The sequence below is a fragment of the Fusarium redolens genome (genome assembly GCF_020744475.1).
Source record: "Fusarium redolens strain MPI-CAGE-AT-0023 chromosome Unknown BKA55scaffold_5, whole genome shotgun sequence".
In the NCBI taxonomy this organism is placed as follows: domain Eukaryota; kingdom Fungi; phylum Ascomycota; class Sordariomycetes; order Hypocreales; family Nectriaceae; genus Fusarium; species Fusarium redolens.
This window is the reverse complement of record NW_025763668.1, coordinates 1-1,027,533: the sequence shown is the minus strand read 5'-3', so window position 1 is coordinate 1,027,533 and position 1,027,533 is coordinate 1. Positions and strand designations below refer to the sequence as shown.

At 47.5% G+C, this 1,027,533-nt stretch overlaps 404 protein-coding genes and 26 non-coding genes across 430 annotated transcripts; 214 read left to right on the top strand and 216 right to left on the bottom strand.

Annotated features, from left to right (window-relative positions):
• Positions 1-579: 579 nt before the first annotated feature.
• BKA55DRAFT_506342 (Alpha/Beta hydrolase protein) lies at positions 580-1,275 on the bottom strand (the record flags this gene model as incomplete). The annotated part of the gene is made up of 1 exon (XM_046187262.1): positions 580-1,275. A coding segment is annotated over one exon (696 nt), but the record flags the coding sequence as incomplete, so codon positions are not given.
• A 1,537-nt stretch (positions 1,276-2,812) lies between these two features.
• Positions 2,813-3,458, bottom strand: BKA55DRAFT_591991 (uncharacterized protein; the record flags this gene model as incomplete). The annotated part of the gene is made up of 2 exons (XM_046195328.1): positions 2,813-2,876; positions 2,935-3,458. 2 exons carry the CDS (start codon positions 3,456-3,458, stop codon positions 2,813-2,815), a joined length of 588 nt encoding a protein of 195 aa, XP_046051927.1.
• Positions 3,459-4,558: 1,100 nt separating this feature from the next.
• On the bottom strand, positions 4,559-5,107 carry BKA55DRAFT_506497 (uncharacterized protein; the record flags this gene model as incomplete). Its single annotated transcript, XM_046187269.1, has 1 exon — positions 4,559-5,107. A coding segment is annotated over one exon (549 nt), but the record flags the coding sequence as incomplete, so codon positions are not given.
• Positions 5,108-6,350: 1,243 nt separating this feature from the next.
• BKA55DRAFT_507206 (uncharacterized protein) lies at positions 6,351-7,561 on the top strand (the record flags this gene model as incomplete). Its single annotated transcript, XM_046187330.1, has 2 exons — positions 6,351-6,762; positions 6,852-7,561. 2 exons carry the CDS (start codon positions 6,351-6,353, stop codon positions 7,559-7,561), a joined length of 1,122 nt encoding a protein of 373 aa, XP_046051925.1.
• A 216-nt stretch (positions 7,562-7,777) lies between these two features.
• Positions 7,778-11,613, bottom strand: BKA55DRAFT_591988 (uncharacterized protein; the record flags this gene model as incomplete). The annotated part of the gene is made up of 5 exons (XM_046195327.1): positions 7,778-7,798; positions 7,829-9,794; positions 10,327-10,408; positions 10,722-10,729; positions 10,805-11,613. The coding sequence occupies 5 exons, from the start codon at positions 11,611-11,613 to the stop codon at positions 7,778-7,780; spliced, it is 2,886 nt and encodes a 961-aa protein (XP_046051924.1).
• On the bottom strand, positions 10,306-10,409 carry BKA55DRAFT_t106. Its single transcript has one exon. It is a non-coding gene; the product is annotated as a tRNA-Phe (tRNA).
• A 706-nt stretch (positions 11,614-12,319) lies between the features above and the next one.
• Positions 12,320-14,381, bottom strand: BKA55DRAFT_562224 (uncharacterized protein). The gene has a single exon (XM_046192251.1). It carries the CDS (start codon positions 14,026-14,028, stop codon positions 12,352-12,354), a length of 1,677 nt encoding a protein of 558 aa, XP_046051923.1. The 5' UTR covers positions 14,029-14,381; the 3' UTR covers positions 12,320-12,351.
• A 297-nt stretch (positions 14,382-14,678) lies between these two features.
• On the top strand, positions 14,679-18,170 carry BKA55DRAFT_507171 (uncharacterized protein; the record flags this gene model as incomplete). Its single annotated transcript, XM_046187326.1, has 6 exons — positions 14,679-14,762; positions 14,794-16,861; positions 17,322-17,341; positions 17,372-17,749; positions 17,797-17,935; positions 17,983-18,170. The coding sequence occupies 6 exons, from the start codon at positions 14,679-14,681 to the stop codon at positions 18,168-18,170; spliced, it is 2,877 nt and encodes a 958-aa protein (XP_046051922.1).
• Positions 18,171-18,384: 214 nt separating this feature from the next.
• BKA55DRAFT_687505 (major facilitator superfamily domain-containing protein) lies at positions 18,385-20,029 on the bottom strand (the record flags this gene model as incomplete). The annotated part of the gene is made up of 4 exons (XM_046199074.1): positions 18,385-19,488; positions 19,540-19,653; positions 19,701-19,770; positions 19,818-20,029. 4 exons carry the CDS (start codon positions 20,027-20,029, stop codon positions 18,385-18,387), a joined length of 1,500 nt encoding a protein of 499 aa, XP_046051921.1.
• A 1,426-nt stretch (positions 20,030-21,455) lies between these two features.
• Positions 21,456-24,047, top strand: BKA55DRAFT_562220 (uncharacterized protein). The gene is made up of 6 exons (XM_046192250.1): positions 21,456-21,820; positions 21,875-22,240; positions 22,296-22,657; positions 22,705-23,247; positions 23,294-23,489; positions 23,546-24,047. Exons 1-6 carry the CDS (start codon positions 21,748-21,750, stop codon positions 23,899-23,901), a joined length of 1,896 nt encoding a protein of 631 aa, XP_046051920.1. The 5' UTR covers positions 21,456-21,747; the 3' UTR covers positions 23,902-24,047.
• A 905-nt stretch (positions 24,048-24,952) lies between these two features.
• On the top strand, positions 24,953-26,507 carry BKA55DRAFT_506851 (L-Aspartase-like protein; the record flags this gene model as incomplete). Its single annotated transcript, XM_046187301.1, has 2 exons — positions 24,953-24,979; positions 25,038-26,507. The coding sequence occupies 2 exons, from the start codon at positions 24,953-24,955 to the stop codon at positions 26,505-26,507; spliced, it is 1,497 nt and encodes a 498-aa protein (XP_046051919.1).
• Positions 26,508-27,100: 593 nt separating this feature from the next.
• On the top strand, positions 27,101-30,020 carry BKA55DRAFT_562212 (uncharacterized protein). The gene is made up of 8 exons (XM_046192249.1): positions 27,101-27,339; positions 27,408-27,431; positions 27,480-27,598; positions 27,651-28,111; positions 28,161-28,453; positions 28,508-28,945; positions 28,999-29,249; positions 29,297-30,020. The coding sequence occupies exons 1-8, from the start codon at positions 27,250-27,252 to the stop codon at positions 29,784-29,786; spliced, it is 2,166 nt and encodes a 721-aa protein (XP_046051918.1). The 5' UTR covers positions 27,101-27,249; the 3' UTR covers positions 29,787-30,020.
• Positions 30,021-30,127: 107 nt separating this feature from the next.
• Positions 30,128-35,560, bottom strand: BKA55DRAFT_591979 (ABC-2 type transporter-domain-containing protein; the record flags this gene model as incomplete). Its single annotated transcript, XM_046195326.1, has 8 exons — positions 30,128-30,778; positions 30,831-31,064; positions 31,122-32,066; positions 32,134-33,343; positions 33,431-33,660; positions 33,714-34,689; positions 35,038-35,206; positions 35,548-35,560. 8 exons carry the CDS (start codon positions 35,558-35,560, stop codon positions 30,128-30,130), a joined length of 4,428 nt encoding a protein of 1,475 aa, XP_046051917.1.
• Positions 35,537-36,227, top strand: BKA55DRAFT_562211 (uncharacterized protein). The gene has a single exon (XM_046192248.1). It carries the CDS (start codon positions 35,764-35,766, stop codon positions 36,136-36,138), a length of 375 nt encoding a protein of 124 aa, XP_046051916.1. The 5' UTR covers positions 35,537-35,763; the 3' UTR covers positions 36,139-36,227.
• A 14-nt stretch (positions 36,228-36,241) lies between these two features.
• BKA55DRAFT_639057 (uncharacterized protein) lies at positions 36,242-38,459 on the bottom strand. Its single transcript, XM_046197096.1, has 4 exons — positions 37,968-38,459; positions 37,893-37,912; positions 37,480-37,844; positions 36,242-37,417 (listed from the first exon to the last, which is right to left on the bottom strand). Exons 1-4 carry the CDS (start codon positions 38,291-38,293, stop codon positions 36,266-36,268), a joined length of 1,863 nt encoding a protein of 620 aa, XP_046051915.1. The 5' UTR covers positions 38,294-38,459; the 3' UTR covers positions 36,242-36,265.
• Positions 38,460-38,708: 249 nt separating this feature from the next.
• BKA55DRAFT_562209 (uncharacterized protein) lies at positions 38,709-39,762 on the top strand. Its single transcript, XM_046192247.1, has one exon. The coding sequence runs from the start codon at positions 38,956-38,958 to the stop codon at positions 39,610-39,612; it is 657 nt and encodes a 218-aa protein (XP_046051914.1). The 5' UTR covers positions 38,709-38,955; the 3' UTR covers positions 39,613-39,762.
• Positions 39,763-39,815: 53 nt separating this feature from the next.
• On the bottom strand, positions 39,816-39,906 carry BKA55DRAFT_t105. The gene has a single exon. It is a non-coding gene; the product is annotated as a tRNA-Pro (tRNA).
• A 4,768-nt stretch (positions 39,907-44,674) lies between these two features.
• On the top strand, positions 44,675-46,578 carry BKA55DRAFT_562206 (FAD dependent oxidoreductase-domain-containing protein). The gene has a single exon (XM_046192246.1). It carries the CDS (start codon positions 44,804-44,806, stop codon positions 46,541-46,543), a length of 1,740 nt encoding a protein of 579 aa, XP_046051913.1. The 5' UTR covers positions 44,675-44,803; the 3' UTR covers positions 46,544-46,578.
• A 457-nt stretch (positions 46,579-47,035) lies between these two features.
• BKA55DRAFT_562205 (uncharacterized protein) lies at positions 47,036-48,104 on the bottom strand. The gene has a single exon (XM_046192245.1). It carries the CDS (start codon positions 48,071-48,073, stop codon positions 47,351-47,353), a length of 723 nt encoding a protein of 240 aa, XP_046051912.1. The 5' UTR covers positions 48,074-48,104; the 3' UTR covers positions 47,036-47,350.
• Positions 48,102-48,597, bottom strand: BKA55DRAFT_562204 (uncharacterized protein). Its single transcript, XM_046192244.1, has one exon. It carries the CDS (start codon positions 48,546-48,548, stop codon positions 48,144-48,146), a length of 405 nt encoding a protein of 134 aa, XP_046051911.1. The 5' UTR covers positions 48,549-48,597; the 3' UTR covers positions 48,102-48,143.
• Positions 48,598-48,793: 196 nt separating this feature from the next.
• On the bottom strand, positions 48,794-50,791 carry BKA55DRAFT_562203 (transmembrane amino acid transporter protein-domain-containing protein). Its single transcript, XM_046192243.1, has 5 exons — positions 50,351-50,791; positions 50,032-50,293; positions 49,793-49,984; positions 49,358-49,749; positions 48,794-49,310 (listed from the first exon to the last, which is right to left on the bottom strand). The coding sequence occupies exons 1-5, from the start codon at positions 50,498-50,500 to the stop codon at positions 48,894-48,896; spliced, it is 1,413 nt and encodes a 470-aa protein (XP_046051910.1). The 5' UTR covers positions 50,501-50,791; the 3' UTR covers positions 48,794-48,893.
• A 1,338-nt stretch (positions 50,792-52,129) lies between these two features.
• On the top strand, positions 52,130-53,360 carry BKA55DRAFT_506910 (isoprenoid synthase domain-containing protein; the record flags this gene model as incomplete). Its single annotated transcript, XM_046187310.1, has 3 exons — positions 52,130-52,314; positions 52,368-53,213; positions 53,264-53,360. The coding sequence occupies 3 exons, from the start codon at positions 52,130-52,132 to the stop codon at positions 53,358-53,360; spliced, it is 1,128 nt and encodes a 375-aa protein (XP_046051909.1).
• A 531-nt stretch (positions 53,361-53,891) lies between these two features.
• Positions 53,892-56,058, top strand: BKA55DRAFT_661913 (putative MFS transporter). The gene is made up of 3 exons (XM_046197606.1): positions 53,892-54,523; positions 54,574-54,913; positions 54,968-56,058. Exons 1-3 carry the CDS (start codon positions 54,038-54,040, stop codon positions 55,897-55,899), a joined length of 1,758 nt encoding a protein of 585 aa, XP_046051908.1. The 5' UTR covers positions 53,892-54,037; the 3' UTR covers positions 55,900-56,058.
• A 514-nt stretch (positions 56,059-56,572) lies between these two features.
• Positions 56,573-59,705, top strand: BKA55DRAFT_673549 (uncharacterized protein; the record flags this gene model as incomplete). The annotated part of the gene is made up of 2 exons (XM_046198034.1): positions 56,573-57,233; positions 57,283-59,705. 2 exons carry the CDS (start codon positions 56,573-56,575, stop codon positions 59,703-59,705), a joined length of 3,084 nt encoding a protein of 1,027 aa, XP_046051907.1.
• A 129-nt stretch (positions 59,706-59,834) lies between these two features.
• Positions 59,835-62,853, bottom strand: BKA55DRAFT_661911 (uncharacterized protein; the record flags this gene model as incomplete). Its single annotated transcript, XM_046197605.1, has 5 exons — positions 59,835-61,006; positions 61,142-61,145; positions 61,675-62,260; positions 62,337-62,722; positions 62,837-62,853. 5 exons carry the CDS (start codon positions 62,851-62,853, stop codon positions 60,086-60,088), a joined length of 1,914 nt encoding a protein of 637 aa, XP_046051906.1. The 3' UTR covers positions 59,835-60,085.
• Positions 62,854-63,049: 196 nt separating this feature from the next.
• On the bottom strand, positions 63,050-63,565 carry BKA55DRAFT_687488 (uncharacterized protein; the record flags this gene model as incomplete). Its single annotated transcript, XM_046199073.1, has 1 exon — positions 63,050-63,565. The coding sequence occupies one exon, from the start codon at positions 63,563-63,565 to the stop codon at positions 63,050-63,052; it is 516 nt and encodes a 171-aa protein (XP_046051905.1).
• Positions 63,566-64,299: 734 nt separating this feature from the next.
• On the top strand, positions 64,300-67,986 carry BKA55DRAFT_661908 (uncharacterized protein; the record flags this gene model as incomplete). Its single annotated transcript, XM_046197604.1, has 8 exons — positions 64,300-64,845; positions 64,892-64,972; positions 65,019-65,647; positions 65,699-65,887; positions 65,936-66,635; positions 67,000-67,029; positions 67,180-67,578; positions 67,633-67,986. The coding sequence occupies exons 1-8, from the start codon at positions 64,525-64,527 to the stop codon at positions 67,984-67,986; spliced, it is 2,703 nt and encodes a 900-aa protein (XP_046051904.1). The 5' UTR covers positions 64,300-64,524.
• Positions 67,987-68,048: 62 nt separating this feature from the next.
• BKA55DRAFT_661906 (uncharacterized protein) lies at positions 68,049-73,489 on the bottom strand. Its single transcript, XM_046197603.1, has 11 exons — positions 72,898-73,489; positions 72,073-72,847; positions 69,921-72,017; positions 69,495-69,665; positions 69,179-69,435; positions 69,062-69,128; positions 68,973-69,000; positions 68,898-68,910; positions 68,760-68,849; positions 68,364-68,706; positions 68,049-68,309 (listed from the first exon to the last, which is right to left on the bottom strand). The coding sequence occupies exons 1-11, from the start codon at positions 73,389-73,391 to the stop codon at positions 68,073-68,075; spliced, it is 4,572 nt and encodes a 1,523-aa protein (XP_046051903.1). The 5' UTR covers positions 73,392-73,489; the 3' UTR covers positions 68,049-68,072.
• Positions 73,490-73,858: 369 nt separating this feature from the next.
• BKA55DRAFT_591966 (uncharacterized protein) lies at positions 73,859-75,676 on the bottom strand (the record flags this gene model as incomplete). Its single annotated transcript, XM_046195325.1, has 4 exons — positions 73,859-74,541; positions 74,639-74,682; positions 74,836-75,174; positions 75,261-75,676. 4 exons carry the CDS (start codon positions 75,674-75,676, stop codon positions 73,859-73,861), a joined length of 1,482 nt encoding a protein of 493 aa, XP_046051902.1.
• A 147-nt stretch (positions 75,677-75,823) lies between these two features.
• On the bottom strand, positions 75,824-76,822 carry BKA55DRAFT_687481 (Pfs, NACHT and WD domain protein; the record flags this gene model as incomplete). The annotated part of the gene is made up of 3 exons (XM_046199072.1): positions 75,824-76,503; positions 76,561-76,767; positions 76,816-76,822. The coding sequence occupies 3 exons, from the start codon at positions 76,820-76,822 to the stop codon at positions 75,824-75,826; spliced, it is 894 nt and encodes a 297-aa protein (XP_046051901.1).
• A 393-nt stretch (positions 76,823-77,215) lies between these two features.
• On the top strand, positions 77,216-79,785 carry BKA55DRAFT_562187 (uncharacterized protein). Its single transcript, XM_046192242.1, has 4 exons — positions 77,216-77,894; positions 77,946-78,459; positions 78,509-78,771; positions 78,830-79,785. The coding sequence occupies exons 1-4, from the start codon at positions 77,710-77,712 to the stop codon at positions 79,659-79,661; spliced, it is 1,794 nt and encodes a 597-aa protein (XP_046051900.1). The 5' UTR covers positions 77,216-77,709; the 3' UTR covers positions 79,662-79,785.
• Positions 79,786-80,142: 357 nt separating this feature from the next.
• Positions 80,143-82,334, bottom strand: BKA55DRAFT_506909 (PhoD-like phosphatase-domain-containing protein; the record flags this gene model as incomplete). Its single annotated transcript, XM_046187309.1, has 9 exons — positions 80,143-80,269; positions 80,314-80,570; positions 80,621-80,716; positions 80,773-80,966; positions 81,018-81,272; positions 81,323-81,392; positions 81,445-81,620; positions 81,668-81,827; positions 81,873-82,334. The coding sequence occupies 9 exons, from the start codon at positions 82,332-82,334 to the stop codon at positions 80,143-80,145; spliced, it is 1,797 nt and encodes a 598-aa protein (XP_046051899.1).
• Positions 82,335-82,909: 575 nt separating this feature from the next.
• Positions 82,910-86,213, bottom strand: BKA55DRAFT_639028 (cytochrome P450; the record flags this gene model as incomplete). Its single annotated transcript, XM_046197095.1, has 3 exons — positions 84,787-86,213; positions 84,536-84,712; positions 82,910-84,383 (listed from the first exon to the last, which is right to left on the bottom strand). Exons 1-3 carry the CDS (start codon positions 86,187-86,189, stop codon positions 82,910-82,912), a joined length of 3,054 nt encoding a protein of 1,017 aa, XP_046051898.1. The 5' UTR covers positions 86,190-86,213.
• Positions 86,214-86,506: 293 nt separating this feature from the next.
• BKA55DRAFT_661902 (Endonuclease/exonuclease/phosphatase) lies at positions 86,507-89,882 on the bottom strand. Its single transcript, XM_046197602.1, has 7 exons — positions 89,601-89,882; positions 89,138-89,495; positions 88,903-89,093; positions 88,436-88,857; positions 88,122-88,387; positions 87,937-87,951; positions 86,507-87,717 (listed from the first exon to the last, which is right to left on the bottom strand). The coding sequence occupies exons 2-7, from the start codon at positions 89,468-89,470 to the stop codon at positions 86,650-86,652; spliced, it is 2,295 nt and encodes a 764-aa protein (XP_046051897.1). The 5' UTR covers positions 89,471-89,495; positions 89,601-89,882; the 3' UTR covers positions 86,507-86,649.
• Positions 89,883-91,094: 1,212 nt separating this feature from the next.
• BKA55DRAFT_505796 (uncharacterized protein) lies at positions 91,095-93,415 on the top strand (the record flags this gene model as incomplete). Its single annotated transcript, XM_046187220.1, has 4 exons — positions 91,095-91,879; positions 91,928-92,064; positions 92,532-92,834; positions 92,973-93,415. Coding segments are annotated over 4 exons (1,668 nt in total), but the record flags the coding sequence as incomplete, so codon positions are not given.
• Positions 93,416-93,510: 95 nt separating this feature from the next.
• BKA55DRAFT_t129 lies at positions 93,511-93,592 on the top strand. Its single transcript has one exon. It is a non-coding gene; the product is annotated as a tRNA-Ser (tRNA).
• A 187-nt stretch (positions 93,593-93,779) lies between these two features.
• BKA55DRAFT_562181 (alpha-L-fucosidase-domain-containing protein) lies at positions 93,780-96,048 on the bottom strand. The gene has a single exon (XM_046192241.1). The coding sequence runs from the start codon at positions 95,687-95,689 to the stop codon at positions 93,860-93,862; it is 1,830 nt and encodes a 609-aa protein (XP_046051895.1). The 5' UTR covers positions 95,690-96,048; the 3' UTR covers positions 93,780-93,859.
• A 659-nt stretch (positions 96,049-96,707) lies between these two features.
• On the bottom strand, positions 96,708-97,760 carry BKA55DRAFT_724075 (uncharacterized protein; the record flags this gene model as incomplete). Its single annotated transcript, XM_046201064.1, has 1 exon — positions 96,708-97,760. One exon carries the CDS (start codon positions 97,758-97,760, stop codon positions 96,732-96,734), a length of 1,029 nt encoding a protein of 342 aa, XP_046051894.1. The 3' UTR covers positions 96,708-96,731.
• Positions 97,761-98,936: 1,176 nt separating this feature from the next.
• Positions 98,937-101,093, top strand: BKA55DRAFT_562178 (uncharacterized protein). Its single transcript, XM_046192240.1, has 4 exons — positions 98,937-99,541; positions 99,594-99,776; positions 99,838-100,480; positions 100,547-101,093. The coding sequence occupies exons 1-4, from the start codon at positions 99,006-99,008 to the stop codon at positions 101,003-101,005; spliced, it is 1,821 nt and encodes a 606-aa protein (XP_046051893.1). The 5' UTR covers positions 98,937-99,005; the 3' UTR covers positions 101,006-101,093.
• A 419-nt stretch (positions 101,094-101,512) lies between these two features.
• On the top strand, positions 101,513-103,718 carry BKA55DRAFT_562173 (amino acid permease/ SLC12A domain-containing protein). The gene is made up of 4 exons (XM_046192239.1): positions 101,513-102,073; positions 102,122-102,998; positions 103,055-103,395; positions 103,457-103,718. The coding sequence occupies exons 1-4, from the start codon at positions 101,684-101,686 to the stop codon at positions 103,544-103,546; spliced, it is 1,698 nt and encodes a 565-aa protein (XP_046051892.1). The 5' UTR covers positions 101,513-101,683; the 3' UTR covers positions 103,547-103,718.
• On the bottom strand, positions 103,705-105,986 carry BKA55DRAFT_661898 (fungal-specific transcription factor domain-containing protein). The gene is made up of 6 exons (XM_046197601.1): positions 105,529-105,986; positions 105,343-105,469; positions 105,073-105,289; positions 104,726-105,022; positions 103,995-104,675; positions 103,705-103,940 (listed from the first exon to the last, which is right to left on the bottom strand). The coding sequence occupies exons 1-6, from the start codon at positions 105,776-105,778 to the stop codon at positions 103,800-103,802; spliced, it is 1,713 nt and encodes a 570-aa protein (XP_046051891.1). The 5' UTR covers positions 105,779-105,986; the 3' UTR covers positions 103,705-103,799.
• Positions 105,987-106,808: 822 nt separating this feature from the next.
• On the top strand, positions 106,809-108,264 carry BKA55DRAFT_687468 (uncharacterized protein; the record flags this gene model as incomplete). The annotated part of the gene is made up of 5 exons (XM_046199071.1): positions 106,809-107,118; positions 107,170-107,399; positions 107,454-107,565; positions 107,616-107,897; positions 107,957-108,264. The coding sequence occupies 5 exons, from the start codon at positions 106,809-106,811 to the stop codon at positions 108,262-108,264; spliced, it is 1,242 nt and encodes a 413-aa protein (XP_046051890.1).
• Positions 108,265-108,503: 239 nt separating this feature from the next.
• Positions 108,504-110,431, bottom strand: BKA55DRAFT_506611 (major facilitator superfamily domain-containing protein; the record flags this gene model as incomplete). The annotated part of the gene is made up of 10 exons (XM_046187276.1): positions 108,504-108,681; positions 108,735-108,837; positions 108,893-109,176; positions 109,224-109,307; positions 109,358-109,534; positions 109,588-109,671; positions 109,723-109,886; positions 109,936-110,060; positions 110,111-110,188; positions 110,239-110,431. 10 exons carry the CDS (start codon positions 110,429-110,431, stop codon positions 108,504-108,506), a joined length of 1,470 nt encoding a protein of 489 aa, XP_046051889.1.
• A 742-nt stretch (positions 110,432-111,173) lies between these two features.
• On the bottom strand, positions 111,174-112,386 carry BKA55DRAFT_562167 (uncharacterized protein). Its single transcript, XM_046192238.1, has one exon. The coding sequence runs from the start codon at positions 112,341-112,343 to the stop codon at positions 111,627-111,629; it is 717 nt and encodes a 238-aa protein (XP_046051888.1). The 5' UTR covers positions 112,344-112,386; the 3' UTR covers positions 111,174-111,626.
• On the bottom strand, positions 111,419-111,504 carry BKA55DRAFT_t104. The gene has a single exon. It is a non-coding gene; the product is annotated as a tRNA-Tyr (tRNA).
• Positions 112,387-112,626: 240 nt separating the features above from the next.
• On the top strand, positions 112,627-113,618 carry BKA55DRAFT_505748 (S-adenosyl-L-methionine-dependent methyltransferase; the record flags this gene model as incomplete). Its single annotated transcript, XM_046187214.1, has 5 exons — positions 112,627-112,818; positions 112,867-112,956; positions 113,016-113,358; positions 113,411-113,536; positions 113,572-113,618. The coding sequence occupies 5 exons, from the start codon at positions 112,627-112,629 to the stop codon at positions 113,616-113,618; spliced, it is 798 nt and encodes a 265-aa protein (XP_046051887.1).
• A 109-nt stretch (positions 113,619-113,727) lies between these two features.
• BKA55DRAFT_724066 (uncharacterized protein) lies at positions 113,728-115,039 on the bottom strand (the record flags this gene model as incomplete). The annotated part of the gene is made up of 3 exons (XM_046201063.1): positions 113,728-114,317; positions 114,371-114,827; positions 114,878-115,039. The coding sequence occupies 3 exons, from the start codon at positions 115,037-115,039 to the stop codon at positions 113,728-113,730; spliced, it is 1,209 nt and encodes a 402-aa protein (XP_046051886.1).
• Positions 115,040-115,738: 699 nt separating this feature from the next.
• On the top strand, positions 115,739-116,715 carry BKA55DRAFT_591954 (RTA1 like protein-domain-containing protein; the record flags this gene model as incomplete). Its single annotated transcript, XM_046195324.1, has 3 exons — positions 115,739-115,919; positions 115,981-116,229; positions 116,282-116,715. 3 exons carry the CDS (start codon positions 115,739-115,741, stop codon positions 116,713-116,715), a joined length of 864 nt encoding a protein of 287 aa, XP_046051885.1.
• A 144-nt stretch (positions 116,716-116,859) lies between these two features.
• On the bottom strand, positions 116,860-118,456 carry BKA55DRAFT_562162 (uncharacterized protein). Its single transcript, XM_046192237.1, has 2 exons — positions 118,169-118,456; positions 116,860-118,110 (listed from the first exon to the last, which is right to left on the bottom strand). Exons 1-2 carry the CDS (start codon positions 118,277-118,279, stop codon positions 116,908-116,910), a joined length of 1,314 nt encoding a protein of 437 aa, XP_046051884.1. The 5' UTR covers positions 118,280-118,456; the 3' UTR covers positions 116,860-116,907.
• Positions 118,457-119,013: 557 nt separating this feature from the next.
• Positions 119,014-120,130, top strand: BKA55DRAFT_638999 (RTA1 like protein-domain-containing protein). The gene is made up of 2 exons (XM_046197094.1): positions 119,014-119,253; positions 119,309-120,130. Exons 1-2 carry the CDS (start codon positions 119,082-119,084, stop codon positions 120,001-120,003), a joined length of 867 nt encoding a protein of 288 aa, XP_046051883.1. The 5' UTR covers positions 119,014-119,081; the 3' UTR covers positions 120,004-120,130.
• Positions 120,131-120,500: 370 nt separating this feature from the next.
• On the top strand, positions 120,501-122,996 carry BKA55DRAFT_562152 (major facilitator superfamily domain-containing protein). The gene is made up of 6 exons (XM_046192236.1): positions 120,501-120,632; positions 120,700-120,963; positions 121,014-121,075; positions 121,164-122,003; positions 122,087-122,682; positions 122,733-122,996. Exons 1-5 carry the CDS (start codon positions 120,594-120,596, stop codon positions 122,577-122,579), a joined length of 1,698 nt encoding a protein of 565 aa, XP_046051882.1. The 5' UTR covers positions 120,501-120,593; the 3' UTR covers positions 122,580-122,682; positions 122,733-122,996.
• A 264-nt stretch (positions 122,997-123,260) lies between these two features.
• BKA55DRAFT_536876 (uncharacterized protein) lies at positions 123,261-124,039 on the top strand (the record flags this gene model as incomplete). Its single annotated transcript, XM_046189871.1, has 3 exons — positions 123,261-123,371; positions 123,426-123,462; positions 123,492-124,039. 3 exons carry the CDS (start codon positions 123,261-123,263, stop codon positions 124,037-124,039), a joined length of 696 nt encoding a protein of 231 aa, XP_046051881.1.
• A 1,368-nt stretch (positions 124,040-125,407) lies between these two features.
• On the top strand, positions 125,408-125,787 carry BKA55DRAFT_687458 (uncharacterized protein; the record flags this gene model as incomplete). The annotated part of the gene is made up of 3 exons (XM_046199070.1): positions 125,408-125,534; positions 125,590-125,694; positions 125,750-125,787. 3 exons carry the CDS (start codon positions 125,408-125,410, stop codon positions 125,785-125,787), a joined length of 270 nt encoding a protein of 89 aa, XP_046051880.1.
• A 2,368-nt stretch (positions 125,788-128,155) lies between these two features.
• BKA55DRAFT_562151 (uncharacterized protein) lies at positions 128,156-128,875 on the top strand. Its single transcript, XM_046192235.1, has one exon. The coding sequence runs from the start codon at positions 128,251-128,253 to the stop codon at positions 128,638-128,640; it is 390 nt and encodes a 129-aa protein (XP_046051879.1). The 5' UTR covers positions 128,156-128,250; the 3' UTR covers positions 128,641-128,875.
• A 544-nt stretch (positions 128,876-129,419) lies between these two features.
• Positions 129,420-131,400, top strand: BKA55DRAFT_562150 (uncharacterized protein). The gene has a single exon (XM_046192234.1). The coding sequence runs from the start codon at positions 129,521-129,523 to the stop codon at positions 130,952-130,954; it is 1,434 nt and encodes a 477-aa protein (XP_046051878.1). The 5' UTR covers positions 129,420-129,520; the 3' UTR covers positions 130,955-131,400.
• Positions 131,319-131,400, bottom strand: BKA55DRAFT_t103. Its single transcript has one exon. It is a non-coding gene; the product is annotated as a tRNA-Gly (tRNA).
• Positions 131,401-131,741: 341 nt separating this feature from the next.
• On the top strand, positions 131,742-132,950 carry BKA55DRAFT_536873 (uncharacterized protein; the record flags this gene model as incomplete). The annotated part of the gene is made up of 3 exons (XM_046189870.1): positions 131,742-131,855; positions 131,903-132,860; positions 132,907-132,950. 3 exons carry the CDS (start codon positions 131,742-131,744, stop codon positions 132,948-132,950), a joined length of 1,116 nt encoding a protein of 371 aa, XP_046051877.1.
• A 361-nt stretch (positions 132,951-133,311) lies between these two features.
• Positions 133,312-134,697, bottom strand: BKA55DRAFT_591948 (uncharacterized protein; the record flags this gene model as incomplete). Its single annotated transcript, XM_046195323.1, has 1 exon — positions 133,312-134,697. One exon carries the CDS (start codon positions 134,695-134,697, stop codon positions 133,312-133,314), a length of 1,386 nt encoding a protein of 461 aa, XP_046051876.1.
• Positions 134,698-135,520: 823 nt separating this feature from the next.
• BKA55DRAFT_661889 (uncharacterized protein) lies at positions 135,521-136,868 on the bottom strand (the record flags this gene model as incomplete). Its single annotated transcript, XM_046197600.1, has 5 exons — positions 135,521-135,867; positions 135,915-136,154; positions 136,190-136,283; positions 136,377-136,656; positions 136,829-136,868. The coding sequence occupies 5 exons, from the start codon at positions 136,866-136,868 to the stop codon at positions 135,661-135,663; spliced, it is 861 nt and encodes a 286-aa protein (XP_046051875.1). The 3' UTR covers positions 135,521-135,660.
• Positions 136,821-139,321, bottom strand: BKA55DRAFT_661888 (Alpha/Beta hydrolase protein). Its single transcript, XM_046197599.1, has 7 exons — positions 139,158-139,321; positions 139,037-139,104; positions 138,555-138,969; positions 138,454-138,502; positions 138,283-138,405; positions 138,138-138,225; positions 136,821-138,091 (listed from the first exon to the last, which is right to left on the bottom strand). Exons 1-7 carry the CDS (start codon positions 139,290-139,292, stop codon positions 137,284-137,286), a joined length of 1,686 nt encoding a protein of 561 aa, XP_046051874.1. The 5' UTR covers positions 139,293-139,321; the 3' UTR covers positions 136,821-137,283.
• A 579-nt stretch (positions 139,322-139,900) lies between these two features.
• Positions 139,901-140,760, top strand: BKA55DRAFT_687453 (uncharacterized protein; the record flags this gene model as incomplete). Its single annotated transcript, XM_046199069.1, has 2 exons — positions 139,901-139,997; positions 140,042-140,760. 2 exons carry the CDS (start codon positions 139,901-139,903, stop codon positions 140,758-140,760), a joined length of 816 nt encoding a protein of 271 aa, XP_046051873.1.
• Positions 140,761-140,973: 213 nt separating this feature from the next.
• BKA55DRAFT_735977 (major facilitator superfamily domain-containing protein) lies at positions 140,974-142,795 on the bottom strand (the record flags this gene model as incomplete). Its single annotated transcript, XM_046201319.1, has 5 exons — positions 142,539-142,795; positions 142,324-142,492; positions 142,125-142,276; positions 141,262-142,075; positions 140,974-141,212 (listed from the first exon to the last, which is right to left on the bottom strand). Exons 1-5 carry the CDS (start codon positions 142,689-142,691, stop codon positions 140,974-140,976), a joined length of 1,527 nt encoding a protein of 508 aa, XP_046051872.1. The 5' UTR covers positions 142,692-142,795.
• Positions 142,796-143,278: 483 nt separating this feature from the next.
• Positions 143,279-144,655, bottom strand: BKA55DRAFT_735976 (uncharacterized protein). Its single transcript, XM_046201318.1, has 6 exons — positions 144,365-144,655; positions 144,211-144,310; positions 144,082-144,150; positions 143,971-144,034; positions 143,405-143,922; positions 143,279-143,355 (listed from the first exon to the last, which is right to left on the bottom strand). Exons 1-6 carry the CDS (start codon positions 144,541-144,543, stop codon positions 143,308-143,310), a joined length of 978 nt encoding a protein of 325 aa, XP_046051871.1. The 5' UTR covers positions 144,544-144,655; the 3' UTR covers positions 143,279-143,307.
• Positions 144,656-146,538: 1,883 nt separating this feature from the next.
• BKA55DRAFT_562143 (ATP/GTP-binding protein) lies at positions 146,539-147,754 on the bottom strand. Its single transcript, XM_046192233.1, has 3 exons — positions 147,611-147,754; positions 147,494-147,563; positions 146,539-147,426 (listed from the first exon to the last, which is right to left on the bottom strand). The coding sequence occupies exons 1-3, from the start codon at positions 147,662-147,664 to the stop codon at positions 146,939-146,941; spliced, it is 612 nt and encodes a 203-aa protein (XP_046051870.1). The 5' UTR covers positions 147,665-147,754; the 3' UTR covers positions 146,539-146,938.
• An 815-nt stretch (positions 147,755-148,569) lies between these two features.
• On the top strand, positions 148,570-150,758 carry BKA55DRAFT_562142 (pectin lyase fold/virulence factor). Its single transcript, XM_046192232.1, has 2 exons — positions 148,570-150,620; positions 150,672-150,758. The coding sequence occupies exon 1, from the start codon at positions 148,837-148,839 to the stop codon at positions 150,454-150,456; it is 1,620 nt and encodes a 539-aa protein (XP_046051869.1). The 5' UTR covers positions 148,570-148,836; the 3' UTR covers positions 150,457-150,620; positions 150,672-150,758.
• A 1,553-nt stretch (positions 150,759-152,311) lies between these two features.
• On the top strand, positions 152,312-154,274 carry BKA55DRAFT_687448 (uncharacterized protein; the record flags this gene model as incomplete). Its single annotated transcript, XM_046199068.1, has 2 exons — positions 152,312-154,068; positions 154,124-154,274. 2 exons carry the CDS (start codon positions 152,312-152,314, stop codon positions 154,272-154,274), a joined length of 1,908 nt encoding a protein of 635 aa, XP_046051868.1.
• A 304-nt stretch (positions 154,275-154,578) lies between these two features.
• On the bottom strand, positions 154,579-155,403 carry BKA55DRAFT_506051 (uncharacterized protein; the record flags this gene model as incomplete). The annotated part of the gene is made up of 1 exon (XM_046187235.1): positions 154,579-155,403. One exon carries the CDS (start codon positions 155,401-155,403, stop codon positions 154,579-154,581), a length of 825 nt encoding a protein of 274 aa, XP_046051867.1.
• A 448-nt stretch (positions 155,404-155,851) lies between these two features.
• BKA55DRAFT_687446 (uncharacterized protein) lies at positions 155,852-156,568 on the top strand (the record flags this gene model as incomplete). Its single annotated transcript, XM_046199067.1, has 1 exon — positions 155,852-156,568. The coding sequence occupies one exon, from the start codon at positions 155,852-155,854 to the stop codon at positions 156,566-156,568; it is 717 nt and encodes a 238-aa protein (XP_046051866.1).
• Positions 156,569-156,582: 14 nt separating this feature from the next.
• Positions 156,583-157,568, bottom strand: BKA55DRAFT_562136 (Chloroperoxidase). The gene is made up of 3 exons (XM_046192231.1): positions 157,450-157,568; positions 156,845-157,387; positions 156,583-156,782 (listed from the first exon to the last, which is right to left on the bottom strand). The coding sequence occupies exons 1-3, from the start codon at positions 157,547-157,549 to the stop codon at positions 156,667-156,669; spliced, it is 759 nt and encodes a 252-aa protein (XP_046051865.1). The 5' UTR covers positions 157,550-157,568; the 3' UTR covers positions 156,583-156,666.
• Positions 157,558-158,430, top strand: BKA55DRAFT_296332 (uncharacterized protein). Its single transcript, XM_046185581.1, has 3 exons — positions 157,558-157,575; positions 157,682-158,092; positions 158,139-158,430. The coding sequence occupies exons 2-3, from the start codon at positions 157,825-157,827 to the stop codon at positions 158,282-158,284; spliced, it is 414 nt and encodes a 137-aa protein (XP_046051864.1). The 5' UTR covers positions 157,558-157,575; positions 157,682-157,824; the 3' UTR covers positions 158,285-158,430.
• Positions 158,431-158,671: 241 nt separating this feature from the next.
• On the bottom strand, positions 158,672-160,337 carry BKA55DRAFT_687444 (uncharacterized protein; the record flags this gene model as incomplete). The annotated part of the gene is made up of 5 exons (XM_046199066.1): positions 158,672-158,948; positions 159,000-159,259; positions 159,309-159,669; positions 159,717-159,956; positions 160,303-160,337. The coding sequence occupies 5 exons, from the start codon at positions 160,335-160,337 to the stop codon at positions 158,672-158,674; spliced, it is 1,173 nt and encodes a 390-aa protein (XP_046051863.1).
• Positions 160,286-161,950, top strand: BKA55DRAFT_591939 (uncharacterized protein; the record flags this gene model as incomplete). The annotated part of the gene is made up of 2 exons (XM_046195322.1): positions 160,286-160,621; positions 160,670-161,950. 2 exons carry the CDS (start codon positions 160,286-160,288, stop codon positions 161,948-161,950), a joined length of 1,617 nt encoding a protein of 538 aa, XP_046051862.1.
• Positions 161,951-162,242: 292 nt separating this feature from the next.
• BKA55DRAFT_687442 (uncharacterized protein) lies at positions 162,243-163,245 on the bottom strand (the record flags this gene model as incomplete). The annotated part of the gene is made up of 3 exons (XM_046199065.1): positions 162,243-162,734; positions 162,785-163,014; positions 163,083-163,245. The coding sequence occupies 3 exons, from the start codon at positions 163,243-163,245 to the stop codon at positions 162,243-162,245; spliced, it is 885 nt and encodes a 294-aa protein (XP_046051861.1).
• A 777-nt stretch (positions 163,246-164,022) lies between these two features.
• BKA55DRAFT_687441 (cytochrome P450) lies at positions 164,023-165,781 on the top strand (the record flags this gene model as incomplete). Its single annotated transcript, XM_046199064.1, has 4 exons — positions 164,023-164,265; positions 164,316-164,815; positions 164,879-165,014; positions 165,065-165,781. 4 exons carry the CDS (start codon positions 164,023-164,025, stop codon positions 165,779-165,781), a joined length of 1,596 nt encoding a protein of 531 aa, XP_046051860.1.
• A 568-nt stretch (positions 165,782-166,349) lies between these two features.
• On the bottom strand, positions 166,350-167,387 carry BKA55DRAFT_591936 (Alpha/Beta hydrolase protein; the record flags this gene model as incomplete). Its single annotated transcript, XM_046195321.1, has 2 exons — positions 166,350-166,814; positions 166,866-167,387. The coding sequence occupies 2 exons, from the start codon at positions 167,385-167,387 to the stop codon at positions 166,350-166,352; spliced, it is 987 nt and encodes a 328-aa protein (XP_046051859.1).
• A 167-nt stretch (positions 167,388-167,554) lies between these two features.
• On the top strand, positions 167,555-169,195 carry BKA55DRAFT_562129 (tryptophan dimethylallyltransferase-domain-containing protein). Its single transcript, XM_046192230.1, has 3 exons — positions 167,555-167,815; positions 167,864-168,964; positions 169,013-169,195. The coding sequence occupies exons 1-3, from the start codon at positions 167,688-167,690 to the stop codon at positions 169,137-169,139; spliced, it is 1,356 nt and encodes a 451-aa protein (XP_046051858.1). The 5' UTR covers positions 167,555-167,687; the 3' UTR covers positions 169,140-169,195.
• On the bottom strand, positions 169,183-171,106 carry BKA55DRAFT_735967 (major facilitator superfamily domain-containing protein). Its single transcript, XM_046201317.1, has 3 exons — positions 170,985-171,106; positions 169,438-170,929; positions 169,183-169,375 (listed from the first exon to the last, which is right to left on the bottom strand). The coding sequence occupies exons 1-3, from the start codon at positions 171,075-171,077 to the stop codon at positions 169,254-169,256; spliced, it is 1,707 nt and encodes a 568-aa protein (XP_046051857.1). The 5' UTR covers positions 171,078-171,106; the 3' UTR covers positions 169,183-169,253.
• A 359-nt stretch (positions 171,107-171,465) lies between these two features.
• On the bottom strand, positions 171,466-172,419 carry BKA55DRAFT_638964 (Scytalone dehydratase). The gene is made up of 4 exons (XM_046197093.1): positions 172,278-172,419; positions 172,170-172,225; positions 172,078-172,119; positions 171,466-172,017 (listed from the first exon to the last, which is right to left on the bottom strand). The coding sequence occupies exons 1-4, from the start codon at positions 172,303-172,305 to the stop codon at positions 171,658-171,660; spliced, it is 486 nt and encodes a 161-aa protein (XP_046051856.1). The 5' UTR covers positions 172,306-172,419; the 3' UTR covers positions 171,466-171,657.
• Positions 172,420-172,682: 263 nt separating this feature from the next.
• Positions 172,683-175,149, top strand: BKA55DRAFT_735965 (Alpha/Beta hydrolase protein). Its single transcript, XM_046201316.1, has 3 exons — positions 172,683-173,752; positions 173,851-174,161; positions 174,212-175,149. The coding sequence occupies exons 1-3, from the start codon at positions 172,768-172,770 to the stop codon at positions 174,767-174,769; spliced, it is 1,854 nt and encodes a 617-aa protein (XP_046051855.1). The 5' UTR covers positions 172,683-172,767; the 3' UTR covers positions 174,770-175,149.
• Positions 175,150-175,762: 613 nt separating this feature from the next.
• Positions 175,763-178,253, bottom strand: BKA55DRAFT_296199 (copper amine oxidase). Its single transcript, XM_046185580.1, has 3 exons — positions 177,949-178,253; positions 177,457-177,888; positions 175,763-177,407 (listed from the first exon to the last, which is right to left on the bottom strand). The coding sequence occupies exons 1-3, from the start codon at positions 178,003-178,005 to the stop codon at positions 175,845-175,847; spliced, it is 2,052 nt and encodes a 683-aa protein (XP_046051854.1). The 5' UTR covers positions 178,006-178,253; the 3' UTR covers positions 175,763-175,844.
• Positions 178,254-180,854: 2,601 nt separating this feature from the next.
• On the top strand, positions 180,855-182,532 carry BKA55DRAFT_687434 (major facilitator superfamily domain-containing protein; the record flags this gene model as incomplete). The annotated part of the gene is made up of 4 exons (XM_046199063.1): positions 180,855-181,053; positions 181,106-181,206; positions 181,265-181,446; positions 181,500-182,532. 4 exons carry the CDS (start codon positions 180,855-180,857, stop codon positions 182,530-182,532), a joined length of 1,515 nt encoding a protein of 504 aa, XP_046051853.1.
• Positions 182,533-184,574: 2,042 nt separating this feature from the next.
• Positions 184,575-185,797, top strand: BKA55DRAFT_687433 (uncharacterized protein; the record flags this gene model as incomplete). Its single annotated transcript, XM_046199062.1, has 4 exons — positions 184,575-184,827; positions 184,885-185,253; positions 185,301-185,426; positions 185,478-185,797. The coding sequence occupies 4 exons, from the start codon at positions 184,575-184,577 to the stop codon at positions 185,795-185,797; spliced, it is 1,068 nt and encodes a 355-aa protein (XP_046051852.1).
• A 150-nt stretch (positions 185,798-185,947) lies between these two features.
• BKA55DRAFT_296180 (uncharacterized protein) lies at positions 185,948-186,971 on the bottom strand. Its single transcript, XM_046185579.1, has 4 exons — positions 186,721-186,971; positions 186,474-186,671; positions 186,200-186,424; positions 185,948-186,148 (listed from the first exon to the last, which is right to left on the bottom strand). Exons 1-4 carry the CDS (start codon positions 186,805-186,807, stop codon positions 186,023-186,025), a joined length of 636 nt encoding a protein of 211 aa, XP_046051851.1. The 5' UTR covers positions 186,808-186,971; the 3' UTR covers positions 185,948-186,022.
• A 1,451-nt stretch (positions 186,972-188,422) lies between these two features.
• Positions 188,423-189,834, top strand: BKA55DRAFT_661873 (uncharacterized protein; the record flags this gene model as incomplete). Its single annotated transcript, XM_046197598.1, has 3 exons — positions 188,423-188,604; positions 188,655-188,767; positions 188,900-189,834. 3 exons carry the CDS (start codon positions 188,423-188,425, stop codon positions 189,832-189,834), a joined length of 1,230 nt encoding a protein of 409 aa, XP_046051850.1.
• Positions 189,835-190,037: 203 nt separating this feature from the next.
• Positions 190,038-190,109, bottom strand: BKA55DRAFT_t102. Its single transcript has one exon. It is a non-coding gene; the product is annotated as a tRNA-Asp (tRNA).
• Positions 190,087-192,343, bottom strand: BKA55DRAFT_562115 (heterokaryon incompatibility protein-domain-containing protein). Its single transcript, XM_046192229.1, has 2 exons — positions 190,603-192,343; positions 190,087-190,567 (listed from the first exon to the last, which is right to left on the bottom strand). The coding sequence occupies exons 1-2, from the start codon at positions 192,178-192,180 to the stop codon at positions 190,232-190,234; spliced, it is 1,914 nt and encodes a 637-aa protein (XP_046051849.1). The 5' UTR covers positions 192,181-192,343; the 3' UTR covers positions 190,087-190,231.
• A 50-nt stretch (positions 192,344-192,393) lies between these two features.
• Positions 192,394-194,862, bottom strand: BKA55DRAFT_562114 (fungal-specific transcription factor domain-containing protein). Its single transcript, XM_046192228.1, has one exon. The coding sequence runs from the start codon at positions 194,608-194,610 to the stop codon at positions 192,607-192,609; it is 2,004 nt and encodes a 667-aa protein (XP_046051848.1). The 5' UTR covers positions 194,611-194,862; the 3' UTR covers positions 192,394-192,606.
• Positions 194,863-195,049: 187 nt separating this feature from the next.
• BKA55DRAFT_562112 (RmlC-like cupin domain-containing protein) lies at positions 195,050-196,324 on the top strand. Its single transcript, XM_046192227.1, has 3 exons — positions 195,050-195,780; positions 195,829-196,084; positions 196,140-196,324. Exons 1-3 carry the CDS (start codon positions 195,472-195,474, stop codon positions 196,232-196,234), a joined length of 660 nt encoding a protein of 219 aa, XP_046051847.1. The 5' UTR covers positions 195,050-195,471; the 3' UTR covers positions 196,235-196,324.
• Positions 196,325-196,423: 99 nt separating this feature from the next.
• Positions 196,424-197,335, bottom strand: BKA55DRAFT_591924 (uncharacterized protein; the record flags this gene model as incomplete). The annotated part of the gene is made up of 2 exons (XM_046195320.1): positions 196,424-196,590; positions 196,642-197,335. The coding sequence occupies 2 exons, from the start codon at positions 197,333-197,335 to the stop codon at positions 196,424-196,426; spliced, it is 861 nt and encodes a 286-aa protein (XP_046051846.1).
• A 386-nt stretch (positions 197,336-197,721) lies between these two features.
• BKA55DRAFT_562111 (fungal-specific transcription factor domain-containing protein) lies at positions 197,722-199,669 on the top strand. The gene is made up of 4 exons (XM_046192226.1): positions 197,722-197,803; positions 197,851-198,054; positions 198,104-199,281; positions 199,330-199,669. The coding sequence occupies exons 1-4, from the start codon at positions 197,777-197,779 to the stop codon at positions 199,610-199,612; spliced, it is 1,692 nt and encodes a 563-aa protein (XP_046051845.1). The 5' UTR covers positions 197,722-197,776; the 3' UTR covers positions 199,613-199,669.
• Positions 199,670-199,689: 20 nt separating this feature from the next.
• BKA55DRAFT_591923 (uncharacterized protein) lies at positions 199,690-202,634 on the bottom strand (the record flags this gene model as incomplete). Its single annotated transcript, XM_046195319.1, has 7 exons — positions 199,690-199,977; positions 200,024-200,235; positions 200,282-200,551; positions 200,773-200,774; positions 200,831-201,756; positions 201,935-202,387; positions 202,437-202,634. The coding sequence occupies 7 exons, from the start codon at positions 202,632-202,634 to the stop codon at positions 199,690-199,692; spliced, it is 2,349 nt and encodes a 782-aa protein (XP_046051844.1).
• Positions 202,635-203,165: 531 nt separating this feature from the next.
• Positions 203,166-204,329, top strand: BKA55DRAFT_562109 (chaperonin 10-like protein). Its single transcript, XM_046192225.1, has 2 exons — positions 203,166-203,973; positions 204,108-204,329. Exons 1-2 carry the CDS (start codon positions 203,271-203,273, stop codon positions 204,167-204,169), a joined length of 765 nt encoding a protein of 254 aa, XP_046051843.1. The 5' UTR covers positions 203,166-203,270; the 3' UTR covers positions 204,170-204,329.
• A 1,840-nt stretch (positions 204,330-206,169) lies between these two features.
• BKA55DRAFT_661867 (Metallo-peptidase family M12-domain-containing protein) lies at positions 206,170-208,228 on the top strand (the record flags this gene model as incomplete). Its single annotated transcript, XM_046197597.1, has 2 exons — positions 206,170-206,230; positions 206,277-208,228. 2 exons carry the CDS (start codon positions 206,170-206,172, stop codon positions 208,226-208,228), a joined length of 2,013 nt encoding a protein of 670 aa, XP_046051842.1.
• A 140-nt stretch (positions 208,229-208,368) lies between these two features.
• Positions 208,369-209,076, bottom strand: BKA55DRAFT_505422 (Isochorismatase-like protein; the record flags this gene model as incomplete). Its single annotated transcript, XM_046187183.1, has 1 exon — positions 208,369-209,076. The coding sequence occupies one exon, from the start codon at positions 209,074-209,076 to the stop codon at positions 208,369-208,371; it is 708 nt and encodes a 235-aa protein (XP_046051841.1).
• A 2,204-nt stretch (positions 209,077-211,280) lies between these two features.
• Positions 211,281-212,694, top strand: BKA55DRAFT_687420 (uncharacterized protein; the record flags this gene model as incomplete). Its single annotated transcript, XM_046199061.1, has 2 exons — positions 211,281-211,491; positions 211,541-212,694. 2 exons carry the CDS (start codon positions 211,281-211,283, stop codon positions 212,692-212,694), a joined length of 1,365 nt encoding a protein of 454 aa, XP_046051840.1.
• Positions 212,695-213,137: 443 nt separating this feature from the next.
• On the top strand, positions 213,138-214,874 carry BKA55DRAFT_638931 (uncharacterized protein). The gene is made up of 2 exons (XM_046197092.1): positions 213,138-213,725; positions 213,773-214,874. Exons 1-2 carry the CDS (start codon positions 213,301-213,303, stop codon positions 214,755-214,757), a joined length of 1,410 nt encoding a protein of 469 aa, XP_046051839.1. The 5' UTR covers positions 213,138-213,300; the 3' UTR covers positions 214,758-214,874.
• Positions 214,875-214,992: 118 nt separating this feature from the next.
• BKA55DRAFT_t101 lies at positions 214,993-215,064 on the bottom strand. The gene has a single exon. It is a non-coding gene; the product is annotated as a tRNA-Thr (tRNA).
• Positions 215,065-215,141: 77 nt separating this feature from the next.
• BKA55DRAFT_562103 (uncharacterized protein) lies at positions 215,142-216,226 on the bottom strand. Its single transcript, XM_046192224.1, has one exon. The coding sequence runs from the start codon at positions 215,902-215,904 to the stop codon at positions 215,386-215,388; it is 519 nt and encodes a 172-aa protein (XP_046051838.1). The 5' UTR covers positions 215,905-216,226; the 3' UTR covers positions 215,142-215,385.
• Positions 216,227-217,423: 1,197 nt separating this feature from the next.
• BKA55DRAFT_t130 lies at positions 217,424-217,496 on the top strand. Its single transcript has one exon. It is a non-coding gene; the product is annotated as a tRNA-Cys (tRNA).
• A 377-nt stretch (positions 217,497-217,873) lies between these two features.
• Positions 217,874-217,982, top strand: BKA55DRAFT_t131. Its single transcript has one exon. It is a non-coding gene; the product is annotated as a tRNA-Trp (tRNA).
• A 257-nt stretch (positions 217,983-218,239) lies between these two features.
• Positions 218,240-220,362, bottom strand: BKA55DRAFT_661864 (uncharacterized protein). Its single transcript, XM_046197596.1, has 2 exons — positions 219,784-220,362; positions 218,240-219,732 (listed from the first exon to the last, which is right to left on the bottom strand). The coding sequence occupies exons 1-2, from the start codon at positions 220,338-220,340 to the stop codon at positions 218,307-218,309; spliced, it is 1,983 nt and encodes a 660-aa protein (XP_046051837.1). The 5' UTR covers positions 220,341-220,362; the 3' UTR covers positions 218,240-218,306.
• Positions 220,363-229,056: 8,694 nt separating this feature from the next.
• BKA55DRAFT_673493 (uncharacterized protein) lies at positions 229,057-230,353 on the top strand. Its single transcript, XM_046198033.1, has 2 exons — positions 229,057-229,371; positions 229,430-230,353. The coding sequence occupies exons 1-2, from the start codon at positions 229,220-229,222 to the stop codon at positions 230,343-230,345; spliced, it is 1,068 nt and encodes a 355-aa protein (XP_046051836.1). The 5' UTR covers positions 229,057-229,219; the 3' UTR covers positions 230,346-230,353.
• A 453-nt stretch (positions 230,354-230,806) lies between these two features.
• Positions 230,807-232,717, top strand: BKA55DRAFT_735949 (general substrate transporter). Its single transcript, XM_046201315.1, has 3 exons — positions 230,807-232,298; positions 232,348-232,416; positions 232,465-232,717. Exons 1-3 carry the CDS (start codon positions 230,929-230,931, stop codon positions 232,631-232,633), a joined length of 1,608 nt encoding a protein of 535 aa, XP_046051835.1. The 5' UTR covers positions 230,807-230,928; the 3' UTR covers positions 232,634-232,717.
• A 722-nt stretch (positions 232,718-233,439) lies between these two features.
• BKA55DRAFT_562091 (SGNH hydrolase-type esterase domain-containing protein) lies at positions 233,440-234,378 on the top strand. Its single transcript, XM_046192223.1, has one exon. The coding sequence runs from the start codon at positions 233,540-233,542 to the stop codon at positions 234,272-234,274; it is 735 nt and encodes a 244-aa protein (XP_046051834.1). The 5' UTR covers positions 233,440-233,539; the 3' UTR covers positions 234,275-234,378.
• A 159-nt stretch (positions 234,379-234,537) lies between these two features.
• BKA55DRAFT_562090 (uncharacterized protein) lies at positions 234,538-235,669 on the top strand. Its single transcript, XM_046192222.1, has one exon. The coding sequence runs from the start codon at positions 234,621-234,623 to the stop codon at positions 235,452-235,454; it is 834 nt and encodes a 277-aa protein (XP_046051833.1). The 5' UTR covers positions 234,538-234,620; the 3' UTR covers positions 235,455-235,669.
• Positions 235,670-235,700: 31 nt separating this feature from the next.
• Positions 235,701-235,784, bottom strand: BKA55DRAFT_t100. The gene has a single exon. It is a non-coding gene; the product is annotated as a tRNA-Thr (tRNA).
• Positions 235,785-236,741: 957 nt separating this feature from the next.
• On the top strand, positions 236,742-238,743 carry BKA55DRAFT_562089 (amino acid permease-domain-containing protein). Its single transcript, XM_046192221.1, has one exon. It carries the CDS (start codon positions 236,869-236,871, stop codon positions 238,627-238,629), a length of 1,761 nt encoding a protein of 586 aa, XP_046051832.1. The 5' UTR covers positions 236,742-236,868; the 3' UTR covers positions 238,630-238,743.
• Positions 238,744-239,657: 914 nt separating this feature from the next.
• BKA55DRAFT_687410 (leukotriene A4 hydrolase) lies at positions 239,658-240,954 on the top strand (the record flags this gene model as incomplete). The annotated part of the gene is made up of 5 exons (XM_046199060.1): positions 239,658-239,722; positions 239,777-239,894; positions 239,964-240,233; positions 240,286-240,776; positions 240,834-240,954. 5 exons carry the CDS (start codon positions 239,658-239,660, stop codon positions 240,952-240,954), a joined length of 1,065 nt encoding a protein of 354 aa, XP_046051831.1.
• Positions 240,955-241,226: 272 nt separating this feature from the next.
• Positions 241,227-242,808, bottom strand: BKA55DRAFT_723993 (peptidase S8/S53 domain-containing protein; the record flags this gene model as incomplete). Its single annotated transcript, XM_046201062.1, has 6 exons — positions 241,227-241,408; positions 241,456-241,672; positions 241,725-241,840; positions 241,891-242,149; positions 242,205-242,420; positions 242,470-242,808. The coding sequence occupies 6 exons, from the start codon at positions 242,806-242,808 to the stop codon at positions 241,227-241,229; spliced, it is 1,329 nt and encodes a 442-aa protein (XP_046051830.1).
• A 901-nt stretch (positions 242,809-243,709) lies between these two features.
• Positions 243,710-245,683, bottom strand: BKA55DRAFT_661857 (uncharacterized protein; the record flags this gene model as incomplete). The annotated part of the gene is made up of 3 exons (XM_046197595.1): positions 245,471-245,683; positions 244,794-245,420; positions 243,710-244,737 (listed from the first exon to the last, which is right to left on the bottom strand). The coding sequence occupies exons 1-3, from the start codon at positions 245,505-245,507 to the stop codon at positions 243,710-243,712; spliced, it is 1,692 nt and encodes a 563-aa protein (XP_046051829.1). The 5' UTR covers positions 245,508-245,683.
• A 669-nt stretch (positions 245,684-246,352) lies between these two features.
• Positions 246,353-247,708, top strand: BKA55DRAFT_475082 (uncharacterized protein; the record flags this gene model as incomplete). Its single annotated transcript, XM_046186165.1, has 2 exons — positions 246,353-246,560; positions 246,618-247,708. Coding segments are annotated over 2 exons (1,299 nt in total), but the record flags the coding sequence as incomplete, so codon positions are not given.
• A 1,003-nt stretch (positions 247,709-248,711) lies between these two features.
• BKA55DRAFT_687406 (uncharacterized protein) lies at positions 248,712-249,502 on the bottom strand (the record flags this gene model as incomplete). The annotated part of the gene is made up of 2 exons (XM_046199059.1): positions 248,712-249,089; positions 249,140-249,502. The coding sequence occupies 2 exons, from the start codon at positions 249,500-249,502 to the stop codon at positions 248,712-248,714; spliced, it is 741 nt and encodes a 246-aa protein (XP_046051827.1).
• A 425-nt stretch (positions 249,503-249,927) lies between these two features.
• BKA55DRAFT_661855 (uncharacterized protein) lies at positions 249,928-253,507 on the bottom strand. The gene is made up of 2 exons (XM_046197594.1): positions 252,333-253,507; positions 249,928-251,786 (listed from the first exon to the last, which is right to left on the bottom strand). Exons 1-2 carry the CDS (start codon positions 253,383-253,385, stop codon positions 250,104-250,106), a joined length of 2,736 nt encoding a protein of 911 aa, XP_046051826.1. The 5' UTR covers positions 253,386-253,507; the 3' UTR covers positions 249,928-250,103.
• Positions 253,508-254,402: 895 nt separating this feature from the next.
• BKA55DRAFT_536819 (uncharacterized protein) lies at positions 254,403-255,939 on the bottom strand (the record flags this gene model as incomplete). Its single annotated transcript, XM_046189869.1, has 4 exons — positions 254,403-254,467; positions 254,650-255,093; positions 255,152-255,426; positions 255,491-255,939. The coding sequence occupies 4 exons, from the start codon at positions 255,937-255,939 to the stop codon at positions 254,403-254,405; spliced, it is 1,233 nt and encodes a 410-aa protein (XP_046051825.1).
• Positions 255,940-256,981: 1,042 nt separating this feature from the next.
• BKA55DRAFT_591905 (uncharacterized protein) lies at positions 256,982-258,882 on the bottom strand (the record flags this gene model as incomplete). Its single annotated transcript, XM_046195318.1, has 4 exons — positions 256,982-257,651; positions 257,705-258,305; positions 258,358-258,451; positions 258,499-258,882. The coding sequence occupies 4 exons, from the start codon at positions 258,880-258,882 to the stop codon at positions 256,982-256,984; spliced, it is 1,749 nt and encodes a 582-aa protein (XP_046051824.1).
• A 2,133-nt stretch (positions 258,883-261,015) lies between these two features.
• On the top strand, positions 261,016-263,262 carry BKA55DRAFT_506767 (FAD-binding domain-containing protein; the record flags this gene model as incomplete). Its single annotated transcript, XM_046187291.1, has 1 exon — positions 261,016-263,262. The coding sequence occupies one exon, from the start codon at positions 261,016-261,018 to the stop codon at positions 263,260-263,262; it is 2,247 nt and encodes a 748-aa protein (XP_046051823.1).
• Positions 263,263-263,422: 160 nt separating this feature from the next.
• On the bottom strand, positions 263,423-265,388 carry BKA55DRAFT_506449 (FAD binding domain-containing protein; the record flags this gene model as incomplete). The annotated part of the gene is made up of 5 exons (XM_046187266.1): positions 263,423-263,502; positions 263,552-263,671; positions 263,728-263,893; positions 263,942-264,826; positions 264,879-265,388. The coding sequence occupies 5 exons, from the start codon at positions 265,386-265,388 to the stop codon at positions 263,423-263,425; spliced, it is 1,761 nt and encodes a 586-aa protein (XP_046051822.1).
• Positions 265,389-266,910: 1,522 nt separating this feature from the next.
• Positions 266,911-269,829, top strand: BKA55DRAFT_661852 (P-loop containing nucleoside triphosphate hydrolase protein). Its single transcript, XM_046197593.1, has 6 exons — positions 266,911-267,412; positions 267,466-267,741; positions 267,797-268,020; positions 268,087-268,225; positions 268,274-269,467; positions 269,519-269,829. Exons 1-6 carry the CDS (start codon positions 267,065-267,067, stop codon positions 269,777-269,779), a joined length of 2,442 nt encoding a protein of 813 aa, XP_046051821.1. The 5' UTR covers positions 266,911-267,064; the 3' UTR covers positions 269,780-269,829.
• Positions 269,830-272,069: 2,240 nt separating this feature from the next.
• Positions 272,070-273,474, top strand: BKA55DRAFT_673481 (uncharacterized protein). Its single transcript, XM_046198032.1, has 4 exons — positions 272,070-272,252; positions 272,489-272,848; positions 272,902-273,159; positions 273,213-273,474. Exons 2-4 carry the CDS (start codon positions 272,509-272,511, stop codon positions 273,314-273,316), a joined length of 702 nt encoding a protein of 233 aa, XP_046051820.1. The 5' UTR covers positions 272,070-272,252; positions 272,489-272,508; the 3' UTR covers positions 273,317-273,474.
• A 1,854-nt stretch (positions 273,475-275,328) lies between these two features.
• Positions 275,329-276,168, bottom strand: BKA55DRAFT_536813 (uncharacterized protein; the record flags this gene model as incomplete). Its single annotated transcript, XM_046189868.1, has 3 exons — positions 275,329-275,689; positions 275,739-275,830; positions 275,881-276,168. The coding sequence occupies 3 exons, from the start codon at positions 276,166-276,168 to the stop codon at positions 275,329-275,331; spliced, it is 741 nt and encodes a 246-aa protein (XP_046051819.1).
• A 3,303-nt stretch (positions 276,169-279,471) lies between these two features.
• Positions 279,472-280,047, top strand: BKA55DRAFT_536812 (uncharacterized protein; the record flags this gene model as incomplete). Its single annotated transcript, XM_046189867.1, has 1 exon — positions 279,472-280,047. One exon carries the CDS (start codon positions 279,472-279,474, stop codon positions 280,045-280,047), a length of 576 nt encoding a protein of 191 aa, XP_046051818.1.
• A 127-nt stretch (positions 280,048-280,174) lies between these two features.
• On the bottom strand, positions 280,175-281,562 carry BKA55DRAFT_506175 (uncharacterized protein; the record flags this gene model as incomplete). Its single annotated transcript, XM_046187245.1, has 3 exons — positions 280,175-280,726; positions 280,781-281,092; positions 281,140-281,562. 3 exons carry the CDS (start codon positions 281,560-281,562, stop codon positions 280,175-280,177), a joined length of 1,287 nt encoding a protein of 428 aa, XP_046051817.1.
• A 623-nt stretch (positions 281,563-282,185) lies between these two features.
• On the top strand, positions 282,186-284,151 carry BKA55DRAFT_591898 (acyl transferase/acyl hydrolase/lysophospholipase; the record flags this gene model as incomplete). Its single annotated transcript, XM_046195317.1, has 5 exons — positions 282,186-282,415; positions 282,465-282,683; positions 282,739-283,491; positions 283,547-283,635; positions 283,667-284,151. 5 exons carry the CDS (start codon positions 282,186-282,188, stop codon positions 284,149-284,151), a joined length of 1,776 nt encoding a protein of 591 aa, XP_046051816.1.
• Positions 284,152-284,277: 126 nt separating this feature from the next.
• BKA55DRAFT_562064 (uncharacterized protein) lies at positions 284,278-285,795 on the bottom strand. The gene has a single exon (XM_046192220.1). It carries the CDS (start codon positions 285,718-285,720, stop codon positions 284,284-284,286), a length of 1,437 nt encoding a protein of 478 aa, XP_046051815.1. The 5' UTR covers positions 285,721-285,795; the 3' UTR covers positions 284,278-284,283.
• Positions 285,796-286,158: 363 nt separating this feature from the next.
• Positions 286,159-287,523, top strand: BKA55DRAFT_591896 (uncharacterized protein; the record flags this gene model as incomplete). The annotated part of the gene is made up of 5 exons (XM_046195316.1): positions 286,159-286,245; positions 286,305-286,412; positions 286,474-286,677; positions 286,732-287,239; positions 287,390-287,523. 5 exons carry the CDS (start codon positions 286,159-286,161, stop codon positions 287,521-287,523), a joined length of 1,041 nt encoding a protein of 346 aa, XP_046051814.1.
• A 209-nt stretch (positions 287,524-287,732) lies between these two features.
• Positions 287,733-291,079, bottom strand: BKA55DRAFT_536807 (uncharacterized protein; the record flags this gene model as incomplete). Its single annotated transcript, XM_046189866.1, has 7 exons — positions 287,733-288,146; positions 288,204-288,741; positions 288,798-289,137; positions 289,200-289,432; positions 289,481-289,932; positions 289,981-290,033; positions 290,476-291,079. The coding sequence occupies 7 exons, from the start codon at positions 291,077-291,079 to the stop codon at positions 287,733-287,735; spliced, it is 2,634 nt and encodes an 877-aa protein (XP_046051813.1).
• Positions 291,080-291,196: 117 nt separating this feature from the next.
• BKA55DRAFT_673474 (Endoribonuclease L-PSP/chorismate mutase-like protein) lies at positions 291,197-292,241 on the bottom strand. The gene is made up of 5 exons (XM_046198031.1): positions 291,857-292,241; positions 291,739-291,807; positions 291,636-291,687; positions 291,511-291,584; positions 291,197-291,458 (listed from the first exon to the last, which is right to left on the bottom strand). Exons 1-5 carry the CDS (start codon positions 292,007-292,009, stop codon positions 291,417-291,419), a joined length of 390 nt encoding a protein of 129 aa, XP_046051812.1. The 5' UTR covers positions 292,010-292,241; the 3' UTR covers positions 291,197-291,416.
• Positions 292,242-292,439: 198 nt separating this feature from the next.
• Positions 292,440-294,973, bottom strand: BKA55DRAFT_562054 (fungal-specific transcription factor domain-containing protein). Its single transcript, XM_046192219.1, has 6 exons — positions 294,616-294,973; positions 294,519-294,567; positions 293,876-294,465; positions 293,650-293,825; positions 293,406-293,604; positions 292,440-293,356 (listed from the first exon to the last, which is right to left on the bottom strand). The coding sequence occupies exons 1-6, from the start codon at positions 294,721-294,723 to the stop codon at positions 292,505-292,507; spliced, it is 1,974 nt and encodes a 657-aa protein (XP_046051811.1). The 5' UTR covers positions 294,724-294,973; the 3' UTR covers positions 292,440-292,504.
• A 219-nt stretch (positions 294,974-295,192) lies between these two features.
• On the top strand, positions 295,193-296,864 carry BKA55DRAFT_661845 (FAD dependent oxidoreductase). The gene is made up of 3 exons (XM_046197592.1): positions 295,193-295,467; positions 295,519-296,209; positions 296,261-296,864. Exons 1-3 carry the CDS (start codon positions 295,287-295,289, stop codon positions 296,823-296,825), a joined length of 1,437 nt encoding a protein of 478 aa, XP_046051810.1. The 5' UTR covers positions 295,193-295,286; the 3' UTR covers positions 296,826-296,864.
• A 274-nt stretch (positions 296,865-297,138) lies between these two features.
• BKA55DRAFT_562051 (general substrate transporter) lies at positions 297,139-299,334 on the bottom strand. Its single transcript, XM_046192218.1, has 4 exons — positions 298,951-299,334; positions 297,809-298,897; positions 297,407-297,758; positions 297,139-297,352 (listed from the first exon to the last, which is right to left on the bottom strand). The coding sequence occupies exons 1-4, from the start codon at positions 299,087-299,089 to the stop codon at positions 297,274-297,276; spliced, it is 1,659 nt and encodes a 552-aa protein (XP_046051809.1). The 5' UTR covers positions 299,090-299,334; the 3' UTR covers positions 297,139-297,273.
• A 557-nt stretch (positions 299,335-299,891) lies between these two features.
• BKA55DRAFT_687385 (uncharacterized protein) lies at positions 299,892-300,402 on the bottom strand (the record flags this gene model as incomplete). Its single annotated transcript, XM_046199058.1, has 3 exons — positions 299,892-299,903; positions 299,960-300,282; positions 300,333-300,402. The coding sequence occupies 3 exons, from the start codon at positions 300,400-300,402 to the stop codon at positions 299,892-299,894; spliced, it is 405 nt and encodes a 134-aa protein (XP_046051808.1).
• A 268-nt stretch (positions 300,403-300,670) lies between these two features.
• On the bottom strand, positions 300,671-301,646 carry BKA55DRAFT_562049 (FAR-17a/AIG1-like protein). Its single transcript, XM_046192217.1, has 2 exons — positions 301,063-301,646; positions 300,671-301,012 (listed from the first exon to the last, which is right to left on the bottom strand). The coding sequence occupies exons 1-2, from the start codon at positions 301,590-301,592 to the stop codon at positions 300,859-300,861; spliced, it is 684 nt and encodes a 227-aa protein (XP_046051807.1). The 5' UTR covers positions 301,593-301,646; the 3' UTR covers positions 300,671-300,858.
• A 1,447-nt stretch (positions 301,647-303,093) lies between these two features.
• BKA55DRAFT_673469 (cytochrome P450) lies at positions 303,094-304,614 on the top strand (the record flags this gene model as incomplete). The annotated part of the gene is made up of 2 exons (XM_046198030.1): positions 303,094-304,316; positions 304,368-304,614. The coding sequence occupies exons 1-2, from the start codon at positions 303,121-303,123 to the stop codon at positions 304,612-304,614; spliced, it is 1,443 nt and encodes a 480-aa protein (XP_046051806.1). The 5' UTR covers positions 303,094-303,120.
• A 35-nt stretch (positions 304,615-304,649) lies between these two features.
• Positions 304,650-307,463, bottom strand: BKA55DRAFT_562046 (uncharacterized protein). The gene is made up of 2 exons (XM_046192216.1): positions 306,996-307,463; positions 304,650-306,934 (listed from the first exon to the last, which is right to left on the bottom strand). The coding sequence occupies exons 1-2, from the start codon at positions 307,278-307,280 to the stop codon at positions 304,766-304,768; spliced, it is 2,454 nt and encodes an 817-aa protein (XP_046051805.1). The 5' UTR covers positions 307,281-307,463; the 3' UTR covers positions 304,650-304,765.
• Positions 307,464-307,479: 16 nt separating this feature from the next.
• BKA55DRAFT_562045 (amidase signature domain-containing protein) lies at positions 307,480-309,421 on the bottom strand. The gene has a single exon (XM_046192215.1). The coding sequence runs from the start codon at positions 309,250-309,252 to the stop codon at positions 307,588-307,590; it is 1,665 nt and encodes a 554-aa protein (XP_046051804.1). The 5' UTR covers positions 309,253-309,421; the 3' UTR covers positions 307,480-307,587.
• Positions 309,422-309,628: 207 nt separating this feature from the next.
• Positions 309,629-309,957, top strand: BKA55DRAFT_562044 (uncharacterized protein). Its single transcript, XM_046192214.1, has one exon. The coding sequence runs from the start codon at positions 309,671-309,673 to the stop codon at positions 309,881-309,883; it is 213 nt and encodes a 70-aa protein (XP_046051803.1). The 5' UTR covers positions 309,629-309,670; the 3' UTR covers positions 309,884-309,957.
• Positions 309,952-311,722, top strand: BKA55DRAFT_562043 (major facilitator superfamily domain-containing protein). The gene has a single exon (XM_046192213.1). It carries the CDS (start codon positions 310,015-310,017, stop codon positions 311,635-311,637), a length of 1,623 nt encoding a protein of 540 aa, XP_046051802.1. The 5' UTR covers positions 309,952-310,014; the 3' UTR covers positions 311,638-311,722.
• Positions 311,709-313,376, bottom strand: BKA55DRAFT_506206 (uncharacterized protein; the record flags this gene model as incomplete). The annotated part of the gene is made up of 4 exons (XM_046187247.1): positions 311,709-312,493; positions 312,548-312,847; positions 312,905-313,036; positions 313,091-313,376. 4 exons carry the CDS (start codon positions 313,374-313,376, stop codon positions 311,709-311,711), a joined length of 1,503 nt encoding a protein of 500 aa, XP_046051801.1.
• Positions 313,377-314,370: 994 nt separating this feature from the next.
• On the top strand, positions 314,371-314,456 carry BKA55DRAFT_t132. The gene has a single exon. It is a non-coding gene; the product is annotated as a tRNA-Ala (tRNA).
• A 409-nt stretch (positions 314,457-314,865) lies between these two features.
• Positions 314,866-314,951, bottom strand: BKA55DRAFT_t99. Its single transcript has one exon. It is a non-coding gene; the product is annotated as a tRNA-Glu (tRNA).
• Positions 314,952-316,031: 1,080 nt separating this feature from the next.
• On the top strand, positions 316,032-317,423 carry BKA55DRAFT_506096 (aspartic peptidase domain-containing protein; the record flags this gene model as incomplete). Its single annotated transcript, XM_046187237.1, has 2 exons — positions 316,032-316,360; positions 316,556-317,423. 2 exons carry the CDS (start codon positions 316,032-316,034, stop codon positions 317,421-317,423), a joined length of 1,197 nt encoding a protein of 398 aa, XP_046051800.1.
• A 515-nt stretch (positions 317,424-317,938) lies between these two features.
• Positions 317,939-318,010, bottom strand: BKA55DRAFT_t98. Its single transcript has one exon. It is a non-coding gene; the product is annotated as a tRNA-Arg (tRNA).
• BKA55DRAFT_295724 (carbon-nitrogen hydrolase) lies at positions 317,971-319,233 on the bottom strand. Its single transcript, XM_046185578.1, has one exon. The coding sequence runs from the start codon at positions 319,029-319,031 to the stop codon at positions 318,081-318,083; it is 951 nt and encodes a 316-aa protein (XP_046051799.1). The 5' UTR covers positions 319,032-319,233; the 3' UTR covers positions 317,971-318,080.
• A 1,434-nt stretch (positions 319,234-320,667) lies between these two features.
• Positions 320,668-322,332, top strand: BKA55DRAFT_295706 (uncharacterized protein). The gene is made up of 8 exons (XM_046185577.1): positions 320,668-320,772; positions 320,826-320,961; positions 321,021-321,202; positions 321,252-321,288; positions 321,349-321,416; positions 321,465-321,850; positions 321,906-321,973; positions 322,024-322,332. Exons 2-8 carry the CDS (start codon positions 320,826-320,828, stop codon positions 322,269-322,271), a joined length of 1,125 nt encoding a protein of 374 aa, XP_046051798.1. The 5' UTR covers positions 320,668-320,772; the 3' UTR covers positions 322,272-322,332.
• An 83-nt stretch (positions 322,333-322,415) lies between these two features.
• BKA55DRAFT_506272 (general substrate transporter) lies at positions 322,416-324,150 on the bottom strand (the record flags this gene model as incomplete). Its single annotated transcript, XM_046187254.1, has 5 exons — positions 322,416-322,956; positions 323,005-323,378; positions 323,427-323,561; positions 323,610-323,716; positions 323,769-324,150. The coding sequence occupies 5 exons, from the start codon at positions 324,148-324,150 to the stop codon at positions 322,416-322,418; spliced, it is 1,539 nt and encodes a 512-aa protein (XP_046051797.1).
• A 325-nt stretch (positions 324,151-324,475) lies between these two features.
• On the top strand, positions 324,476-326,935 carry BKA55DRAFT_638864 (uncharacterized protein). The gene is made up of 4 exons (XM_046197091.1): positions 324,476-324,606; positions 324,659-325,065; positions 325,117-325,785; positions 325,835-326,935. The coding sequence occupies exons 1-4, from the start codon at positions 324,532-324,534 to the stop codon at positions 326,898-326,900; spliced, it is 2,217 nt and encodes a 738-aa protein (XP_046051796.1). The 5' UTR covers positions 324,476-324,531; the 3' UTR covers positions 326,901-326,935.
• A 20-nt stretch (positions 326,936-326,955) lies between these two features.
• Positions 326,956-329,710, bottom strand: BKA55DRAFT_723959 (glycoside hydrolase superfamily; the record flags this gene model as incomplete). Its single annotated transcript, XM_046201061.1, has 4 exons — positions 329,532-329,710; positions 328,874-329,480; positions 327,391-328,827; positions 326,956-327,343 (listed from the first exon to the last, which is right to left on the bottom strand). Exons 1-4 carry the CDS (start codon positions 329,614-329,616, stop codon positions 326,956-326,958), a joined length of 2,517 nt encoding a protein of 838 aa, XP_046051795.1. The 5' UTR covers positions 329,617-329,710.
• Positions 329,711-330,105: 395 nt separating this feature from the next.
• BKA55DRAFT_687372 (major facilitator superfamily domain-containing protein) lies at positions 330,106-331,784 on the bottom strand (the record flags this gene model as incomplete). The annotated part of the gene is made up of 5 exons (XM_046199057.1): positions 330,106-330,690; positions 330,741-331,135; positions 331,188-331,345; positions 331,393-331,500; positions 331,558-331,784. The coding sequence occupies 5 exons, from the start codon at positions 331,782-331,784 to the stop codon at positions 330,106-330,108; spliced, it is 1,473 nt and encodes a 490-aa protein (XP_046051794.1).
• Positions 331,785-332,173: 389 nt separating this feature from the next.
• BKA55DRAFT_638857 (ribonuclease E inhibitor RraA/Dimethylmenaquinone methyltransferase) lies at positions 332,174-333,117 on the top strand. Its single transcript, XM_046197090.1, has 3 exons — positions 332,174-332,307; positions 332,363-332,695; positions 332,747-333,117. Exons 1-3 carry the CDS (start codon positions 332,260-332,262, stop codon positions 333,020-333,022), a joined length of 657 nt encoding a protein of 218 aa, XP_046051793.1. The 5' UTR covers positions 332,174-332,259; the 3' UTR covers positions 333,023-333,117.
• A 169-nt stretch (positions 333,118-333,286) lies between these two features.
• Positions 333,287-334,286, bottom strand: BKA55DRAFT_723946 (uncharacterized protein; the record flags this gene model as incomplete). The annotated part of the gene is made up of 2 exons (XM_046201060.1): positions 333,287-334,149; positions 334,202-334,286. 2 exons carry the CDS (start codon positions 334,284-334,286, stop codon positions 333,287-333,289), a joined length of 948 nt encoding a protein of 315 aa, XP_046051792.1.
• Positions 334,287-334,921: 635 nt separating this feature from the next.
• On the bottom strand, positions 334,922-335,968 carry BKA55DRAFT_536786 (mitochondrial carrier domain-containing protein; the record flags this gene model as incomplete). Its single annotated transcript, XM_046189865.1, has 3 exons — positions 334,922-334,988; positions 335,038-335,735; positions 335,846-335,968. 3 exons carry the CDS (start codon positions 335,966-335,968, stop codon positions 334,922-334,924), a joined length of 888 nt encoding a protein of 295 aa, XP_046051791.1.
• Positions 335,969-337,373: 1,405 nt separating this feature from the next.
• Positions 337,374-339,939, top strand: BKA55DRAFT_536785 (uncharacterized protein; the record flags this gene model as incomplete). Its single annotated transcript, XM_046189864.1, has 5 exons — positions 337,374-337,445; positions 337,512-337,609; positions 337,657-338,176; positions 338,208-338,797; positions 338,847-339,939. The coding sequence occupies 5 exons, from the start codon at positions 337,374-337,376 to the stop codon at positions 339,937-339,939; spliced, it is 2,373 nt and encodes a 790-aa protein (XP_046051790.1).
• A 204-nt stretch (positions 339,940-340,143) lies between these two features.
• BKA55DRAFT_591872 (aconitase family-domain-containing protein) lies at positions 340,144-342,616 on the top strand (the record flags this gene model as incomplete). Its single annotated transcript, XM_046195315.1, has 2 exons — positions 340,144-340,269; positions 340,319-342,616. The coding sequence occupies 2 exons, from the start codon at positions 340,144-340,146 to the stop codon at positions 342,614-342,616; spliced, it is 2,424 nt and encodes an 807-aa protein (XP_046051789.1).
• Positions 342,617-343,022: 406 nt separating this feature from the next.
• BKA55DRAFT_507405 (amidase signature domain-containing protein) lies at positions 343,023-344,953 on the top strand (the record flags this gene model as incomplete). Its single annotated transcript, XM_046187337.1, has 7 exons — positions 343,023-343,286; positions 343,333-343,455; positions 343,509-344,151; positions 344,206-344,255; positions 344,303-344,440; positions 344,489-344,777; positions 344,835-344,953. The coding sequence occupies 7 exons, from the start codon at positions 343,023-343,025 to the stop codon at positions 344,951-344,953; spliced, it is 1,626 nt and encodes a 541-aa protein (XP_046051788.1).
• An 85-nt stretch (positions 344,954-345,038) lies between these two features.
• BKA55DRAFT_562029 (Alpha/Beta hydrolase protein) lies at positions 345,039-346,173 on the bottom strand. Its single transcript, XM_046192212.1, has one exon. It carries the CDS (start codon positions 346,022-346,024, stop codon positions 345,203-345,205), a length of 822 nt encoding a protein of 273 aa, XP_046051787.1. The 5' UTR covers positions 346,025-346,173; the 3' UTR covers positions 345,039-345,202.
• Positions 346,174-346,803: 630 nt separating this feature from the next.
• Positions 346,804-349,636, bottom strand: BKA55DRAFT_591869 (glycoside hydrolase superfamily; the record flags this gene model as incomplete). Its single annotated transcript, XM_046195314.1, has 6 exons — positions 346,804-347,610; position 347,715; positions 347,951-348,045; positions 348,116-348,713; positions 348,767-349,053; positions 349,112-349,636. 6 exons carry the CDS (start codon positions 349,634-349,636, stop codon positions 346,804-346,806), a joined length of 2,313 nt encoding a protein of 770 aa, XP_046051786.1.
• A 310-nt stretch (positions 349,637-349,946) lies between these two features.
• BKA55DRAFT_735908 (general substrate transporter) lies at positions 349,947-351,729 on the top strand. The gene is made up of 2 exons (XM_046201314.1): positions 349,947-350,263; positions 350,316-351,729. Exons 1-2 carry the CDS (start codon positions 350,112-350,114, stop codon positions 351,694-351,696), a joined length of 1,533 nt encoding a protein of 510 aa, XP_046051785.1. The 5' UTR covers positions 349,947-350,111; the 3' UTR covers positions 351,697-351,729.
• Position 351,730: 1 nt separating this feature from the next.
• On the bottom strand, positions 351,731-353,569 carry BKA55DRAFT_609932 (uncharacterized protein). Its single transcript, XM_046196642.1, has 3 exons — positions 353,446-353,569; positions 351,987-353,384; positions 351,731-351,930 (listed from the first exon to the last, which is right to left on the bottom strand). The coding sequence occupies exons 1-3, from the start codon at positions 353,542-353,544 to the stop codon at positions 351,757-351,759; spliced, it is 1,671 nt and encodes a 556-aa protein (XP_046051784.1). The 5' UTR covers positions 353,545-353,569; the 3' UTR covers positions 351,731-351,756.
• On the bottom strand, positions 353,570-353,899 carry BKA55DRAFT_562024 (uncharacterized protein). The gene has a single exon (XM_046192211.1). The coding sequence runs from the start codon at positions 353,868-353,870 to the stop codon at positions 353,622-353,624; it is 249 nt and encodes an 82-aa protein (XP_046051783.1). The 5' UTR covers positions 353,871-353,899; the 3' UTR covers positions 353,570-353,621.
• Positions 353,900-354,682: 783 nt separating this feature from the next.
• BKA55DRAFT_506229 (uncharacterized protein) lies at positions 354,683-355,770 on the top strand (the record flags this gene model as incomplete). Its single annotated transcript, XM_046187249.1, has 3 exons — positions 354,683-354,974; positions 355,110-355,366; positions 355,417-355,770. The coding sequence occupies 3 exons, from the start codon at positions 354,683-354,685 to the stop codon at positions 355,768-355,770; spliced, it is 903 nt and encodes a 300-aa protein (XP_046051782.1).
• Positions 355,771-356,248: 478 nt separating this feature from the next.
• On the top strand, positions 356,249-358,241 carry BKA55DRAFT_609928 (uncharacterized protein). The gene is made up of 6 exons (XM_046196641.1): positions 356,249-356,664; positions 356,719-356,969; positions 357,021-357,482; positions 357,528-357,799; positions 357,850-358,022; positions 358,075-358,241. The coding sequence occupies exons 1-6, from the start codon at positions 356,362-356,364 to the stop codon at positions 358,189-358,191; spliced, it is 1,578 nt and encodes a 525-aa protein (XP_046051781.1). The 5' UTR covers positions 356,249-356,361; the 3' UTR covers positions 358,192-358,241.
• Positions 358,242-358,314: 73 nt separating this feature from the next.
• On the bottom strand, positions 358,315-359,493 carry BKA55DRAFT_687358 (pectin lyase fold/virulence factor; the record flags this gene model as incomplete). Its single annotated transcript, XM_046199056.1, has 5 exons — positions 358,315-358,603; positions 358,656-358,798; positions 358,857-359,101; positions 359,152-359,321; positions 359,372-359,493. 5 exons carry the CDS (start codon positions 359,491-359,493, stop codon positions 358,315-358,317), a joined length of 969 nt encoding a protein of 322 aa, XP_046051780.1.
• A 1,407-nt stretch (positions 359,494-360,900) lies between these two features.
• BKA55DRAFT_687357 (uncharacterized protein) lies at positions 360,901-361,288 on the top strand (the record flags this gene model as incomplete). Its single annotated transcript, XM_046199055.1, has 4 exons — positions 360,901-360,915; positions 360,970-361,031; positions 361,083-361,154; positions 361,207-361,288. The coding sequence occupies 4 exons, from the start codon at positions 360,901-360,903 to the stop codon at positions 361,286-361,288; spliced, it is 231 nt and encodes a 76-aa protein (XP_046051779.1).
• A 607-nt stretch (positions 361,289-361,895) lies between these two features.
• BKA55DRAFT_507196 (trypsin-like cysteine/serine peptidase domain-containing protein) lies at positions 361,896-362,746 on the bottom strand (the record flags this gene model as incomplete). The annotated part of the gene is made up of 3 exons (XM_046187329.1): positions 361,896-362,202; positions 362,252-362,445; positions 362,501-362,746. The coding sequence occupies 3 exons, from the start codon at positions 362,744-362,746 to the stop codon at positions 361,896-361,898; spliced, it is 747 nt and encodes a 248-aa protein (XP_046051778.1).
• A 2,139-nt stretch (positions 362,747-364,885) lies between these two features.
• BKA55DRAFT_562015 (uncharacterized protein) lies at positions 364,886-366,921 on the top strand. The gene has a single exon (XM_046192210.1). The coding sequence runs from the start codon at positions 365,007-365,009 to the stop codon at positions 366,759-366,761; it is 1,755 nt and encodes a 584-aa protein (XP_046051777.1). The 5' UTR covers positions 364,886-365,006; the 3' UTR covers positions 366,762-366,921.
• BKA55DRAFT_687354 (bacterial alpha-L-rhamnosidase-domain-containing protein) lies at positions 366,898-370,782 on the bottom strand (the record flags this gene model as incomplete). The annotated part of the gene is made up of 2 exons (XM_046199054.1): positions 366,898-367,349; positions 368,007-370,782. 2 exons carry the CDS (start codon positions 370,780-370,782, stop codon positions 366,898-366,900), a joined length of 3,228 nt encoding a protein of 1,075 aa, XP_046051776.1.
• A 517-nt stretch (positions 370,783-371,299) lies between these two features.
• BKA55DRAFT_735900 (general substrate transporter) lies at positions 371,300-373,023 on the top strand. The gene is made up of 3 exons (XM_046201313.1): positions 371,300-371,443; positions 371,500-372,018; positions 372,073-373,023. The coding sequence occupies exons 1-3, from the start codon at positions 371,371-371,373 to the stop codon at positions 372,960-372,962; spliced, it is 1,482 nt and encodes a 493-aa protein (XP_046051775.1). The 5' UTR covers positions 371,300-371,370; the 3' UTR covers positions 372,963-373,023.
• Positions 373,024-373,467: 444 nt separating this feature from the next.
• Positions 373,468-374,278, bottom strand: BKA55DRAFT_536769 (uncharacterized protein; the record flags this gene model as incomplete). Its single annotated transcript, XM_046189863.1, has 3 exons — positions 373,468-373,680; positions 373,746-373,984; positions 374,038-374,278. The coding sequence occupies 3 exons, from the start codon at positions 374,276-374,278 to the stop codon at positions 373,468-373,470; spliced, it is 693 nt and encodes a 230-aa protein (XP_046051774.1).
• A 1,924-nt stretch (positions 374,279-376,202) lies between these two features.
• Positions 376,203-376,934, bottom strand: BKA55DRAFT_562009 (uncharacterized protein). Its single transcript, XM_046192209.1, has one exon. The coding sequence runs from the start codon at positions 376,723-376,725 to the stop codon at positions 376,414-376,416; it is 312 nt and encodes a 103-aa protein (XP_046051773.1). The 5' UTR covers positions 376,726-376,934; the 3' UTR covers positions 376,203-376,413.
• Positions 376,935-377,180: 246 nt separating this feature from the next.
• On the top strand, positions 377,181-378,773 carry BKA55DRAFT_507004 (uncharacterized protein; the record flags this gene model as incomplete). The annotated part of the gene is made up of 4 exons (XM_046187313.1): positions 377,181-377,246; positions 377,299-378,206; positions 378,253-378,458; positions 378,511-378,773. 4 exons carry the CDS (start codon positions 377,181-377,183, stop codon positions 378,771-378,773), a joined length of 1,443 nt encoding a protein of 480 aa, XP_046051772.1.
• A 93-nt stretch (positions 378,774-378,866) lies between these two features.
• On the bottom strand, positions 378,867-381,034 carry BKA55DRAFT_295328 (heterokaryon incompatibility Het-C). The gene is made up of 2 exons (XM_046185576.1): positions 380,094-381,034; positions 378,867-380,043 (listed from the first exon to the last, which is right to left on the bottom strand). Exons 1-2 carry the CDS (start codon positions 380,979-380,981, stop codon positions 378,961-378,963), a joined length of 1,971 nt encoding a protein of 656 aa, XP_046051771.1. The 5' UTR covers positions 380,982-381,034; the 3' UTR covers positions 378,867-378,960.
• A 212-nt stretch (positions 381,035-381,246) lies between these two features.
• Positions 381,247-383,118, bottom strand: BKA55DRAFT_506733 (uncharacterized protein; the record flags this gene model as incomplete). The annotated part of the gene is made up of 8 exons (XM_046187289.1): positions 381,247-381,465; positions 381,513-381,731; positions 381,780-381,909; positions 381,956-382,067; positions 382,120-382,266; positions 382,312-382,557; positions 382,600-382,701; positions 382,752-383,118. 8 exons carry the CDS (start codon positions 383,116-383,118, stop codon positions 381,247-381,249), a joined length of 1,542 nt encoding a protein of 513 aa, XP_046051770.1.
• Positions 383,119-383,595: 477 nt separating this feature from the next.
• On the top strand, positions 383,596-384,718 carry BKA55DRAFT_506689 (beta-lactamase-like protein; the record flags this gene model as incomplete). The annotated part of the gene is made up of 3 exons (XM_046187283.1): positions 383,596-383,829; positions 383,879-384,380; positions 384,432-384,718. 3 exons carry the CDS (start codon positions 383,596-383,598, stop codon positions 384,716-384,718), a joined length of 1,023 nt encoding a protein of 340 aa, XP_046051769.1.
• Positions 384,719-385,262: 544 nt separating this feature from the next.
• BKA55DRAFT_536764 (beta-L-arabinopyranosidase/alfa-D galactopyranosidase) lies at positions 385,263-387,089 on the top strand (the record flags this gene model as incomplete). Its single annotated transcript, XM_046189862.1, has 5 exons — positions 385,263-385,635; positions 385,700-385,754; positions 385,803-385,970; positions 386,017-386,157; positions 386,204-387,089. 5 exons carry the CDS (start codon positions 385,263-385,265, stop codon positions 387,087-387,089), a joined length of 1,623 nt encoding a protein of 540 aa, XP_046051768.1.
• A 713-nt stretch (positions 387,090-387,802) lies between these two features.
• BKA55DRAFT_t97 lies at positions 387,803-387,890 on the bottom strand. Its single transcript has one exon. It is a non-coding gene; the product is annotated as a tRNA-Tyr (tRNA).
• A 312-nt stretch (positions 387,891-388,202) lies between these two features.
• BKA55DRAFT_t96 lies at positions 388,203-388,326 on the bottom strand. The gene has a single exon. It is a non-coding gene; the product is annotated as a tRNA-Arg (tRNA).
• Positions 388,327-390,055: 1,729 nt separating this feature from the next.
• Positions 390,056-391,173, top strand: BKA55DRAFT_536763 (uncharacterized protein; the record flags this gene model as incomplete). Its single annotated transcript, XM_046189861.1, has 3 exons — positions 390,056-390,286; positions 390,340-390,827; positions 390,873-391,173. 3 exons carry the CDS (start codon positions 390,056-390,058, stop codon positions 391,171-391,173), a joined length of 1,020 nt encoding a protein of 339 aa, XP_046051767.1.
• Positions 391,174-391,355: 182 nt separating this feature from the next.
• On the bottom strand, positions 391,356-393,264 carry BKA55DRAFT_735893 (uncharacterized protein). The gene is made up of 2 exons (XM_046201312.1): positions 392,983-393,264; positions 391,356-392,898 (listed from the first exon to the last, which is right to left on the bottom strand). The coding sequence occupies exons 1-2, from the start codon at positions 393,225-393,227 to the stop codon at positions 391,458-391,460; spliced, it is 1,686 nt and encodes a 561-aa protein (XP_046051766.1). The 5' UTR covers positions 393,228-393,264; the 3' UTR covers positions 391,356-391,457.
• Positions 393,265-393,510: 246 nt separating this feature from the next.
• Positions 393,511-394,388, bottom strand: BKA55DRAFT_561983 (alpha-acetolactate decarboxylase). Its single transcript, XM_046192208.1, has one exon. The coding sequence runs from the start codon at positions 394,361-394,363 to the stop codon at positions 393,641-393,643; it is 723 nt and encodes a 240-aa protein (XP_046051765.1). The 5' UTR covers positions 394,364-394,388; the 3' UTR covers positions 393,511-393,640.
• Positions 394,389-395,485: 1,097 nt separating this feature from the next.
• Positions 395,486-397,536, top strand: BKA55DRAFT_506284 (uncharacterized protein; the record flags this gene model as incomplete). Its single annotated transcript, XM_046187255.1, has 5 exons — positions 395,486-395,925; positions 395,974-396,078; positions 396,130-396,267; positions 396,317-396,358; positions 396,411-397,536. 5 exons carry the CDS (start codon positions 395,486-395,488, stop codon positions 397,534-397,536), a joined length of 1,851 nt encoding a protein of 616 aa, XP_046051764.1.
• Positions 397,537-398,205: 669 nt separating this feature from the next.
• BKA55DRAFT_638797 (glycoside hydrolase superfamily) lies at positions 398,206-399,382 on the top strand. Its single transcript, XM_046197089.1, has 2 exons — positions 398,206-398,936; positions 398,986-399,382. The coding sequence occupies exons 1-2, from the start codon at positions 398,439-398,441 to the stop codon at positions 399,355-399,357; spliced, it is 870 nt and encodes a 289-aa protein (XP_046051763.1). The 5' UTR covers positions 398,206-398,438; the 3' UTR covers positions 399,358-399,382.
• A 155-nt stretch (positions 399,383-399,537) lies between these two features.
• Positions 399,538-400,177, bottom strand: BKA55DRAFT_561978 (Ribonuclease/ribotoxin). Its single transcript, XM_046192207.1, has 3 exons — positions 400,120-400,177; positions 399,795-400,062; positions 399,538-399,744 (listed from the first exon to the last, which is right to left on the bottom strand). The coding sequence occupies exons 1-3, from the start codon at positions 400,132-400,134 to the stop codon at positions 399,632-399,634; spliced, it is 396 nt and encodes a 131-aa protein (XP_046051762.1). The 5' UTR covers positions 400,135-400,177; the 3' UTR covers positions 399,538-399,631.
• Positions 400,178-400,702: 525 nt separating this feature from the next.
• Positions 400,703-401,503, top strand: BKA55DRAFT_506872 (uncharacterized protein; the record flags this gene model as incomplete). Its single annotated transcript, XM_046187303.1, has 2 exons — positions 400,703-401,033; positions 401,082-401,503. 2 exons carry the CDS (start codon positions 400,703-400,705, stop codon positions 401,501-401,503), a joined length of 753 nt encoding a protein of 250 aa, XP_046051761.1.
• A 461-nt stretch (positions 401,504-401,964) lies between these two features.
• On the top strand, positions 401,965-406,637 carry BKA55DRAFT_687340 (uncharacterized protein; the record flags this gene model as incomplete). The annotated part of the gene is made up of 3 exons (XM_046199053.1): positions 401,965-402,312; positions 402,369-403,501; positions 403,562-406,637. 3 exons carry the CDS (start codon positions 401,965-401,967, stop codon positions 406,635-406,637), a joined length of 4,557 nt encoding a protein of 1,518 aa, XP_046051760.1.
• Positions 406,638-407,330: 693 nt separating this feature from the next.
• BKA55DRAFT_591848 (uncharacterized protein) lies at positions 407,331-408,791 on the top strand (the record flags this gene model as incomplete). The annotated part of the gene is made up of 6 exons (XM_046195313.1): positions 407,331-407,545; positions 407,587-407,645; positions 407,688-407,906; positions 407,960-408,431; positions 408,492-408,525; positions 408,597-408,791. 6 exons carry the CDS (start codon positions 407,331-407,333, stop codon positions 408,789-408,791), a joined length of 1,194 nt encoding a protein of 397 aa, XP_046051759.1.
• A 757-nt stretch (positions 408,792-409,548) lies between these two features.
• BKA55DRAFT_295179 (beta-1,6-galactanase) lies at positions 409,549-411,192 on the bottom strand. The gene is made up of 3 exons (XM_046185575.1): positions 410,630-411,192; positions 410,406-410,579; positions 409,549-410,351 (listed from the first exon to the last, which is right to left on the bottom strand). The coding sequence occupies exons 1-3, from the start codon at positions 411,041-411,043 to the stop codon at positions 409,677-409,679; spliced, it is 1,263 nt and encodes a 420-aa protein (XP_046051758.1). The 5' UTR covers positions 411,044-411,192; the 3' UTR covers positions 409,549-409,676.
• On the bottom strand, positions 411,193-411,859 carry BKA55DRAFT_295178 (uncharacterized protein). The gene has a single exon (XM_046185574.1). It carries the CDS (start codon positions 411,705-411,707, stop codon positions 411,342-411,344), a length of 366 nt encoding a protein of 121 aa, XP_046051757.1. The 5' UTR covers positions 411,708-411,859; the 3' UTR covers positions 411,193-411,341.
• Positions 411,860-412,011: 152 nt separating this feature from the next.
• On the bottom strand, positions 412,012-416,072 carry BKA55DRAFT_591846 (multicopper oxidase-domain-containing protein; the record flags this gene model as incomplete). Its single annotated transcript, XM_046195312.1, has 11 exons — positions 412,012-412,254; positions 412,304-412,565; positions 412,692-412,781; positions 412,829-412,869; positions 412,919-412,988; positions 413,037-413,078; positions 413,132-413,301; positions 413,355-413,525; positions 414,306-414,855; positions 414,911-415,676; positions 415,724-416,072. 11 exons carry the CDS (start codon positions 416,070-416,072, stop codon positions 412,012-412,014), a joined length of 2,754 nt encoding a protein of 917 aa, XP_046051756.1.
• Positions 416,073-416,558: 486 nt separating this feature from the next.
• Positions 416,559-418,553, top strand: BKA55DRAFT_507351 (phosphoesterase family-domain-containing protein; the record flags this gene model as incomplete). The annotated part of the gene is made up of 2 exons (XM_046187336.1): positions 416,559-416,742; positions 416,794-418,553. The coding sequence occupies 2 exons, from the start codon at positions 416,559-416,561 to the stop codon at positions 418,551-418,553; spliced, it is 1,944 nt and encodes a 647-aa protein (XP_046051755.1).
• Positions 418,554-420,600: 2,047 nt separating this feature from the next.
• On the bottom strand, positions 420,601-423,094 carry BKA55DRAFT_735883 (uncharacterized protein). Its single transcript, XM_046201311.1, has 4 exons — positions 422,267-423,094; positions 421,678-422,217; positions 421,109-421,624; positions 420,601-421,056 (listed from the first exon to the last, which is right to left on the bottom strand). The coding sequence occupies exons 1-4, from the start codon at positions 423,016-423,018 to the stop codon at positions 420,732-420,734; spliced, it is 2,133 nt and encodes a 710-aa protein (XP_046051754.1). The 5' UTR covers positions 423,019-423,094; the 3' UTR covers positions 420,601-420,731.
• An 809-nt stretch (positions 423,095-423,903) lies between these two features.
• On the bottom strand, positions 423,904-425,215 carry BKA55DRAFT_687334 (uncharacterized protein; the record flags this gene model as incomplete). Its single annotated transcript, XM_046199052.1, has 2 exons — positions 423,904-424,553; positions 424,600-425,215. 2 exons carry the CDS (start codon positions 425,213-425,215, stop codon positions 423,904-423,906), a joined length of 1,266 nt encoding a protein of 421 aa, XP_046051753.1.
• A 375-nt stretch (positions 425,216-425,590) lies between these two features.
• On the top strand, positions 425,591-427,399 carry BKA55DRAFT_673425 (uncharacterized protein). The gene is made up of 2 exons (XM_046198029.1): positions 425,591-425,720; positions 425,767-427,399. The coding sequence occupies exons 1-2, from the start codon at positions 425,653-425,655 to the stop codon at positions 427,001-427,003; spliced, it is 1,305 nt and encodes a 434-aa protein (XP_046051752.1). The 5' UTR covers positions 425,591-425,652; the 3' UTR covers positions 427,004-427,399.
• BKA55DRAFT_638779 (uncharacterized protein) lies at positions 427,070-427,921 on the bottom strand (the record flags this gene model as incomplete). The annotated part of the gene is made up of 1 exon (XM_046197088.1): positions 427,070-427,921. Exon 1 carries the CDS (start codon positions 427,868-427,870, stop codon positions 427,070-427,072), a length of 801 nt encoding a protein of 266 aa, XP_046051751.1. The 5' UTR covers positions 427,871-427,921.
• Positions 427,922-428,737: 816 nt separating this feature from the next.
• On the top strand, positions 428,738-430,097 carry BKA55DRAFT_735880 (uncharacterized protein). Its single transcript, XM_046201310.1, has one exon. It carries the CDS (start codon positions 428,853-428,855, stop codon positions 430,017-430,019), a length of 1,167 nt encoding a protein of 388 aa, XP_046051750.1. The 5' UTR covers positions 428,738-428,852; the 3' UTR covers positions 430,020-430,097.
• Positions 430,098-430,681: 584 nt separating this feature from the next.
• On the bottom strand, positions 430,682-432,104 carry BKA55DRAFT_561966 (uncharacterized protein). The gene has a single exon (XM_046192206.1). It carries the CDS (start codon positions 431,725-431,727, stop codon positions 430,711-430,713), a length of 1,017 nt encoding a protein of 338 aa, XP_046051749.1. The 5' UTR covers positions 431,728-432,104; the 3' UTR covers positions 430,682-430,710.
• Positions 432,105-432,464: 360 nt separating this feature from the next.
• On the bottom strand, positions 432,465-433,001 carry BKA55DRAFT_536744 (uncharacterized protein; the record flags this gene model as incomplete). The annotated part of the gene is made up of 1 exon (XM_046189860.1): positions 432,465-433,001. One exon carries the CDS (start codon positions 432,999-433,001, stop codon positions 432,465-432,467), a length of 537 nt encoding a protein of 178 aa, XP_046051748.1.
• A 1,339-nt stretch (positions 433,002-434,340) lies between these two features.
• Positions 434,341-434,433, top strand: BKA55DRAFT_t133. Its single transcript has one exon. It is a non-coding gene; the product is annotated as a tRNA-Phe (tRNA).
• A 591-nt stretch (positions 434,434-435,024) lies between these two features.
• Positions 435,025-436,539, top strand: BKA55DRAFT_591838 (uncharacterized protein; the record flags this gene model as incomplete). The annotated part of the gene is made up of 2 exons (XM_046195311.1): positions 435,025-435,297; positions 435,346-436,539. 2 exons carry the CDS (start codon positions 435,025-435,027, stop codon positions 436,537-436,539), a joined length of 1,467 nt encoding a protein of 488 aa, XP_046051747.1.
• A 356-nt stretch (positions 436,540-436,895) lies between these two features.
• On the top strand, positions 436,896-438,492 carry BKA55DRAFT_591837 (uncharacterized protein; the record flags this gene model as incomplete). The annotated part of the gene is made up of 2 exons (XM_046195310.1): positions 436,896-437,039; positions 437,095-438,492. The coding sequence occupies 2 exons, from the start codon at positions 436,896-436,898 to the stop codon at positions 438,490-438,492; spliced, it is 1,542 nt and encodes a 513-aa protein (XP_046051746.1).
• Positions 438,493-438,779: 287 nt separating this feature from the next.
• BKA55DRAFT_687326 (uncharacterized protein) lies at positions 438,780-440,012 on the top strand (the record flags this gene model as incomplete). The annotated part of the gene is made up of 1 exon (XM_046199051.1): positions 438,780-440,012. One exon carries the CDS (start codon positions 438,780-438,782, stop codon positions 440,010-440,012), a length of 1,233 nt encoding a protein of 410 aa, XP_046051745.1.
• Positions 440,013-442,001: 1,989 nt separating this feature from the next.
• Positions 442,002-443,189, top strand: BKA55DRAFT_507150 (uncharacterized protein; the record flags this gene model as incomplete). The annotated part of the gene is made up of 1 exon (XM_046187324.1): positions 442,002-443,189. One exon carries the CDS (start codon positions 442,002-442,004, stop codon positions 443,187-443,189), a length of 1,188 nt encoding a protein of 395 aa, XP_046051744.1.
• A 1,831-nt stretch (positions 443,190-445,020) lies between these two features.
• On the top strand, positions 445,021-446,227 carry BKA55DRAFT_561961 (uncharacterized protein). Its single transcript, XM_046192205.1, has 3 exons — positions 445,021-445,748; positions 445,798-445,897; positions 445,946-446,227. Exons 1-3 carry the CDS (start codon positions 445,133-445,135, stop codon positions 446,007-446,009), a joined length of 780 nt encoding a protein of 259 aa, XP_046051743.1. The 5' UTR covers positions 445,021-445,132; the 3' UTR covers positions 446,010-446,227.
• A 187-nt stretch (positions 446,228-446,414) lies between these two features.
• On the bottom strand, positions 446,415-447,243 carry BKA55DRAFT_735874 (uncharacterized protein; the record flags this gene model as incomplete). The annotated part of the gene is made up of 2 exons (XM_046201309.1): positions 446,928-447,243; positions 446,415-446,868 (listed from the first exon to the last, which is right to left on the bottom strand). The coding sequence occupies exons 1-2, from the start codon at positions 446,996-446,998 to the stop codon at positions 446,415-446,417; spliced, it is 525 nt and encodes a 174-aa protein (XP_046051742.1). The 5' UTR covers positions 446,999-447,243.
• A 417-nt stretch (positions 447,244-447,660) lies between these two features.
• BKA55DRAFT_561960 (kinase-like domain-containing protein) lies at positions 447,661-448,694 on the bottom strand. The gene has a single exon (XM_046192204.1). The coding sequence runs from the start codon at positions 448,552-448,554 to the stop codon at positions 447,670-447,672; it is 885 nt and encodes a 294-aa protein (XP_046051741.1). The 5' UTR covers positions 448,555-448,694; the 3' UTR covers positions 447,661-447,669.
• Positions 448,695-449,022: 328 nt separating this feature from the next.
• On the bottom strand, positions 449,023-450,694 carry BKA55DRAFT_536736 (general substrate transporter; the record flags this gene model as incomplete). The annotated part of the gene is made up of 2 exons (XM_046189859.1): positions 449,023-450,400; positions 450,459-450,694. 2 exons carry the CDS (start codon positions 450,692-450,694, stop codon positions 449,023-449,025), a joined length of 1,614 nt encoding a protein of 537 aa, XP_046051740.1.
• A 1,276-nt stretch (positions 450,695-451,970) lies between these two features.
• Positions 451,971-453,699, bottom strand: BKA55DRAFT_295106 (chaperonin 10-like protein). The gene is made up of 2 exons (XM_046185573.1): positions 453,678-453,699; positions 451,971-453,571 (listed from the first exon to the last, which is right to left on the bottom strand). The coding sequence occupies exon 2, from the start codon at positions 453,427-453,429 to the stop codon at positions 452,005-452,007; it is 1,425 nt and encodes a 474-aa protein (XP_046051739.1). The 5' UTR covers positions 453,430-453,571; positions 453,678-453,699; the 3' UTR covers positions 451,971-452,004.
• BKA55DRAFT_536734 (uncharacterized protein) lies at positions 453,492-454,727 on the top strand (the record flags this gene model as incomplete). The annotated part of the gene is made up of 3 exons (XM_046189858.1): positions 453,492-453,563; positions 453,605-453,904; positions 453,957-454,727. 3 exons carry the CDS (start codon positions 453,492-453,494, stop codon positions 454,725-454,727), a joined length of 1,143 nt encoding a protein of 380 aa, XP_046051738.1.
• Positions 454,728-455,603: 876 nt separating this feature from the next.
• BKA55DRAFT_661792 (Alpha/Beta hydrolase protein) lies at positions 455,604-458,752 on the bottom strand (the record flags this gene model as incomplete). Its single annotated transcript, XM_046197591.1, has 9 exons — positions 455,604-456,446; positions 456,513-456,931; positions 456,989-457,215; positions 457,413-457,456; positions 457,689-457,738; positions 457,811-458,058; positions 458,133-458,374; positions 458,422-458,585; positions 458,652-458,752. The coding sequence occupies 9 exons, from the start codon at positions 458,750-458,752 to the stop codon at positions 455,875-455,877; spliced, it is 2,067 nt and encodes a 688-aa protein (XP_046051737.1). The 3' UTR covers positions 455,604-455,874.
• A 564-nt stretch (positions 458,753-459,316) lies between these two features.
• On the top strand, positions 459,317-461,153 carry BKA55DRAFT_687316 (uncharacterized protein; the record flags this gene model as incomplete). Its single annotated transcript, XM_046199050.1, has 3 exons — positions 459,317-459,510; positions 459,564-460,816; positions 460,873-461,153. 3 exons carry the CDS (start codon positions 459,317-459,319, stop codon positions 461,151-461,153), a joined length of 1,728 nt encoding a protein of 575 aa, XP_046051736.1.
• A 3,031-nt stretch (positions 461,154-464,184) lies between these two features.
• Positions 464,185-465,999, top strand: BKA55DRAFT_505425 (uncharacterized protein; the record flags this gene model as incomplete). The annotated part of the gene is made up of 3 exons (XM_046187184.1): positions 464,185-464,604; positions 464,654-465,833; positions 465,884-465,999. 3 exons carry the CDS (start codon positions 464,185-464,187, stop codon positions 465,997-465,999), a joined length of 1,716 nt encoding a protein of 571 aa, XP_046051735.1.
• Positions 466,000-467,116: 1,117 nt separating this feature from the next.
• Positions 467,117-468,889, top strand: BKA55DRAFT_723881 (uncharacterized protein; the record flags this gene model as incomplete). Its single annotated transcript, XM_046201059.1, has 3 exons — positions 467,117-467,461; positions 467,550-467,702; positions 468,059-468,889. The coding sequence occupies 3 exons, from the start codon at positions 467,117-467,119 to the stop codon at positions 468,887-468,889; spliced, it is 1,329 nt and encodes a 442-aa protein (XP_046051734.1).
• Positions 468,773-470,714, bottom strand: BKA55DRAFT_609837 (S-adenosyl-L-methionine-dependent methyltransferase). Its single transcript, XM_046196640.1, has 11 exons — positions 470,449-470,714; positions 470,364-470,395; positions 470,216-470,314; positions 470,128-470,169; positions 470,008-470,074; positions 469,918-469,958; positions 469,656-469,865; positions 469,272-469,602; positions 469,126-469,208; positions 468,908-469,068; positions 468,773-468,860 (listed from the first exon to the last, which is right to left on the bottom strand). Exons 1-10 carry the CDS (start codon positions 470,560-470,562, stop codon positions 469,035-469,037), a joined length of 1,053 nt encoding a protein of 350 aa, XP_046051733.1. The 5' UTR covers positions 470,563-470,714; the 3' UTR covers positions 468,773-468,860; positions 468,908-469,034.
• A 2,340-nt stretch (positions 470,715-473,054) lies between these two features.
• Positions 473,055-474,860, top strand: BKA55DRAFT_735865 (cytochrome P450; the record flags this gene model as incomplete). Its single annotated transcript, XM_046201308.1, has 4 exons — positions 473,055-473,262; positions 473,314-473,371; positions 473,421-474,113; positions 474,159-474,860. The coding sequence occupies 4 exons, from the start codon at positions 473,055-473,057 to the stop codon at positions 474,769-474,771; spliced, it is 1,572 nt and encodes a 523-aa protein (XP_046051732.1). The 3' UTR covers positions 474,772-474,860.
• A 439-nt stretch (positions 474,861-475,299) lies between these two features.
• BKA55DRAFT_687311 (uncharacterized protein) lies at positions 475,300-476,234 on the top strand (the record flags this gene model as incomplete). The annotated part of the gene is made up of 2 exons (XM_046199049.1): positions 475,300-476,041; positions 476,092-476,234. The coding sequence occupies 2 exons, from the start codon at positions 475,300-475,302 to the stop codon at positions 476,232-476,234; spliced, it is 885 nt and encodes a 294-aa protein (XP_046051731.1).
• Positions 476,235-476,510: 276 nt separating this feature from the next.
• On the top strand, positions 476,511-478,968 carry BKA55DRAFT_609831 (amino acid/polyamine transporter I). The gene is made up of 3 exons (XM_046196639.1): positions 476,511-477,098; positions 477,151-477,988; positions 478,046-478,968. Exons 1-3 carry the CDS (start codon positions 476,755-476,757, stop codon positions 478,508-478,510), a joined length of 1,647 nt encoding a protein of 548 aa, XP_046051730.1. The 5' UTR covers positions 476,511-476,754; the 3' UTR covers positions 478,511-478,968.
• A 2-nt stretch (positions 478,969-478,970) lies between these two features.
• BKA55DRAFT_638736 (uncharacterized protein) lies at positions 478,971-480,007 on the top strand (the record flags this gene model as incomplete). The annotated part of the gene is made up of 2 exons (XM_046197087.1): positions 478,971-479,926; positions 479,980-480,007. The coding sequence occupies exons 1-2, from the start codon at positions 479,301-479,303 to the stop codon at positions 480,005-480,007; spliced, it is 654 nt and encodes a 217-aa protein (XP_046051729.1). The 5' UTR covers positions 478,971-479,300.
• A 1,061-nt stretch (positions 480,008-481,068) lies between these two features.
• BKA55DRAFT_687308 (major facilitator superfamily domain-containing protein) lies at positions 481,069-483,098 on the top strand (the record flags this gene model as incomplete). Its single annotated transcript, XM_046199048.1, has 9 exons — positions 481,069-481,123; positions 481,175-481,263; positions 481,315-481,402; positions 481,452-481,534; positions 481,586-481,777; positions 481,830-481,906; positions 481,960-482,347; positions 482,399-482,803; positions 482,853-483,098. 9 exons carry the CDS (start codon positions 481,069-481,071, stop codon positions 483,096-483,098), a joined length of 1,623 nt encoding a protein of 540 aa, XP_046051728.1.
• A 451-nt stretch (positions 483,099-483,549) lies between these two features.
• Positions 483,550-484,824, top strand: BKA55DRAFT_561935 (uncharacterized protein). The gene has a single exon (XM_046192203.1). The coding sequence runs from the start codon at positions 483,627-483,629 to the stop codon at positions 484,575-484,577; it is 951 nt and encodes a 316-aa protein (XP_046051727.1). The 5' UTR covers positions 483,550-483,626; the 3' UTR covers positions 484,578-484,824.
• Positions 484,825-485,146: 322 nt separating this feature from the next.
• On the top strand, positions 485,147-486,163 carry BKA55DRAFT_506850 (uncharacterized protein; the record flags this gene model as incomplete). Its single annotated transcript, XM_046187300.1, has 1 exon — positions 485,147-486,163. The coding sequence occupies one exon, from the start codon at positions 485,147-485,149 to the stop codon at positions 486,161-486,163; it is 1,017 nt and encodes a 338-aa protein (XP_046051726.1).
• Positions 486,164-486,425: 262 nt separating this feature from the next.
• On the bottom strand, positions 486,426-486,499 carry BKA55DRAFT_t95. The gene has a single exon. It is a non-coding gene; the product is annotated as a tRNA-Val (tRNA).
• A 714-nt stretch (positions 486,500-487,213) lies between these two features.
• On the bottom strand, positions 487,214-488,753 carry BKA55DRAFT_687305 (RmlC-like cupin domain-containing protein; the record flags this gene model as incomplete). Its single annotated transcript, XM_046199047.1, has 4 exons — positions 487,214-487,902; positions 487,949-488,072; positions 488,119-488,334; positions 488,385-488,753. The coding sequence occupies 4 exons, from the start codon at positions 488,751-488,753 to the stop codon at positions 487,214-487,216; spliced, it is 1,398 nt and encodes a 465-aa protein (XP_046051725.1).
• A 678-nt stretch (positions 488,754-489,431) lies between these two features.
• Positions 489,432-490,691, top strand: BKA55DRAFT_561930 (uncharacterized protein). The gene is made up of 3 exons (XM_046192202.1): positions 489,432-489,566; positions 489,621-489,930; positions 489,978-490,691. Exons 2-3 carry the CDS (start codon positions 489,681-489,683, stop codon positions 490,556-490,558), a joined length of 831 nt encoding a protein of 276 aa, XP_046051724.1. The 5' UTR covers positions 489,432-489,566; positions 489,621-489,680; the 3' UTR covers positions 490,559-490,691.
• Positions 490,692-491,443: 752 nt separating this feature from the next.
• On the top strand, positions 491,444-493,541 carry BKA55DRAFT_687303 (sulfate transporter family-domain-containing protein; the record flags this gene model as incomplete). Its single annotated transcript, XM_046199046.1, has 2 exons — positions 491,444-491,765; positions 491,821-493,541. The coding sequence occupies 2 exons, from the start codon at positions 491,444-491,446 to the stop codon at positions 493,539-493,541; spliced, it is 2,043 nt and encodes a 680-aa protein (XP_046051723.1).
• A 1,302-nt stretch (positions 493,542-494,843) lies between these two features.
• On the top strand, positions 494,844-495,314 carry BKA55DRAFT_505749 (Cerato-platanin; the record flags this gene model as incomplete). Its single annotated transcript, XM_046187215.1, has 2 exons — positions 494,844-494,904; positions 494,956-495,314. The coding sequence occupies 2 exons, from the start codon at positions 494,844-494,846 to the stop codon at positions 495,312-495,314; spliced, it is 420 nt and encodes a 139-aa protein (XP_046051722.1).
• A 1,490-nt stretch (positions 495,315-496,804) lies between these two features.
• Positions 496,805-498,146, top strand: BKA55DRAFT_294897 (uncharacterized protein). Its single transcript, XM_046185572.1, has 2 exons — positions 496,805-497,869; positions 497,990-498,146. Exons 1-2 carry the CDS (start codon positions 496,860-496,862, stop codon positions 497,994-497,996), a joined length of 1,017 nt encoding a protein of 338 aa, XP_046051721.1. The 5' UTR covers positions 496,805-496,859; the 3' UTR covers positions 497,997-498,146.
• Positions 498,147-500,720: 2,574 nt separating this feature from the next.
• Positions 500,721-501,878, top strand: BKA55DRAFT_536716 (uncharacterized protein; the record flags this gene model as incomplete). Its single annotated transcript, XM_046189857.1, has 1 exon — positions 500,721-501,878. The coding sequence occupies one exon, from the start codon at positions 500,721-500,723 to the stop codon at positions 501,876-501,878; it is 1,158 nt and encodes a 385-aa protein (XP_046051720.1).
• A 796-nt stretch (positions 501,879-502,674) lies between these two features.
• On the top strand, positions 502,675-505,313 carry BKA55DRAFT_506322 (uncharacterized protein; the record flags this gene model as incomplete). The annotated part of the gene is made up of 3 exons (XM_046187260.1): positions 502,675-503,096; positions 503,143-503,349; positions 503,399-505,313. The coding sequence occupies 3 exons, from the start codon at positions 502,675-502,677 to the stop codon at positions 505,311-505,313; spliced, it is 2,544 nt and encodes an 847-aa protein (XP_046051719.1).
• A 652-nt stretch (positions 505,314-505,965) lies between these two features.
• On the top strand, positions 505,966-507,648 carry BKA55DRAFT_294832 (uncharacterized protein). Its single transcript, XM_046185571.1, has 3 exons — positions 505,966-506,251; positions 506,307-507,035; positions 507,085-507,648. Exons 1-3 carry the CDS (start codon positions 506,176-506,178, stop codon positions 507,546-507,548), a joined length of 1,269 nt encoding a protein of 422 aa, XP_046051718.1. The 5' UTR covers positions 505,966-506,175; the 3' UTR covers positions 507,549-507,648.
• Positions 507,649-507,677: 29 nt separating this feature from the next.
• BKA55DRAFT_609803 (uncharacterized protein) lies at positions 507,678-509,842 on the bottom strand (the record flags this gene model as incomplete). The annotated part of the gene is made up of 1 exon (XM_046196638.1): positions 507,678-509,842. The coding sequence occupies one exon, from the start codon at positions 509,840-509,842 to the stop codon at positions 507,806-507,808; it is 2,037 nt and encodes a 678-aa protein (XP_046051717.1). The 3' UTR covers positions 507,678-507,805.
• A 2,369-nt stretch (positions 509,843-512,211) lies between these two features.
• Positions 512,212-513,366, top strand: BKA55DRAFT_505565 (uncharacterized protein; the record flags this gene model as incomplete). The annotated part of the gene is made up of 3 exons (XM_046187203.1): positions 512,212-512,471; positions 512,619-513,180; positions 513,214-513,366. The coding sequence occupies 3 exons, from the start codon at positions 512,212-512,214 to the stop codon at positions 513,364-513,366; spliced, it is 975 nt and encodes a 324-aa protein (XP_046051716.1).
• A 1,190-nt stretch (positions 513,367-514,556) lies between these two features.
• On the top strand, positions 514,557-517,145 carry BKA55DRAFT_638711 (bacterial alpha-L-rhamnosidase-domain-containing protein; the record flags this gene model as incomplete). The annotated part of the gene is made up of 1 exon (XM_046197086.1): positions 514,557-517,145. The coding sequence occupies one exon, from the start codon at positions 514,557-514,559 to the stop codon at positions 517,143-517,145; it is 2,589 nt and encodes an 862-aa protein (XP_046051715.1).
• Positions 517,146-517,239: 94 nt separating this feature from the next.
• Positions 517,240-518,964, bottom strand: BKA55DRAFT_687294 (pectin lyase fold/virulence factor; the record flags this gene model as incomplete). Its single annotated transcript, XM_046199045.1, has 7 exons — positions 517,240-517,672; positions 517,724-517,797; positions 517,843-517,929; positions 517,973-518,312; positions 518,368-518,406; positions 518,454-518,581; positions 518,632-518,964. 7 exons carry the CDS (start codon positions 518,962-518,964, stop codon positions 517,240-517,242), a joined length of 1,434 nt encoding a protein of 477 aa, XP_046051714.1.
• A 1,679-nt stretch (positions 518,965-520,643) lies between these two features.
• Positions 520,644-522,947, top strand: BKA55DRAFT_505817 (uncharacterized protein; the record flags this gene model as incomplete). Its single annotated transcript, XM_046187222.1, has 3 exons — positions 520,644-520,870; positions 520,918-521,004; positions 521,060-522,947. 3 exons carry the CDS (start codon positions 520,644-520,646, stop codon positions 522,945-522,947), a joined length of 2,202 nt encoding a protein of 733 aa, XP_046051713.1.
• A 91-nt stretch (positions 522,948-523,038) lies between these two features.
• BKA55DRAFT_638707 (general substrate transporter) lies at positions 523,039-524,814 on the bottom strand (the record flags this gene model as incomplete). The annotated part of the gene is made up of 4 exons (XM_046197085.1): positions 523,039-523,334; positions 523,383-523,838; positions 523,884-524,658; positions 524,706-524,814. The coding sequence occupies 4 exons, from the start codon at positions 524,812-524,814 to the stop codon at positions 523,094-523,096; spliced, it is 1,581 nt and encodes a 526-aa protein (XP_046051712.1). The 3' UTR covers positions 523,039-523,093.
• Positions 524,815-525,337: 523 nt separating this feature from the next.
• Positions 525,338-526,411, top strand: BKA55DRAFT_591807 (uncharacterized protein; the record flags this gene model as incomplete). Its single annotated transcript, XM_046195309.1, has 4 exons — positions 525,338-525,389; positions 525,426-525,665; positions 525,713-525,793; positions 525,849-526,411. 4 exons carry the CDS (start codon positions 525,338-525,340, stop codon positions 526,409-526,411), a joined length of 936 nt encoding a protein of 311 aa, XP_046051711.1.
• A 111-nt stretch (positions 526,412-526,522) lies between these two features.
• On the bottom strand, positions 526,523-528,767 carry BKA55DRAFT_536706 (multicopper oxidase-domain-containing protein; the record flags this gene model as incomplete). The annotated part of the gene is made up of 6 exons (XM_046189856.1): positions 526,523-526,885; positions 526,934-526,987; positions 527,041-527,879; positions 527,932-527,998; positions 528,048-528,278; positions 528,327-528,767. 6 exons carry the CDS (start codon positions 528,765-528,767, stop codon positions 526,523-526,525), a joined length of 1,995 nt encoding a protein of 664 aa, XP_046051710.1.
• Positions 528,768-529,829: 1,062 nt separating this feature from the next.
• On the bottom strand, positions 529,830-531,119 carry BKA55DRAFT_591805 (phosphotransferase enzyme family-domain-containing protein; the record flags this gene model as incomplete). The annotated part of the gene is made up of 1 exon (XM_046195308.1): positions 529,830-531,119. The coding sequence occupies one exon, from the start codon at positions 531,117-531,119 to the stop codon at positions 529,830-529,832; it is 1,290 nt and encodes a 429-aa protein (XP_046051709.1).
• Positions 531,120-531,682: 563 nt separating this feature from the next.
• On the bottom strand, positions 531,683-532,907 carry BKA55DRAFT_536704 (uncharacterized protein; the record flags this gene model as incomplete). Its single annotated transcript, XM_046189855.1, has 3 exons — positions 531,683-532,392; positions 532,440-532,811; positions 532,859-532,907. 3 exons carry the CDS (start codon positions 532,905-532,907, stop codon positions 531,683-531,685), a joined length of 1,131 nt encoding a protein of 376 aa, XP_046051708.1.
• Positions 532,908-533,453: 546 nt separating this feature from the next.
• BKA55DRAFT_723810 (uncharacterized protein) lies at positions 533,454-534,904 on the top strand (the record flags this gene model as incomplete). The annotated part of the gene is made up of 5 exons (XM_046201058.1): positions 533,454-533,754; positions 533,801-533,907; positions 533,957-534,110; positions 534,160-534,392; positions 534,442-534,904. The coding sequence occupies 5 exons, from the start codon at positions 533,454-533,456 to the stop codon at positions 534,781-534,783; spliced, it is 1,137 nt and encodes a 378-aa protein (XP_046051707.1). The 3' UTR covers positions 534,784-534,904.
• Positions 534,905-534,921: 17 nt separating this feature from the next.
• On the bottom strand, positions 534,922-535,015 carry BKA55DRAFT_t94. Its single transcript has one exon. It is a non-coding gene; the product is annotated as a tRNA-Ala (tRNA).
• A 567-nt stretch (positions 535,016-535,582) lies between these two features.
• Positions 535,583-535,681, bottom strand: BKA55DRAFT_t93. The gene has a single exon. It is a non-coding gene; the product is annotated as a tRNA-Ser (tRNA).
• A 1,068-nt stretch (positions 535,682-536,749) lies between these two features.
• On the top strand, positions 536,750-537,275 carry BKA55DRAFT_687286 (uncharacterized protein; the record flags this gene model as incomplete). Its single annotated transcript, XM_046199044.1, has 3 exons — positions 536,750-536,816; positions 536,868-537,208; positions 537,261-537,275. 3 exons carry the CDS (start codon positions 536,750-536,752, stop codon positions 537,273-537,275), a joined length of 423 nt encoding a protein of 140 aa, XP_046051706.1.
• Positions 537,276-537,708: 433 nt separating this feature from the next.
• Positions 537,709-539,697, top strand: BKA55DRAFT_294743 (uncharacterized protein). The gene is made up of 2 exons (XM_046185570.1): positions 537,709-538,228; positions 538,275-539,697. The coding sequence occupies exons 1-2, from the start codon at positions 538,003-538,005 to the stop codon at positions 539,663-539,665; spliced, it is 1,617 nt and encodes a 538-aa protein (XP_046051705.1). The 5' UTR covers positions 537,709-538,002; the 3' UTR covers positions 539,666-539,697.
• Positions 539,698-539,897: 200 nt separating this feature from the next.
• On the bottom strand, positions 539,898-540,347 carry BKA55DRAFT_687284 (uncharacterized protein; the record flags this gene model as incomplete). The annotated part of the gene is made up of 1 exon (XM_046199043.1): positions 539,898-540,347. One exon carries the CDS (start codon positions 540,345-540,347, stop codon positions 539,898-539,900), a length of 450 nt encoding a protein of 149 aa, XP_046051704.1.
• A 1,650-nt stretch (positions 540,348-541,997) lies between these two features.
• On the top strand, positions 541,998-546,664 carry BKA55DRAFT_687283 (heme peroxidase-domain-containing protein; the record flags this gene model as incomplete). The annotated part of the gene is made up of 11 exons (XM_046199042.1): positions 541,998-542,129; positions 542,185-542,301; positions 542,349-543,394; positions 543,442-543,533; positions 543,578-543,964; positions 544,016-544,091; positions 544,140-544,419; positions 544,465-545,508; positions 545,556-545,861; positions 545,911-546,316; positions 546,363-546,664. 11 exons carry the CDS (start codon positions 541,998-542,000, stop codon positions 546,662-546,664), a joined length of 4,188 nt encoding a protein of 1,395 aa, XP_046051703.1.
• A 995-nt stretch (positions 546,665-547,659) lies between these two features.
• On the top strand, positions 547,660-547,920 carry BKA55DRAFT_561898 (uncharacterized protein). The gene has a single exon (XM_046192201.1). The coding sequence runs from the start codon at positions 547,689-547,691 to the stop codon at positions 547,869-547,871; it is 183 nt and encodes a 60-aa protein (XP_046051702.1). The 5' UTR covers positions 547,660-547,688; the 3' UTR covers positions 547,872-547,920.
• A 1,789-nt stretch (positions 547,921-549,709) lies between these two features.
• On the bottom strand, positions 549,710-553,555 carry BKA55DRAFT_735843 (G protein-coupled glucose receptor regulating Gpa2-domain-containing protein). The gene is made up of 9 exons (XM_046201307.1): positions 552,952-553,555; positions 552,866-552,906; positions 552,490-552,812; positions 552,195-552,445; positions 552,016-552,141; positions 551,712-551,969; positions 550,921-551,412; positions 550,483-550,872; positions 549,710-550,430 (listed from the first exon to the last, which is right to left on the bottom strand). Exons 1-9 carry the CDS (start codon positions 553,093-553,095, stop codon positions 549,771-549,773), a joined length of 2,685 nt encoding a protein of 894 aa, XP_046051701.1. The 5' UTR covers positions 553,096-553,555; the 3' UTR covers positions 549,710-549,770.
• A 321-nt stretch (positions 553,556-553,876) lies between these two features.
• Positions 553,877-555,868, top strand: BKA55DRAFT_561891 (uncharacterized protein). Its single transcript, XM_046192200.1, has 3 exons — positions 553,877-554,786; positions 554,833-555,331; positions 555,380-555,868. The coding sequence occupies exons 1-3, from the start codon at positions 554,312-554,314 to the stop codon at positions 555,504-555,506; spliced, it is 1,101 nt and encodes a 366-aa protein (XP_046051700.1). The 5' UTR covers positions 553,877-554,311; the 3' UTR covers positions 555,507-555,868.
• A 1,673-nt stretch (positions 555,869-557,541) lies between these two features.
• On the top strand, positions 557,542-560,178 carry BKA55DRAFT_638686 (alkaline-phosphatase-like protein; the record flags this gene model as incomplete). Its single annotated transcript, XM_046197084.1, has 1 exon — positions 557,542-560,178. One exon carries the CDS (start codon positions 557,542-557,544, stop codon positions 560,176-560,178), a length of 2,637 nt encoding a protein of 878 aa, XP_046051699.1.
• A 138-nt stretch (positions 560,179-560,316) lies between these two features.
• Positions 560,317-562,197, bottom strand: BKA55DRAFT_591796 (cytochrome P450; the record flags this gene model as incomplete). The annotated part of the gene is made up of 7 exons (XM_046195307.1): positions 560,317-560,689; positions 560,743-561,014; positions 561,075-561,313; positions 561,366-561,517; positions 561,568-561,759; positions 561,810-561,942; positions 561,996-562,197. 7 exons carry the CDS (start codon positions 562,195-562,197, stop codon positions 560,317-560,319), a joined length of 1,563 nt encoding a protein of 520 aa, XP_046051698.1.
• Positions 562,198-563,307: 1,110 nt separating this feature from the next.
• Positions 563,308-564,839, bottom strand: BKA55DRAFT_638682 (pyridoxal phosphate-dependent transferase). Its single transcript, XM_046197083.1, has 3 exons — positions 563,732-564,839; positions 563,574-563,679; positions 563,308-563,522 (listed from the first exon to the last, which is right to left on the bottom strand). The coding sequence occupies exons 1-3, from the start codon at positions 564,788-564,790 to the stop codon at positions 563,407-563,409; spliced, it is 1,281 nt and encodes a 426-aa protein (XP_046051697.1). The 5' UTR covers positions 564,791-564,839; the 3' UTR covers positions 563,308-563,406.
• A 1,039-nt stretch (positions 564,840-565,878) lies between these two features.
• On the top strand, positions 565,879-568,459 carry BKA55DRAFT_661764 (uncharacterized protein). The gene is made up of 2 exons (XM_046197590.1): positions 565,879-567,672; positions 567,720-568,459. Exons 1-2 carry the CDS (start codon positions 565,984-565,986, stop codon positions 568,299-568,301), a joined length of 2,271 nt encoding a protein of 756 aa, XP_046051696.1. The 5' UTR covers positions 565,879-565,983; the 3' UTR covers positions 568,302-568,459.
• A 3,551-nt stretch (positions 568,460-572,010) lies between these two features.
• BKA55DRAFT_673381 (galactose mutarotase-like domain-containing protein) lies at positions 572,011-574,267 on the bottom strand. The gene has a single exon (XM_046198028.1). It carries the CDS (start codon positions 574,111-574,113, stop codon positions 572,125-572,127), a length of 1,989 nt encoding a protein of 662 aa, XP_046051695.1. The 5' UTR covers positions 574,114-574,267; the 3' UTR covers positions 572,011-572,124.
• A 340-nt stretch (positions 574,268-574,607) lies between these two features.
• BKA55DRAFT_561882 (S-adenosyl-L-methionine-dependent methyltransferase) lies at positions 574,608-575,466 on the top strand. Its single transcript, XM_046192199.1, has one exon. The coding sequence runs from the start codon at positions 574,683-574,685 to the stop codon at positions 575,391-575,393; it is 711 nt and encodes a 236-aa protein (XP_046051694.1). The 5' UTR covers positions 574,608-574,682; the 3' UTR covers positions 575,394-575,466.
• On the bottom strand, positions 575,457-575,819 carry BKA55DRAFT_687274 (uncharacterized protein; the record flags this gene model as incomplete). Its single annotated transcript, XM_046199041.1, has 1 exon — positions 575,457-575,819. The coding sequence occupies one exon, from the start codon at positions 575,817-575,819 to the stop codon at positions 575,457-575,459; it is 363 nt and encodes a 120-aa protein (XP_046051693.1).
• Positions 575,820-578,042: 2,223 nt separating this feature from the next.
• Positions 578,043-578,420, bottom strand: BKA55DRAFT_687273 (uncharacterized protein; the record flags this gene model as incomplete). The annotated part of the gene is made up of 1 exon (XM_046199040.1): positions 578,043-578,420. The coding sequence occupies one exon, from the start codon at positions 578,418-578,420 to the stop codon at positions 578,043-578,045; it is 378 nt and encodes a 125-aa protein (XP_046051692.1).
• A 702-nt stretch (positions 578,421-579,122) lies between these two features.
• On the bottom strand, positions 579,123-579,467 carry BKA55DRAFT_536688 (uncharacterized protein; the record flags this gene model as incomplete). Its single annotated transcript, XM_046189854.1, has 1 exon — positions 579,123-579,467. One exon carries the CDS (start codon positions 579,465-579,467, stop codon positions 579,123-579,125), a length of 345 nt encoding a protein of 114 aa, XP_046051691.1.
• Positions 579,468-580,065: 598 nt separating this feature from the next.
• On the bottom strand, positions 580,066-580,371 carry BKA55DRAFT_687271 (uncharacterized protein; the record flags this gene model as incomplete). The annotated part of the gene is made up of 1 exon (XM_046199039.1): positions 580,066-580,371. One exon carries the CDS (start codon positions 580,369-580,371, stop codon positions 580,066-580,068), a length of 306 nt encoding a protein of 101 aa, XP_046051690.1.
• A 598-nt stretch (positions 580,372-580,969) lies between these two features.
• On the bottom strand, positions 580,970-582,912 carry BKA55DRAFT_506830 (uncharacterized protein; the record flags this gene model as incomplete). The annotated part of the gene is made up of 2 exons (XM_046187298.1): positions 580,970-582,688; positions 582,835-582,912. The coding sequence occupies 2 exons, from the start codon at positions 582,910-582,912 to the stop codon at positions 580,970-580,972; spliced, it is 1,797 nt and encodes a 598-aa protein (XP_046051689.1).
• A 558-nt stretch (positions 582,913-583,470) lies between these two features.
• Positions 583,471-584,813, top strand: BKA55DRAFT_723783 (uncharacterized protein; the record flags this gene model as incomplete). The annotated part of the gene is made up of 5 exons (XM_046201057.1): positions 583,471-583,800; positions 583,918-584,125; positions 584,222-584,297; positions 584,353-584,414; positions 584,464-584,813. Exons 1-5 carry the CDS (start codon positions 583,585-583,587, stop codon positions 584,811-584,813), a joined length of 912 nt encoding a protein of 303 aa, XP_046051688.1. The 5' UTR covers positions 583,471-583,584.
• Positions 584,814-585,642: 829 nt separating this feature from the next.
• BKA55DRAFT_472952 (aldehyde dehydrogenase domain-containing protein) lies at positions 585,643-585,879 on the top strand (the record flags this gene model as incomplete). The annotated part of the gene is made up of 1 exon (XM_046186152.1): positions 585,643-585,879. A coding segment is annotated over one exon (237 nt), but the record flags the coding sequence as incomplete, so codon positions are not given.
• Positions 585,880-586,198: 319 nt separating this feature from the next.
• BKA55DRAFT_507348 (major facilitator superfamily domain-containing protein) lies at positions 586,199-588,844 on the bottom strand (the record flags this gene model as incomplete). The annotated part of the gene is made up of 3 exons (XM_046187335.1): positions 586,199-587,359; positions 587,405-587,774; positions 587,964-588,844. The coding sequence occupies 3 exons, from the start codon at positions 588,842-588,844 to the stop codon at positions 586,199-586,201; spliced, it is 2,412 nt and encodes an 803-aa protein (XP_046051686.1).
• A 927-nt stretch (positions 588,845-589,771) lies between these two features.
• On the top strand, positions 589,772-591,526 carry BKA55DRAFT_561878 (uncharacterized protein). Its single transcript, XM_046192198.1, has 2 exons — positions 589,772-590,613; positions 590,660-591,526. Exons 1-2 carry the CDS (start codon positions 589,919-589,921, stop codon positions 591,252-591,254), a joined length of 1,290 nt encoding a protein of 429 aa, XP_046051685.1. The 5' UTR covers positions 589,772-589,918; the 3' UTR covers positions 591,255-591,526.
• Positions 591,527-591,739: 213 nt separating this feature from the next.
• BKA55DRAFT_536682 (uncharacterized protein) lies at positions 591,740-593,173 on the bottom strand (the record flags this gene model as incomplete). Its single annotated transcript, XM_046189853.1, has 2 exons — positions 591,740-592,250; positions 592,302-593,173. The coding sequence occupies 2 exons, from the start codon at positions 593,171-593,173 to the stop codon at positions 591,740-591,742; spliced, it is 1,383 nt and encodes a 460-aa protein (XP_046051684.1).
• Positions 593,174-597,431: 4,258 nt separating this feature from the next.
• BKA55DRAFT_505449 (uncharacterized protein) lies at positions 597,432-598,854 on the bottom strand (the record flags this gene model as incomplete). The annotated part of the gene is made up of 4 exons (XM_046187190.1): positions 597,432-597,717; positions 597,762-598,074; positions 598,129-598,411; positions 598,465-598,854. 4 exons carry the CDS (start codon positions 598,852-598,854, stop codon positions 597,432-597,434), a joined length of 1,272 nt encoding a protein of 423 aa, XP_046051683.1.
• A 1,656-nt stretch (positions 598,855-600,510) lies between these two features.
• BKA55DRAFT_687263 (uncharacterized protein) lies at positions 600,511-601,388 on the top strand (the record flags this gene model as incomplete). The annotated part of the gene is made up of 3 exons (XM_046199038.1): positions 600,511-600,802; positions 600,848-601,098; positions 601,152-601,388. The coding sequence occupies 3 exons, from the start codon at positions 600,511-600,513 to the stop codon at positions 601,386-601,388; spliced, it is 780 nt and encodes a 259-aa protein (XP_046051682.1).
• A 129-nt stretch (positions 601,389-601,517) lies between these two features.
• BKA55DRAFT_591783 (uncharacterized protein) lies at positions 601,518-602,850 on the bottom strand (the record flags this gene model as incomplete). Its single annotated transcript, XM_046195306.1, has 4 exons — positions 601,518-601,571; positions 601,717-602,140; positions 602,187-602,308; positions 602,353-602,850. 4 exons carry the CDS (start codon positions 602,848-602,850, stop codon positions 601,518-601,520), a joined length of 1,098 nt encoding a protein of 365 aa, XP_046051681.1.
• Positions 602,851-604,069: 1,219 nt separating this feature from the next.
• Positions 604,070-605,844, top strand: BKA55DRAFT_507055 (major facilitator superfamily domain-containing protein; the record flags this gene model as incomplete). Its single annotated transcript, XM_046187316.1, has 6 exons — positions 604,070-604,158; positions 604,209-604,336; positions 604,400-604,834; positions 604,886-604,930; positions 604,979-605,530; positions 605,585-605,844. 6 exons carry the CDS (start codon positions 604,070-604,072, stop codon positions 605,842-605,844), a joined length of 1,509 nt encoding a protein of 502 aa, XP_046051680.1.
• Positions 605,845-607,659: 1,815 nt separating this feature from the next.
• Positions 607,660-608,508, bottom strand: BKA55DRAFT_687260 (uncharacterized protein; the record flags this gene model as incomplete). Its single annotated transcript, XM_046199037.1, has 1 exon — positions 607,660-608,508. The coding sequence occupies one exon, from the start codon at positions 608,506-608,508 to the stop codon at positions 607,660-607,662; it is 849 nt and encodes a 282-aa protein (XP_046051679.1).
• Positions 608,509-609,970: 1,462 nt separating this feature from the next.
• Positions 609,971-610,942, bottom strand: BKA55DRAFT_687259 (uncharacterized protein; the record flags this gene model as incomplete). The annotated part of the gene is made up of 1 exon (XM_046199036.1): positions 609,971-610,942. One exon carries the CDS (start codon positions 610,940-610,942, stop codon positions 609,971-609,973), a length of 972 nt encoding a protein of 323 aa, XP_046051678.1.
• Positions 610,943-611,871: 929 nt separating this feature from the next.
• On the bottom strand, positions 611,872-613,113 carry BKA55DRAFT_491542 (uncharacterized protein; the record flags this gene model as incomplete). Its single annotated transcript, XM_046186260.1, has 1 exon — positions 611,872-613,113. A coding segment is annotated over one exon (1,242 nt), but the record flags the coding sequence as incomplete, so codon positions are not given.
• Positions 613,114-616,730: 3,617 nt separating this feature from the next.
• On the top strand, positions 616,731-618,947 carry BKA55DRAFT_638650 (Sodium/hydrogen exchanger family-domain-containing protein). The gene is made up of 6 exons (XM_046197082.1): positions 616,731-616,939; positions 617,028-617,096; positions 617,151-617,257; positions 617,306-617,627; positions 617,676-617,925; positions 617,979-618,947. Exons 1-6 carry the CDS (start codon positions 616,891-616,893, stop codon positions 618,862-618,864), a joined length of 1,683 nt encoding a protein of 560 aa, XP_046051676.1. The 5' UTR covers positions 616,731-616,890; the 3' UTR covers positions 618,865-618,947.
• A 430-nt stretch (positions 618,948-619,377) lies between these two features.
• On the bottom strand, positions 619,378-621,299 carry BKA55DRAFT_638648 (major facilitator superfamily domain-containing protein). The gene is made up of 5 exons (XM_046197081.1): positions 621,031-621,299; positions 620,837-620,979; positions 620,621-620,786; positions 620,398-620,570; positions 619,378-620,347 (listed from the first exon to the last, which is right to left on the bottom strand). Exons 1-5 carry the CDS (start codon positions 621,256-621,258, stop codon positions 619,549-619,551), a joined length of 1,509 nt encoding a protein of 502 aa, XP_046051675.1. The 5' UTR covers positions 621,259-621,299; the 3' UTR covers positions 619,378-619,548.
• Positions 621,300-621,901: 602 nt separating this feature from the next.
• Positions 621,902-622,369, bottom strand: BKA55DRAFT_687255 (uncharacterized protein; the record flags this gene model as incomplete). Its single annotated transcript, XM_046199035.1, has 2 exons — positions 621,902-622,121; positions 622,176-622,369. 2 exons carry the CDS (start codon positions 622,367-622,369, stop codon positions 621,902-621,904), a joined length of 414 nt encoding a protein of 137 aa, XP_046051674.1.
• BKA55DRAFT_294518 (uncharacterized protein) lies at positions 622,285-622,874 on the bottom strand. The gene has a single exon (XM_046185569.1). It carries the CDS (start codon positions 622,760-622,762, stop codon positions 622,430-622,432), a length of 333 nt encoding a protein of 110 aa, XP_046051673.1. The 5' UTR covers positions 622,763-622,874; the 3' UTR covers positions 622,285-622,429.
• Positions 622,849-623,878, bottom strand: BKA55DRAFT_294513 (Alpha/Beta hydrolase protein). Its single transcript, XM_046185568.1, has 2 exons — positions 622,923-623,878; positions 622,849-622,870 (listed from the first exon to the last, which is right to left on the bottom strand). The coding sequence occupies exon 1, from the start codon at positions 623,801-623,803 to the stop codon at positions 622,988-622,990; it is 816 nt and encodes a 271-aa protein (XP_046051672.1). The 5' UTR covers positions 623,804-623,878; the 3' UTR covers positions 622,849-622,870; positions 622,923-622,987.
• A 373-nt stretch (positions 623,879-624,251) lies between these two features.
• On the bottom strand, positions 624,252-625,311 carry BKA55DRAFT_536670 (uncharacterized protein; the record flags this gene model as incomplete). The annotated part of the gene is made up of 3 exons (XM_046189852.1): positions 624,252-624,473; positions 624,518-624,628; positions 624,673-625,311. 3 exons carry the CDS (start codon positions 625,309-625,311, stop codon positions 624,252-624,254), a joined length of 972 nt encoding a protein of 323 aa, XP_046051671.1.
• Positions 625,312-625,785: 474 nt separating this feature from the next.
• Positions 625,786-626,555, bottom strand: BKA55DRAFT_561860 (uncharacterized protein). Its single transcript, XM_046192197.1, has 2 exons — positions 626,122-626,555; positions 625,786-626,058 (listed from the first exon to the last, which is right to left on the bottom strand). The coding sequence occupies exons 1-2, from the start codon at positions 626,222-626,224 to the stop codon at positions 625,892-625,894; spliced, it is 270 nt and encodes an 89-aa protein (XP_046051670.1). The 5' UTR covers positions 626,225-626,555; the 3' UTR covers positions 625,786-625,891.
• Positions 626,556-626,810: 255 nt separating this feature from the next.
• BKA55DRAFT_561859 (uncharacterized protein) lies at positions 626,811-627,693 on the top strand. The gene is made up of 2 exons (XM_046192196.1): positions 626,811-627,100; positions 627,152-627,693. Exons 1-2 carry the CDS (start codon positions 626,964-626,966, stop codon positions 627,372-627,374), a joined length of 360 nt encoding a protein of 119 aa, XP_046051669.1. The 5' UTR covers positions 626,811-626,963; the 3' UTR covers positions 627,375-627,693.
• Positions 627,694-628,441: 748 nt separating this feature from the next.
• On the bottom strand, positions 628,442-633,649 carry BKA55DRAFT_561856 (uncharacterized protein). Its single transcript, XM_046192195.1, has 5 exons — positions 631,845-633,649; positions 631,499-631,790; positions 630,930-631,443; positions 630,604-630,870; positions 628,442-630,550 (listed from the first exon to the last, which is right to left on the bottom strand). Exons 1-5 carry the CDS (start codon positions 633,550-633,552, stop codon positions 628,670-628,672), a joined length of 4,662 nt encoding a protein of 1,553 aa, XP_046051668.1. The 5' UTR covers positions 633,553-633,649; the 3' UTR covers positions 628,442-628,669.
• A 2,882-nt stretch (positions 633,650-636,531) lies between these two features.
• BKA55DRAFT_591774 (uncharacterized protein) lies at positions 636,532-637,875 on the top strand (the record flags this gene model as incomplete). Its single annotated transcript, XM_046195305.1, has 4 exons — positions 636,532-636,820; positions 636,871-637,311; positions 637,364-637,673; positions 637,722-637,875. 4 exons carry the CDS (start codon positions 636,532-636,534, stop codon positions 637,873-637,875), a joined length of 1,194 nt encoding a protein of 397 aa, XP_046051667.1.
• A 480-nt stretch (positions 637,876-638,355) lies between these two features.
• BKA55DRAFT_673366 (uncharacterized protein) lies at positions 638,356-639,638 on the top strand. The gene is made up of 2 exons (XM_046198027.1): positions 638,356-638,826; positions 638,876-639,638. Exons 1-2 carry the CDS (start codon positions 638,460-638,462, stop codon positions 639,508-639,510), a joined length of 1,002 nt encoding a protein of 333 aa, XP_046051666.1. The 5' UTR covers positions 638,356-638,459; the 3' UTR covers positions 639,511-639,638.
• Positions 639,639-640,245: 607 nt separating this feature from the next.
• BKA55DRAFT_591772 (C2H2 type zinc-finger-domain-containing protein) lies at positions 640,246-641,124 on the top strand (the record flags this gene model as incomplete). The annotated part of the gene is made up of 1 exon (XM_046195304.1): positions 640,246-641,124. The coding sequence occupies one exon, from the start codon at positions 640,246-640,248 to the stop codon at positions 641,122-641,124; it is 879 nt and encodes a 292-aa protein (XP_046051665.1).
• A 603-nt stretch (positions 641,125-641,727) lies between these two features.
• On the bottom strand, positions 641,728-643,857 carry BKA55DRAFT_505684 (uncharacterized protein; the record flags this gene model as incomplete). Its single annotated transcript, XM_046187210.1, has 2 exons — positions 641,728-642,932; positions 643,158-643,857. 2 exons carry the CDS (start codon positions 643,855-643,857, stop codon positions 641,728-641,730), a joined length of 1,905 nt encoding a protein of 634 aa, XP_046051664.1.
• Positions 643,858-644,461: 604 nt separating this feature from the next.
• BKA55DRAFT_673363 (cytochrome P450) lies at positions 644,462-646,262 on the top strand. The gene is made up of 2 exons (XM_046198026.1): positions 644,462-644,976; positions 645,029-646,262. The coding sequence occupies exons 1-2, from the start codon at positions 644,554-644,556 to the stop codon at positions 646,163-646,165; spliced, it is 1,560 nt and encodes a 519-aa protein (XP_046051663.1). The 5' UTR covers positions 644,462-644,553; the 3' UTR covers positions 646,166-646,262.
• Positions 646,263-646,734: 472 nt separating this feature from the next.
• BKA55DRAFT_t92 lies at positions 646,735-646,806 on the bottom strand. Its single transcript has one exon. It is a non-coding gene; the product is annotated as a tRNA-Arg (tRNA).
• A 270-nt stretch (positions 646,807-647,076) lies between these two features.
• BKA55DRAFT_609717 (uncharacterized protein) lies at positions 647,077-648,181 on the bottom strand. Its single transcript, XM_046196637.1, has 2 exons — positions 647,960-648,181; positions 647,077-647,896 (listed from the first exon to the last, which is right to left on the bottom strand). Exons 1-2 carry the CDS (start codon positions 648,096-648,098, stop codon positions 647,160-647,162), a joined length of 876 nt encoding a protein of 291 aa, XP_046051662.1. The 5' UTR covers positions 648,099-648,181; the 3' UTR covers positions 647,077-647,159.
• Positions 648,182-648,437: 256 nt separating this feature from the next.
• Positions 648,438-649,752, top strand: BKA55DRAFT_638623 (uncharacterized protein; the record flags this gene model as incomplete). Its single annotated transcript, XM_046197080.1, has 5 exons — positions 648,438-648,714; positions 648,761-648,809; positions 648,863-649,077; positions 649,132-649,423; positions 649,479-649,752. The coding sequence occupies exons 1-5, from the start codon at positions 648,624-648,626 to the stop codon at positions 649,750-649,752; spliced, it is 921 nt and encodes a 306-aa protein (XP_046051661.1). The 5' UTR covers positions 648,438-648,623.
• A 390-nt stretch (positions 649,753-650,142) lies between these two features.
• BKA55DRAFT_591767 (uncharacterized protein) lies at positions 650,143-651,719 on the top strand (the record flags this gene model as incomplete). The annotated part of the gene is made up of 3 exons (XM_046195303.1): positions 650,143-650,563; positions 650,633-651,219; positions 651,276-651,719. The coding sequence occupies 3 exons, from the start codon at positions 650,143-650,145 to the stop codon at positions 651,717-651,719; spliced, it is 1,452 nt and encodes a 483-aa protein (XP_046051660.1).
• On the top strand, positions 651,613-655,323 carry BKA55DRAFT_294435 (uncharacterized protein). Its single transcript, XM_046185567.1, has 7 exons — positions 651,613-651,715; positions 651,786-652,631; positions 652,687-653,035; positions 653,085-653,895; positions 653,947-654,055; positions 654,132-654,334; positions 654,533-655,323. Exons 1-7 carry the CDS (start codon positions 651,709-651,711, stop codon positions 655,118-655,120), a joined length of 2,913 nt encoding a protein of 970 aa, XP_046051659.1. The 5' UTR covers positions 651,613-651,708; the 3' UTR covers positions 655,121-655,323.
• A 4,869-nt stretch (positions 655,324-660,192) lies between these two features.
• Positions 660,193-662,449, top strand: BKA55DRAFT_687243 (P-loop containing nucleoside triphosphate hydrolase protein; the record flags this gene model as incomplete). The annotated part of the gene is made up of 2 exons (XM_046199034.1): positions 660,193-661,793; positions 661,858-662,449. The coding sequence occupies 2 exons, from the start codon at positions 660,193-660,195 to the stop codon at positions 662,447-662,449; spliced, it is 2,193 nt and encodes a 730-aa protein (XP_046051658.1).
• Positions 662,450-662,955: 506 nt separating this feature from the next.
• On the top strand, positions 662,956-663,734 carry BKA55DRAFT_591764 (uncharacterized protein; the record flags this gene model as incomplete). Its single annotated transcript, XM_046195302.1, has 2 exons — positions 662,956-663,338; positions 663,395-663,734. 2 exons carry the CDS (start codon positions 662,956-662,958, stop codon positions 663,732-663,734), a joined length of 723 nt encoding a protein of 240 aa, XP_046051657.1.
• Positions 663,735-664,178: 444 nt separating this feature from the next.
• BKA55DRAFT_687241 (bulb-type lectin domain-containing protein) lies at positions 664,179-664,595 on the bottom strand (the record flags this gene model as incomplete). The annotated part of the gene is made up of 2 exons (XM_046199033.1): positions 664,179-664,329; positions 664,390-664,595. The coding sequence occupies 2 exons, from the start codon at positions 664,593-664,595 to the stop codon at positions 664,179-664,181; spliced, it is 357 nt and encodes a 118-aa protein (XP_046051656.1).
• Positions 664,596-666,199: 1,604 nt separating this feature from the next.
• Positions 666,200-668,073, bottom strand: BKA55DRAFT_723747 (uncharacterized protein; the record flags this gene model as incomplete). Its single annotated transcript, XM_046201056.1, has 5 exons — positions 666,200-666,768; positions 666,842-666,959; positions 667,049-667,156; positions 667,218-667,712; positions 667,761-668,073. The coding sequence occupies 5 exons, from the start codon at positions 668,071-668,073 to the stop codon at positions 666,660-666,662; spliced, it is 1,143 nt and encodes a 380-aa protein (XP_046051655.1). The 3' UTR covers positions 666,200-666,659.
• A 1,104-nt stretch (positions 668,074-669,177) lies between these two features.
• BKA55DRAFT_591761 (uncharacterized protein) lies at positions 669,178-671,372 on the top strand (the record flags this gene model as incomplete). The annotated part of the gene is made up of 3 exons (XM_046195301.1): positions 669,178-670,133; positions 670,199-671,247; positions 671,302-671,372. The coding sequence occupies 3 exons, from the start codon at positions 669,178-669,180 to the stop codon at positions 671,370-671,372; spliced, it is 2,076 nt and encodes a 691-aa protein (XP_046051654.1).
• A 71-nt stretch (positions 671,373-671,443) lies between these two features.
• Positions 671,444-673,797, bottom strand: BKA55DRAFT_673355 (heterokaryon incompatibility protein-domain-containing protein; the record flags this gene model as incomplete). The annotated part of the gene is made up of 3 exons (XM_046198025.1): positions 673,785-673,797; positions 673,189-673,692; positions 671,444-673,137 (listed from the first exon to the last, which is right to left on the bottom strand). The coding sequence occupies exons 2-3, from the start codon at positions 673,586-673,588 to the stop codon at positions 671,444-671,446; spliced, it is 2,094 nt and encodes a 697-aa protein (XP_046051653.1). The 5' UTR covers positions 673,589-673,692; positions 673,785-673,797.
• An 888-nt stretch (positions 673,798-674,685) lies between these two features.
• On the top strand, positions 674,686-676,373 carry BKA55DRAFT_536654 (cytochrome P450; the record flags this gene model as incomplete). The annotated part of the gene is made up of 4 exons (XM_046189851.1): positions 674,686-674,781; positions 674,833-674,943; positions 675,003-675,181; positions 675,260-676,373. The coding sequence occupies 4 exons, from the start codon at positions 674,686-674,688 to the stop codon at positions 676,371-676,373; spliced, it is 1,500 nt and encodes a 499-aa protein (XP_046051652.1).
• A 350-nt stretch (positions 676,374-676,723) lies between these two features.
• On the bottom strand, positions 676,724-677,698 carry BKA55DRAFT_506312 (uncharacterized protein; the record flags this gene model as incomplete). The annotated part of the gene is made up of 1 exon (XM_046187258.1): positions 676,724-677,698. The coding sequence occupies one exon, from the start codon at positions 677,696-677,698 to the stop codon at positions 676,724-676,726; it is 975 nt and encodes a 324-aa protein (XP_046051651.1).
• A 2,268-nt stretch (positions 677,699-679,966) lies between these two features.
• Positions 679,967-683,364, top strand: BKA55DRAFT_687235 (uncharacterized protein; the record flags this gene model as incomplete). Its single annotated transcript, XM_046199032.1, has 9 exons — positions 679,967-680,762; positions 680,853-681,093; positions 681,119-681,769; positions 681,943-682,002; positions 682,057-682,087; positions 682,135-682,310; positions 682,359-682,477; positions 682,548-682,925; positions 682,994-683,364. 9 exons carry the CDS (start codon positions 679,967-679,969, stop codon positions 683,362-683,364), a joined length of 2,823 nt encoding a protein of 940 aa, XP_046051650.1.
• A 1,857-nt stretch (positions 683,365-685,221) lies between these two features.
• Positions 685,222-686,258, top strand: BKA55DRAFT_638600 (uncharacterized protein). The gene has a single exon (XM_046197079.1). The coding sequence runs from the start codon at positions 685,479-685,481 to the stop codon at positions 686,064-686,066; it is 588 nt and encodes a 195-aa protein (XP_046051649.1). The 5' UTR covers positions 685,222-685,478; the 3' UTR covers positions 686,067-686,258.
• A 106-nt stretch (positions 686,259-686,364) lies between these two features.
• Positions 686,365-687,618, bottom strand: BKA55DRAFT_561829 (enolase C-terminal domain-like protein). The gene has a single exon (XM_046192194.1). The coding sequence runs from the start codon at positions 687,483-687,485 to the stop codon at positions 686,373-686,375; it is 1,113 nt and encodes a 370-aa protein (XP_046051648.1). The 5' UTR covers positions 687,486-687,618; the 3' UTR covers positions 686,365-686,372.
• Positions 687,619-690,561: 2,943 nt separating this feature from the next.
• Positions 690,562-691,442, top strand: BKA55DRAFT_507251 (uncharacterized protein; the record flags this gene model as incomplete). Its single annotated transcript, XM_046187332.1, has 2 exons — positions 690,562-690,940; positions 690,991-691,442. The coding sequence occupies 2 exons, from the start codon at positions 690,562-690,564 to the stop codon at positions 691,440-691,442; spliced, it is 831 nt and encodes a 276-aa protein (XP_046051647.1).
• Positions 691,443-693,834: 2,392 nt separating this feature from the next.
• On the top strand, positions 693,835-695,751 carry BKA55DRAFT_536648 (uncharacterized protein; the record flags this gene model as incomplete). Its single annotated transcript, XM_046189850.1, has 4 exons — positions 693,835-694,752; positions 694,852-694,921; positions 695,145-695,324; positions 695,390-695,751. 4 exons carry the CDS (start codon positions 693,835-693,837, stop codon positions 695,749-695,751), a joined length of 1,530 nt encoding a protein of 509 aa, XP_046051646.1.
• A 352-nt stretch (positions 695,752-696,103) lies between these two features.
• BKA55DRAFT_591754 (uncharacterized protein) lies at positions 696,104-697,704 on the top strand (the record flags this gene model as incomplete). The annotated part of the gene is made up of 2 exons (XM_046195300.1): positions 696,104-696,219; positions 696,273-697,704. 2 exons carry the CDS (start codon positions 696,104-696,106, stop codon positions 697,702-697,704), a joined length of 1,548 nt encoding a protein of 515 aa, XP_046051645.1.
• Positions 697,705-698,493: 789 nt separating this feature from the next.
• Positions 698,494-699,424, bottom strand: BKA55DRAFT_591753 (uncharacterized protein; the record flags this gene model as incomplete). Its single annotated transcript, XM_046195299.1, has 3 exons — positions 698,494-698,523; positions 698,580-699,275; positions 699,365-699,424. 3 exons carry the CDS (start codon positions 699,422-699,424, stop codon positions 698,494-698,496), a joined length of 786 nt encoding a protein of 261 aa, XP_046051644.1.
• A 411-nt stretch (positions 699,425-699,835) lies between these two features.
• Positions 699,836-700,898, top strand: BKA55DRAFT_638588 (uncharacterized protein). Its single transcript, XM_046197078.1, has 4 exons — positions 699,836-700,007; positions 700,068-700,206; positions 700,252-700,495; positions 700,552-700,898. The coding sequence occupies exons 1-4, from the start codon at positions 699,866-699,868 to the stop codon at positions 700,804-700,806; spliced, it is 780 nt and encodes a 259-aa protein (XP_046051643.1). The 5' UTR covers positions 699,836-699,865; the 3' UTR covers positions 700,807-700,898.
• A 160-nt stretch (positions 700,899-701,058) lies between these two features.
• BKA55DRAFT_505872 (major facilitator superfamily domain-containing protein) lies at positions 701,059-702,300 on the bottom strand (the record flags this gene model as incomplete). Its single annotated transcript, XM_046187225.1, has 1 exon — positions 701,059-702,300. The coding sequence occupies one exon, from the start codon at positions 702,298-702,300 to the stop codon at positions 701,059-701,061; it is 1,242 nt and encodes a 413-aa protein (XP_046051642.1).
• A 1,934-nt stretch (positions 702,301-704,234) lies between these two features.
• On the top strand, positions 704,235-704,325 carry BKA55DRAFT_t134. Its single transcript has one exon. It is a non-coding gene; the product is annotated as a tRNA-Pro (tRNA).
• Positions 704,326-704,415: 90 nt separating this feature from the next.
• BKA55DRAFT_723716 (uncharacterized protein) lies at positions 704,416-706,247 on the bottom strand (the record flags this gene model as incomplete). The annotated part of the gene is made up of 4 exons (XM_046201055.1): positions 704,416-704,847; positions 704,901-705,615; positions 705,665-706,158; positions 706,241-706,247. The coding sequence occupies 4 exons, from the start codon at positions 706,245-706,247 to the stop codon at positions 704,459-704,461; spliced, it is 1,605 nt and encodes a 534-aa protein (XP_046051641.1). The 3' UTR covers positions 704,416-704,458.
• A 154-nt stretch (positions 706,248-706,401) lies between these two features.
• On the bottom strand, positions 706,402-706,671 carry BKA55DRAFT_561818 (uncharacterized protein). The gene has a single exon (XM_046192193.1). It carries the CDS (start codon positions 706,645-706,647, stop codon positions 706,408-706,410), a length of 240 nt encoding a protein of 79 aa, XP_046051640.1. The 5' UTR covers positions 706,648-706,671; the 3' UTR covers positions 706,402-706,407.
• A 1,467-nt stretch (positions 706,672-708,138) lies between these two features.
• BKA55DRAFT_294249 (major facilitator superfamily domain-containing protein) lies at positions 708,139-710,080 on the top strand. The gene is made up of 3 exons (XM_046185566.1): positions 708,139-708,423; positions 708,471-709,511; positions 709,560-710,080. The coding sequence occupies exons 1-3, from the start codon at positions 708,256-708,258 to the stop codon at positions 709,980-709,982; spliced, it is 1,632 nt and encodes a 543-aa protein (XP_046051639.1). The 5' UTR covers positions 708,139-708,255; the 3' UTR covers positions 709,983-710,080.
• A 155-nt stretch (positions 710,081-710,235) lies between these two features.
• BKA55DRAFT_t91 lies at positions 710,236-710,335 on the bottom strand. The gene has a single exon. It is a non-coding gene; the product is annotated as a tRNA-Leu (tRNA).
• A 505-nt stretch (positions 710,336-710,840) lies between these two features.
• BKA55DRAFT_591748 (uncharacterized protein) lies at positions 710,841-711,752 on the top strand (the record flags this gene model as incomplete). Its single annotated transcript, XM_046195298.1, has 2 exons — positions 710,841-710,916; positions 710,971-711,752. 2 exons carry the CDS (start codon positions 710,841-710,843, stop codon positions 711,750-711,752), a joined length of 858 nt encoding a protein of 285 aa, XP_046051638.1.
• A 723-nt stretch (positions 711,753-712,475) lies between these two features.
• BKA55DRAFT_536640 (glycoside hydrolase superfamily) lies at positions 712,476-713,939 on the top strand (the record flags this gene model as incomplete). Its single annotated transcript, XM_046189849.1, has 3 exons — positions 712,476-712,631; positions 712,680-713,012; positions 713,064-713,939. 3 exons carry the CDS (start codon positions 712,476-712,478, stop codon positions 713,937-713,939), a joined length of 1,365 nt encoding a protein of 454 aa, XP_046051637.1.
• Positions 713,940-714,374: 435 nt separating this feature from the next.
• On the bottom strand, positions 714,375-717,099 carry BKA55DRAFT_561807 (amino acid permease-domain-containing protein). Its single transcript, XM_046192192.1, has 9 exons — positions 716,695-717,099; positions 716,376-716,614; positions 716,171-716,321; positions 715,974-716,115; positions 715,892-715,918; positions 715,762-715,825; positions 714,936-715,709; positions 714,673-714,886; positions 714,375-714,617 (listed from the first exon to the last, which is right to left on the bottom strand). The coding sequence occupies exons 1-9, from the start codon at positions 716,953-716,955 to the stop codon at positions 714,393-714,395; spliced, it is 2,097 nt and encodes a 698-aa protein (XP_046051636.1). The 5' UTR covers positions 716,956-717,099; the 3' UTR covers positions 714,375-714,392.
• Positions 717,100-717,788: 689 nt separating this feature from the next.
• BKA55DRAFT_735794 (uncharacterized protein) lies at positions 717,789-718,529 on the top strand. The gene is made up of 4 exons (XM_046201306.1): positions 717,789-718,079; positions 718,133-718,180; positions 718,241-718,251; positions 718,300-718,529. The coding sequence occupies exons 1-4, from the start codon at positions 717,963-717,965 to the stop codon at positions 718,325-718,327; spliced, it is 204 nt and encodes a 67-aa protein (XP_046051635.1). The 5' UTR covers positions 717,789-717,962; the 3' UTR covers positions 718,328-718,529.
• Positions 718,530-718,531: 2 nt separating this feature from the next.
• On the top strand, positions 718,532-720,116 carry BKA55DRAFT_735793 (uncharacterized protein). The gene is made up of 5 exons (XM_046201305.1): positions 718,532-718,752; positions 718,808-718,995; positions 719,046-719,335; positions 719,382-719,813; positions 719,865-720,116. Exons 1-5 carry the CDS (start codon positions 718,571-718,573, stop codon positions 720,105-720,107), a joined length of 1,335 nt encoding a protein of 444 aa, XP_046051634.1. The 5' UTR covers positions 718,532-718,570; the 3' UTR covers positions 720,108-720,116.
• BKA55DRAFT_561802 (kinase-like domain-containing protein) lies at positions 720,117-723,376 on the bottom strand. Its single transcript, XM_046192191.1, has 5 exons — positions 721,593-723,376; positions 721,180-721,543; positions 720,920-721,119; positions 720,649-720,871; positions 720,117-720,597 (listed from the first exon to the last, which is right to left on the bottom strand). The coding sequence occupies exons 1-5, from the start codon at positions 723,263-723,265 to the stop codon at positions 720,136-720,138; spliced, it is 2,922 nt and encodes a 973-aa protein (XP_046051633.1). The 5' UTR covers positions 723,266-723,376; the 3' UTR covers positions 720,117-720,135.
• Positions 723,377-723,966: 590 nt separating this feature from the next.
• Positions 723,967-726,023, top strand: BKA55DRAFT_505524 (amino acid/polyamine transporter I; the record flags this gene model as incomplete). Its single annotated transcript, XM_046187199.1, has 9 exons — positions 723,967-724,065; positions 724,199-724,247; positions 724,299-724,374; positions 724,422-724,612; positions 724,666-724,700; positions 724,751-724,871; positions 724,920-725,263; positions 725,317-725,439; positions 725,496-726,023. 9 exons carry the CDS (start codon positions 723,967-723,969, stop codon positions 726,021-726,023), a joined length of 1,566 nt encoding a protein of 521 aa, XP_046051632.1.
• A 431-nt stretch (positions 726,024-726,454) lies between these two features.
• BKA55DRAFT_591743 (major facilitator superfamily domain-containing protein) lies at positions 726,455-728,410 on the bottom strand (the record flags this gene model as incomplete). Its single annotated transcript, XM_046195297.1, has 10 exons — positions 726,455-726,644; positions 726,702-726,970; positions 727,021-727,153; positions 727,207-727,375; positions 727,471-727,544; positions 727,595-727,698; positions 727,752-727,803; positions 727,853-728,039; positions 728,097-728,175; positions 728,231-728,410. 10 exons carry the CDS (start codon positions 728,408-728,410, stop codon positions 726,455-726,457), a joined length of 1,437 nt encoding a protein of 478 aa, XP_046051631.1.
• Positions 728,411-728,945: 535 nt separating this feature from the next.
• BKA55DRAFT_591742 (heterokaryon incompatibility protein-domain-containing protein) lies at positions 728,946-734,125 on the top strand (the record flags this gene model as incomplete). The annotated part of the gene is made up of 6 exons (XM_046195296.1): positions 728,946-729,694; positions 729,783-730,127; positions 730,185-730,417; positions 730,825-732,332; positions 732,471-732,722; positions 733,226-734,125. The coding sequence occupies 6 exons, from the start codon at positions 728,946-728,948 to the stop codon at positions 734,123-734,125; spliced, it is 3,987 nt and encodes a 1,328-aa protein (XP_046051630.1).
• Positions 734,126-734,610: 485 nt separating this feature from the next.
• Positions 734,611-738,533, top strand: BKA55DRAFT_591741 (uncharacterized protein; the record flags this gene model as incomplete). The annotated part of the gene is made up of 4 exons (XM_046195295.1): positions 734,611-736,044; positions 736,635-737,157; positions 737,382-737,646; positions 737,693-738,533. The coding sequence occupies 4 exons, from the start codon at positions 734,611-734,613 to the stop codon at positions 738,531-738,533; spliced, it is 3,063 nt and encodes a 1,020-aa protein (XP_046051629.1).
• Positions 738,534-738,944: 411 nt separating this feature from the next.
• BKA55DRAFT_294033 (uncharacterized protein) lies at positions 738,945-742,220 on the bottom strand. The gene is made up of 2 exons (XM_046185564.1): positions 741,868-742,220; positions 738,945-741,813 (listed from the first exon to the last, which is right to left on the bottom strand). Exons 1-2 carry the CDS (start codon positions 742,052-742,054, stop codon positions 739,181-739,183), a joined length of 2,820 nt encoding a protein of 939 aa, XP_046051628.1. The 5' UTR covers positions 742,055-742,220; the 3' UTR covers positions 738,945-739,180.
• Positions 742,221-742,461: 241 nt separating this feature from the next.
• On the bottom strand, positions 742,462-743,963 carry BKA55DRAFT_294039 (uncharacterized protein). The gene is made up of 4 exons (XM_046185565.1): positions 743,742-743,963; positions 743,310-743,642; positions 743,062-743,260; positions 742,462-742,716 (listed from the first exon to the last, which is right to left on the bottom strand). Exons 1-4 carry the CDS (start codon positions 743,823-743,825, stop codon positions 742,652-742,654), a joined length of 681 nt encoding a protein of 226 aa, XP_046051627.1. The 5' UTR covers positions 743,826-743,963; the 3' UTR covers positions 742,462-742,651.
• A 567-nt stretch (positions 743,964-744,530) lies between these two features.
• BKA55DRAFT_294003 (uncharacterized protein) lies at positions 744,531-746,361 on the bottom strand. Its single transcript, XM_046185563.1, has 2 exons — positions 746,265-746,361; positions 744,531-746,192 (listed from the first exon to the last, which is right to left on the bottom strand). Coding segments are annotated over exons 1-2 (1,569 nt in total). The 5' UTR covers positions 746,266-746,361; the 3' UTR covers positions 744,531-744,624.
• Positions 746,362-747,025: 664 nt separating this feature from the next.
• Positions 747,026-747,097, top strand: BKA55DRAFT_t135. The gene has a single exon. It is a non-coding gene; the product is annotated as a tRNA-Asp (tRNA).
• A 203-nt stretch (positions 747,098-747,300) lies between these two features.
• BKA55DRAFT_638560 (alpha carbonic anhydrase) lies at positions 747,301-748,801 on the bottom strand. The gene is made up of 3 exons (XM_046197077.1): positions 748,474-748,801; positions 747,741-748,426; positions 747,301-747,687 (listed from the first exon to the last, which is right to left on the bottom strand). Exons 1-3 carry the CDS (start codon positions 748,618-748,620, stop codon positions 747,507-747,509), a joined length of 1,014 nt encoding a protein of 337 aa, XP_046051625.1. The 5' UTR covers positions 748,621-748,801; the 3' UTR covers positions 747,301-747,506.
• A 1,961-nt stretch (positions 748,802-750,762) lies between these two features.
• On the top strand, positions 750,763-750,869 carry BKA55DRAFT_t136. The gene has a single exon. It is a non-coding gene; the product is annotated as a tRNA-Met (tRNA).
• Positions 750,870-751,442: 573 nt separating this feature from the next.
• BKA55DRAFT_536627 (uncharacterized protein) lies at positions 751,443-752,584 on the top strand (the record flags this gene model as incomplete). The annotated part of the gene is made up of 2 exons (XM_046189848.1): positions 751,443-752,457; positions 752,508-752,584. The coding sequence occupies 2 exons, from the start codon at positions 751,443-751,445 to the stop codon at positions 752,582-752,584; spliced, it is 1,092 nt and encodes a 363-aa protein (XP_046051624.1).
• Positions 752,585-753,294: 710 nt separating this feature from the next.
• BKA55DRAFT_687207 (uncharacterized protein) lies at positions 753,295-753,705 on the top strand (the record flags this gene model as incomplete). The annotated part of the gene is made up of 1 exon (XM_046199031.1): positions 753,295-753,705. One exon carries the CDS (start codon positions 753,295-753,297, stop codon positions 753,703-753,705), a length of 411 nt encoding a protein of 136 aa, XP_046051623.1.
• Positions 753,706-753,757: 52 nt separating this feature from the next.
• On the bottom strand, positions 753,758-754,758 carry BKA55DRAFT_293977 (kinase-like domain-containing protein). The gene has a single exon (XM_046185562.1). The coding sequence runs from the start codon at positions 754,635-754,637 to the stop codon at positions 753,810-753,812; it is 828 nt and encodes a 275-aa protein (XP_046051622.1). The 5' UTR covers positions 754,638-754,758; the 3' UTR covers positions 753,758-753,809.
• A 147-nt stretch (positions 754,759-754,905) lies between these two features.
• On the bottom strand, positions 754,906-755,009 carry BKA55DRAFT_t90. The gene has a single exon. It is a non-coding gene; the product is annotated as a tRNA-Leu (tRNA).
• Positions 755,010-755,516: 507 nt separating this feature from the next.
• BKA55DRAFT_591738 (putative extracellular lipase) lies at positions 755,517-757,281 on the bottom strand (the record flags this gene model as incomplete). Its single annotated transcript, XM_046195294.1, has 2 exons — positions 755,517-755,671; positions 755,730-757,281. The coding sequence occupies 2 exons, from the start codon at positions 757,279-757,281 to the stop codon at positions 755,517-755,519; spliced, it is 1,707 nt and encodes a 568-aa protein (XP_046051621.1).
• A 3,483-nt stretch (positions 757,282-760,764) lies between these two features.
• BKA55DRAFT_661715 (major facilitator superfamily domain-containing protein) lies at positions 760,765-763,184 on the bottom strand. Its single transcript, XM_046197589.1, has 7 exons — positions 762,990-763,184; positions 762,452-762,924; positions 762,116-762,362; positions 761,921-762,000; positions 761,148-761,845; positions 760,921-761,071; positions 760,765-760,861 (listed from the first exon to the last, which is right to left on the bottom strand). The coding sequence occupies exons 2-7, from the start codon at positions 762,743-762,745 to the stop codon at positions 760,826-760,828; spliced, it is 1,506 nt and encodes a 501-aa protein (XP_046051620.1). The 5' UTR covers positions 762,746-762,924; positions 762,990-763,184; the 3' UTR covers positions 760,765-760,825.
• A 606-nt stretch (positions 763,185-763,790) lies between these two features.
• BKA55DRAFT_536623 (putative exoenzymes regulatory protein aepA precursor) lies at positions 763,791-765,750 on the top strand (the record flags this gene model as incomplete). The annotated part of the gene is made up of 3 exons (XM_046189847.1): positions 763,791-763,829; positions 763,889-765,573; positions 765,744-765,750. The coding sequence occupies 3 exons, from the start codon at positions 763,791-763,793 to the stop codon at positions 765,748-765,750; spliced, it is 1,731 nt and encodes a 576-aa protein (XP_046051619.1).
• A 1,884-nt stretch (positions 765,751-767,634) lies between these two features.
• On the bottom strand, positions 767,635-768,941 carry BKA55DRAFT_638544 (Alpha/beta hydrolase family-domain-containing protein). The gene is made up of 2 exons (XM_046197076.1): positions 768,605-768,941; positions 767,635-768,551 (listed from the first exon to the last, which is right to left on the bottom strand). Exons 1-2 carry the CDS (start codon positions 768,891-768,893, stop codon positions 767,683-767,685), a joined length of 1,158 nt encoding a protein of 385 aa, XP_046051618.1. The 5' UTR covers positions 768,894-768,941; the 3' UTR covers positions 767,635-767,682.
• A 2,302-nt stretch (positions 768,942-771,243) lies between these two features.
• BKA55DRAFT_638542 (glyoxal oxidase N-terminus-domain-containing protein) lies at positions 771,244-774,336 on the bottom strand. Its single transcript, XM_046197075.1, has 3 exons — positions 773,822-774,336; positions 772,014-773,767; positions 771,244-771,965 (listed from the first exon to the last, which is right to left on the bottom strand). Exons 1-3 carry the CDS (start codon positions 774,087-774,089, stop codon positions 771,279-771,281), a joined length of 2,709 nt encoding a protein of 902 aa, XP_046051617.1. The 5' UTR covers positions 774,090-774,336; the 3' UTR covers positions 771,244-771,278.
• A 1,228-nt stretch (positions 774,337-775,564) lies between these two features.
• Positions 775,565-777,332, bottom strand: BKA55DRAFT_687199 (concanavalin A-like lectin/glucanase domain-containing protein; the record flags this gene model as incomplete). Its single annotated transcript, XM_046199030.1, has 7 exons — positions 775,565-775,721; positions 775,838-776,025; positions 776,072-776,708; positions 776,753-776,826; positions 776,871-776,923; positions 776,973-777,104; positions 777,152-777,332. 7 exons carry the CDS (start codon positions 777,330-777,332, stop codon positions 775,565-775,567), a joined length of 1,422 nt encoding a protein of 473 aa, XP_046051616.1.
• A 1,748-nt stretch (positions 777,333-779,080) lies between these two features.
• Positions 779,081-782,529, top strand: BKA55DRAFT_591732 (glycosyl transferase family group 2-domain-containing protein; the record flags this gene model as incomplete). Its single annotated transcript, XM_046195293.1, has 10 exons — positions 779,081-779,335; positions 779,526-779,966; positions 780,018-780,278; positions 780,326-780,409; positions 780,462-780,546; positions 780,597-780,684; positions 780,738-781,641; positions 781,681-781,766; positions 781,817-781,923; positions 781,973-782,529. The coding sequence occupies 10 exons, from the start codon at positions 779,081-779,083 to the stop codon at positions 782,527-782,529; spliced, it is 2,868 nt and encodes a 955-aa protein (XP_046051615.1).
• A 239-nt stretch (positions 782,530-782,768) lies between these two features.
• Positions 782,769-782,850, top strand: BKA55DRAFT_t137. Its single transcript has one exon. It is a non-coding gene; the product is annotated as a tRNA-Gly (tRNA).
• Positions 782,851-784,859: 2,009 nt separating this feature from the next.
• Positions 784,860-785,596, top strand: BKA55DRAFT_591731 (uncharacterized protein; the record flags this gene model as incomplete). Its single annotated transcript, XM_046195292.1, has 2 exons — positions 784,860-785,262; positions 785,319-785,596. 2 exons carry the CDS (start codon positions 784,860-784,862, stop codon positions 785,594-785,596), a joined length of 681 nt encoding a protein of 226 aa, XP_046051614.1.
• A 9-nt stretch (positions 785,597-785,605) lies between these two features.
• On the bottom strand, positions 785,606-787,804 carry BKA55DRAFT_673323 (uncharacterized protein). Its single transcript, XM_046198024.1, has 2 exons — positions 787,032-787,804; positions 785,606-786,981 (listed from the first exon to the last, which is right to left on the bottom strand). The coding sequence occupies exons 1-2, from the start codon at positions 787,608-787,610 to the stop codon at positions 785,698-785,700; spliced, it is 1,863 nt and encodes a 620-aa protein (XP_046051613.1). The 5' UTR covers positions 787,611-787,804; the 3' UTR covers positions 785,606-785,697.
• Positions 787,805-788,162: 358 nt separating this feature from the next.
• On the top strand, positions 788,163-789,646 carry BKA55DRAFT_561760 (uncharacterized protein). Its single transcript, XM_046192190.1, has 4 exons — positions 788,163-788,314; positions 788,375-788,948; positions 789,001-789,087; positions 789,138-789,646. The coding sequence occupies exons 1-4, from the start codon at positions 788,312-788,314 to the stop codon at positions 789,404-789,406; spliced, it is 933 nt and encodes a 310-aa protein (XP_046051612.1). The 5' UTR covers positions 788,163-788,311; the 3' UTR covers positions 789,407-789,646.
• A 233-nt stretch (positions 789,647-789,879) lies between these two features.
• On the bottom strand, positions 789,880-792,174 carry BKA55DRAFT_561757 (uncharacterized protein). Its single transcript, XM_046192189.1, has one exon. The coding sequence runs from the start codon at positions 792,106-792,108 to the stop codon at positions 790,195-790,197; it is 1,914 nt and encodes a 637-aa protein (XP_046051611.1). The 5' UTR covers positions 792,109-792,174; the 3' UTR covers positions 789,880-790,194.
• An 847-nt stretch (positions 792,175-793,021) lies between these two features.
• BKA55DRAFT_561755 (uncharacterized protein) lies at positions 793,022-793,469 on the top strand. Its single transcript, XM_046192188.1, has one exon. It carries the CDS (start codon positions 793,053-793,055, stop codon positions 793,305-793,307), a length of 255 nt encoding a protein of 84 aa, XP_046051610.1. The 5' UTR covers positions 793,022-793,052; the 3' UTR covers positions 793,308-793,469.
• Positions 793,470-793,722: 253 nt separating this feature from the next.
• BKA55DRAFT_661709 (uncharacterized protein) lies at positions 793,723-795,251 on the top strand (the record flags this gene model as incomplete). Its single annotated transcript, XM_046197588.1, has 3 exons — positions 793,723-794,157; positions 794,206-794,827; positions 794,874-795,251. The coding sequence occupies exons 1-3, from the start codon at positions 793,868-793,870 to the stop codon at positions 795,249-795,251; spliced, it is 1,290 nt and encodes a 429-aa protein (XP_046051609.1). The 5' UTR covers positions 793,723-793,867.
• Positions 795,252-795,682: 431 nt separating this feature from the next.
• Positions 795,683-797,410, top strand: BKA55DRAFT_293832 (uncharacterized protein). Its single transcript, XM_046185561.1, has 3 exons — positions 795,683-796,175; positions 796,223-796,431; positions 796,499-797,410. Exons 1-3 carry the CDS (start codon positions 795,745-795,747, stop codon positions 797,308-797,310), a joined length of 1,452 nt encoding a protein of 483 aa, XP_046051608.1. The 5' UTR covers positions 795,683-795,744; the 3' UTR covers positions 797,311-797,410.
• A 959-nt stretch (positions 797,411-798,369) lies between these two features.
• BKA55DRAFT_507147 (uncharacterized protein) lies at positions 798,370-800,029 on the top strand (the record flags this gene model as incomplete). The annotated part of the gene is made up of 6 exons (XM_046187323.1): positions 798,370-798,544; positions 798,594-798,691; positions 798,739-798,837; positions 798,884-799,723; positions 799,778-799,910; positions 799,971-800,029. 6 exons carry the CDS (start codon positions 798,370-798,372, stop codon positions 800,027-800,029), a joined length of 1,404 nt encoding a protein of 467 aa, XP_046051607.1.
• Positions 800,030-800,452: 423 nt separating this feature from the next.
• BKA55DRAFT_735769 (pectate lyase) lies at positions 800,453-801,427 on the bottom strand. The gene is made up of 3 exons (XM_046201304.1): positions 800,955-801,427; positions 800,766-800,908; positions 800,453-800,712 (listed from the first exon to the last, which is right to left on the bottom strand). Exons 1-3 carry the CDS (start codon positions 801,406-801,408, stop codon positions 800,608-800,610), a joined length of 702 nt encoding a protein of 233 aa, XP_046051606.1. The 5' UTR covers positions 801,409-801,427; the 3' UTR covers positions 800,453-800,607.
• Positions 801,428-802,718: 1,291 nt separating this feature from the next.
• Positions 802,719-804,920, top strand: BKA55DRAFT_661706 (uncharacterized protein). The gene is made up of 6 exons (XM_046197587.1): positions 802,719-803,603; positions 803,925-804,008; positions 804,088-804,241; positions 804,295-804,405; positions 804,462-804,653; positions 804,708-804,920. Exons 1-6 carry the CDS (start codon positions 802,849-802,851, stop codon positions 804,789-804,791), a joined length of 1,380 nt encoding a protein of 459 aa, XP_046051605.1. The 5' UTR covers positions 802,719-802,848; the 3' UTR covers positions 804,792-804,920.
• Positions 804,921-805,081: 161 nt separating this feature from the next.
• On the bottom strand, positions 805,082-806,157 carry BKA55DRAFT_506225 (uncharacterized protein; the record flags this gene model as incomplete). Its single annotated transcript, XM_046187248.1, has 2 exons — positions 805,082-805,775; positions 805,826-806,157. The coding sequence occupies 2 exons, from the start codon at positions 806,155-806,157 to the stop codon at positions 805,082-805,084; spliced, it is 1,026 nt and encodes a 341-aa protein (XP_046051604.1).
• Positions 806,158-806,714: 557 nt separating this feature from the next.
• On the bottom strand, positions 806,715-807,125 carry BKA55DRAFT_687187 (uncharacterized protein; the record flags this gene model as incomplete). The annotated part of the gene is made up of 1 exon (XM_046199029.1): positions 806,715-807,125. The coding sequence occupies one exon, from the start codon at positions 807,123-807,125 to the stop codon at positions 806,715-806,717; it is 411 nt and encodes a 136-aa protein (XP_046051603.1).
• Positions 807,126-807,807: 682 nt separating this feature from the next.
• Positions 807,808-808,780, top strand: BKA55DRAFT_673314 (short-chain dehydrogenase; the record flags this gene model as incomplete). Its single annotated transcript, XM_046198023.1, has 3 exons — positions 807,808-807,814; positions 807,872-808,421; positions 808,486-808,780. 3 exons carry the CDS (start codon positions 807,808-807,810, stop codon positions 808,778-808,780), a joined length of 852 nt encoding a protein of 283 aa, XP_046051602.1.
• A 285-nt stretch (positions 808,781-809,065) lies between these two features.
• BKA55DRAFT_638517 (uncharacterized protein) lies at positions 809,066-810,165 on the top strand. Its single transcript, XM_046197074.1, has 2 exons — positions 809,066-809,495; positions 809,544-810,165. The coding sequence occupies exons 1-2, from the start codon at positions 809,415-809,417 to the stop codon at positions 809,985-809,987; spliced, it is 525 nt and encodes a 174-aa protein (XP_046051601.1). The 5' UTR covers positions 809,066-809,414; the 3' UTR covers positions 809,988-810,165.
• Positions 810,166-810,338: 173 nt separating this feature from the next.
• On the bottom strand, positions 810,339-810,788 carry BKA55DRAFT_536605 (uncharacterized protein; the record flags this gene model as incomplete). Its single annotated transcript, XM_046189846.1, has 1 exon — positions 810,339-810,788. One exon carries the CDS (start codon positions 810,786-810,788, stop codon positions 810,339-810,341), a length of 450 nt encoding a protein of 149 aa, XP_046051600.1.
• Positions 810,789-812,382: 1,594 nt separating this feature from the next.
• Positions 812,383-814,164, top strand: BKA55DRAFT_506319 (uncharacterized protein; the record flags this gene model as incomplete). The annotated part of the gene is made up of 2 exons (XM_046187259.1): positions 812,383-813,535; positions 813,668-814,164. The coding sequence occupies 2 exons, from the start codon at positions 812,383-812,385 to the stop codon at positions 814,162-814,164; spliced, it is 1,650 nt and encodes a 549-aa protein (XP_046051599.1).
• Positions 814,165-814,678: 514 nt separating this feature from the next.
• Positions 814,679-815,557, top strand: BKA55DRAFT_591720 (uncharacterized protein; the record flags this gene model as incomplete). Its single annotated transcript, XM_046195291.1, has 1 exon — positions 814,679-815,557. The coding sequence occupies one exon, from the start codon at positions 814,679-814,681 to the stop codon at positions 815,555-815,557; it is 879 nt and encodes a 292-aa protein (XP_046051598.1).
• A 1,216-nt stretch (positions 815,558-816,773) lies between these two features.
• Positions 816,774-817,973, top strand: BKA55DRAFT_687183 (uncharacterized protein; the record flags this gene model as incomplete). Its single annotated transcript, XM_046199028.1, has 2 exons — positions 816,774-817,377; positions 817,426-817,973. 2 exons carry the CDS (start codon positions 816,774-816,776, stop codon positions 817,971-817,973), a joined length of 1,152 nt encoding a protein of 383 aa, XP_046051597.1.
• An 807-nt stretch (positions 817,974-818,780) lies between these two features.
• Positions 818,781-820,182, top strand: BKA55DRAFT_609605 (uncharacterized protein). Its single transcript, XM_046196636.1, has 2 exons — positions 818,781-819,124; positions 819,176-820,182. Exons 1-2 carry the CDS (start codon positions 818,817-818,819, stop codon positions 820,089-820,091), a joined length of 1,224 nt encoding a protein of 407 aa, XP_046051596.1. The 5' UTR covers positions 818,781-818,816; the 3' UTR covers positions 820,092-820,182.
• Positions 820,183-820,610: 428 nt separating this feature from the next.
• BKA55DRAFT_505687 (Ctr copper transporter family-domain-containing protein) lies at positions 820,611-821,166 on the bottom strand (the record flags this gene model as incomplete). Its single annotated transcript, XM_046187211.1, has 2 exons — positions 820,611-820,722; positions 820,784-821,166. The coding sequence occupies 2 exons, from the start codon at positions 821,164-821,166 to the stop codon at positions 820,611-820,613; spliced, it is 495 nt and encodes a 164-aa protein (XP_046051595.1).
• Positions 821,167-821,745: 579 nt separating this feature from the next.
• On the top strand, positions 821,746-823,866 carry BKA55DRAFT_638507 (ferric reductase like transmembrane component-domain-containing protein; the record flags this gene model as incomplete). The annotated part of the gene is made up of 6 exons (XM_046197073.1): positions 821,746-821,861; positions 821,926-822,188; positions 822,240-822,351; positions 822,410-822,664; positions 822,719-822,820; positions 822,879-823,866. 6 exons carry the CDS (start codon positions 821,746-821,748, stop codon positions 823,864-823,866), a joined length of 1,836 nt encoding a protein of 611 aa, XP_046051594.1.
• A 1,774-nt stretch (positions 823,867-825,640) lies between these two features.
• BKA55DRAFT_591717 (Alpha/Beta hydrolase protein) lies at positions 825,641-826,567 on the bottom strand (the record flags this gene model as incomplete). Its single annotated transcript, XM_046195290.1, has 1 exon — positions 825,641-826,567. One exon carries the CDS (start codon positions 826,565-826,567, stop codon positions 825,641-825,643), a length of 927 nt encoding a protein of 308 aa, XP_046051593.1.
• Positions 826,568-827,775: 1,208 nt separating this feature from the next.
• Positions 827,776-828,326, top strand: BKA55DRAFT_536599 (Cerato-platanin-domain-containing protein; the record flags this gene model as incomplete). The annotated part of the gene is made up of 2 exons (XM_046189845.1): positions 827,776-827,836; positions 827,893-828,326. 2 exons carry the CDS (start codon positions 827,776-827,778, stop codon positions 828,324-828,326), a joined length of 495 nt encoding a protein of 164 aa, XP_046051592.1.
• Positions 828,327-828,915: 589 nt separating this feature from the next.
• On the top strand, positions 828,916-836,304 carry BKA55DRAFT_536598 (uncharacterized protein; the record flags this gene model as incomplete). The annotated part of the gene is made up of 1 exon (XM_046189844.1): positions 828,916-836,304. One exon carries the CDS (start codon positions 828,916-828,918, stop codon positions 836,302-836,304), a length of 7,389 nt encoding a protein of 2,462 aa, XP_046051591.1.
• Positions 836,305-836,331: 27 nt separating this feature from the next.
• Positions 836,332-838,567, bottom strand: BKA55DRAFT_561734 (uncharacterized protein). The gene has a single exon (XM_046192187.1). It carries the CDS (start codon positions 838,504-838,506, stop codon positions 836,377-836,379), a length of 2,130 nt encoding a protein of 709 aa, XP_046051590.1. The 5' UTR covers positions 838,507-838,567; the 3' UTR covers positions 836,332-836,376.
• A 263-nt stretch (positions 838,568-838,830) lies between these two features.
• BKA55DRAFT_561732 (uncharacterized protein) lies at positions 838,831-841,974 on the bottom strand. The gene has a single exon (XM_046192186.1). It carries the CDS (start codon positions 841,933-841,935, stop codon positions 838,870-838,872), a length of 3,066 nt encoding a protein of 1,021 aa, XP_046051589.1. The 5' UTR covers positions 841,936-841,974; the 3' UTR covers positions 838,831-838,869.
• A 255-nt stretch (positions 841,975-842,229) lies between these two features.
• On the top strand, positions 842,230-846,631 carry BKA55DRAFT_293772 (uncharacterized protein). Its single transcript, XM_046185560.1, has 2 exons — positions 842,230-842,669; positions 842,719-846,631. Exons 1-2 carry the CDS (start codon positions 842,331-842,333, stop codon positions 846,466-846,468), a joined length of 4,089 nt encoding a protein of 1,362 aa, XP_046051588.1. The 5' UTR covers positions 842,230-842,330; the 3' UTR covers positions 846,469-846,631.
• Positions 846,632-846,950: 319 nt separating this feature from the next.
• On the bottom strand, positions 846,951-847,924 carry BKA55DRAFT_591716 (Chloroperoxidase; the record flags this gene model as incomplete). The annotated part of the gene is made up of 4 exons (XM_046195289.1): positions 846,951-847,108; positions 847,165-847,436; positions 847,488-847,731; positions 847,804-847,924. The coding sequence occupies 4 exons, from the start codon at positions 847,922-847,924 to the stop codon at positions 846,951-846,953; spliced, it is 795 nt and encodes a 264-aa protein (XP_046051587.1).
• A 964-nt stretch (positions 847,925-848,888) lies between these two features.
• Positions 848,889-849,632, top strand: BKA55DRAFT_561728 (uncharacterized protein). Its single transcript, XM_046192185.1, has one exon. It carries the CDS (start codon positions 848,997-848,999, stop codon positions 849,579-849,581), a length of 585 nt encoding a protein of 194 aa, XP_046051586.1. The 5' UTR covers positions 848,889-848,996; the 3' UTR covers positions 849,582-849,632.
• On the bottom strand, positions 849,629-850,103 carry BKA55DRAFT_507188 (uncharacterized protein; the record flags this gene model as incomplete). The annotated part of the gene is given in 4 exon segments (XM_046187328.1): positions 849,629-849,711; positions 849,728-849,804; positions 849,863-849,965; positions 850,022-850,103. Coding segments are annotated over 4 exon segments (345 nt in total), but the record flags the coding sequence as incomplete, so codon positions are not given.
• Positions 850,104-850,806: 703 nt separating this feature from the next.
• On the bottom strand, positions 850,807-853,157 carry BKA55DRAFT_506167 (heterokaryon incompatibility protein-domain-containing protein; the record flags this gene model as incomplete). The annotated part of the gene is made up of 2 exons (XM_046187242.1): positions 850,807-852,701; positions 852,761-853,157. The coding sequence occupies 2 exons, from the start codon at positions 853,155-853,157 to the stop codon at positions 850,807-850,809; spliced, it is 2,292 nt and encodes a 763-aa protein (XP_046051584.1).
• Positions 853,158-854,254: 1,097 nt separating this feature from the next.
• On the top strand, positions 854,255-856,430 carry BKA55DRAFT_609586 (general substrate transporter). The gene is made up of 2 exons (XM_046196635.1): positions 854,255-854,899; positions 854,950-856,430. The coding sequence occupies exons 1-2, from the start codon at positions 854,751-854,753 to the stop codon at positions 856,322-856,324; spliced, it is 1,524 nt and encodes a 507-aa protein (XP_046051583.1). The 5' UTR covers positions 854,255-854,750; the 3' UTR covers positions 856,325-856,430.
• A 1-nt stretch (position 856,431) lies between these two features.
• BKA55DRAFT_561723 (uncharacterized protein) lies at positions 856,432-857,837 on the bottom strand. The gene has a single exon (XM_046192184.1). It carries the CDS (start codon positions 857,738-857,740, stop codon positions 856,472-856,474), a length of 1,269 nt encoding a protein of 422 aa, XP_046051582.1. The 5' UTR covers positions 857,741-857,837; the 3' UTR covers positions 856,432-856,471.
• Positions 857,838-858,077: 240 nt separating this feature from the next.
• On the bottom strand, positions 858,078-858,443 carry BKA55DRAFT_687168 (uncharacterized protein; the record flags this gene model as incomplete). Its single annotated transcript, XM_046199027.1, has 1 exon — positions 858,078-858,443. One exon carries the CDS (start codon positions 858,441-858,443, stop codon positions 858,078-858,080), a length of 366 nt encoding a protein of 121 aa, XP_046051581.1.
• A 359-nt stretch (positions 858,444-858,802) lies between these two features.
• Positions 858,803-859,342, bottom strand: BKA55DRAFT_687167 (uncharacterized protein; the record flags this gene model as incomplete). The annotated part of the gene is made up of 2 exons (XM_046199026.1): positions 858,803-859,208; positions 859,263-859,342. The coding sequence occupies 2 exons, from the start codon at positions 859,340-859,342 to the stop codon at positions 858,803-858,805; spliced, it is 486 nt and encodes a 161-aa protein (XP_046051580.1).
• Positions 859,343-860,060: 718 nt separating this feature from the next.
• BKA55DRAFT_687166 (uncharacterized protein) lies at positions 860,061-860,506 on the bottom strand (the record flags this gene model as incomplete). The annotated part of the gene is made up of 4 exons (XM_046199025.1): positions 860,061-860,144; positions 860,202-860,251; positions 860,301-860,410; positions 860,463-860,506. 4 exons carry the CDS (start codon positions 860,504-860,506, stop codon positions 860,061-860,063), a joined length of 288 nt encoding a protein of 95 aa, XP_046051579.1.
• Positions 860,507-863,346: 2,840 nt separating this feature from the next.
• On the top strand, positions 863,347-864,925 carry BKA55DRAFT_561721 (uncharacterized protein). The gene has a single exon (XM_046192183.1). It carries the CDS (start codon positions 863,660-863,662, stop codon positions 864,635-864,637), a length of 978 nt encoding a protein of 325 aa, XP_046051578.1. The 5' UTR covers positions 863,347-863,659; the 3' UTR covers positions 864,638-864,925.
• A 138-nt stretch (positions 864,926-865,063) lies between these two features.
• BKA55DRAFT_687163 (heavy metal translocating P-type ATPase) lies at positions 865,064-868,227 on the top strand (the record flags this gene model as incomplete). The annotated part of the gene is made up of 3 exons (XM_046199024.1): positions 865,064-865,322; positions 865,388-865,456; positions 865,505-868,227. 3 exons carry the CDS (start codon positions 865,064-865,066, stop codon positions 868,225-868,227), a joined length of 3,051 nt encoding a protein of 1,016 aa, XP_046051577.1.
• Positions 868,228-869,162: 935 nt separating this feature from the next.
• On the top strand, positions 869,163-871,659 carry BKA55DRAFT_561718 (uncharacterized protein). The gene is made up of 7 exons (XM_046192182.1): positions 869,163-869,302; positions 869,364-869,398; positions 869,458-869,539; positions 869,590-870,286; positions 870,338-870,589; positions 870,643-871,468; positions 871,537-871,659. The coding sequence occupies exons 1-6, from the start codon at positions 869,229-869,231 to the stop codon at positions 871,453-871,455; spliced, it is 1,953 nt and encodes a 650-aa protein (XP_046051576.1). The 5' UTR covers positions 869,163-869,228; the 3' UTR covers positions 871,456-871,468; positions 871,537-871,659.
• Positions 871,660-872,171: 512 nt separating this feature from the next.
• On the top strand, positions 872,172-873,794 carry BKA55DRAFT_507041 (cytochrome P450; the record flags this gene model as incomplete). The annotated part of the gene is made up of 4 exons (XM_046187314.1): positions 872,172-872,513; positions 872,569-873,095; positions 873,143-873,425; positions 873,474-873,794. 4 exons carry the CDS (start codon positions 872,172-872,174, stop codon positions 873,792-873,794), a joined length of 1,473 nt encoding a protein of 490 aa, XP_046051575.1.
• Positions 873,795-874,151: 357 nt separating this feature from the next.
• BKA55DRAFT_687160 (uncharacterized protein) lies at positions 874,152-875,210 on the bottom strand (the record flags this gene model as incomplete). The annotated part of the gene is made up of 1 exon (XM_046199023.1): positions 874,152-875,210. The coding sequence occupies one exon, from the start codon at positions 875,208-875,210 to the stop codon at positions 874,152-874,154; it is 1,059 nt and encodes a 352-aa protein (XP_046051574.1).
• A 915-nt stretch (positions 875,211-876,125) lies between these two features.
• BKA55DRAFT_591707 (cytochrome P450) lies at positions 876,126-877,536 on the bottom strand (the record flags this gene model as incomplete). The annotated part of the gene is made up of 4 exons (XM_046195288.1): positions 876,126-876,257; positions 876,324-876,418; positions 876,507-877,057; positions 877,118-877,536. The coding sequence occupies 4 exons, from the start codon at positions 877,534-877,536 to the stop codon at positions 876,126-876,128; spliced, it is 1,197 nt and encodes a 398-aa protein (XP_046051573.1).
• A 1,135-nt stretch (positions 877,537-878,671) lies between these two features.
• Positions 878,672-879,265, top strand: BKA55DRAFT_591706 (Glyoxalase/Bleomycin resistance protein/Dihydroxybiphenyl dioxygenase; the record flags this gene model as incomplete). The annotated part of the gene is made up of 1 exon (XM_046195287.1): positions 878,672-879,265. The coding sequence occupies one exon, from the start codon at positions 878,672-878,674 to the stop codon at positions 879,263-879,265; it is 594 nt and encodes a 197-aa protein (XP_046051572.1).
• Positions 879,266-879,639: 374 nt separating this feature from the next.
• On the bottom strand, positions 879,640-880,140 carry BKA55DRAFT_561706 (uncharacterized protein). The gene has a single exon (XM_046192181.1). It carries the CDS (start codon positions 880,021-880,023, stop codon positions 879,781-879,783), a length of 243 nt encoding a protein of 80 aa, XP_046051571.1. The 5' UTR covers positions 880,024-880,140; the 3' UTR covers positions 879,640-879,780.
• A 135-nt stretch (positions 880,141-880,275) lies between these two features.
• On the bottom strand, positions 880,276-881,313 carry BKA55DRAFT_735747 (uncharacterized protein; the record flags this gene model as incomplete). Its single annotated transcript, XM_046201303.1, has 5 exons — positions 881,023-881,313; positions 880,767-880,925; positions 880,655-880,687; positions 880,525-880,592; positions 880,276-880,454 (listed from the first exon to the last, which is right to left on the bottom strand). Coding segments are annotated over exons 1-5 (477 nt in total), but the record flags the coding sequence as incomplete, so codon positions are not given.
• Positions 881,314-881,920: 607 nt separating this feature from the next.
• On the bottom strand, positions 881,921-882,992 carry BKA55DRAFT_591705 (uncharacterized protein; the record flags this gene model as incomplete). The annotated part of the gene is made up of 5 exons (XM_046195286.1): positions 881,921-882,400; positions 882,462-882,526; positions 882,586-882,628; positions 882,687-882,764; positions 882,819-882,992. The coding sequence occupies 5 exons, from the start codon at positions 882,990-882,992 to the stop codon at positions 881,921-881,923; spliced, it is 840 nt and encodes a 279-aa protein (XP_046051569.1).
• Positions 882,993-883,441: 449 nt separating this feature from the next.
• Positions 883,442-884,770, top strand: BKA55DRAFT_505443 (FAD-binding monooxygenase; the record flags this gene model as incomplete). The annotated part of the gene is made up of 1 exon (XM_046187188.1): positions 883,442-884,770. One exon carries the CDS (start codon positions 883,442-883,444, stop codon positions 884,768-884,770), a length of 1,329 nt encoding a protein of 442 aa, XP_046051568.1.
• Positions 884,771-885,836: 1,066 nt separating this feature from the next.
• Positions 885,837-887,070, top strand: BKA55DRAFT_638480 (uncharacterized protein; the record flags this gene model as incomplete). The annotated part of the gene is made up of 5 exons (XM_046197072.1): positions 885,837-885,939; positions 886,011-886,165; positions 886,258-886,323; positions 886,380-886,683; positions 886,751-887,070. 5 exons carry the CDS (start codon positions 885,837-885,839, stop codon positions 887,068-887,070), a joined length of 948 nt encoding a protein of 315 aa, XP_046051567.1.
• Positions 887,071-887,590: 520 nt separating this feature from the next.
• BKA55DRAFT_506892 (Tannase/feruloyl esterase) lies at positions 887,591-889,093 on the bottom strand (the record flags this gene model as incomplete). Its single annotated transcript, XM_046187305.1, has 1 exon — positions 887,591-889,093. One exon carries the CDS (start codon positions 889,091-889,093, stop codon positions 887,591-887,593), a length of 1,503 nt encoding a protein of 500 aa, XP_046051566.1.
• A 1,311-nt stretch (positions 889,094-890,404) lies between these two features.
• Positions 890,405-893,955, bottom strand: BKA55DRAFT_561704 (uncharacterized protein). The gene is made up of 7 exons (XM_046192180.1): positions 893,661-893,955; positions 893,526-893,580; positions 892,939-893,375; positions 892,159-892,880; positions 891,971-892,105; positions 891,782-891,906; positions 890,405-891,712 (listed from the first exon to the last, which is right to left on the bottom strand). Exons 1-7 carry the CDS (start codon positions 893,851-893,853, stop codon positions 890,623-890,625), a joined length of 2,757 nt encoding a protein of 918 aa, XP_046051565.1. The 5' UTR covers positions 893,854-893,955; the 3' UTR covers positions 890,405-890,622.
• A 179-nt stretch (positions 893,956-894,134) lies between these two features.
• Positions 894,135-895,110, bottom strand: BKA55DRAFT_735742 (uncharacterized protein). Its single transcript, XM_046201302.1, has 2 exons — positions 894,491-895,110; positions 894,135-894,375 (listed from the first exon to the last, which is right to left on the bottom strand). Exons 1-2 carry the CDS (start codon positions 895,003-895,005, stop codon positions 894,303-894,305), a joined length of 588 nt encoding a protein of 195 aa, XP_046051564.1. The 5' UTR covers positions 895,006-895,110; the 3' UTR covers positions 894,135-894,302.
• Positions 895,111-895,693: 583 nt separating this feature from the next.
• Positions 895,694-896,735, bottom strand: BKA55DRAFT_536575 (uncharacterized protein; the record flags this gene model as incomplete). The annotated part of the gene is made up of 5 exons (XM_046189843.1): positions 895,694-895,748; positions 895,810-895,984; positions 896,201-896,372; positions 896,500-896,516; positions 896,552-896,735. 5 exons carry the CDS (start codon positions 896,733-896,735, stop codon positions 895,694-895,696), a joined length of 603 nt encoding a protein of 200 aa, XP_046051563.1.
• Positions 896,736-898,509: 1,774 nt separating this feature from the next.
• On the bottom strand, positions 898,510-898,875 carry BKA55DRAFT_536574 (uncharacterized protein; the record flags this gene model as incomplete). The annotated part of the gene is made up of 1 exon (XM_046189842.1): positions 898,510-898,875. One exon carries the CDS (start codon positions 898,873-898,875, stop codon positions 898,510-898,512), a length of 366 nt encoding a protein of 121 aa, XP_046051562.1.
• Positions 898,876-899,155: 280 nt separating this feature from the next.
• Positions 899,156-900,660, bottom strand: BKA55DRAFT_591701 (S-adenosyl-L-methionine-dependent methyltransferase; the record flags this gene model as incomplete). The annotated part of the gene is made up of 6 exons (XM_046195285.1): positions 899,156-899,186; positions 899,325-899,541; positions 899,592-900,043; positions 900,098-900,221; positions 900,313-900,430; positions 900,493-900,660. The coding sequence occupies 6 exons, from the start codon at positions 900,658-900,660 to the stop codon at positions 899,156-899,158; spliced, it is 1,110 nt and encodes a 369-aa protein (XP_046051561.1).
• An 839-nt stretch (positions 900,661-901,499) lies between these two features.
• On the top strand, positions 901,500-903,077 carry BKA55DRAFT_505532 (FAD binding domain-containing protein; the record flags this gene model as incomplete). Its single annotated transcript, XM_046187200.1, has 4 exons — positions 901,500-901,795; positions 901,851-902,134; positions 902,187-902,557; positions 902,613-903,077. The coding sequence occupies 4 exons, from the start codon at positions 901,500-901,502 to the stop codon at positions 903,075-903,077; spliced, it is 1,416 nt and encodes a 471-aa protein (XP_046051560.1).
• A 612-nt stretch (positions 903,078-903,689) lies between these two features.
• On the top strand, positions 903,690-906,727 carry BKA55DRAFT_591698 (UbiA prenyltransferase family-domain-containing protein; the record flags this gene model as incomplete). The annotated part of the gene is made up of 6 exons (XM_046195284.1): positions 903,690-903,750; positions 905,364-905,445; positions 905,612-905,757; positions 905,811-906,105; positions 906,169-906,517; positions 906,608-906,727. The coding sequence occupies 6 exons, from the start codon at positions 903,690-903,692 to the stop codon at positions 906,725-906,727; spliced, it is 1,053 nt and encodes a 350-aa protein (XP_046051559.1).
• Positions 906,728-906,929: 202 nt separating this feature from the next.
• On the bottom strand, positions 906,930-908,249 carry BKA55DRAFT_723558 (uncharacterized protein; the record flags this gene model as incomplete). The annotated part of the gene is made up of 5 exons (XM_046201054.1): positions 906,930-907,433; positions 907,503-907,593; positions 907,650-907,722; positions 907,778-908,010; positions 908,065-908,249. 5 exons carry the CDS (start codon positions 908,247-908,249, stop codon positions 906,930-906,932), a joined length of 1,086 nt encoding a protein of 361 aa, XP_046051558.1.
• A 1,061-nt stretch (positions 908,250-909,310) lies between these two features.
• BKA55DRAFT_506145 (isoprenoid synthase domain-containing protein) lies at positions 909,311-910,327 on the top strand (the record flags this gene model as incomplete). The annotated part of the gene is made up of 3 exons (XM_046187240.1): positions 909,311-909,465; positions 909,517-909,843; positions 909,913-910,327. Coding segments are annotated over 3 exons (897 nt in total), but the record flags the coding sequence as incomplete, so codon positions are not given.
• Positions 910,328-911,818: 1,491 nt separating this feature from the next.
• BKA55DRAFT_506791 (cytochrome P450) lies at positions 911,819-913,721 on the top strand (the record flags this gene model as incomplete). Its single annotated transcript, XM_046187294.1, has 6 exons — positions 911,819-911,914; positions 911,962-912,074; positions 912,301-912,653; positions 912,719-912,890; positions 912,948-913,058; positions 913,115-913,721. The coding sequence occupies 6 exons, from the start codon at positions 911,819-911,821 to the stop codon at positions 913,719-913,721; spliced, it is 1,452 nt and encodes a 483-aa protein (XP_046051556.1).
• A 331-nt stretch (positions 913,722-914,052) lies between these two features.
• Positions 914,053-914,961, bottom strand: BKA55DRAFT_591694 (S-adenosyl-L-methionine-dependent methyltransferase; the record flags this gene model as incomplete). The annotated part of the gene is made up of 1 exon (XM_046195283.1): positions 914,053-914,961. One exon carries the CDS (start codon positions 914,959-914,961, stop codon positions 914,053-914,055), a length of 909 nt encoding a protein of 302 aa, XP_046051555.1.
• A 766-nt stretch (positions 914,962-915,727) lies between these two features.
• On the top strand, positions 915,728-922,343 carry BKA55DRAFT_506232 (uncharacterized protein; the record flags this gene model as incomplete). The annotated part of the gene is made up of 2 exons (XM_046187250.1): positions 915,728-916,390; positions 916,461-922,343. 2 exons carry the CDS (start codon positions 915,728-915,730, stop codon positions 922,341-922,343), a joined length of 6,546 nt encoding a protein of 2,181 aa, XP_046051554.1.
• Positions 922,344-923,737: 1,394 nt separating this feature from the next.
• Positions 923,738-925,328, top strand: BKA55DRAFT_661691 (soluble quino protein glucose/sorbosone dehydrogenase). The gene is made up of 4 exons (XM_046197586.1): positions 923,738-924,085; positions 924,151-924,546; positions 924,621-924,988; positions 925,076-925,328. The coding sequence occupies exons 1-4, from the start codon at positions 923,798-923,800 to the stop codon at positions 925,305-925,307; spliced, it is 1,284 nt and encodes a 427-aa protein (XP_046051553.1). The 5' UTR covers positions 923,738-923,797; the 3' UTR covers positions 925,308-925,328.
• A 368-nt stretch (positions 925,329-925,696) lies between these two features.
• On the top strand, positions 925,697-928,015 carry BKA55DRAFT_591691 (uncharacterized protein; the record flags this gene model as incomplete). The annotated part of the gene is made up of 6 exons (XM_046195282.1): positions 925,697-925,793; positions 925,847-925,966; positions 926,058-926,272; positions 926,368-926,958; positions 926,998-927,795; positions 927,998-928,015. 6 exons carry the CDS (start codon positions 925,697-925,699, stop codon positions 928,013-928,015), a joined length of 1,839 nt encoding a protein of 612 aa, XP_046051552.1.
• A 2,311-nt stretch (positions 928,016-930,326) lies between these two features.
• On the top strand, positions 930,327-932,489 carry BKA55DRAFT_591690 (uncharacterized protein; the record flags this gene model as incomplete). The annotated part of the gene is made up of 2 exons (XM_046195281.1): positions 930,327-932,150; positions 932,400-932,489. The coding sequence occupies 2 exons, from the start codon at positions 930,327-930,329 to the stop codon at positions 932,487-932,489; spliced, it is 1,914 nt and encodes a 637-aa protein (XP_046051551.1).
• Positions 932,490-933,776: 1,287 nt separating this feature from the next.
• On the top strand, positions 933,777-934,661 carry BKA55DRAFT_561691 (uncharacterized protein). Its single transcript, XM_046192179.1, has one exon. It carries the CDS (start codon positions 933,806-933,808, stop codon positions 934,574-934,576), a length of 771 nt encoding a protein of 256 aa, XP_046051550.1. The 5' UTR covers positions 933,777-933,805; the 3' UTR covers positions 934,577-934,661.
• Positions 934,662-934,918: 257 nt separating this feature from the next.
• On the bottom strand, positions 934,919-935,800 carry BKA55DRAFT_687136 (Alpha/Beta hydrolase protein; the record flags this gene model as incomplete). Its single annotated transcript, XM_046199022.1, has 2 exons — positions 934,919-935,289; positions 935,341-935,800. The coding sequence occupies 2 exons, from the start codon at positions 935,798-935,800 to the stop codon at positions 934,919-934,921; spliced, it is 831 nt and encodes a 276-aa protein (XP_046051549.1).
• A 1,990-nt stretch (positions 935,801-937,790) lies between these two features.
• On the top strand, positions 937,791-938,674 carry BKA55DRAFT_505518 (concanavalin A-like lectin/glucanase domain-containing protein; the record flags this gene model as incomplete). The annotated part of the gene is made up of 4 exons (XM_046187198.1): positions 937,791-938,206; positions 938,264-938,484; positions 938,541-938,568; positions 938,623-938,674. 4 exons carry the CDS (start codon positions 937,791-937,793, stop codon positions 938,672-938,674), a joined length of 717 nt encoding a protein of 238 aa, XP_046051548.1.
• A 1,793-nt stretch (positions 938,675-940,467) lies between these two features.
• Positions 940,468-941,816, bottom strand: BKA55DRAFT_293567 (Deuterolysin metalloprotease family-domain-containing protein). Its single transcript, XM_046185559.1, has 3 exons — positions 941,425-941,816; positions 940,559-941,377; positions 940,468-940,499 (listed from the first exon to the last, which is right to left on the bottom strand). Exons 1-3 carry the CDS (start codon positions 941,669-941,671, stop codon positions 940,480-940,482), a joined length of 1,086 nt encoding a protein of 361 aa, XP_046051547.1. The 5' UTR covers positions 941,672-941,816; the 3' UTR covers positions 940,468-940,479.
• Positions 941,817-941,962: 146 nt separating this feature from the next.
• Positions 941,963-943,688, bottom strand: BKA55DRAFT_591685 (amino acid permease; the record flags this gene model as incomplete). The annotated part of the gene is made up of 5 exons (XM_046195280.1): positions 941,963-942,398; positions 942,450-942,748; positions 942,801-943,201; positions 943,250-943,558; positions 943,616-943,688. The coding sequence occupies 5 exons, from the start codon at positions 943,686-943,688 to the stop codon at positions 941,963-941,965; spliced, it is 1,518 nt and encodes a 505-aa protein (XP_046051546.1).
• A 755-nt stretch (positions 943,689-944,443) lies between these two features.
• BKA55DRAFT_609552 (uncharacterized protein) lies at positions 944,444-946,528 on the top strand. Its single transcript, XM_046196634.1, has 6 exons — positions 944,444-944,831; positions 944,893-945,160; positions 945,222-945,274; positions 945,340-945,685; positions 945,753-946,073; positions 946,125-946,528. Exons 1-6 carry the CDS (start codon positions 944,512-944,514, stop codon positions 946,449-946,451), a joined length of 1,635 nt encoding a protein of 544 aa, XP_046051545.1. The 5' UTR covers positions 944,444-944,511; the 3' UTR covers positions 946,452-946,528.
• A 23-nt stretch (positions 946,529-946,551) lies between these two features.
• BKA55DRAFT_561686 (uncharacterized protein) lies at positions 946,552-948,896 on the bottom strand. The gene has a single exon (XM_046192178.1). The coding sequence runs from the start codon at positions 948,651-948,653 to the stop codon at positions 946,776-946,778; it is 1,878 nt and encodes a 625-aa protein (XP_046051544.1). The 5' UTR covers positions 948,654-948,896; the 3' UTR covers positions 946,552-946,775.
• Positions 948,897-949,426: 530 nt separating this feature from the next.
• BKA55DRAFT_723539 (Six-hairpin glycosidase-like protein) lies at positions 949,427-951,144 on the bottom strand (the record flags this gene model as incomplete). The annotated part of the gene is made up of 3 exons (XM_046201053.1): positions 950,505-951,144; positions 950,320-950,377; positions 949,427-950,181 (listed from the first exon to the last, which is right to left on the bottom strand). Exons 1-3 carry the CDS (start codon positions 951,090-951,092, stop codon positions 949,427-949,429), a joined length of 1,401 nt encoding a protein of 466 aa, XP_046051543.1. The 5' UTR covers positions 951,093-951,144.
• Positions 951,145-952,297: 1,153 nt separating this feature from the next.
• BKA55DRAFT_591683 (uncharacterized protein) lies at positions 952,298-953,831 on the top strand (the record flags this gene model as incomplete). The annotated part of the gene is made up of 2 exons (XM_046195279.1): positions 952,298-952,502; positions 952,552-953,831. The coding sequence occupies 2 exons, from the start codon at positions 952,298-952,300 to the stop codon at positions 953,829-953,831; spliced, it is 1,485 nt and encodes a 494-aa protein (XP_046051542.1).
• Positions 953,832-954,047: 216 nt separating this feature from the next.
• On the bottom strand, positions 954,048-956,268 carry BKA55DRAFT_561680 (S-adenosyl-L-methionine-dependent methyltransferase). Its single transcript, XM_046192177.1, has 5 exons — positions 955,685-956,268; positions 955,433-955,607; positions 955,106-955,373; positions 954,584-955,046; positions 954,048-954,503 (listed from the first exon to the last, which is right to left on the bottom strand). The coding sequence occupies exons 1-5, from the start codon at positions 955,844-955,846 to the stop codon at positions 954,411-954,413; spliced, it is 1,161 nt and encodes a 386-aa protein (XP_046051541.1). The 5' UTR covers positions 955,847-956,268; the 3' UTR covers positions 954,048-954,410.
• Positions 956,269-957,186: 918 nt separating this feature from the next.
• Positions 957,187-958,287, top strand: BKA55DRAFT_536551 (uncharacterized protein; the record flags this gene model as incomplete). The annotated part of the gene is made up of 1 exon (XM_046189841.1): positions 957,187-958,287. One exon carries the CDS (start codon positions 957,187-957,189, stop codon positions 958,285-958,287), a length of 1,101 nt encoding a protein of 366 aa, XP_046051540.1.
• A 405-nt stretch (positions 958,288-958,692) lies between these two features.
• BKA55DRAFT_687124 (cytochrome P450) lies at positions 958,693-960,384 on the bottom strand (the record flags this gene model as incomplete). Its single annotated transcript, XM_046199021.1, has 5 exons — positions 958,693-958,849; positions 958,900-959,066; positions 959,117-959,425; positions 959,487-960,287; positions 960,346-960,384. The coding sequence occupies 5 exons, from the start codon at positions 960,382-960,384 to the stop codon at positions 958,693-958,695; spliced, it is 1,473 nt and encodes a 490-aa protein (XP_046051539.1).
• A 398-nt stretch (positions 960,385-960,782) lies between these two features.
• BKA55DRAFT_735727 (glycoside hydrolase superfamily) lies at positions 960,783-962,209 on the bottom strand (the record flags this gene model as incomplete). Its single annotated transcript, XM_046201301.1, has 4 exons — positions 960,783-961,087; positions 961,144-961,604; positions 961,670-962,079; positions 962,139-962,209. The coding sequence occupies 4 exons, from the start codon at positions 962,207-962,209 to the stop codon at positions 960,959-960,961; spliced, it is 1,071 nt and encodes a 356-aa protein (XP_046051538.1). The 3' UTR covers positions 960,783-960,958.
• A 1,037-nt stretch (positions 962,210-963,246) lies between these two features.
• BKA55DRAFT_507063 (uncharacterized protein) lies at positions 963,247-977,604 on the bottom strand (the record flags this gene model as incomplete). The annotated part of the gene is made up of 2 exons (XM_046187317.1): positions 963,247-977,202; positions 977,266-977,604. The coding sequence occupies 2 exons, from the start codon at positions 977,602-977,604 to the stop codon at positions 963,247-963,249; spliced, it is 14,295 nt and encodes a 4,764-aa protein (XP_046051537.1).
• A 609-nt stretch (positions 977,605-978,213) lies between these two features.
• On the bottom strand, positions 978,214-979,512 carry BKA55DRAFT_505446 (acyl-CoA N-acyltransferase; the record flags this gene model as incomplete). Its single annotated transcript, XM_046187189.1, has 1 exon — positions 978,214-979,512. The coding sequence occupies one exon, from the start codon at positions 979,510-979,512 to the stop codon at positions 978,214-978,216; it is 1,299 nt and encodes a 432-aa protein (XP_046051536.1).
• A 1,163-nt stretch (positions 979,513-980,675) lies between these two features.
• BKA55DRAFT_723513 (P-loop containing nucleoside triphosphate hydrolase protein) lies at positions 980,676-984,967 on the top strand (the record flags this gene model as incomplete). Its single annotated transcript, XM_046201052.1, has 3 exons — positions 980,676-984,210; positions 984,264-984,472; positions 984,530-984,967. The coding sequence occupies 3 exons, from the start codon at positions 980,676-980,678 to the stop codon at positions 984,917-984,919; spliced, it is 4,134 nt and encodes a 1,377-aa protein (XP_046051535.1). The 3' UTR covers positions 984,920-984,967.
• A 1,062-nt stretch (positions 984,968-986,029) lies between these two features.
• Positions 986,030-988,251, top strand: BKA55DRAFT_561677 (uncharacterized protein). The gene has a single exon (XM_046192176.1). It carries the CDS (start codon positions 986,167-986,169, stop codon positions 988,084-988,086), a length of 1,920 nt encoding a protein of 639 aa, XP_046051534.1. The 5' UTR covers positions 986,030-986,166; the 3' UTR covers positions 988,087-988,251.
• A 587-nt stretch (positions 988,252-988,838) lies between these two features.
• BKA55DRAFT_638446 (ferric reductase like transmembrane component-domain-containing protein) lies at positions 988,839-991,036 on the top strand. The gene is made up of 6 exons (XM_046197071.1): positions 988,839-989,034; positions 989,090-989,400; positions 989,455-989,684; positions 989,732-989,793; positions 989,842-989,963; positions 990,016-991,036. Exons 1-6 carry the CDS (start codon positions 988,849-988,851, stop codon positions 990,995-990,997), a joined length of 1,893 nt encoding a protein of 630 aa, XP_046051533.1. The 5' UTR covers positions 988,839-988,848; the 3' UTR covers positions 990,998-991,036.
• A 2,366-nt stretch (positions 991,037-993,402) lies between these two features.
• Positions 993,403-994,401, bottom strand: BKA55DRAFT_687117 (tomatinase; the record flags this gene model as incomplete). The annotated part of the gene is made up of 1 exon (XM_046199020.1): positions 993,403-994,401. One exon carries the CDS (start codon positions 994,399-994,401, stop codon positions 993,403-993,405), a length of 999 nt encoding a protein of 332 aa, XP_046051532.1.
• A 1,083-nt stretch (positions 994,402-995,484) lies between these two features.
• Positions 995,485-998,372, top strand: BKA55DRAFT_687116 (uncharacterized protein; the record flags this gene model as incomplete). The annotated part of the gene is made up of 6 exons (XM_046199019.1): positions 995,485-995,704; positions 995,752-996,448; positions 996,502-996,659; positions 996,713-997,076; positions 997,136-997,486; positions 997,553-998,372. The coding sequence occupies 6 exons, from the start codon at positions 995,485-995,487 to the stop codon at positions 998,370-998,372; spliced, it is 2,610 nt and encodes an 869-aa protein (XP_046051531.1).
• A 79-nt stretch (positions 998,373-998,451) lies between these two features.
• On the bottom strand, positions 998,452-1,000,665 carry BKA55DRAFT_293428 (general substrate transporter). Its single transcript, XM_046185558.1, has 8 exons — positions 1,000,398-1,000,665; positions 1,000,317-1,000,345; positions 1,000,162-1,000,260; positions 999,937-1,000,108; positions 999,236-999,872; positions 999,087-999,183; positions 998,813-999,029; positions 998,452-998,758 (listed from the first exon to the last, which is right to left on the bottom strand). Exons 1-8 carry the CDS (start codon positions 1,000,456-1,000,458, stop codon positions 998,532-998,534), a joined length of 1,539 nt encoding a protein of 512 aa, XP_046051530.1. The 5' UTR covers positions 1,000,459-1,000,665; the 3' UTR covers positions 998,452-998,531.
• Positions 1,000,666-1,001,076: 411 nt separating this feature from the next.
• On the top strand, positions 1,001,077-1,002,214 carry BKA55DRAFT_591671 (NAD dependent epimerase/dehydratase; the record flags this gene model as incomplete). Its single annotated transcript, XM_046195278.1, has 3 exons — positions 1,001,077-1,001,099; positions 1,001,162-1,001,402; positions 1,001,456-1,002,214. The coding sequence occupies 3 exons, from the start codon at positions 1,001,077-1,001,079 to the stop codon at positions 1,002,212-1,002,214; spliced, it is 1,023 nt and encodes a 340-aa protein (XP_046051529.1).
• Positions 1,002,215-1,003,404: 1,190 nt separating this feature from the next.
• BKA55DRAFT_293401 (uncharacterized protein) lies at positions 1,003,405-1,005,420 on the top strand. The gene is made up of 4 exons (XM_046185557.1): positions 1,003,405-1,003,486; positions 1,003,539-1,003,628; positions 1,003,683-1,004,540; positions 1,004,589-1,005,420. The coding sequence occupies exons 1-4, from the start codon at positions 1,003,434-1,003,436 to the stop codon at positions 1,005,235-1,005,237; spliced, it is 1,650 nt and encodes a 549-aa protein (XP_046051528.1). The 5' UTR covers positions 1,003,405-1,003,433; the 3' UTR covers positions 1,005,238-1,005,420.
• A 182-nt stretch (positions 1,005,421-1,005,602) lies between these two features.
• On the bottom strand, positions 1,005,603-1,007,202 carry BKA55DRAFT_591669 (enolase C-terminal domain-like protein; the record flags this gene model as incomplete). The annotated part of the gene is made up of 5 exons (XM_046195277.1): positions 1,005,603-1,005,935; positions 1,005,998-1,006,185; positions 1,006,239-1,006,308; positions 1,006,359-1,006,964; positions 1,007,017-1,007,202. 5 exons carry the CDS (start codon positions 1,007,200-1,007,202, stop codon positions 1,005,603-1,005,605), a joined length of 1,383 nt encoding a protein of 460 aa, XP_046051527.1.
• Positions 1,007,203-1,008,970: 1,768 nt separating this feature from the next.
• BKA55DRAFT_561660 (uncharacterized protein) lies at positions 1,008,971-1,012,474 on the top strand. Its single transcript, XM_046192175.1, has 5 exons — positions 1,008,971-1,009,976; positions 1,010,035-1,010,066; positions 1,010,123-1,011,471; positions 1,011,523-1,011,788; positions 1,011,842-1,012,474. Exons 1-5 carry the CDS (start codon positions 1,009,370-1,009,372, stop codon positions 1,012,396-1,012,398), a joined length of 2,811 nt encoding a protein of 936 aa, XP_046051526.1. The 5' UTR covers positions 1,008,971-1,009,369; the 3' UTR covers positions 1,012,399-1,012,474.
• A 2,684-nt stretch (positions 1,012,475-1,015,158) lies between these two features.
• On the top strand, positions 1,015,159-1,017,049 carry BKA55DRAFT_507159 (uncharacterized protein; the record flags this gene model as incomplete). The annotated part of the gene is made up of 4 exons (XM_046187325.1): positions 1,015,159-1,015,665; positions 1,015,716-1,015,840; positions 1,015,900-1,016,109; positions 1,016,164-1,017,049. 4 exons carry the CDS (start codon positions 1,015,159-1,015,161, stop codon positions 1,017,047-1,017,049), a joined length of 1,728 nt encoding a protein of 575 aa, XP_046051525.1.
• Positions 1,017,050-1,027,533: the final 10,484 nt, after the last annotated feature.

Sequence of the window (1,027,533 nt, the reverse complement as noted above, 5' to 3'; positions counted from 1 at the left end):
CCTGTGGATTACCATAGAGCTCTTCTCGGCCTTGGCGGTACTCGTAAGTAGTAGATAGGCATTGCAGAGAGGGTGAAGTGGCGGGTCACCATTGCTGTTTCGGATATAGTAATTCGAAAATAGTATTCAGACCAATGCCCCCTCAACAGCACGCATGTGCAACCCGTAGACCGAGACATACGCCGCAACAGAGATGAATTTCGAGGAGAATTCTATGATGATCTAGAGGTAAGTCTACCACAGCCGTATTCACGGACACTAGAGATGAAGAGCACGGCTCATCCTTTTCGGGCCAGCAAGTCTTTGCCACAAACAGAGTGCAGATCCCAAGTAAGCATGAACAACCCAAGCCAGCATGGGTGTATGTCCAGAATCCATATGCTGAGTTAAGCTCACGACTTTATGGACAATATTGTGGCAGCGATGGTAAGGCCCATTGGCTAGGTGATTTTAGGATAAGGATGCCCTAAGTTAAGAGCATGCATCGGCTCATTTTAGAGGCTTTATGTAATTTCGTCAAATTGGACTTCATTCTGTCTCTACGTAGTCACAACCTCTTGTTATCAGATACAACTACACCTAGATCGAGTATTTGAGGAACCTTTCCAGCTCTGGTCTCCAGTCCCGCACAGGATCATCAACACCCAGACCAATGCCGTGTTTTCCATCGGGCAATACCACTACCTGGACCTTTCGACTATGCTTAGCCATAGCATTTGCATAAAGATATGTATTCTGAACCGGGACGAGTTCGTCATCAGAAGTATGGAAGAGGAACGTCGGCGGGGTCTTGTCCGAAACTCGGTTCTGTACGGAGAGGCTCTCAATCTGTTTGCGGGTTGGGTTGTTTCCAAGCAAGTTATATCGTGAGTTCTCGTGAGTGTAGTCGTCCTCCATAGTAATGACCGGATAGCTCAGAATACCAAAGTCGAGCTTTGCCTTGGGAGTCGTGAGTGTTGTTCCTGCGAGATGGCCGCCAGCTGAGAAGCCCATGACACCTAATTTCTTAGTCTCAGGACTTTGCTTTCGAATGAGTTCTACTGCTGCAAGAGCTTCGTCCATGGGAGTAGGATACAGTGGCGGAGTCTTGATGCTGGCAGTGGTGTAGTTGAGAACCCATGCATCGATGCCGAGCGTGTTGAGATATTCTGCTGGACCAAACCCTTCGTGGCCAATAGACATGACACTGTAACCACCTCCGGGGCATACTAGAACGCCAACTCCAGTTGAGTTAGCGGCCAGAAAGGCTGTGAGTTGCTTGGGGTTGAGCCTGAGTTTCTTGTTAGTTCTTGTTGCTCTGGCAGATATACCAACAGCCCAAGACAGGGTTTAATGTTTTAACTAACTTCATCTTGAGTCTTCGAGAGTCGATCTCGTCTGAGATACTACAGAAATTCTTTAAAAAATCATGGCTAGCTATATAAATACGTGAGGTCAATTTACCCGGATCAGCAGATTCCACCAGCATTAAAGCCAAATGCCGTGGATGAATTATAGAGAAACCGGCGGGGAAGCTTAAAACGTTACTTCGGACTGTCTTGACCCGATGGCATGGGTCGGAAGATCATCTTTTCTTGGTATCAATGCCGAGGCTTCTGGAAATCTGGGGTAAAATCCACCAATGGAAATGTTCATTGGGCGGGAAAAGGATGATCTCCCGGATGAATTAAATGGCTATGAATCACCAGACATGTACCCAACACCTGAAGCTTTCACTACGAGTTTCCCGTCCATGAGGTCATATTTAAATATTTAAGAGGGTTACTAAGAAGAGAAAAAGATTATATAAATATGAGAAGGATATATATATACTACATATTCAAGAGCATTGCCACTTTCGTACCGGATATCTAATCACCACTTGGCAAAGCTTTCGTGGGGACCGGGGATTCGCATTTAGCCGAACAGACTTCGAGCATTAGTCGCTCGAATAGCGTTCGCCTTTCGAGGATCCGGGAATACCTCTTCGACATCCTTATCAAAAGCAGCAGCATACTTGGCAGCTGATGCCATGGGTGTGAAGACAGTGTCAGATCCCCAAACGATTCTCGTGTAATCAACCCATCGAAGCAATGCGGGAATGGCGTAGTTGACAGGCCAAGGTCCGGCAAGGTCGAAACAGGAAACATCGTTAGTTCCCTGGGATCGTCACATTTATACATGTTTAACAACCCCGTAGTGCCCATTGATCGAGTGGGAAGTTGGAAATTGGTATCGTCACCAGGGACGAGATAGAATCCTACGGGCCAATCTGAAGATTCTCGAGCAGGGTTTCTGAATGCCTTCAGCCTGTTTTATTGGTTGAGTTTCGAGATCATAAGCACTAATGTTGCGACAATGCGATATAGTGGGCTTTAGGGGAGATTTTTGGAGCGTTTGTCTCTTATCTTAGCGGTATTTGCTTATCTAAACGACAGACCCCAGTTTCAGCCATGGCTCCAAGTTAGCGCTGGACTTCCCGTAAGATTGGGACGGTACAACGTTATAGCATGATACCAAAATGTGAAGGATGAGAACCCACGTTCCTCTTTTAAACCCGCAGAATAAATCGTCAAAATCTCAAACAAGGACAATGGCGCGGTTCAAAACAACCTCTTCAGCGGCCGAACAATGCGCTACTGAGCTTTCCCCTTGTCTTATCGACGACCAAGGCGAAGGGTGAAGGGGGCGCCGCCCTGCCCCGATGCACCCCAGTGGCTCCGTTCTTATTTATCGAATATAAGTAAGTAGTTATAGTACCCAAGAGTATACATAAAATATTATTCTTAAAGTGTCATCTTAATTTATCCTATTAAGAATCTAGTAAGGCTTATTATATACCACCGGAGTTCCGACATACGTATTTCATCCCAGAAGAATCGCCCTCTGCTCCATGGCTCATGGGCTGTATCGTCGTTGGGGTAATACTCGGGCGTGAACCGCTCGAGGCTACACCGTAGCCTACCATAAGGGTCTGGAATACGATTCGTGCCATCCTTACAGAACCACATAAAGCTGTTGAGAATGAACAGGCGGAGTTCATCATCGGTATACTTCTCCGCAATGCTCAGACAAACGTAGCCCTGCAAACAGAGCAGACCAATGTAACGCAGCTCCTCATCTCGAGTCCTATTACGAAACCTTGCTGCGAGTACGAGTTCAGAGTGGTGAGGTTCTGTTGTTTGTCGTGACTTTTCCAGCTCAAGTTGTCGATCGACCTGGCGAATGAGTTTACCATAGCATTGAAATATGAAACAGAAGATGGACTGGCGGGAGCCTTCGATGAGGTCATCCTCGTGGTGCCCCCCTAGAAAAGACTTTTCGTTATAGATGGGCAAAAACATATCTTGCTGTAATTGTGTCTGATACAATAGAAACTTATCGTAAGCAAGATGGTGCCGTTGGATTTCGAAGTCCAAAAAGGCCTCCTGCAGCCGCTCCAGTTCCTCACGAGAAAGGTTTACGGGTCGGTAAGGCATAGCTTTGCGACGACGGATGCAACGTGAGCATTCCCTCCTAGAGTCTTTCTGGATCTTGTTCCAAGCATGGACTGAGTATCTTGAGATAAATTGGTCCCTTTCATTGTCCAGGTTGCTGAGTTCACAGAGTAGAGAAAGGTTGCACCAGTCCCTACGATTTGAAGGACCATGGCCTTCTGCTTTGTGTACCTTTTGCCTCGCTTCTGAAGGACTTAAGAATACCACGTTGCGCATAGTTAACCGCAACCGACAAGCGCGGACGGCATCTTCCAATAGCTCGTCAGTTGGATATATCCAATTGAAGACATGCAGGGCTGGGTCCAAGAGGTTTCGGCGGTGTTTCTGGAATAGGTGCAAGGCTCTGGGATAGGAGAAGGCGAATGCTCTTATACTGATAGGGGACTCCAAGCACTCCATAACCATGAGAAGTATCTCGGTTGGGAGACTACAAAGAGGCGAGATTAAGTTCATCTTGATGGGTGAATATGACATGCGGAATCATATGTTGAGAAAATACAAAGTCGGAAGAGTAAAGGGCATGACACACGTAGTGGGGGTATTTATAGACTTCTTAAAGTGATAAGGTTTGATACAAAAGCTTCCTCTGTCCTTGTTCCCTCCAGAGCTGCAGCGACGAGTCAGATGTATCAGAACAAAGTTTAACTACGTTAGAGTGTTAAAAATAATGTGCTATTTCGGATGCCAGCAGAGCATAGAGTTCATTAACAAGAATGTTTAAAAGCTAGCCCCCCTGTCTTTGAGATGCCAACAGCCCGGTAATAGAGTTTGAATTATAAACTAATTGGAAGAGATCCGTGTTTGCAGCCCAAAGTTTAACCTTATATGCCTTCAAGGCCGGCCAAAGAGTCATAATCTAGGTTTTTATCATATCAGCATTTATGCTGTAGCAATTGGTCAGGCATTATGGTATAATGTACAAGTTGTGAGCCAGATGTGTTATTTGCAGTTGAGACCTGTGGCTGAGAGCTTATATCACCACACAGAACTTAGCTTATGGCCAGCAATTATCTGTATAGAAAATTGGAAGAGAAATTTAGCCTTTGGAACTATCATTTTAATCTATCCTATCAGTCCTATGATCAACAAGAACTACTGGCGGCGGCAGCACCCGCAGTGCTTGTATTGTTTGATCTACTGTCCTCTTCGCGCTTCTGGAAATTGTAGATAGACAGCAAAGTCGTGATGGCAGCATAATCAAACATGGGGCCGAGATCAATGTTGATCTGCAAGGTTCCAACGGCGCTGAGGCGGAAGCTCATGGTGTGGTTTGTAAAGGCTGCCATGAGCTGTCCGTTTGGATCGAGCAGCTTGAAGTTGTTGTCACTTAATCGAGAGGCCTTCATTCCATCTACAGGCACGCTGTTGTCCTTCCTCCAGGTCATTGGAACAGGCTGTCTCGTGTTTGGAAGGTTGAAGGTAAATGTCCAGCCGTATTTGTCCTTTCCGCGGTACAGCATCTCTGTCCACCGAGCATTTGATGGATCACCGAGACCAATGCGGAATGTTTTCTCGTCGCTGTTGTAGTACTTGATAGCCTTTGGGAAATAGCACGCAGCCATTGAGACCCCTTCGGCGTTCAAGACCAGGTCTGGATGCTTCTTTTGATTGTTTGAGATCGTAAGGCTGTAGGTGGAGCGTAGTGTTGGGGTCGATGGTAAGCCATTGCCATGCTGGAGTTATTGAATGAAGGAAAAATGGATGGAAGTATTTGAGCCCGTAACGTATATTGGTTATGACGGTAAGGGTGAAGCTTCTGACGAGAGAGAAAGCTGAACAAGAAGGATGCTGAGGCAAGTGGAAATATATATACTATTGTGCGGCCTGGGTAAGGATGAGTTCATAAGCTGCAGTTTGAAAGATCGATGCTATGAAATCATGCTAAAGTTACAAAAGTGTTTCTCCACCTCCCATTGCTATCTACTTCACTTCTGAAGTGCAGATATTACAATAGCTGGACAAAGGTGAGTGGCTGATAATCCCCGGTGAGTTACGGATCTACAGACTTAGCATCTGAAAAGAGGAACTCTCAGCGCTATGTCAACTGGGTGTGCTGGACAATGACATCACGGCCCCCAATTTACAGAATATCAAGGACTTTTCGTGTTACGTGGTCAGCCCTATGGATGTGCACTTTTGTAATGAATGCGATCGCATTCACGACTCCACGAGAGAACCCGCATGTGACTGTGGCTCTAGTTTGACAAGTCAAGGCGGTAAACATTACTGGGTAGAAATGAGGCTAAGCAATTCGTCTTTATTCTTCCTGCCGCAGTGAATTTATCTCCCAACAGCGCCTTGTGCAGTCTACCAGTACTGGATGTCTTCTTTTCGATGTCACCTATGAACCTGCAGCGCGACAACCAAATGAAGCACATGATCTGGGCTGGTGTTTTGACACGATGAAGTGCTCGAAGCGATACATGAAAGGATCGTCAAGATCATGACTCTTCTGCCCGGATAATCTTGCCATTAATGGTGATAATTTAGATCTAGGTATTGCTGGTGTTCAAAAGCCCAGGCTGCTTAGCTGAGCCAGTCACCTCCACTGTCAGGCGTCAACAGCTGGCAGGCAGTGCTGAACAACACCTGCTAAACAAGTCGCAGGATACCTACCTGAATCACGCGCACAGAGCTCGCGTTGGAGGTTCTTCCCAGAACAATACCAGAAAGATTCTGTCAACTTCTCTCCAGCGATATTCTCTCCATCTTCACAGCAGCCCGCCAGACTCAAGCAGCATCCCATCCATCAAAGCGCCATCGGTGAGTCTCCCAGATACTTGTCACGAGGTTTACTGACATATACGTGCGAAGGGTCGCACCATACCGACGCAACGTGCCGGTTTCAAGAAACATCGATCGTGCAAGCTGAACATGAATCGACCAAGAAAGGAGTTCATGAAGTTAAGTTCGGAGATGAAAAATGAGCTCAGACGTGAACTCCACGAGAACAGAATCGCTTGGCTTAACAAAGAGTGGCAAGGGCAACACTGGATCCCTGCCGATGTCGTGTGGCCTCACAAGCCTTGCCGGAGCGTTGTCCGCTGCCTGAAAAGCATCACTGAGCTGGCCACGACGGAAAAGATCCCGTTAACTTCTCTCTGGGAGCCTGACGGATTCATCAGAAATGTTGTCGACCAGGACCTTGCCACCAGGACACCTGCGCTCAACTTGCAGCACAAACATCCTAGGTTTGCACGCCTTACGAGAAAGATGGTGAAGAAGGCGTATCGGAACATGGTTTTATCGATGGCCAATGTAGAAAATGACAGCAGTTCGTCGTCAGGTAATCCTTACACGCCAGCTGACTGAGTTCGACTGGCCCAAGTTTTTGAAATGCCGCGACTTCCAGAGCATCGGCTGACAATGATACAGATTCTACAGCAGGAAATGAGTGCAAGGCAGAAACACTTCAGGAAGACACCATCGCTTCACAATTGACTTCTCCTTCCTTCGACCCATCAACCATGCAGCGACTCCCATCTCCTCTCAACGATACGATCGCATCTACGGAAGATGAATTACGAGTGCCGCCACGAAACGCGAAGCGACCCTTAGAAGAAGACGAAGACGAACCATCAACTTCGCCCCGCAACAAGAGTCCTCGATTAACCATGGACAAGGCGCTTGAGAATCTAAGTTCTTTTCAGATCGAAAATGCTCGCCGCATACTGGCCACCGAACTTGATACCGCCCTTTCTGTCAAGCATGACGCTGAGAAAGCTTTGTTGGGCCTCCTACATCGCGATGGCTCCGTGGCAGTAACTCAAGCCGAAAGAGTACAGGCCCGTCATCGGAAACAAGAAGCAGAAGACACATTCCACCGAGTTTATGAAAGACTCCATCGACCCAGCCAAACTCTAGCCACGATGGGAAATCTCAAGAAGAGCTTTGATGCACATGCCATATGCGCCTGCGAGTTTGAGCGTGCTCAGAAAGAGGCACAGATCGCCAAGAGCAGACTGGATCAGGCACAAGCGCACCACGATGCTGCTTTGCAATCTGACCGGACCGATGACTGTGACTTGGAGGTAGTTTGGGATATGTTTATGAGGTCTGATCGGTACGGGGCGGAGAGTGAGTAACGTCTCATGTGTTTCATTGAGATATTCGTGTTATGGAACGAGCTGAGTCAAGGCGGGAAAGATGCTATCTGTTAACGGGGCACCCTGTTGTGCGCAACATGGTATGAAACATAAACGGACTAAGTTTAGGTAGTCTCAGCCATGCATAATCATAAATTACTCTAATCTTTTATGAGCTTAGCTCTCCTGATCTCGATCTGAGTTGAGGGACGGACTCTACGCGATCAGAATCTCCCGCTTCTCTAACCATCCCTCAGCGACACCAACCTCTGCTTCACCATCCATGAAGCCGTGCACATATGTCGAGCCCACGATCATATACAAATCCACTTCAACACCATCTCTAGAGTCAACCTTGCGCAACACTAAAGGGACCTTTCCCCCATCAAGGACAGCCACAACATCACCTTCCTTCGCAGCAAAACGCGTCGCTAGGAACAGTCCATTATCTGTAACCGCGAACATGAAGCAGACAGAGCTGTAATGATGTGAAATTTGACCTTCGGTGTCAAGTTTAGTGAGGTCTTCATCGTCGGTGGGCTGGTAACTGAAGGCAGATCTTGAGTATCTGTTGCCGAAGTGCAAACGGTAGGTTTGGAGATTGCTCCATCCCTCGATCAAAGTTTGCTGGTTCTCAACATCGAGTCTCTCGATTTCCGTCTGTCTCAGTCGTCGCATTCTTGGGGGCAACGTGCAGTCTTTCACCATTGTACGCCAGAATGCGCGAATAGAAGTCTCGCCAGTCGATATTTCTTTGTTACCAAATTTTGGGGCATACAGATGCTCCTGGGGTTGCTCAAGGGCATCCTTGCCAAGATACAGGTTCATGACATCGAAAGCCCCAAGGTCTTTGCCATCCTGGAGAACAGGCGCAATTGTCCCGAGGATAATGCCCTTGGTGACTAAAATATCTTCTCCAGGACCGACGAGCCGACAGGGAGTCTCGCAGGTTTTGGTACCGGCGTTGAAAATGTCGCGCTGGGCAAAGAGAATCGGTACACATTGCCAACGCTTGCTATCATATTCAGCAACCCAGGACGGTAGCTTATGCTGGTTCTCGCTCCAGTCGACACACCATAGCGCTGTGGGGCCTTTAAGACGCTCAAATGGATTTTGGCACAGAGCATCCAAGTTTCCAGCAAGGTTGATGAGGGAAACTGTTGTCTGCTGATACAGCTCTGGTACCGACATCAGATAATCGACCTTGATGCCGTGATCTTCCGTCACCAGCCCAAGTAAGCCGAATATCTTATCCCGTGGATTTGTCGACTCCATTTCCCGAAATCGCACCAACACGTCCATGAGCTTGGAACCCTTGCCGTGCGACATAAGGCGACGCTGGTCCTCAATGAGCTTGATGGGAACGAAGACTTCGCTAAAATCCTTGTAGTACCAGTCAGCATGACTACTACTACGACCCATATGGAACGCGTCGATATATGGCTCGTCTTTGAAGAGGTTGTTCATAACATCCCAGCTCAGTTCACCATCTCTAGACATGAGCGTCAACCGCGGGGCCAAAGAAAGCTCCTGCATGACCCACAGCCGTTTCCAAAGAGTTGGGTCTTTGAAGACACCACCGAGCATATACTGTGATTCCGTGAGGAGACGATAAGCACCTTCTCGGTACTGGTCTTGCAGTTCCTTCAGAGTCTGCGGATTCTTCTCAGCTATATCGCGCATCAAGTCCATCCCATTCTTCACTCTTTCTTCCTCTTCTTCTAAATCCGGAAGGCTGTAGAGCTCCCGTGCCTTGACCTTTGTCTTGCCAATCATTGGATCTAGCCATGTGATGTCTCGTTGGCAATTTGAGTAGATTTCGCGCATGAGGGCGACTTGGTGACCCCGCTCCTCGACATCTGACTGATTGATGCAGATTGCATCAACCCAAATAACTCGTTCCTGATCATCTCTTCGCCTCAGGCACGACAGAATGTACTTCAGACTTGGTGTGATGAAGAAAGTATAGTCGTTGAGAATTATTGGCTCCGAGAAATCAGGCTCTCCCCAAACGTAGGATAGCGCCTCGTATGCTGGATTTTCAGATGAAGTGTTAAGGACAGCGTGTGAAAGGGTGCAACGAATATCGACCTCTTTATTTTCAGACGGAAGAAGCGTAAGAAGGCGGATTTCTTGGCGACTGTTGTCAAGTGGTTTGTAGATCGCGGCAGATACTTCGCCGTTGATGGAGATGACCTTGGGGCCGTGATCGAGCTTGTCCGTCATTTTGAAGCTTTGGTTTGATCAAAGCCTCTAAACCTGAGTTGAGGGTAGGGATTAAGCACCTAAAGTGCTAAACAGCTCTTATCTTGATATGGTGTTGAAGGTAAGATTAGAGGGCATGCAACGATGATGCCTAGGGCTGAAACGTGATGGAGGAGGCTGAGGCTTCTGAACAGGGAACAGGGAACAGGGATCTGATCCTGCGTTTGTGAATGCACCATCAAGGCTACAGGACAGCGAGAGCTTAGGACATTTTATCCTACGGATTAGAAATACTTAGGTAGAGTTAGATTAGACTTACCATCCTTTCTAACTAGTTTATTTTCTACCCATACTGTTAGGCTCTCGTCGTCAAACATCCCTCGGCCGGAGTAAGATCTTCAGTATGACACTAGCGCGATAGGTCGCAGTTTGAGGCTGAGTTGCTCACCGCCCCATACAGCTTATGGAAATGGCAGTGCTGATGCAAGAGTAGCATGGTTTGCGGCGCGGTTTAGTGAGAAAACGCAAAAAGAATATGATGCGGTTTGTGTGGATCGAACACACGACCTTCAGATATCACTTGGTTTGGTGAGGATTGAAGTTTGACTTCAGTCTGACGCTCTCCCAACTGAGCTAAACCCGCTGACTAATAAGTTAGAGTTTCAATATGCTCTTGACGGATGTGAGGGGATTAAACATAGCACAGAGGTTCCTGACCTGGGAAAGTAGCGGGGGTATGTTTATGACTGATGCTGTCTTGAAAACCAGAGGATATGTCCAGGAATCATAACTCAAAGAGTCCTGTAAGGCTTAGCATGATTCAATTTCAAGGACTAATAGTACACTCACTGTGGTATAAGAACAACGATGAGGGTATAGCAAGACGTTTCAATTTCGATCATCATCTGAGATGCCTGCACCGCCTTAACCTAAGACGCATGACAGATCAGCCTACTGCTTGTTCTATGATACCCAGGTTCGATTCCCCAATGCTTCACTCCAATCCTCCGGTCTAGTGATCCTCCTGGCCCTCATTACCTTTGGGTATAACCACCATCAACAACCAAAGCAGACCCAGTAACAAACGAACTTCTTCCTCCAGCCAAATACAAAACACCATCGGCGATCTCCTCCGGTGCACCCATTCTCTGCATGGGAACGGCTGTTGTGATCCGCTCTTGCATAGCTTTTAGTACCTCAGGGTTCTTTGTGGTCATTGGTGTCTCTGTGTATCCTGGGCAGATGGCGTTGATGCGAAGTCCCTCCTTGGCGTAGTCCTCCGAAGCTGAACGTGTAAGGCCGATGATGGCATGCTTGGCAGCGGTATAAGATGTCGATAATGGAATACCAACAACGCCCTGAATGGAAGAGAAGTTGACGATAGATCCACGCTGCAATTCCCTTCCGTTGATAGACGAGCGAATGGGTTCTTGCTTCAACATAACTTGTGCAGTAGCTCTAAGCACAAAGAACGTTCCAGTAAGGTTGATGCTGACGACACGGTTCCAATCAGCCGTATGAGCAAAAGCCGCACCGCCTTGGTGTTTCATGGCAATACCAGCTGCATTGACAACATAGTCGATGCGACCATACTTCTTTGCCACGTCCGTGACAATCTCGTTGATTCGGTTCTCATCTGTGACATCTGCAGAGTAGACCTCAACCTTGAAGTCCTTTCTGGGTGATAGCTGCTCCTTTTCAATCTCAGACTTGACGATTTGTAGAGACTCAAGGTTGAGATCTATGAGTGCAATACCGGCGCTGCCATCTCGAGCGAATGCTCTGGCGCATGCTCGGCCGATGCCTGAAGCACCTCCTGTGATCAAAGCGTAACCTGGTACATCCATTGTGACAAAAGTATTAGAGATGAGGGATTGGTGATCTGACAATTGTTTGGAAGAATAGTGATTGCTGTTGATGTCTATCTGTTTAAGGTAGAGTTGCTCTTATACACATATAACTATTCCATCTCAATTATCCCACGTTTGACAGGTCCGTGGCTCGGCGACCGATATCCGAAGCTAACTTGGAGAAGCTTTCCTGGTTTGACATGGAGCGTTCCCGCTATCTCGGGCTTGACCCACCTTGATCAGCCACCAGATATAACTTTCCTGATTGAATTGCGGGGAATGCATGATAACGTATTGGCTGGATGGCCTCAATCTGATGAGCAGATGATAATGGGAAGGTAGGTCCGCGATAGAGGGTCGACTTGAACGGAGACATCTCGGCAATTTGTGACGAATTCTCACCAGCGTGACTATGTCTGCTGTGAACTGTTGCAGTCATTACTAGCACTATAGGCTAGACGCTTCCAATAGTAAAGTATACTTACGATCCCCTATCAAATATAATCTTGTACAGTCTCATTATATTTGTTGCAAGTTACATAAAGGTTAGTAATAAACTAAGTTTTGTAAGCGTTATGGTGGCATGGTCTAAATTACAAGACCGTTAGCAAAACTTACGATCAGAATCCCGCCGTGATTTCAGGCACCATTACTGTTCAAAGGTCTCACTCAAATGCTATAACAATGAAAAGAATGAGTGTTTGTGCAAATGAAATGAATTTTGATTACCTCTATCTATGCGAAAACAAGACCCTTGTAGCCCGACTTCTTAACCTCCTCGCATCGCCTTCGATACTCTCCAATGCTACCACTGTATCGTGCAACACTCCTAACATTTTTACCCTTGACGTTCTTGTTCACACCTGTCATCCAACTATCAATCTCATTCATGAGAACTTGACTCTCACTGCACTTCACCACATGCTCGGTCCATTGCTCAACAGCGTCTTCTGTCGGCTCAACAGATGTGTAGCCATTATCCTTGCAGTACTGCAGCATATCCGAAATAGCTTGCACACCGTGTTCAATGTTGCGGGTAGCGTTGCCGAAAGGCTGATGAGGGCCGAGAACCATGAACATGTTGGGCATCGAGGGAACAGTGATGCCTAGGAATGTTCGGGGTCGATGGTCAACCCAAACTGCTTGGTCGCCCTTGGGGCTATCGCTAGTTGCGATCAATGGTCGGTTCTTCTTTCCATGCCAGTCGATAGCACTGAAGGCACCGGTGATGGCGTTGAAGCCAGTAGCGCAGATTAGAATGTCGAGCTTGTGCTCTTTTCCATCTGAAGTCAAGATGCCTGATGGTGTGACACGATCAATAGGCGACTTTTGGAGATCAACAAGATGAACATTTGGCTTGTTGAAGGCCTCGAAGTAACCACTCTCCATAGGGACTCGGCGCGTGCCGAAACCATGGTTCTTGGGAATCAAGCTCTCCGCAATAGCAGGGTCATTAACTCGTTGTCTGATCTTCTCAGCCATGAAGTTGGAATACAAACTGTTGGCGTATCGATCTGTGTAGGTATCGGAGAACACGCCCAGCCACTTTCCAAAACCAGGTGTGTCATAGAGCTTCTCCCAAAGCTCTAGACGCTCTTCCTCCGAAACCTCAAGTGACTTTCGAGGGTCGCCATGATGCATGAAACCAGATGAGCTCGTATCACAAATTTTGAAGATGTTGTCATAGTTTTTCTTGTGCTCGGCCATTTGCTCAATGGTGATTTCAGAGTTGCGAAGAGGAGCGGACCAGTTGGCTGTGCGTTGGAAGACGCTGAGAGACTCCACGCCTTCAACCTTGGAGACAGCAGTGGTGATCTGGATACCTGTTGCGCCGGTGCCGATTACTCCAACTTTCTTGCCCACAAAGTCGCGCGTGATGTCAAGGTCCTTGGGCCAGCGAGAAGTGTGGAATAGCTTGCCGCTGAAGTCTTCAATGCCTTCGATCGCGGGAAGAGTGGGTGCGGATAGGAAACCCATGCAGCTGATGAGGAACGTGGAGACGTATTCGTTACCAGCTTCATCAACAAAGGTCCATGTGTGATCAGACTCACTCCATGTAGCCTTTGTAACAGTGGTGTTGAACTGAACATCCTTCTTGAGATTGTGCTTCTCGGCGAAATAGGTGATGTACTTGTGAGTCTCTGGCTGTGGCGAAAAGGCCTCCTTCCAGTGCCACTCATCGAGAAGCTCCTTGTCAAACGAGAAGCAGTAAGACAACGACTCTGAGTCGAATCGGCATCCGGGGTAAGAGTTCCAGTACCATGTGCCTCCAACGTCGGGGGCGGCATCAAGAACCCTGATACGCCATTCTGGGAAGCGCTTCTTGAGTTGATAGAGTGAGCACAGACCGGAGAGGCCTGCGCCCAGGATGAGGACGTCGAAAGTGCTGGTAGACTGAGGTACAGAACCCATTGCTGATAGTGTGGATAAGGCGATGAGTGACGGTGTATCGGTTTGTCTTGTTGCTTCAGCTTGGTGCAAAGTGTCAACGTTAGACGGTATCTATATATCTTGAGAGTAATGATTCGATCATGCCATGTCGGAGTTGCCTTCACGTTTCTTCTCAACCAATGACCTGAACAGGATAGTCTGCTCGACTTTCCTATCATGCTATCACACAGTGAAAAGCGACATGTTTTGCCACCAGATATAACTTTCCTTTTACGATGGTGGCTTCGATAGTGGAACATTCCCACCCAATCACAAGTTTGGACGAAGTAACGAACCGTTGCAAAGTGCGGGGAGAACCTTATCATACGCGACAATCCGAAGGGCACGAGATCATGGTGCGCCCTGCAGGAGCCAACTACCGATACGAACTGGAGGGTTCCTATCTCTGCTGATCGTCCATCACTCTATTCAAGGTTTCATCGCTTGGTTAGGGTAGGAAAGTTTCCCCAGGAGAAGGATTGGTACCGTTAACCGAAAGGCGGGGAAGCGATTAGCCTTATCTCACGTCTCCACCACGGCGGGAGTGCCGATGCCTGCATCTTGGGACCTTTTACAGGTGGGCATTCCCGGCTGAGAAGAAGGTCTCGTCTAGGAGACAACTTCTCTTCATTATGCCTCCCTCTGTAGGGAAGTCCACAGCAAAGGCCAAGCGGGTCCCAGGACGGCGGACTCGTTCGTTTGGAGGATGCGTTACCGTACGTTCAATCCCTCAACCCGTCATTCCAGACTGACCCTTCCCAGTGTCGCAGTCGTCGTGTGAAATGCGATGAAGGCCGTCCCGGATGTTCTATGTGTAACATCTCAGGCCTCGATTGCGGCGGTTATAGTAAAGACATCTTCTTCGACTTTGATGACCCCTCGTCAACGGGAATCGCTCGCTTTCGGAGACCATTATTAACGGACCAAGAACGAGAGCGATTGAGCGAGCAGATCGCGCAAGACGTTCCACCAGAACTGGCGGGTTGGCATCTTTCTCAAATTGACGAAGAATGCGAAAAGGCGTCTTCAGACGTTCAAATCTCCAGAGGACCTTTTGGAGCTTTTCGCATCACTGAACAGTTGCCCCCAGACCCCTTGAGCACTCTGGACGAGATAGACGAGAACGAGGTAGATGAACCACAGATTCACGCTGTTGAAAACGATCAACTACTACTTCCTGACTTCGACGACGACGTGGAAATCGTGACTTCAACACTCGACTTTGCGACTGGAACGACTCCTCGAGATACTCAGCATCAAATATTGGGGGGACATGGCGCACTTATCCCTCGTACAGACTGGTTGAAGACACTGGAAAGCTTCCCTGTGAGTAGCTGGCTGGATCCAGGACATTTTGATCTCCCTGACTGGTGGGATCCTATGGCCATGGGCATTGAAACCTCCGTGCCTTGGATGGGCGAAACAGCCTCTGCGCAGAAGCCTCCATCACCATTTGCACGGTCTTCTACTATTGAGTTTGGATCCCCAAGGCTTTACCTATCACACCTGTCGCCTAGCTCGGGCTCAGTATCTTCTCAAGTTGAGACGGACGTGCCACGCGATGCTGTATTATTAGTTAAGCATTACGCGACAATCGTGCTTCGAGGCTTGACTCCTTACCGTCACAGCAAAACGCCTTGGCATGTTCTCTTCCTCCCGCATGTCAAGAGCTGTTTGGCGGCACTGACCCTCGGTGAGAAAATGGACCATGCGAGTCTCTGTGCTTTTTATGGGACATTAGCGATCAGTGCCTTCAGCCTGGGTGGTATTCACGGCTCCACCAAATGGCTAGACCAAGGCAAGACATATTATCAACAAGCACATTTTCACGTCTGTCTTATGCTCAAGACAGCATACGACATTCCTAAGACGGCTAAGTATAAATCTATACTCATGGCTCTCTTGACCATGGTTCAGATTGCCATACTTTCTGGTAATCGAGATGAAGCAGAATACTTCTTCCTGGAAACGGAGAAGTTCATCCGAACAAAAGGCCTGAACCGGCGAAAGTCTCGCAAAGTCAGGTTACTGCATCATTGTTATGTATTTGAGCGTCTATCACACGAGAGCACTTTTACACAAAGCACACTGAACTTGGATCATCGGAATCGCGTTCGCGAAGCCATAGAAGCAAGCGGTGCCAGTGCATATAGCCAAGATAGTCTGTCGTTCCGTCTCACCACCTGGAATAACCTGGACCAGGAGATGCACAAGGTCAAAGGCCAAGAAGAGGGTGAAAATGACCTTCACCTTCAGCATCCAGGAATATGGTCTGCTACGCTTTATCCTGAGATCTTTGGCGTGCCAGAGCTCCACCTCTTTATGCTTTCGCTGGTCATCCGTCTCGCACGAGAGAAGGAGCAGAACCAAGATGAACTTATTAACTCTGGTTTGACATTGAAAGAGTTCATGGCTCGAGCAAAAGCGGTTGAGCGGTGGATAAAGCAATTGCATGTCCTTCGACAGTCAATATGGATGGTCGAAGCGCCTGTTGATCCAGAACATCAGCAATCTGTCAATCTTCTCAACAGTTTGGCTGATACAATGCAACACGCGCTGTCTGTGTACTTTTATCGTAGAATCTATGATTTGGATCCAAGTATGCTTCAGAAGCATGTTCTTGGTGTGCGCGATCGGCTGCTTGAGTTTGACGCATCGGATGCTGGAATGGGGTATGGATCTTTGAGACTGATTTGGCCTGCTTTTGTTGCAGCTTGTGAGACTGATGATAATGATATACGGGCGTCTTTTGTACAATGGTTTGAGTGTGCCGCAAAGCGAAGTGGGTTACGGATATTTACAGAAACGAAAGAACGTATTGAGCAGATTTGGAATGGGAGAGACAGTACGGATAGACAAAATGAGTTCGGGTGAGCAGCGATATCGGAAGCAATACAAGATAGCTCCAACATGAACTGGCAAGTCTCATCATGCATACATTCAAATGTGATTATGTGACGCGTCCTCACTTGCTTCGTTGATGGCCGGCCATCGGTCCATCGCACAAGGGTAGCAACAGAGTGTGAGTTCTTCTAAGCAATCCGCCACATGGGTTGACTTTCCACTTCCAGAACAGCTTATCACCTTTGCATGCGGGGTAAACTCATCACCAATGGCTTTCCATTGATCTACGTCACAGAGTCATGGCGGTTATGGCTGGGCTGTCTTGGACATAAATCCCTCCAAATCCTCGTCCAAAGTTTTGATCACATAGTGCAAAGGTCACAATTACTCTACTACACCAATTTCTAAAATGGCCTCTTTCGAAGGAAAAGTGGTAGGTCCTCCTTTCCTCGTGCAACATTGGCCAGGAATAACATGTTAGATCGCTGTAACCGGCGCTGCCTCTGGCATGGGTCTAGCCACCGCAAAGCTTCTTGCTGAGAGAGGATCTACTATTTCCCTCGCTGATATTAACGAAGAAGCACTGAAAAAGGCCAAAGACTCGTTGCCGGGTGACAAGCATATCTACCAAGTGGTAGACGTCAGCAAAAGTGACTCAGTGGATGCCTGGGTCAAGAAGACAGTCGAAACTTTAGGCAAGCTCCATGGTGCTGTGAACATGGCCGGTATCATTGCTGAGCCAGTACCTCTCACAGAATACAGTGATGAGGTCTGGGATAAGATGTTTGCAGTCAATACCCGCGGAGTGTTCAACTGCCTACGTGCAGAGCTCAGAGCCATGTCCGCCGGGGCTAGCATTGTAAGCTTGAAGATCAACGCTTTGCACAATTTCTGACTGTCCTCCAGGTCTCGGCCGCCAGCGTGTTTGGTCAATTCGGGGCTCCGGGACATGTTGCATACTGCGCAAGCAAGGCAGCTGTCATCGGTCTTTCGCGGACAGCTGCGAAGGAGAATGCTCACATACGAGTCAACTGTGTCTCACCAGGTATGCTTGACGGTCTACGGGTCTCAATATTGGCTGACTGTGCTTAGGATCTGTGAGTACTGCTATGAACGAGCATGATGACGCAGAACACATCAAGCGCAGTCTTTCGGGGACTGTACAAAAGAGAAGAGCTGATCCAGTCGAGGTTGCTCGAGTTATCGCGTTTCTACTCAGCGATGAAGCATCATTTGTGACTGGGGCCGTATATAATGTTGATGGTGGATGGGTATGCTAGACCTTTCAAGTGATGATATTTGCGGTAGCCATATGTCTTTCACTACTAGGTAATTACACGGTGGATAATCACAAAACTACTCAATTAAACCAAGGTGCGAAAGATCCGATTAAAGGGCCAACTGGGTTTGTTCTAAATTATCCTAAAATTATGGCTAAGGATCCTCACTACTTGGGACTGAATGTATCAGTTTAATGCTATTCTTTAGTGCTCTTCAGGTAAGGTATCGGAAGCCAGATCCTGGGAGATGTCGTCCAGCAGCTTCCTCCTCAGCCTCCTTAAGCTCCAGCTTCCGGTTAGCGCGCTTGAGAATAAAGTGAAGGGCGACACTGGCAATGATAGCGATGGTGGCCATGGCAGCGTTCACACTGAAGGCGAGAATGAATCTGGGCTCAGCGCCGTTGGGGTACAGGAAGGATCCGTAGATGCTGCAGATGGTTGCCAGGGCATTGTTGAATGCCAGCGCAGCAGCTCGCTTGGACACAGGGCGGAAGTTGGTGTTGGCAGTCCATACCATGGACATGTTGAAACCGGAATAGATGCCAGGCAACATGATCATGGCGCCGAAGTAGCGAGGGCCGATACCGGTGGTAGAGGCTGAGATGATAAAGCCTGTGAGCGCACATGCAATAGACAAGCTGGTGTGCCAGAACCGTTCTTGGACTCGGTCGGCGTTCCATGCGACAACTGCACAGACGATGCATGCCAGTAGATACGGTGGTGCGGTGAGCAAAAGAGTAGTGATTCTGTCCTTACCCATGCTCTTCACTATCGTAGGGAAGAAGCTGTTGATAGCAATGGCACTAGCGGCTCCGTAGCAAACAACAATCAAGATCCAGTTTTTAGGGTCCTGGAGAAGCAGTTTGAAGCCATGAAAGAGAGATTGCTGGTCGCCTGCGGTCCAGTCTTGTTCACCAGCAGCATCAACCTCCATACGCCAGAGGGCAATAGCGCGTTCCTCTTCAGTGAGCCACTTGGTGGTCGCTGGGAAATCTGGAAGAATCCAATAGCAGCAGAAGGCGATGACGACAGTAGCTGAGCCTTCGAGGATAAAGATCCATCGCCAGGCCAAGAGTCCGCCAACACCGTGCATTCCGTCAATGATGCCGGCGGCGATCAGTCCTGAGAAAGCGCCCGAGATTAGAGATCCCGAGTAGAAAATCGCAGTTCGAACGCCCAATTCCTTTCGCACGTACCAGGCGCTCAGAGTTGCCATGGCACCAGGATAGAAGGCCGCTTCGACGAAGCCAAGGAGGAACCGAACTGCAGTGAGTGCGCCGAAGCTATGGACAGCTCCGGTGGAGGCGCACAGAATACCCTGTTTCTGTCAGCTTCACTGTTAATTTCAAGCATCTAGGGAATAACATACCCATCCGATCATGCACGCTGTTAGGTAGGAGGCTGGCTTTCCGATTTTGTTCAGCAGCATGTTGGAAGGGACTTGCATGAGAACATAGCCGACAAACAGCACAGATACGGCAGTCTACAATGGTTAGGATAGTCATGAAAGAATTCTCATGTTTCTCATACCTGAAACTCGTTGCCCTTCAGTCCCAGATCCTCCTCCAAACCCCCAAGTCGAGCAGCTCCAATAGCGTTCCTGTTTTGTCAATATCTAAGCTGACTTTTATCCATCAAGGATCTCACCTGTCAAGATAGTTCATGATGTAGATCAGAATCATACAAGGAAGCAGGCGCAGGTCAATCTTGCGCCTGAGGCGCTTCTCCAGCACCATGATCTCCTCATCAGAGAGATGTTGAAGTGCTGCAGGCTTGGAAGATACGATTTGCCCCTGGCTCTTGGAGTCGCAAGAGTCATTCTCGTCCATGCTGGCGTGGGGCTTCTTCTCGATATCCATGTTGTTGTATATACTACTGTTAATTGAAATAGGATTTGATGCCCTGAATGATGAGCAACTGTTCGAGATCGACTGGCACAGCCCTTTTTATACAACTTCAACGTGCGCAAAGTCATTGGTGTCTTATCGGCCTGGAGAGCTTCCCCAGACTCTACGTAGTTGCTTGGCATGGGGTAACCTTGTGATAGACGCTACACAGATGATAGTCGGATAAGACAAGGAACTTGCTGTCGGCTCGGTAGGCATAGAGGCCGTTAGGGAGCAAGCCAATTCCCCAGGTTTTACGTTGTTCTGGAATAAGATATGGGGAACCCTTCCCTCGACTACGAGATAGGCAAGTTTAAGGAAACGAGTTTTGCTTCGGCTCGGTAATGAAAGCGGCCGTTAGCGTTGTAACTATCTTAGTTCCCCGGATTTTCCATCCGTGTCTTGATACGGGGCAGCCGTGATTAGACGTCTAGCTTGAAGGACTGGAACTCATATCTGGATTCCCAGATAAGAACTCTAAAGATCTTTGCTATCAACTTATCATCAGGATTCTCTCAGAACTTCAATATTCCTTATCTCTTTGTACGTATGTTATACGTCACTCTGGTCAGCTGGGAATGGACAGGCCGATTGCAAAATTAAAGTTTATCGGCTGAGCATGGCGTTCCAGCAAGCTGGATGAACACCCCGCATCACGATGTCAAAACTTTGGAGTCATTCATGGCCTGGGTCACTTTTAGCTTACCCTTCTTCCCCATGGGGCCAGATTTGACCTTTGCTGAAAACATGAGTAATTCCCCACGTTTGATGTTCAGCCTGGGGTCTGTCTCCTGGTCAGTGATTGCAGACTGGTGAGGGGTGGAGAGCAAAGTTCGGCTGCATAAGCAAGTCAGCCGACTTGACTTTGTTACTAAACATTCAAAACTGGATGAAGGCTCTTTTTCTTAGGCGGCAAATTGAGTTTATACCATGGGCAAGATATACTGTATCGCAGCCCTTCTGGCCATCTATCGGCCCAGTGGCCTGGGCCTGGCACGCGCATCAATATGCATGGATGCACGGACGTTGCTTTCAGATTATGGCCACTAATTCGAAGTTTGCATCTGGCTATGATCTGCTCTGGTCCTGCGTCATTATCTACAGGTCATAATCCAGTGATCCTTGAGGCCACCGGCCGCTAATGCACTCTAAGCCGACATTCTTCAAGGATTCAAACAGACCAATCATAAGATGTCAAATTCATTTTCGGCCGCTAATGCGCTTCGGCCGATGCTCTCCACCAAGCCAAGTCTCCAATTCTTCTAAGCTTTCTTTGATGTCGGACGATGCTTTTCAATCCATTGCTTCTTGATAAAAAGGATCCTTTCATATGGAAGAACTAGGCTACTTACTCAGAGAGTTCAAAATGATTCAGGAGAAAGGTAGATTACGGCGATATAGCATGAAGCACCTGTCATGATGTCTTGCTATGTGCCTCAATAGAAAATTGGTTTCAGAGAGGGTGGCACGCCTGAATCGCGTAAAACCTTGTCCTGTCATCCACTAAAATGCCTGCCATTTTAAGCCTCCTAGGGCCGATGACTTGGTTCCAACCCCCAATTCCCCAAACACTTGACGGGGGCATTTCCTTCTAGAGCTTCATGGCCAGGGTATATGCACAGCAAAACACTCATCACAACGGCTGCTAGCGAGTAGAGACTATATATCGATTCTGTGCGAGGACATTAGCTATGGGCAGATTCAAGGGTCGAAGCTCAGTAGCATGCACAGTCTGCCACTCTCAGAAGCTAAAGTGCGATGGTGGTAAGCATTCCACTGCTCCTTACAACCTTCAGCATGCCGTACTGATAGAGTGAGCTCATCCATGTGGACGCTGCGCTCGTCGCCAAAGAGAATGCGTGTACCCTGTAAAGACTACATACGTGACTGTACCGGAAGCCTACCTACGGGATCTTGAGAGAGCAGCTGCAGGTTCTCAACCGTCCTCCTCTTTAACACCAAGCTTGACAGACGATGTACCTGAGTATTCAGGGCAATCGCAGAGCCCATCGGATCCGGGTACATCGACTAGCGGTAGAGTCGCAGCTCGGGCCCTCATATCAGATGATTGCAGTGCCGAACGATTTGTCTATGACCTCCGGCAGATGGCGTTGCCAGAAAGTCCGGAGGGGTTTCAGCAACAAGGCGGATACTCATACGCAGTGCTCAAATCCGATTTGATAGGTATGCATCTCAGACCTTCATCACAAGGATAGCTTGTGGTTCTAATCGAGTTCAGAGCCGAGAATATTGATAAAGCTCCCTTCAGCGCCGCTAGCTATTAAGTTACTCGACACCTTCGAGGAGATATTTTGCGACCACCATTGGTTTCTTCGAAGAGACTTCAGGGAACGAGTTCGGCTACTATTCAAAGACCCCAAGACGCAATCACAAGACAGAAGCTGGCTTTCAAGGGCATCTCTTGTTTTTGCCTTGGCTACAACGTTCATGTATGGATCACAGCCTTCTGGCGAGCCTATAACGGAGCAGTCTGAAACCCCGACACCTCCCGGATCAGACTTGTTCGAACAAGCTGTTGCTTTACTAAATGTGTCATCGGAAGAGCCTACAACCGAGGATGTTGAGGCATTGAATCTGATGGTAAGCGATCAGTCTCGAAAACTTTGGCGCTATCTTACATATAACAGGCGTTCTACTGCTACTCCTTGAATCGTCGTAGAATGGCCTACAAATACGCGACGCAGAGCTTAGCAGTAGCCAAACTCTTGTTTCTCGACAGGACCCCAAGCCTATCAGCCTTTGGGCAAGAGGTTATCCTCGAGCACCGAAAGCGTTTATGGTGGACGTCCTTTTGCATGGAGAGAATGGTCGTAGCAGAGCTGGGACTGGCCCCAGCGCACGTCGCGAATAAGTTCGACGTCGGGCTTCCTTCTTCACGAGACATACCTGAATCAGAAATGGATCAGTTTTTCGATCCAAGTGTTCAGACACTGCAGACACAGATATGCGAGATCAAGTGCCAGATAATGGAATCTGTCGGTCACTTACGACGGGTCTCGGACCTAGAAACTATGTTGTTCGAGCTATGGCCGTGTTTCGATACACTGCGGTCTTGGAAGGAGAAGGTGCCTTCATATATCTCTTTTGATTTCAAAAGTGGTGTGCCAGAGGAAATGAGCCAGCGATCATGCGCTCGCGGACTTGCATCGCTATACTTGAGATATCACCAGGTAGGGCCCTGCTCAAAGTTCTGACGTCACTTTTTGACTGTAGCAGTGTTTCACGGTACTACTTCGACCTTTCTTCTCCAAGAAACTGTCTCTCAGGTTACAGGGAGTTGATTCTGATCATCTCAAATCGAGGTTAAATGCAACAATGCGCCAGCGAATTCAGGTACTGGCCAAAGAAGGCCACGATGCAGCAAGGAATAACTGCAAGATACTCATAGATCTCTTTAACCGCGGTAAACATGGTAAACACTTCAACGCCATGGCTCTGTCACAACGCTAATGCTAACTTTCCAATTAGCACGCTTCGGATATTGGGACTCAGTGCATGCTTTCAGTAGCCTCTCCATCATATCTATTGCAAAAGCTGTTGCTCCCGAACTTGCCGAAACCTCCGAGCTTAATGACGAGCACCTCTATACTCAATGTCGCCTCATTTTGAAGGAAATGGCTGAAGCAGGAAACCCTGCTGCAAGGGACCACAACGCCCTACTAGCCGACTTGGACAGTATCGTTCAGATGCTCACAACCAACGAAGATGCCGGACCGATAGAAAGGCCAACAGAATTTGAGGTTCCATCATTAGAGTTCTGCGAGAGCTTATGGTCTGATGTTGATTGGGTCGAGTTTTTAAATAATTGCTCTCAGTGGGCATAAAATAAGAGAAGCAATTCGTCAGTTTACATTATTGATATTTAAGAGGGTGTGGTTGTACATGTTGAATGACGCCGTGGATGGTTTCACAACAGAATATTTTATCTGGCAAGCTCGGATAAGCTAATATATACAATCTATAAGATAATACCGATATTACCCTTTTGCATGCTGATGTTCTAACAAACCACGTGGCTGACAAGTACCTCAAAATGCACCAGTCAGTCGAGATACTTCTCGGTCAACCATGACATGGCTCGGGCATGGCCTCAGATTTACAGGCCGAGACCCGGCTATTGCCAGATCTGACGCTATGCCTTACAAGTCTCGAGTGGCAAATCACTCGATTTGCTCCAGAACCCAGCACACCGGTCAACCGGCAATTGTCAACGGTGTACGGCGCCTCGAAATGTACATACGTTGTCTTTGCCAAAAGGAGGGGGACGTGACAACAACGCTAATGGAGGGGTAGGAAATGTTCCCCTACAGACCGGAAATGCTGACTATCGGTTCAGTAGGGATCTGCCACGTCGGAATACCGTTGAGTGCAGATCCTGGTTGTATCATGGCACTGCACATGTCACGCGGGCGAAATTAAACCATGCTTCTCGTTCCTTTCTTTTTCTTCGGCCGCTAATGCGAGCTTTTTCAGCATCGGCTGAGATGTTTTAGCGGCCGAAGCATGGGAGGGAAGAGATCCAGTTGGTCAGCCGCATGTCATACAGATGGCTATATGCAAGTACCCGCGACCGCATCCTCTTGTAGGGCGACCATGGGTTTTTGGGGTACCATTGACATTCGGTTTCGTTCTCACCGGTACATCCCGCTGAAAGCCTCACCCCGTGAGACTGGAGAGAAAACCAGGTTATGTCAACAGCATTGGGGGCCTCATTAGCACCACCACTCATTTCTATATAGATGGTCAGCATCCTCGACAACAGACTTCTCACATCTCACGAGAGAGCACTTCAAAGCAACAAAAACATCAATAGCACCTGCAGAATCCTCATCATTTCAAAACATCGAAAAGACTGTCAGCCTTGCAGCCGACACTATGACGGTGACTCAAATCATCTCGACCGTAAGCCGCTTATCTACACCCAACACATCCACCATCGCATGCTTACATCTATTGCCAGGTTGTTCCCAGCGAGCCAAAGCCAACGAACGGCTTGCTAGTCAAAGGACCCAACGGGCACAAAGTCACCGTGACCATCGAGACGAAGCGCCTCGAAAAGGACAGTCTCGGTCAGCTTGAACTTCCAGGCAATGTTCTCTACGGCATCAACACATTCCGCGCCATCGAAAACTTCCCTCTCTCAGGACGACCCATCGCCACCTGGCCAAACTTCATCTACGCATTTGCTGTAATCAAGCAAGCGGCAGCTCGTGCTAACTATGAAGTCGGTACCATCACATCTGAGCAGGCCAACGCTATTTCCGAGGCATGCGAAGAGATCAAAACTGGAGTCCATGACAAGCATTTCGCAGTTGACATGATGGAGGGTTCTGGCGGCACTTCTACCAACATGAACGTCAACGAGGTCATCGCCAACATCGTTGCTAAGAACTCGGGTCGAGCTCTCTCTGACTACAACTTTGTTCATCCCAATGACCATGTCAATATGGGACAGTCGACAAATGATGCCGTACCTTCTGCTATGAAGCTCGCTGTATACCGTGCCATGGAGGGTGCTTTGGGTGCTCTCCAGGAGCTTGCGGATGCATTTGCTATGAAGCGCCAGGAATACTCTACTCTTCTTCGCCTTGGAAGGACTTGCCTCCAGGATGCTCAACCGATGACTTACGGTCAGGCTCTTGGTGCTCATGAGGCTGTCATTCGAAGGCACAGAGAGCATCTCAGCACGATCCGCGACACGTTCCTAGTTCTTCCCATGGGCGGCACTGCTATTGGCACTGGATTCGGATCCAAGTCAGGCTACAAGGCAGCAGTCTTCAAGCATCTTTCCTCGTCATTGGGAGTTGCAGTGCAACCATGTAGCGACGCCTTTGACGGCATGCAGAACATGGACACTTGTGCACGTCTATCAGCTGAGCTGCGCAACACTGCCAATAGCTTGTGGAAGATTGCAAACGACATGATTCTGCTCTCTTCAGGACCCAATGGCGGTATTGCCGAGATCACTCTCCCGCCGGTCCAGGCAGGCTCTTCCATCATGCCCGGCAAGGTCAATCCTGTCATTCCCATTGCAGTCTGTCAAGTGGCCTTGGCGATCACTGGGAACGATGCTGCTGTTTCCATGGCATGCCAACAGGGCATGTTGGAAATCAACCACTACGAACTTTTGGTTTGCGACCGACTGTTCGACAGCATACAGCTTCTGAAGAGCGTTTCCAAGACATTCGCCAAGCGTTGCGTGGAGGGCCTTATCGCAAACAAGGAGACATCAGAGAAGCATCTTCTCGACGCCAGTGCACTTGCAACTGCTCTTGTTCCGAGCCTTGGCTACGCCAAAGTGTCAAGCATCGTGAGATCGGCTCTGGCCGAAGAGCGGCCATTTTTGGACGTGGTGGTAGAGCGGGGTTTGTTGAGGCAGGATGATGTTTTGGGTGTTTTGGAGCGTTCGGTTTTCATTGAGCAATTATGACGTCGGTGTTAGATTTTGTTCGCCAAGCAATGATAGAACCACAAAGAGTACAATAAGGAACGTATGTTTCTTATCTAAGAAAGCTGAGATTGTGTATCGCGGTAACTGTGATAACTACCTATCGTGGTTAACTTGATGTTTGTTTTGCGTCGAACTCGATGCGCTTTCGCGTCGCGTTTTATCGATAAGAACAAATAACACGTTGAGCTTTAGATAAGAGGGTGACATCGAAATAATCATCCTCTAACTCATATCCGGTCAGGCTCATGTATTTTTATCCACGAATTACAATTGGTTCTCGTACTCCAGACCCACAATTACCTCCTGTTTTGTTTCCCTGTCGGACATCACTACCATCAATATGAGCTTTCTAACAAAATAGTCTTCGTTGTGCCTGGAAATCGTAGTTACGAGAACTTCGAGCTATACTGGAGAAATAAACATTAAGTATCTCCATGTTGTATATTCAGCTATATACTACTCATGCCCTTCTGATCGTGATTGGAATTGATTGCTGGATTTCTTCTAGCTTCAGGGTAGCTGTCCCGTCCCACACTGTGGATGAGTCAGTCTCTGCGGTGTTTCGGGGCTCCGAGAAACCGAGCCTTTGCCCCAAATAGACGCGTGCCATCATCAAGGATGAGGGTTGGCCTTGGCGTTTCGTGGATCAGTATCCATGAGTCTTTAACGAATCCGAGTGTTCCAAAACTTCCCAAATATTTTGACAAGTGAATTGTGCCTAATGACAACGATGAACGTGGATGCGAACGAAAGCGATGGAGAGGATATCGCCGTCTCAGGAACGCGCAGAGTTCCGGAGCATAAGCTCTCTGTAAGTCAAGATCCATCGCATGCTCCCAGGCCAGGATTGCAACTGACAATAGGGCTGAATACTGCCAGTGTGATCAGTGTCGACAAAGAAAGGTAGACGAACGCGTATATCTTAGCAACACATCCACTAAGCCTTCATAGATCAAATGCGACCGTGGGGATCCTTGTGGGCCGTGTCAACGAAAGAATATTTGTTGTTCGTTCCCCACTGGCTTCAAGTCTCGAGCAAAACGTCAGCAGATCTTAGTATCTGATGGCTAGTGAGTAATGGTGAGAAAGCCAACCATGTCAAAAAGCTCATATGAGGTACAGTGAATCCAAGTTGGACGCCATCTCACAAAAGCTCGATCGCATCAGTCTCGCTGTCGACAACATCATTTCTTCTCCTCAGCAGCTGCACACAGGCTCGTCAGCAGCCCATACCGCTATCAGCTCGCAGGTTACCCCCATGTCCCATGCGAGCTCCCCGTCGTGTGATGTCAGAACAGGTCAAGAGAAGGGCTCTGAATTCGAGGGTGATGTCACCTTAACCACGCAGGCTACTTTTGCCACAGACTTCTTACAGCAGATCGTTGATAGCAATCAGCCGTCGCAAACACTTCCTGAGATCAAGAGTCACTTAGATGCACTGCGGAATATTTTGGCGGATAAGGAAGTTAGTGCCAACGAGACGCGGCTTCTTGATACACAACGAATACTGTCACCTCAAGAACATGGAGGGATCCAACTCCCTCCCGTCAACCTGGCCATGATGGCTGTACAGAGACTAAGAGGTGAGTTACACATTAATTGTCGCGCGTATGAATGCTAATGATATCATAGAATCGCCCAGATTACGGCTGTTCTGGCGTGCAGAATTCCATAGCATCAGCCAGTTTGTGGAGTATCTCATGACAGTCTACTTTGGCAAGCCTACCCTTGCTGACCTCATCGTTACACATGTTGGCTTACAAAGTCTCTTGCACGAATGTGGTAATACTGAAACGGAAGAGGTTCTGAGGGGAGAGTTTGCATCTCAGGCGTCGATCTGCCGGCAGAATCTGGAGTCTATCTTGGCTGGCCTCCCATTCAATATGCCCTGCACACCCGATTATATCCTCGCCCTGTTTATGGCCGTAAGCATCTCAACAGGAATTTGTTCAAAGAGAACATAACTGACATGAGCCAAGTCATCCTATCACCTCGAAAATTGTCGAATTTCCATGTCCCGGAATTGTCTGGCTGCAGCAGCACAAATGTGCCAGACATTGGGGTTCACCCGCGAAAATCTTCCAAAGGCAGAGTCGAGAGAGGCGAAGCAACGGCGAGCTAAATTGGTCTTCTACATCCATCTTTGTGATAAGATGCTCGCTTTGAGACTGAGTCGACCGGTCTTGATCAGGGATGGAGAAATTACCGTCAACTTCGAAGCCTTGGAAGCGGATGGGAGTGATGGACCGACCCCTGTCATTGCAAAATGGGCTCGCTTTTGCGACCTACAAGGGAGGATTTATGATACTCTTTACAGTCCTGGGGCTTTGCTTCTACCAGATGTTCAGAGAGAAACGAATGCAAGGAAACTCGCGGCAGATATGGAGACACTCTTCCAAACCAAGAGCCTCGCGGAGGTAAGTTGGTAGGAAAATAAGGGGTGGATAACGGTTGTCTAAGAAACTCACAGGAACATTTGTTTGAGTCAATCACTACAAGCATTGGAGAAACACAGAGTGAGGTCTTCCGAAGAACAGACAAGGTCGCATATTATTCTATGCGCTGTCTAGTCTTTCGGGCTGTCAGACCCGCATCTTTGACGTCCTCAGCCTTTTGTGACGAATGTCTTGAAGCGGCAAAGGACGGTCTTGAGCAGCACAGGATTTGTTTATCTATACTTAAAAGCGTCGAAGCTATTATCTTCGAATTCTACATGCACTGGTAAGACCTCCACTTGAACCAATAGTGCTCATCTAATCAAGAACCAGGGGCCTCATGGCAGTACCTCTGGTGCCTTTCATGGTTTTGTTCTGCCACGCCATCGAGACCTGTGACCCTGCTCATTTGAAGCCGCTCGCAGCCGTTGTTGAAACAGTCGACATGATACCTCCAGACTTACCAAGCGTCTACAGAAAGCAGCTTCATCTCTTCAAGCTTATGTATGAAGTCGCGTGCAAGTATGTGGGCTCAAGGTCCACTAACCAACCAGTCCAACCTTCAGGACGTATACCTGATACGCCATTTGAGATGCTCTTCTATGAAGCAGGTGTACCCATCCCGAGTCATCTGCATATGCAGACGAATGTCCAGAACTTCCAGGATAATACACAGGTCGTACATGATGTGAACTATGGTGGTTTCTCAGCTGCACAAGCGGGAAATATGGTGGAGGGTAGTTTTGACCATAACATGGACCTGGGCAACTGGTTTGAGCAAAATCAAGAGATATTCATGATGCTGGACAACAATCCATCATAGATATCGGAGCTCCATATTCACTGGAATACTTCAGCTATAGTAGAACGCGCTAGTTATGCTTCAAAGAGGTGTTAGTTTCGCCGGATGTCATTGTATGTAATCGACGTGTTGTGTTTTGACTCGCCTCGAGCTTGTGGAATGTCGTGTCATCAAAGGTCGCCTGTTGCCAGGATGAGTTTATAGCATTTAACTAACCTTAGTTATGACTTCATGAGGATTGATTGTAAGACTTAGGATAATATTTAGAATTTCGGGAAGTTATTAAATTAAAGTAAAATGGAATAAATAGTCTAAACGAAGGATAATGCTCTACATCAATGTTGTCGCAAGAAGTAGTAATGCTACTCCTTTTTGTCCTTACTCTTCCTAGGGACGCGAGCCAACCAGTAGATAGCAACTGCAGCCGCACAGTTGAAGACAACGTAAACCCAAAGTAGCCCAAAGTTTCTCCAGCGATTGTCAAAGCTGACATTGATCGTCTTCAAGAAGGCATTGGTGTCCGCCATAGGGCAGTATTGACATTGAGTGGTGCTGCCTGCACTCTCACCAACAAGATATCCACCCATATTGGACATATAATCCGACAGAAACTCCTCACATGTACCGTTCGCAGGCTTGAACTCCAGGATTTCGTTGTCGGCACAGGTCACGGGCGCGTTGGCAAGAGTAGTGCCGAGGAAGCCTTCGACGACGTATGTAAACGGATTGACGCGGTACATGAAGATCCAGAAGCCGGGAAGGGCATCGGGGCCAGCGAGGACACCGCAAAATGCGAACATCATGATGAAAATGAGGTTCATAACACCACCTGCAGTATCGGCGTTGGGAAGTCCGGCAATGATCATGTGGGCGAAGGAAGAAGCGAGGAGGAAGAACATCCAGACGTGCAAGAATATGGTGATGCCCCGTGAATGTACCTCGTTGGTGTACTCTGCGTTGCGGTAGAGGCCGATGGGAAAATACCAGCAGATGAAAGCGAAGACACCGATAAACTAGATGGGAATGTTAGAGATGATCTGTTTGAGGAAACGGGATGTAGCTTACCGAGTTCCAGACGATCTCGACAGTCAGATTGGCAAACATGAATGACTGCCAAGAGTATGTCTTTGCGGGACGCTCTCGAGCCTCGTAAAGAGTCCTCTGCTCCACGAAGGCTGGGATCAATTGTTCAGCGACCTGCGAAAAGATGGTCAAGAAGATGAATACGCCAAACATCTGATTCTGAAGACCGCGGACTGTATTGTCGCCGTTCATGACAGAAAGTCCGATGAACAAGGCCTAAAAGAAGGTTAGAATGTGTGAAAGGAATCAAGAGTCATGAAAGATATGACTTACTGCACCGACGGTGAGCATGGCTTTGGAGTACATGTAACCAGGGCTTCTCCAGTACTGCTGAAACAGGCGCTTGGTAACCTCCCACAACTGTGTCGATAGAGAAGAAGCGAACTCGTTATACTCGGAAGAGTCAACGCCGCCTGGCGCGGGTGTCGGCGACGGATGCGACGCCTTCAGTGACTCAAGCTCCTCCTGTACTGCCCTGTATTCGGGAGACTGCCTCCATGCAGCGGGCCAGTCGACATCAGTGTGAGTACCTGGAGCAGCTCCGATGACCTCGAGCATATGTTCTGCTGGATTAGCCTTTGGTGGCAGAGGCGGGCCTCCGTTGCGAGTGAAGTAGTCCATCAAGATGTGCGAATTCTGACCAATCTCGCCGAAATAGACGGTCTTTCCTCCCTTCGCAAGCAGAAGGAGCCGGTCAAACCGCTGGAAAAGCATAGCAGAGGGCTGATGGATGGTACACAATACTGCTTGACCGCTCTTGGTCAATTGCTCCATCAAGTCGCAGATAGACCAGGAAGTCTGGCTGTCCAGTCCAGAAGTCGGCTCATCGAGGAAGAGTAGGAGCTGCGGACGGGCGACAAGCTCAACGGCGATCGTAAGTCTCTTGCGTTGTTCGACATTGAGGCCTTCGCCTGGGACACCAATAATCGCATCGGCATAGGTATCCATTCCAAGGAGAGAAAGAACAGTCTCGACGTAGTCAAGCCGTTCTTGCTTCGAATACTTGGCTGGCTGTCGAAGCATGGCACTGAATCGCAGAGCTTCCCTTACCGTCGAGCTGGCCTGGTGCAGATCCTGCTGGGTCACATAGCCTGTCTTCCTCTGGAAGGAAGAGTCGCGAGAGTGGCCATTTACTAGCATGTCGCCGGAAACAACACCCATTGTCACTCGGCTGGCGAGAACGTCAAGAAGGGTGGTTTTACCAGCACCCGAGACACCCTGAGAATACGTCAGTAAATATGACCTGGTAAGAGCAATGTGCCGATGTAGCATAGAAGACACTCACCATAAGAGCTGTCAAGGTTCCAGGCTTGACCCAACCGTCGACATGATCCAAAATCCTGCGTGTCTCGCTCTTGATCTTGACATCATAGCAGACATCCTTCCAATGAAAGACAGATGTTTGCTTCTCAACCTCAACCTTCTCACTCGAAGAACCAGAAGCCTCTTGCTTTCCTGCTGGTGTAGGAACGCCAGACTCTTCATCGTTGACCCGCTTACCGGAGACCTTGTGCATAGCCTCCCGGAGAAAGACCAAGACTTCGCCTTTGGAGCGCTCCGAAGCCACGTACTCGGTAGTCCAAAGATGAAGTGCCATGAAGAACACAGTCCAAGCGATGATGATACCGAAATTCCTCCATCGGTGGCTGTTGGCGAAGCCAAATGAGGCCTGCAAGTAATCCTCACCCTTAACGAATGATTGGCCAGGTACAGATCCGGGCACGTTGCAGACGTATTCGCCGTTGCCCAAGTTCTCGTATCCAGGGCCATGCGGGACAAAGTCTGAACAAGGGAACTGTTGACCGACAAATTCGATCAAATACACGCTCTCAAGGCCGTAATAAACAGGGTTCAGCCATCGGATCCAGCCAAGCCAGTTCTGCATGTAGGCGGGAGGAATCGCGAATCCCGAGTACAAGACCAAGGCCAACAGGATAATACAAGCGGGCGCCAAAGCCTGCGAAATAGACTTTGTTGCGGAGCCGATGAACCGGAACATCATCGACATACAGAGAGTGATTGAGAATGAGAAAAGAAGGAAGGCAAAGAATGGGCCTGGTTCACGACGCAAATTGCACATGAAGTACAGCGTGCAGTTGAGTAAGATGGAGTTGATGATCTTGTACGGGAGATCGGTGGCCATCGCCGACAAGGCCTCGGCACTCGGATGGTAAAAAGCATACCGAGACTGCTTTTCAACGACCTTGCGCTTGGCATACAGAGTCATGATCTCGAGGATACTCGAGAACGCGTTGATGAGGACGATGAAAAATAGCAAAATGGTTCGACGGAAGAAGCTCGTGGTGTTGAAAGGCAGGTTGTAGAAAATGCTGGAAATAATTAAGCCCTCAAACAGGTTGCTGGTAAGCATGGTGAGGGTGATGCTAGGATCTCCGATCAACATAGTGAAGCCTCGCCAGAGGTTGATGGTATACTGCTGTGCATAGGAGAGGTTAAAGGGCGATCTCTCCCGCTGGGCAGCGGCCTGGTCGAGCCTTCGTGATTCGGAGAATTTCTGAAGATCTGGTCCGTCAAACGGATGTTGTTCCATATAGTAATCGATCTAGTCAATAAGCCTCGACCGTTGCTGGCTTTGTTGCCAGGCTCGGGCGAACTCGTCCGAGGTTCGTGGCGGGTTCGCGCCGGGGCGAATTATTCTCTCAGCGGGGTTCGTCATCGATGTGAGGAAATCGGCCGTCGTTTGCTGCTCGGGGCAGATGAAACCGAGATTCTCAAAGTAGGCTTGGGCCTCGCTTGCCTTTCCGAAGAAGATCTGGCGGCCCTCGTACAGGACGATGACCTTGTCGAACAACTAGGGACTAAGTTAGCCATGAGATTGGACTGAAACGCACTTGGAAGACTTACATCATAGGCACTTTGAGGCGCTTGGTAGATTGCGACGCAAGAGGCAATACCAAGAGTATCAGCTTGAGTACGTAAGACGCGGCAGAACTCAACGGCGTTGGCGCTATCAAGACCACGTGTACTGTTGTCCCAGCACTGAAGAGGGGAGTATCCCAGCGCAGCCTCGGCGATTGTGACTCTCTTGCGTTCGCCGCCACTTACACCACGGACGTAGTCATCACCGACTCGCGTATTCTTGGTATGTGAAATACCAAACATAGCCATAATAACATCGCGGAGATGCTCAGCATACTGTCGAGCAGTGACGCCAGGAGGAAGCTTGCCATCTGGAGGACATCGGCATCGAGCGGCGAAGTAAAGGGTATCGCCGACGGTAAGATGCGGGAAATGGTGATCAACTTCGGCCGTGTAGATAGCTTCACCTCGGTAGGCCTTCTTCATCTGCTCAGGGCGGATTCCCTGGTAGTTCAAGACTGTATCGTTGCCAAAATGGAAGCCGTGGGTTTCCCCTGCGACACTGCGAAGCAGGGTCGAGCAACCAGAGCCTGGAGGACCGAGAACACATAACATCTCTCCAGCCTCGACGTACCCGTCGATATTACGGAGGATATCAATGCGCTGACCCTTGTCCCCAAATATCTTCCTGGAAAAACTCGAAGCTTTGAGAACGATGTTCGTCAGAGTGTTTTGGAAGTCGGTCGCCTGGCCAAACCCGTACGCGTTAAGGTTCTTGAACGCGATACCGGCGGTGCGAGGGGTACTGCCATCAGCAGCTTCGGTTCGGGTCTTGAGATAGGCCTTGGCCCATTTCTTGGAGTTGAAATGGGGGCTCTGCGGATCAAGAGGACCACCATCGCTCAAGGGGAATAATGGACCATGACCAGAAGCAGCAGATTGACTGGTGAATCTTCTTGCCAGATCGTGAATCTCTTCTTCGTACTCAGGCTCATCCGACAAGTCGTTGTTGTCCCGCGCCCTATCGCCCAAGGTGGCAGAGGACATGGAAGGGGCGTCGCTAGGACGCGGATCGTTTGAGGGGTTCATCTTGCCTTGGGTTAATCAATGTTAACAATGATCCGGCAGATAGGATGCAAAGCAGTTAAGAAGAAATATCGAAGGATAAGTAATTAGATAGCGACTGTAAGAGAAAGAATGGTGATAGGATGCTTGATGTCAAGTCAAATGCATGGTTTGCGGTGGGTTGTCTTATAAGTTGCAGTAAGAGTCATATTATAGACGTGGAGTGAAACAAATTTTACACCGAACAGTCACTAATTTGAAGTATAATCTTACGTAGCGACGGACTCCTGTAGCCCACACATACCGGCCCTGTAATTCCGCCATGATACACATGAACTTGAAGGCCGGACGGAGCGGAGGACCGAAATAGTGGGGCCTTGCGGTATCTCGGACTGTCCGAGCACCGGACCTCTCCCCTTTTATGGAAGACAGCGCCACAGACTCATCGCTATCAACAGATCGACGAGCTAGATCTTGGCATCATCATTATTCAGGGTTATCTGTTGCAAATTTGTCACTTTGCCAAGCCCAAGTCTGGAAACGGGGTTCATGGAATCCGTAATAGATAGCTACGAGCTCCGCCGCGTGAGCCTAAGCTTTAGTTGTTCAATCCTAAATTTACGGACACTTTCCTAAGCCCTACAATAGTTTTATAAACTTTTGTTAAATATGTTAATTTATGAGCAGGCTTGAATGAGTTTATCATGACCTCAACCATGCGGCCCTCGATTAAACTTCGGGTAATACTTGTTATCAAACATGAAAATGGAAGACCCAACATGCTTTCATACGTCAGACTAGATAGACCATCAACATACCCCCATCATCTCGCGAAGGCCTTGTATGGGTCGAAACTACGTTTGAGCTGCAACCAAGATGGGAAAATGAGCCAATTATTGACGGCATCAAGGCTGTTTGCCAGGCGACGCTACAGCTTGATGGTCCAGCGCAATGTGCAGCATCGTTCCTGACGGCGGGAGGGTTCAATAGGATCTATGTGGTAGAAGTGGCTTCGATCAGAGATTTCGTCATGAGAGTATCTCTCCCGGTTGACCCTAAGCACAAGACAGCTGGCGAAGTTGCGACACTGAAATGGCTCAGCCAGCACTCGACTATGCCAGTACCCAGGGTCATCGCATTTGATGACACGAGAGATAATCAGATTGGCTTCGAATGGATTCTCATGGAGTACGAACAATGGCAGTTACGAAAGGTCTACTCAGAGACCATCTCTCAACAATATCCTCAGTGGGACAAGCTCGTTGCTAAGAATACGCTGAAGGTTGACTTTCTTGGTGCGGTTGCTCGATGCGCTGATGGAATTTTATTGAAGGGGGTTGAGAAATGGGTTGACGCAGTTTGGGAAGGGGAGCGTCCCAGACTAGGAGAAATCCTGCAGTCCTAGAGTGTCGTGGTCACGGAAGTATTCTTAGGCATGAAGCCAGTGACTGATCGGCTTGGCTAAGATTTGGGCCTTTTAGAGGTGATAATGCTGAAACTGATTTATGGTAAACATATCTCTCGTCTAATATCTATGTCACCAGCTTCTCCATGACATTGGTGTCATTCAGATACCACGTCAAAGACTCCAACTCATCGGTAACAAACTTCTCCGCCAGTGTCCATCCATTTCCAAACCACCCAAACTCATTATCATCACAATACTTATACTCAAAATCCTCCCAACGAGGACGACTTAAAGTGCGCACACAATGCAAACTACTGCCCGGCCACAATGCCGTGATCCGTCCTCGCTTCTGCTCCTCACGCGAAGCGCCGGTCTCATATGTCTTGTACCAAGAATTGCACTCCTCTGCAAAAACAGTCTGTTTAAAGAAATTATCACAGTAATCGGTGAATGCCTGAACCATATTTCGCTTTGGCTCAATTCGCGCGATGTTATCGTATGCCATTCGAGCTAGGATCTTGGCGATGTAGCTATTTGTTTTTTCGATCACGAGTAGGAGACTGCCGGCACCGGGCATCGAATTGGGGCCCATGGATTGGAAGAGGTTGGGAAAGCCATCTGTGCAGACGCTCAGGTATGTCTCTGGACGCTTTTGGAAGCGCTCTCGTAGGTTTACTCCACCAACACCATAGATGGGAAAGCTTCGGCTGGCGGGTGAGGTTTGGAAGCCAGTGGCGCAGATAATTACATCAACCGGATGATGCTTGCCATCTGCAGTGAAGATTCCAGTCTCATCAATCTTAGTGATTCCAGAGGTGATGGTGTCAACCTTTGGAGATGCCAGCGCCTCGAGGTAGCCTGGACCGGGGGACATACGCTTGCAATAAGGCGAGAAGTTAGGTTGAAGGTGCTCATAGATCTCTGGTCTCTCCTTGAGTCTTTGGATCATGGACTCTTGAGCTAGAAGCCGAAGGTTGGCCTGTTCCGAAGACCCGCTGAAGAGGACACCGAAGTTCTTGTTGATGTTGTACTCGACGGCGCGTCTGTACTTCAAATATGCTTCTCGATCTGTCTCCCAGCTTTGGATCTCGTCCGGGGAATACTGGAAGTTGCCGCCGGCTTCTTTGATGCGCTGCCTGGTCTCTGGATCTCCGAATAGGCCAACGATCCAGGATCTACCGCGTATGTAGTGATCCATATGCTTGACATCGGGTAATATTGCGGGGACAATCTGGAGTCCACTACTGCCGTTTCCAATAACAGCGACAGACTTGTCCTGTTCGATGGTTTCTCGTCAGTGAAAGGCCCCTCAAAGTCTCCTTGAGCGTGACTTCTTACCTTGAGATCAACGTCGGCATCCCAGTTTGCACTATGAAGGAGCTGGCCCTTGAAAGACTTGATGCCACTGATATCAGGCCACCTCCACTCATTTAAAACACCTTCACCTGTAACAAGTACATCGGCAGAGTCTTCATGCTCAAGACCTGTTGTCAAGTCTTTGAGCTGGACAAACCACTTGTTGGTAGTCTCGCTCCACCGAGCACCGGTGCACTTCTGCTGAAATCTCATGTGTTTCCTAACGTCGTATTTAGTGGCAACGTCTTTCCAGTACTGAAGGATCTCGGGCGCAGAGGCAAAGAAGGAAGTCCATCGCGGCGAAGACTCGGAGGTCAACTGGTATGCGTGTGCGGGGACATCTAAAGCTCATCAGTACGGATATTGTATATAGGTGCTTGGGAATAGTCGCTCACCACATGCGCAGCCAGGATATCTATAGAAGATCACGTCAATTTTAGGTTTCTTCTACTCAAGTCGTATGAACCTACCTGTTCTCATACCATGTCCCGCCGAGCTCGGGATTCTTCTCATAGATGACAAGCTCTAGATCAGGGACTTGCTTCTTGAACTCAATGGCACCACATATACCAGAAATCCCGGCACCGATATAGATAACCTTGAGTGGGCGAGCCTGATCTGTACATCGCTGCGAAACCCACGGCTTGGGAATTTCCTCTGCCGCTGGCTGTGATGTCTCTTTCGCAGTGATGTTTTTATGTCCCTCCTTTGGTGAAAAAGAAGTATCGCTGGTAAAGTTGCCGTTGGAAAGGAAACTCGGCATTTTGCCGTTGCTATCACCGAGAGCGTTGGGCATCGTGAAATCAGTAGGACACGAGGTATGATGAAAATGTTATCCAAAGACTAGACCTGCAGATTGGCCTGTTTATATGGTGAGAAGAGCTTATCTTTTGTGACTGTTTGCTCTTGTCACGGGGCCAAATCATGGTGAAGGAACACAAGATCCCTGTTACTGAGTCAAGTCTCCTCCGCGCGTTGGTGTCTTGCCGCTCGTTATCATAGCATTTATGCCACAAAATCACCGGCAGATACAAAAGAAGATAAGCTCAATGCATTACCCCGCGGTTCTAGACGCAATCTCGCATATTTTGTCCTTCATTAGGTTAAGGATATAACGGTTAAGGTTTCCGATTATCAGCGGTTAGCAACTCCGAGTGCAATCTCCCCGCAATTCTCGGAATAGCTAACCGTAAGCCATGTGAGCCACTGACATACAAACCAAAGTGATATCTATCACTTGGGATTGTGGAATGGGAACCCCCCACCTGCCATCTGGAAGATATAAGTAGTGTTGGATAAGAAAGGAGCATTGTGTGACCATCATCCCACGCAATCGGACTGTCAAGTTATCGAACGACAAGTGCTACGACTTTCGTCTCAACTGAGCTTCAATTCTATCTCCCTGCTCCAATTCACGTCTTACAAAGACCCGGAGCGTACTACCACGCCTCTGTCAACATGGCGACTTTGCCAGAACCAATTCTGTACCACTTAAAGCCAACCAAGCTGATCCCTAATTCACCCAAGCCACTACTCCATTACAAGAACGCTTTCGTCAAAGGTGGTCAAGTTGATCGTACCAAAGCCTTCGATACTTTTTGCGACAACGAATGGGACGTGCAATGGGTCGTTAGATATGGTCAACACCAGCGATCTCATTATCATTCCCAATCCCATGAAGTTATGGTAGTTGTCTCCGGCCCCGGCCGCATCCGCTGGGGCGTTGCAGACTTGAGCGATGACCCACAAGAGCATACTTCTGGAACAGCCTATGAAGACGGCGGACTGGAGCTCGAGGTCAACGTGGGAGATCTTTTTGTCATCCCAGCTGGCGTTGCACACAAGTCATACGATCCTTCAGCTACAACGGCATCGTTTGGTTGTATGACTGGAGACGCTCGTGGTATTGCTGCCGATAACCCGAGGATTTCTGTTGCAGAGGTGCCACTGGAGGGATTTTGTATGATGGGAGCTTATCCGAGAGGATTTTCATGGACATGGGATGAGGGAGGCGATAGCGCAGGTGACTTTGAAGCAGTATGGGGTGTAAAGAATCCTGCTTCTGATCCATTTACTGGAGACGACGGTGGTATCAGCAAGTACTGGAAGAAATAGTAAGAATGCAACGAGAGGGCATCCTGAGAACTTAGTTGTGTCTTTGCATAGCTTCATAACTGTCCTAGCGAGGTTACAAATAAGAGGTTCTGTATCACCAGTCTTTCCTACTGTGATGGCATTCCGAAAAGGTATTTCGAAGGACTAAAGATGCAAAAAGAAGGAAGATTCAGAGTCACGGGGGATGAGGGCGGCAAAAGGAAGGGTCTGGCCGGGGATTGAACCCGGGACCTCTCGCAAGCTGAGCTGTAGGGTTTTCCCTAAGCGAGAATCATACCACTAGACCACCAGACCGGAACGGAAATAGCACGTGATGTGAGTAGGTGACTGTTTGGGGAACAGTCCTTATATAGATGCCAAGCCATAATTGCATACTCGACTGTTATCTAATTTTAATGTAACTTGTTATCTTCTAATTATTTGAGTTTTCTGGCAGCAGTAATAGATCACGGGCAGCGTGCTATATGTCAATGCTTGGCAACTAGTAGACATCTTGCTATTAGTGAGTCTTGAGTCTAAGGTCGCTTATAGATTTGTCATCCTGTTGCCTCTTATTGACTACGAAGTTATATCCCCCTATCGCTCACTACATATCATAGAGATGAGCCCTTCCGGGGTGCAACGAGACTTTAGACCGTTACTATGGTAACAAACAGGACAGTCATCGACTTAGGACTTCTTATACTAAACAGGTATAGGAAAAGTTCCAGGCCGAACATACAAAAGCCAATCTACAATGTCTATGAATTGGGGTTCCTGTCTTATATTCTCTGTTACCCTCTAGGGGCCTAGATATCATGACCTGAGACTTACTGGCTTCGCTCTGTATCGAATAGGGCATAGTGTTAAAAGAAGTTGCATAGAACTGAGTAAAGCTCTCTTCGGTTTCTCCGCGGCAAATATATCACCGCTCTTTTCACTTAGTCCAGGTAATTCGACCGGAGACAATGGAAAAGACCATACCGGATGTCAGGGCCAGTGGCTAGACCCAATGAAAGGTACAAAGCATTCTAGAGTTAAACCTTCCAAACCTGCGATGAACAGACATACCGCCGTGCTGTTGAGGATAGACTGTCTGTATTAAAGGACTGCAAGGTATGTAGTTCAAATGTTATTGGCAAACGACATGGTTAACAGTTCCTTCTGAGGTGTTGCTTCGACCAGTTCGCTCAGATAACCAGTATGCAGAAGACCGCGGTTCCAACGATAGTGAAATGTCATTCAAGTTCAGCGCTAATTAAAAGCAGAAGTAGCTTTGCCTTCCTTATCTCCCAGACCTTATCATATTTTAAGGCATTACTCATTGGGATCTCCACTGCATCAGGGGTTATTCACTCTATGAATGGTTTTCTTCCCTCTGGCAGAGCACCTATGTTTTATGTGATCTGCATCTAAGGGACCTGGAACTGGCAAGTCGTGTTTGAGTCCTTGGCTGCCCACTTGTCCTATAGTACTCACTGGGTGGAACTTTTTTGCAAGTCAACTGCCGAAGTCTTGAACTAATGACCGGTCATTAGCTCTGGTGGTCGAGCAGCCCGATAGGGAACATTATCCTAGTCCAATGCCCCTCCAACGTGGTCCATCGCGAGTGCTTGTTTTTAACCTTCTAATTGAATTTTTTCTCGCCAGAGCTCATAATCACCTCCATGGTCCGTTAGATATATATCAACCTGTAGAATATAGATAGTAGTTTCAGACCGGCGAGCGAAGTTAGCCACGCACAGGACAGTAATACCAAGCCCATCGGGGCCGCGGAACCTGACTTCCAGAATTTCCCAAGCTTCTTGAGATCAGCGCCTTTTTCTTGATTATAGACCACCTCGTGTAGAAGATAATCTCCCATCGAGCTTTTGTGATAAGCTCACCAATAGGTGGCCTTGGACATGATATACCCTTTTCCGAAGACCTTGCCGTAGTTGTCGTGCTGACGTTGAAGGTGACGTTTACGAGGCTAATGCTTCTCAAAACGAGACCGTTTCCTGCCCGAGACTATTCTGGTTGTAGTCTGTCGGATAACCGGGCGGACCTCCGAAATCAACCCCTGTATCCCGCTCGGTATCCCCACAGGTCAGCCGCACTCCGGCGCACGCTCGGCATTCTCATAGCCCAAAACCACAGTTTGGATGGTGCGGATGAATTGATTAGAGTTGAGCTCGCTTGGGAGCTGAAGCTTAATTATGCGCCTTACCTCGTAAAATGGCGTGGTTTCATGTTTGTGTTGGTTAGCTGCTTGTCAAACTAGTTATCATCATGTTGAGTGACATTTAGATCGTTAGATGCTCCGATCCTTCGATACTCTTATTCAACTGCTGTTACTGTTCCCTGATTCTCCCTCTTCTTCTCTTAAGCTTAGAAGGCGTCCCTTTGTCTTTTCATGCCTAAAGTATCAGGAGTCAAAGAACCCCAGACTAGGTTTATCGTTAATCTCGGTCATGTTAATCACGTTAGTATAATTGGTGGGGGATCAGTGGCGTCGCTAAAATGGTATAGCGTTGTGGTCTTGAATGGGTAATGCTCCCGGGACTAACCGCACGAACATCATCCTCTCCTATGTAGGACATAGAGGGGCTAACGTCCAGGTCCCAAGGCCTTAGGGATGCTACTGTGCCGAATTCCGTAGTTGATGCTTCTTCGTTATGCATATTTTTGGCTAATGGAACATGTCACCTTGTCAGTGTTTCAGTTTGGTCTGTAAAGCTTCACTGGCTGGTAACCTCCCAGAGCGCTACAGGACCCTTAGACATCAGTTCATGTTACCTGATCCCAGTAAGAAATACGTTCCATCAGGCTTCTGGAAGCAATGTTGCCTTTCCTTTTTGTTCAATAATGCCAGTCTCCTACATATATCATCAATCTATAGAATAGGAAAGAAACATGATGTTCCATGGACTTTCCGTGTGCGGTTCTAATTTCGCCCCATCCGAGCGTTTCTCGGCAGTTGGGCTTCATGGGGCGGATAGTATTCCCCGGACTTGGTCCTGGTCGTTGGGTCTACAAAGGTCCCATGGGACGCTTGACTTTTGCTTCTTCCCAGGCTCCCGGTTCCGAGATGTTCGAGACCTTGCAGGGTTCCAGTACGAGTTCGGTCAAGGTTTCCAGACATCCGTATATGAAGGGCTACAGCCTCCAATAAGAACAACTACCAAAGGTCATCACAATCAAGCCACTAAATAACGGGCCGATTGTACAACATCAAGTGGCAAATGGAAAGAGCCTCACAGGGATGAAAGAACAAAAAGTGTATGATTTGTTAAAAATCAATGACCCAGTGTAAGCCAGGCTCATGTCACCTCCATGCTTCAGACACTCCGTCGATGCGACTGCCTGACATCTTTTGTATTAACAGACTTTGCTGCTACATTATGATTAGGGACAATAGTATATAGAAAGCAGTCAATGTAATAGAACTTTTTGACTGTATTGTCAAAAGCAGTCGTATCTAGACTTTAAGATCTCCCTGTGACCAAGCACCCCTCATGTTATTGTTGTGGCATATGAAAAGGGACCCTAACAAATTTTCTCTTCATTGGTCCCCGGGCACTAAACTTCTCAAAGCTACTAGGAACTATGTTGGGCAAGACTGCAAAACGGGCGTAGCTCCTACCTGAACCTCATAAACACCTTAGTTAGAACTTTCAAACATTAGTATTTGGAATTCCTCGTATTGACGAACTAAGTTCCTTCATGTGCCGGTATTGTCCTGTCATTACAAGCAGATTTGACAGTATATTACGGCCATTCCATCCCCGAGAATGTACAATAAACCATTCTTCTTTCTTTCCCTCAGCAGCCTCTTCATCTTGCAAGCATACAACACTCCTTCACCTATCAACTTTTCTCAGTCAGCATGAAGTTCTCCATCATCACGTTATCCCTCATCACCCTCGCTGCTGCAGCTCCTGCAGCCGAGCCTCAGAGCGGCGAGATCTCATACGGTGCCCTCAACCGCGACCATATTCCTTGCTCACTCAGAGGCTCGTCAGCCGCGAACTGCCGCCCTGGTGCTGAAGCTAACCCCTATAACCGGGGCTGCAACGCCATTGATAAATGCCGTGGTGGTGTTGGTGGCAAGGCTGTAAGTTAAGAGACGAATTTTCTCATTTGTAACATCATTTGACCATTTAATCAGTGAGAAGGAATCCAGCAGGTTCGGTTCATTGAGATGGTTTGGACGGAACCGGAGGATCAGATCATAGGATGGAGCTGGCGACTTATGATAGAACCTAGGTTTTTTATCCGACGGAATAACAACCCGGAACTATTTTCCTAGTTCACAGTCCCAGTAGATCACTTTTTGTCATTAGTATAAGATTATTTGTTGAATTTTGTTTCCTAGTGCTTCAACTTCCTTGTGTGGATGTAGCCTACTGCTTGTCCTTCTGTTGATGTTCATCCTGTGAGTGCATTTATAACAAACCTAGAGAGCAAAGGTTATCAACTCGGTATGATCGAAAAAGGAATGAGGGCATCATGCAATTGAGGACATGCATCTTGGTGTTTTACTTGTATGAGCCGTTGTGTCTTTTTGTTTACTGTTTTTCAACCTTTTGATTTGCTCCCTATGACAAACCAGAAAGCATCCATCATTCTCACCGTTTTCTTAGAGATATCTCGTCTGTGGCTTTATTTCACGCTTGGAGGTCTTTTTCTCGAGCCCTCCAGTTGATGACCGATCTTGACCCGATCTGCCTACAGATTCGTTATCGATTTGTTATCGATTTCCTCATCGTCGAGATACCAGCTCACAATATGGATAATCTGAGATCCAAGTACCCAGAAATCACGTTAGATAATAGAGATGGACAAAGACTTCAGGGTAGCAATGGCATAAATTATCCGCCTCCCTAATTAGGCTTATGCCTTATCAGAAATACCGACTGCTTGAATAACGACAGCCTTATCTTGGCAGACAGCTGGTGTGAGATTGGAGAGCCAATCAGTGGAACATTATGCTGATCGGACTCAGCCGATTGGTGAATTGTGATCATCATCCCTTAATTAAGGAATCGCCGCCCGCGGTTTTCCGCCCCACTTAAGTAAAATAAGAAGCACGTCAGCAAATACATCATCCTAAAGTCAAAATGAGCGTCTTTTCCAAGCGCCAAATTTTCGCAATTTGTTTCCTCCTTATCTACGTGTTCTGAACGATTCTACCTGTGCTGCGTAAAGCAGCCAGGTCACTCTTCCAAGTATGGCGTCTGTATATATTGTCTGTCTTTGTATCGTTGCTTCTTTCACTGTTGGCGTCTCATCAGCGACTTCTCACGAATCTGACGTGGTTATCTACGGCAACACGGTTGCCGCGCTGGCAGCTGCCATTCAAACAGTTCGTATGAACAGAACCGCCACTTTGGTCTTTCCGACATCACGAATCGGCGGTCTTACTACTTCGGGATTGGGCTGGACGGACTCAAAGGATGGAAACACTATTGGTGGAATTGCTAGGGAATTTTACAGCAAAGTGTACGAGTATTACGACAACGACGATGCATGGACGCGTGAAACACGAGATGATTATCTCGCAAAGCATATCGAGGCGCAGCCTGGACCAGCCATTGGCGACAAGGTTCAATGGACCTTCGAGCCCAAGGTAGCAGAGGAGATCTTGGAGAAATGGATCAAGGATGAGGGAATTCCTGTCTTTCGAAATGAGTCCATTCTTCGTTCTAGTAGCGGCGTGAAGAAGGATGGAACCGAGATCAAATCCTTCCAAACGTGGTCCGGGTCAACTTTCTCAGGAAAGATATTTATTGATGCTGGCTACGAGGGCGACCTTATGGAAACAGCAGGCATCTCGTATCGCGTGGGGCGCGAAGACAAGCAGGAGTTTGACGAGTCGGCGGCTGGTATTTACTTCAACGAGCCCAGACGACTGGCTGCCATTGACCCATACAACGACCCTGATGATCCTGACAGCGGCCTGCTTCCCGGAGTTGGTCGCGTGATCACCAAGTTCTCAGCTGAAGAGTCGCGTGGCAAGAAAGATCATCGTCTTCAGGCCTTCAATTACCGATTATCTTTGACGAGAGAAGACGACAACAAGGTGGAATTCTTTAAGCCTGATAGCTACAATGAATCTCATTACAAGATCTTGATCCGATATATCAAGACAGGCTATTTGGGACCGTTCTTCACAACACAACTCTTGCCGAATCTCAAGACCGATACCAATGCAGCTGGCCAGATCAGTACTGATCTCATAGGTGGAAGTTACAACAAGACATCCAATTATGCAGAGTATTCTTACGAAGAACGAGAGGCCGCTGCGAAGAGGCACAAGGTCTGGGCGCAAGGGCTTCTCTGGACGTTGGCGAACCACAAAGATGTCCCTGACTTCATTCGTGAAAACACAAGCGCTTGGGGCTACGCGAAGGATGAGTGGACTGATAACGGCAACTGGCCGTATGAGATATACATTCGCGAGGCTCGACGGATGGACGGCGTGTATACGATGACACAAGCCGACATTCAGCATCCGAAGCCATATGACAACGATACCGTCGTTGCAGTTGGATACTACACCCTTGACGTTCATCAGGTCGAACGTGTCGTTATCAACGATCGGATACACGACGAAGGTCTCATTCACGTTCCCAATCCCGGCCCATTCAGCGTCCCTTATGGGTCTATCGTTCCCAAAAGGGAGGACGCCACCAATTTCATCAATCCTGTTACAATGAGCGCCACTCACATTGCTCTGTCTGCAATTCGTATGGAGCCGGTTTATATGATCATGGGACAGAGTGCGGGAGCAGCAGCTGTTTTGGCCATTGAGGATAATGTCGCTGTGCAGGATGTTGATCGAAAGAAGCTGAAAGGGAGGCTAAAGGATCATGCACAGGTCTTGGAATCCTTCTCTATAACATTGCAGCCGAGTCGACATTGGATTCTAGTCTTTTTCATTTCTTGTCTTTATCATATCATATTATAGATACATAGCATTAGAGGTGTATAGAATGAGAGGGTTTAGTGTTTCATTGCCTTCACTGATCGAGACGGGGTCTTGCATGCCTGTCGAGCACCAAGTTTCGTTGCCTTATGTAGCCCGTGGAATCCGATACAATCATTGAAGAGTTTATGGTATACTTACGTAGTACTTATGCTACGTTGGAGTATCACAAGTACTAGCCTACTAGGTATTGTTCTCAATGCATTGCCGTAGTTGATGTTGTTAACACTGAGGACAAGGGCAATAAAAAAGCTTAAGACATAGATGGACCAATGAATTTTCAACATATTTATTGTATCAATACTACACTAAAAAGCGACTATATAAGGCCGTTTAGATTGCGAGATTTATCCCTGTTGAAGCTTTATACGTATTGCTTTCCAAAAGCTTGAGTTAATTAGGGATTTTCATTATGTTGGCATGATACATCTCGCTGAGATGTCATAAGCTTTAACTATCAATCACTAAGCTCGTCATCTATAAGCACCTCTTGTGATGGTCGCCTTTCCATCGTGAAAGGTCTTCGGTTTTCCCACTCACTCCATCGATCTGAATATTTGTTGAATCCTCTTGAGAAATAATTCAACTGGGGGCATGCGTCTAACAGTCCGTCGATATTTGAAGGCTGAGGCTCATACGCGAATGATACGTTTAAGTATCTCAAACCTTTCGCTTTCTTGCAGCTCTGCATTACAATCTCTCCGATATGAAGATGTATATGGAGAAGGCGCAGGGTAGACGAGTGTCCTTCGATCATCTTGGCAAGAGCCTCGTTCGCGGAATCTGATGCTATCTGATAATCAGGGTCAGTTTCGCACAGGCCCCCATATCTCCTATAATTATCTCTTCAAATGGTGACTCCGCCTTGGCAATGCCGTTGACACCATCAACGGGGACATAGCATTCTATACCCAAATGCAGCACTTTTAGTTTTTCCAGATGGGGTATGAGTTGCGAGACCCAATCCCTAGTCTCTGCTACTAAGCTAACTTTTAGTGTTTCCAGTGTGCTTGCCCACACTTGACAGGCTTTCTCCAGATCGTGAGTGGTGACAAGACTGTATTTCACGACAAGAACCTTGAGCTTCCGGCAGTGTTGCGATATATCAAAGAGTGGGGTGCGACTGAGGGTATAGAAACTTCCCTCGCCGAGATGAAGAGATGTCAAGTTAGAGGAAAGATATTGGGAAAGACATCCCAGGAGCCAACCTGATGGGCTATCCAGGCCCAGACAGTGGAGCTGTTTCAATGATTGCTTGATATGAGTTTGATTCGAAATCCAATCAGATAGCGTTTCTTGCGGATCAGCCACTTCTATTCTGCTCTGATAGCCACCAGTCGGCCGGCCAGTCGCGGCGGAGTAATGAAGTGACTTGATACGGGTACAGGCACAGAGCATGATCTGTAATTCCTGAAGTTGATCGCTGAAAATCGTTCCCGGACTTCCACCGCCATCACCGCGGTCCACAAACAGAATCTGAGTATTAGGACATGAGGCGATGATATCAAACATGACTTGGCTGTTTACCTCGGGGAGGTTCCACTGAAATACCAGCGTCAGCACATGACTTGCACGAATAGACCTAATCCTGAGGCTGAACAAGGATTTCCACTGGTTTTGGTAGTACTGAAAGCCTCGGGGGTGCTTGTAGATAAGTTCCTCGGAAAATTCGTTGAGGGTTTTGCATGAGCATGAGAGCGCAAGCAATGTCTGGTGTCTCGATTTGTGAGGAAAGGTATCGGTAAAGCTCAATTGGTAACTTGACGGAGTGTTGGGATTTACGAGGCAGAGACTCGGCGATAATTTTACTGCCAGCTGTCGGGGCTTGAAGTGTGATGCCCATATTCTCGATGAATGCCGTTGCTACTTGGGCCCGTCGCTGCGCATCTTCATCGTCGGGTTTTCGGCTTGCGATGGAATTCGCTAATTGTGCGATGATCATCAGATCATCGCCAGCTTTCGCTTTGGCGGAGTGTAATGTCCACATGATGCTAAATAATAGTCAAAGTACTGTTCCAACACGTTTGTTGATTGAGATAAGTTGACTGGATCGAAACCTAACAACTGAAGTGTGAGGGTAACACAAGCACCACGTGACTAGGCTGCATGCACAAGATGTTGGCTGGTCGCCCTTCTAATTTGCATAATTTCCTCAGGCACAGGAGAATCATTGCATAGAAGCGCGTCACCCGATTGGAAGAAGAGAGCAGGCCATGCACCAATGCACAAGGATACAAATAAGTACGGTTAATATATTCTAAAGAGTCATCCTATTGGAACAGCTGTTCAATTCCAACTCCCTCTTGCGTCACTATCATAAACAACGCCCTTTCTAAGAAGAGTTGGAATTGTCAGCACACGACCAGGCGCCTGACCCTCCAGCAGCTTTGTAAGCCTGGATGATATCGACAATTGATCCATATGTACCAGCGACCATCAGCAGGGTGCCGGAAGCAATAACGAACAAACTCCATCCACAGGCTGATAGCCACTTGGGCGAAATAGCGCGTTTCTCCCAATTGTCGTAAAACCACATGAAGCCCATTGTCTGGAAACACATGAGAGTACCGACGAGCGCTCCAATCAAGGAGATAAGGCTGTAAAAGATGGGAATGGCACTCGCGATGATGTAGGCAATGATTGACACGATGAATGTGCAACCTAGCCAAGTGCTCCAATGGACCGCGGAGTTGGAAGCCAGGTGCTTCGTGTTTCGCAACAGTCGTACAAACATGTACTTGCTGGGAAGCTGTATCTCGTTAGCGACATAAAGAAATGACAGAGCGTGAGTCATACATGAGTGACAAGAGTAATCGAGACGATCAATCCTGGAATTGCGACACCATAACTGGCCTTCTTGATGGTATTACCAGCCGAGCCAAGAGCAGGCGAGGATACATAAGATCCACAGAAGTAGTACATCAGACAACCGATCGTAAGATAAGTAACGGTCACGATGGCCTGACAAATGGTCAAAGCTCTGGTGTATTGTTCGGGTCGTCGCATCTCAGCAACAATGGCGAAAAAGCCTGGAGTGCCGCCGTAAGCTGAGATGAGTGAGCAGATTGCTGAAGCTGCCTGGACGAAGGATGGTTTGTTGAAAAGCTTGTAGTCTGAGACCCAGACGCCTTCTTGGGGGGCAGCTGCTGGTCGCTCTTGGACACCTGTAGCGATAGTGACCATGATCACTATAGACATTAGCTTAATCTCATGTTTTGATTTGGGACTCACCGGAGATCATGATGCTAATGACGCCGATCCATGCTAGCCAGCTCATGCGAGACAAGGTTCTGATGCTCGAAAGTCCGAAGCCCAAGACTGCAGCGACGGCGACGAAGACAGCGGTACAGGCTCCATGGCTAGACACAGCGTTGAGGCCAATGGAAAGACTGAGCATGCCAGCACCGGATACAAAGACCCAGTCTACCACAGTTAGTCTCCCTTTATATGTATGCAACATCTGAACTTACAAATCCACATAGCAAACCCAAAGAACTCCTTGCCTACGACTCCAAACATCATTTCACCCGCATCATCGATCGCGTAAACATGGCGATGTCGTAGCTTGAAGAGACCAACGATCCAATTGGACCAGGTCGTTATGATCGCAACAGCTAGCAGGCAGATGATACCGGGTATCATGCCAAGCGCGTTGAATGTCGCTGGAATCGAGAGAACGCCGAGACCGATTTGTGTCTTCATCATAAGCCCAGCGGTACCGATGAGTCCGACCTGAAAAAATCGTCAATTCTGTGAATCATGCCATTTTCCGTCGCAAATTCTGCTTACACTTCTGTAATCGGGACCCTCATCCGAAATCTCACCAAAAACAGCATCGTGATGCAACGAAGCTTCATTATCCAGCTTATTCAACTGCGAAGGAGTAAGAGTCAAGTCATTACCCTCCTCCGCAGTCGAATTGATGTTATAACTATTCATGATGATGTTTTGCTTGAAGCAGGGATCCGCAAAATAAAAAAGGACAGCAGCCGAACAGGTCTTTATACGTAAAACTTTGACTCATGCTCCATACTCAGCCCACTCTCGCCCCCAGACCCAGTATTGAGAAACCGGCGCCAGCATCGGGAGCGAATCTGCCGAGCAGGAATAACCAATTATGCAGGCTGTAATGAGTGAGCATCCGGGGTTCCCCAGATATTACCCCGCGGACGGAAGCAGGGAAATCTCCTGATCGAAGGAATCTAATCAATTGCAGAGGTTGAGAGGGTGAAAAATTGGTGATAAGTTCCGTACCCACCGCGGAAGTCTTGGGGCCAATCGCTTTCCGCGCGCTGGAGCGACTTCGGTGGCTTGGCCAATCGGGTTGGCACAGACCCTGACGTGGTGGTTAGAAAACGGCCCCGATCTTCGGTCCTTTTTTGGCGAATTTAAGTTACAGATAGGAATTTTATTATATCTTTCCGGTCTTAGATACAGATACGGATTATCCATTCTCATGTTTGAGAGATATCGATTCTGATACTCATTGGTTTCGCTTATCCGAGTTCCGAGCTGAAACAATTAACTTTAGGAGATAGGAGATTCGAAGACGTTACCGTTAGCAAATCGAAGTTTTGAGTTTTGACCTCTTAGGAAATGATTCACACTAAGAGACCCTGTTGGCGTTTCGTAGCTCTCAGCCATGCAACGCATCTAACTTCCGTCCCGTCCATCCGTCGATCCGCAATGGCACGGAAGTCTATCTTCACCTCATGTGTATTAACATGTTGCAGTTCTTATACAATCTGATGCTCGCCTATACTTTCCAACCCCTTACCCGACTCCCGACATATCATTGAGCTGAACGCGTATTCTTTGCGGTTAAGGGGAGTCTTATAATTTCCTCTTCGGGTATGAATTAAGAGAATGTCGGTAAGCCAAAGGAGGAAGCCGATATTGCTTGAGTCTATCCGATCATGTTACTGCTTCTCTTTCCCGATACCCAGACATATCCGATATTACTTTTCTAAATTTCGTAATTCGAGTCGTTGGAATTACATCGCCATTCCATTACTTGCCATCTGCATAACACTATGCACCGCGAAATGACTGCCTCAACGTTCGGACAACAAACACAAGTCGCGTAACCGCCGCTATCAGCGCAATTTATCCGAGATACAACTGGGGAAAACACAAGACCCAAGATATCTTCCGTCTTTGTTTTCTCTTTGCTTGTTGCTTGAAAAGTTGACTCGATAGATAACGTAGGGTTGTCTTGTTCTATCTAATCTTATCTAGTCTTATCTTATCAGTCAGCTCTCATCATTCACTACACTGAACTCCGGGAGCTGAAAATCTAAGCTTCGTACCAAGGATTCTCCCCTGCTTGTGCTGGCCAGTTGGGTAGGGTGCGTAAACCAATTGAGCTAGGCGGACCTCACCGCTCGTATATGTAAGGATTGCTAATTGATCTTGTAACCGTGCAACGTCGCACTAAGGAATTGCTAATCAATGTTGTACAATGACGACGAGATATATGAACCCTGCGTTGTTTTGACAGTGCTGAAGATAAAACTATTGTCCCTACGGTTCTCAAGTAAAATACTTTCGCAATCCTGACCAAGCATCATGACTTTACCAGTGCCTGCAGATCGCGGCCATTCGCAACCCCCAACGCGCGATGAACTGTTGTCTGCTCTCAGAGGCCAAAACCTGAGGGTCCCAGACTTGGCGCCGCTGCTTGCAGGATGGCCGAACGACGTCAGTCCACATCTGGACATTATAGATGTCAAAATCCTACAGATGATTGAATCGTCAGAAAATATCTCTCAAAGAATATCCGTATCAATACTAACGAATCTATTAGGCATGCTGTTAACGAAACGGTGCGAACACGTCTGAACAAAGCCCAACTCTCTGAACAATTGGCCGGATGGTATCCCTATGCATCACACGAGAGGCTGGAAATCTTGACGTCTTTTCAAGTCTGGATGTTTATCATCGATGATCTGCTAGATCAATATTCTATCGTCGAACAATTCGATTACGACAAGCTACAAACCCTTCTGGACGACTGCGAGGAATACGTCGAAAAGAGCCTCGGCGTATCAAGCCAAGAGATCGAGACATCGGCTCAATATCAAGACCACGATGCGATACTATCATTCGAGGAATATGCGTCAACCGTGCGCCGTATCTACAGCGACAACCCAAGCTACCGCAAGCGCATTGCGAAAGAGGCGATCGCCACTTTGAAGGCATATCAAAAGGAAGCTCTCAATCGAAGAAACGCGCATCTTCCTCCCCTGGACGAATATCTTGGCTACCGGCATGAGTCTTCTTGCATGATGCAAGTCGTGACCAACCTCGAATTCGCGAATGGAATTAACTTGCCTGAGCACGTCATGGAGTCGAAGGAGATTCAAGATCTGTATCAAGCGACAGTCGCTGTTATGTGGATCGTGAATGACATCGTCAGCGTGCGCAAAGAGATTCAAGAGGGGTTTGTTGAGAATATCGTCGTCTTGCTGGCGGACGGCGACATGCAACGAGGGCTTGATGCGACGATCGACAAGCTGAAAGGTGAGATTAACAGAGTGAACAAAGCTTCTGATGCAGCTGCCACCCGCTTTGCTGGTGAAAGGTTTGCGCGCGACGTCGCGTTGCTGGCGAGAAATTGCAAGAATATGTGCCTGGCCAATTGGTTCTGGAGGTGAGTCCCGTTCATGAACACCGATAGGTGTGATATACTGAATTACTTAGTGTCAAAACTCCAAGATATTGCCTACACGATATAAAGCCGGATGTTGATGGGGGCTATAACTTTACAATTGATCAAATTGCCGAGGGGACATCGTGAGTTCGTTGGGCCGTCATATTTCCGGGTTAACCATCACATTCACTCGCTTGACAACGAGCCCACTTTACGGAGTTGCTCATTTCTAACAGGTGTTGGTACTAGAAGAGTATAAATGACACGTTTTGTATTCGATAGTGGCGTCGTGATATCCCCATACGGCCCATGCTGAACCCTCCACGTTATGATATCCATTCCGTAACAATTCCACAACGCCCTCAAATCCGGCCCGATACCGCCCACTCTCAATCAATAAAATCAGATTAGATTAGATTGATTAAACAAGTTTTCACCTTTTTAAATTTTTGCCTCACATCTTCTGCTTTACCTTTGGCCCTAGATAATCTGACTGACGTACGCGGTGGAGCTAACCGTGCCGTGTTTACCGTGAGAAAGACCCTCTTTGTTTTACGAGCCTCATTGCTATTTGCCAAGCATCCCATTCAGCTTGCCGATCCTGCCGTTTTTTGCAGGGACGCAACCAACATGGTCGGAACCAACGGGGAAAGATGATCTTATCTGATGCGTTCTTTTCGTTGTTTGATCCACCGGTGTCGGAAGATTTATGCCGGGGGATACAGCATGTCATTTCTTTTTAATGTAACCCTTTTTCTCGTCAAGAATTCTAAAGTTCTCAAGCTTAATTCTCTCTTTCTCGCATCGAGACGTGAACCGCCAAAATGGGCTTCTGGAACAGGGCGAACAAGACCTCTGATGTCAATCTTCAGGACATCACGACGACTACAGACCACGAAAAGAACCCTCACCCTGAAGATGGACACCCAGCTGTTGCCGACGATGCCCTCCCCGCTGAGGATGTCACCGAGGGTGTCAAGGACATGGAAGCCATCACCCTCGTATGGAGCAAGACATCTCTGATCTGTCTCTTCATCTTCATCTGGCTTGTATACCTCCTCAATGCTTTCCAAAGCTCGACCGTCGGTAATTTGGTACCCTATGTCACCAGCGAGTGGGGCTCGCACTCGCTTCTCAACACCATTGGTGTTGTCGCAAGCTCAATGACTGCCGCTGTCTTCATCCCTCTTGCCAAACTCCTCGATCTTTGGGGCCGAGCTGAGGGTTATCTTTTGATGGTGGGATTCTGTGAACTGGGTTTGATCCTCATGGCCACCAGTAAAGATTTGTCGACTTACTGTGCCGCCAATGTATGTAACAGAAATCACATGTTGACCATCGATGTTAATCGGAATTGCAGGTCTTTTACTCGGTCGGTTTCACGGGCCTGATCTACAGTATCGATGTCGTGACCGCCGATGCTACCAACCTAAAGAACCGAGCCTTGGCATATGCCTTCACATCATCGCCTTACATGATCTCCGCTTTTGCTGGATCTTATGCTTCGGACAGAATGCTGGCTGACATCGGTTGGCCCTGGGGCTTCGGTACCTTTGCCTTCATCACGCCTGTCGTCTGTGCGCCGCTGTACCTGCTTCTCAAGATCAACTTGCGAAAGGCCAAGAAGAACATTCTGCCAAAGAAGTCTAGTGGCCGAACACTGAAAGAGAGTATCTGGCACTATGTTCTCGAGTTTGACGGTAAGTTCACTGTGTATTTGCAAGTCTTATCAACGCTAATCTCTGGTTTGGTAGTCCTTGGCGTGTTCCTCTTTGCCGCCGGCTTGGTTATCTTCCTCCTCCCGTTCACCATCGCTTCCACGGCACCCCATGGTTGGTCAACTGGATATATCATCGCCATGATCATCGTCGGCTTTATCCTTCTCGTTGGTTTCGCCCTCAACGAAGTTTATTTTGCGCCGGTCCCGTTCCTCAAGTTCCACTTCTTGACTGATCGGACTCTTGTTGGCGCTTGTCTGCTTGACCTTACTTATCAGATCTCGTATTATTGCTGGAACAACTACTTCACGTCCTTCCTCCAAGTTGTCAATTATCTGACAGTCGCAGAGGCTGGCTACGTTAACAACACCTTCAATGTTGTGTCTGGCTTCCTGTTGTTCATCGTGGGTTGGGGTATCCGCAAGACTGGATACTTCAAGTGGCTCCTCTGGGTCGGCGTGCCGCTTTATATCTTGGCCCAAGGCTTGATGATCTACTTCCGAAGCCCGACTGGCTACGTCGGATACTTAGTTATGTGCCAGGTCTTTATTTCTGTGGGTGGAAGTGTCTTTACGATTTGCATGCAACTCGCCGTCCTTGCCGCCGTCGATCATCAGCACGTTGCCGCGGCCTTGGCTATGTTGAACGTTACTGGCACAGCAGGTGGCAGTATCGGCGACACCATTTCTGGCGCCATCTGGACGAATACCTTTGAGAAGGCATTGAAGATGTATCTGCCCGCAAGTGCGCTTGAAAACCTCGAAACTATCTATGGAGACCTCCCTACGCAGTTGAGTTATGCAAGGGGCACGCCTGAGCGCATCGCTATTCAGAAGGCGTATGGATATGCACAAACTCGAATGTTAGCAGCTGGAACGGCTATCATGGCATTGTCTTTTATCTGGGTCGCTCTTATCAGGAACTTGAAGGTCTCGGAGATGAGACAGACCAAGGGCAATGTTTTCTAGAGAGTCTGTCGAATGAGGCCAGATGTCACTGGTGGGCTGGGTGAAATGCCCAGAAAAGCCGAAACTTCGATTCTTCCAAAATCAATGCAACCGAGTTTTGTCATGCCTAAATAACTGAAATGTCATTAAGATATGCATGGTCAATAAGCATAAGCCTGGTGGATCTCCGCTTCTCCCTTGCTCAGTGGCATACCCCCTCCACGTGTGACTTGCCAAAATTTGTCCAAGTCCGAGAATTTACAGAACCTGGTTGATGGAATTACGGCCAAGTTCTTCTTCCATAAAATGTGAGACTTTTTATTTCATTGTGTTCAAACAATTTCTTGCATTGAAAGTGGCTGGCTGAGCACCAGTTGCCTCCCAAGCAAGGGGTAACTAGACCTCGCCTAATGTTTTTTGAACGGCTTTTCCACTATTTCGGGTCAGATGTCTCAGCCTCAGAGTGACTCTAGACCCAGAGATCGCAATCGAGACCCTGGATTCAAATGATGGCGTCTGTCACTAAAGACTCCTTGCTATGTTATCATTTCAGCGTGAAGACCATATCACCGCCACCAACATTTCACATTGCTTAGTTGCGCTCGGTCCGTTTGCCCTGGATTTTATACGTAGTCGGTGCCGTTGCAAAAAGAGTGCCATTCTTTCGGTCGACCACCGCTGTTTTCACGTCAAAATGAAGGGCTATATTGGAGCGTTGGCGCTGCTCAGCGGCATTGTCAATGGTGTTACTGCTGCTGATGCAAGAGACATCCAGTATGCGGACCAAGACCCTGGGACGTGGTGCATCACCTACCTTTCAACATACCTCGCCCCAGTATCAATTGCGACGGATCTCCCACGCCCTGTTGAAAACACCACAGATGTCGAATTGATATCGACATCTACTGCTCAAGGTTCAGATCTCGCTTCCTCGGCCGCTGTCAGTTCGTCCACTTCGGCTACTCTTGAGCCAACTGGCCAGCGCATCATCCTCCTCATTAGCCCTTCTGGTGGTAACACAAAACGCGATATTGGTGGATTTGTTGGTGATGGAAATCCCGACATCTGCACGTTTGCGACTATCTTCATACTTGGCAATGGCCAGCTTTCCGAAAGCGGAGTTCCAGTTTCATATCTCGGTGATGCCTACCAGAAAATCCAAGCCTCGTCCTCGTCAAGTGATAATACAATCTCGACAACTTTTAGCAGCGAGGGAGGGATACTATGCTTCCAAAATCCTTCGTTACCTAATGGTGGAGCTTCATTTTGCCAGACCCCTTCTGATGGGCAGGTTTACATGACTTTCGCGTCCAAACCATCTGGTTGTGTACCGGTGTCCCTTAACATCTATAGAGGTGAGTATTGACGCCTCCATTGCAGTCCGTTACTGACAATAATCGATAGCCGAGCAATGCATCGGCGGTAGACTCGGTGGCCTAGGTCCTACAACAACATCCACCCAGTTTGATGAGTCCATTTCAACAATTTCCTCGGCAGAGACATCTGCTGAGGCCACTGGCATTGAGTCTTCAACCACCGAGTCAATTGCCTCTACGCTTCTTAGTGAAGCATCTGGAGTCCCCACAGGCTCATCATCATCCGAAAGCGCTATCAGCCAAGAGACAGAGGCACCCAGTGGCTCGTTGACTGATAGACCGACTGCAACACAGTCTCAGGGAGACATCGTCGTCACAAACGCCATTTCCAACGGGCGTTTCTCCATCAAGGACTCCAACTCAGAAAGTGGCATCTTTGCCTTTGATGCCGAAGGCGAGGCCAAGCAGCGGAGCGGCGACTGCTACCAGGGAGACGGTAGCTCCGATAATGGCTGCGTTGCCTTGGGCTCTTCTTCCGACTCACAGAAGAGAGCTTTTGGTGGACTAGCAAGCATCTCACAGTTTCTCACCAATCTTGCTCCGAGCAAGACTGTTCTCTACACTGTTCAGTTCTATTACGTTGTCGTCACTGCTGGGGGCAGTCAGATTTGCAGTGTCAATGCCTATCTAGGAAATCGCCAGTTCTACACCATGGGTCTCTTCACCAGCGGCGGTGTCGGTGTCTCATGGAACAGAGTCCTCACTACTGTCATGGCTGACTCTCGAAGTGCCAGCTTCGGCATCTCCATGTCTTGCACAGGCAATGGATTGGCACTGATCTACGTGGATTCGGTCTTTGTCTCCAATCAGGTGACGCCTGACAACATTGATCAGTTCCAGCTGGACTTTGGAGATGGCGACAGCGCTCCAGAGACTACCAGCAGACTTCCATCCCCTCCAACTAGTGAACCGGCCGATCCAGTGACATCCATTGAGCCAGACACCACTACCACAAACTTTCCTCCCTCTACCACGACAGGCTTCACCAGACCCGAGATTCCTTCTCAAGAGGTCTGTCCCGATGGTTACAAGCCTCCAGGATTCTGTGGACAGAAGTCTCCACAGCCTTCAGAGCCACTCTGTAATTACCGTGGGCAGCCCAACGCTGATGTTGTCGCGTACTCACTCTCGCAATACCCCATGCAAGGCATGGACATCCAGAAGTGCGCACTGACCTGTGCCTACATTGATGGATGCTTTGCTTTCGCCGTGAACAACAACAAGAACTACCCTTGCAATTTCGTCTTTGAGCCTTTGAGGGTCTCTGGTTGGAACGGGGGACAGCGCGATCGTGACCTAGAATGGTCTGAGTTAGACTGCTTCAACTGTCAACTTTGTGGTGATTCCTCAGCCCGCACAACGTCGACTGCTGGTTTTACTGAGCCTCCAGTGCAATCGGAGACAACCATCGATTCGGAACCGCCAACTCGAGTTCCCCAGAACACTACTCATTGGTTGCCTCACCCAGAGACGAGCTCTGGAAGCTTGGAGCCTACGCCAGGTACCAAACCAACGAGCATTCGGCCTCCTCGACCAGAGACCAGCGTTGACGTGGGGCCAACTTTCATCGAAGGCACAACCACTTGGCCTGAAACAACCCACACATCTGCTGAAGGCCCTAGTCTAGATATATCAAGCGGCATGGCTCAAGACTCTACATCCTTGACTAAAGATGCAACATCAAGTATTCAAGATCCCACTTCAACCTCAGAAACCACCACCGCCTCTGAGACACCAACCGAGACTTGCAAGTATACGCACGGTGAGATGTGCAACTTCGACCGTTTCAACTACCCCAAAGACGTTCTCTGTTCATGGGGCGACAAGTTCACCAGCAGAAAGTTCTGGTGGGAGACCCGCGAGTCATATCCCCATCAAGACCGAGTCGAAGAATGTATAGCCATCTGTCAAGGCCATCCACTCTGCTTGACCGCCGGATACTCGCAATTCGAAAACCGATGCTACTTCTCTGAACTTCCCTTACTCAAAGAGAATTTCGTCACCGAGGAAAACGACTGGAAGAAGCAGGTTTGGCTGGACACGCGCTGCTACACCGATTGCGATGCGTGTGTTCCTGATTCTGTTCCAAAGGGTCCACCTGAGATGTGCGCATACAGCCTGGGCGACGAGTGCAAGCCTGTCAATAACCCTCCTGATGGCGCAATCTGCAATTACAGTGCCTATATGGGAGGCGGATGGGTAGATGGAAATGATCCCAACTTGATCAGTGTTTATACAGAGTACGCCCAGGCTACCCCTCGAAGGTGCGCTGCTATATGCCGAGCTTATCCAGGATGTAAGGGTTCGGGTTATAAAGATGATCGTTGTAAGTTCTCGGTTTACAAGCTTGCTCTGACTGGTATGCCTATACCGCTTGAGACGGACAAGGATCCTTCTATGAACTCTATCTGGGATGATCCTGCGTGTTGGACATGCCCTGGCTGTGAGTAAGAGGACTTGGACGCTCACCATTTTCGCCTTCATTTCCTTCTGCTGTTGTCACGCTGTTGGCACATTTTCTTTTGTCCCCGAAAGTCTCTACAGAATGATTTTCTTCCAAAGACTTCTTTTCTCGTGTAATATAGACTTTTATAGTATGATAGTGTCATGAATTGTTCCTCACCACGGCACATAACACGCAATGACGTGAGGCTATGAAGAGACTTGGTCTCCAGTGCCAAGGAAAGACCCTCAGGAAAGAACGCTCGATGCAATGCTTTGGGAACTCTCCTTCGAACTATTATGTGGGTAGCAAGCCTTTTCAGACTTCGCAACTCCAGAGAATATGACTTAAACTTTCTACTATGCTTGGTCCCCCAGGAAGTTGTTCATTACTCGACATACTCTCCAGTCGTTATCACCAATATCTCAAACTCCATCTCCTCATAATCTTCTGCGAAGTCACGTAGCCCAGCGCCCTTGGCAAACTTTGCACACAACCCATACATAACACCCAATTGCTCGACGAGCCCTTCTTCCGATAACAGCGCGAGGCTTTCTTCGCCGAGCTTCAATGCTTCCAGATCTGTCTTTGGAATCTCGGCGAACTTCGGTGCATCGCCCGTTTTTCCTGCATCCTGATAGATGTCGAGAATTCCCTTGATCTGAGTAATCCTGCGCCTTCGCTCATCGTGCTTAGCAGCATCAGGCCCTTCACATGCAGCGCATCGACAAGTAAAGCCCCAATTTGAGAGCTCCCTTATCCTGACCTGATGGGAAGTTGCGACTTCGATGTATGAGTTGGTGATCTCCTCGTCTTTGTCAATATCCCTCACTGCGTATACTTCCATGAAACCCGTTGGCTCATCATACACCCAACAGATGTTTGGCGTACATGAGTGATTCATGCGACAGAAAGTGGTGAATAAGCCACACTCGAGACCTCCGGATGTGATGTTCGCGGCGTTTGTGTAGAACTTAGCCAAGACAAGGCCAGCATCGAGATCTGTCTCAGGACATGGTTGGCCCTGGAGGAATGAGAATTCGCGCAGCTTTTTATCGTTGTGATACAGATTCATCAATCGGTGTCTCTCTGAGTCACTCAAATCCACGACCTGATCGATGACACATCTGTACTCAGTCTTCGTCTTCGTCTCAGCTTGTGAAACTGTCAAGATTGGTTTCTCGTGAATGATGCGCGTCCCAGATTTGATGAGCTCTCTGGCAAATAGGCCGTGCCCATCAGCCGTCTCCTTCATTATATATAAACATTTTGCTCGCTCCATCGCGTAGTAAGAGTTTTCGCTTTCATTCTGGTTGATCCGGGGCAGAAGAAATGCTCATGGTGATAGCATCAAGCTCGTGAACCGTCCATTTGCACTTGGTAAAAAGTTCATGGTGAATTGTGGAGATTTGCGAGTCTTGCAGTACCAATCAGAAGCTCTGACGAGTCTGCTGCTGTTATTAATAGAATTCGTGTCCCCAGTCTAATCCTCGGTGAGTTAGCTCATCTCGAGCTGAGCCAATTTAACTGGCTAGTTGAGTATCTGACCCCACACTCGTGTCGTACATTTCGCGGCTCTAGGGTATGTTATTCGTAACATCAAGGCCTAAACTCAATCTATCTCAAAAGTAATAAGTTATCCTAGAAAACAATAAACATCAGTTAAAGTCATATAGTGCCTGCAGAGTATCACATCCATTTTCTCCTGAAGAAGGACTTCTTCCTGTTGCCTCACGAAAAAATGCGTCCTATGAATACATTTCTTGGCCTTCCAAAAAGCATATTGATAAACAGTTCTGTACAATAGACTGTTTAATTAAGGTGTCATGGGAACCAGCAAAAATTACACATTCAAAGCGAATAACTAAGAATACTGAGATCTAGATTTCTATAATGACCAAAAAAGACTTTTACCCCAGCAGTTTAAACCTTTATGAGTTTTCCTTCAGTATAAACATACCCCCATGTCACCCATACGTCCTCGGCAATCGTCGTCCATGTCGCCTAGCGGTCTCAGAAGGAATCTTGCTCATCGGATGCAGTTCATGGAAATGGATACCCCGCTCAACATCCAGCGTAGTCGGAGTAAACTGCCAGACCGAACCATATAGCTTCTCAATCTTAAAGCTAGTCGACGCCATCGTATAGAGGAAGTGGTTCCACGGAATCAAGCCAGGACTCGTTGTTACTTCAGGATCGAAGAACAAAGTACGGAATACCTTGAGCGCTTTGGCATCAACAGCAAATGTTGGCTGGGTCTCTTCAGTTGCCGGTTCTGCTTCATCAGCCGGCGGGGTCACCTCCTCGGTAGCAGGCTCCGTCGGATCACCCTTGGTCTTGACCTTTGTCTTCGACTTGGCTTCAGGCTTGACCTTCTTAGGGTCTTGGGCAGGTTCGTCCAGAAATAGCTTCGAAAGAGGTCTGTTGAGTTCCGACAAATCTTTATCCACAATAGGCTCGGCCTTTGAGTCAGTCTTTGCAGGTTCGAGCCACTCAACCGTCCTTCGCAGGGTACGTTGCTGGCAAAACAGGTTGTAAACAGCCGTGTTTTCAAAGTTTGTGACTTAATTTTTAGTCACCTGGTTGATCTTGGCCCAGACTATGTCCAGGTTCGCTTCAGCTCGGCGCAGGGTATTTACCGTCTCTGGTACGGCGTTTGCTATACGGATAGGTAAATTTGCCACCAGATGGCTCTGCGAGTCTGGCTGCTTCATCAAACTCCTTTCGCAGTAAGGCCTCATGCAATTGCTTAAAGTTACCCCGAAGTTCAGTCCATATGCTTCCGTATAATTCAATATTAGATTGAATGTACTGGTCAAATTGGGCGGCCCATGGTTGGTACAGCTCCAGTTGTTTCAGACACTGTGCTATAATAGCAACGTCACCCAGTATCTTGGCGACATGAGCCGATACGAGTGCATCTGCTTTGGGCTCTACCTGCATCAATCGTTCTATTTCATCGACGACGAGTGGCAAGCGAGCGATAAAAAGCCCCCAACCATCTTCCCACAGCGTTTGGGTGACCCTTGACTGCTTGATTCAAGAAAAACTTGAATATGACCAAAGTCTTGAGATACTTGTCTGGTAAATCCTTTATAGGACCAATGTCAATACGGTACTGTTGCTTATATTCGACTACCTTCTTGACTCGCGCATGAAGAAATGTAGAGGCTAATAGGTTCGAATAAGTATCTAAAACCATGTAGAAAAGTATGTGGGACTAGAGGATATTGATTCTGAAGGGTTGAGCCATAGGGTGCGGGTTACCTTTGGTGTCTGGAAGTATCTCTTGTTGATGGTCCATCATCTTGCGGAAATGCTCAGAAAAGTAGGCAGGATCCTCTCGCAAGGCCTAAATGTGATCCTCTGCTGCCGAATTCCTAGGCTCGATGAATGTAGCTATGCGCGCAAGATCGAGGCCTGCTGGTCGCTTGCAAGGAGCCTGGGCAGTCATCACCGTCAAGGAAACAAATCCAGACGGGTCGCTATCCATCTTCAGTATTGTTTCGGGCTGGACGGGATATTCGTCGCTAATCATAGCATCGGAGGGGATTTCGTGAAGACTTTGGTGGCAGCAATCAACAAGGAATTTCATGAGACGTTCCTGAACTTCAAGGACCAAGAGGGCATCTCCGGGGAGATATTGCCTTCGTGTTTTCACCCACTCAAAAGCGTCTGGGTGAGAGTCCCAACGAATAAGCTTTCCATATTCCTCGGCGTTTGTAGCACCATGCAAGATCACGGTATGATGATGGAGAAATTCATGCTTGAGGCCCCTCGTCAATTTGCCAAACCATAGCCCTTCACAATCAACTGCAGCAAAGGCAGGAAGTGCAAGTCTCCCCCTGGCATTCAACAGCAAGAGCATGAGTTTAGGCCCCAACAAGTCCTCCTGGTTGACGATAGGTCACATGAAATTGTCTCTGAGCTTGGATCCATGTTCATGTCGATCTACTGCATGCTCCTGCCGGAAAGCCGCGAAATCAGGGCGGTGGTTGATAGGCATTCCAGGCCAATATTTCAGGAGGATCTGAAGCCTTTTCTGGCGTGGCTTTTTCATCCATCTTCTTTGGATAGTGGCTTCATGTCTCTCGAGTATCTTATTCAGCTGATGATAGCTTGCAAAGATGTTTTTTGAGTAGTCTCGGGTCCGATCTAGAACGTCTTCTCTCGTAGGATAACTCGGCACTCGTACTTAATTCATGGCCATCAGCTCACGCTGTCCGTCATAATCGCAACCGGCGAAATCGGGATCTTCATAGACCATGCCATCATCATAGCAGAGGCCCTCGTAATGATCATAATAGTAGTTTGATCTGGCATTCATGGTTCTCGTGGTCAGGCGCGCTCAGGTAGATGCATAGAGAGTATAAGTAAGCAAGTGATTGGTGATTAGAATGACAGAATTGTAGCGTGGCAGATTTAGGCGATAGATTCGATGAGGTTGGAAAAGCTTGAGGAGCTTAAGATGTTTACCTTTTTAGGCTACGGTCACATAAAAGCTACAGTGGGTCGAAAACCAGGCCTGAGGCAGTAGTCTAAGGCATCACTTGACGAGAGGCTCTCTTTGTCAGTGAGTGGAGTTCACCTCGGCATATGAAAGTGGGGACGGAAGTTTGGTTCCCGGACTCCGATTACGCTCAGCTCATGTTGAGGACTACTACGGTCCTACGGATGACCGGACTATCATTCGAACCCTGCAAATCAAGACGAAGAAGTACGCCAAGGCCTTTGACTCCCACAAGAGCCAAGACATACTGAGGACTTCATTTCTGGGCTCTTTCAGCTTTGGCCATAGCACACAGCATTTCGGAAACTGGAGCAACCATGTCCAAGCCCAGGCCCTCAGCGGCATATTCTCAGTCTGAGGTACTATACACAACACAGCCATTTCTAGTATTGCCAGATCTCAGAGTCCTTAATGAACAAGATGTTGACTTTCTTGAACTCAATCGGTGCTTTCACCTGCCTGTGCGAACTGTCCAAGAGGAGTTCATCAACCAGTACTTCTTATACTTACATCCCTACTATCCTTTGGTAGATGAGAAAGAGTTCTGGGATATGTACATGGGTCGAGAAAGAAGTGACGGAAAGAGAAAATCAATGTCCCTGCTCGTTTTTCAAGCGATGCTTTTCGCAGCATCTGCGGTAAGGGCCCTCCCAACCTTTGTGAGAACTAGCTGACAAGACACAGTTTGTGTCGCCAGTAGTACTCAAGAATGCCGGATACACAAGTGTAAAAATGGCACGCAATATCTTCTATAGAAGGGCGAAGGTTCGAAAACTCACTGAAGTCGCGTATCACCACTAACCTTCTAAAGCTATTGTTTGACCTTGGGGTCGAGAGTGATGCATTCACCAAATCCCAGGCGGCTTTGCTCTTGACGTTCCAATTCTCGGCGTTGGAACCACACGCAGGAAGCACTTGGCTCGCTATCGCCATTCAAAATGCTATCGTTGCGCAAGCTCACACTTTCCAAGCTCCGGGGTCGAGTATATCGCGCAAGAAGAGTAACAAGCGGCTATGGTGGTCTCTATTCTGGAGGGACAGAGTCTTGACTCTCGGTCTTCGAAAACCTTTACAGATAACACCTTCAAGCTTCAACGTCAGTCTAGATCCCATCACTCCTGAGGATCTCGTCGATGAAGCAGAGAACTCTGCTGTGTATGATTCTAGAACGAAGCGCCAGCTAGCAGATATCATAAACCACCAATGTCGTCTGGCGGTCCTTCTGACAGAGACTCTTTCCATCTGTTATGGCCCAAACGCATTCGACATCACGTACTCGCTGGATAATTTCGAGAAAACCCTTTCTCAAATCAGGACCGCCAAAAGTAATCTCGCCGATTGGAAGAAAGAAGCAGATATAGCCCTCCATCCATTTCTCAGTGGAACGGGGGCGCACCGATCAACGACACTCATATCAAGTGTCGTGTACATATATGCCTAGTGAGTGTCATTAAACCCCCCGAATTGTCCTTTCAATCTGACTAGGTTCAGCGCTGCCCAGATTGCTCTTGGAAATCATGAAGCTATGATGATTGAACAGCGTCAAAAAGGAATAAACGTCATCGACGACGCTGTCCTTCGAAATATTGGCAAGGATATAAGCTATGCAACAACGGAGACAACGAAATTGGTCGGTTTCATAGTTCAAGAAGGCCTGACCCAACATCTTCCTATTTCTGCGTAGGTGAACATCCGACAATTTGACTGCCATAACTGACTCTCGTCCAGGATTGCGTACATCGCTTACCCTCTTATGCTGAGCTCTATAGATGAGAGGATAGCACCCAAGGACCCCGAATCAGATGAAGATCAGTTATTGACGAGATATCACGCGCAAGCAATGCACTTATGCAGTAAGCGCTTTGAAGGTGCCGAAGATATCAGCAGAATGATCACGCAAATCGTTCAGTCGACGCCCATTCAGCTACCACTGCGCCCGCACTCGCAACCACCAGGGCGTCGGCAGTCATCTGGAGCAGAGGGAGCATTGTCACCACCATCGAAGAGTCTTACGAAGTACTGGGATGAGTTATTCATTACACGCCAGTACATGCGGCTTCGACTTTCCCTTGACTATGCCCTGATTACTGGTAGGCCACCAACGGAACTGGACCTACCGACATCTATCCTTCACGACGTGGGGATAAAGAGATTGGCCTACGGGCCGATACACAGCTTGTCTGCGACAACTCTGTACACGCCTCGCAAGCGTCGCGCATCAGAAAGTGTTGCTGGCCTGCCGCGAGTTATTGAGCTGGATGAGAAGCTATCAGACGATGAAGGGCTAACGGAACATGTTGAGATATCGAATGATCTCACCGCAACTAGCACTCAACTTGTACAGAGAGAGGGAAACAGTATATCATCTCGGCCGCATTTTGACTATGATGCAATTTGGGCGGCTAATTTGTTTGAGGAGATTACAGATGTACTCTGGGCTTGATGTAATAATGATAGGAGAATTTTTGTCCCCCAAAATAAAATGCATAAACTTGATGGTGAATTTGCTCAACTTCCTAGTAAAGTTCAGTTGCCATTTTCGTTCAAGTAACCGATGCACCATGGGTAGCCTATATCGCCAAGGAATATCGGAACAGTCCATGATCTACAACTAGGGTCCCCGCTGGAAATATCTCTTCCACTACTGAGAAACAAGACGATGTCGATCTTTCCAGATAGGTCTGCGGCATATCTCGCTCCGATGCATCGACGAGGATGGCGGCATCGGCGTATATACCGTTTAGATGTGACTTCGTGGTATCATTGCCCCGGGAGTACCGGACCCCGCGAAGATGCGCTACACGACAACCCTGGTCAATTGTGTACTGTACATGATATAATCTGCCAATACCGAACTGAAAGATGAAGAGAGCTATTCAGTTGATCTTAACTATTCTGCGAGTACAGAACTTCTCCATCACTTGTTTTATGACATTTGAAGACCTTTCTATCTCCGGTTGCCACTACTACAGATCATCAAAATGAGACTCCCTTTCGCCGCCCTGGTCCTCACCGTCATTAGCTCTGTCCAGTCAAGTCCCGTTGCCAAAGCTGAAAAACCACCACGATTCTTTCTCATTGGCGACTCAACTGTCGCCGTCGATGGTGGCTGGGGTAACGGGTTCCTATCATATCTAAATGCCCCGGCCAAAGGCGATAACCGAGGTGTCAGTGGCTCGACTACCGTATCCTGGAAGTCCAATGGTCGTTGGGACACCCTCATCAAAGGCATTGGTGCGGCGAAGGCTGAATTTGAGCCTGTTGTGACCATTCAATTTGGCCACAATGATCAGAAGGTCATGCAACTGGATGAGTTCCATACCAACTTGGTCAACATTGGCAATCAGATCAAAGCGGCTGGAGGAACACCGGTAAGTCTCCTATCTGATCTACAAGACATTCACTCCTACTAAGAAGAATATCAGATCTTCATCACGTCACTCACGCGCCGCACATTTCAAAACGGTGAGGTTGTCCAGAACCTCAAGGAATGGGCTGCCGAGACTATTGCAGCTGCTGGGGATGTCGGCGCCCAATATCTTGAACTCAACAAAGCCAGCACTGACTATGTCAACGCCATCGGAAACGAGAACGCGCAACGTTACAACTGGGGAGAAGGGGATAGGACGCATCTGAACCCAGCTGGCGAAATTGTCTTTGGAAGAATGGTAGTGGACTTGTTGCTGGAAAAGCGGGAGGACTTCTCATCTTATTTTACTCCCAATAAGGCGCTTAGTGATAAGATTGCAAAGGGAGAGTTTGCTACTGGCGACGAGTAGTTGTGAAAGTAGCGGCATGCAGATTCAGCAATAAGAATAGCATGTATTTTACTACTCAAATTGCAGTGCGAACCAAAATCAGAGCATTAGTTTTCAAGCGGCTTTTGTGCCCAAACTACCTTTCCGCGAAAGTACCCGTGAACTTTCTTTGAACGGATTTCGCGACGGTACCGAGCTGCAAAGACGTGGATCTCCTCTTTACTCCATCCCAGTAGGTTTGCAATAAACATAAGAGTTCCTTCAACATCCTGCAGAATTGCAGCTTGGAAGTACTGACCGGCCTCTTTGAGCTTTGGATCTTCAGGCCATCCGCCAATAGGGACCTAATATCTGTCAGACCAATAATTCCAAAAGTAGTAGCAGGACAGGAAATATACCTTGATCTCTTCTTCCTCAATGTCTACGAATCCTGCTTCCTTCATACCTTGAACTTGGACATTATCTTCGAGGACAGAGAATGGCCGCTGCAGCTTCCGACCTCCTTCCATGAAGATCTTTCCCCACTGACCCATAGCGCTATCTTCAGACACAGAGTTATCATCACTGCCAATACAAGGCGAGGCTTCATGGCTTTCGATATAGCCACCTGGTTTTAGGCATTTGTAGGCTTGCTTGAACAATGCAGGCCAGTCGACTATGCTGCCAACCAGGAATCTCATATGTACATAGTCAAGTGAGTTCTCCTTGAACGTCCATTCCTGGGTACAATCGTCAATTTGACTGCAAGGTGAGTCAGTCGGTATACATGCGTCAGTGATTGATGTTTCACTCACAACTCGAGGTTTGGTGGCAGCCAACTTGGCTGGATGGGGGAAATATCCGTTCCAACCACCTTTGCGTTGGGAAACTCGTCGGCAAAGTCCCTTTCAGTGTAAGCTAGTGATTCTAATAATTGTTCCTAGAGGTCATACATCGCCCATATTCCTACACAAGCATGGTCATTTAGTTGTCTATGTCGATGGGGGAGACAGTAACGCGACTCTTACCTGTGCCTGTTCCGATATCTACAGCGGCCTTGACCAAGATGGACTCATCAGCAGACGGTTCTAGCCATATAATAAAATTAGAAGAGTACCTGTATATCATCTTTCAACGGCGCTTTGTATAGCTTGTCGTTATACATGAGAATTAGAACATGGTGACTGGAACCTGTAAGCAAAACGACCCATGTGATAGTCTGACCACCCCTTACTTGATGTCCAGTGCTTCATTGGCTTGGTTGTCATTTGAAATCCTGGGCACTGGCTTAGCTTCGGTAATCAAACTGGATGGGGGTGTCCAGTTGATTGCTTGGATAGCCACTAACCAGTACTGTGCATCGCCCTGTTCACTATGATATCTCCTTCCATTGATCTCTCGGTAGCGCAAGATATCGGAAGAGAGTGAAGCTGTTGAGCTAGCATTGTCCGATAGTGTCGAGTCATTGTCATCATCGTCTTCAACTGGCTCCTGGATAGGTCAAAATGGTAATGTCATGAAATGTCAAGGCTGACATGTTAGAGACCTACGGTCTGCGTCCAATGCTGACCGGGGAGAAGTCCCGTAGGAGCTTCTTCCTGGGACGTGTCGCCTGTTGTCGGTGCAGGCTGATCGACTGTCGTGTCACTGGCTTGTATATCCGTCATGATGCTCAATATTAATAACCAAGGATGAATAGTCCAAGTGACATGGTGCGTGATCTGGTTGCGGCATTTAGAAGTCAACGCCGCGGGGCTCATCAGATGATGTTTGCCAAGTTCGCCTCTCTTACTCAGCCAATATGGAGGTGGGTATACAGGATGCTGCAACCAACAGACAAACAGGGGTCCCTGCAAGCAGTCTCACGCGAGACAAAGATATATCGCAAAGAAAATAAATCGTGTATATAACTATCATAGAAACCCACCTACTGAAAATGAGGGAATACTATATTGCTAAAACTAATCACAGTATACCCGCACACGGCCACTCGAAGTCGGCACACTGTTAGGTGAAAGATCCCGAAGCCAGGAGCGTAGCGACTCGATGTCCCATATTTCTCCCGCATCAGCCAACTCGCACAAATTCCCAAAGTGGCTCGCTCTTTCAATCTTACATGGTGTTCCAGGAAGACAATCTGCCAACGCAGTAATGCCATCCAGACTCATCTGGGCATGCGTCGAGAACGGCTTGACTATATCCTCCAGCTTCTCCGATTTGCAGACAATTCCATCGTGAAACGGCTGTTGTCTGAAAGTGGTGAAGTTCTCACCCAGTTCTTGTCTAAATCTCGACATGAACTGTTCCTTAACATCGCGTAGGGTGTCCCTAAAGACCTGCTTGTTGTTGCGGTGATGATCCAGACCATCGGCCTGGCTCAGCAGAATCCGTAGTGGACGCTTATCCTCCTGGTCACGGAGCAGCTTGATAGCTATGCGTAGTGCACTTTCGGTAGCCTCAGATCGTGTTCGTTCCATTGGGATGACGATGATCACAATAGCGAATAGCTCTTGAAACACATCGGCCATATACTTGATCTCTGGCTTTTGGTCGTCAAAACCAGGACTGTCGAGGAAGATAGCACCAAGGTCCCCGGAGTCGTACGACTGAATGCCCAGAGTCCTGCAAAGTCTGCTGGAGCCAGGCTTGAAGTAGTCCTCGGATGCTCCAGTCAAGACTGTCAGCATTTGACTCTTGCCAGCTTCCGTAGAGCCCTGTACTCCGATGCAGATCTTGTCAGAGAGCTGGATCCGAAGCTGGGCGACTTGAGCAACATTGAAAAGCCACTTAGGCCAGAAGAAGGTGGGTGTGATGCACCATTGATTAGCCTTCGCCCCAGGATAGTCTTTCAAGCCCTCCTCAAGTTTCACCCTCCACTTCTCCAAAGTATCTGGGGCACGAGAACTTGCGATATCCTGCTTCACGCGATCGAGTAGGGTCTTCTCCACTATGTCGTCGGACTCAGCAATGGGTAGATCAAGTGCCTGTAGAGTGGTGGATAGGGCACCAGGGAATGTTAGATTGAGATACTCTTTGTGCCTGTTGAGAAAATGATTGATGACAGCGGTGCTTGCAAACAACACAGCTATGCCTCCGGTTACCCCCATACCAGCAGCGGAAATGGCTCCCACGCCCAAGCTTTCCATGAAGGATGAGGCTAGGACTCTGGAAAATACCGAAGCTCCGGAGAAGTAAGATGGCAATGCCCCCAAAGCAGCTGATGTTATCTGATGACCCTCAGTAGACTTGCAGTACCATTCATATGGCGCGTCAAGTTGAGTGATGATAACAAGATGACAGAATTGGATGACACCCATGACGTCTTGGAACTGGGAAACTGATTGCTCAGTGCGTCTTGCGGGGTCTGTCGAACGATGATATAGATCATGACTAAACGTCTCAAGAGCTCCAGCAAATGTTGGTATCTTCGTGAATTGCTTTGTCAAGGTCGGTCTCTTGGCGGCTTCCCAGCTTTTGACAGAAAGTTGAGCTCGGGTAATGCCTGGGGCGTTCTGACTAAGGAACATGTCCGTAATGAGCTTTCTAAGCGCTTTAGGGCAGTCATGAGGAATATCGTGAAGAAGGCCAGTGTCAGATTCTTCATCTCCATACGCCCCAGGCATAGAGGCATGGAAGTCGGATCCAATCTCAAAGTCCTTCGGCCAAAGCACCTTCAGAATGGTAAAAGCATGCCCCAGGCGACTAACGACGAGATGGGGGCTGGCATCGCTGACCAAGCCGTCAATACATTCTACGACAGTTTTTATCTTGTCGACAATCGCCATGAACTCTTCTGGGGGATGGGCATCGCGAGAGGTATTATCAGTTCTGAGGGCTTGGACTTTTGACATCTGCGCAACAAGCGCGCGTATCATTGCCAGCCTGATACTTTCAAATGTCGCTGGCAAACTGGCTCTATCCAGACTCATTGATCTTACCGTGTCAACATCAATGTCTGTAGATCGCCCAAAGATATCATGAAGGGTGATGCCTTTCTGGATGGCGATTGAAGCTTTTCCAATATCGTCAAAGGGGTCACCGGCTTTGATCCGATACTCCAGTTTCACAGAAGTCTGGAAAACAAGTCAGCTTGAAAAGTTCAAGGACCACATGAAAGTGAATACCTACCTGGTAGTGGTCAGACTTGGTAGGGAACCCAAGAATCGTAAGAGGAATTTCTCGGGTATCGTTCCTGAAGGTTGCTCCTTTCAAAAGATACTGCATCACAGGCGTATCGACGTCGAGTGATACAATCAAGTGGTCGCTGTGAATCACGCAGGCGCAGCTGGTCACCGTCTCGGGCATCGGAAGGATCATTGATGAAACATCAGAACGCATCCCATGAACGACTTCTGATGAAGCTTCCTGTTGAAGTCGTGCGCCGACAGAGTTCTTCACACAATGGAAGTAATGTGACATCTTGTGGTATTGGTCAACCTGGCCTGCGCTGGGTATCTGGGGTATGTCATTGACACGCAAAGTCTGAACACAATTCTGGATCCCCGGTACTTCGGCCGCAATGGAGTACATGCAACCGAAGTGACAGAACTTGCCGGTATGCTGCAACAGAAGATCCAGAAAGTACTCGAGAATAGGCCATAGCATTTGGATAGTGGGTGAAATATTTCCTAATGGTGTTCGCAAAGCGTCGAAGCCCTGTCTGAACCTCCTCGAGCTATCGTTAAGTGCGAAGGGAACGTAGTCGTGAGGGTTAATAACATGGTGAAAGTTGCCGCTCAAGTTCATTTGAAGGGAAGCTGTCGTTCCTCGAGGTTCAGCGACCATACACGAAGGTGACCCAAATGTGATGATGGATATGCCGCCTTGTCTTTCTTCCCAGGCATTGGGAACAGGATCACGACTGACCATGGCTAGGTAGGACGAGATGGTTGCTAAAGCGCCTCTAAGATACAGCATTAGCGTGAATTAATTAAAGTGCCTGGATAAATGCACCCGAAGCTGTGGCCGCAAACAACCAACTTGTGTCTCTTCATAAGCCATTCAACAAGCGGCACAAACTCTTCACTTCTATTCCAGAAGCCCTTATGGAAGCGCGATCCAATATCATCAGACGTTGCCAAGCGTACGTCCAGATCAGACCGGACATCGTTCATGTCGCGAGTGCAACAGAAGCCCAGAAAGAGGGTCTGAAGTCGATTAGACCAAGCAATGACGGGCGGCGTTGACTTGATCCCCGCTTTCTTGCTTATCGGGGCAATTGAGTAGATTGATGAGATTATGTCGAGTTCTCGGATGAATCGGAACCGCTCACTTTTGCGAAGATTATCATCGATGTTGATGCCTTGTTCTTGCTCATTGCAGAGATGGCTGACTGCCGCGGCGCCGTAGAACATGAGCTCTTTGTTGATGAGTTCTCCATCGCTCAAGCCGGCATCCTGGTCGCTGAAATTGATGTACTCGCTGAGAAGAGTCTCTGTTCGCACCATTTTGGCTGCACAACGATGGCGGAGTCCAGATCCTATGCTCAATTTTCTACTTATTAGATACAGAATTTTGAGCGGATCATAATGGTCATTGTCAAGGTGATGAGATTGAGACACTGACGAGGCTCTGCATGGTCAGGTCATAAGCGCCCACGACTTCGCCACTCTCCTCCCATAGGTCCACCTACAGGGTTGAAAAGCCACATTCATACTACGGTGATTAGGTGCATGAAACTATTGATCGAGGCAGACTGACTAACAGAGAACAGGCTTGAACACAAACGTTCCCTTGGCAGAAATAATCATTTCAAGCCTGTCGCTGTAGATATTTAGGCCTTAGGAGAAGCGAAAGTTTCAACCAACTTTTCGTATGCTAGCATCCAGAACCGAGCAGGTTTATTCGTCCTATAGGGCGATCTGCACTTTTTGTCTAAATATATCTTTTGTTGTCGACCTGGATTCTTATTATCTCAATCGACAACCTCCTGAATGCTCTCATGACAGTCCTGCAGTAAGCGCTTTGATACCCGTCGTCTAGAGTCATCTTCCATCAAGATGTCAGCTTCAATGGACACAACATGTTCCAAAATCTCGATAGCTTCCTCGATCCGTCCGGCATGCCAGTATATATTGGCTAGGTCGAACTCTGATGCTAATCGCCAAGAATGCTCTGCAAGCAAGATACTCCTCCTACTTTCTACCACATGCTCCAAAATGGGGATTGCATCCTCGATTCGCCCCAATCGCGAATAGGCCACTCCAAGGTGGTGTTCATTTGACAGCCGTATGAAATCATTCTCCCCAAGTATCTCCATACTAGTTGACTTCAAACTCTCGAATAACTCCATTGCATTTTCAGTCTGCCCACTCTCCAAAAATGCAGCTCCTAGTAACATGCGTGACCCTAGACAATCGGTATGAGTCGCTTGTAGCGTTCTCTCTCGAACCGCTACAATATGCTCTAATGCATCAATCGCTTCTTCTATTTGGCCATTCGCAAGATTTGCAGCTGCCAACCCGTGCTCCGCTTGTAGTCGAACAGGATCTTCCTCATCTAAGCCTTTTTGCACGTCTACCACATGCTCAAGGATCTCAATTGCATCATTGACTCGTTGAACGTGAGCATACGCGTCTTCCAGTAAGCGTTCTGATGCTAAGCGATTAGGGTCATCTTCTGCGAGTATTCCCAATTGAGCCTCGACGATGTGACTTAGTATCTCAATAGCCTCTTCAAAACGCCCCAATCCAACGTATGACATCCCAAGAGTAGTCTCTGCTCTTAGCCGAAGCAGATCTGTTTCTGGCAAAAAGCCCCTTCTCCACTTGCATACCTTGTTTGCGCAATCACTTGATTCTTTAAATTGCCTATCGTCCGCAAACGACCGAGAAAGCTTTTCTAGAAGAAAAACTGTTGCATCGTCCCTCTCTTCATCATTGCGACTCCAACTCTACAGGTGCCGCTCCAGGTAGCATGGACTGGGGAATTGCCTTTGGTTCGATGTGGGATATGAATGATAGCAAATTAACCGCAAGAGGGGCCGACTTTTGGATCTGATTGAATGACACAATCCACGTTGTTCCTATAGCGTTTCGGGTACCTCTGTATCGCGTATTGTCACGAAATTCTTTTCCAAGGACTTTCGAAACTTCAGTCTCAGCGCCCTCCTGAAGCTTCAGGTACGTTCGTATGGGCGCCTTGTTTTGGTTGAGGTACGCAGAAGCCTGAGTGATGGCCAATGGAAGAAAGGTTAACTTTGCAAGGAGGTTGAGGACCAGTTCTTTGTTGCTAGTTTCCTTTGTTCAATGAGGGTCGTTTTAAAGAGATCAATCGCCTCTTCCTTGTCCATTTCGTCAACATCGAGCACGTCTGACTGGGCAAGATCGACAGCAATCTGTCGAGTCCGCGTCGTGATCAAAACAACCCCGTTATCGCTCAGCGGTAGATTTCTTTCGAAGCCAGGGTTCCCCTCATTTCCAAGTATGAGATCAGGGTCGTCCGCATTATCCACAATCAACAGCCACTTTCCAGCTTTGCCTGATGCTAGATGCTGGCAAACAAGCTCCTTCACGTCATAATCATCATTTGCCTTATGAACACCAAGCTTTCTGGCAATCTCCATGTAGGCACGCTCAGCACCTTCGTCACTCAACGTAGGTATCCAGAAGATTAAGTAATGTGGGAGTTTCTCTTTGGTCTGGTAGGCAAACTGTAGGGCTATTTGTGTCTTGCCAACGCCGCCTAGTCCGACAAGTGCAATCCGATTGACTTGTTCCTGACCAAAAGCCATCTGTTCTAACGCTTGCAAGACCTACTGCTGACCAGTGAAGCGTCTATTCTTCATCAGAGGTATATAGTAACACGGCTCTTGAATAATATCTAAGATTATCAGTAGCAAGTCTTTCCTGCATAACAACCTTTTAGAGCACTCCAAGACTTACTCACCAGTTGTTCGCTGACGCTCATTTACTGTTGCGCTGGAGCCAGAGCTAGAAGGCAGCTGGGGCCGAATGGCATCCAGCAACGCTCTAGCATGTGAAGCAGCCATTGCTGCGGCATACGGTTGCCAGTCCTTATTCTTGTGCCGATCACCATAATCGCAAACCCCTCGGATTACGCCGACGGGGATTCTGTTGATGGTTCCTGCTGCCTCCATCTCCAACCCGATAATATCGTATTTGTCTCTTAATAGGTTTCGTTTCTCGACATTCTTCAACAGTTTATCTCCCGATCCAATGGGGCCATACCAGACGCGAGATCGCTTATCTGTTGGCCGTGAAGAGCGCTGAATCACCTGCCTCTCATCATCGTATAGAATGTCGTTGTCTTGCCCAGGGTCGGCAAATGTTCCCGTGGAATGCTCTAGATTCGCAATCTTCTTGTAATATGGCAAGAAGGTCTCCCTTTTATTTGGCGCTTGAAGCTTGATATTCCCTATGGCCGACCGAACGATAGGTTCTGTTATTGCGAGACTGTGGCCATGGCGCAATAACTCAAAGCCGTCCTCAGTTTCCTTTCCATGGTTATACGCAATTAACCCTGCGCTATTACTATCGGGGAGGCCGACGAGAATATCGCCAAGTCGGACATTACGGCCTCGATTGAGATTAGGCAATCCTGCCACGCCGATAAGGAGCCTAAACTAAAGATTCGGAAAGCACTTTTTGACCTGACTGGCGAGTGCGGCTGCAGAACCGTTGCCATACTCTTGGTCTGCCGGCAGAGTCGCTATGATGATGTTGTGGCTGCCTATGACACCAGCTTCGAAAATGTAGTCATCTCTACGGCTGACGGGAAACCGGCCGCGATGTCTTTCATCCAGCAGAGACAAAGCAGCTCTCGCTTCAATCTCAAGAGGGGCAATCCAGGCAACTTTGTACTCTTATGGATCTAAATTGGCTGTTCGGTCGTCGTGACTGCTTTGCATACCTGACATCTTTTCGATGAAATTGACAAGCGGCTTAGTCAAAGGTCTTTGTATAGGCACATGAACAGTTCGTTGTCACTTGATAATATGTAAAGAAGGAAGTTCTTGAACATCATGATAAGCAAAGAACCCCGCATGCACGCTGCAAAGGGACAGCCAACAGTGCGGCTGAATGGTCTTGGCCTGCAAGTTGTCTGCCCTGAGGTCAGCCTCCCTGCCTGATAATTCAAGAACCGCCACTAAAACGGCCGCCTATTAAGGCAGAATTCAGCAAGCCACCTCACCAGGCGAAACCCCGCCACCAAGAAAAGCGAACAACTGGCGAAGGCAGACTCTGCCTTGTCCGTAAGCCTCACCGTGAATTGTCCAATGATTGGCTATAATATCCCCAACCCTCGATCAGGTCATGATTTGCTTGTGCCAGGCCTTGCGAAGCCCAAATGCTAACCAGTTCCATTCTTCTTCTTGCTTTCTCGGGAACGACATTCTACCCAGCCACTGAAACGGTGTAGAAATCTCGCCTTGCATAGGCAATTTTAAGCAGCCATTCCATTTGGGGGGTTTCAATTCTTACAACCTTAGTGCCATGTCATTTGGGTATAGGTACCATCCCTTAATTGCCTTCAGCCCTCAGCAATACGATCATTGACGGAAGTAGTATCGGCGACTTGATCGCCATCGCAGGGCTGATCGAACGCATCGTCGTCGAGGTAAAGTCGTACAAAGAGGCGCCGCATCACTTCCAGCGGCTCGCAATTGAACTAGGCTTTCTGTCAAAAGTTTGCCATCAGGCGTTCCATCTCATACCGAGCCGCGTCGATGAGCAAGCCAGGCTCGAGAGAGTCCGGGCGATTGCGTTGCAATGCCTCGGGCCCTTGCAGGAATTCGAAAGAAAGATGAGGAGCTACGAGAATACTTTAGACCCCGGAAATTGCATAGACAAGAGTAAAAAAGGTTGGATTAAGAGCTTCAAGAAGCGATTGCATTGGTCGGCTATCGCCCGCCATGAGGTGGATGAACTTCGCGCAATACTAACGAGTGAGATCTTGGCGATCAATACTCTGTTGACGATGCAGAACTGGTGAGTTATCCATCAATCTGTAACCTTTTCTTTCCGTCTTACGCCGCGTAGGGAAAGTCTAACACCAGGAAATACCACAAATAATCCCTTTGCCGATCATTTGAAGGCGCTGATCACAACCACGGAGACCGCTTCTCATGAAATTGAGACCTGCCTCCTCGAAGCCAAGGCTGGGTCTGAACGACTCGAGAAACTCGTGGTTGCTGCGAACTTGGCGCAAGTCGAACAAGAAAGCACCCTAAAGTTGGTCGAGCAGAACGCTGAAAAGACAAGTATCGTTCTGGATGCCGTCACTAACACAGTGGGGGCGGCTTCATCACAGCTTGTCAGACTTTTCTCCCTTAATGAGCACCTGGAGCGATGGATCAAGGCTGTCGTTCAATATTGCAATGAAATCATTGGTCTCGTCCAGCGAAATACCCACATACTGCTCTCACTCCACGACGTCGTGACGAGGTTGGAGTCAGCAATGAGGGTGCCTGGCGTAAACTGCCCGGTTCTAGAATTTGAGAATCCCTTTGGTATCAAAATGGCCCTTCCATTCCAAATGTGTGACACCTGGGAGGTATGATTTGGCATCGGTGTGACTGAGCATTCTTTACTGACAGACGCAGGGTCTATGCCGGCTGCTAATCGTGATGTTCTACAACAAGCCGGGCCTTCGCCTCGTCGAGCGCCGACGATTTGTTGTTATGCAATCACGGACAAATATGCCTATCAAGCCAGAAAATTGGTCAACATCTGTGGTTCCGGGAGATTCACTCAATATGTCAATTCTTTTGGAACGGCTTGGCAGCCAGTCCACCGAATTTTCATGTCCTAGATGCGACTACGTATTTGACTCAACAACATCTGGTTTTCGGCGTGGATACCAATGGTAAGTGTCTCTTAGAAGTCTCTTACAGCAGTACACAGCAGTTGATAGTCTGAATTAGCCCGAAATGCCTCCTTTGGTCAGATACTGCAGACGGAGCGCAGTTAGGCATCTCGTCCGATTCTAGCAGTCTGGCGGTCCCATTGCCCCCTCCTGAACCTGTACATTGGAATTCGTGGAAGGGGCAGTGGGCATCAAGGTTCCAACGGCCACAGGCGCTGTCGCGATTGCGAAACTCTGGAATGCCATTTGACAGAAGTCCCTCTGCTAGCACCGACGATGAAGAAGTGGATGTATCCGCCTTTCGCCGTGTTCACGTCATTCCATTCGAGGGAGATCTTCTGCGATCTCTCGTCAGGATCGGAACTTCATGTCGAGACGTCGTTCTCAAGTACTCATCAAACTTCGAACCAAACAGCCCTCGGCTCCCTCCCGAGAGAGTTGTAGAATTCAAGAGACTCATCCAAGAGCTAAACGAGCTCAAGGCGACTGGTATTTATCCCCTCGCTGAATTGAGTGCGCGCCAGGGGACAAAGAGTCACAAAGAAGTCCTAGAGCACTGGATAAAGAGAACTGCCCAGGTAGTATATCATCCCCTTGACGACCCATTGTTCCGTGCTAGAGTATCCCATGATGAGATATGGGCAATCCACCAGTGGCTGTCCAACCCTGCACCGCTTGAACTGACACCAAACACACCAGAATTTGGGTCCAGCTCCTTCCGTGATGAGCATTGGAGAAACCAGCATGCTTTGCGGTTTGCCACTAGGCAGGCTAAAGTTCATCTTCCTCTCGCTCAACTAGCCTTACACGACGGCTCAGCATGGGCATTGGAATCTGGGTGCAGCAACGGAAGCTACGGCACAGAATGGCAGCCAGAAGATGACTATTAATTTATATAAACCTATAGCATTTCTTTATAATACGGCTTATTATTATAAACAGATTAGAATAGGGAATATCAAGAGGAATAGGGGAGTAATGCATTCTTTAAAAAGTCAATATAAATAAGTATATTGCTTGAATTTAAGTTTTTCTTTATATTTGTATAACACCACCAGCTTCTACTTACTGCGCTTGTTCCCTTTACTATAGGTGCTGTCGATACCGTCTAGGTATGCAACGAGCGCTATAATATCACATCAAAGACTAAGTACAATACATAGTCTTTTAATCGTTAAGTCATCTTCAATGACTCCGTGAGGAAGCCTCACGTCCACTGGTCTACACTTCGTGAACCTTATCGACGTGTTGCTTAGGACGAACCAAGGAAACTAGGCTCTGGGTTGAGGTACATCTTGTCAAAGCCTTGAACCTTCCAAACTCCGGTCTCAGTATTTAATGTCAAGTTGGTGTGCTTTATCTCCCCAGACTTCAGAGCTCCAGATTCAGCCCGACTGCCATCCTTCGGTCGACGGATGTGGTTGTCCCCGGCAAAAACCGTAAAATTCGCCAGTGGGATCTCCCAAGCATTCCGTGTGGCAATCGATGGCGAGCCTTGCTTCCTGTTAATTTCATGCAGAGAATCGACGGTGGTCTTTTGACTTACCAAAGAATTGAGCTGAGACTTTCTTTGGAGCGACAGACAAGTGGAAATAGCCACGGTAGTACCCTTCTTGCCAGAAAAGCTCTTTGTTCTCAGCGATAGCTTTGCGGGACAATTTTCCTGCATCAGGCTCGATGGATTTGAGGCCTGATGTACCCCACGAGCTGACGGCGGTACCTGCAAACTCAGCCCCAATGGCACCCTCTCCCGTCTTGGGGTTGTACTTCTTGGTGCCCAGCCACGCCAAGTCAGATACCTAACAAGAGTCAGCGTTGTGATGGAAACAAGACTGACATGAGCTTATACCCAGTTCATATGACTATCTCCCGATAAGAAGATGTTGTTGTCGATCTTGTTCTTATATAGATGATTGAGTGTTCTGTTTCGGTTCGCGATATAACCCTATCAAAAATTATCAGTTATGTTCTTCCAGTGAAAGGCAGATATAAGAATCGTACATCCCAGGTATCTCCACCGCCAGCCGCGTCCCCCTTGATATGAGAGAACACGATCTGGTTCCCGATCACTCGCCAGGTTGCGTTCCGATCTTTAGATTCAGATAACGAGCGATAGAACCAATTCTCTTGCCGACCTCCCATCAGTGTCCTACTTGGGTCGTCACTGATTTTCTCGATGTACTTTTCGTTGACATCTGATTGCAGTTAGAAGACGATGCCGTTTGACACCCCGAGAAAGTACTTACAATCGACTCCCTTGCTTCGGTCATACAATCTTGTGTCCAGCATCACGAGATCCATCAGCTTACCCAACTGAAAAGACCTCCATACGCGAAGACCATCGTCCATATCGGTCTGCCTGATTGGCATCCACTCGAAGTACGCGCGGACAGCATTGGCTTTGCGAGCATCCGTGGCCACCTTCGGACCTTCTCCCTTAAAGGTGTTGGGCTGATCGAAGAAGTCGACGTAGCCATCTCTATAAGCGTTATCGGCAAGTTCTGCTCCATGTTAGTGACCACCCTTCTTCTACATTGTGAGGATTCTTTACCATGGTCATCCCAAGTTGTGATCCAAGCTGAGTTTTTGGCCAACAGTTGCAAGTCAGGATCAGTCCGGTGCTATATCGTGTTTGAGCCTGCCTTAAAGATCAACGAGTACGTGTGAGCATACCTGTCCATGGCGTGCACGGTAGTCATATAGGGAGTAGGTTGGGTGTTTCGGATCTGAGCCGCGCTCTTTGAAAAGTGTATAGGTGCCGTATTCGTAGATGTAATCGCCAAGATGGACAACCCAGTCGTGATTATCCTTTCGAGCCGCATTACCGTAGACGTTAAAGTATCCTGGGACTTGAACTGGTCAGAGGCGCTTGTAAGACGAGTGCATCACCACTTACAATATGCACTGCATGAGAAAATCGCCAGGTTGATCTCGGATACATCATCATCAGGCCGAGGTGCAGTCTTCGTCCTTCCGAGAGGGCTGGTATTGTTCGAATTGCAGACGGTAAACTGGTAGTTATATGTCGTCAATGGTTTCAGACCTTTGGCTTCAACCTACTGTCGGTTAGTTCTGGTGCTTGATCTTGATATGAGAAATACCTTGACTGTGTAGTCGATGTCCGCTGTAGTATAAGCCTTTCCGCTGCTCACGACTGACTTTGAGTCCTTCTTTCCATCTCGAAAGACTTTCCAGTGCAAGCAGATAGGATTGGGATCAGCCTCTATGAACTTCTTGGTCTCGTGGCTGTATAGCGGTTCGGTTCCATCAATCGGGGCAGTGTTGGCGGAAGACAGATTGCTTGGGGCAATGCGAGTCCACAAGATAACACTTTCAGGCCATGGGTCGCCTGATGCAACACCATGGGTAAAATTCAGTTCCTCTGGCTTGAAGGCAATATTTCCGCGCTTCCAGGAACGTCGCTGGACTTGATCGACATCGATGCCGAACTGCGTATGCCGAGGTGAGGGACTTCCATAGTTGATGTTGCCGTCAAAACTGGCCACAGAGAAACTGAAGAAAGCTGCGAGAGTAAGAAATACTGAGATTAAATAGGTCTCCATGGCTGTATCACGTTGAAAGAGATGAAACCTCTGACTTGACCGATAGATACGCGGTCAAACATCGTCTTATATACATGATGTCAACAACTTCCCCTCTTCTACCTCATTCAGCATCATCATATTGCCGAGTTATGGATATCACATGTCGCCTGAAAGCGATCGTAGACTCGGTTGAGAGAATGTGATCGCTTTGAGAATGAGGTTAGTGGAGTCATGTCAGCGACCAATCAGTAGGTGATCAGCGCGCCTGGTATAGCTCAACATGGCAGGAGGATTGTTAGCTTATGCGTGGCTTGAGCTCACTAGTCGAGAATAAGAATGAGACATGGCATTGCCAGTTGTATTACTGTAGAGACGTTCATTGGTCACGTCTTTCTCTTTGGCCATGACAAGACTGATCTTGTTTTGTGAGGGCGCCCCAGCTGTGCAACACGTCATCGTCCTCTTGGAATGAGCGCACTGAAACCGACATTCACCAGCAGACTCACACGGGCATGAAAGAGTCTGAGCCAACAATCTATTGTTTCTATTCACGCAAGGATCATTCTTGCTTGCCATTCATCAACATCGCTAGTTCATTCCCGTTCCACACCAAGGCCTTGATATACATGCTTCAGAATACACTCCAAGAACTTCTGCACGTACTCCTTACTATGGAACTGAGTATTGACAACACTAGAAAGTTCAATTTCGCCATCCCAGCTTCCGAGGAAGACTGCAACACCAGTAATAATTGATTGACTGGCAACCCAGACATTGGTAAGCTCGAAAATGCCATTGGATGCAGCCACCACAGAACTCAGGTTCCCGATCGAGGAAAGAGAAACGGGACAGAATGGTGGGTCTGAGACAGACCAGGGATCTACCCCATGCGGGGGAAATTGGGATTTGAACGTCAAGGGCGCGAAGAGAACCTGTTCGTGGATTTCATGCGATAAGGTGGGTTTGTGCTGGTGGTAGAAGTCTCGAACTTGGGTAGCCACCCGAGACAAAGTTGTTGCTGCGACGTTCTGCTCAAGGCCTAGCCCTGGAACTTCCAAGTCGATGCCTAAAGCCTGTGCGCAGACTGCGTGATATGGTGCGCTCGCATGATCAGGGCTGTTGTATGGTTCTTTGCAGAATGGGCGGAGGTTGAGCATAGGACGATCGACATACCGAACAGTATAGGCTTCCTGTTTGCGAGGCTGGAACTCAGCGAGGGCCGTTGCCAAAGCCGAGACGAGAATATGAGTCAAACTGACTCCAGAGGCAATCATCTTACAACCAGCAAGGATCTGTGCTGATACGTCCTTGGGTATCGATATTGCGATGCGCTTAGCTTTCAATTCGGCCTTCATCCTTGGCGAAGAGGTCGGAGGCAAGCTCATCAGACCAGGATGATTGTACATCTCTTCATTCTTGGTGGAAATTTCTTGAAATCTCTGCAGCTGTGCTTCAGATAACGGGTCACGAATAGATGTAGCGACACGAAGACATGGCGAAAGTCTTGCCCCGAGGTCTTCGTCAGGCAACGGGTATTCATACTTTGCTGACTGCGTGTAATACTGAGCAGCCTGAGTAAATAGCTGGCTGAGAAGCTGCAGAATACCAACACCGTCGGTGATATCGTGAGGGCATCGTAGGAATAAGGTCCGACGACTCGCATTCCCTTTGGGCTGGATGATGTAGACGGTTGGAACAGTGAAGACGGGAGCATGGTCATTGAACCACTCCAGTGCACTTTTATTGGTGCTGATGACCTGGAATGTCGAGTTCAACCAAAGATCAACATCCTCGTTACTCTCAAAAGGGTTGTAGATCCTTTTAGACATGCCGGTCTCATTATCTCGTTCGATACGAGAGCCTAATGTCGGGTGTTTGTGTCGGGTAAAGACCCAAGCATTCTTTAGAGCATCTACAACACGATTATCATCATTGTTGGACGAGGGCTTGACTTGAAAAGACGCGCAAGCGGTGATAGGATAACAGCCATGGCCTTCTTTCGTGTAAAGCCAGTAAAAGCTTTCGCACTCGTCGATCTGTCTCTCCCATACTCCGCTGGAAGACCTTCTCCATAGGTATGAGATATCGTTGTAGTGTGAAGTCATGTTGCAAGAATAAGTCAAGAGTGTTGATTGCACAAGGAAATGATCAGGTCACCATGAGACGCGTCTGTTGGAGGGGGGAGGACTTTATAGCTGAACGTGTCAGGGAAACAACACGCTGTCACGTGTGTGTTATCGTTATTTATCGACAAGCGAATCCTTCCCGTGTTCGCATCCTTCAACTGGGATACTACATTATTAATGCCATCTAAGTTCGACATTTCCTCCTTATTCTCAGCGTCGCTTTCATAGGAGGTATTCTGTTCTGTGCAATCCAAGTGTTCCGGGGCCGTTCTGCCAAATGCTCAATGTCATAGTTGAGCAAAATGTAAGCGAGCAACATCTTGATTTCGTTGCTCGCAAAGAACCTCCCAGGACACGCATTCCGACCGAGCCCCCACGCCAAGAAATCCTGCGTCGCAGTCGGTAAAGCATTACGCGCGCTCTTGACATATTCATCGGCCTCATTTTGTCGCGCATCGTAGAAGCGAAGGGGTTTATAAGTCTTGGGTTCAGGGTAGATCTCACTGTCCTGTAGCACTGAGTACCCTGGAACAGCTATCCTTAGCCCTTTGGGGACGTGCGTTCCTGATGGAAAAGTCACGCCTTTTTCTGCTACGACGGTACGGGAAACGCCAATTGCGACGATGGAGTTCTTGCGCTGGCTTTCACGAATTGCAGAGTCGAGCTTTTCAAGCTGTGCAACAGCACGTTTGTTCCACTTGCCATCATGTTGTTTCAGCACGGTCTCTGCTTCGTCGCGAAGTTCGAGTATAAGATCGGGAGCTGAAGAAGCGATGTCCAAGAGAGCGTGAGTAACAGCAAAGGTTGTAGTATGAATGGAAGCAAAGTTGAGGAGCAGGACACGTTGAGAAAGCGCGCTGACCTGCCAGTTCTTCGGGTTGCCGATCTCCTTGGCTTGCTCAATCAACCATTGTAAGTAATCGTTCCTATCGGATTTGTTGTGATGATCTTGCGAGTCGTACTCTTCCAGGCGGGCCTTAATTTCCGGTTCAAGAATTTTCTCGAACTCGCGCGTGTGAATCCTGTTTGAGCGGGTTATAAGAGGCGCAACGAGCGGTTTGACGAAGCGCGGGAAGAACTTCATCATCATTGACGAGAGTGGAATATCCTGCGCGAATGCGATGCCCAACTTTAGCATTTCTTCATTTCGACAAAGCGAAAGACCAAGAAATGCTCGGTTGGTGATGCCACTAAGCATCTTCTGCGCTGATTCCATTATGCAAACTTCAGACCAGTCTGTACTATTGCCCCAGTGTTTGCTGACACAATGCTCGATTTCTTCAGCTAGATCTGGGATGAGGTTTCCGACCTCTTTGGTAAGCGTGGTGGCGACCAGTTCCAGATGGATAGGATCGTGAGTAAGTGATGGATCCATGGTAGTGTAATCCGTTTGTAAATCTTGTTGTGCTGATTCGTGCATGCTGAGCATATTGGCAGGCTGCTCGCTGGCAAATTTGGTATCTGATCGTGGAAGATAGACGACATTGCCACCGTCGATCAAGGGAAAAATGGCCGCTTGATTTCTGTACTGGATGTAGGCCGAATTCAAAGCGGCCTTGACATCGAGGGAGTTGCGGATTTTGGCTTGTAAAATGGGAAACCAATCGCCTTTGCGTGCACCAATGATTGGTAGGTCAGGTAAGTTGGAAGGTTTCAGGAAAAGCTGGTATATGATGTACGACACCAATAGAATGAGCGGCGCAGCAATGGCTGGCCGCAAAAGTATCTCCAACACTGGGCTTGCCATGGCGATTGAGATTCGATATCGAGGTTTCACTAATGAGAAATGGATCTTGTCGATCGCGCAACCTCAGACTTTATACCTGCAAGAGATTGGCAACGTACGAATACGACAAGGCAAAGTGTCGGTATAGACTCTCTCTAACTGGCTGGTTCGCTTGAAACCAACTGTAGTGCTTGAACTAATTGGTGACAAGTGCTGACAGTGAGGACATGCCGCTAAACCTGGCCAAGCTAGCCCTGTAAGATCGCTAGTGGAGATTCCCACCACTACAACAACTGTGCCTGAGAGATGTGACCCTCTCAGCCTCTCTACGGTAGCATCTCAATCTTTACTGCGCTTACGAATTTAGAAAGCTATCAATGTTGTGTCTTAATTGGTGATCATGAGTTGGGCGTTGAAGATTGACCTTGCCTCTTCTTTGATCTTGTCTAATCGTGCTGATACGAACAGATAAAGTGTTGGTTCAACTCTTGATCTCAAAAACAGCCTTGACGCCAAGATGATCAGTGATCCACGGCTTCTCAAAACCAAACGACAGCAAATCCTTCCGAACATCCTCCTCCGACTCTTCCGGCTCAACATCAGCACCAAACCTCTCAAACTCTAAAATTTCAAGTCCATTACCACAGAAAAACACCTTATCCATGCGTGAGCAGCCAAATAGCTGTCGCAGTTCCGGTAAAGCCTGCTGTCCCCAGGTATACCCTTCGTTATCATCCCTACCGTCGCCTTCTTTGCCCCCGAGCTTAAGATATGCGTCTTCAAGGTTGTTGTCTGTGTGAAGGGCTCTGTCGAATGGTTGGATAGCGTTGAAGTCGCCCGTTACGACAGCCCCGGAAAGGTCGTCGGCGTGCATGTGTGAAGCGATGAGCCGCATTTGGGCGGGGCGACGTGGTGGTTCCATTGCAAGAGATTCGAGATGAGTGTTGCAAAGCCGAAGCTTCTGGCCGTTACTTGTCGCATCGATAAAGAGGGCATCGCGCTCCATCCGAGTGGCCGAGTAATGCACTCGAAAGCAGGACAGGACTTCCAGCCGACGATCGATCAGCGTCGTTGTGCCATAAGCGCCCGAAGCCCAGTTCGCAGTATCAACATCTGTTCGGTAGAAAGCATCCCGAATCCAACTTTTCTCACCAATCAGAGTTAAATCAGATGGTACGCATTCTTGAATATTGATGACAACCGCCGTCTGCTCATCAGATCGATGCTGGTGACTCAGCTCTTCCAAATGCTTCAACGCTGAGTTCATTCGGCTGTCGCCATGAGGCAACATAAAGTCGATATTCCAGCTGTAAATAGCGAGCTTGGTGGCTTTGAACTTATTTGGTGAGGGCTCAGATGCTTGAAGCTGCTGCCATCCATTCGCTTTGCTGCTCCACCTGTAAAAAGGCTGCTTCCAGGGTTCGTCGGGTCGCCACGGAAGTGAGGACGCCGGTTTCCTCAGCGCGATGGCATTTTCTATTTGCTTCTGAATGAGTGCCTGCATCTTAAGTGGCGTCCGTCTCATGGGAAAGGCAATGTATGAAAGTGTCTGTTATTTGTTGTTTCGCAAGTGAAACATGGGTTGATCATGAATGGTGATGGATCCGCCCAGAGCGGGGTATTCCGGCCGGTATCTGACATAAGATCCGAGGCAGCAATGAGTTTATCTTGACATTAACCAATAACTCAGCGAGAAATAACGGGATAAAGCCTCGAAATGAATCAAGTTGGTTTAGAGTTCAGGCGTCGAAACCAATACTTCACTGACGAACGTTATCGCAATCTGCACCCCTGTGATGCAAATGAGGCATAGATGGCCGCAGGAACGAAACAACATCTATTGGAATAAAACAAGAGATACAGAGACCCGTTGGCTCATGCATCCAATTATAGATCAAGCTCAAAGTCCCATACTTGTAACTTCCGATCTGGGAACCCGCCCGCTTGTCTTACAAACACACTCAAAACTCCCGATTCATGAAGTCTCGTCTTATCGAAGAGGGGCTCCGTCGACGTATTCGGGATCTCAGCCAGACTCTTCCAGTCCTTGAAATCTTTGGAGGCGGTAGCAACATAAATACCTGTTGACTGCTTGACAGGATCAGGTAGAAGACCGAATAAGTATTCGCCGCTTGCGTCGCCGGCAAGTTTGCCTCTTGGGTCGTACAGATCAGGGCCATTGAGGCCAGCGGGGTTGATGGCATTCTTGGTCCATGTTCCTTGTAAAGCTTTAGCGACGTTGATTAAAAGGAGATTAACAGTCTTACCGTCAGTATTTCGGAGATAGTGTTGATACAAATGCCCTCCGGACAACAAGTCTCTCATCAGAATATGGAACCGGCCCTTGGTGTCAATGAGCTGTCCCTCCTGGTTGACCATGCGACTGTTCTGAGGAACATCCCAAATCAAAGTACTCTCATCAGAAGTTGAAATGGGTTTCGCCAGCTTGGTATTATTCGTGTTGAACCATGTTTTACCATCGTCATTCGAGTAGACAAAATAAACACCATGATTGGTGTCAGCGTTCGGTGTTTCTCTGACAGTCCATGAGGTATACAACTTTCCATCTAGGTAATCTAGTCCGTTGATGTACGCGTTGTTGTCATCACCTTGTATGTACATTCCGTACGCTTGCCATTTTCCAGTTGATGCGCTATAGCGATGAATGTAACTATCGCCTGACCCAGACCTACAGTTTTCAGTACGCGCCAAAAGACAGAAATACAATACTTACTGCCCAATTCTGAACTCCAGCAGAAGGTCACCGTTACTCAAAGGCTCAAATCGAGGATATGTCAGCGGCGAGTAAGGTCCTTGAGACCCAACAAGCTCATGGACGACGGGACCGAAGAGATCTGAGGTCCATTCCGAGGGAACATCTTTTGCGATACCTCTTTTCGAGATACGGTAATTGATTGGGACATCCTTCCAGAGTCAGCCAGGCTCTCACAGTCTTGGGCTAAACTTACGTGATGATCAAAGCTGAGGTGAATTTTTCCATCTCCAGAAATACCCATAGAGATCATGTTATGACCATCCATTGTCTTCTGAGTATAGTCATCAAGGGTGAGGAATTCCCAGTCGCCGACACCAGGCGACACTTTTCTGCGTCCCAGCTTCACGAAATGATTGAGGTATCCCGCTGGGGCAGTTTCGTAAAAGGTAACATATTGATAGTCTCCATATGTAATGAGGGCATCTTCTTGATAGCTTACGCCATTGAGCCGTTCGGAGCCTTGGACATCGGTGCCGATTGTCCAGTGTTTGGCGGATTTGACCGTGAGGGCTGAAACGGCCGACATCAGGGTTGTAAATGTGACTGCAATCCTGTGTAGATGCATTGTGAGTGAAAAGGTCCAGACTGAGAAGTAATGATCGAGCAACAATGGTGGGATTCCAAGGCATATTATTTATGAGCACTGCAGATCTTACCAATTTCACTCTCAGAGGATCGTATCCCAGGTGTTCACCTGCGTATTCTTGGCGAACTGACACTGAACTGGTCTTTGAACCCTTGCTCGCCAAGATGGTGTTCACAGACGCTGCTTTTCAATTGGAGAGGTTACAACCCCGCGTCGTCAATTCTCCCGAGATTGTGGGGAAGTAGGCTTGGCTTTGATATCACCAGGGACTAGAATAACGGCACTTGTGACCTTCCCAATGATTACTAGGCACGGCTATTTCAACAAAACCGGCCATCGGAGTGACGGACATGGCCCCGTTAAGAATTGTTCTCACTCTTGTCTATTATTGGTTCGAAAAGTCTCCTTCGGTTATCGGAGTGTCGGCCGGGCTTAGATAGCCCGATGTCCCGATGCACGTCACACAACATATCGACCAAATCGCTCTTGCAATAATCTTCATTATCGGGTTTATTGATTCATGGCAATATCTAATCTCGGCTTGTATTTGTACGAGATGGCCTCTTGTCAGCGGCATGGCTAAGCCGCCGCCACATGAGTTAAAAGTGTCTGCAGCCCGGAATGGACATCATAGGACGAAGGATAGAATGGCACCAAGAGCGGACGGAAAGTACTTGAAATATTATATAAAAGTAGGTAAAAATGAATATCAAATAATACTATTGCTGATACACCTCCTTTTTCCAAAGCATCGGAATTGTGATGGGCTCGAAATAAATTTCCATCTACTGCTTGGGAGGGGACATCATCAAATACAGAGAAGACTTTCTCCCAGTCTGCCGCGTTCTCAAAGTTTCAGATCCCAGATCGTGACACGGAAAGCTAGGCCGCGTGACTAGACGATTCCACTCATTGCTTTTCGCCTCCACTAAGAGCTGAAGGTTAATAAAAGTTAACGAGTAGTGGACTTTTCTTTAAGCCTCGAACGCTCCATTGTTTTGGCTTCAGGCAATCATAGCCTGTTAGCCACGACCCTGAGTAAATACAGTTGTTGTTCATGGCTCCAGAGCCTCGTCGCCTGATGAGTTGCATCGCTCTTGACTGTGGACCAAGCCTAAGTTCAGAGCTGTCTGGGCGGGGCCCACGCGCACTCTGTAAAACCTTGGACAAAACGCTTACTTAAAAGGAGAAGGGCTACTCGCAACTGATGACGAGGTAATTTCTGCTTCTATCCCCTCCGAAAGGTCCTACTTGACCTTCGTGTCTCACATCGCTGTGTATTTTTTTTTTATGCAACGAACTTTACGGGAAGACGACCAAGAGCAGTAGACCAGATAATCCCAATACTTGTCTTCTATATCATGTCACAAGGGAATTCGAGGTAAGTGTCCAATATTTCTCATATTTGCTGCACTGAATCCCGCGATGGCATGCCCAAGAAAATCCATCAACCCGGAATAGAAATTCCAACTATATTTACAGAAGCCGTAGGATTAAGTGCTATCTTTCCTTCTTCTACCTCGATATCGCATCTATCACGACTGACGCTAATATAAATTCAACAAACAGAAACTCGTCCGCTTCCGACAAGCACCTCTTTCTTGTCTTTCTCAACAGAGCCGCCAAGGATGTCACGGCGGTAGAGTTTATTAAGTCCACTCTGCAGTGCACCAGCCTGCCCCCCTGGGAAAGCGTCACCGTCGATCTAAAGTCCAATATTATCGAAGCGACATTTAGGCAAGCAGAGAAGCTTACCAGCCACCCCGATGTTGTGCGCGTAACACCGGTTGAAGCAACAACTACCGAAGAAAATATACAACATGACGATGGTTCAACCAAGAAAAGCTACATGGTATGGCCTGTAAATCGCCGAGACAAAGATCAGTGTTGCGCTACCCATGTTTCACTCAAAGAAATCTTCAATGATCAGATGCAACCACAGGACTTTGGAAGTTATGGGGTCACGCTGTGGAAGGTCGATTCAACAAGAGAACAGGTACCACTAGCTGAGAAGATCGAGGGCGTCAGATCTATAGTACCGCTAGATCAGTACCGTCTCAGAAATTCAGCAGAACCTGTACAGAGGAAGTATAGGATGATCAAGCCAGTGGGAATTGACGATCAAGATCAGTGCAAAGAAACAGACACTGCTCTTAGGGACCTCTTTGGGGACTATGTGACCCCAAAGTTGCTGCAAGATGGCAGGATATGTCACTGGAGGGCATTGCTGTCTTCAGAGGAGATGCGTCAGGCCGAAGCCGTTGAAGGAGTGCGTTCAGTCCGCACTGCCACTTTAGGGAGGCGTGGCCCCGGTCCTGGGCCATATACGGCGAATGTGTGCAACCATAGGTAAGGAGCACGTATCGTCAATCCTACCAGCGCGTTTTCGTGATAGAGGAGATCGGCATTGCTTAGCCTGCGCCTTACGGCCAGAAATAGATTCACTAGGGGTGCTGCTAGATATAAAAAGCCAATACACCATGAAGTCATCCCCGGAGTGCATTCGGTATACATAGCTCCTTTTGAAAGCCGTGGTCAAGCCCTTAGGTCGCATCGGCAGCGTTTATCTGTCAAATGGTATAATTTGAAAGAGAACTTGGTTCTACTAACATCATCAGCCAACATAATAAGGTTTCCTTCACCACGAACTTGCGCTGGCTAATATGTATGACGCAATAAACGCGCTCAAATCTTAAGCAACCAATTCTAATTCGTGTGAACTCTACTTGACTGCCCGAGAGGTGGCCGAGAATGGAGGTAAACTTTACAGCTTTGTGGGAGCGATTGGGTATATACAGAGAGCACTTGACACAAGAGTTGCTACCGACTCCACGTTTCTTCTCATAGCATTCATCACTAGCGAGGCATCACACCTCGTCTTTACCTGACCCTGCGCCATGTCAGGAGGTGAACAGAGGTAAGACCACAATATCAAGGGCTACACTTGTAAAATATCTAACAACGCTACTATGATCCAATCTTCCACTCACATATAAGAAAGCTCCAACTACCACGCTTCATATTTCACTATACATTTGCACGTTCTTCTGCTTTCTTGGTGAACTGGGTTCTCTGTCAGTACCAGATACCGCTGACACAAATAGTTCCCTTCACAGCATTTCTAGCCGTGGCGGGTTGCTCTACACTCTGTTCCTCCGCCAAGACCCCAATAGTAACATGGATGTTGATTCTATTAAGAATACTCTCAGGAACAATGATCTCCCTCCCTGGGTAAAGATCGATGAGCAGATAATTTGTAATACAATAAGAGCCTCCCATGAAGAAATTCTGACCATCCAACAACGTCACCCCAGTGTCGTGCGAGCTATACGAATAGAGCCCACAGTTTACGAGACTATAACATTACAGGAACAAGGAGACTTGGGCAAAGCAAGATACATCATCTTGCCGATTGATCTTGAGAATCAAGAACAATGCGAAGCAACTAATATTTCCCTTCGCCAACTGTTCGGAAACCAAATTAGGTCCAAAGGGATAGGCCAGGGGAGTATATATAGGTGGAAGGCTGACTTATCCATGGACCAGGTGTCTCAAGCTAAGAGCCTTGAAGGTGTCGAGTCTGCGCAGCCTAGCTTTCACCATTTTAACCGCAGATACGTGCCAGGTTTATACATCATTGGTCCAATAGACCCCCAGAACCAGGAAGAGTGCATCGCGACAAGCGCCTCTCTCGCAGCACTCGTTGGAGATGATATTTGCAATACGGACACAAGTTATTCAAATGGCACGATAGAAAATTGGAGCGCCGACTTGTCAAACGAACAAGTATCGCAAGTTAAAGCTATCCATGGCGTGAAGAGCGTCCGGGCCGTCCACGTGGGAAGACGTTGCAGAAGCGGTACCAGAAAAAAGCTGAGCTATTGAGGATAAGGCTCTGTGGCGAATTTGTTCGCTTCTACGGTTTGCAGCACAAGAACTTAGTTGGCTTTAGCAGGTCGAAACCTTATCCAATCAGCTAAGGCGCAGTGGCAGAGTGGTCTAATGCGATAGACTAGAAATCTATTCTCTTCGGAGGCGTCTGTTCGAATCAGGCCTGCGTCGATTGGTTTATCTTTTGCTCTGAGCATCGATTTCATTAGAGTGTTTCTTTTTGCCTCTTCTTCTTGTTCGCTAAATAGACCAGCCAGTATCTGCGGCCGAGCCTATCTGGTATTATGTCACTGCACAACGGGATGTCTTGTTGAACATTTTCGCCGCAGTCATACGCCGCACGTCCAGATTAAAATTGCAAATTCCATTCAAAGAAAACTGCTATTAAAGCTTAGCCTGCAGCCAGCTATGTACTGTCCAGTCTTCGCTGTCCATCTCTCAAGCCTTGGAGATCGCGATGGATCCTACTGACCCCTCTTCAACCTTATGTTCACCAGCGTCAAGCTCCGTGCTATCGCCAGACAAGTCCCCGGTCGAATACACAGTCAATTTGGTACCAGAAGAAACACGAATAAAACGGATAGCGTCGGGCTCCAGTCCAGCCTCGGTCAAAAATTCTCCGTTGAAGCCACCAAGCCCAAGGCTAACACCCCGACCGGTCGCACTGGTAGCAGAAAACACAGAGGCACCAATCTTGGGCTGGGGGACCGGGATTCCACCATCAAAAGTCAATTTGAGGACATAGGCAAGTGACTTGGCCGGTTGAGCTGACAGCGAGATCTCTAGAGCATCCTTGGACTGCTTCCAGTCCGAGACCTTTTGGTATTCGCCAGCCTTGTCGCCCAGAAGGTCAATAGACTTCAGGCTCTTGAGATCAACCAAAGCATCGGCGCCAAGACTGCTAATAGCAACGTGGCTATCGTCGGGCCAGCCAAGAACCGTAGCATAGAGAACGTCAGCATCTTTGTTGCGTGTGAAGCGAATGTCACTGCTGTTCCCCTGCAAGGGTGCCGTGAAAGACCCGCCAGTGACTTGGTTAGGCCCTTCGCCATAGATATCCCAAGCGCGAGTACTGTAAACAGATTCCCCATAGCGTCCAAGGAAGTCTCCGATATCCTGCAAGACCTTGAGCTGCTCATCAGGCAAAACACCGACTGCGGTTGGCGAAATGTTGAGCAGCATGTTGCCATTCTTGCTGATGCGGTCAAGCAGCGAGTGAACCATGGCCTTGGAGGAATAATACTTGATACCGACTGTGTAGCTCCAGCTTGAAGCACTGATAGCATCATCTGTCAGCCAGTAGGGACGCGTAATGTTGGCTGGCCCACCACGCTCATAATCGCTCACGGTGGACGTGTCGCGGAATCCCACATCAAAATGCTTATGAGTCGTAACAACCTCTTTGTTCCACTGAACAGCCCGATTGAAGTAGTATGCAAGAAACTCCAACCGTTTCTTCTCAGCAACAGCGCATGGGCCATCAAAGTCAGCACAGTAGCCAGGGCTGTCGAGTGAGAAGTCGTTCCAGATGATATCAGGCTGCACATGGTCTAGCATCTCTCTGTGCTTGTCAAACCATAGCTGGTCTGCTTCATCGCGTGGAAGCTGTCCCAGAAGCTTTTTCAAGCTCGTGTCGTTGGTTTTTGGCGCCCATTCGTAGAAGCCGTTGTAGTTGTAGGCTTGATGCATGGCGACAACGAGCTTCATACCATTCTTGCGCACAAGATCCGCCCACAGCTTGACCAAGTCCATTTTAGGACCTCGCTTGACTGAGTTCCACTCATTGACTTTACTGTCCCACATAGAGAAGCCATCGTGATGCTCACCAACCGGGCCAGCGAACTTTGCACCCGAAGCCTTAACAGCTTTGATAATAGCCTCGGGATCAAACTCGCCACCCTTTGAGCTAAGAACAGGCTTAAACTGTACAAAGTTTCCCTTGAGATCATCAGCGCCATTGATGAAATTCTCATAGCCCCATTCCTCGGGTGGTCCGTAGGTCTTGGTATGGTGTTTGCGTTGGTCTGAGCCTGGCTCGTACATGTTGCGTGGATACCATTCACTGGCGTACTGTGGGGTTGTGAAAGCTCCCCAGTGCCAGTAAACGCCGAACTTGGCATCGCGAAACCATTCGGGTGAGGCATTGTGTTTGTCGGTTGACTCCCATGTTGCTTCGTATGGGCCTGAAGCTTGCGCAGCAGCGTTGATGGGAAACAAGGTGCCGGCAGCAGCTGCAACTACAGCTAACTTGGTAGATAGGGTCATCATGATTTGGTTCCCAGTAGTAATCAAAGATAGTGGCTGCGATGGGCTGTATCAAAAGACTACAAAGTCCCGAGTCATGAACAAACAGCCGTCGATGCTTGCGATCATGTGTTCACCGGGAGCTCTTTTAAAGCCCATCATTTAGCCATCAACACGCCATGCGTACAGGCAAAACACAGGATCAACAAGCTCATTGCAACCTCGCATATTGCAACGTTGATGTCCACGGGCATGAAGACCAGCCGGGCCGAAACGGTCCGTGATACGATGTCCGTGAACAATGATCGGCATGTAGGAGATTCGTGCGGATATCGTGCCCTGGCACTTCTGGGCGCTAAAACGACTCATCGAGTCACGTTGTATATACTACTTTGCTATTTATCCGGGATCGTCATTCGACCATGCGCGAAAGGCCTGCTGCATATACCGTCGTTACGACCTTGGACAGACGAAGCTAGTATCATCCCGGACCCCGCGCTACCCCGCAAACAACCCCTGGTCGCCATCGGAAGATTGAGCTGTTTCTTTTGCGTCACAATCAATGGCGAGCTGTTTACTTTACTTGTTCTCAGGGTTAATATAGGAAGGCCTCCAAAAGATCCAAAGAGTCTTGGGTAGGAATGTTGATAATAATATGTATTATGTAAAGATCTTGAGAGTCTTACGATAAGACTCACTATTTCTTTCATATGCTCAGGGTTTGCTCATATAGAAACTCAGAGAAATTGACGTACTCGTTCACAACTTCACAAATATGGGAAACTCTGATTGTCGGAAGAATAGATTGATCTCTAGCTAGTCTAGTAGTCCAAGATGTCCTAGTAACATCATTCTCCCATTTTCTACACCTGTTTCTTCATCTCTGCCATGATGTCGGCATCTCTCATCTTCTCATTCATACTCCAATCTTTCCTCGCTTTCTCTATCCTCTCTCAAGTCCGAAGTAAAATGCATGCTGGGGGAAAAGCCTCTGCGCGGTCACAACCCATGTCCATGCCAAAACCTTCAGACCTTCGATCACTATACACCCATCTCACAATCACCTTTAGTTCTTGGCTTCAACCTCATCCCAAGGCAGAGTACCAGCCGGGCCAGGGATAGGATGACCTTCACGATCCATGTAGAAGGTCTTCTTGGAAGTGTGAAGACGCCAGACCAAGACCCGGAAGCCCAAGGCCTCCGGGTCCTTGAAGACAGGCTTGAGCTCATCGTGAAGAACGGACTTAGCAGTAAGATTTCCGGGCTCCTCGAACATTTTCTTGTTGTTCTGAATCATGCTGGTGAAATGAGTGTCTTTCATGCAGATGATTTCAATGTCGCCCTCGGCAATATTGGTTGAGACAAGCTGAGCTGCGGCGCCAAAGACAAGAAAGGGAACCCACTTCCACTCGGTGTATTCACAAGAGAAAACGCTCTCGGGCCATTTGAAGGCGGTTTCCTTGCCGTCAAGACGTTCGCGGTGGAGAATGGAACGGACAAAGGGAGTTCCGGGCTTGCGGCTGTCGAAGATAGCCTTCTGAAGGAAGTTGGTCGAAATGGATAGAGTCGGGTGAGGGTTGGTGATGTTAGGAGGGAAGTTGGGGTCAGTTGCATTGGTGTTCTCCAAAACCTCCTTTTCTTTGCCCTTACCAGTGTCTGAGCCTCGGATAGTCTCCTCATCTTCGCGGCCGTCTTCAGACAGGCCAGTACCATCGTAGCGGTAAGATGCTCCAGTAGGGTCCGAATGAATAACCTGGTGGATTCGATCCATTGTGGGGGAGAACTGAATACCAGCCATAGTAGAGGCGTTCGAGTAGACAGATTCCTTGGTGCTTCGCAATGAGGGAGAGGACTCAGTCTCAGCGATAGAACCAGCGATAAACCCAGCCTGATGACCTTGAGCCGGGATGGCAAAGCCTCCAGCGTCTGAGTCTGGGCAGTTCGCCATGGTGAAAGTAGACGCGGAGCCGGGGTTGCTGTGCTCATCGTCGGAGTCGACGTCTTTCTCGTGAAGACTAGCATCAAGGGCCCAGTTGAGGACAGACATCTCTGTCTCAAGCTCCTTGAGGCGAGCCTGCATGTGCTCACGACCCATGTTGGATATGATGGGTAGTCTGGGTTGGGGTGTTGGTTTTATCGTTGTTTAAAAGTGGATGATATCAAGTTGTCTGGTTGTCGATTCTAGAAGCTGTTGTCAAGTTGTTGTCGGGGTTGCAGTTTGTGGGAAAAGGAAGATGGTTGAGCTCTCTAGATTGATGATGGATTTTCTTTATATCCATGTTGATAGGGACTGAAGCTGGTAGATGGCATCGTCCCTGCTGCTACCACTGGCATTTGCATCAGCTTCGGCACTGGTATTGTCAATGGCACTGGCAATTCTCTGTTCTGTAAGTTCTTACATGGCTAGCTACCATGCCCCTGAATCAATCGCTTGTGTTGATGCGGTCTCATGCACTGTTGGCCAGATAAAGACCATAGCACCCTTCATGACTCCTTGTCATGTCATTCTTGAGGAGATTGTATTCCAATGAATTTCTATTTACATCTAACACTTCGCTGTGACAGTTGCTTCCTCAGTGTCTTTTCGCGGAGAACAGTTTTCCCCAGGGTTGTTCGATTTGGCTGTTCTTCGTTGGGACTATTTTTTTCTCCTTGATCACAAATTTCTCAGAAGTATGAACACTTTCGTTAGTTCATTAGTTATAGTATCTTCAATTGTTCCGTTGCTATTCAATACAATCACACCTGAACTCATTAGGTTGTAACCGAGCCCTAATGCAGATTGGGATTATTTTCATCGAGAATAGGAAGTTCACATTTGATATAGTAAGATCTGTGAACTAATCGGGTCTGTTCACTCAGTCGGAGAATAGTTTAGGGCCATTATGTTCTCCCAGTTCCATGCTGCAATACTATATTCCTCCTCTGCAACTCTTTGCTCCAATAAACTCCAAGGTACCGACATACATAACATGTCGATTGTAAAACAATAACAATAAAGCGATTGGTTCCACTGTCACCGATACAATGTCTTATACCCACCAGTGGCTGCATGTTTATCAGTACTAAGGCCATAGTTGGAAAGCAGTGCGGCTGACACAAGGCATATTTCAATCTCCTCATCACCAATCAATAATTAGGTGGCTTATGCATGACACGGTGGTCAATCAACTCTGCATGATAATCAAGGCAGAAGTGCAACTAAGATGTATATGAGTGGCTGAGCCTCCACACTAGTGGAGGGAGGGGCCTCAGTGAAACCGCACCATTAAGCAGTCAGCCCGCAGGAAGACGGAGGAAACTGAAGTTCAAAAGAGAGCTGAAAGCCCCAAACTTTCTAATGGTTTTCTCTTCGGTCCATTCAGTCGTGATAGCCATTGTCACAAAAATGGCTGACCACGACCTTGGTGCTGTTGCCCAGCTGGGTACAAGCCTCGCGAGTAAACTCAACTTGCACTCCGAAGGATGTCGTAAATCTCGCCAGCGACTCCCAAAGCTCGTGTCGCTAGTCAACTCCACTGCTTCGACACTCCGTCAGATCCATGATCTGATCCAGCAGAACGACAAAATCTTCACAGAAGCTTGCATGAAGGACATCAACTCCCTTGCCGCCAAATGCAGGGCTATTTATGTCGGAGTTCTTACTCTTGTCGCTAAGAAGACGCAGAGTGTCAGCGGAGACAAAGACGCGAAAGTCTTGTCAAATGAGCAAATTGACGAGCTCTTGGCTTGCCTTGCAAACATGAGTGTTTGGAGAACTGAGGCTTGGAATTGGCTTGAACCTCGCCTGAAGATTTGCCAGCAGGAACTGAAGCAAGTCAAGTTCGAGCTTGTCCTGCGTTATCTCCTTGGAAGTATCGCTCGCCTTCAGATGGAGTGAGTAACCCCATTGCGCCCCGCGAGTGTTCAAATACTAACGTCGAGTCAGAACTATGATACGTTCCCCGGGCGCTTGGGAGAATGAAAACTCTCTGCGATGTTTTGCTGAGAACGTCGCTGAGAGGCGCGTGATGTACAACAAGCATTACAACAGGAGACGAGCAGGCTGGGATATGTCGCCTACCCCAAAGGCTTCCTTCGAGGACGTCAGAAGTATTTATTCAACATCAACGTGAGTGCCTCGATCTCCCTCCGCCGGTGTCTCTTGCTGACACCGTCCGTGGTCTGTATAGCACAACTACTGTGGCCCCTCCTCCGCCTATGCCGGTGTTCCCGTCCACTCCGCCTGCCAAGGACATCTTCGATGAGAAGGTCAAGACGGACTCGGCTAAAACTGAGGAAGAGACTTCTCAGGTTGTCGTTGAGAATATCGTCCAGAACAAACAGGTTGATGGTACCTCTCGAAACTGGTTCCAGCGCCTCTTCTCCTCCAGTCCCAAAGAGGATTGGAATAATGAAGACATCATGGCGTTCGTTCTTGACATGAGTCACGCAAACAAGCTTATCACGAGACTTGAGTTAGACGACAAGGAACTCAAGGCAAACCTCTCCAAACTGACTTCCAGTCGTCTCTGGCGACGACGTCCCAACCTGGTCGAGCAATACTCAGCCCTTGATCAGAACGTTCGTCAGGACGTGGATAACGCCATCATTGTTGCAAAGCGAAAGAGCACCCGCGACATGACTCTTGTCGCCATGATTGCCAAGAAGTCAGACTCGCAGAAGACAGCTGACAGAGGATCTGGCTTCCATTACGCTCCTGATCTCAATGTCACTCTCTATTTCAAGCTTGGTGCTGAGTTTGAGCCGATTTATCTGATTGATACCCAGGCTAGAAGGCTCGAGTTGCCTTACACATCTTGCGCCACTTTCAAAGTATGTATCTCCCACCAAACATACATTTTTTCTCCACTCAGAACATGCTACTGACTTTCGAGATAGATGATGAGAGACCTCATGGTCCAAATCAACTGGAGCCCGGGCATTGTCTCCCATATCATGAATGGTCGATACGACCTCTGCACCGAAGACGGTCTCGCCGTCATGTTCCAAACCTGGGACTCAGTCCGCCGGCCCGGCATGACACTGACCCTCAAGATCTGGGCTCCTCCAATGCCACCTGGTCCACCTCGGCCCAGACCGCTGTATCCACCCCCGCCCGTGGTTCACGTTGTGCCGGCTAGGACCAGACGGGAAGAGATGAAGGAGGCCTATCATGAGGTGGTCGAGTTGCTCGGTCTCGCAGACGGGTGGACTCCTGACAAGGAGACTGGAAAGTCTGGACTGGGAGATCTTTTGCGTCTGTGGACTACTGCTGTTGATCCCCATACGGAGGATTGTTCGGACTATGGATCGTTCATGATGGGTTATAGCTCTTCAAGCTCTGAGTTTAGCGACTAAGAGATGGGTAACATTGTGTGGGAAGGTCTCCTTTGCTGATTGTTTATGTTTACGTTAATGAATAAATTGATGATCTGATTTGCGAGAACCTTGTTTGAAAAGCCACGGTATTAGTGAACAGTTTCCTGTTGCACAACACACAGAGACATCGCGTGTTCAAGCTGAATGTTCGGTTATAAGTCCAGGAAATACCAAATGCACACAATGACATAGCTCGTCTGTTGGCTAATCTTATCATCATTCCATTGAGAACCAAGGTATGCATCACGACACATCACCCGATTTAACCGAAACACCATATCGAGTTATAATGACACCTTTTCCATCAAACTTAAACCCGCATAAACCTTATCGGCTACCCATCAATAAGATCCTCTAGAAATAGTGAACATCAATTACTCTACGTAATGAACCGCTCTGAACCCCTGACCAATGTCTATGGACGAATAAATGGCGAGATAATTCAAGCTGATTATTCGCCATCGTATCCACTACATTCGCCCCTAACGAGTCCAGAAGCCGACAAGCGGAGGTTAGAGTTTTTCTCTTCCCGCTAAAAGGTCCACATCAGCTGCCCCCAAGCCCCATATTCTTCCCCATTCTCACTACGCTCTAGGGGACACCGCGCGCTAGCAGTGAAAACTTCGAATTGCGCAATCGGAGCCTTGTAAGAAAAAAATGATGGTACCTAGATTTAATAAAGATCTTGGTTCTTGGCGATGGAACATTCTTCACTCCACATTCTCTGTTTCTTTTGGTGATATCAACATGACGTCTAAGGATTTTGACGTTGATGCTATTCAGGCTGCTCCGCCTGTGGTGCAGAACCATGAGACGGATGATGAGAAGCCTGTTCTCAACACCGGTGGGCATGGACCTACGCAGCGAAGGTTGAAGGGTTATCATATCACTTGGATTGGTCTTTGCAGTGGTATTGGTACTGGTTTGTTTATTGGAACTGGTTCAGCTTATGCCAGCGCTGGTCCGGCTGGTTTGCTTCTGGCGTATATCGTTGTTGGGGCTGTTCTTTGGTGTGTTATGCAGAGTATCTCTGAGCTCGCGACTCTGGTAAGATCCCTTGAATGACTTGTGTCATGATGGCGCTGACCTTTGTAGTTCCCTACCGCTGGTTCATTCCCTCATTGGGCTACTCGCTTCATTGACCCTTCAGTCGGTTTCTCGTTGGCCATCTCATACGGTTACTGTTATACCATCGCCATCGCATCCGAATGTTCAGCCGCCGCCGTTCTCGTCAGTTACTGGACCGATCTCACTCCTGCCGTCGTCATCACCATCAGTCTTGTTCTCATCCTATGGATCAACTTAATGAGCGTTCGATTCTTCGGTGAGACGGAGGTCGTGACTGGTGGCATCAAGGTCCTCTGTTTCCTCGGTCTCGTCATTGTCGCCATTGTAATCACTGCTGGCGGTGGTCCCAACCATAAGTCAATCGGTTTCAAGTACTGGAACAACCCTGGTGCTTGGGTCGACTACAATGGCATCACTGGCTCAACAGGGCACTTCCTCGGCTTCCTCTCCGCCTTCGTCAACGCCTCCTTCTCTTTCGTTGGTGTTGAGACCGTCGTCATCACTGCCGCCGAGTCCGTCAATCCTCACAAGGCTATCCCCAAGGCTGCCAACCGTGTCACCTACCGTATCGGCTTCTTCTACGTCCTCGGTGCCCTGTTGATCGGCTTGATTGTCGACCCTAGGAATGCTGACCTTGTGTCTGGTTCTGGTAACGCTAAGAGTTCGCCCTGGGTCATCGCCATTCAAACCGCTGGCATCAAAGTTCTCCCTTCGATCGTCAACGCCTGTATCCTGGTTTCTGCTTGGTCCGCCGGTAACTCTTACTGCTGGGTTGGCTCTCGTATGATCCTCGCCATGACTACCGACCGACAACTTCCTCAGTTCTTCGGTCGCACCACTTCAAACGGTGTCCCCTACGTCGCAGTTATCACAGCCTGGTTGTTTGGACCCTTGGCGTATCTGAGTAAGTCCCTTCTATTACACCCATCACCCTTGCAACGCCGTACTGACTTTCCCTAGGTCTTGGTTCTGGTGGTGCTGCTCAAGCATTCTCCTGGCTTCTCAACCTCAGCACAGTCGCAGGCCTCATCGCATGGGGAACACTCTGCTTCTGCTACCTCCGCTTCTATCGCGCCATGAAGGTTCAAGGCATCGACCGTAATACCCTCCCATGGAAGGCACCTTGGCAGCCCTACACCGCCTGGTTCGGCGGTATTGGTTCCATCATCATTACTCTCGTTGCTGGATTCCCTGTCTTCCTCAAGGGTAACTGGAAGACAGCCGATTTTGTTGCCTCTTATGTTGGCATCCCAATCTTCATTGTTCCCATCATCGCATGGAAGCTGTATCACCGCACCAAGGTACGTTCTTTGATCCGCAACCTCATATATCCCGTATGTATACTGACTTTGCCACTTGCAGGTTTTACGGGCACACGAAATTGACTTGTGGTCTGGCCGTCTGGCTGACGATGCCATCTCAGCCCCAGACACTGAGCGTGATCATGTTTAAGCATTATGCTCGCATTACGGATCTTAGAGAATTGTTATCTCGAAGAGTTCTTTATGGAACTCATAGACTAAACTTAGAATTAATCACTTAACATTGGAAGCGTATATAGACAAGCGATATCAGCGCAAATAGAACTGGACTTTCTCACCTGACAACATCCGCAATTTGGTGGCATCACGCGGAGCGATAAATGCTTCAATTACATATGTTGGTTTTCGTTTATGCACTAGTGAACAACAAATCTGGCTGATGTCTACTGCCAAACAATTCCTTGGTCAAAATCGACCTGCTCTGGAGTAGTTGCAGTAGGGCATAATATCACAATACCGTTCTCTTTATCCTCTTGTCCCGGAATTGGATGATCAATATTAAGGTCAGCCATCATCACTCCCACCTGAGCAGCTTGTTAGCCAAACACAAAACCAGCACAGTTAAAGTCACAGCTTACCTTCCCAACAGTCCCTTGATCAACACCAGACGCTCTCAACGTCTGCGCTAATCGAACAGCCAAAGACGCTGCAAACATGTTGTTCTTGCCCACTTCGACCATAACAGTCATGAGAGCTGTAAAGTTGGCCTCGCTTTGAAGATCACCAGTCGTGAGGAAGTCCGACAAGAAAAATGAGGCCGCGATGAAAGTCGCAAACGATACCAGCGGGTTGCGGAACCTCGTGCTCAAATCCGTGACCAAAGCCACAGTAATCATTATTTGAACAGCTGATTCCATCACTCTTGCTTTTGTGGTGGGTAGCGCGGCCATATCCACCTGCGATCTTGTCAGTGCAGATTGATGAATGCATATCAGGGCCGTATGTAACTGGAGATTGATGAGTACAGCTTCAGGGCTTTCCATGTTTTCTGGGCATCTAAGATCCAACGGTAGTGTCGCGAATGCATTTGTGACTGCTTCATCGAGTTGCTGGAGTTGTTGCCAGTCATTGCTGTCCTCATCTTCCTCGACATTTCTGGAGAAGTTGAAGCATTCGTTGAAAAGATGTACAGCCACAACTCTGCAAGCACTCGTCGAAAGCTCATACATGCCTTGGCCTAGCGCCTGCCTGAGGGTTAGAGTGGCTATTGGCGTGCTGGATAGGAACGCATCAATGGAAGACGGCAGTCGTGTTTGTATCTGCTTCGATTAGAGACTCGAGCTATACTCAACAAAGGGACGGTACTCACGCTACGCCAGTCCATCATGGTCGGCCATCCGCCTGTACTGCTTGTGATACGATCAGTCGTGAAAATGACCCAGAAGGTCTTTCTGCGCTCTTCCTCCTCTGTGAAGTCCAATGCAATCGGGAGTGTCAGGCCTGCTGCATTCTTCCCGTCTAATCGGTGAAGTCCAAGGATTTGGGCTAACCGGATAGCTCTTGCTATACTCATTGATGCTCGTGAGAACCAGAGATGCTGCGCTTCAAAATGGCTCATAAGAACCCAAGCTTGGCAATGCGCCAGTGATATTTGGTCGCTATCGCTCTGCTCTTGGTCAATTTCATGCTAGACATATCGCTCTTGGGGCAACTCACCTTCATCTCATCAGCTTGGATGTACTGCCGTGCACGCACATAGAATGCTTCAGCCATGTGCTTGTAAGTAGGCGATGCGCTTGCTCCAGCAGCTAGGATGGCATACTGCAGGCACATGGGCGGCTGCATATGAGCAGGCCGGTAGAGAGACGCGATGTACCTCTCGCCATGGATCATGAATGAGTCAGATTGAAGTTTGGTGAAGTATATGGATGTTCTGTGTTCTCAGATGAGTCTTTCATTCAAGTCGCGATACCTTTGAACACTCACAGCTCATCGACCAGATGCGGAGGTGGTAAGCCCTCAAATCGGCCAGTATCAACAAGTTCTGTACTTGTACTGAAAGGCTGGAATTCGGGCGGACTGTGCTGAGCTTCTAATCTAGCCTCCAAGTCTCCTATAAACACTGTCAATGATCCAAGTCTCATAGCTGATGCTGTCTCCACTTCTACTTACGGATGCGACTCTGCATATCCCGAAGTCGTGGTCTGTTGGCGGGATTAATGACCGGCTTCTTCCTCGCCGAGGGATAATCGCAGACTTCGCCAATCTTGACACACCGGCCACAGATTGGCAACACCCTATTACATTTCAACTTGCGCATTCTACATCTTTGGCACGACCACGGCGACAGAGGCCCCAGGTCAGATTCGGAGCTTGAGGGTGCCTGTGGCGATTGGGAGGGTGACCCCTCAGACACGGACATGGTTTAGTGGCGTCGGCGGGGTCCGTCTTGGCGAACAGGACCAGATAACGAAGGCCTATAGCAGGCGTTGGGCTATTGTGCAGATCGAGATGGTACGATCGTGACTATGTTTCGGGGGGAGGGATATTGAGTTGTTTGATCAGGATACTTTGCTCTTTGACTTGAGCTGTGGGGAGAATGTCAGCATGCCTTCCTGTTTTGGGTTACTCTGGATTCCTGTGATGTGATGGTGTCTTATCTTATCTCACCATAGTCATAGCCAGAGCCAGAGCCATACTATAAGCTGCCTATTGTAAGCTATCCTCGGCAAATATTCTCACAATCGTCATACATTATAAGAAATACCACCAATCATTACCTTAATGAATCTTGCTTCCGACACATAATTCTTGCTCATGGCGGTGAAACGTGCCTTGACTTGATCTCGCCATCACCCAATTCATCGAGGTTCATGACCAATACACCAAGTTCCAATGCACTGTCTTAGAACAGTTAAAGCCCAATAAACACTGCGTCACGAATAAGTTGGCGAGCAAAAGGTCTCGACTATAACCGTCCGTGCCCGCATCGGGACATCGCACATACTAGGACTTTAAGCATATCAAAAAGCTTCTAGACTACCGAAGATCGTCATCACTTTCCTTTACAAGTCACCAATCCCGACAAATAACGCGCCCCGATTCGCCGAATCCCCAGCGCGTAGAGATGATCAGGAACCTTTGCACTGCCGGCCAAACTAACATCACAGCGATAATGCACCCAGCGACAGGGGTGCATCAAAATGGAGCTTCCCTTTTGGGAAAGGCATATGGGAGCTTCCGTGCTTGGGATGTTGTATCACATATATCACCTACCTTTTTTGAAGCTATCGTCCGCATGGCATCATTCGCAGAAGTTCTTAGAGATAGAGGGTCTGCTGATCCGAGTATAGTATCAAGATATGTCGTCTTGGCTAACTATAAATTCGACGTCATGACCGCTCTGTCAAACCCATCACCCCGCACCTCAGTCATCCTTCTTCACTGACAAGATGCGGTCCTCTCTTCTGCTCGCTCTTCTCCCTCTGGCTATTGCCACGGCTGTTCCTAGCTCCAAGAAGGTTGACTACACTGGCTTCAAGAGCCTGCGTGTCACTCTTCCCAAGGGTGCTAAGAATGCTGTAGGCGAGATCAACAAGCTTGCTGCTACCATCCTCAACCCCGGTGCCAAGGAAGAGCTCGACATTGTTGTTTCTCCTGACAACATCGATGCCGTGACCAAGATTGCTTCCGACACCACTGTTCTCGTTGAGGATGTCGGTGCTGCTCTTGCTGAGGAGGAGACCTCTGAGATCTATGCTGGTGAGTATTCCAAGTAACGTATGAAATGCCAAGGAGCTAACATCTGTGTAGTCCCCAGTGAATCTTGGTTCACCGCCTATCACAGCTACGCTGATCACCTCCAGTTCCTGAAGGACCTGCAGTCTAGCTTCCCTAGCCAGTCTGAGATTGTGACTCTTGGCAACTCTTTCCAGGGCCGCGCTCTTACTGGTATTCACATCTGGGGTAGCGGTGGCAAGGGCTCTAAGCCCGCCATTGTCTTCCACGGAACTGTCCACGCTCGCGAGTGGATTGCCACTATGGTATAGTCACCTCGATGGTAATATGACTGTGTTTATGACTAATGTTTTGGGTAGACTGCCGAGTATATGGCTTACCAGCTCTTGACCAAGTACAGCAGCGACTCCGCTGTCAAGGCTATCGTCGACAAGTTCGACTTCTACATCACCCCGGTTGTCAACCCCGATGGTAAGACCTCCTCAGCCAACCTTGCTGATCTTTTCTAATCGCAACAACAGGTTTTGTCTACACCCAGACCACCAACCGTCTGTGGCGCAAGAACCGTCAAACCGTCTCTGGAAACTCTTGCGTTGGTCGTGACATCAACCGTAACTGGCCTTACAAGTGGGAGCTCACTGGTGGTGCCTCTACTAACCCTTGCGACGAGACCTACAAGGGACAAGCCGCTGGTGACAGCCCTGAGCTCAAGGCTATCAAGGGACAGATTGACTCTCTTGCTGCTGGCAAGGGCATTACTTTCTACGTTGACTTCCACTCTTATGGACAGTACATCCTCTGGCGTAAGTTGAATTCCTACTCTATTTGGCCCTTATTATACCATACTAACAATACTGCTTAGCTTATGGTTACGACTGCAGCTTCGTCGCCCCTGAGGAGGCCGCCCTCAAGACCGTTGGCACCAGAATCAGCAACGCCATCCGCAGCAACTCTGGGCAGTCTTACACCGCTGGTAACTCTTGCCGCGCTCTGTATGCTACCACTGGTGACAGTCTCGACTACGTTCAGGGTGTTGCTAAGGCCAAGTACTCTTACACCATTGAGCTCCGTGACCGCGGTACCTATGGCTTCAGCTTGCCCGCCAATCAGATCCAGCCTACTGTCCGTGAGACTTGGGCTGGTATCGTTGCTGGTCTTCAAGGCCTGTAAATGACGGAATGAGATTGATGTAGTGGAACGGATTTATCACGATGGATTATGAGGGGAAAGACAGATTGTTACCTGAAAAGGTTCAAGATCTTGGTTTTGGGGACTTTATCTCAAGTACATATTAGCCAAAATACATACATTTTTTCCAACTCATTATCTCAAAATTCCTCTATGGGCTGTTCAAAAGTTTGTAAGCACCAGTGTTTTACTCAATAAACCCGATTCCGATACCACCCAGTTTATTTCTTGTCGGCACCTCCATCGATGTTCACAGCTTGGCCCTCAATATCTGCGAACTTCTCCCCGAGTGCTGCCTGTTGCTCCGCAATTTCGTCTGCAGGGATCCTGTCGGGAGTTGTATTGACGAGCATGATCATGGGCAGGAGTGACGCGCCGAGCAAGCCAAAGGTCACGCAGCTGAGTAAAATCAGTAACTCAAACTTTATCTTGTTCTTGACTGAGGAACTTACAATCCAACAAGAGGATCACTCTTTGTCTGAGTGTTCATACCATAGGCGATGGCCTGGCCGATGGCCTCAAGACATCGGAACGCAGCCCCATTTCGAACATTCTCTGAACAACGCATCAGTATTAGTGTATTTAAAAACGTTCATGGTGTAAAACTGACCTTGTGCATCGGTCGCGAAGGAAGACAGGAGCCAGTACATATACGACTGGGACAGGGGTCCTGTAGTCTGCACGAAGAAATACGGCAAGAAAGAGGTAGCGAAAAGGCTGTCGTCCCAGTCGATGGCGCCTGGGTCGTTGCGATTAAATCGAGCTTGCATAATGATGGACCAGATGTACACCCCAACGTTGAGGATTACAACAGTATAGAGACCGATTTGGGCGCGGCGACGTTGTGCGAGTTTCTTGGCATCGAGAATGAAGCCTAGACCAAAGCACCCAACACTATGTTCACGTCAGCACTGCCAAATTCACTTGTACGGGGTACTTACATGCAGAAGAATGGCGAGACGAGAGATGAAAGGGCACGGGCGCGGACGGTGAAGTGAATACCAAGGTAGGTTGACCAAGAGCCGCTATATCAGTGTCAGTCGCTTGATATCTAGGCATCTTCCGACAATCTCACCTGTAAAAGAAAGACCAAACCGCCCAGATTGACGACAGGATGATAAGTCTCGATGTCATGGTCTTTGCGATGCGCTTGACCTCCAGCTTCGTGGAAAGGGTCTCGGCTGTAACGATCTTGGTACCGTCGGATCGAATGACATGCTCAAAGGGCGTGATCATGAAGGCGAATGGAAGACTAGATCATTCTGTTAGCTTCATCGTGTAATGGTATCTTGAACTAATACTCACGCCAGGCACTCAATAATGAGGAAGGCTATGTACGTATCGGGTGTAACTCCACCACTGACACCCTTCTCGTGGTTCTTCGACAAGCTTACGATAACAAGTCAGTAGGTTTCGTGACCAAGCATGGAGAGTACGTACTTGATAGCACCGCCAACTAGCTGGCCAAGGTTTCGAGATACAATCCAGAGGGCCAGGTATTTTCCACGGGCTCCAGAAGGGGCGAGGGTCATGATGGCACCAGCTTCAGCGACATACCAGCAGCCCGTACCGATTCCGCCGATGGCGCCACTGAGGATGAGATACTTGGAATTGTCAGCTATCTAAAGAGGGGATACACGGTGGATTACTAACCCATTGGTTACCAAACTTGCTGTTGCAGTAGTATGCGGAGCCTTGAATAGGGAACGACATAGAGCCGATGACGAGAGCCCATTTGACTCCGATCTTGTTCACGATAGGACCTCCCATGAAGCAGGCTGGAGGTATAGTGTAAGTCTCGTCCAACTCGTCTCGGAAGTGTACATACTGAAAGCAAGAGCAGCATATCGTAGGGCTGTCGAGATGTTGGAAACTTGGGGAGTAGCAAGACCACCGCCACCGAGGCCTAGAATCAGTCAGTATCATTATTTTGTAGCCTGTGCTACAGTGACTGACCAGCAATGGCATCCGACATGGCAGGACCACAGAAAGCCTGGATGCTCAAGAGAATCATCTGCGTCAAACTATGATGCCATATGTATTTCCACCTTGGAACATCTCTTGTCGTGTTCATATCAGCAGCTCGCACCGAAGGCTGAGGTGATCGAGCCCTGTCAGAGGGAGAAACTGCATTCTTGTTGTCGGCCATTGTTGATGAATTGAATCGCTGGATGGAAGAAAGTCAGTCTTCATGGCGACAAATGACTGACTTATATATGCCGATCTCAAGACTCACAACCCCCCTCCTGCCGCTATCGCAGCTTCCCCACGGGGTAGGTCATTTCCCTCCGCTTGAGAGTGTGACTGTGAAGGTCCAAGCGAAGGCAATCAAGGTTTGTATCTCGAGCCAATCGGTGCTTGGCCGAGGCTTGTTTATCCAGCTTCAACGCGGGGTGGATCCGCTTTTTCATCATGTCCTTATCTCCTATCGGATAAGTCCCAAATCTCCAAATGTTGCGATAGAAGGAGGGAAGGTCCAAGCGAGGCTGTCGACGATAACATCATGATGGAATATGGCGCTACGCACGATCTAGCAGATAACTCCAATTAACTTTGTCTTGGCCTCTTTTCGAGTACAAGACCGGGTCAATGGGACGGACCTAATCTTCCTCTGGTTTGCCACTAAGAGAACTCCCATGTCAGCTTCAACGAGTTTAGATTTAACTGCTCTTAAGATACCAGAGACGGAAGGGCAAGCGTTCCCGCTTGGACTTGCCATACCATTGTGCTTAATAAAAATGTGTCATTAATGCTATGACTCATCTCTCAGTGTTACTACACCATTATCCAGCATGACATCCTGATTCATAGTTGTTAAGTGTTAATTAGGTTCGAGTTAAACTTACCCTGAAGCCTGGAGACTGCGGGTCCAGGTGCCCCTGACCACAGATGAGGTCGGCAAACATAATCAGAGCCATTCGCCATATTAGCGGCTTAACAGCTCGGCATAGGCTCCACACACATTTATGTTATCGTCGTAACATATCGTGTAACCATATCAGAGACAACTTGCAGCACATGCCTTGTCTTAGGAAGTTTGTTTATCCCTGGCGACAGAATGTAAAATAAACTCAAATGCAAAATGCCATTCTGATGAAGCATTCTACTGAAAGATTGCACAAAAAGCAAAAATGAATCCCCGAAACCTGGATCGAACAAGTGACCTTTCGGTGTCAGATTAACAATTACAGCCGAACGCTCTTCCAGCTGAGCTATTCGGGGATGATCTCCGAGTCCGGAGGAATAGCCATTGGTGCTGGGAGAGTCACAAATTTCAGTCCAAGTAGCCTGTCTCACACCCTGTCTCCCTGATCACCCCACCAGCAGAGCAAGCAGAGCATCATTCAGACAGGGTTAATGCGATCAATTAACGCGTACAGAATCTTGGTCTCAACTCTGCATCCTTCTCCCCCCCTCGTTGCCCGCCTGAAGCCCGGTCGGAGACAATGCTCTATTTCAGATGACTCAACGCCAGTCATATTATGCTGATCGATGATTTCATACGCCACGCGACAGAGGGTTGTCGATTCGCCAGCCGCGACCGGAGGTAGTCGATCGTCTTTATCATAATGCTGAACCGTAGAAAATATATCGGATGAGAGTGTTACAGCCGTCGGTATCTCAACTATTGGCGCGACAACATTATTGTTAAGATCTTGTTGCCCGGAAAGCTGATTGATGGTTGTAAGGATATGGCCGAAGCATATTGGTTCATCACAGTCGCCATTAGATACTCCAAGCTCGACTGGAATTTCGCCTTGTCCTGACGAGATGAGCGTGGGATGATTTAAAGTAAGAAGAGACTCGAGCTCATGGATGCGCGCCTGCGCTGCTCGTAACTCTTGCTGGGTCGCGTCCAACTGAGCCTCAAGAGACTCAGTACGGGCCTTGACACGCGCACGATGACGACGTTGATTATCGCGCACCCGGGTGGGGTTGGGGTTCAGCGTCCATTTTGTTACGCCTGGGGCTTTGTCTTTCGATTTCATGATGCTGGCCAGCGAATGAGTCTTGGAGCCGTAAATAGTGATTGTGAATAATGGCAGGAGATAGCGGAGCATCACGGTGACATATCGTTTCCTTGCCCCTTGTGGTTACAAACTGTGACATATCGAAGAATTTCCCCTTCTGGCACGATGGCTGCCTTCCTTGATATCTTTGATTGGTTCAGTAGTGCTGAATAATCATACCTTCTGTGAACCCCAACATCTCATCAGGAACCCAGGAGCGTGTTGACCTATCTTATAAAACACAACCTTGACCCTCCCATACTTAAATAGTTTTCTTGAGTTTCCTTTCCTCGATAACTTGATTCCCCTTTCAGAAAATACAAGACCTGCTGAGATGAACCGCCAGGATATTTATACCCAAGTTGGCGAGCGATACGGCAGCGCAGCGAAAAGTTCCAATGCAACATACAGCACCCATATCGCGAGAGCCTTTGGCTATTCGAATGAGGACCTCGAATCCGTCCCCAAGGATGCTAACTTGGGACTGAGCTGCGGCACGCCTTTGGCGATTGCTTCCCTGAAGGAAGTAGGTCCCGTGGTCACCGTGTTGCCGGAGTGAGCTGACATGTACTAGGGCGAGACAGTTATTGACCTGGGAAGCGGTGCTGGGTTGGATGTTTTTCTCTCCGCCAACATGATCGGTCTGACCGGCAAGGCTATTGGTGTTGACATGAATAAGGTGAGTGGTATCGCTAGAAACCCACCACTTCTGACTCGGAATAGGACATGCTCGCCAAAGCAAGGAAACTCAAGGCAGACCGTAACATGGCAAACGTCAAATTCATCAAGTCTCGCATCACCGACATAGCCTTGCAGGATGGCATTGCCGATTGCATCATCTCTAACTGTGTCATCAATCTGGTACCTCATGATGACAAGCAACAAGTCTTCAACGAGATGTATCGTCTGCTCAAGCTAGGAGGCCGAGTCGCCATATCCGATATCCTGGCGAAGAAGCCACTTTCCGATGATATTAGAAACAACATGGCACTTTACGTAGGATGCATCGCTGGAGCGAGCCAAGTCTCGGAGTATGAAGAGTACCTGAGGCGTGCAGGCTTCACTGGTGGGTAGTTTTATACTTAGAAAGAGTATTAGCTGACCGGAACAATCTGTAGATATTCTCATCACTGATACGAAAAGTGACCTGAATGTATACATTGATAATTCAGCTGGGGGTTGTTGCTCGGCCGTAGGAAATATGGCAGCTGATCTCAAGGGACAAGATCTCAACGAATGGGCGGGTAAGTGAGATTTCCGGATCAAACATGATATAAAGCTGACATCAGAGTCTTAGGGTCTTTCAAGATATATGCTGTGAAGTAGGAAATCTTAACCGGGGGTAGAGCTTTAAGTCGGTGAGACAGAAAGAAGGACAAAGCCCGTACAGTGTCCAGCGTGTTGAAATCGTTACTACAAATCGAAAAGCTTTCCATTATTGAGTTGCTGGTGGAATCCACCCCATCTCCTCTGAAAGTCTCAAAATCCAAGATTTATGCTCTTCATCAAGCTGCATATGAATCTTTCTCATCATACAACCCGCCCAACCTTTCAACCACCATTGTGTCTCTGCTCTCTTCACCATAAGACAAAAGTGAGCCAGCACCACCCAAGCCTCCTGATCGCGAGCTTTCACGAGCGGTAAGAATCCATCGATGCCTGCGTACAGCCAAAAGAACAAATCAGTGCTCTCCCAGTTTGGAGTGTAACATGCCGCGGATCGCAGGCTGCTGATTCGTTCGACCAAGATATTCAACTTCTCGCCCTCTGGAACACAGTTTCTTATCCTCTCTTCTAGTTGGCACAGTATTTCGTCCCTTCGGTCGTACGAGGGATGGAAAGCATTGTGTAATGCATATCTTTGACGGGTGAACGTGAACAATGCTGTTAGGCAGCTATCGGAACACTCTTGTTCGAAGGTTGTTTGGAGTTTAGCTGTTCCCTGTATCAGATAGATCCAATCTTCAAAATCGCCCTCGCCTGCTGGTATCCCGTCTTGCAGTGATCGCTTCGGCGTAGCCATTGCTGTCCCATGTCAGTACAGAAACGTGGGTAAAATGCCGATATGGAAGTATTACCAATGATGATAGTTAGAGAAGAAAATATGAATAGGCCATCGGCATTCCTAGGATCCAAATCTTTCAATAGTCCCATTGCTTGTTGCGTAGATTCTTGGTGGTACGTCAAAGCCGTTGCAAGATATTCGTGCCGTTGCTCTGGCCGGTGATAAGCAAGGTGCAATGCCGCTAGCGCGAGAATCTCGCCCATCAAGTAGCTGTTATGTATAGCCAACCGCGGAACCGTCAACCTCCAAAAGTCTTGCAATGTCGGAAATATCGACAGGGTTGAATATGTTGAAGTCGTATATGTGTGGAATAGCTCAAGGTCCCCGAGATTGATACCGCCAGTGCTGCTAATCGTCGGCTTGGGAGAGCTTGATCTTCTGACATATGCCTTTTTCGGCGGTGGCGGTAAATATTTGCATTCTTCTTGCAATCTACTGCAATTGAAGCACGCAGGTCGCTGCTCATCGCACTACTGCCATGTCAGAATATGGTGTTTCGGCTGGCAAGTCAAATACTGACTTTGACTTTTCGTTTCTTGCATTGCTGGCAACCTTTGCGTGACTTGGTATGCGAAACCCTCGTTGGTTTCCTTGAAATATGGGAGGTGTCAATTGGAGAAGCCCCCTCAGTGTGCACAGAGGATGCAGGGCTGTTGAGAAATCCCGCCTCCGTGTTGTCCATCGTTGAACGAGAAGCATCAATTTTCTTCGGCGCTAAAGTGCTGAGCTGTTGTTGCATGACCGCGTGTGGCTATATAACGGAGTGGACTTCAGGGGTTGTTATCAAGATCGAATCAAGAGACCCGAGAAATCTTCTCATAACCCCATATTTCGATCATGCTGAGTGGCAGCAAGAGTTCTCAAGTGGTTTTCGAGGCATTTAGGGGGCCACCTTTGGGGGAGCGAAGTTAAACGAGGTTAAACGAGGGTGACACAGACCGCGTCAAAACATAACATCGAAATTCCACTGACCGCACTAATGATTCAGGATCAATCAACCGTTTGACCATCCGTTGGTTGAGGAATTGTTCGTTTAGGACACTTTTAAGTCTAATAATAAAAAACCCAGTAAGGCAGACTCGCTCAATGTCTAGTGGGTGATCATTGCATGGAGACCCTTTAATTTGTCCTCCGGCTCGGCCGTATGGCTGTGCTCTTCTCTCCCTTAAATTCTCTGACAGTTATAGTGTCAAGCTCAGTATAAAGACTTTCATTTTCCTGGACCATAATTTCGGTTTAGACCATCATTCATTAGCTTTACTTACCTAGTTCCTTTTCATTCTCATCACTTTTCCTTTCCTTTGACGCCGTTCTTTTACGTACTTCAACAACTTCAATCCTTACTTCTCTATTTTTGTAATCGGAAATCCAGTCTTTGAAAATGAACATGTTCGCACGTTCTGATGATGGAATCGAGGAGTTCAAACTCTATCATTACGACCCAACAGTGGCCGGTGCTGTTATTTTCACCATTCTTTTTCTAGTCACGACTCTCCTCCACTCATGGCAACTTATTCGAGGACGATCTTGGTTCGTCATCCCACTGACCCTTGGTGGTTTTTGTAAGTTTATCTGCCTCTCCAATGCGCACCACTGAGTCTGACATGTTGCCCCTTCTTCCAGTCCAGGTTGTTGGATATGCCGCGCGAGCAAAGTCTGGTAACGAGAGTCCCAATTGGACTCTTGGCCCTTACATCATGCAAAGCATTCTCCTTCTCGTCGCCCCTGCGCTTTATGCTGCAACGATTTATATGGAGCTCGGCAGAATTGTTCTGATGATAGACGGCGAAGGTCGTGTTTTGATCTCCAAGAAGTGGATGACCAAGGTCTTTGTTACTGGAGATGTCTTATCATTTATCCTACAGGCAGGAGGTAAGTCATACTTATTGGTCCAGCCATTCAAGATGCTAATTAATTGATCAAGGCGGTGGTTATCAGGCGTCCGGTACCATCGAGGCCCTCAAGGGTGGAGCGAATGTCATTATTGGCGGTCTTTTCGTACAGCTCCTCTTCTTCGGCGTGTTCATCGTCATTGCGATAGCCTTTCATCGTGCTATCAGCGCCAACCCGACTGCCCGCTCATCAAGCGGTCTTCCTTGGCAGAAACACATGCTTGCTCTGTACATTGGAAGCTTCCTTATCATGGTGCGATCTATCTTCAGGGCCGTGGAGTATCTGCAGGGCTTCAACGGTTACCTGCTCCGACACGAGGCCTACTTGTACATCTTTGATGCGTGTCTCATGTTTTTTGTTATGATCTTGTTCAACTGGTTCCATCCATCTGAAATTACCGAGATCTTGAATGGAAGGGGTGCTGGTAAAGGATACAGCATGCATGCATTTACTGAGGTTGCCTAAGCTTCACAGCATGGTAGATATTACATCTGGGGTAGGACATCTATGTGGAAGAGAAACCTTTTTAAGGGAAACAAAGTGGAATTGGAGCAAATCATGACGGACAACGAGATAATCTTAGTCGGGAGAGTTAGCTTCATATATCATCGAATCATTCATTACTTGAGGAATATGCACACTAGAGACTCAATTATTCTACATATTCCCTGCTCGCAAACCAACCACTGCAAGTGGCCATGATATCCAATGTTCCCAATAAGAGCCAAGCAAATCATTCACTACCCCCACAATGTCATATCCCCATCCTTCCATGAACCAGGAATCATTGACTGAGTGCAGCAAAGCACCGTAATAAGCATATAAAACAAGGGCCGGCGGTTGTCTCTGACGCAGCAGCGTAAAGTATTCCTCAGGTGCGAAGGGGACAAAGAGAAAAGCCCCCTGCCAGGCCCTGTTGAATAACGAATCCCCAGGAGTTTCTGCTTCCATGGCTGAGAACTGGGCCATGAACATCCTAATTCTTCTAAGGACTTGTAAAGTCTCTTCGTACGTCGATGCATCAGGATTGTCCTTCCAGACTTCCCTCGTCTGACAGAAACGTTCGTCGTCCACATCATCTATCAGATCTGGATCGATATCGTCCCAATTCCCTAGACTTAGGGCTTCTTTCAACTGACCGTCCGCCAGGGGATAGAAATACGGTGTTAGTACGGTCTGGACACCTCGAAGCATGGGAACCCACCCCGACCCCAAGATGCGATCTTTGCGGCCGCCCCAACTCGATTCATCCCAAAGGCCTTCGCCCAGGCGACCTGACGCCGCAAATACGTACAGAAGGTTGAGAGATGACCAGACGAATAATGCATCAGCCATCTCCTCATTCGACTGTGGAATAGCCTCATTGAAGCCCTGCAGACCTTGACTATGGTAGCTGGCTGCTTCTGCCGTGTATCTCAGCCTCTCTTGAGGCTCTAGATATGCGATGTGCAGTGCAGCCAGACCAAGGAGAGCTTGCATCACGAATGGATGTTTAAATGCGATCTTGGGGAATGTGACCTGGCAGATAGCCGATAAAGCCGAGTTCTTATAGACATCAAGACTAGTCGAGACTGTCCAATGGTGAAGCAGAGCCATATCCTCCATTCCATAGGTGACGGATAGTCTGTCGCGTTGCTGCACCCCAAGAACTGATTGATATGCACTTGAGACCAGACTTGGAACAGGTGCAATTCTCTGAGTCTGAATCTGCCTCAGCGGCTGCGACGAAGTTGACTCGGGAGAGGTTTCGTCGCCATGCTGTGTAGACGGCGATGGGAATGCTATCCCTTGAAATGAAGGGTATTCGCATTCAACTCCACGACGACGACAAGCACGGCATTCAGGCCTCTCCTCGGTGCACTGCAACATCAATCAGTTCCAAGATGGGCATGAGCACCGCCACATACAAGCCACTCACCTTGACGCGCCGTCTTCTGCAATCGAGACACCCTGTCTTTGCTTTCTTGTGTGGCCTTCTGGGCTTCGATCCACTTCTCACTGTAACGACGTCATGAACCTCGGCGTCCATGACGACCAATAAGAGAGCAGCGAGACAAGGCTGGCAGCTGAACGAGATTGACAGGTTAAAGTTAAGTTTTAGATATCGTTTGTGTAAGGTAAACGAAGGGAAAAAGGAAAATTTGTTGGCGACGGATGGAACGAAGTTACTGTACGATTACTGCACAGAGCCAAGGTTGAAGATCAACACGCTGAACGAGGTCTAAACGAGGCCTAAACGAGGACGAGGACTTGAACGAGGTACCTGACTGATGAAATCTCTGCTGATTGGAGATGATGGTTAAAGTACTCCACTAAGCCTGGCCAAGAATAGTTACCGCCGGGAAGCACCGACCGCATTAAACCCGCTTGTCCTCTGCCATGGCATCCCCGAGGCTGAAGCGCAAGAATGAATCGCATAAATTAAGTTTCAAAAGAGATCTGACTCTTTTGAAGCGCATCATGTTTTGCGGGAAGAAAACTTTACCGTAATACGAAAAAGAGATCCCCATCCCGGCCTCGGCCTCGGTAGCAAACCATGATGCGATCGAAGATTCTTGTCAGATCCGCTGAAATTCTGAATTGAGGCTCAGCCCTGCGCAAAGTGGCCAGGATGAACTCGCTCCTCGTTTATTCTCCGACCTCGTTAAACTTCGTTCCCGTTACGGCCTCCCTACTCATGCATTCCGGCAAGCCCACTGCGGCTCGGCATAGCCTACTAGCGTCCCCAGCTTTCGTCTATGTATATAGTTTTAAAGAGCGCCCTTCCTGGCATGAATCTCCATCCGCCGGGTCTTTAATCTTTAAACTGTTTATTTTCCCTTCTCTTCATCATGGCCGACACTGAAACTGCAGGCTTTGACTTCAAGCTTTATCGCTACGATCCTTCTCTCCCAGCAGCGATTGTCAGCGTTGCTGTTTTCGCAATCCTTTCAGTACTACATACTTGGCGAATGATTCGAGTTCGCGCTTATTATTTTACCCCCTTCGTCATTGGTGGCTTTTGTAGGTCTACCACTTCATCAGATCGCCCTGTCGACATCGCTAACCTTGACTTCAGTCGAGACTATCGGATATGCTGGAAGAGTATGGAGTCACTTTGACAAGCTCTCAGTTGGTGGCTTCGTGCTACAGGCCATTCCCATCCTCGTCGCTCCCGCCCTCTTCGCCGCCTCGATTTACATGATCCTCGGCCGCTTGATTCGAACCGTCGGAGCTGCCCATCTATCTCTTGTGCCCGTCAAGTGGGTGACGCGCATCTTCGTCACCGGAGACGTTATCGCATTCAGTCTACAAGCCGGAGGCGGAGGTATCCAGTCAGCTGGTACCTTGGACCTCTACAACCTGGGCGAAAAGATCATCATCGCCGGTCTGTTTGTCCAAATCGTGGTCTTTGGCTTTTTCGTCGTCACTTCAATCCTCTTTCATACCCGACTACTCAAATCTCCGACAACCGAGTCACTACGAGGCGATGTACCGTGGGCGAGATATCTCTACGTTCTTTATGCCACGAGTTTCCTTATTCTCGTCCGAAGTATTTTCAGGGTGGTGGAATATCTCCAAGGAAACAAGGGATACCTGATCTCTCATGAGGTCTACTTATATGTCTTTGATGCCATTTTAATGGCCTTGGTTATGCTTATCTTTATGATTTGGTATGTTAAGCATTTGCAGAAGGAGCGCAAGACGGCAGACATTGAGGATAGGGAGTTGTCGTCGTATGAGAGCCCTGAGGACGACCGACACAGGAAGTGAGGAACACAAGCACGCGACGGATAGACTGGTTTCAAATTTTTAGCGTCTCAATTATGTTGTCCCATTAGATACAGGGAATATTAGTTTGTAATTGCTGCACTCAAAAAACTGGTGCTCTCTATTAGTGACTGAATAGCGAGGAGGCGGTAGTGTAGTGCTTTTGGCAGAGCTCAATTAGTTCTTGTGATCGCCTTGGCAGGGAAGCATAATACCTGGTAATATGTCATGATCGCTTTCATTCGTGAGTGCGACACGTGAAAGTGCAATGATGCAACCCCAATTGCAGAAGATGTCGATCTTGTTGCAACCCTGGGGTTACCATTGAGCTTTTTCGCGGGCCATCGGCTATCGGCGACAACCCAAATGATACCTCATTTTCAGCCCAGCGGTAGAGCCGATAACTTGTAAACTCAATTCGCCGAAATTGTCAAGCACCCACGTGCTCCCCAAAGGGAAAGAAAACACCGATGGATGAAACGTCGAACGATAAACGTGATGGGCATGTTCTGCACGTAACGATTTCCGAAAATGCGATGACCACACAAACATTGGCATTCTCGGCGCGTGATTAACTCCTCGTCTTTCATTGGATGCGATTATCTCTTGGTACGGTCTTAATGCAGCTAGAGGTAAGAATTAGCAGGTTTTTCGGATGGTTACCTGTAAATTAACACTGACCATGCTCTATTTGTCCAGGATCATCGGGTCTCTGAGATAAAGCCCACGCGACTTCCTTTTCTCATGATCATCTTGCGCTCTTTTAATCATTTTCTCAATCTTTCAGTTATTCAGGCAAAAATCGACATCATGTCTTCTGCGAAAAAGAGTCAGGATGGGTTGGAGGAGCAGAATGGACCTCACTATGGTACTATCGATGTCAAGGTTGGCAGTCAACAGGATCTTCTTGACCTTCAGGATCTGGACCCTGCTTTCAATCAGAAAATGCGACTCGTCAACGACGTGAGAACATAACCAAATTTCGAGACCGGGAAGAAACTAACTTGGGCCAGGCCATTGACGAAATTGGTTGGACGCCGTATCACCTGAAGTTATTCTTCTTAAACGGCTTTGGGTGAGGACTCTTGAAGAAGCACGACTTGCTTTCAATTACCCTTCAGATTACAACACCCGCTGACTGCTGACCTGTTCTGTTTATGAAGTTACGCTGTTGATTCAATGATCACACTCTTTCAGTCCATCATCGCGACACAAGCCTTCCGAGAGTTCGGAGAAAAGGGCTACGCCAACGGCATGACCATCGCAGCCTACGTCGGCATGTTGACTGGCGCTCTCTTCTGGGGATTTGGCGCCGACATTATCGGGAGAAAGTACGCCTTCAACATTACGCTTTTTCTCTGTTCGATCAGCTGCATCATCGCTGGCGGAATGCCCAACTGGGCATCTCTGGGACTTTTCGTTGCGCTGCTCAGTTTTGGCGCTGGCGGCAACCTCGTCATGGACACAGCTGTTTTTCTCGAGTATCTCCCGAGTAACAAGCAATGGCTTCTAACTCTGATGGCCTGTTGGTGGGGTTTCGGTCAAGCCATTGCGGGTTTCATCGCTTGGGGATTCATGGTCCCCGATCGTTGGAACTGCGTTGATGTTGAGACTTGTACACAAAGTAACAACATGGGTTGGCGATACGTCATGTTCACGGGTGGCGCCCTCGTATTCTTTCTATCGCTTCTTCGAGTCACTGTCATCAGACTTCGCGAAACACCCAAGTACCTGCTCGGTGTTGGAAAAGAGGAAGAAGTGATTGAGACATTCCAGTACCTGGCGACCAAGTACAATCGCACTTGCTCTCTCACTTTGCAGGATCTGGCTGCGTGTGGTACTATCACTTCGGCACATAGCAAGAACCGATTCTCGATAAGCGAGACGATGATCCATATTCGAGGTCTGTTCAGCACCAAGAAGATGACCATCTCAACCGCCAGCATCTTTCTGTCCTGGACACTGATCGGTCTTGCGTACCCTCTTTTCTATGTCTTCCTTCCGTGAGTTGTCATCTTTGTTCATGCACCTGGAACATGAGAACCCTCCCCTCTTTGACCTTTCAACAGTGTTAACATAATTATAGGTCGTATCTTGCCAGCAGAGGCGCTGTCTTCAATCGCTCAAAGTTCGAAATCTGGCGTAACTATGCTCTGACAAACATCAGCGGTATCCCAGGCCCCGTCGTTGCGGGTTTTATGTGCAACACCAAGCTTGGCCGCAAGTATACAATGGTCATCGGTGCTTTGATCAGCATGGCCTTCTTCTTTGCCTATACTTCTGTGAAGACATCTGTGCAGGACATCACGTTCACTTGTCTGATCGCCTTCTGCATCAACATCTACTACGGCACTCTTTATGCCTACACTCCTGAGGTTCTGCCAAGTGCTCATCGTGCTACTGGAAGTGCTATTGCTGTCGCATGCAATCGCGTGATGGGAATCGTATCAGCCGTTGTCGCGAGTGAAGCTAACACCGACACGCCTGCCCCTCTATATGTCTGTGCTGCATTGTTCCTTGCAATGGCAGCCGTCTCGGCATCATTCCCATTTGAACCATATGGACACCGAAGCTCATGAAGGATTGACTCGTTCAAGTTGCAAGCTCTGAATGATTTGACGATGGACGGAGAAGTCTTCTTCAAGCTTCACCACGATACAACAGGAACTGGATGCTATGCAGGTAAGTCACTCCTCAGTCGAGGAGGCGCATTGTGACTGACACCGACAAAGAACAAGCCCTGAACTGCAGGCCAGAGAATGCTATAACCGTACAGTAGAGGTCACTGCACCCTCGTAAGCTGACCAACAGAAAATATTCTTAAGAAACAGTGTTTAGCAATGAATTGTTTTGAGCAAAAACCTTATGTTCCTCGTAACTCCATTAAACCCAACGAGCAGCAGTTGAGAAATTGGCAGCGTCTGGCCTTAGCGACGAGAGTAAATGCTTTAAGTTCTTTATAGAAGCAAAACAGTATTATTTGTAACCAATTGCCGAATGAGGTTAAAGAATCATCCGGTCTATGATAATCAGCTTGTGCATGTCGTGAATAGTATCACAAACGAATGAAAACACTTACCCCAATGGACCAACATCCCGTCTCAAGACTTGACTTTCATCAGAAAACGTTGAGTGTTCATTCGATGAGCAAGTGGTCCATTCGTCCAACATTTGTGAGTCACGGCCGTGGCTTCAAGCATTCGATCCACCCGCCGATTTCTTGTACCCTCACAGCATGCTCTCTTTCATCTCCCCCCTCCATGGCACAAGATTTGGAGCATTGGTATCGCATCTTTCTCTTCTTGATCATTTTCTATCCCATCAATCTTCCCCTTCCGACCTTTGCAACTCATTTGCAGCCCCTGAATACGGTATGTCCCCAAGCCAATTCACTCGTTCATCTTTTTCAGCTAACAAAATCCCAGTCCGGGTATCTATTCTCAAAGGCCGACACTCCAACACGTAAATCAGAGTCTACAACTTCAAACAAGTCAATCCTCCCAAGAAGACCATCGTGTCTTCAGCAATGTCGGAAAAGTCAACCTCACGATCCAAGCGCAACTCCCCGAAGCGCAGTCTCGCGTCCGGTTCAGCAACAAGCGATGCAAAACGCCGCAAGAGCGAACACGTCAAGAAGTTCACTGAAATGAAGCTTGGAGACATTGAACAGATCTTTCAGAACTCACGAGACGCTCTCAGCAAAGCAGAGGATCTGTACCAGGACGCTGAAAAGGCGCGCACCGAAAAGATGGAAACCTACATGGATGCGACAAAGGCCATGACAGGTGCGCATCAGACACTGTCGAGCGCCGTGATCCGGAAAGTGAATGCGACGAAGGACGTCGCCAGACTGGAAATGATCAAAGATGCTCGTGAAGCAATTGAGAAACGGGATAACCTGCAGATTCAAGTCGACAAGCATAAGAAGGAACTCTTTGCGGTGGAAACCAAACTCTTGATGTGGGATAACATCGCCAACATGGCGGTAGAAAATCTCAAGGAAGAGGATCTGGAGCAACTGTTCCTGTTCCAAGGGTAGAGACTGTGCGGACAGAGGCGGTATTAGGTACTTTGCGATGGATTGTCTCAGCTCCCGGCTTTATCTTCATGATCCTTGGTGCACTGTAGCTACAACGCGGATTATTATTGCACGGCCTTCGGTCTGTGCCTGGACAATTTGTTACAATACATTGCTTAAAGGCCAGGTGGCGTTTTGCGGCAAGTCATGCTTCCATAGCAGGGTTGAACACACGGAGCGATCGTTGTTAAGTTTGTCACATTTGTACGTGTGATGCTACGCAATGACATTTCGCTAGGCAAGTTGGTAAAACATTGCGAGTTCCCTCGAGTAGTGCTTCATGTCTCATATTCTGACGGAGAAAGACACATGTATGTTTGTCAGCAGCAAGTGATGGCTGGCCTGCCTTCTGATGTAGTCGTTATGGAACTAGAAGCATTATGGTTAGGTGATTCCATAGCTTCCAGTTTGTCTTCTCTCTCTGCAACAGAATTCTCTCAATGTTTCTGGTGCGCTCGTAGTCCCCGTAGTCGACTTACTACCATAGGATCCGCCGTGTTTACGCCTGTTGTGCAACTCTCTTGGTAGCACTACGAATTCCCGAATGGTTCCATGTAGACTTGCAGGACGATAGCAGACGACAATGAAGCAGATGAACCAAGCTGGATTCCATCTACCTTCAAGCTCGTTATACCACGGACTTTACGGCCCGACGTTTCTGACCACATAGAGTGCCTGTCCTGGGATGGCTGTGGAATGAGTCTAGAAATAACTGTCAGGTTCTGGGTGTGAAGAAAGACTTCGTATTCTACACTCTTGCCACATGGCTACTTATAGGTCAGCTCAAAGAGCACTAAGCAATGGTCGTGTAAGAATGGCTCCTTTCTCATCATCTCTTAGTCGCGGCTTCAAAGCAGCCGCCGTCGACGAGGGTCCCCCTTGTACAACAAACAAATGGCCTTGGCGGTTGTTACGTTGCGATGCTGCAGTGGATACTCTGTCTGCTTCGGGTCTTTGACCCGCGACCCTTGTCTTGAGCCAAGCCAGCCTGGACCTTTATAATCAAGATGCCAAGACTGACCGAAGGATTCCAACTGCATATGCAAATTTCGTTCATACTTCCGTTCTTCGAATGGTTCGAGTTCGCAAATTCCTTCGTCCAAGTCACGATGCTCCTCCGGTATTGGGACTAGTACCGGAATAATCCATGCATTTTCGGTGACTGAGTTATGTACGAAGGCCAAACTGATACTGAAAGGTTTCCGTGAGGCATGCTGTCTTACAAGAGGCAGAAACGTATAAATACCTCGACAAACCCTCCAAACTTCAGCAAAACATCATTCACATTTCAATCACTCTCCATCTTTCCATCCCTTCCTGATCGTCAACATGCAAGTCTCTGCCCTCCTCACCGTCTTCTCCCTTGCCATTGGCACCAACGCCTGGGCTCAAACCGGAAACGGAGAATGGATCGCCCATAACAAGATCTATGATGTTACCAACTCTGGATTCGCCAGTAGGTTCCCCATGCTGTCTTATACAAACCCAGCTTTTACTGATACACCCAAAAGAGGCGACTATGGAGGCTTGCACGTACAGGAACACAGAGACCCGCGTTCCCATCGGCCAACCCTGCAAGTACTGGTTGGATGGTAACGGACGAATTGCTTCTGGAGGTAAGTCTCTTGATCAGGGTGATGCATAGAACTAGAGGTCTAACGCAGGGCTCAGTTTGCCGGGAGGATCAGTACATGTACTACTGCGGTTAGGCTCTGATTTGAGTAGCTTCTGTGATAGAGTCCGGAGGATTCAGTGTTTTCATGGCCGGGTTGGGACTTAAGAGAGTACTTATCTTCAAATTGACATTGAAGGTCATATCACAAGTGCTCTTGATTCTTCTCTTGATATGTTGATGTAAGTTTAAAGTCGCAGTAGCTGCCAATGGCCATTATTTCTTCATGTACTGCATAAGGTAGCTTCTTGTCTATAGACCAACCATTCTAGTTGAATACTTCCCTTATGCTCATCCATGTTCGTGCATGTCAAGTGGATAACACAGAATCCCGATCTCATGCCAAGTCCAGATGAAGAGCGAGGTTAAGCTTAGCCGGCTGAGGAACGCCACCCCGGCCGGGCCGTTCCTTGGCCTGCATGTCAACCCCTGGCTTGAGAACAAGGGACGAGAGAATTGTTTATTACCAGACCAATCCGAAGGAATCTAGACCGAGGCAAATTTTGTTGAGTCTTACACATAGTTATATTCGTGGTCCATGTTACACTGCGGGATATTTTGTTCAGCAACCCAACGGGACATTTCATAGGGTTACCCACTAATGATTGATGGTTACATGGCTGGCTGTCATCAATCTATACTCTGGCGCCTCGGAAACATCACCAGTTATGTAGCACTCGAGACCGATATATCCTTTCCTGCTCTTGGTCTCGATATCTCGAGGGACTCTTCTGAATCTTGCTTGCCCAGTCATGAACAAGGTGCTCCTCGTTAAATGGAAAGTGAATCTCCGGACTCTCGAGACCTAAGCGTAGTCGACCCTATCTAACACCAACTGGACACAAGCAATTGAAGAAGAAAATATATTTATCGCCAGTGTTACCAATGACCATCAACCGCTAGTTTCTATACTGCGTTTCGGTCACCTCGTCACCAATTCTTTGCCATCTGCATCTGCCTTTACTTCAGTGGCAAGGCCGTAATCAACGGCACTATGGCTGACTGACGGCTCAAAACAAGCGGTGGTCGTTGTGTTGCACAAGAAGATATTCCACCACGGGTCTTGCTCTCGTCTTCGATCGTTAGTATTTTTCACCAAGACGGAACTTGTTGGAAAGATCAGTAGTTCTCGTATCTCGCTGTCCTTAGAACTCAAATGGTTCCCCTAAGTCCTGTAATGTTGGTTTCGGCTGCACAGTTCATCAGGCACAGTGGCCTTCCCAATCTCTTCAAATATACTGTCACAATCAACATACGACGAGTTTCGATCAAATGTCACGAAGCGAGTCTCCCCTTTCTGCCACCGACGAACCTCCAGTCGCACTGACCTGCTGATGGATCGACCAGAATCAAGTATTTATATACAGCGCACGATGTCTCGTCAATTTATTATCGTGCCTGAAAACTGTGAACGTTCCACTTTTCTCGCCGACAGTGATGCGCTAGCCGATGGGAGACCCTTTTCAAGAATCCGACTTGACTCCTGCACATCGCTGAGGCATTCTCTAACCACTAGCCGAAGCGAGTCTCGTCCCTGGGCAGATGCGTGGCCGAGCTTATTGTATATAGTTCCAGGCCTTATTTCGTCAGAGGCAATAGCATAATAGTCTATTTAGAGGAGCCCAATCAGCGTTTACCCAGGCCGATTTCGTAAGGTGTTGTTTGGTGATGATCGCGCTGGCTTCCACTAATGATGAAGGCTGCCGCAACTGGTGAGACACGTGAGCTCTGTAAATCTATATACTCTAGCCATGCCAATTGCTCCCTATGGCGGAGTCCACATCATGGAAGGCGGATAGAAAATCCTTAGAGTTGAGTGAATGCGATGAGCTGGAGATAATCAGCCCTCTCCTTCAAGCATGCCTTCATAGCACGGTTGCTACAATTGTTTCGCCAACATTTTTTCGTAGCCGCGTTTTCCAGCTAGAGAAACAAAGGAGCTATGGCGAAAGCTGTTCTCAATGGTAATTTTTACTTGCTCAATGAGGTTGTTTTCTCTATCCTTTGTCTGTTATTCGCGGTCCTCTGATGCCGCACCCATTGACCAGGCGTTTGGTATCTACAGGGGACAGGTCACTGGGCAGTGTCCTGTGGACTCTTGGGTTAGGCAGTCAGCCTTGTAACCTACGTCACCCACCACTATGGAGAGGGCGGTCGGAAACTTGTTGGCGAACTGCCTATCCATCCGGACACTTTTCTAATCGGAAACTGAATATCGAATAGAAGAGAAGTCAATTGGCTATAGTCCGCCCTATATCATTTTCAATCCAGTTTTAGAGCGTTGTTTTGTGTCCAAACGGTGGCGTAGTGATCCTTCGGACTCAGCCTCGAGGCTCATCAATCCACTCAACGGATAAAACGGAACGAATCCTCCCAAGTCAAGAATACATAAAAGCTTTGAATACAACCCATTCCCTGCTATGACAAATATCTCAAGACTCCAGCATCCAGCGCCATTTGCATCAACTTAAATATAGCAAACCAGAAACCGTCAAGCAAAATGTATTTGTCTTTCTTCGTCGAGTTCTGTATTTTCTCCATTGGCTTCACTAGCCTCGCTGGTGGAGTACTCGCCCTCTATAACCCAAGAAACCAATACAAACTCAAAGGCATTCCAGACATGGGATCCTCAGACGATCCCGCCAGCTTCGCGCCGATATATATGCTAGCAGCAAGAGATATATCTTTGGGCATCTTTATCCTAGCACATCAATTCCAAGATAACCATATTGCTATCGCTACCATCATGGCCGTCATGAGCTTCATGAAATTCGGCGATCTTCTTAGTGTTCTTGCAGTTGGAGACGGAAAAAGGTCGCTTCCGGGTATTTTGCACTTTTCTATGGGTATTGGTTATCTGGGCTGGGTGGTATATCTGTGCAAAAACTAGTCCTGGGGTTTTGAGAGACATATGTACTGAATCATCGTTCTCGGGTTACACTCATTTACTTATACGGAAGGTTAAATGACTAGTCGACGTTCCGATTCGGTATTCCAACATTAAAAGATCATAGAAAGGGGATGGTTTGAGATTAACTGTTGCCGTTAGGCGGAATTGGTAGCCATCTGAACTTTGCGCCAGCTAGACGGTTCATCAGCGCCACTCCGATGTGACATTGGTGGATTAAAACCTAGGCAGCATGCCGAATCTGGGGTTAAAATGATCCAGAAACTCGGAACCAAGCGGGATGACGGATTAGGGGCATAAATAGACTTTGGCGGGCGACGCTTTTAGGTGGCATTGCTTGATCGTAATTAAACCTTGTTCGATTACCAACATACGTCAATACCAAGTGCCGAATGAGCTACAAGCAAGGTTCTTTTTCTCTGGATGATTGGAACTACAGAGTATGCTAACAGTATCAATAATTATTAAACAGAAAATACGATACGAATGAATCAATTCAAGAGGCGTGTTGCCTAAAAGATTTCAAGTACAAGGCGGCGTGCGTTGACTGTCATCTTCGCTGGGAACCTAGTGCCGAACTAGCAACAACAATCGAGCGCTGAGAAGCATAACCAGTCCAACTGCCGACGACATGGGTCCCAAAACTTGCGGGCAAAACTAGCACCAAATCAAGCATCTTAAAATGAGGAATTTACACACGGAATCCTCGGCATTCTAAGCAAGAAAGCTTATTCAGATACGCCATGGCTTATGCTGTGTGACACCGTTATTCTCACCCGTCGATAAAACCCCGAGCTGTCCTACCATCCTCTCGCTCCTCACTCACGCACCACTCTCTTTCTCCTCAGTCCCTCCTTTCACGATGAAGTTCTACACCTCTGCCCTCGCTTTGGCCTCATGTGCCACCGCCATTGTTGTCCCTGCTGGCACTGCACCAAAGTACGACGTTGATATTGCGATCATCGGCGGTGGATCTTCTGGTATCCACGCTGCCATCAACCTTAAGGATGATGGTTTGAAGGTTGCTGTTATTGAGAAGGATAAGCAGATTGGCGGCCATGCTCAGACATATGTCAACCCTGTGACCAAGAGGCCTACCAACATCGGTGTTGCGCTCTTCGAAAACACCAAGACTGTGCAGAAGTACCTCGGTCGCCTTGGTGTTGCTCTCGCAAAGAACAACCCCTTCTCTGCTACTACCAGCACAAACAAGCAGTATGATTTCACTCTGGGCATTCCCATTCCTGCTCAGTCTCAGGCTCAGGCTGCTGCTACCAAGGAGGCCATGGCCGCTGCTATTCAAGCTTATGCTCAGAATGTCCTCCCCAAATATCCCTGGATCGACCAGGGTTATTTGATCCCCAACCCTGTTCCGCAGGAGCTTCTTTTGCCTTTCGGAGAGTTCGCTCAGAAGAATAACTTCAGCGCCATTCTTCCTCTTATCAGTCAGCTGAACTGGTACCCCGGCAACATCACCGCCATCCCCACCATCTACGGTATCAAGAAGTTCGGCCCTGGTCTTCTCCAGAGTGTCTCCAGCGAGTTCCTCGTTGCCGCATCGGGCGACACCCGAAGCATCTATGAAGCTGCCGCCAAGGTGCTCGGAGACAGCATCTATCTCAACTCCGAGGTCGTCAAGGTTCGACGAAATGCTGAGGGTAAGGGCGTTGTTGTCGTCTTCAAGCAGAATGGCAAGACTATCACCCTCCGGGCGCGCAAGCTCGTCGTTGCTATTCCTCAGACACGCGCCAACACCAAGATGTTCGATCTTTGCGAGAAGGAAAGGAAGCTCATCACCAAGTTCTCTGCTTTCGGCTATGTTGCCGGTGTTGCTCACATTCCCGGTCTTGAGAACGGTCTCCAGAACGTCGGTGCTCTCACCCCCGCCAACGTGCCCCTCGTCCCTGGCAGCAACGGCTACTTCCAAACTGGTTCACCCAACGACTTCCTCATCGGTGCTGCTTTCGACAACACTGACTACACCCTCGCGGATGCCAAGGCTCTTATGCGCAAGGAACTCGCCACTGTGGCTCGTGTTGGCGGTGCCCCAGCTGATGCTGCCGGCAAGGTCACTTTCCCTATGCTTGAGGACCATGCTCCTTACTACCTTCACGTTACCGGCCACGATATTGCCCAGGGCTTTTACCGTGATCTCCTTGCGCTTGAGGGATATCGCAACACTTACTGGACCGGTGCTGTGTTTGCTGGACACAACAGCGGTTTGATCTGGAACTGGAATGACGGTACGGTTCTGCCTGCTATTAAGCAGGCTCTTGAGCTTGAGACTTCTCTGTAGAGTGGACTCTCATATGAGATTATGTATTACTTTCGCTATAAATCTTTTCTTTTTTAAACTTTCATAGAAATACTACGATTTAATGCAAGGCGCTGCAAATAATGTCCCAATAAATATCTTGCAAAAAGTAACACTTTCATTGCGGCTCTTCGATAGCCAAACCAACACATGCCAACCAGTAGATGCGTTGTACATTGCATTCTTGAATCACCTAAATTGTATTGCATTGCCTTTCGTGACTGCCCATAACGTTTGCCGGCAAAGGCCGTGGAACCATTGTCCCGCGGTTGAATAAACTCCAATGTGAAAAGAATTTGCACAACACCACAAAAAGAGCGCGAAGAGGCTACTACAACCATTCCAATGCGTAATCAGGGAATCGAACCCTGGGCTCCCCGACGCTGCTCGAATGGCAACGGAGAATTTTACCACTAAACCAATTACGCGGTGCGATTGTTGAAATTCGGACAATCTCCATGGTGCTCAAGTTTTTTTTTGGTGGAGCTGGGATGGACTCAAGAACTTCAATGCTCACCCTAGAGCTGAGGTCCATTTTCTTTCTCTGTTCGTCCTAGCGTCAATCGACTACCGAACCAATGCGATGCCATGATTCCTCAACAGTGGGTTATCAATTTACCTGTTGGAGTTTAGCTCTCGACAGCCGCACGTCATATTGAATGTCACTAAAACTACTGGAGACGCTTTGTATATCACTGCTGCGGATTCCCCTCCGCTCACTTGATAACTTCCCCTCTTCAACTCTCAGAGTTGTTGAAATAAGTACAGAATGGACGATTATACTATTCTATCAATTGCCTTGAGTGCTTTCGCCCTTGCAGCAGCTATCTTCCTGTTGTTCTCAAGCAGCAAGGCACAGGAAACTGGACTGGAAGTCACTCAAGTGAGTAAGCTCATACAAAGAAAGTTCCGGCTAACAATATCCCGAAGTTATACGTTTACCCTGTCAAAGGTATCCGAGGATGTCCTTTGACCAAAGCGTGCCTCGGTCCGTATGGCTTCGAGGGAGACAGGACCTTTTCCCTGCAAAAGGTCAGCCGAGATGAAAATGGCAACCTTTCGTATGAGACAATGTTGATTGGATATCATCTGAAACTCGCTTTATTTGTAGCGTCAGTCGACTATGACAAGGGCCAAGTCACAGTGAGATGGACTGGAGACAAGGCCGACGATAGCGTCGACTTCCCTCTAAAGCCTGCTGTCGAAGGTCGAAAGACGATCGAAACCAGTCTCCATACCAGCAAGGCCAAAGCCTATGATTTGGGAGATGAGCTGTCGCGATGGTTTTCTAACCGTCTTGGTGATGAAGTCCGACTCGTCTACATCGGGAACGAGTCAAGAGCCGTTCTAGGTTCCTTGGCTCCTCACAGCTCAGACGCTTTGAAGAAAGCCTCTTTCACTGAGCGGATCAAAAACCTACTCCCTCCTTTGTCTTACCCACCTGAGCGGCTTGCATTCAATGATCTCGCCCACTACCTGGTCGTCACAGAAGAGTCCAACAACGAAGTTTCATCCCGTCTTGACGAGGGCTACTCCATGGATATTACCAAATTCCGTCCCAACATTGTTGTCCGCGGCGCATCCAAAGCATTCTCCGAAGATTTCTGGGGCGAGCTCACTTTTGCAGGGGGAGTACGCATGCAGTTGACAGCAAATTGTTACAGATGTCAGAGTATCACTGTTGACTACAACACCGGAAAGACTGCTACTGACGATCGTGGTACGGTCTGGAAAAAACTCAACAAGGATAGAAGAGTGGACAAAGGAGCCAAATGGAGTCCTGTATTTGGGCGCTATGGCTTCTGCTACGGTGATGCTACGAGTAGATCCTTAACTGTTGGCCAGCGAGTTGATGTCACGCGAATTAATACTCAAAGAACGACATTTGGTGAGTTTTCTACCTCGAGATGGACATACAAAACTGACTGGGGTAGATTGGCCGCATTTGACTACATTTGGTGTCTCACAGAAGAAGTGATTCGGGTACCAGTGCTGGATTAATTGGTAGTTGATCATTGTTGAACCGCTATAGAAATCTCGAATTATTCTACAGACCCCGGTTCTGCCGCTATTGTATACATCCTGATGCGGTTCTTGCCATGTCTAAGGGAGGCAAGAAATCTTGGGACCTCGATCCTAAGGGATAAAAAGGTTTAGGTAAACCAGCATAAGTTTATGAGTCTTTCTGACGAGTTTATTATAGTATCTTGTGTCAAGGTCCTAAGTTTTCTTGCTCCACAAGGCATGCCCTCAAAGAGTATTCGTTAATTCCCCAAAGATCTCTTAGTCAAACCCCGAGACATATCTGCAGCCCTTCCAATTCTTTCACGACATCTCGCCTAATGTAATGCAAAGAATGGTGGAGCGGCCAAATGCCCGAGATAAATCTCCCTGTCTTCTTTCATTTCCATGTCTTCGTCATAACGTACGCATTTCGCTGCGGACTTGTACCGAGGAGGGTTAGGCCTTTTCTTATCAAAGTACTCCTTCCACTGCTCCCTCGTTTCCATCATCCGTTCATTTTCCAGTTTCTCTATCTCTGTTTTCATCTCTTCTGCTGTCGGAAAATGGGCTTCTCGACCAGGGCACAATCTCGCATCATCGAAGAATACCCAAGCTCGCTGTTGGTATATAGTGCGCTGCGTTCTCGTGATTTGGTTGGCTTCGGTATCCGTGCCATTTGAGTGGCCTGTCGGCAGATACGCCCATAGACCTGTTTCTTGCCCGGAAGGCATATTCGCCAAGGCTCGATCAAGAAAGGGCTGGACCCTGTCGTTGCCCCTCCGTTTATACCTTGAACACATGTCCAGGATCCAAGCTGGTGTGCATTTTGCTTTTTTCGCCTCTGTCATTAGGTGCGACAACACATCAAACCCGCACCAAGGTAGTTCCTCGAGGTATATGGCGGAATACTTGGGAAACGGATAACAAAGAAAGGGATAATGGGGGTCGAAAAGCATCGTTTCGAGAAAGAATGGTCTATCGAGCCTGAACCGCCTCAGACGGTCACAAGTGTTCTTGTACCGCTTGAACGTCGGTACCCCTGCGCACTGCGCAAATATCGCGGTATAGGAGGCTTTCATGTACTCGTATACGCACGCCAAAGCTTCCTTCTCCCAGCTGTTTGATTTGGGCGCTCCCTTCATTGAAGTCGTTGCCAGGGCGCCCTGGACTCGTTGGCTGCATATCTTGCAGAGGAGCTCGAACTTGATGAACGCCTGAAAGAGGCGAAGTCTCTCTTGGGGGCTAAGGTCATGTAAAGTGATGGGCTGCGGGTCAACGGTATCGATGTATGTACGGCGCGGGGGTTGAAGATACGCCTCGACAGTATTCTGAGCCGTTGCTTTGCTGAGGTAATCGTCGATGAACTCGCTCGTGCGCTCAAACAGAAGCCGAAGATTCGTGATTATGGCGTAATCACTCCGGGGAAAAGGTGATGGGAGACTCTTGGTTTTCCAGTTGCGCACAAGATCGCAGACTGAGTCCTTGTCGCAATCTTGGCTGAAATGGATGACCGCGAGAGCGTCTTGGAGAAGCTCATGATCATTGATATCGTTACCGACGAGTATCGACAAGTATTCGAGCAAATTCGTCGACTCTGTGGTTGTATATTGGGCCAGCATGATGGGCGACGCTCGAATCAGTCGCGCGGTTGTTGCATGGGAGGGAATAGATCCGAGGATCTTAACTCGAATCTCAGGTGGGAGTTTATTGAAAGGATCCATCTTGCTTGAAGTTCAAGATTGTGAATGGGGGCGTGAAAGATGTTGTATAGTGATGGTGTAGCTGGAAGGTGAGCGGAATCTTGTAAATTCTGGGGTGAATGCTAGGGGAGGCAAGAAAGCCTAGGCCCTTTATCCTAAATAATAAAAAGACTTAGGGAGGCTTATTGTGATTCAGGGTGCTTTTAGACTAGTTATTCTTGACACCTGAGTTGAAAGTCAGAAGTTTTCTTGCTCCCAGAGGAAAGGTGTATGACTACTTGCTGGCCATAAGGTTAGACATTAGGCTGCTAAGACAGGTGATTGGGATACGATATTCCTTTTCACAATATAGGCTTCCACCTAAAAAGCTTCTATAATAACTAATAAGTCTTCTATTGCAATTAAGCCCTTAAGGCTTTGCAAAAGGAAGGGGCTTGGAGGTATATAACCTTGAGTTTGCATCTCTTGCCAAAGGGAAGTGAAGAAGAGTTTTAGACCGGCAAGAGGATTCGAGATCCTCAAGTACCTACCTTTGATGTCCTTTCAGTGGACTAAGTTGATGCCATTATCTTGATTCTTTGTTCGCTTGTGTGGATGACGAATTGTTCTGGTTCTGTTCAAAGGAGGATGCCTTTCGAGGGCCGAACAATCGAGAAGGATGCCCGGACGGAACACTCTTGCCTAGACTGTTCAGCATGACGAAGATAATTTCATTGCTCTTATCTCAAATCACGGATTGGCTGTTTATAATTCGAATGAGAAATAGTAGAGGAAAGAAACAATAGATCAAAAGTTTAAAGGTCAATGTTGGTCAATTAACTCACTCAATTATCCTTTTCCACCGGCGCAAAGGGTATCCATGTCCATGTTAAGGGGTATATTCTACATCGTGATCTTGACTATTTGCAAGGGGACCTCCGCATCCTCGTCCTTTCGCTTCTAGGCTTGAGATGTCAACACTTCGTCGACATCCTTTTCCACCATTTACGACCCAAGTAGCTCCGCCATTATGCGATCCGGAAATGTCAGATACGGTTCGAAGGGAATCTGCGAGTGCGTGATTGTTGGCCATTCCACTCCATTCAAGTCGAGTGTCGGTTCATCAAGCGCATCAAGCATATGACCATTGATATCAGCATGGAAGACATGCGCAAAGGTCTTGTCCTTGTCCTTCGTCACAAACAAGCGAACCTTGTAAGAGTAAGCAAAGAAACCATAGATAGTATAAACGAACGTACAGGGAAGATTGCTGGCTTTCCTGACTTGTCTTTGCACCGCTGCGCTTGTGCCAACGACAATAGTAGGCAGACAAGGTAAGGATCTTCGAACCAGCTGTCTGGAGTGGTCTGGCCCAGGCGGCGATCGTATTTCTGCTTGACAGTCCAGTTATACCCAAGGTTGGGATGTGGCGGAGGAGTGAGGAGTCTCTCTCGTTCCCGTGCGACAGTCATGTAGCACATATAGCCGATGACGGGAGGCTGTTGCGTGGGAGATAGTTTGTCGACGGGAAGACGGTACACGATGTCTTGTGGACTCCACGCTTTGCAAAGTAAAAGCAGATGTTATCTCTGACGAAGTAATAGGAATCAGTACCAGAAGTCCAGTAGCTAGATTGAAAGTCAACTTACCGGCCAAGTTCAATGGGACTTCATGGAAAACAAAGAAGATTCAGGGCAGAAATATGATTGCCAATAGGTGACGGACGGTTCGCGAGACCCCGAACCTCGTAAAATACCTCTTCTTCGTCAAGATCTCTCAAAGTTATACCGCTCAGTGGTGCCGCGTGGAACCGGCTATTGACGTGATGGAAGCGAATAGCCAGGAGATCGAGATGCTGGGATGTCCAGAGTAGAGGGCGCGTCGCAAACCATGGGTTCTCAACACTCAGTCGGTGAAGAGACGTTCCGAAGCAGTGACATCGTGGGCATGGTGCATCGCGGGTGGGCTTTGTAGATTGACGAAGGTGAAGTTTACGTTGATCTTGATGTTTTGTTTAGGTTGGCTCACTCAGAGCGAAAGACGTGTATGTGTTGGTAGGCAGTCGTCAATACACCACTTCCCTCCAGATTTGAGGAATTTGGTGGCTTTTCATGCGAAGATATCCAATATCAAAAGCGCGCCGTTCCATTCAAAATGTAGTTTCAGGATGAACTTTGGCAAAGGGTCAGGCCTCGAAGCCAGTGGGGATCCATCTTATGGTAGCCCCACTACCTAATGATTCAAGGACCTCTCCATGGAATATATGGTAACGAGCAATAATAACAGAAATAACAACAACAACAACAAGCAGACTGCATACATCACCGAACACTAGACAAGAACAAAAGAGAACAACAATATTAATCAGACTTTGGCTTAAAGTCCCGAACACGAAACAGCACTGAAGGAAGAAGAATTCTTCTGACCTTGGTTTTCTCGATGCCGCCAAATCTCTATTCCAATGCCATCATTTCCAAATCTGTCTTGGAAAACTGCCAACCACAACCAACAGCAGAAAATCCTGCTGCGACCTTCACGAGTCTCGATACCGAAGCCAGCAGCAGATGGGTGCCGCGAGCATCTCTTAGCCGGCCGAACCTTGACATGAGAATTGCGACAGCTACAAACTCATAGATAAATCCCACTTTGCCAGAACTTGCAGCGTTCTGAAACAGTCTCATCCGTCGTGAGACCGAAACCTTCATTACTGATGTAAAGCATACGCCTCTCTTCCCCATAAACTGGCACCCCCTGAGGAGCGGCTAGCGAAGTCGCGTTTCCAGTCGCTGCAAAGCTCGTCAGAAGCTCTTGAAACCCGACAGCTATAGCTTCATCGACCTCCGGATTCCTTTCCAGACCATTGTAGAAGGTATAGTGCATTTCGCTGCCGTGAAGGCCCGGATAGACGTTGAAACGGTAGCTCTTGGCCCTGTTACCATATGCGGCCTGCAGAAATCCGTACTTGCAGGTGAACTCTGATTCGGCCTTGGTGATGGATGCACGGCCCGTTTGGTTGGTATAGCCGTAACTTCCGTCAAAGACTGGTGGGTAGAGCTTTGTCTCGATGTGGTCAAGTGTTTCGGGACTGGCGTTCGAGTATGTTGTCTCCAGAAACTTTCGGTACCCAGCATCGTCATTTGACTCTGGAGATGTGAAGATCAGTCCCTCGTCTTCGTTGAAGCCAACCAACAGATCCACATTTTGAATATGCCTTCCCTCTGCAAAGAGCTTATCGGGGTTCTCTGGTACGTATAGTCCATCCACGAATGGGCCTGTAGTACTTGTTCCCCAGGCAGAGTTTGAGATCAGAAGCCGGTTAGCCTCTTGAACCTCTTCAGTTGACAACTTTCTAGCCGCTGCCAAATTTTGAACTCTGGCAAGAGCGAGGAACTTGTCGATAACATCATTCTCGAGCTTATCATTTGCAATATGAACCCTAAGGTGCGTTAGCCAAAGGTGGCACAAGACTTTGGGTGCCTTACCAGCCAGTGCTTTGGGGGATTGCCCGCTGGAAGAGTGTTGTCTTATCCTTGCCCCCAAAAGCTGTCAAGTGATGATAGATACTGGCACCTGTCAAGTTTCAGTCAGTATTGAAGTTCGCTTCCATGGGCTAAACAGAAGACAAACCTCCAGCTGACTCGCCCATGATGGTCACACGATCTGGATCCCCGCCGAACTGATGAATATTCTCTTGAATCCATTCGAGTGCAAGTCTCTGATCGTAAAGCGCAGCGTTGGCTACCATCGTTTCTGAACGGCTCATTAGCGAAACATCTCTAGTGTTGGGTGGGATCGCACCTTTACCAGCGTCCAGTTTGGATCCAGCAAGCCAGCCAAGAGCACCAAGCTGCAACTTGTTAGCGTTCGATCTTTCTTAACTTCAGCTAACAACAACATACTCGGTAATTTGCAGAGACAAAGACCAATCCTTCCGGACTCGACGCGTAGCTCGCCTTGATGAGACCTGCTGGGTCGAACCATCCCTTCTCGCCAGTCGTGTATCCACCTCCGGAGAGCCAGAATATCACAGGCGCTAATTTCTTCACTGGGCTGTTGAAAGTCTCAACAGGCGTGACAACGTCGAGAAAGAGGCAATCCTCGGTTTCTCTCGGATCTATCGGAATTTTCAGGTCTGAAGGCTCTTTGAGTGTATGTTTCTGGTCTTCTGTAAGAGTTGAGATCTTGCCACTTAGGAAGTCTGGCCCTGTGAACGAAGTGTATGCTTCCCAGGCGGCCATCGCTTGGGGACAAATACGACCAACATCGCCTTCGTCGATAGTGATGTTTCGTCCTTTAGGGGCAACAGGTTTCGCACTATCGAGTCAGTATATTTTTGTCGATCGATTGGTAATTTCAGATTATCCAGCAGCGCTATACGCACAATCGAAGATCACCTATTGGTGGTTCACCATATCTGATGTTGGAGAAGTTGTACAGATTCGAAGATCCCTTCACGCCAGTCATATCAGCGGTGTCGCTGTATCAATGGTAGTTCTTCTTACCTCTTGCACAGATCCTTGGTAAACCGCATACCCAAGGTCTACAACAAGACCTTTAGAGGCGATGACTCCATGAACACTAAGGAGAAGGACAACAATACGGCTTGCCATGATCGGACTATTGACCCGCGAGATCATACACAAGACAACCCAAGCAAGGACAGCCTTTTAGGAAAACATAAAGATTCATCACATGGTCCTTATATAAAGCTCAAGCTGCGGGATAAAGGTTATCTCGGCATTTTAGGGCTGACAGGATTCCGGGTAATGGCATTAGCCAATCCTTCATGCAAGACAACGGACAATAGGAGTTTTGCGGAATTCCAGCAACTTTCGATTCCCTATATCATGACGAAAGAGGAAGAGAGGATTCAGTGCATCCAGTATTCACAAACGTCAATGATAACCAGGATACGATATGCTTTTTTGTAAGGTATCAATTAAGGTCACTGACATCGACCCAACCCCTGCAACTTCTACTGGTCCCTCAGCTAGCGCTCTGCGTTTTATGCTTCAGGGGGCTTAGCGTGTCGATGGAAGGCAACTTAGTGGATCTAGACGTCGCTGGACCACGATAGTTTCAAGATGATTTATTCAATAGGGGCGCCTTCAAGAGATTGGGTGGCTTTCGTATAGCAATTCTTTGCTTTTCGTCCTAATAAATAGGAGATGCAGAAGAGCGAGTCTCCCGTTGAATCTCTTCAGCCACTTTTCCCTCATAGTCACCCTAGTCTATCGTTAAGAAAATGCGATTTTATATCCTGTTGACGCTGGGCTGGGCTGCATGGCGAACCCTTGCAAACCCAGCAGCTGAGCGATCACCACTAGCGTTACTGAGTCTTCGTCCACTGAGGCAAGCAGCCCAACATCGTCAATCACTTTGTCAGTTTCTGCAGCCCAGTCGACCTCCTCCGAGGCATCGGAGTTGTCCACCGTCTCCTTCACCATTTCTACGGATTCTACCGAGTCAGACTCGACAGTTCTTTCAACATCCAGCTTGACTACTGAGGCATCGTCTGTACCCACGACCGACACTACGACTCTCTCCACTACAACCTCAGCTTCTCCGGATACAACATCTTCTCCCGCCACCACTTCCTCTGTAGCCTCCATTGTATACAGAGCTAAAGCCCAGGATGGCCCTATTCCCGACGCTTCAGTCCGCTATTTACCAAATTCCGGGGGTCTTCTGGAGATAGCCAATACACCTACTGGTGGCTCCATGGAGGCAATACTGTCAATCGAACCGGACACAGGATACCTCTTGTCAAATGGTCATGGAATGTGCACGGTCTATGACAGCGGCAACAGATACGCTGTCATTCAGGCATGCTACGACTTCGAGGCTGCATGGAAAACGCGCTTCACCTGCGAAATTGATAACGGTGGTTCGCTGCAATGTAGAGCGCCGAAGCTCTCGTGCTCTATGACTCAAGACGACGATGACAATAGCGTCACTACCTGTACAAACACTGGGGAATTTTGGACTCAGCTTTATGCTCGCTATATTGTTGCAGGGAAGTATGGCATTGGCATTGGCCCTGCGAATCTGCCAACTTCTCTTTGGACACCGGTTCGTCTCTTGCTTCAAGAGCTAGAGTCTTAAGAGATAACATAAAATGCTATATCTGAGTCATTGTTGTTGCTGATTGACAGGGACTGTACCGCATTTTTTTTTATAGAAATGGAGTTTTTAGAATTTCTACATTGTGCATATTTCGAAATACTTGACAGATATCGACTCAGCAACTCTTGATTGGTGGCTATTTTATTGTCTATGTCAAACATCACCAAGGCCTCTGCAGCATTTGCTCAACGACTAAAGCGTGTACTTGTACAACGGACTTCGCTCTCCCATAGCATCCAGTTCCTCTTGAGAGTACTTCTGACGTATCTCCGCCTCAGAAAGCTGAGCCCGTGCTTTGTTCGACTTCCAGAGACAAAATTCCATGAACAGAGCGCAGGAAGCACCCAGGCAGATAATTCCGAGTGAGACCCCATACCCGGTCGGATATTGAGGGCCTTCTCTATCGAGGAAGATGTTTGTTCCAATGAGGCCTATCATCATGTTAGAGGAGGGCAATAAGACTGCCATGGGCAAACTTACTGCCAAGATTTCCTGCAGCCAAAAGCCAAGCAAGACCAATGGATCTTTTCCAGGATGGTGCGAGGTTGTTGCCTGTCCATGCGCTGATACCAGGGAGCAGTGGATAAATACCGATCTGAGCCAGCATCACACCAACATACATGGCTGGAACATTATCCGCCACGTGCTTAGAGTAATTGAAAAGAACAGCCAGGGCGACAAGGAGTACAGACATGGGTCCAACAATAAAGGGCATACGCCACGACAAACGGTCCGAGAATCTTCCAGATAACCATGCAGCAATACCACCACAGACATATGGAGGCATTGTCAAGAGCTGTGATTGCGCAGTTGAGAATCCAAGCTGCTTAATAATCTGTGGCATGGTGAACTTGAAGGCAGCATTAGGGACAGAATTAGCCCATGCGAGAAAAATGCCGAGCAAAACCTTCCAATCAACCATGGTCTTGAAGAGCAGCTTCCATGAGAACTTATCGCCCTCTTCTGTGTTCGACCTAACTCCAGAAAGCCGTAGACGAAGGTCTACATAGCGTTTCTCGTCATCTGAAAGCCACTTTGCCCTTTCAGGAGTATCAATTATGAGCAATGGCATCACCAGACCAGCGGCTACAGTCACGGCTCCTTCAATGAGAAAGATCCAACGCCATCCAGCAATACCTCTAGCACCATCGAGACGGGCAATTCCGAATGCCAGCAGGCCACTGAGGGCACCCGAGAATGCTGAGGCTGTGTAGAAAATGGCAAGGCGCTGTTGGAGTTCATGGCGGGGGTACCAGCTTGAGACGATGAAGACGGCACCTGGGAAGAAGCCTGCCTAGCCTAAGAGTCAGCATGGTGGACCAGAAGAAGGGAGTGCCACATACCTCGAATATTCCGAGAATTACTCGACACGCAACGAGGCCTTGAAAGTTCTGCACTACTCCCATGCAGGTCATGACAGTTCCCCAACATATAACCAAGAACGACAGCCAGATGCTCGCTCTGACCTTCTTGAGGACAATATTGGAAGGCACCTCTATAGTTGATTAGTATATCTCTCCCAGATCTCTTGTGAGAACCTACCGAAAATGATATAGGGCACGAAAAAGATGGTGCTAGCGATGTTGTACTGGTTTCCAACAAGGCCGAGGTCCTTGTCCATCCCCTCGATTTTCGCATTTCCGATGTTTCCTCGGTCGATATGCGCAAGTAGATATAGAACGGCCATAATGGGCAGGAGTCGAAAGTCGATCTGCGCGCGTCAGTTGAAGTTGAAATGTCACATGTTATGAACATACTTTCTTGACGACTTTCTTTCCAGTCTTTCCCTCATACCCCCTCATAAACTCGGCATCCCCTGGTGAAAGGCCTGGGTAGGCATCGGAAGCGTGCTCGACAAACTTGTCGTCTACCTTGATCGGCTCAAGGCCCTTGTTGGTGCTTTGATCCATAGCTGGGGGGGTCACTTCTCATCGACGACGGAATGCCCGTTTCTCAATGGTTTTCCTCTGCCACGGGGCTGGTCATGGTATATATACTGATCTGAATCATGGTGATCAAAGGAACTCTGTCCATCGGGTGCGCTCCGGTGCTACTGATCCCTGAGCTCAACCCCATGGGGACCCCGCATCTCACTTCATATACTTTTTTGAGCTAGAGGGGATTCAGTTCTGGTTACTGACTAGGTTCTTCTGTGCCTGAGTCACGTCAAGCGAGTAAACCTTGCCTTGGTCGGAAATAGTTTCATTGTGTCAGCGGAACGTGACATCGATCGGACATTTTCCGAACTCGGGAAAAGACCTAATTCCCGAGGATAGGTTTACCGCTTTAGACAAGTAATTTTGAACTTGGCCCTATAGTTATTCGCAACAGGCCTTGATATTTGTCATATTAAAGTTTCCTGTTAAGGAAGCAGAGCAACATCACGAGAGCAAGCACACAGGTCTTGGAGATACGATGCTGAAACGGCTTATCGCAAGCATTTATGAATCCAATGAGTATTTATCAAGGCATCTATGGGCCTCTGTATATAGTAATTCCATTATCCTTCTACCGCAAACCGCCATCTCAGAAGAATGCAAGGGCATTTGGCGGGCTTGCAACAGCCCCAGGTACCTATCCACAGTTAGCGTCTTCGACAATGGTAGTCAAGGAACAAACCCACATTCATAGGTGAACTTGACATGAAGAAAGTGTATCTCCCCAGCGCCTTACATTTCTTGGCAAGTTCTTCCAGGTAGAATAGTTCCCCGATAGGCATACCCCAACCTGCCAGAAGCCACTCATGCAAGTGCCATTCGAGGTCTTTACATGGCCAGACTTCCAACGACCGCGAGTCTCCACAGATCGCTGCAATCTTGGTATTCCATAGGAATCTCAAAAGTTCTCCAGATGGCTTGAGACCAATGTTGTCAGGCTTTTGCGTTTGGTAAAGCTTGTCGAGATACTCGCGCTTAGCAGCATCCATATTCTCGTATTGAAACAGATATCCGAAGCGGATTACGATTATGTCTCCAGCTCTCAGGGAATCTAGACTCATACTCTGGAACTCCAACGTTTTCATGATCTGGTTAAAGGGTACCTCGTATGATGACATGGCATCAATTTCGAGGCCTTGAGCTAGCGCCCATGAGTACCAGTCTATGAAGACAGCGCGGCCAGCGATGCCTTTGGCTGAAACATCTGTGACTAATTAGTCTGGAACTCGCTGATTCTTGGATCGGGTCATACGGTGGATGCTATTCGGGTGGTCCGACGCGGCAAAGTCCTCGGCTTTGCGACCCATGTAGTACAACTACTACTCTGTTAGCCTTGGCTCACGGAAGGATGCTGTGGACTTACTGCTTCACTCTGATAAGCATAATGTCGGAAGCCGTCCCACTGAGAGCTACATTGTGAGTTGAATCTCCACTGTCGCATCAAGGTCAGCTTTAGAAGTCCCGAAGGCAAGTGAAGGGCAAGGTGACCTACTTCGTCATCATGAGCATGCTTCAAGGGGGCTTTATTGATCAATTTCAGATCCAGGTTCTTCCGAGCGAACTTGGGGTATGAAGCTCCCATCATTGACCAGCTTCGTTGTCGGTTAGCACTAGTGTACTGGCGTTTCTGCCACAAGCTCACTTACTTCAATGACAGCCTGGTCCCGGTCTTGATGTTCTCCCTGGCTGCTTGTCCAACTACCTCATCTGTCAAATAATTCAGAGTCCCAAGTTGGTCATCTTGTCCCCAAAGTCCCCACGCATTACCTCGAGGGCCAGTCTTATCCAGCGGAAGCTCGTCGAAGTCTGGATTTTGAGCAGCCATGATGTTCAGTATCAACACAAATTCCACTGTTGTCGAGTTTCGACCATCGGACTAGTCTCTCAGTTATGCATAAATAGTGATTCTGGGCATCTTGCCGATATCCGATTGCAAGTCATGGCTTGCGGGGTAGCCAACTAACTGGCGCGGAAGTCTTCCAAAGCATGCCCGGGAAAAGCCCGAATGGGACTTGATACTCGGGCTGGATCCGGCAACGACGCTATTCCCAGGTCAGACTCTCAAAAAGCAGATCATTCCATTGTCAGAAATACTCCTGAAATTAGCAGTAAAGTACCTGAAATAGGTTGTGTTGCTTTTCCTATCGTTGTAATAGCTCGTTCCGCTAAGAGCTTATAATCACCACACAGAACTTAGTTCAGATAGGAAAGTGAGCAATCTCAAGGATAGAACATGTTTAACAGTGTTGCCTCTGCGCTTGCTAATCCTGAGACCGCTTCTGCTCAATTTTCAGGCCTAAATCTAGAAATTCCTCGGTTTTCCCGACTTAAGGTAGGTATATCAGGTAGTGGGATGACTGAATCAAGCATCGTCAACACCACTTGCTCGATGGAGTTAGGCTAGCACCTTTGACAACACCATTCTATGTCATCACATATTCCCAGAAGTTGTAACGTATGTAGAATTCTGCAGTTGTTTGAGGTCGTGAAAAGAACACAGGCTTGTCGTAGGCACTGCAATCCGAAGAACTGGCCTCAGTCGCCAGTCGCCTTTGTAAACTTTCAGAGCAATTTCATCCCTCAAACTCTTCCAGGGAAGCTCGTGATCATCAGCCTTATCTCTCAGGTCTTGAATAAACCTGTTTCCTCCCCTCATCCTATTATATCCCCAGAAGCCATATCATTTACTGAAATATAAAGTAGCGGTGATCAGCTTTAAGTCCACAAAATGTGCAGCGGTTTGGCAATATCCTTTCAACCACTTTAATAATAGGGTCTAGCTTCTCTGCTTTAACCACGATCCTCAGGGTACGAGGCAGCATCCTACTAATGGTTTCCAGCTTCGAAATTACTCTTGATTCCCACTTTTTATTATCTTCGGGGCTCTTTTGATTAGTTAGGCATGCCTGCTCCTTGGTCCAGTTCAGGAAAGTTCCAAATACCCTGAACCTCAACGTTGGTATATTCATCCTTATTTCTATCCTTGGGGGTCCGGGCGTTTCTATCACAAGATGTAGAATTTGAAGCTGACTAAACAGCTTTGTCCACATCTTATCATCGAAGGGGCACTCGGGCGGCTCGATAGATCTCGTGTTTTGGAAGACTAGGATTATCTTGCGGGTCTTGCCGCGGGTAGAGGGAGGAGATACACCGATCTAGAAGAAGTTACTTCCGTAGAACAGGGGCTGAAGTTCGTGGGTGATTTGGCGACAGACCAAGATGTTGTTCGCCCAACGAGGTAAGCCATGGCGCATTTCTTCTTTTATAGAATGATGAGAATTTCTGGCGATCTCATGCTTGGGGGATCCACCAGCTGGTCGGTAAGTTCTGCCCCTCATTGTGAAGTGGACGTTTTGTGGAATACAAGATCGGTAGATAGAGTGACGCAACTCTAGTGGTAATGCTAGAAGCAGGCATGGGTTCACTAATGAGGAGTTCGACATCTTGTTGAATATTGAGCAGTGTGAAGTAATATGATCTTATGTTGGCTTATCGAGGTTTCTAAGTGACACGGTCAAGGAAAGGGACCGCGGAAGTGGGGGACGGAAGGTATTATGTACTGCAGGCGTTCAACGAGACTGATTTGGCCCATTACGTATCATGTCAACAACGTATCTGATTTGAGCTGGCTTAAATAAAATCACCAATACATTCTATTCGTTGAAGCCGCTTTGCTTCATTTCAAACTGAGGAAATTCACCGCGTCATGGAAGGTCTGTGTAATCCAGGTGGAGGGCGACGTTGAATTCGAATAGGGTTCATATCCCGTGCCCGCGAGTGTGATGAAGCATAATTGGACTCAGATAAGCCACAAAATCCTGTTTGGCATATTATGCGTTATAATTCTACTATACAAGTCATCATCGGAAAGTGATTTAAACTCTGTCCCAATTTGAACTTTGTTATGATAACTGAGGAATTGGGCATCCCGTACTCTCGCCACCTTACAAGAAGTCATGTTGCAGGGACTTCTATAGCACCCATCAGTATAGGTAGAGTCAAACAATCCAGCAACAGGATACTTAGGCTTTTGAGTTAACCTATCTTGGGGTTTTCCGTGAGGATCAGGTCTAGACTTCGAAAAGACCCGTAAAACCCAATATATAAAGCACAGTGTGAAGTAACTAGTAATCGAGGGTGAATACAGGCTTTCAGCCACAGGTCTCAACAACAAATAACACATCTGTGTAAAGTTACTTCTCTCCATCAAACCCCCGCCATCATTCAACCTTGATCACAATCTCGCCTTCGCCACTTGGTGGCTCAAATCCGCCCAGATACATAGCAAAGGTCTCGTCATCGATATCAAAAGCTGAGTCACCATTTCTTCCAGGATCCTTCGCGTCTAATTCATCCCTCTCGGCTCGTCGTTGTTGAATTCGTTTCCAGAGTAGATCTCGGTCAGCATCGAGGTAGACCAGTACCCAGCGGCCGCCGTTGCGTTCCACGATATGTTTGTACTCATCCCTATACTCCTTATCGTAGAAAGATAGGTCTAGTACTACATCATTGGACTTCTCTTCCAAGATGCGTTCAAGCTCTGCTATGAGCTTCTGGCTTGCTTCTTCTTGGTATACTTTGTACAGTTCCGCGGGGTAGTCAATATTGTAAAGACCATACGACTCGTAGATGATTTGGTCGTTAGAAAGACGCTTGAAGCTTGGTAGTTGAGTCACGACAGCTTTGGCAAGAGTCGACTTTCCAGCGCCTGATCAGTCTTATCAGCGGAAGTGTTTTTGTAACAGTAGTGCAACGAGACGTTTCCTCCAACTCACCTGCGATTCCACAGGTCATCACCACAATAGAGCGGTCGTCTTGCCTTGTGCGAGAGAGGTGAGACCGGAGCTGAGGTCGATGTCAGCCTCGCGAAACTTTAATTTTGTTTGACTTGCCTGGCCAGGTATACTCCCAGATGAGAAGCCATCAGGGCTATTTGTTGTGGCCATTCTTCACTCTATGGGGTCTAGAAGCGCATCTTTCTCTCAGAACTCAGTGATTTGAGACGTTTGAATAGCATATTGAAGCTTAGATATGGTTCGGGGCCTAGAATAAAGCTGATGAGTCACGGCATAAGATCGCACATGAGTCCCGTGATATCATTAGTCATCATTCCAATACAATTTCCATTACCTTCAAGCAGGTATGACAAAGCATCATCAAGTCGGGTAATGGTCGCCGCTGAACTAAAGATTGCACCTGGCCCATCATATCCTTGCAATTATCGCAACCCAGTATCTTGGAGTGTGAATCTCTTGCAAGTGATTGATAAGATTGTCGATCATATCGGCATAACACCCTGAAGCAACATTCTACACACTGTGCAGCCTGGTAAATGTCATTCCCTTCCCAAGCCTGGAATGGCCAATTGTTGAACCAAAAGGAGACGAGATTGGCTCGCTTAACCATACAACAGAGCCCCCCCTCGGTAAGCGGTAAATCCATCTCGAGTTGCGGAAACATAGATCCGCAATTCAGTCCAGAAATTACTGTGCCCTTCACCTGATACAAACAAAATCCTTGGCACAAAACAGATCCACAATCAGGCTAGGGTTTCCTGAAGCTGAAGATCGTACGCTAGCCAATAGAACTCAAAAACGGGTCAAGATACGCGTATAGTCACTCTGTAGCCGGGCTTATCGATAGAACAGTGCCTATTCAGCCAGTCTTCAAAAACACTTCGTTTCAATTGAGTAAAGAGTTTCTGGTGATAAAAGGAGGGTAATCGTTAATTGTTTCATCAGCGTTTATATAACTATTTCCACGAATAACAAACACAGCTCGAAACCAAACTTTTTCTTAAATAAGCATGGGTGATAAGCATAATTTTTCCGTAACCGTTTCAAGATGATCTTGGCATCAGCCGTTTGGGTCACTACGACATGGGCATGAGACACTGCGCGTCGGACATTCGGCTCAACGTACCATCTCGGCCTAGTCCATCTTAAATCAAGCCATCTAAAAGGGCCCAGCATCGTCAACTATCATCACTTTCTCTTACTTCTTTGCTACTGCTCTTACTTTCCTTCATTTGGCTCTCGTTCATTCGTTACATCTTAGGCCGGCCTAAGTCATTCGTTTATTCTTTCTTCACGGCTTGTCATTCATTTCTCTATTCAACATGCGTCTGCAAAGTATTGCTGCCGTTTTGGCTGTTGCCGCTACGGCTTCTGCTCAGAGCGTTTCGGGCAAGGCCTATGGTTTTGCTGCTGGTGTTACTGGTGGTGAGGGAGAGGCTGTCACGCCTTCTTCTGCTGAGGAGCTTGCTAAGCTTCTTGCTGATGATACTCCTCGTGTTATTTATCTTGATAAGGAGTTTGACTTTACTGGAGATGTTAAGACTGGTGCTGGCTGTGATCGCAAGAGCTGCAGTGCCAGCAATGGTGGACAGCTTTACCTCGGTGATCTTTCTTGCGGCGGTGATGATAATGTTGCCGTTAGTTCCATCACCTACGACGCTGCTGGCCCTGAGCCCCTTCCCGTTGGCAGCAACAAGAGTATTCTAGGCAACGGAAAGGCTGTCCTGAAGGGCAAGGGTCTCTCCATCAAGAAGGGATCCAAGAACGTCATTGTCCAGGGCATTGAGTTCACCGACATCAACCCTGGTGTCGTATGGGGCGGCGACGCTCTCGAGCTCAAGGGTCTTAACGATGGTGTCTGGATCGATCACTGCAAGTTCTCCAAGGTCGGCCGCATGTTCATTGTCTCCCACTACGACGGCTCCCGCCTCACCATCTCCAACTCCGAATTCGACGGTGTCACCGACACTTCCGCCTCTTGCAACGGCAACCACTACTGGACTATGATGTTCTACGGTGAGGGTGACCAGGTCACTCTTGACCGCAACCACTTCCACGATGTCGCTGGCCGAGCTCCCAAGCTTGGTGAGCCTGGTACCAACGGTTACTTCCACGCTACCAACAACTACTTCCAGAACATGAAGGGCCATGCCTTTGATGCTTACCAGGGAGCTAACGCCATCATTGAGGGTAACGTTTTTGACGGTGTCGACACTCCTGTTACTAAGGAGGCTGCTTCCGTCAACACCCTCTTCATTGCTGATGAGAGCGATGCTTCTGCTTGTCAATCTGCTCTTGGCCGTGCGTGCGTGCCCAACTCTGCTACCAGCAGCGGTGACCTTCCCTCTATGAAGGGCGAGAGCGGTCTCAACGCTGTTGCAAAGAACAAGGACAACATCATCACCCCCGTCTCTGCCAGCGAAGTCGCTGCTCTTGTCCTTGGTAGCGTTGGACCTGCTAACGTCGGTTCCGGTTCCAACACTGGATCTGGTTCTGGTTCCACCCCATCTCAGAGCCCTGAGTCCGGAGATGATGCCACCGAGACCACTCCCGCTACACCTGAGACTACTCCCGAGAGCACCCCCGAAACCGCCCCCGAGACCACTCCTGAGGCTGTCAACGAGCAAGAGGCCATCCCTGAGGAGACTGAGACTGAGACTGTCGCTACCGACGACTGCGAGGAGGAGGCCGAGGAGGAGCCCCTCCCTACCGGCGACTGCGACGATGAGATCGAGGCCGCTTCCGATGCTTCATCCGAGACCCCCGAGAAGGAGGAGACCTCTTCCGCCGGTTCCTCCACCGCTCAGATGTACGGTCAGTGCGGTGGGAAGAACTGGACTGGTGCTACCACATGCCCTTCTGGCTCTTCTTGCAAGAAGATGAACGACTATTACTCTCAGTGCATTGGCTCCAACAGCCGCGTTCGCCGCTACGTTCAGTAAAGAGCGTTGATGGTAGTGAAATCGCGACGCGACGCGATGGAACTTTTCTTGTAATTATTATCATTTATTTACTCACCTCGATGTCGAGCAATGAAGAGTATATAGCAATTATATGGGCACAGAACCCAACTTTTAAAGTCTTGTTCTCTTGCAAAGTGTCAAGTCTGATAAGAGCTCAGTTTGGGGGCCATTTGAACGGCGTGAATTGACTTTACTGGTGAAAACCGAGACAGGCAAAGCCTTAGCGCGACGCGACGCGTTCACCCAGTGTGAGGCTACCCTGTAGAGCAACAGGATTGGCAATTGTGCACTCAAAAGCCTCGGATTAACGGCAACGGGTCATCGCTTGAGGTAAAGAGTGCTTGTTGTTCTTTCATGAAGTTTTTCTAACCAAAATATTCACGTTAGAAGTACTAATTCGCAGGGTTGACGATTGATTTCGTTGCTTGCACCCACAAATTTTGCATTCAGCAGCACAACCAACTTCACTTCAGTCGCGGAGCACCTTCTCAATAGCTCACGAGTTCGAATCCCGGAACAAAGAGTCTCACTTTCATTTTTGAAATGATTGCAATAAGCCACTGGAACTCGATTAATCCTCGTGTGGAAGCTCCCCCCAAAGCACCCGCTGTGGATAAGTCTGTGCAAGCTTGCATATGCACGGCATGAACGGGTGCTCACTTCTGGAAGTCAAAGTTGGCATTCACCAATGAAGACGGACGGTTCATGCGACCACTGATCAACAGAGACGCTGCAAGTTGTCACGAGTCTCAATCATGCATATGTCGAACCATTTGCCTTGTTTCATTGAGTTGATGCTGCAGAATTTGTCTCATGGATCTTGCTTCAACTCTGCTACCCTCCAACTCTTTCCCCTTCAACTAAGATACCCCTCTTTGTTGATGTGTCTCGTTCAGAGTCATAATATCGTGTTATTTACTTAGAGGCATGAACAACAAAGCAATAACCTGAAACAGTCAGTTGTCAACATTTGGTGAGGGATATTTAGACTCACCTCGGCTCGGAGCTAAACGGGATCTAACCCGTCCGTTACCGTTTCTCCACTTCCAAGTTTAGCTCAGATCTAACAGCCTATCGCAGATAGCGATGTGGCTTGACACGTACAGGATCCAAAACTTCACCAACGCATGACTCCAGTATGAGTCACTCAACAAGTTTAGCGACTCTTTTCCAGAATTGTATAAGAGTCTGTGTTTCAGTTTCTTTGCTTTCGCCTCTTTTCTCTCTCAGATATCAGGCAAGGACACGAGATTTACACGAGAATTGTTCACGTTAGACAGCTTAAATTGCGCAATTTCCCCAGCCACACACCCTCTTCCTCAGTTATCACCAGCCACAACCCCCCTCGATAACCCTCCAGCCAAACCTCATGACCCATCTAGCCACATCCCATGACTTGTCAATGCTCACCGCTCTTCTCAAAACAACATTATTTTTAACTCAACATCGTCCAGGTTGAGTTGGAAAAACTGAAAACATTGATCTTGAGATATTTCATGTCTCTTGGTCAACAAAAACAAACAAAACAGACCAAACATAGCGCACAGGCCGTTGGAACGCCGAGAAATTAGTGGTGACGATTTATTTACATAGACCCTTGAACAAAACGCCCCACGTGGCTGAAGAGTAATTTCCGGGCCTTGTCGTGTCGCGTCAGTGACCAAAACTTCCTTAACTATCCCATCTAGCAGGCATCAAGCCCGCCAGCCCCCTTGAAATCTTTCAACTCTACACTGCACTATTTACGTCTCTTGGGTTGGGTTGCCTAGGTAATAATAAACCCCCACTCATGATCGTATCATTCACCCATTAACACATCGCCTCACAGACTGCTATGGCCCATCAGAGTCGTGTCAAAGGTCCAGGGATTTCTGCCGCCAAAGCTCCCGCTCCCGTCGTCCGTGACGTATCTGACTGGGAGGTCTTCACTGATGAAGAGTCTGACAGTGACACTTCTCAGAACACTGTCGATTTCATTGAGCCCCCTCCTGCCTACAAGGTAGACGATCCCAGGTTGGTGGTCAACAGACCCACGCTGGGTAGACCGACTTTGGACAGGCCTGTTGTTGAGAGGCCTGTCCAGGAGAAGCGTCAGTCGTCGTGGCGACAATGGCTCAACAGAGATAAGGTCAGCCCGGAGGCGGCGGATGAACCGACTCTACGTCCAGACCGAAAGGTTCGGCGTCATCGGTCTGAAACCGAGACACCCGAGGAGCGGGAGGCGAGAAGATCAGAACGTCGTCGTCGACACAGGGAATATGAGGAGCGTGGTCGTGCTGAGAAAGACCGCCATACTCGTGACAGAAGTCGAGGAGGTAGTCCAAGCACGCGACACAGACGACACAAGCGACGCGAAGGTGAGGAGAGAGAAGAGAGAAGCGATGAGAAGGAGTCTCGTCGCCTCTCACGGAGGTTCCTTGGTCGAAGTGATGAAGAGGACAAGGAACGTGAGAAGCGCAGGTCTATGAGAGAACGACCTACTCTCGACAAGAGACACTCTACCTCTGCCTCCATCAGGCATCGCGATCCTGAGTATGCCGAGCGCGAGAGGAGGTCCAGTCGCGTGGACGGTGAGAGGCGACACAAGAGTAGTCGAGAGCACTCACGGGCCTCGCATAGCCACACTCCTCGCGCGCCTGAAGAAGAGAAACGGCGTGATGAGGAGCGGGAGGCTCGGAGAGCAGAGCGCCGACGACTTCACAGCGAGCGCAAGGGAGCTACCCCCAAGAACAGTGACTCTGACCGCGGTGAGAAGGAGAGATCATACACCAGAAGTGTTGATCCTGAGCGCGCAAGAGAGCGACGCCACAGCCGACACTTGAGTCAATTAGACAACGACAACCGAAGGGATCGATACAAGGACTATGAATCTGCACGAGCTTCAATGAAGATCAAGAGTCCAGGTCCGGGTTCAGATCCTGAGAAGGAGAAGTTGAAGATGTATGAGAAGGAGCGTGAGAGAGACGAGGAACGGGCGAGAGAGCGGGAACGCGAGAAGGAAAATGAGCGCGAACGCATCCGGTTAGAGGAGAAGCGTAAGGCTGAGGAGAAGAAGAGGATCGAGGAGATGGAGAAGGAGCGTGAACGTGAACGACTTGAGGAGCAAAAGAAGCTTGATGAGAAGAAGAGAGCCGAGGACAGGCGACGTGCCGAAGAGAAGAAGCGCGCTGAGGAGAAGCGTAAGCTCGAGGAGAAAAAGAAGTTGGTCGAGGAGAAGCGCCGACTCGCAGAGAAGAAGCTGAAGGCCGAGAGTCGACGAAAGGCCGCTGAGGAGCGCGAGAAGGAGAAGGAGAGGGAGCGTCTCGAGGAGAAGAAGAGAATTGAGGAGGAGAAGCGTCTTGAGGAGGAGCGACGTATTGAAGAGGAGCGAAAGCTCGAGGAGAAGAAGCGTCTGGAGGAGAAGCGCAAGGCCGACGAGAAGAAGCGCGCTGACGTCCAGGAGAAGGAGCGAAAGCTCGCTGAGGCCAAGAAGCGCGTTGAAGAGAAGGAGAAGCGCGCTGCTGAGCGCAAGGAGAAGGATGCTCGTCGTGCTCTCCGCAAACAACAAAAGGAAGAGCAAAAGAAGAAGGACGCTGCCATCGAGGAGCAAGCGTACGCACCCCCTTCCCCCAACCAACTCAACTATCTTATACTAACACCATCACAGAAACAAGCCTCAAATTCTCGGCCCCAACAAGTGGCCCGCCCCAGGAGCACACAGACTCGGTCCCGCACTGGGACCCCTGAGACTATCTACAGCTACAGAGGCCAAACCGAAGCCGGCTCCTGTTGACGACGACGACAGTGGTGTTGACTAAGCGAGGAACAAACAGTACATGGGGCGTTTTATGGGATGATCAAAGCGGTTTTTGATCTATGACACAACATCTCCACTCACAAACTTGAACTGAACTTGCAGGATGAGATCCCTGAAAGATTCAACCGACTAATGCGGCTTTGGAAGAAGCCTATCTTATACCCTGACTGATGAACCAGTCACAACTCCACTCAAAGAAATACTTAACGTTAATGCTCTGTATGAGTATAATATGAATATGAATGATTACGAACACTTTTATTTCTCCCGTGACTGCAACGTGATGACTGTTGGATGTACTTGAACTATTTGATCATAACTGCACCTCCATCGACGATGAGGTCCTGACCCGTTACAAAGCCCGCGTTGACCAAGTACTCAACAGCCTCAGCAATATCCAAAGGTCTTCCAGCCCTATTTGTAAGATGATCCTCAACATCCTTATCCTCGTTTAAATGCGCCCATTCAACGCCCTTTTCATCGCCCTCTTTCGACTCATGGCCAGCCTTGATTCGACCTGGCGCAACCAGATTCACCCTGATGCCGAACGGTTGTAGACTAACAGCCATACTGTGCGTGAGTCCCAACAAGCCAGCCTTTGCAGAAGCATAACCCTCTTGATTCGGATCACTCTGCTTTGCACGGAATGAGCCAACATTGATGATGCATGGCCCAGCAGTGCTATGACTATCATCCGTAACAGGCCCCGTGTCCTTCTCATTCTTCATAAACGGGATGCAAGCCTGCGACACCACAAACGGTGCAGTGAGATTTGTTTCTATGTACGCCTGCCACTCTTTCAACGTATCTCTATCAACCATAGTCTTCCCATCTTTCCAATGCGGTGACGCAATACCGCCATTGTTGATGACAACGTCGATATGGCCATCTAGAAATTTAGCTGCTTGCTGAATCTTATTATAGATCTCATCTGTGTTGCGTAAATCGCACATGGCTGAGTCAACGGCTTTGGAGTCGTAGTAGGACTTGAGATGGGTGCGTGTTGTGTGAGTAAGTTCCTGCTCGTCTACGTCGAGGATGAAGACGCGGTAGTGCTTTTCGAGGAAGTACCGTGCGAGAGTGCGCCCGATACCGCGGGCTCCGCCGCTGACGACGGCTGTTTTGGGCATGATGATGGTGTTACAGTGAGGCCTGATGTGGTTCATGTGAAGGGAAGTCGAGTGGTAATATCATCAGAGATGCGGGCGTCATGAGCACGTACTGAAGACGTCACGCTACGTCATTGAGTCTGAATTTTGGAAAGAGATTTCATAGTGATAGTCTATTATCGCGGTGCATATTGTGTCGTCCATCGATGCGTTGTGTTCATTTAATGCAAGATGGCAGAGAGCAGTCCTTTCATGGTTGCCATTCCGCAATGACGAGGAGGGGTATTGGGTCTTCTTCCAACGGGGTAAGGGTAAGCATTACCCAAATGCAGGGCTTGACTGATAATTGGTTCAGCCAGGCTATGCTGTCGCTCACAAATCCAGAGGCGACCATTGCCGCGGCTGAAGCATCAGGAGCCTTCCCAATACTGTTCACCTGGCATCAGGCGCACATCCCGATCCTCTTTATATGCGCGCCCTATTGAGCAACCTTCCTACCTCAGAGGCTCGACGTCTCGCCAATAGCCACTCCAAAGCGGGAGATGTGGTCCCTCTCATGTTATCACTTGCAAACAACAACTTTGATATCGCTGATGTCTTGCTGGAGTATGGTGCTAATGTTAATGAGGAGGCTGGCAACCAATCTGGAGGACCTAGGCAAACCCGCACGCCTCTTGGAGCAGTAATAACATTTAACAACAGAGAAACCATAGGAGCTGTGGATTGGCTTCTTCGACATGGTGCGTCGCTTGTTACTAACCGAGAGGTTGGTTTCCCGGCTTTCGTCCCTGCTATTAGGGCAAGCATGATATATGAGTATTCCAAGTCGAACATCTTGATCCCCGCACGGCTTGACAACCTTCAACTGCCTGTCTTGGAGAGACTTGTAAACCACTTCTCTCGCCTAGATCAGATCAATCACCAGGCCAAAGGATACTTCGGCATGACAGCGCTGCGTTTTGCAGTACTGAGGCTAAGCACAGAAGCAGTAAACTTAGTACTAAACGCAGGTGCTGATCCAGATATTAAGGCTCAGTTCGATAAGCCGCTAAGTGCCCGGGAACTGGCAAATTCGTTGAGAGAGGGTGATGTACCGGCTGAGGCAAAAGAAAGGGGACCAGATGAAATTCAGAATTGTTTGTCGCGATTTACTCTCATACAAAGTATGATTAACAGTCGCAAGTAGTAAAGTGTCTTTTGAGGACATATCACAAAGATAATTATAGCATTCAAAGTTTATCTATCTTCCCTATAACAGTCTTAGGTCTGCAAATAGATATTCAATTAAGGTTTCCACCCAACCACCGCTCGAACAGCTTGAGTCATAGCACCGACTTGCTTATTCGTCTTGACCGATTTCCCTTTATTATATCCCTCTCTATAAGCAATCCTGTCCTCGCCTACAACTCGTTAGCTCATGTTACTATAAAATCAAGCCTCAATTGTCGGAGAGCCGTCTTACTAAGTAATGCTTTAACCCAATGTTTTGGTGCTGCCTTCTGGTGTTCATCCCACAGTGTCAGAAGATAGAGTGCAGTAGTGCCATATTCCGTCTCATGCTGGTGCACGGAAACATTAAACTCCGGATTGACACGTTTGGCAAGGTCGAGTCGATTTTTCGTTGCTTTCGCCGCTGTTTCGATAGTAACAAATTTATCTTTACGGCTGATCTTATTCAGCCCAAGATCGCGTGCGACGGGATCAAAGACAGTAGCATCGAAGTGCAAATCATCGCCGAAGAAAATGTCGTTTCGAGTGAGAGAGCCATCGACCTCGATCTGGTCATGTTGAGCCAGGTCTCGGAGATGGAAGGTTTCGTTGGGTCGGTTTGTGGTTGAGATATTAAGCTGAAACACCATGTTGACGGCATCGATGTAGAAGCCATCTTCGAAATGATAAGCGGCTTGGGCTGCATGATTGATCATGTTATAATTGATGTTTGCGCCATCACGTGGAAGGTAACCGTGGTTGGCGAGAGCGTTGAGGCCTGGGCACGGTGACCGACCTGTAGTGAGACACAATGTTAGCATTTTGGCCAGCTGTTCCAATTTAATATTGCAGGCTTACTGTCATAAGGTCCTGCGGCGCGGAACTCATGACCCTTTGGATCTGGCAGTGCAGAGGCCACAATTGCGAAGAACGCAGAAGAAAAAAGACAGGCTTTCATTCTGCAAAAGAATACGATTCGGGTTTGTAAGTAACTATTTTTCTAAAAGCAGGAAGAGAGACACATATTTAACACTTTTTAACTCTTTTATTACTGCTATATCTTCTATTTTTGCGTCTAACCTTGTGGAAGCAATACGCTGTTATTGGTTGGCGTATTGCGTATTAGAGGCGTATTAGTAGCGGCAAGCGTATAGCAGGCGTATTGCTTACAGGGAATTAAACGGACCACTTTACTAGCGTCCTGCTTGGGGCGCATGCATTCTATATAATCAGATGGTACTTGACTCTATTCACGAGAGATTCAGCTCTATGATCACAGATCAGCGAGACAGGGACAAACACATTGATATAAAATCTTTTATCGAGGAGATTTCACTTAGTAGCATCGGGCTAATCGTACCAAATAGGTTGGCTGCGTTCGAAGGTCAAGAAGCTATCCCCATTAATGCTAACCATATAATTACGGTCCGTTTCAAATTAGTCGACGACGTCGGATTCCAGAGGGTTCTTGGTATATTGCAGTTGTGGATGTCGGGGATTAGTAAGAAGCAATACTCTCTTTTAGTCTTGTTACTTACCGTTACTAGAAGACTCACAAAAACCACCGCCGCGAGATGATGGCTTTCATACTGGGAGTATTAACATTGGAAGATCTCTGAACGACGGTCGAATTCTTCGCCGTGCGCCCATCCCACCTAAGAGCACCTCCTCAACGGCTTTCAAGTCCTTTTGAAATGGCCGAAGCGTCCACAGAAAGACCCTCCAGGTTCCAGCTATGCTACGTTATATGTTCAATCATGCCCCTCGTCGTTATTGGAAGTGGTGTTCTCGGTATATACTCTACAGTTAATTTCGATAAGATGGGAGATGGCTTCACGGCTGCGGGCTGGATCGTTGCTATCAGTGTGCTATGGCTTTAGCTGGTCCGATGGCTCGACATCATCCCCAGTGTTCATGCTGGCGTCCAACAACGCCATATTTCCAGGGGATACATTGAAATAACACGCTGCTAGTATCATAAGACATGTTGTTACAGGATATCGGAGACGTGAAGAAAGGGAACCAGAATCCAGCTTTCCTTGCACTTGCTTGCCCTTGCAGAGGGTCTCCTAATACTCAATCATCTCACGTATGCCAATTTGACAATCTCATCAGCTGCTACATCACGCCCCTTATTCCCTGCTTTTATTCTACCGCCCAGCCACTTTGCTCGTCGCTGCAAACGGCTCTCACCACAACCATCTATCCCTTTTATGAAAGCATCTACCAAGCACTCACTCGTCCAGTCGGGCGTTGTACCCTTGCAACCCCAAACCCCAATACCACTTGTCTCAGCTAGAGCAGCATAGTTGTAGAGATCTGCCCATAAGGGGAGTATAACTTGCGTAACACCGGATCTTTGCAATGGTTAACGATTGCTTGTCGAGTAGTCTTGAATATTTACTTACGCAATGGCTTCATGATAGCAGTTCGAACCACCGTGATGCACCAAAGTGACAATGTTGCCAGTATCGAGAAGTGACGAGGGGTCTGCCATAAGCCAACTTGGCATTTTCAGCCGCTCGCTGTCGAGGTAGGGCTTCAAGTGCACCAAGAAATCACTGGAGAAGTTTCCTAGCTTGTTGAACTTCCACAAGACCTGGTAATCGGTGGTGGATAGTAACTCCGTTATAGCGATTGACATAACTTCAGCACGGCTTTCATCATACTGCTAAACATTAGCTACCTGTGCATCTCTTGTATTTTTCGAGACCTACAGCAAGATTACTACCAAGGTTGATGAGAACTGTAGGAGCCTTCTTGAGCCAAGCTGCAGTTTCGGGATCCTGTTGATCAGCTTGTGCCCCTGATAAGATGATGGGTCCAGCACAGGTGACGTTCGGCGGAAGAACTTCTACTGGGATCATGGCGCCTGGTGTGTTTTGAGTAATCCATGGAACGCCCGGTCGATGTATTCCAAATAAATTCATTGGTTCTCCCAGCCCAATTTCTTGAAGTCGAGCTTTTGTTTCTGACGCATCTGGCGTAAACATTGCGCTGTAGATATAGCGAATATTCATGTACATGTTCTCTGGAAGGTTGAGCAAAGGAACTGGAAAGTGAAATCCTGACGATGGGCTATGAATATTAGTGTCAGTCGATCTCCTTGGATGCAAACGGCTTACGCAGGGTATTTCCAGAACCTGGTCCAGAGTGGCTGGATACCCAAGAAATGGTCTACAAGAGTGTTCGGCGTGATGAAGGCATGTTGCCTATTCCTTTTGCGCGTGGTATCTATAGCTGGCCGGAACCAACTGTCGAGCGCAATAACTGCTGGGCCAACCTCATCGATAGGAAGTAAGCCAGAGGCACAGCAAGCAGGGCCGTGAATAAGAGAAGCCGGGCGAACATGATGAGCCTTGATGCTATTCACAGGTTAATTCAGAATGACAGTGAATTGCCTCATCATCCCCCACGCAGCAGAGCAAGGGAGCTGTCTGCCTCGGAGTCAAGTCATCTGCCATATTGAACTTAGTCAACTTCGCTTACCCGATTCCGCCAGCTCCTTCAGTTGGTCATACATCCAAAGTGCCTGTACTTGGAGCTTTATCCTTTCAAAGATTAGCTCATCCTTAAACTGCTGCCTTGCCAGGGTAGAGGAGGGGAATTGAAAACCCCGCACACAGAGCAAGAGCAGGGTATGTAATCCTCTGCATGCTACCTTAGCATCCAGCTTGGCATCTCGCTTGTTATGATGGCGGCAACTCGTACTGACCAACAAATCTCTCCTGCATCATGGTCGTCATTGCAGCAATTTACAACGTCTCTGATCTCAGCGACAATGTCGGTTTTGCTCAATTACCTACCCTTCTCCAAGAAGGAAGAGCAACGTTCTTTACCGGATATTATTGAGTCAGATGACATCATTCCAGTGCACTTGTTTGACGACACTGCAGCCGCGCGGGGAATCGTACTAGTATGGACTTTGCAGTTCGAAGACATATTGAACCCTCATAAGTTGAACGATGCTCTTTCAAATCTCTTCCAAATGGACGGGTGGCGGAGATTAGGTGGAAGATTTCGGCAAAGGGTATGCTCTCATCACTCCAGTTATCTCCCAGTATTGACTAGCATGCAGCCAGATGGAGGGCTCGAGATACACGTTCCGAGAGAATTCTCAGAAGAACGACCAGCTGTGTATTTCACCCAAGAAAAATTTGAAACTCCAATGTCAGAACATCCGCTGGCCTCAAGATTACCCAAACCCACGGGAAGGATCTCAACTCATACCGGACCGAAAGAATTCTGTGCCCTTGGACTTCGCCCCGAAACGCCTCGCAACATGGACGACTTTGTTCATTCCGACATACCTCAATTCTGTCTCCATGTCCAGACTTTCACTGACGGGACTCTTGTCAACTTGACGTTTTCTCATGTGACGACCGACCTGATGGGGCTGTCTGCCATATTCGAGGCTTGGAGCCAGGTCTTGGCTGGGAAGCTAGAAGCTGTTATCCCCATGCCAGGATACCGAAAGGATGTTTTTGACGACATGCTCAAGTCCCCACCAAGGGAACGTCATGTTCTTGCAAATAAGATTCTTGATGGCTGGCGTTTCAAAATATGGGGCTTGCGGAGCTTGTACGAATCGTGGAGATCCGGCAACATTCAGTCGCGGACCCTGTGTATCCCAAAAGATACAGTTAGCAGGATGATGCAGCAAGCTAGAGGTCACCTGGAAGAGGAAACAACAAATGGAAAACCATTCATCAGCGAGGGGGATGTCTTCGCCGCTCTTTCTTGCCTCATGCTGGCCAAGTATCAAGGTCGGGGCACCAGTCGGGAGCTGGCAACCATCATGGCCGTCGACCCTCGAAGTCGAGCCCGATCGGTTTTCTTGCCAGACAAGGCGTACGTGCAGAACTCTCCTACCAATGCGTTTGTATTTTGTCGTGCCAGTGAAATATTGGACCTGCCTCTGGGGAAACTTGCTCTTCAAGTGCGAGAGGCCATACAATCACAAACTACAGAAGAACAGCTCAAAGCATCAACAGAACTCTCACTAGAGTCTATGAAGACAAACAATATGCCTGTCGTCTTTGGAAGCACGAACATGGCTGCCCAGTTCATGTCAAATTGGACCAAGGGAAATCTTGCTGAGAAGATGGACTTTAGCCCAGCGATAGAACAGGAGGTAAGCCCTGAGACTAGAAAGGGGAAGAGGGGACATCCTGTGTATTATCAAGCTTCTGATCCCGGGCACAATACTGTCTCAGCTATATCTAGTGTGTTTGTGGTGGTCGGTAAGGACTGTGAAGGGAACACTTGGTTTTCCAACTCGCTACCGCAGGAGATGTGGACAGACTTGATGGAATACCTTGAGCAGCTCAGCCATGTTGGTAGAGCGTCCAAACTTTGACGAAGATCTTTTGTATTAGGCTGGGAGGCGTGGCTGATAGCTTAGCTAGTTAGCTTTAACACTCAAGTCAAATGAGATAGGCGTTTTGCTTGTTCAATGAAAGGACCATCGTGCAGAATGTTGATATTTCATGAAAACATGTGAGACATTTGATGTGTGATCAGATTGCACTCCATTCAAACGCTATCTATGTCTAAGGGCGTCCCCAAACTCCCAGATTGTTCGCATCATAATCCTCACATACAGGCTCAATGAATTGTCGAGACTTCTAGGATACAACCCTTGATGTTGTTCAGTCACGAAGAGCAGCTTGTGCAAATAACACTGGAGTCAATCCCAGAAGCGACATAGATCCCCAAGCCCATGAGTTTTGCCTAGGGAACCTTAAGACTTGCCAATACGCCGCCATTGTCAGACCAACTCGTAAGAAAGCACGGGCAATAAGTGGAGCTTTCACGATAATTCCTGTCGTTGTTATGTCGATACCGTGGGTGAGGATCGATTCGGCTAGAACGCCTACCGTAGCCAGGAGTAGTATCGTGTTCTGTTTGCCAAGCTTGACTGGCAATGTTTTGAGACCCTCCTTAGTATCTTCCGGAATATCTCTAATGTCGCATGAAGTCTCACGGAAGAATTGATACAAGACGGCGAGATAAAAGCTTCTTGCCCTTAAATCTCTGTCCGCACATTGGAACTCATCTTGTCGACAGCAGTAGGCCATACTGGCTTCGGCACAAACAGTTGCCATACAGAAGGCAACGACCAAAGACTTTGCCTCAAAGAGCTAAAAGTGTTAAGGATATATCGTAGAAACAGGATGAGTATCGAGCTTACCAGAGTCTTGGGTTTGCTTAGAATCCACCCCTTCGAGATCGAGTACAGTGGTACGCAAGGGATCCCCCAAGCCAAGCCAAGAGGTAGGACACGATATATATCATGTATAGTATGAAGATCCAATGTTGCAGTACAGGCTAGGACGATGGTCCAGAGACCATATACCCAAAGGTTCCATATCCACTTGGCAGGTCGGTTTGATGACGAGAGATCCTTGTATGTGTCCATGGCTATAAATGAGAATAGTCAGCAACATGTCCTTGAGATGAAGCTTATTAGAGTTAAGAGTATGACTTACAGTCGACAACAGCTGATATGGTACCAATGAGCCCGAGTAGCCTCGCTGGAAAGTGATACGAGCCGGTTGCAGTTTGTATAGCACCTATCGCTGGAGCCAGATGCCCCAGCCCCATCAATGCAGGCATTACGCCGAGGCTGTAGAAGGTATTCGTTCTTGACATATTTGATGTTGGGCAGAGCCGGGAATGCGATCAGCAGACGATGGAAAGATTGTCAAAGGAGAGGCACACAGTAAATAAACGTCATACAGGACAAGCAGAAAACACAAGTAAAGGTGGGCTGGCATGCTTTCACGGGGACAGCCGCCAATGATTCCTCCCCTTTTCCTTGACAGGTATCGGCTTCGGCATCAGAAAGCCAGTTTCCCAGTGATTCACGGCCATTCCGAGCCAAATCTTCTCGCCAAGCTGTTCCATCATTGGCCAAAGGGCCATCAGCAAGTCACATCAGAAATATGTTACTGATGCATCCCAAGTCTCCCACGTTATCACTAACCCTCCATTGCCCAACGAATCTGTGACAAGAACATTCTCCAATCATTGACACCCTGTAACAAGGATATCTCCGAGCAAGGTTGCCCGCTCTCGTCATGTAAGCGAGGTCCCGCGGCAGACTCTGAATCATGGCGAGTTATTTCCAAGTGGTCGATCCGACCCTGAATAGGGCTCTTGCATACAGAACAAAATCGATCGTCATCAGGCGGCAGCATTCTCACATAAATCATTGGCTACTCAGATTCTTTGGGTTGGATCCTAAAAAGTGACGGTCGCATCCTCGAGGTGGGGCGGGATTAACAAGATATTGTGCGTGCTATTTACTCCAGCCAAGATTTTTTTACCCTTGACTTCATCCCTCACTTTAGCGAGACCTTTACAAGCAGCTTTGACTTCCACTTTTGGGACAATTTATCATTCTTTCCACTCTTGGGCTTTCTCACAATGACTGTTGATCTTGCTACCACCATCCAGGCCTTTCTGCCTCGGATCGTTGTTTACACTATCATTGGTACCACTACCGCATGGCTGCTACACCTTATGCAGCCTGCCTTCCAGGCGGCCCTCTCCAAGGATTACCATAAGTTCAACTGGGCTGGTGATAAGAAAGGTGTTGGTACCTTCATGAAAGCATCATATGAAGTTGCCCTCAAGTCTCGAGAGTATTTCAAGGAGACTCATCGCAAGGTAAGTTTATACCATTTACCTTTTTTGGGGTCCAACACTAATGACATTAGATACTTGAAGCTGGCCATGGCGGTATTCAGCTGGTTCCCATTCCTCACTGCAGCACAGGCTTTATGCTCATGGTGCCAAAGCAGCTCTTGAATGAATACGTCAAACAACCTGAGAATGACATTTCTCTCAAGAGATACACTCTTCAAGCCCTTGTACCTGACTACACTACTCTTGGTGCTCATATCGTCATTCATCCTGTCTACAGGAATGTCGTTCATAGAGAGCTCTACCAAAAGCTCGCAGACAAGATGCCCATGGTGAATGAGGAGATGAAAGCCGCCCTTGATGACAATGTCGCCTCAAAGGTTGACTCCAATGGTGTTGTGCAGATCAATATGTGGGATATAGCGAGTGCTATTCTAAGCAGATCTGCCAACCGTATTATCTCAGGTCAGCCTTTGTGTGACAACAAAGAGTACAGAGACGCTACCGCTGAATACGCCGCCACATTCTTTGCGTCAGCGCTGTACGCCCGCTTTATCCCACCATTTCTTCGCCCGTAAGCAGCCCCAAGACAACGATTACTTGCCAATTGAAGTGATAGGTTGCTGACATTCCACAGGCTTCTGTTGCCTTACATGTGTCGTCCGTTGATGCGATGCATTGAGACAGCTGCCAAGCACGCGAGGCCCGTGCTGAAAGAGCGCATGGCTATTATTGATGCTGCCGAAGAAAAAGACATTGAACCAGATCTACCTGTAAGTTTTGAGATCTGCCAGTTATTTTTGACAGCGGCTGATATCCCTAGAATGACATGCTGAGCGCCATCATCCTAGCTGCCAAAAAAGACCCCAACGGACCATCAGAATACGAACCAATGGTCATCGTCGCCAGAATGATGGTTCTAAACTTTGTCCAATCATACACTAACCTCGTCACAATGACCAATTTGGTATATGACCTCATCTCACTCCCCGCAGGCGACTACGAAGCCATGATTAGCGACTTGCGTGCCGAGATAAGCCAGGAAATGACAAAAGGCGATGCATTTTCACATGAATTCTTCCAAAGGCTGCCACTAATGGACTCTCTCATCCGGGAGAGCATTCGCTACAACCCAATTGGTGAGACGGGCATTGAGCGAGCCGTGGGTAAACAGGGCGGCTTCACTTTCTCCAACGGCATCCATGTGCCGCAGGGTGCCATCCTTGCTGCACCTATCAAGGCCTATCAGAGAGACGATAGGACATACCCTGGCGGGTTTAATCCTCGTCGATCAATGGAAGATCCGGAACATCCTAAGATGACGGATATTTCGCCTGATTTCTTGAACTTTGGGCTTGGAAGAGGAGCCTGTCCTGGAAGGTTCTTTACGAGCAACTTGTTGAAGCTTACACTGACGCATTTACTTATGGATTACGACTTTGAGAGGTTGGAGAAGAGACCGGAGAATGTTCGCAAGGTTACGATTGACGAGCCATGCGGACGATTCCTCATTACGTTGAAGAAGAGGGACCATGCTTGAAATGGTATAGATAGGTCTCGGCATGTATGTAGAGGGAACTGCAGTAAGAAACTAGTTGAGTCTAAATCAACGCTCAACAGAGTAATGAGTGACGGGATTGTTAACTCCGATAGTCAGACACGCCCAAATACGATGGACCAGAGAGCCAAATTTCTCAGGAGACCGACTCTTGGACATGCATGAACACCTTGAAAGTTCAAAGGATCAACTCCTCTTCCCTAGTCCTCATTAACCCCTCCAATGACATATTTTACGATCCTGATTTCACTTTACTACGAGTTATCCCCCGCTCACAATACTGATACCCCGCATAGATAAAACATGGACGTTGATCCTTCACCCCGCATACGACAAGGCAGCAGAATAAAAACCTTGGCAGAGAACATCAGAAGAGGATGAATGCAGCGACGCATATGCATATTGCAATCTAATCCCTCAAACTTGTGATCTTGATGTAGGATCATGCAAGTCAAGTTTCCAAGATAATTTGGTACTTTTGTAATTCCCGCTTACTCCTCCCCTAACTATCTACATGATGCAATGGTAACCATTACTGTAGCCTAGCAGCTCAGGATGAATCCTTACGGACAAATTCCAGCAAGGCATTCGTCACTTCGGCACGTCTCTCAAGCATGATCCAGTGTCCCGCTCCTTCGAGAACCACTTCTTTGTAGCCCTTGCTTGCGTATGGTGTGATACCCCTCCCAATTTGATCCGCTCGTGTTACCATATCTCCACCACCGCAGATGCCGAGGACAGGAACTTTGAGCGTCCGTTGATCATCTGTCAGTGGATCCTCATCGTCTGCTTGGATTCCACGCATGAGGGAACGGTAGTAGTTGAGCAGGCCCTTGATGGTGTCCTTGCGTCTGTTTATCTCGAGCCAGCGGGTCTTGTCCTGTTCTGTGAGAAATGGAGGTAAAGGGCATGTCTTGTCGGAAGTAAGCCACTCTCGAGTTCCGTTTATTGCTGCAAGGCCTGTTATCCAGAGGGCATTATCGTCGGCATACGCGAGGTGGAAGAATGACTCCAGCTGTGAGAAGTCAGTGAATTAGTTCGATAGGACACTGGGACAAGCACACACATGGTCCAGGATAACTCGTTCGGCATCATATGAGTTGAAGAAATACCAATAACCCAACTGCATATAACCAAGCTCCTTCTGGCTCCAGACATTCAGTCCATCAATGTCAAAGAAGACTCCTGGCGCTGTATAGCCCGCCGACATGAACACCAGCTTGAGAAATCTCTCAGGATGCCAAACAACAACTCGGGACATGACCATAGATCCCCAGTCATGCGAGACGCCAATGACTTTGTCAATCTTTTCGTGATCTATCAATTCTATAAAGTGCCCACTGAGACGCTTCAAATTGTAAGCTTCAAGGTCAGCGCGTTTGTCAGAATCGCCATAGCCGAGACAATCTGGGGCAATGACTCCATAACCCGCTTCTGAGAGATCCTTAAATTGATATCGCCAGTCGTAGCGCGAAGACGGGCAACCGTGAATGAAGAGAAATGATTCTTTGTTGTCTTTGGCGGGAATGTAGTCGTAAGCATAAGTATCACCATCACTGGTGGTGAATCGCTTGTCGAAGTTCTCCATGACTGACAAGAAATATGCGTAAACAATGAGATTTGCGAATCAGAGTTGAGGCACCAATTGACCTGTGATATGTCTGAACCGCCTTGTCCGAGTCAAGGAAGAACTGAAAGGTCAGAGCTATAAAAGCTGCGCGTGGCTGCGCGCTAAAATTCAGTGGACTGTTGCCTATTCTTCTCACTGTCAAGGGTTATTCACTGCCCCGCCGTCAGATATCAACCCCTACGGCTGTCTCGGACAGAGCATCATCACAGCAGTGACTAGATCATCTCCAGCAAGGCTGGCAGCCCTAATAATCTTCAAATGTCACCCAATCTGGGTGCCGAGATCCCGGTTCCTCCCAAAGTGGCATCGACATTAGAGCCTCTTCCCTACAAAATGCCTATAGCACCAACGGACCAGGAAGAAGCGCTTCAAAGCACAGGAGACAGGTGTGACAAGAAAACTGACCATGCCTCATACACTGACCGAATCACCAGCAATATGACCTCGGATGTCAGGGCCAAGGAAGATGGCATAGCATTCTGGACGAAGCACACCAAACCGGTTCTCATATCCCTTCTCAAATCTGTTGGAGATTACACTCCTGAGCAACAGAATGCTCACCTCGAGTTTCTTGACAGCTACATCGTTCCGAGCATGGGTCGAGCGCCTAAAAAGGACCGCGCAAGATCGCTCCTGACCCCAAATGGCTCACCATTCGAAACCAGTCTCAACAATAGTGACAGCGGCAAGTCGTATGTGCGCTTCTGCTATGAGCCAGTATTTCCAGGTTCAGATGGTGTCACTGAAGATCCCATCCCAAGACTTGCTGAGAAGACAGGTGCTGATCTCCGCTGGTTCAACCAATTTGCCTCTGAGTTCTATCCATCGGAGGAAGATGCTGTGATTCTGGCGGGGAAGATGCCGAAGGATACTATTCGCATCCCCAAGGTGTTTCTGGCCTTTGACCTCAAAGATGACAAGCAGACTATGAAGGCATATTTCTACCCTGTGATCAAGTGGATGACAGTAAAGCAAAACTCGGATAGAGCTGGGTTTGACCTCATCCGACGGCTTGATCCACTGGGACCGTCATTCGGACCTGCCATCGACATGATTGAGCGCTATCAGAGCAAGTTGTACCAAGATCCACCTCTAACTGTGGTTATTGGTATCGACTGCATAAGTCCCGAACAAGGCGCTCGAGTCAAGATCTACATCGAACCCCAGTCCAACACCTGGGAAGCAGTGGTACAGCACGTCACTCTAGGAGGTCAAGTGACAGACAAAACGGCAATGGATGGTCTATCAATTCTTCGCGATATGTGGCATATCCTCATAAACGAACCAGAGGAGAAAGAATTTGATGAGAAGTTCTCAAAGAAGATCTTGGAAGCCAAGCCAGATGTTAGCGGAGCATGCTTTAGCTGGGAACTCAAGCCTGGCCAGGACATTCCTGAGGTGAAGATCTATGTGCCTATGAACCAGTACTTCAAGAACGACAAGGATGCTACCGAAGCAATGGAGAAAGTCTTTCGGAAGAGAGGATGGGCTTGGGGCACAGAGGGCACATATAAGAAAATTGTGTCTGATGCATAGTAAGTAGCTACTGATCTTTCAGATGACCATGTTACTAACGGCTGTAGTGGGAACGATGTTATCGATGATACGATTAAGACACCAACTGAGCATACGTTTGTCTCATTCAACTTCTCTCAGAAGAAGGGGGTGTACATGACAACTTACGTAGCACCATTTGTGAGGTTTCCTTAAACGGGTAGTGCAACGTTAGAGAAGCGTTATTAATAAGAAATGGAATTAATGTCTTGCATTATGGTACTAAAATTTAAAACTCTGGAATGTCCATCTCACAGAATGTATAGCCGCCTAAGCAGAGTCGTCTGGATCCTTCGTCCACTTCTCGATCTCCACAACCTCTGTATCCGGCGTGATGGGCGCGTCGATCTGGGAAGTGAACTTCTCAGTGGGGTCGCGGAGAAAGAAACCGGCTAAGAGGAAGGATTAGCAATCACATCTCGGTGGGTTTCACTTGTCTTTGATATTCACTCACCGATGCTAGCAACGACACATAGACTCGCGGTGGTCAACCAGACACCGCGAAAGCTTACACGGTAAGCTTCCAGAAGACCATCAACTCCAGCATGGATTATCTCTGGAGAAATGCCATGAATATTCTTTAGCGCCACTGTATCATTATGGGCAAGAGCGGGTATGAGTTGAGGCAACTCCTTTTCGGGGAAACCGAGTGGCAAGACGGCGTGAGCTATCTTGTGCCCCATGTTGGCTGAGAGGCCATGAGAGAATATGGCGTTGAAGACAGCCAATCCAATAGATCCGCCCAAGCTTCTGATGGAAATCATAAGACCAGAAGTAATGGCGATCAACTCTCGAGGCGTTGCAAAATGAGCTACTGTAATCAATGCTGGCATGCAAACACCCAATCCAAGACCCAGGAATATCGGATATATCCAAATAAGGGCCTGAGGTGCGGATTTGGACACAGTAGCCATGAGGATCATGAAAAGAATCTTGAAGCCGAAGGCTAGAATGACCGGGAAACGCAAGGCCTTGCGCATAGAGCACCATATGCCACTAACAATCGCAGAAATTCCCAAAGCTACAAACGCCATGCTGTACTGAGCTCCGATTACAAGACTGTCGGTTCCGAAGAGAGCACTGACTTCGAAGGCGAAATAGTTGTTGCCGCAATGGAATGCCATGCCCTCGGCAAAGATGCAACCCAAAGCGAGTGCAAAGTTCCGATCGCGGAAGAGACGATGATGAAACATGCCGTTCTTTTTGATCCATGCCTCATAGATGATTAGGGCTACTCCCGAAAGTACGCCAATGACAAATGTGACCAGTACATGGGCATTAGTCCATGAATATGGGTTCCCGCTCCAGGCGAGAGACATGCAGAAAAGTACAAGGGCAGGCGTTAAGAAGCCGTACCCGATCCAGTCTAGGTTACGCAGTTTCTCTGATACTGTGAAAACGATTTCCAAAGCTCTGGGGGGCGGGTTGTAAAGAAATTGGCATGCAATGGCCGCAACTGCATATATACCAGCGACCATGTACCAGTAGGCCCGGAAACCACCATGTTGCTCGTGTCTAGTCAACACACCGCCGATCAGAAGACCAACAATGGCTCCCAGAGAAGCAGCAACATTGATACTACCCTGTGCCCAAGGACGATATTTGCGAGCGACAACCTCGGAGGAAATGGCGTGGAGAAGCGGCTGCGCACCGAATGAGATCCCTGAGACGGCAAATCCAGCGATGACAGTGCCGGAAGATGAAGCTTTGGCGATAATGAGAGATCCGATAAAGCCAAGCATCGTTAAGAAAACGAGTATGGTCTTGCGACCCCAGAGATCGGCGGCTTGGCTAGCGGGAATGCCGAGAAGAGCTGTCAATATTGCGATGACTTCACTGTACCAGACCGAATCGCTGGAGCCGCCGACAACAGCGGCGATGTCTCTGGTCAAGGCACCAGACCCAACGACATTGGCGACTTGAACGAAGTACACCAGGTTGATCGACTGATATTAGTTCATTAGCCTGCAACTATCGAGTGAGGACGAAGATCGGACTGACCAACAGTAACAGCACACTCTTCATGGACACTTTGCTATTCTCCCGCTTATCGCCATTTCTTTCTCTAAACTCGCATGAGGATATATCAGACATAATTAATGATTGTATACGTCAAAATGAATGTCGTGGAGGAAATCAAGCTCCGGAAGTTTTCTAGAAACCGGTCTCGGTAGTTATAAGCCATGAGAAGAGAGCATGTGAGCCCTGCGCATTGACGTCGTATTTCCGTCTTGAACCTTATTTTGGCGCATTAGCCTTAGTTTCATGGTGTTGATGTTTCAAAAAGAAAGGTCATGGCGCAAACTTGCCTATCGCGTTATGCCTTCTGTCGCGAACGGGCACTGGTCCGAGTCTAGATGCTGCAGTCTACGCGACGATAAGCAATGCGCTTTGACCGCCATTAGCAGCTCAGACGTTCGCTCCGGTATTTAATTGACCACCTTCAACTTTCTTCTCTTAATACAGTAACAAAAAATATCGTCCTGATTAAAGCATGAAATGAAAGAGATGAGAAGCAGGTTTGTCTTTGGCCTTGGCTCATAAAATGCATTCACATTTCTCAGTAGATAAGATCATCAACGGACATGGTTTCCTGTATATCGAGGGCATGAACGATTTTGATTAGAAACTTGCTCGCCCTATATTTCGAACCATCACTTGCTTATAGCTCAATTTACTGGCCTCCCGTGAAGATCTTAGAAAAGTCGTGCTCGGTCCAGTACATGGTCGGCTTCAAGCCCGCCAATTTCCATTCCCCATCAACTTTCGCATAGGTATGTTGCATTACGGCATGACAGTGACCCTTCGCCTCAACAGTCTTCTTATCGGGCCCTGTGTATCGCTGGTGGGCCGCTCGGAGCTGGTGAGTACCGACTATGCGACCATCTGAGAGAGCTTCATACTTGGAAGCTCCGATGAAATGCTGGGTGTCAACAAGAGCGTCGCCAACAAATCCAGGATCTGAAACCATGGCGACAAAGTCTTTGGCTGGCATGGCATCCCACTTTTCACCCGTCACGACGGTATAATCGACCTTGAGGATGGCAGATTAGCGGGAAGAATGGCTGAGTATTTTGTGGGCGGGAACTCATACAATTAGTTCCGAGGCGACGATGCTGGCCAGGCGATCCCAATCCTGCGGGTAGGTTAGATACAGTTGGTACTGCATGGAATAACTACACAAACCTTTGAGTCGAGGCTGTCTCCCCAGTCAAAGGTAATTGAAGCAACCTGCAGCGCATCTTTCTCATGATATTAGTCACCAATTTTGGCTTTGGTTTGGAGGTCACTAACCAGCGGGATCGACCCTTGAAGTAACCATGGTGTCAAGATATTCAGGCAATGAAAGATATAGAGCGTATGATGGCCGGGTATTATTTCAAAGCAGGGAGTAATGGTGTCGTTCGGTTTTAGGAAAACTCAGAGGAATTATCTCAAAGTCAATGAGAGAAGCAATCATTATTATGAATTACGGAACTTCCGATCTCCCATTCCGTCGGTATCCCGATAGCGGATCTTCTCCGCCTCTAACTTGAACTGGTCAAGTCTGCTAACTAACCTTATGTGTCATGGCATGGGGGAGATGGGTTTAAGCCGGCTTAGATATGCAGTAGCAACTGCCGAGAACCCTTATACCAACCCGGCAGGTCCGGCTGTCTAAGAGCGGAGAAGTCGAATAAGAACATGGCCAGCTTAGAGACATCTGACGTTCAATCTCATCTGTATCTACTAAGTAACACCTTATCAAATCTTCTGTTAAATACTTTAACCCTTGACAATTAACATGGACTCAACAACTGCCCACCAACCAGTCAAGCCTCAAAAGATTCAGGAACTATTCCCTGATGTTATTATATCGGAAATCACCACGGCACCTGAACATGCCCGTTACAACTATGACGGCTTCAAACCAGATCGTCGAGTTCTCGAAGTAGGTCATGTCCGCTACCCCGGTCGCAGGCCGTTCGGTGTACAAACCATATATGAGCGAGATCAAGCCATCACGGTTCGCGATGGTGCCCGTCTATACGCAGATGTATTCCGCCCTGACACATCAGATACACAGCCCGTTCCGTGTATCCTTCCTTGGAGTCCGTACGGTAAAACTGGAACTGGACCTCAGAACTACGACTTCATGGCACCTTATCGAGCAGGTATCGCTCTCGACCGCACATCAGGCTATGAAAAGTTCGAGGCTCCGGATCCCGCTGAGTGGGCTGAGCGCGGCTACGGTGTTTTGAACATCGATGCTCGTGGTGCTGGGCATAGCGAAGGAGTCATTGCACGCTGGGGCATTCAAGAAGCAGAGGACATTTACGATGTCATCGATTGGCTGTCTAAACAATCTTGGTGTAATGGCTCTGTCGTCATGGCAGGTAACTCATGGCTGGCCATATCACAGATCAACTTTGCTTCGAGAATGCACCACCCTGCGTTAAGAGCCATCGCTCCTTGGGAAGGTTATACAGATCTTTATCGTCACTATGTTGCCAGAGGGGGGCGTCCGCATATCCCTGGCTTTCACCGGATGATCTCAAACGGTTTTGCGGGGCCTGAAGGGGCTGAGAATGTGGTTGCCATGCTTGAGAAACGCCCGATGTACGATGACTACTGGGAGGCTAAGAGGATTCCTGTTGAGAACATCGATAATATTCCTATGTACGTTGTTGCTTCGTATTCGAGCATGCTGCACACCTATGGCTCTTTCCAGACTTTTCGTCAAGCGAAGACGGAAAAGAAGTGGCTTCGAGTCCATCCATTTCAAGAGTGTAAGGAAGACCAATTTCTTTCGCCTTTCTCATGTTATCGCGTGTAGTTTCTACTATACTCATGGTTGAATATTGCTGATTAACTGTTGACTTATAAGGGTACGACATGTTTCGACCGTCCGTCTCGGATGAACTTCAACAGTTTTTCGACTTCTATTGCAAGCCAGGCACTATCACAAACTCCAACTGGGAGGCTTCAACGCCTAGGGTCCGCCTTTCACTTCTAGGCTTTGACGCAGATGGGAGTTCTGCCGCGACGATTGTCGAAAGGCCTGAGCAGAGTTATCCACTTGCACGACAAAGGCTCCGAACTCTATACCTTGACGGGACAACAGGAAAGCTGGTGGAGTCAATGCCAGATCAGGAATTCATAAAATCTTATGAAGGAAGGAGCTTAAGTGATGAATTGGTGAGTCTTGATTAGCAAGAGAATATGCGCAAAAGCTCACCAAACCTTAGACTTTTACAACCATATTTGACGTCGCAACTGGGCTGGCAGGTTACCCCAAGGCAGTGTTACACATGTCGTGCCTTGACCATGATGACTTTGACGTCGTTGTGCAGATCCGCAAGATCGACAAAAAAGGCCGGCAGCTCTCACATCTCAACTATCCTTGTCCTGTTCCTATTGACCAGGTACCCGATGTGAACACAGCCAAGACTTTGGGTCCGCAGGGTTTCCTTCGAGCCTCACACCACGTCTCTCTTGACGGAGATGGTGGTCCTATAGCTTCCAATGATCTGTCATGCGAGACAGATGTTTTGTACAGCCACCGCGTTCGGCAGCCCATTACTCCTGGTACAGTTGTCCGTCTCGAGATTCCAATCTGGCCGATTGGGATGGTGTTTGCTGCTGGAGAGGGTATAGCGCTGAATGTTTCTAGACATGATATGTGCCTGCCAGAAACAGAATCTTGTCGCTTGATAGAACCAGAGGATGAGAATGTCGGACGGCACTATCTTCATACAGGAGGGCAGCACGATAGCCATCTGATTGTTCCTCTTATCATGGGATAGTGCAGTCAACTTCAGTTATACAGGGGCCGATACCTCTTGATCTTGTCAACTGGACGTGATTGGGGTAGAAGGCGTATGCAAGACTCAATCCTAAATTCAACAGTTCATAATTTTCACATTTCTTCCTCACATCCAAGGCAAGCCTCAGAAAGCAACGAAAAAAGAAGCCTGTCAGACGTCCATCAATGCCCGCCCCAAAAACGCGCCCGAAGGCAGACCGCTCTCAGGGCCGAGATCATCAAGAGTAACATCTCTCTATACAGCAGCCACTCAAAGAGCAACTACCGCCATCCTTGCGGACAGATCGAGAGGACCAAAAAAGGGTATTCACTCTAGGGCATCGAGGATATTCATTCATCAACCAGGGTGGGATCTGTGGCTCTTTTAGGGAACCAAGAGAAGGTCGAATACTATAGAAATGATTCTCTGAAGTATTGTCGACATGAAGAAGAAAAGAAGAAAAGTCCAAATGGTCGGCGACAGAGCAGACTTTTATAGAGACGTGCTGTGGATACGGTTACTAAGCGGTTTGTTTAGCGAGTGCAGAGTTTTTCGCTGACTCGGCGAGATTCAGATGAGGCTGACTAGCCAAGGTGCACGGTGATGAAAACTCTTTCTTCCTTCAGAAAGGTCTCTTCTTATTGGGCAATATGCTTCTTTATGTTACTTTATTTGCTGTTGTCATTTGTTGATCTGGAGGGCTCTGGATGTTCCTTGTTTCATTCGCCAGTTGTCGTTTCTCAAGATGGGGCTTTTATTCTTCCGCTCCGCTGCCGTACACGATCCAATCAATCTCTGCTTCTCCACTTCTGAACATTCTGAGGTCTTGTGTGTAGGGTATCAACAGTATATGGCTTCACTCGACACCTTAACACTCGTTTCCACTGTCAAATAGTTGAGTTCAGTCATATAGTCCAGCTATAGTTATTGGATCTGAAATTGGAATGAGATAAATAGACCTTCATCTGAAACGAAGTGACTCGATTTTCTGACGTGCTTTGGCAAAGGATGGTACACTATGTTCTCTAATTTCTATCGTGAACTGTCAAACCCAATATGAAACCACGATTTACCTCTACAGCTTTGAACTACAGCATCCAGAGTCTTTCTTTTTCTCTTCTGTATAGAGCACACTCTTGTTTTTCTCCTGTGTCGAAGGAGCGACGTCCAACCCTGGATTCCCGGAAAAGAAATTCACTGGCTTCAACCCAACCATCATTTTCTCACTCGGCATAACAGGCCAATCTTCAATACGCGGGTTATGAGTGGAGCCAAAAGTATGCCAGATGACAATGTCCTCATTCCTCACGGAATGAGCAACTCCGGTATTCCGGCGCTTCGTAATTACAGACGCCAAGCCGTCACCACCGGCTGATTGCATCGTGTATTTACCCGCAGGGAAATGATCGTTGTCTTCATACCTGGTCACCCAGACCGCATGTTCCGCAAACTCTGAGCGCTTGGCATGGAAGGAGTCAGGGTGCGCGAGAAGCATCTGGCTGTAGAACGGCATGAGCTTGAAGCCGACTGGCGTACCGGTGATGGGGTTGATTTTGTTCTCGTTGACGAATTTAAAGGTGCGCGCTTTTGTAAAGTCAAGATCGAAGCCTCCTTCTTCTTCCACGGTCTGACTCTCGGTAACATAGCCTACGCTGAAGGGGTTGTGCACGGCTGGATCGTCGATGGGAAGTGGCTTGGACTCTTCGACCACGAGTGAGTTGGTATGGCCGTCAATTGCGGGATCGATGCGAAGACTGAAAAGATGCTGATGATATGGCGCTAGAACACCAGGTGCCACGATAGTTCCATAAGGATACGTCCCCTTGTGATCTACAGAGGTTGGCGCAGTGGAGAGAATACCTGTTGCCCGAACCTCGTAGAAGATGGAAGCATCTTGGCTGAAGTGCCAGGCGAAGATGTATTCATAGTTGCTAACAGTGATTATAGTCTGCAGGACCAGAATTCGAGAACGAGTTACGACCGGAACATTCGTGCGGAAGTTGGTATGCTTCCACAGAATTCCGTCGTCCTGTTCATGGCAGCAGACAACATTGGGTAACTTCAGAGGTTCACCCGAGGACGTGTTATGGTAAGCGTTGAAGTACTTGATCGTTCCAAGGCAATCACAACCAAGCTGGAGGTTATTGGCATTGATACCAGCGCCATCGTTGCCGAGGTCGAATGCAGCCTTTCGTGGGTATGGGGCTCGTGGATCGCCGTACGGTACGAACATCTCAGCCAACGAAAGGCGATAAAAGAGACTTCGCCCATCATATCGAACGTCATGAAGAGTGAGACCTTCTCGGTAGTTGAAGCCAACTCGGAGATCCCATTTCTCCCAGGTTAGACGATTGCCTTGGATATGGAACGACGGACCATCGGGCTGAGTAACATGAAGCGGTTTGGTAGTAGTCCTGGGGCTTGGTCGTAAGTCGGGATGATATTCGCTTGCAGCAGTAGAGTGCACTCGTCGGTGATCAAATGGCCTTTTCTCATTGTTCGCTCTTTCGTCTGGTGTTGTTGGTAGACGGTAAACTTTCATGACCCCAAGAGACTCGGAGACTTCGGCGCATATATCCAAAGGGTAAGCGTAGTAGTTCGCATTAGGGTTCTCTAACAGTCGCAGATAGAACCAGCACTGTTCAGATTCAGTATACCAAACACCCACGAAGCCAAGAAAAGCCTACCATGCTAACTCGATGAGTCATATCATTCATTCCATCCGTGGCATAAGCCCACGGTTCAACGACAACAGTCGCTCCTACAGGGAGATCAAGAGTCTTTATCAGAGCCTGGACCTCTTCATTGGCGAGACAAGCAGCTTCGACAGATTTCATGTAATCGGTATCGATGTAAGAATGCTTTCCCTTGACGTGCTGCTTCTTGACAACTTTATCAGTGTCAAGATCGACGATGAGCTCAAAAAGGTGATTCCCTTCAGTTTCAGCTTTGATGGATGCCTCCACGCGAGCATAGCGAGTTGGCATATGATCAATGGGTTGATTGAGATGCTCTTTTTCGAGATAAGGGGTCATTTCCTTCTTGGCAGGCTCGAGAAGAGTGATGACGCGGAAGTTGGGGTCATGGTCGCCAAAGTGGGGGCGCACGATACGTGAAGCCTAGATTTCTCAGCTTAACATTTCTAAGATTGAAGATTATTGAATTGATGATTGACCTACCCTCGAAATCTCCACGGGCGACAGAGGGTCGAACGGATGGGGAGATACAGCGGTCATTGCTGCGGCGTCGATTGTCTATAAGGCTCAAATTTAATGCTGGTATGACCTTGCGTAAACACAAAATATCACGAGAGACTCAGAAGTTTATATACGAGTAGAATTAAGTTGGCGAACTGTCGTAGTGATTGATAGATAACGTTGCGCCTTCCAATGACATCAACGATGCAAGATAAACCTCACGACCGGCCCGGCTGATGTTTTTTGACTTTTGTTCCTGATATTCTTACCTAAGTGCCACCAAAAACCCCAATGTTTTGCGCAAGAGAGGGGAAACGTCACCAAAGCCTTGCCTTTGGAGGTTATAAAACGCGGTTCCCCTCTTGCCTCCAAAGGTAACGCGTCGCGCTAGCGATCGTCATGTGTAGACCTTTTGCTGATCGAACCTCTAAAGGAAACGTCAGATCCGGGCCGGAATAGATAGCTTATCTGTGTAACGGCCCGGTATCTTTATCTCAAACTCATCAATATTTTGATAGATCGCTCTGACTCTGACTCATTCATCAGAGGCTGATCGCATATTGGGTGCAAATGTTGGTGCGCTCGCAATACCGACCATATCTCACGAAGCGCGCTCAAAGAACAGTCTGGCAAATAGTCCGCTGCTATGCATAAAGAACTGAGACATCAGCTGAAAGGCTCAAGAGTCGGTTTTCGAAACTTTCGCCCAGAAATTCGTATTAAAATTAGAATGTTGCACAAATTCAGCCTCGCTCGTGAAACCCAACTTCATTTCCAATCCTGACAGCCACGCCGTACAACATAAGCATTTCGCCAAGCCATTACCCAAGACCCCGTACCCATTTTTGGGGCTCATCCGATAGCTTAATCTTGATACAAAGCATCTTGCTCCTAAACGTTATAATCTGGGGCAGATAAGCGGACTCGATGATAGTGGACCTTCAACGTTTCGTCGGCCGTGCTATAAGTGAGCGTCCCGCCAGTTCATCGCCATTTTTCGCATGAGCGTTGGCAGTCAAGATGGTACTCCACGCAACTGCCAATGTTGCGGCCCCGGGGCTGTGTTGATTATAGGGGTTATTGCCAAGCAATGCATGTAACCTTTGGCTTGAGAAATGCATGTCTCACGTACCAAGATGTTCTCTAGACTGAGGTAAGCGCCCGCCAATTGGCTCACCGTAACTCCGAGTCTTGGATCATCACATCCGAAGGGCAATCCCATGGGTCAAGATGTCCATGTTGACAACTGTATGTATGGCAACCCCAGACCTTGCCCCGGAAACGGTGAACAAGCCGTCCGGCGGCGATGGGGTCCAAAACGCCGGTAACCGAAGACATGGATGGAAAAGAAAGCGACATTTTGTCCAATCAGCGTTGACACAAAGAAGGTGAGCGTGTCGACTGTCAAGCAGCTGGCGGTTTGAACATCTTCTAGGAAGTTCTATGGTATTTCTAAGTGCGTCACAAGTGAACCATTCAAACCCTCAATTGACAATGAAGCAGTAAACTATTGACTTTGATGGCAAATTCTGCATTCCCATTATAAATATTATTTGATAATTTAAATATGTTGGAGTATAGTAATGATCTGTATAGGGTGACATCTGTCAAATCTGCAATGTTGCGAATCACACATTTTGACAGCCCAAGATTTAACGCCTGGGCATCTTACAAAACAACCCCAACAATTCAATCAGATTTGACTTGCTCCGCTCGTCCGGGATCAAGATCTGTCCAAAACCTCGGTAACTAAGTCTTGGAAGATGAGCGCCTCTCTTGGCTTCCAAGACAACTCCAACTCTGATGTTGTAATGTCTGGGCACGCGCAGTGCTGTAACATACAAAAAATTAAGGCTCAATTTAGGGCTCGTTTAGCGCCTCGGGCATTGATTGCCGGATGCGGAGAAGCCAGTAACAGTAGTAACGTGATCGGAGAATTGCCACCCGAGCCTTGTTTTAGCCCGCCCTATGAGGAGTCAGATCTTGTAATTTTTACATACAACAAAGATAAACTCATTAGCTAAAATGCTACCGAGACCGAACCAGGATCGGAGAAGTAAAAGAATCCAAGCCACGCGAGTTCCACGTGTCATCTAAAGGCTAAAAGCATCAGCATGCATTGTTAGGACATGTCGAGAGGTGAGGGGAAGGAATATCACATCCTTCCGGCACGTGGAGGGAGAGATTGTCATTCTTGGAACAGATGTCATCACTGACACAGCACAGACTTGATGCATATAACCGCCAAGTTATTGAACATCTTGCCTAAATAAGTGTGCATTCCATTTGACCGAGTCATTGCAGCCAAGGCAACAGAACATCATGGATGAACCAACCAAGCTTACTCGCCAAGATTGGGATGCGTTGTTATGACTTCCTCATACAAGATGCCAAGTGCCGCCAAGTCGCTGGGGTAATGCTCACCTGATAACGAGCTCCAATGCTTTATGTTTTGTGTGGGTATGAGATTGATATTCGTTCCCACCTACTAACACCTTGGCTATTGCTTGGCGAAATTGGTATTCCCGTCGTAACAGGATTTACTCCGCGTCCTCCGCAAAAGCTTAGCCCCCCTTTTGCATTACCTCTTTCCCCAGCTTTCAGTCTCCCCCAAGCCAGAGACCACAACAATGACTGCTTCTTCGTCTTGGCAGTCTGGGGTCTCCAGGCTCCTTTGGACCGGGTTTCCTTCGTAATCTGGATTAGAATGTCTGGGCATTGATACCCCGCGCGGTCTTTACTGCAGCCATTACGACGCACGCGTTTGCTTATAAAAAAGGAGCCCGATGTCCCAGTCGCGTGTCTGGCTCTGCACCTGCATCTTCTCTTCTTCCAGATCCCTTCCTTGCCAATTCTCTTCTCCAGCCTTTCTGTCTCATTTCTTCACCATGTCGATCGGTTCTAGTGATCGACACTCTCCTTCCAAGGAGGAGGAGGGCGGCATTGCTACTCAGAGTGATGGTCCCACCAACGAGCGATCTGTCCCTTATGTTAGTGAGCAGACGGAGAAGCGTATTTTGAAAAAGCTTGATCGACGTATTATTCCTTGTGTCTGCTGGATCTACCTCATGAACTTCATGGATCGAGGTGAGTGTGATCTGAAACATTCAGCCTCGTCAATACTGACAATTCGACATAGTCAGTATCGGCAATGCTCGTCTTTACGGTCTCGAGGAGGAACTCGGTCTCACAAGAGATCAATTCCAAATCTGCGTGTCAATTCTCTTCGTTACCTACTGTGTAAGTTGCACTAATGCCATATCCATCTCATTTAGACAGCCCACTAACTTGCTATTAGTTATTTGAGACTCCCTCCAACCTTATCATCAAGAAGCTGCAGCCTGCCCGATATATTGCCGGTCTCGTTTTCTTCTGGGGTATTGTGGCCATTTGCACGGGCTTCGTCAACAACTTTGGCTCAATGGTTGCTTGTCGCCTGCTTCTCGGTTTCTTCGAGGCTGGCCTCTTCCCAGGCATCATGTGAGTGTGGGAATTCTCCATTTCGTGATGTATCTCTAATAATGGTCTTCCAGGCTGTACCTAACCACCTTCTATCACAAGAAGCACATCTCACTTCGCAATGCCTACTTCTATTCCATCTCTGCTATCTCTGGAGCTGTTGGTGGTCTCGTTGCCCTCGGTATCGGTGAGCTGGACAACTGGGATGGTCCCTCAGAGGGTGCTGCCGGATGGCGAGCCTGGCGATGGATCCTCACCATCAACGGTATCCCCACCGTCGTGACAGCCGTTTTCATCCCCTGGATCTTGCCCAACACTCCCGCAACCGCCAAGTTTCTCACTGAGGAAGACCGACAGAACCTTTTGGACCTCCGATCTGCGGAAATTGGTCAAACAATCTCTGGTCAAGAGATGCACAAGGAAGACGTTATCGCTGGAGCTAAGGACTGGACCATTTGGGCTCTCTCCATTGCCCAGTACTGCAGTCACTCTGTTCTGTACAGCTTCAGTGTCTTCTTGCCAACCATCATCAAGCAGATGGGTCAATGGACCGACAAACAAGTTCAGGGTCTCACAGTCCCTGTGTACGCCGTGGGCTTCATCGTCTACCTGATCTGTGCCAACATCAGCGACCGAACCCAACAGCGTGGTCTTTTCTGTATCGGAGGAGGTTTGACTATGATCGTCGGCTACATTCTTCTGATTGCCAACCAAAGCACTGCCATGAGCTACGCCGGTTGCTTCATTGTTGCCATCGGTCTCTGGACCGGTTCTGGATCTGGTATGGCTTGGATCACTGTCAACCAGCCGCGATATGGCAAGCGTGCCTTTGCTAGTGGTATCTTCATCACCATCGGAAACTCAGCTGGCGTCGCCGCCCCTTTCCTATTCAGCAACGATTACGAGCCCCATTATCGTCCTGGCTACGGTGCCTCCATTGGCATGCTTGCCCTTGCTGTCTGCATTCACACTGCCGTATACCTTCACTTCAAGCGTCTTAACAAGAGAAAGCTTTCTGGTCAAGAGGACTGGCGCATGGAGGGCAAGACTGAGGAGGAGATTGCTGAGCTTGGCGAGCACAACCCTCGATACCTGTATACTCTTTAGAGTTGTCAATATGTTCTCCCTCTTGGATTGACTTGATGAGTACTTGGTTGACATTTTTCATACTATGGATGAGATCTGTTGGATGAAGTCTAGATAGATATTTAATCTAAATTAAAAGGTTTTGTCCAAACTCTCCCCTACCTTCTCTTATCTTACCGTCATCCTCATATTTAACATATAATACCGTTATATGATTGTCCTAAAGCAAAGTCTTTAGTATTTAGGCAAATCAGTACGCCTATAGCCTTCTTTAGCAAGTGTTGGTGAACATCCATACTAAGTTTGTACGAGTTGGTCTGACCATTTTTGTAGACGCTTTTCTCGTATAGACCTGTTCCAAACTCAGCACAGACAAAGGAGCCATTATCGGTCATGTCATCAGGTTGATAAACTGACTGACATTCGAATATAGACGCATAGCTTCCCTTTAAAGACGACCTACTGCCTTGCGAAAAGACTTTCCCTCTCCTACAACACCTCGGGTGCTTTACTCCGACATCAGAATGGCTGAATATCCAGATCAACCAGTTCAACAAACATAGAATCCACTAATTTTTTGAACGTATTGATTATGCTCATGCGGATACTTGATAGACCTGTCTAGTGTAATGAATTTACAACGCTGTAACATGAGCTTCAAAGATGACACCTTGATTATCTTCAACAGCCCAAGTGATTTTACACAATTCCTTCCGCCTCTCCTTTTGCTACCAGACCATATGTAATGCCAAGCATACATCGTCATCTCCTACAACATCGAGCAATTTCGCTGTGGCAACGATTAATCCGATGACGCAATGAAGATTAAGCCGTGTCTTGGTGATTTTCTTGGTGGTTGCAGATTACATCAATTGCAAGGCCTTATGCATCGTCGGTCTTGGAAACTGTCGTGGCTTGAGGTATGATGAAAGCGGCGTAAACAAGCGTGAAAACAATTAAAAAGCCAAGACATGAATGGGGCTGCGGGGGAATCGCCTACGATCTGAGATTGGGGAAAACTCTAAAGGCGAAATGGAGAAGATGCTGAATGCGGAGAAATGAGGCTGGCCTTGATTCAGTATAGTGGTAAGCTATTAATATTTTTACAGATATATCAGCTGATGCAGAAATCTCCAGAGGCTGGGATGATGAGTGGGGAGTTTGATGCTATACTCAAGAGAGAGTAGTTTGAGTGTAGGCTGTAAGACTGAGCTTTTGAGATATGTCATGTCGCTTAATTGGTTGGGCGTGATCTCGATTCTGGGGTTGACAAAGTTCAATGTCACTATTGGGAGCCTCAAAAGCACTCGCTACCTCAGTTGGCAGAAGAACTCTCCTTGCATGACCTTTGATCAACGGCTCGGTCGGAACCAAGGGAACGTTACAATGTACAGCACTCTGCAGCCATATGCTCCTCGACCATGTCAGGACCGCACCAGAGCGTCGAAAAACACCTAAAGATTCTAGCAATATAGATAAAGGGAAGACCAAGCCAATGGTGTTGATATCTTGAGGACTTCCTGTATCAGCTTGTTGAAACTGTATGCTTTATCGATTGAGTTTCCGGAAGCAAGGATATTGCTTTTTGTGACGATTCAAGACCCCTGCTATTAAAGCATGAAAGTCCACTGTTCACTAGCCACGAACTCCGCTTGTCCCCACAGACCAAATGCCGAGGGAAGAAGTTCAAGTCACAACAGCACAACAAGTTATTGTTGTGAATAGGTATAGTGATCAGGAAAGAGATGATCAGTAATCCTTTGGTTCATGTAGTCATAAAACTGTCGTGAATGTTCCATTGTTGCCGAGGCGGATTATAAATGCTGAAACTTAGCGCGCAGCACCAATTCAAATCAGGCATTACGCCCGTTGATGGGGCTCAAAACATGCGAAACTCTGTGCGGACTTGCGGACAATCAAGTCACACTAAGGCCATATTGCATCAACAGCCGTGCGGGGGTTATGCGGTGAATCCTTTAACAACGAGGTATATAAATACGCCAAATATTCACACGATAGAATCAGTTTTAGATATTCTCACCATTCAGACAACATCTAACAAAATGGCTCCTCTTGATAACCCCGCTATTCCCAAAGGCTCTCTGGTCCTCGTGACTGGAGTCAACGGCCTTCTCGGTTCTCACGTTGCCAAACAATTCTTAGAGTATGGCTACAAGGTCCGCGGTACTGTTCGTGACGTCGAGAAGAATGCGTGGCTCACAGCTGCATTTGACAAACAATATGGCCAAGGAAACTTTGAGCTCGTTGAGGTGGCAGACTTGACAGATGAGAAGGCTTTGACCGAGGCCGCCAAAGGTAGGAGCCAGTTCTTGACGGCCATAGAGTGATATGCGACTAACGTAACAACTATAGGAGTCGCTGTGGTTGCGCATACAGCGTCGATCATGTCTCTGGACCCTGATCCGAATAAAGTCATACCCGATGCCATCAGCTTCGCCGTTGCAGCAATCAAGGCTGCATATGCAGAGCCCAGCGTGAAGCGATTCGTCTTCACCTCATCATCTTCCGCCGCCGTCGTTTCTCTGCCCGATGTTCCTGGTGTGAAGGTGAATGAAGAGAGCTGGTCTGAAGGTGCGGTCGAGAAGGCGTGGGCTGATCCTCCTTACACGCCCGAACGACGTGGCGCTGTGTATGCGGCAAGCAAAGTCCAGTCAGAACAGGCAGTCTGGAAGTATCACAAGGAACACCGAAGCGAGAAGCCCGATCTGGTTGTTAATACCGGTAAGGTATCCGATAGAATTGAATATTGCCGTCACTGACTGATTTAGTCCTTCCCAACTTCAACTGGGGAAGGTCTATTGATCCCGTGAACCAGGGGTACCCTAGTAGCTCTGGTTTCCCAGTGCTGCTCTTCAAGGGACAAGTAACACCATTCCATGCCTCTGTCATCCGACGTGAGTTTCTAAAGATGTTGTGGTAATTGTTTTATACTGATATCGATATAGAATATTACATTGATGTCGAGGACACAGGCAGACTTCACGTTGCAGCCGCTATCTTTGATCATGTCAAAGAGCAGCGTATTTTTGGCTTCGCCGGTCGTTTCAGCTGGGACGCGATCCTCGATATTTTCAGAAAGAACTTTCCTGATAGGACATTCCCTGAGAACTTCTCAGGTGGAGAGGACCCTAATGAGATCGAGCCAAGAGACAAGGCTGAGCAGCTTCTGAAGGATTTAGGTCGACCCGGTTGGACAAGCTTGGAGGAATCTATTCTGGCTAATGTCGAAGCAGTTGCAAAGGCTGAGAAGGTTCAAAAGCTCTAGGATTTCCGAGATGTGAACGAAAAACCAGCTTCAAGGCAGGCAAACGATACCGTCGACTTCACTGCCTTTTCCAATGGACGATAATGACGCATCGGGGACAGGATAAGTAGATAGTTCACCGATCAAGCCCTTCTCTTATGAATGATTCGAACATTGTCAATCTGGTTGATCATAAAATACAAAGTGCCTCCATCAAAACATCAAAACCCATATGGCCGACTAGCTTCAGGCGTTAACAATTTCTTCAAATTCCTCCGTCATGTCCTCCACAACTTCAGTCACATTTGCCTGGGGCATAGCAGTCGGCTGAGGATCGAGAACCTTTAGTTCAATGCCAATTTCATCAACACGCTACACAAAGTCAGTCCGTTTACACGATGTCATTAGCCCCATGGTACATACCTTCATAACCAGCCGCTTAGCTCCTTCGGACAACTCTGATCCTTTAGCCTCGATTTCAAGTTCCATTTTCTCATAAGCCTCATCAGACAAGTTGAGAGTGGACAGTCTCCCCGCCCAGTCAACGCCAGGAAGTATGAACTTATCCGATATCTCATTGTATAGTTCTGTTGCGCTGGATGCGATGAAAAGTCTCTTCTTCATGAGGTGAGCATCTCGAAGATAGTCCTAATATCGAATTAGCAAAGTACTTGACTCTTCAGAACTTAAAGCTTACTTCCTTCAACTGCGGGTCGTCGTTCATGTCATCGATATCTTTCGCGGTAAGGTCTCTTATTAGGACACGGTCATCGCCGTCTTTGACTGCCGCCACAATGTCTTGTATGCTAATCAAGAAGTCCATGAAGTTTGCGATCTCCCTCTGAAGATTATCAAGATCCTTTAAAGTACTCCTTAAAATTTGAATCATTTTATCCTAACAGAATTAGTTGCAACATCGCATGGTTTATATGGAGACGACTTGCCAAAGACTCGTTCTCACACAGGTTCTCGCTGAGTTCTGTGTTAAGGGTACTTATCTGCTCCTCCAGTAATCCAATTTTCGACTCCATGTACCACTGTGAGCCAAATTTAACAATAGGCCCCAGAGGTGATGCAAATAAGGCCGATGCTATGATTGATGCGAGAATAACGGGGCTAGCACGCCCAGACACTATAAACACAGTCAGATGTCAAGCGCATACTTCTGATGGTTTCCAAATCTTCACCGCTAGTTTCTGAGGAGCCTCCATAAGGTCTCTGAAGCGCTTCTTTTGATTCCCTGAGGGCCTCAAGATCCCTTTCACAGCTTTCTTGTTTCTTTATGCATAATTGAATTTCTCTTGCTGTTTCTACCTGATGCGATCGGTTTTTACCGAGTTTGAGTTAGTTGTATCCTGAGATATTTCCTACATGAGGCAGATACTTACTAGTCTTATTTTGCAGACATTCCAATAAGTTGTTTGTTGTTCTTGTCCATTCCAAGAAGTCATTCTTCACAGCTGAGATTTCTGAAACTGATTCCTATATCTTAGATAGCCCCGACTTCATATGGGACTGCAATCGCATATCTCTCATTCTACACGGCTTCATATTGATATGTTTCAGTACTGACTCAAGCTGAGATGTTTATAATATGTATCAGTCCTGGAATCAGGCTCAAGATAAAATCACTCACAGTTCCTTCAGGCTTCCACATGTCGTGGGTAAGGCGACCTACTGTCTTCATGCGTGTTGCAGTTGACCTAAATGTTAACTCGCCCATACGATAGCAGCGTCCAACTACCACTAAAAGTGATTCATGTCTGGTGACTTGTTAGCCAATGTTGGGTAAAGTAAAGAAATTTGAGTAAGTACGCGAGTCCATTGTGTGACAAATCAAGGCCTTCCAATAAGGCCTTGGATAGAAGAAGCTTGCACTTGGCCATGAGTGTAATGCATTGCGGTGCTTTTTGTATTTGCTTCCCCCAGAGCTGACGTTGGGCCTGACTGTTGAGGTCATCAAGGGGAGAGCGAAAATGGAGTTCGGCCATGATGTGAGATATAGCAGAGAATGAGATGCTCAAATTGGAAAATGAGCAATCCTCGTGAAGAGAATTTAGACGAATAAATAGTTGGACACTTTTATGGGTAGACACCGGATTATCTAACGATCAAATCCAGGGCTGCATAGGCTGCATTAAAGTGAGGGTAAAGAGCCAGTTGGCAGAACCAGTGGCCCAGAATAAGCGTGGTTCTGAAGCGATAAGAGAAAACTATTTGATGCTTGAAAGGAAGACACAAACAGCCGATTGTGCCATCCAGCGAATGGCATTGGCAGCGTAAGCAGCCACAGAAGGAAGCGCTGCCAAGCTTTCGTTACACTGCTTATCACGACGAAATGCCTCCTGGAGTGACCTATCAACAAGGAATAAGCAATGACACTAAATGCATGGAAATATAGACAGACCAATAACCTAAGACAGGTGCAAGAGCTAACATGCACATGACTTGGCTGGACAAAGGATGGGCATCAGCGCATGGTGCAAGGCAATTTAAACAGACCAATGATTATTTACCTGCTTCAAGTGCATAAGTTTTACTTATCTGTGGAGTTGTTACCAACCTCTCATTAACCCCCTTTCCCACTCGTTTTCATGAGTGGGAGCCCTTAGAAGTACATGTTACACTTGTTTCAACGCGCCCATCATGAATCCACCAAACCCAACAGCATTGATCGAAAGTCTAAATTCAAAGCAGACTACTCAAGGTCCGAGTCCTGAAGAGTGGGAAGAGATGAAGGAGCGCATCTTTGAGATCTACATCACCCAAGGACAGGCTTTAAAAGTCCTTGTATCCGAAATGAAGACTCGCCATGGATTTGATGCAACGTCAGTATCATGACCGAAACGCAAGAAGTTTAATGACTGACATTAAATAGACCCAAGATGTACACCACCCATTTCAAGAAATGGAGTCCACGTTTCAATAAGAATAGGAGAGAAAATGATGCTGAAGTAGCTCCAACTACAATCAATATTCCCCGAACGCGATGTAGGCGCTTGGCAAATCACAACACTATCCCGTCCAGATCCAGTCTCCATGCTCTTGAGCCGCATCCATCCATGGGTACTCATTTATCCGATGGGCTCACGAAACAGCGATCAATCATGAACTTTTCAGAAGTCTTTGTCTACGGCTTATTTGATACCTTCAACTTCTCTTCTAATTTGTTCGATATCATTGTTCCTCCAGGAATCCCGGACTTTTTGCCAGCCTGGCAACAGATAAGCGATGAGTGCTTTGGAGTCACTACTCTACTAGAGGAAGGGCAATATCCAGAGAGTCGGCAAACCTTCAACATCTTATGTGAGAGGTTAAAGAATATTTTTGGGAGCAATGATTGTGGAATGATCATTGTGATATGGCCGATTTGTATCAGGCTCCACCAGACTGGCCAGCTTCATAACAACTTTGCGCTGCTTGAGTACTTCTTGGACCTTCTTCGATTCTTAGCACATCAACGCTATCCCAGTGGACATCCAATTCCGAACTTGCTGAAATTCTTGCGCCAGACACCAACCCAAGATCGTTTCGAGATCCTGCGAGTTGGCTATCTGCGAACAATTCACTGTTTTGAACGCCGCGCTGGCTTTGGTAATGCCGTTGTGCTCTCTATGTGGTCTAAGTATCTCAAAAGGTCCAATAGCCAAGAATTACCTGCGAGTGCACTCACTTGTCGTTATGAGAGTGTACTACAGGAGGCTCAGAACTCTTTCACAAATACCGGGACCAGGACCATTGAGATCCTTCATGGTTACATTTATGCCGCATACTATAACGCCAATGATGAGATGTTAACCTGGAATCTTGCCTTCAAGATGGTTGATGGAGCATGGCCAGTTGGGCTCAACCAACCGGAATGGTGTTTGGCTACACAAGGCTATGCCATGGCTGCAAAGCTTTTGTATGCTGTGTCAGAGCAGACTGGCCATGGGAACCAAGGCGAAGCAATGTTGTGCTCTGCCATTACCAGGCTTGCTTGCGGCGATAGAGAGTGCCGGACAAGAGCCCTTATGTTGGCAAATATGTTGGGGGATATGGGGAGTCAGTTATTGTAAGAAATTGCATTAAGTACGAGTATTTAATTTTAAAAGAATATCAATACTAGTGTATTTACTTACCAGAAAAATAAAAGGCACTTAGTTATTAAATAAAAAGTAATTGTATTTATTAAAATGAGGGAGAAAGCCTATACCGAATAACTTTATTAAAATAAAAATAGCAAAAAAAAGAGTAACCTGCGTATTGCAGGTGGCTGGATCTCTCCCGCCGGGAATTGAACCCGGGTCTCAAGCGTGACAAGCTTGCATACTGACCACTATACTACGGAAGATAACAGGCTAGAGCCTGCTGTAGTGGGTTGTGGTAGAGAGCGGCGCCGGAGCTTATATAAAGATAGAGCTAGCTTCACGGTAAGTTCCAGTGGATGGATCTCAATTGCAGAACAAGCCCAACCTACACCAAATCGAATGTCTTGACTTCCACCGCCCCAACGTCAAGCCTTCTCTTAATATACATATCCGTAATGCCGTAAGCCAGGCAAGGCCCCACATACTCATACTCTTCTCCACGCTTTCGTAGCAGAACAAGATCCTCGTACCCATCTACAATGCAGATGACATCTCCAACCTTACATTTCTGAGGCCCCATTCCCAAATATCCAGCATCTGTTTCAAATAATCTTGTATGGTAATTTCGCTTCATCATGAATACCTGTTGAGCATCGACGTCAAACATCCTCGCCTTCAGGGCATCGGGCCCGCCTATCAGCGGAGAGATACAACCCATCATCTCAGGGTTATTCCCCCGTCTTGAGCTATCATAACAGAAAGACCATCAGCCTCTCGTGTTTGGAAGTAATTTGTAACACCTCGTGATCGATCGCTTTCTGGAATTTGTAGGTCCAGTCGCTTCGTGAAGTTGAGCAATAGCAACATGCTCGGTGTGTCCAAGGCCAGTTTTTGCATCCTCGCGACTACTAGAAATAGTGCCCAAATTGAAGGGACCTTAGTTGGATAGAACGGTATACGATTGATGTAGTCTTGTATCCAATCGGCAAGATCACCTCCCTTCTGGAGATTTTGGAGCTCTGGGTTTCCGCCGACCTTCTTTAACGTCTGCAATTTCACACCGGATAAGTGCAACTTGGCATCCGAGATACTTGGCCGTGGAATATCAGGGATGAGTCGAGCAAGTTGAAACTCTCCGTCAAACATCAGTGTCGGATTATCAGTCGCTCTTGATGGAAATTGCGGTGCCCATGAAGGCAGCCCAAGATGATTTTCGAAAACACCAGCGCCAGCATCTCGCAGAAACTGCACTTCTCTTTTGCCACTGTTCCCAATGGTGTTGAGTATTGCCTTACAGTAGTCTACGTACACATCTTTGACGCTCTTGGTGTAGTCCGGGCTGAGGGGCAATGAGCTAAGGCCCAGTAGGCCGTAGATATGGTCTTTCGGATCCGTAGCTTCGAGTGTACCGCCAAATGCCGAAAGTTGAACGGCAGTCCGTTGTCTCTCTTCTTGACTCTCTGTGACTTTGTCCATATGCATAATCTTGGCAACGTCGAAGCGGATAACGTTTCGTAGTTGGATAAAACCGGTACCCTTCGGAGGACAGAACTTCATCCAAATATGGCTTGGGACAAAGTTTGGTTTCGTGACTTGTTTTTCTGTCAGCTTGGAGGATAGAATCTCAAACATGCGGCACACGTTCATAAGAGACCTATACTCGACACACACGCGTGGGGCGATGTAGAATAATGTTGAGGCCAGCACGTTTTCCTGTAAGATCCAGACGCGTCTCCAGTATGGAAGTAACGCAAGATAGTCGAGTGAGTTCCAAAATTTGTCACATTCGGGTTCTTTTGTGAGACCACAAGTTCTCAACCACTCCAGGTTCATCAGGCTATCAACCTCCCATTGTGCCGCCCTGAAGGCTTTGCTCAAGGCCATGATGGTCGTGATGGCTCTCAAGATCTTCTCTTCATCTTCGGCACCCAACCATCCAAGAACGAGATCGGCTGAGGAGTAAATGTCGCGCATGAGCTTGACTTGTTCAGTGCGTTCTGCAGCGTCGGCTTGGTTGATGCATACAGCGTCGACCCAGATTCTGAACTTGGATTGGTCTCTGTTGGGAAATTCGTATTTCCAGTACTTTCGAACTTCTTTCAACGCGCCGGCAAGACTTTCTGACACGGGAACCTCAACGCCGTCGATTTTGATATTGACCTTGTCAGCTGCACTTCCCCATACATAGGATAGCGCGGCAAAGTGTAGTTGTTTGTTGAAAGTGACGGTGTGTAATTTACACGAGACGATATCGTTGTCCTCAACTACCTCCAATAGTCTTATCTCGGGTTTTGAGGTGTCGAGCGGGGTCTGATACAGATCTTGAGTGGACATATTGGCGAGGATGGAGTGAGGACCGAAGAAGTTGAGGCACTGAGAAAAGAGACCAGTATCAAAGTACTAAATAGTGCCTTGACACCCGTTAGATTGAGTTTTCGGCAATTGAAAAAGGAATTGTAGACCGGAAGAACCTTGTTCGGAGGATTCCAGGTCAAAATACAATGGGCAGTGATGAGGCAGTGAATGCGCCTGACGAAATGCCTTTCGGCGCTTAGCAGTATCGGGCACACCCTGCAACCAATGAAACGACTTCAGCTCTTTGGGAGTTACATGATGCTTAGTCGGAAGGCATTTTCTGAGACATTCATCTAGAGAATTTTTATCGAGGAAAGATCGCACATTTGTGCTTCAAAAATGAGTAGGGTCAATTTTGCCTTGCAGGGTATCCTTTTTCCACTTTTCTAAACAAAACAAGACAGTCTAAGAGCTATGAAAGTCGGGCAAAGCGCTAAACAATGAGTAATCATAACAAACAGGATCCAGAAACAGAGGATCAAATCTTGGCAATCCAGAATCTGCATTTCCTCGAGCCGGCGATATAAGTGTCAAGTCGCCGCCTTGATCAGATGCCGCAGGTATTGACGATGATGAGTTGGGTATTGTTTGCGATAAAGGCAGCGCATTCATTCTGTCCATGGCATCGGCGATGAGTTCTGAAGCGCAGCAGCGAAGGCGGTCGTATTCTGCTTCTGCCATGCGCCACATGCGCCGGGCGCTCTTGAGGCATCCTAGGACAAGGGTAACGCGGTTGTAGTGGTGTTCGAAGCATTCGTCGGGATGGCCTTGGGATGTGGCTATTTGGATGAATCCACATAGCGCCAGCGCTGGAATGACGAATGGTGTATGTTTTGGTACATTGGGGCAGAGGGATATGCAATCTGATATGCGTCTCGAAGCGTCTGTTGCTTTGATGCCTTGAATCAGACTTGTTGATGATGAAAGAGGATGGTTCTGCGAAAAAGGCAGGAAGGGGTCTTTGACATCCGCTAGTAGCGGGTACAAGTTGCTGCGCGGGAGATGTAAGAGCATGCTGGCCAAAGCGATGATCATATGTGCCTGGAACATCATCTCATCGATGTTACCATACGAGTCAACGATCTCCAACTTTCCGGAGGGCAAGTGGTTTGACCAGCTCAGGAGAGCATTCTCAATGGACTGCGTATGATCGTGGCTGGTGTTCTTCAACTGATTCAGTAGCAACACACGTCCTAGAATCGTCGCGGCTTCGATGCGATAGCTGAATGACGAGAAAGCCACGTCGCCAGTTGAGAGTACCCGCCTCTTGAACTCAAGAACATGATGTGATGGAGGAATATCCAAACGGCCATTATAGAATGCTTCTTCGCATGGTAAGAGAACCTTGGGGGGAGTGCTACTGCATCGGAGAATCATTGTCTTGGGCGGTATAGCCATAGAGATGTCAGTGACGTAAATCTCCCACCAAGTTCTCCTCAGACTCTCGGCCTCAATCGGATTGTCGAGTTGTCTCGATGATGCAAAGTCTTCGCGATGCATTCCCAAATCCATGGCCATTTGTGTGCATTGACCGAACGTTCTGTTCGCGGTATCAAGATCGCGACTGAAGAACAAAAGAATGGAGTAGATTAGAAGTGACTGAACCATATAAGTCGATGTTTCAATGGCGGACATCATATCAGTGGCGACTTCAGCGCGCAGCTGGGCGTCTGGCCCAGAAGAAGCATAGTGAGAGCCCGCAAACTCAACCATGCGCCGCAAATATGGAGGATAGTTCCGCGATGTGAACACCGAACTTGGAACGAGGAAGGGATGAGCGTTGTGAAAGTTCTCATAGTACAGTCGAAGGAGGCGATCTCCATCTGAACAAGGCTGTACGGGGGTATTGAGACTTGCCAAGTTGTTGCCGCCGAATGTTTGGGTAATGATATTAGGGTCAAGATGGGTTAGATATGACATGACATTGCCATTCTGAGGTTGAGATTGTCGAGCAGGGGTTTGGTCGTTACTGATCCGGCGCTGGTTTTGCACATTTTCGCCCCGGGGTGATTGTCGGGTTTGTTGGGTGACAGCTCCAACCAAATCATTGTTGGTAGCTGTACTCTGACTTATTCCAGACGACGGTAATTCCTGAGAAGACGACGTCGGTGTAATTGGTAGACTGATGGGATTAACAGTTACGCAATCCACATATGAAGATTGCTGGTCGTTTTGAGAAGCCTGCATCACGGGCTGTCTACTCCTTTGTTGGGTTTCCGCAGGTGAGCGATGCTTCTTACGACGTCCACCGCGGCGCGATGGTTCGTAGTAGCATACTTGCTCTGTCTCTTTACAACGCGAACACGAGGGTTTCCCCGCGTCACACTTGAGATGTTGCTTCCTGCAGACGACGCAAGCGAGACTTGCTATGCCGGTTGATTTGACTGATCCGGCTGTTGAGATTGTCATGATGATCTGCGGTGAGCCCAACAATGATAGGGACTCGGAAGGAGGTGGATTCGGATGAGTCGGCGATTGAAAGATATGCAGGGTTTGATCAGGACAGATTGCGCAAACAAGACATGAGCCTCATGTAGAATCGTCAGAGTACCCCAAGCATGTGACCTTATTCTCAGTTTGAACAATGGTCGATTACATGAATGAACCAATGTGTATATGTATCATGCTATCTCAATGGTAGAAGCAAACACGAAGTTGAAGAATGCTGAGTGGAGACTGCATGATCTGACTCGAGTTTGTGAGTGGTCAATGCACTGATAAGCTGATATCAGGCCACGTCTTGACCAGTCGACAACAACCGATAAGCCGAAGATATCCACATGATCTACAATTTCAAGCAGAATCCCATTGTTCACTTTCCCATTCGTCATTCTACATCGACTCGATAGAGAAGTCAAAGTTAGGATAGTTTTAATCTCTTGATGATTGCACTTAAACGACAGCAACATATCTCCTTTGTTCAATCCCGAGGAGTCTTGGCTCAACAGGTGATTGACTTGAATGTTTCTATTTCTGTGCAGGAACTTCAATCGCCGATCAAGATGGCTAGCGGACATTTCCGTTATCTGGAGCCTCGGCCATGAGCCAATCAATGCAGCGCTTGAATCCCCGAAGACCATTGTATGGAATTGACCCCTTGAGTGACGGTTCGGCGATTGAAGATGCAGCTCTATTATAGATAGCACCTTGATAACATCACCCAAACAGACTTACGATTGACCAGCACCGATTTAACATTTCTGAACTTTTAAGGAGACGATCACTACCTGAGTTATTCTTTATTTTACAAAATTCTGGAACTCCATCACAATGGCTGCAGTATCAACACGTTTCGCGCCTCTACCGCTTACACCATGCCAATCATCTCACCAACCGTTGTCTTACAACAACTTTGAAGAGCTTGATTTTTATTCTCTAGATGATTTCGTCCGCGATGTGAAATCTCATTTAGGAAAGGAGGGTGGTATTGGCTGCGATGACATCGACGAGGACTATCTCATCTCCCTAGCGAAGAAATACACATCGAATCCCAATGACTGGGCACGCTATTATCACAACTGTCCAGAGAAGAACTATACACGTAATACGATTGTGAACATCAACCATAAAGCCAATATCGTAAGTATCTCTAAACCGTTGCCACCTGCAATACTGACTCTTGCAAAGCTCCTATTAGTCTGGAACCCAGGAAAGGGATCACCAATTCACGACCACGCCAATGCCCACTGCATCCTCAAAGTCTTGGCAGGCGAGTTGACAGAAACCATCTATGACATGCCTGAGAAGGGTTGTGAAGACCGCCCTCTGTCAATCAAGAGTGCCAATACCCACAAAGCCGATCAAGTCACCTATATATCGGACGACATTGGTCTTCACCGAGTGCATAACCCTCACCCTACCCAAGTGGCCGTCTCTTTGCATAGTAAGTCCTGAAACTTCTCCGACTTCGCGTTGAACTGCCAACTGACATGCATCAGTATACACACCGCCAAATGCTGCGGATATTGGTTACAATGTCTTTGATGAATCAACAGGTCGTGCAAGTTTCATGGCAAAGGCCGAAGCTCGCTAATAAATCTCTGGACAGGTTTAAGAGAGTCCTTACATACATAGATACCCTTTCACGAAAGATACACAGAATAGAGAGAGTGATTTGTTTTAGCGGTCGTATGATCATGATTGAATCTATGTGAAGAAAGACAAAGATGGACTGTGTGTCCTCGGATAAGGAAGTTGTTACACTTTGTGAAATATTTGCCCCTCACATGGGTACACCGTTGAGGATGAGCTTGAAAAGAAGAGAGTTTTTTATCTCATCAGCCCGAGCCTTCAGCTCATCGACGTCCCAGTTCGCCCAGACAAACTTGCCCTTAAGAAACTCGGCCTCTGGGGACGCAAGCCAAACATAGAATTGAGCTGCAAGCGCAGCTACATATAATCAGTTAGCTAGTAATCCACAAAAGGTTCAAGGCGACTTACGATCATCCTGCCCGACAATATCAAACCTCTCATTCAACTCAGTACGAATGACTCCAGGTTGAATCTGGACAACGTGCCATTCGGGATTATCGTCCTGCAGGTACTCGAACATCTTGAGGACGGCGGCTTTGGCGGCAGTATATGCCCAGCCTTGAGCGATAGGCTTTAGGTGCACCATTCCGGTTGATGTGTTAAAGACATAGGCATTGCTGGTTAGAGAAGGTCCAAAGGACTGGAGGGTGTTGAAGGCGCCAATGACATTGAGTTCGATGCCCCGACGAAACTCCGCTTCATCGAAACCGACAACTGCTCCTGTATCAGGAGAAACGCCGGCGTTGCTGATCAGGATATCAATCTTGGCGCCATCCGCTTTCTTGACCAGATTGGTAACTGCAGCATCTAAGCTGCCACGCTTGCTGATGTCGGAAGCTTCGAAGACGACATTCGATTTGCCCCCACTGGCTTCTGCGATCTCGGCTGCAGCGGTCTCAAGTCTATCGAGACGTCTTCCGAGGATGGCGATCGTTGATGCTCCGGCTTGTGCAAAGGCAATAGCAATTGACTTGCCAATGCCTGTACCACCACCGGTAATCGCGACAAATTTACCGGCTGCACTGAGCTCGGGGCGAGTTGGGTCGATAGACGGGTATGGCTTGTTATGCCAAACGTTTGTGAAGGAAACAAAGTCATCCATGATTATCGGTAATAATTTGTAAAGAAAATCGATTACCGAATGAGACTGACTATTGATGAAGTTAGTTGTAAAGATATCTACATATGGGGACTTTATAGGAATGTCCGTTCAGATGAAGTTGCGCTTCTTCGCCGAGAATTCCTTGTTCGAGCGCCATTTGAATCATTCAACCTACAGCATCATCGCCATGGAAGGCATTACACATCAGCTCTAGCAGGAAATAATGGGGAATGAGACCTCCATGGAAGCCGAAAATGGCATAGTCGCACAAAGAATGGAGTCGTTGGGAGGTTTATTCTTAGAAATATGCGCTTTGTCAGCCAACTCCGCTTCCGCGGAAGCGGCTGAACCACTATAACCTCCCTCCATGGAAGCACTGTCAGCACCTTGAACCTGCTCTCTATCATTCCAGGGTTGATTAAATTCTACGGATAATCCGACATGCAAGCCAGTAACCGACCAAGAAAGGTAGTACTGAGCGAATTTATGGACGTGGCTTCCTAACAGACAATCAGGCCTGTGACCTCTGCTATACACGAAAGATTAAATGTGATGGACTGCAACCCAAATGCTCAAATTGTGTCAATTACAAGACCAATTGTACACACACTGCTCGCAGTCGAAAGTGGAAACCTAAAGCTCTGCAAGATGATGAGTCCCAAAAGGAGGATGAGATCCGGAGCCTGCAAGCGCAGATGCAGGAGCTACAACAGCAACTGGTACTGATTTGGACTCATGTGGTGAACAGAAGCTAATTTCAAGCCGTAGGCTCAGTACAAACAAGCAACAGAGATTGAACCAGTTGTGTCAGCGCCATCGCCCCAAGTAGACTTCGAAGATGACCTCGCTCAGGTTAGAAAGATACGCCACTCCTTGAAGCTGCCCCCACTGCAACAGACTATGCACATGATGGGCATCTATCTCAATACTATCAATTCAGTACTACCACTATTCCATCCTGATACTCTTCTGCGACTCGTTGGAGAAACCTACGCGCTTGAACCGAAACAGCGCGACCCAGTCGCTTGGGCTGCGATCAATGTCGTACTTGCCATGGCACTGCAACAAATGCCCGAGAACAATGGCATTGGCTCTCCGTATGGTACTACGGAGAGCTATCTGAGCCAGGCGCAATCAGTCTTATGGGCCATAACGCTAAGCCAGACTCAGCTTCTTAATATTCAGACATTAATCGGAATGGCTATGCTACTGCAAACTGGACACGACACCACACCAGGTTTGGTCATTATATCAGCGGCGATGCGCCTCATACATAAAATGGGCTTGCATAACCGTGCCTGTTCTGCACATCTGGACGCTGTTGAGCGACAACAGCATGCCCGTGTCTTCTGGCTGGCTTACATCCTTGACAAGGATTTGAGTCTTCGCGCCCAACAGCCATCTATACAACTTGATGAGGACATCGACCTCGATTTCCCTATGTCAGTGACGCGGGATGATGACAGTAATTCTAGTGCTGGTGTTGTCACTACCGTTGATGGCAGTTCGAGAATGGACTATTTCCTGGCCCGGGTGCAGCTTGCTAGCATACAGGGTGATATTTACGACCACCTATACTCAGCAAGAGCGTGGAAAAGGACACCCGAAGAACGTAGGCTGAAGAGAGAGAACATCGTCCTGTCGCTTAATAACTGGAAAGCCTCAATTCCGACAGACTTCGGCGCTGCTGAAGTCATCACAACTACGAGTAATAACCCTTCAATCGCTGCTTTCTTCTGCATTCTCCATACAAACAGCCTTCTATGCCTGATGCTTATAACACGAGCACATGCTTGGGATGAGCAATGGGTCGGCGTATTACGTGATCATGGCAGAGGAGTCAGGGCACTACAACTACCAAGTGATTGGAATGCATTGGTAGGACAAGCGCGAGACTTCATGATTCTATTTGAGTATTCTGTTCCGAGATACTGCTGGTTGAAATGGTAAGACCTCCCACAGCTACAATATTTTATCAGCACTAACATGTATAGGGTCTCGACTTGTACCTACATCTCTTCAATGGTACTCCTGACTGCTAACAACCTACATGATCTCCAGCACGCGGACTTTGAGCGGGATAGCAATCTCATCGAGAGAGCTCTCACTTGGTTTGGAGAAGTTGCCAAGGAGTTGCCCTCGCGAAAGACGCAAGTGCTAGAGAATATCTGTGCTGAAGCATTCGAAGCTATGAAGACGAGACGTGCTCATGAAATTGACGTGAAATTTGGGGGTGATTGGCTCATTGGGTTCCTCAACAGTCTGGAGCCATCATGATACCGTTGAAATAAATAGACTTAATAATAGTATTCTTGTGCCGTCCTAATATCTTTCTGTCAACTATTCAAGTAAAGTTACCAAGGAACTTGCTGAAAGCTACCATTCTCATACTCCCAAAATGTCCCAGGTGTAATGTCCCCCTCGGTCGTCTCGAGCAACCTCACCACTGCCTCAGCTCCTTCCAAAGGATCTTTCCTGCCCCTATAGCCATTAAAAGCCGTCTTGCAATGCCCTGGACTTACAGCCCAAAACGTAATCTTGGCTTCATTCTCGCTGTGGTTCTCGGCGACTTGCAAGTGCAACATTAGCATGTCAAGGCCCGCTTTGGACACGCAGTAGTCAATGTTGGAAACAGGAGGGAGCTAGCAAAGATGAGTATTTGCACATGATGTCTCTGGGGTCACACACCTCTTTTTTGTTTGTTCTGGCCATACTGCCGCGAGCACTCGAGATCATGATGACCCTTGGGCCGGAGCTCTTTCTTAGAAGTTTACCAAAGGCATATGTGACAACAGCGTTGCTTGTGATGAGATTATTGTAGCAGGCATTGGATGCTGCTCGGATATCCGCCAAATTCTCTGATACTCTTCGTTCAACCTTGCCAGCGTTGTTGATCAAAACTATCGTGGTCAGTTCTCGGGCTCAATCGATGCTCAGAATGCATACCGTCCAATTTCCCATATTCTCGCTCCAGTGATGCTACGGCTGCTTCGATGGAGGCATCATTCTCAATATCCAACTCGACATAGTCGAGTTGAACCTTGATTCCACTGTCAATAAGAGATTCAATCGCCTCTTGTGCTGCATCCTTTCTGCGACACCCTAGGACGATGGTGGATGAAGGGAGACGGGTAGCGATGGCTTGCACAATGGCATAACCAATCCCGCGATTTGCACCGGTTACCAAAATAGTCGTCATCTTTTCCGATATGCAAACTTATATGCAGAAAGATCTGAGAATATTCTGATGCATCTAATATTCATCGCCTTATAAGATAAGGTGTCGGGTTTACGGGTTTCGGAATTGAGGAAGAGGCTCTACAATGCCGCGACGGTCACAGTCCGGGATGAGTTTACTATAGCCATTCGCACTGTAACATTGTTTATAATGCCGAAATATCATGTAAGTATTATTGCTCTATCACCTATTCAGATACGGCTGGTAGGTTGGAAGCAAGGCCTCTGTCGCCTTATTGAAATAACGGTTTATCCAACTAAAGCCCCTGAAGGAGTGAAGTCCATGAGGACCATGGAATTCCATCTTCAAAAATATCGTCATCGAAGTTAAAGCATTCAATGAACTTTAAAGGATCCTCCATCGCCTCTAGCTCAACCGGTGCAGTGGGTTCTATGTTATATCCAGCTCTTGCAGTTGGTGCGTCCAGGTTCTTCCGCAGTGTTTCAGCCTTAGTCCTCAGCGCCTTCAGAACATCTGGCTTAGCCCCAGTACAACCAATAAAGTCATGTGCCATCTCCTGTTCGAAGATGCTATCTATCGCCCGCCATGCGCGCTTGACGTGTGGGCCTTGCGGCTTATTGCACAAATACCACAGAACATACAAGGTGACATGATACTGCGGGTGGGCCTTCTTAGCCCACGAGAACTGCGCTAGAAAAGGATCATCGCCAGATGTTCTAGCTTCCAATATGCTCAACGCAGCTACGAGTGTTTGCGCGTTCAAAACTGATTCATTGGAGTTCTTCTGCAGCAAGTCCCACTGTTGCTTCGTGACGAAGTCGAGCTTTCGTAGCAGATAATCTGTGCAGTGAACCGTAAGTCGTTGGTGCGGTGTTACTGGGTTGCAATTATCTAGTCTGGCCCTGATCTTGGTATGCACTTCTTTAACGATACTGTCTCTCCATTCTTTTCTGAGTGTTGATGTTGAGGGATTGACAGCTTTCAGCTTCTCCATTGTCTTAGCCAAGTCGACATTGATTAGCGAGAACGTCATACACGTCCATCCGGTTCGTTCTATTGGCAATTCCTCCATTTCAGGAAAGATATCAGCATCATTAACATTTAGGGGTAGCTTGACGTCGGACGTCGATATCAAGTCATTGGGGTCTTCCAAACCGAAGTCTTCGCCGGACCGACTATCTCTTGTAATGACATGCCACCAAAGTCTTCGACGGAGCTCCGACTCGAAGGGTAACAAGCCAACTTTAGTCCCATCCTTATGGAGTCCGAGAGATTGAGCTACTCGTATGATGAGACCATTGAGAATCCAAACAGACTTCCCTCGATTATGAACACGGATAGCTGACTGTGTTCCATATGATTAGACTTGACGCACAAGAACAATGGTGGAGCAAACTCACAAGGTATATAGCTAGAGCTCGTAAACCAGTCAACGTAGGCCGATTAAAAAAGTCTCCGTGAGCAAAGGCTTGTTCGATGCCCATTTTGAAGCGCTGAAGCTCAGTGGCTTTATCCAAGAGCGATGTCGACTCTTCAAGTGATACAGCTGCTGCAAAGTAGATACTATAGCAAAATGCAAGATCGTGAAACTTTGCAGTGACCGGGTCATCTATAGCTGAGTAAACTCTGACCTCATCAGTTGGGACGTGCGTCAACTTCAGTCCGAGGATAATTTCTACATTGTTGAGGTAGATATTCCAAAGCTCAACTGCGGTAGCTTTCCCAGGGTGAAATGCAGAGGGGTGCTGGAAATAGCAGGGAGAAGACATTATTCCCATTGCGTCGAAGGGGGAGCATGGGAATTCTCTTTGCTCGCGCTGCGATGTCGTAAGAGCAGTTGCAATGCTTTCGTCCTAGCAGCTGTCAGTGCCGTTGTCACCATGCAGTATTGGTAGAACTCACTTCACCGACGACTCTGGCTACCAGTATCTCATTGAGGTACTGGCTGGTCGGGCCTTTATGTACTAGTAAGTCCTTTTGTGAGTCTTGCTTATCCGCAATCGTATTTGGTTCGAGGGTGTTGCGGGACATATTCCCCTGGGCAGTTGCTTTGGCAAGGTTGCGCTCCAAACTCGCAATACGGCCGGCCATCTCAGCCATAATTGTTTTATTCGTTCGCCTGACGCGTGGTCCAATCGATGGGTAAGTGCATATTCTGCCTGAAGAAGCGCATGACGAACATGGAGTCTTCTTGTCGCATCGAGTCTTCTTGCTTTTGCATGCGTTGCATGAACGAATTGGAGACCGTTCGAGCCCGGTGTTATATGACGAAACTTTAGAGGCCATTAATACTTAGAACTACTAGCCGAGAACTTGAACAGAGAAATGAAGAGACCTCGGTATAGCGAAGCGCACAAAACTTATGCGCTGTACGGCGTCGGGCTTAAAATCCTGCTAAGTCCGGGAGCCCCGGGAGAGCAACGCGTATGAATGAATCGGGTGGTAGAATGATTTTAAGCCCGGACCCGGCTTCTTGACATCTGATTGGTAGGCAGTGGTCGAATCCTTCTGATACGATAGTATTTTCAGCGCCTGAAGGGTGATTCGAGAGTAGCAGCATAGCCGGTGCTGACCATATGGGCGACCATGTTTGAAGGACGATTGCTTTTAGAGGCTGGAAAGAGAAAATGTATATAAGTATCTGTCTCGCACAAATACTGAGAACCAAACCATTCCTTCAAACACAAAACCTGAAGCATCTTATATACAACTCGACAACAAATAACTCAACTCATCATGGCAACTTCAACCGCATCGCTTCCCAAGACCCACCGAGCACTGGTCCTTCATTCCACCCGAGACCCCTATGACATCTCAGTGGTTACCCAGGATACTCCTCAACCATGCCCTGGAAGTGCTATGATCCGCGTTCTGTCGGCTGGGGTCTTGACCTACGCAGACCGAGTTTACAGTGGCCGCAAGCCTTATCCCTACCCCGAGCCTTTCGTCATAGGTTCAAGCGCCATCGGCCGCGTTGCCGCTGTCGGACCTGATGCGACTTCTCTAAAGCCTGAACAGCTTGTTTTCTTTGACAGCTTTATTCAGGGGCGCGATAACCCTAACTCCCTCATCCTCCATGGTCTATCCGCAGGCTTTGATACTGCGAGTAAAAAGCTCATGGAAGGTGAATGGCGAGACGGCACCTATGCGGAGTACGCCAAGGTTCCTCTGGAGAATTGTTTCCCATTAGACGAGAACCGACTCACGGGCAACCCTGCTGAGGGAGGTCTTGGATACTCTATGGCAGATTTGGCCTATCTTTGGACCATCTCGGTTCCATTTGGAGGGCTCCAAGATATAGCCATCAGGTCTGGTGACAAAGTCATTATTAGCCCTGCTGCTGGAACTTTTGGAAGCGCTGCTGTACTCGCTGCTCTGGCTATGGGAGCTCAGGTTATCGCCGTCGGTCGCAACCACAAAACTCTGGGCAAGGTGAAGGCTTTGGACCCCGAACGAATTAGAACAGTTCTGAACACAGGAAATGTCGAGACCGATGTCAAAGAGCTGACCAAGGATGGCCTGGCGGATGCTTTCTTCGATATCTCTCCAGGCAAGGCTATCACCAGCACTCACTTCAAGAGTTGTATTCTGTCGCTTCGTCGCTGTGGGCGGGTGAGCTTGATGGGCGTTCATGAAGAACTGAAGCTGCCGACTCAGTTTATCATGCTCAATGACATTACGGTGAGGGGGAAGTGGATGTACACCAAGGATGATATGCGCAACATGATCAAACTGCTAGAGGCGGGTTATCTGAAGCTTGGTGCGATACAAACTCTTGGCGATTTTTCCCTGGGGGAGTTTGAGGGGGCATTTGAGAAGGCTGCAAAGATGAGCGGGCCTCTGTCGCAGGTCATTATTTCACCTTAAGCTTTTGATTGGCAACGATGGTGGGTAGCCTTGTCCAGCTACTGAGCCTGTTGTAAATATATATTTATATTCCTCTCAATGATTATGAAGAAAATCAGTTCCTATTCCTTTCTTGGCTATCATCTGCGTACAACCTCTTTCATACAGTCCCGGTCTCCAAAATAGATAGTCACTGTCCAATGCCAGTCATGTTGGGTTATTAGGCATTAGTTGATTTGAATGAACATGTAGGGTAAGGTAGATGTCACTGGATATCTTATCTTAACTATCTGATAAGCGACTTACGCTTGCCCCACGCTCCGTTATTCCTGTTCTCCTACTGGTCCATCCGTGATGGTATCGGCCGAGGTCACTCTGACCATGCCAGGTCTGGCGTACAATAATGAATGATTGGTATTGAGCAAGAAGGAATAATACATTCTCAGCTGATGATGCCTACGTACATCCGAGTATCCGAAACCCTTACCATATCCTGTATCCAAGAAGAAAACTGATGACACAAAGCGTCCTGGTCCACTCAGACCGCCGAGACATCTCCCACCAAAAAATGACGACAAAACTATGCCAAGCACCCTAAGCCATCTCTTATTTGACGATTGCCCAGTCAGGCAGTGCAAATTGCCATCGAATGATTCTTTCTGTACATGAATACCCAGTCGCGGATCATAGGCACTTCATCGGCGTCATAGAGTTTTGTGGATTCCTTCGGTGCATTCTTCGATGCAGAGACCCTGACGCATCCGGGCGCTGCCGTTTCTACGCTTGTAACGCTTTTTAAGCTTGCAGAATTTAGCGCATCAGCAGCGTGCATATGATGCTACTGTCGTAGGATGAACGTTACGCAGTACTTGGCTGCCTCTCTGCCGGTTTCACCGCTGTTTCTTTTAATTCTTTATCCAGACTTTGAGATGCTGCATTATTGTTGAACGTTATGATTATCTGCCCTGGTGGCTTGGTCTGCCCCTCAGCCTCATCTTGACAGGACCATTTGAATCACCAATGAAACAAGAAATAATGCGAGATTAAGCTTAAAAAGTGCTTGACACTTAATCCCAGCGCAGAAAGTGGCTTCTGTGATGCCCACGCGGCCTTATTTGTGATGCTGACAATTTCAATGCCAAGATGGCATACGTCAGCTCAGGCGTCATTGAAACTCCCTGAGTGGATAAGGTTATCGCCTTTCGGATTTAGGAGGCGTCGCCTTGTCAGCATCTCCGATGTCATCCTCCCATGGCGGGGCCCGGAGCCCGGGCTTCCCGCACACAAACATTTAAGCTTAATATGAGGATGCAACTGAGACTATCAGGATATCATTAATGAGTCCAAACGATATGAATACCAAAGAGTTACAGAACGATGATCAGTTAGTAGATACGGTTTCAGTATAATAGAGCATTACAAGGCTGAGACAGTAACACTCAAATCAATATCCCATAAACTTATATCCATGGAGATAACCGTAAAAAGAACCTCGCACAACCCGCACTCCGAAAATCTGTGTAACAAAGAAATCACGCTACCTTAATGACGAGGCCAGAGTGGCTCAGCTGCCTTGGAAGAAGCCGAACCCGCCCAGACGCACCCAAGTCTTGGCTTCGCTAACTGGCCAAGAGAACGCGTACAGTCCCCGTGTCATAGATGGGGGCCAGGCCGCTCTGAAACTGCTAAATCCGAAACCAGATCTTCATATATGGTTCTCCAAATTCCACTCTGACATGTCTGTTTCAAAAGGTCTGTGACGGTGAACATCTGTGTAAAGCTGATAGCTATGAGTATCTTGACCTTTTTCTTGATCTTTACTCAGGTCTGCTCTTTGTATTCTGCGCAAGGTATGTTAACGCTGGCGCCGTCATGATGAAATACTGACATGCACAGCGTTATCTGTCGCTAGAGATACCATTGATCGATCATCAACCATTGAGAAATTGGACTTTTCTCAGAGTCCACATACCCTCGACTCTGCATCTTCATTCCAGGTTGAATTTGAAGTTCAATATGAACGCCAGCGGATCACACTGAACCTGCAGCCGTCCAGAAATGTTGTATCGCGTCTCACTACTGTTCAGCACATTAACTCCACAGACAATCATGGTGTCATCACTGATATTCAGAGTCAACGTCCTCTGTTATACAAGGGTGTAGCCTTTGTCAATGAAATTGAGAAGCAGACACAGAGGAGAGTAGGATGGGCACGAGCAATGGTTCGGTATCGCCAAGGTCGACACGTCATTGAGGGCACCTTCACAAATGACGGTACTTATCACCATATTTCACTGGATTCGAATTATCGCCAGGCGCGACAGATTCAAGATGGACAACTAAGGAAACGATCTCAGCGAATGGTAGTATGGAAGCAAGCAAGGGATGAAAGTGACGGAGCTCTTTCGCCAAGATCATCCTCAGATGAGCCGACCTGTCAGGCTCATAGGCACAATGATCGACGCCGCCAGACTTCCGACAACCAGGAAACCCACCATCCTCTGCTGGCCCGACAGGATGTCAACGATTGGTTTGACCCAAGAGACGTAATCGGATCAACAGAAGGATGTCCAAACTCCCGAAGAGTCGCTTTGATAGGCATTGCAGCCGACTGCTCGTATACCGCCGAATTCGATAACATGCAAGATGCTCGAGATAACATCATCTCTCAAGTCAACATTGCATCACAAGTGTACGAAGACACTTTCAACATCGCCCTGGCAATCCAAAATTTGACTATGAGCGACCCGTCTTGTCCCACTGATGCACCGAGATCGATGCCTTGGAACCTTCCCTGCACGGCAAACGTCGATATCAACGACCGTTTGAACTTGTTCACGCAATGGAGGAGCAGATTACGCGATGATAACGCGGTATGGTCACTTCTGACGGCTTGCAGAAGTGGTTCCACTGTTGGAATTGCATGGATCGGAAGTCTGTGTAATAGATCACGAGGATCATCATGGAGTCGCGGCGGTACAGCTTCTGCAAATGTTGTTGTCCGCACAGCTTCAGAATGGCAGGTCTTTGCGCATGAGCTGGCGCATAACCTTGGAGCTTCTCACGACTGTACGTCTGGCGATTGCGGTACCTCTGGATATTCACCTTCCGATGACTGCTGTCCTCGAAGTGAGACCACCTGCGACGCCAGAAACCAGTACATTATGAACCCGCAAAGTTCTCCCGGACTGGAAGAATTCTCACCATGTACTATCGGCACGATTTGCACAGGTATTGGTGAAGAGCACGTTGATACGAGCTGCCTTGTTAGTGAGGACGAGGTCCCCGATATCAATGACAGTCAATGCGGCAACGGCATCGTCGAGCCTGGCGAGTCTTGCGACTGCGGTGGTGAAGAAAGATGCCCCGAAGATTCCTGCTGCAACCCTTCGACCTGTCAACTCCGCAGCGGCGCAGAGTGCGATCCATTAACAGACGGGTGCTGCACCGACGAATGCCAAGTCGCTTCAAGCGGTTTAGTCTGCCGCGAAAGCACGTCCTCTTGCGATCCAGAAGAGACATGCGACGGAAATTCTAGTCAATGTCCCGTTGACGTACAGAACTGTGATGACGACGAAAATTCAGGTAGCAGAGGAGGATCAGGAAGAAGTTGGTTCGATAGGAATAGAACAGCTGTCATCGCGACTGCTTCTTCTGTTGGTGGAGTTGTTCTGATCTTGGTCCTTTGCGTGATCTTTTCTTGTATTAGGAAGAGAAGAAGAAGACAGAAAGGAACGCAGCTGCAGAGTGGAAACATCAGCGATGGGTCGAATGCACCGGCTCTTGAGCATACGAGAGGTGTTACGCAGATGCCGAGTGCACCGCGGTTGGTACATAGATATGCATAGTTTGGATTGGAGTTTATGAGATATGTTTTATGAATTAGATATTACGGGTGTCAATACTGTTAGGGCGTTTACATCCCCAAGAATATGTATCATGAATTGAAGCGATAGTCTTGGTCTAGGGTCTAAAAACATCTTGCCATTTAGCCACTCAACTTTGCATTTTTAAGACTCAGGATATCCTTGGCCGTGACAACGTCTACGAACTTAGGTAAGATACGTTTCATAATGAACTCATGAACGTCAGGGTCATCATCGATAATCCCATCCTCAACGCAGATAACATGAAAGTCCAACTCCGCACCAGCCCTTGCACTGCTCAGAATGCTTCCCATGGTCGTCAACCCAACCAGCACAACATGCCTAATCCCGCGCGCCCGTAGATAAGCCAATAGGTCTGAGGACCCAAAACAGTTTGGCTGTATTTTACCGAGTAGGATCTCATCCTTTCCACCCCAGCCCCCGGGAGGTACTAGCTCGGCCGGAACACCATAGTGAGGACGATGGGGATCAGAAGGCGCATTGGTGAATGCACCGCTTGCTTCGAGCTTGGATACCCAGCTTGCGAGCTTGTTGTAAGGCGACACAAATGCGTTTGAGTTGATGTTGAAGGGAAGTGTATGGTGGATGATCAGAGGTACATCATCGTAGAGCGACTGCGAGTTGTTCGACTCGGTTGAGGCACGCCGAGATTTAATTTCTGAGCGGAAGAAGTTCAGAAGCTTCTGGACTTTGCCAAGATAAGCGGCCTGCTCTTGCTGGGAGAAGCGTCTGAGTATTTGAGATTGGACATCTGAGAGAAGAAGAGCTGTATGGTCCAGAGAGACAGGAACGTAAAATGGGGACGCCATCGTGAAATCAAAATACTGGCAAAGATATAATGATGAGCAAGCACTGGCTGCAGAGGCATTGAGGAAAGGGCCACCTATATGGAAATGTACGGGAAGGGCTGATGTCGAAATCGGCTTCAAGACTCATTCGGCTTGTTACATTTCAATTGTCCGATTTCACTCCGTCATTCACTGAAGATAAATCTCTACGTCTTTTTGCTGATATGCCAACTTCGGGTTAGAATGCAAGGCGGTGATTTCGAAAAGAGCGAGCCACTGGTTCGGCCTTTTACTAGCCTCGAGCAACTACTCAGTGAAACATCCTCTGCTAGTAATAAGATGCATTACCATAATTCCCGAGAAAATAGAGTGCATTTTAATAACAGATTTCACGATTTATAAGAAAATCTATGAAAATGAAAATTTTTGGCACTTTTTGACTAACCTGTTCTCACTTGACTTGTCAACCTCCTGGTATATAGAAAGACTCTGAGCGATAGGTTGACGGAAAAGAACTTTTGAAAGAGAGATCTCTACTGCTAGATTTATAGTCTTGTTGTGATAGGACGTAGTAGCTTTGATCTGGGAGCTAGAGACTGTTTCTTTCTTTAAAATAGAAACACAAACTTTGCATCTAGATCGAGAGAATTCGTAGCTGCAGAAGATGAAAGATATCGATCTTTTGTTACTACTTGCTACTTGGGGATGATAGGAAACTTACTGGGAGCAAGCGCCTGTAGCACTCTGTTCTCTCATGACTTACGAGGTTGCCATCCGGGCCAGGTCATACAAGTTGCTGACATGGGCCTTTCCTCGCGGTCGACCTTACCCAACCACAGATATGACAGCTTACGGAGAAAGTCCGCTCTGGAAGTATAGCATCATTCACACGTATATGTCACCAAATCGTGATGTACAGAGCTGCAGTAGCCTATGCTATAGCTTACTTGAACAACTCTTCACCATCGAGGTCAGTGCGGTTGCAGACCTTTCACCTATGCACGTTTACCGTACATAGGATGCTAAAATCTTGGGCCGAGCGCACCTTATACTCCCATAAGAACACCAATAGCAGTTGGTGTATTAGAGCTGCAAGCTGAATCGACGATCAGCATGGGTTACTAGTGCATGCTATCCTTCTTGGCGTCGATCCGGAGATAAGGTCTGTTAACTAGAAAGGAGGACCTACAAAGCTGGGGAGAAACATACCCACAGTCTTTGAGCAGTAAACACCTTGAAAATGCTGCGAGGTGATGCGCCTCTGTCCTGCTATTGAAATTACCGGTGTTAAAAAAGAAGGCCTTTGGTTTGTCTGCCTGCAATGGTATGCACAATTGTGATTCGTGACAAAGGTCTGTCTGTGTCTTCTGACTCAAAAGAAGCCGAGCAGAAAACCCAACTGACTAAGCATTGAGGTTGCCAGTGCACACCAACCTTCGACTGCCAGCTGATATTCCCAAAGAGGTCGTTGAAGACGAGACTATTTCCCATAAGGTTTAGTAAACCACCTAATTTGGTTTTAGCTCAAGATCTCCTGGACAGGCACGAGAAACGGTGCCATGTGCTAAGATTCATGTCATAAAATGGTTATTCTGCTGTCATTTTTCGTATCTCCATTTACTATTTAACAACAGCATAGCCCAACATCGCACTAACCAATCACTAAAGTTCTAATGGCAAGAATAACATTAGAATTCAATAAATTGAACTAGACTGCCACTAGTGCAAAGGGAATTCGACAATACCCATATTTTGGTTCCATTGAAGACCATGTCTCCGCAAACAGCTTACATCTAATCTGGTAGATCATCGTTGGAGTTGCTCAAAGCCAATGAACAAGCGGTGATCTCTAATAGCCAAGATGTTAGCTGTGAAGATCGGCGGTTAGTAAGACAAACTGGGAATTGTCTCGGCGGGTTGATGTTTGTGTTGTTGGGTTGTTCAACTGAGACATAACAGCAATGCAGAACGTCATCGATACAGATTGACTGCAATGAGAAAATTTGGTGAGCGAAACATCGAAAAGAAGAAAAGAAAGTAAAGGGAGGTGCATAAGCAAGGAATTGGATAAAGGTTGAGTCATTTCTCTCCACTTTCGATCTCAAGCAATCTGCCTTCCCCTTTTCTTGTCATTCTGCTTCCTCGTAGCTCTCAAGATGAAGGTTTCTCTGTCTTCGTAGCTCGCAGCAGCCTGTCTGCTCCCAACAGCTCTTGCCTTCCCTCAGATGAGCGCCGAGCAACTCAAGGCCTATCAGGAGTATGCCAAGAGAAGCCCTACAGCCTGCCCTTACGCCCAGCAAGAGAACAGGGATGCAGGTGAATGTCCCTTCGCGAAAGAGAAGCGAGCTGCAAAATTCGACGCCAAGAAGCAGCGCATCAGCGTTTCTGGCGAGCATGAGTTCCTGCCACCCAACGTCAAGGCTGGTGATCAAAGAGGTAAGTCAGCTTCTGCTCAACATGGGGTCAATACTAATGAGATGTCAAGGACCCTGCCCTGGACTCAATGCCTTGGCTAACCATGGCTACCTTCCAAGAAACGGCGTTGCAGACATGCAGACTATCATCAAGGCTACCAACGAGGTCTACGGCATGAGCCTCGACCTTGGTGGCTTCCTCGCAGTCTATGGTACCGTATTCAACGGCAACCCAGTTTCTCTCAACCCTGGCTACTCCATCGGTGGCCCAAGCCGCTTCAGCCAGAACATTCTCAACGGCGGTGGTATTCTCGGTACCCCATCTGGCCTCAGCGGTAGTCACAACAAGTATGAGTCTGATGTCAGCGCCACTAGAGGAGATCTCTACGTGACTGGCAACAACTTCCACGTTATCCTTGAACGCTTCGTCGAGTACTGGAGTGCCATCCGGGAGAATACTCCCGCCCCACAGCAATACTCAGCTCTGGCGCCCTTCCACTACAAACGCTTCCAAGACTCCGAGGAGACCAACAGTCATTTCTTCTACTCGCCCTTCGCTGGAGTTCTGGTCTCACCTGCTGCGTATTCTTTTCCTCCTCGCATGATGGCCAATCACTCCGATAAATACCCCGAAGGATATCTTTCTCGTGAAGTCTTTACCAGTTTCTTCGGTGTCAAGGGCAGCAAGCCTGGTAACTTTAAAGTCAACCAGGGCTGGGAGCGCATCCCCGAGAGCTGGTACCGACGTCCTGTTGAATATGAGTTCTCTATCCCTGACTTTCTCGTTGATGTTTTGGAGCATGCTACCAAGTACCCTCGTCTGTTGAGCATTGGCGGTAACACTGGCAAGGTAAGCTCCTTCTCAGGCGTCGATATCGGCGATCTCACTGGTGGCGTCTTCAATACTGCAATGCTGTTGAAAGGCGACAACCTTGAGTGCTTCGTTATGCAGATCATCATGGCTGCTGCACCTGATGTTCTTGGGAGTCAGTTTACCGATGTCACCAAGGCCCTGAGGCCGTTGGCCGACAAGCTTCGACAGCTTCTTGCTGTAAAGACTTGCCCGAAGCTGCAGAAGGTGAACATGAAGTTGTTTGAGAAGTTCCCTGGCTACACTGAGTCATATGGAAGCTATGCCGGTGTTTCTAAGGGGTCTCTTCGTGGTGTGATTGAGGGTGTTGGTGGCATTCTGGGAGGATTGGTTACCACTGGGAACAAGGCGTAGTCATTTGTAGTTCATATTGATTCATGTAGTGGCTCTATAGCTAAGATCGGAATGGTGATGCTGGGATTACTTCTAAGTCGTACCAAGTCTGTTGCACTAGCTTCCAATACCTCAATAATAATGTCTTTATTGTCAATTCCGTGCTACAGTTCCCGGGACATGTGATTTTGCGTAACATGGAATACATAATGAATACTATCTGTGATATATGCCTTGGTGTAAAGTATCGAAGAACTTCCCAATCCCATTGACTCAATGCAGCTCGGAAGCTTAACTCCCTTCAGCTCACAGTGGAAGTCCACTGTAGATGCATTTCAACTGCCGCTGCGGAGTGAAATGCCCGAGCCGAGGCACCTAACTCATTAGGGTTCAATAGTTCCAAGGACCGAGCGCGTTAACACTAACACCAGCCAACAGGGGCAAGCCGAAGCCACTGTCGATCCCGACTCCTCCACTATCAGCAGATGGCGATCATCTCATAATGGCTGGAGGGCTTCCCACAAAAAGGGTTCCCTAATTATTTACTGCAAACCTACGCCACCATTTGGCAGTCAATTGACCCTCCCTCTCTCATCCATGAGGTGAAAACGTTCGGATCCATTGATAATGTGGTTCTCGGCACTGCTCGTAACTCTGGCTTTGAGCGGGTGTGGGCTTGCAGCACCATACCATGCAACGGGAAGCTCGGGTGCTGGAATCGAGAGGCGACAGGCTTTGAATGGCCTTTTCAATGGCGTTGATAATGCTCTGGCTGTGACAGTCAGTGGATTGTTGGATGAACTCGGCGATGCCCTGAACAAAGGAGACAGGGAAAAGACGCTTGATAAGCTACAGAAGCTGAAGTCCACCAGAAAGCCAAAGAGCGTTGGCGACGCATCATCTATCATCGAGAAGGTCGCAAAGTCAAAACCTAATAATACCGTCGAGTACAGCGCACGATTGATAGCGAATGGCATCGTCTCTGGATCAACAGATGATCTGCTCAGCTACGCCAAAGGTCTTGGGTCCGAAGAAAACGGTAACAACAACCAGTATGCCAATAAACTCTTCCAACGTCAACCCACCTAACCGTCTATAGAAACCCTGACCCGCCAAAGAGCGTCTATCCGAAGGCGGCAAGCTGCGATGCGCCTTACACTGTCGCAGAAGAAAAGCTCAGGTCTGCTGTCTTCATCCCAGACACCTTCACCTACGGTAAAAAGCTACCTGTGATTCTGTTCCCTGGTACCGGATCTACCGGATACACCGCATTTCGGGGCAGCTTCATCCCATTGCTTACCAGCGTGGACTGGGCTGATCCTGTATGGGTCAATGTGCCTGAACTTCTTCTGGGTGATGCGCAAGTCAATGCTGAGTACGCCGCGTATGCGCTGAATTACATTGCTTCCATCTCAAGGCGAAGCGTTGCCATCATCGGTTGGTCGCAGGGAAACATCGACACCCAATGGGCATTCAAGTACTGGCCATCAACTCGTAAAGTTACGACCGATCACGTCGCCATTAGCGCGGATTACAAGGGCACCATCCTAGCCAACTTCGTCGACCTTTCAGGCATTACCAACACGCCATCTGTTGTCCAACAAGAAGCTGGTAGCGATTTTATTAATGCTCTACGCTCTGATGGCGGTGATTCAGGATATGTACCAACAACAAGTCTATACTCCAGCTTCCTAGATGAGATCGTCCAACCGCAAGAAGGCACCGGAGCTTCAGCTTACTTGCTCGACGAACGAAACGTCGGCGTCACAAATGCTGAAGTACAAAAGGTTTGCGCTGGGAAGCCAGGCGGTTCCTTTTATACGCATGAGAGCATGCTTATAAACCCTCTCAGCTTTGCCCTTGCCAAAGATGCGCTCACTCATGACGGACCCGGAAAGATCTCCAGGCTAGACCTGGGAACAGTCTGCGCCTCATCTTTAGCACCAGGACTTGGATTGGAGGATCTTTTGATCACTGAGAATGCGATTGTGATTGCGGGAATTTCTCTTGTAACGTATTTGCCGAAGGTGAAGCAAGAACCAGCGATTAAGGATTACGCTCTGAAGGCGGCGGGGACATGTTAGTTACTATGGGACCCCGCTGTCAGCAATTGATTCATTATCGAAAGTTGTTATCGTCCCTGGCGATAGACACCGTACACCGTGTACTCCCTGCATCTTCGAGTGCCAAGCCTCGTGTGGACCGATTGCGATCCAAAACAGATTGCAATTGAGCGGCCGCAAGTTTAATAAAATGAAGCTCCGAGGCTTGTTGTCAAAAATGAACTCGTTAGTAATTTGTCAAAAAAACAATTGCGCTTGCCTCCACACCGGATTGAACGATGGACCTTTGCATTACAAGTGCAACGCTCTACCACTGAGCTATAGAGGCGGCCGACTTTGGTTATGATTACAACTGCAAACTTAATACTATATCGATGAAAGCTAATCTCGCAGTATTCGCATAAACAATCAGCTTGTCCAGATCATGTCTTTGATCATTTCACGTGGAGAGCGCTTTGCAAGAACTTACAAATTTATACTCTCCAGTTCTCTAAGCCGATTGACTACCCATTGCGCTTACTCCACCAGAAAGGTCAATGACTGAGTGATACCTAGTGAAATCTTCCAATACAGCCGCCCGGATCAATGTTCAGATTCTAAGCGGTAATGGAGATGTTCAAGAGGGATTTCTTCGCCTATCCACTCCACATCATACCCATGTTCCCGGATATCCTCCAACAGCCAGTCGGTAGGCAGAGAAGTGCTTCCTGTGTTCATGTTGGGTGGAGCCCAAGATACACCATTCTTCAGAAATCATCGGGACACCTCCAACAAATCTTCGGATAACAGACCTGGCTGTATTGGCGATACCGTGGCTTTCTCCGCTTTCGCTGCCATACATGCATGCTCTTATGAAATCCTCATCGATTACATTTCTTCCTGGCAATTCGAATTCATAGTCATGACATCTCATTTCGGCTTCTGACATGACACCAGTCTGCGTGAATATATGAATCCCGGGTAGGAAGCAGTGTCTTCGCTTTGGCTCCTTATGTGGGTCCCACCTCAACATGTCCATACACCGAAGATTGAACGCGATAAGTGGCGAGGGCTCAGTATTTTCCAACTTTCCTAACGGAGTTTGGTGCTTGTTCTGATGCAGCTCGATCAAAGCCCAGTCGCGGAAGCGGACCGGCGAGGTTCTCTTCCTCTTGTCCGAAGACGACATGTCGACAGTTCAAAGCAACAACGGTTTCGGAATTTCGGATTCGCAGGTACAGACCTTTGGTGCCTTCACCTGTTGAAAAATGAGAGGAGGCGATTTTGGTCCCCAGGAACTCGGAGAGCTGGATACTGTCCCTTCTGCAAGCCTCCTCTTCAAGAGTCGGGATGTGAGGGCTGAGTTTCGCTGTTGATCGTTCGCTTGTCTTTTGATTAGCCTAAGGTTCACCTGGGGATTATAGTTCTTACCTCTCTGCTTGATCCTGATCACTCGAGCAACATTGCGTGATTCTAGACTCCTTGATCTCGACTTCGACGTCGCTAATGCCATGCTCTCGCAGAACGTCGTGGCACTTCAGTGCTACAGCTCTTCCATTCAGCCATATTGTCGATTCGGGCTCTACCAATACTAAAAGTATGACAGGTCGAACAAGGTGACGATCATTCCAATCTGTGGAACCGCAGCGGAGTATATCGATAGCATTCCAGTCGACATCCTTGACAGCTTCAAGAATCTTGCGACGCAGTGGGCCTGCAGAGTCATTCCATAGTGGAACAACAGCATGTTTTTCGACAGGATCAAGCAATCTTTCCTAGGCGTCAAAGTCATATCCCAGACCTTTCCATGGAGTCGTGGTAGATCGCGCAACAAGAGTTGGACGGGCTGGAAGACCGGCGTAGTAGCCGTGAAATTCCTTCCTACTCGTGGGAACGGCGGGTGGTTCGGCCATTTTTCGTGAGGTTGTTGATGGAAGTTGTGTGAGGATAAATGATGACAAGAAAGGAAGAAGAAAGAATGGAAGAAAGACTTATTAAGATAATATGTGGAAACTTGTGTAACTCAGATGGATGAATGATGGTGCGTGAAAGCTTGATCACTCTGTTAATGCCACTGCACGTTTGCTCGGCTGACTGTGAATCACTGGTCTCGCATTGTTCGCAAGATGTTCAACAGAGTTGCACTGTCACAATGTGACAAACACCTATGTCTATGGCCCAAGCTCTCGCAAGCAGTTCTAAAGGACCAATAGGAGCGACAGAGTACGCATAACGAAATGAGTTCAACTGAGTGTGACCGCCGTTGAAGCAATAGAAGCCATTGAAGTACCTGCTGTCCATCAGGTTGAACTTTAGGCAGCTAACACGGGTAACACGAGCACGGAAGCAATACTATGAAACGGCAAGCAAAACCGGATTGACTTTATATAGCTGGCAGAGTTTATAGAACATCAAAGCTTCCACGACACGTGATATTGATAGACTAGTATTTGAAACCGAATTGACGCAACTTATTGAGTAGTTACAGAATTGGAGACATATTAGTAACTCGCTGCCTAGTATAGCATTATAGATATAACTTCTGTGTTCAGTCTTGCTGCCACATCTATTAGTATCTATACGTAGTTATAAACAAATAATTATAGCTCGAAACGGACATCCTAGAAGTTAGCACGTCCTGTTGTTCGCAGTGCCACCTTTGTAGAACATGATTCTTGTTTCCGAGCCCGAACAGTCAACAATCATAAGGATCGATAGCTCAGTGGTACGAGCGAGGGATTGCAGATCCCTAGGTCGCGTGTTCGATCCACGCTCGGTCCTAATCCTTGATTTTTGCCAACTTCGAACAGGTACCCTAGTTTTGAGGTCGTCGCCAATTTTTGCCACGAATTTTCGTAGCGGTGGCCATTCTGTAGCTGTTTCTGCGTTGAGGATGATAGCAACTTACCCGATCTGCTAATAAGGTGCAACGTCAATCACGGTGCCTACCCTCTTGGTGTTCTTACTCAACGGTGCCCAATCAATTTAATAAAGTCCAATTACCTCTTTGATGGTGTACTGAGAGGCGACTGTTTCTTTTTATTGCTAACCTCGATTCCCTTCTGCTCTGTGACGAGAGAAAACCACGAACACTGATAGCCTGTTGGTTTCGGGATGCATGATCATAATTAAGAAACCGCTCAACAACAACAGACATTGGGGGGCTGGCGCAACGGTAGCGCGTTAGATTCCAGCGATGTGTCTTCAAGTTCCGCTTGAGGCGATCGTGACTCCTAAAGGTTATCAGTTCAAATCTGGTGTCCCTCATTTTTGTCCATCTGCACTTTTTTTTCGTATCAGGGTAAGGCTCCACCTGATTCTTGGCTCCACTCACATTTTGCGGATGAGGGCTCAGTCAGTTGACAGGATATATAACAATAAGTCCAATCTACTGTGTTCTATGTCGACCAAGCCTTGGGACATATAAAGAGTTTGTTCGCTCATGAATAGAGACGGGGCTGGCTCTTGGACCAATGAGGAGTAGAAATTGCTTCAGTTCGTGTTAAGTGTTTCTAAGTGAACGTGTCTATGTACGTCTAAAGAGAATAGTGAAAATCCAACAAAGAATAAAAGAAATAGCTAAGGAACCTTTCAGGAAACCTCCACATCAATGTCAATCTTATATGCAGAACCCTCACTCTTGTCTTCCGTAATGATATCGTGCGCAATCTTCTCAGCCAATGCATACACAGTACCGACAGGATGGCCAGGGATAAGCAGAGGGAAAGCCGAGGCATCAACAACTCGCAGTCCCTTTACACCGTACACACGAGCCTTGGAGTCAAGAACAGCCATCTCATCGTCCTTCTTGCCCATCTTGCAAGTACAAGCAGCATGCCAAACAGTCATCAGAGTATCTCGAAGGACAGCGAGAATCTGCTCATCTGTTTCGTGGTCCTCTCCAGGGTACACCTCCCGAAGAACAGTGTTCTTTAGAGGAGTGGACTTGGCGACTTCTCGGAGACGACGGAACAGTGCGATGGCAACTTCCTGGTCAGCCTTCTTGGTCAGGAAGTTAGGGTTGATAAGAGGCGCGTCAGAAGTCGAGTTAGTGCGGAGAGTGATGTTTCCGCGGGATAGAGGTGCGACAAGAGCGCCATTAAGACTGGTGTACTTCTTTCCATCGGTGGGTTGCTGTAGAATAGGGAATGACCAGTCCTCGGAGTAGACGTTGAGGGGAATGATCTCCATCTCAGGCCAGTCATCTGGGAAAGTCGCAAGGTCCTTGAGGGTCTCGGCGGAGAACTTGGAGCGATATTTCTCGGGAGCCTTCTCCCAGCCCAAAAGCTCGACCTGGTTGGATGTCAGAGGACCAGCCTGCTGCTGGGCATAAGCATCAAGGGCGCCTTGGAAAACAGTGTCATTGTTGATGGCGGCGCTAAGAGTGTCCTCAAGACCTTGCACTTCGAAAGAAGGTCCAAAGAGGACGTGGTCCCAGAGGTTTTGACCAACGCCAGGAAGATCGGTCACTACAGGAATGTCAAGCTCTTCCAAATGCTTCTTGGGTCCAACGCCAGAGACCATGAGCACCTGGGGTGACTGGAACGCTCCACCACTAACGATGACCTCCTTGCGAGCCTTGAGGGAGTAGTCAATACCAAGAGAGCTGACCTCAACACCTGTAGCTTTCTTGTCATCATCAAAGGTCACCTTCTTGGCAAGACTCTCAGTGTACACCTTGAGAGTCTTGAGATTCTCACTTCGAGCAGTCTTGACAAAGTCATCGGAACCACTTCGGGTAGCGGTCTTGGGTTGGACAGTTGAAGTGGTGTATGAGTAACCAAGAAGACTACCGCTGCTGAAACCATCTATACCCTTAAATCCAAGGGACTTGAGGCCCTTTTCCACGACAACGGACCATGAGGGAACGTAGTTGGCGTAGCTGATTTGGAGAGGACCCTTCTCCTTCGAGAATGCAGAAGCATCGTAGTCGGTTGTCACATTGGGGCCTCGCTTCTCGTTGTCTGGTGGAGTGAATGAGGGGCTCTTCTGGAAGTGAGGCAGAAAGTTGTCCCATCTGTCTTTATTGTCAGCCATAGTCTAACTAACCTTTTTCGTTGGCACTCACGTGTAGCTATCGTCCCCAACATCCTCAGCCCACTTCGCCAAGGTCCCATTGGTCGGTCGGTGATACACTAGAAAGTTGAGCTGAGATGAGCCGCCAAGAACTTTTCCACGAGCATAGTGAATCTCGCGATCATCAGCGCCGGTCTGCGCTGTAGTTGTGAATCTCCAATCGCGAAGAGGGTTAGAGTCGAGAAGACTCGCACCACTACCAGCAGTTACTCCGCCAGGCGATGTCGCAAGAATAGGCTTGGAAATCTCAAGAAAAGGGCCGGCTTCAACAATAGCGACACTGTAACCAGCCTTTGCGAGTCTGTAACCGATGGTGTTTCCCGCTGTGCCTCCTCCTACGACGACGTAGTCATATTCGGCATCTACACCTGGAATGCCACCCAGTTCACCAAGATGTCCAACCTTGAGTCCATCACCGGCATAAGCAGACTTGACAATGTGCTGCAAGGGGTCGAGAAGTGTACTGATGAAAGGAATCTCTGGACGAGCAGTGACACTGGTCGAAAGGCTGAGCGCCAAGAGCGAAGGTGACAAGACGTTGCAGCGCATGGTGACAGACGATCTGGACAAGAGAGCATGTGTGCAGATCTCAGAAACGAGGAGGGATTGGTGTTGCTCTTATATCTACTTAGACTAGGGTTCAATAGTTGCCTGTCAAAAACATCAAGCATTTTCCTAGCAGCCCAATTTCATATCACCGCGGACGTTACACCGTCCCGCAATCATTTTTAGTACTAAAACCCGTGCTGACCCGCGGCGTTGACACTACCTTCCAACTAATTCGAAAGATCTGAACAAAGTCGGAGGGTTTCTGAGTCAGCGGTGATAAGAAGGTGAGATAAATGTCTCAGCTCAGGGTCCTGGGATATGCGGTGATGGGCTGGGGGTATTTGTCATGTCAATCCGCAAAAGGAGGGTCGGGAAGGTGCCACGACAGGTAACGGACTTCAATAGATTCACAATAGGTAAAGATAGTCAGAATTAAAGGGTACTAATGGAGAATGGAACACGTTTTTGTCAAACTAAGCTTGATATCCGGTCCTTTAGAGTTTCAACAAAGTGGGCGAGGAGTCCACCAGAGGCTATGCAAGCAACGTTTTTGAGCAATAACAAGGATTCATGTTCCAGCTCGACCTTGGCACATCGAATTAAATTGTCTAGTCATGAGCCTTATGCACCGGCAGAGCCCGTCTTGTTCAGCTTGCATATATTACTCGGGCTAAGGGTCTGGGGTCGCTCCGTGTCGTTCCACTGATCACCAGTGATTCCAAAGCACAGACTGCAGATCCCTTCTCTGAAGAATCACCATGCATTGTGATGAACGCAGCAGTTCACGTGCGGTAAATCATCTGTGCGTGCGTAACCGTTCATCCGGTTTTTCAAGATATTGATTGATTCACAATTCGGAGACTTACATGTCATATGATGGTATGATAGGATCGGTCAGCATGTTGTAAAACCCCGGCTCATGCGCTGAGGATCCGGAACCGCACTACCAAATGCCGTAACGCCGATCTTCCTTGGCAGAACGATCACTAAGCCTGAAGGGCTCGTCTTGCGAGGAAGGAAATCCAGTTCTTGGGGGTCTTCCGGGTTCTTCCCCGTTGCCGAACCCGTCTGCCGTGTGGATTCCGCGGGAGTCAAATGTCGGGGAACGATTAGTGTTCCGCCTGAACGAGTCATGTGTATAGCGGGGGTTATAGAGCTGCATGGCTTGAATAATATCACTTTCTCATTGCAACTACCATTTTGCATCACGGAATAGGGCGCATTTGACAGGTCGTGAGATGTCATGGGCCCGATTTGATAAATATCGCCAGAAGGGGACCAATGGCTTGGTTCTGGTATAAGCGCCACTCAGCGGATTTAGCTCTTTTGAGACATGAGCTGTGTCCCACGAACTCAGTCAACCTCCAAATGGACATCGTGTTTAAAATCTTTTAGAGATGGCAACATGAGATAAGTGCGGCATATGCATAGTAAGCGGTGATTGATTCAATTCCTTGGCGAACAACAAATCAGTAGCTTTTCCATCGTGATCAAGTCCCAACGCGCAAGGCGCAAGTTCTTACTAAGTATACTATGAACTACACGATTCTTATGCCCTTGTCGATACTGATTATCTTTGTCAGGCCTTTCGATCTTTACAGCATCTTGCCATGTGCCATGAAGTTGGCGACTTTGGAAGTTTAGATCCACTACCAACACCAGGAACTGAATCCACTAAACATAAATGCGTTCCTGAAGTCAATATTCGGATACAGAATAAAATATGCATGAAGCTAATTTCGGGTCCATGTTAAAAGGGGTTCCGGGGTAGCACGTTTTGACTATATTAATAGCTCAATATCGCATGTTTTATAACCCTATATGGTTTCAATATTATAATTCAGCAGAGTATACCCTATAGAAGAAGACCATAGCAGCCTGACAAGTATAACACCTTCCTTTGTCATCACACTTTCTTGGCATACAAGTGTTAAGAAAGTGGCCCTGTCTACACCTAAATCCTTAACAAGTGCACAACAAACATTCCAATCTGCGCTTTGCGCAGTCGCAAACCGCGGCGATGGCCTCGTCTACGACGATCCCGCCCGCTGCCTTGGATCCCTTCGATCTGGGGATCCACACTCCCGTCAACCTGAACCGGGGAGCCCGTGCAGCCCTCTTGCAGAACAGTCCGGCAGCCGTCAACGGCACCATTGGTGTTTCACCCGGTCCCAGGCGGATGGCTCAGACACCATCCTCACCACTCAACCCCGCCACCATCGCCGCAGTTACGGAAGGAGCTGAGCGTGCCAGTCCCGCATCCATTTTTGAACAACGACCGATCTCTATCGTTGAATCAGCCAACGATCTCGCGCGAGAATACGTGGAAGAGTACAACATCAAGCTGGGGGTTTTCCAGGCCTTTTGTGCCAAATTTGAAGAAGCGGCCCAGCAATTCGTCACCGGACCGCAACGACGTTTCGCTCAGCAATTTGCCGATGATTTCCTCGGCTTTTGGAAACGAGAGCTCTCCTGCTCCGGACCTGCGACCCCAAAGCCTACATACAGCAGCGTCGCTGCTGCCGCGCCTCCCACTGACCATGACCGTCTGACCCACAGACAACAACAACAACATGGACGCCGACAAACAGATCCACCTCATCGCCAAGGGCAACAGACGACTATCGCCCCACCCCGACAAGACCTCCGTGTCTTCATCCGTCTAGAAGCCGGAGCTCCGGCCAGGGCCCACAGTAGCTATGCCATCCGGACTCTGATCCGGGAAAAACTCGGCGCCGTCTCGGACAAAATTCGACAGGTGTTCCCGGTCAGATCGGGATGGGCCGTCCTGGCCGCCGACTCTGTCACACGCGACTTTCTGGTAGATAAACAAGCTGAGTGGGCCGCTGAACTGGGAGCTACAGCAGTAGAAACGAACAAGGAATGGTTCACCTATGTGGTCTCAGACGTTCCCGCAAGGCTGACTGACTTTTACGGTAATGAGGTGGATAGTGACAGCGTCGTTAGCGACGAGATAGAAGTCCAGACTGGGATCAAGCCCATTGATGTACGTACCGGAAGACAATTCTCGGATAACCCCTTGACCAAGGCCCTGCTCGTGTCCTTTCTGAAGCCCACAAAGAGATTCTGGTCTCTTTTCGGCAGCAGCGCAGCCAGGCTTGTTGACAAAACCGACCGACCCAGACAGTGTGAGACGTGCTGGGGCTACCACTTTGCCCGCAACTGTCACAGACAGCCAGTTTGCCGACGCTGTGGTGAGACTGGCCATCTTGTAGACGATTGCATCGCACGAGAACAGTGCATCAACTGCTTAGGCCCCCACCAGGCCAACTTCCGTAGGTGCCCAGCTCGGCCAAAGACAGTGCACGGCGTGCTCCGCCGACTCACTAAAGAGCAACGAAAGCATGTCCGGACCGTAGGTGCGGAGACATACCGACAACGACATCGAGAACGGCATCTGGAATCGCATCAGGAAACGCAGCAGGGCATGGCTGAGCGACGAAGCGTGGATGTCACATCACAAGAACAGCCTAACCATCGTGCTCCCAGCCCAGCTGTATCAGGAGCACCCTCGTGCATCATGGTGGCCACGACCCCTCATGCTGGCTATGAAGCAGAGGAAGAACCCGAACAGCCCAGACCAGGCTCACCGCGAAAGCGCCGAATCGTACTCATCACTCGTCCTCATGACCGGGAATAGATATTCTCAAACACGAAAGAACGACAGGAAGCCGCTCAAGATCTTCCAGGCCAACGTCGGCAAGATCCCTCCGGCCCACGACTGCGCCCTGGCGCTGGCCGACTCGGAACGATATGACATTGTGCTCTTGCAAGAGCCGTGGACGGCTCACACAGAGACCCGCTGTCTAACCAAGACTCACCCTGCATACGACACATTCACGCCGGTCGACATGTGGAATAGCAACGATACTCGGCCTAGAGTGATGACATATGTCCGGCGAGACCCCAGACTCCTTGCCGACCAAATTCGGCCCTTCCAGACCCGAGACATTCTCTGGCTCGCGATCAACGGCATGACCATAGTCAACTTCTATCGTCAGAACGACGAGAGGGACGCCCTAGACACGCTATTTCAATGGTCTGTCCCGGAACGTTGCCTCGTAGCTGGCGATTTCAATGCCAGACATCGTAGCTGGCAAACAGGCCAAACTACGAACCGGGGGCAAGAGATAGCAGGATGGGTGTCTGAGAATGACCTCAGCCTTCTCAACACTTTAGATATCCCAACAAACCCGTACGGCAACACAATCGATCTTGCCTTTACTAACCTACCACTTGCTGAAGCTATCGTCGAGGACCATCTCGCCACCAGCTCTGACCACTTCACGCTCAGCCTGACCTTCCCAGACGTCAGATCGACTCCGGTGCAGCCAGGCAAGATTCGAGTGACGACGGAAGACGAGCTTAAACGATTCGTCGAGATCGTAGAGCTTGGCGCTACAGGAATCCCCCTCACAGATTCGACCCCCGAGGAGCTGGACGAGCTTGCGTCTTCACTCGTGAGTCTACTAACATCAGCAGCAAAAGCGTCTGGGAGGCCCGCGCGGAAAGGCGGACGCCCGGCTCCCTGGTGGACGGAGGAGTGCGCCGACGCCGCGGCTGCTTTTCGAGCCATCAGAAGAAGCTACCCACTCGGCTTCAACCAGGACGTTCAGATCGCCAAAAGAGGCTTTCATCGTGTGGTCCGTCGGGCCAAGAGGCGCTATTGGCGTAACCTCATCGATGGCTTCTCCAGCAGTAGCGACGTTTTCAAAGCTGTCCGGTGGCTAAAGTCCCCAGGAGCCTTCCAGCCGCCACCTCTACAGGTCGATAACGTCGTGTACGAAAGCCAGATGGATAAAGCCAACGCACTCCGACAGGCCACGCTTGAACGAAGAACTGCGGAGGACGACATCGCAAACGCATGGACGCCAGTATTCCCACCTAGATCGATCCCATTCTCTCCCGAAATCTCTCTGGAGGAGGCGCAATATGCGACTTGTCACACAGGCAATACATCCCCAGGGTCAGACAACATCACAGTCAAACTTCTTGAAGCAGTATGGCATACCATCGGTACACACGTCCGGCGTCTCTTCGAAAGATGCCTTACCATAGGCCATCATCCAAAACCATTCAAGGAGGCGGAGGTGGTCATGATCGCGAAACCGGGACGGAGAGACCTTACCGAACCACGAGCATGGCGACCCATCTCACTGCTCTCCTGTCTTGGTAAGGGACTAGAACGACTGATCGCGCGCCGCCTAGCCTGGGCAGCCGTTCACTACAGCGTCCTTCATCCGCAGCAAGCTGGGGCGCTCCCCAAGAGGTCGGCAACAGACTTGGTAACTGCTCTGGTCCATGATATTGAAGAAGCGTTTGCACGCAAGAAGGTGGCGACTCTAGTCACAATGGACGTCCAAGGTGCTTTCGACACCGTCATGCGCAACAGGCTCGTCCTGCGTCTTCGTGAGCAAGGCTGGCCTAATCATCTGGCTCGCTGGGCCGGCTCCTTCATGGGCGGCCGGTCGGCGCGTGTCAGGTACCAAGACACAGTCACGCCCTCTTCTCCCCTTCAGTGCGGCCTCCCTCAGGGGTCGCCGGTATCGCCAATCCTCTTTCTGCTCTACACTGAGCCAATCTATCGATTAGGGAACCCTCAGGGTCGCTTCGGCTATGCAGACGACACGGCCATCCTGTCCATAGGCGACACAGTAGACGAGACTTCTGCCATGGCATCTAGTTCCATCGCCGAGATGGTGCGATGGGGCGCGGAGAATGGCGTGTCCTTCGACACGAAGAAGACCGAAGTCATGCATTTCTCCCGCAGCAAACTCAGGACTGCGCCGGCAGTGCGCCACGGCGATGTCGAGAAATACCCTGAACCAGCTCTACGCTGGCTTGGTATCTGGTTGGATAGCAGACTATCTTTTCGACTTCATGTCGAAAAGTGGGCGGCCAAAGCAAAGGCAGTGGCTTATCATTTGCGGGGGCTCACCAACACGGTACACGGCCCTCTACCGAGCGCCGTGCGAGGCGCCGTCAGAGCATGTGTCGAGCCAGTGCTGCTCCACGGCTCAGAGGCGTGGTACCCGGGCAAGACCAGGCCGCGGTGGACCCATCCTACGAAAGATCTACCATCGAGTAACCAGCATCTCGTGCAAATAATGACAAAAGCCATGAAACAGGCTATGAAGGCCATTCTTCCCGTCTGGAAGACGACACCCATCACCGTCCTCCACAGAGAAAGCGGGATACCACCAGTCGATCAATTGCTTGACGCGAGGCGACTTAGGTTCTCCGCACGACTCAAATCGCTGGATGAGGCTCATCCTCTGGCGATCCGAACGCGCCCGCCCCGACAGCCTACTTACCACGACCTCATCAAACGAAGATATCAAATACAGGCAGAGAGCAGCTTCAGGACGCGCCTTCGACGTGCAAACGAACTCTTTGCACCCTGCACGCGGCCGAAACTCGTCTATCGATGCTTCCATCAAGAACAGTTGCCCCCACTGCAGACAGCGTCTAAAGAGAAATCGGCTGACGCCTTTTCCCGCTGGGTCGAGTCTCTCGACCCGCTCACCTTGGTCGTATACTCGGATGGCTCTCTTTCCTCAGAAGGGGCTGCCAGCTATGGCTTCACCATCCATCAGAACAATATCCCCATCTTTGACGGATCAGGTCGCCTCGGACCTGCTGAGGTTTTCGATGCTGAAGCTACCGGGGCTTTAGAGGGCCTGAAGGCTGCTCTAAACCTGCGAGAATTAGCAACACAGAATATATTCATCTGCCTAGATAACCTGGCAGCCGCCACGTGTCTACGAGGCACTCCTTCTGAATCCTCTCAAAACGTCTTTCTCGAGTTCCAAGCTCTGACGACATCGCATGGAGCCATCCAAGTTCGCTGGGTGCCAGGGCACTCCAACATCCCTGGCAACGAACAGGCCGACAAGCTGGCAAAGGCAGCGTCATCGCTCCCCGAGCCCGAAGGCGCTCAACCGACGCTGGCTTACCTACGAAGAATCGCAAGACAGAAGCCGAAAGAAGCGTTCCAGGCGTGGTGGTCCACCTCCGCTCCTGAGCAGTACAAAAGACTCAATCTCAAGGCGACTACAGGCTGTCCGCCGGAGCTGTCGCTCCCGCGTGCAGCCTTGCACCATCTGCTGGCAGCAAGGTCGCTTCATGGGGACTTCGCCGCATATCACGAGAGATTCGACCATAGTGATGCACGCCTGGTCTGCTCATGCAACCGACGCAAAGCACCGGACCACATCTTCTACTGCAGAAAGGTACCGCCGCGTCATCGGATGAGGTTGGCACCCTCACCGAATGCAGCAGTCAACCTGGCAACAGGAAGAGACTTCACCAAGTTCACCGAACTGTCTAAAGCCAGCGTTTTCTTTGGAAAGATCTGTCCTCGTTATTAGACGAGCACGACCCGGGACGCACTCGCATCCTTCCTCCCCTCTTTTACCCTTATACATTTCCTTTTTCTTACCTTTCTCTCTTACCTGTTCTCGGCCAGATGAAGGGCGCTAGCACGCCCTCTATCTGATCGTGACCACTTGAAGGCAGCCCTGAGGCTACCGCGCCCAGAGGCTCACGATCGCCTAACAACGGGCTTACCTTGCGGCTGTCGTTCATCAGCCGCGCCTGATCATCCCGCTGACGGGTAACAGGCTAGATAAGATGCGCCATTTGTGCCGTTGATATGCTGGATAGTGTGAGGTCTATCGACGCGTCTGCAGAATTGGAATTCGAGAGGAAGTCATAGTATTCTGTAATTAGTGTGTAGATAGGTCCCAATTTCTCTAGCTCAGCACGTCCTGTGCTCCATTAGGAGACTTTCGGGGCCTACGGCCCCCCGGACGAAAAATATACATAACATAACATAACATAACATACTGACAAGTATAATAGACGGAACTCTATTCATGCGTTTTGCTATTATTCTCACATTTGTTCGGCGTTGACCTCTCAAAGGATGTTAATTATAAATATCATTCCAGGCATGGGCTTAAATTAATCCCCTGCTGGGGCATCATTTCAATCGCGTGTCAGAATCCAGCAGGCAACGCATACATATTTTAACCGCACCAAACCTGTACCAAAGTACTGCGTCATCGTGTTGAATCCTATACAATTCTTTGAGCCTTCCGATACATAGAAACCTAGCTCAAACGACCAGACAAGAACCACGAGTTTCTGGGGCTGTTCGACTTTTGTCTAACAGAGCGAGGGAGCGATTGCTGGACTGCAGACTACATTATCTCATCGGAATAACAATAACGAATGAGAATGCAATACCGTCGGAAACAGACAAGGATCATGCTCAGGGATTACTCGTCGAGCTTTCGGTCTTCGTTCCTATTCGCCCTCCAAGTCACATCATTGATGCCTCCACTCGTTATCACCAGAGCCATTTCCGAGGGTTGAGTCGCGATATCGGGTATCGGCACAATACTTCGTTCAGCCGTTTTCTCAGTCGCATGGCGGCAACTACGACCTGCCTGTATCGCAATACCATCACAATATAAGCCATTAGCTATATCAGTTGTGAAATGAATTCCACGTTTATAAGAACCGCAGGGAGATTATCTCGGATAATGCCAAGAATGCACGTTCTCGGTGTGCAGAAGTGAAGACCGTTCATGAAGTTCCCCCTCATGCTAACGGATTTATCCCGGGCTTACGACAACGCCGGTCACATTTCCGTGTTGAGATCATCGAGCCCATTGGTCGAGTGAGAACAACGGCAATCCAGGCATAATTGACATGAAATGATACCTAAGTAAACAAAGACCCGTGATAGAAAGCAGCTGCCTAACCTGGGATAATTTTTGATCAACCAACAACAGACCAAATCACTGGTGATAAATCATCGTTACCAAGAAACGCCTGCTTAACATCTCGTTATGGCGTCAAGGAAACCCATCGTTCTCCGCGTAGGAGAGGACATTAAGTACAATCATGATTTTTATAACAATGTCTTTACTAAAAGATTTGACGTGGTTGCAAACGAAGAGCCTGATAGAGAGTCTTTCATCAAAGCACTAAAAGAGAACAAGTGAGTCTTTCAGAGCACCCGTGGTTCACTGTCTGAGTAAATGCTAATACGTTGTCAGATATGGCCAGTTCTCGGCAATATATCGTCCACATTTCCAGACGGGTGGTGAGATGGGTCAATGGGATGAAGAACTCATATCACTTCTGCCACCCTCAGTCCGGATCTTTGCGTCGGCTGGTGCAGGCTTTAATTGGGCTGATGTTGATGCTCTTGGTCGCCGTCGCATCTGGTACGCCAACGGCGCCGGCGCCAGCGATGAAGCCGTCTCCGACACTGCTCTGTTCATGATCCTTTCTGTATTCCGAAACTTCTGGCTTTCTCAGCGTGGTGCACGTACCTGTGATCCAGCGGAGTTCCAAAGGATGCACAAACTGATCGCGACCATCTCTTACAATCCCCGAGGCCACATTCTCGGTATTGTCGGTCTTGGTAACATCAGCAAATTAGTGGCCCGCAAAGCAGGCTTGGCTCTGGGTATGAAGATTCACTATTACGACGTGGTTCGTTCACCACCAGAAGTTGAGGAAGAGCTCCAAGCGACATATCATTCATCTCTCCACGAGCTATTGGGCATCGCCGATTGTGTCACTCTACATACCCCGCTCAACGCTCATACTCAAGATCTCATCAACAAAGAAGCATTCGCTGCGATGAAAGATGGTACAAGGCTTGTCAACACGGCTAGAGGTCAAATTGTCAATGAGGATGCGCTGATCGAAGCGCTGAAGAGTGGCAAGATCTCAGCTGCCGGTTTAGATGTTCATTACCACGAACCTCAAGTCTCGAAGGAACTTGCAGCTATGGATAACGTCACACTAACTTGTCATAATGGAGGAGCAGCTATTACGACTAGAATTAATTTTGAGCTAATGGCTATGGAAAATATTCTGAGGGTAGTGGATGAGAATGGGGAGTTTTGTGGCGAGCCGACTACGGCAGTGAACCGCGAGGCCTTTGAACGGGCTTCTTCATAAGATTGCCTACATAATAAAAGCATTCTGATCATAGGTTTTTTGATCGTTACTATTTCTACATGATTGAGATGCCTGTTCTTCCTTGCCCGTAGCTGTCTGAATACGCAAATCCGAACAAACTGGTCAAGACCATTGAAGTCCCCCTCTCTAGCTCCACGAACACCGCAAGGCATTATAATACAACCCCCTAATAGCTTATAGTGGTCTCCAAACCACTACTATCAAGGCCATTGTGGACACAAGGGAAATGTAGTAGGCATATTCCCGGAAGCATACAGCCTTCCTGCCCGGACATCAATCCGTCTAGCAACCTGGACTTCTGTTCGATAAGTCGGTCATCCGTCCGACTGGAGGATCAAATACTGTAACCGAGCTTGTAACCATGTCGAGAAAGGATCAGCTCATGGGCATGTTTATCCGCTACCCCAGGTCTACCCCAGGTCTACCCCGCAGAGACATTAGCTCCGACCCAAGGCGACGGATTCTGTTGTGAGGATATATAAGTGACTGGGGACGGGTCGTGCAAACGATACTTGTCTCTGGTCATGGCTCTCTAATCACCTTGATCTGTTAGTCCTCAAAGATGTTCAAGGCAGTCACTGAGTTCTTCAGGCCCAAGGCCACCAGGACCTTACACTATGCTCATCTCAAAAACAACACTCATCCAACGTGGTACAAGGACTCCGGCCTGCGTAAGAATGTCTGGCACTGCGTTGGCTTCTACTTTGCTGTATTCTACCTCGGCTTCGACGCCTCGCTCATGAACGGTCTCCAAGCGATCCCCCAATGGGAAGAATACTTCAACTATCCGTCAGGAAACACCCTAGGTCTGATCTCGGCCAGTCTGTTTCTCCCGGCAATCATCACTCCCTTCGCAGCGTCGTGGATCAACGGACTTTGGGGAAGGAAGTGGTGTTTGGCTGTCGGTTCAGTGTTGTTAATCCTCGGCGCATTCCTCAATGCTTTTGCGAAGAATATCGGAACGTTTATTGGTGGTAGAGTCATTATCGGTGCGGCTGGACCTTTCGGAAAGATCACCGGTATTGCACTGCTTCAGGAACTGGCACATCCTCGCCTAAGACCATACGTCGCTACAGCGTATTACAGCAATTATTATGTCGGTCAAATCGTTGCTGCGTGGTTCTGTTATGGCACACTGTCTTGGCCAGATACCCAGTGGAGATGGCGAGCACCCTGCCTGTTCCAAGCTTTTGCTCCAGCTGTTGTCCTTGTTCATCTTCTCTTTGTCCCCGAAAGCCCTCGATGGCTGATCGACCACGACCGAGCCGAAGAAGCCCTCAAAGTTCTTGCCGACGAACATTCCAACGGCGATCTCAATGACGAGTTGGTACGATACGAGTTTGACGAAATCTGCCAAGCTTTGCAGTTGGAGAAGGAGAACAACAACTCCAAGTACAGCGACTTCCTCAAGACGCCCGGTAACAGACGCCGCCTCCTCGTTCTTGTGACCATGGGCACGGGCTCCAACTGGGTTGGCAACGGCATCATCGCGTATTACCTATCACCAGCCCTCAAACTCGTCGGTATCACTTCTTCCAGTGCCATCGCGGGCATCAACGGTGGCATGGCGATTTGGTCCCTCATGTGGGCTTATGCAGGAGCCATGAGTGCTGAGCGCCTCGGCCGCCGTACGCTCTGGATCACAGGCACGGTTGGTATGTGTGTCGCTTACACAATCATCACTGGTCTCAGTGGCTCGTTTGCTGAGAATCCATCACATGGCGTCGGTATCGCTGTGGTTCCGATGATGTATCTCTTCAAGACTTTCTACTGCATTAGTTGGTCGCCACTACCTTTTGCTTACGGGGCGGAGATTCTTCCGTATAATCTGAGACTGAAGGGATTAAGTATTGAACTAAGTGTTCAGAGTGTTGCGCTGGCTTTCAATCAATGGGTTAACCCTGTTGCACTCGAGGCAATTGCGTGGAAATAGTAAGTCCATTGGATATCACTCCATCGAGACATCACTAACCTGAGGTAGCTACATCGTCTACATTGCGGTCATCGCCATGTATCTTGTTCTTATTCTGTTCTTCTTCCCTGAGACAAGGTATGTTTCTATTAACTTTTGTGCTTGACATCCCGCTGACGATCGCAGAAACATGACTATTGAAGAGGTCTCTGTCCTCTTTGACACAGGGAGAAAGGGCGATGCGGCAGCAGCTACTAGCAAGTTTCACAATAGCCAGTCGAAGATGGATGACATGCTTGATGATGGAGATGATGCCGATAAAGAGCCCACTGTTTCGCGAGTAGAGAGAGCTTAACCGGGTTAGCCGGAACCAGTATAAATGACGAGAATAATTATTTTGATAGTACATAGCAAAGACGCCTTGCTTCGACCCAGATAAGCATCACTTCATTAATGGTATATGCTATGATATCGCAACATCTCCAAAAATTCATGGCTATTTAGTCAATTCATTTGCCAAAAGCCCTTCGAGAATAAATCGTCGATCGCCTATAACATGGGTAGGGTAGTTGTAGGTATGCTCCAATAAATGACGATTCATGTTAGCTTCATGCGGCGCAGTTGCAGTTGGTGATCAAATATGGGGAGGTTGGGGATAACAATGGGAATAACTCAACAGCGGCGATGAGAAACAAAGCTCATCACAAAACAGTAATATGATCAATCCGGTCAAGCTCATGACCTACCCCTCAGCTTATATCAGTGTCATAGTATTGCACTTAGCATCAACCACTATTGTCCACGCGATCAATCGTTTCGTCATCAAGCATTCATAGTAACCTTCCCCAACCATAACCCCTGTCACATAAGCTGCAAGGCCCTCAATCCGCCATTCCCGTGTGAATCTCTAAGCGAGCCAAGATAACGACTCTCGTATAATGCTGCAAGCGTCATGGAGTTGGATGCATTGGTGGCACACTCTGCGGTGGTCACCGGCATTCATGTTTTGCCGGAATAGAAAGACACCAATGAGCTTACACCACGATATCTTACTTGCATGAAATGGCTGACTGACCTGCATTACGGTCTTATGAGGTTTGTTAAGATGATGTCAAGGGAGGGAGATGGCGATTGTTGGCGAGGCTATTTATTCGGCTGAGGTTCTCATTCGACGCCACTTTCTGGGTTCCCGAGGCTCTATCGTGAAGTCAAGATCTCAACACCATCTTCGACAGCCCAGCTGACTGCAACCTTGTTCGAAATGCTATCAACCGTTTGGAATGCGCTTACTTTGTTGGCGGTGTTTATGGCAACGTCCATTTCACCAGCCGCTGCCCTTCCCAACATCCGAGTTCTGCCATTAGGCGACTCCATCACAAAAGGAACAGGCTCGACGGGTTTAGTTGGATACCGTCTCCCATTGCGACAGAAGATCCTAAAGCAAGGCGTGAAGGTCAATATGGTCGGGACGTTGAAGAACGGTAATATGGTTGATGGACATCACGAAGGTCACAGTGGAAAAATGCTCGCCGACATCAACGGCTACTGGCAAAAGCCAATCCAAGCCCGTCCTAATGTCATTCTCATACACGCCGGCACCAACAACATGGACCAAGGAAAGGATCTCGACATTGCTGCATCCATTCTTGCAGATATCGTCGACGGAATCTTCAAAGTCGCACCAGACGTGACAATCTGCCTAGCACCAGTTATTTGGGCCAACGATAAGAAGATGCAGGCGAATACAGATAAATTCAACCCTCAAGTTCGATCACTTATCTCAGCGAGGCAAAAGAAAGGAAAGCACATTCTTGAAGTCCCAATTGATATCAAGAAGGAGGATCTTGGTGATACAAAACACCCGAATGATGATGGTTATGAGAAGATGGCGAATGCGTGGTTGAAGGCGATTTTAGAGGCTGATAAGAAGGGTTGGTTGAAGATGCCGGTCAAGATGAGTCCTGAAGATGCGCCAGGAACTGGGCTTGGGGCATGATCTCGATACTTGTGATTATATGTATATTGATGTTGAATGAGAACATAGTGATGACTGCATAATGCAACAAACTGCTTACTTCAAGCCATGACCTTTATCTGTCCGGTATACGAAAATAGACTGTTCTCTCATGGAAGTGAACGATGATTGGTCCTGCGGAGTGGCTTGTCCTTGACTGCGGAGCGGAGGGTAAGCGGGTATCAAATAAATCCGGAGTTTAGCGCAGAAGCATAAACTCCGAAATTGTTATCACCAGACATGGCGTCACCTTTAATTACATAAAGACACGACCCACGGCACAATCATCACTCAATCAATCACCTCAATCATCCCGAAACTAAACATCATGGCAGCAAAGTCTCTAGTGGTCGGCGGAACAGGCGGTATCGGCTACGGCATCGCCTGTCGCATCGCCGCCAACTCCCCCTCATCAACCGTCATCATCAGCGGTCGCAATGAGCCAAAGAACATTCCCCACTCAAACATCCAATTCAAACAATTAGACGCGTCTTCAATGCGCGCTATTAAAACTTACACCGATGAACTCAAGGCGTCGCAAGATCGGTTCAGCACCCTCGTTCTCTCTCAGGGCATTCTCACAACCGCTGGAAGGACAGAGACGCCTGAAGGCATCGACCTCAAGATGGCGCTTCATTACTACGGACGACAACTACTCATTCGCGAACTTCTTCCATCTCTCACCGACGATGCCAAGGTTTTGATTGTGCTTGATAGCACTGGTGGAAGTCCCGATAAACTCAATTGGGACGATCTGGATCTCAAGAACACCTTCAGCCTCGGAAGCGCAGCAGCTCACTGTCTCTCCATGACAGACGCCATGATCCAGAACTACGCGGCCGAGCAGAAAGCTGAGGGAAAGAACCGACATTTCATCCATGCGCTCCCCGGTCTTGTCAACACGAACATCATGCATTCACTCCCCTGGTATATGCGTCTCCCTTCAACTGGTCTAGCCTCTGTCTTGGGTGTTTCACCGGACACTTGTGCTGAGTACATGCTGAATGGCGTGGATGAAGCTACGAAGATCAAGGACAAGAATTACGCTTTTGTGAGTCGGAAGGGAAAGGTTTTCGAGAAGCCGGCTTGGAGTGAGGAACAGATCCGGAAAGTGAGGGATCATACCTGGGAAATTGTCGATGGTGCACTGGCGAAGGCTTGATTCTGGCAACATGGGTTCCGGGAGTTGTCTCTATGTATTTTCATTTGTATTATAGGCCACACTAATTTGAGAAACATTTGTTTAGAATCAGGGACCAAGGTAGCTGCTCCCGACTCAGTGAATAAGAAGCGAAGGATTAATCATGGCAAAAGGCAAACTACCTTTGCTAGAGCCAGATATGGATACATGTAAGTTACTCCAAAGGCAAAAAGAAGATCTGATTAGATAAGATCAGATTGATTGGCATGCCCCGTACTGGAATCGAACCAGTGATCTTATCATTTCGTAGTAATTTACTAGTGATACGCTTTACCACTGAGCCAACGGGGCGTTATCTTATTGGTTGAGAACCACTTTGTGAGACAGTCCATAGATGCGAAACCACTGTGCGCAGCGTGAAGCTCCCTCTGGATCCGTTGCTAAATGGTTACAAATTGTTTAAACTGGAGGGTCCAAAAAGTTGATAAGACAGTATTGTCGTTACACGCTGATACTACATGATCCGGGTAAATAAGGCATGAGCTGATGTTCTTGCAAGGTGCAAAGAGCGCGTATGCTATGTTTGAAGAACTATCTCCTTCACGGCTGAATACCAGCAACTTGAACGCTTAAACTGTTACAGTATTGCTTATAGACTAATTCATATGGACTAACATACTTCACATACCCATACTGCATATTGACAGAAGAAATCAAAAGGTGCTGGAACGTAATCGCAACAACTGCATTTGTAGCAATAGGGTAGCTAGTACAGGAACGGGCTTCTAAATACGCGCCGGCTAACCAAACGACGACGCGACACGGTTATGTCTCGAGCGAACACAGGAACAAAACCGGACTTGGGTTCCAAATAGACCTCATCCCGTGAATTTGAGACATTAAAATCACAAGCAACACCTTCGGGAGATAGTGGAGCCAACCGCGGAACAATGGCTTGATCTCTACAGATTGATACGCATCTTCCGCGAGATCCTTGCCTCGTCATCTTATCAATCAGTGCATCACCGACCTCGGATCACTTGCCAAGCCGGTTATCACGGCTCAGTCCATCAATCATTGGTTGTGAGAGACGAGCTTCCCTTTTAGGTTATGGGCCCGCATCCAAGGGCCGTTTAGTCTGCAGATCGTCCCCTTAGAGCACTAACTCAATACCATGTAGTTTATGTGGGAGCATGTTAATCAATTATTATCTGGTGATCATCAACTTATCGCCAAAAATGCATCTGCACAAACATGAAAATTCTTGCAGGTCCATCGCCATCGATTGGACTAACCCTTGTACCAACCCTCACAACTCTTTGTCATAGCGTGGGGAGCACTCACCATCATCGCCGGCTCAAGTACCAATTTTGCAAGTCCGGGAAAACTTGCCCACGGAGCTTTTCAGTACGAATGACGAGTAGAGAGACCTTTTATGCTTAATACCTCAGAGCCGCGTCTCCTCTCCCTTTCCACGATGTCTCCTCACAATCACCACTCATCTCACGCATCGCCAGGGGAGATACAACCACTGCTGCATAACATGGATATCGACAAGAAAAACCCCGATATAGAAGCTGGCAGGGAGTCGCCCACCATCGAACCAACACTCCCAACCAACGTCAAGGCTGAGGATTACGAGAACCGAAATGTCGGTACTTTGAACCGCAGGCTCAAGTCTAGGCATGTTCAGTTCCTTGCTTTGTCTGGTGCCATTGGCACGGGCCTTTTTGTTGGTAGTGGTCAGGTTCTGTCACTTGCTGGACCCCTCTCTGCGTTTTTGGCGTACACTATCACGGGCTTCAACATTTACTGTGTCTTGAATAGTGTTGGTGAGATGGCATCATGGCTACCCATCCCCGGCCCCGTCCCTATCTTTGCTGCTCGCTTTGTCGACCCTGCTCTTGGTTTTGCTCTTGCTTGGAACTATTGGTACCAGTTTGCCATCGGTGTTCCCATTGAGGTCACTGTCTCGGCTGTCATCGTCAATTACTGGCACCATAATATTCCCCAAGTCGCATTGATCACACTGTTCTACTTCACCATGGTCATTCTCAACTGTTTACCCGTTCGGATATATGGAGAAGCCGAGTTTGTCTTTGGAGCTATCAAGTTGTTGACCATCGTCGGCCTTATTATCCTGATGTTCATCATCACTGTCGGCGGCGCTCCAAATGGTGAGGCTATTGGCTTCCGATACTGGAATCACCCCGGGCCCATGAATGAGTACCTCAAAGATGGTGCGCTCGGACGATTCCTCGCCTTCATCAAGGTGTTCATCACAGCAACTTTCTCCTATGGTGGCAGTGAAATGGTCGTCATGGCTTCCGGCGAGACAGAGAATCCCCGTCGCAACATCCCCAAGGCCATTCGCCGTGTCTTCTGGAGAATCGCTATATTCTACGTTCTCTCCATCTTCCTCGTCGGTCTCTGCGTCTCATCCAAAGACCCCAACCTTCTCAACGCCATCAACAAGTCAGCTCCTGGCGCCGCTCAAAGCCCTTTCGTCATTGCCATCCGCAACGGCGGCATCAAGATCCTTCCCTCCATCATCAATGCTGTCATCCTCACGTCTGCCTGGTCTTCCGGCAATTCTCTGTTCTACGCCGCCACTCGAGTACTCTATGCCGCGGCGCTTGATGGCAAAGCACCCCGTATTCTAACCTGGGAAAGATTCGGTGTTCCGTATCTCTGTGTGGGCGTCACCACCATCTTTGGGCTCTTGGTGTACCTCAACGTTAGCAACAGCGGCTCAGAGGTCTTCTTCTGGTTCAGTAACCTCAGCGGTGTCGGAGCCCTCATCATCTGGGCGAGTGTCTCCTTCACCTACCTCCGCTTCTACTACTGTCTTAGCCACCATGGCATAGACCGCAACACTTTGCCATTTAAGTCACCATTCCAACCATTCTTGGCTTACTTCTCCTTCTGCTTCTGTACCATCGTTGCCGTCTTCAACGGTTTTGATGCCTTCTTCCCAGGACGTTTCAGCGCAAAGACATTCCTGCCCCCATACATCAACATCCCCATTTTCCTTGTCTTGATCTTCGGTTACAAGTGGATCAAGAAGTCAAAGTATGTCAAGTACTCCGAGATGGATATTTGGTCTGGCAAGGCGGAGATTGATCGCTTGGAACATACTTGGCCGATCGTCCAACCAAGAAACTGGCTCGAGCGCATCTGGTTCTGGATCGCTTAAGTTTCCTGTTTCCAACCACAAGATATGGAGGCTGTTGTTTTGTAGATAGTGCTCAGGATGTAAGAAAAGTTTAGACCAATGATTGTGACAGATTTATACCATATTAACCTGAACCTTTGCTTTAGTCCGAAGTCTGGTGCGTGGTATGGAGTATCGCCGTAAGTAGTACTCAGAACCGTAGCTTATGGGTACCAGCGCTAGCCGAGTCAAAGCTGCTGAGTGACGTTATTTGTCATTATGTGATAGTACCTACCTCTTTGAAACGACCTCTTGATAGAAAGGCATTCACGGCAAACAGAAGCAAATGCGCATTAACTCAATTGCACCATGGGTAGCACGTTATTCGCCAGGGACGTCAACACGCTCTCCAACTACCAGCACGTGGCGACCAAGCACACTGGCCTCCGTCTTGAAATTGACTTCGATCAGAGAGTTATCCACGGGACCATTATTCTTGCGCTTGCCTCCTTGGCGATGACAACTTGGGTACCATTACTCTGGACATGAATAGTCTTAATGTTCTAAGCGTGGACATGAACGGAAGTCCAGCCTACTGGGAGCCGAAGGAACAGACGAACGAGGAGAGCCAAGCACTTTATATCCGCCTAGACCGCAAGTATAGGAAAGATGAAGAGTTCGCAGTAACCGTGGGTTGCCTTTACCAGCAGTGAACCGATAATTTCGGCGATCATCAGCTAGACTAATCTCATGTTGAACAGATTAGCTTCAAAACGACCGATCGCTGAACTGGACTTCAGTGGTTTGGGCCTGAACAGATAGATGATAAGCTGTATCCTTTCATGTGTAAGTCCACCATATCTCCGAAGCAGAGATGAACACGATCGGAGCTAACAAGGTACCAGTCTCTCAGGGACAGTCAGTCCATGCACGGTCGATATTTCCTTGCTTTGACACGCCATCTGTCAGATCAACTTTCGATATAACCATATCATTCCCCGCTACCAGTCGTTGCTTCTGGTATCCCTCAGTACGATCTACTGTTCCCTCTAGTAGAGAGCATGCACAACATGACGGTATACAGGTTCAAGCAGGATATTCCCATCTCGAATTATTTGTTTGCAGTTGCCAGCGGGTAACAAACTTTCACGCAGTCGAAGAAGGGGAAATGGCTAACGAGAACTCGCAGGAATCTTGCTAGAGCTAGAATCGCCGAAGGGAGCTATGTCTACTCTACACCCAAAGACATCGACGCTTGCGTGGCGGAATTTCAGCCAGATATTCAGGCTATCATTGATACAGCTGAGGTCAGGATTCAGTGAGATGCTCTATAAGTAGATACTGACCCATATTAATCAGGATATTGTCTTTAAGAGCCCATGACCTCTGTACAACCTGGTCGTTCTCCCGAAGTCATTTCATCTCGGAGGAATGAGAACCCGGTCTTCAACTTCTACAGTGCCATTGTTGTTTCGGGTGATCGGGAGAATATCTCAGTGGTCGCCCACGAACTCGCTCATACCTTTAGTGAAAATCTAGTCACAAATGCGTCATGGGTACACTTTTGGTTGAACGAGGGCTATACCTTTCTCTGCTATCTGGAAAGACCTCTTGAGAAGGACAAGTGGCTTCGTTTTGTCCCTTTTGTAAGTTATGAAGCCAAGAGCTCGTTGCGGCATAAGCTAACGTTAATGAGAGTATTTCAAGAAGTTCTCTCAAAGCTCAGTGGATTCAGAGGGTTTCGAAGAAACAGTATTTGAGTTCTTCGCTCAGGATGCGAAGGCCACTGCTACGCTGGACTCGGTCGATTGGAACAGCTGGTATCACAAACCGGGTCTTCCACCTAAGCCCAGTTTTAAGTCCGCCTCTTACGAAGAATGCATCGAACTTGCTGCTAAGTGGATGAACACGGAATCGTCTTCGGACTTCACACCGAGAGCCCATGATGTAGAGGGCTGGACAGCTGGTCAAGTCATAACATTCTTGGATAAACTCAGCGATGCTTCGAAATCGATTCCTTCCAAATATTCCAAGATGCTTGGCTCCATTTATGGACTTGCCAGAACCAAGAACTTTGAGATTTTATCGCGATACCTTAGACTCAGTATGAGATCCAAGGATAAGGATATTCTACCAGATGTTGAGGTATTTTTAGGACAAACTGGCAGAATGAAGTTTGTCAGGCCGCTGTGAGTAATCGCTCAACAATGGGATCAGCGACCATGGCATACTAACAGCGCGTCTAGCTTTGAAGAGCCCCTGGCTCTGAACCAGACCTTTGCTCACAAGACTTTCCTGAAGTACCGGAACTCCTGTCATCTAACTTGTGTGAGGTTGATAAAGGGCGTTATGGACAAGAATAAGTGACAAGATTGAACTGCTGGACAAGACTCAAGATGCTTCTTCATATGCCCTTGAAGTTCATGAGAAAGAATAGTTTATTTACCAACACGCGATAGGCCTGACGACTGCATCTCAGTACAGAATATTTTCAAGCACTCAATTTCTTTTCTATAGTGACAATGACCCACCAACAGCCGGCCGAACCTAAACTCTCTTGAAGAACTCCATACAACGGCTGAAGCTGCCTCTTCCTTTCCCCTCTGCATCACAAGCCCGTAGTAGTGTTCAGAGACGCATCAGTTTCTGAGTAGAGTGTGCGCGTTCCATGCAACCTTGGGTCCTCCCGAGACACGTGCGTAGTGATGCTCCTGAATAAGTGCCTTGACGTTCCTAGCAACTGAGCCACGGACTTGAAGTCGAGGCCTCAAGGAGTCGAGCGACAGGAAGTAGGCTGCCAATCCAGCGACGGCGGGTGTAGCTATGAAAGTTAGACTGACCTCTGCATGACTGAGTGATTTGACTTACAGAAGGATGTGCCGGTTGACTCTTCACCAGCCTGGTAAGCTGATGTGCCACTCATAGCAGCGCACTTGACGGCTACTCCAGGTGCAGTAGTCGTGACGAGGGGACCGCCCTGAGAAAATGGTGCAAGACGTCCGTTGTTATCGACAGCTCCAGTAACAATGATCGGGGTTCGGTCTGCGAAAAGCGATGGGTATGTGTTGACCTCATCAACCAGAGTCTGACCGACGTTAGTGTATGACCAAGAGTTAGTGTAATGCTCCTGAACTTACGCCGAAGTTTCCTGACGAGCTGACGACGACGACATCAAGAGCCTCGAGGTTCTTCAACAGAGTCTCGAGAACATCTCGGAACCACCTTTCGTTGCGGTCGACACTCCAAGCAATAGCTATACCGCCATTAGCTCTCTTCGTCTTCTGCGTATATTAGGAAACTTACAAGCCTTTGAGTTGCTCACAACAGCTTTTCCTTGGAGCCTGTTCTGCTGAACATCCAAGACAACTGCTTGCCAGGCCTTGAGCAGCGACCAAGAAGTCAATTGAAGTTTGACCGCAACCAGATCCGCTTTTGGAGCAACTCCAACCGTATTGCCAAGTGCCTTGGATGCACAGCAGGAACCATGACCGTCAGGGTCATTCTCACCAGAGGCGCCCTTGGAGAAGATCCACCTCTTCCTGCCAGGCGATGCAGTGAATTCCTGTGTTGAAGCTGGTTAGACATTTCACTGCATAGTCAGGCTGGCGGCGGCTTACCCTGTGTCTGAGGTTGAAACCTTCATCAAGGACATAGATGGTGACGCCTTGGCCGGCCTTCTCGTCATACGTGTATCCTGCAGGTCTCTTTCCGGGAGCAGTTGAGAACATCTGAAGTTCGGGCTGAGCTCTTTTGTCGGTCTGGAGAGCACGTTTGACAACGCCGGATGATTTTGCCTTGGTCTTCAGCGGTGCATCAGGAGCAATTGACCCAATCTTGTTCGCTATGTTAGTGGAAACATTCCGTGACAAATTCTGTACTTACAACACTGTTTTTGTTGATAGCGGCAACCTGGTTCGCGCTCAGCGTGGCATACCAAGCTAGAAGTTGACCATTCACATCGGTGAGAGTGTCGACCTTGGCTTTGCCGGCCTGCGACTGAAGGCTTTTCGTGAATGCATCAATATCTCTCTTGGCTGCATTGGTCTTGGGGTAGATGAGGTAGTTGGCGGAGCCACTGACAGCTCGGTCCTTGATGATTGAAGAGTCAGAGTTTGGCTCGAGGATGGTATCTCGCACTGCCAATTCGTTGTTCTCCACAGGAGTTGCAGCAGCAGAAGAGACCAAGGCCAGGCCTATGAACTGAAAAAGAGTGAATTTCATGTTGTTGAGTAAAGAGTGTAGTGTAAGGAGTGAATGTGAAATGAATGTGTTGTAGTTGTTGATTGAGAAGACATCCTGGATGGTAATATATAGATCTTCTGGCCAGTAACTGCCGATACCAGATCTTGATTCCATTGAAAGCGCATGAACTGGTCAAGTTCCAGACTCAAGAGATCCAAGAATAGAGTTCCAACGACCATGGCGCTCAAAGTCTAGGCGTCTATCCCAGCTGAAGTTGTCAGCTTTCACCTGAGATCGACGTCTTGAAACGCAATTACAGTTTGTGATACGATCCCTACATCTGATCTGATTGGGTTGTGAAGATTCTCTCGCAAAATTTAAAGTTCCTCCTTAATATCAATCGAAACGGGTCCATCCACTGTCCCTATATCAAGGCTATAGCTAGTAAATAAGTTGACTTCTCATAGCAGTCAGATTCTCGAACAACATTAATCCGACTACGTCAGTCCGAGACTAGTTATGGTTCAGTATGAGATCAATGCATTTCTGGAAGCCTCGGGACTGAAGACATTGCTTCCAGAAGGTGGCATATGTATGCGAACCTGTTCTTGAAACAACGTCTGAAATTGTCGGTCCGACACCAAAAGCAAGCTTTCCCTGGGACACCAACATATACACTTTATTATGGAAAATGCCGGCAAGTTCCGCCTTTTGAATGCGTTAAGATAGAAGGGGAAACTCGTAAGACCCTGGAAAAAAGTATGACATCTCCATCTCTTGCCAATAGAAACCTCTTGCGGAGGCATACCGAATTAGTTTCTCCACCAATAATACGTCTCGGCCTATGATCAATAACTCGCGGTATCGCTATCAGATCGAATGTGAGCGCTAATCATAATCGTGTACTGCAATATAATGTTCCAATCCTGCAATAATGCTTTCAGTCCGAGTAGTAACCACTGTTTCTGCTACTCTCAACATCCTTCTCACCACTCTCATTTTTCGCCTTCTTAACCAGCTTATCTCTCCAATCACGAACGTCCTTCTGCACAACCCAACCCAGTAAGACAATGGTAAGTGGCATAGCGACGCACCAATAGACATAAAAGAGAGGCTCACCAGCCGCAAAGTCACCGTTCATCGACAGGATAGACGCCGCAACGGTACAAGGCACAGCAACTGTCGCGATCTTGGCGAGCTGGCCAGAACTTCGAGCTGTACGGTTAGCTGCGGCTGCTTGCTCATTTGCTGCCTTTGTCTGCGTATAAGAATCGTACGCTTGAATCCTGGTTGCGAATGCTTCATCCATTGCTGCTCGTTGGGCGTACATAGTCATGTTGCCAGAGATAAGCTCATCTAGAACTTTCATGTGATCTTGAAGATGGCTCCAGCGTCGGGACTCTTGCGATATTTGGATCCTCAGTCTCTCGATGGTCTGTGAGGCCAAGTAATGAGTATCATCACACCGAAATGCCTCATGAATACGCCGGACTAAGACTGCCGCTTGTTGCAATAGCTGGCGTGAATGCCGGAGTTTCTGGTAATCGGCAGCAATTGTTCGACTTCGTTCAATCAGGAGATTGGGACTCTTGATGTCCAGTGCCTTTTGCGTTTCCACGAGCGACGACGTCCACAATGTCTGGTTGAGATCCCAGTTGGCAGTAATTTGATCTTCCCACTTCCAGAAGACAAAATTGCGAATGATGATAGTCGCCGAGAAAGGGTCATCGGTGGTGATGATCTTCTCATTTTCGTATGCCTGCACGGCCACGTCCCATAGTGAGAGCTGATGCGGGTAAATGTGCCGGTTGATTGAACTCTTTGACTCCGATATCACGTAACAGTTCGATTCCGATATTGCGATTTGACCCTCGTCAACCTTTTCTAGGCCATATGGACTTGGTATTATCGGATTTGGCTCGTCCTCCGGAAGAAGGCACCCGTTGGGAACATCCATCAAAACGAGTGCTGAGTACGAGTCCTTAATTAATCCACATAGTCAGCGATGGAAGAAAGAAACGTACCTATCCACCCATCTGGGGTATATTTCCCCCAAAATGAAATACAAAGCGTTGTATCAACGAGCGTAGTTTCTGAGTTCAGCACGAATTCGCTGCCTCGAGGACAACTTCCACTGTAAGGGCTAAAGCACCAGTTCCCAAACTCATCAGGCATCTCGTTCCATATAACTGAAAGTTGCGACGGAGCTTTGATCTTCCAGTATGTAGAATCCGTGGAGTCAAAGCCTGACGGGTTGATGAGCCTGAGCTGTGTTTCTGTGAGATAGTGGGCTGTCCAGAACTCATGAGGGATACCAAGTTTGACACTCAGAGCCTCAGCTATCCTGGCGTTCATGCCTTCCATAAGGATCAGACTTCGTGGAGGGTTTTCAGAAGGCTTTTTCTCCAAAGCTTGTTCAATATCCTGCCAAAGCTGCTGGGGATCGTTACGGCGGTCTAGACGAGGAGATTCAGACCTGACAATTCCGTTATCGAAATGAAAGACACGCAGTTGTGATTCCCAGCCATGGTCACGATCTTGCCAAGGGTGCAGGGCGTATGAGTACGATCCCAACCTGTCTTCCATAGTATCTCGGTATTCCCGCATCTTGCTGACAGTTTCCTTAAGCTCGGGGATCTCTGGGACCCCATCTGCAAGTCAAGTTAGATCATCTGTTATGTACCATTTCGAAATTTTATACCTTCAGCTGGAGCCATTAGTTTTTCAAGGTTAGACATGCTTTAAGACAATGGTCGGACACAGGAATTGAAAAGATCCATAGATGATCTAGGATGAGGTTTTGTGATATTTCACTCAACCGGGACAAAAAATACGCGAAGTTGCAAGACAGAAAGGATGTTGTCAGCTTTCAAGGGCAGTAAGCAGAGATTTATAAATAAGTGCGGAGAGTCTGAAATAACAGGGGTGAGAGTAAGACCCCTGCTTTTCAACCTCGAGCTGAAAAGAAAGGATGGCGTTATCGGATTTGATTGGTCAAGATGCGATAATTATTTATCGAGTTCCACTGTTTCAGGAGATAAGATCGCGATGAGAAACAAGGCTGAAGAAAGGAGCAGAGAGCATGTTTGGAAAGTTAATGGGCTTGGGATCTTTCTACAGACCAGATTTCCATAAATGGAAGAATAAAACCGTATCACTGAGTATCAATTAGCAATATTGTTTATCGAAATCTTCGACTCTCAATCTCTATTGGAAAGAGTTGATACACCGAATACCATTTAGTCTTGCCATAATGAAGAAATATAATTTTCAACGAGATGAGGAGTTGCAAGTGAGGGGAAATGTAACTCAGGCAGTTAATAAATTTAACACAAATATTATTTGTTTGCTAAGATTTAAGGTTTACCAGAGGCTTCCACGGTATTGAGTTGCCTCGATCTATCTTGTTGGAGTATTGATAAGGTTTACAAAAGCTGAAATGAGTTCTTGAACGACCGTGCCCTGAGCCCTTAGAGCGAAGAAGTGGCCTCAATTCACGAGTATAAGAAAAGAATGTTTCCCCCTCTCGATTGGACTTATAACGTCGCCTAGGTTCATGCAGCTTTGCCCTCCCACCTCAGCCATGCATGTTCTTTCCATGCTCATGGCCGCATTGGCTCAAGCGACTCTCATAAATGGCAGTCCCATTCTTGTTCTTGGGGATAATGAACAGAAGAAGGGTTCTATTGATCCCGTCAAAATCGTAGAGCATGTCCGCGTCGAACGTGAACTTCAACTAAGCGCTCGAGACATCGAAGAAGCTGATCAACACGGCGTCGATCTCAATAAGAGTGAGTAAACTTGATACAAAACCTACATGGAAATTGACTGACCTTGACTGTTTTCAGTGTACAAGCACTCCATCCTGAAGCACACTGATGGTAGCCTGTATTCTATTTGGGTCCATAGCTCATTCGACGGAAATTTCTTCGGCGATGAAAAGAATGGAAATGGCGCCCATCATTTGGGAAAGCGCTGGGACGATCCACCTACCACCGCGTTCAACAGGTGGCCCGAAATCTTCAAGTTGGGGGCAGACCATGCCACGTGCAAAAATACCGACTGGAAGAAGAAAACGGACCAGCACTCAGCCTTTGTTGACGGAGCTGATGCCATTATGTCTTGGACTTACAATAACCGGGGTGCCTGGAAATTTGGCCCTAACGACGCTTATCACAGTAGCGACATTCTGGTAGGGGGCTCCGACACGGGTGCAAACATGAGATTCTCAATTCGAAAGGACCTGGGGCATGTTGTCTTCCTGGGTACCCAAGATGTCTTCGAAGTCACACGTGACGCTCGTCACAAGTTCAAAAGGGACTTTCATGGTGTATGGCGTATGGCTGGCAAGGGCAAGATGGGTTGCTGGAACGGGGTGGATTATAGCAAGCTTCGGTGGGAGATCGACCGAAGTGATAGAGACGTACCAGCCGGACTTCCTCGGCCGCAGAACCACCAAAAGCCACAGAAACAACCTAAGCCAACACAGCATCCCGAGCCAGAAGCCAACCCGGAGACAACGAACCTACCAAAGCTAGTACCCAAACCCGCACCCCCACATCACTCCGAGACACAACCATACCATCAACCGTACCAACAGCCAAACCACCACCCACAGCCGGATCATCACTACCAGCCAGTATACCAACCCGATCCAGTATTGCAGCCCAGGTCACCACATCACCGAAAGCCAGAATACCACCCAAACACAGCGCAACACCCCGAAACAGTGCACCACCAATCGACCATCCACCACTCAAAGCCAATACATCAATCAAAGGCAGCAGTCCTACCACCGCCGCAGCCCGCAGTCCCGCCATCTATCCCGCCAGGATATCCACCAGGAGCAGGTCCGCCAGGACAATATACATCGCCCCCAGAAGTTCACCATCACCATCATTACCAAGCGGGCCATCCACCTCGACCTGGCTGCTCAGGGCGGAGAGGCCACCGAGGGGGGTGCAGGGAGAAACCAAGGGTAAGATGCAACCACTTCAGTATCGGATAAACCAGGCTGAGTATATTTCATGCAATAGAGAGATATTCTATAGGGGTCTAGGATAATGCTGAAAAAGACAAATGTATTTCCCAAGTCATTGTTAACCACCTAGGAGCCCTACCAACTTGGGGCCTCGGTGATGACATACTTTGAGCGTCTGTTCACGATTCATTGCTAGCTTAGACGCTGTTGTGAAGGCTCGAGCTAGTCGTGCCTTTTGCAACTGGGATATGAGGCTGGAAGCTTATTTTGACTCCATACCTTATTATTGCCAACATGAGGAAATGCCACGAGCTTTGGAGATTACAACAGCTCCATAGGATGATTAGAACCTCATCAAGTTTAGGCAAAACCTGTTGAGCTTTGTTTACCAATTTCGGATATATTATGTGGATGAGGCTCGTGGGTCGAAGCAGCTTGAAACCGTAACACAGACACAAACAACGCAGATCGACAAAGATAGCCAATATATTTCAATACATTATGTGCTGGTCGGGTTCAATGAATGACTTCTTCGTCGTAATTAAGACTTGGCGGAACTATTGAGGATAGTATCATTTGAGTTGGAAATAGATAGATCTGCAAATCTAAGGGGCAAGTCGTTTATAAAAAGGATAATGGATGAAAACAGCGTTTTTCTTCCGAGAACTAGCTACCATGGACTTAACGCCCGATCTGAACACAAGGCTTCATAACTTTATAATCCTGGTGAAGACCAAAGCGCCAGGAAGGGTGCTCCTGTTGTGCTCGACTACTCTCATTACTCAGTCAGGACCCAAGTTTCAACAGTAAATCTCTGTTAATGACAGATATGTTTTGTTCGAGACATTTTATGTATTGACTGAGTAAAAGGAAGCGCTTCAGTGATCAAAGTCCATCAGATCGCCGCACAATGAACAGTAAAAGATCTGTTTCCCTTGACCAATGTAACACTTTTCCAACCCTAAACAAATGATCCCCCATTAGCCCCGATGACCTGCCCAGAGACCCAAGAACTGGTTGGACCAGCAAGAAAAGCAGCCAAGCCAGCAATTTCTTCTGACTTTCCCAGACGTCCAAAAGGACTGAAACCAGCGATAGTGTCGATCAGTTCCTGCGATTTGCCCTGGAAGAACATTTCCGTGGCTGTCGGACCAGGAGCAATTGCATTGACAGTGATACCCTTGGGCCCAAGGTCTTTCGCAAGAATTCGTGTCATCTGCTCAATGGAGCCTTTTGAAGAGGCATAGAGAAGGTAACGAGGTGCTACTTGAGATTGGTGAAGAACACCGCTTGACACGAGGATGACTCGACCATCTCGCGGCATGTGCTTAACAGATTTCTGATAGTTGTTAGAGGATTGAACTCGTTTCATCAAACAAGAAGACTCACTTGAACAAGGAAATAAGGTCCCTTCACATTCAGATTAAAGGCCTTATCAAAACCTTCCTCCGTGGTACTCTTGAGATCATTCATGGGAGCGCACGCAGCGTTTGCCATCACGCAATCGATCTTGCCAAACTTCTCAACTGTCGCTTGCACAAGCTTCTCGATCTCGGCGATGTTGGAGGCATCAGCCTTGAAAGCGAGAGCCCTGTCGGAGCCTATCTTGGTGACAAGCTCTTCTGCGGGTGTGCTATCACTTGAGTAGTTGATGACAACACTCGCGCCGTCAGCTACAACACGCTCGACGACGGCTTTCCCAATCCCTTTGGAACCGCCGGTGACAAGGACGACTTTTCCGTTGAGAGACATGTTGGTGTGAGGTAAGATTCAAGTGTAGTCAATGGGAAGAAGTGATAGAGGGACAAATCGTATACAATTTGGAGATGAACGACCAGCGTTCAATATATAGGAAGATGCAGTCACCAAGCCCCTTAAAGTTTACGGACCTACCTGTCTTTATCGATCTTGCGGCGTACCTAAAACCGGTTGTCAATCGGAAACGCATTAATTGTTGGTGTGGAAATGCCGGAGATACGGAAGTTAAACCATTTGCTCGCCTTCGTATGGTCGCAAATGTTAACAAAATCTCAACTGTCGCTCTTAAGTCAATGGACGACGAGCTGGAGATAACGGCTCGACCCGCCTTGGGTAAGCACTAGCGCATGCAGGGACATTTAGTGTATATACTCGAAAAGGAATAGCGCTCATAAATGAAGAAGCCTTATGGATGTTGATGACGCTTACATGTCTGGAAGAAGACACAGGTTTTGTCAGGCAACTACAACTTCCGAGCATGAGCTAGAACAGGTCATGGGCTGCTTTTTTCATCCCCGGCGGAACCATTGAGAATGCCCAAGCACAACTCCGGCAGGCTAATCTTGGTATAGGAATTAATACCAATCATCATTATTTATCCACATATAGTCCCTAGCATACTTGACCATGCTGTTCTGTCCCAATTCCAAGACGTCTCATCCGCCGCTTCCTGAATATCGCGCCATGCCAATTTGGCTGCAGTATCGCAAGCGACGGAAGACCACAGAATGGGCTCAAGTGATTCTTTCTTCACCCGTCCCCAGTCCCTTAGATCATCTCTGATTCTGTGCTTCCGCTCTACCGTCCCGAGGAACTCAACAAACCACTCTCTCAATCTGCTCCCAACCTGCTCAGTACAAAGGAGACCCAACATGCCAAGCCATATCAACAGGTCAGATAAACCCTGATGAATTGCTCGCTCCTTATACAGGATGAGCTGTGCTTGTAACCTCTGTGCAGCATGGTGGTAAGGAGGTGCGTACGCGATGGGACATGTAACGCCCAATGAAAATATGAGCAAAGCGGTCTGAACGGCTTCATTAATCCAGTGATCTGCGGTGGGTTCTGCTGACCCAAACGCTTCCATTTGCACGGGCTTCTTGCCATCATACCCGTTCGGGAGAGTTGCGAGGAGACGTTGTTGGATCAGATCCCTGTGAGCAGCTAGAAGCGAAAGATCAGGGTTTCTTAAAGCATTCTGTTGATGCGCCTCTATGACTTTGACCCATACTCGCATGTCGCAGATTACTTCTCTGATATCTTCTGCTAAACCGAGCTCACTAAGCCTGTCAATTGTACCTGATGATCCCTCAAAGGGAGAATGTCCGACGAAGTCAGAAGCGTAACCGAAGAACTTGGCCCTATCGTGGGTCTCTTTGACACGACCGTAGAGTTGAGATACCGGAAAGTGAGGCTTTACAAGTTTTTGGGTGGCGCGTACAAGGTCCATGTAGTTGAAGGAAGCTTGGAATCCCGCGTACTTGACATTGTGAATGCCTCCTTTCAAATCCACCAGATCCATCAAGGCCTTGGCGTGCGAATCGATGAGAAGTCTGCTGCCAAAGACATGAATCCAAGATAGCTCCGCTAACGGTGGGTCAAATGCTCTCTTCGTGATGCCACTTCCATCGTCTGGTGACATCTCGGGACCGCAGAGACTAAGAATGGCATAAAGAGTCTGTTCAGGAATCTCTGATATTGGCTTAGAGAGGTCTTTCGAGATATGCGCAATGGCTTGATTATAGTGCATCAAGCTCTTTCTATCGATAACCCGCGACTCTCTCTTGAATGCGAGGTTCACAGCAGCTTGCCAAAGGCACGCATGCACCAACGCTGGACCTTGAGCAACAAGAGTGTTGTAGTCGAGTGCAAATGGTGGAATATGAAATGCGGCTGACCCGATCTCGAATCCTGGCCAGAAAGATTGTGTACAGTAGTGAAGCAGCATCTTGGTGTGCGGATCCACTATCTTGTCGGGGATAACGCACATGCTGAGTTGTCCAGAGGTAAGCAGAAGCGGTCTGGCATTTCTCTTAGTGCTCCTCTCCACGATCACCATACCCTGGCCGGTCATGTTTGAGTCGGTATCTTCTTGCTCCGATGAAAGTTTCTCGCTAGCTCTTTTACGACGATGCATGGATTTGGCGAGATGTGACCTGGCACTTGATTGTCGGAGCTCAACCTCACGGCGACTGTTGGGCTCTGTTGTTATCGCAGGTAAGAAATGGAAGGAAATTTTCTTCCTAGAGCTAGAGCCGACGTTTCCATTCATCTTTTTCTGTCCGAATCAAATGACAGTCCTGGTTTCGCGGGTGTCTCTTGGTTCAGTTGCATCGCTTACATTAAGACGGGATTATGATGAGGGGATCGTCATCGATGGAACTTGGATGAGGTTTCGGCTGACTAAGATGAGAAGTACTGGGTACGATCCTTGCTGACAGTCGGATTCGTGAAAGGAAGTACCGCCTACTTATCACTAGCTCGGACTTAACAAGCCCGGATTATCACTTTGGCAAGCATATAGTGCACGGTGTCTGAGAGAACATCAGTTATGGGGGATGCAGGCATGGGAGAACACGATGTGAGTTCGCGGCACAATCTGGTACAATAAAAAACGTCTTTCCTATCCTAGACGATCAAAACTCCAAAAATAACTACACATAGCTGACGACAGTTTTCGTCGCTCACAGGTTCTCCAGGTCCGGCACTTGGCTATCCTTATCCATCTAATCACCGTCAATCAATACGTTGTAAGTCCTTCAGTCACCTAGTAGGCCGGATGGTAAAAACAGAAGCCGGCCTCGAATTCGCTCAAATCCAAAACTCGGTCTTGCCACATCTTTCCCTCCCATTCGTCATCTGGGAGGCCAGTCAATGGGTTGAGGTCTCCAAAGAAAAAAGGCCCAATACTGGCCAGCGGAAAGGTCCAAAATCCGATCGCAGGGGGCGGTCCCTGGTGCTGCCCCTGCTCCTGCGCATCGTCGTACGTGAGCATAAAAAGCTCATCAGTCAAATTGAAGACGTAGTCGTCTACCGGAATCTTGAGTTCATCCATCATATTGCAGAAGGAGTAATATCCCCGACGTGGGTCCTCCTTGCCGATGTGGACGGCCTTCAGTTCGCGTTCGTACATGCGAGAATCACGGTCAAAAGAACCTCGATCGAATTCTTCTGTCTCAATACGGGTCGCGACCAAGCGAGGCGACAAGTTGATGATGCGAAGGTCACTTCCGTACATTAAAAGTTCAGGCTTAGCCGCTTTCTGTACAATGACGAGAACCTCCAATCTCTGGATCGCGTTCGTGAAAAGAGTCCGTTCATGTGCGTCATCAAGGGGAAGTAGCCCAGCCGTGTGCACGAATTGGGACTGGATGGCCAGGTTGACCAATCCGATATGGTGTCTATCCGTGGTGAACACATCGTCAGCAAAGTGACCGAAGTGTTGAAGCGACTTGGGCGTGTCGACTTCAATGGTGTCCAGCTCGGGACACAAGAAGATAGTGCCTTCATAGCTCCCATCGTAATCCATGCGACGGCAAGGTAGCTGGACTCGATAAAAGAGTTTCGCGACGGCGCGGGACTCTGATGAAGTGTATAAAAGCGGATGGAAAGTTGAGTTCACTTCGATGAAGATCTCATATGGCGTTTCGTCCTTGATGTCGGTGATCTTATCATCTTGTTGGTCGTCGTTGTCATCGGTTTCCTTATTGGCAAAGAAAACCTTGACGTGTCGATAGTGCGAGATGGAGAACTCCCAGATTTTATGACGTAAGTCGTAAGGCAACTTGTTGAAGAAGTGGAACTCCTTAGCTGAAGGTTCGTTAGGCATCCGGATATACTCATTCAGCTCTCGCTGAGTGTAGGGTACTAAGGCCATCTTTGATGATGAGGTTGGAAGCTCGAACCAAGCTTGTCGTGTAGGGTGTGAGAGTGTGTAGATGTTGTGTGTAGAGAAGAAGTCGTGTTATGATGAATGGAAAAGGTTGAGAACGTAGAAAGGATTTCGTATTATGATGGAGGAAATGTTGAAAGAAGAACAAAGTTGTTGCAGAGTGGGAGTTAAATACCCGTGTGTGATAATAGGCAAACTTGCCAGAGCTTCGCGCGTGATGTTTTGGCACTGGTGCGTGATCAGGCCAGTGTAAATAGAAGGGTTTCGTGCTTCAGAGGTTAAATCTCCTATTGCAAGTTTCAGCGTTGGCACAACTCTGCCAGTGAGAGAGCATCACGAAAAGCGGGACCTCGGGTGGAAAGCAGAGAGCGTTTACTTCGTAGTGCCAGTGGGAACTTATTATTTACTCTTCGAGTTACGTAGATCCAGAGTCTGCTGGAACATGAATCACGGTACCATGCGTATCGTTCGCAGTCAGTAGCCTCTCACACTGTCAGAACTTAAGTTCAGGTTCTCTTGTATGCGTTAGTCCTAATCAGATGATAAGCTGAAAAGCTTATCCAAGGCTGTTGTGTGGGTAGTTGGTATGCTGCCTGAAGTTTGGTTTTGAGAGTGTTTTTTTGAGTTTATAGACCTGATTGCTGATGCTTATATGGCGTGCCTTACCTCGAACTTAAGTTAGACACCGAATGACGCACTCCAGCCGAGTTCGTCCCCCTGATATCGAGACATGAACATTGGACGAACATTTGGCATACTTGTTGAGATGAAATTCGTCTGTTCTGTGCCAGTTTATAATATCCTTTATGGTTTCGCGTTTAAGGTTATTGGACCTTCCACTGAACGCGTCACAAGTTCACCTTCAGGCACAAACCAAAAGACAGGATGATTCACTTAGAGATCGTTTGGGGATAACAGACGATATTCTCGACACTGCCAGTGCAGATACTTCTGCCAGTCCCATCTAGGTCAGGCTCCAAGCTTCTCGCGAACCCAATCACGTCAAAGAGCCAGCCATGAGTCAGTAGCTGGTAATTGGTCACTAACTCCCTGGCTACTAGCTAGGTCTGCGAAGTAGTAAGTGCAGTCGGCTTCTCAGATAGAAGCACGACCAGCCGTGATTATATCCTACGATAAAGAAACAAGAAGTGATAGAACTCTATTAAGCCTGGTCGATAGTTGTTTGTCCGTCCCACTACTCGCAAGTCGTCCCGAGTCGATTTCTCCAGCTGAGGTAGGGTAAACTGACCATGAAATGGATAGTTGAACAGGTCTTCCGACAAGAGATCCCAATCAATGTCAAACTCGAACGAAGTACTCTCCGAATTATGACTGGGAAGCCATGGGGCCGAGGCGCCAGGATCTAATGGCGGGTTGGGAGCTGGGAGCGATGGCCGTTCATGACCCTGAGCACCCACCGCCTCAATATCTATTCGAGGTGTTGAGATCCCATCACTAACATCGCCGGCTGATCGTTCATAGAGAGCTATTAGCCGTGGCTGGAGATTGAGAAGAAGGTCTTGGACCTTTGGGCGTATTCTCTCTTCCACGTCTTGAAACTCAGATTGAAAGAGAATCTCAAGCTCGCGTCGAACGAATCGAGGAAACTCTCTGCGAGCAAAGGTAGCAAAAGCGACAGGTGTGTTGGAGTCAGACGGGCCTGGCTTTGCTATGGCGCTCATTTCTTCATGGTCTCGCAGTATTCGTAAGTACAAGGCACCAAAAGGTCATGAGTGAGAGTGTCAACTTACAGGGATCAGGTATTGTCGCAGGATTATCATCTGGAAAGAGAATCTGGTATATCTCCCTCCATTTCCCAGCATCTGTCATCTTCAATTCCGATCTCTTCCTGCTTTTGAGCTGCTTCTCTTGAGTTCTAGTGAAACCATCCAAATTGGTGTCGTTGGCTCTCTTCTGAAACGGAGGGTCATTCTGCAGATGTACGTCCCGCAGGTGGTCCGTCTTAAAGTCTTGCCAGCAACGAGGACATTGTGGTGGCAGGGCATGTCTCCTGTAGAGATGGCCTCTTTAGATTCCATCAGCGTTAGTCTGCGGTTCTGGAAGGCAGTTAAGGGTTCAAAGGGTCTTACTTGTCTCTATGGATCTCAACCCAGCCAGGTCCAACGCAAGTCGCCTCCCGGCAATACTTGCCTGGATCCCTCTTGAAATACGGACACGCAAATCTCGGTTCGTCATTAGCATGTGGTCTTTGTCCAAGCTTCGATTTTCGAACTCCCCCTTCACCATGATCATCATCCTCGTCATTCGGGCCTGTTCGCCTTCTCTTCGGAGAATGCGGGTGACCCTTTTCTTTTCCATGGCCTGGTTGAGTTGAATCACCTGAATCTACATTTCTGCTTGACGAACCCGAAGCCTCTCCATGGTTCGCTGTAACACCTCGAATAGAGACTAACCTGGAGTCCAGCCACTTGCAAAGACCTTTCATCACTACATCGATAACCAACCGCTTCTTGTCATCCAGCCACGTGTTGTACACATCCTCCTCGTCCTGATCCGAGATAGTAGTTTCCTCCGTCATACTCGCAGAGCCGCTAGACTCTTCGCAGACCAGGGCATCACCCGATGCTTATCCCTCAAAAGGCTTCAACTGAGGTGTTATAGGTTGATAGTTATCGGGACTTTCTTGCTTGATGACTAGTTTTTCCTCGGTCTTTGTTTGTTGCCGAAATTTGCGGGCACTTTGTGGAATGATGATATCTTGACTGCGCGCGCGCTTTTTTTCTTCCAATTCCCCTGAAGTTCTCTTTTAAGTATCTTCTGAAGACGCCCCAGAGTGGTTCGGGGTTTCCTTGAAGACTATACAGGATTCTGCAGCAGCAGACTTCTGCGAAGCTTGCTCAGCAGCTATATCCGAACCAGCAGCAGTTGGTCCCGGCTTACTGTCTACCGAGGACCATGTTTCAAGTTGGTACTGACCTGGAGATCTCCCGCGTACAACCAGTCTCACAGAGCGTCTGTCGGCTATCTTGACGAAACGGTCGACATCATGTTCCCCAACATCCGCCAGGAGAGAAACGACAAGTTGGAAATACTGTTGTTTGGCCCGTCGTTTACCATTGTTCGCCGTCGCAACTTTGAACTGAATCCGCTCAAAGTGTGTTCAAGGGCAAGTAATTGTTGTCTCTGGCTTTGTGTTGACGTCTTTGGTGAGAGTCTGACAGCATCTGGCTTCATAATTGGGCCTTTGTCTCGCTTTGCTGTATACTGAACCAGCTCAATAGCATGACCGTTATCCCCAACAACTGCGCAAAACTTAGGTATGTAGGTTAGCCTCAGACAACGGCTGAGCCAATCATTTTGCGAAATGAGGCGTCAGAAGAACTGAAGGTGTAGGGCATTAGGGCAATTCATAATTAGGCAATTTGTCAGCTTGGAGTCTTGGGAGGAGCCGGCAGGTCGCAATAATGCAATAGCCAGATTATGACAAAACATTGCCCATTTGTTGATACTTATGAAGGTTACCAACTATACAACCTTGAAGTCGGTTTAAAGGGAAATTGAAAGGCTGATTGAGTGCATGGGAAATCAATACAAATATCAAGATGTAAGTCTATCCAAAACTAATAATTAAATCTTTCCCCCTTGGACGGGTTCCTCACTAATCCAGCTCCCGCAAACCCGAGTCTGATAACACCATCGCTCATCTCCCATGCGCCATATCTCACAGGTCCAATATCATTAACAGCGTTCACAATTCCACCAACGTTCTGATTCGGATCAACGTTTCTCATAATATGCGATTCTTGCCCAACAGTTCCAAACGCATTCGCGATCTCAAGCGGATTAAGGCTGACATCTCGACCAAGCTCCCACCAGCCCCAGAAAGTAGGGAGGACAGCAAAGATACCAACCAGAGAAACTGCAATCGCTATCCACATCTTCTCGTAATTCGTCACGTATACTAGCGTCGTCGTGCCGCTGTCGTACTCGACTTTCTGCTTGTCTGTCGTGTTGTACTTGGCGTATTGAAGACTTGCTCGGAAGCCAATGTCTCGGGTGAGTTCGATGATATCCTCCATTGGATTGTCCCATCGATCTCCGCATCCAGGGGCGGTACCGTTCATGGTGAGATATTGGGTTGCTGGTAGACCTGTGGAGCTGACATCATAGCCAGTGGCGCCGGTAAAGCGCATGAAAGCTTGTGACTCGTAAAGAGACTTTGCAATCATGCTGAAGCCTCCCAAGATATTTCCTGATCCGGGCATAACCATATCAGCAGGCAACATGTATCTTCCATCTGGTCAGTAGACAGCTCTCAGCAATATGGTTGGGGCGGCACATACTTTTGTTCAATGAACTTGTCGTCCTTCCATGTTCCTTGAAGCTCAACCGTCTTACCATCCATTCGTACCGGGAACTTTGCAATTCCAGCATGAAGACCGCATGTCTGGACCTTGATCTTTCCACTGCACTTGTCCGTGTCCTTGTAGAGTGTCGTGTACCGGAGGAATGTCCCGTTGGGCAATTCGTTGACGCCCCAGTCACTGTACTCCGTAACATTAACCTGGAAGAAATATGCTCCAACCATAGCTCTCAGCATGCTTGCCCTATCCATGCCAATTGTGAGATTGAAGTCCCTTGTCGTATCCGTGCAATTGACATCGAAACCAAAACCCTCAACAGAGGTCGTACAGTTGGTGCAGGAAGTATCGAAAACAGCCATGTCGGATCGACGACTGTAACTTTGGGCGACGTCGCTGAAGTTTTTGGTGAGTAACGAAGTGGAATGACTGCGACCAGTCATGATGCAGGCGTAGTTTTCGGGAAGTTCTCGCGCGATATGAAAGTTCGTGGTCCCTTGTTGAGCCTGGTAGTGGTTTGTTGTTGATGAGGCGCGCTGCATGAGGGGACCGCGCAGGACAGATAATGTCATAAGAATCGATGCTATTTTCATGAGCACTCGCACAGTAAATGCGGAGTAATATGTCAATCATACCTAGACCCAATGTCCTGGACTTCCAAGTGAATAAATTCAGGGCAGCTTGTATGATGCCAGTTGAGGAGCCATATACAGCCTGCAATTGTTGCAACTGACCTCTGTCAGCAAAGAACTCCTCAGCAGCATTGGTCCACTTACAGTCACCGGTTTGCCAGCTGCTCGCCAATATGAAATCGCCGCTCCCTCAGTAAAAGCACAAGCAAGAAAAGCTCCAGACAGCGCCGATGTCAAGGCCAGCCATACAGTAGGCTGTATCCGCTCATCCCAATGATCAACAGGCACTCCATCGCTATAAATGAGGATCATAACAGCTGCAACTGTGCCCAACAACGCCAAGAACCACATGCCAAGGCCACGATAGGGAAACCGTATCCAGAAGCCGGGAAGCCAAGGTTGACTGAGTCTTGCGTATTGTTCGGCGAATGGCGTGGGGAGATTCTCGAGACGATGCCATGGTGCTTTATCACGGTCGCGGTCGCTATTACTTATGAATTCATCCTTCAATGGCCACGGCGAGGCCATGTTTTGTGTATCCAACATTATGGGAGGATTAGTATTAGACTGGCAGTGGAACTACCGCATTGACGAACACGAAACGAATGGGTCGAAGGAGCGTGAGTTAACAATTAATGTTTCAAAAGAGCGACAGAAAAAGACAAATCAATGCCTCCAAGGAATGAACACGGCAGCAACTAGAGAATCAGAGGCTGAAAGGTAGTCAAATGAAAGAAAAGAATCTTCCGTTTCATGACCCAAAAGGGGTAAAAGCAAACAACCCTGGAACTAAACGTTGCATGAAACAACCGGGGTATGGATCTTGAATTGCCAAATCAGAAGTGTCATTCTGATCTGTTTTGGCCATGAAAACTGGAGATCTCAATCTTCAATACGAGAATTAGTCTTCTCTATGACTTCATTCGCCCCGCTGCTGTGGAATTTTGAGTCGTGTTTCCGGCAGTTGTTTCCACAATGATTGTGATCGCCGTTTTTTATGAACCAGCTAGCATAATTTGCACAATTATGTCGTAGCACTATTTCACCGCCGGTTCTTCCGCGTTTTGAACTCGTTTGATTAGGAATATTCACATGTGATGAAGAACATCGAAGTGAAGGCACTGAAGCAAGAAGCTCGATTATATCGGGTTTGTGAACGGGGGCGTCGTCTAAATTGCTCGCTATCATCACTGAAAAGTCTTGACGATGAGTGCGCCAGTCTGGCTCATCGGCTCAGACTTGAGAATGAGTCTATTCTATATGCTCCATCTTACGGCTCAAGAAGTATATAGAGAGCAGGAGTGCATGATACATCTTGGAATATTCCAGACCGTGCGTAGGCAAAGTCTACTGCAATATGAGAATCTAAAACCGTGTTGTTATGCCCTGAGAAACACGAGTAAAGCAGAGCTCACGCCTTCTCTGTCCTATAAGTCATCCAATGTCCCGTATCAACAATTTTCTCAGTATATCAAGACCTGGCAGAGGACTCCTTCATTGCACCCATCTGATCAGCACGAGTAACGAAATCTTACAAGCCACTAATTGCAGGAACCCCTGAGACCTTTAGCATTCGATCCTCATCAGTCAAAAACTCTTCATCCTTAGCTTGAACTCCACGAAGAAGGGCATTGAGTTGTCAGCGGGAAACGCCAGACTGAAGGAAGATTCTAAGCGCAGTTCTATCAGTAGTGAGTTTGTGTGTTTGTTGATATCTCAAGACATATATGATTAACGGCAAGTTTTCGCAAGTTGGGAATCGAAGAAACAGAAATAACCAAATTGCCTGTGGCCAAGTTACGCAAGGCTATATATGGTTGATGCATCAACACTAGCAAATATCCAAGGATCATCACCATACCCAACAGAGAAGAAGATAAGCTGGTCAAAGCAGTCAGGATGTTGGTTCCCCATCTCGTCTAAGTTGCTGTGCCTTTGCGACGGTGACCTACCCGAGATCAAATCGACGGAGCCGTCCTTGAGCTTTCATTGGCAGGACAATTGAGCGCTCCACTGTTTACCGCTAAGCGACGTCGACGGTGCCGTTCAGGTTCGAGCTGGGATTGTTCAGAGAGTGCTGAGCAAATCATCGCTACTGGTACTGAATAAACAATCATCTGAACAGGACCGTTATTACAATAGGTTCTTTCTCGACATTCGATGTTCAAGAAGTCCGATGCAATTACCTGTCCCTCTCCGATAAGCGAAGCACTTCCGCAACCAATCATCGCCCCACGATAAGCCAAACTAAAGCCAAGATCGCCAAGTCGCCCAGAAGCTTAACCAAGAAACTGGGCGCAATCAGCAACACTCCAATTGGCCAAGTTTGTTGCATGCAATTAAGCCTCGTTTCTGGGCACCGTCATCCACGGAACGAAAAACAGGGCATATGAGGCCTTGACTGCACAGTGATGCGAGACCGCATGTGAAACGGGAGCTGGCCGTGAAATTAAAGTTGCGTTTAGGGTTGAGTTGTTCAACGCTTGGGACTTGGCGTGGCTCGACGCTGACGTACTCTGTTCTTGGGCGTTATCTTGGTGTTTTTGTTCAAACCCTCTAAATTTCTTGCAACCCCCTTCTCAAGATGATGTGAAGTTCTCCTTGTTTCATTGTTCAGATCTTGTCCTGATCAACTTATTTCAACTCACAAGCCCCCCTGCAATGGCAGAGCCCAACCCTCATCGAAAATCCATCGTAGCCAACCATCCAATCCGCACCTCCAACAACATCCAATACCTAACTGACGATGAAATCTCCGAATTCCTCGATGATCTCGACCACAACAACGATGGCTTCATAAATTACAACGAAGTCGAGCGAAAACTCGACCAGGAGCACGCCGAGCTAGTCCCGAAACCGAGCGCCCACCACGTCATACAACGGGACCATACCCAAGATGACCGTGCGCGCCATCAGTTCCTGCGCAGTATGATGGGCTCCGACGCGGAGAAGATTCCAAGGGATGAGTTTGCGAAGATGGTGAAGGAGTGGAAGATCCCTTCGTTGAAGCAGGCGAAGAAGGAAGAGGATGAGGATAAGAGCTATATTAAGCGATTGCCCGGTTGGAGACGAATTCGTTCGTATTGGGCTGTTCATGGGCCGGAGATTGTGTTTCTGGGGGTTGTTATCGGTATGCAGTGCGCTTTTGGCATTTGGCAATTGGTCAAGTACCAGACTACCCCTGGATATCGTGAAGCGTTCGGCTGGGGAGTTGTCATGGCCAAAACTTGCGCTGGTGCGCTGTATCCGACATTCTTCTTCCTGATTCTCAGCATGTCGCGATACTTTTCGACATGGCTGCGCAGGTCGTATCATATCTCACGCTTCTTCAACTGGGATTTGTCGCAGGAGTTCCATATCCGAATCTCTTGTGTTGCTATTTTACTCGCGACGCTGCATGCCATTGGACACTTGACTGGATCATTCGTGCATGGCAGCGATCCTAAGAATGAAGACGCCGTCGCAGATGCTCTTGGTCCAGACATGGTCCCCCGCCCATACATCGACTACATCCGCTCGTTGCCCGGTTTCACCGGCATTACTGCCCTCGGCCTGTTCTACATCCTCTCACTACTCAGCATTCCTCAAGTGCGAAAATGGAATTACGAGATCTTCCAGCTTGGCCATCTACTCATGTTCCCCATCATCGGCCTCATGATGGCTCATGGAACAGCAGCATTGCTTCAGTGGCCTATGTTCGGATACTTTCTCGCATTCCCAACTCTTCTGGTTCTTGTTGAGCGCGCAGTCCGTGTGTGCCTCGGCTTTCATCGCATCAAAGCCACCATGAAAGTTCTCGACAAAGAAACCGTTGAGATCACCGCAGTCATTCCCAGTGAGCGACTCTGGAAGTATAAGGCTGGACAGTACATCTTCCTCCAGGTCCCAAAGATCAGCTTCTTCCAATGGCATCCGTTCACCGTCTCTTTTTGTCGCGGCAACAAGATGATGCTGCACATCAAGACCGACGGCAATTGGACAGCCAAGCTTCGCGAACTAGGAGGTAATTCTGGAGAGTCTGAGATCGAGGTTGGCATCAATGGTCCTTTTGGTGCACCCGCTCAACGATTCTATGACTTCAATCACTCAATCATCATTGGCGCTGGTATTGGAGTGACTCCATTCTCTGGCATCTTGGCTGATCTGCAGTACAACGATGATCTTGATCACGGCGGCCCGAACCACGAAGTTGAACATCCTCGCCATGACTCTGATGTGACTGCTGTATCTCCAGAGCGCAACGGGTCAGCGTCAGTCACTAGCACTGATGCAGAGAACAGCGACAACGTCCCAGAATCCCCGACCAGGCAAGGAAGTGTCGGACGCGATCTCATCAACAAAGAGAAGCAGCCCCAAACCGACCGCGCCGCAACTTTTGCAGACGACTATCGACGCGTTGACTTCCACTGGATGGTGCGCGAGCGAAACTACCTCCTCTGGCTTTCCGATCTTCTCAATGATGTATCAATGAGCCAAGACTGGCATCGCGAGCATGAAATCCATCCTCATCTCGACATCCGCATCAACACCCACGTCACAGCCAAACGCAAGAGACCCACCACCCATGTATACCGCTGGCTCCTTGAGATGCACCGTACGGATGAGCATCCCGCGTCTCCTCTCACTGGTCTCCTCAATCCTACGCATTTTGGAAGACCTGACTTTGATCAGATTCTGGATGAGCATTATGAAGAGATGCTCAAGTTCAGGGCTAGTAAGAGGAAGAGTAGACGCGACAAGGAGGATGAGAGCTACGAAGAGGACGAGGAGCTCAAGGTTGGTGTGTTTTACTGTGGTGCGCCTGTTGTTGGTGAGGTTTTGGCAGATAAGTGCCGCGAACTTACGTTGAGGGGATGGCAGGATGGAAGTAAGTTGGAGTATCACTTCATGATTGAGGTGTTTGGATAGATAGAATCTTGTAATACGCATGAGTACACGGATAAGACGGACTTCTCTTGATGAATAAAACGATGGCTTCGAATTCGGCTTGTCATGGAAGGCTGCAGGACAAACACAATAAGAAGGATAAAACGTGAGTCCGATCTATGACATTTCACAGCTTGGCTACCTACCCAATGCTACTTAAACAACCCTTGAAGAAAGTGAACAGTTCGGCGACTTGAGATAGGTGAAGGATGCGTGCAACATCTATAACAGCATTAGTATGATCTAGAGAACTAGAAGATTGAACACTCACATAAGTCAGGTCGAACAACGACAATGGCTCCTTGCTCCGCATCGATACCATATTTCGAAAAAGCTTGTCCACAGCCCAACATGTATGGATTTGTATCGTCGACAAAGACCCGGTGAACATCTGGCAGAGGACTTGTTAGTATATCATCACTCTGCAACGTAGGATGGTTCTCTTACTTCTCAGATTATATGGACCTGAGTGAGGGAAGAAGACTTCTGGTAGTTGATCGATCTCGATGGTCTTTCGCTCCGCCTTGACAAGAAGGGTATGGCTGAACACCTTATCCGCAGGTTCTCCGGCAGGCGTGAACATCTTGATGAGATTGCTAAGTTCTCTGGCGACCTGAAGAACTGTTAGTAGCCGAGGGAACTGTAAGGTTGGGAGACTTACCTCATGCAGTCCCTTTCTAGCGAAGTTGCCAGAGCAAAATGTGAGAACATGCCAGCGCCCATCTGAGGCGAGGTTCTTGTTCAACTGCATAGGCTTTGTGTCAGAAAGTCTCACAACAGGTGCGCTTGGGAACCTCATCCCGACTGTCAAACCCGATGCGACGCCGGTATCGCTTTTATCCAGAGATGTCAGAATGGAAGGCTTGTACTTGGTAGCCATGCCGGCTGTATATCGTCCCGCCTCCACAAACTTATCTCGGAAATGCTTTGCCGTGATCCCGTTGGCTTTTCGGTAGTCAGACGAGAACAGTTTGCTGAATGAGCGATCGAACTCAATGAGTTGTTGAGCTGTCTGTTGTCTCTCGAGAACATATGTTTCTAGGACCGAAGGTGGTGCTCGGCCAGTAAGAACATGGGCCATCTTCCATCCGATGTTGAAGCCATCTTGGAGGCTAACGTTCATACCCTGCCCAGCCTTGGGCGAGTGAGTATGACAAGCATCGCCAGTCAGAAAAACACGATAGTCCTTTGTGAAGTGATCCGCGAGACGTTGGCCAATAACATAAGCTGACCACCACACCGTTCGTGCGATGTCGATATCGTAAGGGTGAAAGATTCGCTTGACCTTGTTGATGAGGTCCTGCTCAGTGACGTCACGGGATGACGTTCCGGGGAGTTCGATGTAGAATCGCACAAGTTCGTCGCCCTCTCGCGGAATGATCATGAGATTTCCGTCATTTTTGCTCTGAAGCATGGCCTTTTTGCGGATGTCGGGGAAGTTGGTGACGGGGTAGACGTCCATGACACCCCAGACGGAGTCGCTTGAGTCGCCGACCATTTTGAAGCCGAGAGATTTGCGGACAGTGCTGTGAGCGCCGTCGCAGCCCTAATCGCTGCATGTTAGAAGATGAAGCGAGTGAGGTGAGGATGAAACTTACAATGGCGTATTTTGCGCGGTACCTGTAGGGTTCTCCATTCCGCATGGTGACAACCTCAACTGGGTACTCTTCATCATCAACAATCCTCACACTCTCAACCTGAGAATTATACAGAACCCCACTCGTCCCATTCCCCCTCAACCTAATGATCTCCTGTAACATCAAATCATTGATCCTCGCCTGATTAAGAATAACATGCGGCTGGTGACTCAGCCCCTCTTCTGTATCATAAGCAAGATCTTTTCGTACAAGTCCATCATTATCATCGGGCGACCAAAAGGCTACCTCCATGACATGATATGCTTCTTCTAAAAGACATTCAGAAATACCTAAGTTTTCAAAAATCTCGACAGTACGACATTGAACGCCGTCTGCTTGGCCGATCTCGAGAGGGCCTGGGCGACGTTCGAGAATCTTGAAGTCGATGTTGAAACGGGCGAGCCAGATTGCTGCTGTGAGACCGGCGGAACCGCCACCGCAGATGATGACTTGGACTTTTTCGGATTCCATTGTTGATTGATGATTTTTGATATTATTCCATGGTCTCAATCTTCATTATATCTTCATGGCGTATACTGGTATGTTGGTGATCTGTACTCTGTAGTTGGTGTAAGTTCGTCAAAGTGGGGCTTATGTTGGATTTCCACGGCAGATCTTATCGGCATCTGCTTTCCACGGAACCCACGGAGGAGGGAAATAAGCTCGGATCTTAGCTACGGCAGCCACCAACATACGGCCAGGTAGGTATGGGGTAACCTAACAAAAGAGTGAAAATGGGTAGTGATCCTCTTTTCAATGAACTGCCATTTTAACACTCATTAGGAGACCACCAATCGATATTTGGAAGCCCAACGACTGAGGCATTCGATAATTTTCAATCAGATGGTTGATATTGGATGATGTTGCGAAGCTCAGGTCGTTGTCGGAAAGATCAGTATCCACGAGTTCCAAGTCGACCACCATGATCTTATCCTTGCCTTTCTCCGTCACAAGGTGGAAATTGTCAAGTTTAGCATCATCGTCCATAACGACCATGTCGGCGAGAGTTTTGTCAAAGCCTGGGTAAGGAGCTGTCTAAGGTCCTTTTCTACCAAGACAGCGCCCTCTGGCGTAGCAAGGCAAGCCCCCCAATATCAGAAAGAACAATGGCACGCTTACCCTTGTAGTCTGCGCAGCCATAGACTTGAGGAATAGTAATGCCTTGTAGGGGCTCAAGGTGTCTATATGTTGCCCTTTCTCGGTCAAACTCTTCCGCCCAGTTGTCCTTCTCAACCTTGAGAACAACTCGTTATGATAGACACCATTCTTGGAATGCAGTGCGGAGATCGAAAGACAGAAACCGTGGGAGACAAAAGAGGATTGCTTGGAAGATCAGCTCGAATAATGTCTTGTGTTGTTCCATAGCGTATCTGGGCCCACGAAGTAACAAGTAATTTGTGGAACAACTCATGTTCAAGCCTCGACTGGCAATTTGGAGAGATTTGACCCATAAGCTAGTAGCTTATTAAAAGCTGGGGTCTTACTAACAACCATCCGGGGATCTCATTGTACATGGTCATTGAGTTCGCCCATTTCTGTTGAGGTGACAGATTAATATCAGTGTAAGATTTTCTCACGCAGAAACTGTTTCAACAAGGAAGAGAAATATGAAGGCTGTGCAGCTAAGCCCATCGCATTTACGGATTTACAGGCTTGATTGAGTTATTTGCGAGTCGGCGGAGGCCTCGGCAACTGTTGGTTGGCCGTATATACCTGCTGTATAAGGAAAGCTGAAATGCAGCTGCAGGGTATAGAACCAACACAAGGTTGCATTCCAACGCCCTCTGCAGCGGCGCAGTTTTCCCAATGCCTCTTTTTGAACCAGATAATGACGCAAGCTAAGTAAAAGGGGGAGAAAAGAAAGGCGCAAACGCATCAGCCACACGCTGAAAGGCTTGCTAGCTGTTGGTCGTAGAAAAAAGCTGTAACGTACCCATGAGCTAGAATGCAGAGACAAGTGCGCTAACGGGCTCTATTCCGTATAGGTAAGAAACCCGAAAGTTGATAACGCCTTACAGCCGGTCAAAGCGTTGTATATAGCAGACCCTCTCCTGGTATTACACCCCAGACCACATCTCCAACTCTTGCCGACAGATCACACTATCCAAAACCCAGACCCTTACAGAGAAACGTTTTGATAACGACAAATGTCTTTGAACAAACCCACTTCTTCTTCAAACTCCTTTGGGGGTATGGGCGATAATCCTGTGTCTTCTAAAAGGGTTGAGTTGGTGAATAGCGACATGAACCGCCGTACTAAGCAGGGAGACAGTGCCTCTACATCTTCTGAGTCGGCTGACTTACAAGACCCAAGCTCGACTGAAGGAATGGCCAGTGTTACCCCTCAAGGTTCATCAACTACTAGCGGAGATACGGATAGTGATTCTCCAATAGTTGTTGATGATCCCTTTGACAACGAGAAAAGGCAGCATCTATTTGATGCTATCAATAGGCTTCAAGCTTGGGGATCGCATAAATACTTGGATATTCCACAGGCAGGTCTACGCTCTCATGCCAATCAGGTATAACCCAAACTAATGATACCTAGCTCGTGGTCGTAGGAGAACAATCTTCTGGCAAATCATCCTTGCTTAGAACGTTGACTGACATTTCATTTCCCGTCATGGCTGGAATTGGTACACGCTTTCCGATTCGTGTCGTCTCACGCCGCACTGCACAGGGCACCGGAGAGCGATTCCGTATCCACCTGGAGCGAGCACCGCAAGATGTCAAGGGTTTACAAAGAGCCAATGCCACAGAAGAGAATTACTCTCTGGAGGGAGATACCTTGACCATGGATGCATTCAAAACTGCGCTTGAGGACGTGAGTTGTTGTCATTTCACTGGGTGAGCCATAGGATACTGATCACTATCTTCAGCTATCTGAGAACTACATTGGGATCAGAAAGGGTAAAGGCCTAGAGACGAAGAACTTTGTCCCAGATATTGTGACAGTTGATCTTTCAGGACCTAACAGATCTCTTTTCAACATCTTGGATCTTCCAGGTCTCATCTTCTCAGATTTTGGGGTCAATGAACCAGAGCTTCTTGGGACACAAGAACTAGCCAAACAATACATATCACGACCGGAGAACACCATCATGTAAGTTGATTATCTTTATGTAATACTGCCGAGTTGGGAGCGCACCTAAGACTCACCGTTAACCAGATGCACGATACCTGCAACTTCTGACCTGGGTGTTCAACGGGTCTTTCAAATTTGCAAGGATTATATATCAGACAAAGGACGTCTGATTGGAGTGTTTACAAAATGCGACAAAGCTGATCGTGAAGAAGCTAAACGCGCAGTTAGTCGGTCCTCAAATTTCGGTTTTATGGATGCTAACAATCGTCAGGTCATTTCAGCAAAAAGTGATATCGAAAACGGAGGCTCCATCTTCAAAGATGGCATGTTTGTCGTCTGCAATAAGTCCCTGGAATCACGAGTAAATGAGGAGCAGATCTTCAACCGCGAGCCCTGGTCTCAAATCTATAGTGGACGTAGAGGAAGCACCAAGCTGAAAGATCATCTTGGCGACATTCTCACCTCTGAAATCGAAAGAGTGTTTCCAAAACTTGAGCGCGATATACAGTCACGACTACAAGAAAAGGAGGCCCGTCTGAAAGTCATGGGTGAACCTCGACTCGATTGGAGCCAGAAACAGGCATATCTCAACCTATTCGTGCGCAAGTACTCCTCCAAATGCACCTTGGCTCTCAGACGTCCAGGATTACTTGAGTCGGAGACAATGGATCTGAGACAAGAACTCAATTCCATGAACAACCAGTTTGATAATGTCATGAGATGGGTTGGCGGATTCTGGCAGTTTGACGATGAGGACATCGACCCCTGGGCCGTTTGCAATAGCTACGGAGCATTCGTCGACAACAAACAGGAAGATTCTAGGACAGCGCATCAAATCTTGTTTCCAACCACCGAACCGAAGGATTACAAGGAGGCGTTGAAAAAAATACCTGCTTTTGAGGAGCATGAGCATGTTGAGACCTTTGAAAGGTTTGCGGATACGGTGAGAGACAATCTTCGCAGGTTTGGGGCATCTCAACCTCCTGGCGTTGTCAACTCAGACATTTATCCCGTCATCTACCGAGTCCAAGTATCCAAGTGGGGCTCTATAGCACAGGAGCACTTGGACAGAGTCAAAGATGCCATGAAGTCGAGCTATGAGGAGATACTGCGTTCTGTCTGCCCAGATTCTGGAAGCACCTTAACTTTGCATCATGAGCTCAAAAACCGTCTCCATTCAATGTTTTGTGAGACATTCAACAAGGCTAAGCAAGATCTGGAGTTGTACTGCGAGCAAGAAACCCAAAAAGAACTCCTTCAGACCACCAATCATCAGTTCCCATCCAAACTGCTAGCTTGGCGCCAGCTGAGATATGTTAGAGCTTTCTATCGAGGGATTGGTGGTGAAGAAGCTCAAAATCTTGTTTCAAGCCAGACCTTGGGCAATATGTGGAGCTGCATGGATCTTTCAAGCGAAAACAGAATGATGTATGATATCCACGATGTCATCAAAGTATACTACGAGGTAAGGGTTGTATCTGGCCACAGTTAAAGACTATTTACTAACTAGATATAGATTTCCCTAGAGTCATTCATTAGACATGTTACCCAAGCTATAGTTGAGGGTTTTATTATGAATAAAGATGGACCTTTGAGCAAGTTGACGACGGAATATGTTCTTAATCTTCCAGAAGAAGAAGTCAGTGAGATTACAAAAGAGGACAAAATCACAGGTCAGCAAAGGGAGCAACTAAAGAGTGATATCAAAGAGCTTGAGGGCGCCAAACAGATTGCAAAAGATGCAAGAGATAAGGTAGAGGCCTTGAAGCGTACTTAAGTTACTTTTATTTATTATATACTGTATTTATCGAATATGCAGAAAGAGGCTTATAGTTAGAGGCGCTATTAATTTATTATTAAATTATTATTATTCGCGCAGAAAGTGGGTAACATACAGTTAGCCTTAATTATACAATAATAACAAGGCGTGGATTTCGCCATTTGAGATTATTGGAGCCATCTTCCGAATCCGGAGCTGCCCCAAGAAAGCTCCCAAGAGACGGAATAAACGAATTCACCTCCTAGTTTATTTCAATCTAAGTATCCAGCCTGATTCATACAGCCCCAATACATATAAGGGGCTCGACCAATTGCTGGCCAGTCGCTGAGCATGTCCACATCCAATACCAAGATCTAATTATAGGATATCTTCAACCTCAGCTGCAGGTTAAGCATGTCTTCTGCATAAAACATATTACTGCATTTTAGCTCACATGATTCCACTCTTTTCTTTTCTGTCTTCTCTTGAACTACTATTGCCTGAGTACAAACTAGCGATCTCACTATGAACGCACCGGTGACACGCAGTGACGCAGAATCAATGCCTCAGAATGTTACCACCAAAGCTAAGGTCTTTACTTTCAAAGACTAGAACGTTAGCTGTTATTATCAACAAGATTTAGCCATCGCTGGCTTCACACTTTTTATTGGTCTAATTACCGCTCCGATAACCGCGCGAAGTCGACATGCTTTTCTCTGCATGGTTAGGTAGTTGGAGCCAGCCACTGGCGATAGGCGAAGCGATAAGATACCTCACCAGGCCCAGGGATAGGAAAATTGGGAAACCGTATGCAGTTCCTAGCCAGAATAGCTCTCCCAGGAGCTACATGGGGATGTGTCCCCTGTTTCCTCTCTCACGAAGTCTCACACTCGAGGTCCAACAAATTCTGCCTGAAGGCTACGCCCATAAGTACGAATGCCCTGAAGTCTTCTGTTTGGATGGCGCTGTGATGCTTCTTTGCAATTCAGAGATGATCGATTCGGAGATCTTTTCGCCGAAGACTGCCCGGTAGACTGCTAAGCCTTGCCCGTCACTTTGGTAACCATTGCTGTTAGCGTATTCGACACTGCCATCGCCAGTTGTAGACTGCTACTTCATCGATTAGTGCACTAGGAGCGCCCCTTGCGGAACTGAAATTGCGATTACCACTGGGCCTAAATAACTTCCATTGGCGAGCTCAAACACCGACTGCAAACTCCTGTGACCTGTAGGATGGATCGACCTTAGTGGTCCATTGGCCCTCGGTGTGATGTTTGCGTTCAGGGCATACATTGTAAGTTAAGGATACAACCAGGACGAGTGGAGCGACTGTTCAATGGAGATCACAGTCAACCACAAAGCCCCACTGCGCCCCAGTAGCCATTGAAGACAGCTCTGATGGGTCTGATAGGTACCTCGACACTGACAGTATCATGGAAGGCAATTTCAAGCCCCAAGCAGAATCTACGCAAGGGCTGGAGGTTAATGGCCTTGATATGAGTATTCTTGGTGAGCTGAATATTTTGGAGGATGGTCAGCGGTAGTGGATTTGGAGAATGAAAGTTTCCTAGCGTGAGTCACAATTAGAAGCCAGCGATTGGAACTAGTTTGGGCTCTTTGGGGCTAATTGTTAAATATTGTTTTATTCATCATCTCGAACAATACTTGGTGTTCTCATGATTGTTCGACGGCTAAAGCTGTCCTCCGTGGCACGAACATGTGGATTAGGGCATTAACGCGCTGGATAATGCAATTGGATGGCATTGTCAGTACCAATAGAACAATAGGCATGTTCTAGCGCTCGATCAATGTGCAATATCTTGAACACTCTCCCTCGAAACTCAGACCTGTGTATTTGGGCTGGGTGAGATATTTCTGTGAACCACGAATCTTTTCAATACAATCGTTGACAATCGACGCATGCCATTTGTTCTACTTGCCTTCTTCGAGCCATTGCACTGTCAAGTTTTATCGTTATCGTGGGAGCCTTTGGTAGAAGCTTGTAGCGAGGGAAAAAGGTATCGTGCGTTCTTATTACCCGTGTTGGCCACCTAAAGCTTAACCTCACGGCTGGCAATGGCCCCAATGGACTTCTTCAAGGTTGACTCTTGCTCTGCATCGATCGTGGTACTGGCGCCAACGTAGCCTGCAGACATGAGATCTGGCGGTGGTAGGTTAGGCGAACTAAAATCATGTACTACGAGCTTGAAGCACTGTCAGACGGATGGTGGAGTCACAGTAGCAGCGCACGCACAGTCCCGTCGTACCTATAAATATAGAGTCTCCATCCGCACTCTCCCTCCATCAACACTCTCCCTCTATTAATACTCTTCCTTCATCAGCATCTCCCTCTATCGTGCAAGCTTTCCATCCTAGAGTTGCGGGGACGACGCATCAATTTTACCGAACACATCAAACAGCTTTGGACCGCTGCTGCTGTCTCGACGAGAAAGCATTTGCTGAGCGCGCTTTCTTGAAATTTAATCTCGAGGTTGGTTACGTCAGATTTCTCATTGTCTTCTCCCGCCCACAGGGCTTCCCATCTCCACTGCTCTGCGACGCTTGTATGTCGTTTTCCTTTCCTGCCTACCCTATTTTGTCACTTCCTATCTTGTTCAGTCTGAGTCTGCACCGCAAACTGAAGCATCTGCTTTCATCACTACTAGACTTACGTCCATGATAGCCTGTACCATTAGTCACCCGCCATGCTAACTCAGTCGCTGACAGTCTTCCGAAACTAAGAAACCATGAGCACTAAGGCCAGTGAGAAGACCGATATGGTCGTCGAGAAGCCCTCCAAGGAATCCGAGGAGATGCTTGCTAAGGAGTCTGTCAAGAAGCCCAACATGACGGTCCAAGGAACCACTGCCCCTGGGGTCCAGGCGCACGAGGAGGCTATCCCCGAAGTAAACGAAGTGCGCTATGCTTACCGCTACGGGGATGGCAGTGGCCTCCCACTTCGACCGGGTATGGGACCACCCATGACTGAGGAACAGTTCCAGGAGCTGTGGGAAAAGAAAAAGGCTCTAGGCGATTGGATCCGGAGCATGTCTCTCGAAGAATTTTATGCCCGGTTTCCTATGTACAGTAAGTTCATCGCGGTAAGAATCTAGGACCTGTTTCTTGCTAACCGTTTACAGATGATCCGAAAGACTATTCCTGGACCGAGGAAGAAGCACATGCGATGTTGCAGGAAGATGAAGATCCCGAACTCAAGGCGCGCGATGAGCGCTATGCTCGCCTCTACGGGGATGGCAGTGACCTCCCACTTCAACCTGGTATGGGACCCCCTGAGACTGAGGAAGAGTCCGAGGAGTCGTGGAAGAAGGCTCAGGCTGAAGCCGACGAGACTTTTGACATGCCTGATGAGGAGTTCCATGCCAAGTTTCCGGAATACAGTAAGTTCATCAGTCTATTTTCTTCAAAGTAATATTATACTAACTGCTGACAGAGGACTTGAAGAAGGATTACTTCTGTACTGAGGAGGAAGCGTGGATGATATTGGAGGGGGACGATGAAGATAAGGACCGCAATCATGTTGACGAAAAGGAGTGATTCGTACATGATGAATCCATCAAAGCACACCCTGCAGCCAATGGTAACTTGTAAGAGTTTCAGGAGAGATGAACTGCGGGCTGAGAGGACAGAACAGGATTGCAATTTCCTGCATGTTGTACTGTCACTATGGAAAGGTTGCTGGATAGTCAAGAGAGAAAGGCGTAACGGAAAGAGTTGAGCGGGTCAATCTATCTAGCATAAGGTAGTCAAACAAACCCTTTCTCCCCATCTGCATATCCTTTATGCGTACATCAAGTATTTTCATGGTATCTGACTAAACAAAACCACAGCGAACTTCTTCCATACTCCCAGGTAGTATGGGCTTACCAATATCACCATTCATTCTTTGAACTAGTGCGTTCGCTGTATTTCTTGTAACTTCTCTTCAAATGGGAGATATGATTGAGATAGCGGTATAACTATATAACTCTGTTGTGATCGTAATCAGGCAAACTTTGCATCACATAACTGGCTTAGAACTTTCTGGCGTGCCTCGACGCACGTGAAGTTCTTACTCGAAGTCGTATAATAGTAGTTGTAACCTGGGTGTTTCTCTCGCTACACAGGCGCATCGAGCTGTTGGTATTAAACATGAACAGATTATTGAACACTGTGGTTGGTCATTATTTTGTTGATACGTATAGTGAATGCTTGGTTGGCATGGCGTCACATGCATCACTTAAGTCTTATAATAGCACAGGTATGGTAGGGAGTGAGGACACTGGGATAGAACTTTGGCTTTCCCTTGGTGCAGTTCTTACAGATGCCCGTCCTTTGGACCTTGATAAAAGCAAATTCTAACTCTAGGAGTATTCCTACATTGCCAACTTAGAAAATGATGGTGCTCAGACTTCACAAGCTCCGAGGAATATTTTACCCCCAAAGAACAGCTACTCAAGGATTCCAAATGGATTTCGGGAACTGGAGCCCCTTTGAGCCGTCCTCACAAGGTTCTAAAAAGGAAACACAGATGAGGCAGATGGCAAATAATCCGCGATCAGCCACGATCTTGTCATTGGATCGACAATCTATAGCCTTGGGCAAATAATAAAGACTGAGATCTGACGAATCATAAAGTAAGAACTGAGCTTTCACAATCAATTGATCTTTTGGTAGTATGCTGCTGAAGGCTACGAAGAGTTGGTTCTGGGAGTGTGAGAGAGGTAACACCGACTCGGATGAGAATGGAGAGGATCGATACAATACGTGGATGGTGGATAAGAAGCATTGGCCAATGGGCCAATTATGAGAAGCTTTAGTGCGTGGCTTCACTTTAAGTTGTCTCCTGCTAGGAGGCAAGGGGAGGCAAGAAAGCTTGGGGCTTCTGTCCTAAATGACAAAAAGACTTAGGTAAAGTTAGTATAGATTTAGTGGACCTTTGACCAGTTCTTTTTTGGCACCTTGTCTCAGGATCAGATGCTTTCTTGCTCCTTGAGGGGATGGGGGGTAGCGGAATTTTGCCAGGGCAACTACTTCAGTCTCATTATTTTCTATGAGCTAACTCTATCTCCATGGCCATTGTATATTCTCCTACATATCCTTCCGAACTCGCTGGCGCCATGTCCTGTTCATGGATTCGTACTGCAGTAGTTTCCTAGCGATGATGCTGTACCCATTGAGCTTGCACAGTATAAAACAAAGCGAGATACAGGGCAGGTCATAAAGCCAGAAGCTTTGAAAGTGCGATGAAGGACATGTCCGTCATCCCAGAAACAACAAGCCTTCTCAGTGCGACACGGCAAACACTTCAGCGTCCATGGTTCAAAATGGTGATAGTGACCAAAGGTAGGCCGCGGGTTAAACAATAATATATCCAGATCGTTATTAATCATCTGGGGGATGTCCGAGAATATTGTTGAGGTTATTGAGACATGACTTGCCGCCTGACTATCCATAGAAGATCCTGACCTGCTATGGGAACCCCAGCTTTAGGAAAAGGAAATGTGCTGAGGTGAGCATAAAGGCCTTGGACCGTGGACTTCACTATATCCCCTTCATGAATTGGGATCCTAACCCTCTTTCAGAACGGGAAAGCCATAATGCTCGACCAGGGCAACCCAGATCTGCTCATGAACTAAGTTACAATCGTCGGTGGTCCATAGTGTCTCGTCTCCCCACTGCTTCACAAACTTTTCGACCGCTAACCAGCTTGCAATGCTAGTGTTCGGTGTTCCGGCCTTATCCTGATATCCACGGATACCCTCCCGCCATACGATTCGCTGAGGTGTCTTATCCCCCTTCCCCTTATAGAGCACGAGGAACTTCCTTGGAGGTGGGGGTCGACTAGCAGGGGGGTCGTTATAATTGTCTTCGTCGATAAACCACCTAATGTAGCCTTTGGAATAGCGTTTTCCGTACTTGTTCGTAAACCTAAGGATTATCAGCCAGGTACCCTACTAGGAAAAGAAACAATGCTTACCGAAACAGGGTCACTATCTTCGCGCTGTCGGCGAGTTCATAAAGACGTGTAGCCAACCCCTCTTCGAAGGAGATCGGATAAAGCTCTTCATACTGTTAAATACATGTTAGAATATAATTTCACAACCCATGCTTATACTTACCGTTAGTAGGTCACCAGGAATGATTACTTCATGTTGTGTTCTCATGCTGGCGGACCCATCAGACTGCCATACACAGATGACGTTTTTGCTTTTCCACTCTTCTCCTGGCGGCTTAACTATGGCGCCTTCATGGCTGCTGGAGTCAATTATAGCAAATGTCTTGAGGCATCGGCATATCCTATGCCCCCCAACATCATACATTTTGAACTCATAATTGTCAGGGTCCTCTTCTTGTAAGGCAGCAGATGCCCTAATCGCCAGTACCGTACAGGCACCGCTTGCTGACATCTTTTGAACTCCATGGAGCTTCACGAGATCCAGGTATTCAGACCACTCGGTCTCTTCCAGCACTTTCCTCGGGGATGCAACAAAATCCTAATAGCGAATCCCAAAGTATGCCAGTAAAGTATCCAGCATTTTCATATGCGTGAACGGTGTCTCGCCGTGCGCATGGTTGTATGCCTTGTCGCAGTTTGGTGGATTATTACTTTGTCGGACATTTCCGGCTATTGTCTTTCGGGAGAAAATAAATAGTCGTAGTAAGAAGAAGGTTGCAGAAGACCAAGACGCCCTTAGAAGTATGTAGAAGAAAAGGAAATAATATCCACTTTGCAGTGAATGATGGCAAGACAGTGGATGGTAGAGGCTGGTGTTGATAGACGCTTGACGTCTGCAGAAGGTTGGGTCAAAAATGGGGATTGAGGATGGAAAGGAAATTGCCAAGGAAAGGAGATATTTGATGGCTGTAACAGGTATTGAGGGTGACGAGAGGCGACGGTCGGTGATGACAAGGATCGATATCGAGAAGGAAGATGCTCGGGGTCTGGTGATGAAGAGGGTTGTCGAAGGAGATTTTCGAGGTCCATACACAATGGGGACCGTAGGCGGGATGCTCCAGATGAAGAAAGGGCAGTCCTCGAGTAAGAGGGTAGGGATGACAAAGGGAGATTTATCAAGGATGTGGGAGAGATATCGAATCAGGTACTGAGTTCGATACCCAGATGACGAAGCAGGAGTCGAGAAAAATGAAAGAGATGAAAGGGGTGTTATCGTGGGATAATCGGGTTGTTAAGATGTGATGTTATGGAGAAGTTTGATGAGAGTTGAGAGGGTATTTATACCCACTCACTACAGTATGTGCTTCCTGAGGGTGTGGCTACTTACAGTCGCGTCAACAGTCGCGTTTGCTCCCTCAGGCTGAGAGAATATGATAGGCCAAGGTCTGTTGCTTCATCTTCAGTCACGTCATCCTCCTGGGTATTGTCGCGTCTGCCTGGACTAAGGTCGCATCTGAAGCTCTGGCGATAGTCACAGGCCGGAGCCTGAGCATGATAGGCTCCATGGAATCTGTTGCGCTCTCTTCACCTCGGTCACGTCATCGTCCCAGCGACCGCCTGGGCTACAGTCACGTCCACCCGTTGGACCACAGTTAGAACGCGTTCCTGCAGTAGTATAGGAGGACGACATGATTAAAGATGAAGCAGTTCGGGTGTATCGTACGCCCGAAACTTATCATTGCAGTCTGGAAGATGACACGACTAAAGTTCAGCAAACTTAGCCCCAAGCCTTCAGAAGAAGGAGCTCGAGACGGTAAATCCAGGAGGATGCAGAGTCAAGGACTCTTCTAAATATCATCCCAAACTATCCTAAGTTATCATAAAATTGTCTAAAATCCTTTGGTGCTTTAGGATCATTAAAATTGATCACTGTTATTTGGTGGCCAAGACCATGCCCAGATCTTGCTCCACATGATGGCTGAAAATTCCCTAGCGTCCAACAAATCCACCGAACTAAATCGGCATGGATTTGTCGTGTTGACGAGGAGTATTACACGGAAAGAGACATTTGTATCCTGGATAGGTTAGGGCAGATCGACATAAGTTGTCAAGCTAGAGCCGTAACTATCTTGATGGGGGCCGATGCAACTTGGCCACCCGAGATCAAGTCACTGTGTATCCTTGCGCAACATCATCGCTGCTTTGTGTTTCTTTATTTCTCGGATACGGTTCGACTTCGCCTCGTGTTCAAAGGACTTGCACCATGGTTACGGTGACACCTCCCTTGTACCTGGCAACTCGGTGTAGGTTTGCGGGCTGGCAATAGCCTCGTCTTCGTGGGTTTCGATCGGAGGGAGGGGAATGTTCGCTTCGTTCGTCGGTGCACGCGTGTCTTCTTGATCGTAATCGCGGTCGCAGTCGTAGTCGCGGTTAATAATTCGCCTGATGTTGAATCTCCGCCTGTAAGACTGTTGACTGTAGTCAGACGACTGATGCGTCGTTCACAAGCATATTCCGACCTCAAATGCGGACTCCGGTGGCAAAAGCGCTGCCCCTTGTTCTCCGATCTGGGATCTTCGTTGTCGACATGCACGTCATCGACATCGGCCTCGTAGCTATTCCTGTGTCTCTTAGCCATTCGACTGTCATTTTTCACCTTTCATTCACCCGGTCTTCCTCGGAGCACTGGCGCGACGATTCCCGCGTCTTTCGGTGCCATACTGCTCGCGATGTTGAGATGGGAAGATGAAAAGGAAAAGAGCTTGGTACGTCAAAGATCAGGCTGTGACGACAAAGCGCGGGGAATCAACTGGACCTGATCCCTACCGCTACGTACCTCGCCTTACCCCGAGCTGAGCACTGTGACTGTACCTTGAGATTACCAATCAATAATGCTGAAATTCATTGGACAACCAGGGTCACTCAGTGGTACTGATCCAGGGGAAAACATTCCGTACAGTGAGATCTCAGCGTAACATTCCCCAAAACATCAAACATTATCGCAGTACACTGAAACGAGCCCAATTCCGATGGACACTTTGCTACCACTTTCACAGCCCGCGTTTGTGAAAACGCTGTGCCCTTCAAGGGCCGTTTAGTTTCGGCGGGCCGCCATCGTGAACCTTCCTTGTCATTTCAGCGCTGCTGGACAAAATACTCCCAGAAGAACTGCCCTTCCTCAGTGGCTGCACCTAAAGCTGTATACAGAGCTTGAACTCCATGGTACAACGACCGCTGTCGACTCATGCATGGTGGTGTCCAACTAGCTTTGCCGAAAGGTCACTGTACACATTACATGATATTACTTAAAGCATATCCGTATGTAGAAGAGCTAGTCAACCCGTTTTAGCGCTCCTGAACCACTGCCACTCGATATAAAACCGTGGATCACGAAGTCTTGACCGACCATGACGAAAGCCGAGTTACTCGGCTCACAGTTCCTATTTGTTGATGCGGTCTGTCCTTCTGCAATCACCAGAAATTGCCAATCCGTCGATACGGGAAAGCGATCGAAAGTATAACGACCAAAATCTGGCATCGCAAAGTTTTACATCGGCCTTGGTCATATAGAGGGCATCGTCACTATAGGTTATGCGGATAGACTGTGGACTCGGGCCGATCGTTCTGTCGCCCCTAGTCGAGCCAAAGGCATCGGGCCGTGTTTCGGACAATGCTAAGAACGATTCCGAGCCAGAGACTGTTCTCCACATCCCGATCTCTGCACAAGGTATAAAGTATGGAATTCGATGTTGTTTGATTTGACAAGCTCCAAAAAATATCTTAGCCTCAAATAAGAACCACCCAACCACACGTCATGTCTTCAATCTCCGACCCTCCTCCGAAACCGCTTCCCTCCATCCACCGCTTCATTACAACTCATGACTCGAGCGGCAAATCATGTTACTCCAAAGACCTCGATGAGCCATTGCATTTCTGGAAAGTCAGTGCAGGCGAGGGCAACTCTGCCGACTTTGAGCTTGGCTACGTCACCGAAGGACTACCTATACCCCTCGCAAACGACAAAGATCTTTCAGCGTTCAAGGAGGCATATGCAAACAAAGAGAAGTCGGGGTTGGTGAAGCATGGCGGCACCATCCTGCGGTACTGTGATATTCCTCCGGGCTCAAAGTCTCAGATGCATCGAACTGTGAGTCTCGACTATGGCATTCTCATCAACGGCGAGCTGGAATGTTTTCTGGATTCGGGGGAGACTCGGACTATTCACCCAGGAGATGTTGTGATCCAGAGAGGTACCAACCACCAGTGGTTCAACAGAACTGAGGAGTGGGCTAGGATTGTGTTCATCCTGTTTCACGCGACGCCGGTCGAGATCAATGGCCGTGCATTGGGAGAAGATCAGGGAGGGATGGAGTTGCCAGATTCGCATTAGATTCCTCTCGAGAACTTGCATAGATACATAATTTGTATCTCGAAAGGCGCCCTCCACGCTCAGACTCATAGATATGTATACACATCGATCTAGAACGAGTATTGATCCTATCTACTGCCATATTACATCAATAAAAGACCTGTCCGCATCCCCGCGCATTACAGCAACCCCACTGACATGGCGGATGCCCTTTGAAGTGTCTAACCCCATGAGTACATCTTGCTTCGGGCTTCATGATGTCGACCGCCAGTCCAGGCATAGGCGTAAGATGTAGCGCTGCTGTCTCCCGAAGCGATAACCGGCTTGGCCTATACGCTGCAACTCGTGGCGGTCGATATGGTTGTGGAACTGGTTGTTGAAGAGGCATTGGCCAAACTGGCGGTACTGGTTGTTGTGGAAGATACCGGGGAGTATGCCAGGCTTGAGGTGGCGGCGCGTTTGGGACCCCTTGGTATATGTGAAACACGTTGCCGGTGTAATGAGTGTGGTGGCTTGGAGGACCTGGCGCTGCGAGTTGAGGTTCTGAAGCAACATTTCGGATAGACTTTGATGATGGCTGTGGTGAAGGTATAGATGACGTTGGTGGAGGAAGAGGGGGCTTCTCATCTGGCGGTATCACTGGCTTTGTGTCTTTTGGTATCGGGGTATACTCTGGTGGTGGAGTCCTGGGAGTACTGATCTGTCGTTCGACTTAGCTAACGATCTCGAAGATAGAACCATGAAGAACACTCACTATGGAAGGATTGATGACCCACTTCTCTCTTTCTGGGACCGCACGCCTTGCGGGTAAACGAGGTGATGCTGTTGAAGAAGAAGCTGATGACGTGCTCTCAGCAACAGACCGGAATGATCCAGACGTGCGATTGGGCTGAGGCCTTAACATTGTTCCCGTAGGAGTCACGAATACTGGAATTTCCCGTCGTTGTCCTTGCCGTTGCCGTTCTGCGCGCTCCCTTCTCTCGGCTCGCCCTTCAATGGTGAAGTTTTCAGAGCCTGCGTTACTCATAAAAGACTCCCGGCGACTAAATGTTGGGGGTTCAAAGGACTGAGGGACATTAGAATCTATGTTTCAATTCTTCTATGGGCGCATACCGGTTGTTGTCTGTTGAACGCCAAAAAAGCCTGCGCCTCCAATGGTTTGAGCTTCAATATCAATCCCGCCTTACTGAGGCTGGCGTAAAAGAATGTCCATGCCATGGTAAGTCGTGAATCTTGTTCGGTACTCCAGCTTGGTGTCCCCATTCGCTTGCATATACTCATACAATCGTTCAAGTGCGTATTGCAGTCATTGATGGCGCAAATGAGTTCGTAAGATACGTCGTCACTTGTAAGACGAACCTGCTCCTTGAACTTCATGTCGATCTTGTTATGCTCCACATACTGAGCGGCATGCTCAATATTGAAATGAACCTCCTCATGATCATGGTTCTTTAGCTCTTGCGCCACCTCCTGTAGCTTGGTAAACACTTGGTCGCAAGAGCGTTCAAAATCTTCCGTTGACGTTGATGCTGACATTTTGGCTGGTGTTGATCTTCATTGTCGTGCAAAGGTGGCACAGTCGCCATTTTCTTCAATTCAGGATCCCTCAAATCGGTCTCCGGAAGGAACGGCACAAAAAATAGGACATGTGATAGGACGCCTCGCAGTTCGCCCAGATTCAATATTTGGCGGCGGCGCATTCTCCGGGTTGAAACGCTGTGGCGCTTTAGCTGCAGGGCTAGACTGGGCTCATCACCATGGCGGCGAATGAGAAGCCTTTCAGATGTCTCAGCCCGATTTTGGAGGCCTCAAAATCACGTATCTATTGAAGCTCAAGCGCCATGTGACTGAGTGGCTTAGGCAGGGCTGAATTTTGAGAAATGTTGCAGTAATTGGATGCGGCTGGAAGGATGAAAGACAGATGCCAGACGCATTTTAAAGCGCCGCTGACGATAGAGGTTATGGCTATACAATACTGCACTTTACAGTATGATCCGATCTCTACGATTCATTAGTATATCGATAAATACTGGCAAGCATTGGTCTTTATAAATCGGATCAGTAACCCACTACGGACATTGGAAGATCTGCATCAGATCTTTAATCACCAACATCCTTACTAGCAGATTGTTTCTATCCTAGCTCCCATACACGCAACCATGTCAGATGAAAGTCCGAAGAAACTAAAGTTTCTTTCGCTTGGTAATTGCAAGAGCGCAATCCGATTAGTCCTCAAACTAATCCAATTTGCAGATGGAGGTGGTGTAAGAGGCTTGTCGTCTCTTATCATTCTCAAGAGGGTCATGGATATCCTTGGCGCCAAAATGAAACGACAAGACTTGCAGCCATATCAGTACTTTGACCTGATCGGAGGCACAAGCACTGGAGGGCAAGTATACACTGTATTTGTACCCGGACAATTTACTGACTTGCTTAAGTATCATCGCGCTGATGCTCGGTCGCATGCGAATGAGTATCGACGATTGTATCAACGAGTACCAACGACTAGGTAGCATCGTCTTTGGAAAGCCACGCAACGGCGAGTATATGTTCGATGAGAAGATTCTCGTTCGCGAGACAAAGGCTGTCGTTGCGAAGTACTTGGGTAAGGAGGATGCACCGCTTCTTGACCCTCTCGGAGATGATGCATGCAATACGTGAGTATCTCCGAGTTCACAGTCAAATGGGTATTATTGACGCCGTGGTGCTTAGTGTCGTTTATACCATCCCATACCAAAATGCAGTTCAGCAAACAGCTACAGCTTTGCGCTCGTACATAAACGAAGACAAGGACCCGAGGCCCAAGGCATGGACTATTTGGGAAGCTGTTAGAGCGACATCAGCTGCACTGACCGTTTTCGAGCCCTTCGTCCACGGTCCACCTGGAAAAGAAGTTCGATACATGGATGCTGGCTTTGGCTACAACAACCCGAGCGATCTAATTCTCCAAGAGGCTAGAAGTCTTTGGGAAGGTGATCACTACCTAACCCTTAACTCCGACGTAGGAGTCTTTCTCAGCCTGGGCACTGGCATGGGACATATCGTCCGAATGGACAATGACACCGTCATTCAAACTGTCACAGCCAAGTTCCGAGCACCTGTCAAGGCAGTCGACGCCATGAAGCAGATCGTCACTGGGACTAACAGAATTCACCGAATCGTTGCTGATCAATTTGGGTCGAACAGCATCAGGTACTACCGGTTCAACGTGGATCAAGGCCTCGAAGGCGTGAAGCTCTTCGATCACAAGAGGAGAGAGGACATGGAGGTTGATACTGATGCCTATCTTGAGAAGTTCGAGGTAGGAAGACAAGTAAAGAAATGCGTGGATGTTATGAAGGTTCTGCCTGTACGAGAACCAGGTTTGTTGGATAACCGGCACGACGAAGAGGATATATATAGTCTTGGAGATGATGGAACTCCAGAACAACGGAAGCTATTGGAGAGATTGAAGGCCTTGAGAATGTAGGTAAGCAGTATCAATGAACCACTTATTCGCATCCGCTGAAACCTGTACTAGAAACCGTGAGTACTTTGAGCGGCATCAAAAAGACTGGGAGAGTCAGGTCAATAAGCCAGAGGCAAAGTACCATAAGCGTCTTTATAGAGGTTAGTTTGACGTAACGGTCATGAATCACAGCTAATAGCCACTTAGAAGTCGAAACGGTGGGATACTTGTGGAACGCCGTCGTCCAAGCCGATCTACTCGACGAGCGAGGTCGAGAGATACTGGTATCCTGCACACCAAACCCACATCGCCCTCAGCTCACAGTCACGGACGAGTGCAAAGCAATCGCATACTACAGCCCAGGAGACGAAACACCCGAGAGGATCGCGTCTAGGATAGAGCTAGCTAACCAAGATCTTTCACATGCTTTTCACATCCTCCGCCAAATACGCTACACGGCTGCAGCTTATTGGGAATGGGAAGAGCATAGTCTCGTGTACTACTGGGTTGCGAAGAGGATGGGTGGCATTCTGGAACTCTGGGGATGTCGTCGTGAGGCTAGGGACCTTTACTTGGAGGCGAGAGATGGGAAGGTCAAGATGTTTGGGGTGGACCATTGGTCTGTAAGGAGTTTACAAGATAAGTTGGAGAAGTTAACGTATACACTTCGAGAATAGACAAATGGGATGATCTGTTTCCTAACGGACACCCATTTAGAGCTTGCGAAGCATCAAGAGAGGCTTCTCAATATCAGCGCAGGCTGCTAATAACAACTTCATTCAAGGAGAATAAGTTAAAACAACAGGCTCTTATGCTGCATCTTCAACGTGGAAAATGTCCATCCAACGTTTCTTAGCCGCGGTCAGATCAATCTTGGCTGCGTCTGCTTTGATGCGGTCTGCACGACGTATAACCTCCTCCCTCAACCTCTCCCAATCAACGGTCAGCTTTCCGTTCCGTTTTTTTATCTTGCCATCGATTATGACGGTATCAATATCTTTCACTGAAGAATGAAATACCACTGACCCAACCGGATCACCCACTGGCGTATTCTCAATATCGTCGCAGCGGATGAGGATAAGATCTGCTTTCTTCCCTACTGTAATGGAGCCAATGAGATCTTCCATTCTCATAACCTCTGCACCTCCCATTGTTCCCATTCGAAGGACACCCGTTGTCTTGCGATTAATGGAGAGTGGAAACGCTTGTTCGTTCTCCTGGGCTCGACGAGCCTGTAGCGCCAGTCTCATCTGAGCAATGAAGTCATTTCCTTGATTGGATGTGATATCGATGCCTAAACATGTGTGGCATCCTCTATCAAAAGCCTGGAAGACGATGGGAAATCCCATGCCCATCTGTAGCTCTGTATCTGGCGTGCCGACGATAGAAGCGCCGGACTCCTTAATCGCCTGCAGTTCGTCCTCGGTGAAGGATGAGCCATGGCTGAAGACAAGGTCCGGGCCCAGCATCCCTTCATTGGCGAGATATTGCACAATTTGACGATGTGCTAAATCATATGGCCCCATCGCGACATGCATAGTGATGATACGTGCCCCAAGCTCTCTTGACTGCCTAATCTGCGCAATGGTCTCTTCAATGGGTAGAGATTCTGGCTCATCTGGAGCAATACCGAATGTGAGGAGTTGCTCAGCTGCATCGTTTTCGCCGAAGTATTTGTCCCTTATCCGGGCAGCATCGCTCAACCGTGGCATATGTGAGAAGGCTTTTTGATCCGGCTGATTGGGCAAAGGCGGATTGGCATAGAAGCCATAACAGAACGTTCCCCGAATCCCGGCATCTTGGAGAGCCCGTACTGCTGCATCAGCATGGTCGGGCGAATTAATGATATGACAGTGCTCAAGGACAGAAGTCACACCATTGTTGATCAGACTCAGTGCTGCAACATAAGTAGACAGGTAGACATCCTCGGGTGTGTATAAGCTCCCATAGATGGTTCGCATATTGACAGTGTAGTAAAAAAGCGACCAGTCTGTTGCAATGCCCCGTAAAAGCTGCTGCCACATATGATGGTGGCCATCGACAAAGCCAGGTGTGACAATACACCCTTGAGCATCGATAATAGTGACATAACTTTCGGAAGGCTTTGGCAGAGTTTGACCGATCGCAACGATTCGGTCATCTTTGATGAGAATGTCGGAGTTTTCTAGGGTACCATTTAGCGGGTCCACGGTCAAGACTGTCGCATTTCTGATAAGGATGAGGTTTGGAGATAAGGCCTTCGACATTGTGAAGCTATTTCTCTCAGCTCTGTAACGGGCGAATTGATCTTCTTCAGTAAGCTGACTGCTCTCAATTGTAACTATTATGACAACCTATATATTTGAACAACTTTCCCATAAGCTGACATAAGTGACACTGTCTCCGACCCCGAATCCGAGGTCCGAAGCTCCACTCCATCAGCCTCCGGCCCGAACGGACATCACGCACGACTTGAGGAAGGATTCTACCGGATGACCTCAGATTACGTGGACCTCATGTAAATACTCCATGATTTGTCAAAATGACTTCAGGCTCAATGCTTCTTTAGTCCCTTATGACCTGGGTCATCGCGTGGTCGTCTCAAAAGATTTGGGCCAATTCATTTCGTCGTTTCGCACTAACGTAAGAGCCAAGTTGATTGATCTCTCAATCATATGCACCTACATTGGCAAGGATCAACCAAAATGGTTCAATACCCTTTCCCGATACCAAATGGACCTCCATTTCCTTTATCGAACATTCCGTTCGGCATCTTTCACACCGAGGATAATGTAAGGAAACAGAATATTCAATAAAGCAGACTTTTTGCTGATATCACTTCCATGGACAGCCTGATCCGCGGCCAGGTACTGCGGTTGGTGACCATGTTTTAGACCTTAGAATCCTCATCCAGAGCGGACTGCCTGTGGACGTGTCCGTGAAAGAAGCATTAGCTTCGGTAAGTGATGCAAAAGATGATATCTGCCATGCATTCCCATCCTGACGAGCTGCACGGACAGTCCACACTAAACGCTTTTGCTGCGCTGGCGGCTGATGTACGCAACTCCCTTCGGAAAGCCATTCAAGAGGTTTTGCGAGATGAGTCCTCCATCTTGTACCGAGAAGATGCCGGCGTTATCTCTGCCGACCAAGTCACCATGCATGTCCCAATGAAGATTGGCGGCTTCACGGACTTTATGTGCTCACTGGAACACGTCCAAACTGTAAGCCAGGTAACCTTGCCGCCATTATACGAATCTCTGACGAAGACATGTTAGATGGGCCGCATGGCAGGATACAATGAAGTCCCTCAAAACTTCTTCGACCTACCAGCGGCATACAACGGCAGAGCATCATCCGTTATTGTTAGCGGACAGGAAGTCACCCGACCGCATGGCATTCTTCCTGGCCCCAACGGCGCAACATATGCTCCCAGCCAGAAGTTTGATTTTGAGCTCGAAATGGGTGTTTTTATCTCCAAGCCTATCGAATACGGCAAACCTACTCCAGCTTCCAGAGCTCGAGACCATGTCTTTGGGTTTGTGCTTCTGAATGACTGGAGTGCCAGAGATATCCAGTTCTATGAGATGACGCCGCTGGGGCCATTCAACGGCAAAGCTACGGCGACAAGTATCTCACCTTGGATTGTGACCATTGAGGCGCTAGAAGAAGCTGGTGCGTTGGTTACCACGGAAGGTCAAAGTTTGAAGGGGGGGAAGAATACGACGATTCCATTCCTACAATGTCAGGATGATGTTGTAGTGAGGGTTTCAACGTCCCTGTCTCGTAAGTCTTGAACAACACCACGGCCTTCATGGTAGGCAAAAACATCTAACCCACCAAATTAGGGGACGGCGTCAATGACAACTTGCTTGGAAAGTCTGACCTCAAGCACCTCCACTGGTCTCCCTTCCAGATGATAGCTCATCACAGTAGCTCCGGATGCGGTCTGGACACGGGTGACTTGCTCGGTACAGGTACTCTTTCATCTACCACCGAACAGATCAAAGAGTTTGGAAGCGACCACGACCCGATACATAGGTCTGGGTGTTTGTTTGAGCTCGTGCTAGGTGGCAGTAGGCCTTTCACCTTATCTGATGGGTCTAAACTAATTTGGCTGGAAGACGGCGATACTGTTACTATGGAAGGATGGGCTGGCTCAGGAGATCGTGTAATTGGATTCGGAAAGGTATCCGCCAAGATCGTGCCCGCCAAGGAACTTTCTTGAAAGGGCGCTATGAGGATTTATACTATATCTAGATACTTATGCATGGTAGAGTCATGCCATGTGTGAAGAGAAACTGGTTAAAAAGTCCAAGTCCATGTTCCAGTCGACCGAGCTACCAATATGCAAGAAATTATCAGCGATATCCAGGAGACCCTCCGTCTGGCACCACTCAAACAGATTGTTATGATGCCAATCAGCAGTCTCATCCATATTCTGAGTCACGTATTCCTCGACCCTGTCTGCAACGCCAAAATGGGTATTTGTGTAAGAGTCTGCGGAGTGATGAGTTGTCGGATACTCTGGAGACTCGATATACGTGGTTGCTATGACATCTTCCTCTCTTGCTGGACTATTGACTCCTGTCATTGGAACCTCGATAGTCCTGGACTCAGCTCCTGCAAGGCTATGACCAACGCGATCGAAAGGGCCTAGTATTTGGTCAGCAGCACGCTGCAGGCTCCTGGTCTGTATTCTAGATGTCAGAATATTCTCCTCAGTAAATTAGGTGTTGAGTCAACTAACCATTGGCTGTAATGGTTCCCAGAAAGTCTGAAGAATGCTCAGTATATCAATACTATCCTGAATTAGTGTCACAATCGCGTGTGATACATGATCCCGTGTATGTTCATGCTGATGTCGGCGAGCCCTGGACCTCAGGAGAGTGAGTATGATCGAGGTCGAAACAAAGCTAGCAAAGCCAACATGAGAGCTGAGTTTCGTTATATCCTGCTTTCTAGCAATATAATCTCGAATCAGTTGCCCGTGGTAAATGGCGTGCTTGGTTATCGTTTGTGCGTAGCCCTGGGTGCTGTCTCCTGCAATGCCGCGTCTCCCAGAGAACAGGGACACCAAGGGACAGAGAAGAACGATTTGGCAAAGATGATATAGTGAATGCAATCCCAGCAGTCGTGCCATATCTCGACCGGGACTCTCGTTTCCCGTAGCGTAAGGAGGAAAAAGGCTTGAATCATAAATATGTTTCGCCAGCTGAGAAAGCTGTTGTATGTGAGTAACATCCGGATTTTCCTGCTTTTCTCTGTTGATAAGTTGGACTTTGACCCTGAACAACGAAGGAAACATTAGTGACGACGCCGAAGGTATCGATTGGGAACTTACCAAACTCCCATGAGCTTCATATGTTCTGCCATTATTGACGAGGGTGGGTTTGGCTCTTCATCCACTACTTCTTGTCTCCATTTCTTATCCATGTAGCACCCATGTGTAACACTCCAATTACTGACCAAGCCATCTGGAGCAACGGGAAGAGGCACGTTGCAAGCTTCTTCCCAGGCGTTTTTGGCATATGCTTCGGGAAAAGAAGAGATACACATCGTTGTCCAACATGCCCAAAAACAACCGTGCTTTCTTTCTAAAACCTGCAGCTCATCTTTTGCCCTTGTCCCGTTGTCTGGGAGGTTAATGGAGCGAAATGTAGTGGCTGATGCGTAGGCCATAACTAGGTTGGAGTATGTTTAGCTCACAAAATTCGAGGTTCTGATCATAGATTGTTGCACGTACCAGCGTTGATTCGAGCTCGATCAAGATCTCTTGTCGCAAACCAGTACAAGTTTAGACATGACAGAGCTTGAACAACTTGTACGGTTGGCCTGTCTGTGAGAAGCCAAGCCTCGCGTCTTGCTGCCTCAGCCCAGGCGCGTCCATGACTAGCATACGTAGAAAACGTTCCAAGCTCTGGAGAGACAGCGTGGCTGCCCAGTCTTGGTGGCAGATGTCGAGGTTGACGAAGAAACCTGTAAACATGTTAGAATAAGAACGTTACAGGTGAGGCGGGTGATTACAATGACGATAGCGCGAATATGCTTCTCAATAGATATGGAGGTAGACTGCCATCCAAGTAAGACTCAAACAGTTGAGTACGATTGAAGAGCAACGTAGCATTGTATAACCGTTCAAAGTAAATATCCAACAGCGCGAGCCCAATGGCTCGTGGCGGTAGATCCTCCAGGTTGGTGCCAGCAGAGCTTGAGGCTGCATGTTCTGTTCGCGGTGGGCCAACATCAACAACGCCAATACTGCTGATTCTCGGAGCCTCTGACGGACTTCTGACTGTGCCAACATTGAGTTCTGTCGATTCTGGAGTCACTGGGGCAGCATCAAGACGGGTCTGTTCGGCCCGCACGGATTCGCGACGAGCGGCGAGACGTCTGCGATCAGCCAGCTCGGGATAGGTGCAGGCGACTGAGAAGCGGCTGCATCGCGTGCAAGTTGGACGTTGGCGACTGCAACGAAGCTGTCGGCCCGAGTGTCAGCAGTTGGCATTGCGCTGAGGGTCACAAACCTTCTGTCTGCGACATCTCTCACAGGCCGTACGTGAGAGGGTGCCATCAGACCCTGGACGCGGAGAGTTAGGGTCCACTGCGCTCATGGTTATTAGCAGATAAGAGTAAATCGCGTTGTTTGGCAACTGGAAGATGGATCGGGTGATGAATCGGAATTTGGTTATCCCAAAGACTTCGGGCCGAAGGACGACCCGAGATTGCAACCCCACATATTGTCAGTCTTATCTCCGAAAGCATATCCGTAGCTTCCTCTCCGGAAACAGCTAAAATGACCAGAGGGAATCTTATCGGCGCAGTAAAACATGATTCACTTTTAGCAGTACCGCGATACCTACTTTGAACGTCGATAAGCTATGGTGACTGGTCTTCCTCTCCTTCACAAATCCATATTCCTAGCTCCTGCGCATGAATAGCAGCTGGTTCAAACAGCGGAATGTCCCCAACATCTTCTTGCCTTAGCACGAAGCCCAAATCCGTGCTACCCAGTATAATACCTTGAGCTCCTCTATCGATCAGCCTTTTCGCTTGTTCGATGAACATCTTTCTGGTTGAGTCGGTCACAGAAGCAACGCCCTTCGCCACTTCTTCAAGCATGCCTCTGTTAACTTCCTCAATATCCGCTGGGGTTTCGGGGATGAGAACTTCAAAGCCAGCCTTCCGTAACATAGCCACAAAGAAATCCGGATCATCAGAATCGAGCATCGAGATCTTGGGGCCGAGCAGACCAAGTTTCTTCACCTTTGGATGATTGTTGGTAATGTGGAGTGCGAGGCAGTCAGCGATGTGGAACAGCGGGACACGAGCCGCTGAGGAGTCGTCAAATAATTTTTTGGCGACCTTGTGTGCGAGAATAGCACAGATCGCAATGCCGTCCACTCTGTCGCTCAGTGACCTGATTGGTTTTTTGTAGACTTTTGCGAACTCAGCCCAATCTCCTTTCATGGCATGCTGAATCATTTCTTCGAGGTTGGCGCTGTACAGATATAACGGGGCTGATACTCGATCACCGAGTTTGGCTCTGACGACCTTATTGATGATGTTGTAGTAGAGAGCGGTGACATCTGGTGTCATGCCTCCAAGTAATAGAAGAGTCCTCATTGTGTCTTCTTTTAATTCTCAATCCAAAGATTTTCAATACGAGAGATGTGAGTAGGCAAATATGAGGAGTTGCAGCAATTATGACTCAAGAAGGAACATGACAATGCAAGGGCGCAAATGTGGATACATAAACTGACGTCAATCTCACCATCTCTCTTCACTGATAAGCACCCAAGTCAGACCGTTCTCATCTGTATTGTCTTGAACAACGAAAACATTTCTGCCTTTCTTCCCATTTATTCTACATCTTATCCAGGTATCTACAGAGAGGCTTTGCTATATAAAAGAAACTGTAGCGTTAGAGGCAAGACTCTTCTCGAAGCTTGACAAGTCTGGCTTACAAAGCTTTTTCGACAACGGCTATACAATCAATCTCGACCTGGCAATTTTGACTCAACATTTTTTCTGTTATTAATAGGTTGGCAACTTACCTTAGCACCTTTTCCCAGTTCTGAAACTGTCACACAGACCCTAGCAGGCTTGGGATTAGGGATCGTCGCAATGTCCATAGCAGCGTCAGCATTTTCTCATCAAGAACATCGAACATAAGACTCACAAACGGCGTTCATAGCCGCAAAGTCATTAATGTTTGTCAGGTAGATGTTGCACTACAATTTAATCAATACCGACACTCATCACGCGTTATGGGCTTGTAGTACCTTGAGAATTCTGTCAAGTCCACTTCCTGCTTCATGGAGAACAGACTCTAGCAGTCCAAGCACCGCTCTCTATAGATAGTCAGGGCCGGTCTTGAGAATCAGGTACTTGATGACTTACTGTTTGTTCAGCAACATCATCGGATACAAGAACACCGGTCTTGGCATCAACGCCAATTTTGCCGCTTGTGTATACCAGACCGTCATGGATAAGAGCTTCTGAGAGGATTAGGGACGAGAAGCCCGGTCGGTTAATAGCTTGTCTGTTAGCCATTTTTGTGAGCGTGAGAAGCTGATATCAGTGTTGAGATAAGGGTATGATGGATGTGAATGACTTTTTTTAAACCGGCACTCGATATGTATATACACATCATAGGCATCTGTGCTTTATCTGGGGTTTATGGCTTTTGCGACGGCATGGAGACACTGCCTATGTTTGCTCTCAGTTGCTCACCCCCACTATATCGGGTCGGGATTTACTGGTGCCATTGACAGTCCCATCCAGGGCCAATGATCGAGGATGCTCGTGTTCTTCCGGAGCTAGCTACAGTTGGGCCGCATTAGTCCGGATACTGTTATCGAACCGCAAGAAGAGCTGTGTGCAATTCCGGCACCAAGAAGTCAATGGAGCTCGGAAAAGAGGAGAGACTACGCCAGTTGCCGAAATTCAACACCGGACAGGTCTGTGCCGAGGAACAAAAACACGTTCATCAACATTGAAATCTGAGTTTCGGTTATATAATATCATCCATGTTGTGTTTACATGTCCTTATTCAGGAGCTGGGAATTCGTCTATGAGCTCGCTCAGCAACCAATCCACCCCTGTAGTTATACCTGTATCAGACATTCCAGCCATCCACTGCGACAAGCCTTCCGGGTATGTCTCTTGTTCTGGACCTATTGCTATAGGCATTACTTCCTTTCCTTGATGCGAATCAGTCATCATGGTCATTGTCCGGCTTGCGAGCACTTCAAAGATATTCCGAAAGGGCGCTGCTTCAGGCCACCGCTCAGCAAGGATCACCAGAACCATGGTACAATCTGTACAAGTGTTGCTGACTTCATCATACCGAGATACCTGTCGTGCCGCGGGAGACATCCATAGACAGTACAGGTATGTCAGTCCAGCGAGAAACAGCTCATGCAAAGCGCTCCAAGTATATGCCATTGGCTTGCCAAAATATTGTCGTCGAAAGATGTGGCATGTCTGTTTTGACGTGCTTAGACATTTGAGAAAGATCTCATCTGATGCCGTGCTCTTGGTGTCCGTTATTTGAGGCCGGAAGAGTTGAAGGACGGCGTAGTTATAGTTGGCTTCATACCAATCTGCACTAACGAAGAATGAGAGTGCACCGCCATCTGGGGGAATCATTGGAGGAGGTCGTGCAGTATACCATTCCTCTAGCTCGTCGGACAGATGTTCGATCAATGCTTGACGGATTGTAGCATCTCTAAGAGTGCTATCAGAGTAAAGCGTTGTCTGTATCCGTCCTATTAGCGCACGGATGCGGAAGCCATGGGTAGCATGTGTCATGACCGTGGGCGGGTCAGTTGGTAAGGATCGTGAATTGCCGTAGATTCCGGCTGAAGATATTTGTGACTCCTTTATATCCAATGGAAACTTGCAGCAGTTAGGACGACAATATGTTAACGCGGTTGGATGGTGTTACCTCAGCATCAATCTCTTGATAATGAAGACTCAGTGGCCTTCCTAACATCACAGCTGCAGAGCACTCCATTACATATGCACTCCAAAACGCTCGTTTTTGGAGCTCTCTTTGCAATGGGTTGAGGGTAGACCGTAGTCGCTTCTGATTACGATGATAGCCGAGGTTTACACATTGGCGAAGGGCTTGTCCACCTAGCTTCCTACCGTATGTTAGCGTAGATATTGGAATTAGCTGGGGGTCTTACCAATGTGATGTCCCTTTTGCCGAGCGTAGAGAATAGGCTGCTGAGCAGAGGATCGCTTGTATACACTCCAGGTTGTCATTACAAATGATCTCATCTATGTAGAGCATGGCAGAGACGTAGAGTTGCTCTGCTGAATAGCCTAAGCCGGGTTTCAGGAGAGCTCCGATAGCGTAGACCTATTGTAGTGGTTAGATAAGTATTCAGTCAATATCCATGTAGGGTCTACCATGTTGAGGAAGTAGAGAGGTACGGGGTCATAGCCAAGTCTACTCATCGCTTCAAACGGGTCTTCTAATACCGTTTCCCACAGCCTAAAGGTCGGTTCATGCAAGAAGGGGTACTGGGGATGGATGTTCTGAAAGTAAGCGTTGCTCAACTTGACAGCTGTCTGATAGTCTGGTAGCGGGCAAGGTTCTGGGGGATAAGATGCATGGCCATGAGATTGTGATCTGGAAATGGAGGAAATTTCTGGAGGTAATGATGTAACGGCTTGGCGAATGGAGGGCTTCATGAAGCGTGCGAAGGCGAACGCAGATGAGGCGCCAAGATAACTGGGTTCAGCGCCCGCTGCATTCAGACTCAGTGTTCCAATCATGGACGAGAGATCATCGAGTTCAAATCGCTCGTCTATGGCAGTCGTACTAGCTTGATCTGATGTAGAAGCAGCCTGATTACTCGCTGAAGGACTTGGGCCATTGGTAACATTCGACCGAGCCTCTTTCAGCTGTTCTTCCAACAGAACTACTCTTTGCTCTAACGTCTCCAAGTAGTTCCGCGGTTGATGTCTTTTCGTTATTGGATCTTCAACAAAGCAGCCTACACATCGTTATTCCTGGAGAATATCTTGCTGATACAGTGTCGAGACTTACCAAGACCACTTCGCCGACAATTGCTGCAGGACGGGATTTGCTCATCGCACTAAACCATTGTCAGCACTGGCGTTGACGTGAGGTCAACAGTGTTGACCTTCAATTTCCTGTCTTTGCAACTTATGCATGCTACGAGAGTTCTACTTCCAGTTCGCACTCGTTGCGCCGCCCCTCTCGCTGGTCGACTCTTGATGACCTCAGGCATGGTTGACCAATTTGCCGATCTCAGCACTGTAGGGTAGAACGAGTCTGTGGGTCTTGGGGAACCCGGTTGAGCAAGGTACGCAATATCAGACGACGCGCGGAAGAATCCGATTCTGAACAACGGCCGAAAGAGTGTTCCGAATTGATCAATCGAATGTTACAAGACTCAGATCCATTTCGCGACATGGAACGGTTGTCAAAAGTTGAAGAGAATCCTCGTTCCGATGCGGAGGACGGACCCGGCGTTCAACACCATCCTGATGAAGCAAAGGCCAATTTTGATCTCCACCAGCTATTTTTCCCCTCCTCGGAAGAATACGAAGGGCCAATAGAAAAGAACCATTCGCCGAGGGAGCGGGGAATTGTTGCGATGCTGCCCGTGTTATCGCCGGCAAATCGGCCATCGTTATCTGCTTTGAGCAGGGGAAGCTGTAAATGCGCATTTGCGATAACAGTTAAAAGTATAAACGCTTCAAATCACCTTATCGAGATTTCAGTTATCCCTGACTTGATCAAAGAATACAGGAAATTATTTATCAACTTGCGAAAGATACTGCTAGCACGATGTCATCAAACCTGTCTAGCAAATCTTCCCCAATTGTCATCCTTGGTGCAGGTGTCTTTGGTCTAAGCACGGCCCTTCACTTGGCAGAACGCGGCTACAGCAACGTCAAAGTTCTTGACAAACAACCATATCACGATTCTCAATATTCTTATGATAAAGGATGCGATGCTGCCTCAGCGGGTAAGGCGAATAGTATTCTTTGCTATAAACAAGCTGACATTCCTCAACAAGACATCAACAAAATCATCCGTGCTGCATATGGCAAAGAGATTTGGTACCAGAATCTCGCACTTGATGCCATCGCCAAGTGGAAGAAGTGGAATGATGAGCTGACGGCCGGGAAACTCACACCTCCTGGCCTTTCCTCGTCTGACAAGTTATTTGTCAATAACGGAGTTCTTACCATCACCTCGGAGTCCTCATTGTCCGAGTTTGACATAGACACCATCGAGAACATGACCAAGGTTGGCTTAGAGCATACACAGATCGATCTCAGCAAGCCGAAGGACGTTGAAAGGGCAAAGTCTCAAGGATTTGAGTTCGCTCTCAATGCTTTCGACCTCAAAGACAACTCCGCCCTTCTTGATACCCAGTCAGGTTTTGCATACGCTGACAAAGCCTGCCGCTTTGCACTTCACAAAGCACAGACTTTGGGTGTACAATTCATCTTCGGAGAATCGAAGGGAAAGTTTTTAAGCTTTGTTGGGAACACTGATTCACAGATCACTGGAGTCAGAACGGTTGATGGGATAGTTCATCGAGCGGAGCTGACGATCATGGCTTGCGGTGGCTGGACTCCTTCGCTTATCACGCAACTTGACAACCTTTGCGAGACTACAGCGGGAAGCGTGGCGCTATTTCAGCTACCACCCGATAAGGCTTTATGGGATCGTTTTGCGCCTGAGAACTTCCCAACCTGGTCGTGAGTACGTCTCAAGGATGGATCGACTGAACACTGACTCTAGAGCTTCAGATATAACATGCGCCATGGCAAGTACGGAGGGCTTTACGGTTTTGCACGAGACGCAAACGGTGTTGTCAAGATGGGATATCGCGGCACAAAGTTCACAAACCCCCAGACACAAGCAGATGGCACAGTCAGAAGTGTACCCAAGACTCGATGGACGGAAGAGTCAATCCGTCAACTTCCACTTATCGGCGTGAGAGTCGTCAAAGGCTTTGTGAAAGAGTTCCTCCCCGAGCTGACGCAATGTGAGATGAGCACTCGTCTCTGCTGGTACACCGATTCATACGACAACCATTTCGTCATGGACTTCGTACCTAGCACAAAGGGTCTGATGGTTGCAACGGGCGGTAGTGGACATGGCTTCAAGTTTCTGCCCAATCTAGGTGAGCACGTCGTGGATAGGATTGAAGGTAAGAAGAATGAGTATCTGGACTTGTGGAGGTGGAGGGTTTTGGAAGCTGGTGTAAAGCCGTTTAATAGTCTGATGGAAGGTGTCGGCAGTGACCGTTCACTTCAACATCAGGCCTTTACGACAGTTGACGCTTCGTCGAAGCAACTTAGTCGACTTTAATTCAGGCAGGTCGCATAGATAGGATAAAACTACCAGAATAACATATTATTGGTATGAACTTGATGATATGAACTCTCGCCATGCAAATCGTGCTTATTCCAATTTCCATCTGGATGTTTGAACGTTAGGATTTGATTGAAGCTCAGTTCAAGTGACCTTCTGACCAATGCTTGCCAGAAATCAGTTTGTTTTCGTCTTGTGAACACCTCAAAGGGGAACCGTGACCAAAATTTATGAGTCCCTGCGGAATTACGTTGAACTTGTAAACATAATTTCAACAATGCCGAGTTGTATCAGGACGAAAGAATCAACAGCAGTTAATGAATTTGATGATACGAATCGAAAACAGTTGATCACATAGAACTACTCCAACACTAACGAATACAAGACAGAAGCTAACCACGATCACCTGTATCCGTATCTCCAGACTTCCATAAAAGGCTAAGCTTCACACTTCCATAGCATGACCATACACTACCCTCGAGACATCCTTCTCGTTGGCGTCATAGCTCTTCATCTTATCGTCCCTGGTAAGCCTGTCAGATGCGAAACCGCGAAAAAGTAACACTAAAACCACTCACATAATATCACCGAAGTCCTCCTTACCATTCTCAATCACGCCCTGCACGACCGTCTGCTTCGTACGCTTGTGAGCATTGAACCACGGACCACGGAAGAGGTCCTCGATTTCTTCGACACTGAGGCCAGAAATTTCTGGGATCATGAGATAGGTGTAAACAATCGCAACAGCGCACCAGGCACCAAAAAAGATGAAAGCGCCCCACTGATGGAAGCTTGAGAGGATAGATGGCATGCTGTACTGCATCGCGTAAATGAACAGCCAGTGGAAAGCTTGGCTGAGAGCGCTGCCGAAAGATCGAATCCGGTTGGGCCACAGCTCACTGCCAAACACATAAGGGAGAATGAATAGGCCTTTTAGTAGTTAGTAGGTTCACTTAGTAGATCATTGCGTCAAAACTCACCAACTCCATATCCAAAAGCGTGGATGAAAAGTGCTGCAATAGCTGCGTTCGAAGCTGCTTCAGAGACAGGACCTTTCTGCGAAGTCCTGACATACACAGCAAGATATATATGAGTTACCATCTGCAAACCAGCGCCGATAAAAAGAGACTTGCGTCGACCAAGAGCGTCGATGAAGAAGAATGTGGCGATAAGGATGAAGAAAAACTTGGAAACACCGTACATGCCGCTGAGGAACATGCTATGGGCTGTGTCACCACCAACGCCCACGATGGCAAGGATGGGGACGAAGTAAGAAGTAATGAGATTAGCCCCGGATAGTTGTGCAAGCGCGTAGCAGACAAGGCTTTGTTGAACCCGGCGCAGGTTGGATGTGATAGTAAAAGTTTCCTTTGCAATTGTCCACAAGCTTGAGTTTCCGACCGCTTCAGCAGTTCTGTTGATATCGTCTTCGATATCCCGGATCTCATGTTCCACACGAGCGTTATCAGCTGGCAAGCCTCGGGTTCTGACGAGGGTATCGATAGCCTCTTGCCTACGCTGAGTCATGAACAACCAGCGAGGTGACTCCTGGATAAAGAAAGTAGCAATCATACAGAGTCCCATGAGGATCATGGGTGTTAACCAGACGATTTGGAACTGGAGATTGCCCACGGGTACATGGCGGTAGACTCCAAGAGTGCAGAACACTGCTGTGAACAAGCCAAGGCCCATCAATAGAGTGAACCATGCTGCGAGAAGACCTCGAATCTCTGCTGGAGCGATCTCAACGATGGACATGGGGCACGTAACTGTCAATGGTCCCAGGCCTAGTCCTTGGATGACACGAGCAGCGTAAAGGACATTGAGGTTCAGAGAAAAGATGGCCATGAGAGTACCAATGCAGTAGATGAGGGTATAGAGGCGATAGGACCAGAGTCTCCCAATTCGGTCATTGATGAAGAAAGTAAGAGCAGAGCCAACTCCGAATCCAACGTAAACGATGGACACGAAGACTCGAATCTCATCGGCGTTTGATCCGGAGATGATCTTGAAATGGTTCTGAAAGCCAGGAAGGGAGGGTATGACCGATGATGCACCCTGATCCCAAACTATGGGTGGATTATGAGTAATGGACACACAGCTGAAGTGGGTAATTACTTACTGACGGGAAATCCACCAAAGGCATAGATGAATGATGATAGCAGGAGATGTGGATTGAAGATGACCTCGCGGGGTGCTTCGCGTATGGCCTTTCCATAGCCTGCGAGTGGAGAGTTGCGGATCATGTTCTTGAAAGTCATCTCGAGTTGTTAGGCAGGGGAGTTGAATGACCAGTGAGAAGTTAATGCTTCATTCAAACAGTTGCAAGACAAGAGACGGATATATAGCTACTCCTCCGGTTCGTTGGTCCAGATAACAAGTGACGGCCTCTATCACACGCGCATAAGCGATCTTACCCCAGAGATACCAAACTATCGATAATCTACATCATGTTCAGTTAAGCTTGTAGCCAACCGTAGTGAAAACGTTATTCGCGGGATTGAGTTTATCTCTGAGAGCGGAGAGTGGAGTCGGCAATTGATAGTTTAGTCGACTGCGATAGGTCCTTCGTATTCTTCCGAGCTTTGGCATTCTATCAGTGACATTCTATCAACTAACCCCGCTCCCGAGTTCGCTTCCTTAAGTCGGAGTTGCGGGGTATGCCATAACTTGACAATTCCCCGCGTGACTCTGTATGCTTTTTGAAGTGTTGTGGAAGAGGTTGGATCTGGCTGAGAGGTGACGCTTATCGCGCGCCTTACCTCGTTGAACGATTGAAGGTTCCGACAGGTTTGTTGAAACTACTGGGGGTCGAGAAAGTGATCTTGTGATAATAGTGTGACAAATATTCAGACGTCATCGTCGATATTGTTATTATCTACAGCTTATCATTCTATGGGCTGACTGCAGCTCGAGTCTAATCATTGTAGTGTTGTGCGTATTTTTATTGCTGTAGCCAGGAGAATGAAGGGAACATATGGTTGGTATTCTTAACAATTCTAAAGCTGGTTAAAAGGACTGTTTCTTGCCTGAAAACTATCGACACTATCCACTAAAATATGTCTAATCAGACCACTTTGATGCCTGTGTCAGCAGCGAAGTCTCCTTTTGGCGCAAAGAAATGTACTTACACATTTATAAGACATGATGTCCGCCCCATTATCGACACAAGTCGGAGTGCCAGGCAACGTAACTCCTGCTTCAGACCCTCCACAGTTGGCTTCGGCATAGAAGACACAGTTGCCCTCAGCCCGGATGGACTTTGGGTTCAATGGGCCACTGTTGCAAGGTCCTGCTGTAGAAGTGGCCGGGTAGGCTTCAGTGCAAGATGTACCGGGCATGTCTTGTCCAAAGGTGAAGCAATCTGGAACACTCTCTGACGAGCTGATCTCGCGTGAGAAAGAGTTGATGTCGTCTGCGTTCAGAGTACAAGCACCATTACTGAAGGCAGTGACTAGGCGAATGATCAGTTGAAAAGTCAATAATACGGTACTGCCGACTTACTTTTCCAGCTGGCATTAGCGATGTGGAAGGTTGCCAGAGCGGCGATAATAGTAGTAATGGACAACTGCATGATTGTCTTCGGTGTATGGATTGAGGAGTGCTGTAACTGAAAATGGATGAGAAATCGTCGATATTGAGTTGAGCTGATGTCTTCTTATATCTCGTCTTGCAAGTGCTTGGGCTATGTTTTTGCTGTTTCACTATTTACCTCGCTTCAGTGCTCAGCAACAGTAGCGTTGGTCTTATAAAATTAATATTCATTCAGGAGTGAATCCTTCAATATAGTGAATTAGTTAGGCTGATCCAGAGGAGCTTGGACGTCGATCTTCATAGATTCATTGGCTAAATCTGGATAGTATTGTTTCGCTCTCTGCCGTCTCGCCAAACCCTGCAAAATCCTTAATCTTATATCGCATTGACCCGCTAAGTCAACCGCTGGAAAGCTGGAACGGAATTCCGCTTCTCTTCCCCTGGCCACCTTGTACACGTTTCTCATCCGCGGTAACCAGCTTTGTTTTCATCACGACTAGTTCACCCGGATCTTTCTCAACAAAGGATCGTGCAACTTGCCGTGGACCCATTGGAGAGAAGACGATGTCAGAGTCAGTAGTCCGGATGACCCGACGAAAACTGCAACCCGCTGAATGGCGGAGAATTGATCCATCATGGGATACGGGTACCTATATGTGTCAACTACTGCACCAGGTCAGATACCGATATCTTGACTTACCAGCCATTTTGGTAGTAGCACAACTCAATCCAGCACCAATAAACGACGGCCAAGATGGTGCTGGCAAACATCATGCTCCGCGTAGAGATAGTCGCTCGGGGACTGTACAGCAGTAAGTCTGGTACCAATAGCACAGCGGGTACAAGATGGTATCCAAGATCAGCCCAAGGATTGATGACAAGGTCTGCTGGCATAAGCAATGATGGATCGTGAAATTTGATAGACCAGTACAGGACAGCAATCATGACTTCAAGGGGAGTCGCAAGAAGTGAAATAGTATCTTTGGCCCTAGAGCAGCCATCATGAGTCGCAAGATCTGCAATGAGACCCAGAGATAATGTGATAAGAGACAAGGTGAGTCCCACGACAGTGAGGAGCTGAAAATACCATCCAAAAGAATCAGAGTACGCTGAGTCCCATGTTGTCAAGAGGTAAAAGCTATAGGAAAAAGAGAGTGTTCCAAGACTGTGTAAAAGAATCTTGGTTGGGCTAGCCTGTATAGGCGCACTGGTAGTAACACTGTATGCCATGTTCAATCTTGATTAGAGTTAATGAAATGAAGCTGTAAAGATGGCTCTTCAGTGGGTATTGTAATTATATCAGACGTTAGATCCTCTGAATAAGACCCTATAACGATATCTATAAATAACACCCAGCTGCAGCAAATTTTCCGCCGGACCCAAGGTCCACGATAAGGGCTCAGCCTCAGAGAGACTGATAAGATCGCAGCAATGTTGGGTGTCATTTACATGGGTGTAATGGCGTACCAGATTTAGTGCTTATTTTTCCGGTCAAGCGAAAATAGCTCGTGTCTCCTGCAGATTCGCCCCCATTCTCTTACATGAGCGGGCTCAAGGAGAATACAGTAAAAGCCCTAAGAATAGTGAGAAAACTGCACTTTAGCAAAACGTTGGCGCTGTTAGCGGGTTTCTGAACAGGTTACTAATGTTGTGCTGGTGACTTCAAAATAAGCTTTCAGCTGTCGTTACTAGACTAGGAATTGGTGCGTTAAGTAAGGAGACTGATTCTGTTAGTATCTCTCAATCATATATGAAACAATTATTCAGTGCAAAGGGTGTCTAAAAACAAGTCAACTGCTGCTGAGACCGCTTCCTACATGAGTGGTTTCACATGTCATCTTGTTCAACCATACCCAAATCCCCGGAAGAGATTTTACTCTGCAGCATCTCTACTTTTTCAGTACCACGTGGCGGAGCATCATTACCCCAAATAGCCGAACGAGGCCAATGATGAGTGTGTCTATGCGAGGCCAATGCAGCAGGGGTCATACAGCTTCTAAGACAACACAATAAGCGCCCGTAAAAGAGCCCTAGCTATCTGCATCTCCCAGGATATGACTGATAAAAAGCCCCAAAGTTTGACAGTTTCGGATTTCTCGAGCCACTTTGGGATTGTAGTGGTATTCGTAAGGCTTACAAGGCGCAGTGCATATGCGGCTCTACGGCATTAACCAATATTTACAAGGTATCTTGCAGAAAGAAAGTGGATCTGCGGATAACAGGCCAGAAGGAGTAAGAGCATCATCGATTTCTTCCGTGTACTACCATTTCTAGAAGGCAGTCAGAAATTCCCTCATTATAAGTGGCTATTCTTGTACTAAATCGTGGCTTATATGTTTCAAATGCGGCTTCGACTCCCTAATACCAAGCTTCTGAGATCCTGACATGTGAAGAAGGGTCAGTAGACGCGGGCCAGCCCGTCCGCCAGGCACTAAAATAGTATACATGATACCATGCCAGCTGGCATTTTAGACCCCAATCGTGCATGAGATAAGTGACATCGCTGGTATCATGACAGCGTTAATTTATTCAGCGGCGCTTATGAAACTTAATCCTTGACTAGCAGGGCTGAGCTAGTCGGCACCCGAAGATTAGAAGCTGTCACAGACCTAAAACGAATATGGTGAAATTTATGAGTGTCAATGTTGAGAGGAGATGTTGATTTTGATGTTGTACATATATAGCTTGGATCCACAGATCTACATCCTTGATGCTACCCAGTTGACAACTACTATTGTCTTCGCTAGATACTGAAGCAATGTTTCTCACAATTATACCCATCCTCTCCATTGTACTCTTAGCTTCCGTGCTTCGAGCTACGTTTAACTACTTCCGTGGCCCACTTTCACGCCTACCTGGACCATGGTATACCCATTTCACAGGCCTTCCGCTCCTTTACGCTAGAGCAGTCGGGACGAGCCGTCAGCATCTTCGCCATCTCCATAGAGTACACGGTCCAGTAGTTAGAGTCGGACCCAAAGAGGTTTCCATCAACAGCGTCGATGGCTACTACAAAGTCCATGGCGTGGGTAGCCACTGCCTGAAAGCACCTGTCTTTGACCATATCCGCTTCAGCCACTCGTCTATGCTCTTCACCATGCGAGATCCTCGTCTTCACTCAGAACGCAAACGAATTATTGGTCGCGGATTTGCGTCAATAAAAGAAGAACAAGAAGTGAAGATTCAGCGACTGGCTAGTCAGGCAGTGTCCAACATCAAGAAGGAGGTCGAAGACGGCCAGGCTGATGTTTACAAATGGTGGCGCTGCCTGGCAGTCGATGTTGTCAGTGAGATGGCCTTCGGCAAACCTTTCAAGTTGCTGCAATCAGGTGGCAAAGGCCTGCCGCTCTACACGGCTTTGGCGAATGCTGGCCCTTCTGTTGTTTTTCAAGCCATACTCCCTCGGCGGCTCATGTCTCTCTTCAAATGGTCTCCTATTTCCTGGCTCAGAGACGTCGGTCAAGTCACTGAAGTCATCTTCAACCGGGTAGGAACAGCCCTTGGAGAACTGCGAGTTTCATCAAATTGCGGCCCGAGCATCGCCCGTCACTTGTTGAGTCAAGAAGTGAATGGCAAGAAGCCCATCTTGAACGACGATGAGTTGAGCTCTGAGGTAAGCATGCTTCTTGTTGCGGGCTCGGATAGTACGGCTACTACTTTGACATATGCGACATGGGAGATTGTCAGAGACCCAGACCTCCGGAGGCAGATCGAGGAGGAGGTTATTAGCCTGGCTACCAACTTCACGGCCACGGATGTTGAGGGTCTATCTCTCTTGAATAGTGTCTTGGAAGAGGTGCTAAGGATGTATAATCCTGCAGCAGCACTTGTTGAGAGGCTCGTACCTCCGAGTGGAATCTCCGTTCATGACTGGCATATCCCTGGAGGCACAATGGTTTACACGACTGGATGGCTCATTTCCCGGCTTGAAAACGTTTTCCCCGAGCCAGATAAGTAAGTGTCTTTCATCCCAGGATAACCTGATCCAAGTGCTGACTTGAAAAGATTCGATGCTAGAAGATTCCTGAATCCGACACCAGAAATGAAAAGGGCACATGTACCATTTAATATTGGCGCAAGAAGATGTGTGGGTATGCATGTAGCTCGAACGGAGATCCTCGTCACATTGGCTATGCTCTTCCGTGAGTGTAGGGGCTTGCAATTGCATCATGGCATGACGGGTGAGATGATGACACAGGTCGGAGAGTTCTTTATAGTTCCCAAAGGAGGGCGGTGTGACATTGGTGTTTGAAGACGGGAGTTATACACAGCAATTATACTTTGATAGACGTTATAAATGAGAAGAATTTTAGTCTCAGCGTAAATTGGTATGTTCAAGATCGAGCCCAGGATCTGTTAAGCTCAAAGTCGCCACAGTTATTTTAATAGCGATCGTATATAGACTATGCTTCAGTATTTATCACATCTCGCAGTAAGGCATCCAAGTCCAACATGTCCGAACTCTCAATATTGAAAGCTAAATCATTCCTTGCAGAGCTTACCCCGAGTGCCGGTTCTTCGAAGAAAGTAGGGGCCCATGGCCCCTCTTCAATGTGATCTTGCACAGCCTCCCTGGAAAGCCATGGAGTCATCGTTGGCAATTGTGACCATGTACTGCTATTCGGCCTATTGAATCTTTCAAGTATAGAATTATCTGTGTCGTCCGCCATCATCTGGTTCAGGTCGATGAGGATAGGATCAGCCTGACCTGTCTGGCTTTCCGGAGGAGATTGCTGTTGAAGTGATGTCCCATAGGCTGATTCGCCACACTGGTTTAAACTCGGCTCTTCAGCCTCTTCGAGATTCGGTTCGCGTCTGACCGAGTAGCTTCTAAAGATCGACACCATAGCTCTCTGTACGGTCGATCGTAGTTGTTGGTTAGATGTATCATGTCGGACTATAAGCCCACTAGAGTCTAGCTCATCCAACATAATAGCAACTCCTTCTCGTTGGGCAAACTCTTGGATCCGACAAAAGTCTTCGGACTGTGTCGAATGAATGTATATCGTAGCAGGAGGATCAGTGTCAGGAAATAGGATCGACCATACTGTATACCATTGTTGTTCAACTGAACCCTTACTCTTCAATGACAGCTTGTTCTTCTGCTGCTGAGATATCCCTTCTAATTTTGCGGATGGACCTCTCATGCATGATCTCTCTAAAACATGGAAGTCAAAAAGACTGAAATCTTTGAAAGTTTCGTAGCAGATCTGACAGTAGTATTTCGGTGTATGGCGCCGCGTTAGGTGTTGCTTTAAGTGTGCGATGGTATCGTTCTTCTTCAGGAAGCAATCCCAATACTTTTCAGGGTCTTGTTTCCAGTATGGACATGCCAGAAACTGTGACCTCCCCTCGCACTGTGAATGGCTAATCTTGCCTCTTTTCGATGGCGGGTCGTTCCTTTTATCTCTGCCATCGTTTCCACGGTCGTCATCTTGCCGTTGATTCTTCCGCGCCCGGGTCAAGCTTGTCCCATCCCTAGTACCAGAAGAACTCGCAGAACCGCTTTTTGCAGGCTGTTTTCCCTTTGAACTACATCCGCTTGATTCACCCCTCAATTTCACTTCGTGCTGACCTAGAACGGCTAGACGGTGGAATACTCGGTTAAAGATCCGGAATCCTGGACTGTTCCTGTCTGGTAGGTCCGTTCCTTCTGAATCACCAGAGACTGAAACAACTTCGATATCAGATGATACCGTTGGCGAGCATGAAGGGTTCTGAGACCTTATACTCAGCCCCGACGCATCAGGTAGCTCGCTAGGCTCCCTCGAGACCTCAGGTTGTTTCCTCAATTTAGACTGGAAGTCATGTCCAGACTTCTCGCCCTCCTTAATAACCTGGCGCTCATGTTGTTGCTGTATCGCAGGTGGTTCTGCCCGAGCTTGACGTCCGAAACTTTGGGGGAGTGGTAAATCTAGGACGGACGGAAGTCGAACTTGCCGCTGACGCTCTCGTAGTGTCGCAATTGGTTTTTTCGGAGCTAATGAGAAGAAGCTTTCGGGGAGTGGGGCATCCAGAATGGACAGGCCCTTGACTTGCCGCTCATGGTCTTGTAGTTTCGCACGTGGCTTTGCCCAATCTTGAGGTGCGAAACGTTCAGCGAGTTGGAAATCCTGGTTGGACGAATGTTGGGGGCCTGGTGATCGCTGCCTGTTTTGAAAGGTAGGCGATGGCCGGTATGCTTCATATTCATCATTTCCATATTCTGGAGCATTCTGTAAAAGTTGTGAAATCTTGTTTGGAGCTATGGGTTGAGGGTTGAAAGGTTGCTGACTAGTCACGTCCTGATCTGCATATTCCGGACGGCCTTTCCCCTTGGGGGGCTGACCAGGTTGCCTAGATTGCTGGAAATGGGGACTAGGACTCTTGAATTGCCATTCTTGATGAAATGGGTCGAAGGGTTGACTGAAAGGACTATAAGCGCCGGCACCCTGTGAGATGGCCCCGGGTACTACGTTAGGAGGGACAAAGGCTGTGGAACGCGGTGTTCCAGAGAATATGCAGTCTTCTTTCATTCTTTGACAATTGTTGCATTTACCACCAGGTGGATCTGGCCGGCCACTGCATCTGATCTGTGAGATATTAGTAGCTAGCCCCTGGCCAGAAAGTGCGCCACTTTATGGCAAAACAGACCTTCCGCTTACTACAATATCTGCAGGCGATTGAGGTTCTCTGTTGTGGAGCAGGCGTTGTTCCTTGAATAGAGAAGGGAGGAGCCGGAGAGGGAACCGGAAAGACATAGCCGAGGTCAAGAGAGCTAGGAGAATCTCCTAAGTATCTATTATCATAATATGAGTAATCTGGATCACTGCTGGGGAGGGGCTGATTCAATGTTTGATTCTGCGTAGAATACCCAAGCTGTTCCGATGGGCCTGAATCTGCCTTCGAAGGTCCCTCCATAGAGGGAGACCCATGCATATTGAAGACAGTTTAGGTTGAAAGGTGTAGACTTGCGTATGGTGCATCAATCTATTTGATCGTTTTCCAGAAAGGTCGACGCGATTCAGGCTGATATTTCGCTGTTTAAATGCGGTCAATATGCACAGACATAAGATGACATGAATTCCAACTCTTGTGATTCCGAGCTAAAAACTCAGATGCAGCAAGATCATTTGTGGGGAGTGAGATAATGCGAGGCGCGTGCTGACCGCACATATGTGTTTATGAATCTGGTTGGCCAATTATCTACCAATCAACTCATCCAATATCTTCAAGTAACCACCAATTATCGCTGATTGATGACCTTGTCAATCTCCTTCACCGCCGCAAAAAGATCATTATCATGATATTTCCTCGCAACAACCTGCAAATTGATAGGCGCTCCCTCAAAATCACCCTCCGCCCAGAATTGTCTAACATGTTCCTCTTCTTTACTCAAAGGAACGCTATTTGTTGGGTAACTCTCGGTTCCTTTCGCACCAGCCTTGATAGGCGTAGGAATAACCATGCCGGGGTAGTCAACGTAGTTCCAGAGTGCAGTGTAATTCCAGTAAAGAGCCGTCTCGTGAGAACAGGCTGGGCCAACGAAGACAGGACAAATGACGAAGTCGACATCTTGTGACTCCCAATGCTCTGCGAAACGACATCTGAAGTCATCGCGTTCTACCCGAAGTTTGAGAACACCATTGGCGTCGAGACCAGGACCTTCGGCGTCTTGGATGATCCATTTCGTCAAGACATTCATGGGTTCGTTCGTGGCTGAGAGATAGGCTTTGACTGTTTTGCCTCCATCAGGCCAGTATGCGCGACGAATACCCTTCATGGCCTCTTCCGTTCCGTAAGGCTGGAAAGGCTTGACGTCGAAGCCTTTTGAACGAAGCTCACCGACCGCCCATTCCAGGGCTTTTGTGACAGGTGGCTGGGGAGTGATGACGCCATCATTCATCATGACTCCGATCTTGAGAGGCTTCTCCTCCGTCAGTCTGCCAGTCCACTGAAGAGGGACAAGCCGCGGATCTTTCAGCCAAGGGCGAGTACCGGAGACGACCGACATGAGGAGATCAACATCCCGGAGCGAGGTGCACATTGGCCCAGCTGAACATAAGACATTGAGTTCGGCGGCGAAACCACCCGGTAAGAAGTCTTTCTGGGGGAAGACGTAAGACGTCGTTTTGAGGCCATAGATTCCACAGAAGCCAGCTGGTCCACGAACACTTCCTCCAATGTCTGTACCAATACCCAAAATCGACCCACGGAGAGCGATAAGAGCCGCCTCGCCACCAGTAGATCCTCCAGCCGAAAGATTGATATTATGAGGATTCAACGTCCTTCCCCAAGGCGATGTAGTCTCAAGATGCATAATCGACTGCGGCTGATTCGTCTTACAGAATAGCACAGCCCCCGCGTCCCGAAGAATCTTGACCAACTGACAATCCTCTCTGTCAAGTTTTCGAGTCGCCAAGTATCCAACATTCGACCACTGGTTGCTAGCCGGCATGTGTTCCTTGATACTGACTGGCACGCCATGCAAAGGGCCGCAAGTCGTTCCAGAGTTCTCTTGATATTGATCAAGAAGCTGGGCCGTCAGTACCGCCTTTTCGAACCACCATTGTGTCAAGCAGCAAGTAAGCTGGTGAGCGATGATAGCTCTTTTTGCAAAGGCAGTGACGACAGCGACGGATGTGAATTTTCGTGATGCGATAGCAGCTGCTAGCGCTGTGGCGTCGTAGTTCTCTGTGATGTCGATTTCTTGATCGGTCAAGATGCCGCAGGATTTGGGGATGCCGGTGACGTTCTTTGGGGGATTGTCGATGAGGCTTTTTGGAAGACGGAGCTCGTCTGGGACAGTGCTGCCGAATTCCTCGAGGATGGATGTCCGGAGAGCTTCATACTCTGGCGGGCCGGTTTGAAGAGGGACTGGTTGAATGACGGGGACGATTTTCGATGACATGATAGCGATGACCTTCTGATAAGATGGTAGATATGAATTGAGGTGAGAGACAAGGTGTCATGAGAGGCTGCATTTATATACGTAATCGCGGAGTTTTCCTCATGCCGACTTGAACGGTACAGGCTGGCATTACCAGCACAAGCAATCAAGCCCCCCATTTTATTCTGACGTCTTCAGTGCTTCACGAACCATGATAAGAATCCCTGCCGATCTTTCATCTTGAAATGGTGCCTAGCCGCATGGCAACCAATGAGATGTATTACCGCGTACCACCATAAAGTTCCCCGCATTGTGTTCATGATCGCGGTCTCATAGACTTTCCCATTTCGTCAAGTCTTACCGTTAGCGACATGAGCTAGACTTACTCCTATCAACTAAATAACGACAGTTGATAGCGCGAGATAATCTCTCTGTGTCCATGTCAGCGACTTTATCATGCTTACCCCGCGTTTCGCTTGTCGATGCCAAGGGACTACGACTAGAGATACCTAAACGGTCAAGCTCTAATCCAGAAGTGATAAGGCGTTTGTCGGTGGCTTCTTATCGGGCTTGGAACTGCCGCGCGAGAGATCGTCGCTGGAAGCGCTCCTTACGTCCGAGAAGTGATATCTCATGGTGGAGTGGACCATGATAGATAGATTAAGCGTCAAATGCCTATCACATCGCATGTATATATACCCAGGCTCTGGTATCAATTACCAGTGGATAAATAACACCCTTTTCCACTCTTTGTAACTTCACTGCCGTAACATTGTCCACGCAATGGCTCAGGCCTACTCTGAAATCGTCCCCGGCACAGTCCACCTTGTGGATGCTGGCCGCAGCGATGGCAACGACATTGAACTTGTCCCTCGTCCCAGTGCCGACCCAGAAGACCCCCTCAATTGGAGCAGACGTCGCAAGCTCATCTCTGCAGCCATGGTGTTCGTCTACACCCTCGGCGTTGGTCTTCCCTCTACTCTTCAGTACTCTGTACTCGTTGAAATCTCCCAAGACACGGGTATCTCTATCGCCGACTTGGTTCAAGGCACTGGTGTCATGTTCCTCTTTCTCGGCTGGAGCTGTCTGTTCTGGCAGCCCATTGCCCTGACGTATGGAAGACGAGGTGTTTATCTCATTTCCACTGTCGCTGCTGTGCCCTTGATGGTCTGGACTGCTTATTCACGATCTGCTGGGGAGTGGTACGCTCATCGTATCCTTCTCGGCTTCTTCGTTTCGCCTATTGAGTCGCTGCCCGAAGTCAGTATTCCTGATATCTTCTTTGCGCATGAACGAGGAACGTGGATGAGTTTGTATGTCTTTGCATTGTTTGGCTCCAATTTCTTAGCACCAGTGGTTGCTGGCTTCTTCGCCGATGCGTACGGTTGGCGGTGGACCATGCATTTCGGTGCCATTTTCGCTGCATTCAGCTTTGTCATTCTCTTCTTCTTTATGGAGGAGACGATCTATTTCCGTCCGACTTTTGAGGGCCTTGAGGATCAGGATGAACCAGTGAAGGGCCAAGCGGAGAATGAGCTTGGCTCCGCACAGAATATCCCCGAAAGACCTACGACGAAGGAGGGTGCTGGCGTTATCATCAACAGTGATCAGCTGCAGGGCACGGTCCACACAAAAAAGAGTCTTGCTACTCATCTCAAGCTCTTTGCCAGAAAGGATGGTCGCCCAAGCAAAACAAACATGTTCAAGTCCATGTTGGCTCCACTTCCTCTCATGGTCCTCTTCCCCAATGTCGCCTGGGCAGGGTTCATCTACGGCATTAACCTTTGCTGGTACAATGTCTTGAACGCCACCACTAGCCCTATCCTCAGTGCGTCGCCATATAACTGGTCTACCAGCATGGTCGGCTTGATCTATGTTGGTCCTATCATCGGCGCTGTTCTGGGATGTCTTTGGTCTGGTGTCATTGCCGATCGCATTACGCTCTCGCTTGCTCGAAGGAACAATGGTGTTCGAGAGCCTGAGCAGCGACTTTGGCCATTAGCTTTATCCGCCTTCCTATCTTGCGTCGGGCTCATCGTCTGGGGCGTCGGCGCTGATAACGACATTCACTGGGCTGGATTGGCTATTGGCCTGATGGTTCTCACTTTCAGCTGTGTCACTGGCGGATCGATCGCTTTGTCTTACAATGTCGATTGCTTCAAGGATATCAGCGGCGACACCACTACTTCTATCATCATCATCCGCAATACGCTGGGTTTCGCCATTTCTTATGGCATTACACCCTGGTATAGCAACATGGGTCTGCAGAATTGTTTCATTATGGCGGGATTCCTGTCTCTTGGATGTACTAGTACTTTTCTGTTCATGATTTGGAAGGGCAAGAGTCTGCGACGTCATGCTGCGCCGAGATATTGGAACCACGTTCAGAAGATGCTGCAGCACTAGGGTCAGTATCACTGGGAGGGTCGAAGTCATTCTCTTCTACAGCTAGCTAGCAATATTGAGTTACCACGTATTTAATAAACCAACTTGTCTTTGTTGGTCCCGAATAGTCTCACTGTGTTCTCAAAGCCTGCCTCTCGATCATCAGCTTCATCAGCTTTCTCTGTCTCCAAGATTCTCTGACGGCTCTTCAAAAGCTCAGTTGCGACGTCGCACCATTCTACCTCTGCCTTCTCGTGCTTGATATCTGGTATAAGCGTAGCATTCAACTTGGTCGGTCCTAATCGGCCATCACGCTTCCTGAATTGACCATCCACAATGACAGCATCGATATCAGAAGGAGCCGAGTGCAGAATGATAGCACCAATGGGATCTTCCTCAGCAGCACAGATCATCGCAGGGCTCAACGTGTCCCAGATTACAAGATCAGCAATTTTGCCCTCCTCCAAAGATCCAATCCGATCGCTCATCTTGATCGCCCTTGCGCCGCCAATCGTGCCCAGTTGGAATGCGTCTTGAGCAGAAACTTGGGCTCTGGCAGGTACCTTGCCCGCCTCAAGGATCTGGCCGTTACGGCGAGCACGTTCAGCTTGAAGACCAACCTTCATCTGAGCAACAATGCTGCCTGTATTGTTACTGTGACAGTCAATGCCAAGGGAACTAATCCCCTTTGCATTTTCTTGGAAGCACACAGGCCAGCCATGACCCATCTGAAGCTCAGTGTCTGGGGTTGAAGAAATTGCTGCTCCAACCTTCTGAAGCTTTTGTGCATCCGAGTCGTTTAGGGGAGTCGCATGAGAAAGAAGAATGTCCTTCTCGAGAAGCCCATAACTCTCAAGTAAGTCTACCGTCGAACCCGCTGTAATTCCTTTCATCAGCAACAAGACATACCAAGAGACACATGTGAACTTACGAAGAAGACTTGGGACGTAGTGAGATGTGATAGTCTTGATACCCAAGCTACGAACTTGGTTGAAAATGTTAACAATTACCTCCTTTGGAAGGAAGAAGGAGTCAAACGCGAAGCCCATCGTCACCCTACCGTTGGCGAACGGACCAGCTTTGCACAGTGAGGTCAACTGCTCGAAAAGCCAAGCTGGAAGGATGTCTTCTTCCATTTCAAAAGGCTTCCAGGTCTTGACCCTGCCAGTAGGACAGTAGCAGTAGATAGACCTGATACCAGATGAGATGGTTGCTGAAAGAGCCGCATTGTCTCGAGATAATCATTAGTCACTGGTTTTTTCCGAGATATGAACCATGAGCCACTCACTGTGCTCTGGAGAGTATGAGATATGGGCGTGATCTGCGATTGTAGTCGTCCCTGCCTCGAGGGCTTCAAGACATCCACCAAGCTGACCCCAGAACACGTCTTGGGGTTTGTAACTGTGCGAGGCCATGTTTCCTGGTACATGAAGTGTTAGCAACTCGTGTTGTGAGCCAGTCATACATCACCAACCTGGTACCATGTACTCCAGCAGCGAATGATCGGCATGTCTCCCCTTGAGTTGAGTCTGCCAAACATGATGGTGAGTATCGACAAATCCCGGTGAGATAATCTTTGCCGTGCAATCGATAACCTCAGTTGACTCAGATGGAGGATCAATGTGGGCCGCGATGCGAGCAATTTTATTGCCCTCAATCAACAAAGAATGGTTCTTGAGTGGAAGGATATGATCATCCCCAGGGCCCTTTGGAACAAGTAGAGTAGCGTTTTGCAGCAGAATAGACTGGTATGAAGACATATTTGAAGCTTATCGCCAGATTAGCAAAGGTGAAGTAGCGAAAAACTGGTTTGGAAGAGTTCATAAGAGAAGTGCCGTAGACTCGGACTTATATGCCGTCAAAGCCGAGAACAAAGAATGAAGCCACAACCGCATTCCTGGGTGAGGGGTTATCACTGACGTGTGGATAACTCCATCCAGTGTTTGCCAATAATGAAGGATTCTGATTCGCCTCCTGCATCCTTCCGTTGGCATAACCAACAGCGTGCCACCACCAACAAAGACATTGATTTAGCCTCTAAATAATGATATCACGTCAGCCACCGTTTCAAAAGCCTTATCCCAGGGGCTGGTTAGTTGCACAGCATTTGTTATTCCGGAGCTAACTCAATGTGATTCTCTGGGGAAGTCGGGATTAGAGACAGCATTGAAGAGATAAGTTTTTTCATTGCCGTTTACGTCCTAACTACGTCACATTCGGCAACAGAACTGCTCCGAGGTCCAGACTGTTTTCTTTGTCTGAGGATCTATGACTAATAAGTTCTTACAAAGCCGATACTTCGGGATTGCGTTGAATTGCCGGAGGATTCAGAACCATGTTGTTTATGGAGCTTTCTTATAAATCAGCCGTCCTGGGCCCTTGTACTAACTAGCATTCCGCTATTCGCACTTAATGCAAGTTGCAACTTGTACACTGACCGCACAGTTCTATTATCGACTCGAATCAGCTGATAACAGAGTGATAGTTGCTATAAACCTTGAGCTAGCAGCTAATTGTAATATAGAGGTTTCGCTCTAAGGATGCCGGCTAACTCAATTTGTACCGCGTGCAAAGATGATGGGAGTTTTTGTAATTCTTCACAGTAGTAGTCATCGTTCCCCGGAATTGAGAGAAAAGGCATAGCGTTTGCTACGCGAGAAATCTTATTAGCCTCACTTTTCGGGGCTGCGGGTTGGTGTCAGAACAAGCTGCATCGTCATAGCGCTCAATTAGCGTCTGACTCAGCATCCAACAGGGGGCTTGGTGTAGGGGTATCACGTTCGCTTTGCATTGTTTCGAATGCTTGCGAAAGGCCGGGGGTTCAAATCCCTCAGCCTCCATTTTTGCATTTCGTGTCAGTAGTAAAGGATAAATAGCGACTGGTGTCTTATGCAGTTGCAATCAATTGGCACTGCTCTTTATCCCATCGCTGCTGTGTTTATGGCAATAGACAACAAGGCCGCTTACTCCCCTTGTACTTTGTTTCGCGGGCTTCTCGTTGATTTATTGTCTCAAATTCTGACTCTACTTAACTTCAGTGTGAAATTGACAGTCTTATCGTCTTACCAGATCTAAGCAAATGGCTGGCGGGTTGACCAGTTTCACATTGCTTGTATCAGATTGGTGGCTGTGTCTCGTTGGACCGTTCAAGGGCTGGCCGCCACAACGCACCCTGAATGGAACGACACTGGAAATCGATGATAAGATGTCTCGAATAACGACAAAAAGAACAGAAAATGCAAAATTTTACTCCGATGGAGGGAGTCGAACCCTCCTCGCCGCGGTGAATATTTCGTAATGAAAACGCGGAATGATAACCGATACACCACACCGGATATTTTGTTGTTCGTCAGCAAATTTGTTCTACCTCATATTGGCTCAGCTGCATTTACTCACCACCGAGCATTATTTCTGTCACCTGAATAGCATATATTTCTCATGCGTATCCAATAAATGTGTCAATACACGTAGCTGATTTTTCTTTGCTCCATTCATGACAGGTTCCCCCCGAGTTGGGCGTTTGAATGATGCATTCGTCCTTCTTAGGTTTTTGTCCCCAACCTGCATTTCCATCGGACTTTGAAACTTCTGACAAATCAGTATTTCTACTGTATACCGTTTCAGATTGTCTTCGAAACCAACCATCTTACTTCCTTCAACTTCAACATAATTACGGAACATTTTCACTATTCTGTAGTGAGTTTGTTGGGTCGAACCGTCACAAATGTCAAGCTCCAGGGTATGGACATAAGAAACGCCAAGATTACCATCAATATTGTGGGGCAGCCACCTAATCACTAACTCTTGCACAAAAAGCACATTCAATGGAAGTCAAAGCACAACAAGGTTCCTTGCCATTCATCTTAAATAAAATTCTTTGGATCTCATGACAGGTTAAGAAACTCGAACAGGGGTCTAAAGCTAGCCGTTGCCACTACGGAAACTGTATCTATGAACCCATGTCCTGTCAAGTCACAACAACGCAAGCGGGAGAAACAGGGGCACGCGTCGGGACCGAGAGGACCCTCTACTTTCTTCTTACACCTGGGGGGCTGAGAATACAAGCATCAGCCTGGGGTACTGACCAATCGCCCATATGGTTTACATGTCACGACTGGTCAGAGAACTTAGTAACTAAGTAAAAAGGTATTAAAACAACCCTATTTCCACCATAATCTAACGTATAAGTTAAAAGTCCCGAAGCTCTAGTCCTTGAGAGAATATCGACTTGGAATTTAGGCAAGTATTAAGCATAAAACATTAATAAAGGTTATTCTTGCTTTTTGAATATACTAAGCTTTATAAGTTGTAAAGTTAATTAGCAAATTTATTTGCAGCTGCTATAAGAATCGGTCCAACTGCTTCCTCTCCCTCTCTATTATTATTTTTCTTTGTCGACCATCCTCTTCTTCACGATGAAGGGTTCACCGATCATTCTTTTAAGCACTCTTTTGAGTTGCGCCAGTGGCCTTGAACTCCACAAGCGCCACAATCCCGCAGTCGTCCAAGTTGACTTTGAGAAGCGCACAAAAGATTTTTTCCCCGGCCATGGGAAAAGAGACATCGCCAATATGAAGGTCGGCCTGAGAGATTACCTTTACTGGGCAAACTTCACCCTCGGAAACCCTCCACAAGAGCTCTCCGCAGTAATCGATACTGGAAGCTCCGACTTGGTCCTCTTAACGAACGAGATCGAGAATTGCGAGAAGGGACGCTGCCGAGGTGGAGTCTTCAATACGGAAAAGTCAAAAACGTTTGAGTGGTCCGAGCAGAGGGTGTCTGGGAGTTATGGCAGTGGTGAAAGTTGGAAGGGTAACTACGCTAACGACACCTTGGCCTTTGGAGACACCACGCTTAAATCGTTTCAATTTGTTGGAACAACCATGTTCAACGCCAAATCATACGATAAAATTAATGTCTTTGGTGTTGGTATCGGTAGGCTGGAGGATTCCAAGACGAAATACCGCAATCTTCCTTATGCCCTAGCCGTTGCTGGGGCCATCAACACTCCGGCATACAGCATGTGGCTCGAGGACGATATTACCGGGCAGTTTCTGTTTGGCGGTGTCAATAAAGCCAAGTACAAGGAACCACTGGTTACATATCCTATCCCCGTCAACAACGAGAGCAATAAACGAGATCGAGCCTTGGCAGTCATGACAGGATTTGCGACAACTTATAATGAAGAGTCTTCAGAATTAGATTTTGAGCCTCGACTGGTCTTGCTTGACTCTGGTACTCCAAAGAGTAGACTGACTCTGGACATGACCATGCACTTAATCAATACCATGAACGTCTCCTATTACGAGAAACATGGCCCTGCTGCACCTTGCGAAGGAAGCTCAAGGAATACTCTGGACTTTACCTTCAGCGAACTTACAATTAGTGTGCCACTGTCAAACTTTCTTTGGGAGACCAGTTTTGTGAGTGATGGCCTTGCTTACTGCAAGATCAGGTATGATGCAACGGCCACCCACATTATTCTTGGCGATGATTTCCTCAAGGGCGCTTATGTTGTCTTCGACTTTGCAAACATGGAGATATCCCTCGCTGCACGTAATCCTGAAGATGCTGAGGATGACATTCACGAGATTGTGAGGGAAGTACCTGGTGCTTCTGCGGCCACTGGTGTTCCCGGAAAATACCTTGGTTTCGACCAGCCTGCACTGAGTAATCCTATGGCAGTTCCATCGGGGATACCAACCGTCAATGAAAATTTTCTCAGCACGGCGACTGAAGGTGGGTCAGAAGGCTTTGGGTACATGTTGCTGTTTGCATTAATTCTTTATGTAGTAGCTCATGCATAGATGAATAATTCGAAATATAGTTACTACCGGTATAATAATACATAAATTGCAATCTCCATTTCTTGCTACTAATCCTATTCTAATAACGAATCTGGATGTAACATTCGACTTTAGCCATCGATGTTTCAATCTTGATGAACAGCTTGGGCATTATGGGATGATAGGATGTTGCCAAGCGATTGTCACATAATTGGGCTTAGCTTCGAGGCTCCGCGAAGTGCCATGAACCATGATGAGTAAACCATTCGAGATTCTGAGGCGTTGTTCATAAAGATCTATAAAGTTAAAACGAAACATGGCACAGGGCTTGCCGACAGGGCAGCGCCATGACCAAATCACTGGGTTTATCAAGAGCCCATTAATCCAGGAACCCCATCCCGCTAACCGACACAACCTGCCACTATCTCTCATTCCTTCTGCATAAGGCAGACAAATCATATCGGGACCGAAGAAATGGCATGAAGATTAAGTTTCATGGTTAGAACGGTAGAAATCGGCCCGACGAGCAAAAAGATTGATCACGCTGGGGATCGAACCCAGAATCTTCTGATTCGTAGTCAGACGCCTTGCCATTGGGCCACGCGACCGTGTCCTTTTGATGAAAGAACCGAATGGCAGCTGGGGCTCATCATCGCCAGCCCAGGCGTCTAGAAAGTTCTACTTGCCCAACCAGGAAACATTGAGAGATGAGTTATGATCTGAGCCTAGGATATCTCGATATAACTCCGGTCTTCTAGCTTGTCTGTATCGAAATCCACCTGCTAGTTGAAGCTTGTCTTTGCTGCAAGTCGCAACGGCCATGTCCTCATCAAGCAGAGAGCACTCGCTTAAGATATCTCCGAACGGATCAAGGATCATGGAACACCCGTTCTTCAATTGATCATCGTCCATACCGATGGGATTCGAGAAGACGACGTAGACTGCATTATCGTAGGCTCTTGCTGGTAGCCATTTCATTAACCATTGTCTGCCTTTGAGACTGCTGAACTCGGCTCGCAAAGAAGTTGGATCTTGATGTCGATTAGTCCAAAGCGAAGGATCAACGAAGCCAGCGCCCGGACGAGTAGACGGGGTGCACATTGTTACATGCGGCATGAATATGATCTCTGCACCGAGAAGTGCTGTAGCCCGGACATTTTCGACAACGTTGTTATCGTAGCATATCAGAATACCGCATTTCCAACCAAGAAGGTCAAAAACCACATATTCATTGCCTGGACTCAGATGCGGGCTGATGAAGGGGTGCAGTTTGCGAAACTTGGCTACGAAGCCTCTGCTGCCGTCAACGCAGATGTATGTGTTGTAAATGCAGCCATTTTCGTCTTTCTCAAACAGCCCAGCCAGGATTGTAATGTCTAGCTCACGAGCCGTTTTGATCAAAGAACAAGTGCTTGGACCGGCTGGAACGTCTTCGGCAAGATCGAGCAGTTCCTCTTTGGAGAGACGGCTAGCGAAGGTATATCCGGTAACCGAGCATTCGTGGAAAGCTACAACATTGCATCCGCGGGATGCCGCATCCCTTGCCATCCGGCGGATGATGGCTAGGTTTTTATCCTTACTTCCGGACCAGTTCTCGAACTGCACCGAAGCAATCTTAAGTTGGGACATAGTTGATATTCTTGGGGGATTTGGTCTAGCAGTGTTTGGTATTCCGACTTTCTTGATCTAAAAGTACGATCGTGGTTTGCGGAAGTTCGTATCATATAGCACAGGGAGCGTCATGAAACGAACGACATTCAGGTTCTCAGTCTACTAATTGCCATCGGAACGTTACCTGATGTCACTCGAGGCGACCATGCCATTGCTAAACGTCAATATCCGAAGGAAAGATGGTAACGTTACAACGTTGTTTGTGGTACTGAGTAGTCTAAAGATATGCATGCAAGCCCAGTGGACACTTTCCGCAGCTATCGTATAAGCAGTCCCAATCAAGCTGACCCGCGCCCTAAGGGTGAGTCATCCGGCTACGGCCTTCAAACCGCCCCACGAAGACTCTAAATCTGTCACAAGAAGGTTCAGCAATGCACTCAGTGCTTAAAAGAGAAATACAATTAGAATGACATCATGTATCATCAATGCCTACCTCTGTGAACTCATGTCAATTCTGGGGTACGAAAGTTGGCAAAGGTAGATATGGGCAGCTTGGAGGGATGCTAGGAAGATTATTAGCCCGATTCGCCTACTGCTTATCCGCATACACGAGATTCCTTTCATGGCCAGACAGAGAGAGCCCATGGCATGTTTCAATTGGTTGAGAAAGGGCTTCCTCCTGACATGTCGATCGTAGCCTCGTTCACCCCAGAAAGATTCTTGGCCGACAGTCGTCGGTGTACCTAATCGCAGATGATTCTGGATGTTTATTTTTAGAGCATCGAAATCGCCCATGGCACCTGCATAAAATTACCTAAAGCAATTTCTCTAAGCCCTGTGAGGTTGATCGAAGCTATGGAAAGCATGGCCATAGTATGAGATCGTACTACTCGGATAGGGTGGCGTCCAGGACCCGGGATCATTCGCTTTTGAAGATCCAGGGATAAGCCCCATAAGATTTGTATCTTGCAGAACGGCAGAGGTGGCTGCAAGGGCAAGGAGATGTCAAGTACAGAGTGGTGCCAGTTACATGCTTTATGTGGCTGCTTAATTGACGTGTTTGATTATGTGACACGGACTCTATTTCACAGGTAGCGTGCCAAGTGCCATGGTCGCATCTGACGCCATATATGCGTGCAGATGTCTGCTCCCTTACCTGCCTGTAAATATATATCTCACTGAACTTTCATCCCAACACAATTTAACATAATTGCATTTATTCTATATGTGACTTATTTGTCGGTCCGTGACTTCACAGCCCTATATGCGGCGATATACTTCCATCGTTGACCCCGCGCATCTGGAATGCTATATAAGCCATCTAGGTCCAGATCCGGAAGCCACGACAGCCTGGATCAAGCTAACAACCCTGAAAACAAATCTCACTGTGATACAGATCAATATTTGCGTGCTCAAACAACCGTCATCGTCTTACAGATCGAAGCCATGTTCGTTGCCCTTGCGCCACGATACGTGGAACTTGCCGTGGACAATTCTCAAAAGAGCGTTAGGTTTCAGGATGTCTGCGCCACAAGGGCAGATATGTAATTTGCTCCCTTGCATAAGAATCGCGATCGCGCTCCAACGTCCGCATTTTATGTTTTGTTTGGGTTGAGCAACGTTTCGTCGCCAAATGCTACGATGCTCGTACATCGAGTATTATACGCGTTTGCATTATGTTTATTACCTGTCGGTCGTTTAGCTGAAGCTCATGCGATTAACTCACGCGCCGTCGATCCTTTAGCGAGAACCTCCGAGTGTGCGGTTTGTACTCTTAAATGTATTGAACTCAACGGTTGCTGATGAGTACAGATGACATGTTTCATAAGGACGAACGATACCGACGCTTTCCAAGGCAGCCAATCGTACAACCTCTGCCATGACAAATCACTATACCATACTGTAGAACGATGTGTAAAACACAACTGCAATGTCACCGAGATCTTCGGTAGGCTTCCTCGAGCTGCGCGTGGTTGCTTCAATATCAATGGCTAACGCATTAGCTAGACTTCTTAAACCGAACGTCCCGAGCATGTGATATGCCCATCAAAGACCATCGACAAGAAATCCGAATCAGCTGTTTGACAATAGGCATTTTGGCTATGATATTCTTCACTATGAGAGCCATCTCAAAGATAATCGGCTTCGTGCCATATGGGCATGACGATAGTCTGATATTGGCAGCTCTGGTAAGTTATGCAGTCAATCTTTTGTGACAGGGTCGCTAATGAGTCGCAGCCATTTATCATTGCATTCAATGTTTTCTGTCAAGTCCGTACGTTTATTATCCCATAACCCACCTTATACAATGTTGACTCGAGCTCCGTAACCTTAGTCACCTCGAAAGGCCTCGGACTCGACATTTGGTTCGTGGAAGAAGATGATATCCGCACGTTTCTTATCGTAAGAAATCACGACATTCTGGTGTAATTACAAGTCTAACTCATCTAGCTGATCTTCGCCTCCGAACTATCGTACGCTACATCCCTCGCTCTCGTAAAGCTATCTATTCTAGCCTTCTTCCTTCGCATATTCCCCGATCAAAAATTCCGCACCATTGTTCGATGGACTACGATCTTTATCCTTGTCATGTGTCCCCTATATCTGGCACTTATCCTGGCTCAACGAAGGCCACTTGACCTGTTTTGGAATGGATGGAAAGACAAAAAGCCCCGGGGTGTCATCTTGAGTGGGAATCTCATAGGGATAACCCATGGTGTATGGAATGTTGCTTTGGATATTTGGATGATGATTCTTCCAATGACTCAACTGATAAAAATCGGGATAAAGCTGAAGAAGAAGATTGGAGTAATTGCTATGTTTGGAGTGGGCCTATTGTAAGTTATCCCAAGTGTTTACACCACATGGTTTGTTCTAATCGTTATGGTATAGCCTCACGATCGTCAGTTCCGTTCGCATCCCAAGCCTGATAGTATTTTCAACGTCACGGAACATAACAGGTATAAAACACCCTCTTCGTCATGTTGAATTCTGCTAACTGTCCATGTAGCTGACTCGGTCGGGATAATAATCTGGTCAAATATCGAGATTTGCGTAGGCATGATGGTGGCATGCATGCCTGGAGCACGTCAGTTCGTCCGAGATATTATCCTGCGAGTGAAACGAGGAAGCGGATCCGATGGTTCTAGCACTGAAAACATCTTCATTGAGCGAACGATAGAGACGATTCAGACTGATGCGGACGAAACAGCTATGAGGTCTATAGTGAGACCAGAGGAAGCGCTTTTGTCAAAATGACAACCAATTATTGGCTGCAGTCACCGAGATAGAAGGCATAATTATGATTAATGAAAGCAACTATTCTATTGATGTTGATACATCGATACTTTTGATCCCTACAAGTCTGTCCTAAGTATTTATACAGATTTGGACGAAGGGTGTTCATGACTGTTCGCGATGGTTCACAACAATCGAAGCATTTCCCTTCTCCTTGCCTCCCATCTCCTCAACATCTCCAGTCAAATCTTCAGGCTTGTAGTTTCCAAACTTACGAAGAGAAATACCCTCGTTGAACATGCGATCAATCTGCTCCAAAGACTTGCCCTTGCACTCAGGAACACAAAAGACAACAAAGACAATAGCCAATGCCAGAATACCAGCGAAAACAAATCCAACCTTTGAACCAAGACCGGCGTATTGTGGATATAGCATGTAAGGAATGCTGAAGCTGACGAGGAAGTTGGCCACGACGTTGACGATGGAGGCTGTTCGCTGTGATGCGTCGCGAAGACGCAAGGCGGGAATTTCGGTGGTGATGACGTAGTTTAGAGGGGCGAAAGCGAAGGTGAAACCGGATCCGAAGAGGGTCAACATTGCTACGATGCCTGATTTGATACCGAAGGATGGGTTGGGAACTGTGCCGAGAGCGCCCATGGTGATGATTGCGCAGAACATCCAGCCAGCGCTGGTCAACAGGAGAGGTCTGTGAAAGTCAGCATTGTTCAGATATTGGAGAAGAAAAATGGCTTACCGGCGACCAGCCCGGTCAACAAGATATAGACCAGCAAAAGCGGAGCAGAGATTCACAATGGCGTTGACGATGGTCATGGTGAAAGGGTTGACGGTTCCGATGTCTCGAATGAAGATAGCTCCGTAAGTCGATGCAAAGGCTTGACCAGTAGCTTGTTGAAAGAAGTTCATAGCCACAACAATAGCTGTACGTTTGAGATTCTTGCCCTGGAAAAGCTCGATGTAATTTCCTTGCTCAGGCTCGTGCTCCAACGCGTATTGAAGAGCAGCAAAGCTCTCGTCGATCTCGGCTTCGGTGTCTTTGCCCTCGCGTAGTTTTCCAAGAGCGGCGCGTGCTTCTTCGGTTCGATCTTTCGTGAGTAGCCATCTGGGAGACTAGATTTGGTCAGTTTGGAGCAATTCGTCCTAAGATGGGTTATTTACCTCGGGGATGAAGAAGATGGCGCACATGACGACGACGGGGATGATGAAGAAGAGGCCAAAGGGGATTCGAAATGAGAGATTACCGGAGAGCGTGCTCGTCCCTCGACAGACGCATGCCACAATGAGGGTTCCGGACTATTTTGTGTCAGCTTGTCTAATTAACAATATGCTGGGTGTACTTACCATTAAGCTGAACTGGTAAGAGCCAACTGCAAAACCACGAATCTCTCGGGGCATGATCTCGGATTGGTAAACGGGGACGACAGCAAGCTCCATGCCGATGTAGATGTCTGTTGATATGTCAGCTATGCCTATCCAGTTGGCAGATTGTGTAACACTTACAGTTGAGGATTCTCGTGGCCATGATCTGATGCTTGCTGGTCGATGTAACAGCCATGATAGCTGGAACTAGCGCCCAAGCACTCATGACGAACATACACCACCGTCGTCCCCATCGCTCACTGACAAGACTGCCAATGATGACACCAGCTCCGAAGCCGATATAGTTCAAGCTGTTGAAGAGAGAGAGCCATGAGGGTGGGATAGCATATTTGCCCTTCTCGGCGTCCCATTCTCCAAATTGCGCCTGGAAAGCCTCCATAGCTTGAGTGTTGTTGTAAGCTGCATTGTCGAAGCCATAGTTAAACGTTGACACAGCGATGACTGCGAAGGCAATTGCCAGATGGCGATTGAAATGCTGAAGGATTCTGTTCTTGGACAACATGGTGCCTGTCATGTGCGAATGAATGAGGTGCTGTTGGATTGATTGTGAAGATCATGACCGGGATGATGCTCCGTTGATATACCTAGCCACTCAACCCCAGAGAAACTATTCCCCGCAAAGCTTTACTATCACGCGTTAACCTGGCGTCAAGGTAACGCCTGTTCGAGACCTGCAGAGTCTGCTAGCCTGGTCACTCTCCTGATTTCCCCAGGTATAGGTCTGGGGTAAGTGGAGTTCCATAGCGTTAGTGCATTTCCGAGCTCGGATGTCGGGCGGAATCTCTTCTGCGCCTGGAATTTGGGGTAGACTTCAACCCTTCTTTTCCGCCCGACTTCCTTTTCTCATCCTGGCCCTGTTCAAGCTGATCGGACGAGATTGAGAATGGAGTCCAGAAAAGGGTCCCGTACGCGAAATCACAAGACATCCGAGATATGTGCGCAATGTCGGAACCGCAAGGTATGTGACAGCCCCGAACAAATGAACGTCGGCTAATGAGAATGGACTGCAGGTGAGGTGCGATGGCGATCCTCAAGGTTGTAACAATTGCAAAAGACTCAAGTTTAATTGCTCTATTCTGATATCAGCCTCCGACAACGGTGTCGAGGTACTAGAAAGGCGACGCGTATCTAGGGCGTGTATACCGTGTCGCGATCGCAAACTGAAATGCTCTGGCCGGAGACCGAAATGTTCAAGATGTTCGGATCGGGGAACTTCTTGCCACTACCCTTCAGCCGCAAGGCCCGACAGAAATGACTCTAGCCCGTCGCCTCATGGTGGACTTGCCATTGCGGTGGGAAGCACTCCGCCAGCTCCAGATACCGAGCGCCATGAAGCTCAACAGTCCCAAGTGTATACACAACCGGGTGGCCAACCTTCTTCAGGCCCGATGCCAATGCCTCAGCAGACCTCACAACTGTAAGCCATCTAGTTTCAATTACTCACTCTCAAAGGCCTGACAGGAACTAGGGACCTAGGAATAAGCAAACAAACCGTCAAGCAACACATCGATGCCTACTTCGACCTGATACACCCGATACCCTGTTACGGATTCCTCCACAGAGCAACCCTGCTGCAATCATGGTCAAAGAACGAACTAAACCCATGCGTCCTATCAGCGATATGCGGGATCACATCACGGTTCATCAACCCAGGCAGCTCCGAGTATCGAACTACGGCAAAGAAATGGATTGAAGACGCTGAATCGCAACTCCTTCGCCAATTGTCCCAGCCACGGCTATCTGACATGGAAGCATGGCTTCTCGTGACACTAGACCACTACCTCTCACAGCGGGTCAGCAAGATGCTTGTCTCAATGGCTTTGACATCAAGGCTTGCGTATATCCTGCGGCTGAATCACGAGGATCCACGGCAGAAGTTCCTGGTCCAGGAACGGCGGCGGCGATTGATGTGGGCTATATACATCATGGACTCGTTGTACTCGAGCGGAAAGACGGAGTTCACAGCCTGTACTCCAGAGACTCTTCATATCAGGCTACCATGTACCGAAAAGTCGTTTTCGATGGACGCTGCAGTCACAACAGTGCCGCTTCACTCGAGTCCACATGAGGATACATCCGATGTTGGACTGCTTGGTTACTGTATTCGCGTTTTGGATATTCGCAATCGCGTACAAAGGTCAGAGTCCAGATCTGCTGTTGTATACCCTCACCTAATCATAACTTAGACTTACCCTTACGATCACAAATCACCGAGAGCCTATTGAACAATGCCTACTCGCAGTGGAATCCATTGAGAACGAATTGCGCCAATTTTCGGCTGCTTTGCCTCTGCGATACCATTGGGACCCAGCAGCCTTCTCTCTGCGGGCTTTTTCGCCTTCGCGTACCCCATTCCTGATGCTGCATGCCTGGTGGCATCAGACACATTGCGACCTCTTCCGATTTACCATCCCGGGGTTTCGGGAAGGTCTCCCAGCCGCTGAGATACTACAGCTGTCACCAGAGTACACTTCAGCCTGTCGCGAAAAATGCCTGTATCACGCTATATCCGTATCCAAGATCCTTGAGGTCCCCAAATCAGTTGGAGGATCGGAGCTGATCAGTGATCCTTCAATTGCGATGTGCGCATTCCATTCTGCGCGGATCATCTCAAGGCTTGGACAATACCCTATGGGCGATATGCCACAGACTGAGCTTGTCGCCCGATTGACAGCTTGTGCTGAAGCTTTGGAAGAGCAGGCAGCTATTCTACCAACAACTGCGATATTGAAGAAGGGCATTGGCGATTTGGTAACCGATGCCCAGCGCGATCGCCATGGACCTTATGCTTGTCCTTCGATCTGGGAAGAGGAAGAATCTGAGAGCAACAGGGCCACAGCAGCTTCGAGGCCTCAAGGAGGGCAATCCGAAGTGAGGGAGGTGTTCTCCAAGCACAGCGTGACTGAAACTGTTCAGAACCTCCAGTTTCAACCTGGCGAGGAGGACCAGCGGGTTTCTGTACAACCGACCTCTGATGTGTCGTATGGCAGCACGTCGAGATCCGTATCGGTGGGAGTGACGGTACACGACTCGGGATTTATGCCCATGAACATGCCAATACTGCAGGGGTCAGCCAGTCAGGATCACACGGACTTCGGCCTGTATCTGGGTGAAAATGACAGTCAAATGGATAGCTTGTTCAACTTTGGTCTTCACGGGCAATACGGGTCCGGACAGCCTGATGTATTTATGGACTCGTTCTGGCCGCTTGCCGATATAGATTGGACCATGCCAGATGTTAGCGGTCTCTGAACTTGTGAACGCCATCTTATTAATTAACTCTGTACCTCTAATGCGAATGCCATTCTCACGGTCCGTTCCAGTACATATCCCTGTCCACCTTGAAGCTCGCTTCCAAGTTCTCACTTGAGCTTCTCACAGAGGCTATATATGTTCCGGCTTCGCAAAGCCAGCTATCCACTGTCTCGTCCCAAACTGCGGTACTATACTTGTCCAATGCCATAAACGCGGTCGCTTCTTGACCAGGTTCCAAGAACACCTTCTGGAATCCAACGAGTGTTCGCACAGGGCGGTGAAATCTCGACTTCTGACCTGACTTTGCCGCGTTGTAAGAGACTGAAAGCATCACGACTTCAGACCCAGCCATCTTGCCTGTGTTCTTGACGTCAACGCGTACCCCATCCTCCGCGACCCGGATATTGGATGTCGAGAATGTTGTGTAGCTTAGACCGTGGCTAAGAATTGTTAGTGATGGTTATCCATTGTAACAGTAACGACTTACCCGAATGCGAAGGCTGGCTCAATGCCACGAGCATCAAACCAGCGATGCCCGACAAAAACATCCTCGGAATAGTAGATCCTTCCATTATTACTTCCGAAACTTAAGAAAGTCGGTCCATCCTGGAGCCTGCTTGGGAATGTGACAGGCAACTTGCCACTGGGATTGACCTTGCCAAAGACTACATCTGCAACAGCATTTCCCGCCTCGTTTCCCCCGTACCAGCTATGCAAGATAGTTTTCGCTTCGTGACGCCATGGCATATCAATCGGATTGCCAGCTTGAGTCACCACGACAGCGTTCGGTTGAGCTTCTAGTACCGCAGAGACAAGGTCATCGACCTGCGGCGGTAAGCTCATGGACTCTCTATCCTTACCCTCCTTCTCAAAATCTGCATTGAGACCGACTACAACGAAAGTGTGCTTGCACTTCTTTGCAACTGCGACAGCACGTCTGATGCCTTCTTCTGGATCAAGCTTAAGACAGCCCCCGAGCCGACATGCCCCTCCAGGTACTGGTATGAAGGAGCCGCCTGTAGTTATTGAGGTCGATGCACTGCCAGCTTCAACGCGCAATCGATACGTCTGGCCCGCCCTCATCTCATATATCCCACGCTCTTCTCTTGATCCATGACCGAAAAACATTCCAGCATGAGTCTGTGATGTCGCGTTGTCGATGACTAGATGTTCGTCTATGTACAGCCTCGAGGTTCCATAGCTAGCGAGGCCGAACTCGTAGGTTCCGTCTATATCTGGCTTGTAATAAGCAGTCATAGACATATAGAACGTCTCAACCTTTTCTGGGTGGTCATAGTCCATCAGCTGATATGTTGTATCGGGTATACTCTGCTGGTCAAAAAACTTCCTTGTCTGCCATGCTGACTCTGGCTCATTAAAGAAGGAAATGGAGACACCTGGAACCCCATTCTCATCCGTGACGTGGTCGCCTGTCAAGTATGGCAGTAAGACGTGACCGAATACCCCAGGTTCAAAATGCACCTTTGCATTTGTGGGGAGTTGGTCACAGATCCCTTGAAAGACAGAGCTTGTGTAATATGGTCGCAAGTTTGCACTTCCTCCACCACATGCTGCAGGAAGTTTGGCGTTTGGTCCGATGATAGCGACATCCTCACACTCTTCAGGGTTGATGGGCAAGATGTTATCTGAGTTCTTCAGAAGCACGAGGCTCTCTGTCGCGAGTCGCCTGTTTAGCGCTCTGTCATCTGGTGAGTCTCGAGTCGTCTCTTTTGTTGACACTCTGGCTGAAGCTGTGGCATTGACGAGCTCGAGGACCTTTCTGGCTCGCTCGTCTATCGTCTTGCGACTGACTTTCCCTGAAACGACTGCTACCAAGGCCTTGTCAGCGCGATGCCGCGAAGGACCCGGCATCTCGATATCAATGCCGGCGTTGAGTGCATCGGTGCAGCAATATGTGCCGTACCTGAAGAGTCAGCTTGTCGCCTCAAGATGATCAGTGGGCTACTTACCAGTCACTCATGACTAAACCGTCAAATCCCCACTCGCCTCTTAATATGTTCCCCAACAGCTTCTTACTCTCCGACACGTGCACACCGTTCACCTTGTTATATGAAGACATAACGATCTTGGGTTTGGCATCTCTGACGGCCATTTGAAAGGGTTTCAGGTAGACTTCTCTCAACGCCCTCTCTGACATGCAGATATCCGTTGACATTTTGGCTGTTTCTTGGTCATTCGCAACGAAATGTTTCAAGGCAGCTGCGGTCCCCCTACTCTGTACACCGTGTATAATGGATGTAGCCAGGACGCCGCTTAATTGCGGGTCTTCAGAGAAGCTCTCGAAGCCACGGCCGTTTAGAGGTCCTCGAACGAGATTCACAGTTGGGCCCAGCCAAACGTGTGCCCCTTTCGCATCACATTCTCTAGAAAGTAGTTGACCTGCTGAATAGAGCAGATCTGGGTTCCACGTTGCACCAAGGCCCGTCCCACAAGGGATACATAATGCTGGAACAGGGTTGAAGAATCTCCCACCCCTGGCACCATTGGGACCGTCGGTGCATTTCACAGAAGAAATACCATGAGGTGTAATGGCTTGAGAATTCCAAAAGTCGGATCCTGCCCGGCGTCAATGATTATAGACGAGGTAGTAGAGTAGTAAGAACGTACCAGAGAGAAGAGAGATCTTCTCAGCAAGAGTCAATGACGCTAGTGTTGACTCGACGTCGATGGGCTGCCTTTGGAGAATATGCATGTTGTCGGATGATGACAAGGCCAGAATACAGCACCAGCTAGAAAGCTTGAGGTATAAACATTCCCCATTTCACTGGAGGCAATAGAATCCAAACCTGTCATGTTTTGCTAGTTGTTGAAAATGGCCAAGCCTGGCTGACTCGTGGATCCGCTCGCCTCGGATGTCGGGCGGAGCACCAGTTGAGTGAATGGATCCCCGAGTTCTTCTCGTCATCCCTAGGCAGTTAGTGCTTTTTTTTTTTTTAAAGGATATTGAGGGGTTAGACAAACCAGACTTCGTGTAACAACGGTAGTGTAAAGTTGGCAATGCCACGGAGTACAGCATGCGGAAATAGTCACGAATGGTCCAATTCACTGAGCAGGAATTGTGAAACCCAATTCTTAATCCATGCAATGTTTGTAAAAGGTTGCGCAGAAAGGATCTTCATTTGTGATCTATTTCAAGCTGCTCAATCTCGAGATACTAGCTAACCAGATGCGTTCCAAAACCTTATAGGGTAAACAAGTTGATACCATCCCCAGACTCTCGAAGCTTCTTATTCGCCTTCTGCAAGCTGAATCTCATAAACACACACGTCGCGACTGAAAGCGCCGAGAAAGCCATCATGAGGAGATTGGCCTTGATGTAGCGCGGTCCATCACTAACAGGGAAGAAGTAAGGGCTCCAGATATTACCAAGCTGGCTGAGAAGATTGATAATGGCAGTAGCGCAAGCGCGCTTCTCAGGCGTTTGGTTGAGAGTTGAACTAGCCCAACTGAAGACCATAGCATTGGATGAGAAACAGCCGCAGATGTAAAGGAAGGCTGCTGCATAACGGGCAGCGTTATTGAGCGTGGCAACGGAGATGATGAAGCCGATACAAGCGACTGCTTGAGGGATGGCGATATGGTAGCCTCGGTTCTTGCGGCGATCGCTGGACCATGCTGTGGCAAAGGCTGTCGCGGTCGCGACGAGGTATGGAGGGGCAGTCAGAATGAGCGTAAGAGTTGTGTTGCCGAGCTTGAACCCCTTGACGATGGTGGGGAAGAAGCTATTGAAGCCGTAAGCACTATGATTGGCCGTAAGCATGAAGACCTATTCATTGTTAGCATTCCCATAAGTCGTCTTGCAATAATGAAACTTACAAAGACCCAGGTTCGAAGATCCTTGACAGCCATCATCAAACCGGCAAAGACACCATGATCAGCATCTGGAAGAGAAACACGGTCTCTGTTGATACGCTCAACGGCCACCTTCTGCTCGTCGTCAGACAGAAGCCACTTCATAGCTCCGGTCTTTTGTCCAGGGAAGTCAGGCAGCACGAAGAAGGCAACAATGGCAGCCACAAAGCTTCCAGCACCCTCAAGTATGAACAGCCACTGCCAACCAGCCATACCTCTAGCGCCCTCAAGGCCTGACAGAACACCAGCAGCAATCAGACCTGAAAAGGCAGTTGCGAGGAGAACACCGGAGTATAGGATCGCGGTTCGAAGGGCAAGTTCCTTTCGTGGGTACCAGCAGCTGAGTAGAAACATGGCGCCTGTGTTTTGATGTCAGCATACCTTCATATGGAACTGAGGGTCGAGACATACCTGGGAAGAAGGGTGCTTCTGCGATACCGAGGAAGAATCGGATGACAATCAGGTGAGTGTAAGTACCAGCGCCAGCAGTAGCTGCTGACACGATGGACCATAAAGCAGTCCAGGCTGGAATATACATCGACGGGCGGGTTCGAGTAAGAAGCATGTTACTGATCACCGTTAGCCTTTGCGCTTCAGGTGTGAAGGAGTCATTTACCTGGGGAGTTGCATGAGCATGTATCCGACGTTCAGGATTGACACTGCAACATTGAACTGGTTGCCTTTGAGACCAAGGTCTTGTTCAAAGGTACTAAGACGCGCTTGACTAAAGACAACTGTAAGCGACACTGCTAAGTTTACGGAATGCTTGGTTAGAACTCACGCGATGTTGTTTCGATCAAGATAATTGAAGAAGTAAAGAAGCCAGACCATAGGAAGAAGAGTAAAGTCCAGTTTACGAACGAGCCTCTTCTCAGTGGTATCATACTGCTCATCCGTCATGCCAAGTCCGTTGCTAACAGCCTCTTCAGCTTTAGCTGGCATGATCTCGTCGACGTGCTCTGAGGAGAGGGATAGATCCTGCTTTTGTTCGGTCATGGCGACAGTCATTCTGGAGGAGCAATGTCTCTGAAGAACCGTTTGATTGAATGGATGTCTCTAAGCCAAGCTGAAGACTTTGCTGTGAGAATGATTAAAGTTGTTTCGAGTGCACAAGTCCATCCTTATATCAATTTCGCCTCTTCGCTAGTCCTCTACGCTAACTACAGCCAAAAAGTCTGATACTGGACTTCCCCAGCCAATTCCCCAAAGCTCATACCCCGCATTTCCCCAGACTCGTTCGTTCAGTGATCTCGACTCAAGGAGCTGTCCGTCAGACGGAAGAGTCCTCCTGGAGGAATTGACCAATAGGAACGTGCCCATTTCCATTCTGTCCCCGCGGCGGGATTAGCGCTTTTCTTTTCGCAGCCAGCGGAACGCGGAGCTGTCCTGGGCCATTTCAGTCAAAACATCCAAGCACCAGCTTCTCAGCATACCTTAAAAGCTTACCTCTTACTGGCTCTTCAATTTACGCAAACAGGTCATCATGTCATCCAAAGCGCGTGAGCTCTTGCGCAAGTTCACATCGTGCGACGTAAGATCAACCATGCAAATACCCCAATCACATCAATGAACTGATCATCCAGTAGATCGGAGATGCCTTAGTTAAGCTCAAGCATCCCAGAGGAGGCTTCCTCGATGGCATAAAATTGCGGTCTGTGGACTCGCAGACTCGTATTTTTGGCCCCGCTGTCACTGTCAAGATGGTTGAGGCAAATGATACAAAAGCACCTAAGCTTGACAAGCACTTCGTCGACCATAATGTGAAAGGTGGAGTCATGTATATCCATCAGCCACCTACAGTTGCCTCGGCTTGCTGGGGTGGTCTCATGTCCACTCGTGCTCAGTATCTGGGTGCTGAAGGCGTGGTTATCAATGGAAGAATGAGGGATATTAACGAACATAGACAGTTCAAGTTTCCTGTAAGCCATCTGTTACCAATACTAACAGAGTCTAGAGCTAACGAGGCATAGGTATTCTCGAGAGGGCAATCTATCTTGGGATCTAATACTTTCACCAGGGCCTCGGAAATCGATGTTCCGCTCCAGTTCAACGGCGATCTGTGGATTAACCCGGGTGATATCTTGGTTGGAGACGCTGATGGTGTTGTATCGGTTCCTCCGTCTCTGATAGAGCAAGTCGTGGCTTTGTGTCAAGAGCGAGCCGAGATTGATGAGAAGATGTTTGCAAAGCTTCGTAAAGGTGCGGCCATGGGGGATCTGATCCGTACTATTCGAAAGGATAAATAGATTCCGACATGATAAATTGATCATTGCTGCAACGAATCGCCAGACACAATATATATTCACTGATCTACACTTCGCAGTAATACTAGATGGTGTCCATAGCTACATAGCATAGCAATACAATGGCTCACACTTTTATCCAGTAGCAAGTGTTAGGTATTGAAAATAAAGGAATAATGAGAAGCTGTACTGATAGAAATTAAACTTGATCTGATATTTAACTACGTTCTGTTCAAGCACTTATGTATGTCAACCTACGACCATCATCTAGCCAAATAGCCTTTTCGGATTGTCAACCATCAACATGTGCCATTCCTGATCCGACAGCCACTCCCTCAAACTCCACAGCCATGCCTCATCATCAACCTCCAAAAATGGTGTCTCTCTCATAGCTTCTTCATGACTTCGTACCTTCATCCTCGGTGTATGCGGCCAGTCACTACCCCAAATGACCTGACGCGGATTTGCATCTACAAGAGCTCGCACAAGGAACTTCAAGTCGCTGTATCGTGGGCTCTGTTCACTCACTCGGTATGGAGCGCTGAGCTTGACATAGAGAAGACCGTCTTTGACGAGTCGTAAAATGGGTGCGAATCCTGGCTGTTGAGTTGGGTCTTGTCGATATTGAGTTGGAAGCATACTTGGCGCTTTAAGCAGGCCGAAGTGATCAGTGATGAGGGGCCGACCTGTTGGAGCCGCCTCTTCTCTAACGAAAGGCTCCAGAATATCCCAGAAGTCGGTTCGGATGGTTGTCATTGTGAGGCTCCAAGGAAGTGACAAACGCGTCACCCGCCCAAGATATGCACGGAGGGTCTTCTTTTGGAGCTCTACATCTTCCATCGCGTTATAGTGATAGAGATTCACACGAAGACCACAGATACCTGCAGCCTGCATATCTCGCATCTCATCATCGGTAGTATTCTTGGGGTCGATGACACCAACGCCTGATGTACTAGACTTTCCCAGCTGGGTAACGAAAGCCTTGAGAGAAGTACAGTCATCGCCGTATGATAGGCCGTGGGTAAGGACGGAATTGGTGATGCCGAGTTTCTGTCGGAAGGTCTTGAAGGACTGAACTGTTGCAGCGGGAGGTGTCAAGTGGCGGGTTGGGCTGTAAGAAAAGGTCGACGCTGGTAGAGTGTTATCAAGGTTTTTGGGAGTTAGGATATGAAGAGGACATACGCTCGAAAATGTGATGGTGAGTGTCCCAACCGCCATTCGGGAACAGCTCAACTCTGGTGAATTTGGTGAGAACTTGGGTCGCCATATTTCTGCGTTAGGTGACACAGATTGAATGAAAGATCATTACTGGAAGTATAGGAAGACTGCTTCAGCTTGTGGGCCCAGAATAGTCCTTTCTGGGCCTTTTAGTCAATATTTTGAGCTCATCTCTCCGGCGGCGCATCAGTCATGGAACAATCCCGATTAGCGGTGGCGTTCGTCGGAGCAGTCCGTAGTGGATCTAGCCCGGTTGGACATACACTGGAGTGGAACGGACTGCTCCTTGTGCGGGAAGCGAGGGTTGCATAGGACTAGCATGAATATGTGCTCAGCGAATGACTGGTTGAGGAGCTGAATCAGTTACAACATTTAATAAAATACATTGGCTGAGTACGACGGAAATCCGCCATCTCTGGTATTTTTGCTGTTGAGGGCTGCCATGTCCCATGTCCCGCCACAGCTCGGCTCTACTGCCCTTGACAGGAAGGCCTCGGTGTACCCGCGAATCCAGCTTGATCATGCATCCATTCTATCTGTAGCGGAAGAGGTATTCGTTAAAGTTCTATGGCCATTCAAGACACAAATGTTTGATGGGGGCTAATGTTATGATACTCTTTATGTGTATACACGTCTCTTCCTTAACACGGCGATAGTTCCATTCCCTTCAAACAGGATATACAATCAAGTGCAAACGCTTCGGTAGACATTTCGTTGAATCTCCAAGAATCCAAACATACACATCGTGTGCCTGTATACTATTAGCGTTCAGCTTATGACACTTTCATCGGCATACCTACGGTCCAACCCGTAAAAAGCTCGGTACCCATCCTCGAAAGACCCAATTGCATCCTTCAGCTCGGAAAGCGTCTCTTGCAGTAACTACCATTCCTGTCCTTGAAGTAGACATAGAAGACATCACCCTTGTTTTGACGACATCCAGAGGATTCGTGATCGTCGTCGCAACTACAGCTGCTATAAACGCAGAAAGGGCTTGTACCGTGGATGTTTCTTCTGTCTGTCTATAGTCAAGGATGCACTTTTTGATGATATCATAGCTTGCAAGCTGTCCTGCTGTTTGTGTCGCAGCACGCGTACAGTTAGGTAGCCATCCTCTCATGAAGGCGCCAAAACCTTCTTCCCGTGCCATTCGCACCATACCGTCGCCGACATGACGGTAATTGTGCCTTTGGTAAGACGGAAGTGAACCATCATGCTGCATTCTGACATTCAGAACATCTGCAAAGTTGCCAGCCATCCCACCCGCAAATCCAGAACACCACGCAGTGGCAAGGAGAAAATGGCTGCCGGGGTCAGAGCCAGCCCGCGACTTGAGTTCTTCGTAGATGCCAAATCGTATGCCCGAATACGTGAGCTGGCGCACGACAGAGGCTGTTAGACCACTGTACAGAGCTGTTATACCTTCATTTCTGATGATGATCCTGACGGCCGAAGAGAACGATGGAGCCACGTTGAGTGTGCGTGTTTGTAAGCGGACCTGAGATCCGGTCTTAGCTTGTGTATGTCAAGGGAGAAATAAACTATAAGAGAAGTCACCTTAACTGATCACTTTAGTTAGTTACGTTCGACATGGAGAAGATGTATTACCGTACCAAGATCAAGAGGATGGGTGACGCAAGCAGCTAAAGCGCTAGCACTGCCGCCGAACCAGAATGGATATTTGATCTTGGTGCCTCTTGTAATTTCTTTGTGTGCTGGTTGAAAGGCCATCCTCTCGCAATCTCCAATCTGCGTGTATGTCACCTAAGAGTCGATTTCTCGGTTCGTGAGGTCCAGTACATGGCTCACCTGTCTCAAGAAGGTTATTGAGAAAGATCATCGAGCCGATGCACAATTGTTGATCTCTTATTTAAACTTTGAAGTTAGTCTTTCCAAAAATCGCGGTGGCTCAGTTTTGATCGCCGTATTGCCTGGTCGGCGATTAAGGAGAGCCAGGAGTCGGCGACCATTGTACGACAAGGACCCATTCTATCGGGAGTTCTCGGATAGCTTGAGAAGATTTGTACTCTCTACTAATCTCTGCTATTACGGATGAGAGCTGTACCCCATTGATGGTTCTTCCACTAGACGAGCTCTAATGATCATGTCAGGTCAACCGACCTATCGAAACAGAGCCTCATTTGCAAGCAGGGTTCCCACCGCCAACGGCCACGTCATAGCTGCAGTGTCCCAATCTTCCTATTGAGGTTATATCAAGCATGATCGTTGTAAAGCAAACTCATTCGCATGTAAAACAATCTCAAGCCTTTTCCGGGCGGCATTCGGGGATCGTTACGCTGATGAAGCCGTAGGGGAGTCCCAAACCACCTTTGTACCCATCCACTGAACGCACGTAGTGAGCCCAGTATTATTGCGCCCTCAAGGCACCTTGAATCTCCTGAAACGAGTATTTATGCATCCGGAGTGGGATGCCATGATCTAAGTCATGTGTTTCATACCGCCAAGCGTCAACTTCTTCAGAATAACAAACATCCATGTTTCGCTTGCAAAGCCAGAGACATGTTGGCCGAAACCATTATCATATGCGAGCAGGTTCCTTTAAGCAATCAAGATGAACAACATTTGATTTCTTGATGTGTCTTGCGGATATACCATGAGGTTATAGTGATCAATCAACCGTATATTTGGCCCAAAGAGCCTGATCATCCGGGTTCAACAATGTATATGGCAATATCACCTCAGCGACAAGGAGAGGGGAAACCTGTTGGTTGAGGACTACCCAGTATATATCGTCTGTTAGATATCGCTTTTTGAGTCCGAGATACTCTTCGTCCATTAAGCATGTTATTTTCATTCACGTAACTTGCTACAATCGATTGCAGCATTCTTAATAAAAGTTCATCAGCCTTAATGTTATCTGTACTCGTCACAAGTACATGGGCAGTAATTTCTGTCTTATATGCATTTATTCAAGAATAAAGTTCTGTTAAAGATTGTTCTATAGAATGTACTCTATGTTATCTGGCGCTCACATGGTGGCTCACACACGTGACGCATCACCCAGCGGGGTCATCCACTCTTTATCTTGGGCAATTGTCAGCTTCACCAAACATTCAGTGAGAACAGCCAACCACGTCATCTCCACTTACTAACCCCTGTAAACGTATCTGCTCCCATGGCTACGCGTATCAATGCCCCTAAAAAGGTCCGCCTGGCCTGTCGACGCTGTCGGGTTCGGCGCATCAAGGTGAGAACCATTACCTGTTTCCGGTATCGTCGAGACTAAAGTCTTTTTCTCCTTGGCTCATGTTAGTGCGATGGCCAAGTTCCTGCTTGCACCAATTGCGCAAAGGCTGGGCAGGCCTGCTTGGACGTGGACAGTCAGAACTCAGATGTTGTTATTCCTCGCAAGTGAGTACGCGTGACCACATCGCAGGGCATTCATTGACAGCTGCAAGTTTCGTCTCTGCCGCCCGCGAAAGGATACGATGGTTGGAAGGCATCATCAAAGAGCGTCTACCAGACGTAGACCTGCGTTCTGGTCCTCAGGTTGATCCTTCGTCCGACCCAACGGCGCCCTCCCAGGACGAGAGAATCCCAGAGGATGTCGACGGATCAATATCGTCAATCCCACCAGTGCCAACAGTCTCACGGAAGCGGTCAGCAGAAGCATCGGGACAATCTGATCAAGATGAATCCTTTCCGGAGCGAGCCCATTCCGTAGCGGTCAATCTCGGGATGCTTTCTCTCAATATCGACTCGCCCCAAAAACACTACCTTGGCTCAAGCTCCGGGCTTCTCTTTACAAACCTCATCGGAGCATCACCACCGAGTGTAGAGTCCACCCCCCAAGGCCCTCCAGGGGATAGATACGCCGGGGACCTTGAATGGAGTGATGATGCCGTTGCTCAGAATCAAAACAAGAAGTATCATCGAGAGCTGTACAGCATTCTGAAACAGGTCATTCCATTACCTATAGTGCGTCGATATACCCTCTAACTATCGATAGGAGCTACCGTCAAAGCATAATGCCCTTGTACTGATACACACATACATCCGCTGGATCCATCCAGACTTCCCCTTCCTAGAGCCACTCTCACTATTCAGTGCCGTGGAAGCCATGTATTCCTGTCTTGATGGCATTCTAGAATGCGACATCTCTTCTCATGGATGGCCTGCTAGCATGCCACCGTTTCGATGGAACGGAAGGGCGGTAGTCCCAGGAGTCTGTAATGAAGAAGGTGTTACCTTGTCAGCAGTCACATTCATCCTCTTCATGGTCTTCAATATCGGAGCTCTGGTCAAGGTCCGATCACGCAACTATGACTTTCCGCCGCAGCGCTTTTACCGTGCTGCCCTTCAATTTTCGAAAGAAGGTTTCGCGCATATTACCTTGTCTTCGATCCAATCTCTGATGATGCTGGTGATGCATGGCATGCTCACTCCTGCAGAGGTCAACTTGTGGACTTTGGTGCATCTTGGGCTTGCATATTGTGTCGAGACTGGTATACATCGGGAACAAAGCCAGTCGAACCCAGAAGACTTTGCTATGCTTCAAGTGAGGCGATTCACCTTCTTTACGATCTATTCTCTAGATAGGTATTTAAACAGACTCAGGCCGTTGAGGAGATTATGCTGACTATGCCAGGTCCATATCATCGATACAGGGAAGGCCACTTGGCTTCAGGGACGAAACATTCGACGTTAAAATACCTGAAGCATTATCGGATCCCGGCGAGAATATGCAGGGACCGCTTCCGCCATCATTCGTAACTGCAGTAACTCGTTACTCGTCATATCATTTCAGGCTGGACCGTATCGTATCCGACATTAAGCTTCATCTTTATCATTTGCCTGGCGACTCCAGCTTCTTTCCATGGCCGGACAATCCCACAGAACAACAGGTCAGGATTCAGCAGACTTTACAGACTTGGTGGGAGGAGGTCTCAAACGATGCATTCGAGTTTCCCAGTCTTGACATCCGACAACGGGAAGTCTGGAAGATAAAGCTCAGATTGAAGTACCATACAACGATGGTTCTGCTCTTCCAACCATCCCAAGTCATTCGGCAGCCCGCTTCAGAGGCGCTTCAAGTCTGCTTCGACAGCGCAGCTGGTATCCTCGACGGCTATCAGCGGCTGCACGATCTTCATGGGCTTCACTTTGGATGGAGAGCGGTACAGAATATTTTTGCAGCTGGTGCGACACTGATCTATTCATTCTGGACGTCGCAAGTTGTTCGAGAGAAGGCATCACCGGAGACAATGTCAAAGAATCTGAGAAGCTGCTCTACCCTCCTCACAATTGGTGGCGAATGGTGGCCGTCGGCAAGGAATGGTCAAGCCAGCTTTGGGTCCGTCGCAGACTTGACCATGAAGAGACTGTACATGGCCGATGCATCTAATAAAGCTCCGCGACTATCCCTGCAGCAAACAGCTTCTGGTAGACCAAGAGACGGAGCCAACGTTGATGCGCCCGGAACTCAGCATCAGCCTCAATTTTCGGACGAGACAGGTCAGTCGGTAGTGATTGACACAAGCTCAGCGTGGCAAAACCTGGACTTGGATGTTGGAGATAATCCCAACCAATTTGACTGGCCATCATCAATTGAAGGCGCATTCGATCCGGAAATCGAGATGTTCCTGGAGGACTTCAACAGGTCCGACTTTACCTGGAGCTTTCCTCTGAATGATAATCAAGATCTAGACCTTTTTGGATCGGATCCGAATCACGGCTTCTAACTTCGGCGACCGATTACGGGGAACGGAGTAGTCCGTCAGCGGTGATGAATGGGGTACGGACTACTCCAAGCTTCCTCGGCTACGGGATGAAGATTTGCAGCGAGGACTTTGGGCGATAACAAATAAAAACATGCTGATTACCATGCAAGGGCAAGAGAATTGTTGTCCGAATATTCCTATGCATATGCTGCAACTATCGCAAAAATGGCGCTCACAGCAACACGACTTAGCCTACGACGGGTTTGTTCCGCCCGACAGCGACCATTGACACAAGCTCGACGATGTTTAGCGACGCATTCATCTCATATCGCATCGAGCCCTCTTGAACCAGTCAGTAACTGTACTTATGTCTGACTGCCAATTATTCACCAGATCACAGTATAATGCCCTCGATTACAACACCCGACTCGAATCCCTCCGTCGCGTCCAAGGCGCTAATAAACGACCCTTGACCCTCTCCGAAAAGCTCCTCTACAGCCACTTAATCCACGACAACGATGATTGGGTACTCGACCAAATAGAGCGAGGAAAGACAATCCTCCGCCTACGACCGGATCGCGTCGCTTGCCACGATGCAACAGCTACAATGGCTCTTCTCCAATTCATTAGCGCTGGCCTACCACGCGTTCAAGTGCCAACATCCGTGCACAGCGATCATCTTATCGTCGCGGAGTACGGTGCGAAGAAAGATCTTGAGCGGGCTGCGGGTGATCATCGCGAAGTTTATGCTTTTCTAAGCAGCGCCGCGAAGAAATACGGTATTGGGTATTGGAAGCCTGGTGCTGGTATTATACACACTACTATCTTTGAGAACTACGCTTTCCCAGGTGGTTTATTCATTGGGACAGACTCGCATACCCCAAACGCTGGTGGAATGGGTGTTCTTGGTATTGGAGTTGGTGGCTCCGATGCTGTGGATGCTATGGCTGGAATGCCATGGGAGCTTGTCTGTCCAAAAGTCTTGGGTGTTCGTCTTACAGGAAGCTTGTCGGGATGGGCCTCTTCTAAGGACATCATCTGCAAGCTTGCTGGCATTCTTACTGTCTCTGGCGGAAAGGGCAAGGTCATCGAATTCTTTGGTCCTGGTACGGAAACGTTGGGAGCTACAGCCATGGCGACTGTTTGCAACATGTCTGCCGAGGTTGGATCAACATCATGCATCTTCCCCTACTCGCAAGCCATGGCGCGGTATCTTTCAGCGACCAAGAGAGGCGATATCGCTCGCTATGCTGATGGCTTCACCGAGACACTACTCACTGCCGACCGTGGAAGCGAGAAATACTATGACGAGGTCATTGAGATTGATCTCTCAACACTTGAGCCTCATATCAACGGCCCTTTCACTCCAGACCTTTCACATCCCTTATCTGAGTTCAAGACACGCGTTCAAGAGAGCTCTTGGCCCTCTAAGATCAGCCACAGCATGGTGGGCAGTTGCACCAACAGCTCATACGAGGACCTCAAGAAAGTCTACGACTTGGTTCAACAGGCCAAGAAGGCAGGTATCAACCAGCCCAGGACACCTTTCATGGTGAGCCCAGGAAGCGAACAGATTCGCGCAACAGCAGAGGAGAGTGGTATCCTACCAAGTCTAAGGGAGGCTGGCGCTGTCGTTCTCAGCAACTCCTGTGGACCTTGCGTTGGGCAGTGGGATAGGAAGGACGTTGATGTTGCTGGAGCTGAGGACAACTCAGTCATTTCCAGCTTCAACCGCAACTTTACTGGTCGCCATGATGGAAACCCTGCGACACATTCATTTGTCACGTCTCCCGAGATTGCCACTGCCTTTGCTTATGCTGGTGATCTATCTTTCAACCCCATGCACGATACCATTTCCGTTGAGTCGGGCACCTCCAACCACTTCCGATTTACGCCTCCTGTAGCCAACGAGCTTCCAAAAAGCTTCATCGCTGGCAGCGATCTCTACCAACCACCTGTTCTAGAAGATACCTCAGATTACAAAGTAGCCATCGATGAAGGAAGCGATCGCTTAGAACTTCTCACGCCGTTTGAGCCTTGGAAACCAGGCCAAGCAGAAAACATGGAAGTCCTCATCAAAGTCTCAGGGAAGTGCACCACCGATCATATTTCACCAGCAGGGCCATGGTACAACTATCGCGGCCATCTCACCAACATCAGCCACAACATGCTCCTTGGCGCTACGAACGGATTCCTTCCTGATGCGACTTCCCTTAGCATGACTGGCAAGACTCGAGATCCTACGGATGACACCATCAAGTTCATCCACAAAGCAGCAAGAACGATGAAGAATGCTGGTATCAGATGGTGTATCATTGGTGATAACAACTACGGTGAAGGCAGTTCTCGAGAGCATGCAGCGCTAGAACCCAGATTCCTAGGCGGTGTAGCAGTCATTGCAAAGAGCTTTGCCCGGATTCATGAGACGAATTTGAAGAAGCAGGGCATGTTTCCGTTGACCTTTGCAGATCCTGCAGATTATGATAGGATACAGGAGGGTGATGTTATAAGTCTACTGGACGTGGATGGAGATAAGCTGAAGCCGGAGAAGCAGGTTACGATGAAGGTTGTGAGGAAGAATGGGAGCGAATGGACTGCACAGTTAAATCACTCATATCATGCGCACCAGCTTTCATGGTTACGAGCTGGAAGCGCGTTGAATCATGTTAAGAAGACGATCTTAGGCAGCGCGGCTTGAGGGGTGCTTGTTAGGATAGGATCTTATGGATAAAAGGCGTTGGTGTTGATTCATGTACTACCACGTAAGACTGTTGCTTATAGGCATAAATAATCCAATACTGCACTTGGTAAATGTAAATTACTAATTTCGTGATCGGTTTGACCTCCACGGAGTTCCTTGTCACGTAACGAAAGCCCTCTGTTGTGGAGAAACATGAACGTAATCGCAACCATCTTACCAATCCATGTGGACTAGGCCCACCACCGGCTGTTCATAACGTTACTTATGCGACACCCAACAATACAAATGGTAACGTTTGTGCATTATTATAATATTACTTGAAGAATTGAACAACTTCGAAAAATCCTTCGGAGTCATAACTGAAGTCATACCCAGAAAGCCCTCATTAACTCAATTCCTAAAAATGAAGTGGCAAAACATCGCCAAAGAATCTCAAGACAGGGTCTTGCATTCAATACCTGAACGCTGGCGATTAGACGTCAATCAGTACAAAGACCTCAAAGATGTTACCAACGTGCCGTACACTTGCGGTCTGCTTACCGAAGAGCAACTGAATATCACGGAACTCGCAGCCACAGAAATAGTCAAGAAAGTCGAGACTCGAGAGCTAAAAGCAGTGCAGGTCTTGGAAGCTTTCGCTGGACGCGCTGCGATCGCGCATCAGTTGGTGAGTAATCTAGCCAGGTGATGGTAATGAGCTAACCTGGCAATAGGTCAATTGTCTGACAGAATGGTTCTACGACGAGGGCCTTGATCAGGCAAGACAACTCGATGACACGCTACAGAAGTATGGCCATCTAAAAGGTGCTCTACATGGTGTTCCTATCGCTCTCAAGGTCAGCTATCTACCAAGAATTGACCTCTACCAATACTCACTCTCGCTGTGAAGGACATCCATTGCGTCGCAGGCCATGCTTCGACTATGGCGTTCGTTTCAGGCAGGAATGATATCGCCAGCCAGGATTCCTCTGTCGTAGCTGCGTTGCGTGCTGAAGGTGCTATATTCTTCTGCAAGACCACAATGCCTCAGTCAGCTATGGCTCTCGAGACAGTCAGTAACCTCTGGGGTCGCACGCTGAACCCTCACAATCGAGACCTGAACGCTGGAGGTAGTTCCGGGGGCGATGCCGTCCTGGTAGCTATGAAAGGTACACCTCTCACACCCTCGACTGATCTCGGCGGATCGATTCGTGTACCAGCTGCTTTTAATGGACTTTATGCTCTCAAGCCAACGGCTGCACGAATCCCAAAAGGTGGAATGCCGGACCTTGGACAGAACCTCATTCAAGTGTCCTTTGGGCCTATTTGCCACTCCATCGAGGATGTGGAGTTACTAACCCGAGTCATAAATGCGCATCCTAACAACAGGTTCGATGTCACTTGCGCGCCAATTCCATGGAGGAGGCCAGACCCCGCGGAAGGGAAGCTGAAGATTGGACTGATGAAATGGGACGGCGTGGTGACGCCTCACCCACCAATTCTTCGAGCATTGGAGCGTACCAAACAGATGTTGATAGAAGCTGGACACGAGGGTAAGTTCAGATTAGTTGCGATCTGAGGATGCCATAATTAACTTGTGTCTCAAGTTGTTGACTTCAAGCCGCCCTTCAACTGCTGGCAAGCTTTACAGACAACTGTAGGTCTTTCGTATATAAGCCGGTATAATGACTGATAGGATCCAAGTTCGACATATACTATCAAGGTGGAGCTGATGGGACCATCGCTGCACTTGAAGAGTCTGGTGAACCCATAATCCCAGCGTTTGCCGACTTACTTAAGGTCTTAAACGTTCGTAAGCTTCCTGCTTCCGAGATCATACAGGTAAGTCGAACCACAAAAAGTCATTTCTTCTGGTCTGATTATTGGCAGTTGAGTGGCAAGGTACGAAAGTATAAAGAGAAGTTCCTCGCAGAATGGAACCAAACAGCCAACGATGGCCGCCCCATTGACGCCTTGATCTGTCCGCCGGCACCTGGCGTTGGCTATCCTCATGACTTCAATACATACTGGGGATACACTTCGCTGTTCAACCTAATTGACTATCCTGCTGCGATATTACCGATATCAGGGCTCAAGGTCAACCCTGAACAGGATCCTGTTGACCTGGATTACGTACCCTTGGACACCAACCCTTACGATAAACCCAACTACGAAATTTGTACGCAAGACCATTACGTGGCTACACGCACGCACGCTAATTATACATTATTTGTAGATGATCCGAGCCGTTTTGCGAACCAGCCAATAACCATACAAGTTGTCGGTCGTCCTTCCGAGGATGAAGAGCTCGTTCAAGTATCCTCAACTCTTGATGCATTATTTCGCGGACTCTAGCAGCAACTTCTAGCTTTTCTGGATTAATTCATAGGAACACATATTTTCTTAATCAGTTATTGCTCGCGAATGGGGAAACTTGTAGTAAGAAGTGGAAAACATTTCTGATCTTGATCGCATTATATCCTATTGAATATGAACACCTAAATTGGTCGCATCTGCATGTCCCCGCCGTGGTATCGACTACTCCCCATGCATTCATCCCTCGCCAAATTATCCACCACCCAGTCCATCACAGCTGGAGCCTTCTCAAGCGCGGTTGAAACCACCATTGTCCCGGATCCTGTTCAAAAACTTGAGAACAGCCGGTGTGACCTCCTCAGGCTTCTCCATCATAGGCGCATGTCCAACACCCTTGACAGCAACAACCTCACCATCCTCAAAGTTCGAAACCACCCAGCGTGCTTCCTCAATAGGATCAGTCCAGTCAGGATCGAGATCTCCATAGACGGCCAATACGGGGGCTTTGACTTTGCTAATGTATGGTGCGACAACGGCGTGGTCGGTAGATAGTGTAGCGTGGAAGGCCTTCCAGCGACCAGGGCCTGTCAGCATGGCGATGGTTCTGTCAACTCGCTCTTGGGTCTTATCGCCGAGACCAGGCCAGAGCTTCGGAGTGTATGACTTCCAGATCATAGGGCCGATAGGTTGGCGCATAGAGAGGCGGAAGAGACTGGCCACGAGCTTGCCAGTACTAGGGCGAAGGAATGCTCCTAAGAGGATAAGACCAGCCACCTTTTCGGGATGGCTTCCAGCAGCGATCGTAGCAGCAGCACCAGATAGAGAGGCGCCGGCTAAGACAGCGGGACCTCCACCGTAAGCGTCGATCAAGGTGATGAGATCATCAGCAGTAGCTTCATCGCCGTAGCGGTTGAAGGTAGTGCTGCTGTCGCCATGACCTCTAAGATCAACCATAGCGACTCTGTAGCCAGATTGACGAAGCTCAGTAGCTAGAGCATCGTATGCATCGCGAAAATCTCCCATGGCGGGGGAGCAGATGACAAGAGGGCCTTCGCCAGCGATGTCAACGGCAAGCTTACCGCCGTCTGTTTCAATAAAGGTGACAGTCATTTTGAATGTGATTGGTAGGTTATGTAACAAGTGTAAGTGGAGAAAGGTTGTAGAGTATTGCTTAGTGTAGACTGTAAGTCTTGGTAGTGATGTATTGATGAGATTGTTGATAATAAAAATTTCCAATCATAAGCAGAACAACACCAGATATATATAGTCAGATTAAAGTCCTTTTCACGAATCCTTATGCTTACTCCTGTGCCTCTTACGTTGCATTTTCGGGTCAGTTGGGCGAGCTTCGACCGATGACTCGGTCAGACAAGATATTGATTGGCTCGTGCAGAAGCACGAGAAAATGCCGAAACTAACGCGAGACGAAGGATTCAACCGGTCACCCTTAAACTCTGATTGGTTGCACTGAGCATTCCCTCTCGGTCCCTCTATTTTCCGATTCGGCGATCAGTGCTTTGGTCTGATAAGATAAGCCTTATCTCTCGTATTTCTCTTATCTCGTGCTGCGGGGTAGGGGAAGTGAGATTTTAGGACTTTATCCTGTTAGACTTCTTCTTAGCAATAGTTATATACTATAAGTTCTATGTTTGATAGCTTCTTTAGATCCTTCTTATCTACATCAGCTTCATTGCAGTTACCAGCATTTTTTTCTTATCTTCTTTAGTGGGTTCTCATTGGGCTTCTTATTCTCGACCTCCAGGGTCTCGACAAAACAATTCTAAACAGGGACCTGACATAAAACCAACACACAATTTCCAAAAAGGCAAATAATGTGTTCTTCTTATTCCTGAGTGCATACAACTATCTATCATGTTCATCATCCAGGCTCAAAACTCGGGAAGCTTCAATCCCACTAAGCTCTCGCAAGCATCAACAACCCGTTCCTGCAACTCAACCTCATTACACTGAGGGGTTGGCTCTGCCAGTTTCCTCTTAGGCTCAAAGTATTTTCCAGTCAACTTTTGATCATAATCACCTTCAGCCAACATAACATATGTATCAACTCCATCCTCGAGCTTATCAGGACCATCCTCACCACCAAGTTTCGTCGCAATCCAGCCGGGATGAACAGAAATGACTGACGTGCCCTTGAAGCGCCGGGCGACTGCGTTTGCGAGCAAGATGACGTGCAACTTTGAGTCACAGTAGGCCGGGAAGTCGTGAAATTGAGATTCGCCTCGTTCAAGCCAGAATATATCCTTGACGCTTGCTTCAGCCTGGGCATGGAGCTGAGACGCGATATAAATGAGTCTCTTGGGAGGCGTTAGGAGACAAGTGAGAATATAAGGTGCAAGCACATTGACGGCAGTTTGAGCTGGAATTCCCGTATCGGGAGTCTTGCGGAACGGTCCAGCCAGCATGCCAGCATTATGAATAATGGCATCGAAGGTTCCGACTGCGTTGACTTCCTCGGCAAGCCTTTTCGTCTCGGAAACGAGAGTCAAATCCGCTGCAAAAGCACCGGCTGCACCAGGGCATTTTTCTTTGGCTTCCGCTGCGCGTTGAGCGTTGCGCGCGTGGAGATAGACGGTGTGATTGCGCTTGACGAGTTGACGCGCAGCTTCGAGGCCTAAACCGTCGGCGGAACCGGTAATAAGAATGCGAGCCATATTAACGGAGTGGATTGAAAGTGACTTGGATTTTTGAACAGAAAGTCAATGGGTCTTCTTGTGAATTTGTACGATATCGATGATATGTATTTCTAATGCGCGAAATTTCTTCGATCCTTGGCACTGACACTTGAGCCTCAAAAACGTCAACTACCGGCATTTCATATCCAAATTGGCTCTTAGCGTCATTCTCGAACCCGCATTGACGTATAATCTCGGCGTTGCTAAACTCGTTTCAGTTGACGATTTCCGCGCGACTGGTGGATGCGGATATATCGGACTTTGAGAACTACCGGGAATGGGTCTGGCGGATGAAACCCAACGCCGAGATGCGGCTACGGACTTGCCGGACCTTTCTCCTCACCGAGATATATACAGATAAGGAAAAATATCTTGATTGTTGATACTGTAATGCATTAGTGGTAATCCCACTACCATGACGCACCACGTGAGCTCTATCTAATTGCGGTCTTCGCACAAGGTGACGTCTAATCTACAACTTCAGCTGAGTTCCCTTCCGATGATCAACAAGCTGTCTCAACACCAAGGCCGATTTCTTCGGCGTCCTCTCCAACGTCTCATAGTCCGTAAACGTTACTCCAAACCTCGGTCCATACCCATCAGACCACTCCAGATTATCCATCAACGACCAAGCAAAATACCCCTCAACAACAGATCCATCTTCACCGACCGACCTCCCAATAGCATCAAGGTGATCTTCAAAATACTTGATCCTATACTCATCCTGAACAGATTCCTCACGCGTCATTTTATCCTCCCCTGGACAAGGACAGCCGTTCTCTGTGATGATGATAGGTTTGCCGTAAAGACGATGTACACGTGTGAGATGTTTGCGAAAGAGATCTGGGCAGGATCGGAGCCAGTGCAAACCACTTTCTGAACCGACGGGGTCACTGGCTTTGTTGGTCTGGAGCTCGTCGAGGTTGCCAATGTAATCTGTGTCTGGCGCCGGGGAGGTTTTGTTGCGGGCGAATTGAGAGGTGTAGTAGTTCATGCCGTAGAAGTCACTTTCTGCTGAGCGAAGAAGTTTGAGCTCGTCGGATGTGAACTGTGGTAAGCGATCTTTGAGTTGATCGCGCATGCACTTGGGGTAGTCTTGTCCTAAGCTTCGCAGAGTTAGCATTCCCATCAATATGCTGTATGGAAAGGCGTGGCTTACAAAATGGGGTCGGCAAACCATCCGATATGGAACTGCATGCGTCGCTCAGCAGCTTCACTATCTCGCTGGTCGTTGATATCCCATGGTTCGTAGTAATCCCCGTTCAGCGATATTCCTATTTGACCTTTCTGTGATGCACGGAAGTCTTGGTTGTAGGCTGAGACAGCCCGGGCGTGGCTCATGATGAGAGCCTTGCCGACGATCCATGGTTCTGTTGAGGTATCGCCTTCTGTTGACTGGGGATTGATGCTGCTTCGTCCTGGGGCATTGCCTCCCGTTGCGTATCCCTAAAGCCAAGGTTAGCAGGAGGAATGATGCTTAGGTCCAGAGTAGGTAGCCACTCACAAATATGGAAACAATCCAGGGTTCATTGAGTGTAATCCAATGCTTCACTCGATCCCCAAATCTCTCATAACAAAGCCTCGCATATCTCTCAAAATCCTTCTGCGACTCCTCAACATCCAACCATCCACCATACCTCTCATGCAACGCCTGCGGCAAGTCCCAATGATACAGTGTAACCCACGGCGTAATACCTCTCTTCAAACACCCACCAATAACCCTATCATAAAAAGCAATACCGGCTTCATTAACAGGATCATCCCGCCCGCCAAGAGGAATAACACGGGACCATGAAATTGAGAAGCGATACATATCAGATCCATATCGCTTCAAAAGATCAAGATCTTCTTCGAGGCGGTGATAATGATCGCACGCAACATCGCCGTTTGCACCTTTTGTTCGTGTTGGTTCAAGATGGCAGAATACATCCCAGATTGAAGGTCCGCGACCATCTTCTGCGACGGCACCTTCAATCTGGTAAGACGCCGTTGCGAAACCAAGTTGGAAATCCTTTGGAAGAGAAGGCATTGTCGTCTTTGAACCCAGCGGACAACAACCAATACAGAGTTATTGACCAAAAGAAGTTACATACTTCGGCATTCTTTATACCGTGGAATGACGGGCCGATAAGATAATACCCAGCTCGTCGTGATTGTAGATCACGGTGAAATTCCGCAGCTCCACTGAGTAGTTTCCCCGACGGTGAGGGGTTTCTTCGTATAGCGTGTTGCTCTATTTCGCCGTTTTCCCGTAGCTTCATTGAGCAGACCATTCCCCACGGGGAAGTTAGAGGCTAAGTCGAAACGGGGCTGTTTCGCTGTAACCTTGGTCATGGCATGTTTCTTAACCGAATCATCTTTTCTTCTTCAGTGTTGCATTGTGTGTATATAAGTATGCGGATCCTTTCCAACATCAAGACATTGTAACGAGATCACCAGTCAACTTCCTATCAGTTCATCTTGTTATCTTTGCATCCTTTCTGGTGGTAGCCTGTTATTGCAAAATGGCTCCGAAAGCGGCGCACGCCACTGAAGATATTCAGTCCCCCATTGACCTCACCACCGTTCCGCCATTTTGGAAACGCAAGAATGGTATTCTTTTGTACTTCTTGCTTACTTCTTCGCTGTTTGCCAGTATGGCTCTTGGCATTGATGGGTAGGTTTACCCCCAGCCCGCAATTTGCTACATATACTGACTCATCGTGAAGCTCTATGACCAATGCCCTTCAGACGCTCGAGAGCTGGCAAGATCGCTTCGGACATCCTACTGGCTCCAAACTTGGTTTTTTCGGCGCTTCCAACGCCATTGGCGGTGTTATACCCTTCATATTCCTCGGCTGGATTAGCGATGTCGCTGGTCGTCGTGTCCCAACTGCCATGGGATCCGTCGTTATTATTGCTGGTGTTATGGTTCAACTATTCGCAACGTCTCTCAACATGTTCATCGGCGGCAAGATCGTTCTTGGGATTGGCTCATCCCTTATCCAAATGGGTGCTCCAGTCTTGGTCACCGAGCTCTCGCATCCCAAGGAACGTGTCCAGATCACGACGCTTTACAACACAAACATTGTCTTGGGATATGTCATCGGCGCGTGGGCGACATATGGATGCTTTCGCATTCCTAACCAATGGTCATGGAAGCTCCCCACTCTCGTTCAGGTCGTTCCATCTGCATACCAGCTCATCCTCATCTTCTTCTGCCCCGAATCACCTCGTTGGCTGATCGCGAAGGGCAAAGTCGAGAAGGCTCGCGAGATTTTGATCAAGTACCATGGTGAAGGCGATTCCGACAGCGAGTTGGTCAAGTTCGAATGTGCTGAGATCCAGCAAGTCATTGCTGAGGAAGCCGAGCAGAACATGACATGGAAAGAGTTCTTCTCATCTATTCCCAACCTCAAGCGTATTGCGCTCTGCTTTGCTACAGCGCTGTTCAGTCAGAGTTCTGGCAACTTGCTTGTGTCGAACTATCTGACGCAGATCCTCAAGGATACGGGTATCGAGGCTGAGAAGGATATTACTCTCGTCAACGGCATGGTTACGCTGTGGCAGTACATCGTTGCTATTACCATGACTCTTCTGGTTGACAAGTTCAAGCGCCGCACTTTCTTCCTCGTTGGATCCGGTGGCGTCCTTGTCACGTTCATCATGTGGACCATCGCCGCCAAGCAGTACCTTGAGGGCTCTCTGGCCGGTGGACGAGTCGTGTTGGCCTGCATCTTCCTCTTCCAAGGCTTTTATACTTTCGGATGGACAAATCTCGTCGTTACTTATCCTCTTGAGATCGTCACATACCAGATGCGAGCCAAAACTTGGGCATTCGTGCTTCTCACCATCCAAGTCTCTTCTATCTTCGGTGGATATGTCAACCCGATTGGCCTGGAGGCTATTGGATGGAAGTTCTACATCTACTACTGTGTCTGGGTCGCTATAATCTTCTTGGTCGTCTACTTCTTCTTTGTTGAGACGTCTGGACCCACCCTTGAGGAGCTTACGTATCTGTTTGAGGGTAAGGATGCGAAGCAGGAAATGGTCAAGGAGATTGAGGTTAAGAAGGAGGAACATGATTTCATTCACGAGAAGGGAGTTTGAAGAGTAATTTGAAGAGTAATTTGAAGAGAGTAGATGCTCGATAGTATTTATTACAAAGACTTAGTGTATCAATGAAGAAGTATTTCGCAATGCATCCGAAGCCTTAGAGTCCAGTCTCGTGAGCAAATCAAGAAGCACAGCAAAGTCGCTACGCGCCCTCGCGGCAATCGGCGAAGACCCATTTCTATGAATAATTTCCAAAAGGCTTGCACCAGTGAGCCTTATCTTCTCGACCTTGGCAGGAACATCTCATTAGCTTCATCAATTACGTCGTGTGTTGGTGGACTTACATAAGGTTCGCCGTTCACCTGTAGCGACCAGAATGGAGCTTCTTGAATCACCCTCAGCATATCTCTCGCGATCTCCGTCTTGCGCAAATCTGAGTGTCCAATATCCGACTTGTAATAAGGCAGAGTCTCTAACTTTTGTGTGATGACCATTCTTAAACAGTGAATAGAGACTTGAAGATTCGCGCACTGAATCAGGAATTGCTTGGTGGTTTCTCTTGAACCATCGGCCAAAGCAGCGAACGTGTATGACTGGAGGTACGGAGGTAGATCATCGAGACAGGTGATAAATCGGACGTAAAGAGCATCAAGCCGATCCTTTTCTTGAGCGCTGATCAATGGCTGAAGATTCGACATGCCGAGATCCTGTTGGTTTCGGTCCTGCATTAGTCGCAGCTCTAACAGCAGATCAGATGCATTCTGCCAGAGACGCAAATTGGCATTGAAGCCTTCGATGCATGTTATCCGCACGACATCGGAATTGGTCACCAGATTTCCGGGTGAAAGAACAGGTGCCTCGTCCTCAATACCGGAAGGGTAAGAAGTGGTGATGCCTGACTCGAATGAGAATTTATGAATGGTGATGGGTCGATTGTTGAGTATCGCCGCAGATTTATCGCCCATGTAAACGATCCAGAAAGCTCGACGTCGCAGCTCAGCTTCAATCGGTTGTAAGCCTTCTAAAGACGTTTCGAGGTTCAATTGCATAACCTGTGCAAGTCGCGTGGCCTCTCCAAAAATATGCCACGAGTACTTAGGTTTCCCTGCCGCATGAAGGCAATTGGAGTGAAAATACCGAATCGTGATTGAGTTTGCATTCGGATTCTCCAACTCGGCCTCGAGATATTGGTTCAAACATGATCTCGAAGCATTTAAGAAAATATCCGCCACAGATTGACCTTCCGGAAACAAATCCTTTGGTAATAAAAACGCTGCCTCGGCGCAAACAGCCGTGATGAGCGTAAACGTCGTCTCGGGCCAAAGCTCCAAAACGCCCGTACTAAAATTCTCAGAAGGGTACTGCCCAAAATACGAAAGCGAATCCCTCAAACTCGGTTCATGAACCAACGGCGTAAGCGGATAAAGATAGTCAAAAAAAAGATCAAAGCATCGCGTAACAAATTGCTGTAGATCATTGGTAATGAACGCCAACGCGCGCGATAAATTCTGCCAGCGCTGGTGACTTGTTACATCACCGCTGACCATCAAAGGCGGCGAGAGTCCGAGATCGACAGTGTTGGTTTCCCATTGTGTTGATTGGGGAGGGGGTAATTCCGCTGTGGAACTTTGAGATTTTCTGGAGCGGATTTTGGGGCCGCGACGGGCGAGGGGGAGGTTGAAGGTGCATTGTGTGCCTGATTCCCTGCAGCTGGTGCAACGCTCGCCTTCTGTAAAGTCACACTAATACAGTGATCTGTCAGTGAGTGAATTAGGGGGTTTCGCCGAGAGGAAACTAGAGTACCTTTGCTTTTCGCCGACGACAGCGGTCACAGGCTCGATTCTTTTGGGCGGGTGTGTTTGTACCGGGGGATTGAGGTGAATTTGGCGTGGGGCTTGCCATTGTGTGAGAGTGAGAGATTGAAGAGGCAAAGGATGGAGGGATTGAGACGGGGAAATGGAACGGTAAAATAGATTCTTCTATGCCTCTTTCGATGGTGGGCAACCGATAAGCGGGGTTGACTCCGGGGAAAGAAACCTTGTCAGGACATTGTTGGACTGTGCATTTTTGTTTGTGACTGGAATATTGTCAAGGCTGCTAGTGAAAGAGTGGCAGAACCGTTTCTGTGTTGATGGAATATTTTCAGGAATACGATCGACCATAGATGGCCGTTGTGCGTCTGTCGCTGTGTTCACATGGGTAGCGGCGCCACAGCTACGTATGTACATCTGTTTCCTCCGTACAAAGCACGAACAAATGCAGTCAGTCATATCTCTGTATAAACATCATGACTCTCTAGTAACGAGACAGACACCCATTGTCCTCTACCCGTCCCAGTGAACTAGGAAGACGAAAGTAAAGTGTGTCTGAAAGATTCCACTTCCTTGAGGCACTGCACTATACTGCCCCTCGGCGAATCACATCCATCTTGTTGATTTTGCCACTGTTGATGACTCAGTGCCCTTCAGCGTGAGCTGAGCGTGTTTTCGCTGCATCGCGTTAACAAGGAAGGGATCTCAGGCATCTACACCCAACCACCTCTTCTTTTCATCAGGAAGCGATTCTTCTTCACTCCCCCTTCTGCACTGCAAGTAACGCCGCCTGTACAGCTTTGATTTACTCAACGTCAGGTCAGGTCATTCGTGTTCGTCCTTTACCCGCCGTCGTCGTGCCTTGCTAACGTCAATCGCAGGACTGGCCGTCTGATTCTTGTCCTTCAACACGCGATACCTACCTTGCCTACCTTATCTCCACTCTCTTGGTCTACTTCATCTTCGACAAGACGCTGTACAGGCGTCAAGCATCCGAGGTTCATTCATCGATGGCCCTGCGCCAGCCTTTCATCTGCTCAGCATTTGGCACCTTAGCTTAAACACCAATCCCAGCGCTCCTTGTGAACGTCAGCCAAAGTGCGAAAAGGATTTTACTATCTCTACGAACAAACGCCTCCCCCCTCTCAAAGGTCTAAATCGATCAACGCAGGCCCCCCAAATACCTTTTCTCCGCTCCTCGTAGATTCCGCATTTGCAGCAACACCACAATGGCGAACCAACGCGATATCGACATGGCGCGTTTGTCAAGCTTCAGCAACGTACAGAATGGCGATTCTCAGCAAGGTGCTCTTTCTCCTCCTCCTCTATCCTCGGAGGACTCTCCCATCAATCATCTCCTTGAACATCATCGACGATTTTTGACAGATGCTCAAGCGCCTACTTTCGCCTCATTTCAACTGCCCTCGCACCACTTTGACACGTATGAGACGGAAATCTCCCAACTCTTTCGCCGCTACGACTATGACCGAAACCGCGCTACCATCACCATCAGAATGCCCAGTCAGACTCATAATGGCTTCTTGCACAAGCTTTTCCTGCGCCTCCAAGACTCCATCCCCAGAGAGTTGAACATTGAATGCCAGCTTGGATCCGACGTGGCGCTTTAGGAAGACGAACACCAAGGTGATGGCGCAGCAGCCCAAACCCCCAAGAAGATGTGGAGCCGTCAGCCTGACCTCCAGATTGGTGAGCGAAACACTCAGTTCCCTGGTAGTGTAGTCGAGGTCTCATGCTCCCAGTCGAGTGCCGATCTTGAGCCACTCGCCTACGACTACTTTTCCAACACCAACTTTGGGATTCAGCTCTTCATCTTTATTGATATCAAAGAAAATGCACGAATTTCTGTCTTGCGGGGCAATGCTGGTGTGGTTACCTGGATTATGCACCAGGTGGTAAGCTACCTTTAGCAATTAAAAAGAATAACTTACTCAGGCTTTTATAGGAGTTCCAGACTGCCGACAAACACCCAGCCAACATCGATTTGGCTCTTGAGCTCAACATAAGGGACTTTGTTTTGAGCACAGAAGCAGATCGGTACCGAGATCTCGCCATTCGAATTCCTTTCCATGAGCTGCACCAAATGTTGCGTCAGGCACGAAGAGACAGCCTGGTCAAGAAGGGGCGTGGCGTCAACATTTCCCGGCCAAAGAAGTTTGACGGCGAGATGTTACTCCCTGCAAATTTCCGAACAACAAAAGATCCTGCCGCAAACGGAGACGGGCAATTCAACGGCAACCAGACGACTGATGAAGTCACAAAGCGACAGGGAGCCTACGGTTTCAGGCCCCGGGAGTGATGATGGAACTTGCTGGTAGAGGTGAGGAACAGGTTGGCGATAAACAAGATTGATAGATAGTCAGTAGAGCAGATGAAGATGGACAGAAAGATATAAGCGCTTGACTTTGGAACGTCTTTACTACACAATACACACATCGCTCTGACATGCTGTATCTGCCCTGTTTTCTCTTGATGTTAGTTTACCGGGGCCACTCCTGGCCTGGAAGCTCCGCCCCCTTTTCTATTTAGTAAGGATGCTATAGTGGCGTGTTATAAGTTAAATTTGGTATAGGGCTAGTTATTACAAAGGATTGGAAGACAGAAGGGATTGAGACGGGGAAATGCAGCGGTAAAATAGATTTTGTGGTCTAGTGATTTTCCTTTTCCCCGTGAAGATCTATTCCTCTTTTGATGGAAGCGGGGTTGAGTCTGGGGAAAGAAACCTTGTTTCTGGATGAAATACGTACCGGAGTCGGCATTGGCTCATCCAAGATCCTGGAAATGTTGTGCAAGTCATCATTTCCCATTATATAAAGACAACTTCGTCGTCTCATTCGAGCCTTCTCAGCATTAAGACTTCATTGACTTGGAGAGACCTCAATCACTCACTATGAAGTCCTCGCTAAGCTCTGTTTTGGCTGCCTTAGCCCTGTCTTTATCACTGGCAGCGGCTTCACCTCAATACTCCAACCCCAAGGCTCCATCTTGTCGCTTCGGTCTCGAATGGTCGCAAAAGGACGTCCTTGAACAAACTGACGACTTCATCTGGGACCTTCTCTACTGGGAAGGTAAATTCCATCAGAACGATGTAGCTTACAACACCCAGAATGGCATGTCCTATGATGGAACCCAGCTTGATTGGAAGACTGGCAAGCGCACCAAGAAGCATGCGTTCAGTGCGGCCAGCAAAGAGGTCAGTCATTCTCCGCTCCCCAATATCCAGGTATCCTCTAACGGTATTGTTTAGGCACTGCAAATTATGCTCTACGCCCAGGCTATCTCTGGGTCCAAGGAAGCTGCCCGCTTCTTGACCCCGGATAACCTCAAGGCCGCACCCGCATTCGCTGCGTCTATCATGGAGACAAAGCTCAAGACTTACAGCCAGTTCAACCAGACATATCCTGGTTTCGGTGGCTTTCTTCCTTGGATCAAGACCGACACCACGACTATCTCTCCTCAGGATGGCTGGGATGATCGCGTTCCCGGCCTAGACAATGGGTGAGTAACGTCGTTCTAACTTTCTGGTCTAAGCTAATGACCTGTGCTCAGAGAGCTCATCTGGGCTGTCTACGCCTGTATCGAAGCCCTCCAGAAGCAGCCCAGCCCAAGGTTTCACAAGATCGCAGACGGATGGCAAAACTGGCTCAACTATGTCGCTTCAAGTGCCCCCAAGATCTTCTACATCGGCAAAGGCAAAGTCTGTGCCGTCACAGCAATTGGTGACCAGACACTTCCGGTCAACGACAAGAAGCAATCTTACAAGTGCGAGTCAGAGACTTACCTAGATGATCCTTATGAGGGAGAGCTTTTGACTTACTTCTTCCAATTCTTCACTGATCTGTCCAAGAAGGATAAGCAAACGCTTTGGGAGTACAAGAGAGCCAAGTTGGAGAAGGCTGAGTATAACAAGGGAGGTGTTGGTCCTATCACTGTTCGTAAGGGTTTCTGGTTCTCAAGCCATGAGATTTGGAACCAGCTTGAGTTGCCATACCACGACGTTGACATTGTCAGGTAAGTACCATGAACCAGCTCAGAGACACGAAGCTAACGATTCAGCCGCCTGTTTAAGAATGGCGAACGCGCTCGCACTTGCAATTCAGTCGTCACCAAGACCCCTGGCCTCTACGCCTCAGTCAACAACTCCACTAATCCCAAGACTGATGAGATCATCGGCTATATCTCACCCGCTGGTATTCCCTCAATCGCCAGTCAGAAGGACCAAGAGCTCGACGTCATTACTCCTTACGGTGTCTTCCCAGTTGTACTGTTTGACAAGGCTGTTGGACTGGCTTGGTGGAGGAACATGATTGTCGGAAAGAAGATGCAGAGTAAGGACACCTGATATGATATTTAGGTACCCACTAATAGTATATTACAGATCCATACGGTAGCACTGAGTCAACACGCGTTGATGGTAAGGGCGTTTCAGCACTCGTGACCTGGGACAGCAAGGTTACTACTGTCCTCTCACTTATGAATGGCGTTGTGGATCTTGTTCGCGAGCGAATGAAGTCTGATGGTATCTACAACGAGTTCCTGAAGATCACAGAGGTAAGTTCTCCGCGGTGTATCGTAGAGAGCCGTGCTAACAAGGCTCTTGCAGCGTGAGCATGTTCGGGTTTTCAGCAATGAACTCAAGGGCGAGGATATTGAGTTCTGCTTGCCAAAGAACAAGGTTCCCGACGCAGGACTTAAGGATTTCACCGCTTGTCAGAAGTGAGTAGGGCATAATGTAGTGATATTGTGAGAAGTTCTTAGAATAGATGTGGCAATTACTCTTCAAGTATGATGAAAGTAGACCTAACGTGACCTCCAAGATGTTTCTCTCGTTCATGAACCTCGCTTAAAAGCTGAGCTTTTGACCTGCCTGTCCCGGAACTGTCGAAGCAACCTTTCCAGATCCAAGAAGCGTGAACTGATATGGGATCTTGCTTGAGCTCAGTGTACCCTTTGGAGCGGTGTTCTGACTCTCACCGCCTAGGATGACGTCTTCTGCAACAACATATCCTACTTCGGAGCTTGACTCGCTGAAGATAGCCTTCTTTCCAACGTTGGTGAACACTGAGGACTGGATGAGAGCTTGAGCACCCATGCGACTGTTGAGACCAGTGTCCATGGTATCATAGTACTGGCTATAAGATGTTTTAGTGACAAGTCAAAGATGAAGATTACCGGGGAATGTACTTGAAGATATGTGCAGTGCCAAAGCGAAGAAGAGGGCCTCGGCTTCGGACGTTGTTGAAGTGATTGTTGGCGTATGTAACGCGAAGGGTGCCAACGTCCTCAGCTGCGTTCTTGTCGGAGTGTCCTACAAGTGATCCCTTGGACTGATAAATAGTTAAAAAGTCTCCTCTAAAGCTTTAAATGAGAATGGGGATTACTCACGTGGTCATGGAAGTAGGTATACGAGATGGTGACCCAGTCAGCAGCATGCGACAGATCAACTAAGCCATCGTAGAAGTCCTTGTCGTCACCTCTGACGGCAGAGAGATCGCAATGGTCAACCCAGACGTTAGTGGACTTTTGGATCGTGATGGCATCGCCGTAATCCGCCTCAACCTTGGAGATCTTCATGTTGCGGACAATGACGTTCTTCTGTCCATTGATAGTCAGACCAATGCCGGTGAGGGCTACGTAAGGCTATTAGCACTGCTTCGATTTAACGTTGTTATGAACTTACAGCTACCCGTCTTTCCAATGATGGATTTGTTCGAGGTAACTTGAACCTTGGCTGCACCAGAGATACTGCCCTGCACCAAGATGACGGAAGGTCCATCGGCTTTGGCCGCAGCGGTGAGCTCAGCGAGGGTCTTCACAGTGACCTGGGCAGCACTGCCACCTCCGGTTGTACTATGCCCGTTAGATCGTTGAGACCGGAAGTTCTATATGGCTTGATTTACCCTCCATTTTGAGTACAGTAACCGATGTTGCACGGGTCATTGGCCGCAACTCTAGCTTGGAGGCTAGCACCAGGAGCTGCAACGGCAAAGCTGGAGAAAAACACAAGATTAAGAAGTCTCATTTTGAATGGAAATACTGAGAGTCTCCAATGGTTACTGAGGATGTAGTTGGGTGAGACAACACTGCGATCTTGAGGATATACTGGTTCTTAAATACAACTTCACATCCACATAACCCGTGCTCCAGGTGATCTACAATTGTCCGCCCTCAACCTTAACCCCCAATCTACATCTATTCTCTCTTTTAATTCATTATTACATGAGTCGCTACGTTTCAGCAACAGTATGTAGATGGTTGAACAAGCTATGCTGATTGGTGGAAGATGTCCACGAGATCTTCCGCTCGTTGATGCCTTCCCCCAAACTTAACGCAAATCACTTGTTGCGGTTTGCATTTTCTTTAAAGAACCTGGAAATAAGGCTCCTCTTGTGGCATTTGATGAGTTGCTGGAAGGAGGGACAGTTACATCATTCGGAAGTCCTTCCTCCGCATACTGAATCGGGATCTCGATTGTGGGGTAATGGGGGTTTGGCATGATTCTACGTCTTCAAAGCTTGTTGATGAGACGGAAAGTTCACAAATTTAGAGTTAGTAGAAGATCGAAGCCGTGTCTCGGGCTTTTTGAGCCGGTCAAAGTTGAATTATCGTGTGAAGTGTCATACACGAATAGGTACTGGGACTTGTTGCACCTTGACCAAGGTAAGTTACTGGGGTCATTGACTAAAATAAATCTTATTATGGATAAACATCTCAAAGACCAGTTATTCTTTGTAAGAACTCCGAGAGGCTTTTATGAGCCCGTATCCTATCTACCGTTAGTTTTCTTATCTAATCTTATCGATCTGGTTTCAGACGGATTGTCTGATGTTGTAGTTGTGAGCCGGCAGTTGTTCGGCGCGTTTGAGCTAGGTGAGACCAGTCCAATATGCTGCCTAGCATTGAGATTCGGCATGATCACATGTGATATGCGTTTAGGCTTCCGTTCGACCATGCTATCATCCGTCGATCGTCGCAGCGAAAGATGCTAGTTGATCCTAAGCGTTCATCCGGGTGCATCAGCCGACAACTAGTGCAGGTCACTCCCATCCATCACCTCAAGAACCAGCAACGATTATTATCCAATACCTTCCTCTAAAGCCAAGCTCATAGTGCGCGACTTATCTGTCAAGTGGGTGGCTTGCGCTTATCGTTGATAGGCTTTCCCCGCAAGCCCAAGCTTCAGTCACCCAGGATCTTTTGTCGACGTGTAATCCCTGTCATCAACGCATCATCACCTTCCGCATTTGATAATGTCCGAAGATAGTCGAATGCTTAAAGGTTATTTAACTGGCCGGTATACCACGTCTTGCTTCTACAAGTTTCTGAGTGGAACTTATCGATACTGATGCTTTTATCAACATATCACGTTGTGCCCATCACTCTTGCTGCTTGTGCTGCGCTTTTAAACGTCCCAGCAGTTTTAGCAGCCATGGCGGACCGAAAGGTAAACAACAGATAATTGCTGCGAAGAAATGTTTGCTCACTGGAAATACTATAGGCTATCGTTTACGACTTCGAGAAGTTGGAGGATTATCAACTGAAGAATGAAACCGTGCTTGAGTAAGTGATGCATAGCCATCGATAGACCCTCAAGCTCATCAAGCATATTAGCATCGTCAAAAAGGACACTGGTGCCGAGTTTTGGAGACAGACGCGAACAATTCCTCCCACTTCCTACCCTCCGTAAGTACGACTTGCTTGTATGTTATAGCCCGAGCTAACGTGCCTCGGGTAGACCCATGACTTTGGAGGCCATTGAGAAGCTGAAGGAAGTTAAGGGGGTCATTGTAAAGGATGTTCCAACTGAGGAGTTGTAAACTCTATACTCGAAAGTTGTTTAATAAAGATTGTTTGCTCCGCATATTGATTATTGTAGTAATATTTATTTGTAGTATCCTATTTGTTTTCGGTTCGCGTATGTCTGTGAAGGGCTCGATTCGGACTCTTCACCTTATACTCAGCTTATTTTCCTACTTCTTCTATCATCTCTGCTTCTACTAGTGTTAATTTGGCTCATGTCGTCCTCCAGCTTTTTGATGGCAGTATACCATACTGACTGACAAACCTTCGTACACAGCAAAAGTTCACATCAATTATTCTGGTTCACTCAACATAGCTTACTGAACGACATTAAGAAACGCGGGTCGGGAAAGATATGATAGTTATGACTTGTTTTTGTACTGTTAGACATTTCACATTTCACAACCGCCAAATGTGCTCTTTGTCGAAATGGATATTTCCTTCAAATTTAATATTCAATTGGGGCTATCTAGATTGCTGTGTTACGAGCAACTAGGACTAAGATCCAATTGCAACCAACTCATATCTTCTTGACTCATGAAACCTATCTCTGAAACAGATTTCGTATCCAAAACTCAAGCCAGAGAATATCCAAGGAGTATCTTGGCACTCTCAACAGCAGATTTAAGCGTTGCTGTCGATGAAGGAGCGGAGAGCACCAACGCGGGCATAGACACCAGACTGGTTGGGACGAGCACATCCGTTACCCCAAGAAACAGCACCGATGACAGTGTTGGAGCTGTCGACGATGGGACCACCGCTGTCACCCTGGCAAGAGTCCCTGCCACCGGAAGCAACACCAGCACAGAACATCTGCTCGGTGATGGCGGAAGTACCGTACTGTTGTCGGCAGGTAGCACGAGAGACGATAGGGACAGTAACCTTCAGAAGGTTGACGGGAGTAGTGGTTCCGCCCTCAGAGGTAGCGCCCCTGGATGGGAGTTAGTATATGGTGTTTTAGATATCAGAGAACAGCTTACCAGCCAGCAACTGTGGCAGAAGATCCAGCGGCAGGGTCGGATCCGGAAGCAGCCAGACGAGCATAGCCGATGTTTCCACCGGCGGGAATGGAAGTGGAAAGCTTCAGGATAGCGACATCGTTGTTGTTTCCGCTGTAGCTAGGGTGAACCCTGACAGACGAAAGTCGAGAGGTAACACCGCCAGAAGTGCGAGACTATCGTAGAAGTTAGTCAGTGTCAACTATATTCGTCAAGAGTAGATGAGCATACAAGACTACCAGCACGGATCTGGAAACCGCTCTGGGCGTATCCGGAAACGCAGTGGGCAGCAGTCAAGACGGTGTTGGCGTTGAGAAGGGTACCTCCACACCAAGGGCCGTTGTTTCGGCTGATGCTCACGATGAAGGGAAAGTCACCAGCGCTGGCAGAAGTGCCGCCAACAATGTTGGGAATCTCCTGAGGAGCGGCAGCAGCCAGGGGAGCAACAAGTGCAACGACGGAAGCGAACTTGACCATGGTGAAGAGATAGATATCCAAGAGAAGAGAGTTGAAGAGTGAAGAGTGGATGGTGATAGACTATTCGAATAGTCCATCCTCATCCTTTTATATTCGAGAATCAACATAGATATGGAGGCTGTTGCGGTTTCTTACCTGCCTCTCTGGTTACTATCCCGCGATAAGCTTGCTTGGATGTATCTTCGGAGTTTGCGAATAGGCGGACCTGCCTTTCTGGTACTAAGCTCCGTTGTTCCGTAGTCTACTTCGGCATTCAGAAGAAGCATTAACCTTATCATGCTCCCGTGAAAGTGATCGGCATATAAGACCCTTGGCAGCAGGGGTTGGTATCCCGATGAGGAAAGTCGATAACTCTATCGACAATAACACTGTGGATATGACGGATAAATAGGACGTATGGTAAACACTGGACGAAAAAGAGGTTCAAGATGAATATAATCATAAAGCTGGTAAGAGTCATCGTATAACTGATCTACAGCGTGTCTTTGATCGGCTTATTCCCCTCAAGATCTACGATTAATGCCGAAGGATCAATCGTGTCAGCACTATATAGACCAACCGGAGTTATTTAGCCCGAGCAATCGCCAAGCATCAAAGCGCATCTGCACTACTACTCTGGGCGGGGTTCACTGCTATAATTCGGTCATGCGCCATCAATCACAATGGCCCAATATTCTGAAACTGGAAACCACATAGAACTTTTGTAGCCCTCACCACGCAATAGCAGCCCTGCGATAACGCACGCATTAGCCTGCATAGGGCAAACCTCTTTGGCCAGTCTGTCGCCTACTTTCTTCAATACACCTCTTAAATCGCTTATGCCAATACTTGTTGCATCCTATTCCATCCTTTACCTTCCAAACATAGCATCTATCTCCGTCTTATCTTTTCTGCCGATCATGCTAAGTCTTATACGAACACCTTCTCGAATGATGCGGGATATTCTCCCGCCGTGTTTGCTAGTTCAGCTTGTAGATCTTTGCGAATAGATGCCCTGAACTAGAGCTGAGGTAGATCACTTTTGGAAGGTACTTTTGATTGAAGAGATCGTAAATCAAGTTTCAAGAGGTGCTAGACGGACTTTGCATAGTTTGAAAGAGGAAGGACGTGAAGATGCGTGAAGTTTATGATCTGATGCTCACCGTATCTTTGAAGGATCGATATGTCGTGTCGGAAGTCTCCACTGTTGAAGGCTTGTAAGAATTCGGCTCTTTGATCAAAGTTCCTCCGAACGGTTTCAATGCGTGGTTTGCATATGGACTTTCTAAGAATGGGGGATATTGAGGCCAGAAACACGCATATCATTGACCAGACGGATGATAGATGGGTGCAAATTGTGCGGTTGACCAAGTCTTGACATTTAGACGCCAGCTGCTGGATAAGAAGTTCAAGTATTTTAAAGGTCATGTTGGAAACATGGAGTAAACATCAAAGAATGAAATTTGAGTACATATTCAATTGGTCAAATTTGATGAATAAACACCACCATCAATTGATTAAATCCAACACAGAAAGGAAATGCTATGCTTAGGGTGGTGGCTAACTGAATCGCTTGGAATTAACACGGCTTTGCTGGAACTTTAATTTAAAACAGCCACTTAATGCTGCCTGACAAAACGCCCATGCGGTGTAATGAGTTCATGAATCATGCAGCAAGAGAATGGCCTTTCACATGCTGAGCACTAAAACAGCAATGTCATATCGCCATCATGGCAAACTGCAATTTGAATGACTGACTTGCTATACTATCCAGCTTCAATATTAATAATAATAATAATAATAATCACAAGTTCGCACTTTCAAACCAAAGCGACAATTGATGCTGTGTCTTCAATAATAAGTAAATGCCCTGATGCAAAATGTCAATACAGGGTAGGAATACGATGTTTGTCAGTTTATCCACTAGCGATGACGCCACTAATTTCCCTCGCCAAAAGCTGAGCCCTCAGAGCCAATAATCGTGGCGCTGCCCCTGAAAGCCCCTCTAAAACTAACGGCCTCAGCTCAAATGGCGCTGCGACTATCGATAAAGCTTTTCTAAAAACACTCAACTAACGAGCCGCTTGATATTTTTGGGAAAACTAGTTATCAGTAGCTTCAAAGGATCTACACTAAATAATGACAGCCAAGCCAACACGAGGTCGTTAAGGCAGAATTTGCCAGGGGGAGAGAAAGATTAAACCCAGAATTCCCCCAAACTTTCTTTTCTCTAGATTGTCGCGTTTTTTTTTATAACCGGAAAATCACGGTTATCGTAGAAATGGCTCGCCATTTCGTCCGTTCGTTTGTTATTGCTACCGTCCTTAGCCCCTTCGTTAATGCTGGGCCATGCCGTCCCTCTTCGAGCTCCGTAGCGGTCGTTACGACTACTGTTGAGTCCAGTGCCGCGACTGGTTCTGCTACGACTCACACCACGGAGTCGAGCTTGACCGAGTCTTTATCTGGTACCTCAACCGAGACTTCTTTCACTATTAGTGAGAGTGGCTCAACCACTGAGTCTGGTGTCTCCACTGAGACCAGTCTCACCATCAGTGAGAGCGAATCAGCCACCAAGTCTGCGTCTGCGTCTGCTGTCTCTACCGACACTGCTACAACCCTCACCGAGCAATCCACCCAGTCCCTCTCTGATTCTTCAACCGAAACCACTCTCACCGCCAGCGAGACTAAGTCTGGTTCCATCAGCGCCGAGCAGTCGACCTCCACGGATTCTGCCCTCTCAACTGACACTACCACTACCGCTAGTGAGAGCGACTCATCCACTGGCACCACTCTGGGCACAACCACCTCAACCGAATGCACCGTCCCAGATCCTCCTGTCTATGATGATCCCTTTACTGCCACCTACACCGAGGAGCTTCCCGCGACCACGACTGAAGCTGCTACCACCACTACTGAGGCTGCCGCTACCATTGTTCAAGTTGTCCCGAGAAACTTCGTCCGAAGAGGTCATCCAGAGATATTTGTCAGGGATGCCACCACTGAAGACGCTCCCGCCACCAGCGAAGGTGCTGCCACCACTACCGAAACTGTTGCTACCACTTCGGGAGATGTCACTACTACTGGAGAGACAACTGCCACTTCTGAAGATACCACTACTACCACTGAAGGTGCTACCACCACCACCGAAGATGCTGCCACCACTACTGAAGATGCTACCACCACTTCTTCTGAAACTGCCACCGGTTGCATCAATAATATGGAGAAACCAACACCTGAAGGCGCCGTCTGCGGTGCAAGGGGATACGTATGGGGAGGTTCCAACGATTGGAGATACTTGAGCGAAGGCATTTCGTCCACTCTCCTTGATTGCTACACGTCTTGCATGCAGAAGAGTAACTGTGTGACATTTATATTCGAGAAAGACATGCAATGCTCTCTCTATGCAGGTACTATCACTCAGCTCAGCCCGGACCGAACCGGTGTCAAGTATTATGAGACGCGCTGCTTCTGTGACACCGGCATTGAGCCAGCTCCGACCTGCTCATACGACACTTCCATCGTCAACGGTGGCTTCGATGACGGCAAGTTCTCTCCATGGCAGGAGGATCCCAATCCTGGCGGCAAAGATCCCGTCGCCTTGAGGCCCGTTCCTGGTGGCGAGGGCGGTACGTCTTATCGGCTCCAGACTGGCCAGTTTGACTTCGACAAGAGCATGTGGATTTATCAGGATGTCAAGGCCTGCCCAGGCACTAGGTTCTACTGCAGCTATAGGTGGTGGTGGGATGAGTACTACTCGATTCGCCAAAATGATGGTAGCAGCTTGGTTCCATATGTCCGGGTTTACCAAGACGACGACAGGATCGGGAACAGATACCCCATCGGTGCGGTCCAGACAAAGACATGGATCAGCGCAAATTTCCAATTCACTATACCCGACAGTGGAGAGACTAGGATTTGGTTCGTTGCTAGCAGTCCTCAAGGTGAATGGATCAACGAGAGCGATGACCCTTGTGTGCCCGAATGGGTTCACCGACCTAACTCGTTCGCGTTGGACTCGGTATATTGTAGCAGCTAGAAGATAATGAGAAGACTTCTGTTGGACTCAAGGATACTGCTTTTGAACTTTTCTACTTGTAAATATATTTAATACTAGTATATTTCCCTCCATATACGGGTTCATTCATGCTTGAAGAGAAGTGGAACATAGCCATTCAAATATATCCCAGTTCCTCGAGAACCTCCATTTCAAGATCCTCTCGATCCTGCTTTGTAAAAATACCAATTTCTATACCCTCCTTGGGAACCCAACCGCTCTCCACATCCGGCGATAATTCTACCTTTGCCCTCTGTAGCCATTTTGCCTGGAAATTTCGGCCGACATTCTTCGTCTTGCGACTCTTGTCTGATACATCCATTGCTCGGAGCGCCTCCAGTAGCTTAACAGCCGGTTCGCCCCTTGACAACAGATGTCGTGGCTGCTCTTCGAACAGCGTATGCCAACTGAATGACAAATTGGCCGATCCAAGCTCTTTGTCTTTGTGACCGTACTCATATGCGAAAGGGCAGAAGACAGCCATCTCCCAGTCTATGATAGCGGCTATGGCCCATTTATCGCCGATGGAGACATCGTCGCGCTTTATCAGAATGTTGCGAGGCTCACGGTCTGCGAATATTGGTATGCAATGGGCTGGGCTCTCACCGGTCCCACGCAGGCCTCTCATCGAGCAAGCCAAACAACTCAGCTGGCACGCCTCGCATGTGTGGTTCTGCTTGGATCTACATGTCGTGTAGTTCAATTACTCATGAGGTTATACTAGGGCGCTGTACGTTGCGTCTTTGACCCACCACTTGACGCTCTTGAGGCTGAATCCATGGTGCTTGAGTGAGTGTCTGACTTCCCCCCACCAGGGTTAGACCTTTTTGCTGTGATGATCTTGGGTAATTTCATTCATTTTGTCCATATTTTTCATTGGGATTAATTCTTTTAGGGATGAAAAGAAGCGTGCTGTGATGAGAGGCTTAAACATTGGACTGTGAAACAAGGCATCGTCAGCAGGGCAACCAGCGAATCCTACCCTGTCTCGTCCAGAGTATGCACCAGATCTTCCTATCACTGTTCCATTCAAACCCTAGCGTTATCACAAGGACAAGATATGCAATTGCTATGTCATTTGATAAAGTTGGGTATACGAGAGACTCTTATTTGTTCTTATTTATCAACTACGCCTGCTTCAGCGGGCCAAGTCCTCAGCCTCTGGCTGCCAGGACATATTGGGCATTAATATCGGCTTCGGTGGCCACTCCCCAGCTACATGATTACACTCAAATTGATGTAGCCCTGAGCCAACCAATCTGCCCTTGATTCGCTCATCATTATATGCCTGGGCTGGATCATCACTTAGCTCGGACGGCAATGTGACAAGAGCAGATGAGTTAGGCGGAACGAGTAAAGACATCTTGAATAAGCCAGTGTCTGGCGTCCACGTCCACTTGCACTCAGTTCTACCATAAGGTCCATCAAAGCTCGTCTCAGCCCAAGTCAGGCTCCCTCCCGGGATTGGTTTGACACGGAAGACCTTCCATCCAGGAGAAGAAGCCATAGGTGCAATACCACCGACAGTTCCATGTAGCCAGTCTGCCACAGCACCTAAAGCATAGTGATTGAAGCTTGTCATGCGACCTGGGTTGATGCTTCCATCGGGCAACATGCTGTTCCAACGTTCCCAGATTGTCGTTGCGCCCATCGTAACTGGGTACATCCAACTAGGGCAGGACTTCTCACAAAGCATTCGGTATGCTAGCTGGGGTTGCGCTGTCTGTGCGAGTGCGTGGGTGATGAGTGGAGTACCCGCGAATCCAGTTCCGATCTTGAACTGAGCGGCTCGCACTAACTTAGACAAAGCCTTTGCTGCAGCGTTGAGTTCTCGAGATTCCTTCTCACCGTCACGGTACAGGGAGAAGCATATCGCCAGTGCGATACCTGTTTGAGTATTCGACATCAAGTTGCCTGCTGGCGTGATGTATCGATCCTGAAACAAAGACCGCAGACGGAGCGCCTCAGCATCGTATTTGTCAGCTAGGTCGAGCTTGTTCAATAGCCGACAAACTTTGGCGAACACAGACGTAACATGAACTAGATACGCATCAGCCACCATGACTGAGTCAGTTCTCGAATATCCCGGCTGATCTGGTGGTGCCGTGGGATCGAGCCAATCGCCGAACTGCCACCGATCTGGATTCCATAACCCATCGCCTCCTTCTCTATCAACACCTTGCTCCAGCCAGGCACGCATGCTCTCAAACTGCTTCTCAAGCAGATTAGAATCGCTACTGCTTGTATACAATGAATATGGTACAATAACAGTAGCGTCGTGCCAAAGTGCTTGTGGCATTCGTTTCGGCCAGCCGGGAAGACGAACATCCGGGCATACCAAACCGGGGACACCATCTGGGCCATCCTCTAGCAATTGCTCAGCAGCTAGTTCATCAAGCCATCCTGAGAGGAATCCGGTTGTGTCGTAGAGGAATGACGCTGTGGGACAGAATATCTGGATATCACCCGTCCAACCAAGCCTTTCATCGCGTTGAGGACAGTCTGTTGGTATGGAAAGGAAGTTACCTTTCATCGACCGGACCACATTCTCATGAAGCTTGTTGATAGAGCCATTGGAGCATCTAAAATGACCTCGTCTTGTCATATCGCTGTGCATGACAAGTGCTTCGACATTCGCATCGTCGTCACCAAGACGAACGAGAGATTCCGCATCAAGAGGTTCTGCGTTGGCACCAAAGACTTCAATCTGTACGTAGCGAAACCCATGAAACGTAAACTTTGGAGTCCAGTCTGTTATTGGTTTGCCTGAAGCTATGATCGTGTCTGTGCACTTGGCATGGTTGAGTGGGCGAGAGCCAAGTTCACCATGCTCCATGACCTCGGCATGCTTCAATGTCAGAGTCGCGCCAGCAGGGAGTTCCAAGGACTTGATGTGAAGTTTCCCTACTAGGTTCTGACCAAAGTCAATGATTGTCTTTCCAGTGCTGCATTTAAACACATGTGACGGTCTGATAGTTTGCTTGACTCGAACAGGAGGGACCTCAGATTCAACCAAGCGCTCCGCAGGCTTCCTTCCCAATACCTTTGTAGGAAATGAGACAAAGCCGGCACCAATTTTGGCCCCTTCTGAGGCAATTCTGTTCCAACTGTCGCACTCGAGACGGTTATCATAGGTTTCACCATTATACAACTCGCTGCTGACAACAGGACTTGGTGTACACTTCCAACTGTCATCTGTCACAAGTCTCCACGGTTGTTCCTTGGGGTCATGTGTGATCTCAAGCTGGGCAAGTAGAGAAAGCTCCTTACCACCATAGTTGAAGCGAGTCCCACCTCTAAAGCCGAGAGTGCCAGCAAACCAACCCTCACCAACCTCCGCAGCGATTACGTTTCGAGAGCCTGGCTCAAGGTTCAGATAATGCCCGACATCAAGGGTCCGGTACGCCAGGCGATGCTGATAGCTTGTCCAGCCTGGAGCCATGCACTCGTCACTTGCGAGGTGACCGTTGATATAGACGTTGAACACCCCGAGGGCTGTGATGTATAATCGACACTTTGATGCCTGTTGCTGAGAGAAGTGATCAGGAGTGGTGAACTCTTTTCGAAAGCGAATAGGCTGAAGTGGCGCTTCTGGTCCATGATGTGAAGCTGGAGTTATGAATGAAGCAGCCCAGTCATTGGGTGAGAGTAAACCAGTTTCGACAGTGGCAGGTAGTGACCAGTCTGTTGGTTCCGAGTCAGATGCACCGTATGCACGAACCCTCACTGTAGCCCTTTCTCGAGATTGAAGTGCTGCTGCCAGCCATGGTACAAGAACAGATTGTTCACTTTCGACATGGTATGTAGTAGTCTCTCCTTGGGGTCGAGTTGGTGTAGGGAAAGATGTGACTTCGATATCGTATGCCTTCTGGGTCCAGTTCGACGGCACATCAGACGGCTGAGATGTGAGGAATTGCCAAGATATCCGAGGTTTGGATTGGCCGATTCCAATACCATCATAGTGATGCTCAAAGGTCGGCTTGGATATTGTGAGTGGCACCATGTTCGTCTGCTTCAAGATCAACGAAATTGCCTACAGGTTGCCGGGGACCGCGACTGGAAGGCAAAGGAAATGATGTGGCTTAAGTTCTAGACCCAGATACAAGCTGAAGAGTCGTATTTCGGTCGTCAATCGACCGACCTGAGCGACTAGTCCGGCTCTTGAGTCGTATCGCCAAGCTATTCAGCGAGGTTCTGGTGGATGAAGTGAACAAACTATGGAATTAACACGATCCTCAGTGGTCAACCCTCAGCCCTCAGAGTATCCAATCGGATGCACAGCCCATCGGACTCGCCCATCATTGGCTTAACTTACTGCTAACCTCGGATCTCCAAACTCGCTACCCCGGAATCTCCACAATCAGAGCATGGTTCCTCCAGAGAAACGCGGGGGAAACCCGGGGATTCGGCCAATCGCTCAGATGACCCTTCAAATTCGGTCTATCTTGTAGCGAATCAGGACTTCAAATTGACTTGATATCTCCACTGGGAGAAGAGAGAACATCACAACATCAAATCAACCTGAGAAGGATCATCTATCTTTGAGAGAACATCTTCGAAAACGTGAGAGTATCTTACCAGCGTATTCACAATGGGTCGTTGGCGTACTATCTCCATCGCCTTGGTCGTCACCATGGGAGGATTCACCTTCGGCTTCGACTCGGGTATGTCTAGAACACGCTGAAATGACCGGAACGCGTTCTTTGACTGTGTATCATAGGAATCATCGCGACAACCTTCGGTCACCAAACCTTCCGCGTCTACATGTACGGACCTTCCCAAGCTAGTACATCCCTCGCCGGTGCCATCGTATCATGCTATAATGCCGGTCAAGCCATTGGAGCTCCAACAGTTGGCTACCTTGCCGATCGCTTTAGTCGCAAGTACACCATCGCCTTTGCTTCCCTTCTCGCTATTCTCGGAGCCGCTTTGCAAGCTGGTGCCGTTCATGTGGGCATGATGATCGCAGGTCGGCTCATCGCCGGTCTCGCTTGTGGTCAATTCCTCGCTGTTGTCCCAGTCTACATCGCTGAAGTTGCTAAGCCCTCTCAGCGTGGTTTCCTTGTTGGTCTTCAGGGTTTGATGGCTGCTATTGGGTTCTGCATCGCGAACTGGGCTGGATATGGAGGTGCTTTTGCGGTCGGTGATGCTCAATGGCGAATTCCTCTGGCCATGCAAATTCCTGTCCCTTTCATCCTTATGTTCGCAGTGTTCTTCGTACCGTTCTCACCTCGTTGGCGTAAGTCGCATCCACCTAATCACCCCTAAGGTTCTCTGCTAAAACTTCTTCCAGTCGTCAGAAAAGGACGCCACGAAGAAGCCCGCCGCGTCCTCAATCTCCTCCACAATACGGAAGGCGAGACGTTTATCGAACAGGAACTCCTCCAGATCAAACAACAAATCGAACTCGAAGCCTCTGCTGAAACAAGCAGCTGGGCATACGCGATCAAAGAGCTCTTCTCTATGCGATACCTCCATCGCACGCTCATGGCGGCTTTCATCGTCTCTCAGTCACAGCTCTCAGGCGCATCTGTCATCCAAAACTTCCAGAACACATTCTACGCCATTGTTGGTATCACCGGTCGACAGTCACTCCTCGTGTCTGGTATCTATGGCTTTATGGGTGTTATCGGAACTGTCATCTACTTGGGTGTCGTTGCGGATAGGTGGCCTCGTGCTCGCACTCTCTGGACTGGCTCGCTCGCTTTGTCCGTCTGCATCTCTATCTGCATGGCTTTGAGTGCGACCTACGGCCAGGCTGGAGAGAGTAACATGGCTGGAGCTAGAACCAGCATCGCTTTCATCTTCATCTACTCCGCAACCTTCGCCATCTTCTTCAACGCGATGATCTGGGTTGTCCCATCAGAGCTGTTCCCAACATTCCTTCGATCCAAGGGCATGGCCTTCGCTGTTTCTTCCAAGTCTATTGTTGCTATCGTTCTCAGTCAGATTACTCCTTTGGCGCTTGCTGAGGTTAGCTGGAGGTTCTATGCTCTCTTCATCGCGTGCAATACTGCCGCCGCTGTCCTGTACTTCTTCTTCCTGCCTGAGACTGGTGGCAAGACCCTGGAGGAAATCGCCGAGCTCTTTGGTGATGCTGTGGCGGTGGATATGCATGCCAATATTGAGAAGCTTGATGCTACCAGCGTCGTTCATGCTGAAGGCAGCGAGCCTCGCAAGTAGGATAGACCAGTGTCACTACAGAGGAGGAACAGAGAGATTGCCGAAACCTCGAGGCATTTGACTGATGGTTTTAGGATTAGTTTGAATGAATGACTTTCCAACACATTTTCGTCCGAGTAATAATGAATTCCTCCTTTGAGATACCAAATGAGTGACAATAGATCCTCCCCTCTGTGCTTCTCCCACTCCACTCCCCCCCACGAAGGCCAATCTTGTATGTTGCAGCCGTAGCTCCTGTGTACGCGATGAGCTGTCTTGTCTTCTATTGACAATGCAAGAGCTGGCGGATCATGGTGCACTTACATAACGTGACTAAGGTTTACTAGCCATTTCATCAATACGATCGGGTTTAGTCCTGAAGTTGTTGAGTTAGAACCCTAACATCCAGTCTTCTAGTTATTAGATCACGTCCGTGTTGATTCAAGTAGGTACAAAGTCCATGCATCTCCAAACTTGGTCTTCAATGAAGTAAATACAAGTAGAGTCTGTCGAGGACAAGCCATCTTTACTCCGCAGCTACCCCAGTTTCCCCGTCCCCCCAATCCATGATCCATGGGGCTTGCCTAAATGGCTTCTTAAGAAAAGTCAAGAGCGAGCTCCAATGGCAGCCTAGCTGACAAAGGATCCGCTCCTGGCCCTTCTTGAGAAGGCGACCTAGGCAAACCCCCGGATCACAGGCTGAGATCACAGGGGAATTCCACGGTAGCTGCGAAGGCACCTATAGAGGTCAAGTGAGTTATGTGCAACCTGTTCAATTATAGGCAATGGGGGATAGAACTTTACCCATGAGAGAAGGGCATGCTGCGTGAGACCAAGATGGTTCATAACTCGAGCAAGAGCATCACGACCACCGTCAATATCAACGGCACCAAGAATTGCTTCAACAGCCGTAGCAACCATTCCGGAAGAGACCCTGGTAGTTCCTCCATTCATGTTGATGCACCTATCAAGGCCATGGCCCATGCCGACTTGAGCAAGGTTGTCGTTACTGTTCGGGTCACGGCGAAGCGTAGTCCAGCAGTCTGATTTGGTTAGCCAGATACACTCCAACATGCTCGCGAAGGCCATCACTAACGTTTCGCCAGTCCTCGCTTGATCCAGAGGCTGCACAAGTAGGATGCAGCTGCGGAATCGCCGTAAACAGCGAGACGGTCGTTCTTGGGCATGGCTTTGAAAGAGCCATCCAGGATACAAACCGACATTGCGTCCACGGCTGTGTTCAGTGCTTGTGCGCAGAGAGTTTTAGAACTAAACTCGTATGCGATGATGGATTCACATTCCGAGACCCTTCGACTGAACCGGGGACAGAATGTCATGATTGCGATGGGTTTCTAGAGGTAGAATGTCACGATGAGATTGTAAAATTGTGAAGTTTGATGAGAAGCGGTGAAAGAAATTTGAAGTGTTTCGATGTCAACAATGTCATGAATGAGGGGTACATGCATAGGCGTGTTGTAAACATATCATTGGCTGCCCAAGGTTGGCTGCAGGTCAGTACTGCATTTGTTAGTATCTGTTAAGGTGTACCTCTGAATAAAGCCTTTTCCATAGGATCATCAAGTCATGGTTATCAGTCTTGGTCTCCTTACAAGGCTGTTCTGCCAAAAGAGATTTCACCGGCCATCCCTCTGTTAACATCCTTTCCTGACTCAAAGGTTCATCAATACGTGACAATGGTCGTTCCCTTTCAAAACGAAGGGCTCAAATCGACTTCCAAGAACTTCTAGGTAGGTATGTCTCAATTCAGCTGACATAACCCTGTCCTCGTCTGGCCCTTTCATGTTAGAGTCTCCGCAATGAATATTGTTCCAGGGAGATTTGCTACTTGTGTCCAGCAACGTCTGGTATTAGTTCTTTACCATGTTTGTCAGAAGAGAGTCCATCCCTCCAACATGATTACATGTACCCAGATGGATGGATCATAATCAGTACGCCCAAGTCAATAAACCATCTAACCCTATCCCAAGCAAAGCCCTCAAGAGCAGTAGCACAAATTATAAATAGCTACGGCCAATTGGTCTGATTGGGTTCAGCGTAAAGCATGTAAGATCTATGGAATTGAGTTTCTTCATGTCCGACTGATCCGAAGTAGTGGTTTCATCGTCAGCATCGGCTATCCTCTCCCTTACTGAACCTCCCTTTCAGCCTTTGAAGATGTAAGGCAACCAGCTCAGTGATACCTTGGATCGGACAGCTCGGCTACCTCCCGAGTGGCTGTGCGGCAACTATCCATATCAGAGACCAGAAGCGAATGTTTTCGGCCTGACGCTGTTTCAAGAAGGTGATTAAGTCAAGACCCATATCTGGCTCGTATCGCTAAGGCTCTTCAGACCCATCAGCGAGAGTGCCGAAAACAAGCTTTCCAAGAGCCGGGGATTAAATCACCGTTCTAGATCGTCCACCCCAAAAAACCATCTTTCCCAAAACCATTGGTTGTTGTGTTGTAATCTGCCTCGAGCCAGCAATTACATGTGGGGATCTCAATGTCTAAGCCTCATGATGATGACTACTATTTTCGATATTGACTTTCGGAACGTGCCGATAGTCCTAATGCCCTGGTCAAGGGAGACGCTCGGCAGCGATATCCGCTCCGTTTTAGCCGCTTTTGCTGAGAAGTATCATGATGCGCTGTTTGGACGGTCGCCTGGGCCTTTGAGAAGACGCGTCAGCTCATAGCTTCTGAGAGCTCACAGCTCTTGAAGATCTTCGGCGGTAAAGCTCCTTGTTCTTGATGGTGTTGTCGAGAATCATTTTGTTTGCATGAACAAAGGTTCGCCATCGCAAAGTCTACCCGAATGATAAACGACATTTCCTTAACAGTGAACAGCCTCTGCACTGAGATTATGCGTATAGGATCTTCGAAAGACTTTGCAGATTGCTTATAACAACAGCTATGCTATCTATCAATTCAGAGGGAAACACTTTCGTTCCCAAACGCAAAGGAAATAACGATCAAGCAACTTGAGACCCAGCTATTTTGATTGGACCTGTCGTAAAACAGGCTGAAGCATAGCCCCGTGAGTGGCTTCAATTAAATCTGGGGTAATTCAGGGCGAAGGGAGCATTGCATTGTCAATTGCTAAAAGTATCGAATCTTGAATACGAACAATGCAAGGCAGCTCGGTAGCGACGGGATATTTCTCCACTTAAACAAGGTTGACATAAAGGCACAGCTAGCTCTAGCTGTGGCAGTGCTCCATGTTTTTATGACAGCCCTGTCAGCTTCATTGCCGATCAGCCGTGTTTGACTAAGAGGCCGATATCCGAGACGGGAAGTTTCAATATTCACGGTCCACAGGTGCTTGAAGCTCACTTGACCTGGGTGAGGTCCTGTGTAAGCTCAGAGGTATATAACCTTATGAGCCCTCCAGCTCTTAAAGTATCATTCACCATTCACAACACAACTCTCTCATCCATCTTCTGAACACAGACCAATCACACACACACTCAGCTACCAACTCAAACCTTCATCATGCTTCTGAACAAGGCTTTCCTCGGCGCTCTTCTCGCCATGGGCACAGTCACTGCCATCCCCAACCCCGACGCCGAGCCCGCTGATATCGAAGCTCGCAGCATTCTTCACCACTGCGGCAAGCATGCTTCCTGGGATCACGCCAAGAGCGAGTGCGTCTGCCACGACTCCGGCAAGGTTTACACCAAGAAGCACCACAAGTGCAAGTGCCCCAAGGGCGAGAAGTGGCACCACATTGAGAAGAAGTGCAAGAAATAAACGCCTGCACCAAACATCCCTTCGAACGATCATGACAAGACGACCTTGGCATCCATCTCAAAGGCTTCATATATACTCGACCGACCTACATTTCATGGACTGAGTACTGGATTACTGGCTTTGAGAACTGGCGGTTTTGCTTAATTGATGGAGGGATCTTGGAGGGGGCATTGTGTAACTGTACTGTTTATATATTGTGTCAAGAAACATATACCTTGAATCAAGTCTTATTTGGCTCTTAAATCCCATATGCATTGCTGTTCATATATTTAGGCTGAATGAGTGATACACCTCAGCCTTGCGATGCCGACGAGCCGTGCTACTGCATACTATGACCGAATATCAATATCAAAAGCGTCCTAGTGCCATGAAATCATCAAGTCGGCCCGAATAACAACATTGATAATAGATCTCAAGTTTAAGTCAAGAAATTCTGGGGACCCCAGATTTTACTTCATTCAGAGGTTCTCGTTTTTCAATACCTCAAGATGAGGGTCGTTATCGCTCATTTAGTCGCCGCTTTACTATCTTCCAGCGCCTCAGCATCAGCATGTGTATGTGCCTCGGGGGCAAACAAGATGAAATGGAAACTGCTAATAGATCCAGTGTCATCAATTGACGGGGAACCTCGGCGGCAAAGTCAGCTTTCCTGATACCAAAAGCTACAACGCCACGATATCTAGCTACTGGTCTAAACAGGAGTCTACCCTTCACCCTGCCTGTATCCTGCAGCCTACCACGGCCCACGATGTTTCATCCGCCTTGAAGATAATCAGCACTCATAAAGACTGCAGATTCTCAATCAAGGGTCATGGTCATGCTCCTGCAGCAGGTTTTGCAAACGCAAATGGCGGTGTTACCATTGACATGACAACCCTGTCCTCCGTATCTCTCAACAAGAAGTCAACGATTGCAAGCATCGGCGCCGGTGCAAAGTGGCTCGACGTCTATCAGCATCTCGACGGCTCAGGTGTTCAAGTGGCTGGCGGTCGAAACGGAAACGTCGGCGTTGGAGGCTTGCTCCTTGGTGGAGGAATATCTCACTTCACTACTAAAGTCGGATGGGCTTGTGATAAGGTGATTAACTATGAGGTCGTACTTTCCAATAGCACTCTGATCAACGCAAGCAAGAAAGAGAACTCAGACCTGTTCCTCGCTCTGAAAGGAGGGGGTAACAACTTTGGAGTTGTTACGCGCTTTGACATTGAAACATTCCCGCAGGGCGATATTTCTACTACAAGCATCTCTTACGACATTTCGGAAAGGGAGGAGGTGTTCCAGGCTTTCACGGACTTACTTGATTCATCGTCATACGATCCTGCAGCGTCTTTGGTTGCTGGTCTTCTTTATAGCTCAGCATCTAAAGCATGGTCATTGTCAGCTTCGGCTGTATACACAAAGCCAATTTCCCAACCAAAGATCTTCAAGGGCCTAGCAGAAATACCTCACACAAAGCTGGTCAACAACATCACGACATTGGCAGACTTTGCTGATGAGAAGGATACGCCGCCATTGTAAGTCCCAATGTTAGGGTTGAGTGAACGGCTCTGACAGATCTAGGAACTGGCTGTTTGCGACAGTGACTCTCGAGCCATCCGCCCAAAACATGCAGCATATGTTTGATACCCTCAACGACACTATCTATTCGTTTAACCCCCAGGGTGGTGTGACATGGAGTATCGCTTTTGAACCATTAGTCGCAGCAATGCTGAAGGGTTCCAAACACACAAACGTCCTGGGCCTCGAATCGGCCAATGATGGCTACAGTACGTATCCCAGAATCATCGCATGAACATGCGCTAAAAAAAAAAATGATAGTTGTTCTTATCTCAGCGCTATGGCCGAACTCAGCTGTCGACTCGAACGTTGAAGAGAGGGCCAAGAAGGTACTGTCAGCATGGGAAGAAAATGCTCGCGCAAAGGGACTGCTGCAGAAGTTCCAGTATCTCAACTACGCTGCGCCATACCAAAGACCGTTTGAGTCATATGGCCCTGATGAGCTGGAATTTCTCAAGTCAGTCAGCAAGAAGTATGATCCTGCCCAGATCTTGCAGAAGAGAGTTGGTGGCTTCAAGCTCTGAACTCAACGAGAAGGCGTCGCAACGTCTTACCCCGAACAGATATCAGGAGAGACGGCAGCACTCGTCATCTAGAATACATAAAGACCATAATTAAACAGGCCGTCAAGGTTTCCAAGCAAAGAGTCTAGCGTACATTTCATGTATCTCATATATCTCGATCTACCAGGTATCACATCTATCTAACATCCTAATCCCTCGACGCCTTCCCCTTCAATCCAAAAACACCAAAAAGCATCATGAAAATGTGAGCAATCATCGTATACAAACCCCCACCGATAAAACAAACCGCCGCAACAGGATCGCCAGCGCCTCTTCTAACCGCGCCAAACATCCACTTTGCATCTTTCTTCGCCTCGCCAACCGCCCACGTTAACGGCGATGGCTTAGCAGGTCTCTCCTTAATCTTGGGTCTTGAGCCAGGGAAATCAGCGACGCCCTTCCTTTTCCCTTCGAGATCTTTCAGAGTGAGGGTGTGATTCTCGTGTTGTCGGTTGCGAACGCTTTCTTTCGCGAGCATACCGCGGATAGTGTCTTTTTCGGAGGCCGTGTTGTGGTTCCACCATTCTTCGACGGTGGTGAACATGTATTTCTGGATGGGTGTTTTGTGGCGTGGGAAGGCGGGATGATGCATGATTGTGAGGATCTGGCGGATCGTTTCTTCTTCGTTGCGGAAGGGATCATCCCAGCATTTGACGACCTGTTGGGTTGTCCAATTGGTCGTGACGGATGATACGAGGCCGGCAGGCTGGTTGAGAACGTTGCTGAAGTGGTCTTTCGAGATGTCCGAGTGGCTGGGGTCAGACCCGTCGCCATCAAGATATACCTCAGCAGAAGTCGACTTGGCAGCTTCAGCATCAACACGCTCTTTCGCTGCCTTGAGCGCATTGCGCAACTGCATGATAGAGCTCTCAATCATGAGCGACAAGTACTTGAAGACAAGCTGATCCGTGTATTTGCCCAACTGCGTGCTAGACTCCTCCGACAGCGGTTCAGCATCATGTTGTTCCGTGCGTTCTTGTATCCATTTCTTGATCCGATCGTGGAGATAGAAGATTGGTTCGATGGTCTGCCAGAGTTGATTGGCGTCGAGGCTACTCGCGGCAGTTGAGCTTTGTTTGTCTTCTTCGGCTTTCTTGAAGAGCACGCCGACGGTCTCGAGTTGTTGGAGGATCGGGTCGTTCGTCTTGGACGCTAGTTTGCTTATCGCTTGGATCGCGGCTTTGAGTAGGTCGAAGATGTGCTGGAAGGCGATTTCGCCGAGGTTCATTTCCTGTTTGCTGTCAGCGTGGGCATGAGAAAGGAGGGGGTTGGCTGTCGTACGTTCTCGAGGTTCTGCAGCGAGCCTTTGCACTGGAGGATGGCCATGTCGTCGGCTTCGCCAAGAAGACTGTGGAAGATATCGAGCATTCCGAAGGTTCCAGTCACGATGGGCGGTACCATGCGACTTCTCCATCGTGGAGTCTTGACGCGACATGCTTCGCCGACGAAGGCAAAGACGTCATGCTCGCCAAGCTCCTGGAGACACAGTTCAGTGAAGTTGCTGTGCGCCGAGAAATCTTCGAGAGTATGAAGCGCAGCGCCAAGATGAATGAAGGCTTCCTTCTTCGACTTTGGATCCTTTTCGCGCCCCAGTCGAATGCACTCGCGTAGCTCTCGCGTGACGTAATCAGCAGATGTATCCCAGCCTTTGCCCGAATTTGCGATGTAATTTTTCATGCCCGTCTTGGGATCGAACTCGAGTTCGCGTGGATCCAAAGGGCCTCTGAGTCTCTCGTCAATCTCCTTGGCATTACTCGGATATCCCTTGGGATTGTCGATATGCTCCACATGAGTGTAACATCCCAAGCGCTCGCGCGTCACCTCAAACTCGTCCGTCGCGAAGCCAAACTCCAAAAACCCCATGATGCTAACAATAGCTCTGAGAACCGGCTCGGGAACATTATCAAGGCCTGTTGTATCGATGATTTGCGAAAAGTCTCGTAGCCAGTTCCCAAAGTAAATTTGTCGTCGCTCTAGAGTTGAAAATCTGTAGTGCGTTACGAAACTGGCCGGAAGGTACCGAAGCGCTTCGACGATGTCGCCATGGCGCCAGACGTAGCCGTTGAATTCACTAGCACCCGCTACTTCGCCTGCTCCAAAGGCTGAGACGCGGTCGGCGAAGAGGAGGCATACGAAGGCGACGAGAAGAAGTCGTGTTGCCAATGTCATTTTGACGGAATGGGATGTGACGTCATAAATGCATTCAAGATTGACAAAAAGGAAGGATCAGCGTCATCGATGTCGTAAGGTTTTGCTTCCGGACTATTGTATCCCCGCGCCGAAGTATCCCTCCCAAACGGGCATTAATCATGGGGCTACTTTATACACTAACGGAAATAACCAGATATGCTGCTGGAGATAGACTCAATTTGATGTCGGTGATCGCGCCAGGCTCCTGCTAATTATGAACTTTATTTCAGTCTATAGTCGCTCCCTAGAGCTTTGCACTTGCTGTTAAAGTGAAGAGATTTCGGCTGTCAGCAGCTATCTCCACATGGCCCTTCAGGCCAATCGGCTCTCCGTTAGTGCTCGCAAGTGTCGCCAGCGTATGCTCATCACCATGGTTTGCAATGAATCTTTGTCCGTTCTCTACCAGTCTTCCAATTATGTGGCCGAGTTTCGGTCCCTTTCGATCATAGTCCACGGTATAAGTCTGCAACAACGTTAGACAAATGCAAGTGATGGGAGCATGGCACAAACCTCAATTACAGCTTCGCCTTTCGCTGTCGGGGTAAACGCTGGGCCTTGAGGAACATCACCATTATCAAGAATTTCTCTTCTCACATAAGCGGAAGCATCGCGCCGTGGATATGCCGATAAACAAAGAGCATGCTGCCAGGATAGAACTCCTCCGTTCGCAAGCACCAGGCCGTTTTGATGCTCTCGGCGTCGAATGACTCTTGTCATCTCCGCAATTGCCTTAGTAAAGTTTTAGATAAGATACTTCAAAGCATTCGAGCAACCTACGTGAAGGGAGTAATTGTTGCCTGCACCACCGAACGAAGTAAGGCCACCAAGTAAAGTAATGGGCTTGGTTGGCTTCTGAACATTGAGACCGACGTGCTTACACGCAAGCTTTGGGACAATAGGAAAGCACCTGCGGAAATGTTAGTTCACTTTGGCGTGAAGGTACCTGAACTCACGAGTAGAAGTCGAAGCAGTCGATGTCATGCTTGGTGAGCGCAGCGGATTCGAGGGCCTTGTCGATAGAGTACTCAATAGCAGGGCTGGAGAAGTAGTTGGCTCGCTCCCAGACTAGGTTAAGTATCAGCAATTACCTCAGTTGAGGGGAACAAAGTTGACCGACAATGTGAGCTGTCGTTCGAGCCAGCGCCGCCAGTAATGTACACCCATTTATCCTGGGGTACACCTAGCTTCGTAGCATACTCGACAGAAGTGATGATACAAGCCGCCGCCAAGTTCACACCGTTGAAGGCATTCATCAACAATGGGTCTAGATAATTAGCTGGTAGTCAGGATCCGCGGAAGATGTACATACAAGGCGTGCATATCATTCGATTATGCTTCGTTATCGTCTTGATAGCATCAATATCCCGAGGTGTTTCGCCTGCTCTCCAGCTAATCGGATGGTCACAAGCAACCTTGTCAAATTCGGCGTAAAGGGCTGCTGACTCGTGATGGTTCTCATGGAACGTCTGTTGGCTATGCTTTCTATATGCATTTTCATATAGAGGGTATACTTGGATTGGCATTCCAATGGAGTGTGAAGCGCCAACATCTTCGTCTTATCAGCCAGTTCACTTACAAATATTCAATCTAAACTGACCTTTCAAAAGCGCAGGATCACTGGGGCCATATAGCTTTGCATCAGGTGACATCTCAATCCATCCCGGAGGAGGAAGACGTCCGGCTTTCTGACACGCAAATACTGAACCACGTCAGCCAAGTACTCTTCATCTAAGATAAACATTAACTTACGTGATGCCAAAGCCTCCCCTCCTGTAACAACAGCTAGCTTTGTTTCCCCTGCCGCAACTCTTGCAGCTGCCGCGTCGCACAACAACGCAGGAGTATGGCCTCCATGGCTCGAGAGCTCAAGATGGGTCGGCTTGACACCAAGTTTCTGGGCAAGGAGCTTTGGTAGATCATCATATGTCCAGGACCACGGAGGAACAACAGAAATACTGTCTACGTGGCCGATAACATCGACTGATGTGTCTTTAGCTGCATCGCGAATAGCTGATAAGATGAGCTCTGCTGGTTCGAGAGTATTTTCGAGCGTGAACTTCCTCTGGCGGATTTCTCCGACGCCAATAATAATTGGGGCCTGAGGCGATGGAGACATGATGTCAATCTGAGTTATTACTGAATGTAAAAGAACCAATATTTCTGCATTTCACAATTGGTCTGCGCGATGCTGGTCGGTGTTCATTGCCTGTATTCGGAGTTATGAGGGGTATTTTTAGCCTCGGCATCACACGCGCCTCATGAGTCTTACTCAGCGAGATCATGACCATGACGGATCGCCAAAGGAGCCCTCCTCCTCGGCCTATTGTTTATTCTCCGTCGGCTCTTAGGTTATTAGAATATTTGTAATAGAACATCATGAAAACTGGGCTCCTCATACAATTCTGCTCCGATGATGGAGACAGCCGGGCTTAGGACATCTCGGACACTGTCAATAGCCGAACGCCGCAAACATCGTATTTCATGACTCAGAAGGACTTGGCATGATACGATGGCTTCAGAAGTCTTCATAAGGCACATTCTCCCCGCTTGAAGATGAAATTTCAACACCACATCCAGTGATTCTTTTCTCAGTATGACGTCGAAACCGCCTTCGCTTGTCGAGGTTGACAGCCTCGACATCCATGTCCTGATTAACGACGAAATCGATCAAATCTCGCCGAGCCCAAATCCTCGGGTTCAGCATGCACAATCGTTCGCTGGTGTCCCGTTGAGTCCCGTATCGGATCCGAGTGCCCGGGGAGGAGCTCGATTGGAGATGCCAATGAGAAACATCTGTTGTGGCGCTCATGGCCTTTCCTTGTTCATCGTGAGATGGGCTTTTCTGATGCTGGCAACCGGGACTAACCCTTTGACAGACAGCGAAGAAGGACGACAAGCCTCACACGTTACTCTTTGATGCTGGGCCCGAGGAAGATGTATTTGAGAAGAACGTCCAGAGACTCAGACTCCCAATGGCTGACATAGGTGCTATTGTCCTTTCGCATTGGCATAGAGATCACTCTGGTGGGCTTCTCTCAGCGATTCGGCTCGCCAGCAGCGGGAGGTCAGATGGCGACCAGGTCATTGTTGCGCTTCCTCCAGATAAGCCAGCGTTCAGAGGAATCATGTTCGATCAACCTATTTCACTAGAGGCAGACCCTACCATGGAAGAGATCAATGATGCGGGTGGGACGACAGTCGTGTTGAATGAGGCGCGTACTGTTCTAGATGATGGATTTCTCATATCTGGAGAGATTCCGCGACAGACAGATTATGAGGATGGCATCCCAGGTGGTGTGCGGTATGATACTGCGACAGGAGAATGGCTCAAAGATGAGTTGATCATGGAAGAGCGATTCGTCATGTGCAAGCTCAAAGGTTATTCCCTCCACTACACTCAAGTCATCACCTCATCTAACACTTATTCAGGCAAAGGCCTAGTCATCTTCACAGGCTGCAGTCACGCTGGTCTCATAAACATTGCCAGACACGCGAAAGTCATCGACAACAGCCCCATCTACGCTATCGTTGGCGGCTACCACCTCGCAGATGCGTCACCTGAAAAGATGCAGCAGAGCATGAAGGACCTCAAGGATCTTGAACCGGCCTTGCTGATGCCAGGGCATTGTACTGGATGGAGGTTCAAGGGCCTTGTTGAGAAGGAAATGCCGGGTCAGATGGCTCCCATATTTGGTGGAACAAAGTATACACTGTAAAGACGACATGTTTCGCTCGTTCTGGACTTGAAGAAGTGCCAGTGCGGCCAATGCTGCGATAAACGTGCTGGGCAGCTCAGCAGTTCAATGAACGCATAACCATTTGATCGCGTAACGAAAGGTCAGGGCATCTTCCGTACCTTCATCCTTAGGCAACAAGTCCAATTTTCGTACGCTTGATCCTCTCCGCCCCCGTCTCGGGATGTAACGTCAAACAAGAACAGGGAGGGGTTCCCCGCAGGTAAAATACCCCATGCGTTGGTGATCGACATACCTTAACGCAAGATCAAGATGCGCACCTATGAGCAATTGAATCAGTGATCGTATGCTAGCTCGTGAGGTAACCGCACCTATTGAATCGTGAGTATGGTGTCATAAGTTCCGTTATTTTCTGGTCTGCAGGGTAGACCCGGAAGTTTAATGGCTAAAAGCCTGGAAGCCGGTTTAAATACGCGGTTTCACGGACAGAGCGAGTATAAGAGTAATGGAATATTCCTAGAAGTATTGTCCAGCGTGCATTGATAGCTCTCTTCTTGTCATCAATATGACTTCCCTCGTTTTGGCTGCGCTTCTTGCCAGCGCATATGGCAAGACTGTGAAGTCTCCTACTCCGCCAATGGGGTGGAACAGTTATAACCATTACAACTGTCGGCCTTCCGAAGATATCATCAAGATAAATGCCAAAGGGTTGGTTGATCTTGGTTTCAAGGATCTCGGCTACAGTATCGTCACTGTAGACTGCGGATGGCCTTCGAGGGACCGAGATAGCAAAGGGAGACTCCAATGGAACGAGACTTTGTTCCCGTCGGGTCCTAAAGCTCTTGGAGATTACATCCATGATCTTGGTCTGGAGTTTGGTCTTTACTCGGGTGCTGGATATCTTCAGTGCGGTTCAACTGACATTCCTGCTTCCCTTGGTATGTCCATCACTCGTCTGCCCAGTGGCCATGTGCACTTGATAACACCGGCTAAGTACAATAGACTATGAGGAGATTGATGCTAAGTCGTTCGCGGAGTGGGGAGGCGATACTCTCAAGTAAGCGAGCCCAGCTGTTGCAAAATTCGGGTCATCTAACAGTTTCAGATATGATAACTGTTATGCGACATCCAAAACCAACATGGTCGACGCCGACTCAGCTGAAGCAAAGAGCCCCAACCGCTTCATTAAGATGGCTGCAGCCATCAATGAAACTAATCGTGACATCAAGTACTTCCTTTGCCAATGGGGTATTGGTGAAGATGTTCCTCAATGGTAAGTTGTCACAGCAAATTGCAGTTTCTTTTCTGACAAAAATCAGGGCTGCTCCTCTAGGCAACTCATGGCGAATGAGTAATGATATCTTCAATGCCTGGAGAGCCATTTGGCGCATTACAAACCAGGTTGTCGCTCACGCCAAGTATAATGGGCCAGGTGCTTTTGCTGATATGGACATGTTGATGTGAGCAACGACGCTGACCCTTCCTGGCACCTACTAACCACCGTAGTATCGGTCTTGGTGCACTTTCACACGACGAAGAACGCTTCCACTTCGGCTTCTGGTCCATGATGAAATCACCTCTCATCATTGGTGGCGTAATGGATGCCAAGCAAATTCCCGCTGAATCTCTCGAGATCATGTCAAATAAAGAAGTCATCGCCATCAACCAAGATCCTTTAGCCGAAGCAGCCAAGTTGGTTATCCGATACACTGAAGAAGAATGGGATGTCTGGGCTGGAAACCTCTCTTCCAACCGCAAGGTCCTTGGCGTTGCGAACTGGAAGAATGAGACCCAAACCGTGAAGGTCGATCTGTCGCTGATTGGGGTTGAGAAGGCGGCGGCACGAGACGTTTGGGCTCATGAAGATCTTACCATCTCAGGTATCCAGGAGTTCAAACTTGCGCCTCATGAGTTGCGACAGCTTGTCTTGTCCGACATCAGTGCAGTCTCACCCCCCAAGTCGGCGGGGTACTATTCAGCTGAAGACGCGACTCTCTCAGGTTCAGCTTCTCTCGTCGGTTGCAAAGACACAGAATGTCTTCCAGCTCACAAAAAGGTCGGGTCCATCGGAAAGGGCGCCAAAGTGGCCTTCAAGTCAGTAAGCGCACCCAAAGACGGTCCGGTATATCTTGGCATCGATTACATTAACCACGAATACCATCACACGATCGGCGACTGGGAGACAAACTCCCGGAACATGTCAATCTCAGTCAACGGAGAAGATTCAAAACGCTGGGCATTCCCGAATGCCGGGGGTGATTGGTTTGAGAGCGACCGGCTGACAGTTCTTGTCGATGGGTTCAAGAAGGGAGATAGCAATGAGGTGACCTTTACTGCTTCAGCTTCGGGCAATTGGGCGCCTGATTTGGTTGGGTTCGAGGTCCTAGAGTAGTCGAGGGCCCGCATGTTGAACAACATGCTGGTTTTGTAAGGTTGAAGTGAAGGCTGGGCTTGATAGGCACTCATAAACTCCTTCTCAACAATCTTGTATAGCTTTGAGTCGTGCAGTGAGAATGTCTCGTTCTTTTGATCTGCAATATCCTTGTCAACAGCATCGGGTCTAGCTCCGATTGGCGAGACATTTGTTTAAGCCGAATACCCTACAGTTCAATAACGGAATTAAAAGTCGAGCCTCGCCAGGCAGCAAAGCACCAATACTTACCATAAATAATTCGCTTGCATTGATAGTTTGACTTCGCGAAGTTCAGCGTGTCGAAGTAGACTTCCTCAAGGTTAAATTGTGAGCTTTGATTCGAGTTCATGTTTAACCATAAGTGAGATTCAGATCTGCTCACGATTGGCGTCAACAACACCCCGAACGAAATGCTTGAATGGTGAACAACTTTGATAAACAATCCGCCGATATTGCGGGAGAAAAACATGACAATGGAGGGAAAATATCCTTCACAAACGCCAGCATTTTAATTGCCCGGATTGTCCTAAGCAGTTCTATTACACAGCCAGTATCGCGGCTAAGCTTCGGGTAATTAGCCGATGTTGCCTGATGCGGCAAAATGCGGGGGAATGACTTTCTTTGCATCTCAACTTGTTAAGCGAGACAGGGTAAAACATCGAAATGAAAACCGCAAAAAAAGCAAAAAGAAATCCCCGAAACCTGGATCGAACAAGTGACCTTTCGGTGAGATGTGTTATCAATTACAGCCGAACGCTCTTCCAGCTGAGCTATTCGGGGATTGTTGGTGAAGGGGCGCTACAATTCGGCGACATGTCGACAGCCGACACTGACGATCGCAGTATTCCAAACCGTTGGTGCTTGTTACTGTCGATGGCATTTCTATTTTGCAGAGAGTTTGAAATGCAACTTGAAAGTGTCAGGAGTACATGTTAGTCCCGGATGATTTCAAGGTCAATAGAGCAAAACATCGGTCGCTCCAGGCCAGCGAGGCCACCTGTACCAAAAAGACAGAACGGAACGCAAAAAAGAATACTGAACAGAAGAAAACAAAGGGACGATAACAGTAAAGACATAAAAAAAAGTTATAGCTAGCAGCTATCAGTTTCGATCTGATGACCTCCGGGTTATGAGCCCGGCTATGGGAATTGTTAATGCATGTTGGAGATGAGAGGATTCGAAATCACATACCGCGCTTCCACTGCGCCAAGCTGCTTTCTTGCGATGTTTTGCCGATTTATTTTCGCTCCCTATCAAAGGTCCCGTTCCTCGTACCACTTTGGATCCAACATTTCGGCTTTACTGTCTTCTTTATTGCGGGGTCTCGCTTGGATTTAACAGTTCGTTTGTTAAACACATGCATGAAACTCGGGCAGGAAGCTGTTGTCTGCAACATCTTCAGTAACATCCATGCATGACGCGTGACGTTTTCTCCAAGGGTATTTTCAGCTCGCTTAGCACTGACCATCGTGACAGCTTCTTGGGATGAAACGATGTAACCATCTCAAATGATCGGGCAACTTTTCCGGACAAGGATCATCTGCTTGTCAATATCTTTCGGCCGATTCTCTCGAATGATACCCCGATACCATCTACCGGGAAAGATGCACCAGAAGTCCCTGACTAACCCGCACTAAAACCTTCTCCTTAATCTGACGAGTCGCTCAAAATGTGGATAGTGAGTCATGGGGAGTCGGAAGAGTATTTGCGGAGGAGACATGACCCCTTTCTCGGGAGCACGTGGATTTTCTTATTTAATGGCTCCACGGCTGGATACGAGTTACTCGATTATTACCGTTTGCGCTTGAGTCAGGACGATCTGAAGTCTTATGATTCCGGGTTTAGTAATCGGGAAATTCCGATGCTGTTAGCCGGAGAAAAGAATCCTATAGTTCCTTTGACGGACTCTTTGTGCAGATTAGAGCGCTGACTCGGAGGCTTTTTAGCCCAAATAGTTTGGTTGACAGTTTGTCTACATCATCGATTTTGAGTCACGCCAAGAACAGGTACAAATCAGGTCTCTCTAAGCAACCGGACGAAAACGTCAATTGCTTAGCTCAGAAAAGGAGATAAAAAACTTGAGAAATTGAGAATGGAGTCGATAAACAGAGAAATACCAAGCTATTATGTATTAGACACGAAAATGAAGCAACTGGTGACATATAAGAACCACAACAATCACCGTCTTTCCCGAGGGGTCCCCATAAAATGGATCCGGAGCGGAATGTCCAAGAGCCAAGGATTATCCGCCAACCGTTTTCCTCTTCCGCAACCAGTCTACGCCCGTTCGCAGGCGATTGAACGAGTCAGTCGAGGCACAAGCGAGGACATTACTGAGTTCTCGTTGGTAGATCGCTCTCATCCCTGTCTTGGTCTAGTGCCCCTTTGAGACTTAGTCTAGAACGAATTTCATGCCAGGCCCCAGACCCAAAACTTTAGCCAAACTTTATTGACGAGCCAAAAAGCCTGATTGTCTTTACGGAAGGAGGTGTTTGATGGGAGATGAAGGGTTAGGTAAAAAGGAGGATAAGCCATTGTTGTGGATCTTTTGCGTTGTTGTTAATTGGAGGCGGGTGAGACAATGGGGAGAGATCATCGATTTTGGATCGTTAATGAGGCTCAGGCACATGTTCCAGATTGAGATACATACCAGCTGATCATGAATCGAACATCAAACCCTCTTCCCCGGCAATAGTCTCCTTCCCCAGTGATGGTAGTGCAACATCCTTCGCACGTGTCAAACCTCAGCCCACCCCAGCCAAGCCTAACCATACGCAGACTGGCAAGGAACACAGACGGTTTAGCAGAAAACGCCATCTTCATGGTCCCGGCCTCCGGTCCCCTTTAGACTCTGCGCACACACATAAGATCAGCGCGACTGTCTCTCTCCCACGTTCTGTCAGCGTCTCGCAAGTCCTTTTCTTGGTAGGCTGACTCGAACGACCATGGATTACTTCGAGGTATGCTGGTCGATCTTCAGCACCATCTGTCTCGTTAATGTTGTTTTTGGTATTTTGGTCTGTGAGATTACTACATTTACTGTTTTAGCTGCGGTGCCGATCTTTTCGTCTGCGGCGGGAGCTATTGCGAATGGGCTTTGCTATTATGTTTACTACCTAAAGAATCCTGTCATCAACGAGGTGGTAGCCGCTGTATTCTCGGACTTCTTCTGGCTGGTATGATGCCTTGTTGACTAACTGAAGGTGAATTTTACTGACTGGATCAATAGTTACAAGAAGCTAGTCTGCTGCTGTACAGTTATATCATCCTGCAACGAGTTCTCCGACCGAAACAATGGCGCATCTTTTCCATTCTGTTCTGGACCCTTATGGTCTTGACGGCGATCACCCGAGTCTTCATTGCCATCTATCGCGCCAAGTTCCTGATTGAGGGTGTCGCTGAGTTCGAAGTCATCATCAACTACCTTCACATTGGCTACTTCACCTTCATGGCCATCTCCGAATGCCTCAGCGCCTATTTCCTTGTCGTCATTTTCGCCTCAGCCAAGACAGCCAGTATGAGCGCCGCTCTGAAAGTCGGTCTTTTGCGATACTTGACACGCAGTACCGAAATGCGTGTCGCTTTCTTGGCCGTCCTCGGCGTCGTACGAACTATCATTCATCCGTTCCAAACTCCGGGTCAGAAGGCAGTCAACATCGCAAGTCAATTGGATCGGTTCCTCTACGCTCTGTTCTGTCTATATCCAATTGTTCTATAGTAAGTTTTACGTTCTTTCTATCGCTATAAAGCTAACAAATGAAGTTTTGATACCCTTGCGTCCAAGCTCCGTTTCAACGAGGACCGATCGATATATACACATAGTGACCAAGCTGCTGGTAACCGCTACGGCTTGAGCACCCAGACAAGATGCTACACGACAACGAAGTCCAATTACGCCTCGAAGATGTATGGGGCTGATACCCCAGGAGATAGAAATGCATCACAAGAGCAGATTGTTCCAGCCAATGCATCCACTCGCTCCGGGGTTTCGGAAGTTGAGATGGAAGACATGGATGTTGAAGGATTCGTTATTAGAAAGACGACTGAGGTCACCGTCACATAGTTATTTCATGGCCTATATCGCGCCGGACAATACCATAGATCTCATAATACATAATTGTGCAAACAATGTTACATTCAAAGTTCTTCGAAGTGATGGCGTTAAATAGCGTAGACGAGGCCAGAAAAGCTAGGACCTATATCGTAAGCGACGAAAAGACCTAGGCAAGTTTGTTATAACTTGTGGTATATTTAGGCTGATTGAGGAAGGTCGTAAAATGATTCCAAGCTACCCCTAATGAGCTTAAACTACACTGCGAGAGTACGATCTCGGCCCAAGTAAGGTGCTCAAATTTGAGACCGACACATGCGCCCATCATATGCAACAGACCAAGCCTCGCTACCGACTGCAACCGTCGCGTAGAACAAATGCTCAGGATCGTACTTCTTCTTTATCTTCAGCAGTCTATCATAATTGGCGCCATAGAAGGTCTCTTGCCAATCTTTTTGTTGAAAGTCTGCTTCGTTAATATACGCACCTGCGCCAGGTGTAGCAGCCTCAATCACAGGTTGGATCTCCTCCGTCATTCTCTTCTGTGTATCCAGCATCTCCTCCCATGGGGCTTCATTATCCCAAGGAAGAGTTAAAGAAACCTGGACGATGGAATCTCGCCATTGGGGTAGAACCGAGTTGGCATTGTTGTCTCCGAATTTGGATACGTTGAGGCCGACACCGATATAGGTGACTCCCATCTCAGCGAGCTTCCGAGCTGTTGGAGAGAAGTACTTCAGCTTGTTACGTGGCAGTAAACGACCTCCGAAGAGTTGTGTTCCCACTTGGATGTTGCCTGCTGGGAGGGGGCCCCAGTAGTGATCGTAATGCTCGTAGTAACTTGGGAAGTGCGTAAAATTTGGCTCGAACTTGACACCAAGATTAGACAATGAATCAGCGAGAGGCTGAAGGATTTTCTTGACCTCGGCCTCGGTCTTGTTGTAGGCCGTCATAGCTGGAATCTGAAGGAATGAGTCCGAGAAGAAGTAGATGATCATGATCCCAGAGTCAACGATCTTGGGGAGAGCAGCATGAAAAGCGTCGATGGCGTCATATATGAGCCTTGGTCTTCCTTCTGGCGCAGTGACGAGAAACTTAGCACCACTGACTTGAGCTTCTGGATGAGCCCGTACGGTAGCTGAGATAACGACGCCAAAGTTTCCTGTGCCACCGCCGCTCAAAGCCCAGTACAAGTCGCTGTTTTCGCTTCTGCTCGCCTTAGCAAGCTTTCCATCAGCAGTAGCCACTTCAAATTCGAGTGTGTTATCAGCTGCTAGGCCGAAATTGGTGCTCAGTGCTGAATGACCGCCTCCTTGGGTATATCCTCCCGCAAGACCAACAGAGGGACATTCTCCAGTAACGACGACTAGATTCTCAGTATGGGATACAGCAAGTGCTTCAAAACCTTGAACACCGGCGCCAAGCTTGAGAGCCTTTCCTTGATAGATATCGTCCTTCCAATCAATGACTTCAGCGCCCTTTAGGTAGTGAGTCCAAACAGCAAGGGATCCAGTGCCGGTTGAGCGACCGAGGTAATCATGACCCGTGTTGCGGATGACAAAGCGTATATTCTTCTCTTTGGCAAAGTTTAGAGTTGCCGCGACATCCTCTGCAGATGTGGCATTGACGGTATATCTGGCGTAGTTGCCCGGTGTACATGGCTTGTCCCTGGGCTGAAATGGGTCGCAAGACTGGTTTGCGAAGAGAGGAGCCATCATGGACGAGGATGATTCCGTACTGATATATGTTAACAGACGATTGAATGGATTGGGAGAGATAACGTTCATGATTGGGGCAAAATTCAACCAGGAAAGAACTTACTGAACTGACGAATAGAGCCATTCGCTCTGGAGGCGTTCACACTCTTCAGCATCATAATTCGGGTCATGACAGGGACTTCCCAGTGGAACGGTAGCAATCAGTCGACCACCAACCGTACTGTTGAGTTGATCCCATTCATCACCAGAAGGCCAACAAGGGTCTTCAGGGAAGCATTTACAACCTGGTGCCGTGGCTTTACAGCCAGCTGCCCAGAGCAGTAGAAACGAAAAGACAAGGTTGCGCATTGTTGCCAGAAACAACCGATGAAGAAGAAAAATCTCTCATCGACTCGATTGGCGGTAAGGATGCACTGAGTGGTCGTCTTACTCAGATTTTCACTCTTCCCCGCAAGGTGTGTTTGCTTCTTTGGCTGCCCCTGTTGGCCAAGCATGTTGAGGTGGAGAACATACTTGGTGTTACTGGACAAGGATGAGTCTGCATTGAAGATCTTGGCAACTTTATCGTAGACGAAGGAAAGGATCGGCAGCTACTGATGAGTTCCAGACGTTTCAATAAATTTAAAACTATCTACGGTCTAGGATATCTAAAAGGAAGGAGTAAGCGTGCATCGAAACTCTTGGGCTTGTCTGAAATCTATAGAAGATACAAGTTATTTCAAAGCGCGTTAGCAAGAGTTAAGCCCATCAGCCGTCTGGACTTAACCCTCCACCGCAGCAATTCCTTCATCATCCCGAACCAGCTTGGCTCGATTATAAGCATCATCATCTGCAGGTAACTGCAGGTTGACCGCTGAAATCCGTGCTGCGCTGACCTCCAAGTTACCGTCGCCCTCCAATGCTAGCACATGACCACCGGAGTCTCTGGTCGCCGACAGGAAGTGTAGATGATCGCCTGCGACGCTGATTCCCTGCATGAAAGCTGGCGATCTGAACCCAATGATCGTACCCTTGATGTTGTTGAAGGTATGTGAAGCTTGTCGCTTTCCAAGCTCGGCAAGACTCTCGCCTGGTGACTGCTGTCCTCCGACAGTCCGTACAGTGACTGAATTGAATGTGCCTTCAATTCTGTAGGCTAAATAGTGATTGTTTGTTGCGGGAAGAAGCTGAGACAGAGTCTCTGTGAAGGAATCCTTGCTCGGTATGTGTTTCGAAGCGCTAACGGTCGGCTTAAAATCCGTGACCATCGCAAAAGGCGCCGTTTGTTGAGCGCACGCATCTTGTCCCAGCGCTATAACAGAACCATCAGGCTTCATATCATAGATAATCCCATCAAGAATGATCATTTCGCCAACCATGTGTCGAAAGGTGCCAAGACCATGACCGCCATGTGTGAGGAGTTCCGAAAGTGTGATGCCTGTCTCGGCGACCCCATCCATGAGGGCTGAGACAACGGAATATTGAAAGAGGTGATTGGACGGCATTTTGGTGTGTGATGTGAGATGTGAGATGGTGTTGAGTGAGTGAGAGGCACAGCTTGTCCTTGGTTGAGAAAGTTGCACGAATGCGGGGTCTGATTAACCCAATCAGATTGTGAATTCTGGATCAAGACGTCATTGTGAATGAGGGAAGTCAGCTCAAATGCGACTTTAATGACGAGTCAATCAACACAGAGGCCATCATAACGGTTGACCGGAGATTGACAATGGCTTCAAATGAGCATTTATTGTAGAGCATGGCATAGACATGAAATGTAAGTGAATTGTAGGAAGTACAATAATTAACTGCCGGGTAGAGTAGTCTTCGTATCTGCGAGATACCGTAACGTGGATACTCGACACAGCATCATGTTCAACTCTAAACGCACGTATCTATTTGCCTGAGATAGCACATATTGCGGGAACATCCAAGGTCTCAGTGATATTTTTTGGCTTGGCCAGAACAACTCCCTCGTCGGAGTATGATGAGAGGTTTCAGCTGCTTACTGGCACTGACTAGTGCCCTCGTATTCTGTTCTGGGTTTTGATAGCCTGATTTCTTTTCTCAGCCAAGATAAAAGCGACAGTGATTGTCAATTCCCAGGGTAACAGCTCAGAGTCTCCAGATCAGCTTGTCAGACGGCTTCCTGACGAAGTATTGGCCCGTCCACGGTTGACCATCAGCTTCTGCGTTACGTAGCACACCGAATGCAAGGGAGATCTGCCCGTGATGCACCAAAAAGCGGTATGGCGGCTGCTTAGTTGCGGGTTGCCGGGCGGGCCGACTAGCTCATGCATCTAGTGGCACGCCTGAGCCGTTCCCCCCAGCCAAGCCTCGGTGGTTCAGCTCGCCACAATATGCCCAATTCTCAATATTGTTGCGCCAAAAGTGAGGGGAAGCCAATGGGAGGAATTTGATATGTTCACATTTGTGAGACTGCATCAAGTCTTGCATCGAGAGGGGAGGTTCTGCTGACTGACATTGGGTACAAAAGAGGCGGCTTGTTCACTTCTGAAGTGAGAAGATCTGTGACCGTTTGCTCCTCCTCGAATTTCGACAGGTTCAAAGGATTGGCTTTTCTCTTTGTGTTAGAGAACGATCAGCTTTCACTTTATTCCTTAGCGATAATGGCTAAACGTGCAGAGCATCTCCCGGCGATGCCGCCCCAGGACCCTTCATTACAGGTTCCAAGTGGTCTGCGGGTCGCTTACGCCAAGCATCTTCTTGACAAACACCTCCGGAGCCTGCGATATGAGCTGAATGACGATGTCAGTCGCAATGAGCCTCTGCCTGCAATAGGCCATGCACCATCTCATGGTCATGAGGATCCTTTGGAGCATCTCTCAGAGTACAAGGGCCGCGTTGCTATCGTCGGTGCTGGCGCTACAGGCCTGTATCTCGCCATGATGCTCAAGTACCTCAAGATCTCCAATGTGGATATCTATGAAGCTTCGGATAGAATTGGCGGTCGAGTATATACGTACAAGTTTGAGAAAGATGAGGCCTGTCCTCATAACTACTATGACATTGGAGCCATGCGTATTCCGGAGATTGATGCCATGAAATCGTTAGTACGCTAGTCTTTCTGCTGGATCGATGAACTAAAATACCACAGAACACTTACACTCATCGAGGAGCTGAAACTTCCGAAAACGAAGTATGTCCTCGATGCTGGTTGCGAGCCACAGATGCATTGGTACTCTAACACCGAATCGCCTGAGTAAGAAGACCTTCCATCCCATCTTAGGTCAGCAATACTGACTTTGTATAGCGGAAAACCCTACGATGCCCGAATGAACGAGATCATCAAGGGTCTTGGGTCAAACTGGGACGAGAAGTTTGAGGAATGGGTCGCCAGTGGCAAGGACAACCATTCTACTAGAGGGTGGCTTATGTTCACCGACCCGAAGTAAGTACCATGTTGAACATCTTTCGCAATTGCTAACATCCCTTTTAAGATGGACTTATGACCAGACCGAGGATGCCGAGACAGCTGCCACGTAAGTTCACCACCCGCGACCCTTTAAAATATCGGAGACTAATACCATGTAGTTCTACTGGTCTCTTCGAGCAGTCATTTGTTGAGTCTCTATGTGACTTCAGTGATTTCCAGGCCACTGCTGGCAAGCCCTGGTGGCGTCTTGAAGGCGGCATGTCAGTTGTCACCGAGAAGATGAACCAATGTATCGAGGACCCTAAGTGGGCTCCTCACAACCCTATCTCTCTGAAGGTCAAGAAGAATACACCTGTCGTAGCCATGTCGGAGAACCACCAAGAGAACAAGATTGAAGTGACTATTACTGGGGCTGAGGGTACGAAGACAGAGGCATATGACATGGTCTTCAACACCACCGCCATGGGCCCTCTCCAGCGCATGGACATATCTGGCCTGGTCCCCGGTTTCGGTCTTCCTCAAACCCAGAGAAAGATTCTCACTGGTATCCGAGCTCTCAGCTACGATCGATCCTGCAAGGTTGCAGTCAAGTTCAAGACTCGGTGGTGGAAAAATATGTACAAGACCTCCACGAACGGCAGCACTTTTGGCGGTGTATCGGGCTCTGATTTACCCAGCAGCAACATCGTTTACCCATCTTGGGATGATGGCGATGACACTTCCGCAGTGCTCATGACTTCTTACACGTGGGCCCAGGATGCTACGCGTATGGGATCTCTGATTCCCGATTACACGAAGCAGAAGCCGCATATTGACGACGCTGTTATCACTCAATGTTTCCAAGATCTCGTCAAGCTTTGGGGTGAGAGCCAAGATCCCAAGATCACCGTTGACTTTTTGAGGAACGAGTACCTCGAACATCACGCGTTCGCTTGGTCTCACGATCCATACACAGGCGGCGCTTTCGCTCTGTTTGGCCCTGGCCAGTTTAAGTATATCTACCCCGAGTTCCAGCAGATCCTTTGCGATGGAAAGTTTGCCATCTGTGGCGAGGCTCTGAGCCCCCATCACGCGTGGATTTCTGGATCCCTGGATAGCGGATACCTTACCATACTGAGATGGTTAGGCCATCTCGAGGATGGAGATAGAGCTGATGCGTTGAAGAAAGCATGGTTCGGAAGTGGAAGGGGTAAACATACTGCTGAGTATGATGGGAAGTTGATGAGATGGACTATTGAGCTGAGCCAGCAGGCGGCTAGGAGGACTCGAAAGAGGCACTACTGAGGCCACAGAGAGGGGCGGTCATATAAAGAATCTGTGCTGCGACACGATTGTTCTCAACCGGCTTCGCCAACTCAGATGGGACAGGACGAAGACGGAGAAGATTGCATATATCGGATGCATCGAATTTGAGATTTCCTTACACACCTGCATCGACATAAATTGGAAGCAATAAATTTCGACTCGTCGTGTTCATTCAATGTCACTTTGCAAGTATTCTCTGTTCGTCCCTTTGGTCAGTGACATTCTATGGTGGCTGTGTGCTGGCTGAATCGGATGTGTCTCGTCATTTCACAGCCTTCTTCCAAAGTTTGACCATAGACATTCGTCCCATAAGCATTTTTGCAGACCAAAACCACTTAAAGAATGACGCCTGGAATTCTTGGACGCATCGGGATTGGATCTAGGCTTGACCATTCCTCACGCCCTATGCCCCGTCCAGGCATGAGTGTGCAGTATATCGATTAAATTGAGACATTGATGATTATAAATCAAAATGAGCATTGCAAGATCGATCTAGGACAGCCTTAACATCAATTCACATAGATAATGCGATTTTGTTCCGCAATCCTGTACAACACGCGAAAAGACATCGACGGCTTCAGTGACATTAGTTCTGTCATTAGCTTCTAGACTAGTCAAAGCCGACCAAGACTGGATCTCAGGGTCTCCAATCGGCCCAGTCTAGTCCGTTCCGCCATGCTGGAATGGGCTGGAACACCTTTGTGAAAAGGACCGAGTTGTGTAATAGTCACATAGTGCCACAGGTGGCAACTCTGATCGTACATAAACCTGCTGGAAGCGCAATCGAGGCCATGTATGAACTTAGTAGAGCTGAGACTTGACTGAACCATAGTTCTCTCCTCATCAAACAAAAACGCATCATCACTTTAGCAAGTCAAGCAATGAGACTGTCTTCCTTATTTCAATCCGCGGCGCTTGTCGCAGCCTCTCTCTCCGAACTATCACAAGCCCAAGCCTTGACCCCCCGTGGCTTCACAACACCCAAGCGCAAAGAACTATGGCAGCCAGAAGTCGGGACACCATGGCAAATCATCCTCTCCGAGGTCGTCAAAGTTCCCAAAGCAGGTGTTAGCTCTATGACTCCAGACGTCCCCATCTGGGATATGGATCTCTTTGAGAACTCCAAGAGCACCATCACTGCCATGCAGAAAGGTGGCAAAAAGGTGATTTGTTACTTCAGTGCTGGTTCTTGGGAGAATTGGCGTAAAGATAAAGACAGCTTTCCGAAGAAAGATCTTGGTAAGGTAATGGATGGTTGGCCAGACGAGAGGTGGGTGAATATCAGCAGTGTTGCCGTACGAGCTATCATGGTGCAACGAATTAAGCTGGCGGCTGAGAAGGGATGTGATGCTATTGACCCTGATAACATGGATGGATATGTAAGTCACCCACGTAAAGAAGTACACAGATCACTAACCATTGCCGCAGCAAAATGATAATGGCCTCGGCCTCACCGAGGAAGACACCATCTCATACGTCAAGTTCCTCTCTGCAGAGGCAGCCAAGTACAACATGGTCATGGGTATGAAGAACGGCGGAGATGTCACAGAAGAGGTTCTTCCATATGTTGCCTTCTGCATCAACGAGTCTTGCATCCAATATTCTGAGTGCGACTTGTACCAGCCTTACATCGACGCAGGAAAGCCAGTCTTCAACATTGAGTACCCCAAGGGCGCACCAAAGGTCAAGGCTAAGGATCAGAAGAAGATTTGCTCTACTAGTGGTGCGGCGGAAGGATCAGATGGATTCAGTAAAGTTATCAAGAAGATGAATTTGGATAAATGGGTCTTGTATTGTTAGGGCTCATGAGAGCCCACGGCATTGGCAGAATCATCCTTTTATCTTTCTTCTTAATTCAAGTTCATTCCTTGTTTCATAAGATATGAAAGATCCTTCTGAAAGAAGATATTAGAAGTGCTTCTCAATAACATTTAGACATGGAATAATGGGTCCAGCTACAGACGGCAGAAGGTAGAGTAAGTCAAAGTATGTATTTTAATGTCGTCAAGACAAGGTAGATAACTATATGCGTGTAACGTAAGGCCCAGGAGCCAGCATTGAAGAGCATGGCAGCTTAGTCAGTGCCGCTGCATCCAACAAAGTTGTTGCCGGAAGCACCAGTGTGAGTAATGGCACCAGCATACTCGCAGTTGGTGTTGATAACAACACGGTCAGCGCCGGGGGAACCTGAAAACATGTTAGAAGTAGTTCTGATTCGTCTCTGCTTAGCGACTTACCGCCAGTGTAAACACCACCGCTCTTGATGGGGAACTCCTGGTAAGGACCGTCGACAATGAAGTCAAATCCCTCGCGGTTGTTGTAAGTGTGAGGGTAAGTGGAGCTGCCAGCAGTGTCGTCGTTCTGGTAGTACTGGCAAGCAGCGTTGGCAGCAGCACGGACTTGAGAGGCGGAGTAGTTGGTGCTGCCGCAGGTAGTGGCGGACTGACGGCTCTCAATGGGGCTGGCGACAGCCAGACTGACAAGAGCAGCGAGAGAAGCGGTAGACTAAGAATCGGGTCAGCATTTATCGTGCTTGTGTATGTAGTTGCAAGTGCTTCGTACCTTGAAGAAGAGCATCTTGTCAATGAGTGTACAACAACCAACGATGGATGAGAGCGTGTAGGAGTGGTTACATCATTGATAAGAGTCCTCTCACAGATTTTATAGTTAATCATCTCTATGTCCTGTGTATACACGGAACACCAAAGCTATCAGTCCATCGAAACCTCGGTGTCCCAAAACATGTAGATCTTCACAAATAGAGGCAGGTGGATGAACGGATGAGTCCGATTGGCCGCATAATTCACCAAGTTTCGAGATAGTATCACCACCTGCTTAATTCGGATGTAGGTCCGGCAGATGGGCAGATGTAGCTGAGCGTAGTCTGACCAGTCACATTAAAATCCGCACCGAGAGCGGGTCGTGATCGGCATATAATTGTCTCAGCAAGTGCCCATGTGTTGCTCTTATCGCAATCATTGGAGCCCTTTTGTATTTCATCTTCGGAAATCGGACGTGATACGCCGTGTTAGCGCCAATCGTCTATCTTGTAATTCCGCTTCTTGTCGCAATCCCTTCATCCTGCATTCATTTCATGCTTTCTCTCCTTCGCTTTTCATCTCTCTCATTCATCTCCACACGGAAAATGACCGACGTCACGAAATTACTGAGCGACAGTGCCGTATCGGCCCAACAAGCTGCTGAGAAGCTCGCAAGTCCTTGTCTAGAGGCTATCAAGAAGAATGAAGACGCTTCAAAGATTGAGGGGGAATTCGACGGCCTTTGGTCTTCGGTGCTCTCCGCTGCCGAGCAGACCCCCCACGACAGGCAAGGGAAGCTAGTGGAAACCTTGCATGCGATAAAGAGCATTCCGCAATCTGCTGAGACAGCTAAGAAGGTTGTCGTTTGGGGTGAGGAGAAGCGCTGGGATGAGCTCCCCATGTTTGGGGGTAAAGCACGCGAGCAGCTTGACATCGGTGAGCTCCGACCTCCGACAATCGTGAACACTTACTGACTCTGATAAGCACAAGAAAAGTCCGATGAAGCTTTCGTCAATATCAACGGCTTCTTTGCGCGCGCAACTGCTGCTGGGGTTGATGACCTTAGCCTCTTTGCCATTTGGACCTTGCGAGAAGCGCTCGAAGACCCTGCTGCTGATAAGATCTCCCAGACGTCGCCCAAGCTATTGAAGGCCTCTTCTGTCTGGTTTATCTACGCCGCCGATGCTCTTGCTAAGGCGAGCAAGGATGGAAAGCAGTTTGACGGCAAAGTCGCCAAGCCTGGTGCTAGCCTGGCAGAGTTCAAAGATGAGGCCGGATGGAGGGGTTTCAACAATGACAGATGGAAAGTCTGGCAGGATCGATTCTCGATTCTGAAAGAAGCAGACATCTCCCAGGACTCTAAGTCCTTGGTGAGCCAGGCGACGGATAGTCTCACAAAAGTCTAATATAACGGTGATCAACTTGAAGTATCTCTATCGCTAATATTCCACCGTCCTTTCTTCTCCTTAATTGCGCCTTTGACGGCATGATCTGGCATACAAAGATCACCTATTCGCCTTCGGTTAATTGACATCTGTGAACTATGCAGTGCATTCAGCGTTTTTATTGACAACGCGTCCTGCCTCTGGTTCCTACTGCAAGGGTTTGATACTAGGCAAAATAGCAAAACACTAGACATTGACAAGCGACACAAAAATGAGCACGTCTTCGCCCGTTCTCAGGTTCTCTGCCTTGCTGTCGTTAGAAAGATCTTACTGGTTGGCTGGCCTCGATCCCAGCACTTTCAACACACAGCCTTATTTCTCACAGCCTTATACTGCAGCCTGACGCAACTCAGCCGCATTGTAATTTCCCCTCAATCAGTCGCCTTTTCTGACGTCCATCCATCACTCAATAAACCATCGACATGGCGCTCTCTTTGCGAGATGGCTCTCGGCTCAAACCAGATAATCGCCTCGCCCAGGCGGTATCCGAGTTCGAGGCAGCTCTTACCTCTGAACAAAAAGTCGCGTTTAGAGCCTCGCGATCGTCAGCTGCTCAGACAGCCCCAACTATGTCTGATGTGATGCGCTTGACCGCCGAGATGGACTTGAAGGCCACGACCAAGCATGGTCGTGGGAGATGCTTTGGCCCAAGAATGACGAATCTTCTTCAAGCAATCCAGCAGTTCGCTGCGCTTGGCGATGTTGTTGTTGGAGGCTCGCAAAATATCATTGCGTGCGGTGTTTGGGCTGCTGCAAGAATGACCGTTCATGTAAGCGCATCCGAAATCGCATTCGTGGCTTTCCCATTAATACTAATCACGGGTAGGTTATAACTGGATACTTCACGTATCTGGAAAAACTTTCTCTGTTGTTCATGGCTGTCGGTCGAAACGCTCCGCGCTATCAAGCTATGGCCGCAATTTATCCCAAATCGAAGAACCTTCAACGCTATCTGTGCGAATACTTCATCATTGTTACCAGACTATGCTTTCAGTCAATCACATGGACACGGAAGTCCGCCTTCAGCCGACTCTCGACGTCTATTAGCGACCCAGATATGAAAGAATTCCAGTCAGAGCTTGACATATGGTCATCATCGATAAAGGAAGAGGCCAACCTCTTACTAAATCAGAAGGTAGACGAGGAGGCCAAAGAAAATGCGAAATTTCGCTCGCTCACAACATTTCTATCCGAGTCTTCGTCACATCAGCGGAGAATTAAGACTTGTGCTCGTTTTCTGCAGGCATGTTCACAGTACGACTATCGGACCACGTGGAAGCAAACAAGAAAATCTGGAACTACTCGTCTTTTGGAATCCTTCTCTGAGTATCAGCAGTGGCAGTCTGACCAGTCCAGCCATGACTCGGTACTATTTCGTGGAAAGCTGGGAGCTGGCAAGTCAGTCCTTTTAGCCAATGTCGTCGACGATTTAAACCTTCAGAGTAATGCGATCGTTTTGTATTTCTTCGCTCGTTATGATAGACCTGATGGCTTAAATGCTAGGACAATACTTGGATGTCTTATCAGGCAGCTTCTTGAGCACTTCGTCGCGAACAGAGACTTTGATCATATTTTCCAAAAGAATGTAACCATCCGGGACGTGGATGATATTGTGGAGATATTCAAGCAAGTTCCACAACACAACCAGCGCGTCTTCATCGTTATCGATGGTGTTGACGAATGTCCCATGCCGGAGCAACACGCCCTGCTGAGGGCCTTATCTGTTATACAACCGCATGGCTACAAGCTCTGCGTCTCTGTGAGAACTCTTGAACAAATCCTAACATGGAAAGATCACTCTTTTAGATTTAATGTCTCTATTCCAGAAGACAACCCAGACATCTCGGACTATGTTCAAGTTGAAGTTGCTAGACGGATTCAAGAAGGCAGGCTTATTATTAAAGATCCAAACTTGGTCCAGGAGGTTAAAGAGCAACTTATAAATGGAGCATGTGGCATGTGAGTACACGCCTGATTGCATCTCGCCTTCATCCATCAGACCGTTCTGACTTCCAATAGGTTCCTTTGGGTCTCACTGCAACTTGATTCTATCTGCGCTGAGATGACAGACCATGCAATACGCCAAACCATCCAGAATCTGCCACGGGATCTGACAGAAACCTTTGAGAGAAATCTCGCCAAGGCCAGCTCAGGCGATACCAAGGGTTATCACATACGCATCTTTAAACTTTTAGCTTCAGCAAGAGAACTACTTACCACCGAACAGCTTCGAGAGGCTGCCAGCGTTGTAGTAGGACGGACAGCGTGGGATCCCGCAGAACAGATCAGTCGCATTGAACGAGTCTTGAGATTCTGTGGAAGCCTAGTAATGGTAGATGAGGAAGATGACACTGTTCGTTTCATCCATCATAGTGCGCGGAGCTTTTGCCTCAATGCACCGAACCACGCTGCCGCATGGACCTTTAGTGAGGATGAAGCAGAGAGATCAATGGCAGAAACGTTGGTGACTTATCTTAGCTACAACGTCTTCGACACAAGGTTAACCAGAAACGTTGTACCAAAGATTGAGGCGAATGATATGCCCAAAAGAGTGGCATTGAGCACCATAAAGACAAACTCAGTCGGAAAAGGTATCGCCGACCGACTTTTGAAGCTGCGGTCTCAACTAAGGCATGATGTTGGACCAGTCCTAGCTGAGTCTGTCAAGAGCCACTGGAAGGATGATTCACAGCAATTCTCCTTACTCCCTTACGCGAGCAAGAACTGGATCCTTCATACCTCCCATGTCGAATACCTTGATCCACTATGTCGTTGGCATTATTTACTTCAACATCCAACATTTGGCATTGATCTCACCAATATACCAACTAAATTCATACTTGATTCGGCTGTACGATTTATGCCATCAGCGAACATAATATGGGCTTTGTCGCATGGCCACCTTCTACTCCTGAAACAAGAACTTGCAAAAGAACGAGGGGCTCGAATGATTCAGTCTTACGCAACGTTTTGGACCTTTTTGCGGCACATTGCGCCTGAATTTATCAATACTGATATGGACTATGGACTCGTCAAGTGGCTATGTCCGATGCTTGTTCAATTACGCATGAAACATCCAGCCAAGCGACCGCTCTTGTTACGACTCTCCGTCTTTGATGAGTTCTACATGCGGATAGTCCGATCGGCTATCGACTCATCTGACATAGAGGCGGTTACTACTCTTCTGTCGCGCGATGATCTTGAACAAAGTCAGTTTCCTTCTCTGAGTGAAGCTTTAATAGAGCTCGCTGTCTCATCTAGCAACGTATCCCTTCTCAACCTGCTGATACAGGAAGAGTTCGCAGTAGACTTCAGAGCAAATAGCGCTACATTCTACAAGATCGTTACATCAGGGATGCCAGAACCCCTTGTAGCACGATTTGTTCACTGCTTGCTTCAAGGGAATATTGATTTGTACTCCTTGTCAGATAGTGACTTCTATCTTACACTCCAACTTTTGAGGCTTATCGGTTCCGATGAGGTCCCAAAGCTACTAGAGAGGATCCCATGGAGAAAGTCAGAGCGTCGTCGTCGCAAGATCAATCTCCTGCTACATAAAGCATGCATGAGAGGAGATCTTGGCATGGCACGGATGCTGACTTCAATCGGCTGTGATCCCAATACCTGCACACATGACGGCTCATGTCTGGATGTAGCGCTACATGGTATCTCACAGGATAGACTGAACCTTGTGTGGCATCTTTTGGGGTCCTCTGCACTACCCAGTTATGCCAACCTGTCCCGGGTAGTATTACTACGGCAGTGGGCGTTGGTGCTATACTTTCTGCCACTAAACATATCCTTGAATGACTCTTCATCTCCGCTGTTCAATCGCCCATTTTCTGCTCCAAGCTTCAAGATCACGGTGAAAGATTTGGACGATATTGATTGCCCATTTCTTGCCGAGACCCCTCCAAGGGCTCAGGGTATTGGTATCATCACCACTTTGTCACCGCTACCGATTCTGCAGTCTAGAGCTTGGGATGACTGGAACTTCTACTTCGTGACGAACTTCCACAGAGAAGATGGATGGAAACCAATTCATGATTCTGATGAGAAAAGGTTATGCGAAAAGATTCATAGAACGTTCTCATTGGCAAACACATCGAAAGTCCCAGTGCCAAATAGGATTGTTCAAGGCTCGAAGGTTCTAAAAACGCCTAAAGCAATTGAGAGTTCAATTGAATTCATTCACTCGCATCCAGATCTCAGTCCCTGGATCAAGCTGACCACCCCCAACACTTTGTCGATTATCGCTGAAATCTCTAGAAGATGGAGTTGGCTATCTTCTATGGAGTCTGGTCGGGAGTTTGCTCACAGCTGGGCAGCCGAAACCACAGAAGAATGGTTGCATGCGAAGTGGGATGAGTATGGTCAATTAGACAGTCTAGGTCTCTGGATGCTCCCTAAAATTATCGATGCTCTCGAGAAACGTCGCCATAAGTATGCCGTTGTTCACGATGCACTTACCGATGCGCAATGGGCAGTCAAAGAGCTCCAGCAGTCTTATCGTCTTCTTCATAATCTACCCCCAGGATCCAAATTAGACATTTTTGAAGAAAGGCTCCCAGTCATTCATCTACCACGGTTCCAACAGTGGGATTCATACCCTATCAAACTATATTCTTTTTGCTTCGCCTATATGAGTGTTCGTATCCAATGGCTACGGACATTGGGGTTCATGTTCATGAAGGGACTATTGGCAAAAGTCAGGATCCCTACGGACCTCTTACTGGAACTTGGCGATACGGTGATGGTTCTACCAGGCGCACTTGAACTATCGGAACATGATGCATTTGCTTCACATAAACATGGTATCATGCCATCGGTACTTGAAGCAGCATTTCTTGGCCCTGAATCTAAACATGTTCTCGAGGATCTCATTGAAAAACATCCGCAATGGGTGAATGAAGTCATTGCCTGGATCGAGGAAGTGGATACCGGGATTTTCACGTGGTCGATGAGCCAGGACGGGCCACTATCCTTCCCAAGAGCTTTCCAGTCTTTTAGAGACATAGGCACAACTGAGAGAGATATGGAGCGTTTGGAAGACGCTTTGGAGATGTCCCGTCACAGGGTTCCAGAGCTAGAATGAGGACTCAGCCTCCTGCCTCCTGGCTACAGCTTTCCCTTTAAGCGAAACACCGCCCAAGTCGTAGAATACGCTGCATGTCTCAACAGGTAGCCAGCGCATCTTCGATTTGGGGTTTAGAGTCGGCGCAGATGAAGGGTCGTGGAATAGCACGATGCGATGAGAGGGAAATAGAGGCAAGAGTCTCACCGAAAATTCGTGGCAATCTGATGGAGACGAAAACAAGGCATCAATGTCGTAGTTAGTCTCTAGGTGAAGCTATTCAGGGTGATCAGCACACCCACTTTTATTGCACATGTTGCCTGAGGCATTCTCGCCGTTCATCCGCCGCAACCATCGGGTCCAACTTCCAAGCGCCTTTGTTGTCACAGTTAATACCACCGTGACCCTAGACACCATATTCCGGGTAGCTAATACATTCACGTCGTCCTGCTGCGTCTTCATACATGTGGAATCTACAGGGCGTTTAGGGATTCTTGCAGGGGCCTGACTGACCCAACCTCATTCTAGTCACCGCGCCACCCACCTTCATCAACTCTTCAACTTATTTGCACATTTTGTCAAATATTAAATCATTAAGAAGTGTCTGGAGTCACGAAAGACAAAATCTATTATTTCGCCAAATTCAACCTCCCAGCGCTCCTTTCCCTCTCGGAACAGCGTCTCGGCCAACCATGTACTTGCGATATAACCCAGATGCCAAAATGCGGCAGCCTAAACTGGGTTACCTTTCTATGTTTCCAAGATGGGGTGGAATGGGTTTTTCGCTCCCCAAAGAGCGGCCTTGATAGTTTTTACTCCGATGAAACCACCTCTAAGGTTCTTGTTAGCGAAGCATCTGCGTTACTATATCTCAAGGCAAACACCTCAATTCCAGTTCCCGAGGCTTTTTCATACCATACAGGTCAGCAGTATTTTCTATGTTTGGGCTCTTAGTATTGACCTTGCCTAGTGGATCTAGAGATAATGATATGGGTATTCCATATATTCTTCAGAGCAAAGCTACTGGCTGTTCTCTAGGATCGTATGCCTGGAGTCCACCTCGATACTAAGTCCCAGGACTCCAGCATCGTCGCCCCCCAATGGGTATCTCCGATGAGAACCGAGGGAAAGTCATGAGCCAGCTTGGTGTCTTCATGTCAGAACTATCCACGCACCGATTTGATAGGAATGGTTCCCTTTTCCAATATGGAGATGCTAGCTACGCCGTTGGTGAATGCCTCTCACCATCTCTTACGTGGCAAGAGAGAGACTCACTTGAACTTGACCGCGGTCCTTTCATTACTGAACACGACTATCTTGTTTCTCTCATCTCCATGCTAAAGACCTTTCGCTCACGCCTCACACCTTTTTCGCGCCAGTTCCTGACATGTTGGATTATGAAAGCTTATCAAGTTATCAGAAAGCATCGAGGTGGTGGAACGGCTTTATGGCAATCGGCCAAAAGATTGAACACAGTAAAAATATCCTCTTCTACTGCATTGCAGGGCAATTTCTGTCTGAGATGATACCTGATCTCTCCTCAAACGCGGCAAGTAGCTTCACGATCTCCCATCCAGACCTTCATCTTGGCAACATCTATATTGATGAAAACTTCAACATCACCTCTATTATCGACTGGAGTTCATCGTCAACTGGCCCAGTGTCTGAGATCCTCACTGCCCCGTCTCTGGGTAGCTCAGCCGCGCCACCATCAGCGTTTCTCACTGCTGCGTATCGGTCAAGTTTTATCCAGGAAGTTACCAAAACAGCCCAAGAGGTGCCTGATGCGATTCTCTGGAAGACCTCGGAGAGAATGTGACATTTCACTCGACTAACGCGTTTACTTTCCAAAAACGACTACCAGCTCTTCGAGAGGCTATTTGAACTCATATACGGGAGGGACACCTATGTGGGTGGAGGAGATGGGGTTTTGTGGCTCTTCTAAAATCGCGCTAGCCGAGACGAAAATATGAACTTCAGGAGGATGATCTTCCGGTGGAAGAGCTGCAGGAAAGGGAGCGAGCTTGCTTCCCCCCTAAGAGAACTGTAAACACGGACGCCATTGCTGTGGCGAGAAGGTTGACGCTGATGTCGGAAATGAACCTCGCCTTTCTTGCTGATCATCGATTGTGGAGGTGGGTTGAAGAAGCTCGTAAGCAGTATGAACGCCAGTAGCTTGCTGATCATCCCCCCATATCAGCACTTGATTAGGGAGCAGTACTTGTAATGTCAATAGAATAGTGCAGTAGCTTATTGCCAAATGATGGTAGAGACATTGGATATTAGACAACTCAAGTATATTCTAAGTGTTTGTGTCGCCGCACATGCTTTCGGTAATACGAAGAGGGGGGGGTCCGACACAGCTTCATAGTAAACTATCGAGGCTGAAAAGCCAGTCTGAGGCGTTATTATCCTATAAGAAGGAAAGGGTTATTTGAATGATTGTTGGCCATAAGGTCAAACCTTAGGCTGCTAACACAGATAATGAGGACAAAATAAAGAAGGAAAGGGATTTCATCAGTGGTATTTCCTAGCCCGTAATGTTGCAATGCATTCATTTTGTTAGCCTGACTTTAGTCAGAGTATCAACTGTCTTCCAAGCTCTGCGGATTGTGTCTTGTCCCTCTGCTAGGCTCTGCAGCACTCTATTCACTTCAACGTGGTTTGAGCTACTATGGAGATGAACATTCCTCTTCTTAATTATACTAGCGTACCATACTTTGCAGACCGTACCTAATGAATAATAAATTACTAGCTATTTAAGAATACCAATTGCGGTATGCACCTGGCCAGCCTCTGAAACTACTTACAGCAGGATTTCCAACCTATATAAGTGAGCCTTTCTGCTACATTTCTCTTACCCACACCGGGTCTTGGAAGATAGTAACAGTTAATGTAAACTACAACTACAATGGTCAACCTCAGTGTATTCGCTGATAGAAACAATTAAAGCAACTATAGGTCATGAACACGGGGAAATGCATACGGGAGACTGAGGCTATACAGATGAAGCACAATTCACTTCAATCATATAAGGGTCAAATTCAATGCCGCTGTAACCTACTTCTTCAGTGTACCCGCAATCTGAGGCTTGAGATACTTCTCAATGTACTCATCGTTCCTCCAGCCAGACCAATCAGGTTTTTTCATTCCCCAAGAATCATCAAACTCCTGAATGCCCTGACGCGTATAGTAACGACCAACAATAACCCAAATGAACCAACTAGCCTTGATCTCAGGCAGATATTCCGACAAGCAGCTGACATATGTGTTGGCAGTGTTGTAATCAGCACCGTTCATAGCTTGACCAAACTCAGTCAACATGACGGGGAAGACCTCGGCGACGTTGGAATCACTCTCGTTCATGGCCTGGAAACCCTTGTTGTAGAGGTTATAGCGGAGGGAAGAGCAGCTTGTTCCCTTGTTCTCATAGTTGTGAATCTCAAGAACGAGCTTATCCTTGCCGTAGCCGATAAAGTCATCTCGGTTGAAGACCTCACCTCCTGGCTGGAGCTTCTCACCAGAGTACAGAGGAGTAACGTAGGTGTCGTAGTTCATGCCGGAGATGACGATGATTGCCTTGGGATCGGCCTCGTGGACTGCATCAGCACCTTGACGCATGTATTTGTAGAGATCACTCCAGTTGTATGACTTGTCACGGAGCGCATTGTTGTTTGTAGGCTCACGGGGCTCGTTGCGCAGAGACTGGGTGATCTTGGCAGGCCATTTCTTGCTCTGTTTACAATCAGTATTGAAACCTTGGGTACGGGGAGTAGTGAAAGAACATACGTGAGCTGCCATGTATTTGCCGCCTCGAACCCACTTATCGACATCAAACTGGGTATCTCCCCACCAAGTGTTGCCATCTGTACCGCCGCAGCACCATTTAGCCTCGGAGATGTGGTTGTCAAGGTCGATGTAGATCTCTTGACGAAGACACTCAGCAGCAATGGCGTCGTAGACCTAATAACTTGTTAGTATGACCTCAATTAGCAGACATTAATTATGCTTACCTCAAGACGTGTTGTCTTAGCGGTGAAAGAAGGGTTGTTCTTCAACACCTTCTGAAGAATAATTGTGCCATTCTCCTTTCCAAGACCTTCCTCAAACGCAGTCTTGAGATCAACATCCTTACCACCGTTGGCATAGATTTGATCAACAAGCTCAGTGGCGAAGGTGAGGCGAATTGCGTTCATGCCGATGCTCTTGATGTCGGACAGAACATCCTTGATGGATTGATACTGCAGACCTTCGGGGACCATGACTTCGCCGTGGCCGGGCCAGTTAGCTCCAGCGAGACTGATCTTGTCACCATTGGAGTTGACGATCCAACGACCTTCGGTTTTGAAAGGTCCATTGGGCCACGCTGCTACGGCATTGCCGATGAGGCAGCTGAGTGCCAGGAGAGGGCTAACGAATAGCTTCATGGTGGAGAAGATTGATGAAGCTGGGAGTTGGATCCTGATTCGAAGGAATGAACTTGCATGAGAATCTTTGAGACCTTATACTTTTCCAATACGACACCGAATTAAACTCAAAAACACCGACGCTCCGGAGCGGACCGGGCGTCTTGGCAGTTTTCATCTTGAATTAGACGCTCAACAACACCTGACGTATGTCCTCCTGAACTAATGGTACGAGGAACAGGGGTTGCGACCAGCGAAAAGCTGGGGAAGACAAATATTCCCCCAATCCAGGGAAACAAACTGTCGATCTTGACGCTATTCAGATGCTTGTCTTCCCCGCATAATAAACATTCAGCGTCGATGCGACTTCAGAGTGCCCTGTGCGCTTCGGCTCCGGTATCCCCGACCCCGCAAATCCCCTGGTCAAAGATGCGGGGTGACTATCACGAGTCTGAATAGCGCGAAGGATCCTCGGTATTGGAAGCGCTAGAATAGGAAATCTTGGTCTTCGGAGCATTTGGTAGCGAGAGCGCGATGGTGAGAGGTGCGGATGACTATTCGGAGATCTTCCCCTAACAAGGCCGACAATAGGCCGTGCTTGGCTAAATGCTGAGGATCCGCAGGACACTGTCAAGCCGATTCGACCGCTTAACGCAGTACTGAGCAGCAACCTTTTAAAAACCATTTTCCTGACCCTAGGATTCAAGTAGGTTTACCTTCCACCATTATTGAAACACTTATATTGACTCGCTGGAACTAGGATGGACATGAGATGTTACAACGCACAGAACTCTCCAGGGTAGGAAGCCGAGATCCGTGATGAAGATAGTGGCGTGAGTAGTCGCGAAACAAATGGAACATTCATGCCCAGAATCCTTTTGAAAAGAAGGCAGTTCAAGTCAAAGCCACTTTGATGGATAATAGAATTTGTTTTGATAGTCGTAATAGCCCTTTGAGGCATTGTGAGGAGGTTTCGTGTTCTAAGCAGCTCAAGCAGACGTGGTCTCGGGCTTCTGTCCCCAAACAACCTTTTGAGCAAAATATCCGTGATGCTTTCCAGAACGAATCTCTCTTCGGAACTGGGCGACATAAACAAGAATCTCCTCTCTCGTCCATCCGAGAGTATGCGCCATAAACAGAATAAAGCCTTCACTATCAGTCTCAAGACCATATTTGGAGTAAGCACCCATTCGCTTCTCAACAGGGTCCTTGGGCCAAGTGCCGACAGGATTCTATCACATCTGTTAGCACCCTGTCTCAAAGGGTACGGGGGTCACTTACTCTGAAGTCGAACTCTTGAATGTTGATAAAACCGGCCTTCTCCATCGCCTTGCGCTGAGTGCCGTCCTCGACGACACTGAAGCTCGTACCGATTTTCTTACCGCCCTCCTTGAAGAACTCACCCCAGTGACCCATAGCAGAATTAGGAGCAACAGTACCATCATCGCTACTGACGTTGCATGAGGCTTCGTGGCTTTCAATCCAGGCACCGGGTTTGCAGACTCTGTAGGCTTCGGAGAAGAAGGCGTCCCAATCTCTTACGCTGCCCATCAACCATCTGACGTGGATGTAATCGGCGAAGTCAGACTTAAAAGTCCATTCGCGGGTACAGTCTTCGATCTCACTATACAGGGGTTAGTTGAGTCAGACAGGTAGAGATATCGCCTACAATTGAACATTTGGGGGAACCCAAGAGGGCTGGATGGGAGAGAGGTCGGTTCCAATAATCTCAGCGCCAGGGTATTGGTCGGCGAAATCACTAAATCTGCTATTAGCTCTATCTATTGAAGGCAGCGTTTTACTTACATGGCCCAGATGCCTGTACCGGTACCGATATCGATAGCTTGCTACAAAACGGGTCAGTATAGAATGTGAGACAAACAATAAATGACTTACTTGAAGCTTTTCTTCTTTCAGAGGTGCTAGGTGAAGCTTATCTCCAAGACCAAGTGTAAGAATATGGTGGCTGATATCACGTTAGAGCTTTGGCCATCGACTGATACAGTCAACTTACGTGAGATCCATCAAATCATTTTGCTGTTCATCGTTGGAGGCCCTTCAGAAATGTCAGAAATATTTCGAGATCCAATTGAGGTTATGTCAATGTACCAATATTGAGCATTACCTTGCTCGCTGTGATAAGTGCGACCATGGATGGTTCTGTATTCGAGGATGCTGGACGTAATAGATGCAGTAGAGGAAGCGTTATCCGAGTCAAGGGTTGAGTCAGCATCTGCATTGTCATCACCGGCAGCCTCAGCCTCAGCCTGTGCTTGTTCCTGCAGTATCCAATAAGCATCTCAACCACACCTCATCAACTTTATCTACGCACCTCATTTACCTGCGCCCAATGCTGCGGGTCAAGAATAGGACCCGACGTGGCAGCGGGTGGCGAGGCTGCTGACCCGGTAGTTGCAGTCACTGGAGCACTCTCAGCCGCAGGAGCTGGAGACGCTCCAGTAGCCGCTGGGGCCTCGGGAGCAGCCGAGGCTTGGCGTGTTGGCTCAGGCGTTTCAGACATTGTTTCCGTCCCAAAACACAGGGCAGATCTACAGTTGCAATAACTCAAAGCGAAGAAAAGAGAATCAAAGCGTCAGTCAGGTGGAAACACATGAGGGATTAAAGATTAGAGACAGAGTGGACTGATTCGTTTGGCAGGGTAGCACGGACTAAATACTGCTCCGGGGAAACCCATGCGAGTGTAACTCTCACGATTGGCCTGGGAAGTTCTGAGAGCTGCCTTAATGGGAACATCCCTTGGGTCTAGACTCGTGGCACTGAAGTATGAAGCCACCAGGCAAAATGGTTACAAAGCAGATTAAAACAGTTTTATATATATTTGTATCACCGCTGACCGTGATTACTACGTAACCGGTCGAAATATAGTTTTATACTTGACTTGAATGCGATTTATAGCTTATTGTTTCAAGAATTGGCGACTGGCAGTCGGAGATGGTGGGGTCCTTGGCTTCGGATAATACCCAGATCAGGCTAATCACCATTTCCTAAGCAGGCTACGCAATGTCAGGAAAATATATCATTCAGCCACGAATAAAATGTTCAAAACTCGTACGATCAACTCCAAAACAACTAGTTATTTACATAGATCCTCCGCACGTACATCTACCGAGCTTGCATGCTCTGGATCGTCAATATCGCCAACATGTAACCCCATCGCCATGCCCCGCGCCATGTGAACAAGCATGTGGCAATGCAACGCCCATATTCCCGGGTTATCAGCGACCAACGCCACTACAACATGACCTCGACGCGGTACACTAACAGTGTCCTTTCGCACCGGAAACTCAAGATTCAAGCCGTTTGGTGGCGCCTCATCGGCGTAGGGATTATAACTGCCCCAGCTCCCGCGCCCTGGATTTCTGTATGATGATAAAACGTAGAACGAATGGCCATGAAGGTGAAATGGATGCGCGCCATCATCTAGGTTGTTGATGATTATGTCAACTCTTTTCGGTTTATTGTGTGATATTCCAATAAACGGGATGAGTTGGTTCTCGTCCCATGAAGTTCGATTTTGATCGAGGAGAGGTGGAGTTTGTGGCGTCCAGGATGTATGGTTGATGAATCCGACTGGTGCATAGTCCATGTGCGCCAGCTTCTCAACTTTAGCGTAAAGAAGAATAGTCTGTTCTGCTTTTGCTGGAAGGTCAAATACCTTTGTTGCAGCTTTGATGTACTGCGCGTCGAGGACTTGGATATCAGCCGACTCTAAAGTCTGAGAGGGCGGTTCGTTGGATGATGCTTTGCCATCTAGGCTGAATATTGGGAAGTTCTGAATTGGATTCAACGCTGGGTTGGGATAACCAAAGTTCCTGCGAAGCTGGTTAGCCTTCATCTCGATTAATACTGGAATAGATGAAAACGCACTCGTCATCCATATAAACGGTAAGCCAAACGTCTCCCGCGTGGTGCTCTTTCCACTCAACGTCGAGGTCAACGCGCTCACCAGGATACAGAATGCCGACTGTTTCACTAGCTTCAGCCCTAACACCAAAACCTCCATCAACACGAACTGGCCGGATCATGGCTCCGCCAATTCTGATGGAAAGACCTGCGACGGAACCTGTGTTGACAACTCTGAGTCTGGTCTTCTTCTGGCTCCTAGATACCAAGAGGGGTTTGAGGTCAGTGAAATGGACCTGCGAGCAGACAACTGGTCTTGCAGGAACAGCCATAGAGCAGTTGAAGCGTCCCTGACCATTCACCAACAACGAATCTGGGGCAGGTTCGTTCCCTCGACTACTTGCATCTGCATACCACCCTAGCACTTCGGTTTGGTTTTGGTGAAACCAATCACCGATCATGAGTAGGTAATCTTCTGGTGGCAGGCCAACCTCATCTGGAGAGTGCACGATGAGACCTCCCCATAGACCATCAGCACGTTGAACGTCAGAATGGCTATGCCACCAGAAGGTGCCGTGTTCCTCAGCGCCAATAGTGAAGTTGTAAGTGAAACTTCTACCAGGAGCGATGTGACATTGAGTAAACCCAACAGCGCCGTCCATGTTATTCTGGTCTTTCATGCGTAGACCATGCCAGTGAAGGGATACACCCTCGTCTTGGACGCCATTGTGAACATGAATCACAAGTCTGTCACCAGAGCGAGCTTCGATGAGGGGTCCTGGAAACTCATCTACGAAAGTCAGTAACAGTACACACCATGTTTGATGAAGCACCTACCGTTGACAAGATACACTTGTTTTTCGACCCCATCTGGTGATCTGGTCCCAGTTGCAATAGTCCAGTTGAAAGAGAGTGTTGTTGGGGGACGCGATACATGATCTTTGGGATGGAGTTGGTACCCAAGATGGTCGGTAGTGTCATCGCTCGACTGGTTACTTGACGGACCATGCAATGTCACTATGACCCCAATGGCCGATAATAGTGTGACCAAGATAAGAGCTGTTGTCCATCTCCAACCGCACGTGCGACATACTGAAGGCGGGGTTCGATCATCTCGGACCTTGACCTCCTCTCGCAGTTCAAACTCCTCAAGCAAAGCATCAGCTTCTTCATCGTGAGCAACCATTTTGAATGCACCTTTCAACCCAAACTCTCAAAGCGCATGATTGAAGCTCTTTTGTGATGGAAGCGAGCGAGTTTCAAGTCCCATTTTCGTGCCGTACATCCGCATCCCGATAAGAAATTTCCGAGCGCTTGTGATCCCAAGTCTCACAAGATGGTGCACATGTTCCCCCCACGAGATCAATCCTCGCACGCTAATTGGCTCCCCACCCAACAGCATCATCGGTCAGCGAATTAGTTAGTATTAAAGCAAGACCTCCCACTTAGGAAAGATATTCAACGTTGCAATTTACATCCGATGCATGGTCATCTTCATCTTGCTAATCAGATGAATATGATTTGAAACGTGTGAGTTGAGGAATCTTGTGATCGTCGCTTTTAGAGCCAGATCTTGCGGTGCTACGCTACTCCACCGTCGACGAGGGTTTTTTCTATTCTGCTTTTCGTACGATTATTTCCGATAAGAACGAAAGACGTATAAGTTGCCAAGATGTGGCAGTGTATTGAGTCTTGGCTCCTCTGGTTTTACCAGCTGGTTAAGGATTGGCCTTGGTTATCTGATATGATTTTCTCTCCGAGACTTCGTTGGGCCTTTGCGGCTTTGTTGGCGTCTTCGAAAACGGCTCGGACTGAGAGTCTGGCTGATATCGACCATGTCATCTTGTTTATGCAAGGTGAAATCCTTTAATGAGTCTCTTATAATGGCCTTTCTAATGTGTTGATAGAGAACCGTGCTTTTGATCACTACTTCGGTACGATGCCCGGAGTTCGTGGCTTTGCGGATCCAAATGTTCAGTACAACAACGGCATCCCTGTCTGGAAACAGCAAGTCACTCCTCAACAGAGCAAAGACACTGATTACATCACACCCTGGTACATCAACTACCTCGGCGGAACATGGCCTGAAGCTACTCAGTGCATGAGTGCCGGGTCCAACGGCTGGGATGCCAACCAAGCTGCTTGGAACCATGGTGCCAACAACCAGTGGGCTGTCAAGAACACCCCCTACAGTATTGGCTACTACAAGCGTGAGGATCTCCCTGTTCACTTTGCCCTTGCTGAAGAGTGGACTGTTGGTGATATGTACCAAGAGTCCGTCATCGCTTCTACCAACCCCAACCGCGTCATGTGGATCAGTGGATCCATTAATGTCCCTGGTTCACCTCAGACCAAGGATGAGGGTGGATACCCTTACATCGATAACAATGAGACACCTGGTTGTGACAAGAATGGCATCAACTGCTACCCTCTCAAGTGGTCCACTGCTGCTGAGAAGTATGAGGCTGCTGGTGTCTCATGGAGTGTCTTCCAAGATGCTGACAACTTTGACGACAACCCTTATGCTTGGTTCGAACAGTTCCAAGATTCCAAGAAGGGATCGGACTTGAACAACAAGGGTATGAAAGGACAGTCCTTGGACGCTTTCTATGCTCAGGCTGCCGCCGGAACCCTCCCTGAGGTCTCATACATCGTCGGTCCCATGCAGCTCTCAGAGCATCCTCCTTACTCTCCCCACGATGGCTCTTGGCTCCAGCGAAAGGTTGCTGAGGCTGTCATCAACTCCCCCAAGTACTCCAGGTCGGTCTTGATCGTCTCATATGATGAGACGGGTGGCTGGGCCGACCATGTCAGTCCTTACACTTCTCCCGATGGCACTGCTGGTGAATGGATTGATGATCCTTATGGTGCAGCCGGTCGCACTGCTACAGGTCCCGGCTTCCGCGTCCCCTTCTACATCATTTCACCCTTCACCCGTAAGGGAGGTGTCTACACTGAGCATTGCGACCACACTTCTCAGGTGTCCTTCATTGAGAAATGGCAGGCTGCTAAGGGTCGAGATGTCACCACCGATGAGATGGTTCCCTGGCGTCGCGAGAACATGGCTGATCTCGTCAACGCCTTTGACTTCAAGAACCCTGACTACAGTATTCCCAACCTCCCTGAAGCTCCTCAACCTCATACCAACAGCAAGGGTGTTTACGATGGCTCATCATACTGTTCTTCCCAGTATGGTAATGGTCGACCTCCTGTTCCCTACACTGGTGAGGGTGTCAACAATGATACTGCAAGTCTTGCCGAGGCTGGTTTCAAGCCTGTTCGCGGATTGCTCACTGAAGGCCGTACACTTGTTCTCGAAGCATCCGGCCAGGCTGTTAGTACTGCGCCATATGGTAACAAGGTTTCACTGAGCAAGGCGTCAAAGAATCACGACAACATCCAGCATGGATGGGTCCTTCATGCTGTTGATATTGGTGGCGATCAATTCACTATCAGCTCTGCCAACAACGGCCAGTACATCTGCAAGAACCTCAAGCTCTGCAAGGATTCTGGTTCTGCTTCATTGTTTATCGTGGACTTCAAGCCAAGCAATGGTCATTCTTTCAAGGATCAGAAGTCTGGGCAGTATCTGACTACTGGCAGAAAGGAGAAGCTGGGTTGGCAGAAGAACCAGACTTTCTGGAAAGTCTTCAGTGTCACTTACTGATTCATGGGAGCTTGAGAAGACATAGTACATGTAACTAGGAAGTAAATGAACAAATTGGCCGCGTAGGCCATGAGGTCACATATTCTCTGCTGTGAAATGAAACTATATTCGCAGTCCTCTCAAGGCTCACTAGCTACCTGGTACTGTGTACATGACAGGGGCAGTATGAGGACTGGCTGTATCATCAGGATTTACCATCCACCAATAGTGTGTTAAGCACCTTACCCTCTTGATCACGTCTCACCACCACAGCGGCCTTCCCTCATTTTAGCTTTTCAATAAGCTCCTTCTCCTCTCGCTTGATGCGGCATGTAGTGCATTCGTCATTGCCCTTTTCAGTATCGTAAGTCTTTGATATGCCCATTAAGCACGATGCGAGGTCTCCGCGGGCGTTGGCCTCGTCGCATTTGTCTAGTTTGTTTCGGTATGAACATTCTGTAATGCATGACTTGCATTGAATAGATGTGCGGAGCCAGTAACACATGGTTGTACTAAGCCTCGTGGGTTGTATATGATAACTCGTGTTACGTTGTGAGCTGGAAGTTTTGAATGTTAGATAGAGATGTAGCAAGTTTGTTGAAGTTTGAAAGTGGAAGAATATCCTCATTCTTATTGCTGCGACCGAGATTTTATAGTCCCCCTTTATGGGCGTTTGCTAATGATATAATGCATGGCCAGTGGCATATGTGGTGATAAGCATAATAGACAAGCACCTCTTTCACTTCCAGTGAGGCCTGTAAGTTCATGTGATTCTGTATCCAAGGGATGCTTCCAAAAAGTCTAATCAATCCATAAATCTTCGTCATCCACTAACAAAGTATCCAGCAGTTTCCGCTCTTCAGCAAGCTCTCTGATCTCTTCACGCTCTGACTCGTCCCGCTTTTCAAAGCACTTAGCGCATTCCCTCTCCAATTTCCTTTCGATTAGGCATGGTCCGACCTAATCTACATTGTCCCCAACCGGATTTTGTCTTTACGCTTCCACACAACTGTCTATCGAATTCGTATGAGTAGTAAACTCGGCAGGTTTTGCAAAGAAGGAACACCAGGGTTTCGGAACACATTTTCTAAATAACAGCTTTCCTTCGTAATGAATATACGGGTGGTGGTGCGAGATGTGAGGATGTATGTAGTTTTAGGGCAGGTGATTCTTGGGGGATATTGATGAGATTGAATTGGTAGATTTCCATTGAAGACACTCAATGCTCTGGAAGCGATTGTTGATATCAATTCTTTCCTATCCCATCTGCTGGTAACACAATCTGGAGTCCATGGCGTGCAGTGATGAGCTCGTCAGCAACAGCCCATTCACCTTTGATTGTCGACTTAGACTCTTCACGAATCGTTATCGAGTCTTATTAAAAGTTGCTCCTATGACTGATTCTGCTGGAGACACTGCCACGTTTCTGAATCCCAAGGCTGCTAAGCCCTTTATTATGTTTACCGTATTCTAAGTCCTACCTAGCTATGTCAACCCTAACTACGACTCTTCCAGAATGGTTTCGAGTGCCTTTCTCTCTGCTTCCTCGCGCTTCTCCCGGCACTTGTCACATTCTCCGCCTTCCTCCTCCAACTCCACCTCCATGACTCCCGTCTCGCATTCTCCCCACATCGCCAGTTCTGGTAACTTATCGCAAGTGTCACTGGTTGAGTTGGTCTTGTAAGGATGCCTGCAGGTCAAACAGAGTGTCGACAAATGGTACATATAACACATGGTTAGTATCCTTGGGTTTGTTAGTCTTCGGCAAGGTCTGCGAATGTTAAACAGCAAAGTCAGAGGTTTGAGTTTCGTAGAGATATGTTTTCTTTGGATTTTGAAGAGTGGAAGGTTCTACACTTCGAAAGTATCGGGACAATATATAGTCTTCGCCTATGCTGTTGTTCATTGTTAAGTTGTCTTGCTTGTTGCAAAATATCTGAGGTAAAAGGAGGGGTTTTTGCTACTCGGTGTAACTATGAATTAAGTTGGCAGCAGTAAATCCCAGTATTCCCAGTTTCTCATTCACACAGGCACATCATGTATTGTCAGAGGGTGCTACAAAGTGATGGGGTGATGAAATGTGTATTATGTGCTGGCCTGAAGCCACAATAGAAACATACTGTGAATAGAACTATAGATACCGATGAATATATAAGTGAAAAAATGGCGCTGTCCTAGTCATTTCCAATCTCCATTCCTTTACTGAAGGGAAAAATCATCAAACACGAAGTCAGGGAATCCACTTGCATCTGTGCACTCAACAGTGACGGACATGGATTCCGCATCATCAGCCGCCGTGAAACTGTACTGGAACGGTTGGTACTGATACGCAGTGATCTGGTCGTTGAGTTCAAGAGTCTCGGAAACTGAACCAAAGTCGATCTTGAATGAGCAAGTGCTCGGCACGTACGCGGAGCCGGCCGACCAGTTGAACTCGAGGGTATACGTCTGGCTTGCAACCAAGGCACTAGCCAGTGGTTTGGTAACCGTGGCAGATTTCTTGCTCGACCCAAGTTGAACATATCTAGGCTGAGTTAGGAGACTATTACAGACGAAGCAAAGTGTAAGATACTCACAAGAAGTTGTTGCCCGAGTTAGGGGAGGGGCCGTCAGCTGTGCTTCCGGCCCTGATTCTCATGCCATTGGTGCCAAACCAAGCATAGGTACTATCTTCGGTCGCCTGGATCTCAAAGCTAGGGTTCTCAATGAGCGCCCCTGTGACAGGATATGCCTCGCAACCACCAACTTTGATCAGTGCCGTATCATCGACGTAAACCGATCCAAGCACTGTATTGCCAGAGCTGTAATCGCAAAAGAAGACGATTTGAAGAAGGAGGTTACCAGCTGGCATTGTGAAACGAGCTGAGTAGAGAGTGTAGCCAGTCGATGATGTTGCTCCGAAATTGATCGCGGCCGTCTGAAAGCCGATTTGGTCATTGTAACCACCGTACATGTAGCACTGGCCGTTGTCTGGCAGAGTCTTGGGCTTCCAGAAAAAGTGGTAATCGTAGGTTTCGCCGGCTACGAGATCTGATGAGTCGATGTTTTGCTCGAGGAAGATGGCATCGTTTCTAGTTCCACTAGGGAGAAGCCTGGCAATTGTTAGTTTCCTTAATGTACAGCGTACAAGCAATTGTAAACTTACGCCTCCCTCTCTCCGGTTCGAGCATTGGACTCATCCTGCACAAATTCTCCCCTGTTGTAGAAAGCCCATGCCTGGTCGGCATCATCAGCCTCAAAGCCAGGGACTTGGACCAGATTCACAGGGCAGTGAGGTGCCTCAGGCTGTGCGGGAACAAGGAGCGTGGACTTGGGGGGAGCGTTGGGTTCGACGGGAGTAGCATCGCACTCGTTGGTAGAATCCAGAACAGATGTATCATCAATGTTAATTGTAGCAGTATATCCATTGCCTACACCCGGACAAGAGACGCCGATCTCAATAGCAGGATCCAAGTTATCCGCTGCAATGAAGCTCGACGTGTACTGATGGTATTCAGAGTCAGACGGAAGCGGAACTTGCTTCAGTGTCGTGTAGTAATCGAAAGTAGCAAACAGGAAACATTGCGTGTTGACGGATGGTGGGTTTGCGACAGAATACCAGAAGCTGACAGTATACTCTGTGCCCGGCGTTATGTGGATGCGCTGCTCCATGCGTCGTTCCTGTCCGTCAGGAACAGGTAGAACACTTCTTTGAGTTAGCTTGAGTTCGGAACAAAGTGAGAGGGATAACGTACGCGAGGTAATCACCAGTTCGAGCTTGGTCGGGGTCATTCTCAATATCGCCACCGCCCCAGTAGAAACCCCAGACGGTTCCGTCGTCTGAAGGCTCGAAGCCGGGTTGTCTAAGCAAGTTGGTGGGCTCAACACAGACTGGGGTTGTAGTTGTAGGCTCTGACGAAGTTGTTGTGGTATCTGCGGAGGTCGTAGGATTAGCAGTTGTTGTTGTATCGGCAGTAGTCGTAAATTCATCAGACGTCGTAGCTCCAGTGGATGTCGTGGTATCAGTGGGCGCTGAGGTTTCAGCAGTGGTGGTAGGAATGCTTGACGTTGTGGGTTCGATGGATACTGAGGTCTCAGTAGACATGGTAGAAGCACCAGAGGTCGTGGACCCAACAGAGGTCACGGCATCGCTTGACGTGGTAGGGTTACCAGACGTGGTAAGATCAACAGAGATCGTAGGATTACTGGAGGTCTCAACAGTCGATAATGTTGAAACACCTGATGTTGCTGTGTTGCTAGACGAAACAAGAGTTTCACTGCTGGATAAAGTTTGAGTTCCAGATGTCGTGGGATTGGTAGCAGTTGTTCCATCAGTCGAGGAGGTATGATCCGATGATGTTGCCGGGATGGTACTACTGCCCGAGGTCGGGGTTTCGGAACCGGACTGGCTAAGCGAAGTCCTGGTCGATGGGCGACACAGACCTGCGTTGACCCCTAAGAGGTTCGCTGCTACATAAGCAACTCCAATAGCCTTGAGCGACACCATTTTAAACGAGTGACTATTAAAGGAATGACTATTTCACGACCTGGTGAACAAAGGACAGAGCGTAGGAAGACTGACTCGACATTAGAGCAGCCCCATAACATATAATCTCCATGGCAAACTCGAAGAGAAAATTCCGTATCAAACGCCAAGTCAGACCATTTTGGCACGCGTACAACTTAGACCTAAACTGTCAACGGGAGTCTGAATCGGTCGTTAAACGTTGACTTTTGACCAGCTGAATTGCATTTAGTGGCTCGTGAAGGATCAATAGTTTGGTAGACCTTATCTAGTGTATAGCTAAGATTGGCTAGAATACTCAATGTGGATCGGAAGTAACTGTATCGAGACGTTGGGGGCGTTTGTTAGCTGCTGTGCCTTGCAGATTTAAAATTGTTTACCCCTGAACTTTTGGCCTAGCGTCGTGCTTTGCTGTAAGGCGCTATTGATTTTGACAGAAACTATTAACTTATTGCTAAACCTCAATGGATATCAGCCTAAAGGATTCCTTTCGTAAATGTCCTTAAGCCCGGTGACGCCGGTGGGCTTTGCGCTAAATACCATGACCATGACACACAAATCGGTTTGTGAAACTTGCTTAATTGGTTGGTCAGTTATCACGTCACTGAGACCCGCCAGCGTTATCGGGCTTTAAGATACATGCTGACAGCTACGATGAAATCGTGGCTTGTGGTGTAAGGCGCAGTATTGTGCAGCTATAGACTGTTTTAAACATTGTGTACTGTATTGCTGGTGTCATCTTCATGAATCCAAATTCTCATCTACTATACATTGTCTACTGAAAGAATCGTCTTCACCTTGGGACATAAAAAAACGAGATCATAATGTTGAAATTTCAGTGTCGTCACCAAGTTAGGAAGTGGTTCCCTATCGAACCTTGGTATACTGCAGAGGCCACTGGACTTTCACGCCCAACTCCTTCGCAGCTGTCAGCACAAAACCCGCATCTCGTAAGAACTGTCTTCCAACCATAACCAAGTCCGCCTGAGAATCCTCATACTTTCCTTTCCCAACCTTTCCGTTTGTTCCGCTCGTCTCTTGTACTGCCTTAAAAGCGTCATTACCATGAACGACACTCTCAGCCATGGCAGGGTTGTCGATAAACCCCACTGCGGCGATCAGCAGTTCGATACCATCAGCTTTGATGGCCTGTCGGAGCTGGTATGCAAGATCGATCTGATAGTAGGGGTGAATGTCGATCTTTTGGTCATTATGGTTACCACCAGACGAGACATCAAGAATGTCAACGCCCGCTTGGGGAAGAAGCTTAGCAAGTCTGATGGAGTCTTCCAATGTCCAGCAATCCTGACCACTCCACTCCATCCACTCAACCGCAGAAATGCGCAATGAGAGAACAACAGTCTCTGGTATAGCATCACGGACAGCTTCAAGAACACGGAAAAGGAATTTCGTTCTGTTCTCAAAAGAGCCACCATATTCGTCCGTTCGATAATTCGTGAGAGGCGAGAGGAACGCGTTGATTAAATATCCGTGAGCGCCGTGGAGTTCGATAAAATCTTCAACAATTAGTTGTAATTCGATGATCGGGTATACAATACATACCAACGCCAGCTTCAGCAGCTCTTCTAGCCGCCCTAGCAAACTGCTCAACCGCAAGATCAATTTGTTTGTGTCCCATTTCTTTTGGCATAGGGTATCCAGGGCCATGACAAATCGCACTTGGTGCCCAGACATCATTCGGCCAGCCGCCTTCTTCCTTGGTTGCAAGTGGGAAGATCACCATAGGATCACCCTTGGCAAGCCACGGCGGATGCATGGAACCCTTTCGACCAGAATGGCAAAGCTGGATACCTGCATTCTGGCCCTGAGCGTGGATGTAGTCAACAACTCTCTTCAAAGGTGCAATCTGGCTATCCTTCCAAAGACCTGAATCTCCTGTTGAGACTCTGCCATTCGGAGCTACGGCTGTAGCTTCAACTATGACGAGGGCTGCACCTTTGGTAGCGAAAGAGCCGTAATGTACCAGATGGAAGTCTGTCAGATGTCCATCATTGGCACTGAACATGCCCATGGGAGAGACAGCGATGCGGTTTTGGAGAGTCAGCCCTCGGACCTGTAGCGAGGAGAAGAGGGTCGAATTGGCTTCATTGTCTGAGAGCGGTGTACCTGGCACGGGTGCCACGTGAGAGTACAACGGGATGGTCTTTTGCAAGGACATTTCGATAGGCAATTACTCCCGCTGAGCTGGACTTTTCAGTGTCTTGGCTTCAGGTTGGGGAAGGCTGAAGTAGACTGTCATCTTGCACCGCGAGATAGGACAGCTTTATACCTCAAGGCCGCCACAGAGGAATCCCATCGGACATCATTTGTCCGAAATGTACTCTAAGTATATTATCAATCACCTCTCGATCCTTAATGTCGTTATATAAAAGCCCCCCTTCAACCATCAAGTATACGAGTCTCGGCTTGACATTTTGGGACTAGTGCATTCAATTGAACGAGCTGGCCAATGGACCGCAAGGATGAGTCTCCACAACGGTACAGCCAGCCCATTACTAATACTTGTCGTGCCGCTATGTTGCAATCCTCCCCCCGTCAAGTCTAGGAATCAGTTGATTCAGTCACTTTGCTCAGATATTCAAGGCATCTTCAACCATGAATGCCAAGGCACCTCGGAAGAAAAGATACGCTACAAAGGGGAAAACCGGCTGTATCACCTGTCGGTCAGTCATGATCCTTGCAACCGCAGCCAGTAACTAACCGTGATAGGATTCGGCGAGTGAAGTGTGACGAAGACAAGCCAAGTTGTCATCGTTGCACCTCCACCGGCCGCAAGTGCGACGGTTATGACCTGGCTACCCTAGCCCCCAGCGGCAGAGTTCAACTTCGCCCGATAGTCTCTGGAGGCACTGATTCTGAAAGTCAGGCAATCTACCAATTCCGAACCCGAATCGCAACGCTCATCGCCTCTTCTTTCGATGCCGACTTCTGGACATACGACGTGTTACATAAGGCAGATAGATATGCGCCCGTGCGCCATGCGCTTGCAGCTCTGGCATCAGCATACCAGAAATCTATCCTTCTTGGGATCCAATCCGCTTCATGCGACAGATTCATATTTTCCCAGTACGATAAAGCCATAAAGTCTCTTTACACCTGCTTTCAACAGAGCAAGACCCTCTCTACAGGAGGAAAACTGGCTGCTTTGGTGGCAAACTTTCTCTTCACTTATCTTTGCTCTTTGCAAGGTCTTCGTGAAGAAGCTCTTATTCATCTCAGAAACGGACTAGCACTCATCAATGAATGGGGTGACCTGAGAGGTCATGGCCAGCATATGATGACGGATATACTAGGCCTATACATGAGGTTGGATACACAAACGCGGGTCATCTCAACAGCCGACTGTGTGTCGCTTTGCTGGGGAGATCGGTTGATCCAATCATCTTGGGGTGAGAATTCCGGGGGCAACTCGATATGTCCGTTGCTGCGACAGCTTGACGCCATACACAGCCGATTGCTAGGGTCTCCACTCATTTATGACAATTCCAACTTTGATCCATGTCGCGAACAGTCTTTAGGAATTTGGGACCTGCGTTTTCAGAGCCTAACTGTTACCTCTCAAGAAGAAGAGAATCATGTGACCGCCCTCAGAATGCGACGGAAGATGGTTGAAGTGACCATGAATATGTCAATTAACACAACTGATGGTGTAAAAAGCACTGTCGATATCAATTGCAAGACCATTTTGGATTTGGCGCTCCAGCTAATAAACGACCTGGGCCTCCGACCTGCCCAAGCTGGATTCTATCTGGCCAACGGCCTTGTCGAAGCACTCTACTTCGTCGCTGTCAATTCCGAGGACTGGGACTTGAGACAACAGGCTATAGGCATTTTACGACAATATCGGTTCACAGATGGGGTTTGGGGAAGCAATGCTGCTGCTGATTTAGCAGAGAGCCGTTTACAGAGCGATATCCACACTTATCAGCAGCAGCTTGAGGCGTGACGAAAAGATATACATGCCAATATCATAATATACAACAGATTCGTCTTTCTTGGTCTTATTCTCATTCTATACTTGCTTGAAGATGGTGATCCCTTGCGGCTCGGGATACCTAAGGAAAAGCTTGAGCTTCGGCAAGATGTCAGAGAATGCCGGTAGCTTCTCCATATCCAACCCCCTCCCATCTCGTCCATCAATCTTGAAAGGTCTCATACTGAGCTTATTCTGCTCAATATCCTCCAGTGAGAATTGCAGTGGCAGGATGCAAGCAACTTGAGGCGCCTTTAAATTCTTGCCTATCATTCCGGCGATTTGATTCAGCCAGCTTGGAACGGCAGGGTCAGCAAATGACATGACGATGCAGCCGCCGGCCAGGGCCAAAAGATCATTTTTGTCGGCATGGGGTTTCGGCAGCCATAATTCGGTCTTTATTTGTGACAATGCAGGTTTGGTCTGCTGTTCCAGAGATTTCCAAATGGCAAAGCCGTGTTCGTCTACTTGATGAAAGTCGACGGCAAACATGTAACAGTTGTGGTATTTGCCTTGAGCGTCAGGGTGCTGATTCAAATTGACTTTGATAGGTGCGCATGAAGCGACGGGAGATATTTCGACGACCTGTTGCTTTGGGTGGCCTTTGCTGTCTTTCTTTTCGGTACCGTCTATTTCCGGGGACTCATCTTCGTCGGCATCAATTCGTTGCAGAGAGATCAGTTGCCTCCGAACAGTGGCCTCATCACCATGAAGAATGGCCACGGCCAAGAGTACTTGCACGCCGAGGAGAAAGGTGAGCCCAGCTGCGCTCCAGATGTAGGGTGAGGCTTTGACCGACGGCTGAACCCATTGCACGATGGCACGAACATACTCATCCATGATAAAGTTTTCAAAAAGAATATTAAGGGGATGATCTTTTATTTTAGTGGGCGAACCTTGGTTAAAGACATTGAACGAACGATTTGCCAAGTAATTTGATGAGGCGCAATTCTTTCCACGTGCTAATTGTGACAAATTGATTGGCGTAAATGTCGTTGCCAAGCACTACATTCAGCAAAGTCTCATTAGCAACATTAGAGGTGAAAAGCTTTGCGATAGCACGAGGTATTCTATCGTTATACTTTTACAAGGCAAGGCAAGGTCACGAGACCTGGGGTTGTCGTTGCGAAATGTTTGGTGCGAATATAGACGTTGCGCTGGAAGGCTTTTTAAGCCACGTGTGAAAGATGCGCGCAGAACGCCAAGACGGAAATTATCTGTGAATGAATGAATGAATATTCGTTAATTATTCCTCTGATCTTGCGTTGAGTTTGTCATGAATGCTAGGCGAATGAGGGAATCGATACGGCGTAGCAACACGCAAGTCAATGTCAGTACCACTCGCAGCGACGCAAGGTCACCTGCCTTCGTGTCAAAGTCGCATCAAGATTCACGATCGATTGATTTAACATTTCATAACTGACTTTCTGACCTCTCATCGCTCATTATTCTCGGCGAATGACAAACGTTATATCTGAGTCATTCCAGGCATCTATACCAGAATTTAGACAGAATAAATCCCCTTCGCATAAATAGATAGACAACTCTCTCCCCCCCTAAATCTATAAATATTTCGTACCCCGGCATGATCCGCGTCTGTGCTCCTTCACTCCGCATTCTGAAATCCGTCTTGATCGCCCTAACCTCGCCAAGCCTCACTCATTCTCGCTTACATAACCCGCTTACCCCATACGGTCCACATAAAATGGCTCAATCCGCTACGTCACTAGACGCGCTAGTGACTTCAACCTTGAGTCCACAACACACCACTCAAAATATCGTATCACGTCCCTCCTCACCATCCTTACCCGACAATTTAGACATGGTGGCCATTCCTCTTCATCATGGCGCTCACTGCGACAGCCTCGCGCGTCTCACAGATGAGATTCTCGTGTCGATAATGGAAACACTGCCCAAGCATGACCTCTGCAGCGTCTCGCGCTTGAACAAGCGCTATCATGCCCTCGCCGATGCTGTCCTGTATAATACGGTTCAGTGGCTCAGACCGGAGCTCCATCTTATCTTTAGTCAATCGCTTAATCGACGGCCAAGACGCGGATCAGCTATTGAGGGGGTCAAGCTCGCGTATCCGGCTTCAGAGTTAACACGTCTCATCTCCGACACGCTAGAGCCAACCAATTCCGTGTCGCATACAATCTCAACCATGTCAAATCTCAAAACATTGGATATCGCCGTACCAGTTGGTCTTCTACACAGTATAGGGAATCTCTTCAACGGGCCGTTCGATCTCGCTTGTCTGCAATCCTGTACCCTGTTCTACCAGGATGAGGCCGATCAATACTGGGATCTTCAAGAGAACATCCACATCTTTACACACCCAACTCTCGAAACACTGGTCATAAAGCGAGCAAAATTAGACGACAGAGGCTTTGAGTTAATCGAGCGTCCGCACAACACAGCGCTCAGCAAACTTCACCTGATAGAATGCGACATCAACGACGACGCCCTCTCAGACGTCCTCATGTTCCCCGAAGCCCTCAAAGAATTCGTCCTGACTCAAAAAGAAGAACCCGAGCCCGAACTCGAAGAAAGCTCAGCTAGTATCCGCGACTACATCCTCTCCCTAAAAGAACAATGCCACTCTTTAGAAACCATCACCATCGACTTCCCCATGCTAGCCAGCGCGCGGCCCCTCGCCCTCCGCGAATTCACCGCGTTAAAAACACTGCGCTTAAACTGGGACTATCAGCTTTTTGGAAAGTCTACAAAGAAACCACGGCTACACTCTGTTGGACTACCGCCTGAATTAGAAACATTAGAGTTTTTTAATCCGTTGGGTACAGATGAAGAAGTTACAGATTTGTTTGTTAGTGCTATTGAGAGCTTGCATATAACTGCTAGGAAATTGAAGGAGTTGATTGTTTTAGTTGATGAGGATGAGGTTCCGAAGGAGGTTTTGGAGGCGGTTAAGAAGCAGGAGCAGTTGCATTTAAATGTTATTGGAGGGGATCTAGATGATGATGAATAGATGATTGGCATTGGATAGAATAATGGAGTTGGTTAAACATTACGAAACATAGAATAAATATACAGCGATTATCTTTTGCATCGAACAATACTAATCCATGCCTTAGGGACTGGTCTTTAAATATTGGACGACTGCCATAACAGATAAACCCGCCCCAAGGAAGCAAGAAAACCTCTAATTTAAAACTGATGACTTCAATGCTCCCATAGTATACAAATTGATTGATAAAAGGTATTTTCCCTAAATTACAGTTTTTCCCTTTACTCTCCTTAACTCTTAAGATGCTAGGATCCTAGATGAACAAAAGCACGCACATACAAAGCTGGTAGAGCAACTCTTCCTCGATCTCCCAATAAGCGAAGTCCTCCATCCCACCGAGTGGACTCCCGTCGTCGAGCCCTGAGCAGTATGCTGAGGCTGTGGCTTTGTACAAGGGGACTAGTAGCGAGGATGGTCATCCCGAGGTGATTGATGTTATCTTTATGGTAGATACAGAAGGTCTTATTGGGCAGCATATTCCTGAGGATGGTTGGGATCGTGTCTTTTGCGCGCTTTGAAAGCCATGGCCTGTTAATTCTGCGTTTAGATCTGAGTCATGCAGTCATGATGCGATATCGCTGGGGAAAGAGTGTACTTCGGATATCACGGCTCATTCGGAACTCCCGGAAAGCTTGTTAATTAAATTGCTGTTTCACTTTGACATCTGTTTCAACCTGCGTGCCAACCACTCCCCAGCCGTATAGACCCTCTCCTCACCAACCTTTCCCCCAACAGCGACAACAGGCTCATCCTTGTACTTCTCAACCGGTTCCATCAAAACATCATCGGCTGGTCTCACGAAATACACCAAACTATATCGATCTCGTTTTCCTTGCGGTCCCGGCAAAGGTACAACACGGTGTTTTCCAGACTTGAGACGACCATTACTAAACTTAACCATCGCATCGCCCAGATTAATAATAGCGTGCCCTGGTAAGGGCTTGACAAATGCCCAATCTCCTTGTTTTGCGGGATCGTGAGATTGGATCTGGAGACCGCCGACCCAGTTAAACAGGACGGTGATGCTGCCGAAGTCTGTATGGGAGGCAAGACCAATTGTTTTAGCATCTGCAGAGTCGCAACCTGGCATTTTGGTCATCCGGATATGATCTCCAGAAAGTGAAGAAATCTTGTTTCTTTTCAAAAACTCATCAGACGGTAGATCAAGCTGTTCCGCCAAGATTCGAAGGATGTGAAGACCCAAAGAATGACAATCTTCAGCAAACTTTCCCAACTCTGCCCAACGATCAGTGATCTCTGCCGGATATTTCCGCGTCTCTGAGTTTCCCAACAAGTGATCCTTGCTCACGTTGAAGAACTCAGTAGTATCAGGTCGCGAGTCTTTGTCTGTCTGCTTAACTGCACCAGCTGGTTTGTAGCCGAACATTTCTTTTCCCCTCTCTGCAAGACATTCCGTCTTTTGGTCTAGAGGAATGTTGAGCGCGCGTTTTGAGATGGCGAGGACATCTTCAGTGTCGTTCAGAAGAGCTTTCCCCGTTGGATCATCGGTCAGGTCTAGATAGAAGAAGCCGTCTGATTGTGAGGCTTCAAGGACTTTTATCATCTCATCTTGGTCAAAGTTTTTGAGCTTGGAGTATGAGATCCGGGCGATTGGCACTGTTGGCACATCATCTGGGAATGGAGGAATGGCGTCATCGAGACTGCCCATATTTGTAGTTGGGCTTTGTGGAATAAGTAATGAAATGAGCGAAGGCCTCTAACTTCATGATCGATTGAAGCTGGCCGGTTCGACTGTTAAGTACCGAGAGGTTATTCTTAGTGCACGGGAACCTCCACGAGAGATTGACGTCACTCAACATAGAACAGGAGCCAAAGTGCCATGGCACGGAAACTTCCATCTCTCGGCAGTTGGATGATTGGGGAAAAAGACAACGGCAGATGTCTACCACGTCACATGCCAGAAAAAGGGAAATGCTACGTTAAAGCAACCGGCTTCTCTGTCATCGGGCTAGGGGGGATAAGAACACTTAGGATCTTTATCCTAAATATTAAAGAGACTTAGGTAAGTTTAGGATAACCTAGGAGACCTTTAGACTAGTCATTTTTAGTACCTTCTGTGTTTATTCCCAAGAAAAGAAAAAAGGCTTAGTAATAGTTTTAATCGTCTTGATAATCTGACGTTAGGTACTAGGAGAGTTGAGTTACATATAAACCTTGTACATGTGATCTTTTCTTTCCCCCTGTCAGACCAGGATGGACCTGATATCCTTACCACGGGAAATTCTGTATTGGCGCAGCGCAGTGGCTGATAAGCTTAGATGTTGCTGACAATACCTTAACCATTAGTCGACAAGTTAGCTCGATTGGAAGAGCGGTAAATTCCCTCTCCATTTTCTGTTCGTTCTCACAAGCCCAGCTCCGGCAAATTGCCTCGCCTTCCCTATATCACTTGTTGACCACAGGATAGCCTGTGACCATCTCCTCGCCGTAGTGATAGCGACAGCTCGTGTCACTACAGGTCTCAGGTACACCAGAGTGGCCAAAGTATATATAAGAGGCTGTGTCGATGGCGTGGAACCAATCATGGGGCAGGCCTCCCATATTTGACTTTGGCATGTCAAAGCATATCCTTCTGAGATACGTCAAAGCAATACAGCCTTTTTCCTTTTCGCAGTGGCCACATGCCACCTTCAAGGGCCGAAACGGGCTGCAGGCGTGCGGACGTCCACGGTCCATGGATGCCCAGCCACCGCGAAGCTTGATCAGGTCTGGTGAGATAGCTTCTGATCTGTCGATTTCGACAATAGAATCCCATTCGGCCATCGCTTTTACTCCTCGTCGTGGTATCAAATGATAGCCTCCTGTTAATCTGATCTTCTGAATGGCATCCTGTAGGTTTTTCTTGTATAAATAGCCACTGGGATGGAAGATGGAAGGGTCGCCGCCGGAGTGTCCTCTCCAGAAGATAAGAACCACTGTCATTTCCCCTGGAAGCTTTGTGGCAAAAGCTCGCGGACCTTGACCCTCGGTGCACGGTCTGGCGTGATCCTCGTCGTCACAGCTCCCTAGGAATATCCGACCTTCGTTGGGTTGCCCATTGTCTATGCGGCTTTTTATATCGTCCCATGTTAGTGTTTTATGGCGACACAGTCGAATGCAACCTTCCTTCCCGATACAGATTCGTTTGGAGAGCTTCAAGAGTTGCTTCCGGGTAAAGCACGAGACAGGATGCTCCACGCCGCAGGAGGAACAACGTAACCAGCCATGGGAATAGAGGGCTTGAAACTTGCAAGTGATGAAATCCAAGGCGCTATCCCTTCGGTCTCGGCGTTCTTGACACTTTTTACACGTGTTATCCTTCCTCATTAGCCTTCCGAGTCCCTTGGCTTCAGATGCTCCGACTTTGTGTTGGAAACAGTGACGCTCCTGCGACGGACATTCCAACATCGTGTTTTGATCTTTCTAGCCACCAGAACACCACTGGCAGCAGTCATTATATGAGAAAGGGTGGTGTAGAAATTCGTTCCCTTCCATAAGGCGCCTAAACCGTCTGGAAACTTCCCGCAGTGCAAAGAAAGCAAGAAGACATCCTTTGTCTGTTGGCGGTGAGAGCTTGAAGATAATAAGCAACAGTATCTCATCGGGAAGTCTATGTAGCCCAGTACTCTCAGCTGGCCCAAAAGAGGGTTCATTATAAAGAGGCTTTATGCCATCCTTCCCAAGTGTTGGATTCAGTGGTTCTCTCCAAAGACTTCGTTCGATTGCTGATTCCGTCTTGTGAGTGTCGGCATCGGCGCTCCTCATCGCTTCATTATATCCTAGTTAATCATGATCAGTATTTAAAACATTGAAACGACTATATCGCTATACTTAAAGCATTGTTAGATGCATTTCTATTTGGGTCGGTTGGATCAGGATCTTCTGCCACAGGAGTTAGTTACCGTGTTGCTGTACCGAATATATTTCATACGTAACGCTTTCCATGCACCGGCTATCAATATGAATCCCAGTACTGTCCCCGTATACCAAAGCCATGTCGGCATTATGGCGGGATTGGATTGGAAAGTAAAGCGTTTATAAGAGGACAGGAGAAGTAGGCGGGGCAGGGCACCAAGAGGATTAAATATTCACACCAAGATGTAATGACCACTTGTTCGCATGATCTAAAACCTTGAGTATAAAGTATATGATGGTCTTGAAGTCTATTATGTGACGTTTCTGTATAGTTTAAGGTTATGGGAAGGAAAAGACGAATATATGTTCTTTTTCTGTAGCATTGATGAGCTGCATTTGTAAACTCTTGAGAACTAATTGTTAGTCAGCGGGTTTAGCTCAGTTGGGAGAGCGTCAGACTGAAGTCAAACTTCAATCAATTGATATCTGAAGGTCGTGTGTTCGATCCACACAAACCGCAAAAACTTTGTTTTTGCCAATATCTCCTCCAATTCTATATACCTACCTACCTACTCTACTACCTGTCATGTCCATTTTCTTTTGCCATCTCATGTCTCACACCAATACTGTTCCTTAACCTGGCCATTCAGCGCAATCGATAATCTTATGGTCGCTTGACCATCCCACCATCACGAAGACAAGGAACCATTGGTCAGTTTCACCAAGACTTGCAGCAAACTAGCAGTCGTCTTTACCATTCCGGGTCTGTCAGCCCACTTGATCCAGCGCGCTATTGATTGAAGACCGCAGAGTGCAAGAAAACTTCAGACAGTGAATCAATATGCCAAAAAATACTAGCCTAAAGCTACACTAAATCTACACTGAATTTACCTGAGTCTTTTTGTCATTTAGGATAGAAGTCTTAAGTTTTCATACCTCTATACATGGCCTATAATCGGGTAAAATGTGGCTTGCTGAAGTCCACCAGATGTTGACAGCAAGCAACCCGAGGTTTAAAACCGTGAGAGTTTATTATCTCGTGTTCTGCGACCTTGATGCAACTTCCAAGATCTGATCCAGACTCATACTTTAATGTTCTTGAGAATCAGCTATGGCCACAACACTTGAGAAACTCCCCAAAAACGCGCTCACCTCCATTGCGAGCGTGAGCGCACGTCTCCGGGATGCCATCTCCGCATCTCTCCCCATCGCTCCCGAGCAGTACTTGACTATCACTGTTCCAGGAACTGCGATCGATCTGACTTACTCAGACCATGGAGGCCCATTTGTATACAATGATTCCAAACATGTCTTCGCTCCAGCAAATGTCAGACAATCCGAAGCCAGCTTAGTTGACGGAATGATGCCAATAGTCAAATTGGCGGTATGCATAGCCCCATCTCACCCAAATGTAAGTGCTAACACCTCACAGGTCGGGAATGAGAGGAAGAGCGTCGCAAGTGGTTATGCTCACGCGATCGACACTTTAATTCCCGCAAGGCCGACATTCACCCCCAGCCCAGGTATCCCCAGCCACGGGAAGATGGACTACGCAAAGTCGATGGAGTTTCTTAAACAAAAAGTTCCTGGAACCTCAAAGACCATCGTTGAGGTTTATCGCGATAAGGAAATGAAGTGGGCTGAACAACAACAAATCTGGGAAAAGGCGAAGATCCAGGCCGCTCGTGATGCCGAAGACGCCTTTCGCGAGGGGACTAAGGACTACGTCGAAAAGCGACAGAAGTACTTCGACGATTGGTGCAAGGAAGAGAGCAAGTCTTACAAGTCTGCGGTCCAAGCTGCTTGGATGGATTGGGTTGTTAATGGAAAGAAATATGCTGTGGACTTTAACTTTGGCATGATCCAGATGGACTCCATGGAGCGCATCGAGTCAAGCAAGGAGGCGATGAGGAACTCCGCAATTGATACTGCCAGTGGCAGCGGGGAAGTCTACGGTGTTAGCCTCACACCTAAGACTTGGGCAACTTCCTGTAAAGTCAAGGCCGAGGAGTGGCATAAGCAGAATGATCGTGGGCAGCTGAACGGCGACGATAGGACTGTGTGGAGCAGAATCACAGTTTCCTACTCTGCATCGGATATCCAGACCCACGAAAGTGAGCCCCTGGGCTATGGACTTTGGACCGTTGGCGGCGCTCAGTTGCATGAGAAACTACGCAGAGAGATGGCAGCCTGTGATGTGAGCATTTCCTTTTCTGCCCTCGTCGTCAACATCAACCGCCCATGGCTGCACGGCGAACTCTTCAGCGACACTGATCTCGAGGTACAAAGAGGTGCCAAAGTCAGCCCTGGCCCAAGTCGCCTCCAAGAAATCATCCAGGCCCAGAAGGATGGGGAGAGTGACGAATGGAGCTTCCCTACTTACCCAACCTTTTTTATCATTGCTGCTGATACAATGGTTGAGTTCAAGGGAGAAACTAAGGCTATAGAGGAGTTTTGGAGGCCTAGCGGTGTGACGGTCGGATATGGGCCTTGGTCAGTGTCAAGCAGTGCTGCGGCCGAGCAGATCAGAATTGATTCAACTTCAACTGGCTGTAGGGTCAGTTTTGGAACACCGCAGATTATCGGCTGGGTTAGCCAGATTGTGCCACCTCTGCCACGATTATAATACTTAATTTATTATAACACGAAGTGACCTCACATAACAATAAAGATCCGTTTCCACGCAACTCCTCAATCGGCAAACGCACGGGAGTCTACGGGCTCAGTGCGAAGCTAGGCTCAACCTTTTTATACAACCACCAGCGGCTTTCAGCTATTCTCTATGCAAATACTTTCTCATATCCTTCATGCGCCTTCTCTGCCGCCACGTTTTTCTGCTTGTTTATTTATCACACAACGCAAGAGCCTGCAACCTGGGCCTTGCAGCCTCGCCTCATGATGGTGAAATTCATCAACAAATCTCAATCTGACTTCGCTTCTCGCGAGAATCTGGGAACGCCAGCAGCCACTCATGCCGCGAACATGAACTCCAACTCACCATACCCGCGTGTTACCTATATCCCTACGCCAAAAACCCAGCGCGCTTCTGGTTCGCTTCAACAAGTTCTCGCGTCTCCAGTTCGGCAAGCACCTGCTCCGCCAGCAATGGCAGACATTCGAGTTGCCGTAAGTACATTTCAAGACTATACCATCACTTCCCATCGGTGCTAACTTATTGGAGCGGCTCCGGGGCCTTTCTACGATCCTCAATAATTCCACTTCACCCAAAGAAGCGACAGAAATCTTTACCAGCGAGCTCCAGGTAATGGCCAAGAACACCACCGACGTGTTATCCATCCTTGCACAAATCATACAGCACTACAAAGACGGCACGCGAATACATCGCCAAGCCCACAGAGAACGGCTAATAGTGTACGACGGCCACTGGACCACGTACTTTCGGAAAGTCGCGGCCGATGCGCAATGGTTGACGAACCAGTGGGGTGGTAAGCCTTGGCTCCCTGCTGATATCCGAACTGCCGCTGAGAGCTTATTTGGTAATTCAGAGCCATCAACCTATGTTCATATGCTGGTTGAGATTACCAAGGCAGCTCAGGCCAAGGGAATGGGCCTTCACACTCTCAGGGTCGCGATGAGGAAGGACGCTTTGCAATACCTTACTCGTCAAATGGTCAACAGTGTCATCAAAGAAATCAACGGTAGGAGCGTTAAAGAGGCCTCAAAGGCTCTCAAGAATTCAGTTCAAGACAAGACAGTCATTGATCTCGCCAACAGCGATGAAGCCGGCATGGGCAGATCCAATGAGACGAGACCCATTACCAAAGATCCCAGCAACAAACTTCCTCTAGCGAACCGAGAACATACTCTTCCAGAGTCCCTGGACTACAGAGCTTCTCAAGACAATAGCGCACCAAAGCAGTCTCAGCCCTCACCTCTCACAAAAGATGCAAAAGCGACCACTCCTCCAACAAGCAAAAAGCGCACATTTGAGCAAATGAACGGTGCAGAGATTTCTTCTTATACCAAATACGAAACGCTCGTTTCGAACCTCAAGCCAGATAAGATTGCGCAACTACGAGCTCAGGCGATTAAGAACCTGGAACGAGCAGAGTCCGACAAAGCCAGATGTGACTGTGCACTTGCATATTTAAATGAGAAGGAAGACCAGATGAAACAAATCCGCGATCAAGGCAAGACCTTGATTGATGAGATGAGCAGTGGGATAAAAGAGCAGGGTAATCAGGGTGTCCTAGCTGGGGTACTGGCAAGTACAGGAACGGCATACTTCAACGGCATCAATAGGTTACTTGACTCCCTTCTCCAGTCGTTATCTGGCTCTCAAGATGGACGTACAGTGAGAGACTTACAAGCGCAACGTGCCGAAGCAGTCGATAAGGCTGACAAAGAAAAGAAACAAGTTCAAGCGCTTAACCATATCGAAAAGGCGCGATCAATCCATGAGAACTACAAGGAGGCCAAGGGCTATCGACAAAAGATACTTGATCTTCTAAGTGAGACTGATGAGCGTGCCATGGATCTGGAGAAAGCATGCATTGTCGCTTTCAGCCACGCGGAGCAAGAGGATTGGGCTTCCGTTCTTGCGCCTGAGGATGAGTGATGCGGTTGAGTTGGGGGAGATGATTTCGTACTGGTTACGCAGCTGTGAATGAGGTTATTTTGGACTTTGCTATTTTACTGAGAGAAATGGGTCCTGGTGTACATATCTACGACATAGCTTGAGAGATGAAGATAGCGATGAAGGATCAGACCATCACGTTCAGATTTGGCGCCGGGGAATGAGTCACCCCGCACCGAGGTTTGGTGACCTTGAAATTGAGCTTTTATCGCCATAAAAATAAACATTCTGTTCTCCCATATGACTCTCGCCATCTATAAGAAAACAAAATGTCACCTGATTCGCGACCATTAACACCGCCTCATCATCCGAACTTTGGTGTGCGCATGTCCAGTGAGAGCATCAACCGTTTGGGGCGCCACGTACTTCCCGACGATACCCAGATAGACTTGGAACCTCTTCCGTCTTTGAAGTCCTTCAATAACCGGATCTACTATCTCAAATGTCATATAAAAGCCCAAGGAGGTGGCAATACAGCTCGTATTGATGAGCTTGTTCTCAAGATCAATGGTCGAGGATTTGGGCCAGAGAAGATTCAAAATGAGGTTTCTTGTCTACGCCTGCTGGAGCACTTTTGTCCTGAGATCCCAGCGCCTCGTGCGGTAGCTTGGTCTCAGGATGGATCGACTTTCGATACCAAAGACGCGCAGCACAGGGAGATGAAGCTCAATGGTATGGATGAGGCCCCGGGTGGTTGGATATTGATGACGAGAGTTCCGGGACGGCCCATCAACCTATTTGCAATCAATGATGACGACAAAGTTCATCTAGCGACACAGTTGGCAGATCATGTTACCAACTGGCGACAAAACATTCCTCCTCAGGTATATGCCGGGAATCTCTGCTTCCAGGTTGCGAATGAACCAAACTCTCGGCCTGATATCGCCCTCCCAAACGGAACGGGGCTCATAGTCAGAGGCATGCTAGGAGAGGAACTTTATTCCAAAGAAGTTATTGCTTCGCTTGCAGGCTATTACAGGCTGAGGATAGAGAACAAGATAAAGACCTTGGAGACGAACGCGACGTTTGCGCCAAACAGAGGTCTCGTGCAGCCTCTGCAAACGTTCATACGACAAGACCTCCCTACCATTGGGGTATTGACCACCGAGGATGACTCCTTTGTATTCACTCATTACGACCTATCCCCCCGAAACATCCTCACATCTGGCCAGCCCCCTCGAATCACTGGCATCGTGGACTTTGAGTTCTCTGGGTTCTTTCCACCGCTCGATGAATTCCTGAACGACTGTATCGCCAACGATGGTGATTGGCCTAAAGATATGTACGAGACATATTTGGGGCGGTTGGAGAGCAATGGTGTACTAACGCCCTTGGAAGGAATAAAGAACGGCCAATGGGAGCAGATGGCATTATTGGAAGAGCTGGTTGGAAAGAGTGCACCTTGGTGGTTGCCTGGCGAGTTTCAAGGTCAACAGCTGGAACAAGAGTTAAACAAGGTCATGTCACGAGTTGAGGAGATATTAAAGAAGTTGAGAAAGTGAGAATAGACTACCCCGAGACCTTCTGTCGGGAAATCTATGGTCCGTATCGACCTGACCATCCATATCTTAGCGCGATTTCCCTTATCTGAACCGAGTCGCCTAGATAAATTGGTCTCACTTCAGTCATCTCATCTTAGCTGGTCGTCACACCTTCACTACTTGATCACTAGAGCCTAGCTATCAGTTTCCGAGTCTCAAGTCTCTCCCAAGCTCATTCTGCTCCTCTAATGTTGCCACCCTAGCAAAGGCAGACGAAAGATGCCACAAGGGCGAACATAAGAAGTTAGCTCTTCATCGCGAAATGAAGGCAGAGCAAGCTATGGATCGATAGCAGACCATTGTTGTAGGTCTGGCAAATAAAAAAAGATCTCTGGTAAACGAGATGGATCGTGTTGTCAGCGTGGAAAGGTTGAAATCACGACGAGATGTTGAGAAGTTGAAATTATGCGGAGTTGAAAGTTTTGTTGTTGTGATTGATATTCGAGTGCGGAAATAGGGCTTTCTCTCAACACCTTCCGTTCGCACAATATCACATCTTTTCACCACGAAATCGTACATGATGACATCTATAGCTTATTTTCATAAGGAACTTAGGTAAATTTAGTGTAGACTTAGTCTAGATTTAGCAGGCTTTAGACTAGTCAATATTAACAACCAGGTTTAAGTCAGGAGTTTTTTTACTCTCTAAGGGCAGGATCTTCTGGCATAAAATTAGGAGGTAAAGATAATTACTTTACTTGCGAGCTCTTTTGATGGTGGAAGTAACAGTTATTTCATCGGGCAATGGCTGAACCGGCTCTGGTGAAGGTATCGGCCATACCGGCTTTGTCTGGGATGTATACTCAGGCTTGTCGGAGTCCTAAGAGGACACTATAAAAGGCTGTTCCTTATCAATGATTTCTTATACACACTGGCACCCTTTAGCATCTCTCCGATATGACATGAAAGCTGAAAGGAGAGCGGTATAAGTGAGTAAAAAAGCAGAACCCTTAAGGCTCTTTTGTAAGACACACTACTGATTATCTCGAGAAATGTAAAGTCCACCAGGCCAAATGTGAAGATCAAGACAATTGAACCGAATGAAGTGGCCTAGTTCTTAGCATTGGAACCATTCTCATCACCCTGCAGGCAACCTGAGTTTTGTACCTCTTGCTTGAGCTTACCAATGTAGTTGCCTGATGCAGCTAGAGTCCACATGCAAATGTCAATGACAACAATGTAGTCAAGAGTTAGGACACTATTTCCTATGCACTTGAGATGACTTTTGGATCTTTGCTCCGATATTTCCCCCCAGCATCTGTTGATATTGCTTGAGAAATATAGACCAGGGATGTTTGAGATCTGTAGCCTGAGGCTTCCTCTTTCTCTTGGAGAATATCCATTCGACTGTCATCTGACCCCAAAGCCATGACTCAACAGAATGCCCCGATCACTCTGACATGTTGGCCATTGCGGCGATTGCCCTTGCCGACGAACATAAAACAATCTTTACACACAGCGACAATTTACCAGAGACGGAAATCTCTGAGTTCCTGTAAATCTCCCTAAGCATTTATAGATAAAGATAAAGATTGACTCGTTAAATATGTCTTATCTTCGTCAATAATTGGGAAAGTCTATGTTCCATAGCTAACAAATATAGACATATTGAGACATGCTCACGCGACCTCGAGTAATTGCTTCTTTGCATCAGGATATGACGTCTTCTGAGCTTTAGGCATTTCGGTGAGATTTACACCGAGCTGATACGTTGATCTTCAGAGCAATTGCGGGGTGTAAACCTTTGAGAGTAAGCAGCAAGATGATCCTCTGTAGCTGTATGCATGATTGAGGCGTGAGATAATCCTCCTATCAAATCTTGCTGTTCCAGAATAATGATTTGCCACGGAATTCTGGGTACATAACTCTAGAATAAAGACATATTGCCCATCAGGTTAACAAAGTCAACTTGTGAGACCAGGGCTTTGAGTCATTGATACTCAGAACATCATGCGTACCTCGCATCTCTTCCACCTACTGGCTATTATCTCCATCGGCTTCGCCAACGGTTGTAAGAATGATGAAGACTGTAGTCTGAACGGAATATGCTTGAGACGGAATAAAACCTGCCGCTGTGATCCAGGTTGGATTGGCAGCGATTGCGGCCGTCTTGATCTTGCTCCGACAACACGATATACTGGCTACAACCATACATACGAGCCTCCAAGAACCGGTGATTTCAGCAGTTGGCCTAATGCCTCTTGGGGAGGTCGAATTATCCAAGATCGTGACAACAAGCGACTATTTCATCTACTCACAGTGCAGTTCAGTCATGGATGCGGTCTGAAGGGCTGGCGTCCTCATTCTTACATCATCCGTGCTGAATCGCATGACGGGCCTCAAGGACCATATAAATATGCTCAAGATGTGTCGAAGAACTTTGCGCATAATCCAGACGTCGTCTGGAGCCACGCCGATAAGAAGTACCTCTTATACAGCATTGGCGTGGAATACGACAAGAGGTTTACGAAGTGCGAAAGCATCAGCTACACTAAATGGCCAAACAATATTTCCGTTTCAGCTGCCGATAATATTCGTGGCCCATGGTCGCCATTCAAGATGATCCTTGATAGTGACCGTCCAGCGGGTGTCCACGCTACCAACCCTTCCGCATTCCCTCTTTGGACGCGCAACAACCCAACAGGCGAAATAGTGCTTGGGATCAAAGACTATTCAATCTTCACCGCGAAGTCTTGGAATAGTGACTATAGGCTCAAATACCAAGCAACATGGAACGTCACAGAGCAAGAAAACCCAGAATGGACCGAAGACCCGTTCATATGGCGCGACAAACGAGGGAACTGGCACTCCATAAACCATTGGATGATAGACTACGTTGAAAATGACAAACAGCAATGGCCTCGCGTCGGATCCCATCTCTTCTCGCGAAAACTCACAGGACCGTGGCATTTCAAGCTCCAAGAGGCTTTTAGTTCAAATGTCAGCTTCACAGATGGATCTTGGCAGGTGTTTAAAAGAAGGGAGAGACCGAAGTTATTCTTTAGTGATGATGGGGAGATGACGCCGCTGTATTTGACTAATGGGGTCCAAGAGATGAATCAGACTGGTGCGGCTTTTACCCTTGTTCAGCCAATTGGTACGAAGTGGAAGAAGTTTGAGAAAGACCTGGGTTTCTGAGAATAATAGCTAAGTCCTTGTGTCAAACTATGCCCTCAACTGCTTTTCTTATCTGATACGTATAACTAGAGATTCTTATTCCTTTGTTAATTCTTATCTGTATCCTCCTCTCGTTGGCTCACGCTTGGATTCTTTGCCACGTATTCACGATTCTGTCTCCCCTCCCATTTCGCGAGCTGCTCCTTGGGCAACATTCTCCCTAACCATGTGCTCCGTTCGCTTCCCCAAGCATCGTGTTTGATACCGGATAGACCATTCAAGTAGAATCTGTTGCGCTCTTCCAGTACACGGGTTGAACAAACCGGGTTAGACTGACTCAAGAAGCTTGTCGATGTCTTCCCTCCGCGGATCTCGGCGAGCTTCAGAAGCCCTTCTATCTCAAATTTCTAGAATTCGATTCCGACGTGCTGTTGAAGGGGTTCTTTGGCTTTGGTGGGTGACTGCTGTGGCGACTTTGTGGTCGCGGATTGAGTCTAGCATCTATCGATAGTTCCACATTTCGTAGTGACGGTAGGTGAACAGCGTGTCCGTTCCCTATAGTTAAAGCTTATGATATCTCAACGAGATATACCAAGCCAACACATTGAAAATCCCAATTAACTCAAGCTTTTAAAAGGCAATATGTACATATCCTCAACAAAGACAAGTCTCCCAATTTCAGGTACAGGGAGATTGATAGCAATCTCGGTTTGCTGTTTCGTGAGCTACTGGCATTGACATGTGACGGATCCTCCACGCAGGGAATTAGTGTCGCCCGGCTACAATGTAGCTATTCCTTGAACATGGCATTTCTCCGCTGGCATAGTATGGTCCTCTAAGGAATTTGGGTTCAGATTCTTGTTTCAGCTTATAGTGAATGCAGATCAGTCAGCCCTAAAGCATGCCATGTTACCTCGTCTTTAGTTTCATGGCTATGGATCTCATGTTCTTGGACGGCCCCCAATCCCCCGCTGTCTTCTCCACGTTCTGAGTGGGCTAGCTCTAAATGCCGCATACCCATGTTCCTTGCTGTTTGACATCATTGGTACGATCCCAAAGCGGATCACTACTAGACTTGTGTAAGTGTGTAGTTCGATGAATCTTGTAATTACATTTCATTGTTTGCGACTTTTGTCTCAGGCTTGAAACAGCCATACGTAGGGTTAAATGATAAGTATGCTTAGAAACGTTTCTGCATTACTATGTATCGAGATACAGTTGCTGTTCTCTTATTGTATCTTTGGGAAACATTTTGATAGAATTTTCATTTCTGTCTCGCACTGAATACCTTACAAGATACTAAAGCTACCTTGAAACAGTATGCCAAGTCTCTTACTTTAAAGAATGATCAACTTGGTTTTGCCCTCGACTGGTTCGACTATGGACCCATCTGACAGCATCACCACTTTCATGTGCCCGCTTACTACTAATACATGCATAACAGTCATGCCATGCCTTGCATAGCAGGATCGTAAAGGATTTTAGTAGCCATACAAATCATGCCGGAATTCCGTTCTAGCACAGCCTTCCTAATCAAGTAGTTCGTAAAGTGCACTGCGCTAGGTCGTCCAATAAGCTTAACCCCAATGCGAGAGCCTAGAGTCCGAAACTCTAAAAATCCTTCTAGGCTGACATATGCAATTATGCATATCGGTAGTTGTGAAAGTGCTGCTGATCTCCTGAGGTTATGAGATCACTTCCTGTTAGAGTCGAAATGGATTGTGTTGGTCTGATCACTGATGTAATTGATGATGGACTCAATGGGATGATTGTGAGAATTGCTTGAATCGGGCAAATCCTTCGAATGAACAGGTTTTGTGAAAGAGTTGTCAAGATATGGCCTGACTCGGAATATTGTAGTACTGCTTCAATTATAAAATCTCAGCGGTTCCTCACTGCTCTTGATATTATCACCAAAGCATCTTATCACTTCAACTTACAAGCTATACTCGCCATTGCCCAACATGCATCCAAGCTTCCTCCTCTTGGCCCTCACTAGCCTTGGCAGTGCCTCTCCTACCGGTCTTCTTACCACTTCCCATGATCTACAAGTCAGAGAGATTCACGCCGATGAGCTTCACTCTCGAGCCCTCGCCAATCACCCCAAAGACCTCATCATAGACTCAGGGGATCTCAATGACTACATCAAGAAACACCCTAATTCAGATAGCGTAGTCTATCTGAAGGACAAGCAGTCCTTCGTACCATTATCGAGCGTCTCAGTGCTCGAAGATAAGGAAACTAAAGACGGCAAATCCAAGCGTCAGTATACTGGCCCTTGTTATGTCTATGACCAGTGGCAAGCCCGTGATTCCCAATCCTACTGGGGTCCATGGGAAACAGCTTCTGGCTGCCTTTACACCGGCCTGAGTGAAGGTTCAGGTACCCGAACTATAAGTTGGTCCAAATCAGTCTCTGTTGAAGTCTCAGGTGGATTGGATTGGAACCCGATCAAGGACGTCTTGGGTGTCTCTCTTGGTCTTGCTGTTACAAACACCTGGACTGATGGTGGTAAGATTGACTGTAACATCCCTGCTGGATCAGTCGGTCAAATTTGGGCGCAGAAATACCTGGGAGAAGGTAAGTTTACACTCTTGTTATATTTTGAGAAGAGAGCTAACTAGAATAGCACATATGTGGAAGAGAATGTGCCAGTCTTGTGGCGCCTCTGGCCAAAAGTGCCTTGGTGATTGGAAAGAAGCTGGATTTGTCAAAGCTCCAACAGACGGGTATGTTAAGTTTGACGTTGTATGAAGTAAGAGACTAACATGTTATAGTTCTGATCCCGGTAAGAACTTGAACACAGGCTGCAGCACTGGCAATGAGAATGTCAAGTGCTAGAGTTGGGTATCTCTACGATGTACTTGTGGGTAATCTTGGCTTGGACACGGTCGTTAACAGGTTGCGGCCGAACAACGGTGGATAATCTTGGAAATAGGTGGCCAGTTACATTGGGACTTCAACACCAATGGACTCTTGTCCATGCAATAGATTCTTCCAGCGATGTACCAGAAGGTTGGAAATGTCACTCATTAGTTCTAGCCCTCGTCTTTATCAAGTATCAAACAGTCTTTAATCTAAAGTTATTTGTGATCATCAACTCTCATCGGACCCAGGACGTATGCCCGGACGTTGATAAGAGAAACCCATTACTTGCAGGATCTACTAAAATAACATCAACTCTATACCTGATCCTGACATGTACTTATCTTGTGTTTTGGGGTCACAACATACCCTTCTGGCTATCTAAGGAACAACCTCTTTTCCCTGTAGCATGTCCCAGGTCGGCTTCGGCAACGTCATGACGACCGGATCCAGGTATCTTCCAGTCGCTGTCTTACTCGCCACATACGCACGAGCAACACTCTCAATCTTTGCCCACTCTAGCTCCGACGTGCCAACAGCCCTGCCGCCGCCCATAGCTATCCTCGAAAGGACGTCGGCGACCCATGTTCGGCAACGCCAGTTGGGATCGTTCTGAACGACCGGCGTGCTACGAATAATTTCGACAAGCCGTTTCTCGTCTTCGACTTTGGCAATGATAATGCGGGCGAGTAGATTGTTCGTGCTTCGGACATTAGGAAGATCAATCTCTTCATAAATCCAGCCGCGCATTGGGTGATTCTTGACATGGTAGCGCATGCCGGGCACTTCGGTGCCTGATTCGTTTTTGGGACCGATGAGAAATCCCCAATGATAGCTAGAAATTATATTACCTTAGACTCGGGTAGCGGCTGAGGAACGATGAAGGGTAATTACCGGCGCTCTTCGTTGTTGACAACCCCGCTGGGGTACAAAGCGATGTAAAGCCGGTTCTTATTGAAACCCATTTGGCAAGTTTATAATTACCAAGGTTGAAAGAGTATTCTGGATGTACTTAAGGACAAGAAATGACTTGAACCTGGAAGGAATATGGCTTGTTAGTTGTTTTGTGGAAAGGCGTGTAATACTGGCGTGATTCCTGGGGAATATTTCGGGTGTCAGGAAGTTCGATGCTAACTTAAAGGAAAAGGAGATAAAATAGTTCCTTTCGATTAGTTGAATCGATCATTCTTGCTGGGACATGAGATCAGGTTTCCACAAACTTAAGTCGGCACGATACTGCTCATCTGGATCCCTTTTATGTTGTTGACGAACGACCCTGAGTAAGTAAAAATAGTATAGATCTAGAAATAGTCGGGCGCTTAAAGTATTAACATGCCCGTTCTCGAGGGTCGACGTTGTATTTAATGAAGCGCGCGCCAACAAACAGTCTATGTTGGTTGTTTGTTGGTATTTTTGGAAACAAAACTTTCAGCCCCAAGACCAACACTGCGAGGAACGGCGATCTTTGCCTCATGTCCAATGCCGTGAGACCTTCTCTAGAGATAATAATGCTGGTAAAACATACTCATTAATCCTACAAAGAACTTTAAAAATTAATATAAATTTAGGATAAATTAATAATAAATCTTTACTAAAATAAGAAGATATTTTATAAGCACTTAAAATTCCCTGTGCCTTAAAAATCACCCCACCATCTTTGCCTTGTTTTCTCCATCTCCAGCTCTGCAGGATATTTGTCCAAGAACTTCGTAAGTAACTCTTGCCAGCCTTGCCGAATGCGATTTCCATACCATGCAGAAGTATACTCCCAGTAATATGGATACCACCCGGCAAACTCCCAATCAATGATACCAACGACTTGATCACCCCGCACCAAGATGTTGAAAGGGTTAAGGTCTCCATGAGTGAACACCGTTGGGGGCCAGGGACCGTCCTGTTTGGTAACCATTTCTTTTATCTCTTTCCAATCCTGATCCTCGACGCGATCTGGATGGTTGTCGGGCTCGAGATCTTCCCGTAGCCATCGATGGAAATCCTGGATTGTCTTGAAAGGCCCAAATCGGGGTCTTGAACGCGGTATACGGGAGTCGCGTAATGAGCCGCCGATGCAGCTCTCGACCCCAGCGCCAGTTGGTGGCACAAGAGCCCGTAGTTCCTGAAACATGTGCCGAAGCTGAGCGAAGATATTTGATAGATCGGCATCAGACAGAGCTTTCCAGGCCTCTGCGAGAGAAGTTCCACGAATGCGCTGCATAACTATGTATGCTCGGTCCTTATGTACGAACGAACAGTGAACAGTCGGGACAGGAATAGAAGTGTTGGCTGCTACGAATTGCATGGTAGCTGCTTCAGTGAGATGAACAAATGGCCCCTTCTTGACGATGAGGGATTTCGATATGGGTATACAAGGTCCATCGTAATTGTAGAAGCGCGCGGATGTTTTCAGGGCGATGAGTGTCATTAAGCGACGAGGGAATGTATTCTTGATGGCCAAGGAGAATGTTCCTTCATGTTGAGTAGCGGTTTGGTCAGGCGGAGGGACGTAGCCTGTTGTTGACATACTGGAGTCGAGTGAAGCGGAATCGCTGGCATTATTCGCTAAATTGATGAAGTCTGAGTGATCGCCTAACGTCCAACACTAGAAGCAATGAGCGTAGTAGGTAACAGGACGTACATTATCGGACTTGACATTCGTTGTGGAGATGGCAGTTGGATGACTGACGAATGGACTGTTAGCGGAAATTAAAAAACGTGGCATGTCTGCTGACTAAGAACGAACGCCCTGTAGCATTTACGCGTCTTCCGCGTCGCGACAGATTTCAGTGGAATTTCCGAATCCTTGGGCATATCATTCATTACACAGTGCCAAAGAGAAATCGGGAGTCAAGGTAATGAGACACGTGTTCATGGGACGATAGGCAGTTTCAATAGAGATCAGGTATTGCGCTAAATTGCTATAGAATACAAACAATGACTTCATTTCAACGTCTTCAGGCGCTTTTTCTAATTACAACAAGTCTTTAACTTTTTACTCCTCCTGAACCTTCTCTGTTGATCCAGAAGTAGGGAACTGATCAACCTTGGTGCTTGCAAACTTGCGCGCAGGAACCTTGTGCTCGAAGAGAAGATCGAGCTCACCATATGTTCGACCCTTGGGCTCAGGCAGACGGAAGAAGGCCCAGATAAAGATCAAAAGACACCATCCAGCCCAGAACAGACCAGTCTTGGCGCCCCAGTTCCACGAGTTTCGACCAAGCATACGGGGCATGAGAGTGTTGGTGACGAGACCGGCGATGTTGCTGAAGTTACGAGCCAACACGATGGTCTTGGCCTTGAGACGGGTGGAGGAGATCTCGGCGACGATGGTATAGGCGATAGGACCGATGGTCATGTCGTACACGAAGGTGTACACGACGAGCAAGCTACCAATGGCCCAGCCGGTTTGCTCAGTCTTCTTGGCGAAGCCGAGGGCTCCGACAGCGATGAGGATGAAGAAGAGAGATGCCATACCACAGATGTAGATATGGCGACGGCCGAAGCGAGACATGAGGAACCAGGATAGAACAACACCGATAGCGCCGACTGAGTATTGGATGACGTTGAAGTCGAGAGCTCGCTCGGGTGAAAGACCAGCTTCAAGGTAGAACTGAACGGCGTAACCCATGAGAGAGCTACCGCAGAGGGCCTGGGCAGTGTAGCTGATAGAAGCGACTTCAGTTCGGCGGAGATCGCTGCGCATGAAGCAATGCCAGTAGTTTGTTCCAGCAGAGTTCTCGATCTCCATCTGGTTGGTAGCCTTGAGAAGCTCAACCTGAGCATCAGCATCAAAGGGAACGTCGCACTGGGTAATAAGCGCAAGGATAGATCGCTTAGCATCCTCATATCGCTCCTTTCGCACAAGCCACCAAGGGGACTCGGGAGCGAAGAGAGTACCAAGCATGATGAACGGAGGCCAAGCCCACTGAAGAGCAAAGGGGATTCTGTAGGACCAATCACCACCCATGGTGCTGAACCCGCGAAGAACGCCTGCACCGATGAGTTGACCGATGACCCAGCAAAGGTTGACATATGCAGTAAGATACGGTCTCAGCACAACGGGCGCAACATCAGAAGCATATGCGAGAGTGAGAGTCTGGAAAATACCCCAAGGCAGACCGAGGAGGATGTTTCCAGCCAAGAGGACCTGAAGGTTTGGTGCAAAGAAGGGAAAGAAGATGAGTCCAATCATGAGAATCTGACTTGCCATCATGGTCTTCTTGTAACCGAAGGCATCAGATACCCAACCGTTGATGTAAAGACCGATGATCTGACCGCACATGCCACCAACTTGGATATAAGTCTGCCAATCGGCCGAGATAATAGGATTTCCGCTCGAGTCGACTTCGTTACCGAACTTCTGCTTGAATCTGGAGGTTGTCAGTTTCATGGTCGACGATTGTCGATACCAGGCTAACTGCAACTTACGCATCATAACCGTAGAAACTACCCAACAAACTTAGATCATAACCTTCCATGATGATAGCCGTTGAGAAAAGAAGGGAGAAGGCAATGGCTTTGGGATACAGGCGAAGTGCCTCGCGGATAGTGAGGGTGTGTTCGCGATCATTTGCCTCTCGCGCAGCAGGGCGCTCAACTTCGTCGAAGGCCATTTTGTCTGGATCGATGTGCTCAACCTGAGCGAGATCCTTTGGTGAAGACATGATGTCGTCCAAGATAAGAGATAATATGTAGGAGGATCCCTTGTATGGAGAGAAGAAGTGAGTGAAGCTGATGCTGGAAAACAAGAGAGGAAACCGGGGAATCTGGGGATTCTTATGCTAAAACTCCACAAACAACCCGTCTCTCTAGGTTGGGTTCACCCCCGGACTCCAAGAACAGTCTAGCCAAGCATGTCGGACCGACATACGTCTCAACGCGAGACTGAGCTCACCATCGCCAAGAGCTGAGCCTCGTGATAGCTTCAATCTCTCGAGATTCTCTATGTCGGACCGACATGATCTTCGATTTCTCGTCAGACCATGAATTTTAGAAGGAATTTTGTATGGGGAAACGGGTCATGAGATCGTGGAGTTTTGAGTCCTGTCGGTCCGATAAGGACTCACCCCGGATTTTCTACTCCAGGCCGGGGGGCCAATGCACGGGGTGATGATCTTTTCTCATGCTGGATTAGTCTAGTCGGACAAGACCGAGAAATTTGTATCCCCTGATTTGGGAGAAGACATCATTGACTTGCGATGGGAACTTGTTTCGCTATTGATGAGAGAGCTGAGCTTGGCGATGTTTTAACCTTATTTTTACGGCGTATTATGCTTATGTTAATTGAGCGGAGAGGGTGTCGGGGCGAGGACATTTCATCATCGATCATGGTTAACGTGACTTGGTGAATCATGGCGGTTCTTGATTGGCCAATGCAGTGCATGGCGAGGTCGTTTCAGGAAGCTAGCGATCGAGGCTACGGAACCAATTGATGCAACGCGATCCACCCTTTCACCCGATCGCGTGGATATTGTGGGATGGTCAAAGGTAATATTCGGTTAGAAGAGTGACAATAAGGTAACGGAAACCGAGACAGTTGTACAGGGGCATTCTGTTTGCTAATTGGCGTTGGTGGGCGCTGGTAGAATGTCCGTTTTAGGAAATTAGTCTGCCGAAGATCGGAGCATGGAACGTGGTCTCGCGACAGCTGAGCCGTTTTTATCCACAAGACCATGCGAAAATGTCATCATTAGGAGTTAAGCTTGATGAAGCAAAGATTTTGAGTACGGGAAGTTCCGAGATGGAAGTGAAGGCCAGGGATCACTACCATTGGAACTCTTTTGAAGAAAATGATGGGCGACTACCCTGCAGTGCCGGCAAGATTGAGGCAGATAGCACAGAAACGTTTAAACATTTTGCAAAGTCCTTTATGACGCGATTCAGACGGTTCTTTTACTCCTTTTTCTTTAACCATTAAGTTTCATCTTTATAATGATTACCCGTTTGTCTAATCATACTAGCCAATGATGCTATCTTACTCACCAACTTCGACCACTAACTTGGTACAACTAACACCTTGAGACATTTTTTCTAAAGCACTGTTGATAAAGTCCAAACCGTTTCCCACAACCGTTGGCTCGGGGCTAGGTCTAATGCTACCATTGGACAGGTGCTTTCTCAAATAAGTACCAATCCAGTACTTGAACTGCTCCAGTCTTTCCTCTTCAACCGTCGACGGCATCACAAAAATGACCTCGACTCCATCCACGTCTTGAGCGTCTGCTGGAATCCAAGGCGCCGACCCAATCTTGGCCGTTGTCTTGCCTTCTGCTGGACTCAGATCAACAAATTCCTTCAGCACAGCCTGACACAAAGAAAGTTGTCCGGTCGCGAGAAAGCAATGTCGAATGACTAGCCCATCTTCTTTTGCGGCGGAGACGATTGACTCGACAGCCTTTGGGTCTTTATAGTTGAACGCACGATCGGCACCAAGTGAGCGTATATACTCGTGGTTTGTTGGACCAGAAGTAGCATAGACGGCTGCGAAGGGAGACTTGGGATCCTGGCACATTAGACGAGCTGTTTGTACGCCCATGGTGCCGATGCTGGATGATGCGCCCCAGATTAGAAGCGCTTCTTTCTTCTCAACACGGTCATCATCTTGAGAGTCATCAGATGAAGCTTTGTCATCCATTCTGGGTATGCCCATCATATCCCATGCGCTAAGAGGGACTTGTACAGAAACAGGCAGAGTTGCAGCATGATTCCACGACATGTTCTGACCAGGAAGACGCACAGCATGCTGCCAAGGAACAAGACACCTCTCTTGAAAAGGGCCATAATCTGGAGCGCATCCTTTCCAAGCGGAAGCTGAATAGGCAGCGACTCGAGTGCCAGGTTGGAAGCCATCATCACCAACCGGAACGTTTTCGCCGAGGTCTAGTACCAAACCGGACATGTCGAAGCCAAGGACGGTGGGATACTCGGTTATGAAAAGACCTTGATCGCGCATGATGATGTCTGCTGGGTTGAGAGCGACGGACTTGACGGCGATGAGAAGCTCATCTGGCCCTGGTTTTGGAGTGGATCGGGGCTGTATTTGGAAGGGTTGGCCTTTACCTGGGCAAAGAGCGGCGAGATGAGTAGCCATTTTGACTTGTAATAGAGGTAAATCTGAGGAATGAACAGTAAAGGTGAAAGACTGTAAGATATCGGAAGGGAATGTCTTCTTTGTACCTGAATTACAGCATTCCTGTGAGGGTTTCCTCAAATCACATTGATCTCTTCGCGATAATACCCAGAAGTCTGGGGTCGCCAACCCGCCAATCAAATCACCGTGCATCCGCAGAACAGCTAGCGTGAGAGAGCCTCCAGCCAAGTTGAGGTTAGTGCATCGCGAAATAGATCGTACTCCAGATCCTCTCAACTCAGACTCAAATTCTCTCAATGATGACAACATTCTATAATTGCTGACAACTCATCAAGGGTTCCAGAAATGTCTTCTAATTCCGCGAATCAGGCATGCCAGAAGAAACCGGCGCGAAGGTCAAGATATGGCTGCCGAAATTGCAAGCTGAGAAAACTCAAGGTTTGGTATTGCCCTTCATTTGTGAGCCTCGACTGACTCTGCTTAGTGCGATGAAAGCAAACCTCGCTGTAAGAAATGCAGTTCATTCGGAGTACTCTGTAACTTCGGGCTGAACATACCTGATCTACATCCAATCACTTCCGACACAGTGAGGGCTATGGTTCGTTGCAAGCCATCGCCGCAAAGACCTGTCACAAGTGCTATATGGACATCTGATGAGTATTCGATCTACCAGCTGAATGCGAAGTGTCAGGACTTTGTGACGAGATATTATGCGAGAAGTCTTTTGACGCCTGATGGGAACATGATCGACGTCAATCGGAGGTTGTTCAAACTCGCCTTCACTGTAAGAGCCACGCGCCAGAGTGTGTCCAACTAACTTGAGCTAATTGGCACAGAACCCTTGCTTGATGCACGCCTCTCTGGCAGTAGCACTCACATACGATCGCTATCTAAAAACCTCAAGTTCTCCCAGGAGTCTAGAAGAATGCTACCACTGGTCCCAAAGCACAGCACTCTTCAACAAGAAGCTCCGAGAACCCGTCAAGACACAAGACAAAGACCCGATTTGGGGTACAGCAGCTGCTCTAGCCGTCTTGACGTTCTCATCACCAGATGCATACAGACCTGAAGACTCTTGGCCTTTAAAGACTGGTGATGATGACCTTGATTGGGCGTCCATGATCAGTGGAAAGATGTCGTTGTGGAATATGGTAGATCCTCTACGAAATGACAGTCTGTTTCGCGTTATGGCTGTGACTATTGCGCAGATGCAAGCGCCTTTGCCGGACGTAGGCAGAGATGGTATACCGACGGTGTTGGCTGCGGTTTGTCTTTTGAACGAGACATCTACGCCGGAGAATCCTTACTTCTACGCTGCGCATGCAGTTTCGCGTGTCCTTCATATACCGGATAGCGAGGTTACAACGGGCCAGACACAGCTGTTCACGCACAGAATTGACGGGGCCTTCAAGGAACTACTCCTTGCGAGGGACCCTGTTGCGTTGCTCTTGTTGTATGTATGGTATCGCAAGGCAGGACGAAGTATATGGTGGGTTGAGCTTCGAGCGAGGGTGGAATGTCCGGCGATTTGTCTATATCTGCAGCGCTATCACCCGGACGACGTTGCGGTGCATGCGCTGCTTCAGAGCGACATCACAATTAGATGAGGTATTGGAGCGCTGGCTCGGACGAGGTACGGGAGAGGTCGCGCGATCGACTGGACTTGTACATTTCTTGAGGCTCAAGACTTGCATCGTGAACGGCTGCGGCGCGACCGGCCGGTTGTGCGATGACGAGAGTCGGGCAAACTCTGGTAGACGGGACACGCGATGGGTTATGTGTTCCCAAGACTAGTGCTCGAAAGCGCGGCATTGGCGAGTGGCATCACAAGAACGCCAAACTCAATCGTGCTGGCTGAAGGCACAGCGCCGACCCTATTGCACAACAACCGTCGCGGTCCTTGACTCCTGTTGGCTTCATGTTCTCTCGATCGGTCGTGGCGCTCAGTGTGTTCTAGTCTCGTTCGGCATTGTCAGGCAACGAATGGGGATTGACACGGCGTCGATCTGGGGGGTTCGGTAGGGGCACGTTCGGTCAAAGGCTATGTTCGGGGGCGAGTGGAGCTGCGGGTGCTGTATCAGTGACAGTCCGGTTCGGAATCGCAGCGACAGCGCTGTTCATTGTCAATGGCATCGAGTAGAGCGGCTTGCTTGATGGTAGAGGGCATGGCGCGCTTTGCGACCGCCAAGGTCAAAGTGGGCGCGTTCTCAGTTCCGCGTTCGGGCTCCTTCTCCGGAATCTAGTAGGCCTTGCTTGTTGCGCAAACCGATCTGTAATATATGACATGAGAAATGGCCATAGCTAATGGCCCTCGGGGTGAGTGCCTGTCAATTGGCGCCTCTAGACCGTGAATTCTTCTCGACCCAAAATCGCTGAAATGTGTCACGTGCCGAATCATGTGAGACCAATAGCACTCTGAAGATGTCGGAGAATTTCGTCTATTTTACTTAGTCTATTGAATAGATTCTGAGGAATAGACCAACCTATTAATTACTAAAAGATCTAGAATATTAATATTAAGATCAAGTCTGGGAAGTTCTAAGTGCAACGGCTTGTCCCTAGAAATTCGTCGTAGAAGGCAGGTCGGTCAATCCCTCTAGTGATCAAGAACAACTCAATAATTCTCATAACTACAACAAAGAGAGAAGAAAATGATATACTCACGTTTCTAGGCTGACTGATACTTCTTCCGTTAATTCATGGCCTTTTAACTTAGCTTCGGGCGAGTTAAAGCGCCGCTATCTACAAATTCATTCACTGGATCTTCAAAGACCCATCCTTCAAGATCTGCTCCACAAACTCTCCAAAGTCCCTCAACAACTCTTCAGGCCTCTCCAGGGCAGCAAAATGACCTCCTCGCTCATGATCTCTCCAAAACACCAGATTTCCTGTAGTCTTCACCCAGCTTACGGGAATGGGAGCAAGCTCAAACGGGAACCAGCTATAACCCAGCGGCTTGCTGATCTGCCAGTTTGGGTGATCATGTGCACCGGGGTTCTCTGGGTTGAAACGCTGGCGGTACGGGTAGATTGAGGTTGGGAAACTGTCTGTCAGCCAGTATAGAGTCACCGAGGTCAAAATCTCCTCTAGCGGAGGATCTTCGTCACTCCAGGTGAGAAACTTCTCGCCAACCCAGGCGAGAAGCGCGAGAGGCGATGACGATAGGATGAGGCCGATGGTGCTTGGTCTGGTCGCGTGCATGAGTGCATAGGCAGAGCCCAGTTTATCAAAGTCCTTCGCGCGTTCGAGACCTTTCTTTTCTGCATCTGAGATCTCTCCCTGTGCGTCCGAGGGCTCGGGCATGATGCAGAAGTTGATGTGAGCGGCTATAAAAGAAAGCGCGTTAGCGATATTTCCCGTCAATGCCAGAAACTTGCATGATGATCACATACCTTTACACTCTTCATACATAGCCGCGAGCACACGAGAAACCCTGCTTCCAATATCTCCTCCTTGGGCAACATAGCCACTTCCAAAACCCAACTGAACCATGAGGCTGTTCACGATGCGGGCGACATCCTGAACACCGAAGTCCTTGTCCAGCGGCGGCTTGCTCGAGAAGGCATAACCAGGGAGAGACGGTACAATGACATGGTAAGGTAGCGTCTCCGGGGTGTAGCGCTCCTTGAAAATGGACAGGATCTTTAGAAACTCTAGAAAGCTACCGGGCCAGCCATGAAGCATCACCACAGGGACGGCGTCGGGCTTAGAGGAGAAGAGACCCGTGAAGTGGATTTGGAAGTCTCCCTTCTCGTCCTCGATGGGCACAGTCCAGTGGTTGAAGGAATTGATATGCTTTTCCGCAGCGCGCCTATTCCAAAGGTCAGCTCTCAGCACTGCAAATTTAGAGACAGAAGATAGAACATACCAGTCAAAGTCAATCCAAGCAGCTTTCGCATCAGTTAGCCACTGGTGACTGACGCCATAGTTGTGTTCTTGCTGCGTAGATTCGTAGGTCGGCGGCGCGATTCTTCCCAGCTTCACAAGCTGCTTGAGCTCATCGACCTTGTCGTCCGCGATGGAGACTTGGAAAGGCGTTGGCTGAACCAGAGCACCTGAAGGAATCTTTGCATAACCGTCTGACATTTTCAATGCCTGATTTACTTTTAAAGTAGGTATTATTATTTTTCTTGTTGTTAAAATCACTGCGCTTTGAGGGGTTTAAGAAGTGGGTGATTGATATGTAGTCTGTAGGGCGTGCCAGTCTTGCTGATAAATATGACCTCATTTTTGCAACCTAGCCTGAGCAGGGAACCTCGGGCGGACAAACAGTCGTAACCAAACCAGCTCACAACTAGCAATTCGTGATCAATAACGTTAGGCTTGGCAATGTATGCTTTGAAACTTTAGTCATTCATTGGAACATTATGAGATTCGACTTTTGGTCCATCTGTGGCCTAACAAAAGTTGCATTGAAACTAGCTTACATCAGCCCGCTCATGATGCTGTATTCTTGCTGCACGACCTCGCGTCAAGCTCTTGTCAATTTCCATGTTGTCCTGCATTATAAAGGGCCAATTATAACTATAATCTCCCCGAGGATAGTTCCAACCTCTAGCTACACTTACAACCCGATTGATCCCCATTGCCGACGAAAACCACCAAGACAGCCGCATATCTGGTTTCTTACGAATCAGCATATCAAGTTACTCCCTATATCTCTTGAAATTAAGGATAGAACAGTACTTACGCTGCGCTGCCTGCAAATATCTCTACTCGTTTTGCGTTTGTGATCAAACCCACGCTCAACGCAAATAGTATCGTAAACCCGCATATAGTACCAAGAATTGCTGGTGGTGACTTCACGTAGTAGAGACTACTTATCGAACCGACCAACAAGACCATCGCGAGCAAAACATTGACGAGGGCAACTGCTATCGTGATTGATCGTTCTTCAAAACGGCTAATTCGACGCCGGCCGTCCCTTGATAGTTCCTCCTGTTTCCAAAATCTTCGCATTAGTCAATTATTCTCAATTAACTGCAATAGTTAGAAAGGATGATGAAACGCACTCGACCTGGCCAGTAGGCCCGGAGTAATTTTGATAATGGGTCGACAGCTGCTGGCGTCTTGAGCGAAACGAGATCCTCCGCTTCATCCAGGTAATCCTTCCCTCTCCCACCTAGTATGGGATTCGGCTTTTGCCTGTCTCGTCGTAAAGGCCCTCCGTGGAGTTCGTTTCGAGCCACTTCAAGAGCCCTTGGGTCGGGGCCGTTGAGCTGAGAAATCTTGCTCTGTAGATCTAGCGCTTCGTCTATACGAGAGTAAGCAGATTCTTATAGTTGGGTCCATTTCACATACGATATTCTTTAATCTTGATACGAAGTTGATTCATCAACTCCAGGATCTCCCTCGCTTCTGGCTTCCCTGCCTCGGCCTGTTCGATCGTCATTTCCCATGTTTCTGCAGCCTGCTCAAATGCCGTGTCGTTGCTACCTTCAACTTTCTTATCCCAGGCTCTCAGTCTGCCTTCGATGCTTAATAATTCACATTGTAGATAAAGAAGATTTCGAGCGCTTATTTCTCCAAACTTTCGAAATAATAGGAGTTCTTGATCTCTGTCTGAAACGATCCAGGACGAAAGGGCTGCGAATCCAAGCGAGGGTCGAGTCAAAGCCTGACCTGCATTCATTTCGATATCGAGAATGTTACGCATAAGCTTTTGACTCACAGATACGCATGGATGCTTGAATAGAGCTTAAACCTCCAAGAAATCACAGTCAGAAACAGCGAAATGGACTAATCCGATATCGTTGGAAATTTGGGTGACAGCCTGATGCCTGCCACCTAATGATGACGTGTGAATGTACAATTTACAATTACACAATATCAGCTAGCATCTGTTTAAAGAAGATGATTGGCAGAAGGTTGAAAAAGCCCAACAAGAAGCCCAACAACGATGCGGTTTATGTCCAGCCACCGCCGCCCGACATGTAGCAATCGAATACCCTTAAGTCACCCCCTTCTGAGTTCCAGAAGAATTTCTCTTTCCTTTTCCTGTCCTTTTCTGAAACAAAATACTTTATCAGCGCATCGGCATTACTTACACCAAGCTCTTAAATTCTTCGCATTAACCCTCCCTGATTACCTAGAATAATTTCGGCAGTTTTCAGATGCATCGTTTATTCCTCTAATCCGCGCCGTCCCTATGGTCTCTTACTTCTGGCTTCCAGGGGACCCCTGGGTACGGAATGAAATGCCCCGCCCTAGCACGGTAGAGATAGATGATCAGGTGGATGATGCGAGCTCTGCCGTTGGGACAGAATATGGCAGTGCGCATTCTGATAACTTCAATCAAGAGGATCCACACCCTCTGCCAGAACAATTCATTCCTCCAGGGTCCAGTTCTACCCAAATATCCTCGGACCAATCACAACCTCCTCCAACTCGGTATGTCTTTTCAACATCACTCGTACGCTATCAGCTGCTGACTTTCATATAAGTTTCAATCCGGAGCAAATGAATGCTGAACCTCCATCTCACGCCTATAACAGCTCGGCTCCGTCAGCTTTTGGTCACTCGATAGCCAACAAAATGGAAGCATCAGCTGGCCAAAAACCCTCTGAAGTTGTTGCTGGCGAAAATCATAACCTCTTGAATGTACAGGTTTTCACGGAACATCTCGCACGGAGACGCTTCAACAATAAAAAAGAATATATACTATCCGTACCGCCCAACCATAATACCTCGACTCCGTCATATTCTGATGACTCGATAGACGATGAACGGGATCAATACAATCAATCTAGCTTCACTTCTGAGCAACTTTCCAAGCTTCTCCAACCCAAACTCTTCGTCAAAAAGAACGAAAAGGCTTTACTTCTGCCCGTCCTCAAAAGCTCGGCTCAGACCTATTCCAGTGGCTCGATGGAGTATAGGGTGAAAGCGTTGGTTGGCCCCGACAGATATCGAATCGATGCATTACCTGATACTGGCGCCAAACGTAACTTCGTTTCCCAGCAGCTTGTCGTGAAGCTTGGACTCGTACCCAAAGTCAGCACAAAAGAAAAGTTCCGGCTACCTACGGGGGCAACAATCAAGTCTTACGGCACAGTAGATGTCCCTTTCACTTTCTTAGGAGAATCAGAGCAACACTTGCTTGACTGTTGTATCCTCCCCAAATGCACTCAAGATCTCATCCTGTGTCAAGCTTTTCTCAAAGCTACGGGTACTCTGACCAAATTCACTCACCGTATCACAAAATCGTTGAGAAAGTTTACCTCTCGTCTTAGGTTTAATCTTATCGAGAACGATACCTGTTGTCTGCAGGGAAGGTTTGATGACATACCTTCACTTGCTCTGGCCGACACAGGCTGCGACGCAATGTTGATATCAACAAACTTTGCTAAGCGACACTCCCTGGAAATTGATCGGGATGTGGAGCACAGGCGCATCATTGAATACGCCGATGGTTCTCTGGATATCACTGCTGGTATCGTTCACAGTACTACTTGGCAGTTCCGCAGTTCGTGGGACAAGATCCACTGTAACTTTTATGTACTTGATGGTCTCAAAGCAGATATCATATTGAGCAGTCATTTCATTTTTGAACACGACGTATTTTCGCAATACGAGCTTGATGTGGTCGATAATAGTCTTGTTCCGGAACAAGACTTTGGAGATCTTTACAACATTCGGCTAATCAGTCACTATAGCTCTGCGCTGCAGTACCTTGAGACTTCTTCCATCGCCGACAGTAAGACTAGTACAGCTTCAACAGCTTAGGAACGGAATGCTAATACCGGATGGTAGTGAATTCACCCGGTTCTTTCAGCCCGGAGGCAATCAAAGCTGAGAGGGTTCGACGTGATCTGATTCGAGACGCGATCAACGCTCTTCCCCTGGACCAACAGGATCAGGCTCGCATTGATGAGAGAAACAGGCAAGAAATATGGGACGGCTACCGGAAAAGACATTTCGAGAGAGAAGGGGGAATCACGGATTCCACTCAGCAGGTTCTGGTTGTTCGAAAACAACGCTGGTGGGATAAAGGGATGGTCTGGAGACGATTGAGAAGGAGATTGACCAAGTGATTAGAAGTCGGTGGTATGATGATGAAGACGTGGAGCATTTAGCCTGGCAAGTTATCCTGGCTATCAGAGTAGGTGGCTTGAGCTCTTTTTCCTTTTCTTGAAAATTTGTTCAATTTTTCCTCCTCATATGCTTCTTGCAAATTTGAAGTTTTTATTTCTCAGTAGCAATCTCAATGTTGGTGAATTCCTGTCGAAAACTTGGCACAAATGAGCGATACCAACACCTTGGCGCGCATGATAGATACACATTCCAAAGAATCTCCGGGTCATCAACCTGTCTGCTCACCTTTCCTTGGTGCAATTCATCAACAGGCTTGAAATAACTGCGCCGCATTCCCCACCAAGTTTTCATTTAGCATGTTGGTTCTTGCGCAACTGCGCCGCTGGGCATGTCCCACTATTGGGTCGCATAGAGACATCCCCGCCCCGTTGGAGGATCTCACTCGCAAGCCTGGGGTAATTGACAACGAAGCATGTGGCACGAATCTCCGGGGAAGTCTGTGTCACATCAAACGTTGTAGTGCAGCATAAGTGATCAACGTTTTCGGTCCTACTAGACGCCAAGAGATCGAGAATGGATAGTTGCTTGCGCGAAGGATCAACTCCACAGATTTTTGGTATGGCAGTTGAAGATCTATTTGTTGATCTTTCGGGTATGGGGTGCCGAAACGTTGGGAAAGTGGGCAAACTTGATCACTTACCCGGAACTACGGGTACGAATCCGCTCTACTAGCTGATCAAATACTGAAAGAACCTTTCAGATATGCTCATTATTACCCCAGAGGTAGCTAAACCTGAACGGACGTTTCATTTGAACAAGACGTATTACCTACCCTGCACATATTGATTCAATCTGCTAAACCTGGTGTTCTCAAGATAGCTGGCCATTTTCAGAAAGTGTCAACAGTCTCAACAAACTAGACAGGGAACCCATGATGGATCAATACGACGTTTCTCCATAATCATAGCTTGGGCTTGTTGTATCGTGCATTTGCTCCGAGCTGTCAAGATCCCTTGAGGCTCAAACTTGCATGAAGCCCAGCTTGACAGCTTGTACCGTTAAAGTCACCTTGCGTTGTCATCTCAGGCCATATTTGATCTCGTATGGTCCTTTGACAAAAATGCAGCTTCGCTAGGTCAATCTTACAGAATTAAAAATTAGTCTAAGCGGCTAGAAACATCGCCTTTCGGCGGTATAACATCCCCAATATCCTGTCGCCTAAAAGTTTGGCACGGTCAAAGCTGAACAGCTGTCGAGCTAAGAGCCCAATATTCACATACCCCTTACATAACTTATTTCACGTTGAAATACAATTTTCTTCGTCTTTCGGTCCTTTCTGAAGCGAGCAACCTCTTGTGTTTCCTGAATCTCAAGATCTCCATCTGCCAAGTGCGGGGGCAAGATTCAGGAACCCCAAAGCCAATCTTGGCTTGCAAAAACCATGAACCCAACCAAAAACATCATGTACGCGTACCAACAGAGATAAACATCACAATAAACGCACAGGCACGGCCCAAACCCTCGGATTCAGCATCGAGTTTCGGTTTGAAGCCTTGGCGATGCAAGATGCAACAACGGAAAGGTTAAGCGACAGACACTTTGGGGGCTCCAACCCCAATATGCCATCAAAAGGCGGCGCGGACTTGGCCCAAACGGTTGGAGAGCGCATGGAACTCGACCGAGATGCCGAGGATCAGCCAGGGTTGCATTGAAGACAATTTCAGGGCGCAATGAGCTGGGCAAGATCAGACGAGTTTCAGTATTATGCCCTTGCTTAATTCTTTATCCTCACGAGGCTCAATGTCACTATGAGTAAATTTGCGATGCCGCTGATAACGGCAGTCATTCCGGCATTTGCTAATAGCTTTGCTGGAACGCGGACAAACCGTGAGGAGAAAGCGTACGATGCTTTGTCGTGGCTTGCATAAGCCAAGATAGCTCGCGTCTTTTCTATGCGCTTGGACCTCCTTTAAAATAAGCTTGTGCAGAAAAAATGGGGGGCAAACTTTGGGGTTGCCCGCTGTGGGGAAGGAAATCTTCAGTGACACAACCTTGACGACAGAAAAGGGAACGTCGAACGGGGGCTCAGGGAGTTGCTATTGGTTCACAGCCAACCCCTGTCGTGCTGTTGTCTGAGCCTTTGATCTGAGTGTAGCCTGGGAGCTGAGGAGCTGGGAAGAACTCTTCGGCGAACCGACGTCGTATCAAGTCATGCGGAGGGAAAACAAAAAGCATCGACCGTTTTTCGGCTCTGACTGCGAATTTCTCCATTATTTTAGTCGAGATGGTGCCTCATGACTCAGTCGAGGGAGCTGAGAGCTCAACCTGGTCTAGACTCACGGGCCAAGAGAGTCAGACACGGAGAATCGGCCAATGGGATATGGCACGGCATTTGCCGCGCCGTCGCATGAAGGAGGTTAGCCGAGGCCTTTTGTGACCATAGCAGTCTGCCAGGGAATGGGGTTGTTGAGATGCAGCATGCAACCCATCAGTGAGGAGACAGTACAGTTTCTTCATCATATGGGGATTAAGCATCAACATGTTTCCCATTACACAAGATGGAATAGACTTTGACAGATCAAATACCCATCTCATCTGTCAACCTCGTGTTATTTCGTACCCCAGAAATGGACCCCGAGTCCGCGTGGGAACCCCCATGGGGACACCCAAACGTTAATAACAGCTTAACCTTAATCAACCCCATAAAACTACCCGTTTCAGTGCCATTCACTCGGACTTCTCTCCGCCGAATAGCCAAGAAAACAGGACATTCGATCCTGGATCAGGAATGGCTCGTTACTTCGGGGTATCGACACCGAAGTCATTTCGTTGCAATGCGGGGAAGATAGACTGATTGACCAGTCCCCCGTGGGGAAGTACCACCGAGAAATCCCTGTTTGATCATCGGACTGGTGTGCGGAGTCTTTATATTTATCCTGATATCCTCCCCCGTTATTTTCCCCAGATCTGCATTGAGCACTCTCTCTCCTTCTCCTTCATCACTTTTCTCTAGTATCCCCTCGACCGACAATGGCGCCCTCGAAGGAACCAGCCCACGTGGAGGACGGGCAGAAAGCCCCCGTTCATCACACAGAGTTCTCCGGCTACAACTCCCAAGTCGAGCTCATCGAGGCTGCCGTGGCAGCCAGTGATGCAGAGTGTCTCCTCCCCAAGAAGGAGCTCTTCTCGCGATACTGGCCCGCCGTGACGTTCAGTATGCTCCTGAGTGTTGCTTTGGTCATGGAGGGTATGGATGTTGGTCTCATCAACAACTTCTTCGCCCATCCTGCTTATCTCAAGCGTTTCGGTTGGCCTGATGCCAATGGCGACCAGCATATTTCTACGAAGTGGCAGGGTGCTATTGGTGCTGGAAATAACTGTGGTTCTATTATCGGTCTTTTGATCAATGGTTATCTGCAATCCCGATTCGGCTCTCGACGAGTTTACATGGTATGTCATTTCTCATCGCGTCTCGTTCGAACTTAGCTAATCTCATTAGTTCGCCATGTCTCTCATGGCCTGCACCATCTTCGTCCTCTTCTTCGCCGTCAACGTCGAAATGCTCCTCGTCGGTAACCTCCTCTGCGGTATCCCCTGGGGTATCTTCCAGACCCTTACCACCGCCTACGCCGCCGAGATCTGCCCCGCTGCCCTCCGTGGCTACCTCACCGCCTGGGTCTCCATGTGCTGGGGTGCCGGAAGTTTCCTCGCCACCGGTGTCCTCCGTGGCTCACTCGATCTCAAGGGCGACGCTGGATGGCGAGTCCCCTACGGTCTTCAGTGGATGTGGATTCCTCCTTTGATCACCGTCGCTTTCTTCGCCCCCGAGTCTCCCTGGTACCTCGTCCGTCGCGGTAAGCTCGAGGCTGCTGAGCATGCTCTTCGTCGTCTTGCTCGCAAGGGCCACTACACTGATGAGTCTATGGCTCAGACTCTTGCTCTCATGAAGCATACCAACGAGATGGAGAAGGTTGAGGCTGAGGCTGCTAGCTTCAAGGACTGTTTCAGGGGAACTAACCTTCGCCGAACTGGTATTGTCTGTATGGCTTGGGTCATTCAGATTCTCAACGGTCAATCCATCACCAGTTTCGCCGCTATCATGCTTAAGTCCATTGGTATGAGCGCTACCATGGCTTTCAACTACAACATGATCATCCAGTCCGTCAACATCATCGCCACCGGTATTGCCATCTGCCTCATGGGTAGGATCGGACGTCGAACATTTTACTTCTACGGTTCATCTGGTATCGGTGCCTGCATGTTGATCATTGGTATCCTCGGCTTTGTTCCCAAGGTTGACAGTGTCGCCATCGTCACAGCCGCCTTCCTTGTTGTCGTCCAGTGCATCTTCAAGGTCTCTCTTGGTCCTACCACTTACGTCGTCGTTGCTGAGACTGCCTCCAACCGTGTTCGCGCTCAGACCATTGTCATCGGTCGTGCTGTCTACGTCTGTGGTCAGATCATCGTCCAGCAGCTCAACCCCCGTATGCTCAACTCCAGCAGTGATGCTTGGAACTGGGGAGCCAAGACCGGAATGTTCTACTTTGGTCTCTGCTTTATCTGGGCTGTTTGGATCTTCTTCTTCCTGCCTGAGACCATGAACCGTAGCTTTGCCGATCTTGACTACCTCTTCCAGAAGAAGGTCAACGCTCGCAAGTTCACTTCCACTCCTGTTGACTGTAAGTTATCCGTTATATCTCCTATTGAATCATCACTAATCGTGGAACAGTGTTCGAGATTGTCGGACCCGACAGGACTGCCGATAAGCTTCAGGGCGTTGATGTTGTCACTCCTGTCAACACTAACACTGCTGCTGCCGAGATTGAGGGAACCAAGAAGCTTTAATTATTTGATGATACTTTGAGTTGATGTAATGGATATTTGGTGATGATTGGAATGACTAGCAAGCGACGTTGATGCATGGGTCCAGCCTATAGTGTTATTCTAGTACCTAACAAGACTTTGGACACCCAACATACCACGCAATTGGCCTTCATGATATGTAATATCTGTGATATAATGATAATGGGTTCGCCTAACTAAGGTATTTGACTTTTCGTCTCTTCTCTAAACTGCCACGGTGCGGCATCTCAGACTGGCTGATCTGCTTCGTTCCCGTACGTTCCGTGATTCGCCACTTTGGCGGGATGCAGACAAACAGACAGGATTTGCTCCTAAGTGCCGTATCACTGGTCACAGTGTCTGAATGATCTTTTACTCTTCAGTGAATACTTTCAGTGCCGATTCGGCGAGATGACCAGGTACAAAACTGGTGCAAGCAAGCCGGAGGCATGCAGCTCCATCGTTCAGTAGGCGAACGGACCATGTTCTTTTGCAGCACGAATATGAAGTGATGAAGGATTAATTGAACTCCAGCGGAAATTAGTCCGTGATTGAAACTATAGTAGAGTTCCGGGGCTTCTGCGGTTCCTCTAGCCGGTGAGGTGAGCTGCGAGAGTAAGTAGAGGGAGGACCACTGCGATCAGGGCCATTGGCCCACATTTGAGAAGATCATCCTAAGAGCTACATAAACTTAGACTAAAGATTGATGAGTTTATTGGGTAAGATATTTAAAGTCTCATAAGTAATTTGCCTAAGCACTATGAGTGGCTATGCCTACCTGAAGTGTGTTTTTGAGATGTGTTATCCAGAGTTGTTGTGGCCGAAAGCTGACGCCTAAATCGCGTGCCCTACCTGTTATTATTAGTTTGTGTAAACCTTGCAAATTCTCAGCGAGACAGATTATGAATTGTTGAGTTAAACTTTAGGAAGAAGGTTTTGATATCCAAACACACACGTTGCGTTTTGAGAGTCCACGAAGTGATGAAACTTTAACGCTACAGGGTTTTTGCATTCTTATAAGGTCTTGATACCTTCTCTTGCTTTCTACTTTTCTTTCTCATCACTATCAACTCGATTTCACACTGCCAATCAAGCGTCCGCCCCTGGAGGTCCAGTCAAAATGACAGCCTTCCTCGACGTGGTTTCGGATGGCTTTGCCATAGAGGATTATATAGAGGGGCAACGCGCGTTGGACTTGCGCACGCCATGGGATAAAACGCCGAAAGAAATCGAGATGGACCACGAATCACAGATGGAGAGACATATTGGAAGCGAGCCATTGATCCCAACTCAAGGCACTGAGCTTGCTCAGTATCTAGGACCACAAAAGGATCAACTGGCTTCTAGCCAGTGCGAACATTCGATGTTCCAAAGAGTCCCTGATGAGATCCTCTTGATGATCGTCTCCAACATATCAGACCCAAGCGACAAACCATCCCTCTTCGCCTTCTACGCCCTGCGTCAGGTCTCTCGTCGGTTTAGACGCTTCTTGAAAGCGGAAGATTTTATCTACCACCCTTTCTCCCATAGCGGATGTTGCCAACAGTGTTCAGATGGTTACAGAAACAGACATACGATGCCAATCTGTCCACCGGCTGGTCACCATTGCTTCGAGTATAAGTCAGTTGGAGAAGCGAAGATCATGGCAGGGGCAGTGCGGATCAAGGGAAGATGGGAGGCTGGAGGATTTGGAGACTTCATTAGGAGTTACACCACATGCAAAAACTGCCAGGAAAACCGGGAGGAGAGGATAAAGGCCGGATATTCGACGGCTTGCAAATTTTCAGCTTGTCATTCTCACGACTTCCTCCATTGTCACTCCTGCAAAGTGGATCACCCTTCTGCTTGTTTTTCCCAGGATCAAGCAGATTTGACGAATGGACGAGTTTGCATTGCAACTGAGGGCTTCATTCGAGTTTGTGACCACATAACACTCACCCGGGCTGATATACGAATTCTTCTCCCTAGCGAAGTACCTGAAGACAAGCCGTTGTTCCTGACCAGTTGTGAACATCCCGATCACAAGACACCCTGTAGCTCCAGCGTCGATACTACCGACCAGTCTCCACGAGTCTTTGCCACAAACTATAGCGGATATGGGATTATGTTGCATATTCTATGGCAAGGGCATTCGGGTAGCGATCCATCTATCCTCCACCAAAGTGGCTATTTGCATCGACACAAACTCAACGAGTCACTCAAAAAGATCCGGCAGAAAGGGGGACGTCATCTACTACCACAAAGTGGCACCAATACTCTCCCTGAATGGAATGCAATCTCCGAGATCGACCGCTCTGAAGTTGTATCAACAGAGGAAGATCTTATCAAGCTTCGTGGTGGCTGGGGCTATATGAATCGCGAACGCCGACACGATTTGACTCATCTCGGCCCTGAGAGGATAGCATGCGGTCACTGCAAGAACGACAAGAGCTGCATTGTCGTCAATTACCATAGCAAGATACGCTTTACGGATGGGGGTTTTCACGGGCCGCCTCACGAATGGTTCCATGCCATTGACAGGAAGTCATATGTCTACAATGGAACTGTTGGCGTGCCTGAGACCTGCCATGATGACGGATGTCGCAACTACTATAAGGGCAAAGATGACCAGGTTGATCAGTGGTCACAAATGGTCAATTGGTTCTGCGAAATTGGCGACAATCATTCTGGGGACAGGAGCTGTACGTTCGCGGACAAACCGAAGCAGCCTTATGAGGACGGTAGACCGGCTTTTACGCCATGGGATCTTTATAAGGTTAAGGGGTCGGAAGAAGCTCTAGCCCCAAGTGCATCCCCCATCTGCTTTTATTTGAATAGGTTAACGACGGGGATACTTGGGTCCTTTGATCGGGAACATTGGCGAACTGGAAGGGCTCAGTTCTCAGCCGATTGAACCAGACTTTGAACGTACATTTAGAATTCGTCGCAACGATAACTATTCTTGTATTCATAAGTCGTGTCAGGACACCAAAAGGGTATCTAGCCAAATCTTGATAAGAAATGATGAAGGTCCATAGCTGACGCTCGAGATTCCCCAATTATTCCTCAGGCTTTTGACCGTATACAGTAGTTCTGCGAAGATACATGTTAGCTTGAGAGAAAATTATATCAATTTTGCGGAAAACGTACACCAAGACGTATGAGTGAAGCTTTGGGTTCAACAGCTCTTTACGCATCTCCACCAGGAAGACCTGCGCTTTTTCGTATTCCCACTGGTGGTTTAAATGTCAGCTCACTACACGCAGTCTTTGCAGGAAAGAATATCTGAAACGTACTCCTAGAAGCTCCGTCAAGCTGCGGATTGAGAAGCCTTCCAATCCTTGCAGCAGAAACTGCCGGTTCCATGCACCCCACTGTTTGAGGTCCTTATCTTTTGCCCACGTGCCGATAGGAACTTTGACCTTCTTCTCGGTGATGTTCTTCAGTCCGGCCTTCTCGAATTCATCGGCGGGATTCCAGAAGAAGGGATTGCCGATCTTTTCTCCTACTTGCTCAAAGATCTTGACCCAAGTTTTGAGCGGAGATTCGGGGCTCATGGTGTCGTCGTCAGCTCGAGCGTCTCCCCAGAGTTCAACATGCTCGATCCAGCCTCCGGGTTTGAGATGTCTGTAGCCAAATTAGAAACGCTTACCAAAGACGAAATAGAGGATGCAATGCACCTTTGAGCCTTCTTGAGAAGTTCAGTCCAATCCGGGACAGTTCCAGTCATGTAACGAATGTGAATAAAGTCAAACTTATTCTCGGGAAACGTCCATTCTTTATTAATATCGTCAACTTCAAATCTGCAGTTAGGTGGGATGAAGTTTGGTTGGATTGGCGAGAGATCAACACCAATGACTTCAGCTGATGGGTGCAGGTCTGCCATATCACTGGTATTATCAGCTCAATTGGGGATATCCTCGTAGGATTATGATGACTCACATGGCCCAAATACCGGTGCCACAGCCAACATCAAGCACATTCTAAAGAGAATCAGTAAATGGAGATCAAATTGGATAAGAAGAGACAAACCTGCGGATTCTTGCCGATCGGCGCTTCGTATAGCTTGCCATCGAGGACTACCCGAAACAACTCATGACTAAGATCTGTTAGATAGGAATGAGACTAATAGGCTTTAGAAATGAGACTTACATCAAATCTTCAGCCTCTTGTTGGCGATCGTCATTCGCTCCCCTAATCGTGTGAGTACTTTTAATACCTTGTGGATTCTGAAGCTCACCAGTAGGTTCCATCGCCATATGCATGGAAGCGTCTGCCATGAACCCACTTGTAGTTCAAAATGGAAGAGCGCAGGGACTCAGTATCAGTAACATCCGTTCTGGGCCATATTAGCGAAGCCTACCCCGGTGTCAGTGCATGCATCTTACGACAAAGAATACGCAGAGTCAGAATCAGTATCCTGAAAGAGTACATCAGCAGGGCAGTAGAACTACAGAAAAGGTCTGAACTGACAGGCTGAATGAATCCATCCCGTGCCTGCGCCGCGGGGGCTTCAGCTGCCTCCACTGCCCCAGGAGGAGACTGAGGAGACTTTGGTGATTTCGCAGGGGACTTTGGCGAAGACATCGTGGTGTAAGCGAAAAAGCCAAGAGATCTGACAGGTAAACTCTGTTGGCCTCAGTCTGACTGCAGCTTGCAGAAAGGTAAAACGGTTTGTGACAGGAAAAAAACTCAGATGGCGGTCAAATTATTTATCTCGCATTGCCTGACTCCCCCACCTATTTCATGCATGGGTGAAGTGTTCTGTGGGGAGGAGGTACATTGTGAATGGGCCATGAGAGTTTCGATGCAACCCTGCCTTTACGAAGATCTTATCCATTTTCATCACGAACACCGTATCGTTTAAGTGTTTACATGGAACCTGGAAGATAAGCAACAAGTGACTTGGAAACAGAACATCAACGAATCTTCTTACTAATGTGTATGCGAATCTGATGTATTTAAGCAAGTTTTTACTAAATCGAAGGACTGGTCCAAGTCCAGATATCTTTTACGATGAGAACATGGGTAACCTATGGCTATGACTCTCGTAAGTCTTGGTCTCTGAGGATCGATTATGAATTTGCACGATCGTTTGGCTCTGAATATATAAAGCTCTTCAAACGTTTCTGAAGTCTCATATGCGTAAGATATTCCTGGGCGTACGGCGCATTGGACACTGGTACCTGGATCGATGAAGAGTAACTTAATCTTGGCGTCAAAAGGCGGAGTAGTTATCACACATGTTTGCCTTCTATTGTACCTAGAAGGACTGCTTAGTGCTTATAAATTCGTGAAGATTCGTAAACCTACCTGCTTTATCCTCATTTGCCTGTGCTTCTGAATCCGAAATGCTGGATTCATTATATATTTCCTCATTAGAGCAACTCAATTTACCCTCGGGCTGTTATGTTTGGGATATCGCAGAACAATATCCTTCGTCATCTTTTTGTAGTTGGTCAGTGTATGCAGCTTCAAGTGAGTGAATATGCATACCTGATTCATCGTCATCAGTTTCGTCAGAGTCCCAATCATCACTATCTGTTTCGGCGCCTGAATCGTGATAGTAATGATCTTCTGCTGGTCAGTAATTGTATTTAAGCGAAATGATTTGCATACCTAAGTGGTGTAGTTCCTCTATTATGCCACAGAGGATTGTTTCATAGTAGCCAGAAATGATGGTGAATATGAACAGAGTGGTGAACCAGATAACATATAACAATACCATGGTGAAGTCGAATGGATCTTCACAGAGAACTGGTACTCTAATTTTGTGAGGCTGGGCTGTTGTAAAAGCGAGGCGAGCAGAATAGAACCGAATGGGTAAGGGCAATATGGAGAGAAATGTAGGTCTTGGTTCACCTGGAGAAGTTCAACTTATCAACGTTCTTCGGCTATGAAGAAAAACTTTCCCCTGGGTTTATTTCTAAGAAAGAAAACCTTTATGATATTGCCTAATATTTTCGGAAGCTTCGACGAATGAACAACCAAGAAAGCCATTCTCGGCAAAGCCAGAGCCTGAATTTCAGAGCTTGATGTAAGCTTTCTCAGATTTGAAAACTCTTGCAACCATTTGGCACAAAATATCTGGGGATGCTAATGTTTAATCTGCAAGTTGGGCTTGACTCGATGAACCTTATCAGGTATTAGCCACATGTGTCAATGTTACGCGAAAGGCTTTTTTCATAAGCTTTTAGTATCACTAGAAAATAATCTAAGCCTCAAGGATTACTCATGCATGCCCTCACCGACCTCAGCAATTGTGCGTCTTTCCATGGATGCCCCATTACTGAGCGGGAATGACCATATTGATAGAACAAGTCTTGAAGGTTACAGTAATGAAACTTCCTATTATGTGTCATATTTGTCCTTTGCAACTTGCCCATTACTGTCTGAGAAAGGATCTCCTCCGTCACTTCCACGAGCTGAACGGTTTGGTGACACTCTGAACTCGTCATGCAATTATAACAAACACCAAGGACTGTGTGGAGAAACTCCAAATGGAAATAATTTTAGCGCCTAACATCATATTCTCCGTGGCCGGTCTTTTTCGTCTAGTGGGCTGAGACAAGGGAGATTGCAAGGTTTTGAGAATGGCATGTCTCACAAATATGATACGTATTTCCGGTAAAGGGGGTTCTCAGCCCTGAATGTGGCTCACCTGGGGAATCTTAGGTCTCATGAGTAGGTTTTCGGCAGAAAGCTCAGAAGAGCCCTTACCTGCACATTCAAAAACCAGGGTGCAGCATCAATATCAAGGAACATATCCATGTGAATCTTCATCACCGGAAAGGATTCGTTACGGAGACCCTCTGTGCTCTCAATAGTGTTACTTTATATCCATAAGACTCACAATCCCGAGCATGTCTTACTCAGAATATCAGCATCGGCCGTCCCTAGGGTGATACTGAGACACACAACACTGAGAGCCAGTTCCTTGTAGACCTGCCAAGAAAAGAATGCGACAAAAGGAGTCAAGATGTTTCTAAGTTCGGGATTAGTATTTGCGCCGCGCAATACAAATATGCCTTGGTCCCTTGCAACCTTGATCATGAGTTGTGAACTGCAGAAGCTGAGAAATGAGTGCGATAATTCTTACGCCAGGGATCAACGCCACTCTCGGGGCAGGGGATATCGAGTCATCGGCATTGGGTCTGTGCCACCAGATCTTGCTCCGAATCCTGGGAACATGCCTAGCTGCATATGTTGTATGGCAGTACTTGCTGAGAAACGGTGCGCTATGGAACTCCCGATCCGAGCCTCCAATGCTACCATACTGGATACCTGGTGAGAAAGCTGTCCTCATACTGACCAGCTATCTAATCTGAACACCTTTAGGTCTTGGCCATAATCTCTCGTTTTTCAGAGATGTTGAGGAGCTGTTGGTGGCTGCAAGGTAAGTATTTACCAAGTTGCCCTTGTCAGTAGTGCTCATTACCAGCAAGAACATATTTTCGGGTCCCAGCGCAACCTTTCAGTGTCTTAATCGGGGATCGCCGCACATATGTAATTCTCGACCCTCGCGTTATTGCCGAGACTCACCACAGAACCAAAGAGCTGCACTTTGACGCCTATATCGACCAGTTCATGGAATACGTCTCAGTCTCTAAAAAAGCCAGAGATATTCTATGGCGGACTACTGTCGGCGAGACGTCTTTATCAGTCCCAAATTCTCTTCGATCCTGGATACGAGCAGATATGACTCAAATTTCATCCCGAAAGTTCTACAGCGACTTCTTATCAGAATTGGACAGCGTTCTGCAACGGGGTAGTCCTTTCACGACCGGGAAGAGCAACGAGCATGACATGCTCAAGTGGACTAGCGACATTATAGTCAAGGCTTCGACAAAGAGCTTCTTCGGCACTGCTCTTTTTGAGAAGTCACCTGGACTTGTCGATGACTTTCGCATGTTCAATCGTCAGACATGGAAACTCTTGTACAAATACCCGAGATTTCTATCGAGAACAGCTTATGACTCGAGAGACTCTGCCATTGATGCTCTAGAGAGGTACTTTGAGATGCCACAAGACCAAAGACGAGACGCGGCTCCGTTTGTGATCAAGGCTGAGGATGAGATGCGAAAACACGGGATAATAAATCGCGATATCGCTGCAGTTTTATTCAAGCTATACTGGGCGTAAGTAGATGAAGCTATAGCCCACCTCAAACTAACAGCTTCAAGCATTAACGGAAACCCGTCTGTTTTGGCGTTCTGGCTTCTTGCTCGAACTCTGTACACTCCTAATCTCAAGGCGGACATAAAAAAAGAGGTCTCACCAGCTTTTAAGAACGGGATTCACCGGCAACCTGATGTAGAATACCTCAAAGGGTGTCCAAAGCTCAACGCGACATACTACGAAACGATGCGAATCCATAGCGGCTCATCGAGCTTTAGGCGCGTCGTCCAAGACACAACTATCGCTGGCTTTGAGTTCAAAGCTGGGAACGATGTAATGATGCCCTATCGTCAACTTCATCTCAACAAGGAATACTGGGGCGAAAACGCGGAACAGTTCGATATCAGCAAGTTCGTTTACAATCCGAACTTACATTCGGCGAGAACGTATAAGCCATTCGGCGGAGGCACGACATTATGTCCTGGAAGGCTCCTAGCGCGGCAGATGGCTTTAGTTTATCTTGCGATCCTTGTCACGCGATATGACATTCAGGTCGTCGGGGGTTGTGAGAGTCAGGCTTTTCCAGAAGCGAATGATAAGGTGCCGACGCTGGGTATCATCTCTCCGAAACCGGGACATGATGTTAAGATCTTGGTCACAGATATTAGAGCTGGCTAACAGTCAGTACTCAAAATGAACGGCATTTCTTGATCAGATTCGCCACGTTCAAACCACAATTTAATCACTCACCTCTTCGATGCAACGCTGAACAGCATCCAGACCGAGCACTTTCCACCAGGCCCCTGCTGAGTGTCTCCCATTAATATGCTTAACGAGTTTAAGAGGCGGCTCAATGTAACATCTCCAACCCCTAATTTTCAGCTTTCCCTACCCCTGTAGTTATGGCGCGTCTTGGCATGTCGACTATCAGACCCCGACGAATCATCATGAGCTGCAAACGAATTGGCGTCGATATTGGCTGCGTCGAGACCTTGCTATTGGGAGAGACGATCATCTGCTACGATATGCACTGGCGTTTTGCACGCAAGGCTGAATGAAAGCATGTTTAGCTGAATGAAAGCATTAGACTAATGTTGGCGGTCGTGCGACTTATAAGCAGATCTAAATCCAACGACTGGTTCATAAAATTCTCAAATGAAGCCATTTCTGTGAAACGTTACCCAAGTCCAATTTCTGGCGGTCAAAATGGTATACGGTGATAAAAATGCGCCCAATTGTCAAGTCCCGACAGGACTCAGCTCCCTCCCCCGCAAAGACTGCAATGCCACCATTCTCATACTCTTGCCTTTTATTGTCAATCATCTCTCAGCGATAGTCACCCACCTCACTCTCGGTAATCGAAAAGCAAGAAATAAGTTGAAGTTCTGGGATTACAACCATCTCAACGGGTCACCGAAAGATGCCTTATCATGGACGCCCTACAACACTTTGGCCACTATCGCCATGACAGTAGTACAATGCGTTGTCAGCGCCGTGGCTGTCAAGGCTTCCGGGCTGAATGTCAGCATCGGACCTCTCATCATGTTCTACATGACAAAGCCTCGTGTTGGTTGGGTAGTTGTCATGTTATCGTCTTGCTTCTACGAACCTCTCACCGATACAGCCACCGATGTACTCTTCCAAGAATGTGTGCTTGGGGTGTTGACACTTCCTGGTGCGCTGATGTTCTTGAGGGTCAGTGGTTTTGGCGAGGCGCCCGATGGCTGTGATACACTTGACATGTACGATACTTATTCGATGGGTACAAATGGTGATGCCAATCTTTTCCTGCGCAGTGGCTCAAGCAGCCTTGTGGCATGCGGTGCGATACTCTTGTTTGTCGGAATATCCATGCTTTGGAAACGTCGCTTTCTCAAGAGACATCTCGGCTTGTTGGCCATGATTCCCTGTATTGGCGCATTTGTGTCTGCTTGGGTTCTCTGGATCGGTAAGACTACCAACGATGCTGAGGTTCTTGACAGCTAATGGGATTAATAGGCTTTGACTATGCTGTCATGAATGGAGACTTCTGTATTTCTGGGTCGGCTATCGGAACTGTATCTGCTTTGTCTATCATTTTCCCCATTCTAAATGGTCTTTTGCGTGGCTGGATTGGATATCCCGGAGGAGGCTACTACTAGGTTTTCGTCTTTGTTTTGAGATCAATGTTGCTCCAACACCCTTCTTGATTGATGCTATATTACATGATTGGAAGCTTAAATGCTTTTCGCTTGAAATGCAAGTGTTTATGCAACCTAAATAACTGGATACGTCACACGAGCTGAGAAACTTGATTATGAAAAGTTTCCTAATGCTGCACATAAGCATAATTTCTAATCTCTTATCTCTTTGCACAACTCAATGCCCTTTGGAACTCTCATTGGGCGTCGCTCAGACAACTTGTGCAACTCAAGTGAGACATCGCCTCGTGATCGACAGCGCATCAGAATGAGGGGGTTAGGATCGGCCAGTATTCATTTTCCTTTCTGCGCTTCATCGCGATCCTCCATTTCCTAGCAAAGTGGCTTGAAGTGTCACCATTACAGTTTGGCTTCTTGTGCAAACCTTATTGACAACAATTTTCACGACGTAGCGACCATCACCAAGTTTTCACCCAACGGTTTACTCTCCCTTGTCCCTCATATCACAAACATCGCCGAGATGTCGCGTGCCTCCTCAAGTACAGCCAGCAATGACGATGCTCTTGAGCTGGAAGCCGCGGGATATACCCAAGCCATGCCGAGACGCTTCTCGCTCTGGTCTTTAGGCGCTTTATCATTCACCTTGACCTGTACATGGCTCGGAACTGGATCTTCAGTCGGAATTAGCTTGACCGAAGCTTCATCAGCTGGGACTTTATGGTCGTTACCTATCGCTGGCGTAATGACTACTATTGTCTCGCTGGGTATGGCGGAGCTTGCATCGGCGTATCCTGTCGCTGGGGCGCAGTACTATTGGTCTTTTATGGTTGCGCGGGATGACTACAAGGCATTCGCATCATATCTGTCAGTACTTCAATCTTATCTGAGATTATTGAGATACTAACAGGGTGAAAAGAAATGGCTGGATGAGTGTTATCGGTTGGTGGCTCGCCTCAAGCTCAGTCTCCAACTTCGTTTCATCCATGATCCTCGACATCGTCGGCGCATGGCATCCGGATTGGGATCAAAAGCGATGGCATCAGTATCTGATATACGTCGCACTCATCTGGATCGCTACAGCCGCCAATATCTTCACGGCGCAGTGGATACCTCTATTCAACAAAATGGTCTTCATCCTATCGGTCCTAACCCTCAGCGCTACCACGATAACGCTCTTCATCGTAGCGAAACATCATGCATCAGCCGAGTTTATCTTTACCGATACTACCAACCGAACTGGCTGGTCGAGCGACGGGTTTGCTTTCATGTTGGCGGTGGGTAATGCGGTTTATGCATTTCTAGGTAGTGATTGCGGTGCTCACCTCTGTGAGGAGATACCCAATCCAGCCAAGAACGTTCCCAAGGTCATGATATATCCTTTGCTCATGGGCTTACTAACTGCTTTCCCTTTTGCAACATCTCTCATGTATGCCATTTCTGATGTGCCAGCCGTGCTCAACACGACAACTGGCCTGCCGTTGTTTGAGATTTACTATCAAGGAACTGGATCTCGGCCAGCCGCGTCAGTGCTGATGTCACTGTTCGCCTTCTGTTTCTTTGCCAATCTTGTCGCCAATGGTAAGTTTACTTCTCACAACAAAACCCGCTCTGACTTTATAGCGACAACTTCATCACGCACGCTCTGGGCCGTTTCACGTGACGGTGCCTTGCCATACTCACAGATTTGGGGCCGTGTTCATCCCACGTTTCAAGTTCCTGTCAACGCACTCCTTCTTTCTGCTGGCTTTATCACTGTCAGTATATTCCAGAACAAAAACCCTTGTATGTGTCGTGCTTACAGTTCATTCTAGTTATATGGCCTCATTTTTCTCGGTTCGTCAACCGCATTTTCTGCCATGGTCAGCGCGGCCATCATCTTTCTCCAAACCTCATGCGTAATCCCTCAAGCTGTTCTCCTTTATCGAGGACGAGACCGCGTCTTACCACTCCGATACTTCAGTCTCGGCAGATACGGTGCTGCCATCAACGGCATATCCGTCGCTTGGGTAGTATTCCTGGACATATTGTACTGTTTTCCAACAGCCATGCCCGTCACACCTGAGAACATGAGCTATGTCTCAGTCGTCTTCACCGGACTAGTAGCGTTTGTCATAGCACTCTGGTTCACAACCAAAAAGGGTACCTTCACGGGGCCTCAGATCAATCTGGATCTTCTGAATGCCAGACGGATGGCGGCTGTACAGACGTTGGAGGGGACTCATCCGACGGCTGAATACCATGCACTTCGAAGTTCAGAGATCGTGAAGGGAGATTAGGCTGCACGGTAACATTTACTCGTATCGTGGGCTTCGACAAGCAACAGCCGACAGGATGTTGAAGGTTACGATCTTACGCTGGCGACACACGTGTATCGTCTTATTGGTTCGGGGTCAATAAGTGCCATGATACATCTGTGAAATACGAGGTTAAATGCAGCTCTAAGGATTATTATTCACAATATAGTCTGCGGCTGAATAGAAGCTTACTTCCAATACAACCTAGTATATCAATAGAACTCGCATTGCCTTCCCAACCAGGAAATCTCCGGTCTTAGTGGGTCACAACCGTAGCATTATTCTTCTCACACCGCAAAAACACATCAACTCTCCACGTCGTGAAAGAATTCTCCGGACCCTCGGCGTCAGCCTTAGGCCTCATAGGGCTCGAATGATACGACTTTTCGAGTCATTTGGAAAGCGGAAATATTTGTCTATCCACCTGTGCCGCTCCGTGCCTCATGCCAAGGCCTTCGGTTATTTCTACAAACGAACCAACCCAACCTTGGCGGAGGTTATTATTGGTGAGAAAGTGATGTTCAGGGGACTTTTTGTTGGTGCGGGCGGCAGCAGCCTAATTTGCCGTGCATTAGTGTTGTGAGAATGGGACGGGTATAGTTTTTGAGAGATATCTTTTGCTCGGCGAGGTTGAATCGGAGGATAATACTCATGAAGAAAATCTATATAAAGCAGCGGAATTTCTGCGATCAGGAGACATTTTCCTAAGCTCAATCAGCCATTCAAACAATAAGCACACAAAGAGTTCAATATCAACAACTTCACCGCCGAAATGAAGTTCTCTACCATCGCAACCCTTCTCTCCACCAGCGCAGGTGTCCTCGCCGGTCCCAGCGCCACCGCCAAGAAGGCCACAGCCATTGAGTCCATCAAGGGCGACAACGGCATCACCACTCCACTCCCCATCCAACCTGGCATGGTCGACGACTGCGACGCCTTCTACTACGTCAAGCCAGGCGACAACTGCCTCATCATCTCCGCCCAATTCGGCATCTCCTTTGACCAATTCAAAGAATGGAACCCCACCGTCGGCAAGGATTGTCTCAGCCTCTGGGCTGATGCCAATGTTTGTGTGCGCACGATTGGCTTCAAGTACCCTGAGATTGCTGCTTGCTACGTCAGCGAGGACATTCTCCCTTGGGGAAATAACAAGCCTGACGCTAGAAGGGCTGCTGCTGAGTGGTGTCAAAAGGGTGCTAATGGTATCTATAACATTGGTGAGAAGAGGAGCAAGTGTGTTGATGCGCCTTCTGGTGATGGCAAGTTTATCTTTGAGATCTACAATGAGTGGGGTATTCGTCAGGCTATTCTTCCTACTGAGTGCAGAAAGAACTTGGTCCTGCCTATCGATGGATGCCCTGAGGGAGGTCAAGGACGAGTCAAGAGCTGGCACATGGAGTAAGTCTTCCTACTGATAGATTCTAATATGAGATGATACTAACATTCTATAGGACTACCCTCGAGAAGGGCAAGTGCTAGGTTTCGAGTGGTCACTTTTAATTGATGATGTCTCGAAAGCACATTGCTTTCTTTCGACTCTTGTCCAAGGAGGGTTCTCGACGGACATCCTGTTTATTAAGACAAGGTCGCATTGGCCTGCCCGGTCTTGTTCTTTGGATCAATAATTTCCATCTTCATAGTATACAATATGATATCTTTGCTATCTATTCAACCTTAGTGCAACACTCTTTTCCCTCTTACATCAGGTGCATAATTGAAGCTTTACCCTTGACTGTTCCACTTTTGGTAGCTTGTAGCTAAGACCGTGACAAGGAGCAACCTCTGGCCTTGGACGGATACAAGCTTTGTAATCGGACGACGTCTGCAAAGCGATAGCCAACTTGAGGTCTTACTATCAACAATCCACTAAGCACATGGCGTTAGAGTGAAATGCAAGGGTGGCCTCTGATAAGCTTGTCAAGTCAGCCGTTGAGATAAGCGTTTGGTGGCCTAGCGTAGGGAAGGTCCAGCCGAACGCGGGGCAAGATTATCAACTATCGCCCCGGCCTGACATCGATATTTCATCATAACCGATACCAACAGCATCTTAAGATTCGCCTCGATCTTACTACTTTTAGAAGGTAACTTGCACATTTCTCAATCCACTATCCCGCTATCCGAGTCGTTTCGCATTCTCCACCGCGCTATTACGTGACAATGGCCAACTCATAAGGTGACTATGCTCATGAAAGACTAGTGAATGCCGAAGGATCAGGCTCCAGTGTAAATCCGGGGTAAAGATGGAGATTAACGCGCCCTTTATCTTTACTAGCCATTACCCCAGATTCCAGATAGGCGCTTCTCGGGGACTATCAGATGTGGCTGTTATCAGGCGATCTACCCCCTCGCTTGGACCTTCAGGGCCACATCTAAGCTGGTATCAACAACCAACCAACTGATAAGCCATCTCGGAATCAATCATCCGGAGTTTGCAACCAACAGATACCATTGCTGAAGCATATAAACCGCCTTCTTGGCACCTACTATTTGTTCCCATAAACAAAGCCGCCAGGGATTATCAGCACATCGGATTCTTGACCATGGCTCTACAGATCGATCGTGAGGCAGTTCCAGGAACTGAACAGCTCATCGACGGTATGCAAGCCCATGCATTCTAGTCTTGACTACAGCTGACAGTACCGAAAGTGAATCACAAGTTGGAGAACAGCGGTCATGTTGGACAATCTGACATTGTTCTCATTCCGCAGCCGACGAGCTGCGGAAGTGATCCATTGGTATGCCCAGTCGAGCACCTGTTTTTCGTGTATCATCTGACATTTCTATAGACATGGTCGAAGCGAAAAAAGTACTACCAGCTGCTCCTAGTCGCCCTATATGCTTGCGCCTTTTCATTTGGTGAAAACACCCTTGGAGGTCAGTGTTGGGAACATCTCTTCATCCATCGATACTAATACGACAATAGCGGCTTGGACTACTGTCAGTAAAGACACAGGCGTGACTTTGACAAACATGAACGGCGGAAGCGCCTTGAACTATCTTTTACTGGTATATTAGCTCTCGGTCCCTCTCATTCCACACTACTCACCACGTATCAAGGGCTTCGTCAACATTTGGTGGATGCCTACTGCAAACATCCTAGGCCGAAAGCTAGTCTTCCTTGTGACAACCTGCCTCTGCCTTGCTACCGGCTTTTGGCTCGCTGCCATTGAGGGGACAGTTCAATGGATGCTTAACATGATCGTAAACGGAATCGGGACATCTGCATATCAAGCGATCATTCAACTTACTGTAAGTACCTGACCGGAATCAAGCTCCCGCAAGGTTACTGACTTGACTGTAGATCTTCGACATGTTCTTTGTTCATGAACGCGGTCGCATGCTCTCGGTTTATCTTTTCGCTCAGCAGCTTGGCTCTATGTAAGACTGTCCCCAACACACGCATTTGGGACTTAATTCTAACTTTACTGCAGCCTGGGGCTGATTTCTGGTGGTAGCATGTCCGACACCGTCGGATGGAGATGGTCGCAGAACATCGTGGGCTTCATCTTCGCGTTTGTCCTGATTGCCTTCACGTTTTCTTTCGAGGAGACACTCTTCCCTCGTTTCCTATTTGCGGGATCGCAGTCAGCCCCTCTTCCCTCCCAAAAGGATGAAGAGACAGCAGAGAAAGAAACTGAGGGCAAGAAGCTGGAGCTTAGGTCGGTTCCGAGCCAAACCAATGGCATTGTCGATGACTTTCCCAAGCGATCTTACCGACAGATCTTGAAGCCGTGGGTGAGATATCCGCAGAACAAAACAACTTTCTGGCAATACTTCCGACGTCCCTTCTTTCTCTGGGGCTTTCCTAACGTCGTCATCGTAAGTATTTTCTACAAGTCGCCACTGTCCCTCACTGATGAACAAACCTAGGCCGCGTTTATCTATGCTTTCGGGGCCACCGCCGGAATCGTCTCCTTCAACACCATCTCCGAGATCTTGACCGAACCGCCATACAACTTCAGCACCACCAATACTGGTCTCGTCTTCTTCGCCGCTCTAGTGGGAGACATCATCGGCTGGAGCATCGGTGTACTGAGCGACCAAGTGGTCATTTCTCTGGCGCGGCGAAACGGTGGTGTCAAGGAGCCTGAGATGCGACTCTATACGCTTGCACCTTGTTTTGTCTTTGCTGCCCTTGGGTACATGCTTTATGGCTGGGGTGCGCAGACAGAGGCGCATTGGATCACCATCGCGATTGGCATTGGTGCGATGATCTCGCATCAGGTTGGAGCTTGCACGATCGCTACTGCATATGCTATGGACTGCTTCCCTGGAGTGAGTTTTGCAGCCCTTTCCATGTCAGCGACAAGACTAACAATTGCAGATATCTGGAGAGCTGGTCGTTGTACTAGCGATGTGCTCCTCAATGGTCAACTTTGCCATCTCGTACTCCGTCCAGCCATTCATTGAAGCAGTTGGATATGGTTGGACCATGACTTGCTTTGGTATAATGGTTTTGATGTCTGTTCTTGCTGCGATTCCTCTCGTCCTGTTTGGGAAGAGATGGCGCATCGCTAAAGGGCCGAGGTATTACAAGTTCTTGGATGAAGTTGGGGGATATACCGATTAGAGCATATCTTGATATATGGTCAAAGGTCATAGAGACTTGTAAATAGCGGGTGGGTATTTGTTCTCAGAGATCCAGTTAGTCGGTTTCTGGTCGGATATCCCATGGTGGGGTCTGCTGTTGGGTCAACTGAGTCATGTATATGAGACTCAGCAACGTAGTCTATCTTTCTTGATGCGATAATCTCATAAAGCAATACAGACTGAAGTCTTTCGATATCATCTCTATTCCGTCAAATTCTGCATTTCTAGCCATTATAGCTTCATGAGTCTCGGTGTTTTGATCTTCATAACCCCGAAATTTTCTGACTCGGCCCTTTCCATGATGATCCTTGCGGCCAAGACGCTAGCAACCAACGGCGTTTGATAGTGATCATGACCAACCTCCAACGAGGGCCGTGCTATGCTGCCTAATTACATCACTAAACAGGAAGACTTTTAACTCTCTAAAAGTACTTTTTTACAAAATCCTTTATTCGCAATAACAACATCAATATTCTATACGCCATAACAAACTCAGGCGAGATTCATCATGGGGGAATGGGTAACAATGGAAACCGTCGTTATGGCAGGAGCCCAACTACCAGCCAGTCCACCAGAACTAAACCGGGTCACTTCGCAAGGATGCTTCAGCTCAATATCTGATACATCAACATGGCTTTATACGGACAGCGAGATCAACACTGCAGAAACCTGCGCCATGCGTTGCAAGTCTGAAAAGCAGAAGCCTGTAGCGCTAGTACGCAAAGCGAAATGCTACTGCGCGGGCACATACCCTCCTGCCAACACCCTAGTCAACGATAGCGTTTGCAACTGGAGGTGTCGTGCGTATCCTCGCTACGCCTGCGGTGGTTTCGAGCAGGAGGCATATAGTGTTACCAATAGTGGCCTTGAACTGTATCCTGGATATGGAGAGCATGAACCTATCCGTCTGGACCACGTGGAGACTCCTATGAAAGGTCTTCAGAAGCATTGGGGATGTGTCAAAGGAACCCGGAGCGACGATATAATGCATGAACTGCCACGGAACAGTCCAGGGGCATGCCATCAGGCTTGCGAGGCCAGTGGCAAGATGATCTTGTTATTGACTCGTAATAAGTGCTTTTGCTCCGACTTCTATCCATCTTCAGATATGATTGTCCCTGAGGGAAAGTGCGACATGGCTTGTGTTGGCGACAAAAGTGCGGGCTGTGGTGGATATGATTGGGAGAACTACGTGAGAGTTCTAGACGTCTACGAAGCAAATTCCTGGCTCCTCAATACGCAACAAAAGAATCAAGCTCGACCGCTTGTCGAAGAAGAGGACTCAATTCAGGGTACATCGCCGCAACAACCTCTCCAGCTTTTCGACGCCCCATCTCGGGCATCCGGTAGTAACGCAGACCCTGAAAAAGAGTATCTTACTCTCACATTTTCTTCGGGCGTGCAGATTTCTGCATCGCTGGAATTTCGACTCGGTAACTCACTTCCTGGAGATTTGTGAAATGCCTGTTTTGAAAAGTGGCATGTCTCAATCAGTTTCGGGAGTTGGGACAATTCTATCATTAAAGGTGCAGCCTTACGTCTTATGGCGACGGGAAAGCATTTACTCAATTGCCATCTACACTGATAAGTAGAGAGCGCAGGCGGCAGATAAATGGAAGGTTTTCGGGTAGACTCATGTTCTGTCATCACACCACTTCGACACAGAGCAGATAAGCAATTATACATAAATAGAACGCGGAGTCAGGGTTTTGCATCCTGTGTCAGAGCTTAAGTAATTCATAAATCTCGTTATTTCTCATTGGCACAAGGAACAGCCTGTCGTGCGTTTTGGCCCTGATCCGCACCAACTGTCTAAACAAACAATGGATCAATCCCAGCAACAATGCACGCTACGGACCAACAACACAACCAACAGTGTTTCAAGATCACCAACATCTGCACGTTGTCAACCGTGCTTTGGCCCTTCGTTGGGGATAAGTATGGGTACACGTCTTCCTGTTTCTGACCCGTAACCTACTTTTTTTTCGTCCCTGTCACATAACACGAACAGACAGTCAACCCTCAGACATGGTCCATTTGACCAACATAGCGCTGTTGCTTTTATCGGCATTGGGATCTGTCAACACCATCCCAGTTGAGGAACCAGCGGTTCAGCGTCCCGCTAGACGTCCTGTCGCAGGCAAACTCGTTTCGCAAGGCTGTTATCGCAACATCTCAAACACCGTTGACCCAGTCTTCGAAGTGAAAGCCTATGACTCGACCAACTCCTGGACCGCTTGCGGTCAACACTGCAGAGATGAAGGAAAACCTCTTGGCCTCATTCGCGGAGTACAGTGCTACTGCTCATACACCCGGCCCGCTGAGCGATATTTCATCGGCGACATGTACTGCCATGATGCGTGCCCCGGTGGCAACCCAGACAAGCGCATTGCCTGTGGTAGTACGGCTTACCAGAGCTTTAGCATTATCCACACTGGCCTTGAGCTGTATCCCGATGAAGACGGGGACCCCTACGATCCACTACCAGAGACTCAAGGCTGCGCTATGAAGTTACCCGCCGACGCAGTCTTTACAAAGTATGGAAGCGGTAGTGGCATTCAAAGCTGTCGCAAATACTGCAGAAATCTCAAAAAGAAAACATTGATGATATACAACAAGCAGTGTTTTTGCACCGACTCAACTCCGTCGCAAAGGACACTTGATCGTGTTCCGGGGGAGATGTGTTCACAACGATGTGGCAATAAGCCTTGTGGTGGATATCTTTATACTCTTGGCTCGGCACTATTCAGCGTCTACGATACAACCAAGTCTGGGATGCCTGGTTCCAAGTCTGCACCTAACTCTACAACCTTGGCGGAGGCTGCGGTGCCTACGGATACCAAGCCAGCCAATTCCGCTGCAAAGGCTAATGGGCGTTCAATCGGAGAGATCTTAGAGGCTATCGAGACCGAGTTTCAGCTCCAGATACTAATTCTTGAGGGGGGAGTATGGGAACTGTTTGCTTGGTTGGGTCACGTAGCGGAAAGCTGGGTTACCCCGAAGGAGGGAAGTGAAGACGACGGTAGAGAGCTGGATCTCCAGTAATGTAGACCGCCACAGGTCAATTGCTAGTTGGCCGGAAGTTTCAGTCGTCAAGCCCGGTCATCACGAATACGCGGTAGCGAAATGCAAGTTAGGAGAACACATGCTGATATTCCATTACCTATTCCATAGCAGCAATTGTTGATAGAATTGCATCTATTAGTTTTGCGGAGCCAGATTATTTCAAAACAATTTAACTATTGCCTGGGTAAGAAGAGAAATAGAATCAAAGTCGCAAACATATAAGCCGTGCAAGCAAAAGAAATGGTTCCGCCCGGGATCGAACCGGGGACCTTCTCGGTGTGAGCGAGATGCCATAACCAACTAGACCACGCAACCTTTGTATGATTAGTCATTGAGAGAAGCAAACGGCTACTGCGCGACGTGGTCGTGTGCGACTCTTGGGCGATCCGCTTTCACAGTAGCCATTGACAGGCTACGAAGATAACGGGCAAATTAAAGATTAATAAAGCCGAAAACAAAGCGTCTGTGAGTGTACAAGCAAGGTTCACCCGTCTTAAAGCCGTTTGGGCTGGAACTGCTGCCGGCTTATCGGTGAGTGGCCAATCATAGGCCTCGGGGCCAATCAAGGTCTCAAATGAAATCGGCGATCTCCAGGGGAAGACAACAGGATGAAGAAAAGGATAGATTTTACAAGCAACTTGAAATGAATAAAATTAGACTATCTACTGATATCAAGTTTCTACTATATAGCTCTCTCTAAAATATGTTTTTTATAGTAGAATGATCCATCTTGATGTTTGCCTTCCCTGCAAAAGCAAACTTCACGATACTCATGCTCAAGAGTCAGTTGAAAACAAAGGCTTACCTATGTATGTTCAAACGACCTTCATACTTCTAGCTAACACTTTACCACTTATGCTTACATCATTACCATTTGCGTCATATCGTGGTGGGCTCACATTTATTACCTCCTGCCTCAGTCTGGACTCGTCACTTTCACCAGCAATCACGAGGACTAGTACATTCATTATGTGTCTTATATGTACCCTTCCAGAGCCAAACTCGCCTGGCCAATCTTTGTGGCAGAGCTTACAGCTCCTCATCAGCCTCAGGCTTTGACCTAACAAAGTCAGGCTTAGTAATAACATCATTATCCGCATCCTTAATCCTATCCCAAAACTTTGCAGCATTCTTAGGGTCATCCGCAAACAGCGTATCAATGACCTGCTTCTTTGGCGTCTCGCCCATCCACTTGAACAACGAAATGTCTCTAAACTCATCAGACCTGAAGATCTCCAACATCTCAATAGGCTCATCTCCAATGTTCTCAACAAAGTGTCCCATGTTCTTTGGAACAATACCAACATCACCGGGAACGTAGTCAAATGTTCGTGCGTTACCCTCAGAAGCAAAGATTGTCACGCGAGCGCGTCCTTTGATGAAGAATGACCACTCATCTGCAGAGGGATGCCAGTGCATCTCGCGAATGGCGCCGGGCTCAATGATGGCGTGGGCTGCTGCCACGGTCTTGGAGATGGGGAAGTTCTTGGAGTCGGTGATGCGGACTTGTCCTCCGCTTGTCTTGAGGGGCTCTTGGTCGAGCATGCGGTGGGTGAAGTTGTACTTGGACTTCTTGGCCTTCTTGCCCTTGGGGGCTTCATCTTTGATGGAGCCGGGGGTGCGGCCTTTGAAGATGTACTTCTCGCTCTCGGGAAGACGAGCAAAGACCTCAGGGTCCAAGTCAAAGTTCTTGGCGATCACAGATTTTGGAGTATGAGCTACTTTCGTTAGTCGAGTGTATCTCAGAATCGGGCTAAAACGTACCCAGCCAGTCTGTAAGAACAAAGGTCGATTCCTCAGAAAAGTGCCCATTGTCAAAGATGAGAAGGAATTCCGTGCCATTTGGGCTCAGACCCTGCAGGGAGTGAGGAACTCCACTTGGGAAGTACTGCAGGTTGTTAGATGGCGATCAGCACAAAATCCGCTTTACTTACCCATAAATCTCCCTTCTTCAAGTCATCAATAAAGTTCCCGCCTTCGTAATCAAGAGCCGTAACTCGGACTTCTCCGTCCAGCACGTAAGCCCACTCCGCCTCCTGATGCCAGTGAAGTTCACGATAAACGCCCTCACCAAGACGCATGTTCACACCCGCAAGCTCAACGCTCGTTGGCAGCTCACGAATGGTGGTCTGACGGGTCCAGCCGCCCTCCTATTCTCAAATTAGTCAAAAAACTCTGCACATTACCAATCTGCACAAACCTCAATGCGAATATGCGAGTCTGCAAAACTCCAGCGCATATTCGCCAGATTTCCATGATCTGTGCTAGGTGGTCTAACGAGATCAGGATTCTGACGCGAGCGCGCCTCATTCCACGGTCCCAAAACAGAAGCTCCGAGACCGTTGCGCCAGGGAAGAGGATCAAGCTCGTCGCCGACAGAGTCGACGGGCTTATCAATTGGGTCTCTGTGACCGGGTGTGAACGGCACCTTCTTGCCGCCCGTCACACCGCGATAGTTGGGTGGTAGTCCCAACCCTTTGAGGAGCCTCTGGCGAGGACTGTCCTCTACGGGAACGCCTGCGCAGATGTCCAAAAGGACTGCGAGATAGGCAAGGTGAGGGAGATGCATATTGCGGGGCTGTCACAGACAGGTTCAATTGACTTGTAAAAAGGAGTGCTAATTTTGGCAAGATGAATATTTGGTTGACATTGATGAACGATGGATGGGCACCAATTGCTCAATCGTCACTCACGTTAAGTAGGCTTCTCAAAGTTCAGGGTAAACAATGCCAAGATACTGCGCCAAACGAAGTTCATGACGCCGAGAAAGCGATCACCGGCGAATCACCGAGTTACGTCTTGTTTGGTATGCAAATCCGTCTGAGGTAGCAGCGCATAACGATCATGACTGCCGTTGCCAACGCGGGGCTCGGTTATCCGGCACATAGCCCCCTCCAAGACAAACAAGTTAACAACCTTGCCTACGTGGTATTGCACCTCATATGTGTGGATGCGGCGTAACACTCAATAACGCAACGAGCTTCAGGGCGTTGTGAGCGCTTACAGGTTTCAGCGTAACCTGTTAGGGTGTGATCACCTCGAGCCGTATACTCAACGTGGTATGAATGAGGGGAAACAAGATGGTGTGTAAAGATGACGCCGTGATAGCGTGCATGGTAAAAGAAGAATCCGGGATGTGGGGTTGCTATGAGCCGGAGATAAAACTAGACCCGGGATTTGCGAGATTTCCCCGCTTATGCCAAGAATAGTTCTGCAAGTGACGATCGGGAACGACGCAGTGTCTAGCCTACCTTTAAAGGCGGAGCTAAGCTTGGCTTTGTTTGAAACCTTGTCTTTGTCTAGCTCGGCGAAGACGCGGAGTCTGGGGGAGCAGGTTTTCGTTTCCGGTGATCTTTTGCTTGGCTGGTGCTTCGACTCTATCGTAATTTCCCCTTGGCGATTTTCGTTTATTTATGCCCCTCTCTAACCGACGTAGCAAAGAAACGCATATCTCGAACCACTTTCACATCATCCAACACACACAGCATCTTACTCAATGTCTCAACCATACGGCACCGTCACCAACAGTGAGGGCAGAGCTGAAAACGGCATCTCCGCACAGAGCGATGAGACACAAGCTCTCCTCACTCCAAAACCTGGATCTAGATCTTGGTTGCGGAAGAGATTAAGTTCTGATGTCCGCCGAGATTGGGCTGATGTTATGCTTTTGGCATGCTACATCATAACAGGCATTCTTGACAGTGCTTCCATATCAACATGGGGTGCCTTCGTATCTATGCAGACCGGTAAATCCTTCCCATCATTTCAATCCGATCTGATCTGACATGTGTAGGAAATACTGTTTATCTTGGTCTTGGACCTACGGCTGGGACTAACCGCTGGAAAAAGTCTGGATCTTCGATTCTGGCTTTTTGTATCGGTTCATTCTTCTTTAGTCGTCTGCATAGGGTGTTTACACCTACGCCTAGACGAAAATGGGTGTTTTGCTTGTCCTTTGGCATTCAGACTATCTTCATTGTTGCAGCTGCTTGTATCGTTACTTGGGGACCAAAAGGTGCAGGTCCAGATGATACACCCTGGTATGTCATTGTACCAATCGCTCTCGTGGCATTTCAGAGCTGTGGACAAGCTGTTGCAAGTAGAGCACTCAAGTTCAACGCTTTGACCAGTGTTGTCCTTACGAGTATCTACTGCGACTTGTTCTCCGACGCGGAACTGTTTGAGAGCATTTTTGTCAATGCGGAGAGAAACAGGCGTGTTGCAGCACCGGTCCTGCTCCTCATCGGTGCTATAATTGGAGGACTCATTGCGAAGAGCGAGCTGGGAACTTCTGGTGCGCTGTGGATAGCCGCTGCGCTCAAGATTATTGTCATGTTTGGTTGGGCGGCGTGGCCTGCAGATGAGGGGTCTTGAACGACCTATCGGTCCTTCTTGTTGATTCGACAATCACTGTAGACAGGGTACTATCTTTAGAGTCTAGAACTTTTAGTATAACACCAGATCACTTTAGGAAGCTCTGAAATTACAAAATGCTGCATGGTTTATACGCCACGTTATGACTCGTGATATATACGCCTCTTTCTCGCTAACCTAGTCATGCAGGCATTTTCATCCCATGTCCAAGTCTAAGTCCAGCCCCTGGGCCCGTTTCAAGCGGAGTTGTATCGATGTAACTTCCACCACTGATCTTCCCCCCGGACTTAGACGTCGATCTTGGTGGCCCATCATCATGTGGTCAGCGGACATATTTGTCCCCCCTTGCACGCAACCCTCCCATGCCCGGTTAAGCGACTCCGGCAGAAGCCCAAGGTCAGCTTACTGGCTGCTAACATAGCAGTGTAAGCACCTATGTGATACCTCGAGTTGAACTCAATTGAATTGATTTGTCTCGGATTGAATGGATATCTGTCGGTGTTCGGTATCGAGGCACATAGTTCTGTCGATGATTCCTGCATGGGGATATACGCCCGTAAGACTGAGTGTCGCATTTATATACGTGCCCAATCCGCGATGCAGTGGTGATGAAGGAGGGTGTACGGCGAATGGTCACCGGTAGAGGGGTTGATGTGATACACTCTGAATGTTGACGGGTTGACGGCTACATATGTCTGTCAGTGTAACTTACACATGACGACTAGTTGATCCTGCGAATAGAGCTGGCTGGATTAGGTAGCTTCAGATAGATAGACTTATTTTTAGCGTATGGCTATATTAATCCGCAAAACATCAGCTCTGGAATCGAATTTCCAGACTCAAAAACATCTTCACTAAATATTCCGCCATCTTGAACACACCAGTATGAAGTTGCTCGACAAAGCCAAGTCAGACCTTCGCAACGATGTCACTTGGAATCGAGCAGCTCGACTAGGAGTCAAAGGAGCTAAAGCTCTGCCATCCGGAACTGTCCAATACCTCAGCGACAAAGTCCCTATTGTCGGCTGGTTGCCGAAGTACAATCCACGATGGATCGTTAATGATCTCATTGCTGGACTTACCATTGGTCTCATGTTGATTCCTCAGGGTCTGTCTTATGCTAAGATTGCGGATATCCCTGTTGAGTATGGGTTGATGTCAAGTTGGCTTCCTGCTGTCATCTACGCTTTCATGGGATCTACTAAGGGTAAGTCGATTCAGAATACTTTCAAGACTAAACAATAGGATTAATGTTATTTCAGATGTTTCAACCGGTCCAACTTCACTCATCGGTCTCCTCACCTCCGAAAACGTGCACGCCCTCCAAGATCGATGGACTCCATCTGAGATCGCCTCCGCAACAGCCTTCATGATGGGAGTCTACGGCCTCATTCTTGGTTTTCTCAAACTCGGTTTCCTCCTCGAATTTATATCTCTGCCCGTTCTTAGCGGTTTCATCACTGCAATCGCTATCACAATCATCCTCAACCAGATGGACTCACTACTCGGTGAAGACAACGTTCGCGATGGTGCAGCAAAGCAAATCCATGATATCTTCAATGAACTCCCCAATGCCAATGGCTGGGCATGTCTCATTGGCTTCACTGGAATCTTGTTCTTGACAATTCTTGAGAAGTCTGGAAAGAGATGGAGCAAGAACAACAGAGTCATCTGGCTTCTCTCCACCACAAGGGCATTCTTGACTTTGGTGCTGTTCACTGGTGTCAGTTACGCCGTTAATAAGAACCGAGACCCAGAGAACTTTCTCTTCGAGGTTGTCAAGGTTCAGTCCAAGGGTCAACAAGCCCCAACAATGCCCAAGGCTGATCTCATCCCTGAAGTGGCTGCCCGCAGTATCGCCGTCTTCATTGGTTCTGCGGTTGAGCACTTGGCTATTGCTCGCGCTTTTGCTGTCAAGAACCACTACACCTCTGATCAAAGTCAAGAGCTTTGCTACCTCGGTATCACCAACTTCTTCAACAGCTTCTTCCATGCTATGGGTGTCGGTGGCGCCATGTCTCGAACAGCTGTCAACTCCTCATGTAACGTCAAGTCTCCCCTCTCTGGCGTCGTGACCATGGCTGTTGTACTGGTCTGTGTCTACGAGCTTGTTGGTACACTGTACTGGATCCCAAAGGCGACACTAGCAGCTATCATCATCACTGCGGTCTGGGGTCTCATCTCACCTCCTTCGACCTTCTATCGCTACTGGAAGACATCCTTGGCAGACTTTGTCGCTTCCATGCTTGCACTCTGGGTTACCCTATTCCACTCAAGCGAGGTCGGCATTGGATGCGCTGTTGGGTTCAACATTGTCTACATCCTGCTTCGCCAAGTCTTTACCAAGCTTTCATCAACTGGAGCAGACGTTGAGTCGAGTCCCAGATCAAACTGGCCTGGAAGCAACCACCTATCTTCAACACATATTCCAGAAGACACCAGGATCTTCACCTTCAACGAATCTCTCATCTTCCCCAATGCTTTTGCCAACACTTCAAAGGTACTTGATGAGATCCAAACCTTCCATGCAGCCGTCTACAACGGCAGTCACGGCCCTGAAACAGAGCGTAACTGGTCTGTTGTCGGTGAGAAGAGAGTCGCCCGTCTTCGCAAACAAGCCAACATTGGTGATCCTTCATCACTTCCAGGAATTGGCCTTGTCGTCTTGGACTTCTCTCGCGTCAACATGCTGGACACAACTGCTGTTACGTACCTCAAGAACTTGGTGGCTAACATCAAGAGCTACGGTGGAGAAGATACTGAGGTCAGGTTTGCTAACATGAATGCTGTTTGCCGTGAGCGTGTCAGTCGTGCGAAGTGGCGCATCATCGAGGTCGGCTCTGACGATGAGTATGATGGTGATACCGATGCTATCTACCTATACTGGGATGCGCAGGCTGCTGTATCTGCACCGAGGAGGAGAGGCTCTGTTTTGAGTGATGATAAGGGTCATACCATGCATGAGGAGAAGGTTGATGCTTGAAATTCGGAATGTGTATTACGTAATGACTGGGTAGCTTTCATGAATAGGCGTTGGGCATTTTATTTACCTCTCATTGAATATTAGTACAATACCATTCCTTCGTTAATGCCTTGGTTTTTGAGTTACTAAACACGTGATCTAAGACCTATACAGTGCATACGTTGGTCATTCGATGTAAGCCAGATGAGGCAACCTTCCCCCGCTCAGCAGTGAAGTGCCGACTGACCGTGGTGTTTGTGTGGCCCGATTGTCCGTTGCACGACCCTAGAAGGCGACGCTGCCCGCGGCCTGAGCTAGTGAGCCGCATATTCTACCCACGTATAACGATAGAATGTTTCCAGAAGATTATGATAAGGTCTTTGAACCACGTGGGAAGAGAACCCTCTCATACAGCCTCCAATGCAACGTCGGAGAGCCTGATGTTCAGATAGACGTTTGGTGTTTTGTCTTTCAGGAATCATGCGTCTGGAGTTAATGTGATAATCAAGCTGCATTGTCAACTTCTATACGAGAGTGTGAGTGGAATCAATGAGGCTACACGTGCTTCGGATCAATGGTGAATACGAACCTGGAATGCATAGTCCGTATTGAAGCGGAGATCTATGCTGCAAGTTCATGGCGCGGACGTTGATTTATCCTGAGTGCTGAGATCGTTGCTGTGTGACATCATGAAGTTGATTCCTGCAGAATCGCTTGCGATGAAGAAACGATTGATCCGGCTCATCCGCTTAAAATGTACCAATCCTCCTCCGTGCAAATACCACGATACTTCGTCCAATTCGCAGTCCCTTAGAAGGTTTCAAGTGGCTTCTGACGTCAGAAACCTCCAAACCTTGTTGGGCCCTTTGATCCGGTCATTATCATCTGATGAATACGAGAACGCTTCAATACGAACGCTGAGAACTCAATGCCCCATCAGCCAATTGAATCACTTTCAGCCCCTCCATTTTCTTTGAACACGATCATTTTGGGGACCATTATGCTGCATTTGGTTAGTAACACTCAGCTGATTATCATGGCGCAAACTCTGGATTTTTCTTCTCGTGTAGGAGCGTTGCGGACCGATCCGTTACATCCACATATCGTTTGAGGGATCAGAACATGGATGGTGAGGGTGTTGCGGGGAAGGCTTATGGCTTCTCTACACGAAGTTTATGATCGGATGGCTCGGCCCCTCGGTTGAGGAGAAAGAGCATGGAAACGTATAAAGAGGAGATGGTGCACCTCACTTTTATCTCGACCATCATCTCCAATATCTCATTCATCGATCAATAATAGTATAATCCATTAATATCATCCATCATGCAGCTGACCAACCTCTTCTACCTCGCCGCAGCTCTGACTTCGGTCTCGGCCGCGACTGGTCCGTCCATCACCTACATCCTCCTCAGTGTCCCCTACTAACACCCTACAGTCTCCTACGACCCCGGCTATGGCGAATCCGGCCGCGCCCTCACAGCCGTCGCCTGTTCCGACGGCAAAAACGGTCTTATCACAAAGTACAAGTGGAAGACCCAAGGCCAGATCCCCAAGTTTCCTTACATCGGCGGTGCCCAAGCCGTCGCAGGCTGGAACTCTCCCAACTGCGGTACTTGCTGGAAGCTCACCTACAAGGGAAAGAGCATTAATGTACTCGCTATTGATCATACCGCTGCTGGATTTAATATCTCGCCTGCTGCGATGAATGCGCTTACGAATAATCAGGCTGTTAAGCTTGGAAGGGTTGATGCGACTGCTACTCAGGTTGCTATTAGCAACTGCGGTCTCAAATAAGCGTTGGACTGATGGTAATGCTTGGTAGGCGGCGGTGAAGATGGCGGATTGATCATGATTGGATGCTGTAACGAGTTTTGATTTAATGATAATTCTTGGTCGACTTCTACTCTGACATTCTGTTTGATCAAGTGTTCTCATTCATTTCTGTTAAATCTCAGTTATGACATCAGCGGCAATATGGAAAACGTTTTGATTGATGAAGTTGCTTTTTGCATAAACTTTACAACGCTATGGGAACCGCCTATGACGTGTTACTAAGCGTTTCAATTGAGTCTTCGCCAAACAATAGCTCCCAAGCCTTATGCGTTGTCTCACAGTACAAACACATTTCATGATTTCAACCTTGCTTACTCATATGACGCTATTTACCAAGTTTGTCAACTATGAGGCGTTTGCGCTTTGATATATGTCTTCGAAGTATAGGCTCTTCGCATGTTTTATGTGCATGTCATGCATATAGACACGTCAGAACAAAAGAAAGGTGACCACGTTATTTCCAGTAGTCTCACAAGCCATTAGAGCGAAATGCGACACTTTTGGTTGCAGTGACGCGACGTTTCATTGGATGCATGATGAGAAACGGTCAGCCTTGCATGTTTGAAACAAAAGACCCCTTGACCGTTATGTAATGTTGAATGTTGGGTTGCAATGTTGAGCAGCTGGATGGGGTCTTATGGAGATGTTGAGGCCCATGACTTGATATCGATTTGAGCACGGCAGTTCAGAGTTCCGGATATTCGCCGAATAGTCAAATGGTCTATAATTACATATTTCAAAAATGCTTACCTAATGCTAAGGTAGCAGCCCAGGAGCGCTGGTCGTTTACTGCGATCCTCTTCATCTCGCACCAGACTTTTATGCATACGCGCTGACAACCCTGCTATGGCCAAGCCACATCCTGATCTTAAACCATCTCTTTTCATTGAATATCGGATACATCGGACGAGATACTGCCACGTTAGGAAGCTGACATACAGAATCATCACCTGAAACAACCAATAACCGCACCCCAATGACGTTTTGTTCATCCAACTACCGTCCATAAAGTAATTAAATATGCATTCATCAAGTCAGCATCCCAACCACTATGCATCGGCATAAGCCACATGCCCCCGTCACACGCTGAAACACCGGAAATAGCCTCGGTTACAATCCGGTACCCGTCTTTCCACCTAAATCTAGGCGGGATGCAGGTCACGACCCCAGGCTTGGCATGCAGAACAACTTATTTCATTTTCCGATGTTACACTGCGCGCCTCCTCTGACCAGTCGAGGCGCTGCCCTGACTCTCGCATAATTAGTTGCAAGGCTGACCTAGCGAAATGAGATGGGTCATGCTTTTGTCTTGTCATGCGCTGGCACGACTCACATCCTTCGGGGAGTGTCGGTTTGATGCCGATGATGATGGTGTTGGTTATACAGCAGATGTAAATAATTTTTATAAAAGGAGAAGAAAATGCTAGTAGATTTTGTGATGATCTGTTGATCTTATCTGTTCTGTACTTCAGTAAAAATCAGCAGCTTTTTTTGTACATATACTCCATGCGCTTCACTACAACCATTCGCCTGTTAGGCGCGACCCTTCTGGCTTCTCTTTCAAGAGCACAGCTTGCCCCTGCACCTGATGGCTGGCCCAACTTCTGGTATAAGGGACATGTTACCAACAAAGTTACCTTCCAGTACAACCCAACCAACGAGTTCATCTTTCCAAGTATCTTTCATGCAGGAGAATATCTAGACGACCCTCTTGGAGAATGGTATCTCTACTACGCACCACACGAGAACCCAGGCGGTATATCTCTCGTGTACTCTGATAGTCTCGAAGGACCTTGGAAAGAGTACGAGAACAACCCTGTCATCGCCAACAAGTGGGATTCATATTATTCTGTCCCTCACGTTTCAAGTCCAGATGCAAGTTGGAATTCCGACGCTGGACGAATGTTTCTATACTTCCATGGCGATAACACTCAGACTCGCTGGGCAGAATCAAGTAACGGTGTTGACTTTCGATACGGAGGCGTAGCAGTCAACAACAAAATGAGCGGCTCCAACACCACAGAATCAAGCTACGCTCGTGTCTTTGCGCATCCAAACTCAGCTTCCAAGTACAACTACGCAATGTTCTACATGGCCAACGAAAAAGACAACAGACGCAAGATCCGACTCGCTGAATCCGTTGATGGCCGAAAATGGACTGTTGATCCGGACTATGTTGTTCAACCTGGAGGACCTGAGGGTACAGATGTCTCGGGTGCGAACTACTGGACGTGGAATGGCCAGGCATATGTTATATACCATGGTTCTACGGGAAAGATATACGCGAGGACTGTTGATCAGACATTACCATGCAGTACCCACCTACCGGCAGCACCCACCTACCGGCAAGCGAAAAAAAAGTTTCCCCATACAAACTGCTATTTTCCAACCCCCTCACAGAGAGTCACCAAAAATAGGAATAACAAACTGATTGCTATTTTCCAGTTCGGAATTGAATGCATTTTAATATTCTCTTGGCCTCTTAACTGCGCGCCCAGCGCGCGTGCGTGCCACAGGTAACTCTTCCGCCTCCGAATTTGAGCCCTCATCCTCTTCCACTCCTCCCACCTCGATCACTTCCTCAACAGCCTCTGTCTCTTCAGCTGCTTGATTTGGTTCTGAAATAGTGTCACCAGCCACTAGAGCCTCGGCTAATGTCATGAACTTCCTGTTGGGATTCAGTATCGCCTTTCTCTTCTTGCCTCTACTCAACCGCCCGACTTCCTCCTCTAAACTGGCTACTCTTGAGCTTAGGGAGGCGATCTTTGACTCTTGCGCTTCAAATCCCTTCGATATCACAGAATACCGTCTTCTTGTTGAAGGGCTCCTGTTCTTCCCAAGATCTCTGATGTGACGACTGGTCTTTGGCGTATTATCAGAGTCGACTTGTCTGTCTTTTGAGCCCTCTGATGCAGGCGTTGTTTCCTTCTTATCTGGCTGAATCTAAGGATGCATGAGCGCTTTCCGTCGTGAGATCGGCCAGTTTCCAGTCACTCTCCAGCCAGAAAGGATGTTTTTCTTCGTCATACCCACTTCCCTGGCTTTGGCATAAGCCTTAATGAAGTTGACTTTGTCCACCGGGGCAGAATCAGCCAGGGCGGCCAACTTTTGGAGTTCTTTGCGGTATGCAGCCTTGGAGGCATTGAACAGGCCGTTGTCAAGTGGCTGTAGGCCGTGAGAGCAATGGGCTGGCAAGTAACAACAATATACGTTGTTCAAGAAACACGTAGCCATCCACTCATCCTGGATTTAGGGTCAGCGGCACTTTTGGTTCAGGAGGTTCAGGACAGGCAGATACTCACAGACACATGGCTTCGATGACCATCTAATATAATGAGCCTCGCATCGGACTCATCTTCCGGTTGTATTTGGGGAAGATAGACCTCTCTGAGCCACTGAATTGCGATATGGTTGTCTGTCCAGCCGTTGTCAGACGTGATATAATACCAGTCGGCCACCTCCTTGAGCTCATCGATAAACCACTGTTGCTGAAGTTCTTTGCCTTTGAAGATAATCCCCGGTTTCAGAAGACGGCCAGTTGCCGTGACGGCCTCGATAAAGCTAGTCCAAGTGCGGGACTGAGAGCCTTTGAGGAAGGCCTTCTTCCTGGGATCACTACTGCCGACAACCAAAGAATCCAAGCCTAGATTCGCAATAGATTAGCTAAATTCTTGGTCAAAACGCCAGATACTCGCCAAATCCGGCCATTATACCGCCCTCATCAACGTTAACTGTGTTCTCCGGCTTGATCCAGCCATATTCACTCTCCCGGATATCAAAGTACCAATTGACAGCGGTCGGGGTAAAGCAATTGAACCTCGACGCCTCCTGCCGTTTTCCTATCTTTGTCTTTATGGATGGATGTCGTTTCATGAACCTGGCTAGCCAATGTACACCGACAGGCTTTTCCTTTCCTTGTTGTCGTAGGAGGGCATTGACGGTGGCGCGAACTTGACTGTGAGAGGGAGCATAGCCCAAGGCCTCTTGCCGAAGTATCCATGCGACTAATCTAGACTCTTCAGGTTTGGATAACAGCTGGGCAGGCTGTGTGACCTCTGACCTTGACGGTAGGCCTCTTAATCGGTCCCCGAGTGTCGACCGAGGGATCTCACGTTTCTGGGCGGATTTGTTCTGCGAGAGGCCGTTATCCGTGACATCTAACATTGCTTCAGCAACTTCATCCTCTGTATAAGACACGCGTGGCATTTTTAAGGCGATTATTAGGGGCTGGCATCGGGAACATTGGAAGGAGCGTCGGGGAGGCTGGGTGTCAAAGGAGATGTTTTGACAAATTTTACATTAGTCCCGTGCGACCATGCTGCATACGTAACCAAAAAAGCAATGTGATGATATCAGACTGAACGAATTCCCCGATACAACAGAAATTATTTTATACTAATAGCTTCAATTCTGGTCAAATACTGTGTAAGTGAAATTGGGCATTTTGTATGGGGAAACTTTTTTTTTGCTTGCCGGTAGGTGGGTGCTGCCGGTAGGTGGGTACTGCATGGTACGAGATGTTGGGGCTGAGCCGATTTTATTGTATCAGTCTAGAGGGAAGGGAGAGGACGTTGGAAGGGTTGCGGCGCCGGATATTGCGAGCTCTGGAGGGAATAATTATTTGTTTTATGAGTCTGGGGATAGGTTGGGGGCGACGATTGCTTGGGCTAAGATGCAGAAGCAATGAGCTGAGTCTAGTGACGAGCATGGTTGAAGGCCGGTCGTTTGTATACTTCCAACCTCACTGATATTGATGATAGTGCTGTACTTTTGTTAATTAATCCCCCTTTCATCTATAACCATTCAACAGTGTCCAAGTCCCTTCACTCCATCCTATGTGGTTGTGCATGATCTTAATTGATGCTCTTTCGAAATTACCCTAGACATAACAATGATGCATTTTCACAAGCCTGCATAAAATGAGCAGCTGAGTTGTGCATCAGAGCTTTTCCTCTACAGATCTTGGCGGCCCACTTCTGAAGCTCCCCCTGAAGCTATTCTTAGCTCCCTCAGCTTGTCACCACGATCCAGCTACCAGGCTCACATTACCGAGACAATCCACAATGAGGGTCTTTCTAGCTCAAGCTCTTTATCGTGATCATTTGCGTCATCCTCCTCGTCCCTGATTTCAAGGCGATGACTCTTCTTTGTTATGATACGCGTCTCATGTTGGGCCGCAAGTTATCCACCTCACCAGCTGTCCATCTCCAATTGGCCACATCACCCTCGCTAAACCTCGCCAACCCAATCACATTCGCCCCCTGGATAAGCCGTATCCATCTTCAGTTACCGCCTTTTTCTACTGACTCCCCAAACCCATCGAGCTTCCCTCTCTAACTCGACGACACACTCTTTTTTGACTACATCATGGGCCTCGACGAATTCTTCACCAAAGCAGTCCGCGACAGAAAATTCCAACAAGCAGCCCTCGAAGTGGCAAGCAGCTGCGCTTCTGCGGCGCCCGTTATCAAGATCGTACAGGCTGCTAATAAGATCTCCAAAGTCGGAGACGTTATCCAACATGCCAACGATTTCCTCTCCAGCGCGTCGCAGACCATCAAGGGCGCCCAGAGCATCCTGCCGCAGATGCATATCATGGGCCAGTCGTTAGTTGATAGTACGAGATTGTTTCATCAGTTTAGTATTGTCGCTACGACGCTGGGCATGGGCGCGAATGTCATTCAGACGTATCAGGGTGTTCAGGCTTTGAACCTCATTGCTGCTAAGCTTGGAGAGATTTCGACTAGTCTTGAGGCTCAGGCGGCACTTACGGCTCAGAGAGACTTTCCGCAATATGTTTTTGATATGATTCGGGAACGGTTAAGTCAATCGAGTGTCGATACGGAGCGCGACCATTGGTTCTTTCTTTATCACCCCGATACCGATTGGTATCCCAAATTCTTCCATCTCGTCGAGGAGAAACCACTAAGTCCTCGATTTTGTGGATACACAAACCAGCTCGACACCGTTTTCATGTTCATGCTCGCAGCTCGAGAACGTATCACAAAGCGAGAAATGTCAAAAGCACGACGAAAACAGTTCTGCCGACCTGTTCAGCTTCATCTCATCGTACCAGCCTACCAAACCATTCTTATTCCCGAGCCAATCCGGATCCCCGAAGAGATTGGCGATTTTGTCATCGAAGGACGGATCAACAGCAACAGACCCTTCGTATGGCTCAATCTCCCCGACGAGCAACAGCATTATACCTTCGATGTCGGAATGTGGAGTCCACCACCACCAGGAATATGGGGAAAAACTCTAGCCTGGATGGGCCTGTCAGAAAAGCCCAAGATTTCCGATACACCACGACTTCTCGGTGTCGGAGAGAAAATTGAGTTGATTGAAGACGAAAAGAGAGAGATGACTATCCAGACCATTGAAGAAGATGGGTCTATGGAGGTTGTCAAAAGAGCTGCTACTGAGTCAACTCTTGATTTGGCAGCGGTGAATAAGCATCGGTCTATGCCTTTGCATGAGGGTCGGCGACGTCGACGCTCACGAAGAACAGAGTCTATTGCATAAGTTTGAGAGGATGCACATATTTCTTCTGCATTTCAAGGCGTTTCAGGCATGGCGTTAGACGGATGACACAGATACAACATCCAAGCGGAAACAACATATATGGGATCACGACCACTAGATTGTTCAATGATAGAGCTCAGCACAGTTTGCATAGCGAGCCAGTTACGAATAGAGGACTTTGAATTATTGCTGAAAGTCGAATATCGTGATTCTCGTTGTTCCTAGATGCACTCTCCCTCTCCTCCACTTCTTACCTGTTCAGTTTCAACACAGCCCCTGCCTATGACTTGCAAAATCCATCCCACTTCCAGACCGATTGCGTTCGGATGATTATTGGCATAACAGAGATTGTCTATGCTGGACTCGCGGGTGAGCAAGACTCTGACGTCTTCAAAGGTTTGATTGGGCTTATAAATATCGGCATAAAGCTATAAATTTGCTTTGTTCCTTTATATTGTGTAGATAATCTCTAGATACTGTAGCTCTGGCCAATAGTAAGCCTCAACCTCAACCATGAGCAATTTCTACCTCAGCAACATTCACAACCGTTGAGTCCTTGATTTATATATCAAAAACCTTTGCAAGGTGCATTATTGCCTATCTTATGGCAAAAAATGCACTCTGACGTCAAAAGTCCAATATTGTTGGACCGTAAAAGCCACGTCGGGTTCAGCTGACACCACAGCCTCATTGGGCAGACAGGGTTGAAAACGAACCCCCTCATCTGCTCGTTGATAAAGCGCGATACTGCATCCCATCAAGATCAACCAAGATTGACAAAAAATCATCGCTCACCATGGCCGAGGCCGTAGGGCTCGCCGCGAGTATCATCGCCATCGTCGAACTCTCTGCTAAAGTTGGGAAACTCTGCGTCCAGTATTCGACGGCTGCTGGGAATGCTAGAGCCGACATTACCCGGCTCCAAATTCGGCTGAAAGACCTGAACGTGTGCCTCGAAGCGGCCCAGCGACTCCTTGACGATCCCAAAAATTCCAGCTTGGCGACATCACGGTCGCTGATTGATTCTCTAAATGGATGCAGAACAGAACTGGCAGAAGTTCAGGATAGGTTGGACCCTGGTAGTGCGCGAAAAGCCATGCGTCGCTTCGGTCTTCGTGCACTGAAGTGGCCTTTCGACAGCAAGGAAATAAGTACGGTTGTATCGAATCTTGAGCACTACAAGCAGACTATTACGCTCTGTCTACAAGTTGATCAGACGTAGGTCTCTAACGAAAATGGCGAATAGATCTGCTGACCCCGATAGGACAATTTTGCTCGACATGTCTCAAAAGTTCGACGGTATGGCGCTGAAGCAGCAGGGCGAGATGGGAAAAGATCGTACGCCGTGCTTCAATATCCCCTTCGATCGAGATCACGATTTTGTCCCACGTCCCGATATGACGGCATGGCTTAGAGAGAAGTATGGTAACCTCACTGGTCGCATGGCTCTCGTAGGCATGGGAGGCTTTGGGTAAGTAGGTCAATTGCTTTGACGATGTACCTTGACTGACATGATCTAGTAAATCGCAGGTTGCCATTCACTTTGCGCATTCCATCCATGAAGAGTCTCCTGGGATTAATATCTTTTGGGTCCATGCAAGTTCAAAATCGAGGTTCGAAGAGGCCTACCGCGCCATAGCAGAACGGGTGAAACTACCCAAGCGAGACGAGCCAAGCACAAACATACTTGCTCTTGTTCGTGACTGGTTACAGGCGGATGATTCTGGTTCTTGGCTGATGATTCTCGACAATGCCGACGATATTAACCTCTTCTACCCCAAAGGCACTGATGAGCGACCGTTGGCATCGTTCCTACCCAAGCGTCACAATGGCACCATCCTCGTCACATCCCGCAGCCTCGACGTAGCCGAAAGGCTGGCGGGCAGTCGGAGGAACATCTTTCAGGTGACTACTATGGACGAGGCTCAAGGTCTACATCTTATCCAAAATAAGCTCACAGGCCAATTCGACGAACGAGCTGCTGTCAAACTTCTTCGGGCTTTGGATTATATCCCTCTCGCAATTACGCAAGCCGCAGCCTACATCAACCGACGCTCGCCTCGGGAGTCGGTTGAAAGCTACTTGGAAGCATTTAAAGAAAGTGATCAGAAGAGAAACAGTCTCCTTGAGATAGATCTGGGAGATCTTCGCAGAGACGAGACTGTTTCCAACTCCGTGATTACGACCTGGCAAGTCACGTTCGAGAAGATCCGGGGTGAAAAGCCTTCAGCGGCTAGACTTTTATTGTTTATGAGTTTTTTCAACCCCCACGGAATTCCTGAGTTTGCACTGCATAACTACAACGGGTACATTGGGGATTCGACAGATAAGGCGGACGCCTTTGAGGATGATCTCGACGTGCTTCGCAGCTATTCTCTTGTCTCCATGACAGCCAATCGAGACATTTTTGAGCTACATGCTACGGTGCAGACTTGCACTCGAGCCTGGATGGCCTCCTCCGATATGGTATCAAGGCTTAGGAGGTTGTTTCTGTTCACAATGTGTGACAACTTCAAGTGCAATGACTTTCAAGACTGGTCTACATGTCAGATACTGCTCCCCCATCTAGAGTCAGTGACTCAAGAGAACCCACCAGAGGAGGATTTAGAGCCTTGGGCTAACTTGTTGGAACATTGTGCAAGATATATGATTGATAGTGGCAAGTACAAAGCAGCAGAAGACATAAGCAAGATAGCAATAGCCGCAAGTGCGACAAGTCTTGGAAAAGAACATGAGACTATTCAGGGGTGCCTAAGTGTCTTAGCTTCGGCCTATAGGCGGCAACGGAAGTCGGACGAAGCGGAAACTGTGCTACTGCAGCTAGTCGACACCAGGAAGAGGCTGTTGGGAGAGGAGCACTCACAGACGCTCGTCTCAATGAATAACCTGGCCCTTACGTATTTACACCAGGGTCGAAATGATGAAGCCGAAGAGCTTCTCGTTCGAATACAAGAAGTCAGAAAGAGGGTGTTGGGGGATATGCATCCGGAGACCCTAGCGACGGCAAATAACTTGGTGCTTGCATACGCACACCAACATCGTTACGACAAGGCCGAAGAGATAGGGATCGAACTGGTGAAAGCGAAAAAGATAGTGGTGGGCCCGGAACACCCAGATACCCTACTAAGCATTCACAACTTGGCTTGGTTATCGTGGAGGCAGGGACGACTTGAGGAAGCTCTCGAGCTTCAGAAACAAGTCTTGGATAAGAGGATAAAGGTATTGGGAAAAGACCACCCCGGGACCTTAGACACATTGCATCTCGGATCTCAAATATTGATGGAGATGGGGGAAAACGCAAATGCTCTGTCCCTGCTACGATACTGCATAGATCGTTACCGGGAAGTCCTTGGCCCTGAGCATCTAAACACAATGGTTGTAGCGGAGGAACTTGAACAGCTGGAGAAGGAAATGAGTGGCCTATCAGGAGAGTAATTTTCGTGAGTAAATAATAGTGAACGGACTTCACAACGGATAGGTTGCCAAGATATTTTGAGACGTTACACTCTCACTGATACATTTCTGCTGGCATTTCGTCACACCTTGACGTAGATATGCCTTTCATTTTTATTGTTCCTATGATGTACTCATAAGCTGCCAGCTGTTTTGAGCTATGTCACCGGACGCAGGTACACTAAGTCCGTGTACGCTGCAAAATCGCCAGTTGTGATGCCGTGACATTGCGGTACTCCGAAGTTGGCAACGCTCAGCTCCTACGTTCATGGACAAGGATCATGCTACAGGAACCTTAAGCACAGCCTCACAGGGCTGAGTAAAATCCCCGCTTCCTCCCAAAACGCTGAGGAGGCCTCTCAAAATAGATCAAGATGTCAATTCCCAGCAAGTATTGGTTGCAGATACCGAACCAAATTCAGCTGAGAAGTTCTCTACAGAATGATGATATCATCATCTCAGAAAGCACCAATGTCCTGGGCTGTCGCGTACAGATGTCCAATGATCAGTTCCCTGTAAGGCTGGCTAGCTCGCCACTACTTCAACGCTTATGCTGAACTAGCGTAGGATCGTCGACCAACAAGCAAACTGATCCTGCTAAGCAAAAGGACCAGCTCTAAGCCTTGAAAATGGCTAGTTAAATCCTCCTCCGATGAAGTGGAGGCCTTAACATATAAAGTCTCACGTTTCAGAGCCATTCCTTCACGATAAGCCCTCGCTTGCGTTGGGAAACTATTGAGCGAGAGCTTGATTTGACAGGGATCTTAATATTAAAAACTTCCGTCGCGACGTCTCATCCAATTTCTCTGTTTGTTCTCGCTTCATTAACCGGATAATTGACAATATGTCATTCTTGAATAAGTTCAAGAAAGAATTTGAAGGGCTTAATTTGAGCGAGCGCCTTGGACAGCAGCAAGGAGGTGAAGCACTCCAAGATGTGGCTCACTATCGGGTCTGCTAACTGATAGATGATAGCGCATTCGCCAGCGCCTCAAAGCACTGAACAGAGCTACCAGTCCTACAACAACAATCCCTACCAGAATCAGCAGCGAGGACATGGACAACCTTCCTACCCTGGACAGAACCAACCGAGCTCCGGTTATCAGTCATACAATTCACAGCCGCAGCAGTCATCCCCAGATGAACAGTACTCCGGGCATCAATCTCACAGTCCACAGCCTCCGCTATACAATACTTACCAGCCTCCTCAGCAGCCCCAGCATCAGCAATGGTCATCATCACCGGCACCTCCGGGCCAGCCTGTTCAGTCTCCCCCTTCAGCACATGCACCTTATGGCGCTCCCCTTGCTCCAAACAGCCATTCAATTCAGTCGCCTCCAGCAATAGTGACGCCTGGCACTGCTGGTCCTGGCTACCCTTGTCCTGCGCCTCCCCGCTGGGTGCCATATTGGTCTGAACAGTCACAGCAATGGTACTACGTCGAAACTTCAGGCAGAAGCTCATGGCAAGCTCCGTCTGACCTCCCGCCACTTCCATGCATGCCGGCGTTTCCAGGAAGTCTAAACTCTCATAACAGAGGTCACGATGGACAAATGACACATCCATCTCAGCCACAGTACGCTAATGCTCAAGACTCACGACCAAGTCTGCCAGAAAAGGAGAAGAAATCATCTACATTCCTGGCTGCTGCAGGTGGTTTTGCTGCAGGGGGTGTAGCTGGCTATTTTGTCAAAGAGCGAATCGGTAAGATCAAACACGGCACCTTGGGAGGAGAATACTAACCTTTACCTAGACAAACGCAAAGCAAAGAAGCATGGCCGCACGGCAGAAGATTTCTCCGACTTCGCCCACTTTCCCGCCTGGGAAGTAGACTTAGAATGCAACATTTGCGACCAAGTGATCAGCGGTCCCTACGCACACTGCAAGAAATGCGATGGTGGTGACTACGATATCTGTCGAGATTGTCTTGCCCAAGGAGAGGTCTGCAAAGGCAAAGGCAAGCATAACTTGGTCAAGGTGTACCCCAAGTACTACTGCGATGTATGCAACCTGTTGATCAAGGGAGGGTTCTACTACTGCGGTATTTGCAACAATGGAGACTGGGATACGTGTCAGAAGTGCTTTGATGCAGGGCATACGTGTCGTGGACTGGAGAGAGGAGAAACTCATAATTTGACGCATCTTTATATGCCGGAGCCGAAGTTTAGGAAGGGAACTGGAAAGTACGATTCAAGTAGCAGCTCAGACTCGGATTAGAAATGCCATTATACGGATGGTCACATGGAGAGAGAAACTAGAAGTAGCTGCAGAGGCTGGCAATCTTGGAGCCTATCTTTAGTGGTTAAAAGAAGGACACATTTACATTGATGTAATTGTCGAGCTGAAGGCAAGCTTGGTGTTCCGATCCTCAAGTTAAGTATTTTTATTGCTTGCTAGTCTAACTTTCTAATGCAAAACAGCATGGTGGGTGTACAATCCATACCGAAGTAGTGAAGAAAAAGTGTTGAGAAAGGCTAGGCGTCAAGTATTCTTCGCACCTGTGTCTCAATTGTGGGCCTGCGATGGCACGTCGCCTTCATACTCTCGACAAGGCCTGGATCCCAGAAATGCTGTGCCGTGAGTACCTCTTGCTGAGTCAGACCCGCCATCTCGCTATATGCCCAGCTTCGTTTAACTCCTTTGCCCCGTACCGCCGTGATGCTCCTGAGATATTCTGCATCTGTCTCGCAGCGGTCAAGCAACCTTAAAAGAAAGTCATACCGTACCGGAGCCCTCTGGTCTTGCAACATTCGGAGAACACTTGGCCCGCTACAGATAAAATGATTGATAAGTGGGTCGATGTGCTTTACCGAAGGGGCCAAAAGGCTGGGGTTCTCGCCGTTTACAGGATGGTCATGATGCTTTTTCATTAGGGCAACACTTAACCAATCTAGGTAGAGGTTCTTTAGGTAGAGGGTGATGCTGTAGAACCGCTTGATGATTTCATCCGGCACGCCATCATCTTCAAAGAAGCTCTGTCGTAGCGCGGTATCATCATGAGATGAAACAGCATTTTCAGAGAAGAAAGCTGTACAATAAGCATCGTACAGGCAGATAGCATCCATGAACCTTTTCCTCTCGGTCTGAGAGAGCGCGAGACCTTCAGAAATATAAGAATGTCCCAGTTTCTTGACTCCAAGTTTATTTGTCGAGGCCTGGTGCGCGTATCTCGTCATCAGACTTTCTGTTTTGTCTAGAGTATCTGAAATAAACATAAGAAGTCGAAGGCTGTACAAAGGATGAAGAAGTGCCCCCCTGTGAGAAAGCTTCAGAGCTGTCGTGATGATCCTTCTAGCCCTGACCTTGAGAGCTTCAGGTCTAACGTCAGCACTCTTTGAATCCATGTTGCGAAGACGTGCTGCCATAAGACAACTGTGAGGCATGTCACCACCAAAGCGGAACCTCATGCTGTTGGTAACTTGGCTGACGATGGCATGACGGTTCAGGCGAAATGGTTGAAGGAAGACAGGAGATGATTTGATGAGGGCCATGAGGTCTCGCGGCTCAGTGCAGAATGACATGATTCTGGCGCGAACGCATTCCGGCAAGCTCGCAATGTTTGAATTGCTCATACCAAAACCGTAAGGATCAATCTCCATAGCTGGGTGCTTTGTCTGACTTTTCGAGGATTTCTTGATATCAGGATGAGGCAGAACGGGGTAATGATTTACATGACTACTGCAAGCGCCTTGGTAGGCAGCTTCAGACGTACTAGAATCTTGTTCCGTCTCATTGTCCGAAGAACTTTCGAGGGAACGACAGGCTGGCGTGCCGGGGGTGCAGTAAGACAAGATCCTGTCCCGAGCCCGTTCAGGTAGGTCGGAAAGAAAAGAATGCTCTAACGCCAGGCTCTGCTGTTCAGCGCCGACAAGAGCGTCTTTTAGTTCAATCTCGGAAGATGTTTTCTTGAGCCAGATGGACACATCAGGGGTGAAAGTAAGCTTGTTGGCAAAGACAGAGCTGAAGTGAGGTTCGGCAAAAGAAGTAAATAAAGAATGATCTGAGGAAGCAAAGCGGCGAGTTGAGCCTGAGTCAAAGCTTTGAGGGGTGATTGGACGAGAAATGTCCTCAGTGTAGTCTGGCAAAGACTCTGGCAGCGACTCTGGCAAGGAATCCTCATCGGAGTCTGCGTCATGACTCTGTGGAGGAGGGTCCAGATCAGAATGGACGAGAGGGGGAAGCTCCTCGCTGCAAGGGGTTGAAGAGCGGGACATTTCAGGGGAGAGCGGTAAGTTTTCGCGAAGATAAAAGATATTCTTGTGAATTCCTGCATCCATCCCGTAGACCGGGACGGTTGGAGGAGTGTAGAGATCATAGTGTTGGAGAGGAGGAGTAGTGTTGCCCAATCCAGCCATGAAATGTCCATCTGGAAAAGTCCAACTGCAGTCTTTGGGTGTAATGGTACATCTCTGAAATCGTTTGATCGGAGCGTGTTTCCATCCAGGACCTCCCTCTGAATCATCCTGTGTGTCCTCGAGAGAGTCGTCATGCTCATAAGCAGGTCGCTTCATCAGCTTGTAGCTGCTTGGTAGTGGTGGTATTCTTGGGTGGGGTTTTGTAAATGGAAATGATCCTTCGTCACTTAGATCAATTCCAATTTTGTATGAGAACCTAGCCCATGCTTTATCGGGCCAGCTGATAGTATAATCAAGATGACCTCGAAGAGAATGTAAATAAAGCTGATATAGTGAGAAAGCAGGAGTAAGATCATTTCACAGAAGGAAGGGGAAATGGCGAACTTATAATGAAATCTAGAAAGCTTAATACTAGTTTTTAGTCACTGTATGTGCTCTTACTGTGACTGGTTTTGTGTTTGTGCGGTTTTCTTACGTTTACGTTTATCATGAACTTCTTTCAAGAGAATGTCGCCACTCACAATTCCTTCGTCGCCAACCAAGACCTGTAACTAAAAGGAATAGAGCTGTAAGTCTCATGCATGATTCTGACTGACAATATGAGTCTCACAACGGAAATTCGAGCACGTGCAGTGAGATCAAGACGTAGTATTGAAAAAGTTGAAGATGGCTCGTGTAGTTGCCTGCAAATGACTTTGCGCCAGGTTCCAAATAGTGATATCATTTGATATAACCACATTTTGAGTCCGAGGAAAGACAAATAACATCAAAGTGTGATTGCATGACTGCGAGGTCACCCGCGAGCAAAGTAGATGAGCTGTAGCATTGTGCGATTTTAACATCTGCATAAAAGCAATTACAGCAAAACAAAAATCTTTGCCTTGACCACAAATCCCTAATTAGAGGCGTCCAATTGGTGCTCCAATTTTAGATCACTTAAATCTGTTGCAGTACTAGCTAGGGCTGTGGCGTGGAAAACCCCCAACCTTAATGAAGAACATCGTCACACAGTTCGTTCACGAGGACTTAGAGTTTTGAGACAGCTCAGTTATGGTTCAAAACGCCTAATTCTATAACAATTCATTGGTAAAATCATCTACCTTACAGTGTAAATACTCACAGGCTCTTTATTTAAGAGTTTCTGAACTCTGAGGATTGAGTCACAACACCAAAGTGATACTTGTACATTGAGCGGACCAATCGCAACACTCTGGTAATAAGCTTAATATGCCAATATCAACGACTAAGCCCCAAACACGACTTCTACGACGATAACAGGATTACTGCCTGTTATCAAGATCCACAGTGCAGGCAGAGGAACTCATACCTAGCAGACTGGACATGACGTGTATGATCTTCTGCTTGCGGCTATTGATGCTTCATGGGACAGACTGGGACTTTTGAACCATTTCGCCACTGTTGTCGCCATGGCCCCTGATACGGGCATAACAGGTCTCCATAAGGCTTTAGTCCCTGAAACTCACGGTGAGTCAGCACATCATTCGACGGATCATCACAGAAAGTTAAAGTATAAGCAATTTTTATAGTCATCAGGTCTGTGATCTCGAGACACATTTATCTACAGCCTTCGCAAGCCAATCAGAAGCTATGCCAAAACCTTTACTCCTCCGTTACTTTCGAGACCCTGTTCTTAAATTACTCTATTTGCTTCGTGAGTCAGTTAGAAAAAAAAAGAGAACATAAAGGGCTTGACTGAAAACAGTACAAATGTGTAAATGTGAAAGATCACAAGGATGGATACTGATGTTGCCGTGATACCATATGACAAGATCATTTCCTATGTTTGAGCCGGACACATATAAATTTGATGAATAGTCGCCGGCGTCATGCCGCTGTGCTCTACCTACCTGGGAATATTTCATTGCTGCGATGCAACAGTGAATTCTCTACCTCGGCCATGGCATAGTCAAATGAAGCTAGGGTTTATAAGGAGTGTAACGAATAGAAAGAGGGTAACGAATATGACCCTTACGTCCGCGATGTTTCACATTCAATACCACTCACAGAATACTCCGGGTGATGTTATATGTGAGCCTACTGAAGAAATTCTCCCCTTGAAACTGCTTACTCGCAAGTCTAGTGTAGCAATAAGTAGATTACAAGTACGGGCTATTATTCCGGATTTGAGGAATATTATTAGAACGAATACGTTAGGTGAAGTTGATCTTCTTGTCACCTCTCATGTCCCCTCAATGGCGTCTTCATGTGTGCATGGCCCTTTAAGGTATCGGCCATGGAGATTTACGTATAATTTAATAATACAGCTCAGAATGGTCAGTTCCAACTTATGCTTCTGCATTAGAGTATGACAGACCCACGAGCGAAAACTACAAAGTTTTACTCAGCAACCTTCTTCATTTTATCTGACTTTAGTGCGCGAATAAACCTCGCACAATAGGGCTATAAAAGCAAGACGTAGCACAAGTCGCAGAAAGACCTTTCTTCTTTATATTTATCCACCTTCTTAACACACTTCATCGCCGATATCACATCTAAAAACCAACATGTCTGGACTCAACCCCCCTCTTCTCAACCCTGAGATCAAAGCGACGTCAGAGTTTCCTCTGTTCGCTAAATTTCCTACAGAAATTCGAGACCAGATCTGGGAACAGTCTCTCACGCATGAGAGGATTCTAAAGATCTACCTCTGGAATATGTGTCCTTTTGAGAGCAAGGGCGACTGTTTCGTCGACCTTTACGACATCCTTAAATCCACAACGACTACCAGGCTAGACGATTGGCAAAGGACGGGAACCAATCCAGGGTCGAGTAAGCAATATTCTGCCATTGTTCATGAGGGTATGGCTATAAGTAAGCTCTTACGAGTTAACGCTGAGTCGCGCGGGGCTGCGAAGCGATTTTACAGAGTCCATATACCATGCACCTACACGAGACCGGGTCGGTACGAAAGGGGGACTCTATACCTTCGACCGGAATTGGATACCATATGCATGGCACTAACCGCGGGGTTTGGTCTCTTCGCTCACTGTGTTTGGGCCCTTGACCCTTTGCACGTTGGCCTCATCAACATTTCCCCTAAGGCAGTGATTATATTTCCGGATGGTGTTGTAGAGGGGCGCCTATGGAAGGAAGGCGTCTCTAGGTTGCAAAATGTTATCTTTTTTGAACTCTTTCCGGCCCGTCAAGTCGCACGTCAACAAGTAGGAATCCCAGGCTTGAGCCCAGGACCTTGGCTCCCTGTTTCTGTCAATATATCCAGTTTCGACCGACTACCACAAGATCCGAGGGTCCTGACCAGCAGGTTTACGCCTCTCTACCTACCAATGGAGAGGCTTAAAGCTCAGGTTGCATACTGGTTCCGTCTACTGGAAGAAGAACACATTTCAATGTCACACGAAGTCAACTACAGTTGTATGTTTGGCTTGGAATACGCCTCATATGAACATCACCTGGACATGCCTACGGCCGGGCGGCATGCAACTGAGGGGTATATCCAGAAAATTGGAGAAAGAGTATGGTTTCGGGATGGTGAAGAATCTGACAAGGGAGTGCAGCCCGCAATTGGCTTCTGGCTCTTGCCAATGGAATGTCTGGGATACTTGAGAGATGATGATGGCACGTTCACTAGCAGTGACGATGATCCAAATCTGGATGAGTTGAAGTTCAAGTTTGAACTGTGTCTCAGTAGACTAACTTGATGCGTGGAAGAGACCTGATTGGATGCTATCAGGCAGACTGATCATGGCTCCTCTAGGAACAGATAATTAGAGTCACCTGTTCTCGTATCGGAGTGGAAAGACCAATAACAGTGATAGATTTACTGGCACGCTAAAGGAAAAGCTTGTCTTCCTTCTGCCATTCTAGAAACATCCCTTGCGTGGCGTGGCGTAGCTTCTCTGAGCTTATTACCATATTTAATAGCCACGGCTGACATTAGAAGAAGAGAGAACTTCGGAATATGATGAGTTCTTTCCATATTTGGAAATGTTTATACTTTATTTCTTGATAAGAAAAGACTTACATGCTTCGGTGCCTAAACGTTAAGAGGCATGCGGGCTTTCTTCATGAGGCGCCACCTGATATACTTTGCAAGGATTTTAAGAGGTGCTCATCAATCTAAGCCTATGTTGGGGTACTTAGAAACTTGCATCCTGGGGCAAGCAACATATCAGGGGCGTTTCTGAAGCTTGATTACCAAAAGTCAGTGTTTGGTGATGGAAGCCTTGGGTGGATCTGTTTCTGCTAGCTCATGAATGCAACTCGGGTTTTCCGATGCTGCATGTCGGAAAACCCGATGATCGACAAAAACTCATGCGAGTTGCTGAGTATTAGTCCCGTCTTGGACAGGGCTATGATGCATAACTATACCCCACCACTCAATAACATATACCAAACATGCAAATTTGACGAAAGATGAGAAGAATTATCCTGACACTGAAACCCGATCCCTTCCTTTACTGGTGTCAAATTATTGTCTTAATAGTCACATCTGGAAGGCCAGAGGCCTCGGAGTATTATTGCTGCGACACCTGTTTACGTGACGGTGTACGTTTCGAGATCGACGGCTTATGTTACAGCGATGACAAACCGTGGTCCGTCATGAGATGTGCATGTTTATTTCCCCGCGTTTTACCCCTGTCAATTCATTTACTTCTTCCCCGCAATGTAACACTCGGTCAAGATGATCGAAGAGTTTCGGGTTATCAATCAGCGAGATGGCTCAGGGCGGTATCTTCGATGATGATCAATAGCGGATGTCAACCTCGGCATTAGTAAAGGGCCGAATCTGCTGCCATGGAATGGGATTGTTGTGCGGTCTTGGATGTTTATAAATTGAGGGCACGAGTGGCCAGGAAACTGATTTCATTGCCAAGCGACCAGTGCAAAGATGGCTCTGTCAATATCTCGAGTCTCCTTTGAGCATTATCGCTCACCTCTGGGCATCGCAGAGACTAAACCAAGAATCTCGTGGAGATTCGCCGGTGATGCTTCTGACTGGGAACAGAGCTCTTACGACATCCAAGTCACTCGAAGTGTCAGCGACAAACCAAAATCTTTCTCTCTCAAATCCTCCGATTCCCTTTATCAGCCCTGGCCTGATACTCCTCTCCAAGAAGCCGAGCCTGTATCAATCAGAGTCCGTGCTCATGGACGTTCGAAACAGCCATCTACACCTTGGTCTGATTGGGTCACCGCTGAGACAGGTCTCTTCAAGAAGAGCTGGGAGAATGTGAAACCCATCGCTTCAACTATCAAAGTCAACGTCAGCGAGCCCAAACGACCTGTTTATTTCCGGAAGGACTTTAAACTTCCTGATGACATCGTATCTGCAAGGCTTTACATCACGGCTCTTGGCATTTATGAAGCTGAGATTAATGGCAAGCGAGTTGGTGACCACGTCTTGGCCCCAGGCTGGCAATCCTTCCATCATCGTCACGTCTACGACACGTATGATGTGACCGATCTCCTCAGTCCAGGTGCGAATGCGATAGGCGCGCTTGTGGGTGAAGGATGGTATGCTGGACGAATGGGATTCGCAGGAGGTCAACGAAACATCTACGGCAACTCTACTGGCCTCCTAGCACAGCTTCACGTCAAGGCGAAGAGCGGCAAGACAGTCAAGATCATCACTGATACGACGTGGAAGTCAAGCTTTGGCCCTGCTACCGCCGGCGAGATCTACGACGGAGACCGCTACAACGCAACCCTTGAAGTTGATATCAAGGGATGGTCGAAGCCTGGGTTTGAGAGCTCTTCTTGGTCCGATACTCGTCTCCTTCCATCTGTGGGCGGTGAACTTGTTCCTGCTGAACAGCCGCCTGTCCGACGGGTTGAAGAAGTCAAGCCACAGCGCTTCTTCAAATCTGCGTCGGGAAAGCAGCTTGTCGACTTTGGACAGAATCTTGTTGGCTGGCTTCGACTAAAAGTTGATGGTCCCCAAAACACGACTATCAGACTTCGACATGCTGAGGTCTTGGAGAATGGTGAACTAGCCCTCCGACCTCTTCGACTAGCCAAGGCTGAGGATTATCTTACGCTGAGTGGCAAGGGACCCATTCAGTGGGAGCCCAAGTTCACATTCCATGGCTTTCGCTACGCTGAACTTGACGGTTGGCCTGAAGAGACACCGTTGGATGCGGATAGTGTCAAGGCCATTGTTGTTCATACAGATATGGAAGAGACTGGCTACTTCAACTGCTCAAATCCACTTCTGAACAAGTTCCACTCCAATGTTCGTTGGTCTATGAAGGGAAACTTCCTGAGTATTCCAACAGATTGCCCCCAACGAGATGAGCGTCTTGGCTGGACTGGTGACGCCCACGCATTCTGCCCTACATCGAACTACCTCTACGACACATCCGCCTTCTGGAAGGGCTGGCATAAGGATGTTTGGTCTGAGATGTCCCAGAACGATATGGTTCCCCCGTTTTACGTCCCTTCCATCCCCTGGTTCCTAGACAGACCTCCCAAGCCAGCATCAGTGTGGGGAGACGTGGTGGTTGCCAATCCATGGAATATCTACCAAGCATTTGGCGACAAGCAATTACTTCAAGAACATCTCCCTCAGGCTCAGAACTGGATCGACACTGGCATCTCCCGAAATGATGTTGGTCTTTGGAACCGCAGCACCTTTCAGTTTGCTGATTGGCTTGACCCTCTTGCTCCATCTGATGATCCTGGCGCCGCGACGACGGACAAGCATTTGGTCTCAGATGCATACTTGATCAAGATGACAGAGACGCTATCTCAGATCATTGGAGCCCTTGGTAATACCAAACTGGCTAAGAAGTACCAGACTCAACGTTCTGATCTGAAACGCGAGTTTGTGAGTGCCTGGGCACCAGGCGGCAAGTTGGTCAACCGAACCCAGACCGCGTACGCTCTGTCTCTTGGTTTTGACCTTCTCAAGGATGATAAGCAGAAAAATGCAGCTGCCAATACCCTGCGAGATATCATCAAGGACAACGACTACCTCGTGGGTACTGGCTTCGCAGGCACATCACCTCTCGGCTTTGCACTCACAGGCATCAACGCAACAGACGTCTTCTACCGCATGCTTCTCCAGGAGAAGGTCCCATCGTGGCTTTACCAAGTGGTCATGGGCGGTACAACGACTTGGGAACGCTGGGACAGTATGCTGCCCAATGGCACCGTCAATCCAGGTGAGATGACCAGTTTCAATCATTACTCATTCGGATCCGTTGCGAACTGGATGCATCAAATCATCGGAGGAATCGCGCCTTTGGAGCCTGGATACAAGACTGTCGCTATTGCGCCTATTCCAGGAGGTAACCTTACCCACGCAAGTGCAAAGTACGTCAGTCAATATGGAACTATCTCGACGGATTGGACGGTGACAAATGGGAAATTCCATCTGAATGTTAGAATTCCACCGAACACCAAGGCTAAGGTTACGTTGCCGGGTACGCAGAAGATGAAGACTGTTGGATCGGGCTATCATGAGTTTACTGTTTGATAAAGTCTGAGTAGGAATTATTGTCTATCAGCCGAGATGTATCTGGCTGTTGCGCATTATTATATCCCATTGAAGACTTTCCAGACCGTGATCTCTACTGTGGATGGAAAGCCCCCTTCTTCTTCTCAATAAGTCCACTGCCCCAAGGATCCGTGTCAATCGCCGCTATAGGAGTCTTACACTTCGCCTTCAATGCTGCTTTCGCCTCATCGCTATCATACGGCACACAATCAACCCCAATATCGCCGTGCATCCCATCACATATAATAACAGGTTCTCCTCCGCACGGAGTCTTGACATTAAAGTCTTTGACTGTAACGTTTGCACAAATAGCATCTTCAGCAGCTGAGCATGACAACCGAGCTACAGCATTACCGTAAACACCAGATGTGTACCCTGTGAAGTTTTCGAAATGAATGTTGGTAATTTTCATGCCTGATGGGTGAGCGTTGCATTCTTCGGCTGAGATGTTGAAGTAGCATGAGTCGAGAAAGATGCCGTAGTCCATGCGAGCGACCCAGAAGTTTCTAAGTAGTATATCAGCCAAGCTTTTTGCAGGTCTTGTGTCGGGTACTCACTTGAAGGTGACGTTGTTGACGAATCCTGTGCCGGTTTCCTCGCCAGCCCAGACTTTGATACGAGCGGCAGAGTACTAAAGTTATTAGAGCCGAGAACCGTGCGCTAGTTATTTACTTACATCTCCATTCATCATCCAAACATTCTCGATATGCACGTCGTAGACATTGGAGACCTCACCCTTGTACTGGCCTAGAGAGCCCATTGACTATTCAAATTAGCTTACTCCTTCGGAACACTCCAGTACTGACCTGTCCATGCGTGCCGTTGCAGTACATGGTATTAACATAGAGATCTGAACTATTCGGCTTGGGCGAGAAGCAGTCGTCATCAATGTTGACCCAAGTTCTCTCGATCCGAACAGTTGAAGTATTCATGGTGTTCATAAAGTCAGTGTTCTTGGGGATGATACTTCCATTATTAGACAGCGCAGTTGCGACAACGTCTGTGTACTTGATGTTCTTGGAGCTGACGATGAAGTTATTCCAGCACGGCGAGTCTTTGAGATGTATACCAGAGACCTCGAGATTGGTTGTGTTCACGGCGTAGAAGAGAATGGGGCGATAGTATTTATTGTCGGGGTTCAGAATGCTGCGAGTCCATAAGCTGGTCTGTATGCTTGGTTCCAGGATGGAGATGCACTTACGAGCCAGTTCCAGACTCGAATTCATTCCACCACCGTTGCCTGCTGCCGTTAGCTTCGCCTCCTAAAAACTGTTGAGGGTGGCAAACCCTTGGCCTTCAATGACACCATTGCCGTAGATCTTAATGTCCTTTCCTCCCCACTTCCAGAACATGATAGATTTCTGAAACGGATGATACCAGGCATTCTCTTGCCAGTACTCAACGTCATCAGTGAACTGCAGCTGTCAGATATCTTTGTAATTCTGGTCATATGTGGGCAACTTACTCGTATCTCTCCCTCCAGATGAACGTGGATGTCTTCCAGGCCAGTCAAGTCCAGAGCTTTACCAATGACATATGTCTTCCCTTTTGCTAGGTGCAAAGTGCCTCCACCATTTGCTTTGCGCACACCTTTCTTAAATTCATCCGATACATCGTCTGCATCGTTCTTGGATGCACGAATTTGGACGATTTTGCGGTGTTCATGCTTGGGTGGAGTGTAGGGATGTTTATCTCTAAACTCAGAGATATCGCGGGGTACTCCAGCAGGAAGAGTCACGGCATCGACAGTAGCGAGTATCAATGCCCCAATAACTGAGAGAGTTTGTAAACAGCGCATGATATGCTATGATAATATTGCCGTGATCCCTTCAAAATATGGATTTGCAAACAACTCCCTGCCGGAGGCAAAGGCTGGAACGACTGGAAGCTTAAGTATTTATAAGACAAGTACAGAACAGTATGTCCTAGCTCACCCCAATTTCTCGGGACATTATTGCATCTTTACCGACGACTCTAACTTTATCATCTCCAAAGTGAATCTCCTATGGGTTTCTCAACCCCCAAACCTGGGTCTTGAATGCAAGTCTCTTGATGCCAAGTCGGAAAAGCCATCAACCTAACGCGGGGCTATGCAAGTCTCCGTAGCATCTTATTGGTGGAAACCTGAACTCCGGTCGATCATCGTCATTGTCTAGCAGGAAACTCATGATTTGTCGCCGAAGTGATCTGAAGGATAAGCTTTATAATCTTTTATTGACTTCTACTGACGGAAAACGATGGCTTCTCGATATAGGTCTTGTCCTTGAGTGGCGCTTTTCCGAACTCCTGGAGCGCCTACCCTGTACGACTAACTGCCAACACCAGGCATAGCAAGATGAGCATATTAATTAAGACTTATCACTATCTTATCCATTGTTGCTATTATTACCTTTCTTTTTTCCCATTCACCTTTGCAAGTCTTGCTACTGGTCACAGATGATAAAGATGGTGTTTTACTTAATATATAGCTACCTTTTAGTTCTAACTCGCCCTTAGCCAGATTACCGAAAATATAACAACCAAACAAGAAGCTTTAGTACATTGGCTGAATATGACTGTCAACTATCTACCTGCATCTAGCTATACAAACTGACGTAATTCAATAAAGACTTAGTAAGTTCAAGTTAGCGCTCTGCAGGTCGGTCCCGCACAAGCGCCGTCTTGCAACATTCGCAGACATCTTCAACACCTCGATATAACCCCTCTTACCACCCAAACTTTCACATACGACCATAGCCCTTAGAGAATACGGGATCCCGTCTGCTCTCCCATAGTCAAGCTGAGGAGCGCTTGAGTAGTAGTTGGGTCGGTGACGACCAGCGAATGCCGAGTGTTGTATGTTTCTTTTTGCCTTTTTGCCATCTGGTCACTTCTTTTAACTTCCCTTACTCTGGTGCTGAATCTTTATATCACAGCATGAGCGCTAATGACATTGTGGTGATGATCCATTTAAACTAAGGACAACACATGGATTAACGGATCTATCCACTATCCTTGGGCACATCAATCAATTACACGTGAACCACTAGAACTCGTGCCGAAGATCCGAAAGCATTTGCGTGACTTAATCACGTATGAGGCGCAAGATTAAAAATTGCCGTTCTTGGAAAAACGGCGTTATATGGCGGCCCGAGACTGGCACTCTCATCTGAACATGCCACCATCAGTTATTCATGTGAGGCACAAACCTCAATTGGTAGGTGGAAAATCTCCAATTGCCGTAGATTAAATACGGTGATGAATAAAAAGTCTCGCAATCCATTCAATTTTGAGCATGTTCGGGGCTTGCTGAACCTTATACCCCTGCGTCATCCTGTTTCGTCACGGAGGCTTCATATCCGAAACACTGCAAATGACCACAGGACCAACTATCACGTCACCTTCAAGCCTCTGGTATAAAAGACACCTATAATGCACCGAATATGATGCTCAATCTATCCTGCAATACAGCGTCATTCGTTACATACCAACTTCAACATGAAGTTTCTCTCTCTTCTCGCTGCCTCGGCAAGCGTCGCGCAAGCTGCTCTTAAATGGCAGAATGTCCGTTTTGGCGGTGGAGGCGGCTTCGTGCCTGGCATTGAATTCCATCCCACTGCCAAGGGAGTTGCCTATGCGAGAACTGATATCGGTGGACTTTATCGTCTTAATGCGGATGATTCATGGACGCCGTTAACTGACAACACTGGTGTTGATGCGACATGGTATGTTTAAACTTGGTAATCGAAAGATCGTACTGACAACTTCGTAGGAGCCGCTGGGGTATTGATGCCTTGGCCCTTGACCCAAGCAACCCTAACAAGGTCCTCACTGCTGCTGGATTGTACACCAACTCCTGGTAAGTTGCCCATGCCAGAAATCTCTAAAGAGTCGGTAAGCTAAGAAGTCTCTAGGGACCCCAACAAGGGAGCTATCGGTATCAGCAATGACAAAGGTGCAACATGGTCCTTCACCGAACTCCCCTTCAAAGTAGGCGGCAACATGCCCGGTCGCGGCATGGGTGAGCGTCTCGCCGTTGACCCCAAGAACTCCAATATCATCTACTTCGGAGCCCGAAGTGGCAACGGTCTTTGGAAGAGTACAGATGGTGGTCAGAGCTTTTCCAAAGTCACTTCTTTCACCAACGTTGGTACCTATGTCGCCGATCCAAGTGACAGCTCTGGATACAACAGTGATATCCAGGGTTTGTCTTTCGTCACGTTTGACTCAACCTCTTCTCTTCTTAATGGCGCTACGTCGAGAATCTTTGTTGGTGTCGCTGATACGAAGACGGCCTCTGTGTATGTGACTACTGATGCTGGTAAGACGTGGAAGCCGGTTGATGGTCAGCCTGTGAAGTACCTCCCTCACAAAGGTCAGTTTTCATCAAAGGAGAAGGCTTTGTACTTGTCGTACAGCAATGGCGGTGGACCTTATGATGGTTCTGCCGGTGCCGTGTATCGCTATGATGTCGCCGCCAACACTTGGAAGGACATTACTCCACCGGGAGATATCTACTTCGGTTTCGGTGGTCTTGCACTCGATCGACAGAAGTCGGGTACCCTTGTTGTCGCATCGCTTAACTCTTGGTACCCTGATGCTCAGTTCTTCCGATCAACTGACTCTGGCAAAACCTGGTCTACGCTCTGGAACTACAACGCCCAGGGTAACCTTGACCTCCACTACAGTATCTCTACACCAAAGGCTCCTTGGATCTACAAGAACTTCATCTCAGTTGACACCAAGAAACTGGGGTGGATGGTTGAGGCTTTGGCCATTGATCCATTTGACAGCAACCACTGGCTCTATGGCACTGGCCTGACAGTCTACGGAGGCCATGACTTGACTAAGTGGGATACCGTCCATAACATCACCATTGAGTCTCTTGCCGACGGTATCGAGGAGACCGCTGTTCTTGACGTCAAGTCCGCTCCAGGTGGAAGTGAACTTCTCGCCGGTGTCGGCGATGACAGCGGCTTCACCTTCGCCAGTAAGAGTGTCCTCGGCAAAGCACCCCTCTCAGCTTGGGATAACCCCATGTTCACCTCAACAACTAGTGTTGACTACGCTGGCAAGAAGGTCGGTAACGTCGTCCGAGCTGGAAACAGTGATAGCAACCCTCAAGTCGCCCTCTCTTCCGATGGTGGTAAGTCCTGGAAGGTTCATGGCGCTGCTGAGCAAGGTCCAAAGGGAGGTTCTATCTCATACTCTGCTGATGGAGATACTATTCTCTGGTCTCCTGAGAACAGAGGTGTTTTGAGATCTCAGAAGGAAGGCAGCTTTGCTTCTGTTTCGAGTCTACCTAATGGTGCTCTCGTTGCTAGCGACAAGCAAGATAACGACTACTTTTACGGTGCATCAGGTTCAAAGTTCTACGTCTCCAACAACACAGCTTCAAGCTTCTCCACAGGTGGATCTCTCGATGGAGCGAACTCGGTCAAAGACATCGCCGCTCATCCTACCAAGGCCGGAGAGGTCTGGGTCTCTACCGACGCCGGTATCTTCCGCAGTACAGACTACGGCAGCGCTTTCTCCAAAGTCGGAGGTCTTAGCAAGACTGAGCAGATTGCTCTTGGTAAGGGCTCTGGAAGCAACTGGAATGTGTATGCTTTTGGTACAGGATCCGCTGGACGCAAGCTGTATGGCAGCTCTGATCTTGGCAAGACCTGGACAGATCTTCAGGGCTCTATGGGCTTTGGCGCTGCTGACAGTGCTAAGCTTGCTGGAAGTGGAAATGAGGCGGGATTGGTCTATGTTGGAACGAATGGTCGGGGTGTTTTCTGGGGCCAGGGGACAATTTGATGAGATTCATTCCGTCTAGCCTCCTTTTAGTCACACTTCTCACTATAGTCACTAGTTTCTATCATCCGTTGTATGCCTCCATTCTCAGCCCGTTAGATAGTGCCTTCGCTGTGAAGCCATAATAATTGATATTCTGACCCCCATGATCAAACGTGTTCAATCTCGGCTGCCTTCATCTTTGAATCTTCACGCTCATCCAAGGCCCGAGCAGCAATCCCTTGGACATAGTTGTCCCTCGCCTGAGACGCCAAGATGGGCACATCAGGTCCGAAGAGCAGATCCATGTCCTCCAGCTGAACGCCCTTCGTCTCTGGGATGAACAGCCATGCAAAGACAATTGCGAAAACAGTACATGTACCAAAGAAGAGAAAAGTTCCGTAGGTAATTCTAAGAAGTTAGCAGGTATCACTACTGCTTGTGTAGAAGTCAACTTACCCTATAACCATGTGAGGTAAGCTGTAGACAACGATGAACTGCGTCACCCACTGGATACAGATACAAAACGACATACCAAGCGTGCGAACTAGATTTGGGATGATTTCGGACGTAAACAGCCAGGGAATTCCATTCCAACTCATACCATAGAACAGGGCATAGATATACACCATCGCGACAGCAGTCTTTGCCCCAGCATCCCTGGGTGGGATGTGTTCGAAAGAGCCGGAAATCTTAGAATAACCGGCAAGGTAAAACATTGCAATGCTAGACCCAACTGCACCGATAAGCAGCAGGGGTCTCCGTCCTAGCTTATCGACCAGGAAGGCGGCGTAGAGCATGGTGGCAGCCATTTTAACAATTCCAAATATTCCTGTGGCCAAAAGGCCGACAGATGTTCCGGTGAAGCCGATTGACCGGAAGATTGTTGGACAGTAATAATTGATGGCGTTGATACTAGTCTTGTCAGCTGTGTTCCGTCAAAAGCTAGTCATTACTCACCCTGTGAAGTTTTGGAAAGAGACAAGTCCACAAGACAAGACCATCCTACCACGAACACCAGGTTGGAACAGTTCTGAGAAGATCTGCCGCCAGTTTTCCCTTTGCCCTGTTGATGACACCTCATGTTCAATGGCCACCTCAATCATTGACATCTCTCTGTCGATATACGCATGATCTTGGGGAAGACTGCGAACCCAACTTAAATTCTTCCTGGCATCCTGAAGCTTGCCCTTGGAGACCAACCATCGAGGTGACTCAATCATGGGTATCATAAAGATCACCAATAGCCCAGCGGGCACGAATTGAATGGCAACAGGAATGTGCCATTGCATGCTACCTTCTGGGCTGATGTTCTTGTTAACACCATAGTTGACCCAGAACCCACAGACCAGTGCAGCTTGAAGCATGACTTCGAACGTTCGGACGAGTCTTCCACGGATCAAGGCCAGTGAGCATTCAGAGACATAGATGGGGAGGATCATGGCACTGGAACCGACACCCCAGCCCGTTAGAGCTCGACCGATCATCTGAAGCGCAGCGCCGATGGAGAATATGATGGCAGCAAGGATCAGAGTCGGTCGACGTCCGAAGCGTTCAGCGACAAGAAAGCTTGACGCACATCTGAAAAAAGCACCACCTTGGAAGGTAGAAACGATATTGGATGACAGATTTGCTTTCGCAGAATCGCTTGCTGTGTCAAGGCCATACGTTCGCTGGAAGGAGGGGAGACTGAGGGTTCCGCCAATGAAAGCGCTGTCGTATCCATATATTGCAGCTGCGTTTGTTAGTAGCGGCCAGTTGAGATGGAGATGATAGACATACAGGCCCATGATGCAGACATGGCGAGGAGATAAGGTCGGAAGCCATAGATCTCATGAGGAACATCTTCCCCCTGGAGCGATGAAGCTCTTACTGCAGGAGGATTGCGCATGAATAATGATTGTATCGTATAGTAAGTACAATGGAAAGCCTGTACTCAAGATCAATCAATATGAAACTCGTTCCCGTCTTAAATGCGAACTCGGAGAGCTGCTGATCCTCAGGCCATGCACGACCCGAGGTTCTGGCACGCGACAAAATATTCTGCGGCCTATTTCCGCTACCATCATGAAAACATTCATCCACCCCTGAATTATCCCCGCGTAGCGCATCATTTTCTTCAGGAAGTTAGGTCTTGGCACACCCCGGAAAGGGATGGACGCGGGGAAGCTGGGGTAGATGATCGACATCAATTCTCTGATTGGTATCACTACGATCATTTGGGTAAATACTCATCCAGCCGATGTATCTTTCATGTTTTTGGTAATTATATCCTCTGATCTGGTCTAGTGATAGGTTAGTGATTCATCGTGTGATTGAGTCAGTTCACCGAACAACTGCTAGGCCAAAGTCTCTGAGATTCCAAAACGTTTCTGTCATTTCAGAATTCTGTATGGTATCACTAGACAGTCAACATGACACCAAAGGAACTCCCTTCGTTCGATGACTTACCCTTGGATAAGAATGGTCCTCCGGGCAATGCTTGGGGTCTCTAGGGACCAGACGATCAACTTGGTAGGCTCAACTTACTTACGCCAGAGACCGTTCGCGCAGCAGCAAGTGAGATAAAAGAGGGTGTCAGAATATCTTTGGACTGGCCACTTGACAAGATTTCCCATCCACCTTTTGGAAGACAAGCTCTGGAGCACCGGATACTCAACAAAGCTCCGATGACGATGAACGACGATGTGATTACTCTGAATACGCAGAGTAGCACACAGTGGGATGGGTTCAGGCACTATGGTGAGTACCACTTTGTTGAATTCATGACAGTACTGACGGTCGGTTAGGGTATCAAAGAACTGGGCAGTTCTACATGGGTCATAAACAGGAGGAATTTGGTCCAGGCTCACAGACTCTTGGGATCGATGGTAAGCTCACGAATATGATTACTTTCACAGGCTCTGTCTGACCGTATGCTCACAGCTTATGCCAACAACGGTGGAATCATTGGTCGTGGTGTTCTCATAGATTGGTACTGCTGGTCCCAACGCAACAACATCTCCCTCTCACCCTTCCAAACCAACGCCGTCGAGATATTCCACATCCACGCCATTATCGCCGAAAATAATATCACATTCCGTCAGGGCGACATCCTCTTCATCCGCGTTGGTTTCACTGCCCACTACAACGCCCTCTCTTCGCAAGAACAAGAGAACTTCCCCAGCCGCCAGCCCGGAGGTCTTTTAGGTCTTGAAGCTACAAAAGAATCCCTTCGATGGCTTTGGGAAACTGGTTTCTCAGCAATTGCCTCCGATGCCGCTGGCTTTGAACGAGGACCCGCGACAGGGGCGTATAACCATCCTGATGTTAGCATTCATCAGTGGGCTTTGGCAGGATGGGGAATGCCGATTGGTGAGCTCTTCGATTTGGAGGAGTTGGCCGAAAGGTGTAGGGAGAGAAAACGATGGACATTCTTTTTGACGAGTGTTCCTCTCAAGGTACCTGGTGGAGTAGCTAGTCCAGGAAATGCGGTAGCAATATTATAGAATCACACCCTCCGTTTCGAGAACGGCATCTTATAGATTCATGGCTTCCTTCTTAAAAGATCTGTAGCCAAGCACAGAGAGCTACATTCTGCCTGATGGTCTATTAACCATTTAGATACCAGAGTCACCCTCAAAGAAATCTTTCTCCCCAGCCTGCCACGTCTTCCAATCCTTACAAACCCTCTCCGCCTCAATCATATTTGGTGAACCCACGGGGAATAGTTTATTCGCATCTCCCTGTCTCTCAAGAACCTGCATCGCCAGGCCTTCAGAGGCATGACGGGCGATGTGGCAGTGCATCAACCAGATACCTGGATTGTCTGCCTTGAAAGCAATCACGACGAAACCGCTGCGTGGGAGAAGAACGACATCACGTCTTGGTGGGTTGTCAAGCTTCAAGTTGAGTCTACTTGGGTCGTAGGTCTGGTTCTCTTCTTGTTGGAGAATTGCAAAGTCATGGCCGTGGAGGTGGATCTAGGAGTGTTAGTGCTGGAGGGATGTTTTATGAAGTGGGATGCTTACTGGATGAGCGTTGGTGCGGGCACTGAGGCCTTCTATCGTAAGGACAAAGTAGACCTATGACGGTTAGTCGTGATGCCTGAAGAACATTGAAGGCGTTTGGCACATACCCATTCTTTCTCAGTATAATCTTCAGGAATCACCACCCACTTCGGCGGATATGTATCCCTCGGTTCATCCAAGTGGAACATAACCGGATCAGAGTAATTAATCTGTAGTGGTCTAAAGTTCTGACCAGGTCTCTGAAGACCAAACGTAGCAACCGGATACTCTTCCTGAAACTCAGGCGTGTTCTTGGCATTCGGATCAAAGGTGACATTAAACCGTTCACCGTTCTGATCCGCTGCTTGAGCATTGGCAGCGGGACCGATATACCATGGTATCTTTGGTCGAAGGGATGTATATGTCTCATCAGAGCAAGCTTTGCTGATGTTGACCCAAGGTTGAGAAGATGGAAGAGCTTTGTCAGAGTGGTTATATCGTAAGATACCGGTCTTTTCATAGCCTTCACCTCCTGGGGCTACGCCACATGCATCAGCGACCCAAGTTCTGATCCAGAAGTTTCCATCCTCTGGGACTTCGTTGACATCGCCGGCTAGAGGATTAGCCTCAACAATGACATTGTACCGTTGACCGATACCAATCAAGACTGACGTGTTGAAGTACGGCTCAATAGGAACGAAGTCTGAAGTGACAATCTGAAGCCAGTGATTGTCAATTGAGAAGACGAGTGTTGAGTCAAATGAAGTGTTGATGAGTCGAAGCAAGTATCTTTTTGGACGTCGCGGTCTGTCTGTTGGCGTCTTGTTGAAGTATAATTCGTAATTTGGGGGGATGGGAAGGGTGGGAGTGTAGCCGTAGTGAGAGACGTTGCCTGCGCCATTGAGAAGAATGGTCTTGTTGGAGAACTGAGAGCCGGGGAATAACAATCTGAAAGCGCTCTCGTGAGCTGGTGTTTTGGTCAGCAGGAAGGCTTGTGAGGTGAGATGAGAGTTACTTACACCAATCCGTCATGATCAGTGGCCGCTTGGTAGCATCATAAGGAGCGGATTGCGGACCATGGATGGTCTGAGTCATTAGCATGAGCTGACATGTCAGTGGGATATTGGCAACTTACGATCGGGCCTTGGAGACCATCTGCATACTGCACAGAGTAGTGACTATGATACCAAGACGTCCCGTACTGAGTTGTCTTAAAGATATAGCTGAAGCTCTCCCCTGGTGCAATAGGACACTGAGTAATGCCGTTGACACCGTCCATGTCCATGGTCTGGTTCTGCCTAATACCATGCCAATGAATACTGGTGCCATTTCGTTTCATACTATTGATCACCGTAATGTTGAATGTCTGTACACTAATCAGCACAAACCAACCTCATAGGATGCAGACACTTACGTCACCCCAACAAGCCTCAAGCCAAGGCCCAGGATACTCCCCATTAAACAACTTGGCCTCCGTAAAATTCTGCCCATCAGCATTATACCAACTCTCCGTAATATTAAGCGTATAATTCCTCACAATACCCTTCGGTGCAAAGTTCTCATAATTAGTATGAATGTTGAACTCTCGTCCATCAGGATGTCTAAGCCAACATTCTCGATTTTCAGGGATGGAACATTGAACGAAACCCGTCATTTCTGGGTATTCACACAGGAATTCATGATCCCCGGGTGGCGGGTTGAAGATCGGAAAGCCAGGGCTGGGATCTTCAATGTGAGTGTGAGGATGATTGGGGCGGAGAGGATGTTGGTAGGGGGAGTGAGTGGAGGTGGGCCACATTGTTAGCCATGCGACTATACTGACGCAGGCGTGCCATACTCGCTCTATGAGAGCCATTTTGAGGATGTTTCTAGTGGTTTTGGGTCGATGCCTCTGTGTCTGTGAGACGGGATTTAAATGAGAGCGCCTCTCGATCTGACCGACGTTCATCACGCGGTCATCTCAACCTTGATTTCGGAGAATATGCAAGCTGATGACGCCAATCACATACATAAGTTCCCGTCGTAGTCATCGCCATCCCCTAAATCCAATCATATTCCCACTTTCAAGCAAATCTGCGATACGAGTCCAGCTGGTCAAGGATCATGGTCTTGGCACTCAAATGTTTCAGCCCTAGGACTTTTACTCTCACCCAACCACCCAATCCTGAGCCGCCTGTAGATTACTAACATAAATATGCCTCGTCATGTCTTACCGCAGCTCACAACCACAAACCCATCCTTGCAGAACTTCAACCCGTGATTACGCCCACGGTCGTACAAATTGGTGATGACTTAGGTAAGACCACATATAACCCAATGATCTCTCACCGAGGCGTTTTTAGGACACGGTAAGGCTTGAAGCAGACCAATCAGATGATGGCGTATGTTGGTCCAATCACTCTTTTGCTTACGGGTGGAAACTGAGGCTGAGTATGACGAATACGAGGGGTCACGCGTGAAGATATGCTATTGAGGAAAACGGTGCTCGTTGAGTTCCCGGCGATACCGGTACGCGGTACAGGACCGATAAGAATCTTTTGAGCGGTGAATGTGAGGAACTTATGGTTTTGTGGTTGATATGAGTAGGCTTACTCAGGTTGGGCAGATGCTGCGATCCGGAGTCCGAGGTTCTTACGTGAGAATGGCGGTCTCACGTCCGTATCGCGAACGAACGGTTTCAGCCCAGTCATCAGTGGCTAACGCCAGTGCGCAAAGGTAATCTTCCGGCTGAGCGCATGAATTGACCGTAAACGGGAGACGTCACAAGCAGGTCTCGGGCCGGTACGGACGTCTGGGTCATGATCAAGGTCCATATGATTTCAACTAATATACACCAAACAAATCTTGAAAGAGCTCCGGTATCTTTGAACTGACCATCAGCGCTAGCATCTTCGCTTGTCGGATCAAGAACGGATATTCAATACCACTTCAGCGTACTAGCCCATACCAAGTCCCACATCCTTGGTACGTCCCCTCCAGCCTCCACAGCATCAGCCCACTTGACGATATGTTTCAAAACGGCTACATTATCGCAAAACTGTACGGCAAAGTCAAAATCCCTTTGTAATTGAGTCTTTTTGTAGATCTCCATCCATCGCGAGTCAAGTCGTTCCATTTCCACCAAGAACACCTCACGCAAGAGTGTAGTTTCATGTTGATGTAAATGCTTATGGTAAAGGTCGCATATCTCGCCGTTCGTGTCGTGCCGGTATCGTCTGTGATCAGGCTCAGCCCATCGCGGTTGTTCAAAGAGGAATTGGGGGACGCCACAGGCTTTCCAAAGGGGGACGATGGACACACACTCCCAATCAACAATGCCTGTAATGTTTCCCATGTCGTCAACAAGAATGTTGTTTCCGTGTAAGTCGTCGTGATAAAGAACTGTGGTCTCTGCTTCAGCGTGGAATGGAAAGATGCGCCAAATCAGCCGTAGCAATCTTTGAGCAATCTCAAATGTCCGGGCGGCATCGTCGATCTCCTTCACCGCATCACAGTCATGGTCTCCCTTGCCACACCACTTTGCCATAGTCGCTGTCGCATCCCTTTTCATCGCCTCAAGCCGTGCTGCAAACCACTCGCTGCTGTTTCGGAAGGGTCCACGATTGATGTCGGATTTGTTGATTAGGCCGTAGAAAAAGCAAGTAGAGACAATTGGACCGGGTCTTGGCAGCTCGCTTGCGCATACGGGAGGGTAGATGTTGCCAATTCCGGAAAACTTCTCGAGAAACAGAGACGCTATGAAAGAAGCGATTTGGCGGACTGTGTCGGTTTTCTGGGGGAGGGTGAGATGCCGCCATGTTTCCTCCAACCGTGCGCCTGGGAGCTTGCTCATCAAGATCCATTCATAAGTAATCGGAGAATCGCGCAACGCATCAAAATGAATGACTTTCGGTATCGGAATATCGGTGATTGCCGAGGCCCATTGAATCGTAGCAACTTCGCTCATGGTCTTCTTCTGCGGATCAACAGGGAGCGCGACACGCAGCAACAGCGGAGCTTGATCGTTGACTTGCACTTCGCAAAGCTTGTTGAAGCAACCTTCGGCGAAATGCTTGACGTGAACGTTTTCGGTGTGGAAGATGGCTTGGATCGTTATTCTCATCTTGTCAAGATCAGGCCGGAATTCCCATCGCGGGGTGAATCCGGGATTGCAGTCTTCCAAATCAACGTCGGCGAGAAGTGAGGTTCCGGATCCTGAAGCTGGCATCGTCGCGCGCAAGAGACAAAATGAAGAAACGGTCGGATATAAGAGGAGGTTCTCTGCTGTGTTCAAAAATGAGGGGGTCATAGATGGAGAAGAGAAAAGTGAGGAAGGGAAGGAATCGTAGACGAGATAACGATTTTGCGACGGGCAGTTGCTCTCGGCGCATGACTGCAATAAAGCTCCATGTTTGTGACAGTGCATCGCTGAAGATGAAACAAACTCAATTAGAGCAGTTTGTCACGGCAGAAGCGAAAGGTCTTTTGCAAACTCTGAATTGTTGAGGTTAACGATAACTTGCGGAAGTTTGTTTGCCTCTCCGTTTGCTCCCACCGTTTGTGGTCGCGTGAGGTTGATGAATAAAGGGACACATGCGAAATCATTGGGCGCTTGGTTGTTTGATTGAGTTTTCTACGTCCGTTGTCAATGGCTGACATCGTTCAACAATTAAGTGCAACTTTGTTTGCCTCCTTCGTGGGTGAATAAAGTCTGTATTAATTGATCCCCACAAACCCTAGGTTATTTGCGCGTTCACCAGACACGCGTCCTTTTTTCTTCACGAGAGAGAACTAATTCTCATCCTGCGGATACTTCAGACCATTCGCAGCTCTAATCTCATCCATCAACTCCATCAGTCGAAGAGTCTCGTCCAACGGAACAACATCACTCTCCGTCTTTCCCTCAGCAATATCCTGCGCAACAGCATCGGCTTCCCAGTAAAATCCCAACGTTCCCTCGTGTCGCTCCACGTTGAACACACGTGTTGCTCTGGTATCGGCTGCAGGAGGACCCGGGCGCTCTCCTTCAGTGACGCGGAATCCACCAGGGACACTGACTGCGGGACCGAACAGGGTAATACTTCCGTTGGTGCCCTGAATGTAGCCAAATTCGTCGGGGCCTCGGTATCGGAAGCTTGATGTGCAGACTCCTGTTTTGACACCTCCGTTGGTGGAGGGGTATTCGAGAACAACAACATTGGCGGCGTCGATGCCGTCCACTATATCCAGCGACGAAAGAACCTTTGTCGGTTTTGGATGATCTTTGCCAACCTTCCAATCACCAAGAATGATTGAAGCAAATGTCAGCGTATAAAATCCGATATCGAGCAACGCGCCGCCACCAAGCGCGGGGTCTTTGAGACGATGATTATCGGGCAAAGAACTAAGATCAAACTTGTTTCCAAAGTCAATGGAAATCCGTTGGACTTCACCGATGGACTTCTTGACAATTATCTCCTCGTGCAACGCCTCGAACAGTGAACAAAATCTCACCCAGGCAGCTAACAAACGTTAGCATACAGTCAAACAAATGATGGCGTGAACAAACCTTCCATGACAAAAACACCCTTCTTCCTCGCCGCGTCCACAATATCCTTTGCCTCCTTCGCATTGATAGTAAATGGCTTCTCGCACAGAATATGCTTACCAGCTTCAATAGCATCGAGACAGTTCTTTCTATGCAGCGAGTGCGGAGTTCCGATATACACGATGTCCACATTTGGATCATCGTAAACACCCTGATAATCAGCGTAGACTTGAGGCTTGGGTTTATCAGGCGCTTTCTCCCAAAGCTTCTCAACGAAAGAAGTTCCTTTTTCGATGGACGATGAGCCGATGGCTGTGATGGTGTGTTTTGCTTTGGCGTCGGGACGAGTGGTGAGGAGGTCTCGGAGGAACATTGAGGAGACCCATCCTGTGCCTGAACGTACGATTAGCTCTGAACAGCGATATGGATGGGAACCGTACCTAGGATGCCCCATCGTAGGTGAGGTAGAGAATCTGCTGAGCTGGCCATAGTTTGAGCTGATATCAAGAGGTATTAAGATATTGAGGGTGAGAAATGCGTGAAACAGGCAAGTGGTTAAAATAAGGTAGATATCGTGCGAATTAGACCCGCAATACTTTTGAATTCGGGATAGTAGTCACCGAAGTACGGCAGCCAGCTGTCAAGTTAAATACTTCAAGAATGTTTTATCCACCAACTCATCCGATCTCGGAGTTTGATAGCCTATTGATCCTTCAGAACTTGATTTTCGAGAGTTTCTTGGCATTTTTATGCCACTCTCTGGTCTCTCGCGGAGTAGCGGATCTAACACCGATACTCCCCGAAGAGCGGGGTTGTGTCATGATACCATCTACGGTCCACCAAGGATAAAATCAATGCGGGGACAATCTATCAATGACGCTCTAGCCGGGTGAATGAGAAGATGCGGTGAAAAGGGAAGTTGATTTGTAAGGTAACGTTAGATAAAAGCTGTCCAGCGATCGATTAGATAAAAAGTCTCGCGGATCTCTGACGAGGTGAAGTTAGTCTCTCAATCAAGTAAACAGCATACCAATCATGGCACCAATCAAAGTCGGCGTCGTAGGCTACGGCAACTCCGCCAAGAGTTTCCATTTGCCGTTCATCACTTCTATCCCAGACTACGAAGTAATTGCTATTCTCCAGAGAAAAGAAGCACCAGCAGATCCATCATCCGCCCCGAAAGGATCGCACTGCACCGTTGACTTTCCTCACATTAGGCATTATCGCACACCTGAGGAATTCTTCGCCGACAAGGATATTCAGTTTGTGGTTGTCGCTACCCAGCATGATACACATGCATCTTTTGCAGAGAAAGCGCTCGATGCGGGCAAGCATGGTGAGTGGACCTTTGCAGGGTCGGGGTGATACTAATATGAGTTTAGTGATTGTCGATAAGCCTTTTGCTGTATCGGCTGAAGAGGCAGATAGAGTTATTAGACTAGGTGAAGAGAAGGGTCTCATCCTGACTTGTTTTCAGAACCGACGATGGGTGAGCTTTTAAGTCTCACAGCACTTGTATCAACGCTGATCGTATAAAGGATGCCGACTTTCAGACCCTCCGCCATCTCATCAACAAAGGTGCACTGGGCGACATCAAAGAGGCTGAATTGCACTATGACTTTGAGTCACCACCGTGGCTGTCTAAAATGGGAGCTAAGTACTCCCCTGGCTCTGGCATGGCCTTTGGTCTCGGTAAGACACCAATAACAATTTTTCATGGCTCACGACTTACCATACGCAGGTACGCACAGCCTCGACCAAGCGCTTGTTCTGTTCGGACGTCCAAAATCTGTGACAGGCTTCTTCCGAGTCCAGCGCGACGCTGAAAGTGAAGTTGAAGACTCATTCACGATTATTCTACAGTATGATGGCGCGCAGAAAGATCTTCTCGTCACGGTTAAGACCGCTGTAACTACGCCGATGGCACAGCAATTAAAACAGCTTGTTCGAGGAACAAAGGGTTCTTTCATCAAGGTGAGCATCCCCATCTGTTTTGTTCCAGTAGTGAGTTGACCTTTTTCAGTTCCAAAAACACAGCCTGTGCGCAACAGAGGACGGTATCGCTGCCGGCCTAAAACCGCTCGATGAGGGTTTCGGTGTTGAGTCCGATGAACTGCGGGGCATTCTCACGACATATGAAGAATTTGATGGTCAAGTCCAACAGTACGATCCAGAGATCAAAAAGTATACTGGTCGATACCCAAGCTTCCCAGGTCGATGGTTGGGATTGTATGAGAATGTCGCTGACGCGATTAATGGCAAGGCAGAGTTGGAAGTCAAGCCTACGCAGTCGCGCGATGGGTTGAGAGTCATTGAGCTAGCGAGGGAGTCGCACCAGAAAGGCGCCACAATTCCTTGGTCATGAGGCGAATCCTCTTACTCTGTTCAATAAAAAAGAATAGGGTCTAGCCGCATGCCTTTTATCACCTTAAATTAAACCGCTAGGAGTCAGATGGTGAAACAGCAAAAAGAGAGGATAATAGCGGGATTTAACCGCCTAGATTGGACGAACAGGGAATCGAACCCTGGACCACTCCCAAATTTTCCAGAACACTGAATTATGCTAAGGGAGTATTATACCACTAAACCATTCGCCCTGAATGGGATTTGTTGGAAGTGCGCAGGCGAATTACGGCTCAGGTGCGCCTAGCCAGGGCTGCGCGAAATGTTCTTTCTCAATTTTCTGTTCTATAGTCAAAGCAAGACATTGCTCACAACTTGTTCGCGGCAGGCAGTAGTAAAGCCAATTGGACTGTTTGGAACGGTCGCGGAGGAATAAGTGGCGATGAAGTAAACTGTGCTGTTGGTGCGCACCGTGAATTGACCCATTGGATCTTTGCTGTCACCAGGGTGAACTTTGAGCGTGACAGGAAGCTTGCGTGGGGTCAGTTACTGTTCGTCAGTGAACAACATTCATATCACACAGCAAAAGGATTAAAACAGAAACACATTAGGTGCCAAGTCCATCTGAATCACTGCAGTCAATCATAAGCCAGTTGAGGCACACCCATCATCATTCGCCTTTGATAGTGGACCCAGCGCTTTTGACCACAGCGCTGAATCAACAAAGGCGACAAAATGTTAACAACTTTCGCATCAAAAACAAATGCTTACTTATTCTGGCAAAAGAAGCATATGATAATTGACATAAAAAGTAAAAAGGTCGACAACGGCAGGATTCGAACCTACGCGTGCGAACACAATGCCTATGATGTCTCAGAAGAGATAGCAGGGCATCGCCTTAACCACTCGGCCACGTTGTCTGAGCTTTCTGATTATGTCAAACGGGCTCGTTATTTATTTTATTATCCGTATACATAACCATATTGAACTCAGCTCTGACCTAACAACCTGAGACATGTGCTGGGAAATAACAAGTCTTTCTTCTGTCACATAATTGCTTTATTGAAGAACCTCACAGATGAAACTTTCAGGTTGGTTGATTTTCTTAATTTTCTTAATGCTTGTGATTTTGGTTAACTCACTTCCGATTGTCCCGGTTTTCTATGGCAGTGTAAACTTCGTGACCTTGACTCAGGTTTCCAAGATGACCGACCTAGAGTTTCTTCAGCTCGGAGCTATGAGTCTGCTGATTCGTTGGTGATGCCACACAGTATGGACCCTCTCACCTTGAGGCTATGCCTTTGTGTTTCATTAATTATATAATGATCATCGCCAGACAGGTTGTTTACAGCGGATGCAGGTGATTGGTCGCCTCAAGAGCTGTCCGATGTGACTTGACAGGCAAAAGCATTCAAGTATATGCTCTCTTGCGTTGACACAGGTCTCGCAGGTACCCTTGCAGTGCGGCAATTACCTACACAGTCTTGTAGACAGTATAACAATTCTCCCCCGGCTCGGGCCACCTAGCTCAGCTCGGATCAGCCCCACGGGCGGATCTTCATCCTCTGTTTCACTGTTTTAAATTTCCGGGGAACCCCTGTTGAGTAATTCCTCATGAGGATCGATAATCACCTGGTAAAGTTTGAACTTTGGCCCCCAATGTGAATTGCCTGTTTAGGACAAATATACGTGATCAGCGCCCTGCCTTGGTTGTCAGCTTCGTGGGTCCCATCCTTCAGCTCTCCTCAAACACGATATTTTTAATGTGAAAGCGATCATGACGACACATGGCATTTAACTTGAGAGAGAATTTAATCAACATGATGCAAGTTTAGCAGGGGGGCAGTGTTCTAGTGTTTTTGTATCGGGGGATGAGACGTACTCAAGCATATATAAGCTTCGTGTTTCTCAGGATATATTCCCATTCTACTAGCTCGTTACCCAACCTTCAACACCTCTTCTCATTCAAACGCACCTTGTTTCCAAGAATGAAGCTCTCAACCACAAGTATCGTCATTATCCTTGCTGCTACCTCGCAGGTAGCAGCATGGTATGGTAAGTCTTCCCATCTTCTCATACTGCCCTCCCTAATTTTGACTTTTCCAGTGACATTCTACGATAACACAGAGCGCTGTAAAGTCGACGGCGAAACGAAGTACCAGATCCTCGAAGGCGACAAATACGACTGTCACACATTCGGCGCCAGCATGGACGGCGTAGACTGCGTCCACTTCGTTGAAGGTGGTCGCAATAGAAAAGGCTGCAAGGGCTTGTTCAAAGCTCAGTCAGCCAAGCCCAAGTTGAACACAAACTCCTATTGCACGTTCTATCCCTATGCGGATTGCAGAGAGCTTAGTATTCGTAAGGATCCGGGCCAGTGTGCAACTACGTTGGAAATGAGTACTGTTAATGGGCAGAAACCGGACTATATTGCGTCTTTCAGATGCGTAAGTTTATCGACCAATCTCCGGTGACGAGCTTACTAACAGTATGAATAAGCAAAACAGCGAGTAGGAGGCTCTCCGAAACTACATCGTTTTCAGGTTATTCTGGCCTATGCAACTGCACGCCAAAGAAGCTCTAGAAATAAGAAACTCTTCATGTTTAAGACATCAATATAAATGCGTTACGTATCCCAAACGAGCTATGCCTTTGCCCAATAGCTTGTATAAACACTCAAGATTATTGAACCTACTATACTTCAAGACGCATATAAAAAGAAAGAAGTAACAAATGTTTCTTGTAGACTAGCATTAGAAGTCTATCGTCCAACATTGCATCTCTCTGTAAATAATGTTGTCCCTTAGAATTACCCTACAGCCTCAGCATTTTCCCCACTCCAGCCCCAGCCCCGGACTTTTTCCTATCCAGCAAACAAATCAAGCGCCGACCATTATAAGTTAGCCCACACACAAACCTGCTTTCCATAAGCCGGTAAACAATGTCTAATCCACCAAGCCTTGGCAAACCCGTTCCCCGCTGTTGATTGCAACATAGTCGGAGCTAAATGAGCCAATTCTCATAGCTACCTACTATAAACGGTTTAAGCTTATCATCGGCTAACTTTCTTACTGATAAGCTATGCTGATCGGCGGGGAAGTTCGGTCATTATGCCCCCGATGTATGATGATCGTCACGGACTAGGAAGGTTGTTTGGAGAGGTTTAAAAGATGAACAGCCCGCATGATAGGGTTGCACTGTTTTTCTTTCGACGTTGGATTCTCTTCACGAGCTGGAAATCATGACGCTTCGCACTGCTTTCACTGGGCTTCTGTACGCTGGCTTGGCCACGGCAGTCCGATATAACGGCAATCAAGTTGCCCTTGTCAAAGACGGTGAAGAAGCTGCCAAGAACTTTCCCGAGGTCGAACAGATTCAGCTCCAGTCGCCCGCCTTCATTGATCCGAAGAGCATCCCCGCTGGATTCGACAATGGCACAAGCGGACCAACAAGCGACGCTACTCTGAGTATGTTTTGAACTCATCCTCTGGTTCTATCCACTAACATTCGTAGACTACTTCCTCGAGAGTCTTGCATCCCGTAATGGGTGGTTGACATACAACAATCCATCATTTAAATCCGACGAAGGACGCTCAATTCCTTATGTCTACCTCTCCACCTCATCCCAGCCTGAAATCAAGGCCAATTCATCTTCATCCGAGAAGCTCCGCGTCTACCTCCAAGGTGGCGTCCACGGAAATGAACCCGGCGGCGACCAAGCTCTTCTCGCTTTGTTGGGCAAATTCGACGCCAACTCAACCTGGGCAGCGTCAATTCTCGAAAAGATGGACATTATGATCCTGCCCCGCTACAACCCTGATGGCGTCGCCTACTTCCAGCGTTTTCTGGCAACAGGATACGATCCCAACAGAGATCACATTCGCTTCGCAAGTCAGCAAACCCGCGAGGTTAAAGCGCTGATTGTTGACTTTGCTCCTCATGTCATGGTTGACGCTCATGAATACAGCGCCAATCGCGCTTATGGACTCAAAGATCAGTGGGCGCAAGCCGTCGATGGTCAATTTGATCCTATGAAGAATTTGAATATTCACAAGGATATTCGAGAATACTCTGAGGAGGTTTTTGTGCCCAGAATTGCTGGCGCGATGGATAAGCTGAATCTGCGCTGGAGTCCTTATATCACTGGAAATGCTAGGGAGGAGCCTTTGGTGTTTACACAGCTTGACACGCAGGCGCGAGCGGGAGATGTTTCACTGGCGCTGACACAGGTTATGGTCTTCCTCACTGAGACGAGAGGAATCGGTCTTGGAAGCCAGCACTTCCAGCGTCGCGTTGCTTCAGGACTTACCATGATCGAGGCCATTGTCCAAACAGCCGCTGATAAGGCCGAAGAGGTCTACGAAGTCGTCGAAGGCGCCCGCAAGAAATTCATCGACGGAGTAGACGAAGTCGTTGTCACAGATTCCTTCCAGCCTACAAACCGCACCTGGGACTTCATCGACCTCCCAACCGGCAAACTCGTCGAAATCCCCGTGCAATTCCTCAGCTCAACACCCGTGAAATCCAACCTTACCCGCTCGCGCCCCGAAGCATACATCTTCCCGCAAGCATGGAAAGAAGCCGCCGAGCGTCTTCGCCTCAATGGCGTTAATGTGGAAAGCATCCGCTCTGAGTTCCGCGGTGAAGTTGAAGCATATAATGTTACGAGCATTGAGTTGGCCAGTACTGTTTATCAGGGAACTGTGCTGAACAAGGTTACTACTGAGATTGTGAAGAAGGAGATTATGATGCCGGCGGGGAGCTTTTGGGTTCCGACAAGGCAGGCTGCCGCGGGATATGCTTTTACTGTTCTTGAGCCGGAGAATATTGATTCGTATGCTACGTTCAATATTCTGCCGGTTAATGTTGGGGATGAGTATCCTGTGTACAGAGTCTTGGGCTAGTTTGTGGCTATATCGCTAGATCTACATAATCGCAGCTGAAAATATTCGTCTCTAATCTTAACTTCACGTATTAAAACTTTGGGCGGTTCAGATTGGGGTCGAGTGATTTTATTTGACTTTTAGTCTCTCAAACAAAGCCAGCAATACGTACCTATTTCTTAACAAAAACACTGACACTCCACTTGGAGGTCTATTCAATCTAGATCGTCCCCCGCTCAAATATACCGCCTTATTACCATGAGTCTGAGGTATACTCGAGAGGCGATTCAGTGATTGTCTCAAACAGCGGCTTGATAGGCGACTCGTAGGAAGCCTTACTCATCTCACTCGCTTGGATAGCCCTTGCCATCGAATCAACATTCAGAGTCCCAAGCTGTTCAGCAATTCGTGAGATCGAACTCTCAGCCAGCTTTCTCTGCTGCTTCAAGTAAAAGCGAAGCTCACGCTCCAGTGTCTGGATATGCTTCCAAGACTCACGAAGCTTGCAAAGCTGAGCCTGACGTTCCTCGCCGTGGATGCCAGATTCAAGTTTACCGACAACTTCAACGGCGAGGTCAGAGTACTCGTGTTCCCGACGCTCGAGTCGAGACTTGAGTGAGGCGATGAGATCTTCCAGATCTTGCCAGATTTGGCCGACCTCTGAGGGCTCGGGGAGGGAAGTGAAGCGGACGCTTGAAGACATGATTTCAAGAGAGTAGTTGTTTCTCAGGAGTGTGAGTGTTGTGATAGAGCGAAGACCTGTTGAGTTAGTATGAGAGACGGTTGAAACTTACCTTTAAAACTGTGAGTCTTTGATGAGAATGAGAGAAATATTCCTTGACCCTGGCCAAGCGGTGCTTTATAGCTGAGATTATGCTCGCCTTTGTTCGGTGGCCAAAGCGTATTGCGTGTAATGAGTTTTGGCGGAACATGAGTACTGAACACGTGAATGACCTGACTGTTCTGTAGACTATATCTTAGCTCTTTGCGTTAAAATCTCACAAATATCATAAAGTGAACAATAGGGCTTGGACATAGTGTCACTGAGAAACAGACAAATAGAATTTATGTAGTGATGTTCATTTCTGGGAACTTTCTGTTAATATATTGTGTGCTTAGTTCATCAATGAGGTTCTGAAAGAAACCTGGGCAATGAACAACCAGCATGAGTTAATAGATGGCGTCGCTGAAACGCATCGCTTGGCTCAATTTTGATGTGAATCTCATATTCAACACAGCATCATCTAGGTATTTAGTTAATAAGAATGTTACTGTCTTCCTTTGGTTTCATGGTAACTTGTTTGTTCTCTTGATGCTTGAGACGCTATAAGATGGCCGCTATGCCTACACCGGAAGCTCCGTGGCGGTTGGTGGAGATACAGTGTCACTAACACTATGAAACAAGCCCACACAGTACGCGCATAACATTATCCATTGATAAGGTGAGTTATGCAACTGGAAACATAAGATGTGTGCACAGCATTTTTGATGGGAAAGACAACAATTATCAGAATGATGCTGATCTTCAAATCCACGAATTTTCGCAATCTCGATGTCCCAGAAATTGAATCAACTTGTGAGTGATTACATTGACAAACTCGGATCCCACAATTATTGGTCAAGAAATAGGCACAGGCAATAGTCCATGCTCTAATGCACGTCTCCAATAGTCCCGCGGTATTGCAGCTCAGCTGAACCCCAGAAGTACTCGGCACTGAGACTCATCCAACCACGCATTTTAAACTGAGACAGACTTCCCCGCTTCACTGGAGAAAAGGGGAATTACCAAGATTATCAGCAAATGAACAAACTCAATTGTTAGCTCTTGTGCATAATGTGCACCCCTCAAAACCAATTGGCATGCGAAATCGTCCACATCTCTACAAACGACGTCGTAAATACGTGATAGAATCCGGTACAAGAACGGGGGAGGCCCGAGCCGCGCAACCGGTCCCAATAGCTTGCGGGACATTTCCAATACAGCCCGTCATCTGTCTCACATCATTTCCAAACTGGTCTTTTGAGGCTGCACTGAAATTCCTAGTCTAGCGTGATAAGCAGAGACATAACCCAATATTGTCTTTGTGGCTTGCACATCTCGCCTGATACTTCACTTCCAAGAGCTGCATAGTCTCCCTGTGGCTGTTGGAGCAAGGGGTGACGTGAGTTTTTGCAAATGTGCAGGAGGAGCTGAGACATGAGACGGCTTGGGCGAATTACGCTTGAGGGAAAAGCGATCAAAGCTAAAGCTCTCTCTGTGCCCCGATGTAATAAAGAATGTGTCACTCCCTGTCGTGCTCTTTATTCTACACGATTCAGTATCTGTATTCTGACAATCTTTTCGTTTCTCAACATGTCTTCGAGCACTCGAGCCTTATTCAACGGCAACACTGGCCCTACTTGGGAGGATGAGGTCAAAGAATTGAACAAGCAATTGAAAGAGGCCAAGTATCTTTCTGGTTTCCACGGAGATGCTCTCATTGGAGTCAGTCACTCAGTTGGGCATTCGCTCGCATCAAGTCCCGTTAACAGGCCGACAGGACAAGTTTCGGCCCCAGGTCAAGTGGTGGAGTGACCTTGGAAGTGTTCTCACGTTCAAGAACATCCCTGCTATCAAGACCGTTTTGATCAAGTACATCCAAACCCGATCCCTCGACGTAAGTCCCCCACGACTTAATCTCACCGCCAATGCTTATCGTGATAGAAAACAAACCTAGCCCAACTCGTCGGCTCCGTTTCCAATGACAGTATCCTCCGCGCCAAATTCATCGAGACAGAAGTCAAGAATAAGTATGAGCGCATGCTTCACCCGCCCGTAACTTACCTCGGCGATGCCTTCAAGTATCGCACTGCAGATGGAAAGTTCAATAGTGCAATGCATCCTCAACTTGGACAAGCCGGTGCACCTTACGCCAAGACTGTCCCAAGTAAAACTCACCCGCTAGGAGCCTTGCCTGATCCCGCTGATCTCTTTGATCGTCTTATGGCGCGCCAAGATCCCGGCCCTGATGGAAAAGGCCGGCCTAGCACTTCTGGTTTGTCGAGCATGCTAATCTACCACGCTACTATCATTATTCATGATATTTTCAGGACGAATGATAGCGACAAAAACATTTCTGACTCATCTTCGTACCTGGATCTTTCACCGCTTTACGGGTTCACCGATGAAATGCAGCGAAAGGTTCGCGATGATAAGTATAAGCTAGGTCTTCTCAAACCTGACACTTTCGCCGAAGATCGATTGCTCCGTCAACCCCCCGGCGTTTGTATCTATCTCGTCATGTACAACCGCTACCACAATTACGTCGCCACTCAACTCCGTCGCATCAACGAAAATGGCCGCTTCTCAGTCCCTACAAAGTTCCTGCTCGCGCCACTTGCATCAGCCGCCAAAGAATTCGTCAAGCCGGATCCCGAGTTTCAAACTCAAGTTGACATGTATCATAACGAGTGGAAACGTCGGCAGTCAGCTGGTCTTGGAAATGACAAGGTCGATCCGGAGTCTGACTTTGGGGATCTGACAGAGTTTCTGAAGCAGAGAATTTTGAAGGGTATTGAAGATGGATTGAAGGAGCAGAGACAGAAGATGAAGGATCTTTGTATTGAGGTTATGGGGAAGGATGATCATAAGGATGTTGGGGATAAGAGATTGAAAAACATCAATCCGGAGGTGGTCTTGGAGGAGTTTTTGAAGGCGCACGCAGCTGCTTGGGATAAGCTTGACGAAGATCTCTTTCAAACCGCCCGACTGTAAGTATACCCCGCCTCTGAACTGACGGACATTGCTGACTCTGTAGGATCACCTGCGGCATGTATATCCAGATCTCGATTCACGATTATCTCCGCGCCCTCATGGGCTTCCACAACTTCGACACCAACTTCACCCTCGGTACCTCTCTCCCTCCCTTCCATCAATTCCACTAACACCCTCAGACCCCCGCGTTGAAATGAAGAACCACAAAAACGTCTCCCGCGGCCTGGGCAACCAAGTCACCGTCGAGTTCAACCTCCTCTACCGTTTCCACTGCGCCATCTCCATGAAAGACGAGCGCTACGCCGAAACCTTCATGAAAGAGCTTTTCGAAAAGGACGAGACCTGGAATCCTAAAGATCTCAACCTTCCACAGTTTATGGGACTCATGCAAAAGTCCAAGGCAAAGGCGAGCCTGTTTCCAAAGCCTGAGCCGTGGCAGCAGGAGTTTGGAGTTATGAAGGATGGACATCCGGATTTTAAACCGTTCAAGAGGAATGAGTTTACCGGGTTGTTCGATGACAAGGCCATGGTTGAGGAGTTGACTAGTGCTATGGATGATCCCATTGGTAAGTTGATCGCCTCAGTACTCAATGGAATGTCACATTGACTTGCCTCAGCGAATTTCGGTCCTCTCAACGTCCCCAGATGTCTCAGAGCTGTTGAGGTCCTAGGCATCATGCAAGCACGCAAATGGTAAGCATCGTCAGATCGACGCTTCACTCATCATTCTAACGAGTCAAGGGAAATCGGCACACTCAATGACTTCCGTGACTTCTTCGGCATGAAGCGTCACGACTCCTTTGAGTCCATCACTCCCAACGAAAAGGTCCAGAACGCCTTGAGAGACCTGTACGAGCATCCCGACAAAGTGGAACTCTACCCAGGCGTCTTCTGCGAGACTAACCAAGCCAACGGTCAACTAAATGCCGATCCTGGTCCAAGTGATCTTGACTCTGCTTTATGGGCCGCTATCTTCTCCGATGCCATCACCCTCGTCCGATCTGATCGTTTTTACACCGTCGTAAGTATTACCCAGTAAATAAAATCAATGTGCTGACAAAACCAGGACTGGAACACAAACTCTTTGACAAACTGGGGGATGAAAGAAGTCACACCCGACAGCGATGTCCTCAAGAGCTCAATGTTCCATCGTCTTATTCAGCGCGCATTCCCAGAATGGTATCCTTACGACTCAATTCGTTTCTTCCACCCTTTCTACACCGCTGAGAAGAACGCCGAACTTGCGAAGCAGCAAGGTTACGACAAGGAGTTTAGCATGAAGACTGAGGCTTTGCGAAAGGCTGAGAAGAACTCCCGTGGCGAGATGACCAAGACAAAGTACCATACTGCCCAGTCTGATCCTCAACGCCCTAGCAAGACGATCTATCTTACCAATAGGGAGGATATCAAGCTTATTCTGGAGGATACAAATGATATTCTGGTACATCCTGCCCGAACTAGGATCTCTGATCTTCCAAAGGAGATTCATGATGTTTTGAAACCTGGCCAGAATGATAACCCCGCCAAGAACGGTGCTCCTCAAGAAGCAGCTGCTCGACACTCGGCCGTTGACCACGAACACGTAATGTCATACCTCATCGCCATCTCCCGCAACGTTATCAAACGCGAAGTCGTGACCATGGAAAAAGGAATCTACCAACTCGACATAGTCCGCGACTTCGCCATCCCCGTCGTAACACGCTATGTCGCCGATTTCCTTGGTTTCGGGCATCTTCTCCGCAGTGACACCAATTCCGACGCTCCATACTCCGAGAACGAAGTGTATCAGCACATCAACAACTGCCAAGTGTTTTTATCCTACAACACTGATGAGACAAAGCTTCTGAAGAGACGAAAAGCGTTTAGGGATTCAATGGGCTTTTTGCTCAAGTTGACTGAGGAAGGGAATGTTAAAGAGGCGGGACGTTGGAAGATGACGAGATGGTTTGGGAGTGTTTTTGGAGCTTTGGGGGGCAAGAAGGAGAATTATATGGAGGCGCTGGGATATCGTGTTGCAACGGAGATTATTGAGAGGGAGCATGATACCGGCAAGGCGGCTGCTATCCTTCTCTTGACTGGGTTGGACAGTGCCTACAATGTTGTTCTAGCGGTAAGTACTTCGTGTGCCTGTTGTGGCAGCCTCACTAATGTGTACAGTTCACTTCGACCATGGAGTCCTTCTTCAACAGCCTTTACGCAGAGAAGCCCAGTCCCAGACAGCAAGAGATCAAATCTCTTTGGCTCAAAGTTCAGTCACTCGCATTCGACGATGAGATCAAGTCTATCGAACGCATCCAGGCCATTGTGCTGAAGGTGCAGCGATGGAGTGTTCGACTTCCAGTCATCCGCAAAGCTTCGCAGGATACCATGATTCAAGTTCACAAACGCACGAATGACAAGCCTGTTGTCGAGGTGGCTGAGAGGGTCAAAGTCCTGAAGGGCACTACCGTCGTTTGCGACATTGTAGGTATCCGAACCTATTTGATTAGACCGACGCTGACATTGATTATAGAACCGAGCAGAGCAGAAAAACACCTCCGAAACACCCGACGAGCGAGAAGAACTGAACTACTGCTCCAGCTTTGCAGAGGCATTCAGCGGATATCATCCCAAACACGTCGCCGCAACTGGTCTCGTGACCATGATCAAAGTTCTCGCCCAGCTACAGAACCTTCGTCGCGGTCACGATACCCAAGGTGTTTCCAAGAAGGTCTCTATCGATGCTTCTTGTGTTGGATATGCCAATTACATGGCGCCCATGCGGCTCAAGGAGATTGAACTCAAGGTCAAGGAGGCTAAGAAGAGTAAGGGTCTTACGGATGAGGAAGTTGATGCTATTTTCCCTTCGGATATTAGAAAGCCTGCCACGGCGACTTATCTTACTCCAGAGTGGGATGAGATGGTTCCTTTTCCGACTAGTAAGTCCTCGTCCTCATTGAACCCACGGGTACTAACTCTGTACAGCTTGGAAAATGCGCTTTGATGGGTACGGTGTCTCAGATTACAGTACCAATGATTGGGAGGCTCTCAAGGTCTTCAAGGTGCCCGATGACATCCAGCCATTTTATCAGCCGAATGGGCCCAGTCACATCGGCGGCTCGTTCGCTACACCTGTTTGCGTGTGCCATGGTAGCTGGAAGGACAAGGACAGGGCCAAGGAGCATGAACATCTGGAGAATGAAGAACCTGGAGCTCATGAGGTCCTTGCCGCTTGTGGACACGCTCATGCACCTCAGCCTGCTACTTCGGGATGCAAGATTGGTTGAGCAATTTACTGAAGATTAGTGGACGATTAGCCTTGACAGATCCTGTTTCGAAATTCAGCAGCTTGTCATAATAATAAATGGCTTGTACTCAAGACCTTGCCTATGTCCCTCAGACAGACGTTAATCTCCCAAAGGATATGTCTAATTCACCGCAAGAGTGCCACTCCAAGATTTGACGTTGGTCATGGCGACAGCGTAAGCCTTTACGTGTTGTAAAACCCGCTTGAGAGGTTCCTTGGCGATCACATCGACTTGCTTGGGGTCGAACGAGATTCATGAACATGGTAGAAGCTCAGAACTCGCAAGAGGACAAGAGCACGCGACCATCCACCCAAGGTCGACCGTAGTACACGAACGAGTGTCTTCAGACCCAGAATGGGCTCGGGTATCGGCACGGGCCGCCGTTGCCGATCCCCACAGCGGCTTGACGGCCTGAGAGAAATAGGATGTTTCGTGACGTAGCGAAATACGAGGTTTCGGATTATATCCAATGACGAGAAATATTCTATCCTACGAACTTTACGGGCTCAATAGGTTCTGAGTTTTCTGGCCTCTGGCCCGGTGATCAACGTGCTAAGACATAAAGCGCAGGGGCTTCGGAACTCGGAACGATTCTCGCAGGCTAGAAAGTCAGCTCTGATGAAAGGGACATGGTTCATTGTTCGTTGAGGCACTGAATTTGAGTTTCAGTTCGTATGACATGACGCGGCAGCGGGCCGAAATATGGGGATCAGTCCTGCATCGTATAGCAACTAATCGGAAGTTATATGTCCAACTGGCATATACTGCGTACCATCAGAGTATTTAAGACCATCTTATATCCCCCATTGAATCTCTTTATTGTTATCGATCTATCTACTTACCTATAGTATCCAGTATACTATTAAACTCTTATTTCAATCCTCCTTTAGTTCCACTAACCTTAAACTTGAGACAAGGTAAGAGCCTGTGCGCATTATATACTTACCTAACTTACGAACGCAAAGAAGTCATCATGAGATTCACCACTGCCATCACGTACATTATGATGTCTGCAACAGTCGCTCTGGCTGCTGTTCCATCGGAGAAGAGGAATGCTGAAGCCGACGAACTCATCGTCAGGGGCCTTGAATTACGTGGCACTTGCTGCACATGCCCTAATGGACAGGCTGGGTGCGGTGGATATTGTTACAGCAACTGCCCTCAGTGTATCTGGAATAAGTGTTAGACGGGTCAGGTAGTAGCTATGGATGGCACAGATAGAAAGTAAACTACTGAATCTTTGTTATTTGTGATAATTATCTCTCCCTATTATGTGAGGTTGATTGGAATAAGGGAAATGGTCGGCCTCAACGTCAGGGAGTTTCGCCGATGATTCATAAGCTTTAGACTGAATGCAAATTCAAGGAGCAATGATTATATATAGTTTATAATTATCTTTAAAATATTGTTATTTTAGTATAGATAAAGAAAAATAACAACAAAAGAAAAGATCCCATTTAAGCCGGCTTAAACCTAGCTATTCTCTTTAAGGATGTTTGGGCAGACCAAGAGCATTGAGTCTGCTACGGTTTTGATGAAGCGGAGAGGCAGACCTAGATTCCTCACGAGAATTGCTCGGTCGCAAGGAAGAAGTAAATATAGCTGCTATTTGAGCGCAAGGGTCAGGGGAAGACCCGTTTAACAATCTGTCCCCACTGGGCGAGGCTCTCTGAGGCCGTGAAGGCATTGAAGGCTGCTCGTAACCAGTTGCTGTAGCTGCTGATTGTGCGGGAGCGATAGGGTCAGACCTGTTGGGGGACGAGACACTGGTCCCGGGTGTGCTAGGGTGTAGATGCGGTGATGGCCGTCCGTCACTGGTTGAAGTCGAGTCTGTATAGTCTGATCGCAACGAGAGTGGACGATTGGATGGTATTGGCGATGGAGAAAAGGCCACAGTGTTTGTGTGGGTTGTGTCGGTGGTTTTCTTATTTGTTCCTCTGAAGCTTCTAGCGTGACCTGTAAATCTTAACCCGAATTTGAAGTATTTTGAGACAGAACCAACTCTTTTGCCTTTTACATCTTGAGTGATGCACTCGGCAAGATCAGAAGCTGTTTCTAGCACTTCTTGTGCAGTAGCTAATTTGCTTGACTTCTTCCAATTAAGGCCTAATTGTTACACTGAGTAACCTCAAATAGAGTTGCTAATAATAACTCTACCGGCGTTAATAACGAGGGTCTCTTCCTCCTGCATTGCCGCAGGGGTTTGCCCAGGTGCTTAAGCACTGTACCAACGGGCACACCAAATGATGATCTGTGTTGTGCGTCAAGAGATGCAAGATACATAACGTCAATGAAAGGTGACCAATATGCAGAACACCAATACAACCCCGCATCTGTAAGCAAATCTACAGGACTTTGAATCCTAGCGGCGTTCTTAAATCTCCTACCCTTGAAGAAGTCATCCTGTCATGGAGATGATTGGTATTGCATGGTTGACTGATATAGTATCATCCGCAGCCCAACCAACACTTCACACCATCATAGATCACTCTGGGGCTGAGTTTTAAACCGTGCGGCTTCAGGTAACAAGCCTGACCAATCATACTCCTCAACTTGGCGTATGCAGTCTGGGGATACATAACGGTACGTTATTCTGTCTTGCTGCCGTATTGACTGAGTGGATCGAGTAAGTAGTCCCAATGGGTCCGCACTACGCCGCTTGAATTAGCCGATTGGCTCATCTAAATTAAGCATGCAAAACATTCTGACAGTTTGAATGAAAATGAGCTAAAAATATCCTTCTACATGTATGAATAGGACCTGCGGGAACTGCTCAATTGATTCAGTTGATACGGTAGTTTGCGTAGCGATTGACAAGAAAATCGAACAGCTTTTGTAGGCCAGATTTACCCTGGAAGATTGCACACACGACTGCTGACCTCGAAACAGATTAGACTAGGACTTTTCTCCTTTGACTGTGAGCACTATCCATGAACACCCCAGTGGTCTGCGCAATTTGCTTCATAAGTATGATATGTATCCACTAGTTTCTTGGGAACCTTGTATCAGCTCCTCGGTTATAGACCTGGATTTGTTGGCGCCCAAAAGGGATTATATCATTCTCAATCTTCTCAAATCAGCTATCTTAGGAAGCTATAATACTCTTCCCTCCATCAGCAGTAATACGATTACGAATTGTTACCTTCATGATTCCATCGCCAAGGAATACCGGCTGCCAATCGCTGGGTTTCTGTGCAGCCGAAACCTCCGCATGATTCCTGGGTATAGCATGAACTATAGCGCTTGGAGCGAATACAAAGGCCTCACCAGTGCGGAGTTGCACAATGTTGGAGAGAAGTTCAGATGCTGGAATGGCCCGATATTGTTTAGACTCCTGCTCGCTTTCATCTGGTGTTTCTAGCCCTTTAGTGCCTGGCTCGCCAGTATCGGAAGCACCCGCTAGATGGCGGCGGAGAACTTGAAGCCAAACCGGTGACGTGAAACGATGCACAATTGTAATGGAGCAGAGGTCCAATAGGTCCAGAGATACTGTAGGCTCCTGTGTAGATATAATGATGCGCGTACCATTGTGGCGTTGGAGGCGGATTGCAGATAAGAGTGACTCTGTGAAAACGTTGCTTTCATTGGTATCGTTTATGAACTTGTGTGATTCATCCAGTGCGACTACTCGCCCCAAGTCTGTTTTCTGCTCGAGGAAGAGACTGAGACATATATCGAACAAAGAGCACGCTTGCTCTGCCGTCACGCATGGGCAGGATAGGTCGATGATGGTCAGCTGGCCACTCTGAGACACAGGATGTTAGTTTTGAACCAAACAAAATCGCGATTTGACATACAACAGGTGTCCAGTCAATTCTGCCTTGGTTCATAGGCGCTGCTTTTCCCTTCCCTTTCTTATTCTCTGGTCCTTCCGCAGGTGCATTCTGCTTCACCATAAAGCTCTCCAGTGTTTCCAGGCGTTGACGAAGAGGACCAGATTGCTCTTTAGTGAGTTTCTCGGCTTTCATTGCATTTTTGAACTCTTGGTAATCAAAGCCCCCACCTCGCTGTTGCTGTTTGATTCTCAATTCTCGCAAGATGCGCATGACGGTGTGAAGGTAAAGTGGCATTTTGCCGCCTTGACCTGGGCTTGCTACCATCAGATTCAACATCCGTCTTGTGTTCAGGTCATCTTGACTGAAGCGGAGCTCTTGAACCGAGACGTTAGGAAGAGAGGCATAGACCTTCTTGGGGGGCGTTAGCGATGTTTTTCATACAACAAGAGCAGAGGTTACCTTTATAGTCGCCGTGTTCGTTGGAGGGCATAGCACTCGAACAGATACTTTCTTGTTAGAGGACAGGCACGCTGCTTCGCACGGGATACCGCCTGAATCCGATACGAAGGAGTCATAATGAAAGACCAGCCCTGCAAGCGGTCTAGCCAAAACATTCGCAACGGATCTCACGAGACAATTCTCCAGCAACGTTGCCAAACTATGACTCTTTCCAGAGCCCTGGCTCCCGCAGATAAAGACGCTAGAAGGAGCCGCAACATTGTAGAACAATCGAGAAGACTCGTCGAGCGGCAATCCATTAGATATGTCGCAGGCTAGTAGTCCATATTGAGGTGCTTCCTTCTTAGAAGCGGATTGTTTGAGATATTTGCCGACTTGGCCTGTGAAAACTGGGGTTGAGATGACATCGTGGACCTCAGAATGTTCCGCAGGGTGAAATAATTTCATTTGAGCTTGCAGATCTTGGGCGTGAAAAACAGCCATTCTGATATCCTATGATTGATAGTGTTAGAAATTGGGCAGAGGTGAAGCTCCTCGTGAGTAACTTGGTGGATATGAGCTGGTGGGCCTCCAGGGGCGCCAGAGTGGTCGGCCTCCTGCGTCATGTTATGGTTCATGAGCATTGGAATGAATAATACAGGAGTCAACATTACAAATGGGTAGAAATTATGCCTCTTCTGCCATTAATTTATCATACATATGTAAACCCACTAACTATCTATCCATATCCATCATCACTATCGTAAACCTGAGTTTGGCCTAAAAACTGGCCTCATTTCTGTGAGCTCTACTCCATCATCTTTATCAATACTGCTTGTCTCCTGCTCAATGGAGGTTGTGATTATGACTTTGCTACTAGACGCAGAAGAGACAACCCCTGCATTTGAGTGCACCCGTGTTGATATCTTAGTATCAGTGTTTCTGGCTGAAACAGTCTCTGTGACATCGTTATCGCTGGACGAAAATATGAGCTCGCGCCATCGACTGAGAGAAGATTCGTTGACGCCGTAGATTATCGCATCGACGAGACCTTGTGAAACAATGCAGGCCTACTCATGTCAGTACTATCACAAGAGTATTGATGAGATCACTAACCTTGTCAATCGTCTGCAATGCAAATGGAGATGGAATGTGCCTAATGGTCTGATATATCCGAATAGCCGTAGGCAGTGTCCAGACCAGCATATACACAACAGGATACATCAGCATTAATCGCGCAATCTACGTACCGATTAGCAAATAAACGTGATTTCTCAGCAATTGAAGGAACAAACCCTCTGCAGCCTCCGATGACCAGCGGCATCTGACTCATGATACCGCCAGACATCATGGTTCGACCGCGTGATAGTCCGTTCTCTAGACGGTTCAGACGTGGAGTTTGAGTTTCCGAGTGAAATAAAACTCTTGTGCGATTTTCGAAGAATGAAGTACAGACGAGCGTACATGGTGAGGATGGTGATGATGATTACCCATCGCGGGACGAAGTTGGCGAGGAGGCGGACTTTATCGGATGTGAACCAGCACCCTAAGAAGGTCAGTGCAAGCTCATTTCTGCGTAGTGAGACATACAAGCTCCGATGTCACCATAGCCTGCGAGTTTTAATCCAATGCCAGCCCAAAGCAGACTAAGCACCCAAGGAAGACAAGAAAGGAAGATGCGTTGATCTTGGACCCATGATGATAAGGACTTGTAACCTGCTAAAATGACGTAGGTGCACATTGCAATAGTCAAGACCCAGTAATCTGTCTGTATGACGAATACTTGGGTCATGAAGCCATTGAAACTGCAGAATGTTTCTTGCTCTGGGGCGCCAATCTCTTTGCCATTGATGTTCATAGCAGTCGATGAGAGAAAGTTGAGAGCCATTAGAAAATCACTGGCCGCGAGGCCACTGAAACTTATCAATACATATCAAGTTGAAGTGGGAATGTTGAAAGTACGAACAGAATGAGTTGATGACGGAACGACCGAAGACTTTTGAAGACCTATCGATAGTAAGCATTTAACATCAGTAAGATCTTGAGACTTACGAAGAAGCTAAGTATGATCCATCCAGCTCCGAGGATGGAAAGAATCGATACTACCAAGATGACAATGCTTTGAAGAACCATCTGTGATCGATCGGCCGGAGCTGCCAGGGCTTCACGATGATAGATGTGCATCGGCGACTCCATTGTCGATGATCAATCGCCTAGCGAGGCGCTACGACTGCGGAAATTAGATGGCGCAATAGACTTTGGGCTTGACAGGATGGGCACAGAGTAAGTTTACGATTACAGGAGCGTGAAACGCTGATCTTAAAGGTCATTGCAAGGGCGGGTACCATTTCCGTTATCACCCCAACTCAGCTGTTAAGTCCAGATATCCCCGGATATGGGACGATTCACGGACATCTAGCCAATCCATCGACAAGTCAAAGACGTCCTAACCGTAACGTGGCAATAAACAGCTATCTTGTCATGCTTACTCAGTAAACTCTGAATCTCTTATCGCCTGTCAAGACTTCGCTCTTGACCAAAGCTGGCAGGCCAGAATGTAAACTCGAGTCGGAGCCCCTTAAAAAAAGAACCTTTATTGAAGATAAAAGTGTTGGTGGCTTGCTTCAGCTGGCGGTTGTACCTGTTTGAGACCAGGGGTTTTATCTTGACGAGGAGAATGGGTTTGTGCTATTGGTTGAGGCTCCGGAGATGCAGAAATCGGGTGGCTTGCCCCCACACGGGAACTGATAAGGAACGGGCAGGGTTTGACGACGAGGTGAGACAACAAGACTATTGATGAAGTATTTATAGTGAGTGAAGAGAGAAGAATCACGATTTGGTACTTTGCATTGAGCGATGTTTAAAGGTGCAAATAATAATTATTGTTGTGCCTATGCAAATCATCCATTGGTCATGGAGAGAAATGAATGAAGAAAGCCAGACTATTTTGACTTGACTTGATTAGAAAATAATTGTAGTAAATCTTAGCTAAGTTACCTTGTTATGTCTATAGTGAGAGCCCTTGAGTAGTATCGGATCAGTTCCGGCTTGATCCCGCCTTCTTTATTCACGTCATTAAAAACGCGCTTCTACGCGTCGCAACGCGTCAAAGCCTCATGACGTCGCAACTCCACCAACTCCATCACCAAGCGAGAATAACCGTTCGATGACCTAACATCCCGAATACGAATTCCTTCCGACAACTGAACTGATCTTGACCAATCTTATCAATCTCATCAGCTCATCTCTCCATCTCCCAAGGTCCAAATGTCTCAGCTGAAGAGTCGGTGAACAGAGGCGAAACCTTGTTCCGCTCCGCTCCTTACCCCACAAACCGTATGTTCCCTCAGACCATTTATCAACTCGTTCCTGCAACACGCGACACAACATTCACCTGCACACGATCATCAGAATGGCCAATCTGGGCGTTTTCGCGGTCGCTACGGCACTCGTCGTTCTTATCCTCACGTACGGCGTACCCCTCTTTCTGAAAGAGTACTTCCCCTGGCAGAGTCTGTACAAACAGCGGCATGGAAGACCTACCGTGACTACAAAATCGTACAAAGGGCGAACGGCGCTCATCACCGGTGCGAATGGAGCGTTTGGATCTCGGGCAGCCAAGATCTTTGCGCAGAGAGATGTTGAGACGCTTGTGCTCGTTGATGTGAGGGATTGCAGTGGTGTGAAGGAGGAGATTGAGAAGGAGTTGGGTGAAGCGGGCAAACCGGTGCCCAAGATTTTGGTCTGGCAGGCTGATTTGATGACGTTCAAGGGATGCCAGGAACTTGGGAGGAAGGCCAAGGATTTGGAGCATCTTGATCATGTTTTGATGACTGCGGGAATTCTGGCGTTTAATCGTCGTGAATCGCCTGAGGGCTGGGAAACTTGTGAGTCTATCGATCTCAAACTTAGGAAGATACTAACGCTTGACAGCCATCCAAGTCAACTTCCTTTCTGGTGCTCTCCTCTCTCTTCTGTTCCTCCCTCTCCTCAAATCCTCCCCCTCCAACCCCTCCCCTCCCGTTCTCACCTTCGTAACAACCTTTGGCATCTACCCCTCCTCCTTCACAATGGGCGTGCCCAAGAAAGGCTCTTACCTCAAGAAACTCAGCAACAATAAGGAAGGCATGGAACAAGCTCATCAATACGGTCGCTCCAAGGGTCTTCTTCTCTACTGGGCCCGCGAACTCGCCTCTCGAGTCTCTGCTATTCAAGCAACAGAGAAACTTCCCCGCAAAGTCACCATCAACAGCGCTGATCCGGGTTCTGCGTGGACACCTCTTACGAATCCTAACCAGGCGAAGCTTATTCCACGGTTGATTATGAACTTTGGAGCGAGAGATCCGCAGATTTGTGCTACGGCTTTGGTCAATGGTGTTTCGGCGACGGAGGACGCTCATGGCAAGATTATACAGGATTTCGATACTGCTGAGTAAGTGACCTGCACGATATGATACGTTTGGTACTAATTCAGACTTAGCTACCCCCCTTTCATGGTGAGGAAGAGTGGTCGTGCTGCTCAGGCGCGTGTTTGGGAGGAGACGAGGGAGGAGCTTGAGGCGAAGGTTCCAGAGGTCAAGGCCATCTTTGACATGTTGGACCAGTAAAACCTCTGCGATCATCAGATTACGACAGCATTGGGATCAGTGTTGCGTGTTGAGGCCAAGCAATGGGGAGGCGATGAAGTGTAAACTGGTATAATGGTCTGATGGGGTAATAATCCGCGGGAGACCGAAAGGCATTGCGCGTATCGTTAAAGGGCCTGGCGGTGATTCGATGAGCATGGGAATATGGTCTTGCTAGCGCTAGCACACCTGAAGCAAATATGAAGTTTAAAAAATAGTCTAAATCGAATACCGGTATTTCGGCGCCCGCGCGAGACGGCAGTTGATTTCATCAATTCATTGGAAAAATATTATACACATTCATCGTCATTCAGTTCCATGCTGACGTCTTCACGTTGCTGTATCTCGCGCTTCACCAAGCAAATAACCCCAAGATACCAGCTTATCGTTATCTAATCTATGCTACTACCGGGGAAATCAGCCCTACCGGGGTTAATGACGAAATCTTGGTATAAACCCAAATGGTGAAACGCGCCAAATAAGCCTCACAAGCTTGCGAGTCATTTTCATGCACCTCAGAGAAAAAAGTCACGCGATACAAAAATCAGGATTTAGGAAGCTGGATGTGTGACTGCGTGTTGGTAGTGAAATGCCTCAGTTGCCGAATTTCCAAGCGATGCGATTACAATTTGCCGGTTGGTTCCAGGGTAGGTAAAGTGGCCTATACACAGCCCCATTTGAGATTTTGTGCTTTTTACCCGAGGTATCGAAGAGTCGAGAATTGACTTTCCTCGGCGATGATGAGGGGAAGCACCATTGCGAAAAGAGCTGGAAATGCACGCGATATTTCTGGGATTTGTTCGGTGAGCGAAAAAAGACAGTGGCGACGGCATAAATGCGGGGAGCTTGAGCGACGGCAATAAAACTCGACGCCTCAATTCCGCTTCGCTGTTGGGGTTGGGTTGATCACCACCTTGGTCCATAATTCATTAGAGACCAGGACTCAACAACCTTGGTGATCAAACTCAACCAACGTCTGCACATGCCGAAGACTCTGCTTGCTATTCGGCATCTACCGAATAAACTTAATCACTGTCGCATAAAAGACAACATCAAAGCCTCCAGATCCTACGCAAGTTGAACGCGTAAAATGTCAGGTTAATTAAGCTTTTGTGACAAGACAATCCCAAAAGCTTAACCCGAGTCCAACCAGGCAAGCCAAACAGGACCCTGAGCTCCACCAAACTCAGGGGCTGTCTCCCCAGCTTTAGTCCAGACCTAGTCTAGACCAACACTTCCAACAATTCAATTCAAGTCTAATTCAAGTCTAAAAAAGCAATTTCTGCCCTGCTTCTATTAGCTATATGCAGTTTTTAAACTGATCTGGCAAATTAGAAAGAGCCTTTCTTGCTTTTTTAGACTTGAATGAGATTTGAGACAGACTTGAATTGAATTATTGGAAGCGTTGGTCTAGACCCAGAGTCGCAGCGTGACAGAAACCCTGTTAGTAGATTTGCCCAAGTTTAACCAGTCTTGGCTAGATCTTCACTGCTAGGGTCGGGGCCACAATTGGCTAGGCCGTAACGAGGCATCATCCTCGAGATTGCGACTCCACCCGCTGGGTCGATATACGGTAAACGAAAATGGATCTTTACCCAACAGACTCAGAGGCGCAGCCAAACAACAATGGCTACGCCCCAGCCTACCAAGTGCCAACTTGACCCAGGGGGGAAGCTTGTGGACCCTGGCATTGCATCTTTGGTCTAGATCGTCCGTTATCCGTTAGATCGTTGTTAGAAAACGGGGGGCGTTTTGTGGTTTTGCGGCACGGGATGAAGAGCGTTATTTATCGGACAGACGCCCAGATTTTTGTGTCCGCCGTCGTATTCCCTACCTGTCAGTTCTACCAAAAACCATGTTCCATCGATAAAAGCAGCAAACAAACTGAGTGTAACAGTGTTAGGGCCGATTGCGTGGTAGTACCTTCCACGCGCTCCTTTCAACAGGAAATTCCGCCTTCTCTTCTTATTCTTCTTCTTCTTCTTCTTCTCCCTTTTCCGCCTAAACAAGGCCCAAGATGGCGTCGTTGAGGAAGTTGAGTTCACTCATCTGCTCTAAACTCGCCAACAGACGGTTCGCATTTGCTCTCACGACATTAGCTGTATGCGCCGCAAAAGGAGTCCATCTTCACAACCATCGATCCAGCGTCGCCCCCAAGCGCATGCTTCTCTTCTTCTTCTCCTTCTTCACGCAGGACATTCTTCTCCTTCTCCTCATCCGACTCCTTCTCAGCCACTGGGTCCCCAGTTTTCCCGGCAAGCTACGAACCTTTGTCACAGCGCTTGCATTCTTGTTAATAACTTATAATGTCTTACTCTGCATTGTTTCCGTTTCGTTTTACATTGTCGCTGGATCTGAGATTCACTGGCGCAACATTGGGTTTATAGCTGATCCGTCGGCGAGAGCGATCATCTTTTCGGGCTTTACTGCATTTTTGGGCGTTTTGTGTCTTTGTGCTTGTTTTAGTGGCGTGCTTCAAACGGCTTGCTATGGGCTTTTTGGGTGGGGAGGTGATATTGTTAATTGGCCGATTAACTTTCTTGCGCGCAAACTTTGCTGCTGTTGTTTTGGGAGGAGGAACGCTTATGATCAGTTATCACAGAGAGATAACGTGCAGCAGTGGATTGACAGTGAGAGCGGGTCGAGTCATGATGAGTACTCTGAAGATGAGTACAAGGACAGGTCTAGATCGTCATCGAAGACACCACGACATTCGGTACGGGCACTAAAAGGCGATTCACCAGCACGCGGATCCAGATGTACCCGATTTCTACGCATATTACCTTATCCCGTTGTCAGCATTCTTCTAACAGCGCTTTTCACACTCACATTCCTCCGACCCAAGGATCCTTCTCTAATCTTCCTCTCGTGGACCAGCGGCCTCTTACCTTTCGTGGACTTTGCTTCAACATCGCCATTCCTCGATGATCTTCCCTCTGTTTTCGGTGAAGGCATACAACGAAGCTGGGACGAGCGCACTGCTCTTACTCAACCTCCGCCTTTGAGCTGGCTCCCGAAAAACGCATTGCCAAGAGGCTTTGAGGATTGGTATGACGAGAAACCTCACTACAGCGCTGAATCCGACCCCCTGAAGATTTCGAATCTGGATGACCCTCTACGAGAATCTCTTCGTGGCAAGTTAAAGGATATCAACATTCGTCACGTGGTTATGTTCTTTCTTGAAAGCACCAGAAATGATGTTTTTCCTATCAAGAAGGACGGATTGATCTGGAATCGATTCGCTGATACATTTCCCGATAAGAAGCTCCCGCAAGAAGTTCAAGACAAGCTGGCCAGTTTAACACCGACAGCGAATTTTATTACTGGAGATTATGACGATGGATTTGAGCATGCTGAAAAGCCGAAACGGGGTGGAATTCACTTCACGAATGCGCATACCGCTGGAACATATACTCTCAAGAGCATGACTGGCACAGTCTGCGGTATCGCTCCTCTCGTTGGCGATTTCAACCTCGAGCACAGTCACCATATTTATCAGCCCTGCTTACCGCATATTTTCGAGGCCATGAACCAAGCAGAGGCCTTGAGCGAAAACACCAAGTCAAAGCGTGATGGACATTCAGGCACGAAATTGAAGTGGAACGACAACATGAACAAAGAGGATAAGTGGAACTCTTATTTCTTCCAAGCTGCAACGCTCGACTACGATAATCAGTATAATCTGATGTCTGCGATGGGATTTCCGATGAAGAATACTATTGGGAGGGAGTATCTTCGGGGCGATAATGCGAAGCATGGTCCTGTTACGTTACCGAACATCAACGAATTCGCATTCGAGGAGGATCCGTTGGAGGATTACATCACCGATATTTTCGAAGACGCTGTAAAGGCCAAGAGTCGCGTGTTCTTGACTCATTTAACGAGTACAAGCCACCATCGATTTCATATGCCCAAGACAGAAAAGTATACGCCTTTGGCAAAGGGTCTAGATATGATGTCTCGCTACGTCAATACAATTGGCTACGACGATCGCTGGATTCGCAAAGTCCTCGATGTTCTTGATAAACAGGGCATTGCAAACGAGACACTAGTTATTTTCCAGGGCGATCACGGTACTTCACTTCCAGAAAACGACTTCGCTTCACCATATTACAACCCCAACATCGGCGTTGACCACGTCCCTTTGATTCTATCGCATCCTCAATTACCACCCTTCAACATAGATGACGCAGTCCACTCGACACAAGTCCTCCCCACCATTCTCGACATCCTTCTCGAAACCGGTTCTCTCAGCCCCAGCAGCCGCGACGCAGCTTCATCTCTCATCAATAACTACGAAGGACAATCACTCCTCCGACCGTTACGCACCCAAAACACAGACAACAGCACCGGCCAGTGGCAATTCACCGTTACGAATCCCGGACGTGCAATGCTCACAGTTCGCGACGCGAGGTTTCCGAACAGACATCTCGTCGTGCCGGTGATAGAGAACGTTGATTGGAGATTATCGGATCTGGAGAAGGATCCGCACGAGCATGATTCAGTGCAGGCGTTGGATTTCACGGAGTTTGTTAAGAGTGTGGAGGGGAGGTTTGGGAGGGATGTTGCGGAGTGGGCGGAGGAGGGGGCTTTTGTTACGAGGTGGTTTGTTAAGGAGAATAGCAGGCGTTGGCGTTTCGATCACCAGGAGTGATGTTATGAACAATATGGATGACTAGATATTTTAATATTATGCGTTGATTTTCTTCTTCAATACTGGTTCTGTGTCATGACCGTCATGAGCCGACTTATTCTGTTGTTGCGTTTAGGCAGGGCACTGAGTGGAAGTACCTTACAGACTTGCAAGAGTTTCTGCATCGCTCTCTTGCCATGGATGAATGCGTTCAATTGACTCAATCAACTTGCGATGCTCGGAAGATCGGGGCTTGATGATAGTTTCGAACGGCTTTGGATGACTGACAACTCCAGACGTGAACTCAGCCTTGGGCATCTCAGCGCCCTCTTTCACTCCGATGTCGAATACAGCAAGTGTTTGCGCCATATTGAGAAATAGCGTCTTGTCCGACATGGCTTGCGCTGGGCATATTCTTCGACCAAAGCCAAAGACAAATCGACCCGGGTCTGTCTCAGCGTCCGGACCAAGGAAGCGCTCTGGTTTGAAGGCCATAGGATTGCGATATATCGCTGGGTCATGACATATTTGCCTTCAACATGTGAGTACCTTGATTCGAGAATGTAAAATGATAAGAACACGCACCAGATGTTTGGAAGTATCATCGCACCCTTTGGGATAAGATGCCCATCGACAATGTCGTCTTGAGAGGTTGTATGAGGAAGACACATTGGCCCGACAGGATGCCATCGAAGAACTTCCTTCACAAGCGCATTGAGGTATGGCAAGCTTTGTCGATCGGACAGTGTAGGCAAGCGGTCACTCCCGATGACCTCGTCAATCTCGTTCTGGGCCTTTTCCCGAGCCTCGGGAAATAGTGTCATGGCGAGAAAGAAAGTCGTGATAGCAGACACGGTCTGTTCTACGGTTAGCCCCAATCATGGACCGACGACTTTCTACTCAGGGCTTTCACATACCGTATCAGCACCTGCAGCGTAAAGAGATGCCGCCAACCATTTGTTCTCAGTAGCTTCTTTATCCGTCAAGCCCTTCTTCTGCATCAGCTGAGACAGGAAAGATGTATTATCCCTCCCGTTTGCCATTTGATGTTCCACGAATGCTGCTGGGTCCTCGACCGAGCTTTCGAGGTTGGTTCTCCACTGCTTTGCTATAGTCTTGAAGCCAGCTCCGGGGAACCAGTCGGGGATGTATTTCACTATAATGAACGGGTCAGAACACAATCTTTCAGTGAACCTTTGACACCTTACGAATCGGGATGAGGTCAACCATAAAGGCCCCAGGTTTGGCTGCGATGCCAAACTCATCGACGACCTTTCGTACCGTACTGAGTAGAGGATCAGGTTTGAATTGCTCAGCGGTGTATCCATAGACAACTTTCACGATCACCGAGCCAGCTTGCCTGGAGCAAATGTCAGCGCTGTCACCAGATGTCTTTGAACCGGAACAGACTTCTGAATATGCTCAACCAAGCGGTCAGGATCTATCAGTAAATGCAACAGAAAATGTCCAACTTCAGATTCCTGTATAGCATCGTTTGACTTCACGCTAGCCTCTGACTTGAGGCACATATGGGCCTTCTTTCGATGACTACGAAGCTGATCGTTGTATGGCAGGAAACTCAGGGTTTTGTCCCAGCCGACCCTGTTACTTGTAAGGGAGCTGTGTTATGATGGAAAGAGCTGGGAACTGACATTTCACCGGCAAAGATCATCTTTGACCTGCTAGAATGCTTGGCCGAGTGGTCATTGAGGACCTTCTGAGCTAGCTTCGCATCGTTGATGACGACGAGGGTTTGACCGAAGACTGTAACAGAACTGATGTTCCCTGACGCGCTCATCGTCAATGTATGAGAGAATCATGGGCTTAGTTGGCCATACCATATACGTCTTTATGTTTTGCCCAGTGGTGTGCCTCGAATTCGCCGGCTTGAGGGAGATCTAGTACATTACCAATAAGAGGGAGGCCTCGGGGCCCAGGAGGTAACTGAGTATTACGCGGCGCTTTGGCGAGGAGTTTTGTAAAGCATATATACACGAGAGTTACGAAACCAGTACAGATGAACAGCGATCCGAACTCCATGATCACAGAACGTTGAGGATTTGATACAAGAAGTCTTGATAACGACCAAGGCAAATAACAGTCATTGCGACAGCCTTCAAACCTCTGGCACTCCCCACCTTTTAAAAGCATCTCATCAAACACAGAACCCCAGACCCCTTGCTATCATCTCTAACCATTTAAGAACAGCTGAACTGGGCTAAGTTACGCCATCAACCAACAAGCCCATCATGAATACTAATCGCCGACTCTAATGGCAGCAAAATTCCTGTCTAAATGAACGATAAACCATGGCAGACAAGCGCCAAGCCAGCCTTGCAGACAAACACTTCCACCAGCATGGCGCTACCATCTGATTGTGTTACATGAAGCCAGCACTAGTGTCGTCCACCAACAAACTGGCTTGTTGGAGAACCTCTGACTGGCCATTTCAGCACGCTACACACAGCTTGCAGAAATCTGGGTGGTTGATCTTGGAATGGCTTTACATTGTTTGACTGATCGGGATGACAATGTCCGCGATCCAAATGGTGGGTTGGTGAAGTGGCTTGACGATCGCAGTCCGTGATACAGGTACAAGAAATTGACCTCGTCACAGGGATCAGATCAGGGTGCGATGAGATTTCCTTACTAGACCTAGCGTATCTGCCCAGGTGCTGCTATGATAGATCCGATTTGCAAAGAGTGTTATTATAACTGAGATGCCGACGCCAAAAGCGGGTTTATTTTCATATGGTGCCTAAGCCCATCTCGTTGAGATATTAGTAAGGTTTACAGAAACTTAATCTGCCAACCTCCAACGAATGTACTAGCAATTAAAAGCGGTAAATTAGCCTCTTTTTATGAGAGATAGGTTAAGAGTGCTTTTTTGCTCCCTACTGCTAGTTGTGAATTGTTTGTAAATACCTACTTTGCTTTGTGCGTCTGCGGCGCGTTTGTATAGCCGAGCTCGGCCCGGCATCGGACCATCGTGTTTGACTCCAAGTGACACCTTCACCCCGCGTTTTCCCTTCAGTTAGAGACCGAACAGAGATTAACAGAAAGACCAGTAAAACGAAGCTTCGTTAAGCCATAAGAGAAAGGGGAAAAAAAGAGGAATTATCCAGTTAGGCGAGTAATGCGACAAGTTGTCTCATGAATTGAACTACCGTAATAGTGTTGTAAAAAGTAGATCTCTATTTTGACCCGGGAGGGTATTTTGCCTCTTATATTCTATGATGAAAGATAAATCTAATGCCCATTGACACCGTTTGTGCCATTTGTACCGTTGGTTCCGTTAAGTCCATGGCCCTGGGTTCGGACATCGTGAATTGCCTTGGCGACATATTGCACGTTTCTCTTGTTCACTGTTAAACCGTTAGAAAAGCCAAGACCAAGAACTGTAAATAGAAACTTACATCCGGAGATAGAAATACGTCCCGAGTTGAGTAGGTAGATATGGAATCGCTCACGAAGGGTCTTGACTTCGAAAGGAGAGAGACCAGTGTATGAGAACATACCAATCTGTAACTGTCAGTACTTCCTCGCCATCAATTTGTAGGCCGTCTTGACTCACCTGATCAACAATGTGATTCCATGTACCAGGGGTCTCCAAGCGAACCAACTCATCATAAAGAGCCTGTCGCATACTCTTGATACGACTACTCATAACCTGCAGATCCGCCATCCAAGCCGCAGTCAACTCCTCACTATCCAAAACCGTCTTGACAATAGTAGATCCATATTTTGGCGCCATCGAAATCTCAGATCGGAGAAGGTACGATAACGTCGAGTATGCGTTATCTCGGATCTCCTTGGAAGGCTCGGCGAGAACAAGATGAACAGCACCTGTTCGATGACCGTACAGACCAAAGTTCTTGGAGAAAGACTGCGCGACGATCATGTCGGGTCGAGGCTGCTGTTGGAAGAAATATCGAATCGCCCATGCATCCTCAGCGGGATCTCCGGATGCAAAACCCTGGTACGCTGCATCGAAGAATGGGAAGAGCTGTTTTCGCTGACAGACTTCCGCAATGGCCTTCCACTGCTCCTTGGTAGGATCAAGACCAGTAGGATTATGCGCACAAGCATGCAGCAACACAGCATCGCGCGGCTGAGCATGCTCCTCCAGTGTCTTGATCATGCCCTCAAAGTCCAAGGAACAATCCGATTTCTTGTAGTACGGATACAATCTCGGCTTCAACCCAACAGACTCCCAGATCATATGGTGATTAGCCCACGTCGGATCCGACACCCAGATATTCTGCGGTCTCAAGTAATCCGCCACGAACCTCGCACCGATATGATTCGCTCCGGTGCCGGAGACAGTCTGCACGCTCGCAATACTCAAATCATCCTGCTCCGCAAAGATCAAATCCCTCGCGACCTTGAGAAACTGCTGATCACCCTCGATGGGAAGATAGTCATGTCTGGTAAGACTAGCTTCCTCGAAGAGCTGCTTCTCAACGCGGGTTACTACATCCAAGGGCCATGATTTTCCCTCGTCGGTGCAGTAGACGCCTACACCGAGATTAACGCGATCAGGGGAGGCATCGGCTCTGTAAGCTGCGAGGAGATCAAAGATCTCATCGGTTGGTTGCGCGGGGAGGGATGAGAAGCACGAGGAGGACATCATGGGCTTTTGATGGGTTGAGAAGTGATGAGGCGGTGGAAGAGGATCGGAGGAGGGAAGTGGGTATTTTTAGTTTTGGGCTGGCATTCAGGGTAGGGCTAGTTTTTTTAGCGGTTGATGGGCGCCACTTGGAAAAATTGTGTGAAGTGTTTGTCGCAAACTTTCGGGTTTCTTTGTCGGCAGTCGTCAGATGATGGGAACAATATCAGCCAGCTGAGGAAATTGGCAAATCAGAGTAACAGATCTCAAGGTTCACCAGGAACAATAGCTACGTGCACAAATGGGGTTCATCTAAAACACCGTTCGAGGGCTAATGCAGCTGGCATCGGATAACCTGTTTTATATCCATATTCTCACAGCTATTCCGTAACCAATTGCATAATGTCCCACTATAGACCGCGTAACAGAGTTCCCAAATCTCTGTAGTTTCGAGATTGGCTGCAAAGTGAAGCATCCATCAGGTGCCAAATTAACCCAATCCAGACTAGCCTCATGTACACTTCATGTCTATTGCCGAAAGGCCAATCATGTCGCTCAATTAGTCAGAGAAGGTTGCATTAAGATCACAACCGTTTTGATGACCGATTGAGAGCTGATTAGATTGATGCGACTTTATTGGTACTGAAGGTTTTGAACAATGCGACGTTTGTGCGCTGTTAGTAAGGGGGCAAAATAAAAGGGGGACTTGGCTGCGACGACGACGACCGGATAATTCATGGTCCGTTAGGCGTTTTAGAACTCAAAACCTCGGAGACGCCGAGTGGCGATTGATTCTTGTATTCACCATGAAGAAGTCATTGAATGACTCTGAAGGAAATATTTAAAACTCAACAACTTAGTGACATGTATTGCACACTGCTGAACAGTAATTGCAACTAACTTTACCTCTGAGAGTGCGTGGCTGCCATGTTGAACTCGATTGACTCGAGTCTGCCTCGGCACTTGCGCCGGGACCGCAGCGTTTCAGTTGCAACACTAACCAGACCAAACCAAACCAGACCAGGCAAGTAATGGTATGGTCCGACCCCACGTACGTATTGTCAATGCATGTCCCTCAACCTCAGGCATCAATGACAATTTTCCCTTTCTCAACTTCTTCCCAAAACAGCCGAGATCTCATCCTCAGCCGAGACCTCATCTAACCCAATCCGACCCCATCCATTCCTTCAACATCTTAATCATTTTTAATATCACAAATGCACTCATTATTACGAATATCTTTATTCACTCTTTTCTCATCCGCGCACGCATCATATGTTCAGTTCAAAGACTGCAGTGTCCCATCCTCATCAGCATATTCGTACGAACCAAACAGCCTCAATGTGTTTCTGGACAAGCAGCACAATGGAACGACGCTTAGTCTTGGAATAATCGGGGATTATCCCACGATAGCATCGTGTCGGAAATCACTACTCGATAACGCCTCTGTTGAATTGAGCTTAGAGGCGCTGGGCGGAACGACTCGCTACAATGGCGAGATTCAGAATGCGACGTGTCGAACTAGGGAGTTTAAGCAGATCAACATGGTTTTCTACATGCAGTATCTTGAGGTTCTTTTCAAGATAAAAGATCCGAAACCGCTGGCGGCGTATGAGTTTGAGATCAACATTGATGCCCCGGATCATTTCTCAGTGGCCTGTCTCAACGGTTTTCTAACACCAGATATTGGATACACGTCCCAGGAGATTTCATTCTGGATACCAGCGCTTACGTTCATTCTGGTCGTTTTGGCAGCTGTGTGGAGAGAATGGTACAATCTCGTGCATCCGTTACGAGATGATGATGAATCCGGGCAGGAGAGAAGTTCAAGTCGATCTCATCTCACGCGCATCGCGGATTGTCTCGCATACATCCAATTCATCTTCTTTTCCAGCGCGCTGAGCCTCCGACAGCCTGGATTTCTACAACCGGTGGTCAGTTCGACGAGTTGGTCTACGCTCATGACTCGACGGGGTATTGTTTGGCGACATTCGCTGTATTACGGTATTCATGATGGGATTCATGAGATCAATGGGACGTTTGGCGGGACTTCGGGGCTGGAGCATATGACGCAGGTGATGGGCGCTCCGGTCACCATGAACACTTGGACCAACATTGCGACGCTGGCGGTTGTCATTCTCGTGCTATTGTACGCGGTGATTCAGATCGGGCTTCATTTGAGATGGACACGAGATTGGTTTCAGCAATCGGGCAGATGGATGATTGACAGGTCTTCGAAACCGCATAAAGCTACGATTTGGGTCGCTTTACGAGTCTATCTGAGTTATCTTTTGCTTCCGCTCACAGCTTGGACGACATATCAACTCGACAGCGCCAGCTTACGCCCGATTTACTATACACTGCTTGTCATCGTGGTGGTTGTCCTGCTAGTCATTGGCTGCTGGTGGGGAATGTCGCGAAGTCCTCAAGACATGGGTTATTTGCTCGTCGATAACCTCCACAAGCAGACACCAGAGGAACCGTCACGAACGCAGGACTATTACAGCTATGTCACCTTCATTCTTCTTTTTGCTCGGGGAGTTATTATCGGTGGATTACAGCGCTTCGGGACTGTACAGTTGCTGTCTCTTATGGCTTGTGAAGTGATTCAATTGGGCTTTCTCGCTTGGGTCAGTGCGGCACCTGGGCTGCTGTCAAAGCCGGTCTTGATCGCTGGTTCACGACTCTCAGCGCTTCTTCTCTGTTTGGGAATGATTCCTGATTTGTGGAGTCATACTGCTGCGAGCGCACTTGGCTACGTTTTGCTAGCCTTCCATGCTCTGTTCTTGATTGGCATGTTCCTTGTTCCTTCAGCTTACGAGTTTGGCCGCCTTGGCGTCACTTGTTACAATGAATGGCAGACTCCTCAACAACCTGCTCGTGACTCTTCACTCGAGCGACCCCAGGTATGTCACCACGCCGCCGTCCTGAAGAAGTATACTAATCTATGCAGGTTTACGGCCTTCGTCAACTCTCAAGACGTCCAACGACAAGAACAGACCTAACAAACCGAAGCATCATCGACCACGACAGAAGCAGCAGTTTATCAAGCTCAACAAACTCATCCTCCGACTCCGCCAACAGATCCTCCCGTGGTTCGGAGCCCGTATCACCCGAACTTCTCCGCACATACTTCCGCTCTCCCCGTCCCGAAAGATCCGTATCAAGCCTCTCCGACAGACGTCAATTCTCATCATTCGACTCACCGCGACCCGAGCGCTGTGTATCACGCTCTTCACCACGCCATCAGCAATTCCCATCGTTTGATACCACGCGCCCACCAACCGTTTACGAAAATCCTGCTGAGAGGAATTCCGTTGGGTCGAGTTTGAGTACGGATAGTGGAGATTTGGGAGAGCAGCCGTCTGCGTGGTCGGCGATATTGCCGTCGAATACGAATGTGGATTATTCGTTTAGAGAAACGGATTTGTACTATGTTAAGCCGAGGGAGGTGTCGTTTGGGAATGCTGATGGGGGTGATGATGGCGGTGGACAGGCTTCGGGCTGGGCTGGGAAGCTCAAGTTTTGGTCATGATAAATTATGTATTTTCTTTTGTCTCGGTTGGGAAAAAGGGTAATGGGAGCGACTTGAGATTAGGACTAATAATATTAATGCTGTGATTCATGTATCTAGCCTTGTCAGTGTGAACATTTGCGCCGGAAACAGAACTATTCTGTGACGTACATCAACATGACCAACTGCCTCATACCGTCGAGGACAAAGTGTTAACAAGAAACCAGATGATAAAACAAAATCTGTCAACTCAACGGGAGGAGTCGACACATCGGAGCAACTAATCACCACGTATCATGGCTATAAAAGAGAGCACACCTCCCTGCAGACTGGGGCAACGACCTATTCCACCAGCCATAAAACAACCAAGAAGCACCTAGATCTCAAAACTAAGACGAGGAGAGGAAAGTATGACGAGAATACTGCACGAACTCACTGAAGAAACTGAATTCTGGGAATGTCGCCAGACAAAAGGTGACGGCAAGACCTGTTTCAAAGTTAATGAAACCGAGGATAAGGCATGCAAGGCATGCAGGGCTAGACGGGATAAGGGAGATAAGGCTCTCGACAGAGATGGCGCTGAGATTGGAGTGTTGAAGAAAGTTGAAGGTGGAAAGGAGTTTTGGGAGTTTAAGAACTAAAGGAGGCTGGGCTTGAGAATAGTGTATCAGCCAGAGAGAAGCTGTTCTTCACATTATCATCGTTGTTGTGATTAGAGCATCTCGCCTTGTCAGCGTGAATATTGTAAGTGAATGTAGCTGATGTGTGATGCATGCTGAAGTAGTTCACTGCTAGCTGCTCAGAAAAGCATTTACATGCTGAATCAGCTCACGAAAGCAACACTTACTAACAGTTGATTTTGGACTCGCACGTCAGGGAGCATAGCTACAAAAGTAGGGATCTCGCCTACGAACTGAGGGGTTGAACAAGCAAAGCGCATCAGTACTTAGTTCTACATCTTCAAAGCCATAATAAAAACACAAATTTCAACCATGACGAAGACGTACAACGAACCCCCCGAAACAACTCTGTTCTGGGAGTGTAACCAGTTGAAGGATGATGGTAAGAATTGCGGTCATCTCAATCACAAGACAGACATGAAATGTCGCGAATGCAAGATGAAACGGGATAAGGGAGACATCGCCTTTAATAAAAAAAAGCGTGTCATTGGTCTGCTGAAGAAGGTGGAAAATGGGGTGGAGCACTGGGAGCATTATGACTTGGATGTTTAAGTATGGTAAGGAGAAACTACCGTGAGATCAGATAGAGGGAGCTAGTTGGTAGTTCTTGGGAACAGGGAAGACTCATAATAGAAAAGACGCAATAATGACGCGTCTCTTATCGATGTTATTCCAGTGACATAAGTTGTGAATCCCTCGAAACTTTCAGTAGGTTCTTTGTGAACTCGTATATATTTAGGTTCCTACGTCCGAGAAAGAGTGAAGGCCTTGCAATACGAATGCAAGACAGCCGTGTTCCAGGAAAAAGGGGAATTGAGAACCTGAACTTGATCTCCAACGCATACGCAACACTTTGGACTTGATCGGAATCCCCTTTGTGAAAAACTATGAATAGGCATAACTTCTCAGTGACTCATAGTATCTCCAATCACACCTGGCCCGAGTGATATATCGTAGACATGAGAATCGTTGCACTGTGAGAGACCGGACTCACCGTGACTGACACAATCTCAACACTGCAGTGAACTCAAGCCAGGAAGACCAAATCCTGTTGGTGTAATGGCTATATATATAATATATGAGAGTCCCAAAGTAAGTCACGGGACCGGGAACCCGGCACCCCGGGAACCCGGCACCCCACTTTCAGCCTCAACACCATAACTTCAATATGTAATTAGTCGATTATCTCGCTTAATATCCTATTTTTATCTATTACCAAAGCTAATTCAACGGCCCGTTCATCAAGGCCCTTTCCAATCGTCCGAAATAGGTGCCATTTAGTTGGTGTAAGTGCATTATTGCCTAATTCGGCTCTTGCAAGCTGCATCACATCAGATAGCTTATGTGGTGTATTTAGATAAGGTAATTGAGGGCTTATATTGGCTAGTGGTGTAGATAGATTACCTAATTCAGCAGCTTAAGCCTCAATTTTGTCCGGTATTATATACTTGCTTGATAACGGTCTTATAACGTTAATAGGCTATAAGCTGGATGTAAGCCAACCGGCCTAGACCTTCTCTTCGGTAAAGGCAGCGGCCTAAGCCTTAAAATAATACCTTAAAAAGGCAGCCTTAGCTGTATTTCCTTATTTAATAAGTAGGGCTTCTATCTCAAGTTTACGGCAATATATTATCTTTAATAAGCTAAAATTAGCTAAATCAAGAGGCTAAAGGATATATAATATATATAGGGGAAGGTAATAGGGGTATATATTATGCTTAAAGCAGTTAAAGATGAATTCATCTATTAAATAGGTATTATGCCTATCTAGGAAAAGAAGCCTCTTTTCCCCTTCCTTTTTGGGCAATGCAAACGGGATAAAAACCTCCTGCAGCCATAGGGCTGCGATCTCGTTAGTAGTCTATCCCCTTAGTGACGTTGTAAAGCGCCAATTGCCTAAAAAGGAAGGATCCTTCAGAAACCACTATTATTGCAGCTAATCCCCTTTAAAGATAACAAAGGGAATAAGGCTCGTGCTATCAGCATAGATAGCTTCCGTTATTGTGACCTAGCTGCGGCTATAAGGGCTTCGTTTTAAGGTCTTCTGCTTCTCTGATTGGCTAACCACTAAAACGTTAATACCGACCCCTTAGAAGATACCCGTTTTATCTATATTCTAACAGTTATAGCTATAGATAATTATAACCTCGGGATCCTTTAATTAGTTAAACCAAGACTAGATAATAATTACTTTTGTACCTTTAATATACTTATATTTAACTTTAATTACTTTAAGTATTTTAATTTGCTTAGAGCATACAAGAAATCAGGTAACCTAATGCTTGCCGAAAGGTTTATTATTGCCTTATAAGCTTAAAATACAGATAATAAGTTACCAGATTTAGAAATAAGTTAATAGAGTATAAAGGGTATCTTAAAGCCTTAAAAATTAGATAAGATCGGCTTTAACGGTCGGGCCAAGCCGCTATTAATCTATAGGAGCCTCTTTTTTAGGCATAATGCCTTAAAGTCGGTCCTATAAGCTTAATTAGGGTATAGACGCTTCTTTAGCAGCCTTAACTTATGATTGGCCATTTTAAATAAGGTTAATTGCTTTAAGCATATCTTCTTCTATATAAGAAGGCATATTAGATTAAGACTAGATGAAAATCAGGGTATTATATCGACTTTTTGGGTAATTGAATTAATGAAGGTTATGGTGTTGAGGCTAAAAGCAGGGTGCCGGGTTCCCGGTCCCGTGACTTATCTACTACAGTAACAAGAATTTCCTCTACCAAGAAAACACAATCTACAATGCCTATGATCAACAAAATTCGAGAGGACACTGAGGTCTGGAAGTGCATGCAAAAGAAGATCGATGGGACAATCTGCACTTTTGCAAATGACCCAGCCAAAATGCTATGTGAAAAGTGTAAAGTGAAGCGGACTGAGGGAGCAGTCGCTAATAACGACGATGTTAAACGAATTGGAGAGTTGAAGAAGGTTGAGGACAATGGAATTGAACATTGGTTGTTCGACGATTGTTAGCTTGTATTAGAAAGAACCAGCAGATACTTTGGCCATGATGAATTGAACGCAAACAAGCATGTGTTAATATGATTTGAGATCTGCTATGTCTTCCTCCATGTTGCTAGTGCACTTATTAGACATTTTGCCAGCCCTCAGGCGAATTGTTGAAGCAAGTCGCAGCAGGATGTTTCGAACTAGTTCACCTCCAACCTCAACGCATCATACTGCACATAAAGCGTATCAGGCAACAGCGCCGTCTCGACACTAGAAGCATTAAACGGCAAACTCAACAAAAACTCATTCCTTCCCAATTTCAGCTTCGAAGCTGGAAACTCAAACTTGTGCTCGATGTTCTGACAAGCTACCGCGCTGCGAACAGCACATGAGCCACTCCGCCAGTACGGAATCACCCATGTGTCTTCATAACCTCCGTTGACGTTGACGGTCCAGGGGAGATTGCTGTTGAAACGATCTTTGGCGGGTGTCCATTTTGCGTTGCCATTTCCACTTCGTACACCGGCGAGTTGCACTGTGAAGGTAGCTGTTTTGACACCTTTGAGTTGAGGCTTAGTGAGGTCAAAGGTGATGGTCCAGTTATTGACATTATCGTAGTAATTCTCTGATCGAAGATGGTTTCCTTTTGCAGCAATGAATGACCAGTGAACGTAGTTCAGATCCTCAGCTTCTTTATCCTTTCCGACGTGAAAGCTGACACCCTTTGGGAAATCTTCAACAAAGTCGTATTTGCCCCAGTAAATGCGGTACTGCTCTGGTTGAAGAGGCTTGGAAGTATCGGGTGCGTATCCGTGACGGTACTCGCCTGATGATTTGTCTGGTGTACCAATACGCCAGACTTCCTTTCCAGCGTTCTCTTCTTTCCATGTGAAACTGCCCTTGTTGTGAGATTTGGAAATGCGAATGTCGTCTTTGATGAACCATCCAAAGACTTCATCGGCATAGATGGTTACTCTATACACTCCGTCGACGACCTGGGGAATCCTGAAAGTTCCGGAATCATCAATCTCGGCCCAGTACTGAAGGGACTTTGTGTTGAATACATTGAGCTGAAAGTCTTGCTTGTTCTCAGAAAGAACAATGATTGGCTTCTTGGCGCCCTTGGGAAGCTTGACTTTACCACTGTATGTCGTTCGTTTCGCCGATGGGGTAAAATTCGGAACATGCGCGGCAATACTGTCATAAAACTTCGCATTCCATTCCGGATCCGCGTACTTAGCAGCATCGACTCTCAATTCTGCAAGTGTTGCGTCTTTATCGCCTTTGTTGAAGTAGTAGAACTGTGGACCCCAGGTTCGATCAAAACCATCTGTGATGTTTGGCATTGGTGCACCGTGATGACCGGAAACCATGTAGTTATACACGATACCGTCAACAACGAGATCAGAGTGCAATGGGCCGCCGTAGTATGTCTCTCGCGTATTGTGGACCAGCCATGCGCCGAATGTACTTCCGTCAGCACTGGTAGAACCATCGCTGAACTGACCATGAACGTCATGGTTACGCCAACTCTCGGAAAGACTGTACTTGGTCCAGTAATCCGAGTATTGCTCCACGTACGGGTCATCGGGTTTGTTGCCGACGTACCACGTTGCATCCTGGACTGTCAGAGCACCGGAAGCGTCTGGCAGAGGACCATAGTTTCCCTCGCTAGTGGAGAAATGAGTCCATAGCTTGGTATTCGGCCTGAAAAGCGTGCGCAATTCACCGAGATCGCGTAAGAATGGCTTCGACGCGTTGAAGTACGTCAGACGAGTAAAGGCATGCAGACCTGTTTCTTCACCCCTGAGGAAGAAGTACTGCGACAGAGTCTGGTTGGTCGGCTTGTAGGTATCGCTCATCACGATTCCTCCATATTTTGTCCCAGTGGAATCGGTGCCTTTAATTAGTCGAAAATCTGCGGTACTGCCTGGTGTCCAGAAACCGGTTGGGATACAAGAGCAGTCAACATAGGGACCTTTACCAGTGTTTCCACTGAGCGGCCCAAGTAAGTCTTGGCCATCGAGAGTGGCATCGATGATGTGTCCGCTGGATTTAGCGAGGACAACTGCGAAGCGCTTGTTGGAGAGGGAGATGTGGGTTGAGTTCTCAGCAGTAGCCAATTCGGCTAAAGTATGGCTGATTAGCCCAGCAACCAAAGCCAACGACTTCAGCGAGAAGAACACCATGATGATTGTGCTTTTGATAGCTAATGTCCATCTAAAAGAGATTTCAGAGGGTTTAAATGCAAGCGTTATTACTCGGCTCAGTTATACCGAAGACTTCGGCAGTAAATACACCGGGAGAAGGATCTCGTCGTCTGTATGGATGGGATAATTTAGCCGCCCAGGTCCCACCACTGGGTTGCAGACGACGCGGGGAAGACAGGGGCAGATATGACGATGTCTGCACCACGAAAGGTCAAGATCTGCATCTGAAATACTATTCAGGCAGTTGGAAAAAAAAACATCCTTCCGAATGAACTGCTACAGCCGACAGTCTAGCCACGAATTCCTTTTTGACCTAGGTTTAAGAATGTAAGCAGGTAGAGCTGTCGTTGTAGTCCAGATTCTGGTGCAACCGACGTTGAACCGAAAACAACTGGCGATGGAATGCGCTAGCTAAGGTAGTCTTACACTTGGCGACCGGCATGACTCATCAGACCAACTACTTCTGTACCAATCTTAAATCTTTCCCTCGAACACTCACATTTCTCACACAAGAAACATCTGACGAAGGCGAATCTCTTTACAAAATCATGGAACTACCTGCTGATATGAAGAATCGTCTTCGGGCATCATACAACGCGATTGCACCAGCATACAACACCTGGACTGCGCGTCACAACGAACTTCGTCTGACTTATCTTGACAAACTTCTCAATTCCTGCCCACAATTGGCATCGACTGGCGATACGACCACGAAGCAAGTACTTGAGCTGGGGTGTGGGTCTGGAAGTCCCTTCATTTCAACTTTGCTCGCTCGATCACCGTCAGTTCATGTATACGCCAACGATCTCTCCGATGTTCAGCTTGATCTCGCTCGGCACAACCTGGCTAATTACAAAGATCGTGTTGAATTCCATCCCGGGGACATGATGAAACTCGACTTTGCACCTGGTTCCCTTACTGCTGTCGTGGCTCTGTACAGCATCATTCATTTGCCTCAGGAGGAACAGAAAGAGATGATGCGGCGAATTGGTCACTGGCTTGCGCCGGGCGGTGTCTTTCTCTCAACTTTTGGTACAGAAGAAGCACCCTCAATTGTTGACGAGAAGTGGATAGAGGAAAAAGGCTGGATGTTTTGGAGCGGCCTTGGGAAAGAGGCGGTGTTAAAAGCGTTAACTCATGATGCTGGATTGGACGTTCAACATGCGGTTTTGGAAGAAGTTGAAGATGATAGCTTTTTATGGATTATTTCGAAGAAGGTTAAGGCATCACATTGTATTGAAGAGACTAAGCCTGTGTAGGATTCAAGAAGACGAGCTTGCTGAATCTCTCTGGCCTACAGTCATGTCCCTGCATATCAATCTTCAACCTGAGCTCCGTGAAGATTCACCGATTTCCCCCAGGCTATTCTCATATCTTGCCTTGCGCCTTTGTAATGATTTGATCCTGTCCTCCTGAGCTTCCTTGTCCGCCCTTTCCACTTCCTGACACTCAACAATCGTTTTAAATATTTCTGCCGAGTTCTTCAAGCCCATGACGCTGTCTTCCTGGAAAAAAGTCGAAAGCTTCGTCTTCTCCATTGCTTTTTCCAGTTCCTGGTAAGCAGCCCAAGCACTGTCGGTGCCCTCTTCGAAGCAGTTGCCTGGAGGCAGCACAATGTGAAGCCTTTGATCCTTGTCTAGGAATTCAACTGTATAATTTGCCATATTCTTCTCAATAGACGCCATAATCATGTTTTTTAAGAATTGAGGCATTGGGGTGTGTTTTTTTCTGACGAAGTGCCGGTGCCGGATCAGTTCAATCATTCGATCTGCCTCTGGAGATGGTTGAGAAGGGTCTTGAAGAGTTGGGGTCTCCATCATGAATTCGTCGCTGGTTTGGTGTCTGTGGTTTGACGTAAAGTGATCTGGTCAAGATGGTTGAGTGAGCCGGACAGAGAGGGCACTGGGCAATGATTATATAGAACAAGGCCGATGTAAAGATGGTCTCTGACGAGGAAACCTTGCCAGGTTCAACAAATAGTGATTGTTAAAGAGTCCATCAGGGTCTGCGTCACACTTCTGGCCATCGGTGACGCTGCGTCTGTTACCGGAATTCAGAGTCGAAGGATATCTATACTGAATCCAACCAACCAGTGCCGACTACCATCGTCCATCACGATCTGTCTCTCCACAAGGTGAAAGTAATTCCCAGAATAGAGCATATGCGAAACGTGGGCCCCTATATCGTTCGTGCAATCTTTTCCTGTCCTTCAAAATTAAAACGAGCTGTTCTCTGCACTATTACGATTGACCGACCGTCCAGTTGTTCTCCTTTTCTCTTCAATGTATTAGTATGATTAGTGTTTCCCATTGACAGACCATCACTTGTATTATTACGCAATGGTCCGCTATGATCGTTGCCAACGGATTGTTGGGCAGAAGACCTAATAGTATGTAGCAGTAGGGACTCAGTCTGGCAATTCTAATGAAGAAACTAATTCGTATGTGATCTCTAGATACCGTTGGTCGGATTATGTACTATATATTTCCTCAATGGGAAGTAGGCCGTATCAAAAGCATCAATGCACAATGCTAAATTAAATATTGGGTATATAGTTTCGAAGAAGCTAAAGATGATGCGTTTATTGAGATTAATTCAAAAGAGGTTGAAAAGCTGTATTGGACTCACGAGACCAGCCATCTTTGGCATGCCAGCAATTGAGCTTCCTTGGCCCTTTTCTCGTTGAAGATTTAGTCGTCCTGGTCATAACCATAACCTCGTCATTGCAAAAAGAAATCCCACACAAGTCGCTGATGCTCTAACATTATTGTCAAGTCTGACTTGACCGCCTCCATCTTTTTGAACTTCTTGTCCCGCTTCAGCTTCTCTTGGTAGTTCTCCTCCAATTTCTCTGCTATGAGATCCGACTGTGCCGCCCAGTTCCTTTTCTCATCCTTTTCCCAATAATAGGAAAGCTTCTCCTTCCTCATCGCAGCTTCCAGCTCTTTGCGTATCTTCAGAAGCTCTCCAAATTCCATCCACATATAATAATTTTCAGGTAACGTAATGTGAAGTCTTGTTTCCTTATCGCAAAGTTCGACTTTATAGTCGTCTTTATGCTTGTTTATAAAAGCAAAAGTGCAGGCATCCAGCCATCCTTCTTTTTGATAAAGTAGTAGTGTCTGAACTTCTCGTTAGGACATTCTGGTGGCAGTGGGATAAAACCTAAGAATTCCATTATAAAGCGTTTTTTTGATTGAGCGTATTATTGGAACTTGTTTGTGAGGTGGTTTGATGAGTTGGCCCAGAGAGCGCGCTGAACACTTCTTTTATAAAACTAGGCCATGTAAAGATGGACTGTGAAGAGGACACCTTTCCAGGAGATACACACAGTGATGTTTCTACAGGTCAGGGGGCCTGTCTCACACTCGGAACCATTAGTGACTCTGCAGAAGCTGGATAAACTCAGTGTGGAAAGAGATTCATACTGAATAAGACTAATGAGTGCCATTGTTTAACCCGGTTTGTTTGACAAAGTGAAAGGTCTTGGTAGAGAGTTCATTTAAAGAGGAGACCTCACTGCCAATGATTCGACTGCGAACCATCGTAGATCTATATTTTGTAACCGTGGAAGATTTCCCCCCACTGTACGGCAGCTTACTCATCGTTTAGGCCTCTTCTATTTGTCTTCGATTGCTGGAGTTATTAGAGTATCCCATGGAAACACTGTGACTCCTAGCACTACTGGTTGTCCGCTATGGCACTAGCCACTTAGCACTCACTGGCTTGATCATCATTTTAAAGTACTTTGGCATGTTTTTGGCCACCCAGAGGGTATTTCTCAAAGCCAGGAATTATATCGAAGAGGGGAATTAATCCGCTTGATATTTGAGCTGACAATTATACTAACTTCTGATCTTGGAATTCCCCTTCATTAGATCATCCCTCATACTTTCCCTCTTGTAGGCTCATCTCTGTACTTTAGCCTCCTGCTCTTGATAGTGCTCTTCCACCGCTTGTGCAAACTGATCATCTCTTTCTCGATGCCTTACCTCATCCTTTGCCCAATAGCCAAGCATTTCCTTCGCCATTGCTGTTTCAAGTTCCTTTCTAATTCTTTTCTGAGCGTTCACGTCCTTATGATAGTAATCGTCTTCATGCAGCACAATATGAAGAGTCTCATTCTCCTTGTCGAAATGAACTTCGTATTTGCCCTTGTACTTATAAGTAAAGCGACACAATGATGCTTCATAACCGTCATTATTTTTAACATAGTAATAGTGTCTGAAGTCTTCGTTCCACCACTCAGACCATTCCCGGAGTTTCTTGGCAGTGGTTGCGCCCATGGTATTGGCAGTCGTTCGTTGTCGGTGTGTTCGTGTGATATGATTGTTGATTGAGCTAAGGCACAGCACCAAAGTCACTATCTTATACCATCAATTGAGTGCCTGGATGTTCTCTGTGATGCAGACTTGGAGTTGACTATCGAACAGTGATGATTACGCCAGTAGTCATGCTAAGTGTCACATACAGAAAGCTATCTGTTTCAGTGCTGTATTCTTCGGACATTCATAGGTATTATTAGTACGGAAGAGAGACCAGTGCTGATTAAACATTGCTTAGCATTATCAATCAATAGACTACGTGCAACGAAGCAGTCCATTGACCGGAAACCTTGAATGCACGTAAGAACTCATTGCACTGATACCTGCCTCATAATCGGAACTTGAATACTCTACAAGATGGCAAGGGGACGACCACGAGTTAGTTTATACCTAAGAGGAATTATAGAAAATGAGAATTCAATTGAATCTATTTTAAGAGTAGCCAGAAGAGCTACCTCCAAGATTACTATGGATGCTCAGCAGGACCAATCACATTTATATATCCCGGCAGCAAATTGCCTATTTGGGAAGGTTCTCACATGGAAGTGGAACTTTTCCCTGTCACCATGATCAATCGCCAAGACCAAAACAACAAGTCAAAAGAGCACCGTAGTAAATAAAATTGCAAAATGTCTCTGAGCCCCTCAATGTTCAGAACCCTGACTATTCCACGTTGTACAACCTCTCATCCACTTCATTCGGCGAGGTAGAAAGCGCCTGTATCGCAAACTCCCAGTATTTACTGAGCCCCTCCTTTTTCATTTCAGCGTGAAGATCCGCCCGTCTCTCCTCTGGGCTCTTATCGGCCAATGGTACCATCAAACAAAGCATGTGTCCCAATCGTTTCATGGAATAGTCGTCACGGTACTCAAGGAACAGTCCACGGTTGCCTTGCGTATCTGGCTTGCGGGTGAGCCGTTCGATGAGTCTCTGTAATCTACTGGAAGTCTTTGGGCGCCACAAGGTGTGCAGATGCGTGGGCTGGGTGACGGATAATGGCTGCGACATGTTTTTATTTTTTTAAGAATTACATAGGGATGTTTTGATGAGTGGGTTGAGAAGAGTGGTGACGCTCAGTTTTATACGGTAAAAACTACGGGCAATTACAGTGATGAGGATGTTCTCTGTCCAGCCGCTGAACAGTGATGCCGCACACGCAAATGGGACCTTGTTCACACGACAAAGGACGGTGATTCTTCCAGCACTGTTCAGATTAACAAACCAATCGAGTTTAGCGCAGAACGGCATGGCTGGCCTTCACTGAGTCTCACATTTGACCCTTGAGCCGTTTTCACAGTTCGCAAAAACGGTTTCTTGACATTTTTTAGAGAGTATGATGAGTTGATACATGTGCCTTGTCGAGTTTGAATAATGGATGTCAAGAAATGGTGACTGTTTGTGGCGCAACCATGATCATGACCCAGTGTTCCTTCGGATTCTCACTACGAATGCCTCTCATAGCGTTCTTTGCTGGGAGTCTAGCAATCTGACATTTAATCCTTTCAAGTACACTGGGGAAACCACTGGCGAATCATCCAAAGACTTGGCACGATCAACAAGTATTCAATTTCTTCTTTTCAATTCCCCTCGTAGTCGTGAAATCTTCTCACTTTTCTAGGTCCGCAATGCCAACCTCAACATGGTCGGGATAGCAACCAGTTACAGTGAGTTTCCGTTGCCAGTATTTCTTAAGCCCTCCTCTTTTCATCGCCTTGAAGACCTCTTCAATCGTGTCCTCCACACTATTGCTTTCCACAAAAGCTCGAGTTATCCGAAGGAACTGCTTATCCTCATCCAGAAACTTGGCTTGATACTGTCCTTCTGACTTTTCAACAAAGCGGTCGATCTTTTTATCTTTGGGTGAACAGCTTCGCTTTCGACAAAAGAAGTTGTGTACGTACTGAGTCGTCATTGTGAAAGATGAGTTTGACTGGTCTTGGTACGAAATTTTTGTGATTATTGCGATGAATCGGATGAGGAGAGTGCGCTCAGCTTTGTGACGTACGAAAATGGAAGGGGATCATGGTGGAGAGCGTATTGCCGGGCAGTCATTTGGATAGTGGTGTTGAGCGCTCGAGATGGTATTGGATTCACTGAAACAACCAGACAGTGACACTCTTACTGCTATTCCGATTCAGAGACCAAGCTTTTTTGACGTAGGTGCTTGTTGACTGATGGACATACGACCTTCAATCGCACAGCGAAGGCGTTCAGACAATGTGATAACCTGACCCTTCGGGCATCAGTAACTAGCAATTCTCTGCGGATCAGTCGACAATTAACGACTCTTCATGGCAGGGCATATCTGACTCACAGGCCAGAAGAAGCTACTGGAATCTCTAGTATTGTTCCAATTCAGAGGCTGGATTGAGCGCTGAAACTCTGACCGTTTGCACTCAAAGCCATCTATTTGTTCACGGGCCAAAACCTCAGAAGGGAAAGTGATTAACTGAAACGGTCTAATCAGTGAAGATTTGCTACATGCTATCTAAAGTTCAACTAACAAGTACTCATTTCGCATCCTTGATGATGAGTTCAGCAGCAATCTCAGCAATGCCATAAACCGCCGTCTGAATATGCGCTGAGATCAACAGAGGAATAACACTAGCATCAACAACACGTAGATTCTCAGCACCATACACCCTGAGCTTGGCGTCAACGACACCGCCATCTGCCTTGGGAAGCATAGCGCATGTACCGCTAGGATGGAAAATGCTCAGCGTCGTTCTCAAAACATAATCCTTGATCTGCTCATCGGTCTTGACATCCAGACCAGGCTCGTACTCATCCTCCCAGATTGAGCGCATGGGTTCGGTGTTTGCAATCTTTCGGTTGTACTTGACTGTTTGAAAGACTGCTTCAACATCGTGAGAGTTGCTGAGATAGTTGGGGTTAATGATGGGTTTTCCGGCTGGGTCCGAGGGATTTATGTGAACGCTGCCGCGACTGAGAGGATGCATTACAACACCAATCAGTGTCACGAAACCCTTGCCGAAGAGGGGAGACGTGGCAACGGGATAACCCTTCACTCCGGTATAACCATCGGAGAAAATGACCTCGACCTGAGGAACAGAAGAATCCTTGAGGAAGTCCAACTTCTTCTTATCAACCTTGCTAGCATCCTTACCAGCAGCGTCTTTAGCAAGCGACACCAACTTAGCATCGTTACCAAGAGCCTGCTTCCATGTCGAGAACGTATACGCGCTGCCGGTGTAATCGTACAGTGAGCGCTTACCAGCATTCCAGAGTGCAAGCTGCTCAGCGGCAAAGGTAGCATTGCTTCGGAGCGCATCGAAGGAAAGGAACTCGGGCTTGAGCTGGTATGAAGTCATGACGCGGAGATGGTCCTGAAGATTCTCACCGACGCCGGGAAGATCAATGATCTGCTTGATACCAGCGGCGGAAAGAACGGATTTACTTCCGATACCGGATTGTTCGAGAAGACCGGGGCTCTGGATTGAACCAGCGGAGAGGATGACTTCGCGACGGGCCTTGATGTAAGTTCCGTCCTGGAGGGTCACACCAGTAGCGATGGCCTTCTTCTTTGCGGCAGGGCCAGAGACGTTGATCTTAGCGACGATGGTGTCGGCAAGGATCTCAAGGTTGGAACCCGAGATCTCCGTGTAGGCGTTGGCACTGTAAGAGCGGTTGTAGTTCGAGGGGTCGATGCTGCTGGGCTGGTACATAACACCAAGAGGATCTCCACCGAGCGACTCGAGATTCTTGCGAACTCCAAGCTTGTTGAGAGTAGGAATCCAAGACTCTTGATGCTTGGGGATGATGCGATTGACGACGGCCTTGACGGGGCCGCTGTCACCAACGCCCTTCGAGCCATACGTCGCAGTGTTCTTGCCAGTAAATGTCTCAGACTTCATCATCGCCTTGATCATCGTCTTCCAGTTCCAACCAGGGTTGCCGAGCGCTTCCCAGGCATTGTATTCAGCGGCTGAAGCACGATCATAGGTCATGAGATTAAGAGCCGAGCTCCCTCCCAAGACCTTACCACGATTGATCGGCCAAACTCTGTTATTCGCGCCAGCTTGCGGGACGGTCGTGAAGTTCCAATCGTACTTGGTACCGAGGGTCGAACCTTTCATACCGGGGATGTTGATCTTTGGTTCATCATGTACAGCGGGACCGGCTTCGACGAGGAGGATGTTGGCTGATGGGAGGCCTTCGCTGAGACGAGCAGCGACTGCGACACCAGCTGTGCCACCTCCGACGACGATCTGTTAAAAGATTCATGATTAGCCGGGAGATCCGAGGAATTGTTCGATTTAAGATGAAAGAATGCGACATGTCATTAGAGTTAAAACGGACAATTGGCAACTGAGACAAATGCCGTTTGGATTGGAGACAAATTGACTTAACTCACATAATCATAAGCATCCTTCGATGGAGCCGCTACTGCACCTGCAGCAAGGCTAAACCACAAATGCAACTTGACAAGCATGGTTCAAAAAGTAACAGATATTACACGGTAATCGCCACAAAGCTGCAGAACACAGACAAAAGAAGAAAGAGAGGAACGCCAGGGAAAAGAACCCTTTATTGAGTGCCTGCACATGCATAGCCCCCCTGCAGATTAAGGTAGTATTTAACTGTAAATTTAATTGACAAGCGGAAGACTCATCCGTGACAGGGAGCGGACCAACGCCTGTTTAGGGCGACCAATACGTCCTTGGCGAACAATGAAACCCCGCCAATGCACAATAAGGTTTTGCTTAGACCAGGGACTCAGGGTCTTCGCTTACAGCAACGAATAGAATTAGAGAAAACGGGGGATATTTCTGCAGGAAGTGATTATAGAGACCTGAATAATCCCATGGTATGATGGGGGCATGCTCAAGGCCGCTTATAAATTGTAAGAATCAATGGGGCAAAATGACTCGACAAGTGGAAATTCGTGATCAAAACAGTAGGTGATAGAAACTGATGTTGCCTTTAATAGAATTTAACTTTCGGCAACAGCTTCGCCGTGTGATGCATCAGATCGGGTACCATCCCCTGCCGTCAAGAAATGCCGCGCAGACTGTACATAAACAAAGTCACCGACTAATTACTCTAAATTCATGCACTCCTTTCCCCCCCTCTTTCTCATAATCCTTTCGTCATATCGCTGATCATGGCATCCGTGCAACCTCCGAACCCTTTACCGCCCGATCAAAACGTCGGTCCAATCCTTTTAGGCATCTCGGGAACGTGTCTCGCCCTGGTGATCATCACCACTAGTGTAAGAATATGGGTACGCTCAGCCCTACGATCGTCAGGTTGGGACGACTACACGATCGTCGTTGTTACATTGCTCGGCATCGCGCGGTTTGGCGTGCAGGTTGGACAAGTTAGCATCGGGAATGGTCGGCATCGTTGGTTTATTGAACCAGAGGATTACGTGCAGAATAATAAGCTTGGATGGGTTGCGCAGATTTTGCTTTTTGCGAGTATTTGCTTACTCAAGATTTCGATCCTGCTGCTTTTGTTGAGGATCAAGGATTCAAAGAAGGTGAGATATGCGGCTTGGGGAATCATGGCGGGATTGGTTGTTACGAATTTTGGATGCATTATTATTTTGCTGTCTGAATGCAGACCCGTCAGCGCTTATTGGACTGGTGTCGGCGATTGTTGGAACCCGCGGATTCGAATCTACTACATTTACGCTACGATTGGTATGAAGCAATGGCCCTTCTTTGTATGCAGAATCATTGGCTAATTTTGTCTAGCGTTTTCCATTCTCACAGATATGATATGTTCACTACTGCCAGTCTTCGTGATATGGAACACCAGCCTTCCATTGAAGACGAAGATCTCAGTCTGGGCCTTGATGAGCTTGGGGCTAGTGTAAGTTGACCCATCGATCGTCTTCCTCGTTCATCTTGTGACTAACCCTTGATAGCGCCACTGGCTTCGGAATCGCCCGCGCAGCTTCCCTCGGCGTCGTGACATCAGATCTAAGCTGTAAGCCAAGTCCAAACCCCAACCTCAAAACCTGTCCTAACACATCTAGGGGTTTACGCCATAACGGCAATCTGGTCAAACCTCGAACTCTACCTTGGCATAGTCGGCGCAAATCTGGCCCTCAGCCGCTCAATATTTGCATATTTCTTTCGCGAAGGCGGTACGACCAAGGGGTCTTCATACGGCGGTATGCCTAGATCGACATCGGCGTCGAGAAATCTTAGAGTTCCGAATTCGAGTGGCTTTCGATCGGGTCAAAGTCATCTTCAGTCGATAGACCAGGATAGTGAGATTTCGTTGGTGCAGACGACGAAGAAACAACCGAGTACGTGGTATACGGAGGAGGGTCCGAGTGATGAGAATTTGCAGACGGGGAAAGGGAGTAGGAGTGATGGATGAGATTTTATTTGCAGAGAAAAGTTTATGGAATTAATTGCGTTCGAATTAAATAACTGGTTCTGATTCAAGATTATTTAAATTAGAGTAAGGATCTTTCTCAGTGGATGGACCAACTCCGCATAACTAAGTTTTTTAAGACCATTGACCGGACCGCGATCACCGGCGGTCAAAGACAATCAACAGTGACAATACACATCATGACAACCTGAATTCAATGCATAAAACTTGTATTCAACGAACTCCGCAACGTGTGATCCGTGCTCAACTGAGTCGTGAGGTTGGAAGACGAGTTATATGTTGAGCTACTGCAGCAGTCATGAGTTTCTGTTCAGTCCGATGTTAAGTCCTGACAAGCAGAACTGCAAGACGTAGGCTGCCAAATATCTTGAAACAGAAGAGAATAACTGACTTGCTTCATACATGCTCTGTCTACAACCCAGCCGATGGCTCCCTTGTCGCAGGCGACATCCAAATCGCTGGTCCCGAAGACGTTGACGCCGCAGTCGACGCCGCCGAAAAGGCCTTTCCCGCCTGGAAGAAGACCCACCCGGAAGTTCGAAAGGCGCCGATGTTGAAGCTTGCGGACTTGATCGATCAGAACAGTGAAGCACTCTTGGCTCTTACGACTTTGACCCTTGGGAGGCCCAAGTCGGTTACCTGGACTATGCAGATGTCTTCAGCCCTCTTGCGGTATTTTGCTGGGTGGATCGATAAAATCCATGGCGAATCTTGGCCAGCTGATGATGGCTATGTGAGTATCCATAGAAGGTCTCGGTGTGACTTTTGGAACATTATACTGACAGCGTTTGTAGATGAAGATTAACCCTACGCTCAGGGATTCTGGCTCCCTCCTACAGCCTTCATCGAAGTCGCTGAAGAGTCTGAGATTGCTACCGAAGAGATATTTGGCCCGGTATCCGTCATCATGCATTTCAAGGACGAGGACGAAGTCATTGCTCGGGCCAATAACAGTGAGTACGGACTGGCTGCTGGCCTTTCCACGCGCGATATCAACAGACCTCTGCGTGTAGCTGGTGAGTTTGAGGCTGGAATGGTGGGAGTCAATTGTATTAGTCGCCTGTTCTCAACACGCCTTTTGGTGGTTATAAAGAGTTTGGATTGGGACTGGAATGCGGTCTTATTGGGTTGACGTCTTGAATGGAGACAAAAACTGTTATGATTAATATGACTTGAGAGGGAGACCATGTTTGCTTTATATGTATACGCTGAATTTATCTGTGCATTTGAATTTCACGTGTACTCAAACTTTGTAGATTCTAGAGTAGGGTTCTATTCGCGCTCCTTCATAACCTACGAGACACGCTGCCCGGATATTCCCCGAGGTGGGTCGCGCAGCACCACGGCATCTAATTACCTTAGGTACTTTAGGTAATGAATCTAAATCCGTTCAGAACCGCCCGTTGAGAATCTTTATCCAGCCTGCTCACACTCTCCTCACTAGTCTCATCAACAGTTGCACTCAGCTCATCGAAAGCCTTATTAGCCCGCTTAAGTGAATACCTCAACCCCATAATGCAAGCAAAGCCCAACCCTTGAAAAGCTAAGATACAGGCCCAAGATACACGAAAGTCTGGACCGTATTGATCAAGCCAGAAGTAATTTGCGAAGAGTGAAGCGCTGTTGGCCAAGGTGTTTGCGATACCTACTGAAGCGGCACGCTTGACTCGTGGTTGAACAATGGTTGAAGACAGCCAAGGATATGTCGTGGAGTAAATACCAAATGTTCCAGCGCTGACTAGAAAGGTCAATGCGTAGCGGGGCCATTTCTGGTCTGCGATGGCGACGAGTGCGATGGTAGCGGCAATAGCAGTGAGGCCGGAGATGGCAGCATGGGGAGATCGCTTCTGTCGACGATCGGCATCCCATGCGAAGCTGAGAGCCCAGATGAAAGAGAAGAGATACGGCGGCGCTGTGAGAAGAAGAACGACGGTGTTGTTTTTGAAGCCGAGTTGCTTGATCAGAGTAGGGAAGAAGTGGGAGAATGAGATAGATGCAGTTGTCGACATTTGCAGACAAGAAAACAACCAGACTCTGTAGTCACGGACGGCTGAGAGAATGGCTTGCTTCATAGTGATCTCCTCTTCACCAAGTATCTCTTCACTTCCGGCATCAACAGCCAGCCGCCCCTGCGCGACAACTCTCTCTTCTTCGGTCAACCAGCTAGTAGTGCCAGGATAATCTGGAAGAAGGAAGAATGCGACAACGCCAATGACGATAGTAGCAAGTCCTTCAAGGATGAAGAGCCATCGCCATGCGGCAAGGTGTCCGACGCCAGCCATGCCTGAGAGTATACCCGCAGAGATCAAACCGGCAAAGCAATTGGACAAAAGAAGACCGCAAACGAGCAAGGCCATTCTGATGCCAAGTTCCTTCTTGGTATACCATGTACTGAGGTAATATATAGCTCCAGGGAAGAATGGCGCTTCAACAATACCGAGGATGAAACGGACGATGAGGAGACCCGCTGGGCTAGAGGTAGCAGATGTGCAGGCACTGACACAAGCCCAAAGGATGATACAGCCAGGCTATACAAGTTAGCCGCGTCACCAAGCCCTCGAAGAAATACATACCAAGAAGATATGAGGTTGCATCTTTGTCATAATCAGCGTAGATGGAAGCTGCATCATGATGTAACCAGCAGAAAAGATAGAAATGGCCGTCTGGTACGTCGCGCCCTTGACATGAGTGTCTTCCTGAAGTCCATAGAGACGAGCCTGTGTGATGGAGTTTCGATCGAGATAGTTGAAAAGGTAGATAGTAACGACTAAGGGAAGAAGCCGAAGATCGATCTTGCGCACGAGTTGAGCTTCTGTTTCTTTGGAGAATTCGGGGGTGTAGGAGCGGTAGGTATCCAAGAGGGTGAGTTGTTTGGTAGGGACATTTTCGACTTCTTCACCAGTGGATTTGAAGACGGTAACGTCATCTACTTGAGATTTAGAACTATCCATCTTATAACTAACTTGGTAGAAGAAAGAGAATACTGGATTGTATTGATTCTTTTGATGATGTTTAACGCAGTTGAGGATCTCGCTCTTTATACACCAAAGCTCCCCAACTTGACTTCCCCGACTCAAGACCTTCGGACCCATCCCGACCCCAGATTCTCCCCCACACTAAACTAGCGTCTACCCCCGCGTGCCGAATATCCGTTCTGGGTTCGAGACAAGCATACGCTCCCACTGCTCCTCCGTAAGCCAGTCCCTCAAAAGTCCAAGCTCCTGGTCTGTGTTTACTTCCAGAGGAGGCGTCGGCGTAAGTCCTCGGATAGCAGCGTTGCAGTGCGGCCAGTCGCTTCCCCAGAGGATTGAGTCAGGAGCGGCGTTTGCAAGGGCTTTAATTATATGTTCCATTTGGGATATTTGGTTGCATCTTCGGTGGAGGGCGCCGAGTTTGATGTACATGCTGGAGGAGAGGAGGTGAAGAAGGGTTGTGAAATTGGGAGTGTTGATGTCGGATGGTGTTGCGGAACCGTTATGATCTGCGATGATGGGGACGTCTTTAAGGTCTGGATGGGAAGAGATGGTGTCTGCAATTGAAGACCATGTCGCGAGCGGCAATTGTGCTGAGATACTCCAGTTGTATTTACGCAGAGGGCAATGAGAAGCAACGTCCAGGAATTGCTGGATTACCCAAGACACATCGTCGCCCGAACCGCCATATGAGCCGTGAATTCTCACAGATCGAATCCCTGCGTCATGTAGCTTCTCAAACTCGGATTCAGTCAGGTTCTTCAGATCTGGATTTCCAGGCTCCCAAAAGATGGTCCCGCGGACATGCTTGTCGGGATACATATCCCGACACTGCTGCAGGTGTTCCAGTAAGCCTGTATATCCATCTTCAATGGTCGCTTGTACAAGCATCACATTATCAGCTTTTGAGTTCTGAATGAGGTCTTTCAATACCGCTGGCTGCGGGGTATAAGAGCGCGTTGTTTTCAAGGAGTAACGCTCCGGGTTGAAACAGTGCATATGGCAATTCCATGCCGCAGACGGTAAGATGGGTAGAGACATATTGATTGCATATGTCCTCAGTGTTCGTATGACTACAGTTACTGGAGTGAGCATGGTTTTTGTGATACACTGCAGATCTGGAGGGTATCCGACAGGATCGGTCTGTATCCGGAGCTAGCTGAAGGCTATCGGACAGCCACCGTTCAACATCAGGACCTAGCGTTCAAGGGCCATGGAGCCCGCTGGGGTGCCTAAAACTGGCTAACGTTAGTCGCTAGTGACTAACAACTACTTCCTGTCTTCAGAGGGCAGATGAGCTTGAGGATGAAGTATGTAAAACCAACTTGTATGAATCCTTGGATAACGCTTGGAACTAGACAGGGTTTATGATTTTGAGAATACCTTTTGAAAGCATGATTAGTTCAAGGGATAATGGATGAATGTCTAAGTATCTCAAATATTTTCGAGAGGTCCTGAAACGTTCAACTTATTAAGAGGGTATTGAGCTTTGGGAATTTAAAAATCTTGTTATTTAAATGAGCTTGCTTGAATGGGTCGAGGAAAAAATAAGAAAAAAGCACAAAATACGATTCTATAGTCTTTGAGACTTTAAGATCGGGATTACATCTAGTTGCATGAAATCCATCGGAGATAAGATGATACCGACCTATTGCGACACCCTAAACATGCTACAGATATTTGAGGAATATGGCGAAATAAATGACGCCTATTTATATGTATATCAGATATCGAGGCAAGAAGAGTATTAAATCAACTGTTGCACAGCTTCAACCTGTCGTCAATGAATGAAGTCGCAAGAATTGAAGAGCTCGACTTGAAAATGGTGAAGACCAAGCTATGCTCAAAGCCGCTTAGTGCTTACATTCGTCAGAGGCTGGCTCAACTTCGGCTTACCTGCTCATTCGCCGAAGCCCATAATTCTCTGCCTCGGCGGTTACTCCATCCGTCTTGGAGCATGAAATCTCACAAAACCGCGCCGTGAACGCGCACGATCCAGTTTCTTTCTGTTTTTACACAAACAGGTTGCTGCCTAAGCTGAAGCTGAACATTAAATACCCAGATTGGCCGACATCCTGACGATTCCTTCGTATTTCTCATCTCATCATCGTGACAATGGGTAATCCTCCTTCACCAAAGCCTTATCAGGATGATCCTGATGCCGTGTCTCTGCACACGACAGTGGGGGAACCCTCATACGCTCACGTCGAGGACGATGTTCTCAACGGCGATGAACCACCGCCGCCTGCATACCACGATACACCAACGCTGGGGTCAAACACTCCGGCGACGGCTGCTAACGACAGCACCGGTCTTGAAGATCAACTTCTGCAAACGGGCGTCACCCAGCCCGAGTCTCACATGGCCTTCACCTCCAACCGCATCGGTCAAAAACGCACTCGTATCGGTAACGAAGTAAACGCCGTGCGAGATCCCCGCTCCGACGCGGACCCAATATTTCTCGAAAAATGGATCAGAACCATGGCAACGTTTCCTCCTTCGCCGTATATCAACATAACGGGAACGCACAAGGAAACCAAGCGCGATAGCGACGGCAAGAGCAAGCGTGAGGAGGTTACTGATTTCAGGATCATGGTGAATTTGCAGAATTATCTGTACCCCAATTTCATCACCGGTGCTATTGGCTACTCGACGCTCAAGACTGTTGAGAGTGGCGAGAAGACATATCGCGGGACGGTGTTGAAGAAGCGCCAGGATGGTGTCAAGGGTGATATTGAGGTTGGCCATGCGAAGCCAACCCTGAAGGAATGGTGTCACCGTTACTGTGCTAAAGCAGCCGGGACCAAAGTGTATGCTTCACTCCCTACGTCCAAGGTCCCTTCTAACGTGTCACAGATTCCGTTTGGCTCGAATAGTCACCGGCATGGATGAGACCCTCTTCCGAGATCGTTTGACGAGTTATATTCGAAGCTCCAACTACAAAGGCAATCTCACCATCGAATTCCCTGTCGCCGACCGAGCAGTCGATATCTACTCATCCAACCGCCTAAACACGTGGCGCCTGACGACCTGGGTCTGCTGGATCTTCTACCTCACATTCCTCTGGATCTTCTCATGGCCAATACTCTTTTTCATCACAAAGCGATATCAAGTCGTCAGCGCCGAATGGCCATTCTCTCGGACCGATGCAAACGGCCAGAAGAGTTATACTACCGTTAGCGAGCAGCAATGGGTGGACTTGTATGGACCCGCCATCAAGCAGCTTTGTCTGGATCGATATGAGGGCTTGGCAGGTGATGCATTTTTGAATCAGGTTTTAGAGAGGGGGGATGCGAACACGGGAAACGAGCGCGTTGACACGAGAGCTGCTATGGGGGTCGCCGCTGCTGCCTTCCAAGGTGGACGATTCAATGCTGTCAGTGGTGCGAGGAGTTTGATGCGGATTGCTGGGGCGTCGACTGACCAGATCGGTTGGGGGTTTGATACGTGAATGTAAGAGGATGGTGGAAAGTAAAGTCACGGTATATTTGAATCCACAGAAAGCTTGGACAAAATGGCAAACCACTGAGTAGCAATTTGAGTTGCCTAGAGATCAAGAGAGAGCACATTTGGTGCCTTGAAGACTACTGGCAACCCACTAAACATTGTTCGAGAATAGCCAAGGCGGTCCGCATAATAGAATTATTTAGCCCGAATCAACTCTCAGTTGATAGATCGGCAGTTGTACTGCAATTGCACTGTAATTCGATTGCATCGATGGGGAATCTTGTTGTTCAAACAAATATCTATTCGGCAGTTCCAAGTAAACGATGACTAACGCCACGCCCAACAGTGAAATATAACTCTAAATAATATACAAAGACATTGCTTAGGCACCTGGTCGACTTAAGACGTCCCTCTGCCCCTCTTTGAAGGTCTACCACGTCTAGGCGGTCCAGCTGCCTTCTTCTCCAGGTCCATCTGGCGCTGGTTCTCCTAAGAAGCGGCCGCCCAATCATAATTCAGCCGGTTATCAACGTTCAAGACATCGTGAACCTCAAACTTTCTCTTCTTCTCCTTCTTCGCATCTTTGGCCTTGCTCGATTCCTTATCACCTGCCTGATCCTGGGGTGTCGGGACGGTCATGAAGCTGCTGAGAAATGCTTGCCCCGCTGCTGTGTTTTGGTAGCTACGCAGCTGGCTCATCAGTGTCTCGTCAGGGAGCTGTGGCTGTTGCACGGTCTTTGCCCATGAAGGACCAGCCTTTCGCCACTTTTCGCACTCCTTCACCATCTTGACAACTTGGGCATTCTTGCAATGCATTGAAGCAGAGCGATGACTCTCGGGACAGTTGACACAGCGGTACGGTCCAGTGCTTTTGCATAGGCTTGTATCATGAGCCTCAGCACATTTGCCGCATCGAGTTGGCTGGTTGCATTCCCGCTGGAGATGTGAAGGTTTAGAGCAGTTTCGACACCAGACGTTGAGGGCGCGAATATCGATGGGCCTAAAAGTAAATCGGTAAGCTATTGCCTCGCAATTCAGGATTGCAACTTACTCAGCTGGTAGCTTTTGAAAGCCAAGTGTCACACCGCCATCCCTCCAAAGCTTCAGTGCATCCTTCTCCGACTCCATGCACAGAATGAGCGTACCAAATGATGTAAAAGCATCGGCAATGTAAACCTTGTTCCAATGAGACCACCTTGCCTTTTGCGAACGAGGAGTCTCGTCGGACCTCCCCTGGTAGTCCGGAATCTCCACATGGTAACGCTCTGGGACAACCTTGGTATTCGGATCAAGGCCGAGGATACCGCTGAGCATATGAGATTGTAGCCGAATTCTTGCTTCCGAATCCTCGTCGACGGTCGTCAACAACATGACTTGATCTCCAGCGAGCCGCATGTCGGCGACCATATCCCAAGGTTGGCCTGCCTTCCGGAACTTGCTGATAACGCCCTTGCACCTCAAATCGTCTCTTACTTTCACGTAGTCCTCACCGTTCAACTTGACTCTTATCTTGCCCCTCGTGTCGACAATTGTGGCCGGTATTTGTTGCATCATCGTTTCCCTAATCTGCGTGAGGGCCATGCCAGTATGATAATTTTGCGCAATTGTCATGTGCAAACTAAATTTGACGAGATCACTGAGGTCGATGAGCGACCGCTCCAATGATGCTTGATGTATCGGATTCGTGGGGGCAGCTGAGTCAGGATTCCCATCTGGACCTGTGCTGTTGGGAAAGGGAATATCATTGGAGATCATGAGATCATCGTCGCCGTCGATGTTCTGATCTCCCTCTCGTAGTTCATCCTCTTCACACCTTGCATCGTCTTCTGACATGTCTCCATCTGACAGCTGGTAACATCGCTCATCAGCTTCCTGCGGAGCAGCCTCACTGAGTTCCGTCGGGTTGGGCTCCAGATAGGACATGTTGAGGAACAAAGGAAAATAGTTTGGGAATGGTGAAGAAAAAGAAACAGAGAGAAGACGATCTCTGTGTGGATGAATGAAGCATTAGAGCTTCATGTAAGAGAACACGGGAACAAGATATAACCTGGGATTTCTGCAATCAGAGTATAGATAGATCTACCGTAAGGGACTGGTTAGAGCTACTGTGAAAAATCCGGCGAAATGACTTACTGTCATCGCCAATGCCATGCGAAAAAAAGAACTTCACCGTCTATTCGAAATGACTCATAATGTTCATTCGGCCACATCATTAGTTCCTTACCAGACTGGAGACTGATTGTAGATATCAAAGACGGTGAAAAGATATGGGACTGTGTTCTAAGCTTCAAGTGGGCATTACGCGACGAGTACAACTATGCCTACACTCTGTATCATATTAGAAGACTCTCAAGACATCGGTGTAGGTGGCCCACAAATAGAAAAAGGTACCTTCACCACCTATTTGCCGCCTGCCTCCAGCTTGGCCATCACCCCGCTGCCTTCAAACAAGCGTCCACTGTCATGCTCCGAAAGCCAGACAAAGATGACTACGAGCAGCCCAAGAGCTGGCGGCCGGTCGCCCTGCTTCCTTGCATGGGGAAGCTTCTCGAGAAGATCTTCACCCACCGTCTCAAATTGCTCGCTATCGAGCACAATCTCCTCCCCAATATGCAGTTTGGTACTCCTGGCAAGTGCACCTCGAAAGCACTTCAGTTTCTTCTCAACAATGTCTATGATGCGTGGACTCGGAAGGTCCAGAGACTGGCTACTCTGATGGGACTGGACATCACGGGCGCACATGACAGGGTCGACCGAATCAAGCTCATGAAGATTCTGGAACAGGCAGGCATCCCGGAATGGATGCTCCGCTTCATCTGGTCGTTCTTGACCGATCGCAATACCGACATGAGGCTCCCGGGCTTTACCTCATCCAAGTTCTGGGTCAATATGGGCATTCCGCAGGGCAGTCCATTGTCACCCATCCTCTTCTTGTTCTTCTCCATGCCCATCCTAGGCACCGCTTCTGAGTACACCAGCTCTAAGGTCAAGATCTACCCCTTGGCCTACGTCGACGATACCTACCTACTCGCCGTGTCCGACGATTACGAACTCAACTGCCAGGCGCTCAAGGAATGCCACGACAGGATCGTGGTATGGGCCGACTCGGCCGGCGTTTCTTTCTCGCCTCACAAATACCACGCTATGCACTTCCATCCACCTCGCCACAAGGCTGATCCCTTGAAGCACATGCCCAAGATTCCCGGGCTCGAGGGCAAGAAGCCTGAGAGCTCAATGAGAATCCTAGGAGTTGAAGTGGATCACAAGCTTATATGGGGAGCACACGTCGCAAAGGTAAGACAAATACATAGCCCCAGCTGCCTGAACGAGCATAAATTGGTACTGACTACTAACGAATATTCTTAGGTGGTCGGCAAAGTCTACAAGAAGATGAATGACATTGCGCGAATCTCCAGTACGACCGCGGGCCCCAACTTTGTTTCCATGAGGCGTCTCTACATTACCACCGTTCGACCTATCATCTCATACGCTTGCGGCGCTTGGTTCATATACGGCTGGGATACCAGTTTCAGATTGACCAAAGCCGTCACTAAGGTACTGACGAGCATCGAAAGCTACTGCCTAAGAAGGGTTACAGGCGCGCTCAACAGCAGCGCCGGCGAAACCCTAAACAAAGAGGCATACGTGGAGAACATCCTAGTCTTTCTGAACAGGGTCGCAACAACCCAGCGCGCGTCTGCTTTAAAAACACCGGAGCACGAAACTTTAGTCAAGACCCGACAGCACGGCAGGGACCCGTCCGAGTATGGCGCCCATCCATACCATGCCCTTGATCTTGGAGCGAGATGGCTTTTGGACAGAGCTGAGTCAAGTGCAAATATGTTCCTACCTGTCCCCCTCACCCCGGTTGTAAAACAACGCATGCGCAAGATCGCCCAGGAGGATGCTGAGGAGCAGTCGTCCGAGTTGTGGAATCAATACTGTGCAGATCGTACTGAAAGGCATTCACACCCCACCGCAGCCACCAAGGACAAGGACGGATGGGGATCTCACAACCTCAAGCGCTACCGCGGCCTATCTCGAGCACAAAGTACCATTCTGATCCAATGTCGAACCGAGCACATTGGTCTCAATGCTCATCTAGCCAAGATTGGCGTAAGTCAACCCGCATTTCCTCAACGCGTCCACACTGCTAACCATGAAACAGTGCTCCAGCACTTCCTTATGTACTTGCAACAACGACCACCAGACCGTATACCATATGTTCATCGAATGCGTGAACCTTGCGATGCCCCGAAGACAACTCTACAGAGCACTCGGCCACCGCGACTTCTACAAGATGCTGTCCGACGAACCCGATATCGTTACCGATTGGGCCATCTCCTACTTCGGCATCCCCCAGTTTGAGGGTTCCAAGCAGGAATCCCGTTTCAACTCCTTTGCGTCATCTACCTCTGCGGCCCCGCTGTCCGAGGGACTCGCCGCAGTCAAGGCTTGGATCTATCGTAGAGCAATTTGACCAGCGTGACTCAAGTGTTATTTTACTGTGTTTATCATCACTGCTTTGTCTTGTGACCTGATCCAATTTATTACTAACACCGGCCGAGCCAGTCTCGGTCCACTAAGTCAGCTCTTCCCCATTCTTGCCCTTTTGTACTTTGCTAACCTTTCCAGCCAGCCTTTACAGTTTTTTCCCAAACGCCAAAAGTGAGTCATCCATATTCAATTGATCCATTTGGGCCCATGTCCCAGCTTCTTGACTGACAACTTCTCATCGCAGCCTTCATTTCTCAATTTGACTTCTTCTCCCTCTTTTCCCCCTCACTTCCCCTCCTTCACCCCGCGATCACCCTCGTTTCTCACGATAGAAGTAGGTGCTTGCTTGTCTCGGCGTCAGGAGTCATTGCTGACCCGCGTACCTGTAGCATTTACACTCTCGATTCGACCAACCGGACCTCGCTGCCAGAATGTGAATTACTGCGTAGCTGGGGAATGACGTGGGCGTGCAAGAATTGAAGACTTGTCTGAACAAGGCCTACAACTGCCGCTTCGTTTACGCTTACGTGATTTCACCCAACCACGTACCTTCCACTCACAGATCAGCTCCTCCCTGTCCTGGTCCGTCAGCCCAGTGACCCTACTGAAGTCGACGTCCTTGGTAGGCCACCAGCCCTGACCACCCCGCAAATGGATAGCGTACCGTTGATGCACGGATCGCGCTTCTTCCTCACTGAGGTAGAAAGGTTCGCTTTGTGGAGAGGGGATTGAGTGTTCGCGGATGGCTCTGAACCTTTCTGACAAGTGTTTATCAGAGATGCCAGAGTAGTCCCATATCACGTATGCGCAGTCTAGAAGTCTCGATCCACACCCCTCACGGAAATAATCATCCAATTCAGAGTCGTGCCAAAGGCACTTCCACGACCTACATGAACTCGATTCTGGACCATCAAACACTCCATCCAGTGGTTGCGAAAGCAAATTCAAATACTCAGGGGCGAGGTCAACAACATTCGACTCCTGGGGTTGATACTCATCCAGAAATGCTCCAAATGGACGGTATTCCCATTTAAAGAAGCCATAGAGGCCCTCTAACGCGTACGGGAGCACACGATCTGAGGGCGGTTTCAGCAACCGTGCTGTAGCCTCGTGGCCGTCAGAGATTTAAGTGGAAAGAAAGACCTTGCGTGAACTACAGTACAAGTGTGTTAGAAGATGATAATATATCATGGGCAGCGAATGGATTGGCGCAAATGACATACAAACCACTCAATGCGAGAAGAGCCAGTGTGAACGGACAATTGACTCTTCTCTATAGAGCTGATTCCGCGGATACTGTCTTTGTGATACCAGCCAACAAAGCCGATATCACTGGAAGAAATGCGATCATAGGCTATATGTACCGTCTGGTTAACTTACAGGGTCACTGAGATGAAGTATTCTGTAGAGTTTGAGAGATCTCGAAAAGATTTCACGCACTATTTAAAGGGGTTCTGGTTTGATGACACTTTGGCCGTTAGGCCCCTGTTATTCTTCATTTTGCTTCCTCGCTTAATGTTAGTTTCCAGGATCAACTGCACCTGTAATTTAGTTGTCTCGGGCGTGTTCCCAAAGCGGTACAGCTGTTTAAAGGAGTGTTAAGATAGGTGCTTAGCTAAGGCTAATTGCTAAAAGTCAGTAAAATGGAAATTAAAATAAAAAAAAAGACATATTACTCCTTCTCTTATAGTCTATGCATTGCTTCAACCTCCTCGGTCTCTTCGAATTCTATATATGGCATGCGCTTTGTCAACAGTGGGCTCAACTTGCTAATCCTCTTCCATTCATGTGCATCGAGACAAGCTCTCCTCGAGGCCAGTACTGCTGGACGCGTTCGGGCAATGACCGCTCGTTCATACTCGCCCAGCGCAGTTCTTAGATCTCCATCACTGTTGAGAACAGGAATGACTCGTTCTACAAAGTCTTTGACGTCAAATATCACGTGGTTCGCGCCCTCTCCTCGGTCTTTGCTGTTAGTTATCGGCATATAAGGAATGGGTGATGAGCCTTACACATTGCCATTGCGTGAAGAGCATCTCCCATGAGTACAGCTGGGCCAGTGCTTTGAAAGTCTTTCGGAGGGGTCAAGTCTTGTATCTTGAGACCTTTCATCTCGCTGTCCAACGAGACTGCGGATGCAAGCGGACGAAAGCACTCCGCCCAGGTGGAAGTAAACTCTTGAACCAACTTGTACTTCTCTTCCGGTGTATCCGGAATCTCGATAGGAGAAGGTCTGTTCAGGAAGCCTTCGTGATATGGCCATGATATACAGAGTTGCCCAATGTACGGGCGGTCGGTATTGCTGTGATTTCCTGGGGCATCGAGAACTAGTAGCCATGAGCAAAGCTCATTGAAAGAACAAGGAAGGTCGGGTGACTTACCACTAAAGTATATGAAGGTATCATTCTTCGAGTTCGTGCTGTGAAAGAAATAGGGATCAAGGTCTCGAATTGGCTTGATCTGTGCAGGTGATAGCTCCATCTTGATGCCTAGCATTCGAACAGGAACGTCTTGAAGCTTCCACTCGGGGAAGAGTGAGCGACGCACTCGTGAGTGACTGCCATCACATGCGACGAGTAAACTCCCAGTTGCTGAGCTGCCATCCTCGAATGAAGCAGTAACAGAGTCGTCTGTCGACACAACTCCGGCTACAGCTATATTCCACTGTGATCCGGAAGTGTAAGTAGATGGAAACTGGATTCAGGGCTGCAACGTACCTCAATGTCAATTCCAGTGGCTAGCAGAGCTCTAAGACCCTGCCTCGTCACTCGTACACGTTCTGCCTCTGGTGCTTTAGGTACCGAAGCCTTGAGCTCTCCTGTACTCAAGTCAAAGAACGGAAAACTCGATGACAGCCCTTGCGTAACAGCTTCTCGGTCAACATAGGCTTCTGGTAAGCGATCAAACAAATGTTTGGGTAAAAGAGCTTTCAGGGCGGGCAGCGTCCAGAGAAGAGTGAGACCCCATCCTACGCCACGCGTTTCAAGGTCTGTGTCGCGTTCGAATACACGAAAGGGAATGCCGTGTCGTGATAGACTCTGCGCAAGAAGTAGGCCGCTTATACCCGCGCCTATGATGAGGACGGGGTGATCTTCAGTTGGAATCATTTTGCTGAGGGTTGGCGATGAACAATGTTTCTGGCAGAAGTGAACTGAACCATGGGCTCATTTATTAATTCACTCATTCGCATGTCAGATTGCTTACTCTCACATCAGATCGGCACAGGCAATTGCCGTGCCTGACGTGATGACTAACTCGGCATAAGAGCGGGGTCATGAGCCGAAGTCTCAACAAAGGCTCTGCTAACGTTGCAACCGGTAGTTCTATCTTGGCCTGAAACACCGACTACAACAAATAGAAATAGGCCAGTGCTACTCTCCAAACCTTGCTGTTCTGATCAGCCGAGAGCCCGATTTCTCCGCATTCATCATGTTGGGCATCGTTACCATAACCATCGTCTTTGCTACACTTTCAATGCTGCCTTATATTCCTATGAAATCGAAGTGGCTCAAAAGGCGAGCAAGTTCCTCTTGTCAAGCATATCAGTGCCAACCAGACTGGAATCGAGAGTCTTAATTCCGTCCTCAGGAGATCATTAAGACACTTTGCAATCTACAGTTGGATGTCATGCGTCTTTCAGTCATGCTTACGAGTGACTCTTCCTCTTGAGTCGACATGTTCTTATCATCAATAACAGCTTTCGGTCCATGAATAATAACATTTAAGCCTTTCCCTAGATGGAACTTGATACTACTGCTGCTGTGAAGTATTATTGGCGGTGCATTAATGACATTCCTGCCTTCAACAAACAAAGCTGGCTGTCTCGACAGCATTAATCTTGCCAGCGCCGTGAATACATCCTTAACCGTCGTCTACAGCATGAGTCTAACATGTAATATCCACTAGCATGGTATGGTGGATGGTCACAATTTCGGTGGAGCCACCAAGCGTGCTTTCGCCGCTGCTGCCATCAGCGGCTCTTTTCCACCCGGGAACATCATCGGTCCTAAGGCCATTCAAGCCAAAGACGTACTGTATGTCCGGCCTGCGGAACTTTCTGTCATGATTACACAGGCTGGATGTGCAGTCGCCACTTTTGCGCTGTTTTTGGACTTTGTCTAGGCGAATAAGAGATGGGATAATTAGAGCAAGGAGGTGGATGATGCTTACATGTCTCATGAGGCCTGGTCAACTTTGACGGACAAAGAGAACAAGGCGTTCCAGTACTCGGTAGCCATGAATAAAAAGACCCGTGAACATGGTTATTATTGGTTCATCGTGGTCGCTTCGGTGTTGTTGGCGGATGAATTACTCAGCCGGGCCAATTCTAAGAGCGAGACGAAGCTATGACTGAAAATCAGATTCCAAAACAATATCCGTAACCGAGTCAAAGCAATCCTTCTGCTTCTCATGCTGCTGAGTTCGTGTCATGAGTGGACAGCTAAGTGCGTGTGTCCCACAGAGAACGGAGGGGTATTAAACACCATTTTCCTAATTAGGAAATTCTCAACTCAATAAACCCAGCCTTGTAACAAAGCGGATAACTCGGACAACCAGTACCGAACTTTTTCAGGATCAATGATAGGCTACCGCAAGGTCTCATCTGAAATGGTCCGCCGTCGGAGTCCGACTTGACCGTTTGTATGGGAGATAATGATATGACCTTGAGAGGTATAAAAGTCCAGAAAGCTCCCAGCGTTTCTTTCTCTGTGTCATCAACATCCTCTTCTTCATACGCTTCAAGAAACTTAAAACATATCAACATGCCCGATACCCTCGCTCTTCAAGGCAAAGTCGCCATCGTCACCGGCTCAGGCCGTGAGAACGGCATTGGCGCTGGAATTGCCCTAGCCCTTGCTCGAAACGGTGCTTCAGTTGCAGTAAACTACGTCTCCGACTCTTCCAAGCATCGCGCCGAGAACGTCTGCACCACACTTCATGAAGCAGGTGGAAAGGCCATCGCTATTCAAGCTTCTGTTGATACTACCGAAGGAGCAAAGTATCTAGTCGACAAGACTCTTGAGGGATTTGGGACTGATCATATCGATATTCTCGGTAAGTTGTATGCGCAAATTTCTTCTTCAGAGCTGACTATGGTAGTTAATAACGCTGCTACTGCCTGTCTTTGTCCCATCACCGACGAGCCTAACATGGAGGAACTGACCAAGGTTTTCCAAGTCAATGTTCTGGGAGCGTTTTACATGGTTCACTATGTCGTTGCTCACATGCCTCCGGGCGGCCGTATCATCAACATCAGTTCCACCAATGCCAAACGAGGAAACGTAATCGCCTCTTCATATGCAGCTTCTAAGGCTGCTCTTGATAACTTGACGTGGACATGGGCTGGAGAGGTGAGTACCCGGATGCATTCTTCCTTCTGGTATAGGCTGATAAGGATGAATAGCTTGGTCGCAGTAAAGGCATTACTGTTAACTCAGTTGCTCCTGGTCCTGTGAGGACCGAGTTCTATCCCAAGGGAAGAGAGGATGAGATGATGAAGTGGGAAATCGACATCACTAGAGCTGCTGATCGACCTGGAACGCCTGAAGATATTGGTGATGCTGTTTTGTTATTGGTTCAAGAGAAGTCCCGATGGATTACGGGACAGTACATTGGTGTTAACGGCGGCGTTACTTACTAAGCTCCTCGAGGTTGGCATTGTCCTGGAAATTACTAGTCTAGGATAGCCATTCCCCAATATCAGACCTAAGATGCGTCATCTCCAATGGAGAAACCTTTTCAACCCATACTACCTTTCTTAAACAGTCCATCAAATCCTCCCATGATCGTAGCCTAACAAGTGACATGGTTTGAGTGATCTGGTCTATGAACCATGGTTTCGATGAACCAACGCCCATGCAGACTTGGATAACCAACACCCAAAGCTTCAATTCCTCTTTCCCCTTCCAAATCTTGTCATCTAATTGTGCCATGAGTTGTTTCACCGCCGTGTTTCTTCTTGCTGCGACGTATAGCGCATCACCAGACGATTGTGTCGTTACCAATGCGAATAGAGAAACAGCTGAGATGCGCACTATCTCTGCAAGTATTCCAGTAGACGTCGCATGCGACGAATCATGGCTTTTCTGTATAGAACTCATTCTTTTGAGAGATAAGGCTTGATGTGCTAGGGCGCATACGGGGATGAGGAGATCAAGCGCAAATGGGCTGACGCGCCATACTTCATTTAGTAAGACGGCGACCTGATTCGCGGATGTGAAAGCTCCATCTATGACAGCAATTTGTTCTTTTATCGACTGATCGTCACTTCTCAATGATGTTAGAAGCTTTTGAATGTATCGTGACCTGGTAGCCTGCGGTAACGTAGGTAAATCTCGAGGTAAAGGGAACCTCGGTTTGGAGTCCTCTATCATTGAGCCTAGAAGGTCACAGCTATTGGAGTCAGTAACAGCAATACTATAGTTGTCAGAAGACTTACATAAATAGAGATTGTCGAATAGCAGGCCGTGAGTCCAATTCTGCAACTCCACCGGCCATCTCAACTATTCTTTCAAGCCCTGCCATGTGAACCATCCACGATTCAGAATTCCCAGCACGCATCTACCTCATTAGCCATGAGCTTCAACCCCATTTCGGTGACTTACATCAAAAGTCGCCAGACAAATCACCGTGCCAATAACAGCATTCTCACTAGCCTTACTCTCCACCTCAATCCCCTCCCTCACCAAACTCAACGACTCAGTATACTGCTGAATCTCCTCCACAGTTGGCGGACTTTCAAAAGTCGCCGTCAATTTCTGCCTCAATCTCAAAACAGGATCAACGACAGCTATCGATAGCAATCCCTCGGACACCATGTCCATCGCACGAAATAATCGTCGGAAATTATAGCAGACTTGGGCATCGCCCCAGTATGTCGGAATGAAGATTGGGTGACTTGTTGGATTTGGCGTGCGGACTGTGCCCATTCTTCGGGAGAGACCTATGTCTCTCATTACATGTTGGCGGATTTTTCGTTGGGCTGCTTTATCTTTCCTTGCGGGATTGACCTGGACGAATGCGAGAGTTGAAGGCTGTGTGTCGGTCTTTGGTGGAGGTTTTGGGATTGGAGGAGCCTTTTGGACTTTGAATCGAATCTCCATTTCTGTAACGGTATTCATCAATTCTGGGAATGAGAATGTTGAGATGTTGTGACAGGGCTGACTTGGAGTCTTTCTCATCTTGGCTTAGTGAGACGGGTCAAATAATTACCCGATTGCTGTCTAGAGGGTTGAAGCAACCAATGAGATCAGCAAGATGAGATACAGGTTATGAGATAAGCTTATCGTTATCCTTATCGTGTCCCGCCCAATTTGTATTTTCATCGGCCAACGTTTGACGTTGGGGGTAGCCAAAATACCCTGTACTTCCAAGGCTAACAGCAATTATCCTCTTACTATTCATGCAATTGAACCCATTCGACGTGCAAGAGGGTGAGTTTTCTTTTCTTTTGCAATGCAACTAGCATATAGTTTGGATGTTTTACCACCTTGTTAGATTTGCGCCCCCCTTAGCCGTGATGCCGATGGAACTGGACAGCATGACTGCCACTTCAAATTGCGAAACACGCATTGGCATGTGAACGTGCAATTAAAGGCTCACTCCATGACCGACAGAGCCAATGTCCTTCTACATGCAGACTGTAGATATAGAATTCTCATATCACTCTGCAGGATAATTGTTTTCCTCAGATGGCAAGCAAGACTCACGCTTTGCTCCAAAGCTGACATGACGAGTCATGACTTCAGACCGCCGCCGGAAACGAATCTGACTGGTCAGATCGATCACTTAATCGAGATCAATCCAGACCTCCATCCCAACCACGTGGTCCCCAAACAAGCATCAAAATAAACCCTCAGATTAACGTCATGCATCGCTCTCATAAAATAGACCAGTCTGGGCACACTCAATGCCAACATCATTCATCCCAATTCCCCTCGGAAGCAAAGCATTCCAATCCATCTTCCGAGGAACACCAACCTATCAGCGCCTCCCCTCCACGGACTCCAGTCTCAGCTCAGCATAGTCGCAATTTCCGCGGGGAACCCTAATCACCCTCCCAACCAATCACAGCGCTCGCAAAGCCGACATCATATGCCGGCAGCTGTGAGAGTTTCCGAGGGGGCCGTTGAGTTGACCTGGGGTAAAAGAAATCTGGGGAACGCTGGCGTACTCCAGTACCCCGGATCCGATAAGACAAACCCCGCTCGGCACTAGTGAGACGCGCTGGGAGAGTTAATGGAGAGATTAGGTATAAAGGGGGTCAGACCGACAGTGTCGATCTTTTTACTTTTTCTTCACTTCTCATCAGCATCAAGCAAGATGGATACCAGCGTGCAGAACGAGAAATTGCAGAATGGCGCTGATACTGCGTCCAACATAACCGACACTCCCGGTGGTACTGTTGAGAGGTACGCGTTTCGTGCATTATTCAATTACCACGTCTAACTCACGATTTTAGCATTGAGAATGCGCAATTCTACATTGATCCGAAGGCAGAAGCTAGACTTCGTCGAAAGATTGACTGGATGATCGTTCCGACCGTTTGTCTCCTCTATCTCTTCTGCTTCATCGACCGCGCCAACATCGGTAAGCCCTCCCTCCCCCCTCTTCTCCACACATTCACCCCAGCTCCAAACTAACTCTCGCCAGGAAACGCCCGTCTCGCAGGCCTAGAAGAAGATCTCGGCCTCACAGGCAACGACTACAACCTCGTCCTATCAGTATTCTACATCAGCTACATCGTCTTCGAGATCCCCGCCAACCTTCTCTGCAAATACATGGGACCCGGATGGTTCATCCCCTTGACATCTTTAGGTTTTGGACTCTGTTCTATCTTTACAGCGTTTGTGTCAAATGTTCATCAGATTTGTGGTGTGAGATTTGTTTTGGGGATTTTTGAGGCCGGTATGTTGCCCGGTATTGCGTATTATATGTCGCGATGGTATAGACGATCGGAACTTACGTTTCGGCTTTCGCTGTATATTGTTATGGCGCCGTTGGCGGGTGCGTTTGGAGGCCTTTTGGCATCGGCGATCTTGAAGCTTCCTCATTTTGGACGCTTCACCAGTTGGGAGATGATCTTCGGTATGCCCTTCGGACCTTCACGTCAAGATCAATTGCTAACGTTATGACCAGCCATTGAAGGTATCATCACCGTCGGCTTGTCTATCATCTCATTCGGTAAGCCCTCCCCCTTCTCATGATCCCCTCATTGCTAACATGTCTCAGCCACTCTCACCGACCGTCCCCAATCAGCCGCCTGGCTCACCGAAGAAGAAAAAGCCCTCGCTCTCAACCGCGTCAAAGCCGAACGTCTCGGCACAACCGAAGTCCTCGACAAGATCGACACCGCCAAAATCCTCGCTGGCATCCGCAGTCCTCTCACGCTCTCAACATCCATCATCTTCCTCCTCGACAACATCACAGTACAAGGCCTCGCCTTCTTCCTGCCCACCATCGTACGAACCATTTATCCCGAGCGGACAACTATCTCTCAACAGCTGTTCACTGTTCCGCCATATGTCGTCGGTGCTTTTTTCACGGTGCTTATCCCGGGAATTAGCTACAAGTTTGATCGCAGGCAGATCTTTATCATTCTTTGTGCGCCGATGGTTATGGTCGGTTATGCGATCTTTCTGGGGACGACGAATGGACATGCGAGATATGGTGCTACGTTTCTTGTTGCTAGTTCGGCGTTTGCGCTGGCGCCTTTGACGAATTCGCATATCAGCGCCAATGTTCTCAGCGACACGGCGCGCAGTGCAGCAATTGGAACAAATGGTACGTTCATCGAAACATCACCCCCACCTTTGATAAGTTGCTAACTATTCACAGTCATGTTCGGCAACATCGGCGGATTGATCTCTACCTGGTCCTTCGTCAAGAGTGATGCGCCCAATTACCCCATCGGCAACGGTTTGAACTTGGCGACGTCAAGCACGATTCTTGTTCTTGGTGCTGCAACTCTTTGGTGGATTAAGCGAGATAACCGGAAGCGGGCTAGTCGATCTGCTGAAGCTGAATTGGCTGGCTTGTCGCAGCAGGAGATTCAGGACCTTGATTGGAAGAACCCCAACTTCCGATGGATTGCTTAAGCGACACTCTTTGGCTCATAGGATAGCTTTAAATATTGGAAGTGATTTAATGCACTTATCTTCTTATCTATGCTTGCTTTCCAATTGAGAGTCTGTGATGTTTCGTGGACCGATTGCTCACTAGGCACAGAGTCATCAATGGTGTCAGTGTAATACTGATTATGGATCCTGATTCAATAGTCGACTTGGCTAGAATCCTTAGACCCCGACACTAACAGATAACCCGGTTCCCGTTTATGTCGGCATCAGGGTTGCAAAAACAATTACAACAGCCTTTTCGTTATCGTCTTCCGGACGTGAAAATCTACAATTCGGTATTTGGCATAAACTGAGTGCAATTAGCCCGACTCGCAGGTTCAGCGACAGCAAGTCTCTATCTCTGCTCTGATCTATTTTTTTTCTAGTGATACTGACATCCGCCAATTAAAATGCTTCCCAGTAACGAAATTCTACCATTTGCATTATAGGAGATCCATTGGTATGGGGCAGTGGGGGCGGTATTTGCGTGGCCGTGATGTTCTGGAACCCGATTGACTTACACCGCCATACTAAAGATGGATCACCCTAGCTAATCCGACCTGCAGGACAAGGAAGACAGCAATGAACTCATTTTAGTCTACAACCTTAAACCGACCTCATTCTACTGTAATAGCTCTGTTAGTAATGGAAGCGATTGAAATACTCACTCTTATGACTGAACAATGCTGTGTTCGGTCAGATGAGACACTGAGCTCTTGACCGTATCGCCTTGTTCATGTGGGGTTTATTTCAGAGGTGCTGTTCATCTGTTCATATCTTGAGTCACTGCAAATATAGTGACGGGTGATTCACTCTGAATCTTAGGTATAAATTGTCATGTGTCCTCCTCGTAGTCATTCTCCCTTTCGCAAGATCATATCGCCGATTTACCAACTCTCCTTCGTCACCACTACATACCAACGACATTCTCCTAGTAGAAAACCTAACCCAGACAGCCGGAATCATGTGTCAGATCAGAACCCTCTTGAAGGTCTGCCAGAAATGCGTCAGGCCCTTTTCCCCCGAAGTCTCGGTGAGTCGCTGCCAAAAAGCCGTAGATAGCAAGGTACCGCAGTGCGAATGGGGAGATTGCTATGAGGTTGAAGCAAAGGCAATTGGAAATTGGAGGGATTGCAAGAGATGCTGGGCGAAGTATTTGGAGGAGCTTGAGAGACGGAGACTCGCGTTGCTACAAGAAGTGAAGTGATCATGGGCTTGATGGATTGGTGAAGAGGGCAAATTGAGGGCTCTGTATTGGAGATCTTGGAGGTTATCTAGGATGTGTTTTGGGAATGTTTACTTTGGTGCTGTTAAGAAATAGTCTGAAGTCCCTTTTGAGCCTTGACATTGTTGGTTCGGTGACCTATGTGGTTGGCATGTATCTATAGCTCGACCGCCTGGCTTGTTTGACTATTATTATTATTGATCATATTGTTAGAAGCCTCGGCGGAATTGACTGTTTGGGCGTATCTCGCAACTTTTGCCCCTCGTTACAGGGTAGGTCTTCTGAAGCACTACTCCACCATACCCTTAATCAAGCCTCGCCTGTTGGCAATTTGTACATGGAACTTGCTACGCAATTTGACAAGCCCGATGAAGGCTTCTCTACGCCCTGCGCACTGATACTACTAGGCGGTTTTATGGACATGCTTTCACTCGTCGGAAGTTGGAACACAGGATAGAGAAGATGGTTTAGGGTGAGTAATTCTTTTCGAGCTAAGGAGATTGAAGAGGACCGTGTAGCAAGTAACCGGCGTTCTCGTAGCCCCTGGTGCACCCTCCTGTAGTTGCTGCCTTTTACAGATGTAACTCAATTTCGTTCGATTTGAAGGGATCATATAATTTATACGCCCAACCCAATTCTGTTGTGTTGTCCGTTGAGTTTTCCTCCGTGGCCTTAATGTCAGGCCATATCGCTTCCAGCCTGACAGTTACCCTATCAGCAGCCTTGAGCATCCTGAGCCAATTTCCGGGCTTACGGACGTTCTTTCCAGGAAGCTCGATGTTTTGCTCTACCGTCTGGTTGGGTGCAAGGATGACAGATCTGTCATTTTTAGTATCATCAAGAACTGTCTCGCTTGATTCGTTGTACACGGCAAAGTTGTTTTTGGTCTCCTCCTCAATGATCGAAAATAATCCGTTTTCGAATGCATGTGCATCCATTGGGCTCTTGTATTCGTTGAAGCAGAGTCTGAAGGGACTCCTGTTGATGAACTTAACGTTGATGGTTGGGGGGCTTTTGCTGATTTGTTTGATAGTGAGCTCTGAATCAGCCAGCGCGTCGCGGAGACGCTGCTGGTCCAGTTCTTTCAATTTTGCCTCTTTATCCAAGTTCTCCCAGAGCTCCTTAATCGACTTCTTCTTCCAAGCATCAAAGATACCTTTCTTGGCTGGTTTCTGGACTGGCATTTTCCATTTTTTCTGAATCGGGTCCCAGATTGGCAGGGTTATTTTGTCTGATTTCTTGACCTTGTATTTAGGCCAGCCATCGGCTCCAGGCAACATAGGTGAGCGAGCATTCAGACCCTTGCGGCCATTTGAGCCTTTGCGGCGAGAACATGGGCAATCAGGCTGTGGAGCGGCTGTGGCAAGGCATGCCAGAAGACCGAAGAGGATGATCAGGGAAAGAAACGGTTTGAGAATCATTGTGTGGAGTGATGATTGACGGAGTAGAGTGTGCTTGTGCGACCTTTGTAGGGCAAAAGTGTTGACAAAGGCCTCTGGAGTCGTAATATTTGCGATTCTTTTGGCAGAGGACGTGGTTACTTATAGGCTAGAGGATAACTGAGGAGGTTTGGTGTACGGAAGAGTGGTCAAAAGCCACTGATCCTATGTGTTAAACGGGAACGAATGGGAATCTGGGACGTGATGGGGCGGGCACAAGAATGGTGCGCGACGAAAGATCTTTGCGAGGGCTGTTGGGTCAATCCCAAGCTCAACTGGCTAAACGGACCTGTTGAAGCGGGGGTGCCTTGCAGAGTTCATGTGTTCTCAAACACGTCTTTGGAGGCGTTGAGCCACGATCACGCAATGTGGGAGCAGAGATATGAAAGAGGCTGCACTGTCGACGAATAGATTCTGAGACCATTTTCTGAATTACGGCACCATCTGTTATGTTATGCCATCTATCATCCAACTGGGCTTACTTCAAATCAATCTTCAGTAAGGTGCAAATAGCCACCACATCACCATTTGCTTCTCGTCACGGTGGCGCGATAAGGTAGGCAACTTAATTGTGCAATGGATGACGCCTGCAAATTCTGAAACAGGGTCAAATGATATTTCAACACAAACATTACGCTATGGACATGAGCCACAGTAGGTCATTTTCACAGCTAAACATAAAAGACGACGAAGAAACCATGCCACGGCGCGATACTACAGGCTCTAGTAGCACAGATGAAGTTAAAATAAAGTTTGACACACGTGATGAGGCCACAGGCATTAATTTCATTCTCTGACGCAAGGGACTGAATTTAAATGAGGTAAAAAGGGGCGGTCAAGGGAGTGGTCTGGAATCGGGAAAACTACGGGTCACGACAAACGGACCACAATTTTCAACCTCAACTTTCTTTTGCCAAAAAAGCCTATCGATAACATCTACTCGGTTAATGAAGTTAAATCTAGAAAGGTCGCATCATAGCCAGCCTTCATTTCAAACTTACTGCGGTGCCAATAGCTGTTCGTCACACCTGGGAAGTGGATCGAGCTACGTTACTGCGGTCTCTATGGTTGTTTGTCCGAGACTCCATTCATGACTAAGCTCAATGTAATCACCACTAACATCACTTTTATTTATTTGGCATCAAAAACTTTGGTGGAGAAATTGGTATTGTTATCTGAACACATTCCAACAGTTATATCCTTGTTCCAATCTCATGCTTTCTCTTTTATTGATTTCAGAAAACACAGGGCCGGCTTCCACGATGATGGCGGAATATGTATCGCCTTTAATTCATCTGGTGCCAGGCAAAAGAGAGGTAAAGTACACACATTTTTGACCGCGAGTAGTTCCTCTTCACATTCGTAATGTGTCTTGGGAGAGGTACCAGGTTGATTACCGTGTTTAGCGGATCAAACCATTCCTCTCCCCTGTTGCAATTAAGGTCTACTCCAGATAAAGACCCATGCCCCAGACAGGCGAGTACTTGGCAGACTCCTCAGAGAATGTCGCCTCCCATGGAATGTACAGGTCATTCCAGAAATTAAAGCCATACTGGCTGTACTCCATATCGGTCGCCATGACCTTTTCCTTGCTAGCCGCCCAGATGCCGTACCAGTTTCCGGACATCCTGACCGTGGCGTTGCCGCCCATCTCGAGCATCTTGAGCCAGGTCTCGGCCTCAGGGGTGTCCGTGTCCCGGGGAAGCGTGATGTTTGTGCGCGCCCACGCGCCAGCGCCGACCTCGATGAGGTCGCTGTATGAGTCCGGTCTGTAGCCGTGGGCCTCGGCACGAGTGCGCTCGCCGAACTTGACACCATCAATACCGCTCTGCACGTGGAAGTAGCCGAGGTCAAGAGCATAGCTGCTCAGAGGCGACAAGTCCTTCCAGAAGGTGATGGGACCGGTACTGTTGTTGGTGACCGTGACCCTGATGATGAGAGGAGAGGCCTCGACTTGCTCCATGGACACGGTGACGTTCTTGAGGGCCTTGTTGAGATCGCCGCTGAGGAACTTCTTGTCCTGGATGTTCTTTTCGCAGTACTCGTGACCGGTGCAGACATTGCTGACGGGGACTAATTCCATGGCCATCCCGTGCTGCAAGGTGAGGGCTTTCTCGTTGTCGGAGTGTCCGACGTAGTCGTGCTTGGCATGATGGGGACAATGAGGACCGCACTTATGGGTAGCATGATGGGTACAACGATGACCACCTTTATGGGTAGTATGGTGTGTACAGTGGTAGCCGACACGATGAGCGGCAGGGTGGGTATCGTTATGGCCAACGCCATGGGTAGCATGAGGGATGAGAGATGTTTCAGAGATGGCACGGGTGACGAGAGAAGGTGTAGCTATAGGAGAAGAGGAGGCAAGAGAGCCGAGGAGGCTAAGGGCCAACATAGTCTTGGAGAAGAACTGCATCTTTAATGATGATTTGGGGTGTCAAGTTGGACTTGAGTTGTTGATTGTGTTTGTATAAGGGTAGGTGAAGGTGAAGGTGAAGGCTTGGTAAGGCTTTGTGAGTCTGAGAGTGTTGTGTGTTGGATAAAGGATCAAGTTCTTTTCTTCTCAAACCTGGGAGGAGACGTGATATTTATAGGAATTTCCAGGAGGTAAGGGTCGCTTGCCATATTCATCTGAGAGCCATCTTGGGTTTCTGTAGATGGTAGTTACTTTCGAATATTCGTTGCGCGAATAAATAAAATTTAGTTACAGGTCTAGGAAAATCTCACTGCGCTTAATCACGCGTGGAGTTATCTGGCAACGTTTTTTCATCTGCAGTCTATAGATGTGCAAAATCCATAGTGTAAACGACTGTTTGCATCTTAAATGGATTTAGCTTTCATTTCTCGCAGTCTTGACTTTGCAATTCGCGCAACAAGGAGACTGGAGAGAAAAAACAAGCTTTTGGTTGCGTAGTTTCAATAAAGGCTCTGGTTGAGCTCTGATTTAAACCTTTGTCTACCCATCGCTCTGGCATTGCGACACCAACAATTTCGCTTGAGAGCTATTCATTGTAAAGGTTAATTTCATACTGTCGTCCAGTATTTTGAAAGCATAAAATATCATAAAATTAAACAGAAAGTCTTATTTTCTGTCTCCTGTAGTCGTAATTAAACTTCCGTATTTCGCATTCCTGACTTTTACTGATCTCAGGATATCATAGTCTAGTCATTTAAACTTTCTTCTTCTAACCTTACCATCCCCCGTCCCTCTACAGCTTCCTTGAGCAATCAGGGCCAGCAGGATTCTCCTCAGTCGGTAGTGTCCCTCGGCATCAGATGTTTCAGGGGGCCTACATAGCCTGGTGTGCCTGAATACCCCGGTCTACCTGTGCAACCAGGTCGACCTCTACAACCCGATCTGCCTCTAGCCCCTTCCGCTGAACGGGAAAATACTGGCTGAGCAGTTGTAGAGGCCATTGTTGCCCAGGTTGGCGTGGCAGCTGTCGCCTCTGTTTCCTCCTCAGCTTCCTCCTCTGGAGTGGCAGATGATGCAGGCGTAGTCGAGGCCTCTGCCGTACTCGCTTCCTCAGTAGCTGGCCACTCTGGACTGACAGATGCTGATGGTTCAGTTGTTGGTGGCTCAGTGGTTGGCGACTCGCTAGATGAAGGTTCATTAGCTGAGCTCGTTTCAGGCTCGGCTTCGTTTTCTGGAATGACAGATTCCGGCGACTCAGTAGCTAGCTGCCCACTAGCTGAACTCTTTTCAGGCTCAGCCTCATCCTCTGGGTTTTCAGAGACATGTGGCTTAGGAGCTTCAGCCGATGCCTTTACCGTATCGTATTCCCAGTTATCTGTCGGCTCAGAGGAGACGTAGTGGTCCTGGGGAAAGCGCAGTGTCAAGGTATTCCGTGCAGACCAAGTCATACCCAGACTGTTCCAGATACCTTTGCAGGAATAACCTAGATCACTCTTCATAACCTCAGGGGCGCTTGTTGCCCAAAAGCCATTCCACCTTCCAGACATACTGATCTTAATGTCACCACCGTTCTTCACCATGTGATGCCAAGCATGGTTCGGATCTGTCAGGAAGATGTCTTGCTCCAACGCCTCGCAAGGATTGATCACAGCAAGCTCAGTTGGATCATCCGGTCGATACCCCTCTGGTTGGGGTGCGTGAGTGACGACGAACTGTTCACCTTGGGAGATCTTGAAGTAACCCTGCTCGAAAGCAGATTCACTGAGAGGAGAGTATTTCTTCCAAAAGGTGATCGGGTAGGCGTCATAGTTGTTGATCTTGACCTTGATGGTGAGAGGTCTCGCAGCGACGAGGTCGAGGGTGATACCAGTGTTCTGAGTGGCTTTGCAGATGTGGCCGTCAGCCTTCCAGCCGCAAGCATCTGTCTTGGAGACAGGGCCGATGAGGGCTTTGGCGTGAGCTTCCTGCTCGGGCGTAGGCCATTTACCGTTATGGTAGCGAGGCTTGGGGATTCCAGTTGGGCAGATCCAGTCGGCTTGATGGAGAGCTGGAAAACGGTCCTTCTCCTCAAGCAAATAGATGTTGGTGTTTTTGCAGTCAGGGACTGCAGCAACGATGACACCTAGGAACCCGAGGACGAGAGGTGCCTGGGAGAGGAGTTGGGAATACATCTTCCAGTAGTGTCAAGCTTACTTGAGATGTTTGGGTAGGGTTGTGTTTGGGGATAGGAATGGGAATATCTTTGGGGATGGGAAGATGAGACAGAGAGAGTACTTTACGAAGATAGGAATGTGTGCTCTTCCCTTTGGTAAAGGGGACAAGGCAGGGCTTTAAATAGTTATATTTATTGCAGTGCTATCAGATACGTATTCTTTGCAAAGAGATCAGTGTAGTGGCAAATTCGAGGCTTGGTTGCGTGTCCGTTAATACAAGAGGAACAAAGTTGGTACAAACAAGCTGGGTAAGGCTGTAGGAAGATGATAAGGGCTTCGGGATGTATTATCTTGCTTTGAGCGACACCCGGCGACGATGGTAGTCTTTGCATTTGTTGTAATAGGCAAGACTTTACGTATAGTTGCTCGGGAGAGACTTGGCCAACCTGGTAGTGATGCAAAAAGTACTGAATTGCAGATAAGAGTGTTTTGGTACACATATAATTATGATTCTCACTTGAGATCTCATTCTCGCTTGCGCTAGCGCTACAGGACCTTGGTGAGTTGAGATTCTGTAACAGAGTACAAAATGCAAGGACCTTGGTATGTCACTTTGATGGCAAAATTGCTATTACAGAAGATTAAAGATTTTTTTGATGCTCTTTCCAGCGTGTACTTTTGCTACCGCGTTCTATCATTTCAGTCTTCCCCCCTTTGTGTCCATGATAATCGCAGACGTTCTATGTGTCCAGCCAGTGGCCCACAAACTCGGTAGTAATTGGAGATCTGCCTCGATAATCTTCCTTGAGCTCAACCAGACAAATCATCTTGACACGTATACAAGAACGGATGTGGCGATGCATCGTTGAGGTTTGACCTAGATCCTCCAATGAGATAGATGAAGAGATCTGATAACTTTATTTGACATCGTGAAATAGAGGGGCAAGACACTGCCATGACGAAAAAAACGGATGCCGCTCATTTGTTAGCTCTCTCCTCGCGTGAAGAATTCATTGGTCAAGGTTTACACGCACGATGCGATCAAATCGAAAGGAAGGACAGCTCAAAAACACGAGTCCTCAAACCACCCCTCGGGGTTTCATTCGCCCAGTCCAGTATTAACTTGCATAAAAAAACCACAGCCAATAAAGCGCAGTTGTTTATTCAACGACGAAGCAGCCCTGTTTTCGCGACGGAATTCAGTGGAAAGAAAGTTACATGGGAGGTTCGGAATCTCGCTTTCGTCAAGTTTCTCAGTAAAAGTATATTATAGTCACGTGCAACTTTGAGAATTTCTCTCCTACATCTTTTTAAAGAGCTACTACTACGCGTGATTATGGCGAGGCTGAGCGTACTTTTGTTCTGCGTTGACTTGAGAGAGAAGCACAGGTTCTTCTCTTTAATTATCTGTTGCTAATGAAAATTACATTGTCAGGTCGTGGAGGGCTTAGTTTTTGTTGTCCGCTGAAAGGTTCCGCATTGTCTTCATGCTTTTGACGTCTTGCAGGTGCTTATCATCCTAGTATCCAAATTGCGAATTTATGGTATGCTCTTAAATTAAAAGAAAATATCAATATTTACTTAGTGTACCATTTTGTGCCTTTGAGGCGCGCGACGAATGGACAGCATAGTGAACTTCAATCTGCAAGGTCAAGAAACGATAGCTCCATCCTTGAAAATAGAGTAAGTTTACCAAGCAGCTCTCACCAGATAAGGCTGTCTCTGAAAATTATCGATTAGATAAAACACTCATTTCTTGGCAAAATTATCGATAAAGATGATCCAGAGGGATAAGAGCGGAACCGTCATCTCGGATTCCTCTTATCAGTTGCTTATCTTTCCTTCCCGCGAACCTTGTCGCCTTGACTCCGCGGATATGTTTACGCGATGATTCAACTCACGCTGAGCGGAGCGGAAGTGCCGATCAGCGACATCCCGCTTTTTAGTCCGCCACGTCTGGTAATAAGTGCATTTATGTTTTAAAGATCACATCTATAATTTCACGATCGGGATTGGCGATTGTCTACGGGCCTGAGTTTATTGCCTTGACGGAGATTTCGACCAACCTGTCTTGCCTTCTCAAATTATGTCAACATGACATTCTTGATCAGCGAGTTTTGGAATGGCAAAGGTGGATTTAACCATTCTTTGATGGAGCTTTTGATGTCATTTACCCTGAGCCTTTGTCTTGAACATTCCGAGTCACTGATCATCAGGAAGACAAAGACAGATTACCTGATTCCATCAGCAAAGGATTTCTGTTATCTTGTGAGTATCTAGGGTGTATCTGGAATTCTATCAATAGCATACCAAATCAGTTTGCAACACGATCGGCAATCTGTATCACAGTTAACAATCCTCGTAACCTTCAACTTGATCGGTATCACCATAACTTAGTCCAACAACTCATGCAACAAAGCCTACCGCTCACCTTCCCTTCCCCAGCATCCGACAAAACACGATACCAAAACCACCAGCCAAGCTCACCGGTCTCCCCGTCTCCCGACTTTTCATCACCTGTCGCCCTCATATTCTTGGCGGCTCTGCTTGGCGGCACCACCAGCCCCACGCTTGGCCAGTAGCACCCACTTTATTTAAGCATAACGCGAGCATGCTTAACAAATAACCTTAACCGCCAAGTAGCCGCCAAGCGCCAAGCGCCAATCTCAATACTCCGCCAACCTCAAGCCAAGAAAGCCGCCCCCTTTGTAATATCTTGGCCAGGTGACTTGGCCATTCAATAACACGGTGAAAATTCGCTTTGACCGAATCATTCTTACAGCCAAGGTCTTGGTGAACTTGGCCACCGTTTGGGGCTTACGACAGTGAAGCGGCCTGTGTCTCCCCCATCCCCCGTTCTCTTTTCTTTTCCTTTGCCCTGCCGATCTTATTTATCTGAGAGGTAGCTGTTTCTTTTTTTAATCTTGATTGTGAGAATGCTGAGGCTGATTAAAAACGTTACGCGTTAGAACAGATCATTTATCGTCGTAAGCATCTCAGCCTCAAGATTAGCGCAAACACGACAAGATACCCATTCAGCTGAACATCGTCATCGGGATCAGAAATCCCGCAGCTTCCACTCTCGGAGCGGGAAAAGCGCCTGACATGATGGCAGGTGGCGTGTGTTCTTTCTCCGAGGTCGCCTGTCTTCCTTCCACGATCATGTTCCGCGGCGGTAGTGGAGCACCTGCTCTCAGTCTTGGCTTACAACCTCCCCGATATCCTGTTTTTAGCTTCCGCCGTTGTAGCTTTGACCTACTTGAATCACCCACGCAGATCTCATGTTTTAGTACTGTCTCTCATCATCTCCCCTTGTCTGTCCTGTCGTCAACAATCTTGGCTTTTGTTTAGAAATTCTGAGGCATTTTCCTCCCCAGCTTTAAACTTGATATCTCGCTTTTCTCTCCCCCGCGTTTCTCTTTGTACAAAAAGCTTTCTGCGCCCTGCATACTGTGTCCCAAACGCCACTATTGTAGAATTCTTCCTTTTGATCTTGACCTGACTCTGCGCAACCTTTTCCTTTTTGTTTGCTTGTTTACTGAGCTTATGTTCTGTTGGTGAAGAACATACTCGCTGTTGCAGAGTTTCATACTCGAAGGGCTTGTTGACTTTTCTTTGGATAGTGTCTGGTACACATCCTCCCCAAATCCTCTCTGTCATCAAGCCTGCAGCACCATCACCCTTCTTCTCCCCGAGACCTCGAGAAGAAGTAACAAACCGGCAAACCTCAAGACTATATACTTCTGAGTCCCAAACATTTAGTTACGTGATTCTGCATACATCCTTGACGCCAAAATGCCAGTCCTCAACCTCAGTGAGCTCAACATCGTGTTGGGAGTCTTGGGTCAGTACGATTCCTTCCTGGGCATTTCTTGGTGGTGATTTGCCCAGATCTTGGCGAGCCTTGGCGTTCTGACAGAGGTTTTTCACAGGTGGCTTCATGGCATTGTACGGTATCATATCCGTCAAGATCAAGCAGTCATGGTACCTTGGAGAAGCTTGTAAGTTATACTGATCATTCTGTGTTGATGGTTACTGATGGTGTTGATGTGAAGTACCTGCTATGGTGTTCGGTATCATTCTTGGACCCGTATCAGCCAAGTTTCTTGATAGTGAGAGATGGGGTTCCGCAGAACCTGGTCAGACTGAGGACATCGCTCTGGTAAGTGGCCCCAACACTGCTGTAATGGCCTGTGACTGACCTCTACAGGGCCTGATGCGAGTTGTCATCGGTGTACAGCTCGTCATAGCTGGTTACTCGCTGCCAGCAAAGTACAACGTAACTCGCTGGAAAGAGTTGCTCATGTGTCTGCTGCCAATCATGACCCTCATGTGGCTTTTAACCACTGGCTGCATTCTCGCTACCATTCCCAAGCTTAGTCTTTTGGCTGCACTAGCCCTCGCTTCATGCGTTACCTGCACCGATCCCGTCCTTTCGCAAGCTGTTGCGAAGGGACCTTTTGCTGACAAGTATGTTTCTCGTCATCTTCGAGAAATTATTTCGTCTGAAGCTGGTGCCAACGATGGATTTGGTATGTATATTTTGTCGAGATGATTGATTGGGTTACTGACACACATAGGCTTCCCGTTTCTTATGCTTGCGGTGTATCTAATGCGACATGCATATGAACATCCTGAGCAGAGTGGTGCTGAGGCCGCGCATCTTGCTGTACGCGCTAGTGAAGAGGTTGGCCGTCTCGGAGGTGGTATCGGTGAAGCCATGAAGAACTGGGTCGTCGAGACTTGGCTCTACTACGTCGCCATGGGTATCGCCTACGGCGCTGTCGTCGGTTTCACTTCATGCAAGGCCATCAAGTACGCGATGCGTCGGTAAGTCTTAATCACTCCATCAATAATTGATAAGACATGCTAACAATGCACAGAGGATGGGTCGATGAAGAATCATACCTCCTCTTCCCCGCAGCTCTCGGCCTCTTCATCATCGGCACAACCGGCGCCATCGGCACAAACGATCTCGTCGCCTGCACCGTCGCGGGCAATATGCTAAACTGGGACGGCGAATTCCTCGCCGAGACGCACCGCCGCCACGACGAAGTAAACCACTGCATCGACGTGCTCCTCAACTTTGGCGGTTTCATGTTCATCGGAATTGTTCTTCCCTGGCAATCATTCCACGACCCGGACGGCACCGGCGTTACGCTCCCCCGACTCATCGCTCTTGGCTTCATGGTCCTTGCGTTCCGACGCATCCCAGCCATTTTACTGCTGTACAAGGCGATGCCTGCTGTTGTCAAGGATTATAAGGAGGCGCTGTTCATGGGTTATTTCGGACCTATTGGTGTAGGCGCTGTCTTTTACCTTGAGCACATGAAGCACTTGTTTCCTCATCCTGAAGACGCAGACCAGGAAGAGCGTGATCTTCTCGCCGCTCTCGGTCCAGTCATCTATTTCCTCGTCTTCTTCTCCATCGTCGTCCACGGTCTTTCAATTCCTCTTCTCGACTTTGTCTACCGCAAGAGAGGCGTCGAACCCATCCAAGACGACGCCATTTCCATCCGCCGCAAGTCATTCACCTCAGCGACACCCGTCAACGCGATCGCCGCTGACGAAGACAACTTTATCGCGTTCAATCGCTTCAGCAGGCCTGTTGACGAGAACGGAATACTGCCTGGTGAGATCCCACCTGCTATTCTGGCGAGGAATGAGTTTGCGACGTTTTCGGGGGATCATTCGTCGGAGGATGATGAGAGGGAGAGGGAGGAGCAGGAGAAGAGACGGCAGAGGAGGACGATTCAATACATGGTTTAGATTTAGCGTAGCATGATAGATTTGTATATAGCGTTGTATTTAGAATTAAGCATGGAGTTGGTGTTTTACTTGTCTTCATCGAGATGTATTGTGATCTGCTTGTTCCTTCGAGTCACGTCTCCCCATAATTGTTTCGTGGTGCGAGTCGTGCCAAGTCTGACGTCACTAAGAGGCTGAGATAAGATAAGCCCTCATCCTTTACGGTATGGATACAGGGTATCCGACTTGAAGTTCAGATGTCGGCTCACGGAGTCGCTACCCTTCAGGCTTGCCTATCAATTCTCTTTTCCTAAGGTTGAATCCTTTACTAACAGGCTGGCATTCTTCATGGTAACATTGTTTCTGAGAGCAGAAGGTGATTGGTAGGAAGTTGGCAAAGCATCGGAACCCGAACCTGGCTCATTTGTCCTGTGACATGGGGCTGACACCTCGTTTGTGCCATGGCGTAAATTGATGCATTTGGTCATCAGAAGAAGAAAGTCCGATAAATAGCTTCGTAAGGAATAACATAATGTTTAGCTATATATATTAAGCAGAGTGTCTATACGGCTTCATGTCCTCGGTTTGAAAAGACCATTGTCGGACATATCCCGACGTTATTTATGGACCATGCATAACCATCGGCTTTCATCCGCTCAGTTGCATAACCTGCACAAAAAGAAATAATGCCAGCTTCTGAGCTCTTCAATAAACATAAAAGTTCGTAACCTCCGGATGATCCCTCCTCGTTTTGTTGTTCAAATGCTTCAAATGGAACCTCAAGCCCCACGCAATAACAACAACACCAAGCGAGAACGCAATACTCGAAACCCAAGCAGTCGTATACCGTGGCTCATCCGACGAAGGCCATAAATAAGCTGTATAAACATGAGCCAAATTACCAAAAGTATTGCAAATTGCAAGAGAAACTGCTTTCTTCTCGCTCGTCTGTCCGACCGTCGCGCTGATCCATGCGAGGATGATATTATTAATACCAAAGCTGAAACCGACAAAGAGGTAGATGCTGAACATTCGGGCAGCTATGTTCAGGGTTGAAACAGCAATAATAAAACCGACCATGACGATGCATTTGCAAATCGTGATATGCAGCGTCCGCTCATTCCAGCGCCCTGACGTCCAAGCCATGCCGATTCCGATCGCAGCGGCAAGGAGATATGGCGGGCATGTCAAGACTAGAGCGATGGTGTTGCTATCGGTGAGAGTCCTCATGACGGTTGGGAGGAAGTTTTGGAAGCCGACTGATGAGAGGTGAAGGTTGTACATAAGACACAGTGCCCATGTTCGCCAATCTGATGCAGATTCTTTGAGACCGATCCATACACTCGTCTTTTCGCGGACATCTGTAGTGTCGGTGTAGATGCGATTGTATGCGAGTTGTCGCTGTTCTTCTGAGAGCCAGCGGGTGGTGAGGGGATGGTCCGGAAGGAAGATGAATGCTAGGATGGCGGTAAGGATTGACAAGGCTCCTTGAATAATGAAGAGCCTATTGTGCCATGGTGAGCGGAGTGAAAGGGCCTCGAACGTGCTACGTACCATTGCCAACCAGCCAGACCATGTTTCTGATCAAGACCAGCAAAGACTCCAGCGGCGATAAGTCCCGCAAAGGAACTGGCTATCATGTTGCCCGTATAAAAGATGGCCAGTCTGACAGCGAGTTCTTTGCGCGTGTAAAACATACTGAGAATGAACAAAGCTCCAGGATAAAACTATCAAGGGTCAGATAACATCCTAAATCTGCATGTAATGCTCTACTGACCGGCGCTTCAGTCACTCCGAGGATGAAGCGAAGTGCAACCATACTGCCGTAACTATTCGCCAAGAAGGTCACCAAACTGACGATGGACCACGCGAGACAGAAGCCAGCCATGTACCAGGATGGTTTGACTCTGTTGATGAGCATGTTACTAGGGACTTGGCCAGCACTGGATGCATTAGCTGTTGGTCCTTTGAAGGTGACGGTAATTGAACTTACATGTATCCGACAAACAAAATTGAGACGCAAGTATTATATTGCGTTCCCACCAATCCAAGATCTTCTTCAAGACTATTAAGTCTCGCATTGACGAGGGCGTTGCGATCGAGATAATTGAACAGGTACATAAACCATAACATAGGCTGCACTCATCATCAGAAACAAGAAACACCGTTGCGAATTGAAGTACTTACAAGAATGTACTTATCCAATTTCTTAACAAGCGCAATTTCTCTGGGGTCCGTTTTGGCATGGGCTCCAAATTCATCTACCTTATCCATCTTGGGAAACTTGGAAAATATGGCGTCATCGTTTGGTCTCGACTCAACGTTGTCAAGAGCCCGTTCAATATGCTCGTTGCGCGCTGTATCGTCGGGTTTATGGTCATGACCCGCTGGACCTTGGGGAATTGATGACGCCATTTTCTGATCAGTTTTCTTTATTTTTTAATAACGAGAATGAGTATTAAACGATGATTCTATTGAAGAAAGGAGCAGAAGTCAGCTTTTATGCCAAACGGTCTCCACGCCAAGACTCCCCCACGGGGAAGAAAGATGCGGGGGATCAGCGAAGGTTAAAAACAAGGTTGGCAAATGACGATAGCAACGCTTAATACGACAATTGTGATTGGTGGTTTGTGAAATAAAGTGGTAGGGACTTGTACGGAAAAGCAGATAGAGTAGTAGATCCCCCGGACGTAATACTAAAAACTGATATGATGCCGTGGCGGAAAAGCACTACGGTCTTGGGAGACATTTGGCGAGCCAATTATGGATTGTCTCTTTGGGTCTGGGGGGCAGATGCAACTGCCGTGGATGACGTGGGCTAGGATTGAGATCGGCTTTCTGCCCGTACTTTTGGGCATGACTTCTGTTGCCTGTTTGGGGTTCCTTGACGTTCGTCGACGAATGCAGTAAGAAGCAAACGTACAAAGCATCTAGCCACGTTCTCTGCGGCCGCTCATCGCCGGGACCGTGTTCTCGAAGCTTGTATGTAACCTCGGTAATGATGAGGTTTGCGATCCTGGGAGCTCGCTTGGTAGCTGGTTGCTGTTCCTGATTCTCCTCATTTTTGCCCTTCTCCACCTCCATGACATTTTTTATCGTCAGGCTCTTCATCAGCCTCTGTATCTGGTTCGCTTTCCGCATCACTGTCAGTGTCGATGTACTCATATCTAGCTTTGTTGGTATCTTCATTGTCCTCCTCCTCTTCATCGACGTCACCCCCAGATTCCTTTTCTTCTCCATCGCTATTGCTACTCTCATTTCCGACTTCGTCACCTTCACTTTCAGCGTCGTTTTCATTGCTCTCGTTCTCTTCTAGTTCAGCAACCTGTTACTTCTCCTCCCCCTTCGCTTCAATCGACTCCCAAGGAGCCATCAAATCATGCCGAAGAACTTCGCAGAACACACAGCCCGTAGCTGCAGTGCTAGCTAATCCGGGTAATTCGGGCAGCGCATCACTCCTAGCGTAATCAAGCTTCAATTCGGTCTTTGGAACGGTCTTTGGCGCCTCTGCATCAGCATTCTGCATTGCAAAGCTCAAAGCTATTCTTGCACGTTAATGTCTAGCCCTAGTTTGTGCTTCTCTATCCTATTTGGTCTGCTTGATTTCACCAAAGTCGAGAAAGGGAGTTCCATTGTCACTGATCTTGGACTCTCCACTGAAGGATGAATCATTGAGCTCGAGGACTTTACAAAACCTGCATGGCTGGTTTAGAGTAACGGGGTTGTTGTTCATCTGCTGTGACGGCATCATCAGATATCGATAAAAGCGAGACGAATGTACTACAGGAATGATATTATTTCCGCTCGAAAAGAACTGAACTAAATACATGCTACTCATTCTTGTGCCAAGAAGCTGTCTCCCCACGGCGGCTGCGGCCTCATTACTATCACTCCACATCGAAGCATAAAATTCAGCCATGATCGGCAGGACAAGACTTTGACAGCAAGCTGAACATGTAGTCCCTGTCGACTACGTTAGAGACTTACGGACATACATTGGGGTTCGTGCGGTTGATGTTGCTTCTTCCTGCCCACCGTTAGCAAATTGAATCCAACGAGGACGCCACTGGCGATCAGACCCGTACATGGCCAGCTGAATAAAAGTAGCAACCCATTGAATCTCAAGGCTTCGAGGAACATGCGACTATTTCCTCTTCTCCAAAATATCGAGCATCTCCAAAAGTGACGGGACAAACTCTTCTGTCTCACACTGAAACCCTTCGTGATGTCCTGGCACCGTCATCCTAGGACATTCCAGAATCTTCGCCTGCTCCTCAATAGCCCGGGCGTAGAAAGCATCTTTACATCGTACACCCCTCATAACACCTACACTAACACCATGTTCCTTTATGCGAAACAAATTGGGGCAGTATCCAATCAACGGTGCCCATTCGTATTCCCAAAAGTTCTTCGGGTTGCTTGCTTCAGGCGCTGCTGGCTTTGGAATACCCTCAGCATCATAACCAATGAGACATTTCGCAAACTGTTCAGCAGCCGCATCTTGGCCTTGTGTTTCGAAAGTGTGTAGAAGACCGTACATCCATTCCGTTATCTGTGTTGCATCCGGAAGAAGCATTGAAAGGCCGGCTTCATGAGCAATCAAATGAACGACCATTTCGGGAAAGTCATGGGCGAATTGGAATGCAAAAGTACCACCGGAACTGCTGCCAAAAAGAATAGCTTTATCGAAGCCAACAGCTTTGATGACTGCTCGAATATCTCGAGCTTGTTGGGGAGGACTCAGGCGCTTGTTAACGGGGACTTGGCTTGCTGACATTTGACGACGATCAAACGTAGCGCAGGTGAAGCGGTCTGACAGAGCGGCTATTATGTTGTTGAACTGTCTCCCATGGCCGTTTCCACCGGGAATGAATATGATAAGAGGGCCGGATCCTTGATACCAGTAGTGAAGGCCACAGCCTTCGTTGTGGACAATGCCTATCTTGGGATTGAAATCCATGGTTGAGTGTTATATAGAGCTGTCTTTGATCTCCGCAGTTTCTTATAGAACTGGTATTGTTATGGATAAGATGGAATGTTTGGCTTCTTATCTACTGCGCTCCCAGCCGAACTTGGACCATCGTGGTGCCCGAGAAAACGCTGAAGGAATTAGCCTAAATGTAGGAAACGGCGTGAGTCAGACGGTCATCATACGATTAATCAGCGACTGGATTGTTTGATAAGATGATTCCTTAAGTGGAAAGGCAAGTTCTTGCACTTTTATTCTTGTTTCATCAACCCAAATACCTGCATATAATATTCGGACTTAAGAATGACTATAGCCTGAAATATATGATGAACTATTATTTACACCGTATGATATATATATATAGCAGTCTCCAACTCGCGGCGACCTATTGCGGCGGTTAACTTCAGACTCAAGCTGACGTTGGGTCACTCCGCTCCGCTCAGATCTCGATGCTAGTCTCGCCGGTACGCGAAGCCTTGCCCATGATCCTCACAGTCTTTGTATCCCGAAGCCACTCAACAGTTAATTCACCACCTTCTTTCGACTGTTGCAAAGATCGTAGCGTATTTCCATTAAAGTCTGGATGGTACTGCTTCAGACGAGCAGTAGTCTCAGCGTTTGACAAGACATGTGGGATGATGGCCCGATGAGCGGAACCAGTCTGTTGAAGTTAGTCGGGGTCAGACGATCAATAACTATACTTACCGCAGCGTCTTCGTGGTTGTTTCCAGCTATGCAGTTGATGACTCGAGTATGGATATGTTCGGATGAGCTTGTTGAAATTTGAAACATATAGATAAAGCCATTCAGAGAAGTCTAGCAAGTCAGTTCTGGACTCTTGATAACAGTGATAAACTGACCAGCTTAGAGGCATCAAACTCTAGAGCCTTCAGGTCAAGCTCAGGATTAAACTCCAACAAGAAATACTGATCTTGTTCAAATACACCAATTGGCTCTCCGTCGCCCTCCCACTTCGAACCAGTTGCACCCTCAAACAGACTCTTCAACTCATCCCATCGCTTGCCATCTTTCGAGACGGCAGGAAGGTTAACAAGTTCTGGAAACTCAATACCAACTAGTTTGGCATCCTCAAACGGGCTTTGGTTGAGTGATGCAGAGGCAACCCCATGAAGCCTGGTGAGATACCTCAGCGTCTGCGGTGCATTGGAAAGAGTACTAAACAGGTGCTGGGACAAAGCAAGGGTCGCATGGCCACAAAGCGGCGCTTCGTTGACAGGATTGAACCACCGAACGGCATAATGAGCTTTTGCCGACTCATTCTCCGGATCAAGAGGGAGTGCGAATGCAGTCATCGGGAGATTGATACTCGTCGCTGTCTCTTGAAGTTTCGAAGCGGGGGGGAACAGCTCGTATGGAAACTCTTCGCTGCCATCTTGTGCGCCGGACTCGGGCTTCGGCAGGATAATCACGGCTGCAGGATTACCCTCAGCCCTTGCCGATGCAAACGCCTGGTATGTAGTTTTCGTGAGAGAAGCCATTGCGATTCGCCTGTTATGATATTCGATTGTATGCTATAAGACAAGATTGAGTGATGGCCTGACTGACGCGAAGTATTTATTGCTTGTCAAGATAATCACTGTAAGGGCGCAAGTGACTCACGTTGACCCCGCAATTTGACTTTTTGGAGATAGTGTCATGCCTATCAGTGGGCACTGGGTATCATGTCATGATCCTATCACAAAATGCAACTATCTGCTAAGTCATTTAAAGCACATTCTATATCCAATAGGTATATGTCCTTTCCCTCGAATTGTTTGACATGCCCTGCATGTCTGACCAGCTTGATAATCACCGCTTGATAAGCAATGAGTCTGTTTTCGGTATAAGCATGTCGATCCCGACGCTAACCAATTCGTGGTTTGCAGCAGGTTTCCGCTATAATAATTAACACCAGTTAAAAATATGCCAATAATGGTAAAAGTATGTTTATTGTATGTCCTAATCTATCTATAGTAGTGTTTGTCCACAAAGGAGATCTCCCAAACGTCACCTTGCTTACGGGGATGTTCCAGACCCTGATCTGAGCCACTATGAACACAACGCCACTCTTTCAACAGCTCAACAGCTCGACGTCATGTCAGGGTTTGATGCTCTAAATATTGAGTCCCTCTGGGGAACTGGTCGGCCTTCTTCAACCCTAAGTACCAACGTGATACCTCGCTCAGACATAGAGCAAAGAAGTTCCAAATGGCGTCTTGAGAGATGTATCTGGTGAAAAGGGTGATCTGAAGTGAGCGTCAAGATTCAAATTAGCTCTTATATAATTCAATGATATTTCATAGACTTACACATAGCCTGAGAGCGCCGTTGGTACCATGTATGCAGCGTGTAAAGCGCTGGTGGTAGAGAAACCACCAAGCTGACGATGGCGACAATGATCTCGGGTTTCATTCTGCGAAAGATTTACGAGGCAGCGTGCAACTAGAAAGCTTCAACCCGGTGAAAGAGCTTTGACCGACGATATCAGTCTCTATGGGATAGGCCAAAGTGATTATGACTTGCTTATATGCTTGCAAAGGTCTACTTCGGACATAACTGTGAGGCGGCATTTGTAAATCTACATCGGACCCGTCCTCATTTCAAGAGGCATAGTAGCAGGAGATAAAACAAAACGAATAATTCGCCAGCAGAATTCAGATTCTGGAGTAAGCCCGTAATATCAAGTCAGGCAACTCACTGTGGAGTCAAGATTCTGGATACATCCAATCGAGCTGTTTATGGTGAGGTACCCTTCAGTTACAGGCTACAGCTGCAAGATTATGGATTTGACGAATAAGACTCGGGTTGGGGCACACTATTACATGCAAAGTCCACCCAGCTGATGAGATTCTGGAGGTAGCCAATGGAAGACTATTCAGTCAGGCACTAAGCTTGAAGTGATGCTTACCAACTTGACAAGTCACTCAGATTCTGGATTAGACGAATCAGAACCGTGACCCCAGAGCCTCGTTAGGCATCTACAAAGATACAGCTGTACCCTCGGCACTCTATTCTTTCTTCCCTCATCAACTCAACTCAAAAGCATTTCTTCTCTTCTTCTATTTCCTCGCTGTATTCTCATTATCTCCAGTCTAGAAATTCTTGCGCAATATCTCAGCCACGTCCGTACTATCGCATTTCAATCATTCTCATGAGTACAATAACATCGCAGCCAACTGAGGGGGACTGGCTGGACCGTAAGGACTTGATTAGATACGAGTATCTAGTCAACGACAGATCGCTAAAAGATTTGGTGATCTTACTGAGAGCTCAAGGATTGCATACTACGTTTGTATATCACAAGTCAATATTATGAGAAGATCACTAACTTAGTAGAAGAAAAGGGCAGTTGGAATATAGGCTTAGGAACTGGAACTTCTCCAAGAACATTGACAAGGAGACATGGCAGTACGTTAAACGGAAGATTCGCAAGCACCAAGATAAGGGAAAGGACAGTGATGTTATATATTGTGGCAAGGTATGGAAAAAGGCCAAAATCACAAAAGAAATCAATCGTCACCGAAGAACAGATATCATGGCTCGATTCGAAACATATCAGTAAAGTCCATCTTAAGATTCTGCTCTAACATAAACCATAACAGCTCCGCCATCTCCAACGAATCCACAGCTTAGTATTTATACTCCACCAGTCGTCCAGATGAGCTTTGAGTGGCCCTTTTCTCTCCCGTGGCTCCGTCTGCAAAATACTTCTTAGGATAGCAAGTTACTCTAAGGACCAAGTAGTCATAATATCTTACACGTATTAAATAGTCACTATTAACGCTTCGAGTTCGAAAGACATAGCAGTCCATCGAGATAATCAAGCCGATGTTGTGCTGTCGCTGGTGATCAGACTCTTGGCCCCTCGTAGCGAGGAGAACCCATCGATCTCTCTAACCAAGCTGATATCAAGTGTTAGCCATGCTATACCGGAAGGGTACCCTGGAGAACACGTAAAGACTGCACAGAATCTACTCGCTGGTCCCACGGCTGAGTCTATCTCCGAATGCTTCAAGGTTATGGTGTATATAATATAGAATTCGATGTAGATCCAGGACGGCAGGCCGTTGGACCTCTGGCAGTAATATAAGAATCGGAATTATAGACCTCCAAGCTGAGTTAAATTATTACCCTTACCGTTAGCAGCCTTAATAGTATTAGCATCCTTAATAGCTTTAATACTATTTATAGCCTTAATATTTTTATTTTACTTAAAATAGTTAGTACTAAAGGCAAATATAAAGGATTTAAAAATATAATAGCTATCTTTATAAGTATTATTTTAAGAAGTAATCTTCTTATTATAAATAAAGTTATTTATAAAGGTATTAATAAAAAAGTATATAGTATTTATAAAGTTATTATATTTAATTTTATTTATAATAATAAAGGTAATTTCTTTTAATTTGCTATATATTTAGGTTAACTTTTATATAAGTAAAGTTTATAAGTTTTAATAAAGCTTTTTTTATTTTACCTAGCAAAAGAGGGGTATTGGCAAAGGAGGGGTGGTGGATAGTACTTTTAGACTGCAATCCCATAATAAGCACTATATATATAACCACTATATATAGGTCTTCAATAAAATACGCTCTGTAGCTTGCAAAAATAACTATTTAGCCAATCTACCTAATTATATATTTCTAAATGTAAAATTACTCCTCCCCTCAGTTCACTTTACGCTTAGCCTTCCTGCTAATAAGACCTTTTCAGTAAAGGGTTATTCACTTGGAAAACTAAGCTGCTACAGTCCTTAACTAAGGGATAAGAGAGTTATATTTCTTATCTTTATAACAGCCTTCCCAGATGTTGAATTTCCCGCTTGGCCAACAAAAGCGTACCATCCCGCTATACACATTAATCCTTCCAAAACTCCTTCCAGGCCTTGGGCCATTGCTCCCTCTCTAAACGTCCCAACCACTCCTCAAACTTCTCTGGCTCTTTGCCCTTTATTTCAATCTTTCCATCCTTAATTCCCATCCATCCCTCGGCCGGTCCGCGAATAAATTCATGCCCGGCACCACAATACGCCCGCCATTTCTCTCCCTCGGAACTGCCACTATTGGCGACGCGGTTTAAATAGCACTTCTCGCACCAATCGCAGTCCGTACAAACGACACAACGATACATTGCCGTCTGATCCCAGCTCGTGATATCGCCGGGATTATCAAGACAATAGCCACCGCAACGGATACCGCGGTGGCCTTTGATGTCAAAGCGGTCGTTGGCATCGTTGTCGACTATGGCGCGGATCCAGTTCTTCTTCCCTGGACCTTGGGGCATTTCACCGAGATGTTTGGAATTGGCATCGGTGGCATCATCTTCTTCGTCTTCATCTTGCCCTTCGTCATCATCATCAGTGTCTTCCCACTCTCCATCGCTGCTATACTTTAAACCAAGCCCGTCATCGAGCTCTCTAAATCTCGAAATCATTTCCAAGCTCTTCATCATCAGCTCCTTGTCCACATGATAGAACTGTGCGCTCAGTGCAATCGCTGCCTCGCGCTGCAAGCCCGGGAGACAAGCGAGCACATTGCACAGCTCACGCAAGGTATCCGAATCGTTCCATGGATTCTGGTCCTTGAGGCTCGCCAGGCAATTATTGAACGCCTCCGTCAACGTCTCCTCGAACTTGTCCAGCGGCCCGAAGCGACGGTACATTCGGGCGAGGATAGTAGCTTCAGGCCTCTTTAGAAAGTTCGCCTGGATGTCAGACGTGAGATGGGCGTTTCCGAGTTTCCGTCCCGCTAGGCCTTCGATTTCGGAAAGTGAAGCGCGCTTTTGCGCGGAGCTCGTCGCTTGGAGAAATTCGTCGTGTATGATTTCTGCAAGCTCGCGGCGTGCGAGGTAAGGAATGCTGTCCGAGACGGTGTCCGTGGCCGGATCGATGCAATTGTCTGCGTCCAGGATCTCATACAGTAAGCTCTTGGCCTTCGCCATATCGCCGATGCTGCGGCGGCAGCCGAGCGCATACTGGTACCGCGTTGGTGATGCCCACTCCAAGGGTGCAAGTTCCTGGACCAAGAGTTCGTACGTCATAATCATGACTTGCTCCTGTCCTGTCTGCTTGGCCGCTTTCTGATACCACATGTTCACCTCGTCCCAGTCCTCAGCAGTCACAGCGAGTCGTATCGGACCCCACTTCACAATGCTGGCGAGGATGTCTTCGTGGCGGCCGAGTTTGTCAAGAATACGAAGCAGCATGCTGAAGTCTTCGGCTGTCTTTCCTCGATCCCCAGAATAGACTGTCATGGCCTCCTGCAGCGACTCGACGGCGGCTTCGAGCATGTTGTGGTTGGACTCGTAGGTAGCCCGTACAATGAGGGCCGTGTGAACCAGGTCATCATACCCCTTGTCCAGGCCGGAGCGGTCAAGTGCGAGTGCCTTGCACGCCATATCATAAGCATCTTTGTCGTGATCTTCAATGCTGTGGTGGCACTTGGCCATGGCTGCGAGAGTGGCAAACTGGTCGATATCTGTTTCGCAAAGTTTTAAGCTCTCGTTGAAGGCCTCTAGAGCGTCAAATGCCCACTCGGAGAGGAGCGCCAATCCCATGGCTCTGTAACCAGACGGCCCGACTACAACGTCTTCGAAGGCAGAAATTAGTTGTTGTTCGCAGGAAGTTATATCTTCCTCTTCGGAAGCATCATCATCCCCGCTGCCTTCGACTTCATTTTCCTTGTAGAACCACTGGTCATCTTCTTCTTCCTGAGACGGAGAATTCTCATCAATCTCGCGCTGCTCGAAATGTAAGTTAGAATTCAATGTTGTGAGCGCAGAGATGTACGTACTGTAACAAAAGCTTTCCATGCTAGTTTGAAAGCCCGCGAAGCCGTGTCCTCATGGATCTCGGTAAACCAATGGATTACATGGCCACGCGCAAGGGGTTGCAAAACTTGGGCTGGGTTTTCAACTGCTCTCTGCGCCCAAAGCCTCACTTCTTCCCCTAAAAGATTTGGTGAGCTTTCAAGGGCCTTCTGTGCCCATAGTTTGATAAAGTAAGGTACTCCGTCGTTGAAGTCATCGTAGCAGGATCCTGCATTATACTGTAATAATTTCTGGATGCAGTTAGTTTAGTCAGATGGCTGGTTCCCACCTTACACGCGTTCGAACTTGCCTTCACAACATTACCTCTGTCCGAAGAGATGCTACTGAAGCATTGGACTACTCGGGTAACAACCTCATCTGGAGCAGAAATCGTATAAGTCTGTTCCTGTACCCCATCCGTCTTAGACGTGGCAATGTCTATGATTTGTCTGAAATGAGCCATCCAATAATTCGCCGCGTACTTCTGGAGTGTCCGTCTTGCATCAGCGTTCCCCGGGGCTCTTGGTTCTTCAGGGCTGCAGAGCACTTCTGCGCAAGTGGTAAAGATATCGACATGAGAAAGGAGCGGCGACGTCTGCAGAGTGCTGTTCGGGACATTTGCTGACCGCATGTGCTCACGAAGTGTGTTTTCCTGGAAATGAAGGAGAAGCGAGCTATCCGGCTGGTACATGTCGCGAGACTGAACCTTGTCAGCTTCGTCTTCGGACGGGCCCTCAACGTTGGAGTCCTTGTGAACGACTTCGTTCCGTTGCCTTCTTTGTATCAGCTCCTCCCAGACGAGATTGCTGGACATATCCAAGATGCTAGATTCTAGATGTCAGTCTGGACCAGGGGAATTCTTAAAATTCAGTCTCATACCTTGAACATCTTCCTGCTATTTCCGTTTCAAGATCAATCAACTTTCCAAGCTTCAACTTGAGTAAGCTGTACGCCTCCTCGAGGGTGAGTGGGCGCTCTGCGAAAGCTATCCAGGCGAATATGAGCTTCAGTGATAGCCGTTCTTGCTCTCTCAAATTATCGGAGCACGTAGTTAGTACATTGTTGTAGAAGTGAGGCAGACCTCCTGGAAGTTCGTCGAGAGCTCTCATAGCTGGACGCTCCAGACCTTTAGAATCGAGGTATTGCAAAATCCTGTCAGCGTATTGAAGCCCTGACAACGTTCAGTCATGTGCATCCATCGTGTTTTCTTGGAGTCGACACTCACCATACTTCCCGTCTGTTATGGCTTTGGCAATCTCTGCCTTCACATGGTCACTAAATCTCGACAGTCGAGGAAGCGACTCGAATCTAGATTCAAGCAACTTCTGCATCCCACTCCTGGCAGCACTCGGGTCGATCGAAATAGTAGCAAGGTCTTTGGTGACACGATACTTACGCCACATAGACAATGCCTCGAAGTCGTTGCCGGTGAAAACAACCTTAATCTTCTGCTTGAAGTCGACGATGCCTTCCATATAGGCAAGGAATTCTCCGGCTTGGGCAGGATTTGCTTGTTCAAGGCTGTCAATAACGAGGAAAAGTCGGTCGTTTGAGTCCTTCTCGTACAGTTCGTCAATTGTCCATAACCAGATGTTGAGAAGGGACCACTTCGCACAACAAATGTCGGACACTCCGCTCGCAAGTCTCTCACAGAGCTTGTGGTTTTGGGTGACTATTTGCAGACCAATTGATTGGAGAGCCGACTTGACAGACCTGAAAGGTTCGTTCTCTTGTTGGAAGAAGTAATATGCGACTGAGGTCTGTGGGTCCTTGTTCGTCTTGGTTCGGAGTGATTCGATGATTGAGTAAGCTAGATGAGTCTTACCCAACCCTGGTTCGCCGGTAATCCAGAGGAAATTTGTGTCCCCGTCCTGCCATTCCTGGTACTTCTTGTTCTCGTAGAGCCAAGAGTCTGTACCGGGTACGAATGAGCGACGTAGCTCTTTGAATTTGGCCAAGGGGCTCGGAGGTGCCCCGAAGAAGTGCTTTGCGATATTCAGGGCCACTGATTTCCCGGTTACGGCGTCTTTTGTGGGTTGTGCAGCAGTCTCAGCGTTGGTATCCTGGGCCAGCTGGCTCTTAAGCTCTCTGATGCTGCGTTGAATGCTGGCCAGTGAGGCGCTCTGCTGCTGGAAATTCAGTTCCTGGAGGTCGAATCCAGCCTCAATCCGTTTGCCTTGGTCTTGAAAGTAGGCGATCATTTCCTCGTGGATGAAGTCGACTTTCTCGCCGAGATTGCCTACCAATGTCTTAATGTCCTCGGTGTTTCTCACAGCCATCAAACCATTCGCACGACTCAGGCGAGAGATGGCAGTGGTAACATCGCCGTAGGCTGCACTGAGTCTGGCGTCGCCGCCGCCTTGGACAAGAGTATGCAAGAACTTCAACGGCCGTCCTTCCCACATATACTTTGTCTGAATGGCAAAGACCATCATGAGGGCGGTGAATGCATCGGTGACACATTCTGCATAACAGTCGCAGTCGGGGAAATTGTCCTCAATGATCTGAAGCGTCTTTAAGAAGGATCCTGCTTCTCCGATAAGGCCCAGTAACTGATCATAGTCCTTGGACTGAGCCTGGCATGCCTTGATGGCGTACGTTGCTACAGTCCATATCGCGCTAGCGGGAGGAAACGAGGCAGCAGCAGAACAAGCGATCTGGTCGCCGACTCTCTGGGCGTAGTCAAGATTCTTACCGATGAAGTGGACTGCTTTGTCCCAGTTTCCACCGTCGTGTCGCCACTTCTCAAACGATTTTTTGGACGTGTCGACGGAACCCACAACATCGGCCAAGCTGGTGACGAGATGGCCACCGTCGAGGTCGAGTTTCAGGCCTTTTTTCCCCACCGCATCGTTGTAAGCCTGGAACGCATCTCTCCATAGTCGAGCTAGCTCTGTGGGAGCATTTCCTGCTGGTTTCGCCTCGACAACCATCGTGGAAGTGTAGCGCTGACTTGGACCAGAATTGAAGAGGGTTGGAGACACGCTTGGTTAAAGGCCAAGATAATATCAGTAGTTCCTTCACCGCTCCATTACGGCTGATAGTGCCAGCTTTGTGCAGCTGATCTCGTGCTGTCTCGGCTTTGCAATTCCTTGCTTTCTAACCAGCTAGGGTTAGACGGTGGCTGTGGGCTGAAGCATAATCTTTCGGAAGCTGCCATCTCGCCGGTCCTTGTTCCTCCACCATGGATATCGACTGACGCTGGTTGGACAGACATAAGCAAGATAATGCAAAAGTGTGTCTGGCTCTCTAATGGCATTGGTCAACACACGAATTGAACCATCGCCATCGTCAACGCTAGAATGGTGTTGAATCCAGAGACAATTCTTTTGTTGTAGCACCTTTGACTTTGTGGCTTTAAAGCCCAGTTCTTGACCATGCGGTCAAGTAACAGCTGAAATTAATTCTTTGGCTATGCTGTCTACGTTTTAGTGGCTTCCACGGTTCTTAGGGAATTATGACGAGAATATTACATATTACTCATAGTACCAGATCGGCATTGTAAATATGGCGAATCCCAATATATTAATATGATTTAGAGAAACAGATAAAGGATATAGCGTGATGGACATGCGTTAGCATGTGAATGAGAGAACTATTTGTATAAATACTCTTTGGAAAGTGTTTTAGTTCTACGGCGATTAATTATTTACACTCGTATAGCGGTTCATTCGAACCAAACATCAGAACGAATCTCATAGGGCTAGTAGGCACGCTAAGCTATTTACGATTCCTCCGCATTGATCCGGCCTGCACATAGGAAAGCCCCGCTTCTCTTCTTTAGTCTTTTCCGTTTTAGCCTCGCTTGACTGCTTGACAGGCCTGCTTGATGGCCGACTTCTCCAAGTGTTCAGCATCCCATCTTCAGCAGCTGAAGCATTAAGGCTGTTTAATGTTAGTAGTCAGCTGTGATGTTAATGCTTTAATATGTTCTATTTTCCCGTTCTCAACTCAGTCTTCCCGTCGCCATCGCAAACTTAATTGCCGCTCGCACCGCCTCCAGGTTAGATGTTCATTTGGGTCCATCTGACGCCGACTTTCCGCCCAGGAAGAAGGAAAGGTTTCTGTCGCACTTAGCGTGCTTATTAACGGGTTAAAGTGAATGTGATGAGCAGCAGCAAAAATGCGTTGATTGATTGTTCAGTTGTCTCTTGTGCGGGGTTCCATCCCGCAGAGTTACTGGTAAAGCATATATCTAGATTATTAATACCGTAAGCTCTTAGAATTACAGACCATCGGGCATACATCGCAATGCCATCGCTATCGCCTCTAGCTCGGCCATGTATAGGTTCTAGTTATCTCACGACCTAAGGATAACTAAATATCTAGTTACTATCTTGCCTATTTAGTTAGATAATTAATATACTATAATACTACCTATACCTATAAGCCCTTCTCTATTAAAAGTATTAATTATAATTATAATATTATTAATATCTTTAGCTATTATTACTACTACTTCTTAATTAGCTTTATATACTAATAATATATAATTATATTATAATAATATTATATAAGCTTAAATTTTCTTTATTTACTTAATACTACTCCCTTTATAGGCAAATACTAAACTCTTTAATATTAATATATATCTTTAGCTTATAAATACCTTAAGGAGTATAAGTAAATATATCTTTAATAGGGTTATTATATTACTATATAATCTTATACCTGCCTAGACATACTACTTATATACTATCTAGATACTAGCTTCCACTTTAGCCACCTCTGTTAATATAGTCTAAAAAGCGCCTATAATAGCATACACTCCTGTCCTCTAAGCCCTATTAAACTAACTCAGTTCTCTCTCACCTTATATACAATTAGATAACAGAAGCATAGTCTATAGCTGGTGCAATAATTACTGCAAAGAGCTGCCTAGCTATTTATAGGGATAGTATCTTAAGCCTTCTTAGACATATAGCTGCTGCAAGACCTCTGGTAGCTGCTTTGGCTATATATTTCTTAAACCTTGGCTTTGCGTCCATAATGACTCCAAAGATCTTGGCCTTCCGCTTTGGGTTGATCACTGTTGAGACAGTGCGGCGAAGGTGGTCCGATCTGCTGGTGGCTGGGATGTGGCTACTACGTAAGGAGCTGTGCTCCTCTCGGACATATGTAACTTAGAACGAACAACAACACAATCAACTCGTTTTGCTTTAACACCCAGGCTTGCCAGATCATGACCTCTTGCGACTCCAAAGTATTCGCTGCGTGGACCTTTGGCAAAGAGCTGCTGGTAGAATACACCACTTCTCCAGTAGGTAAAGTCTGCATCTGCATTAGTAGCGCCAGTACTCCGAGGACTAGGCTTTGGCCCAGCTCGACGCTATGTACTTTTGAGAAGTGTTCGTTTCTTTGTCTCGAGCTTGCAGTCTGTGGTGAATTTGTATCGCAACTCTCCGCTTCTGGACTTGCTGAATGCCTCAACCGACAGATTATCGTCTAGAATGGGCGGTAAAGCCAAGATCTCTTCATGACTATCGACAAGGTCAAGTGTTTCGGCCTACAGCCTGACTTGATCAATATCCTTCTTCCCAGCATATGTGGCTTACCGCGTACATGGGCTTAGATTCTACCTCTCGTTGCCATATACTTGCATAACTTACAGCAGAAAGCATGGGTTTAAGATTTATAGGTGGCATTATAGCTTTCCTTAGTTTTGTTACTTCTGCTGCTTGTTTTCAAGATAGTGACTATAAGTTTACGGCGTAGAGAGGCTTGGAGTCTCGACGCAATTGATATGAAATAGCAAACTTCAATACCTGGCCACTTTGATGATTTTGGCTGAAACCTTACTAGTAAAGTCACCGAAACCTGCCACGTAGCTGTATATAATTAAGTAGCTCGCCTGTTACCCCTCCCGCTGAGATTCTTTTGCCATCTTCGACCTTTTCGCGATTCTCGACAACATGGTAGTCCTGGGGTTATTCCTGGCCCTTCTCGCCCTGGGCACAGAAAGCTTCGCTGCTGGTGCCACTGTTAGGTGCGAACAGCCTCTTGGACCCAATAGTGTCAGGCGCGTTCAGACCAACACGTCCACCAAGGTAGAAACAATCACCATCACCGACAATATTATCAGCCAAGATACCGGCACTGTCCGTCCCATCGCCACGACAACTACCATCAATAAAACAACCACGAAGATGGCAACAATCACAGCAAGCCCAGAAGCCAAGATAGCTACCAGCACGGTTACCAGTACTCACGATAGTTTCTCCGTGTTTCTCACTGCTGACCGTTTATTGAAGTACTAACTTCGGTTAATCACACACTAACCACGACCGAGACGCAGACGAACACGAACACCATTACGACTACCAGTTTTTACAATGTGACTATCTCAAAGAAGCCTAACTTTACCGCGATTCTTGATACGACTCAAATGGAAAGTAGTGATGAACGCGCGAAGACTCAGAAGATCGGGAAAAGCGTTCAGCTGTTTTTGTATGGTCAGACAAAGCATTGTACTAAAGAGATGCCGATATACACGAGGGTGACTCTCACCACCTTTCGCCAGGAGACACCGAACACCACCGAGATTTCTACCGAGACAAGCACGTCGACTATCACGACTACTGTGTTGGAGACTCAATATCCTTCGGGCCTTAATACCACCGTGACAATTACTGTTCGTCCCATCGAAACGGCATTTATCAACGCGACAATGACTACTACCGTTAATGAGACGGGCAAGTATCACAGTCCAAATTTGACTCGCTACATCAGCTAAGATGCGTATAGTCACCCTCGAGAGACAAATACCCCAAGACACCCACTACGCCGCCTGCTCCAGCGACAACATCCTCCGATACGCGCCTGGCAATCGCCTCATCACCTCATGGATCAACCAAGACTCCGATATGGCACCAACAATCGTAAGCGCCAACACACCACTCGACTGTTGCGTAGAGTGTATGAAGCGGCCATACTGCCGCATCAGCTTCTTCGGCCGGCGCCCTGGGGATCGTCTATCAAACTCCCCCAACTGCTATCTTTATATTACTCTTGACAGAATGAAGTGTGTCGAAGGGGCGCAGCCGCTGTACGCCAAGTACATTGGCGGCGTGGTGTCCAAAGAGCAGCCTCAGTATGTTTTCAGCAATGGGCCGTGCGGGCAGTTGAAGTATGGAGGGCATATAAAAGACAAGGAGAAGGATTGGAAGGGGATACTTAAGGACGATGTCAAAGATGGTTTGAAGCTCACTGGGGAGGCCAGGGGATTGGTAGATAAGTTGTTCGACTTCCCGAGATGATCGATAGGGCCTACTTAACTGAATTGACCGAAATTAGCTCAGCATCGACTGTCCAAGGTCCTCACATCTCAAGTCCATGGCTCTCGAATGTCGAACATTGTGTATAAAGATACAACATACATCGACGTGAGTTCAAAAGCTCCGGTATATCTTCAAAGCCCGCAAAATGAATTTTCGGATATCCGTAGTATTGGGAAGATCGAGGGTTGTCAGCAATCACAAGCTTATCATGACGCACTAAAATCTCGGAGAACGCCAAGAAGACCGAAAGGAATCCTCCGTAGCCAATCAGATGAGGCTGACATTTCTCACAGCATTCCGTAGGCGCTAGACTCCCCTGTGCTTACTGGGATTGTCGGATATCCGATTCCCGCGAATAGGGCTGACTTTGCGATAATGATTGCCAGAAATGAGAATGACGAGTGTAGATTGAAGTTGTATTAAAGTGAGGGGTCGCTTCATCGAAATCAATCTCATCATCAACATCCTCATCAGTATTTAACAACTACAACCAGACTAAACATCAAACTTCACCATTCGAATTCACCAATATCTATTCCCAACAGTAATTCACATCATTAAAAATGGTCGCAATCAACACAATCAAGAAGTCGAACCAAACAACCCTCCCCCAATCACTCCCCCAGAATCTCACAGCGGTTTTCCTCGGCGCCACATCCGGTATTGGTCGCAGCACAATCAAGCAGCTCGCCATCGCTACCGATAACAAATCGCCAACAATTTACATCGTTGGTCGAAGTACTTCAGCTGCTACACCACTTATCGCAGAACTCCGACAGAGCAACCCATCAGCCACAATTGAGTTCATTGAGCGAGATGTTTCCCTTGTCAAGGAAGCCGATGCTGCTATGAAGGAGATTGCGAAGCGGGAGACTAAAATTGACATTTTGTTCATGTCTGTTGGATTCATGTCATTTGAAGGGAGAAAAGGTAATATACAATCGTGACTGCATCGATAACTATCACTGACACTTTCCAGAAACCAAGGAAAAGCTCGAACCATCTTTGACAACCCGCTTCTACAGCCGTGTCCGAGCCATCGAAGTCCTCCTCCCTCTTCTCAACCGCAGCGAAAACCCTCACGTCACCAGCATCCTTGCAGGAGGCCAAGAAGGTCCTCTAATCGAAGATGACCTCGACCTCGCCAAGCCCGGCAACTTTGGTGTCGCTTCTGCAGCCCAACAAGCTGCTACCATGCTCACTCTCGTCCTCGAGCGCTTTGCCAAAGAGAACCCCAAAATCAGCTTTGTGCACGCATTTCCCGGGCTGACTGCTACACCACTTCTCTCTCGTGGTTCAAGCGGTATCATCGGGTTTCTGCTTCAATGGATTGTTACACCTCTTGGAGGGTTGTTCTTTGCTAGTCCTGATGATGTTGGCGCTCGAGCATTGTTCTACGCGACTAATGCGAGATACACTATTGAGGAAACTGAGGAAGCGGCGACACCTATTCCTGAAGGACTAAGCAAGGCGACTCGATCTGCTGGTGGTGTCTTTTTGGTTGATAACAAGAGTGAAGCTGCGGATAATGAGAAGGTCTTGGTTGGATTGAGAGAAAAGATGGCTGATAAGGTTTGGGCTCATGTGGATTTAGTGTTTGAGAGAGTGCTCTAGGAATAGTCGATAGAGGTTTGTGACAGAAGAAGTATAATTAAGGAGCAAGGGAGTTGGGATCATCTTGAGGGCGCAATTTAATTGGATTTTATCTACTTAGCAATAATAACAGTACTGACTTTAAAAACTCTTCCTTTCATCTAGACAATATGAGCGCGCTATTTATGAGCGATTGAATTCGAAAAGAATTTAATTAGTTCTCTGGAGCTTTGCCACAAAATATGGCGGTACGACAGATTGTCGCTCTTCGGGCCCGGGGGCCCGTGGAATCGAGTCCATGGTGGCGCGGGAGAGTGACATGTGTCTTAACAGGCCATAGCCTGGGCCGAGGCTGATTCTGTTAGGGCAGGAGTCTCGGCCCCGCGGGGGTCCCAATCACTATGAATCATCATGGCGATTACCCTAAACGAGCCTAGCCCCATTACTTTGACTCACCTCCATTATCCAATCATATTGATGCCATTGAAAGATGCACTTGAGATCTGGAACCTCAAACTCAATGGCCAGTACTATAAAGGATGCATGCTCTACCCATCTTGTTGAATCATTAGCATACATTCATCGAGATCTCTACCAAGTATTGAGCTTCAAAATAGCATCAATTCGGCCTTGACCTCCAACACTCGACTACTCAATCTCATGCTAGGAGCAACAACTACAGTAACTACAACCACCACGACAACTTCCATGGCCCTCCCTTTCCCTGAAGAAACCAGCCCTTTGACGCCATACGTCATGTCTATCAACAAGTCTTCCGATCCGGCAACTGAATCATTCACGCCAGGACAATGCCTCTTTTGTCCCTCTGCCTTCCCGACACTGGCCGAAAGTATCGTTCACATGCAAAGATCACACGGTCTCTTCGTTCCCTATCAGCAGCACCTCTTGGTAGATCTTGAGACACTATTCAGATACATCCATCTAGTTGTCTGTGAATACCGGGAGTGCATTTACTGCGGGACAAGCCGAACAACGGTTCAGGCCGTACAACAGCACATGATGGGAAAAGGCCATTGCAAGTTCGACGTGTCAGAAGGCTCAGAATTTTCCGATTTCTACGACTTTTCGCATGAATCTCTTGATCTAGGCGAGGATGCCGAGAGCGAAAACGACGAGGAAGAGCACTTTGAAAGTCCCCAAGTGAAACCTAGCCGAGAGCCGCTGCAGGTTGATCGGGATTCCATCCGCTTACCGTCAGGGCGACTCATCTCCAAAAAGTCATCAGCGCAAGTTGAGCCATCAGCTTCGCAGATGCGCGATCGCAAGTGGACTCCAAGGTCTCAACTCGAGTATTCTTCTGTCCAAGTTGACGAGGAGAATCCTATTCACGAGGAACCTGCACCCGGTACTTCCGATACACGGCTGCTATCAAGAAAAGAAAGACGACAAAAGGCAACGGTTACATATCAGCTTGCAAACATGAGCGCCAGCGACCGCAACGCTTTGATGCACCTGTCAACATCTGAGCAGCGCTCATTGATAGCAACCCAGCACCGATTTACGGAAAAGGTTCAGAAGGAAGAAAGTAGAAGGCAACGCAAGATTGACAGGAAGGGCAATAAGAATTTATATGCTTATTGGCATACGGAAACTCCAGTGTATCAGTGTGGATAGAAATTTCAAGAGAATAGAGATCCAATGTCATTAATTTTTGAGTATCATGTATCAACTATTCCGTGCGATAGTGAGGAAAGCAAATTAAAGAATGTGTAACTGAACTGTAGTATATATCGGAAATAGTTGGCGTTCATTATCCAAGTAATGCTTTGAGCCCCCTACACGAACTCGGAGGGTGAGCATGTAGGCATATGCTGGTAAATACGCCTTTGCCTCCGAAACCACAAGTTGGAGCTCCAGACTTTCCATAAGTATAGAAGACTGGATCTTAATCAATAGCGTTGCATGGCGTGCCAGGACCACCGCAATCAGGGCCGGAGAGTCGCTGGTGGCGGAAGCTTGGAAGACGTCAGAGATGGTTGACGCGACGATTATGGTGCTGGTACAATAGACAATTCTGCTTGTGAAAGAGGAAGCCGTAGTCACTGTAAGCTAATTTGATGATGGAATCTTACAACGCGAGCCGCTGGTTAAAGATAGATACATTAGCATGTCGTTTTTACTTATCAACGGCACCAATTTCTGAAAGAACATGAACATCGGGACCCATTTTCAGCTGAGTTCAGAGTGTCGCCAAGGTGACTGCCGTATTTTGAATAACTATACAAGCGACCACAAATACTCCGCCATAGGATCCTTCCACAGCAAAAGACATTCCGTCTCATTCGCCAACGGTCCAAAAGGCGGCTTCGAAAACAACGCACGAGTCTCATACCCTTTCATCGTGAAAATGCATCCAGGCCCGCTAACAAGAGAGGGAAACAAAACCAAAAGAACCGGCAACATCATCAGCATCAACATGCAGAAAAAAGTAATCATGACGGCCAGCAGTACAAGAAGAGCTGGTATCATGGCCCAGAGACTATTGACTTTTTCAAAGCCTGGGCCATTGTATACATGGGGTAGTGAGAAAACAACCGCGAAAAAGATTCCAACAAGGAGATAGAATGCAGTCATTGAGATTTGTAGCGAAAGAGTACGGGCAAACTCAGTGTAGATCCCGGCGTAAAACTCATATAGGAAGTGAAACGGAAGAGATTCGCCTTTGTATGTTGATGATGAAACGCAGGCTAGCCACGTCGCAGCTGATGTTGCTGAGCCGATATCTGAAACGTAGAGGATTTGATACCAGCTCGGACAACGGCGTGAATCACCGCGGCAGAAGATGATAGCTAGTTCTGGCTTGAGTTCTGGGATGTACAGCGTTTCTGGTGCTTGTCCGAAGCCAGGCAATTTGAGAAGGAGAGCAAGAGATAAGATAGAGACAGCGCCGCCGCCGACGGATAGCTCGAATGTTCGATGATCAACGACTGTAAGTGAATCCCAGCCATGTAAACTCTTTCGACGTCTGTAGAGAAATATCGTAGCTGCGAATTGGAAAAGTGTTCCGAAGATAGCTATGGCTCTTCCAAGCCTTATCCAAGCACTTCCAAAACGAGATTGCATATTTTCTTCCAATGAGCCCGTAGGTGTTCGACGAGGTTGTGTTGGTTTCTTTCCGAAAAGCGTATTCCATCGTCGTGCATAGGTTTCGAGATGGATTGGAAAAGATTTCGGGGACTGAGCAACGTTCGAGACGAATGATACGTTAATGATGACGATGCCGAGGGCTGTTTGTGTTATGACTATCAAGGGTGATAGAAGGAATAAGACTGGTTCAACTGTGTCGAGTCTTTCGTTGCGTAGGGATTGGAAATTGCAGAAGGCGACGACGGCTGTGAAATGGGCGACTATGAGTTTGACGACCATCTCTTTCTCAGTGCGACTGTCGCCATCTGGACAAATATCAGTTTCCATCGCTGCAACTTGCCATCAAGATCAAAGGTTTAAACGAAAGAGGATTTATTGAAAAGTGAAAAGTAGAATCAAGGCATTTATCTAGACTAGTTCCATTGCGGCTGTGTTGTGAAACATACCTACAGGCAGACTGACAGGCTGAATTATTGGTCATGCAGCCAATAGAAGTTCTCTTGACAGGGATCATGACTGGTGAGGGGTATCTTGGCGTTATCTTCCAGCCCCAGCCTCACTGTCCAACGTATCCATGTCTCCTCCTTGCTTGACAACATCCGATCGAGTAACAACGCGATACTTTTCCTCATCAATAGTAGCGAGGTTCGACTCCGCGACTTTTGTAGGCATCAGACCGTAGAACTCCTGAAAGCTCATAATCAACGGCCTCCAGCGGTCCGGGTCAATCCTATCAGCATAACCATCCATCCGCAAATCATTCCGAACATGTGTCCTAAGAACCTTGACCTCAATAGCTACCAGAATCCCCCTTCGATCCGGAACATCCTGCATCAACTCCATGCTGTTCGTAACCTCAGCTTCCATCTGCACAGGACATTCTGCAATACGCGGCGGCTGCACAAAATCAGAAGCTTGCTGCGTAAGACCTGAAGCGCTGAACTTGTCTTTGCAATGCTTGTAGCCGCGGTCTTTTTTGCCGGGGGGGATTGTAGGTGTACCGGTGGTTTTTGCGATGGGATTGATGTAGTGCGCCATGTCGTTGCTGGGGAGGTTGATGACGCATTGTTTAGTGCGGAAGAGGTTGATTGTTGTTTGGGATCCTGAGGCTAAGCCTAGGACGCAGCGGTGGCCGAGCCACCAGACGGATGATATTGGGCCAATGTTGGCAGTCCCGTCCTCGTTCGAGGTAGTGATGAGGGCTACTGGGGTTCCCCAGTACATGATAGCTGGGGTGATGATGGAGTGCGTATCTGCCATGTTGTCTGGTACAGCGGAGAGGATTTTGAAAAGGGGAATTGTGAGAAACAGTAGAGATTGAGAAAGGACGATGATGATCACCCTCATTGTAGTGTCTTCAAGGTATTGATTATGTATCCTTGGAACAGCTATCCTTAGTATCCATGTTGCTTTGGATATAGCGAATGAAACGTGGAGTTGAGTCTCAACGTGCTTGAATGGGCCATATCTGTAGCAACGTGGTTGAGAAACGGATCTTGCTACATATATGGCCAATAAAGAGTGCTGATCGTGCAATATGGGTCTCTAAGTCAGGGAGGCCAACTTTGCTATAGTGCAATCCCTTCAGTACTTCCTCCATCACGACTGTCATATTATCGACTTTGAGACTTTGCAGCGCATTGTAGCTTGAAGATAATTTTTGTGAGCTCAAAACAAGAGTCGAGTCGTTTTATGAGATGCTCAGGCTCACTGATGATTCAATGGTTGTGTACGGAATAGCCAATCGAAGGCCTCGCGTGACAAGGATCATTATTAGCGAGGGGTACCTTAGCGCTATTCTCTCAGGAACAAGATCTTCTGCCGAGGGGCCCGATAAGGCTGACTCATTATCAGCTGCTCTTGTCTCAAATCGTTCGATAGTGCTGACCAGCAGGTTTTCTGTTGGGAAAAACTCCAAATTTTCATCGCGCCACGTATTCACTGAGGGCATCGTCAATGGAGGCCCTTTATGCCAATTGGCGGTCTCTTCCGCTGTCATTATCTGTACCGATAACAGGATTTCTCATCATCGTTATCGCAACCGTCACCAACGTGGTTAGACAGCTATGGTTCCCGAATCCTCACCGCCCTCCCGTTGTATTTCACATCTTTCCACTTATCGGCAGCACAGTTCAGTATGGAATTGATCCATACAAATTCTTCTTCGATTGTCAAGCCAAATATGGAGATTGCTTCACCTTCATTCTGCTTGGAAAGTCAACGACAGTGTTTTTGGGGCCGAAGGGGAATGATTTTATCTTGAATGGGAAACATGCGGATCTTAATGCTGAAGATGTCTATGGGAAACTTACGACGCCTGTTTTTGGGAAGGAGGTTGTTTATGATTGTTCTAATGCTAGATTCATGGATCAGAAGAGGGCAGGTCGACCTACGCCATACGAAGAACGGCATGCTAACTGTTCATCGATAGCTTCTCAAGCTCGGCCTCACCACAGACTCATTGCGATGTTACATCCCCAAATTCGTGAAAGAAGTCGAAGACTACATCAACACTTCACCCTATTTCAAAGGCAACACCGGCGTCGTAAACATCACAGAAGTAATGGCCGAAATCACAATCTACACAGCCGCCGGCTCCCTTCTCGGGAACGAAGTTCGGTCCATGTTCGACAGTACATTCGCAACCCTCTACCGCCATCTAGACGACGGTTTCCAACCCATCAACTTCGTAATGCCGGGTCTTCCCTTGCCACAAAACTTCCGGCGCGATCACGCTCGTAAAGTCATGGAGGAACTTTTCAGCGATATCATCCGCAAACGTCGAGAGATTGGAAATCAAGGCGATGAGACTGATATGGTTTGGACGCTTATGAATGCCAAGTATAAAGATGGTGAAGATCTGCCGGATCATCATGCGGCGAGGATGTTGATTGCTATTCTTATGGGTGGGCAGCATAATACAGCTGCGAGCGGTGCTTGGCTTCTTCTTAACCTTGCGCATAAACCGCATCTTGTAAAGGAGTTGTATGATGAGCAGCTTGAGGTCTTGGGATCACCGCAGGAGGCATTGACCTGGGAGAATTTGCAAAAGTTGGCGCTGAATGGACAGGTCATCAAAGAGACGTTGCGTCTTCACAGTCCTATTCACTCTATTCTTCGACAAGTCAAGTCACCTATGCGAGTACCTGGAACAGACTGGGTAGTTCCTCCATCGCACACACTGCTTGCCTCACCCGGTACACAGGCACGATCTGAAGAGTACTTCCCGCGGCCTATGGAATGGGATCCTCACCGGTGGGATAAGATCGAGTCTCTTGACGACGCTAAGGGTAATGGAGAGACTGTTGATTACGGCTTTGGAGTGATGAACAAGTCTGTGAGCAGTCCATATCTACCTTTTGGAGCAGGACGACATCGTTGTGTTGGAGAGAACTATGCGTATGCACAGCTTGGCGCCATCATTGCAACGTTTGTGAGACTGCTCCATATTGAACAGCCTGACCCTAAGGCACCTCTTCCTGCGCCAGACTATTCAGTAAGCACTCCTCCCGACATTGATACGTTCTTACTGACTGTTGTTCTTAGTCAATGTTTTCCCGGCCTATGAACCCAGCCGTAATTCGATGGACTCGTCGTAACACGGAGACTGACTAAAAATAGAAACTGAAATAGAAATAGAAATATTATCTCCTATATCACAGTGCACTAGAAACAAAGTCTTTATATCCATCAGCTTTATTAAGACGTCCTATGACCTCTATACCATGAAGGTATGCAATCTAGAACAAATAGCTCCATAAATAACTTATAGAAAAAAGAAGGCAAAGCTGCCACAGGCAAAAACATACAACAGCGGGTATTCGCTGGTCGTCACCGAGCCAACTACTAATCCGCCCCTCACTGGCTTGTCTATGGGAGAGCAGACGGGATCCCGAATTCTCCAGTGGGTATGATCGTATGTGATAGTGCAAGGCCGAAAGTCCGGCTTTGAAAGGAAGCAGGGGTGGTGTTGGGAGTTGTCCCTCGACTGCTAGAGCCAGCCCAGCAAAACTTGAACCAGAGTGAGATATAGGAGATCTGATTAGCATGTACTATCGAGGTTGATGTTCTGTCAAAATGATTGATCACGCAGGTTAACTAAGTGGAGCACAACATAGTCACTAAGGAGCAAAAATATGATCATGCTGGGGATCGAACCCAGAATCTTCTGATTCGTAGTCAGACGCCTTGCCATTGGGCCACACGACCGCGTCCAATTGTTGAGCGTCCAGATTCGCAACTGCTTCTCTGTAGGTGCCGGTTCCACTGCGACAATGCTCTTGCTGCGGAACGAGCAAGTTGTTGATGCTGGAGTTCAGTTTCATCATACAATCATCTCCCAAACCGTTTCAAAAAGGGTCAAGAGTGAAACGAGTTTTGCTATCCAAGTCTGTTAGGGTATATTGCTGCATGCAACACAATACGGCGGCGTAGTTGGCTGCACTAATGCAAGGCGCTGATAGTTTCACTGCTTACATCCTATCCTTGGCCACGACATACATGCGGCCCAATAGCTGCCAAGAAGCGGTCACTTATTGATGAATATTATGGAAATACCTATACTACTCATTGTTCCACTTCAGTAACTTTTCTCCTCGACTCTGTCGCCATTGGTTCGTTGTTTCTATAAGCTCAGGGCAGCCTTGAAGTAGCCAACCCCATTTCCTTAAAAACCAAGGCGACGCCTCCCAGGAATGCGGCACGGAGGCATCTCCCCATACGATCAAACTTGGCCTCTCAACGTTCTCCCAGTTGATCTCTGATATATCCTCACAAAGCTCGCCATCATCCAATAACTCCGCATCCGCCGCCAGAATGACATTATCTCTGAATTTTGGAAATGGGAATATGTCCAGCCAAGGGTGATGCAACACCGACTTCTGCACTTCTGTAGGTTGGAGCGCCACTGGAGCATTATAATCTGGACTCATAGGTCCATTGAGGTTGAACGGTGATATAGCTTCATCAATGCACATAAGCGTACGATCAAATCCCAACACGGTAGCATTGTTAGCAACTGCTATTGTAACGTTGAGACTGATGAGGAGTGGAAGCTGCGATATTCGAGGGGAATTCATGGTATAGTCCATATAAGTCTTGCACGCAACGGCGAACACCCTTTCGCTTATATCAGGCCTCTCATAGACTTCGCAAGTTTGACGAATGACTTCAAACATGGCATCGGGTGGCCCTTGAAGAGCGAGTGCTATTGAAGGCATGGACTCAGCGGGTAGGCCGGCTTTACCGACGATATTCGAGGCAAGCCGATTTTTTTCGAGTTGTTGACGTTTTCTGAGATCTGCCAGGCGTGATATTATGTAAGAAGCTGACCCCAGGGTACAGGTTAGAAGTGTGTACTCACATTGCGACCTCTTGTTCAGCCGATTCTGCAGCTTTCGTCGTTGTGCAGTACTAGTGATCCCGGTCCAATCCTCTCCAGCTTTCTGGACGAGCATCTGCTGGGCCATTGGTTCAATGGCAATCTTTTGTGGATCTGCCATCGTGCTGTATATGCAGAGTGCTGATATATCGATGTTTATGGCTAATTATGAGAGACTTATTTGATACCTGTAGACGATTGATAGGATAAATCAGGAAAGAAAATCGTCGAATGTTGGAGGCGTCATCATGGCATGCACGTGAATGCGGCCTCAAGAGAGGGAATGGGTTACTCCACTCTGTCAGCAGGTTGCATTAGTGCGTCCAATCAAGGTATAGTCTCAAGTCTTGGGGTTATCATTGGATGATCTCAGGATCTGGGTAAGTGGGTCCGATGAGCGATCGCAAGAGCTTGAGGTTTGGTGATATCATCAACTCGCATAAGTCCGCATCAGTTATCTGATGGATAGTGGCAAATAACGCTCAAGGAGTATTCTATAAGATTCGGTGAGGTGTACGAGCCAGTACCTCCGTGAGAACCATTTCGTCAAAACCCCTGCTCATCAACACAGTTGCAAAGTCAAAAACCATAACATCTTCAATAGTTTTACAATTTTACAACCAGCCTACAGACTCAATTTCCCAAAATGCCTCCCTATCAAATATCACCAGCTGTAAACTGCGACATCGACTTCAATAAAGATGAAATTGCTGGAAAAGTTGCCATTGTAACTGGAGGTCAGCGGCGCTGAAATCATGATATAGGTTAACTAACATCTCCCAGGGGCCAGCGGGATAGGAGAAGCATACGTGCGGGCTTTACATAACGCAGGGTATGTGGAATCACTCAAGAATATCTTAAACCTCAAAGACTGATGTGTAAAAGAGCCAAGGTTGTCATTGGCGATAAAAATGTCGTTGCTGGCGAGAAGCTGGCTTCAGAATTGACGGGCTCAAAGTTCGCCCAGTGTGATGCAACTGTTTGGGAAGATCAAGTTCTCTTATTCAAGGAGGCGGCTGAAATATCGCCTTCTGGAAAGGTCCACTATGTGATAGCCAATGCAGGTATGACGAAGGAAGACCAGACCTTTACCTTTGACGGTGCGAATTCCCCCTACGTCCCTGTCACCAGGCTTTAAACTCATGGTTACACAGGCAAAGACCAAGAACCCCAAAAGCCAGACTTACAAGTCATCGATGTCAATCTTAAGGGCGCGCTCTATACCGCTAAGCTGGCCATGCACTATTTCGTGTCCCAAAATGGCACCGAAGTCAACAAAGACCAAGAAGATACCTGCTTGATCCTCATCAGTTCAGGAGCCGGCTTCCTCGACGTTCCAAGATCTCCAGAGTACAGCAGCACAAAATGGGCAGTCCGTGGAATAATGCATGCTTTGCGAAGGACGGCATTTTACTATGGAAGCCGAGTCAATGTCATTGCGCCTTGGTATATCACTCTTCATCCCACAGAGCTGTAGGTCTTTGACTAACCCATTCTTCAGGTATATCCGCACTGGCATTCTCTCCAAAGACCAGTTCGATGAAGTTGAGAAATCGGGCGTCGAGTTCGCGACGGTTGAAGATGCTGGTGAATGCGCGCTGAGGATCCTGTCTGATACCAGCATTAATGGAAGGACGCTCTTTGTCTGCGCTCGGAAATGGGCTCCTCGCGGGTACATGGACCTGAACATCGAGGATTATCCTGAAAGTTTGATACAGGAGATTCAAGAGGATCAAATGAGGAATGCCCCGGTTGACCTCGGACTATTCCCATAAAATAGCCTGCAGGTGTACAAAAGTCTAGAACACCACAGTGGTGTTTTCTGCCCAACGAGGCGCAACAGTAACATGTTGAAAGTACCGAAGTCGGCTGAGCGATTCCCCTCACTGGTTGGTCAGCGCCAAATGCAACCCTCCATCAGAAGGTTGAGCTGAACACTAATGCCGAACTGTTGGCCTGTATGTTTCAGTTGGGGCCTTTTAGTAACCTGCAGCCAGGCGTTTTGCCGTCTCTAGAACTGCGGCTGAAAGTCGCCTCATGGAGCCTTATGCGAACCAGACTGATAAAGAAAGCCTTGAAATACCCAACCATCGCCTCTTCTATAGCGTCTCATATAATCTCAACTATTCATCTCAGTTAGCAGTCAGTTCGACATGGATTTCATCATGGACGACGACCTGTGTGCAAAGTGTGAAGAAAAACCCGGTGATGTCCGATGCTCCTGCGGTGAGCGGTTCTGCGAATACTGCTTCTCCAAGAAACACCTACCGCGCAATCAAACCCACAAACGTGGTGGTTCGAAAAAGACCGAAACCAAATGGAACAGAATCAAGGGAGTAGTTTCCAACATTGCAAGTTCGTTTTCTCCTGCTTCGCACTTTCAGAGAGATGAGACGACTAAATGGTTCGGTCTTCACGTTTCGTCACCGCCTGGACGTAAGGATCGTATTGCGACATTGGTTGAGACTACGCGATTCTCTAACCTTTTAGAGGAGTCGCTTCATTTCGATAAGCGGAGTCCCAGGCGGCAGTATCCGAGCATTTGCTCGTTTGTTGGGGATACTGGTGCAGGAAAGTCGACTCTGAGTAAGTTCGGCCCATTTTGCTCATTTCAATGTATGGTTGGGGAAGAGATGAGCTGACAATGAAGTAAAGTCCGAAGCTTGATCTTTGACTCCGAACAGGCCTTGGATTTCGATCCCCTTGACGCTCCAGTTCCTGGAGCTCAGACTGGATCTTCTGCCATCAGATCTACTACTGGAGAAGTCAATCTGTACCTTGACCCAACGACCTTTGGAACAGTGGCGCCGATGTTCTATGCAGACTGCGAAGGGCTATTGGGTACAGAACCTCTTGCGGCAGAGCACCAGACCGAATGGGCAAGGTATGGACAGCGCTATCTCATTGAGTCCAAGGATGGTAAGCCAGTTGATCGACGAACGGCTGTCAAGACCATCTATCCTCGCTTTCTGTACATCTTCAGTGATGTGATCTGCTATGTCACCAGGAACCACAGAGCGTGGGCCGAGTCGGCGCTGCGACTTCTGAACTGGAGCAAGGTTGGTGTGCAGAACACTATTAATCAACATGCACTACCTGCGCTGATCATTGTTCTTAATGGGCCGAGTCTGGAGAATGAGGAATGGCTTGGTGATGATCATGAGGTTGTCACGGATGCTTTCTTTCAGGCTATTGAGAAGGAGATCAGCGAGACAACCGAGTTTCGTGAACTTGCTCAAAAGGCATGTACCTATACCCAACCAGAGCCCCCTCGAGCATCATGCTAACTTGTCCCTAGCACGGAGACAAGACAATGAGACAGTTGTTTTCAAGGAGCTTCTCCAGTGTCTATGTTCACTACATCCCACTAGAGGGCTACGGACCACTCGGAACTAGTCTTGAGATTATCAACCAAACCAATCGATTGGCTAAACGAGTCAGGAGAGATGCAGAGCGTGTCCAAGCCCAGAGAGCTGAGTCTTGGACTCGCTTCGACACGACGCAGATGTCTCAGGTGGTGCATTACGCATTTGCGCATCTTGCATCAGGAAGTTCAGAACCGTTCGATTTCGGTCAGTGTCGACGACAGATATCGGTTCCGGATACAACCGAGGGTCACTTTTCCGAATTTCTTGGCATGTCGTTGAAGAATGGCATGGAGGCCCGGTTTGACGACACGGCTGCTGTTATCGCGACGAGTCTACTGAGGAACTCATTGAGTGCGAACAAAGATGGTACGTAGGTTTAGCTTAACTCATAGCTGAATTATACACGTTTCAATGGCTCACATCATTTGTTGTATTGATAGATATCGTGCTACTTCCCTCAGTCGTCTTTGACAAAGACACCCGAGCAATCTGCACCAGAGCCATCAGCCAGTTCCTGGATAGTAAATCACCATGCGCATACATCGACCCCGATTCCGGCGAGAAGTGCGTTAATACCAAATCTGGTCACCGAATAGGCCATCAAAGCGCGTCAGGCGACCTTTTACACGATGGAAACTTTGTCGTTGGCGACTTCAATTCCGCCAAGTTTTTGCTTGCGATCGAATCAGCCCTTCACACCACCATGCGAGGGATCAATTTAAGCGGTCCTTCCAACCACTGCGACTGGCGGCGCCTTGCGGCCGTTCATCATCGCCAAAACATTGATACCTTGAGACGGCTTGGTGGCTACCCAGCATCACATGACGAAAAGCGTCGATTCCCTTTTGGCTATAACCCCGAGGACAACCCATTTGCACTTGCAAGATCGTTTCTTTCTCTTTACTCAAGTCTTTCGAATCGCGGAACCGAAATAAACGCAACCTTTTGTCTCAGTTGTCTGTTTGGAAGACCGGAATACCGTCTTCCCTGCGGACATGTCATCTGCGAGACATGCGTGGATGATTTCGATGATACCGATTTAGATAAGCGATATCCCGGACGCTTCATCCATCAAAGATGTATAATCTGCGGAAGTTCGTCATCTGACAAGTGGCCGTTCATTACTACCATCAGGCCGCCGTTTTCTGGCCTTCGGGTACTGTCGCTTGATGGAGGAGGCGTACGGGGAATCGTTGAGCTGACGGTTTTGAACCGCTTGGAGAAAGAGGTCGGGCTTGGTATCCCGATTGGGAGTTTCTTTGATCTCATTGTTGGTACCAGTACAGGTAAGTTTCTCGAATTGGACAGTGAGCACGTAGGACATCCTTCTGACTTTTGTAGGTGGCATCATCGCACTGGGTATAGGTGTGCAACGACGAAGTGTCGTCGAATGCACAAGTCTGTTCCGCAACATCTGCAGCAAAGGGTTCGAGGCCAAGTTTCTCACCAAGTCTCGGTTCTTTGGTTGGGCGGCCCGATGGTTTAGCAGTTCGATCTACAAGACTGATGTTTTGGAGACAGCCCTCCAAAATGCGTTTGAGGGGAAGGATCCAAAATCGCTCTATGGACTAAACAGCTCCTGTAGAGTTGCGGTCACCACCACGGCCAAGGAAGATTGTCACTTGATTGCCAACTACAATCCGGGCGGTAAAGATCGATATCTTGATTCGAAACTCCCGCTATGGAAGGCGTAAGGATACTGCCCATGAAAACTAAGCCACTGCTAACAATCCTTACAGCGCGCGATGTACCTCGGCAGCTCCCATGTACTTCGAACCTATTTCTCACGCCGGGAATGAATGCCGCGATGGCGGCTTGAAGGAGAACAACCCAATCCAAGTAGCGCTCAATGAGTCACGAAAGATATGGGAAGATCCTACTTATGATGTTATTCTGTCTATCGGATCTGGGCGAGCTAGATATCCCGCAGCTGAGCCCGTTTCCACAGCCATCATACCAAAATGGCTTGCGCATCTCTTCTCAACCCTTGTCAGCACCATGAACGGCGAAGATGCCTGGGACAGATTCCTCACGAGCCAGGACAAACGTATCCGAGACCGTGCGTCAAGGCTAAACTTGAGGTTCGATGGGAGTACTGAACCTGCCCTCGATGACACGGGTGCTATTGCGACTATGGAAGCAGCAGCAAAGAAGGCCGCCTTCTATGAGAAGACTTCTATCTCGCCCTTCTCAGCAACCTCTGGCATTTTGCATGCAGACGCACTCCAATGCATAGCTGACAAACTACGAGCGAGCCTCTATTTCTTTGAACTCGGTAGTATCACGAAACATGGCGCCGTCACAGTTATTCATGGCTGGATCTGCTCCCGTTTGATGCCAAATGATCAAGGCTTCGAAGAACTCCTGACTCGTACTTCGAAATTCCTTGTTCGAGGAAAGGTATACGAGGTAAAGCGAGTTGCGGATGACAAACCACTTCGATTCGCAATTGAGTTTCAACATCAGCATCTTGATGAGCCGATTCGCATCGATGCCAACTTTGGAGCTACACATTCTACGAGTATTAGCGGCTTTCCAATGACTTTAAAGGTTTGTGATGTACTAAATCTCTTTAAATTATGGCATTAATAATTATTCTAGACTCTGTTCGCGCATTCGGAACGTCAGCCGACTTCATCAGCGCCAGTGCCATTGGCCGAACTGGCAAGCAACACCAGCCAAATCAATCCAACTACTGGAATCAATACAGGTAAATTATCAAAACTGTGGATCGAAACTTGTTTCTTGAGGGCATTGTAACTAATAAGCTGTCTTCGAACATTTAGACGAAAGCACCAGCTTGAAGAAAACATCAGCAGCTGACCTGTCAGTCAACACCCAGCACACAACGAGAGCAGTACCACCTCAACAGACAGCTACAGCGCCCCAGCCCAAGCCGATGGAAGCCAATCCTAATACTGTGGAGAACCTGGTGTCAGCTGCAAAGAAGAATGATTCTGTTAAAGTAGTTGAACTACTCGATCAAAAGGTTCCTATCGATGGTAAGCATGGCGGCTGGACAGCCCTTGGCCACGCAGCGTACAATGGACAATTGGATACCGTCCGGATCCTTCTCAATCGTGGTGCTGATATGGACATACGGAAGGATGTTGGTTTCGGTGTTCTTCCTGGTGATGGAAGTGCTATCAACTGGGCAGCATGTGGTGGCTACTTAGATGTCGTCAAGCTTCTGCTTGAGAGGGGCGCAAAAGCGAACATCTGCGCAAAGCGACCAGTATTCCTTGGTACTGGAGGGACGCCGATTACAATGGCTGCAGGCAAAGGCCACCTCGAAGTCGTCCGGTATCTCCTTGAAAAGGGTTGTGATGATGAATCTCCTGAAAAGCTTCCCGGATGGGATGCGTTTATCATCGCCTGCGAAAGAGGGCAACTCAACATCATCAAATACTTCCTGGAAGAGAAACATCTCAATGCAAACAGAATCGGCAACAATGGCATTACGCCTCTGATGACGGCTGCTCAGAGCCAACAGACTGCTGTTATGGAGTACTTGGTCAAGCGCGGGGCCCACATAGACGCCGTTGACATTGACGGCAGCGCAGCGTTACTACATGCTGTGATGAATAAAAGGGTTGGCGCGGTAGAGTGGCTAGTGAGCCGTGGTGCGGACGCAAGGAAGCAGAACAAGAATGGGGTCTCGCCCTTGAAGCTGGCACAGGAGGAGTTGAAGAAGAAGGCGGATGACAAGAATGCGGCGGCTATGGTCAAGTGGCTTGAAATGCCGATAAATGTTGCATTTCATACAAAGGCTTAGACACCCTGCGGGCCTTGATACCCGTACCATTCTTGACGGCTCGAATAAGGATCCACTGATGATGGAACAGATAGGGTCGTTGGTGTACTCAATTATCCCAGAAGCTTGATGAAGAGGTTACATATACACACTCCTGGTAACGATATATGGCATCCTTCGTGTGGTGTCCAATCGAGTACTTTTACGTGACACTCATATTGCAGGAGACATCGAGTGCTACGACATTCAACACCTGATATATGCGGTACTTGCGAAACGTTCAATAGACTCTAGCAAATTGACGAGTTCCCAGGTCCAGCCCGCGAAACCAACAACCCATAGACCAATTATCTAATCCACACCCAATCACAATAGCAAATACAACAAAAGAAAGCTTGTACTGAAAAAGACCTGCCTTAGTAGTTCTTAATCAAAGTTAGCAGGGTTTCTTCTCCATGTACACAGAGAGGTTATGCCTAGTAAGTACCTTATTAGGATTACTATATGCCTTAATTTAAAAATTAATATTTTAGTTATTTAATTAATATTTAAATTCTATATAATAAAAATTATTTAAATAATTAGAAATAAGTTATAATTAATATTTTAATTAAACTTTATTTATTATATTTTAAAAGCTTTTTATAAATACTAATATTAAATACTTTTATAAGGTATTTAAGGCTTTTAATTAATAAAAATATAATAAGTTATTATATTATATAAAAATATTAATCCCTTTATTACCTCTTAATATAAGTTCAGGGCATCTATCCCCTTATATACAAGGCGCGACGGCCATGCATACCCGCACGGGTACCCGTATAAATATGATATTATCACATCAGCAACCCCGATTAATTATATATATATATTATATATTATCTAATTAAGCTTTTTTTACTTATTTTAATAATATATACTTTATTACTTTAATATATTAAATTCCTATTTTATTAGCAAGTAACTTAATAGTAGTAAATATGCCTAATTAATCCTTATAATAATAGGTTATATATATATAATTAAATAAAATATATAAAGTAATATTATATATTCCTTAAGAGCTATAAATAAGGCACTATACTATTAAATAAGTAATATATAAGTCTTCCCTTTACTGCCTTCCTTATTAAATTTATTATATATACCCTTATAGGTTAACTATCTAAATATATATCCTATTTTACTATATAACTTAAATAGTTAGTATATATATAATTATTCTAACTACAGATATAGGCTATATTATCTTAAGAATAAGGGGACTAGCTTAATAGGCCTAATCTTAATATATAAGGCTATTAGTAATTTAAAAAGGCATAATATTAAGAACTAGGCAAGCTATATATTTATTAATAATATTATAAAGCTAGCCTATATACTAGTTGCCTTTAATATAATATTTATAGGTAATAGTAGTTATAGTAGCTAGATTACTAGCTAGGATAAATATAATATTATATACTATATATAGCTACTAAGGTATTAAAAGGTATAACTAATAATTTATACCTGCTAGAGTATTCTAAGCTATCTAGCTATTAATATTAAATATATTATATATAGGCTAGGCAACTAAATGGTTCTCTTAACTAGCAAGAATAAGGACAGGAATAGAGGTAAAGAACCTAGAAGACTCTCTTATATACTAACTAGTACCTATATAGCCAGGCAAGCTATTAGCACTCTATGCAGGCTAGAGGATAAATTAGTTATTTTAGCTAGAGGGAACATAGTAAGAGGGGGTAGCTATATTATCCTTATAAATTTAAATAGCCTAATTATTATTAGGGTTAAGAGATATAGTATTAAAGGGATAAATAATATAATAATTATAAGATTTATTAAAATACTTTTTATAATATATTATATTATATTAAGGAAAGAAGGAAGTTAAAAGTAATATTAATACTAGCCTTTTATATATATATTACTCTCCTAAATTACCTTTAAGTTACTATATTAATATATATTATAATAATTATTTAAGCTAATATTTCCTAACTTATAATATATATTAACTATTATTTAATATAGTTAAATATATTAAAAATAAGTAATTATTATAACTTAAGCCATAATAATATATTATAATAATACTTTTATAATACCTTTATAATAGCCCTAATTTAAGGATATAACTTTAATAAAGTATAAGTTTATAACTTAATTAAAAAGTATAATAAATTAGTAGATAAATATTAGTTATATTGCTTAGAGATAAAGCTTTTTTTACTCTTTTTAATAATATATATATTTATTTAATTAACTATTAATAAATTATTTTTTTATATAGCTATTTAATTATTATAATATACCTACTATATCTAACTATCTTCCTTTATAATATATATACTATCTTTAATACCTCTTTAGCTAGTATATTAAGCTTAACTAGTAACTATATAATATACTTACTCCTCTTCTTAATTTAAGAAGTTAATATATATATTTATCTCCTCTTTAGTTTAATCTTAAAGCTTTTTATTATTTAAAGCTCTTATATAACTACTTATTTAACTTAAGCTATAGGCCTATTTATAATTTGCCTTTAAGTACTTTAAATAAAGCTTTATAGCCTTTTAATATAGCTTATTAATATAGCAATATTAAGGCTATTATAAATACTATTTATTATAATCTAATATATATTATTTATAAATAATAAAAATATTATTATATACCTTAGGTATAATTACTATAATACTTATAGTTTAAGGGGAAGCTTAAGGAGAGGCACTTAAATAAAAAGCACTTAGAGAAGGTATTATAATTAGTATAGAAGTAATAGTCCTTATATATATTATAATATATATTTCTATCTTAGTTACTATAATAATAGTAAGTTAGGCTATAACTAACTGTAATTAAGGATTTATATAAGGCTTAGCTACTAGTTATAATACTAAAGGGACTTAATAAGAAGCAGGTAATATATTACTATAATAAAAAGGGCATATCTTAAAGCTTCTTTAATAGCTAATCTGCTAGTATATAAAGTATTATAGTTATGCCTTTAGCTATAAGGCCTTTTAAATCTCTTTAAATATATAAAGTTCTTACTATATACTTATTAGTAGTAGTATTAATTTATTAATAAGGTAATTAAATACCCTTTAAAGTTTAATAAGAAGTAAGAGGGCTTTTAGGTAGTATAAATATTAATAAAAGTAAAAGTAAGATAGTTAGAAATAAAGACTATCTTTTAATAAAGGCTTAAGGATATAAGTATATAATAAATTAAAGAAATTACTAAATGCTTATATATATATAAGTATATAGGCTTTTAGGTATTTAGCTTGCTTTTTAACCTTAAGTAAAGCCTTATAAAAGACCTAATTAATAATAATACTAAATAAAAGTTATAATAACTAAATACTTTAAATAATAAGCTTATTAATATTATTATAAGTAAGGCTATTATAAAGGCTTTATAGCTAATTATCTATAGCTTGTTTAATATATTACTAATACTTAAAGAGATTGGCTTAGTTATTATTTAAGTATCTCTTAATAAGATTATATATCCCCTTTACTAGTAATATTATTATATAACTAAAGTAAAGGGTATTCCTTATTTAAGCCTTTATAAATTTCTCTTTATATAAATTAAGCTAAGTAGTTATAATATAACTTACTTTATTATAATAGCTTAGGGTATAAGTATTTTTAAACTTCTTTAGCTATTCCTTATAAATAGCCTAAGTCTTTAAGCTTATAATTTAATTAAAGCTTTTCTAAAACTTAAGCTATTTACTATGCCTTTAGGGGTTATTTAAGCCTCTTATAAACTTAAGTTAATAATAGGCTAAGATAGCTTAATTAATATAAAAGATATAAAGTAAATATATTAGCTTAGGAAAAGTAGCTGTATTTATAATTATATTTATATAAGTAAGATATTAATCTATAAGTATTATAGAAGGAAGAGCTATTCCTTATACTTTATATACCTCCTAAACATAAGAGAGAACCTAGAGATAGTCTGCTTCTTTTTTACTATTTATAAATATAAATATAATATAAAAGCTCTTTTTATAAGTATTAATATTAATAATATTAAAAAGAGGTATTTTATACTTATTTATTTTATATATATAATTAAGTATTATAACTTCTAAATAAGACTTAATATATATAAAAGAGTTTATATTAATAAAGAATATTATAATAACCTTATTATTTTAATTAAGGTAAAAATAGCTTTTAAAGCCTAAATTAATAAGCTTATTAATAAGGGCATATATTAAGCTTTAGCCTTTAATAAGGTCTTATTTACTTTATATAATAGTATTATAAATATCTTACTATATTATAAGGTAGAATTTATCTAAAAGCTTAATAAATATCTATATCTCTTTAGGCTTTATACTAGCTTCTATAAGTAGCTATATAGTCTGCTTTTAATTACTTATAATTTAATAATAAACTAGATATGCCCTTAGCCTATAGCTTGGCTTATAGTTATATATATAAGTATAAGGGTTATAATAATACTTAATTACTTATTAAGTCTTATAATTACTTTCTATAATATTAATTAAGCAAAGGCAGGCTATATAGTATAATAAAGTCTTCCTCTTATTTACCTAGTTAGACCTAAGCCTTCCATTATAATTATATATATAGGTAACTATAAGAGCTTAATTAAGAGTCTTTACTTTTAAAGATCTCTATATAATAAAGGCATAACTATATATACTTGCCTATTTATTAATTACTATAAGTAGCTTACTTTATAAGCTAAAAATAGCTTCTAGGAGGAGAGCATTATTAGAAAAGACTTTAAGAGCTTAATTTATTATAAATAGGGCAAGTAGAATACTAATTAATAAAGAATTAGGTTAATAAAGATAACTAGATCTAGGATATATAAAAAACAGGGTCTTAAGCAGTCAATTAGCTTCAATTTGCTTATATAAGGCATTTTTAAATAATCGGGGTTGCTGATATGATGATATCTTATTTGCACGGGTACCCGTGCGGGTATGGATGGCCCCCTCCCGCCGTGTTCTTTGTTCCCTGTGTCAGCTGCCTAAAGTCGATTCTCACCTCTTGTAAACCTTCCAGCATTTCTTCTCAACATCATCATGCCGCTCAAAGGAAAGGCGCAAAAGGCCTCTATCGACATCAGCAACATCGTCAAGCGAGACTTCTCTTATCTTGCGCGCAACCCTGATAGCGCCAACCGCCCGCTGTGGATTGATCCCGACAAAGGATACATCATTTTAGAGCGTTTTCATCCGTTGGCAGACCTAGCGACTGACTTTCTCGTTACCATCGCAGAGCCTCAATCCAGACCAGCTTTTCTCCACGAGTACAAGATTACGCCGCATAGTCTATATGCCGCTGTATCTGTCGGTTTAAATGGCGACGATATCATTAGTACTCTTGACAAGTTTATCAAGACGGAGCTTCCACAGACCATCAAAGAATTCATCAGGTCTTGCACCAAGAGCTATGGAAAAGTAAAGCTGGTTTTGAAGAACAACAAATATTTCGTCGAGAGTGGCGATGCAAATGTGCTTCAGACGTTGCTTAAAGACAATGTTATCGGTCCCCTTCGACTTAATGGGTCTGATGAGATTACTACGTCGCGTGCGCCAGCGCTGAGTGGCTTGGTCATTCCTGGAACAAAGAACGCGGCGGGGGTTCAGCAGGCCAACCTCGCCAAAGAAGCGGACAAGGATTCTTCTGAATCGGATCAAATTGAAGCTGTTTTGAATGACGCAGACAATGATGAAGAGAAAGAAGCAGTCCATGCCTTTGAGATTCCCGACAGCGCCGTTGAGGTCGTTCAGAAGCGATGCCTGGACTTATCGTTCCCTATCCTTGAAGAGTACGACTTCCGATATGACAACGTTAATCCCGACTTGGACATTGATCTACGCCCTAATACCCAGATTAGACCATACCAAGAGAAGAGTCTCAGCAAAATGTTCGGCAACGGTCGCGCCAAAAGCGGCATCATCGTTCTCCCATGCGGCGCAGGGAAAACCCTCGTCGGCATCACAGCAGCATGCACCATCAGAAAGGGCGTCATCGTCCTCTGCACAAGCTCAGTTTCCGCAGTCCAGTGGCGCAACGAGTTTCTCAAATGGTCAAACATCAACCCCGAAGACATCACTACTTTTACATCCGACAACAAGGAGAAATTCTCTGGAAGCACTGGTGTGATTGTTACGACGTATTCAATGGTTACGAATAGTCGTGAGTGTGCTCACGACTCAAAGAAGATGATGGACTTTTTAGCAGGACGGGAATGGGGATTGATGATTCTTGATGAGGTCCATGTTGTTCCGGCAAATATGTTTCGACGTGTTATCTCGTCGATTAAAACGCACTCTAAACTTGGGCTTACAGCTACCTTGCTTCGCGAGGATGACAAGATCGGCCATCTCAATTTCCTGATCGGGCCCAAGTTGTACGAGGCCAATTGGATGGAGCTCTCGCAACAGGGGCATATCGCAAAGGTGCAATGTGCCGAGGTCTGGTGTTCTATGCCAACTGCGTTCTACGAGCAATATCTACAAGTCCCGTCTCGGATGAAGCGAACCCTAGCCGCTATCAATCCCTCCAAATTTCAAGCTTGCCAATTCCTAATCAACTATCACGAAGCGCGCGGCGATAAGATCATAGTCTTCTCAGACGAGCTCTACTCCCTCAAACTCTACGTGTACAAGCTTAAGAGGTACCTTATCTACGGCGGTACAAGCCAAGAAGAGCGACTCAGGGTCCTTGACCATTTTCGACAGTCCCAACGTGAATACCTTATTTCTCTCCAAAATCGGCGATACATCGCTTGATCTGCCCGAGGCAACATGTCTTATCCAGATCTCCTCCCAGTTCGGTTCGCGGCGTCAAGAAGCACAGCGACTGGGTCGTATCTTACGAGCAAAACGCCGCAACGACGAAGGGTTCAATGCGTTCTTTTACTCGCTCGTGTCTAAAGACACGTCCGAAATGCACTTTGCTTCAAAGCGCCAGGCATTCCTGATCGATCAAGGCTACGCGTTCAAAGTCATCACCAAGCTAGATGATATTGAAGACACGCCTGATCTCGCGTTTGCTACTGCGGCTGAACAGCGGGAGTTACTTCAGGGCACGTTGGTTGACAACGAAACCCCCATTGACGATGATTTTGAAGAGGGTGATCTCTGGGGCAAGAAGAGCAAGGTTACACGCGTCGCAGGTTATCTTGACCAACTTAGTGGTGTGCAGGATATGGCATACATTGAGCGGAATCAATCTGCTAACAAGGCGCTGAAGAGGAAGAGGGGTGAAAAGGAAAAGAGTCAATTCTTTAAGAAGATTGACAGAGCGAATAAACGACAGAAGACCAAATGATGCATTTGCACTTGTTTACTTGAATGATTAGATTGTGGGAGCACGGATTCATGAATAGCGAGGTTGAACAGCATTATTTGTTTATCGCTGGGTGTCTTGTCAATAGTGGAATAAACCACCAGGAACCCCTGGTGGATCTTTCGTTTGCGACTCAAAACGATGTTATTCGTCACAGCCCTGCATGGACCTGGCTGACAGGTCCGTTATGCATATCATATCCGAAAGTGACTAGTGTTTTGCGCTTAACTTCATTCTTCCTCAATAGCGTACTGAACTATTGGCAATAGCCTCCTGCCAAGCCGTTATTCAGCGCCATTAATAAACACAGCTGAATATGAACTGATGCGAAGACAGCAACTGAACTAAAAAGGAGCTACCTACCTGCTAAGTTCTCTTGACTCAGATTTGCCTCTTGCGACGTCTCGCTACTCACATTCATTCAACTCACGCTGCAATATCTGCAGTCGTATCCACTCGTTTCAACAGCTGTTTCTCATCACGACAAAATGGTTCGCCTTTCCCTCCTTAACGTCGCGGCTATCGCTACCCTCCTTCTCGGAGCAGAAGCCGGCCCCTGCCGTCCAACAACTACAGCCGTGACAAGCCTTGCTGAGGCCTCGTCCACGACTGGAGCCTCTTATGCCGAGACCACCTCGACGGTTGCTGCTGATACAACGGCTACTTCAGTCGATATGACTACCGTCACGACCCTCGCGGATACTACCACTACGACCAAAGCGGAATCCACGACCACTACCGCAGCACCAGCCTGCCTTGAAACCCAGGCGCTCATCAACCCAGGCTTCGATGATAGATCTGATAGTATCTCACCCTGGACTGGCAATGGCGGCCTAATCCAACGAGAACCTCAAGCTGGCGTTAACGCTTTGTACGCTACCCAAGTTGCATTCTATCTCTGTTATATGCTAATACATTGTGAACTAGGGCCTTTATCTTTAATTACGGTCAGGGCAATGGCTATGTCAAGCAGACTTTAGACAACCTGGATGGTGACTATGAATTCTCTTACTATTACCGAGTTCTTAGTGCCAGCGTTGGTGCCGATTACACTTGCGACATTGAGCTCACTGTCGGAGATACGACCCTTCGTGGCGATATGGACTATTCCGTCGGTGGTTGGAAGTCGGGCAGCGTCAACTGGTCTAGTGGGGGCGAGAATCTCGCTCAGGGAGATGTACAGCTCAGCGTATCCTGTGGAGGAGAATTCGACAAGGTGCAGGTCAACATAGACAGTCTTGCCTTTACGCGAGTTTGCAGCGTTTAGGACTTTCTAGCAATCATTCGGAAGTAACTTAAGGCGCCCTAAGACTTATCAAGCCTATACGCATATTCTAATTAGATAACATTATTCAATTCTTTATATCATTAGAGAAAAGAATGTACTCCGGTACATCCTCGACAGCGCCAGTCTACACAACTACCAGTCCCTAAGATTCACGGTCAAAGTTTATGCCCAAATGATTTAGTAAACATACAACAGTCAATTCAAAAACAAAGCGAGGATAGAGGCATTTACTAAGACGTGATTGATACGGGCGGACAAATTGGGCACTCGCTGCAGTAATGGGTGATTTCTCAGATATAATTGTATTGATGGCTATACGTGCTATGGGAATGCACCGTCAGATAGGTAGAACTTGGCTAAGTCTCCAGATCCCCAACTGTACCCTCCAACAGCGCATATCTCATGCCATCCCTGCCAGCCAACTTACTTGTTGCTCTTGGACGACCAGATGGGAGTAGCGCCACCATTCTTGTACAGAACGAGGTTTCCATCATCCTGGACAGAAAGGAATGTCTTGTTGTCACCGCTTGGCGCAGCAGTGTTGGTGTGCCAAGTGGCCTTGCCATTCTTGTCACTGAAGAAAATGCGGTTAACGACCTTGTAACAAAATCTGAACAAGACAGGGAAGACTTACTAGATGCAGAGATTGCCATCACCCTGCATGATGGCACCCTTTGCGTTGCTGATTTGCTGGTCGGTGCTCTGCCAGGCGCAGCGGTTATTGTAGTAGATGGCCAGCTTGCCATCGTCCTGCATGCGGAGCTCGACGGAGCGATCTTTGCTGAAGATGCTCATGCCGACCATGAGCCAGTCGCCGTTTTCAAGAGTGCCGTAGCCCATTTTGAGTGATTGATGTTGGTAGTTGGTTGAGAAAGAGGTGCCGAGTGAAGATGAGATGAGTTGAGTTGAGAGTTTGGGATGAGGTTCAGGGAGAGAAGGAGGGACTCTTATAGACGATAAATCGTTTGGACGACCTTGAGAATGCCGTAAGAGGACACCTTGTAGATCGGTCTACCTGCAGGAATGTTTGCTTGTCTCACCAACAGCCTTTACAGGCCGTCCTCTACGTCCAATGATGTTCATTCTAACTACCTCGTGTTGCCATGCATCATGTAGTTGCACGTATCGGTCGCAACCTATAGGCTACTGGCATGGCCTGTTATCCCCCGGCCTGTCGGCACATCGACTCAACGAGTTCCGAGCAGCGATTGAGACACGGTACGACGACAATCTAGCGGTAAATGTGTCCCAAATGGAGCACTGTGTTTCTGCGAGAGAAGAGAAACCATTGGTATCATGTCATTGGGCCGATTGCTGGCCTGGATGATCGACCCTGGTTATGGAATCGTTACTACGAGTTCGGGGTATATAATATTACGTTTTGTCTGTTTTTTCACACATATAGTTCCTAGGAATACTTACCTATGTTTTTATACTAAATAGTAAGATTATTGAGCAGAACTCTTAAAGATTAATCGGATGCTGATTTGGAAAACTGGAAAACGGGAGCCAGAAGACTGATCGTTTCTCCCCAGACAACACGTAAATGCAGTTGCACACGAGAATCTGGTTTCCAGGGAAGCGGGGTCTGAGGAGATCTCAATTGTGACGAGCTTTGCAGTGCCGGGTTACACGGTCTGTATGTCTCGCCGGAAAGAGCAGCGGCCCGGCTGAACCCCTCTTTTGTGTCTGAGATTCAGCTCGCCACAGAATTCCCCGTGTCTCAGTACTCGGCCTTTTTCGGAGCACAAACGGCTATGTCTTTCGATGTGTTCAGGCTTGGCCATTATGCAACCAGGAACCAAGTTCCTTGTTGAACCTCAGCTTTGCGACTGGTATTGGCATATTCATCCTCACCGCTATTATTAATTAGTTGGCAACATTTATGCAGTCTAATAGTTGCTATGAAAGTTCGAGACGAATAATTACTCCTGTCGAATCGTGAATATGCTTTACATACAACTCTGCTAGTTCCCGAGACCTATTCTAATGCGTCAATTCAAGCTGACCAAGGCGGGGTAATGAGACATGCGACGCAAACAGGCGGCAAGTTCATCTCCAAGGCCTAGCTGTCCGGTACCTGTCACTTATGACAACAAGATCTGCATAAGAGCGGAGAGTTAGACGGCCGGACCGATGTCCCGTCCCGCACCATCTCGCATCCGTAGATCTATCTATTTAGTCTAGATGCATATCGCGGTGTAGATTGCCGCCGCCACTGACCAAATTTGAACGGCTTGGTTAATCGGGTATTTACGGCGCTAAACAGACAGGGTAAACAAGCTATTTTGCTCTGCTCTGTGTCTGCCTGATGCCACAGTCGGGCTCGGATTCGAGCCGCTGGCAGCCGAGCGTTAAATTTCTGTGGCTGCAGAAAGTCTCATCGTGTTATTTCCTAATGGGATGATTCGCCTTCGATCTACATCGACCAAAACAGGGGGAACCATCAACGGCTGCTTGGGCGGTGTGCAACTTGCTTACAGCTGCTTGAAGTCAGGTTGCAGAGGGCCCCGCTATGTACGACGGACTTCTCTCGATTGAGAGACTTGAACAAAATACCAGCACTCTACTCAATTTTCAAGCCTGTTGATGTACCGACGTCAGTTTTCTGCGCTTCCAATGGTTTCCTTGCTGCAACTCTGGGCGCATCTGCCTCAGCCAGTCAAATACAAGGGCTGCGAGAGCTCAAATGTCCCCAATGCGTGGCAATTCTTGATAAAGAACCACTTGATCAGTCGAAGACAATACAGGTCTTTGCATCAGGATGGAAAAGCTCCGGTCACGTAATAAAAAGATCTCTGGGACACTCTGCAGCAAAGCCTGCCTTCCCGGGCAATCAGACGCGTTCTATAATAGGAACAAACACCATTACAATAGCTAAATAACCAAACAACAACCCTTTCCTTAGCCCAAGCGCACTTTCTTACTGTTAGGAAGTCTCTCATATGGGATCATCTCGTCAACAAATGCTTTCGCTTTCCCATCATTCGCCCAATCCCAGTTGTCCATATACCTGGTGGATAAAAAATCAGCAACAACTCATAAAACCGTTGAATAGGCAGTCTGAGATCAACAAGGTAACTTACGACATCAATGCGAAAAGAGCGTACGACTCAGCGGTAAAGGTAGCCTTGCTTGGGCCGCTATTGCCTGCGTTTTCCCCCTCATGAGAGCGCGCCAAATTGGAAACCCACAGAAAGTTGTCTGTTGTAAATGATGCCGTCAGCCACAATACCTCACTTACAGGAGACCCGAACTGTGAATTTGAGAGAATATTAGAAAGAAAGACTTACATGTGACATATTTCTTGATTCCTGGGATAGAAGCATCAGTGGTGCGCTTTCCGTCGGGCTTTTGATAGACCAGGGCACCCTCCTTTCCGACAGCTTGTTGATCAGGGACTAAATTGGGAGTACATTAGCATCTACACAGATGGAAGAATATCCTTTCTATTATACATACCATTGCGATTCTCAGTTCCACCGGTCTTATCACCACCAAACCAGTGCGCAAGCTCATGGACCATGATTCGCGAAAGGCTAGTAGCCGAGTACGTATCCAGCGTATCATCCTTCTGAACGCTGTCTTTAGCATCAACAGCAGATTGTGTCTCAGCCACCTTGCCCTCAAACGACGGAGGGCAAAAGATGATAAAATCGTTTCGGGTAAGAGTAACAGCAAATACTCCAGGTCTGCAGAGACCTGTGTTTTCTTGCTTGACGCTGTTTACCAGATACCGTTTCTTGTACACCCAAGCTCCAGCTGTTTGACCCGCCATCTCTTTAGGTCTGGATTCGCGTAGGGGGCGTCCTGCAGGGTCATGAGGATCTTTGTCATCTCTGCCAACCCAGACGAATTTGCTTTCGTCGCATAGAAGAAGGGGCTTGAGACCGCCGTAGCCGTTGGCTGGAATCATTTCATCATTGTGGAGTGTCTTGACCATACGATCATAAACATCTTGAGTCAATTAGCAAAGGCATATTTTTCGTGGCGACGTTGACTTACATCTAACATTCGAGTAATGCTCCTCATTGGGGTCATGGCCATCTTTATTTGGCACAAAGCCAAACATGTTGGTCGCGGCCCTCGCGATGCGGTCCCAATTAGTTCGCATGTTTGAGACAAAGTCTGGACGCGCGCCCTTGAGCTTCTCAAGGTCCTCTTGAGCCTTGACTGCGAGGACCTCGGCATCACTGTATGCTTTTTCGAAAGCGCCCTTACGTTCAGGTGTTTGGCAAGAGTCATCGAGGTCCCAAACATTCATGTCTGCAGCTAGGCCCAGACCAGCAAGGGCCACGATAGGCAAAAAGACCTTCATGGCAAAAAATGGATAAGCCGGAGATTAGAAAGTAGAAAGTGGTCTGAGAGAATCGCAGGTAATAAGGAAAGGTAGAGAAAGAAAGGACCTTCAAGAAGACAGATATAAGGCCTCGAAGCTGTGTGTGCTGCAGTAGCTAAGATAAACGCATGAAGAAATTCCAGTACTATTCTAAGCTTCTTGAATAGGGAATGAGCTTGTCGATAAGTCGCAGGGATATGGAAAATTCTCTATTGGAAATGACTCTGTCTAAGCCTTGCGCGAAGGCACAGACAATCCTTCAATGTCACTGTAATTAACTCTCATTCTGACATAAGAAAACCGTTTTATACAAAATCTTCGTATCGATCCTACTCAGCGCTTAATTCAGATGACGGACATTGCCGTAAAGAGGTCCAATGTAACATGATTAATTAATCAGATATGTATCCGTAGGGCTGTGCCGAGGCTGTGCGGCTCCGAGTCCAGAAACCTATGGCACTAGCACAGCTTATGATTGACCTTCTTACGGCTTACCATTCGTTCTAGAGCGTCTGATTGGGTCGTCTGTAAGAAATGCCTCGGGAAGCTCCATCGGAATTATTTATAAAGCTAATGTTTGACGCTAACACGAGCATGGTTAAAGAAAAGCTTACTTTTAATTTTAACATGTAAGCAAGCTTATGCCTTGTGATCCTCCTGCACGGAATCCCGCTGGCCCTGGGAGACAAACTCCTGTAGTGAAGAAGATTGATTATTAACTGGAGTTTACATGCCAAAATGGGTTGTACTTCCGAATCAAGCGCCACAATTGGTGCATAGTGCCCCGGCGGCTGTGCAGATCCTATGGCTTACTTGTTTGCCCTGCCCTGAGCTTGGATAATTTTGGATGAGGCAGTCTAGCTCCTGCAAGGGGACTTTCTATCCACCAATAACTACAGCACTACATAGATCTTCCAAGTAATCCATTCCGAGTTGTATATATCATAATACTCGACCTCAAGCCGTCGAATAACATCAAGCTTGACTCGGCATTAAACCTTCCCCTCTCTTTCTTATCTTATTTCTTGAGAACGTTGCTTGTCCATTGTCTTCTGTTCTATTCTTTTAAGCATAGCCGCCATCATGACGGTACCTTGGAAGGTCAACTTCCTTGCAGCACTATGGCTAAGTGCAACCTTTGTCAGTGCGAGCCTCAAACAAGAGACCTCCTCTGGAGCAGCCGTCTTCACGCACCCAGTCTATCCTAGAGTTCTTGTCCCAAGGCAAGAACAAGAAATTCCAGCTGATGACCGGAATCCTCCTCCCCCAATCGTCCCCAATCCTCAGCCAAATGAACCAGCGCGCCCAAACACGCCTGTACCAGCTCCTGAGCCAGAAACAACAACTGAGCCCAACAATCCTCCCCCACCAGTCACGACAACAGCAGCGCCGGCTCCTCAGGAGCCAGAGATCACAACGGAGCCAGAGAACCCGCCTGCTCCAATTACGACGGAGAAGCCAGATACACCAGAGGAGCCGAAGACCACTGATGTCGCTCCTGTACCAGTACCGGTTCCAGTTCCCAACAAACCTGATGATCCGAAGAAACCCGATGACCCCAAGAAGCCAGATGATCCTAAGAACCCTGACGATCCTGAGACTCCAGACATTCCAGATGTTCCCAAGATCCCAGATGTCCCTAAGGTCCCGGATGTCCCCAAGGTTCCTGACACTCCCGATGATCCTAAGAAGCCTGACAATCCTCAAGATCCCAAGGACCCTGAAAACCCTGACGATCCTAAGAAGCCGGATGATCCTAAAGACCCTAAGGATCCCGAAAACCCAGACCCCAAGGACCCTAAGGATCCCGATCCTAAAGACCCTGAGAACCCTGATCCTAAAGACCCCGAAGATCCCAAAGATCCAAAAGATCCCAAAGATCCTCAAGATCCCAATGAACCAGATGATTGCGAGAAAAAGGATCCGGCACCATGCACAAAGACTGTTTCCTTCTACTCAGAAAGCGAGACATATACCAGGTACGTCTACAGTCCAAGACCTCTTGTCATCAGCATTTCTAATAGAGAACCTATAGTACCGTCTACGTCACATGTCCTGCTCCTATCGACTGCCCCGCCAAAGAAACACCAACCATCACTACCAGCATCTTCCCAGAGGAGTCAGTCCTCTGGGGCGACGTACCAGCCGACAACGAGGCCATTCCTACAATGGAAGCGATCGAAGACGACACATCTCGATATTTCCAGCAGGTCTTTGATGATGAAAACATCTCTATCAATGATGCTCAACACCCCGATGTTCAATGCCAACAACAAAGCAGCAACGACGTACCTCGCGATTGCTTTATGTCTATCTACTCCAAGTTCTGCGCCGACGTTAATGGACATGAGGGCGATGAGTTGAGCAAGAACCTCACTGGTGCCGATGCTGAAAGCGGTTCTCAAGAGAAGCGCGCGTCGCTTAACATGAGAAGACACATGCTTCGGGAACGAGCTGAGCCTTGCGATGGCTGGGTCTTCGAATACGACTGGAGCGGTGCAAAGGGCGATTGCCAGATTCCCTGCGGTGATTCAATGTACGCTTTCGGCGACGAGTGTTTTGACTCTGAGAACAGCTTTCTCGAGGGTACTATCGATGTAGGATGCGGTACCTACAAGTACACCGCTATGCCTACCACGTCGACGACAGCACCACCTTTTCACTTAACTGGTCTACCAACTCTCACCGATGTTCCTGGACCTATCTCAACCCCTGACGGTAGCTCATGCGCCGAGACAGCGACTAACACACAATGTGCTCAGGGCGGAGGTGGTAGAGGACAAGCATGCGTCGAGAACACATACTGTGCCTCATGGGTCTCAACTAAGCCAACAGAAGCTCCCGCACCACCAGAGCAGAAAACCACACCGTTAGAGTTGGGCCCAGTGTTCTGCAAGAACAAGGGAGGTGATCACAAGGACGTCAGCCCAGGCGCTGTGCGCTCTTTGGCAGATGCGTACTGCGAGGCCAACTTGCCTGTTGAGATGAAGCCCGGGAGCCCTGTCTCTGGTACTACCAAGAGCGATCTCTATTACTACGAGGTTTCATGGGTTGAGGGATGCAAGACGACTGTGGATTCACAGGATCCGTATACGCCGTTAGGAAAGGATGGCCCGCTGTGCAAAGATCTGTTTGTGAAGGCTTATGCAGGCTGTAAGTACTCTGTCCCATGCTTCACTGATCGTATACTAATACATTGGCTTATAGGTGACAATGGCGGTATTGGAGGATACATTGATGCGGGTTGTGTACGATATATGTTCCTCGGCGCTCAGTAGCAGCTTTTTAGTTAGCCATTTCGGCAGCTCTGGAGTCGTCGTCTGTGATATACAAGTAATAAAGTTCTATTCTAAATGATGACAATACTTCTTTCTTTCCACTTCTGTGCCATAAGTACCCCAGTATCCTCGCCCTCCTCATCATCATCTGCACTCTGTGCCTCGAAGGATCCTACTCGGTAATATTCACCCTCTTTCTCCGCCGGATACACCATCAATCCGTACAAGTTTCTGATATCACTGCGTCCATATAAGCAGCTAGAGAATGCCATAACCAGAATCTTATCTGCGAGATGGCTTGGAGTCTCAGCGTTATCAACGTCCCAGTTCCAGTTGATACCGCAAGCGACCTGACTGCTATACTCGGGCGTAATCAACATCTCCTTAATAAGTTCCTCGTCATCTCCGTCGTGAAGTGCTGCAATTTCCGTCAAAGATGCCATTTTGGTAGTAACAGCCAAACAGCCCCGGCTTACTTGACCAAACAGGTTTTCTCCTACTTTATCGGTGGTGATGTCAATATATTTGCACTCATACTCCCAATCTCCACCGCTAAGCTCCAAAGTCTCGCGGTCCACTGACGAGAAGTTCGAGTCCCAACGGACTCCGCCTCTATGCCCAGGCCAAGACCACGTAGGTCCTATAGCAGAGTGTCTGGTCCTCAATGACTCGATGTACCTCACGAGCCCGCCCTTGTCACGATTGTTTCTCTCACGAAGATTTCTCTCAAAGATTAGATCTTTGTAAATATCCTCAACCCATAGACCTGCAGCATATTCACTCCCTGTCGCTTGAGCAACTTGTTTTGCAACACCTGCCACTGCAGCTAAACGATCAGACTCGAAGCTGATGTCCTTGCTTGAGATATCTTCCACGCAGGCTCGAAAAAAGGCGAATGGCTGTGCATCTTGATATCGTTTGCTGTGGTATTCTCCTATGCCTTTTTGGACATACATTGTTGTTTTTGTGGCGCCGTTCTCGCAGAGTAAATTCTCTGGACACCGATAAAAGACGAACGTCGGGGAGAAAATAACGAGTCGGGGTGAAAAGTTGACTTCCTGCCATACCCAAGCCCGAGTATACCATTTCGAATCTGTAAACTCGTGGCTGAAAATGACGGAGGTTGTGTCCTTATTATATTCAACGTATGGAAGAATACAGTATTCTCGACTCTCCTTTTGGAACACTGCATTTGAGGTGACGGGGGTCTTGACACGAATGCCAGGGTGCAGCTGTCGTTGACCCAGAAAGCCTTCCCGGCAACCCTTGGAGGAGGACGGGCAAATCGTAATATATGCGTTGCGAAAGATGTCAGTCATCTTCTGGCTTTCAATGTCCCAGTCCGCGACATCAGCCTTTCCCTGTAGAATACAGAGTGCATCAACCCATAAGTAACGTATCCCCAACGCCTCACAAGTTGTGATAGCATCGCGAACAACGGGAGACATGGTGTCGATACTAAAGCCGCTAATTCTCTCAGATAAATTGGCGGAATTTGTCTTAGGTTGATACGCTGCGTCGTCTGCATTTCCCCAACAGTAGCTCAGCGCTGCATATTTGACTCTTGGCAACTTCTCCGTCTGCACGAGCTTGATGCGTCCTTTGGTTTGATAATCCGACATATCGAGAAGTCGCGAGGGAGTAGAGCCAGAAGGCTCCCATGGATGACAGGTCGATGCACACTGGTCAATGGACTTTCTCATGAAGTTCAGTGTTTGTTCAGACAGAACTTCTGTAGGAGGAGGGCGCAGAAACGGCATATCATCTACCCCTCTGTTAGTATATCCTCAATTCATGAAGAAAAGGGCATGCATACCATCATGAGAGCAGGGCAAGAACTGTGCATGCGCCAGCACCGTGGACCAGTCCACGTACCCTTCCGATTCGCCATATATCCTTATGGAGTAATAGAAAACCTTCCTCGGCTTCTCTTGAATCGATGTCGCGAACCTTGTCAGCAAGCCAGTAATACGCCCCTTGTATTCGGTTGAAAGAGACCGGGAAGCAAAGGTGTCTCGAATCAACTTGCATAATCCACAGCCGGAATCTGCAAGGCCTGGTAGTTCTGGCCAAGTGTCTTGAAATCGGTACAGCTCTTTGTCCATATCGTATGGGCGGTAACCTTTGTTGTTGATGGGGTTATGGTCCAGCAACAAGTCGATATCGAGAACTCGTGAGCAGTTCGTGCATAACTGCGAGATAGGAGGTGGGAACATGGCAAACCGATTTGGACGATATGAAACGACTGTGTAGGTTTACCGATAGGGTCATAGAGTCAGATCTATTCTTCATACCCTTTTCCTATCTACAAACAATGAATCTGACATTTTTGAAAGGAGGTCAGCGCCCCCTCTTTAATCCCTGTACGGGACGGGTGAATATACACTCCGGGCATCGTGAAGGAACTCATACCAAGAGTCTCACTGCAACGTCAAGATTCGGCCGTATTGTGTTCAAGTCCTAATATCTTTCAAACTCACCGGCTGCTGCTGATATAAAAACCGAACAGAATCCGAAACCATTCATCTCAGTAATTTGTTACTTCAGTTAGGGACTTCTTACTTGACGAAAAACACTATACTCATACACTATCTCGAGTTGAGTCGTGTAGCAGCAGGTGTAGACTACTTCAAGATCAGTCTCGACCTAGTATCTGCACACGGTCTCACCCCGACCGATGAGAACTCAGGCACGAAGCTGAACGTCTTGATCTCGAACTAACACCTTAATTGATTCATGAGATAAAGGGTCCAGATATCAATATAAATGCACTAAGCTTGGGCCGGTGTTTAATGAACGCCGGGATTGCGGGGTAACATTAGGATGAGGGAAGACTATAAGTGACCCGGCCTAGTCTATCGCCGTGGTCCGCCGCCTGTCTTGACACTTATTCTAACATGGGTGTTATCTTAAATAAAGTTAAAATGCATTATTACGTAGTATAATAGCGGTCATCTGTTAAATTTCAAGATAGATATAGGAGAGAGCAGGAGGAAACAGGAACATCGCGGTTCAAATGGCTTTGATCTAAGAGATCTGACCCAATGAGCTGACTTTGGTGGTGAAGACACTAATGGGGGGACTCCACATCCCGATTGCTTCATGGCCATGAGGGGCCGAGTAGCCAATGGGTTACAGTTGTTCAACCCCGCAAAGACTTCCGGAGTTCCCATTATTTAAGAGAGAGCCGTATAGATAGCAAATGCATCTTCTGTTTTCGTACCTGAGTATAAACTGTACATATCGACAGCCTAGCTATAATACTTGAATCCCATTCTTATCTTTCTCAACTAAAATCTTCCAGCTCATCGCGATGAGCGGCTTGTCCCATCAAGTTTCGGGCTTCTCTCGGGGGCCTCTCGTCGCTGTGCTCTCACTATCGTTATGTCTGCTTTATCTATCAATTAAAGTCAGTCACCGTATCTCCGTTAGTATCACTATCTGACCAACAGCTTCACAGATTATCGGTCGCTTACTCTTCAATCCTCTTCGACATATCCCCGGACCATCCTCTACCAAGCTCACTGGAGCAGCAGTATGGCTGAGTGCCATACAAGGCCGCCGCGTTTACGTATGTACATCTTCAAACATCCTCTTCAAGCATGTTCTGATATAAAACCCGAAATACAGAAGCTGGAGGAACTCCACATGAAGTACGGTTCTATTGTACGAACTGGCCCGAATGAGGTCTCCATCAGCGACTGGAGACACCTGCGCACCATCTACTTGAATACCAAGGGAATGATTAAAAACCCAGACTTCTATGAATCTGCTACCTTTGTGGGTAAAGACAATATTTTCCAAATGATGTGAGTCTAGTTCTTTCTTCTGTCACCTTTTTATGGTTTCTCTACTTGCAGGGCCCGTCATCTGACTCAGCATGATAGAAACACTCAGCAACATGCTGCACGAAGAAAAATGAGCAGTCCTCCCTATTCGCTGCAATCAGTTGCACTCCTGGACCCGTTGATACAGGGCAATGCCAAACGTCTCGCGCAACGCCTCAGAAGCGGTACATCATCTCCCGTCGATGCCTATACACTGTGCGGTCTCTTCAGCTTCGAGGTCATATGTCAAGCTGGCTTCGCAAAAGACTTCTCCAACGATGCCGACGGCGCAGCTGCCCTGAAACTACTCCAGGCAATGGATGGAAGCGCACTCACTTTGCTCTTTGATGGCGCCCTTCCTTTTGTAGCCAGGTTTGATATCGGTACCAAATTGCCGGGTGTCATCGGTGACTCATACCGTAAACGAGATTATTGGCGGGAGAAGTCATATGAGATGGTCGATCACTTTCTAGAGAAGAGTTCCTCTGATGAGAGGTACTTGCTTACGCCATTGGCTACTGGGGTCGATGGCTACTTGGGACGCAAACTTACCCATGAAGAGCTTGTTGAGGAGGCTATGGGCTATATGTTTGCTGGCTCGGGTACTACATCGTCTACTTTGACATACTTGCTGTACGAGATCTCAAAGCTGGAGAATGCGGCTGTTCAGGAGCGTCTGCGTACGGAAGTACTTGCGATACCCGAAGATGATATCGTGGCTATCAGAAACAACGCCTACATCAATGCAATCATCAAAGAAACTTTCCGCGCTCATCCAACGATTATCTCGACCATTCCCCGACTGCTTACCGAGCCTTTGACACTAGACAAGTACACTCTGCCGCCCGGCACCGTTATCGGAATGCAGAACTGGCTTCACCACCATGATCCGTCAGTGTTCCCAGACCCAGAGAGATTCATACCGGAGCGATGGCTCGCCGAAACCCCGGAGATGAAGTCTGCTCTCACACCGTTTAGCCTTGGTAAGAGAAATTGTATCGGACAGAATCTTGCGTGGCAAGAACTTTATTGGGCTGTAAGCGAGGTCATGCGCTCGGGTCTGAGGTTTAGGGTTGGAGAAGAAATGAAGGTTTGGGAGATGGAGATGGAGGATCGGTTTAATATAGCTCCGCGTGGTAGAAGGCTCATGCTCGCTATTTCGCCCGTCAATTAGGTAGCGCGCCAGCGTGGGTTATTGTAGGAAATTTTGGGAGGATGAATGGACTGCCAAAGGAAGTGATAATAATTTATTGCAGAGCTTAAGATCAGATCGAGTCATCGCGAAAAATGCATACTGCATTATCATTCTTATGCTCCTCGCCATAAGCTTAAGACGAGTCTTATTGATACTCGATTCAAGATAAATATTATACAGGCCGTGTATTCCAATCATTCCTTTTGAACTCCAAATACCCAATGATACAAATAAAATATTTGGTACAGTCTCCGAGTCGCATTATTTTCCGCGTCAGGTATCATATCACTTCCCCCAATATAATCATTCTCTCCATTCTATTCTTTTCATTACGCCTTCTGCTTCGACACTGCCCTGTATCGACTAGGAAGACCAACAGTACTCCTTTCCGCTGGTGGAATAGACTGCGCATAACCCCCATAAGCCGGCAACGCAGGCTTCACCGCCGGCGCCGCACTACCACTCGTTCCAGGTCTTTGCGGAATGCTGGCCCACGAATTATTGGACTTGTGCTGCGCGCCAAACGTCATGGTCTGTATAAACTGCATCTGGTCTTGGATGCCCTGGGGTATTTGCTGATGTATTTGACCAGAAGGTGTTTGCGGCCTCGATAATTGCTGTGGCATTGGCGCTCCATACGGTGGCGGCATGTACGGCGATGCACTCGTCAAAGCAAACGGGTTCTGTGGTGCTTGAAAGCTAGCACTTGGTGTTCCCCGTCGCGATGCTTTAGCGCGCTCCTCATTCGCAATAACACTGATCAACCCGCCCGTGAACATGGGCTTCTTCGTCTGAAATGGATCTTGAAACGGGTCTTGGAAAGGATCTTGAGGAAGATTTGTTGCAAAGGATGGCAATCGCAGATGTGAACCATTATCGGGCTTTCCTTGCGCCGAACCAGGTCTCATCATGTGTTGTTGCGCGGATGCCCGGAGATTGGGGTTTGATCGAACGCCTGCTAAGCGAGACATGCGATCACGTTGACTTCTAGCCTGCAGCATCGCCAGCGGGACATCATCGTCGCTGTCATCGTCGGGGATATTCATCCATGGACCTTGTATCGATGGAATTCGGGAGTGTTCTATTGATGGCGGTCCTTCGGTTGTTTTCATCATTTGTTGTCGGTACCCAGCGAGGTGAGCTTCTTGACGTTTTCTCTGATCGTTTTGCTTCTTTGGCTTGCCATCGTCGTCGGAATCGTAGTTAATGTTTTCCTCTTCGTCTTCGCTGTTCTCTTCTTCTTTTCGCTTTCGGTAGGCTTCTTGTGTCATGACACTGCCTGTTGGGGAAGTGCGTCCTGGCATTTTGGCGGGTAGTGGTGTTTGGAGAAGAAATGTACAGGATATGGTGGTTTAAAAAAAAAAAGGTGTTTGCGGGGTATTACAAGGTCACCGCGGGTTGAAGAAAAGAATAACAGAGAAGCAGTATATTTTGAAGCGTTGTTGTCCTTTTTGTACATATTTCGTAACGGTCATGTCATAGAACTGCCGGGGCTTTGCTAGTCAACGGGGCTCATCCCTGTTTAGAATCAGGTACTAGCCCCCGTAGCTAACGTCAGATTGATGACCAAAGCGGGTATGGCTCCCTCCCCTCCCAATAATTCATGGTCCAAAGCCGCAAACAGAAACTTGTGGCTGGCTGCGTGTTTAAATAATTTCTGCAGAAGCAACGTTTCTCCCAACAGAACTTTGCCTCACTTCTTCGTGTTTGCATACGTGATCTATCTCTGCTTTGGCTGGACAGTCGGAATGTCCGGGTTTCGCTTAGCGCTTTGATGACATGCGTTTTTATGCTTCGGAGAGACCGTTACATAGCGCGCATTGAGGCTTAACTGGCCCGTTCCCCCCTATTTTTTTCGTCCCAATTCTTGGGACTTTGATAGGGGTCAGCCAAGGCTCGGATAATTTTAGAAACACTGGCCGTTTTGGGCAGAGTTCTCAATTTGGTGATATTTTTCTTCGCTCTGTTTTGTTCCGTGCATCAGCGCAAATTTAAGCATGCGTATTTTATCCTCTCTCATCTCGATACTAAAGTTCCAATCCAACAGAGTTTTTACTTGTAAAGCTTATTGAGGAGAGAGTTCAGTTTCTCGTAAATGGACCAGGGGAAGTTAGGCCCAGAACTTGCAGCTCAAAAATCCGCGGGGCAAAACCTCGTATAGATAAAATCGGCCCAAAATATTTTCCGCTAATCAATTGGTGAGCCCTGCCCGCGATGGGGCCTCGGCTGTTATTTTAAGGCTGGAATGACAAAGCAGAAATTCTCCTTTTCTATGCCAAGCTTTCTATTTATATCATCATCCATTAGTGAACGGAGAGATCTATTTTGAACTCGCTTCATCTTGTTTTCCCATTAAAATGCCTGCAATAAATCTATCTTTATCATTGAGATTTCGACAACTCCATTTACAGTGGTATTCTTGCTTCGGTATAACTGCCGATCGCAACATGGTGGAGGGTGAAATGACATGCTTCTCCAGAATTACTGATAAGAGCTTATCCTTATCGCGATAGCGTCAAAATACCCTACCCTGTAGAAAGAGAATTTGCCTCTTTTCTGCACGTTGATCAGCTATCACAGCTGCGCCTCTTTCTCCTGTGCGTATTATATACTTTCTGATTTCTTATATTCAAATATTATTTCAGAAAATTGGATCGTGCTAGTGATCAACCCCTCGCCCTAAGTAAAGAAGAAGTGGTTACCAATCCACAAAGATTAAACAGCTAGAATGAACCCATATCAAGCATACAAACTTACTTACCCTCTACGAGATTGAGCAGTCACATCAACCATTGACACCATGCACAAGACTAAAGAGGTTGATCTGTGCTTTTCTCGTGGCTTAGAGAAGTTTCAGGGCTTATTAATCGATCGCTGAGCGATGGCGATGTGAAGGATGACATCGTGTGCTCGGCCCGCAGCGGCACGGCATTTAGTCTCCAGTAGCTCAATCAGCAGAGTCCAAATCAGGCAATAATCTGTCTGGTAACATGAGCTGAAGTCGATCTTTTCTGCATCCGTCTTCTCGGACAGTGTTCAACTCGATTTTCTTTTCACTCGCTGCATTATAACTCGTCATTTAAAGCATAACGAGCTGCCTGCCGGATTGAACTTTCTTCAGTGACGACTCTGTCGACGCGATGTATCGTAGATAAGCTCTTTATTGTCTCAATTGGTTCGATTGACTTCACTGCCCTCGATGATCGTCACCATTCTGAATGTCTTAGCTCAGCCCCGCCATAGCTAGTCCGAAACGACAAGTGACAGAAAGTAAAGCTAAACACTCAATTGGGAACATTATCATCGAGATACTGAGGTGCCTAGTCTTCAATGGTCCAGACTTGCATGTGAGACAGCATTAGGGGCCCTGAATGAGCAGGTTTTACGCGCGCCTTGATCGAGCGATACCCAGCATGCAATCGATCATCGGCTCGCATCATTTGAGTCTAGGCCAACTATGGCACGGATGACTTTTACTTATGGGGAGCTGAGCCGCCAATTCTTCCGCGAGCGGTAGCCATAATCGATCTTCCAAGCTACTCAATTATCTCGAAACAGTTACTACTCCAACCATGACATCTCAATCGATCACCAAGCTTCCACCGGAATGGGGCCTCGTTCCGCCTAACCCAGATCCGGATTCAGTCCTCCCCGGAGATGCCATTGAGAAAGAACTGGACCGAATTGAAATGCCTTCTCTCGATGTTCCCATCAGTCGCATCACAGGATCAACACCTCTTGCCTTTCGCCCTGATGTTGAGCTGCCAGAACTATCCGAGATCGACTCCGAGACCGATGAGCAGCCTGGCACCCCACCCGATGCTGGTGCCAGCTTCGCAGGCTGGAACAAAACCATCAAGTCTGATAGTCCTCCTCTCCAGCGAGCTACAGTTATCGGAGGCGCTGTCGTGCGCAATCTATGTCTTGTCATCCCAGATGAGAACATGAATGGCTTCGCCGACCTTCCCGTCCAGCCTATTCGAGCAAGCAAGGGACAACCAGCTCAATTGATTGCCAAGATCTTAGATGATGAGACCGAAGAGCCCCCAATGCCTCTACTTATTCTTCCCGACGAACGTCAAGGCGGCTCGGATATCAAGGGTGTTGAATCTGCTGCGACGAATCTGCCCACGGCTTGGAGCTCCTCACTTTCCAGCTTCCAGAAGTCGACTTCGGGACCCATTCCTTGGACCTTGTCCGCCTTCAAGGCGGGGGGCTCGGAACCCACAGGGCTCGAGGAGAAGAAGGATGAAGAAAACAACAAGGAGAAGCTTGGGGGGTCTAAGATGGACGAGTTTGTCTTGTCTGGAGACATTGATGACTTTTGGGGAATAAAGGGCTTGACAGCCAAGTTATACAAGTACAAAGGTAAGCGCTTACATCCATATCGATCGCACTTTGCTCTTGCACTTATTGTGTGAATTCCATGTTGAACGGAGAAATCTGATTCGTGATCAGGACCCGAAAAGGATGCCGTTGATGTGCCCGAGGAACCGGAAGACAAAGAGGATAAGAGCCAAGACAAGACCGAAGAACCGAGTGGGAAAATTGTGCCCTTGTCTGCCGAACCAGACATTAAACCGTCAAATGACAAGGATGATAAAGAGGAAGAGGAGGACGATAAGGATGAACCTGCCAGAGAGAAGATCAAGCTTAATACAGAGAGCTTCAGCCTCAACAGCCATCCTTTGGGAACACTGTTCCCCTTCATCAACGACATCAAGAGCCGGCGACGGGGCTGGAAGCGAGAATGAGGAGAGAGATGACGATGAAGAAAGTTCAGACGACAAACCGAAGGGGAAGAAGTCTTGGTTCTTTGGTTTTGCCTTCTTCGGCAGCTTGGTGATCACCAAAGTTCCCTATGCGAACGTTCCGCTGGATGTGAACTACAGGGTTGCGAGAGACTTTGTTGCTGCGGAAGAGGAAGAGAAGAAGAAAAAGAAGGTCAAGAGAGGAAGCAGGTTCGGAATCCTCGGCGTGGTCGAAATCAACAAGGTCACCATCAAGGCCGGGCTTTACACAGAGCAGAAGAAGGATAAGGAAAAGAGGGAATGGCTAGCATTTGGTGCTATTGAGAATGTCAGGTTGAGAGAAATTTGGGATGCTATTCCAGAGGATAATTTTCTCAACCTCGAGTTGAAGAATATTGCACTTATCGCTTCCTCTCACGAGAGGAAGAAGGAAAAGAAAGATGAAGAGAAAGAAGATGGAGATGGTGATGAGAAGAAAGAGAAGACCGATGGTGATAAAGAGAAGGGTGATGAGGTGAGGCCCAAGGCGAGTACGAATAGGGTACCTGATGGCGAGGTCTGGATAAACAGCCTTGATGTACTCAACGTTGCTAAGGAGGAAATGCCTGACGGGGGCCCGAATGAGTAAGAGGGGGATGAGGACGAAGACAAGAAAGGAGAGGAAGAGGAAAAGGACGAGGAAGAGAAGGAGCCAGACAACTGGGATGTTCTGGGGACGGTTGATGCGTACAAATATCCGATTGTCAAACGTAAGTTCAGATGTGATACTATAAGTTTGGATTTAACATCATGATTAGGCCTACAGCTTATGCAACTATCCCCTCCTTCCCGCAACTTGAGGAATTCAACGGGAAGAAGTAGTTAGAAGGACTGACGCTCATCTTATCAATAACTTCGAACGGCAAGATCAGCGCTACTATTGATCTCCCCGAGTCCTTCAAAGTAAGTCTCCAAGCATGTCCACGCTGAGTCATACTGATATACTTTAGTTGAAACTTTCGGACACTGCATACCTCCGTCAATTCGGTACTACAATCGCCATCAAGTCATCTACAGGGCCAGAGTTGGACATTCACGTAACATTGACTTTGACGTTCAAGGACTCAGACCCCATTTCTGTGGAGGAAGTCATTGCTGGAACCTTCAAGAGTGCAAGAGGAGAATTGTAAGTTGGTTGACATGTCGTAATGATACAATACTAACGACTTGGTAGGAAAATGTCTGATGATTCCAAATGGGTCAACCCATTCAACCTGAATAAGAACCTGGTCTTTTCTCAACTCGGGTTCGGAACAGGCTTACATATGCGACTGTTCTCGTTACTGGACCAGAGTAAGTCCCCCGTTTACTGCTAGGCGAATGTCCTAACAAAACTTCAGTGAAATTGCTCTCCGTGGACAAGTCGATATTGGAAAGTATCGCGCGAAACTCGACATGGGTCTGCGCGTGACCAGCGCTGAAGCAGTCTTCCAGCTTGAGATGAACAAGATCGATGCTATGGAGATCATTCAGTTTGCTAGCGTTCTCATCGACAACCCAGAAATGCAGCGGATGAAAGGTGCGGAGGACAAACTGGTTTTCAAGGACCTCAAGTTGTATGTCTCATCTGGCGCAGAGTTCTTAGGTCGATATTACGACCGAGGTATTCAGGTGCAAGGTAAGAACTTTGAGCTATCGACAAACTCTAACCTTGATAGAACTGGAGGTAACGAGATGGAAATGGAAGAAGAGTTGCGAGTGGAACCTCAATCACGGTGGTATCTTGGACAAACCATATTGAGTACGTACTATCATTGCAGTAACGATAGTCGCATTCATTAACACTTGACCAGGCCATAAAGCTCACAGAAGCTACACTAGGTCTAGAGGAAGCACATGCCCGAAAAGCAATCGACGCAGAACTCCGACACGCTGGAGAAGCCATCATGAAACTACCAGCTTTCTGGCGCATCGAAGAAGCCATCAACGAAGCAGCCAGAAAGTTCGACCAATTTGGACGAGCACTTGATGGTCTCATCAATAGAGGACCCATGACCTGGATTGAGGAGATGTCCAAGGATGAAAAAGAAGATCTGAATCGTCAAATCAGACTTCTTGAAGAGTTGATGAGGAGGAGTCAAGAGCTCAAAGATGCCATGAAGGAAGCGAAGAGAGCTCTTGAAAAGACTGAGGAGAGACTTACGCCGAAGCAAAGAGGCTGCAAGGAAGAGAATTGCTGAAATCGAGGGTGAAATCAAGATGTTGCCTGCAAAACATGCATACTTGAACAAGAAGAAGGACTACGAAAGCATAGAGATACAAGTCAACGACCTCATCGCAACGCTGGATGATATTCAATAAATCGTACAAAAGGTGTCGCAGATGAACAAAGATATTCTGAATACTTTGAAGAAGGCCATTCTACGAGTCACCAAGATTATAGTCAAGGCTAGCAACAGGGCTTTTGTGGACGATAAGCCTTTGATATTTGAGATTCAGGCCGAGTGGCTGGATATACAAGGGACGTTCCATGTTGAGTGGGCGGCGAATCAGGATATATCGGTTCTTTACTCACAGGCTCTACATTTTCCATCTTCACCCTCAAACGCATCAGTCCCGAGTCTATTACGAGTTATACGACTCATGCGCCTGGACAAAAGGCGCTACAACGATTATTCCGAATACTGTTACTTCACCTGGAATGTGTGCTGTTACCTTCAAAGGCAAGCTATACCTTTTCCACCGTGGAGCTCCTCAGGGGGAACTGAGATACAATGCCTTTAACGGTCAGACATGGAGGGTGATACTGATATCCCCATTCCCAAGGTGAACGTGGGATTTACGGCTGTTGTATTTAACGACAAGATATATCTATTCTATCGTCTTAGATTTGGCTTAAGCTACTGAAGGTAAGTTACCTCCGATGGGAGTAATTGGGAGACGGGGCAAGGTCTTTCCCGAAATGGGAACTGGGGTGTAACGGTAGCGGTATATCAAAAGAAACTCTACCTGATGCATCGAGGACACGGGGTAGTTGACAGCACCAAGATTTGGTATCATGTTTTTGATGGTGAGCGTTGGATCTTGCTGTCCAAGCGAGCGGATCGATGCGTATACCGGGATGTGATGATGTCGACAGGGATATTTCTTCTGTTTCTTATAAGGATAAGATGTTTGTGTTTTACAAGAAGCGGGGAAGTTTGAATGTGTATAGGCATGTATTCGATTTGAATGGGTGGGTTGGAGAACAGGTGGAGGGGGTTCAGACTGTGGAAGGACTGGCTAGTATTGTTCATTAGGGCTTTGGCCATTGGCAGGTATAGATAGGCCACTCTACCACGAGCTCATCCTACTAGAAATTCTTTGAGTACCATTGTTCTCGTCAAGCTGCACAGAGTGATTACCTCCTCTAGATAGAACTATTTCCGTCCTCAAGCCTTAGGCAATGAATAAACCGACTAGACCATTAAAGTTGGCCCAGTCTTCAAACATCGAAGCTCCTCCATCGCCTGTCTGTAAGTGGTAATCGCCGAAGCAGTGGGTGAATAGATGTTGGTCGTCATCTTTAGCAAATACTACTGAGGCTTTTTTTTTTACTCGAGAACGACAGTGTCTTAGTAACCTGGTTGAAGGAGTGTTATTTGCTGGCATCGACGGATCGTGCCGCATTGCCGGTCAAAGCGCTATGTCGAAAGATTTACCGCATAAACCGGCACTTTCCTTCCGATATAGATTTCAAATCATGATTAAATGCAGCCAGCGCTTAGAGGAGTCAAAAGGCTTTGCTAATACAAGGAGAAATCGGTTGTCTCGTTGAGCTACTGGTTGAAGTAGCGCGCTGGAGTATACCTTCTTTTCTTTGATTAAGTGCGTAGCTTTGCAGCTTTTTCAGTAAGAGCGACTAGATATGGGTTGGCTTTTGAGTTGCAGTAGAGCAGATAGCGGGTCGTTATTCTGAATGCGCTGGTAATGTTTATTAGAACCAACAGCCATCACATGCGCCTGGTGAATCATTCCGAGTGATCCGGTCCCCTGCATGAAACCCTTGTATAAACCATACATATACCTGAGAACGACCAACAACCAACAACCAACAACCAACAACCAACACGCCCAACTTTCTCAATCCTTCGGAAATCCAAAACTGCAGGTCAAAGTCACGAACACGCAAGAACCTTGGGAAACAAGCAACGAGCAAATCCGAGCGAATTCAGATATAAAAGGAACCTCTAATCCCTTCGACAAGCATATTCTCTACCACCTCTCAAACCAATACTATGGGAGATCTTCAGTTTCTACTCCTAATCTTCATTATAGACGCTGCCGCAGTTGTAATCCGCATATCATCAGGATCATGGTCAACCTCAGCAAAACTTGGGTTGCTTGCCTCGCATTTGGCTTTATTGAACCGAGTCTTGGGCTCTATGACAAGCCAGGTCAGCGCGTAGGCTATAACCCTCTCGTCAAACAATGGAACGGTCCAGACTCCAACCTCACCGCGACTTTGGACCTCGTTGATCCCGGCTACGTATCTGTTTTTGAGAAACGTCGCCACATTGACGTTACGGCGTGGGCTACGGTGGCCTTGGCTGGCGGTACTACCATCCTGGCTGCCGAGTCGGGGATTAACATCTATCAGTTCATCGCTGATGTGATCAAGAGCAAAGCTGAACGTAACAGCTGCTCTATGACCACCGGCACGGATGGTAATGGTCATGTTGTGGAGGGTTATGCGTACTTGGCTACTACCAGTGGCCATGATTGCAAGACTACGGCTGAGACTAAGACTATCTTGGATGCGGTGAAGGATTGTGCTGATTGGCAGCATAAGCATGGAGCCATTGTGGGCTGTTGCAAATTCTCTCATGGGGGAACTTGGGAAGGCCATCTGCGCCTCACTTCTCAACCTAACAAGTACCCAGCACATGCGGTGAACTGTTAGGGAGACACCAAGTTGTCCTACTATTGAGGGGATGCAGTGTATTCTACTTTCGTCTTAATGTTCTTGGTGTGTCTGCTGGATAGCTGCCTGGGGAGGATGCGTATACTGGGTCATTCACTTGATGATTTCTATAGCACTCAGCAAATTTTAAACTTTTGCTCACGAGGGTCTCGATCCCATAGTTTCACTGGCAATTTAAATCACTGACAAGTTGTTGCAATGCTCTTCCATTCAAAAGCTTAATATTTCAGCGCAGGCACCAAACGGCTACAGCTTGGATGCGGGACTTGGCGGCTCAGGCATATATCAATTAGATGTGATCTGGGCTAATGGCTCACCAAGCATATCCGTAAAGATGGCCGCGTACCCATTTCCAGGCTGGGTGCTAGGCGTAATTCTCCCATCCGCTTCCATCCTCGGAATATCAGCAATCAACGGCTCCGTCCATTCACAAAACAGGTCCACGGCGCGCAATCGATGACTCGGGGTAGTAGTAGCCAACAGAACGTTCTGAGCCGTCGTCAAAGCGGAACCCCACGTATCATCACAGTTGATGACCATGTCCAGCGCAGCAGCTGCATCGCGAATGAGTCGTGCCTTTGTAAGCCCGCCGACCCGTGACGGCTTGATATTCACACCAGTTATACCAGCTGCATGAGCTTCTAAGAGATCAGCCAGAGTGACGATACTCTCGTCGAGCGTAATTGGTAGTCCTGTACGACGACCGAGTTCGGCGCAGTCATGAAGTGTGCGGCAGGGCTGCTCGACCCCAACAGCAATCTCTTGCCCGATGGCGCGTGCAAAGGTTAATGCCTCGTCCAAAGTCCAGCCACCATTTGCATCGACCCAAAGCAAAACATGGTCGGGTAGAGCAGCGCGAATGGCCCTGACTCGCTGCGCATCAACAAGGGGATCGTCTCCAACCTTGAGCTGCATTGTCGTCGCGCCCTTTTTGAACTCCTCTTTGACCTGAGTCACAGCAGCCTCCGTCTCTCGAATTCCAATGACTGAAAAGCCCCTGGGTCTCTCGGTGAGACATCCGCCGAAAAGAATCGCAGTTGGTAACCCGAGAGACTTTCCGAGAATATCCCAGCAGGCCATATCGATGACTGCCTTTGCCGCATAAGCGCCCATCATCGCACGATCCATTTGATCATCAATTGCTGCGGGTGATCTTGGGTCTAGACCCAAAAGTTGGGGACCGAGCTCTTGTATGGCTGCTAACTCGCCAGTGAATGAACTTGGCAGATAGTCACTACCGAGAGGCGCAGTCTCGGCCCAACCCTCGAAACCATCGTCGGAACGGATTCTGACGACGAGGGACTTGTGGCCCTTGGCTAAGCGGCCATGAGACATGGAGTATGTGCCGAATCGATAGTTGGCATCGTAGCTAAACACAGTGATGTCTTGGATCTGCATGTTGAAAAAGTTAAGTTGTGACTGGGGAAAAAGGCCGATGTGAACAGTAACTAATTGGATGAATTTAGCTTTGCTTAGTTGTCCACGAATTAACTAACTTCGGAATGCCGCGTTTTATAGATATTCCAATCACATGGCAACCTGTAGGTAATTATACTGAAACTACAAGAGCTGTGCGGGGATGATACGCCACGTCGCGCCTATGCCGTGTTGCCTTGCCAGAGTCGGGTAAGATATCCGATCCCTTTACACGTCAGATATCTCAGAGCTGCGCCAAGTATTATTAGTGCATCGGGTGCTAAAGCCGGACACGGGTCCCGTCCCGACCGCAAACCCGGAAGCTTGAGTTCGTCGTTATTGACTGACCATAGGCCTGGGCAGCCACAAGTCTCAGAGATTATCAGCAAGAGCAATCTTGAAGTTGAGTAAACTAACACAAGATTGATATGATAGTATTATTATGTCGTTCAAATGAACTATAAGCGCAAGTGATATCAACAGTTTGAGGCCTGCACGAAACATGCAACAGCAGCTAGGTATAGGGCATGCAGTTTCTTTTATACTACATGGAATCGGCCATGTAGATATAAATCCAAGCGAGAAACACTCTTCAAAAATCTTCATCTTGCAAGAGAAACGGGCCTGGTTTACCGTGCCAAAATGTGGTACATTACCAAAAGCACTACTCCTGCATTCTACCACTGTTGCTCCCGAGAGTAGCGAAGTTACCCAGTGTCTTCGAACGATATTTCTCTTGGAGTGCATATGCCGAGATTCCTATCAACGGGCCCTTGCGGCCGGAAGTATCTGTCGAGCCGATTTTACTTGGGCACTTGGCAACATATCAGCTGTTCTGCAAACCAGGCATGTTGGTTTCCTACGGATTCTTTGTCTTCAACGGAGAACTAGAGGAGTTTAGAACGACTGATAGTTTAAGTTGGAAAGTGTTGCGGCAAAGCAAGAACACCAAGAACATATCAAGAGGAGGACAGTAAGCGGAGTATGTCACTTTCAATCGATGGGTACTTGATCTGGCATCTCCTAACAATTACTATGTACCCTGTACAACCTCTACCTGGCGAAAGCATTTGACACAAAAGAGAAGAAGTCTCAAGAAGGTAACGCTTTGTATCGATAGACACAGGCATTGCCGTGAATCGAGGGCTTACTTATGCCCATACCCAACTTTCTCTATCAAAACAAGTTAGCAAGCCTACTGAATAAATTAAAAGAGTAACGTACCAGTGGTAGTCCAGGTAATATGGCTCTCATTTTCATTCCCGCCACTACTAGAGATATTGAAGCTTGAGGGGCCAGAGGCGGTGTAACCGTTGCTGCCGATAAAGGGGTTGTCAAAGTTGAACATCAGTTTGCCTGCGTCACACTAGTAGTGGATCACTCCTTTATCGCCGCTCAACATGCCGTCCAACTAGGGACTGGAACATGACAAAGCCGGATGAGTTAGGGCTATGTTTTACTGGACCTAGCTACTGTGGCTTGTATAGTTTGGGCTAGAGACTTGACGATGGGACAGTAGGCAATGGGCAGCCATTTCGTCTGGTATCCTTATATCAGGTAAATTAGTCGGCTTCATCTTCCACCTTTATTCTCCTAAAATACACATTGCTTCTCCTATCGATATAACTGAACCTATTGGTCTTCGGTGTATAGTTTATTTGTGTCCTTTATTTACATTATCTACACTTATTAGCAAGACCGGGATCCCCTAAAAATTTGAGAAAGGCAAACACATACCGGTAGCAGCCCTATCGCCTCCGTCGACGGGATTCTGGTCGGCCATAATCCCTTCTTTTCCGCCCTTGATATCTCCTTGTGGTGGCTGACCACCTGATCGCTCATCATGGGATGGTACGACTCCCGCGCCGTGAAACATTTCACCATTCATATCTGCAATGACGATTTAGCCAAAGGATAAACTACCCCCAGCGCCCCTTTCACTACTTCTCTTCACGGGGATGGTTATGGTAGATTCTGTCGGCATGATGATTGTGTAGTTTGAAGGAGGTGAGGTTTATAACGATGTGATGGTGGGTGGAGATCGAAGATGTAAGTAAGAGAGTGGTCAGTTATGAAGCGTGGTTTAGTTTATTTGTCGAGAAAGGACCTAGAACGCGTTGAAAAGAAGGTAAATAACCCGGGCATCCAGATGACTTTATACCTCCCTCATGCAATCTAGGAAAGTCTACCCCGCATCTGTCATTCCAACTGTTCAAGACACATTGGCAACTTCATTGACTACCTTAGTTGAGCCTTGATGAACCAAACTCAGCGTAGTTCCCGGATAACCAGCCAGGTTCATATTTACATTAGGTCGCTTGTTGTTAAAGCCCCCTTAGCCGCTCCTCCACTACTACCAGGCGCTATGTGCCTGTATTCTTACATTATGTAGTACTTCTAGATACAATTGAACTTCAAAGTTCTAGCTGTAGTAATTATAAAGGTTTTAAGCCTCGATTAGACTTGTTGGCTTCATTTAACATCGTCATATGCTCAGTCCACGGCTACGGTGTTGAGATGCACTATGCTAAAGGCGGCTTAGCGTAGCTGGAGTACAGGTCAAGCTGAGTTTATGTCAATGGGGGTTTCGCCTGTTCTAGCAGTTGGATTCTATCATGGCATGGCTGCCTAATAAGCATGCATGAAATTCAGATCTTGAATCGTTGTACATTTATTGCAATGTCCACTTCACGTTCAAATCAGACAATAATGGTGGTACTTTTGGTTTTTGCTACCAACAACCAACAGCTTGTTACATCAAATAAGGGTCGTGAAGAGCGCTAGACAGGGATTGAGCTCGGTTGCATTGTCAGTCCAGCCGACTTGGCGTCCTTGGCCCCTAAGTTACCATTTTATTCAAGCGGTCTCATTGGCAGGCCCATGGAAAGAAACCGAGTGACACATGGTTTGACCACGGTCATAAATCACGGGCTTTCATCTTCTCTCTCCATAAAGCGAACGAAGCCGCCTGCAGGTAGGTGCTTTATGAGTCATTGTTTCATTCTTTCCTTTCCAAAGCCCTCCGATTTCACTCTTTCAATTGTTGGGCTATTACGCTATGAAGCTATCCACGCTCTTTCTCACCTCTCACCTCCTTTGGAGCGCGAGCGCTTTTCTTGCTTACAAGGAGTACCTCGTAAAACAATGGGTTGAAGATGGTGGGTCCGAGGCTTGTGCCAAGGTCATGTTGACAGATATCGACTGCGATGCCAGTCTTGACGACGCAGGGAGCAGCGGTTGGCAAGGCTCGATTGAGGAAGGCGACGATTTCACCATCACCGATAGTATCTGCGCCAAAAAGTGCGGTGACTCCCTCCAGAAATGGGCCGCATCCTTTGCCAAGTACTGCGAACCGGAAGGGATGCGTGCGCCCAATATGGTGGAGGGTCGGAGACAGATTTGCGACAAGGATGCCAAGACAGGGAAATACTGCAACGGTTCGTAAATAAGTACTCCGTGATGCTCAAATGCTGATCCTTTCCCTTAGACATTATCGATTCGTTCCCCGAGTTGGACGACGATGAGAAACTTCCTGCCAAGTACCTCTGCGAGCCTTGTTATGTCAGACGTCTCTGGGGATTCGATATTAGCCATTACAGCCCCGCCAACAGTTGGATCATAACCCAGCGTGAACGCATGGATGAGCTATGTCCCAAGTCAGTGCTGGTTGAGAAAAAAGCGTCAACTATTTTACAGCACCCGGCTACGACGGCACAGCCTTGGTTAGACTCCTCGCAAACTCCGAGCGATCTCAGCAGTGAAGCTGAGACCACTTCAACTCCGGAGAGTACCACAACCGCATCATCATCAACAACCACGGCAGTACCTTCTGCCACTGCTCCATCAGAGAGTAACGCGGCTGAGAAGCTTGGACACGGTCAACTGAGAGGCCATTGGTCGCTATTGCTTGTTCTAGGGATGAATGCCTTTTATCTCTGAGCGTTACACTCTCTAATAGCTCTCTTTTAGGGCAGGGCATAACTTAGATAGTATGTCCGTCTATTTGTAGACCTGACCTCTTTACTCTTCCCTTCTCCGCTCATTTATACTTGTTGCATATAGCCTATTACTCACATATGATGTCAAAACCTTTATGGATCCTAGGAACAGATCTGGGATGTCGTTCAATCCTTGGTACCCGTCTGCGTATGGTTAAATTGTGAGACGAAATATTTATACAGCCTTTTCCCTGATTTTTCCAAAGTCTATAGCTGTTTTTCTGGTATTATTTGTCGAATTCTAAGCTTGAATCGAGTTATTAGCAGCTACCAGCCGCCTTACACGATTGATCATAACCAAATGAATCCAGCCCCTTGCGCCAGCCCAGAATCGACCACTCACAGCCAATCAAGAACGACTTGAAACTAGGCAGCCATGCGCTGTTGGCTTGTTGTGTGCACCAACGAATACTCCGTAGCCACTTCTGGCTACTATTATTAGTCCAAAATACCCACTCTTACTGATGTTGTGTGACCCCAGAGCGGGTGCAGTTGTCAGTCGGCCTATCTCGACGGACCTATTAAAATAAAACCCGAGCCCGAGGTTTTCAGTTTTCTTAGGAGGCTGTAACAATATTGCAGGAAGTGCAGCTTTTAGCGTTGTTTTCGCAGGTTTTTCTCAAGGGGGACCAGTCACAGCTCAAGCATCCAGAGCCTGAAAAGATATAATCTACAAGATGGTTCGGAACATACGTCAAAGGCTGAAATTGATGCAAGTAAGATTTGGGCATACTGCGCTCAAAGCCTTACTTCCCTCTCTTCTTCTTCTTCTTCTTCTTCTTCTTCTTCTTCTTCTTCTTCCGTTTACCCATTGCTACGTGTTGAGTGAACTGCCAACACGAACGCAAGACAGTACAAGCCACCCAGCATGCGAGGCGACGATGACCACGAACTTGGGACGTTTTATACCGTCAGTACGGGAGCTGATTCCTCAAAGCCATTGGTAAGCACTTTTATGGGCAGCGTTTGCAATACATTCTGATTGATAGTAGGTTGAAGACACATTTCTCGCTGCTGTAAACCCAAGCTCAGAGCCAGGGGTCCTGACGGTTGAACAGCTCAATGTCAAGAAACCCCCCAAAAGACGAAACTTCTTTCCGTTCATTACCGGCATTTGGAGATCGGGTCATCTTTCTTTCTTTCGGAATTTGTTTACCCACCAAAGCAAGAGAATGTCAGCTCTGCGCCACTTTTCAATTATGCATCTACCAGCTATCACCGTCACACTGACACTCCTTTCGCTCTATATCGCCAAGGTTCGCTGGGATAACCCCTCAACTGAATCATTGAACGCTCTTCAATTCGCGGCGAAGGGGCACGAAACAGTCCTCCTGATGTCCTTAGGAGATATTCTTCTTTACCGAATATCTTATGGACTCAATCGCCAAGATATTGGTGTTCCACTGGGTTTCTTGCCATCTTCACTTTACCTTGCGGCACCTTTCCGATACCTCTTAAGCCGTCATTTCAGTTAGAAGGAGGGAGCTCTGGTGTTGATATTTCGATGAGGCTTAGTTCAATTCCAATGTGGTTATGGGAGTTTCGGTCTGTTCCAATCATGGCATTAGACCGTAGTGCAAGACTTTGGGTGCGTAAACTGATGTTTAATGCCCTCGTTGAGACTTCTAGTACCGAGATTCCACGTCCACCATCCGGTAAACGTCAAAGGTAAACGTGAATGAATAGGGGGCTGCTAGGCACCAGTGCCCCATTATTATAATATGTGTCCAGTGAAGAACAGTTATAACAAATATTCTCCACCTTGTCCGCTACTCTGAGGCTGAGGGCACTGCGCCATGATGACCGACTCAATAACCGACTAGACACAATGCTGCGTCTTGCTTATATAGTACCAATACCACACAACGCCTTGATCTGAATTGATTTCGACGGGTATTTTCTCACAGATATCCTATCAGCGTGTACCAGTAAAAATGGCCAATCCCAACCTTTCAGGCAGCCTCCTTGAGTTACCTACAGAAATCGTCATCGACATTGTGAACGCCTTGATCAACGACGCCAATTCGAAAACTGACAGATTTGCTTACGGATAATCATACCACTAATTCAGAAGATGAGCTAACTTATTTGGCAGAAAGGCGCGACAAGACCTCGAAATTCTGAGATTAACGCGTCAGCGATTTGCCAATCTTGACTACATCAACGCTTCATTATTCAAGACCATCAGACTGGAGCCAACACCTGGAGGATTATCAAAGCTTCAACTTGCGAATTTCTCACGCATTGCAAAATTTGTTCGCTCACTCACATTTCTTTCGCCACAGAGTTGGGAGCTTCCTTTCGCGGCCTTTCAAGGAATCGTGCAAGACACTATGCCAGAGGACAAAACAGGCTTTGGAGATCCACAGCAGGCTGGCGCATATGCAACATACATATATCATGCCAGAGAGTCGCAGGTTTTACTCACAGACCCAAACAGTGAGCTCAGACGCTTGTGGGTGAAAACACTGGAGCTCTTTGGAGGTAGTCTGCGCGAGATTTGCCTCTTCAGTCCTCGTGACGATGACGATAGGCTGTGTCACATTGGAGGCCTTGACTACCTTTGCAAGGTATACCAAGGGATACCATATCATCTTGGCCCTCACCGTCATCTCGATCATGATGTCGCTTATGGCTGTCGATATCCTGCCGCTATTGCAGGTGACGCGCTTTTCTCTACTGTTATATCCTGCCTAGCAGCTTCTGGTGTTGCCATAACCCAAATTACCGTCAGAAGTATAATAACAGGAACATTCGACTGCACGAAATTGCCAGGCCGGGATCTCTTAGACTTTTCAGCATTGGAAAAAATCGAGTTCAGTCCAGAAATTCCGGACGGTGAACATCACAGCGGCTATGAAGATCTGCCTTGCTTAAGAAGGGAAGAAATCGAGAAACGAACTGCCAAGATCTTGAATGCCATGGCCCATAAATATCTGGCGATATTGAAATCCCTCATCCTCAACGGAAGGGGTATCATGGACTGGCCTATCGAGCCTCCGACTCTTGAATTTCCAGTTCTTGGACAATTTATCCATGCTTTCGGTTGGGTCAATCCAATTATGAGTACCTGGCTCAGAAATATGCCGAAGCTACGATACCTCAAACTGGATGGCCTAGACCGCTCCCTAGGAACTCCCTACATCGAATGGCGCCATCTCTTCAATGCCATTCGAGATCACCCAAGCGTGACGAGACAAAGCACAACCGGCCTGGAGGTAGAATCTCGCTACATCCATACATCTCAATGGGTTAGAATGAGTTTTAGAGGCGTGATTAGCCACGATAGTAACATCGCCTCGGAAAGGAAAATGTTAAACACAGATCCTGAGGGCCTGACGGATTGACAGTACTGCCTCGAGAAGTATTTCTATAACGAATTACCATTCAAGCGTAATTATGGGTTACGATTTATGCTAGGTAATTGGAGAAAAGGGATGGTAGAGACTCATTCGGAAGACGAGTAGGATGAGGACGAGGCAGCGGTGGGAAATGGATGAGACAATACAGGTATTTCCAAGACATTCACATGATCTTCCTTGGATGAAACACGTTTTGTTGATTTGAATTTCGGCCTGTTCCGAATATAGCCTCGGGCCGTGCTCCCCTGTAAATCTCTGGGTCCATAAACACCGATTCACAGCTAAGCGTGAAGTTACAAGTAGCAACCAACACGACAACCAACAGACATGGTCAGTTCGAAGTAAACTTGTGTGTAATGCCAAGGCAAACAAATTGATCAACGCCCAAAACTCCAACCGATTCGTGTGCTCCACTGCGGCCGCCGAAACAGATAAGAATGACAATTCGCCCTCGCAGACTGGTGCGCCTTTGTCGACGCTGTACCGACCAGTTTTCTCCCTGCATGGTCTTCACTGGGAAGTTCAGCTTCATCGTGGTGGGCTGAGGATCAAGACGACATTACCAGCGGTGCGCATGAGTGCCCAAAAAGATGGTTCAATCAGATGGTTGGTATTCCATATGCCCAAGTCCGATTGAATAATACAATTACTTTTGGTGCTTGTTACGATCTGGCGAAGCGACATGTCAAAGCCAATTCGACTGAGGCACTAGAGACGCCAGAAACACCAGTATCAACTACGAACAGTGGTCAGGAAGCGACGAAAAGATATTCACATCCTACTTCAACAGAGACGAGCATCTCAAGCAATACTGAGAATACCTCGCGCGTTTTACGCGTCGAATCATGGACTCTAATTGTAGCAATGCTGGTAGCGATATGCCTTTAATTTAGATGTTCAAGAGCACGCATCTTATGTAGAATTAAGCAGTTGTGCTTATTTCTACATTTCCATCTTCAAGTATATTATTTTTTATCCGTTCGTTCAAAAACAGTAGTCCCCGACACCTGTTGTGTTGACTCGTGTGAATGGGTCTTTCAGTTGTAGCGGGGGCTCTGTAGGCAGCATCGTGCCATTCCCACCAAACGTCCAATTAGCGTTATTTGCTGGAGGGGTCTAATTTCCGTATTCGACTCTGTGTAACCTTTTCTGTTGGTTCTGCCTCTATTTTAACATAACAGAGGATCCTGTTTCTTTTCAATTTGAATTCTTATTCTTTTACCACCGATTCAAGATCACAATGGATGCTCAACCACAACAGAATACGAGCAACTTGCTCTGTCTTCCCGCAGAAATTCTCGTGGAGATCGTTAAAGAACTGCGTTTTATCAATGTTCCTTTTAGCATCAAGTACCCGTACGCACACTCAGTACATGATATTTCCGCGTCTTACTAACCGCGTTATCCAGAGACATTACAGTGGAGAAAGAGACTCATCAGAACCTCAAGTCTTTGAGATTGGCACACAGAACATTCGCAGATTGCGATGACTTGAACAATATTCTATTCAACAACATTTGCCTCGAACCTACGCGTGCTGGGCTTACAAGTATTCAGCGCGGCGACTTATCCCGCGTCGCTCCTCATGTGCATTCCATTACGTTCACAACACCACCCAGCTGGATGCTTCCCTACAAAGCGTATGAGAAGATCCTTCGCAGTTCACAAGATACATCTGTTCTCTTTTGGCCTGAAGCGCTGCAGGCTGCGTATGAAGCATACATGAGCGATGCTAGAGATACACAGGCATTACTCGAAGATCCTGAGAGTGAGCTTAAACAAGCGTGGACGGAAGTCCTCAAGGCATTGGGGGACCGCCTTGAAAGAGTTAAGCTACTAAGTTACGATTGCAAGGAGATTCGTCAGGTCAAGTATCTTGACGCACCCAGCGAGGACGTCGGTATGCCGTGGCAACTTCCTCGACACGACCATGAAGAAGACGAATGGGAAAGATTTGGGTTCCGCGATGAGAACTCCGAGCCTACTGTGGAATACCATTGTAAACACGCCACCGCTGTCACGGGTGATAAGCTCATCGCCATGGTCCTCGCATGCTTGGCAGCTTCGGGTGTTGCTATCCCTCATCTCAACATCCAACTATTCATGACGGGTGACGTCGAGTGCAAAGATATCCCCGGCTGGGAAGAACTCGACTTCAGCAAGCTAAAGATACTCCATATCTCCCCCGAAATCCCTTCTGGTGAGAACGGTCTCGTTGAGCGACACCTTTGGGCTATGTCGGACTCGCATGCCGAGAAAATGAAGATCAAGGCGGGCGACTTCTGTCACGACTTGCTGGACAAGTGTCATTCCAGCATACAGCATTTCGCCTATGGCATTGATCATGTTGGAAAAGGTGTCCTATGCTGGCCTATTCGACAGCCCACCCATGACTTCCCGGAGCTTACTCACCTGACACAAAAGGGCAACATTTTCCCCCAAGCCCTCGGACACTGGCTTCTCCATTTGAAGAGTCTGCGGCACCTCGAGGTGTCTGGCAAAGTTTGTCGAGGACCGTCTAACGTCGACTGGCGCTTTGTTTTTAGTGCGATTCGTGAACACCCCAACGTATCAGGTGATACCCCGAAGGGTCTTAGGGTTGATCTTGATGACCTCGACATGGAGGGTAGCCTTTCTTACAGCGGTGTTGTTTGCAAAGATACCAGCATCGCTACGAAAAGACATGAGCGCGATATGAGTCTTGAACACTGGCAGGATGTGAATTATGGCATTGAAGGTCACTTTTATGGTGAGGTGCCTCTTAGGGAGAACACCGCGCTGTTATACGAAATGGGTCAATGGGATCCAGAGGATCAGGAAGATGACGAGGACGATTCTTGAGAACGGGATAGTAGAATAGTTTCTTAAATTTCATCAGTAGCTAAATGCAAGCCGCTAATCCAGCCCCATTATTCTGAATGCGCCCAATTGTCTCATCAATCCAAGCAATCTCTCGAGAGAATTTCCGCGCTGAGCTGGACAGGCACGCTTTGACTACTAGTAAGGGTGATAGAACAACTCCCGGGCCAATGCCACTGAACTCTGGTTGGAAGAAATACTCCACAGACTGACAGATGGAGCGAGCTGACGTTTCTGGCCATTTCTTGAAGTCTGACGTCTGGATCTCATGTTGAACGTCACTGAAAGACATGTAATCCTTAGCCTTGCTTGACCGATCATCACCCCCAGAGTGTGCCATCTCGTCTTCCGTCTTCGTTGATGGTAGTCTCGATGATAGGGAACAGATGCTGGCATGTATCAGGATCTGTACAGTCCAGTAGAGTATCATTGTCTCCGCGACGTGATAGGACGGAAACTGAAGGTATACGGGGAACAGCTTTCCCAACTTCGCACTGTCTGTTGAACTAATAGCTTCTGATAGTTGTGGCCAGTAAAGTGTAGGATACATATGCTGATAAGAAGCAAGCCATTGATCAAGTTCCTCGTTGAGAGCAAGCAATGCTGATAACGCTTCGATGACAGTAGTGAGCAAGTACTGAGAAGGTTGTGATGATAGAACCGCTCTGGCTCTGGACAAAAGTTGAGGAACCTGTAGAAATATATCGAGAAGTAGATCGTGCATGGTCTTGGATTTCGAGATCCATGGTCCTTCCATCCATGCTGACTTGGCTAATTGGCTATCGTAGCCCTGGGCCAGACCTTGAAAAGCCTACCTCAAGTCAGAAACTGGTGGATGGGTACATGGTTGAACTTACCGTATGCATTCTCAGTACTTGGAACACATCATGCGCCAGTCCACCAATATGTTGCCCGGGCCCACGAAGCCTCAAGAGTGCCATAGCTCCCTGATAATGTCTCATATAATCACTAACAGTTCGCCCCGGACATTCTGAGAACTCAAACATGCCGAGCAAGACACATGCAGCCAAGGTCTGATCATCCAATCTCATTTTGGGGTTGTCAATGGCCCGTTGTAGCTCGTAGAGTCCTCTTGTATATAGCTGCAGGCTCTGACCTTGTCTGACGCCAAAGCCGCCATCTTTCTCCAAGGCTGCGGTACTGAGGGCCAGGATGGCGTGCTCCATGGCCGGGGTCGGTGACGGCATGTCGGGTAGGCGGAGAAGCCATTTTCGATGATCATTGAGGTGGCCTGAGGTGAGGATACATGATGGGAGCTGCCGGTCTATGAATCGGGCTAGGAACTGATCCCTGTTGGCATTGCGTACAGATATCGATATCGGTAGCGTGGTTATCGGAAGGTGTCGATTCCCATGTGAGTGATGCTTAACTTCCTTGCACCGCAACAGAGATAGAGGTGCATCCGAAGTTATCATTTCGGGATTAGTTGTCTTTGTGTAATGGGATGGTATGAAGACCTGTGTTTTCTGATAGCCTGCGCATGAACGGCCGGACTTGAGGCAGTTACTACAACTCGGCTTTTCAGCGCCACACTGGTATATGACAAGACCATCAGGTCAGCCTCGGGAGCGTCGATCGCAGAGCCCATGACTCAAATGGTATGGATGGTGGATCGACTTACCCGAATTCTCCTCTGCCTGCACGTGTGACACGCTTTAGATCGCCCAGCTACGCCAACCATGTTGTCTTGTCTGCTTCTCAATTAAATTCAGGCACCCGGCTCAAGGGCAATGCAGGATTTGGGTTGTCTGAGTTCAAATTGCCCTTCAGATGAGAATGCCATCCCGGCGTCCCTAAAGCTGGGTCCAGTTAACCACGTCGCTTTGACCAATGATCTCGGCTTGTCGATGGGATCCGCGCGCCAAGGCTAAGCCATCTTTGGGATCATTGCGCGAGAAATGGGGCCCACGATGCGGCTGAGTTTCGTCGAGATGCCGATCTCCGGCAGAGATGGCGCTATCACTTTTTCGGTATCATCCCGCGAGTCTTGATGGCTTTGCGAAAATGTCGTTTGCCTCAGAGCCCCTATCAAAATGCCTATAAAGGTAGAGCACTCGTCCCTCGTAACGGGGTTGATTTATTCTCTACTGTGCTACATTGTCAGTTGACGATATCTTGCAATATGCTGAGTCCACATACTTCTGTTGGCATTGCGCAAGTCGTATTCTACGCACTTGTCTTGCCCATCGCTGTGTTTGTTCTTATCAGAAATTGGAAACATGGGCTTCGTCTTGCTTCGTACCCTCTTGTAACATTCTCCCTCGGTAAGGGACTCATCTCTACTGTCTGGAGTAAATATAACGCTAACGACCTGGCGCGTTTAGCTCGACTCGCTGGCGGGATTTTAACCATTCTCCGTCAATCCGACCCCACTAGTCTCGGACTCATCATCGCGACTACCGTACTGCTCAATGTCGGCCTCATTCCATTAATGATCTCCATGGTTGGGTTCATCCGCCTGATGTAAGACGACAATTCCTTACAATCAGCGATATGCTAACCAGGCAGTATGAAATCAAGTCTTGATGAGAACAAGAGAGCTTTTATCCTGTTGAAGATCATTCGCTTTGCGTTCATCGCCGCTATAGCTCTTCTTTGCGTTGCCGGGGCTCTTAGTGGTTCTAACATACACATCTCAAGACACCTGACGCAAGCTGGCTATGTTACTCTTGCTGTTGTTCTTGGTTTGATGACTGTCGAGTTACTTCATCTCTATACTCAGAAGCACCGCATCGCTCCCGAGAGACACATTGTATGTTCACCTTCTACACAATTCATATGGACGGGATGTATACTGACAGGAAGTAGTTCATACAGCTCACCCTTGCGAGCATTCCGACACTTGCCCTTCGAACAGTCTATGGACTTCTTTGCGCTTTCACTGTTGATGACATGTCGACCATCTGGAATTCACTTGTTGGGTCAGCGGTGGCGTTTGCTTTGATGTGTCTGCTTGCGGAGTATATCACGCTTCTGATCTTTCTTTATCTCGGGATTCATCATTGGCGGGGTGTCTGTGCTGAGAGCTTGGGAAGTGTCGAGATGGAGTCTTTGAGCAAGTGAAGAGCTAAGGATAAATGATTAAGGAAGATGAAGTCGTTGAGATCTATGCTAGAACCCTTGTCTCTTGGCAAGAGAAATTAATTTTGTTTATTCAGTTTAAATGATTGACTCGTCCAAGTCCCAATACACTGTCATCGATTGTCAACTATTCATGGAAAGGCATGAAGATCTATACCAATATCTATTAAATTTGAAGAACAACAAATTGTACCAAGTCCTTCTCCCCCAACATTCCGAAAATCTCGTCTACTCCTACTGCTTTTGCGATGCAACTTCTGTCTTCTTTGCAAGGTGTTTGATGTAAAGACAAAGAAGAGCAACCAGAACCGCTCCAGTTAACATGGTTACACCAGAGAACACTTTGAGATATGTATAATCACCTTCATTAGCCTCCACAAGCGCACCTGCAATGGGACTACCGGCAAGAACACCAATGGAGATACAGAAATATAGTATTCCAGTGCGATGGCCAATATCGGATGGCGGTGAAACCTCGACCACGAGAGCTGGAGTCAACGAGATGTAGCAGCCGGAAAAGAAGCCAAAGAATGCAGAGTAACAAAGTAATGCTGTATTGGACTTGCCGGGAAGCCAAACAGCCAGTGTCAAGATGGCGGACATGGTTGTGCAGACCACCATCATGTTGAAGCGCCCAAACTTGTCGGCGAGAAAGCCTGGCAGGATGCGACCAAAGACACTGACAGCATTGAGAATAACGATTGAGTAGATCGACATATCCCATGACATTCCAATTGACTGTCCTTCTAGAGGAATAAAGTTGAAGGGAAGGAATAGTCCAAAGCCAAAAAGTGTCAATGCCAAGCAGAGGAGAACGAATCTCATGTCCTTCAACGGGGTGATATAAGTTCGGGTATTGAATGATGTCGGGACGTGGGCTCTGTTCGATCGAATTGTCGCTATTGACATAACAGCTCCGAGAAGAATGATGAATGCGACAATTCGCATCGTCCAACCGAATCCGACACGAGGCATGAGCCGATTTACCATGATGGGAAAGATGACACCACCAATAGATGATCCAGAGATGGCGATGCCGTATGCTGCAGCTCTGCGAGTTTTCCACCATGTCGCCAGCGCTCCAACGGTGCCGTACATAACAGCACTAGCGCCAAGTGCACTGCATATAGCCTGCGAAAGAAAGACTTGGTAGTACTCTGTCGATATAGACGTCATCATCAGACCGAACACCTGGGCAAGACCTCCGAAGATAAGAAGCCATCGTGGACCGTAGTTGTCAAACACTTTGCCGAGGAAAATGCCCATGCTGTATGTAAGACATTGCTGGACAGATGCGATCCATGCGATTGACGAGGTGGAATAGTCTGAAAGGAGGTTTTGTTCGTAATATGATTGGAAGACACCGAGGGAGTTGACCCAGCCGAAGGTGATGAACATAGCCCACCATGCCCCAAAGGTCGAAAGCCAGGCGCGATGGCCTCCGTCGATTGGCCAATTTGGTGCTTCTGTTGACATGGTTCTCAGCGGATCGGAGAAAGGGCAAGTTAAGAGTGTTTAGATAATCTATCACAAACCTCAGGCTAAGACAACTATATATATACATAACTGTCAAAAACACCGGCTACTGTTATACCTAGCGATTACAGATTTACTGGCTGAATAGTTCCACTGCGCAGATGGAGTTGATTGTTCTTGTTGGTCTGATTGGCTGTGGAACCGTAAGCCAGAAGCATTGACAACAAACCCGATTGGATACGAAAGACATAAGCCAAACTTCTTCCGTGGATAAAGCCCCGTGGAAGCCTCCGTGGAAAGAAGACACTTTTAGAGACATTTTGCGAAGTAAGTGAGACGAAAGTGGATGCGGTATATCTATGGGCCAGCGGCAGAGGAGACGAAGAAATACGTGTTTGAACAAACTCAATTGAAAGCAGTTTATAACGGCAGAAGCGAAAAGTCGTTGGCAAACTCTGATCCTCTTAGGTATAAACTGCCTGGTGTCTGAGCTATCTATCGCGAAGTGAACAGTTCAAAAATGACACTACAGTCTTTGCCTATAGCAGCTTGGGAGAGCACCTCGCTCAGCATCTCATGGCGTGCTGGATTGTTGTCTCCCGGAATTACCTATCCCTGCAGAGATAAACGCATGTGATGATTCATTGATATGCTATAACAAGCTTTGCTTCACAGAAGCAGAGATGAGCATGTCTCTGGAGCAAACAATTTAGCTCAGTGGCTTAATCACGACATTAAAGCTTAAACGTTCCAGGTCGTCATTAATCAAGTAGAGACTCGGCTTCTCTGTAATGAAGTTTTTTAATAATCATGGACATTATATCATATATAGCGGCATTGAATTATATTTTTGAGGTACAACTCCACAGTCTTCACGAAGCGACGTGACAGCTTGAAACATAAAAGCATGTAAACCCCGCCCTCTTGAATTCGTCCATTCCTTACCAACATTCTTCTAACCAACCAGACAAAGCCGTCGCCAACATTCTCACATACATTATACTCTGCTGGACAGCTACTACTGTGCGTACAAGGTTATAATGGGCCAAAGGAAACTCCAACGCTCAGATCAAAGATAAACAACGTCTTTACACTGGATGTGGGCAATATTCCCATTGACTATCTAATTATAAACCTAAAAGCTAATACATCGCCTACAGTTGCACATCTCAGCTGGATAGCTCACGACCTGTGTCAGGACACACACCTCCACTGGTGCGAGCCTGCAAGAGAAGCGACGCCGTACAAGACCCGATACCATCCTTTATCCCCAAAACGCTAACCATGTTCAGTTACACGATGTGTTTCATGGCCCACCTACTGGCCCCTGATGTAAAGGTATCAAGAAAAACAGCTTCAGCGAGCCGAGCATCGAAGACAAGTGGAAGCAAGAAAGGAACTTCACAGAGCCCAAAATCGAAAACTTCAGGGAGCCCAAGAGCGATCGCGCCAGGTACCAAGACAAAACTCGGCCGACTCACCCCACGCTTTCGCTCCGTTGCCTGTAGGTCAATAATTCGCAGGCTTATTTTTCGCGGGCAGTTCGACAATAGAATTACCGTAAAGAAAACTCAGTAAAAAGGGTATCCACAACCCCGTTTCATTTTACTGAGTCTCTGCGGTACTTAGTTTTTCTGGTTAACCAAGATGACGAAAACTTCAGACATACGGTTTCTGTACCCGTCGTATGCGTCAGCCGTTCACTGGTCCCTTGGTTTCTCTTTTGTTATCCCCAAAGGAGACACCCAGGCGAGATTCGAGTAGTGATTTAGGATCATGGGTGTTTATTTTGTTGTGGCTTAAGTCAATTAAGGGGCGAATTGGAAAGGGTATTGAGACATGGTATTGTGCATGAATAAGAATGTTTATTACTGTCTCTTAAATCCTGCCTTGTGATCTGATCTGTTGATCTAGATATCACGTGATTAAAGATTGGTCTGGTGGTCTAGTGGTATGATTCTCGCTTAGGGAAAACCCTATAGCTTAGCTTGCGAGAGGTCCCGGGTTCAATCCCCGGCCAGACCCTTTTCTTTTGTTAGTAGAGGCTCTGAGAGGTCACTCAATCTTTTCTTTTTGCTCCAGACGCACGTTATACACAATATAGGTATGGGAAGCCTGGCATATTTACTTGAGCTTAAGGTATCTTGCGAGAATATGTCTAACTAATGCTGTCCCAGAACGCCCAATCAATATCTGCAAACTCGAACCCAAACGGCTGCAGTTCAGTCTCTATAGGTCGAGCCTGCCAAAGCTCTTGCGAGACAATGACTTGGCTTTGTTTGTCTGTGTCAGTATTGCTCTCCAACCCAGCCAGGTCCTTCTCCAACTGTGACACAAAGGCTGGCTTCTCCATCGCAGCCAAACCTGGTTTCTGCCGGCATTCATACCACGTTGCCACGACTGATCTCGCAGCATGAGACTTCCTCCTGTCGTCTTGAAGGTCGGATAAATGGTCTGCAACGGCGTAAAGCTGCGAGAGTAACGTCCAAGCTGATCTTATCAGATTGACATCTGTCAAGTTCGACATGTCTACCAAGATTCCAATAACTACTCATTTATCAGCGCGATATAACTAAACCGAACATGGAACTATTTCTTACAAGCGTACCAGAGAAATGAGCTCTCGACGAGCCAGATAAATGGCTTCAGCTGAAGATTCGAGTGAGACAAAACGATATACCGCATACCCTGCATGCACGCATTGAAGTGCTCAATATGGCATCGATCATCACTGTTCTGAGATCTCATACGAGCTTCATGGAGTTTTCTCAGCCGTAGAACATTTACAACTGCCCGCGCTGTGATCTGCAAGATTGTATGCAATGGGTTAATGGGATCGCAATACTGCAAAAAGTTCTCGTTGAGACCAGTCTCAAGGTCATCTATCATGGAGTCTGCCAAACAGCCAAGAAGAGATTTATCTCCCGCCATAGCCTGGCTGGCTTGTGTCAGTCGAAAACCGCGTTGTTTCTCCATGATCCAGTATGTAAAAAGCGTATATGAGAAACTCGTCAAACCAAGTCGGTCTTTCGGCGGTGTTCTCGAACTTGGATTAAGATCACTGTCTTCGATGTTGAGGGGAAGTCTGACATCCCAGCCTGCTCCAAATGACAGTGGTGTAACATTATTCTTCAACGAAAGGATGAGATCAAGATGTTGAAGTTGCCACCAAAGTCGGCGACGCTCTTCTGTTTCGATCGATGAAAGACCTAATACTGTGCCGTCACGGTGCATGCCGAGTTGTTCTGCGCTTCGTGAGATGAGACCCATCAGTGTCCACATACTGCGGGATGTCAATACGTCGACGTTTGCTTTCTGGCAGTATGTTAGTCCGTGATCAGCGGGCTTTGAGAAGGTAACTCACGATGTACAAGCACATAGCTTTCAAGGCCGAGATGCTGTCAATAGCAAGTAGGCTTATCCTTGAGAACGCCATGTCACATTGAACGCGACATTCATTCGTCAAAGACGCTTTCGTGCGACCAAACAGAGCCAAACACTCTTGGTTCGTCAGGCTCGCAGCGCCAAACAAACAAGTTGACAATATCAGCACATGGTCACCGTTATTAAGCCTTCTCCACTTCTCAGCATCCGACAAAGCGGCCCTGAGATGCGTAAGAGTCCAGCTGAAGCTGATCTTGACAATAGGTTCCACTCGCTCCATGAAGTAATCCCATAGCTTGAGAGCTTCTTCTGTGGGTATGGGGCAGAAGTCTAGTTTATCTGACAAGATGGTGTTGTCTCTCCATGGCGAGCCGTGGAAGGCATGGGGAAGGTGCTTTCCGGGTGATAAGGCTGAACCTCGAGGGTCGGAGGCACTAAATTTTGGCTTGGAGCCTTTGTAAAGACGGGAGACGTCTATCCATGTGTGCCATCCCTCACTGACATTGTCGGAATCAGTATGAAGATCCCCCCAGTGAGTGGTGTTAGTTTGACTTACGACTCATGATAAACAGATTTTCCCTCCTCCTGCACAATAATCGGCGTCTCAACATTACTCCCCGCTGCAGGACTAGCCTTTATACTCAGTTTCTCAGGCGTATCAGACAGCGGATCACCACCCAGCGCCCTCACCGCCTCCTCCAATTTTCTAATATATATGTTATGTTATGTATATTTTTCGTCCGGGGGGCCGTAGGCCCCAAAAAGTCTCCTAATGGAGCACAGGACGTGCTGAGCTAAACTATCTACAATCGCTGCCCTGCTGATTCTCGATCGGATCATCTGCAAGGCCTCTTGGATCGGAGCCGTATACATGCTCGAGCGTTTTCTGTACTCATTACCCCCAAGAGGCACCTCTCTACTCGTAGCTCGCCCTACAGTAGTTGTCGGTGAAGCACGTCCCATTGGACATCAATACAGTTGATCCTCGCAGAGCTTCCCTCCAGCAGCGTCTCCTATCTAGTTCATCCAGCATATCATCGGCACAAAGGCGCATTTACTTTCAAGAGGTCATCCCGTCAGCGGGAACTATTCCTCTCCAGCCTAGAATTCTCTTGCACAGATAGATCAAGTAGCTTTCCATACCCTGAGGCAGGAAGTCCATGATCCCCTAAGATCGCCAGTAGCTGCAACCTAGGACCGTACATCCTTGGGGAAACCCCTCGCAGGGAAAAACCCAAGGCGGCTAGAACGCTGCTCTGTAGACGAGGCAACCGCCCCGTTCCATGGTCTCCAGGTAAGCTCTGTACCGTTTCAACCCAGCGGTTTTTGTCACGTGGTCTCAGCCAGTGAGACAGATTGTCAAAGCCTGGTGGTGTTCCAGGCAGCAGCCGAGGCCGCAAAGAAGAAGAAGGTCTCTGGGCAGTACGCGACTGCAGAGATCGGTCAAGCAGCTTCCGAGCTGCAAAAAGGGCAACGAACCATGTGGGGTCCGTGCGTCAAGGTCGAGGGCACGAGAGGGCCCAGAAAGTCGAGCAGCCGAAGGCTGTTTGTGTTGTTCGGGCAGCTAAAGCTGCTGTAGTCGGTCGAGGCAGCGTTAAACTGCAGGCGAAGGTGAGAGTGAGAGTGAGGGTGCGATGACCCTCAATGTCAAGCAGCAAGATGCTGCGAATGTCGTCTGGGCAGCCGAAGCTGCAGAAGTCGGTGTTACGGGAAGTCGAGGGGCACAGAGGCCGGAATGTCGCAGGCTCGCGAAGCCGAAATGCCGAGGTGAGAAGAAGTCGTAGATAAGACAAATGAAATGGTGCCCGGAGGCGATGTCAAGAGCTCGCGGAGCTCAGTGCCGTTGAAAACACTTGTCACGAAGAAAGGTCAACTCTCTGAATCCCTTTCTTCCAGCAGCTGTTAGGGTCCCGCTAGTCCCGCAGCTGCTTTTGTTGCCATTTTGGCCTGTAAAAATTTTCTGCCCTAGCAGAACGCTAACAGCGGGTGCCAAGGAAAAACTTTTACAGGAGAGAGTTCTCCAATTTTCTAATCCTCTCAAAGGGCGACACTTCAGGGTAAGTGCAATTATCATGCTTGCGACGCTTACAATTAGAACACGGCGGTTCAGCTCTGTCGCATTTGACTTTGCGTTTTGCACATGGTTCGCAGGCTTGAGGTCTCATTTTTGAAGATATTGCACTGTGATCTTCGTGGTGCTGTTGAGGGTTGTTGATCGGTGATGTTGAGATCCATGACGGTGTGTAATTAAAAGCTCGGGCGACCCGCGACAGTTTTGCTGGTGAGATTGCTTGGCTCGGTCTCGGTACCGAGACCGAGATTTTGAAGGATGACATCTGATTGGACGATTGATGCGATGCTTGACGATGCGAAAGGGAGATGTGTAATTGACTTGGAATCCCAGGAATGGATTCTTCTTTATTTACGACCAGGCTGCTTATTTTCTTACTCTATTTTCTTACTTGACATTACTCTTGCAAACATAGCAAGTTCTCTTCGACCAATACTCTGTCCAACAAGCTCCAAGGGTTATCGGCCTCTCTACCTTCCAATCCATTTTTAAAGTCTGTCATGATGGACGAGAAAGAAACTAGAGATGAGATGCCGCCGAGTAGGCAAAGCGCCAGCGTGGAAAAGATGTCTTCCGACGACACAGTCAACGAAAAGATATACCCACCAAAGAAAGTCGTCCTACCAACAATGTTAGCTCTCTTCCTCGTATTCTTCCTGGTCGCTCTTGTAAGCCAATCTCCTACGGTTTTCTTTACCAAGCTAACATCTGTAAGGACCGCACAATCATCGGCACAGCCATCCCAACCATCTCCGCCGAATTTGACAGCTTCGGTGATATAGCCTGGTACGAATCCGCCTTCCTCCTCCCCCTCTGCGTCTTCCAACTATCATTCGGTCTCGTCTTCAAATACTATTCTACAAAATGGGTTCTCTTCGTTTTAACCGCCATATTCGAGATTGGTTCTATCGTCTGTGCAGCTGCACCTAACTCGAATGCTTTGATCGTTGGGAGAGCCATCACTGGTATTGGAGGTGCTGGTATTGGCTCTGGTGTATTTATTTACATCACGCTGCTTTTTCCATTGGAGGAGAGGCCAAAGTACCTTGGGTCACTTGGGTCTGCTTTTGGTATCTCGTCTATTCTGGGGCCGATTCTTGGGGGTTATCTTACTTCGGTTACGTGGCGTTGGTGCTTTTGGATCAACGTTCCTATCGGTGGGCTTTCGCTCATTCTTCTGTTCATTTTGGCGCCGAATAGACCATCACCCAGCGAGCCAGCTGAGTCATGGCGTCAGAGATTCCTCGACCTCGATCCATTAGGCTTTCTTATGGTCGCTGGATCAGTCGTCAGCCTTCTGTTCGCACTTGAGTTTGGCAAAGAGAACCAACAGTGGACCAGCGGACGCGTCATCGCTCTCTTCGTCGTCTTTGGCGTCTTGTTCCTCATCTTCGCTGCGTACCAAGCTTGGCGGAAAGAAAAAGCAACAGTTCCCCCGAGAATTCTTTTCCAGCGAACCACGCTGTTTGCCTGCTTGAACGCCTTGGCTATCGGTTCCGTGCTGGTCATATACTCGTTTTACCTTCCAGTATGGTTCCAAGTTGTGAAGGGAAAATCACCTCAAGATTCAGGTATAGCTCTGATCCCGCTACTACTTAGCAATGTGTTCTGTGTTATTCTTGGTGGTGTTTTGGTTAGCAAGATTGGATATTATACGCCGTTTGCTATCGCTGGATGTGCTGTGCTTATTGTTGGCTCGGCGTTGATAAGTACTTGGACGGCAGACGTCAGTAAGGCCAAATGGATTGGATATCAGGTATGTTTTAGTACAGATGATGGGAAGTGTTACTAAGACTAGATGCAGATTATCACTGGAGCAGGCATGGGTTTGACACTTCAACAGCCCGCCATCGCCATCCAAACCGTTCTCTCTGAGAGCGATAGCCCAATTGGCCTTTCCATCTTGAACTTTCTTATCTTTCTCGGCGGAACAGTATTTGTCACCGTGTCGCAGACATTACTGGAAGGACAACTTGAGAGCAAAATTGCCAAGTATGTTCCTGGGGTTGACATCAATTCGCTTGCAAACAGTGGTGCAACGAATCTGTGGAACCTTGTGCCTTTTGACAAGGTTGACTTGGTATTGAATGCGTACAACGATTCGATGAGATCGATTTGGTATCTTGGTTTGGGCATGGGATGTTTCGCTCTGATTACTTCGTTTGGATTCGAGTGGAAGAATGTCAAGGCGGAGAAGAAGACGACTGGAGCAGCTGCCACAGCATAGCTTACTAAGACTAGCCTCATACGATATTTTCAATATTCGAGGTATCGTGTATCCGATAGCAAGAATGTGAACGAAGTTTAAGACTGCCTGCAACTTACATTTTGGTGCAAACCAAGTGAACAGGCTTCAGTAACAGTCAATGGTAAAGAGCTGGAAAAAAAAAAAAAAAAAAAAAAAAGAATGACAGCTGATAACGGTGATTGACTACATATTTCTAGTCAGAACTAGTTGCAAGAAACGCAAAAAGATAATCTGATGAGACTGGGACTCGAACCCAGGAGGATTGCTCCACCAGGAAATTGGTGTTAAGGTTAACCTTAACCTGGCGCCATAACCAACTCGGCCATCTCACCGATGATTGGATGATATTCTGTGGCAGTAACTTGGCTCATGTTCACTATTCTAGCAGCAGCCATTCAATGACTTGTATCTCGACACCTCGAAGTCCCGAGAATCTGGAAAGGTTTCGGCAAGCATTGGAAGTACTACAATTGAAGTCAAGTGCAAAGCATGTTTTGAAGTCGTTCCCAACTCAATTCCGTCATGCCACGTTCTGAAGCTTATCTTATCAGTCAGAGCCGTTATTCCCGCCAAATCAAATTAGTGGCTTGCTTGCCCCTGTCGCTTAGCTGGATTGGTAGTTATCGTTTGTTACCGCTAGCAAATAACAGCTCTAGAACCTCTTGGCAGTGTCGATAGCTTCAAAACTATCGATTTCTAAAGTGGGCCAACGGTCAGGGTCTCCTTTATTCCATGCTGATGACAGCCGCCACCCGGCGATTTTCAACGCCTCTTTTTCTTCTTCTTCTTATTTCTTCAGCGTTTTTGAAGCCAAATCTTGTCGGCAAGTCTCTCGTTATGCGTTTCACTTCTATACTTTCGCTGGCCTTTGGGCTCCCAGTCGCGATAGCGGGTCCTTGCAAACCTGCATCTTGTAAGTCTATCATCGTATTCAATATCGTGATCTCTTATTAACTTGCCTGCACAGATTCTCAATCTAGTGATACGGTTTTGACAACTTTAACACAGGCGGCTACGTCTGGAGTCGCGTCGACAGAGACAGCCACCACCGCTATTTCGGCTGTAGCTTCAGAGACGACTGAGACCTCTTCTGCTGCTGTTTCGTCTACATTGACCTCAATTGAATCCGATACAACTACTCTGGTGACATCAATCGACACGACCGATACTACAGCGATTGCTCCTACAACAACAACCTCCGAAGAACCCGCCGTCACAACCTTCAATATCATCGCCGAAGGTGGTCCAGCAAATGATATAGTAATGGGCCAGAAAGAAAACTATTACAACCTCCAATTCTCCACGAACCCAGCCTGGCAACCAGTCGCCCTCATCCTCGAAGAAGGCACTGGCTACCTCCGCCGCGCCGACCCATACCGCCCCAACTTCCCTCTCATCTGCATCCGCTGGGGTTCCGGTACCGTACCCAACCCAGGCTGGTTCGTCGATTGCTCAGCGTCAGATCATTACTACGGCGCGCCTATAAAATGTGATCTAAAAGCCGGTGGTGAACTGTCTTGCTCCATTCCTGCTGGGCACTGTAGATACTATACTATTCCGCCGAGGGATAACGATGCTTGGGATTGTCAGGCCGATGATGGGGTGTTTCGGAACTTTTATACGGAGGAGAGTCTAGATGAGGATGATGTTACTTACTATGTGCCGTGGATGGGCTTTGGAGGGTATGAAGGGAAGGGATATGTTAATACCCTGGAACCGGTGACGTTCCGTTGGAGAAGTGCGGATTAGATAATCTCGATGCACTGGTGTGCCGTCGCTGGTATATAATTCACTTGCTTGATAAGGTTCTTCACGCGAATACGCGTAACGCAAAGCCATGCTCGCTTTTGAGAACAAGATTGGGGGTTCAGCCCTGGAGGAGTAAGTCACAATGAGATCATATGTGAGTGGTATTAAGCTTCTTTGACCTTAGCTATATAATATTCGGTATTCACGGAGTTTGGTAAACTTCTGGAATTGGGTTGCTGCATTGTCCTTGTTCGTGCAGGTTCATCATGCAGTATGGTTGCATCGTTTCAACTGGTGGACTATATTGGGGGTATATGTGAATCTCTTCTGATCATGCAAGATGCACATGTCCCAGTACCCGGTGTTTGTCATTCAACGGCACAGGCCCGTTTATCCACAAATGGCCACCGCCCATCATGGCATGACAAAGCCACTCCCTACCTCTCAGGAATCGAAAAGGAAACTTTGTTTAATTTCCAAAAACATACCGGATGGATCATCGCGGCATTCCGGCCCGTATCTGGAAGATCGTCCAGTGCCGTTCCGAATCCGGATATCACGGGGTGTTGAGCTCCGATATGCTGCATTTATCACCCCATGGGGATGAGGGGAATGGCATGTGCTATTTGGATGCCGATGTAATAAATATAAAAGATGTAATTAATCGCTGTTTATCGTGACCAGCAGCATTGAGCAGTATTCATTCAATCTTCAGATCTCATCATGAAGTTTGCTTCAATTGTCGCGGCTGCTTTTGCTGGCGCTCCAGTGCTGGCTGTACCAGCTGGCTTTGTTACTACCGACGGAACAAAGTTCCAACTTGATGGAAAGGACTTTTTCTTTGCTGGTAGCAATGCCTACTACCTCCCCTTCAACGTTGTAAGTCATCCGAGACTCGATCTGGATTAAACATACTGACCTTGCCAGTGGGGAACGGATCACTACGCGGATGTCAAGCTTGGTCTACAACTTGCAAAGGATGCTGGTCTCAAAGTCATGCGCACATGGGCTTTCCACGACAACAACAGAACTTATGTATCCGGCGGTTTGCCCCAGTATGGCACTGGTGCTGAGAATACCGTCATGCAGTTCTTTGAGAAGGATGGAACAGTCAAGATTGATCTGACCAAGCTTGATGTTGTTATTAAAGCTGCTGAAGCTACTAACATGAAGCTCATTCTGGCTTTGACGAACAATTGGGCTGATTATGGTGGTATGGATGTTTATACTGTTAATCTCGGTGGTCGCTACCATGATGATGTGAGTATCCCAGAGTACTTCGCCGGGAAGAGTTATTGACGTATGATGAAGTTCTATCGCCTACCTGCTATCAAGAAGGCATTCAAGAACTACATCTCAGCCGTTGTGAACAGATACAAGGACTCACCTGCCGTGTTCGCTTGGGAGATCGCCAACGAACCCCGCTGCGGCGCCGATGGAACTCGAAACCTTCCCCGTGGACCTGACTGTACCCCTGCCACCATCACTTCTTGGGTCAGCGAAATGAGCACATACATCAAATCCCTCGACCCAGACCATCTCGTCACCACTGGAAGTGAAGGCGGCTTCAACCGACAGTCAGACGACTGGACGTACAACGGCGCTGACGGAACTGACTTCGACGCTGAACTCAAACTTCCCAACATTGACTTCAACACATTCCACTCTTACCCTCAGTACTGGAGCAAGACAACTGACTGGGTCGTTCAATGGATCAAGGACCACGCCGCCGCCGGTGCCACCGCCAAGAAGCCAGTTCTTCACGAAGAATACGGCTGGACCGACAAGTCCACTCGCATCGCTACCCTGAGCAAATGGCAAAAGGCCTCTCTCGATCTCCAAGTCAGCGACATGTACTGGCAATTCGGCACCAGCAAATTCTCATACGGAAAGAATCACGATGATGGAAACACTATCTATCTTGAGGATGATGAGGCTCAGCCGTTGGTTTATGAGCATGCTGCTGCTGTTAACGGAGGAACTGTGCCGACGAAGCCAAGTACAACTACTACAGCTTCTTCTAAGCCGTCTACTACTCTTACGACTACCTCTAAGCCGACTGTTACTGGTGGACCTAGTGTGCCTAGATATGGACAGTGTGGTGGCGCTTCGTGGACTGGACCGACAGTGTGTGTTTCGCCGTATACTTGCAAGGAGCAGAATCAGTGGTACTCTCAGTGTCTGTAGGGACTTCGTCAGAGTAGGCATTAGGCCAGATGCTAGAGTAAAGTTAAAACTTTACTCATTGCAGGCACATTCAATTGAGCTAAGCCGTCTTTTCAGTGTTCAAATACAACACCCTGATGCTGATATGCTGTCGTTCTAGTTGAGGCAAAGCATGCCTCGGCCTAGCTTGACCTTGTGGTCTTCAACTTTCGCCTATTCTTGATATGCCGCTTCTTAAAGGTATCTAGAGACGCTACATAGGCAGTTCTCTTTATCTTTTATATTAATATACATTTATTTACATTTTAATATATTATACTTAACAGATATTAACGACGCTTTCATAAGGATAATAATTAATCAACTTATTAATTTTTAAAGTTCTTGAACTTTATTAATAATTAAAATATAATTAAAGTATTATATATATTATAATTTAAATATTATAACATAGATGTAGAATAATTATATATATTATCTTTCTCCAGTTCCAACATTCCTGTTACTCCCAAATATTTTCCAAATCCAAGCCCATCGACTAGTCTCTGAATCATCCTCGGGCTGTTCCAAGGATATATCTCGCAAATCATTTAGCTCCTTTATTAGAGTTCTCGCAGCTTCCGCGTCAAGCTTATTCCAAGGTGACCATGCTCGCTTATAGATCTTAAGTATTACCCAGACTCCAAAGAAACAGATAGTCTGTTGTGGTTTGATTAGCCTTCTACACTCTGGTTCTAATCTTGAGTGCTCTCACCGTCAGATACCCCGTCAAGAATGGGAAGACATGGAATTCTTTCCATAAGAAAACCCCATTGCAGACAAAAAGGATAAAGAGACAGACCCCGAGCGCTGCGTACGCTAATACTGGTTGCCAGTGGCTTTGATAGGGGTAGGCCTCGGATTCACCTTCGCGATCTTCCGCTAGGCGGATTCCGTCCTCTGCTAGCTCGTCGCGGAACTTATGAATACTATCATCCCGTAAGAGTCTTCACAATAATACACACTTAGATAACTAACCAGTAATGGTATCGGGCATATGCTAAGCATAGGCAAGCCCAGATAATGATGATGCTGACGGACCCCATCTGGACAAGAATCTCGACAAACTTGCCAAGATCCAAGCCAGTATTGAAACTGTCAGTTCCTTGAAGACAAGGCACCCAGGAAAACGCGATTGCAGTGATAACCATCGCCCGCAGTGGTACTCTGTCGCGATTTGTAACACCAAACCAGGCCAAAGCTGCTGGCATCGACTCATCAGAACGGATGTTTCGGGTGATGCCAAAAAGTGTCCTAGATGCGATGTATAGATTAGTATTAGCACATGTAAGTGCAGTGAAGAGTATGAAAGCGTTCAAAACGTGGTCAAGGTTGATAATAGTCGAGGCTTTTGCGATGAGAATGAAAGGCGAGAACGTAAAACCCTTCTCGTGAGTCTCTGGCCCCCCGCACGTTTCGTTCTTCAGCCAACTAAGCCTCTGAAGATTACAGTCATATCTGGAAAGACCCAGGGAGACGAACAGTCCGCTGACGGTGTATGCAGAAGCAATCAGTATCGGTAGAACTACTGCCGTGAACCCAATCGTTCGTTTGACTGAATCTCGAGCAGTGTTACTTTTCTGAGGTGAGGGTGCTCTTGGTGGCGATGGTAAATCCTGAGTAGCTTGTATTCCTGACAAGTTTCCGCTTGATAGTTGCGTTGCTGGCCGGGAAGGCCAACGTGCTTCGATGACGGAAACCGCAATATTCTCGATTCCGGCGTATGCAAAAATAGCAAGAGACAGGCACATCCTTGTAGGTATTAGTAGGTTCCATTTACTTCTGTCATTCCAGAGATACTTACATAAACGCTTCAAACCAATTATCGGCTGCTCCGTCATTGAACTGGCTGAAAGGATTGTCCCAACCTGTATTGTATAGCCTATAAGTCCATGGTTCCGCAGGATCTCGATACGCAACTTTTGGATACTTACTTGACCTCGAGATAACAGGTGCTGTAGCTAGTGGGGGATAATATTAGCTGTGAAGCCTATATTCTATTAAATATTAACTTACCATTACTACTGGCATCTGTTGATTTAGGACCATCTTCTGTTTCCTTGGGAAACTTGAAAATAGCGAGAGGAAGGCAAATAATGATAATGGCTAAGAAAATGATTTTGATAACTCCCGTGACAACTTCAATCCAGCCGTAGATCTTGTCGAAATGTTAGATACAACCCGGAACACATTTCGTGCATGACAAAGCATACCTCAACCTTGACAGAATTGATTGCCACGAGTGTCAACGGTAGGACAACGTAGGCGAACCCTTCACTAAAGCCCTGTATCCCTACGGTCCAGTAATTGAGGACACTGGCAGATGTGGCGATTAGGGCAGCGAATCCTATAGAATACGTATACCTGCGATTAGTTAGTCTTACTTCAATGTATACTGACCGATCTTTCAGTCTATACCAATATGCGACGCCAACAGTGTCTCCCAGTTCTTTGTCCACAAACTTCCTAACAAACAAGGGGACTGCTCCTGGAACTGGCCATAGACATAGAAGCTCTGCGATGCATTGCATCACCGCCCAAGTCAATATTCCGAGGAAGAGGAAGGAAAAGATAACAGCCAAGGGTCCTCCAAGCTCGAGGATCTGGCCGCTTCGAACATAAAGACCTGTACCAAGTGTACCGTTAACGGCAATCATCTGTCTCTGGGTTAGTACTTGAAAAGTGCGTAGCGAAGGGTTTCTATTGTTCAGTCTGTTTGGGAATAATGATGACTCACAAAGATATGAATGCCTCTCAGTTTACGTCGAACTGTATGAATAGGAAGCTGAGTCACTTCTGTTTCGCCTTCATGGGTGGTTACAAATCGCTCTGGAGCTTCTGGATTCTCACCACCACCGTCGGATGGACCAGAAGCATCCCTAGCAAGAGGCATGTTGCTTGCTGCAGAGCCGTTGTCAAATAGCCCATGACCATGGGACAATACAGTGAGAGGAATAGCTGGGAGCGCTGCTCCCGGACCAGATCCGTTTTCAGACATCTTGCCAGGTAAGAAATAAGGTTAAAGAACTTGGATTATTCGAAAAGCAAACTTGGAGGCTTCGCTTTAGAAAGCAAGAGTGAAGGGTAAAGGGGCGATATTAGGTGCAAGGAAAGAGGCGTTCACGCGCTGAAGCGCCAAGGCATGAGCCTGATGGCTCCGGGAGACGAGGCAGATCAGGGCTTTTCAGCCCCAACCTCCCGCTAGGCTTCCAGATGTCACATGAAGAAACAGGACCTGGTCTATTGAGAGCAGCCTGATAATCCCATTGTAATACATGATTTCACTGTGTAACGCCTTCATATGATGTTGAGCAAGAGACATGTTAAACGGACTGCTAATAATCAACATCACCAAATGAACGTGAAAGGCAATAGACGACTGCACGGCTGTACTTCCTGGAGACCATGTTTCACCAAAATTTTTCACAGGCCTGATTGCTGTCGACCGCCATCTTTCAAGCCCTCTCTTAGCAACCAGGTCTAGACTCGGTCATTTTCAGCCGCAAGCCTCTGATTCCCTTCTCATGGGAGCGGGCCCACGATTAATTTACAGTCGTCAGAATGCCAAAATGGGAGAATATGCATAAGATCGCTGACAAGTTCATGACTGCCTGGTCAGTAGCCATTCAAGGACCACAGGAATATTGGCTCCTTGCATGTGGCGTGTGATGAAACATACATAAGAGGCTTATCACATTTCCCATAACCAAACAAATCCCTTTGGCTACATCACAGAACTGCGGTCGGGCGCTTCTCCAAGAGAAATACGAGCTTTTATCCCTCCTCTGACCTCTAACCCCGCTGTTGGGTCGTACAAGGTGTGAGAATTTGGTTATGTGTAACTTGAAAGTGCGTCCCCGAGAATTGCCCAAATACTGTGCGAGAGCGCGAAGTACGCAGTTATAGATACTGCAGGTTTTACAAATACGATGCAATAGAAAATATCTGAAGAAACAACTCTTGGTCGTAAAGTAAAAAGCGGTACACTTCGACAGCAAAGCCACCATGGCCAAACCCAAACAGGTACACCATGTCTTCGACGGTCGCTACTACGATGGAATAAAGCTACAAAGAATCCTTGAGAAACTCTTTCCATATCAAAAGGGCGAGTTTGGACTGCGTGTAGGCGTGGCCCTTCTTTACGTAGGCTTTCCGCTACTGACTTGCCCTTCAAGATGAGTAACGAGCAGTGGGTTTTCAAAGCCCCGAGACAAGTCACCCAGGTATGATGCTTCCTGTGAGAATTTGTACATATACCGTATGTGTTATTAACACAACAACAGAATGAACTCGAGTAAGCGCAATTACAAGATCCACTGTACCGACAGCTGACGAAGACAAGGCGTGCCGAGATTCCTCAATCCCAATGATGCTGACAGGGAATGCCTGGGGGGTATGCTGACTGCATCGTGGCGTGTACGGCTGGCCTAATGAGCAAGATCAGGCTGTGAGGCAGACTGACCAGAGAGTCTGATGATTGGGATAATGGAAAGCCCAGTTTAAGATGAGAGAAATATAACGTGCAAGAACTTTAACTCCCCTTAGTTCCAGCTTTCTGCTATTTGTCTTTCGATGAATTTCTGTCTTGGGCTTATTAGCTGTCTCTTGTCTCAATGGATATGTCTCACCCTTGCTTTGTCAATGTGGTCACTGAGCCAGTTAGGGTCATCAGCACAGGGGCCGGGCCATCGGACGAAGAACGTTCTGCGGCTGAGGTCCATCAGTTTTCGACCCCGGAGCAGATTCAGTCCCACTTCAGCCGCACTGAAATCGACGAGCAGCCCTACCACTTTATGTACGTATTCTAGGAGCTTCACCTCCGTAATATCATACTGATGCGGGGCAACTAGATCGATCTGCCAGCGCCAGTCTTGGAAGCCGTTACAGATCACCAAACCAATGTTGAGCTTTCTCGTTGACAAGTTCAATTTAAAGCCTTCTGTTTGGGATGTGTCTTCCTGTTTTTATGCCAAAGATTTCGACGTTGAATCAACCTTTTGCGTCCCTTTTACACTGTCTCAAGATGGGCCAATAACAGGTAAGCAATTACAAAAGGTGCCGAACTTGAGTAACTCTAAAATGGCGTAGAGGTCTCGTACACAATTCGATATCCTGAATTCAAGGCTGCCCAAGGTACTTGGATCATCAGACAGAGTGGCGTTTACCAGAGATTCAACAACGAAACAAACAAGAACCTTTGCATTTTGTTCAACCCAACACCGAATTCCAAGCTGCATCAAATTGTGCAGGATTGTGTCTCAAAGGCCTCCAGAAATGACCTCAAGGACGTCTTTTGGCTTCACAAGGAAGTTTTCAACACATATTTCTCTTCTTGGAGGCTATATAATGCGTATCTGGAGAAAGTCCTTGTTCCAATTGTATGCATATCTCTCAATCATTAATTCGAAACTGACAGGTCTCAAGGCAAACAACGCAGTAGCTACATGGATTGAAGAATTGACGGAAGCCGAGTACCGCCATCTCACTGAGCTAGCCTATCTGGAGAGCCGCTTACTACAGATACCGGTCATCCTGGCAGGTTCAAACGAAGTGCTGGAGGGCTTGTCTTCTCTCTGTCGCGACTGGTATCCTGATTCGACAGGACATGCCAAAGAGTCAGCTAGAACGGCGCTGATAGAATTCCAGAAACACCAGCTTAACTGTCGTGCCTACATCAGAGTGGCAGACTTTCTACAGCAACGGGCTCAGAAGATCACGCAGCTTCTCGCCAACACTCTGTCATTCCGGGAGCAGCTATACGCCAAAGTTCAAAATGACAGTATGCTTCGGTTGAATAAGTCTGCTGTTTTTATTACTACCCTGACATTGTTGTATTTGCCTGCGTCGTTTGTAGCAGTAAGTTAACACTCAAACCCTTTCGATACATGGTAAACTGACAGATGGTAGACATTCTTTGGGATGAACTTCTTCGATCTTGACGACAATGGAGATCAGATCGTGATGACCTCCATGATCTGGATATACTTTTTATCTTCTGCTGCTCTTACTATCTGCACTTTCTTGTTATATCATGTTCTTCTAGACAAGACTCTTCTTGGTCGCGTAGCGCGAAACATTCCAATTGTCAAGACACTCATGCACAGGAGAAGTAGAAAGGTCTCTTCTGACATGGAGTTAGGCAGCATTTAATATAGCAGCATGGCATCAACCACACATCTCAGTTATTATTATTAACTAAGCTAATCAGATTCTTGTGATACACACGATAATGCCCCTCAGGTGTCGCGGTCGTAATCAAGGCAATAGGCTCACTCCAGTCGCCAATTACACTCAGCTTAAACTGACAGGATGTCGATACCTCATTAAGCTCTGCGATCCTCCGAAGTTGAGGACGAACCCTGGGACTCGAGAGTTTCACCTCCAGCAGAAAGAGGTGACTACTCCCCGAGTGTGCTCCTAGAGCCACGACTACCTGTCCATTTGTGGCAATCTTGAGTATACGATAGTGTTCAATAGGGAGATAAGCAACACTCGAGGGCCTTTCGTTGGCGCCTCTGAACTTTGAATGAAAAATCCGGTGAGCCTGTGCAACCACAATGATTTCGGATTGAGCTTCGTCTGCTTCACTTTGGAAGAAAACCATGTCTGTAAATAGCCTGTCGGCAGTGCTACTAGGTGACTAGGAGCGGTGATGTTAGGTCCTGTACCAAATACTGAACGGGTGACTTACTCCAAGCTTTAAGTCTTGCTTTACCAGCCTCGGGGGGCGAACAGTGAATAGATACAGAGATAGGGTCGACGAGCTGCGAACGATTATATAGCCTTCATCTCCTGTTCTGAGAGCTAAATGCTCGATTGTGGATGTAGGCCAGTCCAGGTCAATAAGCTTCCGTTGGACAAGACGGATTCCTGCATCCTGATAGTCTTGGCGTGATGAGGTTTCCGAAAACAGACTGGCACTTGTATCAGCAAAATACTAAATGGAACAATGGCTCGCTCACCTAGCTGAAGGGGTAGTTGGTTCAGAAAGACTCGTCTCGATTACTGCCGTTAATAAAGATGTTTGATCATTATTACTCAGGATACAGGCCATTGAGTTTTGGTTTGGCGATACTGCCAAACTGTGGAGTCCAGGATGTGGCAAAGTAACTTTGCTGTACGATTGGAGCGTTTGATCAGACTCAATGTCAAATAAATAGCACTGGCAGACTGCATTAGCCATGGAATTCTCGTCCAAATCTCCTTGGTGATCCAAACTTACATTTAACGATTTAGTCTCAGTCGTCGCAGCGACCAAATATGAATTTGTCATCCCTAGGGATTTCCAGGAGCAGCTTACCCCAGCTAGTTGATGTTGTCCGACATTCCTGAGAGTCCGATCTCGTGCGCTTTCCATAGAGAGGGTTCGTGTTCCGTTGTCAGATGTACTACTAGAATTTGTCCTTGATATCGTAGTTGCCCTGTCGAATACCATGATAACCTTGTCGCTCCAGTAAGCTATCAGTTTACCATTCGGAGAGCTCCGGCAGTCTTTGAAACGAATGGACTTGTTTATGTCTAGTCGCCAGCGGTGGATATCTACTGGCATGGTAGAACGCTCCCTGCGAAGACCATGGACAAGGGCACTAGATATTGTCAATCTCGAGATCTTCCAGTTGAGAGTCATGTGCATACTCTTTGAGTTTCTTGTGTAAGGGATACGGCTTTTCTGAGGGTGAAGCAGGCCTGACTGATGTTTCTGCAGTTTGATATCTCTTCAGTGTCCTTCCTAGGCATTGAACTATTGATTCTGCGTTGCATCTGTCGCCTTGGTCAGTCACCAGAACACTACTCTCCAGGTACCTGAGTATAGATGAAACAGCTTCGCCTTCAGTCGCGTTGCGCTTTTTTGCGGCTTCAATTAATTTGCTGTGTTGGCTTTTTACCGCGTCGTTGAGACAGATACCCCGGCTGGACCTGTTTTCCTGATAAAACACATCGAACTTCTTGTTGTACTTGAGTCGGGAGTTGCTGTAACGTTTCAGCGCCGAATTCCCTTCTTCCATGTACGTAAATAGGACGCTGATAATGCAACCCAAGGACCAGATGTCGCTCTTTTGATCCATCGTCTTTCCATTATCTTGAGCTTCATTTGGTAGGTATGTGCCGTTCCCTCGATGGTTTTGAGTCGCGGATGGTTGGCTGGACTGTTCGATAAATTTCTTCTCAAAGAGGCTGTCCAAATTCTTTTCGGGATTCGTTTTGGTCTTCACTCTTGATAAGCCGAAGTCGCTGAGCTTCCAAACCATGCCGTAATCTCTGTCCTCTGTGCCAGTGCCCTCCGTTTGTGGTTCATGGAGAAACACTAGAATATTGCTGGGCTTGAGATCCATGTGATAACAAACTAGTCGATCACCTCCAACTGTAGTCATCTTGCTGTGAAGAAACTCGAGTCCATCTGCCAGGCCTATAGCGGCGCTGACTATACGCTCTCGGGCCCATCTGTCATCAATAGGGATCTGTGGATTGTCTTCCATGTACTTCTGCAGGTCCATGTCTGCTAGTGGCATGAGAAGACTGAACTTTGGCTCCGGACCTTTGATGACAAGAGTGCCAAAACTCTCGAGAATGTTATTGTGCTTGGAGTTGCCGTTGAAGATCTCTCGGATAGATCTCACCTCTTTCTCAAAGCTCTGCTCCATGTCTTTGGCGGGTTTGTAGTCTTTGCGAGCAACTAGCTTGGACGTTGAGTTGGTTTCACTGAAATCTCGACGCATGGTCAAATGGCCCTTGGGTATCTTGACCTCATAGACGCTTCCAAAAGCACCGGAACCGATATGTTTCTCGTTCAGCCATGGCAGAGATCGCTTATCATCTTGATCAATCGTGACGACTCCTGCTCCACCAAGTACGATGGTACAGAAAGGGCGTTGCTCAGCGAAGAAATCTTGGGCGTCAAAACTGTCGAACAGACTACTAAGATACTCCTCGTTCGCTGGGAGCAGATATGGAGTTTCGCCATATCTTTGCTGCACTTGTGCCCTATCTCCAAAAACAAGCTCTTTTGCGAAGGTATTTGCGGCGTCGATTGAGCACTTTGCGTATATTAAAACAGCCAAAAAGTCATGAAGCATTTTCTTCTCCATGTTTCGAACAAAAGCTTCCGCATCAACTGGGTTTGGGCCCGTCCGCGAAACATTGCCATCGTCCCAGAGGCTCTGGTAAAAACTGTTCAGCATAGGCCGTGACAGGACGTCTCTAACCAGACCCCTTGTGGCGAACTTGTCTTTTGTTTCGGCCTTTTCAAAACCGATTGTGAATTGCGATCTTATGCCGCGACATAACTCACTGTATCTCGGTCTCTCCATTATGCATGCGAAGGAAACTCGAAAAGTTATTTCGGAGTTGTGAGTAACGTGAAAGAAAATCAGGGCGAAAATACAAGAAGCTTGTAGCGGGGTGCGTGTCACAGGTTTTATGAGCAATCAGCTTGCGCGGGGGTAATAAGCAGCCTCTTCCATTCCTCGCCCTCAACGAAAGAGGCGGGAAAAGAGGCAACGGGGTTGGCTGGGGTTCGCCAAAGCCTTGCAATAGGGTGCTAGTAACCCACCGATGTTATGCACCTAAGACAATATTTTCAGCCGCAGACTAGTTATACCAATAGAAAATATTATTAGGCAAAGCTATAAAGAAACGTAACTTAAGAATGTAATAAGAGTGGCACCTTTTGGCTTTGCCATTTAAAATAAAATAGTTAGACTTGATTAAAAAATAATTTACTATTTAATTAATAATTAAATTAATATAGATAGATCTGCCTATCACTTTATTATTAGTGGTATAAATCACAAAGTACTATGGAATTCATTATCTTATCAGTGGGGTGATTTCCGTCAAGAGGACATGTTGACTTTGGCTAGCAGGGGGCTTGTGCCGAATGGTCCGATTGATATACGAGGTAAATACTCTGTACCTCAGGCACCATTAAAAATTTCAACATTTGTTTTTCTTAATACTCATCGCCGTGGCTACATCAGCATTTCTAATTGACCAGCAACAAACACCGGCAATGTCAACGGTACGGGAGAATAATACAGACGACCCCGTCAACACAGGCGGGGACGTAAGAGGCGATTTGAGCGATAATTCATCCGACGACATCCTTCTGGTTAGTAGTTCAAAAATAACTCAAATAGACTGACAGTCGAAGCTGACACAGAAACAATAGGAAAAACTAGGATATAAACCTGTAATAGGCAGAGTAATGCCCTATCAGATAAATAACGACTAATTAATGACAGGTTCTACAACGCAGCTTCAATCAATTCCACAATTTCGCCACCACATTCGGTCAGTCATTCCATCCAACGAACAGAGACAAAATCATCTAACACTACGTAGCTGCCCTTTACTTCATCGGCGGCGTGCGCGTTACTTTCTCAACCGGCATCGCAGCAGGTGGTAATCTGGCATACTGGTGAGTCCTACCCGCCTGTCTCTTCACTCAGCTAATCACTTCGAAAGGACGAGTTACATCGTGACGTGTGTCTTCACGTTCATAACCGCCGCAGTAATTGCCGAGATCTGCTCTTCCCTACCTTTAGCTGGGTCCATCTATCTCTGGGCTGCTGAAGCCGGCGGCCCTCGCTTTGGTCGATTGTTTGGGTTTGTCGTTGCTTGGTGGTCTACCACTGCTTGGACGACCTTTTGCGCCAGTTAGTACGGTCCCTGTGTAACCTTGATGAGTTCTAATTGCTGTTGCGCCAAGGTAACACGCAAGCTGCTGTGAATTACATGCTCTCGGTAAGTATCTGCCTTGGAATAGCAAGTTTAAACACATCTAACATCCTCAGGAAATCGTGGTGTTCAACACAAACTTTCCCTCCGACTCATCAAGCATCAAGTTTCGAGCCGTACAATGGATCCTTACAGAAATCATGCTCGCGTTAGCCTGCATCTGGAATTTGCTTCCCCGTAAGCCCCCCAGCACGACCTTCTATAGCGCTTATCTAATGTCAGCAGCTCGGTACTTCAGGTGGATCTTCGCGCTCTCTAGTAGCATTGTTGTTCTTGACTTTCTCCTCAACCTGATCTGGCTCCCTATTGCCACGAGCAACACTCTTGGCTTTAGATCAGCACACGATGCGTTCATGACGACGTATAACGGCACTGGGGCCCCGCCTGGTTGGAATTGGTGTCTTTCCTACCTTGCTACTGCTGGCGTCTTGATTGGTTTTGATGCCTCGGGACATGTAGCTGAAGAGACCAAGAACGCCTCGGTTGCAGCGGCCAGGGGCATTTTCTGGAGTACTGTTGTCAGTGGTATTGGCGGTTTTGCGGTCGTCATTCTCTTCTTGTTCTGCGTGGTAAGTTCCCATCTCATCTAAAATATATGAGCTGCTTAATAACACCATGACAGCCAGATGCGACAACGCTCTTCTCTTATGGTGGTCCACAACCTTTTGTGTCAGTGTATGCTGCGATCCTCGGGGAGGGTGGACACATCGTAATGAACATTGTGTGCATACTGGCACTTTGGTTTGTAAGCCTCTCCAATTACTCATTATAATACAACTAGAAAGCTTACAGTTGAACCAGAACACCGCCATCGCAGTTACTGCAGCGTCTAGACTGGTCTTTGCCGTGGCAAGAGACGGAGTTCTGCCTTGGTCTGGCTGGGTCTCCAAGGTAGAAGCAGGTCAGCCTCGCAACGCTGTATTAGTCGTCTGGGGAGTCGCCTCTATCATAACCTGCACCATTCTTCCATCAGCGGTAGCATTCACCTCTCTGGTATCTGCCGCCGGCGTACCCTCGGCAGCTGCATACGGTCTAATCTCCCTTGCACGACTCTTCCTGACACCCAAAAACTTCCCCAAGCCAGCATGGAGCTTAGGACGGCTCAGTAAGCCTTTTCAGGTCATTGCGGTCTTTTGGAATGGATGGGTGGTCGCTGTCTTGTACTCGCCGTACGTCTTCCCAGTCACGGCTGAGTCGCTGAACTACGCGCCCATCATAATGGCGGGCACTACAATCCTGGCCTTATTAACTTGGTGGTTTACTCCAGCGGAGAAGTGGTTACCGAGCCAAAGAATACAGCAGACTTTGGATGCCGATGTAAATACTTAGGCGTAATGAATCCGCTGGAGATTGTATTCTCGGTAGTATGCCACTTAAGCATTTGTTGTGTGGAGATTCTTGGTAATGGAGAGACCCTTCTAATAGGCGTCTGGAAGGATGATTAAGTATTCGGCGCTGTCAACCAAAGAAACAACGCAAGGGCGGTCATACGCACTAAACCAGGCATAGAAAAAGCGGAACACGATGAGCTACGAGGTTAGAGCTTTAATGATTCTAATTGTCTGATTTCGGTCTCAGCTAAAGCTCTATACCATGCCAAACTTGCCAGAATGTTGGTATCTATAGAGGAATAGAGCTAATAATGAGTTACATCGTGCAAAACGGCGAATATCTAACTACTGGCTAGCGAGTATGATCAATCTACCAGCGAATCTGTTTCGACCTATTGACGAGAGAATAAGGCGTTGGAGTAACCTGCACTACCGTACAATTCTCATCAGGACTTGTAATCGCGAGCTGAAAGGTCTCTCCATTAGTGGGAGGCATGCAGAGCACCATACAATCATGACAACTATCCATGCGATCCCAAATGCGTATCCATGCGTCTGTTGAAACCTGGGGGCCTGGGATATGGGAAACATCTCTTGCTGAGCAACAGTTTCAACGGCACTAATTTGCGGTAGCGGTTAGCTGCTATTACCTGCTTCTGGGATTGGTGAAACTTACTATCCAATAGAAGTCATCAAGCCCGTGGTAAGAGCCCGAAGCTGCTTCTTCCCGCCGCAACTGGAGTTCAGCCAAGCAGATATCAACGGTGATAGCGCGCTATATGCACTGGCGAGATAATAAGCTGCCATGATGAAAGCCTCGCTATTTGGCCACGTGAGAAGTACAATGTAGCTAAATAGTTGCACGCAGCCTAGCACGCAGATCGGCAGAGCTCGATTCTGATAACTATCTGCAACGAACGCACTGAGGAGCATCCAGACAAGGCCCTAGAAGAATTTTCGTCAAGTGGACCATAAAGGTGAATGAAGTGACGTACTGTACATCCGACGGCGGTAGGAATCGCGTTGACTTTCTCGGTGCTGTATTTGGGCTTTCCGTCATCTCGGAGGGACTTGATCCATAGTGTCATCCATCGTTGAAGATTCACACCGCAGGTTAGTTCCATGAACCTAATTCCGGTTAGCAATAGCCATTGGAAAGTAATAAAAAGGAAGTTATTAGCCCCCAAGCAATACAAAAGGCATAAAGTTGCCAAGATGTCAAAACCTGTTTGACCAAGGCACGATCCCAATGGAAAAGTTCAGCGTCTCGGCCCTCGTCGGATATTCGCTCGATACATCTTTGCCTCTCCTCTTCAGTCATCCACCAGACCTTCTTAGCCTTCGGTTCGTCTGTACAGTGAAGTGTTAGGCCGAACAAAAATGGTGGGATGAACGTGTATTTTCTTACCAGGGCAGACCATAAGACCGAAAATGACGACTGGGACACTGATAAAAAAAGTCGAGGACGAACAGCCATCGCCAGGCAGCTAAACCCAGGCGGCCATTCATGTTTCGATATCTAAGAGCTTTGTTAGTTTGTTCTCATTAAGTGGACTGAAGCTATCATACAGTCCAGCTTGAATGTATCCGGAGAGCATCTGCCCGCCAACGGAGGAGAACCAGAACAGGGTAGTCCGCCTGCTAATTTCTGACCTGCGATACCAGCTTCCGATCTGCCAAGTTTCTGGGTAAGCATATATCTTTCGTGTCTCTAGAAGAGTCATACAATGTAGAACGATCCAGGCATGGCACCGGATTCGCAAAGACCAGTAAAGAATCTAGATAGATCGATTGAGTCATCTCCCTCATACACTTGGTGAGTCTTACCGCAAGATATAGAGAGTCTTGACAGCCTCAGCCTTATGCATTCCCAGTACGAGCAGCGACCAGGCCATTGTGCAGGCTGGAAGCCACCAACGTGGTTTGATGAGGGTGAGCATCATTGTTGAAAATGGTGCCCCGATGATAATGCCGATGTTGAAGTATGTCGTAAGCCAGTTGAGCTCATTTCCATCTAAAGGAAACGATTAGCCACTATGTATTAGAGACATTGCAACGGTGAAAGACTCACGAAGGTTCAGGTCCTCTTTCATTCCAGATACATAAGCATTCGTGATATTCGTTTGATCCAGATATTTGACAAAGAAAGTCTTTTAGAAAGTCCGTTAACAAGAATCTATTGATCCAGAAGCGTTTTCTCCATACCAAGCAGGTGTAAGTCAGAATGGCTGCGTCTAGCTTGAAGATGAGCCACTTCTCTTGTTTGCTAGTGTCAGGCTCATGCCAATGCCACCATTGGCGGGTTGGTTTTGACGCCTGAACCGCTAATGGTTCAGGCGTCATAGCACTCTGCTCGGAGTCTGACTGATTCTTATAGGTCTTCATGGCAGGCGCGAGTTGAAGGCTTCGTCCGTTATGGAGTTTGCTGGAGAAATTGTAAAGTCGGGGACGATTGATGCTACAAAGAAACTACTCTCAATTCCATCGGCAGCACAATCGCGATATTTAAGCTTACAGTTAAATCTCGACTCTGTCACTTTATCACTCATGAGTACCTTGATAGAAGCCCTTGGACTTGTTCACTTTACGGAGTTGCCTTATTGTGGTAAGCCTCTTGTAGGTTTCTTAACAGATGAGCAAGTATTCGGCAATATAAGCCGAAGAAACAGCGTTATTGCCAAGAGTCCACGAGGTTATATCCGGGCATGATCGTCTTGTCCATCTACACTAAACCAGACATGGGCAAAGCGGCGGCCGCAGGTCTCCACCAGGATGAACTCTCATATCAGAGCTCAAGACCTTCCAACGCCAACTGAACTTCTAATCCTTTCATTTATCGCAGTCTCAGTGCCCATTACGGTGATAGTGGCGGCCGACGACATGTTCCCACATCGCTCAGGTTTCGATCTCCATATCACTCATGTCTTCGCCACAACGAGCACCCCGGGTTTGCCGGATTTGCAAAATCAAGAAGAAGGCGTGCGGCAAAGAACTACCAGTCTGTTCATACTGTTTCAAGCGTGGTTTCGATTGTGTTTACGAGAATGAGAGCGATACGCCGAAACATAGCGATAGTGGAGGAGAGGTCTTCAAACCATGGTCTCTTACGTTATTCCCAATGTCCATCTCTACTGCCACTTTGGACAAAACGATGTCTTATCACATGCATTACCTCTATAAGGTAGTCGGTCAATCTCCTCTTGAGGCTGGGAAACGATTCCTTGAGAACTTTCAGAGGTGGTTACCTATCATAGCCCCACGGCGCCTGCATGAGCTTATTGAGTTAAGCGAGCGAGGGTTTCCTGGGGCTGACGTTTCTGTTCTTTTGCTCTCCATATGCCTTGTCACTATGCGGTCAGGTGGAGACTTGGCTGGTCCTTTTGTTCATCATACTGCAGTACATGTTGCTGTAAAAACACTGTACGCCCAGGTTCAAGCTAGTATGCATGCCAACACAGCTTTGGTCCGAGCTGGTGTTATCATATCGGCGTATGAGTATGCCAGTGGCCAGATTGACTCAGCTTCCATCTCTATTGCTGCTTGTATCAGAATGGCACAAGTTATTGGAATCGGCATTGCATATGATAGGCTGGGTGCCGTTCAGGAAGAGACGAGATTACAGGCAATGGCAGACTGGAACTTGTGGTGGTCTATCATCGTCCTGGAAAGGTTCGATCCCTACCCAACCTCAGGCCACTACGTAAATGGTAACATGCAACGTCCTGACATGTTTCAGATTTATCTTGCTCGAATGCAGCCATGCCAAACACCGAAGTCCGGCGGCAGTCTTCCCAGATACCGATGTGCCTTTACCTTCCGACGTTGAATCAAACGGCGAATACGTTCCGATATATTGCACCATGGCTTCTTCAACACTACGGGGCTCTTCTGGCTTAAGCAGTTTCGGACGGCAAGCGCAAGCTATCTATATGCTTGACAGCTGCTTGAATGGAACGAATCAATCTGAGAAATGTGATGTTAAAACACGGCTCTTGAAGCTACAGCAATTAGACCAAGAGTTGCAAGAGCGGTTATCCGAGTTCATGACACAGCCACTGCATGAACCGGGGCTGCGTTGTGGAACTATCGCAACAGTAATAAGGCAAACGACTATCCATTCCATAGAAGCTTGATGCCGCACCTTCTGACTCCATCATAGGTCCTTATACATTCTACACGAGGAGATATTGTCACGGGCGGGCTCGTTGCCTGTACACGCTGACCGAGAGGGATGGGCAAAGAGCTCCAAAGCCGCTATGGAGACTATCACTACCATTATGATTGATGTTGCCAAGCATCACCTGGATCATATTGCTCGCTATGGTGTCGACAGCTTGGTGTTTTGTTGCGCATATAATCTTCGGGTAGCTATAAGGTATATTGGAGATCGTTGTAAGCATGGCTATGTTGGTAAAAGTTTGTTAGATGGTCTAGGGTATCTGAAAGCACTAGAAACGGTGTTCAACAGGAGATGGAAACTTGATCAATAGTCATATCAAGGCTGTTCTTGGTAAGTGGTCTGAGCGAAGTGGTTGAAGCCCTTTTTCTTTTTAAATAAGAGTGTAGAGACTTATAAATAACGGTTATAGGAACTGGCTCCGGCTATTGCATGTGATTATCAGAAGCCACGATTTTTAACCAATCCGCATCGGTATCCGGTTTTGAGGCCACCCACGGCTGCCTAATTGCACAGCCTCTACGTATATATGTCTGATGCAGATTACATTTGGAATTGTCATTATATTCAAATGAAAGTAGCCAGAACTATAAAGGGGTTACCTAGAGCGCTCGCAATCAAGATGTCGCGTTAATCCATGTCCTCATTCAAACTCAGCAGACAATGTCACAGATCGACCAATTGCATATGGAACAAAGCTCCCATATGGGCGATGACATGGATGAACCGCTTCTCGATATCAGAGCGAGATATACAGACCCCAGCATTGCGGCGCAGTTAGTTCACATTCAAGCAGCCAACGTGCCGCAACAGAAGTCTTTGAAATTTCTCGAGAAACTCAAGTGCCTATATTTCACAAATCCATCGCAATGCGATGATGCTAAAGGCTTAACACAACCGAGTCTAACTCTGGTCACAATCAACGCTTTTACGAAGAGAAATTATATAGCTCTCTCGTACACATGGAAGCCATCTCCAGAAGAGGCCAATATCTCTAACGGTGGGTACTTGGTTGAAGACATTCAGTCTGGCCGTATGGAACCATCATCCGTGAGAAATACAGTCTTTAGCCGGATAAAGCGGTACATGGATCATGTCAATTCTAAGTATCTGTGGATCGATAAGCACTGCATCCATCAACAGGAAGGCGAAACGAAAGAGATAGGCATGCAGGCAATGGATCGAGTCTATAGCCTTAGCCACCACCCAGCCGCGTTGCTATCGCGAACTATCAATACCTCGGAACAGCTCCAACTACTCACCGGCATCCTCTCCGGAAGCTTTGTGACAAGGCGTGGAAACGAGAACTTGCTATCATCGCCGGCGGATTGGAAAAGCGCTCTAGATGCACTTCAGCTTCTACATTATATCACCTCAGATATTTGGTTCTCCCGAGGATGGACTTACCAGGAGAACTATCGTGCGAACAAGAGTATGACACTTCTTATGACCCATTGCGCAACACTCAATCATGAAAAGTCATCTCGTCACTTTGGATCTTTTGACGGAGAACTCTTGGACGGAGAACTCTTGATCAGTTCCGCGGGACTTTACGCACAGGCAACAAAACTTTGCCTAGCCTATTCAAATCATCAACCGCCGCCACCGTATTTGAACACCATCCTCTCGAGAGCCAAGCGATATACAATTATACTCGCTGGCGACGAAGACTCGGCCCCAGTGTCAATGTCCCCGACTATCATCGAAGACATAGCGAGTCGCCAACTGGAAAGAGAGTGGGATAGACTAGCCATCATCGCCAACTGTTGCCAGTATACCAAGCGCTTGAACAGCACTAAGCTCCAGAGCGACAAGCACAGCCTTAGTTTGTCCTTGCTTACACTTGTTCTGGTGAATGGGGAGATCTTGTTTAATCATCCTCGGGACAAGCTTGACGCGAGAAAAATTACTATCACGGAGTTTTTACATAGGCATTTCTTCTATGGCTTGGAGTCTCCGTGGGAAAAAGGAAAACTTACTTTTAATAAGGGTTGTCGTTTTGCCAACGTTGTTTTGACTGATGAGGGTGTACGGACTAAGGGTTACCTATGGCGGTTGGACGACGAGATCACAACGGCTGGCTTTCACAACTATAGTCAACCTCGCGGAAGGAAAAAGCACCGCCAGCCGGTAAAACGGCCACTTGAGTGGCTAGCGGAGCAACTGGCTTCTGAGTATCCAGTTCTATCCCAAAGGCTATTCGAGATCCTCGACCTCAAAGTGCCATCGTCAGCTGCAGAAGAATGGCTGTTCAGCATGGTCGAAAAGGTAGAAGAGGCTATCATGCAGGGGGAACTACTTTGCACTGCAACTTTGCTCGGTGCTAGGCCTCTAGGTGTTGGTGTCTTTGTCGTTCAGTTGGAAGATTCTGACGCCGAAAGTAGTGGGATGGGTTCTGAAATGAGTCTTGATGACGACGATTATGATGAAGATTGCTACGTGTTCACGTCCTTTCAGCGTGCGCAATGCGATCGTGAGGGTTTCGACCTCAATGACCTCGACAAGCATGTCTCACTCGAAGTCGATTGTGATTCTGGGCTGAGCGATCGACGCATCCCTCGGTTGTATACGAGGCGCTGGATTCATGGGTTGTGTTTTTACCATGGCTGTTCTCCACGGTCAGTCATGTTTCCTTGGCCACTTTCGTTGAGAGATCTATGATGGTTGAGATGGCGAGCAAGACAATATACATACTTAAAGCCGGTTGGTGTCTGACTTGAGGATTTTAGGGTTGATAATTGAGGTAGTGGACTTTACTGGAGCTACTTAAGTTCTTCAATGGCGCCATTAATCTTTTTGGGGAAATTACCACCATTAGTCACTCACAGTAATTTACTGGCTTAGATGACCGCCACAATCAATAGCCTCAACTAGATCTGCACTAAGAAGATCGGCCCTAAACCAAGTCAACAAACAAAAGGGGTATTTTTCGTATAAAGAACTGGAAAGAGAAACCCTCTTGGCATTCATCTTCACTTCTGTCTTTACTCACACTCTGTCACTCATTTTCAGGTTTAACCTAGTCATTCGTTACCATGATTTCGCGCAATCTTCTCACCGGGACCATCGTCTTATTGGCGGCTAATTTTGCGAACGCTGGGCCCTGCCGTCCTTTGTCAATTGTTTCCTCGTCAACTGTCATTGCGTCCGTCAGTCAGACAACAGCCAGTTCTTTCGAAAGCGAGACCGCGACTTCCACTGCTTCTATCGATGCGACCCAGACTTCTACCATCTCAACCGAGTCTGAGTCTCATACCGAGACTGGTACGACTGTAACTATCGAAACCACTACTGGTGCCTCTTCCATTGAAACCACCACCACTGCCCTTGTCGACACCACCACGACCGCACTAGCTATCACCACTGCCGAGACCACCACCGACGCTACAACCACCACTGCCGCAGCCAGTACCACCAGCGAAGAGCCTGAAGCAGTCCAATCCGTTTTCATCTACGCCCGCGGCAGCAGTGACCCCTCCCTCGCACCCCTCAGCGGCTCAGGCTTCACCGAACTCAGCGACACACAAATTCCCGATGTACAATTCATCGACTTCACTACTGACGTCAGCTCGACTCTATTCTTCACCGTCGGAGAACGCAGCGGCAAAGTCAAGATCGGCAATGGCGCTAATGTTGGGAAAATTGCCGGGTACTTTTCAACAGGATCCGACTACAGTTTGGTGCTTGCTACGGAAGCTACGCTTGGCGAGGAGAATGGTGTTTCGCCTATAGACTGCGAGATAATCCAGGGGAATGGGTTCCAGAGCCTTCAGTGTCAGTATGGTGATAAGGGAAATGCCGACTTTTGGACCTGTGAAGGACATTTGGTGCTGGTGAGCCCTGGAGTCGACTTCACAAGCAGGTGTCCCCGCGCTACGACATCCTACAGGCTGGCCTACATTCAGGTGGTCAACACTTCGTAAGAAACCAGATGGATTTGCTCGCAATTCAAATCACCATTGACATATCTGTCACGCGTGTGGTTTCTCTTCCTGCTTCTGGGCGCAGAGGCATAAGTATATACTTAGGACCTAGTCATGAGGTTCACTCCGCATCTCAGGTGCACATCGAGGTCGAATCCCGTGATATTCTAATAGAAACATCTACCGTTTGCAAGACATCTACAGTCGGGTCTCAAAAAGCAACTTTCAGTGTTGGCTTGCTATATCTCGTTGAGATATTGGAAACTAGGGGCATCGGCATATCTCCACCAGTCTATTTATTACAACATAAATCCGATAGGCACGAGTTGGTAAAGTGGATAGAAGATCGAGAAGTTACATGGAGCTGTTTATGGATAGTAGTAAACAGGGTATGGTGGTTGACACCCAGTAGCCGGAAAAATATAATTGCGTGCCTTCAGCCCCTCATACCTCTCCCGTCAGCGATGATACGTGTCTAAACAACCATGCAGACTTCTATAATAAGTGCGAGTGCAAAGAGGACGCGAACTAATGTAAGACAGTCCAAGTTTGGCTGTCTGACCTGCAAGTATGAACCCTTTTCTAAGAGAGAGGTAGGATGTAATGCTGACATATTAAGGAAACGAAGAGTCAAATGTGATGAGACAAAGCCATCCTGTCGACGCTGCCTCTTCTCCAAGGTCTCATGTCTTGGCTATCCCATTGGCGCGCCTCCGGGTCCTTCTCTGAGAGCAGCGGAAGTAGCGCTTCTCTCATCACGCAGTCCCTCCCGTAGCCCGGCTTCTCCTTTGGATCGCTATGTCTATCTAGCCTGCACTGTTCTCAGTCAAGGACCACGTCGCGCCAAGAGTGAATCCGAGATTGCATTCTGGAGTTATGCAGTTCCTCAGATGATTCATTCGATACCAGCCGTGCAAGCTGCTGCTGCTGCATTCGGCGCTTCTTATGACGAGCATATGCTTAGATCTCAGGCGGGGCTGGCAACGACACGGCATTATTATCAGGCATTGAGACTAGTGCAAAACGAAGTTTCGGTTCTTCGAAATGGTGCATTGCCTTGCGTGGTGGCCTGTCTACTGATGGCCTTTACTGAAACTCTACAGCAGCGTAGCGACAGGGGATATATGCACCTTCAAGGAGCTCTTGCAGTGATGGCGACACGGGGCAATAGCAGTTCTATGTTTCCGATTGATGACGATGGGCTGTCGACTTTATTTGAGAAGCTCAATCTTCATTCAGCAACATACGCTACGAGTCTTGACGTCCCATATGCTGCTGGGTCCAACGACTCAACCTTGGTGTCAATGTCACCGGATCGAGCATTATATCGGATATTACATGTCTGCTATCGGTTCATCTCTACAGCCTTACCTTACAAATACGCACATCCTACTCAAATTCCCTCTGATCTGTTGATTGAGCAAGGACGACTTCGCGGAAACTTGCAACAGTGGTTGTCATCCAATCAACTAGACCCTCAGCAAACGATCTCTGATCCTAAAAATGAACAACTTATCGTCCTTCGTATGCAGTGCTACACTGCCTTGATATACGTTTCCAATGCTCTTCAGCCATTTGAATCAGCATATGATGACTACGCCCTCGAGTTTCAAGAGATCATCGCCTCGGCCAAAGCAGTTCTGGACATAAGAGATCAAGGCAAAGATACAAACTCATTACCCTTATTTACACCAGAAATGGGCATTATTCAGCCTCTCTTCTTCGCGACACTCAAATACAGAAACTCCTTCTGGCGCAAACGAGCTCTCAGCCTTCTCCGAAAGGGTGGAAGGGAAGGGCCATGGTGCGGAGCCATTGAGGCTCAGATCTTGGATGTTGTCATCGCAGCTGAGGAAAACACGCTGAACAAGCTTTCCTCAAACGTCGACGAGTCGCAACCAAGTATGCCCTCTACAGATGTTCCTGAGCATCAGAGGGTTCATCTATGTCTTGTCCAAGATTATCTAGACCGACGATACGAGAGCATCACTCTAGATAAAGGTGCAGGAAGTCCAGCTCGCTTCGCAAGGGTACAATTATGCAAATGTCGCGACATGGAAAGCATGCTAAGCGACGAGACTCGTAGTCCGAGGAAGGACTTTTGGGCGGATGAGAGATATTGGGATACATGGCACAAGAATGTTCTGTTACCAGAATAGACTTCTTGCTTCGAGAATCATGATTCATTCCGAGCCAAGGGCCGTCAGCATAAAACGGTAAGCCAATATCGGTCTTTGGGGGCTGTGCCACCAATCATCAATCTGAATTACATCCCTGCTGTGAAAACACGCTAGATCCTACGGAAGTGGGCCAGCTCGGTCTTTTCAGGGGCTAGGCTGTAGTGCCTCACTAAAACAAACTGAACGGAATTCCAGCAGAGACAACTGCATCTGCGCAAAACGATGGAGATAAATAAATAGAGCCTGGAATATCTCTCAAAATGATGTTAGAATCACTGTGGCAGTTGCTTCTTCTCGTAGAACAATACTTCACAATGTTGTTCTCTCAGTCGTTACCTACTCTTTTCACTCTTTTCGCTGGGCTTCAGCAAGTCGTTGACGCTACTCCTCGATATTGTCCACCTTATGGTCCTGTTCTACCTGCGCCGAAACAAGGCAGTCAACATCCTGCTGTTCAATATGCCGTTGAAGCTATCACCACCGTTCTGAAGGGACAGACGGGAGGGTTCAACGTCTCCGCTGTTTCTATTGGAGTCAAGTCTATTTATGAGGATGAGCCATTGCTTGACTTTCATCACACGCCTTCTATCATGAACCTGAAGGAGGGTGTGAAGAAGATTAACTCCAGTACTGTATATCGCCTTGGAAGTATTTCCAAGGTCTTTACCGTATTGGCGGCGTTGCGTCTGGCAGAGGATGGTGTACTGAGCATGAATGATCCTGTGACTCGCTGGATTCCTGAGCTTGCTCATCGCGATGGCTCTCATTTCCGTGATGAGCTCGACGTTACTCACTGGGCTGGTATCACCGTTGGTGATGCTGCGGCGCATCTCTCGGGTCTTGGTGGCGATAGTGAGTACACCTCCAAGGTATGACTAAGTGTTGTGTTGTTTCTGACGAGGCCAGTGACCACTGATATCTCGGCTTTCCCTTTTGACTGGGAGGCTCTTGGCCTTCCCAAACTTTCTAAGGGAAACAGGATTCCATCTTGCAAAGGTCCTCCTGGAGCTCCGGTCTGCACGCGAAAAGGCATGTCAACCGTCATATCTTTACCCCTTCAGGGCTAACGAATACAGACTTCCTCAACATCTTCAAGGATTATCGCCCTCCTGTATATCAACCAAGCCAATCACCTGTCTACTCCAACGCTGGAATCAGTCTCGTCGGCCTTGTCGTGGAAACAGCATCGAACAAAACATTCGATGCCGCTATCAAGGATTTAGTCTTGAAGCCTCTGGGTCTGGAGCATACATACACTGGTATCGTTCCGGAGAACTCAGAAAGTATGTTCATTCCGGCTGGAAGCACTGATTGGAACGCTGATATCGGAATCTTTGCTCCGTGAGTACGACCTCTCAAAATTCACATCACCGCTAACAATACCTAGTGCGGGCGCGATGGGCTCTAGCACCGCTGACGTGCTTTCGTTCATGACCAACATACTTAAGAATAAGGCTCTGTCGCCATCCGGCACACGTCGATGGCTTAAGCCGAACACTTTCACATCAACCTGGAGCGCTTCAGTTGGATCGCCCTGGGAGATCTATCGCGTCGATAATCTAACTTCCGACGGTCGCATTATCGATCTGTACACCAAGGGCGGTGCCTTGAGTGGCTATCAATCCGGCATGGCTATGATACCCGACACTGGCCTTGTTGTGTCTGTCCTTGGTGCGGGACCAGAAGTCTCAAGTGTTTGGGCACAGCTCGCAACTCTCAATATCGTCGAGGCTCTTATTCCAGCGATGGACATGGCAGTTCGAGACGAAGCCCGAGTTCGGTTAGCTGGAAGTTACGTTGATAAGAAGACGGGATCTGCGCTTACCCTCTCTTTGGATAAAGGACCAGGTCTGGTCTTGACTAACTGGACTGCCCGAGACTTTGACATTCTGCCCAATTTGAACCGCTTTCAGCCAGGACGATACAACGACACAACCGACTCAGGCATAAAGAGTGTTCGGCTGTATCCCACCGGTATGGAGAACAAATCTCGAGCTGCATGGAGAGCCGTATTCCCGATGCTCAGCGACACTGAAGCTGAGATGATTGAAGGTCTGACTAAGGTCAAGGATGTGACGTGCATTACTTGGCATATGCTCGACCGCTTCATTTACAACGGGCTCTCTATGGACCACTTCGAGTTCAAATACGGAAAGGATGGGAAGGCTGTTAGTATCAAGTCCAGGGCGTTTGATGTTGAGATGAAGAGGGTCGAGGCGAAAGCTTAGGACAAGGGCAATTTGAGAACAGGCTTCGTCGACATTCAACGTATCATGTTCGGTTCTTGTCAATTTATAGTCAAATGGCATATTTCTTCCATTTTCCCATATCCTTACAAGTCCAAAAGCATTATTTATCAGTTATAGTACTAGACGGGTTCTTACGTAACACTTGCACTGTCATGATTGCGCCGCACCGAGGTCACCGAACTGGTGGATTCGTATTTTTAAAGGGGATTTAGGCTACTACAATTACTATTAATCACCCAAGAGCTCGCGCACAATGCACGTTGGGATTAGACAGACGGAGCATTCCGGTTCCGGCTCTAGATCCGGCCATCACTGAAGAGATTGGCCAAGTCTAAAGTCCTTAAGAGCCATCTTTGGAGCGCTGATTCGTAAGAGGCAGATTCCGTAACAGGATGTCGTTACGCGCTGTACTACCTGAGAATATCTTGAGTTGTTCACAGTCAAGTTCAAATAACCGATGATGTTCCAATCTCAGGAACCGAACAACCATTGAACAAAAAGTAGAAGAAATATAATATCTACTTTATGAAACTCGAGACTCTTATTGAAAGCATAGCACACATATTCCAAATTCATTATTAATCTAGCAACCGTAGAAGTCCTCATGTTAGAGTTGAGTGGTATCGTCACATATTGTCATCACCCAACCCCTTTGGCAATCTCATCCACCCCGTATCAGCAGCCGGCACCCCCAACCACATCCACAACGTTTCTTCACGAGCCCAATGCAACTTTTCCTTCTCAAGAAGGTCCTTCGCGCCTTGAGTATTCCCTAATCGCAATAGCTTCAGCGCACCTTCTGCAGCCTCAAGCCATCTCGGTGGATCAGGCTCGTCATCTGGATCATGGGTCTGATCAGTGACAATGCCGTGAAAGAGCGAACTTGCCAGACCCTCATCTCCTTCTCCTCCTCTATATCTGAGCATGTATGCGAGGTCAAGTCGAACCCACTGAAGAGCCCTGTTATTGTGCGCCTCGTTTGTCTCAATGAGTAGTGTCTCTAGGAGACGGATAGGTTGGTTCAGATTCCCATCTTCGAATAGCAGCAACGCTCTCAGATGCTTCACCTGACAGGCCCGCACAAAGTTCTGGTCACAATCTAGTCTTGCGTGCTCTTCGAGCTCTTGAATGATCTCGGCCGCCTCGTCATCATTCCCAAAGTCTCGGTATGTTATGGCCAAGATGAGAGCCGTGTCGAGCGTCATGAAGTGAGAGATGGGCCAAAATCCACGGCGAAACCTAAGCGCCGGTTCGATATTTTCGAGTGCTTTCTCCTCATCCCCAAGTTTGCGGTATAGATCCCCCATGAAGATCTGGGTAGCAATGCCAAAAGAATCTTCTGGTCCATACTGTTCTCTTCGCTTGTCACGTACAAACTCCATCATTTTGATGGCCTGTTCAATCTGACCTGCGGATGCATTCGCAACAGCATACCACAACTGTGCGATAAGAGACCCGTTGCTCTGTGGGCCTGTTGTTCTAATGAAGCCCGCCAAAGAATCCGTCAGGGTACTCAGAGCTGCGGAGGAGTCGAGCATAAGATGCTCCGCTTGTGACTGGTAGACGAGCGTGAAATAGGGGCTTGGGTCACTCTCTCCGACAACCTCGCGCTGGTCGGCGGCAACACCTGCATAAAGCCTCCGAGCCTTGTGAAGTTCATTGTTGAAGAGGAACGTATACGCTGCATCTGAGAGCGCTCGGAGGGTTAGAGGATTGCGTCGTCCTAGGAGCTGAGTAAGTCCAGTAGCAACGTTTTTGCGCACGTCCGCCATCTCCGTCATCCTCCCCTTATCAAAATAGTAGAATCCTAGTTGTATTAGGGCCATCCACTGCAGGACCTTGTCTCCCTGGTTCTCCTCAAACTCTCTGCTGAGATTCTTATACGGAGTCTCAAAGTAGTCATCCAAATGCAGTAACGGTCTATCATTGTGGGGTAGCCTCTGCAGCCAAACCGTCAGAGTTATTTCTGTGGATCGAATCGCTTCGAAGTCACCCATATCCGTTATCGAGTACTCAGCCCAATATGCAAACTGCAAGGAACGCAGAAACCTCCCGGCAAGCTCCAGCAGACTCTGAGTGGGAGGAAGAAGAGCAGTGAGGTGGATGTACCAGTAGCGAGCGGCGTATTCGTAGAAGCTCTTCTCCTGGTTATTTGCGGAGCCACCAACTTCAATGTTCTTCCTGAGCCGTTGGCCAATGCGGTCTTTACTTGCGTAAATGTCCTTGAGAAGAAACTCAAGACACTTGCGAGCGAGAGTCGCATCTGGCTCCGACATTGATAATCCTCCACCCGAGATTCCTTCGTTTAGTAGGAAATCTCGGACGGAAGCATGGCTCAGGCGCACACCACCATCTAGGACCTCGACTAATGGTTGACAGTGCTGCGAGATAATGAACTGAGCAGTTCCCGAGTCTGGAATCAAATGTAGAGCATCCTCTAACTCCGTGACGTCGAATTCTCTCCGAGCTCCAAGTAGCATCAGGAAGATATCACGACAAATTGACTTGTCCACCTCGTCTAGTTTGCTCAATCTATCCTTCCAGATTCTGGTGTAGACGCTCCAGATATCGCTAGGGTATTCTTCAAGGATCTTCTGAAGGGTGCTCATCTTACGAGTCTTGGTAAATTCCTGCAGGAACTGCGCTGGCCATAGAAAGGAGTCCGCATGGCGCTTGGCTCGAGAGGCCACTCGAAGCTTCATCTCCTCCGGTAAATCTAGCTTAGCAGAAGCTGAGTTACAAAAAGCGGTAATTTCGGGCAGCGTGTCTTGCTCAGTGATCCTGATCTCATTTATGTGGATCTTTGATGAGGTTCCAACACCAAACATGTCGTTGGGGCGAGAGAAGATAACAACTTTTCCGCCTGTGCAGTCAAGGACCTGTGTTAAGCTCTCTAGAATCTCCTTTGCTTGCCCACGGTGGTCAAATCTGCATTCATCGAGTGCATCGATGATCAGGATAAAATCTTCTTGGCTCTGGAGGAGGGTGACGCAATGAGGCCAGAGCTGTTCGAAGGGACAATCTTCAAATCTCGATTTATACTGATTATACGAGGGAAGCAGTTGAGCAAAAATTTCCTTTTGGAAGCTGCTCACAGGATAACATGGAGGAAGAAGCTGACTGAGGATTGATATCGCAAGACTGGCTCTGTCTCGCTTCTGGGTTGACACGTTGCTCTGAAAAGCATGGGTTACGATGGTATGCTGTGTCTTAGACAAGGTACTCCGAATTTGATGGGCAAGTGTTGACTTGCCGACTCCTATATGAAATTCTATTGGTCATTATCCCTTGATGATTACCGACATGAACATACCAGGTTTACCCACTATCCATAAGGGGTCCGGGGAGGCATCTGCTAGCCATCTCTGATACGCGGATTTCATCGTCAGCCACTCAGGCTGAGAGTCTGTAGCTGTAGCACCAAGGCCACTAGGACGACAGGCAATGGGACTCGCCAGCTCATTGATACAGTGGTGAATCTTCGTAATGTCGAGGTCCATCTGAAGTTCTCCTATCGAACCGTAAGCAGCAGCTCATGTGTGAAATTTGAATGACGTAGATAAGCCGAGCTGGAGCTCAGCCCGCTCATTTGTCGCTGTTTGGTTCGCAACCCAGAGCAAAATACTTTGAATCGTACCAAAGAAGCATGATAAAATAAATATACGACTCTGTGGCCTTACCTTTCTTCGCTTCAAACGCGGATAGTGCCTCGGTCATGATTGCTGCTCTCGCTAGATGAAATATCAATCAGCCTCGTGATTCGTGCGTGAGTTCTCTCGCGTGATGATAGCGTGATGTTGAGAAAAACAGGTGATCTCGATAACTCCCACTGCTCTAACACGGTACTGAAGTATCGAGACCCGTCGGTGGCGAATGTGTAATGCCGCGCAATCTCAGCCCTGCAAAATGATGATTTGGAGAAGATCACAAGGGAGAGTTTGGGATCATCCCAGTGAGCTTTGACGAGGCTGCAACAATCCCGTGACTGGGCAGAGCCAATCACACAAGAGCTTTCCCATAGCCAAGAATGCTGGAGACAAAATATGTGATTCTCATATAAACATGGAATGATGATTAACTGGGAGGCTTTTTGTTTTTTACCTACCTTGAGGGGTTTCCGGTGTCCGTAGAATTTTCAGAATCTCTTTGTTTGCTTGTTTGTCTGCGTGTACCCAGTCAGCTAAACGGCCAGCCTCATCTTTGTATAGCCTCACTGTCTTCGTTGCCTATATGAACCCAGATTGTTAGTTTCATTGGCCTTTCTCTAGACTGTACGTATCTCCCTTGATGGTATTCAAGGAAAGGGTAGGAAACATACTCTCCCAATTCGCTGCCCTGTCCAGCCTGTCTGCTGCGTCCTGTAGCTTCACAATCTTTGCAGCGAATTCGTCTCGCACACTATTGATTAATGATGCCTCTAGCCTAGCTGCATTTATCACCAGTGTAAGATAATGGGTCATTTGTCAAAGTGTTTCACATGCTGAAGAAAGAATAGAACAAAACTTACCCCATTTGCCTTGTCCGAAGCGCTCGGTGGCAGACTGCAAGAACTCAAGAACCTGGACATATAAGTAGACTGTGGCATTTTCTACACTCTGTTGGTGTCCGTAGCACCGCGCCATTCTTGACCATCTCTCCGCCTGCTGTACCACTAACAATATGCCTTCCGCTGTTACTTCGGACGCTTGCTCGTAGTCCACGATGACCTGTTAGTATTAGCGCGGTAGCACATGTGCACACAGTGAGGATATATACCCATAAGAGATATCGTATCGACCCCCAAACGATTGCCGTAAACTTCGGCTCTTGCTGGATGAAAACGTCGATGACTTGAGAATGCCTTTCGAAATAAAACACTATCTTGTAAAAAATATCTTTGGCCGTCCCTCTTTGCTTTGATGAATTAGCATGTGCTGTTTGTGCAATCTGGATAAGTTCTTGGGCTGTGACGGCCGTAGATTGTTGAGCGTTGTCCGGATCTGTTATTGATTTACTGCTGTCTGGTTCACTACTGCCCGAGGGATTTGGTTTTTTCTTCAATTTATTTGGCTTCCTCTTCTGCTTCTTCGCACGCTTCTCCTCGACCATCTAAAGGGGCGCAAGATCAGTCACACCATTACCAGGATAAGAAGCCAACCGATTTTGTTCTGAAACGTCGCCGGTAGACAGCAGCGCCTAACAACTAACCTGAACAGCTTTTTTCCAGCAAATAACATCTTTTTCGAAGAATTTCTCGAGGTCAGCCTCAGAAGGTGGAGCTTTGTTGGACATGATGCATTGCTATCTAATGTAAATCTGTCGTGAATATCAAAAGACGTTTTTCACTGGAAACAAGCAATCATCGCCAATTTACTGCCCATGCTGACATTAGTGCTTGTACTGAGGTATAGGCGGCCACTTCAGGCTCCGTGCTAATCTCTGTGTTCCAGATGGTTGCCCCGAAATCAGGCTGTGAATTGGGCGGTCGTAAGGGGTGTCACAAGTCCAATTGCAGCTGACCACACGTAATGCAGGTGTAACGCCAATGCTACTCACCGGCTTCTCGAGCCCAATCAGGACGTGTTACATAGCGCCTCTACGACACCTCTTGTTTTCGTAAAGGAGGTATTGCTGGCCTCGAAATGGCCCAATTGCACTTTCGTCTGAGTCAGACTAAGCATCCCAGAGCCTCAATTCATGCTCCAGAGGCTGACGGGCGGGGTTGTCCGTTGAGCCATTGAAGTCTCAGATTCAGCAATGCGAATTCCGTAATAACCCTGTAAAATAGGGCGTTGAGAAGCGATATAGGCCATTGTCCCTGGTAACACAGACCCTTGTTTTTGGGCCACTGGTATGGCGATCCAAACGCCGAGGCAGTGGAAGGGCCTCATTAAGATCGACTAAGTTCTGTGTGATGATTATAAGCTCTCAGCCACAGGTCTCAACTGCAAATAACACATCTGTTTCTTCAACAAACAATATAAATAGTTAATCTAGGGTTTAAGGAAATAAATACCAAAATACCAAGCACTAACGCAATGGAACTAATAAAATCTAAACACGCTCTCCCGCTAAATATCCTTCAGGCGCCTCAACGTCTGCTATGTCTTCTGTGTCTCCTACTTCTGTTACTTGCAGACTGAGCTTCGGACTCAGTAGGCTCCTCCTCCCCGGACGACGGATACTCGTCATAATTAGTCGGCCTGTATGATTCTTCATCAAGCCTCACATTGCTCATCCTTGTTGCAAGATCCTGTGGGCTAGCCTGAGCACCGTAAGATGAATAGCTCGGTGCTTGTTGTGCGCTCCAGCTGGGGGGGTAATAGGATTTATGTCCATATGAAGGTTGCTGTCCGTACGAAGGTTGCTGACTATAGTGTTGTTGCTGTGAGGAGTTGTCTTGTTGCTCTTCCGGTTCCTCGCTGTATGGCATTTGCTCCCCTACACTTCGTTGTCCATAGAGCCTCTGTTGTCCAGGAGGCTGTTGATGGTATGGAACTTGGTTCCTTAATGTCCTGTATGGGCCTTGGTCCGCTGGTTGCTGGTCATATGGTCCTTGCTGTCCTGCCAGCTGCTGTTGGGATGACACTGGGTTTCTCGACGTCCTATATGGGTCTTGCCGCAGGGTTGGCTGTCCATATGGCATCTGATTGTCTGTTGGCTGCTGCTGATATGAGAGTGGCTGCGTCGTAGTTTGCTGCCAATAAGAGCGCGGTTGGGTGACAGGTTGCTGTCCAAACGGCTGCGGATACGAAGATTGCTGTGCCGATGAAGAAGGCTGCCTATATGGATCTGGTTGTTGGTATGACGATTGAAGAGTCCGTGAAGTATTGCTTGTCATGGGTGGGTAGCGGTCGGAAGCAGGAGCGGCGACGTAAGTGTTCAGGCTCGGCTGATAAGTTGTGCTTGTGCTTTGCCTTGCTTGACTGGAAGTGTAACTTTGGTCACCCGCTCCAGCTGGCAGACTAGATGAACTGTCTCTTTGTTGATATGATCTGTAGTCTTCTTCACGACGAGCAGTAAGCTGGTGGGAAGAAGTGTCCCTCTGAGGATAAGAACCATCAGCTTGGTCGCCGCTTGTAGTGGTCCTTGATGACCGAGTTGATCTTCCAGATGTTCGAACTGCAGGACCATCTTCCTCTCGTTCTCTACGCCTGCTGCCATCACTTGTAGGAGGCCTATCACTTCTGGGCCTTCCATGCCTAGAGGATGAACTGGCTGATGGTCTTTCAACTTCACCTCTGGGACTATTCTGACTTCGAGAGGATGGATGACGACCAGAGACTCTGCGCCTGTTGGTTTCATCTTGTCGCTGGCGTTCTTCGGGGTTGTTGGTCTGTGACTCGGCTGCTGTTGCTGCTGCTTGACGGTACGTAGGTTGGTAGTGACTGCTCGGGCAACCCTCATGTTGTCGCTCACGGGGGAATGCAAGTCCCTCGGTAACATCCCCGCCAGGAATCCAAATTGCGTGTCGTCTGCAGAAATAGCCATTACCGCAAGCGCACTGAACCCGCCCCCATTGCTGGTATTCCTGCCACCAGAGTTCATATTCCTCTTCGTCCTCGGAATCTGGCTCAGGCCTTGGGGTCACGTTCAGATGAGGAAACGTGTCGCAGGCATTGGCTGTGCTGATGGCACGACATCCTGTCGCACCGCACACTATTATACAAAGTCAGTTTCCGGTAGGGTATTTGCTGAGCGAGTGTGAGTTTGTCCTGATTCTATACTTACTTATAGCGATTGTTTAATAGTGTGGTTATCTTTGATGCATCAAGCAATCTGTAGTTTATGGTTCAGGGACGCCGTCCGAATTGAAAAACTTGTTTGGCGATACAGGCAATATCAGCTAGCATTACTATACTCTTGATAATGACCAATTCGACTGGATTTGTGACAGTTAATTAATTTGGTCAGAATTAGAAACATGTCAGCCCCTCCACTGTTTGTGCCTGAGGGGTCACACCATTATATACCCCCCTTCACACCTGGGACGTCAGGCAGGCTCCCCGCGAGTTTTCTCTTCATCCGTCACAAGCGCATATTAAAACCAAGAGTCAGTCTTGCATGTAATTCAAGGCAAATTCGTCTGATGCTTGCCGGTGGCGCGGGTTTCAAATGGCGTCAGCTGTTGCGGCTGCGCCTGACAAGGCGACCGAGGCGTGTACATAAGCGCAATTCCTAGAGGCTAATCTTGCGATTGAGGCTCTCTTGCAGCTTTTTGTTCCATTGTGTATGTAATCGGGCTTTGTCAATTCTCTGTCATTAAGGCCCAATGTTGCACAGATAGTAGCTAGTTATTTTTTTTTAATAATAAATATTACATACTATTAAAAGTTAAAGTATGTTATCTAAATTATTTATAATTACATCTTAGCCCTCCTTTTGTGTAATTATAATTATTATTATAGAGTTATTTGCCAATTGCCTCTATAAGCTCTAACTGCTGAGGTCCAATCACAATCCCCTCACTACAGCAGGCTTGAGCCTGTTCGTCTTCCGTAGTATAGTGGTCAGTATGCAAGCTTGTCACGCTTGAGACCCGGGTTCAATTCCCGGCGGGAGAGATCCAGCCACCTGCGATACGCAGGTTTCCATTTTTGGTTTTTTGTCAATTCAACAATCAATTAGAACGATCATTACCTGGCCTTCGTTGACATGTGCAGAGCTTTCGGATCCCAAGTCTGCTTGGGGAGTTGGTAAGAGCCTCGTCTTGCGCTTTATAGCCAGTAATAACTCAAGTTTCAAACTGCTTTTTCCAATGCTGGAGCCAAGGCCTAGATCTAATAATTATGCAGCTAGGCAATATCTCACCGGTAACACACATTCACAAAGCGACAGCTAGGTTATGATCACCGATTCTATTCTTTGATTCTAACTGTTAACCTGCTAGTATACCTGCGCGACTCAGACTCGTATACTAGGAAAATATTATTACACAACCAAGCTCCATCCTCTTAATCATCATTGCCAGATCTAAGCCGCCACTCCTGCAAGGGCGTTGGGCTCGCCAAGAGCACCCTGGGGGAATCGAGAGTTGAAGCCAATGACAGACTGGACGCTGTGGAAGGTGGATGTCTTGATGGAAAGCTTCTGGTCGGAAACGAGCCATCGGACACCCTCGCTGCAGGGAGGAGTTGTGAGAGAACCCTCGTATCTGAATCGAATGTTAGTTTTGTTATGATGAGAGCAGTTATCGATGAGACTTACGTTTGGAAAGATCCTGCAGCAAGAGTGCTGACCAACTCAGCCATGCTGAGACCCTTGGTCTTGGTAAGAGTTCCAGGCTCAGAGATCTCACCAACGGAACCAAAGACCGTCTCCAAAAGGTTCGAGGAGGTAGTCGCAGCTGTAGTTGGAGCGTTGACGTGGAAGAAAGAGCCACCAACACCGGGAAGCTGTCGCTTATCCTTGGTCTCAGGCTCACTCTTGCGAACGACCTTAGTGAACCCATCTCGCTTGCGAGCAGCGGGAGTCGCAACGGGAGGAGGAGGAGCTGTGGCGTTACCAGCAGGGCTTCCACCAGCACCATCCTCAACATCAATAAAGACACCAACAACTGCGATCTTGGCATCGGCGCTCTCCCAGACCATGTGCATCTCCATAGCCATACTCTTTCCAGCATCCAAATGTTCACTTGGCAAGTGGAAATGGAACTGCTGGAGAGTAAAGCTGGTGTTTTGGAAAGACATGGTACCCTTTCCGGCGACGACTTCGACGGTTGTGCCGAGGTTCTCGAATTCGGCGCCTTCGAGCATATCGGGAATCGCAAGGTTGAGCTGGCTGGCGGGGACCATGGCGTTGGCGCCTGCAACCATGTCGATGGGAGATTGGTTCACGCCAGTTGAGCAGAGGGCGTTGGCCTGGGGATCGAGAGCTACCCAGTTGGTAGGGCCCTGTGATTGTCAGCATCTCCAATGAATGTAGGAATCTGGGTACATACGATCTTGCCAGTGTAACCGAAGGTGTTGACCTCAACCTTGCCGCCCTCAGCTCGTGGCTGCAATAGAGTACCATAAGCACAACTTGCAATGGCCTTTGAGGCAAAAGCACTCAAGAGAAGAGCCCTCAGAGAAATGGAACCAGCCATGATGATTATCCTTTGACAAAAACAAGTAAAGCTTGGCTGTAAGTACTAAAGAGACTGAAACAAATAATATTATCCACTAAACAAAAGAGGCCAGCCTCAAAGAATAGAAAAATAAACAGTTAGGAAACAAAGAACAGAATAATCGAACGATGATGAGTAAAAATCAGCAGGTTGGACGAAGGCATTGTTTTAATAGATGATTTGGGGGCTGGCTATAGTAAACAGGTTTTAATTGAGTCGAGGTCGAAAATAGAATTGGAGTGTTAGTGTTGTTTCGTGAGGTATGCTTAAGGTAACCTTAAACCTTGACGTGTGGAGGTGGGGAATAGCGTGATTCACGCCGCAGGTCTTGTCGCGACAAGGAGTTTGAGACTCTCCCGGTCTCGGATGCCAAGGAAGACCTGAAGGCTTGGGAAACATGATAAGAGAGTGAGGCATCTATACACATTGCTGACAAGATTCATCGATAGTCTGGTGCCAATAAACATCATTGAAGGCCAGTAGAAAGATCAAGACGTCTAATTGTCTTCTCATCAATTAACTCCAGTTATCCCATGTCTTGGCCCCAAGTCAAGATGAATGCAACGAGATGAAACATCCCTTCTCTTATCATCGCGATAAGAACAAATTCCCAGCGTTTACAAAAACAAAAAAAAAAAAAAGACTCGCGTCTAGACTCTTCCCTCCAACCATAACAGTAGCAGGTCCCGTTGCAAGGGGCAAAACCTCAAACGGCCTCGCTTACCGAACTTTTAGTGCCATGCAGCTTACCATCCGGGGGATGATGACACACTAAACCAGGGGCCCAGGGGAAACATTAGGGTTATAGTTAAAGATAAGAACCACGGCAATCGGTACGATTTCAGTTAGGTGTCAACGCTGTTTGTTGTATGAGTAATAATAGATACTGTCGAAACGGAAGTGATGCTCCGATATAAACGCTGTGCTGTTTTGATTGCCAAAACAGTGTTTAACACGGAAGTTGGGGGTTTCTGTTCTGAGGTCTGGACTTTTTAGCGCACGATCACTGTACGGGTTTGCAAATCTGTTTTGTCTTATCGTCCGAAGGTGGTGAAGATACTCAATTGAGTGTGTCATGGCTATCAACAGCCTGTCGGATGGGTGACTTTCTGTCACGCGCAAGATCTTCAGATCGTCAGGAACGCAATGCCCAAGAGATTATGGAGGATCAAAACCTTGTTAGATACGAGTAGGGTGGCTTAGAGCTCGGCAATCTTTTTATCCTTTATCCGCCGTCATTCGTGTCTCCGGCTTTGTTTGTTCCGATCCTGACCGCGTCATCCACAATGACCTCTGTAGTGCAATCAATGAGACCTCATTGGTCTTGCAATATCTCGTCTTGACTGCTGGGAGTTGGGACATTTGCTTGTAATATCGGCTCTTAGAACTCGAATTTTTGCCAATCTTGTCATAAAAAAGCTACGATAAATAGTACGGAGACGATTGTGGAGGTTCGTTGGTGAAAGAGAATCTTAAGCTTCATACCCTATATCATATGCACCAGATTTCAAGCTCGGGACCCAGCACTCAGTTTCCATCTGTAGTCCTGGGTGATGCAGATGCAGAGTATATAAAGACTGAATTGACTTATAACTTCATGTGGAGCCTGATTTAATACTCTTATACTCATCTCATCTTGCCGCATTCAAAAAGAGACTAGAGTTATGATCAATCATACGATAAGACAGCAGATGCCATACTCAATTGAGTAAATTCCCAGAGAGTTCCCACCATCGCACACCGAAAGCTGGTCGGACTCTCTTAAGTCTATATCATGTCTATTCGGCGCGGGACTGATTCTAATAGGCGCCTCTGAAGACAATAGATTTCTAGTCTATCTTATTAGACCACCCTGCCACCGCGCCTCTACAAGTTGATGCACCGTGATCGTGGATTGGCTGTTGAAAAACGCGTTGTGCTGGGTCAGCAGGCTCGACAAGGGAGACAAACAGGCGCGATAATAAGACTTCGCCTCGTGTCGCACCTCGTTGGACAGGAAATGATAGGATTGTGGCATTTGCTGAAGCCACATTCATGTCGCATTGTTTCCATTCAATTCATATTATGTCGATGACAATGACCATAATCTCAATCTTGACCAACTGAGACATTGAAAACCTTGTCGGTGTGGCTCAGTTGGTTAGAGCGTTGGTCTCATAGCACGAAGCTTGATTTGGTCCCAGATCAGAGTAATCCAAAGGTCGAGAGTTCGAGCCTCTCCACCGACAAACTTTCCTTTTGCCCCTTCCAGAACTGTCTCTCTTTTTATCATAATACATAAACAAATACTCTTTGTTTCAGGCTTTTAGCGTTTTTAGTTTTGTCCTGTGTCTCAGCTAATCTGCTGACACTTGTCCCCATTCTTGTTTTATTATCGGGTTCTGTACACGGACAGGACAGCCAATCCCCTCACGCGTCACGCCCAAATTGCCTCGACACGTATATCCATGAACGATGAACCCGCCTGGCCCCAATAGTCAATGTAGGATCTTCTTCACGTGTGGGATAAGGAGATACTGGTGGTGAAGAAGAGAACGTTGGAACAGGCCGGGACTTGGAAACGACAGGGATACACAAAACCGGCAGTGACACTAACACTCACCCGCCAGAATTGCGTGGCGAGCTGTTAAAGCATTGGCTGATAAAGGTAACCCTGCGGAATAGTGGGGTGCACCTTGTGTACTCTTGATTCCGCGTTCACGACGCCACATAATACTAAACCTCAATGGTAAAAGCCGCCCTTTATAAAGGCAGTTAGTTTCTTTACCACTTTTCCAAGCTCTGTTAACTTATTTGCTACCATGCCGTCATTTCACAACCTCCCACCAGAAGTCACTATTGCAATTCTGAAACATCTCAATCCATTCGACCTATTATCTGTCCTCCACACTTTCAACAAAGCTCTATATGCCGCAGCTGATATATCATTCAGGCCCTACAAAGAATGGACTCGCAACGCCCAACGAATGACGGCCTTGTTTCACCCGCAAAGCACCCATAGTAGCCGTCGCCTTTGCCCTTCATATCCATCTTACATCCCGCCCTTGGATGATGATTGTGTTTCATTGCGTGAGGAAATTCCCAGGAAGGATTACGCCGATCTATCGCTGAAGCTTAAATATGGACCCTATATTCGTTGTTCACCGCCCCATCTAGTAACCTGGATGAAGCTGGATGGTTCATTTGGGTGGCTTGAGCCCTTGGACGAGGACATGGCTGAAAAGATGGCCGAATACAACGGAAATGAAGGTGATCGTCCTGTAGCTTCAAAGGCAGAAGCCGATGCTCTAGTCAAGAAAGTCAGCGAGTTGGGCCTTGTACTTCCCCCCGGCTTTGAGGCATTTATCCGAAGCGACACGCTGCACCACCGATTCCCGAGCTTTTCGGCCTGGTACTTCAAACTATCGAAGCTGATCAAATGCCCTGCTTCCATCGATGACGGCCAAGGAGGCTACTTGTGCCGATTTCATTTTGACCAGCAATCTTGCGCCTTTGCATATTTGTATCTCAGCTTGTCGGGAGGCCATTGTGTCTTGGTGTCCCAAGTTGACGTGTACGCATGCTTCAATGAGGATGATGACATCAACGGAGAGCAATCAGCGGGTGAGGAAGAACAGACGGATGAAGAAACCATGGACACGAGCGAGCTTTCAAAGGAAGATTTCTCCCTTGCCGGCCTTTCATTTGAGGAGTATCTCGTGACGGTCTACTTCGAGGGGCTCCTCAGTTTCGAGGCCGAGTCTTTTGAGGGGCTTGAAGATTTTGTTACGCATGTTTACCGCTCGCCTAGAGAGGTTGAACATCTACGCGAAATAAGTAAGTCAGAATGAGTGCTTTGAAAGACTAATGGGCTTACCAGTGTCTAGATAAAGCAATTGGGGTGTTCCTTGATGCACAGAAGTGGAAGGGTTCAGAACATTATCTTCAACATATTCGCGATTAACCTTTTTTCTTCTCTCCTACTCTCTTTAGTTATCAAATGCATACGATATTTACGGTTAGCCTAATTCAAGAACCACCAAAGCACAGAGTTTAGTCGTTAACATAGTCGCCCTGCATGTGATTGTGATGGTTGGTTGTGAAGTGTTGGTGGTTAACTGTTGGTTGCTTGTCATTGGCTACAGCGTTTCTGCTGTAGGTTGTTGGTTGCAGACTGCTGCCTGGCTAGGATGCTCAATGTTCCATCAAGCGGCTAAATGAGCTGATATGCATGCCCCGAAATCAACAGTGCTTTGAGAAGAATGAGTACGCCTTGTTAGCAAGGCAGATATTGGCCTTGGCCGGCGCCTGCTGCTGCTATGTGGCTGACATTCTCAAAAACGAGAGACACCTATTGGAGGGACAACCAACGTTTCAAAAAATCCGAGAATATCCCAGTATCAGTTACAGAACCGGAATGCACTGCGAATACGCTGCTTTTAGGCTGGACAACATGGACAAACAAATTATAAGTCGGCCAACAGACTTTATCTAACCGCTGACGGGGCATATCCTCGGTTGGTTGAGCATAGAGGATGGCGCGATAGTCTAGGTCCTTGAGAGAGATACTCGTCTAGAAATTCATTGTTCTCAATCGTGCTGTCTTCTGTCTCCCATAAATTCGTTCACCAAAAGCTAGGCCCTTTTCTCGGCCGGCCTTAGGCCAAACCAAGAATGAGCCAATCTACCGTCTGCATCACCTTATACATCTTCAGAGGAAACCCCGATTTCTATTTCGCCCGTCACGTACTTGCGTACTTCACGTCCCCCGAAGACCCAGGCTTTCATGAAACCGTCCACGCCCAGCACGAAGATGAAGGCGACCCATGGAAGGTCGACAGGATTCACAGGAGAGTAGACTGGGCTCTCAGTGCCACCTACCTCAGCCACGTTAATGTCGGGGCTGTGAAGGTCTGGAAGGGTCGTGAGATGGAGCCGGTCAATGTTGTTGCGGCTACTCCAGTTGAGGGCAGGGAGAAGATGAGTGATTGGAATTGCCAGACTTTTATTCTCGAGGGGCTTCAGGCACTTGTTTCCGAGGGTATCAGACGCTGGAGTGGTATGACGCTGTTGAAGGGGAGTTGATGGACAAGTTGTTGGATCGCTGTGTTGGATAGTTGACAGAGCTGTATTGAGAGCATTTGACTGGCAGAGTGTCTTGGAGTACAGAGCAGCTATGAGCCATAGCTCTATGACAGAGTAGTGATAAAGTTGACCAATATGTACTCAAGATCATAGCGCTTCTCGAATAGCGACGGCACCTGACTCCCCAGCGTTTCCCAATCAACCTTATCCAAGCCTCGGAGCGCAAACACATAATCCCAATACTCGGGATACCAACCCGCCCATTCCCAGTCCAGAAGCGCGACTATCCGACCGTCGCGTATGATAATGTTTCTGGATGAGATGTCGGCGTGAGTAAACACAATGGGACAGTCAGCCGCAAGTTGCTCTGTTATTTGGTGCCAGTACATGGACTGCTCCGTGATTCTTTTCGGCGGTCGAACAAGCCAGTCGTGAAATGATTCAATGGTATGGAAAGGCCCGCCGGATCGAGTCATCATGCTGGGAACAATGACGCCTTGGCCATCAAAGCGGCCGAGGTATGTACCTTTTAGCGCGCGCATCTGGGCAATGTAATCTTTGAGCTGAGCCAGCATTGCCGTGCGCTCTTCTGGTTTAAGTGAGGGCCAGACTTCTTTCAGTGTTTGGCCTTCAATGTACTCCATCTCAATGCGATCCCAGTCAGAACTAATGACCTCGGGCACCGGTATCGTCGTGTGCTCTTTGACGAATTTTAATACCAATGCCTCGTTTGGTTGATCATTAACGCCCATGCCATCTGGATGTGTTGTGTACTTTGTGACGGTATTGCCATGTCGGACTATGTTGCGATAAAGGCAGCTGTAAATGACTTCACCTTCTGGATAAGGAGCGTGTGTTCTTGGAGGCGGTGGAGAGTCGCCATAGAGTGCGATTCGTTGATCTCGCCTTTTCATTTCTTGAAGTCGCTTCATTGTTGGTGTTGGAGCAATAGCTGAAGTGCTGAGTAATGATTTGTGAGGGGAACCTCATTCGGCTGATTGAGCATAGCGAGAACAGAAGATTGGGGTAACCTCTGGTAATTGAATAAACCCGGTTAGTTGCACAATGTAGCAAGCGCAGTACGAGTGTTTGAATGCAGCAATAAAGTAGCCAGTGAACGTTGCGCCTTAACTCGCCAAGAAACTTATTGTCTTGAATGAGTGATGGATTTCTCAATGCCAGAAAGGACAAAAAGAAAGCTGACAAGACTGGGATTCGAACCCAGGCCCCTTTCGAGACTGCGAATCGTTACTAGTTCGAATTGAACCTGAACACAGCGCCTTAGACCGCTCGGCCATCTTGCCTTGTGATTGGACAGTAGTATACTCGTAAGCCGAATATATACTGCTGAACAAAGCTGGCTGCTGTAATGAGGCTGTTGAGTTTAAGTATTTCTCCTTTATAATAGCAACTAGCAGCAGGCAGATTATCACCTACGTATGCAATTAATGGTATTTATTAGCAAAGTCGTAGGGAGTTGTACTAAGTAGTAGTGAAGTGTTATGTCTCTTAATAATTAAGTAATATGTGTGAGGCTTATTAATATAAAGAAGCTTTATTAATAGCTGGTGAGCTAAGTTCTATCTACTGCTAAAGGAGTGTGTATATATACTGGTGGCGGCTCACGATACAAGAAGAGAAGGGGGGGCGTGAGTCGCTAGTTAATTGGAGGAGTTCTTGTGGGTACCACATGATGTAACCGCGGAGGTCGTAACACCTGTACTACAAAACAGAGGTGGCCTCGCTGTTAAGTTAGGACTTGAGATTTGTATAACACTTATCTATCCTATGTGTCAATAGGATTAGGCATATCAATGACTGAAATCCAAGGATCTCTCGATGATTAACTGTATTGCGTCGGCACGCCAGTTATCCTTTTCCACAAAGCTTGTCGTGTTCCCATCAAATACCATGTTCCGGGGGTCCTTCAGGCTGTACTCAGGCCAAGCCACCTGAAACGATTTCACTTTAAAATGTAATGATTAGCAGAAGTCTCACTAGAAACTGATCGATATGTAGAATACCTTTGTGGTCATTGGGGGAATGTGTCGCAACAAAACTCATCCACATCTGGCCCATCAAATCACTTAGATTCTCATAGTTCTCTCTCCGTTCGATGGGCTGAACATCAAAAGCATTTGATGGCATTCCTATTCCCAAGATGTTACCAAAGACGAATGCAATCTCCTCGTAATGGGTCGCGCCAAAGTACAGCGGATCGGTGGCGCCAGGAATTGTGTTAAACCTGTAACTGTAGCAGGGGAGGCCATGTTGAGTCCAGATTTCGCACGAGTATCGCCGCCCAGCAATAAACATGGCATCCCCGATATATCTTGCGGTGCGCAGGAATTGGTTTCCGTACGGTTCAGACACGGGAAGGGTATCATCCGATTGGCCATGTGTCGAGTTGGTACCCGGCTCGGGATAGGCTTCCAGCAGACCGCGGATGGTTTCATTGTTGGTGGTATGTATGTATGGGAAGTGCATGATGTAACTACCGAGTTCATCGGTCGTGTTAACACCCATGCCGGCGAAGGCCTTACCCTCATCGGTATTGGCACCGATGAGCAGAGGGACCCTCACAAACCGACCCTTCGCAAGAGCAGTAGAGCTATATTCAGTGACGAGGGTTCCGTCTATGACTGGAAGGAATGTGAGATCAGTGAAGGCCGTGTTCAAAGTTTCGAAAGGTGCGGCGCGTAAACATTGCAGTGTGTCATGCGCATTCGTACAGTTGGTCGCCTTTAGGACGCTCTTATACGTCTTCTCCCCCTGGGCATCTGGCGCAAAGCTGCCAAAATAGTAGGGTCCACCACTCTGACAGATCGCAGCACTGAATAGGCCGTCGTTCCGTCCTCCGTGGGCTAATAAGTGAAAGCCCACCGAAGCAGCACCGGCTGATTCTCCTTGGATGGTGACTCTCCGGCGGTCTCCTCCAAATGCATCAATGTTGTCCTGAATCCACTGCAGAGCAAGTCGCTGGTCCTGAATACCAAGATTCAGGAGACCTTGGCCGCGAATGTCGTTCCCAGCCAGAAAGCCCCATCCTTGAAGGCGATAGTTCATACTGACCACAATTGACGGCCGGCCAATTTGAACGGACTTCTCAACGAGGGCGCTAACATTGTATCTGTCGTCGCCAGAGCCTCCTTCTTGGAAACCGCCTCCGTATATGAAAGCCAATACAGGAAGACGTTCATGGGATTTCGTTCCTGCTGGCCGGACAACATTGATCGTTAAGCAGTCCTCGCTCTGGGGATATCTCGTGGCGAGGTCAGGGGGGCCAAAAGGCATATCCAGGAAGTAATTGATACAGTGGGCACCGTACGCAGTAGCATTCAGAGGCGCTGTCCAGGTCCTATTTATGGATTGAGGCGCGTTGAAGCGAAGAGTTCCGACTGGGGGCTGCGCGAAAGGGATTCCTAAGAAAAGATCTTGGTTGTGGGTCTCGACATATTTGCCAATAATCGTTCCGTTTTGGATACGAACAGTTGGTCCAGTAACTTCATCCTTTATTCCAGCTAGGACTCCGGAAGTAGCTAGGAGCGCGGTCGCACCAGTAAGTGGAAACTGCATGTGGGGCTGAGAAACGTTGGATTAAATCTCGGAAAAATGAAGTTCGTAGCACAGCAGATAGCATGCGAAAGGGGAAGATATGATTGTATTTAAAGATCTTACCGAAATATAAAAGTGTTTCCTGGTAAGAATGCTGATTTGCTGCTTAGTTTGTTTAGTTCAGAGATTTGTAATTACCGTTTTATTAGCAGAGAATAATGTTTTCTTACCCCAAGAAGTGGATAAAATGGAGGTAATAAGTCGAATCCGGGTTAACCCGTATTATGACCCCAAGGCATAGGTTAGGTGTACTCCCCTTTTTCTAGTTACTAAACCATTGGTACGAAACTAGTATAATATAATATTAAATACAGGGAAACCAGCCACACCCAGAAACTAGCCATCTTTCCCTATTATTATCTAAAAAAACCTTTAAGTTTAAAACTCTTATATAAGCTTATATAATACTAATAAAATTCTTTTAAAAATAGATTTATATATTAAAGTTATAAAAGTATTTTAAAAGAAATACTAGAAAATTATAAATTATATAAATAAGATTATATAATTAGTTAAAGTTTTAAAGACTAAAGTATAAAGAAGTTACTGGTATTTACTAAGAAATACTTAATTAAATTAAGTTTTTATATTAAATTAAAAGAAATAGCTATAAAATCCTAGTATTAAGTTTTTATATAATAAAAATTTATATTATATATTTTAAAGGTAAAGAGTAATATTAAAGAAAAGATTATATAAGATAATATATTCTAATACTTCTTAATTATAAGCTAAGTATAAACTACTAGTTAGGTTTAATTAAAATAAAATCTTTATTATAAGATAGAGGATTAAATAATTAGTTTAATAATATTTAATATAAAGAAAAAAGTATAAAATTATATATAAAAAAAAGCATAAAAAACTAAAATCCTTAGGGGAATATATTCCTTTATATCTATTACTATAAATATCTATTTAACCCTACTAATAAAGCTTAGACCTTTTACCCTAAAATAGTTATTATAATTATTATAATATATTATATTTTTAATAAATTCTTTTATAAGTTTTATTAAATTATATATTACTTTATTTTATTTTATTTTATATAATATTATAATATAAGTAAATTTAAGTATTAAAAAAATTATAACGTGTTTTATAAGCGAGTGACCCATATAAGCGAGTGACCCAAAAATCCCTCAACTTACATTATCATCATTCAATTCAATATCTTTCAACAACCCGATATGCCACAGCCTTCATATGAAGCTAGGATACTTCTTGCCCTTCAGGCCCTTCAAAATGACCCGAAATTAAGTATCCGAAAGGCGGCGACTGTATATCAGGTCAATCACCGCACCTTAGGTCGCCGCCGGAATGGCATTCATTCAAAGCGTGATATAACCACAAAATCACGGAACCTATCTGATCTAGAGGAACAGACGATAGTTCAATTTATCCTTGACCTAGATTCCCGAGGTTTCCCCCCTCGGCGCGATTTTGTGGAAAAAATGGCCAATTCTCTACTTGCCGATCGCGAGGCATTACCAGTCGGCAAGCTCTGGGTTCATAACTTTATCCAACGACAACCAGAGCTAAAGGCATGTCGATTTCGGAGATATGACTATAAGAGAGCTAAATGCGAAGATCCGACTATTATTCAGGGCTGGTTTCGCCTCGTAGAGAATACGATCGCGAAATACGGTATCCAATTAGCTGATATCTGGAACTTTGATGAGACCGGCTTTATGATGGGTATGATTGAGCCCGGAATGGTCGTCACAAGCTCAGAAAGGCGAGGGATACCAAAGAAGATACAGCCTGGAAATCGTGAATGGATTACTGTGATTCAAGCGGTCAATGCAGAAGGTCAATCGATCGCACCATTCATCATTGGTTCAGGCCAATATCATCTTGCCAATTGGTACCGAGAATGCAACCTCCCCGCCGATTGGGTCATTGCATTGAGCGAAAATGGATGGACCAATAACCAGCTAGGTCTTGACTGGCTACAGCACTTTGATCGATCAACAAAGGACCGATCAGTTGGTTCTTATCGTCTCTTAATCCTCGATGGTCATGAAAGCCACCACTCTATCGAATTCGAGAGATATTGTGAGGAGAATAAGATTATTACCCTCTGTATGCCTGCTCATGCCTCTCATCTACTCCAGCCTCTTGATGTAGGGTGCTTTGGGCCGCTGAAAAAGGCCTATGGGCGAGAAATAGAGCGTCTAATGGGATGCTCTATAAACCACATCACCAAGATCGAGTTCTTTCCTGCCTTTCATGCCGCCCACCGAGCTACTATTACAGAAAGTAATATCAAAGGAGGTTTTAGAGGAGCTGGGCTTGCTCCCTTTGACCCAGAAAATGTCATCTCAAAGCTTGATGTGCAATTACGGACCCCGACACCTCCCGCAGAGGTCACGATACCTTCAACCCCTTGGACTGCAAGGACCCCAAAGACACTACTAGAGGCCCAATCGCATTCTAAATATCTACAGGGAAGGGTTAGAAACCATAAGAGCAGCTCCCCAGAGTCAATTATTGAGGCTGTTAAGCATTTTGAGAAGGCAACAAGCGTCCTTATCCATAAGATAGTCCTACTAGAGGATAGGCTTCAACAAGTTGAACAAGAGAATCGGATAGTAAAGCGACGCCGGAGGGGGAAAAGGACTAGACTACAGAAAGGAGGGCCTTTGACTATAGAAGAGGCATCACAAGCAATTGATCAGATGGATGTTGATACGCAGGTAGCAGCCGAATCGTCGAGAAGTGGTGGTCGCGGAAGGTCTAAGGGACCGAGGGTTTTACATTGTAGCAAATGCGGCAGGGCCGGGCATAATACAAGGACCTGTCAGGAGGAAATTGAGGTTAATTTAGAAGAATATAGCGATTAGTTTTAATTGATCTGATAATTTGTGGTATTTTTATTGCCGATTTAATTGAGAAGGTTGAGATTTTTGGGTCACTCGCTTATATGGGTCACTCGCTTATAAAACACGTTATAAAATAAAAATCTATAGTTTAAATTATTACTTTTTTATTAATTTTACTTTATTTATTAGACTTTAGAGATATTTAGATATATCTTTTAAGGCTAACTTATAAACTTAAAAACAAAAAAAAAAACTAATTAAATAATATTTAAAAATAATTATAATAAATTTTTTTTTTAAAAAAAATTTAATTTAAATTAATTTAAAGTTTTATTATATTTTTTAAGTAATTCTTATTTTAAAGGTTAAAACTTTTTAAGAAATATACTTATCTAAGATATATATTTATTATATATATTAATTTTATTCCTTTTAGAATCTTAACTTAAAATCTTTAAAATAACTTAAGATAGACTTATTAGTTTTTATAAACATCTACATATTCGCTATATCTACTTGAAATTCCTCTATGGGATTAATATCTAAAGGCGCCCGTAGTAGACTTAAATTAGTTAAGAGGGCTCTAGAGACACGGCGCTCTCATCGTGGCTTAAAGCCCAGCCATCTCCCCCAGATCCACAGCAGCATCCAAGCTTAGTCGCAGAGATTTACCGTCCCTAGTAGGTGTAACGGAAATCAAGTGGAAATTCGCCCTACCGACAGTACGTTCAGCCAGGACCGGAGACAAGCACAGGGGGAGGCAATAACTTACGTCCTCGTTCTCTAGAATTCTCTCACCGCGGTCGGCCTGTCGGTTCAAGGTGCGATATGCAGCGGTCAGACAAACGACAAGTAGGATGCTTAGACCAAGTAGTCCGATGCAGATATATAGGCCAGGTCGGTAGTAAGGGGCATCCTGGGCTCTGCGCATAGGAGTCAATGTTAACGTCACCTTAGCTAGATGGGCCACAGGAAGCAGCGCGAGAGAACACCACCAACCTAAAGATCAATCCACCAACGATGCCGCCGATACCTGCGAATCCGATGGAGGCGCCACTGCAGAAAGCTCGCTTCCACTGGCCTCGGATGTTATTGGCCTGGTAAGAGAGCACGATAGGGATGGATGCCAAGGCTCCCGAGGTGACGAGGAAGACGCCAAAGTATCGCACGCCAGCATTACGATGAAAGCCCATAATAGGCAGGCCAACGACAGCAATAATCATGTTCATGACGAGAAAGGGCGCACGAAGCCGATGCTTATCGCTAAAGTAAGCACTTCCGTAGATCAAGGCACTGGCCGCGACATAGGGCGGAGCTACGAGGCACTGCGCGGCTCCGACGCTGAAACCCATATTCTTCGTTAGTATGATGGGCAGGAAGAAAGCCAGCGCGTAATTAATAGTCGTGACGTTGCAGAAGATGACGGCATAGGCCCAGACCTTCCAGTCCTTGGCTGGGGAGAGGTACTTGCGCAAGTTGAAGGTTTCGGGACGAGCGTCACCGCGGTCTGCGTTTACCCGGGCAATGATCCAGTCCTTTGCACGTTGGTCCAGGAAGCTCCACAAATAAGTCTCTGAGTCGGGGAAGTCAACCAGCAGCAAGTAGGAAACAAGCGCCAGCAGGCACGTTAGGATGCCCTCGATAATGAAGATCCAGCGCCAGCCGCGAAGGTTAGCGAGGCCGTCCATTTGCTGGAGCTGTTTGTCGACGAGAGGGTATGTGTTAGCCCCTAGTTACTTCTATGTTGCGTCGTATTCAACTGCACAACTTACCCCATAGGCTAAGATGCCTGCAAAGGCAGAGGCTCCGCTGCCCACAAGGTAGAAGACGGAGTAGCGCTTTCCGACCTCGTCTACCGGCACATACGTCGTCAGCACAAAGTTCCGCATCTTGGACGGGGCTTAGGCCAGCAGGGCAGGGGCGGGCGAGCACGCGCCGCCACAAGCTCGCCGTCGGGCTAGTCTCACATCTCGTGTACCAGGTGCTAAGCAGGTAAACGGAGCCGGGGAACAATCCTGCCTCGAAGACTCCGAGGACGACTCGCAGCCCGGCTAGTTGCTCCCAGTCCGCGACAAAGCCCATTCCAATAGTGACGGCGCCCCAGAGGAGCACAATCAGAGAGAGGAACTTTCGGGGGCCAATCTTTCGCACGATGACGATAAACGGTTGCTGGAACAACGTGTATGCTACGAAGAAGACGAGCGTGACGATGGACTGATAGTGCGCAGACGACGGTCAGCTCTTCAGAACAGTTCCTTTCGCTTTCTCGCTAAGAAGCATTGTCTGGCGGAGGTGGCACCTACGTATCTGTTTCCGACCAGCTCCAGCTCGCGGCCCATGCCGGCGATGTTTGCTGCTCCCAGGTTCACACGGTCGATTAAGCTGACGCAGTAGAGACAGCCGAGGGTAATAACTACCCGCCGGTCGATCTTGCGGAGGATCCGGCGCTCTTCCTCGGGGGCGTAGTCGAACTCAGCCAGAGCACGCGCGTAGTCAGGCAGCTCAAGCTTGCCGGGCGAGGTCGACTCGACGGTGCGGATACCGGGCTCCGCGTCCGTCTTCTCAGCATCGATGGCCTTTATTTCTGAGGCGCTCATCGCGGGCGAGTCGAAACTGCTACTGATGGGTGGGGGGAATTGTATCTCAGAGACGTTAAAGGGTTGGGTAGGTAAGCAAAGCAAGTACACTAGGACAAAGCCGAAGTAGTCCAATTTGATGAATTAATGAAATCGGTAATCACTCGAGGAAGGATACTTCGAGAGCGTGTCTGGTCCCTCTTTACTTATACAGATTAGGGCCCCGCATCTCCTCCTGATATTCGGTATAATGCGGCAAACGTACCCTGAGAGCAAGAGCCGCCGTTTACAGCGGGGATTATACGTGCTACATCGCTTGCGTGGGATGAATGGAGGTGGTGGATGAAGGTTGTAAATCGTGCATTTCCTGGTCGTCGTGCCAGCCGGAAGCACACCAAAAGTGTGCGGGCCGTAGCATACAGTACATACCCGCGACAACCTGGTCACCTGGTGCATGAAGTTGATACGAATCGGGTGTCATTGAACTATTTGCAAGCCGAGTGAAATTGCCGAGCAAGAAGAACTAGGGAGCATGGGGCTTATGGCGGCGGCGATGTGTATCTGTCTGCGCGGGGTTCCTGACTCCTTGACCAGTAGTAGGCCCTCTTGCTATATACACAGCCCGGGAACCGAGCCCCAGATATACAATAGGTTAGCCTTATCTGGACCGCTACTTCGGGGCCCCTTGCTTCAACGTCTTGCGCCCTGCGTCCGGGCATCGGGTCGGGGCTAGGTGCTCCCACTTTGGATTGCCGCAGTCTACTATTTATCGTCGCTGGTGCTCATAACTGCCGATAGCCGGCATGGAGCGCTATAACTCTGTTCCAGGAGGCAATTGAGCTTAGGGAAGCTTCAACCTCCATCGAGTATCCTGCTTGTCTCACCAGCCTACCGCACCAGATGCTGATTTATTTACTAAGTCCAAGAATGGCATAACCTATATTAGAGGTTCGGGCCAAGCGGCCTTGGGTTCGGTGGGGCTCGGGCTCGGTACCTGGTGACGTCCGACTAGACCGGGACTAAGACGGCGAGCAACATGTAAGGGCTCATCGTGCTGGAAATAACCATGAAGGACTATCAGCGTATAAACAGGCTATGGCTGCAAGTAAGTATATGCATATGCGCCCAAACTTACAGGCCCTTCGAATGTAACTCACCTCACAGCATCCTCTGCCCTACCTTTTTTTTACCAAGTCACACTTTTACGCGGCCTACCTGTTTCTTGCAATGGCGCCCCCTATTGAAGCAGACATCGTCATCCGTGCCAAGGCCGTTCACTCGTTACAACAGTCGACTCCAGCCTATAGGTCTCTGGCTGTCCATGGCGGCCGCATATGGGCTCTGTCCAATGATCTACATGGCCTGGATGACTGCATTGGACCTGACACCCGTGTTATCGACGAGCCAGAGCAGACGGTGCTCCCAGCTTTTGACGACACGCACACACACATGATCTTTGCCGGCCTCAGTCAGTTCGACGTCCCCGTCCACCTGGCCACCTGTATAGATGAGCTCGTGGATCTCCTCCGCGAGCGGGCCGCCCACACAGAGCCAGGCTCGTGGATCACCACAACTGCCAACTGGCAAGAGTATAATCTCAAAGAGCGGCGCTTCCCGACCGCCGAGGAACTCGACCGGGCCTCCACCGCGCATCCCATCGTGCTGAGGCGCGGCGGTCACAACGTTATCGTCAACTCTCTCGCCCTTCAGCTGGGAGGCATCACCGTCGATATGCAGAGCCCACCCGGTGGCAAGATCGGGCGAGCCGCGGACGGAAGCCTGAACGGCCAGCTGCAGGACCAGGGAATGGTGCCGGTCCTACGCCTCATGCCCCAGCCAAACTTCGACGACCGCATCAGGGGCCTCGAAAGCGCTTCGGCCGCCTATGCAGCCGTCGGCATCGGATGTGTGCGTGACTGTGCCGTGCCCATCGCCGATGTTCCCATACTCATGGCAACCCGCGACTCCGGGAAGCTGCACGTCCGGACCCGCGCACTGATATCCTCTATCGGCTTAATGTCCGCCAGCGCCGTCACGAGCCTCCTCAACCAGATGGAACAGTATCGCCACCTGCAGCACGACGACTGGCTCTCCATCTGGGGTGTCAAGTTCTTCCTGGACGGCGGCATCGAGGCAGGTGCCACAAAGGAACCATACGAGGGTCGGCCGGATGAGGGCTGCTGCGGGTTTACCGACTTCTGCGGCACCCTTATCTGGGACCCCGACGAGATACTCGAGGCCATGGACGCCGTGCTTAGGCGGGGCTGGAGGATCGGCACCCACGCGTATGGTGACCGGGCCGTCGAGGTCCTACTAGACGTTTACGGGCGCCTTCAACAGAGGCACCCTCACCTGGCCGCCGGAACCCTCGTTATGGAGCACGGCGGTCTCGCCGACCCGGGGGCCCAGGCCCGCACCGTTGACATGGGCATCCCCGTGACTATCCAGCAGCCTCTGCTCCACGACGTCGCCGCCATTCAGTCACTCTACTTTGGTAAGGATCGCACCGCGCGCCTCTTCCCGGCCCGCGGCTGGCTAGACGCCGGCGCCCTTATCGGCGGCGGCTCAGACTACCCGGTGGGAAGGTTTGGCGCGATGCGCTCCGTCTGGGGCATGACCACACGCGAGACGGTCGCTGGCGTCATGGGCCTCGAGCATGCTATTACATCAGACGAGGCCGTAGCCCTGCACACCACCATGGCCGCAGAGCTACTCCGTGAGAGCGACGTCCGCGGAGACATCGCGCCCAGCAAGTTCGCCGACTTAACCATTTGGCCGCGGGATCCCCTGTCGGAGAAGAACCTGTACAACCTACGAGACCTCGAACCGACGTATACTATTATTGGCGGGTATGTAAAGCACGAGCCTAAGGCAGTTTAATATATATTATTAAATTATATAGTAAATTCCATAGTTATAATTTATTATATTATATTTTTTTATTAATAAGACCTTTTTAATTTATTAATAAGTAAAAGAAGAATTTCTTTATATAAAATACTTAATTTTACTTATATAGTTTTTAATTAATATTAAAATTATTTTAATAAATAAGTTATTTTTATTTTTATTTTTAATCTTATAAAAGGCTATTAATTATATAGCTTTTTTATTAATAACTTAAATAAAAAGACCTTTATTATAAGCTATTATAATAAAATTAATATTAAATAAGGATTTTTTAATTTAAAAATATAATTATTACTTTAATAAAGTAATATAAATACTAGCTTTTAATATTTAACTTAACTTTTTTTTTAACTTATTTAAAAGAAATAAATAAGTTATATTTTATTAATATATAAAAGCTTAAAAAAAATATATAAGTAAATTAATAAAATTATTTATTTTAATAAACTTTTTTACAAACACATTTATAATTAAAAAATATATTTTTAAAGTATATATAATTTAATATTAAGTAAAAATTATAATAAATTAATAACTTATTATACTATAAGCCCTTAATTAAAAATAACTTTACTTTTAGTTATATTAGTATTATATTATTTTATTATTTTATATATTATAAATCAGGGCCTTAATAAAGTTTAAAGCCCAACACTTACCAACTCGTAATACATCGCAGTTAGCAAGTAAGTTAATATCTGTTAAACCGTGGGTGCTAAATTGGCACGGCATTTTGATCAAAGGAGCTGTGTTTCCTAAAATGGAAAAGTCACCTGATAATTACCCCTCTTTTAGAGATAAGGCAGTGCATTTCAAGAAATGCGAGACAGACAGTCAATTCAATCAATCAACGGGTTCAATAATATCGGCGTCGGCTTCGTATAGGTGCCGAGCTCGGCAAATCTCGTTAGTTAAGCGAGGTGCGCCAGGATGTTTGGGCACCTGGGTGCCCTGCATAATTGCCTAATTGGTAGTTAAGATTACGTAAAACGATATCCGACCAGCTCGGTCCTCCTAAGCTCCGTTCCCTTTAGATCAAGACAATTAATCTTCCACAAACGTCTCAGATAGGCGGTCAAGGACTTTAATCCACTGAATGCACCCTTGGTATTCATCTCCCGCTCGTCCGAGACTGAGCCTTTCCTGGTAGTGGTAACTCGGAGGCGGTATAATCAGCTCGCGAATGCCGAAACTGATGACGATCTTGGTATGATTATAGGCATGTTCAGCGTCCATGTTTGCTGATCAACATTCTTCCCAGTATGGATTAGCGCAGGGGCGGACAGTGTGAGCCTGTTATTGTGTGAACCTTGCTGTTATGGTCTTCTCACTGAGGGTACAGTGTATTAGATACAATAGCCAAGGTAATAACTATTCTTCTAAGCTTACTCGTGGCTTGTAAGCTCTTGCAGCCAGGTAGAAATTCCCGTCCTAGAAATTTTATGATCCGTGACTACTCTGTTGTCTTTTTTCCTCCGAATTAAGAGCTTTCGAAAAAGTATCAGCAAGTCTCCAGGGTGTGGAAATTCATCAGGTGAGTCTGTCCTTCCACGTTTCTCCGAAGTATTTCCATCCCATATAAGGCTTCGTAGCTACTGCAGCATCTATAGCAGGAGCAACGTCCGATTTAATTAGATATTGTCTTATTTTGGTTTAAAAATTGGCGGTGCATGAACATAAGAATTCGAGGTTGTGAAGCGGCCTCACGATTGGAGCGCCGAATTTCAAGGTCGTCACGTATTGATTCCATCTTCCATCCTGATACATTAAACGTTAGAAGGTAGTCAGATATTGTACCACGTTCTGAAGTGATTTGTGAGCACTTCGCCACGTTTAGTTAGTCTGTAAAATGGCTTCAAAATATTAAGAATCTCCGAGAGTGCGTCCCAATCGCTCTGGTAAGAATATCCTTTATTAAACGCTATCTTCTCTCTATGTCGTTTTCAGGGCGTTTGACTTGGGCCTGGCCATGCATATGGTCTGCCATCACATGTACAAGTGAGAACGATGGATTTTGGGACAAGATTGGGATTAATCTCATTCCACTCTTAAAGTCCCTGTGATGCTAACCATTCATGGGCAATGGAAAAAGTGGCATAGGCTACACGGTGGAAATGCCAACAATGGCCAGCAGATGGCGGTGCGTACCACTCAAATTTGGCAGCAGGATAGAGAGCCTTAGTTTGCGCTAGAAGTCCCGTCGTTTGTGGTCCGCAGTCGAAAGTTGCGAATGTGACATTAACGGGGGGATGTGGGTTGGCGAGATTACAAAAGACTCCGTCTTGTTGGCCTGTTATAACAAAGACAGGTCTGGTGTAGTTTGGGGCTATGGCTGGGCCGAGGGTGGTGCTAATAATTTCTCCAGTTGCAGCGGTGCCCCTCAAGCTGTAGTCCAATGCGGCAAGTGCTGGATCGAAGCCACCAGGGTAGTAGAAGAGCTGAGTGAAAGCCGTCTCATTGCTAATTGCTACGTATCCTGGATCGAGGTTGCCGAACTTCTCCGCGTTGACCTGGGCTGCGGGGGAAAAATCCGTGTCAAACGCTGCGGAAAGAACTGGCACGTTATTCGTATGTGTGAAGCCGGTAAGGATGGTTGCATCGACATCAGAGGGATACTTTGCGTTCAAGCCGTTCCCGACAGAAGAGCCAAAGCTGTGACTAGCATAAATAACCTTGTAGAAAGCCCGAGGTTTTGAAGGCCCGGGTAAAGTCCCAGATCGAGCTTTAAGAACAAGCTGATGGATGGTCTCGACCTGGGTTGCCAGTTGAACGACAGTAATTGGATCAGGGTGATCAGACAATCCATTTCCAAGGCGGTCGATGGACAGAGTGGGGTAGCCTTGCTTGGAGGCAAATGCAATCCAACTGTATTGATCGCCATGGTAACCGGATCCTGGCGGCCCATCACCAGACCAATCTACAAATGCCGGTAAGTACAAAGTATCGGTATCTTAATTTGCGGGGGCTTACAATTGCGGTCATACGTAATGCCATGAACCAAGATCTGGAGAGTATGTTGCTTGGAGGGGATCTTGATCTCAGGCTCACAGTATCGAGCAGCGATGTTGAAGGTCCCATGAACAGGAACATTAAACGTAGGTCCAGTCGAAGCGATGGGAATTTGGAGATTGGTGGCACTTATGGTGACTGGGATAATGACGTCGATGCAGCTGAGTTGGCATTTTTCCTCAATTGGATATGAAATCGAGGGGAATATAAAACAGAATAGGGCCAACACGACACCCCAGGGCGATCTCATGGTGAAATATGATTCACGAGTAAGATTATTTAGTAGAGTATTTTAGACTGCTGTTGTCTGTAGAAGATGAAAAAGCTTTCAACCGCTTATATATATAGTTCTTACATCTACACTCTCGACGCCGAGAAACCTTGTAAATATTAAATTAAGATCCCAGCACCATCCTCCTTTCATGCTTTCCTCGGCCTTCTAACCTACACCGAACCGAGCGGGACATGTACTCCTAAAATCGGGTCTTTGACGTTGACATGCGAAGACAACTCAAATCGGGTAATTATAATGAGATCGTTTCCAAGCCCGTACTCCCCTTTACCGCTAGACCCCTGATTAGCAGCCGCTGCCAAAACTTTAGCAGGGTTGTCCAGTATTGATGGATGGTTTTTTTCGCCGAAGGCCGAGCAGAATAATGTAATTCCGCAAGCTAGGCATGGCTGGAGAGATTTGCCTAGCGGTATGACTTATTTTATGCGCTGAAATCGAGCCTTAGTGGAAAGGAAATGTAGGAATCTGCGCTTATTTAAAGGAAACCCTGTGCATATTTGCTTGTGATGGGGAGCCCGGTGCCTAGATAATTCGCTGTCCCACTTATCTTCTCTGTGTAACAGAGATCATTCTAGCTGTATTAGCCCCTGTACCCTTGACCAGACATGTGTAACAAGCTGATCTGACCTTAATGATTATTTAACCACTTAACGGCGGTATTTAGTTCTGATTGTCCTGCCTGGGAAGTCTACTTGCGGCTGCCGCGCTCTGAATGGCCTAGTTGCAGCTCTCGCGTATCAAGATAACCATGAGATAGTTGCACTCTCGGTAACTAACTTATTCTAAGTTAATACTTATATATAATAGGGTATAATAAGTTTAAATATATCTATAAGTATCTTAGCCTAGGCTAGCCTAATTAAGATTATATTTTTAGTATTACTTTTTTTTTCTTTTTATATATATTATTATACCTTAAGGGAATTATGTTATTATTATAATTATAAATATATATTTTAAAATAGTAAGGTTATTTTTATAATTAAATTTATAAGTATTCTTTTTATATTTCTCTTAAAATATTTAAGATAATATATTATTAATTATCTTTTTTTATTTTTATTTTTATAAGAAGTTATTAAACTTTTTTATTACTAACTTAAATAAAAAGACCTTTATAATAGGCTATTATAACAGAGGTTAATATTAAATAAGGTTACTTTCCTTAATAATATAATTACTATATTAATTAAGTAATATAAATACTCATTGTAAATTTACCTCTTTATAGTTAAATTTACTTTTTTTTCTTTAACTTACTTTAAAAAACTACTTCTTAGTTAACTTTATAATAAATATATTATTTTAGGATATAATATAAAACTAAAATTATATTTTGATTATTTTAAGTAAGTTATAAGAAGAAGGTTATAGCTAGCTAATAAGTAAGGCTTTATAGCTAATATATATATAACTAGGTTTAAGTTATAATTAAGATAGCTAATTATAATAACTTAATTTAATAAAGCTTAGCTAGTTATAAAGATAATAAATATTTAAATTATAATAGATATTAAAAATAATTAAATATATCCTTTAAGGCTAACTTATAAATTTAAATTCTTTTCTCTATTATATTAAAATAATAATATTTAATTTTTTCTTTTCTTTTACTTTTAACCTTATAAAATGCTATCTAGCTCTTTAGCTTTTTTATTAATAATTTAAATTAAAAAACCTTTATAATAGGCTATTATATTAAAAGTTAATATTAAATAACGTTTATTTGTCTTAATAATATAATTATTACTTTAACTAAGTAATATAAATACTAGTTCTTATTAGTTTAATCAACCTTCTTAGATTTAAATATAATATAATTTAAGGGTTATTATATCATTAACAGAGGTATTAACATCGCGATCACATATCCCAACCTCCTCATTCTCGACGCCCATATGTAAGACAGTCACCATTTACCTTGGTCACGGTTACTTCTACTCCATACCGCTGGCTACATTTAGCTAGTCGTCTGAGACACAGTTCTACCTGACCTTTGCAGTTAACTTGAGTTTGAAGGGTCTCACTGACACTGCGAACAATTTCACTCATTCTGACTACCATTCAATGATGAACAGGTGTCAAAAACACGGCATAGGAATCAGATAGAATATGTACAAATACAAACATATAATGAAACAGACCTGCGCAACGCTGTTATATGCGTGCATAATCCTGCCATATTAACCATAGTTATGGGCACATCGACCCAAGGATGAAAAGAAGAATTAAGAAATAATGCAAAGAAATCGCGCGCTTGATGATTATCATCGTATTCTCCATGATTGATCATACTCTCGTAGAAGCAAGTGCTTCTGATTACATGCCAGATACGTCAACAAGCTAAACACCAGGGGTAGTGAAACCAGGAAGCTTAGGCCAGTTGCCCAGCTTTCCGGGATCACCACCTATTCGGACCCAGATGGCATGCGAGGGAGTAGGTCCATCGAGCACAAACATCTGGTACCAAGAAGGAGGGCTGATGAAGGCATCAGGAGGAGCTGTCACGGTGCAGGTCTTACCGCTGCAGGAAACATCGGGGAACAGAGTGCGTTGACCCATACTGACACCGTGAGTAGCACCAACAGAGGCCATGAGGGAAACACGCATGTTGGCAGCACCCTCCTCAAGATCAGATGTGAGAGTGAAAGTGTAGCTCTCACCATAAACCCAGTCACGGTCAGTGAGAGTGAAGTTGGGCTGAGCAGCACCAGAAAGCAGATAATCGGGCCAGAAGTATTCAATACGCTTCTCCTGAGGATGCTTACCCTGATCCTGAGGGTCAGAACCAGAGACGAGAACCTTACCGTCGCTGAGGAGAACAGCTTCGGAATGGTACATGCGAGCGATGGTGGTGTTGGCAAGGACGGTCATGCGCTGGCCGAGAGGCTCCTCGGGGTTGTACATGACAGCGTTGAGGTTGGAGTTGTCGGCCAGGCCGAAACCACCACGGCCGACTTGAGCGCCGCCGAGGATGAGGTAGCGGCCATCAGGGAGGGCCACCATGTTGGGCATGACACGCTTGGAGGGCTATTAAGGTTAGTATGCTTGAAAGGGTAGGGATAAGGGGATGCTTACCATGCGCTCAATGGTCCAGTCAGCATCAGGAGTATCAGGAGCCATAATGACACAGTTGTCAAGAGCCTCATTGCCAGGTTCATGAGTAGTACCGCCGCAGATAAGAACCTCAACAGGGTCGGTATAAGGAGCCTTCTGGGGCATGACCATCATAGTACCTTGAAGAGGATAGTTACGACCAGTCAAGGGATTGTCAACCTGACCCGGCATATCAGGAAGCTTCTTGATAGACTGGAAGTCAACCTGAGAGAGGATACGAGACTCATTGAACTGAGTGAAGAAGATACCGCCAGAAGGCAAGATGGCCATGTGAGGGTACGAGTTGGTTCGACCAATGTTCTCAGCACGCTCAAGGTAGTCAAGGTAAGTCGACTTGGTTACACCAGCAGGGTGAGGCAGAACTTCAGCGGAGGGAACAATAGGAGCATCAGAACCAGATTCTCCACCCATAGCAAGAATGGAACCGTTGGAAAGAACGATGGCAGTGGGGTACCAGCGGGGGTCAAAGAGACGCAGCTGCGTGTAGTCTTCTTCCCAGACATTGGTGCCATTGTCAACTCCTTGGGGTGAGTCAGGAGTGAAGAAGCGAATACCGTATACTGACTCAGCGGACCATCCACCGATGTTGATGATACGCCCAGCTTTATCGGGAAGAGTGAAGGAAGCAGAGCAGAAGACATCGGTCTTGAGAGCGAGTTCACGGTAGGTGTTGGTAGAGTAGTCAAACTCAAACGAGCCCTCAGTGTCATCATTAGATGTACCGTGCTTCTCCACAAAGACAACCTTGTCGTTGATGCCGACGGAGCTGATGAGCGGGATGATGGGGGATGTGGAGAAGTGATCATACTTTCCTGCAGCAGGTCCAGAAGCGTAGTGGAACGTGTTGAGAGATGCGCCGGTCCACTCGTAGTAGCTGATGCGATTGCCTGCGCCGCATGTGTAGTTGCGATTACCGGGACAGGCCATGCTGCAGTAGCTGTCGTCCTTCCAGATATCGCCTTTAGCCTCAACTGCTTTGAGATCGCCACAGACGCACTGGCGACCGTACTCAACACCACCAGCGGAGTAGCCGAACTTCTGGCAGCGCTTGAGACAGGTTGGGACGGTCATGTTGCTGGTGGCATAGCTGCCTGAGTCTTCGTACAGCCACTCCAGAACATACGGGTTGTTGTTGTCAAAGATACAGCCCTTGTACTCCCAGTCGCCAGGGAGATCATCTTCTTGAGCGACGGGGATGGGGTAGACTTCAAAGTCGCCATTGGAGTAGAGGGATAGACGATTGCCGGCACCGCACATCTGGCTGTCATCGCCCTTGCAGGCCATGTTACAGTCGGATTCCTTGGTCTTGGAAGCAGCATTGTTGAGGGCGTTACCGCAGTAACATTCCTCAGCGTACTCCAGACCAGCGATCTTGAAGCCATTCTCGATGCAAGTAGCGATACATTTCTGCGGCGTCATAGAGGATGAAGTGCCGAATGGGGAAAGGGCACGGCCAGGAGGGTCAATGTAGCAACCGCCATAGGACCAATCTTCCGGTAGATCAGTGGCGATGGGGCCGGTAGTAGCGGTCGCAGAACCAGTAGCAGAAGCAGTCTCGGATGGTTCACCGGAGGGCACAGCAGTACCTCCGGCAGAAGACCTGCCAAAGACAGTGAGTCTATCACCAGCTCCACAAGGCTGATCAGCATCACCAGTGCAGGCCATGCTACAATCGGCCTCGGGAGCCTTGGTAGTAGGCCTCTTACTACCACAGACTGAAACAGTCAATCACCATTCACATACAATCACACGCAAGAAAGATTACTTACAGCACTCCTGAGCATACTCCATACCAGCGAACGCATAACCAAGGCCAACACAATGGGCCACGCACTTCTCAGCGGTCAGACCCTCATTGTCATAGTGCACAGGCCCATCGAGCGCACGCTTCGAAACGCTATCAACATAGCATCCCAGGTACGTCCAGCCGACTCTGGGGGTTTCAGGCGGTGTCAGATCCCTGCGGACAATGACACTCGCGGAGGAGGATAAGTGAAAGAACGCTGCACCGAGTGCAGCAAAACGCAAGAGTGACATGGTGGATAAACAAAAACAAGGCAATGAAGTGGCGTATAACGAGAGACTGGTAAAAAAGAACGAATGTGATTTGGAGTTTTCCAAGGATTATTTCCCATGCAGAAACATTGAAGTGAGATTGCGGCACCTTGACGTTATATCACTTCAGACGGCCGCTGGGCGATAACGGAATTCTCAGGTATATCACCTGCCCACATCCCTTTTTGCTTTTCGCTCCAAATCTTACCCCCTAAGCAATCTCGTGTTCATTAGCTTAATGTCAGACCATTTTTCTTTCCTTCGTGATCAAGAGCAATAAGATGCTGACTGCTAAGACAGAAAGACACATGCAAAAAAGGGAACAGCGGTGGGTGCGCCAGAAGCTGAAAGGCATATGCACGTCTACGGGCGCGTCGACGCAGGAGAGGATGCCTTGTGATTAGAATATTGGATACATCAGGCCAGTCTGCACCCACGGGGTCTAGATTGCCGAGCCAGACTTGGCAAAAATGGACAATGGAGAACAAATAAACTGGGAGGTTGCCAGCGCATGCTCCCCATCCACAAAGTCAAGAGTCAGAGTTTCTTTGATCGACAGGGTCAGGGTCAACGATCGAAGCGGCTGACAGTGGACTAATCTCCTCGATCTGGTGTGGCTTGCGGCCGGGCCTGGTTACCCCTGCTGGCACCTTTTATCTTGGCGACCCTCCGAGATGCTTGGAGTGGACATGCCGATGCAACGTTGTTAAATAACCGAGGACTAATAATGTAACCCCGATTTGCTCTTGGGCCTCTTGGCTACAGACTTCCAAGAGTGTAAACACGAGGATGCAATCAAAAGTTCTGCTGCACGAGACAAGGGGCAGAGATACTGCATTTTGTTAGCTGCAGCGTTATCAGACTTTTTTTCAGCGCTTAGCTGGAGGTTATTTCGCTTGGCGGATATGAATGGGGACTTTTTATGTGATGTTTCGTAGTGGTTGTTTCTGGGTTTAGTGATTGTTAGCGCCTGTGACGACAGCACACAAAGCCGACGCTAAACCGGAGATTTTAGCCTTGTGAATTATTGCTTTGCTCTCTGAACTATATGCCCTTTCACATATACGCTTATTAGCCGAGTGTTATTACCGAGTGGCTTTTGATAGTAATCTTTTCGATGATCTCATATTATACTATTGGGCTATTCATCCGGCTCCCTAATGCACGCAGTCAGCAATCAGGGGCCCATAGTTCAGAGTAAGACGCCAATGTAACACTCTGTATGAGCGTATCTGGAACCCTATCCGATGCTGACCCCGAGATCGAGTGACATGTCTGAGATAAAAATGATAGATAACGGATTTACGATTTCATATCTACTGTAAGAATTTAGGCCCAAACAATCCCCCGTTCGATGTAAGATTATAGGTCGAACCGAAGCAAGATATTCAAGAAAAGATAGCACTATAAACACTATTCCGTAGATTATACCAATACAAGTTTTGCGACGCAACCACTCAGCATGCTCCCTCCTGCCACATCCTAACCGATTTAACAACCATACCACGATCCTTGACGGGTCCCCAGCTCGGAAGCCAAGTATCATTCGCTTTCCAAAAGTCACGCATAGGGGTCTCGCTGCTATCAGCCCAAGGCTTATCACCGATTGCATCCCTAAAAAAAACGTAGGTTAGCCGAGAAGTTCCCCGCACGTAAACGAGAGATCGTGAGCGAGATCAAAAAGTGGATTTTTGGTGTTGGGGTTGTAAGGGAAATGGAGAAGAACTTACGGGAACCAGCCGTTGGTACCGCCGACTGCGACGTTGAGGATGAGATAGAAGGACTCGTCGAAAGGAGTGTTTTTACGACCTGTGCTGCTCCATGGATCGACGGGGATGGAGCCGTTGATGGACTCGCCGGCGAATTCACCGTAGGACCAGAGATTCTTGTTCTTGGTGAAGTCAAAGAATTGCACTTGCTGCAAAGAGTCAGTATCATCAATAAAATTCTGTGAGGTGACTTACTCTCAGGCGACCATCGAGCCAAGTAAAGAGATACTTCTCACTCCACTCAAGACCATAAACGTGAAAGTCCTCAGAGTAAATGACCCTCTTACCTCCCCATTCACCATACGCTCTCCTCCAGCGATCGTTCTCCGTAGCAGTACCCCAATGCAGCGCCGACGACACAAGATTATTCCCCATGGGATACTTCCTCGCGTCATTGCCTCTACTCTCCGCAATGTCAATCTCGCCTGATTTAGGCCACTCACCGTAGACATCGTCCTGCGGCATCATCCAGATCGCAGGCCACATCCAATCACCCTTTGGCATACGCGCCGTGACTTCGACACGACCGTACTTGATTGTCTTTTTACCCTTTGTGTTAAGACGCGCTGAGCGCACGGGGTTGATGATTTGACCTAATGTGGCGTTGCTGCGTGCTGCGCAGGGCCAGCGGTCGTTGCTCTTTTTTATGTCTTTGGCGGTGCAGGTGCCCCAGGTTTTGCTGTTGGTGGTCATGTTGACTGTGAAACCGTTGAGAAGCTGGTCGCGGGTTATGTCTGTGCTTTCGAGCGTCATTGTTGGGACGATGTGAAGGCCTTGGGAGTCGACGTATGAGTTTGCTTCATCGTCTGTTGTCCAGTCAAAGGCGCCGTTTCTAAAGATGTTAGTAGGCAATTGAGTAAATGTGAGGAGACGTACCCGAAACCGTTCATTTGGACTTCACGATTCCAGTTGTTGAGGTTCTGGAAAGTATCGTCCATGACAAGGCAGTACTGCCATTGTTAGTGGTGATCGCCTCAAGGAATGGGGTACTCACTTCATGATTGGGAACGCCGGTAGTCTCTTTCCAGCAGAGAAAACCACCAATTCCTGGAAAATATGTTAAAGAATGAAGGTTCGCTGTGATGCATGAACTTACCAAGACCGATAAAAATGCATGTATAGAAAATGGTGCTGTCCCAATTCCATTGCTTCTTCTTCTCCTCTAGCCAAGGCTTCTCAAACTCGCCCTGAAGACGACTGCTCTTGAAGCGCCGACGAGGTCCAGTGACTATAAAATGTCAACCAAATACTTCAATGGCAGGTGAATAAACTCACTCTCATATGAAGATGCATTTCTCTGCGTCAACCGTCGCGAAGCAACAGATTCCGCAATAGGCGTCGCAGCAACTGGTGTCGCAAACGGATTCTCAGTAGACTCAGCTCCAGGCGTAGCAAACGGATTAACCCGCTGAGACGAAGAATCCTCAGCGGTCGTAGCACTCCTCGAGCCTTCCATTACAGCGTGTTAAAAGTGGAGTACGCCAATGTTTTTAGAAGACAAGACCAGGGAAGGACGGGAGTTGATTAATTGTTCAAAACAGGTTCAGTTAAATGAGCCTCATGAAACTTTTATTTTCTCTTTGTCATTATTTAGACTCTGGTAGACTGAGAGAGGTCTGTTTACTACAATACGAGTACCAAGACGAAGTGATGCAGGGATTGTTACACCTGGGTCTGGAACAAAGAGTAAGCTCATTCTTCTGGGATGATTATGCATCGTCCTGATACCAGCCGCGCTGAAATGCACGTGCAACGTGGCAATCATGAGCAATACAAAAAGAAAAACTGTTGAGACAATAAAAACTCATGTCGCCATTTGGGTCTAATCATTCGGCACGTTGATATCTCTCCGAGAGGCTTGCGCTAGGAGATAACATTGTGTCAACGGCAAACGCCACATTTCCCAACTCATAATCATGATTCGTGGAGTACCTAATAAGGCTCTGCGGCCCGCAAGCCTCAACGGCCAGACTAAGGGAACCTTCCGCAACGGTCTAAGTGGTCCATTTGCGAAGGCAGGTTTTTCATATGTGATGCTACCCCGTCGAGCATGCCGCTAGATATCAAAAGGGAAGCTAGATCGTCTGCCCCTAGAATACCTTGTCAGTATCCTAGTAGAGAAAACGTTAAAACCCTGGTAGCGGTTATGTAACCCCGGTCCCCGCCAAGAGATTGTTACAGGGGACGGGACGTTATCAAGATTTTTCAACTTTCGAATTAACCGCTTCTCTCCTCCCCCTTCGCTAACGGGTCACGGCCCGCGGATAACACTATTCCCTAAACATATCACTCTCTATGTTATCTCGCCCTGAAACGTGCTTACACGTTACAATCTTCAAGTTGAATCACTCCTCTCATTGGACCCTCGTCTTGGCGATATCTCGATGCCTAACCTTATTTTCTAATATTAGACTTATTTTTTTCTTGTCTTGGTGGCCCCGGAGAAAAAATCACAGTTTAATTAGACGCCGCACTGATACATGACGCTTCTGCGACCTTGCTCGTAAAAGCATCTGAATATTATCCACTCTTCGTTTCCCCGTCCACCAACTGGCCTTGATATCGAGGCCACGCCTTGTCAGTATCACAAACGCAATGGCCCCGTCGTCAGCTTCACTTTTGTAGCAGAAAAAGGTTCTCTTCTTATCACGGTGGCGGGTACTGTATCCTCCGCGGCCGTTATGGGTTACTGTGACACTTGACTTGGCATCAGCTCGCTAGACGTGATCGAACGGAGTCTTCTCGGACCCGGGGAGTAATCAGGGGGCTGGTTAGATTCTGCAACAACGGACAAGGTGCAGGCGGTTTGTGTTACGTGCTGGCAGATGCATGATCCCAACAAACGTGCAACAAAGATACGAGGACGATGACAGCTGAAAAAAAAACAATATTGCGTTTGCGTCTTGACCGGGTCAAGTATTGTCTGACGCTTACAGCACATTGCGAGATTCGAGACTCGAGACTTACAGCAGAGGTTTCATCTAGATCGCCGGATAAGCCGTGTGTAGGAAGTATTCATAACTTACTTTTCCCACGGTTATTTTTGCTCTCTCTCTCACCTTGGCAGATTCCGACGCAATCCTCCCTCTTTCTTCTACCAAATCTCCCCCCACCCTCTTCCCCTGTAGAAGCAGAGAAGATCATCACCTTCGCTTTTCCTTCATTCTCGTTCTTGTTCCGTGAGAGAGTTTTCCCACGTGAACCATGACTTCCGAAAAGTCACCAATGGCTTCGGAAAAGTCTGCCTCTCGCTTCATAGAGTCTGGTGTTCTCCAGCCACCGAGTCCAACTGCTGACGCTGCTACTCTCAAGAGACTTGAGGCTGGTGATCATGGCACGCAGAAGACGTCGGAATGGCCTACGAGGAAATGTCCCCCGTCGAGATCCGCTCATAGCTCATATTCGGGTACGCCTGCTGCAATGCAGATTCCCGATGCCGCGGCTGCGGATCTGCCTGTTGTAAGTTGTTATTTTTTTGCTGTCCATTTGAGTGGATTTGTTTCATATCGTCGGCATCAACTTTTCATCCCTTGCATGCTGATCCTGCTTGTCCCAATTCATCCATGTTGTGGCACGGTAGACATTGCTACCTACCAGCATATCGCAGCCTGCAATGCATCATCGTCGTCACAAATACTAACACAAATAGGTCGCGAGGTATATTGCTCGCCGTGCAACTCTTCTAGGCTGGTTCGATGAACCTGCCGCTACCGCCATCACAAGCGGCTGGTCGTCAACATGCATTGCCCTCAAGAGGCCAGACGGCACATACATCTACAACCCAGATGATCCAAGCCCAGACTTGGTCGCTGCTGTCAACCGCCTCAATGAGAGTGCCGTTGTTTCTATGGCCTCTGAGGTCACTAACTCAGTGCTAGACAGCATCAAGCCTGGACAGGCGAGTCTAGTGAATGAAGACACTGGCGCTCGCATTCCCATCATTCCCAGTCTTGCAGATGTTCATGACACGCTTGTGCATTTGACAAGTTCATGCATTGTTGTCCAAGAACGATGTGTTCTCATCTGGGCTCATGAGGCAAGGACTGTCCTCACAGTGGCTCACAATGTTGAGAAGCAGATGCTGGGTATCGTAAGTCTACCTCTCTCCTCAAAGGTTCAACATCTAATAATCTTTTTGCAGATCGTAGGCCCCAATATGCCTCGCGGTCTTCTCGCCCAAACAGAAGAGCAATCCGTCAACGGCATGCCAACGCCAGTTCGTGGTGCCATTGATGAGAGAAACGAGGTCTACCAGGCCGCTATCAAGGTTGAAGAGGGCGGCGAGGGAGATGAAGACGTTGAGGGACAGGAGCTCAAGCGTCCGACTCTTCTTGTCCACTCGTTCCGAATTGGTATTGTTATCATGCTGGTTATTCTCACGCAGAGCGTGGGTGTTTCAAGAGTGAGTTGCAGCAATGCGAGTAATGAGTGATGGCTGACATTGAGTAGTTGATCCGACAATGGTCTTGGGATGGCGATTACAAGCGCTTTATCCTGTGCGTTGTCATTCCGCCTCTGTGCGTATTGTCATTGGTAAGAATTCGCTCACCCCGATCGGTTTGAGTATTTGCTGACTTTATCCAAGTTCTTCTTCATCGTCGTTGTCAGTAGTGTCTTCCAACTGCTTCTACCAGCTGGAATTTGCTTGAGGAACTCAAAATTCCATTCTGGTAATTACTTTACTCTTGAGATATATAGCAAGTCTGACCTTGTGCGACAGCCGTCAAGCCCAACCCCAAGCGTTACAGGGACTACCAACTTCCTCACATCACTGTGCAGATGCCCGTCTACAAGGAAGGTCTCAGAGGGTAAGCTCAATTTCACCTGACGAGTGTTTGTCTCATTCAACTGACTTTCTCAGTGTCATCGTACCTACAATGGTCTCCGTAATGGCCGCAATCCAACACTATGAAAACCAAGGCGGCACCGCATCGGTATACATCAACGACGACGGCATGCAATGCATCCAGCCCGAGCTCGCCGCCGCCCGCAAGCAATACTATCGCGAAAACGGCATCGGCTACTGCGCCCGTCTTCCCAACAAGAAATCCCCCAAGTCCAAGTCCTTCCTCTCTTGGTTCAAGCGCTCACCCCCTGTTGATCCTGACGTCGACAACCAAGATGAATCAGAAGTCAGTCCCCAAGGCCGCGCTAACGAGCTCGGTTTTGTACGCAAGGGAAAGTTTAAAAAGGCCAGTAATATGAACTACTGTCTTGCGTTCTCGAATAGGGTTGAGGATGAGATGTTGAGACTTACGGAGCTTGAGTGTGAGGCTAGGGGTTGTGCGTACGATGATTTAAGTGCTGAGGATGATGATCGGTTGTATGAGCAGGCGTTGCAGAATATGGTTGATGCGGATGAGGGTAAAACGTGGGCGGAGGGGAATATCCGCATGGGTGAGATCATCCTCCTCATCGACTGCGATACCCGTGTTCCCATCGACTGTCTTCTCTACGGCGCTCTCGAGATGTATGAATCTCCTGAAGTCGCTATTCTCCAGCATGGATCAGGTGTTATGCAAGTTGCGCACAACATCTTTGAGAACGGCATCACATACTTCACCGACATTGTGTACACAGCCATCAAGTATGGTGTCGGCACTGGGGATGTCGCGCCGTTTGTGGGACATAATGCGTTCTTGAGATGGAAGGCTATCCAGAGTGTTTCGTTTGTTGATCCCTCGGACAAGGTCACCAAGTGGTGGTCTGACTCGCATGTTTCGGAGGACTTTGATATCAGTTTGAGAGTTCAGATGGCAGGTATGGTGTGTCGGTTGGCGACGTATCATAATGGTGGGTTCCAGGAGGGCGTGTCGTTGACGGTTTATGATGAGTTGAACAGATGGGAGAAGTACGCTTATGGATGCAATGAGCTTGTCTTCCATCCTTTGTAAGTCCTGAGCCTCTATTGCTTTCTGTACAACTGCTAACCTTTCACAGCTACCAGTGGATATACAAAGGTCCTGTTACTCGACTCTTCCTCCGCTTCCTCTGGAGTAACATGCCAGTCACCAGCAAGGTTTCCATTCTTGCCTACATCTTCACCTGTAAGTTCCCAACCTTCACCCCTTTTGAGTAACACTCTGACGATTATAGACTACGCCATCGCAGCTGGTATGCTTCTCACTCTGGTCAACTACGTCCTCGTTGGTCTCTTCTTCCAAGACCTCGATCAATTCTACACTCCATCATGGGGTATCTGGGTCTCCCTGCTAGTCGTCTTCAACGGCGTCGCCTCCATCGCCACCAGCATGACCCGTCACCGTCTCAAGGAAAAGTCCTTCTGGGTCGCTATCCTCGAAGCTTGCAAATGGCTTCCCTTCCTTCTTCTCTTCTTTGGTGGTATCAGTATCAACTGCGCCAAGGCTCTTCTATGCCACGCCTTTTCCGTCAACATTGAGTGGGCGTCGACATCTAAGGAGCTGGGTCCTACGGGTATCTACATCGGGTTGAACAAAATGATGCATCGGTTCAAGTGGACGTTCCTCATCTGTATCATTCTTGCCGCTGGTATGATGTACATGGCTTTTGGTGCACCTTGGGGTTGGACTATTGCTCCTGGCAAGTTCTCTGCGGGTACATATGCTATTGTGCCTTTGGCTGTTCAGGTTTCTTGCGCGTTTGCTCTGCCGCTCTTCCTCGGCTTGACTTAATTGAGGGTATATATCAATGGAAAGATGGATGAGTTACGGTAACGACTTTAGATATACGAACTAGTTAGCTTAATAGATTGTGTCGTCCAATATGTCGACTAGGCAATGCAGGATCCGTGCCATTGCTCAATTGCTTAAGTGAGAGGTGTTCATTTCTGGAACAATCTTCAGTCTTCCCAAGTGAGGGTGCTCTGGGACGTATGGATTACGATAGTGTCGAAGCAATACATCAACTAGAAGCGTAATTGGTTTAGTGGTAAAATTCTCCGTTGCCATTCGAGTAACGTCGGGGAGCCCAGGGTTCGATTCCCTGATTACGCATTGACATCGTCGTTTGTGACGATTTAATTCTTTTGTTCCTGTTTATTTTTGATCTGTCATTAATCATGGTGTTCTGGGATGGCTCTTCCCAGCCTCATCGTGGCTGGTTTCGTTTTGGCGTACCTTTACACCTACTGCACCTTCCTTTCGAACACGTCATTGCCTAAGGACAATGAGTTAAAATTCGATTTGCATTATTTTATGGATGAAAGAGAAAATGGACAATATCAATTGACATGTTGACTTGGCATTAGAGGTTTTGGGGGAATGAATGAGTAAAATTATCTGGTTACTTCCCTTACGTTTCCAATAAGACATTTTTCATTACATGCCAACAAACTCAGAGACGAAACTTAAGCATACTAAAATATATTTCCGTTCCTAGAGCTAATTTCTTGCCGCTTTAACTTGATTTGGCACCTCAGTTCAAGCCCAGCGCCTGAGCAGGCTTATTTTTGGGCTTACATACCTGGTCCGGGCCCTCTGTACAGGGTACATGACCGAATCTGGCCGCATACCTGTTTTGCGTTCGTCCCATTACTAATACAAAACCACCCATATTTATCAGGGCGAAATGCACTTACACTAATAGATAAAGACTAGCTGTGAGGATTATTATTGATATTTATTATACTGTAAAGGTGGTCATTGACTCATTAAAGACGTTCATTTAGGTATGGCTGCCAGTGAGTATAAAGACAGTGGATTAGGCCTTATTATTTTATGCCTTATAGGACTTTGCTCTGTAGAAATCTGTGTTCTCAGTGGCTTCCCAATATTGGCTATATTTCTGCTCAGGGGAGTGGCTGATACTTCTGGAAACCTATACCCCGAGGTTAACTGTCCACTCTTCTGTGATTACGCGATGTAATAAGGGCGGCTGAAATCCTGCATATGTGCTTGTAGTCTATGTCCCATTTCTCATCGGTGGCTTCTAAAGCAAGGCATGTCGAGCCATAGACCAAATAGTGATTTACCTTTTCAGTGCAGTTCAACAGCGGGGTGCTGGCTATCTTGAAGAGGACTCAGACAGATATTACAAATCACAGCTTATGCTCTTTGTTTCCTGCGATCCTGGTTCTTTTTAACACCATCATACATACTGAAGTCAACTAAATTGGCTTCCCGCAGGCGCCACAGTTGTCCTAGATGGCTAAAAACAGGTTTTACATGCCTTTCACAGCTCATGCGGTTGCATCATAGGAGTCATTATGCATGACAACGCGTTATTATCACTCCTTCCTCGCCTGTGATGAAATCTACAAACAGAGGTGGGCACACCTTATGCGAGTCTCTGACCACACCAATGACCCCATATCATCCAAGTACAGCGGGCAAGTAATCGGAGCAATCACGACCCCGTAAACTTGCAGCCAAGCCTTCGGTGTGGTCAAGAGACGTGTCGAGACCGCCTATGTGACGAGACATACAGCCAACAGCATCCAGGACTCGCTTGCTTTTTCCTAATATCGAATAGCTTCATGTCTGACTTGCCTTACACCTTCCTTTATGGGATAAATGCTTCTGCTGTAGGGTTGCTATGCGTTATAGTGGCTTCCACCAAGCATCTTACCACCAGTACATCTAAGCAGGTTGTGGGTTGCCCATTTTGGGCACCAACTCGTCAGATGGGAGATGATCTTTCCCTGGGAATTAAACAAGGCAAATTTCCTTATCGCTGTGCTCGCCCTGCCTTTTGCGACCCATTCTTGCTCTTTTGCGTGCTGTTCAGCGTTTTCTCACAGCATCTCCACGTCTTTTCCTAAAACAGCACAATGTCACAAATACCATCAGACTATCAGTGCCAGTGCATATCCTGTTCTAATAGTAAATATCATACTCGATCAGTAACTAAATCTTGCACAAACCAAATATCGGTTCAGGAGCAGCAGGCCGGAGTGCAAGCTTCATCGCTTCTAGGGTCACGGCAATCATCACACACAGCCAGTGGCAGAAAGGGGCATCTGGTATCAAGGCTTATGCAAGCTATTATTCGTTATTGGACTTTTATGATGCTGGACCAGCAGGTCCTCATAAGCCAAAGTCAGCCGGACGATATACCCTCCAGTCCTGCCACTACTCTCAGTAACGATAACACGAGCGATGGAGGGTCTACGGCCAGTTTTTCCAAAGGCGATAAATCCTCTGATATTGAGGAAGCATCAGTGGATGGTTCAGTGAAGGAAGGGGTGTCAACGACCGAAATGGATCACGCCTTGAATGAAGATGCAGATCTAACGAAGTTCACTTTAAAGAGTCTTTTGTTAGGCGAGGAACTCAAGAGGCTCCAGGTCTGGAGAACATCTTTTTCCAACGACGAGCTGGATCGACTACCTACTATCGACCACGAAGTTGCACAGAGCGTACTAAAATGCTTGACTAGCGTGGCCAACATACTGATTGAAGAGTCAAGTCAGTCATCCCATACTTCCAATTCTTGACCACAGTATTTGCTAATACATCAAAAGAGGAGTGGCGGACCAAATCAGAGCCAGATGATCTTGAGACCGAAGGGATAATTCTAGAGAGTCTACTGAAAGAGATTGAGATAAAGACATCGGAATCCAATGTTGAAAACGAGGCAATGACGGATTGTAGTGGTATTTCAGAGTCAGATGAATCTTATCTGACCATTGGGAATCAAAGTTTAATCAAAGGTCTCAAATATGAGATTGACAGACTTCAAATGCTTTCTCACTCTTTGCGCCTTGGAATGAGGACCGGATTCATATTTACAAATAATTAAAATTCTTGATACCTTATATATAAACTCTTGTTAAATGAAATATTACTTCGAAGACAACACACTAGGTTCCCAGGCTATATATACACCATGTTTCAGGACTTCTAATCAATAGTCTCCTGACACTCCATGTCATCTACTTCACTCCGCTTAACCATTTCCCTGAGAGGACTAATGACTGACTGATAAAAAGTCCGCTGGAACATTTCATAGTCGCTTTGTTCATCGTCGCTGCTTTCACCATAAGCCATGCAGTAGCGAACTGCCTCCTGGTATTGAACACTTGTCTCAGTTCCCAAACGACTCAATTCCTTATCCAGCTGTTGCTTGATGATCTGCCCTTTGAGCTCCTTCCAAAGCCCAAGCTCCAGAAGAACATGTCCGAGATGGTACATGAACCTTTTTGGCCTTCCAGATCCGTGGTCGAACATCGCGGTTTGCAGGAATGGCATCTTCTCAGATTCAATGGGATAGAATTTGATATCTCGTGTACCCCATCCATCTCCAAGCCATTCTCTCCAGCCATACCGGAGAGTGGCTTCGGCAAGCTTTAAAGCCAGCTTGAAACGGTTGTTTCGAAGGGCTCGACTACGTTGGAAGAGAGTGAGATAGCGCCGATATTTCTTTCTCTTATTCGACTGCAGCATCGTCTGCTGCCCCTCCCTTATAATTTTGGAGAGAGTGAGAGGTTTATATCGTGTCTTTGGTCTCTTCTTCTCATCCAAGTAGAATATTTGGTGGCCGCTATCCTGATCAACAGCTATACACATGGCTAGACGATCGCTGCCTTGTGCAAGACTTCCAGGACATACCTGAACCCGGCAAAATTCAGCAAAGTTTTTTGATGTTTGTATTCGCTGATCTGACGATGACGCAGTGCCAGATGAGTATCCAGAGTCACGGCGCCAACGTTGACGAAGCCCATTCATTACTGTCACCAAAGGCGAAGACGGCTCTGAATAGACAGCGTCACTCTCGTCCCCTGGAAGGACCAATCTGGAGTGAGCCTCAAACCAGATGTAGTCTCCCTTGGTAAAGTTTGACTCTATAGCAACGTGATGGCCGGTGATGGCAACTTCATTTGGATTGATACAAAGTGGCTCCTGTTCTTGCACTGGTACAAGTCCAACGAGAGCTGTATGTCCGTGTGCTTGCTCTTGGCCATTCACTGGGCAGGCTTCACACCAGTGACGATAGAGTGTCTTCGTGGCTGAACTTGAAATGTAGAGTCGGGTGTAGTTCGTTGTTGATTGAGATGCTGGTTGGCAGTTTGAAAGCCGGTAGACCAAGCTTTCGATAGCGGAAACATCAAATCCAATCTTTTCGATGAGCATATTGAGGTCTTTGAAGATCTTTGAATTTTGAATCTTACGTTCACTTGACCGACCCTATCGCCCATTCATTAGCGTTCCGATACGCCACTGGATTCGATTCTTACCTGGCTTCGAGTGGGAACTTGTGGGAATGAATTGATAGCGTCCTGTAGTTTGTCACGTATATTGTCTAGTCTTTGCTTCAGATCCTCCATGCTGTTTTCACCTATCGACCCCTCGCTTTGCCGAGTCTTTTTCGTAGCTGTAAACCATTGTTCCACAAGCGTTATGTGAACCTTGATTCTCATTTTCTGATCGCTGGCCTTGTCACGGAGTTGCTTCACACAAGTCGCCCTTACATGAGGAGTTCGGTCTAGCAGTATTTCGTATTTTTCCATCAAACTGCTGTTGACGTTACAGATGTAATGGAAGTCGGCTTCTGAAATTCCCGGTGGCAGTTCTTGCATGGTCTCAGATTCAAAATCCTCATCCTGATCCTCTTCAAGAGCCGGAATTGGTCCGAAGTAGAAATCGTCCTTGATGGTAGATGGTGTTGAGGCTGTCGCTTGAAGGGGACTGAGCTTCAAGGTTTTTATAATAGCTTTTCGAATCTCTAGCCGGTCTCCGATGGCGCCGTTGACTTGGATCGAACTGTGATTTGCCTGGTTTCCAGAAGCATGGTGAGAGATTGTTTGAGAGTCCATTTTAAGCTATTTCAATAAGACTGGGGTTGAATAGAACATGGAAAGGGCGTGGGAAAAAAAAGACCAGGGACACATATGATAGTTTCATCAGATGATCAGTTACACAAGTAGATGGAAAGATAAATCTGGGACCCCAACAGCCCCCAAACTTGAGGCTCGGTCTGGTGGACGGAATCAAATGCAGAAAGGCTAAGCCTCCACTGATATTTTCAATGGTATGCATAGGTGAGTTCGCAAAACAATATTATCATGCATGTCATCAAATAGTAGTCAGCCTGGTTGGCTGCCCGATGTGACGGAACTGCATTGCATTGCATTTACACGTAGCTTTGGAAAACAGCCCATGGGCTTTGCTTAGACCACGACAAAATAACCCCTCCTCTACCAAAAACGTCACAGCCTACCGCCGAATGGGTGTCCTCTCCTTTCCAATCAGATAGTGCAAAAATGAACAGCTGATTAAAAGGTGTATTTACTCGTGTGAGGCTTAGGAAGAAGAACCAACGTGGCCGCAATCAATGCCAGTCAGCATGCATGCCTTACTGGAGGGCGGAAATTCCCTCTGTGGGCTTTTTAGCCGTATCAGTGTACTGAGTTTGTAATTTGAAGTGGCTATAGGCCCGGACCCGTTCTTCTGAATTCCTTTGCCTTCAATCTGCCTAGCCACTTAGCAGTAAATCCACTTTACCAATACTTCCACCATGGTGATTTTCATATCCAAATACCTTTGTCTGTCATTGTGACTAACACAGTTGTATTTACAGATTGACCCTATCGGAGCAGTAGCAGCCGCTACTGCCACAATTGATCAATCGCTCAAACTTATCCGAAGAGTCTCTACAGCCATAGAGATCCATAAAAATGGCAGGAAAGATCTAGAGTTCATTTGCAATGACCTCTCCAGTATTGCTCAAGTCATAGAACTTGTCCAAACCATCAAAGAAATCAGAACCAAAGGAGTTCTCAAGGCCTTAGCAAATATGCTAAAGCATGCTGAAAAGCTAGACAATCATGTCCAACAGGTCAAAAAGAAGTCCAGCACAGGATCTTCGTGTCGTCGCGTTGCTCACCACTTCATGACCGGCCCTGAAGATTTAGAGCACGCCAATAGAATGGTCACGGAGCTAGCAACTCTCAAAGCCACGCTCATCCTTCATATTCAAGTTGCTCATGTTGGTCTTGTTGTCCAAAACGATCAGGACAAGCAGGAGAACCCGGGTTGCACTCACATGTTGGACAGTTCAGTTCTTCATGAGGTCAATCAAGTTGTTGAGCATAGACTCGGCAAGGGACAAGGGTTAAAGATAGCTGAAGTCCTTCAAGGCAAGAGCCCAGACGGTACGTATTCTGGCTCTTCTGTCATGGGAGACAGCTAACCTAGCTTTCATAGATGATGGAATGATTCGCCTTACGCAAGAGGAATATGAATGCCTCATATTTTATAGCTTGGATGAAAGTCAATCCAACCAAGAACTCGGTAAGCCAGGTCCTAAGGGGACATAATTTGGGAAACTAATATTAAACAAGGTACAATTCGCGTTGCCAATAACCAAACCTTTGATCAAGCGTTGCAAATAAACGGATTCATAAGCGATGACTGGATGGAGTTTGCTCAGAACTTGACCATCGAGGATAATGAGGCTCGCAACCAGTCTATCCAGGTAAATGTGCCTACTAAGAGACAGGATTTTACCGCGCTTTTGGCTGTCAGAAACAAAACTCTCGAGATGATGCCGAGTTCGGGTTGGGCGCCAGCCCCACTGATGCCAAAGCAGACTATTGGAAGCCTGGAATGAATTCGTATTTTCTCTTACGACTAGTTGAGTGTAAAGGGGTATGTTTCATGATTCGCGGAGGGGGGCTGAAGAATAGGCCGTAAAAGCGGCAGTCCGTGACAGGTCACGCGTCACTTGAGTTTCGTTTCCTAATACCAAGATATTCAAAGTCCCAATCCAGGACGAAGCATGATAATAGGTGGAAACAGTTTACGTGATACATTAATTCTAGAATTGAGAATATTAGTCTTCCAGGTCCAAACTAGTCCAACGCATCGCTTTCTACAAAAACAGCATCATCAGCGAAGAAAACCAGGCCATTGCACGTAGCCAGGACCTGAACATTCAGTCCAGCATAAGATAAATGCCTTACATAAGCGGCTTTTCGGGCGACAGTTATTACCGTTACAGATCCGCGTTACTGTTAATAATAGGGCTCTGGAAATAAGATATCTGACAGTATGGCGCCAGTGTTTTGGATCTTAGTAGTGAACCTATAGTTGGCTGTAGGACGCTCCCCAGCTGCTGGCTGTAGAAGCGGTTTAGGGCGCGATACGTCCAGAGTCTTGTCGCGTTAAGAGCGGAATGAGTCAGTCCAAGAATTATGCCCATTATGGTAAGCCGGCCGCTGCCCTATATTAGGAGTTCCGGCCACAAGAGTCGTAGCTCTGGGGCGCTATGGATAATGCGGGCTATTTGCGGACTCCGTTCGTGAACCGAGAGACACTTACAGCCTCCTACAACTCAACCAACCCTATCCAGCCTCGGCCCAAGATAAGCACATAACTCACGAATCAAGTATCCCCCTGTCATTTCGCATTGTACGAGTAAGGGCCCCAGCTGGGTACACCATTCTTGGTCTTCGGAGACCCAATAGGCTTGAGTGTCATTTTGTCACCTTGACAGGTATACGTGGCCTTGCCGTTGGAGAAATAACCTCCGCCAGGTGCAAGATCAAATTTGGTGTCGACGCCCAGTGACGGCACCTTGGCCTCGGCAGTCCCCGACCCCTTGGTGAAGGAAAGGCATAATGTCCCAGAACCGTCTCCTCCTGAAGCCGTGGAGACGACACCAGTCGCTTTCCCGTTGACCACAACGCTGACCGGTGTGTCCCTGTCCAGCAGCGTCTGAACATACGCGACGGTGAAGCCATCATACGTAAACGTGGCCTGTTTGCCGTGGAACTCGAGTTTGGCGGTTCCGCTGACCCGCACATCCTTGACGGTAACGTGTGGGATGGCTGTTAGAATGTCCTCCATAAATTTCCGAGTCGTTGGGATATCAAGACTCCAAGACTTTTTCAAACATGAGTCCATCGGAATCTTCGAGCCCTTGCAAGAGCCTTTGGCTGTCGACGCTGGACGAGGACGTCGAGTCGGGCGAGGACGCTTGACAGTGGTTGTTGAGCACTCTTTCTTACCGGCCCCTTTTCCAGAGCGCCTCTTGCAGCATTCCTTGTCTTCGTATTCCTGGACGAAGCTGATCTCAACCTTGTCTGTGTCTTTGTCCTCGGTCGAGGTGAAGAGTATAAAAACCGCTACTGGGCCCGAGGCACAAGGAATAGTGATGACACCTTCTGATCCACCGCCTGATGCATCGCTAGGGAATGCATTCCAAGTGTTTGGATCTACAAGCCTCCATGCCAGTCGCTGGTTCCCTGTGGTGGACGCATAGAGCTTGATATTCTGGCCTGGATCGAAGGACGTTGAAAACTCCCTTATGGTAAACGGGGAGGTTTCCAAGACGGCAGTTCCCTCGGTGGCATCCTCGTCGACAGACCATATGATACCAATATCGTCAGGAGTGTTAATTCTCGGGACATCTCCACCGCCTGAATCTACGATAGAACCAATGGTGAAGGATTTGGCAAATTCGAAAAAGTCGTCTGCAAATGTGGCATAAGCGGCGAGGCGGGCCCGCTCTTCGTTTTCACTGTTTGTAAAAACAGTTGACGTGACAAACTGGTGGATGTAGGTCAAGTCGTGCGAGGGTTCGAGAGACTGGAACCATATGTTGGCGTTGTACTCATTCCTCCAGATGGGGACCCCTGGGTCGTAATGTACGGCACGGCTCCACTCGTCATTTACTCGAGGGAACACGAGGTTGCTAAAATAGTCGGCCGACGACTCCACCACCCACCGTGACGGGCCTACAGGAGGGGTCTGCCCTCCGTTGAACTCTTGCTGCACGCAGTGGTAGATCTCGTGGGCAACGCCCTGCATGGCCTTCGGATCCATCTTGAGAGCCTGTTCCGCGCCCCAAAACTCAAAGCTCCTGATCTGGCAGGGGCCGTTTGGTATGGGAAACGACGCATCGAGAGAAGCTTTGGGGTTCGGAGCAGCCCCGAGGATGATGACGAGGTCCGGGACCGTTGCGAAGTTCCCATAGTAGGCGACACTCTCGGTGATGGCTTCGTGCAGCAGGGAATCGACGAGCTTGGCACTGGTGCTCCAGTCCTCGGTGTAGATGACGCTGACTTTTGTGTTTCCAATGGTCTTTGGGTAACCCTCTAGCATTCGACATTGGCCGCCGACGGTGAAGCTATCTCCAGGTTTGACACCTGGCCAGAACTTGGCACAGCTGAAAGCACCCTCCTGGGCCAACGCAAACTGGATAGTCGCGCCGAGCAGAAGAAGTGCATTCCACATTGTAGATGAGTAAAAAGGCAATATGATGTGGATTATGTATTTGCAAGTTTGTATATAGCAGCGATGGCAAAACATTTCGTATCCTTTTATTATATAAGAGCCCGACCTAGGAGGAGGAGGAGCCCCGGTTTTCAACGGAGCCACCACCTCATAGGCTGTTGGCACTGTTTCTTGATGGTTACCACACTATTAAGGAAAAAACATCCTTTCAGCAGCACTTGAAAAAATGGGTCAAAGGTCTGTTAAAGAATAGGGTCGTTCCGTGGGTAGTAAAAAAATTGAGGACACTAGCTAAGTTTTGCCGAAGAGAAAGCCATCAAGCCTCTGATGTCACGATTAGAGGTTGCTATGGCTCGTTGTAACCCTCTGGGCAGTGGCTTACACTAAACCCCTGTCCATTGAAACATGGAGCCAATCTCCAACTGTGAGAATGATGGTGAATTCTGAGCTGAATATCATCTCCTGATAATTACGGAGCGTAGCAACCGTCCCGTAACGGAGATGGAAGTAGTAGGAAAATAAACACTTTACCGCCATTTATAAAATATCCAATACAAGTATACCGCCCACTCACAAAAGCTCCTCCAATTACCAAGGATCTACAACCAACAATACAAAATTCAAGACCTGTTCAACATTGACTATAAGGTTGGCGAGCAAGCTGCTTTCTCTCTAAGTCCCTATGACTTTAGCGAGGGGCAATTGACCATTTTGGGCGACAGGAGGGCTTTGAAATGCATGACTGAGCTGGCAAAATGCATCGTCGGGAGGGACCTAGTCGATGTCCTCGCACTTCAACTTATCAAAAGCAATGATCTTTCTGCTGGTCCTATTGGAGCTTGAGGCCGAAGGCTTTGGTACTATCACGCTTCTACAGTCTAACTGGCTGAGTAGTGTACCTTCGCGTTATTGCTGACATGATATGCGCACACGTGACTCCTAATACTGAATGATAGAAATTAGGCATCAACGTTTACAAGTTCATGAGTTTCGTCATATCTTTCAGCAAACATACCAAGATGGACATCACCAAATACGCAGCCAGGCCGGAGAGCTACGACAATCTATCAGAGTTCCAAATTACTAACTTCTTTGCTAACGCTTCCATCACGAGAGCTCAATGCGACGACTTTGCTGCCCAACTTCTCGATGGTTCTGTTTCTGCTACACCAGTTCAAGGAGGGAATAACTATACTGTCGAAAGTAAGGAGGTATTAAAGGTAGTACAGTTTCGGTCCTCGCAAGTTGATATGGCAAAACTTGAGCTTGCTTAGCAAGTGTACGCCAACTTCGTGCCTCAAGGTATATACCAGTAGATTCATGTGCGACACTCACCTAAATAAGATGTGATGAAACATAAGCATAAGCTTTAGTACGCTTTATATAGATCAAGTATCTTTCTTCTGGTAATGGAATCATTTTGCGACACAGTCATCACAATAAAGTCTGCTCAAGGGTAAGTCACTAAAAAGATCAGATAACAATGCTCAAGTTGAGACCATTTTCGGTAAACATGGCGTGTCAATTCCGAAACAGGCGGAGTAGAGTGATGAAACATGCACCACTTGACGTAACTGGTACGCAGCAGCTTACCAGGACCGGAGATATTTCAACTCGCACTCGCTCTCGTCAGCGCTAACAAAAAGTCCGTTGGACATTGCTAAAGTCCGATCATTCAGGAGGCAAAAACTCCGTTCTGATTGGAACGTTTTTTGTTGAGCGTGACCTAGCGACATGGTATTATAACAACAATCTGACATATTCCCCAGATTCAATCTTATTTCATTCTTATTTCCTCCTTCCAGCTGGTTCTATTTGGTACTGGGAATCGAACATGGAGTCTTTCAAAGTTATTGTCGTTGGTGCTGGGCCAGTTGGTATGGTCCTGGCTCACGCGCTGCAGGTCTCTGGCATCGACTACGTGCTTGTTGAACAGCGCTCCCAAATTCCTCCTGATCCTGCTTATGGTTTATTCTTATGGCCTCATATTATGCGGATATTCCACCAACTAGGCCTTCTCGAAGCTGTGGAAGCTGTCGCGCAGCCTATGGTCGAAGCGGTTCACAGATCAATTGACGGCGGTGTTATTCATCGCTCAAGAGGGTTTGAAGAACTCGGCACATTGTGAGCAAAACTTTATTCGCTACTGAATACTATGCTGACCACCGAAAGGTTCGGATACCCTATGGGTATCTTTAACAGAGCTGATTTCGCCTCGGCGTTGATGAGCAAGCTTGAAAACAAGGATCAACACGTCAAGACAAATAAGCGGCTCACTAATATCATAAACCGTGACAACGGCGTAACAGTCGAGTTTGCAGACGGAACTATAGAAGACGGATCAATCGTCATCGGCTGCGACGGCGTCTGGAGCAGTGTCCGCGATCAGATGAAAGCAAAAGCACCAAAAGGCCTCTTCGACGAAAACCCCAATCCATTTCAAGCACCCCACGCAGGCGTATTTGCCAAAGCTCTCTGCCCCAAAGAACTAGAGCGTGGTAGAAACATCAACGTTTACCAAGATGGCTCTCACGTTCAGGTATTTACTGGTCTGGAAGAGGCGCAGATCATTGTGTATCATCGCATTCCTACTGCGAGAACAAAAACCTTCTTCGGGCAGAATGATGCTGAAGAGGCGGCGAAGCCTTGGATGAATGTTCCGATCGGAGAGGGAATTACGTTTGGGGATTTATGGAGGAATAAGATCGCTGGGGGTAGTGCGAACTTTGATGAGGGTGTTTTGCAGTGGTGGCATTGGGGACGCATGGTTCTTGTCGGCGATGCTGCTCACAAGGTTAGTGACATACCATGCTGACTGATTATAAACTAACATCGGACAGATGAACCCCATTAGAGGTGCAGGAGCATGCTGCGGCATCGAAGACGCTATCGCTTTAGTAAATGGCCTTAGCTGGTTGCTTCACTCCCGCCCTAACCCATCAGACCGCGATATTCGTCAGGCCTTCGTGACATATCAGTATGAGCGAGAGGCTGCTGCAAAGTTATGGAATGATATCTCTGCACTCAACCTGGAGCTCTGCATCGGCGCTAATCAGCCCGCACTGAAAGCGCAAGGCATTGCTGATTACAGAACTATTCCCTTGGTTGCTGACGGACCGATTCTGCAAAATATTCCGTTCCCTGATGAGAAGACGGGTTTTGTGCCGTGGACTAGGAAGACTCGCAAGTCTAATGATAAGGCAAAAGCACGTCTTTGATTCGTTCAACCTTCAATTCGTTGAGGTTGAACAGGTACGCAAAATTGCATTGGTTAGAAAGCAGAGTCGATATATAAAGTCATTCAGCTTGAGAAAGATACCATTGTAGTGGATATAGTGGGCAGGGAGGCTGAAGATATATTATATTGAGAAACTGGAGAGACGCGTCGCAGTCTACAGTAGATAATTATCATTACATCAACAAATATAATTAGATTCTTACCGATGATAAAACACCGTGCAGCTCTTTGTGGCTTGAAAGCCCTCGATTAACTGGCCCATGTCAGCTTCTTCCAAGTAAGGATTCTTTCTTGGCACTCAGGCTGGCGGCAAAGTCATGAAATTCGACCAATCCAAGTTGAAAATGGGTCCAGCCACAAAGAGCTAAAAATGCGGCTGGGAGATGATCAGCACGACTTGATGAGCGGAAGAGAATACAAAACTCTGCCAAATCAAGACCTGAATCTTCTCATAAACACCAAACTCCTTCACCATGATCTCGTTTAGTCCTCGCGTGCTGATGCTCAGTGCCATGTCATCAGCCACAGTCCTGGCACAATCCAACAGCACTGCAGACAATACCACAATGGTAGGATGGGTATCACCTGCACCTCGGCGAAGCACCTGGAGTATTATCTGGAGCTGTCTATCAATCTTCATAGTCTGTTCCTGGAAATGCGTCCATCTCAACATCCCGACCCATCAAGAGATCAAGGGTGAGTGGCATACGATGCAAATCTGCAAAGGCGTTCCTGATATTTCGTTCTGGCCTAAATCACCTCTGCGCCGAAAATGGAGACGCAAGATTCTGTGGATGACGTTTATTGCGGTTGCTCCTGAGTTTGGAGTCGCTATGGCTGCGATGCAGTATATGGAGGCGCGGCGACAATTGGCTTCTTTTACAAGAGCTTTTCCTGGTGAGATGTTAGTTTTCGGTTAAGGATTGGAAAGCTCCATCTGACAATGGTTAGTGCACAGAAGTATACAATGGCGCACGCATTTTATGTTCAAATGGGAGGTGTTGTCATTTACGATGCCCCACTCGAGCAGCCTCTCACGGAGGAAGAGTCAGCTACGAGCGTTCAGTCACATGAACGGATGAGTACAGCTTCTAGAGACTCGGAAGATTTGGTATCGAGTCATGGTGAGACCTGGCAGATCAAAATGGTCCAATCTCTATGTAGGTTCCCTGATTTCAAACGCTGTCAAGTCAACCATAGCAGATCCAACGTCTGACGTTCTCATAGCAAATATCCCACCTGACATGTTCAGAATGCCAGAGTCAGAGATCAGGGACCTCAGTAAAGCCGATTTTATTACCAAGGCATTCGCAATCACCCAGTGCACGTGGCTTGTTGTGCAAAGCATATCCCGAGGCGTACAAGGATATTCCATATCACAACTTGAGTTGGCCACGTTGGCCTTCATCTTCTGTGCCATTGTAATGCACATATTCTGGTGGAACAAGCCATTCGATGTCGAAACCAGGCGAGTAGTCGCGAGAACTGCATCGCAAGGAACAGGCATGCCAAGTCCAAATATCCCATCTATGGAGGACTTGGTAATGTCTGACGAAAAGCTTCTCCAGAAGAGAGTCAAGGATCTACCTTTGGATACCTTTCTCGCACTCATCTACGACATGGTAGATTTTGAAGACTACGACAAAGACCTGACGTCCGCGTCTCAACCTTTGAGGCTGAATCTCGCTTCCATCGCCCTATACCTGACATCTACCGGATTTCTCGCTATTCATCTAGCTGCTTGGAACTGGGAATTTCCGTCGCTCGTTATCAGATCGCTTTGGAGATGGTCCAATCTCGGTGCTCTTCTTACTTCTCTATTACCCTTGGTATTCAACCTATTGCAGAAATACTTTCGTTTTCTTCCCGAGAATGCATTCTTTTCCTACACAATCATATTGATGGGCTTGTTGAGTTTGCTAGCTTACATTGTGTCGAGATTAGTGGTGCTGATTTTGACCTTTTATTGTCTGTCGTCAATGCCCGAGAGTGCTTATGACACTTTGGACTGGTTAGCGTGGGTCCCGCATTTCTCATAGGACCTTGACAGTCAGATGATAGTTATGGGCAACGATGGCGCAGTGGAACTCGGTAGTTATAGATAGACCATCGAATCTATCATATGACGGCGTGGTTAAAATGATAAGGCGCTATCACTTCCAACAGAAACAACCTTCCATCGTCTCCACTGAGTCCTGCCAAGCGGAGACAATTAACATGACGATTTTCCGTCTGACGTTATCGTTCTATATCACCGCGGCAGATCAACAAACCTACCACCATGGAACGTGCCAAGATCGTCAACGGAATCAAATTGCGATGCTTCCAAAAACCCCATTTATAGCGCGTATCACATCCAATATGATACCATCTGCAGTGGCACGTGGGGACGTCGAGCAAGGGTGTTCCTGACGGTGACTCCGTAGCCGGTTTCATATTTCCACCAACGAGTCATGTTCTTTCTGTATCAATCCGGCGATTACAAAGATTCGGTATCACCATAAGCATAATGACCTTCCGAAAAAAGAATGCCAATGAACTTTATTCATCTTTAATTGTAGTTTATGCTTTGGTTAATCCTCGGACCGACAATAGAGTTACAAGGGTGAAACTCCAACCCGCAATCGATCATCCGTGCAAAACCCATATCTGGAGATGTTACAGGGGTACTTACAAAATACGAAGCACCTATTTCGAAACTCTACAGGGGGCCATAGTTTCAAAAGGTTGGTGAACGTCATGCATATTCCCTTTTCGAATCTGATAAGACCAGTTCCCCAGTTGTTAAAGTTCAGCTCCTTCAACCTGAAGCCCTGCCAAGCCGGTTACTCCCTATGGGATGACAAGACGAACCTGTTGCTACTATTGGAGCGAGTTTTGTGTTCCGGTTACGTTTTGGTAATTCATTAGAGTTCAACTGCCGACTATAGTATCTCTGGAGTAAGATGTCGGCACCCACGATTTTGTTATATATCCTCGCGATGTAAGCCGATTGAGTTCGTCTGAACCATCGACCATCTTGTAACATTCATTTCGCTGCTGGTCACTCACAGTCTTTTCTTATTTTTTGAGAAGTTATTCTTTCGTTTAGAGCAATCATGTCTTTTCTTGCAACGGCGTTGCTATCACTTTCTTTTTCCACGGTCGTTTCTGCGATTCCGTTGGTTGAACGTCAGGATAATGGGACCGGTCCGGAACCTGCTCCGGCTGACCCGGGAGTTGACTGCTCTCCGTCGTCGTCTACTGGTCTGAAGCCAGAATGCTGGAAGGCCTGTGAGTAAAAGATAATAGTGTGGGGTAGTAATGAAACTAATGGGAGTAGTGGACATGGAGAAGTATATCAATGACTGGGTTGTTGAGAATGGAACCAAGGCCAACTGCGACGAACTTGGTTTCGCTCAGTGCTACCTTCAGTTCAATGTAAGCTGACAAAATACTATGACAGAAATAACTAGCTGACGGAATAGGGATTCACTGGTCTTACCTGCAACTTGATCACCAGCGATACATGCCCTCCTTTCAACACCAAGGATGTTTCAAAGTATGACTCCAACCAACAATTCTACGTACGTCACCAACCTCCCTCAATCTCACCAAGCTCACACATAACAGGCCCTCTGGAACATCTACACCGTCTACCAATTCTTCAACCAATACTCCCGCGCTCTCAGCAACGGCGCCTCCCTCGCCGGTCAAACCATCGACGCCATCGTCGCCAAGGTTGCTCCTCCCGTCGAAGCCAACACCCCCACCAGCGGCCTCATGAACATTCTCGGTTCAACTCTTGGTATCGTCTCCATCTTCACTGGTCTCGTCCCTGGTGATGCTGGTGTCGCTGTTGGTTTCATCCGTGCTGGCCTCGGTGCTGCTTTTGATCTCTCCGGCAAGCTCGGTGAGACATTGGTAAAGACTCAAACTGCCAACGATCGATTCATCCAGCTCGGTGATATCGGTTCTGGACTTGCTAAGCTTGTTGAGGCTTATCAGAATAACCTTCTTGAGACTGTCAAGCTCGTTCAGGGTGACCATACTATTTTCATCGCTGCGTGCCAGGACGGTGGATTCTCTCAGCGCGTTACCACCTCCCTTACCATCCAGGCCAATACTCTTTACCGACAGCTTCAACTCTTCATCCTTTCCAGCGCCCTCAAGGCCAATGGAATTGTCTCGTCCAAGAGTACCGGTCTCAACGCCATGACTGTCGCCAAGGACACTGGCGGCGCTATCTCCTGCGATGGCCTTGACCCGGCTGGTAACTGCAACCAGTGGTGGATCGATGGCGCCGACACCTACGCTCTGCACAACCCCAACGACTGGCGAAACACCCAGATTGAGCTCACCAAGGCTATCGTCGACGAGGGCTGGGCTACTCTTGCTGATGTCTTCAAGGTTGAGGACTGTGCTGGCAAGGAGCCCACTTTCAACGGCAAGGAGCTTGGCGTAACCTGCCTTGTAAGTTTACCATATATCGGGAGCTTTATCAACAATCACTAACGATTTTCCTAGGCAACTCACAACTGGTGCGAGTGGAACTACCAGGACTCTCCTTCGCTGTCTCGATCTGAGCCCCAGTGGAAGAACTGCGACAACGACAAGTCCTGGGGAACGCTCTGCGGTAGCTTCCAGAACGGACTCGAGAGTAAGTCAACCTGATACCTGATTATTTGCGTGAAATTGAGACTGACGTATTATGAAATAGTCCCGGAGTCTTACCTTGGCCCTCTCCTCAACAGCGACCAGACCTGGTGCAAGCGATGAACTGCGCAAACCATGACTCGGCATTCTGATGGAGTAGTCACGCTTGCTGATAATCGCCTCAGAGCTGATGTGAATCAACTATGGAGGAGTCGTATGTACTTAGCGTCCTTGGTTGAGTACTAGCCACTGTGAGATGTTTTATAGGATAACTTCGAAGCCAAGTAGATGGAGATGGAGTTGGGGTGGAGATACTGATCCGATATTCCCATAATGCAATTTGGTCAATCACAATTTCGAATTTCAATTACGTCGAATCTTTCATGGTGTAAAATGCCAAGCCCGTTATCAGGTCTGCTTGCTTATAGACTTCATTTCACAGTGTATCTTTAGTCTAGACATAACACGGTTAGGTATTGTCTTAATAGTATTGTAGGATGACCACGACTACGGATTACTGAGAAGGCTTGAGTAAAAAGGGCAACTGTGGCGTTTCCATATATATACGGGCAATTGCCAGAAACTAATAATATACATGGCATGGAAAATGGTAACCAATCAGCAGCCGTAGGTTCCAGAAAGCCAAAGAAAGAAGACTATACACACTTGCTGCCAGAGCAATATCAACTCGACATGGAAATCTAGCACTTGCCAGCCTTGGTAGGCTCACATTCGCCGTTGGCCTTGTCGCAACCGTTGTAGCCCTGGCACTGGGTCTTGGGGTAACAGTTGTTGGAGTAGGTAGCCTATCAGATACGATCAGTATGGCATATTTCGTGGACACGTTGCGATCACTTACCTTGTCACCGAGGTTGGTGTTAATGCCGATAAGCTCACCGCCGTTGACAGCAGTGACGCCCTCCATGTGGACGGATCGCTTGCACTTGGAGTTACCCTTGCAGTTACCGCAAGATCGGTAAACCTTGCCGTAGTCGTTGGCATCTTTACATATTAGCACGAAGCCACGGAATTGAAGGACTGGACTTACAGAAGTTGACAATGTTGACGTGACCGCATCCATTGTGCTGAATAACCTTATCAGCAGCCTTATAAGCACCGCCACCAATGATATTCGCAGTTCCACTACCCTTAATAGAGATAGCATCCTCGCAAACATCCTCAAACCAGACAAACTCAAGGTTACAAGCACCAAGACAGTGAACACCCTCCTTCTGGTTGGCACCAATGACAACGTTACGAAGAGTAGCACCGTCTTCGAGAACGAACACGGCGTCTTTCTCGCCGCCTTCGCTCTGGCCAGAGCACTTGACGCCGCGGTCGTAGCGAACCCACTTGGCATCAAAGACTTGGCCCTTCTTGAGGTATTGAGGAGCGCTGAGGGATTTGGTGCCGGTGGCTTTGGGGACGCCGCCGGTGTAGCCGAGGCAGGCCATCGCGGCGGGGAGGGTGGTGAGGAGCGTGAGAAGGCTGGAGGCGTGCATTTTGGTGGTTGTTAAGACTGGAGAGTACTGAGTTGAAGAGAAGCCGGTCAACGGTAACGACGAATGGCAAATATGGAAACGAATGTTAATGCAGAGAAGCCAAGTCAAGATGGATAGGAAAGAATGACTGAAGGGGAACTCGCTATCCTTTTTATACACGCTCTGTCCTCCGGTGTTCGTGATCAATTCGCCCAACATCCATGCCAACCCAGCAAAGCGGTTCTCAGCAAGTCACCCACCATTTCTAATTCGCCTATTTTCTTATCTCCTCTCCGTCAATCAGGGAGGATGCCATCATCCGCTTTACAAAAATAAAATAAGGTGCTCAGCTCCTTGTTTCAGGACAAGCTATTTCCTCCACTTAGGTGACGGACGACCCAGCGCTGATAGGCTAGTCAAAGCTGAGATCCTGGTCGATGTTTAGGGATGCGCGTACCATACTTAAGCTTATTTCGGGTCCGGATGAGTTAACCGCTTTCAAGACATCAAGCCCGAAGATGGGAGAGGCTGTGTTGGTCAGATCGGACGAGATGACAATTAATATCCGTAATTATGTGGAGTGCATGCATTAAGTGTTTCGAATCATCTGATAACTTCATTGGAGCGGAACATATTCACGGAATTGGCAGCGGCCATCATTGGTGGTGAAATTGTTGTTCTTCTAGCTCGTGCGACATCCGATACGACTCGGAAGACTGGCTCCGGTGATGCTTCGAGAGGGCCCAAGGCTGAAGATCATGCTCGGTAGACTTTTCACCGAATCATGAACACGAGATGGAAATGCGAAGCCATGGAAATACTCGCACGGAGCGCCCCTTAACCAAGCCCAGGACCTAGCCATGGACCATGGTAGTGCGGCCCATGGAATCTCTGCGTTCACAAGTCTGTGATCAGAATATGACAAGTGTGCTCGAGAAGCTGGCCTCAGGAGCGGACCGTACCGAGGAATTCACTTCGACAATGTCATCGTTGCGTGTTGAATCGGGGAATAAGTCACACTAAGACGGACCAAGAATGCCTCGATCGCGCTACCAAACGCCCGGGACGCTCCTCTATGGCGTCAAGGCTACGCCCGAAGACGCACGTGAAGAAGACTGACTACCCATTAAAAAGAAGAGATCTGATGTAGAAAGGCAGCGCTTACCCGGTTTGCCGCATTCCTGATAACGAGGCTTACATCACTCCATCTTATTCGCGGTTTGGGATCATCTGGGCAGGTCTCGACAGCTTGTTCGGCGAATCAGCGCCAGGTTTACGCCACAACATTCCAGTGCCTGACTCTTGCACCAGACCTTTCATCAGTGTGACCAAGGAAAGTCAGCTGCCAGCGACATGAAAATGAGATGAGATCCCGGAGTCAACGATTCCAGAAGTAATTCCCTCCTTCTGTTCCAGCGCCTTAAGATATTCTTTCGGGGCTACCCAAGTCCAAGTATTGACATGATGGCAGTCTTGCGTATGAATTCAACGCCTGTTCACCATGTTCATCCGTATATCCGGATCATACTACTCGTCACTCTTCTGAACTGTGGCTTGACAATCCTCTTTTACTCTCATGTCATCTTTTTTCCCATCATTTCACATTCGCATCTACCTTTCGACACAATCAGATCATTTGTTAGGCATGTTTTGCGACCATTGGCTGGCAGACCGGATATTTCAAAGTCATGCGTTGAAGGACACCGCGAAGTCCTCGCCTCTGGATACACCATCAAGCTAAAATGCAACATGTATCGTCAGGGAGTTACATACGATGAAGTCTCGTCGCATAGTGAATGCGCAGCTATCTGCGAATCACTCGCTGTCGACATATGCTCTTACCATCCACCGTCAAAACGCTGTGTTGTGTCCAGCCTTCATGGACGAGATATTCCCCGAGAAGGCGTCTATTATATGACCAAAATTGAGACCAGCGACAAAGAAGACAACGAGTCTTTCGACTTTGAAGATCCTTTTGAAGAGACGCTAGCTGACAAAAAGGACGACTGCCTTCACCGCCTAGCCCGCCTCAAAGCCGAATTGGAGCATTGCCGCTCTGAACCCGTCCAATCAACACCTCTCTGTGGCGTTCAGGGCATTGCTATTCACGGTCGTATTGACATGATAAAAGCCACAGGAGTCAATGCATGCAAGGCTATATGTCTCGCCAACCCGTCATGTCAAGCTTACTCTGCTTCCGACGATCCGGGAGATTGGTGTTACATCTTTGACAGACCGCACGGGGGCATCACGACGAATTATTATCACCACTTGCATACATATGATCGCGACTGTTAAAAAGAATTGTATTAGGAGAGATAGATAGATAGAGAGGGATTCAATTGTCGGTGTCGGAATGCGTTAGCCGAAACCGCAGCCGACATCCGCGGAATCGGAAATATGGCATCGTGGTGGAGCACAGCTGTCAAAGCTTGGGCAGTGACTAGTGAAAACCCCGCAGTATAATAGCTGAAGCATACTCAATTGACAAGTTCATTCTAGAAACATTCTATCTGTGAACAAAACACTGTACAAAGCACAGTCCTAACAATGTCGGCCTCTGATTCAGTTGTCTACCACTACCTCGCCATCGGCAAGCTTGGCCGCGGTGAAGTCGTCAAGTAAGTATGCTAACGACACGACTTTTGTCGCTACGTCGTCACGAATACGTGTTGAGTATTTACTGATTTCTGTGGTCAGGCTGTTTATGATCGACGCGGGTATCAAGTTTGAAGAGCGCTTGTACGCCCGAGATGCCACTTGGGGCGAGACGAAGGAGAAGTTGAAGAAGCAGGGCCTTACTCGCACTGGACAACTTCCTTCAGTAGAGTATAAGGGCAAAGTCCTCACTGGGGTCAGTTGCCATTCATCGGACTGTTATGGCTGAAACTGACTTGAGCTGGCTAGCACGTCCCCATCCTTCGATATCTCTCGCGTGAGCTTGGCGCATATGATGGCACAACCAATGACGACAAGTACTTGGTCGATCTCGTATCAGACATTTATGTCGACTGGAGAGTAAGTCTACGCTCTTACCATTCCCTTTTGCGTCATGGAGCTGACTGAGTAAACAGGTTCAATGGGTGGCCAATCTCAAGGGCCTCAATCCCGAGTACAAGGAGAAGGACGCTCCTCCATACTATGAGCTTCTCGGACAATACTACGCTGAGCGTGAGGGACCATATCTACTTGGAGACACCGTCAGCTATGCAGACTTTGCTGTCTATGTATCTCTCGATAACGACATTCGAACAGGAACCCTTCCGGTATGTTTTATAGTTCTAAAGCGAGTGATAGCAAATCTAACACGAGATACATAGGAAACACTCCCCGAGTCCATCGTCAAGTTCCGAACTGCTTTCGAGGCTCGACCCAACATTGTCGACTACGTCAAGCAGGGCTAGGGTCATTACTAAACCATAGTTAAAAGTGAAGTGAATAGCAAGGCCTTCTCATCAATCCCTGCGAGTGACTTGCGCGAAACCTCCTATAGGCCTTGAGAACTCAAGTACTGTAGCATAACTTCATATCCCGCTGTAGCATTAGTAGAAAGGGTGAGACCATGACCCGTGCCAGGCTGCAAGTGTACGCCGATATGGGACGCTGCAGGGTTCAGGCCTTTGAGTGTCTCCATGTCATAAGTGTTGTTACAATCTCCATCGCAGAAAGGGTAGTCATTCTCGCCGATGAAGTACTAATGGGTCAACATGTTAGCCGGGATCTCGTTACAGTCGCAGAAGAAATGGTGACTTACTTGTAATGGACCCTTGAACTCAGTAGCAGGCTTTCCAAGAGCAGCATCCCGCGAAAACAACTCTCCAACTGTACCAGTCTGCTTGTTCCTCTCAGCATATTCAAGCGCCTCGACTTCAAAAGATCCTTTCTTGAGGAATATCTGCTGAATATTGCTCAAACTTGCTTGCACAACATATCCACCAGATCGGTCACCGAAGCGCCTGGGATCGTGCTGCCGCGCAAACTCAAAGCCAAAGGCGTTGGCCCCGACTTTGCCATTTTGATTGTTGGGAAGGAAACCAGTCAGGATAGCGCCGTCGCTGAGATTGCCGTGGAGGGAGAGGAGACCACCTGTTGTGGCGGATCCAAAAGAGTGTCCAATGTGGACTACCTTCTTGGGCTTGTAACTGGAAAATGACTTCTCAGGGCGTTTGCCGAGAACCTTGGATGACTCCAGAAGCTTTCCTTTTCGAGCAAGAATAGTTAGTTCTTTTAGGATTCCGACTTGAAGACCCAGTTGTACTGCATTGTATCCGTCGGCTTTGGTGGATTTGCCGATTCCGAGACGATCGTAAGTAAGGATAGAGTAACCCTTCGCAAGAGCAGCGTCAACATAGGAATACTCTTCAGGCTTCAGCTCAGGATCCCAGTATCTATCATCAAGCCATTAGCCCTCGATTCGCCGTGACCATACTAAGCATACCTCTTGTCAAAGCCAAAACCATGTGTGGCGATCTGCAAAATGTCCGACTTTTTGCCATCGCCCGGGATGCAGAGTTGAGCGTTGATGGAGTAAGTCCCATGAACAGGAAGAACTTCAGAACTCCTGTTTGCGTGCGACCAGGTTGAAGTGTCCCAGACATAGTCTACGAGATCGATGTTGCTCTCAACCTTGACGGAATTGTAACGGGTGTTGTTGGCTGAAGCCGTCACGGGGATCTGGAGCTGGACACAGTTTTTCGCAAGTCCGGTGGGCGTTGCGAGGGCCGGTGCTAAAACCGAAAGCCCAATGAGGAGATTGGTGAGACTCTTCATTGTTGTTGTTTTGTGGGATGGGAGATGGGAGTGGTTGTGGAGACGTGGTTGTTGATTGATGAAGTTTATTCCAACCAGAGAACCGCCGTATTTATATATATATCAAAGACCGTCATGACCAACGTCATAACAGTGTCCCAGAAGATATTCCTGTAATTTGGAATGATAGAATGAGTCTCACTTTAACATGGCGTATTGCTGCGTATAGCCAGCGTAAGATCAACGTATTCATGCACTGCAACTATAGGGCCCACCATCGGTCCTCCGCCCTATGAAACCTCCTGCTTTATTATGATACGACAGCGTGTTCGCCAGCCGGATGAGCCGGATGAAGTAGTCAGGGGCGATTGTGAATCGCTTTCTGGCGTGCGTTTTGGACAGTAGATAAGGCCTTCTACAACTCGTGGGGCATAATGAATGAGCTGAGCTTTGTCAAACAGCAACTTGGGAACACATGAACAGAGAATCTATAATCATTTATGGATCAGAAAGGCATTAGTTATTATCGCTCTATTTAGGTGCATTCTTGTAATAGTTGACAACCACTCCGTCAATTTTCATTCACCACTTGGAAAGTTACGCAGCGTCGCGTTGACGAGATCATCCGGCCCGCGACAAAAGATCAGCTTAGGTTCCTTTTGCGAAACATCTCCCTTCTTCCTTTCAACGATGTAGTCGACGCAGACAGTCACAACTGCCTCGAACAGCTCCGTGAACTCAATGTTACCGCGGGAACACCATCCAACAATAATCCCGCCCCAAGCCCGCTCATTAAGTTGTAGTTTAAGTTCATCAAGGTTGGCGCCGTTGCCGTCGAGGTCAAAGCCGAGATTTGTGAAGCGCGATGCTGTCGATGAGGGCACTTTGATCTCGGACCATTGTTCCTGTAGGCTTTCGCTTATGTCGCGGTCGTGAAGATGACGGGAGAGGGAAATGGTAAGAATAGAGATAGGTGTTGAGGTCGCCATGAGAGGATACGCAAGATGGTTGGAGTTGGTGTCTTGAGATTGCGCTATGATTTTGAATGACGAGAGTTTTAGTGAAGATCCTGTTGCTGATAGTAACTGACCCAAACTTCGGATTCTGCGGTCTTAAATATAAAGCGACTCAGTTGTTTTTTGAGTCTTCTTATGCTATCGTAAACTGATGATTACAAATAGATGCAGCTGTGGCGAGATGCCGAGGTCTTTCCAAGTCGCCGACTTAGCTGCGTAATGTCAGCTCACCATCATATTTCTCAATAAAAGAAACTACATACTTCCGAATATTACCAACCATCCAAGAGTTCTGTATGATGCACTTCGGGGATTTAGACGGACTTAACCGTCTGGCTCCGGCTTTAAATCCGTTCATCATATGAAACTATGGAGAACTCGGCCAGGTCGGACAGGCTTTGACAGTATCAGAGTCTAGATTAGGGCGCTGGTTCATAATCACAATAGGAAATCGTTGGGCGCGGAATGCTTAGGAATATCACAAGCTTTTCAGAGATCAGTATAAATAATCGATAATGCCTAAACAGACGAAACCAAACAGCTATTCAGTATTCAAGAATATTACCTGCGAGTAATGTTATTATAATCATTTCATTTGAATAGAGCTATGACTGGGTAAGAGGTTGCTGCAGCCTTGTAAGACCGTGTTCAAGACATGAAATGTATGTGCTCGCAGTGATTGACTTGATGATCTATGCATTAGCCATTTACCTGTCTAGTTGACATTACTGGTCCTCCACCCCCATGGCATAGGTTCAGCAACCGCCTACGCCCTGCCACCGCATCTCCCCGTATCCTCATCCTTCTCGACCGCTCCAAGACGAAGTATCAATCTGTCATTGACAAGATTCACGACATCAATGCTTCAGTCAGTGTCAAGTTCGTCGAAACAGACTTCGAATTTATGGCAAACGTTCGCAAGGCTGCTGACACCATCCTTGCCGACAGAGACGTCACTACAATCGACGCGCTGTTCAACAACGCTGGTGTCATCACGAATGATCTTGTACGCACGCCGGATGGATTTGAGAGTCAATTTGCAATCAATCATCTCTCGCACTTTCTTCTCACCAACATGCTCATGCCACGATTATTCACCTCGTCTTGCCCAAAAATCGTCAACATTTCGAGCCTTGGACACCAGCACTGCCAGCCAACCTTCCAGGAGCCTCACTTCAACAACATCGACCCACAGAAGTACAACCCTACGGAGGCGTATGCTAAATCCAAAGGAGCGCAGGTCCTCTTCTCTGTGGCGCTCAACAGGCGGTATGGCCAAAAGGGGCTTCAATCCTTTGCCGTGCACCCAGGCAATAAGGACAGTGGCATGTAGAACCAATTTGAAACTCGAAACGCTGATGGTTATGACACAGGAGATCGTGGGAAGGAGTCTTGAAGAAGCAAATGAGACGCTCACCAAGACTTCTGAAGGAGGTTGCGCAACTGGTTTAACAACTCCTTTGGAACTAGATGTACCTAATGGTGTTTTTATGAATGACTGTGAAGTTCCTAAAGACCCCGAGCTTGTTACGGCTTGGGCGCAGGATGCTGGAAAAGCAGAGGTCTGTTGGAGAGTTAGTGAAGGGGCGGTTGGGCAGAGCTTTAGCTTTGAAGTGGGCCTGTTGTGATATGAGAGAAAGGGTCTAGAACACCTGGCACACGGATAATAAATTATAAGCTGAAGTTTAGCTGCAGTGAACTATTGTTCCGAGTCCCTCTTTTTCTTCTAGTCTTTCCTTTGTTATTGGATTCTTGAGATGCATCGAGCCGAACCGAGGCTTGGCATCATTACATAACCGTGTCAAATGCTGACAATGCAGTTGAGTCAGCCGGTCAATATTATTGAATTCACCTCCTCATATCTATCTCAACAGCGTTACCATTTATTAAAAGTTTCTATATATATCCCGACTGTCAACCGAATGCTTCAGTCTACTCGGACAGTCTTCCAATCTCCAGCATGACCGGATCTTCAGCATCGCCTGGTTGAAGGTGCGATTTAGAAGTGCAAAGATAGTGTAGTAGCCGATTGAGTAATTCTCCATAATGGGCTGTGTCGTCTCCAAAGTGGACCTTATGCAGAGTACACAACATGCTCTACACTCTCGGGGACCTGTCTCATGCAAGCATTTTTGAAGCTTGGCATGATGCTAAGTCGGCCGCTTCATCTCGGTCTATTCCTTCCGCTGAATCGAGAGCAAGAAAAGAGCAAAACACGATAGAGGTCTAGACGGCTATAAAAGGCCGTTGAGAACACATGAGATGTTAGTTTTCTTCGTTCTTCCGCCCGACACCAGCTCCATTCACCTAGCACTTTTAGTCATTACTCCGAAAACCTCTATTGTTTGTCATTCTACTCGACCGGAAAGACTGAAAGCTAATCATCTCAAGAGAATCTCGATCATGCACCTCCCAAGTCTCGCCATGATCCTCACCCTCGCGGCCACCACAGCAGAGGCCGCAAAGATCAACCTCGAGATCGGCTACTTTTCAACCATTGTCCCTCCTATCGGCGGCAACATCCCCGGTATTGGTTGTGGTCCTTGGGCCCTTGCCACAGGAGCTGATGGCTCTTCCAAGAGTCCTACTGGGATGAGTGGCGGAGATGAGTGCCCCAACGCACAGCTGAAGAACTTCTGTCAGAGGTTCGGATGTCCTCAGACGCTGAGATTTGGCAACACGCTTGCTTTCCAGATTCAATCTGGTAGTGGACAGAATCTTAGGGTTCAAGGGAGTGTGCTCAATGGAAAATCACAGACTTTGACTTGCGGGCCATCTTTCCTTACTCACTCTGGGAACAAGTACCGTACTAATATCTGTTACTTTGATCTTTGACTACGAGGCTTTGAATGGCGCTAGACTTGAGCAGCTTTGAATGAAGACGGGAGACTGATGCATGGAATTACACATCCGTTGAATTAAGACAGTTTTCATACGAAGGGTTATTTTTTTGTACTATTAGCCCGGAATCAATATCGTCTCGCGAAATAGCTATATCCGATACGTGGCCAAGAACGCATAATTCTAAGATTCTATTTTGCATCTATCTTAACACCCTCAGAATATTTCAGAACATTGAAACACCTCTCTCGGAATCTGGGCATGGTCCTTCTTACAACCTGAACCCTGAGATGCCAGTTTCGAAAGTCACAGAATTGTGCTGACAGTTTCTAGCAGCAATCTCCATCATTCACTCTCGGAATCACCGTAGTCAATGCCCTCTTCTTCAGAACTACATCTGTAGTTGATGTGTCCCTCAGCTTTCCGATTCATCTTTGTGGTTTCCTTTTGATCTGTCTCCTTTCCTCCAGAGTTAAAATTAGATTTGATATGCCTCTCGGCAATCCGACGCAGTTTAGTCTTTCTTTCTTGACGTCCGCGAATCCTGGTACCCTTGTAAGGATGTTTATCTCTCATGAACATACGCCAGCGATACAGCGCACTAGTCATAGACCTTTTGCAACTAGTCCACTTAACCGGGTATCTTTCCTCGTCAAGGTTAGCAGCTTTCAGTGAGCATATTTGAATAATCCAATACCAGTCCTCTTCTCTGAGCGTGTAAAGCAGCTCGGCATGGTCCTTGTGGAAGCGCTGGAACTGACGTCCACGAGCATATGGATCAAATGATCGAGGCATAATGATGGAAACCACGTGGTGTTCCGTTGATATCTTATAAATCTTTCAACAGACAGGAAAAAAGGAAAATATAGGAGAGGAAAGAGGGTGAAGGGGCATAGAGATACCGCAGTGGTTGAGGATAGATGAAACAGGAGACAGCTTTTGCAGAGAAGTTATTTAAATAAAGAATTTTATAGAATTTATCATAGCTACTAGTTACTTAGAACTCTGCATTAGATAAGAACATAGTGGTTTTGTTCTTTTAAATTAAAACAGAATATAGTATGTTCTTTGATACATACGTAGCAGTACAGCTATGTGCAGCTAGACGGGCTGTTCACGGTCTAATACATTCGAGAAGGGTGCTACTACTTCAACCGTAACTCTTTTCTCTTTGTTCTAAGCCACATTTTGTCTCTACTCTTTGTTATATTATATTCTAGCTCCCTTATCTTCTAACTATAGGAAGTTCGCTGCCGATCTTTTATTTAAGGAATAAGCGAATATTAATAAATTCTAAGTATAAAATTTTACATACCTATTAATAAATTAATATAAAAAGTGGTAATAATATTAATTAGTAGATTATTATAACTTAAAAACTTCTATTAGTGATTTAAATATCTATAGACTCTTAGACTTAATAAGATACTTATTTTTTAATTTTAATTTAAAAGTAATAAAATCTTAAAATAAAAGAAATTAAGTTTAATAAAAAGTTATAAACTTTAATACATAAACTATTTTCTTTTTATTTACTTTAAGATTAAGTATTATATTACTTACCTACAGAATTTAAGAAAAAGGTTCGTGTAATAGCATGGTGGATTATAAATTTTTCATACTAAGCAAGTCTTTATGTAATTTGCTCCCAGAGGAAGTTCTTATCCCTATACATGTAGTCCTTTTCACGCCAAGCAATAAATTCTCGCTCGACTTATATCTCTAAAGGAATCTCCCTGTTAACACTCTCGGAAGCAAGGGCTACTTTAATTCATTGCCTTAGCGTCGGCTTTACATATAATGTTAAATATAAAGAGTAAGTCTTTTAGCACCTAGCTTTGGACAAGAACATATAGTGGGAACAGATTTAATTAAATGTTAATAAATAGAAACGGAAGGTTCTTATGCATTTCTGATTTATCAGTATCTGTCATGACTGAGCATTGAAAGTGGGTTTACGAGGTCGAACAGGTGATTGGCCGGATAAGAACAGCTTATCTACTGGCTTAGGACGAGCTGTAGTTTCTTGCTCCTTCGTGCAACGCTAGTACCTTTGTCAGACCAAGCTCGGGTACCACAAGCGAGGTGTCTTTGGAATCTTCCAAAACGGTCATAAAATTCCTTGATTCCATCTTGGTTCCAGGCGGCGAGCTGACCTGACTAATACTGATATGAGGCTGAAGCCAACAATTTACACCAATGATTTGCTAGATACAAAAGATCTTTCTCCAAAGATGACAAACTGACAACCCCACATGACTAGTCCAGAAACTGACCGGAACTCTCCGTTAGTTTTCAGCCCTAAATTGCTGACTCTACCATGTCCCGATATAAGAATCCTGCTAGGTAATCATTGACCCGTTGAGACTGCAGTACCTCCTCACTCATCATGGCGACCAATCATTCTCGTCCCCTCGTTCCTGCAGATGGACCTGGGCCCTTGCTTGCCCCTGTCCAACTGGCGCCGAGACGAAACGCCCGATCCAAGCAGCGGTTTTACCGAGCCAGCAGGCCTAAAGTCCGCAGTGGTTGCTTGACCTGCAAGACACGCCGCGTCAAGTGTGATGAGGGCAAGCCAGCATGTGCTCGGTGTATCCGAGGAGATTTCGTCTGCGACGGCTATGAGACTCAAGAGGCCCTATCAGTCACGAAGCCAGAGACTGCTCTCCCGGCTCAGGTTGTACCGATAAAGTTCTTACCTCTCGCTCCATCAACGCTCCCAGAGCTTGATGGCCACAGTGTACCGTACCTTGATGCCTTTCGATATCACGTGGCCCCAGATCTTTCTGGAAGCTTTTACATGGATTTCTGCGAGGGCACGATTCTTACTGGCGTACACCAGGATGACTCCATCCGTCAGCTAGTACTAGCACTTGGCGCACTAACCCTTGCCATCGCCGATGACGCCCGGGAGACGAAACAGTCCATTGTCCAATCGAGACCTTCACCTCTCAAAGCCTGGGGCCCAAGCAGTGTGAAAAATAGAAACCACGCTGCTTCACTAAAGCATTACCTCAAAGGTGTTCAGGGTCTCCGTGAGCGATTAAATGTCGACCCAGCTCACGTTTCTGTACGGACCATGACAGTCATGACAATTCTGATGGCCTTGTATGAGATCTTGCAGGGGAATCATCGGTCGGTGGACAGCATACTGAAAAGTGTGACCGCTCTGCTAAACGAACATCTTGCACAGAAAAGGTGCACTGAAGGCAGTAAGGATGAAATCACCTCGGTTCAACATACCTTCCTCTGCTTCTCCATGATGTGTCAATACTCCCGCCAAATCATATCCGCCATACCAATCTACATGCAGATAAAAACAGTCTCGGCCACCGAACCGCCAGTATTTGGTGTAGATTTACCAAAGTCACTTCTTGGTCGGTGGAGATTGTTTAACAGCGCTATGATGGCGTATATAGGGCAGGCCCATGATGTAGTGACGTCAAGCGACACGGAATTCATCAAGTCATTTCATCAACGTGGTAAAATCCTATACAAGCAAGCTCTGTCGTGGGGTGAAGTGATTCGGGCCTATCTTAAGAGTAACCTGGACAGCGAGCATCTTCACCGCCTGAAGCTATTAGAGATACACTGCATTATAGCGGAGATCCAGCTGGATTGTTGTCTTGTCCCGTGTGACTTGTCTTATGATAAGTACGAGGAGACACTTAGAGTTTTGCTCGACAGTTGCACCGAGTGGTTGAAGGAGCAGGTGCGCAACGGCGTTCCCCGTCATATCACCCTGGGCGAGGGTATTCTTCTTCCTTTATCCGCCATCGTTCGCCTCTGTCGAGTCCACGATGTCCGAATGGAGGCGCTTTATCTCATCCAAGGTGTGACCTGGCAAGAAGGTGCTTGGGATCCTCAGTTTCTCGCCCAGGGAGAGCTTGGTACCGTGGTGATGGAGGAGCGAGGGAGGGAAGAGAATGGGTATATACCACCGTCCTCCAGGTGGCTTTGGGTGAGCAACGTGGATGGAGAAAGTGAAAGTGACGATCCCTGCGGATTCTATTTTTCCCGCTTCTTGGATGAGAATGGACAGCCTGTTATACGCGTGATACCATACGCGAGCACATGGTGGAAGGAAGTATGTGAGATTTCGGTTTGTAAGAAGGACCATGCTTGCCGATCGAGAGAGGTGTTTGGGAGTGGTGGAGAAATAGATAGATAGAGAACGAAAAACTTCCTGGTCAATTTTAAGCCAGCATACGGAATATACTATATTAATCAGTCGATAAGATATCACAATCAAGCTTGAAATAGTATTGAAGTGATCTATTCATGGAGTAAGTCTAACAGAGACCTCAATTTCCTTAGCACCCTTGGTGCCGCGGTGCACAAGAAGAACCCGGGCTAGCCGGGGACAAATCTGGACCCCGTCATCAACTACCGTGAAGATCCCCCGCCAAGATCAACTCTATTTGACGGCAACGGGCCACTGCTCGGGCTTGGGATAATGAGTTTGCGTGGGTCATTGCAACGCTGACTGATGCATATTTAATAACTCGCGCATCTAGGATCCTACGATCCCGAGGTCACCGCTTCATCACCTCACTATGTTCACTACGTACAATCTTAGAAACATCCCGACTTATTTATTTATTTTACGTTATTTGTTTCTCTACCCGGTCCTGGCCCGGGCCACCTCTTCTTCAAACGTATGCGACTCCAAGCCCGACAGCTGGATGCCAAATGGCTCCTGGGATTCGCACCTCCACGTCTTGGCCCCAGTTCGTTTCCCCCCTCTTCCAGGCTCATACGAGTTCGGTACATACACAGCCTGGGATGCCACCATCGAAGAAACTCGGATCGGCTGTTCACACATGGTTCTGATACAGCCATCTGTCTACGGCGATGACAACACCCTCCTCATTGACACTATCAAGGCATTCGGCCCAGACAGGGCCCTCGGTGTTGTTGTATTTGACGTCGCCAACACATCAGCTGCACAACTCCGGGAATGGAACGACCTGGGCGTGCGTGGTGTACGATTGAACTTTCAGTCGTCTGGTGATACACCGCCTGCCAAACAGCTCAAAGAAATGATGACGCAGTATGCAGATGCCATCCGACCTTTTTCCTGGGTTTTGCAGATTTATATCGCGATGAAAGACATACCCAGTATCGAGTCCGTGATTCCTACCTTGGGAGTCAAGGTCGTTATCGACCATCTTGGCCACCCAGAGATCCCAAAGTCTGATACTTCTGGGAGTGCTCTCTACCCGCACACTCTGACTGGTTTTGACTCGATGCTGCGTCTGCTACAACGAAGTAACACTTGGGTGAAGGTGTCCGCCGTCTATCGCCTTTCTCACGCTCCAGGGCCCTTATACACTGACCTTGATCCTGTTATCCTTGAACTCTTCAGAGAAGCACCATCTCGACTAGCTTATGCATCAGATTGGCCGCACACTAGATTTGAGGGACTAGATATCAAGCCTTGGACGTCCCATGTACTTGACTTAACAGAAGGAAAGGCGGAGCTGAGGAATGGGCTATTTCGGGACAACGCACGAGAGCTGTGGGCTGGAAGTGAAACAGCAGGTAATTCGGCAGAGGAATGAGATCAAAACAGAACGTTTATTCAAAACCGTGATCTCTCAACTTTTTACACAGTTCAACAATTCCTATAAACCTGATTTACCCTTCCTCAAGGCCAGTGCTCGAGCAGCTCAGCACCGTATCTGAAAAGTGGGAGACATAAAATATGCTCTAATAGAAACGTGTTAGCAGTGCCCAACCCAGTCGTTGCGAGTGCCCGCATACCTAAAAGACACCACCATCAGGGCAAACATTCTTCTGAGTCTTATACGTAAAACTCGCAAAGAGATAAGAGTCCCAAGCGCGAGCAGCCTGATCATCGCCCAGAAAGTCACAGTCGTTATTATTCACCCCGAAAGAAAAGTGAAACACATTAGGCTCTTTGAAAGAGACTGTGGCATTCGCTTTGAGCCACGCGTTGTCGACGACAGAGGTATCGACGGAACATTCGGTATCTGTTCCCCAGCCTGCGATCTTGCAGGTTGCTGCACAAGACCTTCGTCGCCTTGCCAAACGTAGCAGCAGTCTCGGTCTGCTATGGCAGGTTCGAGTGAGCCGAGGAGAGCAGCGGAGAATAGGTAAAATGGAGGACTGAAAGTGCGCATGATGCAGATGCTAACCTGTTTGAGCTTGCGCTGCTTGATCGGAGTATGCAATTTATATATCAGCTAAGTCTCACCCGAAGATAACTTAAGAACTGACCGGCGCGACATGGTACCACAGATACCGGAACCATCGGAGTATCTAACTTTCGATCGGTGAAGGAACTAGGCATATTCAACTGATGTAGACTTTGGGTTTGTCGCATATTAAGCTTATCACCGATATTATCAGGTTGGCCTCGGTAATCAATTCGGCTTTGTCTGTTTCATATTGACTATGGGCTGCTGATAAGTATAAAAGGCTTTAAAAGTCCACAAATATGCAACCATTCAAGTCCACGTGCTGGTGAAATGGTCCAAGCACCAGCTTTAAATAATTACATGAAATAACCCCTTCATTTGTATGTATCTGATCATGATCTGTTATTAGAACAAACTCAAAATGACAAAGGATGATGATTACAACACCGAGCATCCGTGATAACGCCTATGTAATTTAATCATTATGACTCAGCGGCTCTCTTGTACTTCATAAAAGGTAGCTGGTTCAGTCATAAGACAAACAGGAATCTTCAGACCAATTCAGTCAATCATTCACTCTCCCCAAAACAGCTTCAAGATTGTTGTATTATTTGTAATGCCTCGTCTCTCTCTACTCACGACTCTACTCGTGGGAAATCCGTTTCTCACCGGCACGGTCGCCCAGAATAGCACAACCGGAGCCCTTAAATCCCTTCCCAAGTGCGCACCCAAAGCGTCAACTGCCCTCGTCCCAGAATGCTGGATCGAGCTCGAAGTTGAAAAATATCTGGTCGACTGGTGGACCGCCAACGAAGCCTCTTGCAGAACTCTCGGCTTTGCCCAGTGTTTCCTCAAAAACAACAGATATCCCGGTCCCACCTGTGATGAAATAGCCGTTGGTACCTGTCCGCCTATCGACACTAATGGGGCCTTTGACTCTCAGCAGCAGTTCTATGCGCTCTGGGCCATTTACGCCATTCATCAGTTCTTCACTCAGTATAGCCAGGCTCTTAGTAACTCCGTCTCACTTGCGGCTGGCCAAATCGGTGATATCGTTTACACCGTGAATCCGCCTGAGGAAGCAGAAGTCAGCAAGAATCTGATTGCCATTATTCTCGGCGCTACCGTCGGCGAGTTTGGAGCTTCTGAGGAGCTTTTGGGAAACTGGCAAGCGAAGCTTATTCTCGTTGGAATTCAAGGCCTTGCAGCTCAAGGCGGCGGTATCATAACCTGGCTCGGCAATAAGAACTCCAACAATTACCTCTAAGAGTCGATGCAGATCGCAGATCTCTCTGCCTCACTGTCTAGTCAGGTTAAGGATTACCAGGGCACGCTTAGTACGGCTATCAAGACTGCTCAAGCAAACGTTACGCAGTTTCTTGCGCTCACCAAGGAGGGAGGATTCAGCCAGCGTAGTTTGACTTCCTTGGCTGCTCAGATGGACGGCATTTACAAGAACCTGGTCAATTATATCTACAGCAGCTCGTTGCAAGCAAACGGCATCTTCTTGACCAAGCAGTACAGCACTGACCCGGCTCAAATGGCTTCAAGCGCACTCGATAAGCTTGTCAACTGCACTGGTCTCGACTCCAATAACGTGTGTGATCAGTATTGGTTTCACGATGGGAATACGTACTCGTTTGGAAAGGTTGATGATTGTGGTTGGCGGTTCACTGAGATGTGGTATACTACGCTTCAGAAGGGCTGGCTTACAGCCGAGGCCTTGTTCCTTGGATCTGATGCTTGTGCTGGGAATCAGCCGTTCTTTGATGGGACTGCGTTCACGATGAGCTGTACTGTGAGAACCCCTGGCTAGCCCTTATTCCCTTAACTTCAGCGGCTGACGGCCAAATATTTCTGCAGTCTTACACTCCAACATGCGTCTATACTCCGGATGCGGTAGGACAGTTTCACAACTGCCCCAGCCAGAATACCTGGATGCGCGGAGTTTGGGAGCATAAAGTGCCTTGGTCGTATCTTGGCAACAAGCTCGTGAGTTCTGCCTCGAAATCCCCTATCTAAGATAAGACCGTGAGTCTAATGTTTTACGTCGATGGTAGACCACGGATTCGATAATCGAGCGCTGTTAGCCTCATGATGTTTCTACTTTGGGGCCTGATGGTGGATCGAAATAGCAAGAATGTGCATTTGGCCCAATTGGATTGTAGCTGTGATAGCTGCAAACGAGACACGTAGATATGGAGGCAGTCGAAGTTCGTGGAGAGATGAGTAAGAGCTCAGAGAGATGCGTATGTTTATAGGACATTCGCTGTTACTATACAGTCAGCTAGAAGAAATAGGCACTCACTCAAGTTACTGTATTTTTTCCCATCGTTTAGAGCTAGAGTCAAGCTGCTATAGCATCTGTTTGTCAGGTTCTAAATCTATCTCGTGATACCACGCATCGCTTTTGAGTGTGTCTTGGAATAACAGCCATGTCGGTTGGTTGGTATTTGTTCTACAGTGACTTGTAGGGCACATAGCACCCAATTGGCCAAGGACACCTCACCTCCGGCAGGTGCTACATTTAAGTACATACTGCGGGGCCGGATTAACTCGCGGCGCGAGAGTCAGGCGGCAAGGCTGATGGCCCGACTACCTCTACTGCTGATATCTATCGCATCTTCACCACCGCTCACCTACACCCTCTCCCCTCAACATGAGTGAACAATTTGATATAAATCAGGTGATCCGATGCCAAGCAATAATCTCGACAGGGTTTAGAGCAGCCAACTGGCATCACCTTGAATCGATTGCCTCAAACCTCCGCGATGGAATTCCCTGCAAGTTCCAACAAGGCTTTACCTTTGGCTACTCTGACATCGTTCGCCGCCTTGATTTCACCGATGGCACCAGTTGGATTGCCAAGGTGAGGCTTTCAAAGTTGAAGGATCTCTTCGGCGACCGCGAAGGGCCCGATGTGGCCAGTACGCTCAAGGTGGAAGTTGCTAGTATGAAGTTCTTGAAGTGAGCTCACTGTAGCAACGGGCTTGGAGCTTTGCTAAAACAAACAAAAAGGGCCAAAACTTCTGTTCCCGTCCCAGTAGTCCATTCCTACAGCGTTGCCGTTGACCCCAGCAACCGTGTTGGCGCCCCGTATATTCTGATGGATTATATCGACGGAGTGACTGCCAAAAGTTTGCGCCTCACAAATGAATGCGAAGGTGATCTGTTCGGCACGCCAGACCAGGACCAGAATTTCAGGAAGCGAATGGCCGAGATTCAGGCAACCATATCTTCCTTCACGTTCGATCAGATTGGGAGCCTTTATCAAGATGAACAAACATCCGAGTTCTTCATCGGCCCAGATCCAACGACCGGCAAAGGGCCTTGGAAGTCCTCAATGGAGTATTATAACGACCTCTCAAATCACGCTCTTCATGTCTGTGTACGTGACGCATCTCCTGATGTCAAGACAAGCTCTTCATTTGCGAATCCAATTCTGTTCAGACATCTTATGTCTCTGTACAGCGAAAGTAGTTCTAGCAAAGACTCCTACGGCCTTGTGAATCGCAAGTTTGGAAGCCATAAACTTCTTGTGGATGGAGAATTCCAGATTGTCGGAGTCATCGGCTTTGGCAGCGTTATGGCGGCACCTGTTGAGGTTGTCGCTCAGTATCCTGTCTCGACAGGGCTGGACCGAGAGCCCCCAGGATGTGTTGAGGCCAGACCAGCTGAACTAGAACGCATCAGGAGAACAGAGCCAAAACTCAAAGAATACAAAGAAATGTTGGAGGCTTCTGAAAAGGAAGTGGGAAGTGACGACAACGGGCGTACGCTTATTGCGGACCTGTTGTTGTCAGATGTTGCCAGCGTGTTCCAAGGCCTTTTGAAATATCAGGACCACCAAGCCTTTGCCAATGATCAGTGGATGGAAGCGTACCTGAAGCTCATCCGGGGGCATTTCGAGGCCAAGGCCTTAACACCTAGATAAAGGGACTATTACAGAGCTTGCACTCTGGGAAAAGACTTGCCGTGGCTTTTTGGAGGTAGAAGATAGTTCCCAGAACGGCTCAATAATAAGGATTCATATTTAAGAAAAGTATCATTACTTGCTGCTGTTTGAAGTTATTATGTTCAAGAAACAGTAAACCATCGTCATCGTCGAGGTAACACACACATGAAGGGATCAGTTGGACATCAAGGCTTATAGAGGCAAGGCCTTGGTCACGGGGTTGTGTGTCTTGAATCAGAACCTTGATGGCGTAATAACCATCAGAATCTAAGCTGTAGACTGCGGACATGCTTTGGGCACCTGTTCCGCCAATTAGGAAATTATAGAGACAGTTATTGTAATACTATAGGGATGGTACTGTTGAGAATCGTTTTCGAGCATAACGAACGTTTACACTCTAATGAATCTGGTAAGGCGCTGACCCTAAACTTGGACTTACTGGCTGAGTTAGCTATCCGTCGATGAGTAAAACCGAACATTATTTTATCAAGGTTTAGTCTAATCTAGGCCAAATTTCACTGAAAAGCGACTACAGACAACACTTCCGATGAATACCCCGGCCAATACCGAGAGGAAATAGCCAACATTCATTGTCATAACTGCGAGCATCCTAGACAAAACACTGGTCAATCTCTTTACTCAGTGACCTAAATGTAGGTAAAACCACTTACAGCAGATAGCTCACGCCTGCAATAATGACATCTATTGCTCCCAGAATTGTAGCTTCATTCGCTCTCCATGGTCGATGGCCAATCTCACTAGTTTGGTGCTCCGCCAGCAGGCCTTTAGTGCGCCTCCGCCTGAGACCATCCCTGATGCTGTAAAAGTTGACGCGTATAGCAAGCAGCATGCGGAATATGGTGGCGAAGATAATGAGGAAAATGCAAACACCTGCATATTGTCCCGTCGTTGTGGGAGCGAAGGACTTTGCCCAGAGGAGTGTCTTGGTAGAAGTGAAGAAAACCATGTTCATTTGCTCCATATCCATAGCGCCGGAGTTGGAAGTTGACATGGGCATGGAACTGCTCGTCGAAGTAGTCATGTCCATTTTCATTGAACTTGAATCCATTTTGTAACGAGATAGTAACTTGGTTGTAATTCGAGGTGAAAAACGACCACTACTTTATCTAAGCTTATATCATCGTGGTAGCGGATCTAGTGGTCTCGGGAATAATCTTATTACCGTAGATAAACTTGCTCAAGCCTGCTCAAACTTACTCAAGTGCCGTTTATGCGATGATGGAGTGGAAATTTTGAAGTGTTATTAAGAGATCTACCAATTAGAGTTAATGCTTACGGAACTCGGCACAAGACCCTTGTTGGTTATAAAACAGTTACTTGGTCAAGGGGAGTACATACCTACATTGCTTTGTATCTTGCCAGGCGAGCAATAGGCGTCTTTGCTACTTATTACTTCATTTCTTCTTATAACCTTCTCTATATCGCTCTCGCCAGCTTCTAGATTTATTAAACCAACACATATTAAGCTGGAAGACGGCAGTCCGTATCACCCATCTGTTTTGTCAAGACTTCGACATATAGTCATCACCCCCACAGCCCCTCACAGATATCGCTTTGGGCGTTTATTCTTTAATTTACTCCCTGAAATTCCTCTGCGATCAATCTCTCCTATATGGAGTCAGCAGCTTGGCTCACGCCCCCAGTTCAGTTGACTGGGAGTCGTGCATTCACTTGTGATGGCTTCACTAAAGCACAATGTGCCTGGTATATGAAAAGATGGCATTTTTGGTAAGCTGAAAATCTGAAAATTGACTAAACACCACATGAAAAAGTCCTTTTTAACTTCAAAAAGGTACATCGCGGATCACGTCTACGCTTTACCTACAGTAGCCTTCTTCATGAGTGGCATTGGACTCTTCACGATTGGCCACTTGATATCCTACTACATTCTTGGCCTTGCTTTTCCGAGATTCCGTGGTCTTAGACTCTGGCGCATGTTAATCACTATCGTCAGATATCTTTCATACCGTGGATTCCATGTTACATCACTTGGATTCAACTCGGCTCCCGTTGGAGTGCTGTTACTGGGACTTGTTGGAACAATTTTCTTTTTTTGTAAGTGAACCAAACAGCCACAAAGGAGAACGACCAGTTAATGTTTGATAGGCATGGACTTAATCCCTCAGCCGTACTATTGGCCTTCGCTGGATTTTGGTGGCTCACCACCATTAGGAACAAGATCAGGATGGTTGGCTTTGGGATGCATGCCATTTGTATTGTTAGTCCTGCATTACCAAACTACTTTAATCTCTTCGACCTTTACTGACGAGTAATAGTGCTACGGCAACCAAGACAAACTGGATTACCTTACTGACAGGCGTCTCGCACGAGAGACTCCAAGTATTCCATCGATGGATAGCTTACGCCTTTTTTATACTGGCTCTCCTGCACACCTTCCCGTTTATTGTCTATCATATCAGATTTCACGATATGCAGATGCATTTTAAGATGAGCCTTTTGTTCTATTGGACTGGTATCGTCGCCTTGATTTTCCAAGCCTGGCTTACCTTTGCGTCCCACAGTGCCATTCGGTAAGCGTATCTAGATGTCTGATGTATGACTACTGGCTTACATATAGAAACTAGAAAGCTGTTGGGATATGAATTCTTCAAGGCAACGCACTTCTTCGCAGTTGTCATATTCATGCTTACTTTCTTTTGGCACTGCGACTATACCCTAACGTCCTGGTAAAGCTGCTTTTGATGTCCACCATTGACAGCCACTGACGCTGACGCTTCCTTATAGGCACTACTTCATAGGTACAGGCGCTGTATACGTTCCCTGCTACGTCTACCCCTGGCTGCGAACCTGCTTTGAGTATGGTGTACGAGCAAAGGCTCATGTCAAGGTAGAAGACAACGGTTTCGTCCGTGTCACTATCCCTGCAAACTTCACATGGGAAATAGGACAGCACTGCTTCCTACGCTTTACTGGTTTTGGACTTACAGAAGCCTTGTCAGCGCATCCATTTACGATTTGCTCCTTACCATCGACATCTCCAGGTGACCAGTCGTTCCTTGTATTTTATCTCAAGAGACACAGAGGTTTTACAGCAAAGCTGTACGAATATGCCTTGCAGAATCCAGGAGCTCAGGTCGCAGTACTGGTGGATGGACCATACGGGGGCATCAATACACAGTCTTACGTGAACAGCAACCATCTCATTGTCATCGCAGGAGGTTCTGGAGCTGGATGGACTTTGCCTTTTATCGAGCAGTATATCGCAACCCACACAGCCGAGGGCGATGAAGACTGCAGAGAAGATCAAAGAGACAGATCCCCGTTTTTATCACTTCGTGTGATACTAGCAAGTCGAGATGTTGAGAGCTGCAACTGGTATCGACAAGTTGTGAGCGAAACCTTGCTTAAGTATTCAGACAAAATGGTCTCGGGCTTGTATGTGCAGCTCTACTGTACCGATGGAGCCATAACAGAATCAAGGCTCCCATCGAACAGTAGCTTGGTGCCCGGGAAGAAGGAACCAGGAAGCGAAAAAGGGACAGAAAGTCCGGTATCATTCGACGAACTGCATGGTCGTCCCGACTTGCCAGGAGTTGTGAAAGGGGTGGCAAACGGGATGGCATCTACCGACTCGCTTGGCATATACGTTTGCGGTCCGGACACTATGCAGAATGATGTTCGAAACACTGTCGCATCTCTGAACTTGGATATTCTCAGGGGTGCTGATTCTGCGGGAGCTTACCTACATTCCGAACACTTCTCTTGGGCATAAGCATGGACTTCAAGCACAAGGCGCACAGCCTGGGCGTCATGTTCGGCTGCGAGATGTGTCACTAGAAGCCCTCTCTGAACTCAGTTGCAAGCCACTCCCATTCTTCCCCCAGCTGCAACCTCTTCATGTCCCACATAAATGCTCCACTTATCCAAAACTCACGCTCTGTGTTAGTACCACAGCGAAGTGTCCTGAGTGAGTATTCCAGATCAGCACCCACCACCATCGGGCAAGTGCGGCGGTTTGCTTTGAGCTGAAGGTATCGCATGTACAAAGCCAGAATGTGTTCTTCTTGTGCGATATTGTTCATATCTAGGGAACTCAGCAGCCGATGGTAACCTTGCGAGCAAAGATAGGCTGTGAATTGGAGACCATCACGTGTGCCTCTCTGTAGATATTGCCGTCTTTGTGTGAGAGAGGTCGGGCCAGTCATCCGGTCCTTGATCCGATTCAAGAGGTTCTCATATTCTTTGAATAAGAATACGAAGACTGCCTGAAAGGCCCTGATACACAGAACCTTATCTTGGTAGATGAATTTGTAGGGGATATGAGGTTATATGTGCCCCAGGAACATAGTCCTGCAGAAAGGAGGTGCTGAAACAGAGAGTATGTCGGCATGCATCGAAGAGTAGATATGCCTTTTGCATCTGTTGACTTTCTGTCTCTGACAGTGGTAAAGACATGGGAATCCTGGGAAGATTTCTCTCGCCCTCTCTAGTTGCCATATCTTGTGACATGTCCCAAGCCTCTTTCGAGTAATGGACTGCAAAAGTATCCGCTTCGCGAAGGAGCTGATATAGTTCTGAGAGGGCTCCTAGATTTAACTGCATTACTGAAAATGGTTCTGGTGATGATGTCAAGACTGGTTTAATTACCTCTTCAGCTTGAACCCGGTTTTGAGAAGGGAGTCCGTTCTCGATTTGCCGTAGGCGACATACTATGGCTGCTTGCGTCAGATTTTGACCTGGAAACTGATGGCAAAGACCTTGTAGAAGGGGCCGGAGAATTAAATGGTGGTTTTGAAGGAAAATACGCAAAATGTGAGAGTCGGCACGAATTATGGCTTGGATATCCTGGGGGGACGTCAAGGCACCGAAAGTAATGGTTATGAGGTGTGCTGGAAGCCTCTCGAGAGGACTACTGGAGGCCATGATGTTAGTTGGGGACTGCTGAGTGTTGGAAAAGAGAAATCCGGAGCTACTGGTGGTGGAGGGTTGGGATATTTATACCTGGAAGAAATGTCTGAGTGACTCAAGAGTCGAGCTAAAATCGAAGAAGGCTTACTATCGTGCAAGCTTTTGGGGTAGAATCTTATATCGTGAAAAGAAATAACGTGTTTCAATTACCTGTGTTAGCTGCCTGAAATATATTCTCAAGGCTAGCAGTCCCTCAATCGGAAGAAGGTTCATGTCAAAACTAAGTTGCTTTGCAGGCCATTCGAAGGTTCAGGGGCAAAAGCATAAAGCTTCTCGACAATACCTTACTCCAGCACTCGCAGTCAAGCAATGAAGTTCAGGCAGTCACAGAAAGCTTCAACAATGAGAAGTTACAATTAAATGTTGTGTAATGCTGGGATGGCTATGTCGACAGTGAGATCTATTGCGGAGGACATGGGCACTATGAAGCGGTTGTAATCTGGTGTAAATCCTTGCCTTTAGGAGAGCAAAAGCCCAAGCGCATCTCTATCTTAAACTTGGATAGAAATGGAGGTAGTAAATACCAAATAAGTATTATGTTTCGTTATATAAGATAGGGTTTAATATTTTCTCTCATGCTAACCCAGGCTCGGAGTCTGTCCAGCTGAGAACGGAGCAGAAGGAAGATGGCCATCCAGAAAGTCTCCAACGAGCCCTGCGTAGTAACCTGCGTACTGAAACAAGTGCCCATGGCCGCTACTCGGAAACATAACAAAATTGGCTCTGGATAGTTGTCTTGCAAGAACAAATGAATTCTGCGTGGGGACGATAAGATCATTATCACCACAAGTGACAAGCGTGTCCTTCTGAATGGTTTGTAGAAGAGCATAGGGAAGCGGATCTGCATCCCATGTCAAGTATGCCTGAGTCAGATTGAGAAGAGGCTTTCCAGTAGTAAACAGAGCAATCTCAGGTTCCCCATTCTTCCCAGCGACGCCAGCCCTTGACGTAGTACTTCTGTTAAGCCAAGCAGTCCCTTCATCTCCTGTAGTGAACGGGGGAAAGAAAGCGTCGATTGTAGCCGGGCCAGGGGTAGGATTGAAAACGGTAGACTGGACCTCATTCATAGGACGCTCTAAACCAGGTCCAAGACTAGGACCTGTGCCAGCGAGTACCATCTTCCGAACAATATCAGGAGAATCAAGGACAAGTTGTTGAGCGATATATCCTCCCATCGAAAAGCCCAAAACGTCGACTTCTTCAACGCTGAGCTTAAGAAGCAAAGCGTTCAGAAAAGCGAGGAGATTGAGTGCAAAGCCCTTGATGCTTGTTGCGACGGGTCCTTTTCTGTGGCCGAGACCTGCATAGTCATAGGTAATGAGTTGACGGCCTGTTGCAGTGAGATTGTTGATCAGGTAAGGGTCCCATGTGTCAATGGTAGATCGGACGTGATTGAGCATGAGGAGTGGAGGCTGAGAATTGTTCGACTTGCCAATGACACGATAGGCAAAGTCAATCCCATCAACATTAAGGAATAAGGTTTTGGCTGTTTCTTGAGTAGACATATCATAAGACTGTTTTCCTGACTCGGAATAGATGAATAAATCCCTACTTACAAATAACGGGCAGCTCCGGCTCTTTAAATAAATCCATTGTCTTACTCGGTCTTAGGACCCGTATAAGTTGGCTCTACATTATTTCATTTCCGCATAGCTTCCCGTGCATCAAACAGGTATTAGTGCTGTCGGCTGAAAGTATGCCATATGTAAGAAGCTGGTTGCTGACGTGCCACAAAATCTGACCAAAACGGGATTCTCACTAAGCATATCAATAATCAGGCCGGATTATAAGTTGCTGGATGAAATCCCCATTTAAACAGAAATCGGAGTCTTGAGCCATTCCTTCGTTCGGTGGATGAGAAGGATAAGGCTTAGGGATCAAGCCTGTTTGAGCGCGTCAAAACAGCGAAGTTACCGTTGTAGCCACGGCAGGATCGAAACCAGGTAGAATGAATGCACTTGTACATAGTCAAATAGTCTTTCAATAACAATTTTACTCCATCGTGTTCCCATCACCTATGTTAGCTGCCTAAAGTGTATAACCTTACGGCTGGCAAGTATCCCCATAGATACCTGTACTCTTTACCCCAAATGCAACGCCATAGACCTTCTTAAACAAAGAGCTAGGTAGGGGAAACACCGGCCGAATGCATGAAGATACCATAAAGAGGCAATCTACTGTCACCGTGGCAGCGGCGTACCACCGCTGCTACGTACAAAGTCAATACGGTAGCAAATTGGCTTCAATTAGGAAGCACATACTAGAGTATCAGCTTGCCACAAAGAACCAGCACCACAGCAAGAACCCTTAAAAGCTTAATGTAACCAGTGGCCCAGTCTCCCTCCCACTGTTAGAGCTTTTGGAATAATAGATATTCAGGCATTTTCATAACAATTAAAGGTTTATAAGTCTAGACCGCTCCAATCAGCAAAGCGGGGCCTGTAACGAGCTCTTCTAGACTGCCGAACGAGCCTGATAGGTTCATTACTAGTGGTTTATGGGTCTTCTCAGTCAAAAGGTCATTAATCGAGTACAATCACATAACCAACAACCAACATGTCCTGCCAAGGACCTCTCAGATTGGGGTAGGATCGGTGCCCTGAGTTAATGTGCATACCGTTTGTATCCGCATTTATTTCAAAATGAGGTATTTATTTTAGCAAGAAAAAAGAAAAGTTCTTTTAAAAACCTTCTCTGCTTTCTCTAATTCACGATGTATAGTTCCAAAATAGCTAGTATTGCTTCCTTTATTTCATTCACCTCTGCTATCACCGGTGAGCGAGCTCTCTACCTTTATCGTAGTCGTGTTGCTAACTTGTCACCTACCAAGTCTCATACAGTGGATTCTATGATGACGATACTGCCTCCGTCACTGAGCTCGCGTGCTGGAAAGGTGGCCGAATAGTTGAAGGTCAAGACTGGGCAAAACTAGGCGAAGTCACGTATCAGATAGCGGGATATGAAGGTGTCAATGGTCCGGGCTCTCCACTCTGCGGCTCTTGCTGGTCGCTCAGCTATGGAGATACCAGTCGATCGGTTCTCGTTCTCAATAGCGCCCAAGCTGGGTCTGGATTTGAGACTTCATTTACGGTTATGAACTCTCTCACCGGTGGTAAGGCTGAACAGCTTGGTCGCGAGAATATCACTGCGTACCAGACGGAGCTTTTGGACTGTGGCGTTGCGACTGAGCCAACGGAGGAGGAGCGCAAGATGGTTGTTGGCGGTAACTGGTACTCCAACTGGTTTTATGATAATTTCACTTGACCGGCTCTGTTGCTTAGATTGATAGTCTGGCATATTATTTGTTATATGTCCAGGTAGCACTTCATGGTCTGTCATTGAGCCTTGAAAATATCGATTTATGCTCAACAGAATAAGCACATGTCACTTCAATTGCGAAAAGTTCTAAGCCTTAGGGTAACAGATTCCGAATGCCGCCCTTTATCCCTGTCAGTGGCAGGGTAGTATATAGTGAGATAATTCCGCGCGAGTCATGTTAATTCCGCTTCGCATTTCCCATCATTGCAGGACAGGGATCACACCCACAAACGGCATAGCTCAATGCAAAATACGGCAACTCACGAATCAACGCTTTACACTGTGTCAACAGGTTACAGCGCGCAAAAAATCGATAGTCTCGACGCAGGCGAGCATATTCGGCATAGCAGCCGTGAAATCTGCACTGTGAGATGTCTACAGCTAATGGCGGAAGCCACTTTCAACAATTCGACAACAATGTCCCCGAGAACTCGGTATCGCACAAGTTCAAGGAGCCTGTCAACAGATTGTCTTGAATGATCTTACTCTACACTAGATCCATTACTCTTTCGGTTCGCCTGAATGAGTAGAAACCATGCCTGCTCCTGTTCTTCACGTTATCTATGCTGGCCGTGGCGATGCCATGATTCTTGAATGCGATGACTACAAGCAAGCCGGCAGGCGCAATTTCATCCTCGTTGATGGTGGCCCCAAAAACTACGACGCTTATGGCGCGGCACGGGAAGCCCCGTACCATCGATACCTCTCGTCTGCCTGCCGACAAATCTTGGGCAATGGCAACAATTTCGCTGGTATTATCTTTTCACATCCCGACGAGGATCATTATGGCGGCTATCTGCACTCCTTACAAGGCGGCGTATTTCCCAGCGACAATGTGTTTGTCCCAAATGTCATGTCCGACACGGACAACGCCAACAAGCCGATAGACGACATCTGCGTCAAAACCAATATGCGAAAAGTAGCTCCCCATCCTCAGGATCAATTCCCGGATTACTTGATTCCTCCAGTCAAAGCCATATTTCCCTCCAGACCGGGAATTGTATGGTACTATGGGGGTACAGACCGTGACGAGGCGCATGACCTACAGTTCAACCGCAAAATGACAACGAACAAACGCAGCATTCTTATGTACACTGTCACACCCAATTCGGTCGGAGAGATGGGGATATTCTTCACAGGAGACAACCATGCCGACATAATCTCTCCGCAGATAGAGGCTGCGTTCCCATTCGAACATCGAAGATTCGCAATCTACAAGATACAGCACCACGGCTCGCTCGCCGACAACATGAAACAGTTCTCCGAGCCGCTGTACTCTAACGAAGTCAAGGCCATAGGCTTCCTCTACTTTCTTCTCAAGGTCCATCGCGGAACTGCCTATCTCCCCTACAAGAAAACCACTACAGACGCAGTCAAGCATGCTGCCAAGCACTTGAGTACGAAGATCGTGTCAAGGTACACTATGAATGCGCTTTTTACCAGTCTTGGAACTGTGGTCAAAGAGATTCAGAAAGATATGTTGGCAAACCTGAATCCGCCTGTAGAGAAAGAGGACAGGCTCTATATCGGTTTGCAACCTAGTAACCTCGCCGATGCACGAAGTGCCAAGGACTATTTGGACAAGCTTGACGAGGAGCTTGGCAAACGCAGGACTCAGCACCTGAAGAAATGGAATAGTTTTCGGAAAAAGCATATGACCGACGAGTTCCTGACGTATATGCATGTTCTCTGCGTCGTCAAATTCTACGCAAGCTTCGTGGCAGATGTATATGTCGTCAGCGCCAATCGAAGGAACAACCACCCTCGATCCGAAGTACTTGTTGGACTGGCGCTCGCAGTCAAATACCAGAACCGCAAAGCCCGGTTATACGTTACAAGCGGCAACAGTCTCGACGTCGACGAGCTAGCTAGGGTCGCACACGTGGTGGGCACGGATACAGTCAAAGAACTCTTCTGTGGACAGTATCTCAGGATCTCCTATATGAGCCGCGGTTCATACATGTCCCTGAGTGGCAAATCTCGCGGCATACATGAGGACCCGATAATCAATCGCGAGGCTGCCAATATGACACAGGAGATCAGGATTTCGAACAATAACATTCAGGTCGATCTCAGAACTAAGCTGAATGTCTTGCTTGAGCAAACTGACCCTAGTCGTATTCTGAGCACACGGAAGTACCAAATAAGGAGCTTTGTGAATAACGCTTGGCGGTATCTGTACCTTGAAGCTGACAACACTGAACTGAAGTGGGATATCGCGAATAACCCACAGTTTATCTGGATCGACACACGAGACCTAACGATTACCAACAACCGACAATTCGCAATAAGATGTCGAACAGAGAAGTTTGGCATCACTTCTAGAAGATTTACGTGTTCATGGGCCAGAACTGTCAACGGGTGGGATTTCTACTACATTGAAGATACTATCTCCGGCGAGAAATTGCATGATGCCCCTAATGGCGATATCGACTTTAGCACGAATCCTACCCAAGCTGCGTTGGCTGAAGTCCGTCTCGAACTTGCCCCAGCACAGTTCTTACCAGAGACTAATTCTGTCCAAGCAAAACTGTCCGGAGATCTGGTAGACAGTGCAAGTCTTGTCGAAACCCTTCCACCGCCCCAATTCAACATTCCAATAGGAGCAGTGGCCTTCAGCTCTCAGCATTCACTCCGCCAGGCATTCGAGATCCTCAACGACTCGATCAAAAACAAAGCGAAACCCAACATGATCGAAACGCTAACTTGCTTGTATAAAGACAAGGATGCATTGATCACAGTCCTCCAAAGACTCCCAGAGGCGCTCCTCAAGATTGGATTGGCTACTTTCGAAGTCGATCTTGATGAGTCTACAGCTACCATTGACTCACATCCCCTTGAAGAAAAGGTTATTGGGAGCGCTGTCTTACATCGAGCAAAGGATGAAGAAGGAAAAGTCAATGCTGTTGATATTGAAATGGCAGGATTCGGGTTTCAGCTCAAGGATATTGTTGCCAAGGTTGAAAATTGTTGTTCTCCGCAGGTCCATCTCACCGTCGAGTCCGAAGTCACTTTGAAGGAAAAGGGTCTAGAATTCAAGATGGCTTGGAATTCGTCATACAAGGAGACCGTCATGTCTTTCAGCTCCAGCGTGATCGCCTTAGAGGATCTCGTCATCGCTCTGGTCGGCACCAAGATCGACCCCAAGAAGATTCTGCAGGGGGACATCCCTCTCATGGGCAAGTCCTCAGACAGCAATTCTGCACAATCCATAAAGAGCATGCAGGCGGGATCAATGTCCAGGATAGGGTTCTCTCTCAGGCAGCCGATTGATTCGGTGGACACATACAACTTGGCCGATATCTGGGTACGCACCGAGTCCTCAGATTGGCAGGACTTCTTGCCAATGACCAATAACTTTAAAAAAGTCAAGAGTGAAGTTTTACTCCGTGTACTGGATCCCCTGCACTGGGAAACATCGAGGATAGCTACGAGTGTCCAATTATCCATGCCACTCCCAAGCAATTCCAAGAGGAGTATCACAGCACAGTTTGATGCTATACCCTTAGCCAGAGTGGGTGAATACGATTATCGATTCCAGATTACCTCTGCTGATCACGGAGTCACGGTTACTGATATTGTCGGCGCCGTTGGCTTCACCAGTGTCTCAGAGAAGATCAAAGCAATGCCTGTGCTGGACCATGTTTTCGAGGCAGTAGAAGTCAAAGAGGCTGGGTTTTCTGTAGTGAATACTGACAACAAATGGCAATTCCGGGAGTGGGACTTTGAGCTGTGCATTCCCTATTTTGATCTCATTCCTGGTTCTCTGTCATTGATAGACACAGTGATAAGGGTCGAATGGTATGGAGACGGGGATATGCAGGCAAAGGGAGAAGCTGTCTTTCGAAGTGGGAAACTTCAGAAGGAGGCAAAGCTCTCGCTTGGGCTCCCAACCACAAAAGAGCTTGGGTACATCATAGTTTCTTCCCCCGATGCCATTAGCCTGGCCGATGTCTTTGATATCTTCGGGCTCGGAACTTTGCCAAGCATTCCGTTCCTGAATGGAAACAGCGCAATGGAGTTGGTGTACTGCGATGCAAAGTTTGAGCAATCTGACACTGGAAAAGTCTCGATCCGTTCATCGACCGCCAAGTTTCTGAGAGACGAGCTAGAGGTTGAAAAGTTCAAGCTGCAAGATGTCGAGTTCTCGCTTTCATGGCAAAATGGACAAAAGGCGGATGGGGACAACAAGGTTGAATCGACCATCTCCTTTCAACTATCAGCTTTGCTGCAGATAAAGAACATCAAGTCCGTGATGTCGGTCAAGTATGACGGCGAGAGGAATGAATTGACGGCTTCTATTACACCGGTCCAGGGATTTCCTATGAAGGCTTTGGATGTGTTGAGTCTTCTGATTCCTGGAGTCGATAGTGCGCTCCACACGAGGCTTGGCAACTTGGAGATCAAGATTGTAGAGATGTCTCTGGATCTAAGCACAGGCTCACCGTCTTCTTTCAAGCTAGAGATGAAGGATGATGCAGCTATCAAACTCCCCTCAGCCACAGACACCACGCCTTTTAGTGTGGGCTCAGTCAGAGTAGAGTATACCAAAGAGGCGAGCAAGCTTGACGTGTTTGCTGCGTTGATGATTGGAGGCATTCAAACAAGCGTCAGCCTTAGGACCTTCACAAACTCAACATCTGAGGAGCGTTGCGTCGAGTTCGGTATCGTACTACAGAAGGGTCAGAAGGACCTTGGGCTATTGGCTCTCCTTGCCGCGGTCGGAATTGACAACGTCGACATACCACGACCAGAAGGATGTCCAGAATTCACCGTTGGCATGGCTAGGATCAACGGCAGGTTTGTTGATAAGGACAAGTCTGGTCTGAAATTTGCACAGCTGAGCGTGCGCATCGAGTTAGCCAGAATTTCCATGTCTGACTGGGATATGTCTGTGGATTATCTCTACCTTGACGTTGACTACAATAAGGCTAGTGTTGATAAACCATTCTCAGCATTGGTCTCGGGCAAGCTTACAGTTGCCGGTTCTGCAGAGATGAAGATCAACTACATCGATGCAAAGGATGTTTTGGAGCTCCAAGCCAAACTGCTTCTCATCAAGGTGGAAGAAGTAAAGGTTAAATCGATCTTGGAATGGCTATCTGTGGACTCAATCGAAGACTCTCTACCCTCTTTCATTTCAGAGGCAGTGATCGATGTAAAGTCGTCAAATCTTGGAATGTCACTCAGCCGTCATAAGGGAGACCAAACTTCTACTATCACAGTTTCCCTGAGCTTCACCGCGGGATCTGTAACTGTTCAACTTGCAAGAACGAGAACTCGACCGGATGGCGCAAAGAAGAAGGACAAACTGCCATGGAAAACAATCCTAAGACTTGCAGTCAACACGCTACCAAGACCACCGCCGTTACCTCTGATTGGCCAGATGGAACAGCCATTCTCTACTCAAATCTACTGGACCAACAGTGACATCACGATAGCCGAGGTTGGCAAGTTGAACAGTCTTGCTACTTTCAAGGGACAGGAACTCCTTCTATCTAGTCGAGCAGCAAACGATTCTGCTTTCGGTCAGGGTTTGTCATTCTTGCTGCTGAACAACGGCGATATCATCCTTGCCTCCAAGCCCAGGAAAGCCAAGAAGAGGGATGGCACTTCAGGCAAGGCAATGCTGCTTCTGGAAGAAGAAAGTCCAGAATCTCAAGAAACAACGAAATTCGACAAGAGGGTCAACGGCGTTACTATCACAAACGTTGGGCTTGACTATGACGCCAAAGGGCAGAAGATCAAAGTCAAGTTCACAGCCCGTATGACCGTTGGCCCGATGGACGGTGAATTGATCAACTTCAGTATGATCATAAAGCTGCCACGAGGCGAAAGGATAGACTTGACCGATTGGAGGAATCTGGACATTGATATGGGTCTCGATGGACTGTCCCTAGCAATGACAGGTTCCAACCTCAATGTCGCTGGCACTTTGCACCGCATCAAAGTCGAGGGAGACGACATCTCTATAACAGGTTTTGAAGGTGGAGTCAGTGTCAAGCTCAAGAAGTACCAATTTGTCGGTTTTGGCTCTTACAAAAGCGTCAAGACCAAACAGGAAGAGTTTGTCTCTCTCATGGCCTACGCCTTGCTGAAGGGTCCAATGCTCAAGACAGGTCTTGTTGAACTTTCCGGCATCAGTGGTGGCTTTGGATTTGGATCGAAACTCGAGATCCCATCTATCACTGAGATTCACAAGTTCCCGCTGCTTGTAGATCCTGATACTGATCCGATGGTCATGTTTGATAGGCTTCGTGGGACAGGTGACACAAAGTACATGACGGAGACGAATGGTGCAAACTGGGTTGCGGCTGGTGTCTTGGGCACAGCCTGTGAACTTATCGACGTTAGAGCTGTCTTGACAATACCACTGGATCCTAGTGCCGGCGAGTTGGCTATTGTGGGTACAGCGTCTGGTCAGTTCCCCCGAGATGCAAAACCCGGCAAAGCACTTGCAGCTATCAAGATCAATTTCCAAGGAAGCATCGACATGTCTCGTGGCTCCATGCTTTTCCAAGGCCGGATAGCCGATGGATCATTCATTCTATTCGACGACTGTGTCCTCACTGGAGGATTTGCAGTAGGAGCGTGGTTCGGCACCAGTCCTCAAGCTGGAGATTGGTGCATCAGCATTGGAGGCTGGCACCCAGCTTATCAGCCACCAGATCACTATCCCAAAGGCTTACCACGCATGGGACTCTCATGGACCTATGGTAAAGACAAGTGTCTATCACTGTCCGGACAAGCCTACGCCGCTGTTACACCTGAGGCGCTCATGGGCGGATTGGCAGTCCGTGTCAAGTACGAAAAATGGTCATGCGGCGCCGAGTTTGACTTCCGTACTGATCTCATTCTATATCTCCACCCGCTGCACTACAACGCTAAGTTCCATGTTCACGCTAGTCTCTGGTATGAACTAGATGCTTGGGTCCTTCGTAAGAAGTTCACCAAGAGCCTGGGCGCAGACCTGACTGTCAGCGGACCTCCATTTGGTGGTGTAGTCGAGTTCAAGCTGACTGTTATCACCATCCGGGTCAAGTTTGGTGAACACCAGAGCAAGCCGGATAGACTGGACTTTGGCGATTTCATGACAGTCGTGCTCAAGAACGCTGAGACTGACCACGTATTCGCACTTGAATCTGGAGCAATGACACTCGAAAAGGTTCCAGCAGAGGCTCAAACTCCGAAATCCTCATGGATAGTTCGTGGAGGATCTCTTGCGTTCAGTATCACTTCTCGTGTTCCCACGACAAGTATTGAATTCGAGGGTGCTCAAGATCCTAAGAGACAGCTCGGTGGGCGCATCTTTGCGCGACCTATGCAACTTTTCAGTAGCTCCTCAGGCCTCACGGCAAACATTAAAGCCTCGGTTCACAAGATCAACACCAACGGCGAAGATCTGTCAGAAGGCTTTTTCTTTGAGGTTTTGAGGGAGCAACTGCCGGCTTCATTATGGGGCTCATATGATGGCAATACTGATGCCATGCTCGGGGGCACATCCCGCGAGAGCACCGTGACACATGCCACAGGCCTACGAATTGAGGCTCCATTGTCTAAATGGTCTACTCTCAACCCTCAAATCATTCTTTTCAGCGATCTATGGAAGATAAAGCCTGTCACTACGCAATTTGCTACTGACCAAGCCCGGGATGTCGCTTTTGATGCCGAGCCCAGACCGAACAAGGACAATGAAGAGAGCGACTTTGCACAAGCAAGGAAAGCGCTCCTAGGAACTGACCAAATGGCTGAGGAGGAAAATGCTGCCAAGGCACGGAATACACGCAGAGCATCTATCATGAGCCAGTGGGCGTCTATCCGAAAGCTCAAGGCGTCAGCCAGTCTCCGCAGTAATGTGCCGCTGAGATATGCCAAGGGGTTAGTTAGTTTCTCACATGTTGCACCGAGAATATCGGTAGAGTAGTTTTAACGAGGGCCGCATTTTAATATATCAGTATTTAACATTGAGAAAGGTGTAATATCTAAAGTGTATAACTCAACCAGTTAAGCTACCCCAATAACCAGCTCCGATCCGGCCATCGTCAACCTTCATACCAATGACGGGCTTTCCATTGCAGAGTGCAACTCCAAGGGGACTTCCTCGCCTCACACCTCGAGGCTCACACAACTTGAATAGCCCTTTCGGTCCAAGACTCGGAGTAGGACCCGATACATACATGAAAAGTTGACTCGACTCATTCTGAAATAGTACAATGATACTCATCCTCTCGTTGTTTGGGACAACAATGGCCTTGATATCAGAATCAACTCTAACCTTTTCGTCAGGGAAACCAGCCATCCTGTCTGGATATCGACCATCTGCCTTCTCATCATCCCCGACCTTTATACTTGCGTAGTCATGGTTGAGCTCTCCCTTTGGGGTTACATACAACATCTGGAGGCTATGGCGATGCTGGATATAGGCTGAGATGCGGGAGTTCAAGTGTGCAGTTGGCTGTCCTTTGTACTTCCACAGGTCGAACCATCCACCGTTTCGGCCCTGTCTTTTGCCCTCTGTCGATCGGTTGGGGGCAATCCAGACCACTACGTCCAGCCAGTAAGTGCCACCCTGGTATTTGAGCTCGTCAATCCAGCCTGCCGCCGCCGAAATGTTACTATATGCGTAGGCAGCGTTTGGCTCAGAAATCTCCGTCACAGTGTCTGATCCTGCCCAACTCCTCGTTGTTTGAATATGCTTGATAGAGGCGTTAGGTCCAACGCAGTAGACGTTGATTCGGTCTACGTTTTCACCACCCTTTTCGCCAGTTGTTGCAGAAAGCCCTGCTCGTGGCTCAGCTGTGCCATTACCCATGACTCTCCGCGTAAACCACTGGGGATCAACAGTTTGCCAAGAGCCGTTGCAGACTGCGCCTTCTTTAGTCATCCAAAAGATATCGAGTTTGTTCTCGTGAGCTGAAACAGCGGCGATAGCGCTTGGGAACGGTATCTCGTTGTCCCTGATAGGGATTCTTTCTCGTTTCCATCCGTCGGGCGCGGAGTATGCTCGTTCAACAGTACATTGCTCTGAGATCCAGAACATATCGACTTGTCCCTTGTCGCGCGATATGACCGCGATTGAGCTGTTGGGAGCTTGACTAACGTTTGATGAATCTGACAAGCGATCGAGGTGCCAAGAACCGAATTCTTCCCACTGATACCAGCTGTCATCCTTGACCTGCTCCATCTCACGGCGATCTCTGCTTCTTCCCGAGTTTTTCAACATCCAGAAGCTTTCCGTGGCATCAACATCCAGGATCCATTCGTACGACATCCAGAAGTAAGGAACAGACTCCATCATACTTTGCACGAGCATCCGCCTCTTGGCCTGGTCGAAGCCGACAATGAGAGCAGCTTGGGAGTCGTGGCGCTCGTCGTGTCGTTGGCCACCAAAACGCCGTTTCTTTGGAATCTTCTCAATTGTTGGATACCCTTTGTCACCATCTACAGGCCCAACGGTTCTGAAAGTGTCCCAAAAGAAGTGAAAAGCGAAAATGACTGGATATCCCTGAGAAAGACACAGCTTTACCCGAGTTAGAGTGGTAGCGCCAACACTTCGCCGCTCAAGCTCGTCTATTGCACCTGCGACATCCGGTCGATATAAATCAACACGGTACGGTTCAAGAACCGCAGCACAAGCAGCCTCGTCGTAAGCAATATTCGAAGGACGTCCGTCGATACTTAAGAAAGCATCGGGTGCATAGCCAAGATCCTGCTGAATCCATGGATAGCGCTCTTCCATCATGACACCATAGACCTCTAGAGCTCTCAAGGCTTGCCGAATGCTTATAGGCCCATGAGAGACCCCCGTCGGCCATTTAGTCTTATTGTTGGACCTTTCCATGAGAGGAAGTGCTCTGGCATTGTAATAGATGAATCGCCGAGAAGGTTCTGAAACGAGATGACCGTTGTTACTAAAGTTCGTGAGAAAGCGAACGGCGATACAGACAGCATCGGCGACAGTGACTTCGGTAGGTTGAACATATCTATCCAACATGTTTGGATACCGCTCCAGGAGGTTGACAGAGTCAAGGTCGTTTTTGTCTTTTGCTGAACCGTCATAAAAGTATTGTCTGTCTGTACGGTCATAGCCGTCAGACACATCATCGGGCTTGTACCATCCGCCCATGGCTGCTGGATTGACTTTGGATTGAAGATGGCTCCAGCACAGTGAACAAAGTAGTATAGTCTATACTCAAAGATAATGGAGTAGACAGACGATAATGAATAACTGCCGTCAGATAAGAAAAACCAGGGTCTCATGCAGTAAATCGATAGTCCACAGTCTGGACCTCAAGCACCCCTCACAGTGCGGTTTTCAGAGGGGCTTTGCCAGCAAGCAAAACCCATTGTAGCTGCGTGCATTTGCTTCGGAAGATACGGAAGTCTGAGCGTGAGAAACCATTCCAACGTGTGATTCATTTGCAGGGGAAATATACGGATGCGTATTGATGCAGAAAATCGGTAAATTAGTAACTACTCGTCTCTCTCTCTAGAGACCCTCAATTCCACACGTTTGTCTGACAACCCTGGTCACGGAGTCTTCCCCACTGAAATTCTTCCCCTCTGTACTATACTCCTCTTCGACTCCCAGCACCACATCATCATCAATACTATCTGAAAGTTTGACATTGCTTAACAAAAACCCAAAGTTGACCTTGTTAGCGAGTCCTGGAGCCCTGAGTCTCAACTTAACTGTAAAGCTAGGCTGATCACTGGTGACATAGGCACTGCCTGATATCCAGCGAGCGGAACCTTCGCCAAACAATGTGACTCTTGGTTGACCGATTGATTTAGGGTCCATTAAGGCCATGAGAGGAAAAGAAACATTGATACCGAGGAAGTTTTTGTTCTTCAGCTTGTCTGCTTCTTCGGAGTTGAGACTGACGATTAGATCAACAAGACGGGTTCCGTCTGCCAAGTGATGCTGTTTCAGGACTCTGGAAGATGCTTTGATGCAGCTGACATCGCCTTCCCGAGAGATTCGAGGTATATGTCTTGATATCTGGGTTTTGGCTGTGCCCTCCGCTGGGACCGGCTTCGCCATGGGTACCGTCTTTTCTTCAAGAGCCCGAAAAGCAAGCTTGATAGAGCCAGAGCTAGACTTAAGAGTCGTAGTATTCATGGACTCAAGCTGATCTGGGTTTGCATGGCGAGTCTCCGTACTGAGCTGGAACGGCTCAAGAGGTTGTTCTTTGCCCGTATCGACTTGGTCCTCTGTAGGTCTGATAGAAAACTCTTGCACCTTGTCGCCCAGAACGAAGGACAAGAGAGCCGATGAACCAGTCGCGGGGTATTTGCCTCCTTTGCTCGTCGCTTCTTTGACGTAGTGTTGCATAATTTCGAATGGGTTCAAACATCTTGTATCAAAGTTGAAAACCCGCGGCGATGAGTCCCTGCGCTCTTTGATAACAGAAATTTGCAAATCTTTCGGATCAACGACTGCATCTTCTGGTGCTACACCTGTTGGTTCGATCTCGATCTCCTCTTTTGTCAGGACTTTACCGGCCGAGAAACATTGTTGATGGGGAGCTTGGCTTATCGTCAGGCCAGAGGGTAAGTCGCTGGGCCGACAGTTCAAGATCAGTAAAAGGGCTCTATCTTGAAGCTTTGTGGTAACCAGCAGTTGAGGTGACGGGGCGAGGCTGCTGCCAGTTCGAATGCGAGGATCGTCAAACGTTCCCAGTAACTTTCCGCAGATGATGGCTCCCCATCGAGGAACTCGTGGGTTCTTGTATTGAACTTCCACCTTGGAAAGATACTTATTGATGGCCCGCTTGATCTCATTTCTGGTAAAGTCCTCATTAACGGTGCTGTGACTCCCAATGCTCAGGGCGCCATCGACAAGGGTATCGACCCAAAGAGGATCAACGTAGAAAGTCAAGACAGCTTCAGTGTCAAGAATGTCAGGTTCAGGAAACATGTAATTGTGCGGGACTGCACGGAGAGTGAGGAGCTGATTGTAGACAAAGTCGAGCACTTTGGCTAGGTAGAGACCTTCTTGTGTAGGCTCAACAAGTTCTCGTGCATACCAGTCTTTGTCATCGACTAGTATGTCAACCTCGTCTTGAAGAAACTTGCGTACAGCTTCTAGGTTTTCCTCTGCTTCGAAACCGGGAGCAGAAAACCCAGGCTTCGATCCGGCGAGGGTGTCTCGAGCTCTCTTCCACCGAGAGCTTGTTTCTGATGTCGAAAAAGATTTTGTTTCTCCTGTGTTTTGAGAAATCTTCTGAAGCTTCTGATACCAGTCAGGCAACTCTCTAGACGCTGTTTCAGACGCATCTCCCTCCATGAACCCTGACGGCAAGCTTGTTCTGTACACCTGCGTGATCTTTGCTCGCAGTGCTGATATAGCCATGGTGAAAGAAGAGTTCTCAATAGCCAGCGAACGACCGAGGCTCCAAGCAGCGGAATATGTGATATCGACAATGCCTGTCGTTCGATCAACGATCTGGAGTCCTGATCCATGCCCTGCAGCCTCAGCATTCTCAAGCTCATCTCCTCGGGGCTGAAAAGGCACCAACGGGCCACGGAACATAGAAGCAGTTTGTTCTCCAGTTTGCAGTCGGTGCTTGACCAAGGTGTAACCCGATTCCATGCGTCTCTTCAGCCATGGGTCTGTTGACGGTTCAACGGCCCTTCTTAGAGGCCTGACGTTATCTGCCAGAGTCTTAATGACGCTGGCAATTTCAGCGTCATGTCCCTCTGTCCATGTGAATGACCAGGAGTAAAGCGATACCAACGCCGTCAGGTCTGATTCCTCGGGCATCTGGAGATTTGACACTCCCATGAGAGATACGAGATGTGCATATGCGGTCACTGAAGATTTGACTTCCAATGGACCGGACCGGTGGCCCAGAACGATACCGAACGTATCCGTCGTTGCATCCTGCGCTTTTGTTGAGCGGGAACGTCGAATATGCGACAAGTATGAATACCGCGCTATCGCTGGCTCTACCTCGCCCTCACCCATTTGCCGTGAGAAATAAGCCTGGAAAGCTGAGGAATTGACAAATATAGTGTTGATCCCTTCGTCTGGATTATCTTGAAGCTCTTGTTGAGACAGTGGGATTCGACAGGAAGACGAGCTCAACTCTCTTAGCTGTTTCTTGCTCAGACGGACTGATAATGTTGGAGATGGTGAGGGCTGTGCACTCATTGGCGGCAGCTTCTTAATCTCATCTTCTGTAAAGACCAAGAGAGCAAGCCATGGTATAAGTGACCCGTTGACGTGCTTGTTGGCTCTTTCATCGTTGTCATCTGGACTCAGCTCCCACGGTAGATGAGAATCACTGAGCGTGACCTGAGGCAGTACTTTTGAAGGGACAGCATCGCCTTCAGCTGGATAGACAGAGTGAATAGACCCTGCTGGAAGCTGATATTGACTTGGACCTTTTACTGTGAATGTTTTGTCTGTTTTCAGTTCCCGACTCTGCTCGCCTTCGGGATAGACTACTTCCTGCTTGACGGTAACCCTATAATCGCCTGGAACAAGGGACGGCTTGAAAGATGATAGGAATTGGGCCTGGCCAGGCTTCAAGTCCTTGAAAGTTGTCATGGCTGGGGTTTGGCTCTCTTCACCAACTTGACACCTCAGTACTCAAGATGAGCAAAGAAGAATATCATGTCTTCCCATGTCGCTGTTGTCACCTCCACTTCCAGCGTATTTGGACCACTAAAACTTTTGGTGTCAATACCCTGTTCTCAGCTCCCCACCAGAATCAATAGCGCGCTAACTATTGATTATCGCAGCACCCACTATTATTGATACTGTGCTTCGAGACTCGGCTTTCCTGCACTTCGTATAGTGGGCATGTCGCGTATGACACAGCGAAGAAGAAGCAGCGGTTGGAGGCAGGGAAATGTCAAAATTGAGCCATCGGTACGGCCCGCAAGACGCTCCCAGCCAAACGAACGCCTCTCTCAAGAACAGGTCCATCGTAATCGCCCAAAATGCCACGTCCCATCAATTGCATTGGCATGAAAGTCGATGCCTACATTTTAAACACTTCAGTTGTAGGGGATAGTTTCTTTCTGGCCCCGGTTCATCCACCTCGCTATGAGAGCCTGTCGTCCGGTGAATTTGACTCACGGCCTGACGTCGAAGATCCTATTGATCTCAACAATGCCTCACCATGGAGAATTAACCCTCGTATCGCGGATATTGGAACAGGAGAGGTCATCAAATCCAAATTAGGTGTATACCTTCACTGGTGTTTGCCCAAGACCTTCCGGTTGGGCAAAGCAGATGCAGATTCGCCCCAGGAATTGGAAGCTACTGGACCAGTTCAAGTGAGTGCTTAGCCATCTCTAGCCAGATCATTTTTGCTGATATGGATAGTATGACGCTGTTCCTGACAGATGGCTCATTTTCCGCCACATAGCAGAATCTCAACCAGAAACACCAGCTCTGGAGATATTTCTAGTAGAGAGCAACAAGATTCGAAACGTCAGTCATATCATCAATGAGGGAGGGGATCCCCACTCGGGTTCATCACCATTCATCGATCGAAGCCTGACAGCAGAAGAGCAAGTTCAAACAGTCTTGGGACAAGTCTCACGTCTTCCCCAAGACTGGAGCGGTGTTGATAATGATCCAGCAAGCCATCACAGCCCTCTCACTGTCTTGGGATCGGGCAATCCCCTGTTCGCGGACTTTATACCTCAGAACTCAGCTGTCTTTAGCTTTCACGATGACCTAACAAAAGAGGATGGCGAACCTGGCTCAATTGAGAGCGCAAACATCAACTATTCTGTCTACGGCTTCTTTGCTAAAGAAGCCCTCCAACTTGCCTCTACCTCCTCTAGCGAAGCATCGACATCGATCTCAGTATGCTGGGGATCACTTTATTCTGTGCATTATCAAAGGGATGTTGCTCCCAGCAAGATCAAAGCGGCAGAGAAAGCCAAGCTGTTTTCGGACAAGCAGCCAGTGGCCGTCGGAAACGACGTGATGGATGCATGTGTTGCCTTGCTGAGAGGCTCGTCACATAAAGAAGTCTCCATGGCCGAAGCTTTCGAGAGTCTAAAGAGCGATGCTTCTTTGCAGCAGTCCAATTCACAACTTGACCGTGCATCGACAGCTGCCACCAACTTTAAGGGCACGCATGGCGGATACTGCTGGCATATAAAGAAGAAGGAAGACAAAGGTGCTTCGTTTGGCAGTCTGTCGTTTGCACAAGCCCAGCAGCCTAGTGTTCCGACTGCAGAGCAGAAGGAGGTGTTACACCAGTTAAACACAATGCAAAACTACCTCGATGCACTTTGTCGGCGGAAAAGGTACACGAGACATCTGGTCTTTTGCGAATGGTGGAAACATCGAAGTCTAATCGGTGGCCACGACACTCTTTCAGTACAGCGCAGATCTCAGTGTACTGCAAGGGCTAAACGGCTCCTAGAAGAGATGCAAAGCCTTACTCTGTTGATATCTTCAGCCGAGAGCCATCTCCTGGCGGTTCTGGATAAGTCAGTGTCACATGGACCATTCGAAAAGGAGGAGACCAGCAAGTTCTTCTCCCATACAGACCCTGCGTTTGTTCTCAGAGACATGGGCTCCGGGTGGCCTGAGAATTGGGATGCTAATCCCACCACAATCGAGACCGAATCTTTTAACTCATGGCTGGACACAAATGCTGAGGCTTTGAAGAAGTGGATAGACACTACGACTTTCGTTAAGGATGGTGCCCCAACCACCAAGGCTCGTATTCCTGATCTATGGGAGCAAATCAACAACCATAATGGGCTCCGCCAACTTCCCAGCGAGCTTCGTCAATCTGTGACCAATACTATGCTGGCGTTTACCAAGGAGATCGCGGCAGAGCGTCCTGGTGAGAATGTACTGATCCAGAACCCTTCTTGGAAAGAATGTTGCTGGGACGGTCAGCCATGGCTACCTCTATTCGTTGATTGGGAGGTGGAGTACGTGAATATCCCCAGCAACATGTGGCAATTGAGATACGACGACGACGGCTCGGTTCAGTATGGACTTGACAGTGACCAGAAGCTATCAGACCTGAAACTGGGCTCTCGTACATTTTCTGGAAGAAGCATTCTACAGCCAAACGGCCAGAAGCTTATTCTTGGGCTCCTAGATATGATGCACCGTACAGTTCCTGGTGCTTCTGGCGAGTCAGATGCGGTGAAATCCTTAGCAGAAAAGTTCCTCAAGGGCCAGAATTTAACCTTTGGTCGACTTGATGGGTTCACCGATCATCTTCTTACTCTTGGCCAAGGAGCTCATGCTATCCCCATGAAAGAGGGGTCATCTACGCTCGGGGAAGAGATTTTTGCCAACCGAGAATCTCTTGAGATCTTCTATGGGGGTCCAAGGGACTTGTCGTCGGGTGGCCTTGATGTAACTCCATATGGAACATACCATGAGGGTTTGTCATATGAGACCTTGACCAGCGCTGATGCTGTTGATGAAAAAAATCGGTTCTTCCAACCCGTCACTCATGGTCAGGCACGGCTGACTCAGTTCAAGCTTGTCGACCGTTTTGGGCAGGTCATCTGCGCTCACGATCCACGACCAGAACAGCCTAAAGAAACTCTGTATCCTCATATCGGGTCTGCCCTGCTTTGTGAACCGGACAGTGACGCTTCACCAAATACAGCATTTGCGACATCCTCGAGCGAGAATGAAGCAGACGATTGTGAATGGTTTCAGCTTAGTCCACGGATCAACCAAGACGCTCGTCTTCATGCTGCATTCCTGTGTGATGAAGACAGTTCAGGGACCCAGCCAGTGACTGAAGGCGACAATGCGGTGTTTGCATGGCTCCTCATCAACTTTCATAACCAGTCTATACAGGTCTATGACAAGAATCGGACATTCAAGGGAGAAGCGATTCTTCCCACTGGACCCCACCAACCGGTTCATTGGCATTCACTGATCGGGGGTGACATGTCTTCCGACATCCTTCCACACATGATGCGCGACGAACATGACTTTCGACTTCAAGCTCGGCTGGATAAAGTAGATACCTCGGCACTGAAAGGGTACAAGCAGCCCATGTCGCTGGATGACCTGATCACATCAATGTCACATGCACCTTTCATCATTGGTCTTTGGAAGACCATCGTTGCCGCTCAAGATCACATTCAGGCGCCACCAGCCCAACAATTCGCCCAGTTTCCTTCGGCTCTTGTTGGTCGTCCTGTTGCTCTCGCACATCTTGGACTGGGAATCGAACTTGCAACGCCTCCCATGCAGAGTCAAGCCTATGCTGACTATGCTGAGGGCGAAAGCGATAGCATCACTGGTAGTGGTCTTTCTGAGACAACTGAAGACGAGGAGCTCACACGATACGAGTTTGGCATCAAGTTGGGCGACATGCTGGGTCACCAAGATGGCTTGATCGGGTACTTCACACCTCTGGAAGCTGACGAAGCTTGGAACATTGTCACGGACTATGCTGTTGATGATGCATCCTTGCCAAACGTGAGACATTCGGGTGATGCACCTCCTCTCACCGTGTCCCCCAGCTATCCACCAGTCCTGTCTTCAGGTACTTCTGAGCCCTTCAACATCAGCGATGTGGCTGGTGACTACCAGAAGAGGAAGGCCGAGGCCTTGCAATCTTCTCTTGTCACTGTACTCCTGGATCCCTTCCTTCCGATCCACATACGCTCAGGAATACTCCCCGCAGCCCAAGCACAGCTCAATCGAGACGAAATCGAGCGAGACCTTCAGAATCTCGGCGTTTGGTTCCGTTCAGGCCCAGTAATTATTGGATCTCGTGGCTCAGACCCTGTCTCCTCGCAAGATGGCAAAATGCGTATACAAGTGATCGGTGATGGCAAGGATACCAAAGGTCCTCTTGTGCCAGTACACACTATGTCAACAACGACATCTGGTGCTGAATGGCAGTGGGTCCAGCCTGTGATGAACGAACCTGGGAGGAAAGAGAATATTGACGCTTTGGCTGGTGAAGTTAGATATGTGCATTTGGGCGTCACGAAGCCATTGAAGGAGGGGTTTGATGCAACAGTGGGAGCGGATGATGAGAAGGCCAGAGAGGATGACATAGAGGTAGCTGTTGCTTTGGACGGATATCTGTTGCTAAGACCAAACACGAAGAAGGATAGCTAGAACCAGATTTGGGATGTTTATTTAGTATAAAAAAGCTTGACTACGTATTTGATGATCGAGGTTTTGACTTGACTCTGGGGTTGGACATCTTGTCTATTCAACGAGACATCTTATTAGACAAGGTCAAGCACTTTTTGGAATGCAGATCTAGATAACAAACTACCAGTATAGTGAAAACCTCCTATTCTATCTTCTAGTCTTTAGCAACTTGGGTTCCATATTACACGGCTCTGGAATCTCGATAACATTGCTACGTTTGTTAAATCTCGGGAGCTTGAGTACTGCCCTTTATCCATCACCGTCTGTGTTATTGCAAGAAAAAATAAAATAATGAACGTAGTACATATAGAAAGCCACGTCTACTTGGTCATTGTAGCGCTACCCGCACTCACTGTCGCTATCCTATTCTGCCAATTGAGCAAGGGTAAGCCAGCCCTCCTTCAACCAACGCGAACGTCCTGCGCTCACGTGCCACTACCATGCTACGCAACCATCTCACGGCCGTAAGCATCAGTCTTCATGTCGCGACGGGCAATGCCAGCAGCCTGCATGAGTTTCCTTGTGAACTCGATACGCTCACTTCCTCGCATGGTCGTAGTGCGTCGCTGCCATCCAATCTCCGTCGGCATACGCTCGTTCTCTGCAGCAGAAATACCTTGTTAGCCTCAGCGTATTGAAAGAGAAAAGCAAACATACTTAACCAGTACTCGATAAGCTTCTTCTCCACCGTGCCGGTAGTGCCATCAGCCATGATCTCAAAGAAGGATGCCATCTCGCCCCAGCTGAAGCCGTCAGCTAGCTTGGACAGCGAGTGCTCAGGTTTGGTCTTCTTGGAGGTTGCTAAGCGGCCCATTCTCGCTTTGGCGACTTGTTTGACTGTCATGAAATCGTCAGGAAAGTAGGTAAAGGACTCGGCCCAGACGGTCTCATTGAACGGGTTCGGATCGGCAAAGAAGGCGTCGGAGCGACTGCATGGCGAGGGTCAGTACTTATTGCAAGAGGATAATAGGGTGGTATACCTTAAAGAAATGTCATGCTCGAGGATATTGTGGCGACCAAGGTCAGCCAGATCGAAGCTGCGGGTGTTTGGATACTTGGGGCTGGTCTTGATAGCCTGTGTGAAAAGAATAACAGCGTCCAGGTGCTCGATGTTGTAACTGGTAAGCATACCGTCCTTGAGGATCTCGAGTGTGATGTTCTTGCCGTCGCGAGGGATGTACCCATGGTTGGCCAAAGTGTTGAGTCCGGGGCAGGGACCGCGAGCTTCATCAATCATTCAGTATGAGGTAATAAGAGGGCATAGATACTAGGGCTGGTGTCCATCGTGGAACTCACAGGCATCTGGAGCTGGGGCAATCCACTCCTGAGGAACAAACTCGAGGGTGGACAGAAACTGGGGAATGGCGAGGCTGGGCGCGACCGCATTGGTGACGGCGATCAAGGCAGAGAACTTCATAGTGGATGAGGAAGCCATACAATGCTTTTCAGGAACAAAATTAGACTGATGTTGGACCTGTCAATGCTGAGACCTTTCAGTAATGAAGCAGAGGACCATGCAGTGTCTTATATCCTCGTGGCTTCACGCTTCTTGCATCCAGGACACTCACCTTTGCCCAGCATCCTCGTTTCATCTACACGAGTTAGCAACCTCAACTCCGACACAAAGAAGAAAAGAGGCAAAAGCAGAAACATCAAAGCATAGTGCAGTGCCGAGATCCTCGGCTCAGCCAGTCTCGCATATACGTTGCGGGGATTGGTAATTGGAGGACTAACATTGATCACTGTGTAGGAACACAGATGCGACTGGCTGATCCAGGTCAGTTCTCCTCCGCGAGTCCGATAACTTTTCGCGAATATTTCCAGATCAAGTAAAGATGCGGGTGTGCTTATGCCTTTAAGATAGGTCATGTTTGGTTTATATTGAAACGCACGATTGCTCCACTCTCTTCTGAGACTTTTGCTAAAGCCCAAACGCCAAGAAAAGAAGCAAGCCTACCTCTTGGAAATCAACCAAGGCTGAAGGAGGTTTCTACTTACTGCATACTATTTTAGGTCCTTGCACCTATCAGTCATCTAAACAGGTTTTAGCTTATATCCGGAGATATCCCATTTTGGCGACATTCAGCTTCAAAAATAGGTGTCTAGGTAGTTCATCAGTTTCACACACAATTGAACAAGACAACAGCAAATGAGTGTTCTAAGTGTACCCACAATAGCAACAGCAGTCGCATAGACTACCAGCAAATCAAGCATTTAAGAGAAATACCAGTTAGGCTATCTAATTGGTGATTGCGCCTAGATAAGATATCCCATGGCGCAGATCTGAATCCTTCATAATCACTAATCCCAAAGCCGTAACGCGGCGGGGTCAGTAGCTGATGAGCCGCTGAATAAGCAGTCAGCATTTTGCAGTGAAGTTAGGTACTTAAACATGGAAATTGGAACCTGGAATGAGTGGATTGTTTTCATTAAATCTCTTAAACTGAATCATCTCTTTATTCTTCGTCACTAGTTTTCATCATATCAATATGTCATCAGAACGTCGTTGGGATCAACGCCGCTTTCGGCTTGAGGAGTCGACAACCCTCAATGACGGTAAGCGCACCATCTTTATCGAAACCATGACTCCCGGAACCACTGTCCCTCCTCATTTCCATACACATTTCTCCGAGACATTTGATCTCATCGAAGGATCAATCTCTGTATACAAGAGCACTGAGCCCGACCTGGAAGCTCTGGAAGCTTCTGCCCAGCCACTAGAAGTCGGAAAGCCTCAGACTGTCGTGCCAACCCTCTTTCACAAGTATCTCGTCAGCGGTGACGGAGGCGCTGTCTTGCGAGTTATCCTTGAGCCTGGCGATGCGGACTTTGAGAGACTTCTGAAGATCATGAACGGGTTGGACGCCGATGGCAAACTGGAGAAAATGGGAGACAGCTTAGTGCTCATGGCAGTAGTCATGGAGCTTAGCGACGCTCACCTCATTGGTCCCGCTAAGGATATGTTGGACGGCGTGAGAAAGGACCAGAAGAATGAGATTGAAAAGCTGAAAGCTGAGTTGCTAAAGGCTTATGATACTGAGGAAGCGTTACAGGGACTTCTCCAAGGACGGTAGTAACATCAGTAGATTTACCAATTGATCTATATCACATAATGATGGCTTTAGATGCTTCCACCTCCACCATATCCTCCATTTGAATAACCACCGCTGTATCCTCCCTGTCCATATCCCTTGCCGTAGCCACCTTGACCACCCTTGACCTCCTCCATAGCCACCACCACTGTTGCCAGTAGGACGGGCACTAGCCATGTTGACCTTGACTTGGTTTCCATCAATACTAAGATTAATTCATCGTTAGATTGTACCTTAGCGAGGGCACCGCACATGGCACATACTTTTGTTCGTTCATAGCACCAATTGCATTGCTGGCTTTCGTCGAACTGCTAAATGTCACAAATCCAAAGCCCCGTGAGCGACCGGTGTCTCGATCTCGCATAACTATCTGTGCCGAGAGGTTAATATATCGCATGGTGATGTAGTAGATGCTTGAGCACTTGCCGAATCCAGGATGTTGCCATAGTCGCTGAAACGAGTTCGCAGACTATCATCTGTGGTGTTCCATGACAAGTTTCTAATAGCAAGATCGGTTAATGTTAGGTTCAAGTCTTGTTGTGCTGCTTGAGAGGGCTTGCCCGACGTAGACCTTAGCAGACATACTGATTCTGGGAGACAATGACGTATGATCGGTGTTTATCTTTTGTTGACGTGAAAGGAAAGGCTTCAACGACAGAAAACGTAAAAATCTTTAGCAGGAGAAGTCCGGTCTTCTGTCTTATATACCCTAAGCACGAGCAACAGAAACTTCTTGCTCTCCTTCCTGGCGTCGAGGCATTCCAGCAGAACTTACCGCTCACGTCATCAGACATGACACGGCACGATGTCTTTTAACTTGATGCAATATGTCTTATCGCAAGGCGTTGCTGAGCCAATAGTGTAGCCTTGCTGCAGTCCATCTCTAGTTAGCTCAGTGGCCTCACTGCGTATCCCATGAATGTCTCAGCCCAGCTGAGGCATGAATGCAGATCTTGCACTATCAGAGGTGACTTTTATGACATCAGTGACGACCATCAGCTCCCCTAAGCAGTCAAAATTATGCCGTGGCTGGTATATGGTTTGACCTAAGACGCTTGATTGCTCCGGAGACTATTTGTTCTCAGTTGATGTGTTGATATTACAATTGATCATGACTCAAAGAAATACGTTAATTGATGTAGAAGTGGAACCCACAACGAAAAATATCAAGTTTTAATTATATGTCCTGTTTATAGAGGTATAAAGGTCATACTAAGGAAATAGTAGCCCAGTCGGCGTGGGTAAAATGTGGCAGCAATGAGCACTGGACATGCTCCTCTTGCTCTTTCCAGGGAAAGTTTACCCCCGAGGATGCATGACGCAATGCGTATTCTCGTAATTTATTGTCAAAAACCTGTTCCATTTCCGTAATACCTCCAATGCGTTTAGATTCTGCCTCTGCTAAGCATCCCTTGGCAATAGTGTTGCTGATCATAGGTCCAAGCTGGGAAGAACAACCATAGTCTTCCTGCCACATCCCAACCCTAATAAACTCGCGCTCTCCATCGTGGTAGCTTTCTTCAAGAACAAGTCCAAAGCCCTCAGTGTCGTCAGGACTAAGTTTTTGGGGTTCAGCTGCATTCTCCTTGCGCAGATACAGTGGGACAAGGAAGTAACGCGAGGATGTCTTTATCGGCTTGCTGAACCTAACTTTCATTACTCCGTACTCCCTTCTATCGTCCTGGCATGAAACAAGGTGCAAGCGGTCTATACCCATTGATTGCAACTCAATTTCGTGATTTAGCTTGAAAAAGGATGGTAGATTCTCCTCATTTGCGACGCCACCAAACTCCACTGGGATAAGTAGACACCTTATATGCAGCATGACACGATCGAAGGAAAAGGACGGGTCGGCGTCGACTGGTAGAAGGGTGGTTCGACTGAGAATAGCAAGTGGTCTGAAGACTTCAGATTCAAAGGAGTTCGGATCTGTCCTTGAGATCCTTGGTCCTTCTGAACTAAGATACACTGATCCCAGGAAGCTCAGCCAAGACCACGAAGGTAGAACAATAGGAGGTGAATCTGTATGGGATGGCTTGGGCCTGTGTGGTCGATCTTTTGCTTGATCAGGCTCCCATAGGAGACCAGTCATCCAGCTCTCAAGCCAGATACCGATAAAATAAGTATCACCACTCAGGGTCGAGATGACTTTTGCAAGCCCTGATATGGCAACGACCCTATCTTGTTCGTACGTCAAGTCTTGTTGGCTGTACTGCTCGGCTATTAGACTCCAGGAGAGACCTTCATCATTATCTGTGAGTGGCTGAAGTGGCAGGCGATTGCCAAAGCTTGAGAAGTTTTCTGGGCAGGCTTCTCTTGACATGCAACTTCCAATAGAATCGCCTTGGCACTCCCAATATAGCTGATCACTACCAAGGCAGAGGATTCGCCGTGAGAGATGCCTCTCTTGTAAAACCCAGGCTCTCTTGTTGATAGGTGACTTGTCTACGTCGGTACGGTAGTCGTTGGTCTTGTTCTGTACAATAAAAGCAAAATCTTCTGCTGCATTGACGAGACTATTGGTACTCCTGGTGCTGTCGTCATGATAGGACTTCGGTGGAGGTCGAGCTATTCCACGAGGCCTACGCTTCCGAAAAGCGGTAGTTTCTCCAAATTCCCAGCATATCATAATAGTGATAAATGCATAGCGATACACATCCATCATCAAAGGTGCTTCGTGGCGGAAATCAGCGCCGTTATCATCTTGTATGATGCAAAGAGAGTCAATCCAAAGATAGCGTATAGGTAGAGCGCGACAGATCTCAACGATATCTCTATAGCTTTGGGGCAAGAGGGCATCTGATTGGGGATTGAAGTACTCTGCATAGTCTTTCGTCAGAAGTGTTGGCGTATCAGCAGTCCAGCGATGCGAAAGCGCAACATATGGAACTTTTTCTTGTTGAGTCTCAATGAGACACCACGTTGTCGAGTCACTGCCGCCAAGATCTAGCAATCGAGTTGGCATTTTTGCTTCTGGTGGCGATGTGGCACGATCGAGGCATGACGAGTGCTCCGAGTCGCAGATGCTGATCCAACGGTTTGCGGCTTGAGCGGCTGATTGAGGAGTATGCTCAATGGGCATGGGAGTTTCGTCTTCGACCTCTGTTATGGACTTGATAAGCTTGAACGGATGAATTACGAAGCCTGAATCGTTAACTTACGTTCAAAGAACTCTTTGTTTGTCTTCCAGATATTGAGTAGCAACGACGGCTGTTTTAGTTCCCGGCCCTCTATCGAGACAGTGATGAGATATGCGGAATCCTTGGGATTGTAGGTTGCCCGTAGGATATCCGCTCGGAAATCTTCAATATTTTCATGATCCGGTGAAACGATGGGTGAGGATCGGATGTTCCGCCAGATTGTCCAGCAGACAGGGCAATCGGCCTCCAGAGATGTCATGAAAGACTCCCATGATGTGTGCAGAAGAAGGTGACTTTTGGGGAGACGCGGGTTAATGAAGACGATAGGCTTAGACAGGTAACCTTTGTTGGTATCTCCACTACCACCTGGGGATGGGAAGGGAGGTAAGGCTTGTTGGCAGGGTGTGCAGAGACTCATTGTAATGAGGACATGGTACTCAAACTTCATTTCTGAATTGGAGGGCCTCTTTATGGCCGATGATTTTGTAATGACATGGCATGGTCTGATACATTTATCGCGGTCTTGATTGGTAGAAAGAGTTACTCTTTTTAGGCGCGCGCTTATCAGAGAATAATGTGGAGTCAGTCCGATCTGATTCCAAGATTAGTATTCTTGTACTCCGTAAAAAGTGAATAGATCTCTTGTCACTATTAAAGTAACCTAATGGACCGCAACAGACATACTTATTTTTTTTTAATAGTTATATAACAGTTGGAATGTCACTTTTAATCGGCAAGAATTTGCATGCTCAGTTAAAACATGATCCCCTTACCTTGTGAGGTCTATCGATAAGCTATGTGGGTGGCCCATTCTCTGGCCAATCGAGCCTTTCCAGACTGGATGCGAGCAGGTGGCGCATACTGGACGGGAATAACGTGTCTTGCTGCGATATGCCCGAATCGGCCGAGTGCGTTACGGAGGATTGCCTACCCTGTATGATAACTCTGAGGATTCTGTTGGCTGGATGTGACGCGATTCCATGCGACAGATCATTCTTTACTTAGGATTATGGGTTGTCAATTATTCCAGCAATGAAAATGGTATGTAAATTATCTGAAACTGTCAACAATCGAGATCGGCAACGTGCAATCTATCTTCGCAAGCTACAATTCGCTGAACCCACAAAAACCACGCGACGTGAAGAACAAGCATTATCGTCTGGGTCTGATCTGCGCTCCTCATTGGGCCCATTCTTTAAGCATAGATAAATTTTATTCTCAGTCACTACCGATACGAATATTCACAAATAACCATACACCAGACTCACTCAATACCGTCTTGGCATACAAGCCAAACAACCTGTTATCCCACGACCATTTAAACCCTCTCCATCGACAACTTCTTATCATGAAATTTCGTCCGATCTCCTCGTCATGCAAAGTCATCCACAAGCCTAAGCCTCGGATGCATCAACCCAACACCAGCCTTGTCGCTTCCAGCCATTATCCCATGCTCTCATGCCGGTACGATTCCGCATCAACAACCCCCCCGGACAACACGATAAAAACAGCATAGCGTCCTCCCAGACATGTCAGCTGAAACCCCGCACCAGCCCAAAAAGCAAATCCGGCAAACAACCCGACCTTAACCCATGCTAACAATACGCGGGTTTGCCTTTCTCCGCATTAGCTTGGCATTCCAGCAACCTAGCTCAACGATCCGTTCATGTCGCTGTTTTGCGCTCCAATCATGAAGAAGCGCTTCTATGGCGATGTCACGCGCTGTTAATGGGCTGCTCTCTTAGCGTGTCTTCGGCATTGTTTCGTGTTTTTTCGCGAGGTTACAGTTTGGCTGGCCCATTCCCCATGGGGGACTTTTTGCGCTAAGTTGATGGATGCTGGGGACATGACTCTGGAAATGTCAACCATTGGAGCGCGAGAAGAGCAATGCTACTCTGAAGCTCCAAGCTTCTGGGTCGTTGATGGAAAGTATTAAAAGCCCTTGAAATCCCTCTCCTGTCGATCACTTCTTATCCATCACCGTCTGCATATCCAATTGAAGCAGTTCATCATGAAGCCCAAGGTTTACCAGTTCCTCGTTGGAGTGTTTGCGTCCTTTGGATCGCTGCTTTTTGGCTATGATTTGGGTGTCATTGCCCAGGTCATTGCATCTCCATCTTATCACCGGGAGTTCAACACTAGCGACACAGCTGCCGATACGTAAGTCGCAAACCATCGCATTGTGACTGTTGAGATTCTGACTTTTGCAGTGGTGCTGTAGTTGCTCTCTTCACCGCCGGCGCCTTCTTCGGTGCCATGTTCGCTGGGCCTACAACCGAATACACCGGTCGACGATGGACCATCACCATTGGTTCTATAATCTTCACTCTCGGAGGTGCTCTCCAGACTGGAGCCCCCAAGATCTCGTATCTCATGGCTGGTCGCTTCCTCGCTGGTCTTGGTGTCGGTTTCTTGACCATGATCATTCCTCTCTACCAAGCCGAGATTGCACACCCATCCATCCGAGGCAGAGTCACAGCCCTCCAGCAATTCATGTTGGGAATCGGAGCTCTTATCGCTTCGTGGACTGGCTGGGGCACATTCACAAACTTCAGCGACAACCGACAGTGGCGAATCCCCCTCGGTATCCAGATCATCCCCGCAGTTATCCTTGGTGCTCTGATCTTCGTCTTCCCCGAGTCCCCCCGCTGGCTTATGGACCAGGGTAAGCAGGACGACGCACTCAAGACCCTTGCTCGCCTCCACTCCAATGGCAATGAAGATGATCCTTGGGTTCGTGCGGAGATCGAGCAGATTCAGGAAAGCATTGCCGATGAGCATACCAACGGTGCCAAGTCGTACCTTGAGCTTTTCAGGGATGTTTCTTGTTTCCGTCGTCTTTTGATCGCTTGCGGTCTTCAGGCGTCGATTCAGATGACGGGTGTTTCTGCCATTCAGTACTACTCTGTTACCATCTATGGTCAGGCTGGAATTGGGCCTGGAGATGCTCTCAAGTATCAGGCTATCAACTCCATTATTGCTCTGATCGCCCAGGCTCTCTGTATTGCTTTCATTGATCGATTCGGTCGCCGATGGACTCTTATCTGGGGTAACCTGTTCAACATGCTTACTTTTATCATCGCCACCATCATGCTTGTTGTCTATCCTCCTGGTTCCGGTAGCGCTGCTCAGGGCTGGGGTTTCATCATTGTTACTTGGGCATACAACTTCTCTTTCTCAGCCACTTGCGGACCTCTCTCATGGATCATCCCCGCTGAGATCTTCGATACCCGCACCCGAGCCAAGGGCGTCTCCCTCGCGACCATGACTTCTTTCGCATTCAACACCATGATTGGTCAGGTCACTGGTATTGCCATGGGTGCCGTTGGCTGGAAGTACTACCTCGTCTTTGTCATTTGCAACTTCACAAACGCTCTCTGCGTCTGGGCTTTCGTTCCCGAGACCAAGCAGCTTCCTCTGGAGGAGATGAACTATCTCTTCACCAATGCTCCTTGGTTCATTCCCTTCGTTGACAAGAGCGAGTATACTGCAAACTTGCAGGCTGATCTTGCTCGCAGGGCTGAGGCAATTGACGAGAAGCTTGCTGCTCAGCATGAGACTGGAGAGCACGTTGACAAGATCTAAGAATTCTAATGGTAAATGCCAGTCCGGTTGGGTAGTTAGATACTTGAAGAACCTTGACTATTCATGCAGGTGAGAGCCAAGGAACAGTAGACAGATGTATCCACCGAATTTAATCTATTATTAATACTCCATGTGTACCTCGGGACGCTATGGCAAATTGTCGCGGCTCAAATGCTGTTTCACCTCCTCCGCTCTATCAGCCCCAATAAATCTCCAAGCACCACCCGTCTTTGTAAGATCGAGTATACCCAATTTCTCAGGGACCTTCGAAACCAACGACTCGAGCATCTCGTCACCCTTGGGGATTTGAGTAAAGAACAGGCGGTTCCATTGCTTACCCGTCTTCTCCTCTTCAACTCGTCGCCTTCTTTGCGACTCTTCCAATGTGCTCTTGTGAGCATACACCTTTTCTATGTTGTGTTGTTTGATAGCTTGAGTAACTTTGAACCAAGCCCGACGTGACTCCCATGGTGTCTGCTCTTCCACGGGCGCAACCTTGAGAGGTGAGATTGGGATCTTGTCGACGTGGAATTCCTCGAGGGTCGTCTTTGATGAGTCTTCAACCTTCAACTCGCCGGTCCATTGTCCTGTGATGCGATATAATGGGTGATTCTTGTCATTCGGAGCAAATACTTCAGCGACGACCTGGTTCTTCTGACCATACCCAAGCCTTCCTTTGCCGTGGAATCCGATTTTCGTCAGGTAACCGCTCGAGCTGGCAATGTAGGCTGGACCCTCCATCTCTGGATATGGATTCCCGGTCGTCACGCCCTTGACCAATATTGTTGGCATCGTCATGAGACTTTGCTCATTATGCTTATGATCTTCGATAATTGCACATCCTGTTGGACGCACAGTGACGCCATTGACAAGGCTGAAGGATGTTTCCTGACCCGCGAAGCCAATCGATGACATACCACGCTCTTTATTATATACAGAGCATGCTGTGACAGGCGGGTGATGTGATACTTGCTCAATAACGAGTTCAGATTTCGAGCCAGACTTGTCAGAAAACGAGCCGAGGAATAATTCACCAAGGAACGGGTTCAATGGCTTCTTGGCGGCATCGGGGGAATCTGCATTGACAAGCTGCTTAAGACTGCAGATGTAATTCTTTGCAAGTAAAAGAGCCCTCACCCCAGCATCAGGTTCATCTGCAGGTTGGAGAAAGAGATCATGATGACATGCCCAAGCAGCCGGAATCTCAATGGCTGATCTGGGAGCGAGGATGAAAGGAGGGGCAGTGACGTTTGAGAGGTCCCCTTTGACAGCGGCGAAATATGTGAGGACGTCTTTTAGACGGAAAAGATTTCCAGAATCGGTACCGACGTCAGCCATTGATCTTGGAGAGAAAGGTGGTATTTCTGGTGGTGGTGATGATGCCAAGGAATTATTTGGTTCGTTCGATTGATGCATTTTCTATAGCAAAAACAGCTTGGGCAATACCTTTATTACGATGAATTGAAAGACGTCTCATGGAAATTACAGAATCTCAGATTAGGTGCGGGATCCTGATGATCAGGGTCTTGACGTCATTGACATTGGCCTACGTATCGAGAAACGGTTAACGGCACAGCCCACTATCGCACTCGCTCAAGAAGAAGCGAAGTAACCAATCAGACACTAAAGAATTGAGTATAGCCCCGCTAAATGCGCTGAAGGAGGCATCATTTTTATGTGCTATTCTTCTTCTGTTTGTGTCTCTACGTAGTGACACTTTCTCAAGCATGTGTAACTTGTCACACAGCCTCATTTACACGCAAACAGAGGCATTCTTGGCTTCTCGCCAATACCAGACCCCGGCCCACGTAGCTGAAACATGGCATATGGGTAAGGCCTGGGTTTGCATAGCCGTAGTAAGCAACAGGGGCATGGCCAAAGGTGTCGCCTGGTTCTCAAGCCGATAACCTTCAACTGCGTAGATCAAAAGTGGTGAGATGCGGATGCGAGATGAAAGATCCCCATCGTACATGGGCACTTCGAACCCGGTCACTATTGGGGGATCCGCTCCGAGAGCTGAGGTCTCAAATGGAATACGAAGCGTTTTGGTAGCAGCCAACAGTGGAAGTGCCATAGGGCGGATGAAACCGCATCGGACATGCATGTGAGTATTACCCATGGCTGGCTGAGCCGGCGGCTCGTCAAGGGATGTAGCTGAACAAGAGCACAGGTGCAGAATTCTGGCACTTCAGAAGCAACTACTAGAGTTTGGGAGCTTTAACCAGTCACCTCTTGTAGAAAAGGTAATGGAGACATAGTCTAGTTATTGTCTATGAAGCCTACTAACCGAAAAGAATGAAAGAATTGAAGATACAAGGTATGGACAGAGGGCGGAATGTCTGAATGAAATAGCCCCTCCGAAATGGTGCTCGAGCTTACAGGCAATACAAGTCAGAGCCGTAACCAGAGATCCAAGGGGTCTAATTCGCCACGACAAGTATGACAAGCCCAAAGACCTGTGTAGGGAACAGCCTCCTCTTAGTCGGCAAGGTAAGCGCTGACATCAATACTCTGAGAAGTACCCTGATGAATGCGCTGCGTGATAGAGGTAGTAGCACCAGCGGGAACCCTATCATCCACATCGCCCAAATCCCATTCAAGCATGACATTGATGGCATGTCGAGTCAGGTTATCGACAATGACCTTGATCTCGTTGAAGGCAAGTCTGATGATGGTGACCTTGGCGTACTCGAGGGCAATAGAAACTCTTTCGTTGACTCCAGGCCAGTGGATGTTAGCCCTGGGAGCCAGGGCGGCGGCATCGGCAGCAGATGCCAGATCGACGCCAGGATGGTAATTGTAGGTCCATCTGAGGAAGGTGTTGTTCTGCTCCAGGACAGTAAGAGCAAGGTCACGGCTGATCTGCTCCGGCTTCACAACATTGCTACTATATATTTAGCATGTAACGTCTAGTAGTGAGATGTTTGGATAGACTTACGTAGAGTCAACGAGGGCGGCTGGGTTGGCAAAGACGGGAAGGGCTCCAATGAAGAGCGAAGCAATAATTGCGACTTTCATGATGGCGAGAGGTGGTGGACGGTAGGCAAGATATGATGATGAAAGTATGCTGGAGTGTTGAAAGATAATAATGAAGGAAAGACTTACACGGGAACTCTGCTCACTTTATATGTTAACATATTTCACATGTTCTGCAGCTTCAAGATCGGTATTGACGGTAGTGCTAGCTCTACCGAGGCCGGCAGTTGTATTTGAGGCTGCAGAATATGACCAGATAGATGGAACACGCACAGAAAGGGGGTGGTGGGTATGTGCTGAATACCAGAATTCGGAAGATCTGCTGAGTTTTGAGTTTAACGTAAACTTTAATACCGTAGATAGCGGTAAACGAGATACATTAATTGAGTTTCAAGAATCCACATCCTTGACGCATATCCCTAAATGTAACACTGATTACTTAGGTTAAACCATCTTTTAAAATCCCATGGCTTTAGTTAAGAGACTGAGGTTTACTACTATGACATTTAGAGTCTTGATTGTTTACTAGACTCATTACCCTATCAACAGGAACGTAGACCAGTTAAAACAACCATGTTTATTTATCCAGACTAAGCAAGTGCGGCTAGTCTTGCCATTTACAGTTGCAGTAAAGTATAGTATTCTATCTAAAGGGGGGAGCAAGTTGAACTTTTGCAGCCATGCTAGGTGACCAGAGAATTGTCTTTGCGCCTATGACCTAGCCATGTGATGAAGCAGTCCAGTAGTGGCATCAAGCCGCTTATTCAGGGCAGGTCGAGTCCCCGCCACCGTTGTTGCGGCAGCACTTATAGAACGCATCGCCGCTGATATCAGTGCCCTGGCACTGTAGTCAAGCACGCCGTTAGTCTCAGCTCTCGTCAGGAGGCCATGGGAATCTTACGTAGTAACCGGCATATTTGATTCCACCTTCAGCAGGAAGGCGATCAGAAGCTTCTTTATGTTAGATGATGTCTTTTTCGTGTCGGGTATGTATTCTCACTGAGCTGAGCACCGACTCGGCTGCAGCAAGCCTGAGTGGCATCGTCGTTGGTAGCGCCGTTGGTCTTCTTCTGGCATGCGCAGAGACCGTGGCCTTTAGCGAACGCCTGCCTGGTTGTTAGTTAGTAGGGGCTTGCCATACTGATGTACATGAATGACATACGATGCAAGAGCGGCGACGGAGATCAAGACAAGGTTGAACTTCATTTTCAAGACTGGTATTTTGAACGAAATTGGTGCGAGAGATAGTGCTGATGATGAAAGGATATGAATTGGCGATTCTAGGTAGCCGAAAGGAGAACAACCGTCTATTTATGCAGTGACTATGGACTCCTGTTGGGAAGTTTGCAGACTTCTGCCTGTTTCTCTCTTATGGCCCTGTAATTCGAACTGAAGTCAAAGCTCACTATCAACACATACCTATCTCCACCTTCGTTCGAACTCTATAGAGTGATATTCGAACTGCCGAGTCTGGGATTCTTCTCTCAAGACCACGAGTCGTTTGATTCTGAAACGTCTGGCCCATACCTTTCCTCACGCTTGATGCCGTGTTGCCGACATGATACACTTTGGGCCTCGCGTGTAAGAGATCTCTCGTGAGCGGTCACAGCGTTCTTGAGACCTTGTCAAGCCATCGCGAGTGCTTGACTTGTCACTTACTCTTTAAAGATGTCGTGTTGGCAGGACTTTCCGAGTAAATGACTTACATAGGAATTTTGATATCAACATATTCTACAACACTTGTCTCACTACTCTATAATGACATCCCATTAAATCGCTGGTCTAATTTTCAGCACAAATGATCATCATACAAGACACCGCTCAGGCAGTTCGAAAGTTCATCGCTCCGTCTTGAAAGAGACTTTGACGGTTCGACTGCCCGTGCACAAGGATCTCCACAATACGATGTCAAAGCAATTTAATATTCGTTTCTTCACGAATCACCTTGCAAATGAACTCTCGGGTGGATACACGTATTCGAGAATACCCACAATACCCACAATGATCCGATATAACAAGGTAAGCTTACAGTGGTTTAGTCCCTCGGCACTTGTACCGAGCTTGGGACTGGAAATTTACATGGGACAGTAAAATAACATGTCGATCATCGGTGATTCGTCGACTGCGATCCCTTATTATGAGGAGAGGCTGGCAAGGCGCTTTAGACAAAAACTGGGACACTGTTGCCTGTATTCCTCCGCTTGAGTTCTCGATTTTTTTTATCTGACTCACCCGGCTGGTTGGCTTCATCTTCTAATCTTTGAAAGGAATGTCTATGAGTATGGTCTTGTTGGCAGACAATATCGGTTCGTATTTGCCTGACAGGCTGGCAATAATGAGGCGATATGTAGAGTTTGGAACAATGTCGATCGCTTTCTAGAAGTTCCAAAACTCGAACCACTCCTGAGTAAACCTTAATATATCGTCGCGAGCATGTTTATTGGGGTTCTTGACACTTGTGAGGTCTAGACGCTGATACACAGGCGGTGAAGCCGACAAGACTTTGAACTTTGTATCATCACGAAACTCATACGGGTCACGGCACTTGCGAGGGACTCGACCAGGTCGATGGCTCTTCTTCCTCGGCACATCGATCTCGTCGAGCTCGTGAAGACTCCTGTGGAGGGAGATGGCTATATAAGATTCGGGTCCTCGTAGCGGACTAATCTCATCCAACTCATACTTTGAGCAATTACTCTTCACCATCCAACTACATTCCAACCAAGTCTCAGTCCCAAAAATGCGTGCCGTTTCAGTCATTGGCGTCCTCGCCACTATCATCTCGTATGTGTACACCATCTCCTCTCTTTCACCCTCTAACTCCAGTCAGCTTTGCCACCGCCGATCCTCACGGAGCTTGTGGCTGCCAGATCAACACTGATGGCGCCCTTGACGACGATACCACCGACACCTGCTGCGCTCGATTCGGGGGAACCAGCAAATTCCTCACTACCTCCAAGAAGGTTCGCTTCTCTGGAAAATACGTAAGTACATGAGCCGATACGGCATTGAGTATCACTGACTGGGTTGCAATTAGTGTCTGCACAGCAAGACTGATGGAGACAGCTGGTATAATTGCTGCCGCCAGTTTCTTCCCAATGGTGACGGTGCATGCCCTTGGTAAACTGGGAAGGAGGGCGACTGCATCTTCTTGACTGAGCTTGTCTGTAGCTCTTCTGCCAGCCAAAAAGGGGTTACAAGATACAGGGGCTGCAGTTCCTTCATAAATGTATCCCTTCTAGATAGCTTTTTACAAGTAGTAATATCAGACTCTATCACGCTCACTCGAGGATAGCCTCGATGAGTATCCATTGGTGTTGCTACTAAAAGTATAACTCTGCTTGGCGTGATAGTGTAAGTAAATAACTTACAATTAGACTCTAGATAAGGTATACACATGAAGTAGATATAAGAGAATAAATTAATAGAGTGTCCTGTAGAGATTAGCTGTGTCGGCCGTATTGTATAATTAAAAAATAGTCTTGAAAGGCCTGCTTAGCATTGTATATAATATAAAGATATATAAAGGCTGCGCTGCCTATAACTTCCTGCAATAAAGTCTATATAGAACAATGAGTACTCGAGGCCAATTACTTAATAATTTAAAAGTGATATCACTTTGAAGCATAACGCTAATTCTACTCCGCAGAGACATTAAGGGAACAAAGACGGAAATATTAAAACTCATGGAAAAACAGAGGAAATAATACAGCAATGTTGTGTTAGGTGTCTCATTGTCGACTTAAGATGACCTAATACAAAGTGACGTGAATTGGCCTAGTATTAGTGCATAAAGTAATAAATTTAACATAGTATAATAAGTGAGTGAAGTGCCTGAGTTAAATGAGTTGATAAAACTACCCTAGAACTTGGAGATCTGTGGAACCAAGCCTGTACCAATTTAGCATAGTGCCATTTAATAATTTCCATCAGGATTTTAAAGTTCAGGGTAAACAACTTGTGAAACTGCAAGTGAATGGAACTTAAACGACCAATTAGCTCTCTCAAAACTCTCCGCCCCCGCCCCGCGGAGTGTACTCATTCCCATGTTTTTCCCCTTGGCAAAATACCGAGGCAGAGAACCTTGATGGCCGCACCTGTCGCGAAAAAGACACCAGCAAAGAAAACACGACACGCTACTCTTATATAATCTGCTCCTAGTAGGCATGAACATCCAAAGTATAAGTGACAAGAGCCAGCACCGCGCCTGCGACCCATGCAGTTTGTCCCTCGTTCCCCCTCTTCTTTGTAATCATCAGCTGATGACGTGTTTTAGGGAAGCGAAAAGTTCGATGTTCTCGTCATACTCCTTTATGCGAACGATGTTCTCACTTTGCTTTGACGTGCGAATATTCCCCTATGAGGACCGTAGGGCGGCCGAGGAGGGGACAGCCGTTGGGATATAGGTCGAATGGCGTGGCGAGTACCGGTGCAGCTTCAATGTCGCCGGAGGTTATGGATACAGGGAATTTTGCTGGGATAATGGATCAGTTCCTTGATGATCTGGGTACGCCGTTGCCGTCTTTCAATATGGACTTTTCGACAGACCAGGATAATACCCCAGGACAGGAACCGTTGCCGTCGGATTTGTTTAATGGGGGAGCAATGCAACAGGACCAGAACAACATGTACCCCGGAGCCACGGAAAAGCCGATGGACGTGACACCGACGTCTCAAAACACCGAGAGCACGACGACTCCCGGACCCTCTTCTCAAAAGTGCTCTTGCATTGAGTTGGTGAATCAGCACTTCTCAGAAATAGAAAGCTCCCTCGAGACTTTCCAGACCCTCAAAGTTTTGAAGCAGTCTCTCGCGTCAGCAAGGACTATTCTGGAGTGCACTGTCTGCTTCCAGTCTATCAAGAGCCCACGCACATCACGGAATGTCTACTTGCTGGGGTCCTTACTATCTAGCATCGGCTCCTCATATGGCGACTTTTTCTACGTACAGAAGCAACGGACTGCCGAGTCATCGGTGTCTGGTACACCCATTCGCCTTGTCGTCGGACAGCAGCCAGATGCTCGGGATATGGTTGAGCTTTCTCTCGAGGGACCGAGTTACATTGCATTTCTACAAGCAAGTCTTAAAGGGGAGTTGGATTGTCTTGTGGAATTGGGTGAAGGATTGGCGACAAGACAGAGTCAACTCCATACTGAGGGTCACGAGAATTGCGAAACGGGGACGAGCTGTTCAAATACAGAGTCACTACCGACGACGAAACATCCAACCGAGGTGTGTCCGAAGGAAGTTGACATGACGACTGCTTGTGCATGCTTTAGGACGGTTGATCAGGTCAAGGCTGCGATAGCAGAGGCGCAAAGGATTATCTCAGCATGATGAGCTGCATATCTACGATTATGACTTACGAGCATCCGACAAGCTGTTAACAATATACCCAATGCTTGTCTCTTAATAACTCTTCCTCTCCTGCCAATAACTCAATGACGTAAATGCAGTCACGAGATTATTATCAATATGTCGCACAAATGACTGATTGGAATGTCCCCGCGTCTCCTGTTTCAGAGTCCAAAACGGTTAGCGAAAAAAGAACGGAGAACGCGGCGCGGAAACGGAGCGCGGAGACTTTTAGCGGTGGTGGAGCCATCCGCGGAACACTAACAAACAGGTTGACTATGAATTGCAACTCACGATGTTTCGAGTATTTATTTAAAATGCAATTCTTTTCAGTTTCGGATCTTATATCATCACACCTAGTATTATATTCTACTACTCCCTTACGAAAATCGTACCTTTTGCGAAACCATGGGTGCATCTTGTTGCGGATCCAAGGCTGAGCATGTTCATGCCAGCTTGGGAGAACAGGGCCATGCGCATACCGATCATACAAGCGAAGCTTCTACTGTCGAGCACGATGGGATACATGAACATAATCATGGCCATACGCACGAAAATGGCGAGGACCATGGCCACGAACATGGAGGATGCTGCGACGATCACTCCGATGCCTCTAGTATCACGTCCCGGGCCTCGACCTGCTGCGGTAGCGAGGAACATTGCAGTGGTAAGTCCTCTATACACAACACCGCAATGACTTCGAACCCTTTCTCTTACTCGTGTCTACTGTAGAGAAATGCATCCATGCCATTGCGGCCCTTGAGTGCAAGAAGGCTTGTGACGACGATCCAGGCCACGAAGGTAACTTTAATCCACTGCACAACATCACTAAAAGACTAACAGGAACAGGCTCCGAGGATCAGCCCCATGAGCACGACCATGGCCTCCACAAGTCTGACACAGCCTGCGGTACCCATCTCGAAGCTGCATTCAACCAGTATAGCAGCTACCTCGAACAGATCCGCTGCATTTGCCGAAGCGCTATCGAGCAGGGAATGACATCCCTCGAAACATGCTGCATGGGCACACGAACGAGCACGAATAAGCACAAGCACCGGAGAAAGCATGGGAAGAAGAAGGCTGCCCCAGCTATTCCAGCCTTCAAGCCTTCTGGGGCCGGGAGTAAGCAAGTTGATGTCGAAAACGCTGCGAACCTCGAGACAGTCGGGTTTCTTGTTAGTGGTATGGACTGTACATCTTGTGCAGATAAGTTGCTCCGAATCTTTGGTAGCATGACTGGTGTTTCCAATGCACAGGTCAACTTTGTCATGGGCAAGGGAGAGTTCGACGTTGATTCATCCATCACTAATGCTGAAGAGGTTCTCAGCTTTGTGTCTGGGGCAAGTGGATTCATGCTTAGCAAGATCATCGGCGGAAATTACTTTATCGATGTCTTGGCTACGACTGCACAGAGCAAGGGACTTGTCGAGTACCCACCTCAAGGCGTGACGGATGTGCAGTCACTTGACAAGAAAACGGTCCGCCTATCGTATGAACCAACAATCATTGGTGCTCGAGACCTGATGGAACAGGTCAAAGACAAGTGCAATGGCCTTGCCGAACCCCGTGGAGATCCTCAACTCGAGAACAGTCGCCGTCGCCTCTGGGACCAACTCACAAAGACTCTGCTCGCCGCAGCACTCACCATCCCCGTCGCAGTAGTCTCATGGAGTGAGAATCTAGTCGACAAAAAGACGGAAGGAATCGTCTCTCTGATCCTTGGTACACTTGTTCAATGCATCGCTATCCCCGAGTTCTATCGTCCAGCTCTCGCTGCTCTCTGGTACAGTCGAACTGTCGAGATGGACATGCTTGTCGTCATAAGCATCACGGCTGCTTACGTCTACTCCGTCGTTGCTTTTAGCTTCGAAATGGCGGACAACCCTCTCGATGAAGGTCAATTCTTCGAGACTGGCACCATGCTAATCACGCTCATCCTTGTTGGTCGCCTTATCGCTGCTTTCGCCAGAGTCCAAGCTGTTTCAGCTGTGTCTCTTCGATCTAAGCAGAACAACATTGCTGTACTCACTGAGAAGGAAGGCGATCGTGAGATTGACGCCCGCCTTCTTCAGTATGGAGATGTGTTCAAGGTTCTGCCTCACTCTCGAGTACCTACAGATGGTATCGTCATCTCGGGCAAGACTGAAGTTGACGAGTCCATGCTTACCGGAGAGACACTTCCTATTGTCAAGCAGAAGGGCAGTGACTTGATTGCAGGTACTGTGAATGGAGATGGTACTGTCACTGTGCAGTTGACACGTCTTCCTGGCAAGAACACAGTCACCGACATTGCCCAGCTTGTCGAAGAGGCTGCCAAGTCAAGACCAGAGATCCAGGACCTCGCCAACAAGGTCGCTGGGTGGTTTGTTCCTGCTATGGCTACTGTCGCCGTCCTAGTTCTTGTTATCTGGATCGCCTGCGGCATGGAGGTTCTCGACTACAGCGCGGGAAAGAGTGTTGGTAATGCCATCACATATGCTGTGGCTACCCTTGCTGTCGCCTGTCCTTGTGCTCTTGGCCTTGCAGTCCCAATGGTTCTTGTGGTCGCTGGCGGTATTGCAGCTCGAGGCGGTGTCATCATAAAATCTGCTGACACTACTGAGGGAGCGCGCAAGACCACCGACGTTGTCTTTGACAAGACTGGTACTATCACTGAGGCTGAGCTTGCTGTGACTGAGCAAGTGAATCTGAATGGAGACATGGTAGACAACCTTGCTTTGGCCAAGGCTCTTGTTTCTGGCGGTAAACATCCTGTCTCGGCCGCGGTTGAGAAGCATCTTGAAGGACAGTCCATCAAATCTATGCCTGGCGTGGCTAATGTTCAAGTCGTTCCAGGCGCTGGAGTCGAAGCGGAGTATCTAAACTCGATTCTCAGAGCTGGAAATGCTCGATGGACTGGAGCTGATAAACTCGACGATGTGTCACGACTTCAGCATGGTGGTCTTACTACACTTGTCGTGACTCGCGATTCCGTTCCGCTTATTGTCTTTGGCCTCTCAGCTCAGATCCGCCCTGAAGCAGTACGAGTTATTTCTGAGCTCAAGTCTCGCAACATCAACGTTCATCTGGTTTCGGGAGATCAGATCAAGGCTGTACAAGCTGTCGCGGCATCTGTTGGTATTGCCGCCGAGAACGTTGTTGGGGAGCGTACTCCACCTGAGAAGAGAGACTATGTCGCTTCTCTGATGGATCAAGGCAAGCGAGTTCTCTTTTGTGGTGACGGTACGAATGATGCCATCGCTGTAGCTCAAGCTAACGTCGGCGCTCAAATGGGAGGTGGTTTGACCAGCAGCGACGTGACTCAAGGTGCAGCAGACGTGGTTCTTCTGAATGGTCTTGAAGGCATTCCGTTTCTCCTTGATATCAGCAAAGTCTCGTTCCAACGCATGTACTTTAACTTCGTTTGGTCTGCTGTCTACAATATCTTGGCAATCACAATGGCTAGCGGTGCTTGGGTTGAGTTCCGAATTCCGCCAAGGTATGCTGGTTTGGGAGAGATGGTCAGCGTGGTACCTGTTATTCTTGCTGCCAACTCTATGTTCTTCGCGCGATACTTCAAGCTGAAGCAATGATTGGATATGTGAACAGAAAATGAGACGGAGGGCTTATCGCGAGTGCACCTTTGTCCTAAATGAGTGTGTGTTGTAAACATCAAATAGCTGTCTATATAGTTGATTCGCCGCTTCAATTGCACTTTGGTCGCCGAAGAGCTCCAAATTACCTTCATCCTTGAACCAAGTCCAACCGCTCACAGTATGCATAGTCTTAGGTTGAGATATTCCATAAGGAGCAGGTAGCCTGTCTCTACTCCATCAAGCATCGATGTGGCTCTTCCTACACTGTATCTCAGATTCTAACCAAGTGATCCCGTCACCAATGAGGTCGCATGATGAAAGATAAAGAGCTCGTGTTATGGTGAGAAAGTGTCCATCCCTTCTCAGATAATTCTCTAGTTCTGAGAACTGTCAATTAAAGATGTTCACGTTGCACCCTTCATTCGTGACATCAGCCTGGCAAGGCCATGAAGAGGATGGTTTGTAGCATTAAACTGAAACTCGAGCTCAGGGTATACACCCTCGTTGGAGTCACATTCCGGCGGGGCCGGTGCGTAGTAGTCGGAATCGGGGAAGTTGGGACTGTAACACCATGCTAGGACACGTAGTTCATGACATAAGATCTACTCGTCATGTCAGCCGGCTGTGCCGGTCTAGTGGAAGGTAGCGCTGGCCCGGGCGCCAGCGCAAGCAAGACATCTTTCTAGAGCGGAATAAGGGCATCGCCGCCCAAGGCGACAGGTTAATTCCAGACTTATTAATTAAAATTTATATAATATTATAATAATACTTCTTAAACCTAGTTATATTTCTTTTTAGATTTATATACTATTTTTATGGCCTAGAATTTATGATAATGTATATAATATAGTTATATAAAAAGCGTTTACTTATATTATACCCCGCACTGTTGTTCTGATAGGATTTAATTATTCATATAGTCTCAGCGTGGCCCCCGAATATTTTAATCCACTCCGCCCATTCTTACCTATCCCCGAAACTATACAAAGGTGACTATTATGGGTGAGAGTCATAAGGCAGTGCCTAGAACTAAAGTTCGGTCTAAACGAGCGCAATATGTCAATCAGGCTTGGTATGTATCCCACCGTCCGTGTCACACAATGCACCATACATGCAGCTGACTGCAGCTCTAGCACCTACTGTAGACGACGCAAAACTAAGTGTGACGGTAAGCCTTGCGAACTCCAAACACAAACACATAAACACTATGCTAATTGTAGCCTGTAGGTGGACAACCTTGCAGGGGATGCTCCTCGCTACGTAAGATGTGCGAGTACGAAATCCCGCGAAGTCAGCCCCAGTCAGCCCTGTACGTCACCACGATTCTAGCAGGGGATCTCGTTTAATATCTCATGATAGCGCGAGCCCTCGGGATAAACTTACCGCATCTGTTCAAACTGTCAGTTGTGGTGACACGGCTGCCAAAGGTAATTCCATGACGGAGTCAAATCAATCAACTTTTACCTACAGCGAAACTCGGACAGTCCAAACTATGCCAGATTCTTTGCAAAATATCCCAGAATTCTGCGGTCTGTCAAGCTCTGAATTTGCCCTTAAAGCCGTCAGCGGCAACCTCAGGGAGATGGGCATGCCTTCTGCTATTCTCAGCAAGCTGAGCTCTGATTATGGTAACAGTTCGGAGGTCCCATCTCACTTCTCGAATTATGGCCCGTTCATCAGGCTTGTAGCTATGGATCCTTTATGGGATATACCTCAAACCGAAACTGTTACTCTTGCCAAAAAGTGGTTTACCAGTATGGGTCGACTTTACCCATTTCTGCGCGAGAAAGAGCTTCTAGATACGGTCGACAGAGTATATGCAGCTATAGGGCCTATCAGTGTTGGGACACCCACCCCTAGAAGAGAGCTGGCAGCAGAGGCTCTTTTGAATACTGAGACCAACAAGCTAAAGATTGTTCTCGCTATTAGCAAGACAATGGAGGATGGCGGTAGAAATGATCAGGCTCAGAGGCTATTTCAAAGTACAACAGAAGCTGTTGAGAGTTTGATCTGGAACCCAAGTGGCATTAGCGGCATACAGCTTCTGGTACTGACTGTAAACAGCTTTTTCATTGATCTAGGACAGGCTTACTAATTAGCTATGCAGGCCGTTTACCATTATCAACTCGACGACGAAGTGCGCACCGGGAGGATGATTGGGCTTGCAGCAAGACTTTGTCTGGAGATAGGGCTACATCGGCATACCACGATGGAGAAAGTCTTTGCGAATCATGAGGATCGAACGACTGCATTGAATGTCTTTTGGTCTGTATACATGCTCGAAAGACGCATTTGCCTTGGCCAAGGTATTCCTTACTCCATCCAAGATTGCTATGTCGACCAGTTACTATTTCTGCAGGTTAGTGGCTTGAAGGCTATAGAAAAAAAGGTTTATTACTGACGACTCTTTAGGATGACTCAGATCCTGTACTCTGCTGTCTGCTCCAATGGACTAAACTCGTAGGTAAGGCGTGGAAAGTTATGAACATTGATGGAGAGAACGGAACAAGAGTTCAGGGGGATGAGCTTGAGCACCTGGACTCCCAAGTCAGCCAATGGTATGACGAGCTACCACAATACCTGAAGCTAGACGCAAGCCTTAGCCACAGTGAATCGTTTTCGACGTCACTGTTCGTCCAGGCAACTCTCTATCTTCGGCAAAGTCTTCTTCGAAACTTGGTCTTTCGGCCTGTACTGCAGTCCGCCTCCTGCATTAGCCAGAATGAAACGAATGCTCATGCAGCGGTAGCGCTTGCTAAAGACGCGATATCTACGCTTGGCAGACTTAGTGCACACAGAACCTTGATATTCTCTCATGTGCTCTTCTTCAAACATCTTTTGGTTGCAGCATTTGGGAATATTCTACTCGCAATTGCACATGCCCACGTCTTGTTCTGGGATACCGTGCGAACAGAGTTTGATCAAGCCCTTGATCTTATTCTGCTTCTCAGCACAAGGTCATCCCCGATGGTTCGGTTATGGCAGCGTCTGCAAGGCTTGCGAGAGCTTCCTGCAAGGCTTGATGGGCTGTCAAACTCGGCCCAATCAGGTGGCCTCAAGACTGGTCTTGGAACGGATGATTTCTTATCAGACTTACCAACTGATTTCAACTCGACCCCACATTTTGAATGGACATCGGGAGACTTCGCTTTCTTGTCGGACATCGGAATTGGAACTGACGCGTTTCCTGATTTTTCATTCCTCGTATACGACCCCCCACAATGAGAACATTTCCCAAGTATGTGAGCCTATTCTAAGTAAAACACGGCATATCGTTATAGGCTGATCGAAGTCTGGGTACGAAAGTGATGACGAAATGGTTGAGCGAGCACCTAATGACGGCAAGGTTAAAATTTGAAGACGTGAGGATTCGGATGGGAAGCAAAGAGGAGACGTGATAGTATGTACATTAAAGCTATGATTACTGTTGTATTTGATCTCTTCTGAATCCAGGGAAATCCGTATTCTCCTTGCACAACAACTAGATCAAGTCTTGTAAAGAAAAAGCCAAAAGGAGACATATGATAGCAAAAGACGAAAGAAGCCATTCCCGCCTTTCTTGACTACCCTAGGCCAGACTGACGACGAGCTGTCTGGGCACACTCTATTGTATTTTCTTTTCGATCCGGTTGTCAATCTAAATCCTCGGGATTGACTGTGCGGGGTAAGATGGGTTACACTAGTTCCGATGCACGCACTAGTTCCGTGGTGAAGAAGGACGCTAGTTCCGCCTGGGTGTTTCCGTGACGGTCTTGATACTGTTTGATACTGTACTCTATATAATGAAATAGATGCCGAGGTGGACGGGTCCGTAGACGTGTAAACAAAGAATAAAAGCTTCTGCTGTAGCCTCTTGTTTGCATTTCCCGCTTATTGTACATTCCATTGCTAAAATGTCACTTCAGATTGAATGTTTCATCATCTGGGCCTCGGGGCTACCCATGTTTCTCCAAACATCGGCCGTGGCCGGCTTCTTGGTACTGGGATATGTTGTTTACTATCGCTACCTCCACCCACTGGCCAAGTACCCCGGTCCTCCCCTCGCCTCAGTTACCAATTTATGGAAAACATACCATCTTTGGAACTTGCATCTCCCGCATACGCTTGTTCGCCTACATGAGCAGTACGGTGACGTTGTACGGGTCGGGCCAAATGATTTGTCGTTCCGGAATCCGGACGCCGTCAATACCATATACAAAGCAGGTCGACAATTACAAAAGACGTCTTTTTACGATGGGTTTACAACTTTCAATCCCAACTTGTTTGGAACACAAGATGAAGAGGTATGTCATGTCATCCTTTATCCTGAATGGGCTTCCCATTAAGTCTAGATATTAGATTCACTCCATCAGGCGACGCCAAATGGCCCATGCTTTCTCCCTGCAGTCTATCAAGGAGATGGAGCATTTTGTCGACAGCCATATCTTGAAACTTAGAAAAAACCTCGATCATTTCTCTGATAGCAACCAGGAGTTTGATCTCAAGGACACGATTGCCTTTTATGTCTTTGATGTGCTAGGTGAGCTCGCCTTTAGCAGAAGTTTCGACTCTCAGGATGAGCGAGACCTAGCCCGATTACCGCCCGTCAATGACCATATTTATCTTGCTTGCTTGATGGGGATGACACCAGAGGCTCTCCCATGGATCAAGAAGGCTCTGCCCTTCATCCCAATTCCATGGCTGCAACGTCTATTCCACGCTCGTGCGCAGCTCCGAAACCTGACTGCGGCCTGTGTCCGGCAAAGGATTGAAGCTGGAAACACCGACCGAAAGGACCTCCTTTCGTGCCTGTTGGTGGCTACTGACCCTGAGACTGGGTCCAAGCTTACTGAGCTGGATATAAATACCGAGGCTTTTGCAATGATGTAGGTGAGATTGTCTATATTGCTAGCTATCTTCTCACCAAGTATAGTGTCGCCGGATCTCATACAACGTCAGGAACCCTGACGCTATTATTCTCCCATTTACTTCAAAAGCCTGAGGTTTTGAACAGGGTCATCCAAGAATTAGATTCGAATTTATCTAATCATACGGGTCAAGTCATTTCCTACAAGGCCCTTGAGAAAGATCTACCATACGCAATGGCATGCATATACGAGAACTTTAGAATCAACCCTGTGTTTTCCATGCCATTACCACGGAAGGTTATGAGTCCTGGAGGAATTGTGATCCAGGGATGCCAAATACCTCAGAAGGTAAGATTGAATAATCAATAAAAAAAGCCCGAGTCTAACAATAGGAAGACCACTGTTTTCTCTCTGAACCACGTCGTTCACCATAACCCATCGGTTTGGGGCAAGAACCACGATCAGTTCAACCCAGATCGCTTCCTTGGTCCGAATAGCAAGCAACTCCAGGGGTACTTGTCGCCTTTCAGTACTGGACATCGTATGTGCATAGGTAAGAACATGGCTATGATGAATATTTTGAAAGTTCTCTCTACGGTGCTGAGAAACTACAAAATGGAAATGGTCCATCCGGAAGAGCCCGTGGATACTTTGAGTGTGGGTATTTCTGAGAAGAAAGGAGGACTCATGTGCAGGATATCGAGAAGATGGTCTTAGTTGGCATTATCCTGATGCTGCAAGTTATGTAAGTTATGGGCAGCCTTAATATAATAGACGCTTGTTGTAAATCTAAACTGACTTCTGATGATGAGCGTTTATTCTTTTGTAGGTGCAAACTGGCCGATTTTCTGAAACTGAAATCTCTTCCCACGTAAGGAACAGAAGATCTAGCTCGATAACGTGGCCAAGATCTCCAAATCACTGCATCCGGACATTGCTTGCTCCATCTTCCGCTATAGCGCCTCGGGGGGAGGTACAAAGTAGCACGCCAACATTATCTATCGGCCGAAGACTGACTTATACGATATCTATTACACTTAGTTATTATAGATAACAAATGCAAGAAAATTTCAATTACCCAACGAGAGGGTGTTTAATAGCAAGCTTCTTAAATTTCACCTGGCCCTCACCTGACATTTGAATGGCCTGCAGTGCTGCATCCACCCCCTGAATCACTGACACATTTGGAATGCTAAATGCTACCCCATATTCTCTAGCCACCCAGTCTGTTACTTTCACCAGTCGTGTCTCCTTTTCATGATCTGCTGGCGTGAAACCAACGGGGGGAGGCAAATGAAGATCCCAAGCACGGGCAGCCAAGCACCACTCCCATTTGCACTTTGAACCCACCACAGGGAGAGAACCGACGTAGCATGCCGTAGGTGCAGCTGTCAATGCCTCACAATGCTTCCATGAGGATAACTCTCCTTCCGTGCACACCGTGTCGAAAATGTATTGCAGAGGTGGGTCGATCGCATTTAGCACGGCTTGAATGTGTGCAACAACCTTACTGTCATAGTAATCAAAGCAGTGCGTTGCCCCGAGGTTCATAAGCGCCTCATGATGGTTGCGCGAAGCTGTGGTGATGATGGGATCCAGGCCTGCGGCTCTTGCGAGCTGGATCGCTGCTGATCCGACTCCGCTAGCGCCCCCCCATATCATGATAGCCGTTTGAGTTGGGCCCTTCCCCGGAAACCCCAGGGCCTTGAACGGAATTTGCATGACATTGAATAAAGCATCCGCAGCTGTACGGACAACTATGGACATGGTGGAGGAATCAGCGTTTGGTAGGGTTGACGGCCGCTTAGCGAGAAGTGTGTTGCCCTCGACAAGCATGAGATCCTGGTGGGCGCCAAACTCGGACCCGTCACCAATCCTTTTCGAGCCATAAACATCGTCACCCTTGTTGTAGGGGAACTCAGACCCAGTCTCAAGGATAGTGCCGCTGAACTCGTATCCACTAACTGAGTCATTCATTCCGAACTCCCATCCATGCTTCAAATCAGCAGGATTAACGCCTGAATAATGTACTAGGAGCAAAGCTTGGTTCTTCCCAGGGTGATAAGTCGGCATGTCTCGGATGGAGAGGACATTTTGGGCATCAATGTAGATAGCCTTGTTTGAAGTGGTCATGTTTCCAGTATTGTCTTGTCGTAATGAGCTGAACAACAATTAAACGAGCAACTTATGTAGGGAACCTTTCTCGCGTTTGCAAGGTGAAGACAAAAGCCAAACTATTAATAGCATTGGGTTTATAGCAGCAATCATGGAAGGTCGAATCTTCGTCCGCATTCTTAAAAAGCGGTATTATAAATTGCGAGATATCAGGCCGGTGGGGTCTCGGCCACAGCTTCGACCAAGACGTAGTGTACGTACTTGGTGCAGGCAAACCTTTTGTAGACAGAACGGGAAAACAGGCAGCGGCAGTGTTGGCATCGGCAGCCTTCTGATAGGCAACAAAGAAAGCACCTCGGTATTGTGTTGTGTCATATCTTGGCGCCACTAGAATATCACCACTTAATGCCGATGTGGAGGCCCCGGCTCTACGACTTATCCCCTTAATTGTTAAAAGGCTCTCCAGGGCAGTTGCTATGTGTAAGGGCAATTCGCATAATTAAGATACTAAGATAAAACATATTTTTTATTCAATCTTTCTACTTAATAGGATTTATTCACTTATTATCAATACTGACTACTATAGGCTGTAATATAAGTAAAACTTACTTATGTCTAGGTTATTTAAAGACCGAATGTTTCTAGTGAGATGACTTTTAAATAGATAAAAAGCACTATAATTATAATTAAGAATTGGCGCTTTAACATGGACCTGCAGGATTGGGTAAATACATAGATAAAGTGCAAAACTAATTGCAGGCGGATATGTGCTTGCGTACTATAGATAATGCACACAGTTGGCAGTTCCTTTATATCGCAAACTGTAGGGGCTTCCCAACATGCCTCGAGTTCTCCAATCGGTAGACTTTGATAATAGCCGGCGTTGAGGGACCATCCAAGCGCTTCTTAAACCATAGGTATCACTAACTTGTATCAGTCTGATAGATTGGCATACATATTTTCGATGAGCTGAGCGTGCTTTTGACTACGACACTTGATCTTAACGGGGAACGCAGGCTTGTCGTGGGCTTCCCAGATAGTGTGGAACGTGTCGATCGGCGCACCCTATCATAGCATTAGTCTGCCAACGCACCTCTAGTTGTAGCAAGGTTGATTAGATAGAAAGCTCACCGGAACCTGTTCAAAATCAAAACAGTAGATCAGTCGAGCGGTAGCGATCCACACATTCATATCTGCAACGTTGTATCCAACGCATACTCGGCGACCTAATTTCACAACATGGTTAGCATCGGGCTTGATGACTCTGCTGTGCAGAACCTGGTCGCTCTTTTCAAGTATGGACTGGCTTCGTACCTGCTCCAAAGGACCAGTGGCCCTTCAGGGGGCTTCTGAGCTGGTCATTCAGGAATCTTTCCGGTTTGAAAGTGAGAGGGTCCTCGTATTCGTTGGGGTTCAATGCGATAGCCCATGGGTTCCAGACAAAAACTGTACCGGCTGGGAACTTATAGCCCTCGTACTCATCGTCCTGGATGAGTTCCCTGCCCGTTCCAGATTGGACGAATGGTCTCCATCTCAGGATTTCTTTGGCGACGGCAGACAGGTATGGTAGTCGATCGCGGTCACTAAACTCTGGTAACCTTTCAGCGTCACCGCATACTTCATCGAGTTCTTCTCTGGCTTTCTTGACCCAGTCACCGTAGATAGCAGCTGCTGCAATACCCTGACCGATTGCCACGCGGGACGTATCGCTACCTGCCTCCATGAGGGTTCCGAACACAAAGGCCGTTTCAACTTGATTGATATCGATATCACCCTTGGCCTCGATGTAATCCAATGCAAAGCATGGTTTGGCGGTCCCCTCCTCCATCCGCTTCTTGAGGAGGTCTAGCTCACGGAAATACATGCTGTTCCCAGTTAACATCTCCATTTGCTTTCTGTCAATTCATTGATTACAGGCAACGTACGCTTTAGACCTTTCGAAATGGGCGAGGCCGTATGAACGCCACCACTGCATCCATGTCGGGAGGCTCGCCAACCAGTGAAACATGTCGACTAGATTTGATCCTGGCTTTATGTTTCGCAAGAAATCCTGCAAGGACGCGAACAATTCGGCCATAGTGGGGTCGTTCATATTCGATACCCGCCCGAAGACGACGGAGAGGATGACTGAGTTTGCAAATTGCTGGTTTGCACGGTACCACATGTCAGGATGGTGAAGATAGGCGTGTAACAAACGGCGCGACTCGATATCCTGGTATACCTGGAATTTGTCGGCCTGGCGCGAGTTCAGAACCTGGTGCATGATCTTGCGGATGCCACGCCATCTATCGCCATAAGGCATGAGCAGGAACCTGTTGTTTCCCGACATCAGCTCCTGAGCCATGGGAGACCGCATACGCGAAGAGTATATCGCGGAGCGCTTTTCCAGCAAATCCTCCACGACCCTCGACGAGTTCAAGAAAACCCATGTTTTGCTGCCAAGCTTGAGAGAGAACCTTGAAAGACAGGTGAGCTATTGACGCCTGAAAGGATTGAGGGCGTTGCTTACATTTCTCCATGCTTCTCTGCCAAGGACTTCAGCCACATCCCAGACGGGTAAGGCACCTGAAAGATATTGCCAAGGATTGGCAACCCAGGGACGGTGCGAGGCAGCTTGTAAGTTCTGTGCCATTTCCAGGAACGATAAAATGCGCGGGCAAGCAGGCCTAGGACGATCAAGCTCAGGACCGAGACTGATTGACGTTGGAAGTCTGCGCGGCTCAGGAGGAGCTGCAAAGACACACTGTCATGGATCTGTGAATACGGCATCGTAAAGTGAGGAGGAGTGTGAAGTGTGAAAAAAACTCTGAGTTCTATGTGGTGATAAAAAGCTCTCAGCCACAGGTCTCAACTACAAATAACAGTGCAGAAACTCAAAACATGGGCCAAGGTCAGTTCGAGAATAAGGATTCATACGGCTATATGCAAGAGCGATGTGGTTGGCGTGCCGAGTGTTTACTCGATTTGCTGAGGTGCGAAAAAGCAAACCAGTAGCGAGGGACCCGAGTCCATGACAAACAGATCTGGGATGAAGAACTTGTGGATCGCGGAAGCGCCGGATAGATTCTGAAATCGGGAACATAAGAAGCTCTTCGGCCTGCTTTGGAGGAGGGCCGCCGGTTTGTCACATCATAGTTGCCAATGTGCCATGTCCCCTCCCCAAGAATTGCACAGCCGGTGGCCCCGCGCGGACAACTCGCCCACTGTCCGTTGACGCGAGAACGCGAAACAACCAAGGGGCTGGGCGTCGCGGACAACAAAAGCCGGAGCCTACAAGTAGAGCCCGAGACTGACTGGCACGCTCAGTAGTAGGGAGGGATGGGGGTCACCGACTGCATATGGAGCCTTCTCGCATCCTCGGAAGCTTGATGATGCTCACTCAAAACCAAGTCTACGTGCACTCACTCGTTTGTTGTAATTTGCCGCTACTTCCGCGTCCCGTTTCCAAAATACACGACAGCCATCTTAGACAGAGCACCATGACTACCAAGACAAACAACACTACACCAGCTTCTGACATTGTGAGACCGGCCGCCCTGTGCCATATCGTGCTGCGGACGAAACCTGAAAGCTACGACAAAATGGTCGACTGGTACGTCCAGTTTCTCGGAGGCTGGATCACACATGCCGCAAAGGGGATCACCTTCATTGGATACGATGAAGAGCACCATCGCATTGGCATCGTACCCCGAGCCGACGCCGTCCCGCGCCCAACGGACAACCGCCCTATTGTAGGCTTGGGCCATGTCGCATTTGGCTACAAGAACCTGGCCGACTTGGCGACGTGCTACGAACAGAAGAAGGCGGCAGGGATTCACCCAGTATGGACCGTCAATCACGGTCCAACAACGAGTCTATACTACCGAGATCCTGATGGGAATGAGGTTGAAACCCAGGTCGACAACTTTGATACCGTCGAGGAAACCATTGCCTTTATGGATGGGCCCGAGTTTGAGGAAAACCCAATGGGGGTGGATTTCGATCCCGAAGAGTTTGTGAAGCGGGTCCGTAGCGGTGAAGATGAACGCTCCATCAAGAAGCGACCGAACATTGGCCCGAGAACCACGAGGTGATCTCGGCCCCTTGAACTGTGACCGCGCTGAGGGCTGCTGATCCTATTGGGTGACCGGTGAATATCATGACCTTCCTCTATAGAAATAGGATAACAAGAAATTTAAATCGTGTCTCAAATCGCCTGCAGTAAGCTCCTTTCGGCCGTATAACTTCTCGTTGTCTTTTTCCGGTTACAGTTCCCCGGCCGACATTTTGGTCATGTTCACCAGACCTAATTGAAAGATATTGACTGTATATTCCATATTTGTTTGAGAAGTAGCTATGTAACAAGGATTGGCCGGAGTCCTTTCGCGTTGCTTGCCGTTGAAGCAAAATGCTGCATACGTGTGCTATGGTCCTGGAAACGAGCCCACTGTGGTACCAAGCACGAGCCATGGTAGGGCAAAAAGGTTGAAGAGTTAACACAAGCTTCAACTCAGTAAATGTGCCTGTTGTTGTCCTGTCTTCATTTGTGCTCTTACACCGCCCCTCCACTTTCAGTAGCCACTGTTCCGGATACTGCGTCACTACCTTATCATCGAGGCCCTTCTACTAACTTCATCCAGATCAAGCTGTCCTCAAAGCTCGATCTGTACGCTCGCATCTGTGCACTATCTGAGCGGTCCGCCCGTGAGGCAAAACCATGTACTGTCCCGCCGTACACAGAGATCTTGTAATAAACATTCCACTCCGCAGCAGCCTTGAACGTATCTGAAATCAAGGATGGCGTGAATACATCGGATTCTGTGACAGGTGGATTAGACGTCTTGGTGTACATCTCGTGGCAAACCTCGAGGAGAGGATATAGCGGTTTCGGTCTGGGCAATAGGTACCTGCGCAACAAATCATGACTGGTCGTTGAAGGTTCTGCCAGTCTTCTTCTTCAATGAATGCCTATTATAGGCAGAATGTATGTCAGAATATCTGTAGAAGCGTCCCAGAGGGGTTCTGCTGCTGTGCAAGAGACCCTAGGTCAAGGGTAGGGAAACGAACCGGGTGCATTGTAATTACCGAAGTAATATTCTTTGATCTCGCGAGACGGAGAGCATATTTCCCTCCGAAACAGTGGCCCAGTACATGGATCTTTGCCGACGGACCAACGGCCTCTCGGAACGCTTCGAAGAAAGGATGCAGCAGACTGGATATCTTGGCCTGAGGGTGTCGGCTACCCCAAGCATCCCTGTCGGTATTTCGGATGATTTCTTTCTCCTACTCAGCAATGGGCGGTCAGTAACCGGGAGAGCAGGCTGTAGATAAGTGGCTATTAGATTCGGCCTACCTCTGGGCTAAGATTACGGTCATCAGTCCCGGGTTTGTAAGACATGATGATATCCGGCAATGCGTCTCCTGTTTGCGTTCTGGTTAGAGCAAGTACTGGATGCTTCAAATTCTTTTCTCAGGTAGACCACCTTGGAAGTAATCGACAATCGTCGTGTTGTACCCTGTCGGAATTTCCTCACATAAGCGGTCGTTTGGGTGCTTGGGTGGCAGTGGCCCTGTGACCAGCAAGAGGAGACCAACCAAAACTAGCGTACTCGTCGGCGAGAATTTTGCTGTGCGTCGAAAGGCCAAAGACGTCCGGGAGGAAGAGAATTTCTCCTCTCACATCGCCAAGTGCAGGCGCCTGATACACATTGAGTCCGTGTAGTGTCTTGATGGTGCCTTTTGGCTCGTGGGTACCTATTACGAGCCACGGGGGGTTAACAAGCCACCAGACAATCCGGTGCTGAGATGGCTCTGGGGAACGACGGAGGTGGTGGTGAAAGCTGAGACTTACGGTCACCCGGCGTGCCGGTGAAGCAGTCACAGGTCGACATATCTGGTTGTTAGGTAAGTACCGTAGCAATAATTAATGTTTGGTCGGGAGGACGACAGATAGAGTGAAGAATCCAGCTTCTGCGAGGGTTATGAGAGGGGCAAGCGTTCGGTGAGAAGGTAGACGATGCCTTATGGGCCTGAACAGAGAGACTCAAACTAATCACGAAAAGACAACAATATGATGCAGTGCACAACCGACTTCTGCTCTCGCCCGTCAGAGTTGAAATTATTGTGCTCCTGCCACTATCCGTTGCTCTTTAACGTCAGCAAAGGACGGCTTCACGGTGCCTCCCATCGGCTGTGTCCAAACTTGTCTACGTCAACGTCTAAAGAACCAACCTGAAGAACCAATCACGCAACTGCATCGGCACGGGGAGTTGAGAGGGTCTCGGCATGGACCTACCTAGCGCCCGAGGTTCGCCCATCGGCCCCTCATTCACCTCTGGGCCCCCCACCGGCAGAAACCAGAAGACTTGTACAGCCGGATGCAGCCACTGTATGCGAGTTGCAGATCCTCCCGATTCTTCGTCTTCCCTAGGTAGGCCGCCAGAGAACTTCCAGCGAGAGCCCTGAGTGCTATTACCCATTCGATTACTGGTGAATCCAGCCAGTGGGACCCTTGAATCATCCGCACATCCAACACCATCACCACGGCAAGCTTTGGTCAAGGTGCAGTCTGGGGGGTCTCGAAACTGGCCGAGGAACATTACACCAAATGTTAATGACCAAGTCTTAATTGAGCCTTTCAACTTTCCCCCAGTAGCAAGATACTTTAGCACATTTCGCCTCAAATGATGGGAGTTAGAAAAGGGAAAGGATTCTAGTATTAGATCGCTATGTCTGCTTCTAATAAACTTCTAAGCGTCCTCTAAAACTAACTTATTCCTCAGGGTACCAATGTGTGAGATAGTAACCTCGACAACATCCCCATTTTGAAGCCAAGGGGAACCAGGCATCTTGGCTGCGATGCCACTCGGCGTGCCTGTCATGATGACCGTTCCCTTGCGCAACGTAGTCCCCCGAGAACAGTGAGAGACGATGTCTCGGACGTTGAAGATCATGTCAGAAATCGGGGACTGCTGCCGGACCTCGCCGTTGACCTTAGTGGTCAGATGCAGAGACTCCGCTGTCGCGACGTGGGGGGATAGAATCGTCGGCCCAATCGGGGCGAAGCCGTCGAAAGACTTAGCATAGCAGAACTGACCACCTGCTCGGGGCGGCCGTTGCCAGTGACGAGACGATAGATCGTTGCCAACCGTATAACCAAGGATGTGGTCCAGGGCATATTGCGGTTGGATATCCTTTCCATCCTTCCCAATGATGATGCATAGCTCACCCTAAATTTTCCAGTCAGTAAGGTCAGTCCTAGCCGTTTAGAACACTTCAAGCCATGCATACCTCGTAGTCCAGCAAGTGCGCCTCCTTGGGTACCGAGATAGTATCATACGGACCGGCGAGAGCGTCTAGAGAGCATCAGCGCCCAGTTCTCAGTTCTAATATCCTGGGAACCGCAACCTCTTACCTGCAGGCTTCATGAATATCACCGGATTTGTAGGCAATTCCATCTTGTTGATTTTGATCAGTTGACAGTTCGCGACGTGAGGTGCCCTTCAGTTCACTCACATTGGCCTCCTTGACATGTGCAGCATAGTTCAGCCCGATGCAAGTAAAATGAGGTACGTGCGGCAGGGGTGCCAGTAACTAGAGCCAGTCAATTCCGCTAAAAGTTTCATTAAGACAGAGAATACCACTTGCCTTCTTGACGACTGCTGTCATGCCGGTGTCTCGAACATTCTCAATATCATGGCCCAAAACCTTCACTACCGAGCCTTCAATGTTGTCCAAAGACTCCGAGGCCACCTGCCCGTACCATTCAACTGAGTTCTCGTCCAAGAAGCGGATGAGGTTGGTGAAACTTGGCGCTGACATTGTTGGATCTATGGATCTTGGCAGCACCCTCTCATGTTGAAGCTGGGGTTGCTCTCCATCCACCTTGAAGTCCGATTTTATAGTCGTCAGTAGGAATCGGGAGTGTCAGGGTTGGTTCTCGGCAGGCCCTTTTGGGTGCCTTGCTCAAGGACAGCAGCAGCCAATGGCCTCTCACATGTCCTTTTCCACTGTTCCGGCGGACTTCTCGGCTCAGGATCACTGAATTATGTTTGCTAAATAATCTGGGCTGGCTCAAGGAACCAATAAAAGATTCGATAGCGTTGCTGATTTGGACGGCCTGTTTCCAAACGTCACATTCCAGCATAGCCATGCCATTGCTTTCATCCTCCGATCCAACACTACAGGTCCAGGTAGCATATCAAGCCATAGAGGCCGCCATCACTCATACAAAGCCGCTGTCTCAGCACATCAAGCAAGCCGACAAGAGAATGGCGACAGCTGGCGCCCCCCTACCGGCGGTGGTCATCGTCGGAGGTGGGCCAGTAGGCCTGCTCCTCGCTCTGTTGCTTGCTCAGAAAGGCATACGATCTGCCGTGCTGGAGAAGGACGAAGCATTAAACAAGTCTCCCAGGGCGGTTGCTTTCTCTGGCCCAGTTCACCATGTATTCCAAGAAGTTGGAATATACGACACCATACTGCAAGACGCTGCGCAGACGCCTGGCTTCTGCTGGCGCAAGCTTGCTGAGGACGATGGTCAAGGAGGTAAAAGACTGGGCGAGAAAGTGGCTGAGTGGCGCCTCGGAGAGCCAAACGACTCCGGAATCTACAACGCCGGAGAATACGTCCTCCAGTATCCGCAGGACAGAATCGGCCAACTGCTTCTGGATCGGGCTCTGGAGACAAGCCTAGTTACGTTTCACTTCGGGACGGAGCTGTATGCCATCGATGAGAGCAAAGACGGGGTTCTAGCCCACGTGAGGTCAAAGGAAGGGAACCTGGAGTTTCGAGGACAGTATATCGTCGGGTGTGATGGAGGTCGGTCGGTCGTTCGCCGGCTAATGGGTGTCAAGATGCTGGGTCACTCCTGGCCAGAGCGATTCATGACAACGGACATTGTGCGCACGCCTCCTGTAGTCGAGGAGGTCAACATCGACTACATCGTCAACCCGGACTACTGGGCCATATCAACGCCTCTAGAGCGTGCAAGGCCAGGAAAGCGTGCACTATGGCGCTACAGTATGGCCATCACCGACGACGACATTCCTGACGAGGAGGTGATCAAGCCCGAGTTTATCAACCAGATGCTATTGAAGCATGTGGATGGGCCTCGACCGGCAGATTTCGAGGTTCTGAGAGTGAACCTTTACCGGATGCACCAACTTCTTGCGAGCACCATGTTCCGCAACAGGTGCTTCCTTGCCGGCGACGCCGCCCACCTCACCAACCCGATCGGCGGCCTGGGCCTCTGTACCGGGATGCTGGACGCCGATGCACTCGCGCAGACCTTGGACCTGGCGCTGAATCGCTTCTCCTGCGAGCCAGAGGCTCAAGAGGAATGCTTCACGGCCTACACCTCTGCGAGGCGTCGAGTCTTCCAGACTGTTGTTCATCCCACAAGTTCTGCGGCCAAGACACGTCTTCAGTGTGGCAACCCTGACGATATAGCCAAGGAGGATTGGTACATGCGGACCTTGTGCAAGGGGAACAGAAGTGCTATTGACCAACTTCATGACGGCCTTATCAATCACTGGAGAACGAACATGGCAGCTGAGTTGATGGTCAGCAAGGATCAAGGTCACAGTACAGTCCTATCTTAGTCATGACTCAAGATAATTTATAGACGTATTGTACTTGGTATTGGAAGAACCCATGGTCCCTCTCAACTTCAGGATCAAGATCCAGGTGGAGGTTTGTCTCTAAACTTGGATTGCATGACTTCTATAACTTGAGTTCTTAAAGGGACTACTAGAAAACGCAAAGCCTCGAGTACCCTCTAAGCATAACAACGACATACGTCTGTCGACTGCACTCAACGTCTTTTGTGCAATATAGCAGGTGGGCAACAATCCACTCACTGTAGCGTTTTGGTAGTATAGATATCTTCTAGCATCCCAACTCGCCTATTGGTAACATGTACATATTACTGCCGCATCAACCTAATTTTCCACTGTCAACGAAGGAACGTGAATTTGTGCTTCATAGGTAGCAGTAACCGGGAATCCTGGCTACACAGTAATTGCCTAAGCTTCCCGCTCTGCATCAACAGGAAAGAATGAATGAGGCAAAGGCACGCACCATTGATCCACAAAACACTTATATTGAGCACAGCCATCACGGTACTACTTGGTCCGTGAGCTAACGTGCTACATGACGTGTCACGAGGAGCCTGGTTGTACTGACGTGGTTCCGAGTTCCTCGGCTATTTGGCGCAAGACAGTTCTGTGGCGTTTCTGACTATCTCAGGCCGATGGCTTGCGTATTGCTTCCGACCTGATTTGCTGAGCCCTATCAATGCTGTGCATAATAACCATTGTATTGCCTATATCTCTTAGGTGATGGAGTTGGGGTGGACCTTACAAAACAACATCACAAAGACAGTACCAAATACATGGGAGGATGTTTGGAATTGGTCCGGAGTACACTCTCACCTGCTACTCACTAGCCATTCCGTCGGGCCGGGGAAGTCTCGGGTTCGGGAACTGTGGGTGCGTCGGTTGCGGACTGGCTCCGAAACTACCTGTCTGCCTCATTATCGATTCAAGTTGTCAACAACAGGGAAGCTATATAGCAACCATAAAGCAGTTGAATGGCTCTTAGTCATGATTTGAAGGTCATTAGACTACTCCATCTTCCATAGTTGGCAGCTCTAGATTTGTTCTCAAGATGACAGGACAGCAGCCCCCCCGCATTCACAATGAGATTTACCCATTCCTTCATCCATTAAAGTTTAGAAACTCTCTGAAAGGACAAGTTGTTCTTATCACTGGTACGTGTCTTGAAGCACAGCTGTTCTCTGTCTGATACCCTGTTCTTTACTTGTTGTTTAACTCTCCCTAGGAGCTCTTGGTACTATCGCCGGCGCCGTCGCAGAAAGCTTTGCTACTGCTGGTGCCAGTCTCTTCTTGTCTGATATAGGATCCTCACTGGCAGATTCTACCAAGGAACGTCTTTTGTATCTTGGTGCTGATGCAGTGCATTATTCGCGCTGCGACGTCGGCAACCCAAAAGACTGCGAGGAGCTGGTGAAACAAGTGAGCGGTGATCAACACTAAGCTATGGAACGTTTAATAACCGATATCAAAAGGCCACCTCCACCGTCGGGGAGGTTGATGTTCTCATCAATGGCGCAGGAGTTGTTGGTGTCCGCGTGGTATGTGTCCCAAGTATTTGACTAAACGCAGGAATTAAGCCAAAATACATATATAGTTTCACAAGCAGGATCCTGCTCTTTTCTTTCGAGACATGGCAATTAACTTCAACGGCCCGCTAGTGCTGATGCGTTCAGTCTTACCCAGCTTCATTAATAGACGCCAAGGGTGCGTGATCAATATTGCTTCCAAGGCCGCCGCCATGAGTTTTCCATTCAACATTAGTTATTGTACCAGCAAGGCGGCCTTGATCAAGTTGACTAGCAGCATCCAGGCCGAGGTCGATGAAGTTGCGCCATCATCCGACATCCACCTGTACGCGATCCATCCCGGCGCGGTGCGTTCGGGCGTGAGCACAGCAGGTCAGTTGTCACGCGGTTGCGATCAAACCTTATATACTAAGGAGATGCTGATGATGTGTGTAAATAGATAACCAGCGGGATATCGCACTCGAGGAGTTTCCTGAAGTTACTTCCCGCTTCGCAGAGTGGAAGAAAAGGTTCACCGGCTCACCGCACTTGGTCGGCATGTCGTGTGTGGCTCTTGCAACGGGCATTGCGAAAGATGCGTTGAGGGGCAGATACTATGACGTAGAACAGGACTTGGAGGACGTCATCGCTCAGGCACCGTTGTTGAAGGCGGATCCGCTGCTCCACACGCTGAATATCAGTATGCTCGGGTCAATGGAGCGAGAGGAGGGTGCTATAGCGAGAGAGGCGGAAAAGAGCTTTGACTTCCCTGGCTTCTAACCACGATGCTTATTGGATATTGACTTTTTGAAGAGTAATATGAACTTGCAAGCCTGTCTGGACCACCTACTCGCTACTAAATGAATGGCATAAGTGGGCTTTATTGGGCTATCTGTATGAAACGCAATACTGGGTCAACACTCATGTAGCTCTTGTTGGCGAAGATTCCAAGCCGAATCCTCGGTTAAAAGCTTATTGAGTATATCTGGCTGCTCACTTATTTCGGCTGGTACCTGGTTTAAAGAGAGGTCTAAGTGGATGTAGTAATACGGACAGTCCTGTAGAAGAACTTCTGAATGAGCTATGAGGTCATTTGGGAGGGGTCCAGCTGGTTGAAGAGCAACTCGAGACACAGTTTTGAGCGTTATAGTGCTAAGAGAAAGTAGTATACCTAGTGATGAACACAGGCAAGTGGGGTCAGTGTTATCATTCAATGACAAACTTTCTTCTAGTCAATCATTTCTTTTGCTATACCAAACTAGGTTTGACCACTAGCTATCAGTGTCATTTAATAGCGATATCAAATCTTGCCTAGGATCTTCTGGATACTACTCCCGAATCCATTATCCGCTTGTAGTTTTTCCGATTTGCCATCTTTCTTATCTATGCAAGTCCAGCTCTCAGGGCTCGCAGGATCACCCTTGACATAGTGTAGCTGCTTAGGGTACAAACACAAATTCCTTCTGATAAGGGTACCCTTCGATTTGGTCTCTGCGGTAAGCGTCTGTGCAGGAATGCCTTGCTCAACCCAAGCGATTAGAGCGTTAATTGGTTTGACTGGCACCGGCCCGTTGCCAAACGCACAGTGCTTCACACCAGGGGCCAAGAAGAGGCGGAAGTATTCGTCGGCAGCGCTAGCACCTCCAGCCATCTCCTCGACTCGTTGGCGATACTGGATAATGCTCTTGTAAGGAATCAACTCATCCAGCATGCCGTGCCAAGACAGAAGCTTTGTACCAGCCTTTCGAAGGCCAGAGAGGTCGGGGTTGTTTGATCCGAGAAGCCAGTCGTATTGTAGCAGGGACTGAGTGAAGAGCCATGCATACTCTTCAACGCCAATCTGAGTGACATCGTAGCTCAGGTCCCGTCGAAGGAATGCCTTAACCCAGGTATCCGAGACGAAAAAGGGCTTACCGACACGCTTGCCGGTAACAGGCGAGACCTTGGTGCCAGCGAGAGAGGAGAGTTGACAGCTGGGCGGGATCCCAGCCGACAGAGGGTAGCCTTGAGGCGACGTAGGCCCCGTAATCATCTTGGCTACAAGTGCCGCAGTACTATTGCTAATAATAATCGATTCGTCGTTGCACTGAATCGTTCGGCCGACGGCTTGGAACGGGTCGAACGCGCAGTCATCGATGTTCTGGATCACTCCGTCGACAAGACCGTCAAGCCCGTCGCACTGCTCCAAGGCAAGCTCGGCAAAGTAATCAAGTTCACAGGGCGACGGGAAGATGCCTGCCTCTTTCATGACAACCTGCGGCCACAGGCAGGCCATTTGGAGCTCGGGGAAGTTCAAAGCAGGTGCAGCTGCCAGGATGCCATCAAAATCCTCAGGGTATTGCTGCGCGATGATTAATCCTTGTCTGCCTCCGTTGGAGCAGCCGCTGAAGTAAGAATGGTGTGGCTTGACTCCATAGTGTGCTTCAGTCACAGCCTTTCCAACGATGCCCATATCGTGAACCGATCTGCCCGCGAAGCTGTGCAATAGCTGCCAATTGATTGAGCCGTCTTCCTTAAGCGCCCAGGGGGTTGGGTCCATATCCGAGTTGGGCCCAGCATTGGCATGACCACCATCTGTCGAGGCTCCAGCAAAGCCCTGCTCGATTGCTTGTCCAAGAAGAGGATCGAAAGCACCCGATGCCCAACCACCACCTCCTGTAGCCATGAAGCGTCCATTCCAATCCTTCCTAGAGGGCAGCCAGACAGCGATAGTTGTCAGATCGCGCAGATCGGGGCGAGTGATCTTGACGGTGATGTTACAAAAGTTGAGGCCGGGGATGTCGTGATCCAGTACGTATGGCATCTTGAACTTTGGCACAGTGTGGTCCCTCTGCTCGACTGCTGTTACTGAAACCACCTCCAAGCCATTAAAAGAAGGAAGCTTGACCGGTTGGCAGGCAACCACCTTGTCAGCATCCGCTAACGCGGCAGTGTTATGCCATAGAAGACTCGTGATAAGAATTGGCAAGATCATGATGTCTCGCCGAGTGCTTAATTGTTGGGTTTGGAAAAGTATGCGTTTCAGACCACCCAGATAGATTTGCAACACGAGTTTTATCAGGAGGCGGCCTAATAATTGTATTATGTAGCCGAGTTGGGGTCTCTTTTTTTTTTAGCCATTAAGATTTCCATTTGACGCGTAGAATTCAATTTACCCAGGTGATCCGGCTTGCAATTGTTGAATCTCCTTTTACCCTCCACATCGGTTCGGCATTGTAGGTGGTCAGTCCCCTCATTGCTGCATATCATCGGCTGTCCGCCGGTAAGTCTAGCGTCGCCATTCTTAATTGGGCCAAGTGCTTAATTAGCCGCATTCAGCTGGACTTTCTGCCGGGAAACCCAAGTAGTTAGGGAAGAATATGTTGAAAAGTAGGCGTATAAGAGAGGAATTACAATTTGCTACTAACTAAGTGGCGCGCCCTGTTTTTGGCCGTATTATTAATTTAATAAAATAACCCTAGTAATACTTAGCTCCTTTAATTTATAATTCAGCTATATTATAATATTATATACGGAGTAAATATCCTTATATTGTGACGGTTGTGGCAAGCATTGCAGGGTAAGAGGTCCAAGCTTCGTTAGTGGGGCCAGATGGATGTCTGTGGTAACAGATATAAAGGGACGGATTCCCCTGAGGACTTTAGCTTCTTATGCTTTTTTTTATATATAATTTTATACTCTTTTCCTTTATATCTAATATCATTAAACTAATTATTTAATTTTCTATCTTATGATGAAGACCCTGTCTTAATTGAACCTAACTGGCAGTCTACACTTAGCTTGCAGTTGCGAGTGTTGGAAGATATTATCTTATGCAGTCTTTTCTTTATTATTACTTTTTACCTTTAAAATATATAAATTAAATTTCTTTTTTAATTAATAATATATTAAAGTATAGTATTTTTTAAAGTAAAATTAATATTAATTTATATTTATTATTATTTAAAATTTAAAATCTTAAAATTTAAACTAAGTAAAATAAAAATACTTTATATTATTAAAGTGATTTTTTTAAATTATAATTAATTTTAAATTTATAAAACTAATAAAGTAATTAATTAATTATTATTTTTAAATTATATAAGTATTAATAATAATTCTATTTTTAAGTATATTTTTACTTTTAAACTTAACTTCTCTTAATATACTTAAAGCTTATAATATCTTAAAACTAGCATTATTATACTATCGCTATCGCCAGACACAAAACCTGTTACCAATTATTCTGTCATGCTTTCAGGCCTGATACTCAGCCCGATTCCAGCTTCCGCCCTACGAACCATTATGAAATTCTAGAAGGACCATATTCTTTGCCCAGGCTACGATAAAGCATCACTCTCCAAAGGATGTATAGATGCTCTCAGCCGCCCGCCCCAGTCGCTCCACCAAGCGCGTTAGGTTATCTACGAGACTAGGGCAGTTCCAGTTAGCCTTCAAGCCCGAACAGTCCCTAAGTAAAGTTGCAATGGCCGTCATGACTGCCGGAGCACGCGAGATGTGCAACAGAATGGGCTGCATATCCTTAGCTGGAGCAGTGAGGGCCGCCTTGGCGCCGGGTACCAGGAGAAATCTTTGGACCACGGGCGTGTCGTCGCCGTCTATTAATGCCAACGGCTCACTCCTCGGGCAGTGATCCTGATTCGGGTACAACTGTCGCTGGCTAGTTGTAACCGGCATGTCCACAGATAGGGTATCCGACAGGATTAAATACGCCCAGATGGTCAGGCTGGCATGGTAGACGGCCACTATCATTGACGCTCGGAGTGCAGGATCAAGGTCTTGCCTGCCAACTCGGAGGATCTGGCCAGCATGCCACGCCGCCTGGCGGGAGGCACGCCCCTTCACCCAGTCTGTAAGCAAGGGTAAGACGCGACGAGCTTCTGCCTCGCCAGCCTTGCCACCGAGATACTGCACGTCCTCGAGTGATATGTAGAGGTGCATGAGTTGCTGCTCGTGGAGTGCCAGCAGATTAGGTTCCATGGTCCCCGTCAACTGCGTATAAACGTTCTTGAAGTCTTCTAGAATCCCGCGAGCCTCTTGCTGCAATGACTCTATGATTAAAGCGCTGTTTGCGCGCAGGGTTTCGGTAGAAGTATTACGAGCGTTGACCCGTTCCTTGTATTGCCACACGTTCACCCAGAGGCCGGAAAGAATGGCAAGACCTGTGGATGGGGCGTCGTGGGCGTCCCCTAGATGGAGCAGAGTGGCGAAGTTTGAGTAGCATGATCGCAGCTCGGGCAAGCATGCTAGATTTTGGTTCTCAAGGGCCAGGTATGCCGACCGCCAAGCCTCAGCCGAGGATGCGTTCCATAGCGACCTCGCTGCTGGGAGTGGAACCGACATTTCGGTGTACCTGACAAGCGGCGTCGTCACAAGGGCTAGAGAGAACTGGGTGCAGATATTTAGAATGTGAATTGCAAGTCTACAACAGAGATGGTAAGCCAGGGCTGACAAATGAAGTGAATAGCTTGAGGGCGCAGTTGAGTCAAACCTTTTCCTGGATTCATGATCAGCCCAAATTTGCCACTTCATCTCGAGTACATCCAAGCTATCGCCGATATGTGGTGGTTGTCCTTCGAAGGGGCCTAGTCTAAAATAACCTCCTCTTCGAGCCATCTGGGAAATGTTAGTTTCTTGCCCCCAGGCGGAAGCTCCAAGCTCTGGATGTAGATGTACTTGCCGTGACTAGATTGTTACAGAAGGCCTCGCACAGCTCCAGCCTTCTGCTATTGCCACTCCACAGACCGGCCTCGATAGTAATAGCAAAAATCTGGATCGGCGTGGTCAGGCGCGCATTTCGATGGTCGCTTGAGAACTGGGAATACTGAGTACGGCGCCCTCAACAGTGGAGTGAGAACGAGGGCTTACTAGTCGGAGGCAGAGTTCCAAATGAAGCTCCAGCATTGCTAGACCAAGTTTCCAGAGCAGGGGATGACTACAGCGAAATGCCCCCGAGATGATAATGCCGAGTACTAGCTGCGGACATGCCAGGTTGGGATCGAACGTGGCGATGTGGATCCATGAATCAAGCTCTATGCTGCGGCGCTGGAGATCCTTGGACAGCAGGTAGTCTAGAGTGGTCAAAGACGGGAAGGTGGACATGATACGCTCGTAGTCACCTGTGCCAGACACAGACAACATCATGCTAATAAGGCGATGTCTCGTCGATGCAAGCAGTGGTGTGCTGGCGCAAGTCTGGGGGTTCTGTGCGGTAAAATCGGAAACTAGGTCATCAAGACAGGGCATCAGTTCAGTCGTTTCGCTCCGCCAATGATCCCCCTCTTTTGGAGTCCACGACCATAGAGATTGCCTGAAGGCATATTCGCTGCTAATTACGTTGCCACGATTTGTTCCGTCGGCGGGCCACTCGCTATGAGAGTAATCCTGGCATGTCATTGGAGGGTAACACCAGGAACTCTCTCCGCGTATCTGAGGGAACGTTCCATGGAGGGGACCGAAGTCCAGAATATCCATTGACATGGGGTTAAACGGGGCTGCTTGGCTAGGCTCGGTTGCCCCCACGTCATTTCCGCTGTAAATAATGTCCTTGAGAAAATCTGCAAACAGATCTGTATCATTCATGACTAGACCTGGCCATGGACCGCGTGTCAGCATATCTTTTACAGGCATTGAGACATAGTCGCGTACTTGTGTCGGAGGTCTTCGGGGTGAAAGGTTGTACAGCACTGTCTCCATGAGTGTCCACAAGATGTTTCGCAACTAGCTGGGACAAGTCAGCTGCATCTGAGGATGACCCCGGTTCATGATTCTCTGGGTATTCTTCTTGTTCCTCAGAAGACGATGCAGGGTCCCCCTCATCGGCTGAGACAGGGTTTTCTATCGTACGAACATCAGTTCCTTCTGATACAGCATCACGGCGACTTTTTTTCCGCAATCGCCGAGTATAATTACATTCGAGGCCTCTGTCGCGGCAGCGTTGGCAAGGGTTCGTGCCCTCGCAGCGCAGCTTTGACTCTGCGCAAAACGTGCAAGCTCTTGCTGCACGGGTCCTCCCGTTTGCGGAAGCAGTTCTGTGGCGCCCTTGGCCATCGATATGAATGCCTATATGCCGTTTGAGGATGTCACTGGATGCAGTCAAGTGTCAGAAGAGAACAAACGCAATCGACGTAGCCCCACACAACTTTCCGGCCCGCTGACGAAGTGACGTTGCGGCAGCCGTGTGAGGGGTGGCTAACGCAGGGGAGAGAACGAGGAAGAGATAGAGAAAAGCTTACGGCCTCGCGAATTGCTTGCCGCAGTGAGGGCAAGCAAAACGCTTCTGTTGCCCATCTAGGAGGCCAGGTCAGCCATGACCTATCGCTTGCAAGGCGAGCTGCAGTCAAGCGGCCGCAGAGAAGAGGAGGTCTTACGGGAACGGAAGTGGCGCGCAAGATGGTCAAGTCTTGCATAGCTGCGCTTACAAACGTCGCAGACAAAGGGCTTTGGAAACTGAGCGGTTACGTCTTGCTGCTCAGCTGGTGGCTCCAATATCCCTTGCGCCACAACGATGGCGTCGTCGCTCGGTGAGGACCTGCCTGTGGTTGGTAAATTTTCCTGCGACATGACGACTTTTTGAGGCTAGAGAGGGCAAAGGTTAAGATGAAGAATAAAAGTCAGGAGGGAAAGAAAACAGGCGGGATTTGCGGGAGGGGAATTCTGGGGTTTGGGACTTGTAGCGGGTTTAGAAGCGAAATGCGGGGTATTGCTAGAGCTTAGCTTATTATAACTCTTGTCCGATTAGTTACTGCCTCATGCGCCATACAATTGCTTTGTGAGTAGCCTGAGACGGAGCTAGTTATCGCTGTCTAATGTTGGCGGTACGTATCAGCCCTCTTTGCTATGTGCTCCTGGTTTCGCAGAAAGCCAACCCTCCACGTAAGCTACCCATACAGCTGTGAAAATGATTGTACTTTCGTATTCATTGGGGCTGTTGCTCTTCAACATTGTCAGTCCAGCCTGACTATTCTGGCTTACGGAGGAGGGACTGATGATGTTGTCTGTCGAAATCAATTTTAGACAACCTCTCCCCAGTCGAGCAAGAACTTTGTGCGTGTCAATGGCGATGAGATGAAAGCTTTCGGCAATCTAGTTTTCTTGTCAGTATCTCGTTATATATTTGTTCCAAAGGAATATACAAGCCTTTCCCTTTCCGTTCGGCTTCCAGCGAGCGACTAGCTTTTTATTTGTGAACAAATCGTACGTTCCGTCTGGCCTCTCGAACAAGCTGGACGAGAGGTTGAAAGCCCACACATTTCCAATACAGCCATCTGTTGAACCACTATTCTCTTGGTGCACAATTGCAGCGGCCGCGAGTCTTGTTTCTGACTGTCTTGTGCCTGAATCAGAGGTCGGATCCCTGGGGAAATTCTCGTGCATAAGAACGAATGCAGGCCGAAACTTTCTATCTCTGATAAATTCCCGAACCTCTTTGATAAGGCGTGCCGTAAATGAGTTAACCGATAGAACATCAACTATCATTTCTAGGGACCCTTGCTTTCCAAAACGTTGCATCTGTGTGACCAAAGCTGGTTTGATATAGTCCTTGTACCCATGCTGAGGCAGTGTCGGTCTGGCGAAATAATATGTGTCATTTTCCCGGTTCTGCCGGCTAGCCATTTGGGTATGCTCGATCATGATAGGAGGCGGGTCAGTCAAGACTACTATCCGGCAACCGGGGAAACTCTTTCCTGTCGGTAGATGGCGCGTGATTGGCATTAGATCAGGGTACAAAGGGCAGGTTTTTATACATGGGGTGGATGACCCTTTGCTGTTGCTGATGCGAACTATTCTTAGGGGCAATATGGAGACAGCATAACAGTCCGAGCAGCCTACTAAAGCCGGGGCGGTTAGACCCGATGCTGAGGCGGCTGTCTAATATCCTTTTCTAGCGGTGTGCATTCTAGACGTCGTCAGACTCACAATGTTGGCCCCGCATAATCTTTTATCTCTAAACCTAACAATGCAACATTCAACTGCTTGTCATCTGAGTGGGAAAAATGTCAAAGACTTGACTTTATGAAGAAGAAGGGAAAAATGTGATAACGAAATGATAGACGCCAGATTCGTTTTATTCATCGGCTCCACATTACACTGAATCTTGATCGGTCCATCGTTCCATAGCCGTTGGGCCCTAATCTTGATCACCATGGGGAGATGATCAAGAATGGCCCGACTCCCCACTTTAGTTGGCATGATGGATCATAGGGAGAAGTTCCGGGTTAGTAGCGAGGCTCAAACAATCGTTGAATCTTAATTACATCATTTGTTCAATTGGAGTCATGACTCATACGCCCCTGAACCATGACACCCGGTCCCGGCTCGGGCGTCCGCGGGCCATTGTTGTGGAGGTTTCCGTTCACTGTGGGGAGTGAAAAATAAAAATCCAAACCTATGTACACGTTTGCTAACTAACCGAGATGAGACCAGTTTCCCACGTAGGAATACCTTTTAGGATAGTCCTTTATTTAATATAGCCTAGTACTTAATTTACCGACAACAGCACCCGACTCATAGACATACACTCCCGTGATGTAGAACTCTATCAATGAGGGTACATCCCTAAGGGCTAGTCTAATACTATATTGATGGATTTGGCGAAAATGCCCTTGAATCATCTCTAGGTGCAGTAGAGGCACTATCCTGCGTTTGGACCCAAGATGTTCGATCCAGTCCGTCATCGCGCAGAATCCAGTAGCTGATGGGAGGAGAAGCAGTGTTTATCCAACATTCAGTCGGCAGCAGGGGAGAATGCGGCGCCGTGACAAGATTAACCTTGCATTGTCTTCTTCGTCATCTGCCTCATCACCACTCTCCGATGTTGAGAATGAGGCTGAGGACAGGGCGGTTCATCCAGTAGACCCCAATTTGGCGTCACTTAACTCATATAATGAACCGCCAGCGATGCCCTTACCAACCCTTGAGTCGCGATCAAGCACTTTGGAGAATAGGGTGAAACAAATCGAGTCGACTCTAAGTCTCATAGCAGAGCTAAGCTCTCGTTCCATCGTCAGCTCAGCTGATACAAGTTGAGAATCAGACCCAACTCCTCCATCTTGGTTGAAGATCTCTTTACTTGACCGATTCTGATATACTGTGTAACAAGCGGGTTAATGTCTCTCCCATCTCTCCTCGCCGCGACTCGATGTCTCCTTGCATCAGATCCTACTCCCGATCTCTCAGTATCATTACAACCTGGCCGACAGCTCTTACCCAAGCTAGTTTAACTGCTGCAGTAGCGATACATGCGTCGTCTATTTCATACTTGCAGCCGTCGACTCGCCATGTATATTCCCATGATCGAGTATAATGAAATCAACAATAAGGCTATTCCACTGGTAACATCGGACAACAGTGTAACAGGCAACATGTTGACAGAGTCCAGAGTCTTCCTCTTGTTTTCCCGGCTCTATATTACCATGGCTCTTGGATGTTGCTCCATGGGCCATGATGAGTCTGGTCAAGTGGTGGGTGAGTCCTGGTCATTTTATGACAAGATTTTCTCTCTCATTAACGAGGTACCACTTATCCCAGCCCACTGGATTGGAATGGCTGAGTTTCACCTTTTCCGTGCCATCTACCTTATGTAAGCCGACGACTTGCAGGCTGCATAGCAGGCAATATCGTCATCTCTTCAGTTCGCCTGGCAGTCCAAGCTCAATGATTAAATTGCCTGGTTACCCTGTGATCAACAAGAAGCTCTTTCGCGACGAAAGCTATGGTGGGCTATTTATTGCATGGAACGCCGGCTCTCGCAGAAAGCCGGTAAGCCTTCTGCTATTCGCGACGAAGAAGTGGCCGTCGATGGCCTCTGCTCGAGAGAACAATTAGCAGCATGTCAAGACTTGGAGGTGCTTGCCGGGAGTATTAGTCAAGATGATTTACATCTTCGGTATAATGTCTAAATAGTGAGCTAGATGTGTTATTTGCAGTTGAGACCTGTGGCTGAGAGCTTATAATCACCACACAGAACCTAGATTTACATCTTCAGCTGCTGGTTGACATGAGCCGATTGTGTGGGAAAATGTGGGACAAGTTCTTCAGGGCTGGACGCAGGACTTCGAATGATAACGAGGAAATCGATATGATAGACCATCGAATATCACACCTCCACCGTAGTGTTCCTATTGTCTTCCGGTAGTCCAACGATATTCTGGAAAAAGTAACAATGGAATCTGAGGTGGATTTGCAAACTTCTCGGAAGCTAGTAATTTATGTGGTAAGGCCAACCTCTTTGCACCATGAATATTGGAATTTGACCCAGCTAACCTTCCTCTTCCTATAGCGATATGCACTTCTCCGTCTCTTAGTTCGGCAGATGCCATCACGACAGATCCAATAAGCCATGAGAGTGCAAAGTTTGCTGCACGCTGGTTCACGAAGTAGTGGAAACACTTGCAAAGTTCATCTCTGCTTATTCACTGCCTCGCATTGCCTCTTTGGGATGCTTCATCTCCTCAGATTTAATCGAGTGCAACTACCACGTTGCAAGAACGACACAGAACCCAGTCTGCCGAGATGAACGTCCTGCTGCAATAGCAACTTTCAAGAAACTGGTGGAAGCATTGGAGCTTCTAGCACCAACCATCAAGTCTGCTCATCGAGATTTTCTTATAAACTTTTATAGTTATAATAATAATAATTATTATATTAAAAGACTAATAATTAAAAGAGAATTTAGGTTACTATTAATATTAGAAATATTTTTATTATACTTATAAATTAAAACTATTTATTTAATTAAGTCTTAAGATATAAGGTAATAGTAATATAATTTACAAAATTTATATTTAAGCTACTATGTTTTGCAATATAATATATACTGCCTTATATTATCTTATTAATCAAACACTCACAATATATCACTTTATATATAGCTTTAATATTACTTTTATATTTAATTTTATAGAGATAATTAATATAATATTTATAATTCTTATAATAAATTTTATATTCTTTATAAAATACTTTAAGTTAAAGAAATAATTAAATATCTAAATAGGAAGTAAGATAAAGGGTTTATTATACGTATAATTTGCTCTAAATAATTCTTTTTAATAGAGCTAAGGTATAAAATAGTTATCTATATAGTTGCGTCTCCCCTTCAATAGCACTTTTATCGCCGAAAATCTCCAAATCATTGTCATCTTTGATCCAAGTTCTGACTTGTCTCCATTCAGCATCTTCCTGCGCCATACCTCAGATTCTGATCAAGGGGTCCCGTCACTGGTGAGGCCACACAATGAAAAAAAAGAGCCCAGTCATGGTGAGTCCAGAGAAATCTCCATTATAGATGTTCAAAGTTGCCCTCTCCGCACGTGTCACCAGTGTGGCAAGGCCATGAAGCGGATGGTTCGTAGCATCAAACCTGAACTCGAGCTCAGGGTATGTACCCTCGTCGGAGTCACATTCCAACGGGGCGAGCCATTCCACGACACGTAGTTCATGACATGATAGACTGGCCGCCACATCCTGAACCAAGAGGTAAGATTCGTTCCCGCATCTGTGTAGCATGACTTTGACCAAGAAGGGCAATTGATTGTATGCCACATCGAAGACGTTGGTTGCCTCAGCCTTGAATTCATTCATGATTGCTGTGGCTTCACCCTAGATATCAGTACCCAAGTCCGCGAGCTCTATTAGCTCAAGTCAGCTATCTGTCCTGGGGTACTTACCTCGCCTCGCAAAGAGTTCGTACATCAAAGCGTAGCTTGCCACTTTGATATCCAAGGAACTTTATTGTCATAAATAATAATTATTTAATATTTAATTAGTAAATAATATATGTAAACTATCATCACTCAGCTTATTTATTGTAAAGGTATTAATAAAAGACTTAAGTTATATATACTATACTACTATTATAGTACTATACATCACACACCACGCCCTTGTCCTCCCTGTTCATAATGGTATCTTAACCACTTAGCAATATCTATTTGGAAACAGGCTTCGCGATAATCAACGAGTCCTGTAGGGGCCAGGTGTACGTAACAACTTCTGAAATCTTGAATCCAGCAGCATCCAAAAGCTTGTACCACTGGTCTCTTGTTCTCTTCTTTCCTGCGATAGATGCCATCATAATGAAGTCCAACTGGCAGGCTTGCGTGCACGCGCCCTCGTCAGGAACGACGAGGTCGTCGATGACGAGGCGAGACTCCGTATTCATCGCAGCAGCTATATTGTTGAGGGCTGCAATGCAAGCGCTGTCAGGTAGTCCATGGAAGACATTGCGTGTGTAGTAGAACTTGGCATCTATGCACGAATTAGTATACCACAGTCGAGTAAATTGTTGTCATACTTACTCTTGATCGGCTGCGGCTCTTCAAAGTTGTATGGCATAGCCTCGATACCATGAGGCATCGGCTTCGGAATTCGCCCGACCGTGATTGGCATGTCTTGCAAGATCACACGCCCAGGAATATCCGGGTATTTATCCCGCAGCCGGATGCATTGGTGGCCCATGCCTCCACCAATATCGACAAACAAGACACGATCAGGATCAGAGACATTCCACCGCTTGATCTCGTCGTCTAGTGGCAAGACCGACAGCCAGTCACCCTCTGGCTGGTTAAGCTTCATGGCGTCCTGCATATAGCCCTGCAATTTTGGGTTGTGGGCGAGATACTCATAGATCGAGAGATCTGTTCCAAACGCCTTCTGAAAAATACCGTCGTGCATATTATCGACCTCGTTGTATTTATGTTCGGAGAGGCAATCCGGTAAAGCCTGATACGTTCGATTGTGGATGTCAAACCTGACACGCTGCAATTAGCCTTGACACGCAGTATAACGGACAGTTAATACGCACAAAAGATGCGCGCCAGACTCCAGGGCCTGGCCTGCCAACTCTTGGGTTATCTTTTCTCCAATGAATGTGTCCAACCCAGTCTGCTTCACCAACCCAGCCGAGGCGAGGAGTCGCAAAATGCGGCCTGAAACCACATATCATATTAGCATCGCATGTATGTGACAAAGGTGTGACGGTAAGAGAATGGAGAAAGCTACGGAAAACCGCTCACACACCGAGAAGTTCAGGGCCAGCACCAAGCTTTTCACTGAGATGGCTGCATGTTAATGGTTCCTGGCTCTCCACCAAGACCTTGAACAGGCCTATATCCGCACCGACACGGATACAAGCGAGCTGTAAGTGCTACACTACTATTAGTTTTCGTGACTTTAGCATATCGAGGAAAAGCGCCTTACAGATCCAGATAGCCTGAGCATATGCTCATATGGAGTTTCCACATGAGACAGAGCATCGAGGAGAGACTTTTGGACTTTCGCACGGTCTCGGGCATTGAGAGAACTGCTAAGCGGCTTGACCTGCGCAAGCAGGTTCTCGATCTGTACAGTGGGAGCTTGCTGGGCCATGATGTGGAGAGTGGTTTGTATAATGAGATGAAGATACAATGAAGATGGTGAGCAATCAAAGAACTACAGTTCAAAAACTCAGCGAAACGTATAAGTAGCGCTTGTAGACCCAAGCTAAGAAGGCCCTTTAACCAATAGCAAAATATCATGTCATTATTTACATCTTGACCAATCGGCCTTTTACAAACCAGCGAAAATAACTCACAAGCGATACTTAATCTCACGAGTTGATAACTTGATACGGTAGTTGGAAAACATCCAGGGTCGATATTGCTTCACAAGCATGTCTCACCCCTCACAAGCAGCCCTAGGAGCTCAAGGATTATACGACGCCGTCAACCACTATCCGTAGCGGCTAAGCTTAATATGTCCACTCCCTGAAGCGATAGGGCGCGTAACGCATGATCTGAGAGTAACTACCGAACCCACCCTGCGCCTTGGTTAACAGGCAGGGGTCGAGGGGGGTGGCGCCTGTAGCGAAGGGGGGGGGGGGGCGTTTGAGGGTGTTCGTCTGTAGGTCTCACAAGTCATGATTCACAATTTCGCATACATCCGTTCGGCCGCAGTGCAGGGGTCCCGGGTAGCTGGCAGCTCCCTACTCTGCTTGCGCGTACGGCCCTTGCCGTTCCGTTGTTAATAGTTTAAAGTTTAACCTTGGGGCCAGCAATCATCTACACAGCCGTGCCGTTCCGTCCGCGGGAACTTTTGTCGTGGCCTCTAAATGGCCTGACCACTTTCACTCATCTTAGCTCGGTAAGTCAATACGTACGTTACCATGACATAAGAGTTGCCATTCGTTCCGTTGCACGGTCCTGGTTGTTCCAGAAGCAGCAGGAAACATGTCTCAAGAACGGCGGTTCAGAGTCATTATCGTGGGAGGCTCTGTCACAGGTCTCACATTAGCTCACAGCTTGCACAGAATCGGAGTCGATTACACGATTCTAGAGAAAAGAGCCAAGGTTGCACTACAGGAGGGCGCCTCAATTGGAATCCTGCCAAATGGTGCTCGAGTTCTGGATCAACTTGGGCTTTACAATGTCATTGAGCAGTCCGCCGTCCCTCTAAAAACATCACACATCCATTTTCCCGATGGCTTCCACTTTACCAGCCCTTACCCCAGGAGGATGTTGGAAAGGTTCATGCAAAGGCCCTTCAATATCCTGATTACGTACTGATCCAGTTCATCACAGTTTCGGATACCCTATTGCCTTTTTAGAAAGGCGGAGACTGCTCGAAATCTTGTACGACGCACTGCCTGACAAGACCAGAGTTCAGGTCAACAAAACAGTCTCCGACATTGAGCAATACTCAGAAGGAGGCAGATACAGCGTCCGGGTCCGGACCCTCGATGGAGATGTGTATGAGGGTGACCTCGTCGTCGGAGCTGATGGCGTGCATAGTCGAACTAGGAGAGAAATGTGGCGTCTGTCCGGCTCTTCGTCGACGGGCGATGTCCCAGTCAGTGAGAAAAACGGTAGGTTCCTTCCATCAACACTGAAAACAACCCAGCTGACAGCTTATTACAGGTACGTCGGTGGAGTATTCCTGTGTTTTTGGTATCTCACAGGGATTGTCTGGCCTGAGGGCTGGAGAGCAGGTTATGCGCATGTACAATGGGCGAACCTTGGTGGTGATACCGCACAAAGGCGAGCTGGTTTTCTGGTTCTTGGTACAGAAGCTTGACCGGAAATACGATTATAGTAATGCCCCTCGCTTCACGTTGGAAGACGCCGCCGCACAGTGCTTGCAGGTCGCTCATGCTCCTATAGCGGATGGTATCCAGTTCGGACATGTTTGGAAGACGCGACAGACTTTCAACATGCTCTCTCTAGAAGAGAACCTTTTCAGGACTTGGTCCTTCGGTCCTGTGGTCTGCATCGGAGACAGTATACATAAGGTACGGTTTCCGCTACTGAACCCTCCGCTAAATACTGACTGGTAGCGTGCTCTAGATGACAGTCAATCTTGGACAAGGCGCAAACTGCGCCATTGAAGACGTTGCAGTCTTATCCAATCTATTACGCGAGCTCCTCTTGGAGAACAAGGATCTAAAGCCAACATGTCGGGAGATTGATGTTCTGCTGCGACGCTTCAACCACATGCACTTCTCAAGAGTGTCACATATCTGTGACATGTCTTGGCTGGTAGCACGAGTGCATGCACGGGATGGATTTCTTCGCAAGATAATAGGAAGGTATGTCATGCCATATTTCGGTAGACGATTCGAAAGTCGGCCCTTCAAGATGATTGCAGATGCTGCAGCATTGGATTTCTTGCCATTGCCGAGATCTTCTTTTCCAGGCTGGAAAATGTACAAAAGCAAAGAGGGTGGGGTAGGGCCATGGGCTGTAGTCCGGAACGTAATTTTCCTGTTGGCTACGTTAATGGTGGCATGGGTTTGTAGGCAGTGGGCCTAATAATACATCGCATTCTTAAGGCAATTTTGTTAATGTCTTCCACTATAACGTCTTTACTACTGCCTACAGAGAAACGAGAATATTCATCAATAGGCATTCCAATAGACATACCCATGCAGTACCTAGCCCACATAGACCTTGGTTCATTGTGCTCACTCCACTGAACCAGTAAAGCTATTGTCGATTTACATCTTCTTCTTCTCATGGGCTGCAGCCGTTTGTCGTTCAAAACGACGGACGTACCATAGACAGATGCCGTAAGAGCCATCCAAGAGAAGAAAAATGCAGACAAACCAAATGTAGAGGGGAGAGCCTATGTACTCGTGGTCTGCTCTCCAGTATTTGTACCGCAAAATATCCTGAGGCACGAGAACCAGTGATCCGAAAAACCGAGAAAACCTGACAAGCAGTTAGATTTGGGGTGCATTACTCAACCGCGATGGTGGGAGCTATTGTTGGACGTACCACAGGAAATATGACGCTCCTCCCGAGTGCCCTCGACAAAGCAGTTGGCACAACCCCCCGACACTCAAAAGCAGCTGGCAACCGTATGCACTCCAGGCCTGTGCTAGGGAGGGCCCGATCTGTGCGGCCAACGCGACATGTCCAGACATGAAGCCAGCGACGCAGATGATAAAGATCAAGGGGAGGTTGCGCTGCACCAATGGCGCATGTGCCCATTCTCTGTGGGCGTTTTTGACGGCCGTGTACATGACGCCGCAGTTCAACATCAGTCCGGAGAAGTGAACATACATCTCCAGATTGCTACCAAACGGATAGATCAGAGCATAGGTCAACTCCCAAGCGAAGTTGCAGCATAGCGCCATCAGTGCCATGGCATATGTCTCATCCTTCAGCGACTTGTAGACCATACCGACGTAATTGGTGGTCCAGCCAATACCCATCAGTAGCTTGCAGGTGTCGGCAATCCAGGCGACGTCATGATATTCAGGGGGCGCACGAGAGATGTCGGAGACGTCCATGTTTGCGTGGTGATTGTACGAGGTATGATTCAATAGCAATTTCGAATATCGACAAAGTAGATTTTGTGGGAAGATATAGTGAATCTAGCCTACAATGCTTGTCCATCCGCGGTCCACGGCGATGACGCCTCCGTTGACAAGGTTCCACCCAGGTCCAGAGGCCAGGGACACACACAACTCGGCTACATCTTTGACATCACACGGCAATGGCCGAACTCCAGAAAGAATCTCGCCTAGCATTTGGCGGCCTTCCGGGTGGACTCCAGTTCTGAACGCGTCATTCAAGTTGGTTCCACCAATAATACCAAGCATCAATGCATTGCACCGTATGCCCTTGGTCCCGTAGAAGGCCGCGGTACTCTTGGTCACGCCGATCAAGCCGTGCTTGCTTGCCGTGTATGCCGCCCCTGTTCAAGCTAGCGGTTAGCCCGGTAGGTATTGGGGATTATGTGATGCTTGCCTGCAAGCCACCCAGCCTTGGCTGAGCCGGAAGCGATGTTGATGATGGACCCGCCGGTACTCTCCTGCTGCAGCATTCCTTGCACAGCCAACTTGCTGAGCAAGAGCGGAGCTGTTAGATTCACCGCCAGGACTTTATCCCATAAGTCCAGATCGACGTCACCAATCGGCTCGAAGCGATCCATTATGGCGGCGTTGTTGATTAAAATATCCAACTTGGCAAACTTGCTGGAGATCTCATCGAATAGCTTTTGCACTTGGCTCACGTTGGTGATATCAACGGTTTTGGCGAGAAGGGAACCCATCCCCTCCAGCTCGGCAGACGTTTGCTTCACTCGTTCCTCGTTAATGTCGCAAATAACCACATTAGTGCCCGCCTTGAGAAACGCAAAAGCAATAGCTTTCCCCAGCCCTCCTCCACCTCCTGTGATGAGGCAGGTTTTCCCAGCTGAGGAAGCTAGGTCGGTCTGGAGAACTGACATGGTGTGATTGAGATTGCAGGGTACAGTAGCAGAAAGGTGCAGAGATCGTATGACGCGGAACAGAAGAAGACCAGATCCTGCATGTTCTCAATCAGCCGCCTAGGGCCTGCCTGGCAGAGAGCATTTTATATTAAGTTGCGTCGTATTGGCGATACGAACGGCAATGTGATGTAGTTTTGGTAGTACGTGGACCCCATAGGGTGTCCTGGCCAAACACTTGCTCAAGTCTGCACGTGGATATCTTGGGCCGCGTTGCAGCACTACTCCAAATTACGTCTCGCGGAACGGGGGTTCTTGTTACAACACGACCTCGGCAAGGTTATAACATCGACTGATTGAACAATGGCAGGATATCTAGACAGTAGTGGTAGTCGTGTCTGTCAACGACACAAAGCACAGACATAGTGGAGCATCTGGAACTGGGATCAGATTGCTTTCCCCAAAGTATAATAAGGAAGATGGTACCAGATATTATTATTATGGTCTGATACTTATATGAGTCGAGTCAAGCGCTTGAGGCAACACGGACAGCTTTTTTCATCCTGTTTTCTTTTTCTTTTTCTTTTTTTTTTTTTTTTTTTTTTTTGATAACATTTCATCTCTAACGCAGTGTGCAGTTGGCTGAAAAGGCAGTACTGACGCACCATACCAGGTATCCAGCCATGGCAGCAAGAAGCAATGCAAAGTTCCTTCGTGAGCTGCTCATTTTATCCCGATTTCATAAATACAACCCTGTCTTCACCACCTTCGCAGGAGGTACGTATATCTTATGTCGAGTTTAGTCCAGTGCTTATGGAGTATGAGGACAGCTTGGTCCGCGTTGCTGGCCGGGGCTGCGGAACTTGCCGATCAACGCTCGACCATCTCGCCTGCCTTTGTCTTTCAGCAAACGGCATTATGCGTCCTGGCCGCGTATTTGTTTTGCGGGGCTGGCATGGTCTGGAACGACTGGATCGATCGCGACATTGATGCCAATGTTGCCCGGACCAAGCATCGTCCCCTGGCCATGGGCTCGGTCACTACGGCCCAGGCAATGGTATGGATGATGTTGCAGGTCATCATGTCTTGGGGTGTCCTCCACGTCATGCTCGATAACAAGGATGTGTAAGCGAGCTTATCCACGCATTCTATTAGTCAGTCATCTAACACGGACCCTCTCCCCTGCAGGTTGAAACACTTGATACCAGTCATGGTGGCATCGATTCTTTACCCTTTTGGGAAGCGACCCCTGGCTCGTAAGCTCTTGATTTATCCGCAGTACATCCTGGCCTTCACCATTGCTTGGCCGGCTATTCCGGGTCGGGCCGCCATTTGCGGCCACTACGAAACCTTCGCTGAGACCACCCGCCAATGCCTTCCCCTATGCGTTATGGTGTTCTTCTGGACCATCTACCTGAACACGGCGTATAGCTATCAGGACGTGGTCGATGACCGCAAGATGAAAGTGAATTCCTTCTACAACATTGCGGGAAATCATATTCACGTATTGCTTGTGCTGCTCGTTAGTCCTATACTAGTGTGTCTGTACACGTATCTCGCTGGATTCGAATCCACGTGGCTCTGGGTTAGTTGGATGGGAGTTTGGAGCGCAACTTTGATAAGGCAGCTGGCCCGATTCGACCCGAAACAACCTGCCAGCGGAGGGGCCCTGCACAAGAGCAACTTCATTCTTGGAGTCTGGACTATCCTTGCTTGCGCAATCGAGGTATCCCTTAGTGCAACTTAACGACGTTTTATATATATTATAGTTATTATACCTTGAAATTAAAAATACATTACTGGATACTTAAATTAGTATTTATGTTAAGATAACTCATATAAAAATAAATAGAAATTATGTAATTACCTAAATGGAAAAACAAATTTAAAAGATGGTATTTAAAAAGCAATAAAATGAATTCCATTACAACACAGTAAGATCCTACTTGCTACAGCCTGTCTAGTACGCCGATAGCCCTCACAGCCGATTCGGTTATGTTCCATAGATTACGGCCCGCAACAGCATTCCGGGCTCTGAGCGAAGGCTCTTTGATCTTTCCTGGACCATCTAGATAGCGGCCTTTCCACTGCTCGCTGTTCTCCTTAACGTCCTTAGCTGTTGCGGCAAAGAGACTAGTGTCCGCCCCCCTCTCTGGCGCAGTGAAGAGGAGATAAACCAATGGACGCACCATGAAAGGCATCACGTCGGCCGCTCCGTCTGTCCTTACGGTGCCGGGGTTGAGAGAAAGAGAGATGATGTTGGCATCATCTTCATCCATGCGGCGCTGCAGCTCTGATGCAAAGAGTACGTTTGCCAGTTTGGTTGTTCCATACCTCATTGCCTGGCCCAAGCAGGAATTCTCCCATCCAGGGCTCGCACATGGGTCGTCTAAATCCTTGGGGCTGGTAAAGTGGTTTGTGGGAGATGAGTAGGCTTCTCCGGAGGATGATACCTGGGGAGACACGAGGACATCTTAGCAGCTGCTCTACTCTGTTGCTTACTGGCATAGTAAAGAACCTACTGTGACAACGCGGACATCGGATTTTTCCTGTGCAGCTGTAGCCTTAAGCAAGGGCAGCAAACAGTATGTCAGCGTCCAATGGCCAACGTGGCTGTAAAGACTGTCAGTTTCTCATCCCTTATCGAAATCTCACCAGGGTTGTTCTACTTCACGGCCATTGTCATTTCAAAACCATCGGCGGTCCTGACATAATCATATGGGTCAATTCCCGCATTGTTCACTGCGCACCATGTCAGTATGGTCCTCCGATCTGGTCTCTTCAGTACAAGAGTTACCGAGGATGTCTAATCGCTGTTCTTTCGATCGAAGCTCAACTGCTGCGTCGACCACTTGTGCTTGGTTCGACAAGTCCAAACGTAGCCAGGCAATGTTCTCTTGGGGTACCGAGGGAGTCTCCTCCAAAAGACGCTTGATGGCGGCTTTTGCACGACTTTCCGATCGAGCCCCCAGATACACCTTGGCACCCCTTGAAGCCAGCTGTTTAACTGTGTAGTACCCTATTCCCGCGCTGATCACGATTTTCTTAAGTCAGATATATCCATTGGCAGGACGACATACGTACTTGCCCCCCGTGACGAGGGCTACCTTGCCATCGAGCTTCGGTATCTGGGATTCGTCCCATTCACCGGTCCCAAAGCCAGTAACGCTTCGCTTCAGGAACAAAACAGCCAAAGGAAAATACAAAAAGGACCCATATAGCGAGTCCACCACGCGAATACAGAATCGACGGACCCACAATGGAGACATGGTAAAACTGCTCAGTTCCTGAAGGTGATGGATGATTCGAAAGCTTGCTTCGTCGGACTGCCAGTATTTAAGGCGCCAAACTAGGTTAGGCATTCGTGCTGATAAACAAGATTCAACGATATGAATATGATGCGTTGGTGATTGAACTCATGTCGGCAGTTGTAAAAACATGTGACAGTAATTGGAGTTTCCGTTTGACCGACTATATCGGGACAGCACCAGTGAGATTGATTGAGGCACTGTAAGAACAGGTAATTAGAACACGCCATTTATTTCGACAATAGAAGTTTCTACCTGAAGCCTCCACATTACGTTACATTATGCAAGACAATGTGTTGAAGGATCATAAGGGGCAAGGTAACTTGGTCGTCTAGGCCTACCCCCTTCAACACCGTGTAACCAGTAATTGAAACACGGTGGTGCGATTAGGCCCTTGTCATGGCTAAGCTTTAGATTAAGCTTTATGTCCCTGCCAGGGTTAAGTCACGAACCCCTGTCTAGGCTGAAATTCGGGGCCGATCTCTGGTTTCCTGGTTGCCTGAAGGTTTGAGCCTGTAGACAGGCACGCCAGAACCTGACCCTGGTCACCGGAGATCGTATATCCTATTGTCAGGGTAGTAAGTGGCCTCATCTGAGACCTGCAAAACAGCCGGGCGCCGCGTGACAAGGATCTTGATTGGCAACAGGATCAAAACGCTGAACGTCTTGAATCTCAACAGACAGACGAGACCATTTAGGTGACATATCTGAGTATTCTAATAGTGAAGTCTTATCGGGGTTTCTTCGAAGAATACCTCAGCGCAATACAAATAGCAATTAACACAAAGCAATAGTCGCCAACAATTGATTTGACTGAGTTCCTGTTACCAAGATCCGCACAATGCCTCAATCAGTACCCCCCGTTCCCTCGCCCGAACAGCTAACCGTCGGGGAACCAGGAACGTCAGTGAACTCGGCGCCTTATGCTCTCCATGAAGAAGTATGTCTCCCCTATGTTATAGACCTCTTCACTCGAAAGGACTGGAGTATCGCACAAATCCTAACATTGCACGATTTCATAGATTATCCGCGCTCCACTCACCTATCTTCTTGATCTCCCAGGCAAGGATGTTCGAGGCAAGATGATGTCGGCTTTCAACCAGTGGCTCAAAATCCCCCAAGACAAGCTTGACGTTATCAAGCGCATTATCATGCTACTACACAATGCATCACTCCTGTATGTACAAGTTTGTGGTATTGGGTTCGCAGTACTGACTCCCATGCCTAGGATTGATGATATCCAAGACTCCTCAAAACTCCGCCGTGGACTGCCGGTGTCGCACAGCATCTTCGGGATTCCTCAAACCATCAATGCTGCCAACTATGCCTTCTTTCTGGCCCAGCAGGAGCTTCCCAGGTTGGGAGATGTTGGCGCGTTTGAGATCTTCACGGAAGAATTGCTGCAACTGCACCGAGGTCAGGGCATGGATATTTACTGGCGAGATGCCTCCACCTGCCCAACCGAGGAAGAGTATTTCACCATGGTCTCCAACAAGACTGGAGGACTCTTCAGGCTGGCCGTCAAACTGATGCAATTGGCTAGCGAGAGTGACAAGTAAGTAATTAGGGAGACAAACTGCAACACGAGAGCAAGGGGTAACTAACACTAGCGAACCTTGACCAGAGACTACGTTCCACTCGTCAGCGTTCTGGGAGTCATTTTCCAAATTCGCGATGACTATCTAAACTTACAGAGCGACAAGTACGCCAAGAACAAGGGGTTTGGTGAAGACCTGACAGAGGGGAAGTTTTCCTTCCCCATCATCCACAGCATCCGCTCCAATCCGGCCAACATTCAGCTGTCGAGTATCCTGAAGCAGCGAACAACGGACATTGATGTCAAGCTGTTTGCAGTTGCGTACATTGAGTCGACAGGGTCGTTCGAGCATTGTCGGCGAAAGCTTGTCGAGCTGACGGCCGAGGCGAGAGCAATGATGGAAACCATAGCAGATGGCCGATCTGAAGATATGGAGGTAATGGATCACATCTTGGGCATGATTGGACTGGAGGCCTGTGGGCTAGAAGTAGCAAGCGTTTGATGTAGATGCGCATCCTAGCCGTGTTTTGGTCACGTTGCTGGAACAAGATGGCCACCCTGGTTACAATAAACATCTCGCTGCCTTGTGGAACAGATTAGCCGCGGTGATTGCAGGGAAAAAGATGGCCTGACTATCTCACTAAATGGGCTGATCCTTCATAAATAGTCAATAAGACATCAACATACCCTTACACTCTTCTTCCTTGTGCCTTCTCCCTTCTCCATTCTCTAATGCAGCCTCCCTCAAGGGTCGCTAGTATCGCCAAGTCTTTTCCTACTCAGCATAGAACCTATCTATCGACTAAGCGACCCCCAAGGCCGAAATACCCCTAGTCAGCCATACATTAGCTTGGCATCTGGCCAAATAAGAGGCTATAATTCCAAATCCATGTTAAAAAGTGGGTAACAAAAGCCTAAAATTTAGCCTACCAATTACGAGCACTTGTCAACACAAAACACGATCGGCAGCCGGCAGCCATACGAAATGCCGTCAATGCATGTATTGAGTCAGTGGTGGCTACTCCGTGGCGTCAAGGCTTGGTATCCTAGCACAACAGGTACTGTATTGCAACTATTCACGCCCCCCACCTGTAGTGTACAGCTTAACTAAACTGTTAGCTTGTCGAGAGGCTAGGCTCGCAATGCATAGATAACGGTTGAACCGGATCACACTTAAATCAAAAGACCCTCGAGTAGATGTTCTTCTACGGGCAGATCACTAGAGCCTAATTGGGCATGGAACTCAGGCTTGATGAGACCCTAGTTGCAGTGCACTCCACAAACTAGGCCTGCCGCGTCATGTCAGAAAGCTTGGTAGCTCTCGACATGCAAACAACTCGGAGCGGACCGTAGTCTCAATGCAACTCTTTCTATTCGGGCCGAAAGCCTGACAAACTACTCCGGACTAGCTTCCGAGCATCAGACTTGCCTGCACACCTACGAATACTTTTTGCACCCCCCTGTAGAACTCATGCAAGGCAGTAGAGTTTCTAGCCCACATCTTCAATCCCGAAACCTAAAAGTATTTGAGATACAGGGGTATTCTGATTAAAGTTCATTGGACTTGCATGGCTTTGATGATCTGATGTTCAGCGGACAGGGGTAATGGGGAGCAAAACCTCCGCCAGATTGTTCATGAGGCCGCGGTCGTTGCGAACAGAGATGTTCAGAATGTGCTAGGCGTATTCGAGAGCGGCAATCTCGTCCTTCGCTTCGTTTCTACTCGGAAGTACCGGTGGCCGATGCACACTCAAATCCATCAATTGATGATGGTACGATGAAACGTCAAGGATGGGCTGATGGAGTGGTTTCCAGGTGCCGGAGTTCAGTCTCGGGGTTTCTGGTCTTGACCAACACCCAGGATCCTGTTCCTCGACATATACTGCAACAGAACCACAATTGAAGGGTGCCTTGATGATGCGAGACGAATTGATACTTCAATTTGCCTCCCAAGAAGCTGACACCCTGTATACAATTGTCCCAACACTGAAGCATGACGGACCTTCTCGACCAACTCGTGGTGAAGATACATCGCGCTCGGTCATGGCTGTCAGATCCTTTGGTGTTCACGCAAGCAGCTGTGATCGGGGTAGGTCTATCTCGCACTCGTACAGCCAAGACACTAACATATTTCAGTTCACCGTCTTCGTTTTTCTCCTATGTCTCTACAATTACTTCCTGCATCCGATTGCACACATCAAAGGTCCTTTCCTCGCCGCCGTGTCGCCGGTGAGTCTATCCAGCTATTCGTCATTGCTCAGGAGGATCAGTCTTACTGACTGGTAAATGGTGCGGTAGATAAGCCTTGTCAGGTCTGTAGCAGGCCATCGCCTAAATAATGACATCAAAGCCTTACACCGCAAATATGGTATGAACATACAGTCACAATCCTTCCCGTGAATGGTGCTTACTGAGCTCGGGTGCAGGTCCTGTAGTGCGTATTGCTCCTAATGAGCTTTCTTTCTCATCCGAGAGGGCCTTGAGAGACATCCACAACCCCGGCCCGGATGGCCACCATTATACTAAGAGGGGCACCTCTGAAGATTTGGTTCTACGATTTGTTTTTGGTGCCAAGAACATGCTCCTTGTCGATGAGGGCGAGGCTCATAAGAGGCTCAGAGTAGCACTTCAGCCAGCATTCACGGCAAAGGCGATGAGGGACCAGCAGGACATCACCAATCATCATGTGGAAAAGACTGTGGAGAGACTGTTGGAAGCTGCGATGAACCCCTCACAGGCTATCAGCCTTACGAAGGAGCTGAACAAGTTGGTATGGGGCAATGTGGGAAATCTCGCTTTTGGAGAACCTGCGACACTGGAGCAACTCGGTATGAGATTCCCATCGAATTCACGGATACAGTGTCGCATGAGACTGATGAAGTGACCTCACCAGAACATCACGAGAAGGCCAAGGATTTCCACGCAAAGATCGCCCCGATTTTTGAGTTTTTCCAATACCTCAACGGGAACCCGATTCTAGGGCGTATGGCGAGGCTTTCGGTCGGAGTATCCAGAAGGGTCTTCGGCCTGTCTGGCAACATCCTGGGAAAGGACCAGCTCCGACGGTGAGTTAATACGGTTCTAGCAGTCGCTGATATGGTAGCCACTAACAATTGCAACAGACGTATGGCGTGTCAAGAAGGCCAAAAGAATTTCCTCACTGCCGTCCTGGGGGCCAAGGAATCGGCAGGTCTCAGCTTTGACGAGATCCATAGCAATATGCTGCTACTCTTGTAAGACTTCAGCCCGTTCTCTTCTGCGCTTATCTGCTCACCGTATAACCACGCAGAATGGGTGGCTACGACAGCAGCGCCACGACTCTGTCTGCCATATTTTACCACCTTCTTCAGGATCCGCAGCAATACAAGAGACTCCAGTCTGAGCTGCACCGCGCTTACTCCTCAGTAAGTGATATCACCTGCAGTGGTCTCTTGTCACAGCGGATGCTCAGCGCCTGTATCAACGAGACCCTGCGTCTCGTGCCACCGTTGAATGGCCACGGCAGCCACCGTATCACCACGTCCGGGACCATGATCGACGGTGTCTGGGTCCCGGCCGGTACGTTGATCAGTGCTGACTTCTATTCTCTCCACCGCGATCCCAGCTGCTGGGCCTTCCCGGACGAGTATCGGCCTGAGCGCTGGCTCGAGGAGCATCATGGGCCGGGCACGCCGTTTGAGAAGGATGTCAGGACTGCGTGGCGTCCTTTCTCACTTGGACCTCGTGTCTGCATTGGTCGTGAGATGGCGCTCCAGTCTATTCGGCTGGCTGTTGCCAAGATTCTGTACACATGTGACATGACACTGGTCAACCGTGACTTTGTGTGGGATAGAGACGCAGGCAGTCATTATATGTGGCATGGCTTCGACATTGTTGTCAAGGTTGCCAAGGCTTGACTTGACAGTCCCTGGCGACGGGCTGGGATCGCCTGTGCCTGTGGATATAGATAGAGAGCCGGCCAAGATGTAAGACTGCAGATTCATATATTTGATCACTACTTTAAAATGTCGATAATTCCTGCCACCATGGTGCTGTGTATTTGTTGCAAAGTTCTGTGTGGTGATTGTAAGCTCTCAGTTACAGGTCTCAACTGCAAATAACACATCTAGCTCACAATCCATGTGTATTCGTTGCAAAAATTGAACTCGAAAATTCTTTCAAATTACTTGGCCATGATTCATCTAAAACTAAACTAAAAAATACAATCTCGTCTGGCCGAAGCCTCTTTCAGAACTCATACCCGTAGCCAGAACCGATTCGGCCACCAAGATTAAACCAGTCGGCAACTCGTAAAAGAAAGCTGGCCAGCCATCCATAATTGCCCAACCGTGCATAGTCGTGCAGTACGAACATGCGTTCCTTGTACCTGAGGCCTGGGACATGCGTCTCCAATTCCCTTGGATCGTCCATGTACCAGGTGAATTGCGTACCCATTGACCTCAGCGGCTTGTTGAAGATGTAGTTGATGAGGAAATACGAAATAGAACCTGGGGCGTCAAAACGAATTTCCCCATTGACTCTGCTGTCACGGAAGTGCTCGATGATCCGCCTCAAGAGACCAACGACTTCCTCGCGAGTGAGATAGGGTGTCAGACCTTCGAAGAGTATCAATACTGGTCTGTCCGTGGGAACGTTGTAGTCCCTCAACCACGCATCATCATGGATGTTGGGGTCGGTCAACCGGTATTCTCCGCCTCCTGGAGCTGGGTCGTCCATGATTTGGCGCCGCAGCTTTATGACATCCTGCCTATCGGCGTCGATCCAGAGCCTGCCCTCGCCCTGCCACTTGAGGCGCAGACTTCTCGAATCCATACCGCAGGCGAGATGTATTATAGTAGCGGGACCTGGATTTCTTTCCAGGAACTGCTCACAGCAGATATCTAGCACCCGGGCGCGCGTTGCTACTAAGCTTGTAAAGAAGCCGCTGTCTGATCGGTCCAAGGTGGTACGTGAGAAGTTGTAGCCCTGGTCGCGGATGTGACTGACGACTTGGAGGGAATGCTGGTCGTTGAGCACTGGATTTGGAGACTCGGCATCTTTGGCACGGGCAAAAAGGGTGATGAGAAGGGTTTCTTCTGCACCTGTCAAGGTGACATTGCCCTTGTCGAGTGTGCTGATGGACACTGGTGAAGACATTTCCGTTTAGAGGCTCTATGCCTAGGTAGCTTTTGCAAACGAGTTGTAGAACAGCTGTTTTGTTCACAAGTATATGAAAAAGGGTGTTCAAGCAGCATCCAAGATTTGATCTACCTTTCCGTCTATGGCTCCGAGCTTTGGTAGTGTACTGCTTCAGAACCCCAGATTGGGCCTCCAGTGGAGCATTATGACACTTGTCCGGCATTGCTGTAAGTAGAGTAACACTATAGCAGTATGAACTGAATTCTACCTCCATTAAAGCATACCGCCAGTTTGAGTTAAATATCATCCAGTGGGGGACGAAAAGTAAAAATAACGGGCCTGTATCTTCAAGAACCCCTACATCTCAACTCGACCAAGGGGGGGTGTGAAGTTACGATGTCAAGGCGACTTCAATGTTTCCAGCTTTGTGTTCTAGACCTTGCTATTCCAGAGACATGAGTCGGCCATGCCGGGCCCCTGAGCGGTATATGTGTGGGTCCATTATGCAGTCAACGACTCAAGGGAGCTTGGATTACGGGGTAAATGTGGCGTGATTATGCTCTATCATCGATCCGTAGCTAACTCAATATTCGCCGTGATGACTGAGAGTCCGAGGACCCGATCCAGTACGGGGAAAGAGTCAAAGGATTTGGTTACTCAGCATTGGTTCCGAGGCAAGGCATATAGGGAGCTGAAGCGATTCCAAAGTCCGGTTGCACAGCAAGCAAGCCCACGACCTTTTCTACACCTTTTCTTTGAGTATCTGCTGATCATCATCGGAGCCATGCCTGTAAAGTCACCTTCATTGCTAGTCTGCGGTTCGGTGATATCGGACCCTGATCATGCGTACCTGTCCCGCATTCGCTCCAGTATCATTCACAACTCACACCTAGCAGACTTGAGGGACGCAGTCATAGAACTCCCCGAACTCTGGCCGCTACTCGTCGAGAGAGAGCATTCTCTAGAACGTGTTAGTGCAGCGCCAGTGCTTCAGAATTTGGTTGAATGGATCGAGTGCGACAACCCCCTCTTGCCGTTGGCGGTACGGACGTCAAGGAATGTACAGTTGGCGGTGTTGACAGTTCTTTCTCATATCTCAGAATACATGATCTACTTGAGTAGTCATGATATGAGTGAGGAAGATGGCCGTGGGAACTTGGACGCGCATACCAGCGTTCTTGAGGGCGTCCGCGACGGAGGCATCCAAGGACTCTGTGTCGGACTCCTCTCTGCCATAGCCCTCGCGTGCTCGCCAACCAACACAGATGTGGCCAAGCATGGTGCTGTTGCCGTGAGGTTAGCGTTGTGTGTTGGAGCACTGGTGGATCTTGACGAGATCGAGCTATCAGAACCGACCGTCTGCATATGTACGCGCTGGCCGCAGGGCGAGGGCGATGGTGATGGTAGAGAAGAAGTATTGAGGGCTGTGCTCGATAGCTATCCGCAGGTACGTTCGCTGAGAAGATGCAGAGACAAAGCCGCTTCCTGTCTCCTAAACATGGCTAACTTGCAACTAGTCTTACGTTGGTGTCCGCCTAGATGCCTGCAGTGTGACCATCACGGCGCCCAAGGGGGACGCTATGTCCTTAAGTTGCGATCTTGAGGAGAGGGGGGCTGTGGTCAAGCAGATAGACCTGCACGGCCGCTACCACCACCAAGGGCACGACGCTGTGCTCCAGAGGATGACTGATCTTTGCGTGTCCCTGCCCATGCTCCAATTTCCCCAACATAGCCATCCGCTCGTTCCACTAAGGTGGAATCACAGCGGACAAGTGGTGACGGGCCAGACGCCGCTACATGAGGTGGCTTTGCAGTGCATCTTGGTCAAACGTGCCGACTGGTATACCACCATGACCAAGTCAGTGACAGATATGGCCCAGAGAACCGCGGCCTCGAGTGCCGACAGCAAAGCTCGAGTCCTAGCGCTTGGCCCTGTCGATTGCATTCCCCGGTCTGTGTTCGCCATCACACCACTGCAGGTCGTCCGCCCCATGGCCAACGCAGCATTTCATCACAGCTATCCTGATGACTCCATTGCCATCGTTGGGGTATCGTGCCGGTTTCCGGGTTCGGAGACTCCCCAGCAGTTCTGGGAGGAGATTCGGGCTAAACGGGTAAACAGCTCCCTGGAGGCAGCTAGCAGTAGCTCCTTGGACTGTGCCTTTTTCCGAAAGTCCCCCCGCGAAGCCGAGCATATGGATCCGCAGCATCGACTTGGCCTCCATCTGGCCTACGAAGCTCTACAGTCCGGGGGATATTTCAGTCCGTCATCCTCAGAGACAGATAACGTGGGCTGCTACATCGGCATGTCCTCTTGCGACTACGAAGTCAACGTGAACAGCCATCCTCCAACGGCATATTCCTTTACGGGCACTGCGCGGGCCTTCTCGAGCGGTCGGATCAGTCACTTCTTCGGCTTCACCGGCCCGTCCATGGTGGTCGACACGGCCTGTTCGTCTTCTGGGGTAGCAATCCACACGGCGTGCAGGGCCATTCAGTCGGGAGAATGCTCCATGGCCCTAGCTGGAGGCATCAACCTGATGGTCCCAGAGGCTAGGTCGCACCAGAACCTAGCGGCGGCCTCTTTCTTGAGCCCAACAAGTCAGTGTCGACCCTTTGATGCTGGCGCAGACGGCTACCGTCGGAGTGAAGGCGGAGGCTTCGTCCTGCTCAAGAGACTCTCCGCCGCAGTGGCGGATAATGACTGCATCCTCGGCGTGCTGGCAGCCTCGGCTGTCAACAATAGCAAGGGAAGTCGGTCAATCACACTGCCATCGATTGAATCGCAAAGCCATCTCTACCGGCTTGTGCTGCAGACGGCCGGCCTGCACCCGCACCAAGTGTCGTACGTCGAAGCCCATGGCACTGGCACTCAGAAAGGCGATCCAATCGAGTGGCAGAGCATTCAAAACGTCTTCGGAGGACGCGGTCGATCGGGGTCGCCACCTTTGCGTCTCGGTTCAATCAAAGGGAACATAGGACACAGCGAGGCTGCGTCGGGAGTGGCTGCTCTGGTCAAAGTGCTACTGATGCTTCACAATGGCCAGATTCCGCCCCAGGCCAACTTTTCGGTGCTAAACCCAGCCATACCCTCGCTGGAAGAGGCAAACATGGATATTCCTGCATGCCTGGAGCCGTGGAAGGCGCCTTTCCGAGCGGCTATGGTCAACAACTATGGCGCGTCGGGGACTAATGCGGCTATGCTTGTTTGCCAACCTCCACTAGCATCTCCTGAACGAATCATGTCTGCGGGCCAGTCTCATCAGTACCCGATCCTGATTACTTCCCATTCCGAGTCCAGCCTACGCCAGTACTGCCGAGCTCTTCTATACTTCATTGAGACTCAAAGCCGTGTCCCTGGAGACTCATTGCTCCCGAGCATCGCTTTTCACCTAGCTCAACGACAGAACGAGTCTTGCCGTCACCGTGTTGCGTTCTCGGCTACATCTGCAGATGAACTGAAGGTTCGGCTTCAGTCCCGAGCCCATAAAGATGGCGAAGATTCAAAGACACCAAGGCTGCAAGGTCGTCCGAAGCCCGTGGTGCTCGTGTTCGCGGGCCAGACAGGTCGTCAGGCTCTTCTCAGCCGAGAAGCCTACCTGAGCTCGAACCTCCTGCAGCGCCATTTGGATCGCTGCGACCGGATCTTGCAGACCATGGGTCTTCACAGTTTGTTCCCACGCATATTCGAGACGGAGCCCGTCGATGACTTGGTTGACCTTCACTGCATGCACTTTTCGTTGCAGTACTCGGTTGCCGCATCGTGGATAGATGCTGGTCTAGAGATCAAGGCGGTGGTTGGCCATAGTCTCGGCCAACTGACAGCTCTCTGCGTTAGTGGTGTCCTCAACCTGCGAGACGCCTTGAAGATGATCTCTGGCCGGGCGTCGCTGATCCAGAGCAAGTGGGGCTCGGAGCGAGGTTGCATGCTCAGCGTAGAAGCAGATGCCCCTACTGTTGAAGCCATTGCGCAGTCAATGTTAGGGGCTGGCAAAGTCGAAATTGCCTGTTATAATACCGCCTTGCACCATGTCATGGTGGGTACGGAAGCGGCCATCGAGGCGTTTGAAGAGGTTGCTCGCTCCCGCAACGTTTCTGTCAAACGAATACCCGTCACCCATGGATTCCACTCGGACCTGATGGACTGCATCATTCCCGAGTACCAACAGCTTATCCAAGAGCTCACCCTGCACCGTCCCGTTATCCCCATCGAACCTTGTTCAAAGTCGGGGGGCAGCTGGGATGATATCACACCAGAGCTGATTGCCCGACAATCCCGTGAGCCTGTCTACTTTAACGACGCCATTTCCAGAATTGAGCAGCAGCTAGGCCCCTGCATCTGGCTCGAGGCTGGATCCGGCTCCACCGGTGTCACTATGGCTCGTCGTGCGCTCACAAACCGCGGCACACCCAGCTTCTCATCCCATTCCTTTTACTCGATTTTGCTACAAGGCCAAAATCCAGTCAAGTCCCTCGCTGACACAACCATGAGTCTCTGGAATGAGGGCATCCGAGTACAATTCTGGCTGTACCATGCTTCAGAGAGACGCCGTTTCGTGCCGTTGGAGCTGCCTCAATACCCCTTTGAAAAGTCGGAACACTGGCTACCTGTCATACAAAAGCACAAAGATTCGGAGCTTGCAAGCCAGAACCAGCACCCAACGCAGCAAACACCAAAGTTGGTATCTCTGGTAGGGCCTGCTGATGGGGAGACAGCCGAGTTCTTCATCAACCAAGATAGTGATGACTACTCTGCCTTTGTACGTGGCAGGAGAGTCTTCGGGCAGGTTCTAGCGCCAGGTTCTGTTTACATAGAAGCTGCTACGCGCGCTTTCACCCTTCTCCAGATGCACGTATCCGCTCCCAGTTCATCTCCTCCCTCCGTCGAGGTCGAGCAGGTGAGAATGCATGCACCGTTTGGTCTGGATCTCCAAAAGCGCCTGCGCCTCACGTTGCGGAAACAGGCAAGGTCCAGTTGGCGATTTGTCGTGGAGAGCCACCCTATCGATGACAGTGACAACAAGGGTCGCAAACTCCAAGCCTCAGGGACCATCAGTTGGAAGGCACAGGGCTATTCCTACCTAGGGCCCCGCCGGCCACTGCTTCGCCGTCTTTACGATCGGTGCGAGGAGCTACGTGAGGATCGCAGTGCCGCAACTGTTCAAGGGTTGTTCGTCAAGAAGATCCTGGCGCGAGTGGCTAATTACGACAATAGTTACCTGGGCATCCAGTCCATCACCTCAAAGGGCCTTGAAGCGGTAGCTGATGTTGCCGTGCCTACCATTATGTCTCAAGTTTCTAAAGAGACAGTTTTCAGTCCCCCCATCTTCGACAACTTCTTGCTCATAGCAGAGCTTCATGCCAGCAGTCTTGGAGATCTTGGAGACGACGACGTATATATCTGCAACGGTTTTAACGCTGTTATCCCGCATGCACATCCTGGAGACATGGGACGAAAGTCCGAGGGACCTTGGATGGTCCTTTCATGTTTGGATCGGGAGAACGATAAGACCATTGTATGCGACATATTTGTGTTCAGTGCGCACCGTAATATGCTTTCTCTGGAGATTATAGGTGCAGGCCTGACACGGGTTCCGATTCATTCTTTGCAGAAGGCGCTGGAGTCAATGAATGGCATCCAACAGATACAGGGCCAAACAGCACTAGATAGCGCCCCGACACTAGTCAGAGATGCCGATATTGACCCTCTGTATTCCGAGGTAGATTCACTGAGGATCGGGGGCGATGTCCCCGCCGACGTCCCAGGCTCGCATCCTACTTCTGTTCCAAGGCTATCTCGGCTCCCCTCGAGCGATGATGTCATGGACTCTTCGGCGCTTTCTTCTGTACAACCCTCATCATCAGCGAGCTCTGTAATATCCGACCATGATCAGCAGAATGTTGCTCTACTGGGCCTGCTCGCAGAGCACCTAAACTGCTCCCAGGGAATCTCCCCTGATACACGCCTGGGGGAGATTGGATTAGACTCGTTAGTTGCCATACAGCTCCAATCAGACATGGAGAAGATGTTCGGGAAGAGGCTGAGCCTGGCAACGATTGACGAAAACTTGACCTTCTCAGATCTCTGTCGCAAGGTTCTATACCATGACCTATCCAGCGAGCGGAGATCCGCCGTGTTGCCAGACACAACCCCCAAGAGCAAGCCAGACTCTAGCATCCTTACTGGGCAGAATTATAACCCTTCCCATGTTGCTCCTATCATGGGGACCACTCCCTTCTTCCGAGGGTCTACTCCTTTTATCACTCAGACTCGTCTAGAGTTCGCTCAAATCAAGCAAGAGACCAGCTCATTTGCACAGATGACAGGCTTCGCTGGTTTCTACTCTAATTTGTATGAAAAGCAGACGTTCTTGGTGCTTGCATACATATTAGAAGCCTTCAGAACTTTGGGGTGTGATCTCAGCGCACTCCAGGCCGGAGACCCGTTGCCCCCCGTGCCCTACACGCCAAAATATGAAAAGCTTGTGTCTCGGTTCCATAAGATTCTGGAAGGCGCTGGCCTGATCTCTGTCCGTGAGGGCCAGTCGACCCGCTCCCAGACAGCGGAGCCTCTACCTCAACTCGCATCTTCAGCCGACATTTACCGCGAACTCCTGAATGAGTGTCCGAAGTACCGGCCAGACCATCAGCTGCTCAATGTCACCGGTTCTCACCTTGCAGATTGCCTCTCTGGTCGAGCTGATCCATTGCAGCTACTCTTCCGGGATGCGGCCTCGGTCAAGCTCCTGGAAGACGTGTACGTTAGCTCCCCTATGTTTGCGACTGGGAACAAAATGCTCGGCGAGTTCCTCCACCGAGTCTTATCGCAGCTTGGTGGTACGGAAATGCTACGAGTTCTCGAGATTGGCGCGGGCACTGGCGCGACAACGCGGAATGTTATGGATCAGCTGTTGGCATCCAATGTCGACTTCACTTACACATTCACCGACATTTCTATGGCGCTCGTGACAAGCGCCAGGAAGACGTTTGGCGCGCTATACGGCAGCGAGAAGCGGCAATCCAATATGGAGTTCACAGTTCTCGATATTGAGAAGCCGCCACCGGCGAATATGCTGCAGTCGTACGATCTCATCATCTCATCAAACTGCATCCACGCGACACGGAACCTGGGACAAGCTTGCGCCAACATAGAAAGGCTGCTTCGTAGGGACGGCGGCATGCTGTGCCTTCTGGAGCTAACGCGGCCTCTCGCCTGGCTAGACTGCGTGTTCGGTTTGCTGGATGGTTGGTGGCGGTTCGATGATGACCGAACCTACGCACTGGCCGATGAGTATAAGTGGAAGTCGACGCTGTTGGACGCGGGCTTCTTCCACGTTGATTGGACCGACGATGGCTCCCGTGAATCTCAGCAGTTCAGATTAATCACGGCATGGCGGTGAAGACAAGTAACGGGATGCCAGTTCTGGCGGCGTTTAGCTAAACCCATAGAGAGCTGTTACCTGATGAGGTTGATTCTGGCGGAAATACGAATAGAAAGCGAGCAAAAGGGTTTCTGAGACGAGAAGGATCCTTAGGAGCAAATAGTCTCCCAATTTATATTATTTGTGTATTAGCGGCGTGGTTTAGTGTGGTGCGTGAAACTTGGTGAAATTTCGAGAGCCTTGGAAAATACCTATGTAAATATAGGCAAAATTAGCCACAACACTTGTCAAGGTAAATATTATACCAATCAACAGAGGAAATCGCGAAATACCTGTCTAAGAAGAAGATATCGTTTTAAATTCCAATATTGGCATTTAACACTGTTGATACTGTAAATGCGGGAATAAGTCAGCAGTTAACTCCGGCAGCATCCACGCATGCACTGAGTCTCCCGGCATACCTACTTCGCAAACGGTACCAAATCCTGGTTCTATCTGGGAATTCACCTAGCCAGCTATAACCACACGGATCTAGATCCCACACTTGGACCTTACTATAGGCACTATTCCCATTAATACCTTTTTACTGTCACGCCCCTTCCCAAGTGTTGATCTTTATGCTACTGTTGCTGCTGAAATGCAATCCTTACCCTGATTTCTTTGGGCCAGTGAGAGGCATTTCTATCTGATTTGACTCATTATTTAAGTGAGTCTAGGCAGCCGTTTTTGTTCGCTTCAGAACTCTGCCTGTCGAGAAACGAATAAGCAGAGAATCCTACTAAGGATGCTGTGACGTATAAAAGTCTTTCCAGATTAGGGCCTCGCATTGAGCAATGTGACTGAGAGGCGAGAGAATAGCCGGTGTGAAGAAATTGGATGGGGAAGCATCGGAACCATGGTTGACACCTGCCTGATTGGGCCATCGGGGCACCGGCCGATAGCTACCTGATTGGGCAAGTGGTCGAAGAAGCGCACTTTGGAGAGAATTTAGATAAGGCAAGGAATGGAGGGGCTTCCAGGGCAATCCATGTGGATCTGTAGAGTAGAAGGTATCTCAAGGTGCTGTAATAGCAGCGCTAGGCTGGGGGTTTTCGGGTGGCTACAAGCTTAGAAATATTAGCATTTAAGCTTATACTGTACATGTCTGTGTGGGAAGTATGAGTGAAGGGGGGAAGTAGTGGCCTGGGCAATGGCTGGACGATGTCACGTCTTACAAGGATGCGATATGGGACAGAACCTTGGATTGAGCAGGGATTTTTTTTTTCTCTCTCCCCTCCCAGTCTTTTGAAGAGTGGGATGATGTCATTCATGGGTTAGTGGGCCTGAATGGCAGGAGAGAGAGGGATGCTAATTGTGATGTTTAAGGCAGTGATTAACCCCCTTCAATATATATATTTCCTCACTAGTCGCCCTCCTTTGACACGATATCACATCCTCTTTGTAACAGCGAGCGCCTCTTTAAAAGGACTACAATGCCACGTCTAGTACAGGTACTCCTCGCAGCTGGAGCAACTCTTATAGGCCTCGCCTCTGCACAATGCAATCTCACTCCCAAGGCCAACATCGCTACCGCTGATGGCGTCGAGTACAAACTCCTGCGCACCGGTCTACAGCGGCCTCGACATCTTGTTGTCGACACCGAGGGCAATCTTCTGATCGCCGAGGCTGGCAGCAAGGGTGTGAGGAGGGTTGTCCTCGATGGTGGTAAAAACCTCGATGTTTGCATCGACTCTTACGACGCCTTGATTTCTGACGCGAATGTACGTTTTTTTCTTTTTTTAATCCCAGCGGCTAGGAAGTAAGTAACAAGTCTGTGCGAATATAGCTGAACCACGGCATTGCTCTCACCGCCGATGGTAAAACCATTCTCGTTTCTAGTCCCAGCGAGGTATACGCCTATGACTACGATGCCTCCAAAGGCAGCGTCAGCTCCCGCCGGACCGTCATCACGGGTATGGATGGCTCTTCGACTCATTCTACTCGCACCTTGACGATCCCTCTCGCTGGCAATCCCAACCTGCTGCTCGTGGCTGGCGGATCCGATGGTAATTTGGACACCGAAACTGTGGACAAGGATGTTGTGCGTAGCCAGGTGAGAGTCTTCAAAATTGATGAGCTGTTGACGGCGGATGCTCCTCTGGAGTATGGCGGGGCGTCATTACTTGGCTGGGGTCTTCGTAACAGTGTTGGCTGGGCAGAGGACCCTTCTACGGGACATATCGTAAGCATAGCCTTTCTTTTTCAGCCAGCACTTTGGGATTGGTGGCAGAGCTTTTGAACTGACCTGGTGTGCAGTGGTCGGTTGAGAACTCAGTCGACAATCTTTACCGCGGTGACGTCGATATCCATAACAGCAATCCTGGCGAGGAACTCAACTTCCATGGCCTTCCCAATGACACCTCCAGCGCCCAGTACGGTGCCAACTACGGATATCCTGGATGCTTCGCCATCTACGACTCCTCCGTCATCAATGACTACCCAGGCGGAGCAAAGGTTGGCAAGCAAATGGCTGGCACGCCGGAGGGAGAGAAGGATCTGGGATTCACAGATGAGGAATGCCAGGAGAAGCAGGCGCCGAGGATTACGTTCGGATCACACCTTGCGCCATTGGACATCAAGTTTCGAGATGGTGGCGCGGCATATGTTGCATTCCATGGAAGCTGGTTAGTGGGCGAAATCCCAAACCAAAACCCCCCAGTGTGATTTCCCTTCTTACACGAGTGTTAGCTAACCATGGGCTTTGATTTCAGGAACCGCAATCCTGGTGATGGCTACCGTCTTAGCAAGGTGGACTTTGCAAACGGCGAACCAGTGTCAGCATCTGACGACCCTAAAGCTGAAGTGCCGCTGATGTGGAACACGGACAATTCCAAATGCCCTTCAGGGTGTTTCAGGCCGGCGGGCCTGGCGTTTGACAAGTCCGGAAGGCTGTTCATGACGAGTGACTCGACGGGGGAGCTATATGTTGTGATAGGTGTATAAGGACTTCCATCCCTTAGAAAGATTTTAAGTAGATAAATTATACTGACATCAATTGAAGCCACTGTCTCGATGCCTGTACGCAATAGTCTGCAGCCCGGTAACAATATATCTATAAACTTAAACATCAACGCTAAACACCGAGCCATCGCTGTTACCGCTATAAGTAAAACCACATTTGCCATTACCAACAACAAACCCAGCCCCAGTATCAGCGCCCTTCTTGGACATGAAGTAGTTGGGATGGTTGCTCTGCGACTTGCACGTTGAGCCATAACCCTGATGTTGAAGTTGAAGCTTTTCCACCTATCACCTACGTTACATTTATTCCCTTCTCTATTTCTCATTATTTCGATCTGCTACTTGATGCATCCGAGCATTAAGTGCCCATCATGATCCTCACCAAGCACCTCACATCTTTCATTGTGCTTCCTCTTTTCATCCTTAGCGCATCTACTGCTCCAAGCCATGACCCTCCGATTCTCAACCGTCGAGATGATTCCAATGCTACAAGCACCAGCGACAACAGCACAACTCTGGAGCCATCATTCCCCCAGAGGTTGACCCGAAAGACTGCTCAGTCTTCACCCTCGACAAACAGGTCACTCTGGCCTGGACTGGTACACCAGACTTGGAGCCTGGGTCGAAAGGAATGCGAAAGCGTGATAACGCCATCTTTAACCAAAGGCGCATTGAGTGGTACTATATCAAATTTCGCTGCCTATAATTACGCCAAGACCTAATGGAAGGGAGCTGGTAAGATCATATTCATCACTTCCGTGGATAGTTGTGGAGAAGATTACGCAAACGACTTGGTCCTTGCTCAATCCATCGCATTCAACCATGGCACGAAGACATCCACTGCCAAGGGTTCCACGACCGACTATGACGATGTATATAAGCGTTTCAAGCTCGACTTTGGCAAAATCGGAACACTGAATGTCAGGCGGGCCATTAATAAAAGAGCTGTAAGTTACAACCTCTGCTGCCAATAATCCAAGTTTGAACTGACGTTGTACATATGTTCGAGCCACATATGCTTAAGCGCGTAAGCAAGACTTAGACCTACGAATGGCATCAATATCTCAATGATGAAGGCATTCTCGGTACTGATGAAGACGCGCCGTGGGAAAATGCTGCCAAGCTCATCGAATGGGTCCCAGAAGGCGGAGAAGAGGATGATTCGTATGCCAAGGGCGAAGTTGCTGATCCAAACGGCCATCACAAGCGTTGGGATAACGCCACGCTTGCAGAGCGTGACTTGTCCTATGGTCTGATCCTTTATTGCGTGGAATGTGGATTTGGCGGCAAGGCTTCTCTCACTGGTACCATTGAAGCCAGCATCTTCAGCGGTATCGAGGTAGCCCAGATCCAGTTCAACGCCCGGTTCAAAGCTGGGCTCAACCTTGGCTTGAAAGCATTCGTCAAGTACGAGAAGGAATGGACATACCCTGTCGCAGAATTCTCTCCGTGGAGCTTCGGCATTCCACTCCTTTGCACTGTTGGACCTTATATCGGTCTCGATGTCCAAGTTGAAATGGCTATTGAAGCAACCGGAACCTTGCTCATTGGAGCTTCGGTAGAGTGGCAGAACATTGATATCTTGGTTGATCTTCTGGACTCTGATAATAGTCACTCCAATGGTCTCACCCCGGTATTTACACACAGAACCGAAGCTACTGGTGAGCTCAAGATGGAGGCGTCTCTGGGTATACCTGCTAGTGTCGGTGTCAAGCTCAATGTTTTGGGGGGATTATGGTCAGCCAAGGGAGGAGTAGTCGACACACCCTCGGTTGTCTTGGAAGGGAGCTTCGAGGTTAGTGCGACAGTCCCTGAGGATGGTGAGATTGTGACAGATGTTGATGGCGATTGCTACGGCATCGCTTGGAACATCCATTTCGAGAACTCCGCTGATGCATTTGTCACAATTGGTGGCGATACAACGAAGTTTCCTCTCATTGATCCCATGGAGAGTGATCCCATTGCTGAAGGATGCATTCGCTATGTCAATGACGGGACTGGCGATGATGGGTCTGACGATGAGGGTGGTATGTCAGGAACCGGGATGGACTGCGGTGGTAGTGGTCTATTCGCCTATTGTGTCGGGCCACAACCAGCGCCTGTCTTCGATCCGACATCCAAGAAGAAGTCTGGTACCAAGTCCACCAGCAATGGTAAGAAGGCTGGTTCGAACAAGAAGCCGAAGACATCAACTACCAGCAAGAAACCAACTAGTATCAAGACAAATAAGCCAACCAGGACCTCTGTTGTTACAACAGCCACTACCAAGAACACCAAGGCTACCCAGGCTGTGAACAAGAAAGCCAGCCTGGCCAAAACATCCACAACGTCCAAGAAGGCTTCTCTAGCATGTACTCCCTCAGCTATCGCCAATACCAAGGCCCCTCCACGTTCGGTTTGTAAGAGGAATGTGACAAAAGCCCGCGTTCCATCCAGATCTATTATTGGTACAGCCTCTTTTGTTAAGAGCGTGAGCACTTGCGCAGAGACTTGTTTGAAGAGCAAGCAGTGTATGAGCTTTGGCTACGGTGAGGATAAGACGTGTCAGCTTTATGGGAAGAACCTCAAGAGTCTTGGTGTCACATCGGGTAGGGGGAAGCAGACCTTGTTGTTTTATGATAGGAAGTGCTACGCATATAGCGAATGTTCTAAGTAGCCTAACAGACCACCAGGACAAGGTCATGGACTAGAGAAAGGACTAAGGGGAACAGGCAGCAAGCCTCAATTTGCATAATTTCGTTTGTCATTCAACACAATACTTCACACGTCGTGTACATGTTTTGACATTTCATCATCACGAGTCTTTCTGCTGTGCGAGAATTAATAGATCAGTCCCAAGATTAGTTCAAAGAGAGTATTTTCCTAAATTGCAGCAATATAATTGATTTGAAGTTTGGTTGCTTTTTTCAATGTAGTTGAAAGTGGCTGGGGGTTAGCCATGGCCCGTGCATACAGTAGAGGCAGACCGGATAACCCCAAGGACGAAGGGAATTACAAGTATCCATTACAGCAAAGTTAACCCAAAGTAGGAAGTAGTATAGTAAATAGTATAATATAAATCCAGTGAGATTAAGGTAGTTAGATCCGGCGGGATTTATATTGTGTTATATGCCGTTAACTACCCATAATGGGTGCAATAAACTTTAGTAGAGTTCATGGAAAAACCCTGACAATTATTGTTTGCGTCAGCTGGCAACCGACGGTTAAGTTTGGGTGGGAAATTTTGTGGCGCTAGCAAGACATGGATCAGCCGAGGATTGGCGTTCTGGCAGGAGTCTGATGACCAAAGAGTAAAGGTTTCCAGGAGTAGTATTCATAAAAAAGCGAAAGAAGAGGCTTGCAAGTGAAGACATACATGAACCCCAGGACATACATGTCTTCATCTATTAGTCACAAAGATCTTAATAAGGCCGGCCGCATAGAACATACGGCTGAGTGCGCCCGAGCTCAAACTGCAGCTCGGTTGGGTTATCTCCGCAGCCACTTGACGCTTTGACGCTTCACCACCTCAGAGCTGAGCTGGCTCTGGCAGCCTTACTGTGGTGAGGGTTCCGCGGAGAAGTTTACTTTATGTATTATATTTATGTCGATAATATCGGTCTTATCTCCGCTAACCTAAATACTTTAGTAATACTAGCACTCAATATCTCTGCCTAAAACTGTAAATAAGGAGAAAATAGCTATTTAAAAGGATAAACTGACCTTTTTAATCCCCTAAAACTATAAATCTACTTCTGAAAATACTAACCTGCTTAGCCGCGTTATCCGAAATTTCTAAGGCCTAATGTTTAACTACATCATTATATCCTCCTCAGCTCTCACCACCCACGCATCACCACCCGCAGACTAAAGCATGGGCCGGACTACTTCGCCGTGCTCTAGGCCGATAACCTAACTATCTGCCGCAAGCTCCTCGATGTATACCTCGTCAACGAGAAAGCCTACCTTATGGTTGGCACCATTAGCGCTAGCGCAGTGATGTTTAAGCGGAATATGCAGACCGAGCGCCGCGGTGTGGTTTAAGTGGTGGCGTCAGACTTCCGCGAGTGCGGGATTTAGTGTGTTTGATGAGGGGGAGGGAGAGCAGATGTTTGCAGTAGTATATTAGGTTATAAAAAGAATATGATGCAGTTTAGGGTAGAATATGCAGAGAGGGCTAAGGCAGCCTAAGTATAAAGCGATTAGTACTTTAGGGAAGATAGTAAGAGTGATAGTGGTTATGAGGATGAGGATGCGAGTGAACCGAGTAAGGAGGATGACGTGGCGCGGGTAGAGGGGCTTAAGTTAGGTGACTTAGAAGGATAGTAGGACAGAGCGTGATTCCTGCGCTTTGACGCCTGGCAAAATGCAATGCTGTCTTAGACATTAATTGTAGTGTTTCTAGACCGCTGTTCCGTCGGCTCCAGTTATAGCATAAGGCTAAGAAATTGTCTCTTTCAAGGCCGTGCATGCATACATTACAAGTAACTGCTAAACCTTTAACGCCTTAGTCGACTATGCCCGATCGGTAGGTTAATCCAAATCCGCGCCTGTCCTACAGGTTGGCCCTTGCTAAACAGTTCATCGTCTGCTTATAAGGCTCTCGGGTTAGTTGGAGCTAGTTAGATAATTTAACATCTCCATGCCTTTCTATAAGTTTAATAGAAATAGAGAAGAAGCTTAAATTAGTAAGAAGCCCCCTAATTTAATTCCATTGTTATACTTAGCTAAGTACCTACTGCGTATGCTACAGAAGTTATTCCCTGATAAATAACAGACTGGTATCAAAGCGCTGCAAGCTAGTCTGTTCATGGGATTGTTAGTCTCATATGCGGGCATGGCTGACATGCTTAGGTCGATAGTTTGCCGCCATGTCGATTGGCTGAGATCTGAGTGTTATCGCAACAAGTTGACCGAGGCTGGGGAAGCCTGATGGGAAAAGTGAATAAAAGGATAGAGAGACGCATAGGTAGTAAAGTACGTACGAACATATATTATCCATTTTGATAGACAATTGCCAATATGATTAAGTCATCATCCACTTTTATCTCATCATCAATCTCTCTACCGCACAATGCAGTAAAATCCATAGTATTCAAACTGGCGGAGGTTCTCATGGCGCTTTTTATCTACAAGCTCTTCTCCCTCCTTGCGGCACTTTCCAATCAATTTGCATCGTATCTTATGTTCGCCGAAGATTACATTCAACGCTGGCACTTCCTCTCGTCCAGTGGCATCTCCCGCGCCAGCTTTATTGTTCTCCTCTTCACCATTCTTAACACGCTTGCGTCCCTTTATGGGACCCTACTCTGGGCGTTAGATGCTCCAGGCTACATCTTTAAGACATCTAATGTCACAGTTGCCCAGTATGCGACTTGGCGCAACCAGGATTCCCCTTATATCATCCAGCTGCATCTTGATCCCAGTACATTACAAGAGACAGAGGCAACACTCCCACAGGTTATGGGGTCTGAGCTTTTTAAGCCAGGCCTAAACTATACTTTGACTAGTGAAGTCCAAAGGGGATCTCCCGAAATCACAACACCGACGCGGCAGTATGGCGTCGGGGCGCGAATCTGGCTTGATGACGACGGCTTCTCTGTTTCACCAGATAGTGATGCCATGATCCCAGAAACGGCCGTCGCTAACGGCCAAGAGTTTCCTGAGTGCATTACCGTTGGTGGAGGCTCGGCTTACTGGAATTGCACCTTTAACAACACATTCTCACAAAACTTAGAGGAAAAGGTCATTGGGAGGCCCGAAGTACACTGGAACGACAAGTCAGACCTGAAGCTCGATTCAAGATACGTCACCCCAAATAGAGCCGATAATATTTGGTTTTCTTTGGGGCGAGGAGGTGGTTCTACGGCTATGATGCAGGTCTTTACCGTGACCAAGGGGACGAGACGACATACGTTTCTTGAGTATGTATCTCGCGTTACCATGTTGACTGACCCGGGAGTTCCATTTACGGCGCTGGAAGTCAGAGATTTGGTACGCCGGACCTGGAGCACGAACCAGACCGACAGGAACAACCCGCTCATAGACCATATTGCGGAAGACATTATGAACGCTCAGGGTCAAGATCTTAGCTACCATTTCGGAGTCAACGCAGCCGATAACGGGAACCTCACGGTGCTTCAATCCAGCTGGGGCTACTTTACTGTCTCACTCAGCAGTACCGGGGAAGACCTATTTTCGCTGATTAACTTCGCATCGGTCAATATTACGCTGATAAGATCTGAAACTATCGACAAACCGATAATACCATTTGAGAAATGCGCCCGTGGATCATTCCAGAATGAGGCGTTTGGTGGAAGGGTCACACAGACTGATTGCGTCGGATCTACAACCGATGACAACAGTCACGTGTTCTTCGGCCAGGTAGACACTGCCGCTGTTCTGATACTACATGGCCTCGGTAATGGCCGTTCCAATATCAGCTCCGAGTCCCTTAATGACAGCGTCATGTCCTGGACTCGGAACATGTCGGCCGCGATGGAAGGCCTACTTGTCGCAAGGGGCTATATAGTCAGCATCGATCCAGCTCTGGTTATGATCAGTGTTGATAAGTTGACTGTTGCTATATCTGGCCTGCAGATCCTTCTAAGCATCTTTGCTCTGGTTCTCGCGGGAGCTGCATGGCTTGCGCTAGCTTTCTTTGCGGATTCGCATTGGTCTAATACGTTCTTAGCAGACTTTCTATATGCTATATCAGAAAGGGATGGGAAAAAGTCGAGACCTGGATATATTCACGACCCTCCCAGTGTTGAACTAATAGGATATGGGGATGAGCATGTTATTGCGGTCTATGGGAAAGCAGTTGCCCTTCAAGACCGAGTTCTGGTTCATATGGATTCTTTGAATGACGAATCACATGAACACGGTAGGCAAAAGCAGGGTTTTGGAAGGAACATCTATTCGTCACCGCATAATGGGGGAGACTAGGCTGAGATACCTCCTGATGTTAAACTGTATTAAGAGGGTGGAAGTCTAATTTTTTAATGTCTCACACCAATCTGACGACTATGCCTAGTAGACATCATCTAACATTTCAACTAAAACCGCAAATATGCTAATAAAGATACAGGCTAGACACTATGGAAAAGAAAGGAGGTATATTTCTATGCAAAAGTCCTAACACATTCCGGTCCTAACCCCGCTTTGAATATAATATTAATATAATACTATAATTTTATTATATTATAATTATATAAAATAATACTTTAATTATAAAAAAAAACATATTCTTCTTTTTATAAAATAATAAGGTTTAGAAAGATATATTATAATAATTATAATAAGTATTTTAAGATAAAAGGATTAAGCTTTATTAGTAAGGTTAAATAAATATTTATAATAATAAATATAAAAAGATAGATTTCCCTAAGGACTCTAGCTTTTTATACTTTTTTTTATATATAATTTTATACTCTTTTCCTTTATATTTAATATTATTAAATTAATTATTTAATTCTCTATCTTATAATAAAACCCTTATTTTAATTAAACTTAATTAATAGTTTATATTTAACTTATAGTTAAGAAGTATTAGAAAATATTGTTTTATACAGTCTTTTCTTTATTATTACTTTTTACCTTTAAAATATAATACTTATAAATAGCTTTATTTTATGTCTTAAGTCCTTATAGCTATAATAGCTACTTAATAAGACTCTTAAGAGCTAAAAGAGGTATATTTCTAATATTTTATTTATTAAATTTACTTAAAAACGTAATATAAAAAAGAGAACTTAAGTAAAGAAAGAGGAAAATATAAATAATACTTAGTAATAATAAAAGCATTTATAAAAAGATATTAATTATATTAATAGGGGGATATTCTCAGATTGTCTTGCTTATAAAGGCTTTAGGCAGGGGCAGCCCTAACCTTTTTTTTATTATTTAAAAAAAACAAGGAGAGGGGGGAGAAGGTTAAAAATACTCTCTTATAGCTAATAACTGCTAATACATAAAGTTAGCATTAAGGAGGCTTAGGTAAGTAGACTTAATATAGCTGCCGAGTCTATAAGGTAGCTTTTTATAATAATTAAAACTGCTAGGACTTTTACTATTATATAAATTAGTATATAGAGAGAAGTACTATTGGTTTTATTTATTTTAATTGGTCCTGTAAAAATGAATTCTACGTAGAATTGATTTTGGTATGTAGCACCAGGGCGTTAGGCACCAATGCGCGGTGGCGCAAATGCGGGAGGCCGACTATCCCAACTTCAAGCAGGTCGATTGGATCTGTTCAATTCCCAGACAGAAGGGGAAAGAGAGACGTACAGCCAACCAGTTAACTCAAAGCATTAGAGATTAGGGTTTCTTTCTTATATCCCTGACTGGCTACCACTTGGTGTGGAGGTCAGGGGTCTACGTCAAGGAAACAGAAGGGGATAATATCCTAAATAAATAGCGATCTTCACCACAAAATCGCCTTTGGCCCATTTGCACTTAACGATCCATTCCTTATTCAGCTTACATCTGAAATCATCATGAGCCAGAATCTTTCCCCCGCAGCCCAGGAGGATGGCCCTTTCACCGTGACTATCAACTCAATCCCTAAACTGAAACAATTACTACGAGATCTTGATGGCCTTCCCAACAACCCACCCTCAATTTACCTTGATACATCAGTTGTCGGCCAAAATCAGTCGGCCGGCCTGCAGCTGTTGGTCCTGCCAACTAACACGCTCTACTTCGTCAACTTAAAACGACTTGGCACCTCTGCTGTATCTACTGTCGGTGACAACGATGCATCTCTCCGCAGCATTCTTGAGTCGAAGACCATTAATAAAGTTGGGTTCGACGTTCATCACATGTCTAGATTCTTGGTTCATCAGTTGAATGTCTCGCTTGGTGGTATGTGGGATATTCAGCTCCTGGAGCTAGCCAGCAGAGACGACGGCCAGTCAAAAAAGTTTCTAGCGGGATTTACAAAATGCATCGAACAGTTTCCGAGCTCAAATAGCGCCAAGGCTCGCTGGCTGAAACCAGATGACTCAACCAACTTGCACCTCGTTAACTCTCTGGGCCATATCCCCCGACAAAGCATGAAACGAGTTGAGATGTTTCCAGCTCTATGGTCTATCTACAGGCGGAGGCTAGGTACACCTAACGATATGGTCTGGCTTTACTTCGCGAGACAGGAGTCTCAGCAGAGAGCACAGGACTCAAAAGACGGTATAGGAATACACAAAAGGCAGCATTTGGGACCGGAGATTTGGTGGGATTATGAACTAAGACAGGCTGCTATTAACGCTTAGAATGATTTCATTCTTGACGACGTGGTATTTGGAGACTTTAAACTGAATGAGGATGCTGATTTTGTATTAAAATGAAAAATATCTCAATGGGACTTAATCTCTAGTCAAGCTATACCGGTACACGGTGATGTATTGTCATCCTAGCCCACCAAGGCATTTAACTATGTACAGTGAAGGATGTGCTGGATCCCTCGGTAGAACTGGACCACTTGTATGTAATAATACTTCCACCTGGTTGCAATGTACAAGGAATGTAAGATCTCCCTCCCCACGTCTCAAGTCCAAAGCTTAGAGACACTGAAGGCATTTACCACCTCCAAAGTTGACCAACGCTCAGGTTGTTTAACAGCGGAGCTTGGCGCTCTTGCCAGCCGCGGCGTTGAAGAAGCTCCAGGTCTCACCAGGGGCGAACTTCTGACCGTTGCCAGTAGGGTCGGCAACGTGGCCACCACCGTGGGCGATCCAGGTAACGGGCTTGCGGCTGCACTGGTACGAGGTCTTGACGAAGTTCTGAGCGCCGGGTGCGGGATCGTTGACCTGCTTCTGCTGGCAGCCGTTGGTACCGATCCACTTGTCGCGGAGCTGGCGGCCCTGCTGGATGCTGAGAACATTGTCGGCGGAACCGTGGATGTGAAGGTAAGAAACGGGAGTGTTGCCACCGTTGCAGCCGGAGAGTAGAGCACCGGAGATGACAGCAACAGCAGCGAAGTCGTCTACGAAGAGTCAGTATAGATAACTTGTAATGTGTCAGGATGGGGACGTACTGGGTCGGGAGCAGGCGACACTGTGGCTCATGGCACCACCGTAGCTGAAGCCAGTAGCAAAGACTTGCTTCTCATCAATGCAAAGGTTCTGCTTGGCAAAAGCAAGCATCTGATCAGTGAAGGTGATATCCTCACCACCCTGGTTAGCCCAGCCGGCGTTGAGGCCGTTGGGAGCAATGAAGATGGTAGAGTCACCAGCCAAGTTGCGAAGACCGTAGTAGCCTCCCTGGACGACGTTGCCCATGTTTCCGCTGAGCCAGTGGTAGCCGAAGACGAGCTTGTGGGGCTTGTTGTTCTGGTAGTTGTTGGGCAGCTGGAGCGTGTATTCACGGTTCTTGCCGTTGACCTGCATGTTCTTAACTCCGCTGGAGGGAGGCTGCTTGCCACAGCCAGCTGAGGCAGCGTCGCCGAGCCCAGCTGAGGCGAAGAGGGCGAGGGTGAGGGTGAGAAGAGATCGCATTGTGAACGAAAGGACCGAGCCTTTTTCAGTTTCCTGGTGGATTGTGGAGAAGAAGAAGAAGAAAGTAGTGGTTCTGTCTAGCAGATCCTTATGTGATGAAGAAGAATTGTATCTCTTGAAGGTGAATTGAAGATTATTATATAGTTCTCGTATTCCTAGACCTGTCCTGAATTCCAGCTGCCGAAGCTTCACCCGTGCCAGCCCTGAATACTCCTCTCCAGGGTTTCCCAAACCGGCCATTCTGCACTGACACTATCATGCGTAAAATCCAAACAAGTTTAACCCGGCAGTTAACCCATTGCTCTAAACAGCCGACAATGTTCATCAATGGTCGAATGAGGGATCCGGAGTCTGTGGGTCCGAGGCTATATCCCCTGCCGCACTGAGACTTGCATGGGGATGTTTCGAAACAGCAATAGTTTTATTAGCCGGTAGATCATTTTCCATCAATTGGTGAGGAGGTCTGTTTCTCGGACGGTGGCACTGCAATTTCGCCTACGTCGAGGAAAACAATCATTGCCAAACAAGCGTAAATTAGGGGCAATACCTTAATTCTTCCAGAAAACATGACATCGCAAACTGCCTACCTTTTGGGCGTTTACTCCGAGCTGATGGTTTTCTCCCGGGCTTATCGATAAGCTTCCTCACTTCGGACGAGTTTTTCCTGATGGGGCGAGGCTGCAACGGGGTAATTGTTAAAGGCGGCGTGATAGCTATAGCATATTGGACATGTATAACACAGTCAGTATTTACCAAAAATGGTATCAGTGTTATTCCGTAGCTCGTATTGTGAGAGTATGCGCGCCTGTAGGAACGAGTCTTTGAATGCATTGACAACAACGATCTACATGCCGAATGCAAGTGAGTGCGGAGTTGAAGAGACTGCTACGTTGACATTTTGTCAATTTAACCGTTTCTTGGCAAAGAATTGGTAATAGCTGATAAAGGCAGTATAGGGTGATTTTGACAGTGTCTGTGAGAGATGCAGTCCTCTTAAATATATAAATTATATTCTCTCTCCCGGGTAGAGCACGCCATCACCCACTTCCCGTGGCTTGAAACGTGGCTTGGACGATAAGACTTATCGTCATCCCAACTATCTTATCAGCTGTCATACAAGGAACAATGGGATAGACTTTGAACTGGCATAATGGGCCGATTATGCAGCTGGGTTCGCGCCCTCCGCGATACGGAATCAAGAATGATTGACGTTTTTCCCGGCCCGTTGGACCGTCTCCCAAACCTGTTCCTGAAGTTGCTCTCGCTTCCCCACACTCTAGACTTGTCCCATTCCAGAACGGAATCTAGCCTCCGTTTGGTAGACCTCGTGATAGGCTGACTAGGAGTTCAACACCAAGTTTGGTACGTCCCATATATATACCAGGGGTTACCTTCCATAATGGCATCACTCCCGCGGGAAAATATCACCTACAAGCAGGATATGTAGTTTATCCAGACTTCCGAATGCAACCCCCGATTCTACCAAGGATTGCCGTGCTCAAGTGGAGAAGGTGCCAAAAAACAAGGCGATGACAAATGGTGTACTAACCTGCGTTTGTTTCAGAGTGACAGTAGCAGGGGTTAATCTCACTTTGGTGTCTTCGGTCCTGGCATAGATAGCTAAGTTATGGCCAAGATGGTGGGAATTCCGTCGGCTCATGTTTAAGAAGTCCCGTTAGTCTGCGAAAAAGTCAACCTTGAAGTTGAGAAACGGACCGACTATGTTCTTCGAATGTACGACGGCTTCATCGTAACTGGCCATTATTCTGTGTTGAGATGAAAGAGCTCCAGATTGAGGCCTCGATATGTTCACGGAGAAACTTCCGTGGTTGAATTCGGCATAGCATGTAAATAAATTCTCCATTTGGAGATGAGTATAAAGGAACGGACAAGTTGTCGTGAATATAGTCGTTCATCAGAGATCCAAATCAATAGTAACTCATTGTCTATCTTCTCAACACAATCACTCCATCTTAATACCGAATCCACCATGAAGGGTTCTCTTGTCTTCCTCGCCGGGCTTTTCGCCCCCTTCGCCATTGCCCAGTCTCTTTGCGACCAATACTCCTACTACGCCAACGGCGGCTATGAGTTCAACAACAACCGCTGGGGTCAGAGTTCCGGCTCTGGTTCTCAGTGCACTTACATCGACTGGTCCAACAACAACGGCGCCGGATGGCACGTTGACTGGACTTGGTCCGGCGGCCAAGACAACGTCAAGGCCTACCCCAACTCTGCTCTTCAGATTGGCACCAAGCGCCTTGTAAGCTCCATCAGCAACATGCAGTCTGCTGCTGCTTGGTCCTATAGTGGTACCAACGTTCGCGCCAACGTTGCCTATGATCTTTTCACGGCTGCCGACCCCAACCATGTTACCTACAGTGGTGACTATGAGCTTATGATCTGGTGAGTACCCCTGAATAACATCGGATATTGGGGTGATACTAAGACTGTTTGGGATAGGCTCGCCCGATATGGCAACGTCCAGCCCATTGGATCTCGCCAGGCCACTGTCAACATTGAGGGCCGCAGCTGGGAGCTCTGGGTGGGCATGAACGGAAGCATGAAGGTCTTCAGCTTCGTCGCTTCCAGCCCTGTTAACAGCTTCAACTCTGATGTCAAGCAATTCTTCAACTACCTTGCCAACAGCCAGGGATACCCTGCCAGCAAGCAGTACCTTCTCAGTATGTATCCCCTTTGTACTTTACCATTAACCCAATCGCTAATATTATCATCACAGCCTTTCAATTCGGTACCGAGCCTTTCACGTAAGTCAACCTTGCTTCATCTCGGTAGACGTGTACTTACTAACCCGTCAATAGTGGAAGCAATGCTAAGCTCACTGTCACCAACTTCAATGCCCACGTCAACTAAATTGCGGGATCAATCATCTCCCGGGTGGAATAAACAAGAGTGTATTTAATTCTGTGTTATATATTTTCGCTTTACATATCACAATCAAGAGCAGGCTATCTTTAACCACTTTGTACCGTTCAGTGTGTACTGGCAAGTAACATGCTAAGTAACTGTCTGACACTCTCAACGGTAGAACCCGAGGCAGTATTACCTCTCATGTTTGAATAAGAAGTCATTAGATTCCTGTATTACATGCTTCACGACACTATGACAACAAGGTTTCTGTTCCCACAGTGACTTTCCGACACTTGAACTTGCGGTCACCTTTTTGACAAAGGTAATATATCACTCATATCTCTAATTCCACTCACGACGTTCTGGTAGGGATGTTAGCCCTCTCTGGAGCATATTGAAGCTTGCGCATAATAACTCTAATGCATTTAATAAAAGAACTTTGAACTAATAACCATTTCACGAGAGGCAGTCCTAGTAGCAATCTATCCGTTTTGTATTTGCGCAGGTTAGCTATACCTTATGACTTTTGCTCTACAAACCTTGTCTCATTTGTCAGCGAATCACATAACAACACCCGTAAGAGGTATTGAAAACATAAGAGTAAGCTTCTGCCAGGTAACAGGCAATATGAATGTGGTGTTTTTTGCAATAATATAAGCTTTCACTGACAGGGGACTGTAAAGATAGAGGCTGGAAAGCAGCTTTGTGCAGAAATGCGAATATATATAAGCTTTCACGATGACTATTAAACTTTGCATTGCCATGAAGCACATTAGATACTAAACTAAGCATGTAAAGGCCCTCGTTTTTAAACTTTAACCAAAATCATATCCCAGGAACGTTAATGACAGGATAGAGGCACCTGTCTGCAGTGCCTGGAAGTGAATATAAAGTATGGCGTTATTATTAGACGTGTTGCTGAGCTATGGGCAAGTATAAGCTTTCAAATAACAGAAAGGTTCAAATTTATGGTCTCTTGCACAAAGCATACAATTGTCAGCGCAAGTACTAGGAAAATGGCAACAAACCTTCATCTTTTCCCAGTATATAAGGCCACTGCATCCCCCTCCAGGGAGCAACTTCGAAAAAGAGTCTTCATTCACTCATCCTCCCGCTAAACACACTTACACGACTATTCCAAGTACCAACACAAATTCTCAAAGATGAAGCTTACACTTCTTTTCCTTACTGCCATGTCGATGGCTACCTTTACAAGTGGCGAAGGAGTCAATCCCGATTCGTGGAAGGGAATGAGTGGCAAACCGATCAAGGTCCCCCAATGCATCAACGGTGTTGGGGGGCCAAGGGTATGACGTTCACGGGTGGCATGTCAACATTTTCTCTGTACGCTTGGCAAAGTAGTGCTAACGTATACCCCAAAAGTGACCAACTGCCTGGACTCATGCGTTCTCACCGAGAGCGGCTCGGGTGGCAAATGCGCGGGTACATGCTGGCTTGCCGACATGGGCTATCTGACCAGGGAGCCAGAGGAGGGTGTGGAGAGGGACCCAGAGATTCCTCCCGCCGAGACAATCGGGTACAGATGCCAGGTAAGAAGAAATGGCCCGTTTTATTTTCGTGAAAGACAGTTACTGACATTCTGAGTAGTAATTTTAGTCGCAGATTGGTATCTCAGAAGCCGTCAAGTTGTTCGGCTCGTGATCAACCGCGGATGGTGACTATAATAACAATCACCGGTTGGGATAAGAGGATAGGCTATTAAATAGATTGACACTCATTTATCGACCTATATCAAACATAAGATCACTTCACCATTGGTGGACCATCTTTCATTTCGCCCAATATCTCTAACAATCCAAGTAAACCGCTTGAGATCTGTCAGTACATATAACTTATTGACAGGGCCAAGAAGAATAGTGAACTTACCGTTGGCGTAAAGAGAATACGAATCAGCATTGTAAAGGCAAGACAGAGGATCCAAAGCAGTAGAGTTTTCATAGCCATAGGCATAATCTTGAGTTGAAACCTCCTGCTCATACACGGCTCTAGCATGCGTCATCTCGTGAATTGTCGTGGTGGCGTGGTCCTGCTTATGACACTTCTGTGGCAGCGGTGGCAGTGTATCATAGAACAGCGGACACATGGTGACATAGCCATTAACCCAAGTCGTGTAAGCGATCAAGGGACCGTCGGTTTCGCAGTATCCAATCTCATCTCTGCAAAAGACTCGTGTGTTGCCACTATCCGAAGTGGAACACTCTTCAGCGACGGCGAGAAGTCGACCTGTGACGTGCTCTCGTGCTTTGGTCTCGTTCGACTTGAAGTACTCAACGAATCGAGCAGAGTGAACGTCAGACGCGTCTTTCGCTGCGGCTCGAGCCAGAGTTTCGCAGTTCTTGACACTGTTGGCAGTGAGTTCGAGCTTCTCGGCGGTGCATGAGTCCTCCTGGAGAATGGTACGCTTTGATGCTTTTTGCTTTGATTCAGCTGATGAAGCGTTGTTGATCTTGATATGGATGGCCTCAGACTTCAACGCAGCGGGAGTTGGCTTGCCGGATTCCTTAGACACTACAGTGAGACTGCCTTCCGCATATACAGAGTATGTACCGGGTTTCAAATCATACATGGTCGACAAGTCGACAATTCGAAAGATAGATGACCCGGTTCTGAGCTTCTCAAAGTGGTTGGTCTTGAGTCCATCGTAGTAAAGGCTCAGCTCAATGCCCATGAAAGGAACTTCATTTCCTGCCTTCTGTTAGTAACTTGGCTTTTGAGTTCGGCGGGTTACGTGCCGCTCTCATCCTTCAGGGAGAGCTTCTTGACAGGTCTCTCATCAAGAATTGTACCAATTTTTAGGAGGCTCAAATCAGAACCGGCGTCGTTCTTGATAGAGACATTGACCTGCGTCGATTGTCCGAGGACAGGCTCCAATGAGACCGTCAATGCGTCGCTGTTTCGCGCATGCTTATAGCGAGGCAAATGCGCCTGAACGGTAGGCGCAAGACAGGCTACTAAAGCCAATATCGGAGAGAATCGCATCTCGAACGTCGTGAATGAAGAGACAAATAGTTCTATGAATTTTTAACTCAGCTGATCCGGCAATGCTTTATATGTCTAAGGGGAGACAGCAAAGCTCGAGCCCCTTGTCCGGGAGCAATGCCTAGAACAGAAGTAAACCCACTGCCAAGAGTTGTGATACGAGGTCGAACCCTGTCAATATGGTTACATTCTTAGCACGAGTCATGCTATGCCCCTATTTATACTGCGGTCAAAGAGAACAGAGCAGGTATAAGATAATAGATTGACTTTCCATAGCTCTTTATGCAATTTCTATTCCTCCTTCGCCTTCATCATCTTTTCAGTATACTCCTTGCCAGCCTTCAGCCACCATGCGCCAATCAGGATTGCCAGACCACCCACGACGACACAGGTGTAGTTCATGTTTGCAACCTCAACCGGCATAACGTAGGGGAAGGAGAAGAAGATAATCGCAAATGTAAGCCAACACACCGTCACAATGTTAACAATTGGCCCGATCGTTGGACCCATATGAAATACACCCCTATGCATGTTCCTCCTTCCGGTAAGCAGGTTGGTGAGAATCGGGAACATATAGGAAATGTTGTTGATAGTGACAGCGGTTCCCAGAAGGGAGTTGAATGCAGTCGATGAGCCGAGATACAAGCATCCTAGAGCAGCAATGACAGCTGTGACTGCTAGCTGGGAATTGAAAGGAATCTTCAGGCTTGGGTGAACCCTAGACCAGCTAAAATACAGTCAATTATGTAGCTCTCAAGGCATATTACTGTTAACTTACACCTTGGAGAACGGAATAGCTCCATCGCGGGAGAAGGCCCAGAAGATTCGGCCAGTGCTGAGCTGCGAGCTGATCACGCACGGGCCCAGAGCGATGAACAGGATGAAAAGGAGACCAAACGCACCACCGGTTCTCTGGGTGACTTGGCGGAAGAGCTCTGCAAGCGGCATACCGGTGTTGCCCGATGTTAGCTGGTCGAAGTCCTGGATCGAAAACATGAGACTGATCAGATAGGTGAGACCAGTACAGAATGCGATGACCAAGGTAATACCGATGGCCAGGGGAGCATTCTTTGAGGGCTGAATCTCGGTCAGCTCTTATTCATAGATTTTCTCGGATGAGCAAACATACGTTGGGCATTTCTTCTGTGATATGGGTCACTCCATCGAGGCCACCAAGAGAATATAAAGGATTGACTAAACCGGTGATGAAGCAAATGGCGTTGTTGTTCCAACCAGTTGTGTTGATCCAAGTCCTGAAAACGAATTCAGGGTCGCGGTGTGTCGGGGCGCATGCAACGACAGTGACTAACACAACAAGCCAGCCGATCTGCAAGTAAAAGAGCGAGAACTTGTTCAGGGCGGGGATGATCTTGTTACCGAACATGACAACGCCAGCAGTAAGTAGGTTCAAGCCTTGGTAGACAATAAAAGTTTGCCAGGCCTTTATCTCGAGGTCGGCTATGTACAGAGCGATCAATGCCATGAGGATTTGTGCGTAGATGATGTTGGTAGATGCAGTGGTGAAGATCCCTGGAGACTGTCAGTGGCTGACTCTGCTTATCACTCGCGATGACTTACAACCGAGAACACTGAACCAACCCGTGAGGAAGCTCAAGATGCCAGTTGCTCTTCTTGGTGCAACAGCAGCAATCCAATGATACATGCCGCCCTCGGTAGGGTAAGAAGACACAAACTCAGCAAGTGACGCTCCAAGGAAACATTGCAAGATCGTTACCAGGATGAAGCCATAGATAACCGCACCAGGACCTCCGGCTCCAATCTCAGTGATCAGACCGAGACCCAATCCCGTCCATGAGATAGTTGTTGTGGAGGCCAAACCGATCAGGCTCAGGGTACTGAAGTGTCGGTTGAGCTCCTGGGTATGACCTGATTGCAAGCAGTTAGTAAGATTGATCATGGCGAAATAGTGCTTATTCGACGAACCCATTTGCGCCAGACGCAACTCATCCGCATTTATCTCGGCCTTCGTCTCCGAAATATCTATACTCCGTTTCATGCCGGATATACCTTGATCGTCTAGGGCAGCAGCCATTCTCACTGAACAGAGTCGCGATTCGCGAGCTCAAGTTTATTCTCTGTAATGTCGCAGTTGCAAATGTCAAGACGTACATAAGCCTTGCAAAGGTTCCATTATGATTTCTGGGGTCACGCGAGATATAAGCATATTCATTGCTGCAGATGGCCTAGCGCGTTATCTTAATTGTTGAACGATAGCTTATCGGGTAGTCGGCACATCGGTCGCATGTTGGGTAAGCATTGTGATATGCAGATCCCCGGTTTAGACTGGGTCCATGTAACCCCATATTTCCTATCTCTTCCAATCGCGGAGACAACTGGGATACAAGTGCGATGATACTGTAGAAGCTAGATGCACAATCAACGGCCAACTACGGTCCGGTCCGGCTAAATCACCGGTAAAGACCGAGGGACAGACATGATTAGATAGGATATCTTGAACTAAGAGATCGGCCTTGTGAGCCAGATAAGCCGTAGTCTATGCGGGGTAATTAGTCCCTCCACATGATTCATGTACTAGCATCGTGGGCCCAAGCTAAGGTTATCATTGCGATACGTGGAAATTGGAATGTCTAAACTCGAAGATGTCGATCGGCAGCCACTCGCATGACATGCTGCCGAACTCGGCTCTCATGGTGGACTAGGGTCATCAAGTCAAATGGGACTCGCAACTAGTTTCTATGTGTAATAATATGCGTATAATATGACATGCTCTCGCACCTGTCAAGTTCCTTTGCACCAACCACCTTGTGCGAAACCAGCAGTGATCTTTCTTCAAACAGGTTGAGACACAGTTGGAGACCATGCGTTTTCCCTTCATCGTTAGCCTTGCAGTCCTTGCAATCAGCCATGGAGAAGCAGCTGGTAGCTACGTAAAGTCCATGTCGCCGAATGCGCAACAACTCTTCACTGAGTCAATGGAATGGATGGATACCTTCTACGACCGCAAGGCAGGCTACCTGTACGACTTCAGCGCCGCGGTAGCACTCCGCCATGAAACGCGTAGCTCAGTCTGGTACGCCTTTGGCCTGCTAGCGAGGAATGAGGGGTCTGATGTTGCCGAGGCTGAGAAGATCATCAAGAACACCATTGATGCGCAGTACAAAGTTCCCGCTGAAGAATGGTATGTCCAAACCCCCTAAAGATCTCATGGCACAGCTAATCTGGCTCTGACACTTCTCTAGGTACGGTGACTATCAGCAAGAACCAGAAGAACCTTACGTCGGCAGCCCAGCTTATCCTCCCAAGATCTACGGTAGCTGGGACCCCAACTGGCGCGGTTTCGTTGGTACGACTTTGGTCATGTGTATGGAAGAGTTTCCTCACTTGCTCAGCAAGAGCACTCAGAACCTGATCCTCCACTCCCTACATAACGCAACTAAGGGCGATGAGTACCGTTTCGGCCACCTCGATAAGACCAAGGATAACCTTTATCCCTCTTATAGTAACCCTGTAAGTATTTCTGGTCAGGCGTTCCGTGTTCTGTATGTCCTCTGACCACGTCTGATGCCAGTCCATTATGCGTGCTTTTGTTTCTGGTTGGACAGGCCGTCGCCTTAATGACAGGTACGTAGAACCTGCAAGCCTTGACAATAATTCTCAGGTAGTTAACACGGATGCCTCAATGACAGGAACATGACCCATAGCGGCGAGAAGTACGCCCAAGAGATTATTGACCTCTTCAACAAACACAACACCCTCTCCGAATTTAACTCAGGCACTTATACTGGCGTATCTCTTTTCGGTCTTATCTTATGGAGTAAGTATTTACCCAAGGAGTCTGTCATGACTGTAAATGGGCCAAGGATGGTTGAAAGAACCTGGGATGCTGTTTCCCAGCTGTGGCACCCCGGTATGAAAAACATAGCTGGTCCCTGGGATCGAGCTTATGGTTACGATATGAACCGCTATCTTAGCTTAATGGCTTTGTGGTTCTGGACTCTGACTGGAAAAGAGAGCTCGTCTCTGACCTCCCATGTATGCAGCCCCTGATCTTTGCAGCTCTTTCTGGGTTTATGAGGCGCTACTAACACTGTTGCCACAGCCTCAGACCATGTCACATATGGCTGACTATGCCTGGGGACCTCTTTTCGCCGCCCTAGACAAGACACACCAGAAACTCATCCCAAAGAAGACACTTCGCAAGCTCTCAAAGTTTCAGGGCGAGCATACCTTCCAGGGTAGCGCTTACTATCCTCCCTTTGATACTACATCGCGCAACATTACCACCTGGTTGTCCGAAGAGCTTACTATCGGCGCCGAGTCCTATGACGAGATCGTTATTGGCGGTCCATCCCAGTCTCAGGGGTCTTTCAACCCTGCGGTGGTCCAGTGGAATACTGGGAATGAAATCTCTTTTATTTCTGTATGAGCCCTGAGTCTTCTCACAAGCACGTAAAGCTAATGAGCTCTCCAGCTATACCCAACCGAGATGGCTCTCCAATCCAGCGTTGAACCTGGCAAGCTCAGCTTGTCTTACCCTTACGGAAACTCCAGTTCTGTATTTACCTTTGTCGTCGGTACCTTTGAAAAGAAACGTACTGTCGCTAGCTGGGCCGACATTCAGGGTCTGGAGGTGACGGTCTCTGGCAACATCAACTCGACCTATGCCCTCTCATTTGCCGGCGGATACGGTGGTACAGACAGTCTTATTCGGGATTTTGAGTTTTGGAACTTCACCTACGTAATGCCTTCCGACTTCCAGGGAGTGCCTTCTGTCGAGCTTGATTTCAAGCTTATTTAGATTCAGTCTACAGTAGATTGTCATCCAATAACCTCAGTTCATACAGAAGAGTAGCCATAAATCAACAATTGTAATAGGTAAATATTAAAAATAATTCAAGGTTTACTATAATACAGTTATTATTGTGCCAGGCTGTTGAAACTAACACCTTTTCATATATTAATAGGCATTGGCTAAGGTTTTATTGAGCCTAGTTCAACCAAATCAGACTGACAGCATCCACAAGCAGGCGTTCCATACATCATCTTCCCGATAATCCTATTATGCTCCACCACCATCCCGATACCATTGGGAACATTCTCATCATAAAGCAGCCCAGGAATTCTATAGACTTGCGCTACGTATGGGGTAGGCTCCCCACATAACTAGTCGGAACACGGATCGCCGCCTACAAATCTTACATCTGATCTGACTAATTCCTTCCATGGGCGTTCCGTACTCTCGCAAGAACCAGTCTGCTTCTCCGGCTGCAAGCTCCAGGCGTGACTCTCTTGCGTCCTTGCCTTCTTTGCTTAGCTTCAAGGCTCCAATCATCTTCTTCGCAATCTCTAACCTCTGCTGAGTTGCCTCTTGCCCTGGTTCGATGTCTAGCAACGGCCCGTATTTTTCTAGAAGTCCCTGTATCTTGTCCCAGTCGCACTTCAACATCGAGGCAGAGGCATCCTCATGTTTTGCGTCTTTCCATTCCATATTCACTGCTTTCTTTTCGTTCCGGGGGAATACGCGATCCACAGCCTCACATAGAGCTTGGGGATCCTGGCCGCTTGTCCGGACTACCTTGGATACAATGTAGTCCATGACCGATTCCGCATCTCCTCCAAAGTCGTAGTACTCGAACCTTTCGATGATACCAACCGTCTGGAGTCGGGGCTGGATCTTGCCGTCTCGAATGATTGGCTGAGAGGTCGCCTTCCTATGGCATCTGCCCATGTCCCAAAGTTTCCACGTTCCCGTCGAGTATCCACGCAGCCACGGTGCTCGGGGGTCCGCGTCTTCACCTAGCGACGGGATGAACAACAGGGGGGAGTAGTCGCCCTGCTGTAGCGCATATGTCACCAGAGAAAAGAAGTATTGAAAGCGGTTCTCGATGAGAACAAGAGGATCTTGTTCCGGCCGGAAGTCAAGCATTTTCCCTAGAGCCAAGAAGTAATCTCTTGTATATTGACACTTCCGGTGGCCTAGTATTCCGATTGCCCACCCGAGAGTTCGATGCATGTCGTGCTCATTCTTCCATGCCTCCATATCTATCCACGAAGTCATCCTTTTCAGAGTTGTATTTTGCTTCCAGATGTCCTCCGTGACAGTCGAATTGCTTCGCCTTTTAATCCATTTTGAATGCGCAGTGTCTAACTGATGACATATATCCCTGGCATAGGCATCACATATCGTGTAATCCTCCGTAAGAATTATGACATGATTACTCTGAATGTACTCCAGTGTCACCCACATGCGGTCAAACCATCGAGACCGAATAATGGCCGCAAAGTCGATGATGAACTTGTCGTAGGGAGAATCCTTAACCTGGCCCAAGAGATGGGTTGCCCCGACGTCGTCCAGATAGATCACAGTTTTTGCGGCGTGGTTATATATGTCCGGTATCGCAAGGAGGAGCCGTCCCTGAACGTCAGGGCGCCATTGTGGAACGCTCAGGTAGTCATGCCAGATTTCGCAACCGGGAAACTTGGCCGTAAGCGCCAGGAGAGTCCTGAGTGGCGTTTGGTAAACCAGCCTGGAAACGTCGATGCTCTCAAGACGAAGATCCTGCGCAGTGGCCACCGTGGCGTGCCAGGCATGAGAAATGGGAACATAGTCGACCTTGTCAGCTTTAATGCAGGCGAGGTGTCTGTTAAATATTCTAAGATTCCACGGCGATACTGGATCCTGAGTGATATCAATGACAGATGGTTGTGAGCTGCTGTTTCCGGCGCCGATGGTTCGTATCGGAGGTTCACCGTCGGGAAGGAAATGCCTTCCACACGATGCACAATCAGAGTCAAGGCCAGTGCCCCATACGTATGACAGGAATGAAAACTGAGGGGTCTGTCGCAATTCGCTGCCGACATGGAAAGACACAACAGGCTCCCGTGACCTAGCTAGGGTAGCAGCGCTATTCTGGCGTTTTCTCTTCAGATCTGTAGTACCTGACGCGGCACTAAGTGAAATTGGGCTATTGGCAATGCCATCGGCAATACTCTCGCTCATATTGAGTACAATAAGTATGCTTAAGAAAAAGGACTTACTTAATAGTCAAACACTGAGAGATTAAACCTAACCTAACTGCTAGGCTGGGCCAATAGGGCGGACTGGTGCGGGGTAAACTACTGTCTGATATAAACTACTAATTAAGGCCAGCTAATTAGAGGCCTAGTCAAACCTTGTGTGATGACCAGCTAATTGCACCGAAGTGAGCTTGAGAATGAGGTTTCAAAAGACCTTGAATTGGCTAAGATGAGATGGCTGAAGTGAGACCAATTTATCCAGGTGGCTTGCTTCAGATAAGGGAAATCGCGCTAAGATAAGCATGGTCAGGTCGATCCGGACCATAGCTTTCCCGACATAACTTCAATACTGATTCCCTCTATTGATGGACTAGCTTTGGTGGTTTAATCGTCGCAACACATGCTTTGCTGACCGATAGTGCGCTAGATCTATGCGATAGTATTGTCTCCAGAACATTTGTTGAACCGACGGAAGCCGCAGCGGCGATACTAAGAGTATTGGCGTTGATGCATGTCTTGTGGCAACCTCTTATGGAAGAGTAGCCCTGAGTTAACAATTGTGCTTTTTAACGACAGTTGGGAAACGTAGCAACATCTTCATCTGTAATAGTTGACGGAAACCTTGACGCTCACACATGCAGCTGTTTAGACTTTTCGCTAGGTGTCCAAATCTCAAATTCAGATAGCCCCCATCCAACGCCAGACCCAGAATTGGGTGCCTCAACACGCAGTCGAGAAGTCAATATGGAAGGGAAGTCAATCCTGGTCTCTGCATTTGAACTGGTCGGCATCATACTGGGAACCTGGCCAGTACTGAAGGTCGAAAGTGGTTGGGATCCGAACGCCGCCGGAATCATCATAGAAGAATAACCGCACATTATCGACAGCTTGATCCTTATGCATGTCAATTCCGAAATGGCCCTTTTGGTTTGGGCTGTTATACGAAGTCCAGCGGCTGTTCTGTGGTATCCCAGTTCGGAAGATCATTCCATTGATGGCTCGCATGGGATCATCCACTGGAGAAGTGTATGAAGCGAAAGCGAGGGGAAGTTGAGGATCTCGCTGACTATTAGCTGCGATGTTTATTCGGGAGGAAACAGGTGTTGGGATTGATGGACCAACAACGACCTTTATGAGACCAATTGTTCTGCGACTCCCAGCAAGCTGACCGTCAAGGTAAACTCGTAGGCCTTCGCCCCGGTTGTAGACTGAACCTATTCTATCCCATAAGACAGTGATGGAATGGCCGTGGTAGGCTACATTCTCGACGGCAAAATAATCCCAGCTTGCAGGGGTCAAAGGATTGACAACTATTGCATCTCCAGACTGGGCTCGAAGGCCTATAAGCCCGGCTAGAGCATTATCAACAAAGGTTGAGTGGTTGTAATCTTCGCTATGATTGTGGCCGTCAAATATCCATCTGTCGGCATCAGGATGATGAGCTTCTGCGACGTAGGGCTGCCCGTTTTTGTATTGTGTCCGGGCATACCGATGCAGCATCTCATAGTAATCTTCAGCAGTTATATAGTTCTGTGTCGGATAATCGTGGAGAACATTTTCAACCGCAGTTAGAGTCTGCGAGGTCGCAAACGGCCATGAGGGACCATTCCATCGGCAGCAGTTTTCTGCTTCATACATGAACCACTTACTTCTTCGCTCAGCCGTAGTTGGACCAAACTTTGAGAAGAATCCTTGAGGGTCTGTTAGCTGGGAAAAGGCGGAGAGTTGGGAGTTATCGCATGGCATATCAAACATCCATGGAAGATAACCCATGATTTCTCTGGTACTCAGCAAGGAGCCGGAAGGATTATCGTTACGGGCCTGGTGCTTGTACATAGTTGCTTTCCTTATCCCAAAGATGTTTTTGTGACGCAATCCGCAGACTTTCAGCCCGGCTTCGATATTCGTGTTCGAGCTCAGAGTCACCGCACAAAGCAGCAATTTTCGCTATCGCGATGGCATCGCCATACTGATAGGAATTAATCGTTGGCCGGAAGCCAGCACCTCCGTGGTAAGGATCACTGGACTCGTAGGAAGCAGCTGTATACTCTGTGGCATCCCAAACAGGTACCTGCCAATACAGCCCTAGGGAACTTGAGTAATGGCTATCCCAACCTCGATACTGTTTCACCAGATTTTCAAGCTGCCCAACAATGAACTCTTTATCTCCTGTGACCAAGGACTGTTTCCACAAGGCAGTGGCAGCCCAGAAGCTGTACTCGTGCGCCCAATCGGAGGTACCTTTGTTAACATCATCTCTCATTGGCTTGGGGAATTGTCCTGGTCCAGCGAGCCAATACCTGGCGATGACCTGGCCGTATCTCGTATCACGCGCCACCGACCTTCGGTAATATGATGACCCGCAGCCGCCGCCACCGTACGGTGCGCCATAGCTGGCGGGATTCAAAAACTCACTGGCCATGTAACCATACTGGGCTCCAGTGTAAACAAGGTGTTCTTTATAGGTCTGCCGGCGGTAGTAGTATACCTCTTGGATACGTTTATCGTGTATTTCGAATAAAGGGATGTTCTTCTCGAACCAGCGTTGATCTTCTAGGCGCTTCAGAAGCAGATCGCGGTCGAGAACGCTAGTCTATCCTGCGGACGATGACATTTTTGCAAAAGGATTTACGAGCGATAGCCTGATTACAATAGAACTCAAAGTAGACCCCGGTAAGTGCAGAATAGCATCAAGCCTTAGGGCAACCTGGGCGAAGGTAGTAGAGTTATGTAGCAAAACTATAGCTGATGTTGACATCACATGCTTCTGGTGCTTATTTCACAGTGAAAACGCCACATACCAGTGCAAGAATTCAGGTTTTCAGCGTTGCAGATTACAACAGACTTTGAATCAATTCTGGCAAAAGGCGTAAGTAGTCCATCTCTGAATCTTGCTACAAGACGCAACCATTAATTTATCTGATAATATAACGGCTCTGATCAAGTACAGAGTGAAGTAACGTAACTGGCGTGTTTGCTAAGGTTACTTACTAGCACCTGTGGCGTTCGACCATTGAATCACTAGCTATTACGAGTTTAGCTGGCATTCCAATCTCTTCTCACAGCAACACACATTCTTTTCAGCCACCAAACACCTCCTGTCCATACTCAACCGCACCAGAAGAAGGGAAAGCTTGCAGACCTGTATAAGCGCTAAGGGCCAAAGAGGCTAATGCCTCTAACTATTACTAACCTTCAAGATGCCATCGTCCAATTACATGGTACAAAACACGTTGGGGCTGTGTTTCTTTCGACGCCCAGCGAATGCGAGGTCGGGGAGGCCATATGCGCCACGTTACTATTGTTGGACATGTGCTTGCTAGCCATAGCTCGTGTCAAATCTGTCCCTCGCGCAAACGTACGTCGCTTTAAACCGTAGCTGCACTGATGACGTTGTCAATTTGACTCTCTCGTGCAACCCGCTATGGGACCATGGACACGAATGACAATAATGGGCTTTCTTGCGTGAAACGTAACAATCATCCGCTGAACTCTTCGTTCTTTCTGAACGGATGAAGCGCAGGTATGTTGATGTCAATGGCCAGTATATAACTCTCTTGCTCTGCATCATACCCAACTCGCAGACATCATCAACAACCTACCGCTTCCTCAATCCTTCTCATAGCCATGTCTCTTCAACTCGAGACAGTTTGTTCGCTTACTGAATCAACATCTGACCTTTCTTTGCAGAGAGTGTCACACTGCGATACAAATACCCAAGATACAGTCAAAGATCAGTCTCCGAGCGGGAAAATCGAGAATGTGTCGGTTCCTCCTCCAGAGGTCAAGCTGCCAGATCAACAGGGCTCAGAATTAACACGCGACCTTCGATGTAAGTTCTCGAAATTATTTGTCAGGCGTCTGTGCTAATCTTATACCAGACAAGCACGCTTCGACTTACAGAAGAATATTTGCGTTTATATTCATCGCCAACTTGGCAGTGTTTATTGCCCTCATCGTCACCTCTCAAGCCACCATCTTATCTAGAGATGCCGCCAGTGCAGCTTCTGCAAACCTCATGGTATGCATCCTGTTTCGTCAAGAGGAGTTCGTAAACCTCTGCTACGAAATCGTCGTGCTGGCTCCTCATTCATGGCCGATCTGCATTCGGAAACGTCTGGCCAAGGTCTTCCATTACGGAGGTTTCCATAGTGGCGCTGGTGTGGCTGCTACTGCTTGGTACATGGCCTATACCATCCTTGCCACTCAAGAGTGGGCCGAGGACAGAAAGGAATACAGACTCGTCAACATGATCACCGGTTGGGTTGTGGTTGCTATGTTCCTCATCATTCTCATCGCAGCTTATCCAAGCATTCGAAGAAAGTTCCACGACCATTTCGAGGCTTTCCATCGATTCGCTGGTTGGGTTTCCTTGCTCGCGTTTTGGGTGCACAACATTGTGTCGGCTCGTGTTACGGCACACGAGTGGGACAAGTCTATAGCTTATGCCCTTGTGCGATCTCCCAATTTCTGGTGTATCTGCGTTACAACCTCATGCACGATTGCCTCCTGGTCCCGCTTACGTCGCCGGGCTGTGTATCCCGAGAAGTTGAGCGATCACGCGACTCGACTTCACTTCAAATACCGAGGAATGAAACCATTTTATGGCCTCAAGATCAGCGACAAGCCCTTGACAGAGTGGCATGCGTTTGCTACCATTCCGGATATCGAGCCAGAGTCTGGTAAAGTTGAAGGTTTCAGTGTTGTTGTTTCCAATGCTGGGGATTTCACCAAGAAGCAGATCATGAATGACAGTGAGCGAAAGCTATGGGTTCGCGGTGCCCCTCTCCACGGCCTTCTATATACGTCAAAGCTCTTTCGTCGAATCGTCATAGTCGCCACTGGATCTGGTATTGGGCCCTGCCTCTCTCTTCTCCACGCCGACGAGACGCCTCGTCGTGTTCTTTGGTCTACTCGTGATCCCGAGAAGACATACGGACCAACTGTTGTTGGTGCAGTTCAACGAGCTGATCCAAATGCAGTCATATGGAACACCACCGAGCGAGGTTATCCGGATATTGTCCGCGAGACGTATCAACTTGTCGTGGAGTCAAATGCAGAGGCAGTGTATATAATCTCGAACCCCAAGGTTACTGAAAAGGTTGTCTTTGGTATGCAAACCCGGGGCGTCGCAGCATATGGAGCTATCTTTGACTCTTAGATGTTCGGGCAGTAAATTTGCACACAATGGGAATTGGTGTGCTTTTGTTGACATTGATAGAACGTCGGTAGATCCTGTATAGATAATAGATTAATAGAAGACCAAATAATGACATTACATCAGTAGGCCATACGAGATTTGACAGGTCTTGCCTTGAGTCACACGAAGGCCCAAATGGATGTGCTGTAGGTGAAGGGCGAGCCCTTGTATTCGTTTAATGCTTGTTAGGGTCTTTAAAGTGATACAGCCTGGATATACAGTGCTTAGGAATCTAAGACTAGTAGAAGCTCAAATGACAAGCCTCTAGGGCTAGCCCCAGGACTAATAATTGTTTGCAAATTCATATCTGTTGGGCCGTACATGATTTAGATATTCTTCCTTACAGCCAGTCGAAAGGGGTTCTTTCTTGCGGTGTAACTTGTAAATACAACTCTTCAACATCAATCTGTTAGTTGCGTAGTATCTACAAGCTCACAAATCCAGACTGAACATAATTAATACGCCAACTCCGCTGCCGCCGAGAAAACTAGACTCAAACGCCTGTTATAACCTTATCCACATTTTGCGTTTTACAATTCGTTACTTCGGCTTCCTTCCCCAGACAACATACAGATGCATATATGCATGAATGCGCGGGTTCACAAGGTCTCGCCGAACGTCGATTAAAGACACCTATAGATGAGGTTAGCAGTTGACCACATTATCCGAAATAGCAGTATAGCACGTTGGCTTATACGCAAGGGCTAACTTGCCTCAATTTGAGCACTGGTTCGTTCAAAGGCTTTGTTCAAGAGCTGGTAGGAGAATCCAGATAGACCATCGAGCATATGATCAGCCCACATCCATCCCACTTGCTTGAGCCGTGGGTCCTTGGCCCAGCCGTTGATGGGCATCTTGATCACACGTTGGTGGACATCCACAAAGCCAACCCGCTCGTAGATCTCTTTGAGCTTTGCTCCGAAAACAGCCGGGCGCTCTAGCTTCTCTGCTGCCATTATTAAGTCATTGCACCATGTCGCAACCGGGCCTTGAGGATCAAATGTGTCATCGTCGCATAAGGGAATGCAATCCGTCTCCTGCGACTCGAACCAGCCACCAGGTTCAAGCGCATCAAAGGCTTGCTGGGCTATCTGCGTTTCGAAATTGGACCAGCATCCAGAAGTACTGCGCGTGTGGATGTAGTCGAACTTGTGTGTGAACATCCACTCGTCGCTTCTAAATGTATCTTGGTCAGAAAGGTTTCGGATATGCCGGATAATGCGGAAAGGACTCACGAGTCTTCGACGTAGAAGTAGACATTTGGAGGCACATCGTTTGGTTGGATTGGGGATAGGTCTGTGCCAATAATTGTAGCTTCGGGGAAGAGATCGCCCATTTGAATAGCCCAGTCACCTATACCTGTGGCGATATCGAGAATGTTCTTCGGAGGCCTTCTAGAAGAGAGTGGTGCCATATACAGCTTGCCTTTCATAATCATCTTGTAGCACTCGCCCATAATTCCAAGTCGCTCTTGTTCTGTGTTGTCATTGGGGAATAGATATGCTGTATGGCAGTGGTTAGTTGCATGTCGACATGACAGCAAGGGAATTCGGGATGCTTACATCCAGCACGATAAGCATGATAAGTGCGACCAAACTCTTCGGGAAATGTCTGTACACTGTCTGACAAGGAAGCCGAATCGTCCCAGTCCTCGACCTGGATAAAACTCGACGTCGCTGATGAGGCATGTTCTACTGAAGATGCTGATCTGGCCGCAGACTGAGCCTGAGCCTGAGACTGGGATGAAAAAGCACCAAGTCAGCTCGCTGTAACGTGCTCCTACCAAATCTCGACATGGGACAAGTTTAGCCTACATTAGCACCCAAGGGAACGCTGTCTGTTCCTCTCAAGTCAGTCATCGAGGGGCAGTTGAAAGTGAATTCCCCACTTCGGGCATTGACCTCGTTTCCACCGCGGGCATCTCGGTCTTGGCCCTCCAACTGTCGCTGGTTGTCTTTATCCACCATCCAGTCCATGTTTTGACACGACGTTGTCGTGTATATGTTGTTGTCTCGGTTGATATGGGAAAAAAAATGATCATAATGCGGCTCAGGCCCCTTGGGCAAATCGTGGTGGTTGGCGAAGAAACTAGTGGCTGACTGGAAATTAATTCATCCTTTCCGATATTAGCGTCAGTATTCTGCAAACAGCCATTTTGCCCATGCTAAACCAAGTCAGAAGAACAGCTCAGCCTTGAATTAGATTAGCTCTATCAAAAACATTTTTAAGAAAAGTATATGCTGCAACTAGTTAGTGTATTTTAAGTTCTATTGAGATAAGTAAGATGCACTTTTAAGCTCTCACTAAGAGATATAGTAAGAGTCCTCTATTGATTAAGCTGTGATTGAATGTCTGGCATGTTATTCGTCCCGGTTGACCGGGAATTATACCGGTTCCGTGGCTCTGGTAATGTCTTGTCACACTTGGTCCATGTCCCTGGTACTTGAGACGAACACGTCACGCAAAAATGAGAGGGGCAGCCGACGGCCTCGGATTGGCCCGGCCTCGACGGAGCATGGACCATCTCATCAGACGGTTCGTGAGGCCTGATGTGGATGCATGCTTCGGCTGTTACCGTGCTATCAAGGATGCTTATGCACTTCACGACCAACACGCTCAGAAAATGGCGCAAACCGTTTCTTGCACTTGATACAGCATTTGCCCTGTCTGTGAGGGCTAAATTAGCATCACCACTTGCAAGAATGGTGGAAAGCCAGACTGGAAAAGATGCTCTGTACTAACAACCCCGCTATGCTTCAGGGTAGCCAAGTGTTGTTTAGTGAAAGTGGCATTTTGATATCGCCATTGTGTCTCTAGATAGCATTCTTTTGCCAGTAACTCGTGCTTACCGAGGGCCGGTCATATCACGAATGTTCTAGCCACGCTAATAAGCGATCTAGACATGCATGACAACGTGGCCCGCTACGCTTCTCGCGGCAAACTTCCACATATGGCTCAATGTGCGCTCTATCCTGGCTTCGCTTGTGCGAAAGGACCATACATGATCGTAAACAGATAATCATTAGCGGCATCTACCCCTTGCAACATCAGCAATACAACATAAACAGAGGGGAAACTAATATAGTTTCTTCATACGTGTCATTTTAATGATATATGTCGTCTAAAATATGATATGACTTCAATGACCGAGGACCGGAAATATCACAGGAATAAAAGAGGGTTTAGCTGGCCAACCTATCTAAGCCAGATAAAGGAATTCCTGTCCGTGCCCAGGTCCTAAACTTCATCGTTCAGCCACTATTCTCTACTCTTCATATCGACTATCCATTCCAGTCCACTTCATATACCTACTGCCATGGCGTCCTCTGACGATCAATGTGAGGTACCCGAATTGCTTACCCGCTTTACTAGCTGGAAGCATCCTCAGACGGCCCACATATTCCAGTACTCCAAGCTGAGCTGTGACCGTTCGCTCAAAGAAGTCTCCGAGAATGAGGTTATCTCTCGCAATGGCGAATTTGCCGCATGCGGAGGTCTCTACGGAAGCTGGGTCTATCCTGGCGGCGACGCTGAGAGGATCAAGGTCGTCGCCGACTTTTATTCAGCTTGGGTCTTTCTGGATGACCTTATCGACAACAGCATTGACATGAAATATACATGCGATGTTCTGGACGATATCAAGGCCAGGGTGACGGGACCCCGCCAGGGCAATCATGGCCTTGACTTTCTGTTCAGGCTTTGGAGTCATGAGGGCTGGAACAGTGAACTACTTCAGCTGGCAAAGGCTGAAATAGATCTCTGGCTCCACTGTACTCAGGCCCTTCGGAAGATTGAAGTGGAACAAGAACCGGTCTCTGTAGAGGAATACTTGACCTACAGGCAAACCAACGCCGCTATGGGTCTAATGTTTCTCATTATGCCGTTCACGCGGCCGGATCTCGCCGATGACCTCCTTCGCCTGCGTCAATGGTCACCAGATACCCTGAAGAACATTTTTAGCTACAGTGGCCGGAATATGGGTGTGATTCTCGACCTCTATAAGCTCAATGCGCACCATGCCCAGATAACCGAATACAGCCACATCGCCGCAATCATTCAGCAGAATTCCGACACCCGCATGGACTTCCAGCAGGCTGTTGACCGGTCGGCTGAGCTCTTCCATGAGTATGAGGAAAAGCTTGCGGTTGAGTTCGACAAGGTGGCTACCTTTAGTCCCCGACTCGCCAAGGCGTTGGAGGATGTTCACGCCGGTAGCATAGCTTGGCTCAACCTCATGCGCGGTCGCAGATATGTCAAAAAGACTGAGTCTCGGCGTCGTGGCTATGGTGGAAAGATCGCTGTGATCATCTTCTGTGGACTCCTCCTGACTGCTGCTATTATTCTGTGGCTATGGCCTTCCTTGTGGTCTCGTTATCTTCCGGTTGGAGATAGCAGACAAATCTTTGCAGACATGTAATCCACTATACAGGAGATGAGGAATGTTTATGAAGGAGGTCTCATTTTATTTCATGACATATTACGAAATTGGGCGGCTAGCGTAACTAAATTAGATTACTGAAGTTTGCATTAAATATCACATGTTTATACCGAGGTGGGCCAAATGTGGAGGGGTGAAAAGGGGAGATAATATCCCAAGTCGCTTCTTCTGATATAACACCAAAGGCAAAAGTATTACAGAAGTCATTTTCAGTCATTACCATCTCCTCACGTTAACACATACAACATATAAAACGATAATCTTAACGATAAGGAGAGGGTTAGACAAATTGACGGTTTGACCAAATCTTGCTTTGCTTGACAATTATGATTCTACATGCGAGACTTATGCTAAGCAATATTGGATCTTTGTGGGAGGCCCGATTTACCGTACAGGCTTAAGTACCGCCCAGAAAGGTTTCTTGTCCCACAGCATGTATGCTTTTTGTTTGCTGGTCCATTCTCTGCTTTCCGGCACTGATTCAATGTCAAAATTGTAAACAAGGCGGGCCATTGCGAGGCGTGTTTCAGCCCAAGCGAGACTATAAAAGAATGAGCATCAATGTTCAAAAGACAACATGAGGATACCTACTTGCGACCTGGGCAATTTCCATGACCTAACCCAAAGGGCTGGAATGCATCGAAGCGGTCTTCAGAAAACTCGGGGTCCTTCAGAAAACGCTCAGGATGATATTCGAAAGCCTTTGCAAAGTGTCGTTCAGTGTGGTTTGCGGCCCATGAAGCAACATAGACAACCGTCTGACTCGGTCAGCATTTGTTGATAAGAAGCAGAGACATTGATAACTCACTTTCTCTGGTACCGCATGGCCAGCAATGACAGCACCACCACGGGGAACGACTCTTGGTAACGCAGGTGGGACGGCGGGAAAGCAGCGCAGGGCCTCGTTCAAGCAAGCAGCGAGGTAGGTCAATTGGTTGACAGACGTCAAGGTGATTTCGTCCTCGTTCTTAAAAGACGAACGGACTTCCTGAGCCAGCTTCTGCATTGTGGCAGGATTGTCAGTCAGTAGAGAGACTGCGGCCACCAACAGAGTGACAGAACTCTCCGAGCCTGCTGTGATCAACTGCGATGCATTTTCCATCAGTTGGGCTAGTGTCTTGAGTGGTATCCGTGTTAGCTAAACATCCGGAAAAGGCATAAAGAAGTAATGGACATACCAGAGGTGGCTTTCGGTCAAGGAGTGGTTGGAATATATCGGGTCTTGGCTTTTCTTGCTTCATACGAGCCTCAACCTTCTCTCGCGTTAGGTGTTCGTGCAGTACTTTGCCTCTTAGGATGGAACTGTTTGCCAACGCATGAACAACTGATTGAAGTCCCAAGTACATCAATACCTGCATGAAGGAAAACTCTCTAATATTCTGACTCACGGCCTTGACCCAAGGATGATATTCCTCGGATTCAAGGCCTCCAAAGTCAGATCCGAATCCAAGGTTTCCAATAATATCGAAAGTATAGTAGTTGAACCACTCACGCAAATTGACAGGGTGTTGTCCGTTCTTCGAAACCTCTGTCAATTTGCGGATAAGTGTATCTGTATATCCTTGGATAATGGGCTCCTGGAACTGTAACGATCGTTCTGAGAAAGCCGGCGCGAGTTGGCGTTTCATAGAATCATGATACGACCTATCCAATGAGACGATGGTCTCTGGAGCGTTGGGGCCAGCCCACTGATAGAATCTATCATATCTGGCCATATCTCCAAGTCGAGCTGAGCCTCCATGAGGGACATATATGTCTTTCCATGCCTCGGGTTCAATGAAAGACAGCTCGTTGGGCGACACTCGCACAACAGGGCCATATTCGTCGTGCAGACGTTTAGTCACGAACAAGAGATCTCCACGCAAGAACTTATAGTGACGATACAATGGGGAAGCCCGACAGACAAGCGGACCAGGAAAGTTACGCAGTGGGTGCAGGAAGATGTTATACACCACGTATCCAATACAGAGGACTGCCGCCTAGAAAATAATTAGCTTAGCACGTAAAGCAACAACCGTGATGGAGTCTCGGACATACAGCAGCGACAGCTCCAGCTAAAATCGAGATACTAAGCATAGTAGCCACAATGAAGCAGAGATTTTACTGGTGATAGCATAAGAAAGAGAACAGTAGATCTTCCAGCTAACCGATCTTGGCGAGGTTTTATTGAACTACCAGACGGAACTCATGGAAAGCAATGTAATCCCCGCTTCCCCATTGCGTGTCTAGCGTGTTCAATGTGGTTAGCATCATATTCTCGGGTTCTCTTATCATTAATGACTAGACAAGGGTTGTCTTTCCAGACATCGTTCTTACGAATTCAACAGCTGATGGGTGCATTTACAAATACGTGGCTCGCTGCTAGAGGCTGGGGTAATTTTGGTGTGAGTGGGTATCCAAGGGAGAGCCAACATGCATATTAAACAGGATATGGAAAAGGCTCGAGTCCAGACGTGGAGCTTTCTCCACTTACCGTGAGAACCCAATGGATCAACCAAGGGTAAGGAGAATCAGAAATAAGTTCTGTTTTAGGACAAGACTGTAATTATAGTTAAAGACCAAGTTAAATTGACGAGGGACATTGTAGGAATAGCAGTCTGATATAAAAGGGCCTATGTACTGTATCTAGCTGCTGTATATCCACTGAAACTTAGCGGCTGTTGATTGTGTTCAAGGTAGAAGTATAAGATGGCTTCTTCTGGAAGTTGTCATTCCAAAGCAGAGCAGATCCCTCACCGGGGAAGGTTCCAGGGACCCAAGAATACTTATCAGAGATTCCCTACACGAGATTAGTAAAATGCATATCAAGCATGTATAGACGGAGGAACAACATACCCAGACGGTGATACCAACACATCGCTTAACATCCATGCACGAACCAACGATCCTGGCATAGGCCTCTGCGTTAGTCTGGAGCTTCTGCTGGGTTGCAGGAGTGTTCATGCGGATGTCCAGCTCAGTGTAGGCGACGTCGACGTTCAAGTCAGTGAGGCCCTTGAGAACAGAAGCCAGCTTGGCTCGCGAAGGGGTAGGAGTGCTCTGAGTAGGAGTGCTCTCGCTGGTCATGTGAGCCTGCAGACCGATACCGTCGATGCGAAGACCGTAGGACTTGACGAGTCTGGCGATGCGCTTGGCACCTTCGGTCTTGGCATTGCCGTACTCAAGGTTGTAGTCGTTGTAGTAGAGCTTGGTGGTAGGGTCTGCTGCCAGGGCCATGCGGAAGGCGATGGGGATGTAAGCCTCGCCAATGACACGGAGGAAGACACTGTCACGGTAGGTTCCATCCTCGTTCAGAGCTAAAAGATAATGGTCAGTCTTCCCGAATGTTCTCGAGGGTCATATCGTGCAAGTCCAAACCTACCCTCGTTGACAACATCCCAGTGAGTGCACTTTCCACGATAACGTCCCATAACGGCGTTGATGTGATCCCTCATCACAGTCTGCAGAGTCTGGTTGTTCCAGTTGCCATTCGCAACCCAAGATGGGAGCTGGCTGTGCCAAACCAGGGTATGGCAACGGAGCTCGATGCCTCGCGAGGTAGCAGCGTTGGCGTGCTGGTCAGCGGGACCCCAGTTGAACTGGCCACGGTTGGGCTGGATGGCCTCCCACTTCATGGCGTTCTCGGGAGTGATGGATCCAATCTCATTCTTGTTGTTGATGATGTTGATCTCTCCCTGGTCATTGCGCACGGTGAGAGCAGTGCCGAAGTACTGCTTACCAGCAGCCTTCATGGCAGCCTGTAGGCCAGTGGCCTGTCGCGCTTCAACATCGCTGGCTCTGTGTCAGCGAGGTTGAACTCTTATCACCGTTCGTTGAAGGATATGACTTACGGAACGGGGTTGGCAACGGCCAAGCCATTGAAAACAGCCAAGGCGACTGTGGGGATGAAACTGAAACGCATCTTTGCAACTCGTGAAGGTAAGTTAAGAACGAGACTTGGACTTGTCTGCGATGGAGTAGAACAGTTCTCTAGATCCAGCGATTCATCTCATATTATATATCGGAACTGTTCATGATGTCAATTACCTAATGTTTGCCGGCTAAATCAACGCCTTGGTTGTTTCACATATCGCGGCACTTTCTCTCAACCAAGATGGCTAAAACCAGGCCCAGGGTTATTAGCCGGCTCGGCACAGCCAAATCAGCAGACTGAAAACGTGGTTCCCTGCAGACATATGCTGTTTGTTTGTTTGTTCCTTGCATGAATGCGGTAGATGAGAGGAAATTAATCATGTTTTATGTCAGCCAAGATCTAGTAAAGACGTATAAGACTTGGATATTTGCCAGAACACAAAACCAAGAAACTGCGAAACTGCGAAACTTCTATCAATTGACTTACTATTTGTATTATAAAAGGTCCATTGTGCCATTTCTATAACGACCTTACAACTATATTCCATCAATAACTTCTAATTCTCACGACAATAGGTTTAGCCCAGTGCCATGAGAGCCGAGGCTAGCTGAACTGAGAGCCATGAATTCTAGATGCCAAGTGCCACTTCAATTACAGCCTAATAACAACATCCACTCATGTCCCTTGGTTTCCCCACAATAGGCCATATCAGGTCTGGGGTATGATCATGAGACTTCAAAGCTTAAGTGTAATTGATGCGGTATTCAGATCGCACCTGGGGATGAATACGATAATCGACGCGGAGCATGAGCTTCCGACTACCGAATTCGTGCCTGGTCAGTGTGGGGAAGTATCCCGCGTATACCCGCCTGTGTGGTTAGTAGCATGGCCAATTAGGCTGTTAGCTGGCATTATGTCAGATTTATCCAGTGAGCGGTGAGCGCGTTGACGCGTTGAAGTACAGGGTATGACGAAAACAAATACATCGAAAAAGCTGTCTGTTAACAAGAATGAATAAACTATCTGGATATTGACATAAAAAAGAACAAGAATTACATAACTAACTTATAGAAGATAGATCATAATCAACCCTCTCGCTCTAAAACCCGGGAAAGCTCATCAAGGAAATGGTCCGCCAAATCAACAACCCTATCACGATCTCCTCCAAAAAGTGCTTCATCGCCACTTGCAGACATAGTAATACCACAACTTTCGCCAATGATGACATTGAAAAAGAAATGATGATCAGGCAAATGGGCCGTGTCAAGTCCCTCAATAGTAGAAATTGTAGATGACGGTTCTGTAGCGGTGAAGTAGTCGGAAGCGAGTGGCTCAGGGAGCTTATATCTCCCCAAAGCTTTAGGTCTTTCCACGACGTTCCAATTCTCGTCTGTTGTATGATCGCTGCGGTGGATGATGTTCAAATACGAGTTGAACCTGGGACTGAGCTTCCGAATGCCATCTGCCTGACTGAAGCAATTGAGTTGTGCGAGATGGTCCTGGATGGAGCCAAGTAGATTTTGAGTCGACGACTCCAAGTCGACAGAGAATGGCGTCATAGAAAGAGTCGGGATGCTCGCAGCAGTCAGATCGAGAGTTTGCATCCCATCAGGTGACGAAAGAGATCGAGAAGCATGGTTGAGACCAAAGGTAGGCCTTGTTCGTTGAGTGAAGTGCTGTAGCGTTCTTGCGTAGGAGAGAATGAGAGCTGCAGAGACTTGTGAGCTGCTCTTCTGTAACAGCAACCTGATGCTATTCTGCGGGACGATATTGGAGGTCGTCTTGAACTGCGGGCCAAGTGAAGATTGTATAGTATGCTCAACGTTGCGACCCAATACTGTTTCCTGGGCACCGGAAAGATGGCGCCTCCAGTATGTTTCCTCGGCGTCCGGTTGTCTTATTCCTCTGATACTCTGGACCACTTGCTCCAATGACTGACGAGTGTCTCGAATCTGGTAGCCGCTGAGAAGAGTGTTGAGGTCCTTTTCAATCATCTTGATACTCCATGCGTCATAAAGTGCGTGATGGAGTCTCAAGACAACCGCTTTACCGTCTGCAGCTTCTAGGAAAGAGAGGCGGACTGGAGGCTCCTTCAAGTCAGATGCCTTGGCATTTTCTTGGTTCACATGCTCCGCGATCAACTCTTCCACAGTCTTCGTTGCGTCTTGCAGGGCTATGAAGCGTGATTGGGCTGGCCACTGCTCTGACAGAGTGACTTGGTATAGCTCCGCAGGGGTCGTTCCAGATGCAAATGTGGTTCGGAGAACATCGTGAGTTTTGACAAGCGCAGACCAGCAGGCCGCAAGTAGTTCCTGGTCGAAGGTCTCGGGAAGTCTGTAAACCCACGGGGGCTCGAAGAACCTCTTCCCGTTGTGCAACCAAAGCTCAAGGTGAGAACGCTGACCAGGTAAGACAGGAATGATAGACTGGATGAGATGTTCTGGCTGTCCAAGGGTCTTGGCTATTGTCAACTTTAAACCTTCCTGAAGAGGCTCTAGTTGATGTTGAGTACCATTTGTCGTTGGCTTGCGCGAAGATGCTGGGCGTCGGATGATGTCGCGAACACTGGCGCCCTTCATGATCTCAAAGACGCTGACACTGAGTCTAAGTTGCTGTTTCAGAAGCTTCGATAGTCGTATGGCTAATATCGAGTCCAAACCAACGCTGATCAGTCTCGTGCTGTAACCGATTTTCTTTCCACCTCGCCTTGTCCCTATAACCGTCTCCACAAGCTTCAATGCTGCATCGGCTGTTGGAGTCAGGCCATTCATATCAGGCTCAGTCGGATCGCTTTTCGTCTCTTCTTGAGGCGGCGCAATCTTGACTGGGTCAAGGTACTTGGTGTCAACTACAGGCGCGTCAAGTCCATGAAGAACATGGTCCAGGGCTGCAACCAGATTCTTGCCGAGTGAATCAACCTGCTCTTGGGGCAACTTGGCCCTCAGCTTTCCGTTAAGGATATTGTCCCTGATATGGAAGCTCACGACGAGAGGGTAATCATCATAGGCTGGCCCAGTCGCGCCAGCATCTCCAGTCTGCACGGACTTGAACAGCTTCTCCGAGTCATCACTGGTATGTGAAGAACCAAGAACTCCGTCAAATACGAACAGACTTTGGAACAGTGTTGCCGGTATATTTGCCTTTTCGTGTCCTGATCTCCAGAACGTCTGGATCTTTCTCAGCGAAGCCATTGAATTGGTGCCTCTTGCACTGTCGATCTGCTTCTGTACAAGTGTCAAAGCCTGTGAGACATTGACGCAACCGTCGGAGTCACCTAGTTTCACTCTCAAGGGCACCGTGTTGATAGCGGGGCCAACAATGGCAGTATCGTCATCGGCATCAGCCGAAACCACTTCTCCATACACGACGTCAGCTTGTCTGTAGAGGGACTCACACATGACCTTGACCCAAGACAACTGAAGTGCTGCTTTGATGGTCACGCCGAGATCCCGGCATTTGGACTGGAGAAGCGACAGTTCACTCGTGTCTAAGCTGAAATGAACGGCAGATGATGCTCTGAGATCATTGCTGGGGAAGTCGAGTGGTGTGTACGTGTAGTCCCGAACGGCATCTGTCCAGTAGGAAATTGAAGCCCTTTGCGAACAGGCGACAGTTCTTGCAAACGGCCTGTACAGATGCCTCGGCTCGCCAAAACCACCAGAGAGGCCATTGTTGAGGCGTCGATGGTAGTAGTCTTGGAGGATACTCCAGACAGACTGGATAGAAGTTGCATCATAGAGAGCATGATGGATTCGCAAATGCACTCTACCGGGCACTGTTGGCTGAACCTCCCAACTGACGCGGTCGCTTTGCTCGGTGGGAGATACAATACCAACCCATGGTGACTCATCGTCATCAGTGAAAATGAATCGGGTCCTGAGGATCTCACATGCTTGAACCGTGTCTTTCGCAGCAGCGAAAAACTTGTCAAGACTAGGGGTATCATGTGCAAGAGCATGGTCAGACAGCTGGATGGCATGAACATAGGTGTATGCATCGCCTCCAGTGGCCAAAGATGCGCTGAGCATGCCCTCTTGGAGTGGCGTTGCAATGAACATAAGACTCTTGGCTAGACGCTCAAGCCTACTGTCATAGATCTCAGTCTCACTCAGCTTGCTACTGGTACGCTCGCTGCTGGGGTGAGAGTTGACACTGTTAGCTGAAGCAGACTTGGCCTTTGCATCCTGCAGTAGCTGTGCAACGCCTTTAATCGTTCGTGCTTTGATCACGGCGTGCGAAGACAGCTTGATTTTGTGCGACTTGTTGATCGACTTGACAAATGGGAGAACAGTGATGGAGTCAAGGCCCAGCTGGTACAATGACGTTGAGTCTGGCTTGGAAGACAACTCAGACGGATTGAGGTGGATGAAGCGACTGAGAATAGCTTGTACGTCAGCGAGTGTCTGATCGTAACTTCCCCCAGGTGTATCAGCTGAGGTGCTATCGCTTCGAAGGCCATTGGGGACTTGATCTGATACAGTCTTTGCAGTGAGAGGTGAAGTAACAACATCCGACACTCTGATGGTCTTGTCAGCGCAGCTGTACACAACCTTCTCGAAAAGTCGACCAATATCGTTGAGCTGCTCCGCGTTCAATGCTCCAGCGGAAGAAAGTGTCAACATGATCTTTCCATCAGCGTGAAGGTCCACATCAAACGCCAAAGCCATGTCGCTACTGCTACGAGTTGGTAAAGCGGTCATCTGTCCTGGTTCGGTGTCACTGGCCTCTTCACTGCCAGGCACGATATTGATACTCAGCAGACTGTCGAAAAGCTTGCCCTCCGATCCAGACCAGAGCTGGACCTTGTCGACGCTGACGAGCGGCATTGCACCTTGGCAGACATCAAGGTGAGATTTGTGAACTCTTTGAGCCAGTTGGGGTAGAGTCTCACTGAGGCTGTTGATGGTAGCGACTCGAATGAGAGTATTGAGGCATGGGCCAATAAAGCTGTCAACGCCGTTGGCAACTCCATCTAGTAATGGTCGGAGTGACATGATGAAACCATAGACAACAGATGGCTGCTTTGTGAGTTGGGCGAGGCATAAGGTGACAGCCAACTGGAAAGCGGACGATGCTGATACTGTTTCTCCAGGTACTGGGGAGTGAGTTTTGAGCCTAGCGTTGAGCTCAGAAGTCGTGTACCCAAGACAGAGAGTCTGACGAGCCATGGTACCACTTGTGTTGTTGTCATCAATAGTTCCAACGCGACATGGTTGAACGCCCTGTAGTTGTTGTTGCCACGAGCGTCTTGTAACCTCGAGTTGCTCATTCGATAGGTCGCAGTGATTTGAAATGCTTGACAAAGTTGCTAAGCTGTTGGTTGCAGCAAGTGAGGACATATGACTCTTGTATGCCGCTTCAAGTTTGTTCTTGAGTGCATCGATAGCAACACCGTCAAACAATGCATGATGAATCTTGAGTGACACGGTGATCTCGTCTCCTTCACTGCCAGAAAATTGTAATCGGATGGGAGGTCGGACATTCATCTTAGACACAATATCCGCTGGGTGCCCATGATCATCTAGAGGAGAAGATCGCAACGATCGAAGAACGACCTGGAAGATCTGGCCGTCATCTTCACGTTGAAGGAAGCAGGTTCGGAGCATTGCTTCCGAGGCAATGACCGCTTCAGCTGTCTTCTTCCATTTGTTGACGTCTGTGCCGCGACCAAGACGGTAGCTGAATTGTGCTACGTATGGAACATCATGTCCCTCGGCGTTCTCCCTTTCACTGAAGACACTGAGCCAAACGAGAGAGCGAGTGATCAGAGCGGACTGGAGAGGTAGGCAAGGAAGGACAGCTTCGATGTTGTCTGCATGAAGACCATCAGGAAGGGGGCCGAGGTCTGACATGTTGAAAGTCGGTGTTTGTCGATCGTCCGTGGATGGGGGTGTTGAGAGAGGTGTGCTGTTCGTAGGGCTACTGCTCTCGTGTTCATCAGCAAGTCGTGCGATATCTGCAACTGTACACGATGAAGACAGGAGATGCGTCATCTTCAACTGGGAAAAGCCACGCTTTCTTAGAAGAGAGACTAAGTTCACTGCGGAAAGACTGTCGATACCAAGACGATGGATGCTGCTGGTGCTCGACGCCTTGACACTGCCACCGACGGCCTCTTCCATAGCCGCAACAACGATCGATTCCTTCGCACTCAAGTTGGTCGTCGATCCAAGCGCGACTCCAGAGTTATTGCCATCCCCATCGTGATCTTGTTGAGTAGCTAGGAAGTCCTTCGCTAAACGCGCCAAGATCTTGGTATCAACCTTGCCAGAGGCGGCGAGGTATGGGATCTTGGAGACCCAAACAAGCGTTGGTACCATGAAAGCAGGGAGTTTTTGTTGACACTCGTGCTCGATCATCTCGAGTAGTGAAGTTGACTCCTGATCTTGGAGTCCAAGCAACTCAACCTCTTGTTCAGCCAGACCCTTTGGCCTACTGGTCTTCCTAGCTATGAAACCCAGCAGCTGTTGTTGCTGGCTTGAGCTATCATCTCCTGTAGAAGCAACCGTCGCTGCAAAGTCCAAGTCACGCTTATCACCTGCAACCTGCTTGAGGAAGCCAACGACCTCATCCAACTCAAGTCGCTGTCCTCGAATCTTGGTTTGCTGATCAGCTCTGCCAAGGAACTCGAGTGAGCCGTCGTTCATCATCCTCATCATATCACCAGTTCGGTAGACTCTCTTGCTGCTGCCGTCGGGGAGAGAGATAGTCTGGAAGCTCTTGGACTGTTCGATAGGACGGTTCAGATAGCCCATTGCCACCTGAGGACCAGCGATGCAGAGCTCACCTGGTTGGCCTCTTCTAGCAATGACAAGACTTTCACCATCGTTGTTGGGACATAGGAGCAAAGCTTCAAGACCTTGTAGAGGAAGTCCAAGATTGCGAGCGTTGGAGTCTTGGTGCACAGCATGGCCCAAACATCCAATAGTGACTTCTGTTGGGCCGTAAAAATTAAAGAGGACAGCTCGATCATCTGCCGACTGCGACCCTTGTGTCTGAGCCCACGTGTTCAAGAGCTCATTCGAGGCCTTCTCTCCGCCAGTTGTGACCACTCTCACAGATGGAACATCTTCAGGTCGTAGCCTCAGTTGGCTCAGCACTGAGGGAACAGATCCGAAATGCGTCACATTCAACTCATTGATCAGCTCCTTCAGATTGGCCATCATGGTTGTGCGGTCCTTTCCAATAACCACTCGATGACCAAGATGCCAGGGCACGAAAAGCTGCGTCAGATGAGGATCGAAAGCGCGGGAAGTTAGGTTGAGATACTTCCCAACACCGCCGAGTCTTGCAGTGGCGGGCGAGTGTTCAACCAATCGGGTGCTGAATGCAGAAATGAAGTGACAGAGGTTGCTGTTGGAAACTCGGACACCCTTGGGACGACCAGTAGAGCCTGAGGTGTAGAGAAGATAACCGCCAATACCAGTCGCTGATGGGATCTCAGATACAGGCCACGACAGTATGGTATCGATGCCATCACTCGTGTCAGGGAGCAGCAGCAGAGGGGGGCCACTGGCATCATCAAGTCCCAAGTCACCGACAAGTTCGTCGGTTGTTATCACAAGCTTGGCACCCGCATCTTGAATGAGGAGCTGTTTGCGAGCTGGAGGAAGATCCTCATCGACAGGAAGATACACGAATCCAGCACTGAAAATAGCCAGAGTGACTGCTAATGACTTGATATCTCTACCAAGACACATAGCTATAGGGTCATCAGGCTGTAGACGAGCCTCATGCTGGACCAGCCTTGTAGCAATGGTATTGGTGAGCTTGTCGAGTTGGGCGTAGGTAATGGTCTTTGAAGCAATCTCCTCGTCATCCTCCTTAGACTGGAACATCACTTCCTCAACGGCGACCCAATCTGAATGCTCGGATGCGTGGAAGGAAACATCTCGAGTCGGATTGGTAGCTTCTGTCTCTTCAGTGAAAGCTTCACCACTGATGGACAGAAGGCTCTCACTCATTCTGTTCTGGAGCTGAGTCAAGGGTGCTTTCGGGGCCTCGACCATGGCTCGCGCTTGGGCAAGGATTTGGTCTAGCAAAAGGTCCAACTGTGCCTGAGAAATGCGACGTCCATCTCCAGTGAGCTCAATCGTTCCGTTGGCCTCAAAGATGTTCAATGCTAGTGGATGCTCAACGTTGAGCGACAATGCCTGACCAACCTCCTTGAACATGGACTGACTAGCATCCACTTGGTTATCTTCTGATGCGGGATGGTACACAAAAAGACCTGGGAATGGAGCATTGCTACTACCGCTTCCTCGATTGAGCATTTTCTTGACATCCACTGGATGAAGATTGTGTGTACTCTGGAACACTTGTGCTGACTCGGTAGACATCTCCTTCCACAGTTCCTCCGCTGAAGCAGAATTGGAGCGAACAATGAGAGGCAACGTGGCGATTGCAGGACCAACAACTCGAGTGAGATCTGGGTGGAGGGCTCTCTGTGAGATAGTATGACCGAGTACGATGGCATCGAGTTCGAGGTATGAGGCGAGAACACAACCAAAGGCGGATTGGAGTAGTGTTGGAAGTGCAACTGTAGAAGTAGATTGAAGGAATGGAACAGGAATGCCTTTCCTCGACATCAGAATCTTCTGGACCTGTTTTTGTCGGGATTGAGTGAGGTCAGGGAAAGGCGCATTCAACGTGCCTCCAGTGGCCGTTTTGCTGATCTCATCCAATCGGCGATTCCATAGCGCAGCTGCTTCATCTCTCTTGGATGGAGTCGGCAACAGCCCAAGGCCGAGACCACTCTCAAACTGCAAAACTCGGCTTACATTCTCAACAGACTCCATGTTATACAACTTCGTGACAGTCTCCAGGAAAACTTCAGACGCCACTGCATCGTAGAGGGCGTGGTGCATACTGAGCATCATCTTCTTGGTGTCCTCGACAAAAACGACAGCCCATGGTGTCTTGGTGGTAGTTGTTGGAGACAGCCCAAGCTGCAACTTCTTGGCCAGTCCACTGAGACTTTGATCCTCCTCGGAGCGAATCTGAGACCAGTGCAAGCTTGGCGTTCCTCGAATCAACTGGAGAATCGTAGAGTGAACACCCTTCTCACGAGCCCACGAGACTGTGTTATCGCTGCCATCTACGTCCAGTTGAGTCAAGGGTACAAAGACAGTTCGGAGGATATCGAAGCGCTTGGCTGCGGCAGTCCAAGCTCTCTTCAGCTGACGTTCATCGAGATCGTCCAAGTGGCTGAGATCAAACACGCGATGCGCCCAGTAAGCTTGTGGCTCGAGCATAGTCTCGACGATGAGGGACTCCTGCATGGGTGTTGCTGGTAGGATGTACTGCGTATCAGAGGGTCGCATGTCACCCTTGATGTTATCAGTAAGAATCTGCTTGATGGACGCGAGCCATGATGTTTCTGTCTCGTTTGTTTGGGCAGATGGTTCATCCTCCTCAGCTTTCTCTGGCATCCGGCTGAGCGTGACATCGACCAGCTCTCCCAGAGAGTCACACCTCATGAGATCTAGGACTCCAACTTGACACTTGAGCTCTCGCCTCAACAACCAAGCAAGCTTCGTAACTTGTAGTGAGCTGAGACCAAGACCGGCCAAACTGTCATCCGGGGAGAGGTTCTCCATTAGGATGTTGAAGTGTCCGGCGATTGTCTCAAGAATGGAGAGTTGGTTCTTCGTCCACTGCTGCTGGGTTTGGTGCCTCTGTCCTTGAGCTTGTGTCGAGTCATCTCTACCAGCCAACACGTTGAGATCCGACTCTGCGTAGATAGCCTGCAGCGTCTTGCGGTCAACCTTGTTTGAAGCAGTTCTCGGCATGGTCGTATCCAGAACAACAACGTGACCAGGCACCATGTAAGCAGGCAAAAGGTCTTTGGCCCGCTTGAACACCTGGGATCTGATCTCAGCAGTGTCAACATCGCCAGTCTTGACCGAGACAAACGTGACGACGACTTTGTTGTTATTGCCAGCGGATGCACCCGGGCGTTGGAGGTACAATGTCTCGACATGTTCAACCGCAGCATCGTCATCCTTCAGACTTGCACATGCTGCGCTGATCTCACTGAGTTCAATGCGGATACCAGTAATCTTGACGAGATCGTCGTTTCGACCGAGAAACTCAAAGCCATGGTCGTTCAATCGCACGAGATCTCCGGTGAGATAGATACGCTCGTCGATGCCTGGACCTCCCTGGATGAATGCTTTGGTAGTCTTGGCCTCGTTTGCAAGATATCCCTTGCCGACTTGTGCACCGCCCAGGGCTAGTTCGCCAACTCCGTACCGAGGAACAAGCTCCCACCGTTTCGTACCTTGTGAAGTCTCAACCTCGCGAACAGCGTAAGCCGTGCAGTGATCCAAGGGATAGCCAACATTGGCCGCTTTAGCTGTGTCTCTACTCTTGCCGAAGAACTGTCGCATTGTAGAGACGACGGCGTTCTCAGCTGGGCCGTACGTGTTGTATGCACGAGTCGTAATGTCAGGATGCGCCCAAGCCTCAGCAACGTCTTCTGTCAGCTTCTCGCCAATAAACGTGACGTACTGAAGGGTTGAGCCCTTGAGTTCCTGAACCGCAATACTAGCTCCAAACGAAGGTGTCAGATGAGCGTGAGTTGGGCGAGACTTCCAGATGAATTCAGTGAATGTGCCCAAGACCAGCTCTCTGGTACCGCTGATGACACTTCCTGCCAAGCCCCAGGTGTAGAACAGGTCTTGTACAAAGACATCGAAGCTGTAAGCGGAGAGTTGCAGGGTTCGAACCTGCTCACGATCGTCGTGCTCGACAAGGACTTGCAGGTCTCTCATCGCTTGGGCCGCAGCGCTGTGCTGAATCATGACACCCTTGGGTTCTCCTGTAGTGCCAGAAGTCCATAGAAGATATGCCAAATCTTGTCCGGTAATCTTGGAGACGCTATTGCGGGGCTTGGCTCGAACAGAGGACTTGTGGCCGTTGTAATCATCGACAAGAATGACTTGAACATCTTTGAGTGCGTCTTGAGCGAGACAAGGCTCTACGAGAGGCAACGACTCAGTGGTTGTGAGAAGCACTTTACTCTGCGCTCGAGCAATGAGCGACGTTCGCCTTTGCACAGGAGACGTTGTGTCAATAGGACACCATGCAGACCCAGCCTTCAAAATGGCCAAGACAGCTACATAGAGCTCGACACTGCGCTCCATGCAAATGGGAATGATGTCAATGTCTTGCTCACGCAATATGTTGGCTAGACCGTTGGCTCTAGCATCAAGCTCTGCGTAGCTCATCTCGATAGGAGCTGAGTCGAGTGAGGAGTGGAAACTCAGAGCTAAGAGACCTGGAGTTGATGCAGCCTGATCCTCGAACTGAGCATGTAACAGTTGAGCTCTATCACGATTCTCTCGACTTGTCTCGTCCAAGCATTCTTCTACCACGGGGATGGTCCCCTCGGCAGACAGCAGGCTTCTGTCGATGCTTGCAGGTAGACTCTGTACCAGGTCATCAGGCAGTGACTTCAGGATAGTCTCAGTGAGTGCTGCAAACTGTTTGACGATGCATGCTGCAGAAGTGTCTGAGAATGTCTCGTCACGATACGTCAACTTGAAGACGACATCATCGAACCTCCCATTCCTGTCTGGCGAGTTCGGATTCGTAGGAAAGACCTCGGCAAACATGGCAAAGTCGTAGCGTATAGCGGGATTGGAGATATCGGTCCAAAGCAAAGGTGCTTTGTCTGCTCCATCAGCTTCGGGCTGGGGGTATGCTTGTAAGGCCAGTGCGGTGTTATATGGGAGTGTCTTGAAGACGCCGAACGATGTATGTCTGTGACTTTGAGCGAATCTGGAATTATGCATCAGGCTGCTGACGAGTTGCTTGAGAGTCTGCGCTTCGGGCAAGCCAACCCGACAAGGCACAACAGAGAATGTTAGACCATGGACAAATTGGTCATGACCTGAAAGAACGCTGCCAAAGGTCACGTCATCGGTGTCTGCCTCGGATAAGATGTGTAGAAGCATGGCCCACGACGCTTGGAGGATTGTGAGTGGAGACCCTCCCAGTGCCCTGCTCTGACTCTCCAGAAGCTCCCAAGAAATTGAACTGATATGTTGGACCATGGCATGATGACGAGTCTCTGTTGAGTCCGGCTTGACATTGTTACCGCTGATGGCCCCGAGCGGCTCAGTCTCCCATCCTTCCAGAGTCTTCTGCCACAGTTGGTCTGTCTCTGGATTGACATTTAAGGCCCAGTCAAACACGGCTTCGTATATTCCTTGGCGTGAAAGCGGCTCGAGGCTGGCGTATTGACGAGCAATATCAGTCATCAGTACTTCAAGTGAAGGACCGTCGCAGATGCAGTGAGCAGCGCTGATGATCAAAAGAGCACCACCCTCAGCCTCCTCAGGTTCAATGATCTGTACATGGTACAATCTGTGGGACTCGAGACTGAGTGTCTCTTCAGCCAGATCCAGCCAACTTTGCAGGTCGCCAGAAGTGCTGTCAGCACTGGCTAGCCTATGAGCAATCCAGCTCGAGTTTCCACTCAGTCTCTGCCATGCTTCTGGCGTTAATACTACCTGAAGGAATGGAGAGAGATCCTCGTCACAAGGAAGCATTGCAGTTCGATAGATGGGCTGTCTCGACAACGTCGCCTCAGCAGCGTCCTTGAGAGCTGGTACTGAGACACCTGGCTTGAGTGTGAGCGTAGTATGGCTGATGTAGTTCCGCTTGTCCATAGCGAAGCTCACTGCCAATTGACTCTGTGTGCTAGTTGCGGGCAAAATCATCTCAATGTCGGGCTTGGTAAGGTTGAGTTTGTCCAGGACTTCCGATGTATGCTTCGTGGAGAATGCTTCAAGTTGAGATCTTGTGCTAGCTTGCTTGCTGGTCTTGGTAATGGAGGTATCAAGGCCTTGGCTGCCAGGGAAGAATACTGAACGAACCGTGGCGCTGTTGTCGAGAAGTAGTGCCAGCGATGGCTCAAGTTGAGGGTTTTGGGACCCTGGCCAGCGCTTCCTGATGTCTCGTAGGATCCTCATTGCACGGAGACTGTCAATACCTGCCTCGACGAGGGCTGTCTTAGCAGTGATGGCAGGACTTGAAGTAGACGAGTCACTGAGAACATTGCTCATGATTGAGATGAGCTCCTGCTCAAGCTCGGCATCTTGAGGATCTGCCAGAGGTTCAATGCTCTGAGGTAGGTCTCGGTGGAAAGTCTCTTGGCTACTAAAGTCGGTCTTCAACATCTCGTTGACCAGTGCCAAAGCTGCTTTTCGATCTGCCTTGCCTGAAGCAGATCTCGGAAGCGCGTCGACTTGCAAGATCTTGAAAGGTCTCATGAAGTCGGGAAGATGATGCTGAGACGTCTCCAAACACGCCTGGTGGATAATCTCGAAGCTATCCTTTGGATCAATGACAATCAGGCTAACGACCTTCTCCGAACCTGCTTCTGCACCCTGTTTCCAGACGCAGGAAAGAGTCTCCTTGACACCAGGGACCTTGCTGGCCAGAACACTCTCAATCTCACCCAACTCAACACGTCGCCCACTGAGCTTGACTTGATCATCAGAGAGTCTGCCCAGAAACTCCACCACGGGAGAGCCGCTCTGGTCCCAGACAATTCTGGCTCTGTCACCAGTCTTGTATACGCGGCCCCATCGGGGGTCATCTCGGAATGACGCAGCTGTTTCGTCTGGACGGTTCAAGTAGCCCACCCTGCTCACTTGAGGCCCAGTGATGACAAGTTCTCCGACTGCGCCCATGGGGAGAGGCTTCAAGCTCTCGCCAGGTTGAAGAATTGGCTTGTGCTGGACAATAAGAGCGCCACAAGTCGCTAATGGTGTCCCGATAACGGATCCTCGTTGGTTGTCAGGCACATGGGCTTGAGCAAAACAGTAAATAGCCGTCTCAGTAGGTCCGTATCCGTTATAGATGCCTCTGGGTACTTGGCCGGGTTCTTCCTTCGCAGTCAGGTTGTAGGGAGCAAAGTTCTGGAGAAGTCGAGCGTTCAAGGTCTCGCCACCGACCATGAGTCCGCTGATTGAAGAGGGATCAAGCAAGCTGGCGAAGCTAGGCGTTATGTTCGTGATATCAGCTTCCAGAGTCGTAACAACCTTGTCGATGTTTTGCAGAGTAAACTCGCGAGGTGCACAACAGAGCGTTGAACCAGTGCTGAGAGTCCAAAAGATCTCAAAGAGGGAGATGTCAAAAGTCGGTGCAGCGCCTTGAAACCACCTGACAGGCTTGGATGCGGGGGATGGTCGAGGGAAACCGTAGTGGGCGCTCAGGGAAGAGATGGTGCATGACGCAGAGAGATGACTGACGGCTACTCCTTTGGGCAATCCAGTTGTTCCTGATGTGTACAGAATGTAGGCCAAGTCGGTCTCGCTCATTGTTACCGGCGTTGGCTGTTGCTCTGCCTCAGTATCGCATGCATGGAGGAAAGGAGTCACGTCAATAGTCTCCATCGAGGAGTTGACAAATGAGGGCATTTCAGATTCCATCAATGCCACTGTTGTAAGTAGTGCAGATGGCTTCAAATCTGCCACCAATGCCTCCTTTCTCTCTCTAGGCGCATCCATGGCGATGGGGCAAAAGGTTACTCCCGCCTTCAGAGCGGCCAAATAGGAGATGTAGAGCTCTGGGCATGGGCCCATGAGCACAGCAACCGTCTTGAGAGACTGTTTCGACTCTTCACTGGCTTTCACAATCTTCTCTGCCAATGCTGTCGCTGCATTTGCGACCTGACGATATGTAAAGCTAACGCGACTTCCACTCTCAAGGTCCGTCAGATAGTCGATAGCGACGCTCTCGGGTCTCTCAGCTGCACACCTCTCAAACTGGTGATGCAGAAGCGAACTTTTCGCACCATCGTCGGTTGAAGTCTCATCTTCGTGAGCGAGAGACAGAGGACCAGATCGTGGGGGAAAGTTGAGAACAGAAGTTTGAGTCCATTCAAGGCTTGCGTTGTGCTCTTGATGCACCGCAGTAATAATGTCGTCTAGCATGCAGCCAAGAGCCTTCAGAGCAACCTCAGGGATGGTACTGGCATCCGTCTTAAGTTGAACTTCATGTTGTTCTCCTATGTGAAGTTGAAGGATCTAACCAGAATATCAGCATATAAATGAACCCTTGACATTTTTGAACTAGCCAATGTCACTCACCTTGCCTTCACCAATAGAGAAATCGGATGGAATATCTTGATCATTCTCAAGTTTAACGAAACGAAAGCTATCGACTTCCTTCTTCTCAGAACTCGAATATTGAGCAAAGATAAAACCACCTCGCTTGGAGTCTTGAATACAAAACGTTTCCCCCTCATCAAGAATGACAAGATGAGACACAAGCTTCACAAATGCCTTGATGGCGGTTTCTTCATCGGGTCTTGGCTCAACAGAGCTGATCCAGCTAATTGGCTGAGTTGCCCCCGTCCATTGCTGGTGAGTATGCAGTGGCCGAAGCTGCGTGACTGGAAGCCGTGTCATAGACATTGCGTTATCCATAGTGTTGATAATATCCTTGTCTTACACCAACACGTACGTGTAACAGCCGTAGTTCGTGACACTTTACTGTGGTGTTTACCAGATCATCAACAGACACAGGGTCTCTGTCACAAAACCACCAAGTTACGTCGGCCGTTATCGCTCGGCAATCTTAGCACGGCACTCAACCACACTGATGACGATGTCCACCTCAATGAAGCTAGAAACTTTCCTTCAGCACAGTGTGTCATGGCGTATGGATCCAAAAATGGTAGGTAGTTACAGTGTCCATATTCGGTGAAACGTCCGATCCCTACTTACACCCATAATTCATCTCGGTCAGCGTAAGGGAGTGGGGGTCTGATGATCTGATAAGATTACGGTTACCTACAGTGCAAACAAAAATAAGCTCGCTTAGCCCCGGGGACTCAATGCAACCAACCAACTTTAACAAGTTTTACGTTATTTTTCCGAAGATCTTAGCCACAATGGCAATAGCTGCATCAGATAATTTTTACTCATCACGGTCTATACGAAGTTACGTCATGGAAATTACAATTGCAAAAGAATGTCTCAAATTTCAGGGTCCGGTCTGTCGATCTACCATGCTAACGAACTAAAGCCCCCATTTTAGACAAAATGCGCCTCCTGGAAAAATCGCTCACGCTGCAGGGCGAACAGCATAGCCGTCTTGTGCGGTAGGTGGAATCGCTTCTTCCTCTCCTGCGGCAAAAACCTGTCCTGGATCTGAACATGGTTAAGGTCATATTCAGGCTCGGCTATCACCTGCTTAGTGCGAGGGTCGCGCAGGAAGCAGCAATGCTTGATCGACGTGGCGACAGCCTGATATCTTTTGCCGCCACGGAAACGCTCTTCTCCCACTATAATGTGAGAGTTTTGGTCGTGCTCGCCCACTGTGATGTTGCAATTGGACCCAAAGAAGCATGCTGCGTTGTCCTCCATGACCCATCCAATCTCGGTGTATCCTGCAAGTTCTCCGTCCCACTCAAACACACATGACATGGTATGAGGGTCTTCTAGTTGCTTGGCAAGGTATGCTCGATGATGCTCGTCTGGTCCACGCTCCTTCCATGCTTTGTTGACTCGGTCTGAGTTTTGCCATCGCTTGTATGTCTCGAAGTGGACGGGGTTGGACGCGTCGATGTGTCGGATTTGTAACTGCTGACCAAGCTCAACGATGAAGCGGGAGTAAATGACAGTGCCCGGCTTGGGCTTGGGAGGTCGAACGGGATGAACGGTGCAGACGTTGCCCTTGCGCGTGAAGCCCAATTGACTTGCAAAAACACCCATTGTGCCATTGAAGCCAGGGAATGATGTCACTTCAGGTCGTGATTGAAGCCAATGCTGTGAGTCTGGTGCTCCAGCGCCTTGCCAGAATGCATCGTGGGAGAGCCAGTAAATGGTCTCCCGGGGAGTTGTAGTAGGTGAGAATGGTGACAGCACACCTAAGCCAGTGCACTTGATGTATTCTCCGATTCTTTGACTGTCGACGGAGATGGCGATCAAGTCATCGTCTCGGTGATCTGGGTGCAGCCACAGAGCGTAGACTGATGCCCAAGTCAATGCAAGGTCTTGCTGTTTACCGTGAGATGCAAAAGGCGAACGAGGATCGGCGACGTCAGAGTTCAAGATCTCTAGCTCAAAGACAGGACCGAATTGAGCTCTGTTGTCATTGACCATAGCTGGTGATATTCTGGTCTCTCGACCATCCATTGACCATCGCGCCAATGTAGTATCGCCGGATCCAACGAGATAGTCATTTCCATCGCCATGGCCAGTATTGGCAATCCAAATGTTGGTTTCGTCGTCGGGGAGTCTGAATGAGGTCTCTTTAGAAGTGTCCCAAGCTTCTTTTGGTGGCGTCGGATTACGTGGGGGAGCAACAGAAGTGCTGCGGTCAGTAGTCATGCTGGGCGACAACATCTATAAGTGTCATTAGTTGAAAGCCAAGACGAGGACAAGATAAGCAAGTGGACTCACAGAGATAAGGATAGTGTTTATTGAAGTGTGATTGCTGGATTTACGAATAATCAAGAGACTTGTTGACCAAGATATGGAAGAAAGCCAGGTGTTTTAATACAGATTACCTTCACTCTGTTTGGTCAGCTTGATACGATGATCATGCTCAAAAGAGTTACTAGCTTAACTTCTACGTTTCATTCACAATCTCAGTCAGCTGCGGCCGATGAGGCAGTTCATTATGTGACATGACATGCGTGCCCCAGATCATTCAATCCAGGGTAGCTCAACCAAGCTTCAATATCTCATATGCACCATCATGTCCTAGTCTGACCTCGTAGGATTCCTACACTGTGGCCCTTTGTAGTATTATCACTCCGCTATTCACAGTCATTTCACAAGAGATGTGAGCATAGCCGGTACAAGAAACCGACGGATGTCCTCGGTAAAGAAACCGTCCTAAACGAGAACGAAAAATCCACCAACATCATACGCCACCAAAACCTTTATGTTTGTTTCACCGCAACGAGCCGTCTTTCACATGCCGTTTCTCATAGGTCAATTCTTGACACATTATGCATAAGTCGCCCCGAACCGTGTGGAGATCGGCATTTTCTTTCTCCTTTTAAGTGGGATGAAGTGCCGGGGTTAAACTCGAATGAGGAAGCCGACCGTAAGCTTATTTAGATTCCTCGCTTCGTATCCACTGCAGCACGTTACATAAGCGGAGAGCGGTTAAGCCTTTCACAGTGAGAAAGAACAGGCTAGACAGGATCCAAAACTGGAAGAGGCAGCCACCTAGATCAACGGCTTGAGGAAGGTGATGGAAGCAAAGACTGTTGAGGCGTCCGCTTTTGCATCCACTCATACTCCTCTTGGCGTATAACCTGCGATGTAACCTTGAATGGAATTATTGCTGATCTGCACACCCTACTGAACGGAGTATCCACACAGTTTTTGCATCCTGTTCTGGGAGATCCCTCCGAATACGGACCTACAGGCATGAAGCGGACACTGGCTCTTGGCCCGCCTGGACCTTGGTGACAGAGCTATCGACGTGCCCTTTGCCGAGTGAGACTTGTTCGCGAGAAGCAAGTTTGGCTTCAACCACCATGGCAAGCAACGATGGGAAGAGCTTCCCCCCAAGGAAGTGGCACAGAAGAGTACCGTTCCTATCAGCCAAGCCAATCCAGCAGAGACTTACAGCGCCAAAGTCCCCTACACCAGGCAATGTCGAGCATCAAAATGAAGACAAGCTTCCTCTACCCGAGCTTCAGGCAAATTGGCTGTCAATTTTGACCTTCAATTGGCTAGGTCGCCTTTTGCGAACGGGCTATACAAGACCTCTTCAAGCAGATGATCTGTATGACATGCCCAGCAACAGGTTGGCAGAAGACCATGCAAATCGCCTCGAAGAAGCATGGGCTGCAAGACTTGCTACAAATCGAGGACGAAAGCCTGTTATTTCATCAAACCCGTTCTCATGGAGACCATTCTGGGCAAGACATACAACTGATACAACTGTCTTGACCTTGGCTCTCAATGATGTATGCTTCAAATGGTTCTGGCTTGGCGGAGTCTTCAAGTTAGCTGGAGACTTGTCGCAAATTCTATCGCCTCTTCTCATCAGATTCCTTATCGCCACATTATCCGACTCATCGCAACAAGGTCTTCGTTCAGGCTTTGGCTACGTCGTCGGACTCTTCCTGCTTCTAGTCTTCTCAGTCACCTCAAATGTTCATGGCTTCTATCGCTCTTACACGACCGGTGTCTTGCTCCGTGGTGCGTTGATGCACGTCATTTATCGAAGAGCCACGACACAACTCAGCGAAAAGGCCAAGCTCAAACATGGTCTCGGTACTGGAAAGCTCATGAGTCTCATCAGTGCTGATGTGACACGAGTTGACTTTTGCTGTGGCTACTTCCACGTCGCATGGACAAGTATCTTCCAGATGCTGCTATGCTTCGCTTTGACCGTGTGGACAATGGGGTACAGCGCTCTGCCGGGATTCGGTCTGCTTGCGTTATTGTACCCTCTTCAGTCTTTTATGATGGGCCGCTTACTTCGACTGCGACGGGGCAGCATGCCTTTCACTGACGCCAGAGTCAAAGCTGTTGTTGAAGCCGTTGCCGCTATTCGCCTCGTCAAGACGAACGCTTACGAGGAGAGCTTACTTTCTAAGATTGGAAAGTTGAGGTCTGACGAAGTCGTGTATATTCGCAAGAGAATGCTTCTCAGGGCTCTCAACACTGCGGTCTCTTACACGGCACCGACTCTTGCCTCGGTCGTCAGCATTGTTTGCTATGGAGCGACCAGTAAGAATGGCATGGACGCAGGCGTTGTCTTTTCCGCGCTTGCACTGTTCATGTTGTTGAGAACGCCTCTACAAGCTCTTCCAACAGCTCTGTCGGCTATTGCAGATGCTCGGGCTGCACTGGAGCGACTGGCGTTGTTTATGCTCGCTTCTGACGTGGACCCAACTTCCCCTTCATCCAGTCCTCAAACCAACTTTGGCTACTCTGCAGAGGAAAAGCAAGCGTCTGATATCGTGATCCAGGTAGAGGACGCCACTTTTGCTTATCACGATGACGCGCAGCTTCTGGCAGCAGAAGATGAGAGGGATGCCCTACAGGAACAGTCAGAGAGCAAAGCGACTAGTCAGAGCCAGAGACTGTGGCTCAACTCGTTGCTGGTGAAACGCAATCAGTTGGTCTGCATCGTTGGAGCGGTTGCATCAGGCAAGACCTCGGTCTTGAAGGCACTCCTCGGAGACATGCATCTCATTCAAGCACGCTCCTATCAGCTCAGCCTAACGACTTCCTCCTCTCAGATTGCCCTAGCTCCACAAACTGCATGGCTTCTCAGTGAAACGGTGCGAGAGAACATCATCTTCGGTAGACCTCTCGATCTCGCGTGGTATGATGAGGTTCTCACACGCTGCTGTCTTCATCAAGACATGAAGGCTTTGCCCGACGGTGACATGACCGTCGTCGGAGAGAATGGTGTTTCGCTCTCCGGCGGTCAGAAGCAACGCATCAGTCTTGCGAGAGCTATCTATGGCAGAAGTCCACTCCTCTTCCTTGACGACTGTTTCTCCGCTCTGGACGCTCACGTTGGTGCTCGTGTTTTCGACATGGTCGTCAATCAGGCACGTCGCAATAACGAGGGCACCATTGTGCTGGTTACACACTCTATTCCGTTCGCTAGACAGGCTGATCATATCGTCTACATGGAAAAGGGTCGCATCGCCGAGCAGGGCTCATTTGAGCAGTTGTCTGGTCGGAACGGAGCCTTTTCCCAGTTCGCAGGGTCCTCAACGCTGGTCTTGGACTCGGACTCAGACTCCGAAACAGCAGGGAGTGGTGATTCTGAGAAGGCTGTACCTGAAGAATCCAGCACCAAGGACTTACCGGCTGATGCAGCCAAGTCTGATCCTAAGGACAAGCAGGCAACCCAGACTCGCGGCAAAGAGGTGATGCAGACTGAAGAAAGAGTCGTCGGCTCAGTCAGTGGCCGAACATACATCCGCTACGCACAATTCGGCAACGCCTGGCTCACAGTCCCTCTTCTTATTCTCTCCATTTCGATCTACCAAGGAACCAGCGTCGTCTCACCGCTCTGGCTTAGCTGGTGGCAGAAGAACCAATACACCACCATATCCGAGGATGCATACATGGGAGGATACGCCGCTTTTGGAGCTGGGCAGTCTCTTGGTCTGTTCTGCATGAGTGCCACCTTTGCTCTGTTTTGCTTCTGGTGCTCTAACAAGCTTCACCATGCATCAATGTCCAAGGTTCTTCTTGCGCCTGTAGCTTTCTTCGATACAACACCTCAAGGTCGTATCACACATCGGTTCAGCAAGGATGTTGATGCAGTGGACAACGTGGTTGGTGAAACTCTGCGACTCTTCATCTCGACCTTTGTCCAGGTCTTGGGAACAATCATCGTCGTCAGCATCATTGTACCAGCTTTTCTAGCAATCGCAGCCGTTCTGCTGCTCATCTATACCTGGACGGGCATGTACTACCGCCCATCTTCACGAGAACTTCGTCGACTTAATAACCTGCTTCGAAGTCGCATCTATGAGCATTTCGGAGAGTCACTCTCAGGTCTTCCCACTCTCAAGGCCTTTGGTGCAGTCCCTCGTTTTGTCCATGATAACGCGCGCAAGATCGACACGGAGAACACGGCTTACTGGTTATCGGTCTCTTGTCAGCGCTGGCTGAACCTTCGTCTAGACCTTTGTGGTGCGACTCTTGTCTTGGCTGCAGGTTTACTGGTTGTTGGACTCCGCGGTACCATTGATCCTTCGTCTGGCGGTGTAGTCTTGTCCTACATAGTCACGGCTCAGGCTGTATTTGGTAACATGATTCGCCAAAGCGCCGAGATCGAGAACAATATGAACTCGGTGGAGAGGATGCTTCATTACGCCTACAACATCGAGCAAGAGCCTGCGCATCAGATCGACAACGTTGACAAGGAACTTAAGTCCCGCCAATGGCCGCATGCTGGTCATGTTCAGTTTCAGTCTTTCACCCTCAGCCATCGTCCTGGACTTGAGCCTGCACTGAAGGATGTCAACCTGGATATCAAGGCTGGTGAAAAGGTCGGCATTGTCGGCCGTACTGGTGCTGGCAAGACTACCTGTAAGTATTCAGCGAAGTCCTTTTCAGTCGACCGCGCACTAACATTCAAATAGTAATATCTGCATTGCTACGAATCACCGAACCTACGAGTGGCCGAATCCTCATCGATGGAGTCGACATTCACACGGTTGGCCTTCACCTCCTCCGATCAAGCCTCTCCGTCATCAGCCAAGATGCTGTTCTTCTAGCTGGTACCATCCGCTACAACCTCGATCCTTTTCAACAATACGAAGACGAGTGGCTGCAACAATGCCTGGACCGCGTGGGGCTCTGCCAATCCTCGAAAGAACAAGATAAAGAAACTGGGGAAAATGAGAAGCACGAGTCCGAGTCCGGCAGTGAGGGATCAAGTCTGAACTTAGACTCAGAAGTCAAAGAGAACGGCTCCAACATCTCCCAAGGACAAAGGTCTCTCATATCTATTGCAAGAGCGCTCGTTCGGAAGTCCAAGATTGTGATTCTGGACGAGGCAACGGCTTCTATTGATGGCAGAGCAGACGCGAAGCTTCAAGCCATGCTGAACGAGGTCGTTGGGGATGCAACTGTTCTTACTGTGGCTCATCGACTGGATACGATTGTTGCTACGTGTGATAAGGTGGTCGTGATGGATAGCGGCAGAGTAGTTGAGTTTGACACTATTTCGGAATTGTATGCCAGACCAGGCAGCGTGTTTAGATCTTTGTGCGATGCAGCAAAGATTTCCATTTAGTCACAGCCTTCGCAAGCAAATATTTCAGTTCGAGCCCATAGATCTTCTACCTAAATTTACTTAATTCAATGCTTCATTCATAGTTTCGGTCACGCGACCAGTAAATTCAAGTCACTGGAGGATTGCCACTGCGACAACGGGGTGCCAAAGATTGATAAGATCGTCTGATGCGATGAAAAGCTTGCTTACGTGTGCCAGATTGATAAGTGAACGATCTGCAATTGCCAAGACGAATGATCAAGGACATACTGCGTACCAATGTTACATGAACGACGTAGATGTTATTTTTGCAAACCCTGGTACATCACCGCTGCCAAGTCCTCGGTATTGAACCAGGTAAAGGGCCTCAATCTAGGTAAAGTTAATGCATTAGAATTTCTAGGTAAAGCGTCAGGAGCCGACAACATGAACGGTATAGCTTCTCATTGAGTTCAAGCCTGTCACATCGGAATGGAACGGACCAAAGAGATCTTCATGATGGACAAGCAATTGGCCACGCTGGTAACACTCTCATAATCTTAGCTTGTGATTGATAAAACCCCTGATTTGTCAAGAAAACTTTGCCTCTTCCATGAACCAACCAACGCATGTGAAGCGTCGGCGAGTTCCCTCTTCTTGGAATCTTGATCCATGGTTACAGCTGCATCAGAGACATGCCAGCAACTGCATGAAGCCAGGGATATTCTACTGTTTGTATAAATATGTGATACACTGTGCTCTTAGCTAGACAAGGCAGAGATCTTCATCCCGTCCCACACTACGGCCGATCCCTACTGCACGCTACCATCTGATTAGATGGACGACCAGTTGATAATCTTGGCTATCAACCAACGCAAGTGGATATGAAAAAGATCTGATAATTTTTAGACAAGCCGGACAAACCAAAAAAGACTCACCTGTTTCTGGTCCTCCCACGCCTTGGCTGACTCCACCCAGGCCGTAGCATCAGCACTACTGCAGTCCGTTGTAGGCATATCCTACCGAGCCGAGGACCGGCGACCGAGGGGTCCTGTAATCTGTACCTTGCACACTGTCTGTTGGTTCTGTCTTTTTCTCTCTGCAAATGGGGGCGACCAGCAGTTTTTGGAAGCTGCTGTAAAAAAAAAGTCAGGCGAGTCGGCACTACCGCTGCAGATTGAAGACTTTTCCCTTTCTTCTTCTCGTTTTATTCGGTTCTTCTTCCCTTCTTTTAATGCTACGTTGATCTACCGTCTTGGAGCGATCTACAGCTCATTCATCCGTCCAAAATGTCAGCGCCTAAACACCCCGAGGGCAGCACTGAGCCCCCCGCCCAAAACACGTCGCAAATGTTCGAACTCAACGAGAAAAAAGACTACGACGCGTCCAACTCGCCCGTCTCCGACGATGATAGCCATAAGGAAATCGGTGTAGGAAGGGTCGAGGCCTTCAACAAGGTCCTCTATCAGTCTGGCAAGAAGGGCAAGATCCTTCTCTGGCTTCTCGGTATCTCTATTGGTCTTACCATGTTCGCCTACGCTCTTGACATGGGTATCACGACCACAATCTTTGGAACGCTTGCGGCTTCGACTTTTGGTGTTCATAGTCAGCTTGGTACTGTCAATACGGCTGGTCAGATCATTCGTGCTATTAGCAAGCCTTTCATTGGAAAGCTTGCTGATATTACTTCTCGGCCTACAACTTACGTCGTGGTGCTCGTCTTCTACGCTGTCGGCTTTGCTGTCGCTGCTAGCGCCTCGGGCTTCACTGCCTACACTGTTGGTATCTGCTTCACCTCGGTCGGCAAGTCTGGTCTTGATCTTCTTAGCGACATTATCGTCGCAGACTTGACTCCTCTCGAATGGCGAGGCTTCTTCAGCGCTTGTCTTTCTCTGCCCTTCATCGTCACTGTGCCTGTCAACGGTTTCATCGCTGATGGCTTCTATGAAGATTGGCGATGGGGTCTCGGCATGTTCGCCATCCTCGTTCCCGCCCTTCTCGTCCCTGCCATTCTCACCCTCTATACCATGCAGCGACGTGGTGAGAAGGCCGGGATGGTCACCATGGCCGACTCCAAGGATGTTCGAATGGGTCGCACTGAGGCTACACCCAAGAATCTCACTTACTGGGCTAAGCTTGCATACCGAGGTCTGATTGACATTGACATCATTGGTCTCATTCTGCTTGGCTTTGCTTTCTCCCTCATCCTTCTGCCCATCACCCTGGCCAAGAGCGCAAAGGGCGGATGGAACAACCCCAGCATGATCGCTATGATCGTCGTTGGCTTCGTTGTGCTCATCTTGTTCGGTTTGTTTGAGATGTATCTCGCCCCCAAGCCAATGATGACCAAGCGTATTGTCAAGAACCGTGCATTTGTCGCTGGTGTCATCATTCACATCTTCAACCAGATGGCCTCTTCTGTTCGCAACACCTACTTCTCGTCCTACATCCTCATCATCAAGGAGTGGACTACATACCAATGGACCATCTTCCTTGGTATCACTACCATGGGTCTCTGCTTGGTCGGACCTATCGTTGGTTTGATCCATCGTGTCTCCCATCGCTACAAGGGTCTCATGATCTTTGGTGCTGCTGCCAGGATTCTTGGCTATGGTCTTCTCATTAGCCCCAACGGGATGATGACTCAGGATACTGCTCGTCTCGTCGCAGCTCAGCTCATCTTCTGTCTCTCTTCGCTCAACGTTGTTGGTGCCCGAGTTGGTGTCCAGGCCTCTGTTCCCCACGACGATATTGCTTCTCTCATCTCCATCATCACTTTGTGGTCTACTCTTGGATCTAGTGTTGGTAGTGCTGTTGCGACAAGCATCTGGACTGAAGAGATGGTTGCTCAAATGCACGTTGAGATGCCCAATATTGACGACACCACCATCGCCACCATCTACGGTAACATCAAGACTCTCAAGAAGTATGACTTCTTCGATCCCATCCGTCAAGGCTCTATCCGCGCCTACGCCATTGTCAACGGTCATATTACCATTGCTTCCATCTGCTTGTCCTGCGTTCCTCTCATCGCCTCTCTCTTCATGCCCAACTTCTATCTTGGCAAGCAGCAGAACGCTGTCAATAACAAGGGCCTTGATGGTGAGGTTGTCGACGTCCCAAACCAGAATGGACCGAGAGACGCAAACGCGACTCAGCAAGAGCCTGCAACATTCATGCAGAAGCTGGCTGCTCTGTACCGAAAGTAGATAATGCCAATTTGTGAGTGTAAGGCCTTCATGAGAGTCCGGAAGGGAACTCTTCGGATCATGGGATGATACAGCCACTGGGGCATTCTCGGTCGCCAGTCTCCGACACTCACTTACCACCATATTATTACCCCGAACCGTAGCTACAACTGCCTTAATACAATCACGACAGCTCACACTATGTGAGTTTGGAGTCAAGTTCAAACCATTTGCATATATCTTCAATGTTGCCAATTGATGTGACTTAATTTCATGAATCTTTTATCTTTTGGACTTATATTTGTAGCGCTTAATGCGTCCATTGAGTCAGCACGCGACAAGATCTCATCTCATCCGGTGGTGCCAAGAGTTGATCAGCTGTTTTTCGTCCACTAAGTCCAAGACTCTCGGAATAACTGATAAACCCGTGATACCGACCCACTGAGCTGATTATCTGATCATCTGATAACGATTTGGTCATTGTGACTATCATGATCTCTGAAACCTTCAAACTTCCCATCAAAGCCCAAGATGCGGTGCTGGGGACGCAACGCAGTACGTCTTCTCGCTGCCAGCTTCCTCGGCCATGGTGGGGTTTTGGCTACCCCAGATCATTGCGGGAAAGCCTGCCGACAAACATTTCGAACTCTCCGATTTGCCGATGCCCCTCCAGGCGTGTTCTTCACGGTACAGGAATGCACGAGCCTCATTTACCAGAAGTCGCTTCATCTTTGCTGGGAAATACATTGCGCTGAGAATGTTTGGCAGGCAGAGTCAGCCTCAATGAACCTGACATGTTACGATATTAGTGGTTCTCATCTTCCGCCACACAATATCATTAATAACCTCACAAATCATGACATCGAAGCCATCACAAGATTCAATGCCACAAGGCCAGACCGTTCCCACGTGTATGGAGAATTAATGCTCCCATCGCAATCCTACTACGATCTTTGGGTCAGAACGCTGGTCAGTATACCATCCCAAATCGGATCGTTGTTGTTTGTTAAACGGGTTCCAATAGGAGGCGCACGATTACATATGGGACTATCACTACTATTACGGGTGGGTAATGGGAATATTCTGGGGCTTGGTCGTCGCAGTTGGCATCGCGAACCGGGCTCTAGGGCAGTCCCTCTCCCGTCAAGGCCGAACAAGGTCGTGGCTCGGACGCAATATTCTTCTACCTGCGACATTTGGCAGACGCTGCGTACAGGACTATGGGGGCTGGGGTACCTTGCCTCCAAGGATGCAGACTTTGACTCTCATTCTTTTTGTCATTGTCAATATAGCATGCAGTATACACGGATACGAGATGTTCGAAGGTTACGGCTAGTGAGTCCCCCAAATGCTAAAATTCATTAGGCACGCTGACATATGAGTGCCCAGCTACCCTTCCGTCTGGACGCAAGTGCTGCGACACGTATCTGACCGAACGGGAATACTCTCATTTGCCAACTTTCCGCTGATATGGCTCTTTGGGATGAGAAATAACATCGTCATCTGGTTAACAGGCTGGGACTTCAAGACTTACAACAACTTCCATCGATGGGTTGGTCGGATCGCGACTTTACAAGCCGTGATTCATTCAATCGGATATACCATTATAATTCTACAACGTAAGACCTTGGATCAGATTCATAGCTATGTTTGTTGACTTTTGTAGGTGGCGGTTGGAAGTACTTCTGTCAAATATGGACATTTACCTTTTGGTGGACTGGGGAGCTAGTGAGTAGTCAAAGTACACGACACTGCCGGTGACTAACCACTATATAGGCCACGATATTCATCTGTCTGCTTGTGGGTTTATCGGTATTCTGGGCAAGACGTGGGAATTATGAGTTCTTCCTCATCACACATATCATCCTGTCATTCTGGATCCTCATTACCATGCTCGGGTACGCCCAATAACATGAATCCAAGCTAGACAGTCGGCTAACGAAATACCAGGCATGTGTCAATATTTAGTGGTGCCTACGATCTTCTTGTGTGGGTTCCAGCACTGATCTGGCTGCTCGATCGCGTTATTCGCGGATTGCGGATCATGGCCTTCAATCCGAAATTCTGGGAGACCCAGGCTCTCATTGCCTACAACGAAGATGCACACATGATCCGCGTTACTGTTCCAACTTCATCAAGTCTCTATAGAATCGAGCCAGGGACATTCTACTATCTCATGGTGCTTAACAAGTGGAACTTTTGGGAGAGCCATCCTTTCACAGTAGCAACAATATCTGGATCTGGTCGATGCGCTACAGGCACCTTGGAAGAAGACGCGCCTTTGCTGAACTATGGATCCTCCTCCGATGAACTGAGATCTACATCGGAAAAGTCCCACCGAGAAATGACCTTCTTGATCCGGCCATATGATAGCTTCACTTCCCGATTGAAGGAGTATGCCGAAGAAGAGCGACCGAAGCCGGCTACAGTACGCATGGCTATTGACGGCCCATATGGAAAGACTCTACCTCTTGAATGCTTCACAAAAGTTCTCTTCATTGTCGGTGGAAGCGGAATAGCGGTTCCGCTGTCCTACCTCGGGAAGCTCACGACATTCTCAAAAAGGCCGACACAGATCGAAATCCACTGGGCTGTGCGACAGCCGGCTCTGGCTGTTGATGTTCTGAATCATGAACTGAGTGATATACTCGGTAATGATCGGGTAGAGATTAACATCTACCTGACTGGTGGCGATATTGATTACAGAAGAGCATGTGATGAGACCATCTACAGACTCGTGAAGTGGAGGTCTAAGCGACTGAATGTCTACCAAATCGTCGACAGTGCATTGGAAGATGGAGACAAAGGAATCATCGCAGTGGTCACAAGCGGTCCCGCCAAGATGGCTGATGAGAGCAGAGGTGTGGTTGCGGCAAGGACAGTGCCGCCTCTACCGCGTATCGAGTATTTTGAGGAAAGTTTCCAGTGGTGATAACTGTATTTAGAAGTTCTAGAATGACATGACTTGGCGAACTGAATAATCACGCGACTATGACTAATTGAATCCGCGAGAAATGATCCTGTCACGGTTGCGCTGCTGTGTGTAACATTGTCTCAGACGCTCAGACGAGATGATCAGGAACAAAAGTTTCTGCGTTCCATCATCACACGTGGTCGTACCATACTCTTGGTAAACTACCGAGAACTCTATTGACTACCCTACGAACTGCCGATGAGGCTCAAAGCATGGAGACTCACATGCCAAACTCGCAGCTTCGAGTTGATCAATCCCAGCATATCGGGACGCTCGGACAAAAGGAGTTCATCCGCTACAGTAGTAACCGCTATGGGCCTCAGTGACTCTCCTTTACGCTGTCATAGGGGCGTGTTGCATTAGCAGCGGATGCGGACAAAATCACCGAAATACGCGAACCAAATTGGGAGGTGGGGGTTGGCGTAAAGTGGCGCTTTTATGTAATTATGCTTATTTCTAACAGTGTTTCTTTTCTTGGCCCTTACACACAGTGAGATGTTTTCTCGTTGAGCCTGTCTCGGGGTTGGGCTAGAACGAGAAAAGATCAACGGAGTGATCAGCTGTCAGCACTACCGGGGTAAAATTCTATCTTATCAGATGCTCGTAACAAGCTTTTCACGCTCGGAGATGGACCGGCAGTCGGAGGTGATCAACATTGTGGGAAGCCGTTGATGTCACTCACGTTGACAGATTGATTGATAAAGATTAGATAAAATGAGGCGAGCGGGAAAGTGAGGCAGCCAGGGTGCTTTTGTGGGTTAGAAGCTGTAAACGGGTTTTTGCAGATTGAACCTGAGGCATGATAAGCGAATTGTATAGAGCTGCTCCGAGAGTCTGTTGATAGTATTGTTAATTCGGCGTCCAGTTTAATATGTGGTTATCTGGAATTTTCTAAAATAGTTAGTATATAGATATATAGGATACAGATACAGAGGCCTGAGGCAATTCACGACTATTCACAACCTTAAATTTACATCGGTGGCATACAGCTTCCTTTGCAGCAAAGTCTCCTGTTATGAAATAAGAATTAAATCTCTATTTAGCTTTCTCTTACATTTAACGTAATGCTGAAATGCCAGTCTTGGCAATTATAACTACGTCAGACCTATATATCTTGCTCAGATGAAAGTTATATTGTGTAATCGTGTAAGGGTGCAGGGTATGAACTTGCAGATAAAATGTCATATTTCAGCCTAGATAAAAGTCAGGTATATACAAGCTGAAGTTGCGATTCTATTATAGTCTGCAAAGCATATCCTGTGATAACAATTGGAGTTGCTCTTTTGTCCTAGAGAGGAAATGTCTTGCTATGTAAGTTAATTGTGGCAAAGAGGCTGAAAGTAATATGTATTTTCTAAGAACGCTTCCTCTACTCCCAATGTCTATTTTTTCTTTAATTACTAACAAAGACGTAAACACATAAGGTAGCTTCTGTTCTTGTGGTGGCTGAGCTCTAGGCAACAAGTCCGGAAAGATTTAGACTTTTGCCTCCACTAATATTAACATTTTATCAAGCTTTATCTCAAGGTTTGCCATGCTGTCCCGATTAGGCTGACTGTATGCTCTTTCTCGTGAAAACAGCAATATCGTAAATAAGTTCAGTTCCTCATGGTTTCCAGCAATGCTTCCAGAGTAAGAGTATGAAATTAGCAACACCTGTAGTTCAAAATATGAATTGTAAGACTTATCCAGATTCCCACTGTTCCTAATCTAAATCCGCCTGGTATCAATGCCACTGTAAAGTTATCAGTAACCATGAGGTATGCATGCTGTGGATATTAGTTTGCTGGTCAGCCTTGGGGAATGACTAAATGAGAAGGCATCATGGCAACACGTATTAGAGAAGCAGTCCCCATCTTGTACTCTAAATATACTTTGACATGCCCCGATTGGTCCCTGGGCGTATGGAACGTCTAATTTATCTGGTATGTAGCTTTGTTCTGCACCATAGGGAGTTTCTATAATGGCCAAGTCCACTTGTCTAAATATTTAACAGAATGCCTATGCGTTTGAGGGCCAGTGGGCCTTGAATAAGAAGTTTCATTACGAGTTTGATCAGGCTACCCACGTTGTTGCTAAGAAATGTTAATAATACTACTTTAACTGCTAGTAATGGGCCTTAAATTCTTATTACATGTTTTCAACTTGTGAGCCACCTTGCAGTCCTCCCTGGCTGTCGAGCTTCACTTAGCCCGCAGACCTGTCGAAAGCTGTTTGCATTCTTACATCAGCCCCATCTCGCATGAACGAGACTCTCCTCTGTAATCTCAACATTGATCGCTGATTCAACCATGACCCCATTCAAGTCCTTGCGACAACGGGTTTCGTTGCGCTTGTTAAATCCGTGAAATTGGTCATGACCTTTAAGCAAAGTCGGCGAGGGCACTATGGGTCGAATAGAAAGCGCTCTTAGGGTAATAGGTTTCGTTGAACATTAACGGCTTGGCTCCCGGGAGCCATGTGTACAAGTGCTTGTCCGTGAAGCCCCAGAAACTGATATCGGTGATGCCTGCGCCCAGAGCTTCCTTGATAGTGTTGCCATAGATCTCGGCTTGTTGGGTTGCGTTATACGTATGAACATCCATTTCAGCAATGCTGACCTGGAGCCCAAGCGCCTTGTAAGAGTCAACCATTTCTCGAATAACACCAGGTACCAAGGGCTCGAGGGTGATATGCATCTGCAGAGCAATGCCATCAATAGGGACGCCTTTGTGGACAAGTTTAGAAACCATGTCGTAAAGTTCTTGACGCTTCTTTGGCTGCACCTCGACGAGATTCTCATTAAGAAACAGCTTGGCGTCTGGGTCTGCTGCTCGGGCTATGCGAAAGGCGTCCTCAACCCAAGCGGGACCCAGGGTGTCGTAAAAGTGGTTTGGCGCCAAGCCACTGCCGTTGGTCTTGAGGGCCTCGGAGACAACATCCCAGCGATCCATTTTGCCTCGGTATCGATGCATAATAGCCTCAAAGTGAGTGGTGATCTCAGCACGGAGAGCTTCAGGGCAAGATGTATTGAGGAGATAATCTGGGTTACAGCATGGCGAAAGAAGACCATGGCCCTTGACTTTCATATCATTGGCATCCGCGAATTTAACAAGACGGTCGAGCTTATGCCAATTATATTGGTCCTTGGCTGGATGGACAAAGTTCCACTTCAGTTCATTCTCAGGAGAGAGACTGTTGAACTGCTTGGAAAGGACGGCACTAAACTGAGGATCATTGAGATAGGATGGATTGATGGCCCCAGACCCAAAGAGAAGGTTATTCTTTGCCGCCTCTTCTCTCAACGAGGTGGTGCCGGTGCTGGGGATGCTGACTGCTCCAGCAAAGGCGACAAGCGCTGTGATGATGGTTGTGATTCTCATGTTTCTTCGTCTGTGTCGAGATTTGCTGATGGTGCGTGTTACTGTGCTTCTTCTACTTTGTCTTATACAAACATTGTCAGATATTTATAAGTTAGCGGCGTCTGTCTCTTTGTCTTGGTTTCAATTCTTTCCTCCTGAAAGATGACGCGTTCTTTCGGAGAAGAAGGCAGTCAACAACTTGAAGAACGAGACGAAAACGAGGATAGCCGCTGCGGAAGCACTAGTATCGGTGAGCCTCGTGGGCCATAGATGGCTAAGTTAGTGAATAGCATGTAAGTGGCGGATTTATGCGATGTCGGGAAACAGCAGTTATTACCTTCATGCAAGCATGCGATTGTGCTAGATCCAACTTACTGCAACAACCACCGGATTCTCTCACTAACCTTGACCACTTTAGTTGCCGTAATTAGTGGACCGTGGAGTGTGTGACTGGGTAGGCCTAGGATGGATTCGAAAAGGGCTGGATAATAAACGAGGGAGAAGACAAGAACGAGGAACGAAGTAGAACGAGGCTAAACGAGAATTAAATCGTAGATACGAACCACTAGCAGGACCACAATAACTAGATAACTTTAGTACCGGTAGTGTCTAAGTTATGGATCCAAGCCATGAACCAATTCTAACACATTCGTCATACATTGCAATCTTTGTCCCACAGCCCCTATCCCGATTGCTGGCAGTCAGGGGGCTCAGAATACAATCCACACATTAAACCTAGTTGACAAAAAGCCTACAGTTACTCTTGACTAACTTCACCACCAGATATTTCTGTCAGTCAAGTTTGGCGTGCGGATTATATTCTGACTCACCTGGCAGTGCACCTGAGACTGTCTTAATTATGGTTTAAGTCGTAAACGAGGTGCAATGCACCCGGGTCCAAGCCAGCACATAATTAACGCATAATAGGTATTAGCTACGCCATGCACCACGACCTCCCGCCGAAAAAACAGAGACGGAAGTGGTTTATATAGTCTGACTTGGCGTCTCGCTGTCCACAGAGGGCTTGCTACCACTATTTTTATCATCGTCTTGATTGTTCCTTCAATACATGCTCTTTGAACAAGATATTGCGCATCAACTCCAATGGCCGATAACAAACGGAAAACCATTCGCTATGAGCTCGCGGGGGATGAGTCTCCATCACTTAGCCCGGCTACCCCAACACCAGCTTATCAGAGCCTAAGAAACACAAGGAGTACCGGGGATCTTTCACATGCTGTAGAAATGCCCGGAGACTTCCCGTCAGAAAGTTCATCATCATACACATTCGCCAGCTTTGTCGAGAATGACATCAAAATTCGAGGTAGTCTCTCCATCTAATCTGCCAACGCCTGCTAATAGTGATTATAGACGACGCTCGTGTCGAGATAGATTGCAATTCCAAGTTCGTCCGTACCCTAAGCCGCCTCTACCAAACACCGCCGGAGAAGTACGAGCAACCAGCAACTCCGACCCCAGAATATACGGAAATCGAATCAAGAAGCAAGACATGGGCGACGAAGCTCAATATTGTTATTCAAGTCGTGGGCAGTCGAGGAGATGTACAGCCATTCATCGCCCTAGGAAACGAGCTTCAGCGGCACGGCCACCGTGTTCGTCTGGCAACACACGATGCCTTTGAGAACTTTGTCCGAGACTCGGGACTAGAGTTCTATCCTGTAGGGGGCGATCCAGCTGAGCTCATGGCTTATATGGTGAAGAATCCAGGTCTTATACCCAGCATGAAGAGCTTGGCGGCTGGAGAGATTCAGAAAAAGCGTGATATGATGCAGTGGATGCTTGAAAGATTCTGGCACTCATGTTTACGACCAGACCCACTGACTGGTTTACCTTTTGTAGCCGATGCTATAATTGCTAATCCTCCCAGCTTCGCCCATATTCATTGTGCCCAGGCACTAGGCATTCCCGTGCACCTCATGTTCACTATGCCGTGGAGCAATACCAGAGCTTTCCCTCACCCGCTTGCTAATATGAAAAACGTCGGAAGCGATCCTCAGCTTGGGAATTATATCTCTTACACAGTGGTGGAGTGGATGACGTGGCAAGGGTAAGCTTATTTGTCGCCTGGAATACTCTTTTGCTGACGAAGTTCATGGCAAGGCTAGGTGACATTATCAACAAGTGGAGAAGGTCGATAGACCTAGAGGAGGTGGCCATGTTTGACGCTCCTATGCTTACAAAGACGTTGAAAATCCCCTTCACATACTGCTGGTCACCAGCTTTGGTCCCGAAGCCTGTGGACTGGGAACCATACATAGGTGGGTTTGGTATGGACGAGATGCCTTTATTACGATGACCAACATTCTTATAGATGTCTGCGGCTTCTTCTTCCGCGATCCTCCTCAGTACTGCCCACCAACAGACCTTGTCCAATTCATCCAAGATGGCCCGCCTCCGGTCTACATCGGATTTGGTAGTATTGTCCTAGATAACCCCGAGAAGATCATCGGTGTTATACTAGAGTCGGTTGAGACCACTGGCGCTCGTGCTATCATCTCTAAAGGCTGGTCTGACCTGGTAGGCTCTGACCAAGAAAACGTATACTGGATAGGAGACTGTCCTCACGAATGGCTCTTCCAGCACGTCGCAGCAGTCATTCATCATGGGGGTGCCGGAACAACAGCATGTGGATTGAGAAATGGAAAGCCAACAACTATAGTTCCCTTCTTTGGCGAGTAAGTCGATGAGATTTCCATCTCTAATATGTCTTCTATACTAATTTTCCGTTTTATAGCCAGCCTTTCTGGGGACAGATGGTGGCCAACGCAGGCGCAGGACCCGATCCGATACCTCATACAGACCTCACGGTCGACAACCTCACTGCAGCCATTCACTACTGTCTATCTCCACAGGCCGCAACTGCAGCCGCGCTCATAGCCGACAAGATGTCATCAGAGGTCGGAGTTCGTGCTGCTGTACAGTCGTTCCACAAAGGCCTCCCTTTGGAGCGAATTCGATGCGATGTAATCCCAAGTGAACCTGCCGTATGGTCATATTCCAAGTCGAAGAAGTCAATCAAGCTATCCAAGATCGCTGCAGAGATTTTAATCTCCACCAAGTCAATTGATAGCAAACACCTGAAACTGTGAGTACCTAGTCTTCTTGTTTACATGATTGATCATTGGAATAGCGACTGATTTACTCTTTACAGGTACCGGAGCAATCCCATCGAGACTGAAACTACCCGGTGGGATCCTGTTTCAGGAGGCGCGTCTGCCGTTATGTCAACGGCAACCGGAATGGCTGGCGGCATCACAGGCATCTTTACAAAGCCGATCGAAGAATACCGAGACGAGCAGAAGCGGCGCGCTGGAGAGCTGAAGTATGCCCAGGCACGAGGTCTTCCAATTATTCGGGAAAAGCATAGTGATGAACATCACCTCAGCGTAGACCGTCTCTCAAATGACTCAGTACGACCGAGGAGCTCGCACTCTGGCAACCTCGCCGGTCGAATGGCTGGAGCTTCAGCTAAAAGCGCTAGCAAAATCGGCCAAACAGCTACGAAAGGCATGCTAGTGGATATTCCACTTGCCATAACCGAGGGTTTAAAATCGGTACCAAAAGTCTATGGCGACAATGTACGCAATCATGGGCCAGTGACAGATGCCAAGAGTGGCATGGTAGTGGCAGGGAAAACATTCGCATGGGGCTTCATCGATGGTCTAAGTGACGTCGTGATACAACCGTACAAAGGCGCAAAGAAAGAGGGTGCACTGGGTGCTGCCAAAGGGCTAGGAAAGGGAGCGATGAGTCTGGTGGCTAAAAGTGGTGCTGGAATGTTTGGAGTGTTTGCATATCCCAGTGCAGGAATCAGCAAGAGTCTGCGTACAGCTATACATAGCTCGACACGTAAGAGAATTGCCGAGGAGCGCCATGCAGAAGGTATTTGGATGATGAAGAATGGGACTGGAGCACAGTTGGACTGCAGTAAAGTGTTGGATGACTTTGAGCGTTTGAAACGAGATGCATAGACAGAAATTCCGGAAAGATAAGCTCAGGCTATCTGCTGAGGCTCGGGCCGCCTGTGTGCAGTTTAGGTAAATTCGTGTGATGAGCCCCCGATTTCGACCAGAATGAACTATAAATAATTCTAAATATAGTGCATGTCGGGACTCAGACAGTAAAGCTGATTAGTCCACATGAGTAACATGAGCCACCTCTGCCTTCTCAACTCGCTTTTGCTCAAGATTAATTAAAGTCTGAGGACGCTCTCTCTGCGTGAGCTCTGGAATGCGGCAGACGATCAGACCTGGATTCTGTATGAAGATCTGGTCCATGTCCTCCAGGGTACGACGAGCAGTTTCTGGATACAGAAAGTAAACGATCGGGAAGTAGGAGTAGCAAAAGCCAGCAAATACTATGTTTGATAAGCATCTCGTTCGTTTAAGGGTGCATTCTTTTGATTACTTACAGAGAAAGAAGCCCCAATTGAGATTGTCAACGCCAGTCTTGGTGAATTGAGTAACGATGAAACCACCCATCCAGTTAGTGGCGGTGGCAGCGGCAGCTCCTCGAGTGCGCCAACCGAGAGAGTTAACTTCCGAGTTGAATACCCAGGGCACTTTGGCAAAGCTGGTACCGTAACAGAAGTAGTAAATAAAGAAGAAGGCAGTGGTAACTTCACCGAGCTATGGAAAACGTCAGCTGTTTATTATCAGTTTGGGTGGTTCCGTTCCATCACATACCCTCTCCTTCATACCCGGGTTATGTTTGGCTCCTAGGAGAGTCATAGACACAATCATGTAGCAAGAGCCCATTGTCGCTGCTCCGTACAGCATCATCCTAGCAAGATCAGTATGTCACCAGATCATTCATGGGCTCGGTGAATACGTACTTTCGGCGACCAAAGCGATCAATGATGAACAGACAGCAAATGGCAGCGAATAGGTAGATAGTGCCATTGACACCAGTGAGGAGGCGACTTCGGCGCGCGCTGTAGCCAAGCACCTGCTGTAGCATGGTGGGAAGGTAGTATCCGAGAGCATTGACCCCTGAGAACTGCTGCATGAACTGTGTACCGCATGATAGTAGGATCCTGCGAAGGTTCTGAGTCTTGTCGCGGCACTTGAGCATATCAATCGTGGATACAGTCTCATTCCGCTCCTGTTGAATAGTAGCTTGTATAGACCTGAACTCGGTCACGACATCCAGGTCCTCGGTGGTCGCGTTCCTGCCAGCAAGTCGTGCTATCACAACAAGAGCCTCGTCGTGTCGGTCCTTGAGCATCAGCCATCTCGGCGAGTCGGGGACAAACAACAGGGCAACGGCGATGACGCAGGGGAACAGGAGCTGAAAGCCGAGGGGGAAACGCCACTGAATGGGACCGCTTCGAACGCCTAGGGCGTAGTTCATCCAATTGGCGAGACAAAAGGCGGCGGTATTGCATAGGGACTGTACGACGACGAGTTTACCTCGAACGCGAGGCTTGGAGCATTCGGCCTGATAGACGGGACAGGTTGATGAGGTGACGCCTAGCAGCCAAGAGGTTAGATTGGAATACGACTTGCGTACAGAAGATGACCATCGAAGACATACCCATTCCAAAACCGTTGATGACACGACCGACTATCATCTGAGGAAGATGCCACGATACGATCTGAAGCACAGCACCGACGAGGTTGCTCAGGAGACCAACCCAGATGGTTTTCTTACGCCCTAACTTGTCACCGCAAACAAAGGCAAAGACTGCCCCAAAGAAAGCTCCCAGCTGACAACGGAGTTGAGTATCTACTATGGGTTCCATATGGCGCGTCAACTTACTGCAAAGCAACTGGACACAATCCCAGAGATACTCGCGACCTTAGTCTCAGGAAACCAGTGCTTGAAGTCGGCTGAGATCAGAACTGATGAGAAGACACCCTAATCGACCGCCGATGAGCGATTTCCTGGATCAGATAAGACATGCGCTAGCTTACCTGGTCGTAACCAAACCATGACATGGAGACTATGTAGACGCATCAGCATTGAGTGCATCATAGAGTTACCAAGTCACTGACCAGCATTGACAAGTGTCACGCACACCAAAAGCGGCGTGCCACTGAGATTACCCAAAGCCATTGAAGATTGGTGACGTGAAGAGAAGACAATGTCGAGAAGATGATAATGAAATCAAGCAGCAGATGCAGTGACGAAATGTTGCCATTTATAATAATCACAGGGACGCCATCTAGATATCAGTCGCCTTTGCTGGATGGGTTGCCAGACGCTCGGGTCTGGGGTCTGGGGTCTGGGGTCTGGTCTGGGGAACCCCGAGCTAATGGCAAGTTGTGCGGGGAAATTTATCAGACAACCCATCGACGATGCACGCTTCGGCGTAGGCTGCGTTAGAGCAGCGAGCGAGGAATTAAATCCGGGTAGCATTAACCGCTTCGACACGAGCTAGGCCAGCATTGGTCATGGTGTGTGCAAGGACCCTTGGCAGCGGGTGTAGGCGGCAGACCGCCATCACTTCCATCATCAGGTAGCTTGCGGGGGTAGGCGGCACATTATCAACCGACAGCCAAGACCCCTCATTGTAAGTTTATGAAGCGGTACGTCACAACTGATACAGACAGTGGCCAGCTCCATACGAACTCACAGATAAAGTCATAATGGCAAATTGTGTAAAGTCCTTAGTGATAACTTGCAACCTTTTTACACTTTGTTACTAACGCTCCTCGTCAGATCTTGTCCAAGATGGATTCTTCTCTTCCAGCAATGTATGTTGAAACTTTTCTGTATAGTAATAATGAATCGACCGATATTAATTTCGAGTCTTCAGACAGTACGTCTTGGTGACTGGTGCCACCGGGTTCATTGGTGCACATGTTGTCGACCAGCTTCTGTTGCGTGGTATCAAAGTCCGCGGGGCTACTCGATCATTATCCAAGGGGAAGGCTATGATTGATATGAGGCCCGAGTTTCGAGAGAAGCTCGATTTCGTTCAGATTGACGACTTTGAGAACCCAGGAGGATTTGTGGAGGCTATTCAGGACATTGACGCCGTTATTCATGTGGCAAGTGTACGTGCTATTAAAGACCTGAATAATATGACACAGATTCTGACCTCACCTAGCCTTTCACATATGACACCAAAGACAACGAGAAAGAGTTGGTTATACCAGCGATCAATGGTGTTGAGTCTATACTCAAGGCAGCGGCCACGTCGCCGAAAGTAAGGCGCATCGTCGTCACGTCTTCCTTTGCATCTGTCCTTGACGCTGGGCGCAAGGCACCACCGTACTTCACTTACACTGGTGATGACTGGAACCCTCTGTCATACGAAGAGTCGGTAGACCCTGAAACAAGTGCTGTAATCGCATATCGTGGATCCAAAAAGTTTGCAGAACTCAAAGCTTGGGACTTCGTCGCTAAAGAGAAGCCCTCCTTCGACCTGGTAACCCTTTGCCCGCCCATGACGTTTGGTCCAATACGGCATCCCGTTGGGAATGTCGACGCTCTCAATGAGTCAAACAAGATGCTCTTCAAAATAGCCAGCGGCGAAACCCCGCTCCCAGTTGCCCGGGTACCATTCTGGATCGACGTTCGCGACCTTGCGAAAGCTCACGTGGAGGCCCTTTTGCGGCCCGAGGCTGGCGGAAAGCGATATATTCCAGCGTCTCCTGGGAGATTTACATACAGCAAGGCCGCCAGTATCATTGGATCGCATTTTGCCTGGGCGGCAGATAATGTGTCGAAAGAAGTGCAAGCTCCCGATGAGTCTCACGGCGTGGATGGGGAGACGGCTGGTCAGGAATTAGGTCTCGATTACATACCTTTCACAAGGACTGTTATCGACTTGATCACGCAGGTAAAGGATATGCAAAATTCATGATCGTGCGAACTGAGAAGTATCGAACTGAATTTTGGAAACTGGCCATAGGGAGTAAATATGGTTCCGCCGATGGTTGGCACTGTGTCATAAGATTTCACCAGGATCTCTTCCCTAATGTTATCCCAAACTTCTTTTAGATAATAGAAGAGGGCTTCTTAAAATGCTGCAATGTTATCTATATGTGAATCCTGTGTATAAGTGATGGTTTAAAATATAGCTTAATGTCTATGGATTCTCTGCATAGCGCGCAGAGACCCTTCAACCTTGGCACCAGATCGAGGTTCTTTTCTTTCCATTGATGTTGCTTCGAACTCTACTGCAAAGAAGGGGTTTGTTCTTTGTCTCGAACCATTTCAATAATGTTTTTCCGAGCAATAGAATATAATACAATTTATTACGCCCCAGTAGTCTGTTCTGACTGATAGGGCACTAATCACTTATGCTTGCAGACAAAGCCTGGTAAGCAAGCTGGCAAGACATATGCGATTCTAAATAGGTTAAGTTAGAGAGGGAGGGGTAGATGGCCCACAGAAAGTAAGACAGTCAAATCATTTGAAACACAAGAACGCTCGGATCTTGAAAGGTTCTTATGATTGGACGCGGATAAGCGGCAGCGAAAACCCAAGCAGAAAGCGGGTGTAGGCGGCATTGGCGAACCGAGTAACGTTCATGGCCTCAAGCAGTTTAGGGCGTAGGCACCCTTGGGAAATTTGATGTAGGGTATCCTTAGCAGGCAAATAATAACACTTAAAGAAAACAAATAATTAGTTCCCCTGTTGTTAGTTTTTAAACTCTTAAAGCATGCTCAATCTATGGAAAGAGAGCGAAAATGTTTATAATATGTACTGTTTCAATAGATGCTCTTCTCAAGGCCTAAATTGAAAACTGGGTATGGCGGCATCCTCATATTAAATCAATGGTCAATCATCAATCAGGTAAGCTTATACCAGCCGGCCACATCTAACATCTCGTCATTTATCTGTCTCCAAGACAAATGCCCTACTGATCTTTACAACATGCCATTATGCTGTTGAATATGCATTTCCAATGTAGATGAATGAGAGTATTCTCAATCTTAAATCTTTCCAAGACACACATGACCGGTGCATTATAAATCCGTCCCGTCGGGTCCGGCGATGCGGGGTTATACTGTTTTAGACGCACATTAATTACTGTAACTTTTTTTTTGTCGGCCATATATGCTTCTCCAGAACCAAACATGAGCTTCCATCGGCAGAGGGTAGCATTGGCATGTACTTATTGCCGCCACCGGTAAGCTGCCTGTCACAAAAGATAGATGCGTAAGTTGCTGAGCTGGCACTAGGAAACGGCGATGTGACGCCACCAAACCCAGATGCAATAATTGCACCAGGTCAGGAGTGGATTGTCATTATGATGATGGCCCCTCGCAAAGGTATGGGCATGTCATGATCTATACTGAACGCAGGGTCTAACGATCGTGTAACAGAATTGATACTTCTGGAGGCACAAAGGAAATAATAAGTCGGCTGAAAGACATCAAAGACATACTGGTTGAGCAACAGCAGCACTTAACAGTCTTATCCTCCCTAAACCATTCTCAGCCAGCTTCTCGCGTCAGCTTATTGCACGGCGTTACATCCAATGCAAGTGATGGATCACCAATGAGTGCTTCTACGAATGGGACGCAAGCTACTGACGACGAGTCTCCGCAATTCTCCTCTCATATGAGAAAGCCGTCAGATGTAGTTGCATCTGAACCGATGAATATTCCGGCCGAGCACAAGACTTCGTCAAGTTACCTCCTGGGTCTCCCAGCTGTGAAAATTCTAGTGGGTGAATATCCAACAAACCTGTTCTTTCTGTTAGAGAGCCAGAGTCCTCTGCCGCCGGAGCTGTCTCCGGAGCAGTGGCAGAATTCGTTGCCTCCTTTCCAAATGGAACGATCGTTACTTGACCACCTAGTTGCTACCTTCTTCTCGTCAGTACACGTTAGCCATCCAGTACTTGATCAAGCAGAGTTCACAGAGATCTACGAAAGATTCTTGGAAAAGGGGGCAGACTCGAGCACAGAGTCAGCTTTATGCATGACAGTGTTTGCTCTTGGTGCCGTTTCCAGCTTGCCAATAGGTTCATGCGATCCGCAAACCTCTCTCAATGGTACGAAATACATGAAATATGCTCTACCGACGCTCATGCTCCGCTCATTATGGTTGTTTTCCTTCGATCTCGCACTAGCTCAGGCACTTGTACTGGCGAGTGTCTATTTTGCGTATATCGTCCGTCCGCTTCATAGCTGGCGACTCATATACTTGGCTACCAATCTTTTACAACTGAAACTTTCAAGGTCAGAGTTTCCAACTGTCGGAGAGTTAATTGCTGATTAGATTACCAGCTTGGATTGCCAAAAGCAAACGCTCAATACCGAAGTAGATATCCTACGGCTATTTTGGTCTTGCTTTATCATCGAATGTGACAGGCTTGCAGAGCTAGAGCTACCTAGAAGCAGTCTTCAAAAATTGACTGATGATGCGAACCTACCCCGATGTGAGAATCTGGATGATATTCACATGACAGCGTATCTGGCCGAAATATCTATCCGACGACTTTTAAACCGCATACACAACTCCCTGTATCCAAGAACACCAAACGCTCTCAACACGTCTCTTTCTTCGACCTCACTCATGGCACCAGAAGAGTTTTCTATTGACGAGTTAACTTCGATAACCTCTGTCTGTGAGGAACTGCACAGTCAACTCGACTTGTGGCATGCAGCTATCCCCGAGCAGTTCCGGCCACCACTGAATCTTGAGGAATTAGACAATGACAGGATATCTATATTGAGAATTCGATACTTTGCTGCAAAACATATCATATATCGGCCTTTTGTTCTCCATGTTGCAACACACACGAGCTCACAGATTTCAAGTGCCATTATCGAGAAGGCAGGTATTTGCATCGAAAGTTGCAGCTTGTATCTTTACCACACCGCTAAAATACTTCGGGCCCCAAGTCAATACACGTGGACGTTTGCATTGTCGTAAGTAACTTGTGTCAGGCTGCAGTTACTTATACTAAATCATCAAGCCAGGACGCTCGGGGCTGTGATCATACTGACATTGTCGTGGCTCAATTCAGAGCTCCGGTGCTTTATTCCTGACGTGGACAGCCTACAAAGTCTGGCCATTGATAACCTGAGTCAATGGAATGTTTCCAGTATCTCTGATGTTTTGGCAATACTTGAGGAGATAAGGAGGAAGACACGTCTTCGATCAAGAGTCTGAACGATCTAGGATCTTGATAACGCTGTTCATGTCATTGTCCGGATTGAATTTCACGGCACTATGTAAGAGAACGGGGTGTTGAAATATAGAACTTGATTGATGTATAAGAGGAGTTGATTTAAATGTTATAGCTCGCCGCCCGTGGGCTGTGCGATAATCTTTAACCCGATTTCAGATGTCCAGAATTTGCCATCAGGATAAGTATACTTTTCGAGCGCCTCATCAGTGTAGCCAGTAGAGTAACCAGGTGACAATGGCGTGACATAGTGAGTATTGACAATCTTGGAGGGATGTCGCAAGTTTTCGCGGTGGCTGTCTGCATTTTCCAGCATTGACTTGCGTCCACTGATAGCAACATAGTCAATCGTGCTGAGATGGGATGTGAGTTCTGTCAAGCCCATTGCACCATTGTGCGGAACGCATGGAATATTGAACTTGAGGGCCATCAACATGACGGCCTAGAACGAGGATGATTAGCTTGGGACGTGAATTTATAGTAACAATCCTTGTGCGGACTCACAAGACATTCGTTTACGCTGCCAAGTCTGACAGCATCAATTTGGGCAACATCAGTTGCTTCCGCTTGCAATAACTGTTTGAAAGTGACTCTGTTTTGTGCTGCTTCGCCTGTGGCAACACCGACGCCATATGGCTTCAGCGCCTTGCGAATTGCTGCGTGTCCCAGCACGTCGTCGGGGTTTGTGGGTTCTGCAGAGAGTCAATAATGTATTTCTAGCTGGCTGAACGAAATTGAGGCATACCTTCAATAAAGACCGGCTTGAACTCCACCAAATGCTTCATGTACTCAATAGCCTCGGGAACGCTCCAGACCTATTTTTCAATGTTAGTGTCGGCTATCATAAAGCGGAGTGACCACTTGCCTGGTTAGCATCAATCATGATCTGGTAATCATTATCGTAACCCAAGACGTCTCTCACAGCAGACAGTCTTTCTCTATCGGCCTCGATGCTGGTCCCGACTTTGAACTTGAAGACCTTGTATCCCTGGGCCAACGTCTCATGCAAAACCTCCTTCATCCTATCGCCAGAGAATGCCAACCATCCCGCTGATGTTGTATAGGCTGGTACGGCAACATTATCGAACGCCTCCTTCAGCCGCTTTTCCTTGCCTTTGGCAGTCTTTCGGAGCATACTGGTGGCTTCTTCTGGTGTGATGACATCGGTGATATACCTGAAATCGATGCAGCGGACAATCTCCTCGGGACTCATCTCACACACGATCTGCCATACCGGAAGGCCTAATATCTTGCCCCAGAGGTCCCAAACAGCATTAAGTACGCCAGCAACAGCCAAATGTGTGACGCTCTTCTCAGGACCGATCCATCTGTACTGGGAGTCAGAGACCATATATCGCCAGGTCTTGCCCATGTTGCGAGTCAACTCATGCATTGTCTTTCCAACTACGCGCTTCGCGAAGATGTTCAGAGCCATACAAATGAGTTCACTTCCTCGACCGTTGCTGAAAGCCTATCTTACCATTAGCATTAACCCTACTGGTATTGACCGCAACTGGACTGACAATGCCTTCACCAATTAAATCACCGTGATCGGTATGTAGTTGAATGTATGGATGCGACCCATTCGTGCCAACATGCATAGCATCTGAGCCAACTCCGTCGAGACTAGTGGGGAACCTAATATCGGTAACGGTGAAGCTGGTGATGGTGATATCATTAACTTCTAAGGGTGTCTTTGAGGATGGCATTGTAACGGCGTGAACAGGAGATGAAACAAGTTCTGGGGTTTCAAGGCTGAACCCTATGATTCGATTTGCACATCGTCTTGGAAATGATGAGGGGGCTTTTAAGGTGATTATAGGCCTGTGGAACTGTCCCATTAATGGCAACAAAGAATGCGGAAGTCAGATCCGCAAGCTGGGGTGAGGATTGCGGGGTTCGGTGTAAACAAACATCCTTACGCGAGCCAGCGGGCTTATCTGCCGACTATCCCCGCCAGCGCAAAATCACAGCTCTAACGACGTGCTGGGCTGCCATGTATCCCCTCCCCTCCAAATACTGGTCAATGTGGTTCGACGAGGGAAACTGGATAAAATTGTATGCACACGAATTGATATGGAGAGCTGTTTACATAAGAACTCACGAGCTTGCGTTATGGGCTAACCAGTCCGCGTATGGTGTTTTGTGGCGCAGCATGCGTCTTCCGTCAGCGGCTGTTGAGGTCTTTGGGCACTTATTATAAACCCAGTCATCCATTTCTCACATCCCTCAAACTTTCCGTTCCCCGCATTAAAATATCCACTACCTATTTTGACCCTGGCACACTCAATCAAATATCTCTCAATTACCTTTGCCCAAAATGCCCCCCGTCCTCGAACTTACGGGCTGCGCTGAATTCGAAGAACTGTTGCAAAACTGCAAAGTTATTATCCTCGAAGCAGGGGCTACCTTATCTGCACTCTACAACAAACGCGCCCCCTTCAAGAAGATATCTGATGAATAAGGTTATGGGACTGTGAAATATGCTTTCACGAAATGTGCTGCCAATAATATCCTCGGGATTCCTCATCTTTATTAGGTTTGAGGAATGAAGGAGTGATAGCCACCAAGCTTACTGCGACTCAAGTAATGACGCTCTTAAGAGTGTAAACTTTTGGCTAGGAATTGGCAAGATATCAATGCGAATGGACTTGTGGAATTGCAAATATGGCGGATTTGGTAACTGAGTATGAAAGTTTAGATGTAATTATGTAGGATCTTTAAGTAAATCCTGTTAAACGCATTGTTTTATACTGGCAGTTTTGCAAGCTCAATATACATAACTAAATAATTGCAGCGTGGCTGAAGCTTTAATATGTGTTAGTATGTATACTTGCTTAATTATATATTAATTATTACTATGCTGGTTGACTTTACATAATAAGTTTTATCTCCCAATTAAAATACACTATAGATAACACTTCAAGGCTACATGATCGTAATAGTACACAGCCGAGGCTTAATGTAAACGACTGGTAGTTACATCCTTAATTCGTTTGGCCACTGCCTCCGCATGCAATGTATGCATTGACAGAGACCGGTTCCCCAAGGAAGCGCGACATAGTTGGCGAGAGGCCAACGCTAGACGCGGACGTCCTAGTGGTGTCACTGCTGGACGGGTGAGTACGAGTGGTTCAGTTAATTGATGGGACATGTCAGACAAACCTTGTGACAGAGGAGGATGACCCCTGATTTGGTAATATTGAAACATTTGACGATGGGGTTGGCATTGTTTACATGGAGTAGATTACAACATTTATAAGAATTCTTGTTGTTTTGGTTTCTTCCGGATTCCGGAACTTCTCTTGTCGTGAAGACCTCAGTAGATCTTATGTAGGCCTGGAATCTCATATTGGTATACTTTGCCTTGCATACTCATTTGCGAGCTAGCTTTTCGTAATGCGCAGTATATATTGCTTAGCCACTTCTACGCAATGTCCCCTTTTGCTGAACATTCATTTTCTTTATTTCTACAGAAGTAAATATTTGCGGCCTGTTGTTCTGCGATCCCCAGTTATGCGCATGCGCAAAACTACAGGAGAACCCCACCACCCTGTTTCTATACCCCTGCTCAGCCTATCACTCTATACCCAAATGATATGATGCGACATGCAGGTCGCCTGAACGCCTTGTAGGCTGCAGTTTGCGAACCATGGCTCAAGCAGAAAGCCTAGCCAGCCGCTCCAGGCGACCCAGGGGCGGTTAGCAACATTACCGAAACATGGACATTGAGCCACTTTGACGACAGTTGTTTTTTCCCTTTGTACACCTCACATACTAATCCGCGCATTTAATTCTTTACCGACTTAATTGTACTGTACGAGTGTAACGCCGTCGCCTTGGCCCTATCAAAGCCCATTATTATACCCGCCCGCCATGTCCTCGTCTAAACCGCCAGCTGCCGAAATGGCACCCAGGACCAGGCCTGAAAAGAGCCAACAAACCACGGATGCAAAGCCTCAATCCTTGCGTGAGCGTCTCAAGCACAAAGGAAGACATTACTTGAACAAAGCCCCGGGTTTGCTCCCCTCTTACACCAAAGCACGGCCTTCCTCTCGGTTGATGTCTAATACCCTCAAAGAGAAGATGGCGGTTCTTTGGAAGGAAGGAAATTCCTCGCCGACAGCGGACAATGACCTGGATCTTCCGAGGGACAATAGCTCTACCGGTTCGAATGCGCACAGCATTGTACAAGAGCCGACCGGGTTACACCAACATCCTGTAGAACAAACGGCCTCTCTCTCGGATGATCTTTATTTGAAGCCAACGACAGACGGGACCGATGCAGAGGGCCCTGCAGACAAACCCGAAAGCCATCACCGATGGATCAAGGGCTATCCGGGGGTGAGAAGGAAAAGAGTTACCTCGACGCCTATCCTGCCTCTACATTTGGGTGAGCTCACGGGAGTGGGTAGCCAATACGACGTTGCCAACAGGCCGGCATCTGCGTTGATTTTGGGCCCGTACGACATAGATTTGAAAGGTAGATGAATGCTCAATTCCCACTTACCTTTTTTCCGACCATGTTAATTGTGGCCCAGAAAAAGACGATGTTATACGTCGGCGCAGCCTGGTTTGTAACCTCTTTTTCTGTTTCGGACTAATCTATATGCTGATATTTTGCTTCAGAGTCAACCAGTGACCTCATCTTGTAATACAAATATCCCCGAGTATGGCCAGAATTTCTCTTTCGCTAAATACAACCCATCCGAACTCGACCTTCTGCGAAGACTTTCCGAGGACACATTTCAAGCCTCGACGTCTGCCCGAGACTCGACCTTCAGCTTTACACGGCCTTCTTCCATAATCTCAGCAGCTAGCACCTACGACTCGTCCATTGGCAGGGCCAGTTCCACGCCTTCCCGCAGACGATCGCTATTCAGAAAGACCCTGTCATCCTCTTCATCTCTCAACATATACCGTGAATCGTTACGTAACTATCGAGATCATGACAAGACTCCTGTGCCGCCTATCCCGTACCTCGACCCGCAAACCAAGGAACGACTCTCGGCATCGGCAAATGTTCCAGTATACCAACAACTCATCGCTGCTTCAGAACCCACTGAGTCAATCACGTCCCTTGTATCAACTAAGGATAGTTCGTTGACCGTGTCTGATCAGGTGGCCTTGGCTGGTTGGGTTGCCCAGCAGCGTCGTTTGAACAAAGGTCTGCTCCTCTCTTCATCATTCAATACACCAAAAGTACAATCGTCGCTTGTTGGTGGACAGTTTCAGGTTGAGGAGAACCCCGACGAGGAGTTGAGCACCATAGAAGAACGGCTCTCAGATGCAGGACTCTCGAGTGAGTCGATGCGTAGACTGAGTATGGATGATCACGTTGATAGAGGCCACCTCTCCAGCGCACGGATCCATCCAGCCAAAGGAATGATATCATCTACAGGGACGAGAACTGAGACCACAATGGATGTTCGTTCTGCAACTCTCTCTAGCAAAGATGCTACGGAACATGGGAATACTCCTGACACATCTGTGGCAGAGACTGATACAAGCGAAACCGACGAGTCCATGTCTGACGTCTCACGACAAACAGATGAGTCTTTTGAAGAAGCTTTTCTCGCTGCTTCTCTGGACCCAGTCCTTCTACCTTCTGTCACCGCCTTGAAAGAAACAGTCACTGCACTGGTAGTCCAACGGGTTGTCGACTGGGTGAAAACATGCTCGCCAGGGCTCAACCGGAATACAGGCCCTTCTGACTCTACGCAATTTAGTGGTCAAAATGGTCCACCGGCTGAAAGTGATGGCAATAACAAGAAGAGGGGAATCGATGATAGCGAGAATGAAGGTGATGATACCAATACTGGCGGCAGAGGAAACGGAGATGATCATGAAAAACGTCGCAAAACAGAAAACGCGCCATCAGGATCAGTACCAAATCTCGCCTGCCCCTTTGTTAAAGAATATCCCGGAAAGAAATGGCCTCGGTGCCAAAAGGGCTGGCCAAGTGTACATCGGATAAAGTGCACAAGCCTATATACTACAGTAAAGACACAATTGGCTAACTACAATAGGGAGCATATTTATCGTTCTCACAAAGCGCCAATTCATTGCAAGAGATGTTTTACCATAGTCAAGACAGAGAAAGAACTTGATGCCCATCTCCGTCAAGAACCGGCTTGCGAAGTCGTCAATCCATCCAGAGAAATGCCAGGTATCAATAACGAGACTAAAGAGCGTCTCAAGTCAAGGCGGGGCATCCAGAATATCTCCGAAGAGGAAAAGTGGAAGCATATGTACAAGGTTCTATTTCCAGAAACCGAAGATATACCATCACCATGTAAGTTCTATCTGGGACATTTACTCAGAAGGGTTCTATTGACCTCTGTCCAGATTGTGACTTGCAAACCCTCGAGGCGCCCATGACTGCAGAAGCGCGAGCTCAATATCGCAGCTTTCTCCGACAAGAAGTTCCTGCCCGTGTGATACGAGATATAAACGCCAATGTACGAAATATGCCAGGGTTTCAGTTTAGCTCCGAAGTATCTGAGCGTTCGCTTTTTGAAATGGTATCTTCTGCAGTCTGGAATGCCTTTGACGAAGTCTTGCCGAGCCTGTTAGCCCCATCGGAGCGCAGGGATTTCCCAACAAGCGATACGCCAGTCACCGAGGTTCTGGCTGAATCTCAGGATCAGAGATTGTCTGTTCCCTCATTGGCTTTTCGGGATGAGCCAGATTTGTTAAATTTATATCGTGAACTTCCCGTTGTCGGAAGCGAGGCAGCACAAGGCTTTGATGATATAAGTATAGAGGATCCAATTGCTGGCTTGGGCCTGTTGGATCCTGGAATTGTTCCAGCTAGAAATCTGGACTTCGAAGAGTTGGGGGAGTTTGGGAATAGTCTCAACCCTGTTGTTTATGACTTTAGCTTTAACTTTCTGTCACATTAAGATATACAAAGGATATAATATTAAGCCCTCTTAATTAAGTAACTTTATAAAAATAAATAATAATCTATTTAATAAGTAAGCAAGCCTAGACATAAAGATAACTTAGATGCTAAGACTAGAGCTGTGTTAACAAGCCTCTTTAGAACTCCGTTAAGGACCCCCTTAGAGTACAAGAGAAATATCTTTAAGGGGAAGGAGAAGACTATAAAGTTAACAATAATAATAATGAGGATGGCAGCGGCAGGAATAAGAGCGGCTACCTAAAGAGGAGAGGAATATGGTAGTAATTAAGGTCCCTAGCGCGGCCCAGGCATACACCTTAAGCAAGCCTAATAACCTTTATAATCTTTATTAACATTACAGAGATAGCATTTAGAAAGTCAAGCAGGGCGCAACATAATGCAAAACAGCGCGATAAATACAGTTACAGATAGCAACAATATAAATACTAAGAACCTCTAAAGCCGGCTACAACTACGCAGTATATTATCCCGAATGGAGTTAGCGCTTAAGTACGCTATTATTAACTCTCATTTTTTTGCAAATAATATATGCCGGAGGCAGCTGTTAAGTTAGGGATAATTAACCTAGTGATAGGACGGACTCCCGGACCTCCTCGTCCGATTTAATCGGCGAGGTCTGAACTCTGAATGTGGCTGACTGAAACTTCAATAGTGGCGTTAATGATCGACACTCCCCATTCCCGCAAGCCCGTGCACGCCTGTGCGTACTCTCAAATGAGACCAATCATTCTGCACACCTGTATACCACGAGGTTTCAGAAATTTCTGCTTTGGGTGCGGCCTGCATAAGCGGAGACGCACCTAAGAAACCTCATTGCCTTCGTCTGATCATTCTCTAAAGTCGTATGACTTTAAAAATCTGTTTGCTACCTTCAAAGGATTGTCTCCGCTGGGCCATTCTCAGGGCCAAATTGAAGCTATTAGGAGATACTTATAGCCAGTACCTGTAGGCTCATCAGAGGATTTAATCCTAATGGCTTAAGAGTATGTCACACCATCACCGCCACTAGGTGCTAAACCAGCTTAACGCTCAGTCCACAGCCGCTCTGACCCCCAGAAGCCTGGATGCGTTCTACATAACAAGGGATTATCTCGCTCGGAGCCACTTTATTACTCAGAGCGTGGGGAGTTCTGCCACAGGCCGGAACAGGAAATGTATAGGGCTTTAGGTCATTATGTCTTTATGCCCTTAGGTTTTCAAGAGTAAAACATACCAATTAGTTAAGCCCCACTATACTAATTAAGAGAGCAGGATGGTTTACTCCTAATTAGGGCTAAAACCTTTAGGCAGACTTTTTTTATTCCTTAAATCTTAAGTAATATTCCTTTAATTAATTATATATCTTTATTATAATTACTTTTAAAAGCTTAAATTAGTAAGAACATAGCATTTTCTAAATATATCTTAAATATATAATAAAGCTATTATAACTATTTAATTTAAGGTTTAAGAGATATATAAAAATATAATAATAATATAAAAAGAAAATAATTAAATTAATAAATACTTAATTATAGCTTTTATAACTATTTTATATATAAAGTTAAGTAAAATAAAATATAAAATAGAAGTTTATATTAATTAAAAGAATAGTAAAAATTAAGCTTAAGTACTTTTACCTTATTATAAGCTTAAATAAACTAACTTATATTACTATATATATAATTAAAGTATAATATATTATAGTATATTATAGCTTTAAACTTATTAAATCTGTAGAAAATACTATATAACCTTAAGCCTATAAGATAAGTAGAAATCTTATTTTTAACCTTAATTTATTAAATAATAGGGTTAGAAAGTTATAAAACTATTAGCTAATATGTATAAAAGTAAAACATATTAACTACAGCTTAATTAAACTGCTATTAAATTCTTTAATAGCATTTTTAATAAGGGAATATAGTAATAGCCTTATGTAAGAAGGAGATATAAGAATTCGCGAGTCTAGCCGGTTTTTGCAATCTTTTCCATTAAACATAGATAAGGCCCCCACCACACCGGGCTGATTTACTGGGCTGATTTACCTGTCACAATGACGATTTTAAAACTGTGGCTTACCCAGTCGGATACTATCCCGACCCAGCTGATTGACTGGTTTGTTCATGGGAACCCACTCTACCAGAACGTTGCTGAGCGTTACTCAATCGTTTAGTATGATTTGCGTGGTTATCTTGCGTCCGAGCACCACAAACAACGAACTATCGCACATACCATTATCCGGGACATGTGGAGTTGAGCTTTGAGGCTCGGGCCTCGGCACTTCCATGCAGTTGACCCATGGATTAGCACGACCCATGAGTGCGGGTTGACACTTTGGGGCCCGACTGTTGAAATGAGTTAAGCGTAGGCTCACGAGACTGGAGTGCCAGGGGAGCGAATGTGAGAAGTGATGTAGCTAACCTGCTGGGGCGTCAGGGGCTAGGGGAAGCCACGTTTCTGCCACTTACTGGGCTTTATTCTTCTTTCTCCAAGGGCGCTCTGACACAAATTTTCTCATGTAGGTAGAGCATCATGTGTGTGTAGAAGCATTTGCTTGCCGCCAGTCGCCTATTAACCCCAACTGCATGAAAGTATTTAAAACTCCTTTGTCTCTACTTCTATACCTATTATTAAGTACTACATTACTTTCCACACATTCCTTATAACAGAACAAATATCTCCTTGATCTCATTTAAAGCTCTCGTCTTAAATCCTCTTAAGACCCAGAAAAATCTTGTTTTCCTCAGAACCAGCCATGGACCTTAGTTCTATAAATACGGCTTTGGGGTTAACGCGGAGAGACGAGGAGAAGCCTCATGCCCGTTTCGAAGGATTAGGCACCTTTTGGATCGTGTTCTCGACAGTCTGGACCGTCCTCTTGGTTGCTGGCATGGTATTTCTCTATCGTCGACGTAATATGCCAATCCTTAGAATTCGCGGCCTTCTTCTTTCGTTTAGTGCTGTTGTTCTACTCCATTTCTACTGGCTCGCCGTTCAGTGGGTTTACGTCGTCGCGCTTCTCTTCCCGCCCACTATTGAGTTCTGGATCATGAGCATCTGGCTTCCATTTGGCGTCGCTTTATTCCATGCTTCCAATAGTCGCTTCCTTTACGTTGCTAAATCTCAAAAGAAGTTGTTCGCTGGCGATAATGCTGGGCCAAAGTCAGAACGAGTTCATAAACGTGGCCTGGTTGGGCGTTATTGCAGGCTCGATTATACCATTAGAATGCTGGTCCTTGTCGGCCTTGGTATGCTATTCCAGGTAGGAAATTTTGAAGCCATGATTAGACGGGCAAGACTTACATAATATAGCTCCTCTTAACTATCTTCATGTTCCTCGTTTCGCGCAAGTTTCACAACTCGTTTGGAATTCCCGGCACAGAGGTTACTGGCACAGACTCGCAGCGAATGGCAGCAGCCCGTAAAGGTTGGGAATGGTATATTAATCTTACCAAGAATTCAGTTACTGGCATCCAGGACGCTAACACATGTTTAGGTGGCCTTCTATTGTTTGGCAACTAGTCTGGGCTTGGGTTATCGCTCCAATTATTCTATGGAAGTCTCGAAACATCCGCGATACCCTAGGATGGAGAGTTCAAACCATTGCATGCTGTTTGGCTAACCTCCACGCCGCTCCAATGTGGCTTATCGCTCTCTATATCCCTGCCATGGCACCCGTTAATAGTGTTTTCGTTCCTCCTCAATGGTACGTTTAAGTCAGAGCCCCGTTCGCGTGATGCATCTTGTTAACTTGACCCAGGATCGCCCTCTCCATTATGATTCTTGAGATCCTTACTATCTTCCTTCCCTGTTGGGAGGTCCTCAAACACCAGTCCCTTCAACAAGAAACTCTCGATATTATTGCTCACTGGGAGTCTAACAAGACCCTAGCCCAAGGCAGCGCGAAATCTATTACCACTAGATCGACGACGCTGGCAGGCTCGTCGCGGACTGCTAGGTCTATCAGAAGTCAGATCTCTAATGAAAGTATTTTTACTATGGGGGCTCTTGAATATGTCCTTGAATGCAACCCAGAGCCCCTTCAACAGTTTTCTGCCCTTCATGACTTTTCCGGCGAGAATATTGCTTTCCTTAGAGCTATCACCGAGTGGAAGTTATCTCTTCCTGCCTCTATCCGAGATCCAAAGAGCCGAGAGAATTCCGCGGCTCAAGAACTTGTCTATGAACGATTCAACAGCGCGCTTCGCATCTATGTTAACTTTATCAGCGCTCGAGATGCCGAATTCCAGGTGAACCTCTCATCTCAAGACCTACGAAAGCTCGAGAATGTATTTGAGGCATCGGCTAGGACTCTTTATGGAGAGAAACGCGCAGTAGACCCCGCTCTGCCCTTCGAATCATTCATGATGACCTCACCAGCCAATGTCAACTCTTCTGGTGCGTCTGCCCATGGATCCGAAAACGGAATCATCACTGCTTCAATAGAAGTTAGTGATAGGGCTCTCTACTGGGGAGATATCCCAGAGGATTTTGATAGCAGCATCTTTGATGATGCTGAGGCCAGTATCAAATATCTGGTCTTGACAAATACTTGGCCTAAGTTCGTCAAGGACAAGCACTGTTCTTTAGCATCTACCGACAACCTGGAGTCGGGAAACGTTATCCTCACCACTAGGTCTAAATAGGTGTGTAAATTTGTCGAGTTTAGACTTCACCATAGATGCCTTAACTACCTCGAGATATAATTACTGCTATTTACATGTATAATGTAATGATGAATAGTTTTTCCTTTCTTATTAGATGCAACCTCCACTTGAAAATGTCATACGCTGGGAAGGCCCTTATGATTAGTCTTCCATTCTTCCATACGCACCTTAACAACGAGCTGGACGCCTTGTTCTTATATCCCCAGAGTTTAACTCTACTTGCCTAATATTGAGGTCACGAATTGAGTTACGTCCTTGCTTCCGGACCGATTCCAGCTATTTTCTGATATCTTCACTTCCTTGGCGAGTTCCCTAGATCGTATCTGAAACTATAGGCAGCCTCCTTGGTGTTGTAGGACCGAAAGATCCGCAACGTTGCTTCTCCTTAGGCTTTAACGCCTCTAATGCCTTGGTGGCATTAACAGGATAGATTCCAGCCACTTTAAACCATCTCCGGATGTTGAGGCGATTTATAGCTCTTGCTGAGGCCTTCTGGTAAGCCTCTAAAAAGAGTTGTTGCTGTCGTGGAGATGTCGCCTCGTAAGCTCCCTAATTCCTTATCAACTGGTGATCGCACGTTTTTAACGGGCCAAATACCGTATTATTGAGAGGTTTAGTAATATGTGATGAATGTGAGGGAAGCCAGCTGAGCCAAACGTTATGTAACCAAGCCTTTTTCTATTAACTCTGCAGTTATATGTGAACTGTGTTGGTTGACTAAAATCCTTCAAAGGGACGGGTGTGGCGGCTCTGTTTCCTACAGGAATGCCTTGATAAACCATCTCATAAAGATATCTGCGTTGCTCCAGTCCGTGGGACTCGTAGCGCACTTCTAATAGGGGAGAAGCTTAGGAAACCACTGCCTCTGAAGCTCATTTCAGCAAATACAACATAAGGAGTACGATGCCGGCCATCGGCAAATATAGCTTCGAGTATACTGCTCCAAGGTTATCTTCTCAGAGATAGAGGTGAGGACCATACCGGCTACTATGCCGAGGGTAGTTTCCCCTTTCTGTACTGCAGTCTCGTTAACGTTGTAGATTTGTGAAGTTCCGGCCAGTTTCTCCCTTATTATCCAGTATAAGCCACCGTAGTACTCTTGGAGAGATTCCTGTGCCGCACATCTCTTCCTCGCAGTGTCAACGACCCGTGATGGCTTTAATTCGATACTTGGATGATGAGGGAAGAATCTATCGTCCCAGTTCTTGCCGAGGTATTTGACTTCCCCGTTGAGAGACGACAGGACCTGTGCAAAATTAACTGTTTCTTGCTTTATGAGAGGCTGGAAAGCTTTATCCCTTATAAGGATAATGTTAATTATATTTTCGTCTTGTGCAGCAGCCAGAGATTGGACTTTTCCATCCAATGAATAGTAGCTAGACAATCCATTATATTAACCATTTAATATCTAAAGAGGAATACTACTATTTTAAGCTGTGGTGCAAATCCCATAAGACTCTGCCTCTTAAATAGCTAAGCATATATTATATTTATAGTTAGTAATATATAACTTTATTTAGGAAAGAATTAATTAATTTAAATATAGGCTAATTAGCTATATATTATACTATTTAAATAAATAGGCAAATTAGATAAAGATTCTATAAGTATATATTAAAGTATTTAATTAATAAATTATTAATTATTATATATATATTAATTTACTTTAAAGGCTAATTAACCTTTTATATTTATTAAATATACTTAAAATTAAATCTATAATTTACTAATATACCTTATAAGTAAATATTATATATAATGCTATATTATAAACCTCTTTTATATAACATTATCTCTATCTTATTTATTAATTCTTAACTATCTAGGATATATTAAAGTTAATAAGTAATATATAATTATTTTTTATTCTTAGTTATATATATCTAGGAGGAGTATAGCTTCTTATATAATATCTATATTTAGTACTACTTATAAATTAAAGATAATTAAATAAATTACTAAATAAGTTAATTAAATATATTAAAATCTTATTTAAAGTTAAGTAAATCTAAAACCCTAGATTTAAAATAGTATTTAATATATTTAACATTTAATATATAATTAATAGTTAAATCTGCTAGGCTATTAAGTATATCTTTATAGCTTACTTAGAACCTAGTAAAAGCCAGGATTTAGTAAGAGGGCCGGGCTAATTAGAGTTATTACTTAGATCTTTTATTAGTATACTACCTTTAATAAGGCCTTTAAACTAGTTAAAGAGAAGGTAGCTTCTTAACTTTTATATCCTTTGTTTCTAAAATAATAAACCGCATTAATGCTAATTTATTTACCTCTTTTTAATATATATTATTCCTTATTAATAAATGCCTAATCTAATAAAATTTAATAATATATACTTGTAATAGTTAGGTCTAACTTTGTTAAACTAAGCCATGCTAGGTTTTATTATTAGCAGATTGCATAGGGCGTATACTAAGCGTTATTAAAGTATTATATCTTTTAATAGTAGATTTAATATATATTAGGCTTAATTAATATAAAGAAGTTATATTAATAGCTAGTAAGCTAGAATCTATAAAAGTGCTAATAAATATATTTTATATACTTATAGTAACTTATTATAATAAGTTAGTACTTATATATAAGTTAAAAGTCTAATTATAAGTCTTATTAAGTAGCTTATAATAGAAATAAAGAGAAAGTATAAGTTATTAATTAATTAGGGAAAATTTATAGGTTTTATGTAATATAACTATAAGGATTATAATATAATATCTCCCCTCTATTAGGTTTTATCCCTAAGACCTATATAACTCTTATTTTAACTATTTTTCTTTTAGTAGGTCTAACTTAAACTTATAATTATCCTTCTAATATTATATTAATAAGATATTAAAGTTAAAAGCTACTTATAATTAAAAAGTATAGGCGATTTTTAATTAAAAATACTAGTTTTCTTATTATATCTTATAGTTATTATAAACCTCGAAACTTGAAGTATTAGGCTAAAGAGGGTTATAAGTATTATATATAATATATATATTATAGTTATAAGTATAATAGTAAGGGTATTATTATTCTTAAAGGTTTATAAATTTTTCTTAATATGCGATTTCTATTATTAACTTATTATAGCTAATTATTTTACTACTAAGAAGTATTAGTTAAAGTATAAGGAAGAGTTAGCTAAGACTAAATTAATAAACTTATAATAGTAAGTAAATAAATAATTAAGTTATTTAATACATCTTTATTATTAAAAGAGGCAGCTATAAGAGCATAATAAAGAGATGCTTTATTATAATATTAAAACTATAGATAATTTAGAAATAGTAAATAATACTAAGTTATTTACTACTATTAAAGCTTAATTAGTAAGTACTTTTAATATTATTAACTAAGGTAAGAATTTTTTTATTAATATTATTAGTAAAAATTCTTTAGGAATTATTAGGTATTAGTAAGATATTTTAAAGCTTTTTATATATTTTTATTTTCTAGGTAATCTTTTTATTTAATTAGGTATATTCTTTATTTATTAATTATATCTATTTTCTTAATTACTTCTGCTTTATAGGCTTCTAGTCTTGTGATTTATTATAGTTTATTGCCTATTTTAACTTATATTATATTTACTGCTAATTTAAGTAATACAACATAAAAGATTAGATAGAGCCTAACCTTTAATAGTAGGTCTAGTTTATAGTTATTTTCTGAAATTTTCTATAATACCTTATAAGGTTTAATAAATTTATAGTTTAATTTATAAGTTAGTTAATTTATTTTAATATTTTTTATAACTAGGTAGATTATATCTCCCTTTAAAAAGGTTAGTCTCTTTAACTATTTTAGGTTATAATAGTTTTTTATATATTTCCTAATAAATTCAAGTTTTATTTTTATTTATTTATATAGGTTTTTAAGGTTATTACTTTTAAGTATAATAGCTAGGTTAACTGATTTTTCTTATTATATATTATAATATATATCTAGTATAAATCCGAAGTTAATATAAGCTAGTATAAGCTTTATGCTTTTATTATATATAGTATTATAAGCAAGTTAGGCTATTAGTAGTTTCTTAACCTAATTATTTTATTTATAATTAATATAATACTATAAGTATTACTTAAGTACTTAATTTATTTATTTAGTTTATCTATTAGCTTATAGTTAAAATACTATTATAAGTTTGTAATTTAGTCTAAGTTATGCTATAAGTAATTACTAAAAGGTTGCTGTAAATATAAGCCCTTTATCTAAAAGGATTTCTATAAGTAACTTATATATATTAATAATATATTAATAAAAAACATAGGAAAGTTCTTTTATATTTATTACTTCCCTATAGGGTAGATAATAAGAAAATTTTATAAGTTAGTTAATTATAACTATAATGCTATTATAAAAGATTCTAGTTAAGGGTTTTTCTAATAAAGGTAACTTTATAATAAAGTCTATTATAATTAAGTCTTAAGGTCGTTATGCTACTAAAAGTGGTTTAATTATCTATAAGGTTTATATCTTTAAGCTTTTATTCTTAGGCAGAGATTATATTATTAAATAACTTTCTTTATTATTTCCTTTATTCCCTTTATATTATATTTTCCTTATATTTTTTTTAGTATTTTTATAATGCCTTAATGGCTATATAGGGGATATTTATATATATCTTATACTAATTCTTCTCTAAGCTTATTTAGGATAAATAGTATATATAATACTCTTTTCCTATTACTAAAGGTTATTTCTTACAGGTTATAAGGTTTTCTAGCCTTAGCTTCTTTTATTTATTCTTTAAGTTTCTTACTTCTTTATATTTAAATAATAGTTTTAATTAGTTTATATTTCTTATAGTTAGCTATTAGATTTTAAATATAGCTTTTTAAGTTTATATTATTATAGATTTTATTTATAGTGTTTTATATTTTAGTATAGTCTCTATTATATAGTGTTTAGTTATAGTAATAATTAAAGATTTCTATTATATACTTACTAGGAATCTTGATTTTTCTATTAAAGTAGGTTATACTGCTTTATTAATTATAGCATAATCCTCTAAGCTAATTAATAAAGTCTTATTCTTTATTTTAATATAATAATACTTAGTATTTTAATAAGGGTTTTAGCTTCTTAGCTACTTTTATAATTATCCTTACTAGTTAGGTAAACTAATATTCTCCTTTTAAATTAAACTCTAAAAGTTATTCCTTAGTTTTAATAGTTCTTATATTAAGGTCAGGTTATCTGCTAATAGTATCTGCATATTTATTATTTATACCTCTATAATATATAATTATAAAGTCAAATTTATATAGGTATTTAGCATATTATAATTATTATTAATTTAACTTTTATATTATTATAAAATAGGCTATATTTTTATAGTTAGTAAATACCTTTATTAGATATTTACTTTTTTTAAGATAGTATTTAAATTCCTTAAAGTAGTTAATAATAGCTAGGAATTCTTTATTATAAATAAAATAGTTAAGTTTTACTTTATATATCTTATAAAAGTAAAAAGCAATAGGATATAATATACTATTATTATCTTATTATCCTATTTATCCTCTTAAGGCAAAGTTAGAAATATTAGTTTTAAGTTTAACTTACCAGTCTAGGTTAAATATTACTAAAAATAGGTTTACTAGTAATAGTCTCCTTAAGCTATTTAAAAGCTTTTTATACTTAATTACTTTATTAGAATTATTTATCCTTTTTAGTAATTTTAATAAGGGGAATAATAACTTTATTAAAGCCTTTAATAAATTATTAGTAATAGTTTATAAATCCTAAGAAGGATTATATTTCCTTTATTAATATAAGGATCTTCTATTTAGTAATTATAGTAATTTTTTACTTATTTATTTTGATTTTATTATATAAAATTTTATATTCTAAGTAGGTTACTTAAGACTAATAAAAATAGCTTTTTATTAATTTAATAAGTATATTAGCAATTTATAGTGCTTTTAAAACCTTATAGATATGTTCTTTATGCTTTTCTTTTATATTAGAGAAGATAAGGATATTATCTAAGTAGTATATTATAAAGATATTAAGGTATTCTTAAAGTATATTTATAATTATATCTTAAAATACTATAGGTATATTAATTAATCTAAAAGGCATAACCAAGTATTTAAATAGTCTATATTTTATTTTAAAGGCTGTTTTCTATTTATTGCCTTCTTTAATTTAAATAAGGTTATAGGCGGATTTAAGGTTAAGAGCTATAAATACCTTTTTACTAAATAGGCAGTCCTTAAGTTTAGTAATAAAGGGTAAGGGTATTTAGTCTTTTTTTATAATCTTATTAAGTTATCTATAAACTACTATAAGTTATAGTTTATTTATATTAGGTTTTAGTATAAATATAACTAGGTATCTAGCCGAGGATTTTAATAGTTAAATATATCCTTTTTATAATATATTATTTATCCACTCTTTAAGCATATTAAGCTTATCTCTAAATAGGTTATATATAGGGAAGAATTTTAAATTCTTTCTGTCTTTTAATATAATTTTAATATTATAATCTATATATTAAGGTAACTTAATATCTAGTTCCTTTTAAAATAGTTTCTTATAAATATAATACTTTAATAGTATATTCTTAAGCTAATTATTAAATTCCTTTAAGGCAATCTGTTTTATTTATTTAATATCTTAGTTTAATTATCTAAATTAACCTTTAAGGATTACTACTATTCCTTTAATATATTTTCTTCTGCCTTTTTTATATATATATTATATTCTTTTTAGAATAGGTAAAGGTTCTTTATACTAGACTTTACTATCCTTTTTAATTAAAGTTTAAGATCTCTTATTATTATTTTCTAAATTATCTAACTTATTATCTAAAGGATAATCTTTATAATTTATCTAGCTAGTTCTCTAGTTAATATAGGGATTATAGCATTATAGCTATAGGTATTTAAATATTAAGTTAAAACTATTTATTAAGATAATATTAAAGTTAATTCCTTAGTTTTTTCTATTTATAAGGACCTTAAGGTAATTAATCTCTTTAGTAATTTTTCTATTTTTATATTTATAATTAATTCCTTTTTTATTTATAATAATATAAATTTTTCTTTTCTCCTTATATCTCTATAATATTTTAAGTTTATTTACTATATTAAGGGAAATAATATTTATATCTACTTTACTATTTATAAGTATATTAAGCTACTTGCCCTTAATTTATACTTTTAGTTATAAGTAGGTTTTTTAACTTTATTTTATTATTATTTATAAAGCTTTTCTTAGGAGTTCTGGCTCCTCTAGCTCTTTACTTATTTATTACTTTTTTATAAATAGTATAAATCTTTTCCTTACTTACTTAAGTAATTTATATTATATTTACTATAAATATAGTTTAGGTTATCTAGGCATTTATTAGTATTAATAGTTACTAGGTATTCTCTATAGGCTATTTTCTTTATTTTATAATTTAAGGTAATATCTTTTTCTTCTTAGTTAGTAAGGGGTCTTTCTTTCTCCCCTTTTGCTATTATAAGTAAGTATTAAAGTTGTTTTTTTTTAAATTATTTAAAGATATTTTCTAAGGATTCTTTTTTAAAAAGTTCTTCCTTTTATTAGGTTATATCTTAATAAACTTTAATAATACCCTTATTAATAGCTTTATCTTTTTTTAAGTTAACTTTATATTATACTTATTATCTTTATTATATAATATATTTAACGTTCTAAATATATATTAAGGCTTTTTTATATATTTTTATATAAGCTTCTAGCCTAGCTATATAAAATCCTTTATATCTTTATATAACTTAATATCTTATTATATTAATAATTAAGTATAGTTTTTATTTTTAATATTCCTTAACTTAAACTAGGAAGTAATTATTTACTACCTTATCTTACTAGTATTATAAATAGTAATATTATATATATAATACTTATAATATCTACTTATAGTTTAGGTAATATAAATACCTTTATAGTTTTTTTTCTAATTAAATATGTTTTTCTAAAGTTATAGGATTTTTTACTACCTTCTTTATATAGGCTTAGATATAAATATTATTATCTTTTTTTATAATTGCTCTTTTTTTAGTAAGTTTTATATATTTCTAGTATTTATTATTCTAGAAATAGTTTCTAATTTTATTATATTAAGGTATAATTTTAGTATTCTAAATTATTCATTCCTCCTTATATTTAATTTTCTTAGTATTAAGTTCCCTTTATACTTTAATTACTTTAGTATAGCCTAAGTCTTTATAATATTTATTAGGTTACCTTAAGGTAGTTTTAATAAGAATATTATCTACTATTAGGTAGGGGTTATATATAATTATTTTATTTTAGATCTTAAGAAGTATTTCTAATTTCTTAAAGATTTATATTAATACTTAGTTAATACCTTAGTTAAGTTCTTTAATACTTAATTTATTATTTAGGTTAAGGTTAACTTCTTTTCCTTTTCTAACTATTACTATAACCTTATTATATTTACTAGTTTTTTTTTTTATATAAGTATTAGTTCTTATTATTTAATTTTAATTTTTAATTTTCTTTTTATTAAATACTTTACTTACTTTTATAACCCTTTTATTACTTATTTTATTTTCTTTAGTATTTAGGGTTTTTTATATTTTTAATATATTTAAGTCTTTTCTATTTAAGGGTTTTTTCCTTCGTTTCTCTTTTCCTTATTAATATTAGTATTTTATATCTTAGGCTAGGTTATTCTTCTAGTACTAGGTTAAGGTAATATTTCTTAAAAGTCTCTTTCTTATTAAGGAATAGGTTATATATTCCTAATAGTCCTAAAATTATAATAAAATTAATACTAAATATATTATATCTATCTTTTCTAATTATATTAACTATTTTAATTACTATTTAAGATTTATTATTCTTTCTTATAGTATTAATATATTTCTTTCCTTTAGGTATTAGTTTATATTTTAATTAGTTTTAATAGGGTTTTTATATTTTAAGTCTTTATATCTTTTTTACTATAGTTCTAGTAAGTAAGTTTAAATTTATTTTATTTAATTATTTTAATTTCTATTAATCCTGCTTTAGTATATAAGATATATTATTATTATTTTTATTTTAGTTAGTATTATAATAAGGTTTATTATCTTATTATTTATTATAATAAGAGTTTTAAGTTCTTTAAGTAAATTATTAATTATTAATTCTAACTACTTAATTAATATAATTTACTAAGGTTTTAGGTTTATTTTCTTTATATAATTTAGCTTATATTAGTTCTTTAAGTATATTAAAGAAAAATAATATAAGTATATCTTAATCCTAAGGTAGTTTAAATACTAATTAAAGGAATTCTACTTTAAGCTTAGATATAAACTAAGTTTATTTAAGTATTTTAATTTTTCTTTTAACTTATTTTTATTATTAATAGCTCTAAAAGCCTATTATAGGGCTTTCTTAAAAGCTAGGTAATTAGTATATAATATATAAGTTCAGGGTTTAAAGGCTTTTAGGTTCCTTTAGTAATCTAATCTTTAAGAAGTAGCTAAAACCATTATATAGCAGTGCCCTTAAGGCATCCTAATATATACCTAGTTTTATTTACTTTTTTTATAAACTAAGTTAAATAATAGGATATAAAGGCTTAATATTAGGTAAGGAATATAAAGAGTTTGCTTAGAGTTCTATTAAATATTTTAGGCAGGTTAGGCTTAAGGATTTCTTTAGTATCTTTACTATAAATAATAATATTAATAAGGTTATATATTTCCTAAAGTCTATTCTAGTTATTATTAGCCTATTAGGCTTAGAGGTTTACTACTTTAATAAGTATTTAATAAAGCTCTGCTATTTTAATAGTTATATTAATAATCTGCTATTAAAGCTAGATAATATTAAAGTTATTCCTACTCTTAAATAAGTTATTATTATTTTCTCTTATATCCTAGTTAGTAAGTAGATTATTATTAACTAGAATTAGGATAATATTAATAGTAGTATTTTACTATATAGGAATAACTAATATAGCTATTATGTTTATATTACTTAGTGTTTATATAATATAATTTAAATAAAAGCTATTAATATATAATAGTTAGGTCTAACTTTATTAAACTAAGCTATATTAGGTTTTATTATTAGTAAATTATATAAGGCATATACTAAGCATTATTAAAGTATTATATCTCTTAATAATAAATTTAATATATATTAGGCTTAATTAATATAAAGAAGTTATATTAATAGCTAATAAGCTAGAATCTATAAAAGTACTAATAAATATGTTTTATATACTTATAGTAACTTACTATAGTAAGTTAGTATTTATATATAAGTTATAAGTCTAATTATAAGTCCTATTAAGCGGCTTATAATAGAAATAAGGAGAAAGCATAAGTCGTTAATTAATTAGGGAAAATTTGTAGGTTCCACGTGACATAACTGCGAGGATCGTAACAATACTCTCTCTTTCACCCTCTTATCTTTACTCTTTTTTAATTACTAAGGAATTTAATAAGTTAATTTAA

Excerpts from the sequence above, each read along its gene's own strand:
- BKA55DRAFT_562224 (XM_046192251.1), bottom strand. The coding sequence starts at position 14,028 with ATGGGTTCTGTACCTCAGTCTACCAGCACTTTCGACGTCCTCATCCTG.
- BKA55DRAFT_562220 (XM_046192250.1), top strand. The coding sequence starts at position 21,748 with ATGGGCAGATTCAAGGGTCGAAGCTCAGTAGCATGCACAGTCTGCCAC. Across the intron at positions 22,658-22,704 it reads TTGAGGCATTGAATCTGATG|GCGTTCTACTGCTACTCCTT; the intron begins GTAAGCGATCAG and ends TACATATAACAG. Across the intron at positions 23,490-23,545 it reads CTTTAACCGCGGTAAACATG|CACGCTTCGGATATTGGGAC; the intron begins GTAAACACTTCA and ends CTTTCCAATTAG.
- BKA55DRAFT_562212 (XM_046192249.1), top strand. The coding sequence starts at position 27,250 with ATGACAACGATGAACGTGGATGCGAACGAAAGCGATGGAGAGGATATC. Across the intron at positions 27,340-27,407 it reads TTCCGGAGCATAAGCTCTCT|TGTGATCAGTGTCGACAAAG; the intron begins GTAAGTCAAGAT and ends GAATACTGCCAG. Across the intron at positions 27,599-27,650 it reads ATCTTAGTATCTGATGGCTA|TGAATCCAAGTTGGACGCCA; the intron begins GTGAGTAATGGT and ends TATGAGGTACAG.
- BKA55DRAFT_562211 (XM_046192248.1), top strand. The coding sequence starts at position 35,764 with ATGAGAGTATCTCTCCCGGTTGACCCTAAGCACAAGACAGCTGGCGAA.
- BKA55DRAFT_639057 (XM_046197096.1), bottom strand. The coding sequence starts at position 38,293 with ATGCCCAACGCTCTCGGTGATAGCAACGGCAAAATGCCGAGTTTCCTT. Across the intron at positions 37,913-37,967 it reads GGGACATGGTATGAGAACAG|ATATCCTGGCTGCGCATGTG; the intron begins GTAGGTTCATAC and ends GATCTTCTATAG. Across the intron at positions 37,845-37,892 it reads ATATCCTGGCTGCGCATGTG|CTTTAGATGTCCCCGCACAC; the intron begins GTGAGCGACTAT and ends CGTACTGATGAG.
- BKA55DRAFT_562209 (XM_046192247.1), top strand. The coding sequence starts at position 38,956 with ATGGCGACTTTGCCAGAACCAATTCTGTACCACTTAAAGCCAACCAAG.
- BKA55DRAFT_562206 (XM_046192246.1), top strand. The coding sequence starts at position 44,804 with ATGGCGTCTGTATATATTGTCTGTCTTTGTATCGTTGCTTCTTTCACT.
- BKA55DRAFT_562205 (XM_046192245.1), bottom strand. The coding sequence starts at position 48,073 with ATGTTTGATATCATCGCCTCATGTCCTAATACTCAGATTCTGTTTGTG.
- BKA55DRAFT_562204 (XM_046192244.1), bottom strand. The coding sequence starts at position 48,548 with ATGTGGACATTACACTCCGCCAAAGCGAAAGCTGGCGATGATCTGATG.
- BKA55DRAFT_562203 (XM_046192243.1), bottom strand. The coding sequence starts at position 50,500 with ATGAATAGTTATAACATCAATTCGACTGCGGAGGAGGGTAATGACTTG. Across the intron at positions 50,294-50,350 it reads AGGGTCCCGATTACAGAAGT|GTCGGACTCATCGGTACCGC; the intron begins GTAAGCAGAATT and ends CGATTTTTTCAG. Across the intron at positions 49,985-50,031 it reads TGGGTTTGCTATGTGGATTT|ACTGGGTCTTTGTATCCGGT; the intron begins GTAAGTTCAGAT and ends TAACTGTGGTAG.
- BKA55DRAFT_661913 (XM_046197606.1), top strand. The coding sequence starts at position 54,038 with ATGGGCTTCTGGAACAGGGCGAACAAGACCTCTGATGTCAATCTTCAG. Across the intron at positions 54,524-54,573 it reads CGACTTACTGTGCCGCCAAT|GTCTTTTACTCGGTCGGTTT; the intron begins GTATGTAACAGA and ends TCGGAATTGCAG. Across the intron at positions 54,914-54,967 it reads CTATGTTCTCGAGTTTGACG|TCCTTGGCGTGTTCCTCTTT; the intron begins GTAAGTTCACTG and ends CTGGTTTGGTAG.
- BKA55DRAFT_661906 (XM_046197603.1), bottom strand. The coding sequence starts at position 73,391 with ATGGTGCGAACAGAGACTCTTCTCAGCGAGTACATCAATTTCAGCGAC. Across the intron at positions 69,129-69,178 it reads AATGAAGCACTGGACATCAA|TCACCATGTTCTAATTCTCA; the intron begins GTAAGGGGTGGT and ends TACAGGTTCCAG. Across the intron at positions 68,707-68,759 it reads CTGCCACCAAACCTCGAGTT|TCAAATTGACGATTGTACCC; the intron begins GTGAGTGAAACA and ends CTCACCTTGCAG.
- BKA55DRAFT_562187 (XM_046192242.1), top strand. The coding sequence starts at position 77,710 with ATGAGGAGCTACGAGAATACTTTAGACCCCGGAAATTGCATAGACAAG. Across the intron at positions 78,460-78,508 it reads AAATGTGTGACACCTGGGAG|GGTCTATGCCGGCTGCTAAT; the intron begins GTATGATTTGGC and ends TGACAGACGCAG. Across the intron at positions 78,772-78,829 it reads TTTCGGCGTGGATACCAATG|CCCGAAATGCCTCCTTTGGT; the intron begins GTAAGTGTCTCT and ends AGTCTGAATTAG.
- BKA55DRAFT_661902 (XM_046197602.1), bottom strand. The coding sequence starts at position 89,470 with ATGTCGGCCGTTTCAGCCCTCACGGTCAAATCCGCCAAACACTGGACA. Across the intron at positions 89,094-89,137 it reads ACCTCAGCTTTGATCATCAC|GATGTCCCAATCAATTACCG; the intron begins GTAAGTTTAGCC and ends TGACTCTGGAAG. Across the intron at positions 88,388-88,435 it reads CTATCTCCGAAATACTGACG|GAACATGGACCAAGAATGCC; the intron begins GTAAGACTGTTA and ends AAGCTTTACAAG.
- BKA55DRAFT_562181 (XM_046192241.1), bottom strand. The coding sequence starts at position 95,689 with ATGATGACCCTATCTACCAAGTTAGCTGTAGTTGCAGCTGCTGCCGGC.
- BKA55DRAFT_562178 (XM_046192240.1), top strand. The coding sequence starts at position 99,006 with ATGGTTTTCTCTTCGGTCCATTCAGTCGTGATAGCCATTGTCACAAAA. Across the intron at positions 99,542-99,593 it reads ATCGCTCGCCTTCAGATGGA|AACTATGATACGTTCCCCGG; the intron begins GTGAGTAACCCC and ends ACGTCGAGTCAG. Across the intron at positions 99,777-99,837 it reads AGTATTTATTCAACATCAAC|CACAACTACTGTGGCCCCTC; the intron begins GTGAGTGCCTCG and ends TGGTCTGTATAG.
- BKA55DRAFT_562173 (XM_046192239.1), top strand. The coding sequence starts at position 101,684 with ATGATGGTACCTAGATTTAATAAAGATCTTGGTTCTTGGCGATGGAAC. Across the intron at positions 102,074-102,121 it reads TCTCTGAGCTCGCGACTCTG|TTCCCTACCGCTGGTTCATT; the intron begins GTAAGATCCCTT and ends TGACCTTTGTAG. Across the intron at positions 102,999-103,054 it reads TGGACCCTTGGCGTATCTGA|GTCTTGGTTCTGGTGGTGCT; the intron begins GTAAGTCCCTTC and ends GACTTTCCCTAG.
- BKA55DRAFT_661898 (XM_046197601.1), bottom strand. The coding sequence starts at position 105,778 with ATGTCCGTGTCTGAGGGGTCACCCTCCCAATCGCCACAGGCACCCTCA. Across the intron at positions 105,290-105,342 it reads CCGCATCTGGTCGATGAGCT|AACATCCATATACTTCACCA; the intron begins GTGAGTGTTCAA and ends CTGAGAACACAG. Across the intron at positions 103,941-103,994 it reads ATCAAGGGACTGTTGGGAAG|GTGGGAGTGATGATGGCTGA; the intron begins GTAAGCTGTGAC and ends CAAGCTGCTCAG.
- BKA55DRAFT_562167 (XM_046192238.1), bottom strand. The coding sequence starts at position 112,343 with ATGCTCCGCTATCTCCTGCCATTATTCACAATCACTATTTACGGCTCC.
- BKA55DRAFT_562162 (XM_046192237.1), bottom strand. The coding sequence starts at position 118,279 with ATGGACGCCGAGGTTCATGACGTCGTTACAGTGAGAAGTGGATCGAAG. Across the intron at positions 118,111-118,168 it reads GCAGAAGACGGCGCGTCAAG|TGCACCGAGGAGAGGCCTGA; the intron begins GTGAGTGGCTTG and ends TTGATGTTGCAG.
- BKA55DRAFT_638999 (XM_046197094.1), top strand. The coding sequence starts at position 119,082 with ATGGCCGACACTGAAACTGCAGGCTTTGACTTCAAGCTTTATCGCTAC. Across the intron at positions 119,254-119,308 it reads CTTCGTCATTGGTGGCTTTT|TCGAGACTATCGGATATGCT; the intron begins GTAGGTCTACCA and ends CCTTGACTTCAG.
- BKA55DRAFT_562152 (XM_046192236.1), top strand. The coding sequence starts at position 120,594 with ATGCGATTATCTCTTGGTACGGTCTTAATGCAGCTAGAG. Across the intron at positions 120,964-121,013 it reads AAATGCGACTCGTCAACGAC|GCCATTGACGAAATTGGTTG; the intron begins GTGAGAACATAA and ends AACTTGGGCCAG. Across the intron at positions 122,004-122,086 it reads CTTTTCTATGTCTTCCTTCC|GTCGTATCTTGCCAGCAGAG; the intron begins GTGAGTTGTCAT and ends ACATAATTATAG.
- BKA55DRAFT_562151 (XM_046192235.1), top strand. The coding sequence starts at position 128,251 with ATGTATTTGTCTTTCTTCGTCGAGTTCTGTATTTTCTCCATTGGCTTC.
- BKA55DRAFT_562150 (XM_046192234.1), top strand. The coding sequence starts at position 129,521 with ATGAAGTTCTACACCTCTGCCCTCGCTTTGGCCTCATGTGCCACCGCC.
- BKA55DRAFT_661888 (XM_046197599.1), bottom strand. The coding sequence starts at position 139,292 with ATGATCTCGCGGGTCAATAGTCCGATCATGGCAAGCCGTATTGTTGTC. Across the intron at positions 138,503-138,554 it reads TTGTCTCTGCAAATTACCGA|CTTGGTGCTCTTGGCTGGCT; the intron begins GTATGTTGTTGT and ends AACAAGTTGCAG. Across the intron at positions 138,226-138,282 it reads CATGGGCGAGTCAGCTGGAG|GTGCCAGTATCTATCATCAC; the intron begins GTTTGTCTTCTG and ends GAAACTTGACAG.
- BKA55DRAFT_735976 (XM_046201318.1), bottom strand. The coding sequence starts at position 144,543 with ATGGCTGCTCAAAATCCAGACTTCGACGAGCTTCCGCTGGATAAGACT. Across the intron at positions 144,151-144,210 it reads AGCATGCTCATGATGACGAA|TGGAGATTCAACTCACAATG; the intron begins GTAGGTCACCTT and ends TTGATGCGACAG. Across the intron at positions 143,923-143,970 it reads CCACCCGAATAGCATCCACC|ATGTTTCAGCCAAAGGCATC; the intron begins GTATGACCCGAT and ends AATTAGTCACAG.
- BKA55DRAFT_562143 (XM_046192233.1), bottom strand. The coding sequence starts at position 147,664 with ATGGCCACAACAAATAGCCCTGATGGCTTCTCATCTGGGAGTATACCT. Across the intron at positions 147,564-147,610 it reads CTGGGAGTATACCTGGCCAG|CTCCGGTCTCACCTCTCTCG; the intron begins GCAAGTCAAACA and ends CATCGACCTCAG. Across the intron at positions 147,427-147,493 it reads GATGACCTGTGGAATCGCAG|GCGCTGGAAAGTCGACTCTT; the intron begins GTGAGTTGGAGG and ends AAGACTGATCAG.
- BKA55DRAFT_562142 (XM_046192232.1), top strand. The coding sequence starts at position 148,837 with ATGCGTCTGCAAAGTATTGCTGCCGTTTTGGCTGTTGCCGCTACGGCT.
- BKA55DRAFT_562136 (XM_046192231.1), bottom strand. The coding sequence starts at position 157,549 with ATGAAAGCCTGTCTTTTTTCTTCTGCGTTCTTCGCAATTGTGGCCTCT. Across the intron at positions 157,388-157,449 it reads CGCCGCAGGACCTTATGACA|GTCGGTCACCGTGCCCAGGC; the intron begins GTAAGCCTGCAA and ends GTCTCACTACAG. Across the intron at positions 156,783-156,844 it reads TTGGGTTAAAGCATTACTTA|GCGAGGACAGGATTGCTTAT; the intron begins GTAAGACGGCTC and ends AACGAGTTGTAG.
- BKA55DRAFT_296332 (XM_046185581.1), top strand. The coding sequence starts at position 157,825 with ATGGTACTTGACTCTATTCACGAGAGATTCAGCTCTATGATCACAGAT. Across the intron at positions 158,093-158,138 it reads GTTGTGGATGTCGGGGATTA|AAGACTCACAAAAACCACCG; the intron begins GTAAGAAGCAAT and ends TACCGTTACTAG.
- BKA55DRAFT_562129 (XM_046192230.1), top strand. The coding sequence starts at position 167,688 with ATGTCACCCAATCTGGGTGCCGAGATCCCGGTTCCTCCCAAAGTGGCA. Across the intron at positions 167,816-167,863 it reads CTTCAAAGCACAGGAGACAG|CAATATGACCTCGGATGTCA; the intron begins GTGTGACAAGAA and ends CCGAATCACCAG. Across the intron at positions 168,965-169,012 it reads AAAATTGTGTCTGATGCATA|TGGGAACGATGTTATCGATG; the intron begins GTAAGTAGCTAC and ends TAACGGCTGTAG.
- BKA55DRAFT_735967 (XM_046201317.1), bottom strand. The coding sequence starts at position 171,077 with ATGTCTGATATATCCTCATGCGAGTTTAGAGAAAGAAATGGCGATAAG. Across the intron at positions 170,930-170,984 it reads AGAGTGTGCTGTTACTGTTG|TCGATCAACCTGGTGTACTT; the intron begins GTCAGTCCGATC and ends AACTAATATCAG. Across the intron at positions 169,376-169,437 it reads ATGTGTCGTTGCTAGCATCG|CCGGTTTCTTTCTCCGCGAC; the intron begins GTGAGTGAATAT and ends CCTTCCTCTTAG.
- BKA55DRAFT_638964 (XM_046197093.1), bottom strand. The coding sequence starts at position 172,305 with ATGGTTACTTCAAGGGTCGATCCCGCTG. Across the intron at positions 172,226-172,277 it reads TTCAAGGGTCGATCCCGCTG|ATGCGCTGCAGGTTGCTTCA; the intron begins GTTAGTGACCTC and ends ATCATGAGAAAG. Across the intron at positions 172,018-172,077 it reads TCGTCGCCTCGGAACTAATT|GTCGATTATACCGTCGTGAC; the intron begins GTATGAGTTCCC and ends GCCATCCTCAAG.
- BKA55DRAFT_735965 (XM_046201316.1), top strand. The coding sequence starts at position 172,768 with ATGGACTCAACAACTGCCCACCAACCAGTCAAGCCTCAAAAGATTCAG. Across the intron at positions 173,753-173,850 it reads AGTCCATCCATTTCAAGAGT|GGTACGACATGTTTCGACCG; the intron begins GTAAGGAAGACC and ends TTGACTTATAAG. Across the intron at positions 174,162-174,211 it reads GGAGCTTAAGTGATGAATTG|ACTTTTACAACCATATTTGA; the intron begins GTGAGTCTTGAT and ends ACCAAACCTTAG.
- BKA55DRAFT_296199 (XM_046185580.1), bottom strand. The coding sequence starts at position 178,005 with ATGACCGCTGTATCTCCCCATCCGTTCGACCCTCTGTCGCCCGTGGAG. Across the intron at positions 177,889-177,948 it reads CGCCCGTGGAGATTTCGAGG|GCTTCACGTATCGTGCGCCC; the intron begins GTAGGTCAATCA and ends TGAGAAATCTAG. Across the intron at positions 177,408-177,456 it reads TGACTCATCGAGTTAGCATG|TGCTGGTTCTATCTGCGACT; the intron begins GTAGGCTTTTCT and ends GAATCTGAACAG.
- BKA55DRAFT_296180 (XM_046185579.1), bottom strand. The coding sequence starts at position 186,807 with ATGGAGTCGAAAATTGGATTACTGGAGGAGCAGATAAGTACCCTTAAC. Across the intron at positions 186,672-186,720 it reads TGTGTGAGAACGAGTCTTTG|GATAAAATGATTCAAATTTT; the intron begins GCAAGTCGTCTC and ends TAATTCTGTTAG. Across the intron at positions 186,425-186,473 it reads ACGACCCGCAGTTGAAGGAA|GACTATCTTCGAGATGCTCA; the intron begins GTAAGCTTTAAG and ends ATTCGATATTAG.
- BKA55DRAFT_562115 (XM_046192229.1), bottom strand. The coding sequence starts at position 192,180 with ATGTCCACTCAAGATCTGTATCAGACCCCGCTCGACACCTCAAAACCC. Across the intron at positions 190,568-190,602 it reads GAGAGGCTGATGGTCTTTCT|ATGATGGGTTGTATCTCTCC; the intron begins GTTATGATAGCT and ends AATAACCCTGAG.
- BKA55DRAFT_562114 (XM_046192228.1), bottom strand. The coding sequence starts at position 194,610 with ATGACAATCTCAACAGCCGGATCAGTCAAATCAACCGGCATAGCAAGT.
- BKA55DRAFT_562112 (XM_046192227.1), top strand. The coding sequence starts at position 195,472 with ATGGCTGCAGTATCAACACGTTTCGCGCCTCTACCGCTTACACCATGC. Across the intron at positions 195,781-195,828 it reads TCAACCATAAAGCCAATATC|CTCCTATTAGTCTGGAACCC; the intron begins GTAAGTATCTCT and ends ACTCTTGCAAAG. Across the intron at positions 196,085-196,139 it reads AGTGGCCGTCTCTTTGCATA|TATACACACCGCCAAATGCT; the intron begins GTAAGTCCTGAA and ends GACATGCATCAG.
- BKA55DRAFT_562111 (XM_046192226.1), top strand. The coding sequence starts at position 197,777 with ATGCAAGCCAGTAACCGACCAAGAAAG. Across the intron at positions 198,055-198,103 it reads AGGAGCTACAACAGCAACTG|GCTCAGTACAAACAAGCAAC; the intron begins GTACTGATTTGG and ends TTCAAGCCGTAG. Across the intron at positions 199,282-199,329 it reads AGATACTGCTGGTTGAAATG|GGTCTCGACTTGTACCTACA; the intron begins GTAAGACCTCCC and ends TAACATGTATAG.
- BKA55DRAFT_562109 (XM_046192225.1), top strand. The coding sequence starts at position 203,271 with ATGGCAACTTCAACCGCATCGCTTCCCAAGACCCACCGAGCACTGGTC. Across the intron at positions 203,974-204,107 it reads AACTCTGGGCAAGGTGAAGG|TTCAAGAGTTGTATTCTGTC; the intron begins CTTTGGACCCCG and ends ACCAGCACTCAC.
- BKA55DRAFT_638931 (XM_046197092.1), top strand. The coding sequence starts at position 213,301 with ATGTGGTTCTCGGCACTGCTCGTAACTCTGGCTTTGAGCGGGTGTGGG. Across the intron at positions 213,726-213,772 it reads GAAAACGGTAACAACAACCA|AAACCCTGACCCGCCAAAGA; the intron begins GTATGCCAATAA and ends AACCGTCTATAG.
- BKA55DRAFT_562103 (XM_046192224.1), bottom strand. The coding sequence starts at position 215,904 with ATGTCGTCTTCGGACAAGAGGAAGAGAACCTCGCCGGTCCGCTTCCGC.
- BKA55DRAFT_661864 (XM_046197596.1), bottom strand. The coding sequence starts at position 220,340 with ATGCGCTGCAACGTCTTGTCACCTTCGCTCTTGGCGCTCAGCCTTTCG. Across the intron at positions 219,733-219,783 it reads GTTGGGGACGATAGCTACAC|ATGGGACAACTTTCTGCCTC; the intron begins GTGAGTGCCAAC and ends CAATAAAGACAG.
- BKA55DRAFT_673493 (XM_046198033.1), top strand. The coding sequence starts at position 229,220 with ATGGCGTCAAGGAAACCCATCGTTCTCCGCGTAGGAGAGGACATTAAG. Across the intron at positions 229,372-229,429 it reads AAAGCACTAAAAGAGAACAA|ATATGGCCAGTTCTCGGCAA; the intron begins GTGAGTCTTTCA and ends ATACGTTGTCAG.
- BKA55DRAFT_735949 (XM_046201315.1), top strand. The coding sequence starts at position 230,929 with ATGTTCAAGGCAGTCACTGAGTTCTTCAGGCCCAAGGCCACCAGGACC. Across the intron at positions 232,299-232,347 it reads GAGGCAATTGCGTGGAAATA|CTACATCGTCTACATTGCGG; the intron begins GTAAGTCCATTG and ends AACCTGAGGTAG. Across the intron at positions 232,417-232,464 it reads TTCTTCTTCCCTGAGACAAG|AAACATGACTATTGAAGAGG; the intron begins GTATGTTTCTAT and ends TGACGATCGCAG.
- BKA55DRAFT_562091 (XM_046192223.1), top strand. The coding sequence starts at position 233,540 with ATGCTATCAACCGTTTGGAATGCGCTTACTTTGTTGGCGGTGTTTATG.
- BKA55DRAFT_562090 (XM_046192222.1), top strand. The coding sequence starts at position 234,621 with ATGGCAGCAAAGTCTCTAGTGGTCGGCGGAACAGGCGGTATCGGCTAC.
- BKA55DRAFT_562089 (XM_046192221.1), top strand. The coding sequence starts at position 236,869 with ATGCTTAATACCTCAGAGCCGCGTCTCCTCTCCCTTTCCACGATGTCT.
- BKA55DRAFT_661855 (XM_046197594.1), bottom strand. The coding sequence starts at position 253,385 with ATGGCCTTAGTACCCTACACTCAGCGAGAGCTGAATGAGTATATCCGG. Across the intron at positions 251,787-252,332 it reads GAAAGATGTGGCAAGACCGA|AAAAAGATGAATGGAAACGT; the intron begins GTTTTGGATTTG and ends TGATTCGGACAG.
- BKA55DRAFT_661852 (XM_046197593.1), top strand. The coding sequence starts at position 267,065 with ATGTCTTTGAACAAACCCACTTCTTCTTCAAACTCCTTTGGGGGTATG. Across the intron at positions 268,021-268,086 it reads CGACCGGAGAACACCATCAT|ATGCACGATACCTGCAACTT; the intron begins GTAAGTTGATTA and ends ACCGTTAACCAG. Across the intron at positions 269,468-269,518 it reads TCATCAAAGTATACTACGAG|ATTTCCCTAGAGTCATTCAT; the intron begins GTAAGGGTTGTA and ends AACTAGATATAG.
- BKA55DRAFT_673481 (XM_046198032.1), top strand. The coding sequence starts at position 272,509 with ATGAGCACTAAGGCCAGTGAGAAGACCGATATGGTCGTCGAGAAGCCC. Across the intron at positions 272,849-272,901 it reads TGCCCGGTTTCCTATGTACA|ATGATCCGAAAGACTATTCC; the intron begins GTAAGTTCATCG and ends AACCGTTTACAG. Across the intron at positions 273,160-273,212 it reads TGCCAAGTTTCCGGAATACA|AGGACTTGAAGAAGGATTAC; the intron begins GTAAGTTCATCA and ends AACTGCTGACAG.
- BKA55DRAFT_562064 (XM_046192220.1), bottom strand. The coding sequence starts at position 285,720 with ATGTCGAAGGCCTTATCTCCAAACCTCATCCTTATCAGAAATGCGACA.
- BKA55DRAFT_673474 (XM_046198031.1), bottom strand. The coding sequence starts at position 292,009 with ATGGCTAACAGACAAGCTATTAACCGACCGGGCTTCTCGTCCCTAATC. Across the intron at positions 291,688-291,738 it reads GACTTGACAGAATTCTCAAG|TGCAACATCTACCTGACAAA; the intron begins GTACTACAAGCC and ends ATTAAATTGTAG. Across the intron at positions 291,585-291,635 it reads TGCGGCTATGAACGCCGTTT|ACATTGCGACGATCCCTAAT; the intron begins GTGAGTCTTATG and ends ACGCTGCTATGG.
- BKA55DRAFT_562054 (XM_046192219.1), bottom strand. The coding sequence starts at position 294,723 with ATGCCTGAGGTCATCAAGAGTCGACCAGCGAGAGGGGCGGCGCAACGA. Across the intron at positions 294,466-294,518 it reads TTGTCGGCGAAGTGGTCTTG|GCTGCTTTGTTGAAGATCCA; the intron begins GTAAGTCTCGAC and ends AACGATGTGTAG. Across the intron at positions 293,605-293,649 it reads GCAAAAGGGACATCACATTG|GAAGCTAGGTGGACAAGCCC; the intron begins GTAAGACCCCCA and ends AACATACGGTAG.
- BKA55DRAFT_661845 (XM_046197592.1), top strand. The coding sequence starts at position 295,287 with ATGTCATCAAACCTGTCTAGCAAATCTTCCCCAATTGTCATCCTTGGT. Across the intron at positions 295,468-295,518 it reads ATGCGATGCTGCCTCAGCGG|ACATCAACAAAATCATCCGT; the intron begins GTAAGGCGAATA and ends TTCCTCAACAAG. Across the intron at positions 296,210-296,260 it reads GAGAACTTCCCAACCTGGTC|ATATAACATGCGCCATGGCA; the intron begins GTGAGTACGTCT and ends CTAGAGCTTCAG.
- BKA55DRAFT_562051 (XM_046192218.1), bottom strand. The coding sequence starts at position 299,089 with ATGACTTTCAAGAACATGATCCGCAACTCTCCACTCGCAGGCTATGGA. Across the intron at positions 298,898-298,950 it reads CTTTGGTGGATTTCCCGTCA|TTTGGGATCAGGGTGCATCA; the intron begins GTAAGTAATTAC and ends ATCCACCCATAG. Across the intron at positions 297,759-297,808 it reads CGCTTTTGGATATGGAGTTG|GCCTATTCATTCTCCCTTAT; the intron begins GTGAGTTTTGAC and ends AACTACTAAAAG.
- BKA55DRAFT_562049 (XM_046192217.1), bottom strand. The coding sequence starts at position 301,592 with ATGGCATACAGTGTTACTACCAGTGCGCCTATACAGGCTAGCCCAACC. Across the intron at positions 301,013-301,062 it reads TGCTACTACCAAAATGGCTG|GTACCCGTATCCCATGATGG; the intron begins GTAAGTCAAGAT and ends TGACACATATAG.
- BKA55DRAFT_562046 (XM_046192216.1), bottom strand. The coding sequence starts at position 307,280 with ATGCATGGGTCTCCCTCTATGGAGGGACCTTCGAAGGCAGATTCAGGC. Across the intron at positions 306,935-306,995 it reads GATATTGTAGTAAGCGGAAG|ATCAGATGCAGTGGCCGGCC; the intron begins GTCTGTTTTGCC and ends AATATCTCACAG.
- BKA55DRAFT_562045 (XM_046192215.1), bottom strand. The coding sequence starts at position 309,252 with ATGTCATCGAAAATCGTCCCCGTCATTCAACCAGTCCCTCTTCAAACC.
- BKA55DRAFT_562044 (XM_046192214.1), top strand. The coding sequence starts at position 309,671 with ATGTCAGCGACTTTATCATGCTTACCCCGCGTTTCGCTTGTCGATGCC.
- BKA55DRAFT_562043 (XM_046192213.1), top strand. The coding sequence starts at position 310,015 with ATGGCTCAGGCCTACTCTGAAATCGTCCCCGGCACAGTCCACCTTGTG.
- BKA55DRAFT_295724 (XM_046185578.1), bottom strand. The coding sequence starts at position 319,031 with ATGTCCCAACTTAAGATTGCTTCGGTGCAGTTCGAGAACTGGTCCGGA.
- BKA55DRAFT_295706 (XM_046185577.1), top strand. The coding sequence starts at position 320,826 with ATGACATGTTTCATAAGGACGAACGATACCGACGCTTTCCAAGGCAGC. Across the intron at positions 321,203-321,251 it reads GTCTGATATTGGCAGCTCTG|CCATTTATCATTGCATTCAA; the intron begins GTAAGTTATGCA and ends AATGAGTCGCAG. Across the intron at positions 321,417-321,464 it reads ATATCCGCACGTTTCTTATC|CTGATCTTCGCCTCCGAACT; the intron begins GTAAGAAATCAC and ends TAACTCATCTAG.
- BKA55DRAFT_638864 (XM_046197091.1), top strand. The coding sequence starts at position 324,532 with ATGGAGTCCAGAAAAGGGTCCCGTACGCGAAATCACAAGACATCCGAG. Across the intron at positions 325,066-325,116 it reads CCTCAGCAGACCTCACAACT|GGACCTAGGAATAAGCAAAC; the intron begins GTAAGCCATCTA and ends GACAGGAACTAG. Across the intron at positions 325,786-325,834 it reads ATTCGCAATCGCGTACAAAG|ACTTACCCTTACGATCACAA; the intron begins GTCAGAGTCCAG and ends ATCATAACTTAG.
- BKA55DRAFT_638857 (XM_046197090.1), top strand. The coding sequence starts at position 332,260 with ATGTCATCCAAAGCGCGTGAGCTCTTGCGCAAGTTCACATCGTGCGAC. Across the intron at positions 332,308-332,362 it reads GCAAGTTCACATCGTGCGAC|ATCGGAGATGCCTTAGTTAA; the intron begins GTAAGATCAACC and ends ATCATCCAGTAG. Across the intron at positions 332,696-332,746 it reads ATAGACAGTTCAAGTTTCCT|GTATTCTCGAGAGGGCAATC; the intron begins GTAAGCCATCTG and ends AACGAGGCATAG.
- BKA55DRAFT_562029 (XM_046192212.1), bottom strand. The coding sequence starts at position 346,024 with ATGACTGTCACCTTTATTGAAACAGACGGCGGTAAGCTTGCCGTTGAC.
- BKA55DRAFT_735908 (XM_046201314.1), top strand. The coding sequence starts at position 350,112 with ATGGCTCCGAAAGCGGCGCACGCCACTGAAGATATTCAGTCCCCCATT. Across the intron at positions 350,264-350,315 it reads ATGGCTCTTGGCATTGATGG|CTCTATGACCAATGCCCTTC; the intron begins GTAGGTTTACCC and ends CTCATCGTGAAG.
- BKA55DRAFT_609932 (XM_046196642.1), bottom strand. The coding sequence starts at position 353,544 with ATGGCAAGCCCCACGCCAAATTCACCTCAATCCCCCGGTACAAACACA. Across the intron at positions 353,385-353,445 it reads GTCGTCGGCGAAAAGCAAAG|TGTGACTTTACAGAAGGCGA; the intron begins GTACTCTAGTTT and ends TCACTGTATTAG. Across the intron at positions 351,931-351,986 it reads AGGTGAACGGCGAACCTTAT|GTCGAGAAGATAAGGCTCAC; the intron begins GTAAGTCCACCA and ends GTTCCTGCCAAG.
- BKA55DRAFT_562024 (XM_046192211.1), bottom strand. The coding sequence starts at position 353,870 with ATGTACATACGTAGCTGTGGCGCCGCTACCCATGTGAACACAGCGACA.
- BKA55DRAFT_609928 (XM_046196641.1), top strand. The coding sequence starts at position 356,362 with ATGAAGTCCTCGCTAAGCTCTGTTTTGGCTGCCTTAGCCCTGTCTTTA. Across the intron at positions 356,665-356,718 it reads TCAGTGCGGCCAGCAAAGAG|GCACTGCAAATTATGCTCTA; the intron begins GTCAGTCATTCT and ends GGTATTGTTTAG. Across the intron at positions 358,023-358,074 it reads AGTTCCTGAAGATCACAGAG|CGTGAGCATGTTCGGGTTTT; the intron begins GTAAGTTCTCCG and ends AGGCTCTTGCAG.
- BKA55DRAFT_562015 (XM_046192210.1), top strand. The coding sequence starts at position 365,007 with ATGGCTCGCCATTTCGTCCGTTCGTTTGTTATTGCTACCGTCCTTAGC.
- BKA55DRAFT_735900 (XM_046201313.1), top strand. The coding sequence starts at position 371,371 with ATGGGTCGTTGGCGTACTATCTCCATCGCCTTGGTCGTCACCATGGGA. Across the intron at positions 371,444-371,499 it reads CACCTTCGGCTTCGACTCGG|GAATCATCGCGACAACCTTC; the intron begins GTATGTCTAGAA and ends TGTGTATCATAG. Across the intron at positions 372,019-372,072 it reads ACCGTTCTCACCTCGTTGGC|TCGTCAGAAAAGGACGCCAC; the intron begins GTAAGTCGCATC and ends AACTTCTTCCAG.
- BKA55DRAFT_562009 (XM_046192209.1), bottom strand. The coding sequence starts at position 376,725 with ATGATCGTTCGAAGGGATGTTTGGTGCAGGCGTTTATTTCTTGCACTT.
- BKA55DRAFT_295328 (XM_046185576.1), bottom strand. The coding sequence starts at position 380,981 with ATGACATTGGCAACACGACTTCTTCTCGTCGCCTTCGTATGCCTCCTC. Across the intron at positions 380,044-380,093 it reads CGCTGCAGAACCTCGAGAAC|GAAATGAACCTCGGCGAAAT; the intron begins GTACGACAGCCA and ends GACAGCAAACAG.
- BKA55DRAFT_735893 (XM_046201312.1), bottom strand. The coding sequence starts at position 393,227 with ATGCGCAACCTTGTCTTTTCGTTTCTACTGCTCTGGGCAGCTGGCTGT. Across the intron at positions 392,899-392,982 it reads TGGCTCTATTCGTCAGTTCA|TACGGAATCATCCTCGTCCA; the intron begins GTAAGTTCTTTC and ends AACATATATCAG.
- BKA55DRAFT_561983 (XM_046192208.1), bottom strand. The coding sequence starts at position 394,363 with ATGCCGTCCAATCACCTCTTTCAATATTCCGTTGTCTCAGCCCTCATG.
- BKA55DRAFT_638797 (XM_046197089.1), top strand. The coding sequence starts at position 398,439 with ATGAGACTGTCTTCCTTATTTCAATCCGCGGCGCTTGTCGCAGCCTCT. Across the intron at positions 398,937-398,985 it reads CTGATAACATGGATGGATAT|CAAAATGATAATGGCCTCGG; the intron begins GTAAGTCACCCA and ends CCATTGCCGCAG.
- BKA55DRAFT_561978 (XM_046192207.1), bottom strand. Across the intron at positions 399,745-399,794 it reads CGGTGGTGTTTACACTGGCG|GTTCCCCCGGCGCTGACCGT; the intron begins GTAAGTCGCTAA and ends ACATGTTTTCAG.
- BKA55DRAFT_295179 (XM_046185575.1), bottom strand. The coding sequence starts at position 411,043 with ATGAAGCTATTCGTTAGCCCTCTCCTGGCACTCAGCTGCCTCATCGGC. Across the intron at positions 410,580-410,629 it reads CTAAGACAACACGTCTTGAG|GTCTACGACGCCATTGCTGC; the intron begins GTAAGCATAATT and ends ACAAGTTATTAG. Across the intron at positions 410,352-410,405 it reads GCAAATACATGGCAGCTCAC|AGCAAGAAATGGCCTGCCAA; the intron begins GTATGTTCTTTC and ends GATTGTAAACAG.
- BKA55DRAFT_295178 (XM_046185574.1), bottom strand. The coding sequence starts at position 411,707 with ATGGTTTTTAAAAGGTTGCTGCTCAGTACTGCGTTAAGCGGTCGAATC.
- BKA55DRAFT_735883 (XM_046201311.1), bottom strand. The coding sequence starts at position 423,018 with ATGGTGTCGCTCAAGGCTATTGGAGTTGCTTATGTAGCAGCGAACCTC. Across the intron at positions 422,218-422,266 it reads CGAACTGGTGATTACCTCGC|TGTTCTACCTGTTCCTGACG; the intron begins GTACGTTATCCC and ends AACTCAAAGAAG. Across the intron at positions 421,057-421,108 it reads AACTCGGGCAACAACTTCTT|ATATGTTCAACTTGGGTCGA; the intron begins GTGAGTATCTTA and ends AACTCAGCCTAG.
- BKA55DRAFT_673425 (XM_046198029.1), top strand. The coding sequence starts at position 425,653 with ATGAATGCCAAGGCACCTCGGAAGAAAAGATACGCTACAAAGGGGAAA. Across the intron at positions 425,721-425,766 it reads ACCGGCTGTATCACCTGTCG|GATTCGGCGAGTGAAGTGTG; the intron begins GTCAGTCATGAT and ends TAACCGTGATAG.
- BKA55DRAFT_735880 (XM_046201310.1), top strand. The coding sequence starts at position 428,853 with ATGGTGGCCATTCCTCTTCATCATGGCGCTCACTGCGACAGCCTCGCG.
- BKA55DRAFT_561966 (XM_046192206.1), bottom strand. The coding sequence starts at position 431,727 with ATGGGCAGTCTCGATGACGCCATTCCTCCATTCCCAGATGATGTGCCA.
- BKA55DRAFT_561961 (XM_046192205.1), top strand. The coding sequence starts at position 445,133 with ATGCATCCAAGCTTCCTCCTCTTGGCCCTCACTAGCCTTGGCAGTGCC. Across the intron at positions 445,749-445,797 it reads GCAGAAATACCTGGGAGAAG|CACATATGTGGAAGAGAATG; the intron begins GTAAGTTTACAC and ends TAACTAGAATAG. Across the intron at positions 445,898-445,945 it reads GTCAAAGCTCCAACAGACGG|TTCTGATCCCGGTAAGAACT; the intron begins GTATGTTAAGTT and ends AACATGTTATAG.
- BKA55DRAFT_561960 (XM_046192204.1), bottom strand. The coding sequence starts at position 448,554 with ATGTCAACAACAGGCTACGTCCCTCCGCCTGACCAAACCGCTACTCAA.
- BKA55DRAFT_295106 (XM_046185573.1), bottom strand. The coding sequence starts at position 453,429 with ATGTTGTCATCATTGAGAGAATTTGAGTCTGAGTTGAGAGGATCTGGA.
- BKA55DRAFT_609837 (XM_046196640.1), bottom strand. The coding sequence starts at position 470,562 with ATGTCTTCGCCAAAGTCCCCTGCGAAATCACCAAAGTCTCCTCAGTCT. Across the intron at positions 469,959-470,007 it reads CGATCGGCAAGAATCCGCAG|AATGTGCTTGATGTTGGCTG; the intron begins GTTTGTCTCTTC and ends GATTCTCTTTAG. Across the intron at positions 469,603-469,655 it reads CTTCTCAAGAAGGCTCAAAG|ACATCTCAAACCCGGAGGCT; the intron begins GTGCATTGCATC and ends ATTTGGCTACAG.
- BKA55DRAFT_609831 (XM_046196639.1), top strand. The coding sequence starts at position 476,755 with ATGTCGCGTGCCTCCTCAAGTACAGCCAGCAATGACGATGCTCTTGAG. Across the intron at positions 477,099-477,150 it reads AAGGCATTCGCATCATATCT|AAATGGCTGGATGAGTGTTA; the intron begins GTCAGTACTTCA and ends CAGGGTGAAAAG. Across the intron at positions 477,989-478,045 it reads TTTCTGCTGGCTTTATCACT|TTATATGGCCTCATTTTTCT; the intron begins GTCAGTATATTC and ends AGTTCATTCTAG.
- BKA55DRAFT_561935 (XM_046192203.1), top strand. The coding sequence starts at position 483,627 with ATGGGGGAATGGGTAACAATGGAAACCGTCGTTATGGCAGGAGCCCAA.
- BKA55DRAFT_561930 (XM_046192202.1), top strand. The coding sequence starts at position 489,681 with ATGTCTCAACCATACGGCACCGTCACCAACAGTGAGGGCAGAGCTGAA. Across the intron at positions 489,931-489,977 it reads CTTCGTATCTATGCAGACCG|GAAATACTGTTTATCTTGGT; the intron begins GTAAATCCTTCC and ends TGACATGTGTAG.
- BKA55DRAFT_294897 (XM_046185572.1), top strand. The coding sequence starts at position 496,860 with ATGCGCTTCACTACAACCATTCGCCTGTTAGGCGCGACCCTTCTGGCT.
- BKA55DRAFT_294832 (XM_046185571.1), top strand. The coding sequence starts at position 506,176 with ATGTCATTCTTGAATAAGTTCAAGAAAGAATTTGAAGGGCTTAATTTG. Across the intron at positions 506,252-506,306 it reads CCTTGGACAGCAGCAAGGAG|CGCATTCGCCAGCGCCTCAA; the intron begins GTGAAGCACTCC and ends GATAGATGATAG. Across the intron at positions 507,036-507,084 it reads TTTTGTCAAAGAGCGAATCG|ACAAACGCAAAGCAAAGAAG; the intron begins GTAAGATCAAAC and ends ACCTTTACCTAG.
- BKA55DRAFT_294743 (XM_046185570.1), top strand. The coding sequence starts at position 538,003 with ATGACGCTTCGCACTGCTTTCACTGGGCTTCTGTACGCTGGCTTGGCC. Across the intron at positions 538,229-538,274 it reads AACAAGCGACGCTACTCTGA|ACTACTTCCTCGAGAGTCTT; the intron begins GTATGTTTTGAA and ends TAACATTCGTAG.
- BKA55DRAFT_561898 (XM_046192201.1), top strand. The coding sequence starts at position 547,689 with ATGATGTCTGCAACAGTCGCTCTGGCTGCTGTTCCATCGGAGAAGAGG.
- BKA55DRAFT_735843 (XM_046201307.1), bottom strand. The coding sequence starts at position 553,095 with ATGGAGTCGCCGATGCACATCTATCATCGTGAAGCCCTGGCAGCTCCG. Across the intron at positions 552,446-552,489 it reads CTATGGTGACATCGGAGCTT|GGTGCTGGTTCACATCCGAT; the intron begins GTATGTCTCACT and ends TGACCTTCTTAG. Across the intron at positions 550,431-550,482 it reads GAATTGACTGGACACCTGTT|AGTGGCCAGCTGACCATCAT; the intron begins GTATGTCAAATC and ends CCTGTGTCTCAG.
- BKA55DRAFT_561891 (XM_046192200.1), top strand. The coding sequence starts at position 554,312 with ATGGCCAATCTGGGCGTTTTCGCGGTCGCTACGGCACTCGTCGTTCTT. Across the intron at positions 554,787-554,832 it reads GCCTGAGGGCTGGGAAACTT|CCATCCAAGTCAACTTCCTT; the intron begins GTGAGTCTATCG and ends AACGCTTGACAG. Across the intron at positions 555,332-555,379 it reads CAGGATTTCGATACTGCTGA|CTACCCCCCTTTCATGGTGA; the intron begins GTAAGTGACCTG and ends ATTCAGACTTAG.
- BKA55DRAFT_638682 (XM_046197083.1), bottom strand. The coding sequence starts at position 564,790 with ATGATGTCCTCCTCGTGCTTCTCATCCCTCCCCGCGCAACCAACCGAT. Across the intron at positions 563,680-563,731 it reads GGAATCACATTGTTGATCAG|ATTGGTATGTTCTCATACAC; the intron begins GTGAGTCAAGAC and ends TGACAGTTACAG. Across the intron at positions 563,523-563,573 it reads ACGTATTTCTATCTCCGGAT|TGAACAAGAGAAACGTGCAA; the intron begins GTAAGTTTCTAT and ends ACGGTTTAACAG.
- BKA55DRAFT_661764 (XM_046197590.1), top strand. The coding sequence starts at position 565,984 with ATGCACTCATTATTACGAATATCTTTATTCACTCTTTTCTCATCCGCG. Across the intron at positions 567,673-567,719 it reads CTTCACTCGAGCGACCCCAG|GTTTACGGCCTTCGTCAACT; the intron begins GTATGTCACCAC and ends TAATCTATGCAG.
- BKA55DRAFT_673381 (XM_046198028.1), bottom strand. The coding sequence starts at position 574,113 with ATGGTGTTCTTCTCGCTGAAGTCGTTGGCTTTGGTTGCTGGGCTAATC.
- BKA55DRAFT_561882 (XM_046192199.1), top strand. The coding sequence starts at position 574,683 with ATGGAACTACCTGCTGATATGAAGAATCGTCTTCGGGCATCATACAAC.
- BKA55DRAFT_561878 (XM_046192198.1), top strand. The coding sequence starts at position 589,919 with ATGGGTAATCCTCCTTCACCAAAGCCTTATCAGGATGATCCTGATGCC. Across the intron at positions 590,614-590,659 it reads AAAGCAGCCGGGACCAAAGT|ATTCCGTTTGGCTCGAATAG; the intron begins GTATGCTTCACT and ends AACGTGTCACAG.
- BKA55DRAFT_638650 (XM_046197082.1), top strand. The coding sequence starts at position 616,891 with ATGCCAGTCCTCAACCTCAGTGAGCTCAACATCGTGTTGGGAGTCTTG. Across the intron at positions 616,940-617,027 it reads CATCGTGTTGGGAGTCTTGG|GTGGCTTCATGGCATTGTAC; the intron begins GTCAGTACGATT and ends GGTTTTTCACAG. Across the intron at positions 617,258-617,305 it reads AGACTGAGGACATCGCTCTG|GGCCTGATGCGAGTTGTCAT; the intron begins GTAAGTGGCCCC and ends TGACCTCTACAG.
- BKA55DRAFT_638648 (XM_046197081.1), bottom strand. The coding sequence starts at position 621,258 with ATGGCGTCATCAATTCCCCAAGGTCCAGCGGGTCATGACCATAAACCC. Across the intron at positions 620,571-620,620 it reads TCGGAGTGACTGAAGCGCCG|TTTTATCCTGGAGCTTTGTT; the intron begins GTCAGTAGAGCA and ends GACCCTTGATAG. Across the intron at positions 620,348-620,397 it reads GGTCTGGCTGGTTGGCAATG|GCTCTTCATTATTCAAGGAG; the intron begins GTACGTAGCACG and ends ATGGCACAATAG.
- BKA55DRAFT_294518 (XM_046185569.1), bottom strand. The coding sequence starts at position 622,762 with ATGGCTGAATTTTATGCTTCGATGTGGAGTGATAGTAATGAGGCCGCA.
- BKA55DRAFT_294513 (XM_046185568.1), bottom strand. The coding sequence starts at position 623,803 with ATGGATTTCAATCCCAAGATAGGCATTGTCCACAACGAAGGCTGTGGC.
- BKA55DRAFT_561860 (XM_046192197.1), bottom strand. The coding sequence starts at position 626,224 with ATGAAACCCGAGATCATTGTCGCCATCGTCAGCTTGGTGGTTTCTCTA. Across the intron at positions 626,059-626,121 it reads ACGGCGCTCTCAGGCTATGT|ATCACCCTTTTCACCAGATA; the intron begins GTAAGTCTATGA and ends CGCTCACTTCAG.
- BKA55DRAFT_561859 (XM_046192196.1), top strand. The coding sequence starts at position 626,964 with ATGAGTACAATAACATCGCAGCCAACTGAGGGGGACTGGCTGGACCGT. Across the intron at positions 627,101-627,151 it reads GCTCAAGGATTGCATACTAC|AAAAGGGCAGTTGGAATATA; the intron begins GTTTGTATATCA and ends ACTTAGTAGAAG.
- BKA55DRAFT_561856 (XM_046192195.1), bottom strand. The coding sequence starts at position 633,552 with ATGGTTGTCGAGGCGAAACCAGCAGGAAATGCTCCCACAGAGCTAGCT. Across the intron at positions 631,791-631,844 it reads CATAACAGACGGGAAGTATG|GGCTTCAATACGCTGACAGG; the intron begins GTGAGTGTCGAC and ends GAACGTTGTCAG. Across the intron at positions 631,444-631,498 it reads ATAGCAGGAAGATGTTCAAG|CATCTTGGATATGTCCAGCA; the intron begins GTATGAGACTGA and ends TCTAGAATCTAG.
- BKA55DRAFT_673366 (XM_046198027.1), top strand. The coding sequence starts at position 638,460 with ATGGTCGCAATCAACACAATCAAGAAGTCGAACCAAACAACCCTCCCC. Across the intron at positions 638,827-638,875 it reads GTCATTTGAAGGGAGAAAAG|AAACCAAGGAAAAGCTCGAA; the intron begins GTAATATACAAT and ends GACACTTTCCAG.
- BKA55DRAFT_673363 (XM_046198026.1), top strand. The coding sequence starts at position 644,554 with ATGGAGGCCCTTTATGCCAATTGGCGGTCTCTTCCGCTGTCATTATCT. Across the intron at positions 644,977-645,028 it reads GATTCATGGATCAGAAGAGG|CTTCTCAAGCTCGGCCTCAC; the intron begins GCAGGTCGACCT and ends GTTCATCGATAG.
- BKA55DRAFT_609717 (XM_046196637.1), bottom strand. The coding sequence starts at position 648,098 with ATGGCAGATCCACAAAAGATTGCCATTGAACCAATGGCCCAGCAGATG. Across the intron at positions 647,897-647,959 it reads GCTGAACAAGAGGTCGCAAT|ATCTCAGAAAACGTCAACAA; the intron begins GTGAGTACACAC and ends CACGCCTGGCAG.
- BKA55DRAFT_294435 (XM_046185567.1), top strand. Across the intron at positions 653,036-653,084 it reads AAACTCCCGCTATGGAAGGC|CGCGCGATGTACCTCGGCAG; the intron begins GTAAGGATACTG and ends CAATCCTTACAG. Across the intron at positions 654,335-654,532 it reads TTGAACTACTCGATCAAAAG|CTTCTGCTTGAGAGGGGCGC; the intron begins GTTCCTATCGAT and ends GATGTCGTCAAG.
- BKA55DRAFT_638600 (XM_046197079.1), top strand. The coding sequence starts at position 685,479 with ATGGTCAACCTCAGCAAAACTTGGGTTGCTTGCCTCGCATTTGGCTTT.
- BKA55DRAFT_561829 (XM_046192194.1), bottom strand. The coding sequence starts at position 687,485 with ATGCAGATCCAAGACATCACTGTGTTTAGCTACGATGCCAACTATCGA.
- BKA55DRAFT_638588 (XM_046197078.1), top strand. The coding sequence starts at position 699,866 with ATGCTGAGTCCACATACTTCTGTTGGCATTGCGCAAGTCGTATTCTAC. Across the intron at positions 700,008-700,067 it reads TCTTGTAACATTCTCCCTCG|CTCGACTCGCTGGCGGGATT; the intron begins GTAAGGGACTCA and ends TGGCGCGTTTAG. Across the intron at positions 700,207-700,251 it reads GTTGGGTTCATCCGCCTGAT|TATGAAATCAAGTCTTGATG; the intron begins GTAAGACGACAA and ends CTAACCAGGCAG.
- BKA55DRAFT_561818 (XM_046192193.1), bottom strand. The coding sequence starts at position 706,647 with ATGGGACGTGCTTCACCGACAACTACTGTAGGGCGAGCTACGAGTAGA.
- BKA55DRAFT_294249 (XM_046185566.1), top strand. The coding sequence starts at position 708,256 with ATGATGGACGAGAAAGAAACTAGAGATGAGATGCCGCCGAGTAGGCAA. Across the intron at positions 708,424-708,470 it reads TATTCTTCCTGGTCGCTCTT|GACCGCACAATCATCGGCAC; the intron begins GTAAGCCAATCT and ends AACATCTGTAAG. Across the intron at positions 709,512-709,559 it reads CCAAATGGATTGGATATCAG|ATTATCACTGGAGCAGGCAT; the intron begins GTATGTTTTAGT and ends GACTAGATGCAG.
- BKA55DRAFT_561807 (XM_046192192.1), bottom strand. The coding sequence starts at position 716,955 with ATGTCTGAAAACGGATCTGGTCCGGGAGCAGCGCTCCCAGCTATTCCT. Across the intron at positions 715,826-715,891 it reads ACCTGTTATCTCGAGGTCAA|GTTGGGACAATCCTTTCAGC; the intron begins GTAAGTATCCAA and ends TATACAATACAG. Across the intron at positions 714,887-714,935 it reads TATGCCCGATACCATTACTG|TATTCATAAGTTCCGCGACG; the intron begins GTTAGTTATCTA and ends ACGGGATGATAG.
- BKA55DRAFT_735794 (XM_046201306.1), top strand. The coding sequence starts at position 717,963 with ATGGCCAAACCCAAACAGGTACACCATGTCTTCGACGGTCGCTACTAC. Across the intron at positions 718,080-718,132 it reads AGGGCGAGTTTGGACTGCGT|ATGAGTAACGAGCAGTGGGT; the intron begins GTAGGCGTGGCC and ends TTGCCCTTCAAG.
- BKA55DRAFT_735793 (XM_046201305.1), top strand. The coding sequence starts at position 718,571 with ATGGATATGTCTCACCCTTGCTTTGTCAATGTGGTCACTGAGCCAGTT. Across the intron at positions 718,753-718,807 it reads GAGCAGCCCTACCACTTTAT|ATCGATCTGCCAGCGCCAGT; the intron begins GTACGTATTCTA and ends CGGGGCAACTAG. Across the intron at positions 719,814-719,864 it reads TGCCTGCGTCGTTTGTAGCA|ACATTCTTTGGGATGAACTT; the intron begins GTAAGTTAACAC and ends GACAGATGGTAG.
- BKA55DRAFT_561802 (XM_046192191.1), bottom strand. The coding sequence starts at position 723,265 with ATGGAGAGACCGAGATACAGTGAGTTATGTCGCGGCATAAGATCGCAA. Across the intron at positions 721,544-721,592 it reads TTACACAAGAAACTCAAAGA|TGCCCTTGTCCATGGTCTTC; the intron begins GTATGCACATGA and ends GACAATATCTAG. Across the intron at positions 721,120-721,179 it reads CTGAGACTAAATCGTTAAAT|TGCTATTTATTTGACATTGA; the intron begins GTAAGTTTGGAT and ends GCAGTCTGCCAG.
- BKA55DRAFT_294033 (XM_046185564.1), bottom strand. The coding sequence starts at position 742,054 with ATGGACCTCGACATTACGAAGATTCACCACTGTATCAATGAGCTGGCG. Across the intron at positions 741,814-741,867 it reads ATGGATAGTGGGTAAACCTG|GAGTCGGCAAGTCAACACTT; the intron begins GTATGTTCATGT and ends AATTTCATATAG.
- BKA55DRAFT_294039 (XM_046185565.1), bottom strand. The coding sequence starts at position 743,825 with ATGTCCAACAAAGCTCCACCTTCTGAGGCTGACCTCGAGAAATTCTTC. Across the intron at positions 743,643-743,741 it reads GCTGGAAAAAAGCTGTTCAG|ATGGTCGAGGAGAAGCGTGC; the intron begins GTTAGTTGTTAG and ends GCGCCCCTTTAG. Across the intron at positions 743,261-743,309 it reads CGATACGATATCTCTTATGG|GTCATCGTGGACTACGAGCA; the intron begins GTATATATCCTC and ends TAATACTAACAG.
- BKA55DRAFT_638560 (XM_046197077.1), bottom strand. The coding sequence starts at position 748,620 with ATGGCTGGTTCCATTTCTCTGAGGGCTCTTCTCTTGAGTGCTTTTGCC. Across the intron at positions 748,427-748,473 it reads TCGGTTACACTGGCAAGATC|GGCCCTACCAACTGGGTAGC; the intron begins GTATGTACCCAG and ends TGACAATCACAG. Across the intron at positions 747,688-747,740 it reads GCTGCAGGATCTTTCCAAAC|ATACGAGGGTTCTCTCACAA; the intron begins GTAAGTCTCATC and ends CATTCGATTCAG.
- BKA55DRAFT_293977 (XM_046185562.1), bottom strand. The coding sequence starts at position 754,637 with ATGAAGCGACTTCAAGAAATGAAAAGGCGAGATCAACGAATCGCACTC.
- BKA55DRAFT_661715 (XM_046197589.1), bottom strand. The coding sequence starts at position 762,745 with ATGAGCGCCTCAGAAATAAAGGCCATCGATGCTGAGAAGACGGACGCG. Across the intron at positions 761,846-761,920 it reads CAGGCATCTTAGCCTATGGG|CTCCAGCAAATGGACGGCCT; the intron begins GTAAGTTGTGCA and ends GTCGACAAACAG. Across the intron at positions 760,862-760,920 it reads GAATTCTAGAGAACGAGGAC|GGCGAATTTCCACTTGATTT; the intron begins GTAAGTTATTGC and ends TACTGTCGGTAG.
- BKA55DRAFT_638544 (XM_046197076.1), bottom strand. The coding sequence starts at position 768,893 with ATGAGATCGCCCTGGGGTGTCGTGTTGGCCCTATTCTGTTTTATATTC. Across the intron at positions 768,552-768,604 it reads CATTACGTATGACCGCAATT|ATTGGTCTGGTGATGGGCCG; the intron begins GTAAGCCCCCGC and ends CGGCATTTGTAG.
- BKA55DRAFT_638542 (XM_046197075.1), bottom strand. The coding sequence starts at position 774,089 with ATGTCACTCTTGCGTTTTGCTGCACTCGGTGCAGCGTTCTTTCACTTA. Across the intron at positions 773,768-773,821 it reads GGAGTATGCTCAGGAGTGCT|TCTGTGGTAGTAAGAGGCCT; the intron begins GTAAGTAATCTT and ends TGACTGTTTCAG. Across the intron at positions 771,966-772,013 it reads ACTGGACCATTGAGCGCATG|CCCTCCAAGCGTGTCATGCC; the intron begins GTAAGCATCCCC and ends TAACCTTAATAG.
- BKA55DRAFT_673323 (XM_046198024.1), bottom strand. The coding sequence starts at position 787,610 with ATGGACTCTCAAACAATCTCTCACCATGCTTCTGGAAACCAGGCAAAT. Across the intron at positions 786,982-787,031 it reads AAGTTCCCACTCGAAGCCAG|GGTCGGTCAAGTGAACGTAA; the intron begins GTAAGAATCGAA and ends AATGGGCGATAG.
- BKA55DRAFT_561760 (XM_046192190.1), top strand. Across the intron at positions 788,949-789,000 it reads TCAAGGCAAGAGCCCAGACG|ATGATGGAATGATTCGCCTT; the intron begins GTACGTATTCTG and ends TAGCTTTCATAG. Across the intron at positions 789,088-789,137 it reads TCAATCCAACCAAGAACTCG|GTACAATTCGCGTTGCCAAT; the intron begins GTAAGCCAGGTC and ends ATATTAAACAAG.
- BKA55DRAFT_561757 (XM_046192189.1), bottom strand. The coding sequence starts at position 792,108 with ATGTTTTGCCATCGCTGCTATATACAAACTTGCAAATACATAATCCAC.
- BKA55DRAFT_561755 (XM_046192188.1), top strand. The coding sequence starts at position 793,053 with ATGGACATCACCAAATACGCAGCCAGGCCGGAGAGCTACGACAATCTA.
- BKA55DRAFT_293832 (XM_046185561.1), top strand. The coding sequence starts at position 795,745 with ATGATCTCGTTTAGTCCTCGCGTGCTGATGCTCAGTGCCATGTCATCA. Across the intron at positions 796,176-796,222 it reads AGAGCTTTTCCTGGTGAGAT|TGCACAGAAGTATACAATGG; the intron begins GTTAGTTTTCGG and ends GACAATGGTTAG. Across the intron at positions 796,432-796,498 it reads CAAAATGGTCCAATCTCTAT|CAAATATCCCACCTGACATG; the intron begins GTAGGTTCCCTG and ends ACGTTCTCATAG.
- BKA55DRAFT_735769 (XM_046201304.1), bottom strand. The coding sequence starts at position 801,408 with ATGCACGCCTCCAGCCTTCTCACGCTCCTCACCACCCTCCCCGCCGCG. Across the intron at positions 800,909-800,954 it reads CGTCAACATTGTCAACTTCT|ATGCCAACGACTACGGCAAG; the intron begins GTAAGTCCAGTC and ends TAATATGTAAAG. Across the intron at positions 800,713-800,765 it reads ACACCAACCTCGGTGACAAG|GCTACCTACTCCAACAACTG; the intron begins GTAAGTGATCGC and ends CGTATCTGATAG.
- BKA55DRAFT_661706 (XM_046197587.1), top strand. The coding sequence starts at position 802,849 with ATGATGGCAGTCTTGCGTATGAATTCAACGCCTGTTCACCATGTTCAT. Across the intron at positions 804,009-804,087 it reads GGCCGCGGTGAAGTCGTCAA|GCTGTTTATGATCGACGCGG; the intron begins GTAAGTATGCTA and ends TTCTGTGGTCAG. Across the intron at positions 804,406-804,461 it reads ACATTTATGTCGACTGGAGA|GTTCAATGGGTGGCCAATCT; the intron begins GTAAGTCTACGC and ends CTGAGTAAACAG.
- BKA55DRAFT_638517 (XM_046197074.1), top strand. The coding sequence starts at position 809,415 with ATGTTAGTTTTCTTCGTTCTTCCGCCCGACACCAGCTCCATTCACCTA. Across the intron at positions 809,496-809,543 it reads TTACTCCGAAAACCTCTATT|AGAATCTCGATCATGCACCT; the intron begins GTTTGTCATTCT and ends AATCATCTCAAG.
- BKA55DRAFT_609605 (XM_046196636.1), top strand. The coding sequence starts at position 818,817 with ATGAGTGAACAATTTGATATAAATCAGGTGATCCGATGCCAAGCAATA. Across the intron at positions 819,125-819,175 it reads GCTAGTATGAAGTTCTTGAA|GGCCAAAACTTCTGTTCCCG; the intron begins GTGAGCTCACTG and ends ACAAACAAAAAG.
- BKA55DRAFT_561734 (XM_046192187.1), bottom strand. The coding sequence starts at position 838,506 with ATGGGCGGATGGTACAAGCCCGATGATGTGTCTGACGGCTATGACCGT.
- BKA55DRAFT_561732 (XM_046192186.1), bottom strand. The coding sequence starts at position 841,935 with ATGACAACTTTCAAGGACTTGAAGCCTGGCCAGGCCCAATTCCTATCA.
- BKA55DRAFT_293772 (XM_046185560.1), top strand. The coding sequence starts at position 842,331 with ATGCCACGTCCCATCAATTGCATTGGCATGAAAGTCGATGCCTACATT. Across the intron at positions 842,670-842,718 it reads AAGCTACTGGACCAGTTCAA|TATGACGCTGTTCCTGACAG; the intron begins GTGAGTGCTTAG and ends TGATATGGATAG.
- BKA55DRAFT_561728 (XM_046192185.1), top strand. The coding sequence starts at position 848,997 with ATGTCATCAGAACGTCGTTGGGATCAACGCCGCTTTCGGCTTGAGGAG.
- BKA55DRAFT_609586 (XM_046196635.1), top strand. The coding sequence starts at position 854,751 with ATGAAGCCCAAGGTTTACCAGTTCCTCGTTGGAGTGTTTGCGTCCTTT. Across the intron at positions 854,900-854,949 it reads AGCGACACAGCTGCCGATAC|TGGTGCTGTAGTTGCTCTCT; the intron begins GTAAGTCGCAAA and ends TGACTTTTGCAG.
- BKA55DRAFT_561723 (XM_046192184.1), bottom strand. The coding sequence starts at position 857,740 with ATGCATCAATCGAACGAACCAAATAATTCCTTGGCATCATCACCACCA.
- BKA55DRAFT_561721 (XM_046192183.1), top strand. The coding sequence starts at position 863,660 with ATGAGGACCGTAGGGCGGCCGAGGAGGGGACAGCCGTTGGGATATAGG.
- BKA55DRAFT_561718 (XM_046192182.1), top strand. The coding sequence starts at position 869,229 with ATGGGTGAGAGTCATAAGGCAGTGCCTAGAACTAAAGTTCGGTCTAAA. Across the intron at positions 869,399-869,457 it reads ACGCAAAACTAAGTGTGACG|GTGGACAACCTTGCAGGGGA; the intron begins GTAAGCCTTGCG and ends TGTAGCCTGTAG. Across the intron at positions 870,287-870,337 it reads TACAGCTTCTGGTACTGACT|GCCGTTTACCATTATCAACT; the intron begins GTAAACAGCTTT and ends TTAGCTATGCAG.
- BKA55DRAFT_561706 (XM_046192181.1), bottom strand. The coding sequence starts at position 880,023 with ATGTACACCAAGACGTCTAATCCACCTGTCACAGAATCCGATGTATTC.
- BKA55DRAFT_561704 (XM_046192180.1), bottom strand. The coding sequence starts at position 893,853 with ATGTCGCAGGAAAATTTACCAACCACAGGCAGGTCCTCACCGAGCGAC. Across the intron at positions 893,581-893,660 it reads TGCGCGCCACTTCCGTTCCC|ATGGGCAACAGAAGCGTTTT; the intron begins GTAAGACCTCCT and ends CTGGCCTCCTAG. Across the intron at positions 891,713-891,781 it reads GATCATGAATCCAGGAAAAG|ACTTGCAATTCACATTCTAA; the intron begins GTTTGACTCAAC and ends TCTCTGTTGTAG.
- BKA55DRAFT_735742 (XM_046201302.1), bottom strand. The coding sequence starts at position 895,005 with ATGCCAATCACGCGCCATCTACCGACAGGAAAGAGTTTCCCCGGTTGC. Across the intron at positions 894,376-894,490 it reads TTCGAGAGGCCAGACGGAAC|ATTGCCGAAAGCTTTCATCT; the intron begins GTACGATTTGTT and ends CAAGAAAACTAG.
- BKA55DRAFT_661691 (XM_046197586.1), top strand. The coding sequence starts at position 923,798 with ATGCCACGTCTAGTACAGGTACTCCTCGCAGCTGGAGCAACTCTTATA. Across the intron at positions 924,086-924,150 it reads CCTTGATTTCTGACGCGAAT|CTGAACCACGGCATTGCTCT; the intron begins GTACGTTTTTTT and ends GTGCGAATATAG. Across the intron at positions 924,547-924,620 it reads ACCCTTCTACGGGACATATC|TGGTCGGTTGAGAACTCAGT; the intron begins GTAAGCATAGCC and ends CCTGGTGTGCAG.
- BKA55DRAFT_561691 (XM_046192179.1), top strand. The coding sequence starts at position 933,806 with ATGAGCCAGAATCTTTCCCCCGCAGCCCAGGAGGATGGCCCTTTCACC.
- BKA55DRAFT_293567 (XM_046185559.1), bottom strand. The coding sequence starts at position 941,671 with ATGCGATTCTCTCCGATATTGGCTTTAGTAGCCTGTCTTGCGCCTACC. Across the intron at positions 941,378-941,424 it reads CTCCCTGAAGGATGAGAGCG|GAAATGAAGTTCCTTTCATG; the intron begins GCACGTAACCCG and ends AACAGAAGGCAG. Across the intron at positions 940,500-940,558 it reads GTATTCTCTTTACGCCAACG|CGGTTTACTTGGATTGTTAG; the intron begins GTAAGTTCACTA and ends ACAGATCTCAAG.
- BKA55DRAFT_609552 (XM_046196634.1), top strand. The coding sequence starts at position 944,512 with ATGCGTTTTCCCTTCATCGTTAGCCTTGCAGTCCTTGCAATCAGCCAT. Across the intron at positions 944,832-944,892 it reads AAAGTTCCCGCTGAAGAATG|GTACGGTGACTATCAGCAAG; the intron begins GTATGTCCAAAC and ends ACACTTCTCTAG. Across the intron at positions 945,275-945,339 it reads GGCCGTCGCCTTAATGACAG|GAACATGACCCATAGCGGCG; the intron begins GTACGTAGAACC and ends CCTCAATGACAG.
- BKA55DRAFT_561686 (XM_046192178.1), bottom strand. The coding sequence starts at position 948,653 with ATGAGCGAGAGTATTGCCGATGGCATTGCCAATAGCCCAATTTCACTT.
- BKA55DRAFT_561680 (XM_046192177.1), bottom strand. The coding sequence starts at position 955,846 with ATGGACTGGATGGTGGATAAAGACAACCAGCGACAGTTGGAGGGCCAA. Across the intron at positions 955,608-955,684 it reads GCGTTCCCTTGGGTGCTAAT|TCTCAGGCTCAGGCTCAGTC; the intron begins GTAGGCTAAACT and ends TTTTCATCCCAG. Across the intron at positions 955,374-955,432 it reads TCATGCTTATCGTGCTGGAT|CATATCTATTCCCCAATGAC; the intron begins GTAAGCATCCCG and ends ACTGCCATACAG.
- BKA55DRAFT_561677 (XM_046192176.1), top strand. The coding sequence starts at position 986,167 with ATGTCAGCGCCTAAACACCCCGAGGGCAGCACTGAGCCCCCCGCCCAA.
- BKA55DRAFT_638446 (XM_046197071.1), top strand. The coding sequence starts at position 988,849 with ATGAACCTGACATGTTACGATATTAGTGGTTCTCATCTTCCGCCACAC. Across the intron at positions 989,035-989,089 it reads ATCTTTGGGTCAGAACGCTG|GAGGCGCACGATTACATATG; the intron begins GTCAGTATACCA and ends GGGTTCCAATAG. Across the intron at positions 989,964-990,015 it reads ATCCTCATTACCATGCTCGG|GCATGTGTCAATATTTAGTG; the intron begins GTACGCCCAATA and ends ACGAAATACCAG.
- BKA55DRAFT_293428 (XM_046185558.1), bottom strand. The coding sequence starts at position 1,000,458 with ATGGCTTTGGGTAATCTCAGTGGCACGCCGCTTTTGGTGTGCGTGACA. Across the intron at positions 1,000,109-1,000,161 it reads TTGTGTCCAGTTGCTTTGCA|CTGGGAGCTTTCTTTGGGGC; the intron begins GTAAGTTGACGC and ends CTCCGTTGTCAG. Across the intron at positions 998,759-998,812 it reads CAATTGGGGCTTCTTTCTCT|TATTTGCTGGCTTTTGCTAC; the intron begins GTAAGTAATCAA and ends TATCAAACATAG.
- BKA55DRAFT_293401 (XM_046185557.1), top strand. The coding sequence starts at position 1,003,434 with ATGAGCTTCCATCGGCAGAGGGTAGCATTGGCATGTACTTATTGCCGC. Across the intron at positions 1,003,487-1,003,538 it reads TGTACTTATTGCCGCCACCG|GAAACGGCGATGTGACGCCA; the intron begins GTAAGCTGCCTG and ends AGCTGGCACTAG. Across the intron at positions 1,004,541-1,004,588 it reads TTACAACTGAAACTTTCAAG|CTTGGATTGCCAAAAGCAAA; the intron begins GTCAGAGTTTCC and ends TTAGATTACCAG.
- BKA55DRAFT_561660 (XM_046192175.1), top strand. The coding sequence starts at position 1,009,370 with ATGTCCTCGTCTAAACCGCCAGCTGCCGAAATGGCACCCAGGACCAGG. Across the intron at positions 1,010,067-1,010,122 it reads TTATACGTCGGCGCAGCCTG|AGTCAACCAGTGACCTCATC; the intron begins GTTTGTAACCTC and ends ATTTTGCTTCAG. Across the intron at positions 1,011,789-1,011,841 it reads CGAAGATATACCATCACCAT|ATTGTGACTTGCAAACCCTC; the intron begins GTAAGTTCTATC and ends ACCTCTGTCCAG.